Source organism: Aspergillus steynii (genome assembly GCF_002849105.1).
Source record: "Aspergillus steynii IBT 23096 chromosome Unknown P170scaffold_1, whole genome shotgun sequence".
NCBI lineage: Eukaryota > Fungi > Ascomycota > Eurotiomycetes > Eurotiales > Aspergillaceae > Aspergillus > Aspergillus steynii.
Window position 1 is genome coordinate 3,709,762 of NW_020194398.1, and position 1,002,671 is coordinate 4,712,432.

The 1,002,671-nt window shown below is 52.2% G+C and overlaps 360 protein-coding genes and 4 non-coding genes across 364 annotated transcripts in view, besides 4 other annotated features; 175 read left to right on the forward strand and 189 right to left on the reverse strand.

The window, feature by feature from the left end:
- Positions 1-10,940: 10,940 nt before the first annotated feature.
- On the reverse strand, positions 10,941-12,620 carry P170DRAFT_470300 (uncharacterized protein; the record flags this gene model as incomplete). Its single annotated transcript, XM_024852737.1, has 3 exons — positions 10,941-11,723; positions 11,807-11,894; positions 11,950-12,620. The coding sequence occupies 3 exons, from the start codon at positions 12,618-12,620 to the stop codon at positions 10,941-10,943; spliced, it is 1,542 nt and encodes a 513-aa protein (XP_024710167.1).
- A 3,550-nt stretch (positions 12,621-16,170) lies between these two features.
- Positions 16,171-17,400, forward strand: P170DRAFT_460875 (SDR family oxidoreductase; the record flags this gene model as incomplete). Its single annotated transcript, XM_024851977.1, has 2 exons — positions 16,171-16,450; positions 16,508-17,400. The coding sequence occupies 2 exons, from the start codon at positions 16,171-16,173 to the stop codon at positions 17,398-17,400; spliced, it is 1,173 nt and encodes a 390-aa protein (XP_024710168.1).
- A 540-nt stretch (positions 17,401-17,940) lies between these two features.
- Positions 17,941-19,284, forward strand: P170DRAFT_421505 (putative MFS efflux transporter; the record flags this gene model as incomplete). The annotated part of the gene is made up of 2 exons (XM_024847365.1): positions 17,941-18,532; positions 18,680-19,284. 2 exons carry the CDS (start codon positions 17,941-17,943, stop codon positions 19,282-19,284), a joined length of 1,197 nt encoding a protein of 398 aa, XP_024710169.1.
- Positions 19,285-20,317: 1,033 nt separating this feature from the next.
- On the forward strand, positions 20,318-22,671 carry P170DRAFT_505535 (fungal specific transcription factor domain-containing protein; the record flags this gene model as incomplete). The annotated part of the gene is made up of 4 exons (XM_024854296.1): positions 20,318-20,498; positions 20,572-20,640; positions 20,691-21,883; positions 21,938-22,671. The coding sequence occupies exons 1-4, from the start codon at positions 20,437-20,439 to the stop codon at positions 22,669-22,671; spliced, it is 2,058 nt and encodes a 685-aa protein (XP_024710170.1). The 5' UTR covers positions 20,318-20,436.
- A 272-nt stretch (positions 22,672-22,943) lies between these two features.
- P170DRAFT_421507 (uncharacterized protein) lies at positions 22,944-23,752 on the reverse strand (the record flags this gene model as incomplete). The annotated part of the gene is made up of 3 exons (XM_024847366.1): positions 22,944-23,059; positions 23,116-23,424; positions 23,476-23,752. The coding sequence occupies 3 exons, from the start codon at positions 23,750-23,752 to the stop codon at positions 22,944-22,946; spliced, it is 702 nt and encodes a 233-aa protein (XP_024710171.1).
- Positions 23,753-24,398: 646 nt separating this feature from the next.
- Positions 24,399-25,909, reverse strand: P170DRAFT_460877 (uncharacterized protein; the record flags this gene model as incomplete). Its single annotated transcript, XM_024851978.1, has 6 exons — positions 25,701-25,909; positions 25,601-25,643; positions 25,369-25,540; positions 25,174-25,310; positions 25,058-25,112; positions 24,399-24,996 (listed from the first exon to the last, which is right to left on the reverse strand). The coding sequence occupies exons 1-6, from the start codon at positions 25,836-25,838 to the stop codon at positions 24,399-24,401; spliced, it is 1,143 nt and encodes a 380-aa protein (XP_024710172.1). The 5' UTR covers positions 25,839-25,909.
- A 2,210-nt stretch (positions 25,910-28,119) lies between these two features.
- Positions 28,120-29,863, forward strand: P170DRAFT_398662 (S-adenosyl-L-methionine-dependent methyltransferase; the record flags this gene model as incomplete). Its single annotated transcript, XM_024846236.1, has 5 exons — positions 28,120-28,516; positions 28,572-28,698; positions 28,758-28,881; positions 28,939-29,405; positions 29,463-29,863. The coding sequence occupies exons 1-5, from the start codon at positions 28,349-28,351 to the stop codon at positions 29,861-29,863; spliced, it is 1,287 nt and encodes a 428-aa protein (XP_024710173.1). The 5' UTR covers positions 28,120-28,348.
- A 1,085-nt stretch (positions 29,864-30,948) lies between these two features.
- Positions 30,949-31,030, reverse strand: P170DRAFT_t25. Its single transcript has one exon. It is a non-coding gene; the product is annotated as a tRNA-Val (tRNA).
- A 1-nt stretch (position 31,031) lies between these two features.
- On the reverse strand, positions 31,032-31,849 carry P170DRAFT_432433 (cupin domain-containing protein). Its single transcript, XM_024848261.1, has one exon. The coding sequence runs from the start codon at positions 31,737-31,739 to the stop codon at positions 31,278-31,280; it is 462 nt and encodes a 153-aa protein (XP_024710174.1). The 5' UTR covers positions 31,740-31,849; the 3' UTR covers positions 31,032-31,277.
- Positions 31,850-32,882: 1,033 nt separating this feature from the next.
- Positions 32,883-33,905, forward strand: P170DRAFT_470309 (uncharacterized protein; the record flags this gene model as incomplete). Its single annotated transcript, XM_024852738.1, has 2 exons — positions 32,883-33,281; positions 33,342-33,905. The coding sequence occupies 2 exons, from the start codon at positions 32,883-32,885 to the stop codon at positions 33,903-33,905; spliced, it is 963 nt and encodes a 320-aa protein (XP_024710175.1).
- A 281-nt stretch (positions 33,906-34,186) lies between these two features.
- Positions 34,187-35,175, reverse strand: P170DRAFT_460880 (uncharacterized protein; the record flags this gene model as incomplete). The annotated part of the gene is made up of 2 exons (XM_024851979.1): positions 34,187-34,680; positions 34,734-35,175. 2 exons carry the CDS (start codon positions 35,173-35,175, stop codon positions 34,232-34,234), a joined length of 891 nt encoding a protein of 296 aa, XP_024710176.1. The 3' UTR covers positions 34,187-34,231.
- A 499-nt stretch (positions 35,176-35,674) lies between these two features.
- Positions 35,675-37,888, reverse strand: P170DRAFT_483657 (DUF4470 domain-containing protein; the record flags this gene model as incomplete). The annotated part of the gene is made up of 7 exons (XM_024853902.1): positions 35,675-36,010; positions 36,084-36,403; positions 36,523-36,784; positions 36,838-37,414; positions 37,475-37,640; positions 37,673-37,732; positions 37,790-37,888. The coding sequence occupies 7 exons, from the start codon at positions 37,886-37,888 to the stop codon at positions 35,809-35,811; spliced, it is 1,686 nt and encodes a 561-aa protein (XP_024710177.1). The 3' UTR covers positions 35,675-35,808.
- Positions 37,889-38,390: 502 nt separating this feature from the next.
- P170DRAFT_460881 (pepsin-like aspartic protease) lies at positions 38,391-39,760 on the reverse strand. Its single transcript, XM_024851980.1, has 3 exons — positions 39,655-39,760; positions 39,477-39,598; positions 38,391-39,424 (listed from the first exon to the last, which is right to left on the reverse strand). Exons 1-3 carry the CDS (start codon positions 39,748-39,750, stop codon positions 38,491-38,493), a joined length of 1,152 nt encoding a protein of 383 aa, XP_024710178.1. The 5' UTR covers positions 39,751-39,760; the 3' UTR covers positions 38,391-38,490.
- Positions 39,761-41,791: 2,031 nt separating this feature from the next.
- On the reverse strand, positions 41,792-42,884 carry P170DRAFT_442855 (SDR family NAD(P)-dependent oxidoreductase; the record flags this gene model as incomplete). The annotated part of the gene is made up of 4 exons (XM_024850491.1): positions 41,792-42,051; positions 42,131-42,410; positions 42,505-42,756; positions 42,840-42,884. 4 exons carry the CDS (start codon positions 42,882-42,884, stop codon positions 41,792-41,794), a joined length of 837 nt encoding a protein of 278 aa, XP_024710179.1.
- Positions 42,885-43,877: 993 nt separating this feature from the next.
- Positions 43,878-44,732, reverse strand: P170DRAFT_26490 (carboxymuconolactone decarboxylase family protein). The gene is made up of 2 exons (XM_024843105.1): positions 44,465-44,732; positions 43,878-44,415 (listed from the first exon to the last, which is right to left on the reverse strand). Exons 1-2 carry the CDS (start codon positions 44,614-44,616, stop codon positions 43,959-43,961), a joined length of 609 nt encoding a protein of 202 aa, XP_024710180.1. The 5' UTR covers positions 44,617-44,732; the 3' UTR covers positions 43,878-43,958.
- Positions 44,733-45,375: 643 nt separating this feature from the next.
- On the reverse strand, positions 45,376-47,706 carry P170DRAFT_442856 (cytochrome P450; the record flags this gene model as incomplete). The annotated part of the gene is made up of 5 exons (XM_024850492.1): positions 45,376-45,569; positions 45,650-46,164; positions 46,235-47,005; positions 47,081-47,171; positions 47,655-47,706. 5 exons carry the CDS (start codon positions 47,704-47,706, stop codon positions 45,376-45,378), a joined length of 1,623 nt encoding a protein of 540 aa, XP_024710181.1.
- Positions 47,707-48,467: 761 nt separating this feature from the next.
- On the forward strand, positions 48,468-49,779 carry P170DRAFT_421517 (uncharacterized protein; the record flags this gene model as incomplete). Its single annotated transcript, XM_024847367.1, has 4 exons — positions 48,468-48,527; positions 48,585-49,038; positions 49,095-49,181; positions 49,229-49,779. The coding sequence occupies 4 exons, from the start codon at positions 48,468-48,470 to the stop codon at positions 49,777-49,779; spliced, it is 1,152 nt and encodes a 383-aa protein (XP_024710182.1).
- A 583-nt stretch (positions 49,780-50,362) lies between these two features.
- Positions 50,363-52,026, forward strand: P170DRAFT_483667 (O-methyltransferase; the record flags this gene model as incomplete). The annotated part of the gene is made up of 5 exons (XM_024853903.1): positions 50,363-50,408; positions 50,552-50,781; positions 50,864-51,196; positions 51,269-51,798; positions 51,864-52,026. The coding sequence occupies 5 exons, from the start codon at positions 50,363-50,365 to the stop codon at positions 52,024-52,026; spliced, it is 1,302 nt and encodes a 433-aa protein (XP_024710183.1).
- Positions 52,027-52,435: 409 nt separating this feature from the next.
- Positions 52,436-54,549, reverse strand: P170DRAFT_398663 (cytochrome P450). The gene is made up of 3 exons (XM_024846237.1): positions 53,955-54,549; positions 53,076-53,899; positions 52,436-53,009 (listed from the first exon to the last, which is right to left on the reverse strand). The coding sequence occupies exons 1-3, from the start codon at positions 54,334-54,336 to the stop codon at positions 52,503-52,505; spliced, it is 1,713 nt and encodes a 570-aa protein (XP_024710184.1). The 5' UTR covers positions 54,337-54,549; the 3' UTR covers positions 52,436-52,502.
- A 6,183-nt stretch (positions 54,550-60,732) lies between these two features.
- P170DRAFT_460884 (cytochrome P450) lies at positions 60,733-62,575 on the forward strand. The gene is made up of 3 exons (XM_024851981.1): positions 60,733-60,853; positions 60,911-61,381; positions 61,449-62,575. Exons 1-3 carry the CDS (start codon positions 60,834-60,836, stop codon positions 62,350-62,352), a joined length of 1,395 nt encoding a protein of 464 aa, XP_024710185.1. The 5' UTR covers positions 60,733-60,833; the 3' UTR covers positions 62,353-62,575.
- Positions 62,516-64,169, reverse strand: P170DRAFT_452481 (MFS general substrate transporter; the record flags this gene model as incomplete). Its single annotated transcript, XM_024851277.1, has 3 exons — positions 62,516-63,431; positions 63,477-63,998; positions 64,051-64,169. The coding sequence occupies 3 exons, from the start codon at positions 64,167-64,169 to the stop codon at positions 62,642-62,644; spliced, it is 1,431 nt and encodes a 476-aa protein (XP_024710186.1). The 3' UTR covers positions 62,516-62,641.
- Positions 64,170-64,490: 321 nt separating this feature from the next.
- Positions 64,491-66,405, forward strand: P170DRAFT_398667 (cytochrome B2). Its single transcript, XM_024846238.1, has 4 exons — positions 64,491-65,340; positions 65,417-65,847; positions 65,915-66,150; positions 66,203-66,405. The coding sequence occupies exons 1-4, from the start codon at positions 64,717-64,719 to the stop codon at positions 66,337-66,339; spliced, it is 1,428 nt and encodes a 475-aa protein (XP_024710187.1). The 5' UTR covers positions 64,491-64,716; the 3' UTR covers positions 66,340-66,405.
- A 631-nt stretch (positions 66,406-67,036) lies between these two features.
- P170DRAFT_346030 (4-hydroxyphenylpyruvate dioxygenase family protein) lies at positions 67,037-68,302 on the reverse strand (the record flags this gene model as incomplete). The annotated part of the gene is made up of 2 exons (XM_024843540.1): positions 67,037-67,421; positions 67,488-68,302. 2 exons carry the CDS (start codon positions 68,300-68,302, stop codon positions 67,037-67,039), a joined length of 1,200 nt encoding a protein of 399 aa, XP_024710188.1.
- Positions 68,303-69,824: 1,522 nt separating this feature from the next.
- P170DRAFT_470322 (aminotransferase-like domain-containing protein) lies at positions 69,825-71,522 on the forward strand (the record flags this gene model as incomplete). The annotated part of the gene is made up of 6 exons (XM_024852739.1): positions 69,825-69,885; positions 69,932-69,963; positions 70,012-70,054; positions 70,104-70,354; positions 70,405-71,208; positions 71,262-71,522. The coding sequence occupies 6 exons, from the start codon at positions 69,825-69,827 to the stop codon at positions 71,520-71,522; spliced, it is 1,452 nt and encodes a 483-aa protein (XP_024710189.1).
- Positions 71,523-72,079: 557 nt separating this feature from the next.
- P170DRAFT_470323 (DOPA 4,5-dioxygenase family protein) lies at positions 72,080-72,905 on the reverse strand (the record flags this gene model as incomplete). Its single annotated transcript, XM_024852740.1, has 4 exons — positions 72,080-72,426; positions 72,501-72,558; positions 72,613-72,760; positions 72,814-72,905. The coding sequence occupies 4 exons, from the start codon at positions 72,903-72,905 to the stop codon at positions 72,080-72,082; spliced, it is 645 nt and encodes a 214-aa protein (XP_024710190.1).
- A 798-nt stretch (positions 72,906-73,703) lies between these two features.
- P170DRAFT_347552 (phenol 2-monooxygenase) lies at positions 73,704-75,592 on the forward strand (the record flags this gene model as incomplete). The annotated part of the gene is made up of 3 exons (XM_024843637.1): positions 73,704-74,348; positions 74,403-74,672; positions 74,720-75,592. 3 exons carry the CDS (start codon positions 73,704-73,706, stop codon positions 75,590-75,592), a joined length of 1,788 nt encoding a protein of 595 aa, XP_024710191.1.
- Positions 75,593-76,301: 709 nt separating this feature from the next.
- Positions 76,302-77,657, reverse strand: P170DRAFT_346321 (kinesin family protein; the record flags this gene model as incomplete). Its single annotated transcript, XM_024843559.1, has 1 exon — positions 76,302-77,657. The coding sequence occupies one exon, from the start codon at positions 77,655-77,657 to the stop codon at positions 76,302-76,304; it is 1,356 nt and encodes a 451-aa protein (XP_024710192.1).
- Positions 77,658-78,084: 427 nt separating this feature from the next.
- P170DRAFT_470326 (alpha/beta-hydrolase) lies at positions 78,085-79,122 on the reverse strand (the record flags this gene model as incomplete). Its single annotated transcript, XM_024852741.1, has 1 exon — positions 78,085-79,122. The coding sequence occupies one exon, from the start codon at positions 79,120-79,122 to the stop codon at positions 78,085-78,087; it is 1,038 nt and encodes a 345-aa protein (XP_024710193.1).
- A 1,335-nt stretch (positions 79,123-80,457) lies between these two features.
- Positions 80,458-82,320, forward strand: P170DRAFT_460887 (Zn(II)2Cys6 transcription factor domain-containing protein; the record flags this gene model as incomplete). Its single annotated transcript, XM_024851982.1, has 2 exons — positions 80,458-80,770; positions 80,804-82,320. The coding sequence occupies 2 exons, from the start codon at positions 80,458-80,460 to the stop codon at positions 82,318-82,320; spliced, it is 1,830 nt and encodes a 609-aa protein (XP_024710194.1).
- Positions 82,321-82,699: 379 nt separating this feature from the next.
- Positions 82,700-83,801, reverse strand: P170DRAFT_460888 (arylamine N-acetyltransferase family protein; the record flags this gene model as incomplete). The annotated part of the gene is made up of 2 exons (XM_024851983.1): positions 82,700-83,252; positions 83,335-83,801. 2 exons carry the CDS (start codon positions 83,799-83,801, stop codon positions 82,700-82,702), a joined length of 1,020 nt encoding a protein of 339 aa, XP_024710195.1.
- A 488-nt stretch (positions 83,802-84,289) lies between these two features.
- Positions 84,290-84,487: a sequence feature (Protein overlapping with rRNA (P170DRAFT_421531, PLB54894.1) was converted to a misc_feature.).
- Positions 84,488-84,545: 58 nt separating this feature from the next.
- Positions 84,546-84,615: a sequence feature (Protein overlapping with rRNA (P170DRAFT_421531, PLB54894.1) was converted to a misc_feature.).
- A 126-nt stretch (positions 84,616-84,741) lies between these two features.
- Positions 84,742-84,778: a sequence feature (Protein overlapping with rRNA (P170DRAFT_421531, PLB54894.1) was converted to a misc_feature.).
- A 98-nt stretch (positions 84,779-84,876) lies between these two features.
- Positions 84,877-85,243: a sequence feature (Protein overlapping with rRNA (P170DRAFT_421531, PLB54894.1) was converted to a misc_feature.).
- A 1,305-nt stretch (positions 85,244-86,548) lies between these two features.
- On the forward strand, positions 86,549-88,288 carry P170DRAFT_470329 (LysM peptidoglycan-binding domain-containing protein; the record flags this gene model as incomplete). Its single annotated transcript, XM_024852742.1, has 7 exons — positions 86,549-86,576; positions 86,625-86,766; positions 86,816-87,278; positions 87,317-87,706; positions 87,781-88,045; positions 88,097-88,163; positions 88,213-88,288. 7 exons carry the CDS (start codon positions 86,549-86,551, stop codon positions 88,286-88,288), a joined length of 1,431 nt encoding a protein of 476 aa, XP_024710197.1.
- Positions 88,289-88,633: 345 nt separating this feature from the next.
- Positions 88,634-90,994, forward strand: P170DRAFT_460889 (uncharacterized protein; the record flags this gene model as incomplete). The annotated part of the gene is made up of 3 exons (XM_024851984.1): positions 88,634-89,725; positions 89,831-90,179; positions 90,228-90,994. The coding sequence occupies 3 exons, from the start codon at positions 88,634-88,636 to the stop codon at positions 90,992-90,994; spliced, it is 2,208 nt and encodes a 735-aa protein (XP_024710198.1).
- Positions 90,995-91,426: 432 nt separating this feature from the next.
- Positions 91,427-91,711, reverse strand: P170DRAFT_470332 (uncharacterized protein; the record flags this gene model as incomplete). The annotated part of the gene is made up of 3 exons (XM_024852743.1): positions 91,427-91,462; positions 91,525-91,590; positions 91,655-91,711. The coding sequence occupies 3 exons, from the start codon at positions 91,709-91,711 to the stop codon at positions 91,427-91,429; spliced, it is 159 nt and encodes a 52-aa protein (XP_024710199.1).
- A 1,183-nt stretch (positions 91,712-92,894) lies between these two features.
- P170DRAFT_345115 (cytochrome P450) lies at positions 92,895-94,344 on the reverse strand (the record flags this gene model as incomplete). Its single annotated transcript, XM_024843500.1, has 2 exons — positions 92,895-93,546; positions 93,608-94,344. Coding segments are annotated over 2 exons (1,389 nt in total), but the record flags the coding sequence as incomplete, so codon positions are not given.
- Positions 94,345-96,291: 1,947 nt separating this feature from the next.
- On the reverse strand, positions 96,292-97,982 carry P170DRAFT_483688 (uncharacterized protein; the record flags this gene model as incomplete). Its single annotated transcript, XM_024853904.1, has 5 exons — positions 97,781-97,982; positions 97,272-97,734; positions 97,112-97,222; positions 96,634-97,080; positions 96,292-96,407 (listed from the first exon to the last, which is right to left on the reverse strand). The coding sequence occupies exons 1-5, from the start codon at positions 97,826-97,828 to the stop codon at positions 96,292-96,294; spliced, it is 1,185 nt and encodes a 394-aa protein (XP_024710201.1). The 5' UTR covers positions 97,829-97,982.
- A 296-nt stretch (positions 97,983-98,278) lies between these two features.
- P170DRAFT_374290 (cytochrome P450) lies at positions 98,279-100,045 on the forward strand (the record flags this gene model as incomplete). The annotated part of the gene is made up of 3 exons (XM_024845283.1): positions 98,279-98,425; positions 98,503-98,996; positions 99,049-100,045. Coding segments are annotated over exons 1-3 (1,629 nt in total), but the record flags the coding sequence as incomplete, so codon positions are not given.
- A 2,894-nt stretch (positions 100,046-102,939) lies between these two features.
- On the reverse strand, positions 102,940-103,764 carry P170DRAFT_421537 (HpcH/HpaI aldolase family protein; the record flags this gene model as incomplete). Its single annotated transcript, XM_024847369.1, has 1 exon — positions 102,940-103,764. The coding sequence occupies one exon, from the start codon at positions 103,762-103,764 to the stop codon at positions 102,940-102,942; it is 825 nt and encodes a 274-aa protein (XP_024710203.1).
- Positions 103,765-104,400: 636 nt separating this feature from the next.
- P170DRAFT_345436 (amino acid transporter) lies at positions 104,401-106,162 on the forward strand (the record flags this gene model as incomplete). Its single annotated transcript, XM_024843513.1, has 2 exons — positions 104,401-104,900; positions 104,986-106,162. The coding sequence occupies 2 exons, from the start codon at positions 104,401-104,403 to the stop codon at positions 106,160-106,162; spliced, it is 1,677 nt and encodes a 558-aa protein (XP_024710204.1).
- Positions 106,163-106,775: 613 nt separating this feature from the next.
- P170DRAFT_398674 (uncharacterized protein) lies at positions 106,776-108,500 on the reverse strand (the record flags this gene model as incomplete). The annotated part of the gene is made up of 3 exons (XM_024846239.1): positions 106,776-107,704; positions 107,787-108,385; positions 108,436-108,500. The coding sequence occupies 3 exons, from the start codon at positions 108,498-108,500 to the stop codon at positions 106,776-106,778; spliced, it is 1,593 nt and encodes a 530-aa protein (XP_024710205.1).
- Positions 108,501-110,236: 1,736 nt separating this feature from the next.
- On the forward strand, positions 110,237-111,402 carry P170DRAFT_483704 (uncharacterized protein; the record flags this gene model as incomplete). The annotated part of the gene is made up of 3 exons (XM_024853905.1): positions 110,237-110,604; positions 110,666-110,990; positions 111,052-111,402. 3 exons carry the CDS (start codon positions 110,237-110,239, stop codon positions 111,400-111,402), a joined length of 1,044 nt encoding a protein of 347 aa, XP_024710206.1.
- Positions 111,403-115,630: 4,228 nt separating this feature from the next.
- Positions 115,631-118,664, reverse strand: P170DRAFT_505552 (S-adenosyl-L-methionine-dependent methyltransferase; the record flags this gene model as incomplete). The annotated part of the gene is made up of 5 exons (XM_024854297.1): positions 117,871-118,664; positions 117,774-117,828; positions 115,971-116,060; positions 115,881-115,914; positions 115,631-115,834 (listed from the first exon to the last, which is right to left on the reverse strand). The coding sequence occupies exons 1-5, from the start codon at positions 118,595-118,597 to the stop codon at positions 115,631-115,633; spliced, it is 1,110 nt and encodes a 369-aa protein (XP_024710207.1). The 5' UTR covers positions 118,598-118,664.
- A 1,838-nt stretch (positions 118,665-120,502) lies between these two features.
- Positions 120,503-121,276, forward strand: P170DRAFT_483705 (cell wall mannoprotein 1 family protein; the record flags this gene model as incomplete). The annotated part of the gene is made up of 1 exon (XM_024853906.1): positions 120,503-121,276. One exon carries the CDS (start codon positions 120,503-120,505, stop codon positions 121,274-121,276), a length of 774 nt encoding a protein of 257 aa, XP_024710208.1.
- Positions 121,277-124,370: 3,094 nt separating this feature from the next.
- P170DRAFT_452486 (polysaccharide lyase family 1 protein) lies at positions 124,371-125,691 on the forward strand. The gene is made up of 2 exons (XM_024851278.1): positions 124,371-124,993; positions 125,048-125,691. Exons 1-2 carry the CDS (start codon positions 124,442-124,444, stop codon positions 125,621-125,623), a joined length of 1,128 nt encoding a protein of 375 aa, XP_024710209.1. The 5' UTR covers positions 124,371-124,441; the 3' UTR covers positions 125,624-125,691.
- An 849-nt stretch (positions 125,692-126,540) lies between these two features.
- Positions 126,541-128,118, forward strand: P170DRAFT_505554 (uncharacterized protein). The gene is made up of 4 exons (XM_024854298.1): positions 126,541-126,626; positions 126,687-127,777; positions 127,830-127,871; positions 127,932-128,118. The coding sequence occupies exons 1-4, from the start codon at positions 126,582-126,584 to the stop codon at positions 128,077-128,079; spliced, it is 1,326 nt and encodes a 441-aa protein (XP_024710210.1). The 5' UTR covers positions 126,541-126,581; the 3' UTR covers positions 128,080-128,118.
- A 237-nt stretch (positions 128,119-128,355) lies between these two features.
- Positions 128,356-129,962, forward strand: P170DRAFT_432438 (FAD-binding oxidoreductase). The gene has a single exon (XM_024848262.1). The coding sequence runs from the start codon at positions 128,370-128,372 to the stop codon at positions 129,870-129,872; it is 1,503 nt and encodes a 500-aa protein (XP_024710211.1). The 5' UTR covers positions 128,356-128,369; the 3' UTR covers positions 129,873-129,962.
- A 1,465-nt stretch (positions 129,963-131,427) lies between these two features.
- P170DRAFT_452488 (uncharacterized protein) lies at positions 131,428-133,591 on the forward strand (the record flags this gene model as incomplete). The annotated part of the gene is made up of 2 exons (XM_024851279.1): positions 131,428-131,497; positions 131,528-133,591. The coding sequence occupies 2 exons, from the start codon at positions 131,428-131,430 to the stop codon at positions 133,501-133,503; spliced, it is 2,046 nt and encodes a 681-aa protein (XP_024710212.1). The 3' UTR covers positions 133,504-133,591.
- Positions 133,592-135,163: 1,572 nt separating this feature from the next.
- Positions 135,164-138,038, forward strand: P170DRAFT_432439 (peptidase M60, viral enhancin protein). Its single transcript, XM_024848263.1, has one exon. It carries the CDS (start codon positions 135,346-135,348, stop codon positions 137,905-137,907), a length of 2,562 nt encoding a protein of 853 aa, XP_024710213.1. The 5' UTR covers positions 135,164-135,345; the 3' UTR covers positions 137,908-138,038.
- A 520-nt stretch (positions 138,039-138,558) lies between these two features.
- P170DRAFT_432441 (uncharacterized protein) lies at positions 138,559-139,698 on the forward strand. Its single transcript, XM_024848264.1, has one exon. It carries the CDS (start codon positions 138,703-138,705, stop codon positions 139,282-139,284), a length of 582 nt encoding a protein of 193 aa, XP_024710214.1. The 5' UTR covers positions 138,559-138,702; the 3' UTR covers positions 139,285-139,698.
- P170DRAFT_470348 (uncharacterized protein) lies at positions 139,327-140,085 on the reverse strand (the record flags this gene model as incomplete). The annotated part of the gene is made up of 1 exon (XM_024852744.1): positions 139,327-140,085. One exon carries the CDS (start codon positions 140,083-140,085, stop codon positions 139,327-139,329), a length of 759 nt encoding a protein of 252 aa, XP_024710215.1.
- A 144-nt stretch (positions 140,086-140,229) lies between these two features.
- On the reverse strand, positions 140,230-142,274 carry P170DRAFT_26637 (Metallo-dependent hydrolase). The gene is made up of 4 exons (XM_024843117.1): positions 141,780-142,274; positions 141,601-141,732; positions 141,232-141,543; positions 140,230-141,170 (listed from the first exon to the last, which is right to left on the reverse strand). Exons 1-4 carry the CDS (start codon positions 142,042-142,044, stop codon positions 140,380-140,382), a joined length of 1,500 nt encoding a protein of 499 aa, XP_024710216.1. The 5' UTR covers positions 142,045-142,274; the 3' UTR covers positions 140,230-140,379.
- Positions 142,275-142,433: 159 nt separating this feature from the next.
- On the reverse strand, positions 142,434-143,758 carry P170DRAFT_421550 (terpenoid synthase; the record flags this gene model as incomplete). Its single annotated transcript, XM_024847370.1, has 4 exons — positions 142,434-142,851; positions 142,910-143,130; positions 143,220-143,248; positions 143,317-143,758. 4 exons carry the CDS (start codon positions 143,756-143,758, stop codon positions 142,434-142,436), a joined length of 1,110 nt encoding a protein of 369 aa, XP_024710217.1.
- A 788-nt stretch (positions 143,759-144,546) lies between these two features.
- Positions 144,547-146,414, reverse strand: P170DRAFT_470351 (uncharacterized protein; the record flags this gene model as incomplete). The annotated part of the gene is made up of 4 exons (XM_024852745.1): positions 144,547-145,384; positions 145,432-145,694; positions 145,742-145,970; positions 146,026-146,414. 4 exons carry the CDS (start codon positions 146,412-146,414, stop codon positions 144,547-144,549), a joined length of 1,719 nt encoding a protein of 572 aa, XP_024710218.1.
- A 433-nt stretch (positions 146,415-146,847) lies between these two features.
- Positions 146,848-148,407, reverse strand: P170DRAFT_432445 (M20 family metallopeptidase). The gene has a single exon (XM_024848265.1). It carries the CDS (start codon positions 148,312-148,314, stop codon positions 147,055-147,057), a length of 1,260 nt encoding a protein of 419 aa, XP_024710219.1. The 5' UTR covers positions 148,315-148,407; the 3' UTR covers positions 146,848-147,054.
- A 765-nt stretch (positions 148,408-149,172) lies between these two features.
- On the forward strand, positions 149,173-150,674 carry P170DRAFT_470353 (FAD/NAD(P)-binding domain-containing protein; the record flags this gene model as incomplete). The annotated part of the gene is made up of 3 exons (XM_024852746.1): positions 149,173-149,217; positions 149,291-150,018; positions 150,074-150,674. 3 exons carry the CDS (start codon positions 149,173-149,175, stop codon positions 150,672-150,674), a joined length of 1,374 nt encoding a protein of 457 aa, XP_024710220.1.
- A 93-nt stretch (positions 150,675-150,767) lies between these two features.
- Positions 150,768-152,637, reverse strand: P170DRAFT_398690 (alpha-amylase). Its single transcript, XM_024846240.1, has 6 exons — positions 152,461-152,637; positions 152,257-152,411; positions 152,101-152,209; positions 151,817-152,045; positions 151,217-151,767; positions 150,768-151,166 (listed from the first exon to the last, which is right to left on the reverse strand). The coding sequence occupies exons 1-6, from the start codon at positions 152,608-152,610 to the stop codon at positions 150,876-150,878; spliced, it is 1,485 nt and encodes a 494-aa protein (XP_024710221.1). The 5' UTR covers positions 152,611-152,637; the 3' UTR covers positions 150,768-150,875.
- A 153-nt stretch (positions 152,638-152,790) lies between these two features.
- P170DRAFT_398694 (putative glucoamylase/glucan 1,4-alpha-glucosidase) lies at positions 152,791-155,007 on the forward strand (the record flags this gene model as incomplete). The annotated part of the gene is made up of 5 exons (XM_024846241.1): positions 152,791-153,076; positions 153,121-153,407; positions 153,461-153,554; positions 153,609-154,258; positions 154,363-155,007. Exons 1-5 carry the CDS (start codon positions 152,836-152,838, stop codon positions 155,005-155,007), a joined length of 1,917 nt encoding a protein of 638 aa, XP_024710222.1. The 5' UTR covers positions 152,791-152,835.
- A 78-nt stretch (positions 155,008-155,085) lies between these two features.
- P170DRAFT_398695 (glycoside hydrolase family 31 protein) lies at positions 155,086-158,593 on the reverse strand. The gene is made up of 4 exons (XM_024846242.1): positions 157,549-158,593; positions 157,091-157,501; positions 156,871-157,041; positions 155,086-156,824 (listed from the first exon to the last, which is right to left on the reverse strand). The coding sequence occupies exons 1-4, from the start codon at positions 158,241-158,243 to the stop codon at positions 155,144-155,146; spliced, it is 2,958 nt and encodes a 985-aa protein (XP_024710223.1). The 5' UTR covers positions 158,244-158,593; the 3' UTR covers positions 155,086-155,143.
- On the forward strand, positions 158,513-162,399 carry P170DRAFT_442883 (putative C6 transcription factor (AmyR); the record flags this gene model as incomplete). Its single annotated transcript, XM_024850493.1, has 5 exons — positions 158,513-158,536; positions 159,608-160,581; positions 160,640-161,090; positions 161,168-161,470; positions 162,370-162,399. 5 exons carry the CDS (start codon positions 158,513-158,515, stop codon positions 162,397-162,399), a joined length of 1,782 nt encoding a protein of 593 aa, XP_024710224.1.
- Positions 162,400-162,766: 367 nt separating this feature from the next.
- Positions 162,767-164,215, reverse strand: P170DRAFT_421558 (glycosyltransferase family 31 protein; the record flags this gene model as incomplete). Its single annotated transcript, XM_024847371.1, has 1 exon — positions 162,767-164,215. The coding sequence occupies one exon, from the start codon at positions 164,213-164,215 to the stop codon at positions 162,767-162,769; it is 1,449 nt and encodes a 482-aa protein (XP_024710225.1).
- Positions 164,216-166,388: 2,173 nt separating this feature from the next.
- P170DRAFT_398706 (signal recognition particle subunit SRP72) lies at positions 166,389-168,703 on the forward strand. Its single transcript, XM_024846243.1, has 4 exons — positions 166,389-166,770; positions 166,839-167,112; positions 167,165-167,309; positions 167,362-168,703. Exons 1-4 carry the CDS (start codon positions 166,450-166,452, stop codon positions 168,581-168,583), a joined length of 1,962 nt encoding a protein of 653 aa, XP_024710226.1. The 5' UTR covers positions 166,389-166,449; the 3' UTR covers positions 168,584-168,703.
- Positions 168,704-168,842: 139 nt separating this feature from the next.
- On the reverse strand, positions 168,843-170,114 carry P170DRAFT_470360 (Gfo/Idh/MocA family protein; the record flags this gene model as incomplete). Its single annotated transcript, XM_024852747.1, has 1 exon — positions 168,843-170,114. One exon carries the CDS (start codon positions 170,112-170,114, stop codon positions 168,843-168,845), a length of 1,272 nt encoding a protein of 423 aa, XP_024710227.1.
- Positions 170,115-171,526: 1,412 nt separating this feature from the next.
- On the forward strand, positions 171,527-174,393 carry rfeF (putative transcription factor RfeF). Its single transcript, XM_024848266.1, has 5 exons — positions 171,527-171,612; positions 171,684-172,505; positions 172,631-173,486; positions 173,537-173,604; positions 173,657-174,393. Exons 2-5 carry the CDS (start codon positions 171,978-171,980, stop codon positions 174,089-174,091), a joined length of 1,887 nt encoding a protein of 628 aa, XP_024710228.1. The 5' UTR covers positions 171,527-171,612; positions 171,684-171,977; the 3' UTR covers positions 174,092-174,393.
- A 347-nt stretch (positions 174,394-174,740) lies between these two features.
- Positions 174,741-175,568, reverse strand: P170DRAFT_421562 (uncharacterized protein; the record flags this gene model as incomplete). The annotated part of the gene is made up of 2 exons (XM_024847372.1): positions 174,741-175,316; positions 175,527-175,568. The coding sequence occupies 2 exons, from the start codon at positions 175,566-175,568 to the stop codon at positions 174,741-174,743; spliced, it is 618 nt and encodes a 205-aa protein (XP_024710229.1).
- Positions 175,569-176,255: 687 nt separating this feature from the next.
- Positions 176,256-181,352, forward strand: P170DRAFT_442887 (aminophospholipid-translocating P4-type ATPase DNF3; the record flags this gene model as incomplete). Its single annotated transcript, XM_024850494.1, has 2 exons — positions 176,256-176,350; positions 176,432-181,352. The coding sequence occupies 2 exons, from the start codon at positions 176,256-176,258 to the stop codon at positions 181,350-181,352; spliced, it is 5,016 nt and encodes a 1,671-aa protein (XP_024710230.1).
- A 1,804-nt stretch (positions 181,353-183,156) lies between these two features.
- P170DRAFT_t13 lies at positions 183,157-183,230 on the forward strand. Its single transcript has one exon. It is a non-coding gene; the product is annotated as a tRNA-Asn (tRNA).
- A 1,218-nt stretch (positions 183,231-184,448) lies between these two features.
- On the reverse strand, positions 184,449-184,522 carry P170DRAFT_t24. Its single transcript has one exon. It is a non-coding gene; the product is annotated as a tRNA-Asn (tRNA).
- A 2,048-nt stretch (positions 184,523-186,570) lies between these two features.
- Positions 186,571-187,084, reverse strand: P170DRAFT_26906 (uncharacterized protein). Its single transcript, XM_024843129.1, has one exon. It carries the CDS (start codon positions 186,923-186,925, stop codon positions 186,650-186,652), a length of 276 nt encoding a protein of 91 aa, XP_024710231.1. The 5' UTR covers positions 186,926-187,084; the 3' UTR covers positions 186,571-186,649.
- Positions 187,085-188,231: 1,147 nt separating this feature from the next.
- On the forward strand, positions 188,232-190,120 carry P170DRAFT_348043 (homeobox domain-containing protein; the record flags this gene model as incomplete). Its single annotated transcript, XM_024843664.1, has 2 exons — positions 188,232-188,563; positions 188,635-190,120. The coding sequence occupies 2 exons, from the start codon at positions 188,232-188,234 to the stop codon at positions 190,118-190,120; spliced, it is 1,818 nt and encodes a 605-aa protein (XP_024710232.1).
- Positions 190,121-190,902: 782 nt separating this feature from the next.
- P170DRAFT_432455 (phosphatidylglycerophosphatase) lies at positions 190,903-191,838 on the reverse strand. Its single transcript, XM_024848267.1, has one exon. The coding sequence runs from the start codon at positions 191,780-191,782 to the stop codon at positions 191,018-191,020; it is 765 nt and encodes a 254-aa protein (XP_024710233.1). The 5' UTR covers positions 191,783-191,838; the 3' UTR covers positions 190,903-191,017.
- A 71-nt stretch (positions 191,839-191,909) lies between these two features.
- P170DRAFT_432456 (putative small nuclear ribonucleoprotein SmD3) lies at positions 191,910-192,848 on the forward strand. Its single transcript, XM_024848268.1, has 4 exons — positions 191,910-192,057; positions 192,189-192,249; positions 192,368-192,497; positions 192,581-192,848. Exons 1-4 carry the CDS (start codon positions 192,001-192,003, stop codon positions 192,681-192,683), a joined length of 351 nt encoding a protein of 116 aa, XP_024710234.1. The 5' UTR covers positions 191,910-192,000; the 3' UTR covers positions 192,684-192,848.
- Positions 192,849-193,004: 156 nt separating this feature from the next.
- P170DRAFT_505574 (adaptin-binding domain-containing protein) lies at positions 193,005-194,658 on the forward strand. Its single transcript, XM_024854299.1, has 3 exons — positions 193,005-194,034; positions 194,122-194,430; positions 194,508-194,658. Exons 1-3 carry the CDS (start codon positions 193,119-193,121, stop codon positions 194,585-194,587), a joined length of 1,305 nt encoding a protein of 434 aa, XP_024710235.1. The 5' UTR covers positions 193,005-193,118; the 3' UTR covers positions 194,588-194,658.
- On the reverse strand, positions 194,609-195,627 carry P170DRAFT_505575 (protein tyrosine phosphatase-like domain-containing protein; the record flags this gene model as incomplete). The annotated part of the gene is made up of 3 exons (XM_024854300.1): positions 194,609-194,831; positions 194,884-195,023; positions 195,086-195,627. The coding sequence occupies 3 exons, from the start codon at positions 195,625-195,627 to the stop codon at positions 194,767-194,769; spliced, it is 747 nt and encodes a 248-aa protein (XP_024710236.1). The 3' UTR covers positions 194,609-194,766.
- A 4,353-nt stretch (positions 195,628-199,980) lies between these two features.
- On the forward strand, positions 199,981-200,829 carry P170DRAFT_27072 (Hpt domain-containing protein). Its single transcript, XM_024843134.1, has 2 exons — positions 199,981-200,260; positions 200,348-200,829. Exons 1-2 carry the CDS (start codon positions 200,118-200,120, stop codon positions 200,601-200,603), a joined length of 399 nt encoding a protein of 132 aa, XP_024710237.1. The 5' UTR covers positions 199,981-200,117; the 3' UTR covers positions 200,604-200,829.
- Positions 200,830-201,402: 573 nt separating this feature from the next.
- On the reverse strand, positions 201,403-201,953 carry P170DRAFT_505577 (uncharacterized protein; the record flags this gene model as incomplete). The annotated part of the gene is made up of 2 exons (XM_024854301.1): positions 201,403-201,772; positions 201,827-201,953. The coding sequence occupies 2 exons, from the start codon at positions 201,951-201,953 to the stop codon at positions 201,471-201,473; spliced, it is 429 nt and encodes a 142-aa protein (XP_024710238.1). The 3' UTR covers positions 201,403-201,470.
- Positions 201,954-202,681: 728 nt separating this feature from the next.
- Positions 202,682-203,899, forward strand: P170DRAFT_470370 (uncharacterized protein; the record flags this gene model as incomplete). The annotated part of the gene is made up of 1 exon (XM_024852748.1): positions 202,682-203,899. One exon carries the CDS (start codon positions 202,682-202,684, stop codon positions 203,897-203,899), a length of 1,218 nt encoding a protein of 405 aa, XP_024710239.1.
- Positions 203,900-205,374: 1,475 nt separating this feature from the next.
- Positions 205,375-206,660, reverse strand: P170DRAFT_483725 (YqcI/YcgG family protein; the record flags this gene model as incomplete). Its single annotated transcript, XM_024853907.1, has 2 exons — positions 205,375-206,383; positions 206,443-206,660. The coding sequence occupies 2 exons, from the start codon at positions 206,658-206,660 to the stop codon at positions 205,642-205,644; spliced, it is 960 nt and encodes a 319-aa protein (XP_024710240.1). The 3' UTR covers positions 205,375-205,641.
- Positions 206,661-207,459: 799 nt separating this feature from the next.
- On the forward strand, positions 207,460-209,497 carry P170DRAFT_460918 (putative MFS multidrug transporter). Its single transcript, XM_024851985.1, has 2 exons — positions 207,460-208,393; positions 208,453-209,497. The coding sequence occupies exons 1-2, from the start codon at positions 207,747-207,749 to the stop codon at positions 209,387-209,389; spliced, it is 1,584 nt and encodes a 527-aa protein (XP_024710241.1). The 5' UTR covers positions 207,460-207,746; the 3' UTR covers positions 209,390-209,497.
- A 1,417-nt stretch (positions 209,498-210,914) lies between these two features.
- On the forward strand, positions 210,915-211,766 carry P170DRAFT_460919 (uncharacterized protein; the record flags this gene model as incomplete). The annotated part of the gene is made up of 3 exons (XM_024851986.1): positions 210,915-211,160; positions 211,313-211,613; positions 211,681-211,766. Exons 1-3 carry the CDS (start codon positions 211,059-211,061, stop codon positions 211,764-211,766), a joined length of 489 nt encoding a protein of 162 aa, XP_024710242.1. The 5' UTR covers positions 210,915-211,058.
- Positions 211,767-211,877: 111 nt separating this feature from the next.
- On the reverse strand, positions 211,878-213,053 carry P170DRAFT_345316 (uncharacterized protein; the record flags this gene model as incomplete). The annotated part of the gene is made up of 2 exons (XM_024843507.1): positions 211,878-212,890; positions 212,945-213,053. The coding sequence occupies 2 exons, from the start codon at positions 213,051-213,053 to the stop codon at positions 211,878-211,880; spliced, it is 1,122 nt and encodes a 373-aa protein (XP_024710243.1).
- A 1,541-nt stretch (positions 213,054-214,594) lies between these two features.
- P170DRAFT_27245 (uncharacterized protein) lies at positions 214,595-215,810 on the reverse strand. The gene is made up of 2 exons (XM_024843150.1): positions 215,503-215,810; positions 214,595-215,136 (listed from the first exon to the last, which is right to left on the reverse strand). Exons 1-2 carry the CDS (start codon positions 215,525-215,527, stop codon positions 214,721-214,723), a joined length of 441 nt encoding a protein of 146 aa, XP_024710244.1. The 5' UTR covers positions 215,528-215,810; the 3' UTR covers positions 214,595-214,720.
- A 1,005-nt stretch (positions 215,811-216,815) lies between these two features.
- On the reverse strand, positions 216,816-217,574 carry P170DRAFT_27316 (uncharacterized protein). The gene has a single exon (XM_024843152.1). The coding sequence runs from the start codon at positions 217,455-217,457 to the stop codon at positions 216,984-216,986; it is 474 nt and encodes a 157-aa protein (XP_024710245.1). The 5' UTR covers positions 217,458-217,574; the 3' UTR covers positions 216,816-216,983.
- P170DRAFT_483737 (CAAX farnesyltransferase subunit beta RAM1) lies at positions 217,572-220,067 on the reverse strand (the record flags this gene model as incomplete). The annotated part of the gene is made up of 7 exons (XM_024853908.1): positions 217,572-218,341; positions 218,401-218,676; positions 218,763-218,880; positions 218,936-219,063; positions 219,129-219,203; positions 219,266-219,421; positions 219,538-220,067. The coding sequence occupies 7 exons, from the start codon at positions 220,065-220,067 to the stop codon at positions 218,068-218,070; spliced, it is 1,557 nt and encodes a 518-aa protein (XP_024710246.1). The 3' UTR covers positions 217,572-218,067.
- Positions 220,068-222,399: 2,332 nt separating this feature from the next.
- On the reverse strand, positions 222,400-223,338 carry P170DRAFT_27978 (uncharacterized protein). The gene is made up of 2 exons (XM_024843186.1): positions 222,867-223,338; positions 222,400-222,767 (listed from the first exon to the last, which is right to left on the reverse strand). Exons 1-2 carry the CDS (start codon positions 223,077-223,079, stop codon positions 222,447-222,449), a joined length of 534 nt encoding a protein of 177 aa, XP_024710247.1. The 5' UTR covers positions 223,080-223,338; the 3' UTR covers positions 222,400-222,446.
- A 260-nt stretch (positions 223,339-223,598) lies between these two features.
- P170DRAFT_470377 (Zn(II)2Cys6 transcription factor domain-containing protein) lies at positions 223,599-226,064 on the forward strand (the record flags this gene model as incomplete). The annotated part of the gene is made up of 4 exons (XM_024852749.1): positions 223,599-224,732; positions 224,804-225,655; positions 225,710-225,908; positions 225,964-226,064. The coding sequence occupies 4 exons, from the start codon at positions 223,599-223,601 to the stop codon at positions 226,062-226,064; spliced, it is 2,286 nt and encodes a 761-aa protein (XP_024710248.1).
- An 803-nt stretch (positions 226,065-226,867) lies between these two features.
- P170DRAFT_432471 (uncharacterized protein) lies at positions 226,868-227,337 on the reverse strand. Its single transcript, XM_024848269.1, has one exon. The coding sequence runs from the start codon at positions 227,167-227,169 to the stop codon at positions 226,960-226,962; it is 210 nt and encodes a 69-aa protein (XP_024710249.1). The 5' UTR covers positions 227,170-227,337; the 3' UTR covers positions 226,868-226,959.
- A 614-nt stretch (positions 227,338-227,951) lies between these two features.
- P170DRAFT_421579 (ubiquitin family protein) lies at positions 227,952-229,023 on the forward strand (the record flags this gene model as incomplete). The annotated part of the gene is made up of 3 exons (XM_024847373.1): positions 227,952-227,973; positions 228,054-228,269; positions 228,344-229,023. The coding sequence occupies 3 exons, from the start codon at positions 227,952-227,954 to the stop codon at positions 229,021-229,023; spliced, it is 918 nt and encodes a 305-aa protein (XP_024710250.1).
- A 431-nt stretch (positions 229,024-229,454) lies between these two features.
- Positions 229,455-232,125, forward strand: P170DRAFT_452508 (putative RING and UBP finger domain protein). The gene is made up of 2 exons (XM_024851280.1): positions 229,455-230,565; positions 230,632-232,125. The coding sequence occupies exons 1-2, from the start codon at positions 229,576-229,578 to the stop codon at positions 231,871-231,873; spliced, it is 2,232 nt and encodes a 743-aa protein (XP_024710251.1). The 5' UTR covers positions 229,455-229,575; the 3' UTR covers positions 231,874-232,125.
- An 898-nt stretch (positions 232,126-233,023) lies between these two features.
- On the reverse strand, positions 233,024-234,448 carry P170DRAFT_344556 (putative C2H2 finger domain protein; the record flags this gene model as incomplete). Its single annotated transcript, XM_024843469.1, has 3 exons — positions 233,024-233,800; positions 233,861-234,000; positions 234,055-234,448. 3 exons carry the CDS (start codon positions 234,446-234,448, stop codon positions 233,024-233,026), a joined length of 1,311 nt encoding a protein of 436 aa, XP_024710252.1.
- A 544-nt stretch (positions 234,449-234,992) lies between these two features.
- Positions 234,993-236,272, reverse strand: P170DRAFT_432476 (uncharacterized protein). Its single transcript, XM_024848270.1, has one exon. It carries the CDS (start codon positions 235,793-235,795, stop codon positions 235,451-235,453), a length of 345 nt encoding a protein of 114 aa, XP_024710253.1. The 5' UTR covers positions 235,796-236,272; the 3' UTR covers positions 234,993-235,450.
- Positions 236,273-242,979: 6,707 nt separating this feature from the next.
- On the reverse strand, positions 242,980-244,150 carry P170DRAFT_470381 (uncharacterized protein; the record flags this gene model as incomplete). The annotated part of the gene is made up of 4 exons (XM_024852750.1): positions 242,980-243,116; positions 243,604-243,813; positions 243,870-243,993; positions 244,049-244,150. The coding sequence occupies 4 exons, from the start codon at positions 244,148-244,150 to the stop codon at positions 242,980-242,982; spliced, it is 573 nt and encodes a 190-aa protein (XP_024710254.1).
- A 26-nt stretch (positions 244,151-244,176) lies between these two features.
- On the reverse strand, positions 244,177-246,342 carry P170DRAFT_28139 (Hsp70 family protein). Its single transcript, XM_024843192.1, has 8 exons — positions 245,792-246,342; positions 245,603-245,646; positions 245,003-245,541; positions 244,890-244,934; positions 244,764-244,833; positions 244,424-244,716; positions 244,260-244,366; positions 244,177-244,187 (listed from the first exon to the last, which is right to left on the reverse strand). The coding sequence occupies exons 1-7, from the start codon at positions 245,971-245,973 to the stop codon at positions 244,310-244,312; spliced, it is 1,230 nt and encodes a 409-aa protein (XP_024710255.1). The 5' UTR covers positions 245,974-246,342; the 3' UTR covers positions 244,177-244,187; positions 244,260-244,309.
- On the forward strand, positions 245,824-247,326 carry P170DRAFT_483741 (uncharacterized protein; the record flags this gene model as incomplete). Its single annotated transcript, XM_024853909.1, has 2 exons — positions 245,824-246,621; positions 246,683-247,326. The coding sequence occupies exons 1-2, from the start codon at positions 246,231-246,233 to the stop codon at positions 247,324-247,326; spliced, it is 1,035 nt and encodes a 344-aa protein (XP_024710256.1). The 5' UTR covers positions 245,824-246,230.
- Positions 247,327-247,722: 396 nt separating this feature from the next.
- On the forward strand, positions 247,723-249,176 carry P170DRAFT_432482 (3-demethylubiquinone-9 3-methyltransferase). Its single transcript, XM_024848271.1, has one exon. The coding sequence runs from the start codon at positions 247,968-247,970 to the stop codon at positions 249,009-249,011; it is 1,044 nt and encodes a 347-aa protein (XP_024710257.1). The 5' UTR covers positions 247,723-247,967; the 3' UTR covers positions 249,012-249,176.
- P170DRAFT_374367 (RMD1 family protein) lies at positions 249,161-251,863 on the reverse strand. The gene is made up of 4 exons (XM_024845284.1): positions 251,507-251,863; positions 249,884-251,429; positions 249,638-249,823; positions 249,161-249,576 (listed from the first exon to the last, which is right to left on the reverse strand). Exons 1-4 carry the CDS (start codon positions 251,555-251,557, stop codon positions 249,341-249,343), a joined length of 2,019 nt encoding a protein of 672 aa, XP_024710258.1. The 5' UTR covers positions 251,558-251,863; the 3' UTR covers positions 249,161-249,340.
- A 913-nt stretch (positions 251,864-252,776) lies between these two features.
- P170DRAFT_470386 (uncharacterized protein) lies at positions 252,777-254,945 on the reverse strand (the record flags this gene model as incomplete). Its single annotated transcript, XM_024852751.1, has 1 exon — positions 252,777-254,945. One exon carries the CDS (start codon positions 254,943-254,945, stop codon positions 252,777-252,779), a length of 2,169 nt encoding a protein of 722 aa, XP_024710259.1.
- A 6,234-nt stretch (positions 254,946-261,179) lies between these two features.
- P170DRAFT_460931 (Zn(II)2Cys6 transcription factor) lies at positions 261,180-263,654 on the reverse strand (the record flags this gene model as incomplete). Its single annotated transcript, XM_024851987.1, has 6 exons — positions 261,180-261,861; positions 261,915-262,100; positions 262,163-262,785; positions 262,835-262,915; positions 262,962-263,254; positions 263,342-263,654. The coding sequence occupies 6 exons, from the start codon at positions 263,652-263,654 to the stop codon at positions 261,225-261,227; spliced, it is 2,133 nt and encodes a 710-aa protein (XP_024710260.1). The 3' UTR covers positions 261,180-261,224.
- A 764-nt stretch (positions 263,655-264,418) lies between these two features.
- On the reverse strand, positions 264,419-265,992 carry P170DRAFT_442900 (monooxygenase; the record flags this gene model as incomplete). The annotated part of the gene is made up of 6 exons (XM_024850495.1): positions 264,419-264,717; positions 264,767-265,217; positions 265,270-265,350; positions 265,460-265,612; positions 265,678-265,848; positions 265,906-265,992. The coding sequence occupies 6 exons, from the start codon at positions 265,990-265,992 to the stop codon at positions 264,419-264,421; spliced, it is 1,242 nt and encodes a 413-aa protein (XP_024710261.1).
- A 1,129-nt stretch (positions 265,993-267,121) lies between these two features.
- Positions 267,122-268,366, forward strand: P170DRAFT_470388 (SNG1 family protein; the record flags this gene model as incomplete). The annotated part of the gene is made up of 1 exon (XM_024852752.1): positions 267,122-268,366. One exon carries the CDS (start codon positions 267,122-267,124, stop codon positions 268,364-268,366), a length of 1,245 nt encoding a protein of 414 aa, XP_024710262.1.
- Positions 268,367-268,914: 548 nt separating this feature from the next.
- P170DRAFT_442902 (uncharacterized protein) lies at positions 268,915-271,581 on the forward strand (the record flags this gene model as incomplete). Its single annotated transcript, XM_024850496.1, has 5 exons — positions 268,915-269,048; positions 269,099-270,221; positions 270,276-270,545; positions 270,619-270,760; positions 270,818-271,581. 5 exons carry the CDS (start codon positions 268,915-268,917, stop codon positions 271,579-271,581), a joined length of 2,433 nt encoding a protein of 810 aa, XP_024710263.1.
- On the forward strand, positions 271,379-274,485 carry P170DRAFT_28669 (uncharacterized protein). Its single transcript, XM_024843211.1, has one exon. The coding sequence runs from the start codon at positions 271,754-271,756 to the stop codon at positions 274,343-274,345; it is 2,592 nt and encodes an 863-aa protein (XP_024710264.1). The 5' UTR covers positions 271,379-271,753; the 3' UTR covers positions 274,346-274,485.
- Positions 274,486-274,523: 38 nt separating this feature from the next.
- P170DRAFT_505597 (NAD(P)-binding protein) lies at positions 274,524-276,205 on the forward strand (the record flags this gene model as incomplete). Its single annotated transcript, XM_024854302.1, has 6 exons — positions 274,524-274,839; positions 274,908-275,368; positions 275,443-275,742; positions 275,841-275,891; positions 275,991-276,062; positions 276,131-276,205. Exons 1-6 carry the CDS (start codon positions 274,626-274,628, stop codon positions 276,203-276,205), a joined length of 1,173 nt encoding a protein of 390 aa, XP_024710265.1. The 5' UTR covers positions 274,524-274,625.
- Positions 276,206-276,292: 87 nt separating this feature from the next.
- Positions 276,293-278,059, reverse strand: P170DRAFT_460934 (putative aspartate aminotransferase; the record flags this gene model as incomplete). The annotated part of the gene is made up of 6 exons (XM_024851988.1): positions 276,293-276,544; positions 276,592-276,651; positions 276,700-276,987; positions 277,037-277,677; positions 277,801-277,879; positions 277,940-278,059. The coding sequence occupies 6 exons, from the start codon at positions 278,057-278,059 to the stop codon at positions 276,443-276,445; spliced, it is 1,290 nt and encodes a 429-aa protein (XP_024710266.1). The 3' UTR covers positions 276,293-276,442.
- Positions 278,060-278,617: 558 nt separating this feature from the next.
- Positions 278,618-279,490, forward strand: P170DRAFT_432491 (uncharacterized protein). The gene has a single exon (XM_024848272.1). It carries the CDS (start codon positions 279,069-279,071, stop codon positions 279,342-279,344), a length of 276 nt encoding a protein of 91 aa, XP_024710267.1. The 5' UTR covers positions 278,618-279,068; the 3' UTR covers positions 279,345-279,490.
- Positions 279,491-279,832: 342 nt separating this feature from the next.
- P170DRAFT_432492 (U4/U6-U5 snRNP complex subunit SNU66) lies at positions 279,833-282,098 on the reverse strand. The gene has a single exon (XM_024848273.1). It carries the CDS (start codon positions 281,998-282,000, stop codon positions 279,952-279,954), a length of 2,049 nt encoding a protein of 682 aa, XP_024710268.1. The 5' UTR covers positions 282,001-282,098; the 3' UTR covers positions 279,833-279,951.
- Positions 282,099-282,781: 683 nt separating this feature from the next.
- P170DRAFT_452519 (uncharacterized protein) lies at positions 282,782-285,316 on the reverse strand. Its single transcript, XM_024851281.1, has 6 exons — positions 285,227-285,316; positions 284,816-285,132; positions 284,336-284,733; positions 283,969-284,048; positions 283,313-283,681; positions 282,782-283,177 (listed from the first exon to the last, which is right to left on the reverse strand). Exons 2-6 carry the CDS (start codon positions 285,125-285,127, stop codon positions 282,873-282,875), a joined length of 1,464 nt encoding a protein of 487 aa, XP_024710269.1. The 5' UTR covers positions 285,128-285,132; positions 285,227-285,316; the 3' UTR covers positions 282,782-282,872.
- An 887-nt stretch (positions 285,317-286,203) lies between these two features.
- P170DRAFT_421597 (DUF4448 domain-containing protein) lies at positions 286,204-287,137 on the forward strand (the record flags this gene model as incomplete). Its single annotated transcript, XM_024847374.1, has 2 exons — positions 286,204-286,276; positions 286,335-287,137. 2 exons carry the CDS (start codon positions 286,204-286,206, stop codon positions 287,135-287,137), a joined length of 876 nt encoding a protein of 291 aa, XP_024710270.1.
- A 1,127-nt stretch (positions 287,138-288,264) lies between these two features.
- hcsA (homocitrate synthase) lies at positions 288,265-290,471 on the forward strand. Its single transcript, XM_024846244.1, has 5 exons — positions 288,265-288,514; positions 288,572-288,801; positions 288,869-288,949; positions 289,003-289,070; positions 289,129-290,471. The coding sequence occupies exons 1-5, from the start codon at positions 288,451-288,453 to the stop codon at positions 290,090-290,092; spliced, it is 1,407 nt and encodes a 468-aa protein (XP_024710271.1). The 5' UTR covers positions 288,265-288,450; the 3' UTR covers positions 290,093-290,471.
- On the forward strand, positions 290,199-290,539 carry P170DRAFT_28770 (uncharacterized protein). The gene has a single exon (XM_024843218.1). It carries the CDS (start codon positions 290,305-290,307, stop codon positions 290,497-290,499), a length of 195 nt encoding a protein of 64 aa, XP_024710272.1. The 5' UTR covers positions 290,199-290,304; the 3' UTR covers positions 290,500-290,539.
- An 81-nt stretch (positions 290,540-290,620) lies between these two features.
- P170DRAFT_432498 (sphinganine-1-phosphate aldolase DPL1) lies at positions 290,621-292,851 on the forward strand. Its single transcript, XM_024848274.1, has 4 exons — positions 290,621-290,788; positions 290,872-291,349; positions 291,406-291,539; positions 291,602-292,851. The coding sequence occupies exons 1-4, from the start codon at positions 290,694-290,696 to the stop codon at positions 292,611-292,613; spliced, it is 1,719 nt and encodes a 572-aa protein (XP_024710273.1). The 5' UTR covers positions 290,621-290,693; the 3' UTR covers positions 292,614-292,851.
- Positions 292,812-293,671, reverse strand: P170DRAFT_432499 (mitochondrial 54S ribosomal protein uL30m). The gene has a single exon (XM_024848275.1). It carries the CDS (start codon positions 293,446-293,448, stop codon positions 293,164-293,166), a length of 285 nt encoding a protein of 94 aa, XP_024710274.1. The 5' UTR covers positions 293,449-293,671; the 3' UTR covers positions 292,812-293,163.
- A 189-nt stretch (positions 293,672-293,860) lies between these two features.
- Positions 293,861-296,568, forward strand: P170DRAFT_374386 (SNARE-binding exocyst subunit SEC6). Its single transcript, XM_024845285.1, has 2 exons — positions 293,861-294,032; positions 294,091-296,568. Exon 2 carries the CDS (start codon positions 294,131-294,133, stop codon positions 296,408-296,410), a length of 2,280 nt encoding a protein of 759 aa, XP_024710275.1. The 5' UTR covers positions 293,861-294,032; positions 294,091-294,130; the 3' UTR covers positions 296,411-296,568.
- On the reverse strand, positions 296,549-298,286 carry P170DRAFT_432501 (uncharacterized protein). Its single transcript, XM_024848276.1, has one exon. It carries the CDS (start codon positions 298,099-298,101, stop codon positions 296,752-296,754), a length of 1,350 nt encoding a protein of 449 aa, XP_024710276.1. The 5' UTR covers positions 298,102-298,286; the 3' UTR covers positions 296,549-296,751.
- An 84-nt stretch (positions 298,287-298,370) lies between these two features.
- Positions 298,371-299,501, forward strand: P170DRAFT_460944 (frataxin family protein). Its single transcript, XM_024851989.1, has 2 exons — positions 298,371-298,846; positions 298,978-299,501. The coding sequence occupies exons 1-2, from the start codon at positions 298,499-298,501 to the stop codon at positions 299,251-299,253; spliced, it is 624 nt and encodes a 207-aa protein (XP_024710277.1). The 5' UTR covers positions 298,371-298,498; the 3' UTR covers positions 299,254-299,501.
- Positions 299,502-300,012: 511 nt separating this feature from the next.
- On the reverse strand, positions 300,013-300,344 carry dph3 (CSL family zinc fnger-containing protein; the record flags this gene model as incomplete). The annotated part of the gene is made up of 2 exons (XM_024852753.1): positions 300,013-300,072; positions 300,150-300,344. The coding sequence occupies 2 exons, from the start codon at positions 300,342-300,344 to the stop codon at positions 300,013-300,015; spliced, it is 255 nt and encodes an 84-aa protein (XP_024710278.1).
- Positions 300,345-300,558: 214 nt separating this feature from the next.
- P170DRAFT_460945 (uncharacterized protein) lies at positions 300,559-301,661 on the forward strand (the record flags this gene model as incomplete). The annotated part of the gene is made up of 2 exons (XM_024851990.1): positions 300,559-300,673; positions 300,787-301,661. Exons 1-2 carry the CDS (start codon positions 300,664-300,666, stop codon positions 301,659-301,661), a joined length of 885 nt encoding a protein of 294 aa, XP_024710279.1. The 5' UTR covers positions 300,559-300,663.
- Positions 301,662-302,315: 654 nt separating this feature from the next.
- On the reverse strand, positions 302,316-303,029 carry P170DRAFT_505611 (uncharacterized protein). Its single transcript, XM_024854303.1, has one exon. The coding sequence runs from the start codon at positions 302,963-302,965 to the stop codon at positions 302,438-302,440; it is 528 nt and encodes a 175-aa protein (XP_024710280.1). The 5' UTR covers positions 302,966-303,029; the 3' UTR covers positions 302,316-302,437.
- A 108-nt stretch (positions 303,030-303,137) lies between these two features.
- Positions 303,138-304,565, reverse strand: P170DRAFT_505612 (uncharacterized protein; the record flags this gene model as incomplete). The annotated part of the gene is made up of 4 exons (XM_024854304.1): positions 303,138-303,517; positions 303,608-304,140; positions 304,226-304,324; positions 304,422-304,565. 4 exons carry the CDS (start codon positions 304,563-304,565, stop codon positions 303,226-303,228), a joined length of 1,068 nt encoding a protein of 355 aa, XP_024710281.1. The 3' UTR covers positions 303,138-303,225.
- A 934-nt stretch (positions 304,566-305,499) lies between these two features.
- Positions 305,500-308,215, reverse strand: P170DRAFT_442914 (putative transcription regulator BDF1; the record flags this gene model as incomplete). The annotated part of the gene is made up of 4 exons (XM_024850497.1): positions 305,500-305,847; positions 305,912-306,866; positions 306,897-308,021; positions 308,118-308,215. The coding sequence occupies 4 exons, from the start codon at positions 308,213-308,215 to the stop codon at positions 305,500-305,502; spliced, it is 2,526 nt and encodes an 841-aa protein (XP_024710282.1).
- Positions 308,216-310,836: 2,621 nt separating this feature from the next.
- Positions 310,837-313,906, forward strand: P170DRAFT_374395 (WD40 repeat and Utp12 domain-containing protein). Its single transcript, XM_024845286.1, has 2 exons — positions 310,837-311,533; positions 311,610-313,906. The coding sequence occupies exons 1-2, from the start codon at positions 310,980-310,982 to the stop codon at positions 313,564-313,566; spliced, it is 2,511 nt and encodes an 836-aa protein (XP_024710283.1). The 5' UTR covers positions 310,837-310,979; the 3' UTR covers positions 313,567-313,906.
- A 21-nt stretch (positions 313,907-313,927) lies between these two features.
- On the reverse strand, positions 313,928-314,572 carry P170DRAFT_470409 (uncharacterized protein; the record flags this gene model as incomplete). The annotated part of the gene is made up of 2 exons (XM_024852754.1): positions 313,928-314,168; positions 314,283-314,572. 2 exons carry the CDS (start codon positions 314,570-314,572, stop codon positions 313,928-313,930), a joined length of 531 nt encoding a protein of 176 aa, XP_024710284.1.
- A 472-nt stretch (positions 314,573-315,044) lies between these two features.
- Positions 315,045-317,197, reverse strand: P170DRAFT_398779 (WD40 repeat domain-containing protein; the record flags this gene model as incomplete). The annotated part of the gene is made up of 2 exons (XM_024846245.1): positions 315,045-316,654; positions 316,843-317,197. The coding sequence occupies 2 exons, from the start codon at positions 317,195-317,197 to the stop codon at positions 315,045-315,047; spliced, it is 1,965 nt and encodes a 654-aa protein (XP_024710285.1).
- A 991-nt stretch (positions 317,198-318,188) lies between these two features.
- On the forward strand, positions 318,189-319,830 carry P170DRAFT_398782 (Rab geranylgeranyltransferase BET4). Its single transcript, XM_024846246.1, has 4 exons — positions 318,189-318,245; positions 318,308-318,418; positions 318,478-319,069; positions 319,131-319,830. Exons 1-4 carry the CDS (start codon positions 318,240-318,242, stop codon positions 319,499-319,501), a joined length of 1,080 nt encoding a protein of 359 aa, XP_024710286.1. The 5' UTR covers positions 318,189-318,239; the 3' UTR covers positions 319,502-319,830.
- Positions 319,831-319,990: 160 nt separating this feature from the next.
- Positions 319,991-323,219, forward strand: P170DRAFT_398786 (putative GTPase activating protein (Gyp5)). The gene is made up of 3 exons (XM_024846247.1): positions 319,991-320,444; positions 320,512-323,016; positions 323,078-323,219. The coding sequence occupies exons 1-3, from the start codon at positions 320,406-320,408 to the stop codon at positions 323,138-323,140; spliced, it is 2,607 nt and encodes an 868-aa protein (XP_024710287.1). The 5' UTR covers positions 319,991-320,405; the 3' UTR covers positions 323,141-323,219.
- Positions 323,220-323,519: 300 nt separating this feature from the next.
- On the reverse strand, positions 323,520-324,278 carry P170DRAFT_432508 (Dabb family protein). The gene is made up of 2 exons (XM_024848277.1): positions 323,969-324,278; positions 323,520-323,889 (listed from the first exon to the last, which is right to left on the reverse strand). Exons 1-2 carry the CDS (start codon positions 324,068-324,070, stop codon positions 323,677-323,679), a joined length of 315 nt encoding a protein of 104 aa, XP_024710288.1. The 5' UTR covers positions 324,071-324,278; the 3' UTR covers positions 323,520-323,676.
- A 229-nt stretch (positions 324,279-324,507) lies between these two features.
- Positions 324,508-325,822, reverse strand: P170DRAFT_421613 (4-hydroxyphenylpyruvate dioxygenase family protein; the record flags this gene model as incomplete). The annotated part of the gene is made up of 3 exons (XM_024847375.1): positions 324,508-324,892; positions 324,948-325,112; positions 325,164-325,822. The coding sequence occupies 3 exons, from the start codon at positions 325,820-325,822 to the stop codon at positions 324,508-324,510; spliced, it is 1,209 nt and encodes a 402-aa protein (XP_024710289.1).
- Positions 325,823-326,263: 441 nt separating this feature from the next.
- Positions 326,264-328,950, reverse strand: P170DRAFT_442920 (uncharacterized protein; the record flags this gene model as incomplete). Its single annotated transcript, XM_024850498.1, has 2 exons — positions 326,264-326,760; positions 328,380-328,950. 2 exons carry the CDS (start codon positions 328,948-328,950, stop codon positions 326,264-326,266), a joined length of 1,068 nt encoding a protein of 355 aa, XP_024710290.1.
- A 209-nt stretch (positions 328,951-329,159) lies between these two features.
- Positions 329,160-331,207, forward strand: P170DRAFT_452530 (MRG family protein). The gene is made up of 5 exons (XM_024851282.1): positions 329,160-329,323; positions 329,389-329,789; positions 329,924-330,155; positions 330,296-330,680; positions 330,744-331,207. Exons 2-5 carry the CDS (start codon positions 329,626-329,628, stop codon positions 330,953-330,955), a joined length of 993 nt encoding a protein of 330 aa, XP_024710291.1. The 5' UTR covers positions 329,160-329,323; positions 329,389-329,625; the 3' UTR covers positions 330,956-331,207.
- A 375-nt stretch (positions 331,208-331,582) lies between these two features.
- P170DRAFT_483765 (ARMH3 family protein) lies at positions 331,583-334,398 on the reverse strand (the record flags this gene model as incomplete). The annotated part of the gene is made up of 8 exons (XM_024853910.1): positions 333,951-334,398; positions 333,776-333,898; positions 333,596-333,676; positions 333,387-333,544; positions 333,218-333,353; positions 332,812-333,146; positions 332,339-332,749; positions 331,583-332,261 (listed from the first exon to the last, which is right to left on the reverse strand). The coding sequence occupies exons 1-8, from the start codon at positions 334,029-334,031 to the stop codon at positions 331,583-331,585; spliced, it is 2,004 nt and encodes a 667-aa protein (XP_024710292.1). The 5' UTR covers positions 334,032-334,398.
- Positions 334,399-335,138: 740 nt separating this feature from the next.
- Positions 335,139-335,928, forward strand: isa1 (Fe-binding Fe/S cluster assembly protein ISA1; the record flags this gene model as incomplete). The annotated part of the gene is made up of 2 exons (XM_024847376.1): positions 335,139-335,826; positions 335,891-335,928. 2 exons carry the CDS (start codon positions 335,139-335,141, stop codon positions 335,926-335,928), a joined length of 726 nt encoding a protein of 241 aa, XP_024710293.1.
- A 555-nt stretch (positions 335,929-336,483) lies between these two features.
- On the forward strand, positions 336,484-337,793 carry P170DRAFT_432515 (DSC3 family protein). Its single transcript, XM_024848278.1, has one exon. The coding sequence runs from the start codon at positions 336,674-336,676 to the stop codon at positions 337,679-337,681; it is 1,008 nt and encodes a 335-aa protein (XP_024710294.1). The 5' UTR covers positions 336,484-336,673; the 3' UTR covers positions 337,682-337,793.
- Positions 337,775-339,108, reverse strand: P170DRAFT_432516 (v-SNARE protein VTI1). Its single transcript, XM_024848279.1, has 3 exons — positions 338,614-339,108; positions 338,151-338,557; positions 337,775-338,052 (listed from the first exon to the last, which is right to left on the reverse strand). The coding sequence occupies exons 1-3, from the start codon at positions 338,791-338,793 to the stop codon at positions 337,965-337,967; spliced, it is 675 nt and encodes a 224-aa protein (XP_024710295.1). The 5' UTR covers positions 338,794-339,108; the 3' UTR covers positions 337,775-337,964.
- A 291-nt stretch (positions 339,109-339,399) lies between these two features.
- On the forward strand, positions 339,400-341,578 carry P170DRAFT_432517 (uncharacterized protein). The gene is made up of 3 exons (XM_024848280.1): positions 339,400-340,024; positions 340,074-340,816; positions 340,907-341,578. Exons 1-3 carry the CDS (start codon positions 339,811-339,813, stop codon positions 341,528-341,530), a joined length of 1,581 nt encoding a protein of 526 aa, XP_024710296.1. The 5' UTR covers positions 339,400-339,810; the 3' UTR covers positions 341,531-341,578.
- A 40-nt stretch (positions 341,579-341,618) lies between these two features.
- On the reverse strand, positions 341,619-343,563 carry rvb1 (RuvB family ATP-dependent DNA helicase pontin). The gene is made up of 4 exons (XM_024848281.1): positions 343,271-343,563; positions 342,959-343,178; positions 342,349-342,896; positions 341,619-342,287 (listed from the first exon to the last, which is right to left on the reverse strand). Exons 1-4 carry the CDS (start codon positions 343,412-343,414, stop codon positions 341,826-341,828), a joined length of 1,374 nt encoding a protein of 457 aa, XP_024710297.1. The 5' UTR covers positions 343,415-343,563; the 3' UTR covers positions 341,619-341,825.
- Positions 343,564-343,583: 20 nt separating this feature from the next.
- Positions 343,584-344,669, forward strand: P170DRAFT_432519 (mitochondrial 54S ribosomal protein bL28m). The gene has a single exon (XM_024848282.1). It carries the CDS (start codon positions 343,781-343,783, stop codon positions 344,417-344,419), a length of 639 nt encoding a protein of 212 aa, XP_024710298.1. The 5' UTR covers positions 343,584-343,780; the 3' UTR covers positions 344,420-344,669.
- A 267-nt stretch (positions 344,670-344,936) lies between these two features.
- On the forward strand, positions 344,937-346,389 carry P170DRAFT_505631 (putative alpha-1,6-mannosyltransferase subunit). The gene is made up of 3 exons (XM_024854305.1): positions 344,937-345,328; positions 345,395-345,828; positions 345,910-346,389. Exons 1-3 carry the CDS (start codon positions 345,037-345,039, stop codon positions 346,138-346,140), a joined length of 957 nt encoding a protein of 318 aa, XP_024710299.1. The 5' UTR covers positions 344,937-345,036; the 3' UTR covers positions 346,141-346,389.
- P170DRAFT_432521 (trans-2-enoyl-CoA reductase (NADPH) TSC13) lies at positions 346,378-348,171 on the reverse strand. The gene is made up of 3 exons (XM_024848283.1): positions 347,783-348,171; positions 347,494-347,709; positions 346,378-347,387 (listed from the first exon to the last, which is right to left on the reverse strand). Exons 1-3 carry the CDS (start codon positions 347,820-347,822, stop codon positions 346,705-346,707), a joined length of 939 nt encoding a protein of 312 aa, XP_024710300.1. The 5' UTR covers positions 347,823-348,171; the 3' UTR covers positions 346,378-346,704.
- A 1,831-nt stretch (positions 348,172-350,002) lies between these two features.
- On the forward strand, positions 350,003-353,639 carry P170DRAFT_347694 (peroxidase/cytochrome P450 family protein; the record flags this gene model as incomplete). The annotated part of the gene is made up of 7 exons (XM_024843646.1): positions 350,003-350,269; positions 350,336-350,433; positions 350,495-350,543; positions 350,600-350,792; positions 350,847-353,025; positions 353,102-353,228; positions 353,310-353,639. The coding sequence occupies 7 exons, from the start codon at positions 350,003-350,005 to the stop codon at positions 353,637-353,639; spliced, it is 3,243 nt and encodes a 1,080-aa protein (XP_024710301.1).
- An 844-nt stretch (positions 353,640-354,483) lies between these two features.
- Positions 354,484-367,887, forward strand: tom1 (E3 ubiquitin-protein ligase TOM1). The gene is made up of 7 exons (XM_024846248.1): positions 354,484-354,991; positions 355,080-358,977; positions 359,052-362,906; positions 362,965-363,045; positions 363,099-366,935; positions 366,998-367,342; positions 367,406-367,887. The coding sequence occupies exons 1-7, from the start codon at positions 354,944-354,946 to the stop codon at positions 367,498-367,500; spliced, it is 12,159 nt and encodes a 4,052-aa protein (XP_024710302.1). The 5' UTR covers positions 354,484-354,943; the 3' UTR covers positions 367,501-367,887.
- Positions 367,888-368,154: 267 nt separating this feature from the next.
- Positions 368,155-369,286, forward strand: P170DRAFT_421629 (ribose-phosphate diphosphokinase; the record flags this gene model as incomplete). Its single annotated transcript, XM_024847377.1, has 3 exons — positions 368,155-368,225; positions 368,321-368,785; positions 368,863-369,286. The coding sequence occupies 3 exons, from the start codon at positions 368,155-368,157 to the stop codon at positions 369,284-369,286; spliced, it is 960 nt and encodes a 319-aa protein (XP_024710303.1).
- Positions 369,287-370,803: 1,517 nt separating this feature from the next.
- Positions 370,804-372,830, reverse strand: P170DRAFT_432528 (40S ribosomal protein eS6). Its single transcript, XM_024848284.1, has 6 exons — positions 372,446-372,830; positions 372,199-372,271; positions 372,031-372,051; positions 371,858-371,956; positions 371,454-371,772; positions 370,804-371,369 (listed from the first exon to the last, which is right to left on the reverse strand). The coding sequence occupies exons 1-6, from the start codon at positions 372,548-372,550 to the stop codon at positions 371,273-371,275; spliced, it is 714 nt and encodes a 237-aa protein (XP_024710304.1). The 5' UTR covers positions 372,551-372,830; the 3' UTR covers positions 370,804-371,272.
- A 1,624-nt stretch (positions 372,831-374,454) lies between these two features.
- P170DRAFT_344416 (uncharacterized protein) lies at positions 374,455-375,709 on the forward strand (the record flags this gene model as incomplete). Its single annotated transcript, XM_024843458.1, has 3 exons — positions 374,455-374,700; positions 374,821-375,560; positions 375,625-375,709. The coding sequence occupies 3 exons, from the start codon at positions 374,455-374,457 to the stop codon at positions 375,707-375,709; spliced, it is 1,071 nt and encodes a 356-aa protein (XP_024710305.1).
- A 2,384-nt stretch (positions 375,710-378,093) lies between these two features.
- On the forward strand, positions 378,094-380,818 carry P170DRAFT_398821 (putative HMG box transcriptional regulator). Its single transcript, XM_024846249.1, has 3 exons — positions 378,094-378,699; positions 378,772-378,917; positions 378,975-380,818. The coding sequence occupies exons 1-3, from the start codon at positions 378,276-378,278 to the stop codon at positions 380,466-380,468; spliced, it is 2,064 nt and encodes a 687-aa protein (XP_024710306.1). The 5' UTR covers positions 378,094-378,275; the 3' UTR covers positions 380,469-380,818.
- A 337-nt stretch (positions 380,819-381,155) lies between these two features.
- Positions 381,156-385,352, forward strand: P170DRAFT_505639 (DEAD/DEAH box helicase). Its single transcript, XM_024854306.1, has 2 exons — positions 381,156-382,338; positions 382,403-385,352. The coding sequence occupies exons 1-2, from the start codon at positions 381,447-381,449 to the stop codon at positions 385,132-385,134; spliced, it is 3,624 nt and encodes a 1,207-aa protein (XP_024710307.1). The 5' UTR covers positions 381,156-381,446; the 3' UTR covers positions 385,135-385,352.
- Positions 385,353-385,821: 469 nt separating this feature from the next.
- Positions 385,822-387,027, forward strand: P170DRAFT_505640 (ribosylnicotinamide kinase). Its single transcript, XM_024854307.1, has 2 exons — positions 385,822-386,083; positions 386,170-387,027. Exons 1-2 carry the CDS (start codon positions 385,893-385,895, stop codon positions 386,984-386,986), a joined length of 1,008 nt encoding a protein of 335 aa, XP_024710308.1. The 5' UTR covers positions 385,822-385,892; the 3' UTR covers positions 386,987-387,027.
- A 132-nt stretch (positions 387,028-387,159) lies between these two features.
- P170DRAFT_470436 (uncharacterized protein) lies at positions 387,160-389,730 on the reverse strand (the record flags this gene model as incomplete). Its single annotated transcript, XM_024852755.1, has 2 exons — positions 387,160-389,565; positions 389,626-389,730. 2 exons carry the CDS (start codon positions 389,728-389,730, stop codon positions 387,160-387,162), a joined length of 2,511 nt encoding a protein of 836 aa, XP_024710309.1.
- Positions 389,731-390,353: 623 nt separating this feature from the next.
- On the reverse strand, positions 390,354-392,910 carry vosA. Its single transcript, XM_024843241.1, has 10 exons — positions 392,521-392,910; positions 392,334-392,401; positions 392,160-392,229; positions 391,946-392,091; positions 391,789-391,873; positions 391,673-391,719; positions 391,498-391,606; positions 391,078-391,399; positions 390,841-390,960; positions 390,354-390,763 (listed from the first exon to the last, which is right to left on the reverse strand). The coding sequence occupies exons 1-10, from the start codon at positions 392,568-392,570 to the stop codon at positions 390,485-390,487; spliced, it is 1,296 nt and encodes a 431-aa protein (XP_024710310.1). The 5' UTR covers positions 392,571-392,910; the 3' UTR covers positions 390,354-390,484.
- Positions 392,911-395,980: 3,070 nt separating this feature from the next.
- P170DRAFT_29426 (uncharacterized protein) lies at positions 395,981-396,378 on the forward strand. The gene has a single exon (XM_024843240.1). The coding sequence runs from the start codon at positions 396,074-396,076 to the stop codon at positions 396,320-396,322; it is 249 nt and encodes an 82-aa protein (XP_024710311.1). The 5' UTR covers positions 395,981-396,073; the 3' UTR covers positions 396,323-396,378.
- A 282-nt stretch (positions 396,379-396,660) lies between these two features.
- P170DRAFT_29501 (uncharacterized protein) lies at positions 396,661-397,364 on the forward strand. The gene has a single exon (XM_024843242.1). The coding sequence runs from the start codon at positions 396,772-396,774 to the stop codon at positions 397,279-397,281; it is 510 nt and encodes a 169-aa protein (XP_024710312.1). The 5' UTR covers positions 396,661-396,771; the 3' UTR covers positions 397,282-397,364.
- Positions 397,365-400,643: 3,279 nt separating this feature from the next.
- Positions 400,644-404,156, reverse strand: P170DRAFT_343925 (putative histone acetyltransferase; the record flags this gene model as incomplete). Its single annotated transcript, XM_024843434.1, has 4 exons — positions 400,644-403,276; positions 403,338-403,385; positions 403,478-403,557; positions 403,663-404,156. 4 exons carry the CDS (start codon positions 404,154-404,156, stop codon positions 400,644-400,646), a joined length of 3,255 nt encoding a protein of 1,084 aa, XP_024710313.1.
- A 716-nt stretch (positions 404,157-404,872) lies between these two features.
- P170DRAFT_505643 (NADH dehydrogenase [ubiquinone] 1 alpha subcomplex subunit 1) lies at positions 404,873-405,621 on the forward strand. Its single transcript, XM_024854308.1, has 5 exons — positions 404,873-404,958; positions 405,058-405,150; positions 405,174-405,177; positions 405,313-405,407; positions 405,470-405,621. Exons 1-5 carry the CDS (start codon positions 404,911-404,913, stop codon positions 405,488-405,490), a joined length of 261 nt encoding a protein of 86 aa, XP_024710314.1. The 5' UTR covers positions 404,873-404,910; the 3' UTR covers positions 405,491-405,621.
- P170DRAFT_505645 (arylamine N-acetyltransferase family protein) lies at positions 405,492-406,969 on the reverse strand. Its single transcript, XM_024854309.1, has 3 exons — positions 406,353-406,969; positions 406,249-406,294; positions 405,492-406,170 (listed from the first exon to the last, which is right to left on the reverse strand). The coding sequence occupies exons 1-3, from the start codon at positions 406,745-406,747 to the stop codon at positions 405,661-405,663; spliced, it is 951 nt and encodes a 316-aa protein (XP_024710315.1). The 5' UTR covers positions 406,748-406,969; the 3' UTR covers positions 405,492-405,660.
- A 381-nt stretch (positions 406,970-407,350) lies between these two features.
- Positions 407,351-408,484, forward strand: P170DRAFT_452546 (RraA family protein; the record flags this gene model as incomplete). The annotated part of the gene is made up of 5 exons (XM_024851283.1): positions 407,351-407,407; positions 407,490-407,565; positions 407,644-407,954; positions 408,054-408,152; positions 408,232-408,484. 5 exons carry the CDS (start codon positions 407,351-407,353, stop codon positions 408,406-408,408), a joined length of 720 nt encoding a protein of 239 aa, XP_024710316.1. The 3' UTR covers positions 408,409-408,484.
- P170DRAFT_432546 (3-ketoacyl-coA thiolase peroxisomal A precursor) lies at positions 408,449-410,120 on the reverse strand. The gene is made up of 3 exons (XM_024848285.1): positions 409,984-410,120; positions 409,474-409,924; positions 408,449-409,405 (listed from the first exon to the last, which is right to left on the reverse strand). Exons 1-3 carry the CDS (start codon positions 409,991-409,993, stop codon positions 408,607-408,609), a joined length of 1,260 nt encoding a protein of 419 aa, XP_024710317.1. The 5' UTR covers positions 409,994-410,120; the 3' UTR covers positions 408,449-408,606.
- Positions 410,121-410,658: 538 nt separating this feature from the next.
- P170DRAFT_505648 (uncharacterized protein) lies at positions 410,659-411,641 on the forward strand. Its single transcript, XM_024854310.1, has 4 exons — positions 410,659-410,802; positions 410,872-411,208; positions 411,282-411,343; positions 411,418-411,641. Exons 1-4 carry the CDS (start codon positions 410,686-410,688, stop codon positions 411,517-411,519), a joined length of 618 nt encoding a protein of 205 aa, XP_024710318.1. The 5' UTR covers positions 410,659-410,685; the 3' UTR covers positions 411,520-411,641.
- Positions 411,642-412,144: 503 nt separating this feature from the next.
- On the reverse strand, positions 412,145-414,833 carry P170DRAFT_442939 (uncharacterized protein; the record flags this gene model as incomplete). The annotated part of the gene is made up of 3 exons (XM_024850499.1): positions 412,145-413,084; positions 413,148-413,728; positions 413,793-414,833. 3 exons carry the CDS (start codon positions 414,831-414,833, stop codon positions 412,145-412,147), a joined length of 2,562 nt encoding a protein of 853 aa, XP_024710319.1.
- A 1,684-nt stretch (positions 414,834-416,517) lies between these two features.
- Positions 416,518-418,388, forward strand: P170DRAFT_347587 (NRAMP family metal ion transporter; the record flags this gene model as incomplete). Its single annotated transcript, XM_024843639.1, has 3 exons — positions 416,518-417,162; positions 417,222-417,493; positions 417,563-418,388. 3 exons carry the CDS (start codon positions 416,518-416,520, stop codon positions 418,386-418,388), a joined length of 1,743 nt encoding a protein of 580 aa, XP_024710320.1.
- A 352-nt stretch (positions 418,389-418,740) lies between these two features.
- P170DRAFT_421643 (putative SNF7 family protein (Cta1)) lies at positions 418,741-419,472 on the reverse strand (the record flags this gene model as incomplete). Its single annotated transcript, XM_024847378.1, has 2 exons — positions 418,741-419,325; positions 419,407-419,472. The coding sequence occupies 2 exons, from the start codon at positions 419,470-419,472 to the stop codon at positions 418,741-418,743; spliced, it is 651 nt and encodes a 216-aa protein (XP_024710321.1).
- Positions 419,473-421,053: 1,581 nt separating this feature from the next.
- On the forward strand, positions 421,054-424,417 carry P170DRAFT_29778 (putative Sit4-associated protein). The gene is made up of 3 exons (XM_024843243.1): positions 421,054-421,965; positions 422,029-423,459; positions 423,523-424,417. Exons 1-3 carry the CDS (start codon positions 421,291-421,293, stop codon positions 424,246-424,248), a joined length of 2,832 nt encoding a protein of 943 aa, XP_024710322.1. The 5' UTR covers positions 421,054-421,290; the 3' UTR covers positions 424,249-424,417.
- A 1,628-nt stretch (positions 424,418-426,045) lies between these two features.
- P170DRAFT_398850 (SET domain protein) lies at positions 426,046-428,414 on the forward strand. Its single transcript, XM_024846250.1, has 4 exons — positions 426,046-426,134; positions 426,218-426,784; positions 426,845-427,104; positions 427,160-428,414. Exons 1-4 carry the CDS (start codon positions 426,109-426,111, stop codon positions 428,407-428,409), a joined length of 2,103 nt encoding a protein of 700 aa, XP_024710323.1. The 5' UTR covers positions 426,046-426,108; the 3' UTR covers positions 428,410-428,414.
- A 215-nt stretch (positions 428,415-428,629) lies between these two features.
- On the forward strand, positions 428,630-430,811 carry P170DRAFT_432553 (NADH-quinone oxidoreductase subunit NuoF). Its single transcript, XM_024848286.1, has 3 exons — positions 428,630-428,966; positions 429,100-429,171; positions 429,259-430,811. Exons 1-3 carry the CDS (start codon positions 428,706-428,708, stop codon positions 430,417-430,419), a joined length of 1,494 nt encoding a protein of 497 aa, XP_024710324.1. The 5' UTR covers positions 428,630-428,705; the 3' UTR covers positions 430,420-430,811.
- Positions 430,812-431,574: 763 nt separating this feature from the next.
- On the reverse strand, positions 431,575-438,451 carry P170DRAFT_421646 (nucleoporin family protein; the record flags this gene model as incomplete). Its single annotated transcript, XM_024847379.1, has 5 exons — positions 431,575-431,688; positions 431,743-433,638; positions 433,698-437,518; positions 437,997-438,089; positions 438,358-438,451. 5 exons carry the CDS (start codon positions 438,449-438,451, stop codon positions 431,575-431,577), a joined length of 6,018 nt encoding a protein of 2,005 aa, XP_024710325.1.
- Positions 438,452-439,290: 839 nt separating this feature from the next.
- On the reverse strand, positions 439,291-442,283 carry P170DRAFT_432555 (acetate--CoA ligase). Its single transcript, XM_024848287.1, has 7 exons — positions 442,084-442,283; positions 441,895-442,022; positions 440,577-441,821; positions 440,248-440,508; positions 440,056-440,185; positions 439,725-439,999; positions 439,291-439,662 (listed from the first exon to the last, which is right to left on the reverse strand). The coding sequence occupies exons 2-7, from the start codon at positions 441,931-441,933 to the stop codon at positions 439,600-439,602; spliced, it is 2,013 nt and encodes a 670-aa protein (XP_024710326.1). The 5' UTR covers positions 441,934-442,022; positions 442,084-442,283; the 3' UTR covers positions 439,291-439,599.
- Positions 442,284-445,302: 3,019 nt separating this feature from the next.
- P170DRAFT_432556 (uncharacterized protein) lies at positions 445,303-446,844 on the reverse strand. The gene is made up of 2 exons (XM_024848288.1): positions 446,401-446,844; positions 445,303-446,298 (listed from the first exon to the last, which is right to left on the reverse strand). Exons 1-2 carry the CDS (start codon positions 446,534-446,536, stop codon positions 445,496-445,498), a joined length of 939 nt encoding a protein of 312 aa, XP_024710327.1. The 5' UTR covers positions 446,537-446,844; the 3' UTR covers positions 445,303-445,495.
- Positions 446,845-447,115: 271 nt separating this feature from the next.
- P170DRAFT_432557 (cytochrome and DOMON domain-containing protein) lies at positions 447,116-449,029 on the forward strand. The gene has a single exon (XM_024848289.1). The coding sequence runs from the start codon at positions 447,468-447,470 to the stop codon at positions 448,929-448,931; it is 1,464 nt and encodes a 487-aa protein (XP_024710328.1). The 5' UTR covers positions 447,116-447,467; the 3' UTR covers positions 448,932-449,029.
- A 611-nt stretch (positions 449,030-449,640) lies between these two features.
- P170DRAFT_452557 (C2 domain protein) lies at positions 449,641-454,181 on the forward strand. Its single transcript, XM_024851284.1, has 5 exons — positions 449,641-450,447; positions 450,503-450,538; positions 450,601-450,975; positions 451,034-452,518; positions 452,575-454,181. The coding sequence occupies exons 1-5, from the start codon at positions 450,094-450,096 to the stop codon at positions 454,051-454,053; spliced, it is 3,729 nt and encodes a 1,242-aa protein (XP_024710329.1). The 5' UTR covers positions 449,641-450,093; the 3' UTR covers positions 454,054-454,181.
- Positions 454,182-454,753: 572 nt separating this feature from the next.
- Positions 454,754-455,608, forward strand: P170DRAFT_30097 (uncharacterized protein). The gene has a single exon (XM_024843244.1). The coding sequence runs from the start codon at positions 454,991-454,993 to the stop codon at positions 455,468-455,470; it is 480 nt and encodes a 159-aa protein (XP_024710330.1). The 5' UTR covers positions 454,754-454,990; the 3' UTR covers positions 455,471-455,608.
- Positions 455,609-455,747: 139 nt separating this feature from the next.
- On the reverse strand, positions 455,748-456,908 carry P170DRAFT_470457 (uncharacterized protein; the record flags this gene model as incomplete). The annotated part of the gene is made up of 1 exon (XM_024852756.1): positions 455,748-456,908. The coding sequence occupies one exon, from the start codon at positions 456,906-456,908 to the stop codon at positions 455,748-455,750; it is 1,161 nt and encodes a 386-aa protein (XP_024710331.1).
- Positions 456,909-458,332: 1,424 nt separating this feature from the next.
- On the forward strand, positions 458,333-460,788 carry P170DRAFT_432560 (putative DNA polymerase iota). Its single transcript, XM_024848290.1, has 3 exons — positions 458,333-458,466; positions 458,608-458,895; positions 459,077-460,788. Exons 1-3 carry the CDS (start codon positions 458,419-458,421, stop codon positions 460,532-460,534), a joined length of 1,794 nt encoding a protein of 597 aa, XP_024710332.1. The 5' UTR covers positions 458,333-458,418; the 3' UTR covers positions 460,535-460,788.
- A 1,021-nt stretch (positions 460,789-461,809) lies between these two features.
- On the forward strand, positions 461,810-464,273 carry admB (ADAM family of metalloprotease ADM-B; the record flags this gene model as incomplete). The annotated part of the gene is made up of 2 exons (XM_024850500.1): positions 461,810-461,876; positions 461,941-464,273. The coding sequence occupies 2 exons, from the start codon at positions 461,810-461,812 to the stop codon at positions 464,271-464,273; spliced, it is 2,400 nt and encodes a 799-aa protein (XP_024710333.1).
- Positions 464,274-464,851: 578 nt separating this feature from the next.
- cdc31 (putative cell division control protein Cdc31) lies at positions 464,852-466,396 on the reverse strand. Its single transcript, XM_024854311.1, has 2 exons — positions 465,985-466,396; positions 464,852-465,790 (listed from the first exon to the last, which is right to left on the reverse strand). Exons 1-2 carry the CDS (start codon positions 466,246-466,248, stop codon positions 465,299-465,301), a joined length of 756 nt encoding a protein of 251 aa, XP_024710334.1. The 5' UTR covers positions 466,249-466,396; the 3' UTR covers positions 464,852-465,298.
- A 179-nt stretch (positions 466,397-466,575) lies between these two features.
- Positions 466,576-468,617, reverse strand: P170DRAFT_398871 (ssDNA-dependent ATPase MGS1). The gene has a single exon (XM_024846251.1). It carries the CDS (start codon positions 468,561-468,563, stop codon positions 466,938-466,940), a length of 1,626 nt encoding a protein of 541 aa, XP_024710335.1. The 5' UTR covers positions 468,564-468,617; the 3' UTR covers positions 466,576-466,937.
- Positions 468,618-469,009: 392 nt separating this feature from the next.
- On the forward strand, positions 469,010-470,702 carry P170DRAFT_470462 (kynurenine--oxoglutarate transaminase; the record flags this gene model as incomplete). Its single annotated transcript, XM_024852757.1, has 8 exons — positions 469,010-469,083; positions 469,141-469,209; positions 469,278-469,362; positions 469,418-469,596; positions 469,650-469,803; positions 469,858-469,871; positions 469,931-470,354; positions 470,412-470,702. The coding sequence occupies 8 exons, from the start codon at positions 469,010-469,012 to the stop codon at positions 470,700-470,702; spliced, it is 1,290 nt and encodes a 429-aa protein (XP_024710336.1).
- A 505-nt stretch (positions 470,703-471,207) lies between these two features.
- Positions 471,208-473,875, reverse strand: P170DRAFT_470463 (uncharacterized protein; the record flags this gene model as incomplete). The annotated part of the gene is made up of 3 exons (XM_024852758.1): positions 471,208-471,680; positions 471,751-473,457; positions 473,542-473,875. The coding sequence occupies 3 exons, from the start codon at positions 473,873-473,875 to the stop codon at positions 471,208-471,210; spliced, it is 2,514 nt and encodes an 837-aa protein (XP_024710337.1).
- A 2,037-nt stretch (positions 473,876-475,912) lies between these two features.
- prm1 (pheromone-regulated protein PRM1) lies at positions 475,913-478,156 on the forward strand (the record flags this gene model as incomplete). The annotated part of the gene is made up of 1 exon (XM_024843525.1): positions 475,913-478,156. The coding sequence occupies one exon, from the start codon at positions 475,913-475,915 to the stop codon at positions 478,154-478,156; it is 2,244 nt and encodes a 747-aa protein (XP_024710338.1).
- Positions 478,157-478,371: 215 nt separating this feature from the next.
- On the reverse strand, positions 478,372-483,133 carry P170DRAFT_30199 (putative xanthine dehydrogenase HxA). Its single transcript, XM_024843245.1, has 4 exons — positions 482,611-483,133; positions 482,347-482,550; positions 480,324-482,284; positions 478,372-480,270 (listed from the first exon to the last, which is right to left on the reverse strand). The coding sequence occupies exons 1-4, from the start codon at positions 482,842-482,844 to the stop codon at positions 478,587-478,589; spliced, it is 4,083 nt and encodes a 1,360-aa protein (XP_024710339.1). The 5' UTR covers positions 482,845-483,133; the 3' UTR covers positions 478,372-478,586.
- A 289-nt stretch (positions 483,134-483,422) lies between these two features.
- P170DRAFT_470466 (uncharacterized protein) lies at positions 483,423-485,275 on the reverse strand (the record flags this gene model as incomplete). Its single annotated transcript, XM_024852759.1, has 2 exons — positions 483,423-483,498; positions 483,570-485,275. 2 exons carry the CDS (start codon positions 485,273-485,275, stop codon positions 483,423-483,425), a joined length of 1,782 nt encoding a protein of 593 aa, XP_024710340.1.
- A 607-nt stretch (positions 485,276-485,882) lies between these two features.
- On the forward strand, positions 485,883-490,487 carry aarA (L-aminoadipate-semialdehyde dehydrogenase). Its single transcript, XM_024846252.1, has 4 exons — positions 485,883-486,340; positions 486,394-489,673; positions 489,761-490,085; positions 490,142-490,487. The coding sequence occupies exons 1-4, from the start codon at positions 485,969-485,971 to the stop codon at positions 490,440-490,442; spliced, it is 4,278 nt and encodes a 1,425-aa protein (XP_024710341.1). The 5' UTR covers positions 485,883-485,968; the 3' UTR covers positions 490,443-490,487.
- P170DRAFT_432568 (uncharacterized protein) lies at positions 490,482-491,385 on the forward strand. The gene has a single exon (XM_024848291.1). It carries the CDS (start codon positions 490,663-490,665, stop codon positions 490,930-490,932), a length of 270 nt encoding a protein of 89 aa, XP_024710342.1. The 5' UTR covers positions 490,482-490,662; the 3' UTR covers positions 490,933-491,385.
- On the forward strand, positions 491,229-492,482 carry P170DRAFT_432569 (carbonic anhydrase). Its single transcript, XM_024848292.1, has one exon. It carries the CDS (start codon positions 491,456-491,458, stop codon positions 492,290-492,292), a length of 837 nt encoding a protein of 278 aa, XP_024710343.1. The 5' UTR covers positions 491,229-491,455; the 3' UTR covers positions 492,293-492,482.
- A 712-nt stretch (positions 492,483-493,194) lies between these two features.
- P170DRAFT_421662 (uncharacterized protein) lies at positions 493,195-493,934 on the reverse strand (the record flags this gene model as incomplete). Its single annotated transcript, XM_024847380.1, has 3 exons — positions 493,195-493,320; positions 493,387-493,459; positions 493,537-493,934. The coding sequence occupies 3 exons, from the start codon at positions 493,932-493,934 to the stop codon at positions 493,195-493,197; spliced, it is 597 nt and encodes a 198-aa protein (XP_024710344.1).
- Positions 493,935-494,957: 1,023 nt separating this feature from the next.
- Positions 494,958-496,562, forward strand: P170DRAFT_432572 (aldo/keto reductase). The gene is made up of 4 exons (XM_024848293.1): positions 494,958-495,266; positions 495,337-495,487; positions 495,556-495,912; positions 496,008-496,562. Exons 1-4 carry the CDS (start codon positions 495,235-495,237, stop codon positions 496,512-496,514), a joined length of 1,047 nt encoding a protein of 348 aa, XP_024710345.1. The 5' UTR covers positions 494,958-495,234; the 3' UTR covers positions 496,515-496,562.
- A 429-nt stretch (positions 496,563-496,991) lies between these two features.
- P170DRAFT_421664 (uncharacterized protein) lies at positions 496,992-498,716 on the reverse strand (the record flags this gene model as incomplete). Its single annotated transcript, XM_024847381.1, has 1 exon — positions 496,992-498,716. One exon carries the CDS (start codon positions 498,714-498,716, stop codon positions 496,992-496,994), a length of 1,725 nt encoding a protein of 574 aa, XP_024710346.1.
- A 2,822-nt stretch (positions 498,717-501,538) lies between these two features.
- On the forward strand, positions 501,539-503,035 carry P170DRAFT_470472 (DUF409 domain protein; the record flags this gene model as incomplete). The annotated part of the gene is made up of 3 exons (XM_024852760.1): positions 501,539-501,860; positions 501,933-502,557; positions 502,615-503,035. The coding sequence occupies 3 exons, from the start codon at positions 501,539-501,541 to the stop codon at positions 503,033-503,035; spliced, it is 1,368 nt and encodes a 455-aa protein (XP_024710347.1).
- Positions 503,036-503,430: 395 nt separating this feature from the next.
- Positions 503,431-510,150, forward strand: P170DRAFT_374513 (proteasome activator BLM10). The gene is made up of 4 exons (XM_024845287.1): positions 503,431-503,690; positions 503,768-504,256; positions 504,314-509,711; positions 509,774-510,150. The coding sequence occupies exons 2-4, from the start codon at positions 503,820-503,822 to the stop codon at positions 509,834-509,836; spliced, it is 5,898 nt and encodes a 1,965-aa protein (XP_024710348.1). The 5' UTR covers positions 503,431-503,690; positions 503,768-503,819; the 3' UTR covers positions 509,837-510,150.
- Positions 510,151-510,339: 189 nt separating this feature from the next.
- P170DRAFT_374517 (H(+)-transporting V0 sector ATPase subunit a) lies at positions 510,340-513,454 on the forward strand. The gene is made up of 4 exons (XM_024845288.1): positions 510,340-510,609; positions 510,682-510,760; positions 510,841-512,309; positions 512,364-513,454. The coding sequence occupies exons 1-4, from the start codon at positions 510,484-510,486 to the stop codon at positions 513,249-513,251; spliced, it is 2,562 nt and encodes an 853-aa protein (XP_024710349.1). The 5' UTR covers positions 510,340-510,483; the 3' UTR covers positions 513,252-513,454.
- A 334-nt stretch (positions 513,455-513,788) lies between these two features.
- Positions 513,789-515,158, reverse strand: fbp1 (fructose 1,6-bisphosphate 1-phosphatase; the record flags this gene model as incomplete). Its single annotated transcript, XM_024851285.1, has 2 exons — positions 513,789-514,951; positions 515,034-515,158. The coding sequence occupies 2 exons, from the start codon at positions 515,156-515,158 to the stop codon at positions 514,012-514,014; spliced, it is 1,065 nt and encodes a 354-aa protein (XP_024710350.1). The 3' UTR covers positions 513,789-514,011.
- A 3,168-nt stretch (positions 515,159-518,326) lies between these two features.
- On the forward strand, positions 518,327-522,844 carry P170DRAFT_374521 (uncharacterized protein). The gene is made up of 3 exons (XM_024845289.1): positions 518,327-518,646; positions 518,751-519,199; positions 519,264-522,844. The coding sequence occupies exons 1-3, from the start codon at positions 518,639-518,641 to the stop codon at positions 522,782-522,784; spliced, it is 3,978 nt and encodes a 1,325-aa protein (XP_024710351.1). The 5' UTR covers positions 518,327-518,638; the 3' UTR covers positions 522,785-522,844.
- A 751-nt stretch (positions 522,845-523,595) lies between these two features.
- P170DRAFT_470477 (AHA1 family protein) lies at positions 523,596-524,863 on the forward strand (the record flags this gene model as incomplete). Its single annotated transcript, XM_024852761.1, has 3 exons — positions 523,596-523,818; positions 523,875-523,957; positions 524,039-524,863. 3 exons carry the CDS (start codon positions 523,596-523,598, stop codon positions 524,861-524,863), a joined length of 1,131 nt encoding a protein of 376 aa, XP_024710352.1.
- A 385-nt stretch (positions 524,864-525,248) lies between these two features.
- On the reverse strand, positions 525,249-527,179 carry lys9 (saccharopine dehydrogenase (NADP+, L-glutamate-forming)). Its single transcript, XM_024848294.1, has 6 exons — positions 527,101-527,179; positions 526,913-526,966; positions 526,478-526,764; positions 526,380-526,418; positions 525,492-526,316; positions 525,249-525,412 (listed from the first exon to the last, which is right to left on the reverse strand). The coding sequence occupies exons 1-6, from the start codon at positions 527,150-527,152 to the stop codon at positions 525,317-525,319; spliced, it is 1,353 nt and encodes a 450-aa protein (XP_024710353.1). The 5' UTR covers positions 527,153-527,179; the 3' UTR covers positions 525,249-525,316.
- Positions 527,180-527,323: 144 nt separating this feature from the next.
- Positions 527,324-528,500, reverse strand: P170DRAFT_432586 (undecaprenyl diphosphate synthase family protein). The gene has a single exon (XM_024848295.1). The coding sequence runs from the start codon at positions 528,392-528,394 to the stop codon at positions 527,513-527,515; it is 882 nt and encodes a 293-aa protein (XP_024710354.1). The 5' UTR covers positions 528,395-528,500; the 3' UTR covers positions 527,324-527,512.
- Positions 528,490-529,061, reverse strand: P170DRAFT_31186 (uncharacterized protein). Its single transcript, XM_024843253.1, has 2 exons — positions 528,623-529,061; positions 528,490-528,499 (listed from the first exon to the last, which is right to left on the reverse strand). The coding sequence occupies exon 1, from the start codon at positions 528,933-528,935 to the stop codon at positions 528,702-528,704; it is 234 nt and encodes a 77-aa protein (XP_024710355.1). The 5' UTR covers positions 528,936-529,061; the 3' UTR covers positions 528,490-528,499; positions 528,623-528,701.
- A 607-nt stretch (positions 529,062-529,668) lies between these two features.
- Positions 529,669-532,076, reverse strand: P170DRAFT_344988 (putative glycerol-3-phosphate acyltransferase Sct1; the record flags this gene model as incomplete). The annotated part of the gene is made up of 4 exons (XM_024843492.1): positions 529,669-530,856; positions 530,910-531,178; positions 531,234-531,831; positions 531,906-532,076. The coding sequence occupies 4 exons, from the start codon at positions 532,074-532,076 to the stop codon at positions 529,669-529,671; spliced, it is 2,226 nt and encodes a 741-aa protein (XP_024710356.1).
- Positions 532,077-532,965: 889 nt separating this feature from the next.
- P170DRAFT_432589 (ankyrin) lies at positions 532,966-534,162 on the reverse strand. The gene has a single exon (XM_024848296.1). It carries the CDS (start codon positions 534,025-534,027, stop codon positions 533,038-533,040), a length of 990 nt encoding a protein of 329 aa, XP_024710357.1. The 5' UTR covers positions 534,028-534,162; the 3' UTR covers positions 532,966-533,037.
- Positions 534,163-535,425: 1,263 nt separating this feature from the next.
- On the forward strand, positions 535,426-536,377 carry P170DRAFT_470481 (uncharacterized protein; the record flags this gene model as incomplete). The annotated part of the gene is made up of 3 exons (XM_024852762.1): positions 535,426-535,436; positions 535,620-535,791; positions 535,847-536,377. 3 exons carry the CDS (start codon positions 535,426-535,428, stop codon positions 536,375-536,377), a joined length of 714 nt encoding a protein of 237 aa, XP_024710358.1.
- A 326-nt stretch (positions 536,378-536,703) lies between these two features.
- On the forward strand, positions 536,704-537,788 carry P170DRAFT_432591 (cytochrome b-c1 complex subunit 6 family protein). Its single transcript, XM_024848297.1, has 3 exons — positions 536,704-537,139; positions 537,385-537,507; positions 537,649-537,788. Exons 1-3 carry the CDS (start codon positions 536,824-536,826, stop codon positions 537,711-537,713), a joined length of 504 nt encoding a protein of 167 aa, XP_024710359.1. The 5' UTR covers positions 536,704-536,823; the 3' UTR covers positions 537,714-537,788.
- Positions 537,789-538,118: 330 nt separating this feature from the next.
- Positions 538,119-539,929, reverse strand: P170DRAFT_398917 (putative cell surface receptor/MFS transporter (FLVCR); the record flags this gene model as incomplete). Its single annotated transcript, XM_024846253.1, has 4 exons — positions 538,119-539,155; positions 539,217-539,565; positions 539,634-539,746; positions 539,798-539,929. 4 exons carry the CDS (start codon positions 539,927-539,929, stop codon positions 538,310-538,312), a joined length of 1,440 nt encoding a protein of 479 aa, XP_024710360.1. The 3' UTR covers positions 538,119-538,309.
- Positions 539,930-540,760: 831 nt separating this feature from the next.
- On the forward strand, positions 540,761-544,698 carry P170DRAFT_398920 (involucrin repeat protein). The gene is made up of 3 exons (XM_024846254.1): positions 540,761-541,189; positions 541,267-544,149; positions 544,208-544,698. Exons 1-3 carry the CDS (start codon positions 541,025-541,027, stop codon positions 544,316-544,318), a joined length of 3,159 nt encoding a protein of 1,052 aa, XP_024710361.1. The 5' UTR covers positions 540,761-541,024; the 3' UTR covers positions 544,319-544,698.
- Positions 544,699-544,867: 169 nt separating this feature from the next.
- Positions 544,868-546,442, forward strand: P170DRAFT_470485 (uncharacterized protein; the record flags this gene model as incomplete). The annotated part of the gene is made up of 1 exon (XM_024852763.1): positions 544,868-546,442. One exon carries the CDS (start codon positions 544,868-544,870, stop codon positions 546,440-546,442), a length of 1,575 nt encoding a protein of 524 aa, XP_024710362.1.
- Positions 546,443-546,737: 295 nt separating this feature from the next.
- P170DRAFT_461014 (F-box and WD domain protein) lies at positions 546,738-550,053 on the reverse strand. The gene is made up of 2 exons (XM_024851991.1): positions 549,556-550,053; positions 546,738-549,438 (listed from the first exon to the last, which is right to left on the reverse strand). Exons 1-2 carry the CDS (start codon positions 549,788-549,790, stop codon positions 547,223-547,225), a joined length of 2,451 nt encoding a protein of 816 aa, XP_024710363.1. The 5' UTR covers positions 549,791-550,053; the 3' UTR covers positions 546,738-547,222.
- A 621-nt stretch (positions 550,054-550,674) lies between these two features.
- On the reverse strand, positions 550,675-551,615 carry P170DRAFT_31339 (uncharacterized protein). Its single transcript, XM_024843263.1, has 4 exons — positions 551,318-551,615; positions 551,029-551,267; positions 550,850-550,970; positions 550,675-550,793 (listed from the first exon to the last, which is right to left on the reverse strand). The coding sequence occupies exons 1-3, from the start codon at positions 551,459-551,461 to the stop codon at positions 550,868-550,870; spliced, it is 486 nt and encodes a 161-aa protein (XP_024710364.1). The 5' UTR covers positions 551,462-551,615; the 3' UTR covers positions 550,675-550,793; positions 550,850-550,867.
- A 1,591-nt stretch (positions 551,616-553,206) lies between these two features.
- P170DRAFT_347517 (Rho family guanine nucleotide exchange factor CDC24) lies at positions 553,207-556,620 on the forward strand (the record flags this gene model as incomplete). The annotated part of the gene is made up of 4 exons (XM_024843635.1): positions 553,207-554,181; positions 554,281-554,529; positions 555,000-555,186; positions 555,251-556,620. 4 exons carry the CDS (start codon positions 553,207-553,209, stop codon positions 556,618-556,620), a joined length of 2,781 nt encoding a protein of 926 aa, XP_024710365.1.
- A 1,321-nt stretch (positions 556,621-557,941) lies between these two features.
- P170DRAFT_343656 (putative aminotransferase, classes I and II) lies at positions 557,942-561,443 on the forward strand (the record flags this gene model as incomplete). Its single annotated transcript, XM_024843416.1, has 6 exons — positions 557,942-558,023; positions 558,314-558,789; positions 558,856-559,141; positions 559,205-559,785; positions 560,014-560,044; positions 560,176-561,443. The coding sequence occupies 6 exons, from the start codon at positions 557,942-557,944 to the stop codon at positions 561,441-561,443; spliced, it is 2,724 nt and encodes a 907-aa protein (XP_024710366.1).
- Positions 561,444-561,820: 377 nt separating this feature from the next.
- On the forward strand, positions 561,821-563,005 carry P170DRAFT_421680 (sucrase/ferredoxin-like domain-containing protein; the record flags this gene model as incomplete). Its single annotated transcript, XM_024847382.1, has 2 exons — positions 561,821-562,207; positions 562,286-563,005. 2 exons carry the CDS (start codon positions 561,821-561,823, stop codon positions 563,003-563,005), a joined length of 1,107 nt encoding a protein of 368 aa, XP_024710367.1.
- Positions 563,006-566,906: 3,901 nt separating this feature from the next.
- Positions 566,907-567,934, reverse strand: P170DRAFT_470491 (putative C2H2 finger domain protein; the record flags this gene model as incomplete). The annotated part of the gene is made up of 4 exons (XM_024852764.1): positions 566,907-567,426; positions 567,487-567,566; positions 567,622-567,813; positions 567,881-567,934. 4 exons carry the CDS (start codon positions 567,932-567,934, stop codon positions 566,907-566,909), a joined length of 846 nt encoding a protein of 281 aa, XP_024710368.1.
- Positions 567,935-570,574: 2,640 nt separating this feature from the next.
- On the forward strand, positions 570,575-571,249 carry P170DRAFT_31590 (uncharacterized protein). Its single transcript, XM_024843283.1, has one exon. It carries the CDS (start codon positions 570,621-570,623, stop codon positions 571,149-571,151), a length of 531 nt encoding a protein of 176 aa, XP_024710369.1. The 5' UTR covers positions 570,575-570,620; the 3' UTR covers positions 571,152-571,249.
- Positions 571,250-576,832: 5,583 nt separating this feature from the next.
- P170DRAFT_421682 (3-keto-steroid reductase) lies at positions 576,833-578,213 on the forward strand (the record flags this gene model as incomplete). The annotated part of the gene is made up of 2 exons (XM_024847383.1): positions 576,833-576,873; positions 576,950-578,213. 2 exons carry the CDS (start codon positions 576,833-576,835, stop codon positions 578,211-578,213), a joined length of 1,305 nt encoding a protein of 434 aa, XP_024710370.1.
- An 871-nt stretch (positions 578,214-579,084) lies between these two features.
- P170DRAFT_442973 (mannose-1-phosphate guanyltransferase) lies at positions 579,085-580,200 on the reverse strand (the record flags this gene model as incomplete). Its single annotated transcript, XM_024850501.1, has 3 exons — positions 579,085-579,104; positions 579,168-580,044; positions 580,099-580,200. 3 exons carry the CDS (start codon positions 580,198-580,200, stop codon positions 579,085-579,087), a joined length of 999 nt encoding a protein of 332 aa, XP_024710371.1.
- A 771-nt stretch (positions 580,201-580,971) lies between these two features.
- Positions 580,972-582,630, reverse strand: P170DRAFT_432608 (uncharacterized protein). Its single transcript, XM_024848298.1, has one exon. It carries the CDS (start codon positions 582,255-582,257, stop codon positions 581,166-581,168), a length of 1,092 nt encoding a protein of 363 aa, XP_024710372.1. The 5' UTR covers positions 582,258-582,630; the 3' UTR covers positions 580,972-581,165.
- Positions 582,631-583,084: 454 nt separating this feature from the next.
- Positions 583,085-585,716, forward strand: P170DRAFT_347165 (i-AAA protease YME1; the record flags this gene model as incomplete). Its single annotated transcript, XM_024843610.1, has 5 exons — positions 583,085-583,114; positions 583,178-583,312; positions 583,376-583,481; positions 583,550-585,255; positions 585,321-585,716. 5 exons carry the CDS (start codon positions 583,085-583,087, stop codon positions 585,714-585,716), a joined length of 2,373 nt encoding a protein of 790 aa, XP_024710373.1.
- A 1,267-nt stretch (positions 585,717-586,983) lies between these two features.
- Positions 586,984-588,882, reverse strand: P170DRAFT_343477 (glycerol kinase; the record flags this gene model as incomplete). The annotated part of the gene is made up of 4 exons (XM_024843404.1): positions 586,984-587,256; positions 587,316-587,482; positions 587,539-588,533; positions 588,611-588,882. The coding sequence occupies 4 exons, from the start codon at positions 588,880-588,882 to the stop codon at positions 586,984-586,986; spliced, it is 1,707 nt and encodes a 568-aa protein (XP_024710374.1).
- Positions 588,883-593,605: 4,723 nt separating this feature from the next.
- P170DRAFT_432613 (DUF3429 domain-containing protein) lies at positions 593,606-595,303 on the reverse strand. Its single transcript, XM_024848299.1, has 5 exons — positions 595,151-595,303; positions 594,839-595,072; positions 594,720-594,773; positions 594,380-594,604; positions 593,606-594,317 (listed from the first exon to the last, which is right to left on the reverse strand). Exons 2-5 carry the CDS (start codon positions 595,055-595,057, stop codon positions 593,895-593,897), a joined length of 921 nt encoding a protein of 306 aa, XP_024710375.1. The 5' UTR covers positions 595,058-595,072; positions 595,151-595,303; the 3' UTR covers positions 593,606-593,894.
- Positions 595,304-595,962: 659 nt separating this feature from the next.
- On the forward strand, positions 595,963-606,112 carry P170DRAFT_505698 (membrane morphogenesis protein VPS13). The gene is made up of 4 exons (XM_024854312.1): positions 595,963-603,540; positions 603,604-605,224; positions 605,280-605,696; positions 605,755-606,112. The coding sequence occupies exons 1-4, from the start codon at positions 596,137-596,139 to the stop codon at positions 605,802-605,804; spliced, it is 9,492 nt and encodes a 3,163-aa protein (XP_024710376.1). The 5' UTR covers positions 595,963-596,136; the 3' UTR covers positions 605,805-606,112.
- P170DRAFT_505699 (putative G-patch domain protein (TFIP11)) lies at positions 606,099-608,651 on the reverse strand. The gene has a single exon (XM_024854313.1). The coding sequence runs from the start codon at positions 608,577-608,579 to the stop codon at positions 606,276-606,278; it is 2,304 nt and encodes a 767-aa protein (XP_024710377.1). The 5' UTR covers positions 608,580-608,651; the 3' UTR covers positions 606,099-606,275.
- A 206-nt stretch (positions 608,652-608,857) lies between these two features.
- sod2 (superoxide dismutase sodB) lies at positions 608,858-609,898 on the forward strand. Its single transcript, XM_024848300.1, has 4 exons — positions 608,858-609,031; positions 609,129-609,535; positions 609,594-609,661; positions 609,730-609,898. The coding sequence occupies exons 1-4, from the start codon at positions 608,902-608,904 to the stop codon at positions 609,815-609,817; spliced, it is 693 nt and encodes a 230-aa protein (XP_024710378.1). The 5' UTR covers positions 608,858-608,901; the 3' UTR covers positions 609,818-609,898.
- Positions 609,899-610,112: 214 nt separating this feature from the next.
- P170DRAFT_432616 (uncharacterized protein) lies at positions 610,113-611,890 on the forward strand. The gene has a single exon (XM_024848301.1). It carries the CDS (start codon positions 610,138-610,140, stop codon positions 611,602-611,604), a length of 1,467 nt encoding a protein of 488 aa, XP_024710379.1. The 5' UTR covers positions 610,113-610,137; the 3' UTR covers positions 611,605-611,890.
- Positions 611,891-612,522: 632 nt separating this feature from the next.
- On the reverse strand, positions 612,523-615,732 carry P170DRAFT_505702 (uncharacterized protein; the record flags this gene model as incomplete). The annotated part of the gene is made up of 5 exons (XM_024854314.1): positions 612,523-614,868; positions 614,922-615,202; positions 615,290-615,364; positions 615,426-615,503; positions 615,600-615,732. The coding sequence occupies 5 exons, from the start codon at positions 615,730-615,732 to the stop codon at positions 612,523-612,525; spliced, it is 2,913 nt and encodes a 970-aa protein (XP_024710380.1).
- A 1,366-nt stretch (positions 615,733-617,098) lies between these two features.
- Positions 617,099-618,206, reverse strand: psf3 (DNA replication protein PSF3). Its single transcript, XM_024854315.1, has 6 exons — positions 618,126-618,206; positions 617,986-618,054; positions 617,867-617,925; positions 617,609-617,798; positions 617,420-617,528; positions 617,099-617,354 (listed from the first exon to the last, which is right to left on the reverse strand). Exons 1-6 carry the CDS (start codon positions 618,165-618,167, stop codon positions 617,287-617,289), a joined length of 537 nt encoding a protein of 178 aa, XP_024710381.1. The 5' UTR covers positions 618,168-618,206; the 3' UTR covers positions 617,099-617,286.
- Positions 618,207-618,352: 146 nt separating this feature from the next.
- On the reverse strand, positions 618,353-619,995 carry P170DRAFT_505704 (uncharacterized protein). The gene is made up of 2 exons (XM_024854316.1): positions 619,082-619,995; positions 618,353-619,028 (listed from the first exon to the last, which is right to left on the reverse strand). The coding sequence occupies exons 1-2, from the start codon at positions 619,887-619,889 to the stop codon at positions 618,538-618,540; spliced, it is 1,299 nt and encodes a 432-aa protein (XP_024710382.1). The 5' UTR covers positions 619,890-619,995; the 3' UTR covers positions 618,353-618,537.
- A 37-nt stretch (positions 619,996-620,032) lies between these two features.
- On the reverse strand, positions 620,033-620,882 carry P170DRAFT_432620 (oxidase ustYa family protein). Its single transcript, XM_024848302.1, has 3 exons — positions 620,800-620,882; positions 620,602-620,724; positions 620,033-620,495 (listed from the first exon to the last, which is right to left on the reverse strand). Exons 2-3 carry the CDS (start codon positions 620,690-620,692, stop codon positions 620,107-620,109), a joined length of 480 nt encoding a protein of 159 aa, XP_024710383.1. The 5' UTR covers positions 620,693-620,724; positions 620,800-620,882; the 3' UTR covers positions 620,033-620,106.
- An 855-nt stretch (positions 620,883-621,737) lies between these two features.
- On the reverse strand, positions 621,738-622,647 carry P170DRAFT_421695 (uncharacterized protein; the record flags this gene model as incomplete). Its single annotated transcript, XM_024847384.1, has 5 exons — positions 621,738-621,830; positions 621,867-621,977; positions 622,062-622,084; positions 622,257-622,382; positions 622,440-622,647. The coding sequence occupies 5 exons, from the start codon at positions 622,645-622,647 to the stop codon at positions 621,738-621,740; spliced, it is 561 nt and encodes a 186-aa protein (XP_024710384.1).
- Positions 622,648-623,527: 880 nt separating this feature from the next.
- On the forward strand, positions 623,528-624,318 carry P170DRAFT_470506 (uncharacterized protein; the record flags this gene model as incomplete). The annotated part of the gene is made up of 2 exons (XM_024852765.1): positions 623,528-623,620; positions 623,692-624,318. 2 exons carry the CDS (start codon positions 623,528-623,530, stop codon positions 624,316-624,318), a joined length of 720 nt encoding a protein of 239 aa, XP_024710385.1.
- Positions 624,319-624,707: 389 nt separating this feature from the next.
- On the reverse strand, positions 624,708-633,255 carry P170DRAFT_398959 (type I polyketide synthase; the record flags this gene model as incomplete). Its single annotated transcript, XM_024846255.1, has 12 exons — positions 624,708-625,675; positions 625,727-626,044; positions 626,209-629,787; positions 629,838-630,819; positions 630,869-631,025; positions 631,077-631,525; positions 631,574-631,716; positions 631,767-631,923; positions 631,980-632,416; positions 632,496-632,764; positions 632,854-632,998; positions 633,046-633,255. The coding sequence occupies 12 exons, from the start codon at positions 633,253-633,255 to the stop codon at positions 624,776-624,778; spliced, it is 7,746 nt and encodes a 2,581-aa protein (XP_024710386.1). The 3' UTR covers positions 624,708-624,775.
- A 278-nt stretch (positions 633,256-633,533) lies between these two features.
- On the reverse strand, positions 633,534-634,929 carry P170DRAFT_32214 (uncharacterized protein). Its single transcript, XM_024843319.1, has 4 exons — positions 634,603-634,929; positions 634,520-634,538; positions 634,378-634,455; positions 633,534-634,308 (listed from the first exon to the last, which is right to left on the reverse strand). The coding sequence occupies exons 1-4, from the start codon at positions 634,684-634,686 to the stop codon at positions 633,812-633,814; spliced, it is 678 nt and encodes a 225-aa protein (XP_024710387.1). The 5' UTR covers positions 634,687-634,929; the 3' UTR covers positions 633,534-633,811.
- Positions 634,903-636,616, forward strand: P170DRAFT_505708 (cytochrome P450; the record flags this gene model as incomplete). Its single annotated transcript, XM_024854317.1, has 3 exons — positions 634,903-634,978; positions 635,038-635,896; positions 635,967-636,616. The coding sequence occupies exons 1-3, from the start codon at positions 634,907-634,909 to the stop codon at positions 636,614-636,616; spliced, it is 1,581 nt and encodes a 526-aa protein (XP_024710388.1). The 5' UTR covers positions 634,903-634,906.
- A 105-nt stretch (positions 636,617-636,721) lies between these two features.
- On the reverse strand, positions 636,722-638,146 carry P170DRAFT_442985 (alpha/beta hydrolase; the record flags this gene model as incomplete). The annotated part of the gene is made up of 3 exons (XM_024850502.1): positions 636,722-637,574; positions 637,633-637,741; positions 637,807-638,146. 3 exons carry the CDS (start codon positions 638,144-638,146, stop codon positions 636,722-636,724), a joined length of 1,302 nt encoding a protein of 433 aa, XP_024710389.1.
- Positions 638,147-638,378: 232 nt separating this feature from the next.
- Positions 638,379-640,316, forward strand: P170DRAFT_398963 (MCT family MFS transporter; the record flags this gene model as incomplete). Its single annotated transcript, XM_024846256.1, has 5 exons — positions 638,379-638,556; positions 638,618-638,823; positions 638,877-639,171; positions 639,230-639,332; positions 639,388-640,316. 5 exons carry the CDS (start codon positions 638,379-638,381, stop codon positions 639,815-639,817), a joined length of 1,212 nt encoding a protein of 403 aa, XP_024710390.1. The 3' UTR covers positions 639,818-640,316.
- Positions 640,317-640,846: 530 nt separating this feature from the next.
- Positions 640,847-642,338, forward strand: P170DRAFT_461038 (uncharacterized protein). The gene is made up of 3 exons (XM_024851992.1): positions 640,847-641,142; positions 641,212-641,671; positions 641,844-642,338. The coding sequence occupies exons 1-3, from the start codon at positions 640,899-640,901 to the stop codon at positions 642,214-642,216; spliced, it is 1,077 nt and encodes a 358-aa protein (XP_024710391.1). The 5' UTR covers positions 640,847-640,898; the 3' UTR covers positions 642,217-642,338.
- An 868-nt stretch (positions 642,339-643,206) lies between these two features.
- On the reverse strand, positions 643,207-645,693 carry P170DRAFT_432627 (putative PHD finger domain protein (Ing1)). Its single transcript, XM_024848303.1, has 5 exons — positions 645,169-645,693; positions 644,352-645,046; positions 644,069-644,280; positions 643,436-644,005; positions 643,207-643,379 (listed from the first exon to the last, which is right to left on the reverse strand). The coding sequence occupies exons 1-5, from the start codon at positions 645,568-645,570 to the stop codon at positions 643,321-643,323; spliced, it is 1,938 nt and encodes a 645-aa protein (XP_024710392.1). The 5' UTR covers positions 645,571-645,693; the 3' UTR covers positions 643,207-643,320.
- A 172-nt stretch (positions 645,694-645,865) lies between these two features.
- Positions 645,866-650,000, reverse strand: kgd1 (alpha-ketoglutarate dehydrogenase KGD1). Its single transcript, XM_024848304.1, has 4 exons — positions 649,408-650,000; positions 647,252-649,296; positions 646,813-647,186; positions 645,866-646,757 (listed from the first exon to the last, which is right to left on the reverse strand). The coding sequence occupies exons 1-4, from the start codon at positions 649,615-649,617 to the stop codon at positions 646,219-646,221; spliced, it is 3,168 nt and encodes a 1,055-aa protein (XP_024710393.1). The 5' UTR covers positions 649,618-650,000; the 3' UTR covers positions 645,866-646,218.
- Positions 650,001-650,463: 463 nt separating this feature from the next.
- P170DRAFT_432630 (uncharacterized protein) lies at positions 650,464-654,115 on the reverse strand. The gene has a single exon (XM_024848305.1). It carries the CDS (start codon positions 653,873-653,875, stop codon positions 650,813-650,815), a length of 3,063 nt encoding a protein of 1,020 aa, XP_024710394.1. The 5' UTR covers positions 653,876-654,115; the 3' UTR covers positions 650,464-650,812.
- A 180-nt stretch (positions 654,116-654,295) lies between these two features.
- On the reverse strand, positions 654,296-657,615 carry P170DRAFT_432631 (uncharacterized protein). The gene has a single exon (XM_024848306.1). The coding sequence runs from the start codon at positions 657,293-657,295 to the stop codon at positions 654,587-654,589; it is 2,709 nt and encodes a 902-aa protein (XP_024710395.1). The 5' UTR covers positions 657,296-657,615; the 3' UTR covers positions 654,296-654,586.
- A 610-nt stretch (positions 657,616-658,225) lies between these two features.
- On the reverse strand, positions 658,226-659,685 carry dscB. The gene is made up of 2 exons (XM_024854318.1): positions 659,285-659,685; positions 658,226-659,204 (listed from the first exon to the last, which is right to left on the reverse strand). The coding sequence occupies exons 1-2, from the start codon at positions 659,549-659,551 to the stop codon at positions 658,599-658,601; spliced, it is 873 nt and encodes a 290-aa protein (XP_024710396.1). The 5' UTR covers positions 659,552-659,685; the 3' UTR covers positions 658,226-658,598.
- A 109-nt stretch (positions 659,686-659,794) lies between these two features.
- Positions 659,795-662,083, reverse strand: P170DRAFT_398978 (TFIIH subunit TFB1 family protein). Its single transcript, XM_024846257.1, has 2 exons — positions 661,783-662,083; positions 659,795-661,630 (listed from the first exon to the last, which is right to left on the reverse strand). Exons 1-2 carry the CDS (start codon positions 661,922-661,924, stop codon positions 659,868-659,870), a joined length of 1,905 nt encoding a protein of 634 aa, XP_024710397.1. The 5' UTR covers positions 661,925-662,083; the 3' UTR covers positions 659,795-659,867.
- Positions 662,084-662,808: 725 nt separating this feature from the next.
- Positions 662,809-664,888, reverse strand: P170DRAFT_347812 (Leucine Rich Repeat domain protein; the record flags this gene model as incomplete). The annotated part of the gene is made up of 3 exons (XM_024843652.1): positions 662,809-664,205; positions 664,272-664,622; positions 664,693-664,888. 3 exons carry the CDS (start codon positions 664,886-664,888, stop codon positions 662,809-662,811), a joined length of 1,944 nt encoding a protein of 647 aa, XP_024710398.1.
- A 6,189-nt stretch (positions 664,889-671,077) lies between these two features.
- Positions 671,078-673,017, reverse strand: P170DRAFT_461046 (phosphatidyl synthase). The gene has a single exon (XM_024851993.1). The coding sequence runs from the start codon at positions 672,918-672,920 to the stop codon at positions 671,499-671,501; it is 1,422 nt and encodes a 473-aa protein (XP_024710399.1). The 5' UTR covers positions 672,921-673,017; the 3' UTR covers positions 671,078-671,498.
- Positions 673,018-674,102: 1,085 nt separating this feature from the next.
- Positions 674,103-675,711, forward strand: gldB (putative glycerol dehydrogenase (GldB)). The gene is made up of 2 exons (XM_024848307.1): positions 674,103-674,921; positions 674,994-675,711. The coding sequence occupies exons 1-2, from the start codon at positions 674,289-674,291 to the stop codon at positions 675,561-675,563; spliced, it is 1,203 nt and encodes a 400-aa protein (XP_024710400.1). The 5' UTR covers positions 674,103-674,288; the 3' UTR covers positions 675,564-675,711.
- A 2,698-nt stretch (positions 675,712-678,409) lies between these two features.
- On the reverse strand, positions 678,410-681,070 carry P170DRAFT_432640 (uncharacterized protein). Its single transcript, XM_024848308.1, has 2 exons — positions 680,452-681,070; positions 678,410-680,350 (listed from the first exon to the last, which is right to left on the reverse strand). Exons 1-2 carry the CDS (start codon positions 680,954-680,956, stop codon positions 678,690-678,692), a joined length of 2,166 nt encoding a protein of 721 aa, XP_024710401.1. The 5' UTR covers positions 680,957-681,070; the 3' UTR covers positions 678,410-678,689.
- A 331-nt stretch (positions 681,071-681,401) lies between these two features.
- P170DRAFT_432641 (uncharacterized protein) lies at positions 681,402-682,146 on the reverse strand. The gene is made up of 3 exons (XM_024848309.1): positions 682,087-682,146; positions 681,664-681,972; positions 681,402-681,578 (listed from the first exon to the last, which is right to left on the reverse strand). Exons 2-3 carry the CDS (start codon positions 681,950-681,952, stop codon positions 681,526-681,528), a joined length of 342 nt encoding a protein of 113 aa, XP_024710402.1. The 5' UTR covers positions 681,953-681,972; positions 682,087-682,146; the 3' UTR covers positions 681,402-681,525.
- Positions 682,147-682,470: 324 nt separating this feature from the next.
- On the forward strand, positions 682,471-683,447 carry P170DRAFT_470524 (uncharacterized protein; the record flags this gene model as incomplete). Its single annotated transcript, XM_024852766.1, has 3 exons — positions 682,471-682,536; positions 682,613-682,725; positions 682,814-683,447. The coding sequence occupies 3 exons, from the start codon at positions 682,471-682,473 to the stop codon at positions 683,445-683,447; spliced, it is 813 nt and encodes a 270-aa protein (XP_024710403.1).
- Positions 683,448-683,586: 139 nt separating this feature from the next.
- On the reverse strand, positions 683,587-685,996 carry P170DRAFT_470525 (glutathione S-transferase family protein; the record flags this gene model as incomplete). Its single annotated transcript, XM_024852767.1, has 8 exons — positions 683,587-683,648; positions 683,708-684,053; positions 684,109-684,192; positions 684,250-684,427; positions 684,480-684,610; positions 684,763-685,357; positions 685,426-685,622; positions 685,715-685,996. The coding sequence occupies 8 exons, from the start codon at positions 685,994-685,996 to the stop codon at positions 683,587-683,589; spliced, it is 1,875 nt and encodes a 624-aa protein (XP_024710404.1).
- Positions 685,997-686,209: 213 nt separating this feature from the next.
- On the reverse strand, positions 686,210-688,355 carry P170DRAFT_398991 (putative MFS multidrug transporter; the record flags this gene model as incomplete). The annotated part of the gene is made up of 5 exons (XM_024846258.1): positions 686,210-687,403; positions 687,474-687,803; positions 687,903-687,976; positions 688,076-688,097; positions 688,159-688,355. The coding sequence occupies 5 exons, from the start codon at positions 688,353-688,355 to the stop codon at positions 686,500-686,502; spliced, it is 1,527 nt and encodes a 508-aa protein (XP_024710405.1). The 3' UTR covers positions 686,210-686,499.
- Positions 688,356-689,176: 821 nt separating this feature from the next.
- Positions 689,177-690,578, reverse strand: P170DRAFT_345660 (S8 family peptidase; the record flags this gene model as incomplete). The annotated part of the gene is made up of 4 exons (XM_024843524.1): positions 689,177-689,527; positions 689,585-689,673; positions 689,743-690,187; positions 690,252-690,578. 4 exons carry the CDS (start codon positions 690,576-690,578, stop codon positions 689,177-689,179), a joined length of 1,212 nt encoding a protein of 403 aa, XP_024710406.1.
- A 1,163-nt stretch (positions 690,579-691,741) lies between these two features.
- Positions 691,742-692,422, reverse strand: P170DRAFT_432646 (uncharacterized protein). Its single transcript, XM_024848310.1, has 2 exons — positions 692,145-692,422; positions 691,742-692,081 (listed from the first exon to the last, which is right to left on the reverse strand). Exons 1-2 carry the CDS (start codon positions 692,209-692,211, stop codon positions 691,894-691,896), a joined length of 255 nt encoding a protein of 84 aa, XP_024710407.1. The 5' UTR covers positions 692,212-692,422; the 3' UTR covers positions 691,742-691,893.
- Positions 692,423-693,705: 1,283 nt separating this feature from the next.
- Positions 693,706-694,830, reverse strand: P170DRAFT_432647 (uncharacterized protein). The gene is made up of 3 exons (XM_024848311.1): positions 694,721-694,830; positions 694,520-694,637; positions 693,706-694,405 (listed from the first exon to the last, which is right to left on the reverse strand). The coding sequence occupies exons 1-3, from the start codon at positions 694,724-694,726 to the stop codon at positions 693,993-693,995; spliced, it is 537 nt and encodes a 178-aa protein (XP_024710408.1). The 5' UTR covers positions 694,727-694,830; the 3' UTR covers positions 693,706-693,992.
- Positions 694,831-695,436: 606 nt separating this feature from the next.
- On the reverse strand, positions 695,437-697,003 carry P170DRAFT_374615 (putative ATP binding protein). Its single transcript, XM_024845290.1, has 2 exons — positions 696,818-697,003; positions 695,437-696,752 (listed from the first exon to the last, which is right to left on the reverse strand). Exons 1-2 carry the CDS (start codon positions 696,858-696,860, stop codon positions 695,578-695,580), a joined length of 1,218 nt encoding a protein of 405 aa, XP_024710409.1. The 5' UTR covers positions 696,861-697,003; the 3' UTR covers positions 695,437-695,577.
- A 117-nt stretch (positions 697,004-697,120) lies between these two features.
- Positions 697,121-699,491, forward strand: P170DRAFT_374618 (putative cell cycle control protein (Cwf19)). Its single transcript, XM_024845291.1, has 2 exons — positions 697,121-698,450; positions 698,507-699,491. Exons 1-2 carry the CDS (start codon positions 697,158-697,160, stop codon positions 699,326-699,328), a joined length of 2,115 nt encoding a protein of 704 aa, XP_024710410.1. The 5' UTR covers positions 697,121-697,157; the 3' UTR covers positions 699,329-699,491.
- A 2,966-nt stretch (positions 699,492-702,457) lies between these two features.
- P170DRAFT_345429 (histidine--tRNA ligase) lies at positions 702,458-704,168 on the forward strand (the record flags this gene model as incomplete). The annotated part of the gene is given in 4 exon segments (XM_024843512.1): positions 702,458-702,824; positions 702,841-702,909; positions 703,012-703,226; positions 703,278-704,168. The coding sequence occupies 4 exon segments, from the start codon at positions 702,458-702,460 to the stop codon at positions 704,166-704,168; spliced, it is 1,542 nt and encodes a 513-aa protein (XP_024710411.1).
- A 703-nt stretch (positions 704,169-704,871) lies between these two features.
- P170DRAFT_399007 (D-mandelate dehydrogenase-like dehydrogenase) lies at positions 704,872-706,442 on the forward strand. Its single transcript, XM_024846259.1, has 5 exons — positions 704,872-705,088; positions 705,141-705,355; positions 705,457-705,866; positions 705,924-706,163; positions 706,230-706,442. Exons 1-5 carry the CDS (start codon positions 705,042-705,044, stop codon positions 706,326-706,328), a joined length of 1,011 nt encoding a protein of 336 aa, XP_024710412.1. The 5' UTR covers positions 704,872-705,041; the 3' UTR covers positions 706,329-706,442.
- A 459-nt stretch (positions 706,443-706,901) lies between these two features.
- P170DRAFT_347370 (putative C6 finger domain protein) lies at positions 706,902-709,565 on the reverse strand (the record flags this gene model as incomplete). Its single annotated transcript, XM_024843624.1, has 3 exons — positions 706,902-707,796; positions 707,851-708,275; positions 708,645-709,565. The coding sequence occupies 3 exons, from the start codon at positions 709,563-709,565 to the stop codon at positions 706,902-706,904; spliced, it is 2,241 nt and encodes a 746-aa protein (XP_024710413.1).
- Positions 709,566-710,692: 1,127 nt separating this feature from the next.
- P170DRAFT_461059 (putative formin binding protein) lies at positions 710,693-712,084 on the reverse strand. Its single transcript, XM_024851994.1, has 2 exons — positions 712,035-712,084; positions 710,693-711,965 (listed from the first exon to the last, which is right to left on the reverse strand). Exons 1-2 carry the CDS (start codon positions 712,056-712,058, stop codon positions 711,147-711,149), a joined length of 843 nt encoding a protein of 280 aa, XP_024710414.1. The 5' UTR covers positions 712,059-712,084; the 3' UTR covers positions 710,693-711,146.
- A 365-nt stretch (positions 712,085-712,449) lies between these two features.
- P170DRAFT_399014 (putative tubulin-specific chaperone) lies at positions 712,450-714,552 on the reverse strand. The gene is made up of 4 exons (XM_024846260.1): positions 714,341-714,552; positions 713,834-714,287; positions 713,690-713,780; positions 712,450-713,633 (listed from the first exon to the last, which is right to left on the reverse strand). The coding sequence occupies exons 1-4, from the start codon at positions 714,510-714,512 to the stop codon at positions 712,533-712,535; spliced, it is 1,818 nt and encodes a 605-aa protein (XP_024710415.1). The 5' UTR covers positions 714,513-714,552; the 3' UTR covers positions 712,450-712,532.
- A 140-nt stretch (positions 714,553-714,692) lies between these two features.
- P170DRAFT_452612 (spliceosome assembly protein PRP11) lies at positions 714,693-715,838 on the forward strand. The gene is made up of 2 exons (XM_024851286.1): positions 714,693-714,739; positions 714,824-715,838. The coding sequence occupies exons 1-2, from the start codon at positions 714,728-714,730 to the stop codon at positions 715,523-715,525; spliced, it is 714 nt and encodes a 237-aa protein (XP_024710416.1). The 5' UTR covers positions 714,693-714,727; the 3' UTR covers positions 715,526-715,838.
- On the reverse strand, positions 715,832-718,842 carry P170DRAFT_374636 (serine/threonine protein kinase CBK1). Its single transcript, XM_024845292.1, has 4 exons — positions 717,850-718,842; positions 717,262-717,765; positions 716,697-717,173; positions 715,832-716,639 (listed from the first exon to the last, which is right to left on the reverse strand). The coding sequence occupies exons 1-4, from the start codon at positions 718,458-718,460 to the stop codon at positions 716,327-716,329; spliced, it is 1,905 nt and encodes a 634-aa protein (XP_024710417.1). The 5' UTR covers positions 718,461-718,842; the 3' UTR covers positions 715,832-716,326.
- A 572-nt stretch (positions 718,843-719,414) lies between these two features.
- P170DRAFT_505738 (Tim22-complex subunit TIM54) lies at positions 719,415-721,172 on the forward strand. Its single transcript, XM_024854319.1, has 2 exons — positions 719,415-719,595; positions 719,660-721,172. Exons 1-2 carry the CDS (start codon positions 719,520-719,522, stop codon positions 720,979-720,981), a joined length of 1,398 nt encoding a protein of 465 aa, XP_024710418.1. The 5' UTR covers positions 719,415-719,519; the 3' UTR covers positions 720,982-721,172.
- An 86-nt stretch (positions 721,173-721,258) lies between these two features.
- On the reverse strand, positions 721,259-724,225 carry P170DRAFT_399024 (peptide alpha-N-acetyltransferase complex A subunit NAT1). The gene is made up of 3 exons (XM_024846262.1): positions 724,110-724,225; positions 722,050-724,023; positions 721,259-721,963 (listed from the first exon to the last, which is right to left on the reverse strand). Exons 1-3 carry the CDS (start codon positions 724,189-724,191, stop codon positions 721,500-721,502), a joined length of 2,520 nt encoding a protein of 839 aa, XP_024710419.1. The 5' UTR covers positions 724,192-724,225; the 3' UTR covers positions 721,259-721,499.
- Positions 724,226-724,409: 184 nt separating this feature from the next.
- On the reverse strand, positions 724,410-725,355 carry P170DRAFT_505740 (MIX23 family protein). Its single transcript, XM_024854320.1, has 2 exons — positions 725,100-725,355; positions 724,410-725,023 (listed from the first exon to the last, which is right to left on the reverse strand). Exons 1-2 carry the CDS (start codon positions 725,170-725,172, stop codon positions 724,515-724,517), a joined length of 582 nt encoding a protein of 193 aa, XP_024710420.1. The 5' UTR covers positions 725,173-725,355; the 3' UTR covers positions 724,410-724,514.
- A 227-nt stretch (positions 725,356-725,582) lies between these two features.
- On the forward strand, positions 725,583-726,784 carry P170DRAFT_374645 (putative formamidopyrimidine-DNA glycosylase; the record flags this gene model as incomplete). Its single annotated transcript, XM_024845293.1, has 2 exons — positions 725,583-726,203; positions 726,265-726,784. Exons 1-2 carry the CDS (start codon positions 725,611-725,613, stop codon positions 726,782-726,784), a joined length of 1,113 nt encoding a protein of 370 aa, XP_024710421.1. The 5' UTR covers positions 725,583-725,610.
- Positions 726,754-727,916, reverse strand: P170DRAFT_432661 (uncharacterized protein). The gene has a single exon (XM_024848312.1). It carries the CDS (start codon positions 727,771-727,773, stop codon positions 726,916-726,918), a length of 858 nt encoding a protein of 285 aa, XP_024710422.1. The 5' UTR covers positions 727,774-727,916; the 3' UTR covers positions 726,754-726,915.
- A 201-nt stretch (positions 727,917-728,117) lies between these two features.
- Positions 728,118-730,656, forward strand: nar1 (iron-sulfur cluster assembly protein NAR1). Its single transcript, XM_024845294.1, has 3 exons — positions 728,118-728,257; positions 728,313-728,683; positions 728,758-730,656. Exons 2-3 carry the CDS (start codon positions 728,576-728,578, stop codon positions 730,465-730,467), a joined length of 1,818 nt encoding a protein of 605 aa, XP_024710423.1. The 5' UTR covers positions 728,118-728,257; positions 728,313-728,575; the 3' UTR covers positions 730,468-730,656.
- Positions 730,657-731,001: 345 nt separating this feature from the next.
- P170DRAFT_432663 (Rpo12/RPC10 RNA polymerase subunit family protein) lies at positions 731,002-731,525 on the forward strand. Its single transcript, XM_024848313.1, has 2 exons — positions 731,002-731,312; positions 731,411-731,525. The coding sequence occupies exons 1-2, from the start codon at positions 731,113-731,115 to the stop codon at positions 731,433-731,435; spliced, it is 225 nt and encodes a 74-aa protein (XP_024710424.1). The 5' UTR covers positions 731,002-731,112; the 3' UTR covers positions 731,436-731,525.
- Positions 731,526-731,909: 384 nt separating this feature from the next.
- Positions 731,910-733,270, reverse strand: P170DRAFT_421730 (anthranilate phosphoribosyltransferase; the record flags this gene model as incomplete). The annotated part of the gene is made up of 2 exons (XM_024847385.1): positions 731,910-732,875; positions 732,944-733,270. The coding sequence occupies 2 exons, from the start codon at positions 733,268-733,270 to the stop codon at positions 731,910-731,912; spliced, it is 1,293 nt and encodes a 430-aa protein (XP_024710425.1).
- A 119-nt stretch (positions 733,271-733,389) lies between these two features.
- Positions 733,390-734,819, forward strand: P170DRAFT_432666 (mitochondrial 54S ribosomal protein uL10m). Its single transcript, XM_024848314.1, has one exon. The coding sequence runs from the start codon at positions 733,571-733,573 to the stop codon at positions 734,621-734,623; it is 1,053 nt and encodes a 350-aa protein (XP_024710426.1). The 5' UTR covers positions 733,390-733,570; the 3' UTR covers positions 734,624-734,819.
- A 109-nt stretch (positions 734,820-734,928) lies between these two features.
- On the reverse strand, positions 734,929-736,680 carry P170DRAFT_343587 (phosphatidylinositol-specific phospholipase C; the record flags this gene model as incomplete). The annotated part of the gene is made up of 1 exon (XM_024843412.1): positions 734,929-736,680. One exon carries the CDS (start codon positions 736,678-736,680, stop codon positions 734,929-734,931), a length of 1,752 nt encoding a protein of 583 aa, XP_024710427.1.
- Positions 736,681-737,773: 1,093 nt separating this feature from the next.
- P170DRAFT_505748 (putative 2-oxo acid dehydrogenases acyltransferase) lies at positions 737,774-739,407 on the forward strand (the record flags this gene model as incomplete). The annotated part of the gene is made up of 4 exons (XM_024854321.1): positions 737,774-737,945; positions 738,043-738,146; positions 738,201-738,272; positions 738,349-739,407. The coding sequence occupies 4 exons, from the start codon at positions 737,774-737,776 to the stop codon at positions 739,405-739,407; spliced, it is 1,407 nt and encodes a 468-aa protein (XP_024710428.1).
- A 669-nt stretch (positions 739,408-740,076) lies between these two features.
- On the forward strand, positions 740,077-741,552 carry P170DRAFT_470550 (uncharacterized protein; the record flags this gene model as incomplete). The annotated part of the gene is made up of 3 exons (XM_024852768.1): positions 740,077-740,371; positions 740,431-741,315; positions 741,380-741,552. The coding sequence occupies 3 exons, from the start codon at positions 740,077-740,079 to the stop codon at positions 741,550-741,552; spliced, it is 1,353 nt and encodes a 450-aa protein (XP_024710429.1).
- Positions 741,553-742,021: 469 nt separating this feature from the next.
- Positions 742,022-745,004, reverse strand: P170DRAFT_33011 (uncharacterized protein). The gene is made up of 2 exons (XM_024843361.1): positions 743,073-745,004; positions 742,022-743,010 (listed from the first exon to the last, which is right to left on the reverse strand). The coding sequence occupies exons 1-2, from the start codon at positions 744,761-744,763 to the stop codon at positions 742,239-742,241; spliced, it is 2,463 nt and encodes an 820-aa protein (XP_024710430.1). The 5' UTR covers positions 744,764-745,004; the 3' UTR covers positions 742,022-742,238.
- Positions 745,005-746,192: 1,188 nt separating this feature from the next.
- Positions 746,193-746,960, reverse strand: P170DRAFT_421736 (gluconokinase; the record flags this gene model as incomplete). The annotated part of the gene is made up of 2 exons (XM_024847386.1): positions 746,193-746,645; positions 746,712-746,960. 2 exons carry the CDS (start codon positions 746,958-746,960, stop codon positions 746,193-746,195), a joined length of 702 nt encoding a protein of 233 aa, XP_024710431.1.
- Positions 746,879-747,658, reverse strand: P170DRAFT_33023 (uncharacterized protein). Its single transcript, XM_024843362.1, has one exon. The coding sequence runs from the start codon at positions 747,548-747,550 to the stop codon at positions 747,005-747,007; it is 546 nt and encodes a 181-aa protein (XP_024710432.1). The 5' UTR covers positions 747,551-747,658; the 3' UTR covers positions 746,879-747,004.
- Positions 747,642-748,485, forward strand: P170DRAFT_33034 (uncharacterized protein). The gene has a single exon (XM_024843363.1). It carries the CDS (start codon positions 747,767-747,769, stop codon positions 748,304-748,306), a length of 540 nt encoding a protein of 179 aa, XP_024710433.1. The 5' UTR covers positions 747,642-747,766; the 3' UTR covers positions 748,307-748,485.
- A 499-nt stretch (positions 748,486-748,984) lies between these two features.
- Positions 748,985-751,028, forward strand: P170DRAFT_432671 (vacuolar protein sorting-associated protein 26). The gene is made up of 5 exons (XM_024848315.1): positions 748,985-749,351; positions 749,497-749,969; positions 750,037-750,061; positions 750,199-750,315; positions 750,598-751,028. The coding sequence occupies exons 1-5, from the start codon at positions 749,132-749,134 to the stop codon at positions 750,816-750,818; spliced, it is 1,056 nt and encodes a 351-aa protein (XP_024710434.1). The 5' UTR covers positions 748,985-749,131; the 3' UTR covers positions 750,819-751,028.
- Positions 751,029-751,159: 131 nt separating this feature from the next.
- On the reverse strand, positions 751,160-756,881 carry P170DRAFT_374668 (putative endosomal peripheral membrane protein (Mon2)). Its single transcript, XM_024845295.1, has 6 exons — positions 756,580-756,881; positions 756,455-756,521; positions 756,228-756,401; positions 755,974-756,180; positions 755,825-755,913; positions 751,160-755,776 (listed from the first exon to the last, which is right to left on the reverse strand). Exons 1-6 carry the CDS (start codon positions 756,655-756,657, stop codon positions 751,208-751,210), a joined length of 5,184 nt encoding a protein of 1,727 aa, XP_024710435.1. The 5' UTR covers positions 756,658-756,881; the 3' UTR covers positions 751,160-751,207.
- A 240-nt stretch (positions 756,882-757,121) lies between these two features.
- On the forward strand, positions 757,122-758,005 carry P170DRAFT_432673 (E2 ubiquitin-conjugating protein MMS2). The gene is made up of 5 exons (XM_024848316.1): positions 757,122-757,248; positions 757,313-757,392; positions 757,467-757,592; positions 757,650-757,729; positions 757,786-758,005. Exons 1-5 carry the CDS (start codon positions 757,176-757,178, stop codon positions 757,844-757,846), a joined length of 420 nt encoding a protein of 139 aa, XP_024710436.1. The 5' UTR covers positions 757,122-757,175; the 3' UTR covers positions 757,847-758,005.
- Positions 758,006-758,286: 281 nt separating this feature from the next.
- On the forward strand, positions 758,287-759,396 carry P170DRAFT_470556 (uncharacterized protein; the record flags this gene model as incomplete). The annotated part of the gene is made up of 2 exons (XM_024852769.1): positions 758,287-758,344; positions 758,414-759,396. The coding sequence occupies 2 exons, from the start codon at positions 758,287-758,289 to the stop codon at positions 759,394-759,396; spliced, it is 1,041 nt and encodes a 346-aa protein (XP_024710437.1).
- Positions 759,397-760,024: 628 nt separating this feature from the next.
- Positions 760,025-761,173, reverse strand: P170DRAFT_483905 (RWD domain-containing protein; the record flags this gene model as incomplete). The annotated part of the gene is made up of 2 exons (XM_024853911.1): positions 760,713-761,173; positions 760,025-760,659 (listed from the first exon to the last, which is right to left on the reverse strand). Exons 1-2 carry the CDS (start codon positions 760,816-760,818, stop codon positions 760,025-760,027), a joined length of 741 nt encoding a protein of 246 aa, XP_024710438.1. The 5' UTR covers positions 760,819-761,173.
- P170DRAFT_461075 (ACL4 family protein) lies at positions 761,154-762,655 on the forward strand. The gene is made up of 2 exons (XM_024851995.1): positions 761,154-761,862; positions 761,922-762,655. Exons 1-2 carry the CDS (start codon positions 761,309-761,311, stop codon positions 762,565-762,567), a joined length of 1,200 nt encoding a protein of 399 aa, XP_024710439.1. The 5' UTR covers positions 761,154-761,308; the 3' UTR covers positions 762,568-762,655.
- A 115-nt stretch (positions 762,656-762,770) lies between these two features.
- P170DRAFT_461076 (NAD-dependent histone deacetylase SIR2) lies at positions 762,771-766,803 on the forward strand. The gene is made up of 10 exons (XM_024851996.1): positions 762,771-763,088; positions 763,174-763,484; positions 763,545-764,099; positions 764,159-764,338; positions 764,392-764,517; positions 764,943-765,125; positions 765,288-766,177; positions 766,251-766,456; positions 766,511-766,635; positions 766,693-766,803. Exons 1-10 carry the CDS (start codon positions 762,842-762,844, stop codon positions 766,738-766,740), a joined length of 2,871 nt encoding a protein of 956 aa, XP_024710440.1. The 5' UTR covers positions 762,771-762,841; the 3' UTR covers positions 766,741-766,803.
- On the reverse strand, positions 766,800-767,873 carry P170DRAFT_461077 (HIT-like protein). Its single transcript, XM_024851997.1, has 3 exons — positions 767,573-767,873; positions 767,345-767,462; positions 766,800-767,203 (listed from the first exon to the last, which is right to left on the reverse strand). The coding sequence occupies exons 1-3, from the start codon at positions 767,846-767,848 to the stop codon at positions 766,938-766,940; spliced, it is 660 nt and encodes a 219-aa protein (XP_024710441.1). The 5' UTR covers positions 767,849-767,873; the 3' UTR covers positions 766,800-766,937.
- Positions 767,874-768,519: 646 nt separating this feature from the next.
- P170DRAFT_33187 (B-type cyclin nimE) lies at positions 768,520-770,650 on the reverse strand. Its single transcript, XM_024843368.1, has 5 exons — positions 770,555-770,650; positions 770,419-770,496; positions 769,049-770,296; positions 768,852-768,990; positions 768,520-768,791 (listed from the first exon to the last, which is right to left on the reverse strand). The coding sequence occupies exons 2-5, from the start codon at positions 770,425-770,427 to the stop codon at positions 768,694-768,696; spliced, it is 1,494 nt and encodes a 497-aa protein (XP_024710442.1). The 5' UTR covers positions 770,428-770,496; positions 770,555-770,650; the 3' UTR covers positions 768,520-768,693.
- P170DRAFT_33190 (uncharacterized protein) lies at positions 770,587-771,522 on the reverse strand. Its single transcript, XM_024843369.1, has one exon. The coding sequence runs from the start codon at positions 771,381-771,383 to the stop codon at positions 770,817-770,819; it is 567 nt and encodes a 188-aa protein (XP_024710443.1). The 5' UTR covers positions 771,384-771,522; the 3' UTR covers positions 770,587-770,816.
- A 145-nt stretch (positions 771,523-771,667) lies between these two features.
- On the forward strand, positions 771,668-773,595 carry P170DRAFT_374685 (mitochondrial 54S ribosomal protein uL2m). The gene is made up of 2 exons (XM_024845296.1): positions 771,668-773,045; positions 773,117-773,595. Exons 1-2 carry the CDS (start codon positions 771,939-771,941, stop codon positions 773,216-773,218), a joined length of 1,209 nt encoding a protein of 402 aa, XP_024710444.1. The 5' UTR covers positions 771,668-771,938; the 3' UTR covers positions 773,219-773,595.
- Positions 773,596-773,723: 128 nt separating this feature from the next.
- Positions 773,724-776,264, forward strand: P170DRAFT_33222 (putative C6 transcription factor Prf). The gene is made up of 5 exons (XM_024843370.1): positions 773,724-774,268; positions 774,357-774,637; positions 774,696-775,215; positions 775,286-775,777; positions 775,839-776,264. Exons 1-5 carry the CDS (start codon positions 773,978-773,980, stop codon positions 776,142-776,144), a joined length of 1,890 nt encoding a protein of 629 aa, XP_024710445.1. The 5' UTR covers positions 773,724-773,977; the 3' UTR covers positions 776,145-776,264.
- A 1,137-nt stretch (positions 776,265-777,401) lies between these two features.
- On the reverse strand, positions 777,402-778,790 carry exg1 (glucan 1,3-beta-glucosidase; the record flags this gene model as incomplete). Its single annotated transcript, XM_024852770.1, has 3 exons — positions 777,402-778,186; positions 778,269-778,663; positions 778,720-778,790. 3 exons carry the CDS (start codon positions 778,788-778,790, stop codon positions 777,402-777,404), a joined length of 1,251 nt encoding a protein of 416 aa, XP_024710446.1.
- A 99-nt stretch (positions 778,791-778,889) lies between these two features.
- Positions 778,890-779,464, reverse strand: P170DRAFT_33352 (uncharacterized protein). The gene is made up of 2 exons (XM_024843374.1): positions 779,208-779,464; positions 778,890-779,151 (listed from the first exon to the last, which is right to left on the reverse strand). Exons 1-2 carry the CDS (start codon positions 779,331-779,333, stop codon positions 778,990-778,992), a joined length of 288 nt encoding a protein of 95 aa, XP_024710447.1. The 5' UTR covers positions 779,334-779,464; the 3' UTR covers positions 778,890-778,989.
- On the reverse strand, positions 779,433-779,895 carry P170DRAFT_33783 (uncharacterized protein). The gene has a single exon (XM_024843385.1). The coding sequence runs from the start codon at positions 779,812-779,814 to the stop codon at positions 779,533-779,535; it is 282 nt and encodes a 93-aa protein (XP_024710448.1). The 5' UTR covers positions 779,815-779,895; the 3' UTR covers positions 779,433-779,532.
- Positions 779,896-782,897: 3,002 nt separating this feature from the next.
- On the forward strand, positions 782,898-783,843 carry P170DRAFT_421748 (protoglobin family protein; the record flags this gene model as incomplete). Its single annotated transcript, XM_024847387.1, has 3 exons — positions 782,898-783,012; positions 783,069-783,339; positions 783,411-783,843. The coding sequence occupies 3 exons, from the start codon at positions 782,898-782,900 to the stop codon at positions 783,841-783,843; spliced, it is 819 nt and encodes a 272-aa protein (XP_024710449.1).
- A 447-nt stretch (positions 783,844-784,290) lies between these two features.
- On the forward strand, positions 784,291-785,093 carry P170DRAFT_33609 (uncharacterized protein). Its single transcript, XM_024843380.1, has one exon. It carries the CDS (start codon positions 784,491-784,493, stop codon positions 784,980-784,982), a length of 492 nt encoding a protein of 163 aa, XP_024710450.1. The 5' UTR covers positions 784,291-784,490; the 3' UTR covers positions 784,983-785,093.
- Positions 785,094-785,205: 112 nt separating this feature from the next.
- On the forward strand, positions 785,206-786,859 carry P170DRAFT_346926 (aldehyde dehydrogenase; the record flags this gene model as incomplete). Its single annotated transcript, XM_024843596.1, has 4 exons — positions 785,206-785,672; positions 785,752-786,145; positions 786,200-786,642; positions 786,715-786,859. 4 exons carry the CDS (start codon positions 785,206-785,208, stop codon positions 786,857-786,859), a joined length of 1,449 nt encoding a protein of 482 aa, XP_024710451.1.
- Positions 786,860-787,403: 544 nt separating this feature from the next.
- On the reverse strand, positions 787,404-788,252 carry P170DRAFT_33911 (uncharacterized protein). Its single transcript, XM_024843386.1, has one exon. The coding sequence runs from the start codon at positions 788,032-788,034 to the stop codon at positions 787,609-787,611; it is 426 nt and encodes a 141-aa protein (XP_024710452.1). The 5' UTR covers positions 788,035-788,252; the 3' UTR covers positions 787,404-787,608.
- Positions 788,253-789,297: 1,045 nt separating this feature from the next.
- Positions 789,298-790,671, forward strand: P170DRAFT_34029 (GPI anchored serine-threonine rich protein). Its single transcript, XM_024843391.1, has 2 exons — positions 789,298-790,067; positions 790,089-790,671. Exons 1-2 carry the CDS (start codon positions 789,651-789,653, stop codon positions 790,449-790,451), a joined length of 780 nt encoding a protein of 259 aa, XP_024710453.1. The 5' UTR covers positions 789,298-789,650; the 3' UTR covers positions 790,452-790,671.
- Positions 790,672-791,964: 1,293 nt separating this feature from the next.
- P170DRAFT_432690 (DUF2462 domain-containing protein) lies at positions 791,965-792,724 on the forward strand. Its single transcript, XM_024848317.1, has 3 exons — positions 791,965-792,126; positions 792,257-792,341; positions 792,463-792,724. Exons 1-3 carry the CDS (start codon positions 792,074-792,076, stop codon positions 792,595-792,597), a joined length of 273 nt encoding a protein of 90 aa, XP_024710454.1. The 5' UTR covers positions 791,965-792,073; the 3' UTR covers positions 792,598-792,724.
- A 397-nt stretch (positions 792,725-793,121) lies between these two features.
- On the reverse strand, positions 793,122-795,826 carry P170DRAFT_470570 (uncharacterized protein; the record flags this gene model as incomplete). Its single annotated transcript, XM_024852771.1, has 5 exons — positions 793,122-793,718; positions 793,775-794,100; positions 794,155-794,263; positions 794,322-795,468; positions 795,567-795,826. The coding sequence occupies 5 exons, from the start codon at positions 795,824-795,826 to the stop codon at positions 793,122-793,124; spliced, it is 2,439 nt and encodes an 812-aa protein (XP_024710455.1).
- Positions 795,827-797,534: 1,708 nt separating this feature from the next.
- On the forward strand, positions 797,535-798,687 carry P170DRAFT_443026 (5'/3'-nucleotidase SurE; the record flags this gene model as incomplete). The annotated part of the gene is made up of 3 exons (XM_024850503.1): positions 797,535-797,546; positions 797,684-798,537; positions 798,618-798,687. 3 exons carry the CDS (start codon positions 797,535-797,537, stop codon positions 798,685-798,687), a joined length of 936 nt encoding a protein of 311 aa, XP_024710456.1.
- A 75-nt stretch (positions 798,688-798,762) lies between these two features.
- Positions 798,763-800,804, reverse strand: P170DRAFT_399086 (DUF5427 domain-containing protein MTC1). The gene is made up of 2 exons (XM_024846263.1): positions 800,173-800,804; positions 798,763-800,109 (listed from the first exon to the last, which is right to left on the reverse strand). Exons 1-2 carry the CDS (start codon positions 800,729-800,731, stop codon positions 799,139-799,141), a joined length of 1,530 nt encoding a protein of 509 aa, XP_024710457.1. The 5' UTR covers positions 800,732-800,804; the 3' UTR covers positions 798,763-799,138.
- An 897-nt stretch (positions 800,805-801,701) lies between these two features.
- Positions 801,702-802,702, forward strand: P170DRAFT_432696 (carboxymuconolactone decarboxylase family protein). The gene is made up of 2 exons (XM_024848318.1): positions 801,702-801,800; positions 801,861-802,702. The coding sequence occupies exon 2, from the start codon at positions 801,921-801,923 to the stop codon at positions 802,476-802,478; it is 558 nt and encodes a 185-aa protein (XP_024710458.1). The 5' UTR covers positions 801,702-801,800; positions 801,861-801,920; the 3' UTR covers positions 802,479-802,702.
- A 2,470-nt stretch (positions 802,703-805,172) lies between these two features.
- On the forward strand, positions 805,173-807,728 carry P170DRAFT_34573 (uncharacterized protein). Its single transcript, XM_024843527.1, has one exon. It carries the CDS (start codon positions 805,336-805,338, stop codon positions 807,592-807,594), a length of 2,259 nt encoding a protein of 752 aa, XP_024710459.1. The 5' UTR covers positions 805,173-805,335; the 3' UTR covers positions 807,595-807,728.
- A 599-nt stretch (positions 807,729-808,327) lies between these two features.
- P170DRAFT_345439 (putative C2H2 finger domain protein) lies at positions 808,328-809,806 on the forward strand (the record flags this gene model as incomplete). The annotated part of the gene is made up of 3 exons (XM_024843514.1): positions 808,328-808,490; positions 808,571-808,947; positions 809,021-809,806. 3 exons carry the CDS (start codon positions 808,328-808,330, stop codon positions 809,804-809,806), a joined length of 1,326 nt encoding a protein of 441 aa, XP_024710460.1.
- A 100-nt stretch (positions 809,807-809,906) lies between these two features.
- On the reverse strand, positions 809,907-810,433 carry P170DRAFT_34604 (uncharacterized protein). The gene has a single exon (XM_024843543.1). It carries the CDS (start codon positions 810,344-810,346, stop codon positions 810,053-810,055), a length of 294 nt encoding a protein of 97 aa, XP_024710461.1. The 5' UTR covers positions 810,347-810,433; the 3' UTR covers positions 809,907-810,052.
- Positions 810,434-810,496: 63 nt separating this feature from the next.
- P170DRAFT_432699 (TMEM14 family protein) lies at positions 810,497-811,122 on the reverse strand. Its single transcript, XM_024848319.1, has 2 exons — positions 811,078-811,122; positions 810,497-810,937 (listed from the first exon to the last, which is right to left on the reverse strand). Exons 1-2 carry the CDS (start codon positions 811,078-811,080, stop codon positions 810,602-810,604), a joined length of 339 nt encoding a protein of 112 aa, XP_024710462.1. The 5' UTR covers positions 811,081-811,122; the 3' UTR covers positions 810,497-810,601.
- A 420-nt stretch (positions 811,123-811,542) lies between these two features.
- On the reverse strand, positions 811,543-813,560 carry P170DRAFT_347633 (MFS transporter; the record flags this gene model as incomplete). The annotated part of the gene is made up of 6 exons (XM_024843643.1): positions 811,543-812,144; positions 812,198-812,564; positions 812,619-813,137; positions 813,255-813,283; positions 813,417-813,440; positions 813,512-813,560. 6 exons carry the CDS (start codon positions 813,558-813,560, stop codon positions 811,543-811,545), a joined length of 1,590 nt encoding a protein of 529 aa, XP_024710463.1.
- Positions 813,561-813,998: 438 nt separating this feature from the next.
- On the reverse strand, positions 813,999-816,757 carry P170DRAFT_432701 (M28 family metallopeptidase). The gene is made up of 3 exons (XM_024848320.1): positions 815,758-816,757; positions 814,283-815,670; positions 813,999-814,209 (listed from the first exon to the last, which is right to left on the reverse strand). Exons 1-3 carry the CDS (start codon positions 816,668-816,670, stop codon positions 814,153-814,155), a joined length of 2,358 nt encoding a protein of 785 aa, XP_024710464.1. The 5' UTR covers positions 816,671-816,757; the 3' UTR covers positions 813,999-814,152.
- A 161-nt stretch (positions 816,758-816,918) lies between these two features.
- On the reverse strand, positions 816,919-818,969 carry P170DRAFT_461093 (RTC4 family protein). Its single transcript, XM_024851998.1, has 2 exons — positions 817,370-818,969; positions 816,919-817,310 (listed from the first exon to the last, which is right to left on the reverse strand). Exons 1-2 carry the CDS (start codon positions 818,650-818,652, stop codon positions 817,028-817,030), a joined length of 1,566 nt encoding a protein of 521 aa, XP_024710465.1. The 5' UTR covers positions 818,653-818,969; the 3' UTR covers positions 816,919-817,027.
- Positions 818,970-819,488: 519 nt separating this feature from the next.
- On the reverse strand, positions 819,489-823,200 carry P170DRAFT_470580 (DUF726 domain protein; the record flags this gene model as incomplete). Its single annotated transcript, XM_024852772.1, has 2 exons — positions 819,489-820,841; positions 820,906-823,200. The coding sequence occupies 2 exons, from the start codon at positions 823,198-823,200 to the stop codon at positions 819,489-819,491; spliced, it is 3,648 nt and encodes a 1,215-aa protein (XP_024710466.1).
- Positions 823,201-824,444: 1,244 nt separating this feature from the next.
- On the reverse strand, positions 824,445-826,112 carry P170DRAFT_421761 (Metallo-dependent hydrolase; the record flags this gene model as incomplete). The annotated part of the gene is made up of 5 exons (XM_024847388.1): positions 824,445-825,166; positions 825,223-825,525; positions 825,589-825,720; positions 825,778-825,826; positions 825,882-826,112. 5 exons carry the CDS (start codon positions 826,110-826,112, stop codon positions 824,445-824,447), a joined length of 1,437 nt encoding a protein of 478 aa, XP_024710467.1.
- A 648-nt stretch (positions 826,113-826,760) lies between these two features.
- Positions 826,761-828,695, forward strand: P170DRAFT_432705 (uncharacterized protein). Its single transcript, XM_024848321.1, has one exon. It carries the CDS (start codon positions 826,824-826,826, stop codon positions 828,651-828,653), a length of 1,830 nt encoding a protein of 609 aa, XP_024710468.1. The 5' UTR covers positions 826,761-826,823; the 3' UTR covers positions 828,654-828,695.
- Positions 828,696-829,082: 387 nt separating this feature from the next.
- On the reverse strand, positions 829,083-830,290 carry P170DRAFT_470583 (uncharacterized protein; the record flags this gene model as incomplete). Its single annotated transcript, XM_024852773.1, has 5 exons — positions 829,083-829,093; positions 829,153-829,275; positions 829,336-830,104; positions 830,172-830,228; positions 830,282-830,290. The coding sequence occupies 5 exons, from the start codon at positions 830,288-830,290 to the stop codon at positions 829,083-829,085; spliced, it is 969 nt and encodes a 322-aa protein (XP_024710469.1).
- Positions 830,291-830,605: 315 nt separating this feature from the next.
- P170DRAFT_470584 (Hsp70 family protein) lies at positions 830,606-832,836 on the forward strand (the record flags this gene model as incomplete). The annotated part of the gene is made up of 13 exons (XM_024852774.1): positions 830,606-830,661; positions 830,717-830,787; positions 830,847-831,301; positions 831,356-831,400; positions 831,453-831,519; positions 831,580-831,749; positions 831,807-831,964; positions 832,013-832,112; positions 832,165-832,262; positions 832,319-832,336; positions 832,392-832,569; positions 832,623-832,764; positions 832,820-832,836. The coding sequence occupies 13 exons, from the start codon at positions 830,606-830,608 to the stop codon at positions 832,834-832,836; spliced, it is 1,575 nt and encodes a 524-aa protein (XP_024710470.1).
- A 945-nt stretch (positions 832,837-833,781) lies between these two features.
- On the reverse strand, positions 833,782-835,020 carry P170DRAFT_461097 (ankyrin; the record flags this gene model as incomplete). The annotated part of the gene is made up of 1 exon (XM_024851999.1): positions 833,782-835,020. The coding sequence occupies one exon, from the start codon at positions 835,018-835,020 to the stop codon at positions 833,782-833,784; it is 1,239 nt and encodes a 412-aa protein (XP_024710471.1).
- A 1,169-nt stretch (positions 835,021-836,189) lies between these two features.
- On the reverse strand, positions 836,190-838,585 carry P170DRAFT_348004 (C6 zinc finger domain protein; the record flags this gene model as incomplete). The annotated part of the gene is made up of 3 exons (XM_024843660.1): positions 836,190-837,136; positions 837,206-837,483; positions 837,534-838,585. 3 exons carry the CDS (start codon positions 838,583-838,585, stop codon positions 836,190-836,192), a joined length of 2,277 nt encoding a protein of 758 aa, XP_024710472.1.
- A 4,756-nt stretch (positions 838,586-843,341) lies between these two features.
- On the forward strand, positions 843,342-848,471 carry P170DRAFT_343410 (Zn(II)2Cys6 transcription factor; the record flags this gene model as incomplete). Its single annotated transcript, XM_024843397.1, has 9 exons — positions 843,342-843,508; positions 843,641-843,664; positions 843,745-843,889; positions 843,946-844,257; positions 844,316-844,443; positions 844,504-844,545; position 846,080; positions 846,248-846,532; positions 846,609-848,471. The coding sequence occupies 9 exons, from the start codon at positions 843,342-843,344 to the stop codon at positions 848,469-848,471; spliced, it is 2,967 nt and encodes a 988-aa protein (XP_024710473.1).
- Positions 848,472-848,963: 492 nt separating this feature from the next.
- Positions 848,964-849,903, forward strand: P170DRAFT_505785 (putative oligosaccharyl transferase subunit Dad1). The gene is made up of 3 exons (XM_024854322.1): positions 848,964-849,267; positions 849,389-849,561; positions 849,629-849,903. The coding sequence occupies exons 1-3, from the start codon at positions 849,043-849,045 to the stop codon at positions 849,693-849,695; spliced, it is 465 nt and encodes a 154-aa protein (XP_024710474.1). The 5' UTR covers positions 848,964-849,042; the 3' UTR covers positions 849,696-849,903.
- Positions 849,904-853,239: 3,336 nt separating this feature from the next.
- Positions 853,240-854,410, forward strand: P170DRAFT_399104 (putative prefoldin subunit 2). The gene is made up of 4 exons (XM_024846264.1): positions 853,240-853,449; positions 853,523-853,613; positions 853,712-853,904; positions 853,978-854,410. Exons 1-4 carry the CDS (start codon positions 853,410-853,412, stop codon positions 854,008-854,010), a joined length of 357 nt encoding a protein of 118 aa, XP_024710475.1. The 5' UTR covers positions 853,240-853,409; the 3' UTR covers positions 854,011-854,410.
- A 126-nt stretch (positions 854,411-854,536) lies between these two features.
- P170DRAFT_432711 (uncharacterized protein) lies at positions 854,537-856,171 on the reverse strand. Its single transcript, XM_024848322.1, has one exon. The coding sequence runs from the start codon at positions 855,994-855,996 to the stop codon at positions 854,815-854,817; it is 1,182 nt and encodes a 393-aa protein (XP_024710476.1). The 5' UTR covers positions 855,997-856,171; the 3' UTR covers positions 854,537-854,814.
- Positions 856,172-856,311: 140 nt separating this feature from the next.
- On the forward strand, positions 856,312-857,621 carry P170DRAFT_432712 (TatD family hydrolase). The gene has a single exon (XM_024848323.1). The coding sequence runs from the start codon at positions 856,345-856,347 to the stop codon at positions 857,536-857,538; it is 1,194 nt and encodes a 397-aa protein (XP_024710477.1). The 5' UTR covers positions 856,312-856,344; the 3' UTR covers positions 857,539-857,621.
- Positions 857,622-857,758: 137 nt separating this feature from the next.
- On the forward strand, positions 857,759-860,458 carry P170DRAFT_505790 (acetamidase regulatory protein). The gene is made up of 3 exons (XM_024854323.1): positions 857,759-857,934; positions 858,002-859,181; positions 859,242-860,458. The coding sequence occupies exons 1-3, from the start codon at positions 857,871-857,873 to the stop codon at positions 860,308-860,310; spliced, it is 2,313 nt and encodes a 770-aa protein (XP_024710478.1). The 5' UTR covers positions 857,759-857,870; the 3' UTR covers positions 860,311-860,458.
- A 522-nt stretch (positions 860,459-860,980) lies between these two features.
- P170DRAFT_443041 (CorA family magnesium transporter) lies at positions 860,981-861,976 on the forward strand (the record flags this gene model as incomplete). Its single annotated transcript, XM_024850504.1, has 1 exon — positions 860,981-861,976. The coding sequence occupies one exon, from the start codon at positions 860,981-860,983 to the stop codon at positions 861,974-861,976; it is 996 nt and encodes a 331-aa protein (XP_024710479.1).
- A 2,650-nt stretch (positions 861,977-864,626) lies between these two features.
- On the reverse strand, positions 864,627-867,399 carry P170DRAFT_452649 (purine and uridine phosphorylase; the record flags this gene model as incomplete). The annotated part of the gene is made up of 2 exons (XM_024851287.1): positions 866,291-867,399; positions 864,627-866,221 (listed from the first exon to the last, which is right to left on the reverse strand). Coding segments are annotated over exons 1-2 (2,550 nt in total), but the record flags the coding sequence as incomplete, so codon positions are not given.
- Positions 867,400-868,021: 622 nt separating this feature from the next.
- On the forward strand, positions 868,022-869,437 carry P170DRAFT_452650 (synaptic vesicle transporter; the record flags this gene model as incomplete). Its single annotated transcript, XM_024851288.1, has 3 exons — positions 868,022-868,113; positions 868,144-868,178; positions 868,209-869,437. 3 exons carry the CDS (start codon positions 868,022-868,024, stop codon positions 869,435-869,437), a joined length of 1,356 nt encoding a protein of 451 aa, XP_024710481.1.
- Positions 869,438-870,074: 637 nt separating this feature from the next.
- Positions 870,075-871,288, reverse strand: P170DRAFT_470598 (nuclear transcription factor Y subunit beta; the record flags this gene model as incomplete). The annotated part of the gene is made up of 4 exons (XM_024852775.1): positions 870,075-870,317; positions 870,414-870,541; positions 870,608-870,718; positions 871,135-871,288. 4 exons carry the CDS (start codon positions 871,286-871,288, stop codon positions 870,075-870,077), a joined length of 636 nt encoding a protein of 211 aa, XP_024710482.1.
- On the reverse strand, positions 870,977-872,586 carry P170DRAFT_35106 (uncharacterized protein). The gene is made up of 4 exons (XM_024843838.1): positions 872,206-872,586; positions 871,834-872,043; positions 871,135-871,566; positions 870,977-871,059 (listed from the first exon to the last, which is right to left on the reverse strand). The coding sequence occupies exons 1-3, from the start codon at positions 872,504-872,506 to the stop codon at positions 871,403-871,405; spliced, it is 675 nt and encodes a 224-aa protein (XP_024710483.1). The 5' UTR covers positions 872,507-872,586; the 3' UTR covers positions 870,977-871,059; positions 871,135-871,402.
- Positions 872,587-873,407: 821 nt separating this feature from the next.
- On the reverse strand, positions 873,408-875,787 carry P170DRAFT_432717 (putative alpha/beta hydrolase). The gene is made up of 2 exons (XM_024848324.1): positions 875,201-875,787; positions 873,408-875,120 (listed from the first exon to the last, which is right to left on the reverse strand). Exons 1-2 carry the CDS (start codon positions 875,306-875,308, stop codon positions 873,612-873,614), a joined length of 1,617 nt encoding a protein of 538 aa, XP_024710484.1. The 5' UTR covers positions 875,309-875,787; the 3' UTR covers positions 873,408-873,611.
- Positions 875,788-876,154: 367 nt separating this feature from the next.
- On the forward strand, positions 876,155-877,534 carry P170DRAFT_312221 (Spo7-like protein; the record flags this gene model as incomplete). The annotated part of the gene is made up of 1 exon (XM_024843256.1): positions 876,155-877,534. A coding segment is annotated over one exon (1,380 nt), but the record flags the coding sequence as incomplete, so codon positions are not given.
- A 535-nt stretch (positions 877,535-878,069) lies between these two features.
- P170DRAFT_470601 (MCM-domain-containing protein) lies at positions 878,070-885,753 on the reverse strand (the record flags this gene model as incomplete). Its single annotated transcript, XM_024852776.1, has 9 exons — positions 878,070-878,106; positions 878,176-880,232; positions 880,291-880,554; positions 880,607-880,709; positions 880,769-880,815; positions 880,892-880,943; positions 881,024-881,042; positions 881,098-881,423; positions 881,657-885,753. The coding sequence occupies 9 exons, from the start codon at positions 885,751-885,753 to the stop codon at positions 878,070-878,072; spliced, it is 7,002 nt and encodes a 2,333-aa protein (XP_024710486.1).
- A 420-nt stretch (positions 885,754-886,173) lies between these two features.
- On the forward strand, positions 886,174-888,485 carry P170DRAFT_374748 (signal recognition particle subunit SRP68). The gene is made up of 3 exons (XM_024845297.1): positions 886,174-886,426; positions 886,484-887,626; positions 887,678-888,485. Exons 1-3 carry the CDS (start codon positions 886,236-886,238, stop codon positions 888,180-888,182), a joined length of 1,839 nt encoding a protein of 612 aa, XP_024710487.1. The 5' UTR covers positions 886,174-886,235; the 3' UTR covers positions 888,183-888,485.
- A 992-nt stretch (positions 888,486-889,477) lies between these two features.
- On the forward strand, positions 889,478-891,231 carry erg5 (C-22 sterol desaturase erg5; the record flags this gene model as incomplete). Its single annotated transcript, XM_024843589.1, has 3 exons — positions 889,478-889,637; positions 889,707-889,857; positions 889,950-891,231. 3 exons carry the CDS (start codon positions 889,478-889,480, stop codon positions 891,229-891,231), a joined length of 1,593 nt encoding a protein of 530 aa, XP_024710488.1.
- A 138-nt stretch (positions 891,232-891,369) lies between these two features.
- On the forward strand, positions 891,370-891,752 carry P170DRAFT_35161 (uncharacterized protein). The gene has a single exon (XM_024843880.1). The coding sequence runs from the start codon at positions 891,507-891,509 to the stop codon at positions 891,714-891,716; it is 210 nt and encodes a 69-aa protein (XP_024710489.1). The 5' UTR covers positions 891,370-891,506; the 3' UTR covers positions 891,717-891,752.
- A 318-nt stretch (positions 891,753-892,070) lies between these two features.
- Positions 892,071-893,184, reverse strand: P170DRAFT_461111 (D-isomer specific 2-hydroxyacid dehydrogenase family protein; the record flags this gene model as incomplete). Its single annotated transcript, XM_024852000.1, has 1 exon — positions 892,071-893,184. The coding sequence occupies exon 1, from the start codon at positions 893,100-893,102 to the stop codon at positions 892,071-892,073; it is 1,032 nt and encodes a 343-aa protein (XP_024710490.1). The 5' UTR covers positions 893,103-893,184.
- A 204-nt stretch (positions 893,185-893,388) lies between these two features.
- Positions 893,389-894,282, reverse strand: P170DRAFT_470605 (alpha/beta-hydrolase; the record flags this gene model as incomplete). Its single annotated transcript, XM_024852777.1, has 1 exon — positions 893,389-894,282. The coding sequence occupies one exon, from the start codon at positions 894,280-894,282 to the stop codon at positions 893,389-893,391; it is 894 nt and encodes a 297-aa protein (XP_024710491.1).
- Positions 894,283-894,896: 614 nt separating this feature from the next.
- On the forward strand, positions 894,897-895,793 carry P170DRAFT_461112 (rhodanese-like domain-containing protein). Its single transcript, XM_024852001.1, has 2 exons — positions 894,897-895,191; positions 895,279-895,793. Exons 1-2 carry the CDS (start codon positions 894,934-894,936, stop codon positions 895,678-895,680), a joined length of 660 nt encoding a protein of 219 aa, XP_024710492.1. The 5' UTR covers positions 894,897-894,933; the 3' UTR covers positions 895,681-895,793.
- On the reverse strand, positions 895,785-899,859 carry P170DRAFT_452658 (putative mitochondrial translation initiation factor IF-2). Its single transcript, XM_024851289.1, has 4 exons — positions 899,728-899,859; positions 899,065-899,620; positions 896,509-898,988; positions 895,785-896,434 (listed from the first exon to the last, which is right to left on the reverse strand). The coding sequence occupies exons 2-4, from the start codon at positions 899,533-899,535 to the stop codon at positions 896,191-896,193; spliced, it is 3,195 nt and encodes a 1,064-aa protein (XP_024710493.1). The 5' UTR covers positions 899,536-899,620; positions 899,728-899,859; the 3' UTR covers positions 895,785-896,190.
- Positions 899,860-900,101: 242 nt separating this feature from the next.
- Positions 900,102-904,137, reverse strand: thtA (the record flags this gene model as incomplete). Its single annotated transcript, XM_024843571.1, has 5 exons — positions 900,102-901,556; positions 901,609-901,781; positions 901,840-903,409; positions 903,470-903,584; positions 903,641-904,137. The coding sequence occupies 5 exons, from the start codon at positions 904,135-904,137 to the stop codon at positions 900,102-900,104; spliced, it is 3,810 nt and encodes a 1,269-aa protein (XP_024710494.1).
- A 1,256-nt stretch (positions 904,138-905,393) lies between these two features.
- P170DRAFT_399145 (TBC domain-containing protein) lies at positions 905,394-907,062 on the forward strand. The gene is made up of 3 exons (XM_024846265.1): positions 905,394-905,818; positions 905,874-905,996; positions 906,061-907,062. Exons 1-3 carry the CDS (start codon positions 905,560-905,562, stop codon positions 906,945-906,947), a joined length of 1,269 nt encoding a protein of 422 aa, XP_024710495.1. The 5' UTR covers positions 905,394-905,559; the 3' UTR covers positions 906,948-907,062.
- A 430-nt stretch (positions 907,063-907,492) lies between these two features.
- P170DRAFT_399147 (ribosome-binding protein NMD3) lies at positions 907,493-909,463 on the forward strand. Its single transcript, XM_024846266.1, has 4 exons — positions 907,493-907,623; positions 907,717-907,815; positions 907,885-908,174; positions 908,237-909,463. Exons 1-4 carry the CDS (start codon positions 907,556-907,558, stop codon positions 909,349-909,351), a joined length of 1,572 nt encoding a protein of 523 aa, XP_024710496.1. The 5' UTR covers positions 907,493-907,555; the 3' UTR covers positions 909,352-909,463.
- A 166-nt stretch (positions 909,464-909,629) lies between these two features.
- Positions 909,630-911,036, forward strand: P170DRAFT_399150 (Yip1 family protein). Its single transcript, XM_024846267.1, has 4 exons — positions 909,630-909,731; positions 909,792-909,843; positions 909,915-910,620; positions 910,681-911,036. Exons 1-4 carry the CDS (start codon positions 909,687-909,689, stop codon positions 910,760-910,762), a joined length of 885 nt encoding a protein of 294 aa, XP_024710497.1. The 5' UTR covers positions 909,630-909,686; the 3' UTR covers positions 910,763-911,036.
- A 138-nt stretch (positions 911,037-911,174) lies between these two features.
- P170DRAFT_432730 (uncharacterized protein) lies at positions 911,175-911,805 on the reverse strand. Its single transcript, XM_024848325.1, has one exon. The coding sequence runs from the start codon at positions 911,510-911,512 to the stop codon at positions 911,288-911,290; it is 225 nt and encodes a 74-aa protein (XP_024710498.1). The 5' UTR covers positions 911,513-911,805; the 3' UTR covers positions 911,175-911,287.
- Positions 911,806-912,292: 487 nt separating this feature from the next.
- Positions 912,293-913,632, reverse strand: P170DRAFT_432731 (NAD(P)-binding protein). Its single transcript, XM_024848326.1, has 2 exons — positions 913,372-913,632; positions 912,293-913,312 (listed from the first exon to the last, which is right to left on the reverse strand). The coding sequence occupies exon 2, from the start codon at positions 913,229-913,231 to the stop codon at positions 912,488-912,490; it is 744 nt and encodes a 247-aa protein (XP_024710499.1). The 5' UTR covers positions 913,232-913,312; positions 913,372-913,632; the 3' UTR covers positions 912,293-912,487.
- A 249-nt stretch (positions 913,633-913,881) lies between these two features.
- P170DRAFT_399156 (TFIIB-type zinc finger domain-containing protein) lies at positions 913,882-916,247 on the reverse strand. The gene is made up of 8 exons (XM_024846268.1): positions 915,994-916,247; positions 915,805-915,895; positions 915,635-915,744; positions 915,331-915,569; positions 915,165-915,270; positions 914,978-915,116; positions 914,536-914,922; positions 913,882-914,480 (listed from the first exon to the last, which is right to left on the reverse strand). The coding sequence occupies exons 1-8, from the start codon at positions 916,096-916,098 to the stop codon at positions 913,999-914,001; spliced, it is 1,659 nt and encodes a 552-aa protein (XP_024710500.1). The 5' UTR covers positions 916,099-916,247; the 3' UTR covers positions 913,882-913,998.
- Positions 916,248-916,985: 738 nt separating this feature from the next.
- P170DRAFT_452664 (uncharacterized protein) lies at positions 916,986-921,192 on the reverse strand (the record flags this gene model as incomplete). The annotated part of the gene is made up of 8 exons (XM_024851290.1): positions 916,986-917,678; positions 917,737-918,487; positions 918,527-918,984; positions 919,018-919,410; positions 919,447-919,701; positions 919,738-919,874; positions 919,905-920,160; positions 920,200-921,192. 8 exons carry the CDS (start codon positions 921,190-921,192, stop codon positions 916,986-916,988), a joined length of 3,936 nt encoding a protein of 1,311 aa, XP_024710501.1.
- A 1,033-nt stretch (positions 921,193-922,225) lies between these two features.
- Positions 922,226-924,551, forward strand: P170DRAFT_505809 (fungal specific transcription factor domain-containing protein; the record flags this gene model as incomplete). The annotated part of the gene is made up of 8 exons (XM_024854324.1): positions 922,226-922,255; positions 922,333-922,433; positions 922,485-922,519; positions 922,596-922,843; positions 922,889-923,202; positions 923,275-923,697; positions 923,758-923,987; positions 924,053-924,551. The coding sequence occupies exons 2-8, from the start codon at positions 922,356-922,358 to the stop codon at positions 924,549-924,551; spliced, it is 1,827 nt and encodes a 608-aa protein (XP_024710502.1). The 5' UTR covers positions 922,226-922,255; positions 922,333-922,355.
- A 104-nt stretch (positions 924,552-924,655) lies between these two features.
- P170DRAFT_35333 (Zn(II)2Cys6 transcription factor) lies at positions 924,656-926,912 on the forward strand. The gene is made up of 2 exons (XM_024843974.1): positions 924,656-924,794; positions 924,856-926,912. The coding sequence occupies exons 1-2, from the start codon at positions 924,741-924,743 to the stop codon at positions 926,671-926,673; spliced, it is 1,872 nt and encodes a 623-aa protein (XP_024710503.1). The 5' UTR covers positions 924,656-924,740; the 3' UTR covers positions 926,674-926,912.
- Positions 926,913-926,999: 87 nt separating this feature from the next.
- P170DRAFT_461118 (heme-dependent oxidative N-demethylase family protein) lies at positions 927,000-928,398 on the forward strand (the record flags this gene model as incomplete). The annotated part of the gene is made up of 5 exons (XM_024852002.1): positions 927,000-927,101; positions 927,159-927,297; positions 927,364-927,917; positions 928,015-928,110; positions 928,156-928,398. 5 exons carry the CDS (start codon positions 927,000-927,002, stop codon positions 928,396-928,398), a joined length of 1,134 nt encoding a protein of 377 aa, XP_024710504.1.
- A 116-nt stretch (positions 928,399-928,514) lies between these two features.
- On the reverse strand, positions 928,515-929,654 carry P170DRAFT_432735 (Eukaryotic translation initiation factor eIF-5A). Its single transcript, XM_024848327.1, has 3 exons — positions 929,112-929,654; positions 928,901-929,033; positions 928,515-928,848 (listed from the first exon to the last, which is right to left on the reverse strand). Exons 1-3 carry the CDS (start codon positions 929,325-929,327, stop codon positions 928,784-928,786), a joined length of 414 nt encoding a protein of 137 aa, XP_024710505.1. The 5' UTR covers positions 929,328-929,654; the 3' UTR covers positions 928,515-928,783.
- A 341-nt stretch (positions 929,655-929,995) lies between these two features.
- Positions 929,996-934,026, forward strand: P170DRAFT_399161 (Vps52-domain-containing protein; the record flags this gene model as incomplete). The annotated part of the gene is made up of 6 exons (XM_024846269.1): positions 929,996-930,874; positions 930,932-932,008; positions 932,074-932,133; positions 932,433-932,510; positions 932,623-932,745; positions 932,897-934,026. The coding sequence occupies 6 exons, from the start codon at positions 929,996-929,998 to the stop codon at positions 933,881-933,883; spliced, it is 3,204 nt and encodes a 1,067-aa protein (XP_024710506.1). The 3' UTR covers positions 933,884-934,026.
- Positions 934,027-934,337: 311 nt separating this feature from the next.
- Positions 934,338-935,097, forward strand: P170DRAFT_432738 (uncharacterized protein). The gene has a single exon (XM_024848328.1). The coding sequence runs from the start codon at positions 934,361-934,363 to the stop codon at positions 934,997-934,999; it is 639 nt and encodes a 212-aa protein (XP_024710507.1). The 5' UTR covers positions 934,338-934,360; the 3' UTR covers positions 935,000-935,097.
- A 210-nt stretch (positions 935,098-935,307) lies between these two features.
- P170DRAFT_399168 (FTFMHR domain-containing protein) lies at positions 935,308-938,231 on the reverse strand (the record flags this gene model as incomplete). Its single annotated transcript, XM_024846270.1, has 6 exons — positions 935,308-936,346; positions 936,398-936,522; positions 936,575-936,625; positions 936,867-937,959; positions 938,035-938,089; positions 938,156-938,231. 6 exons carry the CDS (start codon positions 938,229-938,231, stop codon positions 935,308-935,310), a joined length of 2,439 nt encoding a protein of 812 aa, XP_024710508.1.
- Positions 938,232-938,921: 690 nt separating this feature from the next.
- Positions 938,922-940,718, reverse strand: P170DRAFT_347003 (Homogentisate 1,2-dioxygenase; the record flags this gene model as incomplete). Its single annotated transcript, XM_024843603.1, has 5 exons — positions 938,922-939,062; positions 939,120-939,238; positions 939,290-939,644; positions 939,718-940,355; positions 940,418-940,718. 5 exons carry the CDS (start codon positions 940,716-940,718, stop codon positions 938,922-938,924), a joined length of 1,554 nt encoding a protein of 517 aa, XP_024710509.1.
- Positions 940,719-941,183: 465 nt separating this feature from the next.
- P170DRAFT_432740 (thiolase family protein) lies at positions 941,184-942,869 on the reverse strand. Its single transcript, XM_024848329.1, has 4 exons — positions 942,594-942,869; positions 941,895-942,529; positions 941,423-941,824; positions 941,184-941,322 (listed from the first exon to the last, which is right to left on the reverse strand). The coding sequence occupies exons 1-4, from the start codon at positions 942,729-942,731 to the stop codon at positions 941,283-941,285; spliced, it is 1,215 nt and encodes a 404-aa protein (XP_024710510.1). The 5' UTR covers positions 942,732-942,869; the 3' UTR covers positions 941,184-941,282.
- A 171-nt stretch (positions 942,870-943,040) lies between these two features.
- Positions 943,041-952,941, forward strand: P170DRAFT_452672 (succinyl-CoA:3-ketoacid-coenzyme A transferase 1 mitochondrial precursor; the record flags this gene model as incomplete). Its single annotated transcript, XM_024851291.1, has 9 exons — positions 943,041-943,852; positions 943,911-944,297; positions 944,372-944,716; positions 944,770-944,867; positions 944,934-945,157; positions 951,618-951,738; positions 951,817-952,321; positions 952,387-952,680; positions 952,730-952,941. Exons 1-9 carry the CDS (start codon positions 943,396-943,398, stop codon positions 952,939-952,941), a joined length of 2,643 nt encoding a protein of 880 aa, XP_024710511.1. The 5' UTR covers positions 943,041-943,395.
- Positions 952,942-953,002: 61 nt separating this feature from the next.
- P170DRAFT_35635 (Zn(II)2Cys6 transcription factor domain-containing protein) lies at positions 953,003-954,085 on the reverse strand. Its single transcript, XM_024844144.1, has 4 exons — positions 953,978-954,085; positions 953,905-953,918; positions 953,785-953,847; positions 953,003-953,729 (listed from the first exon to the last, which is right to left on the reverse strand). The coding sequence occupies exons 1-4, from the start codon at positions 954,050-954,052 to the stop codon at positions 953,093-953,095; spliced, it is 789 nt and encodes a 262-aa protein (XP_024710512.1). The 5' UTR covers positions 954,053-954,085; the 3' UTR covers positions 953,003-953,092.
- Positions 954,086-955,222: 1,137 nt separating this feature from the next.
- On the forward strand, positions 955,223-957,080 carry P170DRAFT_344426 (thiamine pyrophosphate-binding protein; the record flags this gene model as incomplete). Its single annotated transcript, XM_024843459.1, has 2 exons — positions 955,223-955,304; positions 955,360-957,080. 2 exons carry the CDS (start codon positions 955,223-955,225, stop codon positions 957,078-957,080), a joined length of 1,803 nt encoding a protein of 600 aa, XP_024710513.1.
- A 474-nt stretch (positions 957,081-957,554) lies between these two features.
- Positions 957,555-961,781, forward strand: P170DRAFT_443071 (transcription factor domain-containing protein; the record flags this gene model as incomplete). The annotated part of the gene is made up of 4 exons (XM_024850505.1): positions 957,555-957,804; positions 957,863-958,664; positions 959,433-961,076; positions 961,184-961,781. 4 exons carry the CDS (start codon positions 957,555-957,557, stop codon positions 961,779-961,781), a joined length of 3,294 nt encoding a protein of 1,097 aa, XP_024710514.1.
- P170DRAFT_t23 lies at positions 959,134-959,245 on the reverse strand. The gene has a single exon. It is a non-coding gene; the product is annotated as a tRNA-Leu (tRNA).
- Positions 961,782-962,246: 465 nt separating the features above from the next.
- pab1 (polyadenylate-binding protein) lies at positions 962,247-965,318 on the reverse strand. The gene is made up of 4 exons (XM_024848330.1): positions 965,106-965,318; positions 963,348-964,894; positions 962,646-963,292; positions 962,247-962,564 (listed from the first exon to the last, which is right to left on the reverse strand). The coding sequence occupies exons 2-4, from the start codon at positions 964,845-964,847 to the stop codon at positions 962,408-962,410; spliced, it is 2,304 nt and encodes a 767-aa protein (XP_024710515.1). The 5' UTR covers positions 964,848-964,894; positions 965,106-965,318; the 3' UTR covers positions 962,247-962,407.
- A 554-nt stretch (positions 965,319-965,872) lies between these two features.
- Positions 965,873-969,919, reverse strand: P170DRAFT_399198 (HECT-type E3 ubiquitin-protein ligase). The gene is made up of 2 exons (XM_024846271.1): positions 966,761-969,919; positions 965,873-966,685 (listed from the first exon to the last, which is right to left on the reverse strand). The coding sequence occupies exons 1-2, from the start codon at positions 969,773-969,775 to the stop codon at positions 966,014-966,016; spliced, it is 3,687 nt and encodes a 1,228-aa protein (XP_024710516.1). The 5' UTR covers positions 969,776-969,919; the 3' UTR covers positions 965,873-966,013.
- A 209-nt stretch (positions 969,920-970,128) lies between these two features.
- P170DRAFT_461134 (mitochondrial 54S ribosomal protein mL41) lies at positions 970,129-971,044 on the reverse strand. Its single transcript, XM_024852003.1, has 2 exons — positions 970,771-971,044; positions 970,129-970,702 (listed from the first exon to the last, which is right to left on the reverse strand). The coding sequence occupies exons 1-2, from the start codon at positions 970,951-970,953 to the stop codon at positions 970,490-970,492; spliced, it is 396 nt and encodes a 131-aa protein (XP_024710517.1). The 5' UTR covers positions 970,954-971,044; the 3' UTR covers positions 970,129-970,489.
- An 82-nt stretch (positions 971,045-971,126) lies between these two features.
- Positions 971,127-974,446, forward strand: P170DRAFT_432749 (UTP14 family protein). Its single transcript, XM_024848331.1, has 2 exons — positions 971,127-973,979; positions 974,064-974,446. The coding sequence occupies exons 1-2, from the start codon at positions 971,253-971,255 to the stop codon at positions 974,244-974,246; spliced, it is 2,910 nt and encodes a 969-aa protein (XP_024710518.1). The 5' UTR covers positions 971,127-971,252; the 3' UTR covers positions 974,247-974,446.
- Positions 974,447-976,425: 1,979 nt separating this feature from the next.
- On the forward strand, positions 976,426-979,117 carry P170DRAFT_35796 (glucan endo-1,3-beta-D-glucosidase). Its single transcript, XM_024844253.1, has 6 exons — positions 976,426-976,516; positions 976,574-976,686; positions 976,740-978,467; positions 978,526-978,587; positions 978,649-978,908; positions 978,972-979,117. The coding sequence occupies exons 2-6, from the start codon at positions 976,588-976,590 to the stop codon at positions 978,992-978,994; spliced, it is 2,172 nt and encodes a 723-aa protein (XP_024710519.1). The 5' UTR covers positions 976,426-976,516; positions 976,574-976,587; the 3' UTR covers positions 978,995-979,117.
- Positions 978,815-979,628, reverse strand: P170DRAFT_432750 (uncharacterized protein). Its single transcript, XM_024848332.1, has one exon. It carries the CDS (start codon positions 979,597-979,599, stop codon positions 979,240-979,242), a length of 360 nt encoding a protein of 119 aa, XP_024710520.1. The 5' UTR covers positions 979,600-979,628; the 3' UTR covers positions 978,815-979,239.
- A 1,716-nt stretch (positions 979,629-981,344) lies between these two features.
- Positions 981,345-982,775, forward strand: P170DRAFT_347121 (calcium ion transporter Vcx1; the record flags this gene model as incomplete). Its single annotated transcript, XM_024843607.1, has 3 exons — positions 981,345-981,725; positions 981,795-982,636; positions 982,703-982,775. The coding sequence occupies 3 exons, from the start codon at positions 981,345-981,347 to the stop codon at positions 982,773-982,775; spliced, it is 1,296 nt and encodes a 431-aa protein (XP_024710521.1).
- Positions 982,776-983,449: 674 nt separating this feature from the next.
- On the forward strand, positions 983,450-988,717 carry P170DRAFT_470638 (putative plasma membrane phosphate transporter Pho87; the record flags this gene model as incomplete). Its single annotated transcript, XM_024852778.1, has 8 exons — positions 983,450-983,782; positions 983,850-984,188; positions 984,275-984,708; positions 985,295-985,837; positions 986,029-987,277; positions 987,334-987,678; positions 987,735-988,512; positions 988,572-988,717. The coding sequence occupies 8 exons, from the start codon at positions 983,450-983,452 to the stop codon at positions 988,715-988,717; spliced, it is 4,167 nt and encodes a 1,388-aa protein (XP_024710522.1).
- A 678-nt stretch (positions 988,718-989,395) lies between these two features.
- Positions 989,396-990,584, reverse strand: P170DRAFT_35935 (uncharacterized protein). Its single transcript, XM_024844349.1, has 2 exons — positions 989,726-990,584; positions 989,396-989,657 (listed from the first exon to the last, which is right to left on the reverse strand). Exons 1-2 carry the CDS (start codon positions 990,340-990,342, stop codon positions 989,651-989,653), a joined length of 624 nt encoding a protein of 207 aa, XP_024710523.1. The 5' UTR covers positions 990,343-990,584; the 3' UTR covers positions 989,396-989,650.
- Positions 990,585-991,327: 743 nt separating this feature from the next.
- P170DRAFT_461141 (uncharacterized protein) lies at positions 991,328-992,144 on the forward strand (the record flags this gene model as incomplete). The annotated part of the gene is made up of 2 exons (XM_024852004.1): positions 991,328-992,046; positions 992,138-992,144. Exons 1-2 carry the CDS (start codon positions 991,556-991,558, stop codon positions 992,142-992,144), a joined length of 498 nt encoding a protein of 165 aa, XP_024710524.1. The 5' UTR covers positions 991,328-991,555.
- A 667-nt stretch (positions 992,145-992,811) lies between these two features.
- P170DRAFT_432756 (DUF2470 domain-containing protein) lies at positions 992,812-993,871 on the forward strand. Its single transcript, XM_024848333.1, has one exon. It carries the CDS (start codon positions 993,073-993,075, stop codon positions 993,751-993,753), a length of 681 nt encoding a protein of 226 aa, XP_024710525.1. The 5' UTR covers positions 992,812-993,072; the 3' UTR covers positions 993,754-993,871.
- A 654-nt stretch (positions 993,872-994,525) lies between these two features.
- On the forward strand, positions 994,526-996,709 carry P170DRAFT_347895 (40S ribosomal eS8 domain-containing protein; the record flags this gene model as incomplete). The annotated part of the gene is given in 5 exon segments (XM_024843655.1): positions 994,526-994,599; positions 994,684-995,208; positions 995,227-995,233; positions 995,639-995,976; positions 996,010-996,709. The coding sequence occupies 5 exon segments, from the start codon at positions 994,526-994,528 to the stop codon at positions 996,707-996,709; spliced, it is 1,644 nt and encodes a 547-aa protein (XP_024710526.1).
- A 660-nt stretch (positions 996,710-997,369) lies between these two features.
- Positions 997,370-1,002,671, reverse strand: part of P170DRAFT_345632 (guanine nucleotide exchange factor DCK1) — a gene marked incomplete at both ends in the record, with an annotated part of 6,366 nt that continues 1,064 nt past the window's right edge. Inside the window, one exon of the mRNA XM_024843523.1 lies at positions 997,370-1,002,671. This exon is cut by the window's right edge and continues 616 nt beyond it. Coding sequence (XP_024710527.1) covers positions 997,370-1,002,671 — 5,302 coding nt within the window.

Sequence of the window (1,002,671 nt, forward strand, 5' to 3'; positions counted from 1 at the left end):
CCTTCAGATGACTTTCTTTATAATAAATCTATATAAGCTATATTATTAGCTATTTTGAAAATTAGTAGTAATTTCAATTAATCTATTAAATTAAGACTATATTAAATTAAATTAAATCGGGTTCCATAAATAAATAAAATCAGGTAATTTGCTGCATTTATATGGTTTAAATAAGGTTTAGCCATGTGTTCTGCAAGGATTTCGTAACTTTTTATAATATCTGGCCTAAAAATAACTACAGGATATAAAACTGAGCTAATTTTCTTTTAATAATCCACATGATAGGGCTTAATAAGTGGCTGCCCTATAGATTTGCTTAAATTGCCAGATAGTAAAAATATTTTAGGTGAATTCTAATTAGCTAATTTAAAGTGGTAAGTAACTTTTTTAATATAATCCGCTTGATTAAGCCAAATTGTTCGATTCTGCCAGTTTCGAATGACCTTTATATTTAGGAATTAGTGAATTTCACCTAAATCCTTTAGATCATATATTGAAAATAATTGATCTTTTAATTCGTTGATTTTTAATTAATGATTTTGATTATATAGTAGAATAATATCATCTACATAAATCATCAAAATTATATAATTATTCATAAATAGGCAGGGATCTTTAGGCACTGATTTTAGGCCTAATTTTTTTAAAGTATTCCCTATTTCTTATTACCATAGTAATGGAGATCAGTATAGTCTATATAAAGCTTGTTTTAGCTTAAAAACCTTATTTTGTTAACTGAATCCGGGAGGCGGTAAAACATGAATTAATTTATCTAATTTACTATTTAAAAATATATTCACTATATCCTATTAAACTGTTTCAAGGTTAAAAGCAGCAATTAGGGCTATAATAGTCCTAAATGTTCGTGTAGCTAGGGTAATAGCCCTAGAATCGAGATTATTGATTAGTTAAAGGTTTTTATAAATATATATTCTTATTTTAAATTTTGATAATTGACCTTGATCAGTAAATTTATATTTATATACCTATTTTAATAATAGGATCTTTTAAATTAAATTATCTGTTTTAGGAATGGCTTCCCAGGTGTTTATTTTAGTTAATTAATTATATTTAATTTTGTATGTATTTAGTTATTTATCACGAAAAGATAAATTCATTATTTTATTCCAATTAGTTAGCTCAATAGGCAAATCATTTCGATGTAATTTATTATTACTAATTTGAGCTAATACAAAATTTTAAGACATTTTTAAAGGTCCTAGGTCAGATGATTCTGACCTATTCCTTTTTAGGGATAGTAGTTTATAAAAATTGTCATAATCATTAAAATTAAATAATAAATTATTAATAATAACTTCAGATGATTAAGAACATAGGGTAGGAGGTTAGTCTCCTAAAATCTCATCACTTTAAGTATTCAATTAAATTAAATTATTTTAATTATTTAATTTAATAATTCAATTTTCATGTTCAGATTTATAGTAAATAGGATTGTATTTACTAGACAGTTCTGATTCACCTTGTTCGGGTTCAGAATAAATATTATTAATAATTTTATTTTTAGTAAACCCTAATTTAGTGGTTTCAGGTAAATCAATCAAAATTAAAGAGATTAAATTATTAATTTCTTTAAAACTAAGCAGTTCGGGGTTTTCTAACCCAATTAGGTCTAGTTCAAATGTTTAAATATTTTATTCATCTTTATAGACCTTTGTTTCATTAAAGATGCAATCACGTGCCGAAATAATCTTATTTTAACTAGGTATCTATATTCTCCATATATTTAGGGCAACGTACCCTATCAGGTAGCCAATCAGAGCTCTCGATTTAAGCTTACTAAGCCTAGGGATATTTAAAATCCTTGTATAGGCTTAGTAACTATACTGTTTTAGGTTAGAGAGGTTTAGCAGTAATATTATATATAATAAAGGCTGATCAAGATGTTTAAATAAGGTTTCATGCAGGATACTCCACTTTAGTGAATAAGTAAGGATACAATTTAAAATATATATTATTACATTTAATAATTCTGGCTATAAATATAGCAGTAATCCTGAATCAATAAATAAAATTTATATTTTTTATATGATTAGAGCACCTGATTGCTCTGCAAATAGGTTCTGCTCGGGTTACCCAATCAGACTAGTACTGCAGATCACCCCTTTAGATCTTGTGTAATTATAGAAATAAGCTAGATTTTTATCTTAATCTGAATAAAATCGTTTAATAATCACATAATATTAATATTTAATAAGTTAAATTATTTCAATGATTGAATTACTTATGTGATCTTTTAATAAAATTGCTTTAGCTATATAAAATTTTGAATAAGGGCAATATATATAGCTAATATATCGTTTTTAGTAGATTCCCTGATTTAAATAAATAAGGTCCTAATAAATAGTTTTAAATGGTTTGGTCCCTAATTGAATCGGAATTTGAGAAATTTAATATTTTAAAATTAATAATTAACAAATCGGGTAATAATCTTCAGTTTTAGTCAATTTATTATTAATTTTTATTCTGTTAACTACTAAATCAAGGTGTTTTAGGGCTTCAGAGCTCAGATGCCCTAATCTTGAATACTATAGTTCAGCTGTTTTATAGGAAATAACTGGTTTATTCGAATTTCTTGCTGAATAGGTCTTTAATTTATTTACTTTAGTATTTAGTAGTAAATTATATAATAAATTCGGATAGTAAATATGATTATCTTCAGGAGTTAATTCAGGTGACTATTAAATTTAATCAGTAGTATTTTATTTAATCAAATAAATGCCTGTAATCTCGAGGACTTTATAAATCGGGTAGTGATTAGGGCTTTCTAGGCACATAGCCCTAGAATTAAGGTAAATATCTGATTACCTTGCTTTTAAGGCAGATAAAATAATAATATAAAATTATGGAATATAGGCACAATGATGTAATTTGAATATTATTTTATTTTTATAGGGGTTTAAAGGTTTTAAATTTACTGTTCTAAAACCTTTAATTAATATTTGTGTATTCCCTATAGAGATCAACATAGGTAATTTATAATAATCACTGAATAGGGATCAATTATTACAGATATAAGTATCTGCCGCAGTATTAAATGCCTAATTAGGACTAGCATGTTTTTTAATTAGTCTTATTAAATTTGAGGCTATTACAATTAAATTAGTTAAAAATTTATTATTTTAATTTATTACTTAATTTATTAATTTTAAGCAATTTTTCGTGGCTTTAAGCGCTACACAAAATTTGGGGTTCCTAGAGGCTTTATTAAATTATTGAACAGCCTCAGGATTATATGACTAATTTTCTGGTTTCTTTAATAAATCATTAATATAGAAATATTGGTTAAATTCATAGTAGCCTTTATTAGGGTCTGATTGACAGGGGCAGTTTCGTTCCCTTTTAGGAGTTCTAGGGTTAAACCTAGGGCTTGGGGTATTTTCTAAGGCGTCTCCTTTAAAGGTTGCCTGAGCGATTTGGCTTGGTTGATTTAAATATTTAAATATTAGGAATATCTTCACGTGATCTCTGAATCACTTAGTTATATTAAAAAATGATGGTATTTCATCATATAATTTAATTTTATTATTTAATTTTTCGCTCTAATAATTTGCAAATATTAAATAAGACCTATAGATGGCTTTAATAAAGTTATATTAAACTCGGTGTGGATTATTTATTTCGCTTATTTTAAGCGATTTCACTTCAGTATAGACGTTTTCCCATAGTGAAATGTATGAATTAATTAAATATTTATTTTGTAGATTTTTAAGTATATGATATTACTTAATAATATCGTGTTTTCTTGATTTATTAGTAGGAGCTAGTTTTGTTTAAAGGATCCGCAGCACATAATATAGGGTTTCTTTATCAGATACTAAAACCCTATTGGCTGATAATATTAAGTTCTTAATCAGGAGTAAAATTAGGACTAAACCCTTATCCACGTAATAATATTCTTAAAGTGCTAATTTATAATCGCGTAAAAGGTCTTGATAAAGCGCTCGATCGTTTTAGGTTAGATTAATAATTAATCTAACATTCCTATTGAGGTCATATAGTTCCGGGTAACTAGGCCGTACAGGTTGATCAGGCATAGTCATGTGACTGGGATCAATAAATTCCCAAACATGTTTACTTTTAGTAATTATTTTGATCGTGTTAAACCAGTGAATCCAATTATATAACTGGTTTAATTGAAAATTAAGCTTTATATCTATATTAATAAGCTTAAATAATTAATAAAATAATTCAAATTATTTGACCTTTGTTTCATCTTACTTTTACCTCACTTTCACTGTATAAATCAATAATAAAAGTGAAAGTTTAATAAAGTGAAAGTGAACTAGGTAAATAGGGGTCAATTAAATCAGACAGGTAAGTAATTCACTATAATAGTGAATAGACGGGTAATTGATTAATTCGCGTGTGTGTGAATTCAATCAATAAATCAATAAAATAATTCAAATCAATCAAACACTTCAGACAGGTGAAACACTTGAAGTAAGTACACAGGTTAAATAAATTAAATTAGCGTAAATAGTAAATAATTCACTGCAGTAGTGAGTAATTAAATGATTAATTCACGTGTGGGTTAAATTCAATCAAACAAATAAATGATTAATTCAGGTGTAGGTGTGAATTTAATCAAACATATATAAATTCAATTAAACAGGTAAATAATTAATTCACGTGTATGCATAAATAGTGGGAACAAAGGGCTAGACCGGGCTCATAACTGTCGGATGGGGTAGATAGGTCACGTGGGTTAAATAGAAATTTCAAATAGCTAGATAGAATAAGGAAGATTGATCAGTCAGATAAAGTAAACAGTTCACCTAGACTACCTAGATCTGATGATAGACCAGAGGTCCTACCATTCGTTATGCATGTAGATAGGTGAAATTAATTGAATGAATGAATGAAATTCAATTAAATGAATTAAGTGGGTAAATCAACTTAATAAAAAGAATAAATTAATACAGGTCATTAACTGCATATTTATAGATAATTAAATCAGGGCTAATTCAATCTGGCCCTAAGCAAACATTACAAACATAAAATCATCAGATCCTTCTAGGCCTTCAGCTATGAGTCTTGTTATTAATCTAGGCCTTTAAGGTCAACCTCATAAATTATCATTAGATTAATATTTAATTATTTAAATAATTAAATAATCAAGATTTCATGATCAGAACAATCGAGATTCAACACATAAATCATAATAAAATCATTTAAATAATATCAGAATGACCAGGGTAGTAATATTTACTTTATAGCTTATAAAATGAATAGGCGAGACATTCTGGACCCTTTGTATTAATCATCTGAACAAAGCCATTAACTGCAGTGCTTAAAACAAACTTTTAATTTCCTAAAAAGGAAATTTATTGAATTATATTTTCTGACTTCTATAGGATTCTAGTAATCAGTGATTTCCTAATTAGGAAGGTAAGCTAGTCCAAAATAGGAAATTCTTCAGAAATTTTTCTTTTTTATTTTCCGCTCACATTGAGCTCAGTTTCACGTCACTTTTCCCATACAATTTGGTGGTGGAAGTGAGAGTTCGATAAAGTGAGAGTAAATTCATAGTGAATTTTGAATAATTTCGGTTGTGGGGCGAAATCAGGTGATTCTGATGAATCAGGTGATGTCAGGTGACCCCAATTGACAACTACTAATATAATAGTTTAAATAGCTTAATTTTATTCCTAAATTGCTTAATCTCTTTTTCTAAAAATTAGATTATAATAGCTTATTACTTTAGCCAGATATTAAGTTATTTTAATTTTTTTTACTAAGACTGTTTTATTTAAAAAATAAGTAATATTTAATTTTTAGTAAGACTTTAGCGGGTCTTTACTATATAAAAATAAATTTTTTATCATAATTATATTATTTTATAAAATATTTAATAATATATTAGGCTAGCTTATTAAGACTATCTAGGAGAAATAAAGGTTAAAAAATCTTAAATATATTAAATAAGTATTAGCTTTATAAATAAAAACTATATAATATTAAAGTATAGGATGGCAGATTAATAAAATTAATATAATAGAAATAAGTAAGATAAATAGTTTAATAAGATTAGACAGATTAGGTTTATAAGATCTTTAATTACTATTATAATTAGATTATATATAAGATAATAAATAAAATATAGCTTAAAAGGTTATAATAAGATCTTTAGTATTTAGGCTTTTAAGCAGTCAGGGGTTTAGAATTAGGAACAAATTCTTCTGGCTTGGCAGTTCCATCTTGGTTCTGGCAGGCTTGGCAGTGCCTTCAGGTCTGCACTGTGACAAGCAAGACATTCTAGACCCTTTGTATTAATCATCTAAATAAAGCTATTGATCACAGTAGTTGAAATAAAATTTTAATTTCTTAAATAAAAAACTTATTAAAGTATGTTTTCTAACTCCCATAGGATTCTAGCAACTGATGATTTCTTAAATAGGAAGGTAAGCTAGTCTAAAATAGGAAATTCCTTAAAAAATTTTTTTTTATTTTCTGCTTACTTTGAGCTTAGTTTCATCTTACTTTTCCCATATAATTTAGTAGTGGAAGTGAGAGTTTGATAAAGCGGGAGTAAAGTGATAGTGAATTTTAAATAATTTCAGTTGTAGGGCTAAATCAGGTGATTCTGGTAAATCAGGTGATTCTGGTAAATCAGGTGATGTCAGGTGACCCCATTTGACAATAACAAATTCCAAAATATTCTTAACCAGTGGATAGTTATCTTGACTGTTGGCTGTCACAGATACATGTGTTATATCAAACAGATTTTTATATAGGGAATATAATCCCTATAAAAGAGTATATAATAAACTAACAACCTTCCTTAACTATACTAATCTTAACTTATTACAGGTAATTCTAATCTATAGGAAAGTTCTGTTAGCTTTTTTTTTTTAAAAAATACAAGATACTTCTTAAGTAATAGACTAGGGATATTTATTTTGCTTTTTAAATTCCCTTATTATATTTTGAATTATAACTTTTAGATTTCTTTTAATCTTTTTATAAATCCCTAGATTCACATATTTAAAGATTAATAAAGAGCTCTTAATGTTAGGATATAGGCAACTGTGATTAAAATATATAATTTAAATTAGACTAAACTGGAATCATTTTTATAAAAAGATTAGTATATTTAGTTAGTAGTATTTTCTATAACTTGGCTTTATATTTGTCTAAAACATTAATAATATAATATATGTTAGGGCTATTAGTTAATATTCTTATTTTCATTAAAATAGACTATAGCATATTAAATAACAAAAAAAGTCTTTTTTTTTAAATATTATATTTTACTATAACCCTGTTCACGAAAGGCGGGTATTAATATATAATCTAATATATAAGATCCTTTAGTATAAATATCACCTTTTTCTAATATTCAGAGCTGGTTTTACAAAAAAAAAATAAAAAATAATTTCCTTTAATAAAATACTATTTTATAGACAATTCCTCTACAAGTATTATAACTATTATTGTCAATTGGGGTCACCTGACATCACCTGATTCATCAGAATCACCTGATTTAGCCCTACAACCGAAATTTACTGCAACTTTATTCTCATTTTATTGAACTCTCACTTCCACCACCAAATTGTATGGGAGAAGTGAGGTGAAACTAAGCTCAATATGAGCGGAAAATAAAAAAAGAAAAATTTCTGAAAAATTTCCTATTTTGGACTAGCTTACCTTCCTAATTAGGAAATTACCAATTGCTAAAATCCTATAAAAGTTAGAAAACATAATTTGATAAATTTCTTATTTAGGAAATTAAAAGTTTGTTTTAACCACTACAGTCAATGGCTTTGTTCAGATAATTAATACAAAGGGTCCAGAATGTCTCACTTATTTATTTTATAAGCTATAAAGTAAATATTGCTACCCTGGTTATTCTGATATTATTTAAATGATTTTATTATGATTTATGTATTGAATCTTAATTATTCTGATTATTTGATCATTTAAATGATTAAATATTAATCTAATAATAATCTATGAGGTTAATCTTGAAGGCCTAGATTAATAATAAGATTTACAGCTAAAGGCCTAGAAGGATCTGATAATTTTATGTTTGCAATGTTTACTTAGGGCCAGACTGAATTAGCCCTGATTTAATTGTCTATAAATATGCAGTCAATAACCTGCATTAATTCATTCTTTTTATCAAGTTAATTTACCCACTTAATTTATTCAATTGAATTTCATTCATTCATTCAATCAATTTCACCTATCTACATGCATAGCGAATGGTAGGACCTCTGGTCTATCTATTTCAGATCTAGGTGGTCCAGGTGAACTGTTTACTTCATCTGACTAATTGATTTTCCTTATTCTATCTAGCCATTTGAAATTTCTATTCAACCCACGTGACCTACCTACCCCATCTGACAATAAGGATACCCTTTGTTGGCAGGATAATTAATAAAAATATTTTTATATATATAGCTATAGTAAGAGATATAAAACCTTACTAGTTTTTCTGCTTATAAAAGTTATAATAGTTGTGGATTTTTTATATAACTAAATATAGGAGTTGATCTATAATCCATGCCGCTTTTATTTTAAAGTATAGTATAAGTAGATATTTAGTAAAAATATCTCGTATCTGAGTATCTTTTATAACTTGATTACCCGACACAACCAGGCTATAATAAATATATGGCTTATTACTCTCCTGTGGACTATATGGTATTAGTTATTTTTTATTATATCTTAAGCAGTCAGTATTATTTATTAGATAGTTATATATTAAGTAAAAGAGCTAGTCGCTATTTAGACGCGCAAAGGCTTTAATTACTTAATATTAATATATAATTTTATATATTATCCGCCCGATATTTATTCCTTTTATTATATTATTTAATTATATTTTTGATACGGTATTAAAAAGAAATAGATATAACTTATTAAGCAAACTAATAAGCTTAAAATAGCTTTCTTAAAGAATTTTCTTATAATTAGCTTAAATTATATTAAAAAATATTCCAGTAGGAATACTAATAATTATATTAATAAGGCAAATATTAATTTTATTAGTAAATAACCTTCTTCTGACTCTAACTATTAACCCAAATTTAATAATAGAAAATATTTATTTTATTTAAGTCTTTAATAAAGTGGCTGAGGTTGTTTTATAGATATTAGATAGTAAATAGGCGAGTATTATTTTGTGTTTACTTATACTACTAAGGGTGTAGATATTATTATTATTATTTAGTTAGAGTAGCTAATTATAAATATTATTAAGGAGAAGCTCTATAGCCGTTAATTTAATTAGTAATACATATATTTATGCGATAGTGTACTCGTGATATTTGTGGGCTAGTATATTACAAAAAGACATTATGTACCGTGGTGAACAAAATTATAAAGTATTATATAATAAATTTGGAGCGCAGTTCTCAGACTTTTTAGAAATAAATAACAGGATAAGTGATACTTAATCAAGACGGGGGAGGGATAGCCAGCGCTGTAAGGCTGACTATACTAATTGACTGATTATCTTAATACTAAACACCAACAGTGTTATGCAACTAGCTGCATTATATAGGACTTACTAGTTAATATTAATATATAAGGATTTGAATGATAGCTTTACTAATATTATAAAGAATAGTAGGTCAGAAATAATAGTCTGTATCCTATACTAAAGCCAGCATGCTTGCATAATCAAAGATTAAAAGATAGAGTGATACTGGTGTTATTAAGGCTTATTCTTATTTAGGACTATATCAGGTAACCCCCACTGGGTTACTCGGTAAGGCTAGAAGGGCTATAATCTGATAATATGTACCTTAGACTAAGTTATACGGAATAAATTTCTGGTATAGTAATATATGAGTAGACCACTTGTTTTGTTTCTTGTAAAGCCAGGGCAATCTAATTCCTTTTCTAGTTTCCTGTACAACAGAGCCAAAAAAAAAAAAAAAAAAAAAAAAAAAAAGAAAAACATTTTTTAGAATAATTATATACAGTAGTTTGTGCCACATCATATTAAACCATATGGAATTCTGTTCTGCCAATTAAATTATCCAGTTACTCCCGAGAAGTCTAGTGCTGGGTGTAATCTGACGAAGGCACTTATGATGGCGGATAGTTATTATCGGATGCTAGGCCGAGCCAAAAATAGGTTGTTAAAGGGCGAAAAAGGATAAAGTAACCTATAACTAAGAATACAACAGGATTTAAGAAGGGAGAATGGTAGCTTTATCAACAAGGCAGAGTTAGTAGTATATCAGCTTGCGTGAACGCAAGGCTGATTACAGAACAGGCTTTTTAATTGCACGAGCTACTTAATTTCAATGCTCCGTTTTTATTTACTTACTCCTAGAGTGGATGCCTCCACAAGGACAATATCTATTTTGCTTGATGTTTTACCTCAAACCGGACTAACCATACCTATCAGCCTTGCCTCCCCTCTTTGCAAGACATGCGGGATTTCAACGACCTGTATGGTTATCAGACCGTGAAATTCGAATGGAAATGCTGGAAGACCGTTTTATAAATCTTACAATTGCGGAAAATTCCGAAGTTAGGCTGACAGACAAGTGATATCTGATAAAACTCCTAGCTGTCACTGTAGCTAGCCGAGTAGAAAGGGGCGAGCTGGCAGGGAAAGGCAGGACTCGGAGTTCTTGAACTGCTCCACTGGGGACTGTTTTTTTCTTTTTTTTTTCTTTTTTCTTTTTAACCGCATATCGTTATTAGCATTTTTTTGCTTCCTGAGTTATAGGAATGTTTTTAGGATCTCCAGAAGTGCACAGGCCATTATCACTGACCAGGAGGGTCCTCTGCCGTGAATCATGTCTAACCTAAGGAAACCTTCCTCAATACCGCATTTAACTGCACCTTAGGTTTCATTCATTCAACATTAAACTTCACAATTTAGTCACAGTCCACTCAGTCATGCATCTTCCAAACATTTACATGCATTATCCAAGATCCTATGCTCCATTAGATCTCTATGAATTTCCAATTTGAAGGGACAGGTTCTTCAGCTTGGCTGATGCCTTCCGCCGTTCAAACGTACGTCCGATAGTAGGACTTGGTGGCTCGCTTTCCATCTCGTTTTCCGCAGCGATCCATTGGTCTTGCGAGCTCCTCAGCTGTATAAGAGCAGTATATGCTGTACTCATGCCATTTTCTATGACTGAAAGCCGAGGGAACACCGCCAAGGCAACTTCCTTTTGTTTTTTTAGTTTGGTGCTAGTCCCTGTTGCGGTATCCTTTAGACCGGGAAACACAAAGGCCTCACATTCATCATGAGCATTATGAGTGGTTGGCGGTTCAAAGTCCGGCTCATATCTGCGTTTCATACGCTGGATTGGCTTCCAGACATCTACAGCCCTCTGCGCAACCTTGCCGAGAGCTTTGTGGAATGTAAGGCGCTGATCTTCAGAGAGTAACTCGTCGAGGTATGCTGATACGGCTATTACCACATTTTGGGTACCCACGAAGCATGTTCTCATCTGGGATTCGGTGTCCATTGACAGAAGGATCGACCGACAAAATGATTCTTTCTCGCTGTTTAGGGCCGCTTGGTTGGTGAGAACCTTTCGAAATTGATCATCTGGCTGTGTGGTATACGTTGGCAGGAGGATATGCTTGTCAATCTCTCTCGCAAGAATAGCTAAAGTAAAGACAAGCCGCATCTGCTTTGCTGCCTCTGTGTTGGAACATGGTAGAGGAATTTGATGAGTCCGAGCCAATTCGCATTGTCTAAGTTTCTCCCAGGCTGAAAGATTCTGCCGTTCAAATCTATCAGTCTATGTCTGGCCCCCTTTTAAGCTCTCTGGGGTACGATGGTGTAGGATGACATTTAACGTACCCGAAGAGTATCACTGGGAAGATTCGTTTTCAACTGGGCATTTATCTCGGTTTTGGCATAGTCCCAAAGGCCAATAAAGCTCTCGATTCTTAACAATGTTAGAGTATTGCGTGAAGCTTTGATCTTTCAATCTGTAGACTCACACTGATTCTTCGTTTGCCTCATTATACCCGGCAGTGAAACCCTCTAACTTTGTAAGGCGTGCTTGGGTTGTCACTAGCGATCCCTTGAGAGAGGCAGTCTCATCTTCTAGTTCTTTGACTCTCTTTTTGGAGGCAGCTAATTTTTCTTTCAACTCTCCACCCGCTGATTTCATTTTGTTGATGGTGGATTCCTTGCCTTGAACACTTTCTTGTAAGGTATTGTTCTTTTGTTCAGCATGCGCCAGCTTTTCCTTCTCCTTGACATTGTCCAAGTGAAGATTCTTCACCTGCTTTTCAAGCTCATCTATGGCTTGATTCCGCTCTGAGATGCGCTTCTCTTTTTCACCGATGTCCATTCGAAGAGACAGCACTTGTTCTTTTGTTGCTTTATGTCTCTTCTTTTCTTTGTCGTTGGCTTCAAACATCTCATTGAGTGCTATGTCTTTCCTCTTTTCCTGTTCGCTCATCTCCTCTTTAACCTTTGCAAGCTCAAGATCCTTGGATTTAAGCTCGCTGTGTAATTTTGTGTTTTGGTCGTAAACAGCTGAAATAGCATCAAACCCGGCCGTGGAAGTCAACAACTTGAGTTGAGTGAAAAACCCCTTCACGACGTCCGCGTCAAGAGCGTCAGGCGTAGGTATAGGCGGTGGGGTTAGGCTTTTGGGAGACATATTGACAAGTTTCTCTGGTTTGCTCACACTCTAAGGTAGGTGGAGTTAAGTTAACTTATAGCACTTTGAAGTGCCCCGGGTGCTATAGTCCTTCCCCTCACATCCGCCTGGCTCGTAGTTCCTGTCAAGGATATTGACGTGGCATAACCTATTTGGCTATTGTAGAGGAGGGTTACTTTAATTTACGGTGCCAGTATTCTAGGTGCGATGCTTGCAAGGGTCCTGTTTCCATAGCCAGAAGGATCCGGCGGAATACGTATTGTGGCGCTTTTTAATGTAGGTGCGAGTCATGCTTGCTTAGAGAGACAACGTGTCGTTCCCCGCAGCAGAGACATGAGCCATTCGTCGTCTACCTTCCCAGCCTATTGGCTCTATCTCCTCAACTTTTATCAAATCACTGCCCGTCCATGACTGCGCTGAAGTGCGTATGGAAATAAGCTTATGATATATTATAGAAGGTCACCGATCATCAGCTTTTATCGTTCCAGAAGTACCCGTCTCCTAGTACCTTAAAAAGCATGCTAACCATTCAACATCTTTGCCTCTGATAAATTAGTTGCAGAACAATAGACCTCGGCACATTTTAATATCAGACGGCGGCTGGTGTAAACAGATCGGCAAGGCTATGGGGATGGAAAGAAAGGAGTTAAAAATAGTATATATATTCCTATTAGACCTCGACACGACCCGTGGGTTTTTCTTTGGGTACTGCCAAGGCGGTGGGTGCACCACCGGACCAACGACCCCACCCGCACCTACCTGGAGGTCATCCCACCGCTCACCTTGCATGTTACATTAGTTAGTCAATTAGCTTCATCAATTTCATCAGGTTTTTTTTTTTTTTTTTTCGTTCGTTTCGAAGTCGTTCAGCAGATTGCCTCCCGGAGCCTCTAAGAGCCGTATAGAGACGGCGTGTAGGTGGGCTGCCAGGGAGTGTTAGTACCCGTGGGTTCATAAACAGTGCAAACATAGCATATTAACTAGTTAACTATGCATATAAATGGATGAATTATTAGTTAATTATCGCTAAGATTTTCCTAATTAGGTGATTTATACGCTTTTATGTATTTTTGGGTTCTTGGCAGTTTACCCACGGGTAACCCAAAAAACCCGGGGTACAGCTCGCCAGGTGGCCAGGTCGGTCTGGCCAGGTCGCCAGGTGGTAATTTTCATGGTAAATTACCATTTATTACTGCTTATTACTATAATTTAATGGTAATTTAGCTCACCAGGTTGTAATCTTTTAATACCTAAAAGTTGGCCAGGTGGTATAGCTATAATTAAAAGATACTTTTATAAAAATTTAGTAAAAATTTTAAGATTTTTTTAATAATTTTTAGTAATATTAGTAATTTTCAAGTTTCTGCGACCTGGCGAGCTCATGTAAGGTATTAAAATATAAAAGGTATTTAATACCTAATATAAAATAAATTACTTAATTAAAGTTTATTAATAATTAGAATTCATTATTAATTTTTAATAGATATAAAATATTTTAATTTTAAAAAATTAAATAAATTAATAATTTTTAATACTAATTAGAATTTATTATTAATTTTTAATAGATTTAAAATTAGAATAAAAGTAAAATTTATATTATTATTATTATATATATATATATATATATATATAAATACTATCTAATTATTAAATAATAAATGTAAGATATTTAAAATTTAAAAATTTTAAAAATTAATATATAATAATAACTATTAGAAGCTAATAATATATATTAAAGTAATAAAATTAAAATAAAGCTTAAATTATGCTTTATTTTTAAAATTTAATAATTTCTAATATTTACTAGTAGAAAGTAATATATTTAACTTTAGAAATTTAAAAGAATTTTTATATAAATACTAATAATTACTAATATATTTTAATTTATTTAAATTTAAAATTTTAAATTATTTTTTAATATAAATATTAATAAATATTAGTATATACTAATTTATTTAATTTTAGAAATTTAAAATATTTTTTATAAATACTAAAAATTTTTAGTATATATTAATTAATTTAACTTTAATATTTAAATAATTTTTTATATAATAATTGTAATAATTTTAATTTATTTAGCTATAAAGTACTGTAATTTATTCATTAATAATTATTAATAAATTTTATAATTTTATTTGTATTATAATACCATATATAAGCTCACCAGGTCGTAGAAACTTGAAAATTACTAATTCTATTAGAAAATATTAAAAGAATCTTTTAAATTTTATAAAAATACTTTTTAATTATAGCCATACCACCTGGCCAATTTTTAGGTATTGAAAGATTATGACCTGGCAAGCTATATTACTATAAAATAATAGTAATAAATAATAAAAAACAGTAATTTACTAAATAAATTACGACCTGGCGACCTGGCGAGACCGACCTGGCGACCTGGGGACCTGTACACTCCAAAAAACCCACGGGTTGACGGGTAATGGGTATGGGTCCTGACCTTAGACCCGTGACAGGTTTTATCAAGATCTAATTCCTATAGCACCTACCAGGGAACTATCCGACCTAATTCTATAGACCGAGACCGCGTGACAAACCGTAGCCAAATAATAATGGTACCGACGCCTCGCTAAAAGGTTTTCTTTTCTTTCTTTTTCTTTTTCTTTCTCTTTTCGGGGTGACGGGGCTGACTAAAAAGTCATCCGTGCCACTAATTAACTACCATGTTAAAACCGGACTTAGCTGAGCAATGCCGAACTTGGCCTTCAGAATCTAACATCTCCAGCGAAAATAGCCCCACGGGCTTTTCACTATGAACATATACTACCAAACCGTATACTCAGCATCTCATTGATTGCATGTAAACAAGTGCAAAATCGATGCAAGAGACATTCTAATTCCTAAACGTAGAGACAATATAATCATAACGTGCAATTCTCGAAGTATCATGTCATGTCAGACATTAACTAAACTTTGAGTAATATCTTCATGGTGAGCTGTGAGCATACAAACATATATCAGCAAAGAAAGGTACTTGAAACTCATTACAATTCTCAACATTGGACTCAAAAGACGAGCCAAACAGTGGGTCTGTTGAAGTCAATGACAGGTTTTTTTAAACTAGTTCAGTCTTATCCAGAGCATGACATGCTCAGTTACTTTGCACATATACAGAACCAATGATCAAAATTATGTAATAACATAGCTGTGCCGCGAACAGCAACAGACACGAGTTCACTAGTGCGAGTTACCTATTTGGGAAAAAGGCCGCCCCCAGACAGATAAATTAGAATCTGAGTTGGAACAATATCTTTTCTAAAGGCGTAATTCACATGAATAAACATCTTTACAGTAGATTCCAGAGCGACCTTCAATTTTATGGTTCGCGGGATTGTATAGCCTCCGGAAAAAGACCCTGCCATGGTGATGTGGATTCAGAGCGGAATTTGAGGTCCGAGATGCGATTATAAATCCACCCCCGCGCCCCTCTCGCGGTGATATAAAATCTTGCTATTTCAATCAGCTGGACTTCTGAAGGTTCCTTTCTTTGGTCTCTCTGTTAAGCATAAATATTCAAACAAGTCTTACCATCATGTCCCGAGGTGGAAAATATGCCCTCGTATTTGGTGCCTCAGGCATCTCAGGATGGTCTCTTCTAAACCAATGTCTTCGCTATCCCACACCCTCCTCGTTTCGACGCGTTGTTGGCCTTTGCAACAGACCGTTTTCTAAGCAGGATTCCTTTCTTCCCGATGATACTCGACTTGATATTATCCCGGGAATTGATCTTACGCAATCAGTCGCAACCGTTACCGATCAGCTGAAGAGCAAAGTCAAGGATGTTGAGCAAGTTGAAGTTGTTTTCTTCTGCGGTAAGTCTCAGTCGTCGGTTTCACTGCCTTGATGACATGTAACTAACGCCCTCTCAGCCTACATAGATCATTCCGATTTCCAAGCCCAGAGAGAAATCAACTCCGCACTCCTCCGCACGGCCGTAGATGCCATTAGCAGCATTGCGTCAAACCTACAAACAGTCATCCTGCAAACCGGTGGAAAGGGATATGGACTCCAGTTTCCGAATGAGATCAACATTCAGCCACCCCTTCGTGAATCCATGCCCCGCATCCCGGAACCTTGGAGCAAGAATATCTTCTATTATGACCAGTATGACATTCTACAGGAGCGATCGAAGGGCCAAATGTGGACATTTTCAGAGATCCGCCCTGACGGAATCATTGGTTTTGTTCCCGGTACGAATGCAATGAACTTGGCATACGGTATCGCATACTACTTGACTCTGTACCGCGAAGTCCATGGAAAAGGAGCGAAGGTGCCTTTCCCCGGAAAGCTCCACGGCTACCATTCTACGCACAGTGATACCTTTCAGGATATTCTGTCCAAGATGGAGATTTACGCGGCGTTGAATCGAGACAAGTGCCCCAACGGGTCCGCATTTAATGTTGCGGACGGGGATGTTGTCAGCTGGGCACAGGTTTGGCCTGGCCTCTGCTCATATTTTGGACTTGTGGGAGTTGAGCCGCAGGGCGAGCGGAAGATAGAAGACTTTGTTCGTGAGAACCAAGGCGCTTGGAATCACTTAGCTGAGGTACATGGGCTGAAGACAGGGTCTCTTGAGACCTATAACTGGCCCTTTGTTCATTTCATGATGGCAGATTTTGATTTTAACCGGGAGTACTCACTTGATGCTGCTCGGTCGATCGGATTCACGGAGTCCATCGATACTGTCGAGGGATATCGAGTCACATTTGACAGAATGGTGGATGCAAAGCTCATTCCGTCCGTCTCTCCATTTTTTCAATAGAACAGTTCTGCTGGGTGTATGAGAAAGGCTGCAATTGAATATATTACTACTACGTCATAGTTCTCTCCCCCTAGTCCCGTTCAAATGACGTGAGGAATTTCAAAACACATAATTGCGCCAATGATTTTCCCTCGTATAAATGATCATAACAATAATTGTATTATGTAGATAGAACTGGTAAAAAACTGGATCTACGAATTTAGCGACATGAATGATCTTGTGTTGTGAGCCGCACAGGGGACTGACTACGCTCAAAGTCCATTTGCCAAGACGTCGACATTAAATTTGCGGGTTACCGAAACGGGTCATTTTCCGACATTGTTGACAAGGCGCAAAACGTTGTCCTAATGAATTTAATTCCCAGCCTGCGACCGTATTCCTTTTCGCTCCTAGCTATCTAGCATATGGGGGGTTTTTTTTTTTCTCAAGTCGAAATCACATCAACGTCTGCCATTTATCGCACCACAATCTTCGAGAAGTCATTCTCGACCCGTCTCCTCATCGCTCGTTCATCTACATCTATCTATAAAGTTGAGAATAATGCCCCGGGCATCCAGAGAGATTACTGCACTCGAGACGCCGCAGACGCAAAGCTTGACATCTGCCCCTGTTATACAATGCCATAGCTCATTGCTTCCCGAAAACGCCCCCAAAGGTGTAAATTCGACTACAGATCGATCAAAGAGCAGGTGGGAAAACAACTGGAGGACTTTGAGCGCTTGTCTCATGAGCTTTGGCAATGGAATCAATGACAGCACCCCCGGTGCCCTGATACCCTACATGGAAGACCGCTACGACATTGGGTATGCCGTTGTTTCGCTTGTTTTTGTTGGGAATGCCGTTGGATTTATTCTGGCAGCTCCGATAACCCATGCCTTGGAGACCAAGATTGGTCGTGCAAAAAGCTACGCAGTCGCTATGTCTTCTTTTACAGCCGGATTTGCAATCATTATCTCGGAACCTCCGTTTCCCGTCGTCGTCGTGACCTTCCTCTTATATGGGTTTGGCTTGGCGTTGAACTTGGCCCTCAGCAATGCTTTTTGCGCTACTTTAGCAAGACCAACTATTTCGCTGGGCTACGTGCATGGCGCCTATGGCGCCGGTGGAACCATTGCTCCAATTATCGCCACAAGTATGGCATCGAACGGGATTCGATGGTCCTTCTTCTACGCGATTCCTCTGGCTCTCGCCGTGTTCAACCTCTTCATCTCGCAGTGGGCATTCTCTCACCCCAATAAAACGGAATCACTGGAATGACAAACGATCTCATCTGAAGCAGCCCTCGCGTCCACATCTCGCATGGAAATCCTGAAACGGGCCATCCGGAACCGCGCGACGCTCCTCGGTGCTTTATTCATCTTTGTTTACCAAGGTGCCGAGGTATCCGTTTCTGGCTGGGTGGTCACATTCCTAATTAGCTACCGAGACGGCGATCCCTCTCGCGTCGGATACGTCAGTGCCGGCTTCTGGGGCGGCATTACAGTCGGTCGACTCCTACTAACCTATCCAGCATCCAAGCTCGGCGAGAAAGTGTCCGTTACGCTGATGATCGCTGGTGCTGTTGCGTTTCAGCTTATGATCTGGCTGATCCCGAACCTCATAAGCGAGGCTGTGATGGTGGCTATATTGGGTGCGCTGCTAGGTGCTGCCTATCCCTGTGCTGTGGCGGTTTTTACAAAGCTCCTACCGCAGTACTTGCATGTATCGAGTCTTAGTTTCATCACTGCTCTCGGTAGTAGCGGTGGTGCTGTGTTTCCGTTCTTCACGGGCATTCTTGCGCAGAAGTTCGGAACTTTCGTGCTACATCCCATTTGTATTGGGCTGTATGGAATGATGGCTGTTGCTTGGCTTTTCCTGCCGCGGATACCGAAAAAGTCAGAATAAACGCTGGTAGATATAAGGTTTTAATTTTCGATGGCTGTTCGAGACAACCTGGTTCCGTTTTAACATATAGCTATTTATCCCCCAACTTCTTTTTTTTTTAGGTAGAGCATTGAAGAAAACTCTAGATCTTCAGTGAAAAATAGACCAGGACCTTTTATTAACGTGAGGAGTTGATCGAGTCACATTCTGGGAAATATATATATTTTCACCATTGTTTCGCATTTTCCACATGATATAGTGTTCGATAATGTTTACCAATGAGATCACTGATGCTTAGTGTAGTTCTTAGTCAGAAGTAAAGTATGGTGATAGTCGCAAGGCCGTAATCTCTCTGATCGACTGATATTAGGCATCCACATCTTTGCGCGAAGGGTTGACACCAGGAGCCCTAATTGTTGCCCGATCGGGGCAGTGGAAGGTTACCGAAATAGGCTAAAACCCGACAACATGAGAAGATCCTTCGATGCGGGGAGGATCACCAGCTTTATAATCGGAAAACTAGATCACAGGTTATAAATCCAGTAATAATATGGTGATTGAATGTTGAGGTCAACCAGAAGAGTCACGGGGGTAGGCAATAGAAGCCGATAACGTTTATAGAGATGAGGATTGCTGGAGGGTTGAAATTCGGCATACAACTGGGGCCTTTTGAGAGCGAGAGTCGCTCGATAAAAACCATCAAAAGGTAGCAGAAGGATTGGAAATAAAGGTGGGCACAAAATGCAAGATGATTGGAAAGTGGTGTCTCGTCTAGGCGCAAGTAGGGCGGAGAATAGACTGCGAATGCCATAGCTTATGGAAAAAGGCTAAGAAAGAGATAAAAACGAAAAAAAGAAAAAGAAAAAGGCTTCCAGCGAGTTCCACGCACAGCGAACCATACCAGACTTTCCTAAACCTGGTCGATACAGTAAGTTGTTTAATGTTATATCACGAGCCGATTTTTGCGCGCGCGGCTCGTGGTGGGCAGTTGCCGAGCAGGACGCCCGGCCCGAGACAGGAACCCGGCGAAAACGTCATCCGTCCAACAACCATCGAAACATTCACCTAAAGCTTTACTGACACCACCAACGTGGGAGAAACGGACCTCTCAACCCTTTGGCTTCCGGCGCGACATGAGCGCTTCGCGTATAAAGTTCATTTCTAGCACGCCAGATGCTGGACATGCAAGAACGAAGCGCAATCGTCATGCGTGTGAGAGTTGTAGAAAACGCAAAGTAGGGAACTGTGGAAATACTCTTTCTGCTTTCGACTTAAGGTGTATGAGACGCTAACACTGGTCAACCTTAGAAACGATGCCAACATGATTATCACGCATTACCAACAACAGCTGCGCTCCACAAGCCTAGATCGGACAATGTGACTGAAAGTCCGTCCTTTTTATCATTTAATCCTGCTTCGATAAATAGAAACGGCTCCCCCAAAAGAGGTAGAAGCTCCAGAGGAATCTCAAGTTCTCCAAGTCGGTTCTATTCTCAAGGTGCCGCAAATGAAACCAGCCCCGCGGAGAAAGAGGTTGAGTCCCCTTCTAGCAAGACCAGAGGTTCTCCAGCTAGCCAGACCACCCCAATTTCCCTATCCGAAGACACGACGCCAGCTGCTAGGAGGCCCAAGGGAGGAGATGGTGAGCCGATATTCTTTGGGCACCTCAATCCAGAGGGAGCATTCCTTGCGACGGCCGGACCCGGCGCATCAGAGGCTTCTCAACATGATGACGGTCTCGGGTTTTGGGTACCACAAGAGTCGCAGAGCAACGTGAATAATGCAGTACAACCTACGGACCGAAGACTTGATCCTTCATCTGATAGCATTCCTGTTGGTAGATCACAAGTTGCCACCGAAAGCTTTTGGAGCATGGAAGTTCTTCCAACGCACCGTTGCTATAAGTCTCTGCGAGCGATTTATTTCCGAGAAATTCACCCTATATTCCCCATATTGAGTCCTGAGATTGTACCGGAGAGCACCAATAACAAGCTCTCTGTAGCGGATACCTTGTTAATTCAGGCACTTTGTATCGGAGTAGCCACAAACACCGCTGCGAGACCTTACCTCCGCCTGGAGCAAACTGAAGGAGTCCTGGCACCGAGAGAATTTGCGAGTCGTATAACTAGAGCCATATCAGCTACACTTGCTATGGCTGAGACCGCCGACCGACTTCTATTGATTCGTGTTTTTACCATTTTGTCACTGTTTTCCGCATTTTCATCAGACAGTCATACCTCTGCTGAATATGGCGCGCGAGCTGTCAGCAATGTGCACACTTTACAACTCCAGCTAGATACATCTGGTGTACGAAAGGATGATGTTGCTGTTAGTCGGATCTTCCTGTGTGTCTGGGTTCTGGATCGACTCAATGCAGCTTATCATTCAAGACCATGTCTTATGCATGGGCATGACATGAGCCGAAACATGAATGCTTTGATCGCTCAGCAGAAAGGTTGCTTTCGGGCGCTTCTAGTTCTGTCTGGCTTTCTTGACAAAGTCATTGGGCTTTACAGACCGGTGTACAACGCAAATAGTGGAACTGATGATTTCAGTATTCCCAGCTTTGAAGAGGTGGTAGTAGAAGCCGATGCAACACAATGTCCAACTCATTTGTTAGGTAAGCTTGTCTAGCGTGGACAATGTTATAGCATTGTTGTCTAACTTCTTTCAGCCACACTTGAGACTCTATACCACTGTGTATCCATGTTATCCCACCGATTTCAATCACTGGATGATCCCGACCGCTCGTCTATCTCATACCTGCGGTCTAGCCTCTCAGCCACTCGTGTGACAAGCCTCATGGGAACAACCTTTTTTCACCCACTCTCAAATTTCCCTTTTGTTCCGTACTCCTTATCGCTTGCGTTGCGGGTAGCCTACCGGGAGCTCAGACTCAGCAAAACGCCACTCTACCAATCAAAGGCACGAAGTCAGCTGTTACTCATCTGCTCGCTTCTCGATGAACTCGGCGAAAACTTCACCCTTGCAGAGCGACTAGCTCTGCTTGCGGCAAAGGTAGTTCGCGAAATGGACAAAGCAACTTCCTTGGTTCTCCAGGCCCGTCAAATAGATGCCGACCAGCCTGGAGAATCGAGATCTTTGGTGGATGAAAACGAAAACGCACCTAGGAGCAGCGCTGCCCCCGAGTCATCGGAGATATTCCCAACCATGCAACAGGATCAATCCATTACAGGTGATCCAACTCGGCAGTACATGCATTCGGAAATGCCTAACATTTTAGATTGCAATGATGGGCACTACAACAAAGAGAGCTACGAAGATGTGTATAAGCTACCGGACTTGCCTGACATTTTCGAACATTTCGACCCTGAATTTAATCTGGAGGCTGTTGATCTTGCGCTGATGCGTAATCTTGAGCTAGAGGCTTTCTGTCTGTCTGTATAAAGCTTTTATAGAGTCGCATAGTAGCTTGATAACTGATATTGCCTGAAGACATCCGAGAATGGATATAAAGACTGGCAAGGCAAAGAGATGCCCAGAATATTTACATAAATGCTTAAAGCGCTGATGAGGCTGGGGATATCACTTGAACCTGGGTTATCATGAACATCAAGGTCCTCAGAACTTGGGGCATTTGCCCGTGGTCCAACATATAACAAACCGACGAGTACTAGGCGTATTTGGCTAGTTGTCTTTCTACCGGGGTACGGTCATTTTCACACTGTTCTGTCGGCAGCCAGACTTACAAACTGCCATTCTATGGCATCCGCGGAGACCCCGTACACCGTGCGGTTGCTTCGGCCGGCTTTAATTCGAAGGTAATGAACCATGGCTACCAAAAATGTTAATATTTTAAAGGATGAGAATAAATATTAGAAATGAACTTACCCACATTGCTCAAACCCTGATAAAGGCCATTTTCTTTACTTTGCTTTGTTTCAATGATCATAATGGAAGTTGACTCGTCGGCAGGATCGTCGCCATACCAGACGGCATAATCAGCGAATCCGGTGATTGTGTGCATCTTCGTATTGATGTATCGATTTATTTGAAGTCTTCTCTCAGTTTGAAGATGCGCTCGCTTATACCCTGCTTGTCTTAGGGCACTTCGGATGAAGATGTTGACTTTCATGCGGATGATAGCCTCGTTAACCGGAGAGTTTTGCACCATTTCCCCTAGCTCCTCTAGAGATTCAACTGCTTTTGTTGGCCAGGATTCATGTTTATATGAGAGAATAGAAGATTTACCTAATGACAGAGGGACAGCAGGCAGGTCCTGAGAGGTAAAGTCCCAGAATCGAAGTCCTTCTCGCCACACAGGTCTAATGGAAACGCTATCCAGTGTCTCTTGCGGTGACAGCGATGTACTTGATAGAAATTTGGGGAGTTCCTCCTCTCGTCGCCGCTCTTGTCTAGCTTCTCGAAAAGCCTGTCTTATCTCTCGCTTCTCACGGAAGTCCTGAACGATGGCGTCTATCTTTTTCTGGAGCCGATCGGGCCAGTCGGCAGGGGCGATTTTAGCCATATCAGCGTTTAACGTATGTAATTTGTGTCCAGTAAGATCAAAAGAAGATAGAACGGATGTGTGTGAGCAATCAATTCATCCCAAGAGGCAGTAAACAGCCGAGCGGAATCATCCTATTGACAACAGAAAGTAAGATGAGTGAGGAAGCTACGATCGAGATCGGACCTGAGTAGACTTTTTCAGAGGACTGAACACTAATGAATATACTATTCATGAGCATAGTCTACTCATGAATATGCTATCCAAACATGAAGTTGCGATTCACTCATAAACATGCCATTCACTCATGAAGTAAAATGAGCGACACATTACCGGTGAAGGCGCCTGTCTCTGGCGGTTTGGGAATGGCAAAAATCATATACACATCACGGGTAACATCCACACCTTACTAAAGACCAATCTCCAACTCACGTCTCCTGGCGGCTGTAAAGACAGATTTATTGTATCCTCGAACCCCTGTACGCATGTCTGACTGAATTTACTTGAATAAACCCAACCTGTTTACTACACATTCCATGCGATGCAAAATACACTCTACTATGGTCATATCAAATTGTTATGACTGTATTAGACACATGAAAGAAACAGGCTCTTATTCCGATGAACGATTCTTTTGGATCCCCTTAACTGTACAACTCAATTATCCCTATCTTTCCCTCCCATGTAAATCCTCATGAGCAAAAGTAACATCCGTCGTCACTACAATGCCCCCCCCAAGCCCACCACCAGCTTCACTATCACCACCTTTCCCAAACTCCGGATCCACAATTCGCTCCTGACTCTCCCCTGATGAATCTCTTTTCTTTTTTCCCAGCGAACCCCCCAATTCATACGGATGGTTCTCACCACCACCCGTCCCAAACGCCCCACTCCGCCTCTTCCCACTAAACATCGTGCTCCTGGTCCTCGGCCTATCTCCATTCCCCTGACTATGTCCATATCCGTATCCATATTCGTAACTCCCCGCCGACCCATACGACCGGAACCATCCCCACTTTGTCAATAGAGGTTTTATCCCCGGCGCGCAGACGATGATCACGGAGACGAGAGCTTCGCGGGAAGCCCAGCCCAGAGCGGTGGATAGCGTTGTGATGTCTTTGACGGAGTAGTAAGCGCGTAGGAAAGCGGCGACCATGACGAAGATGCCGGAGGAGAAGAGCGCGCAGAGGAATATTTTCTGTGTCGTGGGAATGCGGGCGGCGAGGACGAGAGGGATCGGGATGCTCATGACGCCGAGGTCGGTCCTGTGGAGTCCGAGGTTAATTTGGAGGAAGGGGATCCGGGACGAAGAAGTCGTGAACGTACACGATGCTGAGGGTCTCGATAACGATGTAGTTTAAGGGGCGGATCGTGCAGTTATCTTGTTGTTTTCAAAATGTCAGCCTGTCACTTCTGTTTGGAAGAGGGTGGACACGGCGAACCTCCAGCGTAGGGCTTGATCTGCCAGGTTTTGGACACCGGATAGCAGATAAAGAGATGGAAGAATAAGGATGCCAGGAAGGTGCAAATGCAAGCAACGCCGACAACCTGCGCAAGCCGGTGTTGCCACAGACCCATTCTGCGATCGGTATGTTAGTATTTGTTGAGACTGGAGGTTTTCGTGGGATATGACGTACGTTAGTCTGGCATACAGAAACATGAGCACGCCTTTGAACGACCACACCATGAAGATATAAGAGAGCCAAGCCACGAAGGCGTAAATGGAACCCTTTCGAAGAATCGCCACTTCCTCATCTGGCACCTTCATGGCGGTTTCCTCCGTCAGGCCGATGTTAGAGCCGTAGACATCTATTCCGATGTAAGGTTAGGTCTTTTTGCACCAGTGCCTCATTGATTCGAGGATCATACCTGTGCAATAATATAGAAAGATGGTGTGGAAGGTCCAGAAAATCTGCATAAGCACTTAGAAAATAGATGAGAACAGGGGGCGCATGACGAATGGACTCACCGTTGCCAGACCAAGACAAGCATCGTCCCAATAGAAATGACTTTTCCCTACAGACCATCGTGCGTAGACGCGAACGGCCACAACCACGAGACCAATTGCCCATTCGGCGAACAGTTCTGCGGAGCCATTATAGCCCATTGTGTGTATTTGCCATGGAGAGGACAAATGGAGGATAAGCTCAGCCAGAGCGCCACGGGAGTAAAAGTATCAGATTAGTGAAAGAGGGAGGAGAATAAAAGTCAATTTCCTTAGTCATTATGAGCTAATTCCACAGTAGATCGACAGGGAAAAAAGAAGGAAGGAAACCACAAAGTGCGGTTTATCAACCCCTAACCAAGTACCATATGAAGTAGTGACTACGACGCAGGCCCTGAATGCTGGGATCGACTAAAAGGCGTCTTCGCCGATCGATTTGTGTTCTTTTTGCGGCGGATGCTCAATGCCAAGGCACTATTTATCCCAGCGTTCAGGACAAGAGGACTAGGACAATTGGATCCAAGGCCTACTCACTCATGCATGGGCAGTGGAACCTCAGCTGAAATTGTCAAAATCCGCTAATTGCTTAAATATTGTCTTATGGAACAAACTATTTAACTTGGCTGCTCCTAGAAGAATTAGGTGCTTTGGCGGAAAGGTCGAGACCGTCATAAAAAGGACACGAAAGACAAGTACACGAACTTTGGAGGGAAATCACTTTCTGATCTTGGACGCAGATAGATCTAGCATTCGATATAACGCGTGGGTGATCGATCCCTGCACACACCTAAAGAATCTCTACACAGTGATAACTTCATCGGTTACTAGTCTTGTGTTCTTTCGTAACCTGTTGAAACCGATTCAAGTATAATTGCATAAATATTAGCAGACAAATTGATTGTGCACCCTTTGTCCTGAGACTTGTTTACGCCAAAACAAAAGTCTATTCACGGTCTCATCCAGCCATCAGCCCATTAAAAATAAAACTTCTGTCTCCACGCGAGTCCTAGGCCTCATGACAATTCAATGTTGTGGGCTGCCACAGAACAACTCGACCAAGGGACAGGGGACAGTAAGCGCCCATGATGACAGCCGGGGAAACTAAAACCAAGATGTAAAACCTCGCACCGACAAAAGTACGGAGTAGACACGAGCGCTGTACCCACGAGCAAATCCCAAACTAATCGAGTCAATAGCACGATACGATCCAGTGGGCCGGGAGTCGGGATGATGGCCGTGGCGCCGTCTTGGCGACCCGTCGGCTTCCCCTAAGGAGCGCACGCCGGAGTATACGAGACCATTTGGCGGCTTGTTCCGGAGGCTAGTCTTTTTTCCAGCTCCATTCTGTTCGTGTACGAGAGTTATGAATATCCACTGCGATCGAATGATTTGATTCTCTTGATTTAAAGGCGTAGGTGGCGTCCACCGTGGGTTGCCACCCGGGCTCTCCGCAGGTATTCCCGTGCACACTGATCGACCATTTGCCCAAGAGCAACCTTTTTGAGCAGATCAAGGAACTGTAATGTGTTTTTGAACACTTTTCATCATACAATAATACAATACTCCTTGAATAACGATCAATTGGGATAGCATTCTATCCGAACTACTGTGTAGGATTCAATTCCCTCAACAGCAAGTCGAAATTTCTGTCGGACCAAAACGCAAACGACCCAGTCCCTAACCTTTCTAGTCCGCGGCGCAGGACTCTCCTGACAGGGATCATAGATGAGCGGATGCTACCATACCCCATAGTCCGTGCTACCGACTGCACGTCGTTGATAGACACCGATTCAACGGCTCCACCATATGGAGAATGTGGGCCGCTGTCCCGCTCGCCGGCCAAATGACAGAAACGCGTTATATAACAGCCTAGTTATGTAAAAGCCACGGACGATTCAAATGCCAGAGGAACACGGAGTTTTTGGAAATAAATGACGAACCCCTGATGCGGCTTGCGTTAGCCCGCCAAGCTAGCGCCTCAAATTCTTAACAGACAAAGCCGTCTAGGCCACCCTTTTTCCCTTCCTTTCACCGAGCGAATCATGTGGAAAGCTGCAAATAGCGGCCAAACCATTAAGCCTTCCCTGTGGCTTCTTGATGCGTAATTAGTGGAGCCGGATGGACCGGCCACGCCAACTGGGCTTGACAGCTATCTTGGTGTAACCTAATTGATTTTTGCTCATGGGCCGTTTCTTTGTGCTCTAACTTTCGCGCCGGGAGATGGGATTCTCCTCGTTTATCCGTGTTCACTGGTGAAAGTCTGTATTGGAGGTTCAGTGCGCCTGCTATGCAGCAATATTATGTTTTGTAATGCCGACAATAAAACCATAATATATAGTGATTATGTCCTCTCCCCTTTCAACTCCCAGGACAAAGCAAGGTCCATCGTTCTCCCCTAAAGGATCTTCCCTACGGTGGGGCATGCTACCCAACCTTAGTGAGCCGATGATGCGTTAGTTTCTCTATCGGGGCGAGGGGCATGGCCTCCATAGTCAATTGAGTGACGGTGTATCAAATGCCCCGTCGCATGTCCGGTCCCCAATAATAAATTGCGATGGTGGGATGGCTGTTATCATGTCATATAACCTGGGTACCGCGGCATATCCCCGCCGCACCCCTCTGATAAATCCAGTCCCGTGGGCGAGTGATCACCTTTTGCTCGGTCAAACACCATGGACTTCGAACTTATAAACAATCTACTCGCTGAGGCTAAGGCCTCCATTGACGAGTTCCAGACTAATGGCGTTGAAGACACCCGCATCGAGGCACATGAAAAGGTGGTACAGCTGGCGCGGGCGCTGGAGAAACCGAGAGACGCGATTTTGAAGTTATCATTTTCCGTGAGTGTCGTATGGCCTGTTTTCTAGACGAGATTCTAACTAGTAGTGGGATTAGCCTACCGTGTTCATGGCCGTGAAGGTGGCTCATGATATGAGTGTGTTCCCTATACTCAACAAGTCAGCGGTTCCAGTATCGGTGGAGGAGCTGGCGGCTGCGAAACCTGCGGATCCGTTATTAGTCGGTGAGTCGCTTATAATTGGGCTCAAAAGTCTCATGAAAGCATCAGCTCACATCGAATAGAGCGAATCATGCGCCTCCTCGTCGCGAACGGTTTCGCCGAAGAGCCCGAACCATGCAAATACCTCCCTACCCCCCTATCGGAAGAGATGACTCAACGAACCTCGATCGGAGTCGTAGAGTCGCTGTAAGTAACCCCCAACCTAGCAAAAACAGGACAGATAGTAACAGACCTATTCACTAGATTCCTCGAATTCCTCCCCTCCATCCAAAAGACCCCCGAGTACCTACAATCCACCGGATACCGCAACCCCGAAGACCCGATGTACGCACCGCTCCAATACGCAAACAACATCAAAAAAGACGGATTCGCCTGGCTGTGCAAGGACCCCGCCGCCCTGTCCCGCTTCAACAGTTTCATGGAAGGACAGCGCGCCAACCGCGCCTTCTGGGGCGATTGGTTCCCCGTCCGCGACGTGATCCTCAATGCACCCACTCTGAGTGCCGACCGCCCTCTTCTCGTTGATATCGGTGGTGGTCGCGGACATGATCTGCTGGAATTCAAGACGCGATTCCCAGACGCCCAGGGGAAGTTGGTTCTCGAGGACTTGCCATCGGTGATTGATGAAGTGCGACAAGCGAATGACCTTGAAGGGGCGGGGATTGAGACGGTGAAATATGATTTCTTTGCTGATGTTCAGCCGGTTCATGGTTCGTTCCCTTTTACCCCGTGTACTGGATGAGTAAACGTAGGCTGATGGGCGGCAGGTGCTCGCGTCTACTACTTTAAATACGTCCTTCACGACTGGTCCGACGAAAAGGCTCATATTATCTTCGACCACTTGAAGAAGGCGATGGTCCCTGGGTACTCCAAAGTTTTGATTGAAGAGTACATTCTCCCTGACCGGAACGCACGTGCGGTCAACGGGATGACGGACATGGCGGTGATGGTGTTCTGTGCTGGTCTGGAGCGCACACGGCAGCGATGGTTGAATCTGCTCGAGTCCGTCGGCCTACGAGTGAATAAATTCTGGACGCGTGGGGGAGATGCGCTGGGGATTATCGAGGCCGAGGTTCCGGAGGATCCTAACCAGAGGAAGAATATTGAGATACAACTTGCAAAACCTGCAGGGACGCAGGGGAGGGATTCGGAGGCGGTTTTAGAGTAATGGCATTCTTTCTAGCTTGTCAGTCAATATTCGTGATATAGAGTTATAGGACTTCTGAAGCTGAATATTTTGAAGGACGGTGGGATTGGAATATCGACCGCAGGGTCTTCCGTGTGACCTTGTGTTGCCAGAGTGAAAACTAATGGCATGGTTGATCGTTGATAGTCCGCATAGAGTAAGACGTTCCGTGGAATACATTTTGAGCGCTAAGACTTTCTCGACACTAGATGACTATAAACCTGACTAGTGCAAGGGTATAGACAAAGAAGAGCACAAGATAAAGCTAATAGACCTTCCTAGTGAGGGGACGAGCTTACGTTGGCGCATCGTGAGATTTGATAGGCAGGGGCAGGTGATATAGGCATGCAGAGGCTTCCAGCTGGCCTCATAACAAGGTCTACCTAGTTGATATCATAGGGAATATTTTGATAGAATATGACCTGTCCACTGAACTGACAAAGAGCAGAGGAACTCAACTTGGAAACAAAGAAAAGCCAGACTGACCAACAGCCAGAAAGGAAAGGCTTGGAGGCTTTCAGCTCCATTCCGATTGTGAAGGACTCAGCCAGCTGATATGGCTCTGGCTTGGGTTGCCTCATGCAACATCCCACATCGGGAAATGCGGCAATTGTTGTAGCTATTTGTGTTCCAATTATCTGATGTATTTTTGCGTCGTACCGAATATGACATGCTGCCATCATGCAGGCTCTTCCAGGTTGTTTGTACGCAGTAAGGTATCAGCCAAACATGACCATTGGGGGTTACACTAAGTGCCTACTCCGGCCGCATAAAAGAAACACCCACGCGGGATACCCAATCTAATCCTCCAATGCAGCCTGGGATACCACCACTAGTCTAGCACAGCTCTGCAATGTCTCATCTGACAGACGAAGCTTCATCTGAATGTAGAGTCCTTCACTGTGATAAAGGCCACGACCCCAGAGGGGAATTCTTCCGATGACGAAGCGCCCGTTTGATCGATGGTGCGGCTGATTGGCTTATAGACGGTCACTTATAAAAGAGCCTGAGGCTATTGAATTCTGGTGATAGGGCTAAGTAGGGTAGCAAAAAACAAGTTAATGAAATAGTCATGCCCGGGATCGAACCGGGAACCTTCTCGGACCTCGAAGTGTGAGCGAGACGCCATAACCATTAGGCCACACGACTGGAGATTACTAATCAACTCATCTTTGAAGGGACAGCTTAAATATCAATATCCCAGATCATAGATGCATCTTGAATACCGTCCACGAGTATATTCGCCGGTTCCCTTTGTTTTTTCAGCCTTCAGGGTGTAAATCTCCGAGTATGGATCGCTAGTATTCTGACCTAGTCACTCTTTCAACTCTCAAAGCACATTCACATAGAGACAAGCCGAGCAGTAGTCAATTGAGGATTATATGTCCATGTATAATCAGACTCCTCCCAGCGCACCGCTTGGCTCCCAACCCGGATTCGCCATCTCAAAGCCTTTGAACTCAAATCCCGGTGTCACAGAGCAGCCAACAAGAGTCCATTCACCCAACGATTGTGCGTGCTGCCATTTCCCCCGCTCGATCACGATTTGTGGTCTCTCGCCCTTCCACAGGTCCGGGCCAAGGATCAGATCGCGAGCCGGCTTGCCGTCGTCAGAGGATAGTGAGAGCTGCAGAGATGCGCCGGCGTAGTAATGCCAAACTTCAACAGCGTCAAGAACACGGTGCCAGTGCGAAAGGCCGGAACTGCCCTCGAGGAGGTAGTAGATGTAGGTGCTAAATGGGCGGCCCTCGGCTGATACGTTTGGATCGCGGAATGTCTCGATGTAGAAGCCCTTCTCTGGGTGAGGTGAGAGGCTGAGGGCGGCGATGACATCTTGGGCTGTGTGGGTAGTCTCCATACTGTTCTTATTTGCTGTGAGGGCTTGCTGGTAAGGAAGAGATGTCGTGAGTTTCAAAAGAGTCAAGCGGGTTCTTGTTTGACCTGGGCAGTCAGCATTTTTAAGACTCTTTGCAGAACTCAGGTTATCTGTGTGCTCGTGGTGGCGTTCATTAGGTTTTCATAGACGGGGAGGCCATACCTCTAACTGGATACCGACAACTACGGCGCTAAAATGCCACAAACAAAGAGATGATGATGTGGCAATGTAGGGAGGTTACACAACCAAAAAGCCACTCGTAATATTTCCAGGATGGTTGGTCTTTGACCTGCTCTTACCGCCTCGTAAGAGGCTTACCATCATCAAACAGACTGAGCGCTACGCCACAAATGCTGTGAAATTTGTTGATTGGGATTCGTGCAGTCCATTTCAGTATCTTTTCAGCTGAGCTGAATCCCGAGTTAACATAACCGGAAAGCGAGTAGTACACCCCTGTATTCAACATCAACCAAAGCCACCACAAGTCGTAGGCAAGGAATTGCAATCATTAAGCCATTGCTGTGATGATATTTCATAACCCTGATTTGAGAATCATTGTACGTGATCGAATTGAACGACCTATGCAGCTGGAATATGCTACTAGCCTACGGAATCAGGCCTTACATGATTTTTTTTGGGGCCTTGGAAAATATATCGACAAGTTCTCCATAAATACATAAGACTAACAATTTCATCTTCCATATTTCTTACCTCAACGGCGAAGACAAGTATAATACCATGCTCTTTGTTCATTGCTACGACCACAAGACTCGGTGCTGTTGATCTAGGACAATGTTCCAATCTGCTCTTGTATATGGGATACAGAGGTGCACAGCTTGGCTTCTGCTAATGTTAGATGGGCAAACAGGATGGGTAAGCAGCCACCAAATGTGACCCCCCAATCCCACTGAGCGCATACAATCTTTTGTACAGCTGAATTTGTAAAAGAACTGATGACAGGAAAAACAGCTTCTGGCAAACCTTAATACTGCAAAAATAATTAGAAATCGCTGCGCGTTGCCTGTTCTCCATTCCTTGAGATTCTCCACAGTACATTCCCTCTCTTTATTTTGATTTGAACACGAAATCAATGACATCCCATACACAACACATATACTTCCAAACATGAGTGATATCAAGCAGGACTTGCCCCTATCCATGATACTTGCCGCATTTACGGGCATCTCATGGTACATTGGGGTTGAAATCAACATATCCTTATTCCTGCTCTTCAAGCGACGCCGCGGGTTGTACTTTTGGTCATGCGCGCTGATCTCGTGGGCTGTAATCTTACAGCCTCTCTTCATTGTACTCGCAGACTTTGGTGTATGGAAAGACTTATTAGCAGCGATAATCATGATATACCTAACGTGGGTGATCATGGTAGTCCCACAAAGCTGGGTCCTCTACTCGCGACTACATCTGCTCAGGTGCAGTGCCAAAACACTCAAGAGTATCAGACGTGTTCTCATATTTAATTCCATCGCATTCACGATACCGACTATTATCATTGGTACCGTAGCTGTGAGTGTTCCCCAGTAAACTAAGATGACAGACAGCTACTTACAAGCCCACCCTGGATAGCAAGCTACGACCATAAACCCAAACCTCACTTCCATTAATCTCATCTGGGACCGTATTCAGCTTGTCGTGTTTTTCGTCCAAGAGACTATACTCAGCATTCTATACATATTCCAGACACGGAAGTACTTGGGGCAACGGTCGCCACTGATGGAGCGTACGTGGTCTACGCCATCCGGCGTTCGTGCTATCAATAAGGCGCAAATGAGCGAGCAAAATGCCGTCTTATGGCAGCTCATATATGTCAATATACTCATCATTGCGCTTGATATAACGCTTCTCGGCATCCAGTGCGCCAATCTGTTCCAACTGCAAGGCGCATTCAAACCGTGTGTGTACGGAATCAAGCTCAAGCTCGAATTTGTTATCTTGAATCGCCTAAGAGATGTCATCCAGAAGCCAGCCGGTGCAGGGTTATGCCTTGGATGTGGACCTTATAGCAGCGGTTCAGGGGCTAGCACAGGTTGGCATGGACAACGTTATTGTGAGGCCTCGGATACTATAGGCGACCACCATACTCATGGTCCTGCGCACTCGACTTTGCACCGCGCGGACCACGCCACCTAGGGGATTGGGTTAAATTTACACTGTTCACCAAAACTTTGACGTTTATCAGCTCATCAAAATTATATGGACCTTATGAAGCTTACTTATCCACTTTTTTACTGTCTATACTTAGTTTATGGACTTTGCGCATCCAGAAAAACTTTTTAACCTGGTGGCTCTGCAAGTCTGATGGAGGAGAGCAAATAAGGGGTAGAAACCGAAAGCACAAGAGGGACAACAAGATGAAAAAGGACACGAGCCTAGATACAATGTCTCATATTCTGGTTATCTTCAAGAGTTTCCAAGAGACACATTCCTTGAAGTCGTGACACCCGTCCTCGGCCCGCCTACCCGCCTCCGGCCATCGCGGCGATCACCTCCATCCGTTTTTCCGCTTCACCGTCCTGCATCTCAATCTCCCTCGCCCTCTCCTCCGATTCCAGCGTCCGCCTTTCGCGCTCCTCCTCGTACAATCGCTCACGTAGCTCTTGGAACTCTAAGTCATGGACCCTTACTTTGGCCTGCTCTAGGCTTTCTCCGTCGTGAACTAACCATTGACCATGGTCATCACTCCATGCTTTCCCCTCGTCTATCAATTTGCACGTGAGGAATTCTTTGAAGTACACCCAGAATAGACTAGTAAAGTCGGTGATGATATCCATGGGACTCCTGTCAAACCACTCTGTTTCGAAGAGTTGCGGGAACTCGATGCAGCGGGGATCATCCTTGTGTAGTCCACAGAAGGCGGCGAATTCTGGCCGTAGTCCTTGCTGGACGGCCTTCTTGATGTAGCCCTCTGAACGCCTTAGTAAACACGTGCTAGGATTCGTTTATGGCAGAGAGGTTTACCGTGGGTATACTCGTAGTCGGAAGTCCAGTGGTCCACCATGAGGTAGTACACATGGACCATTCTGTCTAGGAGTGGGAATTCGATAGAATTATTTCCTTTCGAGGCGTATCGTTCCTTGTATCCACACGGCGGGCCTTGAAAATCTGGATACAACTCATGAAACCTTTCTTCGACCTGAAGGATCTTCTCGTCGGAAAGCCCAAACCATCTCAGGCACTCATGTGTATCTACAGTATCTGGAAGAGCCGTGACTGGTTGACAGATACGGTACGGCCATTCCTTACTCGACCCTATGGGTCCAAGGTACGGATGTACTTGTAGCCTAGATCTGGAAGGTCTCATGAGCTCAGGCGTCCAGGTGAAAGAGATGACTTCGATATCTTCGGAACCTTTGTGATCTGCACGATGATCCAAATCGTCGGTCTTGAGAATGGGGCTCATAATGGGACAAGCCCCTTGGCGAAGAAAAGCTGGGTCGGGAGGCTCCGATATAAGGTGGCTTGGATAAGATGAAGCTACGTGTGATATGGGAGTTTTCTTACGGTGTGGGGTTATGATTGCGCTTTGGGCGCCCACTAATGATTCGATACCGCGTGTCGCAGCTAAACGCTGCACGGGGTCGCTATGAATAGAGATCTGAAAATTCCTCTGCCCCTGGGCTATATTCGAAATATAGAGTGAGACAGGAGATTTATTAGGCGAGTCACATTCAGCGCTTGATAAGTGAAAGCTTTATATCGATGTAAGATTGCTCAAGCTTTAACGCCCAGTGCAGTCTATTAGGGAGCCAAGCCGGTTTTGAGGAGTCCTAATTAATCCTAAAAGAGCTAGTGCGGGACTGACTCTGATAATTGCATAATGAAATCATAGAAATAGCTGATTTAATGGGGGTATGATACCAAGAGAAAGTCTGGGATGTGTTAACCAAAGTCCGAAACAACCCATCTGCAATCGTGCGATAGTCTTCAAGGTCGAGCCCTCTGATCTCGTGATATTGGAAACCTTTCCATTGTAATGGCAAACCAACAACAAGGGAAACAACAACAAGGGAAGCAACATCGCCAAAATCACGGTCTACTCCATTCTCTTCCACTCGACAAAGCGTTCCTTCCCTGTATTTCCCTGCCGCATGCACCGGTCGAATTCCTCTTGCGCACCAGCCTGATCAGGGCGAAGTTTCAACCGACAGGGCCATCTGTCGACAATGGTATGTCGTTTCTTCATCCGCGCGCCAAAGGCCTCTCCCGCTTCGCGAAAATGGAGGCCGTTCTGATACCTATATTCTCACCATCAACACAAATTCTTTTTTTCGTGCAAAGGAAGTCTGCCTTGACTATGCAGTAACGCACCGATTGAAGATATGGTCATGTCTGGCGATGACACCTCCCGCGAAGACCATTTTCACAATGCTAGGATCATAAGGGGAGCAGGGTCGAGTATTCTGGGGAAGGAATCTGGGTAAATCCTTCTTTATTCTACTATCATGTTCAATGATCTGCATTCTGTCTGCATCAGTCATGACCTGATCTATGGCGTTCATGAAGAGGGTTATGACAGTGGCGTGTGGATTTTCTGTATGCGGCTGCAGCAAGGGTATCATCAAATACAGAGTGTCGCCAGATATCCTATGTCGGAGATGTTCGACACCTAAGACCGCATAATTAGCATTCTTGTCAATGCCAAGTGTCATAGTATTTAGTTATGTTAACAAGAAGTGTTTTCCCATTTTCTCGTTGTTAGATGGGCTAGGTCCGTAGATCTTTTGTGAAGCATGGACTCAATACTTACGTCAATCCGGCTAAAAGATCCCGTTTGCAGACGATTGGGAAGGTAAGAGGCGTCAACATGATGGAATTCAAACGATACTTCGGCATCGGATATTCTATGCATGAAAGATCCAAACACTCCGCGAAGATGAAAATACAACTTGCCGTAGGTATCTGCTGTCGCGGGTCCGCTGGATGTATGCAAGACGTCTTCCAGAGACCAAGAATTCAGAGGGTCTGCGCTGTCTGGCATTGGCCAGGAGTCTGGAGTTTGATACAAGGTCCTATTTTTGTATCAGCGCCACATTCCTGTACCGGATCGATTTCGCCAACGCACGGATTTGGGTTGTTGAACTCGTGCCGCGGCATTCCAAAGGGAAGCAACAAGCCGTCTTGGCGAAACTTATGAAATGGAATCCGTTGGACTGGGGAAAGAACGGACATGTGTCGGTCGCGGTAGTCCTGTCTTGAAGGATCCAAGGTGTTGTTTGTACGGACCTTGATTGCCTGCTCAGGTGTTAACCCAGCTGGTACGCGGAAATATGATAAGAGGCGGTTCCACGACGACTGCTCGAGGACCACCCTCAACGAGCGATTCCCAAATTTCCAGGTTTTGGCAAGCAATGCTCCAGGTGGTTTGCTATTGACTTCCTCGCAGATTTCCTGGACCAAAGGCCGAACCCGATTCCAAAGGATGTCGATATCTGAGTCTCGCACAAGTGCCGAGTACCAAATATGAATAATACAGTCGATAGCCTTATCACGATCATCGACAACCAATGCAACAAGAGTCAAGATGATATTGCGGGCGACAACATCGAAGTCTCTGTCATTTATTGTGACGCTGACTGATTGGTTATAGTTGACGGGGAGATCGGTGAGCGTCTTGATCACATTTCGAAGGTCTCCTGAGGCTGTCGCACGATTTGTCAGTCGTGTCAAAAATATCGAGATTAACAGAAATCGATCATTACCTGCAAATAGGAGGCGAAGATCTTCACCATAGCTTTCTCCTTCGTTTGATGCCAGTTTCAAGACATCAAGCGCAGGGACGTTACCCCAGAGGTATTTTTCCTCCCCCATCACCACGATACCCGACCTGATAAATTCAGGGGTTCTGTTTTCGAGAACCCAGGCTGGCTGCCAGGACTCTTTTCCAAGCGCTGACTTACAGTCAATCTTGTGATCAGACCAATGAGACTTTTGGCAGTTTGGACCGCAGTACTGTCAGTCTAGATGCTAACATACTTTCAGATATAGATAAAGTTGTTACTCAAGAGCTCACTGACAAGGATCAGCCGACAGTTCTTGCATGTGTATTTCCCTTCCTTGTTGCAATCCGTCTGGTCGGGGCTCCAGTTGGCACATATGAACTTTGGAACCGCCATTTTGGTTTCCTTCCTTTGCATTCAGATTAATGTAGATAGTTTTCTTGGCTTCAAGGCGCGCCAGAGAGAGCGGATCGAATGCTGTCCGCATCACCTGCATGGTTCAGAAGGACCCGAAGAAGTAGAAGTGGCAGTGGCAAAGGTGGGACAAGTAGCATGGTGGGTAGATACAAGCCCCGTGGTGGTGAATACTAAGCAGTGAATAAAGCTAGACAGAAACAAGAGCAAGATGCCACGACGCCTGGCTAAGCTGCTCACCATGGAAAGATCCAGTATCTAGGCGAATCCTGCTTGCTCTAAGCGTTTGTGCCCTTTGTAGACAGCCTGGCCGCTATTCATTATCAAATCACCAGCTGCCAATTCTTGCAGTGCGGCGCCTTATGGCGATCAGCTGTACATATTTTGCAGTCTGATGAGTACGATTTGGGTTTAAACTTCCCAGAAGTCCAAGTATTTAAGGGATTCGCAGTGTATCCTAGACATCAATTCAGCACTTTTATGTACACAGTCTCTTTATCTAAAAACCCAAAGTCTATGTTAGAGGTCTGGAAATACATCGAGTAATTATGTGTAATGGAGTAAACCGGCATAAACCAACTCGCTTAAGGCTTAACCTCCTTCTTCAACTGACCGAATCCAATCCGGGGGTGGAAGTCATCAGCAGTCTTTCCACCAAAGTCAAAGATAGTATAGAACTGCTGCATCAGAGGAGTTCCAATAAGCGCCATGCCCTCGTTATCACTGCCCTCGAACGGAGGGTAGCAGGCATCATCTCTGTAAGCGAATCCAGGGCGCGCGAACTGATCACCGGTCATGGTCAAGTTGGGGTCGAGGTTGCCATCACCGAAGTTGAACGTGACAGACCAGGTAGAGTTGAACTCCGAGCAGAGCGGAATGTGCTTGCCGTGGAGAATGGCCTCATAGTCCCAGCCGAAGGACTCGTAGATCTCATCGACAATGCTGTTGGGCACAGAGATCGAACCAGCACCGGTATCGAAGACCGCGTTTCCAAGGAATCCCAGGCTGTTGCTGGCAGACTTCTTCTTTCCGCCATTCTCGGTCGTTCCGGTGATGGAGCTCAGCACTGTGCGCCACACCTCGTGGGTTTCGAACCGCAGAGGGACGTACGTGATCTCGCCGTCGACGTACTTGTCTTCGCGCGAGCCACCAATGGTAAGCACACCGTCGGGGTTGGAGCCGGTCTGGTTGAACTCGGTGCCGTAGTAGATACCGAAACGGGGCTCGTCCAGTTGGCCCTGCTGCATGAGGGTCTCAACGACAGTGGTGGTGTTTCCGTCGGAGATGGAGTTGAAGGCCAGGCCCATGAATCCGTCCGCGCCCAGGTTGTTCCAGGAGCTCTGATCAGCGGACAGGAAGGATTGTCTCCAGGTAAAAGCCTTGTCGCCGACAGGAACGCTGAACTTGTCCTCGAATGTTGGGCCTCCGGTCACGCCGCCAAAGTAGTCCATGCTGGCTCTTGCGCCCCGAGAGACACCGGTGGAAGAGGCAGTGACATCGTAGTATGTGCGGTCGAATCTGGACTCGTCAGTTTTGCTCAGTCACGCAAGGAAGTCATCAATCGACATACCCGGAGGTGTTGAGACAAGCATCGCCGCAGCTCTTGTCGTTCACCCATGCGGTCGACGATCCTGTATCAAAATGGAGCATGTAGGATTGGGCGGGGGTGCCGATCTCGACCTCCACATTCGCCTATGCGGCACATTAGTTGGATCGTCATACATGATACAGTGAAGTGGTCCGCTTACATAAGAGTTGAAGAAATGGACGGGCATGTCCAGAGTGGCAGCCAAAGCGGAGGGCAAGGCCGCAGCCGCAGCCGCCATAGACAGGAGATGAGGCATTCTGAGCGATTGAGTTATTTCGTGAGATAGAATGAATGAATTTGGATCTGAACAACAGGGACTCAGAGTTCTTATATAATTCTACTCCATATGAGCGCCGAGGCACCGAGCGACTCCGGAGAAGGCATGGGACTGGTGTTGCCGGTGGGATGGAAGAAATTAAGACATGGAAGTGGGGCGCCCTCATAGAGACTGAGACCCTTATATTAAACTGTGTAATTACATCGTAGAGCGTGGGGTTGAGAAGGATTTTTCCCTCGAGCGACATCATTGTCATATCCACGTAGCGTATAGAAAGTTGATGTCGAATCGGCGAGTCGATCGTCAGGCAGTTACAGTTATTTGAAATGTACTCCATAGGAAAGCGTAATTGCAGACAGTCCGGGCCCTTACAGATCAGGGCTGGAGACAGACTTTTCGGGGTATGCCGATCATGTTTCACAGCTGAGACATTGTCTCGGAACAATAACCGCGAGTTGGCACGTTATATATAGACCTTCCAGAAACCAGATTACAAATCCCGTGAACGGTTTCTGAAAGCAAAAACCGCCGGGAAAAAAAATGGCAACCAAATGGACCTCGTTGACGGAATAGAACGTCTCTAAATACTCGTTTCTTACTCTACAATACGATATAACGCCTACTGCATCAATGTTATTTTCACCCATCGCTACAAGATCGCTCATGATGGAGAAAACCTCAATGGCCATGAATGTATCATCTCCTTAGCTGTTTCACCAAAAAGAAAGTTAATGCCGACGGCCTACGGTCATGTGGTGATGGTTGTTCGTACATAATAGCATGATAGTTCCATGATACAATTGCCTTGTTTCGGTGGTATTATCCTTTAGGGAATGATAAAGTGGCCATCCACTCTCCTCGGAAGGAGTCCGTCACCAGTCAGGAACTATCTGGGGCACGATCATGATTATAATTAGTCTAACAAAATCTGTGGTTAGTTCATCGATCAAGCTTTCTAAAATCACACTAACAATTTCAACTCCTCGTGGCAGCTATAAATAGGTATTTATCGATGTAGACCGACGGCACAGAAATTTGCATAAAACAGTTACCGACCTTCCAATGATGTAATAATTCTAGGAATTTACGTAGTGCTAAAAGCTCAAGTAGCAGGTAAGTATATTTATGCCTCTACACACAAGGTGTGGTTGCATAACAGACATTACCTTTTAATTAATGGGTTAGACCTGTGTGGATTTGGAATTCTTAATTTAGAAGGAAGAAAAAGAAAAAGGTCGGAAAAGCTGAAGGCTACATGAGAGGGGCTCACCTGTGCGATGGAAACTTTTCGACATATCTGAAAAGCGTTGTAGTTGATTTTGTTTCTTTTTTTTTTCGGCCCTTCTTGGTTGCTCTGTTCAACGGCCCTCTCCCGATACCATAGAAAATCAGCTCCGTGATTTAGGATATCATGTTAACCTCAAGTTAATGGAGCTGTCCTTGGGTCTTCTAGGTGAAAAGAACGAGCATATATGTCTCTAGCTGTCTTGAGAACCATTTAATATATTGGAAGCTTGGGAGCTAGTTCGCTGATATATATTATGCGAACTGAATGAACAATTACCCGAGAAGAAATCAATGTCAACAACAATTAACATACCAGCACTAGACACTATAGTCGGAAGGTAGGAGAAAATGAGATTTTATATATTTTCTGTCCAAATAATGTACCTCATTGTTGAGATTGCCGATCGTGTCACGCCTAGCAAGTCAGGGATTCCAGTGTCGGTTCCCCGAACCACATGTGCATCTTCTCCTATATGAGCTTATTGCCACACTTTCTTCTACTACGCACAAGGTAGAAGACCTGCTCAGGCTCAGAATATTTCTCAGCATATCGGGATAGTAAATAGTGCTTTGGTTGCAAATAAGGTTAGGAGACTGAAAATGATACTTATTTCTATGACAATCAATCTTGTAAGAATTGGCATGTACGGTTATGAGAGCAAGGCTTATTCATAATTATCAACTTAGAATCAATCGACTCGAAGTGCAAGAGTTGAATGGTCCAAGACCGTCTCTAAAAAAGTCTCACGGTCGTTGTAACCGCCGCATCAATCACAACGCTCGTGCCATTGATGTAGCTCGCTGCGGGACTCAGCAGGAACGCAATTGTATCCGACACCTCGTCGCTTTCAGCAGCTCGTTTGATCGGCACGATGGCGGAGATCATGCCGGCAACTTGGGGGTTGCTCTGCAGCTCAACGTCCAACAGAGGGGTGCGCACCCAGGTTGGACAGACTGCGTTGCATCTGACCCCTTCTGCTGCATGGTCGAGGCCTGTATATAATTTTTTTTAACATCCTCTCCGCCTGAAGAAGCTCATGGGTAAATTTTAAAAAGGGGAGTTAGAACCCACCTGCCATCTTGGTTATCCCCATAACTGCGTGTTTGGATACCGTGTAAGACATCTTTCCTGGCATCCCGGCGAAGGAATTCGCGGACGCGATGTTGACAATCGCACCACGGCCGATATCTCGCATTCCGTTGCGACCTTGGACTTGTCGGTGGGTCTGCTTGCGCATAGCAGCGCACTGTGCCCGGACACACATCATCATTCCCTTGGCGTTGATGTTCATGATCCGCTCGAAGTTCTCGATGTCGGTTTCCGCGACCGGGCAATGGACGCCATTGTCAACCTACCAGACATAGGTTATTATGCCAGACCAGAATTGATACGCGAGAAGAGTCGGAATAAAGAGATGGGAGAGCAAGAGATGGGAGAACACTTACCCCGGCGCCGTTCACGCAGTAATCCAGGCGACCGAAAGTGTTGACTACGAAATCTACCATGTCCTGGACACCTTGACTGTCGGTAACATTCACTTTGAACGTAGTTGCAGTGTAGTCCTTGTTTGAAGCATATTTCTTGCTTTCTTCGGCAGACTCTTTAGCTGTCTCTTCGTTCATGTCGGCGAAAACGACCACTTTGGCGCCGGCTTCGGCGAGAGAAAAGGCGGCCTGTTGGCCAATGCCTCTCCCTGACTACGTGGGTAGCATGATATGTTAGATTGAATGAAACTGGAATGAGACTGCGCATATATGAAGACGAAGATCTTGAAACTAACCCCAACAACAAGGGCGACACCATCCAGCTGAGTGTTGGTAATCATGGCGAGACGCATGTCAGGGTCGTGACCTACGGACGAAAAGTGGAGAATGAAATTGGCAGATGAATTTCGAAAGGATGTTGCAGTGTTTGAGCGATAGATCAATCTGAGCCCGGAAGCAGACCTATTTATCTTACTGGACTCCTAGAGCTGAAGATCATCATGTCTGCTCAAAAATATGCCAACGCACCATAATGGACAGCCAACGCGTCTCTCTAATGATTGGCGAGAGGAGAAGGAAATTAAACGGAACGATCTCCAACCCGATCCTGGCCAATACTGAAATGATCCTGTGGGAGATCGCAGCAGCATCAGCCTTGCGTTGGGGTGCGTTGCCGTGGATCCATTGAAGGCTATGCACGCACCTCAACACACGATGTAACATCCCCGGAGATCAATCCGAACCGCAGCTCCCGCGTAGTCTACAAGCCATGGTCTTGGCAATTGGCGTAGTACAAAGAACTATCAAGTCGCCAAGGATCAACATGATTTGTTTCGCCAATGAAATCGATATTGACGATCAAATTGGCCAGCAAACGCTTGTTCTTGAATCCCTGCATCTTAGTTGGGTAGTCCTTGCGCTACATGACTCGCGGAGCCAAGAGCAGCGAACAAAGAAATGCTCCGTTTTACCCCGTACTTTTTAATCTGTTATCCTTTATGGTGATGTAATGGCGATGAGCGTAGATTAAAAATAGTACCTGCCTGACTGCCTTACCTTGGTATCTGCGAGGCTGAGCTGTTGGGTAATGCGGCTATCGCGATCTAGCCAAGAGACCTGAGTGTCTGGTATCACACATCTATAAGGCTCGATCGTGACGTGTGTTGGAAATGCATTAGTGCACTGGGACTTCATGCGACATATCCAGACAAAGACATCTCGACCCGCATACCACAGGGATTTTTCTGTTGGGACGAATGCCAATCGGTTCCATAGCTACCGTACGGTGTTGAGCCCCAAACATGTTAGCTTAGTTAGGGCGACCCTTTTACACTTCGAGGTTCAAATGGCAGTGGATTTCACATGATGAAACTGGTCATGGTGGTGGAAATTAGCCAGGTTGCTCCAATTGCCCACTATTCAACATTATTTGGCTTCGCAACAAACGCCCCCTCTGCTGCCTCTGGAACTTCCCCATCCGAAATATTACACAACATAGCCGTATAAACGAACCCACTAACAATATGGACCAACCCGACCATCCGATCACGACTAAGCGGGGTCTTCGCGCTGTCAAAATCAACAGCCTTCATAGGTCCCCGCAACTTGACCAACTTCAATGCAAACTGATAAACACTTGTCTCCGACTCGCTAAGACCAGTGGGTATCTGACCATTCACAGCCTGCTGCACCTGCTCTGGGGACAGCCCAGCAGCAACGGCGACTTGGGAGTGCGTGTATCGCACATACGGGGCGTCATGCTCGGACAGAACTGCCAGTATGGATAGCTCCTTCTCGCGCATCGTGAATCTCTGCTGTCCCATGACACCCAGTGCGAGTTTGAACCATGGGTCGGCTACTTCGGGCGTGTAGCTAGGCCGGTGTTAAGACGCTTGTGAGGGATAACATGATGTTGACTTACAGGAGAGGCGAGTACGGTCCTAGCAGCTCGCCTGACGAGCCTTTCCACTCAATCTGTGAGGGCGCTCGGGAGAAGACGTCCGTGAGTCCCTGTTCGATAGCATCATGAGCCTCGGTGCGTTCTTCGGGCGGAATGACTGGGAAACGCGACATTGTGAGAGTGAGTTAAGACAGAATGTTTCTTTCGTCCAGACACTGGCGTCCCTGGTACTTGAATAATAATCTAGAGCAATAAGCAACCCCTCAGTCAGCCCACCAAGAGAATAAGCCATCCATATGACTTCTGGATGATCTACGAATCAAATCCCGTCGGCTTACATGGTTGACGGGAATGTCATCAGCGTAAGCATCCCCACATCCCCCGCCCCGAAGACGGAGGACAAATTGAAATTCGGCCTGGTCGTGATCTGACTAAGACTGTGAACGAGACTCTCTGTAGAGGAATTGCTAGACCACCGCTCTTACACGCCACCCGGATCTTATCCTCGTGCTGCAATGACACGGTCAATAATCCCAACGGAGGCAGGCGCTGTCTAGCTGCTGACTCCGTGTTGATTATTATCGGACCGAACTGTATTCTTCGCGGCACTTTCATCGAAACTAATTTGGAAACACACCACCTAGTGGGATAAGCGGCCTGGGAAAGCGTGCCGCCGTAAAAAAGGTCTGTTTTGCTGGGAGCAGTGTCTAGAGAGAGCAATACGAACATGATATTACGGATTACCAACAATCTTTTGCCCCGCAGGACGAGGGTACATTCGAAATTATGTTAACTTCCTACTGCATTCTGCGGCTTACATGGGACCGTGATAATAATAGAAAGTGATTCCTTCCAAGCTTTTCCATCGAAACGCCGTTCGCGTAACTTGATGCATTAATTCAATCCCTTCTCTCTATCAGATAAATCTTTCCTCACCTCCGCCGTCGAATCCGAAACGGGACCTTTTTAGCTGGCTTCTTAACACCAAAGCCAAACCGTGGAGAGACAAATTCCAAGGCAGATTCCGGACCTAATAGCTCGATGTCAAACATCGTGGCGATCATGGCGGCAGTTAGCAGCATGATTCGCTTGGCTAATATTCTTCCAGGACAGGCATGTTGCCCACCTGGGTAAAGGCAGACTTTAGTATAAGACCCTTTAGACGCATAGGCTGGATGAGGGTAAAAGGGAGAAAATGGGTGTTACCTCCGTAGGGGATCCAGACTCCATCAAGCCCTTCGAGAGAGAACGTCTCTGGAACAGGCTTTCGGGATGCTTCGGTGTTGAGTTGGCTATCAACCCCCGGGTTATGCCTCTTGGTCGGACCACTGCCATCATCTCCAGGATTGACAAGAAATCGTCGTGGCCAGAATGTATCTAAAGGATGTAAACCATCCCGTGTGTTCCAGACGCTATCATTGATGTGAGAAAGCCAGGTATTGATAAGAATCATTTTCCTCTTGGGGACCGACTGTCCCCCAATCTGGAGGTCCTTATGCGGCGAGGATCGGGGTATGTGAATCTGCACCCCAAAGCGTAAGGACTCAGCATAAAGAGAAAGCAGAATGGGGTGCTTCTCCAAGGACTTGATGTCAATGTCTAGAGGGCTTTGCCGAGCACCGTGTCCCCCGCAAGACTGGCGCACCTCTTTGAGGACCGACAAATCTCGGTACATCTGCGTACATAGGATCATGGTGGATGGGACAATATTTGTGACGCTCCTAATTTAAGCGACGTTGAGATCCAGGTATTACAGGGCATTAACTTAGGGGGTTATAAGGAATAACTTACGCCCATATCAGCCCTAAGTCAGTCGAGGCAACGGAACGCAAGTCCTGGCCTTCTGTCTTCAGCAGCATCGCATGTCTGCGACGCATCATTGTAGATCCCCATAACGAGATTTCTTTCTCTTCGTCTGCCTCAGGCCATGAGAGAATGGTGGCAAGCTGATGCCATCTCATTATGGAGGCAATGAGCTCATTTCGTAGTTTATAAGCCCTGGGAATTAGAAAGCGAGGCAACCTTTTCGCAAGTTGCATGATCCGCTTATCATAATCCCAGAGATTACGGGTGAAGTCCGGGCTATCGGTCAATAACAGCGAGCCGAATAATCCTCTTAACATGGACGACCCGAGATGCTCTTCAAAGAATTGAGACAGATCATCCCCGTAAACCCATTCCCCCGAGTGAGGGTTAGCACCTTCCGCAAGCCCGCCCAAAGACGCGAAAAGTGCGTCTTTAATTCTCTTTGTCGTTGGCTCTAGCCCATCCCCGAGTAGACCTTCTACCAGATTCCTGTGAGTGTGGTAGCTTACTCGCGCAGTTTCGGGTACATTGCTGCCGGGTATGGGCCTTTCACGGGAGCCTGAGGTATCAGATAGGTAGACCTCGACAGCTCTATCACTCATTCCAAAGCAGTACTTCAGAGCAATCGCGTACGCCTTGGTGACGGTAAGGCCTGCAGTATTGAAAATCCGTGTGATTTCTCCGGGATGCTGTACAAGGTATATCTCGTCGGCCAGGAGATCAATTCGCAACGGCCGTCGCCCTTCACAATATTTACTATTTTGGAGCGTCAGCAATGTGTCCGTCTGATTGTTCATGTCTTCCACGGTAAGAACAAATCAGCTAGCATACACAGCTTTGTAGAAGAATGCCGACCCCCCATTTATGAAGCCAAAGGTGTTCCTGAGCAATGGGATCGTGTAAGGCAGGGAATGAGGTACATCTTGACGTCGGACTTTTGCTCTATGGCTTGGAACGAGTGGGGCTATCAGGCAAAAAGCAGTCACTACCCCAACAAGGTACAATGTCCACACTGGATAGTCCATCATTGATCAGCAGGGCCTCAGAAGCTGACTTGAATTCTTCCATCTACTCAGTATATATTTCTACACTCTTTGCTATTCTTAACCAGATGAGAGGGCCTGACAACTGTCAATGGCCCCCAAGCCTTACCCCGGCATATTGGAGCTGTTCTAGCATGAGAGATTTTATGTATGGTTGCCTCGCCAGATACATTGAAAATGCAACCACTTGCCAAGCCAGAGGGATATCCGCTCGGTAGGACCTTGAAGGGTGGAGAACGCCATCCACCGATTGAACTATCTCGGATATTGATCGTAAATGTGACCTCCTGAATAAGACAAAAGGCGTGATCAGCTTGCATGAGACAACAAAGAGAGAGAGCCAAAAAGCAAATCCAAGACACCGTGCCCCTGTACAGAAGCCAGCAAACAATCCAAACACTGTTCATTGGTCATACAGATTGACAAAGCAGCTATTGCCAAGGATTTCAGCTGCAGAGGCGGGGTTCAGTGTGTCCAATATCTGGCAAAACCTGGATATTATTTGATATCATTCTGTTGTATCTCTGGCTCGGGGTGTTGCCTTTGAGCCGATGTAACGCTGGCAATATGATGTAGGATAGTATCACATCCTAACCCCCACCTTTTCTAACAGTAGTGTTTAGAATATGACCAATCGCTTCATTGTAATCCCTCCCAGCCTTTTCATGTGAGCCAACGTCTACAGTGAAATGTGTGACCGCATACTACTTGAGAGTCTTGGGACTCCAGGGCCATGACTTTCTATCCTATCTAGCCAATAGATGCATCCAATTAAGCTCGGCTAGCGCGTCAATTACCGTCTCTTCATAAAATCTATGTTTCTAATCTATTTGTCTCTTACTCCAAAGTAGGGTTTGCTTGCCTGAGGCCTAGACAAATAGAAAAACCAGGATATGTTCAGGTAGACGTCAAATGATCAGCATACTATTAACCCTCATTATGGATTACGTGTGCCCCCGAATTCTGAAACCTGGCTCATATCAGTATTTGGAATGGAGGTTGTTTGTGTCTACCCGGAGGAATAACCGAACTCTGGAGCGATAGCGCTTATTCAAGTAGCCCTCATTAGCATATCAACCATTTTCTTTCTTCTTTAATTTTCCTTTTGCAACAATAGCCTGTACCAGAGAGAATTGCACCGTTGTATACGATCGCCACGTCTCCGCCTTGTTAACATGTCTAGCAACCCTGCCTCCGACATCCACATTGCCCGAGTGGCACAATCCGTCTTCTTGGTTTGGCATTCCGCATAATCTCATGATGACCTGAAGTGAGTTTTGACACAACTGCAGGCAGTTCAATGGACGTTCACGGGCGTCTCCTTGCTATTCATCCTTTTTCGTCTGGGTGTACGCCTAAATATACATCGACAATTTCACATCGATGACCTCCTCGTGGTGCTCGCATGGGCCATTCTCCTGACGACAACTATAATATGGCAGATCAAGTCATTTACTCTATATCAATTTTACGATATTCAAAATGGTAAAGGGCAATGGTCAGAGGCCTTTGCGCAGAAATACAGTGACTTCATGAAGTTTATTGCACCTTTGACTATCCTTTTCTACACGGGCCTGCTTTGCATTAAGTTGTCGTTCTTGGCTTTCTTCTACAAGTTGGGGTCAAAGATCAAGAGCCATCGCATCTGGTGGTGGATCGTCCTTGGTGCCACTGCTGGGGTTTGGATTGCCTCCGTGGCGGATATTGACTATCAGTGCAGTTTTGGAGGGTTGAAGTTCATCATGGGTCAGTTATTTATCCACTCGCTACCTGGATAGGACGGCAGAAATAACATTCTCAAGCCAACTGCGGCGCGCTCGACCACGTCCACTACCAGAATCGCACCTTCTATGCCAACTGTGCCGGTGACGTCATAACAGATCTAATGAGTGAGTGCCTTGTAACAGGTTGGTCGAGCTAGCTCCGCTCACATCAGCTACAATTCTATCCATCCCCGTCCTTATCCTCTGGGAAACGCGGATCTCGTTCAGAAAGAAAGTCATTCTCATCGGCGTTTTCTCAGTTACTGTGGTGGTCATGACTATTGCCGTCATCCGCGTTGCTGTCAATAACTCGCCAGACCGCAACACCGACGTCTCGTGGCTTTACTTTTGGAGCTTCATTGAAATGGGTACGGCCATTTTAGTGGCATGCGTCGCTTCATTTAGACAGCTCTTCGTGACAGCGCAGAACCAGCACCTTTACGGGAACACACCTCTGAGGGGCAACGGGAGATTCTCCTTTAAGCTGTCGAGCTGGCGCCTCTTGCGCAGTCACTCACATTCTCGACAGGTACGGAACTTTGGTCGGCGTCTGTCTACAGCTACTCGTGTTGGTAATACATTCGCGCCGAAAAAAGAGGACATCTTAATCACGCCGCTTGACTATGAAGCTGGGACTGCATATGGGTATGATGAGACGGATGTTATGAGTCTAAGGGTGAATACAAACGATCGGGAGCAACAGCGAGAGCGAGAGCAGGTTTAAACAACACGCCAGGTCGTCAAAACTGGTTGGGATTCTCCAACAAATGACATTAAACAGATCAACCCAGTACTACAGCCCAATTATATTGTAAATAATTTGACATGAACACACGTATACATGAGTACCATCAGTCTCTGCAGTTGATAGGCCAGCTTCTCTAGAAGTAAACCCACAGTTCCTACGGTAGCGAAGACCAACATACCTGGGATGTTATAGAGAAGCGGGGACTAAACCTTCCCACTCTTGTCATGGTTTTAATTCTCTTCATAATTGTCACTAAAGGGAGGTTAGTACCTCTGAGAAGACTAGGTCTGGCATGGACTCCCGATTAGCATAGTCCGCAGGTCAGGACGAGAAGAGATCCTTGCCAGGCAAGGTGGGGGTTTCAGACTCCATTTTTAGGCGTCACAAGGCTGGAAAGGCTTTGGTATCACGATTTCAATGTAGTCCATAAGGCGGTGCAGTGTGCTTCGGAATCCGCCCCCACTGCGAGTTTGCTCACGGTTGAATTTGGAACAGGGCTGCAGATCATCGGTTGCCTTCTCAGTTGAATCTCCACTTTTATCCTCGAGAGTCAATTCTCATGCTTATTACCCTCGTCCCTGCCGCTTTCTTTGACTGCTCAGTAGGTACACACACCTCAGCATGGCACACCGACTCATCAAATCTCCCCCCTTGGGCCTCTGCACCGGTCGACTGTTCCGAATTGTCGGCTCACGAGCTGCTTATTACTCGACTTCAATTCTAGAAAAACGGGGGTTGTGCAATAAAGACGTGACACGGCTCCTCGAAAAGATACACAGTTCCACTAAAGTCTATCTGGACTTCATTCAAACCCAGGGTCTTCCCGAACCGTCCTATGAACATGGCGACGGTTTGAACACAGCCATTAACATCCCTCGCAGTGTTCTTGTGGCCAAGGATGCCGCAATTGAAGCGACTGATGAGCTTCACCATCTGCTCTCAGGCCCCCTTGGTCTTATTCTCAGCTCTCCTGGTGATGTGCCGGCCCCCATTTCCTTTTCCAGACTATGTTTCGTAGAAAACAGTTAGGGCATACTGACATCCCTCTTTGATAACTCAGCAATACCTCCTCCTTGCCTTGCAATATATATATCGCTACAATGTTGCAGCCCATGTTCCGTCGAACGGCCACATTACGTTTGAGGAACTTGCCCGGGCAACGAACGTCAATGTCACGGATCTATCGCATTTCCTCCGCGTTGCGATTGGCCGACACGTCTTCCACGAACCGAAGAAGCACATAATCACACACACAGCAGCCTCTAAACTCCTGGTGAACCATCCCATGGTTAAGGACTGGCTCATGAACATTGCCGAGGAGTTCTGGCCCTCCCTAACTCGGACTGTCGACGCCACGACGAAATGGCCAGGATCAGAGGAGCCCAATCAAACTGTAAGACGGTCTTTTCTTTTCCCTTCTCACCAGTGACATGGAACTGATAAATTTGTCCTTTTTCTCTTCCAGGGATATTCCCTCGCTCACAACACAACGGAAAGCCCTTTCAGGGTCATAGAGTCAACTCCAGCCCGTCATACCCAATTCATAAACGCCATGAAGTACTCCCACATTCATTCAGCGTACAGCGTGTCCCATCTCATTGAAAATTACGATTTCGGCGCCATCGGCCCCGGCACGATCGTCGATGTGGGCGGGTCCACTGGCCAGGTCAGTATCGAAATTGCCAAGAAATACCCCCAGGTCAGGTGCATCGTGCAAGATATACCGGACACTATTGCCAGGCTTGATGGCCAAGTTCCTATCGAGATCAGGTCACGAATTCGGGGAATGGCGCACGACTTCCTGACGCCACAACCCGTCCAAGGGGCAGATATCTACCTCTTTCGATGGATTCTCCATGATTGGTCTGATAAGTACTGTGTCAAGATCCTGCGTGCTCTGGTGCCTGCGTTGAAGGAAGGTAGTAGAGTATTGGTCAATGATATTTGCATTCCCGATCCTGGGGTCTTGGGAACGGCGGCTGATAGGGCGTTGAGGTATGTACAGTGTTGTTCAGAGAAGGGCGTGGGTGAATCCAGCAGCTGACACGAAAGTGATATAGAACCATGGACATTTCTATGAAAGCGTTCAATAATGCCAGGGAGCGGGATGCGGAGGCTTGGGAGTCTTTGTTTGCTAAGGCGGATTCTCGCTTTCGGTTCCTGGGAATTACAATTCCCCCAGGCGCCCAGATGGCGATTATTGAGGCTGAATGGAGCGAATGATGAAGCTGTAGGAATGGGCTTTGTCTTTTAATCCCCTACCTGTCTATAAATATTTTACTTTCAATCCGCCAGCTATGCTGTTTTGTCATAAATGCTAGTACTTATAGACGTCCCCGGTATTTGACGTTGCACTATCAAGCTCTTCTGTGCTTCCCTAACCTTTAATAGCTATTTTTTATATGCAGCGACGAAAGTCGCTTTTGTTCATCGCATAACAATATTTGCGACATTCTGTGGTTTGGTTTGAATTCTTTTAAATCATCTCTGTTCGCAGTTTCTTTGGAGGACCTGCAAACCTTACCCCACAATCTTGCGATATATATCCGGATACTGAGCAACTGGCAGCCGTTGGCCTTGCTACATATATCTTTATCCCGAGGGCATACAGTTTCAAGCCGTGCTAATATCTCTCACACTCTAGCTTATTATATTAATATCTTATTTCAAGACCGTTATCTGGATCCCTGAAATTTTGATCACGCCCGCCTGCACACAAGCCGAACGCGATCGGCATCCTTCATCCGCAAGAGCATCTCCTGATCCACGTCGTTTACCGTGTCAAGAACCCGCCTCCTCGCATCTTCGAGAGACTCGCCTGCAGCTCCCACGATTTCAATCCGATGGTGCCGTAGCAGACTTGCCATTACCGCGACAAATTCCACCTGCGAGAACCGGGTGCCCGGGCAATTCTGGGGACCATCAGACCACGGAATATACGTGCATTTAGGAGGTGTAAGCAGGACTTCATCTCCAGGAGAAAGTGCGTCGCTTTCATCATTGTTTGTAGAGATCCACCGCCGTGGCTTCCAAGCAAGGGGGTCCTCCCAGTACGCCGGGTGAGTGTGCAGCGCCAGGACACCAGGCATAACGCCTGTATTGGGTGGAATGACAATTGTTTGCTCTCCGACCTGCAAGCTCTGGGGCTGGTCGTTTGTCCATTTGGGCAGAGCCATGATTGGGGGATAAAGACGGAGAGTTTCCAACTGGACCAACCAGCCATTAGTAAGTTGTTTTCGGTACCAGGGGGTGGAAAATGCCAATTGCCTCACCATAATGGCCTTGCTCCGTTTGAGCTTTGAGAAGAGTGCGTCGTACCCCCCTTCTGTGTCGGCACCAGCCATAACTTCCGCCAGCTCCTCGGCCACCCACTCCTGCACGTCGGGGTGAGCAGCTAGGAGCAGCGTCGCAAATGCCAGGGTATTTGCCGTCGTGTCGTGGCCAGCAAAGTTAATGACGAAGATGTTTCCGAAAATCTCATCGAGACTTAGTCCCTTGACACTACCGCCTTTCGCGTCCTCGTGTTGTTTCAGGTCCATGGCCCGAACGAATGATGTCATGATGCCCCCAGAGCCCGACTTTCCAGCTTTCAAAGCATCGATCTCCTCGTCGAGCATGCGGGCCATGTGTACTTTAAAAGAGGAGGCAGCCTTTGCCACACGGCGCCATGATGCCGGTGCAAATGGTAGCGAGAGGACGCGTTGTGGCATGATCATGAGCATGATGCAGTTGTCGAGGACGGTTTGAAGAGCATCTCGATAACTTGATGGGGTTTTTGTCGCCATTTCCGCTTGTCTAGTTGTCGTCGTGGAGCTGACGGGGTTTTTATTCGCGCCCATAAACTCGTATGATCGTCTGAAGCCAGTCGCCGCCAGTACGTTGAGCGAGAGTGTCCGCGTATCCCTGGCGACACTCTCAATGGCCGGACTCGACGCATCGGTCCAAGTGCTCAGCATCTGGCGCGTCTGCTTCACGCTCTCGTCCCACACAAAGGTCATGATACTTTCGTTAAATGGCGTTGCGAGGACCTTCCGGTGGCGTGGCCAGTCTTTCCAGCTGGCTGTTGAGATGCACGGGCCGTACACTTCCAGGAGCTCTAGGGGTATTGGAATCAGCCTCGCCAACGGGATGAAGCGGCTCGTCAATCGTACTGTACATCTTGGACGGACGTAGGAAGTCGGATCGTCGATCAAAGATATCGTGAACCGTGTTTGCATCCGCAACGTGCACGTAAATGTCCACGGGGGTTACAAGCGCCCAGATGGAGCCATATTGGAGATGTGAGTTTGCCTTATCAGCGAAGTGCCACCCTCTGCGTCCGTAGCGGCTAAGAGATCCCAAATCTATCGGAAGGCGATCAAGGATGGGCCACAGCTGGGACTCCAAAACCATCCAGACCAGGTTATTGGGGTCAATGGGGAGCCGGACTAGCGGGATACCCATCGAGGATGCCCTGCGGTAATTGATCTCCATGCTCACCATGCTCCAGCCCAAGTAGGCCAGAGATAAAGCTGCGAGAACTTCTAAGATCATGGTGCTGAGCGTTTTAGGTACACTTGGGGATTTGAAATGTGCGAGGGAGAAGGACAGTAAGTAGACCACAATCAAGACGAAGAATGGCAAAAGGAGCAAGAGTAAAATAAGAATTGGAGAAATCTAAATAGGTCAAGAAGGTCGGAAAGGGGTTCAGGGACGGAGACAGACAAAGAGGGAAAAATGGAACGGAAGACTAAGTGAACTGCCCGGGGTTACATGGCGTTCGGATGTGGCGATGAACAAAGAAAACCAGTTCAAAAATAAAAAGGCTCACAGGCATCAGCCTTGATAACACAGGGAGTATAATTGGTTATGTTTCCTGTTACTTTGGCGCTAGTCAGGTATACTACTGCATGTTTGCCTTCCAATCACACAGGGCCAGGGTGTGCTCAGCGTTGGAAGACTCATATTTTATATATCATCTGCCTGGTTTCGGAAAGGTTACTGCGTGTCAAAGACTGTGGGAACTCCCGGTATCCTAGGTAGGCATACCAGAACATTCCCGCCAAGATAAGATCATCTGCAGTAATTTACCAGAGACCTCCTGAATTAAATAAGAACCTCTAGCAAGATTATAAGATATAAAATAGGATCCTCTAATATATCTAGATCTTCCCTTTATTATCATCTTAATTATTAGAAATTAAACATTTTATTCAAGACAAATACAGCATCTTACTTTATAATTCCTACAGGTTATAAGCCCGGAGACTTAATTAACTAAGTTCTCTACCCAGACCCCCAGAACCCTTATTTAGGGCCCCTAGAACAGATCTTAAAATAATTAACTATTTTTAAAATAAATAAAATATTTTAATAAAATAGTTATAACACCCGGAAAATATACTATATCTTAACTTATATTAGCAGAAAACTACCAGGATTAGATTAAAGATCTTAATACAGAACTATAAATTAAAGATATATTTTATATAATTAGTAATAAGTTTTCTTGCCCTAAGGCCCTAGTATTAACCCTAAAAAGATTAGTATTATTTAATATAGCCCAGAGAGCTTAGAATAAGCTTTTTAAATAAAAAAATAATAATACTAAAATAATAGGTATTATTTTTATCTTATTGTCTAAAGCTATCTGCTATAAATTTATCTATTTTTATACTACTGTAGATCTTGTGAAGGCCCTGTCTAGAAAATATAAAGTTATATATAATATCTAGTCCTTTGAAGGACTTTAATCAGTAATAATAATAATTTATCTGTAATATAAAAATATAAATAAGTATATTAAGAAGATATCCTCAGCGCTAAATTATTTTAATAAGAGTTTAAAAAAAAAAGTTATTTTTAATAAATTAATTTATACTTAGTTTCTTCTTTATAATTTGGGAGAAATATGGCAGACCTTTTTAATCTTTTATTTTAATTTATGCTTTAATAAAAATACTATAACCTATACTGAGGTATCTCAGGTCCTAATTTAGAAAAAAATATATATAAAATTTAACTAGAAATTAGCAAATCTTATTAAAGCTAAAACTAGTAAAAAGCTTAGTAAAAATAAAGATAAGAACTAAAAAAATAAAAAAAAAAAAAAAAGAACTCTAAAAATCAGAAAAATAATAATAACCTGAAATTATCCCTGGAGTACTTTTATTGTAAGAAATTAGGCTATAAAAAAAAAACTATTAGAAAAAATATCTTAAGAAAGTTTTTTAATAAATAAAAAACTAATAAAAAGAGCAGAAGCAGCAAAAAAAAAGTAGAGTTCTTTAATATTTTATTTAATAATAATATTATTTATATAACCTTTGAGAGAGATGGCCCTGGTAATTTAGAAAAAAAATAATTAAAATTAATATTAAAAAAGTCTATTATATAAGCTGAAATAACTAGATTATTAATTCAGGGTTAACCTATTATTTTATTAATAATCCTAGTAACTTTATTACAGGGACCGCGCAGCTATTCTGCTGTGGGATTTATATAATAACAGGTTATTTAACTTATTTAATATTTACCAGAGATATTAAGTTACTTTTTTAATATTTTATAAAAATCTAGAGAATAGTCCTTACTAGTGCTTTTTATTTTCTAAAAATAAAAGTTAACCTGGTAGGAATTATTAAAATAAACTAGAAAAATCTTAGTATTAATTTTCTTTTAAATAAAGTTATTTTCACGAGAATATCAGATAAATTAATTATTAGATACAGAGACATTCAGAAAGATACTTATACTATAAAATTAGTTAGGGATTATAATTTAAATTAGACTTTATTTTAGTAAAACAAGACCCCTCCTATAAAAGAAATAATTAAAATTTAGCACGCGAATTATTAATTAAAACCTTACTATATTTAAATAATAAAAAAAACTCGCGTTAACTTCAGAACATGATATTATTAACTTACTTATTTTTTAATTAAAAATATAAAATATTTAAACAAGATAGTTAACAAGTTAAATATTAAAAACCTTATTATACTAAAACACACCTGTGAGCCCTGCCAAAAGGCCTTAGTGATAATAAAAAATAAACAGGAAATAATAACTCCTATAAAAAGGTATAAAAATTATATCTTTATAGATTTAGGAGATAGTTATTTTAATATACCGCCTGCTTATAAAAATAAAGCAAAATATTAGATTTTATTCTATAATTAGTACAGTGGATTTGCTTTAGTTAAATTCTTAAAAATAAAGGATTAAGTATGCTTAGTAATTCAGGCGTATACTAATTTTAAAAGAATTATAAAATATCTAATTTAATACCTTTATTCTAATAATAATAAGAAATTCATTAATTATAAAATATTAAAATAAGTAAAAGAGCAAAAGATCAAGTAAGAATTTATTTCCGCGTACGCTTACAGCCAGAATTTACTTATTAAATATCTTTTAAGGACTATTTTTATAAAAGTCCGCGCCATTTTAATTAATAGCGATCTATCCTGTTATTTATAGGCTAAAATAATAAAAATAGTTACCTTTATTTATAATATCTTGCCTGTTCGCAATAAAAAATTAACTTTATATAAAATCAGAAACAATTAGAGGCCTAATATTAAAAGATTAAAGATTATTAACTATAAAATTATAGTTACTATTCCCCCTAAGATCCGGTCTTGTGAGAAAGTAACAAAAATTAACCCTAAAATATTTAATATAAGACTTATTAAATATATATTCTTAGATAAACAGTATATTATCTAGATCCCTTTAACAGAGGAATTAAAGCAGGTCTGTGATATATAATTTAATAAAAGATCAGACCCAGACCTATACAGAATACCTGATAATAATTATAAGAATTAAAAAATACTTTTATTAATTAATTTACTATCCTGAAACCCCTATAAAATTAAATTAAATAACAACTCTAAAAATAAGCTTATTTAATACCTTTTTTTTAAACTAGCGCTTATTAATTATATCTTTTTTCTTATCTCCGAGTTACCAGTAGCAGACCAGCTGCTAGCCACCTATTTTTTTTATAATAACATCCTCTCAACTAGTAATTATCGCGGAAATTATAATAGAATAATTAAACCCTTTTTATTTAATAAAGCTATTACCTCTCCACATAAAAATAAATAGTAAAAGGCTATAAAATCAGAATTTAACAGCCTAGTTAAATAAAAATTATAAAAACTTATAGATTTACTCCCTGGGCGTAAAACACTTTGCGGTTATTAAATCTACAAGCTGAAATTAGATATTAATAATTAAATTTTATATTTTAAAGCTAGATAGGTTGCTTGAGACTTTATATAATAATATAAAATTAATTTTTAAAATATTTTTTTACTTATAACGCGCCTAGTGACTATCTGATTATTTTTTATTTTAATAACAGCCATAGATCTTAAATATTTTCAGAAAGATATTCTACTTGTATTTTTATAAAATAATTTCTTTAATAATAAGATTATCTATATAGAGCAGCTGAAAAGATTTAAAAATAATTCTGGATATATTTATTAACTATTTTAATTACTTTATGGCTTAAAATAAGCTGCGTGGGTATAATATCTTATTTTATAATAGAATTTAGCCAAAATAAGTTTCTTCCTAACCTTTATAAATAAATATCTTTTTACTAATATAAATAGGACCTTCTTAATTATTTATATTAATAATATTTTAATAGCTAGTAACTATAAGACTATTAAGGAAATAATAATAATTATCTAAGATATTTTTAATAGCACTCACTTTCAGGAAGCCACCTACTATTTAGGAATAAAAATAAAAAAAAACAGAAAGAAAAGGATATTTAAATTAATTTAATTTATATATATATAGCATATTCTTGACAACTTTGACCACAATTTAAATAAAACCTTATTTACTCCGGCCCGCGAAGGTATCAAATTAACTAAATTAACCGCGGAGGAACTAAATTTTGACTTTTTAAAGTAATATTAGAAATTATTTAATTTAATTGTATATATCACTCTATAGACTCGCCCCGATACCTCATTTAAAACTGGATAACTTATATAATTCGCTTTAAACCCTAATAACTCGCATATAAAAAACCTAATCTACCTCTTTTAATTCTTCTGATTAATAATTAATCACAGTATTATTTTCTGCTCATAAATTAAAAATAAAGAGGCAGAAGTGGTAGAATAATTAGGAATAATAAAAAAATATATAAATACAAATTTTGCTAGCGATCTTAATATATAAAGATCTATTACTAGCTTTATTTTTATATTAGCTAGCGGACTTATTTCCTAGACCTTAAAGCTGTAGACTATAATAAGCTTATTTACTTATAAAACTAAATATACTGTGGTTAATATAGCGGGTAAAAAAGTAATTTAGATTATCTAGATACTTAAATTAATTGGCTTTAGTAATATAAGGCTAATAATTATTTATACTAACTCAGAACCTGCTTTAAAACTTATAAAAAATACTTAGATATATACCTAAAGTAAATATATTAATATTTAAACCCATTAGATTCGTGAGGTAATTTAGCGCGGTAATATTAAACTTTAATACTTAATTATAAACAAAATAATCACAGATATATTAATAAAGGTGCTCCCGCGCGTTAAATTTAAATAATGCACTAAATTAATAGGTGTTAAATAATTACAGCTAAATAAAAATATCTAGATAAAATATTTTAGCTTTAAGATAACTATTATCTTAAGGGGGTGTGTAGGAACTCTTAATATCCTAAATAAGTATACCAGAACATTCTTACTAAAATAAGGTTATCTGCAGTAATTTACTAAAAACCTTCTAAATTAAATAGAAACCCCCAGCAAGATCATAAGATATAAAATAGGGTCCTCTAGTGTATCTAGACTTTCCCTTTATTATTATCTTAATCATCAGAAATTGAATATTTTATTCAAGACAAATACGGCGTCTTACCTCGTAATTCCTACAAAGATGGTGTTAGTTCATAACAAAATACCCTTCCACATCGCCAAGTGGTACTATTGTCAAAACTGTAATTGGCCCAATGAACGTAGTAGTTCAAAATCCATTTCCAGCCGCAGAGAGAGGGGACAGCCCGAGGCAAACATTTGTGTTCCGACGTCAAAACGCGTTCAACAATTGCTGCCCTGTTTTGTATGATAAGCGATCAGTATTTGAGCGCATGGAGGTCTGCACTTGGCCAGGCCTGCCTTTATATCCCCATCATTCATTGTGTCCATGATGCTCTGTGTCAGACGTCGAAGGTAGGCTAGGATCGAATAGGAAGGTGGTAGTCACCTGATCCTAGAGCAATACCTTATAGAATGATAGCTCAAAGGTTTCGATTATTCGACTTTAATTAAATTGATAAGAAAGGGTGAAATTGATTAATGAATGAATGAATCAATAAGTAAATTGAATAGATGAAATCAACTTGTCAAATTGAAACAGTAAAATCAACTTGTCAGAAAGAATGAAAATATGCAGGGGATCGTCTGCATATTTATAGACATTTGAAATAAATCAAACATTGCAAACATAAAAGAATAAACTTTTAATTTCCAAATTAGGAAATAGATAATAACTGGTTTTCTAATTATTATATGATTCTTGCGATCAGATATTTCCTAAATAGGAAACAGTTAGGTATTCCTTAATTAGGAAGTAGTCAGGTCTTTCCTAATTAGGAAGTAGTCAGTTGTTTCCTAAATAGGAAGGTAAGCTAGTCCAAAATAGGAAATTCTTCAGAAATCTGATCTTTTCATTTTCCGCTCACATTGAGCTCAGTTTCACCTCACTTTTCCCATACAATTTGGTGGTGGAAGTGAGAGTTCAATAAAGTGAGAATAAAGTCGCAGTGAATTTTGAATAATTTCGGTTGTGGGGCTTAATCAGGTGATTCTGATGAATCAGGTGATGTCAGGTGACCCCAATTGACACTCTGGATTCTGCTTCTGGCTCTGGCCGTGGTGTGCTATTTTGGCCTCACTCAGCTCATTACTGTCCCCCACGATTCTCGCGAGCCCCCTTTGATTCCCGAATCTTTACCCTTTATTGGACATGCCCTAGGAATACTACACCATGGCTCCATGTACTATACCAAGATTGCGTGCGTGACCTCGCCTTACTTCCTCCAAATCTGATTGGCCGGCTTAACCAGTATCAGCTCCAAAAACCGGAAGCTCCCAATCTACACCCTCAGCGTCCCACGGTCCAAGATTTATATTGTAACTTCACCCGGGCTAGTCTCGGCCATTGAACGGCATCCGAGATCCATCTCTTTTGGTCCTTACGTTGTCATGTTTGCGAAGCAGATGCTCTTACCGAGCCAAAGGGCTCTTGAGATGCTGGCCGAAGGCCCCGGAGGGGGGAGTAACGATGCTTGTAGCCTCCAGCAGGAAACTCTGCAAGCCATGCATCATTCGATGTCGCCCGGGATTGAGCTTGATCACACAACGCGGGCTATGCTTGAGAGCGTCACCCGGCGCATGGTCAACAACGTTGAAAATGCGAGCGTCGATGCTAGAGTGGGCTTTTTCGCCTGGGCACGAGAGCTCATAACTCAGGCCAGTACAGATGCGATATTTGGGGCGGAGGGAAATCCATTTCAGGACCCTAATATCCACGATGCTTTCTGGTTAGTTCCCTCGTCTGCATCGGCCATCTGGTCAACGAACAGCAGAAATGATTTCGCATCACTCTAGGACGATCGACAAGAATTTCGCCTATCTGGGACTCAACCTGCTCCCTTGGCTTCTCGCACGGCGTGCTCACCGCGCCCGCCAGCGCATCTTTGATGCATTCTATTCCTACTACGCTTGTGGGGGTCAGGAACACGCATCTGCCCTCGTAAAGGCCCGCTATGGAGTCAATCGCAAATACGACGTCTCATTAACCGATATCGCCCATTTTGATCTCAGTATCGCGACTGGCTTACTGGTTAACACTGTCCCTTCGACAGCATGGGCTCTCTACCACGCCTTTTCGTCCCAGGAGGTTCTCAGTGAGCTTCGCCAAGGCATATCCAGGTATGTCAGGATAGTGAGGGATGATCGAACGGGCCAAATCCTAGCACGCCACCTGAATATCGCTGCGGTTGTGAACGACTACCCATTCCTCCATGCGTTCATCCAGGAAGTCCTCCGCGTTCATTCCACCAACGCCTTGGGGCGAGTCGTGCTCGACGACACCGTCATCGATGACGACGGTCGCCAGTATCTACTACGAAAGGGCTCTATTCTCCTGATTCCATCCGCCGAGTTGCACAACCACGTAGAGGCGTGGGGTCCGTCGCCAACATCCTTTAATCCCCAGCGATTCCTGCAGCCGAGGTCGAAGGCGAAGGCTTCCTCTGCGTGTCGCACGTTCGGCGGCGGGGCCTGGGTCTGTCCGGGGCGCCATTTCGCACTAAATCAGATCGCTATCGTCTTAGTGATGATGGTTTGTCGGTTTGATTTGGTTCCGGTCGCGAAGGAGGGCTGGACGATGCCGGAGTGCCGCCCGCATATTTCGACTTCTATTCTGTCGCCCGTTGTTGATTCGAGTGTTCGCATTGTGGAGACCAAAGGTGCAGATGAGGGAGAGTGGTGCTTTTCATGGGAGAGGTAATATGCCCATCATCTTTGTGTCGCAATTCTAGGCTCCCCGGTCTAGTTTCAGGTGTTTCCCTATCTAAAGAGGGACTATATCAATTGGTCACCAACAGGGGGTGGGGCTGCTTGAGGCTAGGAACGCTCTTTTGGGTCTTCTTCGTACCTTAATCAAACACGGTGTAACGGGTCCTTGATAAAGAAAATATTACAATTTGGTATGAATGTTTAAACAAGGCAACACTGGAACCACCCTATGTGCAACCCGTTATATGCCTCATACCAACTAGAGGAGCACCAGATAGTATCTACTGCGACTTCTTCTTCCCAATATTTCCCACCTTACGCAATCCAACAGCCCCAACCCCCAGACTGACGATATTCGCCGCAAACAAGAACCAGAACGACACGCGGTACCCGACCATCAAGCCATTTGGCTCGTACCTCTCCTCCGCAGCAGCCTTGTTGTCACTCACAACATTCGCAATCAGCTCGACGAAGGTCAGTCCGAAACTCTTCCCGACCTGCGAGATCGTGTTGAAGACACCCCCCGCAAGACCCTGCGTCTCGGGCGGGAACAAATCCGCAATGAGGATATTCGACACGGTGAAGAGGGAGTCGGCGGCGATGGAGTTCAGACAGATCGCGACGAACGCGCAGCGCCAGTAGGTCCAGGAAGGGTTGACGAGCGCCATGATCAGCGGGGAGATGGCGGAGATGACGGTCGTGATGTTCATGATGGCGTCGGCGCGCACGCGATGCAGCACCATGCCGGTGACTAGGGCGCTGAGGAGCCCCGTTACGGGCGTCGGGATGAAGCGGATAGCGGTCTGGATAACGGAGAGTTCCTGGACGTTTTGGAAGAAGAAGTTGATGATTTGTTCGAAGCCGTTGAAGGCGCCCCAGATGATGAACACGTTGATACAGATGGATGTGAAGGCGGCGTTCTTCCAGAGGGAGTTGCGGATGAGGGTCGGTTTGCGGCGGCGTTCTTGGAATTCTTGCCACAGAACGAAACAGATTAGGAGGACGCCGGAGACGGTGAAGTAGGCGATCGTGGAGGGTTTGCGGGCGTTGTTAACGTCGCCGGTGATGATTCTGGATGGTCAGTTGGGGTGGTATAGAGTAGACGGGGGTACGCACGATAAGCCCAGCGAGAGCAAAGCCAAGGCGGCGCTGATGACGATGGCACCGAGCCAGTCGATGCCGAAGAAAAGGAAATCCCATTTGATTCTGCTTTCTTTGTGCTGGGGCAGCTGCCACCAGGACAACAGAAAGGCGACGGTGTTGGCGATGGCGGCGCTATGGAAGCCCCAGCGCCAGCCGACCGTGTCGGCGCAGACTCCACCGATAAGAATGCCCAGTCCGAAGCCGATGGGTTGGCCACCACCCATGAAAGAGAAGGCGAGGTTGCGCAGCTTGCCGGCGGAGAAATTCTGCGAGATGATGCTCATGGCGGACGGCAGGCACATGGCGGTTGCCAGGCCGGACATGACACGGAACACGATGAGCTGCGTGCCGTCATCTGCCAGACCACAGGCCATGCAGAAGATGCTCTGGAAGAAGCACCCCAGCAGGAAGACGAGTCGACTTCCTACCGCGTCGGAGACGGCGCCGAAGATGAGCAGCGTGCACCCGGTGGACAATGCATACATGGATACGGGCCTACACCGACGATTAGCCTTCTCCGACCGTGAGTGGTGCAGAGAGCAAATACCAAAGCTCCATTCCTGCGTCCAGCTGCAGGTCTCTGGCGATCTGAGGGACCGAGACAGTCACTAGGCCGCCCAAGTAGCAGCTGATGAAGGTGATGCATGAGATACAGAATATCACCATTGGCGCATGCTTCGGCTTGCGATCCTCCTCCTCCTCGTCGGACGCAGGTCGGCTGTCATTCCCTAGACTGCCTCGCTCTGCGATGGCCTGTTTCTCGTGGTGGTCACGGTGGTCGTCTCGAGAAGCGGCGGTTGCAGGGTCCAAGACCGTGACGGTTTGAGACATTGTTGACTCCGACAGAGGTCGAATTAAGGCAGAGTCGGGGATGGAGCAGTGCGACCGGAGGTGCAGGGCGATTAATATGAAATCAGCTGGAATGCTGCGCCACTAGGGGGGAGGCTGTCGAATCGATGATTCATTTGAACTAGTCGACTGGAGCTCTCTGACTCAGATCCGTTTCCGGCAGATCATCGCGATCCACTCCCCCGTAAGGGATGTCAACAATCAATATCCGCGAGCTGGTCGAGCTGCGCCCTTGCGTCGGCCTGATCCGTGGCTGCCATGGCAGACGGAGGACTGCGTGGTGTGCATCGTGGTGCTCTGCATCCTCCCTGCTCTCATTTAAGAATGCTCCCCGTTCAGCCTCAGCCGCTGCCCTCATCGCGCAATGCCTCCACGATCGGTTTCCACGCGTGAAATCGCCCGCCACAATGGGGCCGATGACTGCTGGCTGGTCGTCAATAATCAAGTCTGGGATCTGTCCGATTTCGCCCCCAACCACCCTGGCGGTGCCGAGACAATCCTGCGCTACGCCGGTCGCGATGCCACCGCCGCCTACAACGAAGTCCACGGCCCAGCGACGATCAAGATACTTCCTGCGACGCAATTGATCGGCCAGCTCGACTTGTCGTCAGTTGACGAGACGTGGACAAGCAAATCCACCATCCAAGCCCCCTCTGGAGATACTCGACCACCTCTGGACGCCATCTTCAGCGCCCACGACTTCGAGGATGCCGCCCGGTCCTCCCTATCCAAGAAAGCCTGGGCCTTCTACTCCAGCGCCGCCACCGATCTGATCTCCCACGCCGCCAACCAGTCTTTCTACCGTCGCATCTGGATGCGGCCGCGACTGCTGCAGAATGTTCTCAGCGTCAACACGCAAACCACCGTTCTGGGCGCCCCGTTCGCTCTCCCCGTCATCGCGGCGCCCGTCGCGCTCGCCCGCCTGGCCCATCCCACCGGCGAGAAGGGCATCGCCAGCGCAGCTGCCAGCAAAAGTATCGGATATTGTGTATGCTCAGACCTTCATCCGTTGTCCATCTCTCTGTCCGACCCAGCCAGTGACTGATCTCTTATCCTCCGTCTAGATCCCCATCACCGCGTCATTCCCTGCCGAAGAAATCACCGCCACTGCCCCCGACCATCCCTACTTCTTCCAACTGTACGTGAACCGCGATCGCGTCGCTTCGGAGGCCATCCTGCACCGCATCTGGGGCCTCGGCGTCCGCGTCCTCTTCGTGACAATCGACACCCCCGTGCCGGGGAAGCGGGAGGCCGACGAGCGGGTGCGCTCCGACGAGGCCATCTCCATGCCGATGACAGGCACGCGGGCCAGCCAGGACCACAAGGGCGGCGGCATCACGCGCACGACGGGGTCGTTCATCGACGAGACACTGTGCTGGGACGATCTGGCGTGGGTGAGGGCGCACTGGCGCGGACGGCTGGTGCTGAAGGGCGTGCAGTCGGTGGAGGACGCGCTGATGGCCGTCGAGGCGAGAGTCGATGGGATTGTACTCAGGTGAGTTCATGGGCAACACTTCCTTCCAACGGGTGTGGACACTCATTAACGGCTCCGTTCTATGCAGCAACCACGGCGGGCGAAACCTGGACACGGCGCCGCCGGCCCTCCTGACCCTGCTCGAGCTCGGTCGGCACTGTCCACATGTGCTGCGCGAGACCGAAGTCTTTGTGGACGGGGGCATCCGTCGAGGAACCGATATTCTGAAGGCGATCTGTCTGGGGGCGCGGGCGGTGCTGATCGGTCGGCCGGTGATGTATGCGCTCAGCTACGGGAAGGAGGGCGTCGAGCACTTGATTGACAGTAAGTTATCATTTTCAACGGGTGTCTGCAAAGCGATAAGCTAATTTAATAGTCTTCGGGTCCGAGTTGCAAGCGGCGATGAAACTGGTCGGCATTACGGATCTGTCGCAGGCGCACCGAGGGATGCTAAACACGCAGGACCTGGACCATCTGGTTGTGCGGGACTTGACGCGACGCGCAAAGATTTAACGACTTGGTAGACGAGAGCTATATAGTTGTATATCAAATGGAGTATGAAAAATATGAATATTGGAGTTCGGATGTCGCTGTTCCGTAGGGCGGGTGAGTAAAAGAGTATATACTTGTGTAGCAGGTCCTAGATGCAGTCGATGTCATTGACCAAACAATTTTGAGAATTATACTAAGTTCAAAGTAACATTCATAAGACATGTAATATAGAAGGTCAGCCCTGAGCGTGTTCATTCAAAACATAAACTATGTTTGCGGCTAGATCTGCTTCGTTGAAATATATATGGCAACAGTACATCCCAATATCGGCAACTAAACCTCTCAAGTCCATGCGAAATACAATCAATAATGACATATATAAGTAATCTCGTGAAGTGCCACATTCTAGTAGAAAATCATAACTATACATATGCCGCATACTAGGAAAGGGGAGTTGCTATCCCCAGCCAGAGGCAGTCATTCTATATAAAAGCAGGAATGCCTGATCGAACAACCAATTCCCATTGCCACTGACCTGTCCTGGCCGAAACACCCTACAAGCAAGCAGACAAAACTATTCAAAACATCAAATCGGCATTTTCACTCTATCCAACATCCGCTTTTGACAACCCTGACCTCCACCATCCCAAACAATCCAAATTACACACAACCCATCCTCTCTCTCTTCCTCAACCCAAACCCGCCTCCAAATCACAAACTACAAATTCCCCCTCGCCGCCTGCTCCCTCTCAAACGCCTCAAACAGGCTCTTAAAATTCCCCGCCCCGAACCCATCAAAGTTCTCGCGCTGAATCACCTCCAGAAACACCGTCGGCCGGTCGCCCACATGCTTCGTGAAGATCTGCAGCAGATACCCGCCCTCGTCGAAGTCGATGAGGATATTGTACCGCTGCAGCGTGTCGATGTCCTCGGCGACCTGCGTGCCGATGCGCGCCAGCCGCGCCCGCACCTCGACGTAGTAGCTCTCAGGGACGGACAGGAACTCGACGCCGCGCTTTTGCAGCGCGTCGACGGCTGAGATGATGTCCGCGGTCCGGAAGGCGATGTGTTGGCAGCCGGCGCCGTTGTAGTAGTCGCAGAATCTGGATCGTTAGCTCTTCGCTTGGGTAGGGGAGAAGGGGAAAGTGAACGGGAGGAGGGGGGCGTACTCTTCTATCTGCGATTTCTTCTTGCCTTTGGCTGGCTCGTTCATGGGCATCTTGATCACTTCGTTGGGTGACGCCACCACCACCGACCGCATGGCCGAGTAGTCCGAGCACATGTCCTTGTCGTCGACGCTCCAGTAGCGGTGGAAGTTGAGCGCTTTCTCGTAGTAGTTGACGATGCCGTCGAGGCCGTCCCAGTCGTGGTTGCCGACGCAGTGGTCGATCTCGAGGATGTCGATTGGGGGAAGGGACAAGGACTGCTGGGACTGCGGCAGGGGCTGGAAGCCAGGCAGGAAGACGCCACGGTACGCAGACCGGTTGATCAGCGTGTGGATGGTGTCGCCAAAGGTGCGGATGGCCGCGACGAGAACCTCTCCATCGTCGGATTTGAGCAGCTCCGGGGCGCGAACGGACTGGGCACCGTTGGCGACGGCGTGGTCCCAGACGGCGCGCACGTCGTCGACCTGGAAGGCGATGTCCTTGACGCCGTCGCCGTGCTTGGTCAGGTGGGTGTGCAGGTCGGTGCAGAAGGCGCGCTCATCGTCAGTGGCGCGCGGGTCCCACGAGCTGTCTGGGCTGCGCAGGGCCGTGGTGAAGACGAACCGCGCGGCGCCGTTGCCCACGACGTAGGCTTTCGTGGCGAACGAGCCGGTCTCGGGCCCGCGGTAGGCCAGCACGCTGAAGCCGTAGTGGTTGACGAAGTACGACACCGTCTGGCGCGCGTTGCCAACGTACCAGCCGATGTAGTCGAAGCCGATGTAGTTCGGGTTCATGCTGCGGATGACCGCACGGTTCGGGGGAACGCTAGCATCGCCCATAGTGAGTGATATGGTGGAGGATTACAAGAAGGAAAAGAAGGATGTAGAAGTGGGTAGAGTTGGATCTGGTGAAGCGAGCTTGTGGTGGTGTGCTTGGCTGGAATGCCGGGAAGCTCATTCGGTCCAGCTGGATTTATACGTGCCCGAAGAATCTAAACACTGACCGGTTTGCTGCGATTGTAGCAGGCATAGCGATGACATCAAACATCTATCTGCATTCTCACCCAAACGCAAAGTCCATCTCGGGCACTCGGAACTACCAGGGGCAGGCTCAACCTTGCGTAGGCGCATGATGCCAGACCTGCAGGGTCTAATGAGCCGTGCTCACGATGCTGCGTAATCCGCACGAACAAGGAATCTGGCCCGAGAGGCTTAGAATGACACCGTTGGTGGTTGCAGACTGCATCTCCGGCCGAAGTGGTCCAGGTCTTGAGCTCTCCAGGCTGAGCTTCACCTCTGCTGCATAGTCCATGAGTGTGGCGTCGAACCCTCGGGCTGAGCTGAAATGAGATTTACTGAGTGACGGCTCCCTGCGACTAGGTGGGTTAGGATACGCGTCCCAATGACCTATGAGGCAGTATCCGACCTGTCTCACGAGAGGCTGTGTATGCAGAGGCCGCCTCGGCGAATTGCGCTGCCATTGAGGACTATGAGCGATTTTGCCAATTGGAGCCTCGCAGCAGAGAAATAGGATTGCCACTCCCGGCGCAAGGAGCCTATCCTCATTAGCCGTAGCTCACTCTTAATCCCGGACCTGACAAGGCGAGTCAGACGATGCAAGGGTGATCGAGGTCTCTACCAGGAGATTATGTTCGGGAATATCGAGACCGAGTGTATCCCTTGCCGCAAACGAACACTTGATATCGCGATCGGCCGGCCGAATAATTAGCCTTGCCGGCATATCTACCACCCGAAGATGTCCGTCGGGCGTAGGAATTCAAGCACTCCTTTCCCTAATCCATCGTGCGTCGAGACCGACGAGGCTCTCGGAGGGTATCTGGCAGGACTGTGGTCCCACTAATAATTGAGTCCATGTAGCACGATCGACGCCAGCCACACCGCCACCAAACCCGGTACTCACAATGAATCCATGCATCCTGCATGCATGGTAGTCTGAAATCAGAAATGGCATTTCGTTGAGGCTCTGGCAATGTGGCAGCCATGGCAAGTGGCAGCGAGCCATGTTTTTAATCCTTCACCGCAATTAGCAACCGGATTCAGCAGCCGTCTCACCGCTAGCCAATGCATACAGCGTTATGGGTGCGTGCGAAGTCCATGTCAAGCTCACGACTATTCTCAGAATCATCCATGAGAGGTGGGCCGTAATGCGTCGCAAGTCGAAGATTGGCCATAAGTTGCGATAGCATTCGACGGATCATACTATGACCCCTTGCTTGTACTCCTCTAGGGCTTTGCTTGACCTGTGATTTCTCGGGTCGTATTCGATAAAAATGATAGGATATCCCTTCGTAACAAGCAACACGAAAATTGAATCCATTTGTTACTGGCTCTATACTCGACAATGGGATCGCAAGACACCTACAATGGCAAGGCAGCGCTTAACGATGCGCGCGACTGGTCTCGTAAGACACTCAACATAGAACATCACGAAGAATCTAACGATGATAGACCTGTTTAGCGCCGAGAGCGCATCACGAAAGGTACACTTCCTCTTGCCAATTTGAAACAGCCCCTAACGACCCCCATAGCCCTCCGTGATGCAAGCAATGCATGGGATTTTGGCCCAGCCAGGTTGGACTTCCACCCAGCTCAAGCATGAACGATGCCCTAACATGACCAGGGATTCGGTCTCTCGGCCCCGGAGCTCCTTCCACTGAGTACTTTCCTTTCTACAGCATGGACTTTGAAGTCGGTTCGACGGACGCCTTCGAGACCGTCGGCATGAAGATCCCCGACACGACGACTGCCATCCACGCCGGCAAATACGACAACACGACCGGCACCAGCATCTACGACCTGGAGATCGCCCTCCAGTACGGACTGGGCACCGGGTCCAAGCAGCTGGTCAAGTTCCTGACCGAGCATGTCCAGGTACGCTCCTCCTCTTCCAATCTACCCAGACATACTAACATAAACCCCAGCTCACCCACAACCCCCCTTACCGCAACTGGCAAACCATCCTCAGCGCCGGCACCACCTCCGCCTTTGAGATCGTGTTGCGCATGCTCGGTCAGCCCGGTGAATACCTCCTCGTCGAGCAGCACACCTATACCACGGTGTTCGAGACCGGCCTGCCCCTGGGCTGGAAGTTCGCGCAGGTGCGCATGGACAACGACGGCCTGCTGCCCGACGACCTCGACGACCTCCTCTCCACCTGGGACGAGAAGTCCCGCGCTGGCCCAAAGCCACGCGTCTTGTACACCATCCCGACGGGGCAGAACCCTACGGGCATCACACAGCCTCTCCCCCGACGCCAGGCCATCTACCGCGTCGCGCAGAAGCACAACCTCTTCATCCTCGAAGACGACCCCTACTACTTCATTCAGATGCCCGTCTACAACCCTGCCACTCGCGGCACACCCACCCCCGTCCCCTCCCTCCTCCCCAGCTACCTCAGCCTCGACACCGACGGCCGCGTCCTGCGCATGGACTCCTTCTCGAAGATCATCGCGCCCGGCGCGCGCATGGGCTGGGTGACCGCCCCGGCGCAGGTCATCGAGCGCATGGTGCGCACGCACGAGGTCTCCGTGCAGAACCCCAGCGGGTTCTCGCAGATCGCTATGTTCAAGCTGCTGCACGACAGCTGGGGCCATGCAGGGTTTGCGCGCTGGCTGGCCCATCTGCAGGGCGAGTATGCGAAGCGCCGCGACGCCCTGTTCGAGGCTTGTGATGCCCATCTGCCGCGCGAGATCGTCTCCTGGGTGCCCCCGACGAGTGGCTTTTTCGTAAGTCCCCCGGTTCCTCGGCTTCTGGCCTGCGGCTAATGTGAGTGTCCTAGGCTTGGATTCAAATCGACTGGAAGAAGCATCCTCAGGCGGGCGATCGGTCTGCACTGCTTGTAGAGAGACAGGTGTATGATGCGGCTATTGCCTGCGGGGCCCTCGTTGTCCCTGGAAGCTGGTTTCTGCCGGATGAAGGGGCAGGGGGCATGGATGAGGTGTTTTTTCGGATGACCTATGCGGCGGCTTCGGTGGAGGATATGAGGGAGGCGGTGCGGCGGTTGGGGATGGCGCTGCGTGAGGTTTTTGGATTAGTTTAGGATCTGGGATAGCGTAGCTTAGATGAAGGGGTACAACGCCATGCGTTTTGCAAAGTCCTAGGTTGCTCTAGGGTTCTTACACCCTCAGTACTGTGTCTTGATAGTTGGATATATATTTTATGCTTATCTTGATTGTATGCTTCATTGGTGTCTTTTGTCGTTTGATCTCTTAAGTAAGGTAACTTGACATATATTTCCTACGATTATGGGACGACAGTCTCTGCTCTAACCCATATTCGCTCTACAGAAGATAAAAGTCGTGGAGCATGTCTCTACAGCCACATATATTGGGTAGGCTTGTAGGTAGGAATCATCCTCGGTACTCTCGCACTTATATACTGCTTAAATTGTTTTTTATCTCGGTCAGGTCTAAAACTACACTCTGGGCTCCTGAAGAAGAACCAAAAACTAGGCAGACAGCAGTCTCGTATTCAGATACTATTTCAACGATACCCCCTCTGCGAAAAGATTCTATCCTACACCCATCCCCTCCATCAATACTAATTACCCCAAAACGACCCTCAGACATCCACACCGAAATCCACAACCCCCTAGACCTATTCAATCATCCGAACCTCCTTCACCGTTCTGCCCTTGTCCCCCGTATCCACGATCCTCGTCACCGTTCCCGCGCGCCGATCCACCGTCTCACACTCCGGCCTCAGCCGAAACCGGCCCATATCCAACGGCACCTCGGGGCCCAACCACATCGTCATATGCAGGTGGTCGCGCAGCTCGTCGTCCGTGTTCGGATGAACAAGCGCACTCAGCGGCCCGCGGTGCACCACCAGCCAGCTGACGAACGCGCCGAACTGCGCCGGCGTGAAGAGCGCCAGCTCGAACATCCCCGGCGCGTGCGGGCCCTGCGGCGTGGTGTGCAGCGGGTAGATTCGTAGTTCGGGGACTTCGTCCGTCTGTTAGCTTCCTTTGCAAGGGGTACAGGGAGGAAGGGAAGAGAAGGCAAAAAGGGGGGAGTACACTCAAGGCGAATGCGTGTCCATAGGTCCTGCGCGTAGCGGACTTGGATCTCGTCATGCTACACTATGTCAGATCATTGAAGGGGATAGGGACTATGGTCAAGGGGGATTACAGGATTGAAGTAAACGTGGACGTCGAACCCGGGGAGCTGGGCGTCGTGGCGGCCGGCGTTGGAGACCGGCGCGACGAAGTGCTCGTATGCGTCGCTGAGGACGCTCGTCTCGGGACTGTCGAAGCTCTTGCCATCTTGGGTCTTGGAGCTGTCATTCTATCAGCGTTGTCTGGACTGGGTTGGCATGAAATGGACCCCTACGTGGACAGAGGCACGTGGTTCTCCCAGCCCTTGAGAGGCGAGGGAAAGGTATACTGCGCGGGGTCGAGGTTGTAGGGAGAGATGCTGCCCATTTTTCCTGCTCTGGACCTTTAGGTCGGTTGGTGGTTCTGAGCTGGGGAAGATGGGTGTCTTGATGGGATGTATAGGATAGCGAGGTGGGTGTTTGGTTGGTCAGTTGGTTAGGGCTCGTCCACCGCCAGATATGTCGTCGCAAGTAGCTATTCCATTATGCGCCGATGATTGCTCATATGCAAGGTCCAGCTCAGTCGTCAGCTCGAATTACGCAATGTCTTGGAATCCTACATGTAGCAATCTGGCCTGCGTGACGCAGCCAGCCATGCAGGTGATATCCTGCACATCGGCGAGAAAGCGAATCGTAACTGACCGCCACCGACGCAAGGAAATTTGAATTTTATTGAGACATATTTGAGCATTGATATCCAATATTCACACACCGAACTTCTCCGATGGGGGCTACTGTATGGTGACCGCTAGACCAACCGCATCACGCAAGGCCTCCGACCACACTAGATCCCGAAGACAGGTACGAATTACTGACGACTTTCGGGTAGAAGGCTGAACACTGCATGATTTTAGCAGCTCAGCAGCCCAACAACACAGCTTCAGGTAGCGGGAATTGGATTGACCTGTCTGGAATTGGCTCCGTTGCCTGCGATGGCTACGAGCCGATGGCGTGTTGTTGGGAGTAAACACTGCGGGTTCAGAGTGCAGGAAGGTCAGCCACAGCCGAATCAACCGGGCTTTCTTTAGAATCCTTGCCTTGGTTCGGATTTAATAGAGCAGACTCACCTTCGCCCCCCACCTCCCTTTCTGGCATTCCTTTCAATCCAGTCAGTAAGTCCAACGACATGCCTGAGCAATACGATGCCGTGGTCGTCGGCGCCGGCCCCGTGGGCCTCATGTTCTCCGCGTGTTTAGCCCGTTTGGGTGGCTACAAGATCAAGCATATCGACAATCGCGCCGAGCCAACGAGTATCGGCCGGGCAGACGGCATTCAGGCCCGCACCCTGGACGTGCTTAATACCATGGGGCTCAAGAGGCCCCTCTGGGCGTACAACCCGGGCCTCATCTACGAGGTTGCCTTCTGGGGTGCGACTCCGGATCGGAAGAGCATCCAGCGTACCAGCACCAGCAAGGGCTACCCGGAGCACGTCGACACCCGCTACCCGTTCACCACCATCCTGCACCAGGGCCGCATCGAAGCTGTCTTCCTCGAGGACCTCCGCTCGCGCGGCGTCGAGGTCCAGCGGCCTTGGACTATCCGCGCCGCCACGTATCGCGGGCCAGGCTCAGAGTACCCCGTGGACGTGGAGCTGGTCAGTGTCGATGGCTCGACGACGGAGACCGTGCAGGCGAAGTACGTATTCGGGGCGGACGGCGCGCACAGCGCTGTGCGAGATCTGTTGAAGATCCCCATGATTTATAAGGATCCGACGGTGCATGTATGGAGCGTGATTGACGGTGTGGTGAAGTCAGATTTTCCAGATATGCAGGTACGCTTGTCCTCATCCCCGTTCGCTTCTGAGCATTCTCACTGACGACCACAGATGAAATGCACAATCCGTTCGCCCCGAGGCTCCTGCATGATCATCCCTCAGGGCAACAACCGCGTGCGCATCTACGTCCAGATCTCGCCGGATGAAGGCAAGAACCTGTCCAATATCCAGCGCATGGCCAACGAGATCCTCAACCCATACCGCGTCGAATGGGAGTCCGTCGACTGGCACTCAGCCTACCACATCGGCCAGGGCATCTCGCAGAGCTACTCGCTGGACAACCGCATCTTCATCGGCGGTGACGCCTGTCACACCCACAGCGTAAGCCCCTGCTCCTATCCCCATTCCCTCCAACCCAGCACTAACAGCCACAGCCCAAAGCCGGCCAGGGCATGAACTACGGGCTACTAGACTCGCACAACCTGACCTGGAAGCTCCATCTCGTCGAGTCCGGCCTGATGAGTCGCGACCTGCTGCACACCTACGAGGAGGAACGGCGCGCGGCGGCCTCGCGCCTCATCGACTTCGACGCCACCTACGCCGGGCTATTCAGCTCGCATAATCCCTCCCAGCAGACCAACGACGAGTTCGTGCGCATCTTCAAGCAAAACGCCCTTCTCACCAGCGGCTACGGCGTCGAGTACCCGCCCAACACCCTCACCCACGCCGACACAACCGCCCCCACCGCTCTCCAGCCCGGCCGCAGCTTTCCCCCCGTGAATCTAACACGCGTTATCGATGCCTGCGAGATTCCCCTTGAGCGCGAGGTCCCCTTCAACGGCAGCTTTCACGTGTATGTGTTCGCCGGCGCGCCAGAAGCTCATCACTGCGCACTAGCCGACTTAGCGGAGTACCTCGCGGACCGGGACTCCGTGTTCTCAAAGACTGGGGACCATCGCGAAGACCCGGACATGTCGTACGAAGGGCGCCATAACCCGCACTCGGGGCTGTATACCTTTTCCATCGTGTTCAGCGCTGTGCGGGCGTCCATCGACCTCGCTGCTCTGCCGCACTTCTTCCGTCCCTACCGCTACCACGTGTACTCTGATGATACGCGCAGTCGGAAGCTGCTTCCGGGCGGAGTGGGCGCGGCGCATGCAAAGCTGGGATTTGATGTCCAGGAAGGCGGCGTGGTGGTTGTGCGGCCGGATGGGTATGTTGCATGTGTCGTGAGGCTTGTGGAGGGGAGAGAGACGGGGGAGGCGCTGGATCGGTATTTCGCTGGTGTGTTGCCTAGTTAGGATAGCTATGGCGCGGGGATTGCTGTGAGGGGGGTCCAATAGCGCTTTGATAGATCATGCAATATATTTCTGGCAAGATGTAAGACTCTGGAGTAAAGTCTAAGGCAATTATTTTCATCCATAGTATTGATGCAATGCGACTACGTACAACCGTGCGACTCGTTCGGGCGTTGTTGAAGGTACTGGGTAGCCCTTGTAACATCTTATATGTCAACATATGAATCTATGACGTTGTTAGATAGCGACAGACTCCGCTACATATATATAGAGCACCATGTAAGCCTAACGAGATACAGTACGAGCTTGAAGTATTAAGAGACTATCCAACCTCAGTGACACATAGAGGGTCTCTCACCAGCGCCTATGCCAACAGGGGGTAACCAGACCACTGAAGGTCGGTTGCCAAGGTGTTTAAAACCGGTTTGGAATATAATTTCATATATTAGAAGCCCCTTTGTATGAAGACTGACTGCTTGATACCTGAAGAAGATTGAGTAATCCATTCTTTTGAGCTTACAGTTATTTCCTTTATATATTTTTCCGGTACATAGTAGGCGGTTTATAGGTATTTCAATATAAACAATGGTATCCGTCCTGTAGTTAATTGTATCTAAGTAATAGGATTTGAGTGATTCAAACATGCTTCTTCCATTCAATTCCCTAAGTAGCCTGTGAGTTCATTCTTCCGCAAATATATGCCCAATCTCATTTATCGCTTGTTTATATTTGCTAGCCCGACCAGATCCCCATATTTCAAGGTGTTCATTGTTGCTGCATATTGGTCTGTCGCCGGTGAAACGGTTAGGATCATTGACGATTGAGCATCGCTCGATGCTTCGAAATGATGACGCAGTACCATGGTCAATGGAGAGGACCTGTACGGGATACGCGGTTGAGCAAGTGATCTGGCTCGGATCACTTCTTTCAATGCGAGAAGGTCTGTATTGATCTGCCTCCCTTGTTGCTTCTCCTGAGGAGACTGTTTGAGCGCAGCTCCGTCTGCACCGGAAATGAATTCTGCCCCAGCCAGGTCCACGAAAACAAGCCTTCCGCCGATACATTCATGTGCACGAGCGGTGGTAGTGAATACTTCAGATTCGTGCTGTTCTGCCGCTTTCACCCGAGCTTCAAACTCGGCCTTTTGTGTCTCCGCAGCATCGACACGTTGCTGGTTCACCTGATAATCAGGATTTGGCGAATACTTCCCATCTTCCGTCTGAACCACTGCACGAAGTTGCTCCTCGATATACACATCTGTCGCGTATTTCCCGACAGGAACAAGCTCCGACTGTCGATCAACCACGCTGGCACGCGCATCAAGAAGATCCGTGGTGATGATTTCCATTTCAATGATTGCGTGCGTGCGCGAACTTTGGTCATGTACGGTCGATGTTGCGGTCTTGCGGTGCTTCAGTCCTTGCTGTAGCTCCCGCTGCAGCTGTTCGAAGTTCCAGCATGCCCTGGTAGCAATTGGCCGGACTCTCACTCTCCCATCCTCTAGCATTTCCGTCTCGCCTCGGATGTACACACGGCGATCAGGGCCCTCGCGGACAAAACATTCTGTTCGGTTGTTGAGCAGATCAAAGGCGCTGTTCTTTCGTAGTTCATACACTCGGAGGCCGATGCCAAATCGGTAGGCGTTATCCTCCGCATTGATTCCATCAAGCGCAGTGGCCAGCTGGCGCGCTGCTGCTAAGCAAAGCCCAAATTCGTCGCTGTTTTCAAAATCGTATCCAATCATGGTATGTGTCTTGCCGCTGCCTGAATGCCCGTATGCAAAGAAATTGCAGCACCGGCCCCGCAGCACGTCAGGGATGATTGGTGCCACAGTGCGATTGTACACAACGCTGTTGTGCTCATGAGGTTCAATGGCTCCGTCAAATGAGAAAGCACTTTTCCAGGATCGCTCACGGCTTGAACGCGCTTGGTCTTGGGCGGATGCGGTAATCGAGATCTGAAGCTGTTGACGATGGTGATCCCGGTCCGATGAGCGTATAATTTCTCCTTGTTGGGATTCGTTTGACTTGAGAGGCCGCCACCTCGCCCACACTTTTAACGCGTTCATTTCCAGCTCGGCGATGAACATGAGAGGAACGAAGATTTATCGTGGGATCAGGCCGGTTTCAAATAGACCCAGTACTGCACTCCAGCGAGAAAGTAAAAGGGACAAGAAGCAGAATTCGGTAAGATACGAACTGCGGGTCGCGGTGGAGACGGGGAAGTGGAGCATCTCGTAAACCCCCCAAAACAGTATAGTCCGCCATTCGATTATATACTTCATCATCATCGGGGCAGTAGTGGGTCTACGAGTTTGGCTCTGTTGTGCGACCTTTAATTTCATCCTACCAACAACGCGCCTGATCCAAATGAATGAATTTGTAGACGATGACCAGCCACTGTATACAGCATATAAGGCCACATGACCGCATCGCGGAATAAGCTATGAAACTACCGGAATCTACCACCGCAGTAGTGGTAGGTTTCAACAAAACCTAAAACGGCAAATCCTCCAAGCTTTTGTCCCACTCCATGTCCAACAGCCAAGCCATACCATCGAGTGTCGCCTCCTTGATCATGCGGCTGTGGCTGCCTGGCCAGGGAGGGGATACCCAAGCCGTATGGCCCTCACCCTTGAGAATGGTAGTTCTGGCTTGCACCCCCGCTGATTCGGAGAACCATTTACCATAGATAATCGCATCATCTCGGAACAGGTCATGCTCTCCACCATATACAAAAACCTTGGATGGATGCTCTTGGAAGGTCCTGCCGTGGGAGAACTCCAGGTTGATTGGCGAGAACCAAGGGGAGTGCACATCAAGCCGAGCCTCCAAGTCGTGTCGCATTGCATCGAGGATAGCTTTATTGTCCACTGCCGTTTCTCTGGATTTGAAGATACCGCGATATTCCGCTGGAAGCATAGGCTCGGAGACCAGAAACGGCAAGCCCGAGAATATACCGGTGATGGGGTTCCGGAGAGGAGTCAGACCAGCAAACCCCTCAAGCCCGGCCGATATGGCATCAGGTATGCTTCCGATCACGGCAGCCACAGAGCCACCAGAGCTGAGTCCACCAACCACCAAGCCACGTCCGGGGTCAACGCTGACCCCAGAATTCTTCAACACTCCCTCGTTCAAGTTTCGCACTTCAGACATCCACGCGCAGGCTTCCCAGGCAGCTCGTACCGGTTCTGGAAATGGGTGCGTTGGTAACTGGTTGATTGTGGGACAGGCCACTACACAAGACAGGACGGTGGCAAATCCGCGGGCTGGTGCTAGGACTAGATCAGGGCTGCACGTTGAGAGGCCACCACCGTGGAAATATATGACCAGGGGGCACCGAATCGGTAGTTCATCCGATAACCTAGGCCACACCACCTTCGTTGCATTGGATTGGTTGTCGGGTAATGGGATGTCGATCGACGCCTCACCTAAGTGCGGTGGACATGGGCCGAGGAGTTCGAGGCCAGCAGCCTCGAGTTTGGCCATCTCCGAGCGCTGCTCGTGCATGAATGGAGGTTCACTAGACGCCATTGTGGAAGCTAGCGAGTACTCAGAACAGTTTCTTGGTAGTTTGGGCGGAAATATAAACCTCAAACTAGCGCTGAGGGAATGGGATTGATTGAGCTTTGTCGGCGCTGTAGCGATGTTGCAGTGATACCCTGTTGTTGAAGCTTTCAGAGCGTTAGCGCAGGGTTGTTCTCTGCTTTTATAGTAATCAATAGGCATCGGTTTTCAATTGGAGTACGCGGAATGATTTTTTGTCTTTTTCTTTTGTCTTTTTTTTTTTTTTTTCGGCCAGTCCTGTGGGCTACTAAAATGGCAGTATTCCTGGGGTCTCAAACCTCTTCTTACTCAGGAGAAACACTACCAAGACATGTCGAGTCCTGATATGGCAACGTACGAAAGTGGGAACTCATTCAAGATCCAGTGTCTAGCTCGTAATAACCCCAAAGCGGTATAGCTTTCCTACAAGGGTGAAATAACCGTGCTGCCAAGCGCGGAAAACTAACGAAGAACACTGACCCGGGAGATTGATGCCAAAGCGTATCGCTTGGTGATTGAAGTGTTCCAATTTGGGAGCACCGGGCAATACATACGCTCGTAAACCACTGATCCTAGCTTTGCCGACAATGCCTGATGGTGAACAGACCGTTAGTGCTGGAATGATCAAAAGGGCCGTTCTCTATCAAAAAGGGTATTGAGCGAGATGGGTGAGCTCTGTCTTAAAGGACAAAAGCGTCGGCAATCCTTTCACCAGCGCCTGGTACAACAAGTTTGTGTTTCTCCGTGAAACAAATATATACATCCCTATTTCAAGGTTGACTGGAATTTTGCAATGCTGAAATCAAATCTTTCGAATATGTCTAATTTAACAATTGTATTCTGTTCGCAATATTCTTCTTATCTTCAATTTGTTTTTAAATAGTTGGTAAGTCTGTTAAGATTGTCTGGGTTAAGAAGTATTATCGCAAGGCAAATTCATGCATAAAAGTGCGGGATCTGTAAGACTTCCGGTGTAGTGCTGTATGTCAATCACCATTTGAAGTGCTTTTGGCCCCATTATTACGGGATGGCTTTCCTGCATGGAAAATAAGTTTAGTTAATGGACGAAGATCAACTCAAGATAAAAAGGACTTGAATGATATTCTCTTGATCTCTATTGGCCAAAGCTGAATGCTCGAATAAACGATAATCCGCTCCGGATATCAACCGGATTTTCCTCGACAACGCCGTTGTTGCCATCTCTTGAAGCACGAATAAATGGTAGATATCATAAGCACATTGCCAGGAAATCTCTCGAAAATGTAAGCCTCACTTCGAAACTGGTGACGCGACCAGGCGATGGCTAATAATCGCTAGATCGGTATGCCAAGTCAGAATTGCTTCACGAATTCAAACGGGGCATACGACAACCCAAAGTCAACCCGTAGGAGTATTTTCAAGGTACGCACAGGTTGCATCACCTGCAAGACGCGACATATCAAATGCGATGAGACAAAGCCACACTGCAATAATTGTCTGCGGAGCCGCCGACTTTGCGAGGGTTATATCAACAACTTGAAGAAACCTTCTGGTCCGGTCCAGATCTGCTGGGACTCCAAGCGCAATGTTCATCGCTCTGCCCCAAGGTCCAATTTGCAGCCGACTGTGCGTGCTAACGACTTCCATGATGGCGTGGGTATGCTGTATTTTGAAGAATTCATAACCTTAGTCCGAGGCCCTTGGATCTCAGCGGTGTCCAACGCAGAATTATGGCAAGCGACTCTGCCCCAGCTTTCTCGGACCAACGACACGCTCAGGTGTATCGCAATAGGAATTGGGGCACTGAGTATTAACCATCACTGTGAATTCTCCCATCCTTGTAAGCGATTGATGCTTCCTAGCCCGAACTTCGAGAACGATACGCATTATCAAAATGCCGTGCGGTATTACTGCCGTGCGCTTAAGCTCCTGAGTGACAGCAGTTCCGTTCAGGACGTGGTCTCTAGTTCGGTACTGCTCCTATTTTTCGAAATCCTCCGGGGTAACAGGAAGACGGCGTTGAACCACCTCAACCATGGCCTATCGCTATTGTTAACCCTGTTGACGGATGACACGCACAACTATCTACACGTTGTCGCACCAAACCCGAAACCTTTTCTTTTTTCACTTACCAGCATCTTTGCATGTTTGGCACCGCAGGCCCGCTTCCTTCTCCTGGCCTCTGTAGGTCAAGATCGGCCCCTGCCGAATTTCATTAGAGGCCTCGAGAGCAAGGGCTTGACTTTGGAGTCGTTCATAGTTCTGCTGGGCCGGCTATCACGACGCACTGCGACCATTGACTGCCCATCTACGTTTAGCAATCTCGACGAGTTTGAAGAGCATTGGTGGAATGTTCGGATTAACAACTCCGCAGTGGGCTCGATGGCGGTAAGGATTGTACAGGACTCGGGTATTTTGGGCTCCAAAGAGGGAGACGCCATCAACGCGTTTTACTGCGATCTTCTACTTAACCCAGAGATTCAAGAGTTTTGCGAACTTTCGAGGAAGGCTATGGATACGCTGAGCGCGGCATCGCTTCCGCTGTTCAACAAAATATTCATGTCCGACACTCAATCTTCGACATATCTAAGGGCTATCCATCTACGATTGCAGTTTCTCCAGGTGTATGCTTTCGAAAACCCACCACAATATTCCAGCGCGGAGACCTTACACTCGCAAACTCCTTTGTTCCGTGAATACTTGTCTCTAGCCCGCATTGCGTTGCAGATTGCCCAACGGAAAGTCTCAAATTCTCACTGCTACATTTCCCTAGAATGTGGAATTGCGTGGCATCTGCTACTTGTGGCCTTCTTCTGTCGTGACCCGTTAACTCGCGATGAAGCCGTACAGATACTGAAAGACTATCCCTGCCAAGACGGACTATGGAATGTACAGTCTCTCTACATCTTGGCCCTAAAGAGCCAGGATGTAGAACGTGCAAATGCAGTCGAAGGCACATCAACAGAGCAGTGGCACAGACTATGGCGTCGTGAGTACGTTTTCGAAGACGGTGGCAATCGAATCGTATTTCGCTATCAAGATAGGTCTGACGCCACGGGGCATTGGCAAACGGTAGAAGAGGTTGCTGAGATTGCAGGCGGGGCAGATGACATAAATTGGATACGACGACCTCTGACGGGTTTCGGAGCTTTGACTATGGGGGATCTGGTTACCCATCAGACTGGCACTGGAGGCCACCTAACTTAACAAACGTTATGACTAGAAGCATTTAAGATTCGGCTCTTTCGACCATGGGGTCCATGATGCAAGGCCTTTGCGCAAGGAGTCAATACGGTGCAGCCTAGAGACATGGACGTCTTCCATGCAACTCTACTATATAATATTTTTGAAGATAGCTGTCTAAATATGAACAGACCAGCTGATAGTCCTCGTACCCCGAACATGTGGGAGCTAACCTATGGAGTTCAACAAACTTCCTTTATAGTTGACGTGGCTACCCACGAAGAATGACAGGATTGCTTGTATTGAGATGCTTGCAGTTTTATGGATTTGAGCGGAATATGATCATCTTTTTAGATCATCATTTGCACAAGCAATTTTCTCCATGCGCGAATCACATCATAATTCAGCAGGCCAATGACGAAATTCTTCCCTTGATGCCGGACTGCTCCTCTTCCGTTAGCCTTATCCCAAAATGCTCTTCTAGGGCGTTGATACTTTCCTCTTCGGTTGTGCAGGTCTGGACCAGCATTGTTTTCCCGCCAGTGTTTTTCTTTATGCGGTCATGGTCCAGGATGAGCTTCCCATAGATAATGTCATCCATACGCAGAAACTTGGCAACCAGCAACTTAGATGTCAGGGGGCAGTCCGGGCTGCGACTTGCAAAAAGGTTCATGACTTCGAAATCCCGACGAGTGAATTCGATGTCGGTAAACACATATGCAGACACCCATGGCTGATCCACACCGTTCCGAAACTGGTATAGCCATGCATTGGGTTGTACGCCACCATTATTTGGCTTTTGGTGATGGACCAATCGTAGTTCTTGAGCCCCGATATTTTGGAAAGGCACGTCCGGGGTAAGAGGTAGAGGGGCTCTTGGGCCATTTCCACCATAGCCAACATCAACCAAGTACCAGTGATGACCAGATAGGGTCACGATATTGACCGAATGTTCCCTCCGATATGTTTGATATTAGTCGCGCGATCGGTATTAAAGCCGGTGATCATAGCGAGATGATTCTCAATCGGGAGACTCACCAGCCTGACCAACCGGAGGGCTGACTGCCACTCGTACGATGAAGTCGTGCTCCTGTGAGATATACCCGGAACCCGAAAAACCGAAGAACGTGATGGAAGAATATGTTATTCTCCATACAGTAGCCACCACGACGGTTTACGACCACTTTGTTATAGATATGCACAACATCTAGCGATACATGAGGGTTTCCCGTATAGTGGAGAGCGAGATTTTTATAGGGAATTGCGGAGAGATGACAGGATTGAATTGTTGAAAGGAACGCAAGATTTAGTTCGGGTCCCTTATCTCGCAGATAAATACTTGGTACTTGAACATAGTTGAAATATTCGTCGATCTGTTCTGCTGACAGAGCAGAGCCTATATTGCTGTCAAACACGATGAGTTGGCCCAGGACTTTGTGGCCGGGGTGGGAAGAAAATGGGCAGTAGCGAGGAAAGGTTTGCCTGCCCAGGTATTTATGCGTCATTTTAGGCCCATGGGTGTTTTACTTCGTTTAGACAAGTCCATGCGGAGTGAGTTTAGTCTATTTCTACATACATGGATATGTAAGGGCTCCAGACTCGGAAAACTAGATTGATTGACCCATTTGTACTTGTTCGGCGTGATTCCAAATCCCGTGGTTTTTGTGCCAGACCTTGGAAGTAAGATCTCATCTTAGCTTAGGCAGGGATATATGGAAGCTGATCGAAAGTGCCGCTGAAGCGACCAAATTTCAGGAACGCAGAAAATAAGGCATGAAGTTTAGCTCGAGGTACTATAAATGCCTAATAAGCCCTGGGTTGTAGGGTGTTTATTAGTTAGTATAGGAGGACTAACTAGACTTCTTCAACCCGGTTGGTGCCCACTAATCAGAATGGATTGCGAGCAGAACGGCAGAAAAATAAAGCAAAAACATACAACAGCCGGGATTCGCTGGTGGTCACCCACCCAACTACTAACCGGCCGGCGTGAGGCTTAAGTACGGCTGAGCGGACGGGAAGCCCTGTTCTCCTCACCCTGTGGTCGTATGTACTTGAACATATCCATATTCAACACATGTAGCTGGGATTGTGGGTGGTATCTGATTAAACAGCCTTTGCACGGCGAAGCTTTATCCCGCAGCATGTCAACCACAAGATACCAGTTTCCCTGATTATTGATTGTCCCCGCAACCTAGACCGCATAATATCATGGCACTATTTGCGAAGTTTGGGCGGTGTTGTCTGCCTACTTCCAAATTGATGGTTGCTCTTCGAACACAAGAGGCTACGTGCGTGAGAGCTTGAGACATGATGGTATTACTACATGTTCAATATCACTCTTAGTCGGCACCTTTCTCCACCAGCTGCAGCAGCACCATCCCTCCAGGCCCATATTATGTCAAGGTCCCCGGAAGGTCTCTTGAGAATGAGAGCACGGTTACTGACCCTGAGCCACAGTTCATCGCCACGTTGACCGTGCCAGCTGTTTCCCCTGGATGTATACCTGGCTTAAATCCCCTTTCCTTCGAAGTCCTTCACGACGGAAAATCTAAAACGGCCCAACAGGCCCTTCCCACAAACCTTTATAGTTACCCCGTGCCCAACCCCCACTGGTATTATGTGGGGTTCCTTTTGCCTCCCTAGGAAGCTTGAGACTCCCTGCCCGCATATCGCCCGAATCGAACTGCCTGATCCAGCCGTTATTCCCATACTTAGCAAGGTAACTTGCTCTGGCTTGGGGCTTCCATGTTTCAGCACGGGCCTCAATGCCCTTGAGGTAAATGTCAAACCAGTAGCAGTAAATCCCACGGAGACCAGTTGTGTTTGTCTGTAGGATACCGAGCGCATCTGGTTCGCTTTGCCAATCATATATGAATTCGAAGTCCGCGAGCGCCTTTTCGATGCCCTTCGGGGTGTCGACGAAAATTCCCCACACCTTACGGTCCATCATGTACCAAAAGACACCCGCAGTCTAGGGCATTGGTGGTAGTGTTAGCAATGACACGCTAGAAACAAATGCCGGGCGCGGTGGCTAGGGATAACAGCGTGATGCCTGTTTTGCGTTTGCTCTTCCGTTTGCAGGGTTCCACTCGACAATTCATTTCTCTGGAACAACGGGTTCTTCCTGCCGTTCATGTCTTCTTCTCTATAGAAAGTCCGTCCAATTTCGAGGTGCTGCCGATGCCCTCGAATGGACGTTCCCAGAGATGCCTTGCGTTACCCCAGTCTTTTTTTGAGGGCACAAACGGCGCCTCGGTGTTTGGTGCCAGACGAAATGCGCTCCGTATGCCCGAAGCCCTTCCAACACGACTAGGTAGTGGCGGCAGACCCTTGTTTGATGTTTCATTCCGAGATACGCTCAATATCCGCAGGGCGTGGGCTGGACGGAACGTGGAAATCGATCCACTTGTATCTGCGGCTACACGGGGCTTGCAAAGTTTGTTGTGGACCGGTGTATCAACAACCCTGCTAGCTGAGCTATTTTACTTCCAATCAAGCTGTCCAATGTCTTTGAACATATGTGATAGATGTTGATACGCCCTGACCCCGCATGGTAATCTCCGAACATCAATCAACTGACAGTTTGAGCGCGCCGGACCGCCCGGGACCGGATAGACACAAGGCGTGATACTTCGAAGCGATCTAGGCCAACGCAGGAGGCGGCAAGGAGCAGCGAGGGTTTCTTGCTTAGCCTCGAGACACTGTTTGCATCCAGCGGAATTTTACGGAGCTCCTTGGTTTGACTTAGAACTTACTGAACAAATATTGTTGCAAGACAAAGCCTGCTTTGCCCGGTAATTCCACAGTTATCGCATTTTCCTATCCCTTTTCTCTTGCCTTGTGACTGGATATGGAGTACTATCTATTCAAGACGCTCCTCTTCTCATTGATTATTATCGGTAGCCATGCAAGCCAGTTCTCAATTGACAAGACTCTACCCGAGGGAAGGCTTTCGGATGCATGCACAAACGCCCTCGTATCCAACATTTCCTGCCAGTATCAAGTCGCAACCTTTCTCCAAGACCGATACTACCCAGTGGACTCCCTCGTAGAGGCCTACACGTCCTCGTGCTAACAAGGACTTGCTGCTTACGAAGACGCCGTCTCGTCTGCTTGCAATGCCTCTGATATTTACCGGAAGTCTGAGACAGGCTATGCTCCAGCGTATGCAATACCTATGTAGTATCGCTATTATTACAATCAGACCTGCATCCGAGACGGCGAGCGCTGGTGCCATGATGTGGCCCATAACATGGCGGCCGGGAAGATTGAGGCAGATCGTATGTGACGCCAGTCTGTGAGGCCATTCTTGCTCGCTGTGTTTGTAGGGTGCGACGACTGCTCAATCAAACAAAGGCAGTTTGTTGCCGGCTCGCCCATGTACGCTGGTAATCAGTTGAGGTCCAGCTATACCGCTTTAACAAAGAGCTGCTCCAAAACGGGCTTCCCTTTGGCACCCTCTACTTCTTTGTATGCCTCGAACAATCTACCCAGCAGACATTGACTGACAATGATGTAGGCCGTCTCCATCTACCAGCAAAATTACCTCACCAACCCCTTCCGTCTGCAGCGGCAAAACATACAACATCAGATCCGGAGACACATGCCAGTCAATTTCCAAGTCTCAAGGTGTCGGCACTGCACAGCTACTGGTGGACAATGGTCTCGAAGCTTATTGCAAGGACTGTCCAAGCCAAGGTGAACTATGCATCGACCGCACCTGCACCACACACACTGTGGCCGCCAATGAGACATGCGTAGATATTGGACGAAAACACGTTATCACCCAAGTCCAGCTCACCACTTGGAACCCCATTCTTGGTCACAACTGCCGTCAGATTGAGCGCTCCGTTGGGAACAACATATGGTCTCGCCGCCAGGAGATGATGGTTCCTGGACGCCCATCACAACCTCATCATCAGTCGCCCCAACAACAACAGAAACCGCAACACCGGCTCCTGTCCCAACGAACTTGGCAAATGGTACTGTAGAGCGTTGTTCACACTACTATCTCGTGGAGCCCGGGGATTATTGCAACAAGGTCATTCTCAAATATAGCATTTCGCTGGATGATTTCTTGTTTCTCAACAAGGGTGTGAACAAAAACTGCACGAACCTTTTTGCCACAGAGTCTTACTGCGTCTCGCCTTTTGGTTCTATTGATGACTATCCCGGTGCACCAGGGTATATTGACCCGAGTGCCAGCTACTCGGATATTCACTACTCCAGCTACCCTACGGCAACCTATACACCTCCAATTGATGCAAACGTAACAAAGCTCTTGCCCATTTCCCCGGGTGGTCGGAAGGATTGTTATGTCTACGTAGCCGGCCCAGAACTCCAGGTCGACGTCTCCGGCACCTTCTACGCGTCTTCCTGCGAAGCCGTCGCCGAGGCAGCCGGAAAGACCGTGGAGGAGTTAGAGCAATGGTACCATCTTATACCCCGTCGAATACCCGGTTTTTCTAACCATGGCATGTGCAGGAATCTCTCTATCAGCGCCAACGGGACGTGCACGTTCAGCTCCAGCTACCGATACTGCATGAACCCGAACGGACCTACAGATGGCGGTCCTATTGCAACAACGCCTCCTATGTCTTCCCCAGCACATCGACGGCATCGCATACGACTATATCCTCCGTGAGCACCACGACTACGACGTCCAAGACCGCGCCCACGAACGGAGGCCCCCCTGGCCCAACCCAATCTGGTATACCCGATAAGTGCAACAGATGGCACCTAGTTACAAGTACGTGGGATTGAATATTGTAGTCTTTGAGTAGAGCTAACGATCTCAAAGGCTCTGACGAGAATTGTGCTACCGTTGCCGCAAAATACGGCATAAGCGTGAAGCAGTTTTATGATTGGTATATCACTTCCTTGAAAGCGTGAACGAGGAGTCTAACAGAAATACAGGAATCCCGCTGTTTTACATGACTGTGTGGACGGGTTCTGGAAGGATGAAGCATATTGTGTCGGTGTAGCCAAGTGAACTATCAAATGTAGTGCATGTTAGATGAGATGGAGAAAGACATCAGATGCCCGAGGACACAGCAGGAGCCCCATGCCATGAGAAAAGGGTTGGGTGATAACAAAAATGAAACTCATAATATGCTCTAACCCTTCTGTATAGTACTAGGCCAAGAATTGGAATATATATGTCTTCAACCGCTCTACATTCCCATGGTGTATTACGCCATGAAAGTGGTTGCCAACTAGACTTCAGAACGCCTTACTAGCGGTAAAATATGTAACATGGCAAACTGCATCGTCTTAAAAGGCCGCCGTTGCCGCCGGGTCTCCGAGACTCTTCGTTACTTCATCATTCTTTCCCAACATGCCAGATCTCACAGATTTACCTGCTGAACTCTTCAGCCACATTCTTCTTCTTGCCTTTGGCGTTGCTCCACGATATACAGAGGGCTATGATGATGAAGGAGCTCTTGACACGAAATCTCGAAGCCGTCTCCTTCTCGTTAATCGGAAACACTACCTCGCATTCCTTCCGCTGGTGTACTCCCAATGGACCTACAATGGGACCCGACACAACTACAGCGGGCTCTGGAAATTTTTTCGGACTGCAGTCAAAAACCCCGGTCTAGTATCTGCGGTGAAGGTGCTCAATATCGGTAACTGGGGCCTTTGCGCTCCATTTTATCTTGATAGGAACCGCGAGCTACAGGATCAGAATAAAGAGCTACAATTTACAGTCGCTGACGAGGAGACCGTGAAAACTGCGCTTCAGCGTTCGGGAATATCAGGAGATCTTGCCTACCAGATTTCTGACGCTATCTTTGCGGACCGAAGTGAATATCGTGATCGGCGGCCTCTAATGGCGCTTCTTCTGGCCTGTCTCCCTTGCGTGTGGAAGGTATATGCGCACATACCTGTGTCGGATCCATTCCTAGCAGGTGTTTTGCAGGCAGTAATAGGTCGGCAACGGGCCGGCTCGGGTGGACAGTTGACTTGGCTGCCCAGCCTAGAGGAATTTCACGTCCTCTGTGAGGTCCCTGGGTATTTTGAGGAAAGCTCTAAGTTACCCAATGACGATATATTCGATCCATCACTCAATTTAGGGGATATATGGCCTATCCTCTATCTGAAAGGTCTACATACCGTTCGTCTGTATGACTTCGATCCGGACGGGTTCAGCCAGCTGTTCCACCACAAAATGTATGGCAGTGGGTCTGAGTGCCGTATCGAACACCTTCATATTGCCACGAAAAGAAAGTCCATCTGCAGAGAAGAGGATATAGCACCGCTGCTTACTTTACCGGTGGCATTAAGAAGTATTTCTTTTTCTTGGGATAACGACAAGGCCAAGACTAAGGAAAAGATCAACGGCAGGAGGCGCAATGTCTGGCAGATATCCAACAATCAATTCTGGGCTGCTATCCTAAAGTATAAGGGGACATTGGAATATCTGGATGTCTTTCATGACTTTCCACCAGAGCCAGAACCACGCAAACGTTGACAAACGGATTACTTTGGCCTCCTCACCGATTTTGCGAAGTTACGCTATCTTTCTATTAAGGCGGAGATGCTAATCGGGGGCTGTATCAAGGACTCAGTGGCTTCATTTCGACTGAAGGAAACACTACCAGGCACAATTGAAACCGTGGTTTTAGCTACGGAAGATACGGTAGAGAACGTTCATGACCTTCTACTCCAGGTAGAGGAGGTGGCATCGCAATTCCCTCATCTGGCAACCCTTGACTTCACGGAAACCTGGGCCATAAGCGGCTCTACCACCTCTACCCAAGGAGTAACCCCCGCTATATACCAGCCGCTCAAAGAAGCCTGCTATCACAACGGTGTCCGATTCAGTACTGCGGGAATCTGCAGGTCTACAGTCCAATTGCAAAAATGCCCTTTCCCTTTGGGTATGCGGTGTCTGAGTCGATGGAAGGAAACATATAATATGCGAATAGACGCCGGTTTCCAGTATGAAGAAATGTGCGAAAGAGCTACCCGCAAAGCTGCAGGACTCCGGGAAACGCAATCGCCATCTCCTGAACCACATATTTGGGGCTCTCGAACAATTGAGAGACACGTCCTCCCATTCCATGATCACGGCGGAAATACAGCTTTCATGGTTTTTGAGAATGAAAAGAACATTCTTCTTCCCCCTCTGTTTAATCTCAATATCTATTTCACTCATTCCGAGGGCCCACCGGCTCAAACCGATGACATGGAAGATGATCTCCGAGCAATGCACGCGCGGATTAGGGCTGACGGTTTCGATGACGACCACTATCGACTCGATGTCTACTTTCTGCCAAATGCAAGCAGTGAGGATTGTATTGCGCATTATGAAGCTGAGAAAGCGAGTCGCGAAGATTCCATGGGCCTGCGTCTTGAGGCAGAAATCAGGCTCGACACAGATTTCCCACCACCGACGATCCCGCGACTGCCGGGCATGGTCAAGTTATACCATCCCTTAAAATGTGCTTACTACAGCGGAGTGCTGTTCGTTCATCCTGGTCGCAGCTGGAGAAACGGCGCGCAGCGCATGCGCTGCATCAGATATGGAACGGGTTTTGAGCTTGGGCAGGGCTTTGATGAGGAATGGTATGATATTATCCCTGGTACGGGTATAGGCTTGGGCGAGCTGTTCTGGGAGTTCGCTCGTCAGGAGCGGCATGAGACTCTTGCTATTTACCAAGGTGTTACGGAGAAGGGGTGGACGACTTGGTGAGGATCTCCTCTGTCTGTGCTTGTGTTCGATATTCTGCGCATACACTCCCCTCTAGCAAAATCCAGCAAGTCCTCCTCATTTGGTAACCTAGGAAATGCTTAAGTTTATCTTGAAATAACTTGGAGGCTCGTCCAATTCAGGAGGTCGTCAATATATAGTCTTGTAGGCGCTTATAAACCACTAGCCACCACACCTCTCCCTGACAAGGGTACGATCTATATTGCTCTTAAATACAAACTGGAACCAAATTACCGGATCAACGAAGGTCTTAAATTGCATCTAAAGAACGACAAGGCCTTTGCACAGATGCGCGTAGCCGAAACTAGGATTCAACAAAGATAGTTGCCGGTCAACTCGAGCCCGGGATGGAAACCCAGCTGAGATGCTTCTAAAACACCACAATGGCTGTGTGTCTCTGTGTCGACAACGAGATCACTTGCACACACCCTGCGCCTTGTTGGGAGATTGCTATAGGGTATACCAATCAGCTTCAGGATGAACCAGCGTCTGGGGATGGAAATTACACATACGACACACAAGTTCGATGCACAGACGCCCATGCTACCATCTTTCTTGCAATGAGCACCGGAAGGAAGCTGTGCATTAGGTAGTTAGTAACGCAGATGGATTGGGTACTGATGGATGGATGGATTTCCGAACCTTGGCGGCGCACGCAGCACCCACAAGAGTAATGACGGTAAGAAGAGAGAAACGCATTTTGAAAGAGACTTTGGGGTTATCCGAGAAGTTATGAACAGAAGGATATCGATTTTTGGTTTTGTTTCTAACTCGCAGAGATTGGGGGTGGTATTTATATTGACGACACTCGGTCTCTCACCGATTCAACGCCTATCCCCGAGTTCCTCGTTCCGAATTAAAGGAGTAAGACGCTCGACGATCGGCTTCACCATTGTCAAAACACTTATTACCGGGTAGATCTCTTGCCACTTCCTTCGCGTTGCTCTGGTGGTGTAGTTCGGCTATTCCGACTATAAATAGCCGACAGGGCATGCCGATCATAGTCGAAGCTCTTACATCCGACTTTCCGACTCAACTGAAACATTACGTTTTCAATTTGAACTCCGTAGACGACAAGGAACAAAAGCGCATGCTACGGTACTATCCATGGGATGGCTCGCAATTGCCCTGGCTCCGAAGCGGTCGATGTATGATTTATATACAATTACTAAACGGGTCGGCGTAATAAAACTACTCATCTAGGCGATCGCTCCGTCCGATTTTCTGGGTTTGTGTTAGATAGTACGATTTCGCTTATTATTCCTTTCTTACTCTCGGATGGAGAGAACCCAAAAGGATTAGTTTATTTGTCTCTCTCCTGGGAGCTCAGCATATAGCTACGCCATAAATTATTTAGGTAATAAAATAATAATAGATAGAGTTCTCTTATGAAGAAGTGCTTTCAGGACGCCCGGGGTGAGAGGCTAGGATTATAATCACCGGTGTTATCGTTTAGCCGTTGGACAGGACCTTCTGTCTTGAACCATGGTTGACCCGATTGGAGCTTTGTGACCCTGTTGCAGCAGAAATTAGCTTTTATGCTTACTATATATTACGTTTAGTAGTGTGCTTACTTTCAGAGCACAGGCTGCTATCTAATGTTGATAGTCACTTTTCTATGAAGGTTAAGATGATGGCTATATAATTTTAAGGAGGTTGCTGCTTCCTGTTATCCGAGTTGTAATCCCGAGCAATATATCGAGTCCAGGTGATAGTAGTATCTGAGACATTGACTTCTTAAATACATAACCAAGAGTATCCGGGCTCTGAAATGTAAACGACTGTACACTTCAACAATAGCCTGTTACCAGTTGACGGTTTCTTTTGCAGTCGGCAGTCACCAGATTGCCTACGGCAGTTCGAGCCCGCTGCTGGTCTCGAGTTAAAGCCAGCCACGACGGCGGATACGGACAGGCACTTCACCCACCGGACCGAGTACTCCGAATCCAAAGTTCCGCATACTCATTTCCATGTTCTTATCTGATGCAAGAACTTCACCTTCATAAAGTATCGCCAACGTAGCCGTGCAGAGTATGATTATCATTTTGGCAAACTGCCTTCCCGGGCACGCATGATGGCCTCCTCCAAAAGGCATCCAATTCCCCTTGGCTATGTCGGTAGAAAACTGGATAGACCTCCCATCGTGAGAATACTTCAACCACCGTCCGGGCCAGAACTTGTCGACAGGATGGGGTTCGTTCGAGCCTGTGCACCAAATATGTGGGTCCATGTGGCTAGGCATTGGGCTGGAAAGTAAGAATCGAGATTTTGGAATGCGCCAGCCACTGATCTCAATGTCATCCCTTGATTGATGCCACACAAAAAGACCATTAACCCGTAGTCGTAGTGTTTCCGCGTAAACGGCTTGTAGAACTGGTTTCTGGAGAAGTCGACGAGTATCAAACATCAAGTCGCCCTTATCATGTCGAATAATGCATGACTGGGCTTCCTGCCGGACAAGGTGCAGTAGTTCTTTATCCTGAAAGATCTCGACCGCAGTCCAGAATGAGGTCACCATTGAATTATTAACGGCACTACCACCAATAAAATTAGACAACGCTTCGTATCGGGGTTCAAGAAACAAATAACACTGACCCCCAGATGAATGCAAGGTTTTGTGATGCAATTGCATCCGCAGCAAATCCACTCATTGATTGAAACATCTCTTGTCTGAGCCTGAAGAACTTCGACCCCCAATAAGGGTCATCTCCGTTGGTATCAATGGAGGCAGAGTCGAAGTCCTTTTGTGCCCAGCTGCTCCATGACTTCAAGGCTCCAAGCATTTGGTCTCGCGCCAAGTGAGGTCCAGGGGCTAGAAAACGTGGGATTCTGCAGATCAGCCACCATACATTCTTATCGAAGGTCCACATGTTTTTGATAAAATCAGGATTATGTTCTCGGAGGTACGTTCCACACAGTGAGTCGACACATGAAGACGTGACTTCATAGTGGAATAAATCAAGAAAGTTGTCCCATGTTACCCAGTCATTTTCAACGGGAAGAGACTGTAGACGCCTTGTAATGTCACTCTGGAATCTTTGAGATAGTGTAGTAAGTCCTGGTCCGAGCAGGAAGCGATGGACGGAATCTCTTGCCAAGAATTCAACCCGATTGTTTGTCTTGACTTGGGTCTCCGGATAGGGCTCTGCATACGGACCCGAGTTATCACGGTAGTAAGTCTCTGTGGCTGTCCGTGGTAACTTGAATAAGCGACGGAGTAAGAAGGTATGAAGTACAAAAGAGGATAAGTATCGTTCTTTCATCATCGTTTTGATATTCTTCGTTCCCGAAAATAGATAAAGGGTTGTACCCAGGATTCTAATGCGTACAGGATGGGGGCTCCAGAAGACTCTTCTGTTTCATGTCAGTTGGTGCATGGTAAATTCATGAAAGGTAGATCCACCTTGATGAAAGAATGAAATGCCTCGGGCTCCAGAAGAATCTGAGTGGTATGCTTCCTAGTGGAGACATCCATGACGGAGCTAACGGTGGAGATCTTTGGTCTCCTGGATCATTTTCCTCCAAAACGCAGAGTCTCACGATCACAAAATGAACACAAAGAAAGGCGAACATGACTGTGATAGAAAGGTAGAGGACAGGATTTGCTTTGAGATCCCAAATTTGTAGAAATATACAGAGATTTGGCAGGTTTCCGAAGTCGTATGGCGACATGCTGGAAGCTATCTCCAAGTTCAGGATACAAGGTAGTTTGTCAAGCATCTGGGGAAATGGTGCTTTAGAGATAGAATATCGATACTGTAGTACTTGCTGTCCAAAGCACTATCCATCAAGAGCCTTTCAAAAAATGTTCATTCTGGGTAGACTACACTGCCAGGGATACTCCCTGATCGAATTCGCTGCCACAAAGCGGCCCCCATGTTGCAGCGGCCAGCGAACCGTCAAGGCTGGTTTTCAATTGGCGGCTAGGAGGCATAATCTGTCAACTTGGGCCAAAAGATCTCATGAGGGAGCAACAGGCAATTCGGACTGCGGGATTCGCTCGTGAGTGGGGGCAAGAAAATATGAGAGAATATGCCTGTGGTCAGAGTGTAATCTGACGACCCCTCAGTTGACTTCCAGCCTAGAGGATGCTATTTTGGGTTAAGTATAATGTGAGGCGTCATTGTTCGCAATCTAGCAAACAAGTGAGACCACGGCTAGAATTCGAAACCTCGAGGGTATTTTTGCTATTGTGCCTTGCAATGGTCTTCACTAGCTGAGATTGGGTAAACACTGAGTGGGTATTAAGAGCAACACACAAGAAATTGACTACAGAGGCACCCTTGAAAAAGGGGTTAGGGCTGATGCGGCAATAGGTTACATATGTACAAGAGGTTATGCTTGCCAAGTAGACAGGACTACGATGAATGCGACGTGAACGCAGCTGTTCCAGGGCAGAATTATACAGGACATGGCGAAAAGGAGAACAAGAAAAAAAAAAAAAAAAAAAAAAAAAAAAAAGCAAAAGAAAACATACTTTGGGAACACCAGCCTACTAGAACACACTTTTCCAAACCAACCGCCCAGCATTGGTATGCAATAGTATCAAAGAGATATGACATGCGCAAGCGTCCTGAGCCAACAAAACGCAAAGTTTAAAATTGGTCTGAGGCTGAAAGAGGGGGTCTGTTCACTCCATAACCGTTCTCCTGACTTCCTTATTATCGACAGGTTATGCACGTCTGGTCGAGAGCCGAAGCCATTAGGCAACCATGCCTCAGATAACTGATAATATCCACCAGCTCCTTTATCGATCCATGTACTCTATAGAGAGAACTTTAGGCCGGTTTCTAATGGTTGGGTACTTGAGCTTACCCTCTGTCCTGCCCGACCGATAGATGATAAAATGATCCACAGCGAAAACAATATACTCGGTGACCAGAAAAGGAGTCATCGCCATGAAAAAGAACACAAGAGTCTCGTAAATCAGCTGCGGTGGTCCATAGGACAATGCGATAAACAGGATGATCGTGACCAGAAAGCCGGAAAGAAAACTTGTTACGGCTGCCAAGTCCACCATAGGGATTATGTTGAGCCGCTTTCGCCGAGCCTATAGTCGTATTTATGGTAAAATGCGTCTGGTAAGACCCTTGTAGAAAGGCCAAAAGATATTCTTGTGGGTGGGATGTTCAAGATAGACTTCCTGATCACCATGGCGAGGAGTAGCTCTTGTATTATCCACTTTTTTCTTAATGCGCCTCACTGCAATAGAATACAAGTGATTGCAAGCTCACCCAAGAAAGACGGTGACATGTCTCAGAGCATAGTGTAAAATAGAATCAGCTGGATGCAGGGGCGATATCAGCCAGTCCTGTTTGGTCGAAAGGCAAACAAAGGAACCCGCTGAGTCCAACCCAGTGGCCCGTGCGCATTTGCGCCTCTATTGCAATTTGGTCTGTTGATATTACAATTGATCCCACAAAATTAGTTCATTTGAGAACCAGGTAATACGCGAACTCCAAGAAGAACAGAACTTCCGTTTGCAAACATGGTAACAATCCTCATGCCATGAAACAACGATTGACAAATACATCATGCTCTGTGGGGTTCTTTAGAATGGATTCTTTCTGGGCGATTAGGCAGGATGACGTCTGGATGATTCAGATCAGTATATGATTCACCTTCAGACTCTGCACGAGAAAGAACATTCCGATGTCGTGTAATATTGCCTGCCCTGTTATTCTGTGAAAGGGGTTGTAACTCAGAAAACGACCCTTCGAGCCACATGTTGGAAGGATTATTTCGCTGCCGATATGTGGGCTCTCCAGTTATGGATTCCTTGAGAAGCCTTTTGACTGAGTAGTGGGGTGTGGGTCGGGAATTGCTGCGAGCTGTGAAAAAGGAGCGAAAAGCGATGGATGCGGCCAAAAATACTCCGACTTCGGCGCTTAAGAACTGCCAGTATGTTTCCCAGATCGAATCAATGAAGCCGCGGTAGACAAGCCCAGATACACGGACGATAGAAAGGATGATCATAATAACCGTCAAACATAGTGAGCATGTTAGGATTATCTTCTGGGACCATACGACTTGAATCTTCCAGATTATGCCGATTGGGATAACCAGAACTATTGAGCTGTCAGAGTGGCTAGGACATACATGGATTAATACTGGGACGCATACTTAGTAAATCACCGATCGTGTCCAGTACCATCAACAGAACGGACTGTATTAAGATAATCCGTTTACGGTGCCCAGAAGAACACTCCGCTAGATTTTCCATTAGTATATCGCACATAAAGCCATCATTATAACTTACCTTCCCTCGCATCGAAGAAATAAGGACAACCAATGAAATAGACCGTGACTCCATAGGCCAGGGTACTGATTGTAAAAATGGTAATAACCCACCAGTAGATCTGCCAGCGCGGGATTCTGTCAATCAATCTTTTGAAGAAGACAAGAAAGCTCAGCTTTACGGCGCTGAAAGCGCACCAGGTAGTTGTTAGGCAGATACTACTCCACATGTGATACTTCTGGCTTATGTCTTCTATGTCCGGCGGAGGAACTACACCCTCAAGCCTTAGCTCCATCGCCATTACCATGTACATCGGACTTATAACCGCTCGATACATGATAATAATGCTGAGGAGTAAGAACGCGACCGCCACAAGAAGGAGGACGTCATCAAGTTTCAGCTTCTGCTTCTGCAAGCGAAACCTGATATTAAATCGCATCAGAACCCCTAGCAATGCAAGCGCTAGGAGGGCGGAAATGGAGGCCTAGAAAGTCAGACTCAATTCATTTTCCACGGTGGGTATCACGTACAATGAACGCATTCTTGGGAATTCTTCCAACATTATCCTGGGGCGCCATAATGATGGAATACACCAGCACTGCTGCTCAGGGTCCCTATGTCCATGACACTGCTTAAGTATTCCAAATGAGATCGATATCGCAACCATTGCATCAAAAAGGCAAGGCAAGGCTGCGCTGCATAGTACCAGGATAATAGCAATCAAGTGCAAACATCGTGTGGTTACACAGAAATGTCTGCTTGATCTTACCCAACGATGTAATGTCATTTATTCAGCTAGTACCAATGCATACTAGGTAGCTAAGATAGCTGTAACTTTCGTTCCATGGGCTAGTTAGGTAGTGTTGGTTATTTGGACCTATCATGTGCGAGGGTGTTCTTTGTGTCGTTAGTGGATTTCCGGCCTAGCAACACTGAATCCTTTTTATTTACTGTCATGATATCTCCCCCTCCCCTTGTTTCTCTCCTTTGATTCTCTATCCATTTGAATCGTCGCTACTCTCATTCTCTCTACAGCCATGGATATTCACAGGACGGAATGGAAAGTCCTCTTAAGCCGTATTTGGATGGCTCTGGCGATGGTTTACCTTATATCTATGGTCTACAGGATGGTAAAAGTCCGACTACTCTTCTACCGCCTTAAACGTAAAGCCATGGTGTGTGTTCCTCTTTTCCTGTCTGTTTTTGAAGTCGGTTACGAACACGACGAAAAGCATCTAACAACACATTGCAGCCAATGTACCCCTGGGATCCTATCTTTGGAAACATCCGAGTTCTTGCGGCTCTTAGCAAAAGGGTCCCAAAAGATGCCAGGCAAGCCGAGGCTTTTGTAGCCCTCTCATCGGAAGGTTCTGGAATAGAAAGTTGCTTTTATATCGACGTTTGGCCTTTTGGATTCCCCATGCTTGTTGTAATCTCACCAGAGCTTGCAGTTCAGGCCTGCCAGACTTATGACCTTCCCAAGCCAGATGCGCTCGCTCCATTTATTACCCCGATGGCTGGTGGACCGAGCTTTTTCGATACCAACGGGGCAGAGTGGAAACGGGGACGTGGGACTTTCAACTACGGGTTCAGTGCACAGGCCGCTATAAAACATGTTCCGCATATTATCGAGGAGGCAGAAGTGTACGTCGCTGTTCTTCGGCAACACGCAGAGACGGGTGATACATTTTCGCTGGATGAAATCACCTGCAATTACGTGATGGATATTATTGGCAATATCGCATTGTAGGCTTTCTGCGCGTGACCCGTCTTACCGGATCCTAACGATAGCTTGCAGGAATACTCGATTCAAGAGCCAGACAGGACATAATCCTATCGCTGCGGCTATGAGAAATACCATTGACTGGGAGTTTCAGATCGAAACGGGCAATCCATTCACTCGGTTGAATCCTATGCGATTGTTCAAGCAGTGGTCCAATGGGCGTACAATGAACCACTACATCGGGGTGGAACTAGACAAGCGCTATCAGGAATGGAGGCAAGGTGGACTATCCTCGTCGACAACCAAATCTATTATGGATCTTGTTATTGCTCAATACATGAAGACGAGACCGGCAGGACCTAGTATTGACCCCCAGTTTAAGGCTTGGGCTACTATTCAAATCCGTCTTTTTCTCTTCGTCGGACATGACTCTACCGCGGTGACTATCGTCTATTGTCTGTATCTTCTGTCTAAACATCCTGAGATATTAGTCCGTGTTCGTGCAGAACATGATGGAATATTCGGCTCGGATTTATCCAGCGCCGCTGGGCTGCTCAGGCAGCGTCCAGAGCTCATCAACCGGCTTCCATATACCCTCGCGGTGATCAAAGAAACGCTGCGTCTTTTCCCGCCAGCAAACGGACTCAGGCAGGGTCTTCCAGGAATCTCCCTTCGCGACAAGAACGGTACGGAATTCCCTACTGAAGGGTTTGCCATCTGGATTGTACACAGTGCCGTTCATCGTAATCCCGAATCTTGGCCAGACCCGCATTCCTTCATACCTGATCGTTGGATGGTCGAACCTGGTCACCACTTGTACCCCCCTAATGGTGGATGGAGGCCTTTCGAACATGGGCCTCGGGACTGTATAGGCCAGAATATAGCTCTCCTTGACATTCAGATTACACTGTTGTTAACAGTCCGCGTGTTTGACTTCCGAGATCAGTATTCCGACTGGGATCGCCTGCATTCCTCTCATGGGATCAACACTATGTTCGGCGAGCGGGCCTATCTTATCCAAAAAGGGTCCGGCCACCCGGCTCAGGGATTTCCATGCAAAGTGAGTCTACGAGACAGGACTTAGGCGCTCGGAATGACCTATGTCTGCCTCTTTCTATGTATCCATCCGTCCCAAGACAAAAGAGTGTTTCTAGCTAGGCCAACAGCCTTCCCTGTTTTCATACTTACACCAAACTATTTTCTGCTTACAAAACTGGTGTTGGAATATCAATGAAATCCCCTGCGGACTTATGATATACGATAAGCCCGCTATTGGAAATTTTTAGAAGTCCTCTTGTCGCACAAGGTCATTGCACAAAGCAGCAAACATATGTTGCAATCAAGGGGGGTTATTCTACATACTTGGTGGCTCTAATGCTAGGGCCTTTGCTTTCATTCCATACTCGACGGTCATTCCGCAACACAGCAGAAATTCCTGCTGTCAAGGGGGTTCATTATACATATTTTGTAGTTCTCATGTAAGAGTTAGTGTATTTTGATATTATACTCTAAGGCACCCTAAGTATAAAAGAGAGCCTAGTGACTCGCTCTGACTTGCTCTATATTTGGGCGGAGTTTGTCAACTAAGTTGAACAGCGGCTATATTTAGTACGCATTGAATCATATGAGTGCTTGCCTGTGCTACCCACTTTGGAAAATAGCTTGTTAACCTTACCACTGCCTACTCTTTACCTTGATTATATCACCAAGGACAATCATAATGAAGAGCCCTATAGCGGTCGCTACCTTCGCTTCGCTTTTCAGTCTGTCGGCAGCATGGAATGTCCAGGGCCACAACTATGATCTTTCCAGCACGGGGCCCTCAGGTTGTTTGCAGGCTGATTCGGCGCCGGGAATAGTTCCTATAACCGAGCTGGCATCAGATGAAGCTATTTTGTTTTATCCGGACTCTTGGTGCACGGGCCTTCCCGAGCTCATCAGTGAGAATGGGGAACATCAGCTAGCCAATTCATACAGCCAGAGTTTCAAGGTTATAGCTTCTTAAGCTATAGCTAAAATGCAGTGTTTGAAAGGTGATTGTGCTCTATCGCATGCGGTGCCGACGGGTGGGTTTCTGACTTTTATCAAGCATGCTATCTCACTGTGGAGGTTTGCCTCGTGATCCGAGCCTTGGTATAGTTTTTTCCTATCTCGGGTTTCCCTATACTATAATGTGAATGCAAAGGCTACATTTTGCCGTCCAAATCATACGAATCTGTTGTGGGATCTGAAGTAAACACGACATGCCAGCCGGGGAATAATTACAGGCGCATTGTTATGTAGGGTCTGTTAATAGTATTCTCGCTCATGAAAAATCGGATTTAGCTCCTCGGGTTGGTCCCTGCCATCCGAAGAGCTCGCCCGTACTACACAGGAGCCAAACTACTCAGACGTACATATCTCCTGATCTTAAGACCCGGTCAGGGGATCGTATGAATTGAAAGCTTACTCTGCTGGAAGATCCGAGATGCTCACATGGCCATGTGTTCTGTGGTAGGTCCTAAGGCTTGACAGGAAATGACTAAATTACTAAATACTTAAGGTGACCTCAATCGATTCAATATGAATGATGTTTTTGATTCTCCTAACTACGGGATTTATGTCATATATACGCAATCTCTAGAGCTTCTAAGGTGATGATCAAAATGTAACGAAAATTATCACTCAGTCCCTTGTAAGACGGATTCATGTCGAACAATTGCCGGATTCATTACCTTGGCTGGGCTTATAGCTCGTCGTGGGTAGAACCTAGATATTTTTGGCACTACCAAGCCTGTGCCAAACCTCCGGAACCAAATGTCACTGCGGCCCCGGAACGGGCCTACCGCCGGAAACTATGCACATACCTGCGGCATGCCAATCGGAGAAGACCGGAGAAACGAAATACTATCTACGAGCCAAAGAGACTAACATTGAATTTTTGAATTCTTTCGGGCTACCCTCAATAGTCTGCCGCAGTATTCTCCCAGGAGACCCGCCCCAACCACCAAAGGCTCGTCTTGGCCTTACCCATACATCTGATTCGGGCCTCAGGAATACTACACCCTAGTACCACATTGAGGTGAGAGATGAACAGTGGAGGACCGCACTTTTTCGTACACGCGCTTTTCCAAGAGCTGCCGATTATGCATGCTACACCTTTGCGCAACAGCTCCGCAGGTCAGATTTGCTGAAGGCTAGTAGAATGCTACTGCAGTCTTACCCATGGTTCTGTCGAACAGATTTGCCATGAACTAGCCGTGTTGGGGTCTATCAATATACTGCGCATGGAAAACCGTAGAATGTAACATGCCAAACATGACACTTGTGTTTTAACTTCATAGGTCAGCGGATGGGTGCTGACCTATTACTCCAAACAACCTATAAACCATTCGCAACTTCTGGAATCTTGTTACAATCATAGGACTATAAAAGTGCGAGCATCAATAACGCCCAGATATGGAACCCAATCACCCAATAGGCATCAGAAGAAGCAGTTGGGGAATCATATTTCCTAAGTGGGTCAGCGAGCCATTTATTCCGGGCCTGGAAGAATGTAGGGTCTCAGTCGCAGTAATATTTCACTCGGAATGTTTGATGGCTACTTCCACCTTAGGTCTAGTTCACATTGATTTTCTTTGTGGAGAGAAAATTTGGTGAAATAAAATGCTGACTTCTGGCTTTCGTTTAGGGCACACAGCTCAACTACTACTTGATTGCCATGTATCCAATAGTATACAACACTCTGGCAGCTTTTATTATAAACATATCTGCGAATTGGCTTAAGTATCTAGGTAATTTAAAGCCTCAAAGGGCAAGAGGTATCATAAAATGTGGTGTTACACTCCAAATATACGACGCTGCATTTCGCTAAAGAGGGCTGCATAACAGTTGCATCTAAGGGGACAAATAGACCTGACACTGATGAAGATGTAGCTTTTCTGCATATATCTAAGTATATATAATGCCGACTTACGTCACCCTCTGCTAGACGCCCTGCCTATCTAAAGTAGCACTAAAAGCCTGTCCAAAAGCCTTTCGAATCCCAATCATATCAGTCATAACACTAATCATCTGAAACCCCTTTTTCGAATACTCTCCTCCTTCTTCCCCGGTATCGCAGTAGATTCCACATGATTTCCCAGCTGATTTCGCCGCCGCGTGAACCATCTCGATTGCGTCAAGAAGTTCCTGGTCGTACGCACCCGAGTCGTCAATGGGGTGACCAATATTCATGCCGAGGTCGAAAGGTCCGATGAAGAGGACATCAATACCAGGGATGGCCGCGATTTCGCTGACATTATCAAGAGCGCCCTGTCTCTCAATCTGAACCGCAATTACGAGAGAGCTATCTGCCTGTCGCAGATACTCCATGCCGGTGAGTTGTCTAACCCTGCCACCGTGTGGATGCTGCTCGACGAATTTCTCCACGGCCAGGAGTGGCTCAAAACCCCGCTTTCCAAGTGGGGGGAATTTCGAATATTCGACAACTTTCTTCGCGTCTTCAACGGTCTCGATGACAGGGACTAGGATCCCGTGCGCGCCACTATCCAACGCTCGTTTGATCATCGAGCGTCCCCCCTCCATGACGCGCACGATGGGTGATACTCCGCAGGCGGCACTGGCTGCTACAATCTCGTGCATTGCATCATCGGAGATGTTGCCGTGCTCCAAGTCCACCAGGAGCCAGTCAATGTTGGGCGCTGATCTGCATATTGTGCGGGTCAGGTTTGTGCCGGGGAGCATTTGCCATGCCCCGTAGGCTGGATTGCCTGCCTTTAGGGCTTTTTGAAGACGGTTGGCTGCTTGCATTATTGAGAAGGTGACGTCCTTTTATTGATAGAAGACTGGGGAAAGGATTGTAGTATCAATCCTGATCATGGGCTCTATACATGGCTCTCCCGTCGGAATTGACGCCTTTTATCTTATCCATGTTCGATCATCCCGGGCTTCCGAGCCGAGAGTCCTCCTCCGCACAAGTGATAGGCGGACTATCCGACCATCTGCGTCTAGTGACTATAAGGGATAGCCCGGCTACAGGTACCGGAGTGATGTCAGAGCCTCGGGGAGCTAAAGCGAATGCAGTAAGTTTAGTGAGATAGTCAATCCTTGCCACGCATCCCGTATCCTTCTACGGCAAACCTAGTAAGTTTTATGAGACGACGTCCCTTTCCACACTGTCTCAACCATTCTCGCCCGCTCTCACGCTCAAAATGTGGGGATGTGGAAAAATAGGCGCCAACAAGTGGCTCGTTTGGGTATTGCGATCCGAGATGTAGATCATTTCTAGCTCTTCCTGGAGAAACAAGTTTGTCCTCCTGGTTGACGCACTCCTGCTCATGACCCCCTGTTATATTCAGGAAGGTCGCATATTATCTTTCTGCTCCACACTTTCGTCTGCCCTTTCTCCACTGTTTACAACGGTTCACATCTATCGTTCTACGAACAATGAGCGTAAAAGACAAGCAGCATGCCCATGGCACCAGGAAACTCGATATCGACGATATAGACACCCAATGCGCCTCACAACAAGACATCGTCCCCATCCACAGCGGTCAGCTTCATCGACGTTTAAACTACCGCCAAATTCAAATTATGGCTATAGGCGGTTCGGTCGGCACTGCTCTCTTCGTCAATATCGGGGGTGGCTTAGCAAAGGGTGGACCCTTGAGTCTGCTTCTCGGATTCACCATTTACTCCTTAATTCTGTCCTGCATCAACAACTGCATTGCCGAAATGACCGTCCTACATCCAACCCCCGGCGGTTTCATCCGCATGGCTGGCAAGTGGGTCGACGAGGCTTTCGAGTTCATGGCAGGGTGGAACTTCTTCATCTACGAGGCTCTGTTAGTCCCGTTCGAGATCACCGCCCTGACGATGACTCTCTCCTTCTGGAGAGATGACATCCCTGCAGGTGCCGTGTGTGCTGCGTGTATCGTTGCGTATTCGTATGACCTTTCTCCAACGCGCCATTCTTCAGTCTTTGATTTTCCTTCTCCTAAAATATGCTCAGAGCTAAGTCCTGATTTCTAGTTTACTCAATGTCTTTGCCGTCAGGGTTTACGGAGAAGTCGAGTTCTGGGGCTCCGGCGGCAAAGTAGTGCTCATCGCCATACTCTTCTCGTTTACATTTGTTGCCATGGTCGGTGGAAATCCTCAACATGATGCTTTCGGGTTTCGAAATTGGAAGGATCCCGGCCCCATGGCAACATACTTGAGCTCTGGGGACCTCGGCCGCTTCGAAGGGTTTCTCGGCTCCTTATGGATGGGAAGTTTCACGATCGTTGGTCCAGATTACGTTGCATTGATCGCTGCAGAGGCACAACACCCACGCACCTATGTCAAGAAAGCCTTCCAGACAATCTACTGGCGATTTGGAATCTTTTTTGTCCTGGCTGCTCTTAGCGTCGGCATTCTTCTCCCTTACAATGACCCGACCCTGATCGCTACGTTTCTGTCGAACGGTAGTTCCGGCGCCAAGTCTGCTGGGTCTCCATTCATAATCGCCATGCGAAATATGCAGATTTCCATCCTTCCTGACATCATGAATGCCCTCCTCGTCACGACCATTTTCTCGGCTGGTAATACCTACCTCTACTGCTCCAGTCGGAGCTTATACGCCCTCTCCCTAGACGGCAGGGCACCTCGGATCCTGCAGAAATGTACAAAGCAAGGGGTGCCAATATATTGCGTACTGGTTGTGATACTCTTTCCTCTGCTGTCACTCCTCCAGCTCGGGAACGGATCATCACAAGCCTTAACATGGCTCACGAATATTCTGACTGCCGGGGGTCTGATCAACTACTTCGTCATGGCGGTCACGTACCTCTTCTTCTACCGCGCTTGCCAAGTCCAAGGTGTCGATCGCACCACTCTCCCCTACTATGGACGCTTTCAGCCCTACACTGCATGGATCGGAGCAATCTGCGAGGGATTAATTGTGATATTCTACGGCTACGAAAGCTTCCGCCCGTGGGATCTAGGGACCTTTTTCTCGAACTATACGTTGGTCATTCTTGCTCCTATCCTTTACTCTTTTTGGAAGATTTTGAAACGGACGAAGATTGTCTCGCCTCGTGAAGCGGACTTGGTGTGGGAGCGGCCAATCGTTGACAGTTACGAAGCGAGCATGATTTCCAAGCCGCAGGGTTTCTGGGCGGAAACGCTGCAATGGGTTGGGTTAAGAAAGGCGAAACAGGGAAATGATTGATGTCGACGAAGGTCGAGTACTGGGGAGGGACATGGATAGTTTGCCTTTTGTCTATTGTGTATTTTGAATGCTAAGTATATCGAAAGCGCAAATGTCGTTACTACGAGGTTAGCATATTTGCGATGACCTTCAGCCTTTCACCTACATCTGCAGGGTAGCGACAACAGAGTACTCGACTATCCTCTGTTCGCTATCGCAGTATTTCATTGTTTTCGGCTTTTAGTCTTGAAACAGTAGCTGTGAATGATCTGAATACTCGGAAATCCTGCGGGTCAATGGCATGGGAGGCTGGAGGATGGTTTGATATGAAATACATATACATGGTCTTATAGATTCACCATGATAAATCTTAACACAGACGTTAAAATATACGCCTCATTACGTACGAAAAGTGTTGTCTCTTGATTCTGACATACAATATACCATTTAAATTCCCATATACCCTCCCTCTTTAGGTCTATGAAATCATTCGTCTAGACACCTCCAGCCTCCAGATCAGAGGAGTTAGACCTCCCTTCGTTCTCGGGTATGGCGCCTTCTTTGGTAACGTCATAGAACTCTCTACCAGCATCACAAAACAGAGCACCCATCGGCCTCATATACTTATGGAAAGCTAGCTATCCACGTCTGGAGGCATACTGGTATCGTCGTCATCCTTATACGGCCAGTTGCGCCAGGAGACCTCCCGCTGGTCCTCCTCTGCTTGCCGAACCATTTCCATACGAAACCGTCGATTGCCCTCACGCGCCCTCTCATAATTCTCTGGCTCAGTCCCGCCTTCTGCGTCGATACCCAGATGTTCTCTAACTCGTGACAGCAGTTGTTCTGACTCGTTCCACCCCTGCGATTCCGCCATAGCCTCCTCTCGCTCCCCAGCGCTGAAAACAACCGGACACGCTTCCGAAGAGAGACCAGTCCATACGGATGGCGTTGTGACGCCCACTAACGCAGCACGGAGATTGATTAAGTCTGCGTCCCAGGGATACCCTGTCTGGCGGAGAAGATATTGCCGCATTCCGAGATGAGGGAGTTTCAAAAGCTCCATGTGTTGCTCGTTGTGTATGCCTGTTGCGGCTGTGTAATAGAGGTTGGCTTCTTCTAGGCGAAAGGCAGCTATGCATTCTCTCTGTTGCTCGATACTCATTTGGTCGAAATCGTCGGGGAGAGATGGAATTTGGAGGCTTTGCGGTTGCGAGGAGTCATGCTCACAGAATGCGGGATATCCTGATTGCATGAAGCGGGGGGATATTACAGTATCTTGCCAATCAATGATGCTGATGATTTTGGTGGATCCAGGTGCTAATAAGATGTTGCTTAGGCTCAAGTCTGGGTGTCTTAGTGTCGGGGCGCTGTAAGTGCCCGATGGGCTAAGATGGGGCGCTAGTTGAAGAAATTGCGACAGCAGTGAAATATGCTCAGAGGGATGGATGTTATGATTTGTTGGTAGAAGGAATACCTGGCGAGGTTGAGGCTTGGCATGGTGCTGGATGATAGACATCTCTCGGCGAGCTGCGGCGGTAACGCAGTCAACGGGTGAAATCCCTATATCAATGATCAGTCCTGAGCTCGTTCGCTTCATTTATGAAGCTTAAAACCAAAGAGTAGCCGAGACAGGAAGACTTACAGGGCCCACGGTCAATCTCCGTCTTTCCTCGTTCGGCATGCCAAAACTGCCGCGCAGATGTAGGACCTATACAGAAATCATCTGTCACGGGTATCTGAGGTTCCCCATTAAGATCCTTCCTATGATACAAGCTTCCGTATGCAGGAAAATGGACGTCAAAAATCTTCCTCTCGATATCTGAGATTTGCCTCATGATGTCTGCCACTTCTGCGGTCGTAAGGGATAACCACCGCGAGGATAGACTCTCTCCTTCCACCCGCTCCATCAGGATATACTCTGCTCTGATAGGATTTTCCGACGAGGTCGAATATGCAAGGACCTTCGGTACGGGTACTCTGACGACATTTCGCAGAAAGTCTATCGTAGCCACCTCACTGGCGGTTGTGTAATGAGAAGGCCCGGCAATGGGGGTAGGAATTCGCGCGATCACTTCACGGTCATCCTTTGCTCGCAGGAGGAATACTTTGTTGAATCCTCCCTCTGCAAGCTTTGAAATATAGGGGCAACAGTCTTGTTGTATTGCTTCCCCGGCGATCCGCTGGAGCTCTGTTACTTGAACCCTGACGTATCGTTCTTTTAAACGGTCGGTTTCCTTGAATCTGGCTGATATTAAGTACTTGATTGTAGGAGATTCTGAGGCTCAGCTTACATCCATCGTCTTGATGTATTCCGGAAGAAATCCTCGTGGAGTGCTGCTTGACTGCGGGATGGCATCCAGGCAACTTGTCGTGAACCAACACATGGTTGGTGTGAACGAGGGTTGAGGGACTCTAAGCTCCGAGAAATTTCGCATCTTCGAAGATACTTCACCATTATTTAGGAACGATCGTAATAACCCGGCGCTGCTGGCTCACAGAGATGTTGACAGGAGTAGGTCCTCTAGTCGGTTGCCACCTGAAGCAAGGGGAGGTCAGCTGCACTGCCAAGCCCTAACCGCCCTGGGTAAAGAACTACAGTACAGGGGTTGATTTGCCGGAGAAGGGGTCTCTAAGCTCCAATCTGACTCTGACAGCATCGATAGCGGGCCATGTAGTTTGTAGGACAGTAGAAAATACCGAAAAATCGTAGTTGTGGGGTTATTACAATGTGTCCTCAAGAGAAAATACATGTTGTGGATACCCCTGGCGGCCGATCACTCCCAAGGCTAAACAAAATAAACTCACCAAAGGTCTATTAGCATGTAGACGATAGACCAAAAGCCCTAGCTAAGGCAATTTTCTGACTATTAATGTCAGCAATACCTAGATATGCCGCGCATATTCCAAACGCTTGGTGCTTTTTCCCCTAACCTCTAACAAATTGAAATTCGAAATTTCATTGTGCAATATTTTTTGGACATAGCTCATTAAATGCTCTGTGACTTAATGTGTTACAGGGCAGTGAATGACGGCGACAGCTGGAGACCTTGTTACAATAGTAATGTATATAACGTCATTTCAAACTAGTAGCAACTTCTATCTGCCAGTATGACATCCTGTTGACAAGTTACCCTCTTCATACCGGCTGTTGTGTACCCTTCTCGGATCCTCTTCCCGATACTCGGGTTGGCCGAGGCGACAAGCGATAGGTCAGGGTGAAAGGGCTCTGGTGAATTCGGCTTCCGCGGGCCCTAGAAATACATGATTGGAGCGTGAAAAGAGTGCCTTGTACCCCTTGTCATCTCGGACAGATACATGTATATTGCACTAGGTCCCGGCTCCCGAGATACGGTCGATCCGAGCACACGCGTACGTGTTTACCTTACTGGTTGTAATTGACAAACTACCAAATGTTTGAGATGTATCTTGTCCCCCATGCATGATAATGGATGACCTTATGTGCCTATAGGGACAACAACCTGTAACAATGATATCGACCATGAGTTTGAAGCATCATTTCAGGGTTTGCGCACGCCTTTACAATTTTTGACAGTACCCGGTTTATTAGAGATCAAAGAGTCCCGGCATGAGTGAGTATACAGTCTTGTAGTTGTATTTCTTCTTGAGACTGCAATATCATACCTCTTTTGGAAAGACTATCCCGAAATCGACCAACTGATGGCCTAGAGACATGTCACCAAGACCAGGCTCGGGCGGATACACGCAGAGCAAATCCCGAATGCAAGATCAGAGGTCTAGTCTTTGCTATCGCTACGAGGTGTGGTGTGGGCTGCGACGCGGTAGCACGCCGAAAGAGCCCTATCGGGGACAAAATCCTGCTTCCCGAATGACAATCACACGAGCAGTTGATCGAAATCTAGACAGGGTACAGACACACCATACCTACGTCTCATGACTTCAATTTTCGGGTTGCTCCCGAGACAGAGCACACCTGGCTCGTGAGCTTTGACCAGCAATCTACATATAAGTAAGGGGTGAGAGTGGCCAGCCTGGAAATTCGGTCTGTCTGTCTTTCATCTTCAACAGTTTCCCATCTCAACTTCGAATTTCTCTACCAGATAACCACTCAACATGGCCCCCGCAGCACTTGGCTCGCCTCGTTTGGCCCCAACAGTGGTAGGCCCTACCACCAAAAAGGCTACTCGTCCAACTCGCCAGCTTCCCAGAAGTCTCATCGAGGGAGCTAAGGTTGAGAAGAAGATGCCCTTTGATCCTGATACACACATCATTTACCAGCCCCCGGAGAAGATCCATCTGATGAGTGAATTGGGCCTCGAGGGTGCTGGTATCTCTCCGAATGCAATTTCCGAGCCCTTTCCTCTCTTCTCAGAGGCGGCCATCAAGCAGATGAGGGCGGAGATATTCAGTGACCCGGTCTTGGCGGATTGTCAGTATGCCTCGACCTTCTGTACCAATATGATCAGAGGGATGGGACATCAGTAAGTTGATAGATTGGCCTCTCGTTTCATTTAGTACAGGCAGTTGACGCTTCTGGATCAGACGTGCCCCATTCGTTTACGATGCCTGGAAATCATCCAGGCTCTTGTCTAGTGTCTCCGAGGTGGCAGGCGTGGACCTTGTTCCCGCCTGGGAATATGAAGTCGCAAATATCAATATCGCCGTCAAAGATGACGACGAAGCCGAGTCCTCGATTGACCAAATGGTCGATGTGAAAGACGATAACACGGCCGCATTTGGATGGCACTATGACAGCTTCCCTTTTGTTTGCGTAGCGATGCTCTCCGACTGCACGCACATGGTTGGCGGCGAAACAGCAGTCCAGTTGCCCTCCGGCGATATCAAAAAGTTCCGCGGACCTGCAATGGTATGTTTAGCATACAGTACCAACTAACCTACTAGTCAAGGTAGAGAGCTAATGTCAATAGGGTTATGCGGTAGTGATGCAAGGGCGGTATCTGCAGCACCAAGCCCTCAAGGCTATCGGTGGTCGCGAACGTATTTCCATGGTGACTCCGTTTCGACCAAAGGACCCGCTCGTTCGCGATGAGATAGTTCTCGTGGGAGTCCGGGGCATCAGCAACCTGTCCGAAGTGTATCCACAGTACTACGAGTACCGACTGGACGTCCTCGAGGAGCGCATTAGAGCTCGGAAGAAGGCTGAGAGAGCGCGAGAGACAGCTTACCGTCCGTTCAGTCTTGCGGAGGAAAGAGACTGGATTCGTGCTCAGAGGGACTATTTGGATTCAATGCTGAATGAGATGTATGAGGTGAAGTAATTTATGAGTCGGTGGGAAAGATATTTTATCGGGATGCCCTAGCTTTCTGTCACTTTCGTTGCTTCTGCTATTGTCATGGCTTTTTTCTTCTTATCTTTTCTTTTGCTATTTTATCGCTTCTTTCGATTAGCCTTTTCCAAATTGACTCGTTTCCTTTTCTTTTCCAAATATTCCTCCAGTAGTGACTCACGTAGAGTAAGGTGAAAGACGTTATAGTAATCTAAGACATCGAGCGTTTGAGTCTCGATAAGAGTTAAATTCAATGGCTTCGGTTCTCAAGCTCATCGCCCATGAATTTATTTCAATCAATTTTACTTCGTTCTAAGTTGTTAATGAGACGTGAAATGTCCCTCCCCTTGCCGGCGATATCATCAAAAGTCAAATGATGACATGAGACATAGCCTTCGATAACTTAGCTCGCAATATGTCGTGCTTTGGTATGGGGGTGAATATATGCATAAAAGCCGCCCCGTCCAGTCCGCATATCTCAGTTACTAATTTGAACCGGCCTCGCGGATACCGCGCGAAATCATAATTAGATTGGCACCATTAGGAGCATGTACATCTTACCTACAGTAAGTGACCGCGAGTATGTTCTGGCCTATCTCACAGGCCTTAGGACTGTCGGCGTAATACGACGTCGTATCTATCTATTATCTACACTGCGCAGATACCGAGCCGATGCGATTAGCTAGGGGAAAGGATCGGATGGGGATCCCGACGTGCAGCAAATCCGAGCCGAGCCGGGCGCCAAGCTGGCAAAAGAAACCTGGATTTATATTATTGTGTACCACGCTGTGACGCGCTGAATTGCTATGTGAGTTTCATGGGCTGAAACTCTTGTTTCCTTGTGGTATGCTTCAAATCTCAAAGTAATAAGGCGGCCGAAATCCTCCAACACCGTGAAAGGATAATTGATCACAGAAGATCTACTAGAATTTCTTTTCGATAAGTTCCCAGACGTGACGTGCCGGTGACAGATCGTGTCGTTGAAGCAGCTAGATGGAGGTCTACCTAGCTGTTGTCGCTCTAGTCTCGGAAATGTCGCGATCGCTTAAAGATTTGCCATATGATTGCGACCCTGCTGAAAAGAAACGTTTTACGCTCCCGAGACATTGCTAATCAAAATTGTGCCAATTGAGGTGAGTGAAACTCTGGTAGACGCGGTGGGATATGAGGAGGCTATGAGTATGGCATTTCACAAGCGCCCTGTAATGGAAGCGCTGCTGGATCTGCAACGCCATGATATTACATTTACCCAAGAGCTTATAGTGATGGCTTTGGATGGCTATGTGGATCATAGGGTCTTCGAAGTCTTAGCAAATCGACTGGGATCAACAGTATCAATAACGGAGAAAGTTTTGGAAACGGCTGTTTGGACTGGTAAACTTGCACATTTTGACTTCTTGCTGAAAGGGAGGCATAGTTTTAAGCTCCCAAACCGGGGGATTCAATTTGGCAAAATAACACCCCACACAATCTTTTCGTTGTTGTGAAAGCAGCAAAAACCCCTTCTGGGATGTGGAGAATTTTACATCTCGCAAACCCTGCTGGATTTCCTGTTCATCATTTACAGAATAACCCTCTGGTTTCATAGATCTCTATCCAAGCACTTTTATATCAAAAAACTACTTTAGTATGCCTCATCTCATAATCGTGGTGTGAATTGAAACATATAGGATTCTTCTGTTTAGCCAATGTACCAGCTTCCGACAAGTACGCCGAGGCCCCAAGACTATAAACAATGTGATCGAAATTGGTAACCAGGGTTCTCGATCTACGCATGGCATGGCATTTTTAAGTTTCTTTTCTTGCAATATGGAAATACCCGTAATATCTCTCCATTGTAGGTAGGTAACAACAAAGGTAATATTCCATTTCACACAATGATATTTCGCGTTAATTGTGTTATTACCTAGCATTCTAGGTAATTAGAAATCTTCTGACTGTGCTATATATCAATACTTGCAACTTCGCTTTTGAACTCCTTACCTAAATTCGACTAGGTGCCTAAGGTTGTCGCGGTATGGTGACGTAGATGCTCTATCATAGCAGGAACATCGAAATGAATCAACAATACGACATACATGAAGAATTAGTCACCTAAACCACTATGAGATGGCTTTTATTCCTTCATCCCATGGAGTATGATTCTAAGTTTCATTGTCTTCACAGTTCTCTCCCACCCACATCACGCCATCAACAATTTCATCAAGGCGACGCTCTGCGTCAAATTTACCTAGTTTTTAACGATCCATTTTTAACTTCATTCCACATGCCTGAAATATTGCCTTCAACGGAGCTTAAAATAAATCAGTGAGTATCAGCCTAGACAGTATCTTCCATACTGTCAATACCCTCAGTCTACCAACATGCGAGATAGGCCCAAGCCAAAGGACAACGCCAAAGTGGATAATGGCGCCAAAAGCAAAGATGACTCAAATCCAGACTCATCTAAAAGCCCTGTATTTCAGGCTTTACGTCGGAGGCTTACTGGATTGTGGCATGCTAAAAGTCGATCTAGCATTCTTCCTCGTCGCCTTCGTCCGCTGCCCCTCCCCGTGAACCCATCCCCGACTGGCCAGGTATGCTCGATAATAAATCCATCTGACTACGTATTAATGGACATCCAGTTGATCCGCGTGCCTTCAAATGCGTTCTGTGTCGGGAGTGGCATATCGCTCGGTGCCCGTGGCTACGGAATTACTAGGATCGCTTAGTTACGGAATCCGGTGCTATTTCAGCGGCTTGCTTCATTGCTTTTAAGTTATTAGATAGTGTCGGGTCTTTTAAAGAGAAATATGGGTCACCTATCAAAGAAAGATGTGATAAATGGGCGATTTGATTATGCTTCTAGCAGGGTCTATTGATTAACTTCTATCTCTCTTGTGTCAACGCAAACTAGCTCGCCGTAACGCAACCATAATACTCCCAGGCATCTTAAAATTTTCCCATTATCTTGAAGAATCTTCGATGCGATCGGCACCCTCGATAGCTTCTTCACAAACCTGGCTAAGCAACTCCGGTGCCTTTATTCCATCGTTAGAATCCACAGGACACCGATTCTCCATTACAGCATCTGCCGCTGAGTAGCTAGCCAAGGGTCTTGCCTTTTCCCGAACCCTTAGACAAACTTCCCTTGTAGAGGTCTTAAGGGTTGAGTCTTCAAGATGCGAGCCTATTTCTGAAGCCGAGGATGGTGCTTCAGTCTATATAATTCCTACATTTTCCATGCCTCCGATGAAATTACTCACATAGTAAACTCATTTTATATTGCTGTAGCACAGAAGTTCTAGGGTCGGGACCGACTATATCGCGGATTTCAGCTTGAATCACATCCAAACTAGCATTTGCAAGAGAACTCATCGGCTCTGTCTTGAAGCTTTGAGCCGACTCCGCGGACCCGCGAGCCTTCCGCGTAAAGACACGAACACGCCGTCGCCTCGTTCAAGCAGCGCCCGGGATGTCCTTTCATTGGCATGACAGCTTTGATCTGATTCGATGCACCGACTACATGCCGGCTTCTTTGCATCGCATTTGATCCTCAGCCTGCTACATTTGGGCCCACCCCACCCGGACGGGTGGTAAACAAAACAAGCCCCAATGGAAATCGTCCTATTCGTCGACAGCTCAGCCCTTTTAGCAGCACTGTGGCGAAAAAATCAGAACATCTTTCCACTACGCGTCTTTGCTTGAATTATAATGAGTTCTGGATCGACATCACGAGTGATGTAATGCATGCAGAGAATTCGCGTCATGGGATGGCAACCCGTGACGCGCGCAGCCGAACGGTCTGTACGCTGTCTGCCTGGTCTATCAGGCTCCAATTAAAGGATTGCATAGCTTATTTTCGATTTTCGTTGTTCTTTTTTGATACGATTTACCTGGAGTGGAGAAATTCCTGTTCAATGCGTTACATGTTGCTTGCATTTTCTTGCCAATATCTGTCCCCACAGGGCCGGAATGTATAAATCATGCTGAGTTCCACGGCCACACACACATTCAAAGATTTCACACTACCACTGGAATGATTCTCTAAATAAATTGAAACCTATTTGTAGCATCATATTCAAACCCTTTTTAAGCTAGACAGTTAAGTAAACCTGCCCATCAGGGCTTTGGAGATGGGCGCCCTGAATATCATACCTGACCGAGTCCATACTAGATACAAGAATTATTGAAGTGTTTATTTTTCATTTCCTGGTCAACATACCTATAGTCCAAGTTGCTAATATCGGCACAACTGGATAAACCAGCCCACGTCATCCTCGGTATATCCACGGGCCTTCGCATTGGCCTGAAGATCTTCTGCGGCCCTGTCGAATGTTTTCACAGATTTCTGGATCAGATCTACTGCGTCATGGATGGCACTCTGTAGGTTTCTGCTGGCGCTATAGGCGACAGGAATGAAGTTATGAAGACAATCACTTCGCTGCTGGAATTAGCATTTGAAGTGTATACTTGCATTCATGACTTACCAGCTCTTTCCTGAATGATGCAATGTCATTGACACTGTTGATGAGGCTGGTTAGCATAGCTAAAATGGTGATAACGCTTTTGTATCTTACAGGAAAATTATCAAGACCGTTTGGTTCCAAATCACCTTCATTGATTGTAATTCTTTGAGATCCTTGGGAATCCTTCTGTTCATACTGAACCTATACTCATGTTAGAAGTGAACGATATAAAAGACAAGATTAGGATATTATACTCGGAGCACGCGAGGACCTGTCCAACCGCACTAGATCCAAGTCTGATATTAATGTATTCTTCTATAGATGGGACTATACCACTTCCTTTCAGTCGCTGTTCCCTCCCTATTGAATCCACGTAGAAGGAAAACTCTTGCAGAAAGGCGGTTCTTTGCGCTGGAACAACTTTAGTCTCTCTGCTACTCTTTGGACTTCCGATCTTGTCTTCACCACTTACCTATATTATAGCTCTCACAGAGCGCATCGCCGATCATTCGAAAACCTTGCGTAATCGAATTGCGTGGTGTAATCATATGAGAGCTCTCTGCAAGTTCAAGGCATTGACTGACCCATGAAATACTTTCCTGCATGACCTGGTTTGAGTCATCGGTTTCATGGCACAATGATCCCTTGTTCGAATCGAATTGGTCATCCCAGACAAACAACCAAGCCAAGAGCCAGCCGCAAATACAAAGCTCCCTCAACTCTGCGTGTGGCCACCATGCCGCGTCGCATGAGTGAATTTTATAAGATCGGGCACGGGACAGTGCTGTCTCGTCGTTTTGGAAGAGGCTAAGTGGGATAAGATCAGTAGGCGAAAGCGAGAACATTCTATTTATAACTTATCATATATATTGTCCAGGAATGCTTCGAGGTGTTTGTGGTTTGGGTTTATCCCGTGGGGCCACTTCCGGAAGATATAGCGCAAGTCGGGGATCCGGATAGTGCAGCCTTTGATTTCTTTTAGAATAGAATTTGCAGAATTATTTTCGCCGTGCATAGCGGAGAATGTTGAGAATGATTCAGATAGAGGGGATTATATGCAGACGGTATTTGGCAATTTGTCGAGACTTATATATGACAACAATGTCGACATATTCTACAACTTCGATTTATATTGGAATCTATTTTCGCTGTGAGGTTGGTGAGAGAAATATGGGAACTATTGTTCCACACCAATCAATAAACTCCCAATTGATTGAAAAGGCGTGTTTATAACATCGTGAAGTATCTTTCAGTATTATGCGTAAAGTATGAGCTTCCTCCCTTTCTATAATCTTATCAGTGTGTATTGGTCCCCGAAATATCACGCTTTCTCGGGTAGATCTGCCTGCAGATCAGTGGACTTTGCCTTTTTTTTGAACTCTTTTTATGACGCACATGATGATCGAACGCTATTAGACGACTCTGGGCGTCTAGGTTAGCTTAATTACATCCACTTTTATCCTTCGTTAACGAATTAAAACCCTAGTATCCCTCATTGCTATGGTGGCAACTGTAAGGTCCAGAGTAATCCAAGGCTCAACGGGAAATCTATGACAAACCATACGACAATTTTATTTATTATTATTGTCATTTAGCATCCAGTAATAAAGCCACAGTGAGATTCTGGGTTCTCCTATCTTAACTTCGAACATCATTAACTCTTCTTAACCTCAAAGTTAACGTTGTCCCCACACCTGTCATAGAAAGTACCCCCAGCGTCGTCACCAGCCATGTAAAGAAGATGTCTATTCTGTTTGAGCATTCACACTGATGATGAGCGCAAAATCAATAGCAGAAACTTTAATCCAACATTGACAACTCTGCAAAGCCAAGACACTATTCCCTGGTGTTTATTGTCTCACTGCAACCACAAATAGACGGGGGTAACGAAGCAGCACCCTTCCATCTACGGACTTAGGATACGCCTTCTCGAGGGATTCCAAGTAAACTGCCAAATACGCCTCCTGATCTTTCGGCGTCAGTGGATCGAGATAAGGCCTTAATCCTGTACCTTTGACCCATTCAATCACAGCTTGATGATCTGCAAGGGGGTGGAAATAATCCGTCTTGAAAATCTGCACATCAGAGCAAAGAGGCTTGAGATTATCGTATATCTCTTGCGGCGATTGGATCTCGTCCCGATCGACATCGCTCAAGGCGCTTGCCCACGGTCCCTTGTTTGCCGTCTCTCTCATCAAGACATGGGATGGTTCAGACAGATTATACGGCACCTGGAAAGCAAAAGTCCCACCCGATTCTTGACTTCTAATCAACCTTTTCATGATTTCGAAACGTTCGTCACCCTTAATCCATTGGAAGAGAGCATTTGAATAGAAAAGATCGACAGTCTCCGAAGGCGAGTAAGACTGTAAGCCTTGAACTGTGAACTGTCGTTCAGGTAGAGTTGATCTGGCTTTTTTGATCATGTTGGGCGATGAATCGATCCCCACGATTTGGGCGGCAGGGTAGCGCTCCTGCAAGATCGCTGTGGAATTACCCGGTCCACAGCCCAGATCCACGATGTTTTTGGGGTTCTGGAGAGCAACTCGAGAAAGGAGGTCCCGGGCGGGTCGAGTACGTTCATCTTCGAATTTCAAGTATTGGGACGCACTCCAATCACCGCCGGCACTGGTGCTATGAGCCATCTTTTGGAGGCTATACGGGCGGGGCGAGAGGAGTGACTTGGAAGAAAGCAACCCTCTTGCTCCAGCAGCCAGGTGTTTTATTCGACAGGCCATACTGAGCGAATTGAGAGACGATTGAGTTGTATGTACAGTCGATACAGCCTTGTTTGGTCAACAGGAGGTGTACAAACCAAGGCAACCGTTGAGGGTGAGGATTGCGACTGAAAAAAGCAAGTTCCGCTTATAATGATTGTAAACGAATGCGATTATACCGATCGAGTGGTTTTATATGAGGCTTATAGTTAGGAATGTCATGTTCGTCCTCGATAACTTGCGATGATGACTGTAAATGTGGCGATAATCGGCACATTCCCTAAGGTGGATCCGCGGGAACATGACCGAAACCACCGTTTGCGGTTAGTCTACGCCCCGGATACCGTAAAGAAAGCCCTCCGATGTCGCTACTTATCTTCCAGGGGTTGCAGCCTTAGGCTTCCAAATGTCTCTAAATATTTGCCCCTACATAACTATTATGCCATTCCGATTTATACTTCTGAACATATTTTACGCAATTTCTAGTTGCCTTAGGCGTCCATTTGCCGGCACCCATCTTCTCGTCTATTCTGCAAATCAGCTATGTAAACAAATTCTATCGATGTATCTAACACGATGATATTGTTGCTTTTTATCACTATTTCATATACCTTCAAGGCGAAGTGTAGCAATGTTTATGAATCGTATTCACTATATATTCTAATTCTGCTCAAAGACCTGAATGGTTTCAATTTAGAAATGACGCTTGTTTCGGGGAGTTTGTCGCCGATTTTTGTACCCCTTTTTAGATATTTTTTCTGATCCTGTGATCTGATTAAATTCTAAGAATGAAAAGACACGTTTTTCTCGGGCGCTGTTCATAGCCTTCAGGTAACCGGCGGTAAAATGGAAGAGCCAGAACCAAATATGCTAGTCAAAGGGTGGGAAACCAGTCGTTGGCCTGTACAGCTGACCAGGAACAGGAAATAACAAAATCCTATTCAGAAATCTAATCCGGTATGACTGATTAATTGGGCGAAGAGATCTATTCTGGGATAGCCTGAAGGTAGACAGTTACGTAAAACCATAGTAATTTTTCCGCTCATATGAATACTTCTCCCATGGTGAATAACATCATCATCCTACAAAAAGTCACGAAAGGAAAGGAGAAGCAACGCCCAAATACCATCCAAGACAAAATATGCATTTATGGGATATGAGCGGAGGCATCAAAGATTGTTTGATTGACTGGTCTTCGTGATGCAAAAACTGAACAACAGGTGCCTAAGGGGCTTTTCATGCACGGCTGCCATTCCCTGTCAAGCATTGCCAATAGGCTGAGAGGATCTTCGAAAAAGATCTTGCATCATTGTTTCATGATATCAACAGGCTTTCGCCTCTGGCCCAGAACTTGAAGGCCAATCCCAAAATCTAGGTCAGCAGGTGTTGAGCTAGATGAGTATATTATCCCAGGATCGGATCATCCATGTCTAATTTGTAAACAACCAATGGAATGCCGGTATTCAATATTCTAAATAAAGTGTGCCAGACCCCAGGTTTCGAAATTGCTGTAATCAGGGAAGGCAGGGTGCAGGGGAGTGTTTTCCACCCGCCTAGGCCCGACCCCAAACCCTAAAATGACCGCTTTTTGAGTCGGTTCAGGAACCATCCCCAGAGTTTCAGACGGTCGGTGCTTTGATTCCTGTCGATCACCAAACATTTGGGCCTTTTAGCCTTATTTGAACCTACCACTAAACCGTAATGGAATTAGAGCTGTTCAATTTTCATCCAACATGGCCCAAATCCTTTTTTCTGGACTTCAACATCTCCAAGGGATCATGGGATAGAAATAACATATATAAACGGTCAAGTATCTGGCAGTCATGAGCAACTTCAACAACCATCCTTCTCTTCTTTCTTTCAATCAAATCAATCAAAAGACCACTCCTTTATAAATAACTCTCATTTATAAATCTTTCATTCACAATGAAGTTCGCCGCTTTCTCCATCCTCACCCTCGGCCTCACCTCCGGTGCACTGGCCCAGCCCACTCGCGTTGAGCGCGATCTCCCTACCGTCACTGGGGTTCTGTCTGGAATAGGCCCCAAGGTCGAGGCCCTCGACTCTGCCGTCCAGGCCTACTCCGGTGGCGACGTCGCCAAGGTCCAGCAGGCCTCTGACAACCTGGTTGACGCCATCAACGCCGGAACCACCAAGGTCAAGGGCACCTCTGACCTCAGCACCAGCGATGCCCTCGGTCTCCCCGGCCCCGTCAACGAGCTCAAGGACAAGATCTCCACCGTCATCACCCACCTCTCCAGCAAGAAGTCCCAGCTCGTCAAGGCCGGCAAGGGTGGCCAGACCTACAGCGACTTGACCGAGCAGAAGACTGCCGCCAAGAAGCTCTCCGACACCATCGTCTCCAAGGTCCCCGATAGCTTGCAGGACCTGGCCGGCAGCATCGCTTCCGGTATCTCTGAGGCCATTCAGAAGGGTGTGAAGGAGTTCCAGGACCAGGAGGGTAAGGGCAGCTCCGGCAGCTCTAGCGGTTCGAGCGGCTCTAGCTCCTTCAGCTCCAGCTCCAGCGATTCCAGCTCCTCCAAGCAAGAGCAGGCCCCTAAGAAGGAGGCTGCCCCTGCCCCTGCTCCCTCTAGCGACTCTGCTGCTGCTAGCAAGCCTGCTCCTTCTGCTGAGCCCGCTCCTGCTTCCCAGCCCGCCCCTGCTAGCAAGCCCGTTGGTGCTTGCGCCGCTGCCTACTAAGGTGTCTTCTATGGGTGCGCTGCCCGGTCTGGATCATTCTTTATCATGGGTCAGCACCAAGTGATGGGACATTGACGTTAACGCAGGAATCGAACGTCATGGAAGTGGATTGAATTGAATGTTTATTGGCTGTGTATTTAAGCCTTTAGGTGAAATCAGACCTAATGTTGATCAAATGAACCTTCACAATGTTAGTTTTCCAAGAAAACATGTAGTTGCTAATATGAACGATCCGAACCATTTGACATTTCCACACACTCGATTTCTTGGTGTTCTCTGCAGTTTATGCTCAAATAGTTACATGGCACGAAGCAACCGATGGCTGAGAAGCCTCCTTAGATTTCATCCAGGGCATTTGAATCGCATCTCGGTCTACATAAAGTATGCGTCTGTTTTGATATGCGTACGCCGAATATCGGAAACATTTGGTCCCTCAGGAATGTTGAAGGATAAGCCGATAAGCGGAAGAATTCAACTTGAGAAATTCGGTAACGCAATGACGTCATGAATTTGTCTTCTTCGTGCTTCTGACCAATCAAGATGTACATTTGGTCAGATTTATTACAATTGTCTTCACAGGCGTATGATGAACCTCGTAGATGAACCCGTGATTCTCTGTGTTCATTCTAGCGAAATGGAGACGAATCGGTGGACTGTGATCTCATATGGCAAATCCCAATTACATTGTTTTATCCGGCGTTTTCAAAGATCCTGTAAATGCTCTCAAATGCGCAACATATATTAGCGGCTTATGCATTCGTATCAGAGTGAAAACTAAACATTGGGGTTACCACTCCAATTCATTGTGATTTAGTTTAGTTATCGTTCGGGACTACATATATATATTGCTTGAACTAGTTAAGCCACGTGAAACCCTGACATTGCACTTAGCCATTTGAATAGCAATTCGAACAACTTCATGTCAGTGACAAAATTCAAATTGACGTTGGGAACAATCTTGAGACGAATCTCCAACCGTTTACTAATATTCCGAGTGGTTGTTTCTACGTAATGTTAGGAAGGGCAGGCATTTATACTCTGTCAATCCAACAAATAAAGTTAACCGAAGTTCGCAGGTTTAGAATTCGCGAGCTCACTACATGCTTACTAGCAAGCAGTTTCAAAGATATTCTTCGGGCCATAGGTGCTGTATAGATTATTTTCTTAGTAAATGATTAATATTTTAGCCTAGTTACTCGAGATGTTTAAGCTATTTTGCGTAGTCAGTGTTGGATTCGTAAACTATACCTTTTCCGATAGCATACTCGTATACTCCTGGACCTTTTTAAAACGGCGACGGGGGTATCCGCCAACATGCACTCCCGAAATATTCTCCGACCCCCATGTTTACACACGCACGGGTCTTTGCTTGTAGGGTTGGAGAATTATGAAACACGCTGACAGGACGACGAGTCAGTGTATTCGACTCTCGATCCAATGCAGTGCCTGGACACTAGTCATTCACAGACACCTGCTGTTAGAAAGGGGCAACTGAACCCCGAGTCTAGTAGCTTACCTGCACTGGTAGTTTAAATAAGCGCGAATAGGTTGTCACATGGGAGGCTATTATTGCTGCAGGGTCGTAGACTTGTATTTTGTGTCTCGACACGAGGGCGCTTCTTGGGGAGTGATAGGCCTTGAGACAAGCTCGGTTATTTTCAATCAGCCATCTTTTATTTCGATCATCCCATCTTGCCTGTCCTCGAGCCCGCGGGACGACGGCTAGGTCCAGTAACGTTGATACCCCGGAGTAGAGATGCGATGACCTAACTCCGTATATCCGTATAGTTTATCTACTCCGTCTAACTGCCTATATAGGTAGTAGGGAAAATGGCGGTACCTTTCCAGAATTCCGACCCCTTAAAACTCCAATCCACTTATCCCACCGACAGGACATGCCACATGCCATCGCTGGCAGACCAGAGTTTTATTTTAAGACACCGAACCCTGCCAAGATTGTCAGACTTCGGCTACGGACGTTCCTTGGACGTTATTCTTGGCATAGCGCCGATCATCACCATTCAGGTACCCCATCGGGGCCCCAGCGTTTCGGGTTGAATGGCTCTCCTGGCCACTCAGAAGAATTGTTATATTTCCACTACTAAGGTTTGATACCGTTGTCCACTTTTCCGCTAGGATCCGGAGTACGACTCCTGGATGCCGTACGGGGCAATCCGTAGTCAGCACGCTGCATACGGAGCACGGAGTACTAAGTAGGATGTAGAAATAGATCCTCATCCGTGGTACTGTTCTTGTGGGAAAGCTCCGAAAAAGCTCCGAGTAGGCTACAATCCTGTTCCTGTCTATGGCATGAACATGTTTGTAACTCAGAATAGACTTCACAGTGAAAATGCTGATGCCTATAAGTGTTTGTTTTCCTTCTATCCCCTGGTTGATGCACGTAGTTGTAGTTAATGCCGTACTTGTACGCACAATACGGCGATCATGGTACGGAGTATGCTCCGTAAATATAGTCACTCCAAGCACAGACAGGCCATTGGCCAACGCTATGAACTCGGGCCTCGGAGGAATTCTTTCATTCTCGCGCCATAATTGTGCCGTAAGATCGGAATAGCATTTGCCAGCTAGTTTCCCCGTAGTGCGATGTTTCTCCGCGGTTGTAAATAGATAAAGCTCACTAATATGACATCTTTTCAATACAGTTTATCTGAACGGAGCACACTTTGGATTTTGCTTAAAGTTTCACTTGTATATGATTGTAAAGTTCATAAGGCCCGACGTTATAAAAGTTAGTTCTAAGAAAGCATATTACGGAGTATGTACAGCTATCAGTCGAAGTACCAGGTCAAGTCTCCGCCATTAACTGGTAAAAGTCTTTTGGACTCACCATCTTGCGACGGCATCCTCACTCTAAATGGCAGGGCTTTTTTTGGAGCATGTCAACCCCTGGCCTTGGGTCTTATGGGGGTTGAACGTCCGAACTGTTTCAAACCATCCCAAGCCTCGCGCTAACCATGCGGGTCCAGGAATCGATGCCCCACCACATCCCTAATTTCATTTCTGCATCTGGCTTCCGTTCTGATCATAGTTTAGCTGCTATGGACGAGCGCCTATATCAAGACCCCGAATTCCCTGGACTGGTCGACCCCAACACCTACAATCTTCTTTGAAATCCGCTCAATAGCCCTCGTCCTATTCCGCAGCATGAAGCTTCTTTCAACCAGTCTCGCCGCCCTCTTGGGACTTGCGCACCTCGGCGCTGCCCAGAAGGTCTCTGGCGCCGCTCAGGGTTTCGCCTCCGGTGTTACCGGTGGTGGTGATGCTGAAGGACAAGAGCCCAGCGACATCGACCAGCTCAAGGAGTGGCTGACCGACGACACCCCCCGTGTCATTCTCCTCTCCAAGGAATACGACTTCACCGAATCCGAGGGTACCGACAGCGGAAACGTCTGTGCCTCTTGGGGCGAGGGAGAGAGCTGCCAGAAGATCATCCAGGACGACTGTGGCAGTGACCCTGCCTCCACTGGCACCTGGTACAAGGCCGCGAAGACCCCCATCGATGTCGCCTCCGACAAGACCCTCCTTGGTGTCGGAGACAGCGCCGCCATCAAGGGTAAGGGTCTGCGATTCCGCGGTGATGTCTCCAACATCATCGTCCAGAACATCCACGTGACCGACCTGAACCCTGAATACGTCTGGGGAGGTGATGCTATCACCTTCGACGGCGCCGATCAGATCTGGATTGACCACGTCACGGTACGTTTCCTTGAGAAGTGAACCCAGATGCACCGTTCTCACTAACCCGCATAGACCGCTCGCCCTGGTCGCCAGCACTACGTCTTCGGCTTCAACCCCAGCAAGCGTATCACCCTCTCCAACAACTTCATCGACGGCGAGAGCCCCTACTCGACCGGCTGCGGCGACAAGCACCACTACTGGACCTTCGAGATGGTCGGCGAAGACGACCAGATCACCCTCCAGAACAACTACATCTTCAGCACCGCCGGCCGCAGCCCCGCCCTCAGCGGCGGCACTCTCCTGCACGCCGTCAACAACGTCTGGGAGGACAACAACGGCCACGCCCTCGAGGGCGGCGACGACGGTGCCCGCGGCATCTTCGAGGGTAACGCTTTCATCAGCGTCAACCAGGTCATTGGCGACTACGCTGGCCGCATCTTCACGGCCCCTGAGTCTGCCCTTGACCAGTGCCAGTCTGCCCTGGGCCGTGCCTGTGAGGCCAACGTCGTCTCTGACTCGAACGACTTCACCGAGTCCACCGATACTTCGTTCTTCTCTGACTTCGAGGGCCTGGAGATTGCTCCTGCTACTTCGGCCAGCGAGGCCCAGTCTAGCGTTCCTAACAACGCGGGTGCTGGCAAGCTCTAAATTATCTCTGATAATACTTTGTACACTTTCTAATGGGCTTATCCCTTTACATGGGATGACTGAGTGCGAATGTGTTGATTTTCGAGTGTAATTATTTATTTCTTGACAAAGTCTATTCTTTTCTATAACACAGAACTTGTTTCGGCTTTTTTCTTTTAAAAAAGAAAAGTCCATAATTGTTATATCTCCCCCATAACTAGATATGCAGTGACGGCTTTTTCCACCCATCCTGTAACACCAGCTGGAAGCTCTTAACAATTCTTTGCACTGGTACTGGGTATTCTGTGCACTGCGACATGCAATTTGCAGTTTGATTTTGAATTTATTTTATTTCATTCTTGCTCTCTCGTTCTGTTCTTGCTTTTTTTCTGTCCTGCTTATGGGAGCTTATCGGTTTGATATTACAATACAGCTCCCCTTCCCAGACTCAACACCTGTATTACCTTCATGTGACTATGAAGAGAGTTATCTCAATGGTCACCCTCGCGCAGAAACCCATATCAATGTGACCTCTCTCAATAAAGATCCGGCAAGATACCTGGGTCGCTTTGAACAAAACCTGTTATGCAAAACTCAAAAAGCGGCAGTTGACGTCAGCAACTGTGCGATTGCGGACTGGGCTTTTGAAATGATAAGATGCACTGTCACTAAAAATGACCCGCGCAGCGTTCTCGTTTGCCACTTATCGGCCTTGACATTGGCCAAGCTAAAGCGGAAAGAGGCTAAAGCATTTCAGGGATCACGAGAGATTCTATACATATGAAGCGAACATTATCAGGCAATCAAATCGTTCCAGTTCAGCCATTGCTTAAATCGAGTAAGCCGTAGATAGGCCTGGATCCTTGGCGATGGGATTAAATCTTACCCCAGGCTCACGCGGGGTTGAGGAAGCTTTCTTGGACACGTTCTCAATTCATTTCTTGCTCGCTTGGTCGCATTAACAGACTCCTGTGCCAAAATGCCGGAGCCGACAGTGAAGGGGCTGGTCAGTCCTTTTCAACTGGTGAGGTGACTCCGTGGCATATACTTTACTTGTCATAGCTAATGGGTTCCATTCAACTAGCCCGTCAGCGCTTCTCTCGACGAAAGCGAATGGGGATCTATTCTCCAACCGTATCTTAAGAATGCGTTGGTATCCCAGGGACAGTATACTGGGCATGAAATCAGCCGCCATCTTGACTTCTTCTGCGATTATGTAGTCCGCTGGTTGGGTCCTGGTCCCATGTACGACTCCGGCACAGTGAAAGCCCAGTTCCCTTCATCGCTAACGAATGACCACACGCCTTTCGAGTTGAGCCTGTGCTGGAAGAGCAACAAACAGAAAGGACGGCCGGTTGTTCGCTATGTGACGGATGTCATTCCTCCAAATCTAGAAGCGTCTCGGATGGCTGCATTTGAAGCAGCCCTTACTGTCATCGGGACGCTTGAACAAGCAAGTATAAGATGTGCTAGCGATGGACTGGACCTACGTATCTTTCCGAAATTATGGACGAAGGCCACTAAGGAAATGATTGAATTTGAGCACCAAGCTCACGGTTCAACCGCCTGCTCCAGGTGTTCGCCATCCGGAGTCTTCGTCGCATTTGATCTGGTCGCTTCGGAGGCATTTGGCAAGCTCTACTGGCTATTTCCAGTATGTCTGACCACGTCTGAAGTATGTCAGGGTATCATGCGTACGCTACGCTCATGCATTGAGGCCGAACCCGGTTTCTCGACGGTCGTGAGTAGCTGGACAAAGGTCCAGCAATATATCAGCCAGTATCCAGGCGTGCTGCAACCGCGCATGCTGTCAATCGATACGACTAGATACCCGCAGTGGCGAGTCAAGGTTTACGTGCGGTGTATCTTCCACAACACAAATCGTTTCGAATATCTCGAGCCTCATTTAACACTAGGAGGTGCTATTAGCCCTCCGGAATCATTCCAAGAGACATGTAGGAGCTCGTGGACGTCTCTCACAAGTCAAGACCGGGATGATGTTCCAGGCATAGGGCCGAAATATTGTCTGCTTATGTATGACCTCCCGGCGGGAGCGATGCAGAAGATGTCGGCGAAGTTGTACGTTATGTGTCAGGAGATTCCTCGGGTCGATTCATTTATCGCTCGGTGTCTTTATGATAGCTGCACGGTTTTGCAGAGTGCTGAGATTATAAAGTATGTCTTCTTAACCGAAATTGAGGCTCTCCTTGTTGACATCCTCGAACAGGGAAATGAGTCAATCTTCTGACCCTACTGCATATATCTGCGAGTAAGCATGTCTTCCCAGATATGTAACTTGGTTGATTTCCGTGCTGATATCGTGGAGTAGAATTGGATTGGCTCCGAGAGACATTGACACTGAGGTGTCTATTTATTGCAGCCCAAGTTATTCGGCACAATGGAGCTGGCGGGATAAAATCGAGGCAAATGGCTACATGAAGAAGAAACGTAGGGTTATTCCAAGGAAGTCGGAGTAGCCTGTTAGTTAGTTACGTTGATTAATCTGAGGGTCCTCGGCGAGGGTGCTCTATATCCCAAATCCGTAACAAAGACGTAGCATACTCACCCACGCAAGGGATGAAAAACAACTAAAGAATTCCTTCCGCCTACTCAATCCAGAACCGAGGCAATCAACTTCTGCATTGATCAATCAACACTTCGAACCGACTGCCCAAGTGGGTCCCTTGGCATTGCGACGCGAAAACGAGGCAAAAAACACGACCTGCCCGACACCGCATCCAACATCCTCCACCAGCAGGCACCGGCCATGGGACTCGCACGGCACCAGACGGCCGTCTCGCGCATCGCCAGCACCATCCGCGGCTTCTACGAGCGCAAGGAACCCTTCCGCATCAACCACGGCTCGACCAACAGCACCCGCCCCATCCGCCGCGACCGCCAAGTCGACATCGGCGACCTCCGCAATGTCCTCCGCGTCGATCCGAGCACGAGACGCGCTCTTGTCGAGCCCAATGTCCCCATGGATAGACTGGTCGAGGCGACTATGAAACATGGCCTGGTGCCGCCGGTGGTGATGGAGTTTCCGGGCATCACGGCGGGGGGTGGCTTTGCGGGAACGGCGGGCGAGAGCTCGAGTTTCAAGTATGGGTTTTTTGATAAGACGATTCATTCGGTGGAGATGGTGTTGGCGGATGGGAGTGTCGTCAAGGCGTCGGAGACTGAGAATGCGGACTTGTTCCATGGCGCGGCCGGTGCGGTGGGCAGTTTGGGCGTCACGACGTTGATCGAGTTGCAGTTGATCGAGGCGAAGAAGTTCGTCAAGGCCACGTATCATCCGCAGCGCAGTGTCGGGGACTCGGTCCATTCGGTGCATGAGCATACGTTGAACGACCGGAATCACTACGTCGATGGGATTGTCTATGGGCCGGAACACGGCGTGGTTATCGCTGGTGAAATGGCGGACGAGTTGCCCTCCGCGGCTCAGGTGCAGACCTTCAGTCATGCCTGGGACCCCTGGTACTATCTACATGTGCAGGAGAAGACGAGAAAGTCTGGCGGCCCCGTAACGGACTATATCCCGCTGGCGGAGTATCTGTTCCGCTATGACCGCGCTGGGTTCTGGGTGGGCCGGTCTGCCTTCCATTACTTTAACTTCCCCTTCAACCGACTGACGCGGTGGTGGCTGGATGATTTCCTGCATACACGCATGCTCTACAAGGCCCTGCACGCCAGCGGGGAGTCAAGCCGATACGTGGTTCAGGACCTGGCGCTGCCGTACTCCACGGCCGAGTCGTTTATCGACTACACCGGCGAGAAACTGGGAATCTGGCCGTTGTGGCTGTGTCCGCTGAAGCAGAGCCCGGCACCGACGTTCCATCCACACGAGACCACCGTGAAAAGCGAGGGTTTCACTCCCGGCCAGATGTTGAACATCGGAGTTTGGGGATTCGGACCTAAGGACCCGGACACGTTTGTCGCGGCCAATCGGGACCTTGAACGCCGGCTGCGGGAACTCGGTGGCATGAAGTGGTTCTATGCGCACACTTACTACAACCAGGACGAGTTCTGGGGCATGTACGACCAGAAGTGGTACGAAGGATTGCGGCAGAAGTACTCGGCGCAGACCCTGCCGAGTGTGTACGATAAGATCCGCATCGATGTGGACGCGGATCGAAAGGAGCGCAGTGAATCGTGGGGCCGCAAGCTGCGTGATATCTGGCCCCTAGGTGGGCTTTGGGGTATTCACAAGGCGATCCAGAGCAAGGATTACTTTATTCATCGGAATTCGGAGTGGAAATGGAAGGGATAAACCATGTATTATATGTAATAGGGGCCGAGGGTTGTATATCAGCTCGATAGACTTGTATAGCTAGAGATAGACCAATATACTGGATATGAACACACAGGACCCTTCGCAAATAAACAGTGGGAGATTTATTGAGCTCGGGTTCGATGTCGCCACTCGGGTTCAACTCGATCCAAAGGTTCAACTTAATCCGAAGGTTCAAACTCAATCCAAAGCCGAAGGGTTCAACTCAACCCTCACAGAACCGCCTGGAATCCGCAGGAATTCGACATGGGTTGAACCTAGACTTCGGCAAAACCCATTGATGGGTTTTACATGGGTACCCATGGGTCCTGCCGAAGTCTAGTTGAACCCTTTTAACCATCAATCCTTTTAATAGTCTCTGTTTACGTTCATTGGTGTATAAAAAAGGGGATCTCTAAAAGCACAAACGTAGAATATATTATATTTTTGCTCACTCACATATTTACTCTCTATGGATTGTCGTAAGCACAAAGATTGCAGCAGAAGCATCCTAATTAAGAGGTTTGATTTCGCCACTCGACCCGGGGTTTAACTCAATCCAAAGGTTCAACTCGACCCGCGCAGAACCCGTTTCAGAACCGCTTAGAATCCGCGGGAATTCGGCGTGAGTTGAACCCTTCTACCGCCAATCGATTCGTAGTCTCTGTTTACATTTATCGGTACGTAAACCGAGAGAGACCTATAGGAAAACAAACTTATAATAATTTTCCTAGGCTCAATCCTAAGCTAGCAAAGGATCTAAATTGACTACTCACACATTCACCTTCTATAAATAGTCGTAAGTCTAAATATTGCTGTTAAAGAATCCAAATGTAGGGGTCTATTATCTCAAAGATACGTGATAACTGCTGGTGACTGATCTACTATTGCCCTAACGGCTGATCTGGCCATAAGTAGTAATATTAATACTGTTTGAACATACAGACGATCAAGATAGTAGGCAAAGTTCCACAGTTTGTGGAGACCAAAATTAGATAGAGACATGCTGCAACCCTCTTGCGGAATGACAAAGAAAAGGCCACACGCGATGAAAAGGAAAAAAGGAAAGAAAAAGGAACGGAATCGCTTAAAGTGAATAGAGGCTGATTCAAGGCAGAAATCTATCTCATTGGAGGCATGGCCGATGTAAGTCATGCAAGTCTACCCACTGGGACGCTGAAACACGTAGGGCTGACGGCACGTGGCATCGCAGAGACCTAATCACACCCATGCGATTTGTTTGGCACAGAGCTCCAGAGGAGAAAAGCTCTCTTCTCAAATTACACGCCAAGCAGCACTGCAAGATGTAGCCCAGATGTATGACATCATATAGGGCTGGGCAAGGCCAGCCGAGAACATTGGCATCGCCATGTTGCCGTCCCTCATAGGGCATCAAACGCAACCTCAGCCGTCCTAAGCCCTTGGCCCTACGTAGCTGATGAAATTTCTACCAGCCCTCAGGCAGCCGTCTGCTGGACTTAATGGGTTTTCTTCTTGCAATTCTCTCGTTGCCGTCTCCGAGTAACCCCCATCGCAGCAGGACTGAATCCACCCCATGGCGTCCCCGGACCAGCACCTCACCGCCGACGAAATCAACCAGTTTCTCGACGACCTTGACACAAACGGTGATGGCACGATCGATTACGAGGAGGTAGAGCAGAAGCTCGACCAGGTGTATAAGGAGATCGCCCCGGTTCCGAAGCGCCACCACCTGCACCATGATAGCAAACGAGACGATGCGCGACACGCCTTCCTGCGCCATATAATCGGCTCCGATCAGAGACGTATATCGCGGGCGAATATGTTCCAGCGAGTGCAAGAATGGCAGATCCCCTCGCTTCAGACGGAGTCCAAAAATGACCAGGACGAGAACAGCTACGTTCACAGCCTGTCCTTGTGGCGACGCATCCGCGCCTACTGGAGCGTCCATGGTCCCAAGATTCTCTTCCTCATGCTGGTCGTCTCCATGCAGTTGGCATTCGGCATTTGGCAGCTCGTCAAGTACCTCACGACCATGCAGTATCGACACGCGTTCGGATGGGGCGCCGTCCTGGCAAAGACTTGCGCCGGCTTACTCTACCCGACATTTTTCTTCCTCCTACTAAGCATGTCCCGATATTTCTCGACTTTTCTGCGCAAGTTCTATTACGTCTCGAGGTTCGTCAATTGGGATCTTTCGCAGTCGTTTCATATTAAGATGTCGATTCTCGCGCTGGGGTTGGCCTCGTTGCATGCTATTGGACATCTCACGGGCTCCTTCCTCTACGCTAGTAGACCGGCGCAGGAGGAGAAGGTTGCTATAGTGCTGGGGCCGGATGCGGTTCCTCGTCCCTATGAGGACTACGTGGCTACCCTGCCGGGATGGAGCGGCGTCGTGTGTCTGGCATTGTTCTGGACCCTCGCGTTACTGAGCACGCCGGTCGTGCGACGCCGGAGCTACGAAGCCTTCCAAATCGGTCACCTGCTCATGTACCCCATGATAGGTCTGCTGATGGCCCATGGCACGGCCGGACTCCTACAGTGGCCGATGCTAGGCTACTGGCTTGCGTTCCCGACACTGCTGATTCTCGTGGAGCGCGTAATCCGCGTTGCGCTGGGTTTCCATCGCATCCCGGCTACTTTGAAGGTCATGGATGCGGATACCGTCGAGATCAAAGCGACAATCCCTAGCGAGCGCATCTGGAAGTATGAAGCAGGACAGTATATTTTCCTTCAGGTCCCGAAGCTTAGTCTCTTCCAGTGGCACCCATTCACGGTCTCAGTGTGCATCGGTCACGAGATGCAAGTCCACATCAAGACGGACGGCGACTGGACTGGCCGATTGAGAGATCTAGCTGAGGGTCCGCCGCCAACGCAAATTGAAGTCGGCATCAATGGCCCGTTTGGTGCCCCGGCACAGCGTTTCTATGACTTCAGCCACAGTATTGTAGTGGGCGCTGGCATCGGCGTGACGCCATTCTCGGGTATCCTGGCTGATCTACAGGCCCATGATGACCAAGCCCATACTGTATCTGACGAGACTACCGACTCGGATGCATCCGGCGAGAAACCGCCACAGCCGGATAGCTCCTCGGGACAGGTTGATCCTGCCTCGCCGTCGTCAGACGAACCCTCTCCTATTGCCGACGATTACCGCCGCGTCGACTTCCACTGGATCGTCCGCGACAGAAACTATCTCCTCTGGTTCTCGGATCTGCTGAACTCCGTTTCTCGATCACAGATGCGACACCGTGCTCAAGAGGGAACACCACATCTCGACATTCGAATTCAAACATACGTGACGCAGCGACGCAAGAAGATCACAACGCACGTTTACCGCTGGCTTCTCGAAATGCACCGCACTGAGGAGCACCCCGAGTCGCCGCTTACCGGACTCATCAACCCGACTCATTTCGGACGGCCGGACTTCATTGAGGCGCTGGACGCGCATTACGAGGATATGCGGAAGGTGAAGGCATCCATGACGAAGCGGGAGCTGGATTCAAGGGAACGGTTGAAGATCGGGGTCTTTTTCTGCGGGGCGCCTATGATCGGTGAGATTTTGGCGGATCGTTGTGCGGCGCTATGTGCGAGGGGCCGAGAGGATGGAAGCAGGATTGAGTATCATTTTGTGACGGAGGTTTTTGGTTGATGGTCGTATGGAAAGGGGGTATTCTTGGTTTCAGGGTTTTTGGGTATTGATTCGCATGAGTTGTCTCGACTAAGATTCTTAATTCTAGTGCTTCTTGTTAAAACAGAAGACAGTTAATATAAAGTGTCACTTCTTACAGTTGAGCTTCTTCAGCGGGTTAGGCTCGACTTTATTATAACTTATTTATCCGTACTAATTCGAACAACAAGATGGCTCCATTCAATGTCCTAGTACCCATTTCGCCAGATCAACTACAACTTAATCGTCCACATTTCCGGGGACACTGTATTTAAGTGGTGTTGACGGTCTGATGCCGCCCAAGGCGGGGCAAGCTATCGAATAGCCTATCCATGGGGCCAAATAGTATGTAAGCAGTCCAGTGTCATGCTCAGTCTTGTCCTTCTTTTGAACGCAGCTTGCCATTGCCCGTCAAGAATCCCTGAGATAACGCTGTTGAGGGTGGAAGCCTATTTTTGCGGCGGCAAAGTGTGTAGCATTAAGTCTCCAGGTATATGAACTCATTTGAAAAGGTAATGTTTCCGATATGTTTCGTTTTTTCAAAAATGTCCGATGTTAACAATTCATCCGTTAAGCAGGATGGACGCCAGCCTCAAAAGGGTAGTGCACATGTTCTTGCCAAGCCCTAATTTTCCTGGCCAAAGTCACCACTTTTAGCGAAGGAGTGATGGAAAGAGATATAGCACAGTTTATACCTGCCACTATATAGCGCATTGTTTCTCTCATGCCCCCAAGAAGCATAAGTTTGGGATGCTAGATAGCGAGGATTTGATCGAGACATGATGTTGTTCATTCTCGGAAACATTCTGTCTCACGTCCTCAAACTACGAATTCATCCTCGTTAGGGTCGTGTAAAAAGGTAGAGAAAGGGTTTAGTCGCAAGTACAGCTGACTATATATTGTGCAACATAGTTCAGTACTTGCTGGTGAGGTCCAACGCCATAGCTTAGTTGATGGGGGGAGTTTCCTATTCAAAGGCATCACTATTAGGGTTGTCTTTGGCTAATGATTCCTCTCGGCCTCTGCCCTAGAGAGTAAAAGGGGACAGATGTGAGATAACAAGAGTCTAGTATTGAATTTACAAGTGGCGTGTTGACTTTCAGGTGACTCTGATTATGTATGGTGCCGCCGTTCTGTAGTACATCTATGCAGTTGATGGCATTCGCATCATCTCCCTTTCATCACGAACAAGCTTAAGCAATCGCTTATTATAACCAATATTAGTACACTCTGCTGCCTTAAACGATGAAAACAAATCAAGGTCACGACTGATACTTTGATTAGTTCAGTGGCGAACTGGCCACCTGAACCCCTGTGTCTAGGCCTCGCCAAGCCGTGCTATTATTATTCGACTTTATGGCGTGTAGTACCTTTGGCTGTATGATGGCTTTTGTGGCTCTTCAGCTGACATTGCATGCCCGCTGCATGTCATTCATTCAGCTCTAGTTTCTGCAAACTAGCCGACGAATCCGAGCGATTCCGCGACGCCCCGGATGGCAAACTACTTCGACCTGAGCACTTCTTGGCCAATAAATTGGTGGATTAACAGTCAGGACTATTAATCCGTGGAACAATTTCTTGGGCGAGCTGAATAAGGACGTTGTGGTGAGCTGAGCTACTGAGGGGTCGAAATACAGCTGTATGTTGGTTCAGCTAGCCCTGTATACCATCTACGGAACTTAGATCAAAATGGCGATATAAAGACTGCCCAAATCAAAGTGTTGGAAAAGGATGTTTTAACAACCAACTCTCCTGTCCAATCCAACACATACCAACCCTTTACATCTTGCTCCCTACGAAATTATACCACCCCTGACCACCACCATGCCCATCAAAAGCAAACAAATCACCCCTCTCCCCCGCCCAACATGGCTCGACAAAGCCGGCATGAGCAAAGGCGTCGACCACGACCGACACCACCTCGGCATAGTCCTCGCCCCCGGCCAAACTATCAAAGCGCGCCAAACCAACCCCGCGTTCAAAAGCGACCTGACCCTTCGCCTTCTCAACGACGACGCACACACCGAGACGTCCAAAAAATTCGGGACTAGCTGGACCTCTGTCTCTGTTAATTCCGTGTCCGTTCCCTTCATCGATACTCCCTATTATGACAAACCTGAGGGAAATGTGCAGCCCGTCGTGGAATACGATTTCCCCGATGGGTCTAAGACCCTACCGATCTACCGCAAGGGAGACGATGAGAAGGCGTTCTTCGCGCTCTGGGATAGCGTGGGGGCGGAGTTCGCGCTGATCAACTCGGCGGTTGCGAGCGTCTTGGTTCCGGTCGTGGATAAGGAGGCGCTGAGACATAAGAGTATCGACGGGTTGATCGAGTACTATGAGTCGCTCTTTGCATTTTATAACTCGCTTGCTGGTTTGTCTTTTGAGCCGGAGTTCGACTCAGACTTGAATATCTCGAACCGCTACTTCATGAAGGCGGATATCCATGGCGCTGGGGGTGCGTACTATGGTCATGAGTGGACGGCAGCGTCGACGAACGCTATCAAAGGCTGGTGGCTTGATCCGTTGGCGACGAACTGGGGAAATTTGCATGAGATCGGCCACGGATATCAGGCTTCGTTCAGGAATGATCGGTACTTCTGGAACGGGGAGGTGTCGAATAACATCTACGCCGCTTGCTACCAGAGCGCGATGCTGGGTGATCGCAAGTATAAGGAAGGTTGGCTATACAATTACGGGAAGCAGGCGCAGGTTGAGAAAGGTATCACCGACAACAGTCAGGCTAAGCTTGGTCTGAACGAGTGGGATCTGCGTGCGAAATTGTACTTCCTGGTGATGATGATCGACAAGGCTGGCTGGGACTCGTTCGCCGATTTCAATCGTCAGTATCGCCTGGCCAGCAATAGTCCCGGGTTCAAGGTCGCTGATTATTTGATTCTGGATATGCTGTCTGAAAGCTTCATTCGAGTGGCGAATTTGGATGTCACGCCTTTTGTTCAGTTGTGCAATGGTGTAATCTCGTCTACGCAGCTCCAGCGCAATCATTTCAGCCAGGCGAGAGCAGTTTACCCCTTGAGTGGTCTAGTGGAGAGCGACACTTTGACCAAGCTGCAGACAGAGCTCAAATTACAAAGTCCTCTCGACCTGGTCGAAGTGTCGCAGCTGCTGGCCAGTGGTGTGACAGGCGACGTTCGCCTGAGCTTGAACATCAATGATTTCAGTCAGATTTATGGGAAATCGATCTTGCTGCTGGTCGGCTCCCGCGTTGTACGGAACGTCATGATTCAAGAGTCGGTGGTCAGCCTGTCTGGTTTGACAATTGGCGCGTATACTCTAAGATTGCCGACTGGGAGGAATGACAAATACCAGACGCCCAACGACCGCTATCTAGTGGTTAAGCCCGGACTGGAAGAAGTCAAGGTCGACTTCGAACCTAAGACTGGATCCTTGGTAGTCTCGCAGGAGATCAAGCTGTTGGGGCTCGGAGACGATCTATTCAGCACCATCCAAGTCGATCAAGTCAACCACATTGTGGAAGTCGCCGTCACCGAGAAAGAACCACACTCGTACTTTGGAGACCAGACTTATGCTCAAATCATCATCAAGGATAAGTCTGGCACCGAGAAACTTCGCGTTACCATGCCAGGTAAAGGTGCAACGTTGAGCAATGATAAGATCCCGTTCGAACCGGGCTACACCCTTGAAGTCCATCACGAAGAACCCAGCCACCGCATCCAGCTGAGTCCTGACTTCGACGGAGTAATTGACCACACCAAGAAGATCAACACCTTCGAGATAACGGCCAGTGGGCTGAAGAACCAAGCGTTAAACAACGACCCCTTGAAAGCACTGCTGCCTCGGATTGAAGCAGCGGCGACAGAACTGCGCAGTCGACCCTTCATGCTACGCGCAGATTCTCCCGCTAAACTAGACATCTGGCTGGCAATCAACCTATATTCCGGATCTCAGCGGGACGATCTGCTCAAACAATACGCCGACTGTCTCCCGACAGACAACGACCCTCCGGTGGAAGGTCTAGGCAACGCGTTTACAGTCGACTTTAAGGGCATCGGCGATCGTCAGTTCTTGAAGGTTGACGTGGACCTAAACACTAGGAAGCTCACAGTCCACCTGGAGTCCGGCGTGGCACACCACTACTTCGATGACACTTATGCATCGTTGCAGTACATAGACGCTGACGGCACCGAGCAGCTGAACCTGGATATCAAAGGCAGCAAAGACCAGAAGGCTGGACAGTGGCCGTTTCCGATTTCCGGGTATGGCGAGGAGGTGTTGAAGATCAGGCATGAGGAGCCGAAGAATCGCCTGGTGGTGACCAACAACATGCAGAATCGACGCCTGTCTGATCGAGAGAAGTTGCAGGATTATCGGATCACACCCACTGGACTCGAGCTTATTCAGTGAGTGGACGGTGATGACGATGGGTTATACATTCGGGGCTTGAAGGATCATCTGTTAATCTTTCCCAATGCTTCTTTCACTGCTCCTTTTTCTGTCAAACTGAGAAATGTTTTCAATGATAGCACTGCTTGTTGGTTCCACGTGCTTTTCCACCATGAGTAGGGGAATAAGTCACAATCATTAAGATGAATAGTCCCAGATTCACTGTAAGGCACTGCTTTCAAGCTCATGGGAATCGTCATAGTTAATAAGAAGCATTGTGAGCTTTGGGGACAGATGCAACCCTTCCTGCACAGATACGATTCTCTCCGGCTTTCTCCGTGTCTTGACACATCACCATCATCCATCTTTGTGAATGAGTCCGATCGGGTCATGTAGCTGTATACATTATTTATTCTCTCTGAATGTCCTGGTTGACTGTTCGCCACGTTCTGTCTGTGGCGATCGCATGCCGGGAAGCTTCTCTATTGGCTGTAGTTCTTCGCACTTCCAGTAGCGGCTTCGTGCATGTATGTAGGTCACTCGACTTGCCAATCATACTCGACTCTCCCACACCACGTCCAACGCAGAGGTCCGAGCCCAAAACCAGAGGACGCAACACAACTCCCCACCAGCAGTCTGCAGTCCTTCTCACTCTCGATACCGCGAGCTTCCACAATGTCCGCGCAAAAGGAGTACCTTAATGCAAAGGACTTCGAAGCCGGTGAGCATGGCATGGTTTACTATGAGGTGACCACAGCCCAAAATGAGGCAGATGCTGACTAGACTCTCAAAGGACTTGTGGAACTCGATGCCGAGATGGGTCGTTCTGAATGGCTCGTTGCATTTGCTCCTATCCGAATCCTGACGGCGGGCGGGTTCCTCGCAGTGTCTTATTTCAAATGTCGCGACAGCACAGGGGATCTTGACTACCTGATTGAGCCAGAATTTGTGGGAGACAAGGACATCCAGAGTGCTCTTGACGCTGCCATCCAGAATGTCTCATTCCGGCTAGAGTTTAATAGAGATTGGGTGAATCAAGCCATGGCCATCTTCGTGACCAAGAAAACCAGACAAACCCTGTTTGAACAGGCAGAGAAACAGGGCATAACGCTGTTCAAGGGAGAAAACTTGGAAGTTCTCGCGGCTCCGATCGAATGGGCCCTCGAGCGCAAGTTGCGAAGAATCCACGCAACGAATCGGGACCGAAAAGCTGAATTGGATATGGTGGATGCGATAACCTTCTTGAAACACCTGAGGGAGCGCAACAACGGGCCTCTGGACCTGGAGTTGGTTCGGACAATGAATATGAACCAGTTCGACGTTATACCTGACCATCGCACATTGCAGCAGGTTGCCGACGCATATCGTCAAAAGTACGAGGAGGAGATTTTTCAGTAGGCCTTGTTTTCTGGCTCGGAGACTTTACCATATCCATCCGTCTCAGATGGTGTAAAGCCAGCCTGTGTTTGTGATGATATTGCGCTTGGCGAAATTGGGTGCTTTGCCGTTCTCTTCAAGGACCAAATTCCCTTCCGAATCCAGTGACTCTGGCGGTACCGATACGCTCAGCAAGTCCTTGTCAATCGGCGGAACCTTCTCCGTCCAAAGAGGCAGCTCCTCGGGAGTAAAGGGGGGCCACGGGTCTCCGTCTTCCTCCCGATAAACATGCTCCTTGTTTCTCCGCAGTCCTAGGCTCAGTCGCCAATTAACTGCTTCGTGCAATTCCTCGACGATAGAGGCAATGATCGCGTAGCGGAGCGGATCTGGATCGTTTGGGTCGGGTATATCTTTCAGCTTCCAGTCCCGTCGAAAGAAAAAGTATTCTGTTTCCCATCCCATTAGCACATACCGATCGGCGAGGTGGAGCTCGTAAAGTCGGTAAATAGATCGTAGCGGCGTGTCCCGCATGCGCCAGATAGGAATATCTCGAAGGTTATGAATATCACCGAACCGGGATAGAATGATGCCCGTCTGGTTTTTCTTGTCCTCGACGAGTGATCGCAGAGGAAACGGGCCGGGGATTGGAAAATACCACGAGGGATACGGAATGAACAGGCGGAGAAGCGCAAACAGAGGGTATTTGTGCTGATGACTGAGTCGGATGTAACTAGCCCGTAGTCGGAGAGGTGAGTGTGCGTAGCGAAGCCATAATCGAAAGCGTGTCCACAGAGACAGGTTGGGACGGCGACGAGGAGGCATTGCTGGCCTCGAGATGTGCGCAAGTCAAGATGAAGATGGCGGTCTCCGATTTCCCGCCGCGACGGTCACGAGAGAGTCATGTGACCGTTCCCCGTCACTTCCTGGGTTCATCCCATCCAGCATCATCCAGCATCACCCTACGATGCAGTCGGCATCTCGCTGTTGAGTCACCAAACTGAATAAGTTGCTACGTCATGTTCGAGTCTCTTTTGGGGTCCCTTGACTCTTCGGTGTTCAGCTCGATGGAGGGGTTTCATACTACTATTCTGCAATATATAAACAATCGCTTTCAGCTCAGATATCCCCAACGTGGCCCTCAACATTCATATGAAATGCCTCCATAATCGCTTTTTTGGCACTCTTACCATCAACAGTTGTTTTCTTTTTCTCGTCAGCCCGCCGACTAAGCTCCATCACGTACGGCACGATATCCTTCCATTCAATCTTCTGCCCCTGATCAACCTTCTCGGAGATACTCTCAGGTGCAAGAACCGGCTGCAGAGTACCGTCTTTCTTCCTGATCACTCCGTCGATGATGACAGTGTTGACGTCCCGCACTGTACTATGAAGCACGATGGCAGCCACAGGATCGCGATCAGCAGCGACGATCATGCCGGGAGTAGTGCAGTCGAAAACCACAAGGTCGGCCTTCTTTCCAACGGCTAAGCTGCCAACCGTATCTTCCATGCCGATGGCACGCGCACCGTGAATCGTGCCGAGGTTGAAGACAGAAGATGCACTGAATCCCACATCGCTCGACCATTTGTCCTGAGATTCCAAGTCTTCGTGTCTTCTTGCTCGTGCCCACTGCAGCGCTAACATCATCTGCGCGGGCATGTATGCGCTGCACACGCTGTGGCAATCAATACCGAGAGAAGCTTGCGCGTAAAGGTCGTCTCGTAAACAGACGGGGTTTCCATGGCCCATCTGAAGTTCCGTTCCTGGTGTGCTGGAGATCTTGACCTTTTTGTCAGTGACAAGTCGCGCGTCCTGTGGAGTTGGATTGTTGTTGTGGGATAGGAGGATATCTGGGCCAAGGAGACCATTGTCGTCGAGCGTTGCGGCTGCGGAGGTTTGATTGGGAGCTGAAATTATTTTGTCAGACCTCTATTACTGATGTAACCATGTCATAGACTCGGTACTTGCCCCCAAACTGTGCGCCATAAACCGAATGGGACGTGATCAATTGAGCCCCTGCTTCCCGCACCTTTGAATACATGTCTTTAAGCATGGATCCCGGCAGGAAAAGACCGTCAAATGCGAACCCAAGACTGACGCGGCCATTTGGTCCGAATGGATTCAAGCCGGCCAACTTTTTGAATGTTTCCATAACCCACGGTGGTAGGAAGTCTCTGTCCAGAGTAAATTCTGGTTTCCAAGAGGCTACGCGAGGCGTTGGGCAGTAAGCGAAGACTGATCGCAGGCCGGACGCAATGGTCGCTCGGAGGGCCTCGGTTGCTATTCGCCATTAGCACTAAACTCCAGGATGAACCAGGTTCGCGCTGGAAGCCGTACAATGTTCAGGTGAATAGTTGATGTGGGCATGGTCAACTACCGTTGTCGTTCCGCTGTCCACACATTCCAGAGCCCCAGCCAACTGACTCCAGAAAACGTCCTGAGGCGATAGGAATGAGCTGATGAAGTTCCCTTGTCCTGGTCAGCACGCGCAGGCATCACTCTTAGACACTACTGACCATCCCAGAAATAATCCACCAGGGTCTGATCGGCATGGGTCCCCTTTAGACATGACTGCCAAACATGGTGGTGGGTGTCAATAAAGCCAGGTGATATAATCTTTCCGGAACAATCAATCACGGTCGCAGATTGAGGCTGATTTATGCTGTCGTCGATCTGGCAGATAATCGAGTCTTCCACAAGGAGGTCTTTTTGCTCCGCCCGGATGACGTCATGGTCGTGGATGAGCAACGTCCCTTGCTTCAGCAGAATGGAAGTTGTCATTGCTGTGGACTATGTTTGAGATCCGAATGAATATGAGAGGACCTTTTCAGTTTAAATGCTCATAAGTGTGTCGTGTTAAAGACAAGTCGTGCTAAGATGTGGTCCTGCTCGCCTTTCTCCACCGGTTCGGCCTCGGGGCGCCTTCACGCCGAGCCTTAAAAGTCGCGATAATCCCGACCACATTTATGGATGCCTATTCTAATCCCAGGATGTCAAGGTATTCTTAATAATTGAATCATCTATGTCATTGCTTGCTTGGCTAGGCTGGAAGCTATCGTATATGTTTGGGTTTCCAGTTTGAATGTGATGTGCGCCCAATATCCGTTGTCATCAAACTCTGCATCCTTTGCAGCATGAGGACAGTATAGACCAGTATTTTGACCCAGATCCTATCCGATGGAGTTTGCGTATTTTGCATAGCGAATCGAGGTAACGGAGAAAAGCAAATTTCCCGATACGCATTCGATCATTGCGTGCGCATATCGGGTTTGCTGCTCACTCAGCATTCCCATCTCCGAGATCTGGCAGAGCTCATCCTGCAGCTGAGACTCAATATCAAGGATCAGGCGCAGAACGAGATCCTTAGCTAGAGTAGGTGACACCGACAGGGCCTGCTCCAGATAATTGACTGCGTTTAGTATGCAAGCACCCTCAGTCATCGCTGCATGCTTCTCCTTGTCAAAGGAAAAGAGATCGTTGACTAGAATGGTATGGTCACCGATCAAGTCACTAAAATGACGCAGTGGGTCTATCTGTTGCTGGCTCAAGTCTAGATCATTTCCAAATCTCACTGCTGAAAAGATGTGGCTGTAATGTGTCAGTCTCGGCCTGCGTTGCAACGACAATGTGATAGACGCAGACATACTCTACTGCAATATGGGTCGAACGATAATCGAGGTAGTCGCGCAGGCCTTTAAACTCGGTCCTCTGGCGGTGGTTGGTAAATAATATGTACTCGGCGAACGACTCCAGTAGAATATGCATGGGATGTCCCCTGATATCAAAAAGATCCGATGTCGATTTGCACTTGGCGCATAGCTCTTGTCCGAATGGATCATCAAGCCCTCGCGAAACTCGAATGAGAGACTGTGTTATATCGTCGACTACAGTTGAGCCCTGAATTCACGACTTGGGTTAACTAAAGTTCCAGCTGACCAGAGTAGGTTCCAACCCACCGCTTGTTCTGGGTGATATTCCAGAACATCTGTCCATCACGTTAATCAATATAACTCTGAACCTTTTATGCGACAAGCGGATGCACGACAGACTTACCATCTTGCGTCCAAAGAAGCATCCAAAGCTTCGCGATGACTGTGATCCTCTCGCATGACGAGTTTGGTATCATGTAGGTTGCAGCATCGACCGAGCTCGTCACAATCATGCTTTCCTTCGCTGTCAACCTCTGCTCCTCGGCCATGCGACGAAATCCATCAGGCACTGCTTTGCCCCGCTGAGTGCTGAGCGTCCGGATCTCTCGTATCAGCTCTTCGCATGACGCCTGGGCCTCCTTCCAATACTTGCATTGGCGGGCGGCTGGGAATGCGGATGGCCAGGCAAGATCCCACTCTGATGGCTGGATCGTCACGCTATCCGAGGTATTGTATGTCTTCCTGGTGTCATAGTTGAGAAATGAAAATGCCTGTCCTTGGCTTGTAGGTAGGTTGCTGTAGGTAAGGCCTTTGGGGGTATAAGAGAAAGAGATTGGTTTAGCCATTTTGATTTCAGCGTGGGAATAACTTTGGCATCTAGTTGATTCTGACAGTCAGGGCTGAGGAATAGGAACCCTTTTATATTGCAAATACCGCTCTAATTTAATAACATGCCGTGACTTCAGCAGCAGAATCGGCATTTGCTGCCCTCTGTGGCTACAAAGCATGTTGACACATCGGGACCCTTGGTAGTCCAACGGTTGACAGCCACCCAACCATATCCAACAGCCAAGCCACTCAATACATATGCAAAAACCCTAAAACAACCTTTGGAGGCGCCGAAAGACCAAAAAGGAAATTTGCGTCAGAGGAAGGTCATATGTCCCTTAAAAGGGCATGCCTCCATACAGCCGGTTGCAATTTTGAGAAGGATACATGAAGCGGTTCATAATTAACACCGAAAATATCTGCTTTTCCCTGGTTGGGATGCTGCGTAACTCACCTTGCGTATAGATATGTGCAAGGGGTCAGTTGCGGTGGCAAGCCCCCCAATCACTTCGACCGGCGAAGAACCCGCAAAACCTTGAAAGTATGAATAACCTTTGACTGATCAACATGGCGAAAACGCGCACATGAATTGACAGAAACATCATAGAAAGTACTATGAACTTGTTCTTTGGCCACCCGTCAAGAGCGTGGCGACTTCCAGTCAAAATCATTGTATAATGTTTAGTATCATTACGTCCTCCGCCTCTCGTCTGAGCATCGCATAATCAGCATCCCCACTTAAAGACAGTTCCAGACTATCAGCTATCCCTAACCTTCAGCAAGAAGACGTCTTGCACAGAAATCATCACTCGATCGTCCAGTGAAATCTGCCAGACCATTCACCCGTAATAATTGAGTTAAGCTCTCGAGTGGCTGGGCTGTCCGCAAAACTCTGTCTGAACCGTTCCAGACTCTCCGAGTCAAATTCGCTTGTCGTCTCCTGTCTTTGTCTTGCAAGTACGGGTTGTTCCAGGTGGTCTGGTAACTGAACCCCGAAGTCATGGAGCCTGCTGTTTATCTCGTACTGATAGTCTTCCACCGCGTTGAGAAGACCAGGAGGGTCCGCATCAACCGCTCGCTCTATAGCTTCTACCGTGGATTGAATTTCATGGCTTGGAATAAACCGCTCGGCGCCTAAGATGTCGACAAATATCTCTTGTGAGACGTGGTAGACCATCCCGCGGAATGCGTTATATCCTCCGAACCGGTCGAAATATGGATCTTGGTGATAGTCTTGGTTCCCATAGTCTTTGAAACTGATCCCCGTGCTATTGTGTCTCGGACACGGTTCAAAAATGGGTATGGTCATTTCTCTCTCGAGCTTGGATGGGGTGGATTGTCGCGCAATGCAGCGGCAGTACATATATCGATGGACAATGTTGTACATGGGCTCCCACTTCATGGTGAGCCGGTGGCAGACAAGATCGATGGCCGGGATATTATCTTGGGGTTGTGACTGAGGCATGTCCTTTGTATCCTTCAGCTCTACAGCCCCTTCCACGCCGGAATTTTGCGAAAGGCTGGAGTCCGGCTGTTCCAGGAAATTGGCATATGTATCCGGGCCGAGGCCTATGCTAACGTCGGCCGGTAGATATGAGATGTCGCCAGGCTCAACCCAGCGCACATGAAGCCGACAATTATCACTTGATAATGGTTAGTCAGAACCTAGGCCTCGCAAGGCTTTACTCACCAGTGTGTATATCTGCGTTGGCGGGTATTTGCCTTTGCCTCTTTAAAGCATCGCATGCATCTGCTCCTGGAATACCCAAAAGGACTGCACATCACAAATGAAACTTCGATCCCTTGGCCCCCCTTCACCTGTAAGGGCCAAGTGTCTTTGTCCAGTTTGGAAGTTTCTTCCCAGTTCCATATTTCCAGGTGGGCGTTCTGGATTTGTACCAGACCCGGGAGGTTTCTTGATTTGAATTTGAAGACCAGACTCTGCATGAAGATCTGCGAAGGTTAAAAACGTCCAAGCGCGACTTGAGTTCAAAACATACCTGCTGCGAAGAGCACCAATCCAGTGGGAGAATATACTGATGTCCAAGACCGTCATCTACTCGAATGTGCTCGCCTAACTCTCCTGTCTCCCATGGGTAACCAAGAGCCTTGGTGATTCTTGACTGCGGGCCTTCAAGGAAATGCTTCAGCAGTGTGTTCATCTGCTCGACAGACGCCTCTTGGTCTTTCATCGAGCGAAGCGCCCTTGTCTGTTCAACATTGAGACTTCTATGTGCCGTTAGCCATGTGTGCATACCCCCTCCCATAGCAAGAGACTACTAACAATATAATCGTTTGAACTAAACTGTCCAGTTGACTACCCATCTGCTCGATCTTCTGCTTCCTAGCGATCGCTCTCCGGGCTGCTCTCAGCCTCGCGAATAGTCCAGCGTTTTGCTTGACTTTGATTTGATCGAGGATCGACATAAGCCGTCGAGAAACATCGATGTAGGAGGTGATCAGGTATTTCTCTGGAGCCGATGTATCGACCAAATGTTCGAGTTCGCTGATCTTGGTTAATGCGGCAGATACGGCGCTCTCCAGGTCCCCGAACTCCTCAGTCGTTCCACTTGTCGAATGGCAGAGCTGTCTGACGCGCGTCGTGAATTCATAGCTGACTTGCACGAACTGGATAATGTTCGCGGTCAGTCCGATCGCTGCGAGGGCTTCCATGATCATGCGCTGGCGAGATCTAGGATCCGTATTGTTTTATCAAACGAATCGAATTCCCACCGAGGGTCACACAGAGAGTGAAAAGAAAAGACCAAACGGAGGAGAATGGATCATGTTTGCGATTTCAGCGCCTAGCAGAGAACATACGCCTGCACGGGCGTGGCGGCTCGGGGGTGACCCTACCCAATCACCAGGCCTCTATGTTTAAGATAGAGTGAGAAAATTGATAAATCTCACAAATGAGAGGTAAATGTGGGCCTTTACCAGAAGGACGTGGCGAGTGTTTCTCCCAATCGCTCCCGTGCCGCGCATTCTCAGCCTTGTCTGTTGGCTGAAGAGGCTGTGCATCTCGGGCGCAGAAACGCTGCAGATACATAGTGGGTCTATGACATTGGGCATAAGAGTTAGTATCTGCACAGCCTTTACTACTTTGGTCTTTTTATTGAATCTACGTTGCGATAAAGCAAGGATCGATGGCTTGCTTACCCAACGCAGCAATCAAAGAGATATTCGGCTTGGCTTTTCTATCTATATAAGACAGCGCCAAATACAGAGTAAGGATTGGGTCTCGTTCCAATATGCTTAAGGCCTAGAATACGCAGCCTTCTCCGATTTATCCGCCCTTAGTTCTTCCTTGCACCTATGTCGACTTCGTCAAGAAAGTCAACGCTGCAAGACAGAGAGCCTCTACCCCAACTTTCATCGTCGGCTGTATAGCAGGCGCAAAGAGCGCCGAATGGTTCGACGGTATCTCCAACTGATTCCCTTCTTGAAGAGCCTTGTCCCAGACCTGCGTATCAATTCCACCCAGAAACCAAAAGCAGCACGGGATATCCTTGCAAGTCGCCAGGGTCGACACATCCTCACTCACATTACTCCTAGGCACATCCCCATCAAAATCCTCAATGTGCTCCCCAAACGTCCTCGCCATCTGCGAAACCGCCTCATTGTCATTATTCGTCGGCGGAAACCGCCGTGTCGGCGTAAACACAGGCGGCTTCGGCGAGCCACTCGCCATACACTCGGCCTCGACAATGCGCCGAATCGCAGCCAGAATCTTCTGCCTCGTTTCCAGCTTCACCGTCCTAAAGTCCAGCCCGATCTCCGCTCGGTCCGCGATGATATTCTCCGTCTGACCCGCCTGGAGACTCCCCACCGTCACGACCCCGAGATCCGTGGGATCCACCTCCCGACTCACGATCCCCTGCAGCCGCACCACGATATGCGCCGCCAAAAGCGCCGGATCGACCGTCTGATGCGGCAGCGATCCGTGGCCCCCGCGCCCAAACACCGTGATCTTCATACTATCCGCCGCCGCCATGATCGTGCCAGGTCGGAGGCCAATCTGCCCTGCCCGCATGCGCATCACATGCTGGCCGAAGACGTAGTCCGGCACCGGGACCTTCGAGTACAGCCCGTCTTCGACCATAGCCTGCGCGCCGCCCCCTCGCTCCTCGTTTGGCTGGAAGAGCACGATCAGCGTCCCGCTCCATGCGTGTCGCGACTTCGCCAGGATCTCCGCCGCCGCGAGAAGACACGTCATGTGCATGTCGTGGCCGCAGGCGTGCATCACGGGCTTTTCAACCCCCTCGGCATCCCGTGCGGTGATGGTGCTGGCGTAGGACAGTCCGGTGAGCTCTTTGACCGGGAGTGCGTCCATGTCGGCGCGCAGGAGAACCGTCTTGCCCGGGCCATTTCTCAGAACGCCGGCGAGGCCGTAGCCGCCGATGTGCGTGTGGAGCTCATAGGCGTTGAGCTGCGCCAAGTGGGCGGCGACTTTTTGTGAGGTTAAGTCTTCCTGCAGGGAGAGTTCGGGATGGGCGTGGAAGTACTTGTAGAGATCTTCGTAGGGGCTCAGGTCGAGCGCAGTGGCCTTGAGAATGTCGGAGATGGGAGTCATCGTGTGGGTTCGGGAAAGTATAGCATTGGCGGGAAAGTCTGACGGGAAAGGCGACTAACAGACTAACCGTAGGAGTAGTTATAGTTGTCGCGGAAGGGAAAAACTATCGGCGGGGTGAGAAATGGGGCCAAAATAGTCAGAATGAGTCTTAAATTGCTGCGCTAGGCTTGTTTCTTCTAGTACTTTGTTGGATCGTTGTTAGTTTGGTGGCGCAATATTCACCTATTTTGGTGCAGTTTCCCGTCTTTCCACTCACCTTCTTATACTGCTCGAATAACCCTTCTGAACTATTCTTTGAGAAATGATATCATTGCAATTTATAGAGAAACGAATGAAAAGATATATACTATAAGATGTCATTAGTATCTAGGCAATGTTGTCAAGGCTTAGGAGTTCGTTCTTAATTCAAGGAGCAGCCAGACCTGTCAGCGAATATGCATATCATGATTTGCTGTACAATACTCAACTATACCTTTCAAGTAAAACATTAATCTATATAGCATCCCAACCCTTGTCCAAGGTAGTAAATAAAATTCGTCTGTTAAATTAACTGAACCTCATTTGGCAACTATCAGGGCAAGATACATGTTCCCAAGATTCAGAATACTTGATGAACAAGACAGACATAGCCCTATCTAATACAACTCAAATAATTTCCAACACTGCCAATCTATCCTCACTCATATCCGACTCTTATTACCAGACGCCCTCATATCGCTAATGTGGTATACAGCCGATATTTAGTAACTTAAAGTAAGGGGTAGAGGGGGGCACAGAACCTAATCAGCAAATAACTTCAACCTCACTCGATCTCTCTCTATCTCTTTCCATACGCGATCATCATCTCTGTAGATAACCATGACCTCAAAAAGCGCCTCCACAATCCCAAAAGATGTAATCATCGTACGTCTCCACCACTCCCCATATCCTCTCCACCCTCAGAATCCATCCTAAGTTTAACCCAAACTAACCCCAGATCGGCGGCTCCCTCTCCTCCCTCATGAACGCCCTCACCCTCCACAGCCTCGGCTGCTCCGTCCTCATCCTCGAGAAATCACCCACCCACACGCCCCCCTCGCACATGGCCGGCATCGCCATCGGCCCGGACGTGCTAACCCTCCTATCTCGCTTCGACCGAGCAGCCCACATCCCCCTCGGTATTCCCTCGCAGGCTCTGCAGTCTCCAGACACGAATGGCTGCCTCCGTCCATTTCTTAGACTTCCGCGTCTTATGACGTCCTGGGATGCGTTGTATTTTCGACTTCGCGCGAACTTTGACGGGTTGCGGAGTGGGTATGTAGTTGATCCGCCGGGGCCGGAAGCTCAAGGGGGAGAGGGGGTGGAGAGTGCGCGGAACAGGGCGAGGTATGAGATTGGGAAGAGGGTTGTTGGGGTTGAGAATGCTAAGGATGGTACCGGAAGAGTCTGCGTTACTGTGCAGGATAGCTGTTGCGAGGGACAGGGAGAGGAAGCAGAGATACAGCATGAGTATACACTTACAGCGGATCTAGTTCTCGGTGCAGACGGGGCGAACTCGATCGTGCGCAACACCTTTCTAGGACCGAGGGACCCGGAGCGACGATATGCAGGCTATCTTGCGTGGCGGGGCGTCGTGCCTGAGAATCAGGTCAGCGAGACGACCAGGAGCTTGTTTTCACATAATATCACGTACTCATTCGCCGCCAAGGGAGCGCATGCTATTGTGTAAGTCCCCCTACCAGCCGTCTATCGAGCTATCTACCTATTCATCAAATTCCAGGTACTACATCCCCGGCCCAACAGGCTCTATAGAACCTGGATCTCGCCTCTTGAACTTCTGCCTGTACACCAACGAGCCCCCATCGTCCCTGGATGCCATCATGACTGACACCTGTGGCACTCGACACCGTGTCTCCGTGGCCCCGGAGCACCTGAATCCATCCATCTGGGCCCATCGACGGTCTAAAGTAAGGACATCCCTCCCCGCGCCCTTCATCGAGATCATGAATCAGATCACCTCCCCGTTCGTGCATCTCATCACGGACTTCTATTCCCCTCGGGCTGCGTTCCTGGACGGCAAGGTGCTATTGGTAGGCGATGCGTCGGCGCTGCTGAGGCCGCATAATGCGTACGCGGCGAGTCAGGCGGCGAGGCAGGCGGGGATCACGGAGAGGTTGGTGAAGGGGGAGATTGGGTGGAGGGAGTGGGAGGAGAGGGTTACGAGAGGGACGTATCTGCATTGGAGGCAGAGTGTGTGGTTTGGGGAGTTTTATCAACGTGGGTGGTTGGGGGGGTTAGGGAGTGCGGTGCGGTATTGGTTGGTGGTGGGAGGGGAGATGTTGAGGGGATGGATGGGCTGGATTTCGGGGTACGATGTTTGATGGGTTTAATGCCTTGTTTGATGTAAGACTGTGTAGAGATGGAGATGAGCAAGCCAAGAAGGTTGGATGTTCCTCGAAGTTAGGGTTATATTCCTCTATCTTCCACTCTCAATATGTTCATCTTTGCAATCATTCAACCCATTATATCCCCGTTGGTATACATGGATATACACCATCACATCATTTACAACTATACAGCATTCAATCAGATCCACTGCACAAACCGCTTCCACTCAGCTTCTCCGTCGGGAACAGTACCCGCGGCGCTCCGCCATCCATCGGCACGGGAACCTTTCCGTCCGAATCCACCGTCAGGGCGGTGCAAGTGTAGATCTCAGTGACCTTATCGCCGGACGAGAACCCCGTGTTGTCAAGCGACAGGGTATACGAGGATCCGGACGAGCCCTGGTTCGACAGCACCGTGATGACCTGCGCGCCGTCGTAGCCTTTGCGCATGCCGAGGGTGGACTTGTCTTGGTAGATGGGGTAATTCTGTATCTCGTGAGCCTTGTTCAAGTGTTCTCTGCGAAAGGTGAGCCTACCTGGTAATTCACGTATTTCTCGTCCGTGCTGATGGCGTGGTTACGGATGGCATTCGACGCAGCGATCAGCTTGTACAGCTCGCTATCGGTGTTGTACTTGCCCAGCCAGGTCGCCTCGCGGTTGGCGGGGTCTTCGCCACCAGCATAGTGCTGCTCCTGGCCGGCGTAGATGATGGGAATGCCGTCGGCCAGGATGGTGAACGCGGCGACGTTCTTGGCCTGCGAGATGTCGTCGGTGTACGAGGCAAAGCGCGGGTTGTCGTGGTTCTCGATGAAGGTGCCCATCAGGGTCGAGTCGGGACAGTCCGACTTTACCGTGTTGATCATGTTGTAGAGGTCGCTGATGCTGCCGCTGGTGGATTTGAACGCGTTCAGCAGCGGGTAGTAGATCGGGTAGTTGAGCACGCCGTCCATCACCTCCTGGTAGGGACAAGTGTAGGAGGCGTCCCCGTCTAGGATCTCGCCGATGCAGTACACCCCGGCGGCGTCGTTGTAGCCGGGCCAGAAGTCCTTCTGGACGTGCTTGACGGTGTCGATGCGCAGACCGTCGACTATCTGGGTTAGTGATTACTCAAGTCTTGTTAGGTGTTTAATGCTCACTGGAGTAGTTCGACACCAGACCTCCCACCCAGTCGTACCAGATGTCCTGGACTTCAGACTTGGTGGTGTCCAGGTCTGGCAAGGAGACGGAGTTGTCACCCAGCCAGCATTCCTCGGACTGCGTCTGGTCATCGTAGTCCTCGATCGGACAGTAGGAGTGGAAGTAGTCCTGGGAGTTGAAGGGGTTGAAGACACTGTAGTCGACCGAGTCTCCGGCACCCGCGTAGCCCTACAATCTATTAGATCTGTATTCATGGAGTAACAAGAGAAAAGGGACGACAGACCATGTGGTTGGCCACCACGTCGACCATGAGATACATGTCGCGCTCGTGCAGCGCGTCTGCCAGCGCCTTGAGGTCGTCGGCGGTGCCATAGTTCTCGTTCAGCGAGTATCTGCTTGATCAGTCGAGCCACGAAGGAGTCCAAGAGAGGTCACGTACATATCCTGCTGCCAGTAGCCATGATAGGCATCGCCGTACTCGGTATCCTCGGTCAACTGGGCTGTCACCGGCGTGATCCAGATGGCCGTGAAGCCCATGCCCTGGATGTAGTCCAGCTGGTCGATGATGCCTTGCCAGGTGCCACCACAGTATTTCTATTCCGATCAGCGGGGTCACTTGGATCATCTAAAGACAAGAACATACCCTGTCCTCGGTATTACATGAAGCCGTGGTCGATCCGTCGTCGCGTGCAAAGCGATCGGTCAACAAGAAGTAAATGGACTGCGAGCGCCATTGCGCCGGCGTGGCAGCCAAAGCAGTCGAGGCCAGCAGACTGAGAAGCGACCACTTCATTTTGGTCAGATTGAAAAGACGGTGGACTCTGATGGACTGAAAATCGAACAGAAAAGGAGATGTTTATAAAGCGACTGGCTGCAGGCGATGCAACGTGACTCGCCCCGTGATTCGCCGTGGGCGCGATGAATCTCCTGCGAATGTCCGCCCCTGGTTGACGATCGACACTCGTCTTCCTCTCGGCATCCTTCGTCGGTTTTCTCCGTGTTCAAAACGGCCATCGCCATGACGCCGATCTTCTCCTATTTCCTGTTCCTGTTCCTTTTCCCGGCCCTGCAGATTCACGCCTTCCGGTTCGCCCAGATCCCCCTGGCTGCCTCCACCGAGCCGTTGGACGAGTGGCTGGCGCGGCAGATCCCGTATGCTCTGGACGGCGTCCTGAACAATCTCGGCGCTGATGGGGCCAAATCGATCGGAGCGAACCCGGGCTCCGTCGTAGCGAGTCCTAGCAAGACAGATCCGGACTGTGCGTCATCGTCCCTTTGCAGTTCCTGTACTGACTCCAACTAGACTTCTTCACATGGACTCGCGATGCCGCTCTGACGGTCCGCTGTCTCGTCGATATCGCCCTCTCGACGGACGATGCCACAGCTCACACCGCAGTGCAGCAGTACATCTCCTTCCAGGCGCAGCTGCAGTCGGTCGCCAATCCATCCGGCCGTCTCGACACTGGAGGGCTCGGCGAGCCCAAGTTCCATGTCGACGGGGCGGCCTTCACGGGCGATTGGGGTCGACCGCAGAGAGACGGGCCGGCGCTGCGAGCTGTCACTTTCATCACCTACGCAAACTGGCTGATTGTATGTCCCTTCGACGTCTAACCAGAGTAGCGAGTATGTGATTAACGACGCAGGATCACAACCACTCCTCCGTCGCCGAGTCCCTCTGGCCCATCATCCGCAACGATCTCTCCTACGTCTCCGAGTCCTGGAACTCCTCCACCTTCGGTATTCCCTCCCATTCATCAATCCTGCAGAACTCCAACTAATTCCCTAATCTAGACCTCTGGGAAGAAACCCTCGGCTCATCTTTCTTCACCACCGCCGTCCAACACTCCTCCCTCACCCTCGGCTCATCCCTCGCCTCCCGCCTCAACACCTCCTGTCCCAACTGCCTCTCCCAAGCCCCCCAGCTGCTCTGCTTTCTCCAATCCTTCTGGTCCCAGGACTCCTCCTATATCGTCGCCAACCACCATGCCCCCTCCCGCTCCGGCAAGGACGTCAACTCCATCCTCGCCACCATCCACACCTTCGACCCCCGCGCCACCGACTGCAGCGATCTGACCTTTCAGCCTTGCTCGGCCCGTGCCCTGGCCAACCATAAAGTCGTCGCGGACTCATTTCGCTCCCTGTATCCCATCAACCGAGACGTCCCTACCAATCAGCCGGTCGCGCTGGGCCGCTACCCCGAAGATGTGTACATGGGCGGGCAGCCGTGGTATTTGACGACGCTGGCTGCGGCGGAGCAGCTGTATCGCGCTGTAGAGCAGTGGAGGAGGTTTGGAGAGGTTGCGGTGACGGATCTCAGCCTGAGTTTCTTTCGTGATGTGTACGGTAGCGTGGAGGTAGGTGTATATAGGAAGGGCGAGGATGTATATGAAGGGATTCTACATGCGGTGATGAACTATGCAGATGGGTATTTGCGCGTCGTGGTATGTCTTGTCTTTCTTTTACTCTATACTCATTCCCCTTCCTTGAGTATCACCACGTCAAACTCTCCTCCCATATTTCAACCAAGCTAACAATTAATCCCCAGCAAAAATACACTCCCCCCAACGGCGCCCTCGCCGAGCAATTCTCCCGGCACTCGGGCCTCCCCGTCTCAGCGCGCGATCTCACCTGGTCCTACGCTGCCCTGCTAGCCGCCTCGCGCGCCCGGAACGCATCCTCCGCTGTCCAAGGCCCAGTCCCAGCCCCATCTCTAGATCTATATTCAGACCTCACAAACCCTCCCACCCCATCCCTTCCCCCTCAATGCCGTCCCTCCTCCGCACGAGGCCCCTACTCCACCCCTCCAACAAACATCCCCTTCCCCCTCCCTCCCTCATGCACCAACCTCCAACCAGTGCCAATCACGATGCGGTTCAGCGTCCTCGCTCGCACCGTCCCAGGGGAATACATCTACCTGGTGGGATCGATCCCGGCGCTGGGCGAGTGGGACGTGAACCTGGGGTTGAGGATGGATGCGAGTGAGTATGGCAGCGACGCGCCGGTTTGGTTTGTGTTGGTGGAGGGGCTTCAGGGCGGGGTGGAGTTCGAGTATAAGTTCTTCAGGCGCGGTGAGGATGGACGGGGGAGAGTGGTTTGGGAGGAGGGATTGAATAGGGAGGGTGTTGTTAGGGATGCGGTGGGTGGTGTTGGTGGGTGTGGGTTGGGGAGGGTGAGTGATGTTTGGAGGTAGGGTTTAAATTGGGTGAGGTCTACGGGTTTGATGATGATGATGATGATGATGATGATGATTAGCTTTTTGAATCTGATTGGATTTGTTTGGTGAGGAGACTGGTTAGCTAGAGTGTCTAAAAGCAGTCGATCGAAAATTACCACTCCAGAGTCCAATCGGTACTCCATGCTCCCTTCGCGGTGAGTTTCTGTAGTCCGCCGACATGCAGGGCCTGCGAGGTGGCGTTATAACGAACCGACTCGGTCGGGACCTTCTCGCCGTTGAAACGAACAGTGCCCGGTTTCTCTGCGACGCCGAGAACAGTCACCTTGTCGAGCGCGTTGGTCTCTTTCCAAGTCCCCCGTGCAGACGCCCGAAGGCTCGATTTGGTGGCGACAAAGTCCACGGACAGCGTGTCGGGCGGGTTGATGCTCTCGCCGTCATCCAGATACAGTTGGCCCGACGCAGTGCCCCGAGTGCTCAGCGACGCCAGGAGAGACCAGGGGGTTTGGCGCGCGTCCCGGGTCGTGAGGGCGGGCTCCTGCATGGGCAGCACGCTGCCGCCGCGGATAAAGACGGGAATGTGGCCCAACGGGGCGGCGATGGTGGTGTTCACACCCGGTTTGGCGTCCACCGCGCTCTGCGTGTACCAGTCGTACCAGACTTCGCCGTGTCCGACGCCGGGGAACACGCCCTTCACCTTGTCAACCTGGGGCTCCAGGACGGGGACGACCATGACGGAAGGACCGACGAGGAATTGGGTGTCGATGGCGGCGAGGCTGGGCTCGTGAGGGAACTCCCACGCCAGGGCGCGCATCACCGTCGACCCCGTGGTGTGTGCGAGATGGAACAGCGTGTAGAAGTATGGCAGGATCGAGTACCGGATCTTCATGGCCGCTTTGGTGGCATCGATCACCGAGGCCCATCGGTAGGGTTCCTGCGGGATGGCCGACAGGACGTTGTGGTTGCGGTAGAAGGGGAAGAACGCAGACAGCTGCATCCAGCGGTTGCAGAGCTCTTCGGCGCTGTTGCCGTTGAAGCCGCAGGTGTCCACACCAAACATGGGGATGCCAAACAGGGAGAAGGAGAGAGCCTGCGAGATGGAAAAGTACATGGATCCCCATTTGGAGAAGTTGTCGCCGCCCCAGTGTCCAGCCCACTTCCCGGAGCCGGCAAAAGTGGATCGGCCGATGATGAAGGGACGCTTTTCCGACCAGACCTTCAGCAGCCCCTGGTAGGTGGCGTTGAGGCCCTGGTGGCCGTAGAGACTGTGCACGTCGTATTCCTCGACGCCATCCGCATGGGTTGCGTTCGGGGCCACGGCGTGGACCGCAAGGTCGTGTCCGGTTTGGACGTGGTTGATCACGTAGGGAGGATGGTCGACATCGCGGACACCCGCAGTAGGCGTTGTTCGTAGGTATGATGTTTTGGTTGGGGAGCCCGATCCTCCATTGGCAGCAGCCTGGCTGGATGCACCGGCAGACGCCGAGGCCGCTTCTGTCGCATTCGTGATGTTGAAGCCCTCAGGATAGTCAAACACAACGTTCCCTGGCTCGCCTGGTAGTGAGAAAGGCGGGTGGACAGGGTTCAGAGTCAGATTTCCAGTGCCGCAGCTTCCCACGCAGAAAGATGATACCTCGGCCATGTCGTACCAGACTCCATCGTAAGCCAGCTTCTTCCACCACACCAAAAGTTCATTGGCCCAGAACTCAACGGCCTTGGGGTGGTGCCAGTCGGGATAGACCGTATATCCGGGCCATACGGCTCCAATGTACAGGCTGCCGTCAGGATTCTTGAGGAAGACATCGTCGGCAGCTCCACGGGTGTAAGTTTCGTACCTAAAAGTCATTAGAATGCAGGCTTATAAAGAGGGAAACCACTCACGCGTCCGATGCGTTTTCCGGGTTGGGGATGTAAAGCGCCGCATCCACAATTGGCACCCAGCGACGTCCCCCGTCGTGCAGTTTATTCAGGAACTTCTCGCCGTCCTCGTAGGAAAAGCGATGCTTGTCGTTATCGAAATTCCGGTACCCATGCATATAATCAATGTCCGCCCTGAGCACGTTAGAAAGTGGCAAAGGCAATTGCGATGACCAATACTTACCAGACGTATTCCAGGGGAATCTCAAACTTTTCGAAATTGGCAACGACATCTTCAAACTCCGACCAATTGTTGTAGCCCCAGCGACACTGGTGGAAACCAAGAGTATTATACTGTTGCATCGCGGGCAGTCCGACCGTGCTAATTTGATACTGCTTGGTGACATCCGCCTGGGTTGGGCCGGCATAGAAGGTCAGATCAATACTACCACCCAGTGTGCGCCAGATCAACTTCTCAGACCGCAGCAGAACCTCTTGTCCATGAGCGTTCCTCAAAAATACACCATGTGAGTAGGATACGTATTCTTGCGACGGGTCGACCTCGCTGCTCCGAGCCCGGGAATGCGGGCCATATTGCTCGTTGACCTTGTAGTATCTCGTATCCAGATAGAAAGGATGCTGACCATATATGTTACTGCATCCATATGAGCTACGGTCACAATCATGACCTAGAAAACATACCTATCAATTGGATCCGCAATATCCGCAGCATACATGGTGAGATTGGCGTTCTTCAGAAGCCGAAGCTGGCTCATCCGCTCGCCTAGCCCATACAGATTGTAGTCCTCAGGCAACGAGGTCACAAACTCGATGAACTGATCCTCATACACCAGCACAGAGCCCTCGGTGTCGAAAATGGCATCGCCTGTGGCTTTACGGATCACCTTGAAATTGAACGAGGGCTCGTTGGACCACGAGACGAAAAGGTCACTCTGGGGAATCGAGGCATTGGGAGAGAGCTTGGGCCTGGGCACCGTGTCTTCAGACAGATGATACCAAGAAGCGTTCGAGGAGTCAACATGGGACGGGACTATCTGGATATTCAAGCGATCCTTTGCCTGGAATTCCACCGTCAATGTCAACGAGTCGACATCCGTGCCGTACGCGTTGCATGGTTTCCCGGCCAGGTTCAAACTTGCCGTGAACCCATCCGAGGTGTGCTTCACGTTCGACGCCTTGTACCCAGGACAGGCAGACTGCGCATTGACGGCTTGGGGGTCGTCTACGTTGGCGATCAACTGCGCACCCACATCGGCAGAGGCCGGAATTGTAAACTGAGAATGCGGAGGAGTGGTGCTCGAGGCCAGCGAGGAGCTTGCCCCATACGCCACCGGGAACAGCCAGGCACTGGCCAAGAAGGCTGTGAAATGGATCATGGCGAGAGGGAAGGACGCTATCCGACGGCTCCGTGGTTGGTTCAAAAGAAAGCACCGCTGCCGTCCCGAATCACCTGTACTTTATATGTGACTACAGGCCGGTTTTCTGGGGAAATCTCGTGAGGGGTCATTGAGTTAGAGCCCTTGATTGGTGCCACCGTACCACTGTCGAGACATGGACACGACCATTATTGCTCCGTCGAATTCCCGGACGCAAGGGATGGACAGGCCTACTGGGGATGGAGCGGAGGCACCAACAAGCGTCTACCATGTCGGGCCGAGTGGGGATGCAGGTCCGTTGTAAGCGACCATGCATGCAAGATAGGTCTAGTCAGCCCACAGCAAGGCAGAGCGACCGAAATGATGTCGACCAGGACATCAGGAAAGGAATCGTGCCAGACTGCAGGCCGTGACTGCAGCCGATCATCTGACCGCGACACGCTGATTGGCCGCCGCCCCGACAAATGCCCGATTGGCTGGCTGCCTGGGGCACTCACGGCGTCAGGCACCCAGGCCTTCCCCGGATGGCTTTCTCGGTGAGATTCTTCTTCGCATCGGTGGAGACGCTGCAGAGGCAAATTTCTGGGGATTGGGGCCATCCCACGACCCTTTCAACTCAGATGCCCACACTTCATGCTGCGGTCCAGTCTCTAGCTGGTATTGATTCTCTAGTGCATCATACTATTGAACCCGCCCTCCAATGTCTCGGTTGGACCACCGTCGACCCCTCTGCTGCCTTGATATTCGGCTTCCCGAACTTTATGTCGCCGGGACCAGGGGGAGTCCATGACCAATCACCCAGAGTGGGCGCACTCGGAAACGATTTGCACATGTCAAGCAATCTCCCTCGTGTTGGTCGGTCATGCAGGGGTATAGATCTCGAAAATGCCGCATCGATCCGGGACGGTGATTGCCCTGAAGGTCCTCTCGGGGTTTATTTCCTTGGGAATATGGATAGAATTGGGGTCCTATGATAGCATAACAGTCTCTTCACAGATATACCGTAGAATGTGGACTCCAACGAAAGGCACAATAGAAAAGAAGGACGAAAAGTGAAGAAGCCAAAGATCCACCACTAACACGCTAAGCCCGATCGGGCCAGCCAACGCGGGGTCTGGCCGCCTGCAATTCCAGGCATCCTCCCCGCTGGCTTCCCCGGATTTCCCTGCGTTCCGTCCCTTTTTTATTTTCTTCTTCTCTTCATTTCAACATTCCTCTTCAATGGGAATGGCCTGTCGCTTACTATCAACACTGTCCTCGTCGGTTATGGAGTGCGGTGAATCCTGAATCCTTTCCCCCTGTTTTGAATTCCTGACCCACCTCGAATTCCTCCCCCGGAATCCATTTCGCCAATGGACTCTCAGCCATCTCCGAACCGGAAATCGTTCAAGCAGGCCTGCGATAACTGTCGGCGGCGCAAGATCAGATGCTCGCGAGAGCTGCCATGCGACAAGTGTCAGCGTCTTCTTCTCTCCTGCTCCTACAGTGATGTTCTGCGCCGAAAAGGCCCCAAATTCCGCACGCTCTATCCTCTAGCGCCTATTCATCCGCTGGTATCACGCCGCCGAGATGACCTCCACTGCGCTTCGCAGAAGCATCCACTCGATAAGGAGTGGCTCTCTGAGCCCGCGGCTTATGCATTACCGGGGCCGGGGTCACCTACCTCGCCGCAGTTCACGGTCCCTGACGCCCAGTATATCCCTGCCGAACTATCCGACTCGTGTATGGGGCTGCCACCCCAGGAACTAGTCTCCTCTCCCGACTCGACGAACTCGCTGTCGGATTCTCTCATTGCTGCAGTGTTCCCGTCGGCGCGACGTCTGTCCGCGCCAGTCCTGCTGGCCCATGTCAATGTGTTCTTGAAGTATCTTTTCCCGATTATGCCGGTGGTGCGCAGAGAAAGGCTGCAGCAGGATTCTCACCAGCCCGAGCAATTGTCTTCCCAACGATATGCGTTTTTAGCCTCGCTCTGTGCAGTCACACATATTCAGCTAAAGCTAGACGGTGCCACATCGGCTTCCAACCCTCCGAACCCGCAAGCTAGCATCGATGGCCATTCGGTCATGTCCGGGGAGGAATTACTGGCCGAGGCCGTGCGCGCGAGGAAAGACTGCGATCCGGTCGAAGGAATGAGCATCGACAGCTTGCTTACGTCGTTTTTCCTCTTTGCGGCGTACGGCAATCTGGACAGACAGGACCACGCCTGGTTCTATCTCTGCCAGGCGACCTCCATGGTCTTCACGCTCGGTCTCCATCGCGAATCCACATACTCCGAATTGAGCGCCGAAGACGCCGAAGAAAAACGGCGCATCTTCTGGCTGCTATTTGTGACAGAACGGTAAGCCCTGATAATAAACCCCTTTCCGACAATACCTCTGACAAAATCGACGTCACAGCGGCTATGCCCTGCAACAAGCAAAGCCCGTCATGTTGCGCAATTCCATCCATAAACCCCAAGTCCTCTCCTCCAACGACCCCATCCTCGCCTATGGCTTCATCAACCTCATCAGCATCTTCGAAAAGCTCACCGTAAACCTATACGACTGGGTCTCCGCCGGCGGCGGCGACGGCATCTTCGAAATGCCTCCGACCTCGTCCATCCAATCCAGCCTGTGCAAGTCCGTCTCGCTCGACGGCGTCTCGGAGATCCAAAAAGTCGACATCCTCATCACGCAGCAATGGCTTCAAGCCATGATGTGGAAACTGTCCATGACGCGCGCCGCGCAGCCCGGCTCCCGCGACGAAACGGTCCTCCCATTTCACCTCCCCGTATTGGTCGGCAAAGCCGTGATGGGCGTCATCGGCGCCGCATCGCAAGGCGCCGTCGATGCGCATGGCATCGGAATGGTAAGCTTCACTTCCCTCACCTTATCCTTTTACCCCACCCGACGAAACCCCAAACAACCTATCCTAACACCCAACAGGAACAAAAACTCTTCGACCTCGGCACCTCCGTCGCAGACGTCTCCCGCTCCCTCAACACCAACGCCGCACAACGCCTCGCCGAATCAGCCGTCGACCCGCGCGACCTGCTCTGGGGCATCCTCAACACCCTCGCGCGCATCCGCGGCTCCGAATCCTACCTCTTCCCGACCCTTCTGCAGCGATGCAAGGGCATTCTCGGCTTCGAAGGCCCCCTCTCCTCCATCAGCAGTACCAATCTCAATCTCAACCTCCTCCCTCCCGCCGTCACCGTCGCCGATGCCGGCCCCTCCGCGACCGCACTAGTCGCCGCTCCTCCTCCCCCTCCTCCTTCTGCCCCCGCATCCACCACATCCTCTTCCTCATCCGAAGACCCCTCCCTCCCGTGGCCGACCAGCGAGACAGCCTGGGAGCTCGTCTCCGCGTCTGCGCCTGCTGCGACGGACGATCTCCGCGAAGTGCGGATCCTCGAGGAAGACGACGAGGAGACAGAGGGGCCCTCGGCGTCAGTGGACCCAACAGTGTCTCAGATAATGCCGTCATCGGCGATCCCTGCACAAATGACATTTCGACGGGCGAGCCTATTAACTTGACCTGACTTAACTTGGCTAAACTTGCCTCGACTCGAGCCGATGACTCGGCTGGCTGGGCCTGGTCTGAGCGCTCGCTTCCATGTCTCCATGCCAGCCACCGACGCGGAAAATCGAATCGGTGGCTGGATATGAAGGATGATGTCATTGTTTTTTGTTTGGCACGGGCCGGCCGGGCACAGCGTGTTGGCTGGGTGAAAGTGTGGGGTTCGCTTTGGATGGCATTGCATGGTAACGAATCTTGCATGGTGATGCGGTGATGGTTATGTTTATGTTCATTCCTGTTTATTTCACATCCGTCTCTGCTCGAGTTCAGTACATACATACCTCTCATCTTTGGCATTCTGTATATAAGCGGCAAAGAAGCATGCATGATAAGACGAGTGACGGTCGGAGAATTTAATGGCTAACACTGTACCACGAGCCGATAAAAAAAAGGAATAGAATTGATTGAAGGGTATTTAATGTACATGATGGTAGACAAAAAAACAAGAATGTTATCCAACTGATTCCAGATCAAACCAAGAAAAAAAGAACCATCAATTTGATTTGCTCCTATACTCAAGAGCATAGTAAGGTAGATAAATGTAATCACCAGTTGTTTCACTGTACAGAGCCCCAGAAACTTTTGCTGGGGTATATGAAAGCTCTCGGATAAGATAGAATGTGCAAGTGTCCCGCAAAATCCCTAAACCATCTATGGTTTAGATTGCACAAACGGAATATCATCCAGGCTTTTTGAGAAAGAGAAAGCGAAATCATAATCTATACGCCATGACAATTAGACCGCGTAATGTGTTCCGAAGAGAGCGGGATCTCTTTCATCTATAGACAATAAAGGTGGGTGTGAGGTATATGCGATCGTCTCTGAAGAAATCGAGAGTGTTGTCGACAAACCTCTCGGATGGGAGATGATAGGGCGTAGGTGTGAAGATGTAGAGGCGGAATATGGGAGACCAGTATACAGACCACCCAGAAGATAGAGATTGCAGAGAGCCAGAAACCCCGCGATCAAGCTCGCCAGATCAATTCCAGGAGCTGATCTCCCTTCTCGGGGTCACGGTGGACGTAGTATTGTCGCACCTTGTTTCCGTCCAGGACGGTGTCGACCATCGCGTAGCTGAACTTATCATTGTCCTTGGGGCGCAAGGGCCCAAGCTCGTGAAGGTACGAATCGATGTTCGCGCCATTCTGACCACCCCAGGTCACCTCCATCGAAGGGTCGTTCGGATCGAGATCAACACTGTACTTCATCACGGAGAAACCGTTGGTCAGGATCCACCCATCTCCGAATTCAAACTGGCGTAGAAGACAGCCATCGCCGCAAAGCTCGCCGATCACGCTGAGCTTGGCCATGTCGGTATGGAACCACGACTTCCAATGGTGAACGGATAGAGGCGGCAGGCGATTGACTTCAAAGAAGCCGGATACGTCGTCCGTCATGTCCAGTTGGCGCAGGCGGTGATTGATGGTCAGCCGCGTGGGGGTGTTTTGGTAGACGCAGAGAGAAATTCTCCGGTCGCCGGTGTGGCCGGTATTCAGGCAGTCGTTGAAAATGGCCGGCTCGCTGATTTGCTGAATAAGAGGCCGAGACATGAAGACGCCGGCGCCTCCGAACCCCATCAGACCAAAGGCGCCAACCTGCGGGATACTCTCCGACAGACCCCCGACGTACATGGGCTGACGTGCGTCATACTCGCCGAGTGCCTTCACCAGTTCCGGCATCGACAGGAAAAACGTATCGTCATCAATCACGCAGGACCACTGTGTCTTTCGCTGCATGTTGTGTTCCAGGTGGGCGACCAATGAGAAGTATCGACGTTGATATTCTTCATCGGATTCCTCCACAAACAAGTTGATTCCCAACGCATCTGCCTTCATCTGGACCTCCTTGATCCGCTCCTCTTTATCCGGCTCAATGAGAGCAAAAATGCGAGTCTGGGTATAACCGGCCCAGTGGGCAAATGCGTCTATCGAGTCGTTCAACCGACCCAACGTTGTTGCCACACCGAAGTCGATATGCGACGCATCCACCCTGACCGGAGGCTTCGGAACCTGTAAAGAGACCGGCTTCGGGATCAAGCAATCGTCCTGCGATTGCGGAGTGGAGACGGGGTTGGGGCTCTCGAGTGGTTCGAACAGAGGTGTGTCAAGATGTTGTCTAATTGGTAACGTGTCGGAGGTCGGCGTAGCCACAATCTCCCGTTTCACATAGCCAGAGAGTTTTTTAATATCGAGGCGGGCGAGAAGTTCGAAGTCGGGCTCACAGTGAACACCCGAGGTAACGGTGATGTTGGAAACCGGATCCTCCATAACAATCTTCTCCCTGCCGAGATGAGGCCACAGCAGGAATGTAAAGCCACCGACCAAGCAGATGGCGACGACGAAGCGCAAAAGCTTCTTCCTCCACACCCATGACGCCCCTCTGGGTCGGGGTTTCTCCCCACCTTTCAACAACATCGGAGGCGGAGGAATATGTTCTGATAAGGAGAAAGAGAACGGGTATGAGCCAAGAGACTAGAAGATCATATGCACATCGGTCCCCCGTGTAGGACGGCGGGGAAGGATGAGCAAGTAGTGCGGTCCAGAAAGCGGTAGGAAGAAAGGGAGGAAATGAGGTATGACGGTGGAGGTTAAGAGTACGAGTAAGAGAGGAAGTAAGGTAGAGAAGAAGAAAGTAGGGGAAAAGAAAGGACCAGGGCGGGTGAGGAGGGAGGAAAATAATGACGATTAAAAAAAATTGGGACCCTTGAAACCGAAAGTTGCGAGGGAAGGTACGGAATCGGGATGGCGGCGGCGGACGGCAAAGGGGAGGGGATTAAAAAAAATAATAATAATAAAATAGAATTAAATAATTTAAAAAAGCAGTGATGATCGATATGGCAAACGAGCAGATAATGTTAGTGGTTGGACCAAAGGAAAGCAGAAAGACAGGCGATCAAATGGGACCCAGAACCGTGGCTGGAAAAGCCAGCAGCGCTCAGATTTCCGGATTTCTGGCGGGCAGAACAGCAGAAAAGCGACGACAAAGCAGGCGGAGAAGAGCTAAGGATCGACCATGGGACTCTGGAGGAGAAGATGGGGATGACGGTCGAATGAGAGGGCCTCCTGGCGCAGGACCGCACCTGCTATTCCGACAGCATGCAACTAACTCAGGCCAACGACAGTTTTCACACAGGGGTAAGATCGGCCGTGGAGCCGGACCAAGAATAGGAGAATAAGATGATCTATTTGCAGGGACACGACGGCAGGGGTCCCTGCGAATTATCGTCTGTCCGTGGCCCCGAGAGGGTTACTTTGCTGCCGTTTGCGCCAGCCCTACCCATCGCAACCGGGTTGGCAGAGACACCGCATGCAGGTTGGATTGGGAGGCAGGAATCAATCAGCATCGAGGCCGCTCTGCGCCGAGACATCCATCCAAGACGCGCGGACGACATTCCACGGAGGCGATCGCTGGTCGGCGGGGGCCACACGGGATGATGACGACGGTCGCAGGCGCTTCGCTTGGCGGTGGTTAGCGTTGACTAGTGGAGTTGACCTTGAAAGACGATAGATAGATGAGAATCAAGCCGACAATCGATGTGCCGGAGGGCTTAGAGTTGCAGACAATGCATGTCTTGAAACCGGGATATAAATAGAGTGACCCGACGTGTGGTCAAAGGTGAAAGAATCCCCGGCATGCAGAGCCAAAGGGTCAAAGGGTCTGCAGAAGCCAAAGAGGCGGGGTCTTAGTCAGCGTGCTTATGTCATCCCAGGGTCTTTCCTTCTTGGCCGCAGTCTGGAGTCTGGAGTACGACATTCTGCGAGGCGTGCGAATGGCAACAATGGCCGCTTCTCGACCAAAAGCCACCCAAGTGAGTCGTCCAAAACTACCATGCTAAAGATATCCCCAATCTCTCCGGAGTAGGGGGTCGCAGCAAGGTCTCATGTCACCCTCCTTGACTACCTGCTGTCGGCCGCGAACGGAAGTCTGGGCGCAGCGATGCCATCTTTCTGTTCCTCCGTTCCCCGGAGGTCTTATTTGCATGGCTCTTGATTATATCCGATCAGGGGCCGTCTTACTGTCGACCTCGACCAACATTCCCAAGGGATCGCAGCGATATTATCGGCCGATGCCGAACTCGCGCCAAGATGGCCCCGAAGGCCAAGCAGCCACCGCCGACTACTCCTGTGGCTAAGACGAACTAGCAGGTTCGGGCAATATCTCACGAGATTGTCTGGGATGGCCCCATCCTCGTAGGCGATGGACGCTATTCAGCGTAGATGTTCAATGCTCTGTTCATAAATCTTATCCATCTCAGTGCTTAGGTAATCATGCACGGCAATTGTTCTGCTGTTCTTCACCGCTTGCCTCCTGTGAGACTCATAACAAAAATAACTTCCACATACATTCAATTGTAGACATTGTGGAAGAACCTTCGATCTTGAGCAGTCTGGAAAGCTGCAGGTTATTCCCTGACCCTTCAGAAGGCATGGCCAATCATCATACGAAGCACTCCGTACCGTTAAGCGGAGTTCTGCAGAATCACCTGATTCTGCACCGTTCTGTTAGGCGGTCAAGAGGGGCAGCATACGGTGTACTTTAACGCCATCCGTGCAGAATTCCCCGATGGGGAAATATCGCCAGTCGCACCGTCCAGCCAGCTCACCATCGAGTCAAGATCGCATCGTCATTGCTGTCCCCCTCATCCGCCATGGCGACGCAGAAATTGAGCTCGCTGCTGCAACACGCCTCCATCGACGATCACGATGAACTCCTCCAGTCCGCCAACGCCGCTCTGGCAAAGTCCAAGTCGGACGTCCAGGCTCAACATGCCAAGGTGGTGGCTTTGGTGAAACTCGACCGCTACGACGATTGCCTGCGAGTCTTTGAAGAGGGAGGCGACGCTCTGAAGACGAGAGCCGCTCTTGAATATGCCTATGCTCTGTACAAAACCGGGCAGCTGGATGCCGCGATCGACATCGTCTCGAAGATCACCAACAGCCGCGGCGCTCGTCACCTGGAGGCTCAAGCTGTATGTGGCGGTTCTATCACACCGAAATTGTCTGCCGCGTATCATGCTAATTAATATCCGACTGCCAGAGTTATCGTGCCGAGAAATTCCGTCGCACCGCTGAAATCTACGAGGACCTGACCAAGGACCAGTCCGCCTTGGACAACGAGGACAATGACCTCCGTATCAATGCCTGGGCCGCCGACGCTCAATTGCAGTGGAAAGGATACCCCGAATTCGTCCGTCACAACCGTCCGACGAGAGATGATCTAGAGGCGTTCGAGACGGTCTACAACGCGGCTTGTCTGAGCATCGCCAAGGGAGAGTTTGGACAAGGCGAAGTACTGTTGAAGCGGGCGAAGGGTTTGTGTCTCCGACTAGATTGGTGGGATTGTGGCCGCTAACAATCGATCAGAGCTATGCCGGACTTCGGAAGACCTTACGCCGGAGGACAGAGACGCGGAATTGCTCCCGATCTCCGTGCAGCAACTCTACGTTCTAATCCGTCAAGAGAAATCGGAGGAAGCTGAGTCCGTCTTGCAGGAGATTTCTGTCAAAGAGTATGTTTTCTGCCACAGACCCTCCATATCCAGTCTACTCACGTCGCTCTAGTATCCCCGAGCTCTCAACCAAGAAGATCGCCGAAAACAACGTCACCCTCATCCGCGATACGGCCGCCAACCCCTTCGTCCTGTACAAGGCACTGCACGAGACTCCCGAGTCCACTGGCAATGACCGACTATTCGACTTCCAGAACAACATCATCAATGGCAACTTCAACGCCGCTGACCTCCTGGTTCACAAATACGACGGCATCATCCGATCGACATCCAAAGCGCGCGCTCAAGCACCCTATCCCTCCACCGAATCCGGCATCAACCTCCTGTCGGTATTCAACGCTGCCGCCCTGGCCCGCGGCGAAACGGGCACCAAGGCTCTGAAAGCCATCCTGCCCGCGCTGGAGCGACGCCCCAAGGACATCGGACTGGTGCTTACCGCCGCGCAGCTCTACGTGAGCACCGGCAACACCACCGCCGCCATCGCCACCCTCGAGAAATCGCTGCACCTTCTCGAAGAGTCCATCTCCGAGCAGGACAGGGAAGTACGCTTCAACCCCGGCCTCCTCGGCGTTCTCGTCTGCCTCTACAAACTCGAAGGCCGCAAGGTTCAAATCCGCATCGAGCTTGGCAAAGCCGCCGCCTACTGGCGCACCCAAGCCGACGCTCCCTCCTCCCTCCTGCGCGCCGCCGCCGCCTCGCTCCTCTACTCCTCGGACCACTCCGACCTCGTCACCGCCAGCGAGATCTTCACCGACCTCTACCAGAAGAACTCGACCGACCGTTTCGCCTCCGCCGGCTACGTCGCCTCCCAAGCCACCCTGGACTACGACAAGGTCGCCACGCACGTTGACCGCCTCCCCGCCGTCGCCGACCTGGTCTCCGGCATCGACGTCTCGGCCCTCGAAGCCGCCGGCGTGTCCCCGTCCTCCGCGACCACTGCCGCCGCCGCCGCAACCATCGCCAGCGCCCGCAAACGCTCGGCCGCCGACAAGCAGGGCCGTGTCACCAAGCGCGTGCGCAAGTCCCGTCTCCCCAAGGACTACGACCCCAGCAAGACTGCCGACCCCGAGCGCTGGCTCCCTCTGCGCGACCGATCCTCCTACCGTCCTCGCGGCCGCAAGGGCAAGCAGCGCGCCGCCGAACGTACCCAGGGCGGTGCCGTCACCGATAAAACAGAGGAAGCCAACGCCTCGGCTAGTCAGCAGCGTAACCAACCTGGTGGCGGCGGCGGTGGTGGAGCGTCTAAGAAGAACAAGAAAAAGGGCAAGCGGTAGTGGTGGTAAACTAGCGGTTGCGATTCGGGTTCATGTACAGATTCATTTCATACCATTTCAGACAGGACCAGAAAATCCATCATGATGATCATGATTAGAATATGCAATGCATTACATTACTTACGAGGCTTTTCCCACCTCCCCCTCCGAACAGAATCCCTAGAAACCTAGTACCCTAGAAACTCCACTCCCAATATAAGCAAACTATCCCAGCACAACCCCTACCTAAACACCAGCGAAGACAAGCAAAACAAAGAATCTACCCCAACGGCGTCCGTATCGTCCCACACTGCCGATCATACTGTTCGAAAATCTCCCGAAACAGCCTCAGATCCTCCATCGAGTCTTCTGCCGTCGTCTTCGCCTCCTCGCCCTCCACCAGGAACCGGTACAGCGCCTCCAGTTCCGCCGCGTACGCCTCCTCCATCGAGCTGGACTCTTCGCGCCGGTGCACCTGCCCCGCGCTCTCCTGGGTTTCATTCTCGGCCGCAGAACCTGTCCCCGCCGCCGCCGTCGTCGTCGCCGTCTCAACGACCGTCCGCACAACGCTGCCGTCGTACTCCAGCGTCACGGTCTTGCCGGTGCCGTAGACGGCGAGGTGTGCGTCGCAGCGGGGGACGGCGTCCGTGCCGCATTCGTAGGTGAGCATGTATGCGTGTTTATTGGGGCGGGAGGGGGTGTTAGTGGTGTTGGTGGTGCCGGTGCCGTTGTTGATGGAAGGAAGGAGGAGGTCGTCGCCGCTGTAGTGGAAGATGGCGGAGTAGAAGGGGTCGATGACGGCGATGTTGGAGACCGCGTCGGGAGTGCCCAGCGTCTCGCGCATGATGGACATGTCGGCGCATCCGCGCGGCCCGGTCAGGAGGCGCGACAGCTGGATGCGTTCCGTGGTGAGGTCCTGGCCGAGGAAGACTTCCTGCAGGAGCGCGTGGAAGGTGTTGGTTGCTTCGAGGGGGAAGTGTGGGATGCCGCCGTTGGCGGTTGGGTTGGTTTCGCTGTCGGGGTATGTTCCTGCCTCTGCGCCTGGGTGTGACTCTGGCAATCCGCCTTGGATGTTCCGGCACCGCGCATAGTAGATCCTCTCGAGGCTGTTCACCTCGGTCTTGAAGGTCTCGATGCAAGGGGCGTATCGTCTCGGAGAGGCAACGAAGACGCGGGCCCGGGACTTCCGCTGAGCATCTAGGATGCGGTGGGCGCTTGGGAGACTGAGGCTGACGGGGCTTTCGACGAGGACGTGCTTGTTCGACGACAGAGCCGCGACGGTGTGTTTCTCGCGCAGGGAAGGGGGCATGAAGTTCAGAACGAGGTCCACGGAGGGATGGTCGAGGACGGCATCGGGGGTGGAGGCCTGCGGGATGGACGTTGTGGTTTTGGCGGTCGTGACGTTGGCCGTGCCCTTGGGGCAGGCGGCGCTCTTGCTGGACGCATCGTAGACGATGGCGATTTGGTAGCAGGAGAGAGATTGCAGGATGGGAAGATACAGGGTTAGGGGCTGGGTGGTGATGATGCCCACGTTGAGGATCTTCTGGGTCATTTTGTATAGGATATAGGATATACTCCGTTTCCGCCACTGGATTGGAGGTTGGCGAGCGAAGGAACGTATAGACGAAAGGCGAAGGGAGAAGGATAAATAAGGAGAGAAGGCACGAGGAGATCGGAAAGGGATAGACTGTTGCATTACCAGCCGACCGGATAGGGGAATAACATGAAGCAAGGGATCAATTCCTTTGCCTAATCCGGGTGACATCAGCGGCGGTCTGATATCATCCTTCGATAGTCGTTCGTGGCATCCTTTCCACTGACCTGGACGAGTTCGCAATCCAGAGCATGATTCGTCGGGGATCGCGGTGTCGGTCGGCGAGTTTCTATCTTGCAGGTCATATTTATGTCACCAGCCAGAGCTGCATGTCAGGACTCCGCGTGCCAAGAATGGTCGCTGGGAGGGTGAGTTCGTCGGGATTGAAGCTATTCGCGCCCGTACCGTCGGGGAAGTGAAGTATATCGATCCAGAGTTCTTGCAGACGATGGCTGATGCTTGTTCTTGATCGGCTGACGGGATTTGGAATCATTCAAGTTAGTCGAGAATCGAGTTGATGTATACTCTTCAAGGTATATAACTGGCATGGTTCGGCCGACGCCACTCCCGACCGGGTAGTATTGACTTATCCTGAACATCCAAACTACAACAATCGTCTCTTCTCGTCGTCAATGGTCGAAGCAAATACTCAAAATCAATAGACTTTCAGAGTCGCCGCATGAAGTCGCACCTGCAGCCAGGGGATCCCGATCAAAGCTTCATTCTGCATACTCCGGAGTAGAGAACTCTGACATCAGCTCAGATGATGCGAGATCAGGTGTTGGATTTCCATGGATGGCCGACTGCAGATTCGTATTGGGAGAAAGTTAACCTCGAGGAAGAGAGCATTGCAGTAAGGCTTAGTATGCCTTGAGAGTAAATACTAAATACTAAATAATAAATACAAATTATAAAGAAAAGATCGAAAGCGGGTCCGATGACGAGCGGGTCGTCATTCTGCAGGATTAAAATGAAAATAAGAATGGAAATACAAATAATCCTACAATTAATTACGTAGCAAATAAAAGAAAAACAACCAAATCCAGTCCGGTCAGCCGATTGTTTGTCTCTCATCCTCTGACTCTGACTCTCTCTCACTTTACCTTTCGTCACCTTCTGTTTCGTCACTTCACCTTCCATTCCTCCGTACTTCTTCTCTTCTCTTTCGTCCCTTCTCATTCTTCTAGAATTCCATCATGGGGGTAAGTCCGTTCCTCTGCCCCGCGTCGCTGCCCCGCGTCAGCCAAGCGGCCGATTACCAGCGCATTACACCGGATTCCTGGCGAAGGAGCACCAGAGCACCGAGAATACAGACTAACCTGCATGCTGCATGACATTCCAGTTTGCTTCCAAGATCGCCGGCAGTCAAAACCCAGCCAGCATGAGCAGCAACAGCCCTTATCCGGGAGGACCGCCGTCGGCGCTGCAGCCTGGAGCCGGCGGTGGGTACGGCGCCGTAAGTCCATCCACTGAAATTCCTTAAGCCCCTCCATCGTCATCGAAATCTTTGTTTTTGACTCATCCCAGCCGCAGTATCAGGCTTATTCGGGCGCCCCTCCCTCTGGCAATTCGGTAAGCTTCGACTGCCCTTTTGACTTTCTTTCTCTCTTCTTCCTTGTTGCTCTTCTTCTGCTTCCCTTGCATCCTCCCCTCCCCCTCCTTCCATCCGTCGCATGACAAAAAGGACCCTGGGATCGTCCGTCTCTCCACCTTGCTCGTCGCCTGGAGTTTTTCGCTTTATATCGCCGGGATCCCGCCAACGGCGCCCCTTCCGTCGTCGCCTCTTTGTTTCCTCGCTGATCTCGACAACATCCCGCAACCATGTCGCGACCTTATTATAACCCCCAGGGATATCAGGGCTATCCGCCCCCGCGTCCCGGTTCAGCCCAGTCTCCCCATCCCATGTCCCCGATGGCCCCGACGCCGCCCCCGCAGCAGCCGCAATACCGAGCATATTCTCCCGCCGGCGTGCCCCCTTCCGTGCCCCCAAACAAGCCTGTCCCGTCGCCGTCTCCGGCTCCCGGTGGTTACTCGGGTCCTCCTGCGCCGTCGCAATCGCCGATGTCTCAGGGGTTTCCGCCTCAGTCGCCTTACAGCTCGGCACCGCCGCAGCAACCGGGCTATCCGCCCGCTCCCCAATACGGTTCTGATCCTCGATACGGCCAACCCCAAGGCTATGGGCAAGCACAAGGCTATGGACAACCCCAGGGCTACGGACAACCTCCAGGATACGGACAACCCCAGGGTTACGGGCAGCCCCAGGGCTACGGACAGCCTCCCCAATCCCCGATACAGCCGCAGCCATACGGAGCTCGGGGCGCGCCCTACCCTCCGCAACCTTCTTCCAATGTATACACGATCCCAGGCAGATCCCTTGTTGTTATCGGTTTCCTTACTTTGATCTTTGATTCGTGTTTATTTTATTTTGATCGGTTGTTTTGCTGGAGACCCATACTAACTAGGCTTCTCAACAGGCTCCCCCGTACCCCCCGCAGAATGCGCCCTACCCCGGTGGCCCCGTTCGTCCCCCGCAAGGCGGCCCTCCAGGCCCTGGATACGGAGCCCCCGGCGGTGCGCCTCCCGCAGCTCCCGCCACCGATCAGCAGATTTCCGCCTATCGCCAGCTCCTGATCGCGACCATCCGAGAGAAGAGCCTGGAGCACTTCTATCCCCCCGACAAGCTGGACAGAGTCGTCCAGGGACTTGCCAGAGATGCTCCTGCCAAGTGCAACAAGCTGATGCACGAGTGGGGCGTTCCGATGGAAGTCGCCACGGATATCATCAAGCTGTCTCTGTTTGACGTCATTCTTTATGTGGATGACAGCGGATCCATTGAATTCGAGGAGAAGGGCGTGAGAAAGGAGCAGCTCCGACAGATCATCGGCATCGTGGCGACGGCCGCGTCCACGTTCGACGAGGACGGCATCTCCGTGCGATTCATGAACAACATGGAGAATGGCGACGGAATTCGCAACGCGGACGACGTCAACATGCTCGTCTCCCGCGTGCGCTTCGCCGGTCTCACCCCGCTGGGAACTGGTCTCAAGAACAAGGTCCTCGATCCCATGGTCGTGGGCCCTGCTCGGGCTGGCCGCTTGCAGAAGCCCGCCTTGGTGATCACCATCACGGACGGACAACCCGCCGGCGAGCCTCTCGACACCGTGGCCAACTCCATCCGCTACGCCATCTCCGAGGTCTCCCGTACGCCGTATGGCCGTGGCGCCGTTTCCTTCCAGTTTTCGCAGGTCGGCAATGACACCAAGGCTCGCGACTTCCTGGGCAGCCTGGACGAGGACCCGCAGATCGGCAACTTGATCGACTGCACCTCCAGTAAGTGCACGCGACCTTCCGGTGTGAGTTCCGACTAACCTGTCCATTAGATTTCGAGGTCGAGCAAGATGAGATGTCGCGTGCCAACCCGCCGATCCATCTGACGCGCGAACTCTGGGTAAGTAATTTCTACTCCGTCCTTAACGACCGTTCTAACCAGTCAATTGTAGTGCGCCAAATTGATGCTCGGTGCCATCGATTCCTCGTACGACACCAAGGACGAGAAGGCGGCTGGTCGCTCCGGCGGTGCAGTCGCTCCTCCTCCCTCCAGCGGACCTCCCCCCGGCCAGTACGGCGGCGGGTACAGCCCGGCACCCGGTCAGGGCCAGGGCCAGCCCGGATTTTACAACCAGCCTCCTGCCGGCTACAACCAACCCGCCCCGTACAGTCCCGGCCCCGGATACGGTCAACAGGCGCCCTACCCTCCTAGTCAGGGCCAGGGCCAGCCCCCGGCCGGCTACGGACAACCCTACGGTGGTTATGGATCCGGCTCTCCTGCTCCTGGCGGCTACGGAGCCCCTCCCACTGGTCCCCCCGCCGGTGCCCCTCGCGGATACCCACCCCAGGGCTACGGACAGGGCCCTCCGCCTCCACCCCGGTACTAGGTTACCAGAATTACCAGAGTGACGATCTGAAGATGGCCGGTGATGACGATGATGCCTGACATGTTTTTCTTTTTCTCATACCATATTTTTCTTGCGCTTCGCTCTTTTTTTAATGTTATTCAGGCTGGGGTTCGGTCAGGACTGTATGCATTATGACGTGATTTGCTTGCTTTAATGACACCCAATCTTGTACCAATGAGCCAACGGAGAATGAATTGACGGAGCGGGGTTAGAGGATACCGTCCGGACTGGCTTTGCCGTTTCTGTAGTTCACGCTCAATTATCTGATGACTTTCTTAGGGCACGAATGACGCCGAGGGTCGCGTAGTGCGCAGTAGACCAGGGTCCAATTCTCAGAACGGAGTAGTTCGTCCGATCATCCATGAATGGGCCCACCCGGTCCACGTGAGGCCAACGACCGAATACGTCGTTGACGTCTGAGGGAACAGCATCGTAATCATCGTGCGATTCATACGCACTTCCTCCGCTGTCATCATGTCTTGTCGAGACCCGGGAGACTCAACGGGGACTGCCAAGACGCGCCCTCCTTTGTTTTGCCACTTTCCCACTTCCTCCACAGGGCTGCGTGTCCCGAATCCAGTCTAGTCTAGACCGGGTCGATGGGGACTCCCGTTTAACCCAAGATAGACTAGCGCCGTGGACTCCGCCTGGGTCCCTCCAAGTTCCAACCAAAACCCTCTGGGCCACCACCAACTTTATCCTCCATGTGGAGGACCTGGACGTCGTCCACGGGTTGAGGGGAAGGGAATGGATTCCTCATGGCAGGGAGAGGGTTTAGGCCAATACGGAGGACCGGAGTGCTTCCACTTCTTTTTCTGCAGAACTGCAAGTGTTCCCCTGGGCCGCAAGCGGTGGATAACCCGATGTGCCGGTCTTGCTTGGTTGCCGCAGAAATAATACGGAAGCACCCGACCTGAGGCAAGGGGGCTGTGCTACCGTCGAAGGGAGGGTGACAGACGCTTTCAGTCAACAGAATAAATAATCCCAGCGGTTGTACAAGGTTTCTTTCATCGTGGATGGTGTTCAGGCTGCCTACGACGACGGGCACATGGCAAAGAACCGCCATCCAGTCGTTCCCATCCGTGGTTGCATTCCGGCTCCATCTTGCGTGGCCCCCCAAGCCACCACCGCTTCCCTCCAGCGCCCGTGACTGGCCCGTCGCCAATTTAAAGTCCTTTTTGGACGTGGGTCCCTCAACCGTGGCCTTTAATTTTTTATGGTTGATTTTTTTAATTATTCTCGGGCGCTCAGGGACTCGCCTTTCCGAGGAGATTCACCCCGTTTCTTGGTAGTGGGGGGTCAAATGGAAGCGACGTGGAAGACTGTCTGATTCTTTCTTCCTCCTCTTCGTCTGCTTCTGCTGCTGCCAACCATTTGCAGTACATTCTTCATTAAAGCGCCGCAAATCACGTACAGCTGCAGCGACTGTGGCGGGCGGCTCTCTATTTTCGGGCATCTTACCGGATTCGGTGTCTCCAAAACTCAACCCAATTTGGCTCTCGCCGCCTGCGGTCTTGGGTTTGTCTCTGTCCTCTTGACTCGTCTTCTGTTCGTGTCTGTCTTTGCATTGTTCTGCGTGCTTGCTTTTATCTTTCTGCCTTCCCAGAGCCGTCGCTCTCTTCCTTTCGTTGATTATTTCGTTGATTATTTGGTGACTTAATTTCTCGACGGCACCAACCCTTCCCCCACTGTCGTTTCCGTTGGGCCTCATTCGCGCTCCTCGCAAACCCCTCGCTCGTGCTGCCCGGTGTTTTTCGACCGCCTGCACGCCCCTGCGGAATATTAATATCCCCCTGCAAGGATAGCGGTTAGGTGGTCGCCGATCTCGACGTCATTTGCAACCCATGTGGATGTTGTGAGAGGGAGGGCTATTTCCGCCGGATTGAAAGAATGAGCCAAGGCTGTATTCTCCCGAGTCAGACCTGCACCTGCACCACCCAGTCGCTATTCCAGCTGTCGGAGTTGTTTATTACGTTGAGGATATACGTGGCGTGAGATTTAGGGAAGAAGCTCCGATCTGATCATTCTGGGAAAACTTTTTTGGGCCGGAAAATTGTCCGGTCTTGTCCGTATCCTCAATCGAGCATACGCATTTCACTTTTTCTAGGACGACTATACGGGAAAATATACCGATCGTCTCGATATGTCCGACCGAGATGAACAGACACAATCGAATCAGGATTCGCAGGGAACGACAACCGGGACCGAACACACGGGGCCAATGTCTGGGGATCAGGAGTCGGCGGGGAATTCCGCCCCGGGGTCGGGGTCTGCTCTCCCGCGGAGTCATTCCTTGAACCTGGATCCCTCGCGACACAGTATCGGTCAAGGTCGACCCTCTCTGGCACCCTCGCGACCTTCCATCTCTCCTTCACGGACGCTATCAGACTCCGGGCGACGGCCGTCCCATCAGCACCATGTGCGCTTTTCGACGGACCTGGAACGTCCTTCGGTGGAGGAGTCTAGACAGCAACAGCCCCAGCAGCCCTCGACGGATCGACGACGCTCTCGAGGATTGTCCATTAATACAGACATCGCGCAGCAAACCTCGACCGGTAGATCCCCGGAACGAAGTGCTACCTCGCCTCTGTCGCCTCGAAATGCCCTCTCACCTAACTCGCCCCAAAGTCCGGACTCCACTGGCCGTTCTCGATCCCGGAATCGTGGGTACTCGCTGCGACGAACGATCTTTGCAAAGAATATTCAGACCCAGTCGGGCGGGACCTCGCCTGGCGCCATCGAAATGGGCGAGGCCATGAGCCCGCAGGCCGAAAGTCCACAGGAACAACCCTCACTGCCGGAAAGTCCACAAAAGGAAGACGACGTCGCAAAGAGTCCGCGCGTTTCGACAGAGACCGAGAAGAGCCATGTCCTTGTGTCGCAGACGTCGATGCCCGAGTCCAATTCGGCAGATGGAACTTCGACAACATATGTCTCGGAGCCGTCTGAGGGCCTTAAGCAAGGCAGACATCCTTCCATGTCTCTTTCGCATGAGCGGTGGCTGAAGAAGAGGGCTGCCATTGCGACGTTCCAGGCCCGTATTGAGGCCATGCTAGAGGCTGTCCGCAAAACTATTCTCCAGATTAAGGAAATTCCGCCTAGCAAGGATGGCCGCCATATCGATCTCGACCCTACGCGCGCGGAGACCCTAGTCGATGAGAGAACTGGAAAGGCTTATGCGGGAAACTGGATCCGATCCAGTCGATACAGTTTCTGGAGCTTCTTCCCTCGGCAGTTGTGGGCTCAGTTCACCAAGTTGGCCAATTTCTATTTCCTGGTCGTGGCGATTCTGCAAATGATTCCTGGCTTGAGTACCACGGGTACCTTTACCACGCTGATCCCGCTGCTGATTTTTGTTGGTATCTCCATGGGCAAGGAAGGTTTCGATGACTGGCGCCGATATCGTCTGGACAAGGAGGAAAACAACCGCTTTGCTTCCGTGCTGCGTCCAGGCGCTGCGTTTGGCGGTCAGACTCCTTCCGCTGACAACGCCTCGATGTCAAGTGAGGACCAGAATTGGTCTCTGGTCAAATGGGAGGATATCAAGGTCGGCGATGTCGTCAAGCTGGAGCGCGATCAGCCAGTGCCCGCGGACATGGTTCTGCTTCACGCGAACGGGCCCAACGGTGTAGCCTACATTGAGACTATGGCCCTCGACGGCGAAACCAACCTCAAGAACAAGCAGCCTTGCCAGCCGGTGGCCAAGGTGTGCGACACGGTCGACGGCATCTGCAGCAGTGCGATCCACTTTGCGGTCGAAGACCCAAACATGGACCTCTACAAGTTCGACGGCAATGTGATGATCGCGGCGAATGAGAAGCTACCCCTGACTAACAACGAGATCGTCTACCGCGGCAGCATTCTCCGCAACACGGAACAAGCCATCGGCATGATCATCTACACCGGTGAGGAATGCAAGATCCGCATGAATGCCAACAAGAACCCCCGCATCAAATCCCCTTCCCTCCAGGCCAAGGTCAACCACGTGGTAATGCTCATCGTCCTCCTCGTGGTCTTGCTCGCGGTGGCATGCACGGTTGCGTACAAATACTGGTCGGCCGATGTCGAGAGCCACGCCTGGTACCTCGCCGAGGCCAACGTCGACTACGGTCCCATCTTCACCTCGTTCCTGATCATGTTTAACACGATGATTCCGATCTCGCTCTATGTCAGCATGGAGATCGTCAAGGTCGCCCAGATGCTTCTCCTGAACGCCGATATCGACATGTATGATCCGGAGACGGACACCCCGATCGAGGCGCGGACATCGACCATCAACGAGGAACTCGGCCAAGTCAGCTATATATTCTCCGATAAGACTGGTACCCTCACAAACAACTCCATGCGCTTCCGCAAGATGAGCGTCGCAGGTACCGCATGGTACCACGATTTCGATCTCCGCGAGGAAGCCGCCAAAGAAGGGGATCGTGAAAAACTCATCCACAAGAAGCGCAGCGCCAAGGGAAAGAAGGCCATGACTCGCAAATCCAACGTTTCGGAGGCTAGGTCTTTCGTGCAAACCGGCTCGGCGTCAATTGTTGGAGGGGCGCAGAAACTCGGCCAATCGAACTCCAACAATCGCACCACCGACATGCTGAGGTATATCCAACGCAAGCCGTATACGGTCTTTGCCCGCAAAGCCAAGATGTTCATTCTCTCCATCGCCCTGTGCCACACCTGCATCCCGGAAACCGATGAGCACGGACACACTACTTTCCAGGCCGCATCTCCCGATGAGTTGGCAGTGGTTCTGGCCGCTCAGGAGCTTGGGTATCTTGTTTGGGATCGCCAGCCAAACACGCTGACCATCAGGACTTTTCCCAAGGGGCATAAGGGGCAGGCCTGCGATGAGGTTTACGAGGTTATGGACGTGATCGAGTTCTCCAGTGCCCGCAAGCGAATGTCCGTTGTCGTGCGGATGCCTGATCAGCGCATCTGCGTTCTCTGCAAAGGAGCCGATAGCATTTTGATGCAACTGCTCAAGCGGGCATCTCTTGCGCAAGAGAAAGTGGTCGAGATTGAAAGGCGCGCCAGCAAACGCAAGGCAGCCGAAGCCAGCCAGGTCATCCGACGAAACAGCGAGTACCAGAGCCGCAAAGATAGCGGGCCCCGGCCCAGTTTCAGTCGACCTAGCATGTCGCATCGACGATCCAGCGTTTCCGGACATCGCGTGTCCGCCCTCAGAGATAGCGTCGACGTCTGGCTGCGTGATCGCGAGACTGACGGCGGTATCTTGAACCGTGGGAACGACGCCGAATATTATAGCCCTCGGCCGTCGACTCAGAATGGTCGGCCGTCTACCACCGTCTCCGATTCCGGCAGCTCGGTCAATGAAGATGAAGAGGATTTGGTTGAGGAGGGTCTGGTTGTTAATGAAGCCGCGGTCTTTGAGCGGTGCTTCCAGCATCTGAATGATTTTGCGACCGAGGGTCTGCGCACGTTGCTATATGGCCATCGCTTCCTTGACGAGTCTACATACACTAGCTGGAAGTCGGCATATCGCGAAGCCTGCACCAGCCTGGTCGACCGACAAGAGAAAATCGAACAGGTCGGCCAGCAGATTGAGGCGCAGCTCGAGCTGACTGGAGCGACGGCTATCGAGGACAAACTGCAAAAGGGTGTTCCCGAGGCCATGGACAAGCTGAGACGGGCCAACATCAAGATGTGGATGCTGACTGGCGATAAACGCGAGACTGCCATCAACGTCGGTCACTCATGTCGCTTGGTCAAGGACTACTCAACTCTCGTGATTTTGGACCACGAGACCGGCGAGGTCGAGCAGTCGATTGTCAAAATGACGGCAGATCTCACGAAAAGCACCATCGCTCATTCGGTGGTGGTGGTTGACGGACAGACGCTGGGGATGATCGAAGCTGATGAGACCTTGAGGGTCCGGTTTTTCAATCTCGCCATCATGGTGGACTCGGTCATCTGCTGTCGCGCCAGCCCCAAGCAGAAGGCGTTCCTTGTCAAGTCGATCCGCAGACAAGTGAAGGATTCCGTCACCCTGGCGATTGGCGACGGTGCCAATGACATTGCTATGATCCAGGAGGCCCACGTCGGCATCGGTATTACCGGGAAAGAGGGATTGCAGGCGGCGCGCATTTCGGATTACTCGATTGCCCAGTTCCGGTTCTTGCTCAAGCTGTTGCTTGTACACGGCCGATGGAACTATATGCGGGCCTGCAAGTACACCCTGGGCACGTTCTGGAAGGAGATGCTGTTCTACTTGACGCAGGCTCTGTACCAGCGCTGGAACGGATATACCGGGACCAGTCTGTACGAGCCATGGGGATTGAGTATGTTCAATACGCTCTTCACCTCTCTGGCCGTCATCTTCCTGGGCATCTTCACCAAAGATCTGTCCGCGTCCACACTGCTTGCCGTTCCCGAACTATACACCAAGGGCCAGCAGCATGGCGGGTTTAATATCCGGTTGTTCCTCGGCTGGACGTTCATGGCGACCTGCGAAGCGATGGCCGTCTACTTCCTCATGTTCGGGCTCTTCGCCAACGTCGTCTTCACCCACACCGGCAGCGACATCTTCTCCTCCGGCCTTCTGACATATTCCGCCTGCGTCATCATCATCAACACCAAACTCCAAGCCCTCGAAGTTCACAATAAAACCTACCTCTCCCTGATAGTCATGGTCATCTCCATCGGAGGCTGGTTTGTCTGGAACCTGATCCTCGCGCGCCAGTACGACATCAACTCCGGCGACGGCATCTACCACGTCCCAGGCAACTTCATCTTTCAGTCAGGTCATGACCTCGCCTTCTGGGCCGTCCTGTTCCTCACCGTCGTCGCCGTGGTTGTCTTCGAGATGACCGTCTCCGCCCTCCGCGCTCTGTTCTTCCCGACCGACGTTGACGTCTTCCAGGAGTACGAGCAGGACCTGGAGATCCGAAAACGCTTCGAAGAGGCGGCTGCCTCCGAGCTCCAGCAGGGCTGGGACCATGGCAAGAAGAGATCCAGCCTCGAGATCGCGCGCGATGTTGCAGAGTCCGAGGCTCGCGAGAAACAAGTCCAGGAGCTGCTCGCCCGGCCCCGAGTGATGAGCAAGACGGGTGATGGACCGGTCGAAATGGAGGAAGTTGACGCCTCGGCTGGCGGGCATGTCAATGCAGGCTCAACTGGCATGACCGATGACGAGGCAACCACTGGTCGGCGACGATCCGTCGAGGTCCATGAATTGTTCACGAAGGGATACGGTGCTATTCGAAAGGGTCACTTGAAGTGATCATACCACGAATAGAGCTGTGGACATTAGTGTGGATGTTACTGTGGATATTACCCTTCTCTGTTTTTTAACCCTTATTTACTACCACCTCTACTACTGTTGTTAATGTTTGGTTTCTTTCTCTGTCCTGTACTACTGGCTTTATCAGCATGACGGCGTTGGCAAGTGGATACCCCGGATATCATTTTTGTCGCTCCTTTTTGTCTTTGCTGTGGTGGCAGCGTTGTATGCTTTGTGTATATGGATTGAAGTGTGAATATATTACTCATGAGTATATTTCTGGTCTGGTGTTGATAGACTCGATTTGCATGTAGATTGCTACATCGTGTGTTGTATATATATCCGTATGTCCGGTTTTATACCGAGTTCTCATTTTTCGCCGCTTTGGAACCTAGGATATATATTGCGAGTGTTGAGATTGAGATGCCAGCTGCCAAGCTTTCGCCGGTTGCCCCAGTCATTCTTCCTATACCACCAATACAATAAAATAGAAACCCAATTCCTTCATGTAAATAATTCAAATTGTTTTGATCACTGTAGTTGCCCCGAAAATCAAATCCCTGACATTAGCCGTGGTAGCAAACCCCGATCTTATCATACGATCGATTCAATCTCGCACCCTGCCAGCTACCGTAGGTAGTACAGGGTAGATCGGTCGGTCGGCCGGTAGCCTGAGGCGCGTCGGGATAAACTTCCTTTCCCTGGCATGCGATCAGATCAGGCTATCGGGCAGACTACGCAGTACAGACCAGGAATGCCTACCATAGGTAGGTACTGTAGGTTAATCCATGAAGTGTATGTAAAAATAGAACGCCTTCCCCGGATGTACTACCTTATAATGCTAGAGTCTGAATGTCCATCGCATAGGGTATTTTTATCGATCGCTAGAATGACCAAAACAAGGCGCGTTCTGATCTAAAAATGGATAAATCAAATCCTTCCTTTGCCGCCTTCGGCTCGGCGAGGACGCCGTCTACTGGTTTACCTACCTACCTACCTACCTAAGTTAGCTAAGTCAGGTAGGTAGGCGGGCAAGTGTCTTGGTCCTAACGGGGTAACGAACGAACTAACTCACTCGGGGAGCGACCTATGTAAACTAACGGAAGCCGCTTGGCTGGGTGGTGCTGCTGGTAGTAGCGTTTGTCGGCTCCGGGGATATATTAATTTCTGTTTTATTTTTTACTCTGTACTAGACTAGATGGTAGGTAGGTGCTAGCGATGGACGGAGTATGTATGTATGTATGATCGCTCGGTAGATGTCTAAGACTCGAAGCTAAGAGTAAGTGGTCAGTAGTCAATGGACTAAATTAGATTGCTCAGGGCTAGACGCAGGCTAGAATGTATGGTGGCCAGGCGGAGATTAATTGCGAAGGCAAGACAGACGGAAATAGAAGTGTACGGAGGGGTTGGGTTTAGTGTGGGATGTACTCTGTAGGTCTGTACACTTCCAGGGAAGTAAGGTAGGGACTGCTTTCTACATGTACAATGTACATTATTAGCTTCATGTACAGTCGTATGGTAGGCTGCAACTAGGTTGTAGGTAGAATAAAAATAACCTCCGACTAAGAACCCGTATACTACGTTGTAGATACGAACACTATGTACAATCGCTAATTATATCAACCCCCCTGCACGACTAAAGCAACGCAACTAAAAGACACTATTGGATTGCCGCAGCTCCGTGCGAGGGTGACGTCGCCGGCGTCTCTCCTCTCTAGCCGCCCCGTATTTCCGCGAAAACACATCCGGATCGTGTTGAATGTGTATCAGTGTTTTGGGCGGCCTTAAACATAGCAAGTCACATGTCTCGGTGGCGCAATTGGTTAGCGCGTACGACTGTTAATCGTGAGGTTGAGAGTTCAATCCTCTCCCGGGACGTTGCTTTTTGACTCAGTGCCTTATATATAAGGCACTGACTGTATGCTCTGTTTTTTGCTGAATTATATACATACTCTATCCACACTTGGCTTTATACTTGCTTCATTTAACTTAATATAATAATAACCATCCATCCATTATGTGGGTAGCCTTCATATGAACATAAAAATACCTTTCTTCACTTGGGGGGCTTTATATGGTACGTAAGTAAACCAAAAAAGTTTAAACACACGTCCCGGGAGAGGCTGACTCTCAACCTCATCAATAACAGTTGTACGTGCTAACTAATTGCGCCATTGACATCTGATTTGTTAGGTTGTTTGAGTTACGTCATTAGTTATATACATAACCCCAGCAATATGTGTGTTACAAACAGCTACTAACTACCAGTAACACCTCCTAATTGACTCATGGGTAGTGATGTTTCTGCTCGGCTGAACTGTCAGTATGTATCCTCGAGGATATTCACCAACGTGTTTATCCTACAGAGTGTTATGTAGGTCTTCTCAGCCGATAGCCACGTATTGAAGCTGCCTTGTCCATCAGGTGAACCTGCGAAGGATTGGAATAGCAGGTGAGCATTCAAACAATAACCAGCCCAAGGCTTGTGACCAGGAGTCGGCAGGTACCTCTCCAGACATACAGCTGATAATTTCTAGAATAACATTCCTACTATATTGACAAGCAATTGATGACTTTTAAGAAAATAGCACAATGCCCTGACCAATGATATAGAGCATGAAAGCAGGACTGTTTTCCGAGGGAGGGGAGGACATACATGTACACCTCGGCATGCCGCGAACTGGCAGGATCTTCGGCAAGACGAATACGAAACTAGAAGACGAGGATAGCATAGCTAGCCTATAGTCCAAAACCATGGTAGTAGTAAATCTGTGTCTTTGTGAAAGGCTGGTGGCCGACTGGACCTCGGCGGGATTCTTGTGGCTACAGAAGCACGAAGCGCTGCTTAGTGATCTGTCTCTACATCCATCATATTTAAGTAGTATTGAGATAGAAAAGAAATAGCACAACGGAGTTGAACGATAGTTTGATGTTTTGCACGTTTTGGTGTTAAAGTCTCGCCTCCAATGAATTCTGCGTGTCTGACTCCCCGGAATGTCTGAAAAGCAACACTTGGGTTGTATGTATACTTACTTGTCTTGGCTAAACTGATGAAATACCGGAGTCTCCATCGCGGCACAAAAAGTCAAAAAGCAACGTCCCGGGAGAGGATTGAACTCTCAACCTCACGATTAACAGTCGTACGCGCTAACCAATTGCGCCACCGAGACACGTGATTTGCTGTGTTTAAACTTTTGCATACACAAAAAAACACTACACAGTAGATTCAAATTTCCTACTAGCCTAGTATAGAAAACCGGCAAATCCCGTCATTGTCGTTCTCGGAGTATTACTCCGTACAGGTACTCTGTAGAGCGAGTCAAGCACTAACTACTTATTCATTCTAGAAATTATACCAGATCCTTTCTGATAAGGTCCCTGGAAAGTGTTATACTATTTGTAACACCATAAACAAATATTATTCTACTATTCCCTTCAACACTATCTAAATCCCCTAACCCTCGACATCCATCCTTCACCAAAAGGCAGAATATCCCGCATCCACAAACACCTCCGCCGTCCCGTGCAAAGCGCAGGTTCTCGTTCCGCGAGGAGGGCGACCGGCCAATGGGCTCCGAGGCATCGGGTGCACGGATCACGGCGGTTTGGCACTATGCCCGAGGGGGCTAATGCGCTCAGGGATCTCGGATGTATCAGTCGACGTATGGGAGGTGTACCTTACAGGATACGTACAGGTGGGCTGGTTTCATTTTTTTTATATTCTGTCCTTATTTTTTTCTTCCTCGGTGGGTGTACGGGTGGTGGGTTATTACTTATGAGTTAAATGCTATCTGCAGAGTATGTGCATTACTATGTATGCAGTACACGGAGTCCTGTATGGCTGGGAGGGAGTAATGCCTCAGCAAGGCAACTGCTAGTCAGGTACACGAGTGCCGACCTCTCCACCCCTGGCGCTGTCATGTCCACCGACCCAATCACCGCGCGCGTGGTGGCGACGGGGAAGGACGGGTACCTGGATCGAATCACCGCCGAACTGGCTGGCTGGCTGGCTGGCTGGTCTGCAACAGCCTGCGCTGCGCCTTACACAGTACTTATTAATAGTAAAAATGTTCGGGATGCGCACCTTACTGCGTATGTAGCGACTTCCTTGCCTCGCGCCAGCAAATCCGGCCGGCCGGACGAGCTGAGTCGGAGCTTTTGGCAGTCCTCAGGGCCCTGCGCCGACGTCACAGGAGAGCAAATTGACTTTGGCTGACCCTTGGATCCGGCCGGCGGGAAAGTGCTTTAGTCGAGGTACCCGGTCAGCACCTACTGCTGGGGAGTATTCGGAATACGTAGACAGTGTATGGGCTACTAGGACTCCGTGTGGAAAGGGAGGATCGGGTTCGTTTGAAACAAGACCCTGAAGTAAAACCAGTTCGGTCGCAGGTGCGTGTGTGTGCGTGTATGTGTGCCACCTTACTCCTTCCTGCTCAGCGTTCCACGAGGGGGTGTATGAGGAGTGTGTGGTGTGTGGTTCTTGGCTTGCGCTTAGCCTCTCTTTTTTTTTTTTTCTTTTTCTTTTTCTTTTTCTTTTTCTTTTTCTTTTTCTTTTTTTTTTTTTTTTTGTTCTAGTGTTTCTCTCCCCTTTCCCACTTCCACATCCGCCGCCCACTTCCCACTTCCCCTGCTCCTTAAGCCAGTGTCCACTGCCCTAAGCCGTGAACGGACTCGGCACTCCGTAGTCCGTCACCGCGTTGCCCGAGAAAGAAAACTAAAAGACGGAGGGAGAACCTTTTCGTCAAGTACCGTCAATTCGGCAGACGTGTGATCGGGCTTGGTGTGCTTGCTGGGGCTCCACTTGTTGGGAAACCCTTTTCCTTTCGCCTAGTGAGGTTGGCCTCGGATCCGATTGTCACCCGCGGCTGGTTATGCAGTTGGCGTTGGCTGAGGTCATGGGTGGGCTGGAATGAAAATAAATCAAAATCAAAAAAGAGTAAAAAGTCAAATCAACACATCAATAAAATCAAGGAGGCTGGCCCTTTTTTTTGTCTGGTCCCGCGATGTGTTAATTTATTTCTCCGAACGGTCCAGGTCGCCGTCTTCTGTTTCTTCATCCATTGCCTGGTTCATCCCAACTGCGCACTACGACTAGAACGGGGTCCTGTGGATTCGACTATCGGTCTTCCGTCTTCCTGAGAGTCGTCGACCGACCCGAAGGGGTCATATTTCCCCGAACACTAGGAGAGGAAAGAAAAATTACGATTCATGGTTTCAGTCCCGTGGTATTGGTCTGTCCATCTAACGTGGTTACCGTTGGCCAGCAACGGTCGGAACTGGGCGGTTAACTCCAACTGTTACCTGTCATGTTTTCTGCGAATCGCCCTCGAGGAGGCTAGTCGGCATAAGCTTAGAAGATAGTGCCCCGGAGAAGTTACTCGTCGGAGGAGTGAGAAGCAGTCAGCTCCTCCCCCCTCTCTCCGATTCGGTTCGCCCTGAAGGCTGGCGCCAAATGGAGACGAGCGATTAGTCCGTGCTGGTCGGTAGGTCGGCTTAGGTGCATGACTAGGTCGCGGTGCTCTGAGCCCTCTTGCATCGCAGGGACATCCTGGTGGCGGTCGGGGGCTTGTCATTGGGTGACCACCATCCCAAACAGCATTGGGCAGCAGACCTCGGATGCGCGTGGATGCAGGGGCCAAATCCAGGAGAGGGTGTGAAGAGGTGGAGGTGCTCCCCTCCCGTACAGAAAAGAAAAGTAAAATAAATTATTTAGGCTCGGATTTTGGCCCTCTGGAGTCGATAAGGCAAGGTCAAATCCGGAGTAGGGTTCCTGAGGTATGATATAAGCACCGGTCGACGGTCTGGAATTAATGGAATTCATCGGGCGGATTCTGCTGTCACCAGAAATCCAATCGCCGCCGACAAAGACGGTCGAGATCCAGGCAGATTAATTAATTCGGGTTCTTGTTCTCGATCGCGGATTCGGGATCGACTGGCCGTAACAACCGGTTTTTCTTTTCTTTTGTGTTTCCAAAAATCTGGCCAGGCAACCGAACAGGAACAGGAAAAAGAAAAAGAAAAAGAAAACGCCCCACGGAGAAGTCAGGAACCGCCGGTGCCAAAACAACCAGCGCGACCAGGCCTGGCGCTAAGCCCGATCGAGGCCCCCCATCTCCTGACTGACTCTCGCCGTCTCTGCCTGTCTCTGCCTGTCTCGCGCGCTCTCCTCCACCCGTTTGTCTCTCCCTCTTCTCTTCTCTTCTCTCCCTCTTCCTCTCTTCCTTCTCTTCTCTCCCCCATCGACCATCTTTCCTTCTTTTTTCTTCCCCCCCCATTCACTCTTTTTGTTTTCTTTTCTATTCTTTCGTTTATTCTCCTCACCCCAGTCGATCGTTTCACTCTTTCACGATCGACCTCTCCCTTGCTCAGCATCTCGCACTTTGCCTCGCTTACCTGGACGGTGATCGCTCATTTGTCATTTCTCAATTCCAGACTTGATCGATCCTCCCCCAGCTGCGGAGATCCTGAATTTCTTTCACCAGCCAAGCTGCATAGGTCGGCTTATTTTTATCTTTCCCCCCGAGACATTCGGTTCCCTTTTGACGCTTCTGCGACGCGATCATCTATATCCGCTTAAGCTTGCTGCTGGTCTGGTAAATCTCCCAGACTTCCATCGCTCAACTCCCGGCCTAAGCGCTGCCACTCGTTTGAAATATCACCCATCTTTTCTACTCCTCTGGCGCTTGAAGCTGCTATCGAGGATACCAGGCATCCCCCTTTTTTTACCTTTTGACCTTGTCGGCCGGATCGTCACATTATTCTCTCCTTTTTGAGAATCTCTTCGAAAAAGCTCGTCTACTTCTCTCTTACCAATTGGTCGACTTCTTTCCCTACCTCATTTCCATTATCTATCTTTTTTTCGGTCAATCCCTGCAAACGATGTCTTCGACAGACGTTCCTGACCCGTCGGCTACGCCGACTATCTCTACCACTATGGCCCCGACTGCCCAATCCCCTTCATCCGTCCACTCGACCCCGTCCCCGACGGTCTCGAATGCCACCACGGGTTCCGCCAACCGGCGCCCTCAACGGAAGAGCACTTTGACTCAACAACAAAAGAACAACAAGCGCCAGCGCGCGACTCAAGACCAGCTGGTCACTCTGGAAGTGGAATTCAACAAGAACCCTACCCCGACGGCGGCCACGCGCGAAAGAATTGCCTCCGATATCAACATGACTGAACGGTCGGTTCAGATTTGGTTCCAAAACAGGTGCGTTTGCTAATCCGGGGAGGACTGCGAAGTGGGTGAGGAGATGGGCAGTTTGGCTAACGGCAGTTCAGACGGGCCAAGATCAAGATGCTCGCGAAGAAGAGCATCGAAACCGGCGAAGGCTGCGACTCCATCCCCGAATCGATGCGCCAGTACTTGGCCATGCAATTCGACCCGAGCAAGCCTGGTGCGCGCGATCCTTTTGGCCGCACCGGAGGTTATGGCACCAGCGGCGCATTCCCCAACGAAGCCACCCCCTCGGGCAAGGTCGTCATCCACCACTTCACCTGTCGATCCCTGACAATCGGTAGCTGGCGGCGCATCGGACAGAATGCCATGGACCTGGTGGTCTTTTACTCCCCCGAGAAGGCCTGCATGACCTACTACATCAACAACGACTCCGCCGGGTACAAGATCGAGTACCCCTTTTCTCACATCAAGAACATCACCCTGGAGTCGGGAGACCAAACCCACCAGCCGAACGGCGTTCCCCCTCGACCCGGTGGTCTCGTGGTTGAACTGAACCGCCCTCCCATGTTCTACATGGATTCCTCCAACTCGGGTGGTTTCTACCAGTGCGGCGACTTCACAGAGGACCAGCAGGCGAGCCAGCTGATGGTCCACCATCTCGGAGGCCACCCCAAGGTTCTCAGCGTTCAACTCGCCAAGCTGGTGTCGCTGGAGTCCTTCCAGAACCGCCTGGCCTACGGCAACTTCCCCATGAGCGCCCCAGTCTCCACGCCCCCCTTCATCCAGCGTCCTGCATCCCAGCCGAACCAATTCGCGCAGCCCGCCTTCCTGGGCATGTTCCCGGACAACCATTCGCATCTGACCGTTCAGGCCGCTCGCGGACACAAGCGCCAGCGCAGTCGATCCGTTCCCGTGGCCGTCGACTTTTCGGCCATGCAGGCGCCGCTGCCTTCGTACAACATGCCGCAGACACCGGCCCAGTTCCACCATGCGGATTCGAGCATCTATGCCCCGGTTCCCCAGCAGGCCCATCCGTTGGCGATGAACCTCCGCATCGATACGTCGGCCGCCTACGGATTTGACCCGCGTGGCCATCCCATGTCGGCTGCCACGACGGCCTCTCCATCCGATTTCGCCAGTCCTTCTCTCTTCACCGCTCCGGGTGACTCCACTCCCGTTGCCTCGAACATGGGCACCCCGTTCAACATGTCCTTTGTTTCTCCCCAGGTCGATTCGTCGAACCTGGCGCAGTCAGCCTCTCCGTACTCTGCCGTCAGCCATGCTGACCCCCTGATCGCGGACCATTCGCCTCCGCTGTCGACAATGCACCACGCATCCCAGGAGATGTACGGCCTTGGCAACGACCACCAGGCCAACTTTGCAGACGAGGGAATGACGATGAACGGCATGTATCCCAAACACAACATGAACTTTACCGTGCCGACTTCGATGGGATTCGAGGGAAACACCTTTGACCTGCCTATCCAGAGTGTTGGTAGCCATGCTTCCCCTGGCGTTCAGGGCGACTACCAAGGCATGACCTCTTTGGACGGAGTCGATCCCAACACCCTGGCCCCGAGATCATGAACACGTGTATCTCGATCTACCGCTTAGTCCAGGTGGCTTATTGTGATGTTTGAAACCACTCTGCTGTCAGCTCCTGCATTCTGGATGGCAAAATGTGGCATTTATGGCTCAATCTTCGTACGTGAAGGTCTTCTTCTCGAACACCAAGGATATCCCCATATCCAACGGGCAAACCTTTGCCTTATCATTTTACGCGAACGTCCCTATTTTCAGGGATGGGCGATTCGAGGCAACTCAATGCCTCAATTGTTGATGATGATGAAGAGGACATATCTTTTTTTCTTTTCTTCTTGTGATATGCTCCCATTTTTCTTTCTTCCTTTGGAACTTTTGGTTTCTTTTTGATTTCTTCTTTCACTTCTTTTTTGATCCTTTTTCTTGATTTTTTGGTGTATTAATACCCTTCTCCTGTAGGGCTGGTCCTTGAGCGTTTTCCCTACCTTTTTTACCCAGTCTGACTGGGCTTTTCCATTCTTCTCCACTTTTTTTTTCTTTTTCTTCTTTTATATACTGGTCCGGGGCCTTTTTAACGTGGTTATGCCAGAAAGCCAGTCAAATGGCGAGATTCTCTTGAATTTCCTTTTCCTTGGTTCTTTGGGTCGGCAGGTTAGGAATTGTTTGCATATTTCCCTTTGTGATGGTCATCTTTTTTTTCTTTTTGGTGTCCTGGTCTGGTTGGATCCTCGATCAACATTAGCTAGTTTGACGGTTGCTGGTTGCGAGGCCGGCGCCCTGTCGTCGTGAAGCTGAGACATTCTTCGCGTGACTGAGTAGGAACAATCCAGATTATGATCTCAAGCTGTCCATGTAGTCGTAGGATTTCTATATTACACGTCTTAGTCTACAGGGGTATCACGGTAAAACATCTCATCCATCTCACTTGACGCCAGCCCATCACTAACCCTGCCACCCCTTCGGCGCCGGCGCCTTCAACCCTCTCGACTCGCGCAGATACCTCTCCACCCACGCCTCCATCTTCTCCAACACATTCCGATCCTCCCTCCCTCGCCGCGGATCCACCCCCTCCGTCACTCCGTCGCGACACCAAACACTCCACGCCCCCATCTGCGTCGCCATCAACACATCCGTCCCCAACCGGTCCCCCACTACCGCTATCTCCTCCGGCCCCTTCACCACCCCCCTCTCCGTAAACCAGCTCAGCACCTCCGCCCCGCAGAACGGCTTCTTCGCGCTCCCCGTCGGCAGCCTGAACACCGGGATCTGCAGCCCCGAGAGCCCGTTGTTCTCCAGCTCCTCGATCTCCGCGTCGTAGCGCGCGTGCGAGCCCGCGCGGTTCGAAACCACCAGGATCGAATCCGGCGCTGTGGCCATGTTGAACGGCGAGGTGGGGGAGGTGCGGAGGGCGTGCAGTTTCGAGAGGATGAGCGGTGGGAAGGTCGTTGTTTTGGCGGCGCAGAGCGTGTTGTCTTTGTCGAGGATGAGGGCTCGGATTTGGATTGGTTTCTTTTCCGTTTCTGAGGAGGAAGAGGAGCTGGGACTGGGACTGGGACTGGGGTAGGTGGCGGAGAGAGCTGGGCCGATTTGTTCGGGGAGGTGCGTGATGGTCGGGATGGTGAGGTGCGGGAGGAATTGCGAGGGTGTTTTGAGGAGCGTCGTCACGGCGAGGTTGAAGGCGCGGAGGTTGGAGTTTGGGGCGGACATTTTGAGTATTAGATATTATTTATTATGACCATGTAGAGGTAGAGAGGTAGTGGAGATGGAGATGGGTGTAAGATGAGAGATCCTGCCGGGCGGAACGGAAAACAAGCTAAGCCGCAGAGCCGCAAAACTCACTTCTGCCGGTCCTTCGCCGCAGCTTCACCTTTTCCTCTTTCGACTCCATCTTCTCCGCCATTCGCAGCCCTCGACTCAATTCCAACATGGGCAAGCTTACTAGCACGATCGGTATTCCGATCAAACTGCTGAACGAGGCGCAGGTTCGCATTCCCCCTTTGCTTTCTCTCTTGGGTTTATCTCATCTCCATCTCCACCTGGACTGGCCTGGCCTGGCCTCGATTGGAGTAGATCGATGGATGAAGACAAAGTCATGATAACTAATAACGGATAGGGCCATGTCGTCACGCTAGAGATCACGTCGGGGGTGGTGTACCGCGGAAAACTTCTCGAGGGTTCGTCTCCTTGCTCTCCTCGAAGCTGAATGCTGCACGATGTCTACCAACACTATGCTACACTATGGACGAGGGAATGGAATGGAATGGAACAGAAGCTAACTACACGCGCCCACAGCCGAAGACAACATGAACGTCCAACTGAAAGATATCACCGTCACCGCGCGCGACGGTCGCGTGTCGCATCTCGACCAGGTGTACATCCGCGGCAGCCACGTGCGCTTCTTCATCGTGCCGGATATGTTGCGGTACGTCCTCTTTATTTCCCCTGCCATTGTCCTTGGATATTGTCTAGAGATGAGTGGTGCTGGTGCTAATATGGTTTCTCTAGAAACGCGCCCATGTTCCGTTCTCGAGGCCAGCGCGGCAGAGGTGTCGGTCTGGCTCGCGGTAAGGCCACGGTGCAGCGTGCCCGCGGCCAGAGGAGAGGGTGATGGTGATGGTGATGGTGATACCGGGTTCTTGTTTTATTGTTTGCTTGATGCTTGATTTGAATAAATGGCGGCGTTTCAGTTTCGGGGACCTTTAGGTCTCGATCTATATCTTGTGTTTTAGGTCGAGGAGAGAGAAAATTTAAGATTCGGTTCGGATGATTGGGGGTTTAGTTTGATGGTGTAGGAATTGTGTGTGGGTTGTTTGGTAGAGATTGTAGACTTGTAGACTCTTCGACTCGACTGGAAGTGTGGTAGCTCAGCTGTCCGACGAGGGAGCTTTCGCGTCTCGTTTCTCCCCGCATTCTTCCACCAACATCTTCCGACTGACCTTCTCTCTCCATCTCCCTCCTCTCCCTCCTTCGATATTGATATAGTACAATTATAATTCCAACCCACAAATCCATGCCCTGACCTCCAACATATAACCCACTCAACATGCCCACCACAACCGACCACCCGCACCAGCAACGAATCCCCAACCCCCGCCGCCTCCTCATCCTCTCGCCCTCCTCGCACTCCCCCACCACCATCCCTCCCTTCCTGCACGCCCTCACCGGAACCCCCGTCCTCGAGCCCCCGTCCACCGCCCCTGCGAACCCGTCCGCTCCCAGTTTCGCCGGCTACACGACCCATCCGCCGCTGCAGATCCGGAACAAGTATTATGTCGCGGAGGTGCCGGTCTGGGTGGATGAGATTGCGCTGGAGACGGACACACGCGGGCTGAAGAATGAGGGCGAGAAGACGCAGTCCGAGTCCGAGTCCGAGTCGACCCTGGTCCCGTCGATGTCGACGTCGACGTTAGACACAGGCGCAGAACCAGCACCAGCAACAGCAACAGAACCAAAGCAAGGACAAGAACAGGAACCCCTCACCACCCCCTCGCTCTGGAAATCCGAGTTCTCGGGCCCCGAGGCCCAGGTCGTTCGCGACGCCGTCGGCGCTGTCGTCATGTGTATTCTGAACCCGGACCCGAGCAAGCGCGCCTCCTCGGCTTCCGGGCCAGAGACGGAGACAGAGGAGACACAATCCCTGAAGGACTTCCTGCGCGCGATCGGCGACGTGCGCGCGCTGATCGAAGAGGAGAGAGGCGGGATGGGCGACGTCCCGGGGTTAGTGGTTCTGGTTGGACCGCAGGGGAAGGCCGCGACGCAGACTCAGAGTCAGAGTCAGAATACAGACACGGACACGGGCCTGGGTATGGATATGGATGTTGGGGAGGACGCAGACGAGCCGTTCTCTATCCCCTGGTGGGAAGACCAGTTGTATGAGATGGGGATGATCGGGATGGAGGTTGTGAGTTGGGATCCGAAGGGTGGGAAGGAGATGGAGGAGGTGAGGAATCAATTTGGAGGTGCGTTTGTTTATCCCCCTTTCCCTATCCACATGCTGCTTGACTGCTATTTCCTGATGCCAGGGACGATGATTGACATGCAAATAGAGTATCAAGGCATGCGGCGCATTCGAGAAATTCTCGAGACGCACGACTGGGCGCCGTCGTCGCTTTCCGACGACGAGGAGGACAAGGATGACCCTGAGGGTGATGATATCGAGAAGATGCTGCTCGGGGCGGAGGACGATACGGGCTTTGGGCTGGAGGTTGACGAGCTGGAGCGCGAGATGGTGGGGTTGCGGTTTGCCATTGAGCGGGGAGGAGGGAGTGGGAGGGAGGATTCGCAGGATGAAGGAGACGACGAGTTGAGGGTGGATGCGGTCGAGGCGTTGATGTTGCGCATGGCTGCTATTAGGGGTATGTTCTCTTATCGCCTCTTCTCCATGGTCTAAACCCTGCGTGCTGGGTCTTTACTAGGTGACTGACTGCTACAGATATGAGTGACGACTTACCCGAGCATGAACGCAAACGGTTCGCAGCGAAGGCTGTACGAGATATCATGAAGGAGATCTGATTCATAGTATATAGTGACCTGGATAGCTATTATGATTAACTGTACTACTAACTACGATTATCATTAGTATGATCTATACACATTCCACAGTCAACAGTCACTTTCCCCTAGCCAGACATCAGAGTTCAGACATCAGACAGACATCCCATTCCATTTCTACCCCATATCGACCGAAAGCTCTACTCAGCCTTCTTCAGCACCTTCTTGCGCTGCGCAATCATATGCGTGTACAGAATATACGAGCCTACTTCATTAGCTTGCATTCCTCGATCAATTGCCCCGCAGATAAAACATACCAGGAACATAGATGCCCAACACGGCGATCAAAAACCACCGATACAGCGGCTCGAATTCACCCGCCGGCGCGAGCGCCTTGACGACAAGCACACACTCGCTCGTGATACCCAGGGGATAGAGGACGTAGAAAGTGTTATATCTGCAATCCGTGTCAACAATGTCCCATCTCCCAGCACCGGATAACAATGGGGGAAAACAAACCTCAACCAAGTCCACCACCCGGGGACCCCCGTCCCCAGGACCTGCAACGCAAAGAACCCGTACCGGATACACTCGGTCACGCCCCAGGCCGTGAGGCAGCCCAAGAACGCCGCATCGCCGGTCTGCGCGCCCTGCTGCGCATTGCCCACAATGTCGCCGCCAAACAGGTACAGCACGCCCCAGACGACTAGCAGGCGGCTGGCGACCTGCATGGCGGTGGTGAAGATGGGCGCACGCACCAGGCCCAGTAGGCTGTGCAGGATCTCGAGCGTGGCGAGGCTCTGCGTGATGAGGAGCGCGGGGAAGATGTCGGTGAAGATGGGGGGGAGGGCGGTGTTGGCGATGCTCGTGACCGTGTCGATGCTGATGGCGCTGGGTTCGTGGCGCGCGAGGGGCAGGATCACGCTTGTGGCGAGCAGGTAGATGCCGCGCAGGGTGCAGCTGGCCCAAAGGGTGAAGCTGAGCGCATTGTAGAGGATGAGGTATAGGCGGGTGAGGCCTTTGGGGCCGGAGCGTTTGGGGGTTTGTTGTTTGGGAGGCATTGTTTTGTTTTCTGTTTTGTATCGAGTGGTGTAGAGGATGGGGTGTGGTGATGGGGTTGGTGATGGAAGAGCAGGACTGCTGGATTGCAGCGCGCGAGGTCTTAACTCTTGTCCCTGGACGCGGTCATGTTGAATCGAATTGTTGAGGTTGAGGATATGTGCTTATGTAAGGCGTTTGTTCCGAGGCTGTTCGAAGGGCGGCCTGTGATTGGCCCGTCGATGGACTGTTTTTGAATCGCATTTTGGGTGGTTCTGCGGGTTTATGCGCGAGTTAGAAATTAGTACAGAGCAGTATAGAGTACTCGGGTAGTAGGTAAGGCTCAGTCGATGTCACGTGTATGTTCTAGATCCAGGATGGATTTCTACTTCGGCCATGCATCGGTAGCCAGGTCGATGGGATTCCGGCATAAAGGCCAGACCATTAACGGTAGGGATGATGAAGCCACCTCGGCGTCGCTAAATGAGACCATTCCATGATGGGCCCCTGTCGTGAGACGGTCCTGCTCTTAACGGAAAGAGTAATCGGAGTCGGCCAGTAAGCTGACTTTCCCGCCAGCCCAAAGTCACGCGAAAATAAAATGAAAGTACGACGTCAGGTGACCGGGCATGCCGGGTGATGTCATGGCGAACAGCGGCGCATCAGAATCACCCGCAGGTGGAAGGATTCAGCCCACCGACATCATCCGTGGCGGTATCCAGATTGAAGTCGGCGGAGGAGTATAACTATAACTATATAACCAGCCCGTCAACCGGGGACCGTTGGAATGCTTATCCTGAATTATCTTTGCAACGGTGGACCGAGAGTGTCTTCCAAGAGTGGAGCGACACGAACAGATGGTTAGTACTCCGCAAGAGTATCTATCTGACAGTTTGTCTAGTCTCCCCTCACATCTCGTGTCCTCCTTACTCCTTTCCTCCTTAGTCCTTCCACCTGGTCAAGTCTCGCCCGCGAAGTGTCTGGAAGGCGGCCCAAGCTTCGCCGCTCTTGGCACGCACCCGCCAACGTCAGCGGCGGCCGCGGATTGGCGGCTGACCGGCCCCGCTCTGATGTCATCGGGAAAGTGCCGCTCCCTGATAGGCCGGAGCGAAGAACCAGACCCAAGCAGACCTCCTCGAGTTCATGGCTCGCCTTTATGAACCCCACGATTGCCCGGGTTGGAAGGGCCAAAACGGATTTGTTTCTCTGAAATTGCAGATGCCATCATATGCCGCAGGTTCCAGCCTGAGCGGTCGGCCGTTTTCAAATGCCTAGGGGCTGGCAGCCGGGCATCCCATTACGGCATTGCCTAGGGAGCCTTATGACATCGTCTCGGCCCAGTTGAACCGTCACCCCGCAGTTGGAAGGGCTGGCTAAAAATTAAACCATTCTTTTTATTATCCTTTTTGTGATTGACTCGGGTGGTATCCCTTGTCTCGCCTCCTGCCGCGGGCAATCCGGCCGAGCAAACTCCAGGACTAAATTTGGACCGGTCCCTGAGGGGCCAGAACCTCGCTCGGGGAACTGGAAAAAAGGTGAGAACGGACAGGGTCCAGCGGCAGTGATCGGGGTGGTTGGTGTGCACCATCTCTCGGGGATCACGATACCTGAAACCTGTCCTCCGTTGGTCATCCTTCGCGGAGTGACACCGTCATCGGATTTTTTCTTTCCTTTTTTTTTTTTTTTTTTTTTTTTTATCTCTCTTCATTTTTCTTTCCTTTTGTCCACCCGAGCATGAGGCCAGATGAACTCGGAGAGGTCCGAACGCCTACCACGGTGAAGAAAAAGGTTATCTAATATACTCCGTCCTCTTCATCATGGGCACCTCCCCACGTGTGCGGCGTCGTCATTGGCAGGGTCAGCTCCCGATGATGTAAAGCGATTAGTAAGAGCCCGCAGTTCGAAGGGTGGGTGGGGAAGGGCGGGCTGGCCAATCAGTCCAGCGAACGCGATCTCCGTCGACGTCAGAGGTGTGGTCCGATGATTTCAACGCGCATCCCACACAATCAAAGTGGGGATTTGCCTTCGTCGGTTTTTGGCCCTACACAACGCAGCAATAATCTCGCGGTGGATTCCTTCCTCCCGCAGGTTCTCCTCGAGAATGGTCTGTTCAACAGTGCACGCTAATCAATGGAGTAAAAAATAGAAAAGAATGTCTCATGGGGAAATGTCAGGATGAGTTTTTCTTTTTTTTTTCTTTGAAATGCATGATGAGAATTGGTGTGACTGTTTGTCTTTTTTTTCTCTCCTAATGGTTCCCCACAAATAACAGACCAATCGGTTGCCCTGGTTTTGGTGGGATGTTTAGCATGTCTTTCAGAAAAAAATCCAGCAATGACGACGTTATGATACATCGCAATCGCCAACCTCACGCCGTAGATGTATAGGGGACTAGGGAGCTTAAGACTCCAATACTCCGTATGCACTCAATCTGAAAATAGCCACTCCCTCTGGAATCTCCTACACCACATCTGGAGGCTGACGGCGCGTCGTTCTTATACTCGCCTTTCTCCCGGACCAAATCGCAGGGGGTGGCCGGATTGATCATCATCGGTCTGCAATGCGATTCCCCACCAGTCGAGCTTCCATTCTCCCCCTTCTATACCGACCTTATTAGGCGCAGTCCACTTGGTCGGTGTCCAATGAGGTTGACCGCCTCTTGTGAATCTGTCCATGAAGCAATCCAGAGTACGGTGATTGAGATCGAGGGTTGACCGTACTGTCCGGGAGATGGGATAGGTATACTCGAAGGGTCAATGCCGATGTAAGAAAGCGATTTCCTTTCGTTCTGATTTGATTCCGACTGTCCTGCCAAACCCACGGTACCTGAAGGAGGCATTCAGAACGAGTCTCGGACGGCAAACCCACTTTGTTCCTCCCCTCCTTTCCTTTTCTTCCTTTTTTTTTTTTTTTTTCCCCTTTTCCCCTCCACTTTCTTTGGTTCATCGCCAACGCGCTTAAGGAGGGGGGTAAAAAAGAAAGAAAAAAAAATTTAAAATAAAAATAAAAACGGAAAGGAAAAAAGAAAAGAAGAAAAAAAAAGCCCGCCGATAAACCCGTCGGTTGCTCATTTTCTCTTCTTCTTCTCTGCTTCCATCGGCGTCACTCCTCTCGACTTCCCTCCTCCACTCTTCACACCCACCAGCCTAATCTAATCACCCTCGTCTTTTCTCCTTCTCGTCTTTCCCCCTCTTTTTTCCCTCCGTTCGAATTTTCTTTTGCCTTTTCTTTTTTTCTTTTTTCTTCTTTCCGCTTTTTTCTTTTCCTATCATCTTTTTTTATCTCGTCATTTTTGATACCGTTTATCTTCGGCTTAATTTGCAGCCTCATTCCGCAATATACCCGGCGTTGGGGCGAACTGGCATCAATCAGGTGGGAGAAAAAAAATACCCCTCGACGTGTGTTTCGGACGAACGAATGGATTCTCGCGCCGACGATGGATTTGCTTGCTTGCTTGCTCTGATTGATCCCTCCTTGCCGGCATGATTGGATGGGAATGCTGTCAAACTACCCCTCCTCGTTATTTGTCGTCGCCGGCGATGGATCGTGTACTTCTTTCCCTTCGACCTGACCTCTTCATCTTCCCATGTGGACCCATCATCCACTTCGGGCTGTGGCTGGTTGATATTGGCTGCCGGCCTTTGCTCTTCTCGCCCACCCTTCATTTCAACTCCCCTTGTTCCTCCCCTTCCGTCGAGATCAACCTGTCAGACCCGTTAGATTTCTTCCTCTTTGTTTGAATCTCCCCCCTTCTGCCTGTCCTTCCACCCCTGCTCGATCCGTGTGTGCCTTTCGCCACGCCCCCTCGTCTCTGGTGAATCCATCGTCTGCCCTACCTGACCCTGCCTTCTTGTAAACCGTTGCACTCTTGCCCTCCCCCCTCTCGTGTTGCCTCTTCCTTCCCTCGTCAGAGCACCTCTTCCCGCGTAATATCCTTATTGCGTAGGGCAACATGTTGCAAATCCAGTTCGAGTCGAGCTTCTGTAACGTTCGTCATGGATTCGTGGACTGTCAAACTGACCTCGAATTGTTGAATCTCGCAGATCGCTCTGTAATTTCAGTACTCGCGTGAACTTCTTAGAAGAACTCCCGGTGGGGATCCGAATCACTTAAAAAGAGAAACCCCGGAAAAGGCGACGAACTACGCGCCCAGTTCGTGACGAATATTCACCGTTCGGCAATCATCGGACCGCTACCACTTCAGGGCTTGCATCGGTTGTGAGGGGTGTTGTGTCCTCGTTACGAATCATCACCGCTCCAGGGAGACTCCCAGTTCACATATCTCACATCATGGCGCCGACCACCACCACCAAGACCGTGGAGGAAACTGTATGTCATCACCCTTTCAGGCTGTCATCCTCGGAGAAAGTCTCCGTGGGGTTTTCTGCATGGCTCGCTAACTGTCCTCCAGCCCAAGACCCAGTCTCCGTCTCAGTCGCAGTCGCAGTCTCAGTCTCGACCCCAGCCTCAGACTCAGCCGAAGGAGGAGGCCCCTCCCACCGACCTCGCTTCAATGACCGACCTCATCGACCAGAACACATTCGACCAGATCCTCGAGATGGACGACGACGACGACGACCGGGAGTTCAGCAAGGGTATCGTTTTTGGCTTCTTCGACCAGGCAGAAAGCACTTTTGAGAAGATGGAGAAAGCCCTGTAAGTTCTTCCTCTTATTTGTTTTGTTTAATTTTTTATTTTCCCCCGTGGATCCAATCAACCAGACCAACGCTGACAATCCAACAGAGAGGAAAAGAAACTGGCAGAACTGTCGTCACTCGGTCACTTCCTGAAAGGATCGTCGGCCACTCTGGGCTTGATCAAGGTCAAGGACGCATGTGAGAAGATCCAGCACTTCGGTGCCGGCAAGGACGAAACGGGCTCCACCGACGAGCCGGACGAGAAGGTCTCGCTGAAGAACATCGAGAAGACCCTCACCCAGGCCAAGAAGGATTACAAGGAAGTAGAGAAATTCCTCCGCAGATATTTCGGGGAGTCCTAAGTTTGTCTGTCGATGTCTTTTTTTTTTCTTCCTTGATTTGATCTCTTTTCCGATTCCAATCTCATTTTTCTTTTCTTTTTCACTTTTCTTCCTCTCCTTCCCGTCGCTTTTGGGTTGTTGAACATATGGAGAATTAGAAACGATGATATTTGTCTCTCTGAAACTGAATATACCATGTGCTTTCTTCTTCCTCTTTCCTTCATGAGCCCACCCGACAACTCAGAACAGTCCAGTTTGCATGCACAGCAATACATACCCCTCCCTCCACTTGAGCATGCTCTTGTTTCCAATATCTACCTCTACCTTCCCTTGCCATAACCTGAAAACATACCACCTTTGATCCAGCAGATCTGACGTCCTATTTTCTCTAAAAATTCTCTTGTTGGCCGCGTTTTAGTTTACCCAAGTAGGCATGAATTATGAGTTATGAGGTAGATGTCATTCCTAGGATTTATGCTGATGTCATGTAGAGTAGAGAAGTAGGCAAGTTCATCTTTCTTATGATCCTGCATGTACCTCTACCATAGGTCGGGCCAGAAAATGAATTACTCGTGCTCTGATAGGGAACACAAGTAGTGATCTGATCGATATGCCAGAGGTAGAAAGCTGTTGATAGTGTTTTATCTGCTAGGCACCAACTCAAACTTCTTAGACAGTCTTCCTAACTGTCTGGATCTAGCTAGTCACGTCACCTGTCGAGTTGGGTTTCTCGAGCCCCTCGCTTTACTTTAGAATATTAATTAAAAAGCATACTCGTCCTATATGTAGACTATTCAGGCTGAGGTTCAAGACTGTTTATCCTCTATCAAACTGATTTGTATACACGGTCTTCAAATGGTCATACCGCTACCTCTGCAGACATGATTCTCATCCATACGAATGATCCAACTGTACCACATCAGTTGTCTTCCGACTCTCCATCGAAACCTGCGGCATTAGTCTCTCCGTCGACATTGACGCCGAAATCTCGTCTTCGCTCGTAGTCAGCAACACCTCGAAGCGCGTGTTCGGCCACGTAGCCGGGTGACGTAGAAGCTTATCGCGGAGCCCGTCGAGTTGACACCCGCTGCGTCGTCGGGTCGGTTGCGAATCCAAGACATCGCACCCGGGATCCGACCCGGGATCCGACTCGTCGAATAGTAACTCGACGTGTTCCTGGTCTGCCGCGTCTGGGGTCTTGCGTACTCATATCCTAGAAGATCCAAAGACAGGCAGGCTATCACTGAACAAAAGCTCGTGTCGAGCAAATTGTATAACGACCGTTCCTAGTCTAGCGATAGTGGTGACTTCGGATTCGGCGGCTATCTGAAGAAGCAGCATGTTGTGAGTTTCCGACTCGACCGGGGACATGAGGTCTGCCTGAGATACGTTTTTTTGATACTAAAAGTCAAGATTATGATGGAGGCTGCAATCAGGATGAGGTGGATCGCACAGCGTCATAGAGCTGCCGGTATATACTTGGTGGTTATCCCTTTCGCAGGCTCCCTTTTATCAGGATACGAGGTGCTTGTGATTCAAGACGCATTATCGCTGTTAGATTTGTATTTTCGAAGTCACATCTCACGCGCAAGAATCTTGGTGTCATGCCAAAGACAGGGATTAGCTCATATCAAGGAGGTTATGGGTTTTAACGGTAGCCTTGGAGTAGCAGGGTATTGCTATCCTGTCCTCCGGGCTCTTGACGTTGAGATTGATGCATGAGATAGGAGAGGACAGATGTTTGCTGCAAGTTGAGAATCCTAGTAGATGCTGAGCTGCGGTGGAGACGAGAGCCGGAAGCGGCTAGAGCGGCTCGGTCATTGGACGAAAGCGCGGAATCCCGGCCGAGGCCTCGCTCTTTCATTCTCCCTTCTTTCATTCTGCTTCCTTTCAATCTCCTTTCCTTTCGTTCTCCATGTCGAATCTATCAGATCATACGGATGGAATATCGCGCTATTCTCTATCGCCCCATTGAAATGTTTGGAACAGTTCAACGGTTTATTTAGCAGCTCATCTTCATTAACTGCCTGACCGACGGGCAATGCCAACCTCCGAATGCGCATGCGCGCCTCGTCTCGCCTCAGGCAATAGCGCCGACAATGTCAACCCGCTCGCCACAATTTCACTTTGGTAGATTCTCTCTCTCCGCGACTGGCGTCATAGTCTGCATCCTTTCGGTCCTATACCTTCTCTCGCTTGGCTACTACCACGGCGCCAGCTATCGTGATCCCACGTCCTACTTCTTCAATCCGAGCCTTGCTTACGAGAAGCTGTATTCATCCCACCGGATCACGGAAGCGGAGGCTTATCTGAGTGCGGCTGGCGACATTAAACCCCCGGCGAGACTCCCCGGAGGGAAGCCGAAAATCTGCGTCGGCATAGCGACGGTTCGGCGACGTGGGGACCAATATGTTGGCTTGACAGTCGCGTCCCTCCTGGATGGTCTCAGTGAACCCGAAAGGAAAAGCGTATTTCTCGACCTCCTTGTTGGAAATTCTGACCCCGCCGATCATCCGATTTACTCGGAGAAATGGGCAGAAACGCTTCCCGATCGCTTACTCACATACTCGAAAGACGATGCCGACTTCGAGCAAATACAAAAATGGGAGGAGGGCGGATGGTATCGAAATAAGTCTATCTACGATTATACGCATTTGATGAAGAATTGCTACGATACGGGGGCGGAATACGTCGCGATGATTGAGGATGATACCTTGGCGGTTAAGGGCTGGCTCCCGTCTGCCTTACGAGCTCTCGACGCGGCCCAGGAGCGTAGCGCTGGTCGAGACTGGGTGTATCTTCGTCTGTTCTATGTGGATGATCTCCTCGGCTGGAACTCTGAGGAATGGCCGAAATACTTGTTCTGGTCCCTGATAGTTTGGGCATTGCTCACGGGATCCATGGTGGCAGCCAAGAAAACCTTCAAGACGCAGCTCAAGTCCATACCAAACAGTGCAATTTGGATCACATCCGGGGTATTCATTCCCGCTGCCATCGCGCTCCATTTTATGGCAGGCCGACAAACAATGTGGCCCATGTCACCCGGTGTTCATGAGATGAACAAATACGGATGCTGCTCCCAAGGCCTTGTTTTCCCTCGATCCATCATCCCATCCTTCCTCGAACAGACCGACTTGGCCACTGATTGGTTGGTTGATATGATGATTGAGAAGATTGCCAACCGCGAGGAATGGACTCGATGGGCCGTGGTTCCGCCATTGCTACAACATATTGGCGCCACGAGCTCCAAAGGATACGGCTTTGACAATTCTGCAAAAACCATATGGAATTTCAAATTTGAAGAATACCCTTACTAGTACCGTTCAGAATGGAAAACCTGCTTCCGCCTCGTGAAATCCAAACCAGATAGTACAGATGGCGAGCGCTTGGTAGCCTGCCTCAACACGGCTATTGCAGAATAGATGCCAAGTCGTGTTGAAGCAATCACGTCGTTTGTGTGGGGTACATTTGAAATATCTCATAATTTCCTTTCACAATCCAGCCAGACTTGAATCCTTTGCGTATTGATTGTATCGCTACCTGGCCGACTCACCATGAAGACATATTTGATAACAGCAAGCCTTGCAATAGCCGTTATGGGCCTAACGCTTCCCAACAGGAGCGACGAGGCCACTCGCCTGCAGCAACTCTACTTCGGTCCAGTGATCAGCTTATGTGCTCAGAATTTGCATGATCGAACAACCTGCGAGATGGGTCTTCCTCGGCAAGGGAATAGGCGGAAGTGCATAGTAACCAACAATTGATCGTGAAAAACCGGTAAGTATACCAAATCTGAAACGTTGGTTCAATCTGTTTCTTACGTATGATATGTGAATATTGTTGCATTGTGGTCTTGTTTTGGAGCATATTGTGCGGCATTTTTGGCATGTAATGGACTGAGCTAAGCTAATGACTGGTGAGACAGGACGCAAGGTGCCTCGTCCTGCTTGTCTGAGTAATATACGATGCTATAGTCAGGCCAGTGAGCAAGAAGCCACGCGTCTATGGAGTTAGTGTTGCCGTATGCACCTCTTACATACTCCCTGACAGGCTTAACCAATCAACGCTCCCAGACTGAAATGTCAAATGCTGTTTACCAATCGGCATACGCTTAACATGGCGGTGGACGAAGTACCGAGGTTATCCCCGGAATCAACGAAGCGAAATACTGCTTGAAATGCGACAGAGGGCCCTGCATGAGCGGCTGGACAATGCGATTGACCGAAATCTTCCGAACCGGAGATCATGCAAGAACGGGCGCCTCACTCTCAGCTGATACAATGTGAGATGCGAGGGATTGTCGATCGGGGCTCAGCCAAGTTTATCGAAATATTAGGTTTGGCATGCCAGGCCACCTACTCAGAGTGCTTGTGGCTTACTGGCGGCTATGTCCGTCCGATGTGTCGAGTAGGCTGTCTGACAGCCACTATGCTGCCAGGAGATAGACACTATATGGGAGAACGACGTACCGCAGTGACTTCTCGACCCGTACAAACTAATGGGATCGAAAATTTACTAGTCTAATGTTTTTATTTTTCGGTATATACTCCGAGGTTAGATCGAGGCAAGGGGATCAAATCTTCTCTTTGATCTCAGCTGTTTTTTTGATTGTCGAATGAGGATGGATGTCCTATGAATAAGTTCAATTCCAATCATCGTCCTCGCCTGGGTTGCACTTTTTGGCAGTCAATCTTTCTCGACTTCCTTGTTCACTCACCTGTTCCTTTACGTCCATCTACCCGTTGCAGAATGCCGTCATATGCAAGGCATTTCTCGAATCTCGTTTTCAGATCATGCATGTCCAGCCCCCCTCCTCTCAAAAAATAAATAAAATTCAAACTTTTCATTCTTACAGCACTAGCGTGATGTCATGATCTCATCTACAGCCGTCACACCATCTCCCCGCCATCCCTCTACCTGTCTATGCTGCTGCCACTACTGCATCTCCGCATCTACTGATAGATGCAAGCTGACGTTCTCAGGTCAAAAGTCTCGTGCGGAACATGCCAGGACGCGCGTCCTGCTCGGTGCCATCTTCAAAGCCCTGCCTTTCTTTTTCCTATGCCAGGCTCAGCTTCTCTTTCCGAACGGCCGCCTCCAGATCGTCATATGGACAGTGCGCAGTCTCGTTCTTATCCAGTAGGAAGTACTGTCTACTTTCGGTGGTTCCCTCACGCGCGTAGTCGCTGATGTCAGGGCTGTGGGGGATTTCATCGTACTTGTCGACAAGACCACGCACAGTGCGGGTGGCTGACTCACGGTAGCGTGGGTCCTTGAAGATGATATCAAAGATCATGCGGGGCTGGTAGATCATGGCAAAGTTGGGGGCGCTGCGAGACCGACGCTGCTTGTGGGCCGGGGTTTGGACGGCAAAGAAAGCCTCGAGGCCGTCGAAGTTCATGCACCATTGGCGATTCTGCGTGTCGTGGGGGATCTTCTTGGGCCAGGGCTTGGGGTCGAGCTGACGGAGACGCTTGAGGAAGGACCAGAAGATCTTGTGGTATTCCTCGACGGAGCGTTCGATCTTGGGCGGCGGGCACAGGAGTACGAGCGAGATGTTGCGACCACGGCTCTGGAGAATCTTATGGTATTCGACAATGGCTTTGGCTCCGACCTTGGCAATCTCGAGGTTGTTCAGGTCCTCGGATTCCAGGAAGAGGAAGTCGAGCTCATTGGCCTTGTATCCTTTGGTACCATAGATACAGGGGAAGATCTTGTCCTTGGCGACGAGAGCGCCGGTGAAGTCGTCATAGGCTTTGCGCTGCCAGGTGCTCTTGTCGTACTTCTCCTCAACTTGGTAACTGGCGTTTCACATGGTTAGTTGGATTATGGGGGAAACCGGGTCTGAATGGAGTCGAACCGGTCAAGAAGCTCCACCGAGACCTGACCCAAAAGTCTGTTTGCCTTCGCAACACGGGATCGTCCAAACGAGAACCAATCCGAAAGGTCCGACTGAATCTGGGACAAGTTGCTCAAAAGAGGCTTGAGAAAGCCCTGGGGGTTGTGAACTTTGGAAACCACCAAGCCCAGGAAAAAGGTGAAGACGTGAGTTATGAGGACCACTGAAAACGGTTCCATATTGATCGGGGGAAAAGGGAAACAGCCCAAATACAGTCAAACAAAGCGAAGAGGAAGTTGATCTCTGACGAAGACTTGATCTGTTAATCTGAGGTTGATGGATTCCTGCGAATCAAGCCAGAGAACAAGCCGACTTTATACCAGACGCCCTCGCCATCGGGCGTTTTTCGATGATGCCATGCTGATATCTCGGCATCAACCCCAGACTGCCATATCGGGCAATTGGTTCGCCATTGCCTATGTTCAGGTGCACCGGGCTTGAAATCTGGGTCTCCCTTGCAGCGAGCAAACGTGTGAGCAATGAAAATTACATTCTTCACTCCTCTTGGCCCCGAGATTTTATGACTTGTAGTCGAGTGAGCTGTTTGTACGGGGCAATGATCCACCCGGGCTCTATCTTGATTCATTGCTCTCGGTTCTTCTACTCCTTACTGGGAATATCTCAGCCGGAAAAGATTCTTACATCTGAGCCTATTGGCAGGTTGGGATCCCGACCGGCGGTGTTACAATCAGGGCCATAAGCCGCCCCCAAAACTTGGATGCCCTCCAAGGGCACCGTTGCCTTTGCTTTGTGCCGCAAGGAGCGAGAGACGATCTGAAGATGGCGTACGTACCCATATGCGATCTCCAACCCGAGGTGTGCGCTGGAACGTGTAATATGTCTCAGCCAGACCGGCACTACACTCCTTAACGTTGCACATGCGCCGTGGAATGCTTTCAAGGGCAATGATAACACTGACTCGACCCACTATCCAATAACAGTCTTCGACACTGGAATGATCCTTTCCAATATTTCCAGAACTGTCCCTACCCACTCAGAGCAAGGGAATGCTCAGCTGAGAGGCAGCGAGAGTGAGAAAGAAATGACGAAGGGCTCAATTCAGTTGGAGGCTCTTGTTGACAGTTCGTCATTCGAGTCTGCCTCTCCCTCACTTCTATCCAACTAGCCCTAGCAATCTGCCCGGAAGGTAGGCTATTTGAGCATGTCTCGTCCCCTGCGCCTCGATGTCGCCTTCATTCTCATCTACTGGCCCTTAAGTCCCCTCAAGTGTCTTTTGGTTGGCTACATCCAAGACTGCAACAAAGATGACTGCACTCAACTCTTCCACCGGAATAGCAATCTTACCCAATGACGGGGACAGCTCTGCAGATGACGAGTACCAGGATGCGCTGCGTCAGCATGGGCTCATTCTGAATGAAGCCGGCTTCGTTCGCTGGGAGAACAGCAACCCTAAGCATCCAAGAAACTGGAATCCAAAGCTCAAGACTTACGGCACCATCGTTATTCTCTTGCTTGAGTTCATCACCAGCGCTGTCGGCACAGCAGGCACAGCGGCCGCGCAGAAGATGCAGAACGACTTCTCCGTCGATCTTGGGCTGTCTATCTTCTGTCTCACCTCGACGTACATGATCGGCCAGGGGGTTGGCGGTGTATTCTTCCCGCCGTATTCGGAAATCTGCGGCCGCAAGACCCTATACATTGGATCGACAATAGTGTACTGCGTCTTTTCGGTCATCACGGCGGCCGTCCATGCCCTTCCGGCCGTCATCATTGCCCGGTTTCTGTCCGGGTTAGCGTCTGCGGTCCCCACGATCGTGGTGGCGGGGAGCATGGAGGACATGTACAATATGAAGGCGCGGGTGTGGATGATCTTCGTCTGGGCCGTCATTGGGAATGCGGCCGTCTGTGTCGGTCCTATCTACAGTGCTTATGTGACCCAGAACATGGGATGGTTAGTTCTAACCCATTCTCTGGCGAGGATTCCGTGCAGAGGGCTGACTTCAAATCTAGGCGCTGGGTTTTCTACCTGGCGGCTATCGGGCTGGGCATTCTTCTGGGATTCTGTCTGTTCCTGCACGAGACTCGGCCCAGTCTTCTGCTTGAACGCGAGGTCGCCATCCTGCGCAAGTCCCAGCCCGGTCGAGACATCAAACCTCTCAACCCGGACAAGACCCTGGACTTTAAGACCATGATCACCGTGACCTGCATCCGACCGCTGCGGCTCCTGCTCACCGAGCCCATCATCATGACGGCGTCCTTCATGGGTGCCGTCGTCTGCGCTCTGTTCTACCTCCAGGCCGAGTCCTTGCCCCTGGTATACGAGGCCTACGGCTGGCGGACGGCCACAGCGTCGCTGGGCTTCGTACCCGTCCTGCTGGGCTGCGGGATGTCCACGTTCGTACGCTTCTACGACCAGCACTACCTGGAGAAGATCGCACGAAGCGGACGGGCCATTGAGCCCGAGGACAAACTGACGGGGTTCGCCGTCGCGGCACCCTGTCTAGCCGGCGGTCTCTGGCTCTTCGCCTGGACCACCCCCCCACTGACACAGGTCCACTGGATGGTGCCCATGGTGGCGCAGTTCTTCATCGGCTTCGCGCTCAACGAGTGCGTCTACACGCTGACGGGCTATCTTGCCGACAGCTACACAATCTACGCGGCGTCGGGATTCGCCGGCCTGGTCCTCGTGCGCGCCTCGACCTGCGCCGTCGTCCTGCCCTTCACACACCCCATGTACGTCAACCTGGGCTACAACGTGGCGACGTCGATCCTGGCGGCCATCGCCACGCTGTTCTGCGTGGCGCCGGTCGTCTTCATCAAGTACGGCAAGCGGATCCGCGAGGCGAGCAAATTCGCCCGGCTGAGCCTGACCATGTACCATGACAACAAGGTGGAAGGGGACGGAATGGATCAGAAGGTGGACGAGAAGATGGATTATGAAAAGTAGATTCGATCCAACCATCTCTGTATGTACAAACAGATACAGACCAATAGAGTAGAAACCCCTGGGGGGAAGGGACAAGAGCAGTCCCTCTTCCTAGGGTTTGTCGTACAGGGTACAAACGCCCTTTTTTTTCTTGCCTCCGAGCAAACTCCTTCTCGGACGAGTTGTTGTTGCGACGGAGGGTTGGTTACACGACAGGATGGGTGCAGATCGATGGATATAAATACGAATCGCTTTTTGTCATGATCCTTCGCATAACTGGCGGAGTGTTTGACGAGCGACCCCGACTCGGTGGAACAAACGGCAGTGGAAAACCGAGGCCGTTTGGACTCGATGTCACTCTCTGTATACTGTTTCTCCTCGATCTGTTCATGTTAGCAACCTTCCAGTCCGTCCATCCATACCCATTAGCCCATTGATTTCTGTCTTTCCAACCCAACCCGTACTTTCTGTCCATCCCTGTCCCTGCCACACCAATTAGTCCGTTCCAACCCCGGCACACCCAGCCTTCGTAGGCAGTGAACACAGTCCCTGTCGCTAACTCAGTCGAGTAAGTCGTCGTCACGGAGTCTCCACCGGCTACATACATTCGCTCCAGACACCGGACGTGTAAAAAGCCAAGTACGGTGGAGACTGGGACAAGACCAACGGTCCTGCAGACGGCTGGCTTTGCAATTCGTTCCAATCACCGCTAGAATTCTGCCTGCGGTTATGTACCGGGCCGTGCTGGGTAGTTCTTTTTTTTCCTTTTTTTTTTTGTTTTTTTTTTTTTTTTTTTTTTTTTTTTTTTTTTCTTTTAGTGGAACTTGGTTTTATTTATTTTGTTTGGAGGAGGGAAGAGGGGTTTGGGCTTGCGTTTGGGTTTTTGGGTTTGGTTTGGGTTTACCCTGTCTTGTCCTCGAGTGACTTGACGTGATTTGATATTTGGTTTTGGTGCGCTGCGGTTTGATTGCTTGATTGTCTGTCTGGCTGTCTGGCTGTCTTGGTCCCGTCCCTCGAGGGAGGCGAGAAAAAAAGTACTGTTTTCCTTTTTCGTCGAATCCAGACTCTTTTTTTCTGTCGTGTGCAGCAGCATGTGCTCTCGTGGGAGAATGTAAAATACCCTGCCCAGACTGTAGATGTAGATGTAGATGTTGACTGTACTGTAGTATATCGGCCTCAGCCCATTCACATTAGCTGATGATAGAGGTAGGTCCTGGTACTTACCCTTGCCCGTTTACATTCCATGCTGTGTCACACGGGAGAATTTTCGACTTTGACCTCCTAGGATGCCATAGGAAGTCAACATTTGTCAGGAATGGGTACGTACATACAGACGTGAACTGACAGATTCATGGATTCATGGAGGTGAGGTGAGTGAGGTGAGGTGGATTGGATGGTGGGTTTTGGTTTTGGATTTGATTTCGGAGGGGTTTTTTTTATTTTGGATTTATTATTTATTCTTTCTGTTTTAATTCTATTTATTCGGGTTGGTCGGTCTTGTACTTCTGTCTTTTGTGATTTTTTTTTTATTTCTTAAGTCTGGTGGGTTGGTACTTCTTCCTTTTCTTTTCTTCTTTCTTGTTGTGAACTTCGCTATCCAGCATTTCTCTGTTGCTATTTTCCTCCCTGGCTGCTTGACTAGCTTGACTACCTACCGATCTGTTTACTTGCTCAGCTCAACCAGTCAGCGATGCCCCCCGTAGGCCCGCGCGCCTCCAAAGAGGAATTCATGCAGGCGTTGGGCTTGAATTCGCAGAATCCGCAGCATGAGCAGTACTATCGCGCGATGAGGGTGCGTTATGGTCTTTCCATTATCTGTGCCCGTTGTTCATATTCATATCCATATTTATATTTATACATATACAATCCCACATCTATCTTTTTGATATCCCCCACAAGAAAGAACCACAACAGCAGAAAAAATCTGACTATAATATAATACAGGACGTCGCCATCATCATCTACAACCGGCTGAACGAAAACACCTCGAACCTGCTCGACAGCGTCGCCACGGACCCTGCCACGCGCCCGCCGTTCTTCTGGCACCACATCCGCCCCGAGCGCCAACGCTGGGGCATCATGGAGATCGTCGCGCACGCCGGTCCCCTGACCGAGCCGTTCTTTGCGCGCGGCGCCACCGCCGGCGAGTACGGGCCCAATTGGGTCGCCGGGTGGTTGCTGTACAGCGTGTTTCGGTCCCGCGATGTGCGCAATAATCGGAATCGGAGGAAGGGGGAGGAGCAGGGTATGTTTTTGTTCGTTTTGTCTGGTGTTGTGCTTCTTTGGAGGGTGTTGGCTGATGTTTGGTGCAGGGCAAGCGGCGAAGATGTCGTCGAAGTCGAAACAGGATGAGGGTCCGCCGAAGAAGGAGTATTATGATCCGGTGAGGAATGGGTGAGGATGGTTTGGATGAGAGTGAAAAAGAGAGAAAAAAACACATGGGACCGAGAATGGAGGAACGAAGAGGAGGCATTGTCTTGAGCCTGAGGCTGTTTTATCCAATACACCATTAGTTATCGTGATCGTCGCCATCCGGGTCGTCTTTCTTCGATCCATTCTTGTGCGTGCGTTCCTTCTTCAGCGCCTCCGTCACGCGCTCGTCTTGCTCGTCTTTCTTCTCGTCCCAGTAGACGTCGTACTCGGCGGCGATGAGCTTGATTTCCTTGCGCAGGGTGTTGCCCTCGTCGATCAGCGACTCCCAGAGGTTCAGATCCACCCCTTTCGCCTGGTACAGCTTTCGCTGCCGCGCGTTGATCGTAAAGTCCAGTGCGGACCGGTACGAGATCTCCCGATTGTGGTAGAGAAACCAGAGATAACCGCCCATCAGCGTCGTCAAACTGACAAGATAGGTCACCGGCTCCATCGTGTCCCAGCCCAGATCCGTCTCGAATGTCAGCTTGTACACGAGATACCACCAGAACGAGAGGATGCCGAATCCGCCGATCGCCACGCGCTGAGCGCCGCGATGCGCCAGCGCGTCGCACTCGTGCTTGATCTCCGCAATGCTCTGGATCTTGCGCGAGATATTCCGCAGGCGCATGCGCAGGAAATGCGTGCGCTCGTCAAACGCAGGAACCGCCACGTGGATCTGGCGCAATCCCCCCGGCGAGCCCTCGATGCTGACGATGAACTCCCGCGCGCGCGACGCATCCCGGATGAAATCGCCCACCTCGGTCGACTGCGACCACCGCACGAAGCGTTCCTCCTTGGACGCCTTGCCGGGCGCCGTGCGCCGCAGGTAGCTGAACGTGTCGTCATCTTCTTTCGGATCGCGTCGCGACTCGCGACTCTCGTCACCGGAGTCCAGCTCCGCCAGTCGACTCACCTCCGAATCGGTCTCCTCGTACATCGGCTTCTTGGGCCGGATGGCGTTGTCGTCGATTTGCAGCGCGATGAACGATACCGTGGGAGAGCGCAATTCTCCCGTGTGCGTATTGATCTTGGGAACTTCATTCTGAATGAGCCTTTCGAGATACGACAACGGTTGTTGCGGATGAACCAGGATAGCAATGGGCTCGAAATCTAGGCCTGTCAGCTACCGACCATCCATCATCTCACCAGGAGAGAAAAACCCACCCATATGCTTCTTGTTATGATGAGCCGTCGGCAACGGAATCAACAGCTTGAACAGTCTCGACGGCGTCGTCAACAATTTCCCTACATTCCTCAACCCGTTAGCCGTCATCATCACCCACTCGCCACACAATGCAATCCAATAACCAGAGTCCGAAACATACCATTCGTCATCGCATCCTCAATCTTCTGATTCGACCGACCCGGCCCAGACCCATTCTTCGCCCGCTGCGTGCGATCCCGCTCCTTAATCTCCAACCGCTCCAGATGCTCCTTCGTCTCCTTCTTATCCTCCTGCTTGATGTCCCAGGGCGCCGCGTACCATCGTCTCTGCTCAATGGCAGGGATCCGAGGACTGCGAGACAGACCCTTCGTCTGCACCGGGAGGGCGGAGGAGAGGCAAGTCAATGCCGTCAACGAATACGAGGCGATGCCTCGAGTCCGGGTCGCCCCCGGACAGACGAGACCCAGCCCGCAGCCGGGACTGGCAGCGAAACCGAAAGCACGGATGGACCGCATTATGGGGCGGTCATCGGCGGACGAAAGAAGAGCATGAGCATGTAGATGGCGAGGGATCGTCAGGGACCGGGGTTTGGGGACGAGATGCCAAGATAGAGGTTAAACAGGTATAATAGGCAGTCGAGTAGGTAGGACAGGATAGGATGTCAGGCTAAGATAGTAGGGGGGTTAGTTGACTGGAAACAATCAAGGAAAGAAGGTATATAACGAACCTGGCCAGACCGGACGAGAGCCATTGCTGGCGGATGGCATCATCCACGGTCGAATGCCTTGTTGGCGGCGGCAAGGAAGACCCCCGACGTCATGCTGAGTCAGCGGGCGGGTCGGTCTATTCTTATCCTTTCCTCTGCGCTGCGGATTGTGTTGGCGCGGGTGACATGTCGATGATGTCGTTTTGTTCCTGGATTCGAGATGGTGTGGATCGGAGTAACTCTGTCTTGGTGTGCTACGGTAGCGTCGATGGCTGGTGTTGTTCTCTAACGTGGTACATGCATGTCTGATAGAACTATATAAATCATCCGCCAACTAATCCTACTAGACATGTCTTGCAACTTTCGGTACCTACGAACAGCAGATACTACCACCTGTACAATTCTAGAGACCATGAACCGGACAATTCCTGTCAAAGACTCGACAGAGCACCAGTCACAGCGCAAAAGGAGGGTCAGCTGTTGGCCAGCACTGCCGTCCGTCGCACAGTCACGGTATACATGTAGGAGCCTGACTGGGAACAAGGTAACACCCGGAATCAATAGCCGGCACTGGGTCACCGTGATTCATTAGGTAGGTACTAGGTATGGTATTCTCTCATCTTCATTCTTGTACAAACTTGGCCAGGGAAGGGGAAGGGTCAAGTGAATTGCAAAATTCCGCCGAAGATAGGAAGAAGATATGAAGCACAGAGCAGACATGAGGCGAAAAAAAAAAAAAAAAAAAAGACAGAGAAAAAAAGACTGCTAGCCACCACTGATAAATTTATAATCATATCGCATTCATTCTGTTCTGTCATCCACGCGTTGAAATCCGGGAGAGTCGCACCATGTGGTCAATGCGAGAAAATAACAGATACATGAAAATAAACAACAACAAAAAAGGGGGAGGTGTCGATCTATCTGGATATTCCGAGTCGTGTCATAATTCGTAACGTCATCAAAGTTTTTTTTTTGCCGATTCTTTTCTTTTCCCTCCTGTGGCGACTGCGTGTTTTGTTGAAACCAGTGAACGATTATTTCTCGACCAGGACGATGAGCAGGATTTTATCTACGGGCCACGGCTTTCGAATGCCAAAGCCCTCGACGGCCCGACGGGTCGGTCACGATCGATTCGCCCGCCCTCGTAGCTTTCAGGGCTGCTGCCTCCGCTCCTGCTCTCGCCGCTGGTCGAGATGTCGGTGTCGTCCCCATAGCGAGGCTTTCGACCGGTACCGATCGCGACCGGAATGCCCTGGACCACGCCGCCGTGGTCGTGACCCGCCGGATACATGCCGTCGTTGACGGAGAAATTGCGGCAGATGAGGTAGGCCCGCATCGCTGCGCCTTCCCGAGCCAGGGTCTCGTTCTCGCAAACGATATCCGTCTGGTACTCACGATTGTTGACGCGGACGGTGCAGGTGAATCCGGATGTGCTGGCATAGGATTCGTACTGGGGTTCTGGCCAGCGCCGGCGTCGGCAGAGACCTATACACCTGGTTATTGGTTATGCTCTCTCGATTTCTGAGATGGTGCATGATTCGGAGTCAAGACACGCGGGTGCCCGTCCCGCCTCCACCCCCGGAGGTTCCAAACAGATCAATGCGGGCATTGATAGGGGAATTCTAGACGATTGATCCCAACTGGATCAATGCCTGTTCCTGATCTCTGCAGTGATTTGCTCTTGCGTTTGCTTCTTTATTTAGAATCAGGGACGCAGCGAAATCGGGCAAATCAAGGACAGGAAGACATTGCACAAGATCCTTGGAGCCAATGGGGCAACAAACGGAGATCATCTGAGGGAAAACGGGGGCGTAGATGGGGACAGGCTTTGAACAAAAGGACCCTACATACTGGCAAGGTAGAGAATATAGTACATCGTCAAAGGATCGGGTGGATGCCCAATGGAATGTAAGGGGCCGGGGCGGTTCGAATCACTTATTCGCTGCCTTGGATCTGTCGACACTGCACAGTATCCTGGCAATCACACAAGAGGCATTGAAGCAAGCCTACTATGTGAACAGCGTTTGTTGATGCCCAATGGCCACGTTCCCATATGACGAGCAGCGAAGCGGTGATTCCGGTACGGTCAAACCCCTGGCCCTCGTGGGAACGGTCAAGCTTCGTATAGCTCGGGGACAAACAGAGACTGAGAACCGTGGAAATTGGAGGTTGGGGGAATGATGGAAGACCAGTAGTATACGCTACAATGACAGAAAGAAAGGCAAGAGCCACGAAAATAGGGATTAACAAAAAAGAAAAAGAAAGACGAGGGCGATGGTTCTTCCTGCTAGCCCTAGGTATAACCAGCTCAAATAAACGAGTGGGGCTCCATTGAACAACAATTCAAGACTGGCTTCGAATAGTCCACGGAAGAAAAAGGGAAAATGAAAATTAAAAAATTAAAATTAAAAAAAGGGCCCAGAAAGAGGGCAAAATAACGGCCTCAAGCGGTGCAATTGAGCAGCTCCACCCAGATTGGCGGAGGAAAAGCCAAGTAACAGGCGAATTCCATAATCCATTGCGGACCCCTCGAGGCCATTAACTTTCCATCGTCTCGACTCGTTTCTTTTTGGGCGAAGGGAAAGACGGACAAGCGTTGAAACGCTGATGTGCTGGCATGGCTCCTTGCCAGTGATCCAACACTAGGAGATCCTCCATCTGCCACGGTGTAATTCGCCGCCGATCCAGGCGGCTCGGATTGGCATTGTCGAATGCCAGAGCAAATCGTCATTCTCTTTCTCCCTGCAGAATGGATAGAAGTCGGTGATCTGGCCAGGGAGCGATCCTGGCGTTTTCTTTTCCTGGTTCTTCCTTTGTCTTTTTTTTTTTTTTTTTTTTTTTCTCCCCTTTCTTTTTCCGGCGCCTTCTTCGGACTGTCGAGAAGCCCGTTCAATTAATCCCCGCAGTTTGTATCCAGATTTCATGGAATGAGAATCAATAAGAATCCCAAGCTCTTTTTTGTTTTTTTTTGTTTTTTTTTTTTTTTTCTTTCTCATTCTTACTCCTTCCACCCCTAACGTTGTGAAAGGCCACTAATGCATACCATAACGATTCCAAGCTAGAGAGGGGGCTCATGTCGCGCGAAATTCCAGAAAGAAAAAGAAAGCATGCCCCGGGATGACTACGATCAGACAAAGGCTCAACTCCGTGGCGTTGAGACCAGCGCGCACCGCCAATGATAGAGGTCGCCACAATCGAATCCGGGTCGTAAAGTAACGTAGGAGACGATCGCCGTGGACCAACGACCGCGTTCGGTACTCGGTAGAGACTCCGAAAAGAAAGAGGGAGAAATCAAAAGACACAGGTCTTTTTTCTCTGCGCTGCGCTGCCCCTCATTTCTGGTCCTCTCGTCTCATTCTTGCAGGATGGACCGACCGGCGAGTTCCCATTGCCTCGGGATCAAAATCCTTTGGCAGACGGAATGACTGGGATCCATTGCTTGGACTCCATCGAACGAAAGCAGTCCAGGTCCAGAGCACAGTCCCTGACTGACACCCCCGACAGAGCAGAGAACCGTGGGACGTTTCATTCCCCGACGGATAGAAAAGGATCGTCTGGCTCTGGATTCTTCGATTCCTGCGTTTGACGGATCGGCGGCGGATTGGTCCAGCCCTTTTTTCTGGTTCGTGGTTGACAGGCAGGCATCGGATGCACTGATGAGTTGGCAGCTTGTCGCTTCGTGCGGCGGGGAATCCATGCCACCTTGACACGAGAGAGGCATGGAAATAATCACCACCCTGCCGATTGATTAGCCACAGATGCTTTCGGGGAATTCGGTTTCGATTCTGAAATTGCACCACCCTCATTCTTTTCCCTTTTTACCCCGGACTGCAGCGGATTCCTCGGTGGCTGCAGGTCGGTGCCTTCTTGTTTCCCTTGCGGGGCGGAGGGCAACCGGACTGTGGCTTGTCCATTCATTTTATTTCTAGGGGATTTTTCTTTTCCTGTCGCTGTCTATTAGAGGAATTGAGATGGTCGTAATGACTCAACAGTGGATGGAAGTGCATGGTGCCGATGGATGGATGGATTGACTGCTAGATGGACTGAGGGGAAATCGCCGGCGTCGATGAAAATCCCCCTGAAAAAGACGGAAAAAGCAAAGCCTGCACAGTCCGCCAACCAAATGGCATGACAACACAGGGCAGCGATGAAGTCATTCGGCTGACTACATGGTTGTAGAAAGAGAGAATGAATGACGGTACTCGCATCGCCATATCAATCCCTTGCTTCTTGCTTTATCCAGATGGTCACTAGTCATGAGCTGCCTCGTGGTTGGGTTACGAATAAGAGAAGTTCCCAACGGGAGGAGGTCTACCAATATGATACAAAACATCACCCCGGTCTACTACACAACTTCCGGGTTACCTGAGCTAGAGCCAATCCTTCAATTCTTGACCTTCTTGGAATGAGGCGTTTCTAGGTCTCAAACGGTTGATGCTCGTACCAAGCGCGCATCTCCTTGGCGGCCTGGTGCGGGATCACGTAGAGGGGGTGGACGGCTATCAATCGGTCTCGCTTGTCCAGGACGCTGTCAGCCGGTCCGTTCGAGGCGTCAACGTGAGAGTACTTCCATGAGAATGCCGACGCAAACTCATCCTTCGAGCTGGTGCTAGTGTCCGTGTGGTAATGATAGTATTGCGCCATACTCAACCCCGTGAGTGTGTAACATGTGTGGTACGAATCCGGGTGCCTTCGTTGCTGATTGTCAGCACCCCCCCAAGAGATCGAAAGAGGGGAAGGATGACTTACTTCCCGGGCTTATCTCGGAGTCCCCCGTTCTTAGACTGACAGCAGGAGAGGATGTACCTGGTCAATCCTTCTCGACTGTAGAGACTGCCAGTGGTCTGCTTCGGGGATGCAGCCGGTTGGGTACCGTCTAGCGCGGACTGGAGCAGCGGCCAGCAACTTCCGACCCAGTGGCTGTAACATCCATCCACCAGTTTATTAGTCCGTCCCGCGAACCCTCCTTCGGGAGCATACTGCCTGGCCGAGAGCCAGGACAGGAGCAAAGGGACGTCCATGCATCTACCATGGTCAGAGGGAGGACAGAAAAAAGAAAAGAAAAAAAATGGGCAAGGGACGGATCTGGTAAGTCCGATGCAGCCACTCACCTGGCTATGGTCACCTCGGGCTTTCCCAAGATGCATAGACATGCCAAAGCGCAGAACGCATAAGCACCATGCGCCTCTGCTCCGGGACTCCCGGAAATACCTCCTTCAAACGTTTGGCCTGCCGGCCGTTATCAATCGTGTCCAATGATACCAAGAGTGGGATGTAGCCTTACATCTTGCAAGATACTCAGAAAGGCCGCTTGTGAAGGACTCCAGTCCGTATTGTCGAGCTTCGGCGTCAGGGGGAAGTGTCAGGGGTAGATCAAGCAGAGATATAATGACCATTGCGCAGTAAGCGCCGCTAACATGGCACCCAATTAGCCAGGCTGCCACAATTTACGAGATGGAGGAAATTCGATTGCTTACCGCACGTCCTCTTCCCCGCCCTCGCAGACCCTGAAGCCGCCGTCGGCCTGCTTTAATCTCCCGAGCCATCTCCACCTGATTAAGGGGTTAGAGGAACAGCGTTGGGTCTGGACAAGACTTTTTGGCGCACAGCTCACATTGCGTTTCGATCAATCAATTGGAAGGCCTCCTGGCCGCCCACCATGGCAAGAGACAGCACGGCAGCATAGCTGGACGCGCAATGGGACATCTGGCCATGTCCACCTCCAAACCCACCCGTGGGATTCTGCATCGATTTGAAGGTAGACGTCACGCTGTAAAAGAGAGAGAGAGAGAGGCATTTTCAGAAGATGTCCATGTAACCGAAGATCATGTCTAACCGCGCCGGTCGAGTCTACAGGACCGCGCAAGCAAACCAGCATCGACTTACCGATAGTTGAATTTACTGGTGTCCTCCTCCAGTAGACACAAGCCCGCCAAGGCCCAGTAGACCAGCCAAGGACGACTGGCATCCAGGCCGACGAAGGAGCCGGGGTAGTCCTCTAGGGAGTCATAGAGGAAGGCGATATGGTCGTCGCGTTTGAGGGCCGGCACGCCGAATCGATTCAGCGTCCCGCGTTGGCTGCTCTGAGTGCCAGCGAGGAATGGCAGGCATTTGGAGACGGTTTCATTCTGAAGGTCCGTTGTCTCGGTGGCGAGCGAATCTCGGATCTGAGGCAGCTCCGTAAAGAGCGGCGGGATCCCGGGCTGGGCCTCGGTCTCAGTCATGGTAGCAGTGGTGCTGCGCTGCTGTTTGACTAATGGGTGATTCCGGTAATGAACTGCAGGCGAGGAGCGGCCGTTGGTCTGTAGACTGGGTCTGGAGCTTCTGGCGTCTGATTTGCCTGTCGCGGGCGTTTGCGCGGTCGAAGAGAAGCGAACTTTTCGACGATGTTTCCCGGACGCTGCAATGACCGGCATAGACTCATTCAATCCCGTATTTATTCCCGCACAAAAATGGATTATTGCAGAGCGAAATTGAATGATCTGGTTTGGAGTACTACTTCAATGGTGGTCACTGCGATTGTCCGTGGGAGGTCAATCGCTGGCTGGCATCCATTGTTCTTTTTTCCCGCCGGTCAGGTGGGGCTCCCCCTCCAAACCTCAGGCTCCGTGAGGGAATGCCTTTTCTTTTCTTTTTTCTTTTTCGTTCTTTTCTTTTTCTTCAATCTCGCTTCCCTTGTTTCAAATTGGCTGGCTGATTCGGCTTATCCTTTATATTGTTTGCTCGTCGAGTTCTATACTCCTGGAAGCCTCCCCAACCGAGGGCCAGCCCTGCCTAAGGCCAGCAATGTCCCGTGACCGCCAAGACGCGCCATCCACAAAGGGTTAAGCGCCCTGCTGACTCCCTCTTACAGTCTCACTGCGGAATAGTTTTACGCTGCGAATTGACTAAATTCTGAATCCTAGCTCGCCCTAGCTTGATGATCGACTCGCTGGATGAGGGGTAGACAATGGACTTGATCCGAGACACCCTTTCAGACAACACATGTCGCTCCTGTGCATGTTGATCCTCTCGACGACAGAGGTAGATCTTTCCTGGTCCTATGGATTTGCCAGCCTGTCAGGATGACCCTGGAATTGCTAAACCCGCTGCGTTCTCACCCACAGCAGGTAACCACGCTACTGTGTAATGTGTATCCAACCTGGGCGTAACCAGGTATAATGGTCCCTACTAACCCACTAGTGCTACGTAAGTCATGATGGCCTGCAGCTGCCCTGCCCCCCTCAGGATTCGAAAACTCAACATCGGGGATGGTGCCATCCAGGCTCGATGAATCGGGCTCGATTCCATGAGGACCTCTCACCACGGATGCAACGTGCATGTGGAATGCTAATAATAATTCGTCCCCGTCACTTAAGCGCCGATACCCTTTTTTTTTTCGGCACCAGTGACCCAAAGACTGACGCGTTTGGCCGATTTGTTTTGATTTCTTGCGGCCGCTGGCGTGGCTAGCTGCGAGTCAGAACCGAGAGCTTTTTTATTATTATTGTTTTTACGATTTCTTATTTAGTATTTTTTGGTGGCGGACGAATGGAGTTGACGGCCAGCATCCAAAAGTGGGGCCCACGGGCCCTGATTTCATATGCACGACGTTTTTCCTACGGTTGGGACTTTCCCACTTGCCTGCAGTCACCCTTTGCCTTTTTTTTTTTTTTTTTTTTTTACTTGGCTTGTTCGCCTCGTCGCCAACCCTTCCAGTCAACCTTCCCGTGGAGAATGTGCAGGACTCCGCGGTCTGTCGCCTTGCCGTTTATCCATCGTGACTTTCTCCCTGGGATTGAACAGGGTTTGTTGAGAAGCCGGATCTGATCTATCCACTCTTGGCCACGAAGCCGTGCGTGCTCATTCTTACCTGGGCTATTCGGATTCAATATTTGGTCATCATCACGAACCTAGTTAAGAGTGACTAGGGACTAGACGGTTGAGTTCAGATCGGAGGCGGCAAAAAACCGACCTAAATAAACCTAAAATGCGCGAGCCAAAAATGGGATCCAATAGGTATGGACTCCGAATACTCTAGGAGGTGTATACATCCTACGGCGGCTGGACAGACGCATCCATCGAGATTCATTCAATCGACAAACCCCCCCAAACCAGCAACGACGCGGGATTGGAAGAAGAGAGAAAGAAGGGAGCCAACGGCAGCCAGCTTATCACGATGGTCACGGTCTATCTCACCATCGTCATCTCGTCTTCAACCTTACGGGCTGCAGATTAGATGGCCCGGTGCTTGGAAGGATGCCCGTACAGTAGTGTAATTTTTGGCTGGGAGCTACTGCAGCGTCAGCGGACTCGTTGGCAACAAGTCAACATGTGTGCTGCAGTGATTGAGTCTGGACGGGGGACGGCAGCTATTATTGGCAGTCACCCGAACCGGCCAGAAGATGCTATTCTTGTTCTTCCCTTACGGAGGAGGTGTAGGAGGTATTGTACCCGGGAGACGAATACTACGCTGTACTGAGTCGAGGATGGAACCCGGAACTGGGCTCATGCCAATAACATGCCACCGCCGTCACCACCACCGCATCGCCCAAGCGGTCCCCACCCGTACGTCGCGATACGCCGGTGGCCTTTCAGTCGACGACGGGGGGGTTCCGAGCCGGGCGTATTGCCACGGCCTCGCCAGGCTGTCGATCGGCGACATGTGCCAATTATTAGTCACGGCCATCCCAGCTGCACCCGATCTTGACGGTTCCCACTGATCTGCCTTTCCCGAACGCGCACCCGTGTCTCATCCACGGAGTAAACCGCCGCAGTACCGTGGTATCCAGCGCCGGGTTGTTCTTATTCCATCTTCATCCGACGCATGCGCAGTACAGCAGAACAACTGGCTGCCCGTCGCTTCCCCCGCTTCGCCTGTTATTCCCTGTTGACTCATCGGCCTTCCCCTCCTCGGTCTCGTCTCCTCCCCGCTCTCTCCTGCATTCCACGGCAATGATATCATCGCTGTCAATTGTTGTCAATCGCTGTCTTTTCCTTCCTTCCATTCCATCCCCCCCGTGAAATGTCGCATGTGGCTGAACACGCCGAGGTGAGGAGGTGGTAACGGAGTTGGGACCCGGAGGTAGGTAAGAATCCGGAATCTGCATCGGTGGGTATCCTTTTCCACTAGCAGTCTAGCGAACAGTGGTCCATTGGCGAGAGATCGGGAAAGATTATCAGACTGATCAAGAACCTAACACCGGAAGGGGAAACCGTGTCAATCATGTATTTACCTCGAATTTAGGCCGAGTCGATCTTAGTGGAGGTACTACTGCGTAGGTCGACTTCCTAGCTACTGGTATTTTTTGTACCGTACGTGGAACACACGGCACCAGGTATAGTAATATACCTGGGTACCTACCACCTACGGTAAGGTAGGAGGAGGAGGAGGAAGAGAAGAGAAAACGCCACAGCGACGAATGCCAATGGAAAGACCCCCGTGGCATTTGCAGGGCGGCGGGTGACCCAGCCTCCCTCCCCCCCCCACTCCGATAGCGAACGCTCCTTCCTGCCAGTCCGCCAGTCCGAGAGTCTCCTAGCGCATCTCCGGCCGACGCACCTCCCGCCTCACCGCTGCTTTGGCTCCCCACCGCTTCACGCCGCCATCTGCTCTTCTCGCTTTCGCTCCCCGGATTCTGGGCTTTCTGCTCTCCCGAAGCCCTCTCTTCCCCTCTGGCTTCGCTGTCATTTCCATTCCATCCCTCTTATTTGTTTTTTGTATCACCCCCATCTTGTCCGGCCTGTCTTTTATATCATTATTTTTTATTTCTATTTTTTTTTGTCATTTACTCCGTACTGTTTTTTATTTCCTCGTCATTCTCGTTTTTTATTTCTTTTTTTTTTCTTTTCTTTTTTTTCTATCTCCCCATCCCTCCGAAGGGGAATTCTTTTTTTCCCTTTTTCTTTTTTTCTTCTCTTCTCTTTCCCTCTCTCCCTTGTTGGTAAATAGTTTCAAAAGTGTGACAATGTCAAATGTTGATATATCGAGTGACGGCTTCATCGGCCTGGACTATGACTCGAGGGGGTATACTATTCAGCCTCAGTCATGGCCCGTGGCGGTGGACCAGCAGCAGCCTGCCCACCGAACGGAAGGAGGGCGAGATATCTCTCCCTTGCAAACCAGCGGTCACGCTTTCGAACAGTCGGTATCTCAAGATCCCAACTTGATGGTGGACTGGCAATTCCAGCACTTGCAACCCCACCTTCAGTACTCTCATGAAGAGGCCTCGTCCGCTCCGCAGTTCACGGCCGCAAGTTATGGCATGCCCATCCAGTCGTCGCCAGTCGATCTGATCTCGGGAACCCAGGCTCAGATGAGCACCAGCCTTCTCGACGGTCCCTACTTGCCTCTCTCCGCTCCCGTGGACATGGTGCCGTTCCCTTACCAGGACCTTCAGACCGAACTCATGGCCTTCCCCACGGATCATGGCCTTCCCGACATGTCGTACGCCGCGCCGCAGAACATGATGGGCGGCAGCTCGCCCGCCGACACCTACCTCGAGGTTCGGTCCTTGACCAGCTCCAGCAGCGACAATGGCTGGAGTACCATCGAGCCGCGTCGTTCCAACGAGTTCTCCTTCCCGGAACAGGGCATCTTCATCAACCCGACCCAGACCCTGCACGACCGGAGCCTCTCGGAATCGTCCTACTCGACCTCCTATGGCAGCTTCGTGGACCTCGCCAACCCCGTCAACTCGCCCAGCTCCGAAACCAACTTCGAGTCGGCCTTCAACAACTCGGTCAACCGCCGGGTCTCCTACGACCACACATCGCACGGCTCGCAGTCGCCGACGGCGGTGAGCCCCGTGGCCATTGTCCGGCCTATTCCCGTCCCCATGAAGAAGCCTTCGTCGTCACCGACTCGGTCTTCCGGGTCGCAGTCCTCGGCTTCTCCGCCAAGCCGGAAGCCCTCGCGAAAGAGCCCCATTGCCGCGAAGACCGCCGAGACCAAGGTTCGCAAGCAATCGCAGAACGGAAAGCCGGAGACCGAGAAGCGAGTCGGTAAGCGTAAGGGTCCTCTGAAGCCGGATCAGCGAAAGCAGGCCAGTGAAATCCGCAAGCTGCGTGCCTGTCTGCGCTGCAAGTTCCTCAAGAAGACTGTTCGTTATTTCCCCCGTCCACCATTCAGCTTGATTATACATCTGCAGTCCGCTAACCCCGGTGATTATAGTGCGATAAGGGCGAGCCCTGTGCGGGCTGCCAACCTTCACATGCTCGGTTATGGCAGGTTCCCTGCACGCGGATTGACATCAAGGAGATTGGGTACTTCATGAAGGATTGGAAGGCAGACTATGAGCGCCATATCAGCCTCGGATTCTCCGTCGGAAACATCAAGGGTTTCTCAGACCAGGAGCGGACCCTCTTCATCACCCATGGCTATGGCCAAGTTCTTCCGATCAACGCCCGCGAGGTCTACGTGCGGGATGAGCAGTGCTTCAGCGTCGACTGGGTTGAATCGATGCACCGGGAACCCACGCAGTACGAGGTGGAGACCGCCAAGCTTTCCGCCGGAATGGAGGGGATCTCGCACGCTTTGCTGTCCGATTACCTTGACCGCCACATCGATGGCAACGGCACTTTTGAGAAATTCGTCGATGACTACTTCGAGGGCACGCCGTTCCTGACGCAGATGCTGAAGACCGCGTTCCGGTACTACTTCCGCACCAAGCTGCCAGTCATCCGGAAAGCCTTGAAGCTCATCATTGCCTACAACCTGACGCTCCACGTGACCATGGTGGAAGGCTTGGGTGAGGAGGAAGGGTTCCTCGGAAAGATCCAGGAAGGCTCGTCGAAATTCAATGGCAAGACGATGGCGCCCGTGATGATCAACTTCCAAATCAAGTGTGCCATGGCCAACATGTGGCGTGAATTGCAGAAGGACGTTCTGGAGGAACTGTCGAGTCTCTACTCGAGCGTCTACAGTGGCGACAAGCTGAAGAACTGGCCAACCATCTTCATCCTGGCGTCGATCCTTCTGGCGGTCTGGGAAGAGATGCAGTTCGATTGCCATTACCGCACTCCCGTAAGTTCCCCGTTCGACGGCAGCCACGCTTACCGATCGCTAACATGCCTCCAGGATGCCGCTGCCGTCGAAAAGTTCTGCAACGACATGGAGACGACGCCCGTTGGCGTGATTGTGGGTCTGTTCCAGGCTATCTCTCAGAAGCTGCCAGCATTCACGGATTGGGAGACCCAAAAGCATCACCACCTGCTGCACTCGAATCCCGACGTCTGCAATGCCATGACCGAGGTCCGCCAGCATGTGACTCAGTATGGTAAGAAATGCAGTCTTCGGTCCATCATGACGACACTTACTGACCCACCCGACAGAGAGTTACCTTCGGAGTCGCTCCGGCTCCAAGTTCAACCGCAACGACTTTGACTGTTTATCCAACAAATTCATCTCCCGACTTGTGATTCGGGCGAACTAAATGACACCACCGGAGAATGAGGTTTTTGCACATGTTTTTCCCGCAAGCAAATGTGTTACGGCTTCTGTTTATTTAAGATGACGGCATCTGCACGATATGAAACTATGAGATATGCCGGCATTTACGATTATGAGACTCGCATCAAGCCATTCTTAGCGACTACGATCGTTCCCACTCAACTTCTGTCTTCTACCGTCTCGGCTTCTGTTTTTTTTCCTTTTTTTGACTTTGTTTTTTTTTGATTTAGTTAACCGTGTGCAAAATTTAGCCCGAAGCATCTGTCGTTTTTTGTCGATTTCTCCTTTCCTGTTTCCGATCCACGCTCTTTCTTCACTTCTCAGTGGTATACCTTTTTCACGCACAGTATTTCCAGCAGCGATGATGAGGATCACGAATGTCATGATAACTGTACGGTCACGAAATGTTTGGCAGCAGCAATGACGAGCGCAACTGAGTTGCCGACGCGTGCTGGAGGCTAGTTCTCGCTTCATGATGCTGCAATTTTTGCATTTGTGTCCTTGATTTAGCGTGTGTGTGATGTGAATGCAGTTGTGGTTATGTTGATTCAGAATATTTGTGTTGTTTCCATATTGGAGTCTCGGGGGCTCTTGGGAGGTGGGCGGCAGGGAGTCCCGAGCTCAGTTTGTGATTTTGTGGCGTGCTAGCATGCCATCTCGCCTCGCTTAGTCTCGCCAGTTGAGCTAGTTTGCAGGTTTTGAATATTATTTATATACAAACTCAAATCGATGACCCTTGTAGTGGAAGATACTACGTGTCGGATTGTCGAGGACATCACCAGAGACGGGCCAGCCGGAGTGCCTCAGGTACCCCGAGCGGGGCGCCGGAAGCGACGATCACCTGACCCGTCCCGTCGGCCTGAGTGCCTTAGCGCCGTCTAGACCTCGCCGTAGTCGGTGAATCGTGTCCACCTTTTCCCCTCGTTGGGGCCGTAAGCCCGCTTTCCCACGTCATCGCCTTTGCTCGGGTATGACGCATTGCGCGGAAACCTGGGGAGAAACAGATGAGCAGCAAGAACAACAAGAGCAAAACACAGGAGGGACAAGGTCAAAGACGGAATCCAAACGGCAGGGGTTATGTCAGCCATGTGGTCCTGGTAAGGCCGGACAAGGAACCTGAGGCATGAAGGCTTCCGCGAGCGATGCCGACTGGTGGCGTCAGTGGCGGGTGCGGACGGAGTTCTGTCGCTCTGACCTGTCCTCACGGCCAGACTCCTTTGTATGCCATCATGATTAGCGGAATCATTCACCTCAAATAAAATCAAATAAAATCAAATAAAATTCAGTAAAATTCAGTAAAATTCAGTACCCCAAAAAAAATTCAAATTCTCTCACACTTCCCCCCCTTTCAGACCATGGATGCCGCAGGAGAGGACCTCCTGAGTCATTGGCCGATAGCCACCCTTTCTAGTAGTTTCCCCAACTTTCAAGCCAACGGAGTAAGAAGGGATCGCCCGGTGACTGGTCCGGATAATGAACAGGGAGAGGGAAAGGGAATAGGAATGGGAAAGGGAATGTGCCAGGAGGTACCAGAACCAGAGCCAAAGCCAGAAGCGTCTCAAAGGCACTTCCTCACGAATTGACCGCCATCTTCCGGTCTTGCATCACGTTATCGGCCAATTCCTGGTTGGGCCTGACTAAGGCGCTTCGCCTCCTTTGCCTCCCCTCATCGGCCGGTGCCTGCCTACTTAAGCCTTGTCTCCTCTGCCTTATCTCTCCCCTTCTCCTTCTTCCAACTCTCCTCCCTCTGGTTTCACCTCACTCCTGACACACCTTCCCCTCTCTCTCGCTATCTCTACACATAACTGAAAACCATCTCACATCCTCGTCTACTACAACTGTACCTATCTCACCTGCCTCCGTCGCCATCATGCAGATCTTCGTGAAGACTCGTAAGTTCTCCCCTGCCCCTGTCCCCTGCTTGGCTCTCTCGCCACCTCAGGTCAGATTCTAACCCTCTGCCTTTGATTAGTTACCGGCAAGACCATCACCCTTGAGGTCGAGTCGAGCGATACCATCGACAACGTCAAGTCCAAGATCCAGGACAAGGAGGGCATCCCCCCTGATCAGCAGCGTCTGATCTTCGCTGGCAAGCAGCTGGAGGATGGTCGCACCCTTTCCGACTACAACATCCAGAAGGAGTCCACCCTTCACCTCGTTCTCCGTCTTCGTGGCGGTATGCAGATTTGTAAGTTCCCGTTGGTCGCCACGGCCCATGGTTTCGCCACCCGGTCGTCATCTCATACTGACTCATCTCTCTAGTCGTCAAGACCCTCACTGGAAAGACCATCACCCTTGAGGTTGAATCCAGCGACACCATCGATAATGTCAAGTCGAAGATCCAGGACAAGGAGGGTATTCCTCCCGACCAGCAGCGTTTGATCTTCGCTGGTAAGCAGCTGGAAGATGGTCGCACTCTGTCCGACTACAACATCCAAAAGGAATCCACCCTCCACTTGGTCCTTCGTCTGCGCGGTGGTATGCAAATCTTCGTCAAGACCCTCACCGGAAAGACGATCACCTTGGAAGTGGAGAGCTCAGACACCATCGACAACGTGAAGAGCAAGATCCAAGATAAGGAGGGCATTCCACCCGACCAGCAGCGTCTCATCTTCGCCGGAAAGCAGCTTGAAGATGGCCGTACCCTCTCCGACTACAACATCCAGAAAGAGTCCACTCTTCACCTTGTCCTTCGTCTCCGTGGTGGTATGCAGATCTTTGTCAAGACCCTGACTGGCAAGACGATCACGTTGGAGGTGGAGAGCTCGGATACGATCGACAACGTCAAGAGCAAGATCCAAGACAAGGAGGGTATCCCTCCGGACCAGCAGCGTCTGATCTTTGCGGGCAAGCAGCTCGAGGACGGGCGCACGCTGTCTGACTACAACATCCAGAAGGAGAGCACGCTCCACCTGGTTCTCCGACTCCGTGGTGGAAACTAGGGGATGATCGTCTTGATTTTGCATGGCGTTTGGTTTGACTTTTCTACAGGCTTTTGACAAATTTGCTGGGCAATACCTTCTGTATCACCATGGCCATGGTGCATTACATAGTTCTATCCTTTACTTTACCTTGACCTTCAACAATGAATGAGTAGCTATCTAGCTATCTAACGGCCGATATTGTTTTTCTTCGCTTTCGTAGCATTTGTAGACTTTGGAGCATTCGTGGCTTATACTAGATGAGTCATTTCTCATATTCGACTTCCATTCAAAAGACCACCGCATTGATGAGCTGTACCTGCATGCATCTGCATTGCACCACAGCAACAAAGACCGGTTACTCTGTGACTGATAGGTATCCATCATCCATAATGCATCATCCATCATCCTGGAATGTGTAAAGAACCGTCTGCGTCGCCACCGGGCTGTCACATGATCGGCACGACCCGAAGCGGACTGGAGACAAACCGAACAAAATCACGGCCGTTGAAAGAGAGGCTCCGTCATTCTCTCCACCTTCGTTCTCTTCCAGCGATGTGAGCATCGGTCGGGATGCCCTCCTATTTCTACCACCTCGCGCTCGAACTCTTTTCTCGCCCTCAATCCGACCTCCGGGGCGCCTCTTCCCATCGCGTGACAGATCCGTCTCCCACGTCGCTATCCTTTGACTCCGCATGTGAAGCCCTCCTGCCGTTCCAGAAGCGACCCCGGTACTCATCTCCCTCAAATCGGGGCCCTCGCCATCCTCCGTCAACGTCCGGAAAGCATCGATGCTCGCCTCCGGGTGTCTCTACTGACGCTGCCCACGGCCCGCCGCTTGACACTGCTCCTCCGTCCGCAAACCTCCATCCCACCTCTACCCCTCCTCCTTCCCACGCCCGATCGCCGACCAGCGCATCCGAGCTCGAACGCGACCTCCGCCTAGACAAAGTCTCAATCGAGTGCATTGACATGATTCCGTCTGAGCCAGGCCCCCTCAGCAGCTCCAAGCGCAGCTCCGCCCGCCGCGAGCCCCGGGACAGTAACCCCGTCGCGACGGGCATCGGCACCGATATTCTCGGCGGGCTACGCACGCGCGGCAAATACGTCCCGCTCGACCAGCAGACCTCCGAAAGCGTCTGGGGCATTGTGCACCTGTACCGCGATTCCCAGGAGACCGCTTATCTGACCGAGGAGGAATATCCGTCATACCTGAAGGGCTCCGCGGCCGCGCGACAGCCATACGATGAAGTGGGCGGGAGTAGTGCCCCGCGCCAGGGCCTGCGTGCCGGGGAAGACCGCCCGCTGGTGACCCTTCAGCAGCAGCACCAGCCGGACGAAGAGGGCTGCACGACGCTGTGCATCCTGGCCGTGCCGTCGTATATGTCGCCGTCGGACTTTTTGGGGTTCGTGGGTGAGTCCACAATGGATGATGTCAGTCATTTTCGAATGATCCGGACGGCGCGCGCCAATCGGTATATGGTTTTGATGAAGTTTCGGAGTGGGAAGAGGGCACGGGAGTGGCAGAGAGATTGGAATGGGAAGGTGTTCAATAGCATGGAGGTGAGTTTTCTTGGTCATATTGGGTTTGATGATGGTGATGTTAATTCTTGGTTCGCGTTGCTACAGCCGGAAACATGCCATGTTGTGTTCGTGGACACCGTCGAGATTCAAGCAGTAGATCCGGATACGCAGGCCGGACTCCCCTCAACTCATCAAGGCGCTCTCTTATCACCCCACACCGCAACCAGTCCCCAGCGCTCAGCTGCATCGACCAGCCAATCGAGCTCCCTACCCTCAGCAGCACTCTCCTCGCGACCTCTCGCCCCGCCAACACCCGCCCTCATCGAGCTGCCGACCTGCCCCGTCTGTCTCGAGCGCATGGACGAGACGACCGGCCTGCTCACGATCATCTGCCAGCACGTCTTCCACTGCACGTGTCTCCAGAAATGGAAAGGCAGCGGCTGCCCCGTCTGCCGCTACACGCAAGACGACTTCCGCAAAAGCAGCCAAGGCATCCCCCTCGACCCGGACTCCGCCGAATGCTGCTCCGTCTGCCGCTCCGACATCAATCTCTGGGTCTGCCTCATCTGCGGCAACGTCGGCTGCGGCCGCTACGACGGCGCGCACGCCTTCGACCACTACAAGGAAACCGCGCACGCCTTCGCCATGGACCTCTCGACCCAGCGCGTCTGGGACTACGTCGGCGACGCCTACGTCCACCGGATCATCCAGAGCAAAACCGACGGGAAACTAGTCGAGCTCCCCGCCGCCGACAACAGCGCCCTCGACCCCCCAGACTGGACCGACGCCGTGCCGCGCGAGAAACTCGAAAACATGAGCGTCGAATACACCCACCTCCTGACCAGCCAGCTCGAGAGCCAGCGCGCCTACTTCGAAGAAATCGTCGAGCGCGCCGTCGACAAGGCCTCGCAGGCCTCTGCCGCCGCGCAGTCCGCCACTTCCGCCGCCCACTCCGCCACCACCAACCTCTCCTCTCTACAATCCCGCTACGACGCCCTCACCACCGACACCCTCTCGAACCTGGAGCGCGAGAACCTGCGCGCCTCGAAACGCGCAGACAAGTTCGAAGCCATGGCCCGCAAACTCGAGAAGGAGTGGCGCGAGGAAAAGACCATGAACGAGAGCCTGATGACGCGCATCGACCACCTCCAGTCCGAGGTGGAGGCGCTCAAGCTCTCGAACGCCGACCTGGCGGAGCAGAACCGCGACTTGACCTTCTTCATTAGTGGCTCGGAGCGCCTGAAGGATCAGAGCGAGGATGTCGTCCAGGGCACGGTGAGTGTTCCGGAGGTGGAGGCGCAGGGCACCGGCAAGAAGAATAAGGGGAAGGGGCGGAGGAAGAAATGATCGGTCTGGTCTTCTTACCTTCTTGTCTTCATACCTTCTTGGATGGTATTTGGTTGATGGGCGAGGATGATTAATGAATGAATGCACGGTTGTTTGATAGATAGGCTACTTTCTTCCTGGCTGTTTCCTGTCTTTCGATGAAAGGATGGGAATCAGGAAGGAGGAGTGAAAAGACATCTCAGTTCTTGCCTACGACCGTCCTGCCGCTTCACGTGTACTTTGTAATCCTACCTGATATTCTTTGTACTCTGTCCTGTTATTGAGCAAAGGTAGGTGAATACTAGTATCACGTGCATTCCATTTCCTAATGAAAACTGCTACCCTCCTATTGACTTGTTGACGCTCTATCTAGTATTCAAGATGAATCCGGTAGAGGGAATAATATTATATAAGATAAGTAGATAGATCCGAGGATCAGTAAAATGCAAGTCTATATCATACAGGTAAAGTGCTCATTTACAACGAGGGGGTTTCGATGAGGGAGATAGCATATTGGTATAAGAAGAACAAAAGAAAGAGAAAAAATCGACAAAAGAAACAAAGGAAAAAAGGGTAAGAGGAAACTGCAAAACAATTGGGGGGAATATAATCACACAATCCACAAGTCAGGTATTACATATAGACAGACACAAGGAAATCGAATGAAAGCAGACCAGAAACCAGATAGGAAACAATGACCCCGAATATCCCGAACCCCGTCCAACCTAGCCAGAAACCTTTCCGACCTCTCTATTTATTGATGCTTTCGTCCTCGTCATAGCGCATGGTAAAGGCAAAGAAAAAACAGTGAATGGAGAGAAAATCAAAAAACGCAACACACGAGGGACAAAAATCAGCTAGCCCGGACTCCTTCCGACGCGCTTGTAACCCATACAAGGGCGATGCTAAGACGATAATGACGGTATCAACAACAATGTATGATGAGAAATGAACAGAAAAAAGCAAATGCTGATGTGCTAAATGTAAGATGGGGGTAAACAAAGGAAATTGAACAAAGGAAATAACGATTGATGGTGGTTGTTTTTTGAGTCGCAATGCGATTGAGCGACTTCATTGTCTTGAGAGCTCATCGAAAATTATTCTCCAGAATAACCGATCGGTCCTGCCGTTCGACGGAGACTTGAGCCGATATGTTGTCGTCGACACTCCCTTAGACCGGAGTAGTCCATGAGTGTTCGCCAAGCTTAGGCTTCATCTCATAGTTCTCAGGTTCGGTGCTGGTGGGTCGCCGAATGGTGGAGTTGGGAAAGTACATATGGGGAGGCATGGAGCTGGCATACGCCGGTCCGTTGGGCTCAGGGTAGGCAAAGTCGTTCGCGGACCCCGGAGACGGGATGCTGCCATGAGAAGGCGATGCCCAACCCAAGTTCGACATATGAGGACTGCCGCTGACGCTATTCGGCCGGTGGTCATTGTTGGCAGGGGGCTCCAGAGGCTGAGGGGGAGCGTAACCCGAGGGATGGGAGGTCATCGAAGGTCGGGGGAGCGGCGCACTGCTGAAGCTGGACAGCGAGGGAGAGGTGGCCGTGGGAGATGCCCGGGGGCTCGCCTGCGAAAAGTCTCCACGAACATGGGGCGGAATAGGGCCGCTGCCCATGTAGTAATCGGGACGAGACATGTTCAGCGGAGGAAGATCCCCAGCCGGAGAGATCGGGTGATGTGCCGGAGAGGGAGTCGAGTGGACCGACACCGAGCCGTGCTCCGAAAACATCCCGTCGCCGACTCGCGCTCTCTCCTTGTTCTGTCGCAGGTTGGCTTCGGTTTCCGCGGCGGCTTCTTCAATAGTACCCGTGTGATGGTTCTGGTGACGAGTCAAGGTAGTGCGACGAGTGAAAGTCTTCTGGCAGTTTGCATAGGGGCATTTGTAAGGTCGTTTCCCAGAGTGGATTCTGCGATGCCTGGCCAATGAAGACGAATCGCTGAAAGGCTAAAGTCACAATGATATTAGAATGGGTCTTGATAAGTAGCGATCAAGTCGGTCACATACCTTTCCGCATCTTTCGCACATGTGCGGCTTCTCGCCCGTGTGGACACGAGAGTGGACCGTCAGAGCAGAGCGCTGGATGAACTGTTTCCCGCACCCTGGCCAATCACACGCGTGAGGCCTGATGCCGGAATGGATTCGCTCTGGGGTTTTCGTCAGCCAATCGAGCTCTATGAGAAGCATATAACGGTCCTTACCGTGTCTTGCCAGGTCGCTGCGTCGAGCAAAACCCTTGCTGCACGTCGCGCAGTGGAATGTCTTCGGGGGAGGGTCTGTCCGTCCTTGGGGCTGAGGAGCAGCGGCGAACGGTCCGGCGCCGTAGGTATTTTGCAGATATCCGACACCGGGGTGTGTCTGCGGGGCGTAGCGCATGTCCTGATGGATGTTCGGCATCTGGTTCATGGGGGCATGAGGCGGATACGAGAGGACTTGGTGATCACCAGCTTCGGCAATGCCAGGCTCCGACTTCATTTTAGGCGAAGAAGTTTCCATACTATGATTCTGCACGAACTGCTGCTGATCAAATTGATGAGCTTCTGCGGCGACCATAGCGGCAGAACCTTTTCTGTTCAAAATAGTTGTGATGTCCATGACCCGACCCAGCGATAGGCTGAGAGACGGCGGTCAAGGACGGATCGGGGGTTTTGGTATCCTTCTGACGTGAAGCCGTAGGATTGCGTCGATAACAATCCTTTAATATGCCCAACTCGGTCTGCGAAAAGCTCGGTTGTTCGAATAGAGACGGGCGATGCGACTTCAGACCGCACGAAGGAAAACGAGTAAGAGAGTGCAACTGGCGCTAATCGTGGTTCGACGAAGTAGCCTGAAAAAAAGCTGGTCAGAATCAAGTTTGGGGGGAAATTCAAGTCGGCGGCTATTAAGAACATGAGTGGGAAGGAAAGCCAAAAAAAATAAAAGGAACTGCTGAGTTGGCTATCCCCAACGCGAAGTGAGAAACAGAGTTTGTACACGAACGCACGCTGTTTCAGTCCGCGATGAAATAAAAATTTGCGTTGACTGTGACGTGGGCGAGGGTGGCCAGACTCACAAATACCGTAATCAGGAATGTCAGCAATGCAGGTAAGGGCGAAAATGGAAGACCCAACGCGACGATCTCGTCTTGCGACCTTGAGAAGCAACCACGAATTTATCGAACCGTCTCGCGTTCACGGCTTCTCCAAATGTCTCTCTGCAATATCACTCCAAGCGCACCGAATCAAGTCGAATCCCGGGCGGGGGTTGCAAGCTTTGTCGACGCTGCCCAACTTAGACTGACCGTAAGTGAACCAAGACACTTGTCTCAAGCCTTTGCCGGATAATTGCAGAAGTGGAAGCGATTCCAGACGAATGCGACCTCGAGTATTCCTTGCGACTCTCGAAACCCAGCGAGATGCGACTTCGGATACGTTGCCACTCTTCGCAAGAAGTTCAGGTGGATGCGAAAACCGATCGGGGACCGTCTGACGGCGAGCGTTGAGATCCGGATTCCTGGGCGCTACCGGGGCCAGTATATTCGAGGGAAATATAGGAGGCGTAGGGGTGGGCGGAGAAAAACGGGGAAGAATGCGAAAGGTCAAGAATGACGGCAGCAGATCAAGCGGACCTGCGATGCGAACACCAGGGGGTTAGCAAATTGCGCCGAGGTAGAAGAATGAAATGGAAAGCAGCGTGCGCGACAAAAACGACCGGATCCTCTCGAGTCTTCGCAGCGTCGGTTCCAACCCTCCGTGGGACTTCTGGTCCCAGGTCATGAAACCCGCGCGGATGCGACGAAGAACCGGAAATAAGATCGCCGATAGACCTTGCCCCGGAGAAATATGACGAATGCCAGACACCTTTTCTCGCCGAATCGAGCAAGGTCATACCACCGAGCAACCACACGGGAACCGGAGTGACCAGAAAAAAGAGGAGAGGAAAGGTAGTGTCGCACTGCGTCATCGGGACGAGGCAGTGAGGGGAGATGCAGAATACCTACCGAAAACCAGACGACGGGAAAACCCACGCGGAAATGAGGATCGCTTGAGAGACACGACAGGCAGGGAAAGCTGTGCGCCAACGCAGGTTAGCCCAAGTCGAGGGTTGGGTTGGGTTGGAGTTGGGAGTTGGCAGGTGGCAGTTGAGGGGGAATTGGGAGCGACTAGCGGAAGGAGAGGGGGAAGAAGAGGGGAAGAACGAGAGGAAACATACCGGATCCGATGAGAGGGGAGTAAGTAGAAGGGAAGAGAGGGATATGAGGGAAGGAGGAACTGGAGGGAAAAGCACTCGATAAGAGGTCGAGGGTTGGAGAGAGGAGAAAAAAAAAAAAGGGATCTCAGAAGAGAAAAGGGCGACCTGACAATTCAGGCAGGGACGAGATATCCCGACGAAAGACGAAACAGACGAAACAGGGAATCTTCGGGAAGGAATCGATCGATGGGTTTATTGGAATTTCTGGGAGGAAAATAAAATCAGATCAAATCAATCCAATAATCCCAAGGCGGCGGCCACCAAATTCTTATATTCCGGTATCTTTTGCAGCGCAAAGGGAAACAGGACGAATGATTTTAATTTTTACTCCCGAATCCACTCCATCGCCTGGTGTCTCTTTTTTATTAGCAACGCTGGGGAGAAAATCAAGCCGAAATAAAATTACCTCGATTATTCTTAGTACATCGCAACTCCCTCGCACGTTTCCACTCCGTGGCGCCAGAGCCTGAAGCTGGCGGCACCAGAAGGTCACCGTCAGCGTCCTCGGCTCCACAACGTGCGTTTCCCCGTCTCGCTGGCCGTGCGAGACGCCGGTGGAGCCTGCGCTGATCTGAATTATTCTGATTTCATTGTGCCTCCTGGGCTAATACGTTGACCACCTCCTAATGTCATTACTAGCCAAGCCTAAAGGGAGACCGATGCAGAGCTACCAGAGGGAACTCCCAAGGTTCCGACTCAGGGACCGTGATGAACGCATCGTCAGACCTTCGGCCCCCCTGAGAAGCTTACTTTCCCTAAACTACCCCGGATCAGTTGATCCAGGGGATCGTTCTATCGACCTGGACCACCGACTGACCTGACTGACCGGACTGGCCTGACACGGCCTGACACTGACCTTGACCCTTGGAAACTCCCCGCCGGACACAATAAAAAAAAAAAGGAGGCCGGACGAGACAGGCAACGTGACAGATGGGCATTCGAATGATGCCTTCTGCCATGCCGGCTGCATAAAGTTCCTGGGCATGCATGCAGTCTGGGAATCGTGCGACATGCAGCCGTCGACCTGTCCAGGAGGCCGTGACAATCCCTTTTACGGGAGAAATCACCCGCGCTCATTTGTCGACCTCCTGGTTCGAAACTTTAGGGCGACATTACTACTCCGTATTATTATTATTACTCTCGCAAAAGAGGGCAATCTAAAACCAGTCCACCATCCCCGGTCGAATCGGTCCACGGAGGATTGTGGCTTAACCCCCTTTTGACCAGGACCCTCCGATTAGCGAAGAACAACGGTGGAAGCTAATTTCCTTCTAGAAAGTTTCGAAGAACGGATCCTGCGTCTTAGTCGGGCACTTGGTCCTTCCAGGCTCCAGACCAGACTTTCGAGTCCGTTCCTTGGTATCTGACCTACTCCGTCGTACCTCCATTGATTCCCCTGGATCAATGGATGCCCCCCCCCCCCCCCCCCCCCCTCCTGATGCTGTCCTCCAAAGACACAGACATGTTACGTTAGACGACATGCTGACTGGGAGGACTCCGACTCCTACAATAGTAATACGGCAGAGAATACGCCGTGGAGCCGCCCTTGAGCCGGACTAAAAGTGTCTAGTGGCAGCTAGTCGACGGACCTTGACGGAGGAGGCTGCGACGGTTCCCACTTTCTTTTTTATTATTATTTTTTATTCTTTCACATTAGGCACCACCAGGGAATCATGGCTTTTTTTTTTTTTTTTTTTTTTTTTTTTCTCTCCTTTTTATTTTATTCCCTTTTTCTTTTCCCTCAAGAGGGGTCACCCTCCCCACTGCCACACGCTAACGGAGTCGTACATCGTTAGTCCGGCCTTCCGACGAGCTTCTAGAAAAAGTTCGGAAGGTCGATGGAATGATGGAAGCCTTCTAAAGCGTCCCAGTTCCATGTGCCGCTGCCGCTGCGTCACCCCGTCTGCGACTTGGACCATTTCCCAGTGGGGTTTGTCGATTATTAGATACGTCCTAGACCTGCGAACGGTGAGTGTGACCCTTCTTTTTTTTTTTTTTTCTTAATTGCCCTCCACACGGCTGAGAGGGATTTCTTTCATCTTCCTCCGTATTTTTCTGCGTACACCGTAGGTACTAGGTGGTATCTATCCCCTGGATTTGGACCTGGAGTTTCTGTCTGTCTGTGTCTGTGTCTGTGTATGTGCAGGTCCAAAATACCGACCGTCATCGTCCGTGCTAAGGATAGAATTTAAACCGAAACAGAAAAAAGAACCCTGTCTATAGAAAGCAACAAAAATAAAATAAAATAAAAAAACCGACGTGCATATCACTGCATCACCATGAAATCAACACCCCCCGACCGATAATTATCATTCGCTGCAGAAGTCCGTGTTGGTGAATCCATCCGAATAAAACGCCCCACTGTCCCTTCTCCGTACTAAAGTCGGTCGCTCACCCGCGCGCATTTGCATTTCAGGGGAGGGGGTTAGGAGAGAGAGAGAGAGAGAAAGAGAGAGAAAGAGCTGAGCCTGACGGGCTCAGCCCAGTCGACAGGGATTATTAACCACCTTTTTACGTACCGTGGATGACGTCGGACGGTCCCTGCTCCTACTCTAGTCCAGGTGAAGCACCTACTGGAAATAGTTAACCTGTGGGTAGGGTATAATCTACAGACGCCAGACGGAGACCCCTACCTACCTGGTACTTCCCCTAACTACGCCATAAGGAGGAGGAGGAGGTAGCATACTGCGTACGTACCTGCCACTATAGACATAGTACGGAGTAGATTCCTTTCCCTCAGACTCCGTCCTCGTAGGAGTACTAGAAAGGGGAGAGAACTCCATTGGCCGAAACGGACCAGGCCTGGCGCGTTTGGGAGGGTTTCAAGTGGTCGGATGTCGAATAGGAGAGACGAGACATCGTCCGACCCACTTCCTTTTTTTTTTTTTTTTCTCCCTTCCTTCTGGTCTGGTTCTGGTCGTTCGGAGAGATGCGGCCAAGAGGGTCTGTGGATGTGGATACCTTTTGCACGGAGTTCCTTGGAGCTAGGAAGCGATGAGGCTGGAGGGGTGGTCTGGTCTTTTTCCTTGTTCAGTCGGTTTTTTTTTTTTTTTATTATTGCGTGGAATGGTTTGGGTTATTTTATTTTTTTGTGTTTTGTCGCAACTTCATCGTTCATTGTTCATGATCTACTTTTACTCGATCGAGCAACGAAACAAACAAACAAACCGCAACCCTGGCAATACTACGGCATAACTATCGGCCTAATTAAACCAACCACGAATACCCAGGATTCTAGAAAGAACTCTCGAATCTCCCACGTAATTAATTAAATTTCTCTAGAATAAAAATAAGATATTCTAGAAAGAAAAAAGAAAGAAAGAAAAAAAACCACTCACCTGACCGATCGTCCCGAGCTACTGCTAGTCAGGGCACGTCGCGTGTGCCGCCCTGGCCGCGACGAATGATGCGCTTTCGCTCGTCCTTCGCAGTGGCTTGCTTCTTGTGGCGTGGGTTGATCCCTTGGGAGATCGAGATTTCGGTACCTGGCTGTGGCGTTTGGTGATGCTCAAATTAAAGGGTTTAACTTTGAGCTTGAGACTCAAAGCAAGCCTGAGCATGTTAGGACACTCATCTCCCCTAGTTAAGGGCCATTTTCTAGTCTCGCCATGAAACTATTCATAGCTATGCTATTCGTCCAGACGATCGACAAATGATCTTATGATGATTTGCATCGGGACGTGGCTTTCCAGATTCCTAGTATACTCCGTACCTCGGTGGGATATACATAGTACGTCTAAAAGACTAGACGCCGTTACGAGGAATCCATTTCGTCACATCTTGAAGATCGTGCGATTTTTCCCTGATTATTTCCCGGCTGCCGCAAGCGAGAGTGGATCAGACACCTCGTCCGTCGTCATACGAAGTACTCCTCCTTCATGATCGCTTTTCCCGCGACCCTCCGTATACTATGGCTACGTAGGATGCACTCAGGGTCGGCGTGAGTCATGGTCATCGATCTACCCTCTCGCGTAGAAGTTTCCCTGGGACCAGAGCACGGAGGAACGGACGGAGTAGGGATGATCGATGGGGAGTCCAGCCCGCTTTTTGCCGGGGCTATGACTTCATGGACCGTTGGGAATCAGAGAAAAGTGAGTGAGTACCGTTAGTGTTGAGCCTGAATGTTCCGAATCGACCAGAAAAAAAGAAAAGAAAAAAAAAAAAGCTCAGACGGGATTGTCGGCAGGGCATTGGGCATCGGTTTGGGGGCAGGCCAAGCAAGACAGGGTCGAGAAGGAGATTCGAGATCGCAAGCCCCGAGGTTTCGGAGTTGGACGGGCCTGCGAGAGGACAAAGAGTCAGAGCGAGAACGAGAGCCCGAGGAACGGTTCGTATTAGGATCTTCGAGGGCAGGGTTGCCTGTGCCGGGGCCCCGGTTGTGTGGCTGGTGACGGCGAGATTGAGTTGGGCATCTAGATTCTAGTGTTTTCGATGGGAGGGTTGGAGCAGAAAAAAATAAATAAAATAAAATGAACAGGGTCACAGAATGGCCAATTGGCAGGCTAACCACGTCGCCGGGATCACCGAGTGAGGCTGTCAGGAACGAGGAAAAAACTCTTCTCCCGAGCGAGTCAGGTAGACGAGACGAGATTAAGCAGAGGATGTCGAGAAACAAGGTTGAGGACGCGAACCATGGATCGCTGCGAGTCTCCTCGGCCGGCACTACGCAGTAGTTCTTTAGTTCTTTTGTGTTCTCCCAAAGTTACTCCGTGTCATTCGTTCTGTCCAACCCAACTTCATCAGCGAAGGATGAGAAACAAAGGAGAGAAAAAGGGTACCAACTGATGCATCAGGGGCAAAGGAATCCCGACAGAGATTAAAGACAACGAAAAAAGGGGACGCAATCGATCCATCCATTCATCTATCTATCTATAGTACCCTCACCATACTCCCCTGGGTAGATTGGCAAATCCTGCCCATCCTCCCCCGACCGACCGACCGACAACCGGCCGACCTTCTGGATTCTGGATTACACGGCTCGATCAACGGAGTCGGACAGTCACTCCGCTGTGGATGATGGGATGGGATGTCCTCCTTTCCCCTCGTACAGCATGCACTGCACACTGCACATTGCACATTCCGCCGTCTACCCCTTCTTCTTCCTCTTTTTTTTTCTTTTTCTTTTCTTTATTCCTTCTGATCCAACGATCGTCCATCCCACAAATGATCTTCGTTCGGCAGGTTGAATCCCGACACTATGCAGACGCGGCTCGAGTAGCACAAATCCCGACTTGACGGACTCCACCGGCGCCAGAAGAGACCCGCCGGGAGGGGAGGGAATCATTCTGGAAGACACGTAGAACTTCTTGGAAGTGGATACGGAGCACAGGGGAAACCTCACCTGGGCCAGACCTTCCGGACTGGTCCAATACCTCCCTAGTCAGTAATGCCTCCGTCCAGAGGACGAGTGGAGTGGCCGGCAGCTTTCCGTCGATGGGTGTGCTCCCCTTTTACTCCTAGTAGAGTAATATTAATTGTTATTGGGGGAGATGAAAGCGGTGCTGCGTAATATCCGGGATATTACTCTATCCTGACTAAAGATTGCCGGACTCTATGCAGAATTCTTCGTTTTCGTTAGAGGTCGCATTTTGCCGTATTCTCCGTGCAGACTGACCATCGGATCTGCATGTATCGAATATCGACCAGTATGCTGTCGAACACCCTTTAGAATATCGATCACTAATATCCCAATTGTATACTATCAACGAACCATGATCGTCCTCATCAGCTCCAGAGACATCATAACAGCCACTCTCGCCCACTTGGGACAATCCGGTCCATGTGGCATATCCCCGCCGCCTCCCATGCAAGGGCTGAAGAGCACAGACAGGTCATGTCCGCGCGACAGCCATGCGATCGGTCATAACAGGGCTGAACGGTTCAATCTGCGGCCTTTCAGACTGACATGTCCGATGTGAAGCCGTAGTTCCCGAGCAGGTGCCAATGATTGATTCGGAGCTGCACGATTGCATCATGGCGCCGTCGCGTGTCTGGAAACTCCAGTTTCGGATACATATTCTCGCAGATATATCATGAGGTGTACCACGGTGGCTTGGTGTGGGAGGTGGAGTTCATTCCTTTTCGAGTGTTCTGACGTGACCTCTAAGACGATACTGGTTGTGGTGACTCGCTTTGCCTCGTAGGGCCAGATGTCTGTGGCGAGACTGTATGTTTGCAACATGTCATCTTCTCGGACAGACTTGCCGCCACATCGGTGTGCTCCAGGCAAGTATCTCGAACATCAGCGAATGTGTTCTTCTCAAGGGATAATGGTGGCGAAATGAATGTCCCAGATCGGGTCGAGTTTTCGGGTGCATCAGGAGTATCCTATGCGACTGGCGAAAGCATCTATCAGTGGAGTATAGTCCATTGTATGATTTCTTTGACATGCCTCATCACACATACTTCCTTCTGGAAGATCAGATCTATGTGCAAGTATTGTCTGGTCCGCCCAAATATATCATCATGTCAATAAACCCGGTTTATATTCAGTGGGATTTGGAACTTCATGGCCGGTGGGCGTGAGTCAACTTCTCGTAACGCAGCGACATCAGCTGACAAGGGCTCTACGTATCGTGAGATTCTACACGGCTAGGTTTACTGTATGTAGTTTCCAATCACTTTCACTTCGCTCATCTCCATTTCGACATAAAGAAAGTTATCCCGGTGGTTCATTCTCCATAAGAAGCCCCCTTCTTTCCGCTGATCTTCTGCTTGACGGTCTCATATCTGGCGATCTCCATGCAGCCTCCATCCGTTCTCTCCCAGATGTATAGCAATGCCAGCATAACTTATTGCATTCGGAACCTATCGACACATCGACTCATTTCTATCCAGGAAAGGATGAATTAAGCGTCCAAACGGACCCGGCTTCCTGCCGGACTAGCTAGCCTCTATCACTCCAGCGTCGCTCTCGAACTCCGCGACGAGTTCTTGGACCTTGCCACGTCATAGACCTTGCGGAAGTTCAGCTTTTCCGACATATGCTCGGGGATTTCTTTTTTCTCCATCGCAAACTCTTCTTCTCGCGGATCTTGATCGTCTCGTCGAGGTTGAGGCCGGCACGCTCGATGTGATTGCTACCGGAGAATGTCTACCGCTGACTCTTTTCTCGGTGGTTTCTCTTGAAAGAATCATTGGGAAGGTCTCGATAAATTGGCGTGACGTGAGCTTTGGCAGTGGAGTCCATGAGAATGTTCTGGGGCAGATCTATGCAGGACGCATTCTAGATAGAGGGGGACAGAAGGCTTAGCAGTAAGGCTTTTTTGCTATAATGGAATTCTTTTAAAGCACTGTGCATAGGGACAACTATATAGCTTCCACTGGTCTATGCTTCTGCCTGGCAGTCTGCATGACAGATCCTACAAAGTATAATTAATCTATGGGTGCGTCTGGAGGAGAAGGCTTGGGAGTGGACCCTGCATGAATCAACTTTCTCTTTGTCTAAACCATCTCTGCAGAACTGCGTCTAAGCCTCATTCCTGGCCCCTCATCACGCCACACTAGCTCTCAAAACATACGCTGCATAAGCACCCTAGTGTGGCCTACAAGTCGCCTATCCGAACTCTCTTCCTCATATACAGCAATGTGGAGCATTCGCTCGCATGGAAGGTCCTGATCTTCGAACCTGATTGTGGCGCGACATTGCACATTCACTTTTATGGTACTCCACCCTTTCGGCACCCGTGAAAAGTCGCAGTCAATTCTGCCGACAATCGTCCCCTCTCGTTCTGATAATGATTCAGTTTGGGAACACAGGGCATGCTCGGATAGTGAGTGGACTTACGAGAAATTTGGTGGAGGGTTAGCGGCGTGGCACTCTCCACAATCAGAATATGACCGTCCTCATAAGGGGTGGGTGGCAGCACTATTGGGACATTCACAGAACTTCCATCACGGAATGGTTCTCCCTGCCAAAGGTTTAACACATCGACAGCAACTAAATAGGCCAAGCGGGCGGATTACCTTTGCGAATATCTGCATGGTTTCCACCTGGTCCGGAAATGCCATGTAGTAATACTTCCAGATCTTAAAAGTGAATCCGGATTGCCCATCGATGCCGCACATTGTGCCGCCGAGCGAAACTGCCTGCACTCGATGGTCCCTATGAACTCTCGGTAAGCTTTGGAAGGCGCTAGAAGGGGCTATAATGCAATGAGAGAGGCAGAGATCTTACGGATCACTCGGCTGATAGACCTTGACGTTGAGATCTCGTTCGAGGGTGTTTCAGATTATGTCCGAAAATTCGGGAGACTGGGTTAGACCCCCAACTAGAAGTACTTTCTGTCAGACATGTTAGCCATTCGATCTAGAGTCAAGAGTTCTCGAATGAGGGAGTACTTTAATCAAGTCGCCGCCGACATAAACGCTCGCGCAATCGATTTGCTGTTTTATGTAGCCGACAATCTTTGTGACAAGTTCCTTGTAAACCTCGTTGGCTACTGCTAGGGGGATGCCTACGCGACCCGGGTCCATCAGAGATATAGGACCATACGGGAAAGCCCCCGGGGCCCATTGGGTGAAGGGGACATCAATAAACCGAAGACCCTCTCTTCTCGAGCTGCGATTTGTTTGACGCTGCAGCACTCTATGATAGGCTAAACACTGAAGCTGAACTGCCCCCCAGGCTTTACCTAATGAAGGATTAGCTGGCATTATAACTTTACAGGGTCTTGCTTACTGGTATATGCTGTTAGCCTCTGGTACTCAAAGGAAGGGTTTGTCTGTTCGACATGAAAGGCCGTCAAGTCCTGGTCGTCTTAGTAGAATAAAAGCAACCCGCGTTTACCCTGAAATGGGTTCTTACTATCGTACTTCCGCCGCAATCGCAAACAATTGCCCCTTCATTTTCCTGCCGGAGAAAGTCCCGGTCATTAAGATAACAGCGATGGTGAAAGGTGAGCAGCAGGGTCTAGTTACCAGGCTGAACTGACCCATGTCAGATCCTATTTCATTGGCTGCGTAGACTGCAACAGCCTCAGCTTCGGTGATAAAGCAGACTTTGGCATTCTGATGACCAAAGCCTGCTAGATGAGCCACCTTCTTCATCGTCATGCGGGTATTTTCTGACCAGGTAGCCGGAATTGTAAAAGTGTAGACTCGTGGTAGGTTCTTGAGATGAGGAAAATCTTCCAATTCAGCCCGGAAGTACTGTAGCAGCATACCTAGGAAGTCTACCACGACTAGATACGGGGTTTCTTGCTGCTTCGTAGGTAGTCGTTCCCGTGCCTGCTTGACGAGACCCTGGATCATTGTGTCATCGGGCTCATCCACAATACATGATTCATGCAATATATGTTTGAGCCAATAGACACAGTTCGGATCCTTTTGGGCAAGCTGGCCAATAGCGTATGGCTTTTTTGAGGTGTATGCAATCGCCGTTGGGATCATAGAGCTTCCATGGAGGCAAAAAGGGCGGGGGTATATGGTACGTTCGCCAGACTGTCGGTAGGAGACCACTGCGTAGAAGAGGGTGTGAGTGACGATGACACTTGGGGGGAACATCTGGCGGTGTGGTACCTGTCTTGCTGGCTCCAAAATCAATTCCAACGACTAGACTTGAGCTTTCCATGGTGAGTAAGGAAATAGAACGTCCGTGGGAATTTGTAGTGGTTTGGACGGGTTAGCGAGAGGAAAGCGAAATGGCAGAATATCAAATGCGACATTTGAGCGGTCTTAAGGAAAAGAAGTTGGGGGGAAACGTCATACCTGGTTGGGGTTGTAGTTGTAGTTGTCGTTTGCTGTTGTGATGGTTGTGATTGGTGTTTGTAGGCTGAGAGACAAGACAAAGACCAAGTCATGGGGATGAGAGGCAATCCCCCTCTTCCTCTTTGTTTCTCCCCATCTCTTTCCTTCCCACATTTATGATCATACTCACATCCCATCTTCATCAACTCTGAGCATCATGGTGAACACACGAGGCCAGAAGAGTAAAGCAAAGGTTGTCAGTTCCCTCCTCGCTCATCTACCACCCTACTCACGTCTGGTCCTCATATAGAAACGGCGCATTGCTCAGTCCCCAAAGGATGAAGTTCCATCTGATCCACCCTCTGAGACAAAAGCAGTTGATGGCAGTCAGTTGTCCAGAAAGCCCTCGGTACACCTGACCGCTGAAGAGTACGAAACCTATAAGAGCCATTGCAACCGCATGTCAATCAGTCGAGTCGGATACAATCCCCATCCAGATATGGTCACCCGCAACTATGGTCAACTCAGCAGTGACATAAAAAACTGGACGGACAGATACGTCTGCGAAGAAATGCCGTCTCTTTCCGAGGAGCAGAAGCAAAAGATCATTGAAAGCCTTGAGACCTACTGCATCCAAGAATCTTGGGATACAATTCAGTCACTCCTCTCTCCTTTATCCCGCGAACATTTTCACCTGGGCTTGTGTGAAGCAATGATCAATAAATGGCTCTTCACTCATTTTCTCGATAGGACATTCTGGTTCCTGGATGGAAAACGTGATGAAACCGATGAGATTGGGGATCCGTTGTTCTCCGAGCGGCTCCAGTATCTGTATCAGAGATACTATCACGGTAAGTGTTCCGCCAGTTTCTGCTCCGATTTATGGATGTATTTCTGACAGATAGGTTCTAGCAAGCCCAGTCAATGCAGTCTGGTGGAAAATGGTCACTCTCGGTCTTGCCAATCTGAAGAAAGATTCCACCCCCAAGTGCCCTCGTGACAACGAGTTTGGAGACGAGAATCGAAAGCGACAGGCGGATATGGCAGAAAGTCTGGCGAACCAGCTTCTATCAGACAGCTTGTTTCAGCTGTTCCTCAGCGATCTGCCTGACGAGGAAGAAGAGACTATGCGCCGCGATTTCCTAATCACCATATTCAAATCCGGGGCGGAGCACCTCACCGCGCACGAGGTTACCCTAGGTGGACAGGTGAAGGTTCATCAACTGCCCGAGTTGGAGAAGTTTGACCCCTCTACAGGGCTTATGTTCTCGGGTCTCGTTCATGGGCGTGAGCGGAAGGACACCCCGCCGGTCATACCCAAGCCTCACGGCCGGGTCATTCTCGTCCTAAGACCTGGGGTGTACCGTTACGATCTGCCCAACAAATTCGTGCCATATGATCGTCACGTCAGTCTTGTTGAATTACCGACTGATGCTGACTCTTATCTGCTTTGCAAGGCCGAGGTAGTGGTGGAAGCAGCTCAGGCCAGCCCATCTGACGCAAACCAAGCCGACCCTAATGATCAAGATGTTTGGTTTGCGCGCGATTGCTACTAAACCATTCCATCGCTCTCGAACCCTTCGCTTTCAAGTGTTTTTGTTCTTGGGTTGGGGTTTTTTTTTTTTTTTTTTTTTTTTTTTTTTTATTTATTTTTTTGTCCTCTTTCCTTTCTTTCGTTCTTTGTTTTCTTTACTCGTGCTTTCACTGTCGACTTTATTGAATCAACTACTGTCGCTCATCCCTGAATGTTAACTATTTCGGTGTTTTTGAAGAAATGTCCAAAGATGTAAATCGTCCAACCCTTGTTGCTATCCACATGAAACAAAAAGATCAGCAAGACGTAAGCTAAAAATTCCTTTCACCAATTAGTGTCAGGATTCATCGCTAGTTGTAAAGCAACGAGCTCAAATCGACCCTAGAAGCCGGATGTCACGTGCACCGAGCCGTGAAATCATCGCGTCGCATGTCTTCAGCATCATTTCGTCAACCACAGCTTCCCAGCTTGAACGCAAGGAGGAAGGGCATACAGAGGGGATATAGGGTATGTGAATCTCACCCAGATGGTCAGCACACACAGCAGCAATACCCAAGTGACGACTCCGAACACCTGTGACATCTTATTTGATATTTTCCGCCTTCAATAGAGGATCCATCTCAACCTCATCTCACACCAACCACGCGAAAATCAAACCAAACCATGGCCCTCCGACCAACCCTCACCAAACACCTCTCGACCTCGCTATCCCTCTCCACCTCTCTCTCCCTCCGCTCCCACTCCACCTCCGTCTCCGCAAATGAACTCTCCCATTTCTCCGCCCTCGCCAGCAGCTGGTGGGATCCCATGGGTTCCTCGCGCGTCCTACACCTCATGAACCCTCTCCGCCACGACTTCATCGCGTCCTGCCTATCCGAGGGTCTGCCCGCTCCGTCTCCCTCGTCCTCCGCGTCTTCCCCGAACTCCCTCCGCTATCTAGACGTCGGCTGCGGAGGCGGCATCTTCGCTGAATCGCTGGCCCGCACGATCCCTTCCTCCTCCTCCTCCTCTCAGACCCAAACCCAGACCCAACCCTCGTCAACCGACCAACACCAACCCACCCCCACCCGCGCCGCCAGCATCACCGCCATCGACCCGACCTCCACCCTCATCCAGATCGCGCGCGACCACGCCCGCTCAGACCCCAAGGTCGCCGCGCACCTGTCCTCCGGCAAATTCCAATACCGGAATTGCACGCTGGAGGATGTGGTGCGCGCGCATACCCAGGCCCAGTCTCAAGAGTCAGACGCGCAGACGCAGACGCAATTCGACATCGTCACGCTCTTCGAAGTGCTCGAGCACATCGACACCAACGCGACGTCGTCCCCGCTGCGCTTCCTCACCGACTGTCTGCGTCTCGTCCGCCCCGGCGGCTGGCTCATCGGGTCGACCATCTCGCGCAGTCTGCCGTCGTTCCTGGTCAACCAGGTGATTGCGGAGGCGCCGTGGCCGATTGGCGTCGTGCCGAGGGGGACGCACGATTGGGCGAAGTTTGTGAATCCGGGCGAGTTGAAGGGGTGGTTGGGGGAGGGGTTGGTGATGCAGGCTAAAGGTCAGGGTCAGGGTCAGTCTGGGGGTGAGGGGAAGGTGACGCAGATGCAGTGGAAGTGTGATGGGGTGATGTATTTTCCTGGGTTGGGGTGGAGGATTGTTTCGGGGTCTGAGGATTGGGGGAATTATTTCTGGGCTGTGAGGAAGGGGTTGTAGATCGTCTGTTTCTTCTATCACTTTGTTGGATTGATTGATGGTGGTTGATTGTGGGATGGGTGGATGTATTTGTACCTGTGGAAAAGAGGTTGATGTATGTATATATGATTGTAGAATAGTATAGACTAGTGATAAAACTTAAATAAAAACCGAGTTATGTATTAAGTATCGGGTTGTGCGGAAGTATATACAACACAGCTCCTGGCGCAGACTCCCATTAAGAAAAAGAGAGAAGAGCACAAACACTCCAGACAGACCTAACCCCCAAAGCCATCAAAGAAAAACAAAAAGCAAGCTAGTAATAGAAACACGAAGAGGAAGAAGGCGAATCAAATTCCCGTAACATTAAGCCCCGCCCCCGCTACGGCATCAGAACCAGGGAGCAGAGGACACGAGCAGGCCGGAAGTGGAGGGAGGGAAGGCGAGGATCGCGAGAAGAGAGAGGCGGCGACAGTACCAGCCGTGGTCCCCTTTTCGGCGGAGAGAAGACCGAAGCGCAGGAAGACTTCGGAAGTGGTGACGATGATGGAGATGAGGATGAGGACGATGATGATCCATGTTTGGTCTGGATTTGCAGAGTTAGTCCTAGGTTCATGCGAGGTCGAAGGAAGAGGGAAAGAGCTTACGAGAGGTCTTGTTGTCAGCGATGGAGTCGGACAGGATCTCGGCAAGGTCGAGGAAGACGCGGCAGCGTTCGTTGAGCACTTGGATGCGCGGCTTGATTTCGAGGTATTCGCGGACCGCGATATAGAGAGGGTACAGCGTGGGTTCGCTCTCCCAGAAGAAATTGGGAACGTCGAGCATGTTGGAGGCTTAAACGGTCTGGTTAGCTTTGGTTGGGGGAAATAGAGCATTCATGATTGAAAACTTACAAAGGTTGACCTCTACTCGACTCTTGAAAAGTCTCCCCAGGATCCTGAAGACCTCCTCTCGCTTCATGCCAAGTTGACCCGTCATGGCTAGTCTGCGCGGAATGTCCTTGGCCTCCGCCATCTGGCGGGCCATGACTTCTTCGAAGAAGCAGAGCTTGGTGCTCTGGGCGATGCCATGACTGATAGCCAGCTTAATCATGTGGTCGCCACTTCGCAGAGTGATCATGTCGTTGTACACGCGGGGCCGAGTGATCTCGGTGGAATATTCAAAGTGGAACTCCTCCGTTTCGAAATCTTCCTCCAGCAAAGGCATCGTGGCCAGCGCAATGGGTGTGCCGGTGGCGGACGACGTCGCGAAAGCCAAGTCGGCAAGGAGGTCTTTCTCCTGCCTCTCGGTGAAATTCCAAAAGACAACCACTCCGTAGCTGAACACGAACATCTCGGCCACGTTGTATGGCAGACTCGCCGGCGTGGAAATACCAGGAGGCAGCTCATGATTGGCACGCTCGTGAAGGGTGGCATTGGAGTTATGGGATCCGCTTCCTGGATCCATATGAGAACCTTCCTCATGCTCCACATCATGATGCATCAAACCCTCGTCTTGCTGATTCTCGCCGTCGAGGTGTCGCGGCGAGCCATGCTCTCCCCGGCCGATGACCGAATGCTCCTCCGCTTCGACCATATAGTCATGGTGATCACGCAGTTCGTTTCGCTCGATTTCCTCGTCGAGGAATGATTTCCCACCGGGTCTTTTAACCATTGGACTACTTCTCAGCCTGTAGCCTTCGGTTCCCTGCAACAATGGGAGATGATATGCCGTGTACAGACAGTCATCGTACAGCTTCGTTCGCCCACCATGTTTATCCTTCACAAACGACGCCAGCGAGCTCATCTTGTAGGCCTGCGCCGTGCAGTACGCAGTCACACGGGACAGCTTCTCGGCGCGCCGCGCCTTGGGCAAACGCTCCGCATAGCTTTTCGCCTTCTCGGGCGCCACCTTTCGACGCCGCGACAGTTCTTCCTCTGCCAGCAGGGGTGCAATATCATTATCCTCGCCAAAATCTCCACCCAGCCTCCTCTGCGCCAGAAGCCGCCGTCTTATTGACTCCGGATCGACGTTTTTCTCGCTGGCCAGTCTCTGCACGAGTTCCTCGTCCACCGCCTCTTCCTCATCTTCATCTTCGTCCGGCGACCGTTCGTCGACTCCCTCCGCCTCCGGCAAAAGAACCAGCTTCTCGCTCACTTTGGTCGTCCGAGGAGGGAGACGCGACTGGGCCGCAAGACGCCCTATGGAGGCTGCGCTGCCTGAGGCGCTGGCACCGCCAGCGGATGGGTTCGCGCTGCCTCCTGCACCGATTAATCCACCCGCTGCGGATGCCAGACGAGATCTTGGGCGCACCCTCGCACTTTGGGCGGGATGACGTTGCTGCATGGAGGGAACGTCAGAGGTATATTGAAGGACGTTGTCGACTGTGATGAATCGGGTAGACGGAGAACGACGACGTCGGGACTGAGCGGAAGATATTTGATCGCGCGAGTCGGTTACCTATAGCCCAATTCGAATGACAGAATTAATAAAAAAGAACCAGAGCTGAGATATAGCAGGAACCAAGCGATACTCACCAGTACATGAGGACTTCTCTGGCCCGGAGTCCGTCCTCTTGCGGGGGCCATGATAGATCACTGTAATAAACCACGAAGGATCCAACTTCTCTAGCAAAAAAGAAAATGCCCGAGAGACAAAAAAAAGAGGCGTCTTCAGAAGTGACACCAATGCTGGGAGTAGAAATAAAAACGTCTCACAAACGCAATTGAAATCACCGGTCGGTCGGTCGATCGGTCGCTTGAGAATCGCGATTGCAAAGATAGCAACACCCAGACCCACAAAATCCAGCACAGGCAGTATCAATCAATCCACCATACTTTCCACAATGCAGATACTTCAGAGATCACCAGACCGCGTCGAGACAGCGATTCTCGTCACGTCTGAGGGGAAAGCGATGGAGAGCCGACGGAGGTGCTGAATCCATCCAGCAAGCTCCTCACCGCCTTGAGCCAGCCGGCGCTAGGCCCCAGCGGGTCTAGCGTCTGATAACGCATGAAGAATGACGTCGACGGAGCCGCGGCGGTCGCGGTCACGGCCGTACGAGCCAATACAGGCAGCATACGGTATTGAAACGCCGACCCATGTTTCCGGCGAGCCACGTGCGGCACGGGCTGAGTGGGGGCTAGAACCAGAGCGGCCTAGTGGTCGTCTTTGATCCATCCATGGTTGATCCGGGGTAAGTCAATCAGTCATTCGGAAAGCTTCGAGGGCAGCGGTCCTGATTTCCCTGATCGGAGAGGTGCATGTGACGGGGCTTGCGCTTGGAACAGAATCTGTATGTCTCGCAAGACTGCGGGGTGGACTTGATTCACATTGGTTGTTGCTGATTCGAGGTTCGACATGCATGGTGGTTCGGAGGTAAAGACAATGGCCTACTCTGGATTACGTCGGAATACGAGAAATTCTAACAAAGTACCGGGGTTTGAACCCTAAAAGATTGATAGTTGGCCTGCGTCAAAGCCCCCTTGCAGGAAAGCCTTCCTTGCGTGATGGTGATAGATCTCTAAATTTTGATTGATTGGATTACATGCACATGTTTTGGCTAGTATAAAAGTGACAAGATGCGATTATGCAAAAGGATCAGACAAAGGAAAAACATCAATATGTAAAAAAAGGAAAAACATATCCATCAGAAAACTCCTCGAAGCATGGGGGAGATATATGTGGCTTCGTCATGCTAAATTATGCAATCAAATGGGAAAACAATGCAAATCGGTTCCGTGGATACCCGAAGCTGTCCAAAATCATACAATTAATAAGAAACAAACCGGACGAGCCACGCGGAAATTATGATAGCCGGTCTCGGAGACGACGGTCTTCGTCCCAGATCTCTTTTTTCATGCGCTGCAATTTGGCGTGCTGCCTTTGCAAACGTTCCACGTCCGCCCGCGGAGGGTCTGGATGGGACGCCATGGAATCATGCAACGTGCGGTACTTGGCATAGTTTTGCTTGAACAGCTGCGATTTGTCCCGCAGCTGCTGGAAAAGGATCTCCCGGCTGAGGGGAGGTGATGCGCTGCCGGTGCTGCCGCTCGACGTGCTCACAGCCCGTCGTCGCTTGTGCTCCAAGTCTCCAGTGGTCCGTCCGGCCGCGAGAGGTCGAGTCACCGCTGGCCGCTCCAACTCTGCCTTCCGCTTCAAAGGGTTTGCCACCGGAGTCGGAGTCGATTTCACAACTCCGTTGGTCTTGACCAGTTTTGCGGGGGCAGGCAGCGTCTTGGTGGCTTGCTTGGTCTTGGCGACCTGCGTGATCAACGGAGAAGAGGACGAAGAGCTGCTGGTGTTGTTTTGACTGGAAGAGCGACTGCGGTTCTGCAGCTCGGAGGCATTGGTTGGGGGCGAAGAGCCAAGCGGCGAGGGCTTTTGGGGAGACTTTTGGCCGGGGCCCCGGGAAGATGGCAGTCTCTTCGACGAGACGGATTTATTGGAGATCTGCGAAGACTCGGATTTGGACGGTGGAACCTCGGGAGCCTCCACCTTGGGCGTTGGAGCGTGGGAAGAATCACGGGGGGTGGTGTCGATCGGCTTGCTGGGGGCTTTGGCTTTGGGCTTGGCCTTCTCAAGCTTAGGCTTCTCGACCGGTGGCGCATCTGGAATGTCCGTATCATCGTCGTCCGAATCATTGACATACTCTGCCGATTTGAATTTGCCGTCGGGTTTGATCACCGGCTTCTTCTCGGCCTTCTTGGTAATCCGACCAGTCAAGGTGCTGTTGCCCGCAGTCTTGCTCTTGGTGGCAGGCTTCTTGGCGGCGTCCTTCTCGGCAACCTTTTTCTTCTGTGTCGCCGCAGTGGGCTTGGGGGCGGACGTGGGCTCTGCGCTTCTTTTGGCGGTAGGGCCACTTGCACCGGTCCGATCGGTGTCCGCGCCGGTGGTGTAACCCTCCTTGCCCGCGTCGTCGGCGCTTTGCACTTGGATCCTAGGGGTCTCCGGTTTCTTCTTCGGACCCGTCTGCAAGTTCAGCCGCGAGAGACATTTGCCCTTGCCGCGTTCTTCCTTGGGGAGAAGCGTCTGCCAAAGCTTGTCGGTGCGAGAGATTCGCAAACGGTCAAATGCCGAAATCGCATTCTCAATGGCCTCCTGGCGATCTTCCTGGGAAGGGTATGGGAATTTCCACACGTCCAGCTCTTTATAGGTTCGGTCCTTGAGGTCAAACTTCTCCGGGTTGATTCGGTTTTTGACGCCGTATTGCTGGGCTAGGGCCTCGCAGTCCTCTGGAGACGCCCGGGTCTGGCGGGCGAGGAATTTGGTGGAAACGGCACGAACGGCGAGAAGGTGAACGAAGGGAGTCTTGAGGGCGTCGAGGCGAATGCGATCTTTGTTTTGTGGGAGCGGAGCGGAGGTAGGTGTGAGGGGAGGAATCGAGGTGGGCGAACGAGAAACACCCAGAGCAGGGCTCGAGGTCAGAGAGCGATTGGAGGCACCGTTTTTCAGCAACCGGTCTTTCTCCAATTCAGATTTGTTCGAGGATCGGCCGGCCAAGAGCGCAGCCTGGCGCCCGCTGGCGGACCGACCGTCACCCGCTCGCAAAGCCCGGACATCTTCAATCAGATGAGTCTTCCTGGATTCCTTCCCTCTCTCGAAAGCGTTCAGGCTCTGCTCAAGGTTGGCCAAGGCCTGGTCGGTGGCCGCGGTCGCCTCCCTAGCCTTTTCCACCTCCAAGCTGTGGCTCAGAACGCCGGTGAAATAGAGGTTCTCTTTGTCAGCGGAGCTCCCGCGGTAGATCTCGGAGGGAAGCGTTTCGGCGAAGGAGTGGAACGATTGGGATTTGGAGCCGTAGTAGAGAGCCGGATGCTTCCCTAGGCGAACTCGGGCGGGTTTGTCGTTTCGTAAAGTCTGGATCAGGTCGTCGAGGGTGTTCTGGGCCAGATTCAACCGCATGATCTGGGGAGGTTTACCGGCAGGGTTGTCTCTGCAGAGAGACAACCCGGTCTCGGGAACGTCCAGTGCCGGCATGAGGACGACGGGAGGGTGGGAGGAGCAACGAGGAGGGTGGTAAACAGCGAGAGCACAGGTTGCACGGAGCGTCCGATCTTCGGAAGGGAACGAGGAATTGAGGGAATGAATTGTCTTGGGTCCAGAACAAGGACGGGAAGCAGCGTTGAAGCTGCGGGTCAGTGGCCGAATGCACGGGAGGCCGGGTTGCAACTCCGTGCCATAGGATCAAGCAATGGAGAACAGAGGAGAGCAAAAGAGGGAGCTTGCATAAGGAAGAGCAACCGGAATCCGAGAGGCACCCAAACCCATGGCAGTAGGGCAAGGTTTGGGGGGAGGGCCTCAATAAGAAACAGTCGGGATTCGGAAAGAGAGAAGGGTGGTGTAGTGGGGGGAGGAGGAAAGAAAAGAAAGAAGAGGGTGGGTAGGGAAGAGTAAGGAAAGAGAAAGGAAAAAAGAGGGAGAGAAAGAGAAAGAGAGAGTGAGATGATGCCAAACGAAAGCCGGACGAGAGTGTAAGGCGGCCTGGCCTTGGAGCGGAGAGCGAGGACGGCGAAGGACGGGAGTGGGGAGCAAAGCAGCGGTATGGTATCGTTCAGGGTACCTCTTTCTGGGTCCCAAGGAGAACGCAGCGTTGTCAGGCCCGCTAGAGGTTCAAGCTAAGAATAATAATCACGGCAGTAAGAATGGATAATTAACCCCCAGGCGAAAAAAAAATACAAAATAAAAGTAAAATCAAGATCAGGACTCCGTAATAATACTGGAATGATCTGATTCCTCTAGGATTAATTTATTTAACTGCACTCCGATTGTTACCGTCTCCTGCACTACGGGCTCCGGTCCTTCTCAGAAGGCAGATTCAGAGGGCAGGAATCAGGAATTCAGCGTGTACGTATGGCGGCGTAATAGGAGGTTTTCCCGTGCGAGTCGACTGACTCGGGCGTTATTTATGTCTGTCGAACCCGACGGGGACCCGAATCATGGACAATGGACTTGATTTCGTCCCTTGTTATTGCAGAGGGGTCGTTTTCTCTCCTTTCTCTCTTTTTCTCTCCTTTCTTTCAAATGTGTTCAATGTCTCGATATTCATTGTATACCGTGACAATTCACAAGGAGGGGTGGACTGAGTATCTACTTCTCCGTGTCCACTTGCTCGGTGTGGCATACAGAAGGTTACTTTGCGGAAGAATCAGACTCGGAAGGGGAGAAAGCATAGTACGGCCACTAGTACGGGACGACCGCGTACCGTATGGAGTCACGTCCGAGAGAGGGAAAGTAACTTAATAAGTTAATCCCCAATCCCAAATCCAAATAAGTTGCGGTATTACGGACGCCAGCAGTTGGGTACCCTTTACCTGCACTAGATGTGATTGGGTTGGAGGCGCATTTGCATTTGCATTTTCAATTAAGGTAACCATTCGCATGAATAAATGACAGGCGGACAAGTCAAGACCGGACAATGGGCCGCTGCTGCTGCGGCCGAATTCTGGAACACTAACTGATCCCTACCACCGATCGATCGGATCCTGGATCGAGGGCCAGGAGAACGTTGTCTGCCTCTTGTCGGACCCATTCTTTGTGATGTGTATGACACTCGAGGCAAAGGGGATGAATGGAATCACTGGAAGGCAATACCGGATAATGGATGAATGGATTCAGGAATTCATGAATCCATAGGTTAATGATTCATGAATGAGAGAGTAGTCCCTCACCAAGGCACTACTGAACGGCAGAAGAACAAGGAAGAGGGGATGATTCTGCCACCCTGATTGTTCCAAGAATATAACATCATCACTTGCCCTTTGTTCCCTTGGGTCGGTCGGTACCAGACCCGGTATCTGACAGTAATTACGGGAGGCTGGCCCTGTCGCTGCCTGTCTCTGCCTGCCCCCACCGCGTCCGCTCGTGACAGGAGAGGCACAGCCAGTCATGCCGGTACACCACCGGAAATGAGGGTCCCTCCGGAGTCATCAGTCAATTGCTGAATAATTGGGGATTCAGAGTCCTTGTGAGTGAGTACCTGGGTCGTTATGGTTCTCCATTAATAAGGAGGGGAACCAGGGAATCCCTTATGGAGGGTCAACTGAGGTGACAAATGACAATACCTGAAGAACTCGGTAATTAATCCGTCGAGCGAATTATCCCGTCCTGCCTTGCATCTTCACACCCTCGCTAGCATCCTGGACGCCCCGTCCAGACTAACTCTATAATATTGACATTTATATTTATTTGTCTTATGGTTATTATCACCCTCAGAATAATGAATATGACCCTGTCGGACCCCAGGCCGAAAGGGCAAATTCCAAGTTCGCAACCGTCACCGGATCAGCGTCAGAATCACCGGTTCAGGGTGACGGGAGATCACCCGTCCGAGAACCAGCCTCGACCGTTTGCTCTCCTTTTCCCTTTCTTACTAGGTACGATTACTATTATTATGATGATTACCTGGTTGTCTGTACGGTACCCTGCCTTCGGTCTGACGCGCGAGCCATCGATGTTCCCCACCGCCAGGTAAGAAAATGCAAGATGGCCAGCTCTGCATCGTCTCGCAGCAGCAGCAGCATCTCGTTCTCGCCGCTAGAGGGTGCGGAGAAAGCATCGGAGAGGGAAGGGGAGATATTCGGCACCCAGACAGCCACATCACGTAGGTGGCCGTCCGGTTACGGAATCTCCGGTGGCCCGTACATAATACCTGTCGATTTATTGATCCCATTGGACTCGACGACTGGATTTGATGGATGGACACACATTCTTGAATCGATGTCGTCGCGTCGAAGAACTCCTCCGGACCAGATGGACGATCCCGGTCACAGGCTACATTTACAGTCGGCCGGGATCTAACCGAAACAAACCAACCGGTTGATCTCTCTCCACTGCAGAACCATTGGATGAGGACGATTCCCTCGTCGTCTTACATTGTTCGCACGGAGCCCATCGCCGACTCCTGCCGCATTGTACGGAGTAGCTCGATGCTAAATCAAATAAATAGCCTGGTGGCCCTGGCAGAAAAGAGTGGGAGATGAGCAAGAAGGAAAAAAAAAAAAAGGTAAAGCCCAAGAGAGCAGGAATCGTCGCTTCCGATTTGCCTGGACCTGAGGGGGCCAACCTTTTGGCTGCGATCATTCCGTGCCAGTAATGAAGGGATGGTCACATTTTACACTATTTAGCTGGGCAATCGTAGTTCGCGAGGACTGACTGGCTGTGAATTTCCCTGGCCAGTAATTTCTTTTTCTCTCTCGATTCTGTCGCTCTCAGGCATGGACTTCTTATTAGGATCTCCCCATCCTACTCTGCGTCGTTATACACATCCATTTAGCCGACGAGCTGATGCCGTCCCCCCCCTCTCCGGCCCCGACTCTAGTACGACGGCGTAGGAGTAACTACCTACTCCCTTGGGTATCTGTTTCCTAGGGTACGGACCAAAATCCATCGGCCCATTCGAATAAGCAGCGGGGACCCTGAAAGGTAAGAAGGTAAGAAGGAGGTGGGGAGGAATGTGCACTAAAATCGACTAACCGGGCAAGGTCAGGGAAACGATATCTCTTCTCGAACCAGATGAGAGGGGTAATTCGACTGTACATTCAGTCCGAGTCAGAGCCAGTCACCCGTACCTTACGGCGCAGGAAACAGACAAAGTACCTGGGTAGGAGGTAGTCATACAGTCCTAGTACAGGGGAGCAGGGACTCTAAACTTCTAGTTCGAAGTCCTTGGCTCCATCCGGTAATCTGGTCAGCTTGGGTACTCTTCGGCCGTTAAATCATGCAGATGGCAATGGTATTATTGCTCTCAGATCCTCGAGAAAAGCAACGCGAAACAACACCCCCTCGGAATGCTCAGCTTTCGTATCTTGCCAGTCATCGCCGACCAACTGGGCAGACTGGGGCACGCCCTGACTTCGTGTTACGCTTCATTGGCGGCCAATCCACGTGTTTCGAAGTGGATGAGTGAGATCTTTGCCCGGAAAACCAACCATACTGGGGTGATACTTAATATACGCAGGAATCATCGCAACGTAGTCGGAGGCGAATCTGCGGACTGAATTCGCCACCTACAAGTCATTCCTGCTCTTGTCAAGTGTCATGGGAAAAGGTCGCCCTGCATGGATGATTGCAGCCCCGACCTACGGATTGACCTCTTAACTTCCTATTTGCCTCGAGAAATGACCGATCGGTGCGGAATACACTTTGACCCCGTAAGTAAGGAAGAACGGAAAATCCCCCGTCGTCGATAGGCACACACACACTCTCTCTCTTTCTCTCTCTTACGCAGTACTCTCATACTCTCGTCTGCCCCCTCTTCAGGGAACATTTAACATTTAGGCGTTCCTTTCCGGGAAGGGATGGATGGATAGAGAATCTAGATTTGCCAGCAGACCTCCCCCCATTCCGTCCAGAGACTGAGCACTGTATCTGTAGTCACTTGGTTATTCCCCATCCATCAATCACTCCCTCCGTCCTCAATGGTCCTCTGACCGTCTGTCCGGCAGAGGAGGTTACACTTACACGATGTCACCTACACTCGGTACCTCTCGTTCGCTCAACCGGACGCACCCTGTCCCACCCTCCAATAGAGTTTTGTCTTGTCTGGAGCACCGGATGAGGATTTGACTTAAGCCTCTTTTTTTTTTTCTTCCTTCTATTGCCTTTGTGAGGGCTGGCTGGGAAATTCATCATTGGTGGGCCCTACCAATGCGAGGGATCCGACCGTACAGTGATCGAGAGGTATTGGTAGGTATTGGTATTACCTGCCGTAAGGTACTGGTAGATACCAGATACCTTACCGGTTTAAGCTTACGGGCTCCATTTCGATACCGCAGGACAAACCACGGGAAATTCGCGGCCTCCTGTGCCAACGCATCCTTCTTCCTTCGGTAGGTAGCTACATCATCGTAGATATCCGTGGATGCTACCTAGGTATTCGATTTGACTTGCCGTTGTGGTCATTGGAGATGATCGCAGTCACAATTACTGCCCTCTCGTCGACAATGTTGGTTCTTTGCTTACTGTACTTTACTTGAGTTGAGACTACCAAGGTAGAGAGAGAGAGAGGTACCTTGCTATGTCCCTGAACAGTCTCAACAGTATATGCGTAGGTAGTGGTGACCAGCTGAGACCTGCCGAACCATTTTCCAGAGTCCCCCAGGAGGCAGTTTGAGCTTCCCCGTAACACCTCCTGCTGCGCACTCTGAACTTTACCCCTTTCTCATCTACCCGCCGGAGTGACTCGGTGCCAACCGTAAAATTAAGGTCGGCTGGGTAAGGGTGACCGTCCAGGAGAACCTGAATCTGAATCTCCTTCAGGGTCGGTCGAACAGCTAGCTAGCTACTCCGGAGGGCTGATACTGATTACTGATAGGCAAACACGATCCTTTTTTCTTTTTTTTTTATTGCTGCTGATTTGCTGCCGCATGGGCTGGGCTATATTTACCCACTCCAGGGCAGTCTAACTGCGCCAGAATAATGGGTCCGGATCTACGATTTCCTTTTTATTTTTATTTTGGTCCTTCTCCTTTTCCAAGCCTCTGCGTGCGGTGCTGTGCTGTGCTTTGCTGGAGGCTGATGCTGCGCGTTGCCTGCAGCGCTGCTGGCTGGGGCGCTCGGGTTGAGTTCTTGCGCCTCATCTTAGATAGTCTCCGTACCTGCTCCGTACTTACTTACCTGAGGTAGGTGTGTATTTTTATCGCGAATGGTTATTTTTTCCCCCGTGAAGGCCTGAGGCTGAGGAATCTTTACTTAGTAATCCTGCTAATATTGGCACAGCCGCGCTACGCAGGGATAAGACAGACGCCGTACGGAGTGCTGCCAACTTGTAAGGACGTACGAAGTAGGTACTGTTAGTACTATACTCAAGTAGGTGCACGATTTCAATTCCAGTCTTCTACTCGGTTCTAGTGTTGGACACTAGGCAGGATAATACAGGGAGTCAGGAACAGGGGGGCTGGGACGTGGAAAGGTGAAAGGGGAAGGGGTAAAAAAAAAAAAACGCCTTGGTTTGGTTGCCTGGTTATCGTGGCCGGGTTTACTTTCCCTTTTCTTAGCGTTTCCGATGGTTGCTTGGGGCAGTACAACTATCTTTACGGAGTCTGCTCCGTCCTTCCGACTCCACTTCGTCGGACTACGGAGTAACTACACTTATCGTGAGCTTTTCGGTTGCATGATGCGTTGAGAGCTGGTTTAACGGCTGTTTGGGCTTGAGAGTCATGCTTTGTATTCGTTTTTTTTTTTTTTTTTTTTCTGATCAGGAGATGTCGTTTATTGCTAGGATATGCTAAGGGAATTGTCTCCCGACTGATCTGCCCGTTATTCACCAAGCAGTTGTAAACATTCCAGTACTTCGGGCGAAGTTTCTGATTTGTCATGTCCTGGCCCACCACGTTCAGGCTGTGAACTATCCGGACTTTCGAATGGCAACACGACCAGTCCCTCTGGCGTTGAAGAGGGCAACGCGTCCAGTGTTCCCGATCCAAAGAAGGACATTTCCATCGCTTCCATCCAAGCCGGTGTAGATGCCTCGGGAGAATCATCGGGCTCCGCCAGCGACGGAAGCGGCAGCATGTCATCTCCGGATGCTCCAATGCCGGTTATGGGCAATGGCTTGTCTTCGTCGGGATTGTCCTGCATGAAAAAGCATTCATCAATATATCGAAGGAGTCGCGTGTACTCCGCCAGGCGGAGCTCAAATAGGTCGAAAAAGCCGTCCGAGCTCAACATGGTGCTTGAATCGGTGTCTGTATTCGACATGGCAGATTGCTGACAGAGTTGAAGCGCGGCCGAGGTGACCGCCAGCACACGCTTCGTATAGTATCGGAAACTATAATGGCGGTTGACTTCCATGAAGAAGACCAACGTTACCTCGTGGCTTTGCTTGTCTTCTGGGACTCGTGAAAGTTGCGTTTTGACGCTGAGCAGGATCTGAGGTAACATCGTATATGCGACGCTGGCGAGTCGTTCAACAATTGCTCTGTGAAACATGGCTGGGCAGGGACTTACGCGCTGATCGGAAGCTTGTCCGCAACTCCATTCGTAAGGAGCTGCTTTACTCTCTCTGCCGTTGAGCTGATCGCTCGCACCAACTCTGTCCGGCAAAATCCCAATTGCTCTTGGTCGGCGGCCTCTGGGTAGTTGGTGTCGCTAATCATAAGGCACTTATGATTGCAAAGCGCTATACGAGCTGACCTGGTATCTGTTAGGCACATGCACATATCCGAAGGTTGAGCATCCACGAAGGAAGAACCTACTGATAATATAATGCAACAAGATTGGTATTAAGTACGAGTGACGAATGCAGGTAGCAATCTTTGTCATTCATGGGCGTCATCCAATCGAGTTCCCATTGCAACAAAGACGATTTGGCCTCCTCCAACTTTGCCAGTACGCGATCGTGTCCCTCTGCTTTCATAGATGCCCCCCGCTCAGCAGGATACATGATTGTGAGCAATTTGGTGACCGTGACGGCAAAATGACACAGACTAGACAATACTTGGCATAGAGCGGATTTGGTCTCTGGTCGGTACACTTCCGAGTAGAACACTTCATCTTTTAGATCCTCAACTGTAAGGCCCTGTTGATGAACATCGAATTCTGAAGGAGTGATTTGGATTGGGCGGTGCATCCCAAGAGATATGATCCGATCGCGTATAAGACAGCACCACCAAACTCTTTTTAGGTCGGATTGTTTTCTCGACCCTCGAACTTGAGGGGCGTAGTAGCGATCAGCGCCTTCGCTTCTGGCATTCTTGATTGCGATGCGCAACCATCTTGAGTTTGCGATTATTTCTGTGTCTGAGGTATAGTAGGTTAACAGTAGAGCCGATCGAGCGATAGCCAATGGGTCACATTCAACGCCGCTGCGGTATAGAAGCTTTGAACAATGTCAGTTACCGAAATTCTGGGGAAGAAGGCTTATGTACCTTAGATTTCCTATATAGCTCATCTCGTGCGGAGATAAGAGAATCGTAGCCACATTGCTTGGCGACGTCGATCGGTATGAACTATCCAGGTAAGCATTGGACAGATCTAAAGAGGGGCATCACATACACTGCTCGCAGCAAATAGCATTGATTGAAAGACCAAAAGGGAAATGCGTTCGTCTTGGCTGGTGCTTGAGCATTGATATTGCCTCCAGAAAGCAGCTTCGTCAATCACCGGGAGACATGGATGCACATATAAAAAGTAATTGCGAACGAAGCTATCCGTCACATGTCTGGCTGGCATTTGCAGACACCCCTGCGACTCGAGAAATGACAATTCAACCGGGCCCAATTGCTTCAATCCGGGTGCTTTGAGAAAGGTGTATGAGGAGAACGGTAGGGGCGCATTAGTAAATGCACCTGCGCGTGTAAGTACAGTTAGTCGGTTGTCGAAGTAGGCGTTGATACAAAACCTTCTAACTTTAAACAGAGGATGCTTCTACATACTGTTTATTGAACTCTTCTGCGACGAAAGCCTATCAAACGCTTGTGCCTCGCCGACGGAGGCACAGGCGATACGTTCTCTGGGGCGTGCCTTGAACAATTGCTTCCCGCCGATTTTCTTACCCAGGCCTGGTCGAACAGAGCAGGTGGACTCATCCAAGCGGCAATTAGTGCAAGGGAATCCATTGATTGAGCCATCACACCGCACTTTGCGGTCATGGCAGTGGTCACAGGCACGTGGAGCACGTCTTCTGGCTGGTCTATAATTGTCTTCCGCGTGTCGACGACGAGCCTCCCAAATCGAAGTAGTCGCCATAGTAGAGGATATGCTGCAGGTTGGACTAGTTCTTATCCGGGGGAGGCGGGATGGAGGAAATGAAGGCGAGTCGAACTCCTTTCTTCCTTACGAATAAGGCGGGGAAATAAAGTATATGGGGCAGTGGGGATCTCCTACTTTCACCCAATAAGAACCGTCAATCGCAGAGCTAAACAGGCCGAGGTCCCGTTAAACCGAATCAGTCAGCTCTTTCTCTCGTGTTCCGCTCCTTCGCCCGTCTTTTTTCTTCCTTTCTGCCTACAATGATGGCTGGGCCCCCCAGAACCAGTCCTCCTTCCGCCAGTTCCGCCCTCTTTGTTGGTCCATGACATAGTCTTTCTTTCTGATTTGCCCTTGCGGAGACGACAAGTCATTTAGTGTCGCGCTATTCCCATGATTGGCAACAAATCGAGGGCCTATCCCTTAATTCAACCAATGATACATCCCTTGGAGGGGCGACCGTTTCGAGAGAACTCCACTCTGATCGTCTAATGATGGATTGTACAGCATAAGAGTTCATTATGTAGCCAACAGGTGCTCAACGCTTACTGGGCTGTGGGAAACCTTCATCTCAGCGGAGCAAAGGTATCCGTGTATAATTCAGACCAATAAAACTTTTGATTCGGGCCATGGATTAATAAATATGGTTGGATATTGGCTATTGTTCAACCACAAATGCATTCCGAGTCAATATCCGCAGCAGCAATGCCTAACGACCATTGGTAGCAACCTTCATTTCCCCTGCTCTGGCTTGCTCTGATTATTCAATTTGCAGCTATCAGGAAATCTGAAGCTTCCTGAGCAGGATCAGAGCCCCAGGTAAAGGTGAACATACTCTTCGGAATCTCGGCGTCGGGCACATACTGGCGCAGTTCGTCCAGCATTTCTCCACGACGCTCCTCGTGCGTCTTGGACATCATCATTACTGTCACTGCATGGTCATAGCGGATCTTATTATATAACTCCAGCCGCTGGGGAATCTGCTCCGGCGTTGTGTCCTGGGTAAAAATTGCTCCAAGAGCCGCGCCATCCTCAAACGCCTGTGCGCCCCCTTGACCCTGGTCTATCAAAATGTCAGAGGCATGTCTCTCGAGGTAGGAGCGGAATCTTACGAGGAAGGGTGGGATGCGCAGCGTCACCAACTAGCGCGAGCTTGCCCTTGACAAAGCTCGAAGGAGGGCGACGTGATGCCAGACTCCATAATTTCACGTCCTCCGCGAGGCGGCACATCTCCTGGAGCTCTGGACCAAACATTTTATATGTCTCAAGCAGATGGTCCATACTACCGGAATCGAGCCAGGATGCGTCCCTAGCCTCCGACGAGGGATCAGACGGGTGAATACCTGCGATATTGAGGAGCTCTCCTCCGCGACACGGGTAAATTACCAAACGTCGATCTGGTGCAATGAACGCATGCACGCCATCCAAGCCGATCTTATCGACCAGAGATGCGGTCAGAGGATTAGCACGCATTTTTGAGACAGGAACCATGAGCCGAAAACAATTTTGTCCGGTGCTTTCTTTCTTTTCGTCCTCGCCAGTGACACCGCTGACGGATTTAGACTGGTCCTTGCTGTGAGCCAGAGAAGCCGGTCATCGTACTCGGGAGTCTTACATGTATTCCGTCCGCGCCAATGATCAGGTCACCCGTGTAGGTCATTCCGTTCTCGAGCGTAACGACTCCGTTTTCAGAATCCTGTGATGTACCGAGTAGACGGGTTTTTGGCGTTAGTTCAAAGACATTTAGTCCAACCTTCGTTAAGACCGAAGTGTCGGCAAAAGGATATGAGTAGTATACGACTTACAACTGAGGCAACCCGCGAGGATAATTGAATATCGACCTTTCTACCATTGACTTCTCGTCTGGCCGCAACGCGCAGAGCATTATGCAGGTCAACGCGGTGGGCCAATACCCAGTCGTCCGAGATATCCAGTGACTTCTGAAGCTCTTTGGTCACCTATCAACGCATAGTTGTTAGCCACTATCCCACATCATGGATCACACGCACTGGATGGAACCAACAGCAGGCGTCCAAAGATGATTGCCCATCGCATCCCACACGTCTAGATGATTACACTGGACAGGTCGCAGGCTTTCGAGCTCGACCCCCCATGAGCGTAGAACGCGGGTGGCATTGGGAGCCATGTGAATAGCTGCTCCCACCTCGTTGAGAAAGCCGGATTGCTCAATGACCTAGAAGTTCCCAATGAGTCCACGAAGAAAAAAATAATTTGCAAGAGTAAGACAAACTTGGACCTCATGGCCAGATCGGTTCAGGGCAATCGCAGCCCCCAAGCCTCCCAGACCAGCACCGACAACAATAACCTTGAGGGGCATGTTGAGAAATCTTCGCAAGATAACGTGAAAGGCAGCTGTGAATGTAGTTCTGGCGTTATTATTTGAGCCGAAAAGGAGTGTTTCTCGAAGGGACAACCAGTCACTTTATAGATATAGCGTTGTTCCCAACCCTGCTCAGGAAATTCCCACTCAGTTTCATGTCCTTTTCCCGTTACCGTATCATGATTGATAAATCCATTTGCTCCACCGACTATTTTATGTCGCTAAGAGTTAACGCCGCAAATGTTACAAAAATCAAAAGAGCTCCACGTCTAAAATACCCACCCTGGTTCGGCTCTCTTGGTTCCTGAAGACCCTCACGATATATCATTATCGAGACCTTAGAGAATGCTCCGTAGGATTCTTCAAGAGTTTAATCTTCAATGCAATTCATTGCGCAGGTAATGCGTTGCTGTTTATGGTCCTTCTGGCCGGTGTACGAAGTATCCTACATTTTTCGGCCGAAGATGCATCACTAGCCCTCGAGCCCTGCACTCAAGCAAAATACCCTGCTAGAAAGTCCCCATTCCAAGCTCCACCAATTATTTAATGATGATCTTCAGACTTTTCTCCTCGAATTTCCTAGTTGTGAAGTACGATTGTGTGGTACAAATCCCGAGCCGGTGTGGTTCATCCGAGAATTGTGGTCGTGTGGGCAAAGTCCGAGCCGATATGGTCCCATATTCGACTTTCTCAATCTATGCATTAGGATCTTCGAGAATTTTGACTCCCGGTAAGGCTCGTCAGATAGTGCCAGAGAATCATTTTATTCACGCCGTAATTGCTTTTCCCTTCTGGTAGCTGTACCCTCCTCAGGGCACACGGCAAGTGGCAAAATCGAATGTGGTTCGACCCCGTAGACAAGCATCGATAGAGGAATTTGGCATCCCAGAAGTCAGGAGTTGATCGGCTCGGGCCCGAGAGTGGCTTTTTCCTAATGAGGCCAGTTTTCCGGGCTTTCTTGTTGGTATATAGTTCATGGCCATCCTCTGTTTCTTTCCCATCCGACGCTCTTCCAGTTAACCGTGAACCCCCACTGCAAACTTGGGTAAGTGAATTATAGACCTGATACTAATAATGCAAATTGCTAACTTGCATCACTTCTCTGACCTAGTGTACGGTTTTCAAAATGCCTTTCCCTAAGCCTTTCCTAATTGCTGCGACTGGAGCTTTCGTCTCCCTCCAGCTCCTCTTCCTCGCCAACATGTCTTATTTATATGGAACTGCATATCACGAGTCACTCCGGATCAGCAAAATGGAAATCCTTTTTGTGGATTTTGACCAAGACGTGATTGGCAATTCCGTCACTGCCGCTTACCAGGGGTTAGAAGGAGCGGGATTCCCAACTCTTCGCCAACACCCAGCGGCCGAGTACCCTACCATAACGAGTGTGCGCCAGGCCGTGTGCAGGGGACCCTATTGGGGAGCCATTACTGCAAACTCGGATGCATCTTCCAGATTGTCTGCCGCTCTTACTTCCAGTGATGCCGCAGAATCTTACAATAATGCTGAGGCATTGACATATGTTTGGAACGAAGCAAAGTATTCCGCCTATGCCCAGACGGTATACTCCAGTCTTGAGATGCTAGTACAGGCCACGAGGATGGCCTACAACAATATCAACGGCACGAAGATGATGTCTGCCATTGACACAACCGACGAGTCTATTAGCCAAATCTTGCTCGACCCGATCTCTGCGACCGAAATCAACATTATGCCCACGACCCAGGGACCTCGCTTTTACTACAACACTGTCTCCATGGTCATGCCAATCCTTCAGCAATTCTTCTTTATTATGGCGTTGAACGGTCTTTCACAGCAGTTCAACATCTTCCAAAAGCTTTCTCTCCGAGCAAACGTCGGCTTTCGGCTGTCTGTGTCGCTTTGCTACACACTCGTCGCGTCCCTCTGCATGAGCGGATATATCTGGGCTTTCCGGGAAAATTGGGAAGTAAGTTCCAATCAATTTGGGCTGACATGGATGGCCATCTGGTTGGCTATGCACGCATACTTTTTGATGATTGACGCCGCACTGGTCGTCATTCCTGTTCAATTCGCGTCCTTTTTCATCTTGACTTGGATTATTCTCAATGTCTCCAGCACCATCAGCCCGTTCGATCTATCTCCTGGCTTTTACCGTTTGGGCTACGCACTCCCCGCTTACGAGCTGTATCAAGTGCTAGTCGATATTTGGACAGATGGCTGCAACCCTTACCTTTATCGCTCGCTACCTATCCTTTTCTCTTGGTGGGTTGTTGGTTTGGCCCTGTTTCTGGGAGGCATGGCGAGGAGAGTCAAGGTTTCACGATTCGGTCCTAGTGCCTCGGACAGCAGGGTCGGTACTCCAGATGAAGCAGCCGAAAAGATTCATTGAATTTACTGGCGTTGCTTTATATACCTAGGGACATGGGTCGGAGGATTCCAGATCACGGCCTCGCTCTTTGACTATCCCATCGTCTTGCACGTTTGAGTTTCGTGGTCTGGCATTCTATCTCGCTTTTAATATCATCAATAGAATTATAGTTGTTTCCACAGTGATATTCTCCCTTTCTTTACTGTTATAATGAGAATTAATATATGGGTTTTGATAAATACTTTATAGGCTCTTGGAAGTCGCCACTGTATAGTAAACTCGAGCATTAGCTCGGCAATAACCTCCATGAAATCCGTGGATAAGAGCCTCAAATGCTACTTTTTAATTTAAGAAATTAAATAGCATCATAATGCAACATCTCTACCAAAACAGCCATAAGGCGTGTTTGAAGATGTCGCTCAGTCAGGGCCCAGTCTTGTCACGTGGTCCATTCGGACGACAGGGCGAGAAGCGGAAGGTGGAAACACCATCATTCGTCAACCCTCTAAAATGGTCACATCATATTATCCATTGCATGGATCAATGCTCTGTCCTTCTGACTCCTAACAATGGCAGCTTATCTGCACTGTGAAGTGTGCAATGCCTCTTTTCAGCGACCTGGACACTACCAACGCCACCTTCTTACCCACTCCAAAGAGAAGCCATTTTCTTGCACGGAGTGTGGCAAGCACTTCGCTAGATTGTTTGTACTGTCTTGCGTTTGAAATATAACAGGCTAACAAGTTGTATAAGAGATTCTCTGGGTCGACATTATAGCAGACTCCATCAACGCGTCTCTGATGAAAGCGTTCCTGTGAGGAACCGCGGTCGGGTGTCCAAAGCATGCCGCCAGTGTTATCTTTCCAAGGTCCGCTGCAATGGAAAACAGCCGTGTCAGCGTTGTCAAAGGATTAGTGCGGAGTGCTCCTATGAACACCATCAAAAGCGCACATCGGCGGATCAGCAGTCTGATCCTGCCGCGGAAATAGATGCAAATTCTTCGCCATCTACCCATGTGAGAGATTTGATGGAAACGTCCCGCCCAGCTGGAATTGTTTCCACGCCACCGTCGATGTCGACTAAGACATCCACTCATCATAGAGAGACCAACTTCACACCAATGATGCTCGATACTATGCCCAATGATGACGGAGAAGACCGTTCCAGCCATCTCGTATCTGATCCGCTCCCGACCACTTGTGACATCTCACCAGTGTTCTACTCGGAGGCTGCAGACTTCAGCAGTTTTCTAGATCTCGATCTTGATGCAAGCTTATTTCCCGGCATCCTAGATACCGGCCATTTAATAGATGATTTTAACGAGGGTTTCCCCGCCTCTATGCAACCAGACCTTCCACTGGCGAGAATCCCTAACATGTCGCTACCTCCTGCAGATGTGGAAGAAATTTATGACCGCGCACATTCCCCGCCCCTTGAGGGAGAAACTCTTGAACCACGACACTATCAACCGACTACTGACAACTCGGACACAAACCTGTCCTTTCCTGATATGGGGAACGCTCCTCTCGAGCAAGTCGATCAAGAGAACCTGGCTCATGTTAGCGATGTACCTGCGACTGTTCTGGACAGTGTGGGTCAACTGGCTGAGACCATGGAGAACGCACCAATGTATCCTCGATATGTCGAGCTCAGGCTTCCTCCTATACATATCATTAATTCTTGGGTGCAGCTATACTTCGAATACTTTCATCCGTTGTTTCCTTTTTTACATAAACCGACTTTCAGGGCCCCCGAGACTCACTGGCTACTCATTTTCGCAGTGAGTGCTATTGGCGCCCAGTTTTCTGGATTACCTCAAGCACAGGACTGCGCACAGTCTATGCACGAGATGGTGCGACGGCAGTCAACGTATCTGGTACGACCCATTCATCGTAACAGCCCGTGATCGCCGCTAAAGGATTACATACAGTGCGAAAACAGAAACAAGTACAGCCGTGAACTTTGGCTAGCACAGGTCGTCCTACTGAATCAACTGGCATTGCGATATTCTGGCGATCGGAGGAATCTAGAACTTGCCGAAATTTTCCAAGCCCTGCCTGCTACTCTAGCACGTCGCAAGCGCCTGTTTACAAGGATTGTCTCGTTCGACAAGATTTCCCAGCTCGATCGGTCTCTAGATCAAAAATGGCAGATTTGGGCCCTTGATGAGGGGCGACGGCGTACTGGATTTGTGATATGGGTACGTAACTTCGCCTTGCAACGGATTGGTCCCTTGAATCACCTGCCCTTCTGTGATCTAACGGGAAATCAAGCTGGTCGAGGCAGGATTTCACAACCACTTTGATCTACCGTCCACAGTGCAAGTCAATGAGATGCAGAATACCTTTCCACAACCCGAAGATTGTTGGGGAGCCCCAACAGCAGAGAGCTGGGCAACTTTTTCATTGCGTCAAGGTCAGTCGTGGTATTATGCACTGGCAAAATGGCCTCACTGACAAACATGAGCACCAGAATCACATCCCCATTCTCTTAGTCAGGCTATAGATAGCGGTAGTTGGACTGCGAGCTGGAGGAAGACCGGCGTTCTTGGCAAGCAAGCTATTCTCCAGCAGCTTCTGAACATTGTCAATGATACTCACAGTCTTGAGTTCCAAGATTCTCACCCTACGCGAAATGCAGTTGAGGCACTCCGACATCTTCTCGTGATCATTCAGGAAGAAGGAGAGAAGTCAATGATGTTAGAGCTGAGGGCACGCATAGCGTACCGGCTGACCATTTATACCGCACTGATGATAAATGATCTGCCGCGAGGTTCATTGCTCTCTATTGCCTTGAAGGTCAAGTACCTGCGGAATAGTGAGCAGACAGCGCGATTTGCAACCGACTGGAGTCTTTCGCCATTGCGCATGCGGCGCGCGGTCGCGTACGCCGCCGGGGTGATAGACATCGCCCGGTCTAATTACTGCGCCCACTACTCGACCCCTATTCTCGTCTTCCGGGCCACATTGGTATTGTGGCTTTATTCTGTACTGCGCAGGCCATTTCAAGAGTCCTCTGTTGATGCGCCCACCGTGGTTCTTGGACCCTTGAGTCAGGCGCAGACTGACTGGGTTGAGACCGGACGCGGTCGAATCAAGCTGCCTGCCGTTGGGAGCATCATGTCATCACCTGGCCTTGCCAAACTCCTGGACGAAGCGATCTCCATCCTGGGGTCGCTGAAAGCATGGGGGATCGGCAAGATCTATGCGCAGGTACTCGCCCGGCTGCGTGAGTGAATGTCCTCAGGCACGGCCCCGTGACGCCGAGAGCTTCCCCGCACTCGCCCTCATCCCTGCTCCGGCCGCATAAGCGCCACGGTTGACGTTGCGACTTGCTCCCTGATGCTTTCTCCTCGCCAGTCACCCCTGATTCCTCGAGAATCCCCATAGTAATGGTCCGTTTGCCGTCATGCTGGCACCCAAGAGGGCATGGAGCGTCCAGCAGATGCGCATCTCGACGTCCATTCTGGGGTTAGCGCAATCGCCCTTATCAGCTTATCGGCACGGGTCCAGACTCAAACGAGGCAAACACGACCATCCTGCCAGCGCCGAGCTGCACTTCACTGAACCCGAATTGCTCGCGGGGTTTATCGCCAGCAGTCTTTTCCACTACAAGGCTGCCACGGACACAGTGGCTTCATGGCTGGCAAACACCGCCAAGTCGTGTGGCTACTCAATTGACCTCCCGACAATCGATGCTAGCTCCACCACCACAAACGATACCAGCAGCAGCAGCAACGACAACAACAACGCGAATACCACCCCAGCCCCCTTGAAACGACTGAAGGGAAAAGCGAGGAAGCTTGCCCGGAATAGAAAGGCTGCTGCTGCTCCAACGGCGAGTACTACCGCCTCTCGCTCGAAACCCGTTTTCACGCGCAAGCTCACCCTCGGCGAATTCGTCAGTTTAGCGGATTACATCGCTGCGGCCTCTAATCCTCCCGTCAAAGTCCCGGCGTCAGTTGTGAAGGCCCTTGACTGTGCCATCTCCATTCGGCAGAAACATGGTCGTCGGGTCACCTCTAAGATGTCTCAGGACGCTGAATCACAGGCCCAAGTGCGCCGGCACAACCACTTCGTTGGCGTCCTGGAACATGTGCGAGAAGTCTTACGTCCCCGGATGCCCATTGACCAAGTGAAAGACCCTTTGACTCAGAAGGTGGGAGAACAGCCGGCTGAACCACTGAACACCTTGCAAAACAGGTTCGAAGGTCTCGATGTGCAGAAACCTTCCGAATGGTTTCTCCAGGCCCCTGACGTTACCCCAATGGCTAGCAGTGGGACTGCCTCGCCCGAGGTTAACTACGAAGCCGAACTGCGGCAGGACATGGAAAAGGCGTACCTCGGCTTTGATCTTCTTATGCAGGACTTCCGCAGCCTTCGAACGGTCATCCTTCGAACGTGGAAGGGATATCAACTTGGGCTGTTCGACCTGGTGACGGTGTCGCTGGTGACGAACACGGCCATAAACATCGCCAAGAGAATGCAGGAGGACGTTCAAAAACTGTTTGACAAGCACGGTGGATCGGCGAAAATGCTCAACACCTTCTATGCGGCGTCCTGTGCCGTCGACGGCGAGGACCCGAATTTTCGCGAACGACCGGGCGACGACCTGAACTTCCGAATGTACGACGCCGCCGAATCGATAATGATGCCGACATTCATGCTGTTGCAGTCTTTTGACCGCCTGGCCGAGCCTGGCAACATCCTTCCGTACAAGCCCGGCTACTACGGGACGTTTGACCCGGCCAGCAACCGGTCGAAGAAGAGCGCGCGGGAAAGGTATCAAGAAGACAAGATTGTGATGCTGGAGGTTCTGTCGGAATTCCTCGCCTTCCACCGAGGGGTGCCTTCCCAGACGTTTGAAGACGAGTTCACTCGGGGTCTACGGTTGATGTTCGATACCCATGAAATCCCCATCTGGCTCGTTTTCGCCGCTCAGGTCTTCCTGGATATTCACCATGCTCTGCGAGGCCAAGTTCAAGAAGGGCTTTTACGATCTGAAGGCCTCCGCAAGGTCCATGGGGGCCTCCATCCTGGAGAACCTCAAATTCCATTCCTCGCTTTCCATTGTGGGATGGTCGAAACAGAACGATGGGGCGTTCCATGCTACGCTAAAGAACATTCATTGGTGGGTGGACTCGGATCCCGTGGAGGAGCTGAAAGCAAAGCTCCAGGTGAGTTCCGAGGAGATGTTCAAGTTCCTGAAGTGGAACCCGCTCTTCCGCGGGATGTTCAGTCAGAGCCTCAAGTGTTCCTACCAAGAACTCAGCCTGTCCTTCCAGGCCGCATGGGGTCTATCATGTACCCGACCCACCTGTACGACGCCGTCTGTAGCGAAGGGCTCGTCCGTCCGTCTTGGCAGGACATGGAGCTGGTCATGAGCTGGCGGGATGAGATCTTTGTCGGGGAAGCGCCGCACAACCCGGAGGACTATCTCAAACGATTCAACCCCAGCATAGGCTGGTCGACGGCGTCTTACGCCCGCAACCGTCGCCAGACCAGTCGACTGCCCGAATCCAAAAACGGGCCGAAAATCATGCAGCTGCAGGGCAGCGTTTCGCGAACGTTCATGGACCACTACTGCCGCGGGTCCCAGCAGACGGATCTCACGGAGGAGGATCTGGAGAAGATCCTGGGGATGAACTTTGACTACCTGACGCTGCATCGGTCCTGCTGGCGACTGCTTCGTCGGGTCCGCGAGGCCTGCGATCCTTGCCTGCGCGATATCTTTGGCGTCGGGTACCTGGAACGGGAGAGCCAGTTGCCTTTCGTGGTGGGATCTGTCTTCATGGGCGTTGCAAACACCGACGTCATGGGCAAGCGTCTGGCGGCGAAGGAGGACATCGTGAAGAGCAAGCTGCTGATGACCGCCGGCGGCGCAGTGGACGAGATGATCGAGACGGGCGAGGGAGCTCTGGTGGTCGATTCTCTCCACAAACGAGGATACCCCGTGGAGGTTGCGATTGAGCAGGAGCCGGCGTATGAGATTTTCTGCTGATGTACTTGTACGTATTCGACGGAGCATCGCCTAGACTTGCGATGGATCCCACTAGATAAACCCATTGAAATCAATCCGCAACCAACCAATACCAGCCGCCCCAATAAGCATCAGCATCAGCATCAGCGTAAGCCCAACCACCTCCACAGCCCTCATTGTCCAAACGCAGGTCCGGCTCAGTGCAGCCCACAGCCTGATCGAGCTCAAATCTTCCTGCTTCAATTCCCTTAAAATTACCCCCTCCCCCTCCCCCTCTGTCCCTCCTCCCCAATTGCCCACAATGCAAGCCACCAAAGCCATCGTCGCCGCTGAACCCACCTCCCCCGGCACCGCCAACTGGTCCCTGCAGGACGTCCAATGTCCCATCTCCTGCGGCCCCGGCGAAGTCCTCGTGGAGATCGTCGCCACAGGGCTCTGCCACACCGACGTCTTCGTGTCGGGCGTGCCTGAGGGGGCGTTCGGGATTCGGTATCCGAAGATCCTCGGCCACGAGGGTGAGTCAATCCACGCTTCACTCATCCCTGTACACCTTCTCTGATCTAGATGATCTGATCGACTCTAGGAGCCGGCTTCATCCGCGCCCTCGGCCCCAACCCCAACACCTCCCTGCGCCTCAACGACCCCGTCCTCCTCACTTTCCCCTCGTGCGCCGCCTGCGCGCAGTGCCGACAGGATCACCCCGCGCACTGCACCAGCCTCACCCACGCCGACAAGTACACCGGGAAGAAGAACTTCGCTGCCGGCGCCGGAGCCGGAGCCGGAGACAGAAATGGCGCAGAGGACCCGTCCATCTGGGGCTCGTTTCTCGGCCAGTCGAGCTTCGCGAGGCATACGGTTGTGACGGAGTCTGCGTGCTTTAGTCTCAGGGGTCTCTTGAGGCGCGATTCGGATCTGGCGTTGTTTGCGCCGCTCGGGTGCAGCTATCTCACGGGGTCGGGGGCCGTGAGGCGCATTGCGAAGGTTGGCACCGATGATGTGGTTCTGGTCATGGGGTTGGGGGGCGTGGGCATGGCGGCGCTTTTGGTTCGTTGCCTTCCCTCACTTCCCTATCTCCATCTTGTCAACCCATGATGGATACAGCTAACCAACTCGTCTAGACAACCATCCAATCCTCCCCCTCCACAATCATCGCCGTGGACCAACACCCCGCGCGCCTCCGCCTCGCACAAGCCCTCGGCGCCACGCATACCCTGAACACGCGCGCGAAGGGCTTCAACCTGCGCGACGCTGTCGCGGCCATTGCGCCGGCCGGCCCCTCCGTCGTGATCGACACCACGGGCGTGCCGGAGCTCATGGAGCCCGCGATGGAGGTGGCGGCGCCCAGGGCTAGGATTGTGCTTGTGGGGATTCCGCCCCCGGGGTATGTTGTCGGGATGCAGGGGTTGGGGTTTGTTGAGGTGGGTTTTCTTTTTTTTTCTTCTCTCTGGGCTGGGGGGTTGTTCTTGGGGGAGGTGGGGTTGGTGGTGGTGATGCTAACTTGACTGACTGACTATAGAGCGGGAAGTCGATCATGGGTTGTTTAGTGGGAGATTCGGTTCCGGGGGTGGTGAGTTCCTATCTGTCTCTCTCTTTCTTGTTATTCATTCGTGCGAGAAAGAAAGAATAATGAACTGGGTAATGCGAATACGAATGCTAATGAATGAAGGACATCCCTCAAATCATCCAATCATACTACGAAGGACGATTTCCCGTAGATCGTCTCGTGACAAAAGTCCCTGTGAGTGTGCCCTGATCTCTACCCATCTTCATGTCACCCCCTAGTGAACAAGAGCTAATCAGACTCAGGCCGAGGATTACGAAAAGGCGTTGCGCGGAGTCGAGGCAGGGGAGATTATCAAGGCGGTGTTGGTTTGGGAGTAGGTTTAGGTCAGACTGTTCTGAGGTTGAACTTGAATTTAGACTGTAGATATTTGTGTTACTATCACTCACGTTCATAGATGCTATCATCAAATGCCATCAAACATATCCTATATTCTAACTGATAAAGAGATTCATAATATAAACTCAAAATTGCTAATGTAACAGACATCGGATATCAGTACATCGGGCCCTAAGACCCGGTAGATCTATTTATCATAGGAACGACTTTTCCAACTTTTAACCAGTAACCTTGAAGATGGACTCGGCCAGTCTCTGGACGTTGCCGGAGGTGATACCAGCAACGGAGATACGGCCGTCCTTGGTGGCGTAGACGGAGTGCTACTCGAGTCAGTGGGTCATTCTGATATGGGGTTGAGACTTCTTACCTCCTTGGCGAGAGCCTCCATCTGCTCGGGCTTCAGACCAGTGAAGGCGAACATGCCGATCTATGGTCACGTCAGTATATACTCAACCCTGGTCCCCAGAGAACTTACCTGGCTGGTGATGTGCGACCAGTCGTGCTTGCTGCCCAGCTGCTCCAGGTTCTTGCGGAGCAGAGCGCGCATCTCGATGATGCGGTCGGCCATGCCCTTGACCTCACCCAGCCACTGCTTGTTCAGCTCGGCGTCGTTCATGATGGTCGAGGCGACACGGGCACCGTGGATGGGAGGGTTGGAGTAGAAGGGACGGATGAGAATCTTGATCTGCGACTCCACGCGCTTCTTCTCCTCGGCGTTCTCGCAGACGAGCGAGAAAGCACCGACACGCTCTCCGTAGAGACCCTACCAACGTCAGACATAGCAACAAGAAAGAGAGAGAAAAAAATCTTACCATGTTCTTGGCGAAACTCTGGCACAGAGCAATGTTGTGGCCCTCCTTGACAAAGTGACGGGGAGCAAAGGCATCCTGGTCGGCGTTACCGCTGGCAAAGCCCTGGTAGGCCATGTCGAAGAAGGCGAAGTGGCCCTTCTGCTTCATGACGTCGCTGATCTGGCGCCATTGGTCCTGGGTGGGATCAACACCGGTGGGGTTGTGGGCGCAGGCGTGCAGCAGGATGATGCTGTTCTCGGGGGCGGCCTTGATGTCGGCCAGCAGGCCCTCGAAGTCCAGGCCGATGGTGTCCTTGTTGTAGTAGCGGTACTTCTCGACCTCCAGACCGGCGTCCTTGAAGACGGCGTTGTGGTTGGCCCAGCTGGGGGTGGGCAGGTAGACCTTCTTCGCGTGAGGGTAGAAGCGCTTCAGGAAAGCACCGCCGATTCTCAGGGCGCCGGTACCGGAGATGGTCTGGGTGATGACGAGACGGTTGTCCTTGAGGACCTCGGAGTCCTTGCCGTACGCCAGCTCGGCGGCGGCGCTGGTGAAGGTAGGGATACCGGTGATGCCGGCGTATTCCTTGTCGAGACGCGAAGCGACCACCTTGTCCTCGGCGGCACGGACGGAGGGGAGGACGTAGGGCTTGCCCTTGTCGTCACCTACAGAGCTACGTTAGTTGATTCTTATGTGATTTTATTTTTCCCCCATGGTTTTCAATCCATTGCGATGAGAATGCGATGGTTCGAGGGAAACACGAAACATCCGGGGCGAGGAATCCTTACGGTAGGCACCAACACCCAGGTTGATCTTCTCCTTGAAGGAGTCGGCCTTGAAGGCCTCGGTGATACCCAGAATGGCATCCTAAAAGGCATTGAGTCAATTGATGACGTCGCAGGAGACGGATGAGATGGAGCGCAATACCGGAGGGCCCTGAGGCACATTGGACCAGGCCGAGGCATTTCTGGCGCCAACGACGACGGTGCGCATGCTAGCGTCACGCGAAGCAGCCTTGCGGCCGGCGACTCGGAGGGTGGAGAGCATTGTGCAGGTGGGAGAGATGAGGAGTGGACAGGAAGATGGATGAAAGAGAAGCAGGATGGGGAAAGGAAGAGATAAATAAGAGGGAGAGATCAATACGGGACTGAGTCAAAGGGAAAGTCTAGGGAGATTCCGGGGAGCCCAAGCGGTCGGCGCGGATTGGCCGCCGCCTCCGCAGTCGCGGTTAAATTGGGCGATCACGGGGTTTGCCTATTTTCTTATGGTTGATTTCTTGTTTCTTGTTTCATTGTGTCTGTTTCAATTGACTCAATTCTATGTCGTTTTCTCTGTTGGTGGTTATTTCTACTTCCTGTATTTCCGGTGTTTACATGTCCTGTGTTGAGGATATGGATGTTTACTCTGATATCATCGTCTCCCAGACCATATGGCTCACCACCTCAGCTACGGAGGAAGTAAGAATAATAACTAAAACTAATAATGATCGTGCCATTTCGGTGAACGGATCGAGGAGGCCCCCACCGTGGCCTGAGGCTTCCCCTCACGGGATTCGGGGAAGTTGGAGTTTTCAGTTCTCTCGACTCCCGAATGTCAGGCTTCATCTTTCACTCTTCACTTCCCATGGCTCTACCTGGTCCATCCGAGAGAATATCACCCTACAGTCCATCTCTCTCTGTCCATCTTCAATTCTTACTGAATTATATTCAGATCTGCCCATCAACCCAAAACAATCACCACTCCATCTCGGTTAATTTCCCCACACGCCAAGTCATCAGCAGTCCTTCCTGCGGTTCCTCTGGTAACCCTAGATCGAGGAAACCGACAGCTTTGCTCTGGTTATTTTTATCCTTACCCGGAGCTCTCCTCACGACAGCACAGAGTCCTGCACCTCTAGCCCGGATTACTATACTGTTTTCGACCAAGCCAAACACCGCCACTGCTCTTCTCCGGGCACAGATCGAGCAGCAGAGTGATCTAATCTGATCGACAGGCTTGCGTAGTCGCTGGCGGGTTGGGGAGGGATAATCCCTCTTCCACCTCCAATTGGTCTCGAATGGGTGATTCCAGCGGATTAGACATGGTTTCCTTCCTGTGCGGCATACTCAACGGGGTAACTCCGATGCGAAATCGATCTGGTTCGCTTTCCAATCCGTCCACCGTTGGTTTCTGTACTACACACTCGGTCAGTTACATATCACGTAGTACCGTAGAACATCATCCTACGGCCAAACCCTCGCCAACCCTCGCACTCCCCTCTGCATATCCCCCGTCCCCAACCCCGCCTCGTAATCAAACCCATGCTCCCCGTCCGGCGCCTCAGACGAGGTAGCCTCCGTGGAATTGCACGATGAGGGGGTATGTGGCGTTACTGCCGACGATGGACTTGGGCACGAGGATGGAGAGGGGAATTGGCTGGCCGTTGACTATTCGATAGTTGGTGTCGTGGATGCGGAATTGCTCGAACAGAGAGTGATCGTGCGGAGCGGCCATGGTGAGTTTACTCGCGGTCTCTGAGAGGACTGTTATTGGGAAAGCAAGTAGAATGTTCTGTCTAGGTGGATGCTGTTTCTCTGAAATAAGCGGGTTGATGTCCTACCATGGACTATTAGGCAATCTATTTATACGTAGGGGCCAATTTATACTACGCAATAGAGCTCCGTGCAGGAATAGGCCCACGAAGTAGTCATTGGTCAATGCGACTTTCCAGTCTCTATCCACTGTACTGAGTATTTAACGAGTTCGTGGTGTTTATAGACCAATATAGATTATCCCTTTCACAGGTGAATATACTAAGATGAAACCCTGTTGTATCAAATTGTCCCAAATCAGTGTATTGGTATACTGCATCCTGTACAAAACGAAGAACGATGCTCATTAAAACTACATGCAAGCAAGGACCGGACTATGACCGCCATGCATCGCGTGGTCATTAATTCTTATCCCAGTCGCACACCGGCCTGGCGGTTCTTTCGCGCCGTCGCTCCCATGGCGTTGTTCATACCCGTGTGCTGACTGCTGTCCAACGCACTCATCGCCTCGCGCTTCTGCTCTTCCTCGATCTTCTTCAGTCGCTTCTCCGTCTTCATCTTGCCGCTGCCCTTGCCGTGGAACTGGTGACTCAGGTGCTTGAATGCCTCCTTCTGGTTCATCGCTCGCCCGTACTCGTCCGTGTACTTGAGCTGCACGTCGGGCTTGTACTCCCGGTTGAAGACCTCCGCCATATGACGAGCATCCTGCTGGTCACGCTGCTTGTTCTCCCATCGTGCGTATTCTTCCCGCTCGCGAGCCGACATGCGGTCCAGTTTGCCGGAGGCTCGGTCACGCTCACGCTGCTGGCGGGCACGCTTCTCGGCATCGGTCTCCATACGCGTCTTTTCGCTCAGGAAGCGTTGGCGATCGCGAATAAGCGATGTGTGATCCGCCGCATCGGACGACTTGACCAGGCCTCGCTGCTTGAGCATGGACAGCGTCGCGCCCAGGCCGGAATCGAGTGTAGCTTCTTCGTCCAGTCCAGTCCCGCTGATCTGCTGGTTGGCCTGGGATTCATCGCGCTTGATGCGTTCTTTCAGATCTTCCTCGTCCTCGATATCGTTGTATGTCCCCATTTCCACGTCGCCCACCTCGTCTTCCGGCTCTTCCTTGACAGCCGGTTCTTCCGAAGTAGCCCGGGGCTCGTCGCCCGGTGTTGTGGTTGCCCTTTCGCGTCGTTCGGGCAGCGTAGGCTTCTGCAGATTGGACACAAACTCGGTAGTCTCGTCGATGACCAATCCAGGCTCTTCCTCATTGTCGGCGGGTGTCTCCACTTCCATCGGGGTCTGTGATTCTTCTTCTCTCAGTTGTCGGGCAAGATCCTCGGGACGCATTTTCTGTCGCTTTTTGAAGGCAGCTCGTCGCTGGCGCGTGAGAGAGGCTTGTAGGTCGTCGTCATCCACAAACGACACATCCTCCCTGGCGGGCTTCCGGGGTGCCGGGGCGGGGACTGGCTGGCCATTACTCGTGTCGACATCCATAGAAGCACCATTCGGCGTCCCTGTCGACTCGCTCGTAGGGAATATATCGTCTTCGTCCAGAACAGCTCGTTGCTTGGTGGCCTTGGCCTTCTTCTTCTTGGGTTTCTTGACCTTGATCTCGCTCACGTCCATGTAATCAGACTTCGGCGTTTCGGCGTCGAAGTCAAGGCTGATGACATTCTTCTTCAACTTATCGGATACCTCCTGGCGCTTGGCCTCGCGCTCCTCCTCAGTCGAGCCCTTGGCATCAAGGGTGAACCGCTTGCGCTTCTTGCCATCGATTTCCTCGTCATATTGTGCCAGAATTCCGGAGTTCTCCTCGGTAGGATCGTAGACCGGTTTGCGCTTCTTCAACTCCAGCTTCTCTGCCGTCTTATCCTTCTCCTTCAGTTCGAAGTTCTCCAACTCATCGCCTTCCTCTTCATTCTCATCCACCGTCGTATCCTTTAGCGTAAGAATATGCTCCTCTCCGCCTTCAAAATCCCCCACACCATGTCCCACCTTGAGACCAGCCAGGTCGGCAGACGAGTACTCCGCCGCACGCTCGCGCTCCTCCAGCTCCTCAGCCAGCTTGCGCGCCCGCTCCTTCTCGATCTTCTTCTGCTTCTTCTTCGCCTGCTGCAAAAACGTCTTCGTGTCCACCTGCATATCGCTCGACTCTCCCAGCGTGGAGCCCTGCAGCTTCGCGTCCCTCTGCGCCTGCTCGCGCGCTCGCTTGATGGCGGCATTGCGCTCCTCGCGCTTCCGTTTCGCTTCGGCGTCGTCCTGCATCTTCTTCCAGTTCGACGAGGCCGCCGCCTCCCGCGACTCTAGCGTGCTGCCGGGCTCGTCATCGCCGGACGCGCCGCTCGAGTCGTCGTCCGAGTCGGATTCCTGGAACGCCAGCCCGGCGTCGGCGCCCGGCACCGGGAGGGGTTTTAACCCCAGGGCCACCCGGATTTTGTTGTTCTGTTCGATGGACAGAGCGTCGGCCATGGTGGCGACTGCGGAGGACAGAACGGTTAAGCGGGGTTCGATAAAAAGCGCGAGCGATGGAGGAGGGTAGGCAAGTCGACGTCAAGGTGAAGGTGAAGGCGAAGGCGATGATAAGAGCCAACTGAAGCCAGCCAAACCAGACCAAACCAGATCAGGCCGCGGACCAGAATTCCTTACGTAATGCAACCAGCCTCGGCAAGGTTTAGCGCGGGCAAAAATCCTTAGCGCGCTGGCGCCACCGATAAAAGGGGCCCGCTTCTTCCGCCGACTTTTTTTTTCTTTCTTTTTCTTCTCTCATGAACAACATTACGGATCTGTGTCCAGCGATCCTGTTCACGAAGATGTCTGCTCCGCAAGGACGGCCTGATTTGTGTTTCGGTTGATTGCTGGACAGTTCGACGTTATACGGAGGCACTGATTAATGCTTGGTGTCTATTATTTCCGGTCGACAGATCTCAGATCAAATGTCGGCGTTGGGTATCACTCTGGTCTTGAGCTCCCGTTTAGGTGATGTTCGGCTGGATGGCCTGATGTCGGCGGCGCCATATTCCTGATCTCTTCACCGAATCGACCGTTGGTCGCTGAGGTTAGAGACTAACCATGGCTTGCCAACATTCCTTTTTTTATGCACTAGTTTTTGTAGTTACGTATGGTTGCGAGTATCTGGGCACTGCATCTATCTGTATATCAAGTCAGCTTGGCTGAGGCGATGAGTCGCGCTCGACTTCGCCGAATGCTTCGTGCTTTGGGGGTCTGTCTATGCGGTCTTAGGATGCGGTTTGATTTCATTGCGTTGAGCCACCGAATCGGCGTAAGAAAGAAAATTCGTTCCCTCGCTATGATATAATACATGCATGTCCCTCCCTCTCCATCTACAGCAACTTCAAGTGTCCCGTAACGCCATCCACCACGCTCTTGGGTCCCAGAACCCCCAGCACCGTGCGACTTCCACTGGCGATCTGAGTCCGTCCGGCATCCTGGATCACCCGCGCGCAAAGGCCGAGACTGATGGCCTGCGCCTGCAGTAATTGCAGCTCCTCCTCGGACTTGATCTGCAGCGCAATCTTCGCTTGGCCCTGTCGTTCCCAGCGGCGCAGGATCGGCGAGTTGGGCGTGTAGGCTGTGAGGTATTTGTAGCAGGCAAGGGTGGCATGGGAGCATTGGGCGGCGATTTTTCCTAGATGTGCAGTTTCGCGTTAGCTTTGAGGATCTTTTTTGGGGTGTTTGTGTTTGCGATGAAGGTTGTAGTTGTAGAAATCAAACAAGCAAGCCAATCCCATCCACAAGACAGAAAGAAAGAAGAAAGACCAACCCTTCGTCATGCCCAGATCCGTCCGGACCACCAGCACCAGCTTCACTTCTTCATTGTTGTTCTCGAAGCTGGCCAATTCGCCGCCGTCGCCTTCTTCCTCGCTATCCTCCTCCTCTTCCTCGTCGTCGTCTTCGTCGTCGCCCTCCTCGTCGGACGAGTCCCGGTGCACCTTCACGTTGTAGCTGTTCGGCCAGCCTTCCTTCTCTTTGGTCGAGAAGAGGCCGAGCGAGGAGCCCTGGCCGAGGAAGTAGCCGGTGACGCCGGCGATGATGGCTGTCGCAACCACGTAGGCCGTCGTTGACGGGGGGAGGCGATCGAGGTCGGCCATTTTGAGGGATTTGGGAGGATGATCTCGAGTGTTGTTGAGTTCTTCAATTTTTTCAAGGTGGTGTTGATTGACGTTTAGCGGGTAGCTTGGGGTGCTGTCATGTGACGAGGTTTGCGGATGTTTCGAGGTTTTCTTTGTAGATTTTCATGGCCCGGTCTATGGTGGAATACGCGAAAGGAGTTAAACCAATAGACTGGTCTGGGGAAGTGCATTGACGCATGGTCTTTTATTATGTTTTACACAGACCACTACTTAAGCTTTGATAGTGTTTCTTTCGATTCAAGCGCATAGATTACACGGGCATCTCATGATCTCAACCACGATCTACGACTCAAAAAGGGTTGAATAGCACTGCTTGTCTCACAAGGCAGTATATGAATCCACACAAACGTTGATCCAAATATGTATCTATTAAGTTTCAAAAAAAACCCAAAATAAAAATTCAACGCATCTCATGGATGGATGACCAAAACCAAACAATGTCCATTTTCTCCTAAAGTGTTGCTATTCATTATATATACATCCCTGACCATGGCAAATCGAAAGGTAACATCGTCATCCTCATGAGCAGCGATGTCTAATTAGCGCCAGCAGCGGGGGCTTGAGCAGGAGCCCCGGGGGTTCCAAGACGACGGCTCCTAAATTGAGGGTCAGTGATATTCAGCACAACCCCAAGACCAATAGTCGCGACTTACATCATGGTACGGCTGAAGAAACTGATACCAATCATGAACAGCCAGCTAGGGATCGCACTGAATCCGTAGATGATGTAGCCGGCCGGGATCAAAAGTCCGTTCTGGGCAAGCCAGCCATCCGTGGGGTGGAAGGCACCCTCGTAGGCGGGCTTGTTCTCGTACGTCTTCTCGGAGTGGACCTTGTAGATCGTCTCGGCGGTCACGGTGGTGGTGTTCAGGTTCACGGTGTGGAGCGTGGTGGGAGGTCGTTCCTCGCCAAGCTGGGCCTGGGGAACCTGGAAGTGCCAGACGGACGGGGCACCGGCAGACCAGATGGAGCAAAGAACCTGGTTCGATTCGCAGTCCAGGCGACCCAAGTTGGGAGCGGTAGGATCGGCAGAGAACAGGAGAACGGATTCCTAAATCGGATGGGAAAGATCGTTAGCCACTATGAACCCTGCACTCGGAGCACTTTTGCCCCTTTATATTTTTAGCCCTTACATTGAACGATTTGTCCGCTTGGCCACAGCGTCCGAAGCAGGTCTTGTTTCCACCAGTGATATAAAGGAGCCAGTTCTGGGGATCCGAGGACGGCTCGAGGAGAGTCTGCCAGTTGCTCAGGTTGAAGTTGGTGACCACCTTCTCCTGAAGCTTCTGCTCAACCACCTTTTCGACCGTAGGGATCACGGGGGTGGCGGTTGGCAGGTAGGACTTGGCCTTGTTGAACCAGCCCTGAACACGGTCGCCGATGGGGACCTGTTCTTGCGCGGCAGCCAAAGCTGGGAGGACGGGGAGCAGCTGAAGGAAGCGCATGGTTGCTAAGCGGCAGGGAAGGGGAAACGACGCGTTAGTGACAGGGGGACGCGAAAGATGTTATGGGTCGACGCAGGGCATCGATGAGGATGCACGAACCTGGGGAGATGATGAAATGGGCGCACTTTGGGAGGGAAATGGACGATTCAGGAGGCCAAAGTACGGACAGCAGGCAGCGAGGAAGACGAGCACCTGGGTTGTGGTAGAATGAAACAGCCACGATAGACGTAAGTAGAAGGCAGAGGCGTCGACAGGTGGCCTAACGCAAACGGGGAAAGGCGAATCAGCAGTTCCCGTCGTAGCGGGGAATCCGAAGCCCATGGAATCCCACTAATTTCCGGTGGAATTATCGATGTCTCCTCGTCGCTAGCCTGCTCGATGACTCTGCGATCGTCGCTTTCGCTGTCCATTGCCATCTTGCGACGAATCATGCCCGATCACCAGAGTTTTCCCCGTTCATTCCTACGCCCATGTCGTGTCAAAACATCGCTCCCTGCTTATGTCACCATGATCGCCGACAGCGTAGCTCGATAGCTATGGATCATTCTGATGCGATGAATGTTTCATAATTAGTAGACAGTGGTGGCAATGAATATCCATCCTTGCCTTGGCTATTCTTATTGTGCTCATTCGGCTCAAATGCCTATCCTTGAGGAGTCGAGAGGCTGTCGGAAAAGAAAGACATGGTGCCACTTTTTAGGGCAAGCCATGTGACTGACACCTGACAGGAGAGCAACCATGGAAGCATCGGAAGAAGCATTTTACATCAGGAATGACCGGAGGTGGATTGGCACGAATTATGAACATTGCATGGGTTCTTCATGGTCATGGTTTCCCAAGACACTACCTATTCATCGCACCTTCTTTACTCGGTCAATGTGCTTTGCCTGGTCGGTTTCTATGTCAACATGGCCTGTCTGGTAGGATGTCGATACAGCCAGCATGATTAGTCTCGTTCTACCATAAAAGCATTCTCTTATCAACAGCTTGGTTAGTTTTGAAGTATTCTCACTTCGCATCAGCTCCTTGCGCTTGCTATTCGGGAAATGCGGTCATTCCAAATCTATCTCCACGCCATGTTGGCTGCTATGGTAGCAGCGACACTCCTCATAGACAAGAGCTTCGGTGCTGCTACCAAAACCAACCACAGTAAGTACCTCTGTTATGAGAGGAGCGGATGTGCTGTGGTTGACCATGCCATGCACAGAACGGCTGAACATTTCTACCACCGATTCTCATGGGAATCTGTCTTGGCACCACCACGAATCTCCCCCGGGTGATTTTCCGGTGTGTACTGATGTGAACGGATCCTTCGCACCTTTTTGCCTCCCCAAGGATGGAGCCGATGTTCTGGTCGACGCGACATACTATGTGACCTGGAATGCCGACTTCTATCCTCTCAACGCCACGATTACCATTGAATTGAGGTATTCGAACTCGACGGCAGGAGACTCGGCGTTCACCTCGGAGAGAACGGATAATAGCTACGGCTACACCCCCGTGCACGTGCTCGAAGAATGGCTGCAAGGCAAGTCGCAGAACGCATTGACCCTCTATATCATCGAGCTTGATCTTGAATCGGATCGGCGAGCGAGCGTCCAACAGGGACCAACGGTCATACTTCGGCGCAAGCCTGTTGAGCACTGGCAACCATCGCCTCAATTACCATTCAACAGGATAGCACTTTACGTTGGGCTCCCCGTGAGTCTCGCCGTGGTGGTCGCTGTGGTGCTAGGCCTCTTTTTCGGCATGCGAAACCGGAGAAAGATTGGCATTGGGAACATCATGGGCTCTGGTGGATATGGGGTCGGAAAGTCCAGGGACCAACGCATGGGGCAGAGCAAAGGCGAGTCCGAGAGTGACAGTCCGCCGCACTGGAAACAATTTACGGATGACGTAGACTCGGGACTGCCTGCTATCAATCAGTCAGCCGCGTTCGATGATCTGGAACGCACGGCAAGCTATGCATTCAATCGGGATCACTCCAAATTCAAGAGCTGGAAGAATTGACGGGGCTTTAGGCTCAGTATGGATTAACGAGCTAGGGCACGACGAAGTATGCGCTGTCTTTCTTGTTATATTATGGCACGACAGTCGCTCGTTTTGGGAGAATGGAGTAGAATAAAGTTGTATAAACATCAACAGGTGCATTAGTACCTCTCCACAATTCAGTCCAGAAGGATCGCATGAGCTTATTGCACCGGCCCTTTTTTTTTTTTTTTTTTTTTTTTTTTTTTTTTTGGTCGAACTACTCCCATCCTTTGGAGAGTGGCTGAATTGTCCTGACAAAAAGGAGGCGGTCTGGATGTACACCGAGCAACCAAGAAACTAGTAATTATTCAGCCAACGAGAAGAGCGAGAAACGGAATTAGTACGAAATGGCCAGTATCCAAGGTGACCAACGGCGGTGTCGGAGACGATGACGTTCGCGGAAAAAATTGGAGTCATCGCGATGGAGGCCATTATCTCATCAGGTGATATCATAGTTGCTCCGTCGTCCAGAGGTTGATGATTACCAATTCTGTCGAGTCGAGGCTCTTCCGTACTGTTTTATTTTATTGAAATTATTTTATTGAAATTATTGTTATTCTCGTCCTGTATTTTTAAGGGGTCAAGGAAAAATACCATTCATATTTGACTTTTCTGGTTCTCAAAATTGATGCGAATCGACGGAACCAGCCCTCGCAGACGGCTCAGCCGATGTCGGGTCCCAAAGCAGACCAACCCTATCAGAGGAACCCTTTCCACCAGAACGCACTAAACGCTGTATTTTGAATTTAACAAATGGGAAGATGCATAAGCGAAGGATGGCTTCCAATCGCCCCGGACCTATCCTCTACCCTGCGGAAGGCGAAATTTGTGAGAATTTGAGATCTGCCGGTGGCAAAAGCGAAGCGTACTCCGGAGTAGAGCATTATCGGCTGTAGTAATACGCATTACTACTCCGTAGTCTACGGTAGCTCAGTGGTTCCCCACACAAAGCGCTGCTCGGCGTGTGAAATTTTCGCATTCTGGGCTTGAATCAGACTGGCCGACGCCCGCCTTTTCCCCCCACTCGCCGTGGTCGCTCCCGGCCTATGACTCTTCCCGCTCTCGACTGCGCTGCGTCTCTGCATTTAAGCATTCGTCCTGAATATTTTCCTGTGACTCACTGTTAGTATTTTCCCTTTATCTTCTTCTCGCTCTCCTTAGACTTGGTAAACATCTCCTTCCTTCCTTTTCATCCTCCTCCATTGCCTATCTTCATACCATCTCGCACACTCTCCGCTCTCTGCTCTAACATACTTGCTCAGTCTACCCCACCATCCCTCCATCTTTCCACAATGTGTCCCGGTGCAGACAATGAGCCCAATGGGCAAGGCAATGGCGCTCCCACCAATGCCAATGGTACGTTCTCTTGCCTCTGCTTGTTCCTGTATCACTGTCGCTAAACCTATCGCAAAGGTGAACACCCCGGCTTCACTGCCGTCGAGACCCGCCAGAACCCTCACCCCTCCGCAACTCGCAACCCCTATGGCCACAATGTCGGCGTGACCGATTTCCTCAGCAATGTCTCGCGCTTCCAGATCATCGAGAGTACGCTCCGTGAGGGTGAGCAGTTCGCCAACGCTTTCTTTGACACCCAGAAGAAGATCGAGATCGCCAAGGCTCTCGATGAGTTTGGTGTCGACTACGTGAGTCACTGGAATGTCGATGTATAATCATGAGGACTCTAGACTAACCAAGATTTTGCTGCGGTAGATTGAGCTTACCAGCCCCTGCGCTTCCGAGCAGTCGAGACAGGACTGCGAGGCCATCTGCAACCTCGGTCTCAAGGCTAAGGTATGTTGTAACGCAACGAAAGTCCCGGTCCCCCTGCTAATACTTTGCGATAGATCTTGACTCACATTCGTTGCCACATGGATGATGCTCGCGTCGCCGTCGAGACTGGTGTTGATGGAGTGTAAGTGCATCCATCAAGTTTCAAGGCATTGACATGTCATATCTAACAACTAGGCCAGTGATGTCGTTATTGGAACTTCCTCCTACCTCCGGGAGCACTCCCACGGCAAGGATATGACTTACATCAAGAACGCCGCCATCGAGGTCATCGAATTCGTCAAGTCCAAGGGCATTGAGATCCGATTCTCCAGCGAGGACTCTTTCCGTTCGGATCTGGTTGACCTGCTGTCCATCTACTCTGCCGTTGACAAGGTTGGCGTGAACCGTGTTGGTATCGCCGATACCGTCGGTTGCGCTTCTCCCCGTCAGGTCTACGAGCTCGTCCGTGTCCTGCGAGGTGTTGTGGGATGTGACATCGAGACTCACTTCCACAACGATACTGGTTGCGCCATTGCCAACGCCTACTGCGCTTTGGAGGCTGGTGCCACCCACGTCGACACTTCCGTCCTCGGTATCGGCGAGCGTAACGGTATCACCCCTCTTGGTGGTCTCATGGCCCGCATGATGGTTGCCGACCCCGAATACGTCAAGAGCAAGTACAGGCTGGAGAAGATCAAGGACATCGAGGATCTCGTGGCCGAGGCTGTTGAGGTGAACATTCCCTTCAACAACTACATCACCGGTTTCTGTGCCTTCACCCACAAGGCCGGTATCCACGCCAAGGCCATCCTCAACAACCCCAGCACCTACGAGATCATCAACCCTGCCGACTTCGGAATGTCCCGATACGTCCACTTCGCTTCTCGTCTGACGGGCTGGAACGCCATCAAGTCTCGTGCTCAGCAGCTGAACATTGAGATGACCGACAACCAGTACAAGGCGTGCACGGCCAAGATCAAGGCTCTTGCCGATATCCGACCCATTGCCGTCGATGATGCCGACAGTATCATCCGCGCCTACTACCGCAACATCAAGTCCGGAGAGGACAAGCCCCTTCTTGATCTGACGGCTGATGAGCAGGCTCAATTTGCCGCCAAGGAGAAGGAACTGGCTGCCCAGGCTGCCAACGGCATCCCCGTCTAGACTTGATGCCTTTTGCCTTTCTCTTTATTTCTCTTTGCAATTCCTCTTGGATTTCTATACCTGTCGGAAGTAAACTTCCCCGTGTCTTTCTAGAGCTTTGATCATACTCCTTCAGCGGCTCCTCAGAAGAGAAGATCTTTTTTTTTCCCTTTTGCTTGTCTTTTTCCTTTTCCTTTATGATTTGATGTTATGTGTTTCGGGATTCATTGGTTATGGGGTGTTTAAAAGCCGTCTTTTGTTGTCTCAATGAGAAAAAAAAGAAAAGGATGGAAATATCGGTGTTGTTTGTTTCCTGGAAGAACTTTGTATATACGCAGGTCGCGAAGTGGTTGGCTGCATTTCCTACAATAAACCGAATGCCAAATTTCGGCAGCTTTCAGATTTTTCCATCTTGCAATGACTCGTAGTATCGCGCATTAGTTTAGGTCTGGGATGTGAGTACTCCGCAGTATGCAAGGTTGCATGTGGAAGCCGAGGCTGCATTTTAGTCATTTCCTGGAACATCCGATCTTCCCACTTCCTCTTCCCCGTCCTTCCATCGCCATTCTTTCTGGAGGACGTCGCCCCTTCATTCGTTTTCCCCGATTGCATCCACGTCAACATGGCTTCGTCGGTTCTTCCGGTTGCCCTGCAGAATAAGCTGCTTGGCTACCGCAGAACGCCTAACGCGCAGTTGGTCGCCCTGAACTTGGACCTGTGAGTTCTCCGTCCCCCGCTCTGACTTCCCCGGCCTCCATTTGTCGCGCTTGCATTCTAACCGACTAACGCCATCAACGCAGCCTTCGGAACATTGTCTTTATTCTTTTCATCTTCCGCTGGGTTCGCAAGGCATTCTACGCCGTTCGTGGCTACGGTATCTTCGGCAGCATTCGTAACGTTTACGCCGCCGTCCGCCTCTTCCTCTATTCCGTCTTCCTCCGAATCCCCGGTGTCCGCGGCCAAGTCGATAAGCAAGTCTCGACGGCGATTGAGAACCTCGAGTCAAAACTCGTGCCAAACGGTCCTGGCGTCACGAGGTATTTGGAGCTCCCCAAGGAAGGATGGACGCCCGAGCAGATCCGCGCCGAGCTGGAAAAGCTGGTGAATATGGAGCATACTCGATGGGAAGATGGTCGCGTTAGCGGTGCCGTGTATCATGGCGGACAGGACCTCCTGAAGCTTCAGACCGAGGCTTTTGGACAGTTCGGCGTGGCGAACCCAATCCATCCGGATGTTTTCCCTGGTGTTCGGAAAATGGAGGCTGAAGTTGTGGCTATGGTATGTTACTTTGCCTGTCCCTTTGAGGTCAGCATGATGGCTGATTGATGAAAAAGGTGCTTGCTCTATTCAATGGACCCTCGGACGGCGCTGGTGTGACTACCAGCGGCGGTACCGAATCTATCCTGATGGCCTGTTTGGGAGCACGCAACAAGGCGTATGCGGAGCGTGGTGTGACTGAACCAGAAATGTGAGTCGACAGGCTTTCTTCCATGCCGCCGGTCATAATAGAAATGCTAATTATCACCCAAGGATCATCCCTGACACTGCTCATGCTGCCTTTATCAAGGCCTCGAATTACTTCGGAATCAAGCTGCACCGCGTTCCCTGCCCGGCTCCGGATTACAAGGTCCACATCCCCTCTGTCCGTCGGTTGATCAACTCCAACACCGTCCTTCTTGTCGGATCCGCACCGAACTTCCCTCATGGAATCATCGATGACATCCCTGCTTTGTCGCGACTCGCCACGTCGTACAAGATCCCTCTTCACGTGGATTGCTGTCTGGGATCTTTCGTCATTGCATTCCTCAAGAAGGCCGGATTCCCGTCGCCCTACGAAGAGGAAGGTGGATTCGACTTCCGTCTTCCCGGTGTGACAAGTATCAGTGTCGATACTCACAAGTACGGATTCGCTCCCAAAGGTAACTCCGTTGTGTTGTACCGCAACAGGGTCTTCCGTAGCCACCAATACTTCATCTACCCCGATTGGTCCGGTGGCGTTTACGCGTCTCCGTCCGTGGCAGGATCCCGCCCTGGTGCGCTGATTGCGGGTTGTTGGACCAGTCTGATGAGTGTTGGAGAGACTGGATATATCAACAGCTGCTTGGAGATCGTTGGCGCGGCGAAGAAGTTTGAAACCTCCATTAAGGAGCATCCTCTCCTTTCCAAGACCCTCGAAATTGTTGGAAAGCCTATGGTCAGCGTGGTGGCCTTCACCAGCAAGAACGGCGGTGTTGACGTCTATGATATGGCCGATGCTTTGTCCTCGAAGGGGTGGCATCTCAACGCTCTTCAATCCCCTGCCGCTATCCACGTAGCGTTCACCATTCCTACCGCCTCTGCAATCGACAAGCTGACCGCGGACCTCATCGAAGTCGTCGAGAAGGAACTGGACAAGGCCGAGGAGAGGAAGCGGCAAGGCAAGTCGTATGTCATCAAGCGTGGTGATACGGCTGCCCTCTACGGTGTAGCCGGCAGCATGCCGGATAAGAGTATCGTCAGCCGTCTGGCAGAAGGCTTTCTCGACACTCTGTATAAAGCATAGATGGACTTCCTCTTGGTTGAGAGAATTCCATTGTTACCAAGTCTATAAAAGCGAGCTGTTTATATGGGGAACTCGTCCCGGACTTTTCAACCATGTCCTCTACAACATAGTCGGTATTTTGGTGTTGAGGTGTTGCAACTGGGTGATGCGTTTAATTAGTCGAACTGAGTAAATCAGTGTACCTGCAAACCCGATGTAATTGTCATAGAAGAATCCCACTCAATTTAATATGGTGACATAGTATGTATAGTACAAGAGTCATTCCGACCCGAACCCATCCGAGACGAGATCTCCATATCTCGACACCTCAAAAAAGTGCATCAACCAAGGTAAATAAAACACAAAAATCGCTCCATGCAAATAAACAAAAACAAGATAGACAGACAAGAGAGGGTAAAATGTCATCCGAGTCCCAAACGACATCTCCATCAAGCCCAGAAACCAGACCCCCTGCACCTCACCATGAGAGCAGAGTCGCCAGAAACAGTCCAAACAATAGACCATAAGCCCACGTATTTAAGCAATCAAGCCAACAATCCAACGACTGCGCTCATAGCCTCCGGCTCTCCTTGTAGTCCGCACCTGATCGCTTCTCAACGTAGTATCCCGGGTCCGGCTTCCGCTCCAAACGCACCTCCTGCGTCGTTAACCGTCTATCGACCTCCCGGACCTCGACGAGCTCCTTGACGCGCATGATCTGACCCGCCACGGACGACGAGACGGGGTGGAAAACGGTGCCCATACGCTTCTTGAGGCCGAGCGCCTTGAGCACGTCTGTTGATCGGCGCGGCAGACCGATGGCGGAGCGGACGAGGGTGATGCGGAAGTACGACATTGTGAATTAATTGCACTCGACGTGGTAAAATAAGTTCTTCGTAAGGTTGGAGTCGGGTTTTCGATCGCAAGTTCGGAGGTTTGTGTTTTTTTTTCCCTTCTTTTTTTTTCGGACCGGGGTGAGGAATTGCGAGCTAGTCGAGGTTCGGTTTGAATGTTGTTCTGTGGTATTGACTTTCGCTGGTCTAGTCTTGACGATTTCAGCGTTGTCCGGAGGTCAAGGGATCGATCACTCCACGGCAGATATGGAGCTGGGGAAACTGTCGACATCTCGAAAAGCGCGGGATTTTTGGCCTCCCGATTCGGTCGCCCGGCCTGGGCGGGGAGTCACGTGGCTGCGTTCTGCCGCCGTGGGAGCGGAATTGCTGGGGATTCCGAGTGATTGCGGTGACATCGACGCGACCCTGACGAGACGGAGCTTGGCGATCGCATCATTGCAGGCTTGGATTGTCTGTTCTTGCTCTGGTTTGGTTATTTGGTCATTTTGCGGGTCAAATTGAGCCTCACACGCAGCTGTGTTTCGTGAGGGGCTGCTGCGCATACGGACAACTTGTCTAGTACATTTGGGTCCGGTCACTCTGCTCGGTGAGTATCCTGGGGTTGATCGCTGCGTTGGAAACTAGTCTCATCCGAACGCTTCCAGGCAGTACACATACGCACGATCAAATACACACACAGTCGCCATGGCGCGCGCGGAGGACCCCGACGCAACGGTGGCCATGCCCCGGCTCGAAGATATCCTGCGTCACCCCGAAGACCTCGATAAGATCGCGGGACTGAAGGCCGAATATTCACGGAAGAAAGCAGCCGTCGATTCGCAGCTCCGGGAGGGACTTCGGAGCCAGCTCGAGTCCGTGCAACGCAGCATCAACGCCCTCACGGAAGGCCAGCGGCAGGTCTCGAAGACCAAGGACGAGCTCCAGGGCATCGACAAGCTGTGCGCCGAGTCGCAGACCAGCGTCGACGACTTCTCGCAGATCGACCGACTGGCCAAGATCCAGCGGAACTTCGAAGCGATCCTGACGATGAAAAAGGGCCTGGAGAACTTCAGTGAGGATCTGGCGGAGGTGGAGTCGCTGCTGAGGGAGGACGATGAGGATCTGGAGAATCAGCCGAATCTACTGCGTGCGCACATGCAGATCTCGCGGTTGCGGGACTTTCGCGACGAGGCGATGGATCAGATTCGCAAGGTGCAGGACCCGAGTAGTGAGGCGACGCTGGATGATTTCTTCCAGGGGCTGGACTCGGTGGTTGAGTGGTTTGATGACCATCTCGGCACGGCCTGTATGAACATCATCCCGCTGGTGCAGTCGGACAATCCCAGCATGGTGGTCCGACTGGCGGTGGTTGTGATGCATGAGGAAAAGAACGACGAGACGGTTCGTGCCTTGCAGGAGGCGCAGAAGGACCATCAGGATCTGGCTGGTCGGTTCAAGTCCATGAATGTCGGGCCGAAGACGGTCAAGGGCTACAAAGAGAAGTTCATGCAGGCGATCGAGTTCTACGCGCAGAATCAGTTCGAAAACACCAAGGAAGAATTCCTGGGTAACCCTGACATCCTGGACAAGAGCTTCCGGTGGTTCTTCAACGACCTCTTTACCGTCCAGCAAGGCATGCAATCATTGATGCCGAAGAAATGGAAGATCTACAAGACCTACACCGATATCTACCATCGGATGATGCATGATTTCCTTGTCGGTCTGATCGACGATCCGGAATTGCCTCCTGACAACCTGCTCTCCATCATCCATTGGACCGAGAAGTACTACAAGAAGATGAACAAGCTTGGGTGGAAGCAGGCTGACCTTGGAACCAACGTTCTGGACGACCGTGAGCCGGATCTCATCCGCAAGTGGCAGGACGTTATCATCAGCGCCGTCGAGGACTGGATGGACCGAATCACCGAGTCCGACAGGAAGGGCCTGATCGAGAGATCGCCCGACGTCATTGAGACCAACCCCGAAGGCTTCTTCCGGACTAAGACCCTCCCTGACATGTGGCGCATGATCCGCGAGCAGATCGTCGCCTCCAGCTCCTCCTCCCGCGCCGATGTGGTCGAGGGTATTATCGACGCCATGTTCCGCGTGCTCAAAGCCCGCCAAACCACCTGGCAGACCCTCATCGACGAAGAGTGCAACAAATACAAAGCCCCCGGCGGCGACCAGCTCGACGGCCTCCAGCTGCTACAGGACTACCTCGTCGCGGTGGCCAACGACCAGATTGCCTGCATCGACGACAACGAAGAGACCGGCCAGATGGGCTACCTCTCGCGATTCAAGCGCGATCTGGAACCCATCGTCGACCCGAAATACATGGCGTCGCGCGCCCTGCCGGAGCTGGACGCCCTGCGCGACGGCTACGTCGACCTCAGCACCTACTGCCTCTCGCAGTTCGTCGACACCATCTTCGCCACCGACTTCCGCACCACCATCCCCGAGTTCTTCACCCAGCGCTGGTACGGCGACTTCGCCATCAAGCGCATCACCTCCACCTTCGAGGACTACATGGCCGACTACAGCCCCGTCCTGCACCCCTCGCTCACCGACATCCTGGTCGAGGAGCTCTCCGACGAGCTGCTGGTCCGCTACCTCTCCTCCGTGCACAACCGCGGCGTCAAGTTTCGCCGCCACGCCGACCCCTACACCGACAAGTTCAAGGACGACGTCCTCACCGTCTTCGCCTTCTTCCAGAAATACCCGGACTCGTTCGCCGCCACCATCAAGGACAAGTGGCGCCTGGTCGAGTGGCTGGTGCGCCTGCTCGAGGCTGAAAAGGGGCCCCCCGTCGTCGCTATCTACGAGAGCTTCAAGACCGAGTACTGGGATCTGCAGCTGTCGTGGGTCGAGACTGTCTTGCGGTCGAGGGATGATTTTGAAAGGAGCATGGCGAGTGCGGTTAAGGCCAAAGCGGCTGAGTTGTCGGTGGAACGCGGTATGGAGACGCTTATGGGCAAGGTGCGGTAGATTGGATTGGATTGGATTTTGTGCATTTGCTGCTTGCTGCATAGCTGTTATGGCAGGGGCATGATGTCTTTAGAAAGCGCGGCGTTTGGAGTTTTCCCCCATATATGGTTCGAGGGAGCAGTCAGTTTGTTCCCTGATGATGATATCTGTTGTATTGCAGTTCCAGCGCGGCAGGATAGGCTGCGCTTTGGGTATAAATGTAAAACCAACACACTTCTATATGCACAGTGCTCGGCTCTGGATGTAACAAGCAAATTCCGGGGTATATCCAAGCCACGTAGATCGTATGCCTCGACATTTCCTTCCACCAAGTCACCCAGACATTAGATCCTAACCAAAGATCAAAAATCCAACTTCCTCTCTGCAACAGCCATATACTTCTCTCGCAGCCGAGCATTCAGCCCACTCTCGTCCCCTTCCGGATCCAATTTCTTAGCGCCCATCTCACAGATACAAACAGATTCGATAGGGAAATCACGAGCCCAGACGAAGGGGCCCCGGGTTGATGTGTTCCCATCCTCGCTCTGGCCGTCGAGATGGTAATCCCGATATCGCGCAAGGAGGTCCCGTGCATCAAACGAATACCGGTTGTTTTTCTGGCTCTTGCCGCCCCCTGCTCCTCGGGATCGGCCCTTGATGTAGATCGTGTTGACGACTGTGGCGTGCAGGAGGAGCGGTCGGGATTTGGGTTTTCGAGAGGCGGTTTTCGACGGCGAGGGTGTTATTGGCTGGTCTGAGTTCTTCGCGACACCTTCTGTTACTTCGGCGGGCATTTCTTCGAGAAGAGAGGGTTCCTCGGCTGGTTGTTTAGAGGAAACGCCGTCACCTAAAGGTCTCGATTCCAATTCCGAGGGATGATTTGCGCTGCTATTCCCTCCCTGCTGGGTCTGCTGCGGTGCATCATCTTTCTGGACTTCGCCCTGCAGAAACCCAGCATCTAGGAACTTATCCCGCAGCAGCTCGCAGAACGGATACAGTCGCGACGTCGAGTCCACCGGCGCAGCATGCAATACGGTAGCGGCGCGTGCGCGTGGCAGCGCATGCAGCGATTCCAGAGAGACGGTAAACGGGCTCGGAGCACCCTCGTCTCCCCTATTTCCCGGCTCATTCGACCCATCTCCTGATCTATCAGACCCCGGCGCTTCCAGCGCAGGTTCTCGGGCTCCTCTTCCCTGCGCACGCACGCGCGCGATCCTCTCCGCCTCGCGCACCAGCGCTACCAGGTCGAGGGATTGTAAGAGGCCAATCGCCTCGTCGAGTCGCTCCTTACTGGGGAGACTCATCACACCGAGGGTAAGGTGGAGAGTGCCGACGGGGCGGATTGCGGCATCGGGAATGAGGGGCTGTGGTTCTGCGGATTGGTCTTGGCCTTGGTGGGTTGTTGCGCGAGGAATTTCGGCTTTGAATGCTGCGAGAGACGATTCGAGTTGAGGGAGAGACGTGGAATTGACCAGTGGGAGGCAGAGGAAGTGTGTTAGCTGTGGTCGTTTCTCTTTCTTTGCGGGGCCTCGATGGCTCTCCTGCTTGGGTGGTCTGGGTCTTTGCTTCCGCGGTTGTTGTTGTTGCTGTTGCTGTTGTTGCGGGGAAGACATGATCGTATGATAGTTTTGGGGATGATAGGATCGAATTGAAGAGCTGAGCCAGAGTCTGGGAACAGCCAGAGGCCGAAATGGTCTGGGGAAGAGGATCATCTATTGGCGATGATCGTGACGAGGATTAGGCTTGGCTGGATGGCAGAGGTATGACGTCGAGCATGTCTCGCTGGCTTGGAGGAGTTTCAAAGGTTAATATGAATTGGATGGGTATAAATTCAGTAATTTATTCCACATGTAACCCATAGATTCGATTCAGTCGGTAAGTGAATCTGCAAAAAGACTGATGGCGGAGGAGTTGGAGAGGAAGAGAAAAGCCGAGACGGAGAAAGAAAGCTATGATGTGATGATCACCACTCATTAAATCACCTTCCGCAACTCCTCTTCTTCCCTTCTCCTCTTCTCCCCCGGACCTTCGAATCCACTCCAAACAATCAATCAATCAACTCCCATCAATTACAATCCCACTTCGCTCATCCGCTCCATCTCCATCGCCATGCTCTCCCGCGTCCCCCGGGCTCTTCGACCCTCAGCCATCCGATCTCTCCGCGTTGGCCGCATCGCAGCTCCCGCAGCTGTCCACCCCCAGCCTCAATCCACGCCCCTCCGTCGAGGCTTCCACGCCTCCCCTTCGATCCGCAAGGGCCTCTACCCGGACTCCGCGGATCCTCCTGCCCCGAACCCGCAGTCGAGCAATGTCGCCGGCGCCGCCACCCACGTCACGGAGCCATCGCCGTTGACAGACGGTCAGTATCACGAGTATGCCGAACATTACCTGAACATGCTCCAGACGGAGGTGGAGAACACTCAGGAGGAAGGATCGGAGATGGAGGCGGAATATAGCGTGAGTACCTCCTCTACCAAGGATCTCGGAAGAGTGACGGGAGAGAATTTCTCCTCATTCATCTTTGTGTGCACATTTCAATGCAATGCGCTTCATCCTTCAGAAGCTAACCCAGGTATGATTCTATACAGGCCGGCGTCCTCAACATCGGTGTCCCCGGAGTAGGCACCTACGTCTTGAACAAGCAACCGCCCAACAAGCAGATCTGGCTGAGCTCGCCGATCTCCGGACCCAAGCGATACGACTGGGTGGTGGAGGGCGACCAGATGCACGAGAAGCAAGAGTCGAGACCTTTTGTCAACGGGCAATGGGTTTACCTGCGCGACGGGTCGAACCTGACTGATCTGTTGAACTCCGAGTTGACGCTGAAGATTCCCAAGGATGTCTACAGCGAGGAGTACTCATAAGTCGGGAGTCAGGGTCTATTCGCATTTTGATGACTGGTTGCCAGGCGATGGAATGCGACGAGGTGTCTTGATCTATCGGGATTTATGGAAACGATTTCGAAGGTGGAATATGTAGGATATAGGATGGGGGTCTTTGTGGTTCAATTTTATTGCGAGAAAGAGCAAGAGAAGTTCATAAATTTCGGCACCAGGGACTTTTTAGTCCTTCTGGATGCGCAGATATCATCAGAAGTAAATGTTACAATAATACTAGGCAGTGGACTGTCTATCTTCATTTTTGAAGTCTGCAGACGATGCAGTAAACCAGTCAATGTCCTTGGCAGATCCCCAAAGAGATTCAAATTCCAACATAGCACTAGCATCGTCAATCTGCCAATTCCCTCCGAAGCAAGCCCTCCATTCTTTCATAGTCCATGCGATGCGAGATGCCAGCCAGCCCAAGATAGGTTTCTAGTATCTCAGTAACGGCCATCTTGGTTGCTTGCCGACGGCGGGACAATATCGTCTTGATCCTCGGCTGCGAATGCGACTGCGACTCTTCCCTGGCGGAGGTAATATTCTCTCGCAGACAGCCAAGCAGTCTAGCGGCCGACGTTTCTTCAGCAGGCGATCAGAAGCGTGTTCTTCTCTCGTTTGACCTCCAGATAGATAGCGTTGCGCGAACGACAGTTTCAAGTGGAGGCCACATCGTTTGCGTGTATCAAGCCCCTACCAAAGTCCAACCCCGAAATCGAATCGTATCGTATCGTCTCTGTTGAATTAAGCCTGCACCGGCACTGCGCCAGCCGACCCGTTCTTATCGTCCTGGGCGAGATCGGACTATTACAGTCAAGAAAATATTAGAAAAGAGCACTTTCTAGACCCAATTTGTACAAAATGCTGGAGGGTTAACCTACCGGATCAAAAATCACACGAATCATCAGACTGCAGCTGGGACACACGGCGATCTCCTCACCGTCGCGCAGGTCGTCGATTGCGATCTCGAATCGGTCGCCACAGGGACACGGGTAGTGGTAGATTTGGATGGCAGGATCGAAGGTCATATCTTCGATTTCGATCTCGTCGTAGATGGAAAGGGCGTCGTCGGCCATTTTGAATATTTGATGTTTTTTTTTTTGGTATTTTTTGGATATTCTTGGTGGATAGAAAGGAGTATGCAGGAAGTCGAAGAACGATTGATCTTATCGGAAAACTTTTGGCGGGCGGGGTCAGGTGACTGCGGGGGTGGGATTGGCCGGGGCTCAAGCAATTTATACTCCGGAACTCCCTCTACCTAGAGTCGAGATGACGAAGAAACCATCCAGCCTTGAACGCTAAACAGAATTCTGAATACTACATAATGCATACAAATCTGGCCCCCTGTTTCTCTCCACAGGGAACAATAGCACTACAGTATTCACTATTTGAAAAATGGTGAATGGTATGTGAATATAGCTCGAGCACCACTATAACTACTTCACTTTCATACAATACTGATGCCTTCCCAGAGCCAACCACCCTGGTGGATCCGTACCTCACTATGATCAGCGATAGTTACGACATTATGCGTGACTTGCCACGAGGCTACCAGCTCCAGGTTCTTTCGACAGTCGCAGAACGCGGTGGAAGCCATCTATGACCAATTGGAGCACAACGACTGGCAAGGAAACCAATGGCTGGTTAACTTGGGTTTGTCCCAAGATGTCATTGACAGGCTGAGCAATGACCCTAGCTGCCTGTCGGACATCGCGTTTCGTTTCACGTGGATTGGGACAAAAGGACTTATCAAAGTAGTAGTCCCATCTATTCAACATAATTTTACCACATCGGGCTTGGTCCACTATATCGACCAGCAGTGCATTCTAATGGGAGTGCCAGACAATGATCTAGCTTGGGGGCGTACAGTCACGACACCAGGCACCGATACGACTCATGGGAAACAGCCGGACGGCTGTTTTTACCCCCCTAACCGCCAGCCTCTGGGTGGTCAGTTCAACGGCTGGCCGTCGATGGTTATCGAAACGGGTGTTTCGGAATCGTTGGCAAAGCTTCGTTGTGAGGCTACTTGGTGGTTCGAAAAGTCATCGGGTGACACTAGAACCGTCATTCTCATCTCAATCAAAGCAGCCACCAAGGAGATCAGGTTCGAGAAATGGCAGCTTATCTCTCCAAACGTTCCACGCCCTGTTACGAAGACGCTGGAAGTCATGGAAGACTACGTAAAACGCCTGACGCAGGGAAAGGATCATTACATGGATATGCTACGAGAATGGAGAATACGCAGAAGACGTTGGGAGCTTGACTATGTTAAGCGATACAAGGACATGGATGCCGCTGGCTGGTGGGACCGTCAAGGCCCAGTGTCGGACGAAGAAATCGAGAATCTGGAAAACCAAATCAATGCGAAAAACCTCCGCGACAGGTACTGAGGACTGGAGCTGCGGTATCACTGGCACCCTGGCAAAACCCGTGTCCAGCACGCCCTATCAATCGAAAACATTGGGACTATCTCTCGTGAACGCCTTTATTCGAGGACTGACCAATTTAACCCTCCGGACTACCCTACTTGCCCAAGTCGAGTCTTCGCACCTTATGAAGAAAGCCTATGGAGGGTTAATTTCTTTAGGAATTGGATGTTGGATCCAAGGTAGGTATACCTACTGTAGTTAGTAGGAGGGAAACTCAGTCTCTGTATAGATAGCCAGACTTGAGCTAGCTTTGGGATTAATCCCTGTATAGTAGATTTCATAAAAGAGCAACTACAAAATTAGAAGGAACTAATATAAGATCTGGGCCTAGAGGTATCTAGCTTATGTGAGGCGTGTATATGTATATCAGCTAATCACACATATCTGCCTGTATAGAGACTTCGGACTCTATAAAAATCATGCATTTAGAAGCTTTATGGAGCTGGGAAGCTTCGGTATCAGGCATCGTATCTACCCGTATAGCCACTTGTTGCAATGGAGTGGGCTACATCAGAGAATATGAATGAATGAATGAATCAATCAATCATGCTTTTTACTGTTTATTTCTTTCAATGTCTCTTTACGGAAAGTCTATATCCCATATTCTTTAGTAGAGAGTTTTCTAGTCCTGTGTGTACTTGCGATGAGAACCACAAATTCACAATTGATGACTTGACAACCAAATTCAACATTCCACTTCTGCATCCCATGAACCGTTTTAACTTGGCGACGACTATTCAGCGAGGACTCGGAGCCTCATGCTGACGCATATGCATCAACATTTCCTCAACCGCAAGGCCATCAGTCCGCATATCGAACCTGCTCCTGCACGGCTGAGAAGGCGGACCCGTTGGAATAAGCCGCTGGTTTTCAGGAAGATCCTCATAATACTCGTAGGCCAGGAAGTCCAGGCCATGGAAAAGCATTGCCCAGCACCGCCCGGACTCTATGTTTGTCCGCTCAAGGGCATCTTCAAGCTGCTTCAAGGCGGCGTCCAAATCCCCTCCGTCCTTCTTTGCCAGGGCCACGGTATGGTTGACCATCTTTCGATCGTCTAGGCGAAATCGTTGCAAACGAAGAATCCGGAAATCAGCGGTTCTGTGGTTGGAGTTGAGCTCGTAGACAGTCCTCCAGTTGTCGGCGACGGGGAAGTAGTGTTGCAGCATCGTCATTGCTAGTCCCTTCGTCCAGTTCCCGTCTGGTGTGTCGGTTTCGGCTCGTTCGAGGAGGACGTCGAATAGTGGCAAAGACGAGTAGATGATCATTGCTTGGATTTACGTTGACCATAGGGGTAAGAACTTGATCCGTTGACACTGAATATTGTGACTTGCTATTGCAGCAGTATTGTGAGATCAAAGGTCTCTTAAGTGGAAAACGCAGTAGTTCTAGGGTGGGTTGGCAAAGGGGCCGTGCTCATTTGCTCGGAATTGTTTGTCTGGGGCCTGTGAGTGGTCAAGTATCATCCCAAATATTCCTAAACGAACTATAAAAAAAAGGGTATCTCGAAACAATATAATCAAAACATCTACCCCCTCAATCTCTGGATCTCCGACCTCACCTCCTCGATCTCATCCATCAACGTCCCATACCGTCGCGCAATCTCCCTCATCGGTCCTGATCCCAAATGCGCCTTACTTCGGGTTCGGGCTGCAGGAGCCTCAGAATCCACATCCTCGTAGGCCTTGAGCTCCTCTAGAGCATGTTCCTGGCGCTCTTCCAGCCTTTCCCGAGTATCCTGCAGATGTTGTCGGTATCTGCCCAGTGCGACGACAGTCTCGGGCGTGTATATCGTCGCGGAAATATCCAATTTCATGACGCTGTGCCAGTCAGTTATCAGTCCGAGTCTATTTCCTAGATCATGGAACGATCCCAGGGCAATATCCGCCAGTCGCCTAGATTCGACATACCTCAGTTTTCCTTCCACGCCCTGCGCCACCGTAGCCAAATGCTCGGCCTTCGCCTTCGTGGCTCGCGCCAATGCGCCGTGTTTCGCGCGCTCCAGCAGCACCACGGTCCGTTCCATCACCGCCGCTCGCGCCGCCACAACCTCCGTGGCTGTCGCTGCCATGCGTGCTCGCGCCGCCGGAAGTTCTGATAACTGTATTTCTCGGAGTCTGCGAACTCGTTCGTCCAGCTGTGATGAGAGGAGAGGGACCCGAGTTACTGCGTGACGACCACGGGCCCGCGATCGTGTCGGCTCCGTCGGTTGTCCCGCGCTCGGGAGGTCACCTGTGTTCGCGATCTTCCGAAGGTTATGGAGGATGTTTGATAATGACTTCGAGAAATGTGGGGCGAGCACCGGTAGATTGGAGTAGAAGGCGTCGATGTCGGGTGCGAGAAGAGTCAGGGCATTTGCTGTGTCTCCGGGGTCGGTTTCGAGGTCTAGTTGGCGGGGTGAGGCGTCTAGATATAGCGATACAATGGCGACGGGGTCTCGGTCCTGTATTTGCAGATGTGGATAGTATCAGCGATGATCGAGAAATGTCTTCTCGCTTTGATATATCACTCGAATGGGCTCTTCTCACCTCATCTAGCACTCCGCTGTCGGGATCGAAAGCTAGCCTTCGGAGGGTCTGCTTCTTAATCTCCTTCTTCGCATTGCGAATGCGACAGTTCCTCAGCTCCTGTTCAAGTAGAACACTATCAGGTATGCATCATTGATAAAAGTTATGGGTTTGGTTCCAGTAGATTGGGGCGGTTCTTTCCCAGGCGTGGACGCACTTCGAGAGCTGCTTTTCGGGCTGGTTGCGCATCGTTGGCGCGGGTCGATCCATCCGGATGAAGGAGCTTCGTCGTTAGATGCTGATGAAGTCGTTTGAACTGGGGATTGCTTTCCAGAATGGCCGGGTCACAAGGTGGAATCATGTTGGAGTGCTCGGGAAGGAAGAAGATGGAGGGTTGAGGCGGATAAACAACGCTCGGCGTGGGTTGCTGCGTCACCGCCGAGTCGCTCGCCGATCCTTTCCGATGCTCAAGACTATAAAAAAGATGTACTCCATTCTAGGTCTGTCTACTAAAATCGGGATGTTTAAAAGTACAAAAGCTTCGGTTGTTCGCTTCCATTTTCACATTTCTTTCGTAATCATACATGCACTTGGTGCTATCGCAACCCTCTTCCCCGTCACCGAAACCGTCGATACGATCTCGCAGCAGCGAGAGAATCGCCTAACGCTACCCCCGATGTAAAGAAAAAGCAGTCAAGGCTTCGTCATCGCGGGTTCAGATGATTCCCCTTGCTGGGAGAGACAACGGCATATTCAAACAACTTCAAGTAACCCAAGGTATCACGTCCTCAAGGAATCCCATTCTGAACACCATGCCTTCTTGTAGGCAAGGGGAAAGAGGGGGTTGGGGATGGAATCAGGCAGCCAAACGAATAGGAAAGAACAGGCGGAGAAAGGCAGCTAAGCCACGCACAAGTCATAGGAAGATCAATGCTGTGTGCTGACGTGGGGAGGTTCACGAAGATCCGAAAACGCAGTCCCAAACGGAACGTGGGGATCCCAGACGCAACGTTAAGAACTTGAAGAAGATAAAAAGAAAAAGAAAAAGAAAAAGGCTATGTACAGAGATCTTCTGCGCCTGATGCGAGGACCAGACCATCTTCCAACACCAAGCGGGTCGCTAAAATAAAAAGAGAAAGGGCAAAACGAAAAGGAAACGGGAAACAAGAACAAAGGCAAGTGGTTCGTATGATAGCACAAGATAATAGTCACGGTGAGGATAGCCGGAGAATGCCTGATGGAGCAAAGACAGCGGACTCTCGGTTTTCTTCACCGAAGCACTACTCTGCCCGACTCTACTCCTCTTCACTCTCCTCGGAATCGTCGTCGGAGTCATCGCTACTTTCGTTGGCTTCGACGGAGGGCATCGGATCGGGCGAGCGTCCACCGCCACCCTCGAACCGGGACAAATTGCTCTGCAGCATGTTGATCTGAGCTTCCTGTTCATACTTGCTCATAGGTTTGTTCTTCTTGGGCTTAGGAGGCGCCGCATGAGCGTTGGCGTTGGTGGTGGCAGGAGCTGGCGGCGCTTCCTCTTCTTCCATGACGTGCGGCGCGTTCTTCTTCACGAACTTGAGTAGCATCAGAAGAACATCGTTGGGCAACTCATCAATATCAAGTTCAATTTCCGTCTCTTGGGTTCCCTGTTTGATGATGATTAGCGACGACGGACAGGCCAAAAAGGGAATAAAAGGAACGTCGACATACCTTGAGACTCGGAACGTTGCTCTGGATGATCTTGAGAGCCTCTTGCATCTTCTTGTCGGGAAGGCTACTGATGCCATTGGAGATAACCTGTTTCTCATTGTACGTGACCCAGCGTGGCTTTTCGGGCTTGGAAATCTTCGAGCTGCTGCTCTTCTTGTCCTTCTTGACTGGGTTGGCAGAGGCGGGCTTCTTGCCCTCCTTCTTGCTGGCAGACTTCGACTTGGTTGTCCCGACCTTCTTCGATCCAGGCGGGGTTTTCTTTTTCTTCTGAGTGATGGCTTCTACTTGACGAGACATCTCCTCAATCTGCTTCTGCAACAGGCCTAGTTTTTCATTGTCGGACTCGCTTTCCTCGGCTTCCTCTTCGCTCTCCTCGGAAGAAGCAGCGCTGTGATGCTCGGGGTGCGGCTCGTGGGCCTCCAAGTAGCGCGCTTTTTGCGCCCACTTCTCATTGAAAACTTCCTGGAATTTCTGGCCGGCCAAATAGGTAGGATCCCCCACGATGTTGAATTTGAAGCAATTCTTGAAGATTAGGCGCATATCAGCCTCGAACTCCTTCGAATTCTCATACTGACCCGTTTTGAGCTTGGACTGCACGGTCGACAAATCCATTGGCTTCTTGATGATGTTGTGGTATGTCGGGATGTTCAAGGCAACTGGATCCACGGGCCAGTAAAATGGCAGCGCGTAGTTATAATGCCTAGGCTTATGCAGATCATCCAGCAGCTCCTGGCAGAACCGAAGCTCCCACTGATACTTCTTCTTCTTTGGCTTCGTTGAGTAAGGAAGATCTCGTTTAGGAGGGTGGATGGATCGCTTAGGCCGTCCGTCCACGGTGGTAGAATCGCGACGGATGAGCGGCAGGCCTTCCGGTCCAAGGGCAAAGGTGGTGGCTTGGGGCGAGTTGCCAGTCGCACGCGCAGTGGGGGTGTGTCCGATACTTGTTCGTGGCTCCCTGCGAGCGGCCGAGGTCTTTTGAGAGGACTTTTGAGAGGCCTTTTTGGGCTTCTTCTCCTCCACCTCGTCCGGCTTAGGCAGGTTAACCAGTTGCTTATCAAACGCAGCCTTGAGCCTCTGACCCTCTTGCGAGACCACGTGATCAGCACCGTTGAAGGTCAACGCATTTTGGACCATCAGAGCGAAGTCATCAACAACCGCCTGCGCTGACTTGTACTCATTGTCCTTCAGCTTGCGCTCGATGGTTCCAAGATCCATGGGTTTCTTAATGAACTGGGGGTAATGGGGGATGTTCAGCTTGATAGGATCAACAGGCTCCCTGTAGAAACGCGCGTCGTTCGTACGCTTAAGGGTCTGGATGCCTTTCAGGAGAAATTTGTGCTGGACCTTGGTCATGCTGGTCTCTCCGTTCGCCTTTGCTTGCGCAGGGCCTTCGGTTGCAGGCGTAGGCGGCTCCGGGGCTTTGAATTCCACCGGTGCTGACCCTTCGCCCCCAATCTTGGTACGTTTTGCAGCTGGCTCATCGGCGGGGTCTGGCTCGCGCTCCCGCGACACCTTCGTCGGAGAGACCGGAGCATCCGGCGCGTCTTTCATCTCCTGATCTGTAGTCTGCAGTGGGGGTACAGACGGCGCATTGCTGGCAGGAGCATCATTCGATGCGCTGTCAGGTTTGGCACTGGTAGGAGGATGATGAGGAAGTTCAGTTTTCACCGAAGGGGATTCTTGCGGCTGCTGCGATTTTCCTTCGCCACTGGTACCAGACGAGGGTTCTTCTGCCGATGGCTTCGCAGCATCCTGGACGGGCTGGGGGTCACTGGGGATAGGCTTGTCTGCGCCGGTGCCGTTGGTAGGCTCTTGCGCGGTCGGTCCACTTGAAGTAGGGTTGTCTCCGACTGTTTCTTTGGTGTTCTCATCGGTCGCAGCAGAATCCATGTTCGAAGGTTTAGCTGCTTCAGATGATGCGGGTTGTTGAGGCGAGGCATCAACAGGGGTGCGAGCCGGGGACTTGGGAGGCGATGCTGCATCGGCACCGTTGGCGGGGGTCTTCTGATCTGCGCCATGGCCATTCACTGCGGCAGGCTTTGGTGACGTGGGCTCGCTTGTCCCATTCACTGACGCGTCTGGTTTGGCATCGGGAGCGGGACTTTTCACACTGAAATAAGAGACAAGCCAAGTCAGTGACCTCTCATCATAAGACCCAAACAAAACCGAGAGTGAAAAAAAAAAGAGAGAGAGAGAAAGCACATACCCTGCGGGACCACCATCAGAGACGCCATTTGGCGACGGCGGCAGTTGAGGCTTCTCCTCCTTGATAACAGAAGGGGCCTCGGGAGGCGGCGTCGCCATTTGAGGTCGCGAATTATGACGCCCGCGTTGGGGACCGGAATACAAAAAGATCTAACAAGCAACGGAGCAGGTGACAGCTGGACTGAGTTATCGGAGAGGTTTAGAAGAGCGACAACAAAAAATAAACTGAATGAGTAATCTCTGCGCTATCACAGACTAAAATGAATCGAATTTCGGGAACCGTCGCGCAGCAAAAAGAAACAGTCCCTGATTAGATGACAGATGAAGCAACAGTAACGCTGTTGTCTTGGCAGTGGAAGGGCTGCGACACCGCGACGTTAGAAAGATACAGGAAAGAGAGAGAATTAGCGCAGGTCGGAAGTGGAGAATGCGACAGGAAGCAGGAATTTATATTGCCAAGAGGCGGGAGCCTAGGTCGGGGTCACGTGGGCGGCGAGGCGGTGACTCAGCGGGCAAAAGGTCGAAAGCGGGAGATTCCGAGAAAGAGAAAAAATGAAAATGAAAAAGAGTTGCGGTGGAGAGATAAAAGGTTGGTCAGGTGATCCGGGTGAGGAAGCTGCGAGAATCCCCACACGTGCCGGAGTGGGTGCCTGAGGCCGGGAAAATTACACAACCTGGTTTGAAAGGGGGGACCCAAAAAAAAAAACAGAGGGGATTTAATTAGAAAAGAAAAAAAATGGAAAGGGAAAAAACAGGGAATAAAAAATAAAAATAAGAGAGCAGCTGCAGTAGTGGCCGGGATAGAAGGGTGGATTTAAGAGCGCGACGCGAACTAAAACGCGTGAAATCAAGGTCCAGGGGGAATGGACACGGTCGGTGTGGACAAGGGCGGTCAGTGGTAAGGAAAGGGGTAAAAGGCGTGACCGGCGCGCAGCTCTCAGCTCAGCTCCAGAAACAGAGACTGAGGAAATCGGAGGGGGTGCTAGAATCCTTAAGTACGAACGGCCGCGTCGCGCTCGTCCGCCCTCTCCCGCTAACTCCATCGGCCGCGCTAATCCCAATCGTTCTAGTTCAGGCCATTTAGCAGCCGCTGATTGGCCCGACGATGACGCGTTCTACAAGTCCCGCCTGGTGATTGGATAGCGGCATCCATGGTGCGGATACTTCGTCCCAGAAGTCTTTGGTCGGGAACATCTTTGGAAAAGGGAAAAAAAAAAAAAAAAAAAGCTGTACCTTTCAGCTTGGTAAGTTGGTAACAACAACAACATTTGGCACCAGCCTTGTAACCACGGAATAAAATAGAAAAAAATAAAATAAAATAAAATAGAACAAAACAAGATAATCTGGATCGAGGTATTAAATAAATCATCTCCACTGTCCACGGGTGGGTCTACCAGAGCACGGCACCGCCAGCAAGATTGTACTCATGATGGTGACACTTGGGTGAGATCAGATATGACATACCCAAAGGAAAAAAAGAAAAAAGGGAAAAAAAAAATCAATTTGTTAGGCATTCATTGCGGTCGGTCGGTATAGACCGGGCGGTATCATTTGGTCCGGTTGGATTGCTACACACCCGATCCCGGAAGTAGTGATCTGCTGACCGGCGGAAGCCCCAGGGTTCAAGCCCTGAACCCTCTCCTTGCAGCGCAATAGGACTAGCGCCGAGACCGACGCAACCGCTCCACCGCCCAGTCTATACGACGCATAGTTGTTCAGGTAAACAGAAGGCTCCAGCCTCGTCGTTCCGCTTAATTTGGTCTGTTTTAATAGTTGTCTGTTTGCGATTACAGGGGCCGTGGGTTTGGTGGAATGCTACTTGTTGTACAAGTCAATAAGCATCATGGATAACCCACAGGTGGCGCCTGTTGCATCCCTTGTTTGTTGGTCTCAGGAGAACTATATATATCAACACTACGGCCAAATCGAACGTGTCTCGCCCACCCTGATGACTCCTCGCTTTGCAAGGCAATGAAACATGTACACACCGTTTGAGAGCCGGATTTCCTCCCCTTCGGTGGGTCTGCGTTAAAAGTCCAGCGCGAGGGAATGCGCACTCCGTAGTCACCAGGACCGTTAGGCCACCGCAGTACAGGAGAGCAGTGATGTTAGGCAACAAATTCTTCCAAGTCTGGTAGAGTGCCGGAGTATCAACAATCAACAATAGCTAAGAGACTTCAAAACAAACGGCGCTGGTATCCCGCGCCTTATCTTGCACAAAATGAAGGTACAAGAAAACAGCGTAGAAAAAGCCAAGAAAAAAGAAAAGAAAAGGGCGGTTGTACGAAGTAACGAGAAGATGTTTCGGAGATATGAACAGGACAGGCGACGAATCAGATGGACAAAGTTCTAGAACCATGCCTGCAAGTCGAACAGCCTCCCCATCATTGGAGATTCAGCTGTCGGCAGGCGATCATACCGAGGTCACGGCGGTGTCGTTGTCCGATCAGAGCCAGTCCGCACCCGAGGGATTCGAACGGAGATGCCGAGAACAAACGGCCTCGAGGACGGGAAGCCGCGTCCTAGTACTCGAGGGTAGGGAAGAAGAGAGAACTGCGTAGGTAGTTATTCCGTAAGTCTTTACGGAGTACAAGAGAAGGCAAGACAATTAGATAAGACGCCGGAGCGGAAGTTCATAGCGGCTAGTCCCAAACAGGCCAAGCGCATCTGCCGGCTTCTACAGAACTTTTTTTTCAACACCGCCCAAGAGTCCAGCGACGGACTGCAGCTCAACTTGCTCCTACCTGTTGTTGCTCCTAGTCGAATCCGGACTAGATTTCTCCTGTTTCCACCCGAGAGCGCTGTTTTCTCGGCCACGAAACTTTTTCGATTCATCCCATTTCGCCTGTGAAATCCGTCGAAAATGGGGAAGAGAACGTCTCGTCCGCCCGCTACGAAAACTTCCTCCGCCGCGGTTTCCGGCAGCTCCAACGCGGGGAATAAGTCTTCGATCCTACGGGCATCCTTTGCGCCGTCGGACTATCAATTGGCGCTTTTCGCTTCGGTAATCCAGGGTCTGGAGGGCCACCACATTCGAATTCACGACACAAATACCGGCCGGTTACAGTGTGAGCACGTCCTGGGCCCGCGGGAGACGGTGACTTCCCTGGACTGGGGCTATTATCAGAGCAAGCCAAAGGAACAGCCCAAGAAGAAGAGAAAGCGCCACTCCGGCGCCAATGGTGGCGCTGATGGATTCGACCAGGGCGACGTAGTCGTTGCGTTTGGTACAAGCGCTTCCGACATCCGGTTTTACTCCCCGACGGAGGACAAGATCGTGGGAACTCTATCAGGCGGACACGATAAAGGGGTGAAGGATTTCAAGTTCACCTTCAACCGACCCGGTCAGGAGGGATGGAGTATCGGCGGAGACAACAAACTCGTACAATGGGATCTGCGTACTGGGAAACCCACGAAGTGAGTTCCTCCTTGGTTGTCTAAGCCTCCGGTTTGCACAGCCCGCCCGTTTAGCTAACAAGGATACTTATTTCAGGACGATCCCCATGCCCTCATCATCGGTGCTCTCCGGTCTTTCGCGCCCGCTCCCTTCTAACCCGCCCGTTATCTGTGCATCCGAGAAACCGTACATTGTCGACGTGGAAAATGATGTGCCTCCCACTTCCTTCTCGGACATGCGCAATCCGATCCAGAATATCCTCACCTCTTCTACAGAATCCGCAGCCGCAGGACTATTCCTGGCGTCCGATAACGACCGGTTCCTCAACATCTATGATCCCCAGAGCCAGAAACTCCTCATGAACCTCGTCGCCGACAACGAAGTGTCCTCGCTATCCTTGTACAACGGCGCAGAAAAGGATGATGCTGATGCGTCTCTCGAGAAACAAGTCCTGGCCGTTGTCACCGAGGATGGCACCATCGAACTCTTCACAAGACCATTCGTGAAGCCCAACGAGGCGCAGAGCTCCAAGGCCTCCAGTTTGAAGGCGAAACGTCAGCTTGCCACCAAGCGAGCCGAGTCCTCCATCAAGCTCGTTCGTTCCGAAGGCTCGAATGCGCTTGCTTCCGTGGTCCAGGTGCAATTCCAGGGCTCCGACCTGATTGTCGCCTGTGCCGAAGGAGGTGCCATTCCAGTTTTCGAGCGAATCAAGTGGCTCAACGAGGAGACGGACGAGCTGGCGTTTGTCGGTACGAAGACGATTGCCAAGACCCAATCTGCCCATATCCTTGGATCGGTGACTACCAACGGGGCCAAGAGCGCTCGCGAGACCCAGGTTGACGAGACCAAGGCGGGCGTGGAACAGGGAGCCTTTGCGGAGGACGATATCGAAATGGAAGACTCGAAAGAGGATGCAGCTTCTGTCGCTGACAGCGAGGAGGAGGATTCAGACGATGATGTTCAACAGCCCGAGAAATCCACGAAGGTGGCCCAGAAGCAGAAGGAGGGGGCCGACAGCGACGTTGATATGGACAACGCCCAAGGATCGGACCAGGAAGATGAGGAGGAAGAAACAGGAGAACCATCCTTCGGCGAGCTTATGCGGGCCCACACTGCGGGCGAGATCGATGTCGAAGCCGAGCTGGAGGATGGAGTGCGCATCGGGTCTCTCGTCCCCGGCAAGCCCAGCGCCGCCATTCAGCCAGTCCCCACGGGAGTCTCGTTATCCACCGTCCTGTCGCAGTCCCTCAAAACCAACGACAACTCCATGCTGGAGTCATGCTTCCACACCGGCGACGTTTCCATTATCCGAACCACCATCCAGCGACTCGAGTCGTCTCTTGCTGCTACTCTTCTCCAGAAACTGGCGGAGCGCATTTCCTCCCGCCCCGGCCGATACGGACACCTCTTGGTGTGGGTGCAATGGACGTGTGTTGCCCACGGAGGCGCGCTCGCCGGCAAAACGGACCTTCTCAAGCGGATGGCGACCCTTTTCAAGGTCATGGACCAGCGCTCCTCCAGCCTCCCGTCGTTGCTCTTGCTCAAGGGCAAGCTTGACATGCTGGATGCGCAACTGGGATTGAGAAAATCCATCCGCAGCGGGGCTGAGGACATGGACAGCGAAGATGAAGACAACATCATCTACGTCGAGGGTCAGGAAGAAGAGGAGGACAGCGACGCCGAGAACAAGCACAACGCCACACCACGGACCAAGTTGATCCGCGACCAAACGTTCGACGAGGACGAATCGATGGTGAACGGCGTGCACTCGGGTATCGACGATTCCGACAACGAGGAGGATGAAGACGAAGAGGACGAGAACGAGGACGTGCTGGATGTCGAGGCCGAAGAATCCGCCGGCTCGTCGGACGCCGAGGAGTCGCCGGACGAGGACGAGGACGATGAAGATGCCGAGAGCGTCGGATCGATGGCGGACTTCATTGCGGACACCGAGGACGAGGCGTCGGACGACGAAGGGGCCGCCTTATCTCAACAACCGCCGTCTAAGAAGGCGAAGTTGGGAGGAAAGGGGAAGAACAAGGCCAGGACATAGATTAGAGCAATGTTTATACCCTGATCTTTCTCCGCTTTGGTTTTGTTTCTTGTGTCTTTTTTGGCTTTTTGATCACCTCATTTCCTGATCTCTTATTTCTCTCATTGTCAATCTGGATTTCTACAAAAGTAAGGAATACATTATTCATTCTTGTGTTTTTATTTTCTATCTCTGTCGGTGTTTCTCCCCAATTTAGACCGGGACTCTTTTTTCATTTCCCTTTTTTTACTTGTCGTCCTGCTCGAACCAATCTACCTGCTCTCTGCACCTACTTGTACTGTACTCATGCTTGCATCCGCTCCGGATCCACCTATCTATATAGTGATCCTAATCAACCAACCAATCAAGCCAATGAACTCACTCACCACTTCTGCTCCTCCTTACACCCACCCCCATGCAGTACGCGATGCCCCGGGACCGCCGCCAACGGCACTTCCACCGCCACCGTCTCCTCGTCAGACGGATAATCCGTCAAATGCCCGTCGCTCCTATCCGGCGTGTCCAGCGCCAGGATAGCGCCGTATTTCCCGCCCCGGATATACGCCTCCTCGGGGGAATGCGGCAGGGCGATGTGCGCGAGCCCTGAGAGGAAAATCACCCATCTACCGCGTAGCATGTGAGTTAGTTTGGGATCCAACGCAGAGGGAACCATGCGCAAAAGACTGAGGCGGGGTTTAGGGGAGGGGAGGGGGGCCATGGATATCACTATCACATACTGCGCAGTGGGCGCATTATGCAGCCCATTATCAGTCCGCGGCTGGATGACCATATACGAGACATTACTGCCACCCGCGGCGGGGCCCATGGCCTGCAGCATGTTCTGTTCCGTGCCGGGTTGCGTGGAATGCGCGAAGCCAGGGGTCAGGGCCCAGCATTCCAGGGTGGATTGGTTGTTGTGGGCGCCGATGACGGTGATGTTCAGCGTGTTGGTGGAGTTAGTGGACGCTGCGGCGGTGGTGCCTGTGAGAGCGAGGGCGGAGGTGAGGAGGGTGTGGAGGGAGACCATCTTGAATAGTGTGGAATAATTGGTTATTCGTGCTTTGATGTATATGGGGCTGTTTATCGGTTAGGGTTGAGAGATTGGGTTGTGTTTATGGAAGAGAGTAGCATGGGCGTATCAATGGTGGCTGGGGAAGGAGTTAAGGAAGGGAGAAAAAGTAACCATGTCTGAGCTTCAGGGAATACTCCGTATGCTTGAGACCTCGAGCATAGAACCGATCTGCGACCAGACTAGTGGGATTTATTGGAATCGGAGAATTGCCTGGCTGCCACTATTGGCGATCCAAGTTCCGCCGGTCTCCATGCGACGGACGATCATCTGGATAGCGCGGAACTATACCGGGCCATCGTTGCATAGAATCGTGAAGAACTTTGTACCTTTTCTATTCTATCCTGGTGGAGGAATATTAATACCGATGATTATAGACAACGCAGTCACTTCACACTTCCCTCGAAAGTTGTGATAATAATAAGACACTCTACCGGATGATCTCGCGGCCTGGCTTTTCTGATCCTTCCAGCCCGTCGAAAATTCCGTTCTCTCCATAGGGCTCCGAGACTGCGGCTGGTCGTCTCGTTGTGTTGCTCCAGACCTCGTGGAATTTCACGCTTTCGTCGCTGGATGCCACGATGATACATCCCTCTTCCATCGTACGTGAACACCACAGGCCCCCTTCCTTCGCTCGAGGTCGCACGGCCGTCCGTTGACCGGTCTGCGCACAACGGGCTTTTCGTGCCCCTCGCTTGGACCGACGGCCTTGTCCTTTCGATGCCGAGGAGTCCTTGGAGCTTTCGAGTCCCCCGAATGGTCGAAGAGGGGGACGGCCAGGGTAGCTAACTGCACAGAGAGCTCGACCGCAATCACCATGGGGTCCATTCTCCGGCCCATCCCAGCTGCTTCCATGCGGCCCCCAGGGAATTGCCGCGATCTGTTCGCAACTTGGCCACGCAAATACAGCGATTCGGAACGGATGCTCGGGTTGGGCAAACCCAAAGGTTGCAGCCAGTTCTTGGCGGGTTTGGCTCCAGATAAGACTCGTCACCTGAGCAAATACATTAATAGTAGCCAGACATGCCCCGGACGGTGCGTGATAGAAATGAATGGCTCGGTCGTTGGAGCCGCCGCCGGTGGCTAATAGAGATGGCTTCCAGGGTGCGAATGCCATCGCCTTCACCGCTGCCGAGTGAACTAGCCTATGCTTCTGTCGATTGGGCCCGACCTTTGTTGTACGGTACTGCCCAGTGACAACGGACCCGGTGAAACTGAGGACGGAGGCCGACAAGGGTTCGGATTGGGGAGAAAGGGCCCATGCTGGAAGCAAGTGACTGACGAGGGGGTATCTGACCGAAAGGTGCTGACCGGCCTCTGAAGACGACGAAGGAAAGACGCCTGGTATGTCCGCAGTGATTCCCAAATCTCGCGCGGGCATGATCTCATGGAGGTCAAAGACCAGGCAGACATTGTCATTGCCACCAGTTGCCATGGTATTCCCATCCGGCGACCAAGTGATACCGCAGACTTGCTGTGTGTGAGCGGCAATTTTCGCAAGCAAGACCATCGTTCCCGGCCAGTGGTAATGGTCCCGCGTGTGTTTCTCTGGCCACTCAACTGAGTAATACCAGATGGTGCCAGCGTCGTCACCCACGGCTAGGTCTTCTGTATCCACCTCGAAACCTCGGAATCGCTCCGACAGCCGGCGCGTTTTGGTCTGCTTGAATGCTAGGCAGGTGATCATATCCGGGTGGCTAATCTCAAACCGAACTTCGTCGTCAAATGTACTCCATAGGCATAGTGCCCCCGAATGCCGACCAACGGCCAGGATGCTTTTACAGCCATTCTCAGAGGAGAAGGCCAACGAGGTCACATAATTTGACGGGTGCTGAACTAGGAAGGGTGGATTCTGCACACCATGGGCTTCGGACCAGAGATAGACACGATGGTTTAGACTAACTGCAAGAGACCCAGTTGTCGAAGAATACGCCAGAGTGGTGCAATAGAAATCATCACGCAGGTAAGGTGCATCTAAAATGCGGAACGGACGAGTCGGAACTACCCTCGGTTTGGCCCCTCTCGATGCGTCTATCGTCCCTGAAACCCAGCATTGTTAGCGCGTTGCGACCAATACCAGATATTAATAACCGCAAATAAACAGACATGATGAATAGCTTGAGTGTCCTGGCTGAGTGCAACCAAGAAAGATTTGCCAAATCAGAGATACAACGTGAAGCATGTGCCGTTGATAGTCAGCTTTCCCGAAGCAAATATTTGGAACCTACAATTTTCTATTCCTGCTTTGCTCCAAGCATTGTCTTTCCAAGCCAGAGGACTTTGCGTGGACTTCCGAAAAGGCCAGGGTTTGCTCTGTTTAAGCAGTCTTGTCGTTGGGTCAATATCTAACGCAAGTGCCACTCTCGACTCATGCTTCTTTTTGTCATCAGAAGGTGCACGGTGAGGCATGAATTGCGCGTTGAACATAGGAGCATTTGATCTGCTTGAAAGAACCCGCGAACGGGCAAAGTCCGGTATGGGCTGTTGCCCAACCGCAGCAAAACTCCCACCGACCTGCCACACGGCTCCATTGCTTACTTGTCTGGAAGAAGGGTTCCCTGATTCGTGGCGGCTTGCGGGCATAATCGCGGAAGCATTCACAAGATGCGGGCCATAACGGATGTTATTCATTCGACTCGAAACGATACGCCGTCTGCTCATTAGACTTCTGCGCCGCACGGGCATAAAAGGGTCATCTCCTGGTAAGCGATGCCGCAGGAGTCTCTCTTCAGAAGATAATTCCTGGGGAGTTTTGCCTACACGAAACGGTGACGACGGAGAGTTTATAAATTCGCGATCGGGAATAAACCTGTCCGGTGAGATCGGACTATCTTGACCCCTAGCTGCCGCATTGGCAACTGCACTTTTTCTGCACTTGGCTCGCTGTTTTCTCGTCGGGGTCTGTACGGTAAGAGGATCATGTCTAGCTTTTGGTGGAGCTGGTGGGTTATCACCGGACCGTCCTTCGTTGCTCTTCAATGGGGGCGGTAGAATTGACTTGTTGATGTTCACATCGGATAGATAAGGAAACTTGATACTGATATCATCTTTGGAGCGAGCGTGATGCCTTGCCAGGGGAGGGGGAGTTAAAGCAATATCGAAAGACGCCTCGGAATCATCGTCTTCGGAAGTGCCAGAGAAGAGCCCCGGAGGCGAAAGGCTACCAGCTGACGACGAATCGGATGACCGCAAGGAACGCCATCCTGGGTATATCATCACTGGACCAGGATCCAGTTTCGGCTATAGAATAAGACAAGGAGCGTAGTAGAGTAACCGATGAAATGTAGAGTTGGCTCTGGAGTATCCCAGAGGTCAAGGGAATGGGACATGCGGTTTGATAGGTAAGATAGATGGAAGGCCTTAATGGGCCCCAAGAATAGAACGGTCACAATGGGTGTGATGCATGATTCATCACGGCAACCAAGCTGGAAAGTGTGGGAAGAGAGGAAAGAAAGCAAGAGAGAAGAAAGAAGACGGGGTGTATAGAGCGGGCGCACGTGACCCCGTTCCATGGGGAAAGTGGCAGCGGCATCTCCAGCAGGCGACCGTCGGTCTTTCTACTCCCCTCCCGTTGGCCATCGCTGGTCCTGGATTTTCGATTTATTCGCTCGTATAGTCATTCACCATGAGTGTAAACCCCTCCCCGGCCCTTGAAGCGTGCTCCTTCCCCTTAACTAATGGCTGGGTCGGTAGCATGGAATCCCCCGCTACAGCGCCAAAGAAGAGCGGTCCGAGGAAGCATACCAGCAGGAACTTCGGAAAATTGAGAGTTACCAGGAACTCGATCAATTAGTTCGCGCCAAGGTAGGTTCGCATCCGGCCCACAGAAGGTGTCAATAGTCCCGGATTCTGATCAGGTCCAGATTGCAGAGCGTCAGTATACACCTGAAACGCTAGAGAAAATATCCGAATTACTGGGCAGAAACCCGGAGTACTACACCGTGTGGAACTATCGACGCCAGGTTCTGCGCCATGAGTTCTCACGAGCACTGTCAGATGACTCGGAAGATTCTCCGGCGGCCGATCAGATTACTGCCTGGATGAAAAAAGATTTGCAGTTCTTGATTCCGCTTTTACGCAGCTTTCCTAAGTGCTATTGGATCTGGAACTACCGGCTATGGCTGCTTGACGAAGCAAAGCGCCTGCTTCCGCTCCCTGTCGCCCGCAGGATATGGGAAGAGGAGCTTGCGCTCGCCGGGAAAATGCTGAGTTTGGATAGCCGAAACTTCCATGGTTGGGGTTACCGGCACTTCGTCGTGCAAACGTTAGAGCACCTGACGTCAAAAGAGACGGGCAAAGATAGCATGGCGCAGACGGAATTCGAGTATGCAAAGAAGATGGTGGGCGCAAATCTGTCAAATTTCTCTGCATGGCATTATCGCACGAAGCTCATCCAACGGCTCTTGGACGAGCAATCCGCCAGCGACGAGGAACGAAGAAAGATACTAGACGAAGGTAAGGTCACTCCTTCAGCCCTCTCGACCGGCGCGTTGACTAATGAGACACGGCTCTGTAGAGCTTGCACTGATCCATCGCGCCCTTTGTGACCCGTACGACCAGTCACTCTGGTTTTACCACCAAAATCTGATGTGCACTTTCGACCCTGCAGTCGCGGGGCAGACGATGGCCCCCCATCTGAGTGATTCCGAGCGGCTGGAGTATCTCCGACGAGAGATGGACGAGGTCGAAGAGATGCTGGACGGCGCCGAGGACTGCAAGTACATTTACCAGGCGCTGATCGACTGTACGGTGTTGGCGTCAAAGGTGGAAGGCAGCATGAGCAGCGATGACCGACAGAAAGTCCGGGGCTGGGTCTCCGAACTGAAGCAGCTGGACCCGCTGCGACAGGGACGATGGCTAGATTTCGAACGATCGCTGTGCAGCTGAGGGTCATCCCTTACCTCGATGCATGTAGGATGTAGGCAATGATGAGCTGGGTCTACGCCATCTACTTATAGAAATCCACGCCGACGACGGTGATGCGCATGACGAAGAGTCTGATGAATAATTGCCTTTCAATAGTTAGACCCGCCCAGCGAGTCCGTGTGTGTCCAGGGATCTGCTGCAGGAATGAGGGAAGGGGGAATTCGGAAGTGTTTCAGAACAACAAGTGGCCACAGCGCCGAACAATTGGCATTTGGACGGAGGATCCCTGGGACGAGAAAAATCGGCAGAAAGAACGAAAGATCAGGAACGCTCCACTGCGCTGAGTAGACCGACCGGAGCGCCAGGGAAGTAGGGAATTAGGGACTTAGAGAATTGGGTTCGAACCTACCAACTCCCAAGTGGTCGGAAGTAAACACAAACGGTCGAGAAGCCGCCAAGCTTTCATCCTCGACGCTGCGACTCGCTGCCTCCTGCAACGTCCTCCTCCATCCTCTTGGACCCCACGGAAATTCCCCAAAATCCTCGGATTCCCATTCTCACTTGCATCCAATCTCACGGGGCTCCTTTCTCGGGGGCGAATCGAAGTTCTTGCGCCCTTCCCCCCAAGCTCAGGAGGCCCATTCCACCGGTGGCTTTGGGTCCCATTCCCTCCATTCCATCTACACCTCCCCCCTTCTTCCTCCATCCATCCATCCTGCGCTGGCTGGCGGCCAGTCCACGGCTTTCTTTCAACCTCCCCCTTTCTCCTTACCATGGACCATCCGTTGCTCTAAATCCTGACTCCGTCGACTTTAAATCTTGTGTGGTTTTCGCCCGTCCGTGTCTTGTTCTCCTGAACTTTTCAACGCTCCTGTTTATCGATTTGTCCGAACTGTCCCTGGGGCGAGATTGACCACCGCAGAATATGTCTTCCTCTAGACGAAACAGCGGAGATCATGAAGGGGTGAGGAACCGCCACTGTCTCAGGTTTCATGTGTCAACGTCTGACTGGAATTTTTATTTTATTCTAGGACTCCTTCGACGATGCTCCCGAAGCACCGGAAGTTCACAACAACCTCTCGGTTTCCATCCCCCAGAGTTCTTCAACCCGTTCCTTAACAGACAGTCCTCCCAGTGGCTCGGCGTCCACTCCTCAGCAGACAGAAGTTCCGGCCTTACCCTCCGAGCCCCAGGGAGAGAACAACAAGAGCGACGAGGAGGCCCATTCGGACGATCAGTCGGAAGCCGAAACCCCCCGTAAACAGAAAGCGCAGAAATCTCCCCTCCTGACCGCCCACCGGTTGTCTACGACGTCTCTGGACGATGTTAATTTGGCGGGTGGGAGCAAGGATGATGAGTGGCCTAAATCGGAGGACCTGGCGCCGGAATCGAAGAACGACACTGTTGCGGCGGTTCCATCTAGAGACTCTGTATCCACTCAGAACTCGCAGAACCAGGTCCCGCTAGTCAATTCACCGCCGGAAAATAAACTTCCAGCTCCTGCACCGCCGGCGCCTCTCACGCGGAAACTCACCGGTCCGTTTGCGTGGCTTTCTCGGAGTTCGACGTCGAGTAGGGAGGTCAAATCGCCGCCTCCACAATCGGACCGCCGGAATACCGCTGCTTCCATCTCAACAATCTCCAGTAACCCTGAACTGGCTGGCCGATCCAACGACGAAGACGCGGACGGGAATCGGAAGCCGAGGCGCAACAGTTTAAAGGACCAGTTCAAGCTGCTCAGAATGCGGGAAGAAGGGCTGGCTCCGGAACATGACGAAGCAAGTGTCACGTCAGGACGTGCAAGCATGAGTCACTCCGCCGGAAGTCCTCCCAGCATCCCAGAAAAGGATGCGAGTGGCTCGACGGCAGCGCCTCGGGCGGTTTCGCCGGCGACCTCGCCGCCCAACGGAACGTCCACGGTCAATCCCAATCTCGCTCCGGGAACCGTGTCCGGATATTCGACCTCCGCGACCGACGCGTCGGCCCCTGTCGACTGGGAGCTCTGGCAGCAGCTGGTCAACAACGGTCCGCAGGCGCTGAAGGGGACCAATTCGGAAGAGTTGAACGCCGCCATCAAGCGAGGTATTCCGCAAACGATTCGAGGAGTGATCTGGCAGATTCTAGCGGACAGCAAACCGGTCGAGGTCGAGGAGACTTACAGGGAGCTCGTCGCGCGCGGTACGGACAAGGAAAAACAACGGACTCCCAATGGCACCGTCAATGGGGAGAAGGATTCGGCCGCCTCTTCATCGCGATCGTCCATCCGATCGGAGAATTCTACCTCCATCGCTCATTCAAACTCCGGATCCTCCTCGAGCCCTTCCCAAGAAGTGGATTCCGAGAAGCTGGCAAAGGAACAAGCGGCCAGCGAGACGGCCCGGAAGAAGAAGGCAAAGGACGATGCTGCGGCCCTGCAGAAGCTGGAGAAGACCATCCGCCGGGACTTGGGCGCCCGTACGAGCTACTCGCGCTACTTTGTGTCGCAAGGGAACCAGGAAGGTCTTTTTGGCCTGTGCAAGGCATATGCCCTGTACGACGAAGCCGTCGGCTATGCCCAAGGCATGAACTTCATTGCCATGCCATTGTTGTTTAATCTGGACGAAGTCGAGGCGTTCGCTCTTCTAGTGAAGCTAATGAACCAATACGGGCTGCGTGAGCTGTTTGTTCAGGATATGCCTGGACTGCACCGCAGCCTGTACCTCTTTGAACGCTTCCTTGAGGACATGGAACCCGCACTCTGCTGTCACCTTCGCCGGCGAGGGGTCAACCCGCAGCTATACGCTACGCAGTGGTTCCTTACTCTTTTCGCCTACCGTTTCCCCTTGCAGTTGGTCCTTCGCATTTACGACCTCATCTTCGAAGAAGGACTGGAGACCACGATCCTGAAGTTTGCCCTTGCGATCATGCGCAGGAACGCGGAAGCTCTGCTGGACATGAAAGACATGACGCCATTGACCGTCTTCCTCAAGGAGCGTCTGTTTGATGTCTACATCGACAAACAGCCTTCCGCATCTTCCATTCTCGAATCCGGATTCTTTGGAAGCTCTGGATCCGCCGACAAGGAGGTCTATCGGGCGGATATCCTGGTGCAAGATGCCTGCGACGTGACACTCGAGCCGGGACTGATCAGCGCGTACACTGCCGAATGGGAAGAAAAAGAGCGAACCGAGAAAGAGCGCGATGCCGAACTTGAAAACCTCCGACACACGGCCTCCAGCCAGAGCTCTCGTATCCGGCTATTGGAAGAACAGGCCGAGGCATCGGACAAGGAACATGTCCAACTCGCGTCGGAGCTCGTTCATCTCAAGGTCGAAAACGAGGAATTGACTGACCTGAACGACGCGATGAAGATGCAGGTGACCGAACTCAAGATCGTGGTGGATAAGCAGCCCGCGGAGGTGGAAGAGAAACTCCAGACCGAGATGGATCGGATCATGAAGCGCAACGTGGAAGTGCAGAACGAAAACCGTTCCCTGGTGGAGCAGATGGCCGAGATGGAACGAGAATTGGTGGAAGCGAAGATGAAATGGGCGGAGGTAAGCAGATCACCCTACATGGGGATAACTCGCGACCACATCCAACTGACTCGGTTCACAGATCCACGAGAACCATGAGAACTTGAAACAGAAATGGAATGATCTCCGCAAAGCTCTTGGCTAAACCCGGATGGATGAACTTTTGGTTTGTATATTTGTTGGCCCTCGATATCCGGAAACAGCCCTGCTCTCGCCGGCCCATCTTCCTTCCCTCTTGCGACTTTGATTTCGTGTACATTTAACAGGTCTGGGCATCTGTTCTGTTCACAGCAACTCCGGGCGAGGATAATGCTGTCATTGTATCATCATCTCTCTGTTTTTGCATCTCTCTTCACCCCCTTTGGACATTGCGCGAGCTCTCGACTCGCGATCGTTATGATCCGGCATCGTATGAAACATTCCCCACGCCATGTATCGGTGCGCCCACCGATTGATATTGTCTCCCTTCTAGTTGTTCTTGTTCTAATTAGCACCGATGCATTTTCCATGTATGCAGTGTATATCATGAAATAGATCTTATTCAGGATATGATATGAAATCATACAAGCGTTGTCCAACTAGCAAAACCAAGTCCAATCTATCAAATCCATATATCATATATAACAACCCCCCATAACGCTCTCCAGTCCTTCAGCAACTAACCCCACCAACGACATGATATCAAATAACACTCTCAAAGTATGTCGACAGTATATCCTCCTTGACCGGCCCCGCCACCGCCCTCAACGCCTTATGCGCCTCGCACTCGGTCTCATAGTACTGCATGTCCTCCATCGACGCGAACGTCGTCTTCACGGAGACATTGAAGCCCTTGTTGCGGGGGTCCGGGAACGACTGGCCGACAGCGACGTTGGTGATGTATGGCTTTCCGTCCTGGCGATGCGTTACGGATGGTTAGTCTTGCTTTGACTCGAGGTGGGTTTCAAAGGTCCAGACTCAGGCTCATGCGTACCTTGACGGCTGTTTTCGCAAGGACCTTGTACTGCTCTAGGACGCGATCCCGGTCTGCGTCGTTGGGGATTTTGAACAGAGTGATGCGTTCGATGACGGGCATTTTTGTTTCCTTTCTTTTCTCGTTCTCTTTGTATCTGTTGCTTGACTTCTGTTTTGAGGAGTTAAGGTGGATGAATGGATGGATGGGTTCACTTTGGGTTTGTGTGTTTGCGTAGAGCGAGGAAACAAGGCGGAGGATTACTTCGATTCCGGTTCTTTCCCGGTCCTTTTATATCACATCCAGGCGCTGCGGGGTAGTAAGCGCGAGAAGATTACGATTACAAAAGGATCCAGGACTCTGACGAGTCTCACAGTAGGAACCAGATAAAACTCCGTAAACTCCTTGGAAGCGGCTTGCCTCGGAGTTCCCATTCGGGGATGGCGGAAGGACGGCGCGATTCCGCGCAGTCGGGTATTTCTTTTGCAGCGCTTATACTTTACTGCGTACATGGGACGCGTTCGAACAAACGAGAATGGGTTTAAATTCCTATGGTCTGTTTATAGATTCCCCCGTCGGGCCTGCTCGCTCTCAAACGCCTCAAACAAGCTCTTGAAATTCCCGGCGCCGAACCCGTCGAAGTTGTTCCGCTGGATGATCTCGATGAACACCGTCGGCCGATCAAGAACGTGCTGGGAGAAGATTTGAAGCAGGTAGCCCTTCTCGTCAAAGTCCACGAGCACCTGAAGCTTCTCCAGCAGGTCGATGTCTTCCTTGAGCTGTAACCCCACCGCAGATAATCGCTTGCGCAGGTTGGCATAATATTCACCGGGTATATGAAGGAATGATACGCCCCGCTGCTTGAGGTGAGAGACGGTTGTGACGAGATCCTGGGTTCGCAGGGCGATGTGCTGCACCCCGGCGCTGTTGTAGTAGTCGACAAATCTGTCTCTTGCATCAGCTTGTGTGTGGGTTGGTATTTCATGTTGGAATGCCTTACTCCTCGATCTGTGATCTTTTCTTGCCATGAGCCGGCTCATTCATTGGCATTTTGATCACTTCGTTGGGAGACGCAACGACAATCGATCGCATGGCAGAGTACTCGCCACACATGCTATCGTCATCTACCGTCCAGTATCGGTGGAAGTCCAAGCAGTCTTCGTAACTTTTAAGCAGTCAGCAAGTTATACCATGAACAAATGTGCTTTCACCATACTATTTGACAACCTGATCGACTCCGTTCCATGGTTGATTACCCACACAATGATCAATATTGACAATGTCGATTTCGGGTAGAAAGTCATTAATGGGGTCGTCGTCGGTGATCACTTCATATCCCGGCAAAAATGGTCCAGTATATCCTTCCCGATTGACCAGGGTGTGCGCCGTGTCCGCGTACGTCCCTATCGTCGCCAAGGTAATCGAGCCGTTCCCATTCTTATGCATTATTGTAGGAGGCAAAATAGAAGCTGCGCCATGATCAACAGCTTTCCTCCAAACAGTCTTGATATCCCCATCGATCCTAAAAGCAACGTCCTTGACTCCGTCACCATGCTTCGTCAGATGGTCATGTATTTCGGCGAGCAGTTCCTTATCCTCCTCAGGGACACGGCCATCATCTTCAAACCTCGGGGCACAATTCGGTGAGGTGAGAACAAAGACCGTATCGCCATTGGAGATCACATATGATACAATGGCCCGGGAGCCAGTTTCAGGGCCGCGATATGCAATGTGCTTGAACCCCATCCGCGCGACATAGAAAGTGGCCGCCTGTTTAGCATTCCCAACGTACCAGGCGATGTGGTCGAAACCCACATATTCGGGGCCTAGGTTGGAGGGGAAAAGACTCTTTTCGAAAGCAGGGGGGACCACCATGGTTTTAAGGTTCTGTTTTGAGAAATGTGAAGACGACTCTGCGACTGACAACTTGGGTCCAGGGCCACTAAATATCCAGATAGCCAGATCCATAAAAGGTAACTGCACCGCTGAGGCTGAGGCCCATGAAATCATACCAGAGCTTGATGAGGACCGAGCTTATTCTCCAAGTTTGTGCTTCTTTCAACCTGTTGTGACAAGCTGGAGACGCCACTTCCGGTCGCCGCAGGTCATAGGAACCAGGCCTGGTCTGGCAGTCAAAGGCGCTTCAAACGGTTCGAGAAGAGTCTGGAGCCCCAAGCCTCATGAACAGTTGGCCATTCATTTCTTGCACACCGCCGATCAAAACCTGCGAAGAGGAAAAACCAAACAAGCCATCCACTCTCCAATAATCGATCGGGATCTCAAAGCTTCGGAAAACCACCACGTCATTCTCTTAGATCAACTGTCATTGACAGGCTCAGGTCGATTCTTGAAGAGTAATTTGAACTTCACGATCTCAACGATTTCCAGCTCTTCACTGTCGGTATTTGGTCGCTTCTGAACCACAGCAAGCGGCTGCGGTAGTTTCTTCACCTCCCCCGTCATCCGCTGGTATCTGCCAACATATAGATAAACCCGTTTCATCCACTTCGTATCGTCCGGAAGAGTAGTTTGGGGCGAGTAGTCCGGAAACATGAGCTTGCCGATCGGGGTTTCGAACGCGGGGGTGTTGGGATCGATGGAGTCGCTGCCTGCCCCAGTCGGATCGGACTCGTCGTCTTGGCCATCTTGAGACGGCACGTTTATCGTGCCCTGTAGCTCAAGGATTGCGAGACCAGAGGGGGTCTGAAGCAGTTGGGGGAGGGGATTGGCGGGGGAAGAAGGGGAACCGGCCGCGGAGGACGCGTGAGGATGGAGAGGGATGGAGGGCATGTTGCGGAGGTCTGCGCCAGAAGCTGATCTTCAATGTTATGTAGAGTTAGAGCAATAGGGCTTGCACGTCGAAGCTGACACTAAGCAATGTTTTCTTGGAAGCCCGAGTCGAAAATAAAACCGCACGTTGGATGCGGAGAAGAGGATTTTGAGCAGCGGAAATTAGCGTGTTGGGGAAGGGTTTATTTTATCTCCACATGATCTTATCAACAAACATCTACATTGAAGCTGCCATGCACATTGGCCACTGGGAAATCGCCCCTATTTCATTCACTGGAGATGTTATTGCATGTAGGGCTCTCTAATGATACAAACAGTATGGAATAGTGAAGAGCAAACCAAAATTTACATCGAGCATACTACAACTACCACGACAAACTGTAAGAGTGGAGACACAAAAATGAAAGAATATCATGAGTTCAAAAGCCCCTCCAGTGGTTTGCATGAGGTCGATGAGAGTCCCCTGGCAACTTCCTGTATGTCTCTTGGCCTACAGTCGCTGCCCCAAGCAGTCATGAAACCCCATACACCTGTGCCATCGACCCTCCTCCCCAGCAGACAAAATCAGAAAACCACCCATCAAAATGTCGCATACGGCCTCCAGAAAATGGACCTCAGACGAGCTGAGAGAATATGAAGCCTACAAGAGAGTTTCAGATCATTTTCAGCATATTGCACCCAAGTCACCGGCTTTGCCAACCAGCCTTGAAGAATGGATCGCGCATCGAAGGGCCATGGTTGAGGAACTCAGGACAGCCGCAAAACGAAAGCTCGATCATTTGGTATCAGGATGCAAGAAGAACAAAGACAAAACCAAGCCAGCATTCGGCGGCAAGAAGTTTAATGATGGTCGATCGTCCGTGCTTGCCATGCAATCGATTTGGGCGACATCCTCAGATATCGAATCAGCGAGATCCCACGCTCCATGGCCAACAAATGCTGAATTAAAAGAAAGCGGCATCTATCGAGCATCTTCCGGACAGCGACGCCTCATCCCTCACCCTCGTATGGATGCGAATCCCTCGGTGGATTGGAAAGACAGATCCCTGATTGAGCTCTTCCCTTTCGATGACCCCAGTCAGAATAACGAACGAAGGAAGTTTTCTTGAGTTTGAACTGCTCGAAGAGCTGGATAGATGAAGGCCGCATTATCGACAATTGTGGGCCATCGACATGGTTTAACGCCAGGGAGCAGATGGAGTGAACCGTGCACCTCTTTTTCTTTTCTTTTCTTTTCTTTTCTTTTTGTTTTTTTGGGCATATGCAGACCATTTGCTTTCATCAGATAGTTCCTGCCTGAATACTTCATAAACCATGGCATTCATTTCACTGTGTTTCTTCCTTCAAGTGGCATTTAACTGCGTGGTCGGTAAGATATATTCGCTACTCGTAGGCAATGAGAGTGAACCTGGAACGAGCCTGAGCCGCGGGTTGTATAAACTCCCAAGCGGTTACTGCTATGCATATGTAAGAAACCGGTGCTCAGGCCTCAGCATTGAAGAGCTTGTCGAGAGCGAAACATCACGTTCTTAAGCATTAATGGTTGAGGGAGCCTGCTTCATGCGCGCGGAGTCTGAACAAAGGGATGTTTTTTCCCCTTATGGTTCTTTGGCACTCCAGGCCTAGGGGTTATTTTTGTAACAAGCGTTTTCGAGGTTCCGAAGACCTTTGACGGCTTCATTTACCACTTCTTCTCCGGAAGTTCCAGCAGGGCCCTGCATCTTCCCATAACGCAGATCGCTCATTTCGCCGACCGTAGAGTTGAGCTCGGAGAGAAGGTTGCTCGCGTCTTTGTCCACCCCCTCAATGTCCTGCTCAATGCTTGAACAGGCTGCATCCATCGCGGACAGGAGACTCGACACGGAATGGTATTCCCGGGGGCTGGCAGATGCCTGGCCGAAGAGTTGAATGTCTAGATCCATTTCGCGCTGATCATCTGCACTCAAGCCATCGACGCCGGCTTCCATCATGGCTTTGCGAAGATCCGCTTTTTGCGTCTCCCCTTGATCAATTTCCTTGTCGATATTCTCATTGACCAAATCCATGTCTTGCTCGCGTAGCTGCTGCAATTCGCGATACAGCACCCTGACATGCGGATGAGACCGCAGTCGTTTCGGAAAGAGCTCAGTGAATTTTTGCAGCGACATGACAGTCGGCAATGAAGCCGGCGTCAAAAGAAAATTACTCAGAATTGATGATTCGGAGGGGGCCATGCTGGTAGATCTGGGCAATGCGCCTCTTTTCCCCACTGTTAGACCCAAGAAATTGTGATCGAAAATTCACTTGTAGAGAGTCCAGCCAGGGTCTCGTGGTACTTGGGGATGAAGGACCGGGAGAAGTTGAATCTGTGATGGCCGGAGCCGCCATTTAGCCTTTTCGGGAGGCACGCGTCTTCCGCTTCCTCGCTTCCTTGGCTTCTTTCCTCCGCACGCGCCGAACAACGGTCTCCCATCTTCATTCGCATCGCAAACCGGACTCCTCTTCCTGGGTCCTGCCATTGTAACTTGTATCGTTGCAGTTGACGAAGACTCGAGGGATTAAGAAACAACACCCTCCCTATCATCCTTGCTCACTGGCTGTTTGAAGGTGCGTGCTGGCCTCCCTATCTGAAAAGCCACACCTTTGATATATCGGCTTACAGATCATTCTAGCCGTGTTTTAAGTCTCTCTGTCTTGCTTCATTGTCTCCTTTACACCTGGACTGGCAGTATTGTCTGTTGCGAGCGCGTCAAAACTGCAGGTTCTTGAAGAAATCCTAGCTGCCGACACGGCGGTGTCGCTTCTTTACCTCTGCCAACATCTGGTGGCTCGGAATTATCCGTTCTACACTCTCTGCCTCTCTCCCACTCGCAGGCTCTCGCGATAAATCATCGCTATCCCGCCTCAAGATGGCTCCAGCAGCTCAAATGACTTACCAAAAAGACGAAAAAGTTCTTTGCTTTCACCATGAGATCTTGTATGAAGCCAAGATTCTCGATGTAAAGCATACCGTTCCCGACGACCGCAAAAGCCCATACGAGTATCTGGTCCACTATAAGGGCTGGAAGAACACGTAAGTGGCTTTTCACTTTGTTTTATGGATCCCTCCCTAGTTGCAGGTCTATTGCTCAGAGCAAGACCCAAATAATTGCAGTACGTTGCACAGGTGTGGATGCAACTAACATTACAATTTTCAAATCATTCCAGCTGGGATGACTGGGTCCCCCAAGATCGTCTACGTAAATTCACGGAGGAGAATCGAGAATTGGCCACTACTCTTCGCCGAGATGCGGAGGCCGCTTACCGCCAGAAAAACACCAAACCCTCCGTGAAAAGGCGGAGAGGCTCCGATCCCAGCTCTGTCCGGGGAAGCGAGGAGCGCCAAATGTCCGTTCCTGGTCGCAACAATAAGAGAGCCAGAGATAATGACATCGAAAAGGTATGCCCTCTTGAATCTCCTCTTCCTGTTCGCGCAATATCGGGTTGTTTTTACTAGGCAATTGCCATGGCGATGTCCAAATTAAACTCCTCGCAAGGGTGAAAGGAATATAAAGACCGATTGTAACTAACTAGGTTCAGGAGGACAATTTCTATGTTCGGCCATCAGTGCGAATTGTCATCCCTGATAATTTAAAGTCCCTCCTCGTGGATGATTGGGAAAATATCACCAAGAATCAACAAGTCGTGGCGTTACCCGCGAAATGCTCAGTGAATCAGATCTTCGAGGAATACGAAGCGGAAGAAAAGCCCAAGCGGACGACTGGAGCTGACACCGATGTCCTCGAAGAGGTGATTTCGGGTATCAAAGAATACTTCGACAAAGCTCTGGACAAGATCCTTCTCTACAAGTCTGAGCGCGAACAGTACCGCTCTATTCGCAAGGAATGGGAGAAAGGCTCTGGGGATCTGGCGGACAAGTCGCCCCTTGATGTCTACGGTGCCGAGCATCTGACCCGACTCTTTGGTATGTGCTCATCTATTCTTCCTCTGCCTTGTTCCATGTTTAAACATGACTAATAAAACGTAGCCACTATGCCGGAACTCATTGCGCAGACAAACATGGATCTGCAGTCCACCAATCGACTTCGTGAAGAGCTTTCTAAATTCACCCTCTGGCTGAGTAAAAACTCTAGCAAGTACTTTGCAACGCGCTATTTGAACATGAGCAATGAGTACGTCGAAAAGGCCAGGGGTGTTCCGAACCCGAATCCCGGAACCGCCACTTCGAATTTGGTTTGAATACACGTACTTGGAGGTGATGGAAGTTTCATTTGATCAATATCCCTACTATTTTAACTATCATCTTCGCATATCTTCTTTTTCTCTCTCTTCCTTTTCTTGACCTGATGTCGGCTGCGACAACCGCAATATTTTGTCTACCTTGGTGGGACAAGACTTGATGTGAACTGCGGTTTTTAATGAATTGGGATTACGTGTAACATAAGTATAGAACTGGCGAACTCTGGACGGATCCATTTTGCTTGATGCAGCTGTTTTGAATTTGTTGTCGAATTAAGACGTAGGCATAAAGGTCACGGATGTCGTAAGATACCGATTTGCTACTAAACTGAAGCAATCCAAAGCGTGACTCTTCCCAGACTATAAACGAGAAGAAAACGAATAAAAAGAGTAAACGCAGCCATCGAAATTTTACCGGACGTCCACCCGGGACTCCTAACTAATTCATCAACATCTCCTTTTTCTATAAACAGATTGTTCGATGCCACATCAGCACGAACAAGAAAGAAAGAAAAGAAAGCAACATAGAAAGAGAAAAGAAAAACCAAGACATAAACACAAGAAGAGAAAGAAAAAGAAGACGATGGCAAAGAGCACCTAATAGCTTTCACCCGCTCCCTTCCCTCCCTACACAACCAACTGCCTCGCATCGTCGACCGCACATCTCGCGACCCGCTTCAGTTCCGGCTTCCAGTCTGTCTCGCGGTATCTTGTCCAGGCGCTCAGCCCGTCGGGAGACTGGATGCTCAGCGTTTCGTACCCCTGCTTGATGATGCGGTGGACCTCGCGCGGGCTGAGGTTCTTCTTCTGCGTGGCCGGGATGGGCGCCGTGCCTTGGGCGTTGGGCTTCGCGTCGGCGCTCTGATCCGGGTTGAACAGGAGGGTGTAGAAGTGGGTGGAGACGGAGATCAGGGTGTCGATGGCGGCGATGTGCACGTCTTTGGTGGTGGTGGTGGTGGGGTCGGCCTTTGAGGGGGTCGTGGTGGAAGACGAGGGCTTGACGAGATAGACGTCGCGGAATTTGGAGATGATGGGGCCGGTCTCGACGAGCTTGTAGAAGAGATCGTCGTAGGAGGCCGGGTCGGGGAGGAAGGTGTCGCCGGTGGAGACGCAGAAGGCGATCAGGTCGACGAGCGTGGTGGCGAGCGTGTCGATGTGCGGGCTGCCGGAGAGGTCGGAGACGTAGGTGGTGAGGAAGCGCATGAGGGAGAGCAGCGTGCGCCAGAGCTCGGACCAGTGGTAGTTGAGGCGGATTTTGTTCATGGATAGGTATGTGAAGAGGCGGAGGAGGATCGCGATTGCTTGGCTGTGGAGGGAGGAGGGTTAGTTCAATGTCTTGGGATGAATGAAGGAGAGCTGATGGGTAGGAAGGGAGGTAGGTACCTGTAGAGGTTGATGTCTAGACGTCGGCGAAGGTTGTGGGAGATGGTGTCGATCATCATGTCAAAGATGGCGGTTGCAAGGACGCGGTCTCCGGTGACTAGGGGAAGATAGGGCTGCCTCTGTCGACAGAGACGGATCTTTCGTTTGGTGTCCTCGGTGCAGAGTTGCTTGCATAAGGAGGAGTCCTCGGCAAGAATGCGTAGAGTGAAGAGATTGAGCTCGGCATATTGGGCCACCCGGGGTGATCGGTAGGCGTGCTGCAGGAGATAGGATGTCACGGAGAGAAAGGTCGCGAACGGAGTCTCCTCGTTCTCCTTTTCAGGGCCAGAGGTGATGAGATGATAGCCAAAGAGCTTGTTCGCATTCGTAAAGTCGTAGGTAGCTAGGAGGATAGCCGCCTGTTGAGCAGGTCTGTTTAGAGTGTTAGCGAGACCAAGCTCTACGAATTGGGCTTCCTCCTTTAGAAGTCTTACAGTGCTGTGAACATCTCCTTTGTCTCTTCCGCAGTAGGAGGACTAGAGCGGTCTCTCCTATTGGGCGCAAGCACGCCCAATCCGAAGTAGATCAGAGTGCTAATCAACGACCACCCTTCGGGAGCGTCATCCTGCACGGCAACGTAGCCATTTCTCAGGGCGCCACAAGAGAGACCGACCCCGTTGACGATTTTGCGAATGCTTGCCTCATTGACGAAGTCATCAAGTCGGAGCTGGTAGGGGTTCTGAAACTCAAATTTGTTGTAATTTGCCAACAGCCCCAGAAGGAGAAAAGGCTCGAACCCTTGAATAGGAGTCTCCGAGTCTTGTACAAACTTGAGGGTAGGTCAGCCTTCAAATCCACGAGCGGGCAAGCAGCGCGCTGTAATAAGTTTGGGAGGCAAACCTTCATGAGTGACGGGAATAGGTCACGATGTGTGAAGTAAGAGACGAGACTAGTCTTGTATGCTCCACTGATCATGGCAATGGCAGTTTTGATGGCCTTCATTCGGAACTCAACTTCAAGAGGGTCAATATACTTGCTTTTGAGAGCCTACGATTTAGTCCCGGATCACTCACAGTTGCCACCATTGCGGATGATGCCATCCAACACGCTAACGAAGTGCGAGATGACATGGTCCACGTCGTCAAGTCCGGCTAGAACGGTGATGATGTCCGAACTGGGATTGGTATACTTCTTCCTCAAGACACAGGCTAGAAAGACCATCAAGGTCTAAGTCACTACTTAGAGGTTGAAGCACAATCTCTTGCGCGATGTACATACCTCGAGCGCATAGGAGTCCACCGGCTTGATGCCTGAAGCTGCCTCACGAATTGCGCGAGTAAAAAGTTGTTGGGTTTGAATCTGGTGACGAGTTAGCAAACCGATAGGTCATGATAAGAAACATCAAAAAATTTGATACAAAAAATAAATCAGTACGAGAGATGGGGACCAATGGCCTACCTGCAAGTTCAGAGTCTCATCGGGACTGAGCTGGTCCAAGATGGACCGGAGCTGCGCACGATCAGGCGGCAACAAGAAGAATTCCTTCCAAAACCCCTCGGAGGGCTCTGTATAATCAGACGTCTAGAGGACATGTTAGCACGACATGCATCGAAGCGAAGGCGGGCGGGCATACTTGGAATAGGTTCTCGTATAGTTGCACGATCTTAGGTTTGAAGTAGTCGGGTCTACTTTGCTGGGTTAAGGGGGATTCCATGATGTTAGATAGGACGTTCGACGATCCGCACAGAACATGGGATCATCGCTAGCATGGCAGAGAGAACCGGAAGTCCAAAGGGGATTGGATAGCGACCGGATGCGAAGCGTGGTGATAATCGTTCTATCGGTTTGATCCACGTCGCCCGTCGTATTATTCTCGCCCTTTTTCGGCCTTTTTTGGGGGGTGTTCCACACCAGCCACGTACGCCATCTTTCTGCACCAGCCACATTTCAATTGCAGTTGGCGACCGGTACGGAGTAGAGGTATCAAACTACCGACCATATTTTGTGTACGATAACTTAGGAGCTAATTTCTTAAATACTTTTTTCCCCTCTCAATTTCTATAGGTGACTTTGGTCGTGCCTCTTCATCCTCATACTTTACGATGCCGTAGCGACCGGCAGGGGCGATGACATAATAAGGGGTAAACGAGGCCATCGAAATCAATCGCATGAACCGCGAGGAATTGCGACAGGAGACATTACGTAGTTCTCCGGACTATGCAAAATCTGCCTTCAGCCCTGTGTCATATAGATTGCACTCCTCCCACTCCGTCCCTCCTGGGGAGTCGATGGAATCCTGCCGATCATCGAAAACGACCGAAAGGCATTAGTCAGGGTGTCTGCCTGAGGCCGTCCTCGGGAGGAGAAGGGACGGGCAGACCAAATCCGGTAACTCGGAAAGTCGAGCCCAAGCAATGGTCAGCACGGCCTGCGGTGCAACCAGGGCGAACACCACCAACCCGCCCTGCTGCGACCGGTAGAGACGATCCTTCAGTTCGCCCGATGAATCATGCGGACCTGAAACTCTGCGTACTGGATTGGCCCCGTCAGATGATAGAAGTGGCGCCACCGACGGTGTGTAGAAACGCCTGGCCGCTGATTGGCCGGCGGTCTCCTGGACCCGGGGCTTTAGCCGACTGTGTCCGCCTTCAAAACAGAACGCAACTCACCTTCTGTCCGAATCCCTTCAATCTTCAGACTCCCTCCCACCCACTGGCTACCCACCGTGACACACCACTCTCTCGCATGCAAACATAGCATTTTCTGGCTTCTATACCCATATAGAGCACCTCAGTTATCATCTCCAGATTTTAAACACACCATGTCGTTCTGCAGAGCAGCCATGCACCCGGTGACATCATCCGCCACAATGACCGCCGCTCTGAGAAAGCCCCCCACCACCCTGTCAACGAGAAGCCTTCGTCTTTTCTCCTCGTACGGAAACGTTTATGCCTCCTCGAGGCGGGACATGCAGACCCAGACTGCCTATCGCCCGCACTCCCTGCCTACCTCCTTCCCTCCGCCTCGCAACGCTGGAGTTCCCGACACCTCGATCGCTGCCGATTTCCCGTCGACTCCTTTCCAGCCTGCACCAGGGAAGCCAGGAACTTCGTCAAACATCAGCTACCGTGAGAATGAGGCGCAAAAGTCGAAGCCCGTCGAATCCAAGCCCGCCACCGCCCCCAAGGCCGCGGAAAAGCCCCGGAGGAAGTTGCGCCCTCGCAAGGCCGCGATGAAGCTGACTCCCCTGGCGATCGAGCAGCTCCGTAAGCTTGTCTCCCAGCCGGACCCTAAGTTCATTCGAGTCGGCGTGAAAAACAAGGGCTGCTCGGGTCTCGCCTACCACCTGGAATATGTGGAAAAGCCAGGAACTTTCGACGAGGTAGTGGAGCAGGAAGGCGTCAAGGTCTTGATTGACAGCAAGGCGCTGTTCAGCATCATTGGCAGTGAGATGGACTGGCAAGAAGACAAGCTGAGCAAGCGATTTGTTTTCCGGAACCCCAACATCAGTAGGTCTCCTTCATTACTATTTGACTATTTGACTCTGAACCCATTACTAACGCAATTCATCAGAGGAATCATGCGGATGCGGCGAATCCTTCATGGTCTAATCGATTAACCCGGTCTGATTTTCTATCCGGCTTTTTTGCGGAGTCCCTTTTAAACGGTGCATCGGACGGCGTTCTTAGATTACGGATGGTTCTTGGGTTTCCGGTTTTCTGTTTCACCACATTGTTGATATACCTCGTTGATTCCCCGGTCACATGTCGCGCTCATTGCTTATTTCTTTTGTGTGATGCTTTGGCTTTTCTGTCCCCTGCACCCGGCTGCTATGACACCTACCGGGTTGTATGCCAGGGATTTGTACAATATTAATGATATCGGAATGAAAGAAAGGATATATCATAACAATGGCCTTTCTTTTTGTTGTCACGGCTGTCTGTGCTTTGTTTGTACGCATTAGCGCTACTCTCATGTTTCGTTGCTCGTCTTTCTTCCCCGACGTTTTCCGCCAGCGGGACAAGTTTCCCGATATGACGTTGAAAGGACCGGAAAGGAACACTACCGAGAGACTCGTCGGTTATTGTACATGTAAAATGGCTCAAAATCCAAGATTGGGACTAGTCGCTTTTAATGCTGTTTCACATCCCCAGTCTTTCTATAGTCTGTAGTATGTAATGCTCTCCGGGGTTGTTCCCCTACTCCATCGTCGGCATCACGTGCGCCAGCCGGACTATCGGAGCGGCTTATCGAAACACCTCCATTTGGCATTCCAGGATCGTTTATTTACATTCTCGATCCCCAATAATATTAACACACAGCTTGCTCAAGCACTGTCCGATCCTTTCATGAGACATGACAACGCCGTCGTTCTTGACCTCCAGCAAAAATGAGGAAGACCCAGCACCCGACCCTCTGTACCTTACGATCCGCTTCTCAGCCTCGATAGCCGACCTCCCTCTAGAAGTTCTATACCCCGACACCACCACCGCAGCAGGCCTGAAACAATTAATCCGCACCCGTCTCCCCTCGAATCTCTCCTCCCATCGCCTCCGTCTCATCTACGCCGGTCGCGGCCTCGAAGACACCGCCGCCCTCGCCACCTCCCTCAAACTCCCTCCATCTCCCGCCCGATCGCCCAGAGTCCCGCACAATGACGACTCCGATAACCCCGACGCCCAGAGCAACGGCAAGAGCAAAGGCAAAGGCAAAGGCAAAGCGCCGGTCCGCGAGCCGCCCCGTCTCTACATCCACTGCTCCATCGGCGACATCGTCCTCTCGGCAACGGACCTAGCCGCAGAAGCCGCCGTGTCGTCGACGCTCCGACAAGCGCCGGAGCAAGACGGCGCCCCCGCGCAGCGTTCAGGCCTATACACAACACTCCACGGCCAGCGGTCATTACAGCAGCAACAGCAGCCGGATGGCTCCACCACGACGCCTGCCCCCCGCGGCTTCGACAGGCTGCTCTCCGCCGGGTTTACGGCCGCGGAGGTCTCGGCGCTGCGCTCGCAGTTCATGGCCATTCAGTCCGTGTCGCGAACGCCCGACACGATGCCCTCTGGGGCGGAGCTGCGCGAGCTCGAGGACCGATGGATGGACGAGGGTTCATCGTCCATGGCGGCTGGGGCGGGGGGTGGTGCGGGAGCGTCGTTGACGGACGACGACGATGGCGGGTTTGGGGCCGGGTCGAGAGGCGCGATGGATGATATGCTGTGGGGGGCTGTGATGGGGTTTTTCTGGCCGGTGGGATGTGCGATGTGGTTGAGGCGGGAGGAAGGGGTTTGGAGCTGGCGGAAGGGATTGGCGGTGTTTGTGGGAGTCGTGGTTAATGTTGCGTTTGGGGCGATGCGGATGATGAATTGAGAGGGTGACGTTGTTTGAGACTTGCTGTGAAGTGAAGTTGTTATGCTGTACATACTACCGATGATACCCCCTCTACTTGTTGAACCAGAAGCTATTTGATTGAGTCCACGAGGTAGTTTCTTCGAGAAGCTACAGACATCAGAGCTCGGCGAATAATATCATACAATGGTTCCGTGGCAGTCGTGGTGTATCTGCGACTGCAGGCCAAAAAATGTAAAATGTCGTAAGATGGAGAAAGAATATTAAAGCAACGCCTTCGCAACGCCCGTCAAAAATCCGACGCTCAATGGAACTTGCTGTAAATAACAGCGACAATCAACAAGACCAACACCGTAATAATCGCAATCGTAATTATCCGATTCGTAGCCATCCTAGAGAAAAGACGAAGAGTGAACGTTAGTAACCGCCATCTACCAAGGTCAAGGTCGATGGATATCGCAAGCGACAGGGCTTCAAAAGGTGACAGTACCTACGGGCCATTCCCCTCAAAGTCTTGATACTGGTGTCCACATATCCTTCACTTTGCAGCAGTCCTGACCGGGTATGCATAATCGTCTCCCGCTGCTGATTCAGATCAGCCAGCGTGTTGCGACCGATGTCTTCGGTTTCGAGAGCGATCCGCTGACTGTCCCGCAGTCTGTTGGAGCTGCGCTCCAGACGGTCCGTGCCGGACAGCAGCTGCTGCCTCTGCTCCAGATGCTCATCCTGAGGGTCGTCGGTGTACCGATCGCCGAAGAGCGCTTTGCGGTCGTCCGAGAGAGACTTCAGCTTGCGTTTGGACTCGTCGACATCCGAGGAGTAGTTGCGGAATCGGACGTTGACTTTGGATCGGGCGGCGGAGGGGATGTTCTGCTTCTCCAGGCGCATTGAATCCAGCTGTTCCAGGTCTTAGCAGTGAAGGAAGAAGGGAATGGGGATGTCCTTGGTCCTACCAATTCGGTGGCCTCGTCCAGAGACTGCTCCGCGGCTCTGATTGCGGACTTCCGTTGTTCCCCGCTGGACTCGGCGATCTGATCCAGCTTCTGGTTCAAATCGGCCTGTATGAGCTTCAACTCGGTCTCGTAGCTACTGAACAGCTCCGAGCCGGCATCGGTATCCAACGGGTTCGACATTATGGTGGTTGAGTGTGATTCAGGGGGGATAGGAGAGGGTGTCTGTGTGTCTAAGTTGATCTCTCGACCGTATCTCTAGGCAGACGGGAACTGTGGCCACCTTATCTAGCGGTGGCTGGTGGCTAGTGGCAGTATGTGGCTCGGGTGAAGGGACAATGGATCGTAGGTGTATTCAACGGGTTGCGAAGAAGGACAGGAGGTACGAGACTGAGACGGCGTCGACTTAGCTCGGAGGGGGCGGATGATGACGCTGCTGATGACAGGGAGACGCTTAATGCATTCTTGTGATGGATTGATTGACGGATCAATGAAGGGGCCCACGTGACACCCGGCCGAGGTTGATGTTTCCGTCGGGCATTTTCTCCCTTACAATCATCCTTGTCATTCCTTCAATAATATGATCGAGTTAATGGCTAATTTACTGCCAATCTCACGCCTTCCGTCATTGACCTCCGAAGTACTGCGGACTGTCCATGTGATCTGCATGCAGTGTCGTATTTCCCAGGTTGCAAGCGCTGAGATCGCCAGCCGCAGATGACTATTAACCTCATACCGGACCGGTGGAGCACTTATTGGACCCCCGTAATCCAGTTCTCCATATGATCTGGGCCAATAGGAGGCCGGAATACCGTCATAATTGCCATTCATCTCTGGGGAGTCTCCTCCTCCAAGCTACTGCACTGCTTATTACCTATCATCTGATATGATCACACTCGACATCCACATGCGGATCGTATCAACAAAACATTGGGGACTGTGGATGAATTAATAAACGATCTCCTTGGCCTCTTCATTCATGCTTGATATTTGCCTATCTGTCTGGATTGACTTCCTGGCCCCCGTCCGAATATTTAATGTGCTCTTGGGAAGAGACAAAAACTATACACTTTTATTTTGAACACTGCAACTTACTGTCAGCGCACGGTGTTCCTCAGATAATCTGACCGGCATATTTACAATCCAACCCAGAAATCTTTGGCTCCATGGACAGTCCAAAGCCAACAAGCTCTTATCCTCATGCCGCTCCCACATGCTGAACGCGTCGCGATTATTGGAGGTGGTTGCACTGGAATTACCTGTTTCTGGGCTCTACAGAACTCTGGACATGATGTCCACTTGTTTGAGGCGTCCGCAACCTTGGGTGGCCGCATCAAGGCTATTCCCTATGAGCATAATAAGAACCGAGTTGAGGTGAACACGGAGTCTCCCTTGTTCAACGTTGAGACCTCTCGTCAGTGCCATTGTGCTGGACCCCATTCCAGGGCTAACGTCAAGTACAGCCAACCTTGTTTCCCTGCTTAGCCATCTGGGAATTGTCACGTCGGCAGCGCCATGCCACTTCAGCGCATCAGATGGCGACAACACTTTTCAATGGTGCGGCAGCTTTTTGAAGAGCATATTGCTTAGCCCTTGGGTCTTGTTCAATATTGAAACATGTCGCCTCTTGGTTGACCTTATCTGGCTAAAGTGCTGGGCCTTGGATGCATTGATCTCCAAATCCTGGGTTTGGGCTTTCAGCTCTTCCGACTCCCATGCCTCGCTCAGTACACATGAATACCTTTCAAATGAGGGTTACTCGAGTACCTTTTACGACAACTACCTCGCACCATTACTCTCAACATTATGGAAAACAAATGCCGGCAGGTTTCTTCCGCAACTTCCTTTCGACGCTCTCATGCATTGCTTGAATGACCATCAAATTCTTTACCCGCGCCGAGTGGCGCCCAAGTGGCAGCGTATAAATATGGGTGTGAATCAGTTTATCAAGACAATGACCAGAGAATTCCCCCCCGAAAAGATCCATCTCAAGACCGAAGTCCGCGAAATATCCCCCTTTGGCAAAAAGCGATACAGTCTCCTTACATCTAGTGGTGAGCAGATGTACTATGACCGCGTCGTTTTTGCTGTGGATAACCAAGAAATAATGCGATTACTCCATCCAAAGCTTAGTGTTGAAGAGAGGGAGATTATCCAGAACTTCAAAACAGCGCAGAATATTGCTGTTCTGCACTCGGATTCACTGGTATGTACTCTCTCATTCCCGCTGTTGCGATATTATCATACACTTTAAATTCCTTTCTGCTGTCGTAATAGTTGCTTATTGCCCCGTTAGCTCTCACCGAGTGTCTCTCGATCATGGCCGGCACATAACTATATCATAGCCCAGAGCAGCCTTAAACAACATCATTACAGCTCTACCTTTGACCCGGCATCCGGTAAATCGTCGCTCACACACAATGTGAATACTCTCCAAGGTGTTTCAACCTGCCTCTTCGGTCGTGTCTTCATCACTCTGAACCCGTTCACTCCGCCACACCCTCATCTCGTTCAAAGGGTATGGGAGTTCACCGATTCGGAGCCCAGCCCCGAGTTTCTCTACGCACAAGCTCGGTTGCCCACAATCCAAAACAGGCACGGCCTTAGCTATGGAATCCGCTGGACAGGTCGCGGCTTTCTGGAGGATTCGATCACCGCGGGCCTGGAGATTGCGTTTGATCATTTGGGTGCGAAGCTACCCTTTGAGGTTGACCATCGACATGCTCTAGACTCGTCGCCGCTGTCCCTGGATTTGGGCATGACCGAACACCTCGTCCGATTGGTTTTGATCTCGGTCCGGATTTGTTTTCAACTTCTTGAGCTCGGTTTGATTCTGCTGGGTGCCCCGGGGTTGGTTTCCCCGAAGACCAGGACCCTGGCAAAGCGTTGGAATAAGGATAGAACATTCGATCTGAACTGAGTTCAGATATTTTTTGGGCGGTGTATATACATCCAAGCAATGAAAGCATATAACAACCTACGAGTATCGTGGAGCAGGGAAGTGGACGTAATAATTGGGTCCAATTGACATTAACGTAAAACAGCTAGACTCGTCTTTCCGATACATGAAAACATCACCGACACTTGCCACACATGGTATACAAATCATTGTCCTTTTTCCTTTGTTTTTAGAGTTGCACGACCTCGTCTAACTTCGATATCCTATTACCTCGCACACAACGTCGCAGCATCCAGCAACCAATCTGATCTTCCACCTAGAGGAACTTGTCGCTGTCCTGGTTCACGATCGTCGCGCTTCTCTTCGCATCGAGGAAGAGATCCTCGCACTCCGCGACGTCGGCCTCCTCGATACCTCCCGGGCGTCCGTTGACACGCGCAAGAATGCCGGCGGGGGTCAGCAGCTGCAGGGCATACCGCAGACTGACCTTGCTGCCGTGTTCGGAGACCTTGTCGAGGGCGGGGTCGGTGATGTTGATACCTTCTGTCTTGGCGCGCAGACGGATGATCGTCTTGATTTCGTCGGGCGTGTAGGGGTGCGTGGGAATGATGAGGAGGCGGGCGAGGAGGTCGGAGGGGATGCCGTGGGCGGCGGTGACGTCTTCGGAGCCGCGGATGACGGTGTGGCCGCGGTTGGAGGCAAGGATGACAATGGGGGAGATGGAGGATTCAAGGGCCCGGTTCAGGTATGTGAAGCATTCGAGGTCAAGCATGTGGACCTTAAGAACGACAGCCAGTTAGTGGGAAATCTGAAAGACCGGGGGAAGTTCGTCTGCATACCTCATCGATGAAGAGAACACCAGGGACAAGCTCGGCAACGCCCTGGTCGATGTAGCGGTTGACCACCGTGTTGATCTCCTGGCGCAGCTTATCCGTAATTTCGGTCTTCCTGGGCTTCATCAGTTGGCCCATCATGCTCATGACATCCTGTCCGCCCTGTGGCCGGGCGTTGGCCATGTCAAGGTCATGTAGCGTCACATCCTGCACAATTTCCTTCTTCTTGTGGACCTCTCCCTTCGGCACAGGGACGTATTCTTCGGCTTCGAGATCGAATTCGGTCGCATAGGCGTCGGATCGGCCCACTCGCTTGCAAGTTCCAGTGTTCGCTTCAATGTAGATGACGTCTCCGACGGTGACTCGTTCTTTCTGGATGGCTTCGTAGATGCTGGGGTCCAGACGCAGCTTCTTGGTGCCCTTTGCGGACTTCAATCCGATAATCAAATGGCTGATTGTCCGACCGTAGCCTCCCAATGGGTTTTCGGTTTCTTCGGGCGTGAGCTCCGTCACTTCACCTTCGTACACCTCTTTCGTTTCACGCACACGGAGACCTAGACAGATGTCAGTCTACCCAGTATATCCGATTCCAAGCATGTCCAGTATTGTCGCATACCGATGGCTCTCCGGAAGTTCTCCATGAGCGCCTCAGTCTTCTTCACTTCGGCAGAGTAAATCTCACTGCCCACGATGGGGCAGAACGGGACCTTGGTACCCAGTTCTTGCGACACGGCGAGAGCAAGGGCCGTCTTTCCAGTTCCAGGACCACCAGCCAGGAGAACGGCACGTCCGGCCATCTTCTTCGCTTTAATCAGGTCCACCACGACACCGCATGCCTATCGCAGAAGCCGTGTTAGCTACCATGTTGAGGTCTTCCGGGGCATCGAAAGAGAATGCTGCGAGGGAAGAGATTGGAAAAAATGCGCACCTCACGGGCAGCAGCCTGACCGATGAATCCATCCCCAGACGACTCGGCATTGCCGTCAGAACGCAATCCAAGACCCTTGATATGCGTGTGGGCGGCCGTTCGATTCTCGCGCGAATTGCCCTTGACTTCGCTGATCTGAACCATGATGGAAGGAATGCGACCTCACTCGGAAGTCACGGGGTGGTGGGAAGATCAGGGGCAAGATAACCGAGGATGAAGAATTCGCGAAGAAAAGGAATCCGAAAGCGAGACAAAAGGCCGACGACGTAGAGAAGAGAAAGCAGACGGTGATTGCTGCTGGCCGAAATTCCGGCAAAGCTCAAGGGATCGATCAATGATAGCGATCCGTTGCCAAAGGCGGTCAGCCCAACTCCCAAATTCTTTCGCCAACACCCAAAAGTCCCTCTCTCCACGACCGCCTGGCGCGACCTGCGTTTCTTTTCCCCGTCTTCTCGTCCACTCGCTCCTGTCATGGTCGATTGCCTCTGATCGATCTCTCAATTCATCACAATGGCAGGATTGCAGTCTCGCTCGGCCATGTCGCTGCCGTTCTCCCTCTCTTCGGCGTTTCGCAACCTCTCGTTGACGGCCTCGAAACGGTCCTTTTCCACGACTCCCGCGGCGCAGAAGATCAAACCGCTCCCGGACTACATCCCTCCCTATCCCTATGGCCCGAACTACATGTACCGACAGTCGAATACCGGTCTCTACGGCGGCGTGACGATTCAATTCGGAAACAAGATCTCGCAGGGTCGGAATGAGGGGAAAACTCGACGAAGCTGGAAGCCGAACGTCCGGCGGAAGAAGATCTACAGCGAGGCCCTGGACGAGCACCTGTTTATCAAGGTTACCCGGAAGGCATTGCGGACGATCCAAAAGTCTGGCGGACTCGACAAGTACCTGCTGGACGACCGGCCAGCGCGGATAAAGGAGCTGGGCCTCTTCGGATGGCGGCTGCGGTGGCAGGTGATGCAGACACCGAAGATCCAGGAGCAATTCCGACAAGAGCGAAAGAAGCTGGGCCTCCCCGAACCGCCAACCTTTGAAGAGTGGGTGGCACAGAAGGAGGCGGAGATCAAGGCCAGAGCGGAAGACGAGACCAACATCAAGGAAGCCACGAAGCCGATTTACAACAAGACGCTGTACTAGATGCAAGAGAGGGCCATGGGAACTTGAGAGAGACCAGCAGTTGATTTGTTTTAATTTGCGGTGACTTATGGATGGGCGTCTGTATCATTATGTCTGTGATGGTCGACAATGTCTTGCGCATACCACTTCTGACGTTGTCGGCATCTGCTTGGGGATGGCGGGGAGACTATAAGCAATATTTGATTGCATGATTAGCTTTTCAGTGTATTTATATTCTTTTTTTGTCAATGCTAGCTACACTTGGGATACATCTGCCCTGTACTCCGTAGCGGGTTGCTCAGAAGCCATGTGCAACCTGACATGTCCCACGACATGACCTCCAGATAACCTAGACAAGTTACAGCAAGCTCTTTTCCAATGCTCCAAGGTATCAAGTGCAATAGTCCGCAGTGCTCCCATCATCGTGTGAGACATCGTCGCCAGGAACGTTGCCATCGGGCCATCGATGATCCGCAGCGAATTTCCGGATCCGGCAGCGCATCTAGTGCCGTTCCTGATGGATGTCATTCCATATCATCAACTTTCGAGCATGCTTTGATTTTAAAAGAAACAAGAAACACTTCTTCACAACTTTTCAATAGTCCAGCACCTGGTCGCTGGGGGCGCGCACTTCCGCCATGCAGTTCGCCCTACCTCCTCGGAAGAATGCCCATATTCTTCCCTACGCCCGCTCTCCCCGGATTTCATTCCAGCGCAGGAAACAGCTCAAAGCGGCCGCGATCCTAGGCTTCGGTCTACTCCTCGTCTTCTTCCTTTTGTCGCAGTTCTTCTACACAAGCACCGGGACGGCTGCTGTACCGATCGGAACCCCGAGCGTCGTCATCGTCACCGTCCTAGACCGCACGCTCTTCAGCAACGACTACATCCAGAAGATCGTCAAGAACAGAGAGGACTACGCCAAGCGACATGGTACACTGCCCTTCCCCCCGGGGGGATACATGCATCTCTCCTAAGACTAATATACGTCTTGCGCAGGCTACGTGAACTTCTTCGCCAACCTCTCCGACTACGAGTCCTCGCTCGATAATGCGCCGCGAAGCTGGGGCGTCGTCCCCGCCGTCCGCCACGCGATGGCCTCCCATCCGCACTCGAAATACTTCTTCCACCTAGACGCCCACTCGCTCTTCATGAACCCGACCAAGTCGCTGGAATCCACCCTCCTTGATAACCGCCGACTCGAGTCCCTGATGCGCAAGGACGTCCCCGTCGTGCCGCCCGACAGCATCATCAAGACCTTTTCGCATCTCCAAGCCCAGGATATAGACCTGATTGTCAGCACGGATAACGAAGACTTGAGCGTCGGGAGCTTCGTCGTTAGGCAAGGGGAGTTTGCGCGCTTCTTCTTGGACTTCTGGTTCGATCCGTTGTATCGGGGTTATAACTTTGCGAAGGCGGAAATACATGCTTTGGTTAGTCCCTCCTATATGAAGATATCATCTATCGGGGCTACCTTCATGATTTCGTGATGCTAACAGTGTGTTTTCTTATAGGATCATATCGTCCAATGGCATCCCACCGTCCTGGCCCGGTTGGCCTTAATCCCTCAGCGTGTCGTCAACGCCTACAGTAAGGATTCATCCGGCGCCGCTGTCGATGGGACGTACAAGGACGGCGACCTAGTTCTTCGAATGTTCGGGTGTGACACGGATCCGAAGCGGAGTTGCGAGAAGGAGATCGAGCCCTATTATAATCTGTGGGCGAAGAACTTGAAAAAGGAGTGAGGCCACTCCTGGTTTGTTGGCTCAGGCCTGCTTTATGACTTGTAAGACACTGTATTTTTTTAACCTTTCTTTTATTTTATTTCCATGCAACATGATGGAGGATTTTATGTCTTGGAGTTCGCTGGGAAATGAACAGGTTGTGATGAGCTCCTTTTTTTTGTTATGTTTTATTTTGGTGTTTGGGAGCTTTTGGGTTTACGAGACGAGTCTTATATAGAGTATTCTTAATCTGTGGAATTTTGTTCAATGAAGAGTGCGTCAATTACTATTATTGCTAAGATGTTATAAACAAAACACTCGTTCTTTTAATTGCGTTGCGCGTTGACGGTTTAACCTCGTGATTTGGTCAGATCGAGGAGTCTGGCAAAGGTGTTTGTTTTGTAAGGGAGATTGACACCTCGCCATCAATCTCAACACTTGAAATGGCTGTCTCTAGTTGTGGACCAAGCGCAGGGGTCAATCCGTAGCCCCGTTCGCAAGCCCATACATGGCCAATTCGGTTTTAGTAGATGTGCAACCTCTATTTCTAGAAGTTCACACCCGCCGATATCTTTGGCTAGCCATTTAAATGAGGCCAGGGAACATGACGAACTTCTTGCTCTTGTACTTGTCGCCAAACTCCTTGCGGTAGCGGCGCTCCTTCTTCTTAGCCCAGCTGACCATCTGCGCACCGCCAACCAGGACGAAGAACAGCACACTCCAGCTCAGCCCGCTGACCAGGTAAACACCCAGCCAGGCAATCACTTCGAACAGATAGTTGGGGCAGGTCACGAGATCGAATCCGAAGCCGACGGGAATACCGCGCTCCGTGGAACCGGGGCGACGCAGATCACGCAGGATCAAGTGGGCGTTGAAGTTGGCCAGTTCGCCAAAGACGAACATCGCAAGACCCGGGTAGAAGAGGGCGGGGTTAGGGTGGCTCGTCATCGAGGCGGCGTCGGGACGGAAGACCCAGTAGGCGATGTTGAAGCCGGCTAGGATCCAGTAGTGCGCGCTGTTCTTGACGATGTTGCGGGCCGGCATGGTGGCATTGCTGAAGCGGTGGACGTAGACGGTTTCGAACTCACGCTTCAGGAAATGGACCGTCAGGAGCTCGCAGACGAAGAGCTGGAGGCTGGATCGTTCGGGCAGAGGCTGGTCGAAGTTGTAGTAGATGAGCGATCGCAGAGGGTAGAGGAAGAGGATGGGAATGAGCAGAGGTCCAAGGTATTCGATGATGAACACAGTGCGCCAGCTGATCTGGGGGCCTGTACAATTGCGATTGATATACCGGTTAGCTTTTTTTTTTTTTTTTTTTTTTTTTTTTTTTTGGCCCGCTGCTAGTCTTGCCGGGTGTCGATTCTTTCCACATACCAAGATCCTTAACATGGATGACGCTCTTGTCCTTCAATCCCAAGTGATCGACAATGGTGTTGCGCGAATTGGGCACAACACTGCGGTCACTTCCCTTGGTGATCCTCAGACGATGGATGGAGAAGCCGGAGGTTTGCGCGAGCGAGTCGTAGATCCCAGCCGTCGAGACATTGGCGGGGATTTCGAGTTCACTGGGAAGACCCTTGATCGGTTTGCCTAATCGTCAGGTAAGCATGTGCGATTTTTTTTCCCCCTCTCACATTGACGGGTGACAAGGAAAGAGCCATACCCCGTGGTTGAACAACCAAAGTAATAGTTGCCGACGACATTGCGATCCAACCCCGAAATAGATTTCCCTATTTTCTTATTGTTTTTGTCTTTGCAGGGTCCTGCGTAGTGAGTGACCGGTGGAAGCTGTGAGGTGTTCAGCCACAGATAAGCTGACCCAGTAACAGAACGGGCTAATGGAAGACCTCACAACACGAGGCAATTCTTGAGCAACGCGGAGCAATCGGGATGGGGGCCTCGGTCCGTGGGAGTCACGTGATCTCAACATTTTGCACAGCAGGGAGTAAGTACACTCTGCAGGCAGTGGGTTGTGTTCCCAACTCCGACAGACTCGCAGAAACTCCTTGATTCAAATGTCAGGGGATCGATTGGAACAGGCAGGGTGCAATTTGCCACCCCGAGGGATCATGTTTAAAGTACAAAGGACTTTTAAAGTATGCCGAATCTGAGCTTAGCGTATGCAGTCAGCTGCGCAAACAATACGAGTCTCGTCGGTTTACTCCGAGTCTCCTTATATCAGACGAGATTTGATTTGATCGGTGAATTTTTTTTATTTTGGGCTTAGGCGCTCTGCTTCGACGTGTTCTAGACTCTTGGATCATGAACTCCATGTTACCGCTTACGCAGATACTATATCAGATGCCATCTAGTGTCGGAGGAAATATATAGTTACTCCGAGGATTACTAGTAGCAGGTAGACACACAGCAAGACTGCAAGACTAGGTAGATGGCCACCTGTCTAGAATAATTGATCGTATGATAGCCAGCTTCACGTTCTACCATGGTACCCAAATAAACATGATCTAGAAGCCATGCCCACGGAGTATAGCAGGGATGGGCAATAACGAACGCGGGTGTTTAGGGCTGGCCAACCGTAGGCCAATCGTCTGGTCTACCCCATTCTCACCGAGTAATTTTATTCCCAATTGACTATTCTTGGTTCTACTATTTTGCTTATGATTTTTTTATTATCGCCCAGTTAAATTCCAGATATTAATTGTCCTAGGCCACTATGTAACTCCGGAACTGCGTACGATACCGGTACACGCGGGATCCACCGCATCATCGACTCCCCGCAGCAAATCGATCATCCTCCCTCTCCCTCTCCCTCTCCATCTTCATTTCCCTCTCACCCTCCCTACCTAATCATGAGCTCGTGGCTTCGGAAAAGTGACGGGAGTCTCGTCTGGCCTCGTGCCATAAGCCCGCTGAAATGAACGAGGATGGTGCTCCATCGCCACTGCAAGAATTTCAATCAATCGGGCCATCCCTGTCTCAATTCAGCTGACCAGTGGCTTTCGGACGCATGTATAGACCAAGGGGACTTGGAAGATTGCAAATCTCCACGTCCTCGCCAGCCACTTGAAGACATCAGCTGCTATCTAGTGATGCAAGAGGAATTACATCACCCATGGTTTCTTCCCAATTCCATTCCTCGAATTGCGGGGAACGGGCCAATATTCCATCAAATTCCTGAGTCTGGCCGAACAGCCTCGGCCGGTTTCTGCTGGCTAGGGATGCTGGAGTTGCTGTCAACCCGGGCCCATGCACGAATCAAAATGCCCTCCTTACAGATACACCTGTCAGTGGGGCACCCCTCCCTCGTTAGGGTGCATACGAGAGGTGCCCGGTGGAATATTAACGCCTTGAATAAAGCACGTCTGAAAACGGCATGAGTGGCTGGGGCAGTCCAGGGGTGGCATGAACAGCATTCGCCCCTCCCAAGCCCTGCCTTCTACTTCGACTCTTCCTGTAAATTGAATGCGAGAGATTTTTCTGTTCAGCCGCAGTGGGCTTACCTCGAGTACTGCAAGTCATGGCTGCAGTATTTTCCAGTCTCGTACAAACCCCTGCTTGGCTGTTACCATTCCATTAGTATTATATTCCCCATCTCCAACCCCCTTTGCTTCAGCTGCCTACCTTGGTTCGTGTATAAACCCTGACTGGAGCCCGGGTCGTTGGTTTTCCTCCACCTGCTGTTCATATGCTTCTGACGCCCTCTTGTTTTTAAGTTTCTGGTGGTCGGTATAGTATATCATAGGCCTGGAGAGCATATCCTTTTTCTATTGAATTGCTCATTGCAGCTCGCCTGCTGTCGTACCCTGCTGGTCTCCTGGGGATCTAATTACTCCTTGGTTTTCGATACTGGAAGGTTGGCGACCTGTTATAGCTTTATCGTCGTTCGTCGTTATATCCTGCTTTTTCTGCGACTTGATTCGCGATGGCCGAGTTAAACGGTAACTCAACCATAAACGGGGTTGGCCAGTCTATCCAGAAGATCGAGAAGGTCATATCTGCGTCGCTGCGGCCATTGCCAACTGAGACGGGGGATGGCACGTATGTCACGTCGGCAACAAGATCACACCTTGTCGAAGACATCAGCCGTCTCGACCTCGGCGATGTCAAGACCATCGTGAATATCGCCAAGAGTGCTGCGACGGGCGAGCCGGTGGACGATAAGCGTTATATCACGGAAAAGTTGATCCAAGTCAGTTCATCGCTCCCGTTCAGTGGATGGCGGATCCGTCTTTCCCGTATTAACTCCAAGCCCTAGCTTGCTTCTGGACTGCCCTCCACCTCTCGTACTGGTGCCGAATTGACGAACACTTTTCTCAACCAATTGTGGAATGACCTAGAACATCCACCAGTCTCGTATGTTGAGTTTTGAGTCACGACTCGTGGTGACGAAAACGAATCTAACTAGAGCGTTTAGCTATTTGGGCCGTAACTACGCATACCGCGAGGCTGATGGCTCCGGCAATGTACAACCCTTCTTGATACTCCTGAATGATAAGCCACTCACTAATCCATGCGACAGAACATTCTTTGGCCCCAGATTGGTGCCGCTGGCTCCCATTATGCAAGATCTGTAAGGCCTCAGACAGTACAGTCTCCGGCGCTTCCCGATCCGGAATCTCTCTTCGATTCCCTCCTGGCGCGAAAGGACTTTAAAGAACACCCAAATAAGATCTCCAGCATTTTGTTCTATATAGCATCTATTATAATTCATGGTAAGTCTAGGAGGAAACCCTATCACGTCACGTCTGCCGCTAACGAGCAAAAAGACCTGTTTCAAACAGACCGAGATGATGGGACAACTTCCGTCACCTCGTCGTATTTGGATCTCTCGCCACTTTATGGCAACAATTCGGATGAGCAAAGTCTTGTCAGAACATTCAAGGATGGCAAGTTGAAACCGGATTGCTTCTCATCGCGACGTGCATTGGGATTCCCTCCAGGTGTCTGTGTGATTCTGATCATGTTCAACCGTTTCCACAACCATGTGGTTGACGAACTGGCATCAATTAATGAGAACGGAAGATTTACCAAACCAGACGAATTGAATGTCAAGGAGTACGCAAAGTACGACAACGATCTTTTCCAGACTGGACGCCTTGTGACCTGTGGATTATACGTCAACATAATCCTCAAAGACTACGTTCGGACGATTTTGAACATCAATCGCACTGACAGCACCTGGAGCTTGGACCCTCGTGCGGAGATCAAAGACAGTCTGCTCGGGCAGGCAGCTGCCCGAGCTACAGGAAACCAGATATCCGCTGAGTTCAATCTTGTTTATCGCTGGCATTCGTGTATATCCAAACGCGACGAGAAATGGACACGAGACTTGTATAGCAAGATCTTCCCCGGAAGGGACCCCAGCAATATCCCTCTGCCAGAATTCGTCCGAGGTCTTGGTAAGTGGGACGCGGAACTATCGGGCCAACCAGACGAGCGCGAGTTTGCTGGACTGCAACGCAATGCGGACGGAAGTTTCGACGATGACGCTTTGGCCGAGATTTTCAGGGAAAGCGTAGAGGACTGCGCAGGCGCATTCGGTGCCTCCAATGTCCCGACCGTCTTCAGAAGTGTTGAAGCGCTGGGTATTATGCAAGCCCGTTCCTGGAATTTGGCAACTTTGAACGAGCTTCGGAGATATTTCAACCTTGTTGCCCACAAGACCTTTGAAGACATCAATCCTGATCCCTACATAGCTGACCAGCTGAGACGGCTGTATGATCACCCCGATCTCGTGGAAATTTACCCGGGGGTCATCGTGGAGGATACGAAGGAACCAATGGTTCCCGGCAGCGGTCTTTGCACCAACTTTACAACGTCGAGGGTTATTCTTTCCGATGCGGTGGCTTTAGTGCGTGGTGATCGCTTTTACACGGTTGACTACACACCAAAACACCTGACCAATTGGGCCTTCAAAGAAATCCAGCCACAAGACTCCGTTGATCAAGGCCATGTCTTCTACAAATTGGTTTTGCGAGCATTTCCGAATCACTTCAGAGGGGATTCTATCTATGCCCACTTTCCGATGGTCATTCCATCCGAGAACAAGCAGATCTTGACCAAACTCGGGGTTGCCGAACACTACAGTTGGGACAGTCCTAGCTTTGTGCCTCTCCCTCGATTCATCAATTCACATTCTGCGTGCATGTCAATTTTATCGGACCAAGAGACGTTCAAGGTGACATGGGGCAAGAAAATTGAATTTCTCATGCGGCGCGGCAGTCATCAGTATGGCCGAAGTTTCATGCTGTCTGGGGGTGATTTACCGAATGCGGCGTCGCGCAAGATGATGGGAGCAGCTTTATACCGAACGAGGTGGGAAGAGGAAGTGAAAGACTTCTACGAGCAGATCACCTTGAAGCTCTTGCACCGAAACTCCTACAAGATCGCCGGGGTCAACCAGGCTGACTTCGTCCGCGACGTCGCAAACATTGCACAGGTGCATTTCTGTGCGACCGTTTTCTCGTTACCCTTGAAGACCGAATCTAATCCTCGGGGCGTGTTCACGGAAGCCGAGCTATACAAAATCATGGCCGTTGTTTTCACTGCCATCTTCAATGACGTTGACGTTGCGAAGTCCTTCGAACTGAATCAGGCAGCTCGAGCGGCAACCCAACAACTTGGACAGCTCACCATGGCCAACGTTGAATTTGTGGCCAAGTCCGGCTTTATTGCCAACTTGGTTAATAGTCTTCATCGCCATGATGCTCTGACTGACTACGGTGTGCACATGATCCAACGCCTGCTTGCCAGTGGTCTCCCAGCGGACGAGATCGTATGGACTCACCTATTGCCAACTGCTGGAGGCATGGTGGCAAACCAAGGACAGCTCATCTCCCAGTGTCTTGATTACTACCTCTCCGAAGAAGGCTCGATTCACCTGCCGGAGATAAATCGACTCGCCAAGGAAGATACGCCAAAGGCCGATAGTATACTGCTTCGCTAGTAAGGACATTGCCCCTCATCCCGAAAAGACGCCTGGGAATAGATTCACTGACTGTTTGTTTTCTTCACCCAACAGTTTCATGGAAGGTGCTCGGCTGGGGTCATCTGTTGGCTTATTTCGCGTGGCAGCAAGTCCTGCCGTCGTTGAAGACAACGGAGAGAAAGTGAGCTTGAAGGCTGGCCAGCACATCCTTTGCAATTTGGTCAGTCAATCAATTCTATGGACACTAACTACCTAGATTGAGTGGCAGCACGCCCTTACTGACATTTGGTAATTTACACAGGTATCGGCGTCGAAGGATCCTGTCAGCTTCCCGGAACCGGCGAAAGTCAGGCTGGATCGTGATATGAATCTATATGCCCACTTTGGCTTCGGAGCGCATCAATGTCTAGGGATTGGACTCTGCAAGCTGGCACTGACGACGATGCTCAAGGTGATCGGGCGCCTCGACAATCTTCGCCGCGCGCCGGGGCCACAAGGACGCATCCAAAAACTCCCAGGACCCGGTGGAATTTCCAAATACCTGACGGCAGACCAGAGCGGATTTTCGCCCTTCCCAACCACCATGAAAATCCAGTGGGACGGAGAGCTGCCCGAGCTGGAGATGAAGTAGTCCGTCTACACAGTCCTACAGCACGGAGGAAGTATGGGATGACGGCTGTATGTAATATGTGAGAAGTTGGTCAATGGGAATGGGCTGTGATTTTTAGTTTTGTTTTAGTTATTTTTGATCGCAAGGTGTTAATCGTGTTAATTTGGAACATTCCCTGTAAGACTGTGGATTATGGGTCATTCCATGAAGGTGGATCAAATTCGGCAGCGGTGAATGAAATATCTGGTCCTTATTCCGACGCTCTGATGTCATTCTTCTGTCAAGGTCGCCGGTCGAGACTCCCGAAAGTCATCAACCCGATTTGCCTCAGGAACCATGACTACGTAGAGAATTCAAACCCCTATGTGATTGCCTAGAAAATAGTAGTCAGGAATTGCTCGTAACTAGTTAACTAGGCAACTGGGTAACTGGAATTACTAATGACTGACTATACCGTGGACTCGGCATCAGTCCGTGGCAGGTCACTCTAGGCAGTCGCGAGACTCCTAAGAGTCATACCGGCCAACTTCGACAAACGAACAAACGCGATGACCCGGAAGTTCTCGCCTGCAGTCGGAAAGCCGTTGATTCGAACGGTTCCCTAGTGAAAAGTAAAAAGCAGGGCTGACTTGTTTGTTCGGCGGGGGAGAAGACCCGCTCCGGCAGCAGCTCCCTTAGTCTTAGTGAGCCACAGCCGCGACCCAAAAACGACCAGAAGCCCGGAGCTCCATCCATTCATCGGCATAATTTCACGAACCTTCCAACTTCCCAACTCATCCATTCTTCCTCTTCCCGCTCCCTCATCCTCCTACCATCTCTTTCTGCTCGCTCCCCTCCCACCCCCTACTAACCACGCGTGCTTCCCCCCATCTAGCCTTCCCCTCTTCTGGAATCCCACTTGGCTGAAGCTTCAGGGAAGACGACCTGCACCCGTTTTCCCCGTCTCTTTTGGGCCTCCAGCGGTAACTACTAGGTGAAGCCGCATCTCTCGATCCGCCCTCCGTCCGACCTCATTTGTCCTAACTCATCTCAGAGGGCGAAAAGTTTTCGGCTACCCCCCCTCCGTTTCCATCCAGATCTTTTCCGCACGCTTTGATCGACTCACTCGACGGTCGCGTTCGGCTGGTCGGTCATCAAACCCTCCCCTCTTATTTCCGCTCGTTAGGTTTTCGTTGAGGAAGGAGAGCCACCAAAAACGTCATACGGCTCGCGACATTCTCCGCGACTCGGTCTTGACGACCTCCCCACCCTCGCTAGGAGGTTTTCTCCTGGACTTTTTTTTCTTCTTTTCTACCTCATGATTTAATGTCTTTTTGAGCGTCATAATGGGGAGAATTAAGAAGGTGGCTAGCCAGAAACACGAGGCTACGATCGTAAGTTTGTCCATTCTGCTTCCCCCCACCTCCAGCGTTGGTTTTGAAACTCGACTAAAAATTTTCCCCTTTCTCTTTGATTTGACAGTCGCCTTACCTGGCGGAATTCGTATCTCGTGCCACGACTATTCCGGTCCCCGAGCTTGCCTCCCACCTCCGCACATTTCCGCGGCTATGGCCTTTTCCTAGAGGAGACCTGTATCATTGGATCAACGTCCTGAATCGCTTTGACGAAATCTTGGCGTCGGTCATCGAAAAGTACGAACTCAACAATGGACCTCAAAGCAAACCTTTCGGTCGACTTGTTCTCGTCGAGGCTTATGCCGGTAACGAAAGTAACGCGGGCTCGGCGGATGTCGACTCTCGACTGAATGCTCTTGGATACGGTCCGGATGGTGATAGAGAACTTTTAGAAGTCGTGCTCGATTTTTCTCGACTCCTACTGGAGAAATGTGGCAACCGCAGCCTCTACAGTAGCAGCGAGCGCCTGGGGGAACTTCTGAATACGACGTCGCTGTCCCTTTTGCAGGCGACGCTGCGCCTGTCTCTCTCGTTGGCCCAACGGTATCATTTCCGGCAGCGCGGCGGTTCTCATCTTCAGCAGAGTTTGCTAGCAGCCCACTTTAATATCGATTTGGAGAAAATGCAGAAGATTGCCGCACCGTTCCCTCGCCCTTCTGCCCCCGCCTCGGATAAAGTCACGGCATCGTCACCCGCTCTGGGGACCAAAGGCAAAGAGAAGGGCCCGCAAACGAAGCACGACGCTAACGATCTGGTGTCTCTCACTCGAGAAAATGATGGCTGGGATGAATGGGGCCATGTGCACCAGCTTTATTACCCGTCCGGTTCTTGTGAGCAGGCCAAGACGACATCGGAAAGTGCTCAAGGCGCGGCGGCGCCAACGCAAACTCCCACCACTCCGACACCTCTGCGCAGAAGCCATACTCACCCTACGCCACGTCTGAGTCGTTCATCCATCATTGATGACTCTCCCAGCTCGGTAGCCAATACCCCCGGAAAGCCTGAAGAAGTACCTCGAGGTGGCAAAACCCTCGATGTCCCCTATTCGAAGATTGCTTCCCCGTCCACGACCGAGGATATCCTCGCGTCGCATCTGGACGAACTACCGGACGACTCAAAATATGAGCTTCTTCACCGGCTTCGAACAGCTCGTGGATTGACAACATCTAGTGCTACTCGGGAGCAGATTCTTGCGATCAGGATCCTTGCGGTAACAAACTTGGCTTACGTCTATCCCGAGTCGTTGTTTCAGCAGAAAATTCTTCAGTATGACATGGAACAGCCGAAGCGTCTCCAGATTGCCTACCAGCTGGGTGAATTAGTTCATCTCGGTGCAAGCGGCGATCTCAGAGTGTCGCGGCCCCTCCAGACGCTGGCTCTTATGGCCCTTGACTCGTTAGCTAAACATAAAGCACGCGCGATCGACGTCTGTGCGGCACTAAGTGTCAATGTAAACCACGGTGTCCTTATGTTCTTGACCCGCAAAGCAGTCAATGAGCTGGGATCCGAAGACAACGACGGGGAGGATGGCAGCCAAGATGAATGGCGGGATGCCTTGCTTTCTCTCCTGCGAACGCTTCCCGGATCTAGCTCCAGAACCCCGGAGACTCTTGTTTCGGCTGGGTTGATACCCATGTTCGTTGATGTCCTGAACCTGCGCACAGAGAAAGCACGCCGTGTTTACTCTCGTGTCATGGAGTTCCTTGATACTTTTGTTCACACAGTGCGGGATGCACTTGGAACTCTTACTAGTGCAAAGGGATTCGACGCTATCTCGGACCTTATTGACTACGAAACTAAGACATCGTTTGAAAACGTATCGCGCGGTGCGGGGATCCCCTCCCAACACAAAACCCCGTCCATTGATTACCAGATTCCGTACTTCCAGCAACAGACGCTTCGATGGATGTTTAGATTTGTGAATCATATAATGCAGCATAACGGAGGGGGCTTCGATCGAATTCTGCGAAATTTGATTGACTCGCCTCAACTCCTTACTTCTCTTCGATTGGTGTTTGAACATGCTCGGATATTCGGTTCTCATGTTTGGAGCAATGCGGTCAACATCCTGAGCAGCTTCATCCATAACGAGCCTACTAGTTATGCTGTCATTGCCGAGGCTGGGTTGAGCAAGAGCTTTTTGGAAGCCGTTACTCTTCAGGAGCTCAAGACCCCCGAAAAGCTGCCCATTCCGCCGGAGGACGCCGAGCCTGAGGGCGAGCCTGCTTCTGAACCATCAACGTCAAATGCTGTAGCTGGCCCCTCCGCAAGCTCAGAGCCCAAGTCTCGCGAGTACGAGCTCGCAAGGCCCAGGGATGCCAAGCTGGCTCCTGGCATCATGCCCGCCGCAGAGGCGTTGTCCTGTGTCCCATCCGGGTTTGGAGCCATCTGTTTGAACGCCTCTGGTTTGGAACTATTCCAGTCGTCTCATGCCTTGGAGAGCTTCTTCGAAATCTTTGAAAGCCCCGAGCATGTGAAGTGCTTAAAGGATGACCCCAACTTGGTCCGTTCACTGGGCACCACATTTGATGAGCTAGTGCGCCATCATCCAGCTCTGAAGTCGTCGATCATGAGTGCCGTCATTGTGATGGTCGCGCGCGTGGGTCTTTTGGCTAGAAGCAAAGCTTGGACCGAGGGAACTGGGGCTAAGTTGTGGACTGAAGACTCACAAGGGAACCCGGTCGTTTCAGGGCCCCTCCGTCATCTTTACAGAAAGATTGGTGCTACCATGACGGGCGAATCAATCGATGGACCTGATCTCGGAGTTCGAAGTCTTAAGTCTAACTCTCTTCCCGACGGTAGCAAGTTGACTATGCAGAATGTCGACCAGGTTCTTCCGTCCGATCACAATGTTGAACCGAAGGATCGGGATGCCAACGGACTTACGGCGACTGACTATCTCTATCCTGTCTTGAGATTCCTGGGGGCTTTCTTTGAGAACCAAACCAACTGCTCGCATTTCATTGAATCTGGTGGTGTAGAGTTTATTCTGGACTTCGCGACGCTGCAAAGCCTTCCGTTCGACTTCCACAACACCGATGCCAACCAAGAGCTTACTGTCTTGGTGCACATGCTGGCGGAAACGAAGCCTCACCTGGTCGTCCCTGGACTTGTCGATCGCCTCGACTCAATTGTCGAAATGCTTTCCGATTTCTGGCGCCTGTCCGGACCCAGGGAGGCTGGCTTTTTCTCTCCGTTGATTAAGCCCGCTTCTGAGAAGGGCCCCGATGCTGAGAGTGATGAAGCCCTGAAACTGGCCAAGAGCAATGGAACGTATTATGCGAAACACATGGTGGCTGCTCTCATTTTAACGGATCTCCTCCGTGAGGTCTACTCCATGCCCCTGTACCAGACCCGCCCCAGTCAACAGACTTCAGCATTTTCCCAGGTCAATTTGGCCGATCGTTGGTGCTCTCTGGTTTCTAAACTGGGAGGTCTGCATGCTGCGTGTGTGTGGGAGGAGATTTTGTTGGAGAAGAATATCCCAGACACCTGGGACCAGGCAACCAAGGTGCAATCAAACGCACCGGGCTCTGAACGGTCTAGTGATCCCACCGCGCCGGTGAATGTGGACGGAACGCCCAACGCGGCCGGAGCAAATTCTCAAGAAGATCCGAGTGCCACTGATGCCGCCCCGACAGGGTCCAGTCAGGAGCCAAAGGACAATGTTGCTAAAAACCCCGAAGGTGGCATGGCTTTCAAGAATGTTCAAGCGCTTCGGTATCTTCTGAGCTCATTGCCTTCATCAATCACGGGCTTCTTCCATAATATGGGGCTTGGTTTGCTCGGGAAAAGAAGAACTGATTCCTACCAAAAGCAAAATGCGACAATGGTGGCCGAGGCTGTTGCTGAGGCTGTGATCGGGCAACTCAAACTTAGCCCTCCCAACTTGAGTGCTAACCCCAAGCTTCGATTCGCCTATCTCATTGTCATTCTTTCTTCGTTCACCCATTTGCTCTTTGAAGGTAAGCGTCTTGTGTTCTTCCTGTTCCCCCCTTTAGCATCTGTGGGGGTTAAAAGAAACTAACATCCGCTGCAGCCACAGCAGATCGTCCTCACTCGCACTACCTCACGTTGGTCCTCTTTGCGTTTAAGAGAAGCCAGGGCCTGAAACTCTTGAAAGAGATCTGCGACACCTTCATGCGGGAAGTCAAGGCTTTAAGCCCACCAGCCACTGTTGCCGAATCTGAGAACGACGTCTCGGCTCGGCTTACTTCGGCCTATGGAGGTATCAAGATTATACTTGGCTTTTTCTCTGAGCTCGCATCGGGAAAGAACATCGTTGATTCTAGCCAAACCCAGGCCATGACAAGCAGTGACCGAGAACGTGATCGGCCTGATTATTTCCTGCCGGGACAGTTCCTCGTGGATCTCCGCATGGAAATACTCCCGATGGCCAGAGAAATGTGGAATTCTGATTTCGCAACTCAGTCCTCCAGCTCCGTTATCAAATGTCTTGTCGACATCCTTCGATCGTCACTCGACGGTGAATACGAAACGGGGGCTGCTCGACAATCCGACACTCCTCCGGCTTTAACAGAAGTTACAAGGAGGGCTTTCCTGGTTAATAGAGATCGCGTTAATTCATTGCAGGAGAAAGGGTTTGATGATGCTGACCTCGTCAAGGAGGCTATGTACCGCTGCAATAATTCCATCGTTGCTGCTGAAGAATACTGCAAAGCACAGAACTGGTTGCTGCCGCCGTCAAGGATGACGCCGCCCCCCAACGACATCGAGTCTGTCCGCTCCAGCACGGCCGGCGGAGAACCGTCAGAGGACCCCGCCGTGGGAGATGCACCGCCATTCGACAACAGTCTCCTTGAGCGTTCTGCTCTTGCCATGCTCCTGGCGCAAGCGTCGCGCCGGGCAGATGATGGATCTCAGGATCAGGGAGGAGCGGAAGATAGTGAAGTTAGGCACGGTACTGAATTCTTAGCACGAGCTTTGACCAACATTCTTAATGATGAGCATGGCGCAGGTGAGAACGATCGAGATGAGCCCTCGGGAAGCAACGCTCAAAACGCCGGGCCCCCCGCTGGAGAGCCCTCCGAACCGCCGAACAATGCAGCCGGCCGGCCCTCAGGGCAACCGGCAGAGCAGCCTGTCCGACGCCGCGAGGTCACTACCGTTGAGGATTTGGATGCAGAGCGCGAGAAAGTTCGCTCAAACTTGATTGAGCGTTGCTTGGACATTTTGAATGAGCACCATGATGTATCCTTTGAATTGGCTGACCTGATTGCTTCGGCTACCAAGAAGCACCGTGACCCTGAATCATTCCGTAGGGATGTCGGTGAGATTCTGGTTCAATCCTTGGTTTCACTGCAGATGGAGAACTTCCAAGCATCCGGTAAAAAGGTGGCCGCTTACGCTCACCTCCTCGCCTTGGTGGTTCAAGACAGAGACATGTACACTGCGACCTTGGGAGAACTAAAAGAGTGCTTCACGACTTTCCTCGGGTTTATCAAATTGTCACCAGAAAGTACATCGTCAGCTGAAAAGTCATCCGATGAGTCGCTCCCATGGATTGGGCATGTTCTTCTCATCCTTGAGAAGTTACTTTCTGATGACACACAGCCTCCTCAGATTCAATGGAGCCTACCAGATAACAACAATCCAGCCGGCCAAGACGAAGGCCCGGCTCACCTGGAGGAGCCCCTTGTTTCTCGGGACCAGAAGGAACAGCTGTTCGAAGCACTGGTTGAAATTCTTCCTAAGATTGGCAAAGACGATACCCTGGCCCTCTCTGTGTCTCGTATTCTTGTCATTCTTACTCGCGATCGCAAAATCGCTGCCCGCTTAGGCGAGAAGCGAAGCCTGCAGCGTCTCTTCGTCATGGTCAAGCAGCTTTCAAGCGCGACAAACGACAAACTGCAAGGTGCTTTCATGTTGATACTGCGACACATTATCGAAGATGAAGAGACTATTCGGCAGATCATGAGGAGTGAAATCGTTGCCAACTTCGAATCTAAATCGTCTCGCCAAATCGACACTACTGGGTTCGTGCGACAAATGTATCATCTCGTACTTAGATCGCCGGAGTTGTTTGTGGAAGTCTCCAACGAGAAGCTCAAGTTGCAACGATATGATAGCCGACAACGCCCGCAGGTTCTTACCCTAAAGGCAGACAGAAACAGTGGCGCACCTACGCCTGCAGCAACTCAACCGGGAGCGCAAAGCTCGTCCCGTAGCGGCGAAGATACAGCAGGAGACGTTCCGTCTGAAGACAAAGACAAGGGCAAGAATGTGGAACTGAAGGCCCCTGTCGTGGAGAACCCCGATGGTGTCATCCACTACCTTCTCTCCGAACTCCTATCCTACAAGGATGTAGATGATAAGGAGCCTTCCACCGAAGCCGCAGATTCTGCTGCCCCAGAACAAGTGGAGAGTCAGACCGATGTGGAGATGTCAACCGAAGAACCCTCGCCCTCTGTGTCTACTACCGACTTGCAGGCTACGCGCAATGCCAAGAAGTCAGACAAGCCGGCATTCAAAGCTGATGACCACCCGATCTACATCTACCGATGCTTTCTCTTGCAGTGCTTGACAGAACTCCTTTCTTCGTACAATCGCACGAAGGTTGAATTCATCAACTTCTCCCGCAAAGCAGACCCTCTCGCTACTACCCCATCTAAACCACGTTCGGGCATATTGAATTACCTTCTGAATGCTCTGGTTCCTATCGGTACCATGGACCACGACGAATCTGTCGCATTCAAGAAGCGTAGTAACACCTCCTCTTGGACCATGCGTGTACTTGTTGCCTTGTGCACCAAGACCGGTGAGTTTGGTGGCACCGGCAGACGCCGCGAGCAGAACATGAACGAGGAAGATGAGCCTGAGCTTGCTTTTGTAAGACGGTTTGTCTTGGAGCATGCGTTACGAGCATACAAGGAAGCGAACACGTCGAATGAGCCCCTGGATGCGAAATATTCTCGGTTGATGTCGCTGGCCGATCTGTTCGACAAGATGCTTAGCGGCTATGCCTTTGTCTCGGGCGATACTGCTTTCCCGTCGTCTACTCGACAGCTCGCGAGAACCATGTTCGAAAAGAACTTCATTGCTGCCCTGACTGCGTCGGTTGCCGAAATCGATCTCAATTTCCCAGCATCCAAACGCGTCATCAAGTATATCCTCCGTCCGCTTAATAAACTTACACAGACTGCTGTAGTCTTGAGCGAGTCCTCAGATATATCAAGTCTTGCGGATGCAGAAGGAGATGAAATCTCGTCGGCCACCTCGGTTTCTGACATGGATGATGAGCGTGAAGAGACTCCTGACCTTTTCCGCCATTCCACTCTTGGTATGTTGGAGCCTCGTCACGAAGAAGAGACCAGCGAAGAAGAATCAGAGGAAGAAGACGATGAAATGTATGATGATGAATATGGTGATGAAATGGACTATGATGAGGATCTTCCAGAAGATGATGGCGAGGTGGTCAGTGACGAAGAAGACGAGATCGATGGCGTCGGCCACGTCGAAGGCCTCCCCGGTGATTCAGGTATGGACATCGAAGTTGTTCTCGATGAGGACGAGGATGACGAAGATGATGAAGAGGATGACGATGAAGACGACGACCGATCCGACATGGACGACGACGAAATCCTCGCCGGCGAGATCACTGGCGACCGGGACAATGAGAGCTTGGAAGATGGTGAGGACGATGAATGGGAAAGCGAGGAAATGTCCGAAGATGATGAAGAGGCCGAAATCATGAACCAGTTTGAAGATGAACTGGCCGATATTCGACAAGCCGATCAGCACGGTGATGGACAGAGATTCGACGACCTGTTCCGCGTGCTTAACGAAGCTGCCGGCGGTGTCGAGAACCTGCAGGGTGATAGCCTTGGGGATCTTCATGAGGACATTGTGGATGATGATTTGAATGAGGATGATGGTCAGTCTCATCTTGAATCTTGTTCTTTTACACAGAGACGGTCACTAACGTTGTTTAGAAGATGAAGAGATCGATGAGCTTGAGGAGGATCTTGATGACGTTGACGATGATCAAGGATCGTATCAGGGCTTCGACGATGGTAATTCTTCATTGACTTCACATGCATAAGAAACAATTGCTAACCTCTAACAGATGAGGATCTCATTGAACCTTGGGGATGGGATGGTGATGAGCCCCCACTGCCCCGTGGACATCATCACCACCGCTTCCGTCCTCAGCCAGGATGGGCTGCAGTCACGGGAATCATGCCCGGCCGAAGTGGAATCGTTCCAGTTCAACCATACCGGTTCCATCGTACCCAGATTCCTGCTCGAGGATCTGACGACGGCACAAATCCCCTGCTTGTTCGGACAGATCGCGGACCGGAAGCTGGTCAACCCCGAGGGCCTGGAAACGAAGCTTTCACAGATTGGGTCCATGGTATGGAGCCAGTGTCTGCCGGGCGCTCCATCCCCATGGATAGTCCAGTCAGCTTCATGAACGCCATTATGCAAGCCATCGGCGGACAAGGCGCACCAGGGTTCGGAGTCATCACCCGCCCAGACGGAATCCACGTTCACGTTGATCGTCGAGCTCTTTTGCCCAATCGCATCCAGGATATGTTTGGTCTCGGTAGACAACAGGCTCCTCCTTCTCGCACCCGGGATGACCCGTCTCAAGCCGTGAGCTTCGCTCTGGCGACAACCAGGAGCCGCTGGCAAGAGGAGGCCCGCATTTTGTTTAGCGGTACCTACGTGGAGAAGACCCAGCGCGTGGTCAACTCCTTGTTGAAGGTTTTGGTACCTCCTGCGATTGAAGAGGAGAAGGAACGGAAAAAGCAGGAAGAAGAGGAACTCAAGCGACGAGAGGAAGAGCGAGCCGAGCGAGAACGCCAAGAGCGAATCGCCCGTGAAGAAGAGGAGAAGGAACGGAAGCGCAAGGAGGAAGAAGAGAATGCTAAGCGACAGCAAGAGCTGGAGCAACAAGAAGCAGAGCGGCAGGCTTCAGGGGCTGTTTCCGAGCCCATGGATGACGTTCAACAGACGGACGCCTCCGGTGAACCTGCCGCAGCATCGGGCCCGGCTGAAAGTGGCCCCTCTGAGCCCGAGCGCCGAGTGCACACAACTATTAGAGGCCGTCAACTTGACATCACCGGCATGGAGATCGATCCTGAGTATCTTGAGGCCCTTCCCGAGGAGTTGAGAGAAGAGGTGATTATGCAACAACTCGCAGAGCAGCGTTCTCAAGCCACCGCGGCCGGCGAAGAGCCTAGTGAAATCAACCCTGAGTTCCTGGAGGCATTGCCCCCAGAGATCCGTGAAGAACTCCTCCAGCAAGAAGCGGCCGATCGTCGCCGCCGAGAACGTGATAGTGCACGACGACAAGCGGTACCCACGGGTGCTGCTCCTCCTCCGACTCATGCCGACGACATGGATCCTGCTAGCTTCCTTGCCACTCTAGACCCATCCTTACGCCAGGCCGTTCTTGCTGACCAGCCTGAGGAGATCCTAGCAACGTTGGGCCCGGAGTTTGTTACCGAAGCGCGTGCTCTTCCTGGAAGACGACTTACACAATTTGGTGATATCCATAGATCCGAGCATCGCCATAGACATGAACCAGCCCAGGACGACCAAGAGCCGAAGAAGCAACAACGGCGTCAAATTGTTCAGATGCTAGACAAAGCCGGCATTGCCACTTTGCTTCGCTTGATGTTCATGCCCCTGCAGGGTAATGCGCGCCATCAACTCAATGATATCCTCCACAATGTCTGCGAGAATCGCCAGAACCGAATGGAGGTGATCAGCTTGCTACTGTCTGTTTTGCAGGACGGCAGCTCCGATGTCTCTGCAATTGAGCGCAGCTTTGCTCAACTTTCGCTGCGTGCCAAACCTTCCTCGGTTCAGAAGACGCCGCAGTCTGCCAAGCGCAGCCTTGCCTTCCAGACATCTTCGAGCGTCAGCAGCGAAGTGACACCGATCATGGTGGTTCAGCAGTGTTTGGGCACGCTTTCTTTCCTTTCTCAGTACAACCCTCATATTGCGTGGTTTTTCTTGACTGAACATGACCCCTCGTCGACACTCAAGTTGAAGGCTTTCCGCAAGGGCAAAGGCAAGGAGAACAAGGCCAACAAGTTCGCTCTTAACGCGCTGCTCACTCTACTGGATCGGAAGTTGATCATGGAAAGCCCCAACTGCATGGAGCAACTGTCCAGCCTCCTTAGCAGCATTACGCAGCCTCTCACCCTGCTTCTGCGTCGCGAGAAAGAGAAGCAAGAGGAAGAAGCTAAGGGCAAGAAGGCTGAAAAGACTGAAGATCAAACACAACCGGAGGATCAAGAACAGCGCCCTCAGACTTCAGAAGCCACGGGACCTCCGGACGCAACCATGACGGATGTCCCAGAGGGCACCGACTCACAAGGCGCAGTTGACTCGGCTCAGACTCAAGAGAACAAGGCGACCGAAGACAATAAGACCGAAACAGCCAAGGGAACGACTCAAGAGGAAAAGCACAAGAAGAAAACCATCGAACCCCCTGTTGTTCCCGACCACAATTTGCAGCTGGTGGTCTATATTCTGGCTGCGCGTGAGTGCAATGGCAAGACATTCCGGGAAACACTGTCGACCATCAACAACCTTTCGGCCGTCCCAGGGGCAAGAGATGTCATCGGAAATGAGTTGGTCAGCCAGGCTCAAACATTGAGCACCACTATCTTGACCGACCTGGACGAATTGTTGACCCACATCGACCAAGCTCAAACTGGCACTGATATGCAGGGCCTGGCTTTGGCCAAGTTCTCGCCAGCAAGCTCCGACCAGGCGAAGTTATTACGCATCCTGACGGCCCTTGACTATTTGTTTGATCCGAACCGTGCCGACAAGGTCAAAGGTGCTGAGCCCGATAACACGTCCAAGGAAGATGTTTTGCAAACCTTGTATGAGAGTTCGACGTTTGGACCTTTGTGGACCCGGTTGGGTGAATGCTTGACCCTCATTCGGCAGAAGGAGAACATGCTGAACGTGGCTACTATTCTCCTGCCTCTGATTGAGGCCTTGATGGTTGTGTGCAAGAACACCACTCTGAAGGATACTTCGCTTTCCCGGAATAGCCGAGAATTGTCTGTGTCGAGTTCTTCGGTTGAGGCTGGCGTGAACATGGAGAGCCTCTTCTTCAAGTTCACTGAGGAGCACCGCAAGATTCTCAATGAACTTGTTCGTCAAAACCCTCGCCTGATGAGCGGCACCTTCTCCCTGCTTGTGAAGAATCCCAAGGTCCTGGAGTTTGACAACAAGCGCAACTACTTCACGCGCCGAATCCACTCCCGCGGTGCCGAACCTCGTCACCCTCATCCTCCTCTCCAGCTCTCTGTCAGGAGAGATCAAGTTTTCCTCGATTCGTTCAAGTCTCTCTATTTCAAGACGGCGGATGAGCTGAAATATGGCAAACTGAATGTTCGCTTCCATGGAGAAGAGGGTGTTGATGCCGGAGGTGTGACAAGAGAATGGTTCCAAGTGCTTGCTCGTGGCATGTTTAACCCCAACTATGCCTTGTTCATCCCCGTTGCTGCCGATCGCACGACCTTCCATCCCAATCGCCTGAGTGGTGTCAACTCGGAGCACCTGATGTTCTTCAAGTTTATCGGACGCATCATCGGCAAGGCCTTGTACGAGGGCCGAGTCCTTGACTGTCACTTCAGTCGTGCGGTTTACAAGTGTATTCTCGGTCGGTCAGTGTCTATCAAGGATATGGAAACGCTCGACCTCGACTACTACAAGTCTCTTCTCTGGATGCTTGAGAACGACATCACCGACATCATCACCGAAACTTTCGCCGTGGAGACCGATGACTTTGGAGAAAAACAGGTCATTGATCTTATCGAGAATGGAAGCAACATCCCGGTGACTCAAGAGAACAAGGAGGAATACGTGCAGCGTGTTGTCGATTATCGCTTGGTCAGATCCGTCAAAGAGCAGCTTGACAACTTCCTCAAAGGTACAGTTTATCTTTGGATTGCGAATCATTTGGTAAAGCTATGGCTAACATGCGATTTGCAGGATTCCATGAAATCATTCCGCCCGATCTTATCTCCATCTTCAATGAACAGGAGCTTGAGCTGTTGATCTCTGGCCTTCCCGAGATCGAGGTGGATGACTGGAAGGTCAACACCGAGTACCATAACTACTCGGCCTCGTCGCCCCAAATCCAGTGGTTCTGGCGTGCCGTCCGTTCCTTCGATAAGGAAGAGCGGGCCAAGCTGCTCCAGTTCGTCACAGGCACAAGTAAGGTTCCACTCAACGGCTTCAAGGAACTAGAAGGTATGAATGGTGTGAGTCGGTTCAACATTCATCGCGATTATGGCAACAAAGATCGCCTTCCAAGCTCTCACACATGCTTCAACCGTGAGTCTCCCTCTTTGCTCCCTTTCATTCACCGTGCCGCAACGTACTGACTTGGAATAACAGAACTTGATCTTCCGGAATACGAGAGTTACGAGACTTTGAGGCAACGTCTGTATACTGCAATGACAGCGGGCAGCGAATATTTCGGATTTGCATAAATTGCTAGCGCTATCCCCTTTTGTTGGCCTAGGCCGATGACTTGACGAGTCTGCGTGTTTTGCTTCATAATTTTTTTTGTTTCTTTGTTTTTACTTTGTCTTTGCTCTATTGCAGGTGCATTTGACGGCGTTCGACGCATCTTATTCCAACTAGTTTGTACCATTTGGGTTGATTGTTACTGGAGGAAGCGGCGGAGGAAGCGAGAGCTGTGGCCGGAACACTGGTTGAAGTGCAGGTCAGCCAGGATTCACGGTGATAGAGCAGTCAATTCTTTGGTCGCGAAGGCAAAAAAAACTTTCATTGTGTTTATCATTTGTTTCCTGGAATTTCTTCTGCATGTATGTATTCAGGGTTTGTCTACAGCAATGCAAACCAATCCACTTCGCAGCAATCGGCATGACTAAGCTCCAGGATCACATGCAGGCGGTGAGGCAACCCCGGTCACGGGACACAGCATTTTTCTGCTGGGGAAAAAAAGTCACGCGGGGCAGCTTCAGTCACCGGAGATTTCCCTTCTTCTCTCAGGCATGATCTCGCGCTGTCTACTTGTATAGCCACCCCACTCAGCTCCTGCCAACCCGCCGTCCATCCCGACTGGCCCTATTTCTCGCTCATCCCCCGCTTCCGCACAATCTCCCCCTCGTCTCTCTACCATGGCGGCCAACTCGATCAAGCTTTTGACTGGTAACAGTCACCCCGAGCTCGCAAAGCTTGTGGCTGATCGGTATGAACACTCGATGCCACTGCCTCAGAGGCGGTCGTCTTGCTGAAATCTTGAACCATTGGACTAACGGGTTACCCTTTGGGTGGGATCGACAGGCTCGGCATTGAGCTGACCAAGATCATGGTCCTCCAATACTCCAACCAGGAAACCAGTGTCACAATCGGTGAAAGTGTACGAGATGAGGATGTCTTCATCCTGCAGTCTACGCGGCCCAATGATATCAACGATGGGTTGATGGAGTTGCTTATCATGATCAACGCTTGCAAGACCGCCTCGGCGAGGCGCATCACAGCCGTCATCCCCAACTTCCCATATGCGCGCCAGGACAAGAAGGATAAGAGTCGTGCGCCGATCACCGCCAAACTTATGGCCAACATGCTCCAGACCGCTGGCTGCAACCACGTCATCACCATGGATCTCCACGCCAGTCAGATCCAGGGCTTTTTCAACGTCCCCGTCGATAACCTGTACGCTGAGCCCAGTATGCTGAAGTGGATCCGGGAACATCTGGATGTGAACAACTGCGTCATCGTGAGTCCCGATGCGGGCGGTGCCAAACGGTAAGGAAACGCAACATGCGACCCCCGCGCTATCTCCCACGACCCATCGTTGACCGGTTTTTGTTCAATGTTCACAGTGCCACCGGCATTGCCGATCGCCTGGATCTGCAATTCGCTTTGATCCACAAGGAGCGTCCTCGCCCCAACGAAGTGTCGCGAATGGTTCTTGTCGGAAACGTGAAGGACAAGGTCGCTATCATCGTGGATGATATGGCGGATACTTGCGGAACCCTTGTCAAGGCCGCCGACACTGTGATGCAGCACGGTGCCAAGGAGGTCAATGCCATTGTTGTCCACGGTATTCTCTCGGGTAAGGCCATCGAGAACGTGAACAACAGCTGCCTCAGTCGCATCGTTGTCACCAACACCGTCCCCCACCAAGACAAGAAGGAACTTTGCGACAAGATCGACACCATCGACATCAGCCCCACACTTGCCGAGGCCTGCCGACGTACGCACAACGGCGAGTCCGTCAGTTTCCTATTCTCGCACGCCGTATAAGTTCCTGTCCCGGGAAAACAATAGCATGGCGTGGAACTGGGGCTGGACTGGACTGGACTGGTTTGGTCGGGAAGAGTGCCGGAGCGGGTTATCTCTTTTTTTTTCTTGTCCGAGACGAAAGAAAATGGAACCCTCTAGCCTTCCTATTGTCTACCTTCCTTGCTTGCTAAGCTAGCTAGCTAGTTCTGCACCAGTTTGACTAACTATTTTTGGGCGTGGAGAGGTATGACATGAATCCCTTTATAGACCATTGACAATGGGGTCTTTTGATGTTTGTTCGTTTGTTTGCTACAACCCTTGAATGATTGAGATCGGAGTAAGGTGGCATCTGGTTTCCGTCTCACCGACAGATTATTCTTCTTTTCTTTTCTTTTTTTATTTTTAACGCGCCTACAAGACATGATGCATGCACGAATCCACCGGAGTGGAAATGGGAACAATGGAATAAAAAAAATGAGGCCAGGGAAAAGAGACCAAAAGTTTGCTGCGCCGATTTTTTGTTTTAGACCCAGACAAACAGAATTTGTTGTATTTTTTTATGATTTATTTTTGCACTGTACATAAGTATCCTCAATATCTCAATACCTTTTTCTTGTTCCTTATTTTGGTTGTGTCAGTTTGATAGATTGTTATCTAACTTATACATGGATTGATTCAGATAGGCTATAAGTAGATATCAATGAAAATAAAAACAAGATAGAAACAAACCACGGTTTCCAAGCAATCGTATGTCCAAAGCCCAGCTAAATATAGTGTAGACCATCGGGAGTTTATCCAGCCCAAACCCCAGACCTATAATAATATACAATGCGAGCCGAAAAAACGAGCGAGAAAGAAATATACTTGGGCAATCTCAGCCCCGCTCAACAATACCTATAGTTAGACACTGATTGTTATACAACCAACCCCGGAAACAAACTAACCCTATCAATAATCACTCAATCAACTAAATCATTCACGATATCCGGATTAGAAACCCAACCAGGCCAACCCTCGCCCCCTCCCAAGTACTTCAGTACATGCAAACAAGCAAACAATCGCAGCCGGCAGACAATCAAGACCCAAGCCACTCTGCAACCCTCGTCACACATGAGGTCCAGGGAGATAAATTGCGCAATTGGAACACCTGGTTTACTAGTCCAAGCAGGGTACAAGGAGAATCACAGGCGTGAGGAAACTTTTTTTTTTTTTTGAAAAAAAAGAAAAAAGCCAAAAGAAAAAAAAAAAAAAAAAAAAAAAAAAAAAAGAAATGTGAGGATGAAAAAAGTACGGGGTTATTCGCGTACTAGGTGTTATTCCCGATCCCTTGACCGTGGTCCTGGGGCAGGGAGGGTGGTACAAGATCTGTTTGCTTGGTTATTCCGGGTTTATATTATGTATGTGCGTAGATTTATGTTTGTGGAAGAGGGATTGATATCTTTGTGCTGTCGGGTGTTGATGTTAAGGTAGACAGACACCAAAGAGATACGATAGGACGGGTATAAATATAGCAAGTGGAAGGAGAACTTAAAACAGAGAGATGATATTCGCACAAAACAATAAGGAAGAGTTAAACAAGCATAGAGAATTCATTTCATTTCCTTTTTTGCGGAGCTCCCGAAAAGAAACCACATAAGTTACGCTTCCCCAGCCCCGTTGGAATCGTTAACCTGCTGTTCTGTCTCCATGGTCAAGGCAAGAGGAAAACCCCAAGAGACCGAAAGGAAATCGACCTTCAATCTTTGATAAAGATTTCTTCCCTTTCATTTCCACATACACTTCGTTTTGGTATGGAATATGGCTTTTCTTTTCTTTTTCATATGTAGATAAAAAAAATCTGCACGCCAAAGTCTCTTGTCATCCTGGGTCACACCCTTTGTCTTTCACCTGGAACTCAACAAATAAGAAAGAAAAAAAAAACCCTATTCCCGGTCCGACGCTGAGATTTTTTTTCCTAGCCATAATAGAGACGTAACCCGACCATTAAACCCCCGGTGAAAAGAACATTTACTTTCTCATCGAAGACGCCCTGCGCTTGCGGAGCTCGTCACGCTTGGCCTTCTCCTCGTGGACACGGCCGGCAAGGAGCTTAGCGTAGTCGTTACTGTTGGGGTCAGAGGTTAGAATCATTTCTAATGATATTCTTCTTTTGATACTTCAAAAGAAGAAGGGGGAAAGGGCGGCTTACGCAGCCTCGCGGGAAGCCTCAGCGCGGCGGCGCTTGATGGCGCTCTGGTGACGCTTGCGCTGGAGACGCTGGGGAGTAACCAGACGCTGGATCTTGGGGGCCTTGGTGTAGTCCTGCTTGCCCTCGCGGGTGACGGTACGGCGGATGACGAACTGGCGGACATCGTCCTTCTTGTCGAGACCGAAGAAACGGCGGATCTTGGTGGCACGCTTGGGGCCGAGTCTCTTGGGGACGACGGTGTCGGTGATACCGGGGATCTCACCCTCACCCTGCTTGACGATGCTCAGGGCGAGAACGGCAAGGTCGAAACCGGTGATGGCTGCAGAAAACTCGCGTCAACGAAAACCATTCTCTCTTTTCTTCCATGCGCAACGGGGGTTTCTATTCTCGGGTTGCGAACGTACCACCACGGACACTCTTGCGCTTGCGCTCTCCGGTGCGGCGGGGGCGGTAGCAGCTGTGGCCTTCGGCAAGGAGAAGACGGGTACGGGTGGGAAGGAGAACTGGAAGAATTATCGATGAGTCTCTGGTTTCAATGTTGTTGGTTGTTGGTTTCGTCGAGTCGGTCGGTACATACCACCCTGCTTCATGGGGAAACCTGAACAAAGTTAAATGTTAGCAAAACTGTTCCTTCTCGAGTCCTTGGCCCTGTTGTATCTCCGATTTCCGAAAACCCCAGCGTTCTTCCTTCGCCCGCTCACTTCATCCATCGGCATGATATCCAGGGTGTAAAGTCCAGTCGTACCTTGCTTATCGTTACCACCGGTGATCTTGAAGAGGTAACCCTTGAATTCGTCGCCGAGGGACTCGCCGGGAACCTGAAGATAACCCTGATCAGTCTCATGTTTTCCCGCAATGATCAAAATCGATGGTGTGTAGACGTCGGTGCCCATAAAACGAGGAGAAACAGAATTGAATCGTGTGTTTCTTCCGTTCGTTTGCGAAAGGCGCCTGGATGTGTGTTTTCAAGATTCAAGGGAAGGGTTGCTAACTTCGGTTCCCATGCGCTTCTCCATGAAGGGACGGAGCTTGCGCTCATCATCGACCTCGATGATCTTCTGCGACCCATTGGCCGGGTAGGAGATGTTGAGCTTCATCTTGACGGAGCTGCGCGGTCAAGACGGAGGGCGCGGGTTTGTCGACAGGTCGAGGTGTTCAGGATCTCGTCGGGGATTCGTCTTGTGGAATTTTTGGTGGTGTAGCGAGATTTCCCTGTGTGGGTGGCTGACTCATCCCGCTAGCCTGCCCGGGACTAGCGCTCGGTAGGGCTTCTTATGTCAGCCACTAGCACTTCTTCGAGACTAGCGCTCCTCTGGGTTCACACAGTTGCTGATGCCTGACAGAATAGGCTGCCAGGCACTGATGCCGCCCGGCGTCTTTTTCGGCTTCTTTCGTCTGCCGGACGGAGTCAGTCAGTCGTACTTTAAGGTGGTATACTCCGTAACCCCCTCTTTACTTCGGCCATGTGATATTCCTCCAGTTCTATGAAGCCCTGGATTCGTGCTCTCGCAATGTGACATAACTGCGGGATTATACATCCATCACCGACCGCGTACGTGGTGGCTGCTAGTATCCCGTATCCCGTACTACGGAGTCGAGTTATCACCAACGGCGGTTGCTTATCGGCGCCGGGCTTTCAGCTTGGGCCCCCAGCCCGCCGCACCCGTGCGTACTGCGCCTGCTACCATTGAACAGTGGACACTGTGTCCATCGTCAACCTGAACTACTTCCCCCATGCCAGTCAGACTCTCCCTACCCTGGCACACCGCCGCGGATGGCACGGAATACTCCGTCGATGGGCCAGAGATCGCATGGGGTTATCCAGCGACGCACGGGGTGAGAGACTAGAGGACTCCGTAGATGGCCGAATAGCGTCATCGGATGGCGGATGGGACCCGTCTGCTTACTTAGTGTCTGGCTCTCTTTGTCGGGCCAAGACAAACGCCATGGGGGGCTCGGATCGGTCGGTTCGCTGGCTGGGGACTGATCGTGTTTTGTTTATTTGATGTTCATTTTTATTTTTGCTGATTATTACTCCGATGGATGCTACGAGGTGCAGGCTCGATGGAGATGTTGATAGTGGAGGAGGCAGGCTGACGCAAGAGCGCACGCGACGGGTTAACCAATCCGGTTTGGATTGACTTGCCGCAGCCTTATGGAGAATTTCATGCCGGGAATTTTAAGAAGGAAAAAAGAAAAGGGAAAAGAAAAAAAAAAAAAAGGAGGAAAGGGAGGGAAATGCAATACGGGGTAAACAATAATTCAAATCAGAATTCGATCTATTTCGGTCCTGCTGTCAGAGCAGAAAAATCAAAGGTTGGCGGTTCGCTTTCTCGCCCCCATCGCCATCCACGTCTTGTATCGAACACTGCCATCTCTCGGATCTCTGACTGTAATCTCTGACCCTCGGACTCTCCTTTTTTTTTTTTTTTTTTCTTTCTTTCTTTCCCTCTTCTCTCTCTTCCTTCCCTGTCTCTCCTCCTTTTCCCCCTCGCGGTTTTCTTTTCCATCCCCCGTCTGTTCAGGGATTTATTCCACACCAACGCTATTCTTGCCCGGGAGGAGAAATCTTTCGTTGCCTTCTCTCTCCCCACCCACTTGGGCTTGCCAGCGCACGCTAGTTTCTCCTGACTCTGCATCCTACCGTCGGAGATACGCGCTTATCCTCATCTTCTTTTGATTCAGGGGAACGTTCCATTTGACCTGATTCAGCTCCTTTCGTTTCCATCTTGACTGACGACTTTTTCTTTTTCTATTAATCTTATTTTTTTGTTGCCTTCTAGCCTGTGGAACGGCACACCACAGCGGGTCGGGCCTAACGTTCACCAAACCGACGGATGCAAGCAGCAGGCAAAAGAAGCTGAAGAATCAGAACCAGGAAGTATAGGGAGTCCAGCTATCCAGCTGATCAGTCGACCGCCTCCGCAACAACTATACCGCCATCCGATTTGCCCTGTCGCACTTTCATTCTTTTTGTGTCGCAACCATGATTCTCTCCTCGATGCGACTGTTCAACAAATTCCACGCCGTCTGCGCCTTAGCTGTGTGCAGTATCCTTCTTTCGGCATGGCTTCTCGCCTCGCAACACTACTACCGCCGAGTGGCCTCGACCGACCCCGCAAATGGCTTCCGCGCCGCTAAGACTTTCGACCGGAGATTAGTGGTCTTTGGCGATTCGTGGAGTGACGACAACAATGGAGGTGATGAAGTTCAAGGGTCCGTGTGGACAGAATGGCTTTGCTCGATGGTATGGAAACCTGCCTGACTGGAGAGAGAAAGAAAAAAAAAAGGAGAAAAGAGAGACAAACGACCAAAAGTCAAACACAAAAACCAAGTTGATGGCATGCGCTAATACCCAATTTTTTAGTTTTCGTGTCACCATGAAAATCTGGCAGAGACAGCCAAGTCGCTCCGCGGCACTCAGATTGGCTCGGTCGTGGATAACTCTGAGCTCTCAGGGATCTTGCTCAGCCTGTCCAAGTCGCCGGTGGCGGATTTCAAAACGCAGATGAACCGGTGGACGGCTGCGGAGTCCCAGGTATTGGAGGAATTGGCCGGCGACGAAGCCGCCATCGCCAGTCGCTTGAATCACACCATAGTGGCCGTGTCCTTTGGAGTGTGGGATGTCTGGAACATGATCGGGAAGGACTACGACAGCGCCGTCAAAACCGTCGATCACAGCGTGGAGACCATTATGGACCAGTTGGACTCGTTGTCTCGGGCTTTGGGCACGGACGATCTGAAGGTCATTCTGACGCTGGCGCCAGATGTGACCTTCCTGCCTGCATTCAAGGGCGCAGCGGAGCAGCGTGTCACTCGCCACAAGGACACCGTCCGGGTCGCGGAGTACTGGAACAAAAAGCTCCGGGAATCGGCCGAAAAATGGGACCACGGCTTGATCTACCTCTTCGACACCAATGCATTCCTGGTGGATCTGATCCGGGATCGGCAGCTTTATGACGCCGGCATTGAGGAGCCCAATGGACTTGGAAAGAACGCTGACCCCGGATGGGAAAACGTCGACGACTCCTGCGTCGAAAACGGCAAGCAGGTAGTGATGACATCAGAGGTCAAGCGATGTGAAACTCCGGAGAAATATCTCTTCTGGTAAGAACAAGGGCCTGACAGGCTTCCCCCATTGACTCGATCTAGACTAACGCGGATCCTTCAGGAACGATATGCATCTGGGCCCGTCAGCCCACCGTCTCATGGGCACCGAGGTGTTCCACGGAATTGAGAAGATGTGGCTCAAATAAAAAAGAAATCGATCAGAAATCAAAGCAAGACCGTCGGCTGTTCATCACCCACAACGGATGGGATTTATCCGATTCCAAATGTAAATTGCTCCCCGATCATGGTGTGCGCGTTTTTTGTACATACAGTAAAAAGACTAGGATGGCGGCTGGTTCCCGAATTCCTGACCCGATCAAACGCGCGGAGGTGTGTGAGAGAGCGAGACAGGGCACGAGCGAGCGGCCGAAACAGGGACGCGCGCAGTCCATTACTGGTGAGCCCGCAAGGCAGTCCTTTGTACAGCCGATCTGACCTAATGTGTCTAAGACTTGGCTTTTGGGAAGCCAATCTGGGGCTTGGAGGGCGTTGTGTCATTTGTGGCTTCGCGAGACAAAGTAGCCTTCCGAATTAAATGAAAGGATCATCAAAGACAAAGCCCAGTTGCATACCAATAACATTTCATCTCCAGCTCAGGACACCACACAGAAAAGGGAGGATAAAAAAAAAAGAAGAAAAAGAAAAAAGCAAAAGATTTCCGGTCGGGGAATTGTCAAGGTGGTATGTCTCATCATCTCCCAAGGGAGAGGAAAGGGAAAAGTGACATCTGCACATCGTCGATTGCAACGTGATTGTGGAGCGGATCGGAATGCGATCGCCGAAAAGGGATCGACCCAAGATGACAGGGGCTGCAACATCAACGTGTCACTGGCAAAGGGTCCTCTTTTTTTTTTTTTTTTTTTTTTTTTTTTTTTTTTTTTTTTCTATCTGCATTATTCTATCTCCCCGGGCATCTCGGGGATTCCGATGAGAAGGGTGGATCATGGAAAGGGAAGAAGACCGAAGGAAGAAGAAGAAGAGAAGGGGAAAGTTCCTTTTCTTTGTGAGGATGACGGAGGGATTTGCGGCGCAGGTGTCTGTGGCCGGATCAGCCTGCCTGCCTTACGGACCATGTCGGCCGGATTGCCGTCGCTGGGTTCATTTAATTAGAGGATGATTTCCACCTCGTTTGGCTTCTTTGTTTCGACTAATGGATGGCGTAGGAACGAGGTCAGCGGTACCTCCTCGCTGGGAAATAGTCTGCGGCACTTGCCTGAGCGGTGCTAGTGAAAGAAAGAAATCGTACTTCCTCAACGAGGGAGCTCCGGGTCGAGCTCACCTGACCCGATCAGGCAAGTGTCACTGGCCGGGGCGGGGCGTCAATCATCGGGGAGTGATGGCCGCCCTGCCTGCTGATTGGCCCGGGACCCCTGCAGCACACCGCATGCGGGCGCCGGACAGACAAAGGAAAGCTAAACCCAAACATTGAAACAATACCTTCCCTTCTTTCTCTTCCCTGCGCCTTCCCTGTTCTCTTCCCCCCCTCTGCCTCCACTCTGCGTTCAGTGTCCGACTGGCAAATCCAACGCTATCCCGTTTCGTGGGAACGAGGTTGAAAGGAGGGGAATCGATGGATCGATTGCTCTGGACTGGTCCAATTGTGGCTGACTCTTTCGCCTTTCACCTGTTGCCAACCAACTGCACTGCGTTGGTGTCACTCGCTAGTCGGCATACCATGCGGTCCTTTTTTTTTTTTTTTTTTTTTTTTCCCCTTCCCTTCCTCCTGTTCTCCTTTCTCTCCCTGTCTCGTCCCCGAGAGGTTCCTAGGTACCGAACGTTGTATGTGTCATTACACCATTGCACTTGTACCTGGCCCCAGCTCCGGTACCTTTGGTTCACCTCGTCCATTTGGCCCTCTTGCATGCACCCGGTCTCGGAGTCTGCTCCAATAGTTCCCCAGTCATCGGGATCTAGGTGAAATTGCTACCTCCCCTACCTAGCTACCACCTCTTCGCCGTATTAGTTCCAGGTGATGTTCCATTGTTCGAATTTTCATGCTCCAATTAATTGGACAAAAATCCTTTTCTTTTTTTTTTTCTTTGACGAAATAACCAACAGCGTGTCAGTATTGGGAAAAGGTGGTGGGGGCACCCAAGGGGAGGGTTCCGAGGGGATGTGATTAGTTGTGTTAGTATCCAGCCAGAAGAGACAAAGAAACCCGGTTCCTTAGGCTGGTTCAGGAGGAGGGGGCGAGCAGAGCAAGGCCAGGCAGGGTCATTAAATGGCACCAAACATAGATTTGCAACAAAGCACTTGAAAAAGCCAAATCCTGGCTTTATCATCGGCCTCCCTCCCACCTGGTTGGTTCGGTCTGAATAGAAACATTGTCAAAGAAGAAAAAAATAATAATAACAAGCCATATTAAAATTTAATTTAAAAAAAAATTGGAAAATAACACCAGAGAAAAAGACAAGGAAAAAAAAGAAAAGAAAAGAATAAGATAATAAAGAAAAAAAAAAAAGAAACCTAACCTGATATCTTTTGGAGCAGACAGAAAAAAAAAAGGGCTTCTTTCCTGCGTCAGGATTCGCTCTCTATAACCTTATATCTTGTTTCTTTCTTTCGCCTCGTTCCTTTTTTTTTATTCTCCCTTGTCCTGGTCTACTCTGCTATAATCAGCTGCTTTCATCTGATGACCCCTTCTTTCAGCCCGTCAATCCGATACTCTTGCCAGCAGAAGAGGGGTCTGACTATTCTTTCTTCCATTCTTAAATGTCTTACGATCGAGTTCTCCCCAAGCCGGCTGCTTTACATTATGATTCTCCGCAGGCCACTCTTTCCAGACCAACAAGTAATCTTCTCGAGCACAAGATCATGAACGACGAGACCTCTCAACTGTCCGCGATGGATCATCATGTCGAAAGCATGCCTGTCGGGGCTTCCTGTCGCTATCCCACCGACGGGTTGCCGCAAGTTCATCTGTCCTCCATCAACCGAGCTAAGATCGCCTTGAATAAAATCGCGTCCAGTGCTCCGTTCGAGCCTCCAAAGCCCAAGACCATTCCCTTTCGAGAACGCACTTCAGCATCGGAGCGCTCTTCTTCTTCCAGCCCGGTGAAGTCCACCGCCTCTAGGGAGCCTGTCACGCAATTCTGTCTCTGTCAACCGGACCCCAAGATCCCTAGACCTCGCAATGGTAAGCTTCACGGTTACCTTGGATGAGCCTATTTATATCACTTGGACTGCAGAAAGCTAACCTTTTCTGCAGCCTTTATCTTGTACCGCCAGCACTATCAAGCATCGGTAGTGGCACAAAACCCAGGTCTTGCCAATCCCGATATATCCAAGATTATTGGAGAGCAGTGGAGAAAGCTTCCTCAAGAAGTTAAGGACGAATGGAAGTCCCTGGCGGAGGTAAGAGGATTGAATGGCAACCTGTTTCGCCTATGGTCATGCTCACAAGCACGACAGGAAGAGAAAGCCCGTCACCAACAGCAGTATCCCGAGTACCGATACCAACCTCGCCGCTATGGTCGGGACGGCAACATTCGAAATGTGAGCTCTGGCATCAGTCATAACCCTCCCGGTTCTACGGTCTGCAATCGCTGCGGTGGCCGGGTCATGAACCCACCGGTGTCTCCGGAAACGCCTTTTACCCCCAACGGACCATCGAATCTAAATGGGTCCACCTCGCAGCCGGATTCAATCACCGTCCGCAGCTATCAATGTCGGACAAAGGACCCCGATCGAGCTCCAAACCCTATTAAGATAGGAACGAGCGGCGCCGAGCCACTTCCACCTCGTCGAGGTCATTGGGAAGAGAATGGGAGTCGGTCTCCTGACTCGAAACGTCGCCGATTTAACCCCCAAGGGATGTTTAAGCCCGGCATTCATCGTGAAAAAAGCCCAGACACTCAATACCCGATATCACCGTATACGCCTCGCGCGGATACAAATCCTCGGGGCTTTCAGATGCTCCAGCCACCCCGGCCGTATAGACACATGAAAGATTATCCTACGCCGGACCCCAGCCTGAAGCTTCCGCCATTGCAACCGAGTGCGTCATCGGCCGGTAACATGACGCCAGTGACCCCCTTTTCCCAGGATAACCCGGCTAGTTTGGAGGCTACGGTGATGACCATTCCCTTTCTGAACAAGATCAAAGTTCTCGCCAAAATCTCGCCTCCTCTGGTACCGTCATTCCGCGAAAACGCCATACAACGGCGAGGACCCGTTATCGCCGTAGATGGACAGGACCCTGCTGCGGTGAGGATGATGGTCGACTATCTCAACCATATGCTGCAGAAAGAGGGAAAGTACCACACGCGGATTTTTGGCGGGCCCGACATTCGGCAGAGGGAGGGTTACTCCGAGTCTGGACAGATGGGAGACGCCGCGGTGGAGTATCTGAACACGATCTCCGTATGGCACCGCATTTCCGACGAGATTGTGAGCTTTATCAAGACCTCGCCTGGATCTCCGGAAACGAAGCAGGCAGAGGAGGGCGATAGTCCGCCGGGGGTGTCCCCGAAGGGCATCATTCCCAAGACAGCTGACATGCAAATCAGCTCGCCTGCCCCGCCCAGTGAGAGCGGATCGGTATCCGTCTCTTCATCGTCGGGAACGATGTCTTACTCTGTTCCGGTAGCCATCGTTCCTCGGTATCAGCTTACCACGGCAGACGCATTCGCTTGCTCGGTGCCTATCGATGACTCCTACGCGCCACTGGATCATTGGCAGTGGATGGCATCTCTCTGGCGCGGTTGTGTCGGACCGGACATCACCGTGTACATTCGGGAGTGTGAGAAAGACGAGACGGAGCGCTTTGCAGGGAACCCGGTTGAGGTACGACTGCAAGATGCGCGAACCGTTGTTGTCCGCCGGGGGGCGGGTTCCCCGAAAGAACTCGAGGAGAAATCCATGAAACGCGTTGGATTTGAAATTGAAGATTTTCTCACTCAATAATATTTAGTACGCTTTTTTCCTTTTGTTTTCTGTTTTTTTAGTTTTTTGGGGCGGGGTTTGTTTATTGCCCTTTTCTTCTTTTTTCTTGTCTTTTTCTTGGTGTTTTCTTAGGGATAGGCTCTTTGTTTTCTCGTGGTTGGTTAGCATTTGCAGCAAGGCTGTATGTGGGATTGGCTTTTTGATTACAGATTACCCACATGACGTTGATTTCAACCGGAGGCTAGTACCTACTTATGTTTCAATTTCGTTGAGATTGCGGTGTTTTTGATGCACAGGACTAGGACATGGCATACATATTTATTTTGTTACCGCGTTCATTAGTAGTACCTACATTTCAATTGTTCCTGCACATTTATTGGGTGTTTATTCAAGGAGTCTGCCGTAATGAGAGCTTTCCACTTGACTGGAACTGCATAAGAATTAACACGAGAATGTCTGAATCGGACTCGAGAACCTTGGAAGTGAAGTCGGGTTGTCTCTCGTATTGCCAGATTCACTTGAACTGCCGGCCTCCCCGGAAAGGAAGGCTGAAGGCGGTCAGCCCCCTGACCAATGGGCGGCCGTCGATAAACCGGGGCTGGGGCTGAGTCTTATCGCGGCTTACGTAAGTCAGGCCAGGCCGTCAAGATCATCTGCGCGACAAATTCCGTTTTCTTCGCTCGCTTTTCCTCCGTGAATGCGATTGCTGTGAGAGATGAGGCAGTGCCCCGGGGAGACACTGCAGCAGGGTATCCTGATTTAGAATGATGATGAATTGCAATTTATCCCGCTTGTCTTTATCTTAAACACTACTTCGGCTGCTCATCGTCAAGTGTCGGGAGTTCGTCCCGCGCCAATACCTACTACTACTACTCTATCCCACCCCTGCTTTTGTGTTCCAGCCTGACAAAAGACGCTCGTTTTCCTTGAAGTTCTTGTCTTCTTGGCATTTCCCAGCTTTTTTGCAAGCGTCCAGGGCGAAGAAGCTCTTTCAACATCATGACATCTCGGCATCGGTCTCCTTCCGCTCAGGAGTCTTCAACAGAGTCGGTGTCTGCCGTCTCTACTCCCGCGACTTCGGTGTCTGATCAGCTCACGAGGTCTCCGGTAGTGGGATTCCAGCCGCTAGTTTTCCCTGAATCACCACAGCCCGTGGCGTATGACCGGAGCGCATACATCCCAGTGGGTGTTCTGAGAAGGCACAACGGCCAAAGCACAACTTTGGTGGCGGCAGAGGACCGGGGGGACAACTATCCCCAGAATGAGGTCTCCTATCTAGAGGACAATCAATGGATATGGACCAGCATCTATGACTATCACAGATTTCCTGACTGGAGTTTTGTTCGTGTATACATTTTACCCGATGACAGAGGGCGCAGCGAAATTCCACGATCAAGCCCGTCTCTAAGGCGCGCGCTTAAGATCGTCATGGCTAGAATCGACCCGGGGCCTGCCGCCTGGGCCGGCTACGTGCCTCCAGACTGGATCCAGAATCCGAATCGGAATCAACATGTCAGTGAAAACTCACAAGATGAGTCATTGTGGTATATCTTCAATACCCTTAAGAACCCGGAGCCCAAGGTTGAGAACATGGAAAATCCATATGCGAAGAGCGCCATGGAGTCATTGCTGTCCGCTACTGTTCCTAGAAACCGTGGTGAAAACGGAACAACAACAAACGCCGTCCCTGCTCTCATGGGCCTCAAGACGTCGTTGCACCTATACCAGCGCCGTTCAGCTGCCACCATGGTTCAGCGAGAGGCGCAACCGGCGCAGATGTTGGATCCAAGGCTGCTGACATATACCACTCCAACAGGGCTAGAGTACTACTACGACAAGGAAGAAGGCACTATCGTTCGCGAGAAAAGGTTGTACTCAGAGGCTTGTGGTGGTATGCTAATCTATCATCTCCTGGTTCATTTTTGGCCAAATTCTGATCTTGTTTTTTTTACTAGGCATTCTTGCAGAAACCATGGGCTGCGGAAAGACTTTGATCTGTTTGGCTGTCATCCTGGCGACACGTGGACATTTCCCTCAAATCCCCTTGGAGTATCAGGAGATGACGAACCCTGTCCGTGAGAAAACAGCAAGTCTGGCCCAAATGGCAGCCGCAACTGCAGGTCGGTTCTCGCTGCCGTGGAAAAACCAATTCACGTCGTTGGGCCAGGAAGGCTCGTTTTACACTACATGCATCAAGGCTTGCGAAGAAAACTGCGGAGAATACACCATCCCACCGCCGCCGGCAAGACACAACAGCAGAAATGGAGTGCCCTACCCCAGACCTTCCCCCTTGCGTCTCCGCTTATGCTCAGCAACCCTGATAATTGTGCCCCCTAATCTTGTGAATCACTGGTTGAATGAAATTCAGCGTCACACCGAAGGGCTCAAGGTATGCGTTTTACGCGACAGCTCCGATGCGACCCCTTCCCCCGAGGTTCTTCTACAGCAGGACATTGTTTTGTTTTCGCGAATTCGCTTTGAAAGAGAAGCGGGCGACGCGCTACATATCAGACGTCAATCAGGAAACCTCGAAGACTCCCCCCTGACCCGAGTCCACTGGCTTCGGATCATTGTCGACGAAGGTCACAATGTGGCTGGCCACGGACACCGTACCAACATGGTGCATATGATTGATAAACTTCACGTCGACCGCCGGTGGATTGTGTCGGGAACACCGTCTAGCGGATTGTACGGGGTGGAGGTTAGCCTGGCTTCGCAGGAAACGAACACCAGTGACACAGACGTAACCGAGGCCACCACAGCCGTGCTTGACGGGAGGAGAAGAACGGGAAATTCCGTCGATAGCGAGCTCAAGGATCTTGACAAGCTCAAACTCATCGTCACGCAGTTTCTTGATGTCAAACCATGGTCGAATTCCCGCGCCAACGATCCGGCCAACTGGACCAAATACATCAAGCCCGTTGGCGAGGATGGGAGGCGCCGGAAGGCACCCTCGCTTCGTGCCACCCTGCAGGGGCTGGTGGTACGGCATCGGATGGAGACGATCCATAACCAAATCACTTTGCCGCGGTTACACAACAAGGTCGTACATCTCGAACCAACCTTCTACGACAAGCTGAATTTGAACCTGTTCATTTTCATCTTAGCGGTCAATGCGATTACGTCGGAACGTAAAGACCAGGACTACATGTTTCATCCTCGCAATCGAAAGCATCTGACCACGCTGATCAGCAATCTTCGACAGGCTGGCTTCTGGTGGGCAGGCTCCGACGGAAATCTCTCCGGGACCATCGACACCGCCCAGAAGTACCTGGAGAAGAACCGAGAGCAGATGGCCGAGGTCGACATAGCTTTGTTGACAGATGGGGTCCGCATTGCCCAGAAAGCACTTGCCTGCGAGAGCTGGAACGCCTTCAATGAGTTCCACGAACTAGGAGTCTTCCTCCAGGATTTCCCTTCGCACGCTCGAAGCCTGTGGGCGCTGACCGAATCTCGATCGCATCTGGAGCCGCTTCTCGTCGGGATTACTCAGGCCCACCACGCCCAGAGATTCATCACCGCACATTTGGACTCCTTCGATCCCGCCGAGGGCCTCGCTGGCGCCGGGATTAAAGTTCGCCATCAGCTCCAAAAGCGAAAGGAGCAGGGCTCGGAGCTTGCCAGTCCCCACAAGTTTACCCCCGATAAGCCCATCACCACCCGGTCGCCCAAGAAGACTTACCTTAAAGGGCTCTTTAAAACCCTGCCGACGGAATCTCCGCTTGCGAAGACCAAGCTGGTCGCAACGGCCTCCGCCAAGCTGACATATCTGCTCGAGCGGGTCCTCCATCTACACAAGGAAGAGAAGATCATTATTTTCTACGACAACAACAACTCGGCATTCTGGATCGCCGAAGGACTCGAGCTCCTCGGAGTCGAGTTCCGTATTTACGCCAGCACTCTGAAACCCGCTCAGCGGGCCGAATACCTCGCCACGTTCGAAGGAACCGAGGACATCCGAGTGCTTCTGATGGATCTGGGACAGGCGTCTCACGGGCTGCACATCGCCAGCGCCTCGCGCGTGTTCATCATCAACCCCATCTGGCAGCCCAACGTGGAAAGCCAAGCCATCAAGCGAGCCCACCGTATCGGGCAAACCCGCCCCGTGTTCGTCGAAACCCTCGTCCTGAAAGACACCCTCGAGGACAAGATCCTGCGCCGCCGAAAAGCCATGTCGGACAGCGAGATCCAGCATGCCGAGCGCGACCTGCTGGACGATAAAAAAATGAGCGCCATCATCCAGAACGAGCACTTCATCCCGATGCCCGAAGACGAAGACCCTGCGTCCGCGCACCTGGCGTTCTTCAAAACCCCCTCCGGGTTCTTTGACCGCCATAAACTGTCTATCCCTGATGACGGAGACGACAACAGCAACATCAAGACCCCAGAGGTCCGCAAAACCCCATCCAAGCGTAAAAGGGCTGCCCCGGCCGCTCTCGACTTCGGTGCCGAAAGCTCCTCGGGACCAGACCTCTTGACTCCCCAGCGACGCAGGTCATCCGCGGAGCCGGTCCTCTCTCCGAACGGACTCCTGATGACCCCGTCGCGACTGCGCACGAAATCACCCTGGTCCTCGCCGTCGGTGATCAGCTCAACGGACGACCATGGCGGTAGTACCGAGGACACTGCTGAATCGAGCCAAGGGCCGAAGAAAAAGAAGAAGAAGACGGTATCTATTTTCGGGTAAGATTTCTTAATGTCAATTTTCGGGGTGTACACCATTTGTTTCGGGGTGGGATGATATATGGAATGGATGAGTGATTGTCAAATGTTCACACTGGATATTCTGAATATTTGTGAGTAATTAAGATGGAGGCGAACTTGGAGCGGAAGTCACAGATTAAAGAGATTTCGATTTCGGGATTATGTACGCAGTCAATACAAGGGGTTAAAAGCAGATCGAAGATTGTCCATGGATTTTTCTTGATTAATTCCTTCCACGACCAAGGTAGAAGTCCACGCAGTGTAAATATCAGATAGCGAAATGATGACAGAGACAGAAGTACACTGTCGAACAAAGTGGACCCAGAGTGGGTCAACCACTTTATGAAGTGTTGGCTATCCAAAGATCATCTATCTTAAAGTGACTCCGTGCCCGGAGTCCGGAGTAGATTTCTTGGAAACTTATATAAATGGAGTTGTACACGCGAAATAATCAACTAACTCAGTACATCAGAATAGAATAAAAAGCTATACCTACTATCTGACCTCCAACCCCATCATCACCAGATCTTTAAAACAAGCCCCAAGCAAGTTATGACGACAACAATAACATGCTACAGATAAACCCCGATAACGATACCGATAAAGCCTGGTTATCACCACGTGATGCCCCTCCATCGCTCTCCTCTCCGCTCCGCTCCCCGCCGCATTTCTCAAACCCCCTCCTCGAGATAGATCGCATCGGCACTAGTCCCTGGGAAATCCGAGACCAGGAGAGCAGAAATGGCTACGATAATCGGGATCTCGGGGCCTTCCTCATCGGGCAAAACCACCCTGACGAGACTGTTGCACCGGATCTTCAATTCCACCTCCCCAACAACCAGCGCGAATTCCAATGCCAGTGACAATGCCAACTCCAACCCTTTGAAAACATTCATCATCCACGAAGATGACTTCTACTTCCCTGATGACCGGTAATCCCACTCCATCCCATCCCATCCCAAACCCAAACCCACTCCAACCAAAGCCAACCAACGTACTAAACCCAACCCACCCACAGAATCCCCACCACCACCCTCCCCTCCGGCAAAACAATCCAAGACTGGGATTGCGCGGCCGCAATCGACATCCACCTCCTCAGCGCCTCTCTCACCTACGTGCGCACAAACGGGACCCTCCCGCCCCGTCTCCTTAGCAAAGAAGACCAGAACGAAGTCAGCGACTCGGGCGTGTCCGAGGACGTGGTTCTCGGGCTGCGGAGGAGTGTCCAGGAGCGGATTGCCGCCCGGCGCGGGGGTCAGCGCACGGTGGCGTTTCTGGAGGGGTTTTTGCTGTATGCGCCGACGGGGATAGCGGAGGCGGAGGCTGAAGGGGAGGGGGAGGGGCATCCGTTGCGAGACGTGCATGGGTTGATTGATGTGCGGTTGTTTTTGCCGGCGCCGTATGACCAGGTGAAGAGGAGGAGGGAGAGTCGGAGTGGGTATGTGACGATTGGGCCGGCGCCGACGCCGACGGCCACGACGAAGGAGAGCGCGGGGGAGGAGGAGAGGGGGGAAGTGGATTTGGAGGGGGAGGATGATCGGCCGCCGCAGAATTTCTGGACGGATCCGCCGGGATACGTGGATGATATTGTGTGGCCGCGGTATGTGCAGGATCATGCGTGGTTGTTGCTCCCGGAAGGTGAATCGGGACAGGGAGATGCGACTAGCTGTCTTGGAGTCGATCCTCAGGAGGTGGTTAAGCTGGTGGGACAAGGCGTTAATGTGAGGACCGATGCTGGAGTTACGGTGGCACCCGGTCAGGGAGATATACCGATGGTGGACATCCTGCAGTGGGCAGTGGAGGAGGTGATGAAATATCTGGAGACTTCACAATAGAACGAGTAGACCAATTTCAGCTGCATATCACATGTGTAGGTATCATTGGATATATCCTAATCGATTTATGCAGATTTAGCATCATCTTGTCATGCTCCATAATTCAATAACCCTGCCTGTTGTACTGGTAAAGATCTCACCCGAAGAAAGAAAAGCAAAGAAGACCATCCACCTCAGGATCTGCGGTTGACAGGCCCTTTCCATCCGAGCCAATGGTCGATCCTATCTCTGAAAGAAAGAAGTTCTGCGGCCTTATTGTCTCCGAGGTTCGCCTCCGCGTCCCCATTATCGCCATCTGTGCTCTCCCGCACCGGCCTTTCCATTTGATTGTCGCTATCTGCTTCGATGAAATTGAGCTCGACTGTTCCCCCAGGTGTGATAATAGTACTGGGGTCTTCTTTGAAGATACTATCGTCAAGACAAGCGCTTACGTTCTCGACCATCGTTCCATTTCCACCACACATTTTGCTCAAATCCAACGGATCTGATAGGTTTTGAACAGAGCTCAAGACCCCAAAGCCCGCATCTCTCACAAAGAGCCACACCACTCCCAGTAGGACACATGCAGAGCCTAAAGCTAGCATGAGATGCTTCATGCGTGAAAGTATCCATTGGTACGGGCGGGATATGAACGACATGGCAGTTACTATGCAGCCTTTGGTATGCTGTAGGATCTTAGCTCCGAGAGTCGACATCAACAAGCGAAACAGAATAAGAGCGTCAGGGGCCTCGTAGTGATCAGGACTGAAGGGGTCGGGACCGAAGGTTGCTTTTTTATCGGAAGCGTGATTTTCCTTGTCAGCATCGATCTCCTCGCGTGCTAGCTGCTTGGTCTTATCTCCAGTAACCTCAAAGAGTCCTCTACTGCTCAATTCAGTAAATGTGTCACGCAGATGATCCCGACTGCCTTTTAAGTATCTGGGGGATGCCGGGTAGATGCGAGGAAGCCAGTGAACGGCATGTCGATCAGCTGATGGAATGGACCATGTCAAACAGAACATTCCCAAATCCTTTGGTGAGCAGATCACTTGGACACGAGAAGTTCCAGCGGAGGCTGAATCGCCACTCGGTATTTTAATCATCGGCAGCCCTGCCTTTTGGTGCTCGAGTTTGCAGATGAAAAAACCATCTGGACCTCCGTCCACGTAGAAGGAAAAACCGCATTTATCGGAGCAAAGATAGCGCTGGCTCAATTTCAGCGAGCACATAGCATGATAGCTGATAGATTCATCGCTCTCTGCTTCAGAATTAACTACCGCATGATGGGCGATAACCTCTTGATCCACGATGAAGTTCTTGAGAAAGCCGTAAAATTTTCGACCACATACGCGCATTGAAATGATAAGGTTCCTGACACTGGTAAACTCAGCAAAGAAACAATCTTCCATCATCGTACAACGCTGCATATATTTAGTGCGGAATTCGAGACCACGGTCCTCCGGAAGAAGGAACAAGAAAGACCCGGTCTCTCCAGCCTGCAGACGAGGGAGCCCTGGCAGCAATATTGTGCTCCATCCTTTGACATAGTCATCATCCACGTAGACGGTAAGGTTGACGTCTATTCTGTAGGAGGCCTCTCGTGTTTTGCTGGAAAACTTCACAATGAGATCCCCATTGGAGAGAATCAATTTGGGGTCGGTCCAAGAGAACTCTATGAGTGGCTCGATCGCAATTCCATCGTCATCCTCGGTTGTCTCCTCGATCAAATAATGTTTCTCCCAAGTTCCAGGCTTGGAATTCGACTGCTTGGGTGTACTGAATAAGAGCGAGAGATTAGGTGATGCTGACAAGCCACTTGGGATACTTTCTTGGTCGTAAGGAGTATGAGCTTGAGGGTCTGGGGTACTGCAGAGCTTTTCCATCGTCGGAGTTTCCTGTCTCGGAGGTGTATTTGGCGACTCAACCACAGGGGTGGATAGCCCACAGGTATCCTTTGTGTTAGTCACATCACCTATCGCAGTCTCGCAATTATCCGAGTTTACTTCCTCCGGACGTAGCTCATCTTCACCGGTATCAGCGAGTTCTCTGTCTTCATGGGGTTGTGCTGCTGTCTCCAGCCAAGCCTTAAGACCGAGGAGTTTACCAGATTTGATACTTCCTTCTCCGAGTTTCGAAAATGAGCTCAGGGTCTTGTCGGTTTCATTGCTGGACGCTTGTCTCTTGTGAGTTGGCGTTCCATCCGAGGCTACTTCGGAATTCGTGAAGCATGCGTCCGCAGCACTCCTTTTCATCAATTGTGGCGAATGAGTCAGGTCTTCATACTCCGCAACATTGACGCACAAATCGGAGAACTTTGCAGAAACAGTGTCTTGGTACGTCCTGAGCTCTTTCATGAGGGAACGGCTTGGGAGGGGAGGCCCGTCTGGGGATGCTGAAAGGGCGTCTTCACTTTTGGGAGGTCTCTCAGCTGAAAAGCGTCGACCACCTTTTAATTTATCAGAATTCGAGATAGGAAAAGCAAACAAAGAACTGTTGTCATTCGATTCGTCCGATAAAACTCGCGCCGAAGCAGTCTTAAGAAAGATGGCTGAAGCTTTGGTGTCCAAAAGCCGCAGCTCTGTGTCCGGAGCAGACTGAACCTATCGATTCAGATCAGTACGAGGGTGAATGGAAAGCGAAAAGGTCCAGAGTCTAGCTACATCGAGAGATATCCTGAGTTTCACTGGACCCTCAAATTCCCCATCCCATGACCCAGAAATCTCAAGGTTGTGGAAATTTGGCGGCTGCACCGGTTTGGGGTCCATCCTGGCTTGCAGAGATGTACGGATTGGTCAAGAGAAAAGGAGCTGGCGGAAGAGAAAAAAGGAACAAAAGAGGACAGAGGAGAGGAAGAAGAAAGGGAGGGAGAGAAAGAAAGTGAGAGGAAGAGGAAGGAAGCAATGGATGCCCCAGGCAGGAGAGGGGGATGGTTTACGGGCATTTTCCACTTCATTTAGCTGCTGCCTTTACTCACTCAGCCGGTGGCAGAACAGTCAGATAATAATAAATCATGATGGATTCCAGAATCCTATCCAGCATGTCAGAGAGAACTGAGTTTGCTGGTCTTGAGGAAGCAAATAATAGTAATATGTACAGGGGGAAAAGCCAAACAACATCACCTGAATCAAAAGGCCGCACCGGATTGAGTGAAGAAAAGAAGAGAGAACAAAAACACCCCGCTAAGTAAGGGAATCCCTTTTTATGCCCCAAGGCGCCATGTATCCCCCAAAAACCAACCATTCTGTTCCCATAAAACATAAAATAAAACACCCATTCCACAGTCTATCCGGAATTTCTTTTTTCAAAATCACACCCAAGCGAAAAGGTAGTCGAATCCAAAACGTCCCACGCAGCACGTCACAATTCCAAGCCAACATGAAACAAAAACAGAGGGAGAGTAACGTATCGGAGCATTAGAACAAGAGCAAGAAAGAAAAATGAAAAGGAAGAGAGCCTGGGCAGGCCCGAGACAGCATCCAACCCACCCTGTCCCTCGGAGTTCAAGAGTCTCTGGGAAATTCATCGAGGGGTCTCGCTGGATGAGCCTGGATGATCGAAGGGCGTCTGGCCAGGTGCGGAACCATAACGATCTGCTTCGTTTGTGCCCATAGGTTGAGAGGGAAGGATCGGAGTAGCCGCTTGCGATGGTTGATCAAAGTAGCCCCGGGCCATAGCAGCACCGTTAGTCCCCTGGGGATAGTTGCCCCTCCGCTGCAGAGGAGGAAGGATTGTAGAGCTGCCTGGGTATTGTGCTCGCGGATACGCTTGAGGCATCATAGTTCCGGTGGAATCCGCTGTCTGCTCCAAAGAAAGGATCACATTCAACGGTCGTCAGCCATTTGTCCTTGAGAATTGGGGGTCGATGTGGTCCGTACGGGAGTACCTGTCGGATTCGCCATTCCCAGAGACTGCATCGTCGCCTGCTGACTGGTCCGGCTATGGCCCGCCGGGTCTTGCATCGGAGAAACCTGGGCCGAGGGGATACCGTATGAAATCTGCGCTCCGTGTAAGCCAGGTGCGTAGCCAGGAAATCCGAGCTCCGAAGACGTCACTGTACCCGTGGTTGGACTGTCAAATGACGTGGGAGTCGGTACGGGCTGAGGCTGACGAACCGCGTAATCAGGAACCCCCGCGTGGCCCGTGGGATACTGCATCATGGGAGTTCCATAAGTTCCGGGTTGGTTCGAGTACATGGTCGCAGCCTGCGGGTACGCCTCCATCTGACGCATTCGTCCATCGGCATCGTACATGCCCCGGTTGCCATAATCGATCGACGTGCGCTGCCGTTTGACGGGTCCCCCGTAGTAACCGTAATCTCGCCCTGCGGTTGGATAACCACCGAATGCATTTCCCGACATCTGAATCGCCGTACGATCTGGGGAGCGAGGAGGCAGCGGCTGAGGGAAATCCTCGGGTCGAGGAACCGGCCGTTTTCTGGCAGATAACCGGGTCAGCATCTTTGGATTCTTCGCAGAAGAGCGAGGGAAGAAGGCACCGCGGATTTCTCCCACTGCGCCTGCCTGCGAACTCACATCAATGTGCGGGGTTCTTTTCGGATCCTCAATTTCACGCCTTGGTCTGCAAAAGATCTGGACAAAAAGGTTGACTCCGCCATTCCCGGAAAGCTCTTAGGCGGCGATACTAAGAGAAGGGTTAGCATGCGCCGAGGAAGAACAACGGCCAAGCAAATGAAGAGCAAAAGCTCACCAGTAAAGCGCTCCGAGATGATCGATTTCAAATAATGCACCATGTCCCTGCACATGGTAATCAGCACCAACCGGTCCTGCTCATTCTGCTCGGGGGCGCGCATTCCGAATCCTTACCGGCGCATCTCAAAGAGTGTGAATTTCAATCGGTAGTCGCCCTCCACCTTCACGGACAAATCCCCAAAGACGAAGAATCCCCCATCTAGGCCCATTGCTGTCAGTCTCCAAACGTTTCCGCCTTTTCAACCCGGGGAAGTCCGGGATGCCGACTTACCGGTATTATCCACATCCTTCAGGCGATGGAGAGAGGAAACCAGGGTACCCGTCAAAGCTGTGGACGGGGACACGGGCACTGGAGTGTCTTCCGAGGCATCATACAAGCTGCAGCACATAAAATAGTAGGGACTTTGCAGATAATGTCTAGAGAGTCATCCTGGTTAGCGGACCACGAAGCCGACCTCGCTCGTTCAACGGCGGTGGCAACCTACTGCGAGAGATAAGTCCCTTCCTCTCTTACCCGGATTTGCACAATCGGTGGGGGATCCACTGGCTTGCGCTCTGTTGCAGCAACCGCCGATCACAAGTTAACCACAGCTGGCCAAAACGATGCGCGCAACACGCTTCTCGAGGCTCATTCGTCCGAAAACAACGGGTTCACGTACCTTTCTCTTTCCCACCAGCCACGCGCGCCCGAGTGGGCTGTTGGCGAATGTTCAATTCAAAATCAGAACTGGGGGACAGCATGATCAGCAGAAAGCCCTGGGCAGCTGCCAAAGAGGAGCAGGGAGGACAGCGACAGCCCAATAAATGTATGGAGGGGAGAAAGAGAAAGATAGATAGTATACACACCTGGGGGGATCGCGAGCAAGAGAGGCGTCCGCAAACGTCGACGCACTCATCAAGGCGAGATGGGCGGATCAAGAACCAGAAGAGGGAGGAACCAAAGAACCCAGGTCGGGAGATCCGTCAGAAAAGACCGTAGCGAACCACGAATAGATCAAATTAGGATAGACAGGGGAGGGGGGTGGACGGGTTGGAAAAGGGAAAGCAGTGGGAATAAAAGCGAACAAAGGACGGGGAAGAGCCGACGGGGATTGCGGCGAGGCCAAGGGTCGGACGAAGCAGAAGAAAAAAAGAAAAAAAGAATAACGAGAGCTTGGGAGGTCGCAAGGATGAGATAGTGGTTCAGCGAAGCACTAGAAGAAAGGAATGATACAAGGCAGTGGGGGGGTCGTGGAAGGGAAGAGGGGAGATGGGGTGGTGTTAAAGACGGACGCGACGGTATGATTGATTTGATTAGTTTAGGTAGGGTAGTTAGGTAGATGGGTTTAGTTTCGGAGAGCTCGCCCAGGGCCCAAGTATCCGGGGTGGAGACGGACCAGCTGCAGGATGCAGGAGTGCAGGAGTGCAGGTGTGCAGGAGCGGTGGTCGCAGTGGTAAAGTGGTCAAGTGGTAGGAGTGGACGAGTGGACGAGTGGACGAGCGCAACGGGAGGTTACTGAAAACGGCGACCCCCAAGCAAGAAGTCGTGAAGGTTGAGCAGACCAAAGGCGAGGCGAATCAACGATGGTGTCGTCAGAATGCAAGCGGCAACAGCCAACCGAGCACGGTTCCAGACAAACCTTAACCCGGCAGAAGTGCCTTTTGCAGCTGCCTTTGCTTGCGTTTTTCTTTTTTTTTCCTGTTCTTTTTTTTTTCTTTTTTCTTTTTCGTCCTCTCTAGCACGTCCAGTCGATGCTGCAATGAAACGTCACCGTTGGGGAAGTCCTGGAATAGAAAAGAAGAAAAAAAGAAAAAGAAAAAAGAAAAGAAAAGAAAAAAATCGGAGCTGCAGGAACCCCCCAATGAAACTTCCCGACCGTGTATACGGGGTCTTCCAATAGGTCTGGATCTAGGTCGGAGTCTGAAAAAAAAAAAAAAAAAAAAAAGAATAAAGGCCAATCGTAAACGACGAATATTCAAATCACAGCAGGATGATCAATAATAAATTGGGGAAAATAAAAAATAAAAAAATAAAAAAAAAATAAAGAATCAAAAATAATCAACCAAAGTCAAATTGTAAGGCCAAAGTGGCGGAAGTGAGGGCCAGCGATAAGACGAGAGCTGAACGATGGGTCAAAAAGTCGCCTCTTGACAGGCCACTGACGCACTGTGCGAGAAAATTCTGGTCCGAGGGGGGGTGAAAAAAATTATCAAATCAATTGTAGCAAAGAAAATCGATGCGAAATAAAATTTGTATGAGGGTCGACAAATGGGAATCCTCCAACGGGAGAAAAGAGAATTGGTTCGGAGGGGGGGATTTGGTCTGGAAACTCAACCACAGCTGAGAGAGCCTGACCAACTGATTAATTAGTGGAGCTGGACCAGAGCAAGAGAGCAACGCCGGCTACTTTTCGGCCGTCAAATGGTGTCCTTGCCGGCTCTGCTCGACCACGGTTGAGTAGGCGGGCTAATGGGTGTATCAGTCTCGACGATCCGACAGGAACCGCTGCGACATAGAGATGATGCGCACATTGGCAGCTTCCGCCGAGTCAGGATGACGTGCAAGCAAAGAGCTCCCTGCTCTTGCTGTGCTCTTCTGGCTTTCTCTCCGTCTTTCTCGAGGGGGGATCACGCGAGCGTCGAGGTCGTATCTAGTCCCTTCGTCTGGACCTAAAATGGATTGACGATTGAGATCGACCGACTGGGCATGAAATCCACCGCGTTCGCGGCAAATCACCACTCGCTTCCCCGAAAGAAAGACTCCCCCCAAACCCACAAGCGCAACGGTTTAGCCTCGTGCGCGCGGAGATGGTGCCGGCTATGCAAGTGATCAGACCCGTGTCTAGGCGCCACGCAGGGTCTCCGGTTCTCCTTCCTGACTCCAGAGCGAGAATCGTGGCTGGTCGGTGCGCGCGTTTAAGCATTCCAGTCAGAAACTCGTTCCCGTAGTCCCATCAGTCAATTTGCATCTGTTACCGACTTGGTACAAGGCCTTTTTTTAAACTTTGATTAGGGGGAAAGGGGAGGAATCGGTTCCTCGTCCGTAGATCTGACTGACTCCTTTTGTCTCGTGCCTGATTAGTCTGGGTCAATCGTCCTTTGCCTGCTTTCTCTTTCTTTCTTCTTTCCTTTTTCCCTTTAGTTTGTTTTTTTTCTTCCGCCGATTCTTCTGGCCGACCACAGATTCGGCGCTCAGGCTGTCATGGGACGCACCAGCAACGACGAGCTATTCCCGAAAAACCCGTCTCTCGCAAATAAACATCAATCAATATCAGATGACACGAACCTTGAATTTCAATGCCCGGCAGTAATTGGGTCCGGGTTCCAAAATGACGCGATCCAAGGGCGCCAGGACGGTCAGCAGGGAGGAATCCAGGGCACCAGCAGGCCCACTTGAGGACCGTTCCCTGGAGGACAACTAAAGAGCAGATAAATATTAATGGATGCGTCGCAAGATGACTTCCTCCCCCACCGAAAGAGCATTCACCTTGAGGATGATCTCGATCCACACGAGCTGGGAGGCAAAGCAAAATAACGGGGAGGGGCAGCCAGGCCAACGAGATTTGAAAGGGCCGAGGAATCCTTGAACGTGATGGGATAACGTGAGTCGTGTCACGAGATGCCCACTCGCTTCCCCTTTCCTTTCCTTTCCTTGCCTTTTGCTTTCGCTGCTCTTTGTTCTTCCAGTCCGCGACGGCAAATGAGCTCCGAGTACAATCCCGGTGAAGTTTCGTCGCCTTCTCTCTCCGACTCGGCCACGTCTTTTCACGCCGGACTGACGCGAATAACTCGATTTCCTCCCCTGCGAATCGTGCAGGCGTCGCAAGTGGAAACCTTCGCGGAAATCCGACAGACTTTCGGTGCGCGCGAATAAGCCTCGAGAGAATCGTTGGCGGTGGGACGACCACGTTACTCGGCGAACAGTCGGAGAAGCACACACTTCATGTCGCAAACAAGAAAGAAGAATGCGAAGAATCAAGTCCGGACGAGAAGGCGTGGGAGTGGGCCTCTTTTCAACGTGCAGTCGTGGAGAAAACAAGAAAAGGGAGAAAGAAAAACGAAAGGTTAGGCTCGAACCTCAGCTTAGCCGCTGCGTTCTAGGATCTAGCTGGCTGGATGCATCACATCACCTGGGGCTTGACATGCAGGTCGCAGAAGCCGCGTTCCCTCCACCCCACATCCACTCACGTCCAGGCCGTTGCGCTGGGCGATTGATTATTGGATCTTGGGAATAGGAGAATCCGGAACCTCCTCAATAAGGCGCGGCCACCAACGATCGGATCAGTCAATAGATGTGGCGTGGGGAGGCCCGGTCTGCACGATCTGCCTCTAGGGAAAAGCGATCGCCGTGGGCGAGTCGTGAAGAGCTAGCCTTACTGGTAAATGGTGTCGGTCATCTTGTCGGACTACACTGCCTTGCATGCATGATCTGAGGGTCCCTGGAAAACGATGTGGAAATAGGAAAAAGAAAAGAAAAGAAAAGAAAAGTTATCGGGCAAGAAAAGAGAAAAACGCGGCCCAGGATTACGTTTTTTTCTTTCTTTTTTTCTTTTTCTCTTTCATTTTCTTCCTTTTCCAAATAGCGTTGTTGGTCGCCCCTCCAGATACAGCTTGCTGCATCTCCGACGCATACGGATCCTGGAACTTAATAGGTGGCAGATGCATCTAGCCGCATCAGTTGCGAAGCTACTGGCATCAGAGGCCCACAATAGCGGTTTTCTTTTCTTTTCTTTTCTTTTCTTTTCTTTTCTTTTTTTCATTTTTTTTTTTTTTTTTTTTTTTTTTTTTTTTTTTTTTTTTTTACTTTCTTTGTTTTTTGCAGCATCGTCAGGCAAACATTCGGGGGAAAGGACGGGAACAATCAGCCATGCAATACTGTTGTTCTGTATAGCTGAAAATGGCTTCTCCGGGCCTGTTTGGCTTCTTCACTTCGCGAAACATAAGACGAGTCCACAGGGGGTCTTCGCGCATCAACCGGGATCAGCAATCAGCGACGGTGTTGGCGACGTTCATGCAAGGGTGAAGACCGGACCCCGATTTGTAAGGGACACGGGAGACAGAGGCTTATGCCGGATGAGCGAGGTCTCGATCATTAAATAAATCCTGCATCTTCGGCCGATGTTCAATATCTTCTCCGAGGGGCGTCCAGAAAGGGTAACCGAAGCCTTGAGCACGATGAAGGAGGGGTTCGATAAACGAAAAAAGACGGGACCAGCAAAAAGAACGAAAAGGAAACGAAGGGAAGGAACGAAAGAACAGGAAGAAGAAAAAGTCCCCAAACCTGGCGGTGCCGCGATGGTCGATTCTAGCCGCCCACAAAGTCCTTCGCACAACACTAGGGAATCGGTGATATCATCTGAATCAGGAGGTTGTGGGAACCAAACCAAAGAGTCGGGGGTGATCAATCCTGATTCAGACACATTATCAGACTCAATGGCATTGGATATTTACTTTGCTGGCCCCTTCCTTCACTCCCCGATCGACGCCACCCCGAGGACCTGTCAGCAAGTCTCCGGATGCTACCATGACTGCAGCTGCTCCAGAGAAAATCTCCTGCGCCGTCAGATACAAATTATGCCACGTTTCGATGGCGTGTGCACTGTACACGGAGTGGTCGGGTCAATTTAGTCGCAACTCTTGCTGATCAGCCGGTTGCTGGGAGAAAAGGGCGAGGGAAAAAAAAAAAAAAAAAGTACGCTGGCGTACGTGATAACCGGAAGGGTCTCCGGTTCGTGGCTGAACAGTTCCAGCCAGTTCAAACGCACTATCAGAAGCAAGAGTGGATGGGATTGGCATGTCAGAAGAGAAATGTCGGATATATTTTCTTACTGCCACGACCGTTGATGGTCTCGGTCGAGCAGGAACAGTAACTAGCGACCAGCGAGGAAAAAGAACAGGAAAACACCAACGAATCAGCCAGGAAATTAAGGGGAAAACACACGGCGAAAGAAAAAAGCAGGAAGAAAGAAGTACGAAACTAAACTCCGAGGGTCAGTCGGGGGATCAGGGGAAAGATTTCCCGGGATTTCCTTGAAAAAAAAAAGAAAAGAAAAAAGAAAGCCAATAAAAATCAAAAAATTGGGACAAGGGAATTGGCTGGAGAAAACTCTTCTCCTTTGGTCCCTCTACAGCAGCCGGTGGAGACAGAATGCGATGCACGATGAAGTGTTCGCCGGCCCTTAGCGGTTGCCTTCCTGCCCGCCGAGCGATCCCTTTCCCGGTCTGTAGCAAATCTTAATTCCTGCACTTCCTGGACGGAATCGAATCAATCGAGTCCATGCCAGCGGGCATCTCCATGCTGAACCAGACTTTCCCAGGCGCTTAATTCCACGCTACGGTTATGCTTATTCGCGCCCTGGGGGTTGGGTTCCCGTCCTGTTGACAGCCCCGGATCCATGGTCCTTTAGGGGTCTTGGGTCCTGATCGCCGATCCCTCCTCTGTTCCACGGTCAACGTCGCGGTCCCTGGCATCTTCAGATATCTGGCCCAGACTACGGGAGTGACAGGGTCATCCTGAGAACTAGTTCCCTCATCAATTCTCATCCAATGACCGCTCGTTCGAAATTCCCCTTTCCATCCCGCCAGATGTGCGGGTTGCCGACAGAAATGGCCACCTTCTAGATGGATCCACTTCAGGAGGGCCACAAAAAAAGAAACCGAAAAATTAATCTAGAGAAAAAGAGACGAAAGGAAAAAAGAGGAAAAGGTTTCCTGACAGATCATATTCTGCTCTGTCGCGCCAAACAGCAGGAACATGCATCCGTCCACTCAGGACAACTCTCCATGCTACCAGAATTAGGCAGATCATAAATCTCGGGTTCAATCGGTCGACACGTTGGCAATACTATTCCTTAAGACTATCGCACAGACCGAGCGCCGCAAATTATCCATCTGCAGTGTATGGAGTGCCATGCAAGCAGCATTCCCTCCGCCACAGTACCAGAGTAAGATCAATAATTCTCTGCATGTTCTTCCCGTGGACGATATCATCTCGGTCTTTGAATTGAATTCCAAATCCCTTTCGTTCGTTCCTTCAGCGCCCAGCCCCGAAGGATTCCCGTGGAATGATTACCACGCAGTTCGCCTGCAGTGCCATTAGCTACAGGAAGTACCGACGATCGCCCACTGCTCCAGGGTAGCCGTCGAAAGGTCAGACATACCCTATCAGATTCCTTCCGTGCGTCGTTCCCCGTACATGTCGCCACATCAGCGGCCGTACATATGTGCATTCTTGCCAGCGTGCCACATTGGATCTCGCTTCTGCTCGGATTCGGGTTCTGATTCAATTTTTCATCCGGTCGAACTCCCTACGGCGTACATACATATCGCGACAGTAGACACTACGTAAGGCTTCATAGGATCCCCGTGGCTCCACTCATCTATCCTGGTACGAGCCTGCTGCATACTCCGTAGTCCGTACGTCCGTCTACGCACGCTGACGTTGCACTCCTTGGGTTATACAGAGCATAATTCTTTCTCGATACATAAAAGAATGATGTGAACATAAGAAATAAAATTAAAAATTAAAAATTAAAAACTTAAAAATTCCAAGTGTAAAAACTAGATCCCCTCCCCTGCATGTACCAAACACCGTCGTTTCCTGGTTTTCAGCATCTGCACTCCGTTCTGTCTTTCAGGACTTTTTTTCGTTTTTCTTTTCTTTTTTTTCTTGACTCTGTTTTCTCATCGTCACTATCATTATTTCATTGCTCCCAAAACTATTATTCCATAGGTAGTCTAGCCCCCCCCCACCAACTGTACCTTTGCCCACACACTATGCAGAGCATCTTGAAAGAACAATCTACAACACAAACCTACAGACAAACCCATTCTCTCTTCATACTAGGTATCCAGCCCCTCCATCAACCTAATCCCTACCTAGGAGTAGCACCAATCATCCTCCCACAACCAACAACCAACCCACCAATCAACCCCTCCATCCTCCGTAGCAAAAAGCAAAAAGCAAAACGCAAAGCAAAGAACAGTTCCATCAACTTCCATACATCCCACCACGGGACGATCCCACCCAGAGATCGATACATCAGATACGATCCTACTTACATCGTATGATGGATGTCCACAGATTCAACGGATTCACGGAGTATACAGGCACGAACTGCGCAGATGTACAGGACTTGCCCCCCACCGAATGCAGGCTTTGCTGCCTTGGGTTGCGATGCAGTGGATGATCCACACTGAGGGCATTGATTAGCTCGGTTGAGGCTACACAGCATGTGTCATTGTTTAGGACCTCAGGGCCTCCCTGGGGGTCTGCTGCTGGAATGACAAATAGGTTGAAAATTGGGATTATGGTGCATAAACTACATATCACGTGCTGGGGCATACGTATGCATCCGGCCAGGGAAGAAAGAAAAGCGAAAGTGCATGCTGAGAATCAAGGATGTTCACAAGGAACTAGTTGAGTCAGAACAATTGCGTCCACTTGGAAACATCTTGAATTCCATACCTAGTACATAGAACGCTAAACATCAACATTATGAGGATTCCACCCAGTGCGTCGAATCAAACATCCCAGAGGACCGAAACAGAAAAAATAAACACAGGACCTCTAAAAGACAGCAGCAGAAGAGAATGGCGCACTAGCCAGTAAATAATAAAATCACATCTCGAGGAGTGGTCAAGTAAGGTCCGCCCCATGGTCCGACAGTACGGCGGTTAGACCAATTGGTTCGTGAAAAGTCGCATCAAATGATAAGCCAGAAAGAAGGGAAAAGAAAAACTCCAAAAGTCCCGCCTACTCCTTGCTTGAAAACAATACGATCAGCAAATGCCAAAGAAAAAGTGCCAAGTCGTGAAGTGTATCCCATCAGGGGGGAAATGAACCAGATAAAAATAGAAGGGGATAAAAAGGAATCCCGACAGAAAGAAACACGGTAACGCCCTGTTGTCTTTTGGGCATTGAAAGTACTTTTTTGCTGCTCCCTCATTCTTGTTCAAATAGGTAAGCGAGCTTAGGTACCCCCAAAGAATCACGACTTCATGACTGCATCCCCGTCTCGGTCAGTGCCGTTCAGCTCGACCTGGTTGTTGTCCACCCCATTCGTCTGATGGGTCTTCGTTGGACTGTCGGCAGAAAAAACAACCTCAAGCTGCTCCACAATGGACTTTCGGTTCACAGATCTGGTGAGTTTTGCATGACTATTGGCAGCCTTGCCTTTGGATGGGGTCGTGGGACCAGGCGTGGCAGTCTCGGCGCTCTCAATTGTGCCATCGCCCAATGTCTCGGTTCCATTCGGTTTAAGTGGCTCCTCTTCTCCCTCCGTATGACTAGTTCCAGCGTCCACTGCCGGTGGCGCCGCCTCTAGTTCGGGATCGGGCTCTGGTTCTTCTCCGGCAGTAGCATCCTCGAAGACCTGCACTCGCTCGGTTTCAATTCCATTGGTAGTGCCATCAATCTGCTCCGTGGCAGGAGAATCAGCGAGCTTTGCGCTGCGACCCCGCCTGACGCTCGACGGATTCGCGGTCGGAGTCGCCGAGTTCAAAACGGAAGTTCTTTTCGGCGTACTGCGACCGCTGGTTCGTGTAGTTGTTGGAGTGACCGTGACCTTGCCGTATGTGGTCTTGCTCCCGAAAGGCCGGCCAGGGCGTCGTTTCAAAACAGGCGCTTGGACAGGTGGGTAGATCTCGAATCGCCAGGCCGGAATCTCGTTGGAGGGAATCGTTTCCGCAGGGGCATTGGGGTCGGTAGAAGTTGTGCTCTCATGACGAAAACCGTTGACATTTGAAAGAGCGTTCGTTGAGGGAGGTCCAGCTGGTTCGGTAAAGACTTCCTCCGGTTCAACCTGCTTGGCACCGTTGACTGCTGGGAGAGCGGAGACCTCGCCATTTGGCTTGAAGTTCTGCTCCTCATCATTTCCCGACTCTTTAGCATCCTCGACTTCCTCTTCTTCTTCCTCTTCCTCCTCTAGGCCCTCTCGTGGAGCGACCGCATGGAGTGGCGCCCGATCGAATTGTGATTGATTGCTTCGGCCCATGACGTACGGGGTCCAGACCAGAGCGTCGGGATTCAGCTGCACATAGCCTTTGATCTCCCAATTGCGAATACACTCTTCGAAGTAATTGTAGTCGAGACGAAGAGCGTAGGACTTCGTGACTGGATCTCGGACGAGGGCGCGTAAGGCTTCCAGGCCGGACACGATATCATCCGCCGTCATTCCCGTGCGCTCGGAGAGGTCCACTATACTAAGTGGTTTTGTCTGATCACGCAGTTTGTAGGAAAGGATGAGGCGCCAGTAGTTTCGATAGGAGACAAGACCCATGTCGGAGAGTGGTTTCTCCGGGGACCCCGTCTTGCCCTCGATGCGCGTGAGGAGGTAGGAGAAGTCGATGAGAAGATTGCCGTAGCCTTTGCGCTGGTGGATAGGGAGGGTGAGGATACAGGAGACGTTGTTCGCCGAACTTGGCCGTTTCTCCTTGCTAAAATACCCCACGAAATGACAACCCAGGTCGTCATACTCGGTCATGACATAGAAGAGGAACGGCTCCACATCATAGTAGAGCGTTTTGGACCCGAGGAACAATTTGGCGAGCAGACAAAGATTCTGGCAATACACCGGATTCTTGCGCCCATCCACTTCAAAGATGGAGATTGACCCATCCCGGTAGATTTCATCCCCAGGAGGATGCTTCGCCGGGCATTTGAGTTTGTGGCGCCAGGCGACATAATCAGAATTCATGTACTTCAAGCAGAACTCGCAGATGAACAGAACTCGATTGCGGCTGTACTCCTCGGGATACGGCGCGGCGTACCAGGTTTCGATCTCGTACCCGCCAAAGTTAATGCATTTGATCTTGGACGGAGGCCCCGAGACCTTCTGCGATGCGTGCTGGAAGGGTTCGCCACTACTCTCAGCCTCTATGGCCCGTAGTTGCCATTCCTCCTCGGCTTTTTGGCGCGCCACTTCGAATCTTTCGCGGTCCGGATGCAACGGCAGGGTCTTGGTCGTGTCCGCATCAGTCTCCGATAGAATGCCACCGTAAGGTTTGGATTTCGATTCGTCGGTCTCGCGGTCGTTGAACGAATAGAATGGCGATACGTAGGAGGTTGATGTGATTGGTGCGAAATGTGCCTGGGCCTCATGCACGGCAGGCGGTGGTTTAGGAACTTTCCGGGTCTTAATCTGCGATCTGCTGCGTGAATTGAGGATTCTGGAAAGTTTTGTCTCGTTGAGGCGGAAAGCCATAACGAGTCGCCCGAACTGCTTCAATAGAACACGGCAGGCGTCCTTTTCGCCCGCGCGCGTGCGTCGAGAGCGAGTGCGAACAGGCGACAACGTGTCCGAGGTCGCGGCCATCGGGTCATCGGCAGGCTCGGGCCGCAATGACTGTCGCTGTCTCTTCCGAAGCATTGGAGTCTGTTCAGCAGCTTCGACCGACGAAGCTTTACGCTTCCGCAGCGAGCGGGAGCTATTCAGAAGATCATCATTGACATTAACAGTGTTGAAGATGGAGTGGAATCCAGAGCCTTCTTCCCCGACATGTGCGGGTAGAAGCTCTTTGCTCATGTTCCTAGGCCCCAATTTTCGCTGATGGGAACCAGGTTCTGCAGTTCCCGGTTCCAGATTCTCACGCACGCAGGCAAGACATCTCCAGGAACTCGAATCTAGATCCGAGTTAGCATGGGGACTAGATGGTTTGGCGCTAATATCCCAACTAGAACGCACCTTCTGCATCTTCTAATGCATCTTGTTCGCGGGCACATTGCCGATGAGCTGCCGGGTGCCGAGTTAGTAAAGATCGCCGTTGACAAAAGTTTGAGGCGTGTCGCGTCATATCGTGGACGGACCCGCATATATCAACTTACAGTGATCGCCACAGACTGCACATGTTAGATATTCCTCAAACTCCTCACTCGGATCGTTATCCTCGTCTTGATGGCAAAATCTGCGCCAAGCTTGTCAGAACGGCTTTCTGGAAAATTCTCCGATAGAACAGCATCGCTAGCCGATTACCCAGTTCTCAAAGGAGAGAGACATAGCGAGGACTTACACGCAATTCCCGCGCACTGTGTTATTGTCCGCTTCCCCATCTTCATTCTCATGACTCCCTTCTTCCCAATCTTCATCCACATCGGACTCCTGACTATGTGACGAGCTCGAGCCATCGCTGTCGCTTTGATTATCGAATGCCGAATCGGCGTCGGCAGAGCCAGCCGCCAAATCCTCATTGCTGGGAGAAGGCACCCCCTCCGGCAGCTTGACAGCACCAACCGGTTCGGTTTCATCGATTTCCCCTTCTAAATGTAGCTCGGTATCGGGGACTCCTTCCGCATCTACTTGCTCCCCGGGATCGACCTTCTCGCTGTCCCCGGTTTCCTCCCCGGAATATGCCCGGTGAACAGCATCCTGGAGCTGTTGATCCATGGTATATAGGTCGGCGCCGTCCTCTTCTTCCTCCCCTTCGGCATCCTGGTCACTATCCACCACATCTGCGGGCGGTCTCATCTCGGTATCATGGTGAGCCGACGGCACGGTTGCCGGCATGGTGTAGGTCACTGCGATCGCCAGGGTGTGCGGCTATCGGCGTGCCTCGATAAGGTAAATAAATGGATTAGGGTTGAAAGTAAAGACAACGGTTTTTGAGGTCAGGCGATTCAGGGCTCCCCGTTCAAATAGACAATCATCTGGCGCCGCATGAAACGGGCATCGGGGACATGAGCGAATGGCCGTTGGACACAAGAGATCCCGCGCAATGACAGGCGCACGAGAGATTCAGATCGAAATCAAGCAGCGGTTCCGGATGTGCTTTCCCCTGACGAAGGCGCAAGCCAAGCAACGGTCAGTACAGGAACGGAAAACGAAAGCTGAAGGGCCAAAGGACAGAGTGATTGAGTTGGGGGGGTGGCAGCAAGAGGGAGGGAGAGGAACAATGGCAAACAACGCGTAGAAGGAAGGCACAGGACGCATACCCCGTCAACCAGGACGTCAGCAATAGACAGTCGAATAGAAGCGAACGCGTCGATCAGCGGCGGAAACGACGTCCGAGGCCTTATCCAGCTCCAGCGTCCAGACTCCAGAGCAATCGGCCTCTCGCCCCTTCTGCGAGGTTGACGGAGGCGGCTGACTCAGCCGGCTCGACCCCGGTCGCGGGCTAAACCGCTTTGGGCACTCCCGGACCTCAAGATTCTCAAGAGACTCTTTGAGTACTCCGTGCCGCTCTCTCTCTCCCTCTCTCCACGCCTCGCTCTTTGCGCCCGCTCTTGTCTCCTCTCCCTGTCCTCCTCACAATTGCTTCACAATGGGTGTCCCCTTCGAGGCTTTGCTCCCTTATGGCATCATCATCGGCGTGCGTTGAAACCTGACCCCCTCCTCTCCGTGGATCTGCCTCCGTCCAATCATTCCCCCGGGGTTACCAATTCACTGACAATCGACATGCGCATGATAGTTTATGGGCGTGACCGGTGCCGGTCTCACCGCCGTCAAGTACTGGTCCAACGAGGGAAAGACCGCTCGCTGGAACCGGGATCTGTGGGATAGAGTAAGTTGATCGGGTATCCTCTGCAAATCGGACCAAGTTGGCTAACCTCCACGCAGCAAAGTACGTGACTACCGATTGAACCTTCCCCGCGAGGATCGCCTATCCGGTCATCCACCCACAAAGAATCATATGGAAGCTAACCGCCCGGGTCCGAAACTACAGTGATGGAGAGAGATCTTAGACTTACGGGAACCATGCGAGGCCAATCAAGCAACGAGGTGGCCCCCAAGGGATTCGAGCTCAGCAATCCCTGGAAGGTATGTCTCCCCAGTTGCGCTTCTTGCCGAGGGAAAGAACCAGACCGCTCATGCCTCAATAGGTCGAAAAACGGATTTACTAGGCCGGATCGACATGGGTCGAGTTTGGCGTTATGTCCTTGTCCACGTTGTATTTGTTCAGCCGCAGTTTTCTTTACTTTCTTGAAATACATATCCACAAGCTCTAGAAGAAATTCTATCTGTACAGCACTCCCGTCAGCTCCACTGGATAGACCCATCCCGCAGATTCCGTCTATTTAAGCTGGGACACCAATCCCTGGATCCCCTCCACCTCGTCATCCCGGAACTGCAGGCCAAACCACTTCCCCAGCGCCGCGACGCGATCTTCCTCGGTCTCGAAAGTAGCCACCAGCTCTGTTTGCCCCTGCACTCTCCTTTTAACCTCCTTCCCGGACAGAACATACAGTCCCCGCGGCTGGGTGCCCGTCTCCTCGTCCATGATGACGCGCGTGCAGACGAGACTCTGCGTAAACCAGCTGTTGCGCCCCGTGCTGGTGGAGTAGTTCATGATGCCGAAGTCCTGCGGCAGAAACTCCACCTCCGAGAACGAGTAGTGCGGCAGCCACGCGCCGTCCGCCGTGTATCGGATCTGGTAGATCCAGACCTTCTGCGTCTTGTCCACGAACTCGGGCAGGCTGTCGCGGATCAAACGCGCCTCCGAGGGGGCGATGCAGACAGATACGGTGTCTTCTTCAAGGGCCATGGGACTGGTTGGGCCGTTGTTGCCGAACCCGACGTCCGTCTGCGTAGCGTTAACTTCGTCCATGCAGGACATACTTCGTAGTAAGGAACCCAAAGACCAAAGGTTAGGAAGACGTACCATATACTTCTTGCCGTCAATGGTCACAATCAGAATCATGTGTCCCCTATACATGATTAGTATACGGCTTTCCAGTCCAATCCAATCCCATCCAGTCCACCTACAGCGCAAAAAACCTCTCCTCCCCAGGAGTTCGATTCGCTCCGGCCGCAACCTCACAGACCCTACCGCCGGTCGGATAGACCGTATACCCCAAGGACCGAAGAACGACGTAGAACAGGTTCGTGTTCTCCATGCAGTAGCCGTCCAGCCGGCGACGCACCAGCTTGTCGAAGACGGCCGCCGGGTGGATGGAGATGGACTTGTGCTGGGAATAGTGCAGCGCCGAATTGCCCCACGGGATGGCGCCCAGGTGGCGGCGTTGCAGCTCCGTCAGCGCGGCCAGCGGGTCTCTTGCGACGCATTGCTGGGCATGTTGGAGGCGGGTGGCGCCGGCGGGTTCGGGGTATTGGATGCGCTGGAGGTAGAGGTCAAGTTGATCGGGGGTGTAGGTTGACATGGTAGGTAGCTTGTAAGTATGTCAACGGTGAAAGGGGCTGGTGGATAGGGCAGACTGATTCCAGTGTCCATGCATCCGGATTGGCAGTCGCATTTAAACTAGTCTGGGGAGCCAAAGAATTGTCTGGATCCAATCGCTTACATGACTCTGATTCAGGATGTTAAGTTATTAATAATACGAGGCCGGAGGGACTGGAATTAGCCCTAGACAAAGGCATCTCCAACTCGACTGAGTCAATGGTCTGGTGCTGATCCGATCGGATTTACTTTCAGGAGTGTACTGAAAGTAATAGCAGTAGTTCTGCCTCTGGGCCGTCAAAGCATAATGATCAATGCGAGTAATCCGAGTTAATTTACTGCTAATTGTGGTTCGGCGGGTTCCTGAGGCGACCGGACGATGATGTCAACGCAATTCTCCGATCCTCGGTTATTCAACTTCACGAGCAATCGTAGTCAGTCCTCCATCCTAGTCTAACTCAACCTCAGCTACTTCCTCGTAATCTCAAACTGTTCCGACTACATGCATTGCCTTTCCCGCACGTTCGCCCTCCCTCTCCCTCGCGCCTCCAGAACCCTCGTCGCATCGACGCTCCCCAGACGCACCATGGCTACTACAATCCAGCAGAAGATCCACGCGCTACACGAGTATTCCGCCTGCGATGTACTTTTCTCCTTTCGCATTCCCACCTAGACCCCGTATCCAAACCACCCAACACCCCCACCTAACTCCTCCATCTCCCCAGGTCTCCGACGCCCTCCTCAAACTCCAAAAGCCCAGTCCCGGAACCACCCCTCGAGCCGGCCACCCCGCAGACTTCAGTGCGTAACCAGCCCTCAGTATCTATCTAACCTCCACCACGAAAGCCAAATTCATTGAATCCTTCCCTAAACCAATAGCCCCGTTCTCCCCCACCCCCGGCCGCAACAACACCTCCCCCAAGATCATCGCCCCGGCGTCTACCTTCAAATTCATCCCCCGGTCCGACGACGCCGTCGACACGTCCGAGACGCACGGGTTCCCGCCCGGCACGCACTGGGTCGACTGGGCGCAGGCGGATACCGTCGCGGTGGTGGAGCAGCCCGAGGGCCAGTTCTGCGCCGTGGTGGGCGGCATCATGGCGGTGCGGATGAACGCGCTGGGCGTGAAAGGCGTGCTGGTGAATGGTAGGATCAGGGATGTGCAGGAGATGAGAGGGTGTGGGATTCCGGTACGTTGGGGTCTGTCTGTTGTGGGTTGAGTACTGGGTTGGTACTCAGGAGGTGAGTAGGTGCTCGAGTGCTGATTCAATGCTCGCGGTCATCGTCAGGTCTGGGCCCGCGGAACCTCGACTGTCGGCACCGCTGCGGAGGCAAAGCCCGGGGCGAGAAATGTCCCTGTGAATCTGGGGGGTGTAGTGGTGTCTCCGGTGAGAGTCGTCTTTCTGTTTTAGAATGTTCCTGTGTTTTATGGAATTGGTGAAGTGGCTCATGGACTAACGGCGTCAGGGCGATATCATCTTCTGCGATCCGTTGGAAGGCGTGGTTGCCATTCCAATCGATCTGCTGGACCCGGTGTTGGAGTTGATGCCCAAGTTGGTGGCGATGGATGATCGGGTCAAGGAGGCGGTCGTGCAGGGGTCGAGTGTGTTCGATGCTTTTCAGAAGTTTCGCACGAAGATTTAGTCCTTTGGGGGGACGACTAATTTTGGTTCTTGCGAAGAGGCTTTAAGAATGATTTCATTGCGACGAGCCATCGCACTCATGGTTGATATCATCAATTTGAAACTAAAATACATGAAGAACCGTCATGTGTATAGAAATCGCTGCACTGGAACCCAAAAAGAAAAAGACACGGAGAGAAAGAAAAGAGTCTATACAGTTTTACTCGCGAACCCAGACAGCGGCCATACCCATACCGGTACCGACACACATGCTGGTGACACCGATCTTCTTGTCGGTGCGCTTCAGCTCCGTCAGCAGCGTGCTGATCTGGCGCGAGCCGGTGCAGCCCAGCGGGTGGCCAAAGGCGATGGCACCTCCCTTGGGGTTGATCTTCTCCAGGGGCAAGCCCAGTTCGTTGGCACACCACACGCACTGAGAGGCGAAGGCCTCGTTGATCTCGTAGATGTCAACGTCATCCTTGGTGATACCAGCCTTCTCCAGGGCCACGGGGATGGCCTTCCAGGGTCCGATACCCATGAGCAGAGGCTTCACACCCACCACGCTGGCCGCCACGTACTTGCCGATGATCTTCTGGCCCAGGCGCTCGGCGGTAGACCGCTTCATCAACAGAACGGCGGCGGCGCCGTCGGAGATCTGGGACGCATTGCCGGCATGGATGGAGCCATCCTTGGCGAAGGCGGGACGGATCTTACCCAGAGACTCGGCGGTCATGCCGTCCCGGATGCCGTCGTCGGCCTTGACAGTGATGGTCTTCTCCTCGTTGGTCTTGGGGTCGGTCCACTTAACCTCGAGAGGGGCGATCTCTTCATTGAACAGGCCTGCCTTCTGGGCCTTGACGGCCTTCTGGTAGGACGAAGCGGCGAAGGCATCTTGAACGGCACGAGAGATGTTGCGGTCCTTGGCCATGTTCTCCGACAGGACTCCCATAGGGACCTTGCAGTTGGCAGACTCGGGGTGGTTCTCCAGGAGGTCCGAGAACTCGGTGACTGCGCCGGGTCTGAGAAAAAGAACGTGGTTAATATTACAGTCCAGGTCGGTTTATTAGACGTATGCATCAAGACTCACCCGTACTGAGAGGACATGCTCTCGACACCCGCACCAATGCCAACCTCGATCATGTCCGACTTCAGCGCATTGGCAATATCCACAATAGCCTGAAGGCCGCTGGAACATTGACGGTTCAAGCTGCGCACGGCCGTCGACTCGGGGAAGCCAGCCACCAGGGCCGCCGCACGGAACTCGGTGGCACCGCCGCCGGGAGGAAGGACAGAGCCGACGGCAACGTCGTTGACAGCACTGGGGTCAATGCCACTCTTGTCGATCACAGCCTTGAACACACCGGCCAACAGGTCGGCAGCCGCAGTGTCCTTGAAACCACCCTTTCCGCCCTTGGTCAGAGCGGTACGCAGAGCACATGTGACAACAATATCATCGGGGTGCTTCTCGGTGATGGCGGCAACTCCCTTCTTGCCACCAGGGCCGAAGTGGGAAGCGACTTGGGTCAAACGTTGCTGCGCTAGAGGACAGAAACCAGTTAGAGGATTCTGATCCAGCGACATAGATCGAGCGACTTACCAGCGGACATGATGACGTCAATAGATTTAGTTCGATGAAATAGAGAGGAGAGAGGGTATACGTTTCGAAGTAAAGGAGTCAAGTCAGATCAAAATCGCCAGAAAGGAGCAACAGGAACCTTCTTTATAAACCCGGGGGAACCAACGTGGAGTAGAGCATCCACCCGGTCGGTCGTGTTGCCCTTTTGTACGCTCTTCCCCGGTCCCGTGAAAGTACCGAGGTCCAACCGCGTCATCGTTGTTCCGGATAGAAAAGTCACGGGACCTGCGGCAGTCGCGCAGTTTCACGTGAAGAAAGGCCGACAGTCCATCTTGTGATCGCTCGTCCCAAATGCCAAGTCTTTGGAATCAGCCACGGCGCTGATCTGTTGGAATTGGAGAAGAATGGCGGGCAGTATTCATGTGGAACGAAGTAGTACTACATCTCCGTGGGCCGGTAGAGTAAAGATAAGTTGAGGATACGAGCATGCTGCTTCTATCTGCCAGATCAAAACTAAAATATCCAAGGAATTCCGCTCAACTGCAGTTGTAAGCACTCGATGAGTTTCCTGTAGAATATGTATAGTCCGGGGCGCGTGGAGAAGTCCCGTGCCAGGCGGTCATGTGAATCCCGCGCATCCGCAGCTTTTCCCGATTCGTCCCAACATGGAAATCCTCCAACTCTCTCCAAGACCATTGCGACGGGATCCCACCACCTTTCTCGATGCATTCAATGCGCCTCGCTAGCAGGCTCCCCTCCGTCTTTACAGCGGCACCACGAGCCACTACCACCGCGCCATGGAAAACTCTCTCCGCCGGACATGTCCCATCGCAGATTCATGTACGCATTCTACCTCCCTCCCCTCTCACACCAAGCTCAAGCTCAAGCTAAAGCCCACGCCTCTTATAGAGCCAGCTCCCCTCGTCAATCTCGCCGCGCCGTCAATTCTCCCAGACCATCCCCAGCTTCTCATCGCCCTTCCGCCTATCTTCCAACAATGGCCCCGCCGAGCACAGCCAAACCTCCGCGCCATCGCAGCCGGAGTTCGAAATAAACGACCCCAACGACCCGCTCTCTCACTACGCCCAATACAAACCGAAGCGCCAATGGCCACCAGACATGTCCAAGCTGTCGCCGAAGCACCAGTTCCGGCTCGAGCGCAAGTACCGGCGACGCGCGGCGCTCAAATTCGCCCGACCGAAGTGGATGAAGGCGACGAAGTTGGTGCAGTGGGGCGTGATAGGATGTAAGTTTTGCGATGTGCCGTGCTTGGCTTGCGGAAGGGATTGTGGACGATGGGCTAATGGTTGCCTGTCTAGTTGTTTTGATATATGCGATGCTCTTTATGGAGTGGGATGATAGGGGAAGTCCGTTTGAGGAGGTGAGTATACCGACTTATATTGATCCATGCTGCTTAGGTGGGAAAGGACATTTTCTAACTTGACTGTGGTACAGTTCCGAAAGACCTTCTTTGCTGGCGTCAAGGGCGCCTTTTCGTCGCCTCCACCTCCAGGACCAGTCCGGAAGTCCGACGACACAACCACCAAGGAGCAGTAGAATACTATACTCGCCTACCCATCCTACCAAAGCATCCAGAGTCTCTCAGTTTCATTGCAACCAACGCATGCTGTACATTATACTCATATACTATCTAGACAAAATGAAACGAAAGCATGATCAAATTATCTACACCCTAGAATATCAATTCATTCATCTGTCGTAACGGGGCGGCTCTGGAATACAACGCAACTGTCCAAAAGGAACGAAACAATAAAGCATTTCTGTCTGGCATGCACTGGCAAGAAAAACGAGTGAGCAAAGATAAAAGCTGCAAGATTCATGATGGTGTGGCCCCGTTCCGTCATTAAGTCATTTCGCCGTGCCCGTGAGGCAGCAGGTAGATGATGCACCCAAAACTCCCAAATGTCAACGCCGTCCGATACAATACTCCGTGAAAAGCACTGAGCGGAAAAAACAGATACCCAGCAAAATATGGCCAAATATGAATAAACGAGAGAAAAATGTTCGATCGAGAACAAGGTAGGCAGACCCGAAACGCCGGTTCATGATCCTGAAAAGAGACGACAGAAGGGGCCAGTAAAGAGAATGTCAAGAAAGGAATATGCTGCAAGAATTGAAGGGGGCGGTCGTTGAAGGGCTCGGAATGAACATGTTTCAGGATCTAGATCCAGTTGCCGACCGGGTCATTTTTCTCGAATCTCGGGGACACCCGATTGTTCGCCGGGAGATCCAAAGCAAGCTCCAACTTGGGAGGTCTTTCATCCAGTAAACCCTTGCGCGGGCTGCCGCCAGCCGCCTTGAGCGGTGATTTGGTTGGCGATCCTGGCTCAGGTCTAGGAGGGCCTTCTCGAACAGCGAGATATGGCCATTCATCTTCAACGGCGGCGGCAACCCAGGTGCGCAGGCAGTCGTGCACCGAGAAGTAGAACTTCTCTTTGCATATTCTCAAGCTACCTCCCATGACTTTCTCAAACCCAGACGCCCGGAGCTCGGCTCGGAGCTGGTTCCGTTCCTCGCATGTCGGCAAGGATGCAATGATCCCGTTCAGGAGATCTATATGCGCAGCCAGATAGTTGGTAGCATCCCACTCAACTCCTCCAACATAAGGAGCAGCAGGGACCGGGGGCCTGGGCGTGGGGAAGTGACGTTCTCTATAAGTAGCGGCGGGTGTGTCGGCGTGCACAATGGGGATCACATTCAGATGGTGCAAGAAGATCCAGAACACTTCTTTGGTGACATTGCTGACCTCCTTGCACCACACTCGGTATGGCCTTGTTTGGTAGATGTTGGCAATGAAGGAGAGCGGCTGGTTTTCTTCCGGGGGCGTTGGGTCCCGCAAATACGAGAGGATTCGATGGGCGCGAGAGGCTGCGTCTGAGTTCGAGGTTGCGGTAGAGAGCTGGGTGAAGATAAGGTTGATGATGATGCCACGCGTGGTGAATTCACTGGGACCCTTCTTTTCCTCGTCAAAGATCATTTTCAAAAGCGCCGGAAAGAGTTCGGCCTCGATGTTGGTGAGGAGCTGCAGCGCTACCGATGTTGTGCAAAGAGCTTTTAAGCACAACAATGTCTCATGGAGGAGGGCGTCCTCGTGCTCTTCCCTATGGAATAGTTAGCATGGTTTCCAGGCCCGTGTCTTCGAGCTCGCGCAGCAGGATACTGACCTCCACTCCACCTTCATGATTCTGTATAAAAGTCCGACAATCTCATCCATTCCCCCGTCCGCGATGAAGGTATCAACCCAACTGACGGTCTCATTCCGCAAAAGAATTCGAAGCTTGTGCACCTTGCCTACCTCGATCATCTCCGGCTTCTGGATCTCCTTCAAGTAGTGCACGAAATCGGATGGGTCGGCGGCAGTGTCCCGCGAAAGGGATGTGGTCGAAGCCGTCGGAGTCATGATCTTGTAGATGCCTGCCGGTTGCGAAAGGTCCGCAGACTTGGGTCGACGGTGCGAACTAAAGCTATCGGGCCGTTGTTTCTTTGGAGACGAGGTCCCCTTGGAAAACGAAAAGCCGCGACTTCGGGATCGGGATCGGGAGCCTTTTCCATTCTGTGCCTGTCGGTCTGCTTTCTGTTCTTTTCCGCGGCCCCGACGGCCGGTGCTGTCGTTGGTATATACACTAGCGCTCGCGCTGTGCGGCGTGTTACTGTCCGCCTTGTCTTTCTGGATGAAGTCGGCCTTGATGTTCGTGTCCAGAGACCTCATCTTATCTCTCATGTTGTGAGGGATATTTCTCGCATCCTGGAAGATGGTGTTAGTCACTAGTGTTCTGTCCAGTATCTGGGGTCGGGTTAAGAATGCTAACCAAAAGCTTCTCGAACTCGCTCTCAAGGTCTTTGGAGCTGAGCCGTCTTTGCAGCTCGGCCTCTTGCTCTTTAGCATTGAACGCTGAAATAGCAGCCTGCACGCGAGAAACCCTCTTAGGGCTTGGTTCTGGTTTCCGTTCGGTCTCCGGGCGGGAGCCTGGTTTTGAGAGCCCACGAGGTCGTCCCCGTCCCTTGGAGGAAACAGGATCCGGCTGATCAGTTGGAGCCACTCTCTCAGGGGCCATGCTCTGGGGTGGCGAGAACATTTCCTTCACTTTGCGATTTCCCGCAAGGAAATCGGATTTCGGTCGGGGCTTTGCTTCCGTACGATTCGTGAGCGACGGCTGATGATAGTCGTGGAAATTACGCTGGTGTGCCGGCCCGTAGCGATTGGGAGTGTATAACGAAACCTCCTCCTGGAATGTTCTACGCCTGTTCGAAGATCCCGGAATTTCCGGCATGTCGTGGAATGAGCCCGTCGGGAATTGACCCCAGATTGGCGAGGGCATAGTGTCGACCAAGTCCGTAGGACTGCGGTTTTCCTTGTCTCGAGTGCTTCGGGACCCATCTCCCTTTCGGCCGCGCTGGGAGCGCTTCAGAATGGCCGAGAGACTGTTGGCTGACTTGGCTTTCTTCGGTTTCAGATCTGTGGACTCGTCTTCCAGCGACTCCTCCGTTTTGTGGTTCCCACGTTCCATGTAGCTCTTCAGGGACTTCAGCGACACGGCACTCTTTGTCTTCTTGTGCAATCCGGTCTTCTCGTGTTTATCAGGCGATTTCTGGCGTGTAGAACCGGCTTCCGCGGCATCGCGATTCGCAGCGATTTCGGCCAGCGGATGTTGGTCCAGGGTACCATACGCCTGGTCTATCGGGGAACCGAAGGAGTCACCCGATGGCTGGCTCTTGTGGGAGACTCTCGATGAGAAGGCTTCGTCGGCAGAGTGATTTCTCCGATGGGTTTTGGGAGACAGGAGCGATCTGAAGACGGACGATTTGGTGGGAGAACGGGTGGCATCGTCAAAAATATTCGGGCCTTGCATGCTGGGAGCCATATCTTATCACCTTTAGCCGGAAACTAATGGCATTGCCAGCGCGCAATTAGTACACCATTTGCAATAGCAGCCAGGAACAGGGCAATAGAGATGGCAAGGCCGAGAGGACTTACGGTAAATATGTCCCGATGCGACACCGAGCAAGCAACAGGACCCTAGGAGAAGGAAAGGAAAGAAGCGACCAATACGGAATAACACCAACCACGAGTATCTAGAAAAGCAAAACAGCAAGAACGCCTCGGAGAAACAAAGGCATTGAGGTCAACAAGACAAGATGTGGAGAGACGAAGCAGAAGAAGAAAAAAGAAAAGGGACGATGATAAGAGGAAGACGCCAACAACAACAGCAACAGCAACCACCGGAGCGGACGACGTGTGGGCAGGCCAGGAATTTGAAGGCTTCCAGAGCGACGGACATTAGCCAGGCGCCGTAATTCCCCAGGCTAAACTCATCTGACAACGGGACTTGCCAAACGGCCGGAGATCGTCCGCTGAGGGTGTAAACAGAATGCGGTCATCGCCGTTGCCAGGGGCAACCGACGCTGGCAGGTGAATCCTGCATGAGGTTTATTATCCATCCATTCGTGGTTTTTTTGGATCGCCCGTGGGAGTGCGTTCTGCGAACAAGTTTCTGTGTCGAGTCCGTCGGAGTTGATGTGTCCATTGATCAGATGGTGCTGGTTCTAGACGGTTGTGATATACTTCCCCTGGATATACTCCGTACAGCGGCCGCCCACCACTTCATCACGCCTATTTCATGCGAAAGATAGGATTACGACCACCTTTTGCCACTGGATGCTCTACACAAAGAAACTGCCTCGTCCTCTGTAGATCGTACATTCATGTCGGTTTGGGGTAAATTGATCTGTGGTCCTGTATGCGACATATATCGTCGACAGGTCTCAACGGGCAATGCAGCCTGCATTCCAGCTGACTGCATTGACGCCATGAGCCCGCCTGACCCAGTCGTCCGTACTACTGCCGGTGGACAGATGTAACTGCATTATATTACTCCATACTCCGGACTCAGTCGATGCAAGGAAGAAGAAACAGCGACCAAACAAACAAACCCCGGGTCACGGGACGCCAAGCAGATCGGCTTTCTTGGTCTTCTTGGTCGTGGGGTTCAGCGAGCTTCTTCTCTTGCAAGCATACTTTCTAGTGTCTATCAAATGCTCGAGATTCCCTCTATCGAGATTATCCATCTCGCCTCTTGCCCGGGTGGGTTTATCAATCACTTCCCCTGCCAGCTGTCACCATGAGGAACGTGACGATCGTGCCCACCGGGGCTAAGTTCCCTCGGCCAGAACAGCCCACCGGCGAAATGCGTCATGGCTACCGAATTCTGGACCTCGACAACCCACATCCTTTCGATTCACGCCCTGTCCCCGCCCTAGCATCGAGGCCTGTCGCCATCTCGACTCATTGATTCTGTCGATCAGGGATAATTGGACCAGATAGATCTCTTCCCCTGCTTCTCCGGTCTGCAGTGGAACCCGCCGGCATCGGGCAGTTTCGGGCATTTCTCCCCGCGGCTTGATTTCCAACGTGGTATTGCGAGTTCGACCTATTCCGACGAACAAAACGAGCGAACTCGAGACGCACGGTCTGTGCAAGTGTCCCACTTCTGCTGCAAAATACTCCGACAGTGCGATCTGTCAACTCCGGTCGCCATGAACTGTCCCTCGAGAACCGATGATGACCTCGAACACCCGGATTGGAACCAGAACCCACCGGCGCTGAGTGCCGACATAACCACTCGGAACAATCTGAATGGAATTGCCAACTCGAAAGTGCATCGGAGACATGCTCCGGGGCATGGTGGAATCATGGGGGACGGACTGACGGCCATCGAGTCTCAACGGTCCCGCCTGGATGACAACGAGCCCGCGTCCGAGAAGAAGGGCCCCGGCGAAGTGGTCTCTGCCGCCTTGGGGTATCAAGCCCCCAAGGCGGACAGCGGATCACCTCGCCGTCCTTTCAAACAATACATCACGTCGTCATCTTTGCATCTCGCCCAGAGCATTGTCAAATTTGCCCGCTTTCTGGGTCCGGGTTTCTTGATTGCCGTCGCCTACATCGACCCGGGAAACTACGCCACCGATGTGGCTGCAGGTGCCGAGTTTCGATACGCTCTCCTGTTCATCGTTCTCCTCTCCAATCTTTTTGCCATTTTTCTGCAGTCGCTGTGCATCAAGCTGGGCACGGTGACCGGGCTGAATCTGGCAGAAAACTGCAGAGAGCACCTCCCCAGATGGCTGGTGATTATTCTCTATATATTTTCCGAGTCTGCAATTGTGGCCACCGATATCGCAGAGGTAAGATCGTTCTTCCGGGATAATCAGCGGGGGATTGTTGCTGATCATCGTCTGAACAGGTCGTCGGATCGGCCATTGCGCTCAATCTCTTATTGAAGATCCCTCTGGTGGCGGGGTGTGCAATCACGCTTGCAGATGTCCTCTTCATTCTTATCTTCTACAGACCCAATGGCGCAATGTGGGGACTGCGTTTATTCGAGTTTTTTGTCATGGCCTTGGTCCTGGGAGTAGTGATTTGCTTTTGCATCCAGCTCTCTCTTATCAAAGAACAGTCAATTGGCGCTGTTTTTAAGGGGTTCTTGCCATCATCGGCCATTGTACAGTCGCAGGGGTAAGTCAACATACTTTTCCACTCAGCTCAGGGCCGCTGGGTTTCAGACACTCATTGTTTTGTCCACAGTTTGTACCAAAGCTGTGGCATCCTCGGCGCTACCGTCATGCCGCATTCCATGTTTCTGGGTAGCGGGGTAGTCCAGTCTCGCTTGAAGGAATTCGACGTTACCCAGGGCTACGTGGATCCCTCCGTCTGCTTGGGAAGTACGGGCGGAGAGGTGGAATACAGACCATCTCTCCATGCCATTAGAGGGTGCATGAAGTACTCCATCATCGAACTTACGTTGTCGCTGTTTACCTTTGCGTTGTTCGTGAACAGCTCCATCCTCATTGTTGCCGGTGCGTCGCTCTACGGCACGTCCGGCGCCGACGACGCGGACTTGTGGGGAATTCACGATCTACTGTCGAATTCCATCGCCCCCGCTGCAGGCCTAGTCTTTGCGCTCGCCTTGCTTCTTTCCGGCATCTCCGCGGGCATCGTCTGCACCATGGCGGGACAGATGGTCAGCGAAGGGATGTTGAACTGGAGCATTCGGCCCTGGCTTCGCCGGCTGATCACTCGGTCGGTTAGCATCATTCCAAGTATCATCATCGCCGGCGCTGTAGGCAAGGAAGGGCTCGACAAAACCCTCACTGCCAGTCAAGTAGTGCTGAGCATCATCCTGCCGTTCGTGTCCGCCCCGTTGATCTATTTTACATGCCGCAACCGGTTCATGACCGTCCCGGCCGATCGGATGAGCTACGGCCAGAATCCGGGTGACCCGGTGCCCCAGGAGGGCGTGAAAATGCGAAACAACTGGTTCGTCTCTGGGATTGCCATCATCGTATGGTTGATTATCGCCGTCATGAACGTAGCTTTGCTGGTTCTCGTGGGACTCGGCAAAGCCTCCTAACCGACAACAGTGTAGATTGGGGATGGCGATGACCCGTACGGAGAGGAAGAAATGACTCAGTATTATGCTAGAAGACAGCGTAGTTACAAGGGGATATGTGTGACGTCATGGAAAGCACGAGGGAGAAGCAAGTATGGAGGTTGAGGTGGTAGTAGGGCGACTGAAACAGGAGAAACTCAGGGTTGCAGGTATACATAGATAGATCATTGAATGGAATTCAACCGACGAGACCGGAATGGCTCAAATCAACGAGAACGGAACAAGAATAAGAAAACCAACGAGACTAAACTCCGATGCTGTCCATGCTCGAATCGAAACTCCAAATAAACCCGTCCAAAAATCATACGAAGCATTAGCCCAGACCACCAGCCGGCTCCTTGACCTTGGCCTGCTCCGGAGGCTCGTCGATAAACTGCGGCGGGGCCACCTCATCCTGCAGGAAACTCGGCATGGCGCTCTCCCCCATCGAGCTTTCGAACATGGTCTCCTCGCCCAGCGCCTCCAGCTCCGCGTCGAGATCCGCCTCGTCCACGTCCTCGGGCACGTCGTAGGCGCGCGAGATACTCTCCTGGATCTCATTGCCAACGTCCATCAGGTCCGCCATCTCATCCTGCATGCGCTCGATCTTGTCCACGTCGATCTTGCCGTACTGCTTCTTCAGCGTCGACGTGGTCGTCTTCATCGCGTCCACCGTCGTCATCACGTTCTTCAGGTTATCCTGCATCATGCCCGCCTGCTCCATGTTCCAGGACTGCTGCGAGAGCTGGTCGCGCTGCGCCTCGTACTGCTTCCGGCGCTGCAGCACCTTCAGCGCTTTCTGCCGCAGGGCGTTCTTGCCCGGCCCGTCGCGCATCTTGGAGATCTTAGACTGGTAGGTCGAGAGCTCGGAGTTTAGCGAGGCCAGCTTGACGTCGATGCTGGCGATCCGGTTGTCCACCTAGCATGCAGGGCACAGAAGGTTAGCTCATGCGGGGTCCTTTATTTGGATGTGGGAGTGAACGAGGGTGGGAGCACTCACGCCGGAGATGGCACTGTCCAGCGTCGGCTTGGGGGCCGAGTTCTTGGTTCCGAAGAGTCGATTCATGGTGGCGGAAGGAAACGTATGGAGGGTGAAGACTGAAGACTGAAGAGAGGGGCGAAAGACGGGGAACGGGATGATGTAGCTAGCTCTTCACTAGTAGATATATGCTGTAGACTAGGTTGGGATAGAATGGAATAGTATGCAATTAGGTAACCGGCGTGGCCACCGCTGCCTAGGCCGGCGGTCGGTCGGACTAAGAGGAACTCGAAGAGGATAGATACAATTGACTTCTGAAGGACGGGAAGCCACTCCAGTGAAGATGCGGACGGTGGATGTGGAATCAGGCTGGACACGAGGGATCTGACTAGACAAAGTTCAACGCCGCCAACGATCTTGAGTCTTTCGTTTCCCCACGAAGCCCGGCCTGCTGCACGTGATCCGCAGCCGCGGCAGTTGACAATCGACAATCGCCATTCATCGACTTGGGATGAATGGACTTGTGGACTCATGGATTCCCCGGCGAGCACTTCCCATCATCTGACAAGTTCATCGGCAACACGTGTGACGGGAGATTTACCAGCCCGATTACCAATAGATACACCTCCAGAGCCCGTAGGACTACTTACGTGAGGGAGTGAGCGACTGGTGAGGTATCCGGTACTTGTCCACCCACCGTGGCGGGTAGGGCCAGTGCGGTACCAGATACAAGGGAACATCGCCTCGTGCGGCGGCAAAGCGAGTTTCTCGTGGTTTTGGACGAGTCGCGGGGATTCGATCAGCTCCAGTCAACTTTCAATCTTCACGCTCAATTCTCAATCCCCACGAGAGTCTGGCCCCATCGGATCAGCCTGTCTGTCCTGGTCCGAGAGACTCCCCTCGACAGACCCCCGAATTAAATTCCTTAGTCAAAAGGCCCCCTCTTTCGCGTATCTGATTTCCCCCCGCCGTCGGGCTTGTTCATGTTGGGTATTTCCGCCCTGCTTCTCCTTCCAAGGATCAAACTTGCCGGCCGATCCAGACGCAGCCGCCAGCGCAACTGAACTCACCGATCATCATCCTTCCTCTTCCTCTCCCGACTCTCCTCTCTTAATACCCCCTTTAAATTAAACTAAAAAAAATACCCTATCCATCTTCCCCCACGGGCTGACACTCCGTCACTGTCCGACAACGGAGGCTCTGACGCAGACCTCCCAAACTGCCGACGGCCTGGATTTCGCCTGTGCACCTGAGAGCCCGTGCCTCTGACGACCAGTTGGTCTGTTCTCATCTTCCCCCCCTCAACAAAGGAGTCTGGCACGGTCTCCCCTTCATTGTCATTCTCTTAAGGTCGTGAAGGTATGCTCTCTACTTTCCCTGGGTGACTGGTGGTTTGTGTTAAGTGGTGGCTGTGTCTCATCATTGAATGTACCCCCCCTGATTTGCCGGGGCTTGTCGATTCCCACATGGTCTCTTCAACGCTTCTGATGTCGATCAGAGTTAGTCTCGAGGGGGAACACCTCGCCTGTTCCGTCACGAGGTAATTTGGGATATGGTTCTGCGATCGGATTGCTAACGGGCTGGTTTCTGAATTGCAGCGCTAGATCGCTCGGACCGGATTTATCTAACTTGTCAACCATTCTCTCTCCTTACCTCATCATCCCCGGTGCATCTGATTTGTCTGAGACGACTTGCATATGACGACTGCGCCTTCGTGGAAACCCGTCTTTTCTCGTCCGCCTCGAATCACCGCCGTTTCCCCTTGCGCGTGGGTTTGGTCCCGCATAGAAGAAAGCTCGCCCGCAGGAACTCGGTGAACGACCCGCCGCGCCCACACAAAAGTGCTTGTGATACCCTGACCTTTTCCTTTTCCATGAGTCATTTCGCTCAACTATATAATTCATCATGTTTTGGCGTTTCGGAGGATATGCAAGTATCTCGAGCATCGATACCCTGCTTGACAAGCCCCACGTCAGCCTCGAGGAGCTGTTGGACGAGTCGGAGTTGATCCAGGAGCTGAAGCAACACAATACGAAGCTCATAGAGTATTTACGAGATGATAATGTCTTGAAACGTCTTATGGACTATGTGATCGCCCCGAGTCTGGTGAACGACGACGATGACGACGATGAACCCAACGACAGTAATGCCGCGCCCGCGTCGAAGGACGCTTCCGCCGACGAGGAGAAGCGGGGTGATCCGCTGAAGGACCTGCTGGACCCCGAGGACCTGGAGAAGGCGGAGAAGGACCGCCTCAAGAGAGCCTACGTTGCCTGTGAGATTCTTTCGTCGGAGATCTGGTCGATACTCGAGTCGATCATGCTCAATCCCGGCTACCTACGGGATTTCTGGGGCTTTGTGAGACGATCGCCGCCCCTGGATTCGGTCCAAGCGAGTTACTTCACGAAAGTAAACGAGGGCCTATTCGATAAGAAGACGAGCGAAATGCTCGAGTTCTTCAAGTCGCTGGATGGCATCATCCCCGCCATTCTCCAGCATGTGGACAACCCGATGGTCATGGACCTTCTCCTGAAGATCATCAGTCTTGAGAAGGTGGAAGGAGGCCAGGGAATCGTTGATGTAAGTTCACGGGAACGAAGGGTCTTTAGACGATCGAACCGGGCGCTGACACCCAACTCCTAGTGGTTGAAAACGCAAAACCTCATACCGATTCTCCTCTCGTTCTTGTCCACTGATCGCCCGGCGTCGGTTCAGACCTCGGCGGGCGATTTCCTCAAGGCGATCATCACCATCTCTGCGAATGCTACGCAGAACGACCAATCGTGTATTGGACCCAACAGCCTGACCCGCCAATTAGTCTCCCAGCCGTGCGTGGAGAGTCTCATCAAGGCTATGCTCCAGGGCGGAAACCCTTTGACGGTGGGCGTTGGTATTGTCATCGAAGTGATTCGAAAGAACAACTCCGACTATGACCCGGACAATATCAATGGTCCCGACTCCATGCCCTCCACCTACGACCCCATCTACCTGGGGAACCTCTTGCGGCTCTTCGCGAAGCACATCCCGGATTTCATGGCCCTCATTCAAAGTTCGAAGCACACTGTCAGTGACGGCGGGGAGGTCAAGAGCGTGGAAAGAGGCCGGCTCACTTCGGCCTGGGGTGCTAGGATCGAACCGTTAGGATTTGATCGGTTCAAGACTTGCGAGTTGATGGCCGAGTTGTTGCACTGCAGTAACATGGGTCTTCTGAACGAGCCGGGAAGCGACGAATACGTGCAGCAACGCGATGCTGAACGTGAGCGGCTGGTTCGGGAGGGTGTCTTTAACCCGCAGCAAGAAACCTCTGGTTTCGACGGCAATGAATCCACCGCCGACTTCGTCAATGGGTCCGTCATCGGCGACGGCTCCCCAGAAGACTCCAAGGTGCTCGAATCCTCGGCGAACGCCGGTGAAGATGGATTTGAGGATGTAAGCTCCTCGGGCGTCCTTGTTGACAAGGAGAAAGATGCATCCGATGAAAAACCCACCGGTGCTCAGGAATCGGCATCCCAGGACGCGACTTCAAAGGCGCAGGAAGAGTCTACTCCAGCCTCTGACCAAGCCGCACCCAAGGCGCCGGAAAACAAGAGCCAGGACCAGAAGGATACGGAGATTGCAGACACGACCCAAGCACACACACCTCCATCCGACCCAATGTCACCGACAGCATCAGGGCTTACAGACCGAATCGGAGAAGTATCCCTTGACAACCAAACTCCCCAGGAGGCATCAACGGAGGCGAAGTCTGGGGAATCGGCAGCCGCCCCTCAGAGCGATCAGGGCCAGGAACAAGCGTCCGCTCCCATGTCATCCAACCCCGAGGCTGTGCCACCACCTCTTTTCGCTGCGAAGTCTCAGAGTCCCGAAGAAAATAACCCGAGCCCTGATACTGCTGGCCATATCGGTGATGCATCGGGTCCAACAGAGTCTGCTGCGCAGTCTACATCCCAGGAAACCGAGGAATTCCAGCATCATCTACACCCAGATGTCCAGGTTGATCCCAATGGCCGGCCAGTTGTCGGCGACTACCTGAAACTCATGTTTGTGAAGAATCGGGTTGTCCCTACTATTCTGGTAAGTCGGGCTCGTAGTCCAGACGCTTTAACGTGTGCTTTGTGCTGACTAGATGTTCTACAGGATTTCTTTTTCCGTTTTCCTTGGAACAATTTCCTTCACAATGTCGTGTATGACGTCGTGCAACAAGTGTTCAACGGCCCCATGGAGCGTGGGTACAACCGAGCGCTGGCTGTCAACGTCTTTGAGACCGGTCGGATAACCCATGAGATTGTGGACGGCCAGAGGAGAAGCGATGCAGCCCAGCGTGCCAAGAAGATCCGACTTGGGTACATGGGCCATTTGACGCTGATTGCCGAGGAGGTTGTCAAGTTCAGTGAGCGACACCCGCCGGAGTTGTTGTCTCCCACTGTGATGGAGCATGTACTGAATCCTGAGTGGATTGAATACGTCGAGCAAACTCTCTCCGAGACTCGTGAGCGTGACAACGCCATCCTGGGTGGAGTCCGCCCCGACATGTCGATTGGAGGTCGCCAAGGCATGCTCAACTCTGGCCAAAGCATGAATGCCTCTTCCGCCCTTGCTGAAGCGGGCCTCAACGGCTCAGCTGGAGGATCAAACTTCCAGGGATTTGACATGAACCAAGGCAGTGTGTCTGGCGGAGCTTTCGGTCTCGGTGGCGGCGCCGGCGGTTCTCTTCTCAGCGGATTTGCCAGCTCCAGCGATGACGACGAGGACGAAGAGATGGAGGACCAAGAAGATAGGAACTCAGGCGAACAATCTGCCGAAGGCAGTTCTGAAAATGTGGGTGATGATTTCTTTACTGATGTTGACATGCACGACCCATGATCATGATGATGACTTGCATTTTCCCTTTTCTTTTCCTTTTTGACTTTTGTTCCATTCCCCCTTCTCAAGAACTTCCTTTCCTCTCGTCCGCCCTTTTCTTAACCAATCTCTAAGCATTCGTCGTTGTTATCTCCCGATACAACGGCTGAGGAAGGGATGGCACATGATAAATGACGGGGAGTGGTGGAAGGTTCTACAGGAATCACTTCATTGAGCGTTTGGCTTGCAGCACCTTGCATTTACGTTTGGATCTATCCATCGAAACTCCATCTCTCCCCGACATCGTGTGATATCATTTCCTCTGGCATTGTTCTCCTTTTCTTTTCTTTCTTCATAGTCATATAAGTAGTCCCTTGGCTTTTTTCGCCTGGGTGATGACATTGCATTTGTATACATGAAGCATTGCATTTTTCCTCCTTTGCGGGACTTTCCCTTTTTCTTTTCTTTCTTCTCTATGCTTTGTATAGTTGTTGCTGCACTTGCCTCCCCAATATACCCAAAAATACATTTGTTGCATGAGTAACTGACTGTGATAAAACACAATAGGCCTCCAGCCAACCTATACCTATTCTTCCTCCGCCTCCAGCTCCTTTGAGTCTCGGTCCCTCTCGAGCGCGAAGGCAATTGGCAGCTCGACTCGCGGCCCAAAAGCAACAGGCGGCAGAAAACAGCGACAACAAGGACGAGGACAAGCAAGGGGGCGAGAGCAACGACTCCCAGTGGCCTTCCAACCCGTTCGTGATTGCCGGGCTCGAGGACGATGGCGAGGGTGCAGACTCACCTGCAAGGTCTGCCTTCCCGTCGACCGACTTCGCCCCGACGCACAAGGACGAAGCCTTCTCGTCACCCACGTTCCCCGAGTCCGGATTCAGCCCGCCCGACTCTTTGTCAACCAACTCATCCGATGATGACGGCGAAGGGCGATCGCAAGGAGCGCGACGTAAGGAACGAGTTCCTCTAGAGGTTGAAGATGACGATGACGATATGGGCGAGATGGTTGGCCCATCGCTTGGGTCCGATATGATGGACTCCGACGAAGAAGACGAGGCCATCATTAACGAGTCACTAGGATACCCAAACCTAGGCCCCGGACGGTACAAGAATTTCCGAAGATCGCGCGTCGGGGAATCTCCCTTTGGAGACGACCAGGATGACAGCAGCGACGGCGAGGATGACGGGCTTGTCGAGATTCTGGTCCCGGGGAGGAAATCCTAACCTGTTTATTTCGCCCATACGATACCGCATTGGTTTTCCGTCCAGAGCGCCGACGTGCGATGAGGTCGGGAGACAATCCTCATGATGATGTACACTATTGACTGCATGACATCTGTATGTTTCATCTCTGCAATGCATGGAGCTGAGTTCACCTTGACGGGGATCCAGAAGGCGGTGCACTATACGCTGGATGAAGCATTGAAAGAGATACGGGGGACTTTAGCAAGTCCCCAGGGAGAAAGAGGGAGGGTGGATGACATTTTTGTGACTTCGGCGAAGTCACGAAAGGAATGGTTATGAATCTACAGGCGTTCTTGATTTGTTGTTGGCACTTTTGTATTTGGGTCGGAGGGGGGAGAGATGCTCGGCTTCAAGATGAGTTGGGCTCTTTCAGGTAGTTGTACGATAACCATGTTAGAAGAGTGAATGTTGTTTTTGCGTTGTTCAACCGACATAAGAAAGTAGACCAGGAGATGTGTAGAGCGAGAAGATGTTCAGAATCAGAACGGGAGAGGAACACCAGCAAAAAAAAGTGGGACATGACGATTTATTCATCTTCCATCCGCCTTTCCACCCCACCTCCATCACCCTCCCTTTCACGCCAGAAAGAAGACAGCCTTGTAGGCATACTTACCTCTGCCCATCATGGCTACTGATCCGACATCTTCCCCGTAAGATCCAAATCCCTTTTCGCATCCCCAACCAACCACTAGAACCCATCTATCCATGTACCCCAGTACCTAACTTCATACAGACCCAACACCAACACCAACACCAGCAGCCTAGAGCCCTACACCACGCTGCTGCAATGGATGACCCAACACGGCGGGCATCTGCACGAAAGCGTGCAAATAGCCAAAGACGAGCGACGCGGCGTGCACCTCCAAGTCCGAAAGGACTGGGCCGCCGGCGTCCCCAGCGGCACGCATATCATCCAGACGCCGCTGGCGTCGACCATGTCGTACTTCAACGCGACGGACTACGCGAAGGAAGGCAGTGCTGCCTCGTTCCCCGCGCACGGCGTCCACCTCCCGCAGGCGTTCATGGACGCCGTCGGCACCGAGGAGGCGTCGATTTTCTTCCTCATCGGGCAGTTCCTGCGTGGGCCTGACGGCTTCTGGTACCCGTATCTCAGGACGTTGCCGCAGCCTGGGGAGCTGACGACGCCGATGTATTATGGGGAGGGCGATGTTGAGTGGTTGCAGGGGACGAGTCTGTTGGCGGCTAGGGAGCAGAAGACGAGCTTGTTGAGGGAGAAGTATGAGCGGGCTTTTGCAGTGCTGAGTGAGTTGGGGTTTGAAGGGAGGGAGAGCTATACGTGGTGAGTGGTTTTCTTTTTCCTGTCTGGAATAGTTGGCAAGATTGTTGATCAAGATGGCAGGGATCTCTATATCTGGGCGTCGACCATTTTCGTCTCGCGCGCGTTCTCGGCAAAGGTCCTCTCCGGGGTGATTCCTGATGCGGAGCTGCCGGAAGAGAACGTCTCCGTTCTTTTGCCGTTTATTGACGTCTTGAATCATCGTCCACTGGCTAAGGTCGAATGGCGCGCTGGGAAGGATGATGTTTCGTTCGTGGTGTTGGAGAACGTTGCTGCTGGCGAGGAGATTGCGAATAACTACGGTCCTCGGAATAATGAACAGTGTAGGTGCACATTCCCCGGGGTAATAGTCGATGAGGACCAAACTAACATCGGTAGTAATGATGAACTACGGGTTCTGCCTCCCGGACAACCCGTGCGATTATCGGATTGTCAGTCTACGAGCACCACCGGGCAGTCCGCTTCAGGTCGCAAAAGCCCAACAGATGCAGATGTTCCCTGAAATGGCGAGTGCCCTGGCCGATGATCATTACTACGTGTTTAACGTTTTCTATCCCCTACTTGCTCCCGACACCCCCATGGAGCATTCGATATTCTCGCCGGCGCTGTTCAACGGCGTATCCATCCTGGCAGCAAACAACCGGGAATTGGAGACGCTAGAGATCTCGGAGCAAGGCGTCCGGATTGCCGATGCATATGGAAACTCGCGGACCATCCTTGCTGCTATCAGCCAGATCATCATCGAGCTTATCACTCACATCGTGAAACTGAAGTCATCTGCGGAAGAGCTCTCAAGCCCCGCAAGTCTCAAGCAGACCCATGCAAAGGTTTACCGGGACAGTCAGATCATGCTGTCCGAGACGGCTCTTGTGGTTGCGGCATGGACCCTCAACCGGTCACGGCAGCACAGCTTCACCGGAAGCTGGGACGAAACCAAGCACCTCCTTGGTGCCCACATGGGCCGCATCCCGAAGGGGAAATTTCCGGAGACAGTCCTGTCGCGAACTCAGATGCGGATTCTAGAGCGACAGTCCATCCTCGCGAACAACGGGGAGCTCTTTGCATTGGAGGAGCTACTGGATCTTCTCCCGGCTGAAATGCAACAGCCGTCCAAAGCGTGCTTCCAAGAGGTTACCGCAACGGCTGAAAAGGCCATGCCGATGCTGCGAGGAAGCGGCGAAACGCCCTTTGCTTTCCCCATGTTCCTTTGCGCTGTTATGGCGGCCTACAGGATCGCAAAAAATTCATCCAACGCCTCTCTGCTGTCTCCTCGTCTAGCCCAATGGGCTGGCTTCCTTCTGGAGAAGTATCCGCCCCCGCCTGACGATGTACTCTGGGCTGTGGAGGACGAGGACGATGAATATCTATTGACGATGTTTGACGAAGCTCTTGAAAATATGAAAGAAAAGAACAACTGGGTATTCTCCCGGTTGTCTGCGTACACCGGGGGGTGGGAGAACGACAACTGGTGGCTTTCTCCCAATTGGGTGCGATGGGCCTGGATGCTAGTTGAGCAGGAGAGCGTGTCGGTGCCCGAGGATCCACTGGGACTATTGGCGGCCGGGGAGCCGGGACAAGGGTCGGTGATGCTGTCGACGGTGTCGTATCTGTATGTGCCGCAGGTGTAAGAAGGAAGTCAGATAGAGAGGTAGAAATGCAGGTAGATATAGAAACGCAGAGAGTTATACCTAAGTATGCACATAAGATTACCGCATTGGGAAGCGCGCACTGAGTAATCCGCCATTACTCAGCGGGGCCACGTGACCAGTCCGCAGCCAATCAGCGGCGGGCGAAAGGCGGATTCTCAGCAGGCGCAGGAATTGCCGCGAAGCTCAACTCCACGACAGCATCATATCTTGGTTCCCCCCTTCCTTCTCCCCTCTTTCTCCCCCAATTTCCTCCCCATTGGGCCCCAGCTGTCACCATGATATCTCGAGCGGCGGCTCCCACGCCTTCCTCCCTCGCCAACCTTTCCTCCCGGTCTCTCCGAGTCCAGGGCCCGGCTGCCCGCTCCTTCGCGACCGTCCAGGACAACGCCCCCCCCGTCCGCGGTCATGGCGGTCTGCAGGACCAGGACCGCATTTTCACGAATCTCTACAGCCACCATGGCGCGGATCTGAAGTCGGCTATGAAGTACGGTGACTGGCACCGCACCAAGGACATCGTGTTGAAGGGTCATGACTGGGTAGGCGTTTTCCTCTCTTCCGGACGACAAATCGAACCAATTCGTCGAATCAGAATCACCGATATGACAACGGACAATGCACAATGAAAGGAACAACCCAGGCTAACTAGTATCTCCTGTTCGATTTCAATAGCTCATCTCCGAAATCAAAGCCTCTGGTCTTCGTGGTCGTGGTGGTGCCGGTTTCCCCTCGGGATTGAAATACGTGAGTTGAATTCCGGCAAATCCTCGTGGGGGGAAGGAGATGGGAAAATTGATTCAATTGACTAACGTTTGGAATCTCCCATTCCAGTCCTTCATGAACTTCAAAGACTGGGACAAGGACCCCCGACCCCGATACCTCGTCGTCAACGCCGATGAGGGTGAGCCCGGAACCTGCAAGGACCGTGAGATTATGCGGAAAGACCCCCAGAAGCTCATTGAGGGCTGTCTCGTTGTGGGCCGTGCCATGAACGCCAACGCCGCCTACATTTACATCCGTGGTGAATTCTACCACGAAGCGACCATCCTCCAGCGGGCCATCAACGAGGCCTACCAGGCCGGTCTGATCGGCAAGAACGCCTGCGGCACCGGCTACGACTTCGACGTCTACATCCACCGCGGTATGGGTGCCTACATCTGTGGTGAGGAGACCTCCCTCATCGAGTCCATCGAGGGCAAGGCCGGCAAGCCTCGCTTGAAGCCCCCGTTCCCCGCCGCTGTCGGTCTGTTCGGCTGCCCTAGTACCGTCACCAACGTCGAGACCGTCGCCGTGACCCCCACCATCATGCGTCGTGGTCCTAGCTGGTTCTCCTCGTTCGGTCGTGAGCGTAACGCGGGTACCAAGCTCTTCTGTATCTCCGGTCACGTCAACAACCCCGTCACCGTCGAGGAGGAGATGTCCATCCCTCTGCGCGAGCTCATCGACCGCCACTGCGGTGGTGTCCGCGGCGGCTGGGACAACCTCCAGGCTATCATCCCCGGTGGATCCTCGACCCCGGTCATCCCCAAGTCCGTCGCCGACGACCAGCTCATGGACTTCGACGCCCTGAAGGACTCCCAGACCGGTCTGGGAACCGCCGCCATCATCGTCATGGACAAGTCGACCGACATCGTGCGCGCTATCTCGCGTCTGTCCACCTTCTACAAGCACGAGTCTTGCGGTCAGTGCACCCCCTGCCGTGAGGGCAGCAAGTGGACCATGCAGATGATGCAGCGTCTGGAGACCGGTCAGGCCCGCGAGCGTGAGATCGACATGCTCCAGGAGCTCACCAAGCAGGTTGAGGGTCACACCATCTGCGCTCTGGGTGAGGCCTTCGCCTGGCCCATCCAGGGTTTGATCCGTCACTTCCGTCCCGAACTGGAGGCTCGCATCAAGGAATACCAGCAGGAGCTTGGTGGCCAATCTCCCTACGCCGGTGGCTGGCACCCTAACAGCCGGGCGGAGGGTAAGCTGATCTCCCCTGGCATGTAAAAAACAGAAACAGAAAAAGAAAGAACAAAAAAATATCTTCTGTCTTATTCACATCTACCATCTCCTTTTCGTCTTTCGATTGACTTAATGGACATCGACAAAGAAACGGGAAGGGCCCAAACAATAACAATGAGAAGAAGATTCAAACAAAAAGGATATAATAACATCTCTGTTTATTATGTTTCTCTTAGATAAAGATGTGTTTGTGTGATTTGGTTCAGCAGGAGTGTCTTTTTTTTCTTTTCTCTTTTGTCTTTTTTTGTTTCTCCTAACCTCACCTTCCTCTCTTCCTCCTTTCTACCTCTTGTTTCCTTTTTATAATGTTCAGTTTATCATGTACAGTTCCCTGGTAGCAGCAATTCCACATTTCTTTTTCTTTTGTTCTTTTCTTTCTTGACATGTAGTAGTTGGATGGTTAATTGGCCTTGTTTGGGTCAATGAGTAGATAGGTTTTATTTCCTTTTCCCTTTTCCCATAGGGTATCTTAATAATATTGACCTGGGGTTCTACCAATAGATATTAAGATATTTGAGTTTTTTAGACCAATCAAATGTATCCAATTTCTATACGCCATCTCATAATACAAGTCTACTCTACTTACCCTTCTACTAAAATCCACACCTGCACCATCCACCCCATCTACGCAAACAAACCACATATTAAAAATCACTGCATTGCTCCATTACATCAAGTAGAATCGTCCCGTCATGGAAACGGTGCATACATACAAATTATGCCCGGGAAGGTAAGGGTGATCGGATCGAACTAAGACAAGGTTTTGGAATCATCATTCTTGCGCTTTACCATATGAGAAAAGATAATTAAAAAAGGGAGATGAGAAAAGAGAAAAAAAAAATAGCTCCTTCTCACATGGTCGGTGGCAGAATGGAAGAAATCCAAGTGGAAAAATTGGAAAAAAAGGTAAAATGATTTCAGACAGAAATACAATAGGGGTACAAGGGGTACGCGGTATGATGCTGAGGACTGACTGGCTGGACGAGGAAAAAAAGTGTACAGAGTTATGAGACACAAACAAATAGAAAAGAAAAAGAAAAAAAAAAAAGACCCGCAGGAACATCAAATGGGGGAGAGATGACGACAGCTCGAGATTTTATTGAAATGAAAAAAGGGCATGCAAAATGATAATTGGAACGCTTAATAGGCGCCCGCCATGATGACACTGTAGTAGCGCCGACTCATCTCTGCCATTTGAAGAAGACGCGCATCTCCCGTGAGAGGCAGGCCAAGGACATTTGAGATATCCACCGTCTGTAAAAGAATTGTTAGCCGGTGTACAGTCGTCGGTGTAAAGAAGTAGCTTACCTTTCCATCTTCGTGAGCCGTCCAGTTGGCAACAGCCCGGCTCATCTCCTTGAAGGCCACCCGTTCTTCCAGCCCTTCCACTCCAGATGCTTGACCGATCTTCTCTCCCATCGTCACCAATGCATTGACAAGTCGGTTGAGTCGAGAGGCATCCCGCTTGCCATGCTTGGCAGTCACAAGATGAAGGAAGTCGTCATAGATGCCGCCTCCAGTGGCCCAGCCTCGCACTTTGCGCTCCGGGGCCTCGCCAAAGCCCCAAACCAGAGTCTCGAGCGTGGAATAGTCGCGCTCAATCACAGCGGTCGGGCCGACGATGCGACAGAAAGTGGCATGAGCATCGTTCCAGTTCTTGCCGCGGACAAGGCAGTCAACCTCGCGGGCTGCATCGCCAACGTCACGCGCGTAGAGGGCCTTGGCTACCCAGATCCACCCCTCAGGAAGCTGCAGATCTTGGGTGAGATATTGCCAAGTGGCGTCTGGGGATCCGTCCGGGGTGCTTGGTTCAGGTAGCCGGGACGCAAAACGTGCCAGAGTCTCTTTGACGGCACGCTCGCGGTCTGACTGCCGGGATAGGTGGAGCAGAACAAACAAAACTCGTTCAAGTTCACCACTGCAGCTGAGTTCCCAGGCATAGTCTTGCACCAACTTGTCTACTTGCGCAGCGTTTGCCTTGAAGCTCTCGTGGTGTCCAATGGTGGCAGCCAAGAGCTGGTGCAGCTGGAAGGACAATCGACTCGATAACTTATCTCCGGTCACGGACTCAGGCAGGAAAGCAGCCGGTAGTTCCAGCGCAGGCAGGTTTGAAGCGCCCACGGTGGTCGAGTAAAGCTTCAGCAAAACCCACAGTGGGGATTCGCGGCCCGAGACATCCGTCGTAGTTTGGGGCACCTGGGTGTTGTCTTGGTGAGAAGGATAGGGGAAAGCCGACTCTTTGCCGCTGTTCAGGTCGTTGAAAAATTTGGAAACAGCAACCTCAAGTGGCTCGTCATCAGTGATGGCGTACCACAATCGAAGACCGAATGCTTGATACCAGTCCAACTCGAATCGCTCGGTGAAAGTAAAAGACGATAACCGGTCTTCAAGAGCACCCCCGGATTTTCCCTCGCTGTGAAGCGCATTACCGGCCAGAAGTTCATACAACGCTCGGATGGGCTCGGTCATTTCTGAGTATACATTATGCTGGCGCCACATCTCAACTTGCTTGGCCATGTCCGCGCGCGAAGTGGGGTCTCGACCGACCTGAGCGAGGAGTGTCGCAAGATGGAAATTTTGACTAGCGATCAAGACATTGCATGCCTCCTCGACTCGGTGGGAGCAGAGCAAGTACACCGCACGCTCCTCGGCCGAGTTGGCCTTGCCCAGTGTGTGCGCATGTCTCTCGCGGATGATCCGTTCCCACAAACGACTCAAGCGGTCCTTTTTGATGCGAGGGAGGTATTTAGCCCGATGTTGCGCTGGAACGCCGGCAGAGATGTCATCTTCAATTTCATTGTTGAACAATATGTTGCTCAATTGCCAGACAAGGCGTTCTTGATCAGACGCTGTATTGCTCGATGACGCCGAGGCAAACTGCCGGAAATCGGCATTGGCCAAGCGCGCGAAAGGAATACCATCGACACGGGTTACAACAGACTGCTTGCTCTGAATATCCAGCATCTCACTGGATTCGGCAGTGTTCTTGAACGCGAGCAAGACAACATCTCTCTCTTCACTGGTGACAGAAAGTTGTGGCTGCCATCGATCGTCAGAGCATGCATCGCTAAGTCCATTTTGAACGCAAATGATAGAGTCCACGGGACCCCAGCGCGGCTTGAACGAGTGATGGAAAGCAAGATCGTCTTCGGTCAATTCATTTGACTCGCCAGCGAACGTCTTCGGAGTTTTGCTGTAAGGCCACTATGAAGAAAAGGTTAGTCCATGTATCGAAACACTTAAACATAGCAAGTCAAACAAACCTCAAAGCCTTTAGCAGCCTTCGCATTCTGTTCCTTGGGGGGACTCGTTACTTGCTGCTTGCGTGGCTGTTGAAACAACGAATTCATCAGGTCGATGCTCGTCGAGAACCCTTTCTGTCCAGATTCCGTGCCATTTTCTTTTGGTGAGCTCTCGTGGGACGACTTATTGGCAAAGGCATTGCGTTGGATTTCGCGCAGTGCATCTCGGTTCTGCTTCCTGGGGCTGATCGTTCGCTGCAATTGCTCGGCCCAGTCGTCACTAAGATCGAGACGAGCCTTGGGAGGTGTGCCCCAGGGCTTCAAGGAAGGGAGGGTGTCCTCGGTAAAGTGGTCGGTGCTTTTGGTGTTGTCCTGCTCCACGGTATGATGAAGGTTGGGGAAAGTACCCGCCATGTCCATTTCCTCACCCTCATACGATTCAACTTCTGACTCGCCAGAGTGCTGGCTCTCGGTGATATCATCACCTTCTTGCTCAGTAGTCGAACCCGTGGAGCCGTCCCCTAAAAAAGACTCGTCTTCTCCAGAAGCGGACTGCTCATCCATCTCCATGGCCTGGTTGCCAAACGAGCCCGGGACCATTTTGCGCTTTTTAAAATCGAAAGTGTCGTCATCAACCCCTCCCACCGAGTTGAAGAAGGGATCGTCAGTTGAGATGGTGGACATTTGCTCCGAGCCCACGGTACTGTCGAGGTTCGCGGGGGACTGAGCCTTCGGAGTCGGAGTGTCAGGAGCAGCACTCACAGTGCTTTGGTTATAGCTCTCACCTTCATCTTCATCGTCATCATAATCAAGGCCATACGTGGTAAAGTGGGGCACTCTGAAAACCCATGTGCCGGTTTCCGTGGCGTAATCGATAAACTCGGTGTTGACGACCTTTCTCAAGCGGTCGATATGTTTGTCGAAGAGAGGGCCGCTAGTGAGGGGCGTTGGGGACCTTCTGTCTCTGCCTCGGGGCCAAGAGTTTTCGATGCACAGAGTCGAGGGGACGTTCAATCCCTTACCCATCGGGGGCTTGATGGCTTCGTCTGGGTACACGGTGATCTTGCGCAGGCCGATGTCGACCAGTCCACCCAGGATGTTGTCCAGGTCAACCGTCGTCAGATCAACTGGCTCATCGAAGGTTACCTGACCGCATCGTTCACGACCGACAGTCAAGCCAACCATGTTCTTCTGCTGCTCGCGGCTCATTTTGTTGATCTCCGCGCGCGTAGGCTTCATCCAGTAATCGCCAGGCCTAGGGTCCCTTCCAGGAGAGAAGGTAAGCCGGGATGAATCGTCGTCAAATTCAATGTTTTGCGCGCCATCCTCAGGGACAACGGCGAGATCTCTGGCGGGAGTCGTCTTTACAGCACCACCGGCGCCATTGACCCCGTTGATAGTGCCACTTTTACGAATGGAGCGCAGGAATCCCAGCTCCTCTGGGGTGGGCTCTGCGCTTTCAGTTTCAGCGGGGACGACAGCCGCGGGCGCCATTCCGTCGGAAGAAGAATCAAAGCTAACCCTCTTCTTGCCCTTGTCCGTCGACGGGCCCGACTCAGCTGCGGCAGGGAGGGGAGCGGTAGGCGAGCTGGTTGAACGCGAGAAGAGATCATTCTTGACGCTCACGCTGCGGTCAATGGTCAGGCGCTTCAAGCTACTGCCCGACGCGCGAAGTGGCCCGGAGGAGACCGACGAGAGGGCGCCAGGCGCCAGAACGCTGTGGGAGTCTGGCTCAAAGCTGTTCCGTAGATTGCTGGTGGAAAAGCTCTTGCTGAAGCCGTTGCTACGTCCAAGGCTACCGCCGACACTTGCGCGTCCACTGAGAAGACTGCTGCCAAGTCCATTGGGGGTGTTACCGGCGCTAGAGGGAGATCCGTAGGTCGAGTACGAGAACCCATATCCTTGACGCTTTGGCGGCGTGATGAGACGATTGGCGGCGCTTGGGGCGATCTTGTAAACGGGCAAGGGAGTGCGCTGCTTTTGCTTGATTGAAGACGAGAGCGGCGTTGCCAATGGGCCGGGGCTAGGAGCACTTGGAGCGGGCAAGCCGGAGAAGATGGACTGGTTTCCATAGGGATTTCCGTCGAGAAGGGAGGCCTGCAAGCTCCCGGGGGCTGGCTGCTGCGGTTGCTGCTGTTGCTGAGGCTGGGCTTGCTGCGTGCTTCCACCAAAGAGAGAGCTGCCTAAACCAAGACCGCCGCCCTGCTGTTGCTGGGGCTGGCTGTTGCCAAAGAGCGAGCTTCCAGTGTTTTGACCTGCCGTACTTTGGCCACCGAACAAGGAGGACCCTGTGCCGCCAGCCCCGCCGAAAAGACTGGGCTTCTGTTGTTGCTGGTTCTGAGTGCCGCCGAACAAGCCGCCGGTGCCAGTTTGCTGATTCTGGGTGCCTCCTAAACCACCACCAAATGGGCTGGCGCCGGTGCCGGTGCCGCCGGTGGTATTGCCGAATAAGCTCTTCTGTCCTTGCTGTTGATTCGCGCCACCAAAGAGAGAGCTAGTTCCAGTTTGCTGGTTGTTGGTGCCTCCACCAAAGAGAGAGTTACCGGCCGGTTGCTGCTGGTTTTGCTGCGGGTTTTGTCCGAATAGAGATGACCCTCCGGTATTGCTTCCCGCGGTGTTGCCGAAAAGACCGGTGCCACCGGACTGCTGCTGCTGATTGTTTTGACCGAACCCGCCGAAAAGTCCCTTGTTCTGAGTCTGGTTCTGGTTCTGCGCTTGGTTCTGCTGGCCAAAGCCACCGAATCCCCCCGTGCCACTTTGCGGCTGCTGCTGCTGCTGCTGCTGACCAGCACCACCAAAGAGAGAAGAGGTGCCACCGGTACTGGCGCCGCCGAATGGAGATGCCGTGTTGGTGTTTTGCTGTTGTCCAAACCCGCCGAAACCACCGGTTCCAGTAGACGTTCCGCTAGCTCCGAACAAAGGCTTGTTCTGCTGCTGCTGCTGGTTGTTGTTGCTGCCGAACAAAGAGCTACCGCCGGTTCCACCAAAAGCGCCACCCGTGCCTCCTGATGTGCCGGCTCCAAAGCCACCCGTCGTTCCGGTCGTACCGCCAAAAGGGCTGGCCTGAGAGGTCCCGGTGGAAGTCCCCCCAAACAAGGAGTTGGCGGGCTTAGCAGCTCCGAACAAAGGGTTGGTGGAGGTAGAGCCAAAACCGCCCGTCGTCTGGGTCTGGCCGAAGGCCGAAGGCGCACTTGTCCCACCGCCGCCGAAGGGAGAAGCGGCGGCTCCTCCTCCAAAACCGGTGGAGGCGCCTTGTTGTTGAGCACCAAAGCCGGAGCCTCCAAAGGCCGAGCTACCAAACGCGCCAGCTTGTCCACTGCCATTGCCGAATCTGCGCCCTTGGTTGTAATCACCCAGTCGCAGCTCCTCAAAGCAGTACTTGCTGTACGGCTGCATGAAGGAAATGCTCTGGTAGTGGTTGGTCACGCTGCTGGCGCCGTCCTTCTCAGTGAATGCACTGAAGGGGGTGCTCCCGGTCCCATCGGACGGGGGGACACTCTGGAACGCAGAGCCAGTTCCACTGCCGAAGCCAGTAGTAGGAGTAGCCGTGTTACTTCCAAAGCCACCTCCCGAGCCAAACGCACCGCCGGTCCCAGCCGAACTGCCAAACCCTGTTCCTCCAGACTTGTTTCCAAAAATGCTACCGCCCGCGCCCGGGCTACCAAAGCCACCGGTGTTCGCAGAGGCTCCGAAGCCAGTGCTTCCAAAGCCACTGCCACCTGCCGTGGGGGTGGTACCGCTTCCGAACATGCCGCCGCCTGTTGATGTGCCAGTCCCGAACCCAGATCCGGCGGGCTTCGAGAACAACGAATTTGACTGGTTTTGGGTATTCGCTCCGAATCCTACATGTCGATGATTATTGTTAGCCTTCTTGGAATTAGATTGGTTATGGTTTTGCTTTTGTTGAGGCTTTGGTTGGGACTTTGGTTGGGGCTTTTGAGAGTTGGGTTGGGTGCGGTTAGAATTGGCTTTAAAGCGCGGGCGAGGGAGAGTGTGCATCCGGCGACGAGACATGACAAAAAAAATAAGAGGCGGAAAAAAGAGATGAGAACGAAGCACCAAGAAGCACTCCTCGGACGGAAGTTCCCAACGGGCGACGGCTGCTTTATACATGGTCTTTTTTGTCCTTTGTTTCCGGGCTGGTACAATGCCGGCTTTGAAACCAGGCTCTAATCCAGGGAATACAAAGGGATGGTAAAACGCCACTTGAGGGATTCGTCCATTGTTGGCGAGTCCAGGTCCGTAGGATTTCGTCCGTCCAGAGTTGAAGCAAGAGAAAGGACCGCAAAGCTCACGGGGATATAGTCATTAAGCACCTACCTCCACCGGAACCAAAGCTGCTGGAGTTATTTCCAAACAGGCCACTGCCTGAGCTTGTACCTCCACCGAAAGGTGACGAAGTAGATCCAAAGCCTAGATGACGGGGCAAGATGCTGTCAGAGACTGTAATTAAGCTGCGATCCTTTCTCTCATATCGCTGCTGTTACTCGTCGTCGAGGACTTCCGCGGGACATTGTCGGGTCGAAGAGTTTTGATCAAACCATCGCGGGGTCGACGTCAGGAGCACCAGTCGCAGCCGATAAGAAGGCCCAATAAGCGTCGCAACCAGGTTTGGAAGGAAACCAAAGTGATCAAGGCCAAGGAGAGAATGTAAACATGAAGGGATGAAAAAGCGACCTACCTCCGCCAGTACTTGTGCCTCCGAAGCTAGAGCCGGTACCGAAGCCGGAGCTCTGCTGATTGTTTTGTCCGAACCCTCCGAATCCGAAAGACATAACGCTGTTCGGTGATCCTGAGATCTATAGGTTCATCCGTTCAAATGTGGCCCGTGACCGAGAATTAAGAAGAGAAGTCGGGAATTAAAAATCGGGAGTATGCGAAAAAGCTGCGACTTGATAAAGCAGCTGTAGGCGAAGCTCTCAACTGGAAGCTCTAAGGGATCAGTCGGCGTCTGTCGAAAAGAACCCTCGACGCGCCCACGAGCACAAGTGAAAACGTTGTTTAGAGACTAATTTTTTTTCGCTCTAACCACCGAAGAGGGGGTCCAGACTAGCTATGGACGGACAGTCACCGCCAGAGCCAGAATGCACACAAGGTTCCAGGATAAACGCAAGTCGGGAGCGCGCAGGAAGGGGGGAGGGCGAAGGAGGCAGAGGGAAGAACTGAACAGAACGCGCGACGGTGAAGGGAAAAGATGGCTGCTGTCGGAAGGAATTGAAGTGGCTTAGTCAGGGGGGCTCTTCGCTTAATACCGCGCGGTGACAGAACCGGACGGCGCCTGAAGCGGACAGGCTGCCCAGCGCCCGTAAATTTCCGTAATCCGCCGGTTATTTCCCTGGCTGCGGGCCACGTGATGCAGATCGATGCCTGAATATCGGCCAGGACTGCTCCAAGCTGCCTAAACCTGAGTGACTACGAGGAAATTGTGGATATATCGCTCCGGAAGAGTCGTGACTGAGACCTGGAGGACCTCCCCAAGTGAGCTGGTAGTGAGTCACGCTGGTCAGACGGAAGTTCAAGTCTGTTGACTCAACGCGGACTACTCTCTTCCTACGATTCTAGACTGGCCTTTCCAGGCATCATCGCTGGTCACGCGATCAATCTCACAGATAAGAAAGCCATTGGAACAATCATAGGGAATAAATTGTATGGTATGAATTACACACAGAAACATCAACGGGAATCGGATCGCTTGTCAACATGACAGAAGGCGGGAATCACATAAACAATCAAGATGGAAGAATGCGCATCAATAACTCGCCATCAGGCATGATATCAGCCCAGTGGGAGTGGACATTCTCAAAGTGCCTCGCTCTCGGCGACGACGGCCCAAATTTATATATTTCCTTTTTTTCTCATTTTTTTCTTATAAATTTGTTTGGTTTCTTCATTAGTCATTTACTTCATTCTTGACTTCCTCTCTTTATTTGCCCCGAGCGATGTGAACCGCATCGATGATCTTGTCCACGACGGAGGGGTCCGACAGCTGCAAGCCAAAATTAGTCTCTGCATATCATAACCTCGGTTTGGAGGGAAGATGAAGCTCACCGTGGAAGTGTCACCCAAGCTGTCCTCCTCACCACTCAAGATCTTGCGCAAAATACGACGCATAATCTTGCCACTTCGAGTCTTGGGGAGGTCATCGACGACGAAAACCGCCTTGGGGGCGGCGAAGGGTCCGATCGACTTGCGGACCTGCATCACGAGATCCTTGCGGACTTGGTCGCTCGTTTCGTTGCCCTCTTTCAGGGCCACAAACGCATTGACGGCCTGGCCGGTAAGTTCATCGGCAATACCGACGACGGCGGCTTCGGCGACCTGGTCTAATGGACTGTTAGGCGGACAATCTAATCGTGAGGGTTGCTCATAATTGACTTACGGTGCTCAAGCAAGGCAGCCTCGATTTCGGCCGTCGAGAGACGGTGACCAGAGACGTTGACAACGTCATCCACACGGCCACGGATCCAGTAGTATCCGTCGTGGTCACGGCCAGCACCATCACCGGTGAACTGTTGTTGCCTATGCGTTAGCCAAAAGACACCCGGTGGGAATAAAAGGACGCGTCTCTTACGTAGTATCCCTTGTAGACGTTCAGGTAGGTGTCCATGTAGCGCTTGTGGGCGCCCCACACGGTGCGCGCCATACTAGGCCAGGGCTGCTTGAAGGCCAGGACACCCTCCACGTCGTTGCCCGAGATCTCCTCTCCGGAAACCGGGTCGATGATGGCGGGCTCGATTCCAAAGAAAGGCATCGAAGCACTTCCCGGCTTGGTCGGCGTAATGCCACCCAGCGGGGTGATGACGTGCGAACCAGTTTCGGTTTGCCAGTAGGTCTAATAATAACATCGTTAGGATCATGACCGTATAGTTATCGCAGCAAGCATGATAAGAATATACTCACGTCGCAAATGTGCGCCTCTTCCTTGCCGACTTTCTCGAAGTACCACTTCCAGACCTCGGCAGCAATGGGTTCACCGACCGAGCCCAGAATTCGCAGATGGGCCATCTGATGGTGAATGTGCTCATCGCCGGCTCTCTTGAGCAGACGCAGGGCAGTGGGCGCCACGTAGAATTGAGTGACCTTGTGCTTCTCAATCACGTCCCAGTAACGAGAGAAGTTGGGGTAGGCGGGAGTACTCTCAAAGACGACCGTGGCGCATCCCAGCAACAAGGGGGCGTACACCACGTAGGTGTGACCGGTGATCCAGCCAACGTCTCCACCGCAGAAGAAGCGGTCATCGTCATGGATGTCAAAGACGTATTTACCGGTCATGGCAGCGCCGAGCAGGTATCCGGCGGTGCTGTGCATGACACCCTTGGGCTTACCGGTGGAACCGGAGGTGTAGAGCAAGAACAGAGGGTCTTCGGAAGCCATCGGCTCGGGAGCGATGTAGTTGGGGTATTTCTCCACCTCCTCGTGCCACCAGATATCACGGCCCTTGGTCCAGGGGACCTCGGCCCCCGTGCGCTTGTAGACGAGAACGCTGGAGACATCGGGGCACTGCTTGAGAGCCTCGTCGACGATGCGCTTGGTGCCGATGACCTTACCGCCACGCTTGCCCTCGTCCGTCGTGATCACGACCTTGGACCCGGCGTCCAAGACACGGTCCCGGAGAGAATCGGAGGAGAAACCGGCGAAAACGACGGAGTGGATGGCACCAATGCGGGAGCACGCCAGGAAGGCAACGAGAGCCTCGGGAATCATGGGAAGGTAGAGCGCCACGGTGTCGCCCTTCTTGACGCCGTGCTGCTTCAGGACCCAAGCGACGCGGGACACCTCGCGCAGCAGTTCGCCATAGGTGATCGTGCGGCTCTCGTTCGGCTCGTCAGCTTCGTAGATGATGGCGACCTTGTTGGGGTCTTTGATGGCATGACGGTCGACACAGTTGAAGGAGGCGTTCAGGCGACCCTCGGGGAACCAGGCGCTGTCCCCGTTCTCTAGGGAGCCGATGTGAGTCGTCTGGAAGTCCCTCTCGAAGGTAAGAAGCTCGCGGGCCATGCGGGCCCAGAAGACGTCGGGTTTGCGGATTGACTCTTCATATAGCTTCTTGTACTCGTCCAGGTCTTTCAAGTGGGTACCCGTGGGGTGCTTGTCGTAGAATGCCTTGGGGACATGGAAAGTGTCGACTTCGTGGGCTTCAAGCACCTGTAGGGAATGCGATTAGCCGTGGTCCCCTTCGATCGATTTTCTCTCATCTTCCCACGGATCAACAACTTACCACAGACGGCTTGGGGGGTAGAACGGAGCCGTCAGACATGATTGCGATGTCAAGGATAGAATACTAAGTCGGATGGGGGAGGAAGAGCCGGGGAGGGACGAGAGAGAAAAAAAAAAATAGGGTGTGAACTGTTACGAGAATTAGCTTCGAAAGCGCTTCCCCACGGAAAGTGGCAAGGATTGGACTCACGGGGGAGGGAATTTAGTGAATTGTAAGCCGGGATGCGACGTAACTCCAGAAAGTAAAATTATCGCCGCCGAAGTGGGGTGCAGTTAATTATAACCAGGAGGGGGAGGGGTTGTGTTCGTCGGTCGATCCAGAGCCCCGAGGAAGGATTGAGGCGCCGAGAGGAGAGGGAGAGTAGTATCGTGAGGGAGGAGAGAGGAAAGATGCAAACGGAAAGAGAGGGGATGGGGATGGGGAAGAAGGGCCGTTATTTAATTTAATTGAGAACACTAACAGAACAATGTTGAGGTACCGCCTGTCCGCTCCAATTTGCAATGGAGACGCTCTGGATGGCACTAACCCATTCTTCCGGGCGACCGTGTGGGTTCTCATTGGAACGTCTGCTCGACGACCTGCGGCCTGCCTCCTACGCCGCACTGCCCGGAGGACGTCCTCTGTTGACCTGCATTAGGCGGCCTTCTAGCGACGTACCTAGTCGTTTTGGTCGTTTCCGATTCCGTTCGCGCCGTGCTGGTCTGGAGAACGGAGATACATCCTCTGATCCTATACTCCATACTACGGCGTACGTGCCAGTCTGCCCGATCGAATCTCCCATCTTCCCTGGAATGACCTCACACCCTTCCCCGGCGCCCAGCGATCTCAGGCCCGAGGAACCGGAAAGCCTGAGAGCGCATCTGACGCCTCGTCGTTGGCTCTGGCCCGAACGCGTCCAGAAAGGAAGGGCTCGGCCATGCGGGGCTTGACAGCCTCTCGTTTCCGTTGCTCCGGGGAAGAGCGTCCAGTCGATGATCCGCCGGATGATTGCATTGAGATGCCCCTTCATTTGTCGGCGCCATCCCGGAGACCCTCGTGTGTTCTCTTGGCCTTTCTCTTTCTCCGGATTCCCCAGGTTGTACAGGGCTGCCAGGTTGAAACCCGGCTCAGCGACTTACGAAGTCATAATTTCTCAGCTCCTTGTAGTCCCAGTTAAGACGCTATAGATTAATATCACCAGCCCCCGGTCTATATCGGCGCGATCCTTGTCTCCGGGCGTCAGACCGGGGGAGGACCAGTCCCGCATCACAAGAGCATCAGCCAAGCTGACGGGATCTCGTCACGCTCGTCTTGGTGCGGGGAAGCCCAGGACGAGCTGGTGGATGGTTGAACCAGAAACTTTGCCATTTCGCAGAGTCAAATCCCAGGCGGGTGCTGCCTGAGGCCGACCCGGGGTCTGGCCGAGTTAACGCCGACTGCAGATGGGGGAAGCCACTACGCAACTCCGAGCCATGGATCCGGCGATTGGCCATCATACTCCATCCGGAGGGGTTTCCAGCCATCCGTGAGAACACCGATTGTTATCGCCCGCCCTCGTGTCCTGATACTCTTGGTGCCTCTGTTGGGTAGGAGGAAAGTGGGAGGACGTGCTCGATGGGTCGGGGATCGTCGCCTACCAAAGGCAGTAAAAAAATTAAATCAGACCTGACAGCGGAATCGTCCCTCTTCCCACCTTCCTCGAATGTCGGTGACAGGACATTTGCTTCCATTGCCAATAGTGTGTTTTTTTCCTGAACGGGATAATCGCGATCCATCCTTTCCTGATGCCTATTCCGGGCAAATATGAAAGGGGCAGGTTCTACCGAATCGACGGAACCACGATTCAGCCTCAACTTCGGGGTGATATTGTCCTGGTCACATCCGGAGGACCTACGACCTACATAGTCCCCGTGACGAGCATGTTCGTCGATGCACCCTTACTCCGTAGGCTGTGTAATTCAAGATGCGACCGGCCAAAGCCAAATCGCAACGAAGCCGCCAAGCGCATCCCCACCACCGGAGGGACTGTGGGGAGCCTTATTGTGGGTGATGTTTTTGGTTGGTGTGGACTGGACTGTGGACTGTGGTGATGGTTCCCAACTGCCCAAGGGAAGAGTTCTGTTCCAGAGAACATCCATTATTGCCAGGACAGCGATCGACATTCGGCTCGTCGGCCTTGTTTTGCAGGCAACCGCGGCGGTCGCACGGAGCTTCGGTCGTGCACGCCCCGAGGTTACGGTTCTCTGGGGTATTTCGCATTTTTAAGCTTCCCTTCCCTTCATCCTATTCTCCTGCCATCCGTGACCTTCTCGGTCCCTCCATATTCGGGAAAGTCCAGGAACACTTACCCGAGGGCTTCAACTGAGGCCGGATTGCTGTCTGCTGGTCTTTTATTATGGGGCTTGTATGCCAGCCGGCGCGACAAACTCGTCTTTCATGCTACTCGGACTAGGCTGGGCATTAGCTTCTCCGGAGGATCCCTGATTGACGGTACTCGCTTTAGCCCGTCGACTTTGCGCCATCTTAGTGAGCCTTCGGGGCGATGTCGAGCCCACCGCGATGTTAATCCTTATCACGGATCAGTTGACTCGGGCACTACTCCGGAGTACGTACTTTACTGTGCCTTTGCGCCTCCGAGCATTGCCGTCTACTGCGACGTCGGGCTGCGACATGGTGGCTACTGCGACTGTAGCATAACCATCCTCCCCATGTCGATCCTCTCTTCTGAACTCTGGACTTTACAGCACCCGGTAAATCTTCGCCTCTCTTCAGCGTGCCGTCCACACCATCTCGTTTGTTTTATTTTATTTTTTTTTTCCCGGTCTCTGCCCTGTTTCACTCTGTGTTCGCTGCCGTCCCGAGCACCTCACCCACCGCTAACCTCTAGTGCATGAACCGGTGTGGAATTGCATTGCAGGTGGGTAGAAAAACTTCGACTCCGAAGCCTCCTGCCAGTGAAACAAGCGGCAGGAGAGTCAACAGACTCTGGTTTGGCCCCAGCGATGGGCCGAACGCACATTAACTAGTTTTATCTATCTGTCCATCTTTAATTCCCTTGTCCCTTCCTCAACGGCTGACAGAAGATTTAGCTTTTCTCTAGTGCTGCTAAATCGTTCCGCTCCGTCTGCTGCTGTCAATCTTAACCTCTTCACGAGGAAACTCGGTGTGTGATTTGAAATACTGTCGGGAGTGAACAAGTCACTCCGAAAAGTGATGAATTCGCTGTGGATACAACGCAAGCTTTTTTTTTCTTGAACAGCCAAGGCTCGTCCCGTGCGATCATGATTCATGGGTATCGGATGCGAGACGGGGACGGTCAAAATCACCGCGACCCTTTAATTTTGAACGAGTACGAGGCAAGACAGTAAGTGAGTTTTCATCTCGTAATCGGGCAGCCATGCACGGTCCAGGGGATTTTCCAAATGCCCGGAGCAATACGACTCCATTTTTATACGATTATACCATAATAAACAAACGGCCCTCGGTTGCAGGCTTCTCAAATGCATGACGCGCTTCGAATGGCTGGCAGATGTTCACGTATCAAATAGAAACATAATGGAATCATATGAAATGAGTAACAGCGCTTTTCCCTTCGTCCAGACACAATCTTCTAGTAAACCAACTAAGCCGTCCACTCCGCATTCCACCACGCCCCCATCCCCATCAAAAACACCACCAGACTCCCGTCGCGCACTATATCCCGGAACAAATTGAAATACAACCCCAGTCCGGCCTGCCCACTGCCCCGTTTCAAAAACACCCTCGCCCCCGTCATCACCATCTCCCCGGTCGTGAAGTACAGGAACGGGCTGCGCGCCGTGGCCGGCGGCGGCGGAGCCTCGCCGTACAGCGAGACCGACGACCCCATCAGGACCAGGAAGTAGACGCCCACGGCGATCGCAAACACCACGTGCAGGATCTTCCACGTCCAGATCGCCGTCTTCTCGGACTCCGTCTGCGGCTGCGATCCGCCCGGGAGCATGCTCGCCACGAACGGCGGCAGGCCCAGCGCTGTCGCGATATCCGCCTGCGAGATGGGGGGCCCGTTGCCGTTGCCGTTGCCTCCGCCCGGTGCCCCGGCTCCTTCACCCGCGGCCATCCCGCCCATGAGCGAGTTGAGGAGCTTCACGGTGGGGTCTTCTTCCAGGGAGCCTTGGTTGAATTGGTTGAAGCCGCCGCCGCCTTGGCTGCCGGGGGGCGGGCCGGTCTGGCGCAGGAGCGCGCGGAAGGCTTCTTGCTGGGCCTGCAGGGATTCGGGCGATTGGGCTTGGGTGTCGGGGAAGGGGTGGGTGGGCGCGATGCTGGGTTCTGGTTGATTTGTGGTGTCGGCCGGGGATGATGATTGCGTCTCTGGGCCTGGGGAGATCGACGCGGGGGGTTGAGGCGATGGCGAGGGAGATGGAGCGGCATCTTGTTCTTGACGTTCTGTAAGGTGCAGCTAGGGTTAGAAGAGATCGTTCGTTGTGGAAGGGACTCGGTGACGAGAGAATGGGGAAGAGGAAGAGGACGAGTCGAATCCGCACGTACCGGCAGCAGGGGTGCGTCCACTCATGCTGGTGATTTTATCCAGGCGAGCGGCACCACCTTCTTTGATCTTGGCCTCGCGACGCTCCCGACGCAGGCGAGCTGCTCTCTGGGCGGGGGATTCTTCAACGGAGGACATTGTGCCAGGTGTGTGTGCTGATGTCAACGTTGACAGAGACGTTGATTGTGTGGAGGGGTGCTCGACTCCTTTGGGTGAGTAAGCAGTTGATGAGCAGGCAATCAAGTCAGAGCGAATTCTGCTTGAAGATCCGGTCGAATCCAGGGAGTGCGGGCGAATGACGTGGATGGAGAAACAGCGAGATGGGGGAAATCCCGATCGTCAACGAGGAATTGAAGGCGGCCGTCGTCGGGTGGCCTGTGCGCTCGTCGGTGGCGGGTCTTACAGTCCCTATACTACAAGGTGAGCATTCAGACACTTTGGAGAGATGTTTTTTGAGGAGTGTCGCATTACATATCTGCCATATGAACTTACAAAAGATATCTAGTCCAATTAGATGCTACTGTCTAGTCCGAAGCTATACCTAGTACTCCCCATGGGATCAACTATATATAGCTCCGGACTAGTAGGGGTCCTTGAATTCTTCTGCAACCAGTAACCTGGCACTACAAAAATAGAAATCCCAGTATACTGCTGGTGAATTAAATGTCACCCTCGAATCGAAGCCACAAATAAATATATTCTTGACATGAGGAAATAACACAACCAACACGCCAGCATCGTTGCTTGCTAACCCTTGCGTCTGATTTGCCCAGAGACGCGACCACAACAACACCGCCAGTCTCTTGGGTCGCATTTCTTTTCCTCGATAAGCTGCCCACAGCCTGAGAATGCACTGCCAATGCAGCGCCGTCGTCATACTTTAGCGCTCTCTGGGCCATTCCATCATTGCTATTCTGGGTGAGCCAACGGAGTTGCTCGATGTAACTTCTGCCTTCCGACCCCGCAACTGTCCTCGTATAAGCTGCATTCCTGTCCCTGAATTTAATCTCGTCACGGCGTCGACTCTTTCCCTTCTCTTGGCGGTTTTTTTCTCGATGTCGACTTGACTATGGCCCGAAATCTGGTGAATCGACTCCTTCTAACCTGCCTCGCCATCATCTACCATTTCTCACTCGTCCACGCAAAACCCGTCCAATACTGCAAATTCGGATATGACACCAACCCCAAACATGCTGAGGTGGACTTTTGCATGGGTGTCACCATGCACCAGAATCAGTCTTCCGATGCCTACGACATGTATCTGAGCATGACCGTAACGCGAGACTCCGACCTTGGGTGGACTGCAATCGGCACGGGCCCCGTCATGGCAGGCTCGTTGATGATGATTGTCTATGGAGATCCCAACTCGAAGGAGCCTCCAACTGCCAGCGTCAGAACGGTGGAAGGACATCGCCAGCCCAAGCTTCTCACCAGCGAGAACGCGGATGGCGCGGACATTCGGATTCTCGAGACAAGCTGGGAGCCTGTCACTCACGACGACACCCCATCATCCTCACCGACCTTTCTCGCCAGAATCGCCCTCGTTTGCTATTCCTGTACTTCTTGGCCGGGTGTTGGCGACCATCCCATCTCGGCAACGGCAACTTCGCTCCCTTGGATCTGGGCATGGAACGATAACCAGAAGTTCGATAACTTCTCGAGCGATGTGCATCTCAAAATGCACAAGCACCACTCGAGGGACGGTGGATGGGGGAACTTCTACGTCGACATGGCGCGGTCTATCGACACTGCCGAGAATGCGCCCTCGCCCCCATCTATCCGGCCAGGAGTCCGGACTTTGGGCACGACGGATAAAACATCGACTGCCTTCACATGGCCAAAGCTTGGACCTGTCGCCCAAGCTCATGGCTGGTTGATGGGACTGGCATTCCTGTTGTTCTTCCCCGGAGGCGTGATTGCAATGCGGTCTCAATCTAGCCAAGCATTCAAATACCACTGGATCATCCAACTCGTCGCCTCCCTCTGTGTCGCCGTCGGAGCTATTCTCGGTATCGTCATGAGCCGATCGTTCAGATCCCCTCACCAGATCGCCGGACTCGTGGTGTCACTCATCCTCGGCATCCAAGGGGTTCTTGGCTGGCGACACCACATGGCCTTTCTCCGCATCAAGCGCCGCACCTGGATATCTCATACCCACATCTGGGGCGGACGGCTGATCATGATCGTTGGATGGGTGAACATCATCAGTGGCATGCTCCTGGCCGGGTTTGGGTGGTTCTGGATCGTCCTGATGTCCGTGGTACTCGTGGGCGTGGCAGTCGGCCTTACGTTCTGGGTTCGAGCTTTCACTAATCGCAAGCTGCGAAAGGGACGCGAAGGGTATGACGAATCCGAAGATGCTCTCATGCCCTGGAAGGCGGACCAAGAAGGGGAATATTTCGTGCTAGGCGAAGAGGAGGAGGAGGACTTTGTGCACGATGATGTGGAGCTGAGCGATATGGGTGATCCGGGTCATGGGAGAGATCGGAGTGGCCCTTATGATCCCATTCTTCGTAAGAGCGATGCAAATTAGCATTGGAAAAGAGATTTGGTTTATAGTATAGTCAAAGTGTTTGGAGAGAATTTCGCTATATCAGAATTCATTTAAAAGCTACTGGAGTTACTCAAGCCTGAACTTTGCGCAAAACCTACCAATTGGCACCGATCTGATAAGATGGAGCATGACAAGGAGTTCATCAGTAGCTCAATTTCTATGATTGGCCAATTAAGACCGCCTAGAAAGTGAGCAGCAAATAATACTAAATCCATTCATAAGACAAGATTGCGTTAGTTGCTAGTTTGGCTGCTAGCATGAATAAAGGCTTGGACAGGAGAAGTCCAGACCGGAAATATGAAACGTCATTGGACCAGGTTTCTCAATCAGATCTATTGATCAATCAATTAACTTATTTGATATCTAAATAAAAGGTACACTAGCATTTTGCCACTGTCCATCGGGAGTGAGCTGTGCTAGGATAGCTCTATACAGCTTAATAAATCATGAAACTAGGCTTTTTATGTGAAATAATATTTACCGATTTCATGGACATTTATTTCTTTCATTTATATTTACTTCCAATGCATCCAAGTCCAAGACACCGGCATGGTTAAATTAACTGCGTGGAAGGGACGGCAACGTATGAGGTCACAAATGATACGATCGATGACGCACCATCAACAAAGCCCAGCAACTGCCCGGCTTCCACGCCCCCCATGGACCGATCTACGGGCTGACATGCTCCTCTGGGGCGGCGACCGGACGACCCTTACTTTTTCCTTGCCAGGACTTTTCCAGTTGGTCCCCCGGATGGCCGTGGACGCGTCCGCAGTGGATTGGGTGGATGGCCTGTCGCCCTCCACTATGACGTAGTGCTCTGTAGGGCTGGCAGGGAGCATTACTTCACCAGTGCCTGCAGCGTTCTCGGCTTCCTCTTTCCAACTTATTCCTCCGTCTGGGCCATCGCGCAATTCATTTGATTTTCGCATTTTCAACCCTTTTCAACACCGTCTTTTCAATTGCCTCCCCTGGGCGCTCCCAACCGCCCTGTGAGAGTTTCCCCGTCGCCCTGTCGAAGCTGCCACAGGATGGGAGCGTCGTTTATACCTTAACATTTTCGTCATCCTCATATCGTGCCGACCCCCTGTCATTCCCACCGTATATCGCATATCGAAATCTCGCATAATTCCCGAAGACCATGCCCCCTCATCCCAATGGGACCGAGTCCCCCCGACAGCATCGCATTGGCGAGCACTGGAGCGGACATAACCCCGTGCCGACCATTCATAAGTTCCTAGAGCATCTTGAGAAAGACAAGCAAGATCGGAAAGCGCACGAGGAGATACTGACTGCCCGGGAGAAAGAGGAACAGGAGCAGAAAAAGGCTAGAGAGAAGGAAGGGAAATCGGAAGACCGTGGAGATGTCGTGCCTCATCGGCCACGGAAAGTGCCCAAGGGCAAGACTAGGATGGTGACGGATCCGACCACGGGACGAGAGATTGAGGTGGAAGACCAGGATGAAGATTCTATGGATACCGTGAAGGATCCGATGGTATTGAGGCCCCGTCCCACTCATTCGCTGTGGTGGTTGCTAATATTCGTTCTAGCTGGTGGTGCCCAATGCAAACCTTGGAAAGCCAACGGTGAGTCAATTCTCGTAAGCCTTGAATTTTAACAGGAACATTTACTAACACACTGAAAATAGGAGGCCAAAACCGATGCCAACCAGAGTTTAGCCGATTACAAGGAGAACCAAGATATCACCGCACCGCCCGATCCCATTGCAGAGGGAACCACCTCCGATGTCCCTATCCACGGGGAGAGAACAAACGTTCTCTTCCATCCTACGCCCACCGTATCCTACAAACCCATGTACGATCATCTGCATAGACGGGGAACTACTCTGTGTATTGGAATTGTGGCGGGGATCATCTTTGTAGGACGGATGTTTGGTACCTCGTTGTGGGGCCTGATCCCCCTGTCTGCCGTTATTGCAAGCGGCGTTTGGCTGTGGGTGGAAGAAGTAGTCAGGAGTGGTCGTGAGATGGAATGGAGCAGCGAGCAACTTCGAGGTCAAATGGTACGTTGGAGGCAGAAAATGGCTTGCCTGGTTGCCATTGCTAACGATATCCCACCAGGCGACGGCAAATCTTCTGCCAGAGTCAGTCGAGTGGATGAACAGCTTCCTTGGTATTGTCTGGGGTCTGGTCAACCCAGAGATGCTATCGCCCGTTGCCGACACCATCGAAGATATCATGCAAGCATCTGCGCCAGGCGTAGTCGAGAATGTTCGCATCGCGGAGATTGACCAGGGAAACAACCCCATACGGATTCTGAGTCTACGAGCGCTTCCGGACGAGCATGTGCAAAACCTCAAGGAAAACATCCACGAGGAGAACGTCAAAAATAAAGATCCCCAAGAAGCGGCCGCCATAGAGGAGGGCGGCAGCCACTACAACATTGAGATCTCTTTCGCGTACCACGCCAAACCGAGCGGTCAAACAGCATCGTCTAAAGCACGCAATATGCACATGCAGCTGGTCTTCTACCTGGGAATGAAGGGTCTTTTTGGTGTCCCTTTCCCCGTCTTTGTCGAGCTCATCGAGATGGTGGGCACCGTGCGCGTGCGGCTTCAGATGATGCCGGAGGCCCCGTTCATGAAGGACATGACGTTCAGTCTAGTTGGAATTCCTCACATCAAGGCTGGCTGTATGCCAATGGTCAAGGGAGGTGTCAATATTCTGAATCTCCCTCTGATCTCTAACTTCGTGAACTACGCCATTGGAACGGCGTGCAGTCTGTTTGCGGCCCCCAAATCGATGACCATGGATCTTAGCATGATGCTGAAGGGAGATGACATTCTCAAAGAGACACAGGCTCTGGGTATCATGTGGGTTCGGATCCATCGTGCGGTTGGACTAAGCAAGCAGGACCGACGTGGCAGCTATGGCGGCGGCAGTGACCCCTATATCAACCTTTCGTTCTCAAAATATGGCAAGCCCATGTATTGCACTCGGGTTATTACGGATGACCTGAATCCCGTTTGGGAAGAGACGGCCGCGTTGCTGGTAACCCCTGAGCTGATCAAGGCAGACGAAAGCCTCAGCGTTGAGCTCTGGGACTCCGATCGCAACACTGCCGATGATATAGTTGGCAAGGTCGAACTGCCGATCCGAGAAATGATCCAGCACCCGGGTCGCATGTATCCGCAGGTCTCGAAGTTGCAAGGCCTCAGCGAGGGCAGTGAGATGCCTGGTGAACTGCACTGGGAAGTTGGGTTCTTTGGGAAACCGAAGTTGCGACCAGAATTGCGGACCGACGGCAAGAAGAAGGATCTTCCCGATAACTTCAAAGATATTCCTGAGTTCCAAGACGAGAAGGGCATCATCACCAACGAGGAGGAAGACCTCATTGTCCACACGCCTCCCGATCCACTTTGGCCTAGTGGAGTCGTGAGCATCGTGGTCCACCAGATTGTCAACCTCCAGCTTGCCAATATCAAGGGAAGCCAATTCCGAAGTGGAAGGGAATACGAACCAGCCAAGCCGTATGGAGAGAATACCGAAGAGCAAGGCAAGGATTTGCCAACCAGCTACTGCAAGATCGTTCTAAACGATCAATTGGTAATACCATATATCCTTTGATCCATCCTAAACCTTGCGAGGCTAACACTATCCAGATTTACCGCACTCGAGCGAAGGCTGTTAGTTCCAAACCCATCTTTAACGCCGGAACTGAAAGATTTGTGCGCGACTGGCGATCGGCCATCGTTACCGTCACCGTCCGAGACCAAAGATATCGTGAACATGATCCAATCCTGGGAGTCGTTCCGTTGAAGCTCTCCGACCTCTTACAAACCAGCTCGCAAGTCACCCGATGGTATCCTCTAGATGGCGGCATTGGGTTTGGACGAATCCGAATCTCTATTCTCTTCCGGCACGTCGAGACTAAGCTTCCTCCCAACATGCTGGGATGGGATGTCGGAACATTCGAGTTCGCTTCGGACAAGGTGACTGCGCGTGGAGTCCACCAGCGATCCAAGATCAGGCTGCGCACCGGCGGTAGCAGCGGCAAAATCACTCGACATGTGTGCTCGATTAACGGGCAGGATACTGTCTGGGATCTGAACGCCATTCGGGGCAACGTCCTTCTTCCCGTCAAACACCGGTATCGCTCGCCGCTGGTCTTTGAATTTCACTCGCAAGGCAAGCACCACGCCACCGGGTACGCAGTTCTATGGCTCCAGCACTTGGTGGACAACGAGGACATACCCATTGACATCCCGATCTGGGCAACGAAAAATGGCAAGCGCCTGACCCAGAACTATATCACCGAGGACAACTGGGAGAGTAAACGCGAACCGGGACTTGAGGACATGCGCGAGATCGGCCGGCTCCAGCTCACCGGTCGGTTCAAGCCGGGTATTGACGAGTCGCACGAACATTTCGTCGTGGACAACCATTCCCGTGAGACTTTCGAGACATGGGAGGCTTGCATTGCCGAGGGTGTGCGCACCCGTGGCGTCTCCATCGAGGTGCCCGAGGAGGTTGAGCGCATGCACGAACAATCCTTGGTCAACGGCCGCGACGTTCTCAAGCACGCCGACTCTCGAGAACGCCGACAATGGCTTGACAAGCAGGGCCAGGACTGGAGCGGTGCATTTGGTCACGACCCTCGCGCCTACCTCAGTGATGACGGCAAGAAGATCGCCGAACCAGGACGCGACGATCCGCCGCTCCATCCGACCAACCCTCCGCCCGCCGACATCGAACATACCCGGGTCGGAAGCGATAGCACCTCTGGCGAGTTCGAGGACGAGCACCGGCCCTCTCACGAGCCCCAGCAATCCTCCACCGACAGCCACAGTCGTCCCTCGACCGGTCAATCGACCCAGACCGACCCCTCGTCTACGGGGCAGACCAGCTCCGGCAAGCCGTCCACCGAGGAAAGCGAGGCCGGTCCTAGCGAGGGACAAAGCAACAAGGCGAACCGACGCAGTGAGCAGCGCCAGCAGCGAGGGCTGATGCAGTGGAAGCCCGCGCGTAACGTGGTGTTCGCACGAGACGAGGCCAAGTTCGCGATGCGCAAGGTGCGGAAGCGCTTCACGGGGGATCTAACGGGACGCGAGCCTGATATCGAGACTGAAACTGGGACCTGATTGATTGATTTATTGAGGGAATTGCCGTTTCTGCTTTGTATAGCTGGGAGTCCTGGTGTTTCGTTACTGTCGATGAGTCTCTATGTATGTATATCATATTTTGAATAATGAATCCACGACATAAAATTATTAGTGTCAGACTCAAATTTCTACCAGGTTTAGTATTCGGGGGTCTGCCTTGATTTGATAAGATTAGTATTATATTCAAACACGTTCCGTTGATGGACCTAATACTTCTTCCCTCGCCGGACTCAACCGGAGTAGAATGTCACTAGATCTTTATACATGGTTTTATTGCTGCTATTCCGGATGTATGAAATGCAGACGATGTGCAGGACCAAAGTGGCTCGGGGATTGAGTCGACTGCTCAACTCGGACTCCATTGGCGATTGTAATCTCCTCGCTACCGCTTTGCACATGGCTCTAAAAAGGACTTGCGGCGGCGGCAGCAGCAGCAGCATCATGCTCTACTACCACGACCAGTCGACCTTTTGAACGACCGGCGATGTGCATTTCGATGACGGCAATGGCAACACTCAGGATTTCCGGGGCCTTAGTTTTGAACCGGGCTGTGGGTTACCTGGCCAGATTGATGGTGGATGGAACCGGGTGTGTGACATGTAGTTCCGATCTCTATTCTCTCTGGTTGGGAGGGGTTGGGCGGCATTGCGCGGATTGGGTGCTTTAGACATGACGGAGGTAGTGAATTGTGAAGTGAAAGGAAATGCAGGTTGCCTATCGTCGAGCTTTTTGTCCTGTATAAATAGAAGCAGCGATTCCATGGCTGGGTGTCAAGGAGCTGGCGATCCAGGGTCCGAATTCGCGGCCATTAACACCGTCCTCAAATTGAACGGGCACTGCGATGTTCTGCGTGGCAGGTGCATCGCTAGACCCGGATACCGGAGAGAATTGAGCTTGCGAGCCATGGAACAGCTGCATGCGGTGCGCAGACAGTGGACACGTAAGGAGTTCTATATCGAGGGCTCTTCATTTGGGATCTATTTTTGGGCAGCGGCAGGCAGCAATGAACCACGTCTGTTCGGCCACCTGCGCAGAGTCAGCATCATGGAAGTTGGGGGAACCGCCAGGAGCAGATATTCGGGTCCAGTGCTTAATAAAACCAGACGGAACACATGATATGCATGCGAGTGATCGTCAGAATACGGGGGGGAGTGGATTCATGACTCCACTCGTTTCTATATTAATCGTCTGCAGTCGTATTTGCGTCGTGCTGAGGATACGACCCAATCGTATTTTTTGCCCAAAAGGAAATGTGGTAAGATTGTCTATTCGACTGAAAAAAAGTATGAAGTATGTATATGAAATGAAAAGAGGGCGTCCTCTGTATATGCAATGTCATAGTCGTCGCCGGCCTTGCTTGTTTCAAACAACCATAGCGCCGGTGAATGCAAAATAAAACCCCAGCGTCAATTAGAAATAAAAGAAGGTTTTCCAAAATACCCAACCATTGGAAAAAATATAGCAAAAACAACAAAATAAATAGGCCCATATGTGACGGTGAGCAGTGCTCAGAATAATTCATCTCCCATGCTTTCTATATGCATAAATCGTGATGGGGGGTTGAGAGATCAAGTAAATAAAGAGATATAAATAGAGGCTGCAAGCGAGTGCAAGTAAAAATAGAACTGTAGGTCGTCTCGCGATGCAAGGGTGACTTGTGACTTCATCAATGGTTATTCCGGGGGATCGGCATTTGCACGTTCAGGTTCGTGACTCGTGGTCTTCCAGTATTCGTCGTTCTTGTCCGCCACTTCCGAGGCAACCGAGGAGCTCGGACTGGAGTATGGCAGCGAGGCGGCGCTCGAGGCCGAGAGAAGGTCCGAGGCCGATGCAGGGCTCTCGACGTCCTTGCTCACCCATTTGGGAACGGGGTTCGATAGTACGGGAACCGTTTTCGTCGTCGCCAGATCAGACGGCGTTTCGTCCTGGCTTGGAGGAGGCTTTGCGCCTTCGGTGCCAGTGTTCAAGGGTCCCAAGGTCCACCGCCATTCGCATCGGCGTTTGACTCGTTTCTGGCGAGGAGTCTGAGGAGTCGTCGAGCCGTAGTTATCCTCCAGTCCGTCCATCAGCGCGACCGCGCGAACCTGTTTTTCCGCGCTCAGGTGTTTTCGTTTCTTCCGCTCGAGGGCGGACAATGGGGAGCGGCGCGTCCCCGTACTGGAATCATCCTCGTCCGAGGTACTTGTATCTGACGGAGCCAGGCTGGAGTTGGAATCCGAGTCTTGGTCGGAGTTCGTCTGAGGAGGTTGCTCGGCCGGTTCTCCCGCGATATCGGAGTGACGGGCGGTATAATGCACGTTTTGGATTTCTTCTTCGAGTGGCTGTCGATAGTTGACTTGCTTCTTCGCGGGGAAAAAGACCCGACGCGAGCCCGTGCCTCCGTTGGCACTCGTGGCAACCGATGCGGACCGTAGCCGACATGTCGGCTCCAACGGGGAGTTCCGCAGGATGCTCTTCACTCCCAGCGGGAGCTGGTAAGGGTTGTTGCTGTTCTGGTTGTGGGAAGGATAGGGTGACGAGGGTTTGCTGAATCGACTGTTGGAGGTTTTTGAGGGAGAGGCGGTTGCAGAGGAGGGCAATGCCGCATCGTAGGCATTCTTGAAGGTATTGCGGACGGTGGGGGAGGCCGTTGCACCGCCCGCCAGCGAGAGCGAGAGTCCAGTCGAGGACGTCCCAAAGGTTCGGGGTAACGAGGAGGTTTGGAGAGTGAGTTTGGGTCGGGATGATACGGTCGGCCGGTGTTCGGTTGTCGCATTGGAGGATAAACTGCAAGTCATATTGGGGTGCGAGACGGTCGACTGCGACGGAGACGGTTGAGGGACGATGGAGGTCATCGTAGAGAATCGATCGGCATGGGAGGAGTACGATAGAGACAAAGATAAGAGATAGATCGAGAAATAAACAAAAGGCCGGTCGAGCAGACCAGGAGGGGGAAAAAGAAGAAAAGAAGAAGAAGAAGGGTCTGGAGTCAAAGAGAAAGCCAACCCCCGCACGAAAGCGCCGTGATATCACCGAGAAGGGATTCGCTGTGCAGGACCAACACTTAAGCGTCTCGACGATCCAGGGTGTCGGCGCTTGTCCAATCCTTTTTCTTTTCTTTTCGTTTCTTTTTTTTTTATTCTTCCTATTTCTTTTTTTCTCTTTTTCTCTTGCTGTTGATGGTTCTGCTTGTTCCTAATTTAGGATTGCCACACGGATAGGTGGACGATCATTATTATTGACGAGCCATGATGACTTGGATGGTGAGATTCGGGCGCAAATGTCAGATGGAAGAGAGGATCGCGATGATTATGTAGTATGTAGTACAGTCAAGAAGCGAGAACAAAGAATGGAGACAAGAAAAAAATGAAATAAAAATTTTTCTTCGAGAAGAGGCGAAAAAAAAAAAAAAAAAAAGAAAAAGAAAAAGAAAAAGAAAAGGAATAATAAGAGCGAGAACTATAAACGGTGATGCCGCAATTCTGAAGATGTGCTGTCGACGAATGGAAGGAATGGAAGACATACAAAGCCGAAGCGCATGGGTGACATTAATTAAACAATTAATTTAAAGCAGCCATTAACGAGCGGTGGCATTCCCTAGTCATGCGATAGCCTCGAGATAGTCGCGCCGACTAATGCGGTGGTCCTACACCACGCTGCGACTCTGCTAATAATAAAGCGAGACTATCGAGTGGTATCGACGCCGCATCAGCTCTCTATTCTTGTCTGGACCCGTTCGAATTTCTCCGCTGAGGATCCCTGAAAGGTCTGGCTCTGGCTCACGGAGGCACGACACGCGGCCGATCCATCGCTGCGATCGACTGCCCTCCACTTCGCATCATCCCATGTCTTGAACAAATCCCTCTCTCCGGACGTTGTGGGTGTAGACTGTTTGACTACTGACTCACTCTCTACTGTATACACGCTTGAGACTCAACGTCCAGAAATCTCTTCTGACTGACGGCGGAAAAGAAATGCCTCGGGGGAGGTTATTTATAGGCGCGATGTCGTCATCGGCCAGTCGTCGGCCAGTCACGCCGCAGGAATGCTATAAAAAGATCCCTGTCGCGTGGACCCGCCAAGACGCGCTAATTCAGTCCGGCCGAAATGGCGCAGACCCGCTAACCCGTTCGGGCTGCTGAGTCAGTCCCCCGCTCCAGCCACCGTGCCACACCCCAGCCGCCCGCCGACACCAATCAGCGCCGGCTCTTGCCGCCGTGAGTGACTGGCGCTGCATATCAATCAGTCTCGGTCACATCGACTACTCTTCTCTCCGCAAGTCCGCAGTACGGAGTAGTCTGCCGTAGGGGTTATCCCCTCCTGTCAAAATTCAAAATTCGAAATCACTTCGGAAAAGGATCTTAGATGGCTCCCGTTCCTGCCAGAGAAGACCGCCGAATCATTCTTCATTTTGTCAGTGCCACCCAACGGAGAAAAAATTGACCACATAAAAAATAAAAAAGAAGAAAAAAAAAAAAAAAAAGAAGGCCGAAAAGGAAAAGAACAAAAAAAAGCCTGCGATTTCACTAACCCGTCTGGGTTCGGTCCCCACAGGATTATGATTGCTTCTACGCCTCCGTCTTCGAAGCCGAACAGCCCGTCTTGAAATCGCTGCCTTTGGCAGTTCAGCAGAAGCAAATCGTCGTGACCTGCAACTATGAAGCCCGACGCCGGGGTCTGCACAAACTTCAATTGATCCGAGAAGCCAAGCAAATCTGTCCCGACGTGGTGATTGTTCTGGGAGAGGATCTATCCAAATTCCGAGATGCGTCCAAGGAGCTCTACCTCTTCCTCCGCGGTTTCGTTTGGGGAGGCCGCGTAGAAAAATTGGGATTCGACGAAGTAGGTCCTCGTCCTGGTCTTACCCTTGACTCTGACTTTTTGCCTCTTGCCCTCTGTTTTGCCTTTTGTCTCATAAGACGAGATACAAGACTTGGTCCTGTCGCCTTGTGTTTCCAATTTTGCTTTCCGTCCCCACAGATGGTGGATCCCCGGAGCCGGATTTCTGATAACGGGATCGCAGTTGTTTTTGGATGTCACAGACATGATCACGTACAACGTGGATCTGCTGAATCCAAATGATCTAGAACACTCGTTCTTTCATCTCGACCGCCAGGAACCCACGGTGGGCTTCCGCTACAATGCCACCCTACCACTTGGTCCCACCTATCCGTCGGACCCAACGTGGTCCTCGCCCGTCGCCCAGGTCGACTCGTCCTTGCTGGACACCAAGCTGCTGGTTGCCTCCCATCTAGCAGGCCACCTGCGGAGGCAACTCGAGCAGCGGAAGGGATACACTGCCACGGTGGGTGTGTCAACGTCGAAACTTCTCGCCAAGCTGGTGGGATGCACCCACAAGCCTAATAGTCAGACAACCCTCCTGCCGCCCTACGTTGCGGCGCAGCCTGGCGCACATACCAACGTCCTCGATTTCCTCGATGCCCACGAGATCCGAAAAATCCCCGGCATCGGGTCGAAAATCGCCCAACGGATCGCTTCCCATCTCGTCAGAGCAGGTGTTCGATCGGGCACCACCCGGCCTGAAACAACTCCTGTCGCGGATGCCCCCATTACCGTTCGACACGTGCGTCAATGTCCGGGCATGGGCCCTTTACTTCTAGATAAGATCGTCGGGGGGCCCGGATATCCCAAGGACATTGGTATCAAGATTTGGCGACTGATCCACGGCGTAGATTACTCGGAGGTCCGGCAGGCCCGAGACTTGCCAACCCAGATCAGCATCGAAGACACTTACGGGCGTATGGACACTCTCGATGCCGTCAGGCGGGAGCTGGTCTCTTTGACGGTTAGTCTAATCCGGCGCATGCGGACGGACCTGACCGAGAGGCTGGACGAGCGGGAAGCGGCACCGGGGCGAGTTCCCGGGACTCTGCGACCTTCAGAGACCGCTCGCATGCGATGGCTTGCTCGCCCTAAAACAGTACGTCTCTCCACGCGACTTCGACCACCTCCCACACCGGATGGAGGGCAGATCCGCAGCTTCAACCGCATCTCGCGCTCTGCGCCCCTCCCTCAGTATGTCTGCAATCTGGACGAGAACATCGATTCGCTGGCAGAGCGACTGGTGTATGAGCTGGTCATGTCCATGTTTCGAAAGCTTCATCCCGAGAAATCCGGCTGGAATCTACATCTGTTGAATGTCGCCGTGACGAACATGATCGAGACGGCTGGGGAGCACAAGCAGAGCGGCGGTCGGGACATCGGGAAAATGTTCCAAACCCAAGACACGGCAGATCGAGGTCCTTCGAGTGTAAAGGAAGAAAGCTTGTTACCGGTCAAAGAGTCTGTCATGACCAATGCCTCAGGCGAATCCAGCCCTCGACCCGATCCCGGGATTGATGCGTGGGAGAGCGATGAGGAAGAGGATATGGCCTGCGTAGCGTGTACCACGTGCGGAGCACTGATTCCGCATTTTGCACTTGTAGCCCACGAGGTCTTTCACTCTGCACCGGGAGAATGATGGAGATATCACGGGGGTGGAGAGCCTCGACCCCGTAGATGGTGCTAGTCCTGGATATACGGAGTAAGACGGCACCTGGACCTAGCTTTGACGCTATTGGCCTTACCCACCGGACGAGTCCGGGGTATAATCTAGACTATAGATCTTGTACCGTGTATTTACTATCTGTATATATGATCTGCCATTCCAGCAATAATACTATGATACTCTAGTGAACACGGACGAGTATCTTTAGTAGGGCTGACCAGATCCCGTGGCAGTCATGGGGTTGGCGCCAAGACGCGGGCCCTTCTTTTGCCGCAAGCAACGGATGGAAGTCTTTTCTTTCTCCCCGAATCGTTTCAATTCCCTCCAACCACTCGCTTCGTTCGATATTAAATCCTCTCCCTGAGCCTTTCCCCTCTTTTCCTTCCCCCCCATCATCTCCGTCGTGGTGCAGACTTCAGAGGGACAACAACACCGTGCCCAGAACCTACGCGCCGTGGCCGACGATCCCAGACCGGCCCGTCAAATCGCTGTCCTCCTGGTTCCTCCTGGTTACTAACGCCTTATTATTAACTCCAGGGTCCATTAGTGTCATTCTCAACTCCCGGACCCCGAAACTCCCTCCCATGCAATCGGCGTGAGACATTCCCTCGACCTTTCATCTGCTTGGTCTTGTCTTCTCCACCGTTCTCATCCGCTCTGTTCCGCCTGCTCCTTTCTCCTCTTCCCCCTTAGTTCGAACGCTCTTGTCTGGCGGACTTTGCAATCCACTCTTTGATGCCCATCATTTTCGTTCGTTCTGCTCGAAGACGTTCGTCGTTCGCCTTTTAAGTCGATTTCGCCTCAACGCCGTCCGGTTCCCGCCAAGCCTGCTGCGCCTCGCGGCCAGGCATATCCCCGTTGGTTTCGGTGGCTTTACTTGACCGACTTCTCCCATATTCCAGGAAGAGCCGATCAAAAAATTCTATTGTCTTTTTATTGCATCGATTGCTTGCATAGCGCATGCCAATCCACGCATTCGGGAACCACGGAGGTGTGACCGGTCTCCAACGGCCTTAACTCGAGCGCCGAACAGAGATCTCGATTTGTTCGTCGGCACAAGGAGAACCGCCGTTCGTTTGACTGTTGCCTGATGCTACTCGCCAGTCCCTCGGTTCTCCAAACCTAACTTTATTCTTGAATTTTTTTATATTCTTCTCGCTGTATCTAGCTTTTGCCCACACATTCTTTTCGTGTCCGATCGATCAAGCCCGTTCGTCTTCCTGGCCGTTGGTCCAGTTCCTCGCGGCCATGAGGTTCTTCAAACATTCGTTGCCCTTTGTGGCAACGGCACTTTCGCTCCTCACAGGCACTGACGGTGAGTATCTCCAAAGAGCAGTAATAAAATCCCGGAAGCCCTCGTCTGACTTGAAAATATCTAGCCCGGTCGCAAGAACCAAATGCCATCCAACGCGTTTCGAGCCTCGATCATACAACGATAAACACGCCCTCCCATCAAATAGACCATCTCTCCCACTTCGATATAACGTTCAGTCTTCGTGACAAGAACCAAAGAATCAAATTAGAGCTAGAACCGAACCATGACATTCTCGCCGAAGACGCTTTTGTACAGTACCTAGACGCCGATGGAAACGTCCGACGAGAGGAGGCTATCCCGCGACATGAACACAAAGTCTTCAAAGGAAGGTCCTTGAAGGGACGAGGGAAGGGCATGTGGGACCCGGTGGGCGAGGCCAGAATCTACATCAAGAACGACGGACCCCAGCCACTCTTCGAAGGTGTTTTCAGCATCAACGGCGACAATCATCACGTGGAATTAAAATCGACCTACTTGGAAAAGAAGCGCTCCCAAGATGTTGACATCCCCGACCGGAAAGGCGATTACATGATCTTTTACCGTGATTCTGACATGATCCGACAAATCCATACCGACCTGAAGCGCTCGCTCCCTCTCTCTTCGTCGTGCTCGGCAGACAAGCTTGGCTTCAATGCCGACCCCAATCACCCGGTTCTTCAACCTCTCGAGCAGGAGAACATGGGAACCTGGGGAGCTATGTCCCTAAACTCCATGTTTGGGCTGAACAAGCGGCAGTCTGATATCGGTGGCTCTTCGGGAAATGCCGGCGGAGTGAACCTGAAGTCAACTATTGGTAGCACTTCGGGCTGCCCCAACACCAAGCAGGTTGCGCTCATCGGTATCGCCACTGACTGTGAATTCACCGGCTCGTTCAAAGATGAAGAGGCGGCCAAGCAATGGGTTATCAACACCGTCAATAGTGCATCCAACGTCTATGAGAAGTCGTTCAACATCTCCATCGGTCTACGGAATTTGACCGTGACAGACAAGGAATGCCCGGAAAGCCCGCCGTCTTCAACCGAGTGGAACATGCCTTGTTCAAAGGGGAACATCACGTCCCGCTTAGACCTGTTCTCCAAGTGGCGTGGACAGCAAAAGGACGAGAACGCATACTGGACTTTGATGAGCAATTGTCCTACGGGTCCCGAAGTCGGATTGGCATGGCTGGGGCAGCTGTGCAACGCGGAAGTCTCTAGTGATGGCGCCAACTCTGTCAGCGGAACCAATGTCGTCGTCCGCTCCTCGGGAGGTGGATGGCAGATCTTTGCTCACGAGTCGGGCCACACGTTTGGGGCGGTTCACGATTGTGATTCCCAAACCTGTAAACAGAACCTTGCGGCATCTTCCCAGTGCTGTCCGTATACTGCCGACGAGTGTGATGCGAAGTCACAATACATCATGAACCCAAGCACGGGCCAGGACATTACCAAGTTCTCGCAGTGCACAATTGGCAACATCTGCTCTGCCCTTGGTCGCAACAGCGTCAAGTCTACCTGCCTTTCCGATAACCGCGGAGTTACTACTTACACGGGTGGTCAATGTGGTAATGGTATCGTCGAGTCTGGTGAAGACTGCGATTGTGGTGGGGAGGAATCTTGCGGCGACAACAAGTGCTGTGATGCCAAAACCTGCAAGTTCAAGGATAATGCGCAATGTGACGATGCCAACGACAGTTGCTGCTCGAGCTGCAAATTTGCCAAGGCCGACACAGTCTGCCGGGCCAGTCGCGGTGAATGTGATGTCGAAGAGAAGTGCACTGGAAATTCGAGCACCTGTCCTTCTGATCACTTCAAGGATGATGGTTCGAAGTGTGGCAACTCCTCGTCTGGTTTGACCTGCGCTAGCGGCCAGTGCACTAGTCGAGATTACCAATGCCGCAGCGTTATGGGCAGCCTGCTGCACAGCAATGACACCAATGCCTGCAGTCAATTCAACGACAAATGCGAGATCATCTGCTCCTCTCCAGGCTTCGGCCAGTGCGTGAGTGTCAACCAGAATTTCTTGGACGGAACTCCTTGCGGCAGCGGTGGTCACTGTGACAATGGAAGCTGCAAGGGATCTAGCGTCAAAAACTGGATCGATGACCACAAGAACGTGGTGATCGGTATTGCCTGCGGTGTGGGAGGTCTCATTGTCCTTGCCATCTTGTGGTGCCTGATCAACCGGTGTCGCCGCTCTCGACCTGCCGCAAAGCCGATGCCTCCCCGGGTTCCCTACGGCGGCTGGCAAGGCCCGATGCCGCCGCCACCACGACCTCCCATGGGCCAGTGGCCCAACGTACCGACGCGAGGATATCAAGGACTCGCCACGGAACCTCCTCCTCCCCCTTACCCCGGTCCATCATACAACAACCCCGGGGGTGCAGGCTACATGCCTCCTCCGGCGCGATACGCATGAGCGTGCCGCATTCGAAATCCACTTCCTTTCTACCATCTTGCTTTTGCCTTACATACATACATATCTATGCGATGAGAGTTTGTTTGCATGATGAATCTGTAAACACCTATCACATTCTGACGATCCTTATATCTGGCACCGGCGCAAGCATAGATCTTTGCTTTTATTATTTTTGCTTATATTGGAAGATATCATTTTTATTTTCATCTTATTTATTCTTTTTGGCCTGGCTAATATTATCTGTTCTTGCATTTATCACTTTGCTTCTGCCATACTCTACCGTCTTATTCTGTGTATCGTTTGCTTTCGGATTGCTCTGTCATGTGTTTGAGCTGGATAAACCGTGTCAACCGTCCTTACCTGTACAATCAATCTATGGATGACCCTCCTTCGGTGTCCGGAGTCATATAGCTCGCCAGTATCTTGAATACATGAAGTGATGACTGCTTGGATATAGCAACTACCATTCAGAGCTATGTTCTAGATGTAGAGAATGTAAATCCAACCGGGCAAATGGAAGCCCCAAAGCCGAGGCTGCCATGCAGCACCCACCAATACGTAGACAAAGAAAAACCCGTAGACACCCAAATGGAATTGCAGGGAATAAATGTAAAAATCGACCAAGAAACTGCCAGGCGCCCACCCAATGCCCAAACAAAAGCAGCCAATAGAACAAACTAAGCACCTCGAATCAAATAGACCTAGACCTGACTGGCGATGCAAGAACCATACCAAACCAAGAACAAGAAAAGAAACACAAAAATCGAGATCATTTTGATGTTCCAATCACCAGAACAAACCCGTCATCGTCCAGGACATTTCCGCCCTGTTCTTCTCCCCTTGTCGATAAGATAGATGAGAGCAATGTGTATACCCTGTTCCCGAGCACTGAGCAAAGCGGGCGATTTGGGAAAAAGAGAAGCAGAAAAAACCAAACAAGGAAGAATAAAAAACATGCTACGAACCCCAAATGAAGAAAAGAAAAACACACACAAATGTACAAGAAACAAAACAAAAGAAAAGTATCACTGCCAGCAGATACTCACGAACGCCTCCCTCGTGACACCGCCCACGCCCTCGAGGTCGAACTCCTCGATCATCGCGCGCAGCTCCTCCTCCTCGAGGCCCGTCTCGCCCAACTCCCTCGCCACCCGCCGCAGATCCTCCAGGTCGATGTATCCCTTGCCGCCCTCGTCGAAGAGCTCGAAGGCCCGCAGGATCTCGTCGCGCGGGTCGCGCTCGAGGATCTTCAGCGCCGTCACGGCCTGGAAGGCCGACAGCGGCATGAGCAGGTTGGACGGGTGCTGCGGGTTGGTGGCGGGCGCGGCGCGCGACTGCTGCTGATGCTGGGACTGTTGGGCCGCGGCGGCCTGCTGGACTTGTGGGCGGGAGGCGCCGTAGGTCGTGAGGAGGGAGATGAGTTCTTGTTTGGGGAGCGTGAAGCCGAGGGCGCGGAAGGCGACGCGGAGTTCGTGGTAGTCGAGGTGTTGGTCGCGGTCGAGGTCAAAGAGGGTGAACTGTTAGGGGTTGGCATTAGTTATGCTTGGGTTTCGTCCTTTTTTTTTTTTCTTTTTCTTTTTCTTATTCTTATCGATTGATTGGTTTGGAATGGAATGTCGCGTCTGTCACAAGGACGCAATGGAAGGGGATGATAGGTCCGGAAGTAAAGAAGAACGTGCAAGCAGGAGACAAATAGATCCAGGGTTCTTACAGCTTCATTGATCTCTTCGCGCTGCTCCTCCGTTAGCCGACTCAGCGGAGTCGAGTCCTGCGATGGGCCGTGAGTCTGCGAATGGACCGGAGGAGCCGGGGCCTGCTGCGAGGCCTTCGCAGCCTCGGGCCCAAAGTCACTGGGTCCGGGAGCGCCCAGCCGTTGCCGCGGAAAAGAGGAAGTATTGAGAGGGTTTGCATTCCCACCGGCGGATCGATTGTTTACGTTGTAGGAGCGCGACAGGAACTGTTGTTGAGTGGACATGGTGGTTGGCGGGGATGAGGCGGTGATGGGAGGGGGATCCCGGGGTGAGAGGGGAGAAAGAGAGCCGGGACCTGCACCGAGAGGCCCAGACAAACAGGCAGTGAGCGCAATGGATACGAATGGGGGGTTTTTCTTTGGGGTTGAAGCGGAGGTCTCGAGGATGGAGCGTCGGGAGTTGTTGCGACAACGCGAATTCGGGCGACGCGAGGCGGTAAACAGCGCCCGCGTTGATTGGTGGGCGCTGGTGACAGATATACTACGGTCACCAGCAGGTCCTCGCTCTTCTTTCCTCCTTGTCGGACTCGTCCGGTATGTATGTATGTCTTTCTAGTCTCGCCTATTTACACATTGACTGGCCCGAGTCCCGCCCTTCTCGTCCCTTGCGCCAGGCATTTCTCCACCGAGATTGGTGGCTATTTAGAGGATTCCCTTGAGCCAAGCGTGACGATTTGCTGTCTTCTCGGGTAGTGTCGCTAATTATAAGTCGATCTGTCCAAGTGAGTTATTGATGGAGTGAATATGCTGCGCTCCTCGACCTAAAAGGGTGGGTTGTCGGTCGAACATAACCACAGACGATGTAGAGGTCTCCGAACGAAGACCTACATCATGCATCTCGCATATTCATCCAGCGATTCTGTAGCTCCTGGGGTATATGGATCCTGAGTCCATATGGCTGGTAGATGAACGTATCAAAACGGACTGTCCGAGAAATCCATGTCCTGTGTCTGGAGATCTGGGTCGACTTGATAGCCCAGATCCAGGTCTTCCAGAAATTTCCGATTTCGCAGTTTTTCTGGAAGATATTCCTGGGCCACCTCCCCATCTCTATAGTTCGGATTGTACTTGTACTCCTTGCCGTATCCAAGTTCCTTCATCAGCCTGGTGGGGGCGTTTCGGAGATGGATTGGGATAGGCAACCCGGCAATGCCCGGTTCGGCAAGTGCAGCGTTGGCATTGTTCAGGCCTCTGTATGACCGCGTGCTCTTCTTGGACATTGCCATAGCTACCGTAGCGTGTGCCAGATTGATGCGTGCCTCGGGAAGCCCGATCTTCTCGACAGCCGAATGAGTGGAGATGGCGAGCGTTAGCATACTATTGTCTGCTAGACCAATGTCCTCTGACGCCACAACGATCAACCGCCGGGCGATGTATAATGGGTCTTCCCCGGACTGTATCATACGTGCTAGGTAGTATAGGGCTGCATCGGCGTCGCTGCCCCGGATGGATTTGTGAAAGGCCGAGATCGTGTCGTAGTGCTGGTCTCCAGCTCGATCATACACCAGAGTTTTGGTCAAGGACCGCTTCAACTCTTCGCTGGAGATTCCAGGTCGCTTCGAAAGATCCATTGCTAGTTCGAGGAGATTGAGGGAGGTTCGAGCGTCGCCGTCGGAAAATTTGGCCAGGTACTTTATTAGGGTATCATCGACCAAGGCAGACGGTGAATAGCTTGGACCCTCAACCTCCAGAGCATGGTAAAGGATCTGTGTAACGTCTTCATCGGTGAGCTTGGACAGCGTAAAAGTCCGACACCGAGAGAGCAAGGCACTCTGAACCTTGAAGGAGGGGTTCTCCGTCGTGGCCCCGATGAGAGTAACCTGCCCGCTTTCTACGGGTCCCAAGAAGACATCCTGTTGCGATTTGGAGAAGCGATGGATTTCGTCGCAGAAAATGATTGTCTTCCTTCCGGTAAGACCCAGTTCGCTTTTCGCTTCAGAGAAGATCTTCTTACACTCCGCCACCCCGGAACTGGTGCTGTTTATTTCCACAAACCGGCTGCCCACCATCGATGCGACGACCCTTGCAATGGTTGTTTTACCGGTCCCCGGGCCACCCCATAGAATCATGCTAGGAACCCGGTCTTGTTCGATCAATCCACGAAGCACGCCATGCTTGCCGACCAAGTCCTGACCGCAGACCTCATCGAGGGTGCGAGGACGCATCCGTTCCGCCAAAGGAGCCACCTTTCTGAATGCATTTATCTTTGGTTTCTTTGACTGATGCTCTGTTTGAGGGGGATCCGAGCTCGGTTCGGCGTTCGTCTCCGGCAGGCGACCCGAAGGAGGCGGCATCGACCGCTTGCGGGTGACATTTTGCAGGGGCGAGGAATCGGAGCGTATATCTTTCTGTGAGTTGGGCTGCGCAGGGGTTTTACGCGCCGACGCTGGCTGAAAAATGCTTGGGACCTGAGCTTTCTGGGAGGACGAATCTCCTGCACTAGAGGTAGGTTCCTCGATGTAGCTTTGACAGTTGGAATCAATATGATCGTTGATTTTCACGGACGGAACGGAATTACTGCAGATCGGACACGAGACCATTGCGATCAGCTGGCGATATGAGAATTGACGGACAGCAACTCGGTAGGAGTCGAGGCCACCGAGACATCGATTGATATATCAACTTTCTCCGTCGCAGCGCAACGCGAACGCGTGCGGAGAGCCGCTGACTCAGCCGCGCTGTCATTTTCCCCTTTCGGGACGCCAGGCACGGGATGCGCTAGCCCCGATTGGGCCAGAGCACGCCATCTACGTGTCTTACATAAGCCACGTCGTCATTCCTCGATCCGTCGGACTCATCGCTCTCTATCCATCCCTCTCTGATTCCCCTCCCCTTCTCTCCCCTCGTTCCGTCTTTACTTATGTTCTCGAGATATCGTGTGTCGGCTTCATTTGCAGCAGCTGCCAAAGTCCAACTCCCATTGAGTCCTCTAGTCGCCTCCACGTTTAGACCTCCACCCCACCTTCTGTTTCCCCGCGCTAGAGCAATGTCCGCAACCGCGGCTCGGCCTGACCCTTTTAAACCGGCAAGAAGGGTTGCTGGCCAAAGACAAGATGTCTGGTACGAGGTCTCTTAGAACATAAGGCGATGTAGAATGGTTCCCTAACTAGCTCGTAGGTCAATTGTCAACGAAGCTGCCGCCGCGTCTCCGGTCCAGCCCATTGTGAATATGGGCCAAGGTTTCTTGTGAGTGAGGCATAATTCCCCGTAGGGTCTCTGATGTCACATGCTGACCATTGCGATCATGGCTGTAGTGGATATAACCCCCCTAAATTCGCCATCGATGCTGCGAAAGATGCCCTGGACCGTGTGGAATGCAACCAGTACTCTCCCACGAAGGTACAAACACCGAGGGTTTTATCGCAATGAAGGAATATACTCATGGCAATGATAGGGTCGTCCCCGCCTGAAGAAGGCCCTCGCGGATGCGTACTCTCCGTTCTTCGGCCGAACTATAAACCCAGACACGGAAGTGTCGATCACGACGGGGGCAAATGAAGGAATGCTGAGTGCGTTCATGGGCTTTATCGAACCTGGTGATGAGGTCATCATCTTCGAGCCTTTCTTCGATCAGTAAGTCTGCGCGATACGATCAAGGGGGTCATGGCTCTGATAGATTGGGAAAGATATATTAGCAACATTGAAATGCCCGGTGGCACTATTCGATACGTGCCTCTTCATCCGCCGAAGGATGGAGCCACCCGAACATCCCCTGCTTCTGAATGGACCATCGACTTCGAGGAGCTGGAGAACACCATCAACCCCAAGACCAAGATGATCGTAAGACTTCCAAACCAGACTTACTGCGGTATCAGCTCTAACCTCTCTATCTAGGTCTTGAACTCACCGTGAGCGACATCCAACCCATCCTTCTACCATTCTACCATCATACTGACAAAGAGCGCAGCCACAACCCTGTTGGAAAGGTCTTTTCCCGTGCTGAACTCGAGCGCATCGGAGATCTCTGCATCAAGCATAACTTGATCATCCTCTCTGACGAAGTTTATGACCGCCTTTTCTACGTCCCATTTACCAGAATCGGTACCCTGTCTCCCGAGCTCTACGAGCGCACCCTCACCGTCGGTTCGGCTGGAAAGGCCTTCTATGCCACGGGCTGGCGTGTTGGGTACCTGATCGGACCCGAGCACCTGATCAAGTATGTTGCTGGCGCGCACACTCGGATTTGCTACAGCAGCGTATCCCCGCTTCAAGAAGCTGCCGCCGTCGCTTTTGAGCAGGCCGACAAGGTGGGCTTTTGGGATGAGAGCCGAACTGAGATGAAGAACAAGATGGAGCGTTTCTGCCAGGTGTTTGACGAGCTGAAGATCCCCGTAAGTCTCTTGTCTCTGTTTACTTTTTGGTTGTGCGTTCAAATAACGGTATCATAGTACTCTGATCCCGAAGGTGGCTACTTTGTTCTGGCGAATATGTCGTCGGTCAAGCTTCCTGAGAACTATCCCTTCCCACCCCACGTTGCAAACCGTCCTCGCGACTTCAAGCTCTGCTGGTTTCTCATCCACGAGGTCGGCGTTGCCGCAATCCCCCCCACCGAATTTTATACCGATGCGAACGCCCACATCGCCGAGGATTACCTTCGATTTGCCGTCTGCAAGAATGACGACGTGTTGGAAACCGCGAAAGAGAGGCTACGGGGCTTGAAGAAATACATCGTGCAGTAAAGCCAACGAAAAATGAATATTTTCTTGGGTTAAACATGCATTGGAAGACAGGAGCGGGTAAATCGGGTGTGCTCCAGATGGCAATTATAGAATCTATTAAGCAATTTATGAAAAAGGTGGCGAAGGCCGCAAAATAGAAAGTTTGGTTTGACATTCTCTTTGGCTTCTCAAATCCTAATGTTCTGATATTCCACATCCAACCGCCGCGAACTTGTTCCAGACCATCACGCCTTGCTCTTTTTTCTTTCATTCCCATTCTCACAGTCGCAGACCATGGACTAACGGTAAGGAGATCTACCAGAGCTCTCCGACAAAGGTGAAAAACGCCAGATAGATCCATAAACAGTTCACAAAGCAACCCAAGGCATGGTGAGATACAAGAGAGAAGTCTGAGAGGCCGAGAAAACTGACTGTACAGGACGAAGGGATAGGTCGAGGGCTAATTTCGAAGACCATACGAACAACGGCGATGCCAATCATCTCCAGCCCTCGTAACAACCAGAGCTCAAGCATTCATATCTTCGATCTCCATGTCTCCAGTACCGGCCCCGTCCCATCCCTCTCCGCGACGGAACACTCGTCGATCTTCGTCGGCCACTTGATCAAAACCCTCTCCTCTCATGCGCTCAATGATACTGGAAACGTTAGGATGGGTCGTTCGTGCAGTCCGCAAAATCCAGTAGGTTCCTTCGAGATGGTCAATCAACTGCCCGTGACCTCCACCAGGAGGAGACCCAAGCAGACGGCGGTATTCAGCTCGACAGGAAGCGTCAGGGCAGTTGCGACGATTCTTCCCGTTCCAGTCCGTCTCGCAGGCGTGTCTGGTCCCAGTGATTAGGTCCTGGATTGTCACATTAAATTCCGATTGAAATTGGTATTTTACTGCCACTTCCAACTCTTGGGCTCTTCCCTCTGAGCGCAGTTTGTCCCGGATCAGTCGAAACAAGTAATCCACCAGTTCGTGAACGTCGATAGTCACTGCAGAAGAGAACGAGAGTCAGTACATGGCTAGCAATAAATCAAAGCAGGGATTAACACGCCAACTTACGGAAGAGACAAGTGGCGAGCACCCGACGGAAGCGATCCTTTTCGATTGGGTCGTCGAATTTGATAACATAGATAACCCTGTGGGAGCAGCGAACATCTAGGTTGTTTTCGGGGAACCTAGCTGCGACGAGATCTGCCCAATCTGAGAATATGAAATAATCTCCTGTTCCGGTGTCTGCGCTGAAACGCACCGCTTGACGATGACGTTCCGGCGTGTCGTAGGGGTGAATGCATGGCACCATAGGTGGGCCTTCTCTTACTTGACGAGGAATTGAAGATTCCCGACAGGGGTGCTCGAAGGTCATCTGTTCGCAATACAGCCAGTGCCATTTGACATCCTGGAACATGTGCTCTTTGCAACAGTAGCGAAGCTCAGAGTAGGGGCCACAGCGAGCACAAATCACAGTTGCTCCATCCCACAAGTTACAGCGTTTATCACATCCCGACATTGCGCAAGGGAAGCCATGGCTGTCTAGCTGCCAGAAGAAGTCCTCCGGCTTTTGTCTCGATACGCTCCCCTGGGTGCTTGGTGCCGTCAGAGTGGATTGCTCGCTTCTAGCCGGGGACACAGGGTGGGCATGACTAGTTTGGCTCTGACCTGAAGCAGTAGCCTGCGACTTGCCAGAACTTCCATGGCGTCGGTGACTATTCTCATCCGATTCGAGGGTGGACCTTTCACTCTGTGGCGTGGCTTGGGGTCCGAGATTGCTCCAGATGGTGGTCGACGACTTCGGCGTGCTCGTGAGAAGACTGCGGGTTTCAGATGTGAGATCTTTGACATCGTTATCCGTGTCCCCTGCTGTTTCCTGTATAGTGGATAGCTTCTCTCTCATGTGGACATTAGTGCCCCTGCGCGAGGACTGGGCTGAGCGAGGAGGTGGAGTCAAAATCGCTGTCGCGGCCGCTGGAGGTTCGGTGGTGCTTTGGTCTAAAGTGATGCCCTTCACTCCATTTTCAATACTGGCAATGGGCGTGCTGGGCGCTGGCAAGCAAGAGCTTCCTTGAGGCTCTTCTGGAATCTCATCTCCTGTGACTGGGTTGACTCTGGCAACGCGCCGTTTTCCTTTCTTGTTTGATCTTGCAGATTTGGACTGAGTTGCCGGCAAATCATGGACCTCCTTGCTATTTTTCTCGCTAGTTGGCTCTTTAGACTGGGTTCCCTTGGCCTGGGGCTTCTTTTCGGCCTGCAAGACATGTTTGCCCTGGGAATTATAACCCTTGACGGCCGCAGAATAATCCACGGGCTTGGTTTCTTTTGTGTGTGATGGCGAGTCAACTTTGGGGCTGCATTTGCTCTGCGCTGAGGATGAATCAATATCACAGAGATCATCTCTCTTCGTCTGGGGCTCAGATTCTGGAACCTGCGCGTTCGACTGACTATTGGCCGTGTGAGATCGCCTTCTATGGGGAGGAGAACTAATGTTGGGTGCAAACTCCGCGAGATCGAGCTTTTTGTACTTCTTCTTGGCCTTCTTCTTTTTATCTTTTTTGGACGATGAAGTAGGCTCCGTTGTGGTCGCTGGGGTGTGACTTGTGGCGGCTGATTGAGGATTATCATCCGCATGACTCGGTTCTCTGGACTGAGAAGAGTCCACTGGATTGGACGAATCAGTTAGAGTCGAGCGAGAGGCTGTTCGGGCTCGCAAGAGGGTGACGGCATCTGAGCGAGACTTTGGCTCATCGGATGCTGGGCCTTCCTGCTGCTTATCTATTCACCAGAAAACAGGTTAGCATTTCTATCTTCAATTGCCAGATTGCTAGAAACCATAGAGAGTATGTGATATGAACCTACCAGGGTGATTGCTTTGGTCACTCATGAGAGAAATCTTGATATCGATGTGTGCAATCCGAACTGATTCTGTGGCGGTATGAGCGAGGGAGGGAGACTGGGCAGGTTGCTGAGGTGGTGGTGATCTGTTGTTTGAAGACTTCACTTTATCTGTACTCTCTGGAAGGCCAATCACCGCCTCGCACGCCTGCGAAGGGGGCTCATTTCCAGGCACAGCGGAACCTTTTGGGGGAGTTCCATTATCCTGAACTGTCTCCTGGAGATCTTCCGGTAATTCCTTTTCAGTCCTGTCCTTCCATCCCGCAGGGCCTTGGTCTTCCTTGTACCTGATTGTCATGTTGACAGATGAGAGCCGTGATGCGCAGCCAATTCTTGAGGTAAGTTCCGTCCTAGAAGAAAAGGCACAGTCAGCTATATCACTTGTTAATTCAGGAACATGAAATGTTACCCCGTGCTTTGCGGATATCCGCCTGTTAACCAGGAAGATATCCCAACTGTTATGGTTCACGTTTTCACTCAGCAGTTCACTTGGGACAACAGATGTAGGGAGCAGTAAGAAAGAGAAAACGAGGACTACAAGAAGAGGGCCATCTTGCCTCGCGCAACCTTATCGTCATGGCGATTGATGTGGTGAAGGCCCACGTACGGGGCACTGCACGGGTCTCGCAATGCTATACCTTTGTGTTTGCCTAAAACAGACTGTTCAAAACTCAGATCTTGGACTTGGATAACAGCAAGGGGAATCGAATTCTTCTGTAGGCTTAATCTTCAACAAATATAGTATGCATGGGACTCTCAAAGTTTCTCCAAGGGTCCTTGAAGCGACTATGATCTTGCCCAGAAAGGAGTTACCACAGACTAAATATTAATACCCGATAGTAATAGTCTGGTATTTTGATCCTAGAGTAGATATTCTCTGGCTTTTCTTTGCGACTTGCTTGTTTACTTTTCGATTCTGCAAATCATTATAGTATAAATATGTAAACTTGACCACAGTCTCTCCAGAAGATGACACTACCACTCCCTTCGATTTGACTGGACAAGTGCAATTTTGATGCTCCATTCGTGTAAAATGACTCTTTTCTGAGACAATTGATGGATGCCTTGACAAATATTCATATGTCAATTGTTGAGAAGATGAGTCTTTTGATAGACGCCCGCCCTTCTATATGGGCCAATGAACCCCACCAGATGTATAGCATTCTATTTAAAGTCATAAATCACAACTTACATGCGGATATTAAGGAATGGAAACCCTCCGTAATTTGAACGAAATGCAAGACAGGAGGTTCTTCTCGTAACAGTCACGTGTTGTGTCAGACCCTTGGGTCCCCAAACAGGACAGGGCAAGGAAGAGTCACGCTCCTCTCCCCTTTCTTCTTCTGTTCGTCCATTTTGTTATTCACCGTCACTTCCCATCATCAATCTTCGTCTCCCTAAAAAAAGTTAATTTCAAGCTAAATCTCAACATTTGCCCTCCTCCAATCATGCACTGGGCCAGTATTCAATCTCCAGCACCTCGGCGCCAAATGGAACAAGAAACACCGCAGAAGTGCCAAACAAAGAGCGATTCATCAGCGTGATTCCCACTCCAGCCCAGAAGCTCCCTTTCCCTCACACGAGGTTGTGGGGTTTTTTGCTTTTATTTAGAATAGTCGAAACAAGTGCACAGACAGTGATGCCCTGGGGCAATGAAGCTATAGGACCACCACCACGACATCGTGCTAAGCGCCGATCTTGGGAGGCTATTTTAGGCCCTGCTAGGCGCCCTGAAGACCGCCATTGAGAAGATGCCGCCGACAAAGAGATCGCGCCAGATGAAACAAAGCCATTGCAGAAGATCCTGTCGTGGGTCTATTTTGGGCATTGATGGTGTTGAAGTGGATCAATGGTCAGTTCCCTCAATGGCTGCTTTTGTTGCCGTCTGCTGGGCTCTTATTTGCATTCACTTTGTAGGCCTATCAATTACTGGGAGGCCCCATTGTTGTTCTGGCATAAAGGTTGGTTGTTTCCTTGATTGTTGACTTTGGCTTATTGACATATTGTTCCTAATACTTTCTTTGGCGTGCAGGTGCATACTCATTTTCTTCCATTTTCTCCCATTCCAGCGCATCATCTTTATCTCTCAAGACTATCACATACATTTGTGCATGGCCTACACCATTCTTGCAGTCATTAATTTTTTACTAATTTGGGTCACGTTTACTGCTGGTCAGCCCCTTGTACAAGACACCATCATTTCACGTCTTTTCCTCTAAAAGTTACCATCTTCTTCTGATTCAATTATCTTGGGAGTCGCCCAATAGGCGCCCTTTTTTCCCTTAGTTTATTCTGTTCAAACTGTATTTCATATACCCCGTTCCAGTCTTCCACCATGCTCTTCTCAAGACCAGGCCGATCGATCTTTCCCCTGCTTCCGCCATATGGAGCCCACGATCCCAACCATGGTCCCGGGCGTGTGATACTGCATCCCGATGAGATGACACCATACCTCGGTCTACGAGCTCGTCTGTCTCAAGTTTGGATGAACCGATGGACAATTCTATTGTTGTTGGTACTAGCACGAGTCCTGATAGCCGTTGCAGGCATGCGGTCAGACATGGACGGTGCCAAACGCGAAGCCCTATCTGCCTGTACCGCTGTTGAGTCGATGGGTAGCTCGATGGCTTCTATGCCCCATTACCTGTCGCGGGGAGTCAATGATATGACCGCCTCGTCGGTTGAGGCAGCCGTAAGCGCGCTCAAGTCGATGCTCATGCTCACCGTCAAGGGAGTCGAGGAACTCGTCGTCTTTTTCATCAATGTCATGTATCAAACCTACCTTTGCTTGTTTACGATGGTCGTCCGCGGCAGCGCCCACGTCGCACTCAGTTTGATACAGGATGTCACCGATTTCTTGAACTCTACCCTCAAGTCGATCGGGGACGACATTGAGAAGGCAGGCGACAAATTCCAGAGCGCTATAGACAAGTTCTCGGAAGGCGTAAACACCGTGACGAGTGCATTGGGGGGAGGAAATGCTATCCCGAAAATTGACTTCGGCGACGATATCGAAAAGCTCTCTAATCTTCAACTCCCCGGGTCCATCAATTCTACCATCGACAAAGTCAACAGTTCGATCCCCACCTTCGATGAAGTCAGCAAATTTGTCGAGAACGTCTTGCGGTTTCCTTTCGAGGAAGTCAGACATCTCATCAATGGGTCCTTGAGCAACTACACTTTCGACCGCTCCGCACTCCCCGTTCCCGCAAAGGAACAGATGACTTTTTGCAAAGACAACAACGGCATCAACTCGTTTTTTGATAACGTCGCTGACCTTGTTGACACGGCTCGCAAAATTTTCATTGCGGTGCTCGTTCTCGCCGCTACATTTGTCTGCCTCCCCGTCGCCTGGTACGAGATACGCCGATGGCGATCTATGAAAGAACGCTCTGAGCTCGTGCGCAAAGACGCCCACGACCCAATGGATGTTGTCTACATTGTCTCCCGCCCGTACACTGCCGCTGCAGGAATCAAAGCTGCTAGTCGGTTCAGTAATAGCCGGCGACAGACCCTCGTGCGCTGGGTCGTGGCCTACGCAACCTCCACGCCCGCCCTCTTCGTGCTCTGCCTCGCCATCGCCGGCCTCTTCTCCTGCCTCTGCCAATTCATTCTGCTGCGTGCCGTCCAGAAGACCGTGCCGGAGCTAACCACCGAGGTTGGTCAATTCGCTGACAAGGTCGTCACAAAGCTTGAAAATACATCCGCCACCTGGGCCAAGGATGCCAACGGCGTCATCGGCGACATGAACCACGACCTCAACACCAATATCCTCGGCTGGGTGAACACCAGCACTACCGCCGTCAATGACACGCTTGACGCTTTCGTCGAGAAAACCATGGGTGTGTTAAACGACACCTTGGGCGACACAATCCTCATCGGTCCCCTGCAGGATGTCTTCCACTGCCTGATCGGCCTGAAAGTCGAGTCCGTGCAGAAGGCTCTCACCTGGGTCCATGACCACGCACATATCAATTTCCCCGTCCTTCCTAGCGACGTCTTTTCGCGGGGTGCCCAAGAAAGCATCTCCGATGGCAACGGCGGTGATGCTTCGAACAGCTTCCTCGCCGACGCAGGGGACTCGACCTCGAACAAGATCACCGAGGTAGTCATCCGCGTCATCAAGAAGATCGAAGAGGGCATCCGCACCGAAGCCATTATCGCCTCGTGTATTCTGCTCGTCTGGTTTCTCAACGTCCTCTTCGGCCTCATCCGTGCCTTGACACTATTTTGGAAACGAGAACGCAGTCGCGGCGATGGCGGTGGCGCGCCTGCGCCCCATCCCGATCAGAATGGTTTCATCGATGTGCCGCTGACGGCGATCCCAAATGTTCAGGCAAACACTATAGACACTTATGCTGCGTCAGGGGCCCAGCCGGCGCCAAAATATGAGCCTTCTCCTCCCGCAGCTGCAGGTGGAAATAGCACCGAGTTGAGTCAGTACGATGATGAGAAACTGGGATTTGCAGGCCAGAGGAATTATGGTTCCGCGCTGAATGTAAGGAAGAATGTTGGAGGGGCCGATCAGCGAGGAAGCAGTTATGTCGAATATGGCATGGAGAAACCTGGAGTGGTTTGATTCTGCATGATGGATGTCTCTTCTTTTCTTCTGTTCCAGCCTGATGCACCTTTTTATTTTCAGCGTGCAATTTATATGATTTGTTAATTTTGGGCGTTTTCGATATCCATTCACTCCTCAAGTCACTATGCCACTATGTTTATAGTTGAATATTCAAATTAATTCATAGACAGTAATCCGTTGATATATCCTCATTAGAACCAATCTATGTAGCTCAAGTTCGGACTGTCTCCATATGCGAGTGAATACCCGAGAATACAACCAAGAAAGATATTGCAAGAAAAGTAATACAGGCAGTCACAGTCGCAAAAAGTCGCTGGGCGGCGGTCTATGCAGCAAACAGGTTCGTAACTCATGACAGTGGGAAGCGTAGGTATACCGACAAACTTGTACAAAACAATCACAACCAAAGGACATGCTCACAGTAGGATTATATTTCCACGAAGAAGCTCTTTTCTCCTTCCTGGGGCTGCACTCGGGCCCTTTCGATGATGGGATCCGCGCAGCTGACTCGGATCCGCTCGGGCGTTGCCGGGCTCTGCAGACTGAGGACGTCGTGGACATTCCACTGTTTCCGCGCGGCTTTCAGAGCATCCCGGATGGCGAAGAACGCGGCACTACCCATAAAAAGGGGAGGTTCACCGACGCCGCGAGAACGTTGGATCGTCCGGAGGTTCTCCCACTCGACGTCTTTCAGTAGACTGACGTTGAAGATCTGGGGGATATCACGGAAGCCCGGGATCTTGTAGTTTCCAGGGCCCTTGGTGAATACCTGGCCTGAGGCCCGATGCCAGAGACTTTCTTCCGTGGTGAAGAGCCCTTGTCCTTGGACATATGCTCCCTCGATCTGCCCATAATCTATGGAGGGGTTAATAGTGCGCCCCACGTCCATCTTGATGTCAGCTCTCAAGGGAGTCCAGTCTCCAGTTAAGGTGTCAATCTCAACCTCAGCGGCTGTGACACCCTGGGTGAAGTAGAAGAACATCTGACCCTTGTTCTCCCCCCAGACATAGCCGATATCAGGCGTGCGGTAGTATCCCTGAGCCGAAAGATTCACGCGGTCGAAGTATGCCGCATGTGCCAAATCCTTTAGAGAGGCGCCAGGCATCTTCTCCCGATATGGCTTGAGACGCTCGTTGATTTGCTCGCACGCGTTGAAAATGGCATAACCATTGAGGTCAGAGCTGGCAGAGGCAGCAGTGGCAGATGTGTTGGCGACGGTATTTGTAGCAGTCTCAGAAATGAACACGTCGGACTGAGGGACACCTAAGGCTTCAGCCGCAATCATCGTCATCTTCGTGTGCAGCCCTTGGCCCATTTCAACTCCTCCATGGGCAACTAGAACGCTTCCATCATGATAGATGTGGACTAAGGCTCCAGCTTGATTCAGGAACAAGGCCGTGAAGGAAATCCCAAACTTAGTAGGGACAATCGCCATTCCACGCTTGGACCATTTGTGTTTCCTGTTGTATTCCTCAACGGCCTTGCGTCGTTCTGCATATGAGCTCTCTTCCAGAACTTGTTTATACATCAGCGGAACGTGCCAATCCTTCAACTCCTGATTGAAGTGGGTCTTATCGCCAGGTCGATACATGTTGTCCATGCGAACCTTCTCAACTGGAATATTGAGATGGTCCGCGATTTCGGTAACATAGCACTCGGCGAAGAACAACCCTTGGGGGCCACCGAATCCGCGGAATGCGGTATTAGAGACCGTATTTGTTTTGCAGATACGGCCGCGGACATGGACGTGAGGGATATTATAAACTCCGTCAATGTGAGACAAGCTCCGTTCCACGACTGCACCCGAGAGATCCTGAGTGTGACCGCCATTGGCATACACATCCGCATCCAGGGCAAGAATTTTGCCTTCTTTAGTCACCCCCACTTTCCAGTGACAAAGGAACGGATGGCGTTGCCCCGAGGTGGCAATGTCCTCGTCGCGATTGAGCATACATCGAACCGGGTATCTTGTTTTCGCTGCTGCAGTCGCGCAAATACCTGCCAACTGAACGGATCGTGTCTCCTTGCCACCGAATCCTCCACCGAGACGCTTCACGCGAGATACAATCTTATTCTGTGCCACGCCGGTGACTTGCGCAACATATGTCTGGCTGTAGAGGACTTCAGCAGTGATCCTTGAGCGGGGGTGAAGATTGGAACTTACGTTTCAGTGGGATTTTGCGTGCCACTCCAGATCTCCATCTCTCCATCCTCGGGCTTTGGAATGGCAACGCAGGCCTGGGTTTCCAGGTAGAAATGCTCCTGGCCACCAATACGGGATACACCGGTAAAAATGTGGTCAGCCTTCTTGAAACCGAGTTCCGTGTCACCTCGTTTTATGAAACGGGAATGTTCGAAAAATGACTGGGCCTCGATAGCTTCTTCCATGGTGAGTATCGCTGGCAACTCTTGGTATTCGACCTTGACAGCTCTCGAGGCCTCCTCCGCAATTTTTGCCGAATTTGCAAGGACCATGCCGATGGGCTGACCGGCCGTCGTCACCTTATCGACCGCGAAGAACTGCTCATCGGGATTAGGAGCACCCCACCAATTGGCCTGTGGGTTTGGAAGGTCACTATGATCAACATAATCATAGACTCCAGGAATCTCGAGAGCCGCTGTGGGATCAACGCTAAGTATTTTGGCGTGCGCCTTGGTCGAAAGAACCATACAGCCAAACTTTTCGTTCTGCTGTACGGGGATGTCATCGGTGTACTGGGCTTCTCCAGTGGACTGCTTCAGAGCCGAGACGTGCGGGCCAGCCGTTCCCAGGATTCGCTGCTGGTACGCTGCTGACGCTTCGTTATCTTTCTCTCCTGAAGAGATCGCCCTTTCAATTTCAGCAATAACATCATGGTCAATATCCGTGTCCTTGACTTCCATGCTGGCCAAAGCATCGTGATAGAATCGGTAAAAGAACCCAAGAGCAAGGGATTTGCGATACGTCGCCATGCCTCCGGGAACACCAAATTTCAGATCAAAATCTTTCTCCAAGGCTACCATTGTTCCTTCGAGCGTCGCAGGATTTGTAAACTTTTTACCGACTAGGAAAGTCTCTGCGTTCCGCGCGGAGACTGTCATCGGAGCAAGGCCACCGAAAACGAGATTCACGCTCTTCACATCGTTGGCTGAGGAAAGCGACACGCGCAAGGCTGCGTTGACTATGGCAATATCATCATCTTTCCGCTTTGATTGTTTGTATGCCCGCATGTATTCGCCACTCCCAGCCGCTGTCGGGATGCGCAAGCTCGCAATGATGGCGTTGGGAGGAAGCGCAGTGGTTCTATACCCTTTGAAAAACTGGCTCATAGGAATTTCGATTTCTTCACCGAGTGTCTTGGCCACAAGGACGGTGTTTGTAGCCACGAACACCGGGTTCAGATCAGAGATAGGGGAGGCGGTGGCCAGGTTGCCGGCTGGGGAAGCCACATTCCTGATTTGTCTTCCTGCAAAGTAACGAAGCTGCTTCTTGATTGCCGTGAAGTTCTGGCCTCGCACGACTCCAAACCGCTCCAGGGCTTGATCACAAATCGTCTCCAAATCGGTAAGAGAGACATTGGCACCGATTTCCAAGTGGTCATCATGCAGCGAGTACTGGCGCAATTCTTGGATATCACCGACGTAAACAGACGCCCGATATTGCATTGCCTTGAATTTTATCTCAATTTGCGTCTCGGTACTGCCGCCAATGATCTTTGCGTCTGGGTGCACATGCTTAATCTCCAGGAGCTGCTGCAGAGTGACCGGCCGATACCATCTTTTTCTCTTGTTGCCAAATACCAGCGGCCGGAATTCGTGCTTTCGGAGCATGGGCGGGAAAATCAATTCAGTTTCGGGGTTGTACTTGATGAACTCGGGAGGCGTGAACTTGGGAGCATTGGGGTCAGTGACCGTGGTTTCCGATGAGCCCTTGCAGCAACCTCCCGCGCTATTTTGCTTCTCCATACAACAGCCACCTCCTCCGTTAGCGGTCGATTTTCCACATCCATTGGATTTGGCCTTGAAGCTCTGGGCAGCATCCAAAATTGGTCTATAGCCTGTGCAACGGCACAAGTTTCCATCAAAAGCTTCTTCGACTGCGTGTTCAGAGGGCTCGGGAGTGTTTCGTAGTAGGGCGTAGAGACTCTATCAGGCAAGTTAGATTCTATCTCACAGTATTGATAGGGTTTATCCCAGATAGGGCACACCATTGCAATTCCTGGAGTGCAAAAGCCACACTGGCTTCCGTTGCCCGCCGCTAACCGTTGCTGAACCGCATGGGGATTCTTCACATTCCCAATTCCCTCGATCGTGATGACATGTTTGCCATCCACACTAATCAGGGGGGCAATGCAGGCGTTGACAGATGCGTGATAGAGCTTCTTAGTCGTTGGGTTCGTGTGCGATACCACCTATCGACGTCCATCAGTTACTTGCCAGGCGATGCAGAGGAAAGGTGAGCGCAAACATACCACTGTGCAAGCACCACAGCCTCCCTCTGCGCATCCTAGTTTAGTACCAGTCAAGCCTATTCCCCTCAGATATTCCAAGAGGGTAAATTCGGGGTTCACCGAATCGAGGGTGACCTTGGTGCCGTTGAGATAGAACCGAATAGTGTCATCCCAATCGTCGGTCAGCTGGAGCAGCGAGCCAACCTTATCAGGGACGATTGCTGCAACTGGGGACTCTAAGACGCCGGGTGCCATCTTGTGTATACTTCCACTCCAAGGGTTGAAAGTTTCACGGTCCCTGCCAAGGAAGGTGAGTGGCGAGCAAAGCGAAGTAAATAGTAGGAATCAGTGTTGGGCGGATAGAGTATATAAGAACGGGGATCACAGGAAAGGACCGAGGAGCAAGACAGAAGGGTCCCCGCAGATGAAAGGGTGACAAGTCATATACATCAGGATAGGGCATCCATGCAGGAGGAGAAGGAGGAAGCGCAGCTTTAAAGATCCCCGATGACCCGCCATCGTTATCGCCATGTGCGGGGATCGCCACCGGCCGATGGAAGGCGGCAACCCGCGGCACTAATCAGCGCCAATCCTCGGTCGCTGATTGGCTGCCCGCAGGTCTTAGGTAATGCATGCTCGAGATGGGTCCCGTGATATTCCACCGCATCGGGAGATAAACAAGAAAAACGCCAGTCCAAATGCTCCCAATGATCTAATGACAGATGACAGTAATATAACACAGCTTTTACATTCAGAGAAGAAGATAGAAAGGATTCGAGCAAGGAAATGAAAAAGAAAAAGAGAGAAAAAAAGGGTTAAAGCGCTCGGAGGCCTCACGGTTTAACCCGGGCCCCGACGAAATCCTTCTCTTCCTCCTCCCATTTCTTCCGTTCGACGATGCTGCGTGCCCTAGATAAATTCAGGTTAGCTTCCGCTTCCTAAACATGCAGGTAAGGGGGAGAGAAGCAGGGATGACAAACCGGTACGCCCTCACAAACCGCCACACTTCGGTATCTGCCAGGTTCCATGCTTCCGCCACGTCTTTGATGTTAATCCGATTGGTCTCCTTGCTTTTTAAGATCTCCCGCGCAGCCCTGAGAAGATCGTATTCCTTGTCGACACCCTCCAGGCTGGGATTGGCATGTTGGATAGACTCCTTGGTGTCGCCTTCGTGCTTCGCATCCACTTTTCCTGTCCGGGGGATTTTAAACCCAAATTGCCACTCCAACTCGTCCAAGAGTTCGGTGGGGAGAGCCTGACCAGCCTCCGGGGGGATTGATTCAACCGTCATCCACAATGACGTTCCGATAACTCCGTCGTCGGCGACGGCCTTCTTGAACACGACGGCTCGCGACGATCCACCCAGCTCAAGTCCCAGCTGATCCTTGGTGACCGCCTTCAACCAATTATCGCGCTCCGTCTCACGGCGAACGTGTCGGGTCGTAACCTCCGCAGAATTCTGCTGCAAACTGATGAGCGTATACGGATGAGGGAGGGTTCCAATAGTGAAGACACGGGTCGTATTGCGATAAGTTGCCGGTTGGCTAACCTGCATGGGCTTCGCCGACTCGCAGGGGTGGCATTTCAGCAGGTTGGGAGGGCACGAGGAGGGCACGGGGGATTTTGGGCATTGAGCGAGGGCTTTGGCAAGTCGCAGCGACGGTTCGACGAGAGCGGTTGTGTGTTCCGGGAAGGGTTTTAGAACGGCGAGACCGGCGGGGAACGAATTTTGAAATGCGCTGTGCAGATGGGAATTGATCAAATCAACCAAGCCAAGTCGGCCAGCGGTGGCGGATTTGACGCTTTGCTCGGCCAATGCGGGAAAGTTGGTCGTGACGGTCGTAGAGTCGTAGAAGGCCAACGAGTTGGACTGTTCGTTCCTGAAGAACTCACCAGGCACCAAGTCCAGCATTGATTTGGAGTTTTCGTCAATCTTTTTCATTGCTTCCTTGATCGCTTCGTTGATGCGCGATTTCTCTCCCGCGAAGAGTGCGCTGTTGATGCGGTCGAATCTCGTAATGAAGGCCGGGTCGGTACCCAAGCGCAGGGACGAAAGCAAAGGGTCGTCATATCTCGCCATGGGGAAACAGCGCCAATCCGCCAGCAAGCCATCACCCATGTGGCCCCAGGCGAGCCATCGGAACAGTTCCACTTCCAAATCCTGGTGAAGCTTCAACGGCTGCACAAGCTCGTACAGTTGGTTGTTCATCGCCTCCCCGGGCCCCAGGATGATCGGGCGGAACCCCTGAGCAAACCAGGCTCGGCGCCAGGCAAGAAGCAGCTGAGCATCCGCGTTCTCCTCATTCTTATCATTCCCCTTATTGGGTTCATAGTACGTGTATATAAACGGCCGCTGCCGCAACGGAGGGAGTACGGAGCGGTTCTCGTCCAGTGTAATCGCGGAGGAAAATGGATTGAGCCACGCCCAGTCGGTAAACCATTTTGATTCCCCACTGGTGCTGTTCGGTTGCAACTCGGGCGGCGTATGCACGGTAGGACGAAACGAGGGCAAATGGAAATCGTTTAGAGACGGAAGCTTTGGGTGCCGGACATAGTCGGCCACACTAGAGACCTTTTCTTCCCCCGACGCCGAGTCCACTGAGCTCGGAGACGTCGAGAAGATCACCAAGAGAAGAGCGACGAAGACGATGATCGTAAGAAGGGCCGTACTGCGGTGAGGTATCATGATGTATGGTGTATTTGCCCGACGCGAAGAATGTCGGGAACAAGAAAAACAGTAAGTACAGATGATGCAGGGGATGGAACAGTAGGTAATAGGGGGGTCAAGTCTAGAATTCTTCCACCGTAGACCTCTGAGGGGCAATGATTATAATGAAAAAGAGTGTAGGTTCCAACAGGATGGGATTCAAGGAACGGATGAAGGTCGCATAAACATCCGCATGGATGGAAAGAGATCAATCCATTACAGTCGTACAAGAACAAGAAAGGAGGGACAAAAAGAGAGACCGATGCAGCCGTACTCGTACCTGACGGAAGAAGGAATTCGCCAGCCTCAACGTCAAGCCACTAGTCGGCTCTAGTACGATATCCAGTGAGATTCTGAGATAAGAATAGGACCGAGTGCGACGCTGCCTTTGGCTGGACCCGGTCACTTGACGCGAACGGCTTGATGCCTTGGTGTCTTGGTGCCTTAATGCCTTGCGGCTGCGCTGCCTGCATGCCTGCGCTGTCAGGCATGGCGGTGAGGGGCAGCGAGATCGGAAGCGGTGCCCCTCGTGACTCACATACTATTAAATTAATGGATTTGCTTCTCCATTAACATCACCGGGTCGCTTCTCTCCATCCATATTATTATCCTCAATTCCATTGGCAGTCTGACGCCCCCCAATTCCGCGCCGAGGGAATTGTCACTGCAACCATGGGTGTCGAATCCGCCTCCTTACAGGAGCGCCTAGAGCGATGGGCTCAACGCCTACAGAACCTCACGGTCTCCCCCCTCACCCGAGACTATCCCGATGCTCAGAACCAGGAGCTCCCCAAGAGGTCAATTGAGGCCTTCGAGTCTCTCAAGATCTCCAAGAATTCCCTGTCACAACTACAAAACGTCTCCGGCTCGTCGTCGGGATTCACGGTCTTCCTGACTGCGTTCGTGGTCCTCGTCGCTCGGTTAACCGGTGATGAAGATATCGCCATCGGCACTAGCTCCGGCGAGGATGGCCGTCCTTTTGTCCTGAGAGTCCCCATTGAGTCGTCGGAAACCTTCCTTCAGCTCTACGCTAAAGTGCAAGCCGTATGCTTTTAGTTCTCTTTCTCTTCGTACGCCCCGAGCTAATGGTTGGCCAGGCATTCAACCAAGGATCATCCGATATCGTCCCATTGGGTAGCCTACGGTCTCATATCCAAGAAAAAACTAAGTCGGAGCGAGCACCCATTTTCTTCCGTTTCGCTGCCTACGATGCCCCCGCCGTTTCGCAAGAATACCCCGCCAACACCTTCGAGACAACCGACTTGGTTGTGAACGTTGCGCCTTTGTCCGACGAGTCGTCGGCAGCGGAGTTGGGAGCATTCTACAACCAGAGACTTTTCTCGAGTGCAAGGATCGCCACAATCCTCCGGCAGCTCTCTCGGATTGTCGAGAATGCCACCAGCAACCCCGAGGAGGCAATTGGGCGCATTGATTTCATGACTCCGGATCAACAGGCGCTTCTTCCCGACCCTACATCCGATCTGAACTGGTCCAAGTTCCGTGGTGCCATCCATGATATCTTCGCTGAGAATGCGAAGAAGCACCCCGAGAAGCTTTGCGTGGTAGAAACCAAGTCTGAGCGATCTCCTCACCGGGAGTTTACGTATCAGCAAATCAATGAGGCATCCAACATCCTGGGCCATCACCTGGTCCAGTCGGGTATTGAGAGAGGGGATGTGGTTATGGTGTACGCCTACCGTGGCGTCGATCTCGTCGTTGCCGTCATGGGTATCCTGAAGGCCGGTGCTACCTTCTCTGTGATCGATCCGGCCTATCCTCCGGAGAGACAATGCATCTACCTTGACGTTGCCCGCCCTCGCGCGCTCATCAACATTGAAAAGGCAACCAAGGATTCCGGTGAGCTCTCGGACAAGGTTCGTGCATTCATCAATGAGAACCTGCAGCTCCGCACTGAGGTCCCTGCGCTCGCCCTTCAGGACGACGGTTCGCTGCGGGGTGGCTCATTGGACGGCCAGGACGTTCTGGCCAACCAAGTCCCCTTGAAGGCCGAGTCTGTTGGGGTAGTCGTTGGCCCAGACTCGACCCCTACGCTGTCGTTCACTTCCGGCTCAGAGGGTCGACCCAAGGGTGTCCGAGGACGTCACTTTTCATTGGCGTACTACTTCCCTTGGATGTCCGAGACATTCAAGCTCAACCCCAATGATCGATTCACTATGCTTAGTGGCATTGCTCATGACCCCATTCAGAGAGATATTTTCACGCCCCTTTTCTTGGGAGCACAATTGTTGGTCCCGGCACGGGAAGACATCCAGAACGAGAGACTTGCGGAGTGGATGCAAGAATACGGAGCTACGGTCACCCACCTTACACCGGCCATGGGCCAGATTCTCGTTGGCGGCGCTTCCGCACAGTTCCCTTCTCTCCACCATGCATTCTTCGTGGGTGACATCTTGATCAAGAGAGATTGTCGATCGCTGCAGGGCTTGGCCCCCAACGTCAACATTGTCAACATGTATGGAACCACCGAGACCCAGCGTGCTGTCAGTTACTACGAAATCCCCAGCTACTCGAGCCACGAGGGTTTCCTGGATACCATGAAGGATGTCATCCCCGCTGGTCGAGGAATGCTCGACGTGCAGATGCTGGTTGTCAACCGCTTTGAACCCAGTCGTATCTGTGCCATCGGAGAAGTGGGTGAGATTTATGTCCGTGCCGCCGGTCTTGCGGAAGGATATCTGGGTTCCGCCGAATTGAACCAGAAGAAATTCATCAACAACTGGTTTGTGGACCCTAAGATCTGGACTGAAAAGGACCAGGCTTCGTCGCAAAACTCAACCGAGCCATGGAGGCAGTTCTACGTTGGCCCCAGGGATCGTCTGTACCGCAGTGGAGATCTTGGTCGGTACACTCCCACTGGTGAGGTTGAATGCTCGGGACGTGCAGACGACCAGGTGAAGATCCGTGGCTTCCGTATCGAGCTTGGTGAGATTGACACTCACTTGTCTCGCCACCCATTGGTGAGAGAGAACACCACTCTGGTGCGACGTGACAAGTTCGAAGAGCCTACTTTGGTCAGCTACATCGTGCCGGACATGGGCAAGTGGGCCGCCTGGCTGTCAGAAAAGGGCCTCCAGGACGATGACTCCGCCGAGGGAATGATTGGCATGCTCCGTCGTTTCCGACCTCTTCGCGACGATGCCCGCGAGCTTCTCCGCAGCAAGCTCCCAACCTATGCTGTGCCAACCGTCTTCATCCCCCTGAAGCGGATGCCTCTCAATCCCAATGGCAAGATCGACAAGCCCGCACTGCCATTCCCTGACACCGCGGAACTCAGCGCGGCCGCTCCCCGACGCAGATCCTCGGTGCTGCAGGCGCTTTCCGAGACTGAGCAAGAGCTGGCGCAAATCTGGGCCAAGCGCATCTCCAACGTGACTGCTCGCATGATCGGCCCTGATGACTCGTTCTTCGACCTCGGCGGACACAGTATTCTGGCCCAGCAGATGTTCTTCGATCTCCGCCGCAAGTGGCGCGGAATCGACATCAGCATGAACGCGATCTTCCGTAGCCCTACGCTCCGTGCGTTCGCTGGCGAGATCGACCGCCTATTGAGTCTCGACTCGCTCACGACCAGCGACAGCAAGGACGCCGCCGCCGCCGAGGCATCCGAGGCTCTCAAGCAGCCCAACGACGAATACTCCAAGGACGCTCGCCAGCTGGTCGACACATTGCCTCAGTCATTCCCCGAGCGCACCGAGGACATCCTCTCGGGAGAACCCACGGTCTTCCTGACCGGTGGAACCGGGTTCCTGGGTGCTCACATTCTCCGCGACTTGCTCACCCGCAAGTCCCCCTCGGCCAAGGTTGTCGCTCTGGTCCGAGGAAAGACCGAACAGCAGGCTCTCGACCGCATCCGCTCCACCTGCCGGGCCTACGGCTTCTGGGATGAGGCCTGGACCAGCCGTCTCCAGTGCGTGTGCGGTAATCTCGGAGAACCTCGCCTGGGTCTCTCTGAGGCATTATGGGAGGACCTGACCAAGCGAGTGGATGCCGTGATCCACAACGGCGCGCTGGTCCACTGGGTGTACCCCTATTCCACCCTCAAGCCGGCAAACGTCCTCGGTACTATTGACGCTCTGAAGCTTTGCGCCACCGGCAAGCCCAAGCAGTTCTCGTTTGTCAGCTCTACTAGCGTGCTCGACAGCGACCACTATGTCGAGGAGTCCGAGCGGATCATCGCGGCCGGCGGAGCGGGTATCAGCGAGGATGACGATTTGGCGGGCAGCAGTGTCGGCCTAGGAACCGGATACGGCCAGAGCAAGTGGGCGAGCGAGTACCTGGTCCGCGAGGCCGGTAGAAGAGGATTGAGGGGAAGCGTGGTGCGCCCCGGTTACGTGCTGGGTGACTCCCAAACCGGAAGTATGCGATTCCAAACCCCATTACCAGGACGAGAAAACAGTCGGTCAATGTGATCAAGATGGATTTTTGGCTAACAACTGCTTACAGCTACGAACACGGATGACTTCCTGATCCGCATGATCAAGGGATGTATCCAGCTTTCCTCCCGCCCGAACATCCACAACACCGTCAACATGGTTCCTGTGGACCACGTGGCGCGCGTGGTTATCGCCGGTGCCTTCCAGCCTGCCTGCAAGCCTATCGGAGTGGCCCAGGTGACAGGTCACCCCCGGCTTCGATTCAACCAGTTCCTTGGTGCCCTGCAGCTGTACGGGTACGAAGTGCCCCAGGTTGACTACGTGCCGTGGTCCACGTCGCTTGAGGAATACGTCAACAGCGGCCAGCATGACGATCTGGAGTCCCAGCATGCACTGTAAGTTCCATCATCTTGATTTCCGATCGATCACAAAGTTAATCCTATGATTTTAGCATGCCTTTGTTCCACTTCGTGGTGTCGGACCTTCCCAGCAACACCAAGGCTCCCGAATTGGACGACAAGTACGCAGCTGCTTCCCTGCGTGCGGATGCCGCCTGGTCGGGTGTTGATGCGTCGGCAGGCGCTGGTGTGACGGAGGAGCTGGTGGGATTGTACGTCTCTTACCTCGTGGCCGTGGGATTCTTGCCCGCACCGCCCGCGTCGTCCACCGCTCGTCCGCTGCCTGTCGCTCAGCTCAGTGCCGATCAGAAGCAGGCGTTGGCCAATGTTGGCGGTCGTGGCGGCACTTCATGAGAAACTTGAAATGGTAGCGTTTGCCGGTGCATTTTTCTCTTTTTTGGTTAGAGCATGAGATTTTTCTTTTTCTTTTTTTATTCCGGGTGCTTCGTATATAGTGATGGGGAGAGAGTGCGAAAATAAATCCAGGGATGGAAGTGTAAATATAGAATTCGGCAGGGAAATCCGAGGGAGAGGTTTCCCAAAACAAAAAGTCATTCCAGTCGATTGGTTTCGAATGCCAGCCTCCTTTTTCCTGTTTCCATCTTTAATTATCGTCCTCGTGTTTTGGCAGCGGGAACTCCCCCACGCAGGATTCCACCGCATTCGACCCAACCGATCAGGGTTCGTCATGACTGGACAAGCAGCGAGCCGGGTCAGCGAATCGAGAATTTACCGCGGGAAATACAGTCCAAATCGATATCGAACGGCATCCACGATCATGCAACCGGATAAGCGGACAGCGAGAGGTCGAAGGCATTTAATCACTCAGACCCGAATAGATTAGTTTAGGGGGGGCACATCTGGCCACTTGCCGCGTTGCCGACTCTCACCGGGCGCTGAGTGCTTATATAAGGCACACCTCGCGACAGCACGGCGCTCTCGTTCCTTCTTGGACTTCACTTCTTCCACTCCAGAACTCCGTTGCGAATTTTTGCTCGAGATCCAGTCTGTCGACTTCTTCATCATGGCTACCACAGGTACGTTGGCGATGCTGTCGGATTTTCCTTCTGCTTGGCGGGTTGCAGCGGGTGGCGGGTTTTTCCTGCGGCCTCAACAGTCTTTCTTTCCCCATCCCCAGCGTTTTTTTGTTCTCCAGTCCCTTTCATCCTGGCTTTTTTCCACTCCTGGTGTTTCGTGACCACATTGAACGGTGTCTCTTGTCGCAACCGTGAACGGATCCCATCGAGTGCTTTCCCATTTTTATTTTTCTTTTCCCTTCTCCTTTTGGCTTCTGTCCCCTCGGATCGTCCTCGGCGAGATTTGAGTCACAAAATCCCCTCTGCCTTCGCACCCATCCCTGCCCGAAAATGACCGTCGCGAGGCTTTTCCCGCGGCCTCAGTCACTTTCCCGCTCCTTCACGGCGGCATGGGAGATGCAAGGCCGCCGAGGGATCAGCCCTTCCCCCTCGTTTCCTGTCGCACAGGGTGTGGCCGGCACATTCCGACCCTGTTCCACCTCTGCGCCGTCATCGTCCGACAATTTTGCCCGGTCGCAGAACGGTGCTAATGTCCCTTCAGATCGTTTCATCTCTGCTTTGGACCACAACAAGCAGTGGGCGGCCAAGACCGCTCAGGAATTTCCCGACCTCTTCCCCACGCTCGCGGTCGGTCAGCATCCTGAAATTCTCTGGATTGGCTGCTCCGATTCCCGATGCCCCGAGACCACCTTGCTTGGCCTGAAGCCCGGCGATGTTTTTGTCCACCGTAATATTGCCAACGTCCTCCACGCCGGTGACCTGTCGTCGTCGGCGGTGATCGAGTACGCGGTTCGTCATCTGCGAGTCAAGCACGTCGTCCTCTGCGGTCACACCGGATGTGGAGGTGTCGCTGCTGCCATGGGTAACAAGCAGCTGGGCATCCTCGACCCCTGGCTCCTGCCTCTGCGTCAGATTCGCCAACAGAACCTGTCCACTCTGCAGACCATGTCCCCTGACCAAGCAATGCTCAAGCTGGTGGAACTGAACGTGGAGGAGGGTGTGAAGCTGCTGAAGCAAAAGAGCGTCGTTCTGGACGCGATTCACGAGCGGGGTCTGCAGGTCCACGGCCTGATTTTCGACGTTGCCTCCGGTGTTCTCCGTCAGCTGGACACCAACGAGCCCGAGGAAGCCATCAAGGCGCGACTAGTCTCGTTCAAGACGGAGTAAAAATCCACGGTCGGCATCGACCGTGCGATGGTGTTGTTTTTCTGGGTCGGATGGTTGGTTCGGTCATCTGTTCATTTTTGTTTCTCTCAGCGAATTCGCGAAGGTGTTCATGTCGGTTAATTTCCCTGTGAGCGACAGACGTAAAAATCTGTGCTCTTGATCATTGTTGTTAGTATATAACTTTTTTTTTGTCCATTTCTTCTCCTTTTGCATGAATACAGTGAAGATCTCGTCATGAGACTGTGTGAATCATCCACGAAAAGGAGCAAAGCTTCCAGTAGAAGCGAAAGGGTCGGGAGAGGAGACGAAGAAAAGGTGAAGAAAAATGACGAAAGAAAAGTGGAAGGCGACAGTTATTATGCCCCCGTCTAGTCTCGTTTCACGCTGCTGCGAAGGCCAACAGATCCTCTTCTCTCCGCGTCCCGGCTGCCTAATCGGGAACCCGAGGGAGTCCACTCCTGCCGCTTCGGGTATGGTCCCGGCCGAAGCGGTTTTGCGTCGGTGCTGCCTGATCCGTCAGGTTTCTATTCCTCTTCCCTATTCCTTCTCTTTCCACCGTAGAATCTTCCGGAGTAGATTTCTAACTAGACGTCTCCTAAGGCCATGAATTCAACATCCTCGAATCAGGATGGGGGCAAAAGCTCCAGAGAAAATTATTTTCCAGCAGACCTAAAACCCAGCAAATCACGATCAAAGTACGCATTACGCAAAGGGTGTGCTGAACCCATGGAGAAGGGCAACAGAGCAAATCAAGCCCATCAATCCCGAAGTTCGATTCCCCCAATTACTAGCATTTACGTCTAAACCAAAATAAACCTGTCAAGCTCGGACTTCCATCAACCAGCCTCAATCTATCCAATTCATTCCCTGCTATCCACCGATCAGTCGAGGCGTCTGCAAAATCACTGGGTGGACCAAGTTGCGTCGCCGGTGTCGACGCCCTGGAAGGTGAAAGACGAGGCCGTCTGGACAATGCGAGCAACGGGCTTGTCAGACTGGTCGGTGGTCTTGAAGTCGATGATGAAATTCTGCAGAAAGTGTCAGTGTGATGCCAGAATTCTTAGTTGGGAGGGGGGAGGGGGCTTGAATCATACGCCATCATTCATGTAGACCTCGACTCTCTGATTACCCTGGAGGGTCTGCTGGTTGTCGTAGTAAATGGTGGCACTGTCGAGCGATATAGCATTAGCCGTTAACTCCAACGACCAAGCCACAGCCAAAGAGAACAACCCAATCCAACATACTTGATATACCCGCTGTTCGGGCGGAAGAACCCATAAACATCGCCGGAAACAGACTGTCCCATACTCGATGAATTCAGCTTGAAGTTCAGCTTGACACGCGAGATGGTCACATTGCCGTTGATCTGGTCGTTATATTCCCAGTGGTAGCACCGACACGCGTTGGCCTGCTTCAAGGACGCTTCGAGCACCTGGCGGCCCAGGGGGCGGCTGATCTCCTGCTGGAAGGCCTTCTTGATCTGTTTCTCGGAGACGTCGTGCGCGCCGCTGCCGTTGATGGTCACTTGGCGGAAGAGCTGGAGGAGCTCGTCGTCGGACGCTGACTGCTGCGCGGAGGCTTGCAGAGGCGCAGCTTGGAGAGACATGGTTGGAAGGGCGGTGGTGGTGTAGGTGGTAGACATCGTGGATGGTTGATTGTTGTAGCTTCTAGTCTAGATACTCTGTTGATTCCGTAGAATGCCCGGGATGATGATGATGATGGTGATGGAGAAGAATCGGAAGGAAATGCTCGGGTCTTTATACTCCATCCACCTCTGCATCCTGAATCGGAAAGCCCATTTTCAGCTTCATCATTTCCCTCCCGGAGAATAAGGAAGCGCAACGATTTGCGCTCTCATCGCGCTCCAATGGTGAACAATGTGTTTGATCCAGATGAAGCCCGGAGAACCTGACATGCGATGCCTTGCTCATGCCCAACTCATTCTATCCCACTTTGCCTACAGATAGCAATCAGTAATGTCTGGGGTTGAATACAGTGACTGTGATCATTCCCAGCTATCCACAACCGCCCGAAGGCGAAGTCGGCGTCGAAAGTCCTTGGCCGTGGCTGCTGCTGAAAATGCACATATGACCTGGCCGGCTTCTACTGGGTATATTACCTACATCTGGTCCGGGGGTAGTTTCCTTCGCAGCTCCAGAGCAAGCAGAAGAAATAGTATACAAACTGAGGTCCGTATCAACAGGGCAGAATCTGCAGGGTCGTAAATGCAGGACCTATACTGAGTGGTCGGGACGTATTGGCACCAAGTCATTCTTCATGGCCTCATCGAGGGACCGTGGCGTGCAGGGTGTATACAGGCTGTATGTGATATCACATAGCGAACCAGTCGAGAGAGTAGCAGAGGCATGCAGGCGAATTGGATGCAGACCTGCATGCTGCATCTATAGGGCGTGCGTGGTGGTCGTGCCCAAACCCAAGACATGCGCTCGACATACGGCAATAGGCATTGTCTGGGGAGTCAATAATACGCGATTGGTAAAGCGACCACGCCAAGCATGGCACAAGGCATATAGTATGGGAATGGCTACTATCCACGGACAGGATTCGGCATGTCTTTTGGACGAACCTATGGGGGTGTCCATGATGTGGCATCTCAGCCAGCCCACGAACCGGTTCGCTGCCAAGCTTCAGGTCTTCACGGGGGATTGTGGCTGACTGAGCGCTGCTGGCATCTTCGGTCTGCAGGACAGCGGAATCACGCTGATTGCTGAAGAAGGGACTGTCTGTCGATCGGGCCCCACGGCCAACTTCAATGGTGCCGACATCGCCAACCGTCGTCGGTATTTGTCGGTTCGTCGGTGGGGGTGGAGGTGGAGGGCTGAGTCATCTGCTACAATGACGACGAGAAAGACCCTCACATCATTTGAATCAGTCGAATACAATTCTCTCGCTTGAAATTGCAAACGATCTACTCATTCATCATGGCAGCCACGCACGAAATGGAATACAACCGGTACGTCACCCAATCACCAACCACGCCATCCATCAGTCCCGTTGGTTAACATCCGCCACCACCATGACAGCCTCGGAAACTCCGGCCTCAAGATCTCCAAGGTCATCTTGGGAGCCATGTCCTACGGCACCAAGGAATGGCAGGACTGGGTGCTCAACGAGGACGAGGCCCTGCCGCTGATCGAGCATGCGTACAAGCGCGGCATCAACACCTGGGATACGGTACGTGAAAGGTCCCCCGCCATGATCGTAGGTAGTACCTAGGTCAGTAAACAGCTAACCACCCAAAGGCCGACATCTACTCGCACGGTCGCTCCGAGGAGATCATCGGCAAGGCGCTGCAGAAGTACAACATCCCGCGTCACCGCGTGGTCATCCTGACCAAGTGCTTCTTCGGCGTCGACGATGAGGGCGGCCAGCCGCCCATCTCGGCGTCCGGGCGCAACGACGCCGGCTTCGTCAACCGCGTCGGACTGTCGCGGAAGCACATCTTCGATGCGGTGGACGCTAGCGTCAAGCGGCTGGGCACCTACATCGACGTGTTGCAGATCCACCGACTGGATCGCGAGACGCCGCAGGAGGAGATCATGAGGGCGTTGAATGACGTGGTGGAGAGTGGGAAGGTGCGGTACATTGGGGCGAGTACGGTAAGTGTACCAGCTTACTAGCTAGCTACCTTACCTACCATGTAGTTATGTAGGTTGGTTGATGCTCAGAAAAAAAAAGCTGACGGATCGATCAGATGGCGGCCTGGGAATTCCAGTCGCTGCAGAACATCGCCGCCCGCAACGGCTGGCACCAGTTCATCAGCATGCAGAACTACCACAATCTGCTAGCGCGCGAGGAGGAGCGCGAGATGATCCCGTACTGCCAGCACGCCGGAGTGGGCCTGATCCCCTGGTCGCCCATGGCGCGCGGCGTATTGGCTCGGCCGTGGAACTCCCGATCGACCGTGCGGGAGTCGACGGACGGAGCGCTGAAGCTCCTCGTCCGAAGCCGCGAGTCCGAGGCCGACCAGGCGATCGTCACCCGCGTCGAGGAGCTCGCCAAGAAGAAGGGCGTCAGCATGGCCCAGGTCGCGATTGCTTGGTCGTTGAGTCATCCCAACGAGAACCCCATCCTGGGCTTGAGCAGTAAGCAGCGCATTGACGAGGCGGCGGCCAGCATCAAGGTCAAGTTGACGCCGGAGGAGATTCACTATCTGGAGGAGCCGTACATTCCCAAGTCGTTGACTGCGCTGGAGCGGTAGATAGATCTGGATTATCTAGACTACATGTTCGGTCGTTGAATATACAGAATTGTTTGATTTTCATATATTTGGTTGGGTTATATTTGCGGCTGCTGTTGTCGCTTGATGCTGTCCAGTATACACGGTATGTTTCAAAGGATCACAGGAGTAAGGAAAGAAACGCCAATCTTGAATCTTGGGTAGTCGTATCGCTGAAAAAAAGAGGAGAGATGAAGGAAATATATAACGAGAGCTGACAGACACGCTGTGCATCGGGGTTGGTTTGGATTCTTATGCCACGTACACCAGTGTCCGGCATTCCAATGTCCAGATATTGTTCAAGAACAAAAGGAAAAAAAAGAAAAAGATAAAAAAAGGTCTTGTGGGTTCTCAAGACATCCTCACCTCCACAAGAGGGAGCCACGAATCGAACATATTTTGTATGTACATCAGCGGAGATTTCAGTAATTCCAACAGGACAAGCACCAGGCTTTCCCTTCAGTGAGCGCCGCTCTTCCGGGTAAGAAAGTCAAATATACTGCTGAACCGATGCCGGCGTTTCCCTTTGGTGGGCGCCGGCTCTGCACTTGGATGCGGCAATTTGGCCGGCTTTTCATGAGAAGCGTCTAGCTGCCGTGTGCCATGGGGCGGGTCGGGGGATCTGCTAGGAGCCGTAAAACGCCTCCCTTTCTCAACGCTCTGCCTCACGCGGCTCGCCGGATTTTCCTGGAGGGCGTTGGCTTCGGTGGCTTCACCGGGAGCTGCTGATTCGCGATGGTTCGAGAGCAGACTATGTCGACTGGGTCGAACCGTGGCACTAGAGGTACGTCTGTTCGAGCGTTCAATAAAGGCGGCGCCGGTCGAGTTGGAGCGCTTGGATAAGCTGCCGTATGCAAAAGTCCGATCAGAAGGGGTGATGCTCCGAGGAGGTAAGGCATGCGAGCCGGACATGCGATGTTTGGGGCTGGAATACGGTCCATCCGGGTGGACCTCTTCGGCCTTGGTGGCGGTCGGGGAAGTCTGACGGGACGAGCACAGGTTTTTAGGGTTGAGAGCCAGGGCGGTGTCCTTGTAGTTGAAGTTATGCGACCAGCCCTCCCTGAATGCCACCCAAATACTCGTGATGATGATCAACGTGCGCAGATTGTCGTCGGTCACGATCACCCTTCGATCGAGCGGTCGATCCAGGGGGGCGTCCAGTTCGGAGGAATCGCTGATGACCGACATACCGGATGTTGGCGACGCGAATCCCGAGGTAGGCATCGAATACTCGTCAAAAACTTCGAGGTGGTTCCGCGTCATGGTTGCGATGACCGGATGCCGACGGGTGCTGGGGTCAATGACACTGAACGTGAACCGTCGCGAGTCCTCCTGGAGTGTCGACCCCGGAGGAGCCGAAACGCGCCGGTTTTTCCCTCCGCGCAGCACCCATCGCAGGGTCTGCACGCCGTGATCCGTTTCGGCGACAAATTCGTAGGATCCGTTGGGAAGCGGAGTCGCCTCCCACACCGGCCCGTGATTCAAGCAGATCTCGGCCTTGCCCTTCGCCAGCGCATCTTCCTTGAGGAGCTGGCAGATCGTCGCGACCACCTCTCGATGCTCCCCGTTCTCGTCGTCCGAGCTCAAATACTTGTCGCCAATGTCTCCACCCGCGCGCTCGTACAGGTCGCTGGTGACGACGATCAGGTCATTCGGGCCCAGCCCTTTCTTGCCTCGGAAGATCGTGGGGAATTTGCGCGCCAGTCGGGGCAGGTATACGGTGGACGGCAAGACGTCGAGGACCGGCAAGGGGCGCGGCGTCTGCGACAGTCGTTGAAGCTGCAACACCAGCTTGGGTCGAAAGTTTAAGCGTCGGTGGCGCGCATGGCTGGCCGGATGGGCCAGCTGATAGGACGTCTTCGGTCGCGACGATTGTTTCCTAACTGATTGAGCACGGGAGATCCGCGGGCGACCGGGGGCGGGTCCGACAGTCGAATACTCCCCGTCGCTTGATCCCGGTTCTTCCGCATCCCTAGACATGGCCGCGCGCGAGCCCTGGTGAGATGGAGATGGATCGGCCTGGGCACCCTTGGGCCCGCCGTTCCGGTTGCCCAGCCTCAAGGACGGCAGTGCAAAGGGGATGGTCGGAGGGGAGGAATGGCGCACGGGTCGCGATTCAGGTTGGTGGGCGTCGTTTTCGTGGGCTGCTGCCGCATCCGCTGTCAATCCCAGGTTAAACAGCATTATTTGACCGGAGGCGGGAGGCTCCAAGGGCCTAACAAGACCAACATCGACAGCGAAGGGGGCAACGCTGTGGAATCAATCGTATGCGGTCCGTCCGGGTCGCTCTGTAACGTGGCGTTCGTTTGTAGATCGCAGATTCCCGGAGTCTATACCTAACGACGGAGTGGCCGGAATGGTGGGGGAAGAATACAAAATGAGGTAGAATCAAACAGCAAGGAAAAGGGAGCTTTCAACAGCGAGGAGAGACAGGATAACAAGGGGGACAGGAGCTTGGCGTGACCTGCACGACCGGAGAGCAGAGTATGAGGGATAAAAGAAAAGGCAGTCGTCAATTGGTAGGGGCAGCAAGGCCAAGGCTACACGGCGGCAGCGATATCGTAATAATGTACTCCGTTCTGCAAGGGAGAGCGCAAAGGACCGGGGAGTAATCCGGCCAGGACGAAGGAGAAGGAAAATTCCTGGAATGTGGGCAGCCGTAGCCTTAAGAATGGAGTCCGGTGTGGTCTGTCAGATGGAGTCCCGATGGTAATGGCGGTCAGGTAAGTCGGTTTGGGGGGAGAATACGAGAGCGAAACCGACGAGAAATGGCCAAGATGGATTGGATACTTCCCAAGAGGAAAACGACAAGGTTAAAAAGGGAGGTCGGAGGGGGGGCTAAGAAAGGAAAAAGAAAAAAATATTCAAAAAATGGAAAAAAGGGCATCCACTTTCTGGATTGTATGCACTCCGGAGGTTCTGTAGTATGAATAATCGGAATGGGAATTTCGCGACTCTTCCAAACACCATCCCGATCACACGCCTCGGCGGATGTCCATGGACCCTCCGAGCGGGATTCTGATTAGTTACGGATTACGGGGCAAGTTGACAGCTTTTTGCGATCATTAATCACGATCTGACAGAGCCTTCAAGAAGAAGGCCCATCTACAAAAACCATTGCCAGCGATCCATGGATGCACCGCCCAAACGGGTTTAGCGGGCGATCCTCGGAAGTCTCAAATTGAAAAAGACCGACGCGGTTTGTGACGCCGCCGTATTGCCGCCGTATCGGTTCGGATCGTCTGCGTTCCATACAGTCTTACCTCTATAGACTCTCTCCCTCTCCCTCTCCCTACTCGTCAGGCTCTGACAGTTCGATTCTCTCCCGCTATCTCCGTCTGCGTCGGAGGTTGTCCTCCTTGTCCGCGCCGCCCTCCGAGATCCATCTGAGCCATTTTCATCGCGATCCTGAGGGATGCCGTCTCAATCTCCCTGGCTTTTAAGCCGCCACTGACTTCCCTCTGCCAAGCGCCCAACTGACCATTCCGGAATACGAGCCCTTACGGTCGGAGGTCACCACCTCCGAGTCGCCGGTCAAAGCCGTGCAGTTCCACGGACGCCACTCTTGGCTTCAAGGTTTTCCCCCCCGTACCTGGCTGGTTACAACCGGTACTCCAGTACTCCAGGCAGCCATCATTCCTGGCGGGCTTAAGAGGCCATGCTTGGTGCCATGATGCCAAGGTCATAAGATTCTCCAAATGTGCGGTTCCTGTCGCCCATCTTCATCCCTACGTGGGAGGCGACGTCTGGTGCCGAATCGGGGCAAGGGATTGCTTGCCACCGTTGCCCCGGTAGGCGTGACTAATCGGCTTTTAGGCCTTGGCTTGGGCTTTGGGGTTCGTAAATTTTACGATGTCCAGCCTTACGATGACTGACTCTTACGGAGTACTCTGAGTAACGAGTCAGAGAGACTGAGAGTACCCAGAATGAAGAAAATTTCCCTTGGGCGGAGTGGAGTCCGGCGGAGGTCGGCTGAAAATTCGACTGACAGCAAGGTTTTTTTTTTTTTTTTTTGGCCCTTCGACTCATACGGTGCGATGGGGTTTCGCGATCTTATCCCCTTCAAGGATGGCGGTTTTCTGGTTTCATCAGGTTTGGGGCCAATGTGGGTATTATTAACGATTACCGTTTGGCAAGGCATAAACTGGTGAAGTGGTTTTACCTATTATTCTATGACGCTGACAGTCATAGCTCATGTTGGCACACGTCATGATGTCGGAGCCAAACAAGGCACACCCCATGTTCAGAATACTTCAGAATCTGAGAATAAACTTCGGTGGTGGCTCTTATATAACCCTTGGCATCTTCTAAATACGTACTCCCTCCCTCTGTCTCCGTCATGGATGGAGTACTTCCATACTTCTGTAGGGCTGAGGACATCCGTGGATGTTCATCCTGTCGCGGGATGACTAACCGCTACCAGTGACCAACAAACTAACCAAAGGCAGTTAGTTATGCTGCCCTTGGCTTATGCAGTTATGCATTCATTATTGTAGGTCCAGAAAGGCCTCATGTGGAGCTTCTGCTTGGTTGGGAGTTTTCTACCGACAAATGCAACCCGCGGCACTAAATTGGCTCCCTGCACTTTTTCTTCATGCCATCGTCAGATTACTGTAGAACTCATGATTGGCGCATTTGCATAGTACAGCTCACGAGTCACTGCATAATAGCCTATGCACTACCACCAGTATGCACGGCCAGATGCTGAGTAAGAGGAATTTGGGCTGCCGAAACCTCCGGACCCTTCAACCTCCTTTCGACTCTCCGGATCCAGCTGCCTCGGCCCATTCGTCGCGTGACCCCGTTTTCTTTTTCTTTGACTTGTTTACTTGTGATCCATTTATTTCCCGTCGCCTTACAGAGAGAGTAACCCAACTTGGAACCACTCTGCATGGGGCTTTATTGGCGAATCACCGGCATGAATTGTGGCCTCATTGCCTGATAATCGATAATCACGGGTGTCAATCATAATACTAGAGGTGTATTGCATGGACGTTCTAGATACCATGACTTCAAAGTCGGTCTCGGTCTCGGCTCGCTCGGGTCTACTGAATCCTAGTCATCCTGTCAGAAGCTTGTCGGTCGCCTTTTGGCTCTGGAAGACCGTCTTGTTCTTGGTCATTGTCGGCTGCCCTGGCCCAGGCTATGATACGTCCACGAGTCTTCTTCCCGGGCAGGGAGTTGCCCCGTTGAGTCTGCCGGCGCCTTTGAAATTCGTCAGGTGGGATTCCATCTATTTTGTGCATATCGCAGAAAGTGGCTATGTGTTCGAACAAGAGTGGGCCTTTAGTTATGGCTATGGCAAATTTATCGCTTTCCTGACCTCTGGTGTGTTCATCTGCTCCCCGAGTAACCCGAGCGCATCATAGATGTAGATACTGATGGCTGGTATCTTGGTAGTTCTGAATCCTTGGAGTAACAATGCCTTGGAGGGAACCGCTGGGATCGCAGTGGTCGCGGTTGCGCTCTCACACCTTGTCCATTATCTCTCGGTCTTAGCCTTGTACAGACTCTCGATTAATGTCTTCGGTCAAGAAACGACCACGCAACGGCTCATTTGCTTCCTTTCTGCCGCGTTGCATATCATTTCCCCTGCTGGGGCTTTCCTTTCTGCCCCGTACGGAGAGCCGGTCTTCTCTTTTCTCAATATCGCCGGGCTTTACATCTACTCTTCGTCCGTCTTGGACAGCAATACTGGTAGCCCGGTGTCCAGAAATGCGAAGCTGCTATTATCGGGCCTAGTCTTCTCGGCTGCCACGGTGGTGCGCAGCAATGGGGTCCTCAGTGGTTTCTTGTTTGCCTATGATGCTCTCCTTCTGTTGCAAGGGTTTTTGTCTCGGGGTGTTTCGGTCGATGCTGTTGTTCATCTAGGCGTCGTCATCACCAGCGGCTGCATTTTATCCCTGGGATTTGTCGTTCCCCAAGTCTTCGCTTATATGCAATATTGTATGCCGGAAGATGTCTCAAGGCCTTGGTGTCAACGTTTTGTTCCTAGTATTTATGGCTGGGTCCAGGAACATTACTGGTACGTACCCTTGTTGGTCTCGTTTCATGTCTCGACAATCGCTTACCCCAACTTCAGGAATGTGGGCTTCCTTCGATATTGGACTGTATCGAATATTCCCCTCTTTCTACTTGCTCTTCCCATGCTACTCATTCTGTTCCAGTCATCCATATGGGGGCTTAAAGCATCCCTGGGATCAACCCCGTCCAAAACCTCCAGCACTGACCAAGGGGCATCATCTACGACGCGGGCTTCTTTGCTGCTGCGGCTCGCCGTCCCGCAAGCCCTGCTTTCGGGGCTAGCAGTCACGAGCTACCACGTGCAGATTATCAATCGGGTGTCCTCCGGATATCCTTTGTGGTATTGGTACATTGCACATCAACTTCTTGGCGATTCCGGGGAGAAGCATGGCCGAATTTTCACGCTGGCTGTGCAAGGCGCAGTAATTTATGGACTCATACAAGCGGTTCTCTTCGGCTCCTTCCTCCCACCGGCTTAAGATGTAGACCGGGTGTCGTTTAATTTTCAGTGGACTGTCTTTCTATGTTCTCATCATATTCTATAGTACGTGCTGTTTAGAGGCCAAACGGGTGGGGAGGGAGTGAATGCAGCATGATGACATTTCATTAATCCCAGGTGGTCACGTGAGATATTCTTTATAATCCCATGTTCTTTATATTCTATTTCATGTTACTTTTCCCTTCCAGCCTCATTCACATAAGCACCGCTTGGGCAATGCTGGAGGCAAACGCCGGCAACGCGTTCTTTGGTTGTTCTGGGTCCGAGCCCGATTAGGCTGCGGCGTCATTGCGTGTGGAATTATGTCATCAGTTGATCTGACAAAACCCAATGATACCTTCACCCGTCGGACTGCTACGCATGAGCTTCCCCCCATTTGTCCTCCACCTCAGAGCTTCAAGTCGGCGCAATTCTGGCAGCTCTTATTCCATCCAGCCCTCTGTATCAATCAAAACAATCTTCGAAAGATTCTTTCTGGCCAGCCCTCCTGCATCTCAACCACAGCTCCGATCGTTGCTTTCGGTCGCTTGTTAGCTCAACCCGACCAAGTCGCCCATGCGAACGGGACTGATAGCAGGCTACTCTTTCGCATCGGCTTCCACAATTAAGTCTTAGCTACAAGCTTCATGTCCAACGTATTTACCCTCTATTCTTGATCTCTGATGCCTTGCCAGGTGGATTTAACGCAAAAGCTGATGCCAGTCTCCCATAGGATTCTCCCACATTCCTACTTTCTCCACCGCAGTAATCGTCGGACGGACTGCATGATTATGGATAATTCAGGCCCAAAAGCGATCCTGACACCCGAGAACTTTCACAATGCGCACGAGATTTCACGGGCTACCTCTCCAGGAGGCGAGCCCGCGGGGACCAACGGCGATGGTGAACCAATAGCTCGTGTCCGGCCTCGGACATACCCATACTTCAAATATCTACCGTATTCGCTCGAGAGCGAGACCGAGAGAGATCGAACTCTACGGGAGATATTGAGCCAGCTCTATATCGCAGTGGAGGCAGGTGACTTCAGCCCGGGTGCTGTGCACTGGACGCGGGAGCTTCGAGGATGGCTGTCACTCAAGTTTGACCCGACGCGCAAGGAACGCATCAATCTTGTGAGGCTCTATTACGAACTTTGCCTGGCCCCGGGAATCGACCCCGGTGTTTCGGAGCGGTTTGCCAGCATGTTCATGCTTCTCACCAAGTGAGTAGATTTAAAGCGTATATCAGCCGTCGCGCCTGAATACTAACGTGACCGCAGGCGCAAGCATTACCTTCGACCGGTCAAGGACCTGATGCTGGATTGGAAACCCTTGTACAGAGAGTTGAAAGCCTTCGTTCTACCGACAGAATCGGGTCTCGTGCATTCGACCAATTTGAAACGGAACGTCAAAACACTAACGAAGCTCTGTGCGTTCGTTCAGCTCTATATCGACCCTTGCGAGCTGCCGGCGATGTTGGAGGAATTCCTTCCCCACTATACAACGTCATTCTCGGAAGGTGCATTTGTGGTCGTTGGTCTGATCAATTTGCTTCTTCCCACGTCTCCCCCGCCGGAGTCCCGGGAAGATCTGCTACCTCAACACTTCATGCCGACGTATTTCCACCTTTGGTCGTTGGTCAGCCGTTCCAAAACCTTCGACGTCACTTTCATGGACTTCCTCTCTCGGTTAGCGCGAGATTCGCTTCCCGCTGCTCACATATCATTTTCTGAGTATGGAATCTATACCAAGGAGCAGTCGTCCCTCATATTCACGGCTATTCTGCGGCTATTGGAGATCCCTGTAGGACAGTCAACGTCCCCCTACAGTGCTCTTGTCGATATTTCTTCGGGACTTGGCATCATGCTTGATCGAGACACCAGAAAGCATCCTGTGGCGCATCACATCGCTCGCTGGATAGTCATGTCCCTTTCGCCGGCATGCCTTGACGCTGAAGAGTCGATCCTCACCCAACTTGAAGGGTTAATCCAAGCCGTGGAAACGTTCTTCCACCCCTCTAACTCGGGTAGTTGGACCAAGACTCTGTCCCAGTTGGTTTACTACCTTTCTGACTTCTTCATAATGCGCTGGAACCGCGAACAACGTGGAGAAATGGAGGTCCCACCCGAACGGCGACTGACAGAGCCGCTGAAACGTCGTTTTGTGCTGTGTCTGCGAGAGGTGATCTTCATGGGAATTTATGCAAAGAGCGGCACAGCTATGAGCTTTTCTTTGTCCACGCTGCAGAGTTTGGCATTCCTCGAACCACACCTTATCCTGCCAGGTGCTCTGCAGAGAATCTACCCGGCACTTCAGGGTCTCGTTGAGGTCCATCGTACGACGTCTTCGCTCCGTGCTCTTCAAGTCCTGGCACGTATCATATCCAGGACCAAAGGATATCGTTGCCATATGACAACTTTACTGGGGCTCGCGTTGCCAGGTGTCGATGCCAATGATCTGGAGAAATCCTTGCACGCCTTGTCATTCATTCAATCTGCCTGCTACAACATCCCTATGGCCGACTTGACGAGTGGAAGGGAAGATGTAAACTCCAACATGCTCGCCGTGCAATGGATAACTGGCGAGATGGAGCGCATGGAAGAAGAAGGTGTCGAGGTCCAATTGAATTATGACAAGGATCTCGACGACGAGACCGAGGAACTTATTCTTCGTTCTTCAACCTGCGGCTTCGCCGACTTTATCGTCTCATTCTTGGGCCGCGTCTTTACGCTCTTGGAGAACCTCCCCGACGCAACCAGGGTCCGAAATGGATCTCCCGAGGAAAACATTGTGAACACGCTTCCTGCAACTTTCATGCCACTCCTGTCGTCTCTCTCCCCGGAGTACTACGACATTGCTCTAACCAAGGTTGTTGATTTCGTATCCAACCATGTGATCCACCAGGCTCGCGATGCCATGGCTTTCATCTGTAATTCTGTGTGCAAGGTCAATCCCGAAAAGGCATTGAAACGCTTCATCCCGGTGTTGACACAGGCAATCCGTACTGAAATCGATGACAACGGTGCGGGCTCGACTCGAACGACGGGTACGGATGTTCTTCCCCGCGATCGCGGCTTGGTATGGAATATCAGCATGCTGAGCATGTGTGTCGTCCACGTCGGGGACTCTGTGCTGGCTCATAAGAAAGAGCTCTTCGACATTGCCGTGTACATGCAACAGAAATGCAGGGGTATCCCGACCGTGCACATTTCGAACTTCGTCCACCACCTACTCCTGAATCTCACGGGAACTTACACCGCCGATTACTCGCTCTACGAGCCCGCTGCTGTGGCTAATGGTGTACACCCCGGGCTTTGGAGTTATCGAGCTGATCCGCATAGTTTGACCGTGAAGTGGCACGTTCCTACGCGCGAAGAACTTGAGTTTGCTGTGGATCTCTTCCAAAATCAAGCGGAGACTGCTCTTTCACGGCTGACTGCATTGATTGATGACACGTCTAGCGTGAAACGGGACGGCAGCGGGAAAGATTGGTCGGATGAAGTTATTAGGAGTCTAGTTCTGCTGCGCCTTATCCTCTCCGGTATCTCCGTGCTTTTCGATCCCACTGCAGCTTCGAAGACCAAGGAAAGCGGGTTGAATGGTTCATCGAGCGATATAAACATGGCAGACGCCCAGGAAGTCTCCTCTGGCAACGACACTGAGAGTGATGATTCAGCTCTTGATAGTTCCGATGAGTCTACCGTTCGAGAGTCTTTCGCATACCCAACTGGCTATCCACTCCAAGAGGGTAACGCGATGCACACTACCATCCATTGTATTCGAGAGAGGGCTGGCTGGGTTCTTCACGGGGTGCATAGATTTTTGTCCGATAAACAGGAGGATGACGTACCTTGCTTCAGTGCTTTATACTCTGCATACCGGTCGTGGTTTGTCGACGTCGGCATTGAAAGGTCCGCCCATGTGCTGGACAGGGTTACACGTCTTCTCGCCGCGGATATTCACCCTTACAAGATGAGTGGTATCCGTAAGGATTACCCGCGTCCTTTGCTGGTTCGCAGAGCGAATGTGTATCACTTGCAACGGCTAAGACACAATGCGGCACCGCGACCTCGGTCTCGGCTGGACGAAATCTTGCTCCTGGACATTGCCGAATCATGCGTGTCTCTTTACACAGAAACCCGTCGTAACGCCCAAAGTGCAGGAGAGTCGGCCCTCAAAGCCGTCTGGGGCTCTCGGCTACTTGTCATCCCACCGCTGCTCCAAGCCTTGCAGAAGGGTATCAAAGAAAATGATTACGCGAGAATTAAGGGCTCATTGTTTTCTTTGCTGTTAAGCAGCGTCGCCAGAACTGTCGGGCGTCACTGGAAATATGCCCCTACTTTGATCAGGACTTTCATTGATGCAAGTGCGGTTGACAAGCCATCCGTGCAGAAGATTTGCTCCAGTGCTGTGTTTCAAATAATGGACTACGGTCGCTCTATGGAGAGAATGGCTATCCTGAGTCGAGACCGCGTTGAAGCAATCGCTCCTAAGGATGATGTTCAAGATCAAATTACGCAAAAACGCAAGGCCATCAATAATAAACGCGCCCGTATTGAAAAAAGAAAGGCCGATCTGGCTGAAGAACTCGTGAATCTGGCAAGGGTGTCTCACTGGAAGGTCGCCAGTCGAGCGGCCACTATTGTGGTCACAATGGGTCTCAGATTCGACTACATTGCGAGCGAGAATCTCATAGACCTCGTGACACAAGGGTCCATTGATGACCACCCTGGCTTGCGTGGTATGTACTCTCAAGCGCTCATTGCGTTATTCACTATGGTGGATGTGCGTGCAATCTGCAGTCATGATTACAAGAACTACATCTTGGGCCACCAGCATTTCCCCTCTAAGATCAACGTAGCTACCAAGCGCTACGAGGAGGGTTGGACCCAGGAATATTTGTCCAGCTTTGCCAACCCAGAGGCGGAGTATTACGTCGACCATGATTTCCCCGGCTGGCTTGTGTGGGGAGATAGCATGCCCGCGTATAAGTCGAACGTTGCTCGCGATATTGAATACGACGAAACCGAATGGAAAGTGCGAACTCACATGGGCAAACTGTTCAATCGAGCGTGGTTCACCAAGTTTTTCATGTACTTGAAACAGGAGCCACGAGACCCGTCTGCTGATAAGTTCCGGATGCCCTGCGCAATGATGCTGCTCTACGCTTTTGAATTGATGCTCCGAGATGGACTCACCGCTGCCACATTCCAAGATATCCAGGAAGAAGTCGCGGCTGTCTTCGAAGACGGCAGTGATAAGCATCAGCATAGGGCTACTGCCGAGATCCTAGGTGCCCTTGTGAGCTCTGTTGCAGACTCTAGCGTACAGAATCGGACCTTGGTGTGGGAGTACGCTTTCCCAATTGTGCAGAAGATCTTCACGGATGGATTGACTCCTGAAAACTCTGGCTATTGGACGACATTCCTTCACATGATCCTCCAATGCCGCGATCCTCGCAGAGCTTGGCCGCTAGTCGACTGGCTTGCAAGCTTCAGGCTGGATATGACCACGAATGCTGCTTTCAAGGAGAGCTCGAAGATCAATCTATTACATCAAGCTATTATAGATGCAGGGTGGCATTTCCAACTTGAGAAGCCCATTGTTGAGGACTTCCTTGCGCACCTTGATCATCCCTATAAGGGCGTTCGTGAAGCCATGGGCCAAACCATTGCTACAATCTATCGCACAAGATATCATGAGTCCTATGCAGATGTGAAGCGTCTTTTTGCAGCACAGGAATCTGCTTCTTCGGTGGGCACGTACCCGTACTATCCTACTGAGGAATTCACAGCAATGATGAATGATGTCTTCAACCGAATTGAGAAGTGGCGACATGAAAGAACGCCGGGTCAGCATACACCATCGTCGTATACTTCGGGCAGCAAGACAGTCCTTCTCTGGCTCGACTCGACTCTCTCATCCCATGAATGCACCCAACTTGTACCATTTTTCCCGAGCGTGTTCACCGGGCAACTTCTACACATGATGGACGTCAAAGAAGACCCCGAGCTTCAATCCCTCGCCTACCACGTCTTCCGTCATTTACCAAACATCCCATACCCTGCCGAGGAAAGCTCTGGGTTCATCAAATCGCTCATCCACATCGGCCAGACTTCGCCCTCGTGGCATCAGCGTTTGCGGGTGATGATCAATATTCAGATCATCTACTTCCGCCGCCTGTTCTTGCTCTCCGTCGCTGATCGTGACAAGCTGTTCGAGTGTGTGGCGAACATGCTGGAAGACCCTCAACACGAAGTTAGAGCCGGAGCATCGGCCACCCTGTCCGGAATGATCCGCTGCTCACCAGTCTTTCTCCGGGAAGAAATGATCAAACGATTCCAGGACCGGTTCGGCAAGATTCTGATCAATAACCCCCTTCCTAAGAGGCCAAAGAATTTTAGATCTGGAATCGCGTCGCCAGTCTCCTCCGGGCCCGGGACTCCGACCCCTGAACACACGCGACTCATAATCACCCGCCACGGTGCAGTTCTGGGACTTGGTGCGCTCATCCAAGCATTCCCATATAACAGCCCACCGCCACGATGGATGCCTGAAGCTTTGGCTACCTTGAGCGTTCGCGCTGCAAATGATCCGGGCATAGTAGGATCGAGTGTCAAGTCTATTATCAGTGAATTCAAGAAAACCAGACAAGATACCTGGCACATCGATGCGAAAGTGAGTTATCATCCCATCACCCCAGCTTTTGAGAATAGACGAATTAACCGCCTGCAACCTAGGCCTTTACATCCGATCAACTCGAGGACCTCTCGGGTGTGCTTTGGAAGAGCTACTTTGCTTAATCACAACAACGGGGGGCGGTCGAAGCAAAGCCGACCTATAGGTGTTGTACTGGTTGCTATGGGCGAAGGGTACTACTCAAAACCCTCTCGCTCCCATGACACAGGATATAGGGCATACTTCCCACCTGACGGCCCATACCATCTACATATCTGCAGGGCTTTGGAAATGTGCGATCCGGCTGGCTTAGTTGTAATAAAGCGAGGATATCTGCTGGTAGTCAAGATTTGGGAGGCAATGTTGATATTGTATACAGCGTTCTTTCTCAGTGGTGATTATTAATCAGTACCAGGGCTCCGGTCTTGGGCCATAGTCGAGGTACTTCACCTTGCTAATCATCTTATTCAGTGAAATTTCGACCGTAGACTAAGTTGTAGTTTAACTATGAAGCCAAATGCGGCAAGCGGGATCGTCTCTTAGTCATCGTTTCAACTTGGTCACGTGCCGTATCAGCAGCCACGCGGCTTTCCGACCGTCGAGGCCGCATCACGACTCCCAGGGGGTTCTTTCTTCCAGCAGACTGCTCTCACGCCAGCTCCTGGCTAATATATTGTTACTTGGTTCAACTCGGACATCGCCGAGCTTTTTTATAACTACTTTCTCGTCCCTCTGGTGGAAAGAATCTGCTCAAGGCAGCCTTCCTTTCACCATGGCTCCAAGGGACACCTTCTTCCGCTCGTCGGATATGAGCTTGACCCAGCTCTATATCGCCAACGAAATCGGACGAGAGGTTGTCAGTGCCCTGGGAGAGCTTGGTTCGGTTCAGTTCAGAGACGTATGTTCACACCAGACAAGTTCGAGCTTGAATAAGATGTCCCGGAACTAACATGTATTCATTTATATCTAGCTCAATCCCGACACCAATGCCTTCCAGCGTACCTTTACGAAAGAGATCCGTCGGCTGGATAATGTGGAAAGACAACTGCGTATGTTTTGAAGCTCCGAGATGGCGGACGGTCTGCAAAAGGCCGAAGCGAATGTCAACTAAACTTCCTACCCTCGCCAGGTTATTTCCATGCTCAGATGGACAAGGCAGCTATCCCGATGAGATCTTCGGCCGAGTTTTCAGACACGTTGGCCGCTCCCTTAGCATCCGAGATCGACGAACTTGCGGAACGCAGCGAGAGCCTTGAACAGAGAATCTCCTCGTTGAACGATAGCTACGAAACACTGAAGAAACGTGAGGTCGAGCTTACGGAATGGCGCTGGGTTTTGAGAGAGACCGGTGGCTTCTTTGACCGTGCCCACAGCCACACGGAGGAAATTCGCCAGTCTTTTGACAACGACGAGGCTCCTCTTTTGCGTGACGTCGAGCAGCAACCTAGCCGAGGTGCGAACGGTGATGCGCAGGGCCAGCAGTCGTTCCTTGAGATGAACATCGGCTTCGTGGCGGGTGTGATTCCTCGGGACCGTATCGGCGCTTTTGAACGAATCCTTTGGCGGACGCTGCGTGGTAACCTGTACATGAACCAGTCGGAGATCCCTGAGCCCATCGTCGACCCTACCAACAACGAAGAGACCCACAAGAATTGTTTCGTGATCTTCGCCCATGGAAAGAACATCATTGCCAAAATCAGAAAGATTTCCGAGTCTCTCGGTGCCTCTCTGTACAGCGTGGATGAGAACAGCGAGCTGAGGCGGGATCAGGTTCACGAAGTGAACACGCGGCTTAGCGATGTGGGCAACGTTCTGCGTAACACGAAGAACACTCTGGATGCGGAACTCTCCCAGATCGCTCGCTCTCTCGCAGCTTGGATGATCATCGTGAGGAAGGAGAAGGCAGTCTACGATACTCTCAATCGGTTTTCTTACGACCAAGCGCGAAAGACTCTCATTGCGGAGGCATGGTGTCCGACCAGCTCGTTGCCGTTGATCAAGTCTACCTTGCAAGATGTCAATGACCGTGCTGGATTGAGCGTGCCTACTATCGTCAACCAGATTCGGACCAACAAGACTCCGCCTACCTATGTCCGAACGAACAAATTCACGGAAGCCTTCCAGACCATTGTCAACGCCTACGGTATCCCCAAGTACACCGAGGCCAATCCCGGATTGTACACGGTTGTGACCTTCCCTTTCATGTTCGCAGTCATGTTTGGTGATTTCGGCCATGGTACCCTGATGACCCTGTGCGCTACCGCCATGATCTTCTGGGAGAGGAAGCTTCAGAAGACCAAGTTGGATGAATTGACGTACATGGCTTTCTATGGTCGCTACATCATGTTGATGATGGGTCTTTTCTCGATGTACACTGGTATTATTTACAACGATATCTTCTCGAAGGCGTTTACCATCTTCACCAGTCAGTGGCAGTGGCCCGACAACATCGAGAAGGGGCAGGCCGTCGAAGCTACATTGAAGGACGGTTACCGATTTCCTATTGGACTCGACTGGAACTGGCACGAAGCGGAGAACTCATTGCTCTTCACGAACAGCATGAAAATGAAAATGAGTATCATCCTGGGTTGGGCGCATGTAAGTGGATCTTGATCTCTCAGTTGGGGGGAATTGGAACTAATGGCTGTACAGATGACCTACGCCCTTTGTCTCCAGTACTCCAACGCTCGCCACTTCAAGTCAAAGGTCGACGTTATCGGCAATTTTATCCCAAGCATGCTCTTCTTCCAGTCCATCTTCGGTTATCTCGTCCTCACCATTCTCTACAAATGGTTTGTGGATTGGGGGGCCAGGGGCCAGTCGCCTCCGGGTCTTCTGAACATGCTGATATTCATGTTCCTTTCTCCTGGAAGCGTTGAGGAGGAGCTCTACCCGCACCAGTCAACCGTCCAGGTCATTCTATTGCTTATTGCCTTGGTCCAAGTTCCGGTTATGCTTTTCTTCAAGCCGTTCTACCTCCGCTGGGAGCACAACCAGGCTCGTGGTCTTGGATACCGAGGCCTGGGTGAGCCTTCAAGAGTCAGCGCGCTCGACGATGGCGAGGCGGATGGCCGGGCCCGTGACAGCATGGCCAGCGATGGCGAAGGTGTTGCTATGATTGCCCAGGACCTCGGCGACGAGGAACACGAAGAATTTGACTTCTCGGAGATCATGATCCACCAGGTCATTCACACCATCGAGTTCTGCCTGAACTGTATCTCCCACACTGCCTCTTACCTGCGTCTGTGGGCCCTTTCTTTGGCCCATCAGCAGCTTTCCATCGTCTTGTGGAACATGACCCTCGGCGGCGCCTTCGAGCAAGAAACCAACGCCATGCGTGTCATCATGATCGTCGTCACCTTCTACATGTGGTTCACGTTGACCATTGCCATTCTCTGTGTCATGGAAGGCACCAGTGCCATGCTTCACTCTCTTCGTCTGCACTGGGTCGAAGCCATGAGTAAGCATTTCATGGGTGACGGAATCCCGTTCGCTCCGTTCAGCTTCAAGACCCTCCTAGAGGAGGATCCCGTCGATTGATCTCGACGAGACTTTCCCTTCGTTTCTGTCCTCTCCTTTATTTTTTGGATTCCTCTGTATTGTAACTTATCAGAAACAATCAATTGGATTTTAGACCCTTTATTGTTGTCCCACCTTGGCTTGGCACCTTCTGTGGATCATCTAAGTCAAAAGTAATCGTGCTCGTACACAATTTTTAAGCATATTGAGCTGAGCTGGCGGTTAAGATTTATAGGAAGTAGGGAAGGGCGGGGGGCTTGGATGTCCAATTGTTTTCACAGTTTTCAATTTTCTCGAGTATTTTTTTTTTTTTAAAAAAAAAAAAAAAAAAAAAAAAAAAAAAAAAAAAAAAAAAGTCAGATTATGTAGACATTGGAATACTTACACACGTGCCTGAATCCTTTGCAAATTAAGATTCTCTATGAATGGTGGTTGTTGGCTGATTTCCCTACTATGACACAATATATATTTTCATGCAAGTCTCGCGAACCCGAAAGCATACTACACCAGGACAGATAATGCTCGATAGAAAACCCACGGAGCCTATCACGTTAGATTTGGATTTACTTTTGAATATTGAATTTGCTATAATTTTTAGATACATGAAGATCGTGAGCTATTTGCTGGTAAAAACCGGGCGATATTCCACACCCGCGGTGTGTTATGTACCGACGACATTAAAAATAATCATTGTGAAAATAAAACGACACAAGAACTCCGTACCGGACACCGACCGAGAACTATGCAACCGAAATCAAATGATCTGCATGGGCTGGATCGTTTATTTCTTGTGCTTGTTGTACGTGTCGATGACCCGTTGCACCTCGTCCTTCGAACCGAGGAACACGCCGCTGCGGTCGTGGATGTGCTCCGGCACGACCTCCAGCAGACGCTCGGCTCGCGAGTTGATGGCCAAACCACCGGCGTTCTCAAAGAGCATGGCCATGGGGGCGCACTCGTACAGAATACGCAGCTTACCCTTGGGGCTCTTCGAGTCGGCGGGGTAGGCAAAGAGACCGCCGTATAGCAGGGTTCGGTAGGCATCGGCAACCATACTACCGATGTATCGTGCACTGTACGGCTTCTTGCCCTCGCCTGGGAACTTCATGGAGCGGAAGACCTCGTTGGTCCATTCCTCCCAGTACATGCTGTTACCCTCGTTCACGGAGTAGATACCGCGCTTGGCGGGCATCTGCATGTTGGGGTGGGTGAGGATGAATTCACCCAGGGAGTTCTCCATGGTGAAACCGTTGACGCCACCGTTGCGCATGGTGATCACCAACTGAGCGGAGGCACCGTACATGGTGAAACCAGAGGCCACCATCTCGGTTCCCGGGGAGAGCACGTCTTTGGCGGTGACTTTTTTCCCGGGACCCAGCAGGGAGTCGGGGAGCTTGAAGATACCAAAGATGGTGCCAACCGAAACGCCAGCGTCCAGGTTGGAGGAGCCGTCAATGGGGTCGCACACCACGGCATATCGGGCATTGGGGTGCTCGTCGAACAAGATCGCCTCATCCTCTTCCTCGGAGACGAGGATGCGACACTTGCCGGAACCCTTCATGGCGGAGATGAAGATGTCATTTCCGATGACGTCGAGCTTCTTCTGGTCATCACCGGTGGTATTCGAAGACCCGGCCAATCCGGTCAGGTTGATCAAAGACGCACGACGGATGTAGTAGGCAATGGACTTGAAGGCGAATTGGAGGGCGTGGCACAGGAGTCTGTAGATTGTTGCCCCGCCGTTAGTTCCAGGCGACTTTCCCCACGGAAAAAGAAGGAAGCGGGGCAGGCGTGGACACTTACGTGAAGTCACCAGTGGCTTCGGGCACCTTAGTCTGCTCCTCGGTCAGGAACCTGGTGAGCGTGACGATGTCGGTGTTAATGTTCTCCTGTCCCACGGGGGGAGCGCCGCCATTGTCGGTAGACATGATGAGTGGATGGAAGATGTAGAGTAGACGAAGGGGAAGGGATCCAGCGGAGTCAATTGACAAGTATGCAGAGGAGGCGAGGCGAAGGAGGGGAGTTTAAAGCAACCGTCGACCTCGGTTCAACGGAGAAAGCAGGAAGAGAGCGGGAGAAGGCAAGGGAAGTAGATTCTCGTCGACTAGGATCTAGCTGCACGGGTATGAGGGAATGAAGCGAATAAATGGACAAGACGTCTTTTCAGACCCAGGGCCAGACATGAGCTCTTTATGGCGTCGCCATGGCCGGACCCCCTTTTTTTTCCCTGCAAGGCAATTTACATCATTGTCTAGCGGCGAGCCAGAAATGGGATACGGGTGGATCGGGCAGCAAGATGAAGCGCAAGACAAGTCTGGCTCTCCCAACGTCAGAAGCGACCAACCGGTTTGGGTTGACGCAATGTCACGGGGATGGTCACGGTACGTAATCCCCGCAACAGGAAGGCCCCTCTTTCTTTCTCCCGACTGCCTCCGATCCTCAGGCTGACAATTCTTCCGGCCGGCTTTCCTTCAATCAGAGCCCATTACTCTATCTATTCCAACAATGCCTTGCTGAGCCATTATTGAGTCCTCCAGGGCTTGACGGAGAACCTACGCTGTACGCAAGAGATGAGACAGGTGTAGATCGCCAGTACGTGGACACGTGTCGGACACGGGATCCCGAATCAGTGCAGAGGATATGATACATGCGATGCTATGCGCTCAGGGACAACTAGTTCTGCGGGTGGGTTTCCCGGCCGGTCACCAGACACGAGGAGTTTTGAAGTCCACCTCCAACTATCGTGAACTATTCGAGTCTGGCCCCGGCCGCTTCGGGTCTCTTTCCTCCGTCGATCGCGAGCTGACTAAGACCAGATCAGCTGACCGCCGTCGGACTGCTGACATAAGCATCCTCGTCCGCTCGCTGCCGCTAGCCCGCTTGGGCCTAGCGGCGCTCGGTAAAATTAGCTCCGGAAAAGTGAGCTTGAAAAAGTTCGCCGCGCGCGCTTTGCTTTCAGCTTTTCCTTCTTCCCGCACACACTCGACCACGGCCTGGTGCCGGTCTTGACACGATGATGGCCTCAAGAATGTTTGACAAGCCTCGTCCCAGTGTCTGTGTCGTAGTTCAATTGCCGAATTGCTCATGCTGATGTTCCACTGACCATCTCAATCCGCCAGATGCAGGATGATTTTGGTACGTACCGACCACCTCGGACTCGTCCCTTCCCTTTGCATGATGTTACCCACAACCATACAAACTAGAGTCTTTGACCTTTTTGGGCATGAAAACTCGATTGTTTTGCACGTCAGTCTGATATGCTTGGCAAGCTTTCTTTTGCACTGTTGATTCACCTCGATTGTGCTCCCGCAGTTTGCTGACTTGGACCACAGGACTACTAAACCTAGCACAGCGTTGTCACACCAAGCAGGGTTAAAGAAGAACGGTACGTATTTTCTTGTCTCAAACACCTGGTACTCCCCACTTGCATGATGCTTCTTCGTATATATACGCTGGAAATTACCGACTGAGACTTTCGGGTCCTTGGCGATATCAAATGGCTATTTCTGATCTGCATGTTTCAATTACACCTGTTTTATCCTCATACATGTTTGGTGTGCGAGTGCTGACAGAAAGAAGATTGCTACTGCAGTTTGTTCATGTCTTTCCCAATGCCTTCATGGCCTGTTCAAATGGTAAGGATCTCGATACCATCCATCATTCCACGGAGATGTTTCAAAGATGAAGCGGCACTGGGCTCCGACGGCGTTAGACAAAACGACCGGTCTTGAAGGAGATGCCATTTTTGCGGCAGGCCTAGAAAACCTCGCCCACTGAGATACAACCTCCAGCCACGCAATTCATCCGTCATTGGGTATGATTTGAGGCTAATTCCAGAAGAACTAGTAGTTCACTAGACAGTCATGAGAGCGTTCGGTTTATCAATCTTATAAAGGTACATTGGAAGCCACGATTCAGAGTTTTCCCATTAGCACTATGATGATTCCCTAGATGACGAGTCTTATTCGAGTTATCGATGCTGACACCATCTTTTTTTTACCATTCATGCAAATCTGACTCGCATTTTGAGCACAATAACATTGTTGAAACTTTCAGGAATTTGGCTAACATGCTTCAAGTGACTAGGACTTGGTTAGAACCATTGATCACTTCGGTCGGAGATCCCTGTATGTTGGCTCTCCGCTCTCGTTCCTTCTGCCCACCGACCACACCATGATGATTTGACATCACACAAAGACAAGCATATGTCCAAGTCGGCTCTGCTGACCAGGACGAGAACTGTCATGACTGATCAGTCACATACCCGTTCACTTGTTGGATATGTAAATAAGTGCTCGATGCTGATTGATCTGTGCAGTAGCTGGGATGCTCCCACTCATGTAGAGCCGAGGACTCTGTCTTCGGACGGGGTCCTCGGGGCGACATTTTTGACTAATGTGAGTTATTTGTTTGATCTTTTTTGCTTTCACTCGGGCTGCCATGTCTTCAATGATGATTTACTTTTATTTAATCACGACGGTCAACATAAAATATATACCTTGATGACCACTGCCTGTGACAGGGCACTTATCTGAAATGGCAGCTCGACATTCTTGTTTTTGTCTTTGCACGCGCCATGACGATGATCGGAGAAATGCTAATATGACTCCAGTGAAGCAGGACCTGAAATTTGAGATGACCCGTGGGAAACCGATCAGCGGCGACCCCCGGGTGACACCACGCCTTCTGGCACCAGGGCGATCTAGAAAAGTATGCAGTCACTAGTGCGAGCTTAAGAATGAAATCAAAGAATCCAAAATAGCAACACCACCATTTCTCTGGGCCTGTCCCGTTGGTCGACGCCAGTTGTATCCCCCCGTGTAGGCGCCTGTGGCCGATGATCCCCCCCAATCAGCAGGCGAGTCCCCGCGGGAAATGGCCCCTGGCGGTGGCCCTTTTTATCTTCTCGTCATGCAACCGGGCCAGACTTGTCGCGCTGGAGTGTGACGAGCGATCTGGTTCGCTGCAGCCGACCGGGGTCGCAGCCTGTCACGACGCGCAAATCCAGCGCCGGCGGCCCCAACAGCACGCCGGCCGTGATGAACCTCGCTGGCCTGCATTTCACCCCGTCCCGACTCTGCAGACCCTCGCCGCTGTCCCCTTCTCATCCAGCCTGACGGTGTCTTGGTGTTTTATTTTTATCTCATGGCCACCGCCGGTGGATCCCACGAGTTATGCCCGTCGAACGGCCGATTCCTTTTGGAGACATGCAAGCCGCCCATCGTGCGCGGTGGGCCTGCGAAGCTGTTGCAAAGAATAGAAATCTGCATTCCCTCTCTCGCTCCCCTTCTGCCGTCGCGTCTGGTAGGCTCGGGGCCGTTGTGATTGCTCTCGATCCCATTTCCACTTCTACGCGCGGCCGGTAGCCATGGCTTCACGTCCGGTTGGCTCTTAATCTTTGCGGCAGTATGAATAGGTGCGCGAGCCCCTCTCACCCGCCATTGTCCCTGCCTGCCCTATTCTTCCGGGAACTTTGCTTGTGAGGTCCTCATCGTACTGATTGCGGGCTGTGCATCATAGCTGGTGGCCTCCAAGTAATGCTGGCGACGAGCCGCCGTCCAGTGCTTATCCTCGCAACGGCTGGCCCGCTCCCCATGCTGGCTCCAGCAATCAACCCTCCCCCAGTCGTCGAGATCATGCTGTACAGCCCCCTCCGTTGACAACAGCTTTGAGTGGTCAACAGTTCCAAGGACTCGGAGTCGCTCTTGGTGCCGGTTACGCATCGACGCCCCTCTCGACCACCTCCCTGTCCAGCCCCTTCACGCAAAGCCAGTCTCCTGCCGTGACAACCCCGGGAGGCTTCCCCGCCACATCTTCTGCCATGGCATCGAGACAGTACACGGTCCCGTACAATCCACAGGATTGGGGCCCGGTGAACGGAGCTCACATGCATGCGGCACAGTCTGCGTATCCGCAGGCGAACAATATGCTTCGCGTCATGTCGCACCACCGACCAGCGGGGCACTCAGGTTCGATCGCCACCGTGAGGGGACTTGTGCGAAGAGACAAATCACTGACTGAAGATTCCTATAGAGATGTCCCTCTCGCCGCCCCCGCCGCCTTACTCACCTCCCAGCCAGCCCCAGCAACAGCAACACCGGGACCATGTGAACCAGGGACCCGCCATGAGAGCAGGCTCCGCATCCCCTGGTGCGGTGTCTACCTATAATGGCCAGGTGCATCATGGGGCCGATACTCCCGTGGAGTATCGCCAACAGCCGCTTCCTCGTACTCGCCCGCTGTCCGTGGTAGGCGACGCAGGTCTGACGAGGCAAGTTTCATTGCCTCCGCCTCCTCCCTTACCCCAGGGAGTCCCAAGCTCGAGGTCTTCCTCTCATAACAGAACCGATGTATACCGAGAACAGCCCGCGTTCGCTTCCAGTTCCAGGGCGTACGTGATGGCCTCGCCCCCGAGTATGCAGCCGTCACATCCGAGTAACCACAACAACCACATGGTTGCAACTGCTCAGTACGATGACATGTCTCGACCGCCAGCTTCCCGACGAGCTGTCTCGGCGGGCCCAATTGTGGGTAGTGCGAGCACGTCGAGGGCCACGAGCCAATCCCGAAGTCGTTCGCCGCCGGGAGGTGGATGGGAACCCGGAATGCCCCTTCCGCCACCCCCTCCAGGCCCTCCCCCATCCTCTACGAGGTCACAAAGCGTCAGTGGTCTGTCCGATGCCTCCTCCTTACGCCACTCGCAGTCAGCGGCGAGGACGACGAGAACTCGACCTCCTCCAGTCTTAGGAACTGGCTTGGACAGTATCCCGCCCACCCCGGCTGACTGGGTGGAGGAGGGATCTGCGGAGGCTAGGCAGAGAGGCAAAGCACCTCTGCATATTGATACAACAAGCACATCGTTACATCGTCCCGACACCAATGGTACTGGTTCGGTGACATCCGCTCATCCTTCTCAGAGCTCTTCGACAAGTGGCCTCTTTCGTAGCCCAGCCATTCGAGACACGAGCACCAAGGGTATCAGAGAGAGGCGAGTTGAGCGTCGAAACAGGCAGAGCCAAGTTATGGACGACTTCAGCGCCGTATCCATGAGCAGCAACCCTTGGGCTGAGGCCTTGGAGCAAGTCAAGCCGTCCAATCTAGTTCTGGACGACGTCAATGTCACTCCTGAGCACCCTCGGCAGCAGGCTACAACAAGAGCCACGCCACGCAGCAATCACAGCGTCGGGTCTGACGGACAGCAACCGACTTCACGCTCCAGGGCCTCCTCAACCGGGCTGTTCTCCAATCGTTCCTCGTTCTCGACTCCTCGAGCCGAACCGAGCCCTCTAGGACCATCTCGGGGCTATGCACAGACTCCGCCATTCTCGCCTGACGGAGACAAACCGTCTACCTTCCCCAAGGGAGCTTCTCCGGCTTTACCACCGAAGGCCCTCCCAACGCCGCCGTTGCAATCTGCCCAGGAGGTCCATCCACCGTCCCGGCCGGGATCACGAGAAGATCGACCGGTCTCGCACATATTACATTTGCCCAATGATCAGCTCCAATCGGTCTCGACGTTATCTCCTCGTCGTGTTCCGATGTCGCAAGGGCCATCGTTGAATTCCGTTGTGAATCAAGATGCGACTTTTATGAACGACGCGATCCAAAGGCACAAAGAGTTTATTGAGAAGGAGGCTGGCGCGGCGGACGAAGCAGAGGCTTTGAGGGTTTTCACCGAATTCATCATCGCGGAATCCCAAGTTCGACGAGAAAGGTACTCCAAGATATGGGGCTCGAATTCGCTGGACTTAGAAGGGGTCCGTCGGAAGCTATTTGAACTTCCACCCAAGCCTGCTCCGCCTCCTCAGCCAGTCGTCCCCCCTTCATTGTCGCGGCGACCATCTAGGGGAGCTCCAAGGCTAGATATTCCCCAGCAGTCTCGTCCGGAGTCGGCCTGGTGGAGTAACTACAAACCCTGTCTGTCGCCCATAGCAAGTCTCAGCATGAGCAACGACGAGATGAGCTCCCGAGGCCGTGCCCCGAGCCGTTGGTGGGAGTCCAAATCCAGTAGTGAGGGTGGCGAGCGAAGGATTCTGCGATCCAAACGAGAGTCCAAGTATATGGGTCTGCCTCGCGAGTCTTTGCAATGGCCCCAGGGACGTGATTCTGTGGAGGCCAGCAACTCGAGCGATGCCTTCGAGTCCGGAGACCAATTTACCGCTTATGGCCCTGATGAATATCCGCCTGAGAAGGTCGGATGGCATGAGGACTTTGCGCCGTCGGAATACTCCAGCACTGCCGGCCACAGTATCTCTAAAGAGACGCAAAAAATGGATGTCTCGAGGCTGATTACCTTGCCGCCCCCTTATCCCCGGCACCATCCGGCTGTAAATAACAGTCATCCGGACCTTGTCGCATACCGTACCCTAGTCCGATCCATCAGCGATCTTTCCGAGGTTAAGACTACGAGGCAACGGCATAAAACGGAGGTTGAAACTCTATCGCAGGCCCATCAGGAGCGAATCCAGGAGGGTCGCCGACAATTCAAGGCTAACATCCAGAGCCAGATCCAACAAGGAAGCATCACTTTCGCGGAAGCTGCGGAAGCGGAGGCTGCTCTGATCGAGGAAGAAAACAAGCACGAACGAAACTTGGCAAAACAAGAGCTGGATGCATATCAAAATACAGTGCTCAAGCCTATGCACGCGATTCTGAATGATCGAATCACCAAAGCTACCACCTGCATCAACGAGCTACGCAGCAAGATGTTTGATGACGCGCAGCATGAAACACCGGATCAGACCCAAGAGGAAGGTGATGAGAAACCGGAGCTGTTGGAAAAACTGACGCAGCTCAAATGGCTGTTCGAGGCGCGGGAGCAGTTGCACCGGGAGATGCACGATCTGGTCAGTGACCGAGACGAGAAATACAAGGCCGTGGTCCTCCTGCCTTACAAGCAGAAGCTCAACGAGGAGAAAGTGCGTGAGACCAACGCTTTCTTTGTCAAGGACGCCCAGGACCGGCGCGTCAATTACGAAGCAGCTGCCTTGGCTCGCCTTGAATCGTTCTTGGCCGTGATTGAAGAAAACGCCGCTCGGGGTGTAGAACTACAGCTCTCTGCCTTCTGGGATATTGCACCGTCGCTTCTTACCCTGGTCCAACAAGTCCCGGAGGATCTTGATGGCTTTCAGATCCAGATCCCGGCCAATGAATACGAGGAGAACCCAAGTTACCACCGCCATCCGCTGCAGTATCTCTACACGCTCATCTCACATGCCGAGAAATCCAGCTACCAGTACATTGAGTCGCAGATCAACCTTTTCTGCCTCTTGCACGAGGTGAAGTCCGCGGTTATGAAAGCCAACTGCAAGCTTATGGAGGCGCAGCGTATTCGTCAAGGCGAGGCCGAAGACTCGGTGCGGCGGGAGATGCAAGACTCGCGTGCAGACGAGGAGCGGGCCTTGACCAACGATCTCAAGGACAAAGTGGCTACGGTGGAAGGTCAGTGGACCGAGGCGTTGGGAAGTGCCATCCAGGGCCTCCGGGAGCGTGCGAAGGAGCAGCTGATGGAGGAGAATGGGTGGGAGGATCTGGAGCGGCTGGAGGAGGCATGACGGGACGAAGTGATGATTTCGCACACTGTTTTTTTCTTTGCTTTTCCTTTCCTTTTTTTTCTCTTTCCTTCTGAGTGGACTCAGTCCCACCGCGATGTTCCGCACGATACCCTTAGTCAGTAATACCACGTGACCCACCTTCTAGAGGTTTCCTTTTTCTTTAGTCTCGCTTTTTCGCTCTTTCTTCGCTCTTCTCTCCCTCGCCAACACGCAATGCTATTTAACTAACAACCCCCCCCCCGCCTCGCCACGGTACTTCCCTTGATTCCTTGGATCCCGGATTGATCTACTTTTGCAGTGTTCCAGTGCCTGGACTTGCTCTGTTAACTGTAAGTCGAGCCTTTTCCTGCCTTGCTTCCCCTACCCCTCCTTTTTTGGTCGCCCTCGCACACTTGCTTGGTACCAATTGGCACCATCCAATTGCCTTCATGCTTTGGATGTGCCTTGCCTCTCGATGATGAGATCCTATAGCTGGCACCAGTCAGAAAGAGGCTTGATTTGAAAAAGTCCTGCTTCATTGCTGAGTAGCTTGCGATCTGGGAACGCTACCCGTGATCCTGAGAAATATGCCACCACGACTTTATTTTGACCCACGTCAATTACTTCGAGTGATTCATTGCTGACTCAGAGTTTTTCTCCTGACAGAACCTTGAAACTAAGAAGAAAAGATTCTGCGCTGGGCAGAATTCCTTACAGAACCCCGGAGATAATACGTGCCGTTGTCTGCATTAGAGTACAACATCTCTTACAGCAAGAACAATTAGCAAGATTATTTTTTTAAATAAACAATTTTAATACCAGCAATACCATCATGGTTCTTCACAACCCCAACAACTGGCACTGGGTGAATAAGGATGCCTCGGCCTGGGCCAAGGACTTCCTGACCAAGAATCTTTGCTCGATCACCGCCGAGGAAGATGGTGTCACCGCCAAGATCTCCAATCTACTGAGCGTGGATGGCGACGTAGATGTCAGCCAGCGAAAGAACAAGGTCATCACCCTGTTCGACGTCAAGGTCCGACTTGAGTATGAAGGTTCGTGAATAGTGAGTGCTTCACCCTTCTGGGGCACGACTAAATCCTTTCGACAGGTAAGACCAAGGACGAGGAGTCTGTTAGCGGTACCATCACGATCCCTGAGGTAGCCCACGATACAGAGGAAGATGAGTACGTTGTATGTTCCCTTATAATGTCCCCTCTCAGTGCTTTGTCGTTGGGTATAGGGTGACTGACTGTAGACGCTGGTAATACATAGTTTGAAATCGAGATCCACTCGGAAACCTCGTCCAAGCAGCCCGTGAAAGACCTCGTTCGCTCGAAGGTTGTGCCTCAGCTGAGACAGCAGCTGAGCCAGCTTGCGCCGACCTTGATCGCCGAGCACGGCAAGGATCTTCAGCATGCCCCGGGTGTTAACCCATCCAGTGGCTTTGCTGCTCCTACCTACCACCCCCAGACGACCAAGCAGGCCTCTGCCCCCAAACCCACCACCACTACCACCACCAACAAAGTCTCCGTGAACACCACCACCGTCACTGCCTCGGATGAGTTCCGTACCACTGCGGAGGAGTTGTACAACACTTTCACCGACCCTCAGCGCATTGCCGCTTTCACCCGTGGACCCCCTCGTCAATTCGATGGTGCCAAGGTGGGAGGAAAGTTCTCTATCTTTGATGGCAACGTGAACGGAGAGTTCTCCAAGCTGGAGGCTCCCACCTTGATCGAGCAGAAGTGGCGTCTGGCCCAATGGCCCGAGGGACATCTTAGCACCCTCGAGATCAAGTTTGACCAGAACAACACCGACGGTGTCACCCAGATGCGTGTGACTTGGACCGGCGTTCCCGTTGGCCAGGAAGACGTCACCAAGCAGAACTGGGAGATGTACTACGTCCGCAGCATCAAGCAGACATTCGGGTATGTGCCCTCCCCTGTTGGCTGGCAAATTTGCTTCCTTACCATTCTTGCTGCCAGACCGCCCTTGCTTTCTTGGAGACAGCTACTGATTTCTTTTGTTGTGCTTGTTTTTGGTGTAGGTTTGGCACTATTCTCTGATAGCGTGCGCGAATATTTGGAGACTCGATGATTCCACAATGCCATATATAGGGAGTATGAAGGCGCTCCGGGATTCTCTCTGCGTCAAAGGTACCCTGTCCGGGGGCCGAGATTTGGATAAACTTGATGGTTTTCATCCCCAATGACGAATCTTTGACGCTTGACGCTCTCATACATCCCTTGCTTTTTGGGTCTGTCTGGCTCCTCTTCTCTTTTGGCGCTTATGAGGAAATGGTTTGGACGATTGCACGATAGAAAAAGGTCCCACGATTAGAGCAAATGTAAAGTTGAATCACATAATGAACTTCAAAGTAACAGACGAGATCCTTGTACGAGTGGTAGAGTACTCTGGTATGTAGGTATGTATAAACACAGTTTAATTTACGTAGACACGTAATCTAAATATATATAGTAGATCGTTACATAAATTTCATTTTACTTTTTTTTAATCGTCATATCCGCCATGAAGCTAGATAAAGGAGATCTACAGAGTCTTTTCGATCATCTCGATGCCGTAGTCCTCCTTGAGGGTCTTCAGGAGAGGAGCGCAAATGTCCATGGTCATGGGAGCAAGGACACCCTATTGTGTTTTAGGATAGTTAGCCAAATTGTTCTTTCCTTATTTTAAGATCAGAAGGACGAGAGCGGGAGAAACATACCTTCTCGCTGATGGTGCCGTCCAGCACCAGCTTGACGGCGACACCGCAGGGCACACCGACGGTCTTGGCCATGGCGGAGTAGCCGCCAGGAACGCCGTACTCGCACATGGTGCTGGTCCGGGTCTCCTGGGAGCCGTCCTTGTGCTTGATGCCGAACTTGTGCTGGAGCATGACCATGTCGCGCTCCTCGGGGGCGTACTGCATCTTCTTCTCGAGCGTGGCGCAGAGGGTGTCGAGAGGGTTGCCGCGGGGGGTGATCTTCTCGTCGGAGAAGATACCGATCCAGCGTAGACCGGATATGATGCGGTTGCGGTCCTCGCTGGTAGCGAAGGCGGTCTTGGACGAGATGGCCGCTTCCAGGTCCTTCTCGCTGGACGAGGCGGCGCCCAGGATCTGCTGGGTAGCCTCCTTCCAGGCAATGGGAGAGTTGAACGTCTCGCGGGGCTCGTCAGACAGGAAGTCGATATCGACAAGAGCCTTGATCATCTCGGGGAATCCCTGGTAGCGAAGAGTGCCGCGGACAAGGTCCTGGGCCTCGGGGATGTTGTAGCGCTCACGGAAGGGAGTGGAGTCCCGGTTGGGGTACGCAACGAAGGCGAATCCGGGGTAGATGTAGTAAGGCTTGGCGGTGGCCATGAGATCGGGGCCGGCCACACTGAATTCCTTGCCGTCCCGGTAGAATTTCGCGGCGTTGCGGAGCGCAAGGAGCACACCACGGCTGGACCACGAGAACTTGTAGCCGAGCGGGTTGTCGGAGCACTCGGGGGCGGGGAGACCACCACAGTAAGAGAGGAAGGAGGTGATCTGACCACCCTCTGCGTGGACCTATCATGCCAGAAAAAGCTCGAGTCAGGCTTGGGACGTGGGAGCAGGAAGAAAGAAACATACCTCGGAGATAGTCTTGACCGCATACAAGTGATCAATACCCTAGATATACAATTAGACACTGGAAACGTCGAACATCTCAACGGTGGACTGTCTCATACCGGATCGAGACCGATCTCGTTCATGACGGTGATACCGGCCTTCTTGCACTCCTCGTCCAGCTCCATCATGGCGGGAGAGACGTACGACGTCGTGACGACATGCTTCTTGGTCCGGATGGCGGACTTGATCACCACGGCGTGGAAAGTGTAGGGGATCAACGAGATGACCAAGTCGACCTGCTCAAGAGCCTTGTCCAGAGCGGCAGGGTCGTTGACGTCAAGGGAAATGGCCTTGGTGTTCTTGAAACCTTCGGAGAGCTTCTGGGCACTCTCGAGGGTTCGGCAAGCTGCAATGGACGAGAAGATCAATGGTTAGTTCACCATGGGCCTCGCAATTCCTCGCCCAGACCTTTCATTGGGAGGGGAGGGGGTTATTTGGGGCGTGCGGTGGAGCAGCATCACCCCATCCCGAGCTGTGATATCAATTGAACATACCGACAGTGACATTGACGTCGGCCTTGCTCAGAACCTCAACAGTAGGCTTGGTGACTACAGACAAAAGCAAACAAAGTTAGTCGTTGCCCAAGAAGAAAGGGAGCTCTGCTGGCACCGAATGCGGGGTTCCGGATGGAACATGGACTGGCGAAGCTCTAGAATATCAGGACGAGAGTAAGACAACATACCGAAACCCGAGCCCAGCAGGAGAACCTTGGAACCAGCAACTTGGTTAGGCATTGTGACGATTGGAGGGGATGAATGATGTGATTGAGAGAGGAGGGGAGACGGCGTGAGTCAAGAACAAGAAGGCCGTCCTCTCCACGGTGGGGGGTCACGTGGGGCTGCGGTATCGGAGGGCAAATCCGGCAGTCAATCATGACGCTGCAAATGTAATGATTCATTCCTCTATAAGAAAAAGAAAAATGCGGCTTGGTATGAGGCTATGTACAGCAAAAACTCTCGGGGATATCGGTCGTATGGTTATGTCCAGAACAAACGAACTCCAAAAAAAAGGAAAGAAAGACGAGTCAAGGGCAAACGAAACAGAAAGAAAAGAAAGGAAAACACTCCGTCAGGTTGAATGCAAGGTATATAAATCTACAGGCCCTTGACCTTCTCGGCAGGACTTAACGTCGTCCCATCCGTATCTTCCTCGGGAGATTCTGACGTCTCTCCGTCAAAATTCCCTTCGGCCTCGGGGTTCTTGCGCGACTTCGAGATTCTCCGCTGCCATCCTAACAGGACCGGCAGGAATTGCCACAGGTCGAACTCGGGCCACAGCACATCGAGGAAAACAATCTCCGTATCTTCATGACATTGCCAGAGCATAAAATCGCTGAGACGTTCCACGCCGGAGGTACGGATAAGTAGATCAAGAGGAGGGCTGTCCTTCGTAAAAAGGTGTTCGGATAATGTTTGTCGCGTGATGGTTTCCGGGGATTTGAAAACAGAGCGGCCGGACTCATTCGACACGGCGGTCTTGCCATTCGTTGCCTCCGCATGGCCGCCGAGATGGAGGGTTGTGGAGGACGAGAAGGAGGAGCCCGACTCGTAGACCCTGTTCAGACGATCCGATTTGGGCGCCCCGTCCTCGCCCTGCGACAGCGATTCCGACGAAGACTCGACGTCGCTGCTGCTTTCCTCCGTCTTGTGGTTCTGCGCTCGGATATTCAACGCAATATGGGTCTCCGAGAAGGGGGTCCGCTGGCCAGCGGACGCCGCGTGAGCCGAGTCCAGCGGCTGGCTATAGTCGGCGACGGTATCCCGGATGGCGCCGGTGATCTCGTCGCGAGATGTATAGGGGAAGCAAATGTTGAGAACCCGATCGCCGTTGTTGGCGGTCATGTCGACCGCCTTGTTGACCGCAGCGAGTACGTCCGGTCGGAGCAGGTCCAACCGACCCAAGATGCGGACCTTCGCGCCATACCGATCCAGAATTTCACCGTGTTGGGCCATTTGTGCCAGCTTCACCCGGGCCATTTCCATCAAGGAATCCACCTCAAACTTCGATCGCTTAAAGTTCTCGATACTGAACGCATAGATCGTGACCACTTTCACTCCGCTTCGGTAGCACACTTCGAGGATCTAGAGAGGCAAACATCGTCAGCATCCGGATGAAGGAAACGGGAAACCGGAACGAATCTTCTTGTGCAACCCCGATACAATGACAACAGCTGGCCATGGGACCGAAGATCTCGGAGAACAAACACGGGGTCGAAAGGGTACAAGAGATAGGGTATCAAGAGGACAAATGAGACATCCAAACAAAACGAAGGGTTGGTTTTGCTTAACTCACCCTAGCCAGCGCCTCGAACCCCAAGTTATGACCCTCGACGGTTTCGATCCCGTGTGTTCGGGCGAACCTTCGGTTTCCATCCATCACAAAAGCAATATGCTGTGGAACTGGCCCTTGCCTGAGCGCTCCAACCAGCAAGTCTCGGAGCCTGGACAGAGCGAACTCGATTGGCGGAGATGCAAGGACCCATTTCCGAAGACGGGACAGATGCATTGACGTCGACATGGTGTTCGGACAACGAGAGCGATGGTGACAAGTGACAGTTGGGGTGGGAGGAGTGGCCACCGAAGTACCGAGAGTAACGGAACGGATGGGTGTCAGGACGACGATATGCGGAGCAACGAGCAGGAAGACGAGACGGGGGCGATTGAGATGGAGTGGGTTCAGAGAGCGGCCAGTCGACTAGGGACAGGAAACAACGGAGATCCTGGCTGGTAGGGCTGTGTCCATCAGGCTACACTGTTCTCTGTGTTCCCCCTAACGAGAATTTTCTAATAGGCGGTGGTGGCCGATCAGACAACGCTGGGAGGCAAAAAAGGACCCCGGCCAAGGAGCTAAAGTGGTCGCAACGGAGTCAACAAGAAGGGAGCGACGGCAGGCCGAGAGCAAGAGCGAGCAAGTCAGTCGGTGACAGGTCGGTCGATTAGTTTGGAGGAAAGATGGGCGACAATCCGACGGGCGACGTAACCGCCAGACTCTCGGTGGGTCCACGTGGAAGCCCCAACCATCGTCCTCGACTACGCTGCATACCACGTCCTTCATTCTACTCAGGGGAGAGCTCTTGCATCCGGAGTCAAATGGAATCTCACAAGGCCATACATGCAACCCCGAGGTAACTACCGTACAACGCCCGGCCCCGTCCGCTCTCCACCCAGATTCGATGCAACGCTCAACGCTCAAAACTCACGCGCATTCCTCCCCGATAACCTCAAAAGCAGAATTATGATTATTAAGAAGATTATATATTCTTCCGGTTCTCATCCCCGGAAGGAGTCCCCGGCCCCGAGCCCGCCATATCCCAGCTACTACTGTCTTCGCTCTGCCGCCGCCGCCGCTCGCCCCGTTCTCGCATGGCATCCCGGATCTTGCTGCTTACCTGTTCCAAACCGTCGTTGGTGGTGACTTGGCTGAGAGGCTTCAGTTGCTGTCCGGAGGAGCCCGGTCGACCGCCGAAGGAGCTACTACGGCTGCGACTGCGGCTTGGAGGTCGCGTCGAAAAAAAGCCAATGTTGGCCAGGTTATGGAACGACTCGTTGCGAGGAAGGGGCTCTTGAGTTGGCGAGCCCTCGCCGAAATCCGTAGTACTCGTCCGTCGAATCTCAGGAATCGGAAGCGGCTCCTCATCCGGCCTACGATTCAACTCGCGGAAAGGATCCGTCACGATCCTCGCCGCGTCAAAGTCTGGGAATAGTTCGGGCCCCAGAGTATTGATGGCATCGGTGACTTGCTGAGCCAGCTCAGCGCGTCGCTGTCGAAGTTTGACGAGGGTGTTGGCGGAGGATGGATTCAAAGATAAGACCAGTGGACGCAGAGATTTCAAAATATCCATGCCAACCTCGCCAATCCGAAGAGCCGCAAAGGTGATGGTCGGAAATAGGATCATGCCGACGGGTACGATCAGCCACAGTGGCATCCGGTCTGGTACAATCCCTTGGATCCGGTTGTGGTACGCCCAGAAGGTGAAAGCCGCCGTGTAGAACGCATAGAGCGCGGGTGCAAAAGCGAGAGCAACCAGAAGTTTCCAGGTCGCCATGACATCCCGCCCCTGCAGTTTGACCGTGGAGGCAGCTAGGGCCTCCTTGGACTTCTTGATAGAAATCAATTTCGTGGCGATGAAAACGGGTGCAAACAGAAGCAGACCGGGGAGCGTTGCAATGGCAAGTAGGGCCAATTTGACCAAGCGAGAAATCAACGTAAAGATCACTTGGAAGAACCTGAACTTGGCATAATCGACTTGGTGGTCGCGGATACCCAGAAGACGCAGCTGGCGATTGTAATCCGCAACGGACTTCCTGAGATGCACGATGCGAGGGTCATCTTTGAAATGAGTATACCCTTTAACCAAACGCCGGTTCAGCTCAACGACCATGGGCAATGGAAGCTTCTTGCCCTTGGTGTTGTAAAGGCGGCGAGCAGCCTGGATAACCTGTAGCTTTGTCAGTTCTCGCCTCATACAAGAAGCATCAAAAGATAACTAACCATAAGAGTCTCGTAATCCGTTCCGGTGACCGTCACTGCAACCAGGCTTTGATATATAGTGTCCAACAGGGCTCCGACTGCCTCCCTTCTTTCGCCGCGCTTATACTGTTCGACCAGCTCTCTCGGCACCTCGAATGGAGTTCCGAACTCAATGACAGCACGGGAGCGAAACTTGTGGGCGTGGAAGTAATTCATTCCACAGGGTACAATCTTCAAGCCACAATCCGGGTTATCCGCCAGCGTTCCAAGGGCCATCAGAGCAACACCAGCTGGTACGGGGATTAGAAATCGTCAATTTCAATCAAAATCAATGGGACGACACACCTTTCAAGGGAAGCAGTTCAGTCCGATCATGGCTACCACCTTCGGGGAAGATACCAACGCAGCCACCAGCATTAAGCCGAGCGAAGACTGCCTCGTAGACTGCCGTTTGATCGACATGAGGCGAGACCTTGAACTTGGCGCCCTTAAAACCAGCCAGATCCCTGTCCGATGAATCCCCCGTAAATTGCCCGTCGTTCGTAATGTCCTTCCGACCAGTAAGTTGGTACAAAGGATCTCTCGCTTTGAAAGGCTTCTTCAATATCAATTCCTCCGGTCCCCGAATCTCCGCAATTGTACCACTGTGTGAGGTTCGGTTGATGGTTGGGAGAGCGATTGTGCCCTCCTTTTCGAATCCGGGTCCTTCAAAGTTGGTGTCTATGCCACGCACCAGGGTGGGCTGATTGACAGGATCAGGTAGATAGATTGTTCCGGCGCCGACCTTCATATTGTCCATTGCTCGAGCAACAGGGACCGTCCCTATGCCCCTCGCCAGTAAACCGATAAACTTGCGCCGGAATGACTTCTCCGCGATGAGCCATGAAATGCGGCGATGAGCTTCGCTGCGCATCACGCGCATGAGAATCAACGAATCAACGAACTATAATGAAGCCCAACGTTAGTATGTACAATGTCCAAAGCTGCAAAAAGCAACTCAAACAAAGGACACCATACCTGATTAGCATGAGGGGCCGCGACAATGATCATAGGGTCATTCCGCGGAACCTTCCAAGAGCCTCGCGGGTGAACCTCCCTGAAGAAAAGGTCCGCGAGCACCGAGAATGTCCATAGGACGAGGTCATACAGCCACCCAATTAAGGGAGGGATGTAGGGCTGCTTCGCCATGGCGTTGTAGAGGGCTTTACGCTGCCGCAAATTCCCTTCTCCAAGTCGGTCGCACTCTTCTCGTGTCGAGCAGTCGGGGGGAAGGGACGACAACGAAGAGGGCAGAACAGGCGATAGGACTGAGTGGCGTTATTCTCCGACAGAGTGGTGCAAAGCACGCGTCAACACGACACAACCGAGCGAGGCATGGGCAGCTCAGGCTGCAAACTCGATTGAGTCGGACTGGAATTGTTCAGCCGATGGTGCTCGCAGTATTTGAAGGCGACTTACTGCGATATCAAACGAGCGCATGGAAATCCACGAGGGGAAGGTCGATGCGGGCGAGAGACTAGAGAGAGAGAGAGAAGGGGAAAAGAAAAAAAGAACCCCCAAACGGCGCGCCCCATGTGACAAGGGCCCTTAGCGGAGTGTCATGGACACTTTTGGTTTTGGGGCGGGGAAGAAGAGGAGCCGGCGCTAACGTCGTGCCTTGGCTTCCCTCCATTCAACTTCAGATCCAGTCGGGGCCGTTGGTTGCGTTACATCATCATGATCTGGAAGCGCACGATGGCGAGGACAAGGAAGGAGCGATGTTTCGTGCATGGAGCATATAATCACTAGGGGGCAGGAGTCAAGAATCCTTACGGAGGAGGTACTTGGGTGTTTTAAAGAAGAAGAAAGAAGGAATTAAAAAAAAAAAAAAAAAAAAAAAAAAAAAAAAAAGCGGCAGTTTTCTCCCTCGCCCAGGGTTGCCCAAAGCGGATAAGCGCCGTTCCTTATCATCCTCAGGCAGACTTGCATGTCGACGTCGTTGAGGCGAATGTTGGGCGCATCGAACCCCCGTTGCAATCATCAACCTGTTGAGACACGCCATGTCCCATGATTATTAGCCTGTCGGTATTAGTTCCTACTATCACATTCCCTTCCCGGAGGACAAGCTGAAGGAACAATAGTATTACGACGCTCTACGGGGATATGGATTTTAAGATGTACTATTCAGGCACGTATACGCTAATTGGCAGATTTGAGAATGTGTCTTTTCTCCATGAATCCACTGATCCCCTTGTGCCAAAGATCTCACAAACTCGCGGCATTCGGGGTGAACCAACACCCGAGAATCTTCCAGCAATACATTCGCCATCTCATAATTACCATCATAAACCGCCATTCGCAAGGGATCCACTCTCCCATATGGGATGATATTGGCAACCGCATTGACATCGACCTCGGGTCTGCTACACAGGACGCGCACAATGTCGCCATTGCATTGGAGTTGCTGGACCGCATAGTGCAACTCCTGACGGCCCCATTCGTCCGGGATGCCAACCGCGCATCCCATTTCGATTAACTGCTCGGCAATCCCGGGGTTGTTTTTCGAGTAGCACAGAGCTCGGTGGAGGGCCGTCTGGCCGATGAGGTTCTGCTCATCAAGAAGGTCAGGATAGCTGGTCACAATGTAGTCTATCAGTCCCGGGTCTCCTACCAAGGGCGTTGAGACTCGCAGTCCATCCTCCTGCACTACAGGGTAGAGTTCTATCCAGTCGTAAATCACATTGTGCAAAACCGTCGATCCGTCGTGCCCGGTTAGGCTTCCAAGATCCGTCCCGTGCTCAACGGCAGAGACTAAGATATCCAAGGCATCGGGCCGGTTGCGGATCAAGCGGAAGACATTCATGGATGTGATTTTGACCCCGGCCTCGAGGAGCGAGTATATTACCTCGCCTCCCCTTCCGCAACTGGCTGCCGCATGATAGAACGGTACCCTGCATTCCACGTTGATGTTGCCGGTGAGGTCTGGCCGGCGAGGGTTGGCATAATACTGCAGAAGAAGCTCCGCGCAGTCAACTTGATCGTGCAGGATCGCCACGCTGAGCATTCGACGTCCATCGATGGTGTAGGAATCGGGACTTACATCGACGTCGAGGAATCCCTGGAGGGCATCCACTCGGCCACTCATGATAGCCTCAGCCATGGGTTCTCGGGGAGCACTCTCTTCCTCGTCAAAGACATGTGCATAGTACCTGCCGTCTGACTCCTTCTTCAGGTATTTATCATAGACTTCCTGGGGTGGCAGAGCATATGCTTTTGCCGTCCGCTTCAATTTCTCTCGCAAACAGTAGTGGAACCCCCGACAGGTTCGTGCAAATCGACTGAGGCTTGCTGGTTCCAGATAATCCGTACATTCCCAGAGCATTTCTAGCGGAAGGTCGCAGATCGATGTCATCTGGAATTATTGATCAAAAGAAAGAATTTGAAGTATAAAAGCTAATAATGCAAAAATCAACCGATAGTGAGGACCAGAGTAGAAAAGAACAGTATCATGGCGTTGGCGGCGATGACAATTAGGGAGTTCTACGAGGAAGTTATATATTATGCATTATGACGAAGAGTCAGAGAAACCGACAATGAACCATCGAACAAGGGACAGAGCGAGATGAAAGAGGTCTTCTTCTCATACAAACCAAGTGTTTGACCTATGTTCCTGGTTGACACCATTTTGTCAAAGCGACACCGATCAAATAATGAGCCACAATGAAGATGAAAGACCGGGTTACAATGGCAATCAAAGGCTAACTTAACAAACGAGTCTAGACCCTTTGACCGTGCATCAGGTTGATGCACGATGACCGACAGCACGGAAAGAAAGAAAAGAAGAAGAATATTTAGTAGGAGTTGGCAGGGACAGGATTCACGGGGAGAATCAGAATGTCTCGTTTCTGCCGACAGTCGAGAGGTCTGGGCCGTTTTTTTTTTTTTTTTTTTTCCCTCCCTCCCTTCGTCCCCGCCTGACCCCGCGAAAAAGTGACCCCAACTCCTTCTCTCATCCCGACGTTAATCTAGTTCTTGCCATTATGCCTTTATACCCAAGCCATTCCTATTAGTATTGTTATTGTTACTGCCATTGATCTTGATACCCATCACTGTTCCCAGCCTCCTGGAGTGTGAACGTACTAAACAATTACCGTCCTTCTTTTCGGCTGTCATCGGTCGAACTGACAATCCCGTCTTTCATCGCTGCCGCGTCAGTGTTCTTAACCCATCCTGTTCCTGACCCTGATATACTACGGCCTCTATCATCGGGTTCAAACCATACAGCCAAATCGAATCCGAACAGACTCATCAATCGTTACCGTGTCCTCCAGCTTGGACCTTTTACCCGACAGTTTCTGCTGCTTTTAGTGGTCCCCTTGTTTCCCCTTTTCTACATCTTCAGCGTCCTTTCGACCGTGGTCTCATCCGCTATCCACAGTCCGACTAATATCGCGGAGTGTTGGTTCGGACATCTTTTAACCAGAGTGCTCGGTCTCGGGTTTGCCGACTTTACTTCAGGATCAATCGCTCTGGCTACAGACGGTCTTGCGACGACAACATGTCGGTCAAGTATGTGATTGCACCCTTGCTCCCCGTCCAAATGATTTGATAGTAGCCTGCGCTATACGTGGTTTCCGCCGTGGACTTAATTATTACCTCTCTTCCTTCTCTTCTTGAAATCACCGGCCCACCCTTACCTCTACAGATGTCCACAAATGTGTCATGTTGGATTGAATCTAATATCTCGCACAGCTGGGTGATGCTTAATGATCGGGAAGGCTTTGTTCGCCTTCCTAATGAGCAATCGATCTACACATCTCCTCCCCGTACTTCCTTTTCCCTACAGCCGCTTGGTTCCTACAAAGGCAAGGAGACATTAAACATCCAAAGCAGCGCCGGCCATATCTCCGTCACAAACCAGCGGGTAATCATACCGCCCTCTCTGATCTTCTTGACGCCGGCTGACAGTGTATTCCCAGGTCGTCTACATTCCATCGCAGAAATCAAAGGAGTTTCAATCATTTTCCGTTCCCCTGCTCAATGTGCACGACACGCATGTTTCGGCTCCATTCTTCGGCCCAAACCAGTGGATGGCCCTTGTCCAACCCGTCCCGGGCGGAGGTATCCCGCCAGCATTGCCTGCAGTGCAGCTCAAAGTAACCTTCAAAGAAGGAGGGGCATTTGACTTCCATAACCACTTCGAACGGATTAAGGAGCGCCTCCAGCAGGCTGTCGACGTGTCCCAGGAAGGCAGCCGGGGGGCTAGGAACGTTGACATGTCTGCCGTCCACCTGGACGAGTTACCCGCCTACACTGGGCCGTCACAGGGCCCGACCACATCTGGGTTGGGTAGTAACCCAAGTGATCCGTCGCCAAGTTCACAGTCGCCGACAGCTGATCGAGCCGCCGCCTCAGGCCCCGAACCTATGGAACCGCCTCCGGGGTATGAGGAAGTCCAGCAACAGAGCGTAGCACACGAGTTCGAAGAAAGACTACGCCGAGGGAGCTAGCGGACAAGGAAATGTGATTTGGGAATTCACGTTGCTTCTTTCTAGCACGATTCATCCACTGTTCCCTTCGAGAGAGCCTGTATACCGAGAGGGGGTGTATTGCTGTACAGTACAATGAATAAGCGAATAATCCGAGACCAAGCCATAGTTTGTACTCAGCGTAAACCTATAACTAGTTAGTTACATGCGTAGGTCAGTAAGTAAGTAGAAAGGAGGCCAGAGTGATTGGGCGATCCCCTGCCGAAGCGTCAGCCAATCACGTGTGCGACAATAACACATTCGCCGGGGCGTTCCGATTTTCCTGGTCCCGGCAGCTTTCGTAAAACCAACCCCAAAACCTCATCAATCCTCGCTCCGTCGCTGCCACCTGCACCACTTCCCCCCCACCACTATCTTGGATCCCAGACCCTCCAGTCTCCTCAATTGATCCCTCCTCACGCTTCAGGATGGGTCTCACCGATTTTTTCTCCGACATGATCTCCTCCCTGAGCTTCCCCGAGGCTCAGGCTGAGGCTCCCGCCGAGACCGCCGAGGAGACCCCCAGCCAGGAGACCCAGCCCGAAGAGAAGTCGGCCGCCAGCGAGGAATCGACCGCCGACGAGAGCTCCGAGAAGACCGAGGACTCGGCCGAGGAGACCCCCGCTGAGGAGGCCTCCGAGGAGGAGCCCGAGAAGGAGGAAGAGGAAGAGGCCGAGGAGGAAGAAGAGGAGGAAGAGGAAGAAGAAGAGGAACCCGAGGACATCAAGCCCCAGCTCGAGGAGGGTGAGTCGCTGAAAATACGCTTTGACTTTGACCGCCCCGTTTTCATTGGGATTTTTCCCGCCGTGGTCGGGATTTACGCGACAATGGCTTCGAAGCAGCGGATGGGCAATTGGCCTGTCGGTCAGCCGACGCTGGGCTGATTCGGCACCGTCCCATCAATGCCATTGTCGCAAGACCCGCCAAATGATGCATTGCTCTTTACCATGATCTGCACAGATTGGAAGCTGACTTTTGTCATCTGATAGAGTGTGCCAACTCCTCCCAGTGTGCCCCGGCCAAGCACCACTTCGACGAGTGCGTTGAGCGTGTCACCCAGCAGCAGGAAGATGAGGACTACAAGGGCCCCAAGGAGGACTGCGTTGAGGAGTGTAAGTGAATCCCGTTAGCCCAGCGCTGTCGTGCTGGGTAATCGATGCGGTATCTGCTCTCTGTGGGCGATGTTCGGGGCTCGCAAAGCAGTCTGCATCGTGCCAGAACACCCATCACTGACACGAAATTTTCTCTTGTAGTCTTCCACCTCGCCCACTGTGCCACCGAGTGCGCCGCCCCCAAGCTCTGGAAGTCCCTCAAATAAATGTGTCGCTCCCGTGACGATTCCTGCCACGTTTCTCTTAATGGTTCAATGACAAAACGGGTTTAACGAACGGCGCGTGTCACGTATTGACCATCTGGATGCGATACGAAAGAGGAGCAGTGGACGGGGATTCACATCCAAGCGCAATGGCTGCGAGGTCCTCTGGCGGTCGCCTCTGCCTTGGACGGATTCCGACACGGAAAAGGAACGGAATTCCTCTTTCGGTGTTGGATTTGTGTGTTTGTTTGTTTTATAAAACATGTGAAGGAAGGGGGAAATGGATCCTTCGCCGTGTATGTACAGATAGCTGGTTTTTCTGCCTGTTGGAACTGTGCTTCTTAATTTTCTTTGTGTTTAGAACGAAATGTTACTGCTCTCCTAGATTCGGTGCTTCTCACTATCGGCCGATGAGCGTCAAGACACCACCTTAAACTAACACGATACTTATGAATGGCTAACATGATACGGAGTACATGACACTTAATTGACTAGAAGCAGGGTTCTCGACAGCAGCAAACGTCAACGAACAAAAACAAAACTAAAAGGGTATTGGCATATCTCATCGCAAGCAACTCCAACGTCCCCAGCCACCGACCTCATCTCGACCAAAACTTGAGATCGAACCTGGACCTTGCAGGGGATGCACCGTCCTCGCCGCTTTGCATCTGCTGCACATCAACCCGACCGTCTTCGACGGCGTCCAAATCGACTCCCCGGTCGAGATCCAGCCGTCGGCGCCGCACGTCACGCCCAAACAGCCCAATGCAGATGGGAAATGGCACCGCGACCGCCGCAATGACGGCCGAGAAGATCAGGGCGCGCTGCATATTCCCGGGCGGGGAGGCCCGGTCGCCGGCCTTCAGCGCGTCCTGGATGAGAATGAAGATGGCGCCCAGCAGCTGCCCGCCCGTCCAGCAGGTCGTGCTGCCGATCTCCGGCGAAAACGGATACGTGATCTCGACGAGGTACTCCAGCACGACGGGAAGGAGGCCGAACGAGGCGGCACCCAGGATGGCCAGCACGACGTACGAGGGCGCTATGCCGGCAGGGCTGTCCGGCGCGAAGATCAGCGCGATATAGCAGATGGCCACGATGGGCACCAGCACCCGGATGGTGCCCAGGTAGTGCTTGAAGCGATCGGTGATGGGCGAGATGATGGCGGAGCTGATCAGGCCGACGACGATGAGGATGCCGCCGGCGATGCCCGCCTCCGTCTCGCTGAAGTCATACGGGGAGAGGATCTGGTTGAGCAGCGAGGAAACGCTGTTGAAGAAGCCGACGTAGACGGAGAAGGGGATCAGGATGAGCCAGAACTCCAGCGTGCGCAGCAGCTGACCGAGGGCTGGCAGGAGAGGCGCCTGGACGGTGGCGGCGGACGAGGCGCTCGGGGGCGTGGGGGGGTTTGCAGGGAGGAAGAAAGAAGGCAGGGAAGCGATCGTGGCCTGGGTTGTGGCGGGTCAGCCTCTCAAAAATGTTCACGGCGACGAATGGGGGAGACCTCACGATGACGGAGATGTAGAGAACCATGTCTGGGATCTCGCTCGCTTCTTCGGCCCAGAATGAATCGATCAGCTGGCCCAGTGCTGCGCCCAACGGATTGGCCAGTGTTGCCAGAGCGGTTGCGCTGGTTCGTCCGCGATCTGAAAACCACAGATCACTATATCGAGTCGGAGCACTCAGACAGAAGGGCTGTGCGAATCCGATAAGGATCTGGCCGAACATGGCGACGCCAAAGATGCCCCCGCGGGCGCGAGTGCCGGCATATCGAATCCAATTACCCACCAGCAAGAGAGCCGACGTGGTGATGATGGCGGGTTTAGGGCCTCCTTTGTTGAGAGTGAGGATCGCGACACTGGGAATGGGTGAACCAGAGTTAAGTCTGGATATCCATTGGACGGCATCGCCCAAGGGGAGACTCACGGACTGGCGACACAAAAGGCGAAGAGATAGCCGGTACTCATCCAATTGATGGCACTCTCCGATACCCCAAAATGCTCCGACGCCGTGGTCGAGATGGAGGAAAAGGTCAACCACTGTACAGGTTTATGTCAGTTGACGCAGGATGGATCGTTCAAGATACGTACATCCCAGCTCACGACGATATTCAGCAAGACCAACTGCACCAGACCCCAGAACCGGCGCTTGTAGACCCTATAGCCACGGCCAGCGGGGGGCAGTTCCACCGGGGGCTCTTGGGCGGTGGATTTGGAGGTCATTCTGGCGTTCGCAGCATCGTCGACCAGAAAAAAGAGGGGAACGCAAAAGAGGGGGCAGCGCGTTAATTATTTTATATTAAATGATCACCAGGCCTAAAGAACGGGAGGGAGGGATGAACCAGTGGTCTCTGCTACCCCGGAAATTGAGGAGTTCCAAGCGGCCATCCGAGGTTTCTCCCCGGTCGACGTTTCATTCGTTGCAACCCCATTATTGAGACGGTTGAGACTCCGTGGAATGTGAAACTGGGCGATTTGGAATTCCCGACCGACTTGACAAGCTGACATGTCTGGAGCCGGTCTGTCACTGGAGAATTGAGACGTCGAGAATGCCCGATCACTAGGATTCTGAGGGGGAATTGACTCCTCCGATCTGCATCTGCCCTTCCGGTCCATGAAATGTGAGATATAATCCATCGCACGGTAGTTAATCAGAATCTGCCCGAGTACGATCGCTCACACGAACCGGTTCGTGTGCAAAATTCTCCTAAAGCCGGTGGTTGGGATGCGATCAACATCAACCTCGTCGTCATACCTGCAGTTCAGCCAGACACCGGCCTCCACTTGAGTGGACGATCCTCGGGGGTGAAACCTGCTGGGAGACCGAGAGCGAAGGGGAAAGACATGGCGAGTATCCGTAGTTCTGTAAAAAGCCCAAGGAAAAGCCAAGCCAAACAGCGACAAGAGGAAGGGCAGGACGAGGGCCGGAAGGTGGATGCATCAACCTGCAGTTCGACGGTCGGCTCAGCCCTCGCAGATCCCCGTGATCTCCTTTCTGCTCGTCTTTCTTACTTTTCCTTCTTTCTTTCTCTCTCCCTCTCCCTCCCTCTTCCTCTACACACCCCGACCTCTCTCCCTATCCTGTTTCTATTTATTCCCTTTGCCTCTCCCGGTGATCGAACTCGGGTCACTCTTTTCTCTAGATCAGTGTTCGATCTCCCTCTTCTACCCCGTACTGCGTCCCGTAAACATTCTCGCCCCCCCCAGCATGGACGCTGCCTGGTGATTCTCGTCGCCGTTCGCATGAATTGGGGTGGATTCGATTGAACTTCCACTCGATCCCCATCCTGACTCCGTTCTCGCATTCTCTCCGTCGCAATGAACCGTCTCGAGCTCCGATCAAGCCAGTCGTCGTATGGCGACCCAAGGCACTACTCCGCCAATTCCTTTGGCGCTCCGCAGCCGCCCCCAACCAAGACCCTCGTGGACGGCTATCGAGGCGACTTCGACACTCAAAATGCAGACACTTCCAGGTTTAACCCGGTATGCCTACTCTTGTCTCAATGCTACGCTCCGATGTTCTTCCGCAATGGGTCACTAACATCCAGGTCCCGGAACAGCTTAACCCGGCGCATCCCCAGAGCTCCGCACTCCTGAACACCAATGACCCCGTCGCCATGTATCTATTAACGGAGACCGCCATGGGGGACAGCAAAAACTATGAGATCTTGTCGTTGGAGGAGGTGGAAGGATTGAAGAAAGAATACAAGTTCTTGTCGGGTCGCCTGGATGCGGCCAAACGCAAACTGGCCCTGGAAACGAAACTCCGCGATGCGGCGATGTCTCTCAGTAGACTGTACAACTCCAAGAGTCCTCGAGTCAGCGACGAGTATGAATCTGGAGGCTCCCCCAAGTCCAACCGCAGTCGCAAAAGTGTCTTTGGGCGCAGTGGCGGTTCGGGACCGCTGGACAAATCGGACGGGGAGCTTGCTGTGAGTGCGCGCAAGTGCGAGGACCTCTCGCAGGAAATCTGGAATTTGGAGCGGAGAGTGCAACAGATCCAGAAGCGACTGCTGGAGCACACGGCTGGCATCTTGCAGATGACCCATAAGGGCTTGAAGAAGAACAACAACAACAATATCCCACACACCCCGGAAAGCCTCTCGAGCCACAACACTCGCGATAGTGTGGACGATTTTGACGACAGAAGTTTGTATAAGCCATCCGACCATGCTCAGGAAGTAAATGGGCAAGGTACACGTGCAATGGGACCTGCCAACGGTTCGGACCAGATGCCCATGGGTCTGGATGCGCTGCACAACATGGAAAGACGACTGGAGGAGCTGAGTGAGCGGATGCGCGGCATGATTCTGGAATCCAACCCTAACAGTGACTTCCACTCGATCCCACCGCCATCAAACAATGGTGGCCCAGTCAATCCGACAGCAATGGTCGAAGCACATCTTGCTTACATTGATGACGGACTTGGTGCGCTCGCTTCCCAGCCAGCCGGTGTATCTTCTTCTAGAGACGGAGATTACGAGACAGAACAGAACTTGAGTGAAATTAATGCCCAGCTGCACTACATTGTAGGCCAGTCTGGGTTGTCTCGGGCGCAACCACTACCCCCGCCGCCCCAGTCATCCAGTGCAACTCTGCCGGAACAACTCTCATACCTGAACCTGGCCGTGGACAACATCCAACAGCGGATGGAAGGATTCCTGGAGCAAAAGAGTATTCTTACGACACAGATCCAGCAGCAGCGTGAGCTAAACTCCAAATCGGATGCGCAAAGAGACGCACACATCGCCGATTTGATCGAGCAGCTAGCCCATGTCAAGAAAGATCTCGAATTGGCGGAACGCGATGGCGAGCAATCGAGGGATCAGCTGAACTTTACCATGGAGCAACTGGAGGCGGCGCGTGAGCAGCAGCCAGAGCAACAAATGCGGAGCATCCCCGAGGATCACTCCGCCGCCCTCACATCCGAGAAAGAATCGCGTGCCCAAGCCGAGGCCGAAATCTCCCGCTTGCAGAACGTCCTGCGTGAGCTTGAGCGCGAGAAGGAAACCCTGGCAGATTCTAACAAGGCCGGCGCGGACGCAGAGGCCGAAATCTTGCGCCTTCAGGGGTTCATTCAGCAGTTGCAACATGAGAAGGAAGCTCTGGCGGACTCACACGAAGCCCGGAGCCACGCAGAGGCTGAGATTACACGCCTTCAGGGGGTTATCCAGCAGTTGCAACATGAGAAGGAAGCTCTGACGGACTCACGCGAAGCCCAGGGGCACGCGGAAGCTGAAATTGTACGCCTCCAGGGTATCATCCAGGAGCTGCAGCGTGAGAAGGATGCGCAAGCAGATGCCCACGAGGCCCGTCTTCGTGCTGAGGCCGAGATAACACGCCTGCAGAGCGTCACGCAAGAGCTCCAACACGAAAAGGAAGCTCAGGAGGAGGCTCAAGAAGCTCGTCTCCGCTCAGAGGCCGAGATCGCACGCCTGCAGGGTGCCATGCAGGATCTTCAGCAGGAAAGAGAGGCCCAGGCCGATTCTCACGAAGCGCGTCTCCGCGCTGAGGCCGAGGTCACTCGCCTGGAAGCCCACCTTCAACAACTGCAAACCGGGTCCAACACGCACGCAGAGGAGCTGAGTACGGTGCGGTCACAGTCGGATGCCGAAACGGCGCGTCTGCAGGGAATGATTGATCAGCTTCATCGGGAGGCCGACGCCAAGGCAGAGGAAGCGACGGAAGCACGCGAACGCGCCGAACAGCGGATCTCCCAGTTGGAGGACATGATGCAGCAGATTCGCAGCGAAGCCGACGCTCGTATTGAAGAGGCCACACACAAGCGCGCACAGGCCGAGAACGAAATCGACCGGCTGGAAGCGTCCATGAATCAACTTCGCGCCGACATCGAATCGCAGCTGCGGGAGGCAACCGAGGGTCGTACTCATGCCGAGGAGACTGCCCAGCGCCTTCAGGGTGAGCTGACTGAGCTGGAAGGTGAAGTTGTCAGAGTCCAGACGGAGCTGACAATGGCCAAAGCCGAGCTCGATGGCGCCTATGGCTCTCGCTCTCAACGTGCGGCTGCCAACCCTGGTATCCAGAAAGAGCTCGATGAGCTACATATGAAAAACTTTGAACTGGCCCAGGAACTCGCAGGTCTGAAGGCCGGCAAGCCTGGCCACAACGGCAACCTGCAACATCGCGCAGAGACGCTGGAGAAGGAACTCCGAGAAACCATTGATGACTACGAGACTATGACCAAGGCCAGCATTGAGTTCGAAAAGGAGCGCGAGCGATTTGAAGGTCACATTGACAGCCTCCGTGATCGCTGCGAGCAGCTGGAAACGCAGCTCAACGAGGAGCGCATTACCTGGATGGGCATCCACAACCCCTCCATGGGACGCGATGGCACCTATGAGACTACGTCGACTATGGTGTTGAAGAACGAGTTTAAGAAAATGATGCGGGACACTCGGGTCGAGAACATGAAGATCCTGAAGGTAAAGTTATCCCAAGCCCTTGGGGTCCGAACCCATTGATGCTAATGCGGACAAACAGGCGGAACAAGAAGAGCGTCGCAGACTCGAGACTTTGGTCCGAAATCTGAAAAAGGAGCAAGCAAATGCCAATGACAAACCTGGCGTTGACCAGAGTGTCACCGCTTTATGATCATGATAGAAGACGCGTTTTGGATTTTTGATTGATATTTCTTTTTTCACAAGCCTCCTTTCCCATCCCATCGCCCTATCTTTGGCTGATGTCGATTGATATCCCCCTGTTATCTACTACTATTCCCCGTATATACTAATGTTTTTCTCTTCTTCCTTTGCAGCCCTTCCGGTCTATTTTCTTTGGGCGAATCATTTCTTCCTCTCGGTCCTACTATCTGACTGTCCACATAGACAATTTTGGGGAGTCATGTATTATACATAATCTACTTCTTTGCCCACGGGCGTTTCATAGCTTTGAGTGAATCTTTCGTGTTCATATTCCGTTGGTCTTGTTGGTTTCTGTCGGATTCACAGAGCGCCTTCTCTCATCTGCTCGAGAACAAATTGGAAAGCACGATGGAGGGCCATGCTCCCTTCATCGCATGGATACCATCGCAATCCCGGCATTATCTCAAGCCATCTGAGGCCACCCTCGCACAAATTTCTATATATTATGTACCTCAGTCTTTCTAATGTGGGATTAACAACTCTCACGCGTTGTCTCAGCATGGCAAGCCAATGCCAACCTCATTCCAAACGAAAGGCCTTCTCAACGGCACGGTCGACATTCGAAGACTCTTCACAATGCGTAAAAGAAGAATTATCAGAATCAAGCAATGATAGCTCTATCTATAATGCTGTTCGAGCAAGCTCCGCCAACGATGCCAATCCGAGTTCAATGGACGAGCCGAACATGCTGGACAGTAGGATGGCAGCGAATATCGCCATGCTCCTTCCTCTCACACCCGAGCAGACTGCCCATAACCCCCCGTTGCAAAGGCAAGACTGCTGTCAAGACCAGGACGCCAATTCTTGCCGATGTCAGTCGCATTTGCTCTCCGACAGCTTTTTTACTCCGGAGTCGCCCTCGTCCAAACAGACCCTAGTTGATCGGTTGCGACAGCGCGAAGTGAGCAGTCTTAATGATATGTGTCGGCGACCGACGACTTCAAAATGGTCGAAAGACATTTCCTCGCCCGCAAAGCCGGTCTTACCAAGATATCCTCCACCGGTGAGGTCCCCAACACCTCCTGGTCTTCCATCGTTCGGCACCCAGGAAGCGATCAGCTACTCCACCCAGTTCCCTGTACAGTCCTTCACAAATGATAGACAGCCTCAGCTGCATGACCGGCTCGGCTTTAATAGTAATTCTCGTCGCCGTACTGTGCAGGCTGCGGGTGCTCCATCTTACGGGGAGCGATGGCGGAGACGCCTTGGTTTTGCATCCACCCCTCCGTCCGCCGGTTCAAATCAACAAGTATGCGCCGTTTCAAGAGCGGCAGATGGTACTGCTGTCTTGGGTCGGTTTCCACACAGACAGAGTGGACATGGCATGAATGCTGCAAGGCGGTTGGATGAGCACCCTTTTCATCGAAGAACGCTCACAATGGCTCAGTGCGACGGCGTCAACGCAGAAGACAGCATGATTCATGAGGATGCACGCTCAAATGTAGGCCTTGGAAATTTGAAAAGAGAAACACATATCGCCCTGGGAGCAGATTCAAGTACTGGGAGTCAAGAGGTTCAAAATGCACTGCCGCCACTACCCAATCCAGCAGTCCTTCGTCTGCCACGAAGACCGATATCCATGAATACTTTCAGTAATATCTCCAGAAATACATCGTACCAGAGTTGTGAAGGCCAGCCGCACACAGCTGAAGCGTCTGGAGAAGCGCTCACAACAGGCCTGCAGATCCGCAGCAGAAATAGTGACTCTGCTGGATGCCTTCTCGCTTCAACACAAACGTCCATGCTGAGTAGCGTACAGCAATTGGATGTTGGAAGCGAGGACAAGCCCGTGACTTGGTTACAGCAAGTGAAGACGAGTGCCTTTTGTTTTTCGTGCTGCTTACGAACGGGCAACGAGTCGGACATTGTCACGGATTCTAATACCTGCTCCCATGACACCTATACTACAGCTCGAAGCCAGATTCTAGACGAGAGTACGGCAGAGCAACCACAACATCGATTTGACGTGAGCAAGCAATCCCAACAGTTCATGCGACGGTGCACAGATACATGGAAATCGCTCTGTGGCCTGGCTTCTCGCAACTTCCTCGTCACGGAACCTATGCTTGGCTAGATTGGTCTTCCGGGAGATAGGTAGTCGAAACTTCTTGTACCCATGCATGGTGGCATTGATGGCTCTTGTTCTTCGCTGCCCGAGACCGTTCTTACGCTGATGACAACCCAGTTAGTCTATACCGGTGACATTATTGTTAGAAATATTTGCTACCACACTACAGCTCGCTCCCCACGTTGTTTTTCCATTTCTTTTCTTTGCTCCTTTTTCTTTCTACCTCCGGAATCACTATCACTCCCGGCAGTGAGCGGAGTGGACGAAAGGGATTCGAAACTAGTAATATTTGTCTATATTGGCGAGGACCTGAAACCAGTGAACTCCATTGCTCTTGATGCCACCGTCGCTGGGAAGTAATTCAGAAGAAAAATATAGACCTTATGAATCGCAAAGATCCAGTCCAACACAGATCTGCAAAATATGACTTTTCTGGGTGGGATGGATTTCCATAACTCCTATAAAATGACCATGACCCCAAGTATGACGGCAAGAAGCCGGGCAAAATAGACTAACGAGCCCGAGATAGTAGAAGCGAAAGAGAGAGGGGATGAGAACGAGAGCAAATGGGATGTATTGAATGACCGGCTCAGAAAAGACAAGCGAGAGAGTAGTGGGTGGATGCAACTCGACGGAAAGGGAGGGAAGATATAACCAGGTGTTTGATCGACACCATGCATTTGCACATGAGAAAGATTCCAAATACAGATCGGAGACAGACAGGAGAAAGACACAGGCCGAGAAATAGAGTCTAGCAAGGGAATAAACCAAATCCAGGGAATCAATTCATAAACTGCTGAAAAAATGGCACGCTTCGTTAAGTTCGGGATCGTCCCCTACAAAGTCCCACCCCACGATTCGAGGGTCGTGGCTGGAGCAAATGATCTTTCGGCAGTCGAACTGGAGTTTGTAGACGCGAGAGGTGGGCACGGCTCGCATAGGTCGAGCAGGATGGCCGTTGTTGAGAGGCAGGAAGGGCGGGGCGAATGGGTTAAGATGAGGCCCGTGGGCTGCCGGGTTCTGCATCGGTGGTGGATGAGGCGGGCCTCCCTCTTGGGGAGCGAGAGGATGGCCTCGCGGGTGACGGATTCGGGGCGTCGAGCTCGCGTTCATCGAGGAGGCTTCTTGGGCGCAATCAGCCTGTTTGAGTTCCAGGCCCACAACCCATTTCCCTTGACGGTCTTTCTTCCAGATGACGACGGTTTCGTCGTAGGAGCCCGAGACGATGCGCGCCCACCGACTTCCACCTCCGCCCGGGGGGATTCGAGCTCCCAGGGCCTTGATGTCCCGAGGGTCTCGCGATCCGGCGGTATTCTGGAGGTAGCCTGACCGTCGCAAAGCGCTGGGACCGAGTCCGACGCTCGTGCCGGTGCGCTGAGCATCCCAGAATTCGTTGTCGACGGCCAACGCCTCGAGTCTCATGGTTTCTTCGGCGCCTGGGGGATCGCCGAACCCGGCCTGAACGGTGCGGACGAGATTACGGTGACCTCGGAGACAGGCGACTTCTGCGCCAGAGATGTGGTCGAAGATGCGGACGGTGTTATCGTTGCTCCCGCTAATGATGCGGCGGCTGTCGGACTGGACGCAAGCAATGCCCTTCTCGTGGCTGATGACGGTCTTTTCGCAGGCGCCGGTGCGGAGGTTCCAGATCTTAATCAGTCGGTCACCCGAGGCGGACACGATTTCATCCTCGTGGATCTGGATGGCATTGACAGCGGCGCCATGGCCTTCCAGTGACATGAGAAGGGTGTAGGGTGCCAGAGTCAGATTATGGTTCCGAGCAATCTCCGCCTCGAGGACGGGGGATGACATATCTGCGGTGTCGATGATATATGAGGGATAGTTAACTCCAGCGCCATGGTGGATTCTTGGGTATTCTTGATCGGCCGGCGTCAGCTGGTGTCGGCTCCAGACTTTGATCAGATTGTCCTTGGAGCAGGTGACCAGATACCGCGAGTCGTACCGCAGATTTAGAACGGAGTCATCGTGAGCGTTGACAATCTGATGGATCTTCTCGCCTGTCGAAAATCGCCAAATGATAACACTCTTGTCGCTACTCCCGGAGATGATGATGTCCTCGGACGGACGAGGGTCGAACTGCAAACACAGCACTGATTTCGTGTGGCCCACTAGGGGAGGATGACATAGCCTTTTGGTATCTAGGTTCCATACCCGCACGGTTCTATCTCGACTTCCGCTGACCAGCCATTTGCCCCAGAACTGAATCGAATACACACACTCCTGGTGGCATTCATCCATGTGAGACGGGTGTGGAAGCTGGAATGTACTGTAACAGCCTTTGTTCCATCGCTCTTCCAACCGACGGCGTTGCGCGTACAGGTGAATCCAGTTGAGCTTCACGGACCCGTTAGGCATCCTGAAGAAGAGAGAGGAAGTTGGGGAAATCCTGGCGGACACGGGAATCTGACCGGCCGAGGCAGACCCGTGGCTACTACCACAGCCTACCAACGTTTGCCTCCCGGAATCCGACCTGCTCCGCTGGTTTGAGGCATCGCTCATGAGATGATCCCCTTCGGGGTCGGCGTCCACGGGAGCCTGCTGTCCATTTGTCGGCGTAATTTCGTGGGCATCCTCCAAAGATCCGTGTTCCCGAGAGTCCAGCCAGCTTGGTGGCACCCGCTTTTTTTGCTTCGGTTCTCCTAGATCGGCGTCCGCATATCTTGATCGAGATTTACGACTCTGTGGGGACAGCAGCCCGGAATGCTCCTCTTCAAACCGGCGCACGGCGTCGACGTCAACACGCCAGCCTTCTTGGATGTAGAGGTATCGCCATAGGCGCGAGTCAGAGATGCGATTACGCCAGGCGCGAGATGCCAACGAAGCGGTCGCTAGCGTTTGCGGGTCTAGGTAGGAGAATATCTCGGAGGTGATTTCGGGCGGGAGCTTGAGAACGGGGTCCATGTGTAGTAGAGGCGCGAGTCGGTCAACCACAGCGGCTACGGTAGAGGTACTTAGAGATCGTAGCAAGCTATAGGCAAAGTCTAGATAAGAGAGAAAGCAAGAAAGGAGGGGAAATGTCAGCACCTAGTCCGAAGTGGGACGCAATGAATCCACGGGAACAGGGCACACGCGAGTCTGCGCCAGCAGGAGCAACTCACCAGCTCTCTCCGCCTCCCTCGTAGCTAGGAGCCATTCCGGGAGATTCATCACATCGTTCGTGGGCGATCTGAGAAGGAAGTCCTTGTCCGCTTGACTCCCGGTCTCATCGGAGTAGCCCTCGTCGAGCTTGAAGGGCGTGGGCAATGAGGAGGTCGCGAGGGACGAGTCGTTGGCGGCGTGGAGCCGAAGGAGACGAGGGATGGTGGATTCGGGCGCGGGAGTCTCCCTCGCCATGAGTCTGGAGGGGTTGAAATAGGCGGAGTTTCAAGGAGGATAGAGAGAAAAGAAGCAAGACGCTCTGTCGTTTCTGCGCGACCTGCTTGGGCTAAGGCGGCCGAAAGCGAGAGCAATGACGAGGGGAGGTTTCTAGTTACTCGATCACCGATCACCGATCACCCAACAGAGAAGCCGACGGCGAAGGAAGAGGGCGGGGGACGCCCAGCCCTGGTAGAGTTGAGGGCGAGATAAGAGGATGACTAGTCCAGTGGCCACATGGGACGAGGGAAGAAACGAAAACAAGAAGAGAGTCGGACTGTCATTCATTCATCGATGGACGTCAGTCGCGCTTGCTGCTTCGGGTCCTGCCGCGGAGCCGCTTTGGCGCCGGCTAAAGCGGCCTTCCGTTGGGGTTGATTTGTATACTTCCAGTCTACACCATCTAGATGGAGGCACCTTTCTACGCAGATGCAGCAATTGGAATCCAGCAAGGCCATGTTCATTCACGGTGGTATCGATAATGATAAGCAAGAAACAAACAAACAAACAAACAAACAAACAAACAAACAAACAAACAAACAAACAAACAAACAAAACATCATTCGTGCTGGTTTTTGAGCTGAGGCCTGGGGATTTATTGGTCTCCATCTCCTCCATCTCCTCCGTCTCCTCCATCTCCTCCCTGACCTCTGAGCAAGGCAATATAATTTGCCACATTCACAGACTGGTTGATTGGACCAAACCAAGTCGCTGCGGGTGCCAATAGCGGTGCTGTTCGCATCCAACCGGGCTTGTATCTCATGGGTATTGGGTACCGCGCCCCGTCGACTATTGATTGGGCGCCGAATCTCGTCTGCCAGAGAACAGGATCCTGAACAGTTTTCGCCAGATATATGATCAAATTGCAGCACCGATTGAATCCCTCATCACAAGTTTCTCCGGAAGCTGGAGTGTACAGTCTGGGGGGTATCTCGCAACTCAATGGGGGCACCCGACGGCCCAATTCGGCGAAGACTTTGGTCTGTGCTACTGCATTCAGCCGATCCCTCAAGTCAGAAGGGGAATAAAAGTAGGTGCCTTTGATTTGCTGGAGCATTATTTCCAGAAAATATGCAATGTGCATATACGTTGTCGTCTGATTAAGTTGCAGCAGTCCGGGGTCAAAGGCCCAAACATCGTAAGGACCCCGATCATATAGCTGTGTTACAAGTTGAATGGTCTCCCTGTTGCTGAGATAAAGCGAAAGAAGTATGTACTTAAGGTACCTGGTATTCAGCCACGTAAGCTCCGCAGGAAAAAGCGTGAAGAAGATCCTCAGGCAGTCCAAGACCGGCCAAGAAATTGCAAAGTATCGCAGGTCGCGGCGGGTACCAAATCCCAGATAAGCGGCTAATTGAAGCTCTTCCGTCTCAGGGTCAGCGTCTATGGTTGACAAGAAGCTGGTCACGTCGGCTGGATTCCCGGGTAATGCATCCTGCAGCGGATCATGGGGGGGCTGGCAAACAAGTTAGAAAATGAGCGTGTGAATTTGGGCTTGATCTTTACCTGGGCCATCGCGGTATTCGCGGTCCCCCCGGTAGGATTTGCCTGCTTTTTTGCTGGCTGCTTTTTTGCTGGCTGCTTTTTTGCTGGCTGCTTTTGTGCTGGCTGGTTTGCTGTTTGACGAGGTTTCCTTTTCCTTAGTTTCATTGATCAGCCCGAGTTGAAGATTGAGGGTTGCAATTTGCAATCTCGCCCTCCAACAAAGCTCAAGGTCCGCGAGTCGAATTCGACTCGCGCCGGGGACAGAACGTCGGCCGAGATAGGGGGGGGGGGATCTTATGGATATAGTAAGTAGTATGGTCTGAATGAAAATGCTCCGATATTGAAGATGACATGGAAAGCAGAGTTCCAAGGAAGAAGAATGAATGAGCATCGTGAGAGGTCGACGTTGAAATGGACAGAGCCACCTCCTCGCCCGGAAGGTGCATCTGGACAGGTTTGGAGGGGTAGGTATTATCATTGCGCCTGCCTCGACGAGAATGATGGTCGAAAGAGGTCTTCATAGTTAGTACTAGGTAGGCTGTAATCAAGGGGCAAGTCAACGGCCAGATGGTGCAAAGGACCTGACAGTTGGATTCGTCCTCTACAGGGCCGATGTCTATCCGTGACTCGGATGCCTGGATGCCTGAATGCCTGACAGCCTGAGGTGTCCGGCGCACCAATGAGAGCGTCTTTCCTTTCATCAGCCTGGATTAGGTTCCTCTTTCATCTTCCCTGCCTCTAATCTCCAGGTCGCCCTGGTTCTTTCTTCTTTCTTCTTTCTTCGTCCATCCCTCGATCACTCGGCCTTCCCATCCTCCCATCCAGCCATGGCTACCCTGAGTTCCGACGTAGAGTCCTACATCCTACATCCTACATCCTACTCCGTAGTTACCCCCGGGACCAACCCCGTCGTCTCAGGAGGCGAGACTGACTAGCCCGAATCTCAAACGCTCACTGTATGAAGATTGGTTCTCTGATTCGTAGTGCCCAAGGAGGACTCCCAGCATCGGCAGGGGAAGCCTGACGGAATTGAATCTCCTTGCCCCTGCGGACCCATCGGCCGGGGATCCGACAGAAAGGTACTCCTCATCTCCTGACCCTACGGAGACCGTCATATCTCGATCTTGGTTCCTCCATCCATCTGCCATCTGCCTTTTGCCATTTGCCATTCGTTCGAATCCCTCCTTCGAAAGTTCTCGTCTCCCCTGGACGCTTGCCTGGCTGCAGCGGCCGAACCCCACATCCACATCCACATCCACATCCACCCTTTCTCGATCTCCCAATCCCCGGGGGCTGGTCACTTACCAGCAAGGGTCGGAGATTTTCTCTCAAAGGAACGCTGCAATATTGGGGGACTGCGCGTAAAAAAAGAAACAAACAGGAAAGAGAAAGGGAAAGGGAAAATTCATGGTCACTGGATTGTGACCTGCATATTTACATCCGCCCCGTTCGCTCTCTCCCCTGCTCTGGTCTTTTCTTTTTTTCAATTTTTTCTCTTTTTCTCTCTTTCTCTCTCTCTCTCTCTCTCTCTCTCTCTCTCTCTTCCTCACGGTCGTGTGGATTTATTGCCCCCTCATCCTGGAAGACTGGAAGAGTCGAGACACGGCAGAGACCAGCTGAGTCAAGGAGTTAACGTACCACTTATCTCCACTCCCTTTCTTAGCTGCTCGCTTGCGCCATTCATCCCGCATCGGTCCACCGGCTCGCATTCAGTGATCCATGCTCGACTTTATTCTTCCTCTTGTACAACCACGCCTGTCTGTCCTTTCCACCTCCCCGTCCTCTCGATCTGCTGCGCGGATTTGAGCCGATTCCGACCCTCCCCCTCCTCCCCGTCCTCCCCTCCTTCCGCCCTCCCCTGAGATCCCGCCGTTGGCTCGTCTCGCGGCCCCAGTCGACGGACTGTCGAAATGGCCGAGACCGTGGTTGTAAATGGCGGTCCCATCCCCGAGGACAACATCATCAACCGCCGCGGCGGTGAGTCGATCTACCAGAGCTGCGTCAACCTCAGAAAGCGCCTGACCGAGCTGCCCGAATTCGAGCCGCACCTGCGGGAGATGGACGATGCCGACGAAGCGCAAGCCAACACCGACCCCGTGGCCTCGCTATGGAACTGCCTGCGTGCTGGATACCCTCTCCTGACCATCTACAACGCCTCCAGCCCCGAGGAGTACCTGGAAGTCGACCCCGTCAAAACCGCCGAGGCCAAACGTCCCAAGGCCGCCACCTTCAAATTCCTGCAGGCCTCCCTCAAGGAACTGGCTTTCCCTCAACAGGACTGCTTCTTCATCACCGATCTCTATGGCGACAGCACCACCGGCTTCATCAAGGTCATCAAAATGGTCAACCGCGTCTTGGATATCTTGGAAATGCAGGGCCGACTGCAGCGACGAGCCGACGATCCCACCCATGCCCCCGAAAAGGGGGCGGTCAAACTGACTCGGCGCGAACATATCCTGAAGGAATTGCTGGAAACGGAGCGCGACTACGTCCACCATCTACAGAACCTGCAGGCGCTCAAGAAGGAACTGGAGGAAACGGGCGCTCTGACCGGCGATCTCAGCCATCAGATTTTCTTGAACCTGAACAACCTACTCGATTTTGCCCAGCGCTTTCTAATTCGCATCGAGCAGCATTATGCCTTGCCAGAGGAGAGGCAGAACTGGGGAGACGTGTTCATTCAGCACGAGGAGGCCTTTCGACAGTACGAGCCGTTTATCTCGAACCAGATGCGCTGCGACGAGGTTTGCCTGAGGGAATGGGACAAGATTCGGGTTGCCCCGCGCTCCCTGGATTTGCAGCAGATGGTGGCCCAACCCGCAACGTTGAACGGTTTCTTTGTCAAGCCTTTCCAACGACTCACAAAGTACCCTCTGATGCTTAGCGTGAGTCTCTTCTCCCTTCTACCCCGTCCGCTCCGGTGGAGACGGAAGCGCCAGGTATCAAATTTAGTCCCGAGGGCGCAGTATTAACGCTTCCTATAGGAACTTCGCAAACAGACGGAAAACCCAGATCTCCAAAACGATATCAGCCGGGCCATCGATGCGATTCAGACCGTCCTCGATTTCGCGAACGATGCAATTGACAAGGAACATCTCGCCTCGGCGTTTACGGAACTCGATGAGCGAGTTGATGATTGGAAATCGCTCAAGATAGATTCGTTCGGCGATCTGCTCCGATTTGGGACTTTCACGGTTTTGAAAGGCGACAATGGCAAGGATTCGGAAAGAGAGGTTTGTACCCTTTCAATCACCCATTGCTATGAAGACTTTTGGCCCGCAAACATCGTTTCCCCTGCACAATATGGCTTGCACATGCGACTTAACCTCGCCGACATGGACGGGTTTCCAAAATAAGACAGGCGTGCACTTTTCTCCTCGGAAAGGCCCCTTTCGAATTTCCTGGAAAGCACTGCTATACCCCCCTCCCCCACAGCCTTCAGAGGACCCTGATCAGTCAGAGATGCACCCTCCCGCTTCATTGGTCCTTTATTTGTTATGAAGCCCTGTCTCCATATCACTTCCGCAGCGGCGTGTGGTCTCACTCACGTACCGGATTCTCTCCTGCAGAGGATTGGATGCTTTGTCATGTCAAGGGCCCGGAAAAACCACCGCATGATCTTTTTTTTTTATTTATATATAAAAAAAGGAACTTTGATCGCTGACTTGCTCGGGGGAATGTTTCCCTGGTTTCTCGAGTCTAGTACCACATCTACCTTTTCGATCGCATCCTTCTCTGCTGCAAGGATATCAACCCGAACAAACAAAAGACCAAGCTTATTGTCAGCAAAGACAAGCCCGCCGCCACGGTGAAGGGAAAGCCACGTCTTCAGCTCAAAGGCCGCATTTACATGGCGAATGTGACCGATATCGTTTGTCTTCAAAAGCCCGGTATGAAAAGGACTTAGCTGCTTACCCAGCCTGGATTACAGTAGCTGACAGATACCTCCTGTAGGCTCTTATCGCATCCAAATTTTCTGGAAGGGTGACCCCGGCGTGGTGGACAACTTCATCATTCGCTATCAGAATGAAGATACCATGCGCAAATGGTACAAGGATATCGACAACCAACGCGCGATTCAAGCCGAGAACCGCAACACCCGAAGCACCGGCACGTCCGAAACGGAATTCACATATATGAAGGGCATGGCAAACATGCCAAACCCCTACCAGCAGGAATATGATGCCGAACAGGAAGCCACCAAGGAAGCCGGCTTCTTTTCCGAATTCCCCATGAGTCGAAATGCCTCCAGCACGAGCCTGAGAACCCGATCTGCCACGGGAGGAAGTGGGAGCTCAGGGCCGCCTCTCTCCTCGGGTCGTCCGCCACGCTTCCCAATGCCCGATCCTAACCTCTCGGTGCATACTCAGTTCCCCGGCGGAGGCATGTCCCCCGCAGAAAGAAACGCCCCCTCCTACTTCTCACCCGTCGCCGAGACGCCGTCCACGCGATCAAGTTCTCAATCAACCGGATTTTCTTACGGACGGCAGACGCCGTCGGCCAATTGGAACGAAGAGTCGAACCGATACACGGCCCCGGCCTTGTCTCGGGGTGCATCCAGGGATGGCTCGAATTCATACTTCAACAACGCCCCGAATGGACGAGGCGTGCAGCGTCCCTCCTTGCCGCCCATGTCAGGCCAAGCCTCGAACGGCATGGCGCAGCGCATGCGATCTGCCAGCAGTCCCGACATCCACAACCACAACCCCGAAATGCGCCGGTACATGGGCGCACACACGATGCAGACGGTCGACAACGTGCCGGTTCCGCCCATCCCGGCGCACATGGCCAGCATGAAGGCCCCCGTCAACCGAAGCCAGAACAACTCGCCCACCAACGGCAATCTTCCGATCCGAAACGCCAACCATCTTTCCAACACCCCTTCGCACCACGACTCGCGCCATATGCCCGCCACCCAGTTCAACGAACCCCAGTATTCGGAATCTCGAGCCAACCCGTCGACGTCGGATCAACCGACGTCGCCCTTGAGCCACGAGCCCGACGAGGACCCTCTCATGCCCACCCAGCTCAAGGCCAAGGTTAGTTTCGACGATAACTACGTGACTCTGGTGATCGCCAGCAACATCATGTTCCGCTCGCTCACGGACCGGGTGGACGCGAAGCTGGCGCGATTCACCAACCGGTCCATTGGAAACAAGTCGGTGCGCTTGCGCTACCGCGACGAGGACGGGGATTTCGTCACGATCGACAGCGACGAGGCGGTCCAACTGGCATTTATGGAATGGCGCGAGCAGCATCGAGACGCACTCTCCCGAGGCCAAGTTGGGGAAATCCAGCTGTATTGTCAGGCCGTGGAGAACTGAAGTATTAATGGGCACCATCGTCATCTAATTGTCATCTACGGGATATGTCCGTCTCTATTTCCTTTTTCTGATTTTTTCTTCTCATCTACATCCTCTTTTTTTCCTCTCTTCCCTCTTGGTTACGCTCTCTCCGCCATACGCAGAGACTGACCGGGCGAAGGGTTTCTCAAGGAAAGTCGCTGGCGTTGTCTCCAGGTGTTCGACAACTCATTTCCAACTGGATTGGCTTGAGACTGTTGGGGAATCATTGATCATAATCTCGTGAATAAACCGGAAAGGGGAACAACAAAAACAGGGATGGTACAGGGTTTTCATTTTTCTTTTCTCTTTCTTTTCTTGCGCTAGGAGCCGCTATTCAACCGAACTTCTCTTGCCATGGCCAGGGGACCGGCGACGACGATGGATGCGTCTGGAGTGTCATTTTTTGTCTTGTCTTGTTTGGGCTGCTGTTTTCCCCTACGTCCGAGGACCATGACTGCATGATGTATGTATACCGCTATTTCGATCGAGCCGACTCGATTGCGTTTCTATTTTTATTATCTTGAATCTTCGGTTCCCCCGAGAGGTCTGGAGTGAGGGAATTTTGGATTTTATTTTCATTATTTGTGTTGCATTTGCCCGGCTGGGAATTGGCCTGGTCGGAGTTTGGAAAGCCGGATTCGGGAGAGATTGCAAAGGACAGGGCATTCGATTATTTAGACTGCACGATGCGTGAATTACTGTCTCACTTTACGGAGTACTAGGATATACTCTTCTTCCACTGTTCTCTGTAGATGTCGCCATCGGATGGGATCCGAGAGCGGCGGCCCACTCGCAAGTGGATCGGGTCTGCCGAATGTCGCGGCCACCATTCTATTTATTCCCTTTCGTGAGCTTATTAGGGACCCGGGAATGAGGCTGGAGTGCCGACTTGCGAGGAAAAGGAGAGTTCTGACAGGTGAGATGAGGCATTTTCTCGCCCTCGCCTTGTCCGCCTCGGAAGATCAATCAGGGGCAGGGCGGACGGTGTTGACCGCTGTCATTGGCATGTCCTGGGGATGAACGATCCTGAGGGATTCTCATTGGAAAGTCGACGTTGGGGCAAGTTGGTTGGAGTTGGAGTCCGTCAGAATCAGGCCGACACTTGGTCTATCCTTCTCTCTCGCCTTCCGTCTTTCTTTCTTCCTCTCTCTCTCTCTCTCTCTCCCTCTCTCCCTTTTGTCTCTTACTATTTAACCCGCCTTGGGACGTCGTTCATGCTCAACTGCGCCCATCGTCTTTTCTCTTCCTCTCGCTCTACTTGATTTACTGAACTACACCTTCGTTGATTCTTTCGCCCATCATGTCCTTCTCCGGACGTCGTGTGAGCATCCTGCGTCCCTCCAACCGGCGGTTCTCTGCCGGCAAGGAATTGTCGGAGAATGGTACGTCTTTTCCTTAATCTTATAGAGTAGTCTCATCTTTTTTTTTTTTTTTCTTTCTTCCGAATGAATCGTATTTCCCGATTCCATGCTGTATCTATCTACCATCTATTGGATTTGTTCTTTTCTCCAAATTCATTGCTTCTCTGAAACTGCCAGCCTTGCACGATGGATTGGGCACAAACCAGGGTATCGTTGTGATGCCGGCAACCAAACAAAAAAAAAAAAAAAATCAACCTTCCAAGACACTAGGCATGCGCCATTGACGCAGCTAAACTAACGCTCTCTGACAGAACTCCGATCGGAAACCCATCGTCAATTCCGAACGGCCCACGAAGGTCACCGTCCGCATGCTGGTCTCGATGCCTCGCGAGCCTCGACCGGTGTGGTGTGGTGTACTGAACGTGCGACGGAGCATGGCTACGCCGAAGATCCCTCGTCCTGGGCCAACCTAGGTCAGGGTGCCCCCGAGGCCGACGACGAGATCGAGGGCAGTTTCCCCCGGCCCACCTCCATCCCCATCACCTCCGCTGCCCGTGAATACGGTCCCACGGCCGGTATCAAGCCCCTCCGTGCCGCTGTCGCCCGTCTATACAATGAGCACTATCGTCAAGGCAAGCCCAGCCAGTACACCTGGGAGAACGTGTGCATCGTCCCCGGTGGTCGCGCCGGTTTGATTCGGATTGCCGCCATCCTGGGCAACTCGTATCTTTCCTTCCCCATTCCCGACTACTCGGCTTACTCGGAGATGTTGACCCTGTTCAAGAACGTGAGTTTGTGCCGCCCACTTTCGGTATCTTTGATCTTCCCCCCCGGGCTAACGGTCGCCTTCCAGATCGCTCCTATCCCCATCCCCCTCGCTCAAGATGACCACTACCACATCCATCCCGACAAGATCGCCGAGGAAATCGCCCGTGGAACGTCCGTTCTGTTGACCTCCAACCCCCGAAACCCGACCGGTCACTTTGTTTCGCACGAGGAGCTGGCCCGGATTCAAGACATCTGCCGTGACCGCGCCACCCTGATTCTGGATGAATTCTACGGAGGATACAACTACACCACGGACTGTGACGGCACCACGATCAGTGGTGCTTCCAACGTGGTGGATGTCAACCAGGATGGTACGTTTGCAGTCCCCCTGTCTCCCTTTCTCACCGGCAAAACTTGCTAACTTGGGCGCGCAGACGTGCTTTTGATTGACGGTCTGACCAAGCGTTTCCGTCTTCCGGGCTGGCGTATCGCCTGGGTGGTTGGACCTAAGGAATTCGTTAATGCCCTGGGCTCGGCCGGATCCTACCTGGACGGCGGTGCCAACGCCCCCTTCCAGGAAGCGGCCATCCCTATGCTTGAACCCTCTCTGGTCCACGCCGAAATGAAGGCTCTGCAGCAGCATTTCCGCGAGAAGCGCGACTTCGTCCTGGGGCGTCTGCATGAGATCGGTTTCCGCGTTCAGGACGTGCCGCAGGCTACGTTCTATATCTGGCTGGATCTGACCTCGTTGGACCCTCCTCTTCCCGCGGAGGCCAACATCTCCGACGGATTGAACTTCTTCAATGCTCTCCTCACCGAGAAGGTCATCGTGGTGCCCGGAATCTTCTTCGATCTGAACCCGGCCAAGAGAAGAGATCTGTTCGACAGCCCCTGCCACCACTTCGTTCGCCTGAGTTACGGACCTAAGATGGATGTTCTGAAGATGGGTCTGGATGGCATCGAGCGCGTCATCCGTCGGGCTCGGGCCATGGGCAAGCAACAATGGGAGGATGAGGTGGCTGTCCAGGACGACTAAGGAGTGCATCGGAGGTAGAAAGAAGGGCTGGAGAAGTAATAGGAAGGATGTTTCGGAGTGTAGATTTATAGACCGCACAGGATGAAGCTGGACGACCGCCTGTGAATAATGCCGTTATGCCCTGAATACCGTCCCATCCAAGGAGTAGTCCATCATTCTGATTCATTCATGACCGAGTAGGTCGTCTAAGAATAGCCCAAATTAAAGGAGGCGAGACGGGGCCATCGAGGGCCCTGGGGTCACGTGCGCCCGGTCGGCGATCGCGCGGGCTCCTTTTCGGTTGCCGTCGCCCGCTTCCAACTCGCCCGCTGGCATCGTTCTCTCGCTTCTCTCTCTCTCTCTCTCTCTCTCGTGCTGGCATCGGCACAGGCTGCGACGCGCAGGATGGTGCGCTCGCGACTATGGCCTGGAATCTATATCGCGCCCTCAACTACACTGTTTTCACCGTCCTCTCGATCATCCTCTTCTGCCTGGTGGTCTTGACCCCGGCCGACGCCATCTACCAGTGCTTCGTCACCTCGCGACTCACCAACATCTTCATCATCACTGGCGGATACGTCGTGACCATCATCTTGGCCGCCTTGATCTATGCGACGCGCATCTATACCAACCGCACCGTTCTCTCCGGGATCCCCAAGGCATGGATTCCCATCGAAAAGGAGGATGTCGGCAAAAGCGTGCGGCGCCTGGTGATGGAGGGACTGGCCCGCAGCGCCATCGTGGCCTACCAGGCTCGACCCCGGGACATTGATGCCGACGGGGACCGATTTGCCGACTACCAGATGCTCGTGGTTGACCGCGACCACCCCCCGTGGGACCATGTCGAACACCCGGGCTGGTCGTCGCCGTCGTCGCCCGAGTTGCCCGATCTGCCCTATCGCACCGTCCTCCAGGAGTTGCCGAACCTGATCGAGGCCAAAGCGGTCTCCCTGGCGCCGCCGGACCCGTACCTCTCCTTCGAACCCGCCGCCGCCGACTTGGATCCTTCTCCGCCGGACACGCGCGTCGTCGAAATTCTGCGGCGACCGGCGTCCATGGGATTGCGCGAGTATCTCCAGCACCTGGCCGAGTTCGGCATGATCCAGCCACCCGAGACCGGCAGTGAATTCCTCGCCCTGTACGAACGCGCCCGCTTCTCGTCGCGCGAGCTCCACGAGTCCGAATTCCAAGAACTGATGCACGTCTTTGCGGAACTGCTGCGCGGGATGACATTTTTGGATCCACAGGCCCTGGGAGGAATCCGGGCTGAAAGTTCCCGCGGAGACAGCGAGTCCGTCATCGGCCCGTCGGACGAGGAGGGGGAGACGGACACGATGGACTTCCACGGCAGCGAGGCGCTGTCCCGCGGTCGCAGTTACAGTCCGCGGCCCTCGAACGCGTCAACCTGGGAGGGTCGCTCCATCTACAGCACTCCACCGAGACAGAATGGTGGACCGCGATACCGTGAGCCACAGCCGCACCACACGCTGGCCGTCCCCCGAACCCCGTCCATGCGCTCGCTGCGACAGGTGCGATCGAACACGTCGGGGAGCTCGGGAGGCAGTGTCATCCGCCTGGCCGATCCTCGCGGACCGAACGATTTGCCGTACACGTTCAATTTCAATATGAGCCACCGTCCCTACACGCCGTCGCGATAGATTATCAGATAGGATCGAATCAATAACCATGGATTGGACACCGATGGTGTGCGTTTTCGTCATCAGGCGGGATTGGCTCTGATTGGTCTTGTTTCAGCGACCAGGAATTAGTGCTGGCTACCGAGGTACTATCAGGTCGACTGGATCGACCACCCTGCCCTACCTACCATGACTCCTACCGCCGAGTAGTACTGCCTACGTAAACCGTACTCCGTGACTCTGCGCAGCCAATGGGCGGCGGGTGAGTCAGCAAGGCCACATGTTCGGAATACATTCCGTTCTTGGCGGCGATTGATAAGATTCGCCTTTCCATCCTGATTTGTCCCCGACTTTTCTTGACTTCCATCTTTCCCTCGTCTTTCTGCTCCCTCACAACCATGCAGGCTCTCTTCCGCAAAGGCACCTCGCTCTTCAGCCCCACCCCGACGGACTCGTCCCCGGAGCCGGGGCAGACGCCAGAGCAGAGCACCCCCGTCACCTCGACCGAAGACTTCTCGAAAGCGCCGTCGCATGACGCCCTGTTCCCCAAAACCGACCCCGCCGTCGACGGCGAAGACTGTCGGCACGACTGCGCCTCCTGCACGGTGCGGTACCCGGCCAAATTCGACGTCGACCAAGAGGACGAGGTGTACGGCAACGTGGGCGGGTGGGCGACGCATCTGCTGGTCGCCACCGGCAAGACGGACTGGGTGCGCGACGTGGCGGACGAGTCAGGAAGTGTGATGGAAGCCATCGAGAAGGGAGGAATCGAGCCGAATAACGGGGTATGATTGCTATTCTGAGGCTGAGCTAGACAGACAGGACAAGTCCGAGACGCTAATCCATGACCTACCTTAACGCAGAAACTCAAACTCTCGGCCTCCAATATCCCCGTCCCTGATGAATATCACTACCATGAGCCCGGCACACAACCCACCACCGTGCTCCTGCTGCCCAGCTTCACCATTGTCGATCACGTCACCCCCGCCCTGGCCCCGGATCTCATCACGCACTTTGTCAACCCCGCGCCCACAACCACCACGCCGTTGGCCGGCGTAGAGGACGTCTCCTCGCCAACGGAGAAGAACCAGGCCGCCGAATCCGAGCCGGCCGTCCCCGCGCCCCAAACCCCTCTGCGATCGCGCGCCTCCCCGCATGCCGCCGTCATTCTCCTCTGCTCGCAACGCACCCGCGACGCGCGATGTGGCCAATCGGCGCCGCTGCTGAAGCGCGAATTCGAGCGGCACCTGCGGCCCCTGGGGCTCTACCGCGATCTGGACGACGAGCGACCGGGCGGCGTGGGGATTTACTTCATCAGCCACGTCGGCGGACACAAGTACGCCGCCAACGTGATCGTGTACCGCAGACGGGACTTCGAATGGTATAAGAAGCAGGCGAAAGAGACCGGGGAGACGGCTCCGCAGCCGGACGAGGGTGCGGCGCAGGGGATCTGGCTGGCGCGCGTGAGGCCGGAGGACTGCGAGAACGTGATCCGGTACACGGTGCTGCAGGGGAAGGTGGTGAAGCCGAAGGAGCAGTTGCGCGGCGGATTCGATCGCGAGAGAGGGCTGATCAGTTGGTGAGGCGATGCGATGCGGTCGACTGGAGAACTATACAGCTACAGTCCATACAGCGATATACTTTCCATAGATTCTTCCTAGTACATTACTCACGATTTCAAATCAAGATCCATGACGGTTACGACATGACTGACCCGAGGACCTGTCGACTCCATCGCGATCACTTAGACAGTTAGAGCAAAGTCAAAGGCCCCTTAGCGAAGCGGGTCCCTTCGTCTAAAATTACTCGGATCAGTTAAAGCTGATGCATCGTCCATTGGGGCGATGTCGGCAGATACTCGTTCGCCAGAATCCAATTCCTCGGCAGTCGAGCTCGATCGCCGAGCGAATCTTGGAAATTTGACTTTGTCGCTGGACCCAACCTGTCACTAGGATGGATGCTGTACGCAGTACTCCGTATAGAGCCGGCCATTCTACGGTCCCCAACTCCAGATCTCTAGCGCAGCGGCTGGTGCCGACGAATACGAGGCTCTCTCGACCTGCCTGTCTGGGCCTGTCGGTCGCGGGCCAGGAAAGTATCCGGTACCCGCGAGCGCATCGATCACGGCACGACAGTCGACGTATCGAGTACTTCCGTGGTTCAAACCTGCGGGTGGAACGTCGGACGGTGTAACTCGGTCGGGGCGTGTGTTACAGGCAGAAAGTAAGTAGTAAGTGCCTGTCCGTCGTAAACCTACTGGAAGTCCCAGGGCCAAAAAAAAAAAAAAAAAAAAACTCAATGCCTTCCCCCATCCCACGGTTGTCATGACATGCAATTAGACTTAACCTCCGGAAGGCCCGAGCTTGACTCTGAACCTGTCCCTGTCCTGTCCTGTACATCCATCCATCGGGATAATATAAAAAGACAAGTCAATCCCACGCAAGCAGAGCACGTAACTTCCTCCCCTGTCCTTATCCCTTATCCCGGTCGTCTACGGACAGGGTTCTTGCCAACACATCCGTCACTCATTGCCACGACCATGCCATGCCATGCCATTCCGTCGCGGTCGATCGTTTCCCCATCCTGTCTGGAAAGAGAGAGAAATAAAAAAGGAAAAAGAAAAAAAGAATGAGAGATTATAATCCCCGTCTCGCAAGAAAATAACACAATCAATGATCATCGTCTTTCCCGCCCGTCCAGCTGATCCTTCGTCTTTTCATGGCCAAATGACATCCCCGAGGAGATGAATTCCGATGGTTTCTAATGAAAAAAAATCTCCACTTGACTGGGTAGGCTGTGGGGAATGGAGAATCCTTTGTTTTATCTTTTTTTATTTATTTATTTCTTTCTTTTTTAATTGATAGAAGGCAACGGGTAGATAGTTAGCATATTGTGTAGGTGCTCCGTAGTCAGTTATGCATCGATTTGGATGTATCACTCCACATTCGCCATGTCCATATGCAAGTCAGCCATGCCATGCCATGCGGCCGCGTACTTTCTGTCCGATGGACACTGCGTCCATCCAAAGGGCAAGTACCTGTCGACACGGTCCGGACGGAGTTAGTTCAGTCGATGCCGTCGACTACCTACCCTACTCCGGAGGAGACTTGGGTAGCCAACGATGGCGTCACTCGCTCACTCGCTCACTCCGTGGTCGACTTACCTATCCAGCTCACCCATCCCAAAACAACACGGTCGAGATTGGAAACTCGGATGCCACAGAAACCCCGCATTCTAGACCGTTTCGCACCCCGGTCGCCCCATGTCAGATTTGACGGGCATGCGCTGGCCTGGTCTGTCTCTTAGGTGTCTCTTGGGTAGGGATTAGGGAATATTGGGGGGGATAGGGCGTGACTGTATATGTAGGGGTGGGTACATGATTAAGAGCGATTCGCCGTTTGCGCGATGGAGATAGTAGAGTAGCAGTAGAGTATAGTAGGGAGGAATAAGATAGTAGATACCTGAGGCACCACTCCGTACCGGTACCATACGGAGGCGGTAAGTTACAGGGACCCGTAGAAACACGATACATACCCACCGTACTGTCAGGAGCGGCCCACCTCCCGCTCGGCAGGTCTAAACCCAACGTGGCAATCAAGTCTATCCCGTCGTTATGATTCATCGCGGACTCTACAGCCACTCAGGCCGTTGTTTCTGATTCATTTCTGTTGCTTTCTGATCCTATGTGCCACTGCCAGTATTCCCATACGCTGGGTGGCAGGATGTTCTGATATCTTTAGGTAATGCCTCTTCTGTACCAACCTACCTACCAGGTACCTAATGCACCTCCACTAGGTACCTGGTACGTACATACAGTACACGCGTCCGGCGTACGTAAAAACCGAGGGACGGTCGGTCTGTACAGTCGATCCGTCAGCCACGCCGCCGACTGATTCGTGCTGGTCCGGTCCTACGCCTCATCTTGCCGCTTTTGGTTGGCTGGATTTCTTTTCCCCCCCTCCGTTGGCTCCCCTCCATCCTTCGACCGCGCTGATTGACTGGCTGGCGATGGACATGTTAGAAATGAAAAGAAAAAAAGAAAAAAGAATAAGAAACCAAAAGGATGTGAACGTGAACGTGAACGTGAACGTGAATGTGATGATGATGATGATGGCAGTGGCGGTGGTGGTTTATGCAGGCGAAGCGCGCGTCCATCCCGCTGCTTTCGATTCTGTCGCCAAATTCATTTCCCCCGTCTACCGGACTATGCGCCCGGTCCGATGCCCATCCACCCAGAGAGTACCTACCTGGGTATATCCTAGGGAGGTACGAAACTGGGAAGCACCCCAGCTAGCTCGGTATTGGCCGCTGGGCGATTTGGCATGTGGATAGCACCGATGGGCACTACGGACCACTGGTCCACGGAGACTATCTCCTTAGCCCCCGAATCGACCTTTAATCTCTCATACCGCTTCAGTCTCGTGGTTTGGATCGGGATCATGGCAGAATCCGGAGTCTTGACTCCCCTTCGCCTGTCCAGCAGTATCCCGACTCGGACTAGTAGCGTAGTAAGCTAGGTCCTCCGTACGCCGCATGTTGGACAATAAACTTGGAAAAGTGGAGTTTTCCGAGACTGTTGAGGGTGGATCCTTGGCTGACGGTATGGTATATGCACCCTGTACGCCCAGCAGTGCCTGATCCTAAGGTACGCGTTCCATCGACTGAGGTCGGATCGAGAGACCAGAATCGCACCGTGTCCACGGCTTCTCGATGAAGTCATCCTCAATCCCCTCGCCGGGAGACCGCTAGCTTCGGGCAAGCCTGCAGAAGACGGGCGAAATGGAACCCAGATTAAACCCGCACTTCCTCCGTGCGCAGGGATAGAGATCGGCGCTCCTCTCCATATGCCAACTCGAACTAGGCAGGTGGCTCCGTCGCCCGTCGGCCAATAAGCAAGATTAGATTGCGAAGATTTCGCGGGCCGTCCAGAGAGACGGTAATGCCGCAAAGGAGTGAGTCAAATGCTTAGGAAATGAGTATGAATAAGTACATGCAGAATCCATTGCTCGTTTGAGGTTCTATTCAAACGGCCATGTCAAACGTAACCAACAGCTCTGATAACTGATCTGATCCAAAAAGGAAGAAAAGAAAAAAGAAAAAGAAAAAGGCAAAAAAACAGACTTCAAGGGCATATCATAGAGGACCAATCACGTCAGGTATCATGGTATCGCAACTGAACGCCTAACCCTTTTAACCGGGGAACCAAGCCAACGTCACACATGGGCGAAGTAAAAAGTGACCTCATCATCCAAATCACAGCATTAACGGTCAAAAATCGAGAGAGACGGTGGCACTCGGAATCAAGGCATGGCATGGCATTCGGACCAAATAGCACCCGCCCCGTAAAGATAGTCGTAACGGGCATCACACAAGAAACGTCCAGTCTCTTCTGAGCAGACGGTTTCTTCTCAAAACCGGGGCTGCAGTTCCAGGGAATTTTAGCCGCCAGTTTCAAAATCGTTTAGATAGAGTACAATTCGTCCATCATCCAACCCCTAGAAACCCCCAGTCGGTTCCTTCGGGTTGGTTCAGTAGCCGCGTTTGTTCCTGCTTAAACTGGAAATTCTGAGGGTAGGTGACCATCAGCGGATGACTCTCCACCGCCGGTACACTTGCAAAGGGTGGTTGGAACTCCGGCGGCACGTAGCCGGGACGGCCGTGTCCGTATCGTTGCTGCATGAGCTGCTGCATGTACTGCTGCTGAACGTGCTGCACGTCCACCGGGGACGTGACGGGCACGCTATGGGCGACAATCGGCGGGGGTTCTTGTACGGCAACCGGCGTCATGGGTACATTCTGATGTTGGTAGAAGTCGTGGGTGGGTGTGGACGAATGAGGATAGTAGGGCTGCTGGGCAAGAAGATACTGATCGTTCGGAACGGACGTGCTGATGGGCGTTTGATATGAATGCTCGGAGATCGCATCCTCAGACGGCGGTCGGGTCACTGTCCCGGGGGGATGCGAGCGGTGCTGGTGTTTGGTCAAGGTCGTTTTGCGACAAAAGCTGGTTTTGGAACAGATTAGACGGGTCGGATTATTTACCCACTCGAGGATCCGCTCTTACCTTCGTTCGCAGGTGGGCTCTTGGCAGATATAGGGACGCTTGCCCGTGTGGATTCGACGATGGCGTGCGAGACTGGAAGACTGGTCGGGGATGTCAGCAACGGCACTGGAAGGAGGGAATGGGAATCGATCGTACATCAGAGAATGCCTTATGGCACCCTTCATGGTCACAGACATGAGGCTTTTCCCCAGTATGCGTTCGCGAGTGGACGGTCAGTGCGCTTCGTTGGATGAAGCTCTTGTTGCAATCCTTGACCGTGCAATGGTAAGGCCGTTCATTGGTATGTATTCGGTAATGTCTGCAGAGGTCCGATTTGCGATTGAAAGACTGTCGTCGGGATGTCATGGTTAGATACGACCGATGTATATCCATGCGAACCGGAGGGAAGGAATACCTTGCCACAATGCTCCCACGAGCAGTTGAAGTCGCGTCCATTGCCAGGCGCCATGGCCGCGGTAATAGCGCGTGGATATCAATAGGCTTAAAGGGAATCAAATAAAAGTGGGACAGACGGCGGAAGGGAAGGGCGGGGAGGAATCCGACGGGAATGGGATGGCTTAAGAAGAAGGGAAACCGTTGAAGGGGGCGGGGATGGAAGGAACAAGAAGAACGCAGGTTAAGAAGGGAAGTCAGACAGCATAAAAATAGATAAAAGAAAAAAGAAGATAGACTCCAACTGTCACGGTGTTTTTCTTTTGACAGGGAGGGCAAAGAAATAATAAGAATAAAAATAAAAATAATAAAATAAATAAGTAAAAGATCTGGGAATTTCGAAAAATAAAAGGAATAATAATAAACTAAAAAAAAAAGGGAACCCAGGGAGATGGAGTAGATAGGTACTAAATAGAGCAACGGTTCGGGAAGGGAAAGGGCTGGTGGGTCGAAGGCAGGAAAAGTGAGCGAGAAGGCAAAACCAAAACGAACAGTCGAGGTGGAGAGGACAAGACTGTCACCGAAGGTAGATTAAATCCGAGACGTGCAGCTTCGTCAATCATTGGAGGTCTGGCCCCGCGAGTCACAAGAGAGAGGCCCGATGGGTCGAATGGGGAAAAGCAACCGCACTGCTGCTGATGATTTCTGCTCGCTATCCCGGTGGTTATTCTTGGTCCATATTATTATTATTTCGAGGATAAGAAGAAATCGTAATAATAATATCAGTATTATTCCGGATGGTGAGGATAACGTCCCAGTCCGTAGTCCGTAGCAGAAGGGCGCCGATGAAGACGACAGGGAGATAGTAGGTAATCACGGGGGAGTGGATTCCCAACCAGGCAGAACAAGAATAAGAAACCTAGTAATAATGGGAAGGATTAGAACGATGATGGATACTATATTCCCGCTCCTTTTTTTTATCTTCGGTTGCCTCCTATTCTGGGAAAGAGCCAAGCCCGTCAGCTTGTCCCAAGACCTAGGGAAGAGGCTAGGAAGGTGAGAAGGCGGTGGTCGGTGGTGGTTTCCTCTCTGGACCGCCGTCGACCAGGCGAGTCCGATATAAATAAGAGGTAAGAATAATGGATTTAGAATTTCAGAGGCACGGAGAGAGGGAAAAGGTGGGAACCGTCAACCAAAAAATAATAAATAAGCTGTTGGGGCTGGGTGGAGTCCCAGTGATACGGGATGCTGCGCTTTTTATGCTGTTTACAGTCCGTAAGGAAACTCCTCAGGAGACTGGGGGGGGGGGGGGGGGGGCAGAGGGAATAATGATAAAAAAAATAAAATAAAAGGGAAATCAAACCAACGATGGCGATGGACAGGAGAAGAGATTGCAATTAAAATCAACGAGGCCAAGGGTGAATGATGATTCCTGCCATAACCAGAAAATTGAAAATGAGCTGACAAGCACGAGAAAAAACCTCCTCCTGGTTTCGATTTTCGATTTTCGATTTATTTGGTTTTATTTTATTATTTCCATCGCTGTTATTATTATTATTACATGGTCGACCCGGGACAATCAATTTAATTTTATTCGATTGGATTTAATCTGTTTATGATGCCTACCACCAACTAGCAATTATTAGATTGCTTTTATTTTTATTTTCTCCTGCGACCTCATCGCGTATATTTTACAGGCCGGAATTACCAGGTGCCAGGAATCCTCGAGCTACCTACCTCGACCTGCCAGAAGCTACAGAATAATACGACTTCCGTATGGCGTCGATACGACTAGGGATACTTACAGCTCGGTAACCAGAGATGGTTAGAGCCAAGTTGTCCGCCCCCCTACCCCGGAAGACTGGCGGCGGTGGGAAAAAGAACTGGAGGCGAGAGGGCAGCAGCAACGAGGCTAGAAGAGGGGGGTCACCCAATCCACTTGGGGCTGGTTGATTTCATTATTTCTCTGGGGAACATAACTACGGTGTAGGTATCCGGCCGGGTCTCCTGTCCATGTCATGGCACTACTCCGTAGTCTGGATGGATTCTCCCACCGCTTCGACGGACCGCAAGAAATGGGAACTGCATCCCGGACCCGGAGAAAGGGGAGATTCATCCAGAAGGGCAGATGTCGATACCCAGTCCATAGTAGCAGTGCAGAGGTAGCATCATGTCCTGCGCCTAACTAGCCCGGCTATTCTAGGTACCCTGGTCGTTGTGATTCTACCACCTCGTAACCGATCTGCTCCGTTCCAGCGCATCAGTCCGTCCTCCATTCCGAACTTCTGAGACCGTCGTCTACTCCGTAGGTTGTTGTAGAAAACATCTACGTACGGAGTCGGTGGATGCTGTCGGGGTTAGTCACTGGGTGGTTAGAGAGATAAGGTAGTACGGAGTACAACCAACATACGGAGTCCTACGCAGTACGAAGTGAAAAAGAAATTTAATTAAAAAAATAAAAAAAAAACAGACAGGAGGGAGGGAACTCCACCGAGAGAACAGTTTCCGGTCAAGATCATTTGGGGAGGGGAATGCCAGGTCTCCACCCACCCGCCTGTGCCTTAGGAGTTAGAGGATAGGCTCGGCCAATCAACGGCGGGTGGGGTGAGCCCGACCTTGGAAGAAATCCACTAGGCGGATGGTGGGTTTAGCTTCCTGCATGATGGGATCCCACATTATTATTAAATATTAGATATTAAATACTAAATATTAATACCTGCCTGTTATTCGGGCGGTACGAGGCCAGGGAAAGGCGAAGGTAAATGTACAGGTACAGGTACAGCAGTCACCGTACGTACCCCTCGATCCATTCGTTCATTTATCGCGCGATGAGCATTGGAGGAGTTTCAAAGCCTTCCCGGATCGTCTGGATGCGCATGTCTAGCAGTCGTGATCTCACCTCTCTTCCAGGGGTAACTACATACAACAGCCACTCATCGCTTGAGCTATGGGTATCACTAGGTACCTGGGTACTCCGTACTCTCCCACGGTTGTACGACACACCCCCCGATGCACGCAGGCGGTATCATTGGTTGAATCCCGGGCCAACAGGAGATGCAATCCGCACTCCTGCGGCCTGCCAAATGGTTTCCAAAGCATCCCACGGATTAGGGGGCAGATTGGATCACAATGGGAGGATGGGGTGCCGTGAAAGGCACGCAACGACCGATGATAAGGCCAGGGCATTTACGGAGTACCTTAGGCAAGGAGTGTCCTCGTCTTCTGCAGCAACCCATCGAACCGACTCCAAGATGGATACACAACGGCGTAACCTCTCCGGTCCGCGTCCGTAATAATCACGGCTATCTTTCTCGCCCGTCCGAAGTAGTTAGTTGATTAGTCTCTGACCAACTGACCAACTTATCTTGACCTTCTCCCGAGTGGTGAAACCCCCCAACTTCTCCCGGGTCCATCATCACGAACAGGATCAAGCCGAGCTCTCAACTCCCCCCCACCACGTGGCTCCTAACCTTCTACAATGGGTTGCTGATGGCCGGACAGCGACTGGTTGGTCGAAGATCCTCAAGGCCCCAGCGCGATAATCCAGAACAATCCCCATCCCGTCTTTCTCTTTCCGTCTTTCAGTCCTTCAGTCCTTCTCCTTCTCCGCCCTCCACAATCCGCGATCCTTCCCCTCGGATGACGGTGAGGCCAGTGGATATTTAAAGCCGAGGACGTGGATCCCCGTGGCGGTGACAAGCTTGGTCAACGCTGAAAGCTAGATACCCCCCCCCCTAGGCCTTCCCTCTGTGGCCATTATCCACATGGCCCTCCACTTTCCCTCCCGTCAGCAGTCGAAGTACGGTCTAGATAGCCATCGACCCGGACATCCAATCCCTAAGCGAGAGGCTTGGGGAGAACATTCCTGTTGCCGCCGAGTTCAGCGCAGATCCCAATTCCGTTGGCAGCGATTTGGAGAAGTACGGAGTGGTAACTTCTGCAATGGCTCTTTCCCGGTCCCCAACCATGGGTGAGGGCCAAACTTTCGGCCATGGTTCTGTCAATCATAAGAGGGTCCCCATTGAGCTTGGCGACGACAGTTCCCGTCCCCGCCAGCGATAGCCGATGAAGATTGTCCACAATTGATAGGAGACCGGACTTGATAGATCGTCGTCCGATGGCTGCATAGGCTTTCAACTGGGCCCGGCCTATTCAAATGGGGGTTACATTCTTTTTACAGTAATACTGGCCGGTCCAGGGGAGGCTCCGCGACTGGAGATAGCAGGATGGTCAGCGTGGCTTGAGAGTGCGGCAGTCTGGACCGGAGGAAGTGGAGGAGGGCAAACTCGATATACGTAGGCAGGCTGTAGGCGCCGGATTGCCATCAGGGGTGCTATACTCGGCATTCCTTCGTGTCTAGCTGTGCTGTGCTCTGTAGGTACGCAGTAGATCTGTAGACTGGAGGTACTGGTGGTACCGGTACTCCTGGTACTGACCAGTCCGGGTCTGTCCGGTATGTCGTATGTATGTACTGTACCCCTCGTACGGTACACCTTACCTGCCATTACCTCCATTATTTCCATTACCAGGTACCTGCCCTCCTCCGTCGTACAGGTGGTAAGGTAAGCAGGTATCCGTTCAAGACTCCGCCAGAAATTCATCGCCCGGACCAGTCGTTGCCATCCCAGCAAATATTCTGTCAATAATGCGGATCGTCCGTGGATGTTTCCACCACAGATCTTCTACAAAGGACAGGAATCGTCGCTCGTATGCAAGTCCAGCCCTTGTATACGACTCAGTCCGATCCAGCTTCCTTTCTCACCATAAGCAATGGCTGCATAGAGTTGTTTAGCACGGTGCCACCGTACGTCGTCTGTCGCAAGTCGCCCATCCTTTCCAAACCTTACCCGGTCTGTCCATCAATGAAAACCACCGCATCGACCGCCTGCAGCGCCTGCAATGCAGGAGAGGCACCGAGTCTGGCGCCGTTATGTCATCCTGCTGCTGATCGCCTGGGAAATGGTGTGACAATGGGCGATAATCGTCGACGATAGCGACGTGATGGGCCGCCCGATGCACGCCGGCGAAACGACTACACGAACGTCCTGCCTCCTTCGCCGCTTCGCCTAGATAGAGATTGATTAAATGCACCGGAGGATCACGTCACTGCGATCCATTTTTTGTCCCCTTTCCTCTCCTCACGCCTAAATCCGAACCCAACAACCTGGTCGTTGGTTCTCAGTCTGACAGCCGCTGCTCCAAGCTGCAGACAGGAAATCATGGGTCGAATCGGAGGACAGGTCTTCGCCTCGCGATATCCCTGGTGCCCCTCTTCTTATTAATATCTTAGTGAATAGCGTTCTCACTTGCTTTTCTTTTTTTTTTTTTTCTTTTTTCTTTTCTTTTGGTTGCTCCTTGTTCATTTACTAAAAGGATCGTCGAAAGGGCTCACTCTCAACACATTGCTCGCCGAGTTTCCAAACCCCGAAAAGCCACAAGAAAAGGCTTCGTCGGTCCACGCAAGGAGATACTTGACTGGTTGTATGAGGGGATGAGCTGATTCGAAGCTGGCTGGGCGATCAACGGCGTGAAGGTTAGTCAGGTCGACTAAACTCCTACTACGCCAACTAGTTGGCCAACCAACATCCCACTAGTCGGATGATGGTCAATTCCCCGAAAATTCAGCCCAGCCTTGTCTCCGATTAAATTGCTGGCTCGTCATCTGTTGGGTCGTCAAACGCCGGGAAATGGTCTCCTCGGGCCTTGACTCGCTCCCTTTTCTCCGCTTCGTCTATTAATCTGTTTTTCCCTTTTTGGCCGTGTCTTCTTCTCCCTCAATCCGTTTCGGCCCTTATCACTGACCTAAGAATGAAGCCGCAGTATCTCCCGCCAAACAACGTTGGGGGTGACACTACCAAGAACCCCGCGTTCTTGGGAGGGGAAATAAGGGAGAGGACCGAGTCCTGTTTTCCCTCTTCTCCTAGTTTCTAACTACTGCACGCAGCAAAGGACTGAACGGAAGGAAGGGGGGAGGGGCGTGGCATGCGTGGAGAGATTGATTGCCGCAGCAGCCAGAATCGGACAAAATCTACTCCTACGTGAGATCCCATGCAGCTTAGGACTAATTTCCATCGCTTTTGCAATTATCATTGGGCATGCAGATGACTCGCAGCTTCTCCCGTGGGCCGACGGGGTAAACTAATCTTTCGATCGAGTGTGCACATCGCCCATCGATGACATGTTTCCATCCATGCTCCGTCGATGTTAGGCGTGGAGAAGACACTTTGCTCTATCGCCAATGATCATATTCACAGGCTTCTCCGCCCGGAAGAGCCGGCCATTGGTCCCCTCTCGTGCATTGAACCGAGGTCAATTATGAAACTAAGCAATGGAGGGCGTCGTTTTCTTGCGGATGATGCTAGACATACATGCGCTCGATGCGCCGCTCAAGAGGTAGCCAGCACAGAGAAAAATCTCCGATTTGCGGGTTCCACATGCGCCATATCACTTTTTTTTCTTTTTCTTTTTCCTTTTTTTTTTCTTATTCCTCGATCCATGGCACACCCCATGAGTCGCCCAAACGGCTCGGGTCGGAGCTGTGAAGGAGGGGGGGCAATTAATTAGATTCTTGGTCGAACCAGGCGAAAATCGATACATGAGGGCTGAACAGAACACATGAATATGAATGGGCTTTTCGGGAAGCCAAGCGCCTCGTTGGAAAAGCCACTCCTAAGGCTGGTAAAACTATGAACGGTCCGGGCTGTATTCGGTTGGTACGCCTCGATTGCCACGGTTTAGTCTGTTTCCTGGTAATCCGAGTCTCAGGTCCATTTTCACCGGTTCCCAAAGTGTCGGTGAGCGTCTTCGTATGAAGCCATATACTTCCCTTGGTGACTATGGTCTAGCGCGGGAATACCTTCGCACTCTCCCACAGACGTATGCGTTTCACGCAGAGAGTTTACCGTTTTGGGATTATCCGTTGTATCTTTAATTCTTCTATTATTTTATTTTGCTGTCATGATTATGATATCGTTTGGGGAAGTGAAATCCCTCTTCTGTTCGGCTCTGTTTTTGGCCCCCTTGCGGCGCTTCGCTTCAGACTGGATCTTGTGGATGTCACGAGAATCGCCAGAAAATACTAAAAAGAAAAGGAAAGGGAAACCCTTCTGTCTTGGAAAAAAAAAAAAAAAAAAAAAAAAAACCCCCCCAATGAGGCTCCATACGAGACAGTCGATGTGTCGAGTGGAGTCACCAGTCCCGTTCAGAGTCTAGATGACTCTAGTTCTACCGTTATCTTCTTGGGGGGTTATTTTTATGATTTTGCCTCTTGGTATTTGCGCCATACAGCCTGCCCGTTGCTAGCGGTGGCTTTCGTATGGAAACATCACCAGGTATGATTGAGAGCAGCGTCTAATCCGACCCAAATGGTCAACTCGCCTCGATAACGAGGGTTTTGAAATGCTGACATGGAATCCTTCGGGGTGGCTGTGTCGCCTTATTTGCTGTCCACTTTACGACGCCGCTCGCCTCGCTCCCATGCTGACAATGATGGCGATAAGTCGGAAGGGGTGTCATTCAATATCGATGCGCGCAAAATGGACTGGATGGCCAGGCGTTCTTTTTTGGCCCTTTTTCGGGCTCCTCTTCAAGCCGTGTTTCACTGCTGATCCAGCCAGCCCTCGAGGGATCCGAATACCTATCGCGAAAGTCCTACTTAGTTCGGTCTTGGCTCTTGGTCGTGGAGGATTCCCAATCTTTCTCACTGGTCGTGTTGACGCCGGTTGACGGGCGTATATCAAAGCGATTCGCTCGAATGTGGTGCTGAAACAGCTCTCAATTGGCCTCGATGGGCTAGCTGTAAGCCTCTACCATCCAGGGCTCCAGTTACGGCTTGCTACCTCGTGGAGCATGCACAAAAAAGGCTGAGAGGTTTCCCTCTTCTTTGTGTCGAGTCGACGAATGATTCATAATCGGTGCATGGACAACGCCACTCTGATTGATGTTGATTTAACTTCGGCCATCCTATCGTATGATTCGGGGCAGAAATTGCATGCTCGCGCCGTTTTCAGCTGACACGCACCTCACCAAGTAGATACATACAGCATTGCCTCTTTGCTCGCTCGTCATCGGCAAAGCGCGGAATCGAGTAAGCCAGGGACATGCATACATTACGCGATTAAAACCTCTTTCCCTGGGGTCCTCATGACGTAGGCAGATCGCCGACCGGAGATGGAATTCTATCCCAAGTCCATCTGGGATACCTGATCATTGGGGGCACTGTTCATTTCCAAGGACGACGGCTCATGGTGATCGCTCTCAGATGGTTGATTATCTCCTAAGCGAGCCTCAATATCCGGCCTTCCCCAGATCCTCCCTAGCACGGAAAAGAGCGCACTAGCACACGCTCATCCAGTCGCGGATTGCATTCCCCTCCCAGATGGTTGGTGCTGGCTTGGCTGGACTGAGGGGATACGAGCCATTCACCCTGGCAGGTATTCCGATTGCATTATCCCGTGAAGCCGCCTGTGCACCAACTCCTCCGCAATACGGACAGCCAAGGTCTACTTCTCCATGTGGCTACCAACACGCTAGATAGTGGAGATTGGCCTTTTTGCGGGGTTGATTCCTTAGGCGCTGGGCTGGACGAACCATACATATTGGCAATGCGCCGCCGGGTTAGTGATATCTCAGGAGGTTTAGGGAGCTTTGAGGGGGGTGCGGATGGCCGGAGCCGTCGGCTTGACCACAGCAACCTGTTGAGTAAGTTCCTCGTATTGAGTCTACCAAGCCAGGAGGCCGGCTTGACCGCATGAAAAGGAAGCGAGATGGACATCTAAACAGACTGCCCCTTTGGGCGGCCCCGTGACTGCCGCTTTGGGGTGTCACATGGCACGGGCGCCTCAGGCCACCACGGCTCGTCCAGCGGCCCCACACGGCCAGCGGGCCAATCAGCGGGTCGCCCTGGATTTCTTCACCCCCGGCGTCGACTTCCTTCTCGATCCTCCAGTCTAGATCGACTCCTCAATCCATCACAATGCAGGACCAGACCTACGTCCTGGTCACCGGTGCCAACAGGTATGTTCTCCATTCCTGATCCGTCCCCCCGCCCCTGCCACTCGTCTGACCTCGTCAATTGCGTTGCGCATTGCAGTGGCCTCGGTTTTTCCATCTGCTGCCGAGTAGTGGACGAATTCCTCGAATCGACTCGCCAGAGAACCATCGACCAGTCATTGACCGTCATCTTCACCACCCGGAGCACCAGAAAGGGGAATGACACCCTCCGGCTTCTGCAAGACTACCTGCGCACCTCCGCCAATGCCTCCGCCGCTGCCCGAGTGACTTTCATCCCCGAGAATGTCGACCTGTCCAACCTCGTCTCTGTGCGAGCCCTCTCTCGCCGACTGACCCAAACCTTCCCCAAGCTCGACGCAATCCTGCTGAACGCCGGCATAGGCGGTTGGACGGGCATCGATTGGCCCCGAGCCGTCTGGGATATCTGCACCGACCCGGCCCACGCCGTCACCTGGCCGGCCTACAAGCTTGCGTCGGCCGGCGTGGTCACCGATCCTCAGACCGCGCGCGTCGACCAAGAGCCTCGCCTGGGCGCCGTGTTCTGCGCCAACGTCTTCGGCCACTACATGCTCGCTCACAATGTCATGTCTTTGCTGCGACGGCCCGGCCAGTCGGGTCGCATCATCTGGGTCTCCAGCATCGAAGCTACCGTGAACCTCTTCGACCCTGACGACCTCCAGGGCCTCCGCACCACCACCCCCTACGAATCCTCCAAGGCCCTGACCGACATCCTGGCCTTGACGTCCGACCTCCCCAGCGTCGCTCCCTGGGTCCGAAGCTTCCACTCCATCGACGACCGCACCGCCGCGGACACAACCCCCCAATCCTCTGACCCTCCCCTCCCCCCGCCAAACACCTACCTCTCCCACCCCGGCATCTGCGGCACCGCCATCATCCCCCTCGCCCTGCCGCTCTTTTACCTCATGCTTGCCGCCTTCTGGTTCGCCCGCGTCCTCGGCTCCCCCTGGCACACTCTGTCCACATACCTGGGTGCCCGCGCCCCCGTGTGGCTGGCTCTGGCCCCGCAATCGGCCCTCGACGAAGCGGAATCCGCGTACCGGCGTCACGGCGGCGGGCGCGCGAAATGGGGCTCGTCCTGCGGCCTCTGGGGGCCCGCTACCTCCGCCTCGACCGAGGTCGACGGATGGGGGTACGGCGGTGTCGTGGGACCTGCCGTTGTCGAGGAGGATCGCACGCGGAGACGCAAGCGCGGCGCGACGGAACTCACGGCGGAAGAGAAAGAGCGGTTCGAGGAGCTGGGACGAACGTGCTGGCAGCGTATGGAGGAGTTGCGGGTCCAGTGGGATGGCATTCTGGATGAGGTAGAGAAGACGCAGGCCTAGATGATATAGGCTTCTGTCTGTCCTGTTTTTCGGCGAGTCTTCTCTAGCACAAGTATTCCGGGGTTTCTTCATTTTCTTCTTTCTTCTATGTTATTTATTTTATTTCTATGTAATATAACCACGACTTGGGCCGATTATCAAAGGAACACGATTTGGATTCAATGCGAAAATTTTCATTCCGAAAGCAAGCAGTAATCTAGAGAAAGGAATTGATGATTGGATGTGAAATTGAACTTGGAACTTTTTCTTTCGTTTTTCTTGTAGATTCATTTCTGAGTTCTGCCTCCCATATTTACATTCCTTATAAAACCCCATGTCCTCATACATCATTAAAACCAGATAGTGTATTAGAACCCATTTACTCACCAGTCTCCGGGTAAGCAGACGCAGAGTAATGAATAGAAAAGAAATCGCGACGAGGAAAAAAAAAAGTAAGAAAGGGGAAAAGGAGGTGAGATGGTGGACCAAGACACGATATAGGAAAAAGAAAAAACGGGATATAGGATGAGAATTACTAAACTTGGAGACAGTCGCACCAGGCGCACTCACACCGTCAAGGTTCTGAGTGCGTAGATACCGACAGACCATAGATGAGACTAAAAGGGGTTTATGCAAGAAAAAGGGGGAGAGATAGGTAGGAAGGCGCACAAAATCGGCGTGTTTCAAGAGGAAGGGGAAAAGAAAAGAAAAAAGGACGTCATGCTCTTGACCAACAAACCAGGCAAGCTCAGGACTGCTCGAATCAACTGCATCAAGGCAAACAAAAGATATAACGACTCCGGCTCTATGCGTCTGGGCGATTGCGAGGTATAGGCGATTTAAATCAAGATATTCGAGGACATGTCGACGTAAAGGGAAAAAGAACGGGAAATTACATGATGATCGCAGGAACTATCGCGGGATTCGTCAGTATCGAAAGAGTAAGGATGGAGAGTGCGAGCAGCCCCAACTTACCATCAACGTTCTGTTTGATGCTCTTGTGGGGCAAGATAGAGCCTCCGTTCACGTAGACCTCGTCGGCAATGGTCACGTCGTCACCAAGCACGGTAACGTTCTCCAGGCGAGCCCACTTGCCCACCGAGCTGTTCCAGCCAACAATGGTCGACTTCACCCAGGCGTGATCCTTAACCTTGCTGTTCTCCAGCAAGACACAGCGTTGCAGGCGAACACCATCACCGACAACAACATTGGGACCGATGACGACGTTCGGGCCGATGCGGCAGTTCTTGCCGATCTTTGCGCTGGGATCGACCATGACGTTTCCGCCGTACACGTAAGGCTCGTTGTTGGGAGCCAGCAGTTTGGAATTGCGCTTCGCGAGCGAGGTAAGGTACAGGCAGGTACCGCTCAGGAAATCCTTCGGCTGACCGACGTCCATCCAGAACCCTTCAAGATCAAACGAGTGGAGCTGACCTTCCTTGCAAATGGCGGGGAACGTCTCTTGTTCGATCGAGGTGGGACGCAGTTCGATGCGGTTCAGCACGCTAGGGTTGAGAATGTAGATACCGGCATTGATACGGTTGCCGACGAACTCGACGGGCTTTTCGACGAAACGGTCGATGCGCGAAGCGTGGTTGGGCTTGTGGACGACGACACCGTACTTCGAAGGCTCATCAACCTTCGTGACGACGATGGTACCCTCGTCACCGTGGTTCTTGTGGAAATCGGCCAGCTGCTTGAATGGGTAGTCGCAAATGACATCGGAGTTCAGGACAAAGAAGGGCGAGTCATCCTTGCCCAGGATCTTCTCGGCCAATTTCAGGGGACCGGCCGTACCCAGCGGCTCCGACTCGACGGAGAACTCGATGCGGACGTTATATTGTTCCTCGTACTAGCGCAACCATGAGCATTTGGATCGATCGATTCACGAGACTATCGCGCGTACCTTCTTCAGGGCCGAGACCATCACATCGGGGCGGTAGTTGACGGCCAGGACAATATCGGTCACACCAGCAGCAGCCAAGCTCTCGACCTGGTGCAGAATCATAGGACGGTTTCCGAATTCCACCAAAGGCTTGGGGAGCGTCAGAGTCTGTGGTAACGAGCACAAAGGTTAGCAAAGATTCTTTTGACAACCAGCTGGTATGCTCCGACGTCACGATCGTCGGCGGCGGCGGGGGGAGGGGGGAGATGAGGGGGAGCATTGGCTTACCAAAGGACGCAAACGGGTACCGAAACCTCCGACAAGAATAAGAGCTAAAGAAGGGTTAGCCAAAGGAAGAAAGAAAGCAAATTGGCGGGGGAGCAGGTACCCTTCATGGTGAAAGTGGGATGGAACGAGTGAATGGGAGAGAGAGGAAAAGGAAGGGCTAGGATGAGGGGAAAGACGACAGAGTAGAAGTCGACAGAGGGAAGGGGAATCAATCAATCAATGGATCGGGAGATGGCCGGATTGAAAGATCGGAAGCTCTCAGGGAAGAAAAGGAGAGAAGGAGAAGGGGAAGGAGAAGGAGGAGCAGCGGAATAAAAGAGACACATGATGAATTCGAGCCGTAAGGTAAAAGAAGAACACCTGGCGTTGGTCGATGTATTGCCAGGTATTGGAGTGTACTGCCCGCCGGTCGTTGTCCGTCCGTTTGCGGCGACCCCTGGGGCGACGGGCGTAACGATACGGTACGGGGGCCGCATCAGGTGCAGGGTGGGCCCATGTGCCCGCGCCCTTATTGGCCGAGCCGGTTTCATTCACTTGCGCATCGAAAAGCCTCAGGCCCTCCGGCCGGCTTCCTGCAATCTCCCCCTATTTGATTCTGCGCAGATTATACAGAGTACGGAGTAAGGTACTAGGACCGATGCATTGGGCATTTTAAACTACTCCGCCGATTCCTACGGTTGCATCCGAGCACGTCCTCCATCCATGGATGCTTCACTCCTGGAGAATGTTCAAATCTATTGGAAATGTCTCTCATTCGGATCCCAGGCCGCGTCGTCTGTTCTAATTATAAACGGGGCAGGCTACGACGGCGTATCTGGAGGCAGAATCGTGGGATGAGGATTTTTCGCCGGATCCTCCATCGGCCCACGTTGTTTTGGCCCCCTGGTGCCACCGCCTGCTGCTTCCGGGCCCACAAACTGCCGGATCCACTCGCGCACTTCGCGCACTTTCGCCAGCGGCAGATCGTCTGGCTTGGCCTCGCGCAGCTTCCTGGCGCTGTACAGTCCCCCGGCGTCCGTTGCGTCCACCCGCTGCCGGTGCAGCAATTCCACGCGCGTGATCCCATTCCGCAGACTCTGCCCGTACACCCGTTCGCGGAACGCCCCCAGCCCGACCGTACCCAAGAGAACGATGTCCCGGGGTCGCAGGGTCGCCAGCCTGCCTCGGAGCTCGTTCTCGTCGCCGCCGTCTCGACCCGTCCGAGGAAGCCAGAACGTAACCCCAAACCCGCTGCGTGTGTTGTCGCCCACCACCACCTCAACCAGGTCCAGCTCTCGTTTCCATTGTCGCGTCACGATGCGCCGCGGCGGCCGAATCGCAATGATCCCCACGATTAGATTCACGGTCATCGTCTGAGGCACGATGCCATTGAGGTATGCGGCGCTGGGAACATCCTGTAGATCGGTGATATTTCCTTGCATCGGAAGACTAGGCTTGGTGGTTTCTTCGTCCCAGCTAAGCGCGATCGAAGTACTCGTACTATCCATCCATAAGCCGCTCTCTCTCATCGAGTCGTCTCTAGAGGTACCGGGCGCAGAAATCTCCGAGGTCTCATGGATGGCAAACGAGTGGTTGTAGAACTTGGACAGAGTCGAGTCGTCCGATGTCGTGGTAGATATGTCGCCAGGAGTGGCCAGCTCGTCGATGGTGAAGAATCGCGCGCCTCGCGTAGGGTCAGGTTCGTCCTGATCGGGGGATGCTTCTGGCAGAGCTAGTGGTTCTTGCAGCAGTCTCCATTTCACAGGGTAGGCTTCGTCAAATGATCCAGCTCCTTCGGTGCCAATACTTGCGCCATGGAATGGGTGAATGGGTGCATGGAGTAACTCATGTTCATCCCAACGGAGGCTCTGCACGCTGGGAGCTCCCATTAGAAAAATAACCTTTCGGGGCATTTCGGACAAGAGCTCGAACAACAGAAGCCATGGAGTATATATCCGAGTCGAACCTGCTGGGCCTATCTCGACAAAGTTCAGGACGAGCGTTGCATAGGCAGCGACGCTCTTGCTATATAAAGGAAAGAAGACCTGCTTCCTCCAGTCGTAGTAGTTATCCCAGCTGGCTAATGCCGAAATATGCGGGATATGAGCTGCAAATATTGATATATAGAGATATATGTAGCGTTGGACGACCAGTCAAGATATTTATGCCGGTGTACCCCAGCATGTGTGGCAGATGATGTGTTCTGCAGTGGTCATTAGCAACAGGGGGTTTTTTTTGTCTATGATGGCCTTGTTATCGGTGGTCGCATTGAACCATGGGTTGCTGAGTCTGCCATTCCATTATATTGTATGATGCGTGTAAAGCCACAACGAATGCTATCAAGGCGGTCCCAGCTGTCTCCGGGGTCCCATGGAGAGGTAAAACCGTCGAGAACAACCAGGCGGAGGAATTGCACATGGTAGAAAGCTCTGGCGCTCGAAGACGCCGATGGAACCAAATGGACGGAGTGCTGCCTGGGGCATACACACACGTGACCCGGATCCGGGAGGGGAGAAGCGCCGGAGTGGCAAGCCCGTCTCCAATGAATTCGCCGCCGCATTATTGAATTCCGCCGAGACACCTCCATCTCACTCGGAACCTCGATCGCTATCAAACGGTGATGGCATTCCCTTCCCTTGAGGAATAATTTCACGCCATCTCCATTTCCCCTTTCGTCCAACCTATCCGGGGATAGAACCCTCTGTTGTCGCGGCCAAGTGCCGCCTTACGTCGGTCAACCATGGCCTTTCAACTTCCGATCCCCAAGCCCGTAAGGACCCTTGGTCTATGTTCTGTCGCGCTCGACTTTTCTAACCCCAGTGATGCCGTACAGAATATGGCGGCGGTGACCTCCGATATCTGGCCTTCCATGTCGAAACTTCTGAATGCGCCGTGGAAGAATGTCGAGCGCGGCCCTTCCTCCGGATCTATGACTTCCCAGCGCACGGCCGGGGAAGCGAGTTCAGCGGTATGTTCCGCGTCACGGACGGATGGTGAAAATGCTCTCTTAACTTTCTGACGAATTATCTAGAACACCGGATCTGTTGCACTGCCCGAGTTCCTGCACACGGTGCCCTCGGCAGCTTTGAGAGCGGACGTCACTCACCAATCGGGATGGTCACGTTCCTTGTTCAATGGTAATCACAACCCGGGTGCTCGAGAATAACTTGATCGTGGATACTGACTGGTGGATTGTTTGCTTCAGAACGCTCTCTCTGGACCTCGCCCTCCCTAGCCTCCCGGGCCTTCTCTCCGTCGTCTTCTCGTTCCTATTCTACGTCTTTGAACCGACTTCGCCACGTTCCCCATCCCCTCGGTCTTTCCAAATTGCAGCAACAACGGTTTCTCTTCGGTGGTCCCTCTCGCAACGTCTTGGCACAGAAGGAGAAAACTGCGAACAACAATCCACACAACGTCAATGCTCAGAACTCCTTCTACCAGGACCTCCTTCGTGCTAACATGCCGGCGATCGTGGTCGAGCGGTATAGGAGTGGACATTTCGCCGGTAACGAACTCTCGGAAGCAATCTATTTCAAGGCCTTGAATGTGGTCGGAAACACTGGCCCCTCACCAATTGATCCCAACGCAAATCAGAACGTGAACATTGAACAGCTCCAAGCCATTGGCCAGGCCGTTGCGGCCCAGAAGCATGGTGGTCAAATGGGATTGGCGACGAAGCAGAACGGCACTGGCGCGAAAGAAGCTCCACTGTATGTTGTTGTGGAAGAGTCACTTGGAAGCACCATTTTCCGATGGGCTAAATTCTTTGTGTCCTTCGCCTTTTTCGTTTACATGTCTCTTGTCCTGGTAACTGTTTTGGTTGAAACGACGGGCGTTTTGAAGAACATCCGAGGCCCTCAGAGCAACGAAGCCCAGCCGCAGCATCAGACTGTTCGCTTTAGTGATGTGCACGGCTGTGATGAAGCTAAGGATGAGCTTCAGGAGCTCGTTGAGTTCTTGCTGAACCCGGATCGATTTTCTTCGCTCGGTGGCAAGCTGCCTAAGGGTGTTTTGCTTGTAGGACCTCCCGGCACTGGTAAGACTCTTCTTGCCCGTGCCGTTGCGGGCGAAGCCGGCGTCCCCTTCTTCTACATGTCTGGATCTGAATTCGATGAGGTGTACGTGGGTGTTGGTGCTAAGCGGGTCCGTGAGCTGTTCGCTCAGGCCCGCGGCAAGTCACCCGCGATCATCTTTATCGATGAGCTGGATGCGATAGGCGCCAAGAGAAATGAGAGGGATGCTTCGTACGTGAAGCAGACGTTGAACCAGCTACTCACCGAACTCGATGGCTTCTCGCAATCTAGCGGAGTGATCATTCTTGCTGCGACCAATTACCCGCAACTACTGGACAAGGCCCTGACCCGACCTGGTCGGTTCGACCGCAAGGTGAACGTCAGCCTCCCTGATGTCCGGGGTCGGATGGATATTCTCAGACACCACATGAAGGACGTGCAGATCAGTACCGATGTGGATGTTGCAGTGATTGCGCGTGGCACACCTGGCTTCTCCGGTGCTGACTTGGAAAACCTGGTCAACCAGGCCGCCATTTATGCCAGCAGGAACAAGCAGAACAAGGTCATCGCCAAGGATTTCGACTGGGCCAAAGACAAGATCATGATGGGAGCGGAGGCTCGCAGCCGGATCATCCAGGACAAGGACAAACTATTGACCGCCTACCACGAAGCTGGCCACGCCCTCGTTGCTTACTTCTCTCCGTCCTCTACGCCACTGTACAAGATCACCATCGTTCCTCGCGGAATGGCGCTGGGTGTGACTCACTTCCTGCCCGAGATGGACATGGTCTCTCGCAACTACACCGAATACCTGTCCGATATCGACGTTTCCATGGGTGGCAAGGCCGCGGAAGAGCTCATCTTTGGGCCCGACAAGGTTACGAGCGGCATCTCAGCTGTAAGCTTATCCCCCTGCACATCCTTGTCGCTTGATTGCCGTTTGCTGACCTGATTTTCAAACAGGATATCCAACAAGCCACCGAAACGGCCTTTACTTTGGTCACTCGGTTCGGATACTCCAAGAAGCTCGGAAATGTCGACCTTTCCACCAATTACAACAGCCTGTCGTCCGAGACCAAACAGGAGATTGAAGGCGAGGTCCGGCGTTTAGTTGAGGAGGCCCGCGTGCGCGCCGCGAACATCCTCAACGAAAAGCGAAACGAATTGGAGCTCTTGACCCAGGCTTTAATCGAATACGAAACTCTCACCAAGGAAGAGATGGAGAAAATATTGAAGGGAGAGAAACTCAAGAAGCTGGAACCCCCGCCGCCACCGCCTCTCAAGTTGCCCGATGCTCTGCAGACGACACGGTTAAACCAGTCCAATGCTGATCAAGAACCCCCGACATCCAACGAATGAGGTCAACTTCCCTCTTGACGACATTTTAGCTTCTCTCTATTGATAATCCTCTTTCACTCTCCGTTATTGTTTTCTTTGAGTTGGCCTCCATTAGGTGTCTCGAGAACCGGCATTGTCCTTGTCACATCCTGGACTGCCACCCTGGGGTAGTTCTCGTTCGGCCTTCGGTTTCCTTTTTTTTTTTTTTCACATTGTACTCGGTGTTGCGTCTTCTGCCTGCTTTACCCCCATTATCTTTTCCCTTTCCCGTTTTGTGTTTTGATATCTTTGGTCTCAATATTCATCCTCGAAATCCGCAATCACAATGAAGAGCAAAAACCAGGCATGTACTTGTTGTTATCTGGCATATAGCAGGGTGAGTTACGGAGTGAGCAAGCGCCGGCGAGCGCGGAACTGAAAAACTTCCATACTTGCCTTTTTACCTGAGTACCTTGCCTGTCTTGGGTTGTATTGTATTGTACATACATGCATAGGTATCAATCGAAATTGAATGCTGAAGCTAGAAAGAAATCCTGGAGTATTAGGAGGGGCCGGTGTGAGGGTTGGTTGTGAGACAAGGTGGTGTTTATGGTGTTGTCATTGTCATCTGTAATAGGAATGACTGGGGGGTGGATGCTTGTATCATGAAACCGGAGACTGGACAAGATGGAGTTGAGTGATACTGATGACCTTCCGGACATACTGAAGGCAGATGGCATGGATGGAACAATAAGGTTCTCAACATGAAGCAGCACTCCAGAGATATATCACGTGGGCAGCGGGGCCAACCCCTCCAAGGGCAATGATGTTAGTCGAATGACAACCAACCTGTGTTTGGAATAGTAGGTAGGGGGTTTCTATCCAAAAGTAATCGTCTATGCCGTCGCTGCCCAATAAATATATACCAGAGAATTGAAACACCCGCAATATCAACGGCGAGATGAGCACCCACAATACAAGTCGTTCGTTACTCGGAATGGACCCTTAGTTTGAGAGATCAATGGACTTGTTCTAAATATGTATGTGAAAGCTAATATATATGTATAAATATGTACCAGGAAACCTGCTCAATAAGAAATGAGATGAAGAATCGGGTATCTTCAGAAAAGACACCACACCGCCGGAATGGCCAAAGCGAACAAAGAAAAGACCCATGAACCCCAATGAACACATGACAAACGCACACCGCTTAATCGCACAAAAATCATCCAGGTATTATAATAGAACGTGGTAAGGGGGTGTCCCCTTTCATGTATATTTTCCTCCTTTTATCTTTTGGAAGAGCAGTTTACTCTTCGTCTTCTTCCTCATTCATTTCACCCGAGTCGGTCCAGCCGCGAGACATCTCGACGGCCTTGGACCATTGCTTGTACATCTTCGCACTCTGCTTAATGGAAAGATGAGGTTCGAAGGTTGTGCGGTTGGCGCGATTCATGTTTTTAAGCTCATTGAAATCCTTCCAAACGTCGATGGCGAAGCCGGCGGCGATGGCCGCCCCCAGAGCGGTGGTTTCGTGCATAGCGGGACGTTCAACCGGGATCTGAATCACATCTGCTTGGGTCTTGAAAGTGTTAGTATTTCTTCTGTCATGCGAACATCGATAAGACCTGCGCAACATACCTGCATGCAGATGTCAGAATTGCTCATTCCGCCGTCAACGGCGAGTTGAGTCAATTTGTGCCCGCTATCTACCTCGATAGCATCAAGAATGGCCTTGGTTTGGAAACAGGCAGCCTCCATGGTGGCTCTTGCGATGTGTCCACGTTGCGTGTATTGGGTAATGCCAACTGTGTCATAATTAGCAAAGGACATCTCCATGTTCACACCCGATGACTGAACTTACAGATAGTTCCCTTGGCATCATCGATCCAGTAAGGCGCGAACAAACCACTGAACGCCGTGACGAAGTAACAACCGCCGCTGTCGGGCACAGACGCCGCAAGGTCACTGACTTTGCGTGAGTCACGGAAGAAACCCATGTTGTTCATCAGGAAAGAAACACCACTGCCTGCAACTGCCACACTGCCCTCCAAGGCGTAGACAGGCTTCCGATGCTTGCCCAGTTGGAAGCCCACAGTGCCAAGGAGACCGTGCTTAGAGATGACTGGCTTCTCGCCAACGTTGTACAGCAGGAAGCATCCAGTACCGTACGTGTTCTTCGCACTTCCCGGCGTGAAGGCGCAGTGGCCAACCAAGGCGGAGGACTGGTCACCAAGGCAGCTAGCGATGGGGATGCCTTCTAGAGGACCCGAGCTAACATATCCATATCCATCTGGGTCCGACGACGGAAGAATGGTAGGTAGACGGATCTTGTTCCTGTCCAGCCCGAAGAAGCTGAGCAACCGGTCGTCATAATCAAGCGTCTCAAGGTTCATGAACATTGTTCGCGAGGCGTTGGTCACATCGGTGACCAAGCGACCACCCTCAGGGCCGCCATTCAGATTATAGATGAGCCACGAGTCGACAGTACCGAAGGCGAGTCTTCCGTCCTCATATGCCGCCTTGACTTCGGGCAGATGCTCGAGCATCCATACCAAGGTAACGGAGGAGGGGTAGGTAGACAGCGGAAGACCACACATGTTCTTGAGATCATCTGCGCCCGGTCTAGATTTCAACTCACGGACCAAGCCCTTGGTCCGGGTGTCGGGCCATGCGATGGCATTGTGGAGAGGTTCGCCGGTTTCCCAGTCCCAACACACCGCAGTCTCTCGTTGACTGGTGATCCCTATCGCCTCGATTTCGTCGGTAGAGTGGCCTAGGGCGAGGAACGTCTTCATCGCTTCTTCGATGCAAATGTAAACGGAATCGACCAGCTCGAAGGGATCCTGTTCGTGCCATCTAGGGTTGCGAGTCAGCGAGGGCGATCCGGGCGGTGGAAAAATAAAAAATAAAAATAGGAGATATGGGAAACTTACCCTGAGTATGGGTGGATCTGACGAAACTCGGTCTGGTATTTCGCTACGGGGACACCAGTACAGTCGAAGATGATAAAACGAGAACTAGTCGTGCCCGTGTCGATGGCACCAATAAAGCGGTCCTTCAGATTGTCATTGCGACGATTTTCGTTCTGTAATAAAGAACGATTGCCGTCGTGCGATTGATAAGAGTGAAGGTCGGCATAGATCTCCTGCTGGTCTTGCTCGTCGACGAGCGAGTCCAAGTCGGACATATCGAAAGGGTTCCTCATTGTGACGGTGGGGTTGGTTTAGGCGATTTAGGAGAGAGATGAGAGATGAGTTGGCAAGAGATAAGATTCTCTCTCCAGGATCCGCTGGAGAAAAGAAAGAACGGGTGGCAAAGAGCAGCAGGGATTGTTGAGGAATTGATTGGAGGGAGGGACAGAGGATAAGAGAAGAGGGGGAGAATTTACGTCCCGAGCGCAGTTCTTAAGAGAGAAAAGGCGGGGGAAGAGAGAACGAGGATTGGTTAAAGGATGACGGAATTGGACTACGCGGAAGTGGTCGGTGGGGGGCAGAGGAAACGAGGAAAAGATACTGGGCAGCCAAGATGCTGAGAAGCCGGAGAAGTGGATGGCCGTGACGTAGCCGGATTCGGGGGGTGCGTGTTGGTAAGGCGGTGGGAAGGAAGAATCACTCGCGAGAAGAGGGGAGAGAGAGAGAGAGAGAGAGAGAGAGAGAGAGAGCGACAGTCAGAGAAGCCGAGCCGGAGAGCGCCAGAACAGGAGAGAAGTAGGCGGGGATGAGGTCACCGAACGGCCGGTGGCGAGGCAGCAAGGCAGGAAAGGGAAGAAACGAGAAAGAAAGAAATGAATCTTCGCTCTTCTCCAGAAAGGACAACGGAGACTCTTTATCCAACTCGGTGGATCTGGCCCGCCCCGACCAAGTATTCCCGGTGCATAAGTGGACAGCTTGCCCTTGGTACCTGTCTCTCTGGATGTACTATGTAAGTACTAGGCGTAGGCGCCATGGGGGTGCATGTAGGAACCTCCATGACTCTCTCGCCCGGCCAGTCCCTCCTGCTTGCCTGGCGAAATCCCCGTTCGTCCATGGCGGAGAAGTGGGGGCGTGGGGGACCCTTTCCCGCCTTCGCATTGGAAGACGCTCGAATTCCCACTTTCTTCGGGCCTTCTTTTTTCTTTTTTCTTTTTTTTTTCTGATCAGACGACCACCGTCCGTCGTCAGCACTGACATTCATGGCCCTCCTTACGCGGAATGGAGATTGCTTGTTTGGGGTTTTTGGGAAGGTTAGCCTGGGGGAGGAAAATAATAGTCCCAAAATCTGGAGTCGCCGTCTCCCTATTTCCGTTATCGTCAATTATCACCCTGCACTATTTGATTCCAATTCGGACCGGGGATCCGGGTTATCGCTCCCCATCTTTTACTCCGTACGCAGATGTTTTTGGCTGAAACCTCAGGAATTGATTGATGGATTTTTTTTGGGTTCGGGTGCTATACAATTCCTTGATTATGGCCATCAATCATCGATCACCCTTCATCCTGGATCTAGAATTTAAGGGTCATTGAACGGAATTCTTAGGAGTAAGTCACCTTCATTGACGAGAACCCCCCAAAAAAAGAAAAATAAAAATAAAATAAAATCGCCCTTTTCCCATCAGTGCGGTAAAGGAGGGTGTGTCCGGCAGGGCTTCCGATCATCGCAGCCAATGGCTCGAGGAACGCGACTAAGAATAGTAGTCGGTGTTGGACTGCCACATGACATCGATCACGGACCCATCGCAGGTCGATTCCATGGTTTTCGGTTCTAGTATCTGCACCTCCACCCGGACTAGTCGCGGTGCCTAGAACACCCCCCGAAAACAGCTGTACCCGGGATGGTCTCCAGCAGTATACGCTGGGGGTCGAGATAAGCAATCGTCGTAGACTATCTAATTGTGATTGCCGCCAACAATGAGAACAAGAGACCCGTCTCCCTTCTTTCTTCCTTTTACATTCCCCCTTCCAAGGCTTGTCTAGTGTGATTATTCCTGGTCTGCGATCCTCCTACAATACGGCAAGAGATCTGATGGAGGCAACATGGCGGCAACATGAAGACAAAAAATTATAAGAAATAAACACACAATAATAAAAAACCAACGGGCTCAGTCTCTAATCGATAATGCAAAGCCGATGTGCAACCCTACCCGATCCATTCCACAACCAGACATACCTACCTGCAGAAGAGATGCCGATCTGGAAATCGAATCTCCATCGAAGCCCAACCACCGTCCCCCGAACAACGGGGAGGAAATAATCCTAAATAAACCAGATCACATCCCTGCCAAGGTAGGTAGGATTGAAGACAAAACACGCAAGAGAGGGGCTCTGCGGGCCCCGTTTCCTCACGACTCCGTCGATCGAGCACATGACAGTGTGCAATTTTCTCCTCGGCGATCTAGACCGGCCCTTTTTACCCCTGGATTATTGCTCTTTCCTTTTTTTCCTGATCATTTGGAAGTTCTAGCTTCTTCTCTTTGAGCGTTCCAGGGTCGTTGCTGGAATTTGGACCCCCTCTCTCCTTTTCCCCTTCTCATTGTTAGTTTATTTTATCTTATTTCAGGATCCGTTTTTTTTTTTTTTTTTTTTTTTTTGCGCGTGCTCATGACCTCTTCCAGAGTGGACACCCAAGCATCCATTAGTAATGTCAGAACTATATTTTCTTTTTCTTTTCCCTTTTCCTTTTTTTTTATAAAAAAATAAAAATAAAACTAAAACTAAAGATAACCCATGACCCCCCGTTCGAAACTATTTAATATCTCCAGAGTACCCCAATTCATGGTGAGGCCTAAACATCTCATATTCAGGTTTCTCCTGCGTGACTACCCCGTCCAAGGGTTCGTAGACCCTTGTCCATCTAGCACGCGTTCCGGCCGGGATGAGACGGCACTAAGGAAGCCGACGGGGGGAACAAGTCATCGATTCGGTGTTGTGATTTACGGAGAAATTCGAGCAGCGGATAGTCGGGTCGGCTTGGCCCCCTCCGTTAGTCAACCCTGGGCCACGGGATCAATTGTGCCGACCGGCAGAAAGGGTCTCGACGCTGACCGGCTCTCATTTTAACTACAGACAATATCAATCTCAGTGTCACCACGGAGGATTAAATGTACTGCTCGAAGATCCTCCTGTCCAGTTCCGTGTTTCGGATGAATGAATTATTGACGACAGCTGCGAAGTACGCTGTAAGCAATTGTTGAGTTGACCAGTCCGGCTGACGGCCCAACTGCCTCCGTACTTTCGCATTTCCACCCGGTGGTTTTCCGGGCCATCCTCAAGCTCTGCCCGGCTAGCCAGCTGTCGATGTCATGATTATGTATCCCAGGGTTTGCCCACGTATCCCAGTTAGCTCAGAGATCCCACCGAGGCCCACCACTCGCCACCTCAGGGCGGATAGTGACGTTTGCGACCAGACTTCAAACCCAACTTACGTAGCTTTGCGTGCCCTGGATGAACATGATCGGCAGCAGAGGTCGCTATTTTTTTTTTTTTTTTTTTTTTTTTTTTTTTTTTTTTTTTTTATTTATTTTGATTTTCATTTTCAACTCGTCCTTTTCGGCGTTTCAACCCTCCCAGGATAATCAACTTGAATCATTCGGAGCCTCCATCTCCAGCCGGCATTGACCTTTGATGCACTACGGACCGTTGGTCCCAATTGGCTGGAAGAGACGGATCATCAGAGCATGCAACAAACCCGGAGTCGATCCTCCACCGAGAATTCTTTTATTTATTTATATCTTAGAGATCAAAAAGACAAATGGCAGAGAGTACTGCACGGAGTAGCTGAATTTTGGCAAATCCCCATTGAGACCTTCAAGATCCCGGGACAGCTAGGACCGATCGATAGATAGCATACCCCGTGCGTGCGTTGTTCTTTGGACCCGCCAAGAACGAGGGAAAACAGAGTTACGGAATCTACGGAAGGGAACCTTTTCCTCTCTCTTTCCCTTCGCTTCCTTTTCCCACGCCGCAGCCGTTCAAATGGCCAACGGTGAGATCCTGTCAAAGGTTGGTTAGTACCTATGCGGACCGATACCTTCCCGGCGCTTCCTCCCAAACCTGTTTGGATCCCGGCCAGTCGTCATCGCGGGCTGTTGCTGCGATCTGCAGATTTCGTGGCCGACAACTACCTATACTCTGGTGGGTGGTTCCGTCGCCAGGTTGCCATTTGTACTTCGCAATGTTATCTATCTACTCCGTCCCTATCTACCTAGCTATCTATGTCTTGGGCACCACGAGGACTGGCCCAATTTATGCACGGAGCATGTATGCACATACATAGTAATCAGGTAGGTACATGATTAGTACATGACCGACATATTTGCAGGGTATCGATCTGGTCGGTTACCCTGTTTGGGTCCTGACAGCGAAGTGTCCTCGTCTGACTTTCCTTGAATTGCTCGTTTGCAACGTTCCCGCCGGATCCTGGGCGCTTTCCGGGTTGCGACTTGCTGGTAGGTCGTTGTCCCTTGTCGTGTCTGGTCTGGTCTGACCGACCCCGTCATCCCCAGGGTTTGGGTCTTGCCTGGGCTGTCAAAACCCCGCATATTCGGTCTTGGATCGTGCGATCCTGGTCCGCCACGCCCGGGGTTACTTCGTCTAGTGGTGACTAGTAAGGCTGGGCCTGGGGTCGTGTTCTGTCTGTTTGGATATCCGACGTGACCTCGGGAATGGGCGCCAAGGGCCTAATCTCTTACCATCAGGGATTCCTTACATATCCGTAGTCCCGTGGGGAGAGTAGATCCGGAGTTTGGAATCTAGGCAGGTAGGGGAGAGGGCACGAGCCACTGCGCTCTACGGTACTACCGAGTACGACCTTAGTCTCTAGGCTGTCTCCCCGCACCCGATGAGTCCGGAGTACCTTATCTTCGATGGTTACGGAGTATACGGCGTATGTCGAGTCGGACGAACCACTCTTTGCCTTCGATAGCTTCAAACAATGGAGACAGGCTAAACAAATGAAAAATTCCAGCGTCCGCTGATTCGTTGATTCCGCATGTAATCTACAAGAAACTCAACCCGACAAAAAGATAAAACTGACAACCAAAACGAGAAACAATGATATGGGACCACTCCTTTTGCTTTACTGTCACACGGGACTTGCCACAGGCAAGGTCTTAGAGACGCATCGTCGCTCTCGGGCCACTCCATCATATTTCAAACTATGCACAACATATCACATGCTTATACAATCACGGGATCGGAGGATCTCTTTTGATATAGAGTAGTTCGATTGAATTCGATTCCTTTACTCGGCGTCCTCGAGCTCGGCCTTGCGGCGGGCCTCAAGCTCCTCCTGCTCCTTCTTCTTCAGGAACAGCAGAGCGTTGATCTTGTCGGTGATGCTGTGCTCCGAGGTGATGGTGTTGGCAATCTGCTCACGGCCGACCAGGGTGGCCACGATGCTGGCTCCGACGACGAAGGTCAGGACGAAGCGGTACATGCTGTACCAGGCGGGAGCACGGCCGTGGGTAGCGGCGCGAGCGTCGTTGTAGTAGAGGAAGGTGAAAGCGAGGAACTGGCTGATCAAAGCGTATTCGGTGGGGAAGAGCAGAGTCGGCCACGCAACGGCAGGGGCGACAACACCGGCCGCATAACGCTTGTAGCCGTACTTTCCGCCGTATCCGGCCCACTCAAGACCCCAGTGCACGGCACCCAGGAAAGAGAGGATCTGTTCATCACTCCCGGTCAGTCTAGATCTTGGTTTAACCCGATGTCGTGGACTGCACTTACCACAGCGCCGTATCCGACCTGGATGGGCTCGATCATGTGGAGCAGGAGCTCGGCAGTCTGGCCGGAGAAGATAAGGCCATCGGCACCAGCGGCGGATCGGCTGATCTCGTACGAAAGGTAAACGGTCTCCATCGAAGTGGCGAGATAAGGAATGACACCGGCCATACCGAGGTACAGAGCCTCCTTGGGGACCTCCGCAAGGCTGAAGGTGTCCTTGATCACTTTCTGTGGTAGAATCCCGAACGTGAGCCAATTGCTCTTTGGAACTATGCCCGACGCGTACAAAGCCCGACGGGACCGCATATGATCGGGGGGAAGAAACGAATCGATGGATACATACCGCCTCACCCTTGATACCGGCCATCATATCAACATCTTCCTCGCCGTGGGAGTCCTGCTCGGATGGAATCAGCGATTGGCGTTCTGTACAGTGCCTACCGGCAACCGTGACCTTCTCACCTTGGACGAAGAAGAGGCATAACGGACAAGCGCCGTGGTGACGGGCTTGCGAGCAGCCAGAGCAAGGCTGGGAGACGAGGTCGGACGAGCGGGAAAGCGAGCGGCGGAGGTCAAGGGAGCCTTGAAAACGTTGCTGGCGAAGCTCGAGCGGGCGACCGAGGCATTGGTGTTGGAAAGAGCCCGGAGGGCAGAGCGGGCAGCGGTGGTTCTGTACAACATGGTCGACTAGGACAGCTAATTTTTCTCCCGATCTCGGGTTAGCAAAGCGATGACTGGAAAGCTCGGATAGACGGTAGACGGACGACCACTCACCCAATTGAGCTGGAAAAAGAAGAAGAAGAAGAAGGAAGAGTGGAGTTGAGGGTATTCACCCAGGAGCTGGTCGAGTTTGACTCGTGGGAGTGGAGATGGCAGGCCGAGGAGACAATTGATCCTGGAGACAACGAATGAGTGAGGTGATATTATGCTGAGGTGCGGTAATGCTCGGGCTCGGGCGCACCGCAGACGCCACTGCCGCAGGTGTCATCGACCGGCAGCCTCAGGCACCCAGCAATCCACCGCCGCCCGCATGCGGGTGACTCAGCCGGCAGGGCTGGAGCCCTAGGCGGCTAACCGGATGCGGCACTTCGGGCGGAGAGACGCTGCGACGCGGGATTGGGAAAGAGCGACCGACGTCACTGCCCGGTCGGGTTACGCAGCCCCCCTTTTGGTCGCTGGCCAGCACATGTTTTCCCCAGGTACAGTAGGCCTTAGGCTGTCGAACTAGCAGGGCGGCCTTGTCTGCTTTCCCAACCTGAACTCAGCTCACTTCGCCTTCCCCTCATCCCCATTTCGACTCCCGACATTCTTTCTGCTATCTCTCGCATACCGTCTCCGGCGTATCTCACGGCTGTCTTGCTTTCCCCACCTTTTCTGCTGGTCAAACCGCCATCCATCCCGTCTCGACCCAGCCCGGCCCGCATCCGTATCGCGTGTACGCCTAGGCGACATCCTGGATGGCTGTGGTTTCTGCAGATTGCGCGTGTAACTAGAGCTCGCGCGTGTGTGGCAAGGTCGGCCTTTCCCTGCCTGCTTTCATTGATTACCCGTCCTGGCCCTGTTTCTACCTGCTCAATTGCCCAGCTCTTGTCACCTCCCGCCTCGTCTTGCCGCCGATTGGCCCCCCTCATGCTGACATTTGGCTCTCCAACCAGGCTGGCGTGATTTGGATTTGAACAGCTTTGAACAGCTTGCCTTCGAAGGCTTATCATTTGTCGTATTCTTTCACACCCCGGCCCCCGTAGCCGCATACCGCAACCATGTTGGAAGGGGTTGTCGCCAACCTGCTTAACCGCTTCTTGGGCATCTACGTCAAGAACTTCGACGCTACGCAGCTGAACATTGGTATATGGTCCGGTGATGTCAAACTTCGAAACCTAGAACTGCGGCGAGAAGCCCTGGATCAATTGCATCTACCCCTCAATGTCGTCGAAGGCCACCTCGGTGAGCTCACTCTGTCGATACCCTGGTCCAACCTCAGAGGGAAGCCGGTCAGAGTCGATATCGAGGATGTATTCCTCCTCGCCGCCCCGAAGGAAGATGCGGACTACGATCCAGACGAGGAGGAACGGAGAGAACAAGCCCTGAAGATGGATAAGATCGACAGCGCGGAAATCTTGAAGGAACGAAACTCGGAGGGCATGAGCCAGGAGGAACAGCGTCGAAACCAAAGTTTCACCCAGAGCCTCATCACGGCAGTCGTCGACAACCTTCAAATCTCCATCAAAAACGTACACTTCCGTTATGAGGACTCGATTGCATCGCCTGGCCATCCGTTTGCCGTCGGTATCACGCTAAAGGAGCTCAGTGCAGTCAGCACCGATTCCGATTGGAACCCCACTTTCATCCAGTCAACCTCGAGTACAACGCATAAATTGGCAATCCTGGGTGCCCTGTCAGTCTACTGGAATACAGATGCGGAGCTTTTGGGTACCGGTCGAGGTTCTGACGTGGGCGCAGAAGCTCAGGGCACTAGCCATGCAGAACTGATGGAGCGACTACGATCGGGCATTGATGAAGAACATAGCCAATATATGCTTCGCCCAGTGAGTGGGCGTGCTGGGTTGGAACTGGATAAATCCGGAAAGCATGATCGGCCGGCCATCAAGACTCGGCTGCTCTTTGACGAGCTTAGCTTCGTTTTAGATGACAACCAATACCGGGATGCGCTGATGCTCGTGGATCTATTCCACTACTTCATCCGTCATCAGGAATACAAGAAGCTCCAGCCGAAGTCCAGCCCCAAGGAAGATCCTCGCGCTTGGTTCAGGTTTGCTGGTGAAGCCGTGCTTAGCAAGATCCATGATCGAAATCGGCGTTGGACCTGGGATTACATCAAAGAACGAAGGGATGACCGAATCGCGTACATTGATCTTTTCAAGAAGAAGAAACGCGACGAAAATTTGTATGGAGAAGACGCCGATGAGTTTGATAGGCTACAGAGAAAGCTGAATTATGAGGATATCCGGTTTTGGAGATCGTTGGCGAGAAATCAGCTTCGCAAGGAGAATGTAGGCGTGAAAAAGCCTGCACGACAACAAACCTGGGGAGAATGGATCTGGGGTACTAAAAAAGAAGAATCCGAGGAGACAGCAATGACCGAAGAACAACGCCAGGAGCTCTACAATGCTATTGACTGGGACGAGAAGAAAGCAATTGCCGACAGCGTCGAGGTTCCGCGGGAATGGGTCAAATTGCAGATCAACTCTGCTCTCAGAGCCGGCAGCTTTACCTTGAAGCGTGATCCCCATGGAGCGGCCAACGAGATCATGAAGTTGGTGTTCGATAATTTCCGTGCAAAGGCATTACAGCGGTCAGACTCCTTTTTTGTTGACCTGGACCTCGGAGGACTAAGAGTTTACGACGGAACAACGGAAGGAAGTCTTTTCCCGCAGATTGTGAAAGTGAAAGATTCTCTCCCAGAGCCAAAGAACCGTCTATCGCAGGTCTCAGGCAATGCTGAACTAGATGCTGAGGTCGGTGACGATATCGTTGAAGACGAGGACAGTTTGTTCCACCTTCAGCTCGAGAAGAATCCTCTTGAAAGCGATGCCGACTCCGTGGTCAAGGTCAAACTAAAGAGTATCGAGGTCATCTACAACCCCAGGTTCTTGGTCGAGGTGGTCAAGTTCTTTGAGCCCCCAGAGCGACACATGGAATCCATCGGGGCTCTTTTGGATTCGGCGGGCGCTACCGTGGAGGGAATCCGGCAGCAAACCCGAGCTGGCTTGGAGTTTGCCTTGGAGGAACACAAGAAAGTGGATGCACAATTTGATATCCACGCGCCGTTGTTCATTGTTCCGGAGAGCATCACGCAAGAAAGCTCCCTGTGCTTGATCCTCGACGCTGGTCATGTCAGTGTCAACAGCGAGTTGGTTGACCGACAGACTATGAGAGACATCCAGTCCAAGCAGAAACGCCAGTATGACGAGGGCGATTATAAGGAGCTCGAGCATCTATTATATGATAGGTTTCTACTCAAGCTTGACTCGACACAGGTCCTCATTGGCCCGGGTATCGAGACCACCAAGTCTCAGCTGAATGCCGACGTCACATCTAGTAACTTCCATATCATTGATCGTATCAACGTGGACTTCGTCCTTGAGATGTGCATCGTCCCGAAGGTCACAGAACTCACCCGGACCAGAATATCCGGCCATCTCCCCGAATTACATGCATCGATCTCCGACACAAAGTATAAGGGATTGATGAAATTGATCGACATCGCAATTCCACAATTTGATGATGGGACAGGTGGGCCTGCTTCCTCAGAAGTGAAAGGCGATAACTCGACTGTCACTGGCAACAGAGCGAGGTCCTCGTCATTTAAACCACCCAGCCTGAGGGAACTTCCCGTCGTTGACGAAGATTCTGATGATGAGTCGGATTCCGAACAGACAAATCAGAGCGTTGATAAGCCGACCAACATTCATCGCCGAGATTTTGAATTCAAGTTTACTGTCGGTCGTCTACGTGGTTCATTGTTTCGCTCGGATCCTAATGATCAACTCCGAGATCATCTACTAGCCGAACTGGTTGCTGAAGGGTTCGCATTAGACTATTACATGCGCCCATTTGATATGGTAGCAGAGATAGTCCTTAAATCCCTCAGTGTAGATGATTACATTGAGGACAACCCCTTGCCCGAGTTCAAGAGGATCATTTCGTCCAAGGGATTCGATGCGGACGAGGATAAAGACCTGTTCCATCTCAAGTTTGTCCGAGTCAAGCCAGAGTCTCCCGAATTCGAGTCAACATACGAGGGCATCGCGATGAACCTTGATGTTTCTGTCTCAACTATAAACCTCGTCGTCACCAGAAGGACGCTCCTCACTCTCCTGGACTTCATCCTCCTCACCTTCACTAACCCGGAGCAATCGACCAACGGGGACCGCCAGTCAGACCGAGCTATCCAGGGAACAGCCGAGGAGGACCAGAAGCCTCAGCAGTCTGGAAAAATCCGCATTAAGGCTGACCTCAAAAGTATTGCTCTCATTCTCAACAACGATGGTGTCAGGCTTGCCACCATTAGTCTGAACACTGCTGACGTGGGCATCTTCCTTGTGGGCAAGACCATGCTCATTCAATCTCGAATCGGGAGCTTGACATTGGTGGACGATGTCAATACAGGAGCTTCTGAGAAGTCTGATCTTCGGAGACTCCTGACTATCGAGGGTGATAACTTCGCCGATTTCAAATATGAGACTTTCGACCCGGAAAGTGCGAATTACCCTGGATATGATTCCGAGGTTTTCCTCCGATCGGGATCGATCAAAATCAATTTCCTTGAAGAACCATACCGAAAGATCATCAACTTCTTGGTCAAATTCGGGAAGATGCAGGCAATTTTCAATGCTGCCCGGCAGGCCGCGGCCAACCAAGCCAACCAGCTCCAAGAAAATGCTTCGCGGATGCGTTTTGACGTTGTCGTCATGACACCCATCTTGGTCTTCCCCGGAGCCGTCAAGGAGGACCGCCCTCGCGACACCGTGACAGCCCACCTTGGTGAGATATACGTCAAGAATACCTTTGTCCCGCTCGAGGATGAAAAGGACAGCCCTGCCGTGAACTTGATTTCTTCTGGTATCCGCAATATCCGCCTGACGTCGAAATTCCATTTCGATGAAGGCGCAGTCGAAGAACTTGAGATGATTCAGAAGGTCAACCTTGATTTCAGTATATGCTACTTGGAGCACCAGCCAGACAACCCACGCCCTGACATGGAAATCGAGGGATCAATGTCGCCCATCAATCTCCGTATCTCGCAGAAACAACTGAAGTTCTTGATGGCTTTGTCTAAAACAGTGCCCGGTGCATTCGCAACCGACACAGAGCAACAAGAGCTAGAGGCAATGCAGGCACTTCCATCCTCAGTAACCGAACCGACCAAAGAAGCGGGGTCCAAGGCAGCTCAAGAGAGGCAGTCACTGGAAGCGAACAATGGAGATGAAACCTGGGTCCGACTTGATATGATCTTCAAAGTAGATAGTGTCGGTTTGGAGCTCATCTTGTCTCAGGACGACGAGCCAGTTGGGCGCTTGGAGGATGCCAGTTTGTCAAAGTTCTCGTTGAACGACACACGAGTCAAACTACGCATGTTGACGGATGGCTCATTGGAGTCTGAGCTATTGATACATTCCCTTTCTATTCGGGACAGCCGCAATGGGGACACCAATAAATTCCGGAAAATCATGTCTCTGATCAACAATGATGTCCAGCAACAATTCATGGCCAGCGTGTCAATGTCTGCAGGACCGGAAAAACATCTGATCGCCATGTTGACCATCGATAGCCCGCGCATTATACTTGCGCTGGATTATCTTTCTGCCCTGCAGTCCTTCACAAACTCTGCGTTCGCTTCAGAAGAGTCCGTCGAAGAAGATGATGGCAACGAGACAGCCGAAGAATCGGAGCCCAGGTCAAGTACAGCGGAAAGTAGAGATGGCTCGGTTGGACCTGCAGCTGGAGAGACCGCCACCCCGGCTGGGCAGACTACAGTGTCATTCAAGATGAATCTTGTTGATGCGCAGGTGATAACAATTGCGAACCCGGCCATCACAAACACTGAAGCCATAGTACTTGGAACGAAACAGGTGCTCTTCTCTCACCAGAATGTTTCAACTTTGCAAATCACCAAAGTTGGCATGTTTCTGTGTCGGATGGACAAGTTTGAGACCAGCAGGCTTCGGATTCTTGACGATTTCACGCTTGAGATAACCATGGATAGTCGCCCCCAAGAGAAAGGCTCTGCTTTGACATCAATCAACGTGCATCTCGAGCCTTTGGTCCTTCGTCTCTCTCTTCGGGATATTCTAATGGCTGTGCAAATCGTGAACAAGGCATCTGAAATGCGGGCCCAAAGAACCAACGAACTGGAGAGTGGCGAGGCAAATCAGATAACAGATGGCAAAGCCACAGGTACGAAGTCTTCGCGAAGAAAGTCTGTCGGCAAACCATCGTCTTCCGCGGTTGCTCATCGTGGGTCGCGTGGAGCCCTTGATCCCCAAGAAGCTCGACTGGCACCTACGCGTTCGGCCATTCTCAAACGAGAGGAGATGAATGCTCAAATCGACGGTATTAGAGTCATTCTCATCGGTGACCTCCACGACCTCCCACTGCTTGATTGGAGCGTGAAGAAATTTACAGTGGATGTTCGTGACTGGTCGTCAACCTTGAACGCTGACACAAGCTTCGATACATTCCTCAACGTCTACAATTTCTCCAAGTCAGCCTGGGAGCCGCTCATAGAGCCATGGCAGCTGGGCTTCCATGTGGCGAAGGAAGTAAACCCAGAAATACTTTCGATCGATGCCTACTCTCACAAAACAATGGAGCTCACGGTCACGTCCGCCACGATTGCACTGGCATCCAAGTCTTTCCAGTTCCTTTCCACTGACGAGGATGTTCTATCGAAACCAAGAGGCGCCGATGCACCCTATCGGATCCGCAACTACACTGGTTTTGATCTCCACGTCTGGGCCGATGTTAGTGCCGACGAAGACGGACCGGCTGCTAAGCTTACAGACGGGGAAGAATATCCTTGGAGATTCGAGGACTCAACTGCTATGCGTGAGAACCTCGCGCCAGAAGGCCACGCCGGGCTTGTCGGGGTCAAGCTGGAAGGAAGTGGGTTTGAAAGCGTAAGCCGGATTCCTGTTGTTCGAGAGGGTGAGATGCTATACAACTTGAAACCGAGGAAGGAAAACGTTCTCCATCGACTTCTTGTCGAAGTCAAGCTCGGCACAGACAACGTGAAATACATCACCTTCCGGTCACCATTGGTCGTTGAGAACAACACCCAGATACCCGTCGAGCTAGGTATCTTTAGTCCAAACGATGGCCATCTTCTGAAAATTGAGAAGATCCTCCCTGGTGATGCTCGACCGGCGCCTGTTGGGGCAGCGTATATGCATTCCCTTGTTGTGCGCCCTGATCAAGGCTTCGGGTATGACTGGTCCAACGAACAATTGCATTGGAAAGATCTCATGCGGCGGCCAACTCGGACAATCAAGTGTGTCAGCGAGAACGGACAACAGGCCCCGCCATTCTATTTCCAGATGAATGCTACATTCAATGCCCGAGATTCTCTGACAGGTCACTATCCTTACATGCGGATTCGCATCTTCGCTCCTGTTGAAATCCAAAATCTCCTTCCCTACGATTTCAAATACCGCATTTATGACAAGAACACGAGAAAGGACTGGACTAACTTCCTGCGAAAGGGAGGCGTCAGCCCTGTCCATGTCGTTGAACTTTCGCACTTGCTTCTTCTCAGTATTGATATGCAAGATACTGTTTTCAAACAGAGTGATTTTGCTATCATCAACGGAAACGCGCAGGACTTTAGGCGAGAACATGTGCTCTCTTTGAAGGATGAGAGGGGCATTCAGCTGAAACTTAAGCTACATTACTACAATGTGCCTGAAAGTGGAGGCGCATTCAAGGTGTCCATCTACAGCCCCTACCTCATTTTGAACAAGACTGGCCTTCCGATGGAGATACAGAGCAAGGCCTTCTTGCAGTCGGCTCGGTCAGCAGCCGGTCAAGGTCTGAGGGCCGATCCCAGGACTGGCGGTCGTGCTCTTCCCTACATGTACTCTTATCCCACTGGTGATCCCAAGAACCGGTCCATGCTGAGGATAGGCGAATCTGCATGGAGCAAGCCTCAAAGTTTCGAAGCCATCGGAAGTACATTTGAGGTCGTCCTTCCGGACCGAAATGGCAGGTCCGAATTCCATTCAGGTGTGTCTGTCGCCGAGGGTGAAGGGAAATACAAGATGACCAAGGTCGTCACAATTACGCCTCGGTTCATTCTGAAGAACAAGCTCAACGAAGAATTGTTGGTTCGAGAGCCTGGTTCTTCTAATGTCCTTAGCATTAAAGGAGGCGATCTTATTCCTCTTCACTTTTTGCGTCAGGTTGCCGAGAAACAGCTCTGTCTTTGCTTCCCAGGAGTGAACAACCAGTGGTCCTCTCCTTTCAACATTGCGGACATAGGGACTGTACACGTCAAACTTGCGAAGACAAATCAACGCCAAAGACTGATCAAGGTTGATACCATTATGGAAAACGCTACTCTCTTCGTTGGTTTCAGTTTTGAAAATCGCAATTGGCCGTTTTCCATGCGAAATGAGAGTGACATGGAGTTTATCTTCTACCAGGCGGTATGTTCTATGAGATATGAGACACTTTGGAATGCGCAAATCACTGACTTCTTTTTCTTTTAGAACCCGAATATTGAAGATGATGAAGTTGACAGGACAAGCGACTGGCGGCCAATTCGTTACCGTCTTCCTCCACGAAGTATCATGCCTTATGCGTGGGATTATCCAGCCACGAAAAACAAAACTCTTGTGTTGACCTGCAAGGGTAAGGAACGACGTATCAAGCTTGCGGAGATTGGCAATTTGATTCCGATGAGAATTCCCCCAGCTCAGTACGGTGAATCTCAGAAGATCATCGACATCAACATTACTGCCGAAGGTCCTACCCAGACTTTGGTTCTGTCAAATTTCAAGCCTTCGAAGAGCATGTACCGGCAACAGAGGGGACAGGCTTCTCAATCCAGTCTAAGCACCGGGTTCGAGGTTAAAGAACTGGATTCTGATGTCAATTTCAAAGCTCAGCTTCGTCTCGGAGGGATTGGTATATCATTGATCAACCAAAACCTGAAAGAGCTGCTTTATATGACCTTCCGCGACATTGAGATCAAGTATAGGGAATCTCGACTCTATCAGACTCTGAACACTACCATAAAATGGATTCAGATCGACAATCAGCTCTACGGAGGTATCTTCCCAATCTTGCTGTACCCCAGTGTGGTCCCGAAGACCGGCAAGGAGATGGAGGCCCATCCGATCTTCCATGCCATGATTACGCGCGTGAAAGACGATTCTTACGGTGTGCTTTACATCAAATATGCCACGATCCTACTGCAGCAGATGACACTAGAGCTGGATGAAGACTTCGTGTTTGCGATGCTCGACTTCGCGAAGGTCCCTGGTGCCTCGTGGTCTGAAGAACAAGAGGGTCAGCTTTGCGACGAGAATCTCCAAATCCCGGAGCCAAAGGGTGAAGGTGCTGGGCAGGATGTATACTTTGAACTGCTGCATTTGCAGCCGATGCAGGTTGACATTTCTTTCATGCGAACCGAGCGCATCAATGCGGAAGACACGATGCAGCCCTCCAATCCACTGATGTTCGTCGTCAACGTCATGACCATGTCAATGGGCAATGTCAACGACGCACCGGTCCGACTCAATGCCCTGATGCTGGAGAATGCCCGAGTGTCCCTCGGTGTGCTTGTGAGCAACATTCAGAGACACTACACCCAAGAAATTCTCCGTCAAGTCCATATCGTTCTTGGATCTGCTGATTTCCTCGGTAACCCGGTCGGTCTGTTCAATAATGTTAGTTCCGGGGTTGCTGCAATCTTCTATGAGCCATACCAGGGATTGGTCATGACCGACAGACCTCAAGAGCTTGGTATCGGCATTGCCAAAGGTGCCACAAGCTTTGTCAAGAAGTCCGTCTTCGGCTTCTCGGACAGTATGGCCAAGCTCACTGGAAGTATGTCGAAGGGTCTTACTGCTGCCACCCTGGACAAGGAGTTCCAAGACCAGCGACGGATGTCAAAATCTCGAAACCGGCCGAAACATGCACTTTATGGTATCACTGCGGGCGGGAATGCGTTTGCGAACAGCTTGGCAAGTGGTATCGGAGGCCTCGCACGTCATCCACTCCAAGGCGCTGAAAAGGAAGGTCTTCAAGGATTTTTCAAGGGTGTTGGCAAGGGTGTATTAGGCTTAGCTACGAAGCCTGCCATTGGTGCCTTTGACTTGGCCTCAAGTAAGTTTTTTGTCTTGAAGGGATTGTTTGGATGTGGTCACTAACATGTGTACAGACCTGGCCGAGGGTGTCCGCAACACCACTACTGTATTCGATGCAGAGGGGCTCGATCGTGTTCGACTGACGCGATTTATTGGAACAGACGGCATAGTACGACCATACTCGCAGCGCGAAGCCTTGGGTCAGTTCTGGCTCAAGACCTCGGACGACGGACTGTACTTCAACGAGGATTACATTGCCCACCTGGAGCTTCCTAGCAGAGACATGCTGGTCATGTTGACATACGACCGGATAATGCTTGTGCGGTCCAAGAGGCTCAAGACCGAATGGGACACTCGATTGACCGATATCCAAACCATCTCGAAGGAGCGCACCGGCATGAGCATCATTCTCAAGGGAGGTGCCAACGGACCCTTCATCCCGGTTCAGGATGAAAGCGCCCGAAACTGGCTGTACAGACAGATTGCTGTTGGTAAGTGAACATGATGTGCTCTGGATTGATGAGGCGAGGCTAACAGTGTTTCTTCCAGCCGTCAATGCATTCAATGAGAAGCATAACAACATCGCGCGGACCAGTTAATATATTGAAATTCCTATGGTCTACTAATGACGTTTATGAGAATTGGCCTCGAGGTATTCTGGCGTGATGTCGAGAGGACAGAAGGTAAAAAATTGTTGCAAGCCATGGAAATTCAGACTGGGTGCGTTCAAGGGGCATCTCAAGTTTACGCTTTCACTGCACTTCAGCGTCGCACATAGCCATCTTATGTTTTTATGTTTTCGATTCCTGTCGCTTTTGTTTTTTCATTCTTCCCCCCTTTCTAAAGTGATGACTGTAGATAGTACATTACGTTTGGTTATTCATCAGGTATTTAATTAATATTTTCTCTTCAATTATATAGAGTCATGGGGTATTTCGTTTGCTTTTGAAAAAACGGTACTCCGTACATTCTATCATAGACGAAACAGGATATCATAAAAGCCCAGAAAAAGCAAAAAGTTTTCAAGAAACTCGTAGGAACCTTGAGGGTGGTAAAGGCTAAGAACGAAATTACTTCCCTTCTGCCCTCTCCACCAATCGCTCTTCCAAGCCCATCGGCTCCCAAATATCTTTGGCCTTCTTGTTCTGCACCCAGACCACGTCGCCGTGGAAGTATGCCACGACGCCCCCTTTTCCCGTCGCACTGGCCGTGATGCGGAAGAGAGGCTGGCCGTTCTGCGGATGCGCCTCCCGCAGCGGCAGCATGAGGAGTCCCTCGTTTTCGCACCACGATTCGAGGAGGTCCTTGAATCTGACCTCTTCGACGGCCTTGGGTTTGCGCGGCGCTTCGACGGGCGCGCGAGTTGCCTGTTCCTTCTTTTCCTCGGGCTCGTGGCGCGTCGTGGTCGGGGGTGGAAGTTCGGCGGCTGCTCGGTCGCCCAGGCTCGAGGCCAGATTCATGGACTCCAGGCCCTTGTTCCATTCGTCGTTGACTATGGGCAGTTCGTTGATGTCGACGGGGATCTGCGTACGCCACCACACGAACCACTCGCCGACTTCTTCGTAGTTCGGGTCGTGCGTGAGCCAGTAGTGGAGAATGAAGTGCCATTTGGGGAAGAACTCGGCCACCAGGAGCAGGCCCATCACTTTGGGTTTGAAAAAGTCCTTCCATGCCAGCACGTCGTTGAGCGCGGTGAGATCCTGGTCTTGCGGGCTGACTTCGAAATCGTCGCGCAGATGGCGACCGAGTCGCGGGAGGAGGTATTTAAGTAGACAGTCGTCGAACCCGGATCCCAGCGCGTCGCGCCAGAGCTCGATGCCGCTGACCAGGCCTCTCCTGAGGTCCCAGGACTCCAGCAGCGTGCAGAATTTCCTCTTTGCATCTGACAGAAGACCCGTGGCCTGCTTGGGGTCGGTGTGTCGTTCGTCGAGATATTGAAGCCATGTGAATAGCCACCACGGGAACCGGGAACCGTGCTGCGAGGATGAATGCTGTCGACTGCTGCTTCTGGGCTTCCATTCTTTGATCCCGCCGGTGAGCTTGGGCACCACGAGCTGATCAAGCACGTTGGCGTACACGAAGGACGGGAGAATCTCCTTCCATGCAACGATTAGCGACGTGGCGGAGGTCGGGTCGAACACATCCCATTCGTTGAGGAGGGCTGACCGCACGCGGGGCAGCCAGAGGGTGTATATCATCGTTTCGTAGGGCGATGTTGACTGTCGTTGGCCTTCTTCGGTGTTCTTCTTTCGAGAGAGCAAGGGTTGGAGGCGGCGGAGATGCGGTACGAGGAATGTCGGTTCCTTGAGAGGCTCCCATTCTTCCATGGCTTCACGGAAGAGGGGATGTATGGCGGCTACCGCTGTCTCAGGTAGTCGGTATTCAAGGATTTCGTTTCGGAATTTCATTTCCAGCGATTCAAGCTTGTCGGTTACTTCATCGAACTTCCTCCGGACGTTGCTGTCATCTTGGAAGATTTCCAGCGCCCCAACGGCCGTGATCAATTCCGCCAACTGATCGGCTCGTAGCTGCTGAGTGTCGAGTTGCTCAACTATCTGCGCCTCTTCTAATTCGATGAAGTTCTTTCGTTCGGTCAATCCCTTCCATTCGTCGGCAAAGGCTTCTAGGTCATGGCGCGCCCGTTGTGCGATTTTCAGCGCCTCGCCTTCGCCCTGGTTGACGAAGGGCATTGGGGTCATCAGGCCCGCTGTGGAGGTGATCACTCTTTGTTCCTTCCCCGTGGCATCAATCAACGACTTGAGCACATTCGGGACCTCCAGGCCCTCCATATCTGCCTCCATTTCCCGGGCCGTGCGGAATTGCGGCTTCGCGCGGGCAACCGGCGTCCCTGTGCCACTGCGGCTCTCTCGTTTGCGTTGCTCCTTTTTCTTCTGTCGTCTCTTGCGCTCCTCGTCGGAGCTATCCTCGAGCGTTTCACCGCGATGGGCCGCCGCTCGTTTCTCCTCCTCACGCGCCTGCTTCGTCTTCTCTCGAACGGCACCCAGACCCGCACCCGTGGGACGCGCCTGAGCTTCGATCGGATTGACGATACCTTGACCCCCGGACCCAAGACCTTGACCCTCGACATAACCCATCTTGGCCATCATGCGCGCGGCGAACGAATTTCCTCCCGCCAGGCCTTTGCCGCCATTGTTATTGCCCCCCCTGGAGCCCCCCATTGCGGACTGCGCCATGTTGTTCCTAGGCTTGCGATGACCGCTACCCAGACCGAAAGAGGGAGGGGACTCCGACCGAGACGAAGCTCGCGCAAAGCCGCGGAACCCCATGGTCGGGCGCTCGTCCTCGTCGTCGGAGCTCATGTCGGCGACTTTGCGCTTCTGGCCGGCGAAGGATGAATCCGACGGGGAATCCATGTCCCCGAGCGAGTGAGGGAGGGAGCGGGCGAGGGAGGAAATCGGAGTGGAGATGACAATCGTCGGTGGAGGGAGGAAAGTTGATGGAGATGGCGATGACACCAAAATGTTTGGACTCGGAGGCGGCGAAATGCAAATCCCGAGGCGATGACGTTCTTCCCCGGCGACCCGCTTCTTTTTCCCTTGATCGCTCTCTCTTCCTCCCTTCTTCTTCTTCTTCCTTTCTTCTCTTTCCTTTCTTCTCTCTTCATACTCTCTCCACTTCTTCAATTGATACCCTCTCCTGAATAGTATTATACCACCTCTTCCACTCCATTCCATCATGGCTGCTTCTCTCGTCCGTCCCACTGCCCGCGCTGCTCTCCGCGCCGGAGCTTCGGCTACTCCCAAGTCCGCCGGTCTCGCTGGCTTGACCTTTGCCCGCGGCAAGGCGACTCTTCCCGATCTGGCCTGTAGGTGACCCTGTTCCTGTAGATGATATGTGCGGCGAAGACAGACCGTCACGACGTGCCCGACAGCTCGGAACCGACGACTGACGCGATCACCCAGATGACTACGGTGCTCTGGAGCCCTCGGTCTCGGGCAAGATCATGGAGCTGCATCACAAGAACCACCACCAGACCTACGTCAACAGCTACAACACTGCCGTCGAGCAGCTGCAGGAGGCCCAGGCCAAGAACGACATCTCGGCCCAGATCAACCTCAAGCCCGCCATCAACTTCCACGGCGGTGGTCACTTGAACCACACTCTCTTCTGGGAGAACCTGGCTCCCAAGAGCGCCGGCGGTGGTGAGCCCCCTTCGGGCGCTCTGGCCAAGGCCATCGACGAGAGCTTCGGCAGCCTGGCTGAGTTCCAGAACAAGATGAACACCGCCCTGGCTGGTATTCAGGGCAGCGGATGGGCCTGGCTGGTCAAGGACAAGCAGACCGGCAACATTGGCATCAAGACCTATGCGGTAGGACTGACCCAGACTGTTCCAATCAACCGCATTCTCAAGCTGATCCCTCGCGCAGAACCAGGACCCCGTCGTCGGCCAATTCCAGCCTCTCCTCGGTATCGACGCCTGGGAGCACGCTTACTAGTAAGTCTTTCTCTCCTTGGCAGACTTGGCCGTTGCCCGGGCAGCTGCTAACGTGCATTCCTCTACAGCCTGCAATACCAGAACCGCAAGGCCGAGTACTTCAAGGCCATCTGGGAGGTGATCAACTGGAAGACCGTCGAGAAGCGCTTCTCGTAGAGCGTCGGCGGTGCATTGACTGTACATTGCCTCTGGTTTGAGCGAATGATTTAGGAAGGGACTGTAAAAGGTGATGCGATCTAGTATTTCTTGTAGGCTCCAACTTAATGTCACGATCTTCTACACTTTGCAACTATACAACTATACTCCTGACTACCACCGTAAGAAAAGGTGCCTGGGAATTCCCGGGAGGCCGCGGATCACGTAAAGCATTACATCAGCGGCTTCGTCATCGCCAACTCTTTGCGGCTTCAATCGGAGCTTCTCTGCTTTTTCTTCTCCTCCGCCGCCCCTTCATCCCTCCCAATCCACTCTCCACCATGTCCGCTGACAGTCCGGGCGAGCGGCGCGGCTTTCGAGCCTTCTTTGCCAACGCCCTGCGCCCCAAGAAGTCCCGCCAAGTCCTCCGCAAGGGCTACAGTGCATCCACCCCCGACCTGCGAGCCGAGTTGCAATCGCGCGCCGGCAGCGATGACATCCCTCCGATGCCCTCCCTTGCGCCTCTAGAGGCCCATCGGCTCAAGTACCGCGTCGCCAATGCCCAGCTTGACACCCAGCTGGGCGAGAACCGCGACCACACGGCCATGTTGCACGCCATTGGCGTGCAGGACATGAGCGACGCTGCGGCCAACGATGCGAACGAGATCGACCGTCGGCCGCCCGGCGAGCCCAAGATGGCCATGCTGCCGCCGGATCTCTGGCGGCGGGTGGCGGAATTCCTGAATCCCGCCGAGCGAGCTAGTCTCGCCTTCGTCAGCAAAGACTTCCTCGGCCGGCTTGGCCCCGGTCCCTGGATGGCGCTGAACGACGCCGAGAACCACGACTACCGCGCCGACTTCCTCGTCTCGCAGGACCGCGCCCTCCCTCACCACCTCCTGTGTTTCCCCTGCGCCCGCTACCACCGTCGCACGCGGGAGGGCTTCGAGAAGCTGCAGCCCGCCGACGTGCTGAACCCGCTGTTCGACTGCCCCAATGCCCGCAACTCGCTGGCCCCGGCGCCGCGACACCGCATCACCCACGGCCGCACACTCCCGTTCGCCTTCGTCCAGCTCGTCATGCGTGCCAACCGCTTCTCCCCTCGCTACGGCATTCCTGTCGACCTGCTCTCGCGTCGCTGGCGCCGCGACGGCTGGTCCCACCACAGCCGGTACTATATCCACCGCGGGCGACTGCTCATGCGCGTCGTCAGCAGCTGCTTCGCCCCGCCAGACTTACCGCCTAGCTCGCAGCGGATGCTCCTCTACTCGCGGGACGATTACTGGCCGTACTTCTCGGCCTGCGCGCATTGGCGCGACGGCGAGCTCATGAACGTCTGCAAGTGCGCCCTCGGCCACATTCCCAAGCCGCGCGAAACCGCCGGCCTCCAGGGCCTCGAGCACCGCGGCAAGGACATGGTCCACGGCCGCATCCACAACCCCAACGCCCTGACGACCCTCTGCGGCAAGTGTCGCCCCATGCGCCGCTGCCCCGAATGCCCCTCCGAGTACCTCGTCGAGGTCAAACTCACCGAGGACCGCACCAACCCCAAGAGCCTGCACTTCCGCCACGCCATCGTCGTGACCCGCTGGAGTGATCTTGGCGACGGGTCCTCGCCGCGCCTGTCCCCCGAGTGGGCAGCCTGCAACGGACTCCGAGACGGTTACGATTCGTTCGAAACACTGGGCAAGCGCACCATCTCGGGGACCTTCGAGTCCTCGATCACCGACGACGTCCTTCCCGGACAGCGTGTGTTGTCGATGAACCCCAAGGGTAAGAAACTAGGCGAAGCCGGCACAGGCTGGTACTAATCAAAGGGAAGCCCTTGGGGAAAAGGTCCATGTATTACTTGCTTACTTATCTTCTTCTTCCTTTCTTTCATTCATTTATCGCCTATCTTGATATGTACCTGATATGGAGTTTTAATTGGATCGGTGTGTGCATTTCCGGGGTTATAAATTGGCTTCTTGCTGTATATAGATTGCGACGGGTCGGGTCATGCATGGGAAATGGGAGTTCCGTTGGATGGTAAAATTATATATCGATCATGGACGAATTTTGGTCTACAAAAGGAATTTTACTTTGTACTCACCATCGTACCAGGTCTAGATATTCACTACATGTTACTAAAGTTATTTGAATGTAAGTGGAAGTTCCTAACAGTGTGAATTGTAATTTTTGTTCTTAGAATAAGAAAGAAGGAAAGAAGAAGTAAAAAAAGATAGAAGGAAAGAAAGAAAAAAAGAAAGAAAAACGAAATAATAAAGAAAAAAACATAAAAGAGGGAAAGTAAAAGGAAAGAAAATTTCGAATAAGGTCAATGAAATGGCAATAAAATGAGAGACGAATGGTTAGACCCAGAACCAGCTAGATAGAGATGGATAGATCTCAAGCAACAATATAAGAAACAAAATAGTGAGAGTATATGGACGCAAAGAAATAACAAAAGTGAAAGACAGAACAGAGCAGTGCAGCGAAGTCAATATGAAGGCCATGAAAGCATTACCAGCAAACCCATATCCTAATGGTACAATCCTCATGCCAGCTCCGTTAGATCAAATAACTCGTGGGTATCGTGAGAAAAACAAAAAAAGAAAAAAAGAAAAGTAAAGTAAAAAAGGAAAAAGAAAAAAGCCAAGGGAAAGCAAAAAAGAATGAAAGACAAGGAACAAGAAAAGAAAAGAAAAATGAATGCAGTAAGAAAGGAGCAGTAGAAACCAAGAGATGAATCAGACCCGTCGTGAACGTCGTTCCATATATCGTGGCCGTCGTCCAGGTTCCTCTTCATCCGCTCGAGACATGCGTTTGGGATTATATGCGAAGTCTTCGACCACGATATTCATATCGGCCAAAGTAGCGGACTCGCTGTTTGTCTCGGGGATCGTTGTAGTCGGACCTGAACCATCTTGACCGAGACGAGAAGATGCTCGACTCTTGCTCATTCCGCTGGTAGACTGAGATGATGCCATTGGATCCGCGGATTCGGATTTCTTCCCAAGAGACCCGAGCCCACTCGCTTCTTTGACCCAGCCGAAAATCCCCAAAGAGGTTCTTCTCTTGTGGTCTTTGGCATGCGGGGGCGGGTTTTTGACTACAGTCCCGTTCGAGGTGAAGCTGCTTTCTATTGAGGACTGAGGAAGGGTTCTGTGTGAGGGGCCCTCAGCCGGGTCCGCGTAGGTTGGTGCAGATGCCCAAAGATTGCCATACGAGGCCGTTTTTGGGTCTTCGAAGTTTTGACTTGCTCGTATGGCTTTGGAATTGGCTATTTGTCTGGTTTTCCTAACAACGGGAGCAGGTGCGCAGTCATCTTTATCTAGGAAGTCGAGAGTCGGAGACTCCTGCAGACGTCGCGAGCTTCCTGAGCGGTTGAAGAATGGACGAAGACTTATTCTCCGACGAGACGGCTCGGGGTCAGGGTCAGGGTCAGACTGGGGATCGCGCTCCAAAGAGCTCAGCTCGAGGGTCGGGACTATGGGAAGGTCAATGTCTCGGACGGCCGAATCGATGCTATGCCGTCGACCAAGGAAAGATGATTGACTTGGGGCCCGAGCACCGACGAGCCGTGACCCTGCCGGGAGAGGGCCAGCTGGAGGAGCGCCGGCCTGGTCATTCACAGCAGGACTCCCTGACTTCGCCGCTTCGACCCAGTCCTGCGGAGTAAGCGGCGGCGACGCGGCAGGGCCCTTTCGTCTTGCTTCGAACATTGCCGGTGAATAGTGGTTCCGGTCCATTTTCGAGAATACTCTCTCCAGACCATGGGGGTTGAATATCTCGTTGCCTCCGTAATGACCGAAGCTGGGCTTGATGATTGATTCTTGGCTGAGAAGGGCTCCCGTTCTGGATGTGATGCTGTCCAGCGGGAATATAGCGGGTATTTCTTCCTTCTCTTCGAGGCTGCGCCGAGGCAATGTAACCTTGCTTGCATCGGTGTTCATGTCATCCGTTAGGTTGCTGTTAGCGGAGCTTTGCCTCGTTGTCAATTCGCCGGCAGAACGGGGACGCGCCAGCCTTCGTTTCACAGAATGAATCTGATCACCCCGGCCTTTGTCGGCACTGCCATTGGACCCGTTCCCGCCTCCTGCATATGCTGTGCTCATTGTGTCCGGGGTAGGCGGAAGTCTTATGCTCCCAAACACACTGTCCAGTGGCGTCCTTTGGCTAGAACCATTCAAGAACGAATCGCTATCAAAATTCGGTTTATGTGATTCTCGGAAAACATCCAACGATGGCGCTTTCGCTTGCGGGATTTCGTTGGTAAAGGGGTCCGGCTGGGGTTGGATCCAGTCAGCGATTTGACGGTCCTCTAAAGCATCGCTCGATGACATAGAACAGCCAGACTTCTCCGGGGGCGGCTCTCTTTTCCGAACTGGAATCATGATCTGGTCAAATCCATCACCTCCTCCGGTGCCATCGGTGTAAGGATTTAATTCGCTGCATTCGCTCAGAGCACTGAGTCTTGGCGATTCAATGTCAGATGTCTCATTCATAGAATTCAGACTGTCAGACTTCGTGATCACACTCGTGGCACAATGATCGTCAGCCGGGGCATAGAGGCTCCGTAGGGCTGCAGTACTCTCTCTCCGGTCGGTGAGGAATGACGGCGGCCTCTTGAGACTGCGCGAGCCAGATGATACACGGCGATATTCACCGGACACGGAGCTGCGTTTGGAGGACCGGCGTTCGGGGATCTGGAAGGTTGGCTTGTTCTTTGGTGTCGCAAAGTCGTAGTCATCACTAGGGCTGCGAGCACTGGAAGGGCGAGACGCATCCTGGCCCGCTTCCAGTTCTTCCATTTTGGCTTCCAGCTGGCAGATCAGATCCACAGCCTCTGTCACCGCCTGATCCCGCTTGTCAATCTCTTGTCGCAGTTGTTCATTGGAGTCTCGTAGCCTCAGGTTGTCCTCTTCGGCCTCCCGGAGTTCCTGGAGCTCATCCTCCATCTGTCGCATTCGCCGAAGTTCCTCTTCCATTTCGGCCATCCGTTCAAGTTTCTTCTCCATGGCTACGATCTGTTGGGAGCGATGAAAAATCTCGAGTTTCAAGTCAAAATTTTGCTTATTGATTTTGGAGATGTACTAGCAAGTGGTCAGCTGATTGTCAGACTTAGGGTTGATTCCGAGTCACCTACTTGATCCGTCTCCCGCATCCCCATCTCTCGTGGCTGTTTAAGACCGGAAGAAAGCGCATTATGGATCTTGCGTTGTCTCTCCGAACCTGGATCGTCTCGGGATTGGGACTGGGATTGCGAATGAGAATCGGAACGAGAGCGATCCGGCGTACGGGGTGCGCTATCGTCGCATTCTTCCGACATGGTTCCTCGTGAGCCTCGCGACGCACGTTGTTCTTTCAAGAGATCTTGTAACAGGGAGGACGAAGGGTTGACCAGGGTCGCAGAGGTCTCGGGGGTTTCTATTTGCAACACGAAAACGATCAGCATTCATCCATCCGATATAGTTTTGCGATTCCCAAGAGCTCCCGACACTGAAGTACACATACTTGATCGAGGGGTTTGTGAATAGACCGACTTTGGCGAAGCGGTCATGGAAGGCAAATCCTCGGTGCAGGACATATCTAGAGACTGATCAGTTTTTTCGCTCAGCCTCGAATCCTGGACTGAATAACGGGGTCGCACCTGTGCTCGTTCGCGAATCCATTGCGATATCTCCCTTGACACGGGTGACGGCGGCAGGCTGAAGAGACACCGGCCTGGCTGGAGACAGATAGATAGGCACAGGTTAGCTTGACGGTTTCCTCGGTTTCACATCCCTTGATTGGGCCAGGGGAAAGAGATCGAGGCAAGACTCACCTTTCTTCGGGCTGTGTCTCAGAGAGCGTCTTTCCCGTCTTTCAGCGGGCGTCGGATATACGCAGTGTCGCAGCGACGAAGGGGCGGACGACTGCACCGAGACGGTGCTCCGTCTCTGAAGATCTCTGTCCATTTTGACGACGATGGGAAACTCGACTAGCTAATGCGCATTACTGACAAGACGCACAGCACGAGTTAGGGTGCACTAGAGCGGCAGAAGCGTGTGCACCCTCAGCGCAAACCTGGCCAGCTCGGAAGATAACTGGATAGATCTCGCAAGGGGAAAAAGCAATAGGCACGGCGATTGGAGGCGGGCCAAGCGAGGAGGTGATATGTCGATTGTTACCGATCCACCGCGGGCGAGTTTGCTGGGGAAACGGCAAAGGAAATTTGCGGGAGGGAGAAAAGGATGCGAAGTCAGGGACGTGAGGGGAGAGACCGAAAAAGATGTGACGAGGGCGCTGTGACGAGTCGATCGTTGTGGCCAAGAAAGGGGAGTGACATAAACTATATTTAATCCCCACCGGGCACGATTCACCAGATCTGCTGGATGATCCCGGCTCGACTGCTGGGAATCCGGTATGTTTCGTTACCATGCCAGCCGTGGAATGCGTGGAAGTCCTTTGGGACTCGATTCCGGACATCTCCAGCATCGAGTCCCTCCGACTCGGGAAAAAAGAAAAGGGGGACGAAGGGAATTCGACGGCGAGGCGAGTTCAGCCATCGCGAAGTCCGTAAGATTTGCTGGGAATAATCTTAAACTCCATCTTTAGTGTTGGAAAGCATGAACCCCCCCCCCCCCCTGCTGGCGCAAAGTCCAACCGGCCAATCGGAAAGGGCCAGGCGCTGCGGGGGTTTCATCCCTTGCCAATCAGCAGCGGCCATGGCCCTCCCAGAGGCCCAGACTCTCCGCGGTCTAACCGTTCTGGACGGACCCGCCTTGGCCGGCGATCCAATTGATTAATTTAGAATTGATCGTTGGCCAAAGTCCCTTCGACGTTCTGCGCACAACTCGACACCTCCAAATCCACGGTGGACCCGCTGCGAGGTACCTCGATGTACCTCGATGTACCTGGAGGTGCCGGCCCAAGGACGCCTTCGTTTGGGATTCGTCGCGTCTCAAATTTTCATCCGACTAGCGACTGCCTAGCCGTCATCCATGGGTCTTGCCTAGCCCGAACCCTGGACACTACGAAACAATATTCGGCACCATTAATAACAGCACCGGGGGCATTGCCCTTCCCGGGTTCTTTTCGGTGTTCCTGCTTTCTGGTTATCGCGGCATAAAATACCAGAAAAGTACGATACCGCTGCATGTAGTTAGCACCTATGACGTATGACATTCGAATCTCCTGTAACCATCCAGACTGTATACCTTAACTTGGACTTAAGATGGATCCGCTACTATATTAGAAGCACGATGATAATTGCATGCAGTTTACATTATGCTCGATATATTCTCGATCTCCTACCAAAATTAAATCATAAAAATAAAAAGTCTCGTACCATTCTACTTCCAATAAGGTTCAAATGCGAGGTTCAGATAAAATATACATCCAGATCAATCCACCCGGCAGACCAAAACTCCATCGGATGCAAGTCATGTCACATCCTACATAAACATGATCAACATGTCCCGTAACGTCCAGAATCGACGAGCTCAGCTCAATCACCATCTCCCCCGATTTTATCGCTTTTTGGCCTCCCCGGCCCAGATTCGCGTTTCCTTGGCGCTATCATGGGCCACCCGGAACACTATACCCACGTGTGCCGGTCAGAACCTCAACCACCCAACGCAAGACAGGATAGGTGCAACTTACGCTGTCGCTCGGTCTCGTCTAGACCACGCAGAAACTCGACGCCATCGCCGAGAGCCCCTCGCGGGTTGTGCGCATGATCAGCAATCTCAGCTGCACGCTTCTTGAAAGTCTAAAGGAGTGGGATCAGTCAGTCACGGCATTCCAATCATCGACGACCACGACAGTTGAGAAAGGTCGGTCAAGCCATACGTTGCTTAAAACATCCACCATCTCTTCCTCTTCGAAGAGCTCCAACACCCGCTCGCTCAGGCTGTAGAAGTGGGGCGCCAGGGCGCGCAAGTCGATGGTCCGGGGATCAGCCTTCAATGCGTTCATGACGCGCTCTGATAACGCGGAAGGAAGATCCAGTGTAACCAAGCGAGATGTCCCCAGCCGTGCTCTGGGACCAGGGTTAGACAGGATCGCACTGGTGCGTTTGTCCGGCTTGCATGCAGGCAGAGAACTCACCCGATGGAGAGCATTTCCCCCAGCCATAGCGGTAGATCTATCCGCGTGCCGGCTTTGATCTGGGCCCCGTCAGTACGAGACTACCCTTCAAGACGATGTTCCTGGATGACTTGACCTACGTTCTCGCCTGGATTGCCTTCTAGAATGCCAAGCCCTGGCACCTCGAGCTCAAACGTACATGGCAATTTCTGGAGTGCCGAGTATTAGAATGAGATGGATGGGCTGGATTCGGACCAGAATCCGGTGCAAAATCACAAACCTGGGCATCTGTCAGAATGGAATCAATGTCATAGTAAGACATCTTGATTGCTTGGGGGACATGCAAACGACTTCCCGCCTGAGATCGACGATGTCGAACTCGCTTGACGACCGGCGCGTTCCTGAGGCGCGCGGTGTCACGTGCACAGACAACCGTGCGGTAATCTATGACGGTACCGTACACTACGCTAGCCCCAAATGGGCAATCCACCTTCCTTCTTTCGCTTTAGATCCTCTTTTCACTTCATTTGAACTACCTACTTTCTTTCGAGGGAAATTCACGCATTCGCCCAATCTTCATCCATCACGCCTGATCCCAAGACTTGTACGCGGATAGGCGCTATGTGGCCTAAGAATACTCCGTACACATCCTTCTAACTCCCATGGCAGTTGTTCCACTGGCATCATCCGCCCTAATAACCCCAGGTCTCAAGGTACCTCTGTAGGGTCTCTTGCGTATTCTCCCGCGCTTCGAGGAGCTGCTCCTTAGTACGAATTTGAAGAATATCGGGATCATACAGATGCCACGGTGCAAGGTCTTGGATGAACCAATGAACCTGAGACAGCAAGTCGGCCCCCTCGGTGTTGCGTGGTCGAAGGGCTCCGACTCTCTCTAGTTCAACCTCCCACGCTTTTGCAAGACCCCACTGAATGTCGCGTCCACTACCAAACATGGCAGGGCCTTGACGCATGGGATTGGATATCGGAGGTATCTCTGGAAACCCGTGTAGCATTGCATGCCGCAGTCTTTCGGTTTCCTTATCGAAGGGCGCGGTGAGGGACCCGGAGAATGCGGTGAAAGAGTACAAAAACTCGACGACTGGGATGGCGATATGGGAAAGACCATAGTCAAGGATCGCGGTAATCCGAAGCGTTTCAGGGTCGTAAAGAGTCTTGATGGGCTCTGCTTGCGTCTCAGCTATGCCTACATGTCTTTTTATGATGTCCTCTACTTACCAAGGCTGCCTTGAATGAATGTCGGACGATCGGATGGGAGGTTCACAAGCAGCTCCCCAGCTCCATTCGCTATAAACTGATCTAGTCGGTCTCTGAGGTTGCTGTCTCTCCAGCCATTGATAATCCCATACCGCTCGGACGCCTGGAGGTGCCAGCTCAGAAGACCTTGGTAAAAGGAAGCAATAGAACCAATGGGCGCCCCAGGGCAGTGGAAGCTCGGAAGACCCGAGCAGACTTTTCCCTGTCGATCAAAAGCAAGTCCACCGAAACCGGTCACGGTATCGGGAAGCTCATAGATCTGGAACGCCTTCGTTACATCTGCAATCTGCGCTAGAATGATTCTCTGCTTGCTGATTGGAAGGTTTGCAAAGTCCTCGGCAAGGTTTTTGCCTTCAATATATTCTTCAAGGACCCAGCCAAGTGGGCTTGGCTGCTTTGCACCGCTGTCCCAGCCGTAAACTTGGGGGACAAGTGCTGGAAGCTGAGAGTGAGATAGGGCCGAGCTGGCAATACTCATTGCAGCTACTTTGTTCTCTGCTCTTGCAGACTCATTGTAGGTGTCAAAGGGCCTGAAGAAGCGGAATATCAGCTTGGACGTGTCCCTGGGTATGGGCACGGTACCAGGCTTTAGGGATCCACGGTCCTGCGTCTGGGATCGAATGCCTTTGGTAGGCTCAGGAAGGTTAACTAGAAAGACCAAATTGCTGCGGCCATAGCCAAGAGAAGTGATGTCTGACACCTCGAGACAAAAGTCTCTATCCAGGATCTCACTGATAAGAGCTTTGTGATCAACAGTGGAGGTCGACATATCGATGGAGGAAGGATGCGGGCTGTTGTGATCGTTGGATCTGATGAAGAAAGATGACTCTCGATCCTGAATTTGAATGAAAACTGGGCATTGCTGCCTATTTCATGTGCTGCGGTGCGAACAAAGAAAGCGGCCAACCAGCGCCCCCTGGGAGAATACACCAATCATCGAACTACCCCAACAAACATCATCATACAGCATAACATATGCAACATTCTCAATGACCTTCCCAGCTATGATCCTTCACCCACTTTTGTATCGCCCCAAAATCCCGACAGGTATGTCTATTGGAGAATCTCGGCTGCGGGGCGTTCCCTGGTCCCATATTATCGAAAACCACCAGGCCCACGTCGCCATTACACTGAATCACTTGACGAATAAGGTCCACGCAGTGATCTACATGAGCTAGAACGGTGCTCTCTGGGTCCTGAAATGCCATGTAATCGGGGTAGTTGTCTCGGTGGATGTACTTGCGGATGAGATCGACGCAGTGCAGCTGGTGGAACACTTCTACCACCGCAAAATACTTATCCCCAAGCTTAGTTGCATTCTCCTTGGGCTCTTTGAGAGCATCCATGCTTTGCTCGTCGATCAGGATCAAGTTCGCTGCAAGAGACCGGGGTGTCTGATCAGCCGCAGCGCTTTGTTTGCTGCCCGGGGCAATCCAACAGGGGAAGATGATTATGTGAAAATGCGTCATTTATGAACTCACTTTCGACCACACTCTCCCATGCAGCGTCTAGCTCTGGTCGTATTGCGCCCGTGAAACGTGAAGTGCCATGCAGGTCAGCATGGAAATGCATCCTTTGGTATGTCACTACGTCCCATAATGGTGCTAAGTTCAAGAGTTGGTATGTCAGCCATCGTTTCTTTGTTATCAATCAATGGTAAGGGAAGGGATCGACGCTACAGTATAGCCTATGGTACCCGACATCATCAATGGCTCGCGACCTGCCCGAAAGAACGACTGTTGCAGCAAAGAGCACGATTGAAGTTGCAAGGGAGCAAAAGCAAATCCCATAGAAAACCAAATGCCGAACCCTCGAATATGGCCAGCGCTCTTGTTTCTCGTCAATGAACCGTCGGTCTTCGTCATAATCTGAGCCCTCATGAGCCTCAAAATTTGAGTTCAGAGGAAGGGTTTCTTCCTGGTGGGTGTCATTCGCCGGCATGCTGCTGGCTAGGGCTAGGCAGTAGAATTTGCTGGTATGGGCGGAGGAGCAGTATTCTCACTCCGGTGGCTCAACTGTTAACGAGCGGCTATTTATGAGCCAGGTTGTCAGTCTGGTGTCTCGTTGCATGCCCCTTGCAACACCTGCAGCTACGTGCAGCAGTAAGCCTGCTCAGCCAGTGAGAAGGCTCTTTGGATGGCATAGGCTAAGCACACTGCAGGAAATCAGGAATCTGTGCTTATTCCTTGTGCCACCCCGGGTTCGAGGCTCTAAACAAAGAGCTCACTAGGCCTCGAAAGCGTTGATGCCTTGATCGCACTCACTCATGTCAGAAACTGCATGATCACCTATTTCAAACTGAACTACTACTACCAATACGCGAAGCAGGGCAGGGATAAGCATTCTTCGGTGGACAAACATTTGGTTCATATCGCGCCACATAAGCTGATTACAGACATCATTACGATCTCACCCTCCATCTCCATCCGTTTCTCGAAGCGTGTTGCCTGGTAGGGCTTATGGTGACATCTGATACCTACCCCAACCAAGGGGGTCATCCTCTACCACCTTACTCGCATCGAACATGACTCGCAGGGGCCTGGCTTTCGCCCACTCCCGGATGGCGTCGAAGTCCCGACAGGTATGCACCACTTCCGCCACCTCTTTGGCCAAACCATCATGCGAGTCCCGTGTCCATGTCAGCGGGGTTATGTCCGCATTGCACTGAGCTCGTCAGCTTGCTGGCTCTGATGAAACGTTTCCCCCGTTTCTGTGAGGATCTTCCGTCATGGCTCATTCCACGTACCATGAGATTCTGTCTGATTATGTCCACACAATGATCCAGGTGGGTAATGCCCGTGTGATCATCCTCGTCGGTCCAGTCTACTTCGCCGTAAAGGCCTTTGCGGACTTGATTCTGTAGCAAAAATCAGATCCCAGGGAGGAAAGATAAAAAAAAGAAAGAAACCGATCAGCAAAAACCAGGGTTCACCCGACTTACCAGACAATGCAGCTGATGAAATACTGACAGTGATACAATGTAATGATCTTCATCACCGGGGATGGGCAATGTCTTGTTTACCATTGGCCTGGCCTCCTCGGCTGATATGCGGTTGATGCCGACTGGAATGAGAATCGAGCCTCGTCAGAAGTGTTTTGATGACGACCAGATGCAAGGCAGGGGTTGTTAACATACAATTGTATAACTCTGACCAGAGATCATTGTTCACGTTGGACGGCGGACCCTGGTACATTGTCTTCATGGCACCGAATGAGCTATCGAAAACAATGTTTTTGTATCGAAGCACATCCTGGGCAGGAGCTGAAACGGGATCAATTTCGATTGACATCAGCAAACCCGAGCGATTTCATTACTCACAGTAGAGGACTTGCGTGTCGGAGACGTCCGCCGGAGAAGAAAGCTGGTAGAGGACAAAGCTCGCATTCAACACAAGAGACAGGGTCAAAATAGAGTGCAGCATCCAAGTAGACTTGACTCTCGTTTGGGATACCCAGTCATTGTCTCGATCAAGCCCCTCCTCGTTTCTAATCGGGAGCGGCGCGTAGTCGGTGTATTCTGGAGCCATGATTGGGTTTTTCTTGCCTTTAGGAGTAGAGTCAATGTTCATTGAACAGTGCAATTGCAACGGATATCAGAAACAGATCGGGTGAGCGTGCTTGACGACCAGAAATACGAGTAGCTCGAATAGCCTACAGACATCGAGGCAGTGGAATACTGCTCATCACTAGGTGAGAAATCACGCATGTCAGCACACGTACGTATGTTCTATCTGATGCGGCTGCGAACCGCCATCGATATGACGAATCCACGAGAATAGGCTATTACTTTGGCAATCAAGGATGCTGACGGTCATCATCGTGTGCGCATTGCAATACCACATACCACGCAGTCCTCAAGAATTGGTGGATCCGACCTATCCGAAAGATCTACAGACATGGAAGAGACAAGTAAGCTGAAGCGGCGAGTGTAATAGTATAGGCATCCGGAGTCTCGGTGTAACCATAATCTCGTGCCAGATGCAAGTAAGAGTCGGATTCACAAACCGCCGAGGCTGACTGTTGTACGACTCACAGGGCTCATTCCATGTAGCCCTAGGGATGTTGAGTTTATACTCAAACCGTAGTAGCACAATGTCGTGTTACCACGGGGATCCTTGATTTCGCCGGCTTGTACAATGTCGAGACAGGCTAATGGTAGCCAATTCAAGATGCTCATCTAGGAAGGAGGAGTAATCGGAAGAGAGGGGGAGCCTCAACGTCGATGGTCTCATAGATAGAGAACCAGAAGGTATAAGTATGGGAGCCATTCCATGAGGTCAATGAATTCTGACAACAGGCTCTCTCAACCACACAAAAACATCAGAGAGTAGAACCTGCTTTTTTCTTTTCTTCGAAACAGTTCCAGCATCCACTGCCCAAAGTCTCACGGTAGCTTTATCTGCGACAATGCATTTCCATCGCGGCTTGATTCTCCTGGGTCTGTCTATCACCAGCGTGCTTGCTGCTCCGACTCCCGTGGATGCACAGGCCGATGGAGAGGTAAGAGGCACACCTGACGCATAAAGATCAGGTGAAAATGGTCGAATCACTGACATTTCGTGGTCCCGAAGAACGCAGTAGCTGGTGTGGATGGCCACTCGACTCGCACCAAGTGGTTTACCAAGTACAACCCCGAAAAGCGAGACGTTGAGAACACCGATGACGAGGTATCGGTCGACGGACACTCGACTCGGACCAAGTGGTTCACCAAGTACCCCCCGGTGAAGCGAGACGTTGACGAAGTCGAGAACACCGACGAGAAGGCCTCAGTCGATGGCCACTCGACTCGCACCAAGTGGTTCACAAAATATAAGCCCGAGAAACGCGAGACCGAGAGCGTCGACGACGAAGCATCCGTTGACGGCCACTCGACCCGCACTAAATGGTTCACAAAATACCATCCGGAGAAGCGAGACGTGGACGAAGTCGAGAACACCGACGAGGAGGCCTCGGTCGATGGCCACTCCACGCGCACCAAGTGGTTTACCAAGTATAAGCCAGAAAAGCGTGATGTCGAGAACACTGACGACGAAGCATCTGTTGACGGGCACTCGACTCGCACCAAATGGTTCACCAAATACAAGCCTGAGAAACGCGACGCCGAGAACGCTGCCGACGACGACGACGCTTCCGTTGACGGTCATTCCACCCGCACCAAGTGGTTCACCAAGTATAAGCCCGAGAAGCGAGAGGACTAAGAGCTGGAGATTGGGTGGAACCAGACCTTACATCGTGGGGGGGTAGGGCATGTTTTTCTGGTGTCTTTCATGATAAGTGATAGGGAAGAGGAGATGGAAGTGATGGGATTGGGGCACTTTTCCGGGGCAGGAACCGCTTTCAACAAGCGGAGGGAGGAACAGATCAGGACCGAAAGAATTCCATCAAGGGAGAAACTTAAGCATATGTACCTGATTTTCTAGCCAGACCCATGATGACCAGATTGAGTTCCTCCTGCGTTGGTTGGATACGTGGTCGAAAGGGTTGAAGTTGAGTGAGAGCTTCGGATTGAAAGTATTTTGACCTTGGGCCTCTCTCTTTTCTCTCGCGACTGGCATATTAGAGTAGGTATTCAATGATCTGACAGACTAGGGCAGTGTGAATTGACATGATCTCTCCATGTGAAAATCCAATCTACGCTTAGAACCCAAAAGCCCATCAATGCTTCATCTTCCCTGAATTGGCATTCACTTCCTGTCTCAACCCGCTCCGATTCGCAACAGTCGCCCCCATCGCCACAAAGCTCGTGCCTCCCAGAATCTCAAACGTAGGAACATCGGCCTGAAACACCTTGCGAAGCCACCCTCTCAAATCAACCGCAAGAAGAGAGTCAACACCACACGCCACGATTGGTTGGCTGGCATCGACCTCGGAATCCCCCGTCGTGACCTGCGAGATACTCCGCGATACCTTGGCCACCAGGGCTTCGGTCACGACCTGGCCTGCCTCGGAAGAACTCGCCGCCTCGAGGAATGCCCGTCGACAGTCGCGCACGTTCTCCTGACCGTGCATGTCCCCATCAGCAGGGGAGGGCGTCGTTGTCGAGGGGGCCCAGTACAGAGTCCCGAACATGGACCGCTGGAGCCAACCCGGCTCGTCTAGGCCACGGACATGGAGATCGCGCGGCGTATTGATCCCGCATGCGACTTGGCATGCGCCGAGCGCGAGAATGCTCAGCGACGGATTGCAGTAGCGTTCGAGGAGGGCAAAAAGGTCCTGTCGGGTAATAGGCTGCATGGCGCCGGCGCTGAGCAATCGTTCCCTGATGTGCTTGTTTTCCGCCTCGGCGAGGTAGCCGTCGTCGACCATCGCGCCGAGGTTGATGCTGACTGCTTTTTGGCCTTTCGAGATCCGATGATGGGCGAGGGCGTCTTGGAAGGTGTTTCCGGCGGCATAGTTGGATTGGCCGCGGTGGCCGATTATCCCAGAGACAGAGGAAAGTAGAATGAAGAAGTCCAACGCTTCGGGTAATCCTTGGTGAAGGTTCCAGGACCCGGACACTTTGGGCGCGGTCGAGGCTGCCCACTCGGCGTGGGTCATTTGGTCGAAGATTACGTCCTGTGAGGAATTAGCCCTCGTCTAATTAAGATGTTAGGGATTGTAACTAACCCGCAAGACCATCGAAGCATGTACGCATCCTCGAATTGGAGGCATCACTTTGCTGCAATCAGACAGCACACGACGAAGCTCGGCCTCGTCGCTGATATCACAGGCCGGTGCTTGCACTGTAGCTCCAGCGCCCTGCAGAGTGTCGACTAGTTCTCGCGATGCTGGAGACCCAAGGCCTGAACGAGACAGAATGATAAGGTGGCGTGCACCCTTGTCAACCATCCACTTTGCGATAGTACGGCCGATTCCACCAAAGCCTCCTGCAATAACATAGGTGGCGTCATTGGAAAGTGCATACGTTGGCTTTTGGATCCTTGTCTGTGTCCGGTTAGACGTTTGCCTGTGAATCAAAAGAAAAAGAAAAAGAAAAAAAAAAAAAAAAAAAAAAAAAAAAAAAAAAAAAAAAAAAAAAAAAAAAAAAAAAAAAAAAAAAAAAAAAAAAAAAAAAAAGAAAGAAAAGAAAAGAAAAGAAAAAAGTTTACCATCACTTCAGCCGTCGGAGACACCTGCACCACATGCTTGCCACTACTTTTCCCATGCGCGAGGGTCGAAATAGCGCTCTTTACGTCTGTAATGTTGTAGACATTCAGAGGCCTCGCAGTATGCATCTGTCCACCCGCGAAGAGATCCATTATGATCTGGATATTTCTCTGCGCTTCATGCGGCCGTTCAACCATCCACATTGAGCCGTCGAAGGCCGAAAACGTAACCCCCTTGTTAAATGGGAACATAGGCAGATTGGAATTCGCTAGGATGTCTGTTTTCCCGATCTCAATGAATCGTCCATATGGCGCCAGAGACTCCCACGAGGCAAAGAGGCCATCACCCGCCAGTGAATTAAGCACGACATCAACGCCGCGGCCTTTGGTGATTCGTTTGATCGCGGTCGAGAACGAACTATCGCGACTATACAGAATATGATCATATGGAATACCATATTCAGATACTAGCAGTTCCTTCTTTTGCTTCGATCCCACCGTCGCGATGACCTGGGCTCCTAAATACCGACAGATTTGGATGGCGGCCTGGCCAGTTCCGCCTGCACCGGCGTGAATAAGCACAGTCTCGCCCTTGGCCAACCGCGCAAGATCGTGAAGACAGGTCCACGCCGTGACAAACTGCGTAGGTATTGATGCTGCTTCCGCGAAGCTCATGCTTGAGGGAATCCGGCAGACGCATTGCGCCTTGCTGCGCGCGTAGGTTTTAAATGCCTCGGTGGTGGACATGGACACTCGGTTTCCGGGTTGGAATTGTTCTGCACACGCTGATCCGACGGCCCGGACAATCCCAGCGCATTCGTTTCCGAGATGTTGGCCTGGTACGCGGCCCAGCGCAATCAGGCAGTCCTTGAAGTTCAGGCCCATGCTGCGAACTTCGATCTCGACTTCGTCGGCGGCGAGATGCTGGGAGTGGAGGCTATCTTCGACGAAGATCAGGCTTTCTAGAAGACCGGGCGTTTCGGTGACGAGCCGGAGAGGTGGAGAGGCTTGCCAGGTTGCTTGCTGGGGGATTTCGTCTGCCGGACTGTCGGAGATGGCGTTTCGACAGTCACTATCCATCTGGAGTCTACAGACGTTCATGAGACCATCCTGTTCTTCGTATTCAAGTTCGAAGTTTTCGTCATCACCTCGGCAGAATCGAACTATGATGTCTCTGACAGCATGCAACTGCTCCGCGGGAGGGTCTTGATATGCAGCTAATCCGATTCTCAGGACCTTGCTATCCTCGACCTCGGTTTGCCATGATCGAACAAGACCACTAACCATCCCAAAGGACGGATGACCAGAGCCATCATCAGCAGGCCGGGAGATCCAGATAATCTTTTTGTATAACCGGACCTGGTGCTGAAGAAACTGCAGACCAGGGCCGTCTAGATTGAGAAGCAAAGACCGATCCGGGTTGTCGATAATGATGGCGGTGGATTCCAGGTCGATGTGCGTTGCACGAAGCTCACGGAGATTAGCACGCTTGCAATCCAGGCCGCCTGCATCGAGCAGGACCCGCTGCAAGGAACCAGCCAGTACGGTCTCTCCGGAACCGCCCCGGTCCGTGATGATATCGATACCGGTGAAGTCCCCAGAAAGGGTCCCGGGATGCTGGACCTTGGTGCTGACCAGAACACTAAGTTCATGGCATTGCTTGTCACGGTAATCACGAAATTCCTGGTCAACACCCGAAAAGCCATTCTCTCGAAGGATTCGATTCCAGCAGTCGACGTCAATGCAGGGCCCTTGTGGGCGGAACGATTCGCTGCTCAACCACCAGCCAGGAAGAAGCCCCATGACAAAGGCAGTGATCCCTAATGATGGCTCTACTACTTCATGCAGGATGAGCTTACCACCCGGGCGTAGCATCGCGTGGACATTGCCCAGTGTTGTGGACAGGTCTTGCGTGGCATGGAGAACATTCGCTGCTATGATTACGTCGTAGGATTCTGGAGAAAAGCCCTGGGCTGCGCCGGACCGTTCAATATTCAAGCGCTGGAAGCCCAGGCGTGGAAAATCGCTGAATCTGTCCTTGGCTGGTGCGAAGAATGCTTCGGAGATGTCGGTGAAAGTGTACTGCTGGTACAGTGCATACGTGGACTGTGAGATGCCCTCGCGGCTCAAAGACGTGAGGATCGGCATGGTGGTTCCTCCTGTTCCTGCCCCTATCTCAAGATACTCGGCGTTGGGATGCTTATGCGAGAACAACTGGAGATACTTCTGCAATGGTCCGAAACAGCCCGGCACTTTGCTATGCTCGGTGTAGAGGTCTTCAAGCAAGGAACTGCTGAACAGCAAATCCAGGGGATCCGTTTCTGAGAGCAGGATTCCCTTCATGTTGCGGGCGACCGCGGCATGGACCTTGCCTTGAGCGCTGGAATGTTCCAAGTAGCTCGCCTGTTCTTCTATTCGTGCCTCGTAGCCGACTTCATGATCCCGACAGAAAGACACGTTCCGGCCATGTTTCTTGAGACACTCTTCTGCCCATGTAATATAGTGCGACAGATGAGAAGGAAGCTTTAAAGCCGATGACTTTCCAAATTGCACCAGGTTAAACTCTAAACAGTCCAGCTGGAGAGCGATTAGTTGCCGGTGAAGCCCAATTGGCCCGTCATCTTCGAGCAGACCTGCCTCGCAGTATCTCGATAACGCTTTGGCATCCATAAGGTCCACATCAGGCAACCAAACCGGATTCCAGCACAGCGGAATATCTCTGGTGGCAGAGCCGGAGGGACCTGAAATCGCATCGACAACAGTCATCTTGGCGCCTTCTAGCTGGGCAAACACCCTGGACCCATCGTTGCTCAACGCGGTGATCTCGCATTCTGTGCCGTGATCCGTCTGCGATGTTATCTTTGATATGGCACTGACAGAATCTTCTTCCGCCCAGCCCTCACCATAGTTTGAGATCCATGCTTTTCTAATCTGCGATGGGACTAGGGTCGGTTTCACAGCTTTCCCTCCTTCGGTGTAGGTCACCAGTGCCAGCTGAAGGAGCGAATCGAGCATTCCGGAAAAGGCGACTCTACCTTGAGGGCTTTTCTCGTCTGCTCCTGACGGCCATTCGCAATGAAATACACGGCCAGCTGACTGGTTTCCTAAAACATGGACACTTTGGATGTTTCTGAAGAGTGACCCGTAGTCCATCCCGCAGTTTCGCAGGCATTCGTAAAGGGAGTCCACCGAAGCAGCTGAACCAGTGTTCGTCACAGAATCAATATCCTGCTGAAGCTCGCGGAGGAGATCTGCGGTCCCTTGTCCGTTGTCGACTTCGGATGCCTCGGACATATGCTCCGCGCGAACGCGCCCAGTGCAGATGTTTTCCCAGTTGTTGCGGAGGTATGCGCAGAGACGAAAGCTCGCCCAGGATCGATCCCGCGCAGTGGTGTTGCTGTCAAAATGCAAGAACAATTGTGTTTCGACACTCTGATCCTCTGGGACTGTCATTGCCGCGTGGAATCTGATATCCCTGAGCTCATAGCCACAGATAGCCCCCTGGGCGGAAGTAACTTGGGCTGCAGCCTCAATAGCCATTGAAAGCATGCTAGCAGCTGGGAAAAGGGCAGAATTGTTGATCTGCGGTATTCATTAGTACTTTGCTGTCTTCAGGGCCCTGCGCGCTCTACCTTATGATGTTCGATCCAAGGATGATCAGCCATGCTCAGAAAGCCGCGCCATTGTGGCTCAAAGGGGTTCCAATCCACGGCACGATCTCCCAAAAGACGGGTTTTGTGGCGCTCTTGCAGGCGATGAGACTTGGAGATTCGACTGTCGTGGAAGTAGCTTTCTGAATGATCGAAAGGATACGGAGGGAGATCGGAGAGCGGAAGGACATCACCGGACTCTCCATTCAGTCGGGAAAGATGAGGCGAATGTCCAAGACACCAAAGGCGTCCCATCGCCTGCATTATCGACTGTACCCCCGAAGAGCCACGTTCAAGCGCGGAGGCATACTCCATGTTGGCTTCTTTTGACGTGACAATATCACGGATGGGTCCGCGAAGTGCACCGTGCGGGCCAACTTCCAAACAGGTGTCAATCTTCATCAGTCCGCAATGGCTCCTGTCAATCTTCTTTACAACTCGTTTTGCGCACAGTCGCTCAAAGGCCTGTGAGAACCGGACTGGCTGGACCATATTCTCAACCCAGTAGGCCGGATTTTGCAGGCTCTCGTATTGCAATCGGTTTTCCGAGACGGTCGAGAACATAACGGGACCATGGAGGGAGGGGTCCCCTGGTTCCAGCCGTCCCAGCGCATGGAAATAGTCACTGGATACCAGATTCATGTGCGAGGAATGATACGCCGCAGTGGCCCTGAGTTTGCGGGCAAAGACGCCAGCTCTGTCGAAGGCGACCTTGAGTAAGTCTATGGCCTTATCGTCCCCGGAAACAGTCACACTGGAAGGACTATTGTAGCAGGAGATGCAGACCGAGCCGGAGACTTGGGTCTGTTCCTTTAGAAACTTCGAAGTCTCTTCTGACGAGAGCCCGACAGCCATCATTGACCCACGCTCCATCGAACTGCCTTTATACAAATTCGATGTGTGAATCCCACGCAGGTAGGCAATCTTCCAAGCCGAAGTTCGCGATATAGCGCCGCAGCAGTACCTAGATTCAATCAGTGAATATGTTAGACATCGGCCTGGGTCCATCTCACGCTGCTGCGATCTCTCCAGACGAGTGCCCAATAACAGCGTCTGGACGAATGTTGAAATACACGAGAAGGTCCACCAGGGCAACTTGAAGGGCTGTGCAGAGGGTCTGGCTGAACTGGGGCTCTTCGATCTGGCTGTTTGATATGTTTAAAAGTTTGTCTGTGCAAGTCAGCATTGGGTTGCGTATCCAGTAGAGATCGATATAACCACCTATTAGGTTCCATTCGCACCCAAAAGATCGTAGATAGACCTCTGCCTGTCGCAGGCTGTCCCGAAATACATTATACTGCAGAAGCTCTATGCCCATCCCAGGCCACTGTGCTCCTTGTCCGGTGAACGCAAATGCCAATTTCGGCTTCACCGATGCCTTCAGTGGCGCGGAAACACGGAATTCGAGCTCACGGAGATTGGTATGAGGATCAATGACACTAAATCCTCGCCACGAGAGAAGACTCCGCTTCTGTACAAGGGTATAAGCCAGTCTTCTGAGTAATTCACTCTGCGACTGATCATCGCCAGGGATTTGCTGGACGAAACGACTATATGATTCAGCAACGCGATGGACCGCGATACTGCTGGCGGCAGGAAAGGGAAGCAGGCAGAGGCTGGGAGAAGGATGGTAGCCGTTTGACTGGCGGCAGATTTGGTCTCGAACGGGTCTGGGCAAGACAAAGATGCCTATCTCCTTGAGTGCCATCGAGGAGCACACGATCCCGTCAAGACTCCGCTCCAACAGGAAGTGATAGGCATCATCGAATATAGCATGGGCATTCGACCCTCCGAACCCAAACGAATTCACCGATATACGCCGCAGGCCGCTTTTCGGCCACGGTAGGACTGTCTGGGGGAACTGGACTCGCGCTCAGCAACCATCCACGGAAATTCGACCAACGAACGTACTTTTATTCCCAGATATTTCTCGTCAATCTGCGGGTTGACCACTCGGAGATCGGCCACCGGGGGAATTATGCCTTTTTCAAGCATTGCAACCGCTTTAATCACCCCCGCTATTCCACTTGCTCCTTCTAAATGTCCGATATTCGCCTTGACAGATCCTCTTCGCGCCCGTTAATCTTGATGCTGGTTCCGACGAGGGGAAATCAAATCACTCACACATAAAGGGGCCCATCCTCCCTATCTCGACCCCGACAGAACGCCGCCCCCAGCGCAGTCGCTTCGATCGGATCACCGACGGGAGTGCCAGTGCCGTGCGCCTCCACATACGCTGTGCGCGACTTATCCAGCCCAGCCCGTTCATAACACTGGTTGACCAGACGCTCCTGCGCGCTCCGGCTGGGCTGCGTGACTCCGTTCGTATATCCGTCTTGATTGGATGCTGTGGACCGAATGACGGCTCGGACGGTATCCCCGTCGCGTATGGCGTCTCGGAGTCGCTTGACGACCAGAACGCCCGCCCCTTCGCCGCGGCCGTATCCGTTCCCACGGGCATCGAAGCTCCGGCATCGACCTTCGGGAGAAAGCATGTTCATGCCAGAAAGGATGTGGAAGAGGTCGGGCGCGAGGAGCAGGTTCACGCCGCCCACGAGACTCTGAATCCGTTAGCGGAGTTCTTTCCATCTATGAAGCTCGAGATGACTGGGTTTCAAATCAAACAACACACGGTCATACCATATTACTGGCTCCAGACCAGATGCTCTGGCACGCGTGATCCAACGCAACCAGACTGCTAGAACAAGCCGTGTCAACGTTGACACTGGGCCCTAGCAAATTGAAAAACCAACTAACTCTGTTGGCGTTCAGAGTCGTCGTGATACCCGTCGCTGCGTATGCGGCTTGGTCGCGGATGTCTTTCTCATATAACGTCTTGAAGTCGTCGGTGAAACAGCCGACGTAGACGGAGGTATTGGACCCGTGGACCTGCGCGATCGAGATCCCAGCTGTAGAAGGACAGAATCGGGTCAGAGAATAAGAGCACCACGATCGTAAGGAGCAGAGAGGGAAAGAGAGAGAGAGAGAGAGGACCTACCGTTTTCCAAGGCTCTATAGGTTGTCTCCAGGAGTATGCGCTGTTGCGGATCCATTGAGGCTGCTTCTGTCACGGACATCGAGAAGAATGGCGCATCAAACGCCATGACATCGTCTGCTAGAAAGTGCGCCTGTCGTACCGGAATCTGTTGTCCATTGTAGGAAAAAGACGATCAATCAGCATGAGGAGCACCGCCGAGGGAGGGAGGGGAATGTCCACATTTTGCGGATTGATGCGCTCAGGAGGAGGGCTTTGTGATACACATCGGCCCTGGATGAGCATGTCCCAGAAGCTATCCAGGTCTGTGGCTCCTCCTGGAAACTGAAGGGCCAGGCCGACTATGGCGATGGGGTCGAGGACATCCTGCTCGGATGCGCTCACGAGAGGGTGCGTCGCTGTCATGACCGTCTGCTTTGGAGTTGAAATGGTGAAAAGATGAATTGGTCGATTCCTCACAGGCTATCTCGGACCGTATATACGATATAGTCCCGATTGATCTGAAGGTCTGCTGGTGGAGGGTTGGAGTAGTCCTGGGGAGGCTGACAGCGCCCCCAATACATCACCACCATTCTCGGAAGAATCGCATCGCAACGGCCCCTGAAGTAACGAATCCCCCCCTCCCCCGGGCGATGTGATTTGCATCGTAGGCTGCATAACTGGCTTGGAGCCCCTCCATCCGGGGTCCTGTATCCCGATGTAATAGGCTAGCGAGGCACGGCCGAAACACAGTACTGTACGACATGAGACCAACTGGCAAGGATGACGCCGGGGTCTGCAGCATGTAGCACAAGAACTAAATTGGTTTCTTATACAGAGAAGACATTGCTCCGCTTACAGCCATCAGTCTGGGCAGGTGGACGAGGATTGGACTATGATGCTAGGCGTTGGCGCCATGTCGATCGGTTTGCGCCACAGAGAAAACAACAAGAACACAAACTAAAGAAAGAAGGGAAATGCATTACTGCAGTCCCTCCGCAAAGTCCACCGTCCTGCGGATCGCATTCACGGCCCCTTTCAAAGAGCCTCTCTCTCGTCCCCCCGGCACCGCGTGTCCTCCGGAATGCACAAACGGGGAGCACCACTCCGGCCGACACAGCGTGCTTAGCATGCGACTAGTGTCCGAGTGGCGATCGGCCTCACCCCAGACGTGCGCGGTGGGGAGCTGCAATGGAACCTCAACCCCGGCATCGTTGGTCGGTGGGCCCAGGATGGGGGCGCCGTCGGGGGTGGCGGCCGAGAGGAAGATCGCGCACCGCACGGGGTAGTGCGCCTGGAGTCGAGCCAGCAGGGCGGCGGCCACCTGGGCGCCCTGGGAAAAGGCCAGGATTCCGTCGAAGGGCCCTTCGTGCTCGAGGAACTCGGCCAAGTGGTGCAACGCCGTCGCGAAGGACTCCGGTCGCGAGGGGTCAAAGTACGCGAAACAGTCGTCGTCGGTGGGGAAATACGTCGCCAGACCTGAGAGTCGGTTAATTGTCAAAACATGCTGGCCGTACTTTTGCCAAACATGCCACATGCTGGACGTACCGGGGTCTACAGGACATGGGACAGTTCCCTCGGCATAGTCGTACGTGTGGCCGTCTCCCAGCTCATATCGGAGGGCAGCTAATGGCCCCGTCGGTGAGAGATCATCGTTCATCGTTCATCATTCATCAATTCGGTGGCTTACCGGTTTGCGCTTCAAGGATCTGGTCCATGGTTAGTCCAATGAAAAAAACACACGGCACAGCCTTGTCACCAGCGAAGACGCACCTGGCTGTTCGACCCAACCCCGTGTAGACAAAGAAAATGCATTGCGGTGCCCTGCGTCTGCTCGAAGGGAGGGTTGCGTCCCATTTATAATTGGAACCCGGATGAGCCCGACAAGGCTCCGCTGGTGTGACCCTGACCGGGGTCTGCAGTAGTGAAGGTGCGTTCGAATGGTCTCTCTGGATGTGGCATTATCCGAGCGAGCAAGGAGGACTGACAAGCGGATCGCAAGGTGAAATGATAAAGCCCCGAACTTCCCTCCCTCATATGGACTATCATAGGGACTATCATAGGGACTATCACCACCATGGCCATCACCAGCGATTTCCTGACTGCTTTCTCCCTGCCCGAGATCCTGCTTCTCGGCGTCCTGTGCCTGGTACGAAACCCATCTAGTGCTTCTGGGCCAGTTACAAGGCGAATTAACCAGCCCAACAGACCGCCGGATATGTCTTCCACCAAGTCTGGCTTCATCCCCTGGCCAAATACCCCGGTCCGTTGGTGTCGAAGCTCACGCACCTCTACTCCGTGTACCATGCGTTCAGGAGTGACCGCCACGCCGACCTCTACCGACTACACCAGCAATACGGCCCCGTCGTGCGCTTCGGCCCCAACCACATCTCCATCAAGGATGTTCGAGCCCTGGAGCCGATCTACGGGCACGGGGCCAACGTCCGGAAGTCCCGCTGGTACAGCTCCTTCTACAGCGTGAGCATCTTCAACGCCACCGACAAGGATGTCCACGCCCGGAAGAAACGGGTCATGTCGCAGGCCTTTTCGGACCAGGCCCTCCGCGCCATGGAGCCGCATATCATCTCGAGCATTCGAGCATGGTGCGGGGCGATCGGGAAAGATGCAGCAGGCTCCACGAGCAAGAGCGGTGCGTCGGACCCGTGGACGGAGCCGAAGGACATGGCGCATTGGAGCGCCTGTATGGTCTTTGACGTGCTGGGGGAGATCTGTTTCGGACGCAGCTTCGAGACGTCGGTCAGAGAGGAGAACCAGTTCTTCTTTCCGCTGATGGCGCTGAATGTGCGCATCTTGAATGTCTGTGGCCAGCTGCCGATTCTGCGGACGTTCGGGCTCGACACGTACCTTCGTCGAGGGACGGCGGCGAGCCGCGAGAGGCAGATCCGGTTCTCGCGGCAGCAGTTGGCCGATCGGCTGGCGATCGATTCGGAGGCGACGCAGAGGAGAGATATCATCTACTACCTGCAGAAGGCTCGCGACCCGGAGACGGGGGAGGCGTACTCGCAGGCCGAGCTGATTTCGGAGACTACTTTGCTGATGGGAGCCGGTACGTTGCCTTTTCAGAAGGTCCATCGAGATCAAGATCGCTCACTCTGGATGCCTTCTGATTCCCACAGGCTTTGACACAGCTAACACCGCCCTGGCCGCAACCTTCTACTTCCTCTGCAAACACCCCCGAATCCTCACTCGCCTCTCCGCCGAAATCCGCACCGCGTTCTCGACCCTCGAGAGCATCGTCTCCGGCCCTACCATGCAGCAAATGGTCTACCTCCGCGCCTGTCTCAGCGAAAGCATGCGACTCTGCCCTCCCGTCCCCATGGACCTGCCCCGAGAAGTCCAGTCCGGCGGTCTGCGCGTCATGAACCAAGATTTCCCGGCCGGCACCATCGTCGGCGTCCCGACGTACTCGCTGCACCATGACGAGGCGTACTTTGACGATCCGTTTGCCTACCGGCCCACCCGCTGGCTGCTTTCTGGTAGCCCGGCCTGCCAGGACGACGAGGGCGTGAGCGCGGAGACCCTGGCCCGGCAGAAGGAGGCGTTCGTGCCCTTCAGTCTGGGTCCGAGGGCCTGTATCGGGAGGAACGTGGCGTGGATGGAGCTTGAGGTGGGACTGGCGAGGGCGCTTTGGCTGTATGAGATTCGGATTGCGCCGGGGATGGAGCACGTTGGCGTTGCTCCGCGTGGGGGGGAGTATCTGATTCGAGATAATTTTGTGGTGGGCAAGGAAGGGCCGATGATTCAGTTTCGTCCGAGGGTAGATTGAGCCTGAAGTGTATTTCGACACCCACCCGTGAGGAATAACTATATATTACGTTCTGTCCACCGTTGAAATTGAATTCTACCTAGACCAGACCAGCCCATGCCTCGCTCACAGCTTCTCCTTCTTCGGTTTCGGCGCTCGGAAAGCACTGGTCGGTTTGATCGCCTGGTACCATTCCTCCCCCAAGACCAGATGATCGCGCTGGCTCATCGACCGGCGCTGTTCCTCCCACTCGCGCTCCAGACGCAGGAAGTGCGCCATTTCGCGATCCAACCACCGGAAGCACTGTTCAGCGGCGTCGGCCACGTTCTCAAACGGGAAGAGATGGCCCGCCTTGGGCAGGATGACTTCCTTGACCCTCCCTGGCGCCATCCCCCCGCTGCCACCGACCCCCGTGCCACAGGCCTGGACCCCCTGGCGGATTTCATCCGTGCGGAGATAGCTGTTCCCCCCGAGCAGCCAGAGCGCCGACGGCCTCAGGCTCGGGAGCCTGTAGAACGTGCTGCGTGGCTCCGGCCGATACATGGGGATGAAGGCGGCCAGGGGATCCAGATCGGCGTGCGTGCGACGATTGATGTGGACGGAGCCGTCCGGGGCGCGGGCCGCGAGATTCTCGCGGATCTGGCCCAGCAGATCCTGGTATTTGGTGGTGGTGAGCGTGACGGGCGGGTCGGACGCATCGCTGCCTTCCGGGAGGTTGGGATGCAGCGCCGTGGGCAGATCGCGGAATCCATACTTGGCCGCGCGCTCCAGACACCGCGGGTCCATGGCGGGGAAGATCTTTGCGTACGTGGCCATGGCGGCCTTGCGGTTGGGCCAGACGTCGGGACGATACAGGGTGAAGTTGATGGCGCTGGGGGGGTCGGTCCCAAAGCCCATCGGGGGCGGGTTGAGCTGGATGACGGGGTCTAGGAGGACGACCGTCGTGAAGAGACGAGGATGCAGATACGCCAGGTTCGTTCTGATCGTGCGTTAGCTGCGGGCTCTTCGATCGGATGAATCTGGAGAGGGAATCGGACATGATGGTGCCTCCAAAGCTATGGCCCACGCCCACGATGGGTCGAGGCATTTGATCGCGGAAGTGATTGACCATCAAGAGCAGGTCTCGGGCACAGTCCATCCAGGAGACTATGGATCCGGTCATCAGCTGGCTACCCTAGAGGATTGATGATTCCTTCCTGGCCACCACTCACAATCCGTGCTCAACTTGTCTTCGTTGAGGATGCCACTGCCGCCCATGTTGACCATGTCGGCAATCCAGATGCTGCGAATCTGCACATTTCCACTCTGCCTGGAACGCTGCCAGATTTCGTCCCACAGTGGCTCGTACAGTTCCTTGGCCAGGGCCACCCCGTGGGCGGCCACGACGGTCACCGCGTTTGGGGACAGCGGCAGCGATTGCTCCTTGGGCGTGTACTGCTTCACATGGAGCTGCAGCACCTCCTCCTGGCTGTTGGCGGTGCTACCGGCATACTCGCGAATATGGCCCGCGGCGACGGTGTGCTCCGTGACGGTGAAGTTGGTGGTCGACATGGTTGATCCGGCCGAGAAAGGGAGTTCATCAGTCCAAATCGACCGGACGGACGAAAGAAAAAGGAGGCGGAGGGGCAGACAAAGAAGTGTCGTAGCCGAGGCTGCAGGGATTCTTTCCTTTCCCCTGGCTCAAGGCTGTGGGACTATTGCCACAAATCCCACGCTCCAGGATGCTTGGAGGCTATAAAGCGACCCTCCGATCACCGACCAGTCCCCACCCCCAGGAAGCACAATGTCCTCTCCCCAAGAAGGAAGCCCAAAGGCATGGCTGACCGTCGCTGGCTCGGCTGCTGCGCTGTTCGCTTCGTTCGGCTGGGTCAATTGCATCGGCGTGTTTCAGGCGCAGTACGAAGCCCATCAATTACGCGAGTACAGCAGCTCCAAGATCTCCTGGATCCCGTCGATGGAGTGTTGGTCCCCCCGAGCCCTCGTGTGACACTGCCCTCCACGACTAACGAAGATCATTCCCAGTCTTTTTCATGATGTTCCCCTCCGCCTTGACGGGGAAGCTGTTTGACAATTACGGGCCGCGAGTGCCGATTGCGATGGGCACGCTGGTGCACACCTTCGGGCTGATGATGGCCAGCATCTCACGCGAGTACTATCAGTTCATGCTGAGCCAATCGGTCTGCTCCGGACTGGGATGCGCGCTCATCTTCACCCCGGCCATGGCCGCCGTACGAAATGCACCCCCCTGGTGGTCGGTGGTTGGTGGTTGACTGCTTCCCAGCCGTATACCTGGTTTCGCCGAAGAAAGGCCATTGCGTCGGGGCTCACCGTGGCAGGGTCCTCCATTGGCGGAGTGGTGTTTCCTCTCATGGTCCAGCACTTGATTCCCCGCGTGGGATTTGGCTGGACGATGCGAATCTGCGCCTTTTTGGTCCTGGCCATGCTGATCTTCGCGACCTGGACGGTTTCATCCCGCATGGAGCATCGTCCCAAGCCAATGAAGATCGTCGACTACGTGAAGCCTCTAGCCGAGCTGGACTTCTGCATCTTATGTGCCGCGTGCTTTTTTCTCTACTGTGGGTGGCGCAACAGTCCCCCGACGGGAGAATGGTTCTCCAGACTAATCGCATGCAGGGGGCATGTTTGTTCCGTTCAATTACATTTCCGTCGTCGCCATGCGCCATGGCATGTCCCAGAGCCTTGCGTTGAGCCTAATCCCCATCCTGAACGGCGCGAGGTAGGCTACTGTTCCTTTCCGCCGCATCTCGGTCTGTATCTTGACACGCTCGCAGTTTCCTGGGTCGCACGGTGCCAAACTACCTCGCCGACCGCTGCGGCGCATTCAACGTCATGATTGTCATGACGCTGTTTACGACGATCATCGTGCTCGCCCTCTGGCTGCCCGCCGGGGGCAACGTGGCTTTCCTGACTTTCACGGCCCTCTTTGGGGTGGGTTCGGGCGCGACAGTCGGCCTGGGTCCTGTCCTGATCGCCATCCTGTCTCCTATCAAGGAAGTCGGTCTGAGAATGGGCACCACGCTGGCCATTGGGGCCATCGGGGGGCTCACCAGCCCTCCAATCGCCGGGGCGATTGCGGCGCAAGAGGAGGGGGACTTCACGGATGCGTGCGTCTTCTCGGGCGTCAGCTACTTCTCAGCCCTGGTGTGCTTTTTGCTCCTGCGCGTGCGTCGGGGTGGGTGGAGGGTTACATCGGCGGTCTGAGGGGGTGGAATCCCTGTTTGGGCCCAGCCTTACGTTATATGCACTACATATCCAATTCAATCAAATCAAATCGAATCCCCGGATGTTTGCTGTCTCTTTGGTTGCACTTATCCTTTGCCTGCAACTCTCCAGCCGCCAAGGCACTATAGCTGCAGTATCTTACAGGGGATGACAGATCCATTTCCATTTTGATTGAATCATCAACTACTGCGTATGTGTTTCATACTGCTTTCTGTATCATGCGTCAATGGCCTTTCTTAGCTGTATCGATATGCGAGTTGTGACATGGATGTACCTGTATGTTGTTTCAGGCTGAGCCAACACTACCCCGATCATTTGCCAAAGTACGACTATCGAACAGGGTGTATTGACTTTTGTTTGCTTCTCTCCAATTCTTCTGCCGACTCAACCGGACATGCCAATCATCTCCCCCGTCAGATGCGGCTTCAAGTGCCTTTGCAAGTCTCTGCGATGTTACGTCCTAACCTCTTGATAGATGCCAAAAGCACGAAAGGATTTAAAATTAGCCTCATCACACCTTTGTTACAGACCCGCGTAAATGCTTGTTGTCTTGGCCTCCTTGGCCCGGATTCTTATCCCATTCAGACCAAGATCAACATCCACCGCCACGAAGACGCCAAGGTTGCTTGTCCAGGGATGCTGCATTGCCCCTCAAGACATCCAGCCACCTACCTTGGAGTGCTTAGGGCCGTGTCCCCATGCCCTATCCCCATGCATGCCATGCCATGCCCAGAGCCTGTCCAGCACGACTCACCTCAGGTACCCTCATGAACCTTTGGGGCCAAAGTCCCCCTTCCCTCCCTCCTCTATGCCGTCCGTCTCGATGCCATTCATGTCCTCTGATGAAGGTGAGCGAGCGAGCAATCCTTGCCCTTTCATGTTCGACCCATACACTAAGCGTGGCATCGGCTTATAAAGGTCGTCTGCCCTGGAGATGTTCGCGAGAGAATGGAAAGGGCGGTTCTCACTGATTAAAAACCTCGTCACTCCTTTCAAAAGGTCCTCGGAACCAGGCCTTACAATAATATTGATTGATTGATTGCCTTCTATCTACACCCCCATGTCTTCTTCTTCTTCCTCTTCCTCTTCTTCTTCCGCCGCCGCGGATATCCCGCCCGCCCGCATCAGGGAATACAGCGGGGACCAGACTCGAGATGTCGCGATTGCGTTCATCGTCATCGAAATCGTTGCAGTGGGGCTCCGGTACCTGGCCTTCATGTTGAGCGAGAAACGCTTCGGCATCGATGATATTCTGATGATCCCCGGATTGATCCTTTGTTTGGCGCTGAATACTTCGGCGTTGAGTATGTGCCTTCCATCCATAATGAATCCACCTTGAAGATATCATCAAACAAAGCTAACCATAGGACCAGTTGGCATCCGTCTCGGCCGCGTCGGCTATCACCTCGACGTCGTGAAAGCCCTCTACCCCGAGGCGATGGTCCCATGGGCCAAGGTCCTGGTCGTGACGCCCATCGTGTACTCGGCCGCCTGCATGGTCCCCCGGGTGGTGATCCTAGCCCTGTATCTGCGCATCTTCCACGAGAGAAAATACCGCATCGCCTGCTACGTCTTGATCGCGGTGGTGGTCGCTCTGGGCGTCGCCGACATCCTCACGGGTGCGTTCGAGTGCATCCCGCTCGCGTATCTTTGGGATAAGACCATCCCGGGGGGCCGGTGCATCGACCTCACGCAGTTCTTTCGCTACGGCACCCTGCCCAATGTGTTTGTTGACTTGCTGATGCTCATCCTGCCGCAGCCGGTGATTTGGAAGTTGCAGACGAGCAGGCAGGTGAAGATTGGGCTGGCGGCTACGATATTGACGGGGAGTGTGTGAGTATCTCTCTCTCTCTCTTTCTTTTCTTACTAGTGCGGTATACAGTTGGTGATCCTGGTCTTCTAACTAAATGACCTATTGGGTTGTTGTTGTTGTTGTTGTTCTCCCCATGACGCACGAAAGCAAGCAAATCCTACATACGTAGATCCATATACTAACATCACCCAGAGGAATGATCACGTCCATCATGCGCTGCGTTGCATTCTTCCAAAGCAACCCCCTCGAAGACGGGACCTGGACCTCCGTGACATTCCTCAGCTGGAGCATCATCGAGCCAGGCGTCTATCTCCTCGCCGCGTGCCTCCCCTGCTACAGGCCCCTGATCCTCGCCGCGGTTCGGCTGACTGCGCACCACACCGCGAAGCGATCCGGGACCTCATACCTGAATCTATCGGACAGCAAGTCGGCAGATGCGAGATGGAAGAATAATGAACCGGAAGCTGTCGAATTGTATCCGTATCAGGTGAAGACAGGTAGGTCTACTGAGCAGGGTCTGCCGGAAGAAGACAAGAAGAAGAGGATTGGATATGCTCGAGATTGATCGTCTTCCTGGGGATGGGGAAGTAAGCAACGTTCGTGGGGTCGGCGAATGTCATGGATAACCTGTCCCTGTCCCTGTCCCTGTCCCTGTACCTTAATGTCACTCTTTTTGGTCCCACTTCCATCCTCCGTGCTACCACTTGTAAGCTGCTTCTCATGCTGGAACAGCTGGCTTGGATGGGATTCAGGAGTAAACATGTGTTCCTGAGGGACAGGTCACAGCGCAGGCAGGCGGACGCCGATGTGCCGACATCTTAAATTGAGAATTGCCTGAGGGCGGCTTGTTGTCCGGTCGACGAGTTGCAGGAAGAGTGCCAGTTCGATACGGTGACGGCCATGTCCAAAACCTCTTCGTCGTGCTGGCGGTTGTCTCCACAGCTTTGGTCCATTGGAGGCTTATCCACGCCCCGTACTGGAACCCAATGGGTAGTAGTAATGCAGGTGATCCCCCCGTCAGGGATTGGAAGTTATTGATACTGCGGAATTATATAGGTAGATTGCTACAACTGCCGTCTCTGAAGGATATTATAATTTAAAAGACTTCCTTCATAAGGGTATCCTAACTAGTACTAAGTCTAGGGTAACCTTGGATATAAGTATAATATCTTATTTTAGCAGGTTTAGCAGGTTTAGCAGGTTTAGTACCTAGAGCGTCTCATCGTGGCGGACGCGATAGTCTTGAAATTTCTTTTTTTTTAAAAAAAAAATAGAAGTATATACTAGGAGATACCATAATACCTACTAGCTATAATGTATTCTCAACTTATTATATATAGGGCTCTATCTTATAACAATCTTATTAAAGCGGCCTCATGCAAAAAAGGTAAGTCTCATTAATTCTAAGAATCAGCTGTCATATATTTGCTTCTGTGTGGGGATCAAAGCAGCATGTATGCGTAGATCAGGTGGAAGGTCTAAGGAGGATGATGGAGATGAAGAAAGTCTACAGAGCACGTGTTAAGAAGTCAAGAAAGATACAAAACCATCGAGATTAACCAGTTGAAAAAAATAGATTGGACAAGTCTATATATTTACTCCGAACATTGATCAATTAGAAAACCACGCAGTTGATGGTCTGTTGTCGCTTCGTTATCGTCGTCCGCGTCTACCGTCCGCTTCGACTGCGGCGCAGGTTTTGAAGACACTCATCGCAATACCATTTGACTGCGTGTTGTTAGCGATGGCCGTCGCGCCTCGAGGGCCAAGGAGGCGGGACTTACCATTCTTGCCGGGTGGCTTTGTCAACCCAACGCAGGACAAATGGAACCATTCACGCGGACATGCGTCGTTGTCACACGCAACCATCTCGCCGAAACTGATTTCGTTGCAGTAGCAGTACCGCGGCTCGCCTTCCTCATCCTCGTCATCCCCTTCGTGAAGGGATTCTTCCTCCTCGGATGGTGCCCTCGGCTGCACCACAGGCGTACTGCCATTCTTCTTCTGTGACCGCTTGGCCGGTGCAGGGTCTGTACTGCGTGTGGCACGTACACGCTGCTGGGTGGTGGTTTCGGAGAAAGTCGTCGTCACGGGAGTCGACGTCTTTGACGACCGTCCCTTGGGTGCCGTGTTCAAGGGCGGCAATGTCGGTGTTTCCCGCTGTTCAATGGATTCGGTCGGTTTACCGTCCGTGTCGTCACGCTTAGTCCCGACAGGAGTGGGAACCTTCGATGCAGCTGCGTCGGCAGGCTCGGTTTCCGTTTCTCGGCGCTTCGTTTCGGGGATTGGCGGAGGAAGAGCATCGGTCTTGGATGCGATTTCTTTAGGTGTGATCCTCGCCTCGTTTGTTTTATCTACACCAACACCTTTTTGTTAGCCACCTGCACAGGAGAACTCAACCACAAGAAAATACATACTGTTGCTGTTAACACGATTCGAGGCCGACGATGAGGGTCTTTGGCGACCATTGGCAGATTGGCTGGTATTCTGTTGAGTCCGTGATGACTGCGGCCGCGCCGCGGCGGGAGCTGGCCCTGGACTGGCTGCGCTTCGTGGGATGGCAGCAGCACCGACAACCGGTGATGGTGCCAAAATGGGCGAATCTGTGGCTGAGACCCCGGTATTGTTCCTGGATCATAGTCAGCCAGAGTTCTCCTTACTTCCCACGTACTGTCGGTCTCCTCTTTTGAGTCTCCATACCTTTTGCGTGCGGCTGCCGTATTTGTGTTCGGTGCCCGGGATCTCTTCTTCGTCCCATCGGACCCTTCTTTGGCGGCCGCTCTGCCCGACACATTGCCGCTGGCTGAGCGCTCCATAGCAGTGCCAGTATCCACGGGGGGCGGTCGCTCGACTTTGCGACGTTTCGTCTGGCCCGACGTGCCGGTGGTCGCATGCGCATTCCCCACGGCAGACGCATCACCTGCAGCGGTGGCACGCGCCTTGCTAGACTGTCCCTTGCGACCGCCGGCAGCGCGGACCTCCTCCAGATCCGACTCACCGTGCGCCCGGCGCTGTCGCCGGGCCATGACAGCTTCACGTCGAGCCTCGCTTCGCGACGCAGCCTCTGCCTCCTGAATAGCATGGACTATATCCTTATTGGAAGCAGCTTCCCGGCGAGGGCGCTCATTGGCTGCAGCCTTGGCCGCTGCATTGCGATTGGAGTAGGCCCAATGGCTGAGACTGCCGAGGCGTGCCTCGTCGCTGATCTCGCCGGCAATAAAAGGGAAGACAGTATCCAGACGCAGAAGCTGACGATCCAACTCGTCGTTTGCATTGGAAATCACATGATTTTTCTCATCCGCCGTCATCATCAGGTCCGAGAGGGTATGGCGTACGCGATCGAAGAGAACCCGACGGTTTCTGCTGTCTTCGGATTCGGGTTGTTGTGGGAGGCCCTAATGCAGATGTCACAAAAGAAGTCAGCATGAGTATTATCAAAATTGCATCGTCACCGGTCATCTCCTTATTGATTCCTCTTTGCGCAGAGAGGGGGAAAATGGACTAAGTGTTGACCCACCGCAGGCAAGAGATCCTCGCGCACCGCCCCTGCAATGACAGGAGCCGGGTTGGGAGGAAAAGGAACGGCCTGTGATTCTGAAGACGTCTTGAGTAGCTGGAGTAGGTTATCCTCCAAGGCCCAGGCCTTCGCATCGACCTCCTTTAGCAAGGAATTGTGCCGCCGAAATTCTCGGGGTAGGGCGGCGATGGCATCGGTAAAATGTGTGATCGCTGGGTAGAATCCGTGGGGGATGGGAGGCGTAGGGGAGGTGTCTGCCATGGACGAGTGTCCATAGGCAAAAGACGAGCGCCCCAGGGTCTTAGAGGTGCGAGATGGGTTCGTGCGTGTCTGGCGCGCTGACTGACGGGCACTGGAGGAGCCCTGGGGAGGGACGGCGGACGCAGGAGCCGCCGAGGACATGGTGCATGGAAAAGAAGGCCGGCGGGATTCAATCAGGGAAGAGAAAGCAATCACAGAAAACGGCAGGCCGGCGCCTCAGCAGCGGGAACATGGAACAGCGGACGAGACGAAGAGATGGGAATCTCGCGGTGCGGAGAAACGACGAAACGCAGAGGGCCTTCTTTCCCCTTTGGGATCGCCGTCAGGTGATTGGTGCCTGCGGACTCAGGCAGACACGGTGGGCTGACTCAGCGGTCGGGCTCGGGCATGACATCATCCCCATCTATACTTGGCTCCTACGGGAAGCTGCACAAAACAAAGAAACAAGACACATCGATATTATACCAAAGTCCTTAATTTACATGCACGGCAAAAAGAAAACAAACAAAAAAAGAAACACATGCTAGGTATAGACAGGCCAGATCATGCTGCTCGTGCCAGAGATGAAACCTGAAAATGCCAAAGCCCCTGCGGGCACAAGCACAGGCGGAGTTATCAACACCGTGCAACTATGCAGACAACAAATGAAAAATCATACATAGGAGACTGAAACGAGTAGGCGCTGCCATTTCTCTCTCCCCTCAAACAACCGCACATGGCACCCGGGAAAAAAATGCTGCGACAATACCTTCTATTGAGCTGTCAGCTCGTCTAATTCTCCCTTCCAATTTACTCGCCCTTCAACCGGTCCTGGTGGACGGTGAAGGCATCCTCGAGGAATTCCTGCTCTTCCTTCAAGTGGACGGACTTGAGACCCGAGGCCACGGAGGCACTAGGGGAACGACCGGCGTAGAGAACGTGACGGCGGTTGTGGTGCTCCGTCGCGTTCAGCAGGGTCTCAATGCGGGGCTGGGCGTAGCTCCAGGCACCGGCGTTGAGGGGCTCCTCCTGGGCCCAGACGATGTTACGGGCGTTGGGGTAGCTGTCCAGGTTCTCCTTGAGCTGAGCCCAAGGGAAGGGGTGGAGCTGCTCGATGCGAGTGATGGCGGTGTTGCGGAGACCCTGGGCCTCACGGTGCTTCACAAGGGTGGCGTAGACCTGGCCAGAGCACAGGATAACCCGCTCGATCTTCTCAGGCTCGTCAATAGCCGTGCCGTGGGCCGGGTCAGGGATGATGCACTGGAAGTGAGAATCGCCGGTGAACTCCTCAATGGAAGAGCGGGCAATCGGGTGACGCAGGAGAGACTTGGAGAAGAAGATCACAAGGGCTGCGATAAACAGATTAGTCTGGTGCTTGGCAAATGGCGGGCAAATGGTACTTACGCTTGCGGAACTGGCGGTGAATCTGGCGACGCAGGATGTGGAACAGGTTGCCGGGGGTGGTCATGTAGGCAATCTGCATGTTGCAGTCCTGGTGCTGGCGGTCGAGCTTGTCGGCGGAGGGGTAGACACGAGGCTCCTCGTTGCAGAGCTGCAACCAACGCTCCATTCTGCCCGAAGAGTGCTCAGGACCCTGGCCATCATAACCGTGGGGCAGAGACACGACAAGACCGGATCGCTGGAACCACTTGGACTCGCCGGAAGCGATGAACTGATCGATGATACACTGAGCGTTGTTGGCGAAGTCACCGAACTGAGCCTCCCACATCACGAGCGCGTTGGGAGAGGTCAGAGAGTAACCGTACTCAAATCCAAGACTATCAAATCACCGAGTTAGTTTGCGTCCGCTTTGAGAGATGGAGCTGCGATAAAGATGACTTACGCTCCGAATTCACTGAGAGAGGAGTTGGAGATGACAAAGCTGCCCTGTCCGTCGCTGATGTTCTGCAAAGGAGTGTAGGTATTCTCGGTCTCCTGGTCGTGCAGGACGGCATGACGCTGGGAGAAGGTACCACGCTCAACATCCTGACCGGAGACACGGACGTGGTAGCCCTCGTTAACGAGGGAACCGAAGGCCAGAGCCTCGGCGGTGGCCCAGTCGATGTTCTTGCCCTCATCGACGGTCTTCTTGCGGTTCGACAAGATACGCTTGAGGTTGCGGTGCAGGGTGAAGCCCTCGGGAGCATCGCTGACCTTGCCGGCAACGTGCTGCAGCAGAGGAGACTCGACGCCGGTGGGGAGGTGAGGCAGGACCTCGGTGGCCAGCTCCTTGGGGGTCTTGAAGCCGTTCCAGGCGGAGGTCAGCCACTCCTTGCTGGTGGGCTGGTAGTCCTTGCTACGGTCGAAGCTGTCGTTGAGCATGCCCCAGACCCACTTCTTGTGCTCGTCGATGTCCTCCTTGGTGAAGGTACCCTCGGCGATCAGCTTCTCGACGTACTTCTCGAGCTGGAGCTTCTGCTCCGCAATGCGCTTGTACATCAAGGGCTGAGTAAACGAGGGCTGGTCGGTCTCGTTGTGACCCTGCTTACGGTAGCAGACGATGTCGATGACAACGTCGCGCTTGAACTCGGCACGCCAGTCGGCAGCGACCTGGCAGACGTAGTTGACGGCCTCGACGTCGTCGGCGTTGACGTGGAAGACGGGGGCATCGATGGACTTGGCGATGTCGGAGCAGTAAGGAGTGGACCGGGAGTAGCGGGGGTCGGTGGTGAAACCGATCTGGTTGTTCACGATGATGTGAATGGTACCGCCGGTGGAGTAGGCGGGCAGAGAGTGGAATCCCATGGTCTCGTACACGACACCCTGGGCGGCGAAGGCAGCATCACCGTGCAGCAAGACACCCATGGCAGTATTGAACTCCGTCTCGTCGTTGTTGTAGTGCTGGATGGAGCGGGCCTTACCGAGCACCACGGGGTCCTCGGCCTCCAGATGGGAGGGGTTGGCGACCAGAGACAGCTGGACACGCTTGCCGGAGGGCGTGGGACGCTCGAAGTTCATACCCAGGTGGTACTTGACATCACCGGAGCCCTCGTCGGAGGGCTCGGTCGAACCGGCAAACTCGCTGAAGATGGACTCGTTGGGCTTGCGAACGACGTTGGAGAGGACGTTCAGACGACCACGGTGAGGCATACCGATGACGATGTCCTTGATGCCGTAGTCGACACTGCGGTCGATCAGGGCCTTCATACCGGGCACCAGGGTTTCGCAACCCTCCAGACCGAAACGCTTGTCGTTGGGGAACTTGGTGGCCAGGAAGGACTCGAAGCTGTGACTCCAGATCAAGCGGTCCAGGATGCGGCGCTTGTCGTCGACCGAGTACTTGTAGGGTTCGGGGATCTCGAAGCGGTCGCGGATCCAGTCGCAGGGCTTGCGGTCGGGGATGTGGATGTACTCCACGCCGTACGAGCCGCAGTAGATCTTCTCGCAGGTGGCGATGATCTCACGCAGCGACATCTTCTTGCGCTCCTCGGTGGCAAACCGCGGCAGGATACCGGGTCCGAGGGTGAACTCCTCGTCCAGATCGCGCTCGGTGAAGCCGTAGTGGTCGAGCTCGAGCTCCTTGGGCTTGTTGTAGCCAAACGCCTCGGCCTCGCCACGGATGCCCAGGGGGTCGATCTTGGCCTTGTGGTGGCCACGAGCCTGGTAGGCGCGGACCAGCAGCTGGACCTTCAGATGATTCGTCACGTCGGTGGCGGGACCGAGGGAGAGGCCAGCGCCCGGCATTTCTTGAGGGACACCGCCAGTCGGGGTGGGCACGAGAGTCGGAGGGGGCTGGAAGGCCTGGGTCACGGGCATGTTGCCGTCTTCCATGTTCTTGAAATACGTTTGCCACGAGATGTGCACGCTGGACGGGTCTTTCTTCCACGCCATGTACATTTCATCGATATAGTTGGCGGTGTTCCCCGACAGGAAGGAATCGTTGGGGTCCTGGGACGAAACAACGCGTTCGCGCCGGAGAGGTTAGTCGATGCCGATTTCGCGCCAGAGGCCCGGGGAAGGCCTTCGCGGCCCTGCCGATCAGAGGTGTGTAGAGCTTACCACGCCCGCCGCGGAGGCAGCATATCTCTTGCCATTGGACAGACGGTCAACAACGGCGAGAGGTCGTCTCGCAGTCACGCCGAATTTTGAGCTCTGGCTGGAAGCGGGTCTGACGGTCGAAGCAAGAGAGAAGGGTCGTCGGCAGGCAGAGCAAGCGGCTCCGCGCAGCACACCACTGTTGGTGGCCTTAACGGCTGTAGTACGAAGCATTGCGGGGATTTTTTTTCCGGTCCTCGAGGGAGCTCAGGAAAAGTTCAAGCAAGATGCTGCGAAACGCGAATTTCGGCCTTTTTTAAAGCAGGAAAAAAAAAAAAAAAAAAAGCGCCCGATCAACCGTGAGGTCTAAAAAGACGGACAATAAAAAAGAAATATAATCTCAGCTGATCGCTGTAATCTAAGACACCTAAACACGTCAGAAGTTAAAAGACTGGTCAATCGACTGGCGGGTGCTGGCTGCAGATGCCGAGATTTCAGGCGGACTAAAGGAAGGATGGGAAGACGCACGATGTGTAACCTATGGGAAAGGAAGGAACAAACACAGGTGTCGACTAGTATTGCCGTAGCACCTGCACAGAAACGGGACTCATCAGAGTGCGCGAGCACACTGGACCGGTAGAAGGTAGAGCGGAGAGAAGAGGACGAGGGAGAGGGTGCAAGAGAACCCGAGGTGTTGAAGTTGAAACAGGAGAGAAGGACAGCGAGAACAGGATGAGAGCGAGAGGTTTGCCGAGATCTACCGCTATGACGGGGGGCTGTGGCTGGGCCGCAGCCACACCTGCTGACTCAGCGCCGTCGCTGCCGGGCGGCAGGACGGAGCGCTCCGGACTGGCCGAATAATGCCTCACTTGCGCCCGGGCACAGCGCCGGCTGCCTGCAAGCGGCCGCACCGCCACAGCCGGTTATGCGAAATTCCCGCGGCGGGTTTTTGCGGATGCATCGGGCCAATCACCAGTTTGGATTATGTTTACCGCCAGTGCCTTAGGTAATTCTTACCTAACTCATACCTACTTCCCTCAAGGCCTATAGGCCCAGCAATGAGATCACTTCCGGAGCAACGATGCCTGAACACTGCATTGAAAACACATCTCTAGGGAATCAAAAACCACAATCACGAGGAAAACACACTGTCTTGCCTCCCGGAATTTGCTCAAACAAGCGGCGTCAACTCATTATATCGTATCAATCAGATGGTACAGATCACGGGCTTCTCCTATGGCACGAGAGAAGAGATAAAACATTAAGCAGAAGAATGGGCGGATATCAAGTAAACACAACACGTAAAAGACAACAGATAGAAGAAACAAAGTGCCCTGTATATATATATATATCAATGTGTATATTTACACCCCCCTGATCAACTCTCCCCGGGGTTTCTATGGAGCGAGGGGGTGTGACGGTCCCGTTCCTAGGTAAATGCGCCCTTGGAGGATTCCCGGATAGGTGACTCGGTTGCGCTGGAGCCACCGAACAGGTCCGGAGGGGCATTGTAGACGGTGGGACTCACGTCCGAAAGTCCGGTGAAGCTGGCGCGATTCGACGCGGTCTGGAGATTGGGAGGAGGGCTTCCGCTGCTGCTGCGCAAGCTGCCGTTGCTGCCTCCCCAGGCTCCCCGACGGAGTCGCATGAGCGCACTGAGGGAGATCTCGTCCTCGAGATTTCCGAGATCGACCAGTTGGGCCAGCCCGGGGCTGAGAGGGTTCGAGTGCGCGGCTCCGTGGGCGGAGACAGATATCATGGAATTGCGCGTACTTCCGAGCTCGCTGCGCTCGGTGATAGGCGTCAGGCTAGGTTCCCGGAATTTTCCCCGGCTGCTGAAGCTGCGAGTGATTCCTTCGACACCACGAGGTCCGAAATATCCACCGTTGGTCAGCTCTCCGTTGCCATGGGCCTGCGCGTAGAACCCAAACTCTTGCCCGTAGAATCCTTCGTCGTCATTTTCTAGGGCCTCTGCATTGGCGGCGGCGATGATCGGGTCGTCGTAGAAGGACGCATCGTTATCATCATAATCAAAGTCTTCGAACCCCTGCTCGAAACTGACCATGTCGACCGACTGATTGAAGTGGCTGTCGTCCGACACAAGACCTGGTTGGGGACTCATCGGCTGGTCCACATCTTCCTGGTTCAACGACCGCTCGCTCACGCTCACATTACGGTCGAACCGGTCGTCGGCGGTTGTTTGGTGGGCCGCTTTTGCTAGCGCGTTATGTAGAGCTTCAAGATTGTGCTCGGACAGCACACCCCCTTGGGATTTGGCCGATCCCGCATTTTGCACATCCTGCGGGACATGAGAGTACTTCCGGGAGCCCGGCTGGTACTCACTAGCCATACTGGGAACATGTTTAAGCCCGCCATTCGGGCCCGTTTCCAGACTGAGATCATTAAGAGATGACAGTGCATCTTTTAAATCATCCTTTTTCTCCGGCTCCTGCTGAGAGGCCGCAGCGGCGCGTTCGGAAGTCCGCTTTCGGTCATAGAGGTGACTTGTTTCGTCGTCGAAGATCGATTCATCGAATCCCTCGCCTCCAACGTCAGCCGTGAGATCACCAAATTCTCCGTCATCAAAGTAAAGATCGTCGTCATCATCAAGGAACTGAGTCGCATTCGGAGGAGGCTTCGTTGGTATCTGCGGCACCTGTGCCGGAGACTTCGACGGCTGGAGCGGCGGCGGAATCTCGACCGGTTCTTCCGACGACGCCGAAAGACCCGCGGTGAGATCCTCGCTGTCGTTCAATTCCGGCGCAGGAGCTGGATCGCTTTGCCCTTGCGTGGTAGTTGGTAAACTTGGGGTATTCGGGCTGATGGGACTTGCAATAACTGGAGACAGGCCAGGGGCGAGCCAAGACTTGTTCAGGATATCGCCAGGGCCCGAGAAGCCACTGAACTGGTCGTCCTCGTCTGCATCGACGTTTACACCCGGGATCTTCTCTTCCAAATCGTCCAGGTCATCCAAGAGCTCGTTGTCATAGTCGTCCTCCCCGTCACTGAATTCCGGGTCTTCCAACCGAGCCTTCGCTCTTCGCGCAGCCTCCTTCTCCTTGTGCTTTTCCTCCAGGAGCTTCTCTTGCGTTGAGGACTCGACGCCGTTCATATCGAAACTGAACCGGGAGGCATTGCTTTTGAGGTGCTTGGGTAGGCCCGATGGCTGATGGGGCACAAACTCGATCGTGTCCGAATCTTGCGGGACATCTGCGGGCTCGCTGCTCGGCGGCGGTTGCGGGCTTTCTCTCGGTGGAGGGCCATCGGGCTTTTCGTCTTGCTCCGGTAGCTTGGTGGGTAAATTCCGGGCAAAGACGGGAAGAGACTGCGCGTCATTATCGCGAGGGGGCGGGTTCGTCAGTAATGAAGATTGGAGGTAGCCCTTGTTCTCAACCTGCAGCGCTCGCTGATCATCCTCGAAATGCTCCTTGAAGGCCGGCGAATATTCACTGTGCCGTTTGTTCTGCTCGCTGGTCGGCACGATCTGATCGCTAACATGTCTCTGGGTCCCGTTCGTGGGCCGGGGTTGATCGCTCGAGTTGCGGCTCGTGGCTTCGCGCAGAAGCACGGGTGCAGCTGATACGTTTCGACGGGGTCGAGGGGCAGAGAAGTCGTGGACGATGCTTCCGCGGATTCGAGGATCGTAGTCGTCGGGAATGGCTGGCACGAGATTGCGAGCCCCAATTTTCACGTCCTCCGTCCGCGACGTGGCAATCTGAGACGAGCGCCTGCGGGCCAAAAGAGACATGGGGTTCAATAGGTGTAGTCTGGTCTTCCCGGATTTGTGGTGGTTGGTCTGATCCGCCGGGACATCTCGGTCGATTTGACGTCGATGGCTTGCGGTCTCGAATCGGCTCTCCTTCTGCAACGCGGCTGTTTTCTCCGCCGGCGAGTCATCGGGAGAGGCTCTCAGTCGGAAAGGGCTTGAATGGGCGATTCCGGGGGTCGACAAGCGTTTCGACTGGTTATCGGAGGACGGCGTGTGATTCAAAAACCCCTTGCCAAATGATCGTCGGAACGGCGAGTTCGGTTTGGACGACTCGCTATCGGCGTATTCAGGACGCGGGGCCGTGACAGACGGCTGCGAGGAGTTCGATTGAGAGGTAATGGAGGGGTCTCGATCGCATTCTTCCGGGCTCGAGTGAGGTCGAACGTTATTTTCCGAGGCGGCGGACGGCACGGCCAGGTTGGTCGACGAAGACGAGGGCGCATTGACGCTGGTCGCGGAGACGGCGACGTTCGTCTTGCCCGCGTCGAAGTCGGGCAGAAAGTCGCCCCAGCCCTGGGGACTCGAGCCATCGGCCGTAGCAGACGAGGTCCCGAACGTCGTCGGCAGAGCAGCAGTGTTGGGGATGACCGGCAGCTGCGGCGGATTGCTGGCGCTTCTCGTCGACGAGGCGATGGGCGGCGTGGGCTGGGCGGACGAGACAGGAGACGCACTCGATCGGCGATGGTCGCGACGCCAGTAGGAGAAAACGGTGGAGGGGGGCATGGTGAGTTCAGCGCTCCAAAGCACACAGGGTGCTTGTATCCGAGCGAACGCTCCGTTTAGACGACGCAAAAATGGGCCATGGTGTGCGCGCGCAATCGAAGGTGTTGCGGAGGCGCCAGATTAATTGCAGGCGTGGGGCAGCGTGTCTCAGCCGGCAGAAAGGCGGTGCGATAAGAATAGCAGCAGGGCAAATTAATTGGACGGGGCTGGTGAAACCCTGAAGTCCTGCCCGATCATGAAATCCAGAATCCAGATGCACGGAGGAAATAAGAGCAGGGGGAAAAGGGAGTTTATCCAGGAACGGCCAAGAATGTCGGTTTTGCTGTCATTCCTCGACGTTTCCGCATGCGGCCCCGTTCAGACAGCGGCATTTCCACGCCTGTCGTGCAACGTCCGTCATAAGAGTGATATAATGATATAAGTAGTTAACTCCAATCCAAAAAGTGCTTCCTGGGCTTTACTGTACAATGCAGGATAATTCGCTAATCTACACACAAAGACCTATGCTGCCGACCATCCAGATCATGCTAATGATGACGATAATAAAAACGAAAACAAGAAAGAGACACTTATAAGCAGCACCAAATAATAGGGAAAAAGAGAAAGAAAAAGAAAGGAAAGGAAAGATATAGTAGTATCGATCAAACGCGCTCAAAGACACACACATTATAAAACGAAATCAGAATAGGGAGGGGAATGAGACGAGAGAAGCTATACAATGCTCTGTCTCCAGCGATCGATCACCTCGCGCTGACCGGGATCAATCACCGACGGGACGGCCCTCTGATGGTAGCTCTGCGGCACGGCATAGCTCATATGGCCCATGCCGAGCACCGCGTCGGAGTAGAAGGTGTTCGGATGCGCTAACCCGGGTCCAAAGGAGTCGGTCCTGGCGGCTCCTGGATGGTACGATGCACGCCCGGGCATCCCGACCCTCGTCGGGAGTTGTTGCATCGACATCCGAGTATCGAGGCGACGCTGAGGACCGCCGGGCCCCTGGGGTGCTGCGGCCTCGTTGTTGAACGAAGGACGGACCACGGCGGCCGGTCGCCGCGCGTGGAGGATGTCCGCCATGCTTCGGCGGTATCGGGGGATCTTGAGGGTCGAATTATTGGCCTCGGCCTCCTTCTGCAGTCGAGCGCGCCGCTGTGCCAGTGTCTCGTCTTCGGGAGCGACCTCCTTGGGCTTGTCATCGTCGCCCTGCAGGTGGCTGAGCTCCGCCAGGATTTCCGTGGCGAATTCACTCTCGACCGCGGTGCTGGCGCGGTTGTTCCCCTTCAGCCGGGCGATGCGCTGCGCGAGGGTTTCTCCCTCGTCGCCGCTCTCGGGCTCCGCGGCTTCTGCGGGAGCCGGAGCATGTTGCGAGTACATCGTCGTCGGGCGCCGGTCAGGGGTGCGAGGCGGAGGGGGTGGCGCTTCTCCTCGCAGTCTTGCGCGGCGGTGACTCAAGGGTTCCCCTTCCTCCATCTCTCGTTTCTCCATCAGACCCAACGGGCGTTGCTCGTCGGCCGGATTCGTCTTGTCCGGGAAGAGCATGCCCAGCGGCACGTCGTCATCCTCTTCGTCCTCGGCATGCTGAGCATCTGTGCCCTCCCAGGCCAAGGTGATCGGCCGTTGTCGCCTATGCTCACTCTGCTTTTGAGCCACGGCATCCATCTGTAGAAGAGTGGAATGCATGGCATCGGCGGCGGCCGTGCGTTGCCGGTTCCGCAGTTGATGCTTCCTCTGCTCCAGCTCTGCCAGCAGAGTCGTGGGAGGACCGGTGAACGGGACTTCCGGCTCGTTACCCTCCTCCTCATCGCCCCTGGGATGCTCTCCATCTTCTTCGCGCCCGTCACGAGAACCTTCGCGTAACGACGTGCCTTCGTGAATGTTCGCCGCCTCCGCTTCCGTCTGCAGATAAGGCTGGCGTGATGCGAGTGAGTTGGCCCGCGTGTCGGAGTCGGACTGCTGGTGGACCAGCAGGGTACTTCGGGAGGGGTTTTTCTTGCGTAACGTCTTGGGTTTGGAGCTTCCATAGACCTCTCGGCCCAGGTGGCCGGCATACGGATGATCCGTGAAGGCTGTCACCGGGGCGTGTGCCGAGGCATCGAGAATACTGTCGAGCGTCTCGACGGCGGAATCTTTCTTGACGTCGATATCGAGCGACGCGGCCGGCGGCTCGAAAAAGACACTGGCACGAAGCTGGGGCGGCAGGTCTTTCAACTGCTTCTCGGGCTTCGCATCGCCTCCATCCGTAGCCGCCAGCCAGGGCGCCGACTTTCGATTCTCCGAGGGCACCGATCCCAGCAGTTGCGTGCGACGCTTCTCCCGGTCGGCATTGGGTCGTTGGGACAGACGAGGGGGCAGGTTCAACATCCTGGGAACCGGAGCAGGGTAATACACCATGTCCTCACCATTCCGGGGCTCCTTGTGGGACTCGGAGTTTCTGGCCAGTGGTGGCCTCGTCAAGGACACCTGTCGCGCCAGGTCATGGGCCTTATCATGTGGCACGTAGTGCACCCCGTCGAAGTCCCCAAACAATACCCCAGCCTGTTGATACGTGTCGGTCGAAGCCGCCGTGGCTGGACGTTCGATCTCGTCCGGGGGCGGATGGTCGTACTGGTCTTCATGATGATAATTGAAGTCGAGGTCGACATGGCTAAATTGCTGGTGAGCAGGGGGCGGCGGCGGCGGCAGGATGGGCTCGACGGGGTCGCGATTCGAATGGTAGTAGCGTTCCTCGGGACCATGCTCAGACACCTGCGCCAGACGCGAGGCGGATTGAATTGACCCCTGACGGGAGGACATGTTGGCTCTGACGGGCACGCCGTCGGCCGCGGTAGCGTTGGAGGCGGAACTGGACGAGCGTTTCTTCTGCTCGCGGTTCATGCGGCGAATTTCACTTCCGATATCCGCGGAGCTGGAGCTGAGACGTTCGGCACTCCTTTCCAGGCGCTCTACATTATTGAGGTAAGCACCTTGGAGCGATTCCAGGCCGGGGGTCGGATGGGAGAGAGGGACGGGGATGTCGGTGACCGGGGTCCGCAGGGGCGGTTCAGGGGAGCCGGCGTGGGCAGCGGGCGACGTAGTAGTCGTGGTAGCGGTGGCCGTAGTGCCAACGGTGGTGTTCAGCGGAGGCACGCGACGGAGACTATCGGACCTCCGGGGCGCTGAAGGATCGACGGCCTCGTAGTCGTCGTCCTCGACCATATCGTAGCTGGTGGAGGTCATGGATCGGATCATCGAACCTAAACTGGGGATGTTCGAGTCTTCGGCATTTTTCGCCGGTCGCAGGTACGAGCCTCCCCCGACGTGGTCGGCATCCAGAGGCAGTTGTTGGAACGATCGGCGACGGGGCGAGGGACTGCGAGAGGCATCAGAGTCGCTGGCGTGAAAGGTCGCATCCTGATCGGCTTGAGAGACGGCGTTGTACGCCATGTTGGGTTCCTTTTCAATCACGGGCTGGGGCAAGCAACGTGCGGTCAAGATCCATCCAGAGAGAGAAATAAAATCGGGACAGTGTCGGATCGGGTGGTGGAGACGCAACTAGCGACAGGGACGAGAGAGCCGAAGACGACGGCGGCGGAGCATGCGAGGGTCAGGAAGAGAGAGGAAGGGATGGAGGGAGCAAGGGAGGAAAGCAGGGAACGAAAGGAAGAGAAAAAAGGCGAGGGAACGACGGGGAAAGAGGAAAACGGACGAGAGAGAGTGAGATAGAGACCGAAGGAAGGGAATTAATTTCCTGGCGTTGTTTGATTCCGTGGATTTTCTATATTTGGAATTTGGGGAAACCCGCAGCCGCCACCGTTTGCCAACTTCTTTTGCTTCTCCTTCTCTCTCTCTCTCTCACGACCGAGTCTGACGCTCCCTCCGAGGACTGTCCTCGTGCGTCATTTCCTTTCCCGGCCTCTCAGGAACTGCGCAAAACAAGGCACACCAGCCTGGCACTGGGTCGGCGGGCACGTCCAGAGCCATGATAGGCCGGCAGACCAGTCTAAGGATTCTTCCCAGTTGGAATCCACCGGGTCGAGGGATGCAGGAGAAAAGGAGGGCAGACAGGGGTCCGGACTCCGGGGATCTACCGAATATCTACGCAGGAGGAATCTGGCTGTGATCGAAGCCGATCAGTCAGAATTACTCCGCTGGACGTAGAAAAAGATAGCCAGAAACGGCCAAAAACGAAGCGCGACCCCGAAGGGATGGGATAACTTCCAAGAAGGATTAGTCTTACGTCTTAAACTCGACCACCTTTCCCCGGATCAATCATATTCCCAACTATTGGGATCATAGCCATTCGGCAACAGGATGCTATTATTCTGTGGTGGAGCCGAGTCGAGACTCTTTCGGAATGAACTCTCGTGCCTTCCAGACTTCCTCGAAGAAGTATAAGTCTAGCTAGTTACTAGTAGCTACATTCCTGGCCGCCGAACGAGCTTATCCCCTCGTGGCGACGGGCTGGAATTCCGGTCTGAGCCCAACGGTGATCCGTTTGATTGGAGGATACCAATGTAGTCCCTTAGGTAGGCTACCCTAGGTACCTATCTAGTAGGTCCCTTATCTCAAGAGAGATCGCGTGAGATTGGTAGGAGAGGAGTGCCCTATGCACAGTATGCCGATAAAACATGTCTAACTCGATCTAATTGAAACCTCATATCTGCCTCTCTCTCGCTGGGCGCTCTCCAATCAGAATCATCCCGAGGTATCACAACTCCAAGGAGTCTAATCTTCCTGTCTCCCTCGATCAGTCCCCATCCGCCATGCGCACTCGCTGTCTCTGCGCCGTCCCCGATCCGGACGCCGACGCCGAACCACTGGCCGCCGCCGCAACAGCCTCGCCCTCCAACCGTCGTCGCAGATCCTCGTATTCACCACTGCTGCCCCCGCGGCCATTACTTCGCGGGATGCGTCGAGTCTCTCGCTCGCCCACCATCCACGCCGGCACCCGCCAGGCGCCGCCCGCCGACAACCCCGGCAGGATCTCCATGCGCCACGCCAGCCCCACGCCCCACCCCAGCATCGCCGGCAGCAGCATCCCCGGGAACTGCGACAGCGCCAACTGCGCCCCGATCAGGTAGGTCGTGGACTTGTCCGAGAGGAGCACGGTGAGGGATTTGCCCGCCGGAGACGTCGCGTCCGAGGCGGAGGATGGGGCGGAAGTCGACGTGGAGATGCGGTATCGGACGGTGTGCGGGATCGAGGCGTGGTATTGCGCCAACAGGGCGAAGAGCGAGGCGGTCGGTCCGGAGGGGAGGTAGCCGATCGTGTTGAGGGAGAGAGGGCGCACGAGGAGGGCGAGGAGGATCGGTGGGAGGATGGTGGTGTAGGGCAGGGTGGAGAGGAGGAAGGTCTAGTAGACACGATTCACGTTAGCCGGGTCTGTTTCCTGTCTCCAAAAAAGAGGAGAAGTAAGAAGAGGGGGGTAGATACCGCCATCTTCCTCTTTCCCCAGGCGCGCTCGACGACTCGGCAATGGTAGACGATCATGGCGGCGAACAGGGCCTCCGTGGAGTTGGCAAATCCGGCGACCTGCCAGATCAGGATGCGCCAGTACTGCCCGTAAGGGCGCAGATGTGGGGAGACATGGATGCTGGACAGGTGCTTGAGGTCGAGGATGGAGAGGAGGACGGAGGCGGCGATGGTGTAGATGAGGAGCAGCTTGGTGATCGGGGCGTTGGTGAGGCCGGATGTGAGCATCCTTCTTGGTCTTCGAATTTCTTTGGGTGTGCTCTGGAGGCCTGGCGTCTATCTGGGTGGACTGGTTGGAGAAGAGGGTCGAGAGGCGATGCGATAAGGAGCAAAGCGGCGAGGGAGTCGATCGAACACGTCGCGTGAAGGGCGGGCCGAGGTCGGTGGGGAAGTTCCCTGGACTGGGGGATTAATATTGGCCTGCTCTCGGCATGCCGACCAGTACTTCTATTATAGGTATAATACGTACTACTCGCCAATAATCAGATTCGGATTGCTTCTTCGCAAGCTCTATGGTACAGTACATGGTTTCTAACGACTCCTTTTATGTGGTCGGGGGCATCTCTTTCATTTCCTCCGCATACGCCGCGTGATATCGTGTCAACGCCGTCTCCAATGCCTGGATCGTGGGCCCCAGCAGCCGATTGACTGCCTTCTCTCCCCCCGGCACTCCCGCCAGATTCAGTCGGATTTTCCTTCCCGTGGCGTCGAGCACTTCGCGTGCATGTCGCTTGAGTCGATCCACCTCCACCTGGCGCTCGGCCTCCGCATCCTGCGCCACCGACTTGATGCGCGCCTGGGCCCGATTCAGCGATTCCACCAGCGACGCGACTTCGCCGGCACGGTCCGAATTTCCCGACAGGAATGCCTGCCAGTACTGATGTAAGAACTCCGTCGTCGTGGCATGCGTCAGGATCAGGCGGTCGTAGAGGTTGGAGGACAGGCCGTAGGTGTCGGTGGTGGACGAGACGTCCGTCTGCGCGCGACGATCGCGAATCGCGTCCAGGATCTGGGTCGACGCCCGTTGTAAATTCGCACGCGAGCCGACGTGCCGACGTTGCTTCTTCTCGTCATCGTCGCTGTCCTCGTCCGGCTCGACCAGCTTTCCCAGTGGAGCTGTCCCGTTCTCGGGCAGGTTGTGCTCGACCTCGACGCGCAAGTCACGCAGGATCTTTTCCGGGTCTTGCTTGGCAAAAAGGCGGCTTTGTTCGTCTTCGGTGACCTTGGACTTGGAGGAGAAGAATCGGCTCTGGTCCCGGATGTTCAGTAATATACGATTCTGCTGTTCGTCGCCACGAAGATCTCGTAGCTGCAGCTCATTGTACGTTTCCTCGTCCATGCCAATTGGGGCGTGCGGGTCACGATCGGCCGGCGCCACATTCGCCATGATCTTTTCGCTGAGACTGTTCAGCGAGCGAATGATGGGCACCTTGTCCGCCCCAGACGGTCTCATGTCCAGGTCCGGCCGGTTTCCTCGGCGTTGACTGTTGTTCAACTCGTTTCCTTCCAAATCAAGAAAATTGGGCACGTGTGCTTCGCGCGACACATTTCCATATTCATCGGCTTTGAGGTATTTATCGAGAACAAGGTCGGTGGGGTCGTTCTCCGAGATGCGCTCCCCTCGCATTTTTTTGAACAAACGACTCTGGAAAAAGCGAGACCAAAACTGCTGCTCGCTAAGCTTCGGTACATTCTCGTCGTAGACACGCTTGATGAGGGGATGCTGCGAGAAGATCAACTGGATTTGCTCCTTGCTAATATTCATCTTCGATACGTTATCCTCCACTCGCGGTTTCAACGTCGACAGCACATTATAGGAGCCTCGTGTTTGCGCTCTCTCGATGGCGTGAGCCCGTAAAAGATGAACACGCGTAGACCAGAACTGGGACATGAACTGCGGAGTGGTCATCGTATCGGGTTTCGTGGTAAGCGACTCCATCAGCATGCGCTTCAAGTTGAGGTCCGCATTAAGTAGGGCCTGCTGTAGTTCCACATCCGCTTTGAGCTTTTTGTCGTCATCCCACATATTCCTCCCCGAGCCCGTCGACGACACTGCATTCGCGATTGCCATGGCCGCCGACATGCCTTCGCCGCTCCCCGCTGCCGGCGCTGGGCTGGCATGGCCAGCTTTAGCTGCTTGAATGGCGGAACTAAGAGCATCTTTGATGGCATCCGCTTCCGGGCGCGCGTTGGCCCCGGCCGTGAAGGAGAAAACGTATTGCTCGGGGGAGCCGGCGGATGCGTTGGGAGGCTGGACGAATATCTTCAGCATCACCTTGGGGTTGCTGGCGGGTGTTTGCTGCAAATCTACAATTTCTCGCGTCAGCACGACTGTGAAATCCCATTTATACCCCGCTGCTCGAAGCAAGAGAGCTGAGGATTCTTCACACTCCCCCTCACCCAGGGTCCCGTCTTGGGAGGATCTCAAAAGCTGAAATGGAAAAGATCTTGATACGCACTTGTGATTTGAGCCACGGGTAACGTGATAGTTCCCGATGCACCACCAGCCGCCGGGATCCAAGAGACCGACTGGCGATCCTGCGACATGGTCAGGGTGCCATCTTTCTTCTTGTATGCCGCCGACCCGCTCGGAGGTGCCATCGTCTTGGAACTCGACAGCGTCCAAGGTCCTGGGCGGCGTGTAGGGATCCACCCATCGGGGAAATAGAATCCCAGCGGAGTTTCCGACAGTTGCGGAAGGTCCAAAAGCCTTCAAGCTGGTCGACGAGGTCGTGGCAACTGAAGGAGCGGAGAGAGAAAGAGACAAAGACAGCCATTGAGGCTCCGAATCCGAAGCTTTCTTGGGATTAGCGCAGGGCACGTGACCCGCCCGGTCATGCCGTTCGGAGCCCTAATTACCCAGAACGTACTCTCTGGGGTCCTCGCGCTTTCTCATCCGTCACCGTCTTACTGGAACCTCGAGAGGATGGATTTGAAATTAAATTAAAATTCCCATTGGGCCTGTTCCTGTCATAAACCTAACGAGCCTAACTCCAGAGTCGAAACCATCAATGCACACCTTGTTTTTGCACCAAACCATCTTTCTGACTGGGACATGGACAAGATGGAAAGCAAGTGAAATCAAGAACAGAACAGAAAGAACGAGACAATGCGAAAAACAACCGTCAAAAAAATGGGGATATCGCAACAACAGAACAAAAGACCATACTCAGACAGAGAACCCAAACGCTTAAAGACATCGCTCCGCTATGCAGACAACTCAAAAGCCAAGCAAATCATGAGGCATGACAGCAGAATCCACCCACACTTTTGTCGCCCGCGCATGCTGGTGCAATTTGTCCTAATATAGCCAAACACGAAATCCACCCGTAAATGCAATGTGAAGATGACAGCAGCGAAAAGGAAAGCAGAAAGAAAAGGAAGAGAGGAGAATGGTAAAGAAACAATGACAAGTATGACGACTCATGTTACCAGAGCCGCCAGACCAAGGCAGATCAAATGGACTGCCGAGTCCAGCTCCGGCCTCATTTCTTGAACATGTAGTGTCCGTAGATTCCGCCTACATCACCAACGGCCACGGGGATCTTTCTCATTCCCCACCACCTGGCCCCCATTTTCCAGGTCCGAGCGCCGTCGTCCGGCGTCTCGTTCGTCATCGATGCAGGGTCCCGGACGTACCATCCTCGGCGGCCGAGCTCTCGAACGGTCCACCCGGTGGATTTGGCGGTTTTGGTTCTCTCGCGCAGCGGGGCAATCAGCTTTTCGTGGAATTCAATCACCTGAAGCGGGTAGCTCTGCTGCGAAAGTAAGAGGCAGGAGCTCGTGTTGAAAACGGTTCCCAACGTCAACTGAGAAGCCTTCGTGAGGTCTAGGTAGCACAGGGATGGGGGAACCCAAGTCTCCACGGATTCAACCGCTATATCGCCATCCGGCCGCGGGGCGGGAGTGAAGAAAGCGTTCAAGTCCTGTGCGGACAACTCCGCCGATCCCAAGCCCAATTCTTCCAGATGCTTGGTCAAGGGGATGAGGGCTTGAGTGTGAGCCGATGTGACCTTGGCCCCTCCGATGTTCAGGGAACGCAGCGTAGACGGCAATTTCGGGAGCAGCGCGCTGACATCCTCTTCCTCCAGGAGTCGGTAGCGCGTAGGATCGGTCATCAGGTTCAGGAACACCAGCGAGTCGGTAACGGCCGGGTGAGTCGTCAGAAACTCGACCGCCTTGGCGCCCCTCAGACGAATGGTGCGGGAAAGACTCAGGTGCGTAATGCGAGCGGTTTCGGGGATGGAAAAGAGAGCCGCCTCGTTGATCTGCGTGTGCGTGACATCCAGGTGCGTCAGGTTCACCAGGCGAGGAAGAAGGGTCTCGAAGGCGGAGGCGGGAAGGCTGCTACATTCGTGCATCGAGATGCGCCTCAGATTCGGCATGGTCAAGGGGAGACTGAAGAGCGACTGCTGGAAGACCGCGGAGAACGACTGCGTCGAACAACCGCAGAGATCGAGCGCAAAGAGATTAGGCAGGCCGGTGAACAGCTTCTGCATCACTTCGACGCTGATATCGCCCTCCACGTGCTCCTGCAGCAGACATTCCTTCAGGTTGGGCAGCAGATCCAGGCATTTCAAGAGCGTCGTGGCGGTCAAATTCTGAATCTCGGCGTTCATCTGCTTGGTCCGTCCCAGGCCGACGGAGGTGAAGTGCGAGAAATCGAGGCGACGAACCAGCGTTCCCAAAGCCGGATACTGGGACATGTGGTTGAGAGCCTTGGAAAAGATGATCGAGTGCGGGAACGTCATGTTTCGGTACAACACGGCGAGGGTGGCCGCGTGCAACGTGCGCGAAGCTAGAAGACAGGCAATCAGGTCGACATTGCGAGGGGTGTACCCATTGGGCGGGACGTCCAACGCCAGCTTGGAGATAATTTGGTCTGTGCCGCAATCCGTTAGACCCGTCGGAATAAAACACGGACGGCGCGACAGGCACGCAGACTTACCGAGCACCTCCGGAGGAAGCTTCTCCAGAAGAGAAGTGCCGGGAACCGGCTTCTCTTCCTCCACGACCACCTGCTCCACCTCCAGCGTCTTGGTGGGCGGAGGGTTGCTGGCCGGCGGAGTGGCCTCCCAGGCCCAGCCACGCGCATGCATCTGACCCAGCTGGCGGAGGTCACTGTAGCTTCGGCTCAGGCTCTTTCCACCCAGTCGGATCTGCTTCCAGCCCAGGAAGCCGCCGCAGGGGCAGCAGAAGTCGGGGGTAGGCTGCATGTCGGCGACGGCGGGCTTTTGCGGTTCTTTGGAGGTTTGCTGTTCTTCTTCGGGGTGCGTGTCCACAAAGGACTGCGCAATGCCTACACATCCGCGACGAGGGACCGAATCAGTTCATTGCCCAGCACCATAGGTCGGGGCACGTTCTCATACCGTCAACGTCTTCTTTGATCGAACCAACCGACGGACGGCGGCGACTGGTCGACCGGGAACCGTCGGGCGAGGAACACTCGGAGGAACGAGGCGAGGAGCTACGCGAGAGACTGACGGGAGAGGAATCTCCCTGAGGGGCAAACGGATAGCGAGGCTTGTGCAGGCAGAGAGCGGGAGAGGCAGCGGCGGAAGACATGACGGGCGACTGGCGAGGAAGGCCTCTCGCACTCTAATATAGGGAGATCCGTAGGGCCAATCCCGATTAGGAAGAAGACGATGGGAGGGAAACGAGGACGAATAGGCAGGGGGGGTGGAGGAAACACAAAAAGGCGAGTGGAATCAAGGTCGAGCAGGAAAAAAAAGAATAAAGTGATCGTAAGAGAAAAGGGAGAAAAAGGGAAAAGCGAAAAAAAGCCTTTTTCTTTTTTTTTTTTTCACTTTCTTCCCCGGATTCCACAAACTCTTCCTAGTGCAGATTGAGAGGGGCGGCGGAGACGATGAAAATGTAGACCGGCTGAGGAGGCAGAGGAAGCTGTTAGTCACAGATTGCGGCGGATGGAACAGTGACCGCGCCCCCCCGAGGCGGACACGCTATTGATTGAGTGGAGGCCGGTCGGAGGTCGGGCGAGATGAGATGCTACCGCCGACGGGGTTCAGATTCAGGTTGTTGCAAAGACGGAGAAGGTTTGGGCAAACGAAGGAAGGGGGAAGAGACGTTGAAGAGGAGGGCAGGCAATGAAGTCAGTGGCCGCCGGGCAGCCAACGGAAAAAATTCGATTTTCGCTGGGAGCGGAAGAAGCTGCAGCTGAGCTTGTCGCAATCGACGGGATTTCTATTAAGTAACCCGATTTTCTCTTTGTTGAGACGTGAGACGAGCTGATTCCAATACGTAATTCTTCTCTTCTCCAGCGTTATACTCCGTAGATTTATTCGACCGGTCTGCAGTGGGAAGCGCGGCGAAGCAGAAAACAGACAAAGCGAGCCCTACGCAAGCCAACTATAGCGACTATACTTAGATCTAGACGTGCTCCGGGCCGTTTAAACATCCCTGTCACGGGGTCATTTATTCTTTTTCCTTTTCCTTTTTTTTTTTTTTCTCGGAGTGTCGCCGCCTTCCGAACACCACCTTTTTTCACTCTTCTGTGTAGACATATTCAACCTCAGACTCAACCTCAGACTCTGAGTCTAAGTCGGAGTCTGAGGCTACGTACAAACAACATGTTTATGAATCCACCGGGGCGACAGACTCACCGGATCGACCGACGCGACACTTCATCTCCGAAGATCAGGAGGGACTGAATGGATCGCCGCCATTCTATGACATAATGGAAAATCGCCGCTGGCCGGCCCCGTGACCCCAAGGACCTTCTGGGCGGGACGAGCGAGAAGGTACCCGGTACTTTCTCTTCCGTGCCCGTCGCCGCCAGCCGCCAAGTATCTGCGACCTGGCGGTGACTCCTTCCGGAAGGGACACGCTGGATTGATTTGATTCATGTCCCCCTTGTCGTAGTCAATCAACTACCTACCTAGGAGTACTACCACTTCCTCCGGAGGGTACTACTAGTCAGTACTGCGTAGTGTTGAATACCCCGGACGCAGCCACGTTCCGGGAGGATTTCCCTTACGTAACAGTTACCACCCTCGCAGGCCCAACCGCCCGCCGTGATTGGCCGCGGCGGACTGGGCTGGTCCCGTGACCCCTCTGGAGGACGCTAGTCCCTCTTGGGGAACCATCTTCCCTCTCCTGCTCGCTTTCCTGTCATCTCCATTGTTTGCTCCCCCCTGGTCCGGTCTGCCCCTCCTGGGATCATCCGTGACCCTCCGGACCCTCCGAGCTCCGGCTTATTGAATATTACGGAGTAGTATAATATTAAGACGAGTGATCAATCGACTCGCATCCCCTGGATTTCTCATCAATTGCAGGACCAGGGGGCTCCCAACTGTGCACTAGATAGATGAACTCTCGATCGCTCTATCCTATCCCCCGGTCCACTCTTGGCCCGGTACCCCTTACAGTTCCTCTCGACACTGGCCGGAGCCCTTTGGTCCTGGTCTCATTTCACGTCCTGTCTTTTAGTCTCGCTGCTGGGCGCGTGACCCGAGATGGCATGGCGCAGTGCCATCCCGTCTGTCTTCAATTGTAGCCTGCACGGTCAACACTCCCCGGCACCTTGCATAGCTCCTTCCCCGGAGAACCTCGTCCGCCAAGAAAAGAGCATTCGAGCCAAGCTGCCGGTAGGCATTCTTGAATCTACTCCACTCTCTATTGGGTTGATCTGGCGCATAGTTCGTTGGCCTCCATCCCCCTTTCTGCTGCCGGTGCAACGATCCCGCCGCTTTCCCCGCCGATTTGAGCCTCGGGTTGGCAGCTGGCATCGTCCTGGCCAGGTTACACTCAGTGGCAAGTCAATTTGGAATGCCAACCGGTCCCCCCTGTCGACTGCAATGGTCCATTCCACCTCCTTATCACCCCATCTTGCCTCATCCGTGACAGCGCAGGCGTCATACGTTCATGGGTGAGGTGTCCGGCCCAATCGCACCATCTCCATGGCAAATGGTACAACCCCGTTCGACAGGGTGCACTGTACCTAGGTAGATCGACTGGGAAGTATGCCACGATCTTGTCCGCGGAAAGGCTGTTCTGTGAGACTTGACGGTTGTTAATGTAGGATGGAGAACGTGTCTTCAATCCGGTAGGGCCCATCCCCTGTAAGACATCAACCTTTATTCCGACGTAAAATTGCATCATAGGCATGACTCGAGAGTTTGGGGTTCCCTTCTAAACCTGCAGTGCAATCAGGTGGTGAAGTGGTGCCATCTCATTGGTCATGACTCAACGGATCAAACCACCACATCCCGACCTCTTACACTCTGTCTACCACTCTACCTCGAAGCATCCCATGTTCTCATGTCACTTTTCTCGTGGATCTCAAACAATGGGCCGTTGTCGGTTGGCAACCTTGGAAACGTCAATAATCCCACGGATCTCGAATTAATTCCACGAAATGAATCTGACCACCTAGGCTTACATGAGCAATACGCCATCTCGATCCAAGCCACCAGATCCTCGAGATCTATTCAAATCTAAGCTTATTGGGGAATTAACTCAGTCTATATGTGAACACTTTCCGAAATCAAGAAACTCAAATTTTGAGATAGCTGCCATGATATAACGAGCTGTATACGCTTGGGAATAGGCATCATACAGGATATCTTCTTCTTTTTTTTCCGACTCAAAAGCTCGTTCAATCTTATAATGAGCAATGCGTGCATGCCATGTTGAACTTTGTTATTAGGGTATACTGAGTATGTCCGATTCTCGGGACCTGACGAACAAGAATCTTGGTTACTGCATTCAGTTCCTATCTTTGTGGCTTTTGGAGTCACGAGCCGGCACCCTTTAACATATGGTTAATTCTGGGGGCCCCGTGTCTGGTGATTACCGATTTGTGATATCGTTGACACTGTACATCCAGTTCCGATACTCAACTCGTGACTCCCATTACAACAGCTTATGGAGACCTCAGGTGAAGCAACACTACCTCGAAAACAGCTTCAGGCCATGATGTCTATTGACCACCTAGCAAGGATTGCAAAGTTTTATGCGTTAGCGTAAATGGAGTCTGTTTTAAGAAAGCTATCCGGTAAACCATTTCCATGATTGACTGTAAACCCTGCCTAGAAAACCGATTTCTACATGGAATCTATCCCCGAAAGCTCATCACTAACTTCACCTCAAGCCCACGAGTGCTTTCTGACGCTCAAAGGATAGGAAACCCCACTTGGAGTTATCAGTCCATTTCAGATATACTTCTTCAACCATCCTTGCTATTCATCCAACTCATCGACAATCTACCACCAGAGCTCGGAATTGCTGCAAACTCGGTGGCTCAAATCACAGTGAATACGTACGCGAATATCATCAAGTATGAACTTATCCACCCAACATTGTGTATCCTCAGCTCCTGGCTAGTTTGGTGCCTTCACTAAAGCCGGTCTGTTCTTCCCAGTCTGCCGTCTCTTCAATAGAGGCAGAAGCGCAATGTATGCTCACTCGAGTGGATGAACTCAACATACTTCTATCCAATTATCTGCACACATTAATTTCTATAACTTATAGATCGTGGAGTCAGATATAGTGGTGTTATTCAAGCAAAGCGAGGCCCTCGATTGGAACGCTCAATGGTTCAGGAACGGAATCATAACTGTGGTCGTCGTGCCCATATTCTCTGCCATCTGAAATTCCTCAATGCTGGGATATATTCCATTGAGTCATGCAGAGTCTAGGTACTACATGAATATCTGCCCTAGAAGAGTGAGGAAAGGTGCGTTGTACATAATATAACAAGATGTTGTGAAGGCTTATGTTAGGCCTGAGCAGTCAGGCATCAGCCTATGCAAAGGGCGGCGCTCAATTGAAGGTCTACACCTGCCCACCTCCCTCCTCTCTCCTTCTCTCACTCGGTCACACACACTCTCTCTCTTTATATATAGATCGCTCTTTATCTCTGCGTCTATCCTACAAGCTGATCTAGTCAATTGAACCCACTCTTGAAGCATACACAGGTTGTCTTTTGGTCGCAGTCCATCCAGAGATCACCTGGGCTCATCTTTTTCTTCAGATGCTCTGACGTGCATTCCTAACTGTCTACTGAACTAGGTATAATCACAGGTAAATTTCTCTATCGTATATCAGAGTAACCACTTATCTATGTTTCGGCGATTTTATTTGCTTTGAAGCCCGGGAAACAAGTCTTAAGCCATTGATCACTGAGCATATTTGGAGGTTTCAAGTTAGAATGTATTCTTACAGGGCATTGCTGCTTTAACAAAGACAATTAAACAGCATGCACTCCATCGTATCCATCTCATCTATAGACACATAGGCGTTTAATAGATATCAACATCGGGAATCGACTTTGGTTGCTTTTCCCATGGACAAATGAAACCCCCTAAAACAGTCTATCTCGACCATTCACGGACATATGTCGGCTTATCTCCATCTTGTGGAGGCTGCTCTTCAGAAAAATAATAAATAAAAATCAAATCAAATCAAATCAAATCAAATCAAATCAAATCAAATCAAATCAAATCAAATCAAATCAAATGGCAATGATTGAAAATCTGGTACCTAGGTAGTAGTATACCAGTGGAGCCCTGGATTATGATTGGTCAGAATATTATGCTGACTTTCTCAGCCCTAACTTCTGCACATGGTCTGGATCCTGAATACCAGGTGCTCACTTCAAGGGACAATATTGCCAAAGAACAACGTAACGGTAAGAAGTTTTACCCTTCTTCTTTAAAACTATCCAATCCCTTCAAGATCATGCCGCATTTATTCTAGCCAATGGCCCACACCTACATTGGAGAAGACGCAACCCTAATTCCCTTCTGTCACTCGACAAAGACAGACAGGCAGATATAGAAATAACTAGATCAATAGACAAACATGCACATTGCCTCATCAGGAAACAGACATCCTGCACTGAATGCGCACGCTCCCCGGGCATAAGTACTGTACATAGACATCTGCGCCCCGAACGTAAAATGCAAGCCTAGTAACTCCCATGTATTCTATAGTGACCTTTGATACTAGCAGGACTTGGCATCAAGTAGGTAGTATTTAATCCGTCCATTCAGCCTAAGTGTATGTCAGAGTTTTTTTTTTCCTGCGAGACGGAATACGCCGTAGGAGTTCCGGTAAGATTTCTTTTTTTTATTACTGCGTACTGTCTAGTTCTTTCTTTCATTCAATCAGCATAATTATAGTGACTGTTAAGGTTTTTCTTTCTCGTTTTTGCCTCCCGTTTCAGCCTGCGCCACTCACCCATACCTACCGAATGTCTACCTACTAATTGTCTACCGGGCGGGATGAAATTCCGACTGGACTTTCTCAGATGCAGTAAGACATTAGCTGAGGAGTGAAAGGTACCGTCGAGTGGCGAGCCGTTTGGTATCGTATCCTTTGTATCGGGGATATAATGAACTCCGACCTGGATCTAGCCTTTTGGGCATCCCGCTTACTTGCGGAGGATTCTCCAGCTGAAAGAGATTTTTTTTGTACGTTTCACTACTGTAAACTACGTAGAGGGGACGGGAGACGAGATACATGTAGGCCGAGATGCAGGCATAAGTCTATGCAAGCACAATGCATGTAGGTAGCCGACGGGTGGCCAGAAGCAAGAATCTCCCGAGAATCGTCAGTCTGGCAGCCACGGTTGGTGCGCCAGTATTGACTTTTACAACCGGGATGGAATTGAGTTCGACAATGAATCCCGACGTCAGCCATTACTGCTCGACTGGCGTGGAAGCAAGTTTTAGTTTGAGGACCGCGGTCTCTTAACTCTTACTAGAAGTCATGCGGGAAACTTGGAACGAGGTATGCAAGAGAAAAGAAATGTCTCTAGTTGTTAATCCAATCTATCTAGATCCCAATCCAGTTGAAAGATATAGTTGGTATGTAACAAGATTTGGTCGTTGATGCGGTTGGCATCATCACATCAAAAAGAATAAGGAAACCCAGTCTAATAACGATAATATGCTAAAACAGAATTGTCGGCCTTATAGTGGAGTTTCCAAGACAGGCGACAATGGATATCAGTAATTCAAATCCGTAAACCCGTAAAGATAAAAAAAATATTCTGCAGAATGCCATCGTGCAGGTGAAAAAATAGAGAGACATGGTCGTGAAGGTAAGGCTGAAATATCACCTAACGCCATCAGAACATCCAATGTTCCTTTAATTTTCCTGGTCGTCCTATTGGTGATTGATTCGATGTGGACTTTTTGTGGTTCGCTTTCATTTATTCAACAGCGGAAGCGCCATCGCCGTGAGTGACAGGGTTGACCTTGGGGTTCCACTTGAACTTGAACTCCTCGCCAAGCTCCTTGCGAACGGCAGCCTTGACGGCCTCCAGCACGTTGGGGAAGACACCGAAGTTGGCGGGGTTGTTGTCGTCGTTCTCGCCGCCCTGGAACACACCGGTGCGGACCAGGCAGGTGTTCCAGCCGTACATGTTACCACCGCAGATGTCGGAGGCCGGGTTGTCACCAACCATGTAAACGTTCTTGGGAAGGCGGTTCTCGTCGTGGATCTGCTCCATCCACGAGCGGAGGACCTCGTCAGCGTAGGTGTAGGTGGCACGCTCGGGCTTGCCGTAGACCACACGCTCCAGGTCGACACCGGTGAGGGCCTTGTACTGGGCCTCGATGGATATCCGGAAAGCACCCTGCGTCAGACGAGGGGGTCCCTTGTGGTTGGTAGGGAAGACCAGGTCACCTTGCGAGAAGTAAACGGGGATGCGCGAGGCGACGGGGTCCTTGGCGCGGGTCAGCATCTTGCCGTCCTCAGCCAGCAGCAGATCGATGATGAGCTGCATATCGGTCGCGTAATCATACGAGTCGGCGAAGACGAGGATGGCATCGAATTTGACCTTGGAGAAGTCACGGGGCTTAGCCTCGGCGCGATCTTCCTCGGTGAAGGTGCGCCAGGGAGAGACGGTGGGGTCCCAGGCGAGGATATCTTTGGGGTGAACGACGTTCTTGAAGCCGTAGTTCTCGGCCACCTCCCGGATCTTCTGGCCCTCACCACCGCAAACCAGAACGGTCTCGTAGTACTCCGCCAATGCCTGCATCGGGGTGTGAGACTGGATAAACTGGTCGGTGGAGATGGGGCTCTCCAGGATCTCGGAGAGCTGCTGGCAACGGGCGGTCTCGGTCTTACCACCACCGTTGGTCAACAGAATATAAGGGATCTTGATGCCCAGCTCGTTGTCGCCATTCAGCATCTTCAATGCCTCCTTTGCCTCCTCAATGGGCTCGTTGCCGTGAGCGAGAACACCGTCGATGTCGAAGGCGAACGCCATGTTCTTAGCGGCATCAACCTTCTCCTTGGACATGTCCTGGACCTGCGAGGCCAGGATGTCCCGAGTGACGGAGGCATGTCCGGAAGGAACGGCGGAGGACAGGCGGGAAACCCGGGGAGATCTGGGGATAGGCAGAGAGGTACCGAAGGAGTTGCGGGAGCTGCGACGTTCCCGCGTCGAGGGGGACAGACTCAGGTTGTGCATGAACTGAGCGGCATCACTGATGGCGCTGCGGGTGGCCGGAATCTCGACGGTGTTTCCAGCATCGTTGGGGATGGGGAGAGTGCCGCTGAGGCGAGACTCTCTGGGGGCGGGAGCAGCAGGGTCAACACCCAGGTCAGCGTCGTCAAAGCGAGGCATGGCGGGATTGGTCTTTGTTTTTGCGGAGAGGTTGGTAGGAATTGGCTGAATAGGAGAGATCTAAGAGAGCAAGAGAGAGGAGGGGTGATAAGACCAAAGTCAGTTATATGATATCACTCTTGGTAAGAACCAGGACCAACAGGAATGTTAGTCGAAGAGTGAGAGGATAAGATAAAGGAAAAGACCAGGACAGGTACAAAAGCTGGAGAAAGAAGGCCTCAACCAGGAGGGAATGATACAATCTATATATAATGATAAGAACGAACCGGTTTCCAGTGGCGGTCTAATTATCCCCGTCCCAAAGCTGTGACCTGGTATAGGGGGGTTGTTTTTTTTTTTTTTTTTTTTTTTTTAATCTTTCCCTTTTTTGTTCCTGTTCATTTTAATTCCCTCTGGAAATCCCCTTGGATGCAGCCATTCACACGCCGGGGATCCACCAGGCGTCTCATTATTCCTAGGAATTATCGTCATCGCGGCTTTGGCATTTGATTAGCCCTGATTCGGCCTCCCCAAAGATACGCAGGGGCGGGTCCGCTAGTCCGCATTGGGGAAGGCTGGCCATGGACGGTAATACGGGGAGCCTGTCTTGTACTGGTATCGATACCATACAGGGTAATACCTGGCCTCCCATACAATCATACTGATTTTTGTGCACACCCTCTCGCACGGTGCAGATGGCAGCCTGAGTCTAACCACAAATTGGCCCAGGAGGAGCGGGGCGGGATGCATGACATCTCCTACGATTGGCCACGAGCTTTTTTTGTTTTTCCCCGCTCTCGCTCCTTTCCTCCGCTCTCTCTCTCTCTCAATGGTTTGGGAGCAACTGATAATCCCATTATTGGAATTTGGATTTGGTGGGAGGTTTGTTGCTCGAACTGGACGAACCCAAGAAAGGAACCCCCTTCGGCCGGCATGAGCCCGTTCTGCACGGTGAGTGGACAGGAGCGAACCGAGCGGGCCTCATCCGGGCCACCCATTGGCCAGCAGCCCTTCCACCCGTGGAACATGGCCTGAGATCGATGCAGCCGATGACGATCGAGCGGGCGACGACGGGTCAAACGCTCGCGCCGTTTCAACCCAAGAGAGGCCGTGATGTCATGGCGGCCCCGTTGGCTTTCTGCGCCGGTGGGGCAGGTTGGCCGGTGGCTGCGCTGCTGGGCGTCTGGGATGCCGTCATGGAGGGCAGTCTGAAAGGTCGGACAAGAAGAGCTCCCCAAGCTGCTCGGGATAGCTCTGGTGATACGATCGAGGGGCCCAGAACCACGAGAAAGCAAGGAATGGGGTGCGGACACCGGTTGCCGCAACAATGCCAGCTTCATGGAATTGTGGGAAGAAGAGAAATGATCCAAGACGACGGAAGCAGGCGGTATGACAACAAACCCCTCCTCCCTGATTGCCGCCAAAATTCCCCTCCACCCCACCTTGTTGCTTCCCAGGACAGCTAAGCAAGTGAACCTTGTCCGAATCTACCCCTCCTCCGATTCTGCAGACTCTTTATTATTCTCCTCCTGTCCCGATTCTCTTCTTCCTCTTCTCAATTCCTCCATTTCCCCTCACCTTTCCCCTCCCTATACCAATCAACAACCATCCACCATGTCGAACGGAGTCACTTTCGAGCTGAGCAACGGCGTCAAGATCCCCGGCGTCGGGTTCGGCACCTTCGCCAGCGAGGGTGCTGAGGGCGAGACCTACCGTGCCGTCATGACCGCTCTGCGCACCGGCTACCGTCACCTGGACTGCGCCTGGTTCTACCTGAACGAGGGCGAGGTCGGTGATGCTCTCAAGGATTTCCTGAAGGAGAACCCCTCCGTCAAGCGTGAGGACATCTTCATCTGCACCAAGGTCTGGAACCACCTCCACCGCTACGAGGACGTGATCTGGTCCGTCGAGAACTCCCTCCAGAAGCTCAAGGTCGACTACATCGACCTGTTCCTGGTCCACTGGCCCATTGCCGCCGAGAAGGAGACCCAGGAGAAGCCCAAGATTGGCGCTGATGGCAAGGTAAGCTATAGCTCTCTTTTTTTTGTATATGTCTTGTGTGTGTGGTTTTAGCTCACAAACCTCCCCTCATAGTACGTCATCCTCAAGGATCTCACCGAGAACCCCGAGCCCACGTGGCGCGCCATGGAGAAGATCTACGAGGACAAGAAGGCCCGCGCCATCGGTGTCTCCAACTGGACCATCGAGGGTCTGGAGAAGCTGCTCAAGTTCGCCAAGGTCAAGCCTCACCTCAACCAGATCGAGATCCACCCCTTCCTGCCCAACGAGGAGCTGGTGCAGTACTGCTTCAAGAACGGCATCATGCCCGAGGCCTACTCTCCCCTGGGCTCTCAGAACCAGGTGCCCACCACCGGCGAGCGGGTCAGCGAGAACAAGACCCTGAACGACATCGCCAACAAGGGCGGCAACAGCCTGGCCCAGGTCCTCATCGCCTGGGGTCTGCGTCGCGGCTACGTCGTGCTGCCCAAGAGCTCCAACCCCGCTCGTATCGAGTCCAACTTCAAGAGCATCGACCTGTCGGACGCCGACTTCGAGGCTGTCAACAAGGTGGCCGAGGGCCGCCACTTCCGCTTCGTCAACATGAAGGACACCTTTGGATACGACGTGTGGCCCGAGGAGACCGCCAAGCAGCTGTCTGCTTAAAAAAGAACGATTGGACAATGATTTTACGGGTTATCGAATCTCTTTTCTTTTTTTGAAAAAAAATTTATGCGGGTCATAATAAAGGACGGGGAAGATATTTGGATACCATGATATAAGAGATACACAAAATAGTAGAAGAAAGAAAGAGTTATTCCACCAGAGTTTGTACTTGTAGGGAACCAGGTATCTTATGCCAAACGAATGCAGCTCGTGCTAGGATGCCAGTAATCATCTTCACGGCATACCTACCTCGTTCAAATAATAATGACAATAATTAAAATCATGTTAAAAACCGCCAGAATAATTACAGTAACGACGAAAACCAGGCCAAGCGAAAGATCCTTAAACCAAGGACCAATCCGATGAGGCTGGAATGGAACCATCAGATGGTGCTGCAACCTGCATCCTACGCCGGAGGACTGTCCTCCATGGAGTGCAGCCGCCCGGTATTGATGACACCTTAGGCATGTCTACGGCCGGATGACGCTATGTATGTCTGTGAGAGTTGAGGATTCGATTCCCAGACATACAGAGTATCGACTGTCAGTTCATCGATCTCCGGCCCCGCCACCTTCCCCGAAACAGGCCAGAAGCGTTCCTCATGCATGTCGCAGCAGCGTACCGACGAAGTAAGGAGAATAATGTCTACCTTACCACCAGATCCATACCAGGTAGTATACCAACAAACCCGCACCCAGAAGAAAGCCCTCCTCCCTCCTTCTACTCGACATAGCAACACCCACCAGCAAGTCCCAGCCACAGAGGACGGAGAATCCCGGAACGCACGCAGCCCTCGGTGGGCAAATCCGGAAAAGCCCTAAACCAAACACCGGCTGCCCGAACGGGTTAAGGAGGTTTCTTTTTCCTGGTGGCTCCGTATTTTCCCCGTTCGTGGCTTAGCAAGGTGGACGGACTTCCTGCAAGCACGCACCGCTGGCCCAGCCCGATGCCGAATGACGTGGGAGGATGCCCGCCCTAGTTGGGCGCTAGGCTTTAATAGGATGGTCTAGGTACACTGTCCTCCGCTGGCGAACTCCACCGACAGAGGAGTAATGGGCTCGCTAATCGGGTTAGTGAGGACGGAGACCTACTCCGTACAGTGTATACAAAGAATGTGGTTTGGTTGGTAGAGGATACGGGCAAGGAGCAAGCACAGGAGGTGAATTCCACACTTCAGCTCTGCAAGGTCCTTGCCTTCTACTCTGGGATGAGGATTTCGAGCATGCTGTATGGTTGAGAGCGCTGAAGTTGAGGGATTAAATTGGCCGGAATGCGGGATGGCTTGGATGTGAATGTTTACGTAGTATGTTCCTGGAATGAATCAATTAGATGAAGGTGTAGGAGTTCTACTATATGCTGATCTATCGGCCTCGTGGAATGGAACGGCTATCTCAGTCGGCAAGTGAACCCGATGTCATTCGGGATCGGGTTCATCGGTCTGGTGGATATCGATGGGGATGGGATGAACGATTCGGAGTTCTACGAGCACACCCCGTCCATGTGGCCAGCACGTCAGGGAGTCTGCTATCGTCCGATGGATGGGTACCGGTGAGCTGAGATGGAAGTACCAGGATCTCTGGAATGCCTGGCTGCGTACAGAGAAGTATATGGCATTCTATTATTATGTCCGTTCCATCCTACGTGGGCCTTGAGCGAGTAGATTGTGAACACTTGGATACTCATATGCTATGCAGCCACAATATGCGGAATCTACGCTTCGTAGTGATATGGATATCCAACTAGACAGATACTCCTTATTGGATACCAGAGACGTACCAATACTGTGTCCTGTGCCCTACATATGGGTATGGCTATGGATACTCCATACTAGCACGGAGTATGTTTGCCTATGCATGCATCTACTCCGTACATACTGTGCACTATATGATCCTACTCTCCAAACAAACATCCACGGGTATAGACAACCACACCCACAAACCACTCCAAACCAACCCATTCACTTCCATGCCATCTCCCTGATTCTTCACGACGATCCACCAGACTCTAACCCAAAGCCAATTCACTCCAACCAATCTCCCTCTCCCTTCCGTCCAGCTATCTCCCTCCTGACCAGGCCCTCCAACCCCAATTCCCCTGCTCCGAGGTCACCTCGCGCAGCACCATCCCCAAGCCCCTGCTAAAAACCCTCATATGATATCATCATGCATCCCGACCCCCTTAGCCACCGCATTCCCAGGCAACTAAGGTCGTAGTTCGCCCGGACTAGACGCTTCCACCGTACGCGAGATACCGACACCCCGGACCGTACGCCGTATTACGGATTCATACCGTATCTCCGGCGGTATGGCCCTGTATGGGTGTACGGCGTTACTTACGAGGATGTCCAGACGATGGAGTACAGTGCCTCCTATGTATGTATGCACTGTAGATTGGATCCAGTTTAGTAGATCATTGTAGATACCTCCCGAGGTGCCATGCAGGACATCCATCCCACATCGCGCATCCCCAGAAAGATGGAGCAGAGACCCCATCCGTGCTCGGCGCTCCATCTCTCCGCCAGTTTTGATCTGGGGAGGCCCCCGAACGGCCACCTACCCCTCCGACAACGAGGGTACTTACTCGGGTTACCTAAAAGACTGGGGAGGTTCCTGGGCGATTCGATTTAGGCAACATGGATGCGTAGAAAGGAAGTTTGGCGGGGAAAAATGGGGAGGTGAAGCGAGAGGCTGGCCAGGATCAGCAAAAAGAGGGGGAAACTTCCAGGATTCGACCAGGTTTCCGGCTCAAGTATAGACTAGTAGTAGACGGAGGGCTTTCCCAATTCACATGTCCCCGGATTTCTTGGATTTCTTGGATTTCTTGGATTTCTTGGATTTCTTGGATATTTGGATTCTTGGACTCATGGACTCAAATGAAAAGCAAGATGAGAATTGATTGACACGCCCCCATGGCGAGATATCCCAACTCCGAGCCTTAACTAACCCTGCCCTGAACGCCGCCGATATCCCGAATTCGTCAGGCCCGACGATCTTTCCAAGTCCCTGATATTATGACTATGTACAGCATCCCCCTTTTCCAACCCCCGTCCAGCGGGAAAATAGCATCATCACGGCAGACAAACACAATGGATGGACCAGCCATCACACAGAGAATTCATCGAGCGGCTCACGACACCAACCGCGCCGATCGGACTCTTCTAGGCATCGGCGTTGAGCCTGCATGTGTCTGGAAGATACTGGCACTTTTGCCAGTGCTGCCACTTCCCGAGGATCGACTGGTGCTGCTCACCTTCGACGTCGACGACCCCAGCAACGTTGTGCTAGGCGACCGCGGAGTCAGCTTTTTCCGCTTCTCCGGACTGGGTGATAGCGACGACGGACTCGATTCAAGAGACGCGACTGCGGCCGTGGCCGATGATTTGCTTGTTCCCAGGCGTCGGACCCGCCGCGTACGAGGAGTTGCAGTAGCGGGTGCAGTAGTGGAAGTTCCGTCACCACCACTCTCGGGGGAGCCCTGCGAGCGAGTGACGCGCCGACTGTTCGCCTTTCCTTTCTCGGACCTGCGACTCGGCGACCTGTCTCCCCGGCCACCAACGTCATCGCCGGGTCTCGTGCCTCCATTCTGTTCCCCCTCATATTCGACCAGGTGCTCGCTCCACGAGACTCGCTTCTTCCCGGCTGCCGGTCGACCAGGCTTATGCGCAGACTCGTCGTTATCGGTCACGACCCTGTCGGAGTCGGATGATGTCTGCGCCAACTTCTGCAGCGTGAACTTTGGAGGTACCGATTCTCCTTTGTTCTTTCGCGTGTTTCGTCGCGTCGCCAACGCCAACTCCTGAGCCTCCGATCGTTGCAGGAAGACAAATTCGGTCCCGTTGGAGCGCCGGAGCGAAAGTGTGTTCTGAATAACACCGGGCGTCCGGCGCGAAGAAGGCTTGGGCGTGCTGTTGCGGGCGCTTCGACGGGGACTGGAGGGAGGCTGCTCATCTTTCTTGTTGACGTTATTCACAAAGCCTTTGATCGGCGAGGGCTGAGACTTCTGAGGGGAGGGCGAATTGGTGTCGAGATCCTCCAAGGCCCGACGAGAAGGTGGCGTAGGCATTTCGGTGACTTCGATCTCCAGCGGGGGCGAAGTCTGGCCTTCCTCGATTTCCGGCGTGACTGGAGCGGCCGCTTTGGCGTCGCGTTTGGCCTTCGCCTTGGTAAGGAAGTTGTTTATCAGCGCGGCGTCCTCCCCATCCAATGAGCTTCGTAGTGCCGACCGAACCAGGGTCGACTCTTGTTCGGCAGTGAGTTCCTGCACCGGAGCGGTTGTGGGCGCAGGAGCAGCTGCAGCTGCAGGAGGAGTGCCGTCCGCTGCAACGGTCTCGTCGGTGCTCGGGTGTTCCTCCAGAGAATGAGACTGTCGATCAACGGTCATAGTCGCATCCAGCGTTGCATCCTCAGCCTCAGTCGTAGTTATCGCGGTCGCGGTCGCAGTTGCAATCGAAGCCGGGAGATCGCTTTCGTCCCCAAGCCGGGAACTGGGTAGATTAATCTGGGGCGAGTCGAAATCTGCCGTCTCCTTTATATTCGCGACGGTTTCGTCGGTCTCACTCGGGGCAGCGCTGGATTGGCCATGTAGCACGCGGGGATAGGCTAAAGGCGGCGCCAACGCGATGGCTGTCCGGGATTCGTCCTGTTCCACGGAGTTTTGCGCGACCGACGTGGACGTATCCGACGCGATCTCATCCTCATTGTTTTGACCCTGCGCCTCTTCGGGCTGCAACGTCTCGACGGTCATAGGCTCGGACTCGTCCACGAGACCGTACTTTGTCGGGATCTTGCCTGCGAACGGTTAGTTTGGATTGACTATCTTATGCGCGCTCCCTAATCGGGCCGCTAAGAAAAGACGGAAAAGCACGAAGGATAGGAGGGGTGAGTCTTACGTCGGCGCCCGGTAATAAGATTAGACTCCCACTGCGTTTCCAGGAATGACCGACCACGCGATGTCGTCTCATCGGAGTCGTCCTGTGACAAGCAGCGTCGTTTTACGCCACGCATACTGGTCGCATTTCGCGAGGTGTTGATCTCGGTGAAGTAGAAGTCTTCCTTGACGCACTCCTGCCCGGTCGCGATCAACCGTTGCAGCGACTTCATACTGTTAAACGAAGAGCGAAAGCGCTTCCACACCTTGCGCGACCGGGGACGCGACAGAAATGGAGTCGAGGGTTGGCGATCCCAAACACGAGGGATGTCGCGAGTGGTCTTGATCGGTGTGAACCGGAAGCGATCTCCCTGGAGCTGGGCGAGTTTGGAGGTGGTGAGAGAACTGTAGAAGATCCCAGTCAAGTTAGCGATGAATGGTTTGGTGAAAAATGTGGGAAATGATGATGATGGCGATGATAATAACAATAATAATGACGACAAGCCGGAGCAGCCAAAAGGGGGCATAGTAACACGTCAACGTCCGTCTTTCTTGAACACGGAGATCATCTGTGTCTTTTTGTGTTTCCTTTCCCCTCCACTCGACATGTGTCACTGGAATGTTCGTGGATAAGTGACTTACCATGACTGTGGAGATGGCATCGCAGCGTTGTTGGTGGACATTTTCGGGACTCCGACGCGAAGAATGCTTGGATGCGCCGAGTCGGTGACGTCCATACGACCAGAACGGAAACCGAATAATCAGAAACCAGACGATCTCTGGATGGAAGCCGATGAAAAACTAAGACAAGGCGAGCGGCGGAGATCGCAGGCGCAAGTGTCGGGATGAAGATGAAGAAGCTCGTGGAGAACAAAACAGCGAAGAATCGACGGGGACGGATTGCGGGACCGTTGCTGTGCCAACGCCCTCCCATTCTAGACTATTCAGCCTCCATCGGTCAATCGCATTGAATGGCGATTCATGATCATCGTCTCTCATTATTCATTTAAGCCAGAGTTTAAATATCGGAATTATAGACCCCCAGTCATCTAGATCCCCCGTCGATTTATTCTTCCATCCATCTATCCATTCACTCTCAGAACGCCTTCGCCTGCATGTCTCTTTCGTCGAACGGATCCCCAAATTCATCTGAATGGCCCCCATTGAGATTAGCGCTCCCTCTATTGTCTCCAACCACTGATTGAACGAGGCACAATAGCCCGAGAACACTCACTGAGATTGAAGTCCTTGTCCACCACGAACTCCATCGCACGCTGGTATTCCTCCTCGGCGCGCTTGTTCAGCCACATGGCTCCCGGCTGATCCTCCGGCGCTGTCGAGCCCGGCGTTGTCCCCGGAACACTGCTACCCACATTGGTGAAGGTAGGTTGGGTCTGGGATCCTGGCGGGGACAGTTCGGAAAGACCCCCGGCTGGCGGGTTGGAGGTGGTTCGGGTGGGAGTGCGAGATCCGGCCTGCGAGCCGTCGGAGGGGAGCTGGGCCGACTCCGGAGAGGAGGCCATTTGCGAGTCTCCGTCTGGATCTGTACAGGAGGAGTGAATTAGACACTAGGGTGGACTGACAGGTGAATGCGGGGAGGGTTCGGCGTAGATCTGGAAGGGAAATGTAGACAGCAGAGGGGGCGCGTGGAACACACCGGTTGTCATGACTGGATTAGAGGGATTGTCCGCCGACCAAAATCACGATTGAATGCCGACAGAAGGAGGATCGAGAGAGGGAGAGACAAGAGACAAGAGACAAGATACTCCGCCCAGAGCAATCCGGAAGAAAGACCGTCTTAACTAAGCAGCGGCAACAACGATTTTCCCCGGCTGTGGTTCTTCCGCTCTTTTTCCACTTCCCTCGCCGTTGACATCGTTCAATTCTCAATCCGCCTTGGTGTCTGTCTTTTTTGGTCTACAATTTGGCCCTGCTCCTGGGAATCTCTTTGGCCGCTGTCTCCTGCATTGCATCTCCTGCTTGTTTTTATATACAGCCACCCCCCCCTACCCCTCCCTCGTATATCCATACTCCGGCGACCATGAGCGCAAAGCCTTCCTCTGCAGGTCCTGATGCTTGGGAAGATGATTGGGAGAGCCAAGCCGATGTAGGTATTCGTCATCTCGATCTCGACTACTCAATTGTCCCTGGCTGACTGGCAACGTTGGTGTTGGTCGCTACAGAGATTGTCCACCGACCCCACCCCGCCTTCGGAGAAGAAAGTCTCCTCCAAAGTCTCCAAGGCCCAACGCCGAGCACAACAGGCCGAGTTCAACCGCCAACTATGGGCTGAAGCGTACGCATCTCGATTGAAAACAATCATCAAATCCCTCGTCTAGGCGCGCAAATCATATTCTGACCGACGTTCTCCCTCTGCCGTTTAGAGAATCCCCCCAAACGTTTCACTTCCTCGAATCCCGATCCGACGTCCCTCTCAAGCAAGAATATAAACCCACCGTGACCCTTCTCAGTCGCAACCCGCCCTCGAAACAATCGGCCGTCGACGCGACCACGGCTGGTGTCGGGCGACTAGGCCTGAATCACGGCACCGAAGACGACTCGGAGGAGGAATCCAAGCCGCCCGAGCCGACTCCCGAGGAACGCCAGGCCATCGCCTTGCGCAACCGAGAGGAGAAGCAACGCAAATACGAAGAGGTGCGCGAAAGGCTCTTCGGAAGTCCCTCCGCAACGACCTCAGGAGCATCTTCCCCGCGCAGCGGAACCCCGCCAAAACAACACGAGGGCCGGGGCAAAGGGCGGAGTCGCGGGAACGGCAGAGATAACAACAATACCAACAACAACAGGGACAAAAGGGATTCTTCTAGCACGTCCGGGAAATCGAGACAGCTCTACGACCCAGCGTCGTCCTATGTACCGCGGAAAGAGAGACCGCAGACGGCCGACCGGAGTCCAAATGACCCGACATCTCCCCGACAACCCATTCGCAGTCCCCGAGGCCCAGATGCTAGCGGTAGAGGTGGTTTCCGATCTGGCAACCGAGGTGCAAGGGGCGGTTAAGGGTACTACTTCGTACATGCACGAGGGTTCACCGCGGACGGGTCCGGGTCCTGATAGCAATCACGTCTTTCAACTCCAAAACTTCAAAAGCGATTTAGATACCCCGGGGACGGGGCTATCATCCTCGATTTCCTATGGATTACGGAAGACCTCGTCCGGAATTGATTGCATTTGCCAGCTGGGAGGTGTTGGGCCGATTTTCTGAGTCAAAAAGTCAGCTTGACGACAAAATCAACCAGTGCCTGGCAAAAGGCACTCACGCGCATATCTTTCATAGCTGTCAAGGTAAAGCTCATCGGTGCTCACTGTCGCCTTGATGTGCTCGTTATCTTCGATGGCGCTGACCCAGGTGGCCCAGCGACTGCCTGCTTCGGGGTCCGGCCAGCCCCGGTAAGGCTTGAGGGCACGGCTCAGCCGAAGAACCCAGGGTGCGATTTGCACATCCACAAAGGAGAGAGACGGGCCCAGAAAGAAAGGCCCCTGTGGGTTGGCGGCCGAAACCAACGTGGCCAGCGCGTCTTTGAGCTCCTGCGCATTCAAAATTTGTTTCTGGTCGTTCTGTTCTTGGAGAACGCGATAGAAATTCGGTACCACATGGCGATTGATCTACGCATGTCAGTAGATGCCGGTGATTAGTGGCTCACTATGGGGTGTGACGCACAAAATCTGTCCAAAGTCGACAGTGAGCGCGCAATTGCGCATCCCCTGGAGGGAGGAGAGGTGGGCCGACATTGAGGTCCTCGAGCTGCAACGAGATTTGTCAGGATCGGTTGAGTTCAGGGCGAAGAGGCAAACATCATACATATTCCATCAATACCGAGCTTTCATACGATCCCCAATTGCCGTGGCGCAGAGCAGGAACAAGTCCTCTTGGATTCACTTCCAGTAGCTCAGGGGGTTTCTGGTACGGGTCGACTTCGATGTACTGGTAGGGGATACCTTTGGCCTCCAAGGCTATCCAAACACGCTGCACAAAAGGACTGGGTGGAATTAGCTAAAGAGCCATGGGATCGGTTGGCAGGCAGCGCTTACCAGAAGCAACTGCCATACAGTTTCAGTCCATGCTCCCCTGAATGCTCCGTTGCGGTCACGGCGGCTGCGCCGGTGGCCTTGGTATGATACGTCTTCTGCGATTGCGGGGTCTGAGCCGACATCGTTCGAGCCTGTATGGTATGATGAACCGGGTTAGAAAAATGACAATCGGATCACAGTAAAGTCTCTTCGATGGGCAAGACAGAGGATGAAGTGATGGCAGGGCAGGAGATAAGACGAAGTGGGGAAGTGACGTAAAGCGCCCGAACACCTGCGGACTTACCGCCGTCGCCTTCTTCTGCTCTTTGGCCTCCTTCAGCAGATACCGCTGCACGCTATTCTTTTTCACCCGGTCGCTCTCCTCCAGGCTATGTCGGTGACCTCCGCCCACTCCGTCGTTCTTGCCGTTGGCACCGTTCCCGTTGACCCGCTGGACGGTAAAGAACCGCTGGCCGTTGGCCCCCGGATGGCCCTCGGGCAAGGGAGGATTGGGCGTGAGGACTCCGAACGCCTGACTCCCTCGCGAGCTAGACTGCTCTACGCCCACACTCCCCTGGCCGGCAAATAACGTATTCGCGCTCGGCAGCGACTCCGAGGACAGCGTTGGCGTATCAATTCCATGGCCAATGGCGTCCGAACCGATCATGTCGCCGTAGGCCGGGAAGTATTCGGTGATCTTGATCTTAACGTCGCAGAGGTCCCGCTGACGGGCGGTGCGTTTCCGCTTCTTCTTGTTGGGATCATCAGACTTGGGGGTTCCGGGAGGTCGGCCTTTGAGTCGACAATCCCAGTAGTGGGAAACCAAAGGCTTGCGCTTGTAGTGCTGTGTAGACCGATGCGAGTAGATATTGTCCACATGGGGGAAATAAGTGCGGAACCTGGGAAATTGGCCGGTTTAGCTTCTAGCCAGCCTTGAGGCAGAAAGAATGCGACGATCTCCACATACTGCTCTTCGCTCAAAACAATGGTTTCATCGACATTGAATAGCCTTTCCCTCCAGAGATCTAGGTCCGGCGGATCTAACACCGACATCAAATCGCGGAGGTACCCGTTCTCTTTCGATGCGAAGATCGACACGTCGGTCTCGGTCTCGGGCTGGGTCTGATGTCGCTGTTGCAGGGAAGCAGGGAGACCATCGCGCGACTACAGGCGTCAGAAAGAAAGTCCTTGTTCTGACGAAAGTATACGTATTGAAGAAAACGAGGCAAGAACAAGAAAAAAGTGGTTGTCCTCACGAGGGCGTTATATGGCTCTGCCGTCCGGGGCAGACGAGCTTCATTTCCCTCCAATTGCTGCGACGTGTACGAGTCTAGACCAGCAGATGCCAGATGAAAGGGCGGTAGAGAGTGCGCATCCACTGCATTGTCACTGGACGCGTGCTGTTGAATCGACTGAGGCTGTTGTTCCTGTTCCTGCGCCGCGGCCAAGGTCGACGCGTCTTCCGCAACACAAGACAGCGAGTCTGGAGGCAGCGGACGGGGAATATCAAGGGATCTCAGGGGCTCTGGATCGTCCATCTCGGACAGAGCACTAATTTAAGGAGAAAGAGGGGAAAAGAGAAGAAGGGAGAAGATGCAAGTCCAAGGTCGATGGATCTAGATAGATGGAGAAGGGATGCTGCTTTTGGTGGGCGAAAAGGCGGGGAGGCGTTTAGAAGCGGCAACGCCTTAGTCCTGAGGCAACATTCAGAGGGACTCCGGAAGGCGGAATTCTTCCACTTCCACTTCCACCGGCTTCATCTATTTCACTCTGGCTCATCCTCGGTCTCTAATGTCTCAAATCTCTCAAAACTTCAGTCCGGGACAACAAACGAGGGGCAAACAAAAGCAACCAACACAAAACAATAATAATAAAAAGGAAAACTATTCCAGAGCGAACTGTCATCTTCAGTCCGATTCGCAATCACTGACTCCAGAAAGCAAACAAATGACACGCTCCTGCGTATAGCATCCTGTGCTCGATTGACGATCTGTCACTCCATTTCTAAAACCATGCTTATCCACCGAGGCTGCTGCCTATCCTAATACCCATTCTCGTCGACACTACTCTCATTATACATGCGCAGACTATACTTGGCAAACTGACTTCGGGCCCGAATCGTCTCGCCATACCGCGAAAACAACGGCGGAACGAGACAGAAGACGGTGGCGATGGCCGCCAACACGGACACCGCGACATTGGCGCCCAAATCCGAGAACATGGGGACTGCGATGAGTGGCAGCGCGGCCGACAACAGCGCCCGGACCAGGCTAAGGGCCGCCAGTCCGCTGGCGGCGTAGCTCAGGTAGCTGTCCGTGAGGTATCCACTTAGCACGTAGTCTATTTCATTCAATGCATATCCGATCAGCACCAGCGCCAGGGTCGACACCGTCCAGTGCACATTGGTTACCTCCGGCGGGATGGTCCACGCAAAGACCCAGAGGGCCCCGGCCAGGATGGGCGTTCCAATCCAGAATCCCGCCAGCTTATGTTCCGGTAACAGCGGCCGGCCCTGCTGACGGTGCTTCTCTATAATGTGCAGGTCAAGGCAGCGAGTCAGAACTCCAAAGGCCAGTCCGATTCCGATCGCTAGGAAAGGGAGACACGCTTGCTTCGGACTGAACCCGAATTCCTCGTACACCGGAGGTAAAACCTCCGTGAAAAGGTAAACCAGGGCGATGGCAACGGCGCTCATGATCGAGACAATGAACACGATGAGCTCGGTGAAGAAGAGTCGCGCCGGTCGGAACAGCGCAATTCGAACGAAGGTCTGCCAATCCGGCGTCTCATCGGGATTCAATCCTTCGAGCGTCTCGATCTGAGTGGCTTTCCGAAGTTTCGCAACCTCCTTGGCCAATGCCATGGACGGGCGAGATTCACGAATCCCCAGCAGGAGAAGGGCGAGGCCGCCGGTCACTATCGTGGCGAGATAAAATAACCATCTCCTGCGTTCTGTGGTCAGCCACTCTGGCTCATTCCAGCCCCTTCCGCTCTGCATCAGGGTTTTGGACTTACCACCCCAGATCCGCCGTGACAAAGGTGCTCATGATGGGCCCGACGATCAATCCCAAGTTCGACACCACAGCCCAGCAGCATACCATCCAGACTCGATCCTTCGAATTGAACATGTCTTCAATACTACCCATCACAACGGTGGTCGGAATGGCCGAGAGGAAACCGCTAACGAAACGACCGATGACGACGCCAGAAAGGCAGTGAACGGAGGCCACGATGACGCAGGCAACGCTGTACAATGCCGTACTGACGATGTAGAGATTTTTGCGCCCGAACGCTTCCGAGTATGGGGGAAAAATGATGGCACCGATGCCCTGGCCCAGTAAATATCTATAATCCAGCTACTCATCAGAAAAATTAACGGACTCTTTTGTTACTACATTATATGCAGACGAAAACTCCACGGACTGACAAAGGTGTTCAACGGACATGGAGACGAAGAGAAAGATAGACAGCTCTTTTCGAATGCCAAACTCGCCGGCGGCATAGTGGGCGGTCGTTGACTGCAGCGATTAGCATTCAGATCTGCTCCAGAGACAAGCTCAGCACGACGCTCGCCTGTTCTAGAGTGAACCCAAAGGCCCCGGAGGAAAGAAACGTACACCAGCTGTGCTGATCGCAGTCCTGTGTACACGGCGTGTTAGCTGGCCATTCGAGCCCTATAACCAGAGAAACGTGGACATACGTAAAAAGCTCCAGGAAGATTATCAAGCTAGCATCGTGGACCTTACGAAGCAAGCTCCAATTCCGGGGATGACGAGGATTTCCCTTGGCCCATTGAATATGAATCCCATCGCAGGCCACCTGCAGTCTGAATTCGGACAAATACGGTTCCAGAACGTCCTTGTCCACCACAATCGGGGATTTATGGATTTCCGACATGGTTGTCTCTCGGGAAACGGTACAAAATAGCACGCGACGGACTCAAAGGGCCAACAAACAGGAAACAGGGAGGGAAGAGATAGAGAGAAAGGAGAGGAAGAAAGAGAAATGACCAAGCAGAACACATCTCGCAGGATTCGGCAGCATAATTTGCGTTTATAAGACCCAGCACGAAAACCGCGAAGGGGGCGTCGAGCTTGCAAGTATCCGCCCATCTGTCATCGTGACACTCCCTAGTTGATCGCCGTGATTGTGGGTGTAACTGACCGGCTGGTCCAGTCAGCATCTATTGCAGTTTTCATCACCGTCGAAGCAGTCGTCACTCTCGGCCCCTTTGTATTCTCGTCTCTCGTCCCAGGGGGTAAAGACCCGCATTCCTGCTGGATCAACGACTCCCATTCCTTGTTCTGTGCTGGGCAAGGTATGTGGAAACCCCGGGGTTTGAGCGCGACAACCTGAGGATGCAAGAAATCCAGACGGCGAGTGGTTTCCTGGAAAAAAAGTAGAGGTTCGTGCAGCGACTCGAAAGTGCTCTTTCGTTCCAATTTGAATTGGTCACAAGAGGTGGAGCGGAAAACAAGCCAGTTCTAAGCGTTTGTGCGATAGCGACGGGGGTTTGAAAGCAGAAAGGATGTCTTGATTGGTCTGCAAACAAACTATGTATAGGTCCATATATGTATCCATGATTCTTCATGAAAAGATCCTCCTCATAAACAACTATATACTTCATCTATATCATTTCCCCTGTGTACATCATCATCACTGTCATCCTTAGTAGCTCGAGCAGGGAGCTCCAAGGGGTCCGAACTCTAATTGTGAGTTTAAGCGCCGTTGTAGGCAAGGAGGTTGGGGCTGCCCTTGACATCGGTGATGACACCGGAGGTGGCGAGCTCCTTGATGCGCTTGGTGACATCGCCGGGGCTGGTGAGACCCTCAAGAGCCTGCAGGTAGATGGCCAGACCAACGATGTGGGGAGTAGCCATGGAGGTACCGGAGATGGTGTTGGTGGCAGAGCTGGAGCCGATCCAGGCAGACTTGATGTCCTGGCCGGGAGCGAAGACATCAACGACGTCACCGTAGTTGGAGAAAGAAGCACGGGCGTTACGGCTGGTGCTGGCAGCGACGGTCAAAGCGTTGGGGGCAGAGGCAGGGCTGGTCTCGCCAGCATCGGACTGTAGCACTTGTATTAGTTCAACCCGCGGTGGTCGTCGGGAAAATGGGACACTTACGTTCTCGTTACCGGCGGCGACAACGGTGAGGACACCCTCATCGAAGGCGTTTTCGACGGCGTTGTTGAAGGCATAGGAGTATCCACCACCTGTGTGAAGAAAATTAGCAACTGTGAAATTTCCCAGCCGCTGATCCACGGGGACAAGAGCAAACTAACCGAGAGACAGGTTGATGGCGGCCTTTCCGGTGCGGGACTTGCTCACGATGTCGTTGGCGGCCCAGTTGTATCCGTCGAGAATGATAGAGGTGGAAGAAGACTCGCCCTGGAAGACCTTGACGGAGAGAAGGTTGGCCTTCTTGGAGACACCATAGGTCTTGCCACCAATGGTACCGGCGACGTGGGTTCCGTGGCCGACGCTGTCGACGTGAGAGCCGCCAACGGCGTTGTAGGCAAGGCTAGCGCGGCCGCCAAACTCGCTGTGGTCAACGTTGATACCAGTGTCAACGACATAGCCGTAGGTGCCCTCGCCGGCGCTGTCGTCGTAGACGTAGCTGGTGCTGGACTGGCCCTTGTGCGAGATGGCACCCAGGCCCCAGGTAGCACCGGTCTGGGTGGTCTTAGCATCGAGGTACCAGACCTGGTCCTCTTCGATGTGAGCAACCTAAAGGCGAATTAGCACATCTGATTCACGTTTTTGTTCGCGGTTTCCCGCTGCCATTACATACATCGGCGCTCTTGCGGATCTCATCGATGGTAGAGTCATCGAAGGAGCCGAAGTAGGCGGCGAAGTCCTTGATCTTGAAGTTCTTCTCGATACCGATGGGGAGATCGGACTCATCGGAAGCATCACGGCGGGCAAGGTTGCGCTTGTGGATGTTGGTAGCCCAGGTGGTGTGCTGCTCGATCTTGGCGGTGTCGATGCCGCTCTTGAAAGTGACGATGTACTTTCCGGGGATCTTCTCAGCAGCCCGGCGAGTGTTCTCGATGGGGGCACCGAAGATGGCGGGGAGCATAGCTCCGAGGAGGAGCAAAGTCTGCTTGAGGGAAGGCATTGTCAACGACTTGAGAGCGGGAAGAACTGTTCAAGCTTGATGATCAGAGAACCAGAAGCTGTGTGATGATGAGAAGAAGAATGCGAGGAATCCGCGCCGTATTTATAACTTTCCGGAGCACCCTGCGTCTCCCCTTTCGAGGTCAGTTCCGTGATATCAAGCCACTCATGCACCATGGGAGGACAAGGGTGCGGGTGTCCCGAGGAGCCTGGTTGGAACTCTCAAGGTGACATCGCATCTTCAGACAACTCCGTTGTGCTCCATTGGGAATGGTACTATCAGTGGGGAACATGGTGCAGGTGGGAAGACCGATGTGGATGTTGGAGGAGCAAAGACAGCGACGATCATCACAGAAACTGATCCGCCCTCTACGCCAGGCGGGCAACTCTACTGGGTCACCAGGAACGCCGGGCAGATGGCGAGCAGCAGCGAATAGAGAGCCATGGACCTGCGCAAAGATAGCACAGGCCGGTCTTCCCAGCTGCATCCGGACGATCTTCACCTTCATAGGGAAGGTGGTATAGCTTCGATCCTTCAGACATATTTGACTGCGACGAACGACATTTTGTCCCAATTGATGCTAATCTGGCGCAAAAGAGGCCCCAAGAGGCGGGGAGCCCTAGCGCTTTGTTCTTGGACGCCAGTGTGACTTTGTCTAAGTGCTTGGCATTCTCACGCGATATGCGCTGCTGCCCACACCTTTTTTTAAATCGATGATAGACCGGCTCGACTGATTGGGCAGACGGGTGATAGCCTACCGGGATTTTCTAGAACAAGACCCGGCATATGGACAGCGAGCACGAAAATGGTTAAGTGGCCAGGGTTGCACGCCAGGGTACAAAGCTGGTCTCGCCTATCAAGTCACAATGCAAGTGTTGGCCACCCAGAGCTGTCGGATTAAACAAGGCTGCAACACGGGATCGTACACGGGCTAAGATAGTGGTGATAAGCATTAGTCGCCCTTTGACCCCCCTCTCCCGAGCATGAAGTTAAGCAAATTTTGGTGCTACACCAAATGAGCACAAGCACGGCATGTGCTTTCCGGCGTAGGGAGGGGGGTGCAAGAAAAGGGGGTCTTCTGATACCACCAGTGCCGGAGCATATCAGATGCACCTCCAGTGAGAATAATTTTGCGAGGCCAATAGGAAGCGGCAGGCAACCCAAAAAGACACAAAAAAAAAAAAGCGCTCATATCCCGATGCAGAAGGGGGATAGCAGGAATCGCATTTTCCTCTCTTCACGTTACGCAAGAATCCTCGGAGATAACGATACACCGACATGAGCCAGCAGAGCGCCAATCACAACGGCTCAGCCTTCAGCAACCCGTTAGCCGTTGAAGCCTAGGTGCATACAATATCGTCCAGGGCCTCTTGGAGGCTGCGAGAGGACCGCCGGGAGTCCGGACAGGCCTGGGGCTTGGCATCAAGGGACGCAACAAGACCTCAAGAGGGGGTGACTGGCGAGAAAGACATCGAGCGGGGACGGGCGGCATTGGAAGATCCTCTAGGCCCGGGAAGTTAATATAGCATCGCCGATGGTGATTGGCGATGTCTTTGAGATGCATACCCTGCAGATGGGAAAGCGTGGACCCGGTGGGTAGCTCCCACCAACCCTGTTCAGTTGCTCGGTGCATTGATCAGAAATCAGCCTTCAGGCGCAAAGGCCATCTCCACTTGCCAACGACATGACGGGCGGCTGGCTGTGATGCAGGGGGGAATGGATGTCGGCCATTCATCGAGCCAAGACGCGGACGGTCAGACACGATGGCGATAGCTGATAACCGATAGCTGATAGAAGATAGGATAAAGAGGAAAAGCGGGTCTCTCCTGTCGGGTCAGTCGGGGATTTCCGTCCGGGGAGGGGAGAGAAGAGGAGAAAGTGAGGGCATTGAGGAAGCTCAGAGTTGGCCCGTTGATCGGCCTGATTGGCGGGGGTGGAGATGACAGGCCTGAGGTTGCAGTCACGCGGCCTTGGCATGCGTCGGGCCTCCGTTGGTCTTCGCCTTCATCTATTCGTTTTATTTCCTCATTTTCATCATTTTCACCATCCCCCCCCCGCCAAATGGGCTGATGGCAAGCATTCTCCCCCCCTGCTCTGACTCATGTCCCCGCTCTTGCCAACTTTAGCTGAGTTGAGGCCATCGCTGTATCCGGAGATCCCACTCCTCAGCTGCTTCGCTTCCCCTCTCTGGTCTCTTGAGTGACTTGGCCCCTGGCCAAGGCTTCCGATCGATCATGAAGATCTCTTGCCAAAAACGGGATCAGATGCCAAGTCGCAAGTGGAGTAGATCGAAAGGGACTCCGACGGCCTGGGCAGCTTGATGATACTCCTAGTTCCGACTGGTGCTATTCGATACGCCTCCCCTGGCAGGCTCTTCGCGCTGCGCACCATGACTCGAAGATTCGAATTTAATCTTTCATCTTGGGCTACACCAGCTAGTCGAGGTTGCAATGGCGAGGATGGTTCTCAATCTACGTTGTGTAAGGCTCGAAGCGAGAGGGGGCAGAAAAAAGAAAAACAAAAACATAAATCCAGGCACCCCTATCCTTCGAGATGCAGCCTTCGGACATGCAAGCTTGGCACTGTTACGCAGAACAACGCACCGACAAATCACACTCGGGCCAAGGAGCACAACAAGGCAGATTAGCACATGTCAGAACTTGGAAAGGGAAATGCAGAGAATTGGCGTCTTCTAGATGTGGAGACTAGGCGTTTTCTGATCAGGAGATCGAGGGACTAAGAGGTCTTCAGCACGCAGGAACCTCTAAACTGACGTGCTGCCCTACAGTCCAGTTGGGGGGCCTGCCCTTGAGACCCTTGGCCATCCGCTGCCCAGCTTCTCCGTATCTTGGTCACGTTCAGGTGGCCGGTCTCTTCATGTCTCAGTTGACAGTGGAGAGGTTGCAGATAGCGAACGTCCTTTTTCCGCTCACACCTGCTCCGGTTTTCGCTTGTATCCTCTGCGTTCCATTCGCCCGATCCTACAATGCAGTCTCGCCATAGGCAGGGCTCTTTGGTAAAACGCCCCCTCAAAGAAAACCCGTCACTGCAGGTAAAAGAGTGTAGCCACCGCCACAATGCAAAAGTAGTGGTTGAGAAGGAATGAGGTGATATTATGCAATGAAGAACAGGAACGACGGCGGACAGGGGCAGGCCCTGCAGCCAAGAATAGGAACAGATGTTCGATTAGATTAAATCCATACGCATGCAATCAGCGCCGGCCAGGATAGCGTCATTGGCCGGGCATGCCACCAAAATAGGCTCCGAGGGATTCAGCCACCCGGCCATAAACCCCCAAGGTTCTTACGCCGCCCGCTCCTGAGCCCATCTTCAATCCTGTCCTCCGGTGGAGCTTAATGCAACCTGTTCATACACCTGTCGCTGACCCATGCAGCTCCTGCGTCTCTTCCCTGCTCACGAACTCTTCTTCCCGGCATGTTTCTTGGCTGCCTCCTGGTTCTTGAACGGAAATCCGGCGGTTCTCTTGTCGGCCCCTGTCTTTCGGCTGATTTTCCCGTTACTGCTGGCAAAGAGGATACACCATAGCCCCACCGACGCCAGCAGAGAGTATCCCACCATTCCGATGGCAAAGGCGACCTGATCCGAGGCTGCCCAGCGCGAATACGCATAGAACGCTGAGAGTCCGCTGGAGATCGTGGTTACAATCAAAGTGGGCACCGCATACGGGGCCTTGGGGTCAGAATCGTCCGTGGTCACTGGTTCCACTACGCTGGAGGTCAAGGGGACGGAGCCCGTCAACATCACGGTTAAAACGGCAAGCGTGAAGAGGTTGAAACCGAGGCATCGTGCGAAATAAACCTCAACCGCTGTATGCAGTCAGCATTGGCTCTTCCCTCTCCTCCTCTCTCTTTTCTCTCCTCTTTTTCTTTTTTTGTCATAGCAGACTAGGAAATCAGCCCTTGCTGGTGCAGAAAACTTACCAGAAGGTGGTCTGGTTTCCTCAGACAACATGGTGCTCATCATCTCCGGGACTGTGACTAGCGGGATGCTTTGTAGCGCCAGCCATCCGGCCGTTGAGTATGTATAAGCGTAGAATACCTGCAGGTTATAGCCGATTAGATCACTGTTGGCTTCACGTTCCTGGTGAGGCAATAAACAGAACAAGACACATGTGGACATACATCCATGATGGTTAAAAAAAACGTATGTAACAAAGTGGTAGGTAATTTTATTCAATTGAGTTGGAAATCACGATATACTCGATGAAGTGTAGTGAGGCATTCAGATGTTGGCAAAGCTTTGGAAAAGGACGAGGCAGCAGCAAAAAGACGCGGGCGTTACATCATCAGTCTGACGTCATTTGTAGCCTTATTCTTCAGGCACTCAAGGCTCTCTCGGCCTTGGGATTGTTTGGACGCAATAACCCTACAAATGAATGCGTTGGTGTATGTGTGGCTGGTATAGTCTATCTAATTGATCACTAAATCCAATGACTACTAGAAGGTGTGTTCTTAATTCTGCAGCGCATTGAGAAATTACTATAAAAACAGTTTGGGCCGGTTGGATATATATTTTGAGGCATCCTGAACATAGTATGCAACCAGGTACCAGGTACTCTGGTCCTAATCCGGGGAACTCACACTACCCAAGGACATTCCCTGCTCAATTGTAAGCCCAGCCAACATTATGTAGATCTCAGGGGATTTGAGTCTCAACTCCTGTTGCCAGGACAGCCTAATCGTCGCCAACTAGTTCGTGGCCGAATAACACAGCATGGGGAAGATTTAAAACTTCAGTGTACCCAAAGCGACCGCGAACCAGGTACGTTAAGCAACAATTTGTTGAAAGTTCGAGACAGATTACTATTGCTACTGCCAGAATAGAAAATGTAGTCCATATCTCAAAAGATTCTAATTCATTTACTCATATTGCGTTCAAACGAGGACACGGAATGACCATAAAAAGTTAAACTCCTTCAAAAAAACACCAGGGAAGCAGAAACCAGAGCCTATGCAAATGTTTGTTTCAGGTTGAAATATCATTGGTTAATGTTGTTCGCCCGCAAGTATCTGGTGAAACTTATGTCCTGGTCCGAAGGAGCCTCTCGCGAGCCCCCAAGCGCTTGCTTGTACCGCTGGGAGAGGCCTTCACTGTCACCAACAGGGGCCCTGATTTCGTCCTCGCCGCTGTCATCGTCGTCTGATTCTTCGAAGTCTCCTCTCCTCTTCGCAGCGGCAGCTTCCTCTTCTTCATCTTCGGCCTCGCTCACGGTCTCGGCCTCGTTATCCGCGCGCCGGCTGGGACCGGCTCCCGTAACGTTCATATCCTTCATGAGTTTACCCAGCTCGATTTCGCGCTGGGCAGACTGGGTCTCCTCCCGTTCCTTCTTCTTGCGATCCAGCTCGGGCTTGTAGTCGCGTTCGAACTCCTGTCGCTTTTCTTCAACCGCCTTGAAAAAGTCGTCGACGCCGTCACCGGTCATAGAGCTGACCCCCACGACGTTCAAGTGTCGGTAAAACTCCTCGAGCATCAAGCTCATGCTGTTGAGAAGGGAGCCCATGTATCCACTTCCCGACCCGAATCCTCCAGCGGCACCCTCGGTTCCGAACGCGCCCGCTTCCTCTTCCTGCCGCAGGGCCTGCTGGAACGCATCGAAGTCGGTCATCCACTCCTTCGCGAACTCCGCATCCTGCACATCCGTCTTGTTGAAGACCAGAATCATGGGTAGTTTCGTTTTGTAAAGAATACTGCAGGCGTAAAGCATGTTGCTCATGAAAGTGCTCGTGGAGCTGGTGCGGGGGGTATCGATAACGTATGCGATCACCGTGGGGAACGAAGATGCCAGAGTCTCTAGTAAGATACTGCCCGAAGCGCTCCACACGAAGACTTCGATCTGTCCCGGGGTGTCGACCAAGATGTGTTCGATGGGTTTGGCGGAGGGGTTGCTCGGGTTCGGTGCCGTGCGTTTCTCCAGCAGCGAGATGATCTGGTCAACCTTGGTGGCGAAAAGATTGAGCGACGTCAAGATACCGCCGTTGGGTCCGAGGTTGTACTGTTTCATGACCTCTTTGTAATTGATCGAATCCCGAATGTCGATGTTGCTCTCGAACGGAACGGAATAAACGGCGGGGTCCAGGTTCAGCACGTAGGGCACTTTCTTCTGCGAATGAAGATGCGAGTTGATTCGCTGCATGAAGGTCGTTTTTCCAGAGCCTAGCACCGAGGAGAAACCCTTGTTAGCACCAGAGTGGCAGCGAGTGAACAGGACGTATTCATACCTGCCATGCCTACGCAGACGACGGCGACGGGAGATTCGGCCATGGTGAGGGGCTGTCAAAAGAAAGACCAGCTAGAAACAAACTAGAAACGACAGTGAGATATCAACGATGACCGTGCTGACCCGAGAACTTCGCGCAGAGGAGGCGTGGATGGGAGGGGATGGAATCAAAGAGCCGAAGAGAAATTCTTTAGTCGCGGGGAGGATCTGCTCGGGTGGAGTCGAGACCGGCCAGACGTCATTCGGCCTTTTCCCGCTAGTTGGTTTCTGCCGCGCGACAGCTTCTTCCTTCCTAGCACCACCCCGTCCCTAAACACGCAAACCTCCTGAACCCCGGCAAAATGGCGTTGGAGGATTTCGAAAAGTCATTGACAGAGGACCAGGACAGGCGACGCGCGAGAAGCGATCGTGACAGACACCATCGCCATCGGGATCGCAGCCGGGATCGCAGCAAGGATCGCTCGAGGCATCACCGCCATCAACACCACCGCCGTCACTCATCCCGATCGAGAGAACGCGAGTCCGATAGACACAGAGGATCGCGCCATGGCGACGACGATGGACATCGACATAAACGCTCTCGCCATTCGTCGGACCACGGCGGCGACCGAGACCACACCCACAAACGGCGGCATAGACGGGAAGACAGAGAGGACGATGCGGGCTCGCCCGTGAAGGAGACAGTCCAGGAGGAACCGAACCGCTTAAAAAGGGATTCATGGATGGAAGCTCCCTCCGCCCTTGATGTGGATTACGTACAACGCCGCGATACTACGCGCCTGCAGGAGGAACCGAAACCCACGATGCTCCAAGCGGATTTCGAACTCAAAATCCATGGCCGAGAGCTGAACAGCCATTTGCGCGATCTAAAAGATGGGAAGGCATTGGAGGAGGTTGAAGAGGAGCCGGCTCAGCACGAGGTCGATTATACCTTTGGGGACGTTGGTTCTAAATGGAGGATGACCAAGCTGAAGGCCGTCTACAGGGAAGCCGAAGAGAGCGGGAGGACGGTGGAAGACATCGCATTCGATCGCTTTGGGGATTTGCGGTCCTTCGATGATGCCCGCGAAGAGGAGGCGGAGCTAGACCGCCGCGAAACATACGGAGAAGGCTATGTGGGCAAAGAGAAGCCCACGGGAGAACTATTTCAGGAAAGAAAGCTCGAGGAAAATGTCCATCGCGACCCTCATGAGCATGTGCGAAGCCCTGCACGGGAACTTGATGCCGAGGGACAAGGCAAACCTATGGATACCCAGCCTCCTTCTAATACCACGCAGCATCTGGACCTGACGGCCCTCAATCGACTGAAGGCTCAGATGATGAAGGCAAAGCTCAAGAAATCGGCGGATGCTGCCGAGCTCGAGGAGCAGTACAACGCCGCGGCGGCGGCAATGGCAAACCGGAAGGAATCCGACGTTGTCGTACTCGGCGTGAAAGATAATCGAATGCTGGCTGGGGCGAGAAACGAAGTGAAAGCGGTGGACAACAAACGGGGGCGAGAGCGTGGCAAAGTGGAAGAAAATGAAGACATGAGCATCGACGACATGCTTCGGGAAGAGCGAAGGACACGAGGGCAGTATGGCGGAGACGGACGACGCATCGCCGAGAGAATAGCCAAGGATGGCAAATTTGAGGTATGTTTCTGGCCTGAACGGTTAATGCGAACCTCCTACTAACATTGCTCCGTCAGAATGACCTGGAATACATGGACGATAATGCCTCGAAGTTGGCCAAGCGAGTCCATCGGTCTGAGATCGACATCAGAAACACCACCATCAATGAATTCCAGAAGATGAATCGGATTTTGGACAACTGTCCCCTTTGCCACCATGAGGATACCAACACTCCCCCAATAGCCCCGGTGGTGTCTCTGGCGACCCGGGTCTACATGACGCTACCAACCGAACCCGAGCTCAACGACGGCTGTGCCACCATCGTCCCCATTCAGCATCGAACGAATCTTCTCGAATGTGACGACGATGAATGGGAAGAGATTCGCAACTTTATGAAGAGCTTGACCCGCATGTATCATGAGCAGGGCCGTGACGTTATCTTCTACGAGAATGCAGCCCAGCCGCATCGAAAGAGACATGCGGCCATGGAGGTGGTGCCGTTACCCTACAGCCTTGGAGAGACCTCTCCGGCTTTCTTCAAGGAAGCTATTCTCTCCGCAGACTCCGAATGGACCCAGCATCGCAAATTGATCGACACGGCCGCCAAAGCCAAGCAAGGGCTGGGCCGGTCTGCATTCCGGCGAACCCTGGTCAAGGAGATGCCTTATTTTCACGTCTGGTTTGAGCTGGATGGAGGACTGGGCCACGTGGTCGAGGACGAGAATCGATGGCCCAAGGGCGACCTGTTCGCCCGGGAGGTGATCGGAGGAATGCTGGACGTGGGCCCCGAGGTGATCAAGCGACAGGGACGCTGGCATCGGGGAGGAGACCGTCGCGCTGACGGGTTTAAAAAGCGGTGGAGGAAATTCGACTGGACGAGAGTTCTGGTTGAGGGATGAGCATAGGATTGGATGAGGATGTATTCTAGGTATACCGGGCACTGGAAGCACGTCATGTGATCACGGGGTATGGAGGAAGAAATGACTGCGTAATGTGCGTGTTTTCTCTATTTTCGTTCTACACATCATCATCATCATCATCATCAACCTGAGCAATCATAACCATGCCTTCGTTGTACTATCTGCATCAGCTAAGACTACCTCCCACTAACTCTCTGGTGGATCCACCGCTAGCACTAGCGCCACGATCAACAACGGGTCTTGGCTCACTGCGTATCTTGATTTGCTTTTGCGTCCCGCCTTCAGCATCAGAAGAGGCTCTCGTGGACATGGCCGAAGAATACCCGCCAAGTTTGGTCCTGAGGGAAATGGCTGACATCTCGACCGTCACCACAGCGAGCTTCGTGTGACTCTCCCCAGTAACCATTTTACGCACCAACAAGTACTCCGTGCAACTAGCGTACTTGCGATTCCGCCTCGATCCACCGGGCGTATTTCAGTAGGAGTCATCGCCCCAATCGGGTCAGACTAGTCGATCACCGACAAGGCTGAGTTCTGCCGGCGTCTCTTTTAAAAAGAATTAGAATTAAAGGGATGCAACATCCTTGCTGGTGCAAACTACCACACGCACATACGGGGGAGAATGCTGTTTACAGACTTCCCCGACGATGTCGTTCTCTACTTAATTCAATTCTTTCCCTATCAGAGCGATCTCAACGCACTACTAAGAGTCAACACCTATCTGTACGCACTATTGAACCCGCTCCTTTACCGACACAACGTCAAGAACTCAAATTACTCTGCCTTGCAATGGGCGGCAAAACATGGCAATGCCTCGACGGCACGAAGAATGCTCGATGAGGGCGCTCCTCTGGATGCTGGTTCCCAGGACCTATGGTCGCTTCCCATAGCAGTGGCCGTCAGGGGAGGCCACGACTCGGTCGTTTCCCTCTTCATCGAAAGAGGGTTGGACCTCAAATCCCTGACGCATCTGGACGCGGAAACCTCATGCAAATATCTATCCAACCATCTATTCGACCAGGCTGTAATGTACGGCCAAGAGCCCATGGCCCGGAGATTGTTGCCATATAGGGTGGACCCCCAGTCTTTTCGCTATACCGGGTGTTCCCACTGTAGCTCATACCCGCTCAGCCAGGCAGCATACGAGGGATACCTTTCGCTTGTGAAGTTTCTGGTGGACCTGGGATATGACATTAACGCCGGCGATGAAATCAACGACACCCCGATCATCCATGCAGCGGCATGCGGACACAGCGATGTGGTCTCGTTTCTCATTGAACGTGGAGCAGACATGGATCACGAAGGCTCATGGGGTACAGCCCTGACGGCGGCTGCCCGAGAGGGTCATTTCCACGTCGTCAAGACTTTGATCAGTGCCGGTGCTCGGCCGGACCCGGTCTCAAGCCCGGGCAACACTCTCATGGCCGTGGCGCAGGCTGCTGAGGAACAGCACCTGGAGATAGCGCGCTATCTACTCGATCACATTGAAATCGACAAGAAAATTGTCGCCGACGGTGACGATCCACATTTACTTTTGCGAGCTGCCGCTCTTTGCGGGCGAGACGATGTCATCAAAAAGCTTCTGGACAGTGGAGATGTCATCGCGAATAAGCTTAAAGAATCCGGCAATTCAGATTACTACGGAGCCGGCTGGGCGGATGCCCTTTCACTGGCAGCTCAGTTAGGCACTTTGAAATCAATGAAACTCCTCCTCGACACTGATCCGCCACATGTGAGAAACGAGATCGGGATGGCTTTGCAAACGGCTATCAACTACAATGCGGTAGAAAAAACCAAGTTGCTTCTCGACTATGGCGCAGACCCGAATGCCAGAGACTATCTAGGTCGCAGGCTTCTGGGGATGGCCTTTGCTAGCGAAGAGATCTTCGAGATGTTTTTGGAATATGGCGCTAGTTTGGAATCCGTGCACGAAAAGGGAGAGAACAATATCCTGGTGAAAGTGATTGAATTTGGCAATGTTGGTTTGCTGAAGATATTGTTGAAACGAGGGGTCAAGCTGCAGCTTCCACGGCGCACAGGGACTTCCCTACTCAAGTCGGGTATCCGAGGAGGGGAGGAGATGATGCAATTTCTATTTGACCATGGGATGTGCATTCCTCCACCTTGCAAGATGGTGGACCAGTGCATGGGAATCGCGGCGCGAGCAGGCCAGCCGGCCGTGCTGCGGTTATTGCTTGAGCGTGGCTATAGTCCTGACACTGACACGCGACGTGCAGAGCTCCTCCAGAAGGCATCCGACGGAGAAGGAGGGGATCCGAGTGCGACAATAGATTTATTAATCAGTTATGGGGCAGATCTCGAGGCGAGGAACAGACACGGCGAGCCCGTGCTGTGGTGTCATGTTCGTGGAGCCCACGAGAAAGCAGTGCAGCTTCTCCTAGACAAGGGGGCGGATCCTCTGTCTTGGAACCAAGACAACGAAAATTTGCTGAAGATTGCAGCTCAGGGTGGAAATTCAGGCGTGGTCAGACGGCTACTTCAGGCGATTTCTCGACGAGGTACACCGTGGGCCGAAGTCAAAGACGCCTGGTTGCAGGCAAGCTCCGAGGCCCAAGGCAGGTACCCACGGGTTACGCGGGAGTTGGAGGTGTTTTACGGGCGGACGGTGTTTCCGGTGGCGGAGTGATGGCGGTGATATCGACTGGGTAGATCCTGTATAGTAGAAGATAATTAGTATTCACGGTTAATGCAGATAATGCAAATGTCAGCACAACTTATGCACGGATGCAGACCTTACATAAGGTGGCGCAGGCGCAGGCCAGAACGTGGCTGGTGTGGCTCGTGGCGGGGGCAACCGCGGCGCTTGACTCATTCGCAGTAAAAACTTTTCCCCGTCGAGTTGCTCCCCCTCCATCCCCGCTTCGCGATCTCCGGTCCCGCCATCCATTCATGCAGATTTTTTGGACCTCTCGCTTTCCGGTTAAGGCCCTGCCTCAATTCTCTCACTGCGCCTTCCGACGTGCGGCGTGGACTCCTCGTGACCGCGGGACAATCAACACTGCTTCCCATCCCTACCGACAATTCCAATCTCCATTCTCTTATTCTACCCAGCACCGCTCCGAAGAAGACCCGAACCCCGATATCACAATGGGTGCCAAGGAGGGAAAGGCCGGTAAGGTGAGCTTCCAGCTCAAGACCGCCAAAGGAACCAGGGACTGGATGGGTATCGACATGAACCTGCGGGAGTCGATATTCTCCAACGTCGCCGATGTCTTCAAGCGCCACGGCGGCACCGCCCTGGACACTCCGGTCTTCGAGCTGAAGGAGATCCTGGCCGGCAAGTATGGCGAGGACTCGAAGCTCATCTACGACCTGGCGGACCAGGGCGGAGAGATCTGCGCATTGAGATACGACCTGACCGTGCCGTTTGCGCGCTGGTTGGCCATGAACTCCACGATACAGAACATCAAGCGCTACCACATTGCCAAGGTCTACCGACGTGATCAGCCGGCAAGTATTCTCCTTTGCAGCTCCCGTTCGTCTCATTCTAACGGACACGCTGCAGGCCGTGGCGAAAGGACGCATGCGCGAGTTTTATCGTGAGTGAATATACCCCTCCCAGACCTTTGGTTTTTTTTTTTTTTTTTTTTTTTTTTTTTTTTTTCAGTAAAGCACTTGCTGACATCTCTTTCTTTGTATAGAGTGTGATTTCGACATCGCAGGTACCTACGACGCCATGATCCCCGACGCTGAGATTGTGCGTATCATTGTGGATGTGTTTGAAGCCCTCGGACTTCGGGAGGATATCACGATCAAGATCAACCACCGCAAGATCCTGGATGGTTTGTTCACGGTGGCGGGCGTGCCGGAGGATAAGATCCGCAGCATCAGCTCGGCTGTTGACAAGCTGGATAAAGTATGTGATGAATCTGCTGCTGTCGTGCCGAACCCCACTGACTGGTCATAGTCGCCATGGGAAGAAGTCAAGAAGGAAATGGAAGAAAAGGGTCTCTCGCCCGAGGTCGCCGACAAGATCGGTGAATACGTCAAACTGAGCGGTGGTCGCGAACTCGTCGAGACCTTGAAGGCGGACGCTCAGGTGTGCGCGAATGAGGACGTTAAGAAGGGTCTTGACGACATGGAACTCCTTTTCACATACCTCGAGGTCTTCAAGGTGACGGATAAGCTGTCCTTTGATCTCTCCCTCGCCCGAGGCCTCGACTACTACACCGGTCTGATCTTCGAGGTTGTCACTCCCCTTTCCTCCGCAGACGGTTTCAATGCGAACAAGACGAAATCTTCCTCGAAACCCAAGAAGAGCAAGGACAACGACGACGATAGATCCAATGACAACACCATCGGCGTGGGAAGTGTCGCCGCTGGCGGTCGATATGATAACCTGGTCAACATGTTCAGTCCCAAGCGTCAAATCCCTTGTGTTGGTGTGTCGTTCGGAATTGACCGTATCTTCACCATCATGAAGCAACGACACGAGAAAGAGCAGCAAGAGGGCAATGCTACTATCCGACCTAACGAAGTTGAGGTCTATGTTATGGCATTCGGTGGAAAGACATTCAATGGTCTCCTCCTTGAGCGGATGTCGGTTGCCGATCAGCTCTGGAAAGCGGGCATCAAGGCCGAATATGCCGCCACGGTGAAACCTCGACTGCCAACGCAGTTCAAGCAGGCTGAAAACGGAGGTGTTCCTCTCGCCGTCATCCTCGGCGAGGACGAGGTGGCAGCCGGCAAGGTCAAGCTGAAGGTTCTTGGTTTGCCCGACGGTCACCCGGAGAAGGATGGACGTTTGATTTCCAGGGACGACCTGGTCTCGGAGGTCAAGAAGGCTCTCCAAAAATAGATAGAGATACCAAGATGCATGGCAGGTGGTAGAGCCATTCATTTTCCTTTTTTTACGCCATGTCTGGGGCTGAACCAAACCCATCAGCGCCCTCACTTTACTCCCTTCGACATTTAGACCATCTCATTACTCTCAAAAATGCAATAGAAATGAACAAGCGTATCTTTTTTCTTCTCTTGATTTCTTTAATTCGTCTTTGTTCGTCGCATCTAGGACTAGGGCCGAGTAGATTGAATGGTATGCGTGGCCATTAATCGTGATAAAGCCATACGGTGGAATGAGGCAAGAACTTCATCAGTAAGGCCGCAATCGCCGCTAATCGACATCGGCTATCTTCCGATTCGCAAGTTCATCCGACGGTGCTAAAGTTGCTGCGTCTAGCCTTTCCATCGGAACTTGAAGCCGAGAATTGCTCATCGAGACGGACTCCTCCGGTCGATAGAAGGCGATGTCGCGAGAAGGCGCAAGCGGGGGAGGGAAAGCGAAGATGACGCCGGGGTGACTAAGCAGCGATAACGGTGGGGGTCCGTGGGGGGAATCTCTGGCGGAGGAATTCCCGATTTCCCCTCCATTCTTCGTCACGTTCCCTTTCTCTTTCGTATTCTCGCTCTGATAGACCGGATCGCAAGAGACTGCTTCCTCTGGTCTTCTGCCCGTGCTTGAAAATCTACCCTGAGGCCGTCTTCGGTGAGTGTTTGCGCAACATCAATTGAGCTCGGCCTGCATTTCCCCGCGTCTTTATCTCGGGATAATTCAGATGCGATTCTTGAGTCATATATTATATACTCTGCACGGTCCGGGGGGCTAATGAATTGGGAGCCCTGAACAGATAGAATCAGAACCTCTCGTCCTCTCAAGCAAGATCAATACACCATGGCCTCGACAAAACCCAAGGTTCTCCTCCTCGGACGCATCGTGCAGTACGTCCCCAAACACCTCACGAATCACAACCAGTCCGACTAACCCCAACAGCGCACACAAAACCTGGCAATCCCTCGGCGAAATCGCGGAGTTGATCCAACCCACCGCCACCAGCCGTGCCGAGTTCTTGCAGGAATGTCGCGACGGTAAACTCGACGGCGTGGTCGCCGCATACCGGACCTTCGACTCGGTCAGCATCACCGGCCTGGTCGACGAAGAGGTCGTGAACGCACTTCCCAGTTCCCTCAAGTACCTGGCTCACTGTGGTATGCTCGATTCCCGCATCCATCTGGACCCTTTCCACCAGCCCCCACGCACCTTTTCCAAACCGTAGGAAAACGAAGTAACGCTCACCATTTTCTCAAAGGTGCCGGATACGACCAAGTCGATGTACATGCCTGCAGCGCGCGGAGCCCACCCCTGCGCGTCTCCAACGTCCCCACGGCCGTCGACGACGCTACCGCCGACGTCAACATGTTCCTGATCATCGGGGCCCTGCGGAACTTCAACACGGGCATGCAGGCCCTGCGCGAGGGGAAATGGCGTGGCCAGCCGCTCCCCATCCTCGGCCATGACCCGGAGGGCAAGGTGCTCGGGATCCTGGGGATGGGAGGCATCGGTCGGAACCTGAAGCGCAAGGCCGAGGCGTTCGGCATGCGCGTCGTCTACCACAACCGCCGGCCGTTGACGGAGGAATTGGCCGCCGGGGCGGCGTACGTGTCGTTTGAGGAGCTGCTGGCGACGAGTGATGTCATCAGCTTGAACCTGCCGTTGAATGTAAGTGCTGTGAGGGTGGGTCTATTCTCGTGCGGATGCTAATTTGATACCGAACAGAAAAACACCCGTCATATCATTAGCAAGCCGCAATTCGACCAGATGAAGGACGGCGTGGTGATCGTGAACACGGCTCGCGGCGCTGTCATCGACGAAGATGCACTTGTGAATGCCCTGGATAGCGGTAAGGTCTACTCGGCCGGTCTGGATGTCTTCGAAGAAGAGCCCAAGGTTCACCCTGGCCTTGTGCGCAATCCCAACGTGCTGCTGGTGCCGCACATGGGCACCTGGACAGTTGAGGTAAGTCAGAATGGATAGAGCGAAATGGTGTTTGAAAGTAGGAACGGACGCTAATTCAATCCACAGACGCAAACTGCCATGGAAGAATGGGCGATTGGTAACCTCCGTCTTGCCCTCGAGGCTGGGAAATTGAAGAGTCCGGTTCCCGAGCAGGCAAACCTATAAGTCCCTGCCGGTGAACGTATGCCAATGACGTTGTCCATATTTGACTTTTATTAGACGTGTATATGAATTTAATAGAGGGAACTGGGCAATGCGATTTGCCTAAAGACGACACATAACTTCATTGCAGGCCCTCGTGGACTTAAGGACTTTATCAGACAGTGCTCATATCACCGGGTATGAGCAACCTGACAATAAGGTATATGTGCCAATAATTTCCAATGATTTGTATTTCAAGGCGGGGATGCAGCCAGAACGCCGTTGTGCTGCTGTTTCCCAGCCGTGGACAGAACTGACAATCGCAATGAACTCCTGAGCCATGTCCTCCCCGTTAAAAATGACCAATAGACATAAAAAAAAATCGATAAGCAGCCACCATTAGGAAGAGAAAATAGAGCAAAGAAAGGGGGCGAAAAAGGGGCGTTATCGAAAGAGAAAAAAAAGGGGGTCAACATAAAAAAGTTCTAATGAGACATCGTTAAAGCAGCTGAAAACATTTCGCCAATTCGCTTTTTTCATGTTACAGGTTGCAGCAGAAAGAGACAAGACATTAAAAGAAAAGGTATCACCGCAATCTTATTCTCGTGAAACAATCCAGGAACGGAGAACCATGCCACAGATGCGCTTGATCACCTGCGTGGTTCCTTTACCGCCTGCTTCTTGTTCCAGGAACTTTTGCGCCACATACAATTTGGCGCCGGAGTCCTTCTCGTTAGTCGTGATAGGTTGGGGGAAGCTGCGCGGAAAGTCGGCCCAACGTTGTCCAAGGTGGCGGGCAATGGCAATCGAATATATGACGTCGCGATTCTCAAAGGTGTCCAGAAGCGTGCGACACCGAGCCAGAGTATCGTCAATCTCTTTGGCCGAGCTAGCCTCGTTGTCATGGAGCGTCAAGAAATACCCGATGGCACTCCAAAAATCGACCGACCGCTGACCAAGTTGATCGGTGAGCGATGGCGGGTTGGCGGGTGTCTCCCGGGCCGGGAACTGTGCCAGAGGATTGGAGTCGAGGTGCTCCCCGGTGATCATTGCCTCAATTACATCAAGTCGCTTCGACGCGGCCAAGAGGTCGTAGTCCTGTCCAAGGCTGCCGTTCGACACGTTCATGACATGTCGACAAAGAGTCATGGAACCCCACACCACAGACGCTTCGAAACTCTCCAATCGCGCGATGACGTTAGGATCGTTCAGGTTGCGATCGTTAAAGGCGTCGATCAGTGCCGAGTACTCGGCCATCAGTTGCGCATTGGCCAAGAGGTGAGTCAATGCCTTCTCCTGGAACCACCGGGTCTCGAAGAACTTGTCGATGGCGGGAGCATACGTAGCCAGGAACACCGCTTGGATTTCCTCGAGACGGTTCGGTGGGAGAGACGTGATCGGATGGGGCGGCGGCGGAGGAATCCCCCGCAACGCGAGAAGATCGCTGACCTGGACTTGTTTCACTGCGAGGCGCGAACGTGAGCACATTGAACTAGCGGTCCGATCCTTTTGTGGAAGCTCACCTCTAAAACTGGTCGGGTCCGACGCCGTGGTCGTCGTTGCCGGATTTACTGTCGGCTGCAAGCCTCCATCGGTCGCATTGTGTAGACTGGCCATAGCGGACGAGTCGTTGTTGGTGGGGTTGGTGGTAGTATGGGTGCTGCCGTTGTTATTCCTATCCAACGACGGATCGATGGCCGCGCCGTAGTCGTATCGTTCAGTCGACGTGCTAGGCGACTCCGACGGAGCGAAGGGTTGAGAAACGGCAGGAACGTATCCCGGAGGCGCAGCTGGGTAGGACGGCGAGGATGAGGTAGAAGGGTCCTGAGGATTGACGACCAACGAGGGATGAGGGTTGGGAGCTGGCTGGATCGCAGAGGGAGTGGGTTGAGGCTTAAAGACCGGATCGTAGCCCAAACATTCGCGTTTACTCTTCACGCAGTTTCGGCAAACGGGATGGCCCTCGTCGCACTATAGAAGGAAACGACGGCAGCGGGTTAGTGGAGAGCTTGGAAAAAAAGAAAAGTTTTGGAGGTTTCAGAAATGAGAAATCCCGAGTCACCAGTCGAAGGGTTAAAAAAAAAAGAAACTTCAGTGAAGAAAAGGAAAAAATTCCAACAAGAAAAAAAAAAAATAATAAAAAAGAAGCAAGAAAGAACGGTGGGCAGCAGCAACAACAACAAGCGGAAAATGGCGGGGTTCCTCTGCAGTCGGTGGGCTGGACGCGAGCCGAAGCGACACAGCGGTTCTTCTCACCTCCCAAACCCACCAACCCAGTGCCCTTTTGCCTTCCATCCAAGCCGGCGGGGCTGGAATTTAGCTGGCTTGCATTCCACGTACCTTAATTCGTCGTTTCCGACATGTCAGACACCCGGTTTTCGTCCTGCGCTTCACTTCCTTCTTGTTTCGCCCCCCCGACAGCATCTTGTTCGGGTCTCCTGGCAGCTGATACCGCATCTGGGCGCTCTGGTTCATTCCCATTTGCGTCGGGTATCCTGTCATGTACTGTCCCACCGACGCCATCGGTGGCATCGGGGATCCGATGGGTGCCTGTGGAATGTGCGACGTCTGGCCCTGGACGGATTGCTCCATGGTCTGCATCGAGGGCGTACTCATAGGCGTAGACGCAGAGGGACTGTTCTGGTACATGTCGGGGTTCTGCTGATATTGGTGTGGTTGTCCCTGGTGCTGTCCGTGTGGCTGTGGCGTGGGCGAGGAATATTGTTGCGACGGCGCATGCTGCTGATACTGCGGCTGGGGCTGCGGTGTTTGGTGATGAGATGGCTGCTGCTCCGGGTGCTGTTGTAGATACGTGCCATTTGAGTGAGCCTGGTAGGAAGTGTCGGTGGCAGTAAAATCCCCCGAGTCGGCAGCGAGACTGGAAACCGCATGGGCCTCAGTTCCCTCAGTTCCGGGTAGGTCGGTGTCTTTCGTATCGAACGAAAAATTCGGGTCCCCGTGCAGGTCACTCAGATTCGAATCCGTAGCCGGTAAGGTGGTGTCCAAAGGAGGCAAAGACGTGTCAATCGGCGGCAGCGACGGTATCGTCGGATCCATCGGTGGTAACGACGAGTCTATACTTGGGAGAGCGGTGTCCATTGCCGGCAGGGACTTATCTATCGGGGGGAGAGAGGTGTCCAGACTCTGGAAAGTCGCTTCCAGGTCGACATGACTGGTGTCCTCAACAGGCGCATCGTTCGACTCGCCAACCGGATTGGGCGGCTCGCTCGTCGGGTTTGCTGGTTCTGTCGTGTCCGCCATCTGGGATCACTGAATATTCTCCGATTCGGGCAGCTGCACGGGAAAGATTCCGAGAGGACCGGACCGTTTCGATCGTCGACGCGAATCTTCAAAGCACGCTCGATTATTGGGAGGGAAGAGTTATGCGGTCAAGGCTCTTATTCCCCGTGGTCGATAAAGGGCTATTCGCCGATTCAGCGCCTGTCAGAACGCAATCTCTGTAGTCTTTTAGAAACGACAGTTAGTCGATCGACACCAATGCAAGTTAGGTTGAGCCGTGGCGACTACGGCGCCCAAAAATGACCGGTTGCGATAGTGATTGCAAGTGGGGGAAAATTCAGCAAGGAAATAAAAAGACATGGTTCTCCCAAATTCGCGCATGAGTCGGAAAGGAAAAAGAATTTCGGTATAGACATCTCCAGCGTTCCGTGGGCGCGACCGGGTGGGCGCATATCTCATCATTGAGCATCGATCGGTATATGCGAGTCTCGTCATCCTGGTTTGATTCCACAATTCCACCTATGCTGACGATCGGAGGGCCCATCCATGCAATCTGGTGCCGCCGGAGTTGAACGCGACCGGATGGATGCTATCCGATCCCCGTCGAGTCCAACACCCACCGCCGCACCAGCGCAGGCGTCCCCATTTTATCAAATCCAGGCGAATGCGAGAGAATAGCCAGGGGGCAGCGAGGTGGTATTGTTCGATAGTCGGGATATAACTGAGGGGTGGGAGAGGAGAAGGTGTCTCGGATGGCAGGAATCGAGGCAAGCAATGAGAAAACGAGGCCATTTACTTACCATGTAGCGGGTCCAAAGAAGGGCAAGAAGCAGAGACAAAAGGACTAGTCCATCAGAACACTCAATTCCGGACCTGATAAGCACTGCATTTGGGGTGGAGGTGGGCGTCGGGGAGGTTGCGACAGAGAGAGAGACCGAGACGTTGCGCGACGGAAGAGAGAAATGGAAGTTCGCCGGCCAAAGCTTTTGGGGCCAATAAATCGGCGCCCCGAATTTTAAGGCAGGAATTTCGTCCTCTCCGCACTTGCATGAATTCTGATGATTTCGCTGCATGTATGCGTCTGCCCGTCAACGTGCTTCTCTTCTGTCATTTTCTTCTTCATTGTCATTCGACTCTGCTTTGTTTTTGGAGGAAAAAATTATTAAAATAAATAAAATACATAAAATCCCCAATTAGACCGATAGTCCCCTCGAGTCTCTCGGATTTGACAAGACCACGCCTTTTCACCCTGAATATCCGATATAGTCCTCATAGCCAGGGGTCAAGAAAGTCCTTACAAGCCCTGATGTTTCCTCAGGCCAGTGATTCGGCAGCCAGCCTGTGTGACAGAGACACCAGATATCTCAATAGATAGATGATCATGGCCTTGTAGTGTATTCCATCCTTTTCTTCTAGAGTCAGACTGGTCGGCATACGCTGCCACGTACTTCCCTTGCTGTTGATAGAACGCAGGGCAATAAACCTGCTGCGAGGAAGCAGTGCGCGGCATGTTGAGCATACTGCTCATGATTCAGGGAGTCCTGCCGTAGAGAGTCATGCCATTGGATGTGGACATGGAAACAATGCCATCCGCCAATTCGTTTATTTCTTCATCACTTTCGGCTTGCGTTTCTTGAAGACCACTCCTCCAGCTGCCTCTTCGGGTTCTTTCTTCGCCTCCGGAAGGCTTTCCTCCTTCGTCTGCGATGGCTGATCCGTCTCCGTCTCCGGGTTCACAGTTTCGGCTTCTCCTTTCTCTGGTGCCACGCTAACCTCTTTATCATCCCCTTGGGCAGGCGCATCCGATGTCGACGGCTTGCTCTTCTTGATATCCTTCGTAGACGCAAGCAGCGCATCCAGATCCGTGTCGTCCTGGGCCCCAGGGTACTGCCTCGTCCTCGATCCCCACGGCTTACTTACAAACCTCTCTGCCTCCTTTTTAGCCTCCTCCTCTTCCTCGTCCGCTTCCTCGTGTTTTCGTTTGCGCACGCCCAGCGACGGCGTCGATGCGCCATCGACAACCTTCTCGGACAGAGTCTGCCATTCTCCCGCCAGCGCCATATCTCCACGGTATTCCTGCGGAATCGCCACGCCCATCTCCGCCAACTGCGCCATCTGCTTCTTCCGCTCCTCTATGGAAACCGATTTCTCGACGGGCGCAGGGGCAGCGGCAGGGGCCCGTTTCCAGGGAGCCGCGGCATTGCTGGCACCGTCGGCGGGCGAGCCCGAAACGGCCGATCGCAGTCGCTCGACTTCGCTCTTCGCTCTTTGAGTTTCGCGCTGCTGGTGCTCGTTGGTGCGGTGAATGTCGCGTAAAAATCGCTTAAGGTTGCCCTGGTGTTTGCCGGTGGCTTCGTGTTGGGTTTTCTCGAAGGGCGTGTCCCGGATGAATATCTTGCATTGCTTGCACCAGTGTCGAGGCTAGAGAGGGGGGCGTTAGTTGCTTTCTTCGGTGGGGAGTTGGGGACAGATGGAACATTTAGGACTTACTGCTGATTTCCAGTATTCGGCCATGGTTAATATCGTGAACTATAGTGAGGTTTGTAGCTGAGCTTAAATGATATCACTGCGAGTCGTCGCGTTGAGGATGCCTCAGGTGCGACCAGAGCTAGTCCCAATGTGGTAATACATGCATAGTGCACCTCAGGCATCAAATCTATCAACTGCAGATTCCACATTCGCTCTTACTTTCATATTTTGAGGAGGATTCACTGGTGGTGAAAATGATGGAGACCTTGGTCTCAATGATAGGATAAAGTATGTGAGGGGAACTGATTATAATCAGTCAAACCTCCCTGTGAATTGTGTCGAAAGATACCCATGCCAGTACTCTCACTAGTATGATTGAAACCGGTGAATAGATGGCTTATTTACGGAGTGAGAATGCTTTGACTGCTTTAATTTCCCGTCATCTAAAACAATGGATCCACCGGGCGATTGGAATCATAATCGTAATTCGTTTCATCACAACTATTGTATGGGCTCTCGTCATGAGCGAGGCGCAACTTCCACTCTGACTCTTGCTTCAATGAGATCAGGTTGAAACCAGAACCCGATGTCCTTGGTGCTGTCCACAAGTTCAACTTCTCTCTTGACAAATTTGGTGTCATCACTTGGGTGTGGATAACCCTCGACTCCTTTGCCGCCATCTGCGATCTCCTCTTCACTATCCCATCCGTCTGCATCCTCCATATTCGCTTTACTGACAGGGTCTAACTCATCCGTTTCCCAAACTAGCCGACACTCATACGGCGGTAGATCGAATAGGCGAGACGCAATTGCTTTGAGCTGGTATGCATCGAAAGACCGAGGAACCTCTTTCGCTTTGATGATTTCGGATGTCTGAGAGTTGTCGGATCGCAAATGGAAAACCATTTTCACCAACCGAGCAGCAACAGAGCGTGGATTTACCGAAGTACCGGCCCTGGTCGAATCTGAAGCCCTCGTAATTATAGGCTCGCCATGAACCTTGCAAAGCTCATTATAGCGAGGATGTTTCGCGAGAATTTCTAGTTCGGCAGTCTCCGAGTTGGCAGATAGCTCTTTGCCAATGAGCGAAAGATAGTAGAGTTCCCCGTTGCTGCGATCCTTCGCATTAATTTTCCCATAGTTAAGGACTTGCAGAGATGCAAGTCTAGATAGTGTCAACATGTATGCTTCGTCTACTGTCATCGGCTTCTCTGGCATCCCTGTGACGACTGACGGCCCGATTGGTTGATCGTAGAGAGGGTTTCCAGAAATTCGAAGAACCTGAAGACCAGGAAACACTTTTGAGAGTTCATCCACAAATGACCATGTGTTAATGTTATTTCGAGACAAATCGACAGACGTAAGACTGGGTGAAAACTGGAGAGGCTCTCCGGCCCAACTCTCGTCGTACACTGCATTTATGCAGTTTCCTCGTAGGGAGAGATGTTTGAGATTTGGCAGTGATGCGAGATGTTTTATTGAAGACAACGAGGAGATATCATTAAGCTCCAAGGCCAAAGAAGTGACGGTGTTCGGTATTGACCTTGAGAGCGTTGATATCTGATTCGCACAAGCAGACAAAGTAGTAACTGATGGAAATTGGTATGCCAAACTTGAGATCTGGGGAATATTAAGTCAGCATTATTATCATTGACATAGGAAGCATTTGAAAATACCTCATCCCAAGCAAGAAGAGTGTCATCCAAATGAAGTTCACTAATCCCTTCGAACTTCAAACCCTCCTCGACATGGTCAAATCGATTGCAACTGTATCTTGGTTACGAAAATATTTCCCGTAATTCACATACATAGGGACTTACTTCAACTTCAATAAGTTCAAACCTTTGAGCTGGGCGCATATACCCTGAACGTCAGTCCAGCTAGTCAACAAGTTCCGACTAAGGTCGAGTCCTGTAATTTTGGGACATGTCTGCTGGATCTCCTTTCGAGCCCTTTCGACTTGTTCATGCTCTGCTGCGCCGGGAAGAGCTCCCGCAACACACAGCCCATCAAGCAGCACGATTCTAAGTTCCTGGAGCTCTGCAAGCTGCTTTCGGATCTTGTCGAAGCCCACTTCTTCAACAACCTTACCGCTTATTTCGATGGGCTTGTGACGAGAGTCTTCGGACGGGTTACCACCTGGTGTCTCCTTCGTGGAGACCTGCTCCAACCCAGAGGCGTACTTCTCGCGCAATGCCTCAAGAAAGCCTCGAGGCTTGTCCGAGGCGCGGGATGGACGCACGAACGACCCGGCTGTGGGCTGCTTGCTTTTGCCTAGAATGGGTATGAGTCTAATCGGCACAGTGCTAAGACAAAGAAAACCATACATGTGAAATATCTCACGCCTTGATGTTCGCCGGAGTGCTTCCCTCGCGTTGAATCGTCCCATTCAACTCCGAGCCACTCGCCGGTAGTGCCCTCGACTTTTCCTATATAGCGAACTGTGCATAGATCGCCATTGTAGGATCTCCGCTGACCGAGATGACAGGAACTATTCATGATGATTAACTATTTCTGGCCACTGCATCGAAGCACGCCCATTCTTCAACGAAATGTTGACTGGGGAGACTTGGGATGCCCGATTTGGTCCAATCGTAGATCGGCCCGGTCGCTTACATAATCGCTATACAGCGAATTTCCCGCCGAAGCTTATCGCCAGCCTGGGAAACTTCAGCCATTCCTCTCCACCGGTGTGTTGCAAGGGAGATCTCAGGATGGATTTCCAGGTATGTACCCCTGACATACATATTCCAGTGTGTCTATTCTATTGTGAGCTTCTATGAATCTGACATTCTCTCCCTCCCTCAAAGAATCGTGCAGGATCCAAATTCGGTGGCGGCGGTGTCGCATCGCAATCCGCGACCAATGCAGACCGTCGCGAACGTCTTCGCAAACTCGCCCTCGAGACGATCGACCTCGACAAGGATCCTTATTTCTTCAAGAACCATGTAGGAAGCTTCGAGTGTCGTCTGTGCTTGACGGTCCACCAGAACGATGGCTCCTACCTCGCCCACACCCAAGGCCGGAAACATCAGACGAACCTTGCGCGACGTGCGGCCCGCGAACAACGGGAAGGGAAGAATCAGGACCCCTCGTCGCTGCCCGGGGCAATGGGCGTGCAGGTCAAGAAGCAGACGATCAAGATTGGACGGCCGGGTTACAAGATCACCAAGATCCGGGACCCCTTGACGCGACAGCTGGGGCTGCTGTTCCAGTTGCAGTATCAGGAGATTACGCCGGGAGTGCAGCCCCGGGTGCGTTTTATGTCGGCGTTCGAGCAGAAGGTGGAGGAGCCTCCGGACAAAAACTTCCAATATCTCGTCGTGGCTGCCGAGCCGTATCAGACGTGCGGTTTCAAGCTTCAGGCGAGGGAGATCGATCGCCGAGATGGCCGGTACTGGACCTGGTTTGACGAGGATAGCAAGGAATTCTGGGTGCAGATCATGTTCAAGACCGAGCGAGAAGAGCGATTCAGTGGTGTCCCTGGTCTGGCTCCGGCTATTGGATCATAGAGACTAGCTCGGCTGCTTCGGGGAGGAAAGTGCTGTTCATTTGCTGGCTGCAAAATTTGATGGCGTGTGCTGTTCATCGAAAGGGTTCATAACGGCGTTTCAGGATTCTTTTCTTTTCTTACTTGTGATATTGTGACCTAGCACTATCTTTCCACTGTTATCGGGTTGTGTGTTGGGAACTCGAGATGGCTTTCTTCTAAGGTACAAACCGACTTCTTTTTTTTTTCTTCTTTGTTCCAAACTACACATGTTTCCCTGGCGTCTTCGAGCCACTAGCATTGTTATCTAAAATGCTCCAACATTTAAATTAGATCGCCATTCTGACTTTCAACTTATGGTATATGATAAACTCCGTCGTTCCATTCCGCACAAACAGATTCAAAGGGGAAATTTTCATACTAAGAAATAGAGCCACTCGCAAATGCACCATACTATCGCCCTAGCCAAGAAGCCCAGGTGCGAGTCAAATCATAATCTGCATTTGTGGATGTAGCACATAAACTGTAGACTGTAGATCAACAATGCACTGTATGTAGTTTTTGATGCCAGATATTGTTTGTAAATAGCAGGCGTCGTCTCGCGACATGCAAGGGGAATAAATAGAAGAAGATGCTCAGGTCATTATCAATAACACAGTGATGACAAATGCGCTATATGCTTGATCAAACAAACCAACAGGGGTATGCCGAGATTAAATCATCGATGAATCACTGGAAAGACATCGACGCAAGCCTGCCCGCTTTCAGACTTCCCAAAGATGTTCATTGTACAATGTTCAACTCGGATAATCGACTCTAATGCTTAGTTTCCTTGGAATGCGTTGAATGCCTTGTATGTGTATCCGATGAACGGAAGGCTCATCTCAGCCTCCTGGTCATCAGGCATGGCACGAGCCTGGGCGCGGTGGATAGCACTGGTGTCCTCCTGGGGAATTTCGTCAATGGGGAAGTAGGACACATCGATGTTCGAGCTGAGCTTCGGCTCAAACGGCGCGCGGATGTTGCGAAGCTGTTCCCAAACGACGCCACGGAAGAATGGGTGGCTCTTGATGTGGGAAGCACCTCCGTATTGGCCACCATCGCTTCCAATACGGTGTTCGGTATCACACAAGAAACTAGACACGGGGTTAGCTCAATACCACAGAAGCATTTGAATTCAGGGAGATATTCACCTTCGGATCAACCCCTCGGATTCACGCGAAAGAGTGAGCTCCTCCGGGAAGTACAGGCACTCCCTCCAGTTCACGATCTTCCGGTAGGTATCGGTCGTGTCTTCGGCACAGAATGGAGGCCAGCCAACCAAGCATTCAAACATGATAGCACCAACCGACCACCAATCGCAGAGGTAGGTATATCCCTGGCCGTTGAAGATCTCGGGTGCAATGTAGTCGGGCGTGCCAACAGTCGAATAGGCCATGGCGCGGCGGGACTTTCTCCAGGTATTGATCTGACCACGGTTCGATACCGTCAAGTTGATCGCGTCATTGAAATAACCGGAGTTACGGTTCTTGTCCTTCGAGGTGGAGTTCTTGAGGAGGTTTTGATAGTACGAGTTGTCATGCGTCTTCTTGCCTCCCGTCGAGAGACCGAAATCGGTAAGCTTCACATGACCACCACGGTCCAGGAGGATGTTGTCGGGTTTGATGTCTCTGTCGGCGCGAACATCGATTAGCATGTGATACAAGCAATAAAAAAAAATATGCAACACGGGCTGGGGATCAAGTTTGAAACACTCACCGGTGAAGGAAGCCGAGTTTGTGAACGGCCTCGATGGCCATGACAATCTCCGCCATGTAGAATCTCGTGATATCCTCGGAGAAGATCTCATACTTGATCAGCATCGTCATCAAATCACCACCCGGCAAGAACTCCATCAGCAGATAAAGGTAAGCGGTGTCCTGGAACGAGGCATGCAGCTTGACGAGCCAAGGGTTATCCTTGGAATCGGCCAGAATATCACGTTCCGCACGAACGTGGGCCAGTTGGTCCTTCTTGAACATCTCCGTCTTGATCAGGGATTTGAGAGCGTAGATCTTGCCGTCGGTCTTCCTTTGCACCAGCTTAACCTCACCAAAGGCACCCTTGCCAATAACCTTGATAGTCTGGAAGTTTGAAGGGGTTTCGCGAGTTCGGAGGAATCGCAAAAAGTTGGACTCCTTCTTCGAAACGACCTCCGCCTCCTGGTGCTTCGACTCATTGGGAATACCAGGTTCGCGGATCATCCTGTCGAGCTCTGCAGATCTGGATGTTGCCGCATGTGTCAGCTCACTTCTTACAATATCGAGCGCTGATATGAGTCAGAGAAAGAAGAAAAAAAAATCTTACCGCATATTACGATCGCGCGCTCGCTCGATGTTCTCGTGGAAGAAAACGTTCACCAGCTCCTTAGCCGCCTTGCCCCGCTTGTGAATATTCTCGGAGTACCGTTCGGGGTAGCGCTGCAGCTCTTCGTTCTCAGCAGGGGCGCGAGGGCTGCGAGGCATCGGCGGGGCCAGATGGCCCGGTTGTTGCTGCCCAGGGGCCGGGGAGCCAGCGGTACGGGGTCTCTGCGCGGGGGAGCCCGAACGACCGAAGAATCCAGTGCGGCCGGCGTTCAGGTCCTGGTTGGAGAATTGCTGGATCAGGCCATTGGGCCCGTCGTTGGGGTTGTAGCCCATCCGGGATTGATAGGCGGGTTGAGGGGACTGCAGGTTGGGCTGGCCATAGTGCTGCTGCTGAGCGTATTGGGGCTGCGCAGGATAGGGGTTGGCCATGAAATAGCCCTGACCGTACGCTCCATTTTGAGGATCGACGTACTCCTGAGGACCCTGGTTCTGATAGATCGGCTGAGGGAACGCGGAGGGGGTGGTGGGATACGCGCGGTTGTTGGCGGCCGCATTGAAGCCACGGTCGTTGTACCCGAAATTCAGGTGGAGGCGATTGTTGTTAGGGTCCATGTTGAGGCTCCTCCCGAGTACCAAACGGTGGTTGGACGGGGGATAAGGAAGAGTGGTGAAGTTCTCGAATATAAAAGAAGGGAAAGATGAAACTCCAAGGGGGAGGGGGGGAGGGGAAGAAACTAAAGGAGCGGTGGCTCAGGAGTTGCCCGAATTCCCCGACAAGTAGGAGTTCAGAGGAGAGGAGGAGGGGGGAGGAAAATAGTGGAGAGCGGCGTTTCGGTCTCCACGGGTGAGTAGGTAGGGCAGGTAGGTAGGCAGGTAGGCAGGTGTTGTTCCGACAGGACGTGGATAGGGGAACAGTCCTGAGTGAGAGACAACACACAGGAAGCCAAAGAAACGAGTGAAGCGGAGAGAAAGAAGGACGAGGGAAGAGAGAAAGAGAAAGAGAAGGAGTCGAACAGCTCAGTTTGAGACGGCGGTAGATTAAATTACAGGAATTTGCGAAAGTCTGGACTCGCTACGGCGGGCCGGTGGGACCAGCCGTGCCGTTCCTGAGGCTGCCAGGCACTCAGGCACCCTCTCGGTCTGGATCTGGTGAACTAGTCGAGCTAAGGCTGATGCGATCGCTCGACTGTCGGCAGACTCGACGCAATGGCAGGGCTAGTCGATTATTGTGGAGGTGCTATGGGCATGTAATGTACAAAGTACCGAAGGACCGAAGTATTGAAGTATAGCAGACAACTGACAAATACGGAGTAGGGACATACGACCATCACACACGGATCCCTCAGCCACAATGTGCGACTGTCGGCGGATATATGTGAAACCCGTGAAGTCCACCCAATGGCTCCGGACAAGCAGAATGGGCAGTTGGTCGAATGGCGGCCGTCCAAAGAAACCTTCGATGGACCTTGGAAAGCTGCCTCGGATAAACTGCGCTTCCGACGGAGCGCTGCAGGCATCCCGAACTTTTTTCGGCAGTTAAACTTATCGATGTCCTCGAGAGAACCTCATGATCTTCTCTCCCGGTGGTCCCCTTTTGATGATTGACGGGATTTCTTTCTTGTATTTATATTCTTAATTTCTGTGTTCTCCCTATCTCTATACCCCGAGACCATGGCGGACTCCTCGAAACCCGCTCCGGCTTCAGGCCCGGCTCCCAAGCCGCAGAACCCAGCCATGCGCATGATGGGTATATACCCAAACAATCATTTATCTCGCAAATGTGATCAATCACTAATAATATGGGATCCTAGGAATGCCCAACATCCGTTTCAAACTTCCCTCGCGCAATTGGATGATCTTCCTCACCATCACCGGTTCGTTCACGGCGGCCCTCATCTATGATCGCAGGGAGAAGAGTCGTACGCAGCAGAAGTGGTGCGATCTGGTGGCGCATTTGTCGAAAGAGTCCCTTCCGGTCGACCAAACTCGCCGAAAGCTGACCGTCTATCTGTCCGCCCCTCCGGGTGACGGGCTCCGCACCGCCCGGGACCACTTCAAAGAATACGTTAAGCCCATTCTCGTGGCCGCAGCTTTGGACTATCAAGTCGTCGAAGGCAGAAGACAAGGCGACGTGAGGGCCGGACTATCGGAACGGATCCGCAAACTCAGAAGGAATGCAGGCGAGTCGAGTACCCTTGTCGAGGAACCCACCATAGAAGATGTTGTTGCCGACGCGAGACAAAAGATCGGTGTTACGGACGAGCCAGGACCGAAGGGCGATTTAGTAATTGGACGTCATACTTGGAAGGAATATATCCGCGGTCTTCATGAAGGATGGCTCGGACCTCTCGACCCTCCTCCAGCCCCAGCCGCTGAACCTCTGGACGCGCCTCCGTCCGAAGGAGCAGAGGCAAGCAAGATCTCTGATGATGGCACTCCCGCACCGGAGAATCCCGAAAAGACCGAAACCGCCGAGAAGAAGGAGGAAAAGCCGAAGCCTACCGGTCCGACCCCGGCATACTTGGCCGTTGCCGATTACTCGTCGCAAAGTCTTCCGCGCTCTCTGCCCGACTCTCTGGATGGAACTGTCCCAGTCGCCTTCCCGCACATTCTGGGCTTCTTGAACACTCCGATCCGAGTCTGGCGATACTTGAACCAGCGCCACCTCGCCGATGCCGTAGGCCGAGACGTCGCTGGCATCGTTCTCGCGTCGAGCACTAGACCCTACAAGGATGGCTTTTCCGGCGCAGACTCTGGATTCGGTGCCGCGGACGTTGATGCTGGTCCATCATCTTCAGGCAACTACGAGCAGCAGACTCTACTCGAGGAGGAGGAGCCGGAATGGCACAAATCCGTGCACAAGAAGGACGAGTCGAACCCCGACCAGGAGCGCGAATGGGTCGACGAAGTTGTCGTTGACCCCCGCATCGCATCGCGGATGCAGCGTTATGTTCTCTCGTCGGACGAGGAGGCTCGTTCGCAGCGTATTCTCGAGGGGTCGGAATATATTCTCGGCGAAGAACGACCCCCGCCTGTTCCCTTCTGGAAACACCTGTGGATCAAGTACGGCTACGGCGAGGATGAGGAAACCATCAGAAGAAAGCCCATCCTGGGCAACATCGATGAGGAGTGATTTGGCCTCCTATTTACGGGATATCTTGTTCGAAATGACTGGCTCTTTTTTCTTTATATTAGACGTCATGGGACGCTTCTCTTGCAGCAAAGACCACAACCACTCCACTGTACCACAACATCTCAGCATTGTATATTAATTAGACTTGGGCGTTATATGTGATTCTATAAATACTAGAGGACTGAGATGCCACAATTTTCCGAATGCTGTCATCTTGGATGTCACTTAAAGACGGGCCACGGGCCAGCTGTACACTAGTGGTACATATATTGCATTTGATTTTTATATTGCCGATCTGGGCTGACATTACCCACGAGCTGAGAGTTTTCTCTGGGGAATGATATCACACCAGATCCGGCTTTCTAATCCTATTGGTAGATCGAGAACTGGAGAATATCTATATTCAGGGATATTGTAAGATCAGACGCAGCTACCCCGGCGAGCTATAAAGACCAATTGACTATGGTTCTCTGAACGGTTCAGATGCTATCTTAACGGATTTAAGAAATTTTTGTCCCTTATTCAGCGCGGAACAGGGTCGACTCGGGCCACTTGCTAGCGGCCTTTTCGGCGTAGGCCGTCTTGGACGCTTGGTTGCTTCCCCATTCGCTCAGCAGATCAAGACCAGCAAGAGCGGTCTCGAGGGTGATGATGTCAGAATCGAGGGTAGCCGTGAGATCCTTCTCGTACTGGGGTTTCGAGTCCGACTTCAGAAGCTGTCCGCATGTCAGACCGGCTTGCGTGTGCGGGACGCTGTCCTTGTGCGCGGCAAGGAACGAGTTGTTCCACTCTTCCAAATTCTGGGATTTCGGGAGCAGAGTCTCGAACTCGGTGTTAACGACCTCTGCTACCTCAGGAGCAAGGGGCTCCGAGAGGCTGTCCAGTGCCTTGCGGAACCGGAGAAGCTGAACATGAAGCGTCGGGTTGGACGCATCAATTGCATGAGCGGCGGAGAGACACTTGAGGGCAAGCGCATATTTGTCTAGAAAATAAATGTCAATAAATCTCCGGGTCGAATATGATCGCAAGAAACGAAGATTGGATAGAACTCAAGCGGGCGCAACTTACTTTTCCTGAAATAAACTTCGAACCCAAGTAATTGCCCCTCGATGTTCTTGGGGCTGTATTCCAACAACGGCGTCAAAAACTTGGTTGCCTCTTTCAGGGGATCCTGCGTCTGGACAAGCTGGTTTCCAAGAGGATCCGGGTCTTCCTTCTTCACTTCTCCATCGACGCTCTTGGCGGTTGCTGCCGCCGCCCTTCTCGCTTCCCGTTTATCGGCCTCGATCTTCTCGAGTCGCTGTTGCTCTTTCTTAGCCTTTTTGACGGCCTTCTTGCGCTCCGCATCATCGTTGGCATCGCCCGCGCCATTGGCACCGCTAGGTAACGGTCCATGAACAAGATCCGGTTGATCGTGAAGAAGCAGATACGCCTTGATAGCAGCAAGAGCCACCCGCGTGTAGAAGGGGTGCTCACGCAAACGATCTTCCCAGCGAACCATGTCAACGTAGGCTCGGACCATGCCCTTACGAAGAGAAAAGCCGTGGAAATCAAACTGGTCTTCTTGCCACACGTCGAAGATGTTGTAGACGGCATGAAGTCGCTTGAGAGCAAGGCCAAGCTTCTTCTGTCGTAGGTACGCCTCTCCATCCTCGGTGAGGTACCAGACGCACTGCATCTCATGGAGATCGCCCAGTGCACCACCAACGGTCTCGTTTCGCGTGAACTTGCTCATGTTGTCAAGAGCCTTGTCGTTCTCGTTGTTGCGGAGTTGGTACTTGGCAGCCTTGGAGTTGATGTAACGATCTTTCTCATCCAGGAGTCGGGCGTTTTCCATCTCCTCCGCAGCCTTCTCGACATTGCCATAATGCTTCCATACCCTTGCCTTGGTCATCTGGTATTCCACGGCCTTGGGAGACAGCTCGAGAGCCTTGTCAACATATTCCATGGCCTTGGGCAGGTTGCGGCTGAGGTGGTAGTTGTAATGCTGGGCCAGGAAATAGTAGGTAGATGAGAGGAATTCCGTGTTGTCACCGTTAGCCTGGTCCTTTCCGGCACCATTCGCCGCCTGGCCGGAAGCGTAGCCTTCAACCAGTTCCTGCACCGTGTCCCGCTTCGCCGTGTTGGTGTACAGCGTTTTGATGTTCGCAAAAAGAGACGGAACACCCTTCTTCAGCATCCGCTGCAGATAGGCGTCGGCAGCTTGCTTGAAATCATCCCCCTCCAAGAAGTCCAAGGGGATTCTCCGAGAAGCATCTCCTCGCGGGGTCTTCTCCGCCCAGGAGTCATATACAGCCTTCAAAGCTTGGTGGTCGTCCTCCGAGATACCCTTGGCTCGAATCAAAGCATCGTAGTAGACCGAGTTCTCCGGGTTTCGCTCGAGGAGGTCATTGTAGGCGGCCTCCGCTTCAGCCTTGCGGTCCAGTCGCAGGAGGTAGTCGGCCTTCATTTCCATCACGGCCAGAACATCGGTACATCTGTATCCCACAGATTCCAAGTGCTCCAGAGCCTTGTCGACCTTGCCCGCCTCGGCCATGATGGTGTTCTTATACAGGACGGCCTCGGAGTGCTCCATGTCAGCAACTGGCGGGGGCGTCTTGAGAGTCTCCTCATAAGTCGTCAGCACCTTCTCCGCCTCCTCCAGGTCCCCAGCCAAGTGATGCGCAATGGCCAGAGCCGTCCAGTTCTGTCGGAAAGCAGGGCGGGCCTGCAGCATGGCGCTCCGACTTTGAATGTAGCCCTGGTAGTCCCGCATTTGCATCTGGAGCAAGGCGAGGTCTCTCTGGATGGGTTGAGAGTCGGGTTCGATTCTCAATGCGAACCGGTACGCCTTGATTGCCTCCTCGTAGTTCTTCTCGGCCCGATATAGCAGGCCATAGACGTGCCAGCAGATATGCGACTTCATGTCATTTTTGAGGGCTTCCTTGGCCAGCGCAAAAGCCTCCTCCTGCTGACCTTGGTTGCTGATGATCAGGGCCTTCATCGCGAGGGTGTCGCCATGGTTGGGGTTTTTGCGAAGGATCTGCTCAGCGGTTTTGATTCCTGTGGAGGGCGGGATAGATCATGGTTAGTTGTCATGCCAGACAGTCGCACAAAGATGTCCCATTCCAATGCGTTCACAAACCCACCCTTTTTGTGTTGCTTGTTCTCATAGTGGCGAACCACCTGGCGAAACAAGGACGCATCCTTGGAGCTCAATTGTTGCGGCATTGTGGCTGCTGAGGGAGGTTGGCGGAGGTGAGGGACTTGCCAAGTCAGTGTGTGAACTGAAGCTGGATGTGCGCGGGGACTCTTTCCTCCGGGAACGGCTGGACTTGTCGATCAGGCAGCGATAAGCTTAGGGCCGGCCCATTACGACATTCACTTTCTACCCTCACAACAACCAACTCGAGTCCGGCACGATCAGGTCAATTGGGAGAATTTCAGCTCGCCTTCAATCTATGCATTTATCATACAGGTTCATTCATATACATCCAATTACCAACTACAACAAATCCGCGGGGCAGGGACCACTGCCCACGGTGTTTTTTTTTTTACTGTCGCTTCTCGCGCCAGCTGTTGAGTGCTTCCTCCCAGCCTGCAGACGAGCTGCCGCATCTTTCCGACACGATACTCCATGTCCGAGATCGAATGATTTCCTCCACGCCGCGTTGTGTTCGAACTACGTTCGCTAGTGACTCGGTGCGCGCTTCCCGGGGGAAGAATCGAGCTGAATAAGGGTCCAACCTCTCGTCGACAACTCGTTCTCGGTCCCTCGCAGATTCGGTTTCTCGGAGAATGAGATCGGGGTCGTCCGGGTCAGGACTCGTGGCCACGCCTGCGCAGTAGTTGAGGACGTCGGAGCGGGTTTGCCACGAAGGAAACAACACGTTCTCTTTAAATCCCTGGCAGGCGGCGGGATTGATGGAATTCCCCGCTTCCGACTTTGTTTGACGCACTGCGGTCGAGGAGGGATCGAACCCCTCCTGTGAGGGCGTGAACAAGGCGTTCAAGTTTTGGGTTATCGAGTCATCTATCGTAGTCCTAGAGAGGCGAAGGAAGTCTGGATAGACGTAGATGGGAATGAGCACTGCTCTCGCCAACAGTAACAGCCGAAGACTCGTGACGCTGGGACCAACCTGTGAGGAGCTTCTCGTTGAAGCAGAATCGCGGGCTCAGCGCAGGCGCCGAAGTCGACGAGGCCCGTGACATTTTCCGGCTTCCGGGTTTCCCGACGGTTCGGTCTCCTTTGACCTGTTCAGACCAAAACCACTCCAGATTGAATGATTTGGTAGGATAATGAAACTAGGTAGATCAATGGGCAGCACCAGCAGAGTGCGATGGGAGCTGGAGATGAATACAAGTCAGGGTTGCGACCGCCCGCCGGAGTTGCTGGCCTGACGGGGATGGTATCATAAGCTGCCTGCCTGATCAGGCTAGCAGCCCATTGATCAGCCCCGGATCACGGGACTACGTGCCCCATAGGGACCGCGTTTCCTCGCATATCAACAGACCCTCCCCCATACTCTAATCCAGCATTAATCCAGCATTAATCCAGCATTAATCCAGCATTAATCCAGCATTAATCCAGCATTGGCAGTCGGGTCCTTTCTTCTTCCTTGGTAGAGCCCTCCAGCATCCATCGCCGCCATGCCTGAGCTAGCTGAAGTCTCGCGCATCGTCTACTTCATCCGCCAGCATCTGGTGGGCAAGACCCTCTCCAAGGTATCTACGCAGAACGATGATATCGTATACGGTAAAGCCGGCACCACGGCGGCCGAGTTCCAGAAAGCCATGGAGGGCAAGAAAGTAGTGGGTGCGGGCCAGCAGGGCAAGTACTTCTGGATTGCCATGTCCTCACCACCGCATCCCGTCATGCATTTCGGCATGGCAGGCTGGCTCAAGATCCGCAATGCCGACACGTATTACTACAGAACGGACAAACCAGAAGATAAGGACTGGCCGCCCAAGTACTGGAAATTCCTGCTCGAAACGGACGGCGACCCCAAGACGGAGGCTGCGTTTGTGGATTTCCGCAGGCTGAGCAGAGTAAGACTCGTGGATTGTCCGGCGGAGGAGATTCGCAGTTACAGTCCCCTCAAGGAGAATGGCCCAGACCCGGTAGCCGACAAAGAGGCGGTGTCTGAGAACTGGCTGGGAGAGAAACTGAAGAGTAAGAAGGTGCCGATCAAAGCTCTTCTTCTTGACCAAGCCAACATAAGTGGTATTGGCAACTGGATGGGGTTGGTTTTCCTGATCCTCGGCGCAGTAAAAACCAGACATGGCAGACTGACCACTCCTCAGCGACGAGATCCTATACCATGCAAGGATACATCCCGAGCAGTACAGCAACTCTCTGAACAATGATCAAATAAAGAAGCTGCATTCCTCCATTCATTATGTCTGCTCAACGTCAGTGGACTTGCTGGCCGATTCAGACAAATTCCCCGAGGACTGGCTTTTCAAGCATCGATGGGGCAAGGGAAAGAAGAACACGCCATCTGTTTTACCCAACGGTGAAAGGATCACATTCCTTACGGTGGGCGGCAGAACAAGCGCCGTTGTCCCCAGTGTGCAAAAGAAAACGGGGCCCGTGACCAAGGGTGCTAGTGGTGAAGATACCAGCGGCACGCAAAGCAATTCCAAGAGGAAGCGATCAGCAGCCCCCAAAGAAGAAAGCGATTCAGAGGCCAAAAGAGAAGAGCCCACGCCCAAGAAAACAGGGTCCAAGCCGCAAGCCAAGAAGCCTGTGAAAACCGAAGACAACGAGGAAGAGAAGGCTGCTGATTTAGGACGCCGACGCTCTACGCGCCTCCGGAAATAAGTCCAGCCCGTCGTTTGGAAATCTATCTTTGTATGCTATATTTGAACGAACATAATGCGGATTCCCCTAGCATATTTTCGGGTGTTTATAAGGTGCTAGTCATGCAAAAAGGATCGCTCGATAGCTATTGGTCACACCCTAAGTCCGTGCAATTTATTGTAAAAGACCTGGAAATTCGAGTCGGGGCCAGTCATGTTGTCCAGAACTGCGAATGCAATAGTGTCCCACCAGCCCTGAAACTCGTTTTCCTGCAGAACTTCCATCCAACAGTCCGCGACCTCGTTGTTCGGATTTCCGAAAACTCCGCAGCCGAGTGCACCTAATACAAGCTTCCGGTGTCTATTAAAAGCCGCCACGCGGAGAACAGAGCGCATCTTGGTTTTCATCAAGTCTCGATCGGCGGCGTATCGATATCTAGGCAGAACGGGGCCGTGGTTCAACTCCGGATCTCTGACTGCAGCCACACTGATCACGCTGACAACAGGGAGTTGCTCAGGCTTCTGTAAGTTCATCAGTCTGTGGCCTTTGCTGTAATTGTCGCGGAAAACGACGACGGTTGGCGAATACAAAACGTCGCACGTCCCCATAGGGTAGTGGCGTCTCTTGAGGGTAAAGCTGAGGCTGCTTCGATAGCAGAGTTCTTCCTCCTGGGCCATGGCTCCGTTCAGCCAGCCACCTCCCGCTGACACCTGGTTGGCCATGTTCAAGACGCATACATGCTTTGCGTGGTGGGAGTTGAAATTCGCTGGATTTGAAAGGCTTCTCGCTGTATCAAACGTGTCTCCATTGATGACACTGACTTTCGCAACCAGGTTTGGGTGGTATTTAGGATCCAGCGGTGCCATTTTAGCATAGGGGCAGTAGTGTCCATTTGGAGGAGCTTGAGGTTTCAATGCCAGCACACCAGGGAGCAGAGCTTTGGTTTCTTCCGCAACTTTCCTAAGGTCAGGCTTGCTTCCCGAAGGCTGAATTTTGAATGCCTGCGCCATGTTTTAGCGACGATAAATTGGGTCTAGGACCGAATGTTCGACTCTAATGTGTTCTTGTGGAATAATGAACGAAATCAATAATACGTTTTCGGGTATTCAAGTCCGAAGTTAAACAATGGAATAATTAGTAGAGCCGAGAAGAAGAAACGGAACTGAAGGCAAACTGTCATCAATTTGATTAAAAAGGTCGCAACTAAACATGCCAGCCTCGTATTCCAGGCAGCCACCAAATACTATCCAGGCCCCCAACCCGTGCCTAGGTAGTACACGAGAACAGCTCGGCATGGTCTGATATTTGAGTAAGTTCCTCGTCGTGTTTCTCTCTTGCCACACAACCTATATTCGGGTGTTTAGACGCTCCAATGGAGTCCAAAGAAGAGCCCTGCCTGGTACTCTGTAGTTGATTGAGATTGAAAGGAGGGAACGATGAACAGCCAAAGCGGAAAACCCAAAATCGGCAGAATCAGGCGGAGTGTCTTAGGCGGTGAGCTTATCGGCGCCGATCGCGGGGGGCTTCTCTAACCTTCTCTAATCCGCAGCACGGGATTCGTCGCCACTGCCGCTGACAAAGCATCCATTGATTTCATTTGATTCCGTCTTCCTTCTATCAATGTCTTTTTGCCATCTTTTCGCTGCGACACTTTGAATCCCATCCAACCTTGTCATCTTTTCTTTTCCTTGAATACAAACTCAGCTAATACCTAAGGATTCCGTCTATCTCTTTTAGTCGACTCCCGAACAGTTCTTATCGCCCTCCCATAGCAACGAACCCTTCGGCGGGGACTCCGCAGCATCTGCAACCATGAGTGCAATCCTATCGGCAGATGACTTAAATGATTTCATTTCTCCCGGTGTCGCATGCATCAAACCGGTCGAAACCCTGCCAGAGAAAGAGCCTTCAACTGCAGAGGTGCGTTAGAACGATGCTTCCCGTAGCCCCTCCCCCCACTTTCATTCATCCGATATTGATTTATAATGATGCAGAACCCCTATGAAGTAACCAAGGAAGACAAAGTGCAACCTGAAAATCTCCCGCCGGCGCAGATTTCCTTGACGGACTGCCTTGCATGCTCAGGATGCGTTACCTCTGCCGAGGCAGTATTGATCTCAATGCAATCGCATGCGGAAGTTCTCAACACACTTGATGCACACCCAGAAGTATCATTTGGTCGAAACCAGAATGGGGCATCTCAAGGGGGCGGTCAAACAGATGAAGACGAGGGCCGGATATTTGTTGCCAGTGTCAGTCCTCAGGTACGGGCAAGCTTGGCCGCGACATACAATATCACGGAGCAAGAGGCAACACACATGATCGATCAGTTCCTTCGTGGACCGCAAGGACTGAGGTCTGGTGGCAAACACGGCAGTGGCTTCACATGGGTCGTCGATAGCAATACCCTGCGTGAGGCAGTCCTAGTCCTCACGGCAGATGAGGTTGGCGAGTCTCTTTCGTCGAGCGACTCGTCAGGCGTGCCTGCCCCCAAAAAGCCAGTTCTGTCCTCAGCCTGTCCCGGTTGGATTTGCTACGCCGAAAAAACCCATCCATTCATCCTTCCTCATTTGTCTCGGTTGAAATCCCCGCAGGCATTATCTGGCACTTTCTTGAAGACAGTCTTGAGCAAGGCTCTTAACGTCCCAGCTTCACGTATATGGCACTTGGCCGTCATGCCATGCTTTGACAAAAAGCTTGAAGCCAGTCGAGAAGAACTCACTGATGCTTCGTGGCATACCACTGAGAGTCAGCCATCTGCCGAAACCCGTGCTCCTGTTCGCGACGTTGATTGTGTGATCACTTCCCGCGAACTTCTCACTCTGGCTTCCTCGCGCGGCATATCCCTTCCTTCCTTACCATTGCAGCCCTTGCCTTCTGCCTTTTCACCGCGATTTCCGGATGAAACCCTTGATGCATTCCTGTTTTCTAAACAATCTTTGTCGAAACAAGCAATGACTACCGGTACATCTGGAGGGTATTTGCATCATGTCCTACTGACCTTCCAAGCCAAGAACCCGGGAAGTGAGATTGTAACTCAACGCGGACGCAATGCGGATGTTGTGGAATATATACTCATGTCACCCGGCGGTGAGCCTTTGATGAAAGCCGCTCGCTATTATGGCTTTAGGAATATCCAAAATCTTGTCCGGAAATTGAAGCCTGCCCGCGTGTCAAGGCTTCCTGGCGCAAGAGCACCCACCACCTCTGCAGCCGGAAATCGGCGACAGCCGATGTCTCGGAATGGAGCCTCGTCTGCATCAGGCGGCGACTATGCCTATGTAGAGGTCATGGCGTGTCCTGGAGGCTGTACCAACGGAGGTGGCCAAATACGCATCGAGGATGCGCGAGAGGTCAACTCGACTGCCCAAACCGTGGTCTCAGAGGAGGCACCTAGCGTCTCGACAAAGCCAACGCCCCATGAGCAGCGTTCGTGGCTGGCTCGCGTGGACGAAGCATACTATTCTGCAGACTCGGATGCAGAGAGCGAGGCTGAAACCCAGGCACCAATTACTATCTCGGAAAACGAGACTCGGGTTCACCGGGCTTTGCGCTACTGGTCGGATCTGACGGAGATACCACTTGCTAAGCTGGTCTATACCACCTATCGCGAGGTGGAAAGTGACGTGGGCAAACCCGAGCAAGCGTCAAATGATACCACGCGGGTGGTGGAATTAGCTGGAAAGATCGGCGGTGGTTGGTAGTGTGACAACCAGTATATGTTGTGCACTCAGTATTGTGATGACAGTTTATACCCCATGGTGCACTTTGATGTTTTACGATTTTTGCATTTGCATCTTGCTGCATTTTTACAGATAGAGATACGCGATACCTGAAGTTAGATACGAGGGTGGCGTATTTGATTTATAGATATGAGGAATCAACAATGTCAGTCAGATGAATACCGATCGGTAAAATAATCACAGGGTCTAAAGAGTAGCCCATAAAATCTTTTGATCTCATTCAAGGTCCAGGGATGAATTACCTACCTAGGTAGAATAAGAACAAGCCCTGGAGGCCAATGTGATGAAAAAGCAACATGATTGGCCACTTCTCCAATACCCTCCCCAAAATGGCTAGCTCAACTCACGGCAGCCTGAGGAAGTCAGGCCGCCAGCTGACTCAGCGCCGCTAGATTTGCGCGAAAAGTTCCAGAACTGACCGTTCAATGCGACCTGCTTCCTTTCACCAACCCTCCACAAAGACGTCCTTCCTGACCTGACAGCGGTCGTATCCGATTCCCGGCTTATCCACCGCTTACGTCCAGCTACATTTCGTGCCCTCGCGAATACGAACCGACCCCTCACCAACAGCGACGAGACAAAACCTTCGCCAAAAAACCCGTCATCATGTCCCGTGAAGCCTACCAGGTCCCGGCTCAGCTGAACCAGAATGCCTTCAGCACCGATATGGGCGCCAGCTCCGGCGACGGCCCCACGGTCTACTACCGCTGCGGCGAATGCACCGATCGCGTGTCGCTGAAGCGGGGCGATCAGATCCGTTGCAAGTCCTGCGGTTACCGTGTGCTCTACAAGGAGAGAACGAAGCGGTAAGTTTTGCTTTTGGCATCTTGATTTGTCGTGTTTGCTTCTTGCGAACCGTGGGACTAGCGGTTTGGGCGAAGTGCTGACTAGGGTTATCGTATAGTATGGTCCAGTTTGAAGCCCGATGAGCTCGGATTTGATTTAGTCGCTCGAAAGGGAGAGAGGTGTGGATGTCTCAATACGTGGATGGAGAGAGGGATGGCTTTGAACTGCCTTTTACGATCGTGATATGCATTCTGCGGCGCTTGTGGAGTTTCTCATGATTTTGACTTGTTAATAATACTCCGATGCAGAGATTGTACTGCCGGAGTGAAATGTGAAAGTGAACTCTGTTTTGCAGGCATGGTTCATATCCTGGTAGTCTACACTTTGGTTGGGAACTTTTGAAAAAAAAAAAATTAACCATTGATCATTTTGCTCTACCTTGCTATGCCTTATCCAAACCAAACCCGAAAGATATTCTCATTAGATGGACGAAGGGGAAAAAAAATAAGAAGGGGAAAAAAAGAAGGAGAAGGAGAAAATAGAAGAAGTCGGACGGGGTCATGTGTTGAAATGGCAAATGAGAGAAGAAAGGACAACTTCACCTAAGTTAAGCAGGTTTACTGAAGCTTGTTGGAAATTTGGATGAACTTCTCAAAGGATTCAAGAGCTGCACCGCTCTCCACTGCCCAGCGTGCTCGCCGAACACCTTCCTTCCAGCGCCCTCCGCCAGGTCCGCGTTCGGTGATTACCTGGCCGTTGTCACCGGTGCCTATGTTGCTAGTCTCAGCCTCGCAGATGCCCGAGACCACCAAGAGGGACGCCACATTCATGAGTACGAAAGTCAGGATGGGGTCATCCGGGGGCAATTCATTCCGCAAGATGCTCATGAGCTTGGCAGCGTTGTCCTTGGGCATCTTTCTCCCGTAAACTGCGGTCAGAGGGTGAGTGGGAAGACCGAAGTCAGAGGGGTGCAGCTGGAAGGTTTCCAGTTTCACCAATGTGCGAGGGTTCTCTTCCTCCTCGTCACTCGAGGCGTTTCCGTCAGCCGGGCCCTTGTAAGCCGGGTTGGGGTACTCCGAAAGTTTCCAGCAGTTTGTCTTGCCCGCACAACTGATCTCATCCATATCCTCCTCGCCGCAGACAACCATGGTCTTGCGGCATCCAGTCTGCCGCAAAGCTTCTGCGAAGACAGGGCCGAGGCTCTGGTAAGCCACGCCGACCACCCGGGCCTCCAGGGCCCAATCAACGGGGTTGGCCAGGGGGCCCATGAGATTGAAGATTGTCCGAAGGCCGAGTCCACGGCGAACGGGATTGGCATACATCATGCCAGGGTGGAAGTTGGGCGCAAACAGGAACGAGTAATTGGTTTCCGCGTACACCTGATGGATATTCTGGGCGGAGACCGCGGAGATGTTCGGAGGAACTGGCGAGACCGCATTGAGGACATCGGCGGAACCCGAGAACGAAGTTTGCGCCCGGTTGCCGTGTTTGGCCATCATCAGGAACGGGGAGGCAATGATGGAGGCCGTCGTCGAGATGTTGAACGTGGAGTGAGAGTCTCCGCCGGTGCCGACAATGTCGCACTAGAGGCAATTGGAACCGACGTTAGCCTGGATCAAGATGTGCAACTTGAGTAACCATCGAGACTCACCAGACCACCCTTGTAGTTTCCTTCCTTCTTACCACGGGCCTTGATGACCTGCTTCAAGCTCGGCTTGTCCACCTGGAGGGCGGCCTCTCTCATGCGGTGCGAGCATTTGGCGATGACCTCCGCATCTCGGTCCTTTCCGGTGGAGTGCAAGAGAGTCAGGAGAGCAGCGGTTTGGATCGCAGATAGACGATCCTCGAAGATCAATGCGAAGGCGGACGCGATATCGGCCGTATCAACCGGCAGCTCCTGGGTGGGGTATGCAAGCTTTTGGAGCAGGGGAGAGATGGAGACGTGCTCCGGCTTCTGGTCGTAAGCGTGGGCGGACATGTTGGGCCAACCGGGGGGATCAAGGATGACCTCCGAACTTGCAGGCACGACGGGAACGAGCTGAATATAAGGATTGAGTCACCGCGCCGCTGCGATGCCCCTCGTTGAGGAATGCGCCGGCGTAGTCAGCACGCAGGCCGCGGCAGAACCTCACCGCCCGTTGGCGACCATTCCCCTTTGGGCGGGCGAGATTTCGTGATATTTTCCGCTGGTCGTCCGTCTCGTCCCTTCGACTGCTGGTTGTGACAGTCCATTTGCCTGCCTCCTCCCGCCCTCGTCATCCCTCGTCATCCCATCACAATGCCTCCCCGGGTGCGTCTCTCGACTGGCCGTCTTCCCCAGCCGCTCCGACAGACCAGATTCCGTCAATATGAATTGCCGTCGGTGACCAGATGCGCCAGCACGGCGACGACGCCGGCGCCCTCAGTTGAGCAGATGACGAAGTCGCCGGCTCCAATCGCCAGATATCCTCCCTCCCAAGCTCCGTCGCACCGCAATCCCGAATACCGCCGGTCGCAACTCCTGCGTCAATACACCTCTCTCATCCGCACGACGCCTCTCATGGTCTTTCTGCAACACGACAACCTGCAATCGGTGGAATGGACCGCCATCCGACGAGAATTGACCAGCGCCTTGCGTAAGGTGGACGAGCAGATTGTCGCCGAGGGCCGGAACACCCCGTCATTGGCCCCCCATATCAAGGTGCAAATCGTGCAGACCAGCATTTTCGAGGCGGCCCTGCGGATTGTCGAATACTTCCGGCCCAGCCAGGCCGCCCTGGCCAGCGAGCAACCCCCTAGCGCCGTCAATCCGGTGACGCAGACCTCGGCTGAACTGCCTCCCACCGGCTCCAAGGACGACCCGTCGTTGACACATGATCTCTCCCGTGCAGCCCACGACGCCGTCCTGCATATGAAGGGCAAGCACGAACTGTCCACACTGTTGGCGGGCCCCATCGCCGTGCTCTCGATCCCCGACGTGTCGCCGGAGCATCTGAAGGCTGCACTGACCGTCCTTGCGCCCAAGGCCTGCGGTTTCCCTTCCCCCACCCGGAAGGCCAACCCGGGATGGCATGAGCTGCCGGTTCAGAACGGTCTGAACAAACTGGCCCTCCTTGCTGCCCGGGTCGACGGCAAGGTGTTTGATGTCGACCAGACCAAGTGGGTCGGTGGCATCCAGGGCGGTATGGATGGCCTGCGGTCTCAGCTCGTCCAGTCCCTGCAGAGCATGGGATCCGGCCTTACGAATGCCCTGGAGGGGGCTGGCAAGAGTCTCTACTTCACTCTTGAAAGCAGGAAGAACGTTCTGGAGGAGGAGCAGAAGGGACCCGAGGAGCAGAAGAGTGATTCTTGAACGAGGCAGCGTGAGCCATCTGATTTCTATGTATAATACTACTACACTTATGTACTTTTCCTCTTTCTTGGACACTTGTGGTTTTTCTTTTAGCATTTATATTTGAATTCGAGAAGAGCCAAAATCATAGAATGCACGAATTCTTGTTACCTTTGGAATGAATATTTGGGACTATGAAATTCAACAAGTTTAAATTCTGAGAACCAGCTGCGAAGATTTGACGGGGATAGAAAGATGAAAGCAACATAATCATAGCATTGGATTCTACACCGTCATAATATATCCACCGATCTTGGTTCTGCCATTTATTTCTTGGACTCTTCATGCTTCTCATGTTTATCCTCATGCTTCTGTTTCTCCTGCTTATGGTTGTCATGATTTTCATGCTTTTCGTGTTTCTCCTCATGCTTCTGTTTCTCTTCATGCTTTTCATGTTTCTCCTGCTTTTCATGTTTTTCATGATTCTCATGCTTTTCGTGTTTCTCGTGGTTTTCATTCTTTCCATCCTTTCCGTGATTCTTGTTCTGGTCTTCCTCCTTCTTCTTCTGGTCCTCGTTCTTCTTCTGTTCCTCCTCGTTCTTCTTCTTCTGTTCTTCCTCGTTCTTCTTTTTTCTCTCGTTCTTCTCATGGGTCTCCTGTCTCAGCTTCAACCGTGCATTCATGCCGACAATGCAGCGCACAAGATCCCAATCCCCGTCCAATCCGACCCAGTCAGTGACAAGGATGCCAGTGGACCAATCGCCGTCTTTCTCGCCATGCTTCCGGCAGAGATGGTCAACCGTAGCCGGGTTCAGCTTAGCAGCAATCTTCTCTGGCCAAGTCCCGAGCTTCCAAAAGTTGCTTGCACTCAGGAAGTTGATGTAGAATGGATGAGCGCTGGTGGCCTTGGGCCCCGGAAGCACCCCGAACGGGTAGCAGGTCTTGCCGGCTCGTTCGCAATGTTCAGCCACGTATTTCACCTTTTGCCCGATGTTCTGTGTTTCCTGGACCTCGTAGAAATCCTGGATGCAAACCTGTCCGCTTGCGCAGGTCGCATTGGCGCAGTTGTCGGCCCAGGCACTTGCGTCGATACCCCAGCCACGTCCACCATGTGCCTCCTTCAGATTCTGTGCAATATTAAATCGGCGCAGAAGGACGACCTTTCCTCGCACCTCACCCAGCGTGGGGATCTTGGGTTCTGTGTACCAGTTGCTTTCGGAACGAGCGTAATGATCGTGCAAAATACGACCTAGCTGTTCGTCTGTATGCTCTCCGGGGCCTTCCCGTTTGAGGGAAATGATGAGGGTCTCGGATGGGTTGTGCTTAAGGAAGTCGTCCACTTCGCGCATGAGGTCTCGGAAGTATTTATTTCCCGTCAAGGAGATTGGAAATACGCTGTGCACTAGGACCAGGTCATCTTTAGCGGGATCGTTGGGATACTGTGGCTGCACGCGGATATCGAAAAACCGCACTCCGTTCTGCAGTTGCTCTTTTGGACTGACTGCCTGGCAGCGAACCGACGGCGGTGCAACGTGACAGGTGGGAGAGTTGTGTGTGCCGGGGATGGAAAGAGAGGAAACCAAGGTGCTATCCTTCAGCTCCCCCATCCAAGCATGCAGGTTGGCCGACGAGTAGAGTGCGAGGTGGGACTCAGGCGTGACATATACGCCGGTGAGTTTATGCTTGGGCTTCTCGCACAGCGCCTTCATCGTGGCAGACTCCGTGGTTGGCACAGGTGTCTGGATCTGGTGCTTCTCCCCCTCTACTTCAAAAACCCAGCGCAGACGCTCTTTGTCCGAGTCAACGAAGGTGCGCAGCTCGGTCTTGATTGCCTTGAACGGTTCCAGGCGAATATCAACATCCTTATGCTCAAACGGTTCTGTATCATGGCCGAGGGAGGCGACGGGCCCGGATGCGCGGGTAACGTTGGTGGTGACATTGGCCACGAGCCGGGTGAAGTTCTTCGCTAGCGACTGGAGGTCATCGCGGGGCTTTTCATGAGGACGAAACCGCTCAATGCGCTTCAAGGTAATAGGGGTCGAGGTCAGATTGCGAATAGTCAAATGTTCGGCCACCATTGTGTCGCATGTATTGGATGGAATGCCTAGGTAATGACTAGAATCGAGAAAGCGATCTCTTCCGAGGGAGTGGGGGAGGCGGTTCTGGGAGAGATGTGAGCAGTCAATTGAAGTTTCCAACAGAATCAGAAACCAAGCCCAGCGCCATAGGGGCAGAGAGGCTAGAAGGGGGATCCTCGTATCAGGCTACCAGGCAAACCGGCGCGCGTTATTGGTCTGGACGGGCCAGGATGAATGGTTGCACTGGGGTCGGACAAGACCACTAAGCCGGCCTCGATGGATGGCGCACCAATAACGGTGCGTCCTGAGATCTCCCGCGAAGCCGACAGACGGGGCCTAGAAAAGTTCCCTCGCCGTGTGTCCCTACAGGGCGGATGGTGAAGGGGTCGTTCCTCAAGTTAGCCATGGTCATTGGCTATCCTCCTGCCTTCCTGGTGAATCATTCATTGTTCCCAGGCAAACACGCTCCATGTACTTGGACTGGGCAAGAGCGATCGACTGGTTGCTCTCGCAAATTGGCTCGAATCCGGCCCGGGATCCACAGTCAGTGGAGGAAGACGATTGATTTTCTGACGGTGGAGCTCTAGGGCTCTCATCAGCAAACACCCTTTAAATAGCAACCGTCTTCGAAACGGAACGTGCGCAGTACGGAGTATGTGCTGTCGGTGTTCTTTTCTTTCTTTATCGGTAATCCACGTCTTGATTCTCATTCTAAAGATCAAGGGCCAACGTAGCATTGCCGACCGGGCGGAGAGTTTGGGTTAGTGAACGTCAGGTGGATTTGGAATTCCGACGGACTATATGAAGCCGAGGCTGGCATTGAAGGCCTCGCGACGACTCCCGGGGGAGATGGACAGCGTCAACACGAAAATCGACGGAAGGAAAATGGAAAATGCGGAGGCGGGTCACGTGGGATCATGTGGGATGACGCTCCGGGGTTCGGTTATCGTCGGCGCGGAGAAGCAGCGATGCGGAGGAGAAGACGGGCATATCTACACCCTCCTCGCTGTCCCTCGCGATGCCGTGCGATCTTCTCCTCGCTCCGGACGTTCCTTTGGCTTCTGCTTACCCCTGAATTGACCTGTGCCCAACAATGAGCTTTTTACGCCTCGGTACAGGCCTTTCTTGCGCTCTCCGGTCTACTCGACCTCGCAGAGTCCTGCCAATTGCCCATTCTCCGTCCTTTTCGCTCCCCTGCCGCAGTTTTCACGCTGCGCCATCACTGTGGGGAATCAAGTCCCAGGTCCTCAAGGATGTTGGTGAAGGTATGCAAATCGCTCTCGGTGTCTTTTTAGGTCGCCTTTGAGGCTGTTCCCCCTTGCCTTATCTTTCGGCCATTCGCTGACCCTTCAATGTTCTTAGGGATTACGGAGGTTCAGATCATCCAGTGGTATGTCGAGGAGGGTGCATATATAGAGGAATGGAAACCACTTTGTCAATATCAATCGGATAAAGCAGTCGACGACGTGAGTCCCTTGACGTCCATGAAGTACACAGACCAGGCAGTTGACGGGAGGTAGATTACATCAAGATACGAGGGTGTGGTCAAAAAGCTTCACTTTCAGGCGGATGACACAGTCCCAACGGGCAAGGTAAGAGAAAACTGGATCATGCATGGGACCGCAGAAAGTGATTTTGCTAACCAGTGGCATTTGAACCCATCGACAGGCGCTTTGCGATATTGAGGTAGAAGATGGGAAATACTTTGAGGACAGTCCGCCGCCTGCGCCGGAACCAGTTCAGCCAAGCCCAGCCCCTGTAGCCACTCCACAAAAGCAGCCCGTGGAGGAGATCGCACCTACTCCTACGACAAGTGAGATGCAAAATGGGGCACCGAAGTCGCGATATGCAACCCTTGCAACCCCGGCAGTGCGTGGTCTACTCAAGGCTCATAATCTTGACATACAAGATATTCCGGGGACCGGCAAAGCTGGGCGAGTTCTTAAGGAGGATGTCCATCGGTTTATAGCCTCGCGGGACTCGGCGGCTACATCAGCAGTCACGACAAGCGCGTCGCAAACAGAGACCGCTGTCAACATGACTCCTTTCCAGTCTCAAATGTTTAAGACCATGACCAAGTCGCTCAGCGTACCTCACTTCCTGTATGCGGATGAACTGAACATCAACCAGATCACTGCCATGAGGAAGAAGCTGGCCAACGACCCTAAAGACCCCCAGAAAATCACATTCCTCTCATTTGTCGTCAAGGCGGTCTCTCTTGCACTGAATGAGTATCCTCTCCTCAATGCGAAAGTGGACACGAGCAATCCTGACAAGCCGCAACTCATCATGCGACCCAGACACAATATCGGCGTCGCTATGGACACACCTAATGGCTTGATCGTCCCCAACGTCAAGGACGTTGCCGGTCGTTCGGTCCTCGACATTGCATCTGAAATCTCGCGGCTGAGTGCCCTGGGTCGGGAAGGTAAACTCACGCCTGCAGACCTTAGTGGCGGTACCATCACCGTTTCAAACATTGGGAATATCGGAGGTACTTACTTGTCCCCTGTGATCATCCCCAACGAGGTGGCTATTCTAGGCATTGGAAAATCGAAGACCGTGCCCATCTTTGATGAGGTAGGCCAGGTGACCAAAGGCGAACTGGTGAACTTCAGCTGGAGCGCAGATCATCGCGTGGTGGACGGGGCGACCATGGCAAGGATGGCCAACAAAATCCGGGGATTCATCGAAACGCCAGAGCTGATGCTTCTAAACCTCCGATAGCGTATACATAAATCCTGGCTTACTTACATTTTTCTGCGTCGAGGGTCATGCGAAAAGGAATTCCTCTATAGAGAATACTGTTGACCAATACGGCCACTATGAATAAAAGAAAACCTACCATATTACCAAGTACATGTATAGCTGAGTGCCTGCCTTTCTTGTTTATTGCGAATGGTATCATAAATTCGTTTGGCCTAACTACTAACTACGGCGTCATTTACAATGCAGACAGCTAGCATAGATTGAAAGCCACGCCTGTCATAGTAAAGCCAGTTCCTGCACTATAAAAGAACCTTTTGCCTTACTGTTTGATTACTATCTGTAGCCTAATATAGTTGACTAGCCATGTGCTATAGTTCCTCGATATCACCGCTTCCTGCGCTCACCGACAGTGTGACGTGGAAGCCGAGCCGGCACTGTCGCAGGCCCCGTGATTCTACCAGATGAAAGTATATCTGCTTCTCAGACTGGTTGGCACATTGATATAGTCACTTGAAGATAGCTTGTTTACTCCAGATTTTGGCTCGTCAGACAGCAACATATTGCAGCTTTTGTGACCGAATTTTATGAATTTATCTTGGTGGTTTTGGCCGGTTATTTCACCCCCTTTCTCCGGCGAAGCAGTGGCCCGAGTATATTTCTTGAATCAGTCCCCTTCTATTAGCAAGAATGGCAATCCAAACAACTGTCCCGGCCCCAAATGCCACCGTCTTGCCGGAGACGGAAACCTCAAAGACGGTGGTGTTTGAGCCTTACCATGTGGACTTGCTCCCTGAGTACTGCTACACTAGCGAGGAGTTCCTGATCTCCGGAATCGCTCACGGGGAGTCATACTGCACTCGCATTCTTCTCCGTCGTCCTGTGGATTCTGGCAAGTTTTCCGGGTTGGTTGTTGAAGAGCCATCGCATCTATGGGGCGGAACCAGTATCTGGCGCCATATCAACCGCTGGCTCATGTGCAATGGTTAGTCTTGACGTGCAAGATTAGATTACCACAGACCGTCTGACAAGGAGTTCCTACAGGTCATGCCTGGCTGGAAGTTGACTCTCAGGCCCCCTCGGCAGTTGGCAAGATCAAGAATGTTGACCCGGAACGATATTCACGAATGCATTTCATCCCGGGTCCCCTCGCAGATGAATTTGCCGAGACAATCCCCTTTGTAACAGAAGCATCCAAAGAGGCCTTGTCTGATGATTACGACAACTTCAAAGCCACATGGTGGCCTGCCACCTTGCAGTCCCCGGAGATCCTGGCAGCCGCTTCATACGCTTTGAGATCAGGACAGCTGGGCATTCACGCGCGCTGGGTTGTCCTTAGCGGCCTGTCCCAAACGGGTGGAGTGACGAGACGCTTCATCACTCACTCCTCGCACTTGCGGCTGCCCGATGGTTCTCTTCCTTTCGAAGGATACCTTCCGTGTCAATCCGGCGGCGAGGCGCTTCCTGATGGTGCATTCGCTAAGATCATCGAGCTGCTGGGGGAATCGGAGTTTCCGTCTGTCCGACATCCCTGTGGTGTCAGTGGGCAGATGAAGGGGACAGCCCATCGCCGTCCCGATAGTGATTATTTTCGGGTGTACGAGGTTGCTGGAATGGCCCATCGCGAGTCCCGATACGCTTCAGAGATTGACCTCAAGCGCTGGTCTGTCGCCGATCTCCGAGGGGCTAAGTGGAGTACATTTTCGAACTCCTTCATCTACCATGCTGTCTTCGAGTTGATGTTCAAGTGGATTTCCGAAGATAGAGTGCCACCGGCGAGTGCTCTGATCGAAACAATTGGGAGCACAGATGAGATTGTACGGGATGAGCATGGAAATGCTAAGAACGGCGTGAGAACCATTCACACTGATGTGCCTCTGGCACGCTTTGTTGCTGCTACCCCCAAGGGCAGGCCGAATTGGTACTGGGGTGTGTGAAAACGGAATCCAGATCCATGTTAAGTTCAAATTGCTAATGTGTGTTCGACTCACAGGGTCTGAGTGGCCGTTCTCGGAGGATGAGCTTCGCGTGCTCTATGGATCTTCTGCTAGCCACCGACTTCAAGCCGGTATTGCTCTTGCTAAGCAGATCAGGTCGGGATTCCTGCTCTCAGCAGATGCGGAAATTCTTCGCCGGGAGACTGTGGAAAAAGTGCACTTTTGTTAGTCGCCAGTGAGGAGCACATTATTATATAGCAGACACCACAAAGAATAATACCGCTCAATCATTGCTTTCTGAATATATGGAAAGTCATCACAGTCCTAAGAACTCTATTCGTATCTGAGACATAGGTCTTTTGTCTGGGTTGGAAATGGACCGTCGAATGTACATGACACCATTGGAGAGGATAGCTTCAATAACCTTGGGCCAGTGCTATAGTAGACGTGGTTAGCCTTTCACATAGCGTACCTAACCGTTTCCCATTGTTCAAAGTCTGTAGCGGCGCATTGTCTGGAAGCTTACCTGGCTAGCAAACGTAGACGGCATGGTATTCTGCGGCAAGGGTCGATATGGTTCGATGAATCTATACAGGCCCCTGAATTCGACGTTTCTGTTGGCCCCTGCAGAAGACGAGAAACGGACACACAAGTCTTGCTTTGCTACCAGGGCTTAATGCTGCCAATGGCAAGTAAAATTATAGTTAGAGGCCATTAATTGTTCGTTGTAACTAGGTCCTAACTAACTTTGTCCCAGATCCTCACCTTTCCTCAACATGATAAAGAGACCGATGCACGATGTTATCTTCCTGTAGAACTAACCACCTACTTATTTCGCTCATTCGAATGCGACTAGTGAATACTGCGCGAGTTGACTGAATAGTACCCAGTACTGCGTGATGTGGCTCCCACGATTTAATCGTTCGCTTCTCCGCCCTCGCCTTCTTGCTCATCCTCATCGCTTTCGTTGCTTTTCGGCGGATCAGCAGTAGTGTCGGGGTCAGCGTTATCCTTGTCACCCCCAATACGCTGGCGAGACTCGGTGATCGGATCCCATTCCATGCCGAATCCCTCGTCGCCGCTAAAGATCTTCAGCCAGTTCTCCAGCTTGGTTCGATCGTTTGGATCTCGGATGTCGAGCGGGCTATCTCGAGGGGTCATCTCAACAAGACGATGCCTCCCATCCGGGTTGGTGCAGGCTTCTGCAACCCGAGCGCTGTACGAGCCCGGGTTTAATGGACCGGTCGGTGTTTCTTTGCGGCAATAGACGTAATAAAAGAGCCTCGCATGGGTGCCGAAGGCCACTAGAACCGGACGGCCCTTGATGTAACCGTCCCGGCGGCGAGTGCGCTCGGTGAGACCAAGCTGGGCGATGGCGTAGTTGATTGTTCGTTCCCATTCCACGGGACATTCGTCATTGGGGTGACGCAGGAAGGCTTGAAAGCCGTTGCAGAACAAGTTGTCCATTCTCAGCTGGCGATAACGAGGAGGAAGGAGACACTGCCATTGCGCATTGTTGAGCATCACGAACCGGGAGGCCGAGTTTTCGCCGCCTCGAATCAGTGCAGTGATGTATTGGCCCCAGGCTTTTTCGACAGATCCGGGATACAAGTACGTGGGCATCTCGGAGAGCTTGTTGACAGTATCGGTATGTCCGCTGCTGTAACTGCTGTAAAAGTGACTTTCGCTGTAGAAAGTGTGAGAAAGATCGGAAGGCCATGCATATTTTACGGACGACAGAGGACTTACTACACTGGTATCTCCACTTCTTCCGTATATTCCGGATCCCATGCCGAAAGCTTTGTGAAGAAGAGACTGATGGTTTGTAAGATAGCCGTCCGAGGACTACTGGCATCTGCGATACCGATGATCGGGTTCAATTCGAAAGACGACTTATTTCGGCTGGTGAAAAGCCAGTGGGACCTGGAGCTACAGCTCGCCGTCGAAGTGATTCTTTCTCCTGTGCGTAAGTCCTCCACAATGAAGCTTTCGGGTGTCTGTCTTCCATCCGCTCCAACCACTGCGTAATAGTCGTTCAATCGGATGTTGCGGTTGCCGACTTGCTGGCCACACGCCGACACTTTCCGCAGGATTTGGTAGGTCCGGACATCTGAGAACTCCATGATAATGGTCATTATCTCGTTGGGCAGGATGCGAGACCTTGCACCGGCTAGCTGCTCTTTTGAGGCTGCATCAAAGAAACGCAACATCATATTGAAGGTAAAAAGTTCATCTTCATACGACTCCTTGACGACCGTGGGAGCGGTTTTGTCTTCTTCGCTCTCAGTTTCCAGGTCCTCCTCAGTCTCTGCCGAGTCGGTTGAATCTTCGTCTTCATCTTTTGAGGTGGTAGGGACATCGGAGTCAGAAACCATGGTAGCCTCCTGGGACGTACGAAATCCTCTCGAGCGAGGACCGTTGACAAATTCGGAATTTTTGTCATTGAAATAAATCAAGGCCATCAAAGGCGACCTTCGAACATGCGTACTGCCGTTCTCGTGAGTCTGTACTCGGATAAGAACAACATCCAGGATAGAAAAGACCATGGCATAAAAGTCCTTGACTCCCGCATTGAGGCCAAAGTCGACAACCTCAGCAATTGCCGCTTCTTCGACGTCAACCAAATCAGTCCTGGTAACCAGGTGAATGAGGACATTGTTCATCCAGTACGTTGTGTCCTTTGGAGCCGATCCAGGCTCGACTCCAGGGGCGTGGTTGTCATGTAAGAATAGAGGAAGGAGACGTTGTTGGCCGGGCTGCCGTTTGGTTTCTGGAATGACAAAATAACCCTCTTGACTGTATGTTCTGTTGAGAGACGAGGGCTCCTCGAAACCCAGTTCACCGGCTGCGATAGATAAGAATGCAAATGCAAGCTCCCTGAAAATGAAATCACTCGGGTTCCATTCTGGAAGGGACTGATCTAGGAGTGAGAAGTACCGGCCCTGCGTATAGGAGAAGATCATGCCAAAGAGGGCCTCCCGATGGGTGGCGGCTTCTTTCGAGTCAGGGACCAGAGACCGCGGCGACGCAACTTCAGGGTCAAGGTCTCTGTACCTGTTCTGCGAGGGTCGGTTGATCTGTGGCATGTAGGCAACATCGCCGATTATTTCTTCGGGGGTGTACTTCTTGAAAGCCCTACGACGATGGCCATCTTCGCCAATGTATTTCATCCAGCGACCAAAGCGCGGTATCTTCGTGAGTTTGAAATGTAGCGCCTTATCAACCGTGAAAAGCTCACGGTCGAGGTCAAGTGTGTAAGTCCATTCAATGTCGAAGTTTTGTAACTCGGGCACGATTCGCAACGGGGAGCTCTCAAGCCGATCGTCGACGGACAGAAAGCTCATATTGTATCGCTCAGCGAGCGATTCGTCGCCCTTAACCGAGACCGGGAGACATCGGTCTTCATACTGTGCGACGAGCTCTGAGTACCTTGCTCTCATCGACCGAAGCCATTCTGGACGTGATCAATATTAGACTAGCGAATCTCGAATGCATAGGGCCCCTCATACCAAGATATTCCTCAGGGTCTTCCGGAATTTCCTGAATAATGGCATCCCCAAGGCCCTCAGGGTAGCTGTCGAAATGATTGTAGTAAACAAAGCATCTACCGCGACAACGCACGAAGAGGAGCCCTCTGGTGCCCATGTTGACCGAGACCGCTTCAGGCGGCAGACGGAATGATCTGTTGAGAAGACTGAGATTGAAGGAGTAAGAGTAATGGATCCAAGAGAAGCAAGAGTAGAGAGTTGTGGGAAGTGAAAAGCGGGGGAGGGAGGGGGAGTAGGAAGATGAGAATGGATAAGAAGGGAAAGAACGTACAGAACCGTGGGTCCTACCGCACCACCCAGCAATAATGATTGCGACGTGCGTGCCCAAATCACAACGACGAAAAGCAACGAGGTGCAGGCAGAAGCCCTGCAGCCTATTTTTCATGCAGGGAAGGTGCATGAGCCTCCCGTCTGGCAGGGTCTTGTCCACTAGTAGTCGTCCGTAGCAAACAAAGAGAAAGCAGCTCCCCGGAATCATGGAAATCCAAAAAAAAAAAAACTGGAATATTCCAATAGGATTGCAATGGGCGAAATGGGTACACAGTCAGTGATACGGGAAAATCACTTCTCTTTTATTCACTGTAGAGTGGCCGCAGGTAGCGCTGATAGGTCCGCTTCTAGATAAACAAGCCAGCCCTGGAGCCTATAGGGCCAATCCATACGCGTATTAGTCTCACTGTTCCAACAGTAGCGCGGACATGAGATGAATCTTAGCAATCAGGATAGTCTATTAGGAATAGCTAAACTAACTTAGTACTATGCAACTTAAGGCAAGCTCCCATAGTATCAGCAGCCTGTCCCGCCTCCCGCATGTATTCGAAGAAAGTTTGATACCAACCTTGGGAAGCCTTTCTGATCGGGTCTCACTATGAGAGGTGTGGTTGCCAATCTTTGCTAGCTGTCTGCATTCCAAATAATGCTGTAGTAGCCAGTTGGCATGAACTTCCATCTAGAAGTATGCGATGCAGGCACCTATGCGCATGACGTCATACTGCCGATAGGAAAACCCATTTGGAACAAGCTGGTTGATTCTATGGTAAACGAGACATGTACAATCAAACCATATAACCAGCACAGCCGGTCAGGCTAGTGAAAACTCCGGCAACAAATCACAAAGCAAACCTTCCGGGGTTTGATATCATGCTTTCCAAGACACATCGCAAATGAGAAACTCCGCAAGACACCAGTCCAAAATAACCAATCATTCAACACATAGCCACATAGAATGTGGGGAGGGAATGAACCCCCCAGAATTTACCCAAGATATATAGGTGAGAAATCGACAAAGGCCGCCCACAAGGCAGGTCAAAGAGGAGACGGGCTAGTTCTGTTCAGCCAGCTTATCTCGCACCATCTCCAATACCTCCCTCTGAACCTGCTCCGGGGGGTGGTTGGCATCGACGGTGAGCGCATCCCACTCGCCCTTGGGTTCTTCGAGATCCCGCAGTTGCGACTGGACCATGGTGTTCTTCATGTAATGCGATTGGCGCTGCGTGACCCGCTGGAAGAGCGCCTGCTCGTCCAGCTTCAGGTAGACGAAGTGGATCTGGACGGACGGAGAGCCGTAGGCGGCCACGCGCATGACGTCGCGGTATTTCTGCTTCAAGGCAGAGCAAGCGACGACCACGCCGGAAGGGGGGAGGTAGTTGTTGGCTTCCGAGGGGGAGAGCGCCTCGATGGCGGCCTTGCGGAGAGAGATGAGCCAGTCCCAGCGGTCCGCATCCGTGAGAGGGATTCCGCTGCCCATCTTTTCTCGGTTGGAGTCGGTGTGGAACTATCGAGCCACGACGGGTAAGTCAATCTTGTTCCGAATGGAGGTGAGAAGGGGTCGCAAACTTACATCATCGCCCTCGAGGAACGGGACTTGCAGTGCCTGCTGAATGCCCCGTCCAACGGTACTTTTCCCGCAGCCGGCGGGGCCCGTGACGACCCAGATATGTTGGACAGTCTCTGGTTTTGACGATTCTGTCCACATTGGGGCGGTGGTATGGTTCAACGAGCTCTTGGAGACGGGGGTGCTTCGAGCCATGTCTATAACGGCAGCATTCTTGCCCAGAGGCGGTTGAGGGCGTTCCCCGGCAGAGAGCATTGTGTGGGTAAAGTCGAGGAAACAAGAAAAAAGGAGAATTGCACTTATAACAGGCGAACGGAAAAAGAGCCGGCAGCACAAGAAATGTATGACGCTGGAACCGGCGGCGCAGTTCGTGGAAGGGCTCTGATTGGTGGGGCGGCTGGATATTGCAGGGAGGAGTGGTGCCTGAGGCGGTGTCGTATATATACCGGAGAACAGAGGGGAGTGGAAGAGGAGGGAAGCGAGAGATGAGAGAGATGAGACAGAAAGAAGAAGGATTCCAGGGGTAAATAAGAGGGGAGCAGAAGAATAAGAATAAAATCTGAATAAAAAAAAACAAAAAAGGCGAGACGACCAGCAGATGCGACGAAATCAAGCTCCTTCAAGTATGAAATTTGGGCGGGTGGGTCGTTGGCCCGTACCCGTAATTTTGATATCGGATACCGATGGATGTCTGCCTGTACTCTGTATGGTGCCCTCTGTATACGTAGGGTACAGCAGGTATACCTGGCCTCAGACAGGACGGCAGGCAAGGGGGTGGGGGCAAGGGAGAGTCCGGCGGTCTGGTCAGTAGCGGGAGATCCGATCCGGCGGTGTTTTTTCACCATTCGTGTCTCTTCCTCCGAGGCGTTTGCCAGCCTGCAGCCCGGAGTTTGACATTCTGCGCCTGGACGCAGGGCGGTCCAATGGCCACAGGAATCATGGAATTGCCAGACGGGTATTGAGATGGGATTCCTCGTCAGCGCATGATGTCACCGTTTCATGACGGTCAGGCGTACGGGCGATACGGTGGAGCCCCGTGACCCCCACGCTAGAGACGAAAGATGATTCTCCCGCCTTCGCCGTCGCTTCTGCTGCTGCTTCGTCTCCGCTCAAGTCCGTGGGATAACTATAAGAGTACGCTGAGCAGTCCCCTCAACGTCGGAACGTTGAATTCTCTGCGACGCACATTCTGCCCGGACTCACCGTCGATCTGCCGATGTTTGCTGCCGACCGAAAATGATGGGTGCCGGTACTTTTGCCCCGCGGCGGTCAATTTTGGATCGGTCGATTTCTCACTGGACCCATGTTTCCGCCCGGTGGTACCTGAAATCCGACACGATCCCCCCTCTGGTGGCCATTCGCAGACAAAGACCGCCCTGCACTCAGTCCGGGGAAGCCTGGCTCTGACGCTGACTGGCGACTGTCGACCCCTGTCGCTTTTTTACCGCATGATCACCGTCCTCTCCAACGGCACTACTGATTTCCAGACGTCTGTGCCAGCCTATGGTGGGTTTTCCTTGGTAAATCCGCTCTTTGTTGTGCATCCCTTAGCCTTTCCGTTGGGCGCGCATCATCTCCCATGTACTGTGCAACACTCTTGATTTTCGAGTCAATTTTCGGATTGCTGCAGGAGGGCCGGGATTCTCCCCGACTTTTTGAGTCAAGGTCTCAACTGAAGTCGTCGCCAGCCCAACAAAGTCTAATATGTGTAGGCTCGTGACCGTCCAAGCACCTGGTTCGGAAAGACTCAGGACTCAAGGAGCGATGATCGTGTCGGTTGACGTCTCTCGATGTCTGGATTGGTGAACATCACCCACCCGATGTTTGCGCCGTAGGAGGAGGCTCCATCAAGCCGAGCAAATACTGGTCAAACATGCGCGAAGGATCCGCCACACGTGCGTTGTCACTGGGGCATGGCGAGAATCCGAAATCCCCGACCAGTGATTGATCGGGGCTGCGATCAAATTGTATAGAACACTGCATTGGGCTCTGTAGGACCGAGACAAACACTGTGCTGTCGTCGAGTTATCGGTGTGAAGTCACGCCCGCCGACATGGGGCTGGATCCGGTCATACTGGATGTGTAGTACGAGAGAATTGGATGGTTCATATCGGATGCATCTCACATCGGTCGTAGTAATAACAGACATCAACATCCGTTGTCGTTGGAGGGGAGAGACCAACAGGAAAGAATGGCGGGGATCCCGTTGTGCTTACGTAACACCGCCAGCAGTTGCGATGCCGTCAATCGCAGCTGGGCGGAGCTTCACTCGAATGTGCCTTTCCTTACTTCGTACATGACAGGGCCATTATTGGCGGACTTCTGATTCGACTGCCCCGGATTAATCCCGACCGAGCTCAACTCGCCTTATTTTCTTTGCCGATTAGTATTCCATCTGTCCCGCCGGTTCGACGACCTGGCCCACGATGACCTCTCTCTTCTTCTCCACCCCCCTCGACATCGACGTCGTCCTCGAAGATAGCGACGAGCGCCAGACCGTTGACGTCAAACTCGACAAGGGCCGTCGCGAACGAGTCCCCCTTTACGAAGATGGCGAGTCCGTGAAGGGTGCTGTGACGGTGCGACCGAAGGACGGGAAGCGATTAGAGCACACGGGCATCAAGGTTCAGTTCATCGGCACAATTGGTATGGAAAGACAAGTTGCCTCACCGACGCTGCTGGGCGCAGAGGAATCCAACGCTTTCGTTCTGTTACTGCATCTGCTTTCTACTTTATCCCATGGTCTGTCGATGAAATCGTGATGCTGACGCATGGTGTCTGCCTAATCTAGAGATGTTTTACGACCGTGGCAACCACTACGAATTCCTTTCCTTGGTGCAGGAGCTCGCGGCGCCGGGAGAACTGCAGCACCCGCAGACGTTTCCTTTCAACTTCAAGAACGTTGAGAAACAGTACGAGTCCTACAATGGTATCAATGTGAAGCTGCGATACTTCGTCCGGGTGACGGTCTCCCGGCGCATGGCAGATGTGATCCGCGAGAAGGACCTCTGGGTTTACTCCTATCGCATGCCGCCCGAGACGAACAGCCCGATCAAGATGGACGTCGGCATCGAGGATTGTCTGCACATCGAATTCGAATATTCCAAATCCAAATACCACCTGAAGGATGTGATCGTGGGCCGCATCTATTTCCTCCTGGTGCGGTTGAAGATCAAACACATGGAGCTTTCCATCATCCGGCGCGAAACAACGGGCTCTCCCCCCAACCAGTACAACGAAAGCGAAACGTTGGTGCGATTTGAGGTTGGTGTCCCCCGAGACTCCCGCGACGTTGATCCCTGCACGTGATGCTAACTCGGCGTTTGGGCAGATTATGGACGGTTCCCCTTCACGAGGTGAGTGGTTGACTGCATGAGTCTGGCCTTCTGGTGCCGCTAGGCCGCCATCATCGGGGCCTTGAGTGGCCCATTATCCCACGGCTGCAGCGGATAATGCCAAAGTCTTGACGGAAGCCCGTGCTGATCGCAGGCAGGTGAAACCATCCCCATTCGTCTTTTCCTTGGCGGGTTCGACTTGACGCCCACATTCCGAGACGTGAACAAGAAATACTCCACGCGGTATTACCTCAGCCTGGTGCTCATTGACGAAGGTACGTGATCATGCAGGCATTCTCTCCTGTCGGAGGACATCCCACCAGGCATCCCACCAGGCATCCCACGGTCTCTCAATAGCCGGTCGGCTACTGAGGGACCGCCATTCGGGCCGGAGTCGAGCAGGGAACGGGGAGCCCCCGATGGCCACCCCCACGCCATCCCGCTTTGGGCTGCGGCTTCGCGTGGTCGGCCCCACTCGTCCCCAACTTTCCCCCGTTTTTGCGTTTTTGCGTTTTTGCGAAACCGTCCGGTACTGACGCGTATTGTCCTGCCTCTAGATGCCCGTCGCTACTTCAAACAGTCCGAGATTGTCCTCTACCGTCAGGCCCCCGAGATCGCCTCCACGCCGCAGATTGCCCAGCAGCAGCAGATCCAGCAGCAGCAGCTTCAACTCCAGCAACAGCAGCAGCAACAACTGCCCCCCGGTTCCGCCACGGCCGGCCCCGGACGGGAGACGTATCCCCCCCAGACCCAGCCAGTCACGGCGCCGGCGGCTTAGTCCTCTGATGACGGCGCTCTTCTCGTGGTTGTTGAATTGTCTTTGTAGTGTTCTTCATATACCCTACCTACCGCTGTATCCCGCTCCGCACACGAAACCGGCTTGGCCAGACGGCAGGCCCACTACGTTCATGTATCATCTCATCATGTAACAAGAGATAGATCTTTCTCCGTTCCTGTCCGAACCCAATCTACGATCAGCGAATCTTTACTGATGTCATCCCAACACTGACATACTCCGTAATGCGTGTTTAGTAAGCAGGGAGAGAGGGAGACAGACCGGAGAGCGCACTCACTCTCTATTCCATCGCATCACATTAAAAACTAAGAACAGAAAGACATCACACATTGTAGACTATACTATACGATCCTGTAAGATCCTCTCCTATACTACGCATAACCCCCAACCTCATGTAGCACCTTGCCCAGAGCATGAAGAACCTCCCCGTCATCCTTCTCCTTGCCTGCCACCTGCACCGCGCGTACAACAAGGGGGTAGATCCATTCCAAATGTCTCTTGTGGCTCTGGCCGCTATTCGACGCAGAGTCCGGGAGCACGGCCGGGCTGGCGCTGGTCGGCGGCGGCGGGATCGCCGTGGGCTCGCTGCGCAAGTTCACCATGCCTAGGAGAAGGTGCAGGAGGGCCCTGCGTGCGGGGGTGGGCTGAGGCATCAGGCCCCGGAGAGGCTGGTCGGCGATGTAACCCTTCAGGGAGACCGCGCTGCGGAGGATGAGGTATGGCGATATGGAGCGGGCGAGGAGGACGCGTGCGGAATGGTGCGCCTCGCTGTCGGGGGTCTGCTCGGGCACAGGAGCCGAGGCCAGCTCGAACAGGGTGTCTATCACGGCGTAGGCCATCTTGGTTCGCGACGTGGGTGTGGGATCGAAGGTTCTTCCGGGCCGCACGTGGTATATGTCTTGCAGGGGCTCGTTCTCCAGGTTCTTGCTGGGCAGGTCGAATCGCTGCGGAAGGTAAATGAAGGATGAGGATAATAGAGTGCATGCAAAATCGCGTCGAATGGAATCCGGGATGATGGATGCTCCAAGAGCTGGGATGATGAGCGTTTTCAATCGTTGGAATGCGTCGACATCGAACGATTCGTCGGCAAGTATGTTGGCTCTGGGAATGGGCATGGTCCGGTATCCTCGAGCAGAGACTATGCCATGGGTGAGATCTACAACACCGGCCCAGAATCGAGAGATCTGGGCATGATCTGATTTTCCGTACTGCTTCTCCACGTAAGGAATGGCAACTTCGAGGATATTGAGCGATGCGGTAGTTGACTTCCGCCACAAAGTGGGCTCGCGGTCTTTGCCGGGCCATTCGTACTTCTGGGAGACAGGGTTTGCGAGATGCTCCAGAACAGTTGATAGGGAGTCATTGGCAAAGATCTCTCTCTTAATTCCGAATTCAGCGATGTACCAGCTGAGGAGATCGATCACATTTTTCGAGAATGCAACGTAAGTTGGCACCCTTGAGTCACTGTTTGGCGACCATCTCATCAGTGCGGAATCGGCGAAATCTGCAAGGCAGGTGAGAATCTCCGCCTGAGAATCTTCCTTGTCCAGGCATAGCGTTTTGATGCAGTCGACAAGCAATGCTTGCAAGCTAGACGGGCGGTCTGTATCTGGTGAATACCGTGGAAAGACGGAGTTCCATGCGAGAAGCTGGATGTGCTGGAGAATCTTCTCCACATGATGATTCGTCATTTCGTCCTTGTACAGGCGATAAACTTGTTGAAATGCCTTTATGTAGGCTATCGAGGCGTCTTGGTTTGAGTGCTCTAGGTTCAACAGATCTTCTCGAATGGCGGGATGACCATTCACCCATAGTGTCCAAGCTGCTTCTAGGGACTGTTTGCTAAGGACGTTGGGAGCCTGCACCCGAAGAAGAATATTTGACAGACTGGTGAATACCGCTTCACTAAGCTCCAAAGAATGGAGAGCAGCCACGTTCTGGCAGTGGTTTAGCAGGCGTTTCCAGGATTGGTCAAATTCCTCATCCTTGGTAATTGCTTCAAAGAAGTTTGTCAACAGATCGGAGAACCCTTTGAAGGTGACAACTGCTGTTTCGACCCATGAGCTTAGCTCGTCCGGGCTAGTCTTTGCTCCTGTGCTTTTGGCAGAACCTAATTCTGTCTCTATCTCATCTGTCATTTGGAATAGGACTCGATTGAGACACAAACGCCATGCCTTGGGTGACAATTGTTGGCCGTAGGCATCGAATATTCTAAGAAGGGTGTGCACCGCGCAATTTCTGATCTCTGATCTGCTATCCGTAGTCAGATCAACAATTCGCAGGAGTAGCAATAACCAGAGGGCATTTCGAGAAACGGAATGGTCGTCGTTCTTGGCCAGTGTCACGAGCATATCCTCGCTAACCGAAGCATCGACAAAAGATTCGATAGAAAATTGCTCGATTTGGCCCTGGAGGAAGTCGGACACATTCCAGAAGGATGACGTCGTAGTAAGTGAGATGTTGAAATCCTGCTGCTGTATGGAGAACTTCGAGAATGACTCCACAAGATCAAGGCGACAAGTCAACGGCAGAAGTGCAATAAAATCGGACGCAATCAGCTGCAAAGACTTGTATGAAATGCGAATGAGCTGGTGCGACTCTGCCAACAGAAAAGTCTTGCGATCTTTACTGCTAACCGACGGTCTTTGGCTTTCTTCCGTCCGAGAGTCCCCGAAAACGCTGGAAATGAGCTCAAAAACAATGGCCCAGCCATCGACAAATGTCTCTGCATATTGCTCTAGAATGCTTTTCAAGGTCTCCAAACTCTGACCATGTATTTCGATAATAGGGCCAGTAGGAGAGCCCGGCCGACAAGCACTCGCAGTATAGAGCAATTGAATTTGTTGTTTTAGTGTTTCGAGGTTCCTCTTTTGCCGAGAATTTCGCGTTTGATCATTGTCATCAGCCGTCTGCTTTAGTGTTTGGAATATGAGGCTATTCAGAACTTCGTTGGCGCGCAGGCGAAGGGTTTGGTTTATTTCCCTATCCGCTGCACTCGACATGAGCCTTTCTGTTAAAAGTTGCCAGGCGCCACAGTCGCCCTCCTCTAGGGATGAAAATCTCTCCAGGTTAGACCTGGCTAGTTCATTGGACTTTTCCAACACAAACCGCAACTCTTCATCCTGCATTTTGGATTTACCCAATGCAATGGAGACACGGCGGGTGTTCCGACGTATAGTTCCGGGACGTTGATGCGGCGACCGACTGGGACTCGATTTCAGGTCAGGAGTGGCCGGTTGATCGGATTCCTCGGTGGTTTCAGAAAGATTCAACAACGCAGCCAAGAGATCCCGAAATGAGCTACTTGGGTAGTCGCTTGTGCTTTCAAGAAGCTTAGCTGAGGCTGCCTGCACGGCAATGATCTCATTTCCAATATTGGCTTTGGGAACATCACTTCCCGTAACAGACGGCGATTCAGTTGTGCTGCTGAGGGTGGGGTTTGTTTTCGTCGACGCTATACCAATCAGTAAGTCAGTTTCTTGGAATGTCCCTAATATTATGGACCAGGCCGGCTGGTCCAAGGTAGGGCCAAGAGCAATGCCCAAATTAAGTAAAGCACGCAGGCATAAGAGATTTCTTGTGCTAAGAGACACAGGCGCTTTATCTGAAGCGGTCCCAGAGGCCTCGGGCACGGGAGACCCTAATGTAGGTGCCTGTACACTTTTTCGCTTTTCGTCGGTCGTTTGATTGGCATGGGATGCGGAGGTAGTCTTCAAGATAGGGCCCGGTTTAGCTGCACCAGTCTCGGCTGGTACAGTTGCTTTTCCAAGGGTTGTCAGGAAAGCGTCTCTGGGGGTGGACAACCTCAGAAGACCTGCCACGTGGGCTAGTTTTTGGAATGAACGGACAAGATTGTGATAAAAATCATCGTCTAAAGATGCGTAAAGGAAAGTGGAGCATGTTGCCAAAACAGCAGGCCAGCAATCTTCAATGATCCCTGCACAGGTCTTGATTGCTCCCAGCTGGGGATGAGATTCTAGTTGAAGGGGATTGAGGGGCATCGGAGATTTCTTGGCCCCATGTTTCTGGCCATTCTTGAATGAATCCGTCCTCTGGATTTCGTGAGAGGGACTGGCAGGCTCTGCATTTTGATCTGGACCGGTAACCCGGATCTTTCTCTTCTGCTTCAAGTCAGGGACCGTCAACGGAAGAATGAACTTTGCAAGTCCCTCGGCAAAGGAACTTAGACAGTTCAGCACAAGACTATAGATATAAGTATCCGGCGGGGATGGTGGCTCCGTTTTATCAAGCAGCTCCAGATACTGTGTGCGAACAACACTCCACTGGCTACTGATGCCTGGAACATTGGCATCAGTCGATGGAACAGTGGTTCCAATGACTCCAGCAAGTCCACCTGCTTCTAGAGTAATTTGCTCTTCAGTGATAGACCTCGAATGATCGGTCCGCAAAGGCACGGTTGACCGGCTACTAACACCAATTAACGACGGCTTTTCTGATGATAGACGGACCAGTGCAGCCATGTGGTCTTTAAGGATGCCTTTCCTTCCATCCTTGCCGTCAAAAAGTGAGAAGACAAGTCTCACGAGCCCGGGCTCTGCGTATAACCCGCGGAAAACCTCCATGCAAAGGATTCGTTTCCACGGCGAAGTACCGTCCGGTTCAAGCAGATGTGTCAGAAGGCCTAATGCCATCTCACACTCAGCAGTGAGGAGGGACATATGCCTTTTGAGAAGCACGAGAAGGATCCGACAAACACGAACAGTCAAAGCGAAGTCATGTCTTTCGGATAGAAACCTCACGATCATTGGCATAAGCCGGACTCTTAAAACTTGTGCAAGCTCCATATGACCAATAAACAGGCGACCAGAGTTAAGCAGAATGCTCTCAATGAGTTCTAGAGTGAAGGTCGGCGAGAGTGCCTTGATGCGCAAAAAATGGAGCTGTTCGCCATCGACGATGCGGCAGAGGTCATCCAGAACCTAAAAAGTCAGCACGTTCGAAGTAAGAAGCCGGGATTTCAGCCTTACTCGCAAAGCATCATAGGCAAAGTATCCTATCTTAATAGGATTGCCGTCCACCTTAACTGTTACTGTTGGTTTGGACTCGTCCAGGGCTTCTGCATCCATGTCAGCGACTAGCCTGGAATATAAACGGAATAAGAGAGTGGGCAACGCACTGTCTTCGTTGGAAACTCGCTCGAAGGTTGAAACAACTAGCTGCTGAAGTGTAGCGGCCGCCGTGCTAGAAAGCGCAAGGGTCTTGCTTGTTTGCAGCGTGGCACATATTTCGAGTGTGCTCACGAGCAATTCACCACCAAGGTCATCCGAGTAATGCTGCAATAATGCTGGAAGAGTCTGCAAGATCTTCAATTGGATATCCAGGCCTTGACACATCAGTATCGCGATCCTGGGTCAGAAAGTGGAGACTCACTCAAGTGTGTTGTTTCTTTCAGTCCACCGAGAACATCTCCCAGTCTCTGGGAAGGTAGTGATCGCGATGCGACCAGTCTTTGGAGGCAGACAACTCCGGTCCCCGAAAGTTTTGCATGACGAGCGTGGCAGGCTAAAATGAACGGGTCGACAAACTTCGGCTTGCGCACCAGATCTCGCGGGAGTTCAGTACACCTGCCACCCAACGGATGGATCATCAGGACTTACCTGCCGAAATTTGTGCCTCCGAAGTAGATGGTAAGCTTTTCAACTCATTGAGTGATTCTTCAGCCGCCTACACTTCGGGGTCAGCATCGAAACCATAACATGCATCCCTGCCCCTTAGAGCTTACATGTCGCAGATCGGCATTCTTTCTCTTGGACTCTTGTATCAGGTTCAAGAGCTCCGCCTGCAGGAGCTGAGAGGACATTTCCGGGACGTGGTTGGTTTAGATCATGGCAAATGCCACCATTGAAATGGATTGTCTATCCAGCAGGTAGCAAGCTACAGTAGCTTTATGGGGTTGTTGACAGGCTGTTTGGCAGCAAAGTGAACGCTGGGGATAAAGCGGCCAGCCCAACGTCAAGATTGGCTCGTACTATACTCCTCGTCTCGGCAAACAAGCCACTCGTCGTCTAGATCCGCGATTTGGCGATGAGACTGCGGGATTGCACAGGGCGCAACGGTACTTCAACAGTGGCATCTCCGGCAATGCCAAGGCACCCGCGGAGATAGGGCCACCACGTGACACGGAGTCACCCGTTATCATCACGTGCCGCGGTCTGCAGGAAACCGGGCGATACGCCAGTCCGTCCAGGCGGGATAACGTCGACGGTGCCCCTCCTTCGCCTCGTTTATAGATTCCCCTCTTCCACCATCCACCCCGGCCCTTCCCCGGTCTACCCCTCTGTCGATACTCCCCCAATACCACCCTCCGACCTTTTCACCATGGGCGCTAAAATCCCCAGAAACTTCAGACTCCTCGAGGAGCTAGAGAAGGGCGAGAAGGGCCTTGGTGCTGGTAGAGCCCCCCCTTCCCAGTGTCTGTACAATCGTTAGCTATAGATATGCTGATACGCTCCCAGAGGCCTGCTCCTACGGTCTGGCAGATGGAGAGGATATGATGATGAGCAACTGGAATGGAACCATTCTTGGCCCTCCTCATGTTCGTTCACACCCTAAGCCTACGTTACAATTATTCCACATCCCAGCCTTCGCTGACCCATATACCTTCTACAGAGTGTCCATGAGAACCGAATCTACAGCGTAAACATCCACTGTGGTCCCGATTACCCCGACAACCCTCCAAGCCTGCAATTCATCTCGCGTGTGAATCTGCCCTGCGTTGATGCCCGAACCGGAAAGGTAACAACACCCTTGCTTGCTGGAAATGCCAGAGTGATGATTCTTATACCCGTATAGGTCGACCCGACGAAGCTTCCGTGCCTTGCCCAATGGAAGCGCGAGAACACCATGGAGACTATCCTGTTGGAGCTCAGAAGGTGAGTAGTATATTCTATGATCCATGGTGAATCTATCAAACTCACGGTCTTCCTAGGTATATGGCCCTTCCGCAACATAAGAAGCTCCCTCAGCCTCCGGAGGGATCGAATTTCTAAAGAAAAATAAACTATAACAAAACAAAACTCGCTTTGTAAATGGCCCGGGACCCAGAGTCGGAGTACTATGGTTGGTTTTTGCGTCAGGTTCATTTACTTCTTGCTTCCTTGGCTTATTAGAGCGTGTACAGTCTATGCATTATGGCGGGCATGGCGTGGTTTCTTCTGAAGCCTAGCTTCAAATATATCACAACCTAGAATCTCATTTCTTGCTTCCATACCTTCTCTGAGAAGCGAAGCCTGCTCCTTTCGTAATGTTGGGCGGGGTACTGCCAAGCTCACCATGAGCGACAAACGACAAACAACCCTCTAGAATCCCCAGCACATTAGAGACGTAAATTGAGAGCGTTGGTCGAGGCACGGAACGATGACAGTGTCGGCACGTGACCGCCGGCGGCATCTGCTCATTTCCGCCAACAAAGGTCCAGTCGGTCTCCAAAATGATGGCGCTTCACAAAGTAGTTGTCCCCAAACTGTCTGGGGTTCATCGCTTTGCCTGTAAGTCCCCCCCAGCGTACTGTACGTATCCTAGAGGGAAAGCAAGCTAACGAAGGTCTCATCTTCCAGGCTTAGCTCTCTACCGAGGGCTCCTCCGACAATGTGCCAAATTACCAACCACAATTCCCGAGCTCAAGACCCCTAGATTCCTCGTCAAACAGAGGTTTCGAAGGTACAAGAGCCTTCAAAGCCCATCTCAAACCATCAATGCGTTGAAGGCTGGATACGAGGTACACTCATCCCTTTTCCTTGTTCAGTTGATCAATGGCTCAAATCTTTCTTTTCTTGATATGCAGGCCTTCGACCTCTTGCACTCGGCTGCCCATGGGAACCAACGGGACGCACAACGTATTACAGACCTCATCACAAAAGCCGAATCGATCCAACAGCGGAAGATCGCGGAGCAAAGTAAATTAGTGAAAGCCACGCCCGTTAAACCTCCGACAAAGAAGCAACTTAAGAAAGAAGAATCCCAACGTCAGCAAGATCTCACTGCCCTTCGTCATCCAGATACGGAACCTATACTTTCCCGCCCTCGTCCCGTTGTGAGTGGCAAGCGCCGAGTTCCTGTGCTCGTCAGTGCGCGTGGGCTTCCATTTTTGCGCATCAAGAAACCCCAGCCAAAGAACCTCAGTGGCGTGCTAAGGTCCAAACTCGAAAGGCGATGGGGCTGGATTGAGCGTCGCACTAGACTGGAGACGGAAATACTCTTTGGCAAGGACGAAGACTACTGGGACCAATTGACGGGCCAATCGACGGAGGATCAAGACGATGGCCAATGGACCACGGAGATTAAGGATGCTCTATTGACAGTCAATAATCGGATTCGCGATGCGGATAGGAAGAGTCGGGAGCTAGCCGAAGAAATGTGGAAGGTCGTTCTCGCTGAGCGCGAATTGGCAGCGAAAGAGAGAGAGCAAGAAAAGCAAGAGACGCAAGAGAAGCAAGAGACGCAAGAGAAGCAAGAGACGCAAGAGAAGCAAGAGACGCAAGAGAAGCAAGAGACGCAAGAGAAGCAAGAGAAGCAAGAGAAGGTCACCACGGACTCTTGATCGTCTGGCGTGGATACTTCAGTCAGACTAGATTAAGTGCTCTCTGAAGCTCATCTATTGCTTCTATTTGCGCCTGCAAAATCTGGTACGTGGCGAACACGCAGTTCGAACTATCAGAGGTATACGGCGCTGTCGCAACACTGGGTGAAGGAGCATTTGTTATGCGGTCCTCCATACGAGGCCTACATGGTAGGCGAAACAGTCCCTAAATGCCGCCTCCTCGCACAGCTTGTTAGGTCACAGCTCATCAGCATTTGCCTTCAATCGACAGAGCAAAGAGCAGATTTGAGACTGTATCTTCAAATCTCGGGCCCCGAAAGCACGCAATATTTTGTTCGTGCATCTAGATTTGATATAGAAGGCATTGGAGGACTGGCTCGCCATTGGTTCAGCATCTGTCTGATCTATTCCAGGTTGCTGATATTATCGACTCTACCCGACTCCTGGAAGGGTTACCCTGAGAAGCAATGTACATAGTCACCACATATAATCCCAATCTCTAGTTTCCCCAGTTCTCCGGAGTAGTAAGTATTTACATTGACCGCACTTGCTGTATAGCGCTGAAACGTAAGAACTGAATATTTCGTGAAGAAAATAAAATAGAAACCCTTACTCAAGAGCCGACTTCCTACGCAGCTATTTTCATCTTTTCCACAGGCGGCATAGAATCCTCCTCATCTTCGTCAAAGTCGGCCTTTCCAGCTAATCCGCGTTCCCATAGTTCTCTACCCGTCATCTTCTTCTCCTCCTTCGCCGGCGTCTTCGTCTTAGACCTCTTGTCGTCCGCCTCCTTTTCTTCCTTTTGTCGCCTCTCCTCGTCCTCAATCTCCTGCTTGAAGCCCGCCTGCCACTTTAGGAACGACTCCCTGGTGACCGCCGTACCCTGGAACTTCCGGTTCTCCTCTTCCTCGGCCTTGGCGGCTTCCCTCTCCTTCTGCGCATGCACGGCGTTTACCCGCTCCGACATGAGCTGCTCGGCGCTCTCCTTCAAGGCGCTCACAAGCGTGAATACCATCGCCATCCCGATGTTCTCCTCGATGGCCGGCTGCAGGGTCTCGAGCAGCTGGTCGCGATCCTCCTGGATATCTAGTCGCGGGTGTTTGGGCGCGTTGGGAGGGGCGGAAAGGTCAAGTTCCGGGGCCACGTCGGGGTAGTCAGGTGGGTAGGACACCTGCAGCACCAGCACCGGTTGCTCCGTTTCTTCGACGTCATTCTCGGGCGTTTCGAGAGCGATCGATATCCGGTATGCGGTGTCGGAGATGTCTAGAGAGGTGACGGATCTGAATTAGCGGGGGAATTCTGATGCGCGGGCGAACCGCTGCCGTGGATATTTTCTTTGGGGTTCTTGTATTCACCTGTAATTTCTTCCGGGAAGATCGAGTCGAGCACCTCGCGCTCTTCGATCTGGTCTTCGCGGCCCATTTTGCGTCGATTATGCCGCCGTGCGGATGGCAGGTTGTAGTATGGAGGGGTACGAGGGACTGGGGGTGCGAGGGATTCGGCGGCCAAAGGGATTCAACCGTGCAGCGTGCAGGAAGTAAAGGCGCTCAGTGTCTCCTCACAGACAGAAGACGAGAAAAATGCACGGCGACAACAGCTTCCCTTCGTGGGATGATTTTGGGGACGAGAGTTGCAGGACTTCAGGCCGGCGAGTCCATTGAATCTTGCAGCCCACATGCAAACAGCACAAACAGATAAGAAATCGGCCCAAAATGTTCGACCCGCAAAGGAAATCCGCTCTTTTTTCTCGTCCTGCAACAAAACATCCCCTCCCCGTTTATATATATTTCTATACGCGGTTTGAGTCAGATTCTTCTCCTCCGATTGCCTATTCTTGGAAACTGAATAGTACGTTTGCTTGTTGCAATTTTTTTTCGATTCATAGATTTTCTCTCTGTCCGGCGGTGATATCATGGGTAAACCCAGACCTCAGAAAAAGAAGAAGACCTCTAAATCCAAGTCCGTTCTCAGCGCCGGTGGCTCCGTTTCGAAACAGAAAATGAACGAAGACCCTTCGAAGCTACTCGACCAAGCGACAATCCTCCTTCAGACGGGACAGGCAGATGGCGCGCTGGGGCTAGCCCAACAGGCCCTCGACAATGCGCCGGCCAATTCGCCCGCTCAGCTCTCCGCCCTGAACCTGGTCGGCGAGATCTACGTCGAACTAGGAGACATCGACGTTGCCCGGGAGCAGTTTTTGCGTGCGGTCGAGCTGGATCCGGCCGGTACGATACCCGAGTCCCAGGGCGGCGGGGCTGAAAAGTTCTTATGGCTGGCGCAATTGAGTGAATCGGGAGGGAAAGACAGTGTGCAGTGGTTTGAGAAGGGCGTGTCTGCCCTCCGACATACGATCGAACAGCTGGAGGCCAATGCCGGCCCGCAGAATGCCATTGAGTTGGACGGAAAGAAACGGAAGCTGGCCAATGCCTTGTGCGGCGTTGCGGAGATCTACATGACCGACCTTTCGTAAGTCGCCCGAGCGCCCCGTTGCTTGTCGACGGTTGGGATTTGCTGACGATAAACAGGTGGGAGGAAGATGCGGAAAGCCGGTGCGAATTCTTAGTTACGGAAGCTCTCAAGGCCACCCCCAAGGCGCCCGAAGTGCTGCAGACCCTTGCCTCCATCCGGATTTCACAGCTGCGAACAGACGACGCCCGCGACGCACTCACGAGAAGTCTGGCGATATGGAAGGATCTGCCTCCCGACGACCTCACCATTCCGGACTTTGCGACCCGAATCAGTCTGACCCGTCTGCTGATGGAGGTCTCCATGGAACTCGAGGCACTGGAGGTTCTGGAGCGTCTGATCCTGGAAGATGACCAGAGCGTGGAAGCATGGTATCTGGGAGGGTGGTGCCTCCATCTTCTGGCGGAGAAGCAGCAGGCGGCCCCGAAGGATGCCGAGGCAGACGAATCCCCCGAATCGAAACGACAGGCCTCGCTGGTGGCCAGCCGGGAATGGCTCAAGCAGAGTCTGGCGCTCTACGAAGTGCTCCAGTACGAGGACGAACGGCTGAAGGAGCACGCCACGGAGCTGGTGCAGGAAATGAACAAGGAACTCGGGGAGGAGATGGACGAGGAGGAAGGCGAGGAAGGTGAAGAGGGCGAGGACTGGGAAGATGAGGAGATCGAGGCCGAGTCGGACGGGGACCACGAGATGGCGGATTCATGAGGACCACGGGATGTTATGACATGATACCAATTGAAAAAAGATGCACCGAGAATAGATCTACGACCGTCCATAGGAAAATACAAGGGACTATATGACCATAACTATAGAGAACCAATGATAGCGACCGGAAAAACCCCCGGGCCGACCGCTTTCGGACAGTCGCAGAGCCAAATTTGGCCCGGCAGCTGGACCGATGCGTGGCAAATCGCCCGATGTGAGTGAAAGGCTTGTTTGTCTTCGAGGCTGCTGGAAAGTGTCCGCTCTTCCTGTCAGGATGGACCCGCTACCAGCGCCCCGCGGGGAGACCTCGTCGTTGCAGAAGATCGAGGTGGATGCCGCCCAGATGGCCTCCGCGGACGTCCACGAGGCGAATCTCACCGAAACCGTCGTCGCGGTGGAGAACGACGTGTCTCAGTCCGAGTACGAGTCCGATAGCGACGCTTCGGGCGACGAGTGGGAGACCCAGTCTCTCTACGAGGACGCCATCCAGGTTCTTCGCGATGATCAGCTGCGCGATGGAGGTAAGCTTCTCTGATGGCCTGGTCCATGCGCCCCCGTCTTCTGGTCGCGCTCCCTGCTCACTCCACGCCGTCTGGCATGATCTAGTCCCCGATGCTTGCACCTTGGAAGAGGCCGTCGCCTTTCGAAATCGGCTCCATGAAATCGGCAAGGCCGCCTTTGTCGGCGAGACCATTGGCCAGGATGCCGTGACCGCGAAGAAGCTCTGCACCGCGTTCGGCATCTTGCCCCCGTCGTTCCTCGAGGGCGCGCCCGACGAGGCCTATCATCCTCTGCTAGCGATTGCGATCTCGCGGGAGTTCTCCAGACGCCAGAAACTGCCCCAGTACAATACGGTGGAGGATGCGGTCCGATTGCTGCAAGAATCCAAGAATATCGTCGTGCTGACGGGTGCCGGCGTGAGTCCTCTGTATAGAACAACATCGGCGTTGAAGGACATGCGCTGACCGATTTTCTAGATTTCTACGAGTCTCGGTATTCCGGACTTCCGATCGAAAGACACTGGACTCTACTCGCAATTGGAGCATCTCGGCCTGAACGACCCGCAGGAGGTTTTTGACATCCAGGTCTTTCGCGAGGATCCCAGTATCTTCTTCTCGATCGCAAAGGACATCCTACCTACTGAGAAGAAATACTCGCCGACCCACGGGTTCATTCGGCTGCTGCAGGACAAGGGAAAGCTCCTCACCAACTACACCCAGAACATCGACAACATCGAGGCCAATGCAGGTGTGCTTCCCGAAAGGATTGTCCAATGCCATGGTTCTTTTGCGTCCGCCACGTGCGTCAAATGCAAGTACCAGGTCCAGGGCGATGCAATCTTCGACGAGATCAAAAAGGGGGCCATCCCTGAATGTACGGTGTGCCGCCAGAAGATCGCCGAGGATGCCATGAAGACACAGGGCATGAAGCGCAAGCGCAGCACCAACGGAACCCAGAAAAGCCGCAAGAACGAGGGCGAGGACAGCTCGGAAGAGGAGGATTATGAGATTCCCACTCCGGGTGTGATGAAGGTATGTATTCAGATGCTGTGTGTTCTGTTTTGCGTTCTATCCGGCTGACACAATATCAGCCCGACATCACCTTCTTCGGCGAGGATCTTCCGGACGAGTTCGGCCGTCGCCTACTCCATCATGATCGTGACCAGGTGGATCTGGTGATTGTCATTGGGACCTCGTTGAAGGTGGCTCCTGTGGCGGAAGTGCCGGGAGTGCTGCCTCGCACCGTTCCCCAGATCTACATTTCTCGAACCGTAAGTCCAGAGCATCTCAAGACACGGTGAAGCCGGAGCTGACCATAAACCAGCCTGTATCGCACACGGGCTTCGATATCGACCTGTTAGGGGACTGCGACGTGGTGGTGTCGGAGCTTTCTCGCCGAGCTGGCTGGGAGTTGAAGCACGAGATGATTCCCCCAGGCGAGACGGTCGAGGTGAGCCCGGTGGAAGGATATGAATCACGACATGTGTTTAAGGTTGTTGGCGCATAGCGGCGGTGTTTTGTCAGGGCGATCTCTAGTATTCAGGGACGGCGTATCTCGACGGTTTATTTTGCAAGGGACTTCTGGGTTGGATGAGATTTGAATGAACTTTTCTTGCTTAGATGCAAATACTTTGATAGAAGGCGACTGGCTTTTCTACCGTTGCGAATCCGAGTTCTTTCTTTTTTCTTTTTTTTTACACTAAATCTACCTGGAGTGACTGAGATTTGTAGCAATTCGTGGCCATTCAAAGGAGAAGAACGCGGGTGTTTTCCGGCGACGTCAAAAGAAAAAAAAAAAAAAAAAAAAAACCTTCCCTTCCAACTTCTTCCCCACCAGAACCGCATCTTAGACGAGACCACCATCCACTTCTTTAGACGCGTATCGATCGAGATCCAACGACTCAATCTTCAGGGCTGCAGTCCGGCCTAGTGGACGCAATCGCCATGGAATACCTGATCCGCTTCGCTCAAGCGCACGAGACCTTCCGGCGGCCGGAGATTGAAGCCCTGGCGTCTCTGGCCGGCATTGAGTTGGAGATCCTATCTTATGACCAGTTTGTAGGTGCTCATGCTTCTCTGCCTCAATAATTTTACTGTGGCACTCGTTCCCATCCCCATCCATCGATCATCGATCGCATCGCACCCCCACCTTGGAGATATTTTCACCCCGCCATCCAACCCATCCGAGAGATATGTATCAACCGCTAACTGCTCTTCCAGTCACCATATTGCATTATCAGAATCCCTGATGAAGCAGCTGCGAGAAAGCTCGTCTCGCGCAGCATCCTGGTCAAGGATATTTTCGAGCTCTGGGGCCACGGCGCCAACTACGATGAAGTGCACGCCGACGTCCGCAGGCGGACGCAGCACCGCTGGAGCGAGTTCAAGGAGGGCTCGTTCCGCTTCAGTTTCGAGACCTTCAGCGGCAAACGCAGCATGGAGGAGAGACGCAGCATCATCCAGTCCTTCTCCTTCATGGCCTTCACGGGCCCCATCCGCATGAAGAACCCGGACAATGACTTCTGGGTCCACGAGGACTATCTCTCGGCCGTGGAATCCGCCGTGAAGTATCCAGATGCGCCGCGCCCGGAGAAGCTGGACCTGGACCCCAAGCATATTTACTTCGGCCGTTGGATTGCAGACAGCCATCGGGACATCATCAACCGGTATGATCTGAAAAAGCGTCGCTATATCAGCACAACGTCCATGGATGCCGAGCTGAGTCTCGTCACGGCCAACATGGCGCATGCGGACCCCGGGAGACTCTTCTACGACCCGTTCGTGGGGACGGGGAGTTTCTGTGTGGCGGCAGCGCACTTCGGAGCCTTGACATGCGGTTCGGATATTGACCCGCGCAGTTTTCGCGGCCGAGAGAGAAAGAAAGGGGATCCGATTGGGGTGGCGACGAACTTTAAGCAGTATGGGACGACGAGCAAATTCGTGGATGCGTTCACGTCGGATCTGACGAATACGCCCCTGCTCAAACGCCCGTTTTTGGACGGCATCATTTGTGATCCGCCTTACGGCGTGCGCGAGGGCCTTCGGGTTCTGGGAACTCGCGATGGGCGTGGCAAGGAAGAGGTGGTCATTGACGGTGTACCGGCTCATTAGTATGTATTCAATCAGACTCTTACCGAGTACTGGCTCCCTGGTCCTTCGATTGTGTCTAACATCTGCCTATAGTCGACCAGGTTACATCGCTCCCAAGAAACCGTACGGTTTCGAGGCAATGCTGCACGATATCTTGGAGTTCGCCTCGCAGACCCTCGTTACAGACGGGCGAATGTGCATGTGGATGCCGACATCTGGTGACGAGGACGTGAAGCTGATGATTCCGATGCACGAGAACCTGGAGGTCGTCAGTGTCTCGGTGCAACCGTTCAACAACTGTAAGTGCCATAGACACATTCAAATCTCGAGGCGGATGTTAACAGACCGAAAAGGGGCCCGTCGACTTATCACCTACCGAAGGCTCCCAGAAGGCCAAGTCTCGGACGTATCGCTCGGGCGACAGAAGGGCGATGACCAGGGAATCAGCGCCGACGACCTGAACGCCTTTAGACGAAAGGTGAGCTAGCATCCTCCGTTTGGTGTCCATTGAATCGATCTAATGATCCATGTCTAGTATTTCGCGAGGAACAAGACGGGAGCCGAAAGCCCCGCAACGCAATGAAGATATGAATGAAACGATGAAAATAAGCTGTACTGCATGAGATATAGAAGCAATCCAAAATATATCAAAATTTATTCCAACCGAGTTTATCAGCCTTCAACGCCTACCAATGTATATCTCCCAAGCTCCCAAACCAGAAGGCCATCCATTTGATTAGAAAACGGGAGAGAGCAAGCAAAAGACATCAAAGCAACATATCACAACTTCCCCAACACCTTCCCATCCTCACCATCCTGCCCATTCAAATCCACACCCTCCTCTCTCATCACCCTCTGAACCTCCCGCGCCAAATCCTCCCGCAACAGCCTCGCCAGCGCCTCCCCCTCCTCATCATCCAACTCGTCCCTCTGGCCCCGTCCAAACATGACGAAACTCACCTTGCCACCGCTCGGCGGCGCATTCGTTGCCGGCCTGGGGATCACATGGAAATGAACGTGGGGCACGAGTTGCGCAGCGCTCACTCCTGCTCGTTGTAATTATGTCAGTCAGCGTCGAACGTTGTCCGCCTCTCCTTGCATATACCCTGTATCTGACTGTATATAGCACAATCGCGTATAGTCCAAGATGAAGAGCAAGAGAAGTGAAGGAAGAAAAAGAGGAATACCGTTATTCTGCACGACGTTCCAATTCCAACGCGAACTCGAACCAGACTCAGACGCAGCCTCTTCGCCGAAGAGGGTCCGCATCGCGACACGGGATATAACAGGGAGCCATTGACCGATCTAAATGATGGTATTAATCAATTATCTATTCTGTACGGAAGCTGAATGGCTACTGTGTGTGGTAGTGCTGATTGAATCCGGGTATGGTTCGACAGGATATACAAACGTACTTCTCGACTGATTCGGACGCCCACATCGGCTAATTTCTCATGATGCTCCCTCGGAACGACAAGGATGTGGCCCTTGGTGAGGGGCATGATGTCGAGAAAAGCGAGGACATGTTGGGTAGATAGGATGAGATGCGCCTGGGTGTCTGGGTTCGAGGGTAGTAGCGGCGACGGGGCGGTGGATGTTGGATGAGGTAGGTTGAGAAAGGCGGAGGGTGCGACTGGTGGATATGCGCTCGCAATATTACAGAAAGGACAGGCAGATGATGGCGAGACCATGATGAAGGATGATGGGAGAAACAGAATAATGCAAAGAGGAAGTATGAAGAGTGGAAACGCGGGAAGGCAAGTCGGGGAACCTCGGTTCAGCGGCCACTTCAGCGTCTACACCAATCAATGACTCAAAAACACAACCAAACCGAAAAGTCTCAACAGTGGTTAAATTAATCTCCCTAAAAGCACATTACAATAAGTCCTTCGCTCTATCCTCGCTGGTAGACTAATCCGAATATTGATAACCCTGGCGGGTTATTATCCTCAACACGCTTTCAAGCATCACGGGTCATTAAGAAACAGGCCGTGCGACATCGTCTACTCCAGAAGCCATGATCTCAGACATGGAAAAGCGTGGAGTTGGTCGCGAATATAAGAAGCGAAACGCCATCAGAAACAACCCCGATGGGCCGAGAAAGGTCGATCATAGAAGCAGAGTGAAAAACCAAAAAGAGAACTGCAAATGCCATTTCCGACCATGGAGAATCCGACGCCTGAAGTAAGAACAGAGGACAAGAAAATGGGAGGGTGAAGAAAGAAGTGTAATGCAGCCCGGACACTACCAAAAAGAGAAGAAAAAGAAGTCAACGAGAATAAAAACGAGAAGGGAAGAGCAGAAAGAAAATCACAAAAAAGACAATAAGAGCGCCCTGACGCCCCCGGAAGAATTGAACAATGCCAACGTCCGCAACTGAAATGAAGAAATGCCGTCGTAAACATATGCAAGAGGTGTGCTTTATACCATCACAAACGAAGAAATGCCAACATATGGAATCAATCAACTCCTTCTGAGTAACCCTGCCACGGACGCCGATTTGAGCGGAGTGCCGTCAAACACGCGTCGTGATCATTTACTCATGATCCTTGATGTAGTTGTACGGTTCGGAGAGGGAGCTGTCAATGTAGTGGTGATGGTACTTCTTGGCCCATTGCCGCGTAAGGATGGAAGCTGGAGGACGATGGTTAGAAGGGAGCAGGAACGGATGAGATCCAGACAGTCAGCACTTACCCTTGAGGAACTTCTTGCTGGCGTACTTCTTGAAGAAAGCTTCGTGGCAGACGGGGCGGTGGAGGTAGTCAATCATTAAACGGAAGACCGGCTCAATTTCTTCTTCGTCGTATCCAGCATAGTGGGCAAGAGTTGGATCCTAAAGGTATGAGGTGTTAGAATAAACTTCTGCATTCGGGACATAGCAGCAGACTTACCCAAGGACCGCGCTCCAGAATCAGACGAGCAAGGTACATAGCAGCGGCCGACACGTGACTCTGGCGGTACTGCATGAACCGGTGGTCCAGCAGGCTGATTTCCATCAGGTACTTGCCAAGGGTCCGCGTCTGGATGTCGTAGTTGTCTGCCTTGGAGATGCGACGCAGGAAGTTCATCGGGTTGGGGAAGCTCATGTTGTATTCGAGGGTGGCCAAGATATGACGTTCGGCATCCAGGATCTCCTTGTCCGAAAAGGTCTCGTCGGCGACGTGGCTGAAGTTGGCCACGTGAGGCGAGAGGACTTCCTCATATTTGGACGCGATGAACATGGCAGCGACACCGACCAATTGCAGGCGATCAAGGGCGACGACCTCGGCAGAAAGGAATCGATCGATGAGATTGACGGCGAGGAAGAGCGTTTCGGGAAGCAGGCGGAAGCGGGTGTGGACCTCGATGAGCCAGTCGACGAGAATGCCGCGCATCTTCCATTCAAGGTCGGGCTGGTGTTCGATGTAGTCGGGATTGGGTAGCGTTTCCAATTCGAGTTGTCTCATGTAATCGAAAATCTCAACCACGTACTCGGCGGCCATCAGAGGGTCGTCCAGGTCTTCCTCGTCCAGGTTTTCCACATCGTAGGGCACGTCAGCCTTCTCCACGATCTCCTCGGAGACTTCGACCTTCTCCTTCACCGTCGAGGCCTTCTCCGTGGCGGCCTTCTTGGCCTCGAGCTTCTCGACGTCGACTCTCTTGCGTGGGGGTTCTTCCTGCTGCAGCGCCTTCTCCGGTATCGATTTTTGGCTAGCCGACCGCTTCTTCTGTGCGCTACCGACTCCTGATCCGCTACCGGGGCGTTTCGCGTCGACGGCGGGCTTCTTAGTGTTGGCGTCCTTGGCGCCCATAGCAGTACGCGTCGTGTTGCTGCGGCTGAGTTTCTGGACGCCTCCGGCCTGCATCGTGGCCTTGGATGTCAAGCCGACCTTGCTGCCTGCAGACTTCTTTGATTCCTTGGTTTCCCCATTGTCCGCCTTGTTGACATTGCTCACATCGCCGAGGGCGGCGCGTTTTCTGGGGACTCCGCCCGTCGCCGTGGACGTGGCAGCCTTCTTAGTCTGGAGGGGTTTCTTCGCGGCGTTGGCAGCCGGAGCATCTCCTGCCGACATGGCAGCGGCCTTGGCCCGTGTCAGACGCGTCTGTGGTCCGTTCTCGTCGTTCTCGTTCATCGCACCCCGCGTACGGAGACTCCGAGCCTGCACAATGGTTAATTCAGCGGCCGTCGATTTGACAGGAACGAACGAATGCCAATCGAGGAGACGGGCTCATCTGAGTTCTGACGCGTCTTAGTTCCCCCCCAGAGTCAAGGAAAGCTTACCGGAGGCATGATACTAACTGAAGGAAGAGTAAAAGGGATGGGTGGAAAGGAGGTAAAGTAAATAGGACAGTATAATTACTGCATTCGTTAACTCGTCAGCATTCCGAAGGAAATTACTCCGGTGGAGCCCAAATACCTGAGGGCAGGAAGGTGCTGATGCACGTACCACGCGTGAATTCTTGTCCAACCCCGAGCAACAAGGTATTATGCAAGGTTGCCAAAGCAGGCCTGGCAGGTATTTCACAAGACTGGGCGTGGAACGGCTTTAAAATAAGGGCATATATGAGTTTGTTGACGTTGGAGGTCGGATCTTGAAAAGACCCGAATCACGTAAGTTTCCGGGCGCGCCAGTCACCGCTGTAATAAGAAAATCTGTACAGAAAGTGATACTGCACGTGTCAATCGATGAGTATAAACAAAAACACGCGAAGAGGCAGCCTGATGACGAGGGTTGAGGGTGGTGAAGCCGGGGGGGTGGGATCGCCTCGAAGAAACAGAGGATTGATGATGGAGGTTGGGTGCAGGGAAAGGTGTAAACTTGACAGGGCAAAGACGATGTTTGGCCCTAGTCTTAGCGTGGAAATCAGCCAAGCTGGGAAATGATGCCCCACAGCACAACTCCGGTCAAGTCGCGTGGATTCGCGGATTCTTAACGGCTGTACACTGGTGATGCGGTGTATATGCAAGACCCAAAAAAGCAGGAGGATATTGACAGTCCTCGAGGGGTAAGGTAGTATTAGAATTATGTACGATGGAGGGTAGAGAGGAGGGAAGCGGGAAAGGAAGGCTGGGAGAGGGAGATGAAGAGGAGGAAAGGAAAGGGGGGAGACGAGGGAAAAGTAGGGAATCAGCGGGCGGCCTGAGGTATCCGTACGTATGAGAGGGACGGAGAGAGGGCGACTGCCTGCGGAAATGCACGACAGAGAAGGTATTGATACCGTCACGAGACGAAGTGCGGGAGTCATGGAGTCATGGATGCCTGAGGGTGCCAAACGCAAGACGCCGTCGCGCCCGAGAAGGAGTGCGCGCGAGACGACGATCGCCCAAACAAAAAGACGCCCGCGTTGCCCGGCAACGCCTCGGCCCTTTTACGCTTTTGCGTATCGCCCGGGACGTGTTGCCGTGTCGCGCCGTCCCGTGACCTGCACCTGCGCCACAGCCTCAGAATGTGGCGGTGCCAGACCCGGGATCATGTGACTGTCTGCCCAGCCACAGCTGCGCGCCGGAGCCAAAGACATTTTCGTCCGGAGAGCATCAAAGTCGCTGGTTGCCGACATCCGCCGCCGCGTATCTCGACCACTCTCGGGCTGTGCTATCGGGAGTCTTGCGTTGCTCTGGAGGCGACGTCTTACTTTATCTGACTTCTCGTGTGTTTGGTTGCATCCGGCATGCTGGAGCAATAATCGACTGGATCATCTCGCAATCTTCCTGTCTTCGATCTTGCAAGTGCGCTGCACCGTGTCTGGAGCTGGCACCTGTCAATTGATCTCGGAATCTCTTCTGCATCCCATTGATCCATCATGCTTCAACCTCGTCTGGCCTTGACCGGCCTGCGGCTTCCCTTCAGATGCCTGTCCTCCGTCTCGTCTCGGGCCTACTCGACGGTCATCACGGAGAAAGAGGCGCCCTCCGCCGAAGAACCTCCGAGTGCGACCTTCGATCCTAGTATCGCCTTCGCTCCTCCACCCACCCGTGACGATACCGGCGTTCTCATCCGCAAATATACGCCCCGGACGCCCGGTGTCCGCCATCTGCGGAGACCCATCAACGATCATCTCTGGAAGGGACGACCGGTCCAGAAGTTGACATTCCCGAAACGAGGCCATGCCAAAGGTGGCCGTAACAACACCGGAAGAGTGACGATTCGGCATCGTGGTGGTGGTCACAAGCGCCGTATCCGAGTGGTGGACTTTGCCCGGGCTGCCCCCGGGCCGCACCTGGTCGAACGCATCGAACATGACCCCGGACGGAGTGCTCACATTGCACTTGTCCGCAGTCAAGAGACCAAGCAGCTGAGCTATATTCTGGCTGCCGAGGGAATGAGAGCCGGGGACGTTGTGCAGAGTTACATGCCAGGTATCCCGCAAGATCTGTGGAACAGCATGGGTGGCGCCGTGGATCCCGGTGTGCTGGCCGCCAGAACTGCCTGGCGAGGCAACTGCTTGCCCTTGCACATGATCCCCGTCGGGACGTCGATTTTCAACGTCGGATTGAAACCGGGCAAGGGTGGCCAGCTGTGCCGAAGCGCGGGTACCTTTGCCACGGTGATCGCCAAGGGTACCAACTCGCCCAGCCAGGGTCAACAGGAGACGCCGGAGGAGGGTGCCGAGACCAAGAAGGTCTCCCAGCGGGAGCTGCAAAAGAAGGAGCGTCTTGCTACGCACATCACTCTGCGGCTTCAGAGTGGTGAGGTCCGCCTGATCCACAAGGACTGCTGCGCAACCGTGGGAGTTGCCAGTAACCCTAACTATCAGTATAGCCAGATCGGAAAGGCCGGACGATCTCGCTGGCTGAACATCCGTCCCACCGTTCGTGGTCTGGCGATGAACGCGGCTGACCATCCCCACGGTGGTGGACGTGGTAAATCCAAGGGTAACGTTGACCCGAAGAGTCCTTGGGGTCTCCCGGTACGTATTGCTCTACATCTTTTCGTTCTGTCCCCAATTGTTTACCGGCAGACTGCTAACTGGCGTCCCAGGCGAAATCCGGCTGGAAAACCCGGCCCAAGTGGAAGGTCAACAAGAACGTGGTTGTTCCCCGAGTGCGCAACCAGGGCAAGCGTCGCAGAGGTTACAGCTAAAGGTATCGCACATGCCATCGTTTCTCTCGTGTCATTTCATTTCCATTTTCTTCATTGCATTCGATTCCTAATATGTATACTTCCTGCTTGCCACGACGCTTCTCCCAAAATTTCTTGTCATTTGTTTTAGCCTGAGACGTGCGCGGAGATGAGAGATGTGTACTCAACTTGTACTATTTCAGAAAGATGTTCTCGTTACCTTGGGGTCTGTTGAGAGAGCGAGAGAGAGAGAGAGAGGAGGAAAGAGGGAGAACGAGCGAGTTTGCTGCTCTGGTTCCTCGGCCTTTTTTTTTTATGTGTTCTCTCCGACCCTCCGTGGCGTTGTTACTGTATTATATGGGATTAGAATATAGGTCATGCTCACACGGGGAGATTTCGTAGACATGAAAATAGCGAAGATGAAGTAGAGGACCAAAGATGGCTGAGCCCCCAAACGGGGCTGGTTCGCAACGTGACTTTAGCCTTTCGGTGGCGCTGCCGACGGACTTCAATTCGATCGGCCGATCAGCGTATACGATGCGCTTTCAACGCCGTCACTCGCACCCCCTCGACCCTCAACTGCGCTTTGTTGCTGCCTTCGCTCCTTTCGTATTCTCCTGGCAAATGTTGACGGCCGTTTTTGCTCTTCTCGTCACCGAGGTCTGGCGCCTCTAAGCCTTGAAACGCTGCGTTCCCACTCATCGTCCGGTCCCACCTCGAAATATTACGTCCCCTTCACCTGCCATCGCCGGCCTCTTCACCATCTCTCCCTCGAAGGCCATGGCGGATCTTTACGACGAACAGTCGCAGCCGTCTTCCAATCACACTTCTGCGTTGCACTCCCAGCATGCTTCGATGAATCTCGATGCGGCGGCGGGTCACAGCGATGTCGATGGCTTCTACGTTCCCCGCCCAAAACGTATCGCATGCGTTGTCTGCAGGAGGAGAAAATTGAGATGCGACGGCAGAAAACCCAGCTGCGGGACTTGTGCGAGATTGGGGCATGAATGCGCCTACGACGAAGTCCGAAAAAAGAGCGGTCCGAAGCGGGGCTATGTGAAGCAGTTGGAGGCACGTTTGGGTGGGTGAATGCCATTCATCTCCATCTCCCATACATGGCCGGATACTGACCACGCTATCTTCTTTGTTAAAAGCTCAGGTCGAGACCTTACTTAAAACCCAAGAAGGGGGAGCCCCTCTGCCCCAAACGAACGATTTCAGTGCTCCGGCTCCGAGCGAGCTGACAAGCGTACCCGAGCCAACTGTTCTACCAAATGGTACGAGTGCACCTATATCGCCTCCAGAACAGACCGGAAATCATCCTCTTCCGGGCCAAATATATCTGCCGCCACCCGTACGCGACTCTCATAATTTCGCATGGGACATGATAAGTCTGGGGCTCGAGGAGCCTCTCCCCGCCCGAGAAGTCATTGATGAACTGTATGTTTAAGCCCCAATCTCCGCTCCAGAAGGGCATTGGGTTCTCATACTTTGACAGGAACCAAATCTATTTTGAGAAAATTCACCCCGCCCTCCCCGTATTACACCGGCCGAGGCATTTGGCGGCCATGGATCTGGCCCCAAATGTTCGACCCCCCGTGTGTTTGCAATACATCACATGGAGTCATGCTGCGTCTGTCACTGACAAGTACAATAACTTGCACGAACTGTTCTACCAGCGGGCTCGCAAATACGCCGAACTGGAGGAGATGAAAGGTCTTGGAGAGGGTGTCTTGTCTTTGGCATGCTGTCAGACATGGCTACTCATCGGTACCTATGAGTTTAGAATGATGTGCTTCCCCCGCGCTTGGCTGAGCGTTGGGAAAGCTTCACGGTTGTCACTCATGTTGGGTTTGAACCGAATAGATGGGCTGGGCCACGGAGTTAAACAATCACTCCCAGCCACCAGCGATTGGACGGAAAAGGAGGAGCGACGAAGGGTCTTCTGGATGGCGTACTGCGTTGATCGGTTCGCCAGCGTGGGAACTGGATGGCCCGTATTGTTCGATGACCGAGACGTGAGTTGACTCCAGATTTCCCCCCTACTACCTATCAGATACACGAATGCGTTAACCAAGAAGCCAACAGATCACGACCAATTTGCCTGCTAGCGAAGAAGCATTCGTAAAAAGCCAGCCGCAGCAGACTGGGAGTGTCAGCGATATCGTGGACGGCGATGGTATTCCCACGCTCTCGCCGTTCGGAAGCGTTGTTTTCATGGCGTACCTCTTTGGCCGGAATCTCTCCCACCTCCATCGCCCCGATCCACAAGACAACGAGTATGATCTGAACGGGGTGTTCTGGCAGCGACATCGGTCGCACGATAACATCTTGCTCCATTTCGCATTGGCCATGCCAAACCATCTTCGCCTGCCTGCGGGTGTGGCAGATCCCAATGTGATTTTCTGCAACATGGCGATCCATACCTCTACGATATGCCTTCACCAGGCCGCCATATTCAAGGCGGAGAAGAACAAAATCTCCGAGCAGATCGCGACCGAAAGCAAACGGAGATGCATAGTTGCTGCGGACCAGATCTCCAACATCATGAAGATGATCAGCCACATGGACCTGACGATTGTAAGCCCGCCCAGCTCAATATGATCGAACGACGACCGGAAAGACAGCTAATCCATTTTAGATGAACCCGTTTATGGCATTCTGCGTCTATATCGCAGCGCGGGTGTTTGTACAATACCTCAAGTCTCGCTCCGATGACTCTGCCGCCCGATCCTCTCTACAATTCCTCTTCTCTGCTCTGGGTGCACTGAAACAGAAGAACCCCTTGACCGAGTCCTTCCTGGTTCAGCTTGACGTGGATATCGAGGGCACCGCACTCGACGATATCCGACCCCGACCATTGAAAAAGATTCGCCGCGCGCCCAGTCGTACGGTAAGCACTGATCATCCTTTGTCCAACAAACGAGCTCTCCAATCCTTCGTGTAACTAACAACGACATAAAACATATAGTACTCGGACGAAGAACTTGCACCAGACACCCAGCCTCTCACATCCATCTGTCCGCATTCACGGACAACGTTAACCCCCGATGAAGGGGATTCGCCATCCTCCTCAAACAACTCCCGTCAAGCGTCCGCGCGCGCGCCCACGGCCCTCCCTAGTCGACGAAAACAACGTCCCCTCCCCGGTAACATAGCCTCCGTCTCCTGCTCTCTTCCTAATAATATGTATATCCCGCCTTCGAGGAACGGCACAGGCCCTACCGGTTGCGGAGGAGGCGCAACCCTCGACATGGACCTCTCGCCCGGGTTCACCGACGCCAGCACAAACAGCACCACCACTACCACGCACAATGACAGCAACGGCGCCATTCCCGGAGACCCAGGAGTGACGCTGAACCGTCCGCCTCCCAACGGACACCCACAATTCCCATCTATGCCGAATGGCTCGCAGCCACAGCCACAGCCTACGCATCGACATCAACATCAACAACACCCACGTCCCCACCCATCCAGTACCACTAACCCGCTCGAACCAAACGCCTCGATGACGCAGTCATCGCTCGAGGACATGGTCCCCGGTCCGTATATGGACATCGCGTATCCGGGTCGAGGGTACCCGCCCACCACGGGGATCGTGACGCCGCTCGATTCGACCGGATCGGAGGGCTCAATGCCCATGCCCTCGGCGTGGGATTTTGCGCCTTCTCAGGATCCAAGCGTCGATGCGATTCAGATGACGACGGGAGGAATGGACTCGTTCAGCGACGCGCAGTGGGCCCAGCTTCTGGCCTCGGGAAACTGGGATGCATGGCGGAATCATGGGTAGAGGGCAGAACGTCTGCTGTCTATTCTTCTCTTTTCTTTTCTTTCCATAAATTTTTATACATATCATAGATACCCCCCCACTTTATTACAAGTTTCTCACACTACACTCGTGGCTCTAGAACCTTTATTTTATCTTATCTTATTGTATTTGAACCTGACCCTTGATGGGATCAACTACGATGTGGGTCTTTTTGGACTGTGGATAATTCATTAGAAATAGATGGAAACAATTAAGAACTAAGGAGTTGTGATCGATGTTAGCAAGACGAAGTCAATCCCTCGTCGGTAGGAAATCGGAACAAAAGAAAACGGAAACGACAGACGGAATTATGTAGACGGTGAAAAAAAAAAAGGTAGAAACGAAAGTAAAGAACATCAATTCTCGCCAATATGCTCTGGCACGCAAATCCGATGCTTAGGCACATTGGTTCGGGTATCTTCTGTCCGTGGGAGGCTCGGGGAAGACGCCGTGCTCAAGCAGATCCGACATGTCCCATCCGGGTGCCCCCTCGGTCTTCCAGGTCCAGAACAGCCAGCCCGATTTGAGTTCGTAGGCGTCCAGCTGGGCCTCGATAAAGCGTCGAATGTTTTCCTGATCCCCGGCGGGAAGATCCGCCACGGATCCCTGGTGTTTATCCCCGCAGTCACCAAACTTGGTGTCGGAGGCATAGGTTCCGTCGTATCGAGCGAGGACCCCCTTTCCGTTGAGGTACTTGGTACAGTCAGTCAGAGCACCGGTCCACTCCCCGACAATGACAGCCCGGTTGGAGGCCAGCAGGTGCTGGTGCGCATACTGGCAGACGTTGTTGACGTGACTGTTGATGTCCAGAGCAAGAAGGCCGTTGTCGAACATATGGTAGTGGTGGGAGTCCAGCACTGTGTTCTCGTCGCCAACGCTGAAGTCGTTCCAACTTTCCACGGGCAGGAAACCGTCCGCAAAGACAACTGCGGTATTTGCGTTGTGCTCACGGACTCGGTCATAAACCTCATCGTAGTAATCACGTAGACCGACCTCGTTCACCCCAGCGGGGACATTGGGCTCGTTGACGGCCTCAATGGCGCTCACGACATCATCCTCAGGAGCATAACGCTTGACCAAGACATCGATGGCTTCAAGGGTGTGCTCAACTGTGCCTCCTTGCTGCCAGTTGACAGGGCCTTTCCGTCCACTGTTGTCAAAGCCATTTTGAGAGCCCGGTGCTGGTAGCATTGTTAGCGATTTTACAGTGTCCTCGGAAACCTTGCTCGACTATTTTGTTCGTTTTGGAACCGGTAGACTCACCACCATGCAGATCAACCAAGACCTTGAGACCAGAAGCTCTGGCCCAAGAGATTGCGTTGTCAAGATGTTCCAACTGACCGTCGACGTAGGGTTCTCCATCGATCGGCGCAACAGCCCAGTATCCGATAGGAATTCGAACATGGTTCAGTCCCGCCGCAGCTATGCGTGCAAAATCGTCCTGCGTAACGAAAGAGTTCCAGTGGTCCGAAAGCCGAGCCTGGGCCCCATCTTTGCCCAGGACTTCGGTCAAGGTCCATTCATCGACGGCACCATCGCCGGCCTCGTCGAATATCGAAGGCGTGATCCAGGGTTCCAACACAAGCCAACCTCCGAGGTTGACACCGCGCACCTTTTCAGTGTGGAAGTCGAAGGAGGCCGCACGGGACTGCAGGCGACTTGAGAAACAGTCAGCGTACATTAGATACAGTAGATTCTCCAGTAGACCACTCACACACGGGCAGCCTGTGCACTGACGGCCAGCAAAGAAAGCGCAAGCGCCTTCGGCGATATCTTGGAGAACATTCCGAAAACACAAATACCTTAAAAGCAATGATCTGTAGGCTGGGAAAGAAAGAATGAAGTTGACGAAATTCTGCGTCTCATGGAATGGAAGTCGCTGCCGTATAAGTAAAGAAATATGCGTCTTCTAGAATCGACTGAGCCGGATGCAGGAGCAGCACGAAACAGGCCGCTTTCAGAGATCTCGATTGTCGAGGAAGCTTCAATAAGGGCGCGCCGAAAACAGAAACAACGTAGGAGCAAGACCTGCCAAGAATACAATAGGGATAAAAGAACAATGCAATAGTAAGAGGCAAAATCGTGCCAGTCTCTCTCTTTCTTTGGTTCTCCCCTTTCCCAGAACCGTCGAGGCCACCATGTCAATCTGACAGGTCGCTTAGCTCAGTTCACGCGGAGCCGCTCATTGTGGGATGAAGTCACCCTGACGAGCGCAGAGTTCAGTTTAAACTCTCTGGGGACTCGAGAATCCTGCCAGACTTGAATCTGTGGATCGTCGATGTGTATCCGGGGTAGGAGCGAACCCAACGGGGCCGTTTCCCATGCCATAACTATCTCGTCATTTTATCGGCGAATATGATTGAATAGAATCTCTATTCTATTCAGAATATTTGCTGTCGTCTAGTTCAAGCCAACGAGTTGGCTACAAACCGGATGCTTTGATCCACACCATCATAAAGAAGTATAGTATAGTAGTTTCTCCCACCGTAAATCATCATACTAGTCACAGTAAATGGATGTGATGAAGCTACTCCGCATACCGACATTCAAGCCGGTCAGCTGTTATTTCTGCTTGCGGAAGCGATCGAGAGATGGAGATGGAAAGAAAGAAGAGACGAGGCGAAGAAGCGAAGGACGACGGCCGCTTTCGGAGGCTGCCACGTGACCCACTCCGATCTAGATCTGCCACCTTCACTGGAATGCCGCGCAGGCACTGCAACCCAGGGATTGATAATAATAATAATGCTGATCTCGACGCAACAGAGCGATGTAGAATGTGACTAATACGAAAGGGTCCCCGGTGCTGCATGGTGTGGATGTGCCACGTCCCCGAGTCCTCGGTCCTACGAACTAGAGAAGTGATGAAACGACAGGTACTCCGTAGAAGTTCCGGATTTGGGTAAATCAATCATATTTCAATGGCAAACACTGGAGCCTGGACAGGCCCAGGAGGTAGCCGACGTGTGCTTGATCAGTTTCGGGCGAGAGACAAGATGAGACCGAAGTCGACTCCGAATGCCATCGGCCCCATAGGCCCAATCGTCCGAAACTGATGCAGAAAGCCACCTTCTGCCCCTGCATTCGTTGGCGGTGCCATTGCGCCTGGCTAGGAAAGTTAGTAGCGATGGCATCACGATCGAGCAGATGATAGGCCGTACAGATTGGGATCTACGGCAAGCGGACATTGCAAGGGAGGGGGGACTCTCCATCCAGATCGATCTCTTAGAATGGTACTCCGTAGTCAGTCTATGGAGCAGTGTCAAGACCGATGATCCTTCGAGGCCCGGCAGACCCAGACTTGGCAAGGGGAGATTCAAAAGAGTCAAGCAAGACCTCCGGTCCGGATTCCCGCCGAATTCCCAGACAGACATGGAGGACCGGCGTTAATAATGCGTGCGCGGGCTAACCATCTCTTAAAACCCGCTATGGCAAGTCGATCAGATCCACCATCTCGCTTTGGATCGATGCAGAAGAGGCAGGGAATCGATAGATCAGATTCGAGGACGGGGACGGAGTTGGTAGATATACCGAACTATATGAGGCCATCTTATAACTCCGCTGGGCGTGGGATGGACGTGCTAACCCTGTCATGACCATGCGTTCTGCAGACATCGTAGGATCATTGCAGTAGCCGGGGGACCATGAACTCCTCCGTTGGCTCGATTCTGGATTCATGACATACGCATATGCCGTCCGTCGGTGGATCCCGACGACGGTCGGTGGAGATGATCGGGTCTGTCTGCCAGTCTGGGTCACTCGGGAGCTCGGCCGTCGTGCTAGTGATTCTACATGGAGACATTGGGACATTGACAGTAGGACCGGGTGGAATCATGGCGACACTTGCGGCAGCGTGACACAGCTGTGGCCGATACTCCGTAGACGTCGATGAATCCGGGAGGGACTAATCCTTCGGTCCAGCCCAGTGCCCCATTATTTCCCATGCAGAGCAGCTGTGGCTCATCAATATCCAACCCCTCCTGCTCCATTGGGCATCCATAAGATTGAAGCCAAATTGCTTCGTAGCTGTCACCGCCCCCTTTCTTCCCGTGATGAATGCCGGGCCCGGTTGATCGGCGAACCGGAGTAGTCGCCCAGGATGAGGCCACTCGAGGCATTAGAGAACCGACATGCGCGCAGCTGCATGACCTAACGTCACTGGCCGGGACGTCAGCAAGAGGTAATCTGGACGATGTGCGAACAGTCGGGGTCCTCCTGCATTTCCCGAGCATCGATGATGAGCGTCGATCATTAACCCAGGAGCATCGTCGTCGGTGAACGTTCAGTGCCGAGTTAGGGGTCCGAATAAAGAAAGCCAATACGAGAAAACAATGCCGGAGCCAATAAGATGGGACCAAAATGATAATAAGATGGTCGGGGGAAAGGACCAGGAAAACCGGTTTCACGCCAGAATCAGGCCATAGTGGCAGGGCAGGTCAAGACCGAAAAGCGAGACTAGAGAGAAATCAAACCATCGCGAGGGAATCCACCTGCGAGATGGTCCGTGATCACACGATTGAGACATTTTTCGCTCATTCTTATTTTTTTTTTTTTTTTATGACGGATAGTTATGATTTTATGATCCTGGATCGATTCTTATTTTAGCGATGGAGGAATGACGAGGCGCTCAGGATTCATGAAGTGAGGAGTTGGATCTCGCCTGCTCTCGTGACCTCTCAGGGTCTGGGCGCTTACGTCGCTTAACAGTTAGCCGTCTCTCGCGCGTCTCTGCGCGTCTTTGCCAGTCTCTGCCAGTCTCTGCCAGTCGCTCGGTCGAGCTTTCTCTTCCAGGGAGGAGTTTAATCTATCCCGGTCAGGCCATGGATTAATTATGCATCTGGCACATGCGAATAATCATTCTAATACGAAGAGGATCGGAAGCAGCTTACTGACTCTTTCTTCCGTAGACTCGGTCGGTTATCGGCCCCGAAGCCGTTGCGGATCCATGCTTTGTTTTTTCTTTTTTTTAGCTGCCTTCTGTTGGTCCCTCCCCTTTTTCGTCCCTTTTTTTAAAAATTTTTCTTTTTTTTCTTTTTTCCTTTGAGCAGGAATCGGAAAAAGATCAGCATTTACGGATAGAGGGAAAGGGAAAAAAAAAAAAAAAAAAAAAAGAACGCCGACATGCCAGTACATTGCATACATGCTCCTTACTCCGTAGTACCTTCACGATCCCCATCACCGAGGACTCGTATACTCCGTAGAGACTCAACGGAGGCCCGGTCTGCACGTCATTCGACGGAACAAATGGATTCATCCGCAGTCGAAAATCGATAGTCGCGATACTCTCCGGACTCCGTAGTACAATGCCAATGGCCCATTCTCCGTTCAATTCGGCCGGCCACGTCGGAGCGCCCCACGGCACCACGTGTGTCATCAGGGCCGTTATTCGCGTTCGAGCAATCAGAGGCCGTGGTTTAGGAAGCCTTGCAGCTCCTTGTGTCGCTCGGTCACATCAGACCACTGCCCGGTTGGGTATTGTGACCACCCATCATCGCCAAATCTCGGGATCTTTGCCCTTCGCCGTCACCTTTTCCCTTCTGGTCGGACCATCTGCTTCGTGTTAGGCGAGGTCTCCATTGCCTAGTCTGAAACAGCTCGATCCCTTGAGATAATTCCTTGAGCTTTCTGTCTCCATCCGGATCATGTCTTCCCAGATCCCGCACATGGCTGGGGAGGGGCCCTTTTTCGTCTCCTGCTCCCCCCGTTGTTGATCTATATAACCATGCCATCTCTCTGGCCAAATCTCCCCGTTCCCTGGAATTCTCGATTTTTCCATTACGCTTCCATCGTGTCCTGTCCTATCAGTTAAACAGAAACCCCAGTCGTTCGTCATTCTCAATCCAATCCCCGGCTTACCCCGTCGTCTCTTGTTCGATCAAACCCCCCCAACTAGTCATGGAGGAACTCCTGGGAAGCAATCGCCCCATCAAGCGTGTCAGCCGGAAGGCTTTGTACACCAGACTGGAGGCACGCATCAACTACCTTCGCGACTTCTTGGACTTCAATACAGGTACTTTCCTTTCCCGTTGCACGAGACGAACCTGCGACCTAACTGTCGTGTTTTAGCCGACGTCGAAGCCCTCACCACGGGCTCCAAGTATATCAAGGCGTTGATCCCTGCCATTGTCAACATCGTCTATAAGAAGCTCCTGGAACAGGATATCACGGCCCGCGCCTTCCACACCCGTAACACCGCCGACGAGACCCCGATCGAGGATTTCTACTCGGAGGAAAGCCCCCAGATCATGCGGCGGAAGATGTTCCTGCGGTGGTACCTGACCAAGCTCTGCTCCGATCCTACGCAGATGGAGTTCTGGCGTTACCTGGACAAAGTAGGGTGAGTGTTCCCAACTCAATCTCTCTCGGCGAATGTCAATCGGACTCGCAAGGCTGACTCGTCCCCAATAGAATCATGCACTCGGGCTCGGAGCGGATGCACCCCCTCAATATTGAATATATCCACATGGGAGCCTGTCTGGGCTTTATCCAAGACATCTTCACCGAAGCGCTCATGTCGCACCCTCACCTCTCCCTTCACCGCAAGACGGCGTTGGTGCGGGCCATCAGCAAAATCATCTGGATCCAGAACGACCTCATCGCCAGGTGGCGAATTCGCGACGGCGAAGAATATGCCGATGAGATTTCCACCATTCCCACCGACGATAAGGAGGGCTACGTCGGCGAGAAGAAGGTCCTGGGGGATAGCAGCACGTCGGCCAGCTCGAGTGACGACGATCGCTCAAGCATTGCCAGCAGCTGCGCGCCGTCCGCCGCCCCGGCTTGCCCCTTTGCAGATCTGGCGAAATCCGTGTCGGAAACTAAGATCTGGGCTGGGAAATGAATTGAAATATAGAAGCCATCCTCAACGGCCCCTTCAGTGGCTAGAGAGGGTATCCGCATCGGGCGGTTCACAATAGGCGTCTCGGTGAGATATCCAGTTCAGGGGGTGCAACAAAAGGTATATAAGCTGGCGCATTGTTCGGGATTAGAGTTCGGGGCTTGCTTTTTCTGTTTCTGTTTCTTCTTCTTTTTTGGGGATCTGAGAAAAAATTGTCTGCGTCTTGGGTCTTGGCTCTTTGGAGCATGCATGGGCGGTGTTCACGGTTTTCGATTTGCTGCTTTTTTTGATATCCTCTGGCCATGTCGACCTCACTTCTCTGTATCTCATAGAGTCAATAATATATGCACGTATTATCTATTATTATCCACAGTGCGTCCGAGCAACGTTTCGGGGAGATCTCAAAACCAATAGATCTGGCAAGCCACACGATGGGAATTATTGGCGATAATTGAGGAATAGGCTCTTCCGGAGAATTGCCTGCCTGGCCACTCCGTCCGACTCGACCCAAGGATGCGGCAGCCTTAAGGTTCAGGCATCCACGGCATGAAGTGGCGTGACTGACCAATGAGACCCCGCGGCGCTTCCTTGCAGCCGCGACGCAAGGGAGGATTTTCGAAGGGCTCAAGGTGTTTCCGCTGGTAGGAGACATGAGTGTGACCAGCTGGATGGACTTCATGTATGGTCAAGCCCACCGTGAGCCAATGGTCCCGTTATTTGGTGTTTCGCCTGTCAACCTTATCCCCAGTGGAGAAGACTGGAGGGGTGAAATCCCGCACTCTGACTCGAGGACTACCGAAGGACGGGCTGAGCCCGCCCACCAGAAAGTATGGCCGCGATCAGACATTTCCTCCCCGAGAATGAATCACGCCTCAAAAACTCGAGAGTCCTGTGGCGGCAGCTGCCCTCGCCTGTTAGAACCGCTTGGGGACGTCATTGGGAGGCCGGAACGAAACGTGCCAGCCCGCCAAGTCAGTAAGACCTCCCTAGTAGCTTTGAACGGTTCCAGATTCGTCCGTCTCCTTGCCGTCGCCCATGGACCCTATCTCGAAGTGGATAGCCAGGTCGGTTGCACCCCGGGGAGAAAGTACCGAGATTGGCTCCCCTCACTTCCCAAGACAGGCGTCTCTGCGAGGGCTTAAACGGTCGCGAACGTCGCGCCATCCGGACATGCATGTAGATCCCTCGACCGTTACTTTCTCTTCCCACCCCCCTTCTTCACCCTCTCTTCAAGCCCCCTCCCTTTCTCACTCTCTGGGCTCTCTCACAATCTTCGAGCTTTATATTTCGTAAATCTTTTCGCCTGTCCCAGACCACTGACCGGTGTTATTAATTTTTGAACGAAAAGCAGAATAAGGCAAAATCATGGGTTCGATCGACAGAAGTGGCGGAAGAACCACCATTCCACTCATCATCAATAATGAGTCAATCATCACAGATACCGTCTTTAATGTGCACAACCCCGCAAATGGTGAAGTGATCGAGCATTGCGCCAGTGCGTCAGTCGACCATGCCAATCGCGCCGCAGCTGCCGCCAAGGCTGCGTTTCCTGCGTGGAGCAGAACAAAGCCATATGATCGCAGAGACATTTTAACGAGAGCCGCGGAGATCATGCTGTCGCGAAAGGAGGAGTTGATTGGATACCAAATGGAAGAAACGGGCGCCGGAAGGCTTTTTGTGGAGAAAACCTTCATGATGGGTGTCGGGTTTATTAAGGATTTCGCAGCGAGGATTCCGTCGATTGAAGGATCTGTGCCATCTGTGTCGGAAGATGGCGAATGCGCGATGGTTTTCAAGGAACCATATGGAGTTATCCTGGGGATTGCGCCTTGGTATGCTTTTCTCCGTTGCCGAGGTGGAAAAAAAGATGTCAAACTGGTCTTGAAAGGGTATACTTATCAATGACTCCAGGAACGCTCCGTACATCCTTGGTACGCGGTCGGTGGCTCTGCCCCTCGCAGCTGGTAATACAACTATTTTGAAAGGCTCCGAACTGTCGCCAAGGTGCTTTTGGGCGATTGGCGATGTCTTCCGCGAAGCTGGTCTTCCCGCAGGATGCCTCAACGTGCTCTACCATCAGACATCAGACGCGTCGGCCGTCACCACGGCTCTCATTGCGCACCCTGCCGTACGCAAGGTTAGTTTCACGGGCAGTACGGCTATCGGGGCGATTGTTGCTTCCACGGCTGGCAAATACGTAAAACCAGTACTCCTCGAACTTGGAGGGAAGGCATCGGCCATTGTATTGGACGATGCCAATTTAGAAAAGGCCGCCATGTGTTGCGCCCTTGGAGCCTTTATGCATGTACGAAGTCCCCCCCCTTTCCGGATGGCTCAATGATACTAATTCAAATGTCAGTCCGGCCAAATTTGCATGTCCACCGAGCGTATTGTAGTGGAGCGATCTGTTGCAGAGCAGTTTCGCCAGCTGCTGACCGAGGCATCAGAGAAGATCTTTGGTCGGCACGCGGCGGCGCCAGTGCTTGTGGCATCCGCTGCAGTCAAGAAGAACAAGAGCTTGGTGACAGATGCGCTGGCCAAGGGGGCGGATGTTGTCTTTGGTGACGCAAATGCTCATGAAGCGTGCACCAACAGTATGCGACCTTTGGTCGTCGGCAATGTCACCAAGGACATGGATCTGTATTCCACGGAGTCATTTGGTCCAACTGTCTCCCTTATCACAGTCGACAATGAAGACGACGCTATTGCGCTGGCCAATGATACTGAATACGGACTTACGTCCGCAGTCTTCACGAACAATTTGTTCCGAGGACTGAAGGTAGCCAAGCAGATCGAGTCCGGGTGAGTTGCTTTCTCGTCTACAGTCACTCTGGGAAAGATTTACTAACCATCGCCATTCTCAACGTGTACTAGTGCCGTCCACATCAACTCGTTAACCGTACATGACGAGCCCGTGCTACCACACGGAGGGTGGAAGAGCAGCGGATTCGGCCGCTTCGGCGGAACTTCCGGGTACGACGAGTGGTTGCAAACCAAGACCGTGACCTGGGTGCAATAGAGTTAGAGGTGATAAACTTTACGCTGGAGACTCAGGGCCGGCCTTGCTTTGAGTTCAGAGAACAATAGTGTGGTCCACAGAATGCTTAAGGTGTTCGTATATAATTAGACATCTGGTGCTAACCGCCCAATGACACCAGCCATGAGAACGGCCAGTGCTCGATCCACTGGGCATGGTGGCGAATGCGATATCCATGTTCCATACTACTTTTGGGGCCAAGCTATCCCACTCCCAAAAAGATCGTACGGAGTAGGAGATATTTTGGGAACGCTGGGTGCTTTCCCTGTTCAGGAAAATAGAGATGTAGTACTATTGCTTCTGGTTCCGTGGGTTGTGTAGACATAGTGAGCAGAATGCTCGGATAGTCTAGTGTGGTTTTGGAGTCTTGGACCAAGTTGTCTGACCGCGTTTTCAGGCTTGGGGTCCATGACTCCATCTGAGTCCATCAGGTGTTTGTCGATCGTGTCCCAATTCTCTAGTCAGCTCAACCTCTAAACGGGTCCTGTTGTCACTGGTTAGCCCTTTGCACATCCATATATAGTAGTGAATGTGTTACTGTAAATAGACAAGTTGACTCTACTACGCAGGTAAGACAGCGACTTAGACACCGGATGAATCCAATTCAGGTCTCACAATCCACAACGACTTCTTGGCTTCCGTACGACATCCGTTCGTGTTAGTGTAATTTAGCTTAGGCCTCCGTGAGTTCATCTCCACAAGCCGAGGGATGACTGATCGCAGGGTGCAAGTCAGCAATCAGAACGAGAGACACCCGCGCTAGTTTCGGACGCCACTGAAAATTCCTGCTCTGGGGCACACTGGTGCCAACTCTGGAGTACTTGATAGGACACCACTTTGCGATGGAAGCGCCAGCCTTCCCTTTGGGAAGGTCGACAGAGTGCGGTTCCCCTGCGAATTTGGTCACGCTGCAGGCCGATGGCGGCGTTTCTCGGAGCTTTTCCCACGTTTTCTTCTTTGTTCCCCTCTCTCGCAGTTAACGGGACCAAATTTCCTTGGTACGCCGTAATTAAACTTGCAGGCCTTGTCCCTTTTTTAGGGCAATTAGGACCGAGCGGCTCCACCGACCAAGTCAGGAACAAGGAATGAGCGACACGGAGGTTGAACATCATCCCCGAGAGAAGACTGAGGATGACTTCATCCCAAGTTGCGATCATCCCTTTGCGGGGATGAGTCGAGGTTATCAGCTTATCACCATGGAGGCTTCGGGACTTGGGATGTCGCGCCCGGTTTTTGCTTAGAATTAATTGATCGACCGAGACCGGCGTGTGGGCGATTTCCAGTTAGACGGTGGGGGGGAAGATAATCTTACTGAGATTGCGAAATTATCCTTACTCCGTAATCAATCGTGCTCGTTTAACGAGGAGATGGAATTAATTGCATCTAGCCTCGTGGCGTCTCATTTTCATCTCGGTTTCTGACGTGGACGCACCTAGACGCTCGGAATGCGATCCCACGCTGGAGCAGGAAATTAAACTAGCGATCGAAAAAGGTCAAAATACTGGAGAGCATCCATTATGGCCAGCACAAGGTCTCAGATAATTTCGTACGATGGAGGCGACTCGGGTATTTTCCGGAAGTTAGAATGAGACATGCGGCGAGGGGAAAATGCAGGAACAAAAGTTGCAGCGGATGTTGGGAAGCACGAGATTTGCTCCCGTGCCTGTCGATGCCTCGGGCCGCCCTTTTTTTTCGTCTTGCTTTTTTGTTTTCCCTCCTTTCATCCCACCTCAGCATCATCGCACATCCCCGTCCAATCCTTGTTTTATTTTCTTTTTTTTCCCGCCCGTTTGGTCCTTCGATTTGAAGAATCGTTCCATCAGGGGATCTCCGAAAGATACCATTGTCCGTGTTTTACACCTCTAGCACTACGACGTTGGGCTGATACAGTTCACCAGTCCGGCGCCGTTGGCCCTTAGTCCGCTACTAGATGCCCTTAGCCACAGGATCCACGAGACTACTACGGAGTACCATCTGGCCGACCCCTCGGGCCCCCTCCTTGATGAAGTTTCTCTGGTTCTCGGTGCCTAGTGCCTCGCGATGACTGGGTGGTGAATGGTAAATCTCCGCCAATCCTGGCAACGCTTCAAGGGTCAACAGTTCAGGCACGCTCAATCCCGGCTCTGGTTGGAGAGATCTATACAGGCTAAAGATGGGTCTAAAAATGACCGCAGGCCAGTGAGATGGCCTCCCCTCCTGCGAGGTAGCATTCCCAATCCCTCCCAGCCCTTCAAGGTTCAAACATTCCACATTCCATAGGCTAACCGCGCCGCAATCCAGGGTAGACTGCTTAGAACCGTAGAGGATGGAGCACCGCAGGAGGCACCGGTGACCGTCGAACCCTGTGAGATGCCCACCCACCTTTGTTTAGTTCAGGTACCCCTCCGGACGCGCTCCACCGGTCGAGTGAGCCGCAGCATGGACGGTGTATGAGGCAATAATCTCCCCTTTCGAAGGGGGGCAATTCGCGAGAAGGCTTAGCCTGCTGTTACACTCCAGTGCAACTCGCCTTTAAAAGCTGATCCTTTTTCTTTGCCCCCTTCGCCCCCCTTCCTTCCCTTTTCTTCTCTTTTCTTTTTACTCTTCCTCTTCGATTGATACCCATCCATCCCCGTCGCTCTTTTCCCACGGTAGTCACTCTTTTCATCCTACCCATCCAACTCAGTCATTCATTCTTTACTTGCATTCTCCGGAATCCACTCAGTTATTCTCCTCGTCAGTCTTCGTCTCAGTCAGAAGGAAGAACAAAACCAAAAATCGGAAATCATACACAATGCGTTTCTCCATCGCCGCTGTCTTCTCGGCCGTTGCCGCTCTGGTGTCTGCTCACACCGACCCCGACTACAACCAGAGCCCTACTGGCAATGCCATCTACACTCCCGGCCTGAACCAGCAGGTTGAGGCTGGCAAGCCCTTCGTCATCACTTGGGACCCTACCACCGAGGGACCTGTCTCCCTGGTTCTTCTGCGTGGCCCCAGCAACAACGTGGTCCCCATCGACACTATCGCTGAGCAGGTCCCCAACTCGGGCAGCTTCACCTGGACCCCCAGCACCTCGCTGGAGGACGACGTCACCCACTACGGTCTCATGATCATCGTCGAGGGTACCGGCCAGTACCAGTACTCCACTCAGTTCGGTGTCACCAACCCTAGCTACGGTTCTTCCTCTTCCTCCTCTACTACTGCTAAGGCCGCTCCCACCACGGCTGAGGCTGCTCCCACCACTGCTCCTGCCGCTGTTACGACCCACGGTGCCTTCTCCACCAGGTACGAGACCTACGAAGTTACTACGACCATCTGCCCCGAGAGCGCTGCCCACCCTACCGGCAAGGCCCCTGCTTCCAGCATCCCTCTGATCGGTACCGGCCGTGTCTCCGTCCCCGCCGTTTCTCCCAGCCAGACTCCTGTCCGTCCCGGCCAGCCCAAGGCCTCCACCCTGGCCAGCTCGGCCGTGCCCTCCGGCACTCCTTCCTCGACTGGTCCCTCGACGCCCGTCTTCACCGGTGCTGCCGGCCGCAACGTCGTTGGATTCGGTGCCGTTGCTGCCGGTGTTCTGGCTGTGCTTGCTTTCTAAATCTCTTGAGATCTTTTGTGCATTCATTTCTATCGCTTTCCAGAATCAGTGTGAAGCGTAATGTTTCTTTTTCTAGGCATGTATTTCACACATTTTAATAGTATGATAGCATAGCTCGGAACCCAAAGCTTTTCTCAACATTCACCCGCGCTGTTCTAAGTACCTCTCCATGACCTGAAACTGAGTCTGTGTCAGTAGGTAGTACAAGGGGTAGTTGTTGGCAATCCAATATAATCCCGCAATATGACCGCCTACGCTAGAGACATAATTTTTCTTGATTAATTTAACTCACAAAGACGCGTCACTAATCTGGCATGGTCTGTGCCCTGTAGGCTAAATTACATTTGGGTATATTTCCTATCTCTGAACGAAAGGGGGACAAACTTCAAGCCTACGGTTGTTTGTACGTGCAATGCACCATCGATTAAACCACCCTAATGAGAGCCGTTATACCCTAAGATTCTCGAAAAATGTCGACAGGGATCTACTATACTCCAGCAGGCTTCTTTTTGACTCAAGCCTTCCCATAGATAACATGATCATCCATATGGTCCCACTCTTCCTCTGTCAGCCGAACACTAAATAGAACATGTGGAAATTTAATTTTGATTTCAATCAAACGTTGAGTCACCTGTTCATGCCGTGGCGGCATTAGCACTGAAACATGGATGTTGCCTGTTTCCTGGTTGTTTGCTAGGTAAATCTCTTGTTTCTTTCTTTATTTCTTTCTCACATTCGCTTTTTTTTTTTTTTTTTTTTTTTTTTTTTTTTTTTTCCTGCGTTACAAACATACAGAGTGCGTACAGAAAATATCAATCAAAAAATATTCCGAGATATTTTCACCTGTAGATCCTAGATCCCAGATCTCAAATCACGAGGATTGTATCCTGGGCTCTGTTTGTCACTTCTTCTGGGTCAGGTCAGACATTCAAAATTCATATCATGCTGTGCGAATCTAGCGAGAGCACGACAGCAATTCTGTGTGCATCCTCTGCTTCTGTGTGGATTTTACTGCATGTTCCCGCTTCCAAAGCATAGATTGTTTGTTAGACGGTTAAGATGAAACAACCCAATTTGGTTCATGATAGCCACACCGCATCTATCCGCGGGATTGACAAACAACTTGAAACTGCTTGGAGCGTTGGGAGGGCTGAGGAAACTGTCAAGTTCGTAGGTACTGTGCAGTAGTGCAGCCTGGTACGAGTCCGCACATGTGGCACGATCTATACGTGCGGGAATCGCAACTGGACTTAATCCTATTACCGAGTACGAACTCCATTACTTCGAACAAGTTCCAATCAACTGTGCATTCAATTGTCAAATAATTGGACTCCATTAAGTAGAAGATGAAAATTTAGAAAATAAGTAAATAAAACACAATGAAAAGGTGATAAGAACCACCAACCGAACAGACTACCCAATCCGGCAGCCCACAAGATCGACACCACGTGACCGATAACGACGCCGCGATAAGCAATTTTCTCCAGGAAAATAATTTCCCTCCAAACTCACCACTTACTCTGCCTCCAACCCATACAACGCAGCCCACGTCTCACATCCCATTCTGATACTCCCGTGCTGCTGGCAGTACTTTCAATCGAACTTCCACCAAAACCGCAAAAATGGTTCAAGGATCCCTCAAGAAGGCCAAGACCAACACGGCCTCCACGAAACGGTACGATATTTGCCCCCCGACTTTGACCTAGACCTTGACTCGGTGCGCCGGTTCGGCTCTGGTCTTGTGTGTCGTCTATCAATAGCCTCAGGGAAATAGGCTAACGATGGCTGGTTTTGCCCATGTTTAGGCCCACTGCCCTCGGTCCTAAGCCCGGACCTCGACAGATTGCGCCCAAGAAGGCTTCGTTGGTCAAGCAGAAGAAAATCACCAAGGTGAGTGATACTTGATATTGGTTTATTCTGGATGCGACATCGAAGACTTCCGCACGTATTTTGTGGAGAGAAGTCTGGATGTGAAGAGGAACATTATCGCTGATTATACTTCGTGCATTAGAAACTCACTGCCGGTTTGACGGCAAGGACGGAGAGGAGTTTGGCTGAGCGGGCAGGTCATTTGGAACTGCTGGCTGGTGGAAAGAAGGACAAAAAGAAGGCCGCTGAGAAGGGGAACCAGGGTGCAAAGAAATAAAGGACAGGAGTTTGGTTGGGACTCCTGTTTGAGGAATGGGTTGATCGACGGCATGTCGATCAAGGTCGCCATTTGTTCGCTGATATAGTATACATTACACTATGATTAATGAAACCAGAAGATACCCTTGAGTACAGTTCTCTGTTGTCGATCTCATTGGCTTCGCGACAATAAATATGATCACGGGGGCTCCTAAAGTAGCTCTGGTCTAAAGGAAGATCTAGATATTTTATATATAGAAAGACATGTACGCACAAACATACATATAAGATATTTGCTAGCACTTAGGAGCCTCCCATTGCAACCATACATAACTCCTAATCAAATATATATCTGAATTATAAATAAAACACCACAAACAAAATCATCAGTCATGAAAGCAGAAGAGGGTGTCGCAAAAACGCTGAAAAAGGGTATCTCAAACTCAGTTTAAATCCAATCTATCATGCCACCGCGGAATTATTTTTTCGCCTTAATGAGTGGGGGGGGTTTCCGAGCCCCCAGACACCGAAGAAAGGCATGTTCTAGGCTTTGGGGGAGCGGTTCTGCACACCAGCTTGGTCGATAAGCTCTTGGCCCCGATCCATCCAGTTCTGGAAACCGTCATCGCTAGGATCCACGGGGAAGTCGTCCCAGATGGCGTTTTCGGAGTCTGGATAGGTCGACCAAATTCCCTTGGGAACATCAGAAACGGACCACGAAGGAAGCTTGGCGAGTACGCAGGTGTAGTAGACGTAAAGAATCCTGCACAGCAAATCGACTCGGTCGACATAGTGTTGCTTAGTTGGGTCGGGGTTTCGACCGCCGTCGCCGAGGCGTTTCCACCAGGAAACCCGCCAGCGAAGAGTGAGCAGAATGTGGCCCAGTTCGCCCAGGAAGCGCAGATGCGTCTCCTGAGAGATCTGTTTCCATTTGATGTTGTAGAAGTCTCGCTCCAGCTTGCGGAAACCCTCCACTTCCAACATACGGCAGACAATCCGAGATAGCTGAGCTGCTAAGAGGATCTCACGCTGATCCTCCGGATTATGGATATCCATCGGTCGTTCCTGGCCTCCTGATTGGATTGGAACAAAACTGTAACTTGCGCGACTGGGCATGTTGTTCCATTGAGATAGAAGAGACTAGTTCCAGATCAGTGATATGATTCGTGCGAAAGCAGGTAAAAAGGCGAACTCACGTATATATTATTCATGGGGTCGCAGTCTTTGACACAAGTAAGCCAATTCTTGGATTTATCCTTGGACTCCACGATCCGTCGATCAATAAATTCCAAAAAGTTGGATCGAGAGTTGCCGTTGTAGTCGCTGAGACTTCGAAGGAATTTGTAAGTTTCTCCCAGGTCCAGGACGTAGAGCGATCCCCAAGACTGGCTGGCACGAATGTTGAAGCGACCTTGCCGCTCGCCAAGGAACGACAGCAGATCGCCCAGGTCAAACTCGAAGGGAATCTCCATTCGGACTCGACCAGCTCCATCCAAAGTACGGTGGTTGACCGCTCGTTGGGCTAGATCACGTCAGCAACATGGACCAGGAACGAAGAAGACCGGGCTATACGTACAGATGTAATTGCACGTTCCATATTCAACAATGTTGGCAAAACAAGCTCGTGCACATGGCTGTTCATGAAGAGTAGGCCGACAAGCATCGCATGGAGAACTGCCATCACACTAGATGATCAAATTAGTGTCTGTCAAGGCAAGGTTTCCAAGGTGATAAGAGACCAACCTTGCGTTTATTCAAGCGGCATTGGACGCAAGTGTCCTTGTTCTTTCTCCGCAAACCCGCATTGGCCCGGCCGACCATGGACAGAGGTCCCTTGCGGCGGGCTCCACGTGGCGGAGATACAAAATCGGCCGAGGCAATCGAGCCACCCTGACCGTCTTCCTGCACGATCTGAAGCGGTTTAGGCTGACCGTCCAGCGAAACGATAGAGGAGCGCTGTTTGCGTTTTTTCACCGCGGCAACGGACTGAAGCGCGAGGGCCTGCGGTCGAGAGTTTGCCCGTTGCGCAGCATTGGACGAGGCTCGAGACCTTGAGGGAGTCGAATCAAGGAACTGTTCCGACGGGGCTTCGCTGACCATATATGCAGTGGCATTCTGGAGAGGTTGAGACACTTCCGACGCCTCGTCCTTCGGGCCATCACTCCACGGTCCGTCTTCGTTCAATTTCCGTTCGGGAAAGGCCGAAGGCTCGTCACTGGTAGCTGAGTAAGAGCCTTCGTAAACGCCGGGAAGATCGCCCGACACGGACGAGCTTTCCGATTTGTACTGGAACGCGTCCTGCTCTTTGCTGTCTCTCAACAGACTGGGGTCCTGCGAAACGGTCGGCATCGACGCAGGAGTCATGTTGGTAGGGAGTTGGGACTCGAGGCTCTCGAGCCAGCGCGATTCAAGCGAGCGCATGGATCCGTGGAAGCCACGCATGGCATTCACATTCTTATTTGGCAGCTGAGGACCCATAGACATCGGAACTTGCATTTGATTAGCCATGTGATCGGTGGAAGGGCTGGTCGATGGCTCGGTCCAGGTCTCGGGCGCCGAAAATGGGAACGCCTGCGGCATGTTCTGGAACGATAGAAATTGGTCGGGCGTGATGTCTGGAAAGCCATGATCCTGGGGGAGCTCCCCAACATCTCCGACAATCACGGTGTTTCCCGAGGCCGTGGGATCCTTGGCGTACTGATAGAGGAGGGGTGTCTCCATGGGGACGGCCGTCATGGTGTTGAACATTTGGTAGTGCGGCCATGAATCATCCAGGTGGAAGTTGTCATCGGCAGAAGGCAAAGTTCGCGGGCTGACGGTGCCACTGATGGTGCCTTCGACGGTGGCATCGGCGACGCTGAACTTATCGGGCGAAGTGGTGGATTGTTTGCTGCAAGAGAAGCCGTCAGTCCGCCACGTGCTTTTTTTTTTTAATGTATATGTATATTTTTATCAACAGGGGAGGAAGAGGGGGTCAAAGTGCCGCACCTGCTGTCGCCTGGTCGATAACCGGTCGACTGTCCCGAGAACGAGGCGTCAGGCTGGTCTTTCGCCAAAGGCCCATACTGGGCGTTTATATCCACAATCTCCCCATCGCACTGACTGGATTCCTGGCTCGTATCCCAGTCCAGCGGATGCTCGTAAGCGGAGTGTTCCCAGGAAGGAATGGAAAAAGCAGCGTCCGTTTGCCAGTTATCGAGAATTTTGGGGTCGATGCCCGCAGCCGTACCGGTGCTCCCGGAGTCCATCCAGGGGATCGAGGGAGGGGAACGAAGCGTAAAGGACCTCGAGGAGCTGACAAGGTCTCAACGCGCGTCGGCGGGTTTGTGGCCTCTGAGCGAGCGACGGATGGTGCAGGAGGGAAACGCAGAGCCCTCGCACCGACGAAGAATAAAGCGAGAGGGGGGTGGGACGGGGGATGGGATGGCGATCGCAGGAGAGATGGAAGACGGAGGAACGACGATGGTCTGACGGGACGAGCAGAAATTCATCCGCGCTGAAGTGTTTCCTTTTCCCCACCAAAGATTTTGCGGCGATCGGTCGTCCGCTAATAACAATTGGCAACGCAACTGACTAAGACCAGCTCCCCTAACTTTGGGGTCGGTTGATAAGTCTGCACTGACCAGGTCTGGGATCTTAGTTTTTCTGGGAGTTGGGATTGGAATTCTAAATCTCCCAGGGTGGAGGGGAGGTGTAGCAGTTATATGCCGATCGATCAAACTAACTATACAACTACGGTCCTCGTCACTGCCTCATCAGCGAGGGGAAGCGATCCAACTCCAGGGCCAGGAACCCAACCAAAAAAAAAGAAAAAAAAAAGAAAAGAAAAAAAAGAGGACTATTGTCTCTCGGCGGAAGATCAGGACTGGGCACGAGGAGGGGGAGGGACCGTCGATGCGGATTATTTGCTGAAACCCTCCGTGCGACGGTCGAATGCTGCACGGTGATTCTGTGACAGCCAAGGCTGAGGATTACGCGACGGCATCACTCATGGAAACCTGCAACGGGGATCAGTCCTCCGTGCTGCATCCAGAGACTCCGCCATGTGTCGCTTGCCAGGCGCTGAGTGGAAGATCGAGGGCAGCGGACCCGCCGGGGAAAAGATTGGCGCCAGTCGGATTGCATGGGTGCATTGATCTAAGAATAATAATAATCATCGTGCCATTCTAGAAGGCAGTAAGTCATGGACTCATGGACTCTGGTACTCTAAGACGGTCAGACCACGGTGAGGCTTTCGTAGGAAAAATTTGCCGGCCCACTTTGCCCAGTTCCTCAGGGTCCGAAGTCGCCTGTGCGAGAGCAGAAGATTAATCCGATGATATGAATGGCATGGGGACCCTGCAGCCACGGCAGCGTTCGATTGGACCTGATTCTTGATACACTGTCGGGGGGGGAAGTATAAACTCGAGGACTTCACCCGACTGAGAGACCGAGAGACAGAGAGCACTTTCTAGAGTTTCTACAGAGAATTCTCCTACGGTTATTACGTGATTCCCTCGCGGCAGGTGACCTCGACTGCCTGTTCTGGAGATTCTTCACCGGAGACGCTTCACCGCAGACTCTTTTGGGGAGGCACTCGTCGGGTGCGCGTCATGACAATACCCGTCAATTGCAGTATCTTTCGTTATTTTAGCAGGGGAATGGCCAAAGATACGGCAATATACTCGTACTGTCATGACGCTTCCCCCCCCCCGCAGCCCCGACTCGCCTTCACCGCGACCGAATTGGCGATTTCTTCCCCGGTCAGTCTTCGGGCGTCGGGGTAAGTAGGAACTGACGCTCTCTCCACGTTCAACGTTTAAACCTTTACCCTGAGCGTGCCTGGCTATAAGTACTCCGCGATGGATGGGCTCGATTCTCTCCGCAGTTCTAGACTCTGTCCTCCGTCGATCGAGCGCCAAGCATCGCTAGACCCTCCGGAGTACATCGACGAGATTGACTAGATTGACTCCCATCATGCATATCTTGGTATGTCTCCCTCTGGCGGCCTCTATCTCCAATTGTCGTCCAATCGATCCCCGGCGTCAGGTCAGCCGACAAGCGCTGGCTCGTCATCCGTACCACCCCACGCACCGTCCGCCCTCCCAAGACTAATCAGCGAGCAGGTCGTCAACGATGACGGTCCGCCGTGCAGCCAACTCTCCCCCTACATCCGCCCATTCGTCAATGCCCTCCAAGATGCCGGCCATCTCGTCTCCGTCGCCATCCCCGCCGCCTCCCGCTCCTGGATCGGCAAGGCGCATCTGATCGAAGCCTCCCTGAAAGCCACCTACGTGCCGCCTGCCGCCTTCCGCAACGACGCAACCTGGGATGAGGCCTTCGACGCCGACGCCGACGCCGACACCGTGCAGGACCCCCACGGCGACTGGGTGGTCATCCGCAACGGCACGCCCGCCAGCTGCGTGCAGCTCGGCCTGTTCAATCTCTTCGCGGACCGCGGGCCCATTGACCTGGTGATCTCCGGCCCCAACCACGGCCGCAACGCCTCCACCATCTACAACCTCTCCTCCGGCACCGTCGGCGGCGCCCTGGAGGCCGCCACCTGCGGCAAGCGCGGCATCGCCATCTCCTTCGGCAGCAAGGACCCCCAACCCGCCGACACCATCGCCGCCGCCTCCCGTCTCGCCGTCCGCCTCGTCGACCACCTGTCCCGCCGCTGGGACGAGCGCGTCGAGCTGTATAACCTGAACATTCCCATGCGAACCGACGTCGAGTCCAGATCCATTCAATACACGCGCGCCCTGCCGTACTACTGGGCCCGGGGATACCTGTACGCCGAGGAGCCGACGGCGCAGAAGACGAACGGCGCGACGAACGGCGCGCTGACCAATGGCGCCGCGCCGTCGCGGTTAAAGCAGCGCAATTTCAATTGGTCCGCCGAGCTTTCGGATATGAAGAAGGCGCTGCAGTCCAGCGAGGAGGGCACGGATGCGCATACCGTGCTGAATGGAAACGTCAGGTAAGGGGGTGGACCCGAGCATCCGGAGCAAGTGGAAGTTCTGTCCGACGGCAAAGCTAACGCAATTGGTTCTCCTCTAGTGTGACCGCCCTCTGTGCGAATTTCTGGCATGTGCCCGGTTTGGATGGACCCTTGGAACTGGACAATTGATATGATACAAAAGAACACGAGGGAGGAAGAAAATGGGGTGACGTTAGATGACATGATAGATACCTAGATACCCGCAAAGGTTCTTGTTTTTGTTCCTATTTCTATTGCTATGTGACTGGAGTTTTCACTGGGTAAGAACGGAGTATTGTAAGATCTAATGGCATGGCCCGGATGGGACATACTCACCTGGGCTTATACATTCTATACAAGCTATATTGCTGATTATCGTCTGATGGTCATATTGGAGATTAACACCGCTATTACCCGTTCGCAGGGACAGAAACGATTGAAACGATTAAAAGAGACTGACACAGAACGGAGCACATGACGGGGAAGGGAAAACAGGAGTATCATCTGATCATGGAAGATGGCATATCGACACGGCAGGAAAAACAAGCCATAAGAATAACAACACGAATGAAATAGAGAAAAACAGATAGACAAAGCGATTCTAGAGCGCCCGCGCAACCTCTCCCGCTCCGCTCTCCACGGCCGACGCCTGCTCGGCACGCATCTTGCCCTTGGCAACTCCCGCCTCGCCAACGCCCATTCTGCGCGCAACGTAGCGCTGCGCGACGACTCCGGCGGCCAGAGAAAGGGTTTCCTCGATCCATTCGGCGGCCCATTCGCGAGGGTCGACGCCGCCACTCTCGACAATCTCCGCAATCTCTTCCGGGACAACGGCCCGCGGGATCTCCTCTTCGGGGTTGTACTCCCCGGCAGCCGGGGCGGAGGAGTCCAGCCACTCGATCCATTTCTGCGGAACTGCCTGCGACACCGTGTGAAAGGCGATGCCGTGGATGGGGTCGTGCAGATAGAGGGCGAAAGTAATCTCCTCTTCAGTCGCATCGGGCACGTCAACCACGCCGCTGGGAGTGGCCTTGTCCGTGGTCGGGCCTGCCTGGAACAGTTCCGTCGACGAGGTTTGGCTGATAGCCTGAATGGCCATGAAGATGTCGCTGTTCCGGACCGGGTTAGACTCGCTCAAGACCTGGCTGGCTTGCTTCGCGGCTTCCTCCACGCCTCCCTTGGACGAGAAGAACTCGGCCGCGTAAGACTCGGCGCTTGCCCGCGCGAGCTTGGTAGCCTCTACGGAGCCACGGATAGCGGAGAGGTTGCGAGGGTTTCCCGGGGTAACCGTGCGCCACCACGGACCATCGCGCCAGCCCGCTGTAGCACCGGTGATATCAATGCCGCGTCTGGGTGCCGATTCCTGGCCTCGCTGGATCACTAGGAGGTCACCACCCTCAACTTGAGACATCACGCGAGAGAAGACAGCGTAAACGAGAGGGTCTAGGCTGGGGTAGCCGGAGAAGTCGTGGGTCACATGGATTTGAAGACGTTCGTGGGACGAGATCGGGGGTGCGAGAGTATGGATGAGGGAGGTAAAAGTAGGGATCGCCATGTTCCGGAGCTCACCACCTAGAGAAAAAAAAAGAGTCAGTATAGCCCTTGCCATTCGTAGGTAGTAAGGGGGCAAAGTACCAAAGTCTTTCAGCGCACCGACATTGCCTTTCACCTGCTGAGCCCACTTCTGAGCTTCTTCGTTGTGTTGTATCTCTTTCACGGCGGCTTCGGCTTGCTTCATGGCCGCGCTGGCTGTTGCGAAGATGCCTCCCCACCATCCACCACCGGAGGCAGAAGCCTCCTCTGCGGCGGACTTTTCAGCATCCGACTTTTGCACATTCTCGGACTGGGTTGTCGCACTGGCCGAGGGAGCGCTCTCCTCTGACTTGCGTGGAGTGGGCTTCTCTTCACTGGATCGGCCGGTGGAGGGGGTAGTGGTCGCCGCCGCAGCTGGCTTGGGCGACTTGATGGTGGGCCTAGGCTCATTAGTAGAGGCACGTGGGGTTCCCGGAATACTGCTTGGACGCTGCGAAGCTAAATTATCCAGCTCAGCAAGGATGTCCTGCTCGGACTGCGCGGCGGTAGTTGCAGCAGCCGCCTGGGACGGTTGCTTCTCGGCGCCGGAGTCCTCGACCCCGAGATTGTCAAATTGAGCGAGAAGCTCATCGCTGGTTGGCTTGCCACCCTTGGGACGCATCTCGGGTAAGAAGTGGATTGTTGCAGCAGGAGATGGTTTGTCTGTTTGATTCGTCGTCGCAGGAGATATCGACGGAGGTTGGCTTGAATCACGGGGGATGATGTTTTGGGCGGTGGAGACGGAGATGACCTGCGCCAAGAAGCGTTAGCGTGCAGCTTCTGGACACTGGAATATAGATGGTTGTCAACGTTGGGATGGACGATTGTTTATGTCTCTTCCTTGTCAGTTGCCAGTAATATATTCGTAGTGCAGGCTTGAATACAGCATTTGGGTTTGGGGCTGAATTTGAGATCTTATGCTATATGTAGGGAGTGCACATACATTGTCACTTTAATAGTGCTGTAGTTTGTATATTTTGGCTACCCGTGGGTGTACTAACATGCCACAGGATATTTTGTGTCACTCAAAATTTCTAGGAGACCACCGACAATAGTACCCCGCTATAGATAGCTAAGGCAGTTTCTCGCGAAGAGACCACGAAGCCCCGATGGGATTACTTTACTGAACCTTGACAATCTGGAGGAATACTTACAAGAAACTCCCTCCTGCGAAGACCCCATTTCCAAATCGCTGCGCGTTAATAAATTTATGCACCAGTTTATACGTTAATTGCAGAGTTCCTAAAGAATCCTTAAGATCGGACCGTTGATCGGAAAGCGTCCCGAAGGCTAGATGATGCTAACGACAGCGATTGGGAATCTTCTTATCGGCGAATATACAAATATCTATATCTATATCGCCCGAGTGGCTGCATTATCATCCCGCAAAGACAGCCCGAACCAAGAGAGAATGGATCGGGTTGCGCCGATAATCCCTCCTATACTCCGGGCTTGCGTCCGATATACTTACTTACTGGCTCGGCTCGCCCGCGGCGGACCCTTCCCGCGGTGCGTGGGGTTGGACTGCGAAGGAGAATCAAGTGGCTTAAATAGTAATCGCAGCCCCCAACGTCGGTTTGAATTCTAGTTGATCTGCCCGTCCGCAGCCTGCATCGAACTGAGATATACGCCGAGTCGCTACCGCAAATTGGGAGTACTTAGTTCCCAGCAAGGGGGGTCTTCACTCGTTAGTATGGATAATAACCCCCCACATCAAGGCACGGCTGGATGCATTATTGACAATCCGGCAGTCAAGAAACCAAGGATCTTTCATTTTGGCCTGAAATCGCCTGAAATCCGACCATTTCACCATGCGTCTCCCATACGTGCCCGATGCCCCACCAACCAGCACTCCCGAGGAGGCAGATATCCTGGCTCGAGTGCAAGCCCGACGTGGCCCTCGCGGCCTCATCCCACTTGATCGCGCGCTCCTGCACTCCTTTCCCGTCGCGGATGGATGGAACTCGTTCATCGGAGCCATCCGCACTCGAACGAGCCTCTCCCAAGTCATCCGCGAGCTCATCATTTGCCGCGTGGCCGTCCTCAACGGGGCACAGTTTGAATGGGAACACCACGCGCCGCTGCTGCAGGAGGGTGGATTCAGCGAGGATGCGATCAGAGTAGTCCGCGATCCTCTAGCAGATCTCACCCTGAAAGTCCAGGACAAAGTCATCAGCGAGGCCGAGAGCGCCGTCATCAAGTACACCGATGCCATGACGAAAACGGTCACCGTGCCCGAAGAGGTGTTTTCAGAACTGAAGGGGCTCTTTAACGATCAAGAGGTGGTGGAAATCACCGCCACTGCGGCGGCGTACAATTGCGTGAGTCGGTTTTTGGTGGCTCTAGATGTTGGAGAGAAAAACCAATAGACCGTAATGCTATATCTTCTGTTGATCATTGGCTCCAGCCAGGCCATAGATCGGGAACTCAAATCCCTGGGATCCAACTGCCACGGCCCATGATGGAGCATATCCAAGACCCACCACGTTAGTACACAGCGGGTACCATTTCAGAGGGTCACGTTGCGGATGAAGATATTGTGTCTGTAGATAGAAAAGTCCATGCGGCCTTATCTTTGCGCCCAGGGATTTCTAGTAACATACGATTATGTGTAGCCAATGGCCTTTGAAAGCAGAGCATCAAACCACCCGGTGCCGTCAGTACCGTAGGTAGGTAGGTAAATAGCAGTTGGTCTTCCAACAGAGAGCCGCACTGTTGACACCTAATTTCCCTGGGTCGTAGGGTAGGTTAGGTAGGTGGGCGTTAGTAATAGATTGACCTGTTTCCTTCTCCCCTCCTTTCTCCCTTGATGTTCCGGCCCTTTATAAGGCACTTCTTACCACGGCGCCTTGATAGATTCATTCTGAGACAGGCCTGGGTACTATTTCTGGAATGAGCGACTGACTGTGAACTAGATCTACAGACTCAGACTCCAGTGTCAGATGATATCACCATTTTAGACAGCCTCATAGCTTTTCTATAGATTGTCGACCGCCCAACTCATGCACAGGATGGCATCGACGACAATGTGGCTATGATGTCAAGAAAAGTCGTCGGTATCTGGGTGACGATACCAGGCCGATTAAATTACCGATTGTATATTCGCTCCAATGACAGGGCGCGAGCAGATGAAGGAGGCCTCCCACTTCGATTGTGTTTGAAAACTGTCGCAGGAGGACTCCGTACAAAGAACGTTGGAAATAGAAGCTGGACACACTTTCTGCGGCGCGCCAATACCGTTGGGCTCACTACTGCCGGAGTTCTTTTAATTCTGTAAACAAAAAAAAGAAATGAGTGGGAAAAAGGGGAGGCCCCATTGATTCATTGATCTCCTGACAAAAGGAAGCTGTATTGGAAGTAGATCGGGGAACTGTCGGCGTACTTGAATACACCATACGGTCAGGAAACGGACAGGGCGACACTGTGCGGGGCCTGATTGGCCTGAAGCTCGATAGGGTGTTCGGCGATGGCATTTATCCGGGGCATCTGGCGGTGCCGATTGGCGAGTGCTATGGAGCCCGTACGGACAGCAAATTACAGTACATACGGTGACGGTATGGTATGGTACCCGCAACCCGACGTTGTTACCTGAGGTACCTTACCGTTACTTTTTTTTCGCTCTGCAAAATAAATCGATTCCATGGCGATTCCACGATCCGCACGACTCAAACTCCCTCCTCAATCATCCTCCCATTTCTTCCTACCTGCCCTCACAACCATCGCCTGGCCGGTTTGCTAACTCTGCTCCTCGGTCTTGGATCGGGCGTCAAGGCTTCGTTCTTTCCTCAGCCCCTTCTTCATCCTTCCTCTCCACCTCCCCACGTTCTTCCGTCTAGCTAGCTTCATACTTCTGCTCTTACTACTCCTCCGTACTAACTACGTACTTCCATACTACCTACCTTACTCCTACTTTCCTACCAACCCCCATCTTTACCATTCGCTGCCCCAGAACCTTCCCTGAGACCGCGTTGCATCTCTTTCGACCGGTTCTTCGCAATTGGGAGTTTGGACCTTTTTATCTGCCCTTCGTTTGACCGATCTTCTCTCCCGGGGTGAGAGCGTGGCCAAAAAGCATAGTAGCATTTTTTTCCTGTTGCTTACCCGCTCGATTTTTTTTCTTTTTCTTTTTTTTTTTTTTTACTACTTCGACCTCCTCATTACTACACCATCACCACGGCCTTTTGCTATTCCAGCGTCTCATTTCCCCTTCCCTCATCTCCCAGTCTCTTCGTTCTGTGTTCCTCGTCCTTGCCCCCATTTGATCCGTGGGTGACAAGCACACCGAGCTTGGGTTCCCTTGCTTACCATACCACGCTCCAATTTACACTCTCACGTTACCGAGTTCTTCTGGAAGGGAATCCGTGTCAAAGAGACGGCGGATCTTTGATCGTCAATTTCCTTACTTTCCTTACTTCCGTTTCCCAGCTCTCCACACCGCGCATCTCGTTCGGATTCTTTTTCTTGGGTGCCAGACCGTCCGGGTGGTAGGCCGATACGCAGCGGTTTAGTCCTCAGCTTACCCGCTCCGTTTCCTACTTTTCCCCTTCGAGAGGATTTCTACTCTTCTCCCTCCCTGGCAGCCGTTCGCGACCATCTTATGCTTGACAAAACAACGCTTCTGCTCCCCCCCATCATCCCCCTCGACGCTGCGATCTGGAGCCCGACTCCCTCTTTGCTTGCTCCCAATCGATCTCGGGGGTCGTCTTCAACGGACTGGCTCTGTTTATCTTTTCCCACAAGGTACGTCGCCAATCGTCTGCACGCCGTTCTACATCTACTCTGTTGCCAGTCAGAACTTTGTTGCATTTTTGCCCACTTTTTTTTCTCTCTCCTGCTTGACTCTACCACGACAAAAAACCTACATGATTCGCATCCTGTTCCCCTGCCCCCTTTCTACACCTCTCTTCTCGTTCTTTCTTTCTACCCTCGCTGCCTTTCGCCCGTGTTTCCTTTCTCCCTTCCGGCCCGCCGTGCATTTGCTCTGGACTATTACGCTGCACTTACTACTGGTTTCTTGGCGCCGCAAGCGAACTTTTCAACCCAAGTTGACTTGATTAACGCTGTACAGGCATCTAGGTCCCATTCTTGGGAGCCGTAGAGAACCGTTTTAAATTTGTTCTCCTTTATCGCCCGCGTGCGATTTTTCCCCCTGATTATTCTTTGTTTTATTGGTCTTTTCTGTTGCATCTGCCATCGCCTGCTTCCTTCTATTAAGTCGATTTTGCCATGGCTCCTGTCGCTCAAGGCGACATCGAAATGGACAGCCATACTTCGGACATGGCCAGCCAGGACTCTCCGCTGCGCCGGCAATTCTCCGAGCCACTCCATGGCCATTCTGCGTCCACACAGGCGTCACCACCTCCTTCTCCTATGACGCATAAGTCGAAATGTGGCTGGTGTGGTCAGTATTTTGAATCGGTTGATAACGACCCCGTGTCTCATACAGATGCTTTGAAAGCACACATTGCCTCCGCGCATTCGCAAATCGCCAGAGAGTCCACGTATAACGAGGCTGTCAATGGAGATCAATCTTATGATACTGACGAGCTGCTCGACGCCGGAGATGACGAAGACAATGCTGCACTCGATGATCAAACGGGAGACGTAGAAGCAGCTGAAGCTGAAGCAGAAGATGAAGAAGAGGAGGCTGTCGAGGCCACAGAAAATGGCCTCGTCGAAGGTGTCGAACCCCCCGAAACTTACGAAAACGAAAACGATCAGAATGACATCGATGAAGAGGAGGCCGATGCTGAAGGTGACGGTGAAGGCCACGAAGGAGAATCTGATCTTGCACTATCCAACCAACTTCATGAGTTCTCCCGCGAACAAGATTCAGTCACCTTGGAGAAGCGTCTGCACAATCTTTGGAACATCCATGATGTCCGCAAATTCTCTGCAGACTACGACGATAAGTATGCCGGCCTGGAGAAAACCTGGGAACATGTTTTTGACGATGCGAAACGCTCCAAAAAACGCGACTCATTTGATTCTTTTGCCCGTCCTGAACCATACACGAAGTCCAAGGTGGCGCGAGGAGAATTTCTGGAGATGACTCCTCTGGAAGATCTTCTGGCCCAGCTTCGTGACGCAGAGACACGTGCTCCCGATGAGCTTTACGCCATCACTGAGAATGTGGCTTATGTGTTGAAAGCATGGCAGGACGAGTATCTGGCAATTGAAAAACTTCACAAGGTTGCCACTCGTCACAATGTAAAGCAAACAAGTGGGCCCCGAAAGCTCGACAGGCGGGAGGTGTTTGAAGACAAGAAGGAGGCGATGCTGTACGGATACAAGCATGATCCCAAGGAAGATAAGGTTGGCAACCAGAACCCGTTCGTCCAGGGTGGGTTCAAACCAACGCCAGCGCAAGCCAGAAAAATCATTGCCAAATCGAGTCCTAGCATGCCGAATCCCGATGGCTGGCCGACAGTCTCTAAGTTCGGCGTGGAGCATGTGCCCAAATTTCAAAATCCCCCGCGCGAGGATTTCGTGGGCAAGGCTACTCGCAAGCGCAAGGCCGCCGAGATGGAAGCCGCCAAAGCCAACGAGACCGACGAGGCCCCCGCCGAGTCTCCTGCTCTTGCAGATGCCGATGCGGACAACGCAGGAAGGCGACGCACCCGCACCCGCCGTTCGGCCGCCGAGGCCGAGTTCCAACCACCGGCGCCGATGCGAGGATCTGGCCGCGGCCGTGGAAGAGGTCGCGGCCGGGGAGGAGCCCGCATGGGCTCTCGCGCGGGCTCTGAGACTCCTCAGTCCGAATTTGCCGCGAGTCCAGCCCGTGCATCCGGTCGAACCGGTCGCGAAGGGACGGCTCCAACGTCTGGGCTGCTGCAGGCACGCACTGCAACGTCCCAGCTGGCCCCGCTTGAACCGGCGCCGAGCGGCGCGCAAGCGCGTGTATCTCCCGTCGCCACTATCTCCGCCGCGGAAGGCAGTCTGGACAGTGCCATGGATCCGGCGGAGCAGGCTCGACGTGAAAAAATCGCCAACTCGAAGAATCCGAAACGTACGGAAGCCATGTTGAACCACTGGGCTCGATTCAATCGTGAAGGGCGAACACGCAATCCGAAACGGTCGAAAGCCCAGATTGAGGCTGACCGGGCCGCTGAGGCGGCTAGAAAGGCGATCGAGCCTCCAAAGATTGTGGGCAAGAAGAAACGATTGAGTAGCCCGACGTTTGGCGACTCTCCGAATACCGACCTTGGTCTCGCTCCGGCACCAACGATACCACCACCCGCCTCGCTGGCGCCCGGTCCCTCGGGGCCTCACCCTCAACTGGCCCCGATGCCAGCTCCCCGGGGCTCCATGGCCCCATATGCACCCATTGACCCCCGGTCTGTGGCGCCCTTCCCTCCCGCTCCTCCGGGACCTCTCCAGCCTCCGCCGCCTCAGCCATATCACACCCCTTATCCCGATTTCTATAACTTTTACGGAGCTCCCGCCCCCGGTCTACCTCATGCAGGTCGCGCCCGGCCCACTTAAAGTGTGTGATGCGCACCTTGGTAGCGGTCGTTTCTGTTGATGTGTATTATTTTGTTGGAGCCGACCTGATGCGCGTCGAACCTTTTGTTCAATCAATTTTCTGTGTCTGCGGGTTTATCAGCGTGTTACATGCTAGCGATTGGCGCAGGGTTCTGCTTTCTGTTTTCTGCTTTCTTTTCTGCTTTTCACTTTTGGAACATTGTACAATTTGGGGCTGGACGACTTCCTGCTCGTCTCCTTTCTAGCCTTTCATTATTATTCTCTCTGGTCAACAGTGGTGAACCGGGGTGCTTGTACATTTAGGAAGGAATAATGTCTTTGGGGTTGGGGTTGGGGTTGATCGTCTTGTATTCTGGTGGATATCTGAACCTGGGTCTAGATGTTTCTGTTGGGTCCTTTCTTGTTGGGTCGGGATTGGATGGGCCTTGCACCTATTTTTAACATGGAAAATCAGCTTGCTAACATCAAATGAGTCTTGAATCTGCATCTTATCCCTTTCACCCAGTAAGCAGTTGTGTTGTATACTTCGTGGCGGTAGATGCCATGCATGTCACGTGAAGATTAGCATACCCACGTGACGTTGCAGCCTCACCGTCCGGGCGAATTTCATCATCTGCCACTCGGGCGACGCGCTCGGAACACCGGACATCATCATCGCCAACCCACCCATTCCGCCCCTCAACCTATCCAACCCCTTTGAAACCTTTCGTATTCCTCGAGAAACACCGTCACAATGGGCAAGAAGAGACGTGGACCCACCTTGGAAGAGGTTATCGCTCGTCCGTGGTGCTACTACTGCGAACGCGACTTCGACGACCTCAAAATTCTCATATCCCATCAGAAGGCGAAGCATTTCAAATGTGAGAGATGCGGACGGAGGCTGAATACCGCAGGAGGTGAGTTGTCGACGTGGCTTGTCATTTTCCCTTCTCTTTTTCCTTTTCCTTCGCTCTTTGCTCACGTCTGCCACGCACAGGATTGTCGGTGCATATGAGCCAAGTACATAAAGAACAGCTGTCGGCCGTTGACAATGCGCTTCCTAATCGATCTAGTCTTGATGTCGAAATCTTCGGCATGGAGGGTGTCCCGGACGACATTATCCAAACTCATAATCAACGGGTGATGACCCAGTTCCAGCAAGCGGAGGCGGAGCGGCAGGCCGTGACGGGAAACCCTCCTCCAGGAACCGGCGCTGGCGGCCAACCTGCGAAGAGACCGAAACTCGAGAACGTGTCGGATCTGAAGAAGCGATTGGCCGAACACAAAGCCAAAAAGGCGGAGACTCGCACTGGAGGGAGCAGTGGCGAGGCGACCCCCGTGGGCGCGGGACAGACACAGAATCTCGGTGGCTTTGTAAGTTCACGACTCCTGGGGATGCGATCAGGTCGAGAATAGCGACGGTAGCTAACACAAATGTTTCCTGCAGGGCCAGCAAGCTGCAAACGCGGCAGTCGCCCCGAACCAGCAGTACTCGTATCCCCAGCCATACGGAGGAGGTGCTGGCTCTCCTTACCAACAAACGGCAAGTCCAGTTTACCAAACATTCTCACCAGGCGGGCAGCCGCAGGTTCCCCCTAGTACGCAAACACAGTATACTCCTACAGGGTACTCGCCACAGTCGTTCCAGCCCACACCGGCACAGCCTGCGTATGGAAGCACACCTTCTCCGTTCCCGCCCCAACAGCATCCGCTTCCTCAGACAAATACACCCCCCCAGGCCGCAGCTTCCGGGCAACGGCCTCCCAGCTTGCCGGCGGCCCCGAGTCTTCCCCAGCGACCCATCGTTGGGGCGCCACCGGTCAATGCCTACCAGATGCAGCAGATGCACATGGGCCATGCGCCACCCACACCTGGAGGTACGCCACAAGGTGTTTCCAATGGTGACAGACCCGCAGGAACCGGAGCGACGCCGATCGCATCATCCATCGATGACCTTATCTCGGGAGCGGCCAAAGAAGCGGACCAAGCGGTGGCCAACACAGCACCCGCCAAGGAGGCGACCGAAGAGAAAACCAGCAAGAAAGACAAGTCCAAACAGGCCAAGTTGGTATATTCTGACAATGAAACTAGTCCGGAGGAGAAGATGGCCAAGTTGTCAAGGTACGCATTCGTTCCTGACCGCCGCGGGGAAACGGCACTTGAGGAGCTTCCTTCTTCTACAGTAGTGGGAACCATCCGAGAATCGGACACGGTTGTCGACCCTACGGACTAGATGTCGATCCATACATGAATGCGTGGTGGGTGAAGAGGAGGGAAAAACAGTCATCGCTGTTGCTTTTTGCTTCTCTAGACAACAAGGGGGAAGGAATACTTATCGGTGCGACGAGGGACTCGCGCGGTCCAAAAAGAAAAACCGAACGATGGAAAGACCACAAACTCCAGCTAAGTTTGATTGCATATCAAATTCTCGAAATACGTTTTGATGATCTCTCTCTCTTTTGATCTATTCCATGGTCATTCATGTGTTGCCGCTTCCTGCCCTGATTTTCGTGTCAGTAGTTGGCAAGCGCAGTGCAAGAAAAGCGCCCAACGAAGAAGACGACATGATCGCACCACACTGCTTTCGGGTTGAAGACAAGAAAAAGAGACTTGCCCGCATGAGCACCGATATAAGACTGCAGGAAAGAAGGCTTTGCACTGCGGAGTGTTGGTGAGTTTGGTCGTCATTCTTACTGAAGGAAACTGATCTTCGAGAAATCGCGATTTCGTCCTGACGCCGAGGGGCTGGTTTAATCTTTTCATGTTTATTCATTTTGATTCTGTCTACTGTAAGTTCTAGTCAAGGTAGGCCAGACAATCCATGATCTAGGGGTATTATCAATAGTCTAAATGGGCAGAGATAAGTAGAAGATCTTCAATCAGTGATTTTAAATTTGAACTGCATCGATTCAATTTCGCCCGTGGCTCCCAAGATTTCAATATAATACAATCGGACAACGTACCCATCCCGCAGGCACTGCCTTACATATTCCTCTCCAACCCGAACTCGAACAATGAGCTCAATAAATCAAGCCTTCTTCAAGTTCCCCTTCACCCCGGCCCCAAACACCAACAGCCCGTACGCAGCAACCAAGCTCAACGCCGCGGGCACCACCTTGCGCGTCTTGATGGCGCGCGGGATGGAGCTCCCGCCCAGAACCACGGACGCCAGCAGGCCCAGCTCCTCGCCGTAGGCCTGGCCGCCGCGCAGTCGCGAAAACGAGTACAGATAAAGCGCGCCGACCGAGACGCCGGCCACCACGGAGGGGATCGAGCCGGTGCGTGCGTAGCCGATCATTCCGCCCAGAGAGGTCAGGAGGGAGAGCGTCAGAGCGGAGTTGATGTGGAGGGGTTGTGCTTGAGACTGTGGTTTTTGAAATTGTGTTAGTATTTGCTTGTCTTGGGTGTGAGGTTCTTGTTTAGGTAGGGAATTGGTTGATGGGTGGTCGTATAGGTGTAGTGAAAAGGTATTGGGGTTGGACTGTGATTGGGGAGGAGGGTTACCATATCGGCGGTTGTTTTTGGAGCGAATGGATTGAGATCGGTAGGTGGATGGGTGCGGAAGCGCAGTAGACAGGACGGATGGAGAGGAGGAGGGAAATGGGATGATGTCGCAGTCGAAAAGAAAGGTGGACTGATTGCTTGATGGAAGCTAAGCTGATTAGATTAGAAATCCGCCGCTCGTCATCGCCTGTCAGATGATGTCAGGTGATCTGCGTGCTTTCCTTTCGGGGGAGTAGACCTGTCGCTTTCTACTTCGTCAACTTCATTCATTCATTCATCATCATCATCCATTCTATTCTACCGAATCATGTATAACAGCTATTGACATCATCAGACTACATTATCAACATGAATGCATATAGACGCCAATCACATGCAATCTCATCATCATCGTCGCCATGGCCATCGTGATAACCAATTCTTTTGAAAAACAAACTTTTAACCGAGAAGCTGACAGTCAACAAATCATTCTCTTCGTGGAGTGATACCGGTATTGGCCTGAGGATCTGTCTCAGCCTCTGTCGCTCCGTATCCACCTCCACTGGATGGCTCATTCGGTTCCGATTCGTCCTCGTCCGCCGAACCATGGAATCCATCCGACTCGACGGCCCAGAACACCGGAACCGCACTGAGAACCCCAAACACGCAGAGTATCCACCAGGGAATGATGACCATCCCGCGTTTCACGCCGAACGAGAACGCCGCGCCGGTGACGGCGGGTCCCACAGCGCGCCCGATAGCACTGACGCTGGTGCCGACGCCGTTCAGAGTGCCCAGGACGCTGAGACTGGAGGCCGAGTTGGTGAGCAGGATGGTGGTGCAGGGAAAGCAAAAGATGGATGCCGAGAGCTTGGCGAGCATGAGAATAAATACGGTGACATGGCGCAATGACGCAGGCACAAGGGCTGTGAAGGGGGTCAAGAAATACAGGACGGGGAAGATAAGGGAGACAACTTTCAGGCAATTGAGGACGCCGTACCGCTTGGCAGCGGTGGGGAAGACGGTGAATTGTACCACCATGCCGATGATGCCAATGAGAGTATAGTAAATTCCGATCGTTTGGGAGTCTGACAAAATCGATTAGTGGGAGGTCAGGGGTTACGGATGAGAGATGACATACCCACGCCGAAACCGCCCAAGAACTTAAACGGCAATCGAACGTCTGGGTTGTCGTGCAGACGCTGCACCGGAGTATGTAAGAACACAGGGAGGACTGAGTCGAAGGCCATCGTGTGCATCGACATCAAGGCATATGCCAGCAAGATCAGCCGTGACTGTGGCGTAAATATTTGCTTCCAGCTGGGTCGCTTGCCGGGGCTTTTCTTCCCTGCCTGCCGCGTTCGCCTGTCGCCCAGCAATGCGGTCGACTCGTCATCTTCAACAATCTGATACGGGCGCTTCTCTGATCGTGAGGTGCACGAGCGCGTCAACAGGTCTCCTAGCACGAGACCATAGTCGCGACGATCCTTTCTAGATGCCAATGTTTCCTGTGCACTGTCAGAAGTGTGCATCTTCTCATTCATTTACGAGAGAACACTTACATGGAGAAATAGAAAGCCAATGGTAATGCCCACGACGAAAAGAGCCGCGGCCGCCAGATTTGGCAGAATAAAAGGATACTTCTTCAAGAACTCTGAGTCCCCAAAAAGCTCAGGATGCTTTTCTGCCGGACGGGCAAGCGCACCCCCAAATGCCGGACCAAAGATACTGCCAATCGTCCACACCAGGGGCATGATACTGAAGGCTCGCGGCTGGAGCTCCTTCTCTGGCACCATCTCGGCTACCATGGTTCGGATGATCCCCACGTTTCCGTTCATCAGACCCAGGAATGCGCGCGAGGCCACCAGCATCGCCAGCGTCTGCGACATTCCAAACATCACGGAAAAGAACATGGTGCAGGTCAACCCCAGCAGGATGATATACTTCCGACCGGCATAGTCGGATGCAGTACCCCAGGAAACGGCCATCACGGCCTGACAGACAGCCGTCACGGCCGAAGTCACACCGACCCATTTGGCGACCTCATTTTTAGGCACGCCGACATACTCGATCATCTCGGGCTAGATAGCATGGCGTCAGCATAACCGATACCCGTAACATCTCCCATAGAGACCTCCACTGGCCAGAATCAGAAGTAGCCGAACACAACCGACAGAAAGATGAGGAAGAAGACATACAAGATAAGGCAAGACAGACGTCAAGACGACTACAAACATCGATCAACAAGATGAACAACCACTCATGCAGCCTGATCGCGTCATCGGCGGTGGATCTCGCAAATTCAGAATCGAATTTGCTTGATTGATTCTTGGGAAGTCAGTCAAGGCATGGCGACTTACCCGGCTCAGCGAAGCGACATATTGCTGGCGAAATAAATCCGATTAGTTCTTGACCATCGATTTGCCGGTGGCAGTTACAAGAGTTGGAAGCTTACAGAGAATCAATAGCTGCCGGACCGGCAGCCTCGGCGCTTTTTCCAGCATCAGCGGTCACTCGGTGGAACGGACAGAGGATTCTTATACTCGGCTCTGAACGTGCAAGACTCGTACAAGAGGGTGTTACCGGTCGGAAAAGGAAAAAGTCAAATAACGAAAGCGCTTGAAAACCGAAGCAAAAACACAGCAGGGGCAGCAACGAAGGAGAAGTGAGAAGAGAAGAGAAGAATCGATACTAAGAACGGAGGAATGGGCGAGTGACGCCGTGCATGGAGCTAACGAGGTCCGGCGAATCCACTAAGCGGGGAAGCGCAAGGTTGCTTGTCCCATGATCGTCCCTCCTTGAAGGTCTTTGCTTGTTACTCTGGACTACTGAACTACGCAGTGCACTGGCAATGAGTCAGTTCTGCATGGCTGAACTAGCATCCGCTTGTTCTGACTCGCTCACGTCGAACGCCCTGACTACCCGTTGACTAGCTACGTCCTGCGACATGGATCAATGATAATCCAAAAAAAGATATCGTCATATTCGCCGGTCTACATAATGAGATCCGCTTCTTTTGTGCAATCTGTATATCTCAACCCGCCAATTCTACTTCACGGGGTTTCCCCTACGCTGGTTTAATTCAAATCTGGCCGCCTAATGCAGCAGCTTGATGGCAGCTTCCAAGCGCTCAACGATGATCGCGCGCCATTTCTGATTCGGACTGTCAGCACCAGTACTCGAAAGAACCACAGAAGACATCCCAAGAAAAAAAATAGAAACTCACCTGTGCATTGGACACATCGCCCGCGTCAAAGCTCTCCACCAAGCCGGGATACGTCGCCCCGGCGTATCCGGTCCAAACGCCGGGCGCGAACACAACATGCTTGAACCAGCTGCGCCCGTCCAGTCCGGGTGCGTACAAGAACTCTCGCTCGAGGAACTTGTACTTGTCGTTGACCACGCGGATCTGGAAATAGAGCTTCACCTTCTTCCACCAATGGTACCAAGGCACGTCCTCGCCCAACTGCGAGGCCAGGTCCGCCGCGTACGCGTCAAACTGCACGGCCACTCCCTGGAACTCGGCGATGGCCTTGTCCAAGGGGCCAAAGTCGAAGGAGGCACCGTCAGGTAGGTGCTTTGCGTTAGGCCGGATCTTGTCCAGGTATGCGCCGAGACCGAGGCCGTAGTCCGTAGCATTCAGCGACAGAACGGGGGTTTCGACCAGGTTGGCCGTTATCAAGGCCAGAACCTTGGAGCATGCCTCGTGGTAGAGCCAATTGGGGTCACCGAATCGGTCCATCCAATCGAAGCTGTCGTAGTTGGAATGGTAGTGATACACGGCGTCGTTGTCCCCCGTAGTAAAGCCCAGATCAAGACTGGCCACTCCGGCGAAGTCCTGGAAGGCAGTGAAATCACTACCGCTTCCCATGGTCCCGATATACCTGTCCGCGACGACTTCCCAGACATCGCGGACCGTCTGACCGGCAACGGTCTGATTGGGGGACTGCACAAGGCCTGTGGCCTCGTAGATCGCATTGTTCAAAAGCGGGCTCGCCGAAGTTTTAAACCTGGAACCAGAAGCGGCGCCATCCAGATTGAGATACGCAATGTTGGCCTTGGAGAGCCATGGAAGCTGGTCCTCCACCCACTCGGTAGAGCCCAGCAGACCGTACTCCTCGCCATCCCAGCTGGCAAACACAATAGTACGAAGCGGCTTCCACCCGGCCTTGAGCGCTTGCCCGAAGCTGCGAATCACTTCGTTCAGGGCGGCGGACCCGCTGTTGGGGTCGGCAGCTCCACCGGCAATCCAGGCGTCTCGGTGGTTACCCACAACTACGGCCTCATCCGGGATGGAGCCCTTGATGACGCCAATCACATTCCACAACGGTGTGGTCGTGTACTCTTGCTCGTTGTAGAGGTTGATGACGACGTCATCCGGCGTAGGACCGATGTTATACTTAACGCCCTTGTAGCCGAGTTTGCCCCCTTGCCACCACTCGTTGAAGTCCTCTGCCTTGGGTCCATGGCCATTGAGAGCCTTCAAGAAGGGAAGGATTTCCTTATACGACACGGGAATGGAGGGGATCGAGGGGATCGCATGATGGGGGTCTTTACGCTCACTGCCTGGTTTCGAAGGGTAACCAGGCGTAGTAGGATCACCAGGGGCGAAGCCTGAAAGAAAATTCCCATCCAATTAGCCTCCGTGTCATTCAAATCCCAACCAGGCCGGATTAGAAATCAATGGCAAATGAAACTCACTCAGGAACTGAACACTTCCCCGCTGCACGGCACTCGGGTTCCGAGCAGGGCCGTCCGGGTACGGCTTGTAGCCATTTTCCTCGGTGATGTCGCCATCCGCCTGTGGATCATCGTACAGCACGACTCCCACCATGCCATGCTCCTGCGCCGCCTTCACCTTCAGCCCCCGGAAGATGCGCCCGTACTTGGCGATGGCGATCTTACCCGACAGGCTGACATTGGCATCCACCAGGTCCTGGAAATCCGCGATCGTGCCGTAATTGACGTAGACAAACGGCGCCGTCACGTTGCCGCTCGCCGAGTAGCCGTGGAACGTGGGCACGCGATCCTCCAGGCCGCTGGTGTGATCCTCCTCCAGCACGTCCTCCTCCAGGGTGGCCTCGTACTGGACCTCGAAGCTATTCTCGTCCTGCTTCTTGAGCAGCGAGAGCGCATGGTCCACCGGGTAGTTGAGGTAGATGTCGTACGCCACGATGCTGGTGTCCGCGACGCCGAACTCCTGCCACCGCTCCTGCGTCCAGAGCGCCTGGCTCAGGTTCTTCCCCGCCAGGTGCGGCCCCGCCGTGTAGTAGGTGCTCCATTCGCGCGCCTTCTGGGCCGACGGCGTCTCCTGGAGGATGGCCTGGAGGTCTTTGTAGCCGAGGCCGTTGCCCTGGGGCCAGGCGGCGTGTGGGTAGGGATGGGCACCGGGGAAGTAGGACCAGATGGAGCCGTGCTCGCGGGGCAGGATGGCCGAGGGGATGAGGAAGAGGATGAGAGAGAGGAGGAGCAGGGATCCCAATGCGAAGCTGCAGATGCGGCGGAGGGTGTGATGGGGATAGCGAGGGCGTCGGGGAACAACGTTCACCGACGTGAGAAGGGGGGTGGCCTCGGAGGGAGACATGGCTTTCTCCCTCATTTCTGGGGCCAGCATGGTTTGATGGATTGGCAATCAGGGCAGGGGGAAGATGGATGGATGTGGGAAGAGACAAGGGAACATTGTCTGGATCCTTGGGGGAGGATTACTTATGAGAGACGGATGCGTCTTGCGGGTGCGGAGATGATGTGATGCTCTTATCTTATCCGCCCCACATGTGACCGGGCTTGGCACGATAGCGTTTACAGTGTCCATGGAAACAACATATACAAAGCTATGCAGAACAGAGCTTCTCAATCAGCAAACACAGAGGTATCATGGCTGAACATCACTTATATACACTGATAAAATCAAACAGATTAACAACCCGAAAACTCCCGACAGCCGAAAACATGGAACTCAGTGTTAGCACAGCTATTCCGCCGCGTCTGTCGCCTGCTCCTCCCCGTCCTCGTCCGGGACTAGAACCTTGTCATCTCGCGCAAAATTGAACTTCTCGCCGAGATTGATGCTCTCGCGCAGGATCTGTCGCGCAGACTCATCATTGACGTTCAGGTCTTCTTTGACGAGCTGCACCGCCAATTCGGGAACAAGTACGGCTTGGGTATAGCCGACAACGCCAGCCGTCTTGACTATAGGGTCACTAGCCGCTAGGCGACGAAGTTTGCGAGAGAAACGCGTGGTGAGCGCGTGCAACCTAGAATGGACCAGTTAGCTTTATGACGACTGAGAAGATTGGCTAGGACGATGCCATACATTATATCAGCACCCCGAGTGCCATAATAGCCACAAGATATCGTCTCCAGACCGTCTCCAGAGAGGGTGAGCTTGAAATTCTTGGCCTTGCCGGATTTCAAGACGGTGTCCAAGATGTTTCGGAAGTAGGACGGACTCTCGGAGACCAAAAGAGTATCGATATAGTCGAAATGGCCGGCGATCCGGTCGTCGAATTTATCCCAGTCAATGCTGGGATACCCCTTCTGCTGCCACTCTGTTTCGGCGGATTGCTGCTTGTGTGATTCGCAGAACCGCTGCTGATCGCGGATGCGTTGTCTCGGCTGGGCCTGGAACCTAATCAGGAGTTCGGGATCCACAGCCTGCTTGCACATCGGGCAGAAGAACCCTTCTTTGGGTTCGGACTCTTCCAATTCATCCTTCACCGCGAGCATTTCATCGTCCAAGTCGGCAAACTGTTGCATGAGGGTCGAGGAAGCAGAGCTCAGGGGCGTGCTGAGAGGAGAGTCATCGTCGTCAAAGTCCAAGGTCGGTGGTTCTCGAGCAGATGAAGTAGCGAAGGAGGAGCTGGATATCCCATCGGGAGGGAACGGGGGCGCCTTGAACTCAGGTCGGGAGCGAGTCGTGGAACTGGGACTCGGGCTGTCCATATCGACGCCCTTTGGGACTTTGAACTCATGCTTCTGGGCTTTCTCCTTCTTCGCCGATGTGGTCACGGCCTTCTGTTTGGCTTTAGACTTCGTCGTGCGAGCACTCTCACGAGGCGTTTCCGACTTCGTAGAAGCCTGACTAGGACCCGGCGCTCTAATGTGGTTATCCGACTGCCAGCTACCCTTCGATATATACCCAGCCACCTTGCGTCTTTTGGAAGGTTGTGATGAAGCCCACATCGGAAATAGGTCGTCGTCGGCGTCGTCTTTACTTTGGATAGCTGAACCCGTCGACGCCCTTTTGCGAGTCGCCCCCCCAAACTTGGATTTCGCGGGTGCTTTCACGGAGCGAGGAGACGGCAGTTTCCGGTCGCTTTTCGGCGAGATTTTTGCCATCTTGTCCTCGAGCTTCTCACCCGACCCTCGAGGTGTAACTTCATCTTCCGACTCTGACTCCGGATCGGGCTTGGTATCCTCGTCGCTGGAGCTGATGGGCTCATCATCCGTCGCGGGTTCTGGCTTGGGAGGTGCTTCATCCTTCTTAGCATTCTTGTTTGACCCCTTAAAGCTTGACAAAAGGCTTTCTTTTGGTCCGTTTCTTCTGGTGATGCGGTTCGAGGCATAGCTCGAATCTGGCTTCGGTTGCCGGAACATCTTGTGTTGTGGATTGACCGTGTACTCAGACACTCAATGGAATCGATATAAGGAAACGGGATAGGACTCGGAGGATGGATAAAGGCTATATTTCAATGGCTGCTCGACAGTTTTCATTGACAAGTAATCACGTCAGGCCGGGTCGGTCAATAAGCTCCGGTCGCGATTGCGGGTGTTTCATCGGGCGGAAAGGGGGTATCGCAGAAACGAATGCTTTATAGCCAGTCGTTCATTGGCGACCGGTTAAAGATGTAGACGAAGGTCATGGAGAGGCGGAAACGAGATCAAGATGGAGGTGGAGATGGGATGGAGGAGAGGGACGCGTGAGGTGACACGCTATCGAGGCGTTTCTCCGCAGTGCCAACGCCAAAAGTCTCCGCTCACACGGAACGCCTTGTCCAACTGCCTCACATCGCGTTTGTTTGCTAATTTAAGGACGGTGTTCTCGGACCCCTTGGGGCGACATTCATAAATTAAAACTTCTAGCGCAGTGATAGACTTCAGAACCAATGATCTTCAAAATAAAAACATGTATATGCAGACGCCGCGTCGCCAGGACACCCTTAAATGTCCACAGAAGTGCCGGAGCATGATAAAAGAAAGACAAAGAAAATGAAATGTAAATGAAGCAAACATGAATGATATGCAAGAACAAAGATTATTATGCACAAAGGTCTACCTCGAACCAGGAGGGAGAGCGTCTTGCCCTCCCACCAGTCGAGAACGGTGAATTAAACAGATAGAAGATTCGTATCGCGATCTCGTTGTACTCCGTTGGTGAACTCGGTCGAGAAGATCGTAAAGCACCGGTCTAGTATAGAGAATCATAAAGCTCGTCACTCGAAACACATTGAAATCTCCCCCTCCTCTCCGTCGCCGACATCGTGATCGGCCCAGGCGTTGTGTTCGAGGGCCATGGCACCGAGGGCGCCGGCTCCTACTCCCATTCCAGCTCCGACCCCGACCCCGACTGGCATCGTGGCTGAAGATCGGAGTTCGGGTCTTGTGGGATGAGGCTCGTAAAGGTCGTTGGACGAATTTCCGAACGATGAATACGAACGTTGTGGGGGTTCATGGTACGGGGTATCGAAAGTCATTTCAATCCCTTCTTCCCCAGTGTCGTGGGGATCCTTTTTGTCAGCTGGGCCTGGGGGCAATGGCGAGACAGATTGACTGGTGCCCGTACTCTTGGTGTCTTTGCCAGCTGATGGAGACGGTGCCGCCGGGGGAGCAGCAGCAGCAGCAGCAGCAGCAGCAGGAGAGGGACTCGAAGGAGAGTTCAGGTCCAACTTCATGGGCGGAAGCGTCGACTCGAGTTGTTTGACTTCGATGCTTTCCGAGGCGAGTTCGGCTTTGATTGCGTCAATGTCAAAGAGCACAGTCCCGGCTCCGTTGCTGTCGCTCGACTCTCGAGGAGTCGCATTATTGCGCTCCACATCGTAGGTCTCCCATCCTTTCTTCTGAGCCAGCTTTCCGCGCTTGAACAGACCGAATCTCTTTTTCTCCGGTCGAGCTTCAGCATCACGGCGAGCTTCGTCGATCTCTCGGATCAGCTCCCGTTGTCGCTCGTTGTGGTTGTCGGGATCGGGATCCTCGATCTCGGCAAATTCTTCGCTCAGGACCTCCCACCCAACCTCCTTCAAGAGTCGAGGCATTGCCGCACGGTAATCCATGTGGCCATTGACCAGCTTAGTAACGTCGAAGTTCTCCAGCCCAGGAATTCCCTCGACGGGGGCGAGACCGGCCACACGCATGATACCACCGCTCGTAGCACGGAAAAGATATCCCAGGATCCAATCGTTCGAGGAGTAACCATTGACGAAGCGGCCCGAGACGACACTTCGGGCTTTCAAATATTCATCTCTGCTGGCTACGATGGGCGACCCAAACATGTAAACGTTCTGAACAAGGCCATGAGCCCCCCGATCCGCAAGCTCTCTCAGACAGCAGAAGATGACCCTGGCACCGAGGGAGAAACCCAGCAAGGTGACTGGTCGTTTCCCTAGATTGTGGTCCATCAGAGAGTCGGCAAGGATGAGACCTGCCGCACTTGCACGAGCCAGCGAGACAGTCCAGGGGTTGTCAATCAGATACGACAGCTTCGTCAGGATCATCGGAAGCTGCAAAGATGCCATTAGAGCCACCAGGACTGTATTCCCGAGGACTTGCTGCAGTCCTTGAGTTAAGGCCTGTATTGTCATACTGCTGTTAGTTACCAGCGGCGACGGAGCTCCCGGCTATACGTTGACTCACCTCAGTAGCTAAGATGTTGATGGTTTCACCCATACTCCGAAGCATTTCAGGCTCCCAGAGGACCGAATACAGATCGCCCATGATGGGATCAACCGTACTGAATGGCAAGCGGACGTCATCGACCTTACCAGTCATCCAGCCCGCTACGGTGACAATCAAGTTGACCCTCTTGTTGTTGTGCAGAGGACGATATTCGAAGGTCTGAACTGCACCCGTGCGCCTCTTGGAAGCCCTCATTCCAATTGTGCTTCCGGTCAAAGTGGCACTGGAAGCGATCAGGGCCGTGCCACCTGCACCTCCCAAGAAAGCTCCAGTGCCAGAAATTCCCACGGTGGTGAACCCAGCCGCGAGACCGGCTCCGATGACAGGAGCCAGCAATCCGGCAGAAAGACCGATGACGAGACCACCACCCACGGTAGCCAGGCCCATGGTGATGTACCGGCGCTTCAAAGCCTTCTTACGTCGTGCCTCCATATGTTCGGACTCGTCCCATGTCTCCTTTTCTGATGCCTCCTGCATCTCGAGGGCATCGATCACACGCTTTTCAAATCGCGCGATCTGTAGCCACGAAACCTCCATGGAGTCGCCTACTCTTTCAAGTAGGGTCCGCGATCGCGCATCGTAGGCAGAATCTGATATAAGGACCAGAAACAGGTCACATAGCACTGTCCAGCGGAGGTCTATATCGATTTTCTCCGAAGTTGGTAGCTGGGAGGGCGTACGGACTTCGGGAAGGTCTTCCCCTTCGTGGGTCTCATAGGGCGGAGGGGACATTGAGGTGGAAGATCGGTCGATCTCCGTGGAGAGACTGCTTCGGAAATCCTTTTTGACGCTGGGAGAGGCCAGAGAGGACGTGGATTTTCTAGAGATGTCTTGCTCGTCTGCCAGGGGATTGTGAACGCGGGCGTTCTGCATGAGAGGTCGAACAAGATCGGCTGGTTGGACGCCGTGTTCTGCCAGTTGCTCGATCATGATTTGCTCTGCGGCATCGATATCCATATGGAAGTAGATCCTCGACATCATCGCCTGACCCCATTGTCGCATTGAGTCGATACTCTTTTGCTTTGCCTTGCGCGTGCCGCGGGTGACCGGTATCTTCTCCATATCCGACGCAATTTGATAGATAGCCAGTCTGATCACTCCAACGTACGCAATTTTTTGTGTTTCATTCAACAGGTCCTTGGTTGCCTGGAGTTGACTGAGGGGATCACGCAGCTCTTCGCCCTCCAAGCCAGCCGCCGTGGCACCGTTTTCTTTGAAAAGATAACTTGTGTCTTCGTCTAAACTGGTCACCGAGTGAGCGTCCTCGTCAAGCTGTACACGGGTGTACCCTCTTCCAGCGCCTCCTAGTCCTTGATAAACTGCTTCGTCACTCTCGGTTTTGGCGCCGCGCGCGACTAGACGCCCGTAGTCGTCGTAAAAATCGAATTCATCTACAGCGGGCATCTCCTTCCACCCACCATCGTCCTCTTCCTCGGGTTCACTATCGGATTCCTTGGCTGCATTGAGTCGCTGATGTGACCATTCCGAAGGTTTGAGACTTGACCGTTTCTTTTGAGTGGCCTCGGATTGAGCTGAGGTGGCTGTATTTTGTGGAGTTGGAGATTCTGTGTATGGCGGTGGCGGTCCGTCTTCATGGTCTGGAGAAATTCCGGGGATTTCCTTCTTTTCGCTGGTCTTGGATGCACTTGTTTCGGTCTCTTGTGGGGTCTCGGTCTTCTGCGGTTCAGAAGTTGCAGTAGGGGCTGCAGTGGTAGGCTGCGTCTCTTCCTTTCCATGCTCTACCTTCTCCTGTGGTTCAGAGGTTGTAGCAGGGGCTGCAGTGGTAGATTGCGTCTCTTCGTCTCCATGCTCTAACTTCTGCGGTTCCGCCTGATGTTCTTGTTCCTTCCCCGGCCCGTCTGCCATCGCCTGTGTGTCCGGTTTACTCGGTTTGCCATCGTCTGTTATATCCGCGGCAGCCTCCTGAACATCATGGAACTCCTGAGTGCCTTCGGAAGACTCCGTCAGCGACCGGGCAGCTTTGGCGCGCGGTCGAATCGGCAAACCGAAATCGTCTAGTTCGTCCCCTTGTCCAGGTCCCGTGTCGCGGCCACTCTGATCGGCCGCCGGTTTACCGTCCGAATTGGCCGCAGCGGGATTGCCATTCTGTTCCTGCTCTTTATTCTCGCCGGATGAAGGCGTATCCGCAGTGTCTGCCGGGCGAGGATTCTCCGGGGCATGCGACACCGCGTGAGATTGATCGACGGAGGGGTCGACAGGGTGGTCAACGGCGGCACTTGGAACCGAGCTCATTCTTCATGGAAGGTGTAATGGTCGGGAAAGGGTTCGATCGCCTCGGGAGATGCGTTGTTTTTGGTCGATCGGATTGCCGATTCGTACCGGTTACCTCCTAACCAAGTTCCTGCGTGAACTACGCAAGGAAGCACCCATTCGCGCAAGGAAGCAGGAATCGGGTCACCTGAGGCTAGTATGGGCGTTGGGGCAGGATTCCGCCACCCGTGCGGAGTTGTGGCACGATGGAGGCTCGGTTGCGACCACCCAGAGGATCGAGGATCACTTGGAATTGGGTCGTTCAGAGAATGGCGACAGGGGGTTTCGAGGGAGGCCGACGATCGATCCGGAAGACAGGATTTGGAGGGGCAATGGGGGCGTAATCGTCGGTCGAGCGAGAGAAATTGGGGGTTGGGGAGGCGAAGGAGGAAAGGGGAAAAGAGGTGGCCAGTCTTCTGTCTTTGCTCACCACCACAGCTTATTTGCTGGGAATGAATCCGGAGCTGGGCGAGAGAAAGAGGCAGAGGCAGAGACAGAGGCAGAGGAAGGGGAAGAGAGAGACTCCTGCGACCGGGCGAGTTCAGCACCGGAAGCGGCAGCGATCACGTTTCTGGTTGCCTACACCTCGTTACTACGGGGTCACTAGAGTGGATGGGAAATTACTTGGTAGGACAGGTCTCTCTGGAGTCGTGCCATGGGACAAAGACTGTCAGTTTCTGCTCCACTTTATCGCATTGACCTTCTATACTCTAGGTATACTCCAGAGGACTATGGGTTCACATACTCCGTAATGATTCTGGAAGGCAAGGATGCTGGGCTGCTTATCTAATCTCCCCGGATCTCCTTCACGGAGTCACTTGCGAATTGCGATCCCTGTGGATGTGCCTGTTCCTGTCCCTGTTCTCTCATCCGAACCACTTCATCTCTCCATCATCCCCGCCATCCCATCTGAACTCGAGACAATGGCAGAGGGTCCGTGATCCGTGATACGTCATGCCAACTTCCGAAGTGGCATCCGTCCGCCGAGCCCCAATTCTCCGGGTCCAGATCTGTTGGGTCTGCGAGCAAGAGCTCCTCTGTCTAGAGACCTCGGGCATTTTTCAGCAATAGCATCGAGTACTGTTGTTCGTCCAGAGAAGAGTTATTGGCAAGCTTCGTACAGACATAACAGCAAAGATCACGTCTAGATTTCCACTAGACCCCCCAAATGACCAGCAAAAACCAACCAAGATCCATGCATCATCTGGACCATTCTTCTGCCCTAATTAAAGTCCCAGCTTGGCGGCCGCGAAATCCTGTCCCTGAGATCTCTGAATGATTCGTTCGCGACTCTCCAGAAGATGTTTGGCGATCTCATCCCAACCAGTCTCGACACCCTCCGCGGCATCCACTTTCTCCAGGATCTCGACTGGCCGTAACCGTCCACCCTCCTTCCTCACCTGCCCATCCACAATCACCATCTCGATATCGCGCACTCCTGCATGCAAGAGAATCGCACCCACCGGGTTCTCCTCGGCCGCACAGACCATGCCCGGACTAGTCGCGTCGAAGACGACGATGTCCGCCCTCTTCCCCTCGGCCAGACTGCCGGTCTGGTCGGCCATGTTCACAGCCTTGGCGCCCTGGATCGTACCCAGATTGAACGCCTCTTCAACGGTAATGTCGACGCGCGGCATTTCGCCGTTCTGGCGGGTGGCGAGGTTACCGGTCGCGCGCGAGTGCTGCAAGGCCAGGCGCATTTGGGTGAGCATGTCGGCCGAATTGTTGGAGTGGCAGTCGATGCCGAAGGACGTGTGGGATTTGATAGCAGGGTGGAATGCGACAGGATAGCCGTGGCCCATCTGGAGCTCTGTTTCGGGGGTCGCGGCGACGAAAATGTCGTTCTTCACGAGACTGTGGGCGTCAGTCTCGGATAAGTCGTTGGCATGGGAGAGGACGGTAGTGGGACTGAGGAGGTTGTGCTCGGAAAGGAGCTGCACGGTGCTTTCTGGATGGAACATGAGCGTTCAAATCGATATACGGGGTAAACGTGGACTACCATACCCGTTTCAAATCGCGGAACGTAATGCGACGTCAAGAGCTTTACGTTCAACTCCCTGGCCTTCTTCCACAGATCAAGGACAACCTCCTGACCGTACATGAAGTCAAGAGCAACACCTAGGTTGACCCGACCGCTGCCGAAGGGCTCGGTCTTGAGTAATCGCTCAAGGGTTGTCAGCCACCAGGATGGGGGGAATTCCGGCTCATATTCCAGGGTTGATGACCAGCTCTTGACCAGTGGGATCGCGCTGTAGCAGAAGAACATGCGCAGTCCGGAGGACACAGAGGCCCGAAGCCCCTCATCCACTGGATTCATGGGTTAGTATGTTGGATGCATCTTTCTCCAGATACGACTTCAGGGCTACATACCGTGGTCTGGAGAATAGGTCATATGTGCATGATCGACGACGGTGGTCACGCCCCCGTCGATGCTCTGTAGACAGCCTGCGAGCTGCCCCCAGAAGACATCCTCGGGCTTGTAGTTGAAGGGTTGCATGTTTCCTGGCGATATGAGTCAGTTGTGCGTGACGGAAAAGATGCTAGAGGCCGATTTCATACCGGTAGGATAGTACTGCGTTAGAGTATGATCGCAATGACGGCCTTTCAGCTGTGACACGGATCAGCAACGCATGCAGGCGATTTGCAGCGTCGCTAACACTTACCTGCGTCTGCCACACATGATGATGCGTATCCACAAAGCCAGGCGAGATGATCTTCCTGGTACAATCCACCTCCTGACCACCAGGGGGCAACTCCAGACCTTGACCGATCTTCTTGATCGTATTCCCCTCGATCAAGATATCATGTCCTCTCAGCGGTTTGACATGGGCTCCCTCGTGGACCAGAACGGTCCCATTGCGAAGAATGATATAACCAGAAGGAGAAGCAGACATACTTGCGAGTGATGGTTACTTGAAGAGTGAATCGAAACTGAATGTGACAAAGGGGCAGTTTTATGTAGTATGGCCTGCTCAACCCCTCATCGCGCAACAACGTCTACTCCGGGAACTCCGTACTCGACTGGGTTGCTCCAGAAGTCCGAGATGCGCCTGTTTGCAGGGAATATACACCGATTCTTTGATCGTGTGGACAACTAATAGTATCCTTGAAGGCGAGCTGGGGGTTGCGACACGATGACATAGCTCGGCAAGCCACCGTGGAGGTTGATTTTCTATATTCAAATATTTGTAAACATCTGTCAGATCGGTTCTCACTCGTATCTTAGGCCAAGCCTAGATTTGCCAGGGTTCGCATATTAGTACGTGATGCTAGTACATGCGTTCATGTTGGCATAGCCCTAATTCGTGGAGCTCATCCGCAAATTAGCAACAGTAACTATGGCGCAGGGCAGTCAGCTTTTGTTTACTCACTAGTCATTCCAGATAGTGAAACACTCTGATACTAGACACCGGAGGGATGCAAGCTTACTGTGGGATAGTTACTAGGGAAGTCGGACCAATCAGCCGAACGACTAGTCCAGCACCTAGTAGTAGCAGAATCCCTCAGCTCACGGGCGTTGCTGATCCCTCTCAACGACGCAGCTCTCAACTTCGCATCCATAATTTAATTAATATATTCGTCCTTGTTACCCTGCGCTTGGCACCATGATAGACGAGGCGAACACTGCCTTGGCAGCCTTGATCATAGCCATTGTTGCTATGTTCATAGCCTCCGTTCAGCTGCTGCAACAGCTCTTCGGTACCGCCGACGGCTATCGTCGCTGCCCGGAATCCATCATCGGTCCCTGGTCGGAACTGACGCGTCTGAGCTGGCGCTGGTCTGAGTTTCGATTCGAGACGAAGTACACCACGCCGCTGATCGTGTCGTACGACGCGGACGAGAGAGCCAATGACCCGCGAATCGTCGGCATCAACGATACGACGCCGCCCCGGGAGCTGCAGCAAACAATCCACAACTGCGACCACGAGGTCTGCAATCGGCCGACGGCGAGATGGCGGCAGAAGCTGAGCCTGGTGCGCGGTCGTCGTCGTCGCCAGCTCGCCACTGCCCCCGGTGACCAAGTTTCGTGGACTCTGCTTCTTCGCATGATTCATAACTGTCAGGCTAGATGGCGGGTGAACGGACCTTCTCTGTCGGAGAAGCAGGCGTTAGAAGGGCCCTTGATGCCGCCTTCTACGGCCGAGCGCGACTTTGGCGTGGTGTACGTGGAAAGATCCTGGGATCTGATGATCCCTGAGGTGACGAGGCCGCTCGCGACCAGCACGTTGGGCGATATTGTGGTCATTGCGCATCGCATGGGAATGCGCTGGCTGGACCTTCGATTCAGCGAGGGTTTCCTGCGAGCCGAAGGGAACGGACACAGTCTGTCGGCGACGCTTCTGCGGGGATTGGGACCGGTGTTCCAGTATAGCTTCGAGAAAAAGGCCCATGCCATTCAGATGCACGAAATCAACGGCGGAGAGCCAGCATTTGAGTGGGTGCCTGGAAAGGATGCGCTTGTGCCCACGAAAGAAGCCGACATGATGGCATGTGGCATTCTCGTTGGCGATTCGATGCTGGGATTGTCCAACTTCCATCTGGCGGGCTCCGACGATGCAGAGACGCACCACCTGCTGAGACTAGCGCTGATCCGGCTGGGTGTCGCCAAAGAAGTCGCGACGCGGCTCTCGGACGGCTACTCGCAGCGAGGGATCGTGAATGGCTGGCAATCTCGATCGAGTTTCGCCCTCGGCGACCTCGTAGGGCTTCTGTCCCCCTTTATTCCTCTACCGGGCTCCGACATCAACCTGATTGTGAATCCGATCCGCACGTCGCAGGTCGGATCGTCGTTTCTGTTCTGGGAGTCGCGAGAGATCTTCCTCCTGCGGCTGAAAGAGACGGTTCAGCAGCGAAAACGTGCAGACGTGGCTCGCGAACGATCGAATTTAGATATGATTTGCGATTATCTCACCGAGCTCCACGACCAATATCCCGACGACTTCTTCGATCGCTGGGAGAAAGACCCCTACGTGAAGCAATCCACTGGACGAACCGACGCGACGTCCTCGCACATCAACACCGGGAAACAACGGTACCTCCAGCGCCTGTACGAGATGCACACACGCACCACGCAGTATTTCTCGGAGCGACCCGAGCATTTCAAGTTCCTGGTGGCCGAGTATATCAACATAGTGGCTGATGCGTGGCCCCGGGCAACGGAGAATGCTCGTCAGGGCAAAGCGCGCAACACGAAGGGCAAATTCGAAGGGCCTCGCAATCAATGGCATGAGAATGGCCATGTCATTCTGGATTCCCTGGAGGACCTCCTCCGTAAAATGGAGGGGAGATTCGGGGGTCGGGATGGAGCGATGGATGCGTGGTGGATGCTGGTGCTGCGAGGGATGAGTTGGTACATGTCCGTCTGGATCACCGTGCCCACCTCGTTGGTGCCTTCGTACTGCTATGCCAGTCAGTCGGTTGTCTATGTTTCGTAGGTCCTATCCGATAGCCTCAAGCAAATCCGTTTTCCCTTTTTTCTTTTCTTTTCTTTTCTTTTTTAGGTATCTATATGTAGGGCTTAAGGCTGCTCTCTAGCAAATTGACTTGATTAATCTAAGTATGGCCCTCAAGGACTACTATGTAAGTAGCACTCTTGAACATTGACCATATCACTTTCTCTTTAGAATGCATTAAGATGTATCACTGCAGGACTAATCCATCGTCCACACCAACTCCGGCTCCAGGATAGTCCCGGTGCCTTCTAGGGATCGTTTCTCCAGGCCAGGCCAAAGGCACATCCCGACTTTGTCCCTTGATTCTCCATCGCCTCCACCGAACGCCATGGAACCCATGGAAAGCTCGTCCCTGGAGGGCTGCAGTAGAACACGTACCGGCCTTGTTGTCGACCAAGAGCAACCTTTAAATCAGAGCATCTCTGCAAAAGCAGTTGGAGGCGGTATCTCCTCGACTTTTCGTTCGTGGATGAATACCTACTAAAGTGCTCCTCGTTAATGTTGACAATCCACTGAATTATATATTCTCGATCGTGCTTTGTAGCCACATCAATGAAGTCACAGGTTATGGCTTGCCATGTTCTCAGGGCCCTTTCATCAGAATCTAGAGACAGTCAGAATAGTGCACAGTTCCCTTGTATACTCGGTTGGAGTTATCCCGTACGATTCTTCTTAATACCCTCCTTTAAATCATCAATGAAACGACCTAAGGAATTGTTGACTAGTCCAAAATGACGCGGAGCCAAAATGTGGTCATGAATCAGCTGTGTAACACTTCCTTGGATCCAAGCCTGGAGCTGAAGGGAGTTGCACGGAAATTGACTACCAGATTCCTTCTGCGCGAGAGTCGCGGGTTTTTGGTTATCCTTGAAATTCAACCTGATCCATGAATCCAAGTCGTGGCCCACTTCGCGCATCCTCTGCGTGATCTGTTCGTCATTCAACTGTGCCGGTCCGATCTGCAACGAGTTGATCATGTTGTACAACTCGTATAGTTTCCCTCGGTGTGCCTCTTCGGTCTTTCCAGCTTCCTCGCGCGCTTGATCTAGTAAACTAGTCAGTTGTCGAATTTTCTCGGAGTCAAGCGAGTGCCGGTCTTCCATTTGCTCTCGGAGGAGTTGGTTGTCCTGTCGATGCTTCGTGGCTTCCGTTTCCAGCCGTTGGATCTTCGTGGCGTCAAGCAACTGCCTGGCTTTTTCTTGATTCTGTAGATTCTCATGATCTCGATAATGGTCCTTGATCTGCTTTTCTAGATCTCGAATCCTCGTAGAGTCGATTAAGTGCTTGCGGTAAACTTCCTTTGCTCGCCGCTGGAGACGCAAGTTGTCTCCTCGACACCGAACGACTACCGATTTCAGCTGCCTTATTGTCTCGCCATTGACTGAACGTGCTTGGTCGCTTGCGTCTAGTCGGCTCTTGAGATATTTGTTCTCCTTGCTGAGATTTTAGCTTATGAACGGATCCAAGGGCTCAGGATGGAGGAATAGAGGTCCTGCGTACCTCGCACAACGCTAGACTTTCACGCTTAAGCTGCTCTTGAACCTCCTGGGACTCATGCTATAAGTTAGCACAAAAACATTTTATTGACACCTAGGTAATTCAAGCCTTACCGGGGTCATGGCCAGACCATGGCCACAAGAGTTTCGACAAAAACTCCGACATTCCGAGCAATGAAGGGGGCTTTCTGATAAAATCTGAAGCTAGGGACGGGCTGCTAGATATAAAATATTTCAAAACAAGCTTTGGGATGAGGCGAGAAAATGGTAAGAAAGGGATAACGCTCCGTCGGCGTCATCATGATTGAACCATTGTGCAACGACGTCGTATAAATGTCACGACTTGCCGGAAGCATCCCATTCTTCCTTCAGACCTTCTATCCTTTCTAGTTTAGCAAAAAAAAAAAAAAAAATACGGGTTGTGGCTTTCTTAACACCATGTCTCAGGGGCCGTCATATGTGGTTGGGATCGATTTCGGCACGACGTATAGTGGGTATGGGAAGGATCCTAGTCATTCGTAATGTCGAAACATACTGACCAGTCTGCAGGATCGCTTGGGCACTCGAGGGGTCTAAGAATGATATCCAGGTAGTATCAGCCTGGCAGGACCAACGAAATCGTCAGCAATTAGTTATGCCATGGAAATTCCAGTTTCCATATCGACTAACTCACAAACAGGAACCTACGCCAAAGTCCCGTCGGTGATAGACTATGACGATAAAGGTCGGGGCGTAAGATGGGGCTACCAGGTCGATTTAAGCACGAAAGGCTTCCGGGGAATCAAGTTACTGCTGGACGACGAACAGAAATTTGGCTATGCCCACTCGTTGGCTTCGGGAGGGTTGCTGGAGAAACACAATAAGAGTGCGGTACAAGTCACCGCGGACTACTTGGAACGCCTCGTCAGGCATGCCAAGCAAATCATGCTCCAAGATCGCTTGATTCCAGATCAGACTGATATGAATTTGCGATATATTCTCACCGTGCCAGCCGTCTGGTCTGACAAGGCCAAAGACCGGACGATGAGCGCCGCCATCCAAGCCGGTCTTCCGGCGGAGGACATCTCTCTCATTTCTGAGCCAGAGGCTGCGGCGTTGCATGCGCTGCGCAAGGTCCTACCTGGCTCATTCTCTGTGGGTGATTCTGCTGGACTTATCGTGCATAAGATCAGGTTCTGACAACTACAGGGAAATGACGTGTTCATCGTCTGTGATGCCGGTGGAGGAACAGTGGTAGGTCTTGTGAGCAAACGTGGGATCACGGAAGTAGTAACTCCCTCGACAGGATCTCATTGCGTATCGGATAAAAACCCTGGAGCCCTTGGAGCTCGTGGAAGTGACCGAGGGAACAGGTTAAATCCCCCCTTCCGAGGAGACATACTGTTGGTTCCTCAACTAATTTCCGGTGGTAGGACGCGTCTGTGGATCCCTATTCTTAGATGAAAGATTTGAAAACCTCGTCCGTGGTAGGATGGGAGCCGAGAAGTACGACTTTTTACCGGACCCATGCAAGGATGCAGTGCGATCTTACTGGCAAGATCGCGTGAAGCCTTACTACGCTGGAAGAGAGGAAAAGAGCGAGGTAGGTGGTTGATGAAGAGTGGCCAGTCCTCAGGCTAAACACACTCAATATGCTTAGACCTCCACTGGACCAAGTCAGTCATGCAGTACTTTAGAAGACTCCGATACAGTAGTAGGCGACGATGAATACACCGAGCCCGACAAGTTCATCCCGATTGCGAATGTCCAGGATGATCCGACCATCCCGATTATAGGAGGCTGCTTCCCACTGAGCGCGTGAGCTCATCGCATTAACTGGGAGACTGAATACTGACGCCCTTTTAGTAATGACCTCGAGCGCATTTTTGAGCCCATCGTCCGGGACGTCGAGGAGCTGGTTGCCGGCCAGGTGGCGACTATAGCACAACGTGGATTCTCGACCAAGGTTACGACCCTGAGTTACCGATTGCAAGACGTTCCAGCTGACTTGATCGCAGGCCATCATTCTTGTCGGTGGATTCGGATCTTCCCCGTGTCTTTTTAACCGACTGAAAAAGGGCCATCCAACCGCGAGGATCCTGCAGCCCCAGGATGCGTAGGTGTCACTCACCCCACGAGAGAGGAAGAATGCTGACGGTTAGAAACATGCAGCTGGTCGGCTGTTGTGAGGTAGGCCTACCTCCATGGAAAGACGATCGAACTTTCAGCTGACAGTGCCCCAAAGAGGTGCGGTGCATCGTGGATTACAGGGCAATCAGGTCGAGTCTCGAATTGCGCGTCGACACTACGGGGCTACATGTGGAGTGCCTTGGCTTCCAAAAGTTCACAGCACCCAGAACAGATACTGGGATGATGTGGAGGAATTGAACTTGGCTACTGAGATGCGATGGTTCATTAAAAAGGTGACTGATTCCCCCAGTCTAGTTTCACGATCCAGCTGATTCTGGGGCCCAAGGCCTCCCCAATGTACGAGGACCAACCGATCAGGATACGCCTCTATTTCACTGCCCGCGTGGATAGAGCACAGACTGAGCTGATTCATCATTCGTCTCTTTACCATTGCAATGCTGCGGATGCCCCGAAGACCAGAGATGACAGTAAGTTGGCACGAGCAGAGTATCCCCTACTCTTTCTGACGTTCCAAGACATTAGGTTATTGTGTCGCTTAGAAGCGGATCTCACCAAGATTCCTCGACGCCTGTTTCAGAAGAGATGCAACTCAAAGGGGGTCGAGTATTACAAGATATCATTTGACCTGGTGCTGACTCCCGCATCCTCCCTAATCTTTGAGCTTCAATTCGAAGGGATATCTTATGGGATCGTCCGATCGAAGTATTCTTGAGTGTTTCAGTGCGCAGTGTGTTGCTTTAATACGTTTGCTGTGGTCAGAATCTAGTTTTATAATCAAAGATTTTGTCTCTCCCTTCGAGCTATCCTACAAATTATACACCCGGGTTATCTTCCTATACCAGTTTTCACCTCCCTTCCCACCAAGCATCCACATGACATTTGCTCTTCCTAAACGCCAACGGAAACGAAATAACCCTTCCAAAACACCTTGCAACCACTACCCACATACGGGTTCACTGGGTCCTTCGAGAAGGGGAGGGCGGACTCGAGCCGGGATTGGGAGAGAGAAGAAACTACCATCGACTTCTGTGCTTCTTGGAGTGTAATTAAATCCCTCACTCTGGATGTAACATGCCCTAGCTACTCTTACGACTCTCGTAGATAGTACTCAACGATTTCTAGGCTCGTCTGCAAACACCACAGTACGCAACGAGAACCAGCTAAATACCGTAGTTTTGCAGACTGTACCAGCCCGGTTGCAGACGGCTGGCCAAAATCTCGCATTGAGAACCGAAAAACGCCGAAATGAATGCCTACTGCATAGAAGCCACCGACTGAAATCCGGTCGTGACGAACCTGCATTAGCTCTACAGGGTGCCTGGCGGAGGTTACATCAACTTGGCGGATGCATGCTATTAGCGTGGTATGTTCATATTAATAGGATTCATGATCAGACTAGCTACTCCGTAGTTCTCAATGCTTGACAAAATTGGCATTCCCTTGGCAGGAGTGCACCGAGGACTCTTCTGGCGAGCTATCACCAACTAGTGCCAGGTTGGGTAGTTACCGCGCACCTGGGCAAGGAATGCTGCTTTACTAGTCGGACACCGGAGATGCGCGTGGGTCGTGATGTGAAAGCTCGGCTTCAAGTTCATCTTCTCCTTCAACGCCGTAACGTAGGATGTCATGTACTCCTTTTCCGGCGTCTCCTGACAGCCGCGGGATGACAGCAGCGTAACGGCTTCCTCGAATTCCGCCCGGACAGCCTCCCGGATGTCCTGCTCGTCCGGACGAACCCCTTGCTCGGTGACGAGGAAGCGCAAGAGGCCCATGTGTCGGGCCTGCACCGCTGCCCAGACGGTGCTGTACCGCCCACCCCATTCCTGGTAGCTGCAATGGAGATGCGGATTGGCACCATGCGCGACCAAGTACTTGGCCATTTCGAAGTGCCCCATTTCGACCGCGGTGAACAATGCTGGATGGCCATGGATCCGGATATCCAGCCCTCCAGTCGTGGGGTCTGTGATCCGCGCTAGCGCCCTAGTATCGTCGCAGCGCAGCGCCAACTCACATAGCACTCGGTCCGAGTTGGGCCGGCGTCCATGCTTGAGCAGTAGCTGCAGCATGTGCCCCTCACGCTGCACCGTCGCTTCGTACCAAGGGCAGGGGTTCTCAGGCTCCCAAACCTCGGCGCCCCTCTGCAAAAGCCGCTCCAGGATCTCGTCGGGGCAGCCCGAAGTGATGGCCACCCCAAGAGCAGTGTTTGATTTCAGGAAGACGATATATTCACCCTTCGGCAGACCGATCGCAGCCCCTCGGGCAAGCATCAAATCGATGATCTCGATATTATGGGAGCGAATCGCCCAATGGAGAACCACGCGCATTTGAGGATTGGTACACGATTGACGCGGCCGAGTTTCGGCGAGAAGGGTCTTGAGGGTTGCAAGATGGCCATGATGGGCAGCGGCGAGGATCGGGTTGCCTGCCTTGGTGCAGGTTCCGTCCGGCTTCATTTCATATTCGCCGTAAACGTCGGTCCGGTCGCATGCCTCTATGCTGGCGCCGGCAGCAAGGAGTTTCTTCACCAAGTCGGTGTACCCGTTGCTGGCTGCAAATAACAACGCCGAGCCGAGGCGCTTTCGAACATCGAACCGATATAGAACAGGGTGTACCAGACTGTAAAAGGTTCGCGTGGTGCGCATGAAAGAGCTGAGGTCTCTCTGGCAACGAAGAAAGTGCGCGATATTGAGGATCAACTCGAGCGGCAATCGGCTTAACGACATGATGTATGACTATTAAGTATGGCAGTGGTGTGGATGAGGGAGGAACATGAACTCCGATATCTAGAAACTGTCTAGCTAGAAGGAGAATAGTACACTAACAGGTGCATATCCCCTAAACCTAGGAAAGTCATGGCGAAGGACTGCGCGGGTGCAAGCCTAGAGTGAACATGGCGAGTGTATCTAAGAGGACTTGTCAGTAAGTAACAGAATATACAGACGGTTTTCGCCGTCTAACAGGGACTAAAGAGTCCGAGATCCACGACGCCATTCCATCCATATGATGTGTCTGTCCTATGGGGATTGGGGAGATGGAGGTCTATGAGCTTGCTCTTGACGATGCTGTTGGGGAGGATGGACATAGATAGCCTTGCTTAGGCGGTTGGACATTGGGCTGATTGTGCAGAAGAAAGTGGTTCCATGGCGTGGAGGGGTAGACATAGATGGGAATTTCAACTTTTCAAGAGTAGAAGTAAAGCTTCGTTCAAACTCTAGGGTTCGGCGGTGCAGATCCGGATGATTTCTCCCTCGTATTCGTATACCCCAGAGGTGTGGATCTCCACGTCGTTCCAGGCGGGGGATGATAAAACAAATACTAAAGCAAAATGGAATAATATGAAGTGAAACGAAATAAATAAATGAAGGAACTCCTGCATCCATTCTCACCGTCATGTCGCCATCGCAAATGAAGTGGTCGGTGGCGAGCAGATCACCAACATGTCTCACGCTAATGGAGACGCATCCAACAAGGGACAAGCAGACGACGACTTATTGGTTCTGGATGGGATGTTGGAAACGGAATGGAAATTCTGACGAGATCCCCCATGCGGAGGCTCTGTTGGCTCGGAGGTTTCGAAGCTGCCGATGGCCCCGATTCTGGATTTCTGCCGAGGTTTTCCCATGATCCATTTTTTTTCTCTTAAATGTCTTGGTGCCTGTTTGGCTTTCTTTTGGTCTTTCTTTTTCCTTTTCCTTTTGCTTTTTTCTTTCTTTTCTTTCTTTTCTTTATCTTTCCTATCTCTCGCTCGTTTAAATCTCATGTCTACGCCGTACTATGGAAATTGAACGTCTATTGGGGTATTTTTACTGACCATGACACCCTGGTCGACTCTATATACAGGGGAAATTTAACGCTATGGGTATATAACGCTGTTTTCATGCGAGCCATGCCTCTAGATCTCCGGCAAACTGGGCATTCCCAATATCCCCCCATCTGGGACCCAGCCATCGAGCTCCATTCCGGTATTGGGAGCCATCGGTGTACCGTTATGTAGTGCACCGCCCTGGACAACCCTCGGCTGAGATGCCTCATATGCATACTGTGACGACACGATGGGTGGAGTATATACTGAGAACTGTGTCACGCCCGAAAAATTAAGGTGGTTTGTGCCCTGATCAGGTGGCCACGCTGGGGTCATTCCTCCTGGCGTTCCATAACCGCCACCCACCGTTGGATACGCCGAGACCTGCGGCACGTCCACGCTCATTCCGTACGCTCCGGTCGGCTGTGGCAGGGTGGACGCTGGGTCGTATGAAGGAGGATGTGCAAATGAAGCCGGAGCTTGCGATGTGGATGGGCTTGTCTGGGTCGGGGGAGCAAGCCCTGTTTCTCTCTGCATCTGCCGCTGCTGGAACTTATCATACCAATTCCGAGCTTTGATCGCAATGACATACAGCCATCGACTGGGGATCCTGTACTTGCCCCCGCCACTGGCTTCGCTCAGGCTGTTGGTCATCGCGTCCAGGTACTTTTCCACGTTGATGGACTGGGTCGTTATAAATTCCCCCAAGCCTCCTGACCTGACCGAAAAATAGATCTTGAGAAGAGACATCATGGCTACCCCGACTCGGGTGTAGACAAGATTGGGGATGGCTCGCATTACGTCTGTCTCACACTTGAGAAAGGTATCGAGTGTCTCCTGGGCTGCATTCATCCATTTGATTGTAACGTCTACACGCACGGCACTCGGTGGGGTTTGATGCCGCTCACTGCCATCGTCTTCCGGCCTGGGAAGCGTGTAATATTGTCGCTTGATGGCATCGGGATCTCGATATCCTTCTCCAACGGCCAGCTCATATATGGCAAGGATGGTATAGTGATATTCGAAGGCCATCGGCACTGTTGAGAGAAGTTAATATTGCTCAATGCTTTTGGATTCGACTCTGCCAGCAGAGATGGTGAACTAACCAGTGAATAACTCCGTGGGGACATTCTTCATCCAAGATTGCATCCGACTATCAAACCACCTCAGTATAGCTTGGATTCGCGACTCCGTCAAAGGAGTGGTGGAACTTGTGTCGTCTAGGCCGAAGGAGGCCATCGCCTCGTCAATGATTCGTTGCAGCTCAAACCACGTGGCCATATGCTTATCGAGCAAATTCGGCGAGTTTTCAAGGTGTTTGACACATTCTTCCATCCAATCATTGAAAAGAAGCAGGTTGGGTCGACGTGTTTTCATTGCGACCCTGTGGTCTGTCAGGTATATTGATTGTTGCACAAAAGGCTTAGTACTTACGTCGATGCCAAGTGATAACACCCCAATATCGCCCTCGCCTGTTCAGCCATGTGCTGATCATACCCATCCTGCCTGCTGGATTTACGGTCCGTGGCGTTGAGGACTCTGCGCTTAGAGGCTAAGCCGATCTCCAAAGCCATTGTGGCGGCGATATGGGTATACTGATAATGCTGCAATTTCGAGGGCGAGTCGGGGGGATAATAGAAGACGATCATTAACAGCAAGGCTTGAACCAGTTCCAAGGACTTGTCGCCGTTCATGAAAAAGCGCTCGGCATAAAGTCGAACCATCTCACGGTTGAGGACGGCTGCTAGGCCCTCGTCCACGGCAATAGCGGCTGCCGCAATCACCGACAGAAAAAGCACCGGCTTCGAGCGACGCAGCTGGGCGGCGGTCGTATCGCACGGCAATGTCACCATGGGAGAAAACATCGTCAGGTCTGTCATGTAAAATGCCACAAGTTTGTTGGCATAATCCAGGCTGATCACTCCCCGGTCGACAACGTCATCCCCGATGGCCACCTCGGGGGAATATCTGGCTTGGGCTGGGTTAAAAGAAGTCGCGGGTATTGAGCCATCCTCAAAAGTATGTGGATACGAGACGGATGCAAAGCCCGGAGAGGCATCGATAGGTCGGATCGATCCCGACGTGCTGCTCGGAGCATCTGGGATGGTCTGCAAAGCCTCCCTGGATTCCGATCCAAACTCGGGTTCGAAAGAGTCCTCTCTTTCACTTCCCGTGCTTTCGGTGCTACTTTCGTCGATTCGAATGCGATCTTTGAGGAGAGAACGCATCTGGCGCATTTCTCGTTCCAACTGAGCCACCCGCGAGTCAGTTCGCTTGCGTGGCCGCCGTCGCTGAGGGGCCACAAAGACACAGGATCTCTTGGCTTTTACGCATCGCTGACATTGATTGGGGAAGACATGATCCGGTAGACAGCGCACTTTCAGACTTCGGCACGATTCACAGGACCTATTGAGTTGCTGTGTTGGGGCGGGTTGCTGGGCCGGGCCTGCGTCACTCGGAGTAGTGGTGACGGGGGTGGTCGACATGATCTAGGTATCCGCAGCCTGATGTCGAAAAAAGCAGCCCGGGAAATAAGAAACTAACCAGCGACAAAAAAAAAAAAAATAAAAAAGAGAGAGAGAGCAAAGACGGGAGTCTGACGAAATGCGAACTCAAATGGAGGGCTGATAAAACAGGGCTGTAGGTGCGCAGATGGCAAACCTTTCATGTCTTCCGCAAACCGAGCAGAGACCCACCACCAAAGGGCGGAAGTTAGAAGGAAAAATAAAAACGGGCTATGAGCAATGCCATTGCTAGCACGGGTGACGGACGCAATAAAGAAGTGAAGAATAACCAGATGGGGTGAGGTGAAACCAGACCCCAAAAATCTCAGGAGATAGCGAATCCGTACTCCGTAGTGATCTGTCGGCCTGCAGATCGAGGATGCTAAGAATAAAATCGGATAGGATCAGATTAAAAGGGAAGCGAGGTCAATCCTTGATGCAGGCTTGCAGACCACACGCCAATGAGGTCTCCGCTTTGCAGGTGGCGCAGAAGTCGCAAGGCGCCATGGCGGAGAGGAGAACGAGGGATGCGAAGAAGAACGACGCCGGGCCGGTTTCGACTTGGAGCAGTGGGTCATGTGAGCTCCCGGCCACATGGGTCGACGGGGGGGTAATTTAATAGCGTTTGAACGGCGTCTTTTTTGCTTCGTTGATGCCTTCACTGAGTACTGGGCACCTGCGCCGTATAACCACAGCCTCATTCCGCAACCCCTGCTGAGAACGTGGATTTCGTAGTCTCGGCGGAGATTGTTTCCGATTGGTTTTCAGGAAGTACCATGCAGGACGAGGGATGGTAAAAAACGTGGCCGCCCATGGTAGAGAGGTATGTAGGCTTGGAATACCAGTCTCGAGTATCGACACTAGTGTGCCCTTCATCTGGTACTCTACTCTGTACGGAGAAGAACTCCAGAGACCACAGGGTCTGGCACTTGGGGCCAAACCCGAGATGAGTCGGAGAAACCCCCACCGGCACGTCAAGCCAGAACTCTAAGCAGAGAAGCACACGAGACTGACGGAGTAAAGAAATTCGAAGCCTGAAAAAATGGAACTAAAAAGATCTTTTAATTTTAGGTCCCTTTTGAGAACGGACTGAAACCTGACGAATCACCGGTCAGCCGTCCCCGCCACGCCACTGCCCTCGGCCAATCATTTCCATGCGATGGAGACCCTGCCAGCGGCCCGTTGGACCTCGATTGCCGCTTCGGGAAATTTCCAAGATCCCCCTGGCCCGAGTCTGGAGTATGGAGTTCCTCTGAACCACCTCCTAGGAGTCGGTATTGGCAAGATGGGAGCTCCTTCAACCCTTCATGCCATGCTTCTTAGCAGTGTCCTAGGGCCTGAAGGATGGAGATGAAGATCGTCTTGGGTAGGTGCTTCCAGCATTCCGACTCCGTACTCCGTGCGCTACCTGAAACTACTCCGTAGTCCGTAGAGTTGATGTTAGCATGATCTGACGATGCAAAAGCATAGGGCACCTCACTTTAGGGACTCACCTACGGTAGGTAGTTTTGACCACCTTCCTATTTGGGCTGGCCTTGCTATAGGTACTCCGTCTCTTGTCGTGCTCTCGGCACAGAAGCCGACTGTCAACTTGTCACTCATCCGTTGGCACTCGCTATAGTTCTTCCTTCCGCTGTGAACGGGGCACGGGATACTTCCGCCCGTTGGACCCGGTTTAGATCACCGGATCAACCAATGTAAGCATCGTTTACCTGCTTAGACGATACCATGAGTGTCTCATTATCTTATTGTATGGCACGCCCTTGAAAGCGTATCTGGTCTTCGTTGAACGGAGCTCAGTCCAATGATTTCAGAACGAAAGTATACCTCCAGACCTACAGGGGTCTGACGCCCCCATGGCCGTAAATAGAACCATCTGCATATCTTGTTTGATCCTGCAGGCGAGCCGTTCGAAGTAAGCTTGGTCTAGCATCTCCCCACGTGGCCTTGGAGGGCCCCGGATAATCCCCGTGTCGTGACTAGACATCGAACGGAGTCATGCCGTGATAGCCATGATCAACCTAGCCGGGGTGATACCTGTGCCACCGCACTTTTGTAACGGACGGCTTGTTTAGTATTCTGCAGCTAGACGCAGCTATGTCGACGGCTTAAGACATCGCCGTTGCGCTATGCATAGTTTGAGGGGGAAAGGAGGGGCCGAAAAGAGAGGAGCTAGTAGGATTAGCAGAATCGCAAATCGCCCCCAGAGGATACGCCCGCAACACGTGGTAGATCTTCCAAAAACTTATGGTTATTTCTATGAAAAGAAGGTCGATCCAAGGGGTTAGAGTGTTAGAGAATCTGTGGCTTGCATTAAGGCGGCGTCGCGCTCAATCTGCCCGCCGGGAATTCTTGGAGACCTTCCCTTCTAAACACGAGAAACGTCTGCTAGCAATTATCTCATAGCGGGGTCTCGGGGCAAGATGCGCAACTAATCTATTACTATGTATGATTCGCTGCATTGTGCTTCATATTGTTGCAGGCGTCGGGCGCGACGGATCGAGCAGGACCAAGGATCTACTTCGTATGATGCCTGGGACCCAGAACCCAACACGCCCTAGGATTAATAGCGTTGTCAAGTGCAGGCGTATCTAGACTTTTAGGGGCAGTTTGGGGATAAATATTTAAGAGTTTCATTAAAGTGTTCGAATTCAAAGATCACCCCGCCGAGATATAGTCTGTAATACTGCATCCCAAATGTACAACACTGAAAGCACAAACTGGTATGTTTTCATCGCAAGGTTAATTAGATCAGAGAGATTCGGCCCTAGGGCTTGTGGCTTGACAGTAGGGCGCCCAATGCCAAGAGTCAATCAATAACTGCCATGGTCGTGAATGGCATGACAAGACCACCCACGGACTATTAGGGACTAGGGAGTAGTCTCCAGAGACATCCAAGACCACGACGCCATGAGGTTCAACTAACCGAATCCGGTGGGAAATAACACTGGAGTTCGCGGAAACACACAAAGACTTGGAGAAGTTGTCGCTGGCCAACGTTGGGGTTGCCATGGACACGTGCCCACTGCGCCATGTCTTAGAATGGACCTTTTCTTATCATGTCAAGTATTACCATTTCTTAGCATTGATATCAACAGGGCCTGTCAGATAATAGATCTCAGCCGATCGCTAGCGAATCCACCGGCATCGACTCGGACCAACCAGATTCGGGCGAAGACTAGAGAGATGGAAGCCAACGGGGGCTTAAAACCTGGAATGGGAAAATCCTACCCTTTCGAGTCAAGGTCAGACTCACTCCGTAAGTTGACAACGGGCATGGTGGTATCCCGGCAAAGATAGCCAGAGATGATGTCAATGACCGCCTCGCTAGACTGGCGAAGTCGACAATTCCGGCGTCCGAATGGAACCATGAACCGTATGCCACTTTGACCTACTCCGGAGTGGATTAGCGAGCAATACCACCTACGACTGAACCCCCCTCCCTGGCACGAAGCTACGCAGAGTACATACTGCGTACTCCGTACATTCTGGATGTGCAGACGATCCGGACGGTTCGTCCCCGGAGGGTCTCCTGAATGCTGATTTACGGTGGATCGTGGAATACGAACGATCTGCCCTGAATGCTGACGGTCTGAAACGAGAATCAAGGCGCTAGCTTTGGTCTAATTAAAAACTTTTCTTTCCTTTCCTTTTCTTTTTACCTAGTGGAGTCCACCCCAGTCCCCACTTCTGCCTTGGAGCATCCGTCCATCCCGGACGAAGTGCGGATTTCCCATTTGTTCCGCGACAGGGACAGAGCGTTCGCAAGTTGACGGAGCCAGGGCACTTGGCAAGCAGGCATGCTGGACTACTGCGGAAGAAGGAAAAAGGGAGGCCCGATGCATCTATTCCGAGATTATCTCCTGAGACACTGCCACAGGGGACGCGATGATTGGGGGCTTGGCCCCCTTATGAACCGCTAAGTGGTTTGTGACGCGGCCCCCAACTCCATTTCTCACCCAGTCGATTTCGGTGGGCTCTAGTCGAGTATCACGTTGATAAGACGGAGTATGAATCCATCATCACCCAGAACTCATAAGTTGCTGCACCACGCGGTCAGCGTTTGGTTGCTCACCACTCTCGCGAGCCAGACGCTGTCGTTCTGTCGATGGTGCACGTAGTCTCTCCCGTCCATGAGCCGCCTCGTCAGCAAGGCCATGAGATTAACACCGTAAGGCGAGAGAGGACCCAAGAGTAATACTGGAATGGCCCCGATCGGGAGCATCTGGGAGGCCAAGGCCCACAGGGCTGGTCGTCAGTGGCCAAGTCGGCGGTAAGTGAGCACGCGACAATTGAAAAAGTCGTGTGTCCCTTTTTTCTCCTGGAACCGCCTGTCGCTGCCGATCCCCGTGTATCTGCCACTTTTTTCTCGGTCGTGACTCTTTTCTTCCTGTCTTCAACCTTCTGGCTGGAATCCCTTCCTGCATTACTCCTTACTAGTTATATATATTATCCTCTCTTTTTATTTTTTTTATCGGACGCCCTGACCCCGGCGGCGCCAATCCCCATATTTCTCTCCATTGATCTATCTATCCCCCCCTTCCACTCCTCCCATTCCTCCCCCCTTGTGGGCGCATCCGCCATCCTTGCCTGCTTTTCCGCCCTGGTCCGTCACGTATCACCACCACCGGCTCTATTTGCTTTCTTGTGCAACCTCGAGTCGGCGCATCCGGTCGCCGAGTCGCTGAATTGGTCCAAATACGATTAATTCAGGAATCCATACCATTCGTTCGCCATAATGTGGACGTCGCCGTCCCGAATCCTGCTGTCCGTCAGCACGTTGCTGTTCGCCGTCGCCCAACCGACCACGAGTGCCGATGTCACTTTCCAGAGCGTGCGGGAAGAGGTGGTAAAAGACTATACTGGGCAAGGGGGAGACATCCCCAATAAGAAATACTTCCGTGAGTACTCCCACCCCGGAATGCCGTTTTTGATGTCTTCGGATCCTAATCGCTTCTGTAGGGGAATCTAGGTACGTTCGCCACCACAACGCTGTGATTCTGCCCCGTCGCTTCTACTAACCTTCATCTTCCGCAGCTTCCATTATCATTATGATGGACGGTAAGTCTTCTTTCCTTCTCTTTCTCTTTTCTGACAAACCGGTTTTCTGGGTTGAGTTTGATCGCTGATGATGATCCAAGGTTTGCGAACGAGACTCTTCCCGCCGAAGAAACCATCCCTCACCTGTCGGAGCTCATCCGAACGTATCTGTCGACCATGGCCGACCTAGGAGCTGAAACATGGATCATGCACGGCACGATGCTGGCGTGGTGGTGGAACCAAAAGGTTGGATTGCGAGCGCCATCGGACTCACAACGTGTCATCGGCTGACGGCTACCTAGATCTTCCCGTGGGACAACGACATCGACGTTCAGATCACGGAACCTACGATCCGCTTCCTCGACCAGTACTATAACATGACCGAGCACCACTTCGACATCCCCGGCGTCGAGGGCGGACGCTCCTACCTGCTCGAAATCAACCCGTTCTACGTCATCCGGTCGACCAACGATAAGGCGAACGTGATCGATGCGCGCTGGATCGATATGTCGTCCGGTCTCTTCATCGACATCACGGCGGTGCGCAAGGATGATGCCGCCGTGGAGAAGGGCGACACCACGGCTTTGATGTGCAAGGATGGCCATCGCTTCGACGTAAGTGGCTTGCAGAAGTGTCGCACGGCAGGGCGCGCTGACTCCCCCGGACTCTCAGGAAAACGATATCTTCCCTCTGCGGAACAGCCATTTCGAGGATTTCCCCGTCAAGATCCCGTACGACTACACGAAACTTCTTGTCGAGGAGTATGGCAACAAGGCTCTGACGGTCACCAACTTCCAAGGGTATGTCGTGGCCGGAACCTTGCTGGTTGGGTTTGCAATCGCTAATCTTATTTGCTGCAGTCACACTTTCAATGAACAGACGCTGGTGTGGGATAAGAATGAGTAAGTACCCGCTCGGAGGAATTGGCAGTGGTCGCCTTGCTGATCGGATGCTCTAGGGACAAAAAATCCAAGAGGGACTCGGTGCAGCCCCGAAAGGCCGGCATGCCCGTTCGAACCTCGTCGCTCGGGCCTCGATTAAGGTGATCGTGCGACAACTCCTTACTTCCCGTCGCCGCGCTATATATAACTCTCAGGTCTCTTACCTACACTCATGATAATAATGATGTGAGCCAGGATTGGATCTAGCAACATCTCTTGCATATACCAGGCGTTTGTTTTGATTCTGCTCTGCATCATCACCCGGACATTGGTTGTGATTGGCTTTTCTTTTCCCCTCTTTTTTTCTGGGATATATTTTCATCTTTTGTCTCGGTCGCCTAATTTTGTTTTTCTAATGGGTTGGGTTCAAAATTCGGTGGGCTCACAGAACGGGGTTGAACACCCCGGGGCCCCGTGTGTATTGGATTGGGTTGGTTATCGGGGCCCATGTCAATACTAGGTAGGATTCTCTACGGGAGAGCCCAATGCACGCATGTACATATACAGTTCTTGGACAGGTAGACCAGTTCTCAATGTATGGATATTGGAGTGACTGGATTGCCGTGCCGCCCAGATTAGGCACCGAAGTATCGGGATGGTTAGTGCTTACGGGGCTCTGTTGAAGCTTGGTGGGCGTTGGATCGTTGGTGGACGCTGGCGACCCGTTGGCGGCTTAGTGGTGGGGGCGGATTGACAATTCATTCTACCCCGGAGGCTTCCCGTCATTCTACACGGCCTCGTAGTGCATCTCTAAAAGACTACGCCCGGGGATCACGTGTCGACCGGTTGACTCACGCAGGAAGACCCCGTGACGTCATCAACGGCCTGGTCCGATCCATATCAATCGCGATTACGAACAATGAGGGAGGATGGCTTTCTAGCAATTACCGGATCCAGCATAGCGGACGGTACCTGAACGTCTTCAGGCTGCGGAGTGTTACCAGCTGGGGCTATTCCATACTCCGTAAGGAGCCATATGGAGATATTGGTGAATACAGTGTACAGAATCAAGGTCTTCTCTTCGTCCTCACCTGCACCGTTAACTACTGCGTACGCAGGTAATAATCGCAGATGGAAAACTTCTAGTGAACGCAGGCATTAGTAATGCGACAAGAGCGCCAAGCATCAGCCGGGGCCTGGATCCGCCCCCAGACAGCCAATAAGCACCGCTGCTGGGCCCCGCTATGAGTCGAAGACTGGAGATCGATTTGTCTTTCTCACGCTGACAATCCCGTGTTTTTTTTACCTTCTGGCCTCGTCGGATTTCCCCCTCTTTTTCTCTGCTTCCTCCGTTGCCCGTCCGATTCTAAAGATCCCCCTCGTGGTCCGAAAAGGATGTAGAAGGGGTGTCGACCTTGCTTTCATCCATATCATGTCGTTCCCCACGGAATCCACTCCGCCCATGAACAATCCCACCGCCTCCCTGTCCTTCCCCGCCGCGGAGGGCCCCGACAATGCTCCGGCCGCCGTCTCGCATAACCTGCCAGAATCCCAGGGTCTGCGAAGCTGTGTGACCTGCCGTCGAAGGAAGGTCCGGTGCAACAAGCGATGTCCATGCTCGAACTGCACGAGGGCCGGCATCGAATGTATCTTTCCTCCGCCCGGCCGAGCGCCGCGCAAGGCGAAGCGGCCCCAGGATGCCGAACTGCTGTCGCGACTGAAGCGCCTCGAGGGCGTTATCGAGCATCTGAGCGAAAAGAACGCGGGCGCTCCCAACACGCCCTCTCCGCCGCAACAGACACAGCAACAGTCGCTGCCCCAAGAGAAGGAGCCGGCGCCCGCTGAACCGCCTCATACCGCAGACAACGAAAACTGTCCGTTCGCCAACATGGACCCGCGAAACCCCCCGCAAAAAAGAAATCTCGAACACGAGTTTGGTCGATTGGTGATCGAGGAAGGACGCAGTCGATACGTGAGCAATCGCTTGTGGGCAAGTCTTGGAGACGAGGTGGGTTCTCCGCGAAGCTGCCAGGCTAGCGTTGCCCGTCAGTTTGATCGCATCGTGCGTGCTCACATAATAGCAGGTGGAAGAATTGCAGGATATTCTAGATCCCTCGTCTTCGGACGAAGAGGACTATCCATCGCCAGAGTCGTCCTCGACGCTGTCCGGCAACCATGAGGGCTTTCTCTTCGGCTTTTACTCCCTTTCGCAATCCCTCCGCAGTTTTCATCCTCCGCCCGCAAAGGTCTCAATGTTGTGGGACCTTTACCTGGAGAATGTGGCGCCGCTGGTTCCTATCATCCATAAACCTACGGCTAAGCAGCTCTTTGCCAAAGCGGCTCAGAAACCAGACTCGATGGACAAGAACTCTGAGGCGCTCATCCTTGCCATGTACTTTGTGTCGATCATCAGTCTCTCTTCTGAAGAGTGTCGGACCAAATTTGGCGAAGAGCGAGAGACCCTCGTGGGTCGTTACCGGTTCGCGGTGGAACAGGCTCTCGCCAAAGCAAACCTCCTGAACACCCAGCACATCATGGTCCTGCAAGCCGCGGTGATATTCTTAATTGGTGTTCGTCGAGAGGACGATACCAAATTCGTTTGGTCCATGACTGCTCTTGTCCTTCGCCTTGCGCAAGGGCTGGGCTTGCACCGAGATGGCACTAATTTTGGCCTGAAACCCTTCGACACAGAGATGCGACGACGACTCTGGTGGCACATCTGCTTATTGGACATTCGGTCATCCGAGGACCACGGGACCGACGCCCAGATCCATGAGAGAACATATGATACTCGACTGCCGTTGAACATCAATGATGAAGACATCACCCCGACCATGGTGGAACCACCTGAAGAGAGAATCGGCTTCACCGACATGTCATTCTGTTTGATCCGATGTGATATCACCGTCGCCCTCCGCCGGGTGAGCTATTCCTGCCCGAATAACAACTTCCCGGGACCACCCCGACAGCCGTCTCCTGAAAAGTGCGGTAAATTGATCAAGGCTGTCAACGACCGCATTGAGGAGCAGTACCTGAAGCATTGTGACACAAGGGTCCCAATTCAATGGGTTTGTGCGACAGTTGGGCGTTTGATCCTGACGAAACTATGGCTGGTGGTTCATCATCCAATGACAAGACCATACCAGGGCGTTAATCTGACCAACGATTCTCGCGAGAGCTTGTTTGTTACTTCGGTTCAGGTGGCCGAGTTTTCTCGTTTGTTGGCGGGAGATCAAAACACCCACAAGTGGAACTGGTTATTTGCTACCAACATGCAATGGCAATCTATTGCATTTGTTTTATCCGAGCTCTGTGTGCGTCCCATCAATCCTCTCACGGACCGGGCCTGGAACGCGGTCAGTTCGCTCTACGGAGAATGGATGCTCACCGCAAAACAACGGAAAGGAATGTTATGGCGCCCGCTAGCTCGGCTGATGAAGCGGGCGAGTGCCTGTCGAGAGAAGCAAAAGGAGGAGATGCGGATTCGTGGGGACCCCTTCCCAAGCGCCTCAAACACCGTCGCGCCCCGTACTGTTGCTCAAGGGCCACAAATCGTACCCCCTCCTGTGTTACCTCTCCTCTCGGAGCTTGAATCCTTGTATAGGACGGATTCCACTAGTCAACCCGACCCGGAGCCCAATATTGATCTCCGCGGCGGACCATTGGACGCCATCAGTGGCATGTTTCCTGGAGTTGACTGGCTTGCGGTTTCCGCATCTCCTTCTGAGCAGTCGCTACCACTCAACCCGAACCCCGAGCCGACAATGACCCTTCCGGATCAAGCGCACATGTTACCTTTGGCGCCGCAAGGAGATCTATCCTCGCCCCAGTTGAATTGGGATGAGTGGGATCAGGTTATGCGTGACTTCCACACGGACCTGCAGCAGGCGCATACTACGAACCCCATGGGGAACATTTCTGCGAATGTTTCTGACTGGTTTATGTGATCCATTGACTTCTGTCCCTTTTCGCTCGCCGGTGCTGCCGGCATCTAGATGGCCCTGGCGGCCATCTTTCGCACTACGTTATGTAATTGCATTTATTCATGATTCCCCGGAGCTGATATTTTGAATACCTACACCCCTCTCTTGCAAAATCAATTCTCCTCTCACGCGGACTACTCTCCACTGTTTACGAAGTATGATGTACGATACATGCCCTAATTGTGTTTTCTGGTCTACTGGTGTGACTGCATGGCGTCGGAGATATCGCGGCGTAGTAACATGGCCGCTAGCAAATTGACCGCTGTATTATATTATGGAATAAATATCAATCTACGCCCTAAATTCCATTTGCACCTCAACTTGCAAGACTGCCAAGTGTAAACCCTCCGGCATCGACACTTCCATCGGCGGAGGCCATACATCACGTGACCGACCTCCGCGGCGGCAGGCCGTGAGTACACAGTAGCTTCATCCTCTCCGCACCTTCACCCGCCATCTCCGACCACCGCTCCCCATCGCTCCATTGCCCTCAATTGACTTCCCCGATCCATTCCGGTGTCTCGTCGACCTCACCATGCCGTCAAAACGCACCCCCACGACCCCAACCACGCCCACCTCCCTCTCCTCCGGCCCCAAGACCCTCACCACCAACTCCTCCGTCATCGACATCGCCCAGCACGTCTGGCAACAGTATGTCGCGACGACGCCGCAGCGCACCCTCCTTCTCGATGCCTTCATGGCCTTCCTCGTTCTGATCGGTGTCATTCAATTCGTGTACTGTGTTCTGGCCGGAAACTACGTACGTCGCCCCCTACCTATTTACGTCGGCATCCACCCTAAGACGGATGGATGCAATTGAACGTGTAAATAAACACTCGGGATAAGAATCGATCACTAACACAGATATTAAACCCAACCAGCCCTTCAACGCTTTCCTGAGTGGCTTCTGCGCCGCTGTCGGCCAATTCGTCCTCACGGCTAGCTTGCGCATGCAGACGAGTTCCGACGACACGAGCAAGAGCACAACGGCAGCTAAGGGCAAGAATGCGAAGAATGTGGACGGCGCTTCGGAAGGGGGTATTTCTCATGAACGGTTCGTTTTTTTTTCTTTTGCCTTTGTCTTTTGGGGAGGGTGTTGTGCTAACGGGTGATGTCTGTAGGGCCTTTGCGGATTATATCTTCGGGAGCTTGATTCTGCACTTTTTCTGTATCAATTTCATTAACTAAGCGGGTGGGAAATGTGGCTTTGTGTGTTGTGATGTGTGTTGGAAGACCGGGTGATGCGATGCGATGCGGATTGGCATATGTTCCTGCCGGATCTATGCCCTTCCTCCGGTCTGGTTTGGTCTAGATCTTGTCTGTATGTCTGACGTTCGTCTTGAGGACGGCTGAAGTTGAATATTAGCATTGTTTTATCATTAGTCTACTAGACTTCGCCTATGTGTTATTACGTGCGGTTGTGCTGGATGCATCCGAGTGCAATGTCGGGGTTTCTCTATGCTACTATAACGTGCTAAAACGGGATCGCAACCTTGAAAATGATCTTTAACTCGATTATCCGGGTTCTATACGCCAGTCGTTTTAACGTCTCAAAAACCCAGGGGTATATAATCTATAGCTCAATGACTAGACAAAAATGTACAAAAGCGACCGAGTATCCATGACGCTAGAACGCACGGCCAGGTTTCCTCTTGACCTGCGGCTTCTTGACCACACTTCCACCACCACCATTGCTGGGGCCGTTCCGTGAGGAAGACGACACAGTGACACCACCGCCTCTCTTGGCGACGACAGGACGTCGTACAGCCGAGCGACTGGCGCTACTGGTGCTGCCGCCACCTACTTCAACTTCCTTTCTGCGCCGAGACGGGTCATTGCGCTCTTCTTCGCGTTGCTTGTCTGCCGCGGCGCGCTCGCGGTCCGCGGCCATCTGCGTTTCGATCTCCATGCGCTTGTTGAATTCTAGTTCGGTAACACGGCGATCCCGCTGCGAGTAGCCCTTTTCCTTGACGGAGTAGAAGACGCCTCCTAGTTCGGCGAGCCACTGGGATGGTACTATGGTTAGTTGGGTCGGACTGTGAGTGGGTTACGGAGAGAGAGACGGGAAGGGAGCTTACATGAGGGTCCACGGATGTCACAGTAGACATGTACTCCTTGCTGGTGAGGATCAACTCGTGGTAGACGACGTATTCGGGAACATATCCGAGACCGTACAGGGCACTGGTCGGGTGGAGCTGCATGGTGACACTGGTACGGAGGTTGATAAACTCGCCGATACCCTTCACTCGGGCCGCCTGGTGGTAGAACCCGGAGCAGATACACTTGCGGATATCATCCCACTCGGTGCCGCAGCTGACCAGTGGCATCTTCTGTGCCACCATGATGTCGCGAAGCTGGTCACGCACTTCTCGGGCGCGTCGCAGCGACTTGGCGTGGAGGAAGTGCTTGATACACCAACCGTCAGAATACCCATTGGATTTCCACTGGGAGTATACGTGAAGGAGGGTCAAGTGATCGGATTCAGGAACGAAGAACTTTTCACGGGCAGAATCGGATTCTTCTTGACGTTCCTTCGGACGGTAGAAAACGCTGGGAACTGAGAGCATAGACACGATGCTAAGCATTTCCTCGCTGCAGCCGTATTCATCGGATGCAGTGATCAACAGCTTAGCAAGCGGAGGGTCCATTGGGAAGGGTGTCATCCGACGTCCCAATGGGGTGAGATCGCCGAGGTTGTCCAAGGCTCCCAGGGACCACAGTTCGAACAGAGACGTGGTGATGGTCTCTTGGGGAGGAGGGTCCATGAAATCAAAATCCAGGAGGTCCTTCACACCCAGGGATTTGAGAAGCAGAACTGTGTTCGAAAGACTCGTTCGCTGAATCTCCGGGATTGTTTGCAAGTAGAGTTCGTTCTTATACGCCACCTCAGTGAACAGACGGTACGCTTTTCCAGGTCCCGTCCGCCCTGCTCGACCAGAACGTTGGTTGGCGTTGGCTTGGGAAATCGGTGTGATCTGAAGGGTATCCATACCCATTCGCGGGTTGTAGACCTTCAGTTTGGAATATCCTGCGTCGACCACATACATGATACCATCGACGGTCAAACTGGTCTCGGCGATATTTGTTGCAACGATCACCTTCCGCACGCCCGTTTCGGCCTTCTCAAAAATCTTCGCCTGCTGCTCTGCTGGCATTTGACTGTAAATTGGCAGTATGCTGAGCTTTGGCGGGTCATTTAACATCTTGAGCCGTTCATCAACCAATTCACAGGTGGCCTCAATATCCTCCTGTCCGGTCATGAACACGAGAATATCACCAGGTCCCTGCGAGACGTGGATAGCCAAGACTTGCTTCACGGCACTATCGACATAATCTTCGCAAGGTGTTCGCGAAAAGTGGACATCGACGGGGAACGTTCTTCCTGGAATGATGAATTCGGGGGCGCCACCGTAGAACTTGGAGAAACGATCGGCATTCATGGTAGCGGAGGTGACGATCAATTTCAGATCTCGTCGCCGAGCCAAGACCTTTTTGAGAAGACCCATTAGGACATCGGTGTTCAAAGCTCTCTCGTGCGCTTCGTCCATGATAATACATGAATATTTGTCCAAGTCCGACTGGACCAGCGATTCTCGTAGAAGAACACCGTCGGTCATGTACTTGATCACTGTCTTGTCACTGGTGCAATCCTCGAAACGGATCGCGTATCCGACTTCATCGCCCAGATCAACTTCCATTTCTTCGCTCACTCGTTTCGCGACACTCATGGCCGCCACACGACGCGGCTGCGTGCACCCAATCAGGCCAAACTTCGAGTAGCCATCTTCGTGGAGGAACTGGGTGAGCTGTGTAGTCTTCCCGGATCCCGTCTCACCGACAACCACGATGACTTGATTGTCTCGAATCACTCGTAGCAGGTCCTCCCTCACAGCAAAAGCCGGTAGAAACTCTCTCTGTTCCCGAAGCGTCTTGCTCTTGCTGAATGAGCTCTGGCCTCCTTCATCCTTCTTCATGTGTTTCGCGAATTTATTCCCACTCTTATACGTATCCTCCACGGGCATCGCGACGGCGCTATCACCCTCATCTTCCTTGACTCCCATCAGGTTCCCCAGTGCCGTGCCTGCCATCGTCGTTGCTTCCTGCGCCTGCTTTTGTCGCTCCCGCTGTTGACGACGGTCCCGGACGACCTTGCTGCCCTTCCGACTGAACACCGCCATATCACTCTGCGGATCCCGGACGGCCGAGATAGGCTCCAGCTGCTTGGTGAAGATGGTCCGGCCATCGAGGAACGGCGGGCGCAGGTCATGGACCAGCAGATGAACACGGGTCCCTTCTTCATCCTCGGGCATGAAGTCGCCATCGAAGTCGCGTCGCTGGGCCACTCCAGACGTGAGCATTCGATTCGTCTCCCAGTTGTCGATGTCCTTGCGCTTCGCATCGCGAAGCTGCGGAGGGAGGTTGGAGCTTTTTTGCCGCTTGGCCGGGGGCCCGTCGGACGCCATTGTGGGTGAGATGTTCGGGGCTGGGCGGGTGTATTCACGAGATGGCAAATTTCGGTTTCAATGGGCGAGCTGAGATGTCGAACTGCCAGCTCCGAACGTCGAGGCAGGTCAGTTGGAGAAGAGAAGTCAAGGTCGAGTGCAGGAATGGCAAAGGCAAACAGTGCAAACTCCGCTCGGGTCACGTGCAGGAGCATGGAGGGGCTGATGTGAGCTTTTTCTTAGAGAACTGCATGTTGAGAAATATATAAAATAAAATAAAATTACACAAAGACAAACTACCATAAATAGGATTACTACTTTATTGTTTTGAACATTCCCATTCCAATCAGCTGGCTGGGCTCTTCGCATCGGCGGAAGACAAGCGACTCCGCGCAACATCAACTCCGACTACCGCCCCGCATCGCCAGTCCAGCTTTGCAACCAGACCATCCCATTCAAAATGGCCGCCCAAGGACAAATAAACCCCAAGAAGCAGCAGGGTATGTGCTCTTTTGGCGCTCTGTGGCCTCAAACATGCAGGACGTGTCCGGATGCAAGACTAACCCCGTACAGAGCTCCAGCTCCAATACTCGAATTACAAAAACACACTGCAGCAGTTGGCTTCGAAGATCGGAGACATTGAGCAGGAGGCGGAAGAACACAAGTGAGTCTATCCTCTCCCTAGTACTGCGAATTCAGCCGCACTGCAATACCTTCTGTGCAGCCCTGGACAAAAATTGAAACTGACGGATGTGTCACTAGGCTTGTCATCGAGACGCTTGACCCGCTCCCTCAAGACCGAAAATGTTTCCGCATGGTGAACGGTGTTCTGGTTGAGCGCACAATCCAGGATGTTTTGCCCTCTCTGAAGACCAACTCGGATGGACTGAAGCAGGTGCTCGAGGAGCTGTTGAAGCAGTACAAGACGAAGCAGACAGAGATGGACACCTGGAAGGTTCGTTTAGAATTTCCTTCGGTTCTTATGGTCATTATTTGGAGTTCAATGCTGATCTTGCTCTGCGATACAGAAAAAGAACAACATCCAGGTCGTTCAGCCCTAAGAAGGGGATCTACGCACCTTGTCTGTCTTCTATATCCTATTGAACATCGTCCGGACTATACTTGAGACAGACTGTTTAGAATTCTTCAACATAAGCGGCGTTAGAAGGAGTCCGGAGACCGGATTCAAAAGTTGCTGGGTCGATTCTTCACCTTGGGGGATTGGGGGATATCGTACATCAGACGAACAACTTTGTCTGATAGAACTGTTGATGATCTTACCGCCACATACTAGGCCATCCGGTAGATGTGCCGCAAGAAACACTTGGTTATATCGATCTCCTCGTGCTGCCTCATCTAGCCCGGGCCTAATAGGAGAAAATGAGGGAGGAGCTTGAGTTTTCCCTTTCGGAGCAATTATATTTTACCACTAGCTAATGAATTCTTTCGATTCCCTCTTTGACATCTAAAATCCGATATAACAGCAATTTGAACTATAGGGCTTATTCGGACCTGATCTGTACGGATGGTTAGCTCTAAAACTTTGAAGACCTAAACCAAATGGACTCATAAGCAGACTGTGCTCATGAAATATAGCTGTTCGTGATATTCATTCCCGTCGTCAATTAGTATATCGTCAACAAGACACTCAACCCATTCGTATATACAGATATTGCTTGGGGTAAAGAGTCGAACACAGACACTCAGAAGAAATAAACCTGTGTCACAGAATATTTGACGAAATAAAAATTCAAAAGCAAATGGAACAAAGATTAGCGCAGGGTAATTCAATTACCAGATGTATACTTCGAGCGCCGGTAAGTAATTTTCTCCAGCGGAATTTTAAACCTGAACATGTAAGCCCACTAAAATGTACGTTCAGCTTCAGGATGTCGCCGTAATCGAGATCCAGAATTCGGTCCCGGTATGTTTTTGCGGTGTTTCACACCAATCGAATGATGAGCCATGGGTCCCTGAATCATATGTTCCTCGAATGGTGTCGAGCTTCCTGATGTCGTGGATCTGCTGCTTCCTGCACTTCCGCGTCGTACTGCGAAGTATCCTTCGGATCCATCCACCGAACGAGCGTTCATCCGCGGCGGGTTTCCTGCAAGACTAGTAGGAGAAATATCGTGAGACATTCGTCGGTGTAGAGGATGCGGTGATACTAATGTTCTCGACCGGTGGGGAGCCGGGCGATTTGACAAGGACGCCGATGAATGCGAACCGCGAGACCCAGGGTTTGGTATCATTGACGTTGTAGCAGAGCGATGGTGATGCCGCTCCCTATGGGCGTCTGCCACAGCAGGTGACCTTTGCCTGGATCCCCACAAAAATGGGTTTTCTGGAGAGTCATAACTGTGTCCCAGGGTTAGAGATTGTGTAGGTAGCTGTAATCGTTCATTGATGGAGAGCCATGCCCTCTCGTCTGCTTCATCGCTCACGCTATCGTTAGGGGATGGCGATGCTGATCCGGAGAGATATCCACGGAGTCCAATCGATGACGCTTGAGTCCGCCATCCGCCCACGCCCTCGAAGTCTCTGCCTTCGTCCCCACTTGTCAGGCCAAGGAAGGCCGTCGTTGGGGGGTGGGAAGAGTTCATGGAGAACGATTCTCTCGGGATATATGCACCGGAAGATCCCATGGCAACCCTCTCTTGCTCACCCCGACCTTCAGAGGAGTTCGAGCTTTGCCGGCGCCGTAATGAGTCTGGTCGCCCTGGGCCGGAAAAGCTCTGGCGGTATGCCAGAGAGTTCGAATAGAGCGGCGTCAAGCCATAGTCCAACGAGCGACGCTTGGGGGTCGCCGAAATCCCTGGTGTAGTTGGTTCAGACGCAGCAAAACTCAAGAGGGATGTGTTTTCGGGTGTGGGGATGGTGAAATAGCTTGAGATAATGCCGTAGAGAAGCTTAATGTAGACAAACGAGAAGCGTATGAACAAAGTTACAAATGCCAGGAAGATGGTGAAGCAGGCAGATGTAATTAGGGGTATCGAGATAAGGAGAAGAAGCGGTAAAGTGATGATCGTGTTCCATATGGAGGACATGAAGAGCCGAGCAACTCTTCCTACAGTGAGATCTCGTAGTTAGTAAGTAATGGTTGCCAGATGGTAGTAAATAGTCCTATTGCCCGACAGATGGCTCGTGTAAAGCCTCTGAGACTAATCCGGTTGAGAGTCCAAAAAGATACCCAGGATTCAAATGAAAGACAGAGACAGAGAGAGAGATAGAGAGGAAAAAGGGAAGAGAAAAACATCGCAAAGCGCAAATGCGGAGACAAACATGTGATGCGCGGGTGCCCCAGGCACGTCCGGCCGTTTCTTACGTCATAACCGCCTCGACTTTTGCATCGCATCTTCAACGCCGAATTTCATCAACAAAACTTGCCCAAGGACATGGCACATACGGAGAGTGAACATGGGGGTGAATTTCCCTGGGAGATCGGGGTTTTCGATGCCCATTGCCATCCGACCGACACAATGTCGTCGATTGCTGAGATCCCTCGAATGAAAGCCACCACTCTCACGGTCATGGCCACGCGTGGTGAGGACCAGGATTTGGTGCTACAGACTGCTGCAACTCTCTCGGATAGGCAAACAGCTATCAATGGCTCCGACACTGGACGTGTCCTGCCTTGCTTCGGCTGGCACCCGTGGTTTTCGCATCAAATCATCGACGATACTCCCGAATCCTCCGATCCCGCTATACCCTCGGAATCCGAAAGAAAGAAGGCGCATTATCGCAAGGTGCTTACTCCATCGCCGGATGACGAATTCATCTCAACCCTTCCGGAGCCAAAACCGTTATCTCAGCTCATCTCGGAAACACGATCCCGTTTGACAGGGCACCCCCTGGCACTTGTCGGTGAAGTTGGTCTGGACCGGGCTTTTAGACTGCCCAACTCTTGGAAGCCTCAAGATATTGAGAATCGCGATGCGGGAATGACCCCAGGATCCCGTGAGGGTCGCAGGTTGTCTCCTCATCGAGTACAGCCGGAGCATCAAAAGGCCATTCTGAAGGCGCAGCTTGAACTAGCCGGAGAGCTTCGACGACCCGTCTCTGTCCACAGTGTTCAGGCGCACGGGGCCGTATTCGATCTTTTCAAAACCCTGTGGGCTGGTCATGAACGGAAGCTGCAGTCGCGACGAGAGAGGCAACGACGCCGCAGTGTCGCTGACGCACACGCGGATAGCGAGACGGAGGAAGAGGCGAAACAAGCATCACCCCAGCCAGAACCCTCTCTTCCATTTCCCCCACGGATCTGTATGCATTCGTATTCCGGGCCAGTGGATCCCGTCAAGCAATTTTTACATGCGTCCAACCCATCGGATGTTTATTTCTCCTTTTCCACCGTGATCAATTTCAGCGGACCCTCGGCCCAGAAAGTTATAGATGTCATCAAAGCCCTGCCGGACGACCGAATTCTGATAGAAAGTGACTTGCATACTGCCGGACCTCAGATGGATGATCTCCTGGAGCAAGTGGCACGACAGATCTGCGAGTTGCGTGGATGGACGTTACGGCAGGGGGTGCAGCAGTTGGCGGACAATTGGAGGCGATTTGTGTACGGTGAGGCGTGCCATGCATAGGACTATTATATACCTACCTACCTAGTATATACCTACCTAGTATATACCTACTCTTGTATATAGTGCAATGATATGCAATCGTGGTAAGCGTGCATAAAGCAGCCCCGTGACCTGCGCCTTCTCCGCAGCCACGTGATTCCCCAGACCCGCCGCCCCACTTCCGCCGTCTCTTTCGCTTTCGTCGCTCGCGATCTTCGCTTCTCCTCAATTCCTCCCACTTGCTCGGAGTCATGTCTTAGACCCCGGCTGTCCTCTGTCTTTAGCCCGTCGCCCGGTCTTTAATGATGAAGCTGCGAGTCTCCGGACCCTGAATCTGCGTCGATGCTCTTGCTATGTCCTCCACCGCGCATAACAGCCACTCGCCCACCGGCAATGGTGTGACTAAGCGCAAGTCAGGTATGCTCAGCGTTGCTTTTCTAGCCTTTCAAGGAATGTGATCGCCTGATTGCCGCTCGGATTCTAGGCTCTGCGGCCTGTGTTCATTGCCATCGACGCAAAGTTCGATGTGACGCACGCCTAGTCGGTTTGCCGTGTTCCAATTGTCGCTCCGCGGGAAAGGCCGATTGCCGCATCCACGAGAAAAAGAAACGTTTGGCCGTGCGCTCAATTCTTGACCCAGTCCCCATTCGCTGTCGCCCATCCCCAGCTTCCGGATCTTCGCCGAGACCATTGCCTCCTCAACCCGCCGGCCAACCCTCCGCTTTTACAACGACCTTCCGAGGGATTCAACCTGACGTGGCCACCCCGGCCACCAACACCGCGCCAACCAGCCATTCCCCCAACTCTAGATTCGAAGACACAAATACCAACGACCCGCGCAACAATGAGATTTCGCCGATATCGGGAACTCAGGAATACGCCCGCCAACCGGGTCTTGACCGGTTGACGGAGCAGGACACAAATGGGGATCTGGAGAAACGGTTGGTGAAGATTATCGACGAAGAAGAGTCTGGTGCCCGAGAAATTCAGCGGGGTGTCCGGGCGATCTACGTGGGCCATGAATTGTCAAATATGTCCTTCTTGATTCGCCAACAGCGGGAGCAAGATGATGATGTGTATCATTTCGCCGGAAATGAGATTCCACGGCGTCAGTTGCGAACCGGACATGACCAGCTCCTCATGGATGCTTTGACCTTGCCGGAACAAGCTCTTGCCGATGAGCTGGTACATGCATATTTTAGCCACATAAATCCAGGCTATCCCATCATCGAGGAGGATCATTTCATGACTCAATATCGTAACCGAGACCCCGCCGATCCCCCTCCGGTTCTGCTCCTTCAAACCATACTGCTGGTGGGAGCCCACGTTACCCGGTCAAAGCCGGAGCGAGATGCTCTGAAGGAAATCTTTTTCCGCCGCGCCAAATGGTTGTTCGATAGTCGGATCGAGCGGAATCGCGATATCATGGTCCAAGCAGCCCTGCTGCTGACCTGGCATTCAGATAGCGCCGACGACGACGTAGCCGCCAACGCGCACTACTGGGTCGGAGTTGCGGCCAGGATTGCCACAGGCCTCGGAATGCATCGTAACCCGGTCTCGAGCAGCTTTGTATCCCGCGACCGTCGGATGTGGCGGAGACTATGGTATATCTTGGTCCAGTTTGATGTCATGGTATCTCTTTCCTATGGCCGGCCGCAAGCCATGTAAGCCGACCCTGTTACACTGACATTGGTATATTTCCATCTGACTGAAATGTGTGTTAGCAACCTCGAGGATTCGGATGTTTCCCCATTGACTCCTTCTGATTTTGAAGGATGCGGGTCCCGAGTGCAATCGGAGTACGTGATTCATTTCTCGGAGCTCTGCACCATGATATCATATATCGTCCGCGAACGGTTTGGCCTGCGAGTCAGTGCGGAACGTCGCAAGGCTGCCCTACAAGAAGCCGATGAAGCGTTAGCAAACTGGTCTCTGAAACTACCGGACAATTTGCGCCTGCGAGCATCAGACATGGATCCTTGGTCCGCTATGCTTCACTTGACATACAACAATCTTCTCATACTTCTCCATCGGCCTCATCCAAGGGCATCTGCGTACTCCGATGACTATGGTCCACATGACGCGGAAATCTGCAGCGCGGCCGCCGGAGTGATTGCTTCTATCTTTGAAGAACTCCGTTTGAATGATCGGTTGAAATTCCTGTGGTACTCTGGAGTCCATACGCTTTTTACGGCCATGATTCAAGTGCGCGTGGAACTGCGGTTCTCCAACCCTGTCCTGGCGATCAATGCGCTGCGTCGCTTCGATTCAGCGTCATACTCGCTCCGTGAGCTGGCCTCGTACTGGTCCCACGCCAACACGATTCTCCGACTATTCGAGGACTCCCGACGCCTTCAGGAGGATTTGCGGTTAGCGACGAGCCAGGGACCCCGACGATTTAACAGCGGGCGCGATTCTAGGCCCAAACCCGATGCTCATCACCCGCCGGCTCCCGATCCTATAATACAGCCTTCTCAACCGGACCCGTCACTGCCGTATGAAGTTCCGACTCCCGAATCGCCACATCTACCCACCTCTACTATCAGCCCGAGCCAGAGCCAACCATTCGACAGCTGGATCCCCTCCAGCAATATGACATCGGTGGATCCACTGGATCAACCGCGGGAGCTCCTGGATTGGCGCCAGCTGTTCTCCTTCACCGATCCGGAACAGGCCGTGCTTCCCATGGCCATGGAAGGACTGCCGGAACTCGAAGACGAATGGCGTCAAATCTACTGGCAGGACACGCCAATGTCCGACCTCCTCCAGGATGGGGGATGGATGCATGGGTAGATTCGCCGTTGTAATCGCTTAGTGCCATATTGCTCATCAGCGAGAACTGGAAAGAACGTGCCTTTGGCATGGGCCATGGAAGGCCAAAACAATAAAACCCCTACACCCTGTATATAGACTACTATCTACCGTCCCAAGCCACTTCCTGGAAATGAAGAAATGAAATGAAATGAAATGAAAAGATTCCTTCAGATGAATTTCCTGCGTCAGCAGCATCGCTTAGTCATCTCCCCAGGCCCCCGTCAAAGCGAAGGACGAGTGATGCAACTTCGTCTTTTCCATCCCCGCGGAGGTGGCTCATCTCACAGGCACAATGAATCCCTTGCGTCTCCCCTCTCGCATGCAGACATGGACCCGAAACATTCCATCGTATCTCTCCGGCGGCGCAACAGCCCGCATTCAGCCCTACCACCTCCCATGTCCCTGCTGGCGACCCACTCTCGGCACTCCAACTACAACGTCTACAACCACACCCGGAACGCATAGATATACAAGATCTATCGACACATTACAATCATCTCGCTATATCCACCGCTCTACAAAATCCCGCCCAACTAGCTCAAAAGATGAAAAACCAACGCAATCCCAACAACAGCAGCAGCAGCAGCAACAACAACTCTACGAGCTCTCGCTCAGTCTCTCCCGCACCCCAGTCAGCGGCAACGTCGAGATGCAAACCACCATCTACGACGCCGACGGGTCGAGCTCGGACCCCACGCGACTCACGAAGCAGGACATCTCGCAGCGGTACGGCCTGAGCGCTCGGGATCTCCGCGCCATCGATCTCCCCTCGGACGGGTTCCCGCATATCCTGATCCGCGAGACGACGATGCTCGTCCACCTGTTCAATCTGCGGCTGCTGGTGCAGGCCGATCAGATGCTCTTGTTCCATGTGGCGTACCAGGGCCAGCGGTCGTCGACGGATAACACGACGCGCGTGTTCACGCATGACCTGGCGGGGAAGCTGCGCGGGGACCCCGGCCGGGGCGTCTCGCTGGGACTGCCGTATGAGCTGCGGGTGCTGGAGGCGGCGCTGGCGGCGACGACGTCGACGCTGGAGGCGGAGTATGTGCTTGCGAAGGAGCGGGCGGTGAAGGCGCTGCGGACGCTGGATCTGCAGATGCTGGACAAGGAGGAGAGTGTGATCCACTCGGATCTGCGGGAGTTGTTGGACTTGGTGCGTCGGCTGGCGGGCATCGAGCAGCGGGCGAGGCATGTGCGGAGCGCGGTGCAGGAGGTGCTGAACGAGGACGAGGATATGGCGGCGATGCATCTGACGGATAAGAAGGCGGGTCGGCCGCATGAGCTGGAGGATCATCAGGATGTGGAGTACCTGCTGGAGGCGTACTACAAGGCGAGTGACACGGTGGTGCAGGAGACGGTCAGTTTGATGCGGAACATTCAGCAGACGGAGCAGACCATCCAGTCGATTCTGGACGTGCGGCGGAATCAGATCATGGTGCTCGAGGCAAAGGTCGAGATCTGCATGCTGGGGCTGGCGGCTGCGACGCTGGTGGCCGGCCTTTACGGCATGAACGTGCCGAACTATTGGGAGGAGAAGAGCTGGGCGTTTGGTCTGCTGGTCTCCTTCTGTCTGCTGGGGACGGTCTTGATCTCGCGGTATGGCATGCGGCAGTTACGGCGCGTCCAGAGGGTCCATCTATAGACGAACCTCTACGACAAGAGACTCGGTTCATGATATCAAATGAGACTTGTTCAATAGCTGTTCTCCAGCTCCAGACCCCTCACTCGTCGACCAAGGGAGGATCCCATTCCTCATCCTGGCCGTATTTCTCCAATAGCCTCATGGTCAAAACGTCCCTCTCATACTGATATGAGCGACTTATTGTTTTGCCTTCTTGGTCTCGCGCTGTTCGCTTCGCAATGGAATAAGCGGAATATCGAGCACCGCAGGCACGATTAGAAATGGCGCCTCTCTGAAGCAAGAGCTCGACCATCTTGCTGGCATTATTTCTGGATGCAGCAGCTAGCGTCAATGGCGTGTGTCCATTAGACACAATGACCGTGTTCACATTTACGGCACCCGTATCAAGCAGCGCTTCTACAATCCGTCGGCTTTCCCCCATGACAGCTAAGCAGAGAGGCGTTATGCCCTGACTATTTGGCGTGTCGGGAGACACACCTGCATCGATGAGTGCGATAGTCTCCGTATAGTGCCTTCGGATAACCGTATCGCACAGCTGAGCCCTCGCAATCAAGGTACTGGGGATTTGAAAGTTCATCTGGTCCCGGATATACTCTAGCACCATGGGCTGTCCTTCGGCGGCGAGAAATCGGATCAAGTCGTCGTTCACAAGGGCATGGATTTCTTGGTGTTTGATTCGTAAAAGATGTATCGGATCATAATAGCGATGCCAGAACTTATTCTGATCCCTACTTGAAGTTGCTGCGCGGAGAATGGAGTCCGTTACCACAATCTGATCTTTGAAGCGGTTGACTAATAGCGTGACAGAGTCAGGGTGAAATCTGTCAGACTGTAGCATTGCCTTCAGAGTGCCCTCTGCTAACATGTATCGTTGAGGACCTTCTTGAATCAGGAGTTCTATCAAATTGAACCCCGGGGTGCGATTGATAGCTGCCATGAATGCAGATTCGGTTACTGGCAGTTCTGACGGACAATGATCGGCCAAGAGCTCTAGAATCTCAACATCATCGCTTGAGCTTGCAGCAAGCACGACCAGCTCTTCTGTTACCAAGATATCTCCCTTGTACTTGATGAGCAGTATCTTCAATGGCAACGCCGAATGGCCATTCTGCACTGCAGCTTCTACTAGGGCAGTTATACCTCCCAGTGGAGGCTCAGCCAGAGACAGCAGCCATCGATAGAAATCCTCGCTGGCTTTCACATGCTGAAAAGCAGCACAGACAGCCCTGAACGTAATCGAGGAGCCCCCTCCTTGTTCATAGAACATTTTGATCAAGTCCCCGCCAACGCGCTCGGAGGCTGCGGCTACCATGATGTTCTCCGTGATGGTAAATTTGCCTCGGAGTTGTTCGTAGCCTTTAACGGGCATACCATCCCATTTGATCAGAGATATCACCGTACTCTCCTCCAGTGGACTGGAACACATCCTGAGAGCCTCCACACCTTGGCCTTTGGCAGTTGCGCTGCCTTCTTTGGACAGAGCCACCAGTAACTCATCTGTAATTTCCGTGAGGCCCCAGTGTCGTATTAAAAGTCTCAGAGGCTTTGGATCTTGGTTGTGGGCAGCAGCCACCAGCATCTCTGTTCTCTGGAGACCTCCCCGGTCGTATTGGCGAGTCACAGCACTGACCTGCTCCACGCCGTAGTTCTTGAGAATGAACTCCCACATTCTCGGCGAAACCCTCTCGGGGCTTGGGTAGGTTTTACCCCAACCCTCGATCACAGCCTTTATCACGTCGTAGCCTTTAAAAGGAAAGTCCAACGCATATTCTAGGACACTCGATGCTCTCTCGAGCTTGGGCGTTATGGTCCGTAGAGTCTCAGCCCCATTAGCCCCCATCAAAGTCAAGCGATGCCAAAGATTCATGGACATTGGGACCGGGCCACTCGTCATTTGCAGAAGGGCTTGGACAATATCAGGCTCAAAATACTCATTGCTAACAGCAGCACACCAGATCATCTCGGGGACACATGTAGCGAAATCGGGGCGACACCGGAAAATGAACGACACCGTCGCCTCGTAACGATTAGTGTACTGTAAGGCCACCGCAGCGATTTCATCGGTCACTTCGACAGTAACATTTGCCTCCTTTGCTTTCTTGATCAGTAGTTCCATGATTTCTCGTGCTTGCTCCTTGTTGTATGCCGCTGCCTTCATTATTCGTTGCCAGTTCCGCACTTGAACATTAGACCTACTCAAGAGGTTATTCATCAAATCTTTCCCGCGGTCGCGGTTCCCTGCGGCCTCCAGTAATGTAGCCTCTGAAATTGTGACTTGGTCTTGCGTGTGCTTAAGCAGTATGTCGACCACCTCATCGCCGCATATAGGATTTCCAGCGGCACTCCGGATCACCCTATCTGTTATCGAGGTTTCTCCAGCATATGGCAAAAGTGACACTACGAGCTCTTTACCATAGTGCCGATTGATGGCACTCTCCTTCCAAATATTCTCGGAGATATTGACAAAAGGCCCATAGTGTGCGAGGAGAATGTCAAAGAATTGTTCCCCGCGTCTTGCAGCAGCGATTGTCACGCCGTCAAGGGGCTTTTGGCTGTTATCCCGTGCCAGAAAGAGCTGAAAAATATCATGTTGCTCGCGTTTAATTGCGACCTCAAGTGGAGAGCTTCCGACGAAATCGATGAAATGGGAGTCGCAATACTTTGATCCTTCGGGAAGCAAGTACTCCCCTATGCTCAGAAGTCCCCAAAAGGCTATTATATGAAATATTGAGTACTCCAGAGGCTTCCTATTCAAAGAATTACTCAAATTCCTTAAGCATCTCATGGAGAACTCCCTGGCTGGAGATTCAATGTCGAAAAACTCCTTGGTCTCATGTGTTATCCGAAATAGGTCTGCGGCTTGTCGAACATGCTGAACCCAATAGTATGTGCCATATCTATGGAAGGAGTCATTCCGTACCATATAGGGCCTTCGCGGGGCATGGATTATGTACTCAATGAGACGATGGGCCAACAAGGCGTGTGCTGCTTTCTCATCGACAAAGAAGCTGTCTGCATTCCGTGGATCCAGAAGAAATTCTCTCGCTGTCGTATGGATGAAGGCAACTCGTTCATTCTCACCGATACTGAGCAGGGCACACGTGTTGACATCTTCCCTTATGAAAGCTCTGCGCTCTTCCAGTTCCTCGTTCTCGTCAAAACGACACACAAGGGTTAAATCGTGAATTGAGAAGGCTTCTTCTGCAACGACAACTATCTCTAGTATCCTTTGAAGTTTATCGACGGACTGAGCTTGTTGGAAATCCTTCTCAACGATGACACGGAATAAGGAATACAGCTCGGTGGGTAAATGGCTCAGTGTTGCTAGAGCATCACGCTGTGGCACACGCATCAGCTCTTTGCAGGCCAAGCCAACCCACACGAAGGTGCCCTCGGCCTTCTTGTTCAAAATTTCTGACACTTGATCACAGGTCTTTTTTGTGTAGCGTTTCTTCACTTGTAGCTGCGAGACCTGCTCTCGGATGAATTTCTTTATGTCCTCTTGGGACTCGCCAAAGGAAGATAGCCCTGTGTTGGGGAATATCTCCAGTTCCTCCCTGATGTTTAGATATGGCCTGCTGATTATCAGAAAATGTATTTTGGAAAGGGCCTCATCAAAGGAAGCAAAAGTTTGGTGGATTTGCCTGAGCAAGTCTTCCTGTGAGGAGTCTTCCAATTCATCTAATCCGTCAATAATCAGGAACTTGTCGCCTGTAGTACTGTCCTGGCCTAGCTCAATTAGAATTCTCCACAGGGAGTCAAAAGAGCCGAAGAGATTATCGCGCTCCTTGTATTTCTTCGTGAGCTGCGTCAGCAGTCGAGGATGCTGCTGAACAAGTTGATACAGCAAGCCTCGCAATACCGCCGAAGCAGTTCTGTGGTCCGATGAACCGGCCTCGCAGAAGAAATACATCAGGGTCTTTCCTGTCAGATAAAAAGAAGCTCTTTTGGGCAATTCATCCGCTAATGTGATAGCCAATGTTGACTTTCCCGTCCCAGGGGCACAGTGAAGCCAGAGGATGCTGGGGTTGGGATTCCCATCATCTTCCAGTTTTCTCTGATCTTCTGGATCGGGCACGTCGAGCCAGGTTTGAAATTGCACCTTGTCTATAATCCATTCACAGGTACCATGGGCTCGATTGCCTCTGCGTCGTTTAAGAGCACTTTTATGCTCGTATGGGTCAACTTGAAACAGCTTGCGAAGACATTCCTGCTCGTCCGAGGACCTAGACCCAGGATCGGCTCCTAGGTTTATGTTTTGTTAGATATGCAAAGATGACACCACCAGCTCAAGCAAGGGGTGTAACTACTCACTGGTTCCATACGGCATGGGCACTGGCAACGGAACAGATGCCAGTAATTCTTTTGCATACGCAGCAGCAGTTCCCGCTGCATAGTGCTGCCAGGTTTTGTTTTTATGGGAGTCAGAATAGTCGCAGATGCCCCGGATCACAAGGCACGGGAGATGATCCATCAAGCCTGCAGCTTCCATTTCGAAACAGAGAATATTCTTTTCTTTTCTCAATTTTTCTCTCGTCATTCCGTGCTTCATGAGGCTATTGGCCGAGGCAATGAGGCCGTAGTGCACATAGGGCTCAGAAAATGGCCGAGCCTTCCTTGTTATGAGTCGACCTCGATCACAATGATCACAAGTCTCTCCGCTGTTGATATGCTCGTATTCTGATTCAAACAGTTCATCCTCCGGTGCCTCTGGCCGGCAGAAATAGGATCTCATTGCTGGTTTTGACTGTAGCGCATTTGCTAGAATCGCTGGAATTCGTCTGACGCCCATATGGTACTCCGACTCTATCTTCCCAATCACATTCAGCAGGTACGACGGTGGTTTGTTCAGGAAGCCAGTGGATTCGAACTTCCCATCGCCAACTATCTTGCCGAAATCATATTGAACGATCCCTGGCGATGAACCTGTTGGCCGACTAACCACAATATCCCCCAGTCTGATATCGGTGCTGCCCCCAGGCGCTCCCCCACCGATGCCGACCATCAATCCATATTCGATTTTGGGGAAAGTGGCCTTCATCTGCATTACAACGGCAGTTGCAGAGGATATCCCATACACACCAGCTGCAAGAGAAGCGATGACAACATTTCGTCCATGGATGGCTCCCAGAGTGTAAGCATTATTGTCTGAGGATGGCTGAGCAATCGTCTCATGGGTTTCATCCAGCATTGCCGCCGCCGCCGCCCTCTCCAAAGGCAGGGCGCAAATCCATCCAACCGTGTAGTCTTCGTGGTAGAGCTGCTTCATGATGCGACACGCTCGATATCAACGTTCCTTTGCTAAGGGGAGAGTTGTAACTGTGAGGTGGGATCGAAAGAGAGGCGGGGTTTGGGCTGAAGACGAGGCTGCCAGAAAAAAACATCCAATCGACCCCTGTCTCTTGCAGGCCACGCAGTGGGCCATGGCCAATAATAATAGCTGCCCTTGTCCAGTAGCCAGGTGCAATGACTTCAGATATTGGGATTCTGAAAGGGCCTATTGTCTGCGATGGTTTAAATCCATCGCTACTTGCTCATCGGTGAATGACCGTGCATTTCGCCTTCCTAGAAGTACTGCTGCGTGCTTATCGTCTATCTCAGAAATACGCATCAATACTAACGGCTTTCGACTAGGCGGCTATCGGCTTTCCCTCCGATGGCGAAAATCCATGCCCAATGAGTCGTTCAAGATGCGGTTAATTGTTTTACCTATCGGACCATCAGCCTGGAAATGTATACAAATGTCCTCGAAAGAAACAGACTTCTAAGCAGTAAGGTGGCCTTTGAGACGGTAGCTTGGTATGTCCGAGGCTAATCATAAATCGATGGAGAAAGCTTGGAGGCATAGAAGCGATGGCAATGAATGGGAGGAATGTAGGGATGGTAGGGCTCGCAGGGCTGCCAGGGAAAAGGATTTACCGCATCTCGCCGTGGAGTTGAGTCAATCCATGTCCTCACCAACAGTCTTAGTTCTTAGAAATCATCTCATGCTTCCCCCCTTCATCTCGATAACCAGCACCAATCGGGGGATTTGCGGCAGTCGAGATGGGCGACGGCACCACGGAAAATGCCATTGCCAGCGACCACGCATCACAACCACCGCCACTAGAAAATGGAAATGAGAATCCAGACCCGCTGTCGGTCTTTGACCGATCCTCACCGGCTAGAAAAAGAGTCATCACGGTTGTTCTCTGCTACTGTGGTCTTCTTACACCCATCAGCTCGACCGCAGTCCTCTCTGCCATCCCTGAAGTCGCCGCCACATTCCAGACGACGGGCTCTATCATCAACGTGTCCAATGCATTGTTCATGGCATTCATGGCTCTGGGTCCGATGATCTGGGCCCCCATATCTGGGGTCTTTGGGCGACGACCCGTTTTTCTCATCTCAAGCACCTGTTTGACGGCGTTCAGCATAGGGACCGCGCTGGCACCGAATCTTCCTGCGTTTTTCATATTTCGCATGCTCAGTGCGCTTCAAGGCACGGCTGTACTGGTCGTCGGGGCCGTGGTAATTGGGGATATATATGTTCCCACCGAACGAGGAAGCGCACTTGGTTGGTTCTTGTCGGGTACGCTCATCGGTCCAACGATCGCGCCATTGCTGGGTGGAATCATCGTAACCTACACATCGTGGCGAGTGATCTTCTGGACACAGACTGGCATGTCAGGCCTATCGATGATTTTAGTTACCTTTTTGCTCCCTGAGACCATCCATGAGAAGAAAACGCAGATCTTCGAGGGCTTGACCCTGGCGCAGAAGTCGACCCGACTGCTGCACCTGATGAACCCGACAGAAATCATAATGTTGCTCGTGTCCTCTCCCAATTTCATGATCGTGGGCCTGGCTGTTTCTTCTTTCATGTGGAATCAATACTCACTTCTCACGCCCATTCGCTACGTCCTGAACCCCCGATTCCATCTCGCAACGCCACTGCAGTCCGCGTTGTTCTTCATCGCCCCTGGAGCAGGCTACTTGACCGGAACCTTTTGCGGCGGAAGCTGGTCCGATTATACCGTGAAGCGATATGTGGCAAAACGAGGGAGACGCGTTCCCGAAGACCGACTGAACAGCGCAGTCGTGATAATGGCCATTCTGGTGCCAGGCTGCATGCTGGTTTATGGGTGGGCTGTCGAGAAGGAGGTCGGTGGTATTCCGCTGGTCGTGATCGCCATGTACTTGCAGGGGTTGACGCAGCTGTTGTGTCTGCCGAGTCTGAATACGTATTGCGTGGATGCGATGGAGGAGAGTGGAAAGGGATCGTTGGTCGTGGCGGGCAATTACCTGACGAGGTTCATGTTTGCGGCGGCGAGTACGGCGGTCTGTCTTCCTGCCATTCAGGCCATTGGAGTGGGATGGTTCAGTACCATTTCTGCCCTTTTCATCTCGGTTTCGGCCGGGTTAGTGTGGCTGGTTGCGAAGTATGGCGAGGGATGGAGGTTGAAGCGAGAAGGGAGATGATCGAGCGATGGGAGTGAGGGCAACGAGTCATCTGCTACCGACCTGGGCAACTATACACCGTTGGTTATCACGTTGGCTATCATGAAGAGAAGCTGCCAATGGAGGACAATGAAGTCCCAATTCATGTATTCTCTATCAATCATATCCGCTTCCACGAGACCCATCGAGAATCATAAACGAGGTTGATCAATGATATCATAAATACAAAGGTGACTCGGTTCATGAGCGTGCAACTTCCCACTCACGGGCCACGGTGCAAGACAACAAGGATGATTGTATCACAATCGACGTAAATGAGTTCTGAAATGACCTCCTGTTACATGCAAGTGTACACGTCTGGCCTGAGTCCCAGTGAAGAAAAAGAGGATAGGAAGGGTGCGCATTGACTGTCGCCGAGCGTCGCACAAAAGAAACATCAGAAGATTAACAGAAGACGAAAAGCCCAAATATTAAAACGGAGAAAGAAAACCCGGCCGCCCCTAAAACTGTCTGTCGTAGTATCCGTTAAGAACCCATTCCCCGAAAGGAACAGGCGATGCCGCGCTGGTGGGCTTCGACAAGGGAGGACGGCATCCGGAGGTCTGAGGCGAAACATGTTCAAGCGCAGCCCCCCGAAGCGTCCCCGCGCAGATGCAATTTAGTAGGCGTCGCCACCTGTGCCGTTGTGCGGCTGACCGACCATTGGGGGGTAGCCATAAGCAGCGGTTTCTTGCTCGGCGGCATCCAAACCCGGGTTCATGATACTGTTGGCGCTGTCGGCGGCGTCACCAAAGGCCCCGGGGCGGCCACCCGGAGCGGCACCCACGCCTCCCACGGGTCCACCAGCGCCATAACCGCTACTGGTTGGCCGGTTCTGATGCTCACCTCTTGCGGATTGGGTCTATACCAGTCATCAGCGCAACCGATTCTCAATCCACTAGACCATTCACGGCTAGCGAGAGGGCTGGAGGAAACAAGGGTGTTGCACAAGTCTTACCTCACGATACTTCGACAAATAGATTTTCAGGGCTTCTGCATAGTTTTCAAAGCCAAGGGAGGTCATAGCAAACAGGATGTCTTCCCCGTTGACGGTCTTGCGTTTCTCCTGCTGGCATTTCTCGGATGCTGTGGTTGAGACACCACACGATCAGACAAGAAGCTCACATACACCCATCAACTGATTTTACTAACCTTCGCTGGTGATGAATGAGATAAACTCACTCACGCACTCCTGCATGCATTCCTTGGCCTCCTTTGCGATCTTTGCATTATCGGGAAGGGCCAGCTTCATGATACGAGCCACTTCGCAACAAATGTTAGCCCTCGCTCCATTTAATCCTCATGATCCCTCGCGAGTGTGACATGAAAACAGAAACGACAGAGTAAAATCCAAAGGGAGTACAAATGATATGCACCATATTCAGGATATGGGCAAATGAAGCCCAGGCACCAAGAGGAATGATGAGGGAAGTTGAATCAAGTCAAAGAAATAAGGGAGAGGTAAGAGGAAGGGGGCGCGCGGATAAATAAGGAGTCATCCCCGAGTAAGGAAGAGATAGGGAGAGAGAAAAAAAAAAGCATCGAGGGAACAAATCGGCACGGGATCACAGAAGGGTCCGGCGCAGTGTAGTAGGGCAGGATGGCTGTTGACCAGCAGATGAAAGGTAAGGTACGCGCAAATCAGGAGGACAGACGAGCTGCAAGGAAACGCAACTAACCATTTGCAATGGGTAACCATCTATCCTGCTCCTTTACCTCGAACTCTCCCTGGCCTTGTGCGTCTTGCTGTTCCTTGTCCATTTGGTCTTGCTCTTCACCCGATTGAACTTCAGGGTCCACCTCAGGTTCCTTAGAAGGGGAGGCCGACGACATGATTTTTAGCTGTTTGGTAACGCGCGGTGGATACTAGAATTCTGGAAAAGAATGGCTGTGTCTAATTGCCCTGTTGGCAAAAAACCACGTCACAGATGCGGCGCGCGATGGCTGTCAAGCCCTTGACGCTACGATCAACTGGCTCCAGGGGGGATGCCTTGCTGGGCAGCGATTCGCTTCACAGCAGCCTAAACGGGGAAGGAAGTCAATGTCAGCATGTGTGGGGGATTGGCAGTGCTGCAACGATAAAGCTGCCCTGGCGGTGTGATTCCGGTCCACTAGACTTGGTATTATTCAACAAGGATGGCAATGATGAGGGGGGCGCCCGATAAGGCTCTCGGTGTTTTTTCTTTTTTTCTTTTTTTTTTTTTGTCTTTGTTATAAAAAAAAATAAAGGGGGAAAAAGATGATTTTTCTTCGAATGGGAAAATGATCCTTCAAGGTCAAAGCTGATTTGATGCCCAGTGACCGCAACCAAGTACCAAAAATCTGGGAACAGTCTTGGGCCCGGGGGGAAGGAGGAAAGTGGAGGAACTAGAACTTACAGATTGCAGTGGTGGTAACGTCAACTATGCGCGGGAAATCCAGCACAGCAACACGGGAGATGTGACGCGGGTAATGCGACACGGAAGTAACCAGTGGGTCAATGGGCACGTTGTGCAAAAGAGAATCCAAATCAACCCGACTAAGAAGCGATCGGGGTATTTTGGGGGCGATGCTTAGATGGATCTTGCGAAGATCCAACGATGATTCGTCTACTGGACAATTGTCGCAGAGGGACAGTTAGTATTGCTCTGGAGAAGTCCGCGATGCGCGCAAGCCGTCCATTGGCGAACCAGAGGTGCCTGGCAGAACGAGCGCGATCACTGGTTGCTGGGGACAGTACAACGCCAACAGTAGGGGAGATGGGGACTAACCGATGCTCCTCCAAACAAAACACGCGACACCGATGGAAAAGATGAACCAGGAATGATGCTTGATGATTGACTGATTGGTTGAGGTGCAGAACGCCTGCTGGCTGGCTGGAATGAATGAATCCAGAATTCGATGGATGGAAGGGAGACCGAACGAGAGAAGTCCGCGGGCAGGTGACTTGCCGTACCGCCGCCGTACTGCGCCCGCCGTATTTCTCTGCCTGTTCCGGCTTAGCGCGTCACATCGCGGGCGGTGCGTCGGGGAGGGGGTGGTTTCGATACCGTAACGCACGTGACTGGGCATCAGTCATCTTTTCCATCTCTCGTCCCATATCCCCATCCCCATCCCCAGGTAGTTAACTGCCTGTTCATCCTTCTCGTGTCGATTGGGTATCATCAGCCATCTCCGGACTCTCGTTCTCGTCTCCCTGCATCCCAGATGACGACCCAGGCGTTTTCAGGCATCAATCGCATTCGTCCGAGTTGTACAGATGTACATCCGAGACATTGATGGGCAAACAGATGGTTTCGACACCATCCTTCTCGATGCGACGATAAAGCATGAGTATCTGAGAGTCAGGCAAACCTGCAGTGGACCCGGCTGTCGCCCAATCCCATCCAAGTTGGTCACCTTGTCTTCGCATTGGACGAGATGATGATGGTGGGGAGACTGCTGAATGCCTGGATGATGTTCCTACCCAAGTCATCGTTGTGGATGCCTTAACTTTCCGCCTGGAAGTTCCCTTCCCCCCTCCTTCTCGGATGGGATGATGTGGACATCGACATCAGAGACAAAGAGGGAACTGATGATGATAAAAAAAATTCTAAAAAGATAGGGGGGGTCAAATCATCATCGATGGGCGGATTATTGGTTCTTCGGTGCTACGTGCATCTGCAGATTGGTCGAGGCTAACATGAAGCAGCCAGTAGGCGACTTTCCCCTGCCCACCATCAGGATCGATCTGGGGAGAACCAAACGCCCCGATTTCCTGGCCTCGTTGGCGCCAACTGCAGCCAAGAAGATTCGAAATTCACCTTAAACGGTCTGCTTTCTCATTTGCTCCTGCTTGGTGCCTTTTTCCTCTCCTTCCTCAAATCATATCGTCCTGTCTGTTTGAGCCATGACGATTCCCTGGATAGCACTAGGTTCTCTTCCGGCCACGACGGTCTAGACAAATCACTCGCGGATAACGTCATATCACTTGTCTCGTATGAATTCTATATTCAGTATATCTATTGGTTTAATATGTACTATACATCATGCATATCTCCGGGTTTAAGGCATGCTGGACGGCATGACACCATCCTGCCTGAGCCAAAGGAACACCAAAACGCGCCGCCAACAAACAGACCGAGGAAACGAAAGAAAGAAGAAAAACGGCAGGCAACAAAATTCACATGGGTGGTGTTCATGGCTTCTTCGCTCTTTCTTTCCTGCCTACTTCTTCCATTTCCGATAGTATTATGCGATTGAACTCTTCCCAACCATCCAGGTAGATATGGTGGCCGGAATTTTTGATGACCACCACCTTAGCCGAGCCATTGTCGGATTGTTTGTCCTCCGGGGTGGCCGTGCTAAGAATGCGGTTTTTCTCTTCCTCGAGCTTCGCCCGGGCCGCCATGCCACCTTTGACGTCCATCCAATCATGGTCGCCATACATGAAGACAATAGGCAAGCCATTCTCTCGTTTCACCGACAGAGATGGAGGTGAAATAGTCGATTTCGGATCGGTGGTAGAATCAGAGGGCGACTGAGGGGGAGAGGAGTCTCGGACCTCGGCGGGCTCCCACGATGATGAGGACGAGGACGACTGCATCATTTGCCGGCCGACCCCTTCTATACGACGAATCAAGGGACTGCGAGCAAAAGCCCCTGGGGCGAGGATATATGCAAGTGCATACTCCCCACTACCTCGTAAGCTGAAGATCGAATACGAGTAGTCATGAAGAGCCTTGGCTTCTTCGGCAGGCAGGTGGGAGAAGCGTCGAGAGGTCCAACCTGACACCAGTCGTGGCCCAAAAGGTCCAGCCCATCGCACCAGAGTAAAAGGTGAGATGTTGGCATCCCAAAGGTAGGCAAACCACTTGGGTATTATTCGGCGAGGTGGTCGATTATCAGAGGCAGGCCCACTGGTAGGGGCTCCCTTCAGAAGAATGTTGTTGTCGCCTTTCTGCACCGACGAAGCGGATTGGGCGATTTCGTGTTGGTCCTGGGTGACCTCGTTGGCCATGGTCGATTCAGACGGTTCCGGCATGGCCGCAGATACCGCGTATGGGTCCTCTGGTATGCCCACCGGAGAGGCGAGGATGAGCTTATTCAAACGACCTGGGTATTTGAGGGCATAGGCAACTGCCATGTAGCCACCCAGACTGTGGCCCAGCAAGGTGAATCGGTCGATTTTGCGCTTAACACGCCACTCCTCCAGCGCATCTATAAACCAGTCCTCGGCTTCTTTGATGGCATCTTCACGTTTCTTCGCTTTGATGCGAAACGAGGGCCGCGTGCTGCGACCCATGCCCAGCAAGTCCAGGGCGTGAAGTTGCCAGCCTTGTAGCCGACTCAGGGGCTCGAAATTCTTGTAGAAGAATCCTAGACCGGCCCCGTACCCGTGAAGCATCACCAGATGTTGATCTGCTTGCTCGCCGACTCTCTCCACTGAGAATTCATTGAGAGCTCGATGCTTGCCACTCAGCTCCACCATACTGGAGCGCCATAGCCGAGGGCCGTACGGATCGTCGAAGGAGTTGGCGGAGACTTCGCCCTCTTGGCTCTGATCCGCGGATTGTAGACTTCCCGGCTCGCCATCCGGAGGCGCCGTCTTATTGCCGGTTTGCAAATGAGTTGGGGGTTGGTGTTGAAGGTAGGGAAGGTAGGACAGGACTTTATGTTCAGCTGCGGCGGCGGGTAGACTCGCCCACTAAAAAAGAGCGTTTTTAGTAAACCCATTGATCCATGATCCCTGATTTCCTTCCGAGGCCTGCCAGTTCAGGAACCTACCCACTGGTTGAACCCTTCTCTGTAGCCCAGGGGAAACCATGCCAACGGTGGAGGCGTGGCGCTAGCCCCTTGAGCCGCATGAGGGACGCTTTGCTGTTGGGAAGACATTGAACTTGGCTGTCTGCGATCGTGAAACTCGTCCCTCGACGAGTCCAAGGATTCAGATGTCATAGAAGAGCTCAAGCGAATATTTGTAGCAGAATTCAACGGAGAAAGGAGACGAGAAGAATCCAGGGAAGTCCAAGGTCGACAGCCTTGGAGGGCTAGAGAAGGGAGTCGCGCGGTAGACACCTTGCTGCGTAGAGTTCAGAGCAACAGAGAAACCTTCCCTGTCACTCAAAAAGCAACAGCAATTGGGGGAGATGCAGGCAGAAAAAAATGTTTTATAGTGAGCAGTCGAGGGTTTTCGGATGACAGCTTGCAAAATCCGATCGGGGAGACTGAGGCTAAAGACCGCTTATCCCCGATCAATGGAATTCCCAGGCAATGAGATATAATGAGAGTCAAAATGGGCAGCAGAAAAGACAAACGAGACTATCCACAAAGACTGGTGACAGGCAGAGGGGGAAATGCAAACTGAATGCGAACGCGACGGCGACAGAGGCCAAGACGCATGGATCATCGGAGGGGAGACGACGTCAGGACGACACCTCAGGCCGCGGATGCACGTGACCGATGACGCTGCCGATACCAGGCGATTACATACCGTACGATACGGTCACGTTCCTCCTCATCGCCTTCAATCGGCGTTTTCCGCTTCATCTCTTGTTTTCTCCTTCTTGCCCGCCTCTCGCCTGTCTCGCAATGCGGTAACGCCTGGCCGCAGCGGCCTTTCTGTCCATAATTTTCTCTCATCCGGACTTTTGGGGGCCCCTTTATAAATAGATCCGGATCCCTTCCTCTTGACGCCATTGCTTTCTCTCCCCGACCCCGACCTCCACGACTTAGATCACCATGACTACCCCAAGCTTGGATCAGCTGGTGAAAGGGTCTCCTACTTCTGGAAAACCCGCTTCGTCCTTGCCGACTGCGCCAGACGCATCGACTCCGCCCCTGCAGACGGATTCGCCGATTTCGTCGGATTTCTCTTCCCCGCCACGTTCATCAACCCCCGATCCACTGTCCACGTTACCGTCAGCTCCGCCCCAAATATACCTGAACCTGCTCATTCTGGAGAGCTCCCTTCGAGCGCAATACCTGGCCTTGCGTGAGCGCCGAAGGCAGAACACTTTTTTCCTTCTCCTGCTTGCCGCCTGGATCGCATACTTTGCCTATGCCCTTTTTCTTCGGCCTCGAGAGGATGGCCGCGGGGTAGGAGGCTCGGTTTACTGGGTTGTGGAGATGGGAGACAAAGTAGCCCTGCTCGGGGGTGTGGTCACTGCTCTTCTAGTCTGGGGCACCGGGCAATGGGAGCGAGGAGTGCGTTGGCCACGGCGCTGGCTCGCTGTCGCCAACCGCGGCCTTCGTAACATGAACACCAAGATCGTTGTGATACGAGGTCCCTGGTGGCAGGAAATGTTGTCTTATCTCTCTTTCCTCTTTCCGTTCAACACGCCTTTCTTCCCCTCTCCCATTGGGGATTTTCACTTCATAGAGCGGCCGGCATCTGAGAAACGTGTTGGTGGTCGGCAGTACCATCAACAATATCATAACGTGGATCCCGAATCAGGACTTGTGGAAGAGGATCTCAGTCCGGGAGGAGATTACATTCGGTTGCTGCTTCTACCCAAATCGTTTTCTCCTGAATTTCGAGGAAATTGGGATGACTACCGGACCGAGTATTGGGAGAAGGAGAATGAGCGACGCGCTCAACTGCGTCAGAAACTACGCCAGAAAGAACGTCTCTTGGCCGAACAAGACGGGAGCTGGTTTGGGTCGATTGGGCTTGGGTGGAAGGCTGCGCGACGACGACGACTCGCAGCGGCCACGCTCAACAGACCGATCGACGGCGAAAAGCATCGCCATCACCATCAACACCCCAGTATCTCTAGGCTCAGCCACGAGCTCAAATCTCCGGTCCGACGTAGCACGCGCTCGGACTCCCATTCCCGTACGCCTTCGCGTAGCACCACTCCCGTCGACCTAGATGATCGCCCTCCTTCCAGGTCCTCTACAAGCGGCCGTCCTCGGCGAGGAAGCACGCCAACCTCGACGACATCAGCCTCCGAGCAGAGCCCTCAACATCGGAAAAAGAAAGGGTCTAAGACCCTCACCCGGGGTCTATCGCCTCTGACCCAGGCGCAAATCAGAGAGGGAGTTCGTACGCCTTCATTCTCGTCCGACGATTCCACGATGACGGGGCTAGGAGAAGAGAAAACCAAAGTCAAAGAAGAACCTGTGGAAACCTGAGCGGCACGCCTCGCCTGCTGCATTCCTGTCGCTCTTAATGTGCTTTGCGATGATATACTTAATACCCCTTTCGACGCTTGCTGGTTGCATGATGCATGTTTATTGGAATGCTGTCATGGATATATGCCGTTCCCTTTTCTCTTCTCATCCATTCTTTGTATCCTTCCAGTCTCGGGTTCCTTTTTTAATATCTTTATTCCACTCTAGATCATGTCAATACAATCGAGTCTACGATATGCAGACTGTACAGGTTACAAGGATGCCCAAATACTAATTCCGTTCCTGATCCTGAGCATTGCTTTGTGAATCTAACGGGGTCTGTATGAATCTCATTATTTCACTATTTTGATTTATGCATTGGGTTCATAATGCCAACTGTGACAGTGCGGCATAAAGGGAGAAAACTCCTAGACGCCATACCGCAAACTATCCGTGAATGAGGATATCGGAGGAACAAAAGAAAAAATTCATAGCTGCCGTAATCCCCTCTCCTAGCTCCATCTCCAACCAAACGCATTGATTAAATCCTATAAACTGTCTCGTCTTCTTCAAGGAACCTGTTGACAGAAATTATGGTTAGCCAAATCAGACATTCTAGATTGGGTGGTGGCCGGGGATCAACTTACATCAGCTCATTTCTCTCATTCATGGCCTTCAAGGCTTGGATGGCTTCCGCTCGCTGGAACGTATGTCCTTCGCCGAGCGAGCGGTTATTGCGGACCGCGGTGTTCACAGCACCGATGAGTTCTTCCACGTCGGCGGTGTCGCCGCTAGCGAACACTTGGGTTCCCATCAAGGGCCCGAGTGCCTGACGGAAGACCGTCAGGCGAGCAGGCTGCAGAGACTGCGAAGCGCCACCGGCGGACGCTCCCTGGGACTGCGAATTATCCGTCTGGGACTCGACAAGCTGCGAAGCGGGTTGAGAGGATGCCACAGACATCTGGGACTGGCTCTGGGTCTGGGTGCGGGTGGCGCTCGATCGGAGTCGCTGACCACGGGGGCTGGCACTGTACAAGCCGTCGCCGTTTTCTGACACATCGTCTCCATCTGCATCCATTTCGTCGGCGGTCGTACGGGCTTCTGCGCGCGTGCTGGTCGTGCCGCCTCTCCGGGTCGATCGCGCACTTGCGGTATTTGCTGGCGTGGCATCGTCGTCGTCGTCGGAATCGGAACCGCTGGACTCGGAGTCTTCGTCGAAGGAGGCAACCTTTCTTCGCTTCCGGCGTTCATCCTCAAGGACTTCTTTGAACATGGCAAAACGAAGGATAGATTCGGCAATCTTGGCATCGCGCTCTTCAACCCGACTAGACAGGCGAGACTTCGCGTGAGCAGTCGACAAACGAATCAACGTTTCGAGGGTACGGGCTGTGATGGGAGATGTTCGGCGCTGGTTGCCGGAAAGTTCGTCGTTTCGCAATGCCGAGTAGGTTGACACAATGTGATCAGCAGCTCCCTTCGTCAACACAGGCTTGACACGCGATTTGGCATATTGGATGTATTTCTTCACGAAGGGAATGCTCAGGATTTCGGGGTTCTTTCCTCTGTTCCGGCCGGTGTTAACCATACCGGCGTGGAGCATCACGTTGAAGTTCTCAAAGACTTCGGTTGGTTGGTTGGAGTCTTGGTTATCCTCGAGACCAACACCCAGGCTCTGGTTGAGCTGTTCTCTAACAGGCGCGCCTTCTTCAACACCAGGCTGGCGGTAACGGTGCATACGTAGCACATGCTCTGAAACCATTCGGTCCCGAGAATCCTCAATGTCATCTGTCATGACGAAGAGCAAATCGAAACGCGACAAGAGAGAATCCGGCAAGGCAATGTTCTTGTGCGGGTCTTTGTGCGGGTCGTACTGTCCATAGATCGGGTTGGCCGCAGCCAGGACACTGCATCGAGCGTTCAAACTCGTGTGAATACCGGCTTTGGCAATGGTAACCGTCTGCTGTTCCATCACTTCGTGAATGGCCACACGGTCGACATCACTCATCTTATCGAACTCGTCGATACAGACGACACCGCGGTCACCGAGTACCATTGCACCGGCCTCCAGTCTGCGCTCCCCAGTTTCCTTATCGGAAGTAACAGCAGCCGTCAGACCAACTCCAGACGATCCCCGTCCAGTGGTAGCAATCGCAAGAGGAGCGGTGTTCAGGACGAATCGAAGGAGTTGCGACTTGGCGGTGGAGGGATCACCAACCATCAAAATGTTGATATCACCACGCAAGTGAGTGCCGTTATCAAGGTTCTTCTCCATACCACCCAACAGCATGAGCAACATTGCCTTCTTCACGTAATCATGGCCGTAGATACTAGGTGCAAGCGAATGTGACATCAATTCAAACACGTTCTTCTTCTTCGAGATCTTGTTGATGTTTCGAATGTCGGTGTCGGTAATAGTGGCCTGCGCAATTCCTCCGCCGGATTTGGAAGATAGTTGGATGATGTTGTTTGCGAGAATGAGCGTACGGAAAGTCGAGGATCCAGAGTTTGCATTTCGATTTCCCAGGGAGCGATAGATACCGACCAGTTGGATTCGATCTCCGGGTTTGGCTCGGTCTACCAGGTCGTCGTCAAGGATCACATCCACGCTTCGGGGCAGCTGACCGGCCGGCGCTCGCTCAGGCATTTCTTGAATCGAAATCGTTTGATGGTCCATATAGGTAGAGTAACCATACTCGGTAATGAGCTATGAGAGGACTGGGCGTTAGTAATAGCTCTTGGATTGGAATACCATCCACACATACCGGGTTCTTTTCGTCATCCTCTTGTGGATAAACATTCAGATTTGTGGCTCCGCTGGCAGTCATGGTCTGATCTCGATACTTTCTCGTGAGAAATCGGTCCTTGCGCTCGCTATAGTGAACACTCTGGATCACTTTCGGCCGGACCAATGAACACTTCGTAACAATTCCCTCCAGGGAAATCATCCTGTTCAGATGATTCGACCCTAGGGTCCTAGGATTGCAGGCGAATTCTCCGAAGGCTCCGACGTAAGCGCAGTAATAGTTCTGAGATATATTAGTTTATGCAGGGGAGCCGCCAAAACCTAGGTCATCGTACCACATCGTCTGCTGTTTCTCGCGAGGACCGGCCTAACGACTTAATAACATCTTTTAGGGCTCTGTCGAAGGCTTGCGAGTAATCGAATGGATTCGTGAGCAGGCTTTTTTTGCCACATCAGCTGGTATACTTTTTTTGATATCTCTCTTATGGATAACCTACCCATCGGCGATCTCACGGTTGTGGGCTCTGATTTCATCGATGCTCACCTGTGATAGAAGAATTTTTTGTTAGTTTTATGTTTCAAGGCGACGGGACGTGAACAAACGCCGAAGGGGATCATACTATCAAGCGACGTAGTCCCCGATTCAACATCAATACAATGTCTGCTCGGTAACTAGCTGAAAGTCAGGCTCATTGTTTTCCAGAAATCGACGGAAATTCCAGAAAGGGAGGGTCGAGCAAGTGTCCACGAACCTTCGCGCTCTCGCATCGGCTAAAGCAGAGAAATTAGCATTATACAAAAAGCAGACAGGCACGAGAAGGCTTACTCGGATCGAGAAACTCGACGGCGGCACGCACTCGATCCTGAGCGGCCTCATCACGGAGTTGCACCCCGTCCATGGCGAAGGAATTTGGCCCTAAATGCGGTGGAATGGAATGGGGGTGAAATTGAGCCAGTTGGCTTGTCCAAGAACCGGAGAGCTGGTAGATAATGGCCTTGGGTCCAGAGGTGGTGCTTGTTCCCTTGCGGAGCTGCAGCTGGACGAAAGAGTGGGATGGCGGAGGATCCTTTCGGCGCCGACACGCCGTCCCGATCGGGCAGAATTGAATCGCGTCTCGCTGGACCAGACGCGTGTTTGACGCGCCCGTTGTGCTGCTGAGTCAGCAAGACTTTATGTCGGGCGTGCACTTTCCCTTTTTGGATCTCAGCACAAAGTTACCCATAACTGGAGTTACGATGTCTTCTTACTTGCACCACAGCACACAATGCAACAGACTTATGTTCTGGATATAATCACACTATTGTACACGTTGAGAAATGGGATGATAGTATATACATATAAACGCCAATGCCATGCTTCTTGGACAAATCGCCAGTGCTGCGACTAAGACGAGTCCTGGTTGTCTTTTTTAGCCAGCTCTTCCTTGGGAGGCTGATTTTCGTGGAGCCCATGATCCTGATCGGGATGTTCCACTTCCACCGGCAGAGAGCTGCCAGTGTCTTCATCGTTGTCAGAGTCCTTAGCAGTCGGGTTTTCGCTGTGCGAGTCTTCCTGACCGGAACCATGTTCTCCTTCCACCGGCCGAGAACTGCCGTCTTCATCATTGTTGTCTGAGTTGTCATGTTGCTCGCGATCGAATAACTCATCGGTCACCCCCTCCGCGATACGTCGGGCCTCCAGAAGAGATTCAGCCTCGATGTCATACTCGTCCTGGGGGTCGATGGTCTTTTCAGGGAGCTCGGAAGTATTGTCTAACGAGACAGGGTCGGTCTCATCAATGAAAAACCTATTCTCGCCAGGTTCCACGGTGTTTTCCGGATCAGGTCGAATGTGCGCATATTGCAGAGCCAAAGCTTCGAACTCCTTATCTTCCTCGGATTTCTCGGGCTCTTCGGCCTCTCCGCTTTCCCCTTCTCCCTCGACCTCCTTCGCCTCATCGCCGTCCTCAGTCCCCTCTTCCTCGATGTCGTAATATTCTTCCTTTGGCCGAGGAATGGCCCGACGTCTACCGCCTACTCCGAGAATACCTCCAGTCCATACAAAGTGATTGGATCCTTTCTCGGCATTCCTCTTGTCGCTTCGTTCTTGGCGACGTCGAAGCAACACACCCTGGAATTTGTCACGTAGAATGGGCATGTAGGCTATCGCCTTGATGGTTTTTGGTGCTTCCTTGTAGAGGGCTTTCACTTCGGCTGATCCATCGTAAATACTTCTCTCACGGAATCTAAGTAAGGAGGAAGCCAGATACACCATAGAGATGTAAGTAGGCTGCAGAAAGTCCGGCTGGACCTTGCTCCAGTATCGCCGTCCTTCCTTACCAAGGACATCGGGGCGCTTCCCGCGCTTGGGGTTTTCCATTAAGTCAATACCAGCCGGAACTCCGTTGGGCTTCAGCCCATGCCCTCGGCGTAGGTTCTTCCATCCAGGAAAGTTTGGCATGAACTTTGTTTCGAAGATGGTGAAAGCTTCGAGCTGGTCTGAGGGTCTATCAGAGGATGCAAGCATCTGCACCAAAGTTGACCAGTTGAAAGTCGTCATAGAAAAGCCCGCCTTCTGGATCTCCGATACAACCTGAGGGAGCTTCCATGCCTCGTTTCGATAGGCTAAAGAACGCATGTATAAAGAAAGCGGCCGGGATAAGAAGAATCGATATGAGTGCAGCACAGACGTCTCGGGATGAGTCTCTCCAGAACTATCAAATTTGAGGAACCCTTCCGGCTCACTGCGTAGTGAAATCGGCAGAGAGGGTTGAGGCGGACCGACATCAGAGGCATCAATGGTATCGGTAGCCTCGGCAGCAAAAGCAGCATCAGTCGCGTCAGTGGCATCAGCAGCAGGGAGCAGCTGCTTAGACAGCCATTTATCGATATCGACCCGGCTGGCTAAGTGCTTAGCACGCGAGAAGGCCATATTCCAGCACTCTTCAACCTTTGAATATTCTTCGCCTTTGAGATGGGCGAGCATTAGTGCAGAAACTAGTTGAATCGGGGCTGTGTCCTCGACAGTTCCCAACGCCTCGGGGGTAGGCCCGCTTCGGATGAACTCATCGAACAGTTCACGAGCTTTCGTCGAGGCTCCTCTCGTTCCGTATGCGTTTATGACATATTGGTAATACATAGCAGGGAAGGCGATGCTAGGCGATTGCCCTCCCGCACCGGGTAACGGCTGTTTAGATGCCAACTTCATGCTATCAAACTTGCGGAGGGTGTCCATCAGGAATTTTTCAGCATTTTTCAGGCGAACTTCGGCAGCATTGACACCTTCGCTACCTTCATCCTGCACAATCTGCAAGTCACGCTGGAGCTGACTCTTCAGAACAAGCAAACGAGAGCTAAATCCGGGCCGGTTGAAGCGCTTTATGATCTCGCGGAAAACAATGTGCACCATGTCGCGATTCCGGGCTTTCACGTAACCATACAGAATGATAGTATAGTGGAATTCGGTCGCATAAATGCGACGGCTTCTGTGAAGTGTCCGCAGGATTCGACGGGCAGAATCCGTCTGGTTTATAAGCACCAAGCTAAGCATGAGGGCGGCATAGGTCATCCCATCCGGTGCTAGGTCGATCGCATCCATACGGGAGCGGATCCTAGAAATAGCGTCCAGATCTATCCGGAAAGCATGGTTCCAAAGCAGCACATTCCACATTCTCAAGCGCGATCCCTGGATGCGCAAGCCGAGGCAGGTCTCTGCAACGCTCTCGGCCAGATCGAGTCTCTGGTTGCGGCAGTAGGCCTCCACGATGGTATCAAGAAGCGGGGCTGTAATCTGCACTTGTTTCTGCTTGGCGAGAAGAAGCAGTTGACGAACTGTTGCAATATCACCCTTATGGGCACACAATCCCATCAACGTGCCGAAGGTGTGCGAATTGGGTTCGACGTTGTTTTCTAGCATCCTCTCAAATGCGGCAAAGGCACCTTGGAAGTCATCTGATCGGGCATGCGCAGTAAGAACAATGTTCCAGCAGATGTTGTTTGGCGTCAGTCCGAATTCCCCCGCTATTCTATCGAACTGACGAAGCGTCGATTTCACATCACCGGCCCTAGCATGGACGTAGAGAAGCGGAGTGACGAGTTTCCGACTACGCGGTTTGCCATGGTCCGCGAGGTACCTATCAAATACACGAGTAACACTCTGCACATCGCCGGCTCTTGAGAAGGCGATTAAGGCACTCTTGTAAGCATAGACCGACGGTTTTCGGTAGAATTTAGTAAACTCATTCAACAGGTATTGAACCCCAGTTGTTATTTCCAGCGCGGCGAGTCGTTCTAGAAGCTTTCCCAAGAGTTTGGACGGGGGAATGTCTTCCGGCGACTGCCAGCGAAAATTGCGATACACTAGAATGGACTTGACGAATGTTGAACGGATGTCGGATGACTGGAATGTTGTGATGAGGTCGAAATAGTTGCCGGGTGTGATTATGTCCAGTGCATGGTACTTTCGCAAAAGAAGCAAGAGGTTGTCAGTCGGTATCTTTTCGACCAACTCTCGGTTCGTGAAGACACGAGCGATCAAGAAAGAAGAAAGACCACGGAGAGATGTATCTGCACTCTCATTTTCCAAGTAAGAAGATAAACCGAGCAAATTCCGCGATAGGTCAGACGCAGAGAAATGTGGCACGAGGAGACTCCAGAGCTGAGTACCCGAGGTAGTCGGCATCGAGAGCCATAACCCATGAACCGCTTTCCAATCGCCGGCTTTAAGAAGTTTCGCTAGAGTGAAAGCCCAGCAGTCATGACCTCGTTGTCTGGAAATGGCTTCCTGGCAAATTGAAATCATCTCTGCTGGTTGTTCAGTAGAATGATAAGATCTAGCCAAGTTCAAGTAGTCATCGGCAGATCTCGAGTCAACTGCGATCCCGTCAAATAATCTTTTGACCCGCCTATAGTCGCTGACACGCGCGGAATGACTGAGATACGCCAGAAGAGCCGAATTCATGTCGTCAGGATGTCCTAGCGCCGCATACAGCGCCCATGCTTGGTCATATTGGCCGGGTTGCGCCTTGGCCAAAAGCAAGACGAGTGCTCTTCTCGTTTCACTGCTCTCATCGAGCTCCTCCGCTGTTTCTTCCTCCGACTTGGGTTCTCTTGCCGACTGTGGCAAACCAGCAGCGTGCGTCGCGTAATTTCGAGACAGACTCGGAATGGCCTTTTTCTTTCTTCGGGGAAGAAGTCTTCGGGGGGCTCGTAGCAAGCATGACGTGACGACTTCCTGTGCATGCGGCGGATACAAGAATTCGAGAACGGGAGATCGCGCATCGTTGGCGACCGCGCCTGAACTTGCTTTGCCTCCCAAGGCACTTGAGGGTCGCGTGGGTTTCGACTGTAGAGAAACCAGAAGCCAACGGAGACATTCAACGCTGGCGGTATTGAGTTGCCCAGGACCAGAGTTGAATGGTTTGGGACCTCGGATCATGCCATTTGAATCCCGAAAGAAACGCCGTCCTGCGTTCTCAAGGCATCCGGCGGCCCGTTCCAGCATCACCCCCGAAGATTGCGGTGCTATGCCCTGAAATCACCGAGTTCGAAAAGGGATGCGTAGCATATCGGTTCGAAGAGACCTATTGTCGGATGGAAAGATAGGTTAGATACTGACTGGATTTTCACGGTCTCGGACAACGGAAAAGGCGTACCAGAGCAGAGGAACCGGGTGCACGAAGCTTCCAAGGCACAACCAACCGGAATCTCCACGGGGAGAAAACGCAATCCGAGGTGCAGTTCGGAATTAATCAATCAGAATGCCAATTGGAAAAAGCATCCACTGGGGGCGATGGCGCGGTGTTGACACGGGGTCAAAATTTGAGAGGGTGCAGGTAACGAGCTTGGCCGACGCTGGAAAAGAGAATCCCGCCGAGCGTAAATCAGCCGGGCATTCGTTTGGCCGAGAACTGACCACGCCAGCCCGCACTCTCTCGCAACCCACCGGCCCATCGACGTATCTGTCCGTCTGCTTCTCCCAGCACCATGGATATCACCGATTTTATTTTCGCCCAGCGCGAGGACGTGCTGCTCGCTGGCGACTACAATGGCTACCGTGCCCACGCCACCCGCAAATTGCACAAACTCCGCAAGAAGCTGGGGCAGACTACTCCCAAAGGTCGAAAGTACACGGCCAAACCGCCGGTGAGCGCCGAAAACATCAGCAACAACGTGGCGTAAGTGCTTTGCTCCTCTTTTCCTGGCGTTTTCGTTGACTAACACCCGTCGTTTAGTTACGTCCATGTCCTCCTTTTGAGCTCCGAACGGGCATGGGCACAGGCCATGCACATGAAGTCCGCACACTCGGCAGATCCATCAGCGAAGGGAATTGTCGGAGCCGCCAGACGCCAGATCATCTCGAGGCTTCACAAGGCAACGGGTTACGCAAAGCAGTTGGTACTGTTGTTGGAAGATCAGACGACTTCTGGGGCTACGGGGATCGACGTTCTCGAAGCACGCGCATACCTTGCGACCCTCTCCGGGGCGCTTTGCCTTGACAAGCGCCAATGGAAGCAATGTGTTGAGCATTACTCGATCGCCAAGGTGATCTATACCGCGCTCGGTCAACGGTCTAAACGAGATGCGTTCCGGGATCTTCTCTCGAGCACCGTCGACCCCAGTCTTAGATACGCGGCGTATCAGATGAAGTTGCCCCGATCCAAGCCTCTTTCGTCCCTGGCAATTGCCTTCTTCCCATCGGATTCCCAGATTCGCGGGGAAGTCGAGAAGGTGGATCCCAATTGTTTCAATGAGGAGGCCGCTGGGACTCGGAAAACCGCCGACGGAGGGGTTCAGCAACTGCCCGAAAATATCACATGGAGGACCCGGACCGTTGCATTGGAAGATGCGGCGATCTCGCAGGCTCTTGCGGCCGCTGCAGCTGCAGAGTCTCGCCTTACGTCGTGGCTCGCCGACCCCTCGGGAAAATCCGCCTCTTCGAAAGACAAGGCCGCCGCTTATGATAATGTCATCATTGCGAGTCAAGATGCGGTTGATGCGACCAAAACGGCGATCGATGAACTCGCCGGCGAGGGAGTAGACCCGGGTGACAAAAGAATGCAGAGCCTGCAGGTCACTCGGACTGCGGTGAATTACGCCTTGGTGGGATGGCGAATTGGGCGCAATCGCGTCCTGTGTGGAGAGCAAGACGGTATCTCTTTTGAGACCGACCAGATCAAATCACACAAGAGTGGCAAAGCTCGAGGCAATCGCGATGATGCCCAGGGCAAGAAATTGGCGCGCCTGCGCGAGAGAGTCGTCTTGTACGACTCCACGCTCCAAAGTCTCGAATATATTCTGGAGCTCCCTGGTGTCGCTGCAGACACTGCCTTCGTGAAGGAAATGGAAGTCAAGAGCTCTTACTTCCGCTCACTTAGGTATGACCCTAGTCCCGGCGATCGGTTGAAAATCGGCTAACGTGAAATCAGGTGTCTTTCCATCGGGCGGTCCCACAGCATCCTAGGCAAGTCCCAGAATGCGCTTGCCTTGTACTCGCAGGCATTGGCCCTCTCCGAGGCTTCGGGCGCTGGCCAGGCGTCGTCGGACGTGGAAGGGCCCCCCAGACTTGACGTTTCTCGCGATCAGTTCCAGAGCCTAGTGTCGACCTTACAGGGGCTGGTAGCACAGTACCGCGGGCTGGTCACTTTGGAAAAACTTTCCGAGGCGCAGCAATCAAGCTCGGCCAACCAGCGGCCTGCCGTTGAGCGACTGCATGAATACTCCGGTGACGGGTTGGATTTGGCCAATCTCGTGCCGTATCCGCCTCGGATGCAACCGATCCCCGTGAAACCTCTCTTCCTTGATGTCGCATGGAACTACATTGATTATCCCCGTGAGGGTGACGCCAACCAGGGCGCCGTCCAAGCCGAGGTTGAGCCCGCAGCCGAAGAAAAGAAGGGTGGTCGGCGAGGCTGGTTTGGTTTTGGACGTTAGAATAGGGAATAGGTCTATGCGACTACTTGAGCGGTTTGTTCTCGACCGGTTTCGGGCTCTTTTGTGAATAGGTATGACGTGACGACGGAGCAAAAGCGGATGCTACGAGGCGACGCGTTTTCAATTTTGGTATCCAGTGGTCGGAATGGAATACTCGAATTATGGATGCACCGGTAATTCTTAACTTCTTGGTTTGGTGCCAGTAGGGGGTTCTTAGATGTCGGTCATGAATATCTGGATGCCAGTAGATGAACTCGGTTCAATTTATATATTTCGCATCTGTAATAGGCATTCAGGTTTGAGTCGAGTTCGACCGTAATATGCAAAACTAAATCAAGCTCGAGACATTGTCTGGACGCATGCCATACTTCCTACCTGCAGGATTCCCAATAATGACCGCAATGACCGTATGAGGCGACTGCATTCGGTGGTGCCATCAGCATAACCGTGCAACGGAGCATAGCTGAGTCAGACCGACATAAGGCATTACATGCAGCGTCGGATGTCTTCGGATAAGCCGACCCGGGAGTTGGACAGCCGAATCACCTTTTTGCCAATCCTGATTAGATGGAGGTCGAAGGGCGGAATGGTTAGGAATAGTCATGGTCGCATTGGTTCCGCATCTCAACGTCATCATGGATACTGGCCAACGTGTCTTCGTCTTTTCGTTGCATGTTGGGGTCTTTTGCTGGGGCGATGCGGGGTGAGCCTGGGTGCCTTTATGCCTGAGGACCATGCACCACCGATCGATATGTAGGCCTTACTCCGTACATCCGCAATCAATCAGGGATGGTAGTCGGAGGGTGCTCCGTATTGAGAGTCGATTAACTTGAGAGATGACTGCCTCTGGGAATCAATTGCCCTGTATACGCCATATATCTAGTTCATATAGTTCGTATACTTCGTATAGTACCTGAACAGCCCGAGGCAAGTTTGGCTGGTTTGACCGGGACTAACGCCATTGGGCGAGTACCTGCATGGCGCGGGAGGGCCGCTTCGCCGCAGCCAATCAGGCTGGATTGAAGGAAATGAAGTTTTGCTCCTCCTTTTTCTTGCACGGTTGGCCCGCCGGTCGCTCCGTAGTCTCTCCTTCGTCCTGTTCCTTCCGCGTATCACAACATCCTCTTTTTTCTTTTCTTCGTTGGCCCTCATTTATTCACTCTTTTACCCCCCTCCCCCCCTCCCCGACTCCATCCTCTGTCCCTCGGGGTTGCGTCTCTTCTATTCTCTCTCTTCTCTCTCTCCTTCTCTCCCCCCCCCTTCTCGCTCCTTTCCCTCCGGAGAGTTTGTTCGTCATGGCCAGCGTCAATGGGAGCTTCGCCTCCCCTGCCGCGGATGCGACTGTCACTCCCCGGCTGTTTCAGGCCGGGGGCCTCGTCTCTTCTTACCTCGAGGGTCTCAATGCCTGGAAGGCGATTCTAACCTTGTTCCTGGCTGCCGTGATCTATGATCAGAGTGAGTGATTATCGGAAATCCGTCCGTTTCTTATCGGGAGTCCCGGCTGACCCAGTGGGGCGACTGTAGTGCGATACTTCTGGCAAAAGGGCTCGATTGTCGGACCCTCATGGAAGATGCCTTTCATGGGCCCGTTCCTTCAATCCGTCAATCCGAAATTCCATGAGTACAAGGCCAAATGGGACAGCGGAGAATTGAGCTGCGTCTCCGTCTTCCACAAGTAGGTCTTCCCGGCATCCCCATCTCAATTGCGTTTCGATTGCCATTGGCAATGTCGCGTAAGATTGTCATCTAACAAACCCCGCCGCATAGATTCGTCGTCATTGCCTCCACTCGTGACATGTCTCGGAAGATCTTCAATTCGCCCACCTATGTCAAGCCTTGTGTGGTGGATGTCGCGCACAAGCTGCTCGGCAAGACCAACTGGGTGTTCTTGGATGGAAAGGACCACGTCGAGTACCGCAAGGGTCTGAACGGACTGTTTACCCGCCAGGCGCTCTCTTGCTACCTTCCCCGCCTGGAGGAGGAGTACAACAAGTACTACAAGTACTTCCTCGAGAAGTCCGAAGCGGAAAAGCATGCGCCTACTCCGTGGATGCCCGAATTCCGCGAGCTCATGTGCGCCGTCTCCTGCCGTACCTTTGTCGGCCACTACATCACCGACGAGGCCATCAAGAAGATCGCCGACGACTACTACATGATCACTGCCGCCCTGGAACTGGTCAACTTCCCCTTTATCCTGCCCTACACCAAGGCCTGGTACGGCAAGAAGGCTTCGGATATGGTGCTGGAGGAATTCGCCAAGTGCGCGGCCAAGAGTAAGGCGCGCATGGCCGCCGGCGGAGAAGTCAGCTGCATCATGGACGCCTGGGTCAAGGCTCAGCAGGATTCCGCCAAGTATCGCGAGAAGATCGCCCAGGGTATCCAGGTCGACTCCAGCGAGAAGCCTTCTCAGGTCCTCCGTGATTTCAGCAATTTCGAAATTTCTCAGACCATCTTCACTTTCCTGTTCGCCTCCCAAGATGCCACCAGCGCCGCCTCTACTTGGCTCTTCCAGCTCATGGCCGACCGCCCCGAGGTCTTGGACAAGGTTCGCGAGGAGAACTTGCGTGTTCGCAACGGCGACATCGATGCTCCCCTGACCATGGATCTGCTCGACAAGTTGGAATACACTCGCGCCGTGGTCAAGGAGACCCTTCGGTACCGCCCTCCCGTCATCATGGTTCCGTATCTGGTCAAGAAGGATTTCCCCATCACCGACAAGATCACCGTGACCAAGGGCTCCATGATCATTCCCTCCGTCTGGCCTGCCACTCACGACGAGGAGGCCTACCCCAACCCCGATTCGTTTGACCCGGATCGGTGGATCTCGGGCACCGCCGAACAGCACCCCAAGAACTGGCTCGTGTTCGGCACGGGCCCTCATTACTGCCTTGGACAAACCTATGCTCAGCTGAACCTGATGGCCATGATTGGCAAGGCCAGTCTCGAGATGGACTGGGAGCATTTCCCTACCGAGAAGTCCGAGGACATCAAGGTGTTTGCCACGATTTTCCCTCAGGTATGTTTTCCCACCTCTTCCAGCAGTCAATAATTCCTTGTGCCTCCTGCTAACAAACCAATAGGATGACTGTCTTCTCACTTTCCGTCCTCGCCCCCGCCCTTAATCTTTTTTCTCAATTCCCTTCATCTTTCTTTTCTCTTCTTCATCGTTTCTCTTTCAAAAGCGAAGCTCGGGCTCATCCTATTGCTTTTGTGCTCTAGCGCCTTGCTAGCAGTGTCATGAGTTAGACCTTGTTTATATCTGGTTGGAGTCATCCGATTCCATCCCATGGTCCTCCAGCATTAAGCTTCTATCCTGGAGATAGAATGGCCGGACGCTTTATCCTTTTCACTGTTTCCCTTTCTTGCTGTACCTACCTTTGTACTATTGCCCTGTGGAGTCCCCCATGGGCGAATTTTCCCCCCTTTGTTTTTTTCCCTTTGATTTCTTTTGGGTGGATGGAAGTCCCAAGGCCTCAGATCTGGCTTTATTGCGAGCCGGTGATCTCTGAGGCCAAGACGGACCAGAGTACATGATTTTGAAATGATGCCTGTGGAACCCTCACGAATGAAGAACTGGGCCACTTTCTTAGATACGGTATTTAGAACTAATAATAATTGCAGCTTTCTTTGATGTTTGAGGTTCGGGATGTAGATTTTGCCTGTAGGGATATACTTGGATGTTCATTCAGCCTGAGGCAGCCTTGATCACGCGTCGGGAATTTCCTTCCATCGATCTTCCTGTTCTCCTTCTCCATCCCAGACATGATTCAGATCGATGATCGTTGCATGACAGCAAAGATGTCATTCCTCAAGTATAACATGCCCAATACCTGTTGCATTCTGTCTATCCAATTCTCTATACAGCTACAAACCATCAGCTCAAATAATCTAACCACTAACGTCATTAACCGTCTCGCCTGCGCACCACCGTTCAATCGTCCACTTCACCGCATCCTGCAGATTCACCAACGTATCTTCCGACAACCAAGCCAGATGAGGCGTCAACACCAAATTCAGCCCTTCAGCCTCGACCCCCAGCAACGGCGAATCCCCTCGCCCCGCCGGCTCCCTCGCAAAGACATCCGTCGCCGCCCCCGAAATCCACCCCTGCCTGAGCGCCTCCAGCAGCGCGCTCTCATCGACAATCCCACCCCTCGCAACATTGATCAGCAAGGCTTGCGGATGCATCCCCTCCAGCTCCTCCCTCGAGATCAACCCCTCCGTCTCCGGCGTTCGCGGCAAGCAAAGAATCACCACCGTGGACTGCCTCAGGACCTGGTCGAAGGGCGTCCGTCCTGCGCGCGGCCGCTCCACCTCGCCCTTCCGCTCTGCAATCAGCACCTTCATCCCGAGGGCCGCGCCGACCTTCGCGATCCGCTGCCCGAGCGCTCCGTAGCCGATCACGCCTAAGGTTTCTCGACCGCAGAGCACCGGCGCGTGGCCGTCCTTGGAGCGCAGGCGTCGATGCAGCGACCCCGTCGTTTTCCAGTCCGTGTCTCGCTCCGGATCGGCGGGGATGGCGGCCGTCGCGCAGTGGAGCTGCACGATCTTGCGCCGGGTAGCGAAGTAGAGGCCGATGGCGTGCTCACTGACGCTCTCGACGTTGGTGCCCGGGCAGTTGCACACGGGGATCCCCCGGGCCCGGGCGGCGTCTTTGTCCACGCAGTCGGTCCCCGTGGCCATGACCACGACTAGGCGGAGGTGGGGTGTGACTTCGGGGCTCAGTTCTTTAGCCGTGAGGGCGATGGTGGTCGTGATGATGATCGTGGCGTCTTTGATGCGCGGCGCCAAGTCGGATTGGGAGGTCCATTGGTGTTGGATGAGAGTATAGGATTGTGGTAAGGGGAGGGCCGGCGCTGGAATTGGGCAGTGGATAGCTTCTATTGCCACGATGTTATGGTGCTGGCCATCGACAGACATTTTGGCCTTGCAATTGCAGGAGGGATGTTTGGAATTGGGTAAAGGAAATCAATTGCAGGATGCAACGCTGCTAATAAATTAGAATGCCTAACGAAAGTGCAGAAAGAATGGAGGTGGGCACGCCCTGTGCGTGACAGGGAGGCCATCTAGTATACAGCGATCCACAATCTCCGAGCATAACCGCCCCAGGCCCACTCATGAACCAAGTATATCTTGGTCGACTATCTTATCTCACTTCTAGTCGTCATCGCCATGCGGTTTGAGCCATATCAAAAGGTAGGATGAATCACAATGGTGACCGAAGCATGTCCACGGCCAAAAAATAAGCATTTCTCTTCTCTGTCTTCTGTGGCGACCCTTCCTGAGCCGTCTTGTCGAAAGCATGGCTACAACGTTTCACCTGCAAGGGTATAACACGGCCACCTCCCTTGAGCTCCAATCTACGCCCCAGCTCATTCCCTTCCGGCGCAAGCCTATCCCCGTCGGCCGTGACAATCATCACCCGAGGCGGGAACCGCTCCGGGGCCGCACACAACGGAGACACATAGGGATCCGCAAGATTCACCTGGCCCTGGAATACAGCGTTCTTGAACAGACGCATCATCCAGGCAGAAATCGGCGGACCATGGGGATTCGGCGCCATCTTAGCTCCCGGGTCGATTGTCCAGTCGACAGTCGGATAGAAGGCGATGGCGCAGTGGAATGCACTGGGGGGATAAACCACACTTGCGAGACTGAGCACGATGCTTCCTCCCGCGCCGAATCCCGAGAGAGCTACCTTCGAGGTGTCGAATGTCTCGCGCTGGCTCCGCACCCAAGTGATGGCGTCCTCGGCATCCTCATGCGCCGCTGGGAAAGGGTGCTCCGGAGCAAGACGATACCCGACATCGATGACCGTGTAGCCTGTCCTTTCGCTAACCTTTCGACAGAAAGAATCGTCACTTCCATGAGCGGGGATTACGAAGCCGCCTCTGTGGAAGTTGATCAGGACTGGACCGACTTGACCTGGGGGTTGCCGTTGGGTCGGTTGATAGACATGGACTGGGATGGATCGCTTGGGGTTGCGCGATGGGATTGAATAGACCACATTGGGACTTGCGGAGGTTCCACCCGTCATTCGAGCCCATAATCTCACGCAGATTACAAGGATCCTGAGGTAGATATAGTAGAGAAGCGACATGGCGATGGGGGAAGTTGGATGTTAGAAGTTGGACTGGTAAAGGGCTGGTATAGATGGAAGGATATTTCTAAGAGTTATAAGCTTGGTAAAAAGGAAAGTAATGTCTGGAAAGTCATGACAAGAGGGAGGGAGGAAGAGAGAAAGAGATTTATAGACATAGAATTGAGGAAGGTGTTCCTCTCCGGCAGGAACCACTGACGCCGTTGACTTGAAGTTGTTGAAATTGCAGCAACTCAAGGCGCCCTGACCACACCAGTAGACCCTGTCGTGATTGACTGTATGGATCCGTGGGAATGCTGGTCTCCCCAAGCTGGATGAAGATGAAGCCTTATACTTCTATCCAGCATACAAATGCTTCATGCAACTGCAGGGGTACTACTACTTTATCATGCAAACTCTCACCCCCAGTAGATCGTACGTAGTATAATATGAGAGAGAACTACATCTGATCCAATCTCACCAAACAACTCTCCCCAATCCCACGAAAGAAACGAAATGAAAGCAAACCCTCATGCCTCATGCAATGTATACCACCCAATCCAGAAGGCGGTGGGCCCCACCAGACTGACATCACGGCGAAGGAACGGACTTCCCCAGACTCCCTCGCTCCCATTCAACCCAACACTTCTCCCCAGCCAACGCACCGCAAAAATGATCGCTAAACGCCCATTGACATCTCTCCTCGCCCGCGGCGTGCAGACCGCCTCGCGCTCTCCCATCTCCGCAGCCGCACCCGTCCTCTCGAGCTCCAGAGCGTTCGGCTCGAGACATCTCCCCCAGAACTCAAGATGGACGGCACTCCAGCACCAATGCCAGGCTCAGAAGCAAAACCACCGACAATACCCTAGCCAGTCGGTGCGATGGAAGAGCAACGCGGACAAGTCCATGAGACAGTGGGGATTCGAAGACGTATGCACCTTCCCATAACCATCTAGCACCTACTTAAGTAGTCACCGGAAAAGGAAGAGCAATAGAAACTAATGAACCCTTCGATAGATCAACGCCGCCCTCCCATCTACCTCTCCCAACTCGCCGCCCTCCTCGCCCCAGAAATCCCTCATCCTCGTCGACGTCCGCGAGCCCGCCGAGTTAACCGCCACCGGGGTGATCCCGTCCGCCGTGTGCGTGCCGCTGGCCTCGCAGCCGGACGCGCTGTTCCTGACGCCGGACGAGTTCGAGACGCGGTTCGGGTTCCCCAAGCCCGGTGCCGTGGAGGGCCAGGAGTCCGGCGATATCGTGTTCTACTGCAAGGCGGGGGTTCGGGCGCGAGCGGCGGCGCAGTTGGCCGTGAAGGCTGGCTACGATCCCGAGCGGGTGGGTGTGTATGAGGGCAGTTGGTTGGATTGGGCAGGTCAGGGAGGAAAGGCGGAGAAGTGGGAGGGAGAGGATTACGAGTAACTGGGTTATAAAGTGATTGAATGAGAGGGACAGAGATGGATCGGGTATCCAGAGGCTATGTGAATATGAATGGCGAGGGGTGGTGTACTTATACTTATATTTATACTTGGAACCAACCAAAATGTCATTCAAAAAAGAAAGAAAAGTATCATTAACACACATTGAAAAAAGACCATGGCCTGCTTCGACTTTTGTTGTTGTTCATGTACAGGCATTCCCAACCTTGCTTTTTGTTTTTTGGGAGACTGTCCAGTCACAGAAAAAGAAGAAAAGAAAAAAGGAGAGTCATTCGTTCCTCATGCATCCAGATCCTGCAACCGTTCTAAATCATCCACCCCAAGTTTCGTCTCTATTCATCAGGTACACCGCTGTCGACGCAGTGCACATATCATCAAGACACATGAAAGCAAAAATTTCGCTAGAAGGAAAACATGTACAATTGCAGGGAGCTCGCCCGGCCTTGCTCCCTGGGGCGCAAGACCGTAGAAGATATCAGCTGCAAAACGTGATTTAAGGAATGTCGAACACAGGCTTGAGCTTCTTGACCAGAGCCCATTCCTCCATCGACACTTCCGAACGGTAGAATTCCTTGAGCGTATCGATGCTGGCACGAGAGATCCGGGTGTACAGCTGGTCCTTCTCTTCCAGGTGACGACCGTACATCGGCTGGTTGGCGCCCTCGATCTTGACGGCAACGGAAGGTTGGCCTCGCTTGACGACGGCCACTGGCTTGTGATCACGCTCGATAGATACCCTGGGAGCAAATAGTTAGCGGTTGTTGCAACGAATACGAGACTTTGCTGTCTCTCCACATAAGGATCAACTTACACTCGGCCAATATCGATGATTTCCTTTTGCCCAGCGGCATTGGTCTTCACAGCCGCCAAAGGCGAGTGCATGCGAAGGCTGCCCTCCAGAACATCGACACCAATAACAATGGGATCCTTCTTGTTGAAGACGGCCACGGGCTTGAGCACGCAGGGGAAGACGGCAAGCAGCTTGCTCTCCTCCTTGCGCTGCTCGGTCAGCTCAGCCATGTGCTTGGTGAAGTCGTCGAACAGGTGGTAGATGATGTCGGCCGTGAAGATCTTGACACCAATTTCCTCGGCGTAGGCGACAGCCTCCTTGTCCACCTTGACATCGAAGCAGAGCATGACGGCGAACTCCTTGGCCTTCTCCAACATGGTTCCTGCCATCATGACATCACGCTTGTAGACGGGACCGATGGAGATGTTGGCAACGGGAATCTTCGAGACACGCAGGAACTCCAGCAACGCTTCCAAGGAACCAAGGGTGGAGGCCTGAACGCTGACACCACGCTGATCCCTGGAGACCTTGCTAAGGAGGTTCTCCAGATCGGACATGACCTCCTCCTCGATATCCTCTTCATCGTCGTCGGGTCCGACAACCATCAACCGCGAACCGGCAATGGCCTGCTCGAGATCGTTGGCAGCAATCTTGACACCCAGAGCAGCCTTGACCTCCTTGTTGTGGACGTACTGAGACTTCAGACGCAGCTCCTTGAGAGGTGCCGGCGTGAGCAAGGCACGGATGTTGGTCGATATAGGCCCGTTTAGACCGCACAGTACGACTCGGTCACCCTCGCGAAGGATACCGTTCGACAGGACAACGTCAATGGTCGTACCGAGACCCTCGATCACCTTCACTTCAAGCACGGTACACTCAACCTCCGACAGGTACATGAGCGAGTTGGTCATACGCTCCTGGGTCAGGGTAGTCAACAGGCGCAGCATGTCGGGAATACCCTCACCGGTGTGGGCGGAGGTGGGAACCAGGGACACATTGCGGGCCATGGACTTGTTCTCGTAGAAGACCTCCGAGTTGAACCCTTGCTCGGCGAAGAGAAGCTTGGTGCGCTCAAGTCGGGTGCGGAATTCGTTCTGGACACCCTTGTTCTGCATGGCCAAACTCTCCTGGAAGCCGTTGTTGTCAATCTTCTTCCAGCCGTAAAGACGATCGATCTTGTTCAGGGCGACAATGAAAGGCGTGCGACGGTCACGGAGCAACCGCATAGATTCGAGAGTTTGCGGCTCGAGACCGTGCATGATATCGACGACCAGAATGGCGATGTTGCAGAGAGACGATCCTCGGGATCGCAGGTTGGAGAAGGACTCGTGACCGGGCGTATCGATGATCAACAGACCGGGGATCTTGAATTCGAAGTTGCCGTCCTTGTTCACCACGGAGGTCTTCTGGCGCAGAGCTTCGACGGGGAAGTAGGTGGCACCAATCTGTTGCGTAATACCACCAGCCTCGCCTTCCTGCACGTTGGTCTGTCGGATCTTGTCCAGCAGCTTCGTCTTACCTGTATCGACGTGACCCAGAATACAGCAAATGGGAGATCGCAGGTCGTCCTTGGACCGGGCTGCCATCGCTTCCTCATGCTGTTTCTTTCTCCGCTCGGCGGCTTCGGCTTTCCTCTGAGCAATGGCCTTCTGGGCCGCGGACTGTTCTTCTTCATCCGAGTCCTCGTCGGATGAGTCCTCCTCGGAAGAGTCCTCTGCCTCTTCCTCGGCCTTTCCGTTGGCAGCGGGCTTGGCAGTTTCCTCAGCCTTCTTGGGCTCTTCTTCTTCGTCAGACGGAGCGTCCCAGCTGTCCTTCACGTCATCGGCATCGGCGGCCTTCTCCCAGTCATCGACATCATCATCTTCCTCTCCGGGGGCAGCGCTAGCAGCAGCAGCTTCGGCCTCGGCCTTAGCCTTGGCCTCTTCCTCTTTGCGTCGGCGCTCATCCTCGGCCTCACGCTGAGCTTTGGCGCGGGCGGCAGCAGCCTCCAGATCTTCTTCCTGCTTCTTGCCGCCCTTCTTCTTTCGATTTTCGTAGACAGGCTTCTTCTTTTCGGCCTGGGAGTCCTCAAGACCAGCAACCTTGCCGGCACCGGCCGCAAGCATCTGCTTCAATCGCAATTCATTGCGCTCCTTGGCTTCCCTCTGGGCCTTGGTGAGGAGCTTGCCCTCCTTCTTCAATTGTTCTTTCTTCTCCCTCTCCTTCTCCTTCTTGCGTTGGCGAGCTTCTTCTCTCTTCTTCTCTTCTTCGGCATCGAGACGTTGCTTTTCCTCCGCCTCAGCCTTTTCTTCGGCCAGAAGTCGCTCTTCTTCCTCACGCTGCTTTCGGAGGGCTTCCTGCTGTTTCTGGATGGCGGCTAGATGGGCGGGGATCTTCTTCTTCTTGCCACCGGCAGGTTCGGGGGCAGCAGGTTCGGGAGCGGGAGCAGCGGCGGGCTCATTCTTCTTCGCAGGCTCGGCTTTAGCTGGTTGAGCCGCGGGAGCGGGCTTCTTCTTGGATGCCTAAACGCAGTTGGGAAAAAAAAAAAAAAGTCAGTCTGTTTGATTCTTGACTACGTCTTGAGCGAATGGACGTTACCTGTTCCTTCTTTCGCTGCTTCTCTCTCTCCTTCTTCTCCTTCTCCTTCTCCTTCTTGGACTTCACACGGAAGCCACCCTCTTCTTCCTCGGCGGGGGGCGCGGCGGCGGCAGCGGCCTTGGCTTTGGCAGCCTTCGCGGCCTTCTTTCCGCCAAAGACATCCTCATCGTCGAACGTGCCCTCTTCGGGTTGCTTGCTGGCGAAATCGGCGTCTCCGTTGGCATCTCCGTTGGCGTCGCCTGCATCCTCGCCCTCCACGAAATCATTGGCGGGCTTTCCCTTCTTGGCCTTCTTGGTCTTGTTCTTCCTCAGAGCGGCGAGCAGGCCGCCGGCGCCGGCTTCCTCTCCACCAGCGGCACCATCTTCAGGGGCATCTTCGGCGGGGGGGGCCTCCGCGGCAGGGGCCGACTCTCCAAGTTCGGCCTCCCAGTCTTCCTCCTGTCTCTTGTTTCCCTTCTTCTTGGGCGCCATGTTGGGTGGGAAAGCAAAGACGATCGCTCGGTCGGATATAAGGATCCTATTACAGGATTAGGAATTAAAAAAGGGATATCAACAGCTGTTTCCCAATGCAAAAGTTAGTTTTATTGGAATTATCTAGAGAGGAATGCAAGACGAGGCACAAGGTAGGTAGTAGTAGTAGGTAGGTAAATGGGGTGCACGCACACTGATATCCGCTTGATCTGCGACGTGCGATCGGCAACGGTCGCAAACGACAGACAGAGAGGCAATAAAGACAGAAAGATGTCCGAGATGCTCTCAGTGTACCAAAAGAAGGAAAGGCCCCGATGGTTGACGAGGCGAAGGTTGTCTTTGGCCGAGAATAAGAATTTTGGGGGGTTTTGGTGGGGCCGACGCTGGTTGGCTGCTGGTTGGCTCCGCCTTGGCACGGATGCCTGGGCGATCAGGCCGATTTCATATGTGCTACGGAGTGCTCCAGTTGGAGTATATCTACAGCCCTAGACTACCGGCATTTTCCGCTTAGAGTCATGAAAGAGAAGAGAATCGTTCCATTTTCTGAGTCACAACCCCCCTGCCTCCTACAGCTCCACATGGAGGCATCGTTTCAACCAGCCCATCACCATTTCTACCGCACTCGACCCTTCGTCATCTCCCAGCAGTTCTCGAGATAACTCGGAGAATCGATCCCGAATCGCCTGCGGACACCCTGTCTCCGGAGTCGAAAGCGTATGGAATTCTCCCGTAGCTAGCATGCGCGCCAAACATTCTGGCCCGCGCATCACCAGACGACTCAGGATATCTCCGTCTATGTGCATCTGAGAGGGCTGGAACTCAAGCGGATCGTTCCCGACGGGACTCCGTAGCCTGGTCCGTCGCGGAGTAAAGGGACAGATGACTGGGTCCCGCACACAGAGATTCTGCAAGAGGCGCAGCAGGCGCCATTCGTTCTCCGCCAGTGTCATGAACCGGTGAACCGTGCCGTTCATGGTCGTGCCGTAGAAAACCTGGGAATGCGAGGACACGGGGGACGGCTTCGTGCCCAAGCTGAGTTTCGACACGGACGAGGGTAAATGGGCCTCGCACAGAGCGGCCGGCATCATCTTGTAGCTCTCGGTCACCCCGCTCTCACTCAAGATGCTCACTCGCCCCCCGCGACTGGATGCCAGAACGAGATTCTGCTCTCCGCCGATATGTACATGCGAGAGCCCATCCAGTTTCTGTCGATCGTGAGCATGAAGCGTCAGCTTGTCATCGGAGACTCGAAGGATCATCAGCGATTCGCGAGCTGTTGACATGTAGATATATGGCTCCTGGATGGTCATCGACAGCGCGGGAGATAGAACGGGAAATCTAGCTGCCCGGATTCCCCGCGAATCTGAAATCTTAGGCTCCAACGGAACAATTTCACGGCCAGTAGAGACCATCAGAGTGAATCCCCCATAAGGGGCGATGGAATACACGGGTTGCTCGAATTTGTGTATGTGTTTAACATGGCATTCGACTCGCGATGGCGTTGAAAAATCCCGCATCGTTTGCAGGAAGATAACCCGACCTTGCTCTGCCTGGTTCTTCCGGCTAGTCCCGATGACGATGAAGTGGTACTCCTCATCTCCTTTCCTGGGGGTCCACTCCAGAATGCAGCTGATCTTCTCCCCGGCTGCGCCCTGCGGTCTCCACGGAACGGGTTCGTCCTCGGTATGGGGCTCGAGAGGGTCCAGGACGGCATGTTGGGAATCAGGGTCGACAAATTCAATCCGTGGTCGAGTAAAACGTCTGATAGGGTCAGATTCCGTGTCGTATTCAGTTTGGGTATAAGCGACAATAAGGCTTTTCAGATATTGGGAATAGGCAAGTTTGGTGGCGCTTCCTGGTAAATCAATCCTTCTTGGGACGGTTTTGGCATCCCGATCCAAGGTACAGATGAGAAGTTGTCCATCCGCAATGCAGAACAAAGTATCAGAAAGAGCATCCACGTCCGAGTTTACGATGTTGGCGATTGAGAACCCGAAGACATTTTTGGGATGATAGGCCGGCTGGAAGAGTTTTAGAGAAGAGACCCTAGGAAAGGAGAATAGTGAAACATACGTTATTCTGGTCAGTGATCCAGATCTTTTGGAGTGTGCAGTCGGGCTTTCCGCCATTCTGAATACACGAAGCCTGCCAGAACCCTTGCCCGCAGGTTAACAAGGTGAGCTTTGCCCTGCTTTGCACTCGAACGGGCGTGTGTCCTAGACGCTGTGAAGAGGTTTGCTGTATCGCTGTACAAAGAGGAGACTGTCAGTTATATAAAAGCTTCAACCAGAACAGGCGGCTTACCAATGGAAGAGTTTGCGCTGTGACTGTCGAAAACCAGCTCAAAAGACACTAAGATGCCACTCCGCAGGCCACAAAGGAGAAGGTTTTCCTTTCGAAGCCCTTCCGGGGCCGCACTGACTGTCGTAATACTATCGATTGCTTTTGATATGTCGTCAACATTTCCCACATCTACTGACTTCTCGATCAAAAACTGGACGGCACTCTCCTCCACGCGATATACTAGAATTTTCCCGTTGCCCGTCCCAATGAAAACAAAACATGCAGTGTCGAAGCTTTCGATGAAGATGCAGACTGGCTCGTAAGGTATTTTAAGAGAGTGACCAACGTCAGAAAGCTGGAGCTGATTAGCCGCCGTGGTCAACCTCTTGAGGTGAAGGTGCGTTTCATGTTGAACTCGAACGGCAACTGCGATGAGAGAGGATTCTTCGTCTACTGCAGCAATCGCGATGCTTTGACCGGCATCGTAATGAAACCGAAAGCTCGACACAGATTCTGCCGTTGCCCCAAGGTGAATAGCCTGGTTCGTCACCTGTATGACGACACCCGAGGCAGTGCATCCCGCGGCCAAAGTCTGAGCTCCGAAGTCCAAGCCGCAATCCACTTCGTCGACGGCGCAAATCTCTTCTCCAAAATTAGCGGACAGGTATAATAGTACAGAGGAGACAGGGTCCGAAATCAGCACGTGAACGCCTCCGTTTGCGCCGTCCAACATGGTCCATATGTCTCGGGTGCCGGAAAGCTCTTCTAGAGAGACTGCCAGTCCAATCTGCGCTTCAATTCCGTGTCGTAGCTCGACGATTGCCCCTCGGGCAAAGGAAGATGCAGAGCAGACAAACAATCGATCACCAGCAACATCTACCTCGGAAGGTTTCCGATTGGAGGATTTCACGAGAACGGAGTCTGTAACCGGGGTCCAATTCATAAATTTCTGGACACACCTCGGGTGATCTCGCGCTTTTTGAACAAATAAACCGCCATCACCTGTATTTCCAGCGGCTAGGAGTAGATCACCGCCTTCGTGGCCAATGTCCAAGATATCAAAGGCAGCATCGACGTCACAGCAGAGCTGGCCTAAATGAGTTTGGGTCTCAACTTCGCCGTCATTTCCGATTCCCAGGTAAAATATGCGGCCATCCTCACGGCAAAGATATATGTCGTCATGTTTCTGATTGTAGATCCAATTCCGCAGTGGCCTCGCCCACCGGGTCCATAATGGAGATCTTTGGGATTCACGGTCGGGAACAGGAAGTGGATAACGGCTGGGGGGCCTTCGCGGGTCCAATCGGCTCCTGTATACAGCCATGGAAGTTGTTGTGATAAGCATAAAAGACGACGTCTTGGTAAGCGGAATGAGCATGGTGGGCAGCCTGTCCTCAACGGGTAGAAGCTTCTTGGTCACTCGAGGGGAAGCCTGTCTCAGGGGTTCATTGGCATCCCACTCGTAGCATATAGCATGGGTTGTATGCTCCTGGGCAACAAGGAGAAGGAGAATGACCTTCCCGCCATCGTCGGATTTCGGGTACAGAAACTCCATAAAAATGATGTCCCCGTCAACACGGAAGAAGCGTTCCTGGTTAATTTGAAAGATTAGCTATGGTTCCTTTGGAGTCAATCGAGCTTTTATGCCTACCTCCGCGATGGGCTCCAACTGGTTCTGTAGCATTTGTGACTGAAGGATAGGAGGCTTCTTCAACATGAAAACGCCAAAATAATCGCAGGATGCGCTGACAGCTACAGCGCGGGATCTGTAAAGTTCTGAGAACACGAACTCATCTGAAGGAGGATGGAGAAGAAAGCATACCTCGGCTCCACCGCAATGTTTCGCCCAAATCGTTCAAATGTACTGACGTCGTTTGGTAATGGTCGGTGGTGGTGAATGAATTGCCCATGGGCATTTGAATAGTAAAGAAAGACCAGTTCCTTCGAGGCCAGGCTGAGCAGCAGAATTTGAGGTGGCAAATCATTTTCCACCTTCGACGTAGCATCTGTAGTAGCGCTGCTGGCTCCCAGCTTCATCTGGGCCTCCCACGGTAACTCGGTGCTCACGTTGATCACCTTTGCTGCCATAATATAGGCATCAAAATCCGATTTTGAGGTAACCCCTTCTAAATGCACGCCAGAAACAGCTTCTTTAATCTGCAAGCTTCGTTCACCGACGAATACAACGTCATTTTGATGTTTCCCTCGAAGCCGGGCAGGTAAGATCCACTGGATAATTGGACTTGGTACCAAAGTATGAGAAAGCAGGCCAACTTTTGCCTTCGTATTCGAAGATATGAGGTCACTTTCTATATCCATAGGATCGGCATCACGTCGCTTGCCAGAATGATTGGCCGTATGTGAAGTACGACCCTGGCCATACATTGGGAGAGCCATAATGATTTAACCACAAACAGAAAGCCTAGAGATATGGGGACCAGAAAACCATAGGAGTCTCGTTGCGGAGGAAAGACAGTTGAGGATGATGGGATGATTAGAAGACAAGAAACGGTTGCAGAAAGGCAATTGACGACGAGTGGGAACAATTAAGGGCTGCGGCAAATATTTCCTTTGACCATGCTTAGAACATTGAAGAAGTAGATTCCCATTTTGATGCCTTTAAGTGGAAATGTCGGTGATGTATGGGAAGTGGGGAACGATTTTCCTCCCAGGGTTCGTGCAGATGGACAAGCAGTGCGTCTCGACGCATACAATATAATACAACAGAGACTAAACGGTGGTCATGACTCAGGAAACAACCTTCTCGAAGGACGAGTGGATCTCGAGCATGCGACTTACAGGAAGATATGGATCGTCATACACATGTGTGCCCTGGAGTGGTAACGATATGCAGGTTCGTCAGTACCGTGTCATTTTTCTCCTTTTTCACTCTCTGGGTTAAAATAGAAACAAGGCAGAGCCCGAATGCTGATAATATCCTCAACGATGTCTTGGCGCGGCAAGCGGACCGAATTATTGAGTGCCACGCCTGCGTAGTTGGGCTGTAGGCGAACGGACGATGATGTATGTATGTTTATGCCATCTGCCGCCACACTTGAGCAGCCCCTTCGGGCACTGAGGATGTCGCGTTGCTTTTTCGGGGCCGGGAACAGGGGTGTAAGATCATGGCAACCTTGAGGAAACCACCGGCAGACGTCTTGCACCGCGACAGGCAGCGGGTCTTGATGTCGAAGGGGGAAAAGAGGGACCAAGAGATTCCCGGACTTTGGAGGGGCGGACGATGGCGGTTTTTTGGGCGGTCAATGGAAATGCCGCCAGATCACGGGACCGGACTTTACTTCCCTTTTTTTTTTTTTTTTTTTGCTCTTTCTCTCTCCGCGCCTCTGCCAGAGAGCTCGTTGTCTATTGAGTGTTCTGTCAATCTGATCTTCTATAATGAATGGCAATCGATTGAGAACGCTTGGTTCTTCTATGGAGAGGGCGTTCGGTCGGCCGTCCCAGCAAAGACCCATTGCGGGTCACGAGGCACGCTAGACCACATTGGGCGCGTACAACCGAGGAGGAAACGAACAGCCAGCAATCCTTCTATCAATCTTGTCTTCCCTCCCTTACATCTCACTTACATGCCTTCGGACTTGGTACATCATTGAGGGGAGATTGGTCGGATAATGATACATTCCGAAGAGCTTGGTCACTTTTGTTTCCAATGAGATCTTAAATAAGAAAGCTTCATCTACCCCTAGGCTTCCCGTCAACTGCAGATGAAGATTGGATACTACAATGGAAGCTCAACCAGATCCCAACAGTCAACTTGATGCCCCTGTACCTGAAATTAAGGACGATGGACAGGAACAAGAGAATACAACTAGCGATGCCGGCCAATCACTCACAACTATTCAGAACAAAGAGACGGATGCTCGGGTAGCCGAGAAAGAAGCATCGATTCGCCAAGCCTGTGACTTGCGCGATTTCGATGCACTGGTCGCGCATGCCACTTCGGAGGGGGGTTTTCTTCGCGATGATATCCGAAGAATAGCCTGTAAGTCGCCCTGTAAGTGAAGGAGCAGACACGGCCTGGTAACAGTCACAAATAGGGCCGATGCTTCTTCAGAGTGACCGGGACCCGGATTTTGCCGCATGGGACGACTTACCACCACATGCCGACGAGGACCAAATTCAGCTTGATGTCAATCGTTCTTTCGTCTACTATCCCGACTGTATGGTCATGGTCCCCGCCAGAATCGTGGTGAATCGATCTGGAAGCTAAACTACTCCCTCTAGGCTCCGATACTGAGCTTTCGTTGAAGAAGAATGAGCTTTCAGATCTCATCAATCAAGTACTACGAAACTACCCGATGCTTTGCTATTTTCAAGGGTACCATGATATTGTTCAAGTTCTCCTCTTGGTTTTAGGGGGTCAAAGGGCTGCACCGGCGGTCACCCGGCTATCTCTCCTTCGTATCCGGGATTACATGCTACCATCCCTGTCCCCGACGCTAAAGCATCTGCAGCTTATTCCCGATATTATTGAGAAGGCCGATCCGGATCTTCGGTTGCATCTTGCAGGCATCAAGCCTTTTTTTGCACTTGCGGCTACCCTCACCTTGTATGCTCACGACATCCAAGAATATAGCGATATCGCTCGCCTCTTCGACTTCTTGCTGGCCAAGGAGCCCATTGTGTCTATCTACTTGTTCGCCGCGATTATCCTTTCTCGGAAGAAAGAACTGCTAGAGATTCCCGAAGACGAGCCGGAGATGCTCCATTTCACTCTCTCAAAGCTTCCATGTCCCCTTGATCTCGAAGGCTTGATATCTCGCGCCGTACAGCTTTTTGATGACTATCCGCCGGAGTGTCTGTCATCTAGTGCATGGAGAAAACTATCCAAGTCCAGTGTCCTAAAAACCTCAAGAGACCTCATCACAAATCAAACGACGGACGAAGCGGTAAGTTTGTTCCAGCAACAAGTGCGAGATCTACGCAACGAGGAGCGACGCGAGAAAGTCATTGGCTTTGTATGGTATCACCGAAGAACAATCGGCTCTGTGGCTGTCGCTATCTTCATTGGTGCCATGTCTATTTGGATCAGAAAGAAGGGGCTGGACACTCCGATTTGGTCATATCTCGCTCGTTTTAAGGCCGCATTTCAGGCACGAGGCTATCTTTGAATTTACCTTGTTCATCATAGTGTATTCACAAAAATTTTGGCGTTTGGTTCACTTTCATGTATTTATAAGCAAAGGAAAAGGGCACCGCGTGCTAATGGATGGGGGTAGATGATGGTTCAATCGGTTGTCGCCCTCGACAATGTATAGATGTAAATTTTTGGTAACAGACATGATAAGACGGGAATAGCAGATTAGCACCAGTACTGAAAATCAAATGGCACAATCTACTGGTGTGGTTAGTCTACGTTAATTACTATAGGGTTATATATATTAATGTCAGCCTGCATACTTGGTTGTGGTTTTAGACATCTCCCTTGCTTCTTTTGGCTTCTCGCTACTTCTTATTCGCCCCTTCTCCAGCTGTCTCACCCATAAATATGCGACTGGTGCAATGGTTTCCTTGTCGTCTATCAATTCTCCAGTGCCCATTATTAAGTCCGGAGCCCGATTGTAAATCAAGGAGTGCAAACCAAGCAAACAGCTGAGTCAGCCACAAAAAACTTGAGGCGGGGCAAAAAAGAGTCATATCTCCGATCGTGCATCACTCCAGACCTGCGACTCTCCGAATTTAGTGGACTTGTGATTGCGGTTTGCATCTTGCATTCAAGATGTCGATGGATTTAGATGCTCCAGTCCCCATGTCGGGGCTGCAGCAGGACCAGCCCATCGCTGCGACGTGAGTTTTCTTATCGCCACACTTTTTTTTTTCCTGATTGCGATTTTAACTAGCTAAAGTTGATCAGCCTGAATGGTTGCTAATATATTCTAGTATTCTTTGCTGCAACTGTGGTGCCCCTATTGATGGAACCACTTCAGCTGGAGCGCTGTGCCAGGACTGTCTGAAGCTCAATGTTGATGTTTCCCAAGGGTATGTTGAACCCTCGACAAATAACCCCACGTACGGAGCAAAGATTGATTGATTTGCTCGGAAATTTAGTATCCAGCGCGAATCGACGCTCCACGCCTGCAGAGACTGCGAGCGATGGCTCCAGCCTCCCACCAGCTGGGTCAGCGCAGCCCCCGAATCGAAGGAACTACTTGCAGTCTGTCTGCGCCGTCTTCGTGGCTTGTCGAAAGTCCGAATTATCGACGCCAATTTCATCTGGACCGAACCACACTCGAGACGTATCAAGGTTAAGATCACGATCCAACAGGAGGCTTTCCAGGGTACAATCATTCAACAAGCGTTCGAGGTGGAATACGTTGTGGCCTCGCAACAATGTCCAGGTAAGATTCGCTACGGATTTGCCTGCTTGCATCAGTGAGGACCCCGCTAACATTCCTTGTAGACTGTCAAAAATCCTATACCCATAACACGTGGCGAGCAGCAGTCCAGGTTCGACAGAAAGTGCCTCATAAGCGTACTTTCCTTTACCTGGAGCAGCTTATCCTGAAGAATGGCGCCCACAGGGAAACGGTCAACATCAAAGAGGCAAAGGATGGTCTCGATTTCTACTTTGCCCAGCGAAATCACGCCGAGAAGATGGTCGACTTCCTCGCCTCCGTTGCCCCTTGCAGGTCTCAGAAGTCTCAGGAACTCATTTCTATGGACATCCACACCAGCACCAAATCCTACAAGTTTACATTCTCCATTGAAATTGTCCCGATCTGCAAGGACGACCTCATCGCACTACCGATCAAGCTCGCGCGCCAGCTAGGAAACATCTCGCCTCTTACTCTATGCTACCGCGTTGGAAACTCTCTGAACCTCATGGACCCGACCAGCCTTCAAACCACCGACGTCACCACAAACACGTACTGGCGGACTCCGTTCAAGACTCTTGCCGATGTGACCGAGCTCAAGGAGTTCATCATCCTCGACATCGAGCCTACTGGCCAGACCAACGGCAAGTGGCACCTAGCCGAGGCCACCGTCGCCCGCGCCTCGGACCTGGGCTCCAACGACATCACCTACTTCACCCGTACTCACCTTGGCGGCATTCTACATGTCGGTGACTCCGTGCTCGGATACCATCTTGCCGGAACCATCTTTAACGATGACAACTACGAGGCTATCGAGTCCAGCCACCAGTACGGTTCAACACTTCCGGACGTCGTTCTCGTCAAGAAGTTCTACGCCCGCAAGAAGCCCAAGAGCCGCGCGTGGCGCGTCAAGCGTATGGCCCGCGAGTACGAGGAGGAGGCTCTTGCTGCCCCCACCCAGCAAACGCGCCGCCAGGAGCAGGAGGCCAACCGTCTTGAGGAGGACTTTGAGATGTTCTTGCGTGATGTCGAGGAGGACCAGGAACTACGGCACACTATGGATCTGTACAAGGTTCGACAACAGCGCCAGGCGGATGCCATGGAGGAGGACGATGACCAGGAGAGCGATGGTGAAAGACCGCAGATCAACATGGACGAGCTGCTTGATGACTTTGATGAGCTGAATATGGATGGTGAATGAGCTTTCTGCGGGTAATATTCCTGACGATTACGGCTGGCGTTTTATCTTCTGCTTTTCTGATGGGTTTCAGAGAAAATAAAAAGTTAGTGAAATAGATCTTACATATTACGACCCGATGTTGCGTCCGCGTAGGGAGTAGACTTGGTATATGTCGTATGCATCCTGTAGAACAAAAACTCCCGGCGGGAAGAACAAGCCACCGTCTGCCGTGCCGTCTCCACATGGTGGCTGAAGTGTGGCGCTCTCCGGCTGGAGCTGATGTGTACTCTTGCATTTCCCGCACTACTCCCTCTGCCTGACAAAACCAGTTCTCACGGACGGACAGACCGCGCAAGATGGCTAACCGGGGCTACGATGTCGTTGTAGATGTGGATGCTGAGGTATATTACTGGCATTGGAGCTTATTTGGTCCGAATACTTGAATCTAACTCCAGCTCTAGGGCGACCTCGGTCATACCGACCTTCAGGAAGACCTCGAATTTCATCCTTCCAGTAAGCCCAATTTCGTCGGGAGAATCAGGACTATCGCTGTTTCGGTGAACTGACCCCCTGCGTCACTTTAGACTTCGAGAACGACCAACGCAGCGCCAAAGCGCAACAAGACTCCGCGCCTTTCCTCGGCGGAAGTTCCTCTCGTGGCCGTGACAGGTCACCCGGAGGCACGCCGACCAAGCATACCTGGTGGTCGATCCACTACTACGCGCAGTTCTTTGACGTCGACACGAACGAGGTCCTGCGACGATGCGTGGCGGCCGTTTACCCTCGCAGCAACTTCCTCGATGTCCTGGAGGGCAACGCCGACCTGTACGGCCCGTTCTGGATCGCGACAACCGTGGTGGTGATTCTTTTCTTGACGGGGACTATTTCGCAATGGCTTTCGAATAACGACGACGACCACTTTGAATACGACTTCACGCTGCTTTCGGGCGCGGCAGGCTTGGTCTACGGATACACGGGCCTTCTGCCCATCGCTTTGTGGGGTGCCTTGCGCTGGTTCGGTAGCTCCACTGCCGACCTGATCGAGTGCTGGGCGCTGTACGGATATTCGAACTTGATCTGGATTGCGGTCGCCCTGGTTAGCTGGAGCCCCCTGACTGCTCTCAACTGGGCCCTTGTCGGGGTCGGGTTTGGCTGGACCGTCTTCTTCTTGCTACGCAACTTGTATCCTGTCCTGAGTGCCACGGATGCGAAGGCGAGCAAGATCCTGCTGGTCCTGGTCATCGTGCTGCATGCGGGTTTCGCCATTGCCATCAAGATTTTCTTCTTCGCGTGAGTGAACTCTTACTACGATTGACTGATTTGTTTCTTTGCTGATGATTTATGATACAGTCACGGAAGCCCCGTTTCGAAGAAGAACAAGGACCACGACGACGATGATCATGACGACAAGAGACGGATGTTGGGGATTTAGGAAGATCGATTATTCCCCATCTCTGTTCTTCGCTGATTTCGTCCTCATCGAGCGCTGACTCCGCATCGGATGACTTTGCTCAGGCAGCAATGTGAGCCATCTTGATACATAGTCTCCCCGGGTGCTTTGCCGTTTTCCCTTTTCCCTGTTTGTCACTGCTCTTTCCAAACTGTATCTGTATCCACCTTTAGTTATAAAGATTATGAGGAACTTTTTGAATTTTACAATTGTTTGATTGCAGCTGTTTCCGAGAGGAGCCAACTATTAACATTTGACTTCGGCTATCATGTTTTATCATTCCAACGCCGTGAAAAACCTCCCACGCTGCAATCGGCTCGTAACCCCCAGCATCTTCTCCCCCCAGCAACGTAGAAAAACCGTAACAATATGAAATCGTTTATTTCAACTTCTTCTTAGGGCGGAGCTGGTTGGTGTGTCCGCACTTCTTCTTACGGCAGTTGGTGGCACGAGGGGGCAGACGAGCCTGTGTGACATCACGTCAGTAACCGGGCGCATGGGAGCATGTCATGGATCGCCTGATGAACCATCTTGACATGTGACGGAAGAGAGCAAACATACGTAGCACTTGCGGCAGATGGACTTCTCGCAGTTGTACTTGGAGGCGAGAGCCTTAAGGGAGGGCTCGATGATACCACCACGCAGACGGAGCACAAGGTGAAGGGTGGACTCCTGTAGAAGTGGAAAAAGCCGCGTCAGCCAAATCGGGTCGTGAAATCCGAAAACCATCATCCCATGCGCCAATTCGTTTCAACCAAAGGCCGGTGTCGATAATTGATTTGGCGGTTTCCATATTTCTGACACAAAGAATCGCATTGTGTTGTCGCATTTCGAGGCCTCCACCACCTTGGTCCCCAACAAAACCAGCGCAAAGAGATTCAATCGATGGGAAGTTCCTTCATACCTTCTGGATGTTGTAGTCGCTCAGGGTGCGGCCATCCTCAAGCTGCTTACCAGCGAAGATAAGACGCTGCTGGTCGGGGGGGATGCCCTCCTTGTCCTGGATCTTGGACTTGACGTTGTCGATGGTGTCGCTCGACTCGACGTCGAGGGTAATGGTCTTACCCGTCAGGGTCTTGACGAAACTATCAACCGGGACATGTCAGCATCTGCAATCTCGTGTTTTCGCATGACTCTGTCGATTCCAAACGGGCCGTCGTTGTCGGGAGGGGCGTTTAATTGCTGGGTGTTGGGTGCGAGGGACTGGAATGGGACCTACATCTGCACTGAAAACACGCGGAAAAAAGAAAACGTTAGCTCATAATTCACAGGTCAAAATAACGGCGCTCACGGGGACAATAATGCACGTACTGGTTGCGATTTCTCGTTGTTGCTGGCTGACGATCGGCTGGAAGGGTCGGTCGGAAGAGGCAATGTCAATTTGAGGATTTCTCGCTTAGCAAAGGTGGACGGGCCCCATGATACCCTAAGCCCTAATTCCCGCTTTCGTCATCGCGCCTCTGGAGGGCCCGCGATTGCCTCTTCGGGGCGTCTTTCTCCACGGGTTCCATTCTTTTTCTTGTTTAAGAGTTAAGCGGTCCTTCTTAACGCTGGCTAGTCGACGGAGCACGACTCCGGAGTAGCCATGTCATCCTCTGAGGTCATACTCCGGAGTACTACGCACTAGATGCGATCTGGATCGATCATGATCAGGACTATTCATTTCTCTCATTCGTTTCTCCATCTATCTATCTACCTATCCCATCCTCAATGCAGTGCCATTGCCCCATCCACTCGAATCACTTCCCCCGAAATCCAGGCACTATCGGGTCCGCAGAGGAAATTAAAGGTCCCCGTGATCTCCTCCGGGACCGCGACACGCTTGAACGGATTGGCGCTAGCTATAAGGCGCAATGTCTCCTCTGATTTGCCCTGGAGGAACAACTCGGTCTGCGTCGGACCAGGGGCCACGGCATTAACCATGATCCCTTTGCGTCCGAGATCTTTGGCGGCGATCCGAGTCATCTGTTCGATTGCGCCTTTCGTGGCGGCGTATAGAAGGTAAGAAGGCGCCGCCGCGGAGAAGGATGTAACGCCCGTCGATACAAAAATGATGCGGCCCCCGGAAGGCATATGACGCGCTGCCTCCTGCGCTAGGAAATACGGCCCTTTCACGTTGAGCGCGAATGCGGCGTCAAAGTCGGCTTCCGTGGTACTGTCGAGGTCTTTCATCGGGAGAATGCCAGCATTCGGGATGACCACGTCAATGTGTCCGAATTTCGCAACCGTCGTCTCGACTAGACGGTGGATATCATCGGTTCTGGAAACGTCGGCTTGCACGGCGAGAGCCCGGTGTAGGCCGATCTCGTCGACCAGGGCATTGGCAGAGGTGGCATCACGTAGATAATTGATCACAACGCTGGCACCGCTCTGGGCCACGCGCTGTGCCACGGCTTTCCCTATCCCGGCGGATGCTCCGGTGATCAGAATGACTTTTCCCGTAAGAGACATGATGATGTCTTTCAAATGGGTGACCTTTTTGAGGGTTTGATAAATGTAGTAGACGGTTGGTTTCAGATGGTGCAAGACCAGGTGCGACAGGGCGCTCTATTATATGCCGATCTCCTTCTGGCTTACTTATGCTTTTACAGACGGCACTGTATGCTTAGAAGGACATCTCTCAATGTCTGGCGACGTTACGCTGTACACATGAGGCGCATTCTCATAGTCTCCACGGAGATCGACCATAAAGCCGAGCGGGCGGCGATAAGAGCGGATGGACCACATAATGAGCACTCTAGGGTCGGTCTCTGACATCAACAATGAACAATCGGGCCGGGATTGCCACTTAAGTCCCTGTGTCAACTGATGAACTACGGAGTCAGAGGCAATTCTTGTAAAGTGGATCCTTCGTGTTCATGACTGATTTTACTGCCCTGTGGGTTACCTGGGGCGAACCCCGGAGGTACGGCGCTCCACTGTATACATCCGGTCTCTAGTAAGTTCCGCGCAGGGTCTACTATTTTGAATTCAATAATTATGTTATCAGTTATGGCACATCGGATTTTGGATTTAAATAATAGTTCACTATGCATTCAAGTCTTTATTCCTATCACTGTAGTGGATTTCGTTCCATAAAGGTCAATACATCCATCAACTTTGCCGCAAATGTGAAACCGTTCATTATATTGTATTGTCCCAAGTCGGGGTCACGTCAACATTTATCCTTCCTGTGTACAGCTAACAAGATTTGCCCAAATCGAAATTTGTTCTGACTCTCAATCGGCCATAAAATGGTCGTCAATTTCCTCCGCAGCATCAGAATTGGCATCCTCAACATCATTCATTTCCGAAGGATCCCCGTAATACTCGATTCGCCTCTGATCTTCCAGCCAACGAGAAATCCGTGTTTCCGCTTGATAGACAACCCTAACCAGAGTAGGGAGGGATACCCCAACAACCTTAGCCGCTGTTTCGAAGAATGATCTTGCGGTCTCTGGTAGATCAGATTCCATCCGATAACGCGAATACGAGGTGCCCGGACGAGGAACATGTGCTCCATCTTCGGAGATTATCCTGCGGGGCTTTAATTGGCCAGTGACTGTCTGTACCATCGAGCTCATCGCTTCATTCTCGTCTTCTTTAGATGTTGGTGCTGGTGCTGGTTCTGGTGCTTGCGCCGCCGCTGCCGCAGAAGCCGTAGACTGGCTTTCTCCGGGCGCGAGGCTCGTGGGGAACAGATCGGCTAATGGGTTTTTCGCTGGGAGAAGGAATATTAGTACCGGTATCCAATCGGACAGTTTCTGATGACGAACCTTTACTGCTGTCCAGCCAGCTGTTCTCGTACCAATCCATGTACTCATCGAGTTGATTGGGTGCCATGTCGAACACCTCATTTTCTTTCACCAGGATCTCGTTTCCCTTCCCGATCTTCCCCCCAGAAGTTTCATGACTGTCAAAGTATCTTTGAGCTTGAGCCCAAATATTCCAATCAATACTTTGAGTCGTAGGTTCTTGGGCTGAGCTCGGGTATCTTTTTATGGAGTCAAAGGGGAAATGAAGTTTTGTGGAAATGACAATGAGAGCCATTAGTTGAAGTTCAGGGAGATTTATAGCCCTCTTTTTACCAAGAGATTGTGTTGGATACTTGAAGTCGAAACTTAAAAGAGGTTGTAGTCGTTTGACAGCAGGGTGTATTTCAACTAGGCACGGGTTAGAGGGAGGAAACATAAGTAAAGGGACAAAAAAAATCCATACTGGGAAGTGCGAGTCTTTTGATAAATCGATACAAGAGGGGCGGATGGTTCAGTGGCGGAAATTGTACGCCAAACTTGTGATGGTACAGAAGCGACAGCTCCAATACGGCTTTATGGAGTTGTTCAGCTTCGACGAGCCTCTTGGGTTGGTCAGAACTGGTGTTGTGGAGCAAACACAAATTACTTACGCTAGTCTCAATAATTGAGATATATTCCTGGGGAAGCTTGTCTCTCATTTCCCGAGGGATTTGCTTTATCACTCGGATGTAGGGAATATCGCCGCGAACAACCATCCTAAGGGCGAAGCCAATCAGTCAAACTCTAATCAGCGGGTCTTTTGACAGCATATCCTACCGGTGTAGATCACAGATACTGACGGGGATTCTCATCAGTAGAGCCCCCAAGTAACAAAGGGCCACAGTGTCAATCAGCCTGGGCCAGTGCGATTTGGGTTTAAAGTCTTCCGGTTCACTCTCAACATCAGTGCCTGGTTGCGAGCTGAAAAGTTCGAGCTCATCATCTCCCTCTGGAATTTCTTTGATTTTATCGGAATATAATTCCAATCGAAGGGCCCACAGATCACGGATCACAGACTATACATGGATCTAGTCAGCTGGGGATCTACGTTTTCATGCGAGACTGAAAATGCAAGGGTTACCTCGAATTGTGCTGGAAACCCCCGGTCCTGGACCAAAGCATAGCATTGCTTCCAGAGAATAAACTGATAAGCTTGCAAGAAGAGCGTGTAAGCGCGACGACCACGATACGCTGTCCAAAATTAGCAGTCTAATCGCGGGCAATATGAATGAGGATGGAGTGCTGTCTTACTCCTGCGGCCTTTCTCAGCAGCCACCTTCTTAATTCGATTGGTCTTGCCCTGCGTTCCAAATTGCTCCTGTTCTGCTTCGACTTGCCGGCCCTAAATCAATCCCAGCACATCAGTAAACCGGGTTCTCTGACTTTTTTCTTCTTCATTTTTTTGGGGACGCCTGAAATCGAGGAGCTGGGGCGCAGTACCTCTTGTTGATGACCTTGTTTACAGAACCAGAGGCCCTCATCCAGATAATACCGTCTTTCACGGCATCCGTCCTGCCCACAGCGCCCTCGGATGGTGTACTCCATCCGGGGCAGCGCTCTTCATTCTTATGATCACAACGAGCGAAGATCAAAAGCCATGGATCCTCGCTGTATCGGACCACAGCAAGGAGTATTCAGAGCCCAAGAGACTCGAAGGATTCAGTACAGGAATTTATAGAGGATGACTGGCGAGATGCATCGCAAATCATGGGATTTTCATGGAGTCCGTGGGAAGAATTGCCCGTTTGGGATGTTCGCGACAGACCGGCTGAGTAAGCATCACGTGCGCTGCTGCGGCCAAAACGGGCAATTCTCCTCTTGCTCTTCCTCTTCCTCTTCTTCCTCCTTCCTGTCGCTGAGAACAGAACAGTGTGCTGTCCTACACTGCGCCAGCTGCTCATGACAGCTTAAGACATAATCGTTCCGCCAGCGATTCGATGCAACGCCACTCTTCTTTATACAGCCGGCTACATACTACAGGTTCTTAGCAGCTAGATCGAGTACAGCTCGACATCATTTACTTCTAGTTACTGCCGCTGAGAATGTACAGAACCAAAGCTCTCAAGGAGGTGTGATTCTTGTTGGCCCAGTGGAAAATTCGATAGCGAAACCCTTTACTAATGTCTTGATTCCCAATGATAGAAGCCTCGGCGGCTGTCTGTTTGGATTGGTCCTTAACTATAAACACAAGTCCTACTAACTTCTAGATTCTTTTGATGAAATCAAACCGTTTCATGATACACCGCAATCCCAATATAACCGACAGCTTGGAAGTTTGATTCCAGATTGTCGTTCACTGACGCCAGTCGCACGCAATGTCAATTTAGAAGCTTCCTCGGAAGAAGGTCATTGTCGTCCCCGGAGATGACCTTTCGACCATGGTTGACATTGGACCTGAACCTATTCGAGACAAAGCGCGGAGTATTCACGTCCTACTCTGCCCTTTTGGACGCTTTTGTCCTTAATTTCATCAACAAATACACCAACCCATATGAACTGAAAATGAAAATGACGAAGATGCCGATGTCTCGCCAACCATAGAAATAGTCGTTGAGATTAAGGGTCCTAAGATAACCGCTTCCCTTGGTATAGGGGCAGACACGACACCCATGGGTAGCTTCCGGATTCACCAGGTTGGCATCCGATTCACTGAGAAAGTCCGCCAGATACTCGCGACATGTGGAATTGGAGGGTGCGTCAAACACGGCGTATTCAGCTTCTGTGCATTGCACATCGACGTCAAAGATGCTGAAAGTAAGCAAACTGCTCACCAGGTACGTGGTCGGATTCAAATAGTACATCCAGTATCTCCAGAATGGTACGATCTGCCCGTAGGGCACAAGGATGCCGCAGAAGGATACGAGGATCCCGACCAACAAAGGGTTAACAAGAGACGCAAAGACGGCATTGGGAGAATATGCTGCAACGAATTGGCCCATGCCCGTATAGAAAAACTCATATAGCAGGATGACCAGGAAGGATGCACCAGCTTTGTTGGTTTCTGCAGGGAATCCCGCAGTGTAGTACCAACATACAAAATAGAGAACGCCGCAAACACAGAGGTAAGGGAATTCGGAAACAATCAGGCCGGTGACGAACGCCTTCCAGGAGTACATTCGAGATTTCTTTTCGCGTGTCATATATATCACGCCTCTCAATGAACAAGGGCTGAAGTTGATTAACCACACCAGGTGCAACGTACATAAACACAAAGATGGTGAAAATATGCAGCTGCAAATCGTTGACACTGTTCCCGATCATCCAGTATGAAAAGCCATTGAAGAGCGCCAACCCAATGTGAAGGTACATCTTATTGTTCACATAGTTGGTGTTTCGAAAAAGAGAAACATTCATTCGATGGAGCACTATCTTCGTCTGGTCCCAGAGGGGCGTTGCATACTCCTGGCCGTCATCCCGGGTGACCGGCTCTCGCGACGCAGACTGCTCGATCATCGTGTCCAGCTCTGCCGTGGAACGGCGAAATTCTGGAGATCGCAGCCAGACCTGATGCCAGTCGGTGGAAGATAGTCTACCGGACACCACGTCGATAACATGGTCCGCTGGATTGCTTTGCATTGGGCAGGGCTCCCCGTGTCGCCCGAAGTAGTCTTTCAGCGTTTGAGCTTTGGGACCGATGTCGCCAAAATAGACTGTCTTGCCACCACGGGCGAGCAGCAAAAGGGTATCAAACTGATAAAAGAGCTGGGCCGAGGGTTGATGAATGGTTACCAGGATTGCTTGGCCATGATCTGCGAGTTTTCGCAGAAAACGGATTGTATTGAATGCAGACTGCCCATCAAGCCCCGAAGTTGGTTCATCAAGGAAGATCAAAATGCTGGGTTTTGCAACCAGTTCAACCCCGATGGTCACTCGCTTGCGTTGTTCAACGTTGAGGCCCCCAGTGGTGGAACTTCCAATTAGAGTGTCTGCAATGCTATGAAGGTCTAAGAGGTCCAGAATAACATCCACATACTGCAACTTTTCTGCTCTTGGAATACCGGAAGGCTGACGCAGAAGAGCAGAGAACTCCAAGGCTTCTCGAACAGTGGCATATGGTTCGTGGACATCAAGTTGTTCGCAATATCCCGCAGACCTTTGGAACGAAATTGATAGAGGCCGGCCATCAACCATGATAGATCCCTCGATCCTACCCTCTGTCTTTCTCTGGGCAAGAACATCCAACAGCGTTGTTTTGCCCGCTCCAGATGCGCCCATTAGAGCACCAAGCATGCCGGGTTTTACCCATCCATTGACATTTTCCAATAAGACGCGAGGTCCAGAGGGTGTTTTCACGGTGTACGTCAGATTTTTCCAAGTGAAGATCGAGGTATTTTTGACCAATTGTGTACCGGCTGGTTGCTTCTCAGCTTCGGGGAATGTAGTCGATTCGGAGGATGGCTGGTCTTTCAGAGAATTTTGTGCTTGAGATTCCTCATCAGAATTCAGTGGTCGTTGATGATGGACCAACTTTTCGCGAGGGATGAGCAGCGAGTCGCCGGATGCTGAAGCATCTCGCCAACGCATGGTTGCCAAGATTGTGATTGTCACATAAAAGGCCCACCATGCCCAAAGGATGCCAAAATTCCGCCAGAGATGCCCGTGTGAGTATGAAAGAGCGCTTAGATATTGAGTTCCAAGGACCACGTTGGACCTAGGCTCCGCGCCTTTGACTCCGGCGCAGGATTGATGGGCAGAATCCATGTTCGAATAGGACTCGCCGTGAGGGATCAGATTGACGCCAGCGCAAGGGATCGTTTTATCATAAAATTCGTTGCCCATTAAAGAATCAAAGGCATAAGCGACCGGATTGAGCCAATACAACCACCCTAGCCACGGATGCATTTGCGAATACTGGATCTGATATCCTGCATACATCGCCATCACAGTGACTACATACCCTGATATTTTGGATGCACTATCAAAGGTGCGAAAGGTTGCCCCGACAGCGCGAAAAAGAGCCGTCCCGCACATAATGGATGCAAAAAGAACAACCCAGTAGGTGAAGAAACCACTGGCAGACATTTGCAGGCCCACCATGAAATAGACAATCAGGGACCATATGGAGACTTGGACCAAGCTTATGGGAATATCTGCTGTGACCTGCCCTACACAGAATGCAGCTGGGTGATGAAGGGCAAAGCCTCCGTGCTTGATGACCATCAGACGCCCAGAAAAGGAGTCAACAACCTCGGACATGGCACTCATGCTGTTGTAAAGAATGGACCAAAACATTGCTCCTCCTTTCAGGAAGAGCCCCGTTGAATCCCCCGTGGCTTGGTAATAGAGAGAGCCAGCCACCAGTGCTTGGATCAAAGTTGAGCCTTGCTTCATAGCAAGCGTCTTTTTGTCACCCAGGAGAATTTGATATTGACGAATCACGCAGGCTCGGACTTGCGTGGTGAAACCGGCTGTATAGATGCTTCCTGGGCGATACCTCTCCATGGACACGGCATCTTTGAAGTTATCGGTATCTTGCTGAGCACCTTCGCTGGTCGGGTAATCGTACTCTGCTGCCATCTGCGTCCGAAGGGAAGAATTGTCGTACACCTGCAAAATAGTCTCGGCGTCTCGCGGGAAACGAGATTCATAGCCAGGTCGGATTTGGCGCTCAGTAGGAACGGTAACGCCGGTCAAAAAATCAGCCACTTTTGCACCTTCGTCGACAACAAAGCCAAGATCCTCCATGAACTTCTGTGCTTGATTGGCCGGGCCATAGTAGATCTGCCTCCCTTCGTCGAGGACCAAAACCTTGTCGAAGAGCTGGAATATATCGTTTCCTGCTTGGTATAGCGTGACAATCATGGATTTGCCATACACATCCGCCATTGCACGCATGGCTTTGGCCCAGTCTAAAGCACTTGAAGCGTCGAGACCTCTCGTGCTATTGTCCCAACAATAGACCGATGCGGATGAAGCGAGGCACTCCAGTATCGAGACACGCTTTCTTTCTCCCCCGGACACTCCACGAATATAGGGATCGCCAACTTTTGTCTCCTTGGTATGCGATATTCCTAAGCTTTCCAACAGAAACTCTTTCATTTCTGCCTTGTAACTCTCTGGGCTGTGTACTTCATTTGGGAGATGCTGGGGTACTTTCAAACTCGTGGCGAAATCAAGGGTTTGTCCGACGGTCAAGGTCGGGAAGAAGATCTCTTCTTCCGTATTCATGATGATTTGACCCTTATAACGGCTTGCTTCGTCATGTCGCATATTGCCATACCAGACGTCTCCTTCGATTTCTTGATAACCGGCTCGCCTGTTGGCCAGCATTTTCAGCAGCGTGGTGCAACCAGATCCTGGTCGTCCAAGAACTAACAGCATCTCCCCAGGCTTGACACATCCGTGACTTTTGTGAAGAATCTCTTTCATAGGAGGTTTTTGTCGGCGTCGTTTCATCTGGTCGATCACGTCGAATTGAGAGAAAATGTTCTCGTTGACCGCTGAGTCCGCACTTTTTGCTTTCACCGTTAAATCGTTCCATGTCACACCCAATTTTCGGGGCTTGAATCCCGAATCCAGGTCTCGTCGAAGCATGTCTTCCAGTCGATATGTCAACGGCCAGGCGTCCTCACAGTTCCCTGCAGACTTCTGTTCCTGTATTGAACAGTCTGTGACCGATGCTGTCGTGGAACTATCCATGGCTGGGTTCTCTCTGAAGCTAGATTGATCCAAGGTTCAATGAATGAAGATAAAAATGGGAATAAGTATGCGTCTGATGCGAAAAAAAGGTAGGGGCTGGCTCAGTTCGATATAGAGTCAGTCGAAGATGAAAAGTCACAGCATATATGAACATTATCTAGTAAGTCATTGCAGTGGTCTTCTATATTTATATTCTACAAAACTTTACGTATTCAAAATGTTCACACCAGCTCTGGCTGCCAAAAAAAATCCTTCTAATTAGCTGTATGCTTAGGGCTCGGATTTTCGGATTCTCGGTTTTTCAGACGAGACCCGCTTCAACTGATCAGGTACCTAGACGTGATGACCAGGACCACATTGAACAGCCTGGCGCAAATTCGACACTCGCATGTCTAGCCTTTCCTCAGAGCCACTACCATCTATCAAATGCAATTGGTAAGTCCACTCTGCTTCCAAGCCCCGGGCTCACCCATGCCGGGAATTGAGATAAAGCAGTTGATTCGAACCAACTCACTTTCTAATGGGATTGATTCTGTTACTACCTATTACAGGTCTACTCATCGGCTCGTATATACAGTATATATTATTAAGAGCGTGATCCGAGGCCTAATCGTCCTTGGGCGATAAGTGTCTAGTTCTGCGAAGTATACGGTTCCAGAACGGGGCGGATGATGTCAGCCACCTGGCCGCTTCGTCCGAATTTCCGACTGAAAAAAATCCGAAACTTCCGAGCAATTCAACGCAAGTTTACTGAGTGAGCTTTAGAAAGAGAGCTTCTTCGCTTTTTTTCTTGTTGCTTACAAATACATCATGGCCGAGAACAATCCGAGCCTACTACAGTCAAGATACCACCGACTACAAGCAGTAAGTTGTGCTACAAAGATGGCCCGTTTGTTCTGCCCAAATTTCCGAAAATGCATTCTTCAATTAACGCATTTCCCTGCACTATTGGATCGGTATTCGAATTGAATACTGGTACTACTATCTGAAGCATATCAGTTTCACTTTGCGCTGCAGTGAGGGAGCTAATTCTAAGCAGTGTGACCTCTGCCATGCTAGGAAGGTATGAGATTTGAGCTCTATAAGATGAACAATACAAGCTTTGAATATTGAAGATTTGTTGCTAAATTAGATCTTCAGGTCAAGTGTGATAGACAAATGCAATGCTTGAATTGCACAACTGCACAGACTCGTTGCATACGCTCCAGATCTCGGCGAGCTCGGCGACCTCGAGATTCACGGTAAGTGTTGTGGCGCGGTTGCTCGCTGATCGAGCTGACAAGTGACTCTAGGAGCTCACCAGAGTCTGTAAACAGGCAGACCAAAAGTACTACCTCTCAAAGAGCGTCATCGAAGACTGTGGAAGCAACCGAAAACGCAAATAATGCACCGACTCACACCAGTACGATTGGCCTTTCTCCCGGCTACGTCCACACAGCAGGTGAAGCAACGACGATTATCCGTCGAGAATTGGACTCCAACAGTTCTCTATCCGATGGCCGAAGGCGTGTGCTGGAGTCTGCTTTGTCATTGATAGGCCACTTCAAAGACGCCTCCCATTCTGCTGGGAATGCGAGCTATGATTCAGACCCGGAGGATGAGCAAAGTTCAGGTGACATTTCCTCTGAGTTATTGGTCATGATGCTATATAGTAAGTTCCCCCTATCTGTTCGGGTATCGATTCTTATATCCTTAGCTACGCCGAATTGCCCGAATTCATGGAGTTTGTTCTGGCCTGATCATATCCCTCAGCAGAAATTTGAGCAAATGTGCTTGACGTTGATGCATGGGAAAGCAAATGGTCAGACAGTATGTCACTACGAGATCTCTGTTTTTGCAAGAGCAGTCAACTATGTCAACAGGTGGCTGCGGGTTTCAGATTCGAGCGAACTATCCAAAGCTTTGGAAGAGTTCAAAAGGAAGTATACCGCTGCTGGTCTAAGAGCTCTTAGACGGTTAAATGTTTTGAACAGTCCCAGTTTGTCACTTCTTCAGACCTTGATCTCAGGGGTAAGCAATTCTCTTGCACCTAGAGGCGAAAAATATTGACAGAAGAGCTTGCTGATTTTGAATTACTATCAGGCGCAGCTGCTTCAACTGCTTGGTGATGCTTCTCAGGCCTGGACCCTTACATCTTTTGCCTCCAGAGTGATGGTCGCGCTGGGTTACCATAATCTTACTCCCCAAGCACTAAAGGAGAACGAACACTCCGTCGAAATTCGGCACTGCTTATATTACTGCTACTACCTAGACAAGGCCCTGAGCATGCTTTTAGTCCGGCCTCCGTCCTTACCTGACTTGAATGTCGAGCCAGTCTCCTTAATCGAGTTGAAACCTACTGAGCCCCTCAAAATCAAAATGGGAATACTCCTGAAGCTGTCTCGTGTGCAAGATGGGGTGCTGTTGCTTCTGATTAAGGGCGACAAGTTGACCGAAGCCGAAGCCTCGGCGACTATTCCGGTCTTAAAATTGGAATTGCAGGATATATGGAAGGAGTCTTGTGAGGTAAGAGTGCATCGCAATCGGGGAGTGACGAACTGCATAAATCTAATTTATTCTATGTAGGCACGCCTCCAATCGAGTGATGCACCTGAATGGCGCCTCGAATGGAATGCCCTCGATTTTACTTATCATGCTATTGCTACTACGGTGCTTCGACTAAATTCCACCTCTCTTCATGATCATCAAATCAGAGAGCAATGCTTACTGCATGCACGCAAGGCCTTGAGCGCAATGAGTGCTTTACTCAATCATATACTAGACGGACAAAGATTGTATATGGATTTCCTCTTCTGGTACGATGATTTGGCCAATTACTGCTACTTGCGAGGCTTGAAGTATGGACTGACTAAAAATATAGGACCATTCTCCTCTATCCGCTAACACCTTTCTTTATCGTGTTTTGTAACGTCCTTGCGACATCCAACGAGCAAGACTATCATACTCTAACTCAGATAATGACTGCCTTATCGCGGATCAAGGACAACAATTCTTTCGTGTCCGGTCTCTACGGGCTACTGTCTCAGTTCATGGATCTATGCGGTCAGCTCGAGGCTTTTGTAGAGCATAATCATTCCGAAAAGAATGCGCTGGATTCTGTCCCGAATATTTCAGAGAGACCGCGACCAATTCAACCACAAAATGTGGATTCCATATCGTACGGTCCTCAGTCACGAAACTTCTGGGACATGCACATTTTAGATGATGGTACAGACGGAGGGTTATCGCTGGCAGAGGAAGAGTGCCATGGTGGACTGGGACAATTGCGACCCTCGATGTGGGATGACAACCTGATGTGGGAATTGTTTAACACTCAGCCCTCAATCGAGTGGTTTGACATGACACAGGGGTCGTTATAGGGCAAATGGCCTCCGAAGTGACAGCGTGATAGAAAACAACGACGAGATAAGGATGACCCCACACGTGCCAAGTGGCTATCAGTGACGGTGCGGGGGTTCTCTACTCCTTGCAGATCTCTTTACACTCTTGCATCTGGGTTCATTCATCTATTTTATCCCATCGTGAGCTCAATAACCATCCTAGAAGACATGCCTGCAAGCGTCAAGTCTCGCGGAGGATGTGCGCGATGTAAGGAGAAAAGAGTACGTTGAACGTGGTCTGAATGGCATCAAACCAGGGATGATCGCTTATCTAGAAACTCAGGTGAAATGCGATGAAAAAAGACCGTCGTGTCAACGCTGCACTCGTTTACAGCTCCCATGTCCAGGTTATCAACCGCGGTTCCGATGGTCGACGAAGTATGAGGTTCTCAGGAAGGATCGGACCAGTCCACTGCGTAATGTCCGTTCTTCGTCCAAGACCCGGCACACGCCTCCGGTAAATTGCAATTCGGAAGGACGGTCGGAAGCCACTGGTCCCTCTGGTGCCATTGATGGAGCTACAGACGGCCTGATTGACATGGGATTACATTGGGACAACTTCTCCCTCTTGGACGAGATTGATCTGACTGGGCTCAGCACTTTGTTCCCACCAGGTCCGAGCCTAGAAAGCTCATTGCATTCTTTGCATGACCATCAATCTACGAGATTTGAGATTGGTAGCGGTAGACCAGATCATGGCCACCTCGCTGCAGATGCCGACATGCTGGTCGCCACTCTTAAGACACCTTCAACAAGTCCAGCTCTCCAGCTACAAGGTGATAGCTTCTGGAGCCAACACTCACCAATGAAACCGTTAGCCTCAATCGAAACATCGCTCGTGGAGTACTATTTCCAACATGTTGCCACTACGTACTCGTGTTTTGATGGAAGCATGAATCCATTTCGTACGACAGTTGGGCGGGTCTGGACGTCGTCTCAGATCTTAACGTGGACGCTTCAGAGTATGGCTGCGGCCTGTCTCGCTCGCGACTTTCCGCATCTAAAGCCTCAGGGCATGAAGGTACGACAGCAGGCGCTGATGGCGATTGAAGAAGAGGCAGCCGCCGGGAAGACCACTGAAATGTCTCTTTTGTCGGTCATTATGCTGGGTCAATCTGCTAGCTGGCATCTGCAGGCGGACGTAGGTCTATCCCAGTACCGTCTGGCCAAGAGGATAATGGCGAGTGGACAGCGTCGCAACAACAAAACCGAAAACACGAGGTTCCCTGGGAGGAACTCGATGTTCTTTCAACAATCCTTGCATTACTGGGAGATGCTACTTTCTTTTGTCACCGGCTTGGATGGTCCCACTGATTCTCCGAGAGACCCCCATGGGTCGAGCTTGCCCTTACAAATGATTCCTCACCCTTGGGCAATGGTTACATCGGACCTGATGGAACGCATCCACGAGGTAGGCCGGCTGGTATACAAGCACCGACGGAACACCCTTGGATCAAAGTTCTGGCGACGAACGGATCTCACTGCGCTGCAGGGTATGATCCAGGACGTTGGGCCAATAGAGCTTTATCTATTGAACTACCAACTCCCCGCACAAGAGACCATTGTTGATCCGGGCGATGATCTGACTCCCGTTTCGCACTTTGTGTCGATTTCTCAGGCATACCGACTCGTCGCTCTGCTTCAGATCTACCGAGTGTTCCCGGACATTCTCGAAGAACGTCTCGCTTCAGAAACCAGAACACCTGCCTTTGCAGGAGTACCGAAGCCATTACTGAACAGCGCTGAGCAATGGATACACACTCTAGCAATGCACACCGTTGATATTCTCCGCAAGGTGCCATTCGAATCCCACACTCGCTCAATACAGGCTTTTCTTCTTGTGGCCTTATCGAGCGAGTTACGGTATCCGATGTCCCCTGACAACATTGAGAATGTCAACAGTGAGATGCTGGAGGTCGCCGAAGCCCGGAAGTTCGTCCGCGGTAGATTAGAAGCCTATCGATTTGTCTTTGCTCCGCAGCCGGCGCAGCGTAAACTGGATATTGTAATGAAGGTGTGGGAACAACTGGACGGGGGACAGTCAGGCGTGTATTGGATGGATGTGATGATTGAGAATGGATGGGAGGTTTTGTTTTGTTGAGGGAGCTTCAGGGTTATCTATTCAGCAACTCATCTACTTGGTCTAAATGCATCCGATCAACTCATTTCCGCCCGATCGAAAGAGGGGACCAAATCACCGAAGGGGATAGCACCAATTTCTAAGGATCCCAGAGAATCCCCGCATCGGAAGCAGACACCGAACCGGCCAAAATGCGCGAGGCGAAACTGATAGGCCGTTTTTTCCTAATCGGGTAAAAGATGCCTTATCCGTACCTCCCTTCGCTCCAACTCGTCGCCATATAAATCGATCCCTTTCCAGAGGCGACTCGATTCACTCTGTATGTTCCAGCGATCGCTATCAGTATCATGGCTGCAATCATCTTTCTGTTTCTCACATTCTCGGCCGTTTGTGCGTTGTACACAGGGATCGGATGGGCGAGATACTACTACCATCGTCGGTCTTCCAAGGTGTGTTCATCTATATCTTTGCGGCGAATGTGTCGAAGTGCTAATAGTACTCTCTAGGCCAGTGCCTGCCCTCAAGATGAAAAGACCACCCAGTCTCCCCCGACCTTCAAGATCCAACCCTTAACCCCCTTCGACTGGCAAACCACCGAACCAGAGAAACACAGGCCTTACAAGCCCAAATACAACCTCACCATGTGTATGGCCTCCTGACCACTGACATGTCCCTCCAAACAACATCCCAGCAACTCATCCGTCTTTCTAGCAATCGAAAAAACCACCCTCTCGGACCTCCTCGCCATCGACAACACCTACCTCGACCGAATCACCCTCCGTCGCCAGATCATGGCCGACCACGAAGAAACCGTGCTCGCTGCCAACGACGCCTCTCTGCCCGCCATCCAGGAACTGTATACCTGGATGGTCGGCACGTATCTTCCTACCCGATATCCGGACCTCTTCGTCCTCGTCTCCAGTCCTTCCACCTCACTCCACCACCCCTCCCTCTACAACAAAGTCACGGACGAATCCTACCCCGTGGCCCTGGACTCCTCGACCTCGGGAGTCGAGATCCTTCGCACGCTAGGCGGACTTGTCGAAGACGACCTCCTCTTCCTGCTGCCCTCGTCGGACGGCGACGGGTACGCGCTTCAGGCCTTCGTGACCTGCTTCCCGAACGGGTTCGACACGCGCCGCAAGCTGGGCCTGAAGCTGAGAGACATCCACACGCCGGTGCCGGGGTATGCGGAGAAGCTGGCGAAGAGTATGGATCGGTGGTTTGATCGGTTAGAGGTGGGGACGGTGGTGAGGCGGTTCAACGTAAGTCTGGTCTTTCTTTGTTGCTTTTTTTCTTCACTCTTTCCTGAGATATGGTCATGGAGGATAAGGGAGCTGATCTGGTAACAAACACAAATAGTGGACCGTCCAACCGCATGACCGGCTCTTCGCCCCCTCGGGAAACCATCTCTACGAGGGCGACGACGTGCAGCCCATCGAGGCGGAGATTGACCGGGTACGGAATCCCTTCATCCTAGATATATGATGCTCACTAACGTAGAGCGAATGGCAGACCTACGTGCGCACCGAACGACAATTCGTCCACCGTCTCCCCCGCACCAGGGCCGTTCTCTTTTCCTTCAAGACTTATCTCTATCCGATCCGGGATATCAAGGCGGAGGGACTAGGCGAGACGCTGGCGCAGGCGATCGACGGACTGCAGGGGGGGAATGTGCCGGGGATGTACTATTACAAGAGGGCGGCGGTGTGGGGGGATTCGGTGCAGCGGTATTTGCGGTCATAGAGGGTATATTGGTAGTAATGAGACCAGTGGAAGGAAGAAGGCGATGGCAGCTACAGATGAAGTACGAGGCTCATGGAATCATGGAGGATGATAAGCAAGACAGTAGACACGACAACTTTAATCATGGACCACTAATTTTTGATTCGTCAAACTATCGTGAGAGCTAAACTCAGAACTGGTTCTCGGACAAAGCACGCTTTATGCTGCCAACTAAATGCAACTCTCCTGCCGGCTCGGCGCACATCCAAGGCTCACTGAGCAGCCTTGCCGTATGTAGCCCAAAACGTCGCAACACTAGCAAAGCAGACATTAAGACCGGAAAACATTTCAAGGGGAGGCGAACGGAGTTTAGAAGAAAAGGTTCCCATCAAACGGAGCGTTCCGCTTATTTGGGGGCTTCCTTGCACTCAATGGCGGTCTCCTCACCCATGGAGGTCAGGATGATGACGTCTACCGAGATCAGTACGTTGTACTCGGGTGGATTCAATGCAAGGGCACTTACTGCAGTCCTTCTCCTCCTCACGGAACATGCGGATGATCTTCTCACCGGTCTCGTTGTCGGGGACCTTGACGTCGTCCTTGGTGTTGCCGTTGTCGTCCATCAGGGACAGGAAGTCATCGTCAGTGATGTCGATCTAGGGGGTTCGCGTTAGTCTTGATCTGCTCGGCACGAGTCCACCACCCGGGCGGGAGATGGGGAGCGGATCACTCACGAGCTGGTACTCCCGACGGTTGACGTGGGGGACGTCCATGTTGTGGGTGGAGGGAGACAGATCCTCGAGCTTCTTGCCGGTGAAGATGTCGATGGCGACCATGTGGACCTTGGCGTGACCGTGCTTGCCAGTCTTGGAGGTGGACATTTCGACGATCTTGCAGGGACGGCCCTTGATGACAACGTGACCGTTCTTGCGCAGAGCAGAGCACTGCATGGGGTAGGTGCTGGACGCACCAGCGTCAGCGGATTCGAAAGTCTCTTGCTGTTCGAGCGATTCATGTTAGCAGGCAGAACAGGCAGAACAAATGAGAAAAGACGACGCAGAGTTCGATCATATGCATTGCGTGCAGCAACCGCCAGCAGGAAGGGGGGAGAGGGGGGCAGATTCCAGATGCGGGGCTGCAGCACAACACGAGAGCGACAGCGAGGGCAGTTCAAAGGGCGAGAAGAAGGGAAATACATACCACCTCGTCGGCCATGGTGATGGTATTGAAGGGGGGGAATAAGGACAGGAAGGACAAGAAAGAGAGGTAAGGATGGAGATCGAGAAGAGGAGGAGAAGAGGAGAGAAAAATCGGCAGGTCGAGAGACGAAGAAGAACAGGCGAGAAAACCGACAAATCGCTGGCGAAGGAAAAAAAAAAAAAAAAGAAACATTTTTGTTGTGGCGGGGTCGTGCCGCCTAGTCCCGATGCGGTTTAGCGCGGGTGGTTCCCGTGCCGGAATGCGCAGTTGGTCTTTCTGGACGGCCCTAGTGCCTGTCCGGCCCCGTGACCTCACCTGACCTATACTTGTCGTGGTCAACATCCACCTCAACTCCTCGCTCCGGTCATGTCTCCATGATCTCTCTGCTCTAGGTTCTTCTCTTCCCTCCCCTCCCATCATGTGGCTCGACCGCATCTCCGGCCATTCCACCCCCTCCGCCCCCCAGCCCGACAGTCGCAGTAACTCGCCGCTGCCACGACGCTCCTCCTCCCGCCTCTCTCCCTATGCGCAACCCGCCCGCCCGACCTCCTCCAACCGACAAGGCTCCTCCCTCTCCGTCCTCGTGACCCCCAGTGACTCCAATGTGTCGCTGCCAGCCACCGTGCGCGCCGATGGGTCGGTGCTGAGACAGTCCGCTGCAAGGTCCCGTCCCTCCGACGTGGCCGATCCGCTGCAGGTGTTGAGCGGCATTATTGGAAAGCAGAAGGAAAATGCAGTGCAGACAGACAAACTCTCCCCGATCTCCGTATCGACGGACAAACCGTCGCAGCTAGTGGAGAACATCGACTTCAACGGCCTGAGCCTCGAGGACTTCGCCGCCGCCGAATCGGAGCCGCGACGGGCCGGCAGCGACGTCGGCGCGCAGACCATTCGGCAATTCGAACAAGAGCGAGACAAATTCCAGGATCTCCATTCGGCCATCACGGGATGTGACGACGTGTCCAAATCGGTGGAGTTGTATCTGAGTGACTTCCAGACCGAACTCGGCGCCGTCTCGGCGGAGATCGAGACCCTGCAGACCCGCTCCGTGCAGCTGAACGCCATGCTGGAGAATCGGCGCAACGTGGAGCAGCTGCTGGGGCCGGCGGTGGAGGAAATTAGCATTTCGCCGCGGACGGTTCGGGTGATTGCGGAAGGTCCCATTGATGATAGCTGGGTAAAGGCCTTGAACGAGATCGAGACGCGAACGGCGAGCATCGAGGCTCGGGTTTCCAGCTCGACTACCACTGCATCTATTGACGATGTCCGTCCGCTTCTGGAGGACATCAAGAAGAAGGTTCGACTCCCTCCCTGAGGATCTCGAGAGAACTGATGGCGCTAACAAACCCTACAGGCGGTGGAGAGGATCCGTGATTACTTGGTCTCGCAGATCCGAGCGCTGCGGTCGCCGAATATCAACGCCCAGATCATCCAGCAGCAGCGGCTCGTCCGGTTTAAGGACCTGTACAGCTACATGTCGAGAGCGCACCCGACGCTGACGGGCGAAATCACCCAGGCCTACGTCAACACCATGCGATGGTACTATCTGTCACATTTCACGCGCTACCTGCAGGCCCTGGAGAAGATCAAAGTGTATCCCAGTGATCGGAACGAGGTCCTGGGCGGAGATGCGACGCAAAAAGCAGGCAACATGGTCACCGGCAGCCGGGCTGGCGCGGCGGCGCACGATCCGTTCTCGCTGGGACGAAGGATCGACATTCTTCGCACCGGCAACCAAATGGCCATGTCGTCGTACCTGGCGGAGGAGGACAATTCCTTCCACGGCATCGAAGTGCCGTTCCGGAATTTCAACCTGGCGCTGGTGGACAACGTGTCCGCCGAGTACTCGTTCATGACGGAGATGTTCTCGTCCCTGTCGTTCCACCAGATCTCGCGCAAGGCCGTGGAGATCTTCGAACCGGTCTTCGCTCTGGGACAGACGCTGACGAAGCAGCTCATCGACAACACGACCGACTCGCTCGGCGTCCTGATCTGCGTGCGGCTGAACCAGCACGCCGCCTTCGAGCTGCAACGCCGCAAGGTGCCCGTGGCCGACGCCTACGTCAACGGCACGAACATGCGCCTGTGGCCGCGGTTCCAGGTGATCATGGACATCCAGTGCGAGTCGCTGCGCCGGGTCGGATCGAACACGGGACGCAGCGCGGTGTCGGCGCTGTCCCTGGCGGGCGGCGACGATCTGAACCAGTCGGCGGCGCCGCATTTCCTGACGCAGCGGTTCGGGCAACTGCTGCACGGCATCCTCGTCCTCAGCAGCGAGGCCGGCGACGACGAGCCGGTGGCCAACAGTCTGGCGCGACTGCGCGGCGAGTTCGACGCGCTGCTGGCCAAGCTGAGTCGCATCGGCGGCGATGCCAAACGACGCGAACGGTTCCTCTTCAACAACTACTCCTTGATTTTGACCATTATTAGTGTAAGTGCCTCCTTGCCATTGGATTCTCTTGACGGAGGGTTTGCAGCTAATGTGCCAATGAACAGGATACCCAAGGCAAATTAGCGACTGAACAGCGACAGCATCTGGAGGAGATGCTGAAGAGCGTGGGCAAGCGCGGGTGATGACGATCCACGAGCGTAGATCCTGTAAATAGAATAATCCCTACCTATATACCGTAATGCATCCATCTCATACCCACGATTCCATTCAGAGAAATCCGCAGTAGAAAGAAGGTCGGCCAAGTCGGCGATCGGCAGCAACCCCGAAGACAGACCCACTCCAGCAATCACCTCATCGTCCATCCTTCTTTGCCATGGCCCCATGCCACAACCGTCCCTGGATCGATCAACTCAATTGAATTCGCCCGATCAAAATGCCCCTGTCGTCGCGTGCAGGCCTCCAGTCCCTTCGCCGGGCGCGACAGTTCCAAGCGCGCTCGTTCTCGAGCTCCCGCGCCGCTCGGGCCGACGTGACCCATGCGGTATGTTCTTCTGTGTTGTTGCTGTGGATGGATTTGACATGTAGTCTGCATTGAATTGAAATGAATATGAGGCGAGATTTGATGGAACAGATGGGCTAATGATGAAATATAGGTCATCGGTGCCGGTGTCGTCGGACTTGCTGTCGCCAGGCAGTTGGCGGCCAAGGGAGGCTCGACCATCTTGTTGGAGAGGAACGATGGACCGGGCATGGAGACGAGTAGTCGCAATTCAGAGGTATCTCTCTCTCTCTTTCTCTATTTGTTTTTGTCGTGTCATGAGGATACATTCCCCCTGTGTCACCGCTATGTCATATGGACTGTTCTCTATACGAGCCTACGCCTCGTCTACAACCACTTCCTGAATAGACAATGTTAACACGCCCCAGGTCATCCACGCCGGTCTCTACTACGGCACGGACACGCTCAAAACCAACCTCTGCATCCGCGGGAAACAAATGCTCTACGAGCTCTGCGCAGAGAAGGGCATCCCGCACCGCAACACGAAGAAGTGGATTGTCGCGCAGACGCCCGAGCAATGGGCCGCCACGCTCAAGGTGCACGAGCACGCGCAGAACATCGGCGTGCCGACGCGCATCCTCACGACCGAGGAGGCCTCGCGACGGGAGCCGGCCGTGCAGGCGCGCGCAGGCATCGTGGAGAGCCCGACGACGGGCATCGTCGACAGCCACTCGCTGATGGTGTACCTGCAGGGGGCGTTCGAGGAGAAGGGCGGCGACTGCGCGTTCCGCACGAACGTCACGGCGCTGGAGAAGTTACCTGACGGCCAGGGGTTCCGGATCACGGCGCGCGACGCTGACGGCGAGGAGACCAGCATCACGGCGGAGACGGTCATCAACAGCGCCGGCAACTACGCCTGCATGATCAACAACATGCTGCTGCCGGCGGAGCGCCACCGCACGCCGTACTACGCCAAGGGCACGTACTTCTCCTACGGCGCCTCCAGGCCCACCACCAGCGTGTTGGTGTACCCGGCGACGCTGCCGGGCCACGGCGGCCTCGGCACGCATCTGACGCTGGACATGGGCGGGCGCATCCGATTCGGCCCGGACGTGGAATGGGTGGACGACGCCAACGACCTGAAGCCCAGCGCGGCGCGCCTGCAGCAGGCGCTGGCCGAGATCCGGGCGTATCTGCCCGCCGTCGATCCGGAGGCGATCAGTCTGGACTACTGTGGGATTCGACCGAAGCTGGGCCGTGGCGGGGCCGTGAACACGGGCAAAGGGTTCCAGGACTTTGTGATCCAGAAGGAGGACGGATTCCCGGGGTTTGTGAATCTGTTGGGCATCGAGAGTCCCGGGTTGACGAGTTCATTGGCGATTGCGGAGCGAGTGGAGGGATTGCTGTACGGTTGAGCCTGTCATGTTTCCCATACCCAGGCCATGGCGAAAAGCCACTGGCCCGTACATATTAGACTCTCGCCCATATGATTGTGTGTTCGCAGACAAAGAGCTGATGTGTCGTCGAGCAAAGTCCAGACAGCCAGACCCACGTAGAGAAGCTTATTTAGCAGCCAAGTCGATGCCAATTCGCCATCCGGGGTTCTACCCTGAGGTCCCTGACGTCAAGACTCTGCGTGGTTTTCCAGACAAACCAAGAAGTGGATGGCGAAAGAAGTGAAAGTCCGGACGATCAGGAAGTCTCGAGAGCCTCGACTGGCGGTTTGTGTGGTTTGCTCGCTTTGCCTGCTTTGCGCGGTTTGCTTTGTCTGTCCACCACGTGCCACTCGCCACTCTCATATACTCCTGCTCTCTCTCTATATCATAAAATCCCAATCCTTGACATTCTTACATCCCACTACCCCTCGCTCTCCATCCATCAATCCACCCATCATGCCCGATCTCAAATCCTACTACCACGACTTCCCCCAACGACGCACTCCGCAATCCCCACGCCCCAAATCCCGCGCCCAAAACCTCGCCTCCACCACCACCACCAAGTCCCGGTCTCGCTCCCAATCGCCCGCCGCCTCCTACAACCGCTGCTGGGACTGGATCGTCGTCGGCGGCAACTGCCACTACGCCAAGAACCGCGCCTCGTTCCGCACCTACCGCCGCGCGCCGGGCAAGATCGGCGGCAACAAGGTGCTGGGCGTCGGCACCGTCGAGCTGCAGGTCCGACGGGGCTCCGGCGACGAGCGCACCAACACCCTGGTCCTGCAGGATGTGCTGCACCTGCCGAACGCGCGCTGCAACGGGCTGAGCGTCTCCAAGTATCGCGAGGCGAATCCGCTGTCCGCCGTGGAGACCGAGAAGGAGCATTTCCAGGCGACGAGCGACGTCGATGGCGAGCCGCTGTGGTGTGCCGATGAGTACTGTGGACTGTCGAGAGTGGTGCTGGCGGGGAGTCCCAAGGGGCAGTCGTATCTGCGGGATGGGCAGGTGTATATGCTGAGCGTGATTGCGTCGTCGGATGAGCTGGATAGATTGAGTAGGAAGTTGAGAGATTCGGACTGGACGGTTCATTCATGATATTCATGATGTCTAGAGGCGTTGGTGGTTTCTTGCTGTGCTTTTCAAAAGATACGATGTCATGCTTGGATGGGTGTTCACGAATAATATAGATGACCTTGTGAGATTATCGTAAAATATACATACCAGTCATGTCCAATGCTCATTTCCATATTCTAGCCAACTGTACGCGCCAGTGCAGACCAGACCGTCGTTAATATACATGTATACAAATCTCCGTTTATTAATTCGCACCCAGCCCGCTGGGCGTATATTCAATGGTTGCCGAAGGTCCTGTCGCCAGGACTAATCACGGCAGCTTTGTTCGCTCAGTCCACGTCCATAAGCACGTCACTCATGATGTGGAGAACATACGAGAATTTGCGGACACTCCATTTCCCGGCATCTTTGAGCAGCCCCGCGTAGTCCAGGAGAATCCGTCGTGCAGACTGATATCCTCCCTGGAACGGTACGCCACGGAGGTACACAACGCCGCCATTCCGAATGAAGTTCACTGCCGGGTTGTCCGACGGCGCAAACGACTGGCTGCCGCGCGGTTCCATGAAGCTAGTAAATCCTTCGGTCCCCACGGCCTGCCAGTCAACGTCGTCGAGGAGTTCGATGTAGCTGCCCCGTCTCTGTCCTTCGGTGTTGGGTACCATAAATTCGTAAAGCCCCAGGACAAGAGCGGCGGAGAACAGCGAGAAGACGGAGTGGAACATGGTATGGTCCGAGGCTTTCCTATTTATCATGGCCTTGTAGATCTGGGCAGCATGTAGGCATGCTCTGCGGGCGGCAGGCGTTTGCGACCACGCCGCAATGTCCTCGAGTGCTTTCTCTGCCGGCACGGGACCCGCTCGTCCCGCCGCCAGGTCGAAAATCTGCGTATCAGCTGTGAGCGTCATGCACATGTTGTGCCACATGACAGCGGCGTTGGGGTTCAGATGAGAGAGAGCATCGCTGTATCTGCTGGCAATTTGCAGTTGGAGAGACGGTAGGCAGCGCGCGCGACCATCCATGGCGTACGTATGGCAAGGCGCAAAGGGATAGCTTGCTCGGTTGGATAACAACCGATGATAGGCTTCTGACAGCCGCAACTGAACCATCGCCAAAACCGAGTGCACGGAGAAATCATCGACGGGACTATCGAGCACCGCAATTTCGACGTTTTCCGAAGGGGCCACCACGGTGGGCATCAGGATCCGTCTTCCGCTTCGGATTAGATGCGTCCACCCTGCGGAGGTGTTGGCCTGGAATAGACTCTCGTTGCAAGGTAATATAATTTGGATGGCATCAGGGACAATGATGGGGCTCATAGACAGAAATGACGAGTACCAGGAGTCCAAGAGTAGAAGACCAGAGATTAATCTGTTCGGTTCAGCACGTAATGACAATTCAGCCAGGTCAAGAAAAACTTACCGCTTGACTGATTCTATTTTACTCCAAGTTTTCCATCGTATATCAACATCCGGGCTACTTTCAAAGAAACTAGAGTCGAGTATTTGGCCTTCGGTTGCGGTAAACAGCCCGTGTCGTTGCGCAATCTATCCCCCTGCGTTAGTCGCGAGTTAAAGGAGGACCACTGGCTCCACTTACCGAAATCAGACTAATATAGAGCATCTGGCTCTTCTCCAGGTGCTCCTTTTCCTGCGAATCAATCAGGCTATGTATCATGGAAATGGGAAGTAGAAAATCGTACCCCTGTCATGGCGGCGAGGTTGAGAAAGAGAAATGCGGCCGCGAATGTCGACATGGTATTCGCCGAGCTCTCGGTGCCCAATGAGCATTTGGCCAGCTCCGCTGTGATTTTCTCGAGTACAAACTAGTACGCCATATCATGAGTGGCCCGCAGTAAAACCAATGGGTGGGTAGTTCGATCGAAACTTACGGAGTAATTCTTGGAGACGAAGTCAGTGGTCCCTTTCGTCCCAAGCATTATCATACCGATCAAGCACATCGAATACAGCACCGATGGATTCGTGTTCTTAGCGGAAAACGTGGGAACGTGAATAAACGGAACCAGGGGATGGAAGTTTCGAAAATACAGGTCAAGGGCCATATCAAGTACTTCGGCAGGGGGGAAGTTAGGCAGAGTGACCAGTGCGCCAGAAGCATTGGGGGGATATGCCATGTGCTCTGGTAAGCGTGCGTGTGGGTTGGCGAATCGGGCGTATCCAAATATAGCCTGTAGATGCTGCCGACACTCTTCATCTAGGCCGTGCCTTGATCCTTGGTAAACACCAGACGAACAGTTGGCTGACATGCCGGGATGCAATGCGAAAACATTATCTAGGTCGATGCTCGCTACCTCCTGCCAGAGATTATTGATCAGGCGTCCGTTATGATTCGAAGGCGCAACCCAATACTTTTGGACTTTGGCGAACCGCTCACTCGGGATGGTACTCCCGGATTTAGGCGTGCCGACGCTGTCCGCAGAGGGTCTCGCTTGTCGGTCTGAAAAGGCTCCGTGACTCTCCCCAAGCATCCCGAATCCCGAATCGGGCATCAGATTTATCGAGCCATTGTGCGAGCCCGCATCGACTCGCGGTTCAAGCCAAAACTGCATCATGTCATTTGGCGTGTCGAACATAGGCGCTCTGTAGGCCGGCGTGTCCGCCGTAGCCGGGACCTCGTTCCACCCGAAGTATGCCGCTTGTTGGTCATCGATCATCATGGGGTTGACTTGGGGCTCGGTGCGTGCGTGATGCGTTGAAACGTTTGCTAGGAAATCTAGAGACGATGGCGGGAGACCGGTCGCGGAGGGGAGAGGCATGTCACGAGGCGTCACCGAAAGAGGCTGCACCATATCGACTGTTTCGGCGCCGGCTCCTGGAAGATATTGCTGACCTTCGACGGGGAGAGCAGACGGTCGACGAGTCGAGGCTTGGTCGGATGTGGCCGCGGGCTGTCCATTCTTGACTCCGTTGGATGCGGTTGCGGCCGCACCATTGTGTCCTTTCGCATGTCGACTCAACACATCACTGCGATCAGAAGCATATTAGATCCCCACACAAATGAAGCGCAATTATACCATCCGACGGGGCCATATTACACACCTTCGCGAAAATCGTTTGTGGCAGACGTTACATTCATAAGGTTTCTCCTTAGTGTCTGCGGGCAGTCAGCACGATTCGAAAGAAGCCTCCAGACAGCAAATATCGGGAATAATTGACTGACGTGACCGTTCATGGCGTTTGAAATGCTCTGTTTTCTTGAATCGCCGGTCACAGATGGTACACTTTCTCATGACCATGATGCAACGCGCCAGAGGGCGAGAAATACGAAAGACCGGGGAGACCGGGACCACGGAGCATGACACCCAGTGGACACGGAGGGCAGAGGGAGAAGAAGCCAGGAAGAAAGAGCAGGAAACAAGAAAAGGAGTTGTCGCAGTGAATCCGTTGGCGCAGAATGAGGGGAGGCTCCCACGACCAGACGGATTGGGTAAGGAGGAGAACTAGAAGCTGATCCACCGCCTGCAGAATGGGGACTCGCCGGGCGTATCCGTAATACGGTATTGTGGCCCTCGTGATTCGCCGGTCAACAGATGCTGGAGATAGGTACCAGGGAGTATAGGTAAACAACTACTACTACTCTGTAGACTCGAGGGATCTGAAAATGAATCTGATTCATGATTATTACCCTAGTTACCCCCACGGGGTTCAACGTGACGCGCTCTCCGCGCCACCCTGGCACTAATGGCCCAAATGCATCCTATTCGGCCATTTTCCTGCGCGATGAACGCTTTCTCCATCGCCGCTGCAAAAGCCGGGGGCCATGCGGCTGACTCAGCTCACGCGGGGCTTCGGCAGTTGCGAGCCTTCCAGTGCCGGCTCCTTCCGGCCATCACAATTCTCCGTGGTATCATTCGCTATCCAAGTGCCTTTCTCCATACATTATTGTGTCCTATATACAGACTGTGGACCGCCCAAGATGGGACTTTTTATGCCGACTTTTGACCGCCGACGAGCTGCGCCAATTTGCTATCGTCGTAATATGCCTCCAGACGCTCCTTCCGGGCTTCCTTGTCCGCCTTGACTTGGCGAAGAATCTCCTGGATGTTGGGGTACGAGGAAAATTTATCCTGCAAATAACATATTAGCGAGCGGCTTTCCTACCGTCAAATTCCAGTAAAACTCACCGGAAGAGCATCCCAGACTTTAGGGTCGGTACCCTGATCCTTGAAGGTCCCACATCCACTCCGAGCGTATTCCGTGAACAAGAACGACCGGCTGCTCTCCACCATGATCGTCATTTGATCTGCGGTCCGTTAGCGAGGGTTTCGGCAGATCAGGTTTGGTCCTCACTCACTCTCAAGGATCTTCCGAGGCTCGTTGACCTGGTTGCGCATCTCATACACGTAGTCCTCGCTGAAATTGCCGTGCGGTGTATGGCTGATCTCGACGCTGCCGCCACCGGGCAAGAATTCATCGGACCGACCCAGTCCATTGCCGTATAGAGAAGCCAAGAACTCCGTGGCCGAGTTGCGGTGGAAGTATGGGAGGCGGAAGGTGTTGGTCGCGACGTCCCAGCGAGGTCCGAACCACAGGAAGTCCGCCAGCGGAGTATTGGGGTCGCGCGAGGGAGCCGTCAGCACGCAGTTCACCGAGGGATCGGTGTGGTCGATTGATGTCGCGTTCTGAGAGGAGAATTTGGTCAAGTCGTACTGCGCCATGATTGATTGATTGATTAGCCACGGCTCCTATGCCAAAAGGCAGGACTAGGTCAACGCTCCATACCTTGTAGGGAACAACGTTCCCATGCCATGCAACGAGGTCGAAGGGGCTGTGGTCTTGTTCAATGGCATTGTAAAGACCGTTGGCCTTGTTGACGATGGACCAATCTGCATGGAGAATCTCGTCGATATGAGCCACCGGGTGGAGGAAATCCCGGGGGTTGGCTAGGCCGTGGCCACCGATAGGACCTAGATCCGGCAGCTCCCATCGTGAACCCCAAACCTCGGTGATGTATCCACGAGCAACCTTGTGTCCGCGGCCGAGTCGGATGGCGAAACGAACGCCCCGAGGAATGACACAGATCTCTCCGGGCTGCAGGAACAGCATTCCCATCTCGGTCTGGATATCCAGGTTCCCGAGCTGCGCGACGATGAGGAAGTCGCCGTCGGTGTTGCAAAACGCCCGCCGGTCCATGTCCGCGTTGATCATGAACACGTACAGAGCGATCCCCTCGCGTAGGTTGGGGTCCCCGCTGCCGCCCAAAGTGTGAAGACCGTCCACGAAATCGATTCTTTCGTCCTCCTTGGGCAGCGGAAATGGGGCCCATTCGCCCTGCTCGGCCAGCGTTGCAACCTTAGGGTTTAGAGATAAGAAGCAGTTCTCGATGTCTGCCTTGTGCTTGATGTTGGCTCGGTACCCATCTGCGGACGGTTAGCCTCTCTGTCCTATGACACAGACCGGATGAAGCGGGAAAATATCATACTGTGAGCAGCAGCTGGCCGAACACGGTACATATAGGTGCTGAAGTTGGCATGGCGGGGGGCTGCAAAGGCCGAGTAGGTGATGCCCTCTGTATACAGACCGAACCGAGGCTCTTGGGGATTGTTCTGGCCAGCAGGCAACGTCCCCGGGATCACTTCAGACTGATGTCGGTTACCAAATCCCGCCAGGTACTCGTAGGGATCATTGTCTCTCGTCGGTTTGCGGGTCATAGTATCCGTATAGTGGAAGACCTTTTGCATGTCCTTGATCGGGACTCTTTCCTTGATCGGAGGCGCCGGCATGGTGACGGTGTTCCTGGTGTTCACCAATTGCTTCTGTCCAGATAGCTTTATGCTGCTTGGAAAAAGTACGCCACAGATCCAGTCTTTCTTAAAAGACAAATTTTCAGTGACCATGGCCCCTCTGTTCTGCATGTGGAGAAATACATTTTCAATGATGAGGACATCGACCCACATGGCGGTCGTGATATCCGATAGCCCGCTGCATTGGGAGTGTGGTGTCTTGCGGGGCCTCGTGGCTCATGTGGAGCAGGCTTTTGCTTCCCTGCATGATTGACCGGAGATTTGATGCGTTTCCTGGGTTTCTTTGTGTTCCTGTGGTCGACCAACGTCATCTGATAGGGCTTTTTGTAAAGCAAACAGCGCGACAGGCGATCTAATGCAGCCAAGAAAAGGGTTCCCTCCCACTATAATGTGGGGAAACAAAGCCCGAGTATCTAGAAATCCATTAGATCATAATTCATAAAAGTGCTGTTGTGCATCAAACAGACGTACAAGTTTAGCATTGATCATGAAATACTACGACGCCACGTAAAATATTACTACCGAAAAAATCCCGAGATAAAATCACTCCCTGATGAACAGCGCTGCCACTCCCATTCCGGTACTAGATTCCCCAGCCCAGTTAGCCAAGAATGTCTCAACACTCGACGAGACAGATAAAATTAAATAAAAATTCAGATTCAAACAGACAAAGGGAGGCTTACCTCGCACACATGCTCACCACGCCCACCTCCTGCTCCCTTCTCGTCAATTCGGCCAACAGGGTTGCTGTCTGTCGGGCTCCCGTCGCTCCGATCGGGTGCCCCAGAGCGATTGCGCCGCCATTGGGATTGACCTTGTCAAGGTCCAGTCCTAATTCGCGCACGCAGTGAATCGTCTGACTGGCAAATGCCTCGTTCAGTTCCCACACGGCGACATCACTTTTCTGGATTCCTGTATAGCGGTACAGGCTCTCAATGGCAGCGATAGGCGCGATTCCCATCTCGTCGGGGGCGCAGCCAGCCACCTGAGTCCCTGCGAATCGGGCGATGGGCCGGAGACCATGGGCGTCGGCCCACGAGCGACGAGCGAGGATGGTGGCGGAGGCACCGTCGGAAATTTGGGATCTAGACATCAATAGTTAATGAACCTGCCAATTCCAACGGGGAAAACGACAGTCAAAAAATGGTTGCATACGAATTTCCCGCTGTGCTCGCCCCATTCTCCAGGACTGGCTTCAAGCCCGCCAGCTTCTCAACCGTCACCCTCTTCCTGATCCCCTCGTCCTGCTCGACCACGCAAGCCGTCTCCTCTCCCGTCTCCGTATCAACCTGGCGCGTCAGAACCGGCGCAATTTCATGCTCGAAACGGCCCGATGCCTGCGCCTCCGCGGCCCGTCGCTGACTCTCGGCCGCATACTCGTCCTGCTCGCGCCGACCGATGCCGTAGCGCGACGCAACATTCTCCGACGTCTTCAACATGGGCAGCAGACAGTCGCGAGCATCTTTCACGGCCGAGTCCTTCAGGGTCGGCGATACGTCGACGGGGATGCCGCGCGTGGTATAGTTGCGCGTCATGCTCTCCACGCCACCGGCCAGCGCCACGTCGATCTGTCCGACCAGAATGGCATGCGACATGTGCGTGATGGCCTGCAGGCTACTGGAGCATTGACGATTCAGGGTGTGGAAGGTGGTGGAGTTGGGGAATCCAGCGGCATTCAGAGCCATGCGACCTGTCTTCGCGAAACCGAGCTCGGCCAGAACGTTGCCGATCAGGGCATCGTTGACATGGTGCGGTTGGATGTCTGCGCGTTGAACGGCCGATTGCATTATCTAGTTCCAGCGACATGGTTAGATTGGGATAGTGAGCGGAGGGCTACGAGGGGACAAGCTGTACGGGCATCAGGATCTCCTCCGGGTAGCAGTCCTTGTAGGCGCCCTTGTAGGCGCGGGCGATGGGACTGCGCACGGAGGAGAGCACGACGACATCGTTGGGGGACTTGGCGAACACCTCACGGGCGGTTCTCCGCAGCATGATGAACGATAGGGAGTTCTCAGAGCTGGGAAGACATCAGTCTCTGAAGTATATGGTACTCCCCAGAGGGTGGGGCAGTGACATCAGGTCGTCAGGAATGCCCGGAGGATCAGGCATGCGGGGAGAACTACTACGCAGTGCAGGTAGTTAGTAGTGGTGCCTTGGTAACGAGGCCAGAAACCCCGTAAAATACCCCGGAAAGGCCCCACCGTTGAGCCACCGTTCACTGCCGACGCGACTCCCGTCGGAATCGTAAATTACGCTCGCTCCCGATGTCTTCGGTATTGATCGCAGACTTCCGCTCTACTCGTCGCTGTTCCCGATTGAACGACCTGAGAAATTGTCCTGCTTGTTCCTTTGCATTTCCGATATAACAGACTGTCATGGCCATCGTCCTCAGGCCCAGACTTTGCCTGCGTCCGGCAGTCAGGATGAATCCTCCCCCGACCAGCCTGTGGAGTCGGCTTCGGAAGGCGGCAAAAAGCTACGGACGGCGGATAATCGCTTTGTCGGCTGCCACGGTCGCTAGCCGATCGGAGAGCTTCTGGGGAAGCTACCATACCTTTTAATATGTAGCCCTTCTGCCTTTTCGAATTGTCTTTTTTTTTTCTCTTTTTCCCCTCATTCACTTCCCCAATTGAGTCATTCTCCAAGGTCGCTCAGCATGGCGCGGCCTTTCCCTGCGGTGTTCCGCCCCGTCTGGCGGCGGAACTTCTGCGTCTCAACCCCCAAACGAGCCATTGACAAGCTATGCGACTCGGCCCCGGAGGCCATCAAGGAGATGAAGGGCTCCTCCACCGTGCTGGTCGGAGGTTTCGGCTTCTCCGGCGTGCCCAACACCCTGATCGATGCCGTGCGCGACCGGCCCGACATCACCGACTTGACCGTCGTCTCGAACAACGCCGGCATGCCCGGCGCCGGTCTGGGCCAGCTGCTGGAAACCAAGCAGATCAGTAAAATGATCGCTTCGTTCATTGGTGAAAACAAAGTCTTTGAGAAAATGTATCTGACTGGTGATTTGGCTCTCGAATTGACCCCCCAGGGCAGCATTGCTGAGAAATGCGCTGCCGGGGCGGCTGGTGTCCCTGCTTTCTATACTCCCGCGGCTTATGGAACTATCGGTGGGTTGACCCTATGGCGATGGGGCTTGGATCTGTGCAAGGCTGACCGGTACGACAGTACAAACTGGTGAACTCCCCGTTCGGTATAACAAGGACGGCTCGGTGGCGGAAACCTCCAAGCCCAAGGAAACGCGCGAATTCAACGGCAAGAACTACCTCCTGGAAGAATCGATTTTCGGCGACTACGCTCTGGTCAAGGCCCATAAGGCCGACAAGCTGGGTAACTGTCAGTTCCGCAAGGCCATGAACAACTTCAACGAGGCCATGGGCAAGAACGCCAAGTACACCATCGTCGAGGCGGACCACATCGTCGAGGTCGGCGAGATTGCCCCCGAGGACATCCACCTGCAGAGCATCTACGTGAACAAAGTCATCCAGAGTCTCGGCGAGAAGCAGATCGAGAAGCTCACTTTCGCCAAGGACCCCAGTGAAATGCTCAAGGCCGGTAAGTAGCGCTCCACCCGCCGTCATCGCAATGTCCAATGCGCACGGGGCTGACACTCGTTTCCTGGCGTTTAGGATCCGGCGAGGCCACCGCCCGTCGCGAACGTATCGTCAAGCGTGCCGCCAAGGAATTCCAGGATGGCATGTATGTCAACCTCGGAATCGGAATGCCCCTGATTGCTCCTTCGTACCTGCCCGAGGGCGTGGAGGTCGTCCTCCAGGCCGAGAACGGTATCCTGGGTCTGGGCGGTTACCCCCAGCCCGGCGAGGAGGACCCCGACCTGATCAACCCCGGTAAGGAGACCGTGACTTTGGGTCGTGGAGCTTCTCTGTTCGGTTCCCACGAGAGCTTCGGTATGATTCGCGCGGGACGCATTGATCTCACGATGCTTGGCGCTCTGCAAGTGAGCCAGTACGGCGGTATGTGATGGCCATCACCCTTGAGGAACAAGACCTTGCTAATCACCTTATAGATCTTGCCAACTTCATGCTTCCCGGTAAGGTCAAGGGTGTCGGTGGTGCCATGGACCTGGTTGCCAACCCCGAAAAGACCAAGGTTGTGGTTACTATGGTAAGTGGAAGACTAAACGGCTGGTGCGACGTCGCTTTAGATCCATGACGTACTAACGATGAGTAGGAACACGTCGACAAGAAGGGCAACTCTAAGATCCTGCCCGAGTGCAGCTTCCCTCTGACTGGCCCCCGCTGCGTGTGGAAGATCATCACGGATCTGGCCGTGTTCAACGTCAGTCCCACCGAGGGTCTGACTCTGGCCGAGCACGCCGAGGGTGTCTCAGTGGACGAGATCCGCAGCAAGACCGCTGCTCCTTTCAAGGTGGCGGATGACCTGAAGCCCATGTTGTAATGTCTTACTTAGATATCTGTATATAGATTGGTCAATTGATTTATGGTTTGTTCAACATGATCCTGTTTATAACCTGTTCGCCGTGGGTCTGGACTTCGCCTTGCTGGATCTTGCCGGACTTGAAGTTTCTCGTCCGGCGAATCATTCCCAGGCTGTTCCGCCATCAACATCATTCTCCGTGAAGTATTATTGGCACCTCGTCAATGCTGCCGACACCTCAGGCCTATCTGGCCACGTGATGGCCCCGGTGGGTTTCCCGTTGGTTTTGGTTTTCATTCCCTGATGTCATCTACCGAACAATCTGTCCAACGCGAGACGTTTTATGAATGTCGAGTCCATGCCCCGATGCAGATCGCTTGTCTGGGTTAAACTATGTCAGAAACAAAAGACTCATCATACCGACTAGTCTTTGTATTCCCCTTGCGGCCGGGCATGAGGAACACCTGTCTATCGACTTGCCTTGCGTCACGAATGGCCCATCATAAGGCCCGTTGAGTCCAGGCGAATCCACTTGAAGTATCTTATGAGCCTGATATCCATACCAATAATTCGTTTCCCGACAAAAACCGGTGAAGGCATCTTGACAAAGTATAAGGGCTCCGCTGCTGGTGGATCCATCGAGTGTAGGAAAAGCCAAAAATAGCGCGATTGGCAGGCTGTCAAAACATCATGGGCTTACAACGATGCGAAAGGCACATCATTACTTTGATAGGCACGGCCCGCAGCATGAAGGAAAATACATGACACGAATACCACCATAATCGACGAAGATTTTATGCGATCCACGGGTTTCGACAAAAGATATTGGAGGGCTCGGGGTTTAACCTGATAAAGCACTGTCAGCCACGATCATACGACCTCGGGTCACTTGATATGACAGAATATGATGTGATCCGATTGTGAAGGGTTTTCAATCTGCCCTTTATTCCTGACTATCACTCAAAACTCTGATCCTAATAGCGTTCAGCCACAATAGTCCAATGACCTCAGCCCCTTCATACCCCGGACATGAAAACTTGCATAACACGACTAAGTCTCGAGTTAGCTTGTGGCTCCCTTTTCCCCATTCGGGGAAATGGGGATATTGGGTTTGGCGCACGGTAGTGGTTTAGGAGATGCTGGTTCTTGCATTCAGTGGACTGGTATGTGTCCAGCTTATTCAAGAAACCAGTGACATCAACCCCGGTGACAACTTGGTCATTGAACAATGGGCTTTCAGCTGCAGTGAACCTATATAAATCAGCACAATTCATTTGGGATGTCATTCAACAACTTCGAAGTTCATTCTACTATCGAACAGAGAACTATTACAATCAGCATTTTACTATACCTATTTGTCTTGTCTTCCATCTGCCTTGTATCCCTAATCAGTCCAACCCTCAATATGGACGGTTATCTTTCCAGCCATGCAACGATTAAGCCCGGTGACGTCGCCATCGAAGATTGCTCCCGTTCCATGAGCTATCGTGAGCTCGACACAGAAGTGGGGAAATTGGCATCAGTCCTCAAGGGATTCAGCCTGAAGCCTGAGGAACCCGTCTGTGTCTTGGAAGGCATCGGTTCCAATATGATCATTGCCCAGCTGGCTGTCCTCCGGGCCAGACTGACCTGCGTGCCTATCGACCCATCGACGCCCGGGCTGCGCCTCCTGGATATGCTCCAGGACGTTGGTGCAAAGTATATTCTCACCAATCAGAATGCTCCGGATGGTGAGGATATAACCATTATTCCAATTTCTGGCCGTGAAGCCGAGAATAATGTGGGCTGCTCATCTTCTCGAGACCGGGGAGACGAATTTCGCAGTCATATTCTCTGCACCTCGGGATCCAGCGGCAAGCCAAAGGCCGTACAGATTGCGGAAAGAAGCCTGCTTCATTTAGCAACCAACTCACCATTTACGCCACTTCATCCAAAAGATCGCATGGCGATAATCAACAATCCTGGCTTTGACCTCTCGTTATTCGAAATCTTTGCTCCTCTAGCCGCAGGGGCAACACTCGTTATCGTGCCCCGTGAAGTAGTCACAGATCCGTTCACATTCCGTGAGTTCATTGCGGAAAAGCGCCTTTCCATCATCTTCTTTACTGCGGCACTGTGTACAATCACCGCGCAAGCCTGTCCCGCGGCTTTCGCAAACGTTCGGCACGTTCTTTCGGCCGGTGAAATTGCCAATAAAGCCGCCATGAGAGCTGTTCTGGAGTCTTCTGCTCCACCAGAGAATCTCTGGAATACGTATGGCCCGACTGAGACGACCACTTTTTCAACTGTTCATCGTGTTGATCTCGACGAGCTTAAACATGAAAACATCGCCATTGGGCGGCCAACTGGAGATACCAAGTTGCGACTGGCAGATGAGCATTTCAATGCCATAACTGGGCCTGGCCAAGTGGGTGAGATTCTTCTTGGAGGACCCGGCCTGACCCTGGGATATTTCAGTCGTCCCAAAGAAAATCAAGAACGTTTTGTCACGCTTGATGAGATCCACTACTATCGGACTGGGGACATGGCCAAGTGGCGTGAGGATGATCCCGAGGTGCTTGATTACGTCGGCCGTGTCGATCTTCAGGTTAAACACGGTGGATTCCGTGTGGAGCTGGAGGAAATCCAGCAGACACTTCTTTCGAGCTCCTGGTTGTCCGGAGCTGCCGTTGTGCAGATTCCGCCTAAAGATCTCGGTCATGAGCCTCTCCTCGCGGCATTTGTGATTCCGGTCGTCGCAAATAGCATTCACTCGCGAGATGTCACAATGTATTGTCGAGAGAGACTTCCGGCATACATGGTCCCCCAGGACGTTGTCTTCTGCTCGAAGTTCCCTTTGTCTGAACATGACAAGGTGGATCGGAAGAGTTTAGTCCGGAGATATACTAAACAACGTGAAGAAAAAGACAAATACCAGGAAGGGGAAGGTGCAAAAGATTTACTTACCATTGTGAGAAAGATTTGGTCTGCATTGCTGAGCAAATCCGATCTCAATGACGACGATGACTTCTTTGTTTTAGGGGGCACTTCCCTTCAGTCGGCTGCACTGATCGCTCGATTGAGACAGCAGCTCGGTAAAACCATACCCATGCGATCTTTGCATGAAAATTCTCGTCTCTGTGACTTAGTCAATCATATCGAGGAGTTTGCCGAGGGAGGAAACGCCCCCGATGAGGCAGAGACGTGGGATTACGATGCACGTATTGCGGATTCCTTGGATTCCCTTCCAGAATGGCAAGACAACAGTGAAGGTCGGGTTTTTGTCACAGGTGTGACCGGCTTCGTTGGCGCCCATTTTCTCGGTCGTTTCCTCAGGCTGCCGTGCATCAAGGAAGTCGTTTGTCTGGCTCGTTCCAAGGGCGACTTGAGCCCTACCGACCGAGTTCACAGAGCTCTGCACCGCTATGACCTCTGGGAGGGCTCGGCTAGCCATCTGAAGAAACTGATGGTACTGGAAGGAGACATCAGTCTGGACCATCTCGGCCTAGCAGAGGAAAATTTCACCTGGTTAACAAATTGGGCCAGCACGGTGTTTCACCTCGCAGCCAAAGTAAATTTCTGCGAACCGTATGACTCCCACTTTGACGCCAACGTCCTCGGAACCAAGAACGTGCTTGAAGTCGCATTTTCGGGACGGCGCAAATCCTTCCACTACATGTCCAGCATCGACTGCTGGGGCCCAACGGGGCTAGTCTTTGGAACCCGCAAAGTCCTCGAAGATGGGCCTCTCGAGCCGCATGCTCGAGGTCTGCCGTTCGACATCGGCTACGCCCAGAGCAAGTGGGTTTCCGAGCAGATGGTCCGGCGGGCGCGCTCTCGAGGTCTCCCCACGGCCATCTATAGGCCAGGCTTTGTGGTCGGAGACTCGCGTGACGGATCAGGCAATCCCGATGACTTTTTCGCGCGTTTGATGGTTGGGTCCATCCAGTTGGGTGCTTTCCCCATCCTCCCACATCAGAGGATGGAGTATGTGACCATCGACTATGTCTGCGACGCGACCCTGCATATCGCCTCGCAGAACAAAAATCTCGGGAAGTCATACAGTCTGGTCGCGCCGGACCCCGCCGACTCTGTGAATCTGGAGAAGACGGTAGACGTCATTCGAGGGGCCGGATACCCCGTCGAGCATATCCCATACTGGGAGTGGGTGCAGCGACTGCAAACAACAGCCCTCAAGGAAAACCCGTTGCTTCCGGTCATGCCGCTACTGCAGGAGCCCGTCCTTGGTGGCAGGTCCAGGTTCGAGACGAGCAGGAACACGCCACATTACGACAGTTCGAACACGGTGGCGGCGCTGAAAGATGCGCCTGCAATTGGATACATTCCTTTTAGCTCGGGGATGCTCAACAAATTCTTGGATTATTGGGATCGGAAGGGGTTTTACGAGACGATTGGGATTCGGAATTGACTCTTAGTGGCCACAGCAGGGTTTGTGTATTCCTTATGTGCTTGTGTTCTAGTCTGTTTTTACGCAATACTACAACTCCACTCTTTGAATTCTTCCAGGCAACCTTGTGGGCAGTACATGCTTGGGCGTCTGATGCCCCTCACATCGTCAGCCAGCCTCAATTCTAACAAACCCCTCGTTTGGAGTCTCCAGCCTGCCTCTCTCCGGGTCTCGATCCTCTCCATCGCTACATTCAACCCGTTTTCCCGAGACATGCTGCAATACCACGTCGGGGTATGCCTTGCCATCCGACGCGGCAATTCCAAGCGACCCAATCTGCACGAACATCGCCTCCAATCCATTCCTCGCCTGCCCCGGTTCCTGCAATGTGACATTAAGCTTATGTACGTTTGCGTTCGCAATGATCAACTGATCAGCTCACGTCTGCATGTAAGCTGCAGGAATCCGGCCAGGTTCCGGGCAGTCGTCGGGGTCTAGACTCGCTGCCATCGTACTATTTCTCCAGGGAAGGAGTAAGGGAGGAGTATTTAAGGGCTTCATTACTCGCCTGCAATGCATTAACACACTCTGACCAGGTCAAACTCCTAGCCCCAATCCGAGCAAGCCCAATCAAGTCAGGTTCACAAAGACCATCACCATGCATATCCCCTTCTACTACACCCTCCTCTCCCTCCCCCTGGCTATCCACGCCGCCCCCTACCAGACACGCATCCTGGAAACCGGTACCACCTTTGTGTCTCCAGACCCCTTCGGCCCCTGGCAGATGCTGCCCGGCACGCCGCCCAACCTCGCCTACATCAAGACGACCAACACAGGCACCGGCAAGGTGGAAGTCCACATCGCCTCGGGATCGTCGACCTACCAGACCCGCACGCTCGAGGTCGGCTCGACCTACGTGTCCGAGGACAACGGCACGTGGCAGCTCATCGACACCGACGGCGACGGCAAGCCGGACCTCGTGTACATCAAGACACGGAACACCGGCACCGGACGCGTCGAGGTGCACATCGCCTCGGGGGCGTCCAACTACCAGACGCGCATCGTCGCCACCGGCACGACCTTCTACCCGGAGGACGACGGCGTGTGGCAGCTGGCGGACTTCGACCGCGACGGCAAGCCCGACCTCATCTACATCAAGACGCGCAACACGGGGACCGGCCGCGTCGAGGTGCACGTTGCGTCCGCGGCGTCGAACTACCAGACCCGCGTGCAGGAGGTCGGCACCACCTTCTATCCGGAGGACAACGGCGTCTGGCGCATGGTCGACTTCGACCGCGACGGCCGTCTGGACCTGGTCTATATCAAGAACCGCAACACCGGCACCGGCAAGGTCGAGGTGCATGTGGCGTCCGGCAGCTCGACGTATCAGACCCGCGTGCAGGAGGTCGGCACTACCTTCTATCCTGAGGATAATGGCTTCTGGGAGCTGATTGACTTCAATGGCAATGGGGTGTTGGATTTGGTGTATATCAAGACCAAGCAGACGGGGACGGGGAGGATCGAGGTGCACGTTGCGTCGGGGACTAACTAGTTCCTAGTTATTAGAGAGTTAGTAGTAGTTGAGCAGATGTTCTGCCGTGAATAGTCAATGCCATTCTTGCTCCAAATCCATGAATTCTCCACATGTGGGGGTCCTCCATATCCTCTCCGGCTGCCCGTCGTGGGGCTTCTCCATCTCCATTCTCCAGGCCGAGGTTCACCAGAGACTCAGCAATGACTTTCACTGACATACAATCACTCTACAGCAACGATGAATCGTTTATCGACTGGTCTCAGGACATTTCGACGGATTTCGCCATTGTACAGTCACAGTGGCAATGGCAAGATCAGCAATATCCGTCCATTCGCCAATGTAGCCGCCACCAAGAAGTTGCCCCTTGCCGGGCTGAAGGTGTTAGATATGAGTCGCGTATTGGCTGGGGTATGTGGAATGGTCTCTTGATGTCAAGCTTCTAGGATCCATGCTAATATCTCATCAGCCGTACTGTACTCAGATCCTCGGTGATTTAGGGTATTGGTTTCCCTCCACACCAAAATCGGATGCGAAGACGCTGATATCGTTCAACCAGGGCGGAGATCATCAAGATCGAGCACCCGGTTCGAGGCGACGACACGAGAGCCTGGGGCCCTCCGTACGCGACCTACAAGGATGGCAGGGACGGAGAAGGTGAAAGTGCATATTACCTCTCTGTACGAGAGCCCTATCCTACAATCCTACATGCGTCGGTCCCAATCGCCCAGGGCCAACTGACATATGTATTTCCACAGGTAAACAGAAACAAACGCTCGCTGGGTCTCTCCTTCGCTCACCCGGAGGGCGTCGAGATCCTACACGAACTGGCCCGGCGCTGCGACGTGCTGGTGGAAAACTACCTCCCCAATTCGCTGAAAAAGTATAGCCTCGACTACGAGACTATCCGGCACATTAACCCCCGTCTCATCTATGCCAGTATCACTGGGTACGGCCAGACAGGGCCGTACAGTAACCGGCCCGGTTTCGACGTCATGGTCGAGGCGGAATTCGGCCTGGCGCATCTGACGGGCTCCCGCGACGGGCCTCCCGTCAAGGTGGGAGTCGCCGTGACGGATCTCACGACGGGTTTGTATGCGTGCAACTCCATCATGGCGGCGTTGTTGGCGCGAGGCATCACGGGGGAGGGCCAGCATCTGGACGTGTGTCTGAGTGATTGTCAGGTGGCGACGTTGGCCAATATGGGAAGCTCCGTCTTGATCAGTGGCGAGAAGGATTCGGGGAGATGGGGCACGGCGCATCGTAAGTTGGATGAAACTTATCGGCTGGCTGGGTGAAATAAAAGTTGCTGACCAGTTTGGTGGCAGCGTCCGTTGTCCCCTACCAGAGTTTCAAAACTGCCGACGGCGATATTTTCGTCGGAGGTGCCAATGATCGTCTCTTTGGCATCCTGTGTGAGAAACTCGAGAAACCTGAGTGGAAAGACGACGAGAGGTTCAGCAGCAACAATGAGAGAGTTCGGAACCGGAACATCCTGGAGAGTATGATCGAGGCCGAAACATCCAAGCTCACGACCAAAGAATGGCAGCAAATTTTCGAGGGCAGTGGGCTTCCATTTGCAGTGGTCAACGATGTCCAAGGCACGATGAACCACGAGCACGGTAGGGACCCCTCTGAGTCCGGATTGACATTTGCTAACACAGTGGATAGTCCGCGCTCGAGGCATGGTCCAAACGATCGACCATCCCTCATGTGGGCCCATCAAGGTCATCAGTCCTCCGGTGAAGTATTCCAACGCAGAACCTAGTATCAGAAGCCCTCCGCCTCTTCTAGGGCAGCATACACAGGAGATACTGCGGGAGGTGGTGGGATTCAGCGATTCGCGGATTCAGGAATTGAAAGAAAAGGGCGTGGTTGCATAGCAAAGACCATAACTTACCTCATTCTATAGACGGCCAGCCGTGACTGTACATATGGCCTGTATTCTTTGGCGTCTGGGCGTGAATTCCAGTTCATGGTTTTCCAAGGATCATTTGCCTTTGAGTATCCAAACTAGACGCCGCAGTATGCCCCCTACCAAAGGAACTGCTCCTGGAACTTGAACGACGGCGCTTCACTCCACTGGCTTGGTTCACGCGGCGTATCGGAGGCAGAAAATTGTTCGTGAGTCTTTAGGAGGGACCCATTTTGCTGAAAAACAGGGGTGGTAGGTTGACTTGATTCTCCGTTGCCTCTTTGCCCTGTCGGGAGGGTCGGAGGCATATTCCAGGCCGGTCGGGGAGTGTTGTGTGTACCTGTAAGAAAAGATCTTTGACGTGGATTCGAAATGGACTCTGGAATAAATATACCTCTTCGAATATTTAGACCAGAAGTTGTTTTCGGACTGCTCATATCGGACGGTGCGACCGTGGCACGGTTATCAGCCGTTCTTGACCTCGAGTTCTGCTCCCCGTTGCTTGACTCCGTCGGTCCATTGTCATGATTGTCATATTGCCATCTTCGTATGTTGTCTGCCGTATCTAAAGGGAACTCCTTCCAGTACTCTGTTCCCTTTTTCTCCTGTCGGGGAGATGGCAAGTAATTCGATTGATCTCGCTCGGAGACGCTCAGGAATTGCTCATCGGAAATCCGAGATAATACCATTAACAGCGCATTCTCTGTCTCGTGCAACCTGTGCTCCAGCACTTCGATGTACCCTTTTGCAGGTCCACTGGCAATTCATCAACTTTTTACATTTACCACGTCGAGGACCGGCCAGTACTAACCGCTTGAGCTGCTCAGGCCAGTCACACCTCCGATTGTGCTGAGAGCATTGCGTGCACACAGGCCTTGAGAATTGAGAAGTTAATTCCAGCAACCAGGCTTTCATTCAGTCCAGGAGTCACCTTTTCCCACTACACTAGACGGAGAATGCATAAGTATATACGCTTCTGTGTGTTGGCTCGTGCGATCCCTTACCTTCTGCTTCCGCGTACGACAAGAGTTGCAGGCTATCGTGATACGAGATGGTCTGGGGGTCTTAGAAGGAGACATTGGTATTCAATTGGAATATTTGACGCACATGAGATCGCTCTGTGGGGGTTGCGCAGATGAAGACGTGCCATCGAAAGGGAAACCGTTTTGTCTCCTCCGCGGCTGAAAGTTCAACCGATGCTTTTTTGGCCTCAGGCATGAACACGGTCTGGTCGCGATTCCTCCATCGTCCTCCATCTCGTCCTCCATCTCGTCCTCCATCTCGTCCTCCATCTCGTCCTCCATCTCGTCCTCCATCTCGTCCTCCATCTCATCCTCATCCATCCATCATTCATCCTCCCTTCTCCATCCGCCATCATCTATCAATCATATTCGTAAGATGGCAAGTCACCTGTTTTATCTTGATCAGCTTCACATCCCATAGCCAATTCTTTCAGAAGCCATTGACATCACTTGTTTATCCCCTCAACCCCTCCAGCATCACGGATTTTCAAGCCGAATGCTGTTACCATGCATGGCAGTCGATGTGCCAAACCCCGCAGACGACCAAAAAGCGGAAACGTAAGTCGCTGCAATGATATACCACCGATACATAGATACAACGGAGTGGGCATCATTGGCTCATCGTGGTCATCTTCGGTTCCCCCGTCTGGTTCCTCTTCGGGAATGACCCATTAAGCCGGTGAAAGGCTTCAAATGCCGGGCCGTGAAACGGCTGTTGAAATTCATGTTCCCTTCGGCGAGATACCTGGCTTTCGGGGAAGAACCTGCCGACCTGCGTTGCTGGAGATGTTGCGAGGGCGTGGATCTCCTCTGTCAACAAATATCCGCGCGAGTCCTTCTCATTTGCGAAGTCTTTCTTATTTTAGAACCTGTATCCCTTTCGGGTAAGTACCCGCCAAAAGCCTGCTTCAAACTCTGGAAAAAGACACCTTTCCGCAGCCCGCAAGCATCATTGACACTGGTCCCTGGCTGAACTTGCGTCAGAAAGTTAAATTCAAGTCATGGTGGCTTGATGCGACTGCGGTGCTGCTTGGAGGTTGCCTCCGGGACATGTACCTTGGGCCGGAAGATACAATTCAACAGTACCTTCCCCCATGCAGGTTTCGAGACGGATGGTATCATTCTAATGACTTCACTGCCGGGAGGAGACTCTTTTGGGTCGCTCGACATAAAAGCAATGGGGCATCCTGTCTATGCACATTGAGGGTCACACAACTTTTGTTGAATATGGATACTCGCAAGCTCATCGGTCTAACAGGAGGGGAAATAGTCCGGGAAATCGTTGCCAAGTACGGAACTCATCATGTTTGTACGGAATCAGTTCCCCTTAGCATGACAGGCTACATCTCACTGTGTCTATCTAGTCGGATACCCAGGAGGCGCTGCCCTGCCCCTGTTCGACGCCATATTCAAGAGTTCCATCTTCCGCTTCATCCTTGCCCACCATGAGCAAGGAGCGGGCCACATGGCCGAGGGGTACGCCCGTGCTAGCGGGAAACCAGGCGTCGTTGTGGTCACTTCGGGGCCAGGAACCTCCAACATGGTGACTCCCATGCTGGATGCCCTTCTGGACGGAACCCCGATGGTCGTAATATGCGGCCAAGTATCAACAGCCGCCCAGGGCACGCATGCCTTCCAGGAGATAGACGTTGAGGCGATAGCTAAACCATGCACGAAATGGTGCACCTGCGTGCGCAGCATCAGCGATCTCCCGGACTGCCTGGAGTTGGCATTTCATCATGCCATGGACGGGCGCTCCGGTCCAGTCCTCGTTGCGGTTCCTAAGGATATCGGACTCGCCACCTTTGACGCCCTTGCATTTGAAGAGTCTTTGAAAAGTTCATATAATGCTCGTGAAAACAGTGACCCGCAAGAGTCTAGTCTCGCTCCGGCGCACAATACAGATACCCTTTACGACCAGATCGACCGTGTTGCGAACGAGATAAACCATTCCCAGCGCCCTGTCATCTGCGCGGGAAACGGGGCTCACAGCGAACACGGCGCTTTGTTCTTGTCAAAAGTGGCCGAAAAGGCTCAAATCCCGGTCGCTACCACCCTCCTGGGACTCGGCAGCTTTGATGAGATCCGAGACAAGTCTTTACACCTGATTGGCACATATGGGTCACCGTACGGCAACTATGCCATCCAGAACGCCGACTTGATCATTGCGATCGGCGCCCGTCTAGACGAGCGTGCGGTGGGTAATGCTGCTGGATATGCCCCTAGGGCTCGAGAAACCGAGTCGGGACAAGGCCGTGGGATCATCCACTTTGACATAACACCCGACACGGTGGGCAAGGTCATCAAGCCGACCGAAGTGGTGGTTGGAGATTTATCCCAAACCTTGCCTATTCTGCTTGCGCGTCTTTCCGGGCATAAAGGTCGATCGAGCTGGTTGGATCAAATTCAAGAGTGGAAGAGGCAGCATGCGTTCAAGATTTTTTATAGTGACTCATACACCGGCTCCTGTCGCTGTCTCCCTCAGCATGTAGTGAGGGAGTTGAACCAACAGACCGCACTGTTCAAACACCGTACGACCATCACAACGGGGGTTGGGCAGCACCAAATGTGGGCAACGAGGTTCTATCGCTGGAGATACCCCCGGTCCCTCATCACGTCCGGCAGCCTCGCCACGATGGGATTCGGGGTCCCTGCTGCCATTGGAGCACAACTTGCTCGGCCAGACCATCAAGTCATTGATTTGGACGGTGACGCTTGCTTCAACATGACCATGGAGGAACTTCTCACCGCTTCCCAGAATCAGATTCCAATCAAAGTAATCATCTTCAACAACGATCAGCAAGGGATGATAAGGCAAATGCAACAATCCGACTATGGTGGCCGAGTGTGTCACGTCCGCCAAGGAAATCCTGATATCGTGAAGCTCAGTCGGAGTATGGGCTGTCAGTCTCGACGCTGTGGCTGCCTATACGAACTTCCAGGTTGCATCCAGTGGCTTCTCAGATGTCCGGGACCCGCAGTCCTAGATATCCTAACAGATGATACTGAGATGATCCCTTTCGTGCCAAATGGACAACCATTGGACCGAATGCTTCTGGAGCCGACTCGAGCAACTGGGTCATAAAACTGAAGGGTAGAAGGTTTTCACCTTCCATTGTTGGGGGGTCATAAATTTTTTATCGTACTGCTTATATTGTATACCCGAGCAAGAATCGCTTCTTGAAATGTTATTGTTCTTTTTCTGCATGGAATTTCAGATGGCAGGGTGGTACTTTGGTTGGGGCCTATCCTGGTCAGTATGACTACTGCGACGACGAGGACGCGGAGGGCGGCACCACCGTTCAATTCGCCAGTGGCCGCGAAACTAGAAGAGAAAATCAAGCTGGCCTTGGGATTTTTGGTCTTGCAGCTGCATGCGCAAGGAGGAGATGACAAGGCCTGACCAGAGTCTTCGGATGAACCTTCAGGCAGAATTCCCACCCCCCGGAGCAACATCCCCTCTTTCCCCGCTGAAGCTATATATTGGCCATGATCCTGGCTTCAGATGTCACTCTGGATTCCAGGCATCCTCAGGGTTCATGTTCTGTTTCCTGCCACAATGACCGCCTCAGTACCCTCCTACCGCATCGCTTCTATCCCCGGGGACGGCATTGGCACCGAAGTTGTCGCCGCTACTATCCAGGTCATCCAAAAGCTAGCCCAGACACTGGGAACCTTCCAAATTGATTTCACGCACCTTCCCTGGGGCACCGAATACTACAAGAAGCATGGTCGCTACGTGTCGGAAGGCCATCTCGACACTTTGCGGCAGTTCGACGCCACGCTATTCGGTTCCGTGGGCGACCCCGGTACATACAGCCAACCCCCATCCATAGATCTACCGCCTTGCTGACGACTCTCCTGCAGATGTCCCCGATCACATCTCCCTCTGGGGTCTCCTCCTAGTCATCCGCGGACCCCTGCAGCTCTACGCCAACGTGCGCCCCGTGCGCACTTTCCCAGGCACCAAATGCCCGCTGACGACGGTCAAGGACGGTATCGACTGGGTGCTTGTGCGCGAGAACTCGGAAGGCGAGTACTCGGGGCAGGGCGGTCGCAGCCATGTCGATCAGCCATGGGAAGCGGCCACGGAGGTGGCGATGTTCACGCGCGTGGGCATCGAACGGATCATGCGGTTCGCCTTCGAGACGGCGCAGTCGCGGCCGCGCAAGCTCCTGACGGTGGTCACGAAGAGCAACTCGATGCGCAACGGCATGGTGCTCTGGGACAAGGTGGCCGCCGAGGTGGCGCAGGATTTCCCCGACGTCACCTGGGACAAGATGCTGGTGGACGCGATGACGATCCGCATGGTCTCGCAGCCGCATTCCGTGGATACCATCGTCGGCACGAACCTGCACATGGACATCCTGTCGGATCTGGCAGCGGCGCTGGCGGGCTCGATCGGCGTGGCGCCGTCGAGTAATCTCGACCCGACGAGGAAGAGCCCGTCGCTGTTTGAGCCGGTGCATGGCAGTGCCTTCGACATCACCGGCAAGGGCGTGGCGAATCCGGTCGCCACGTTTTGGTCGGCGGCGGAGATGCTCTCGTGGCTGGGGGAGAAGGAGGCCGCGAAGACATTTATGGACTGTGTGGAAAGGGTGTGTGCCGCCGGGGTTCTGACGAGGGATTTGGGAGGAAGTGCCAATACGCAGGACGTAGTGGACGCCGTGTGCGCGGAAATTAAGGGTTTGACCAGGGCATGATGGAGAGGTTTGCGCGTATGTACTTGGTTGTTTAGGGCAGGTAGCAGCATCATATTCGTGTGGGGTTGTTTTTTCATATCGAGACTGCTATATTTAATGTGGATGTGAATCTCTCTGCGTGTTTGGTCTTCTGCCTTCCTTTTTATTTATTTCTTTTTTTAATCCGCTGCTCCTCGTGAGTGTCAGTAAACTGTATGGGTTCGTACGCAAAGGGTCACGGGAATATGTAATCAGACAGCGAAAGTGAGAAAAGGCCTCGATATGCCCAGCATTCTTGAGACCACGAGAATGAAAGATCCATTGTCTATTTAAAAACACACCCAGTAAAAGCGAGGGAGACAAAGAATTGAATCAACACGAAAAGAAAAAAAAAAGAAAAAAAAAAAGAAAAAGAAAAAACCAACACCAGTAAAACTGGGCCGAGGCAAAAAGAAATGACAAGAGTGGGATTCGAACCCACGCCATCGTGAGATGAGTAGGAAACTCGAGGAGTTGTGAATTAAGGTGAACCTTAACCTACCGCCTTGGACCGCTCGGCCATCTTGCCAATTGATGAAGAAAGGTTCTCTAATTTGACACCATGACCCTGGTTGTCAAGTGAAATCCACTGACGTCCAACTTTTCCCTCGTCGACTTTCCGTCTTCGACTTTCCATCTTCATTCGTTTCCCTTCCTTCTCCCTGGCAAATCCAACAATGCCCTCTCCTTTCCCCCCCAACTCCTCCTCGTGAGAGGCATCATGTACCGACCACCATGGAGCCTTCTGATCTCACATCGGGCCCCTCCGAGATTGGTTCCCTGACGGCCCAGTCCAACGACGAGAGTCAGTTCGTCGGCAGCTCCAGCGGTGTTTTCTTCATCAAGACCGTTCGACAGGCCTTCTCGCAGAATCTAGATGGTCCCGCCGGTGCTTCGTCTGCCCAGGACTTTCCCCAGCCAGAAGACACTCTTCTTGGCAGTGATGGCTCGCCGCGTGACAGGCGTTCGGCCCCGGCTTCCGCCAAAGCGTCGCCCTCGGTGATGGAATCCCAGTCGTCCCTAAGTCAGTGGGAGTATGACCCTACCGTGGCGGCGGTTCTGGGGAATGCTCCGCCGCTGGATACAGCCCGCCAGCTGATGATGGTGTATTTCAAAGTCTGGCACCCGTTGTTTCCTTTTCTTCATGGCCCGACTTTCCTACAGGCCATGGAGTTGCTCTATTCCAATGCGGGCCAGAGCATTGCCCAATCACCCGCCTCGGCCCATCGGAGTGCCTGCTGGACTACCATCTTTCAATGCGTCTTCAACCTAGCTAGTCACCTGCGTCCGGATCTCCAATTTCCTGCGGGATCTCGGATCGGCTCCCCTAGTAGCATGCACGCCTTGCTGGGCACGCTGACGGGTAGAAATGATCTCCCATCTCTGCAGGCGCTGCTCGCCTCGCAACTGTATCTCGTGGCCAAGATGTCATTGCGCACTGCGTCTACCGTAGGCGGTTGCATGCTGCGGTCCATGCTGCATGCAGGTCTCCACCGCTGTCCGTTCCGATACAAGGAACTCTCCTCGCATGACCGCCAGCTGCGCAAGAGGATCTTCTGGTCGGCATACGCCATTGACCGCTATCTCAGCCAGGCCCTCGGCTTACCGCTGGGGATCCAGGACTCGGACATCGATGTCTGCGCTCCGGGGGCCCATGAAATCCACATTCCCGGGGCCTATAATCGGGAATGGCCCTTCTTTTTGCCCCCTATGGCTCCTGCGCCAGAACGTCATCCGACAGCAGACAGTGCGTCAAGCTCACACGCCGAGAACCCCAACCTCAACGGACTCCATCATGCCAATGACACAACCGGGACCATGTCGCCTACGTGGTGTCCAAATTTGGATTTGGACTCCGAGGCTCGACAAAGCAAGCGAGAAATCGCCTTCGCCAGCTACGTCGAATCCGGCAAACTGACCGGTCAAGCACTGGAACTCTTCCACAAATCCATCCTTGTGCGCTCCGTCCGGCGCAGCTCCGTGCTCTTCCTCGTCACCGACGTGCACAAATGGTGGAACAGCCTCTCCACTGACCTACAAGGAATCCCAACGCCGTCACTACCGTCAATGACCACGGAAACTCCTTTCAACTTCGGCCCCTTTTTCACCGTCCTCTACCAACATCTCATCCTCCTGATTCACCGCCCCTCGCTCTCCCTCAGCCCCTCAACCCCAGAGTTCGCCTCTGGCCTACAGACCTGCATTGGCGCCGCCAGGGAGATTCTCTCCGCGCTCAAGGCGCAGGTCGAGGCTGGGCAGGCCCTCTTCTGGCCTGGATTCCTGTCTGCCGCTTGGATGGCCGGTCTAGTACTTGCTTTTGCGTGTCAGCTACGCCAGTATGTTCTGGCTAAGGGTTCGAGGTTGGTATTCTATTCTCCCCCCCAATGTACCTTTATCGTCTCAAGCCCAACTAGCCACCGCCTTGCCCAATTGACCAAGCCTGACTGACATAACATACCCAACCCAGAGAAATATCCAAATGCCTCGACTTCCTCCACCTGATGTCCACACAATGGGAGACGGCAAAACACTGCCACCGCGCGCTCTCCCTGCTGGCCCACAATATCCACCACCACCAGGTCACATCTGCATCCGCATCCTCAACTCCCACCAGAACACCATCGCTGCGTAGAGACCCACATGCGCAAGCAAGCAATATCCACGGGCGAGAAAGACCGAGCCAAACCACGGACACCTCGGACCCCCCGGACCCCGAGAGCCGCAAACGAAGACGTTATGAATCCACCACCACTGACCCGGTATTCCATGGCCATGGCCATGCTCCTGCAAATACCCACAACAGCCATAACCCACCGGATGAAATCGGAACATCCGTACCCGTATCTGACATGCCGCCCGTGGCGGAGAATCAGCACAGTGGCGAGGGGGCGGATTCGTACGGCACCGGGCAAGACCCGGATCCGGATTACGAGGATCGCTTGTTCTTCCCCGACGTGTCGGCAACCTCGATGATGGATTTCGATCTGAATATGGCGGATTTGCTGCAGGGAGCGAATTTCGATAACTTGGTGGATATGTTTGGGCAGCAGTATCCTAGTTTCTAAGCCTGACTGTTTTTTTTTTTTTTTTTTTTTTTTTTTTTATGTAAAACACACCATATATGCATGCTACGGTCTACAAAGAAAAGCTCAAGATCCCGTGAGGAAGTCATAAGTCTATATTACACTCGTGTCAGATAAGCAACGGACGAGAGTAGGTCGAGTAGCGGGATAGGAAGAGAAAAGACGTCACAACTTCCCCCCTCTCGTGACATAAAACCAGGAAAGGAAAAAAAAGAAAAAAAAAGTAGAAAGCATCATGACATCCGAGTAGCATTTTCTCCGATCCCAATGGTTCACTGATTCTCCATTGAATTTTTTCTTCTCCACATACACGTGAAGTGTAAACAAAGACAGAAAAAGGAGACCCAGAAAACCGAGTGTCGCTCACAAGATTCAAGTAAGTGACACCGCTAAAACAAAAATAAGAATAACTTTTGGAAACCGAGGGATATCAGGACCAGAAGGAAAGAAAGCAATAGGAGAGAGAGATAGGAGGGAGGTAAGAGAGGAAATAAGAGAAAAATCGTTAATTCGATCCATGGGAAAGTAGGTCATCATCAAAAAAAAGTGAATCAAAAAACTCCTGGGCAGATTCAAATCTACCGTGCATCGGGCATGAGACCCATCGTTTACGACTTGTTTTCTTCGGTCGAGGTCTCCTTGGCAGCCTCCTTGGGTTTGGCGGCCTCGCCGGTCTGCTCACCCTCGCCCTTGTTCTTCATGTACTCGTCATAGACGCTCAAGGCCTCGTCGACCTTGGCGCGCAGAGCCTCCTCGTCCTCAAGCCTGGAAAGGAACAGCATTGTCAGCACGGGTCCTACTGACGGAAACCAAAGGAGGAAGGGGGAAGGGGACAAAGAAACTTACAGGCTAAGCAGCTCAGTGTTATCCATCTCCAAAAGCATACCAGTAATCTTACCAGCAAGCTCGGGTTGCTGAGCCTGGATCTTGGGGTAGAGAGCCTCACCCAGCATCTGCTTCTGCTGGGCAGGGGGAGCGGAGGAGAGGGTCTGGCTGTTGACACCACTGGCAGCGGCTTCCTCGCCACGGCCAGCGGCGGGCTGAGAGGCGTTCTGTCCGCGACCACCCTGGCCAGGGCGACCGCCCATCTGACCCTGCTGAAGGGGCACACCGCCACGACCCTGGCCGTAACCGGGACCGCGCATACCCTGGCCCATAGGCATGCCAGGAACCTGGCCGCGGCCACCACCGCCACGTCCGAACTGAACCTGAGCCATAGCCTGAGGGTAGCCCATGCCGTTAGGCAGGCCACCGGGGCCCTGCATACCCATGGGGATACCCTGAGCGAAGTTGGGAGGCATCTGCTGGTTGGGACCCATGCCGCGTCCACCCTGCTGGCCGGGGAAAGGACCGGGGTACTGACCGGGGCGTCCACCGGGGATGCCGGCCATCACCATACCGGGCTGGGGAGGGAAGGCCAAACCACCACGCTGGCCACCGGCGGGGATGAAGCCCTGCTGGCCGGGACCGTAGAAAACGGCGGGCTGCATGTACTGCGAATGATGGTTAGTAGACGGTCGACAGCAAAATCCACGAACAAAAACTTACAGGCTGGGGCATGCCAGCGGCAGCAGCAGCCTGCTGCTGTCTGATGGTGTTGCGGGCCTGGATGCTAGCCTCGAGCTGGCTGCGACGAACATCCTTACGCTGAGCCAGAGCGACGTAGAGGGGCTTGCCGTTCACCATGCGCTGGTTCATCTCAGTGACAGCCTTGGAGGCCTCGTCGGGGCTGCTGAAGCAAACGAAACCAAAGCCCTTGCTCTTTCCAAGCAGCTTCTTGTCACCCTTCTCGGACTTCTTCTCCTTGTCGCTGTCCTCGGCGGACTCAGCGGGCTTCTCCTCGGCGGGCTTCTCGGCCTCGGCGGACTCGGTCTTCTCGTTCTCCTTGTTGGAGTCCTTCTCTTTCTCGGAATCGGGGGAAGAGGTGCGCTCGGGGTTAGTGTCGCGCATGATCTTGGCGGAGGTGATGGTGCCGTAGGGAGTGAACAGCTCGCGCAGCTTCTCGTCGTCGACATCGTCCGTGAGGTTCTTCACGTACAGGTTGACACCCTGGTACTTGGAAGCCTTCTCCAGACGGGCGGCCTCGTACTGCTTGCGCAGCTCCTCCTCACGCTCGTGCTTCTTCTGGGCACGGCCCACGTACAGCTTCTGGCTGCGGACATCCTTGTCATTCATCTCTTCGACGGCGGCCTGCGCGCTTTCGTGGGTGGAGAAGTTGACAAAACCGAAGCCACGGCTCTTGCCCTCCTGGTCCCGGCTCAGGGTGGCCGAGGTGATCTCACCGTACTTCTCGAAGAGCTTGCGGAACTCGTCGTCGGTGACCTCGGGGTCAACGTTCTTGATGTAAACGTTGGTGAAGTTGGCCTTCATCTCCTCGAACTTGCTCTGGCGATCCTTCTTGGAGATGTGGTGGCCGACGAAGACCTTCTTGTCGTTCAGAAGCATGCCGTTGACGTGCTTGATGGCGTTGTTGGCAGCCTCGGCAGTCTCGTAGTGCACGAAACCGTAACCCTTGGAGTTGCCGAACTCATCCTGAGCGACCTTGCAGCTGAGAATGTTGCCGAAGGCGGCGAAGGTGTCGTGGAGAGCCTTGTTGTCGATGGCGTTGTCCAGGTTCTTGATGAAGACGTTGCCCTGGCCAGTCTTACGCAGAGCGGGGTCACGCTGGGACCACATGATACGGCAGGGCTTGCCCTTGATGAGGGTGTAGTTCAGGTCCTCCAGAGCACGCTCACCGTCGGCGGTGTTGTTGTAGTTAACGTAGGCGTATCCCAGAGAGCGTCTGGTGACGGCGTCACGGCAGACACGGATGGAAGCGACCTGGCCAATGGACGAGAAAAGTTCGTAGAGCATGGCCTCGGTCACGGAGGGGTCGAGTTCTCCGACATAGAGGGAAGCCGAGTGAGGCTGGGAGGTGCTGGGGGCGGAAGAGGAGTTCTCAACCGCGGTGACCTCGGCGGCATTGGGCGCAGCAGGGGTGGTGCTGGTCTCAGGAGTGCCGTTGACAGCGTTGTCGGCGACGGGGGTGGTGGCAGCCTCGGCAGACATTTTGATGGTTTAGGAGTTTCTTTGGGTTTTTTGAAGTTTTATTGAGTCTGTTACAAGGCAGGGTGAGATTAGCACGAGGTTTCAATCTTTGCAGTGTGGGATAGATAGGCTCTCGATAACAGAAAAAAAAAAAAGCGGGTCAAGACAAGGCCTCTTGATGGAGAGATTCAGAAGTTTTCGCTGAACTTCCAAATTCCGATCAAGATCAACACAGTGAAACCCCGGGAGAGAAACGGGAAGCCCAGGTCACCAACGCACTTCGGTGTAGAAAGTTCAAGTAGTGAAGATGGGCGCTGTCTCAACGGTCCCACGACCACGAACACACAAAGTGGGCCAAAGAAAAGAAAAAAAGGGCAACAGAAAGTGAATACAGCGCGACGGACTTGCGACTCTAAATCCCACCGTGAATACGATGGTACAAGCGAATCCAGAAAGAATCCGGCGCAGCGAGGACAGACGATCACTGGAGATGGGATGGCAGAGAAAAGGCGGGCAGTGAGAGAAAGGAAAACGGTAGGGATCGCACACACACAAGCGGGAAAGGGTCAAATCAAGTATGGCGACTTGGCTTGACAACGTTTCTTTTTCTGGATTTTCCGGGTTTTTTTTGGATATTTTTTTCGATAATTTTCGAAAAAAGGAGGATGTAGAAAAGGAAGAGGAAGAAGAAAGGATGTGCTGGAGAGGCAGCAGAGAGGGTTTTGAGGGGGAAGAAAGAAGGAAAGAAGAAAGGAAGAGAAAAGAAAAGAGAAAATTCCGTTTTTTTTTTTTTTTTTTTTTTTTTTTCTGGAAAAGTCAAAGGAATTTCACTTTTTCTTTTTTCTTTTGGGTCAGTCTCTTTGATTTTTCGCGCGTGCTGATTGGTGGGCAGTGCCACGCCAGGCCCGAACAGGCCTAGCGCCGCTGGTAGCGCCCAGGGCTCCTGCTTCTTTAGCGGCAAATCACGGGATGCAGTCATGTGTATTGAGTCGACGCTGCTGAGGGACTCTTAAAGCTGATCGTGATTCTATTCACATTCAATGATTCAAGTTACAGACAGACAGACACCTCCCCAAATGGCGCCTCGGCTATGCACTTCGGAGGGTTCGCCTCATTCTAAAATCAAAATCCCTTGCATTCCCTCCAGTTCTATGTGCCATCCATGTCCCCCTCCCACCCGCTCAGTTTCAACTCAAATCAAATCCCGCCCCCGAGTTGACCGCGTAGAGAAGCTTCTCCCGCAGTGTGATGGCGCTGCTATAACGAGGGAGCTTGAGAAGGTTTACACACGTACTCGTACTGGGCAGTCGTTCCTGATCCTCGCTGGAGTCGCGGATGCTGAACCGCGGGTTGAGATGTCCGAATCCTAGCAACGGGGCCCGAGGCGTGGACGTCACGAAGCGTAGCACTTTCTGCCGTTCCTCGTTGGTCATCTTCTCCATGACCTCCCAGAACAGTTTGACCGTCGGGTGCTCTTCTTTATCGTCGCCGATGGTGTATACCCCGCCGTACAGCGTGTGGCGTCGGAGGTCCGAGACGTCGATGTCCCCCGACTCGCCGCTAACCAGCGTCTGTAGTTCCGACTGGTTGAACATGGATAGCCACGAGGGCTGGATGACCTGGCCCAGACCTTGAAGGAAGGCATTGGTTTGGAGAGCCGGTTGCACCTGAAGACGGTACCGGGCGATGTAGGAAATATACACGAGCCGGTTTTGATTCGTCACGGGAATATCGGATCCGTGGCTTTTCAGATCTCTCGTGATGGTGCGACTGGTCGAATCTGGCAGAGAAATTGTGTCGCTGACCGTGAAGTTCAGGGAGAAGTCTTCCACATCTCCGGGGTAGTTTTTCAATTGCAGCTAGATTTCAGAGGAAGGGTCAGTTCTTCGTTCCGTCTTGACCGGAAAGGGTGAATGATCTCGCGCCTCACTTACCAATCCCTGGTAAAGCCCCTGGTCCAAATCCTTCAGGTCGTTGAGATTGGCGCGGTAGGCTGTCTCCTTCTGTGCCGACCCCGTGCCGCCGGTCAGGGCCCATTTCAGGAGAAAGAATGACGCGAAATTGACATCAACCAAGATGCCCTCGTAGAGACACTTCCCGATGACCCGGCCCAGGAATTCATACCGTCGGAGCAGATCACGAACCTGATCACTCCATTCCGCGCTGTTTTCGATGAAGCCGGTGCGTCTCAGGAGCTCTCTGCGCTGCTCAACGGCGGCCGGGTTTGGGTAGAGCAGGTGCTGATCATTCTCTTCAAACAGCGTGAGTGCACTCGTGGATTTGAAAGCCTCGTTGGTTACGCTGGTGAGAAATTCTTTCGTTACGCCGCCGCCGTCGATTCCCGCCTCGGTCGTGTTGAACTTGTCGATGAACGTAATCTGGATCGGCTCCTTGAGACCCTCGCCTAACTCGTAAAACTGGTCAAAGGCGTCGTCAAACACGCGCTCGCGTCGGATGTTCGCATGATGCCGACCCAAGATATCCTGCACGGCAGGACGCCCGTCGATCATGCGGCCCATAGATGCTTGGGCCACGGACATGCGCCACGAATCCGGATCAATGAAGCCTTGTCGCCTACGCATTTGATCCCGAAAGATAAACTCTCGGAATATCTGAACTCGGGTGGCAAAAGGAATGAAGAAAGGCATGTTCCTCAGGATCTCCAGTCTCGGGGCTACGGCCTCCAGTTGCTTTCTCCGAGTAGCCTGCTGCTGGCGCCGTCGCAGGGCCTCAATCCGACGAGTTTGCTGGGCGCGACCGGTACCGATCAGTCCCGGGGAAGGCTCGTAGAGGGAGTCACCCATCAAGTCGTCCGGCTCATCCTCGTCATCCTCGTCCTGAAGCTGGTGTCTGTTCTCTTCTTCGGCAACGACGGCGGGGATGAATCCCTCCATGTCAAAGCGATTCGTCATCAGCCAATGCCCGTCGGGAAGGAATTTACGTCTCGAATCACGCTCATGAATCATTCTCAGTAGACCCGTGACTAGGCCCTTGAAATAATCAAGCGGAATGCCAGTCACTCCTGCCAGACCCTTCTCTTTGTTCTTCATTTCCAGATCCCGAACACTTGTGATGGAATCGGAGGGCGGAACTAAAGAGCTGAAGTAACTGCGAATACTGCCGGGTTCCTGGGTGGGTTCATGCTCATTCAAGTCCGCCGAGTTCCAATACAAAGTAAACGCCAGGTTCTTGAGAAACACCGTCATGTCCTTAATATCGTGGAGTGGGAGGGCACTCTCCTTGGTCCAGGACACGCGCGTGTTCGAAGAGGCAGTAAACGACGACTCGCTCGAAAAGAACTCCTCGTCGTCCATCACTTTGAGAACAAACGTATATAATTCGAGGAAGAGTAGAATGATAGTCCATTCCTCGTCTCTCTCATCCTGAGAAATGGCCGACAACCTAGCATCGGTCGAGTCCGCGGCAGGCTTCAACAGGGGCAAGACTTTTGTCGAGTCGTGGCTGATAGATGCAAATATCCTACTAGACCGAGATGCATGCCAGAAGTATTTGATGGCAGGGATTCGCGATCCCGAGAGACCCCCGACTTGGTCGCTCGAATTGGCGGACCCCAAGTATAGCCACATGCGGATATCGTCACCGCGACGGGGAAACACTCGCAGAAGGGTTAAAGCATACGTGGCCAGGATCTTGGCCTCCCGCGAAGCGTCCGACTGTACGTCAGCCAGATCCCCTTGGGATAGATGCGTAGACTGAAGCTGCGAAAGGAGGCCGGTGATGCTCGTCTGGTTGACAAGGCTGACAAGCTGGTCCTTGACAAATGGGTGCAATGGAGCTCTCTGGGGGGAATCATCAAGCTCGGAGGCATCTTCATTGTCCAATCGCCGCGAGATATGCACAGCCGTGGAATTCAGCAGTTCAGACACCACTCGAACAAAACCGGGTTCTGGGGCTTGAAGTCCGGCTTGGCCGCCCAGAGCATATCGGTGGAAGAAAATGAAGTGGGCAAGCAGCCAGAGGCGGGACTCTACATCGTCCGAGTCATGGGGCCGCTCTCTGAACTGCGACTGCAGAGGTCCCAGGGCGGACGTAAGCAGTTTGTAATTGATGTTGTTTGCCAGGTCATCCAGCGACTTGAGATGGGTCATCAGGTCGGGGATAGTCAGGTAGCTCCTGGCAAACCATTCATAGGCCGTGAGAGTCTCCGACGTGATCGGTCGCAACAGAGCCAGCACGCTTTGCACTAGATCCTCCGTAGACAGAGCGAACCTGCGGGAGATGCCCTCCACATTCTGGGTGAGGTGGGCCATGACAGTATAGTATCCTCGGGCGGATCGTGCCACTTCCTTGGGTATTAGGCCCGTGAGGAATCCCAACAGCTCCAGCAAAGGACGCATCGCAAACGCCGGCATCGTCGACGAGGGAGCGGCGTGGAGCATGCGCAGAGTCAGCTGTGCCAGACGCTTCAGCGGAGTCATCCATTCCCCCTCCGTGGCAATGGTCGGCAGTTCCTGCCATGTTTTCTGAAAGGGACCAGAAAACACCACCAGACGAGCGATATCACCGCTGTTCCACGGCTCCAGGAACTGAACCAGCAACCGCAACTGTGCCCAGCATTCTGCCGCCGTTCCGTATGCAATAGGGGGTGGCATGACACCATCCACACTCTTGGCCAGCTCGTCGAACGACGGAGCACCTGGAACCCTCCGCGCCTCAGCTGCATCCCACTCGGATCGCCATATCTCCCGCGTTATCTTCCTGCTCCGATAACCCCGCCATGTCCGCTGGACCACCCGACTAGCACCGAGTCGTTCTCTTTCCTGCTGCCTTAGGAGTCGCTCTTGCTGTGCGATGGCCAGAGTATTCTGCGGGCCGGGACCATGGGGGTTCTGGCGTCCGGGGGGAAATGCGGCGAATGGGTTGGTATTGCGAGCTCCGAGATTAACTTGCCGGGGACGGCGGGAGTTACCCGTGAATGATTGGAACATAGCTTTCGGTTCGATGCGCGGAGAGGATTCCGAAGTCGATGGAAGATCAAACCTTAATCAAAAAGGCACTTCTGCGAGGGGGAAGTAGGACGGCAGCGTCTCCATGCCGCAACGCAAAGATGGGGGACAAGCGTTGGGTGGACGAGGGAAGCTTTGGGGGGAGATTTGGGAGAGATTTGGGGCATGACGGGATGGAGTTGCTGGTCGGCGCACGCACCCGCCCCGACTGGCAGTTAGTGCCACGGCAACTCTTGGCCTAGAGAGTTATTGCCACGCACTAGACGCCACCGCCTGCGCCGATGAGGTGAGATTGAATACGCAGTATGTTCTAGAAGATTAGTAGAGCATTGTCTCGCCGATCAATTTGCTATGTGCAAATCTCTAGTGTCCTATATCAAAAAAAAAAAAAAAAAAAGTTCCTGAGATGCTAGAACCAAAGAAGACGCCAGGACCCAATAACCACAGCGGAATTTCCGGTGATGTCCCATCTAGCCACCGTATCCGACAGAGGTGTACTATGCATATCATACAGCTAAATGTTGCGAGACGAGCTGCAGGAAGCCCAGACACGGCAACACCCTTGCAGGCTCCGAAGGACACCGGCGGAGCCAGGAGTGCCCGGTCGAAGGCGCAGAGAGAAAGTTCATGGCATACTTCCAAAGTCTCGCAATCATTTCCTCCCTCCTCAAATCCTCTAATCAAACCGCAAGTTGTTTATTGCCGGGTGGAGGACGTTTCGCTTGTCAAGGGTTCTTGTTCGAGTCGCTCCTGCTCAAGAACTTCCGGTCCGTTGTCGGATGCCCACATGTCCAAGTATTCCTTGCCATCGAAGGGTCTCTGCGCCGCAACTATCGAGCCATTCCGCTCCAGGTCTTTGGTGTATTTGCCCTTGGTCGGGGCCATGCGTTTCGTCACGAACGGGGTAAGCTGTCCAATCCACGTCAGTTTCCATCCTGGTGCGTTTCGGAGTCCCGACAGGTTGACCAGCAGCGTACCTTGAACTGATCCAGATTCTCCGGGACCGCATAGGTGCGGACTTTCTTCCAGTCGATCACGTAGGTGCCGTTCTTCGCGAAGTAACCCATGGAGCCGGTCCGGTTTCCCTTGTAATAACCGCCATTGACCTGTTTAGTGGTCAGGCGCAAACGCGCCATCATAGGTTGCGAAGGCTTGAACATTGTGACGGGGGAATTGAAGGACGCACTGGGCGGCGTTGCGGCGGACTGGACTTGGGATGAGTTCGGAGGTCGGAAGAAAGAAGTGAAAAAGGCGGGCGGCGCTAGCGAAGCTCCGCGCCGCCAAGAACTTTTTTTTCTGCCCGTAGAAAAATCATCTTCACCTCCGGCCCTTTATTTTATTCGATTTTTTGGAACGTCACGGAGTGTGTCGGTTGGCGCTGTTGGATCATACGATCGCGCTCGATCATCTGAGATTCACTCGCCTCTTATACTTTATTTGATTGCGAACGCCCGCAACCATGCCTCGCAGGCAGACCCAGTTGCGCGGCCCTAAGGACAGGGACCAGTCCTCGAAAAAGCAGCAGCCCAAGAAACAGAGCCGCAAGGGCTTGGATGCCTTTGCTATCGCCGAGAGTGAACTCCCCTACAAACCGAAAATCCGTCGCAACCGATTGGGTGAAAACGATGACCTGGTTAAGCGCAAGCGACACCCCGGCCATGATGAGGACGACGACTTCGACGACTCCGACGGCCCCGACAACAAGCGCCGTCGCACTCGCAACGAAGGCGCCGACTATGACGAGAATGCTGGCAGCGACGGTGAAGGAAACCGTTGGAGGATAGGAGAGGTTGATAGCGACGACGACAGCGATTTGGACAGTGACGAAGCCATGGGTTCTAGCGACGAGGAACGATTCGAAGGGTTTACTTTCCGCGGGAGCTCGAAGAATAAATCCCAACCAAAAAAGAAAACCGCGGAGACCAAGAAGCGCGGCCGCAAAGTTACGTTGTCCGAGGATACAGAAGAGTCAGAAGAAGAGGAGGACGAGGAAGACGACGATGACCTCGGAGAAGACGCCATCGACCTGACTACCGCATGGGATATGAATGAGGCCGCAGAGAAAGAAGAAGCGGCGGCGGCAGCCAAGGCACAGAAGGCCGCTGCAGGGGAAGACTCGGATGAAGCCGACTCTGAAAGTGAGGACAGCGACGACTCCAATGAAGAGAGTGAACTGTCCATGTCCGATGACGAAATGAACGGCAATGATGAACATGGACTTTCGAAGCTACAGAATTTTGTGAACTCGATGGATCCCGAGTCTACCAACAAGTCGACCAAAAAGGCCAGGGGCGGACAAGAACATGCCAATCCGACCGAGTTCGGATTGACGTCTACCAAGAAACTCACCGTTGCCGACCTTCTGCCATCGATTACGGATTCGCGCCTGAAGAACTCGCTGAAGCATGTGGACTCTACCGCCTCGTCTCAAAAGCCGTCCTCCGGCATCCCGGGGAAATTGGATGCCCCTCTTCCCAAACGCCAACAGGACCGACTGGACCGTGAAGCGGCATACGAAAAAAGCAAAGAAACCTTGGATCGCTGGCTAGACACGGTCAAGGCAAACCGACGAGCGGAGCATCTGATGTTTCCTCTTCCCGACCCCGATGCACAGCAGGTCCACCGCATAGCCCCTGCTCAACCTCGTAACGATCTCGAAAACACGATCCAAAACATTCTCGTGGAGAGTGGTCTAGCCGAGAACAGTGGCAAAACCGGCGAAGAACAAGTGCAAGAATTTGAAGAGCTGCAAGCACGGAAATTGCCCATTGAGGAAATCCGAGCTCGCCGGGCGGAGCTGCGTAAGCGACGTGATCTGCTGTTCCGAGAAGAAGTGCGGGCAAAGCGTATCAAGAAAATCAAAAGCAAATCGTACCGCCGCGTGCACCGGAAGGAGCGTGAGAAGCTCGAGCAGCAGGAACGGCAGGCTCTTCTTGAAGCCGGAGTTGACATGGACGAGCAAGATCAGGAGGCGAACGACCGCCGGAGAGCCGAGGCTAGAATGGGCTCGAAGCACAAGGAGAGCAAATGGGCCAAGAGTCTCAAGCAGACCGGACGGACGGCGTGGGATGAGGACGCCCGGCTTGGTGCCGCCGACCTCGCCCAGAAAGAGGAAGAGTTGCGGAAGAGAATTGAAGGCAAGAGTGTTTCTCACGGTAATGAGGACTACCTCGGGTCATCGAGCTCAGAGTCTGAGGATGACGACGATCCCTGGGACGAGGAGGCCGGCGCTGAGAAAGAGAAGCGCAAGATCCACCAGAAACTCAAAGACTTGGAGGGTGACGAAGGTGCTGAGCTCGAAGCCAAGGGCCCTCATGCCAACCTGTTCTCTATGAAGTTCATGCAGAATGCCGAAGCTACACGCAAAGCTCAGAACGACGCTGAAGTTCGGAAACTGAACCGGGAGCTCCATGGAGAAGAGTCCCAGTCCGAGGCTGAATCTGAAGTTGGTCGGCGTAAATTTGGCCAGTCAGCAACCGACAAGTCGGCCAAGGCAAACAAACCCAAACCTCTTCCTCGCAACGAGTTTGAAGAGGCACCCGGTTCCGATGACGAAGAGGGCCCGACACGAGGAGCTGACGAGGGGGCCAATGCTGTTCTGGATCGTCCTGACAAGAAGCAGCCGGCTCGTTCCAACAACAAGCCCCGTGGTCGTCCCACAGGCGGCCTCTCGGAGCAAAAAGAGGAAGACTCTGCGGAGGAAAACCCGTGGCTGGTCCAGACGAATCGAAACAACCGTCGCACAACGACGAATGACTCGCAGCAAACCGTGGACATTTCGGTAAATGATGCCCAACCCAAGACCGCCGGATCCAAGAGTGCCTCCAAGAACCAACCAAAGGCGGTCGCTGCCCTGAAGAACCAACAGTTGGACGGGGACAACGACAGCGACGAGGACAGTGTCCCCGTGCTCCTCAAGAACCACGACCTCGTGAAGCGAGCATTCGCCGGGGATGAGGTTGTACAAGAATTCGAGGACGAGAAGATGGACACGATTAAAGACGAAGGCGACCAGGTGATTGACAACACCATGCCCGGCTGGGGCAGCTGGGCGGGTGATGGCATTAGCAAGAAACAGCAAAAGCGCCAAAAGCGTTCGTTGACCACTGTCGAGGGCGTGAAGCCTGAAAACCGAAAGGACGCCAAGTTGTCCCGTGTTATCATCAACGAGAAGCGAGTCCAGAAGGTAAGAAAGATCCCAGTTCCACACATTCCTCCCCCCGGCGTACCTGATCATCCGATGCTAACATGGTTGTCTTCCCATCTCCAGAACAAGAAGTACATGGCAACTCAACTCCCTCACCAATTCGAGACTCGACAGCAGTATGAGCGATCACTCCGTATCCCCATCGGTCCCGAGTGGTCCACCAAGGAGACTTTCCAAGGCGCAACCAAGCCTCGCGTGATGATCAAGCAGGGCGTCATCAAGCCGATGGAGAAGCCCACGATCTGATTCCCCACGGCCTGTTGACTGCGACGGAAACATTGGCATTTGCGATTGGCAAGAACGGATGTCAAGCGATACCACTGCATGTCGATCTTTTGCTGCTTTTTCTTTTCTTTGTCTCGGGGGCGATGTCCCATCATGTTTATAGATTCGGATCGTGTGACGGTCTTCGGTTGATATGATACCAACAAAAAAGGTTATTATGATGCTTAATTAGAGATGGATCTTCGAGTCGTGACCAGCCCGTAGAAGCGAAATGATCGGGTCACTGGGTGCCTGACTGCCTGGGGGGTCGGGGTCTGTCAGCCGCCACGGAACTTCCTCCGTCTTCCCTCTTCATCCTCCTCAGCCTTCCATCCCCCGGCCACATGGTCATCTCCGGATCTTCATTCCCGGTCGGTGGCGTCGACTCGGCTGTCCGCATGTCGCGGTACGATAGCGGGTGATGGAATGCCAACCCTAGGTGCCTTGAGCCGACGAGTCGACCTTCTCTTCCATAGGTACAGTTCCCTCGAGAGTGAGAAGCTCGTCAACAGGGCGTCGTGGTTCTAAACCCAATTCTCGCAGATCATCTGGGAATCGAGATCTATATGAAGTGGGAAGCGAATCTCACGTGTGTTCTTGATGGACACCAAGCGGGTTGATTATTTAGTTGCCTGCGTTGCTCCACATCCTCCGCGACGGACCACCTCGACTTCTTCGGACATCCGCATCTTTGAGCGATCGACATCTTTCTGCAACCCCGCCGTATCATCTGTGCCAGATACAAGCATTGTCCATCAGGCGATCTGACCCAGCGAGTCACTCGGTAAGTCATCGACGCGGCTACAGGATGCATATGCCCGGGTGGTGGGGGACCGATTGGCGGGCGAACTAACCACCGCCGCGGTGGCTTGAGTTCAGGAACATTCCGAGCCACCGTCCACCCTGCATTGTTTTACCCTTTCGGGTACCCACCACGACTGTTTGTTATGTTGTAGGACCTTGCTTAGATACTGACGCCCGGTTAGATCGACATTTTTCCCTGTATTACCTCCTGGCCAGCCCGCTGCAGGCATCGGTGTCATCTGGTATTCGGACGCGCAGTAGTGGAATTATTGCTCCACGCTGGGCCGAATTCTTGCCAGTCGCGACTGGAATCTCTCTATACTTGGTACTGGTGAGTCGGTTTAATTTTATAAAAAAGCGCGACTACATACTCCGTCTCCGCGATGTCGCTTTCTATTTTTTCTTCCCCATTCCACCTTGTGCGTCCTTCGGCTTGCTCCTGTGCGCGCGGAAACTGGACTATATGCAGGGTGTGGACATCTCTTAGATTTACCCTGCACAAGTCTCAGTGTTGTGTGCTTGTTCCTTTCTATTATACCCTTGTCTACAGAAGTATTCATCCTCTCATTCTATATTCTGCCATTTTATTTCATTCTTTTGGAAGTATATCAAGCTTCTGTCCATTCATTGTCACCATCAACCACCGCTTAATTCTATTTTCATTATTATCGATTGGATTCGCTATCGATCCGCCACTTGAACATGGAAATTAAACCCACATGGCGTTCTGCCCTTATACTAACATGGCTACTTGCTGCAGAACAAGTGAGATCGGCTCCCACGGCTGCGAAGGCGGCGCCTACTCCACTCAAGACTCAGTACCCTCCAGCTGAAGCCAGAGTAGCTGCTGCTCCCCAAACACAAGGTGTAAGAACTCTGCCCACCTTATCTTGCAATGGAGCTTATTAAGGCTGTGTAGTTCTACCCAACGAGCCTTGAACGGGAAGGCCACGTGCTGCGAAAGCCGACCAAGAGTCCTCTGAAGGGAGATCTTGGATTGGATAACCTGCTAGACGTTCTGGAACACCCAGACTCGCTACTTGGCTGGCTTCTCCCCGGGACGGAAAGTACACCAGAGCCCGAAGGACCTGTCAACATCCCAGAGACGACACCTGCCGCTCTGACATCTTCCAAAGACACTCCGCCGCCCACGCCTTCGGCGATTCCAACATCAGCAATTCCGACAACGCCTGCGTCAACTCCGGAACCGACTAGTAGTTCGGAACAGGTCCCGACGAGTGAACCTTCCATCTCAATTGCAAAGCCAGAATCCAGTTCGAGTAGCCATTCATCTGCTCCAAGCCCAACTCCGACGAGTCCATCAAGCTCAATCTCAAGTCAGAGCCATCCAACTAAATCGGAACAGTCTTCGGTCCCGGAAACATCTACTCCCGTGGCGTCCTCACCAACCCCATCGTCCACACCAAAGTCATCTCCATCTGTCGAAGGTAAATCTTTTCTGAACATCCACAAGTTGTGATGAGTCTAACAGATGTTGATCCCAGGTCCCGCTACCCCCATGGCTGCCAATCAGGATGTATTTATTCCATTGGCCACTGGCCCTGTTCCCAACACGATCAAGACTAGAAATGACCATCCCGTCCCCAAAAATGGAATTGTACGCTCCCTAGCCTGAAAGCCCATTCTCTGGCCCGATCCTAACCTCATTAGGTAAACACGACGGTCCCTATTGAGACGAATAAATTCTACAGTGGGCTATTTTTGGGCACTCAAAGCAACACCACTTTCACCCATCCATATGGACTGGCCTGGTCGAAAGGAACTGGCAACCTGCAAAGCTATGGCATGGCTGTTTCTCACGTGGAAAGTAACGTGATGGCATTGGGACCGACAAATGCGCACATTCCCGGAAACCCAGTTTCGTATTATGTGAACCCGATTGGAATCCAGTCGATCATTTTATCAGCAGCCGAGTTGACTGCCTCGACGGTACTAACAACGGAGAACCCATTACCATTCTCAGCCAACGCGGTCTTGCGCCCACAGAGTGGCTCAGCTCAGAGCATCTCTTTTCCCGTGGTGCAGGGTATGGGGTTCGTGACCGGCATTTACTCGGGTCTCCAACCAGCAGTCCAGAGTAGCGTTCATTTCGACAAGGTTGTGTCTGCTGGATCACCGAGATCCGGCATTTATAAATATACTGCTACCTTGGCCGACCAAACAACATGGCTTATTTACGTCACTCCGCAGGACGGCAAAGACCCCGATTTCCGTTTGGAGTCAAGTACCACCCTGCGAGGACCAGCTGGATGGTCGGGTACGATCCAAGTGGCCAAGAATCCGGCGGGCACGTCCGGGGAAAAGTTCTTTGACAACTCGTCCGGTGTCTACGCCTTGGAGGGTGCAGTCTCCGGTGCCGTTTCCGACAGCACCGGTACCTATAACCTCGCGTGGGCTAAGGCCGGCAAGGACGCGCAGAGCACTCCCCTGTTGATGTTTGCCTTGCCGCATCACATCGAATCGTTTGACAGTAGCACCAAAGGCCGGGTGACGAACATTACTATTCGTACGACGACAAAGGGCCAAGCGACAGCAGTGATCGGGGAGATCTGGACCATGACCGAACCCGACCTCCCCATTGGCATGGGATTTGCCCCTTGGTCTGTGTCCCAGGGTAGTGTTGACAAGATCTCTGCTGCTGCCCAGAAAGTCATCTTGGATGCCGCACCTACTGAACTTAATCAAGACGTTGGCAAAGAAAGCGACTTGAACAGTATGTACTTCAGCGGAAAAGCGCTGAGCAAGTTCGCTACCCTTGTATATACCGTGAACAAGTTGGGTGGCAACCCCCAGCTTGCGGAATCCGCCTTCAAGGCACTCAAGGATGCCTTTGCCCGGTTTGCCAACAACAAACAGCAGTATCCTCTTGTCTACGACAACGTCTGGAAAGGTGTGGCCTCCTCGGCAAGCTACGATGGAGGCGATCCCGGCGCGGATTTCGGAAACACGTTGTACAACGATCACCATTTCCATTACGGTTACTTCATCCACGCCGCCGCTATAATCGGGACGCTTGATCCAGCTTGGCTACCTGCGAACAAGGAATGGGTGAACATGCTAGTCCGGGACTCTGGGAACGCCGCGGCAAATGACCCTTATTTCCCATTCTCGCGTGGGTTTGACTGGTTCCACGGGCACTCGTGGGCCAAAGGGTTGTTCGAGTCCTTCGACGGCAAGGACGAGGAATCGTCGTCGGAAGACACCATGTATGCCTATGCTCTGAAGGTTTGGGGTAAGACCATCGGGGACGCGAGCATGGAGGCAAGAGGAAACCTGATGCTTGGAATTCTTCGCCGAACGCTCCACAACTATTTCCTCCTGGAGAGCGACAACAAGAACCACCCCGAGAGCTTCATTGCAAACAAGGTCACAGGAATCGTAAGTCATGGAATCCCGTGTTGTCTAATCAAGAAGCGCAAACTGACACATCCGAAAGTTGTTCGAGAACAAGGTGGACCACATCACCTACTTTGGCGCCAATCTTGAATTCATTCAAGGGTATGAATCCTTTGACGCCTGTTCCCTGCCCATGGTTGGATGACTGACGGATGAATGCTAGGATCCACATGCTTCCTCTTTTGCCATCGTCCGCCTTTGTGCGGCGTCCAAAGTTCGTGCAGGAGGAGTGGAACGCGATGTTCGCCAGCAATGCCAGTACTCCGGCGGAGAAGGTGCAGGCGGGATGGAAGGGAGTTCTGTACGCCAACCTCGCCCTGATTGATGCGGCGGCGTCTTGGAAGTTCTTTGCCGACCCCAACTTCGATTACGGCGCGATTGACGGGGGAGCGACTCGAACATGGTATTTGGCTTTCGCTGCAGGTACGTTCTACCCTTCCCCTGGCTCCTGTGATGGATTGATGGATCGTACTAACGATGGGCCAGGACTCGGCGGTGGCCCGGCATGAACGGAGATCTTTTTCCGATTCGTTATAGAGTGGGGGGAATGTTTTGTCTGTTTATCTGATTGCGTTCTGTTTGGAATGCATGACTACTAGAGATGCGGATGATCTCGTCGAGTGCTAGCCACTCGAGTCGGGTATTTGTGGATTGAATTTGTTGATATATGTTTATACCTCTTGAACCGCTTGACGAGGACTTTGCTGTAACGGTCCCTCTGGTAGCCAGTCCCTTGGAAGTCACTCAGTAATAACTACTCCGTAATACTCTGTCGTAGATTGGGCATGGCATCGTCCGTCTGTGGGCCGATGCCGCACGTGTCGATCGCCAGAGGACGTGAGGCTGGTGCATAGTCAGGAGTGGAGAGATCGATCGCAGCACTGACATGGTCAGTCGGCATGGGCAGCGGATGCGCCACAACACCAACCCGGGAAGTTGGGAACATCGCGGGTTGCACAGCCTGGGAAGAACCGTTGGTCTGGTTGGTCTGATTTGAATTTGCTGTGAAATTGGAATTCGTGCGGATCCAGTCAGCATTTCTGCAAAATGTCTCACGCAGGCAGGTGGAGACGGCATTGTGGCAGTGCCAAACCTTGGCGGGGGACTTCGTCATCTGCGATCTCGGGTTGACTTTGACGCCGGTGGTACGGAACACGAGGAATGGGGGTTACCTGGTAATAGGTAAGACAACCTCCCTACCTTATCTATTTACCCAGTGATTATCCTGCTCTCGAAGGAACGAGAGAAAGGTCCATAACGGTAGGGATGCCAGCGTATCGGAGTATGTAAGAGAAACGCCTGGTGGAGCATGACTCTCTCAGTCGGGAATGGCCTGAGGTGCAAGGTTTGGAGATTGCCTGATCGGGCAAGGGCTATTCCCGATACGGCCAGCCACTAGGCCCAAGGGGGCAACCGAGCTGTTTGCGCCCGCCCCACCAGTCCGGACAGCGTCAGCCACTCACAAGTCGACTTCGCGTCGTGCGACCTTCAAAAAAAAGACTCCCGTCGTCATTTCATCCGTCCAGATCTTTGGCTTCAATGCGTGGCACGCCTTGACTTGCTTTGCTGCACCGCCGTTGGGCATCCCTTTTCTTTCATCGCAGGACCAGACAGTGACAGCTGTGGCCACTGCAACCATCGTGGTCAACCGTCAACGTCACCATTCGACCAAACTAAATAAACGCAACCACCCCCCCGTCTCCTGCCCAGACCGGGTCCAAATCTTAGCCTGGACCAGGGATTCTTTTTCTTTTTTGCTTGACTTTTCTCATCCCTGAACGTTGGTGATTAAATCTGAGGCTGTGCTCTCGGCGCTTTCCAGTTTCCACCCCCCAAAAGTCGGAGTCCAGAATCCAATTCTTTCGGAAATCACCATAATCATGTATACTCCACTGACTGCGGCCCCCTAGTCCTGTCCGGTTCTCGACTAACCGCTCTGTAACAGAAGGATCCCTGGAATGAGCGGAATCTTGTCCAATTCCGACTCTAGCCACGATTGATCACCGTAGCCCGTGAGCCACCCTCCATCTTCATCTGTGGATGCCATTTCTCGTCCACGGATTCGTGGCTTGTGCTCCTTCTTCCCCTCCTCTTTCGCGCTGGCTAACCTTTTCCGGGCCCCAGAATAACGCATGGTCATCAAAACCACTTTACTCGACAAGCCACACAGCACCACCTCCTCCACTCCCAACTAGTTCGCCAATTGATCCTTCCTGGTCCCGTCTCAGAGTCCAAAGACCCGTTGATCTTGAGTTATATATCGGCGGCGTCATTGATTTGCGCGATTGTGCTGAGTGTGGTTCCCCATTGTCACACCTACGCCACCGTCTTTCCCGATGTGTACGTGCTAGATCGTCCTGCTCCAATTCCGTCACCATCACATCCTTCTTCTCTCGTCTTTCCCTCTTCCCTTCCTAATCCCCTCTTTTGATTTTTTTTTTTTTTTCCATACCAACGCCGTTTTTCCAAGCCTCCTGGGGTCCCGTTGGTTGGTCTCACTCCTTCCTCTCCTTAACTTTTTACCTGTTCCTCGATCTTGTGCTGGTTCCCACAATAAACCCTCTTGCCCACTCACTCTCTTTGGTTAACCTACTGCGTTGGGGTTGATCTTTTCTTCTTCTTCTTTATCGTTATTATTTCTGTCTTTTCTGTTAAATCTTGTTCCTATTCTTTTTTGCACTCCTTGAATTTTTTATTTATTATTTTTTTTAAGCCGGCAGTACAGCTCCTTGCAACTATCCTTTAATTGCACTGAGCAACTGCACGAACAGAAGCTAATTATTCCCGCGCTCATTGCATACAGCGTCGAAAAATTTGCGTTCGACCTTCCGAAGTTATAGCTGGGGCTCTAGACGGACAATGACGGGCCTCTCAGGAAACGGCTCGCCCGAGCCCAATGAAAGAGATGCTTTGATTAGCGATATCAATCGAGCTAACTCAGGACTTCGTCCCCGACACAAACATAACCGCCATTGGAGTTACTGGCCTGCGCAGGCAGTTCGCTTGACTTGGTCGACCCTCGTCCGAGACTATGTCAATCTGCTCCTCGTTTTCGTTCCGCTGGGTATCATTGCTGGCGCTCTTCATTGGGACAGTACCGTAATCTTCACCCTCAACTTTCTGGCAATTATCCCGCTAGCATCCCTGCTGAGCTTTGCGACCGAAGAATTGGCCGCTACTATGGGTCAGGCCTTGGGCGGCTTGATGAATGCCACCTTCGGCAACGCGGTGGAGCTAATTGTATGTACTCCCACTCCCTTCTGTGTCCCCTCGTAGGCCGTGAAGCTGATCGTTTTTGTCAATCTCCAGGTCAGTATCATTGCCCTCAAGGATGAACAGATCCGTGTCGTCCAGGCCAGTATGCTTGGCAGTATCTTATCCAACATTCTCCTGGTACTCGGCTGCTGCTTTTTTGTTGGCGGTCTTCGGTACTCCGAGCAAACATTCAACAGCACGGTTGCGTCGACCATGTCCTCTCTAATGACCGTTGCATCTGCTTCCCTTATTATCCCCGCAACACTTTACGCCTCCCTTTCGTCCTCTTCCGACTCCAAGGATACCCAAAAGAACATCCTCATCCTCTCCCACGGGACAGCCATCATCCTTCTGATCCTCTACGTCATGTACCTTTACTTTCAACTCAAGACCCACGCGCAACTCTTCGAGGAGGCTAGTGTTAATGACGAAGAGAATCCAGGCCAGAACGCAGACGAGGCTGAAGAAGAGCACCTTCTCAGTCCGTGGGCTGCTACAGTCGCCTTGGTCATTGTGACAATCTTAGTGGCCATCTGCGCGGACTACCTTGTCGGTAGCATCGATAGCATCGTGGAGAAGACGGGCATGAGCCGAACCTTCATTGGTCTGATCCTTATTCCCATCGTCGGAAACGCAGCGGAGCATGTCACGGCGGTGGTCGTGGCCTGGAAGGGCAAGATGGATCTTGCCATTGGGGTTGCCGTTGGAAGCAGTCTGCAGATTGCTCTTTTCGTGACTCCGTTCCTTGTTATTCTGGGCTGGATCATGGACATCGACATGACCCTTCACTTTCATATTTTCGAGACCGTTGCCTTCTTCATCTCCGGCCTGGTCGTGACCTTCCTGATCCAGGACGGAAAATCCAACTACCTGGAGGGTGGACTATGTTTGGGAATGTATGTCATGGCATTTTTCGTTCCCCCCCGGTTCTGCTGATTCCAACTAACCTTGTCATTCTTTAGGTACGTCATTCTGGCGCTTGCCTTTTACGTCTACCCGGACAATGTGAACGAAGACGCTCTCTTCAACCCTTGAGCGCCCTGCCGTGTGTTCTACATGAACTGCAACAGGTCTTTCCTTAATTCCCACATATCGTGGTTTATTAAAAATCTCTTATCTCTTCTGTTTTCTGTTTCTGTCGCTTCTTGGTGTCGTCGTCCCTCTTTATGACGGCAGGTTGCCAACCAGAGAGGCGCCTTTTTTTTCTCCCTTAATCTCACATCTTGTGATGTGTCTGCAGTTATTTGAGGCTTTGTACTGCGGGTCAGTCCATTCGAACTACTTGTACAGAATCTTCATTTAGTCTTGAGACTCAAGTGGCTTGTAAGTTAGTTATTGGCCGGCGTTCTCTCTTCCGCTCTCTCTCTCTCTCTCTCTCTCTCTCTCTCTCTCTATTTTTTCTGGTTTGCTATCTGTAGGGCGGGGAATGGAAAATTATGAGAATGTCAAATTGGGTTGGATTTCGTGAATGTGTTTTACTAGGGCTAGACAATATGACGGAAATCTAAGATCAGCCACCATCGTTGATGTCCATCGCATGTCGCTCCCGCAATGATCTCATGGGGTGGCCGACACCGGGTTCTTGGCACGGTGACTAAGCAGGAAAACCCAATTATCCAAGGAAGTGCTGCGGAACCCTTCGTCGATATCATCCACCCTCTTCCAACCTCGACCTGGTGTTTTTTTGCCTTGGAGGGGTGCCATTTGAAATGCCGCCTCGTCTCAACCTTTTCACCGTGAGGGCACCTGTCCCCGTCCTCCGTCAACCCACGACGCAGTCTGTGAATCACCCTTCCCGACGCAGTATCGTCTCTGCTCTCAACGTTCACAAGCCCGGCCTCTCGTCTGCAGGCACGGCACAAAGGAGATGGAACTCCTCCGGCTCCGACAACAAGGATGATGCCGATAGGCTCAAGGGCCCGACCGAGGATCCTCTGCCCCATGTCAGTCAGGAGGCCGCGGAGGTGACCAAGATCATGGATAAGAAGTGTGACGGCACGGCCGCCAGCCCGGAATTGGAGCAGGGAACTCCGGTCTCAGAGGTGGGTGACTTCAAGCATCGTGTAACGTTGGTTTATCGTCCGGATATCTCTGATGACCCCGAGATAGATCCTTCAGCGCGACAAGGAGGCGCAGAAACACGCCCCCAAGGTCATGCAGGATCAAATGAAGCGACCATCTGGCTCGCGGTCCTTCTCGACGTTCGCTCGCCGCCAGCAGTCCGAGCTCCAAGGCCAAGCTCTGGACGCCCATGACCCGACGGCTGCCGTCGTGGCCAACATGATTTCCCAGGTTAACGCGCAGGCGGAGGAACTGCATACCGGGCTCAAGTTTAAGGCTCCCGGCCCCCTCCCGAAGACGGAGCATTATCGCAAGAGATACGACTCTGTGATCGATCAATTCACGAAGTTGATCATGCAGGATGGCAAACTAAGCAAGGCTCAGAGGGTAAGCGGATTGAGAACCCCCGCAACCCCCAACCCCCCTCAATGTTGTTTGGACCATTGCTAAGGGCACAATTCTCTGTTGCACAGAACATGGAGTTCATCCTCGATCATCTGCGCACCGCATCCCCGCCGCAAGTGCATCCCCGGCGCCCTCTCCTCCCGGGTCCCCCGGGCCCGCAACTCCCCTTGAACCCTGTCCTTTACCTCACTACGATTGTGGACTCTGTCGCTCCTCTCGTCAAGCTCAAGTCCCAGAAGGGTATTGCCGGTGGAGGTGCTTCGGTGAACGTGCCCGTTCCCCTCCGTGTACGACAACGGCGAAGGACCGCGATCAAATGGATCGTCGATGCTTCTGACAAGCGACGGGACACCCACTTCGCCCAGCGAGTCGCCAACGAGCTGGTTGCCGTTGCCGAGGGCCGTGGTGGCGCATGGGACAAGAAAGAGCACACCAACAAGCTTGCCCTTGCCGGTCGGATGAACGTCAACCTCACCCCTCGCAAGTCGAAGGGAGGAGGAAGGTAATGGTGGGATTCAATTGGGAATACGTTGGAGTCTTGCGTTTGTTTTGTATGCTATAACCCAGCCTCGTGCAACCTGTGTATAATGAAAATCGAGGGATTGGTCAGTGTCAGGTAGCGCCCTTGCGCCTGAAGGATGAGAAGCGTCATCCGGACAAAGAGAAAAAGACATACTACCGCCCTATCTACTTTCCATCCACCTACTTTATACTAGAGCTTTATATTAGAGACCCCCGGGAGGCAGGAGACGAGCCTGAAATGGCGGGCGCCGAGAGTGGCTGACTAACGGCGGCCCGAAAGGGGAGGACCCTGGCAGGTGACCCGGCCAATCCCGAGCGGCGCATTCTCTCTCATGACCGTTGCTTCTTGTCCTCCCCGGAGAAGATCAATTCCAAGGTCTGGAGGTCATGAGTGAGTCCAGATGATTTCCTGTCATCTATAATGTTTGAAACCTAATTGCCTGCTTTTACTCGCCCGCCCCCCCCCACATCCCCTCCTCCTTTCTCCGATGTACCACCCATCATTCGCTACGCTCCGCTTCCTGCTGCGTACTATCTAGAGTCCAAGTCAGCTAGTGTCGGCGGAGACTCGATCTCTCACCGGCTTCGCGCTGCCTTGAAAAGGGCCACCTTATCTTCCTGCCCGTCCTCCTTGCTTTCCTCGGTTCTTCGCCGTCGCACACCGTGTCGTCGAATGCTGCGGGACGAAACGTGGCACGCATCGCTTCTGCGACGGGTGCCTCTTCTCACGACCTCGACTTGACCCCCCCTCTCCATTCCCCTGACCAAGGCATCGAACTTGCCGAATATCCTCTGCTTTCCGATTTAGACGCTGGCTCTCGTCAGTCGCATATCCACTTTCCCGATCATCAGGCCCGCGATCGCGATCCGGCGCCGATACCTGAGACTAAAGAGCGTGTGGGCGAAGGAAGAGGCGGTGACCCGCATAGACATCACCTATACTCGGGACCGCTCAGGCTTAAATACTGGGTCGAGGCTCTTCACAATCGCTCGCAGTATTTGGCACACCGCGGACTCGACGCCAAGATGAAGTTTTCGCACAGCATTCAGTTCAATGCGGTTCCGGAGTGGAGCTCCTATTATATTGCATATAGCAACCTCAAGAAAGTGTAAGTGTTTTCTTGTTCCTTTAAATACCGTCGGATGTTGCCTGCCTGTTTAAATTCTCCGCGCTCCCGGTGTTACTCGACAATGATGTGCAAGTGCGACGGTCGGTGCGCTCGGAACCGCATCGTTACTTCGTGCATCGGTGGCTTGTATGAGATGAACGGCTCGCTAACAAAGTGTAACTGGGCTCTAGAATATATTCCCTGGAACAGCAGGCGCATCAGGCTACTGGAGCGACTCATCCCGACGTTGAATCTGCACCCTTGCTCGACAGTACCCCCAATCCTGACGCGATTTTCCGGCGAGCTTTGGATGTTGAATTGGAGAAGATATGCACCTTCTACGCAGATAAAGAAGTAGAAATACTCAACGAGGTGGAAGGCGTTGTTCGGGATGCCGAGGAATACGTTTCGGAGACAGACGGCGTGAGCTTGGACCCGATGAGCGAGAATATGACCAAGACGCGGACCATGAGCTCCGGGTCCAGACCGCGTGCGGACAGTGCGTTCCGGGAATATTCACTGAGCAATGAGCGGCGACGCAGTGCCATTAGCGAGTCGATGGCTGAAGACGACGAGGATGATGCAGATAGCGACGACGAACATCCGCTGTCGCATCGAGAAAGACCGATGTCGCACGGCGCTACCTCAACTAACCTCGGTGATAGCCGCGCCGACATGAGGCATTCATCCTTCTTGCGAGATGCGAGGGACCTGGAGTACGACGGCCACCCCAACACCCGTCCAGGTGCGCAGGTCGAGAATTTCAGGGACCCCCGAGTTCTTGACCTCTACAATTCAGGCCTCTCTTTGAAAAAGCAGATCGTTGACGCTTACGTGTCACTCTGTGGACTCAAGTCATACATCCAACTAAATAAAACCGGGTTCTCCAAAGCCCTGAAAAAGTATGACAAGATCCTTGATCGCAACCTCCGACGAGATTACATGAACTCCACCGTCTCCCTGGCATACCCCTTTACGGACTCTACCATGAAGAAGGTGGAGGATGATATCTTCAAGATTGAGAGCGTTTATGCGGACGTGGTTACAGCCAAGAATTTACCGCTCGCCAAACGCGAGCTTCGATTGCACCTGAGGGAGCATGTGGTCTGGGAGAGAAACACAGTGTGGAGGGAAATGATCGGGATTGAAAGAAAGGCCCAGGCAGCGAATGTCGGTATTCGCAGGACCCTTCTGGGCGGCGCCGAAGACCCTGCAACGGCACGGCGACAGGGTGATGAGCAAGAAGCTCCAGCGAAGGAAATCAGAACCCCCCTAGGCGTCTTCCGTCCTCCGGAATGGCTGTGTAGCGTGAGCTTCGGAATGCTCATCTTCATCCTTGTTGTCTTCGTATCGCTGCTCTCTGTGCCGATAATGGACAAACCAGAGCAGCAGAACTGCTTGGCCATGCTTGTTTTTGTCAGTCTGCTGTGGGCTACAGAGGTATGGATTTCCCCCGTCTCGTATGTATCCTGTTTATTAACGGCGTTTTTGGCTAGGTCATTCCTCTTTTCGTCACCTCGCTCCTTGTTCCGTTCCTCGTGGTCTTGCTGCGCATAATGAAGTCAGAGAAGAAGCCTTACGAGCGATTAGGACCAAAGGAGGCTACGGGGGTTGCTTTTAGTTCGATGTGGACCCCGGTTATAATGCTCCTGCTCGGTGGCTTCACCATTGCCGCAGCTTTGTCAAAGCACGACATCGCTCGGCGGATGGCGATGTTTGTCTTGAGTAAAGCCGGATCCAATCCTCGGGTCGTGCTCCTTACAAACATGTTCGTGAGCATGTTCTTGAGTATGTGGATCAGTAATGTGGCATCACCCGTCCTGTGCTACTCGATCATTCAGGTAATACATGGTCTCGATTGTCTCTGCTATCCTGTGTGACTGACCCAGATAACTAGCCCCTTCTCCGCACTCTTCCGCCCGACTCGAACTTTGCCAAAGCCCTTGTTTTGGGGATTGCCCTCGCCGCCAATGTCGGCGGTGCTGCGTCACCGATTGCATCCCCCCAGAACATCATTGCGCTCCAGAACATGTATCCCAGCATCAGCTGGGGCACCTGGTTCTTTGTGTCACTTCCCGTCTGCATCATCTCCATCCTGCTGATCTGGCTCCTCCTGCTGGCCACCTTCCATCCCGGTCGTGACACCACCCTTGTCCCCATTCGGCCCGTAAAGGACAAATTCTCCGGCGTTCAGTGGTTTATTAGCATTGTCACATTGTCCACCATCGCCCTCTGGTGTGGCAGCCATCAACTCGAGCATGTCTTCGGCGACATGGGAGTGATCGCGATCATCCCCATGGTTCTTTTCTTCGGCACCGGCATCCTCAACAAGGAAGACTTCAATAATTTCCTGTGGACCATCATCATCTTGGCTGCCGGTGGGCTTTGCCTTGGAAAAGCCGTGACGTCCTCCGGGCTCCTGCACACTCTGGCCAATGCCATCCGCGATCGAGTCGATCACCTTAGTCTGTACGGCGTCCTGATCGTGTTTTCTAGCCTGATCCTGGTTGTGGCCACGTTCATCTCCCACACCGTAGCCGCCCTCATCATGCTCCCTCTGGTCCGACAAATCGGCGTCAGCATGGAAGACCCGCACCCCAATCTGCTGGTCATGGCTAGCGCCCTGATGTGTTCCGTGGCCATGGCCTTGCCGACCAGTGGATTCCCTAACATGAGTAAGTTCCTTTCCTATCTGGGTCCATTGTAAACCCGACTAACTTTCTGCTTTTCCCAGCGGCCATCATGACCGAAGTACCCCAAACCGGCCAGCGATACCTCCAGGTCAACCACTTCTTAACCCGAGGTATCCCGTCCAGTTTGATGGCGTTTGCAGTGATCGTGACCATCGGTTACGGGCTAATGTACGTCGCCGGACTATAAACCATGAACAAGTGGGTTCTTGCACCAGAGACCTCTCATGGAAGAGTACATGCATTCTGGCTTTCAATCAGTCATCTTGCTCTTTCTACTTTATCACGGTGATACGACCACACGCTGTCCTGTGCTTTCTTACTTCCGTTGCTCTTTTTTTACCTTTTGGTTTTCGAGTATTCAGCGACTGTGCTTCTCACGTCTTGGATATATTTTACTTTTGTCAATTCGCTGTTGATCTGGTTCGATTGGAGTGCCCGGTATATTGCTTTGTCCTGTTGTTCCTGTTATGGATTTCTTAGACGAGATATAGGTACTATAGTTTACTATACATGGTAGAAAAGGCCGGAGAATAAGGGTGTGGCGGAATTGATTTGACTTGCTCATGTATATCTGTTGATTTTTTTTTTTCCTTTTCCCCCAAGCTTTCATGTTAATATCTGTTTTACTAGACTGTGCCTTATCTTACAAGACCAGACCCGATCAATTCAAATTGGACTGGGGAATACAAAAGTTGCCTTGAGTTATAAATTTGAATATAGTTCATTAGTCATTCCGTGTCCTTGGGATCCAATCCTGAGAAATGTCATGACCGGGATCCCATGTCCAGGAATATTATACATGCATCGCATCGTTCCGATATCGAGATATAATGAATATAAAAAAGGAAAAAGGGAAAAAGAAAATCCAGATTCACCGTGCCATGCCACCCTGAAATAAGAAAAAAAAAAGAAAAAGCTAATCATCAACTGTGAAATAGGCAGCACGGGAGATCTAGAACTCTGCGAAAAATTCCAAAAGGCATTATCATATGCGAACGAGCAAGAGGCAAAAGCATGAAAGAACAGAGCAAAGGTATCGAGTATGTGCAATGAAGCAAAGACGAATACGAGATAGGAAATGCGGTTTTTTCGTCTATCGATCGAGTTCACATCACGTCGTTTAGTTGCTGTTCAAAAGGCAGGTTAGTTTTAAGTTCGTATGGAAGGTTAGGTAGGCAGGGGGGTGGTAACTGACAGCAATCCAAGAGTCAGATCACCATGAATCTTGGCCTTCAATTGCACTTCGATGTCGAGGTTCAGGTCTAGACGCAGCCGCAGCTGTTCGTCCTTTCCTCCTTCCTCACCACCCTCGTTCTTTCCGCCGCCGAGGATGCCCCCAACGGCCTTACCAGCCGAGTCGGTGACTCCGTTGACAGCATTGCCGGCCGTGTTCTGGACCAGGTCACCGACTTGGTCCACTCCACCCAGGCCCCCGAGTGGGCCGCCGTCTTGTTCTTGGGGCTGACGGCGCTGGCGGCGCTGGCGACGGGGCTTCTCAGTAGTGTTCTCCATTGCTCCGGAGTCCTGACGAGTTCTCTGGGGACGGGGTCTTCTCTGGCGACGTTCAGGAGCTGGTTCCCTTTGAGGAGCGGGCTCGTTATCCGAGTCTGGTTCTTGCTTGAACGTCTTTTTGTTGTCGTCCTCTTCTTGTTTGGGTTGAGGGGAGGCAGGACCGTTGTCTTGTCCTTCTTCTTTGGGTTGAGGGGAGGTAGGACCGTTATCCTGTTCCTGTTCCTGTTCCTCTTGAGGCTTGGGAGTGGTGTTCTCGTTCTCCTGTGCGGGGGTCTGGGGGTTGTCCTCCTTATCAGACATGATGGGAAGAAAAAAAAAAGAGAAAAAGAAGAGTTTAGAGGTCGAAGAAAAGAGGGGATTATATCTGGCGTAAGGGGGGCTTGGTTACCTGATGGGCGCTACTTAGTGTCGGAGCGATATGACCGCATCGCGTCCCGATCTAATTTATATGACCTTCACGATCATGCAAGGGTGCAACATCGCCCAGCCCACCTCCGACGTCAGCTGCGTTCAAAACGAGGAGCGGAGATTGGATCAAAAATGAGGAAGCGAGGGCAGCGTCATCTGTACCACAGTGAGGAGGAGGGCTGGAGCTTGCCCTGATTGCACCGGGTGGAGGCCGACAATGACGTCTCGAGTACAAGGATGTCAGCCTTTCGCATCTTGCTCTGCCGCTCGCGATCGCCGACCATACTGAACCGGGAAAGGGGTTAATATATTAGCGCACGTTGTATGGCCCGAGCTGATCCATCGTGAATGGCCCACTTGACGGCTTAGACGCAAGATGACGCCACGCACGTCAGTGCGGTCGAGATCTTGGGTCATCCTTCTTCTCAGGCCCGGTTTTCATGGAGATGACAGGTACGACAAACGTCGGGAAATTACGATGGCCAGTGTATCAGATTTTGGAGTCGTGGGTGCCAGTCCAGACGAAAGTCTGGTTCCCAGTCCGCGCGTGCGTACCGTGGGCGTACCATGGGCGATGGACTCAAGTGTACCTGGTTTATGTCTGTCAAGCACTGGAAATAGAAACCCGTAAACATCGGCTCGGACGACATGCGTTAACTTGTTTGGAGCCTTGATGGAGGTGGGATGACGAATGGGGAGTAAATTTGGGTCTCCAGACTTTCCGGACGTCTGACCATCCAGAAGTCGAAGATGCTGTCGGTCGCGCCACCGATGTGATCACCGATTGTTGGAGGCGCATTGCAGGACAACGTCATGGGCTTGGCCATGCATGTACGTAGTAGGAGTTGCCCATCTCCGGGGAGAGAAAAAGCAGACAAAAACTGTCTCGCTCGTCGACTCTCGTCCAGCCTTTTTCCTATCCATCAATTTTTCTCCCTCTCGTCCGTTTCGATTACCTCTCCCAGTCTTTGGCCGGTCTTTTTTTTTACCTCTCTTTTCTTGTCCATTCATTCCTAGCTCCGGACAAGGACCCCGTCTAGCTGCAGCTTGATTTTCATTCGCTGTTATCATCCGGCGTGCTTGTAGATCAAGACTCCCATAAACAATGGCAACCGCAACCGCCGAGAAGCCCAAGGAGCAGAAACGCTTCCAGCAGCAACAGGACGACTACTCGGACGACGATTATGACTCGGATGAATATTCGATCTCGGGAGACGAAGATGACTATGCCCCTCAGAAGCCCAGTCAAAAGCAGCAGCAGCAGCGACGACGTCAGCCGAACCAACAAAGACGTCCTGCTGATGACGAGGACGACTATCTGTCCGACGACTATTCTACAGACGAGTATGACGACGACTATGAAGATGCCGACGAAGAAGTTCCGAACAATGCGATGCAGCCGTTCAAGCGGGGTCAGCAGTCATTAACCAACCAGGGCATCAGCAGCCAGGACCCGGTGCAAAACGGAGCGATGAACACCGTGGATAAAGGGGGCGAGGAGAAAGACGACGGCCTGCGACTGACCCTGGAACTGAACCTCGAGATCGAGGTGGAACTCAAAGCGCACATCCACGGCGATTTGACCCTATCCTTACTGTAAGTTGCTTTCATTATGGCCTCATCGTACCTCCACTCCATGGGGCTCTCTAAGAATTGAATAGGAGTTGACCACTTCTTAACTATGCAGTGCATAATGAACGGTGGCCGCTTGTGCCCATGCTCGTGTCGAATTCGATGAGTTGCAAGGCATGGACTGCTTCTACTCCTCACTCTTTTTTTGATACCGTCTTCATTTTTATATGAAGTCATGAATGGTTGGCCGTGGTTTGAGGCCTTGTATTTTCTTTCTATCTTTCTTTTCGTTTTATGTTTCTTCGATTTCCGATAGAATTCGGTTGTTTGTGTTGATGCGTGTTGTGCGTCCTTATACTCCATCTGCTGGCATGATTGATCGGGTTTGTCCGGTGTTTTTATTTCTTGAACTAGGTTGGAAAGACTTTGCATTTAATTTGATAATATTGACATTGTCGTTCAATGAACCCAGCCGGTCAGAGTCGATGTTGACAGTCCTACTACGGCATACTCCATAGTCTGTAGTGAGGGTGGGTCGAGGGAGACCATGCTAGAGCCCAATGGTTAGTGACAGTCCAATCCCAAGGGAACCGAACTGATCATCTGGGGTAGAACAAACTAGGATGTGATCTTCCCGGGGTGATTGATGGGGATGTTGATGAATGAGAGAATGTGTGTAAGAAAGAATGAGAGAGCAAGAGAGACGGAGAGGGAATGGCCGCCATCACGTGGCGCACGGGATCCGAGGATGGCGGATGGCAGGCTGGACTCTCCCTGACTCTCCCTGAATCTTGGATCCTGACGGAGGATTCCAACCACCGAGGTCAGTCACCGTGAAGCATCCCAAGTACATGTGCGCCGAAGCAAAGCCGAGGCCGGATCTTGGCAGGAGAAGACCGATCCTCCCCGCTCCGACCGAGTCCCGAACTAAACCACGATAGTTACCACGATTGCCGGCAAAGCCGTTGCAATTGCTCTACCAACTCCCTACCACTTGCTATTTTCTCCCTATCAATCCAAGTGACAGAATTCACAAACTGAGCCATCGCCATGGCATCCTCGAATGCTGCGGACCAGTCCGCCACCACGAGCAAGAATTTCATCATCAAGCACATGAACGCCGACCACCAAAAGTCCCTGGCGATGTACCTGCGAGTCTACTGCCACGTCTCTGCATCCGAAGCCAAATCCGCTCGCCTCGAAGACATCAGCCTGTCCGATCTACTCCTCAGCGCCCAAGGCACGCGCTACACCGTGCCGCTGGATCCGCCCATGGCCTCGTTCTCCGAGACCCGGGGCCGAGTCGTGGCCATGCACAAAGAGTGTCTGCAGAAACTGGGAATCTCGGACATTACGATCAACGAGTATCGCGCGCCGCGGGGTGTCGGGGCAGTGGGATTCGCCGTGTGTCTGGCTGCGATCGTGGGATTTTGTCGGCGCGACAACTTCGTGCCCGGGTCGCTGGTCTACGAGACGATCGGACTGGACAGTTTCCCCGCGATGTCCCAGTTGTGCTACAAGGTGCAGCCCCTGGTGTTCTCCTTTCTTGTGGGAGCGCATGTCATTGAGGCGACTCTGTTGGCGATCAAGCGATTGAAGCCGCACGGGGTGCCCTTCTTGTCGGCGGCGTGGATCGGGTGGGTGCTGTCCACGCTGGTGGAGGGATTTGGGGCATGGATGCGGTTTGACGCGATGGTTAAGGAGAAGCGAGGGAAGGAGCACAGTCAGTAAAGGTAGTGATGAGAAGTCGATACTGTAGTATTAACTAGTGGATAATAAGAAGAATGACAAGATGACTAAAACAGAAAGGAATAGAGATGAGTCAGCAATGCCAAGGCCCCGAGGCGAAGTCACGGGAAGTCACGGGACCGGAGACTAGCACCCGAAGCGGCTAGCGCAGTGTGGAATAGGGCAACCTTCGACACAAGCGAGCCACAGTGCGAAATTCACGAGAGTCCGACGACCAGCAGTTCAACTCCTCGACGACAAACCCAACGACCCTTGCCCGCTGCGTTCCTGGTGAAGGGCTGCAGGATTAGAGGTGAGTTTCTCGTGCCTATTGCCTCCGTCTTCGATCTCCCTGTTGTTCCTGTTTTCGTCGTTCTCGCTGTTATCGGTGCGCCGTGATCAAGTCTCGTCGAGCGTCAATTCGAGTCGGGATTGGGATCGAATCGCCCAGAGGACAGCGCAAAGGTTCAGAAAAGACAAGAAGAACAACTTCAGCGTCGACACCGTTTTTTTCTTTGGATCTCCGACACTACGGTCTGGAATTATAAGAAAATTTCTTGGATTTGCGACTGTCCCCCCACCCACGACAATCGATCAATTCGTCTACACTTCTGCCTACGCACACGAGAAGAGAAAGCACAAGAAAAAAAAAAAAGAAGACAATCAGGAAGACAAGGAGATTGCAAGACCGCGAGATCGATCTGGTCTCGTGTGAAAATCTTTTCCATCATCCACTAATACCCATCTCTCTCCTTCTAGTCCATCTATCGCCAACATGGGTATTTCTCGCGACTCCCGTCACAAGCGCTCGGCTACCGGTGCGAAGAGGGCCACCTACCGCAAGAAGAGGTATGAAACCGGCTGCGAACCCACATCGTGATGGTTATCCGGCGATTCAAAGTTTCTGACGGTTTTGTTTTTATTTGCATTCAGGGCGTTCGAGAAGGGTCGCCAGCCCTCCAACACTCGTATCGGTACCAAGAGAATCCATCTCGTCCGTACCCGCGGTGGCAACCGCAAGTTCCGTGGTCTCCGTCTCGAGGCCGGTAACTTCTCGTGGGGATCCGAAGGCATCTCCCGCAAGACCCGTGTCATCGTCGTGGCCTACCACCCCTCCAACAACGAGCTGGTCCGTACCAACACCTTGACCAAGTCCGCCGTTGTCCAGATCGATGCCGCCCCCTTCCGTCAATGGTACGAGGCCCACTACGGCCAGCCCATCGGCCGGAGACGCCAGCAGAAGTCCGACGTCCCCGAGGAGAAGAAGAGCAACAGCGTCACCAAGAAGCAGGCTGCTCGCTTCGCCGACAGCGGCAAGGTCGAGTCCGCCATCGAGCGACAGTTCGAGGCCGGTCGTCTGTACGCCGTGATCGCCTCGCGTCCCGGCCAGAGCGGCCGCGTGGACGGCTACATCCTGGAGGGTGAGGAGCTGGCTTTCTACCAGCGTGCGATCCGGAAGTAGACGAACGTGAGAAGAAAAAATGTGTGGAAACGGGTAGTATTTGGAGTTTGTTCAAGCAATTTTTTACCAGAAATTCAATACGTTATGAATCTGGGCCTCTTTCGCTGTTTCGGAGGTTGCATTTGTTGTTGTAGAAGCTCCTGAACGACTTGTTCGAACAAATGGAAATGATCCTAGTTACGTTGTTTCAATTAAGATTTTAATGTCTCTTTTTTTTTCCCCCTCGTACCTCATCTTGTTGACCTTGATGTGATGTTGATGTTGATGTTTTCTGTTGATGCTGATTGATGTGGATGCCTTAGGGCTGCCTTCGACATGTCTATGACGCCACCCTCGACTTTACCTTCACCAATTCCCCTCATCCACTCCCACTTCCACCCTTTCCCTACTTACCTGCCTACCTTCTCTTCACTTACCTTCCTCAAGAATCGTAAAATCCCCCCATCTACTTTCTCAAAAGGTCAATCCCCCAAAATGCCCCCCGACAAAACCATCAAAACCCGCCTCTGCCTCATCTCCGACACCCACAGCCTCCCACCCAACCCGCCCTCCGACACCAGCAACCCCTACCGACACCCCCTGCCGTGGTCCAACATCCTGCTGCACGCGGGGGACCTGACAAAGCTAGGCCGACGATCCGAGCACCTGGGGATGCTGTCGATGCTCAAGAACGCGCCGGCGGAGCTGAAGCTCGTGATCGCCGGCAACCACGACATTACGCTGGACGAGGAGTACTACACGCGGGTCGGGCACTACCGCCACCGGTACCGCAGCGGGTACACGGCGCCGTCGGCGAGGTTCGGCCTGGAGCGGTTCACGACCGGTGGCACGGGCGGGACGGACGTCGAGGACGTCGACGCCGTCGAGGACCCCGTGGCGATCAAGGCGCTGTGGACGAGCGCCGACGCCCAGGCCGCCGGCATTCGGTACCTGGAGGAAGGGACGCGCGAGTTCCGGCTGTCAACCGGGGCGCGGGTGCGGGTGTATGCGTCGCCGTATACGCCGGAGTTCTGCGAGTGGGCGTTTGCGTACGAGCGCGGCGAGGACCGGTATGATGCGGCGAAGGGGGCGAGGAACCCCGTGCCGACGTTCCCGCCGGGGGTGGATGTGATGCTGACGCATGGTCCGCCGTATGGGATTCTGGACCAGGTGGTGCCGGGGCATGAGAGCGTGGGCTGTGAGCATCTGTATCGCGCGGCGGAGAGGGCCAAGCCGCGGCTGCATGTGTTTGGGCATATTCATGAGGGCTACGGGGCGCGGCGGTTCGAGTGGAGCACACATAATCGGTCGATGATCCAGTGTGACGAGACGACGGCGCGCGAAGAGCGATGCGCCTTTGTGGATGTCAGCGAGAGTACGAACAGTTCGCTGCGCGTCGGTAAGGAGACGCTGTTCATCAATGCGAGTGTCGTGACGGTGGAGTATGAGCCGGTCAATGCGCCGTGGGTGGTGGATCTGGAGCTCCCGCTGGATGAGGATGGTGGTAGAAGTAATTGAGGGTAGTGGATGGCTGGTACATCATATATATATGTCTCTATAACTACCTATATCTATATAGTACATGAGTATTTACGGCGTGGTGGGTCTGAGGTTTGATAAAGCTGACATTAGCGTGAGTTGAATGATATATTCTACATGACTGCCGACGGAATAGACAAAATGCCCAATGCTTCATTTCTTATATAAAAACCACGCCTCCCAAGGACCAAACCCACCAGCCATTTGCCTCCACGGGTATAAAAGGGTCCATACATGATAGTAACAGTATGCAATGAAAGAAGTCAAAAAGGATCGAATGCAAAAAAGTCGCCTAATAATTTACATGTCTTTCCAAACCTTGGAAATAGAAGAGAAGAGAAAAAAAAAGTTGCAATTGCAACGGACAAAAAAGAAAAATGTCAGGTATCTGGAGAAGAAATGGTAAGATCATGCCCTGGACAGGCTGAGAAAAAAGAAAAAGAAATCGAACGATATGTGTCAGGCATATCAAGATCAAATAAAAGGAAATAAGTATCCAAAGGAATGTTCTCAAGCCGGGCGTAAGAAGCAGTGAACGCTGCAATGCAAATATAAGAATGGGTGAAAAAAGGTGAAAGGAAGAAATGTCCAGGCATTACAAGGAATAAGATGAAAACCATATGAAGAGAGACTCTGGAATCACTCTTCGTGGACGGTCATTCCATTGGAGTCAGACCGGAAATCAAGACGACTGCCTTTCCGATTGAGGCCCTTGAAGAGACTGAATCGCTTCATGACGGAATCCCGCACGCCGCCGCTAGAATGCCCGGTTGCTTGGCTAATCGGACTCCCAATCTCGGGACTTCTGATGGAGGTCGCACTGCTCTGCGTCATGGGTCGCGGGTGGTCTTTGATCGAAGGGATAGTGGACCATCCCGACCGAGGGCTTGTGACCGATGGTTCGCCCGCAGATGTCCCGTTTGGCTGCTGCTGCGACGTAGGCGTATTGATGCTTTCATGGGACTTTGCGGCCGCATCTCGAGAGGCACTTCGCGATCGCTGCGAGGAGCTCTCGGCGGAATTACCACCGGGGACTGACAAGGACGATGTGTGTTTATGCAGCTTCTCTCCGAAGAAGCTCCTCCGCTTCGATTGCGTGTCTCGAGATTGATTGGTGGTTCGACTGTGGACAGTTATCGCATCCGCATCGCGCTCTTGTGAAGTCTCGGCCCGCGAAGGCGCTCGGTGGGAATCCTCGATTCCATTGGTGTTGCCGGCTGGCTGCGACGCCGCCACCCCTTGGACCGTAGAAACAGAGTTACTGGCTCCGTGGTTGGAGCGTTTGAAGGGGTTCATCACGCTGATTCGATGACTAACAGAGGGTTTCTGGGAATGCTTTCGGCTGTGGCTGTTTTGGCGTGACGACCGGATCAATTCATGCTCGGGGCTGGTGGATCGCGCCAGGGACTGCGGCTTGCGACTGACGGAAGGAGTCCGAGAATAGGGCAAGGTCAACTGAGGCGTGTCCTGCGCCATCGGGGTGAGAGAAGACAGTTCGGGAGCAAACGCATCCTCAAAGCGGCGGATTAATTCGGCCTGTGTTGCTTGGTGGGCAGGACGATGGAACATGGCAAGAGCATGCTTGATCGCTAGCGCATGGTCGATTAGAGCGACGGCTAGAGCGTTTCTCAGGGGATCGGCTGGCGTTGGGGTGTCCTCAATTTCGTCCTCAGCGCGAGTCTCGGACAGGAATTGACGATAAACGGCCACACAGCTGGTCGAGGAAGAGTTGCGGTCTAACAATTGGTCCAATGCCTCGGTCAGGCTGGAAAGACTCGAGTCTTCACCGGATGCCGCTCGCCTCTGCAAGAGAGCCAACTCCTGGGTCTTACGCCATGTGCGCTCAAGAGCGGTTTGCAAAGGTGACAATGCAACCTCTTCGGTGATAACCACCTCGCTCCTGCGGAGGATATTCGGGAAGGGGTCTGCAGTGGTATAGATGGTTTTCTCGACCCACTGTCCCTGAACATTCGCCCCGCGGACATGTTTCTTCAACGTTGAGGTGAATCGGCAGGGCTCGGAAATCAGAAGATGGTCCCTGACCGAAGACGGGATTTTCGATCGTTGATAAACCGGATGGTTCATGTCTCGGTAGACGCTGACAGGATTAATGTGTAGATACTGGCCCTCATAATCGTGGGGTTCCCCAGAGGAAACAATCTGCGCCGCGGGGTGCTCTCGCTGCATGTGATCCACGAAATTGGCCATGCGCTCACCTGGTGCGCATTCGAAGATAAACTCCTTGTCTCGCAAGTTTGTCGGAAATCCAAGCCCCTTGTAGAGAACCCGGAAGTATCGGGGGAAGTGTTTTTCTTCTCGCGAGACGGTGTCGTAGATCCTGGCCATGGAGCCTTGGGCCCGTGAGAGCTTGGCGAAGTCCACCATCGTGTCTTCGTATTGCTGGGCAAGCTCTTTGTAGCAGACCAGGGCATGAGCCCATGCCTTTGCGTCCTCGAAGTATTGGATGATCGTGAAGTAGAGCGATTCCTTCCTCTCAAAGCACGTCTGCTCGGGCAAAGCAGGGTTCAGGAGTTCGGGAACCGTCCGCTTAGGGTCCCAGTCATAAAGGTCGGCGTGGAACTGGAGCGCAAGGGCGGCTTCACAAAAGTTGCCCGCCTCAGCCTGCACTTGGGCGAGCTCGTGAACATATCGAATGAAAATGTCCTCTCGTCCCATGTCTTTCATGTATTCCATCAGCCGCAGCGTGTGCAGGCTTTCAGCCATGGAGCCACCCTGAGAGGCAACGAAGAGATCCAGCAGTTCGTCCACTGTCACAATGAGGGCTTTGACCGCATTGGACAAGTCCTCGTCAAAAGACGCGCACTCCTCGAAGTGCTCAAGCAGTTCTCCAATAAAGAGCTTTTGGATGACGCCCTCGCTCATGTTTTTTGTCTTGAATAGATTATCCAAGCTGGAGATGATCTCTGTCTCGATGATGGAGAGATCCTGGTTGAGGCTCCATTCGCTGAGAATCATGGTGCGCAGGATCTCGACTGCTACGTGCCGCAGTCCCTCGTGGACACTGAGGCAGAGCTCGATGATCGGGGCCACCAGACCGGGAACATATTGCACCTGGTAACCACCAAGTTTCTTCAGGCCGAAACGCTCCCGCTCATCATCGGTAGTCTCCCAGCCGATCGCCTCCCAACTGGAGTTCAACAAGTCTGCACCTTGCTCCCGGACATCACCCGCGATCTTCCAGATGGCGCGCCTCTTTTGTTCGGGGAATGTCTCCAGAGCCAGAACGTCGCTCGACACGACCTTGAGCAAGGTCATGAAGAAGTTCTCCCAGAGCCTTGTGTCGAAGCTCTCGGCATCATCCGGCGAGGGAAGGAACTTATGAATCATGATGGAAGAGAGGTGTTCAAGACTTTTCACGGTGGCGCGGTGGTTATAGACATGAACACTGAGCCAGCTCTCGGGGTAAGGCTCACAATTCAGGATCGAGGTATGGACCTCGAACGCCTGGGAGAGGAAGGTGGATAGCTCCAGACCCTTGAGTCGAGGCCTTTTAGGGTTGGTCACCGTTGTCATGGCAGCCATAATTGCAGATAGTTCCACAAGGGCTTCATCGAACTTCTGTGTGTTCTTGGACAATTTGACCTGAAACGGGAAGGACTTGCTGAACAGCAACGAGAGGTATTCGGTATCATCCACCCCATCAGGAATGATAGAATAGTATGAGGAGACAATATGCGGCATGAAATCATAAAGGTATGGGTTTGGCTCCCTCAACAACTCCGCCACGATCGCACAATTCAGGCGGACTTGGTCGCGGTAAAGGTCGGATACCGAGCCTGTCGCTCCCCAGTAAGGCGCCAACCAACCCACGCAGCTCGTGATCAAGCTTTGCCTCTCCGATCCCGAGCAAAAGATCTCCAAACGCGTGTAATGCTGAATCAGAATCAACTTGTACAATATGAGCATGCCTTTCACGTCTTTGCACGAGTCCATGAAGCTGAGAGCCACCATGATGATTTCGTCCTTTGGAAGCACCTTGGATAGCTCCGGCAGCCACGTGTGGAAATGTTGGACCACCAGCGTCTTGCTTCCAACCATGGCCGGAGAGGAATTTTTCATGAGGACTTCAAGCGACTTGAAGATTGTATGAAGATCTCGATTGAAAGTCGACTGTACCCGAGTAATGCCAATGCCTTCCTCTTTCACTTTCTGCTGCAGTCTGGCATTGATAATGAATTTGAGGACATGTCTTCCGACCTTGAATGTTGCCCGGAGACTGCGTGATTGTTGAGGATCCGAATTGGCCTGCAGGAGGCGTGAATAGCTTCGGATGAGACAAGGAGTGGCGAAGGGGAAGTTGAACTGGGTGTCGGCATAATTATCGACCAGCGGGCCCAAGTTGAACCGGCGATCATGAACAATACCAAGCACGGTCACCAGGTTCTTGAAGATCAGGTCTTCGTATTCCTCATTACCGGCGTTCTCTACCAAGATTCCAAATAGAGCATCGAAGACACCGCGTAGCTGCTTGACAATCTCGATCTCAGGAACAAAGAGAACCCGCTTCAGAGTGTCCAATACCTCGTCCACTGGCCGCTCCCTCCAGTTGAGCAGGCTGAGTATCACCTGGTCCTGTGAATACTCAGTACTACACAGGTGAGTCTCAAGACGCAAAGTAGCCATTGGTCCCGTGATTGCCTCGTCTTTGGCGGATTCGTTCTTGCCAAGTGAGCTCCACGGCAAGGTGAGATAGGCACCCTTGCCGTTCTCAATGGTGGAAGTATGCTTGTCGTAGGCATGTAACAATAACGAATGGGGGCCATCACGCATGAAAGCTTGATTGTCCCAGAGGGGCATCCAAGCGAGAGCAAAGGGGAACTCAGGAGCATCCGCGACGCTCATGATCAGGTGTGATCCCGGAATCTCCTCGGCAGGAATGTTTAGACGGATGGTCTGGTTCCAAGGAGTGCCTCGTTGAACTATGGTGGTCCGCCATGCTGTGTGGGCTGTGTTATTGGATGAGGGAAAGATACATCGTTCAATTCGTGCCCCTGACGATGCCCGCACCTCTAGTGTCAGCTGCAGGTTGTTGAATGCCGTATTCGAGGGTATCGGCACTTGCCCCGCCTGGGGATGTGAAAGGAGTGCTTCCGGGGGGAACGAGGCCTGTGAGATGGATACATAAATATCGGATCTTGGTTTCGAGGGAGCCTGGGAGAACCCGATTCTCCTGGTCTGGGCAACGTTGTGCATGATCGTCGGGTTTTGCCACACCAGAGCGTCGGAGTCAGAGGCTACAAAAGGTTGCAGGTGAATATGAAGGCGAGCGGCACGCTGGGATCGTACGTATTTCCCAGTGCGGCTGGGAAGCAACGTCCGCACCAATTCATCGAACCCGTCCGTATGGCCGTCGCCGTCTTCGCTTTCCTCGGAAGGTGACCAGATATTTATCACTTGCTCAGCGTCTTTGTCTTGCCGAAGGATCTGGGAGACCTCCAGAAGACCGACCCCTACCGTGCGAGTCTGGGTGGACTCCTTTGCAGACTGACCCGCCGTTCGATCCCTGTTGCTCGACGTACTCTCTGAAGACTGCGGAGGGCCTCGAGGACTCTGTCTTCCCTGCTCCGCACTCTGAATACCGCGCGGCTTTGATGACCACATCATGCTACGGCGCGTCTTCAGGCTGCCTTTGACCGATGGATTGAGTGCTGGCGATTGCTTGGAAGCGGAGGAGCCTTCCCGGGAGACTGACGGCCTTGGCTGGGACGAAGCTGCCGTGGAGGAAGCAGTCTCCGTGGCCCGAACCGCAACCACCAGATACAGACTGGGTCCATTCGCCGAATCGTCGCCGATGTCATTGCCGCTCAACTCGGTGAAGAGCGTCTTCAGCTTGTTGCTCTGCCCCATGCTGGCGAACTTCTCGGGAGACGGGATATAGAGGTGGTATGCTTCGGACAGAGGGCTCAGGGCACCGGCTTCA

Excerpts from the sequence above, each read along its gene's own strand:
- P170DRAFT_432557 (XM_024848289.1), top strand. The coding sequence starts at position 447,468 with ATGGCCCGAAATCTGGTGAATCGACTCCTTCTAACCTGCCTCGCCATC.
- P170DRAFT_432705 (XM_024848321.1), top strand. The coding sequence starts at position 826,824 with ATGATAGACGAGGCGAACACTGCCTTGGCAGCCTTGATCATAGCCATT.
- P170DRAFT_432735 (XM_024848327.1), bottom strand. The coding sequence starts at position 929,327 with ATGCAGTGCTCTGCTCTGCGCAAGAACGGTCACGTTGTCATCAAGGGC. Across the intron at positions 929,034-929,111 it reads ACCGTCGGGAGTACCAGCTC|ATCGACATCACTGACGATGA; the intron begins GTGAGTGATCCG and ends CGAACCCCCTAG. Across the intron at positions 928,849-928,900 it reads TGAGGAGGAGAAGGACTGCA|ACGTCATCATCCTGACCTCC; the intron begins GTAAGTGCCCTT and ends TGATCTCGGTAG.
- P170DRAFT_432749 (XM_024848331.1), top strand. The coding sequence starts at position 971,253 with ATGCCTCGCAGGCAGACCCAGTTGCGCGGCCCTAAGGACAGGGACCAG. Across the intron at positions 973,980-974,063 it reads ACGAGAAGCGAGTCCAGAAG|AACAAGAAGTACATGGCAAC; the intron begins GTAAGAAAGATC and ends TCCCATCTCCAG.
- P170DRAFT_452557 (XM_024851284.1), top strand. The coding sequence starts at position 450,094 with ATGCCCCCTCATCCCAATGGGACCGAGTCCCCCCGACAGCATCGCATT. Across the intron at positions 450,448-450,502 it reads ATACCGTGAAGGATCCGATG|CTGGTGGTGCCCAATGCAAA; the intron begins GTATTGAGGCCC and ends TATTCGTTCTAG. Across the intron at positions 452,519-452,574 it reads TCGTTCTAAACGATCAATTG|ATTTACCGCACTCGAGCGAA; the intron begins GTAATACCATAT and ends AACACTATCCAG.
- P170DRAFT_505611 (XM_024854303.1), bottom strand. The coding sequence starts at position 302,965 with ATGATCATCTACTCGTCTTTGCCACTATTCGACGTCCTCCTCGAACGA.
- P170DRAFT_460944 (XM_024851989.1), top strand. The coding sequence starts at position 298,499 with ATGCTCTCCCGCGTCCCCCGGGCTCTTCGACCCTCAGCCATCCGATCT. Across the intron at positions 298,847-298,977 it reads AGATGGAGGCGGAATATAGC|GCCGGCGTCCTCAACATCGG; the intron begins GTGAGTACCTCC and ends GATTCTATACAG.
- P170DRAFT_432630 (XM_024848305.1), bottom strand. The coding sequence starts at position 653,875 with ATGCCCCCCTCCACCGTTTTCTCCTACTGGCGTCGCGACCATCGCCGA.
- P170DRAFT_432438 (XM_024848262.1), top strand. The coding sequence starts at position 128,370 with ATGGGACTCGCACGGCACCAGACGGCCGTCTCGCGCATCGCCAGCACC.
- P170DRAFT_398690 (XM_024846240.1), bottom strand. The coding sequence starts at position 152,610 with ATGAAGTGGTCGCTTCTCAGTCTGCTGGCCTCGACTGCTTTGGCTGCC. Across the intron at positions 152,210-152,256 it reads GGCTACTGGCAGCAGGATAT|ATACTCGCTGAACGAGAACT; the intron begins GTACGTGACCTC and ends CTGATCAAGCAG. Across the intron at positions 151,167-151,216 it reads AGAAATACGTGAATTACCAG|AATTACCCCATCTACCAAGA; the intron begins GTAGGCTCACCT and ends CACGAGATACAG.
- P170DRAFT_452486 (XM_024851278.1), top strand. The coding sequence starts at position 124,442 with ATGAAGCTTCTTTCAACCAGTCTCGCCGCCCTCTTGGGACTTGCGCAC. Across the intron at positions 124,994-125,047 it reads TCTGGATTGACCACGTCACG|ACCGCTCGCCCTGGTCGCCA; the intron begins GTACGTTTCCTT and ends TAACCCGCATAG.
- P170DRAFT_432717 (XM_024848324.1), bottom strand. The coding sequence starts at position 875,308 with ATGTCTTCCCAACAGCAAAGCGTCCCTCATGCGGCTCAAGGGGCTAGC. Across the intron at positions 875,121-875,200 it reads GAGAAGGGTTCAACCAGTGG|TGGGCGAGTCTACCCGCCGC; the intron begins GTAGGTTCCTGA and ends GCTCTTTTTTAG.
- P170DRAFT_432701 (XM_024848320.1), bottom strand. The coding sequence starts at position 816,670 with ATGCTGGCCCCAGAAATGAGGGAGAAAGCCATGTCTCCCTCCGAGGCC. Across the intron at positions 815,671-815,757 it reads GGGAAGTGTTCAGTTCCTGA|GCTTCGCCCCTGGTGATCCT; the intron begins GTGAGTTTCATT and ends ATTTTCTTTCAG. Across the intron at positions 814,210-814,282 it reads GCGATGTGTCCAATGCACAG|AAATGGCGCGCGATCATCGT; the intron begins GTGAGTTTCTAT and ends AGTCCGAATCAG.
- P170DRAFT_432508 (XM_024848277.1), bottom strand. The coding sequence starts at position 324,070 with ATGCCCGTCATCGAACGCATCACTCTGTTCAAAATCCCCAACGACGCA. Across the intron at positions 323,890-323,968 it reads TTGCGAAAACAGCCGTCAAG|GACGGAAAGCCATACATCAC; the intron begins GTACGCATGAGC and ends ACGCATCGCCAG.
- P170DRAFT_505699 (XM_024854313.1), bottom strand. The coding sequence starts at position 608,579 with ATGGATTCCCCGTCGGATTCATCCTTCGCCGGCCAGAAGCGCAAAGTC.
- P170DRAFT_398920 (XM_024846254.1), top strand. The coding sequence starts at position 541,025 with ATGAACCGTCTCGAGCTCCGATCAAGCCAGTCGTCGTATGGCGACCCA. Across the intron at positions 541,190-541,266 it reads ACACTTCCAGGTTTAACCCG|CTTAACCCGGCGCATCCCCA; the intron begins GTATGCCTACTC and ends GTCCCGGAACAG. Across the intron at positions 544,150-544,207 it reads AGAACATGAAGATCCTGAAG|GCGGAACAAGAAGAGCGTCG; the intron begins GTAAAGTTATCC and ends GCGGACAAACAG.
- P170DRAFT_432730 (XM_024848325.1), bottom strand. The coding sequence starts at position 911,512 with ATGATGGTTTTCGGATTTCACGACCCGATTTGGCTGACGCGGCTTTTT.
- P170DRAFT_31339 (XM_024843263.1), bottom strand. The coding sequence starts at position 551,461 with ATGAAACTAAGGAAAAGGAAACCTCGTCAAACAGCAAACCAGCCAGCA. Across the intron at positions 551,268-551,317 it reads CGAATACCGCGATGGCCCAG|CCCCCCCATGATCCGCTGCA; the intron begins GTAAAGATCAAG and ends CTTGTTTGCCAG. Across the intron at positions 550,971-551,028 it reads CTGAATACCAGGTACCTTAA|CTATATGATCGGGGTCCTTA; the intron begins GTACATACTTCT and ends CTTGTAACACAG.
- P170DRAFT_29426 (XM_024843240.1), top strand. The coding sequence starts at position 396,074 with ATGCATGATCTGAGGGTCCCTGGAAAACGATGTGGAAATAGGAAAAAG.
- P170DRAFT_29778 (XM_024843243.1), top strand. The coding sequence starts at position 421,291 with ATGTTTTGGCGTTTCGGAGGATATGCAAGTATCTCGAGCATCGATACC. Across the intron at positions 421,966-422,028 it reads GAGGCCAGGGAATCGTTGAT|TGGTTGAAAACGCAAAACCT; the intron begins GTAAGTTCACGG and ends CCCAACTCCTAG. Across the intron at positions 423,460-423,522 it reads GGGTTGTCCCTACTATTCTG|GATTTCTTTTTCCGTTTTCC; the intron begins GTAAGTCGGGCT and ends GATGTTCTACAG.
- P170DRAFT_432673 (XM_024848316.1), top strand. The coding sequence starts at position 757,176 with ATGGGCGCTAAAATCCCCAGAAACTTCAGACTCCTCGAGGAGCTAGAG. Across the intron at positions 757,249-757,312 it reads CGAGAAGGGCCTTGGTGCTG|AGGCCTGCTCCTACGGTCTG; the intron begins GTAGAGCCCCCC and ends ATACGCTCCCAG. Across the intron at positions 757,593-757,649 it reads TTGATGCCCGAACCGGAAAG|GTCGACCCGACGAAGCTTCC; the intron begins GTAACAACACCC and ends ATACCCGTATAG.
- vosA (XM_024843241.1), bottom strand. The coding sequence starts at position 392,570 with ATGAGTGCGTCGACGTTTGCGGACGCCTCTCTTGCTCGCGATCCCCCC. Across the intron at positions 391,874-391,945 it reads GAAGGATGTGGATAATACCG|ATGGGGGATTCTTCGTCTTT; the intron begins GTAAGTCGGCAT and ends CAATGGGCCTAG. Across the intron at positions 391,720-391,788 it reads ACACTCTTTGAGATGCGCCG|GGACATGGTGCATTATTTGA; the intron begins GTAAGGATTCGG and ends TACCATGTGCAG.
- P170DRAFT_432499 (XM_024848275.1), bottom strand. The coding sequence starts at position 293,448 with ATGTCGTACTTCCGCATCACCCTCGTCCGCTCCGCCATCGGTCTGCCG.
- lys9 (XM_024848294.1), bottom strand. The coding sequence starts at position 527,152 with ATGCCTAACCAAGTTGCTGGTTCCAAGGTTCTCCTGCTGGGCTCGGGT. Across the intron at positions 526,317-526,379 it reads CGGTCAAGACTATCTCCGAG|GTCCACGCAGAGGGTGGTCA; the intron begins GTATGTTTCTTT and ends CTGGCATGATAG. Across the intron at positions 525,413-525,491 it reads ACGGCACCATCAGCGAGAAG|GGTGTCCTTGCTCCCATGAC; the intron begins GTATGTTTCTCC and ends AAAACACAATAG.
- P170DRAFT_432519 (XM_024848282.1), top strand. The coding sequence starts at position 343,781 with ATGGCAGGATTGCAGTCTCGCTCGGCCATGTCGCTGCCGTTCTCCCTC.
- P170DRAFT_432627 (XM_024848303.1), bottom strand. The coding sequence starts at position 645,570 with ATGTCCTCGGCGGCTCCTGCGTCCGCCGTCCCTCCCCAGGGCTCCTCC. Across the intron at positions 645,047-645,168 it reads GCGAGGATCTCTTGCCTGCG|GGCCTCCCACAACAACCCGA; the intron begins GTGGGTCAACAC and ends CATCTGCATTAG. Across the intron at positions 643,380-643,435 it reads AAAGCCACCCGGCAAGAATG|TCAAATGGTATTGCGATGAG; the intron begins GTAAGTCCCGCC and ends AACAACACGCAG.
- P170DRAFT_28139 (XM_024843192.1), bottom strand. The coding sequence starts at position 245,973 with ATGAAGATGGGATGTGAGTATGATCATAAATGTGGGAAGGAAAGAGAT. Across the intron at positions 245,647-245,791 it reads ACAACTACAACCCCAACCAG|CTCAAGTCTAGTCGTTGGAA; the intron begins GTATGACGTTTC and ends CACCATGGAAAG. Across the intron at positions 244,834-244,889 it reads ATTGCGGCGGAAGTACGATA|GACTTGACGGCCTTTCATGT; the intron begins GTAAGAACCCAT and ends TAAGACGACCAG.
- P170DRAFT_35333 (XM_024843974.1), top strand. The coding sequence starts at position 924,741 with ATGCCTGCAAGCGTCAAGTCTCGCGGAGGATGTGCGCGATGTAAGGAG. Across the intron at positions 924,795-924,855 it reads CGCGATGTAAGGAGAAAAGA|GTGAAATGCGATGAAAAAAG; the intron begins GTACGTTGAACG and ends CTAGAAACTCAG.
- P170DRAFT_30097 (XM_024843244.1), top strand. The coding sequence starts at position 454,991 with ATGCGGTGCGCAGACAGTGGACACGTAAGGAGTTCTATATCGAGGGCT.
- P170DRAFT_432631 (XM_024848306.1), bottom strand. The coding sequence starts at position 657,295 with ATGGCGTACAACGCCGTCTCTCAAGCCGATCAGGATGCGACCTTTCAC.
- P170DRAFT_374386 (XM_024845285.1), top strand. The coding sequence starts at position 294,131 with ATGGCGCGCGCGGAGGACCCCGACGCAACGGTGGCCATGCCCCGGCTC.
- P170DRAFT_32214 (XM_024843319.1), bottom strand. The coding sequence starts at position 634,686 with ATGGGACGCAACCCTCCCTTCGAGCAGACGCAGGGCACCGCAATGCAT. Across the intron at positions 634,309-634,377 it reads CCCATGTCCTGTAGACCCCG|GTCTGGCGACGTATTTCCCC; the intron begins GTACGTCCAGCA and ends ACCGACTCTCAG.
- P170DRAFT_35106 (XM_024843838.1), bottom strand. The coding sequence starts at position 872,506 with ATGCCCAGTCACGTGCGTTACGGTATCGAAACCACCCCCTCCCCGACG. Across the intron at positions 872,044-872,205 it reads TTTTGTTTGGAGGAGCATCG|ACGAATCATCGTTGGATCTT; the intron begins GTTAGTCCCCAT and ends ATTGTCCAGTAG. Across the intron at positions 871,567-871,833 it reads CGTTACCACCACTGCAATCT|TGGACCGGAATCACACCGCC; the intron begins GTAAGTTCTAGT and ends TACCAAGTCTAG.
- P170DRAFT_33187 (XM_024843368.1), bottom strand. Across the intron at positions 768,991-769,048 it reads TTCTGGAGCGCGGTCCTTGG|GATCCAACTCTTGCCCACTA; the intron begins GTAAGTCTGCTG and ends TCATACCTTTAG. Across the intron at positions 768,792-768,851 it reads CAGCAAGAAGTTCCTCAAGG|CTTCCATCCTTACGCGGCAA; the intron begins GTAAGTGCTGAC and ends ATCGTCCTCCAG.
- tom1 (XM_024846248.1), top strand. The coding sequence starts at position 354,944 with ATGGGGAGAATTAAGAAGGTGGCTAGCCAGAAACACGAGGCTACGATC. Across the intron at positions 358,978-359,051 it reads CACCCATTTGCTCTTTGAAG|CCACAGCAGATCGTCCTCAC; the intron begins GTAAGCGTCTTG and ends CATCCGCTGCAG. Across the intron at positions 366,936-366,997 it reads GCTTGACAACTTCCTCAAAG|GATTCCATGAAATCATTCCG; the intron begins GTACAGTTTATC and ends TGCGATTTGCAG.
- P170DRAFT_398695 (XM_024846242.1), bottom strand. The coding sequence starts at position 158,243 with ATGATCCATTTCACAGCCTTCTTGGCCAGTGCCTGGCTGTTCCCGGTG. Across the intron at positions 157,502-157,548 it reads ATTGCGGATCCAATTGATAG|TAACATATATGGTCAGCATC; the intron begins GTATGTTTTCTA and ends ATATGGATGCAG. Across the intron at positions 156,825-156,870 it reads CCGGAAAACGCATCGGACGC|GTACGAAACTTACACCCGTG; the intron begins GTGAGTGGTTTC and ends AATGACTTTTAG.
- P170DRAFT_34573 (XM_024843527.1), top strand. The coding sequence starts at position 805,336 with ATGGCTCCTGTCGCTCAAGGCGACATCGAAATGGACAGCCATACTTCG.
- P170DRAFT_399198 (XM_024846271.1), bottom strand. The coding sequence starts at position 969,775 with ATGTTCCAATCATTCACGGGTAACTCCCGCCGTCCCCGGCAAGTTAAT. Across the intron at positions 966,686-966,760 it reads AGGGGCTTTACCAGGGATTG|CTGCAATTGAAAAACTACCC; the intron begins GTAAGTGAGGCG and ends TCTGAAATCTAG.
- P170DRAFT_34604 (XM_024843543.1), bottom strand. The coding sequence starts at position 810,346 with ATGAATAAACATGAAAAGATTAAACCAGCCCCTCGGCGTCAGGACGAA.
- P170DRAFT_432620 (XM_024848302.1), bottom strand. The coding sequence starts at position 620,692 with ATGCATTTCCATGCTGACCTGCATGGCACTTCACGTTTCACGGGCGCA. Across the intron at positions 620,496-620,601 it reads ATGGGAGAGTGTGGTCGAAA|CGAACTTGATCCTGATCGAC; the intron begins GTGAGTTCATAA and ends GGTCTCTTGCAG.
- P170DRAFT_374668 (XM_024845295.1), bottom strand. The coding sequence starts at position 756,657 with ATGTCCTCTCAGCTCCTGCAGGCGGAGCTCTTGAACCTGATACAAGAG. Across the intron at positions 756,522-756,579 it reads AGAATGCCGATCTGCGACAT|GCGGCTGAAGAATCACTCAA; the intron begins GTAAGCTCTAAG and ends CCCGAAGTGTAG. Across the intron at positions 755,914-755,973 it reads GCGAGTTTCCAACGAAGACA|AAGCCCTGGACGAGTCCAAA; the intron begins GTGCGTTGCCCA and ends ACATGGATGCAG.
- P170DRAFT_432646 (XM_024848310.1), bottom strand. The coding sequence starts at position 692,211 with ATGCACCGAGCAACTGAACAGGGTTGGTGGGAGCTACCCACCGGGTCC. Across the intron at positions 692,082-692,144 it reads CACGCTTTCCCATCTGCAGG|AGGATCTTCCAATGCCGCCC; the intron begins GTATGCATCTCA and ends TCCCGGGCCTAG.
- P170DRAFT_432555 (XM_024848287.1), bottom strand. The coding sequence starts at position 441,933 with ATGTCTGACGGCTCCGTTCTACCCCCCAAGCCGTCTGTG. Across the intron at positions 441,822-441,894 it reads TACCCCCCAAGCCGTCTGTG|GTGCTTGAAGCCCACGAAGT; the intron begins GTAAGTTGTTGA and ends CATTCCCTACAG. Across the intron at positions 440,509-440,576 it reads AAGAGGCGCACATTTGCGAC|ACCTACTGGCAAACCGAAAC; the intron begins GTGAGTATATTC and ends TGTTATTATTAG.
- gldB (XM_024848307.1), top strand. The coding sequence starts at position 674,289 with ATGACAACAAACCCCTCCTCCCTGATTGCCGCCAAAATTCCCCTCCAC. Across the intron at positions 674,922-674,993 it reads AGATTGGCGCTGATGGCAAG|TACGTCATCCTCAAGGATCT; the intron begins GTAAGCTATAGC and ends CTCCCCTCATAG.
- P170DRAFT_29501 (XM_024843242.1), top strand. The coding sequence starts at position 396,772 with ATGTTCAATATCTTCTCCGAGGGGCGTCCAGAAAGGGTAACCGAAGCC.
- P170DRAFT_505640 (XM_024854307.1), top strand. The coding sequence starts at position 385,893 with ATGGCTACGATAATCGGGATCTCGGGGCCTTCCTCATCGGGCAAAACC. Across the intron at positions 386,084-386,169 it reads TTCTACTTCCCTGATGACCG|AATCCCCACCACCACCCTCC; the intron begins GTAATCCCACTC and ends ACCCACCCACAG.
- P170DRAFT_461077 (XM_024851997.1), bottom strand. The coding sequence starts at position 767,848 with ATGGTCTCGCCATCATCTGCCTGTCCTTTCTGTAATATTGCGAGCGCA. Across the intron at positions 767,463-767,572 it reads GCGTCCGAATCAGTCGAGAA|ATCGGTCAATGGCTCCCTGT; the intron begins GTACGTTTGTAT and ends ACCATCATTTAG. Across the intron at positions 767,204-767,344 it reads GAACGTCGTGCAGAATAACG|GAGTGAGCGCTGCGCAACTC; the intron begins GTATTCCTCTTT and ends TACAACGAGCAG.
- P170DRAFT_461075 (XM_024851995.1), top strand. The coding sequence starts at position 761,309 with ATGGGTAAACCCAGACCTCAGAAAAAGAAGAAGACCTCTAAATCCAAG. Across the intron at positions 761,863-761,921 it reads ATCTACATGACCGACCTTTC|GTGGGAGGAAGATGCGGAAA; the intron begins GTAAGTCGCCCG and ends GACGATAAACAG.
- P170DRAFT_33011 (XM_024843361.1), bottom strand. The coding sequence starts at position 744,763 with ATGAGAGCAAGGTACTCAGAGCTCGTCGCACAGTATGAAGACCGATGT. Across the intron at positions 743,011-743,072 it reads GAAGTGGAGATACCAGTGTA|CGAAAGTCACTTTTACAGCA; the intron begins GTAAGTCCTCTG and ends CACTTTCTACAG.
- P170DRAFT_398667 (XM_024846238.1), top strand. The coding sequence starts at position 64,717 with ATGCCTCCACGATCGGTTTCCACGCGTGAAATCGCCCGCCACAATGGG. Across the intron at positions 65,848-65,914 it reads GTCGATGGGATTGTACTCAG|CAACCACGGCGGGCGAAACC; the intron begins GTGAGTTCATGG and ends CGTTCTATGCAG. Across the intron at positions 66,151-66,202 it reads CGTCGAGCACTTGATTGACA|TCTTCGGGTCCGAGTTGCAA; the intron begins GTAAGTTATCAT and ends CTAATTTAATAG.
- P170DRAFT_461134 (XM_024852003.1), bottom strand. The coding sequence starts at position 970,953 with ATGTTCAAGCCTTCGCAACCTATGATGGCGCGTTTGCGCCTGACCACT. Across the intron at positions 970,703-970,770 it reads AGAATCTGGATCAGTTCAAG|CTTACCCCGTTCGTGACGAA; the intron begins GTACGCTGCTGG and ends TGGATTGGACAG.
- P170DRAFT_398850 (XM_024846250.1), top strand. The coding sequence starts at position 426,109 with ATGGCTACTGATCCGACATCTTCCCC. Across the intron at positions 426,135-426,217 it reads ACTGATCCGACATCTTCCCC|ACCCAACACCAACACCAACA; the intron begins GTAAGATCCAAA and ends AACTTCATACAG. Across the intron at positions 426,785-426,844 it reads GGGAGGGAGAGCTATACGTG|GGATCTCTATATCTGGGCGT; the intron begins GTGAGTGGTTTT and ends TCAAGATGGCAG.
- P170DRAFT_460881 (XM_024851980.1), bottom strand. The coding sequence starts at position 39,750 with ATGCCTCATCTCCTGTCTATGGCGGCTGCGGCTGCGGCCTTGCCCTCC. Across the intron at positions 39,599-39,654 it reads TCCATTTCTTCAACTCTTAT|GCGAATGTGGAGGTCGAGAT; the intron begins GTAAGCGGACCA and ends TGTGCCGCATAG. Across the intron at positions 39,425-39,476 it reads GCTTGTCTCAACACCTCCGG|ATTCGACCGCACATACTACG; the intron begins GTATGTCGATTG and ends TGACGAGTCCAG.
- P170DRAFT_398871 (XM_024846251.1), bottom strand. The coding sequence starts at position 468,563 with ATGGTCTCGTGTCCGATCTGCAGTAATTCCGTTCCGTCCGTGAAAATC.
- P170DRAFT_505704 (XM_024854316.1), bottom strand. The coding sequence starts at position 619,889 with ATGTCGACCTCCACTGTTGATCACAAAGCTCTTATCAGTGAGATCCTG. Across the intron at positions 619,029-619,081 it reads ATTCATTCAAGGCAGCCTTG|AGCCCATCAAGACTCTTTAC; the intron begins GTAAGTAGAGGA and ends AGACGCAAGCAG.
- P170DRAFT_505738 (XM_024854319.1), top strand. The coding sequence starts at position 719,520 with ATGGCGGACTCCTCGAAACCCGCTCCGGCTTCAGGCCCGGCTCCCAAG. Across the intron at positions 719,596-719,659 it reads CCCAGCCATGCGCATGATGG|GAATGCCCAACATCCGTTTC; the intron begins GTATATACCCAA and ends ATGGGATCCTAG.
- P170DRAFT_432586 (XM_024848295.1), bottom strand. The coding sequence starts at position 528,394 with ATGGCCCGGGTGAAGCTGGCACAAATGGCCCAACACGGTGAAATTCTG.
- P170DRAFT_432750 (XM_024848332.1), bottom strand. The coding sequence starts at position 979,599 with ATGACGAAGTCCCCCGCCAAGGTTTGGCACTGCCACAATGCCGTCTCC.
- P170DRAFT_432569 (XM_024848292.1), top strand. The coding sequence starts at position 491,456 with ATGACCGTCGCGAGGCTTTTCCCGCGGCCTCAGTCACTTTCCCGCTCC.
- P170DRAFT_374513 (XM_024845287.1), top strand. The coding sequence starts at position 503,820 with ATGATTATGGATAATTCAGGCCCAAAAGCGATCCTGACACCCGAGAAC. Across the intron at positions 504,257-504,313 it reads ATGTTCATGCTTCTCACCAA|GCGCAAGCATTACCTTCGAC; the intron begins GTGAGTAGATTT and ends ACGTGACCGCAG. Across the intron at positions 509,712-509,773 it reads CCTGGCACATCGATGCGAAA|GCCTTTACATCCGATCAACT; the intron begins GTGAGTTATCAT and ends CCTGCAACCTAG.
- P170DRAFT_452658 (XM_024851289.1), bottom strand. The coding sequence starts at position 899,535 with ATGGCGCCCAAGAAGAAGGGAAACAAGAGACAGGAGGAAGACTGGGAG. Across the intron at positions 898,989-899,064 it reads AGCAGCGAAAGAAGGAACAG|GCATCCAAGAAGAAGCCCGC; the intron begins GTAACGTCCATT and ends AACTGCGTTTAG. Across the intron at positions 896,435-896,508 it reads ATCATCGATATTGGCCGAGT|GGTATCTATCGAGCGTGATC; the intron begins GTAAGTTGATCC and ends ATTTGCTCCCAG.
- P170DRAFT_432568 (XM_024848291.1), top strand. The coding sequence starts at position 490,663 with ATGCCAGCCTCCTTTTTCCTGTTTCCATCTTTAATTATCGTCCTCGTG.
- P170DRAFT_374685 (XM_024845296.1), top strand. The coding sequence starts at position 771,939 with ATGCTTCAACCTCGTCTGGCCTTGACCGGCCTGCGGCTTCCCTTCAGA. Across the intron at positions 773,046-773,116 it reads AGAGTCCTTGGGGTCTCCCG|GCGAAATCCGGCTGGAAAAC; the intron begins GTACGTATTGCT and ends CTGGCGTCCCAG.
- P170DRAFT_460884 (XM_024851981.1), top strand. The coding sequence starts at position 60,834 with ATGTACTATACCAAGATTGC. Across the intron at positions 60,854-60,910 it reads ATGTACTATACCAAGATTGC|CTCCAAAAACCGGAAGCTCC; the intron begins GTGCGTGACCTC and ends AACCAGTATCAG. Across the intron at positions 61,382-61,448 it reads AATATCCACGATGCTTTCTG|GACGATCGACAAGAATTTCG; the intron begins GTTAGTTCCCTC and ends GCATCACTCTAG.
- P170DRAFT_432613 (XM_024848299.1), bottom strand. The coding sequence starts at position 595,057 with ATGTTGTACAGAACCACCGCTGCCCGCTCTGCCCTCCGGGCTCTTTCC. Across the intron at positions 594,774-594,838 it reads ATGCCTCTTCTTCGTCCAAG|GACTCCCACGGCGAGGAAGA; the intron begins GTGAGAAGGTCA and ends CCATCCGAGCAG. Across the intron at positions 594,605-594,719 it reads CCGGTATCAAGGGTGAGGCG|AAAGTGATCAAGGACACCTT; the intron begins GTATGTATCCAT and ends ATTCTACCACAG.
- P170DRAFT_374748 (XM_024845297.1), top strand. The coding sequence starts at position 886,236 with ATGGATATCACCGATTTTATTTTCGCCCAGCGCGAGGACGTGCTGCTC. Across the intron at positions 886,427-886,483 it reads AACATCAGCAACAACGTGGC|TTACGTCCATGTCCTCCTTT; the intron begins GTAAGTGCTTTG and ends CCCGTCGTTTAG. Across the intron at positions 887,627-887,677 it reads TCTTACTTCCGCTCACTTAG|GTGTCTTTCCATCGGGCGGT; the intron begins GTATGACCCTAG and ends ACGTGAAATCAG.
- P170DRAFT_432740 (XM_024848329.1), bottom strand. The coding sequence starts at position 942,731 with ATGCTGCGGAGAACCGCCCGTGAGGTGTTCGCCAAGTCCCCCAACGAT. Across the intron at positions 941,825-941,894 it reads GCGAGCACAGCGGGAAATTC|ATCCCAAATTTCCGACGGTG; the intron begins GTATGCAACCAT and ends ATTGATGTCTAG. Across the intron at positions 941,323-941,422 it reads GTGGTGAGCATGTGTGCGAG|TACCGGAATGGGAGTGGCAG; the intron begins GTAAGCCTCCCT and ends TGGGGAATCTAG.
- sod2 (XM_024848300.1), top strand. The coding sequence starts at position 608,902 with ATGGCTGCTTCTCTCGTCCGTCCCACTGCCCGCGCTGCTCTCCGCGCC. Across the intron at positions 609,032-609,128 it reads GACTCTTCCCGATCTGGCCT|ATGACTACGGTGCTCTGGAG; the intron begins GTAGGTGACCCT and ends GCGATCACCCAG. Across the intron at positions 609,662-609,729 it reads GCCTGGGAGCACGCTTACTA|CCTGCAATACCAGAACCGCA; the intron begins GTAAGTCTTTCT and ends ATTCCTCTACAG.
- P170DRAFT_374517 (XM_024845288.1), top strand. The coding sequence starts at position 510,484 with ATGGCTCCAAGGGACACCTTCTTCCGCTCGTCGGATATGAGCTTGACC. Across the intron at positions 510,761-510,840 it reads TAATGTGGAAAGACAACTGC|GTTATTTCCATGCTCAGATG; the intron begins GTATGTTTTGAA and ends TACCCTCGCCAG. Across the intron at positions 512,310-512,363 it reads TCATCCTGGGTTGGGCGCAT|ATGACCTACGCCCTTTGTCT; the intron begins GTAAGTGGATCT and ends ATGGCTGTACAG.
- P170DRAFT_26906 (XM_024843129.1), bottom strand. The coding sequence starts at position 186,925 with ATGACAAGCCCCCGACCGCCACCAGGATGTCCCTGCGATGCAAGAGGG.
- P170DRAFT_374618 (XM_024845291.1), top strand. The coding sequence starts at position 697,158 with ATGGCGTTGGAGGATTTCGAAAAGTCATTGACAGAGGACCAGGACAGG. Across the intron at positions 698,451-698,506 it reads CCAAGGATGGCAAATTTGAG|AATGACCTGGAATACATGGA; the intron begins GTATGTTTCTGG and ends TTGCTCCGTCAG.
- P170DRAFT_432439 (XM_024848263.1), top strand. The coding sequence starts at position 135,346 with ATGCCCATCAAAAGCAAACAAATCACCCCTCTCCCCCGCCCAACATGG.
- P170DRAFT_432671 (XM_024848315.1), top strand. The coding sequence starts at position 749,132 with ATGACCTCTCTCTTCTTCTCCACCCCCCTCGACATCGACGTCGTCCTC. Across the intron at positions 749,352-749,496 it reads TCAGTTCATCGGCACAATTG|AGATGTTTTACGACCGTGGC; the intron begins GTATGGAAAGAC and ends TGCCTAATCTAG. Across the intron at positions 749,970-750,036 it reads AAACGTTGGTGCGATTTGAG|ATTATGGACGGTTCCCCTTC; the intron begins GTTGGTGTCCCC and ends GCGTTTGGGCAG.
- rvb1 (XM_024848281.1), bottom strand. The coding sequence starts at position 343,414 with ATGGTTCAGATCAGCGAAGTCAAGGGCAATTCGCGCGAGAATCGAACG. Across the intron at positions 343,179-343,270 it reads GTCAGGCTGCTGCCCGTGAG|GCATGCGGTGTCGTGGTGGA; the intron begins GTGCGCATTTTT and ends CTTCTGCGATAG. Across the intron at positions 342,288-342,348 it reads GTGTTCTCTTCATCGATGAG|GTCCACATGCTTGACCTCGA; the intron begins GTATGCAGACGA and ends GTCGTTCTTAAG.
- P170DRAFT_432476 (XM_024848270.1), bottom strand. The coding sequence starts at position 235,795 with ATGACGCAGTGCGACACTACCTTTCCTCTCCTCTTTTTTCTGGTCACT.
- P170DRAFT_399104 (XM_024846264.1), top strand. The coding sequence starts at position 853,410 with ATGGCCGCCCAAGGACAAATAAACCCCAAGAAGCAGCAGG. Across the intron at positions 853,450-853,522 it reads AAACCCCAAGAAGCAGCAGG|AGCTCCAGCTCCAATACTCG; the intron begins GTATGTGCTCTT and ends AACCCCGTACAG. Across the intron at positions 853,614-853,711 it reads CAGGAGGCGGAAGAACACAA|GCTTGTCATCGAGACGCTTG; the intron begins GTGAGTCTATCC and ends ATGTGTCACTAG.
- P170DRAFT_374395 (XM_024845286.1), top strand. The coding sequence starts at position 310,980 with ATGGGGAAGAGAACGTCTCGTCCGCCCGCTACGAAAACTTCCTCCGCC. Across the intron at positions 311,534-311,609 it reads CGTACTGGGAAACCCACGAA|GACGATCCCCATGCCCTCAT; the intron begins GTGAGTTCCTCC and ends TACTTATTTCAG.
- P170DRAFT_505643 (XM_024854308.1), top strand. The coding sequence starts at position 404,911 with ATGGGTGTCCCCTTCGAGGCTTTGCTCCCTTATGGCATCATCATCGGC. Across the intron at positions 404,959-405,057 it reads CTTATGGCATCATCATCGGC|TTTATGGGCGTGACCGGTGC; the intron begins GTGCGTTGAAAC and ends TGCGCATGATAG. Across the intron at positions 405,408-405,469 it reads AGCTCAGCAATCCCTGGAAG|GTCGAAAAACGGATTTACTA; the intron begins GTATGTCTCCCC and ends ATGCCTCAATAG.
- P170DRAFT_432501 (XM_024848276.1), bottom strand. The coding sequence starts at position 298,101 with ATGATCCTCTTCCCCAGACCATTTCGGCCTCTGGCTGTTCCCAGACTC.
- P170DRAFT_432712 (XM_024848323.1), top strand. The coding sequence starts at position 856,345 with ATGGCACATACGGAGAGTGAACATGGGGGTGAATTTCCCTGGGAGATC.
- P170DRAFT_35161 (XM_024843880.1), top strand. The coding sequence starts at position 891,507 with ATGGCCGGACGCTTTATCCTTTTCACTGTTTCCCTTTCTTGCTGTACC.
- P170DRAFT_33034 (XM_024843363.1), top strand. The coding sequence starts at position 747,767 with ATGATTCTCCCGCCTTCGCCGTCGCTTCTGCTGCTGCTTCGTCTCCGC.
- P170DRAFT_432589 (XM_024848296.1), bottom strand. The coding sequence starts at position 534,027 with ATGGCTGAGGCTATCATGAGTGGCCGAGTGGATGCCCTCCAGGGATTC.
- P170DRAFT_432640 (XM_024848308.1), bottom strand. The coding sequence starts at position 680,956 with ATGCCCCCTTTTGGCTGCTCCGGCTTGTCGTCATTATTATTGTTATTA. Across the intron at positions 680,351-680,451 it reads TCTTATTACCGGGCGCCGAC|GCAAGATCCCGACAAAGTAC; the intron begins GTAAGACTCACC and ends AACCGTTCGCAG.
- P170DRAFT_461076 (XM_024851996.1), top strand. The coding sequence starts at position 762,842 with ATGGACCCGCTACCAGCGCCCCGCGGGGAGACCTCGTCGTTGCAGAAG. Across the intron at positions 764,339-764,391 it reads AGATCTACATTTCTCGAACC|CCTGTATCGCACACGGGCTT; the intron begins GTAAGTCCAGAG and ends ACCATAAACCAG. Across the intron at positions 766,457-766,510 it reads GGTGCAACCGTTCAACAACT|GGGCCCGTCGACTTATCACC; the intron begins GTAAGTGCCATA and ends CAGACCGAAAAG.
- P170DRAFT_505648 (XM_024854310.1), top strand. The coding sequence starts at position 410,686 with ATGCATTCAATGCGCCTCGCTAGCAGGCTCCCCTCCGTCTTTACAGCG. Across the intron at positions 410,803-410,871 it reads ATGTCCCATCGCAGATTCAT|AGCCAGCTCCCCTCGTCAAT; the intron begins GTACGCATTCTA and ends CGCCTCTTATAG. Across the intron at positions 411,209-411,281 it reads GCAGTGGGGCGTGATAGGAT|TTGTTTTGATATATGCGATG; the intron begins GTAAGTTTTGCG and ends TTGCCTGTCTAG.
- P170DRAFT_374521 (XM_024845289.1), top strand. Across the intron at positions 519,200-519,263 it reads CCGACCAGCGGGGCACTCAG|AGATGTCCCTCTCGCCGCCC; the intron begins GTTCGATCGCCA and ends AGATTCCTATAG.
- P170DRAFT_30199 (XM_024843245.1), bottom strand. The coding sequence starts at position 482,844 with ATGGCACCCGGCGTCTTAGAGTCCCCAGTTGCAGCAATCGTCCCTGAT. Across the intron at positions 482,285-482,346 it reads GCACTCCAGGAATTGCAATG|AGTCTCTACGCCCTACTACG; the intron begins GTGTGCCCTATC and ends CTTGCCTGATAG. Across the intron at positions 480,271-480,323 it reads ACGCAAAATCCCACTGAAAC|CCAGACATATGTTGCGCAAG; the intron begins GTAAGTTCCAAT and ends AGTCCTCTACAG.
- P170DRAFT_398782 (XM_024846246.1), top strand. Across the intron at positions 318,419-318,477 it reads ATCAATTAGTTCGCGCCAAG|ATTGCAGAGCGTCAGTATAC; the intron begins GTAGGTTCGCAT and ends GATCAGGTCCAG. Across the intron at positions 319,070-319,130 it reads AAGAAAGATACTAGACGAAG|AGCTTGCACTGATCCATCGC; the intron begins GTAAGGTCACTC and ends ACGGCTCTGTAG.
- P170DRAFT_452519 (XM_024851281.1), bottom strand. The coding sequence starts at position 285,127 with ATGCGCTTCCTTCAGCTGCTCCCCGTCCTCCCAGCTTTGGCTGCCGCG. Across the intron at positions 284,734-284,815 it reads AAGCGGACAAATCGTTCAAT|GAATCCGTTCTCCTGTTCTC; the intron begins GTAAGGGCTAAA and ends CATCCGATTTAG. Across the intron at positions 283,682-283,968 it reads TATTCAACCCTTTTTGAGTC|AACTCAACAACACTCGAGAT; the intron begins GTAGATCGTGGT and ends AAAAAATTGAAG.
- P170DRAFT_505790 (XM_024854323.1), top strand. The coding sequence starts at position 857,871 with ATGTCCTCCACCGCGCATAACAGCCACTCGCCCACCGGCAATGGTGTG. Across the intron at positions 857,935-858,001 it reads TGTGACTAAGCGCAAGTCAG|GCTCTGCGGCCTGTGTTCAT; the intron begins GTATGCTCAGCG and ends CTCGGATTCTAG. Across the intron at positions 859,182-859,241 it reads TATGGCCGGCCGCAAGCCAT|CAACCTCGAGGATTCGGATG; the intron begins GTAAGCCGACCC and ends AATGTGTGTTAG.
- pab1 (XM_024848330.1), bottom strand. The coding sequence starts at position 964,847 with ATGTCTGCCGAGGCTGCCACCACCCCCGTCGCCGACAACGCTGTCAAC. Across the intron at positions 963,293-963,347 it reads CCGCTGGCATGCCCCAGCCT|TACATGCAGCCCGCCGTTTT; the intron begins GTAAGTTTTTGT and ends CATCATTCGCAG. Across the intron at positions 962,565-962,645 it reads AACACTGAGCTGCTTAGCCT|GCTTGAGGACGAGGAGGCTC; the intron begins GTAAGTTTCTTT and ends GTTCCTTTCCAG.
- P170DRAFT_374367 (XM_024845284.1), bottom strand. The coding sequence starts at position 251,557 with ATGGCCCCCGCAAGAGGACGGACTCCGGGCCAGAGAAGTCCTCATGTA. Across the intron at positions 249,824-249,883 it reads TCGAGTAGAGGTCAACCTTT|CCTCCAACATGCTCGACGTT; the intron begins GTAAGTTTTCAA and ends AGACCGTTTAAG. Across the intron at positions 249,577-249,637 it reads CGCTGACAACAAGACCTCTC|ACCAAACATGGATCATCATC; the intron begins GTAAGCTCTTTC and ends CTGCAAATCCAG.
- P170DRAFT_27072 (XM_024843134.1), top strand. The coding sequence starts at position 200,118 with ATGACCGACCTCATCGACCAGAACACATTCGACCAGATCCTCGAGATG. Across the intron at positions 200,261-200,347 it reads GAGAAGATGGAGAAAGCCCT|AGAGGAAAAGAAACTGGCAG; the intron begins GTAAGTTCTTCC and ends ACAATCCAACAG.
- P170DRAFT_399156 (XM_024846268.1), bottom strand. The coding sequence starts at position 916,098 with ATGGAGTACACCATCCGAGGGCGCTGTGGGCAGGACGGATGCCGTGAA. Across the intron at positions 915,745-915,804 it reads TGCTGAGAAAGGCCGCAGGA|CGTATCGTGGTCGTCGCGCT; the intron begins GTAAGACAGCAC and ends AATTTTGGACAG. Across the intron at positions 915,117-915,164 it reads TCTCAATTATTGAGACTAGC|AGGCTCGTCGAAGCTGAACA; the intron begins GTAAGTAATTTG and ends GACCAACCCAAG.
- P170DRAFT_374636 (XM_024845292.1), bottom strand. The coding sequence starts at position 718,460 with ATGGACCCTAACAACAATCGCCTCCACCTGAATTTCGGGTACAACGAC. Across the intron at positions 717,766-717,849 it reads GCGCGCGATCGTAATATGCG|ATCTGCAGAGCTCGACAGGA; the intron begins GTAAGATTTTTT and ends GGCAACATCCAG. Across the intron at positions 716,640-716,696 it reads TCCGAGGGGTTGATCCGAAG|TTTCTTGTGTGATACCGAAC; the intron begins GTGAATATCTCC and ends CCCCGTGTCTAG.
- P170DRAFT_33783 (XM_024843385.1), bottom strand. The coding sequence starts at position 779,814 with ATGCAGCACCGGGGACCCTTTCGTATTAGTCACATTCTACATCGCTCT.
- P170DRAFT_505785 (XM_024854322.1), top strand. The coding sequence starts at position 849,043 with ATGCCGTCAAAACGCACCCCCACGACCCCAACCACGCCCACCTCCCTC. Across the intron at positions 849,268-849,388 it reads GTGTTCTGGCCGGAAACTAC|CCCTTCAACGCTTTCCTGAG; the intron begins GTACGTCGCCCC and ends AAACCCAACCAG. Across the intron at positions 849,562-849,628 it reads GGGGGTATTTCTCATGAACG|GGCCTTTGCGGATTATATCT; the intron begins GTTCGTTTTTTT and ends TGATGTCTGTAG.
- P170DRAFT_432661 (XM_024848312.1), bottom strand. The coding sequence starts at position 727,773 with ATGGCGCAGGCATTCAAAATTCAGCCTTCGGGAAGCAAGCCTGACCTT.
- P170DRAFT_432517 (XM_024848280.1), top strand. The coding sequence starts at position 339,811 with ATGCCGCTCCCACATGCTGAACGCGTCGCGATTATTGGAGGTGGTTGC. Across the intron at positions 340,025-340,073 it reads GTTCAACGTTGAGACCTCTC|CCAACCTTGTTTCCCTGCTT; the intron begins GTCAGTGCCATT and ends CGTCAAGTACAG. Across the intron at positions 340,817-340,906 it reads TTCTGCACTCGGATTCACTG|CTCTCACCGAGTGTCTCTCG; the intron begins GTATGTACTCTC and ends TTGCCCCGTTAG.
- P170DRAFT_461038 (XM_024851992.1), top strand. The coding sequence starts at position 640,899 with ATGTCTTCTTCTTCTTCCTCTTCCTCTTCTTCTTCCGCCGCCGCGGAT. Across the intron at positions 641,143-641,211 it reads GCTGAATACTTCGGCGTTGA|TTGGCATCCGTCTCGGCCGC; the intron begins GTATGTGCCTTC and ends CCATAGGACCAG. Across the intron at positions 641,672-641,843 it reads ACGATATTGACGGGGAGTGT|AGGAATGATCACGTCCATCA; the intron begins GTGAGTATCTCT and ends AACATCACCCAG.
- P170DRAFT_399086 (XM_024846263.1), bottom strand. The coding sequence starts at position 800,731 with ATGCGTCCCAAGGGTGGCAAGCCAACCAGCGATGAGCTTCTCGCTCAA. Across the intron at positions 800,110-800,172 it reads CGGTGCGCTGAAAGACTTTG|GTGGTGAGCTCCGGAACATG; the intron begins GTACTTTGCCCC and ends TTTTTTCTCTAG.
- nar1 (XM_024845294.1), top strand. The coding sequence starts at position 728,576 with ATGAGTGCAATCCTATCGGCAGATGACTTAAATGATTTCATTTCTCCC. Across the intron at positions 728,684-728,757 it reads AAGAGCCTTCAACTGCAGAG|AACCCCTATGAAGTAACCAA; the intron begins GTGCGTTAGAAC and ends ATAATGATGCAG.
- P170DRAFT_399007 (XM_024846259.1), top strand. The coding sequence starts at position 705,042 with ATGGCCTCGACAAAACCCAAGGTTCTCCTCCTCGGACGCATCGTGCA. Across the intron at positions 705,867-705,923 it reads GCTTGAACCTGCCGTTGAAT|AAAAACACCCGTCATATCAT; the intron begins GTAAGTGCTGTG and ends GATACCGAACAG. Across the intron at positions 706,164-706,229 it reads TGGGCACCTGGACAGTTGAG|ACGCAAACTGCCATGGAAGA; the intron begins GTAAGTCAGAAT and ends TTCAATCCACAG.
- P170DRAFT_432456 (XM_024848268.1), top strand. The coding sequence starts at position 192,001 with ATGGGCAAGCTTACTAGCACGATCGGTATTCCGATCAAACTGCTGAAC. Across the intron at positions 192,250-192,367 it reads CCGCGGAAAACTTCTCGAGG|CCGAAGACAACATGAACGTC; the intron begins GTTCGTCTCCTT and ends ACGCGCCCACAG. Across the intron at positions 192,498-192,580 it reads ATCGTGCCGGATATGTTGCG|AAACGCGCCCATGTTCCGTT; the intron begins GTACGTCCTCTT and ends TGGTTTCTCTAG.
- P170DRAFT_432560 (XM_024848290.1), top strand. The coding sequence starts at position 458,419 with ATGGCTCCCGTTCCTGCCAGAGAAGACCGCCGAATCATTCTTCATTTT. Across the intron at positions 458,467-458,607 it reads GCCGAATCATTCTTCATTTT|GATTATGATTGCTTCTACGC; the intron begins GTCAGTGCCACC and ends CGGTCCCCACAG. Across the intron at positions 458,896-459,076 it reads AAAAATTGGGATTCGACGAA|TTGTTTTTGGATGTCACAGA; the intron begins GTAGGTCCTCGT and ends ACGGGATCGCAG.
- P170DRAFT_432608 (XM_024848298.1), bottom strand. The coding sequence starts at position 582,257 with ATGCCCCGAAAGGTTATTTTTCTAATGGGAGCTCCCAGCGTGCAGAGC.
- P170DRAFT_398663 (XM_024846237.1), bottom strand. The coding sequence starts at position 54,336 with ATGATCTTAGAAGTTCTCGCAGCTTTATCTCTGGCCTACTTGGGCTGG. Across the intron at positions 53,900-53,954 it reads ACGTCCGTCCAAGATGTACA|AGCTCCTGGAAGTGTACGGC; the intron begins GTACGATTGACG and ends CAATACCCCTAG. Across the intron at positions 53,010-53,075 it reads AACGGAGCAAGGCCATTATG|TTGGAAACTCTCCGTCTTTA; the intron begins GTGAGGCAATTG and ends TGGTTGGTCCAG.
- P170DRAFT_432556 (XM_024848288.1), bottom strand. The coding sequence starts at position 446,536 with ATGTCCTCCGTTGAAGAATCCCCCGCCCAGAGAGCAGCTCGCCTGCGT. Across the intron at positions 446,299-446,400 it reads TGGACGCACCCCTGCTGCCG|AACGTCAAGAACAAGATGCC; the intron begins GTACGTGCGGAT and ends TGCACCTTACAG.
- P170DRAFT_35935 (XM_024844349.1), bottom strand. The coding sequence starts at position 990,342 with ATGTCTGATAAGGAGGACAACCCCCAGACCCCCGCACAGGAGAACGAG.
- P170DRAFT_26490 (XM_024843105.1), bottom strand. The coding sequence starts at position 44,616 with ATGTCGCGTTTCCCAGTCATTCCGCCCGAAGAACGCACCGAGGCTCAT. Across the intron at positions 44,416-44,464 it reads GGACCGTACTCGCCTCTCCT|CTACACGCCCGAAGTAGCCG; the intron begins GTAAGTCAACAT and ends ACACCGGCCTAG.
- P170DRAFT_432471 (XM_024848269.1), bottom strand. The coding sequence starts at position 227,169 with ATGGCTGACATAACCCCTGCCGTTTGGATTCCGTCTTTGACCTTGTCC.
- P170DRAFT_35796 (XM_024844253.1), top strand. The coding sequence starts at position 976,588 with ATGGCTGCCAATCAGGATGTATTTATTCCATTGGCCACTGGCCCTGTT. Across the intron at positions 978,588-978,648 it reads AATCTTGAATTCATTCAAGG|GATCCACATGCTTCCTCTTT; the intron begins GTATGAATCCTT and ends GATGAATGCTAG. Across the intron at positions 978,909-978,971 it reads GTATTTGGCTTTCGCTGCAG|GACTCGGCGGTGGCCCGGCA; the intron begins GTACGTTCTACC and ends ACGATGGGCCAG.
- P170DRAFT_27316 (XM_024843152.1), bottom strand. The coding sequence starts at position 217,457 with ATGAGGGTGGTGCAATTTCAGAATCGAAACCGAATTCCCCGAAAGCAT.
- P170DRAFT_399147 (XM_024846266.1), top strand. The coding sequence starts at position 907,556 with ATGTCGATGGATTTAGATGCTCCAGTCCCCATGTCGGGGCTGCAGCAG. Across the intron at positions 907,624-907,716 it reads GACCAGCCCATCGCTGCGAC|TATTCTTTGCTGCAACTGTG; the intron begins GTGAGTTTTCTT and ends AATATATTCTAG. Across the intron at positions 907,816-907,884 it reads AATGTTGATGTTTCCCAAGG|TATCCAGCGCGAATCGACGC; the intron begins GTATGTTGAACC and ends TCGGAAATTTAG.
- P170DRAFT_461112 (XM_024852001.1), top strand. The coding sequence starts at position 894,934 with ATGATCGCTAAACGCCCATTGACATCTCTCCTCGCCCGCGGCGTGCAG. Across the intron at positions 895,192-895,278 it reads GACAGTGGGGATTCGAAGAC|ATCAACGCCGCCCTCCCATC; the intron begins GTATGCACCTTC and ends ACCCTTCGATAG.
- P170DRAFT_432647 (XM_024848311.1), bottom strand. Across the intron at positions 694,406-694,519 it reads GGAAACCAGACCACCTTCTG|CGGTTGAGGTTTATTTCGCA; the intron begins GTAAGTTTTCTG and ends GACTGCATACAG.
- P170DRAFT_505631 (XM_024854305.1), top strand. The coding sequence starts at position 345,037 with ATGCAGTTCGCCCTACCTCCTCGGAAGAATGCCCATATTCTTCCCTAC. Across the intron at positions 345,329-345,394 it reads GGACTACGCCAAGCGACATG|GCTACGTGAACTTCTTCGCC; the intron begins GTACACTGCCCT and ends CGTCTTGCGCAG. Across the intron at positions 345,829-345,909 it reads AGGCGGAAATACATGCTTTG|GATCATATCGTCCAATGGCA; the intron begins GTTAGTCCCTCC and ends GTTTTCTTATAG.
- P170DRAFT_432516 (XM_024848279.1), bottom strand. The coding sequence starts at position 338,793 with ATGTCGAACCCGTTGGATACCGATGCCGGCTCGGAGCTGTTCAGTAGC. Across the intron at positions 338,558-338,613 it reads TGGACGAGGCCACCGAATTG|CTGGATTCAATGCGCCTGGA; the intron begins GTAGGACCAAGG and ends GACCTGGAACAG. Across the intron at positions 338,053-338,150 it reads TTGAGGGGAATGGCCCGTAG|GATGGCTACGAATCGGATAA; the intron begins GTACTGTCACCT and ends TCTTTTCTCTAG.
- P170DRAFT_432528 (XM_024848284.1), bottom strand. The coding sequence starts at position 372,550 with ATGAAGCTCAACATCTCCTACCCGGCCAATGGGTCGCAGAAGATCATC. Across the intron at positions 372,052-372,198 it reads CGGTGGTAACGATAAGCAAG|GTTTCCCCATGAAGCAGGGT; the intron begins GTACGACTGGAC and ends AACTTTGTTCAG. Across the intron at positions 371,957-372,030 it reads TTTCCCCATGAAGCAGGGTG|TTCTCCTTCCCACCCGTACC; the intron begins GTATGTACCGAC and ends TAATTCTTCCAG.
- P170DRAFT_26637 (XM_024843117.1), bottom strand. The coding sequence starts at position 142,044 with ATGACAACTTCCATTCTGCTGAAGCAAGGGACGTTGCTCATCCACGAC. Across the intron at positions 141,733-141,779 it reads GGTGGATTATTTCTGGGATG|GGAACTTCATCAGCTCATTC; the intron begins GTCAGTAGTGTC and ends GACCAGGACAAG. Across the intron at positions 141,171-141,231 it reads TTATGGCGCACAGTTTGGGG|CTCCCAATCAAACCTCCGCA; the intron begins GCAAGTACCGAG and ends AAATAATTTCAG.
- P170DRAFT_27978 (XM_024843186.1), bottom strand. The coding sequence starts at position 223,079 with ATGCCACGGGGGTCTTTCCATTGGCATTCGTCGCTGTGGCGTTTTCTC. Across the intron at positions 222,768-222,866 it reads CGACTCGGCCTAAATTCGAG|ACTGCTAGTGGAAAAGGATA; the intron begins GTAAATACATGA and ends ACTGTTCGCTAG.
- P170DRAFT_432546 (XM_024848285.1), bottom strand. Across the intron at positions 409,406-409,473 it reads AGCATGTCCTCTCAGTACGG|ACCCGGCGCAGTCACCGAGT; the intron begins GTGAGTCTTGAT and ends TCTTTTTCTCAG.
- P170DRAFT_432491 (XM_024848272.1), top strand. The coding sequence starts at position 279,069 with ATGGGTGATTCCAGCGGATTAGACATGGTTTCCTTCCTGTGCGGCATA.
- P170DRAFT_432515 (XM_024848278.1), top strand. The coding sequence starts at position 336,674 with ATGACAACGCCGTCGTTCTTGACCTCCAGCAAAAATGAGGAAGACCCA.
- P170DRAFT_460918 (XM_024851985.1), top strand. The coding sequence starts at position 207,747 with ATGACTGCACTCAACTCTTCCACCGGAATAGCAATCTTACCCAATGAC. Across the intron at positions 208,394-208,452 it reads GTGACCCAGAACATGGGATG|GCGCTGGGTTTTCTACCTGG; the intron begins GTTAGTTCTAAC and ends CTTCAAATCTAG.
- P170DRAFT_505645 (XM_024854309.1), bottom strand. The coding sequence starts at position 406,747 with ATGTCAACCTACACCCCCGATCAACTTGACCTCTACCTCCAGCGCATC. Across the intron at positions 406,295-406,352 it reads GAGGAGAGGTTTTTTGCGCT|GGGACACATGATTCTGATTG; the intron begins GTAGGTGGACTG and ends AATCATGTATAG. Across the intron at positions 406,171-406,248 it reads TTGACGGCAAGAAGTATATG|ACGGACGTCGGGTTCGGCAA; the intron begins GTACGTCTTCCT and ends AACGCTACGCAG.
- P170DRAFT_34029 (XM_024843391.1), top strand. The coding sequence starts at position 789,651 with ATGCGTTTCTCCATCGCCGCTGTCTTCTCGGCCGTTGCCGCTCTGGTG.
- P170DRAFT_452530 (XM_024851282.1), top strand. The coding sequence starts at position 329,626 with ATGGCTCCAGCAGCTCAAATGACTTACCAAAAAGACGAAAAAGTTCTT. Across the intron at positions 329,790-329,923 it reads TATAAGGGCTGGAAGAACAC|CTGGGATGACTGGGTCCCCC; the intron begins GTAAGTGGCTTT and ends AAATCATTCCAG. Across the intron at positions 330,681-330,743 it reads GCATCTGACCCGACTCTTTG|CCACTATGCCGGAACTCATT; the intron begins GTATGTGCTCAT and ends AATAAAACGTAG.
- P170DRAFT_432492 (XM_024848273.1), bottom strand. The coding sequence starts at position 282,000 with ATGGCCGACGCTCTGTCCATCGAACAGAACAACAAAATCCGGGTGGCC.
- P170DRAFT_432591 (XM_024848297.1), top strand. The coding sequence starts at position 536,824 with ATGGGTCTCACCGATTTTTTCTCCGACATGATCTCCTCCCTGAGCTTC. Across the intron at positions 537,140-537,384 it reads CAAGCCCCAGCTCGAGGAGG|AGTGTGCCAACTCCTCCCAG; the intron begins GTGAGTCGCTGA and ends GTCATCTGATAG. Across the intron at positions 537,508-537,648 it reads GGAGGACTGCGTTGAGGAGT|TCTTCCACCTCGCCCACTGT; the intron begins GTAAGTGAATCC and ends TTTCTCTTGTAG.
- rfeF (XM_024848266.1), top strand. The coding sequence starts at position 171,978 with ATGTCGCGACCTTATTATAACCCCCAGGGATATCAGGGCTATCCGCCC. Across the intron at positions 172,506-172,630 it reads CTCCGCAACCTTCTTCCAAT|GCTCCCCCGTACCCCCCGCA; the intron begins GTATACACGATC and ends GCTTCTCAACAG. Across the intron at positions 173,605-173,656 it reads ATCTGACGCGCGAACTCTGG|TGCGCCAAATTGATGCTCGG; the intron begins GTAAGTAATTTC and ends AGTCAATTGTAG.
- P170DRAFT_398786 (XM_024846247.1), top strand. The coding sequence starts at position 320,406 with ATGTCTTCCTCTAGACGAAACAGCGGAGATCATGAAGGG. Across the intron at positions 320,445-320,511 it reads ACAGCGGAGATCATGAAGGG|GACTCCTTCGACGATGCTCC; the intron begins GTGAGGAACCGC and ends ATTTTATTCTAG. Across the intron at positions 323,017-323,077 it reads CGAAGATGAAATGGGCGGAG|ATCCACGAGAACCATGAGAA; the intron begins GTAAGCAGATCA and ends CTCGGTTCACAG.
- P170DRAFT_432738 (XM_024848328.1), top strand. The coding sequence starts at position 934,361 with ATGCCCGATCTCAAATCCTACTACCACGACTTCCCCCAACGACGCACT.
- P170DRAFT_432553 (XM_024848286.1), top strand. The coding sequence starts at position 428,706 with ATGATATCTCGAGCGGCGGCTCCCACGCCTTCCTCCCTCGCCAACCTT. Across the intron at positions 428,967-429,099 it reads TGTTGAAGGGTCATGACTGG|CTCATCTCCGAAATCAAAGC; the intron begins GTAGGCGTTTTC and ends CGATTTCAATAG. Across the intron at positions 429,172-429,258 it reads TCCCCTCGGGATTGAAATAC|TCCTTCATGAACTTCAAAGA; the intron begins GTGAGTTGAATT and ends CTCCCATTCCAG.
- P170DRAFT_398978 (XM_024846257.1), bottom strand. The coding sequence starts at position 661,924 with ATGGCACCTCCGAGCGGGTCGGCGGCATACAAGAAGAAAGATGGCACC. Across the intron at positions 661,631-661,782 it reads ACCCGTGGCTCAAATCACAA|ATTTGCAGCAAACACCCGCC; the intron begins GTGCGTATCAAG and ends GAGAAATTGTAG.
- P170DRAFT_432482 (XM_024848271.1), top strand. The coding sequence starts at position 247,968 with ATGGCCCTCCGACCAACCCTCACCAAACACCTCTCGACCTCGCTATCC.
- P170DRAFT_432696 (XM_024848318.1), top strand. The coding sequence starts at position 801,921 with ATGCGTCTCCCATACGTGCCCGATGCCCCACCAACCAGCACTCCCGAG.
- P170DRAFT_28770 (XM_024843218.1), top strand. The coding sequence starts at position 290,305 with ATGGGGTGTTTAAAAGCCGTCTTTTGTTGTCTCAATGAGAAAAAAAAG.
- P170DRAFT_505698 (XM_024854312.1), top strand. The coding sequence starts at position 596,137 with ATGTTGGAAGGGGTTGTCGCCAACCTGCTTAACCGCTTCTTGGGCATC. Across the intron at positions 605,225-605,279 it reads TGCCTTTGACTTGGCCTCAA|ACCTGGCCGAGGGTGTCCGC; the intron begins GTAAGTTTTTTG and ends ACATGTGTACAG. Across the intron at positions 605,697-605,754 it reads GTACAGACAGATTGCTGTTG|CCGTCAATGCATTCAATGAG; the intron begins GTAAGTGAACAT and ends TGTTTCTTCCAG.
- P170DRAFT_432455 (XM_024848267.1), bottom strand. The coding sequence starts at position 191,782 with ATGTCCGCCCCAAACTCCAACCTCCGCGCCTTCAACCTCGCCGTGACG.
- P170DRAFT_399145 (XM_024846265.1), top strand. The coding sequence starts at position 905,560 with ATGGAAGCTCAACCAGATCCCAACAGTCAACTTGATGCCCCTGTACCT. Across the intron at positions 905,819-905,873 it reads TGATATCCGAAGAATAGCCT|GGCCGATGCTTCTTCAGAGT; the intron begins GTAAGTCGCCCT and ends AGTCACAAATAG. Across the intron at positions 905,997-906,060 it reads TTTCGTCTACTATCCCGACT|GCTCCGATACTGAGCTTTCG; the intron begins GTATGGTCATGG and ends TACTCCCTCTAG.
- aarA (XM_024846252.1), top strand. The coding sequence starts at position 485,969 with ATGGGTGTCGAATCCGCCTCCTTACAGGAGCGCCTAGAGCGATGGGCT. Across the intron at positions 486,341-486,393 it reads TCTACGCTAAAGTGCAAGCC|GCATTCAACCAAGGATCATC; the intron begins GTATGCTTTTAG and ends ATGGTTGGCCAG. Across the intron at positions 490,086-490,141 it reads CTGGAGTCCCAGCATGCACT|CATGCCTTTGTTCCACTTCG; the intron begins GTAAGTTCCATC and ends CTATGATTTTAG.
- P170DRAFT_374615 (XM_024845290.1), bottom strand. The coding sequence starts at position 696,860 with ATGGCCGAATCTCCCGTCGCCGTCGTCTGCGTAGGCATGGCAG. Across the intron at positions 696,753-696,817 it reads CGTCTGCGTAGGCATGGCAG|GCTCTGGAAAAACGACCTTC; the intron begins GTATGAATACGT and ends CCTCGGTGCTAG.
- cdc31 (XM_024854311.1), bottom strand. The coding sequence starts at position 466,248 with ATGTCCACTCAACAACAGTTCCTGTCGCGCTCCTACAACGTAAACAAT. Across the intron at positions 465,791-465,984 it reads GCGAAGAGATCAATGAAGCT|TTCACCCTCTTTGACCTCGA; the intron begins GTAAGAACCCTG and ends AACCCCTAACAG.
- P170DRAFT_505639 (XM_024854306.1), top strand. The coding sequence starts at position 381,447 with ATGACATCTCGGCATCGGTCTCCTTCCGCTCAGGAGTCTTCAACAGAG. Across the intron at positions 382,339-382,402 it reads GTACTCAGAGGCTTGTGGTG|GCATTCTTGCAGAAACCATG; the intron begins GTATGCTAATCT and ends TTTTTTTACTAG.
- P170DRAFT_505574 (XM_024854299.1), top strand. The coding sequence starts at position 193,119 with ATGCCCACCACAACCGACCACCCGCACCAGCAACGAATCCCCAACCCC. Across the intron at positions 194,035-194,121 it reads GGTGAGGAATCAATTTGGAG|AGTATCAAGGCATGCGGCGC; the intron begins GTGCGTTTGTTT and ends ACATGCAAATAG. Across the intron at positions 194,431-194,507 it reads GCGCATGGCTGCTATTAGGG|ATATGAGTGACGACTTACCC; the intron begins GTATGTTCTCTT and ends TGACTGCTACAG.
- P170DRAFT_399024 (XM_024846262.1), bottom strand. The coding sequence starts at position 724,191 with ATGCCGCAACAATTGAGCTCCAAGGATGCGTCCTTGTTTCGCCAGGTG. Across the intron at positions 724,024-724,109 it reads GAACAAGCAACACAAAAAGG|GAATCAAAACCGCTGAGCAG; the intron begins GTGGGTTTGTGA and ends CGCCCTCCACAG. Across the intron at positions 721,964-722,049 it reads CGAAGTTTATTTCAGGAAAA|ACAAATATGCGCTTGCCCTC; the intron begins GTAAGTTGCGCC and ends TTTATTTTCTAG.
- P170DRAFT_432445 (XM_024848265.1), bottom strand. The coding sequence starts at position 148,314 with ATGACTCCCATCTCCGACATTCTCAAGGCCACTGCGCTCGACCTGAGC.
- P170DRAFT_432441 (XM_024848264.1), top strand. The coding sequence starts at position 138,703 with ATGGGTCGTTCTGAATGGCTCGTTGCATTTGCTCCTATCCGAATCCTG.
- kgd1 (XM_024848304.1), bottom strand. The coding sequence starts at position 649,617 with ATGCTTCGTACTACAGCCGTTAAGGCCACCAACAGTGGTGTGCTGCGC. Across the intron at positions 649,297-649,407 it reads CTGCCTCCGCGGCGGGCGTG|GACCCCAACGATTCCTTCCT; the intron begins GTAAGCTCTACA and ends GTTTCGTCCCAG. Across the intron at positions 647,187-647,251 it reads TCTCTCAGTGAATTCGGAGC|TCTTGGATTTGAGTACGGTT; the intron begins GTAAGTCATCTT and ends GTGATTTGATAG.
- P170DRAFT_461059 (XM_024851994.1), bottom strand. The coding sequence starts at position 712,058 with ATGGCCGAATACTGGAAATCAGCA. Across the intron at positions 711,966-712,034 it reads CCGAATACTGGAAATCAGCA|CCTCGACACTGGTGCAAGCA; the intron begins GTAAGTCCTAAA and ends CCCCCTCTCTAG.
- P170DRAFT_505740 (XM_024854320.1), bottom strand. The coding sequence starts at position 725,172 with ATGTCACGGGCCTCGTCGACTTCGGCGCCTGCGCTGAGCCCGCGATTC. Across the intron at positions 725,024-725,099 it reads CAACGAGAAGCTCCTCACAG|ACTTCCTTCGCCTCTCTAGG; the intron begins GTTGGTCCCAGC and ends ACGTCTATCCAG.
- hcsA (XM_024846244.1), top strand. The coding sequence starts at position 288,451 with ATGTGTCCCGGTGCAGACAATGAGCCCAATGGGCAAGGCAATGGCGCT. Across the intron at positions 288,515-288,571 it reads CGCTCCCACCAATGCCAATG|GTGAACACCCCGGCTTCACT; the intron begins GTACGTTCTCTT and ends CCTATCGCAAAG. Across the intron at positions 288,802-288,868 it reads ATGAGTTTGGTGTCGACTAC|ATTGAGCTTACCAGCCCCTG; the intron begins GTGAGTCACTGG and ends TTGCTGCGGTAG.
- P170DRAFT_28669 (XM_024843211.1), top strand. The coding sequence starts at position 271,754 with ATGCTGGCACCCAAGAGGGCATGGAGCGTCCAGCAGATGCGCATCTCG.
- P170DRAFT_432756 (XM_024848333.1), top strand. The coding sequence starts at position 993,073 with ATGGCATCCTCGAATGCTGCGGACCAGTCCGCCACCACGAGCAAGAAT.
- P170DRAFT_33023 (XM_024843362.1), bottom strand. The coding sequence starts at position 747,550 with ATGGTGAAAAAACACCGCCGGATCGGATCTCCCGCTACTGACCAGACC.
- P170DRAFT_33190 (XM_024843369.1), bottom strand. The coding sequence starts at position 771,383 with ATGACTCCCGCACTTCGTCTCGTGACGGTATCAATACCTTCTCTGTCG.
- P170DRAFT_432731 (XM_024848326.1), bottom strand. The coding sequence starts at position 913,231 with ATGTCTCTTACGGGAAAAGTCATTCTGATCACCGGAGCATCCGCCGGG.
- P170DRAFT_398706 (XM_024846243.1), top strand. The coding sequence starts at position 166,450 with ATGGCGACGCAGAAATTGAGCTCGCTGCTGCAACACGCCTCCATCGAC. Across the intron at positions 166,771-166,838 it reads GTCACCTGGAGGCTCAAGCT|AGTTATCGTGCCGAGAAATT; the intron begins GTATGTGGCGGT and ends TCCGACTGCCAG. Across the intron at positions 167,113-167,164 it reads ACTGTTGAAGCGGGCGAAGG|AGCTATGCCGGACTTCGGAA; the intron begins GTTTGTGTCTCC and ends ACAATCGATCAG.
- P170DRAFT_398821 (XM_024846249.1), top strand. The coding sequence starts at position 378,276 with ATGTCTTACGATCGAGTTCTCCCCAAGCCGGCTGCTTTACATTATGAT. Across the intron at positions 378,700-378,771 it reads GATCCCTAGACCTCGCAATG|CCTTTATCTTGTACCGCCAG; the intron begins GTAAGCTTCACG and ends CCTTTTCTGCAG. Across the intron at positions 378,918-378,974 it reads AATGGAAGTCCCTGGCGGAG|GAAGAGAAAGCCCGTCACCA; the intron begins GTAAGAGGATTG and ends CAAGCACGACAG.
- dscB (XM_024854318.1), bottom strand. The coding sequence starts at position 659,551 with ATGCTCACATCCGGCCTCACCAACGCCCCGATCACCAAGCTGCTCCTC. Across the intron at positions 659,205-659,284 it reads GGGGAAAGAGGAAGATGGCG|ACCTTCCTCCTCTCCACCCT; the intron begins GTATCTACCCCC and ends CGTGTCTACTAG.
- P170DRAFT_432711 (XM_024848322.1), bottom strand. The coding sequence starts at position 855,996 with ATGTCCTCCATATGGAACACGATCATCACTTTACCGCTTCTTCTCCTT.
- P170DRAFT_432666 (XM_024848314.1), top strand. The coding sequence starts at position 733,571 with ATGCCTCCCCGGGTGCGTCTCTCGACTGGCCGTCTTCCCCAGCCGCTC.
- P170DRAFT_432641 (XM_024848309.1), bottom strand. The coding sequence starts at position 681,952 with ATGGCCTCCTCTCCGGAGTCGGCCCAGCTCCCCTCCGACGGCTCGCAG. Across the intron at positions 681,579-681,663 it reads GGACAAGGACTTCAATCTCA|ATGAATTTGGGGATCCGTTC; the intron begins GTGAGTGTTCTC and ends GGGGCCATTCAG.
- P170DRAFT_33222 (XM_024843370.1), top strand. The coding sequence starts at position 773,978 with ATGGCGGATCTTTACGACGAACAGTCGCAGCCGTCTTCCAATCACACT. Across the intron at positions 775,216-775,285 it reads TATTGTTCGATGACCGAGAC|ATCACGACCAATTTGCCTGC; the intron begins GTGAGTTGACTC and ends AGAAGCCAACAG. Across the intron at positions 775,778-775,838 it reads GCCACATGGACCTGACGATT|ATGAACCCGTTTATGGCATT; the intron begins GTAAGCCCGCCC and ends AATCCATTTTAG.
- P170DRAFT_432572 (XM_024848293.1), top strand. The coding sequence starts at position 495,235 with ATGGCAGCCACGCACGAAATGGAATACAACCG. Across the intron at positions 495,267-495,336 it reads CACGAAATGGAATACAACCG|CCTCGGAAACTCCGGCCTCA; the intron begins GTACGTCACCCA and ends CCACCATGACAG. Across the intron at positions 495,913-496,007 it reads GGTACATTGGGGCGAGTACG|ATGGCGGCCTGGGAATTCCA; the intron begins GTAAGTGTACCA and ends CGGATCGATCAG.
- P170DRAFT_432433 (XM_024848261.1), bottom strand. The coding sequence starts at position 31,739 with ATGGAGACTACCCACACAGCCCAAGATGTCATCGCCGCCCTCAGCCTC.
- P170DRAFT_399014 (XM_024846260.1), bottom strand. The coding sequence starts at position 714,512 with ATGAATAGTTCCTGTCATCTCGGTCAGCGGAGATCCTACAATGGCGAT. Across the intron at positions 714,288-714,340 it reads AGGCGTGAGATATTTCACAT|GCAAAAGCAAGCAGCCCACA; the intron begins GTATGGTTTTCT and ends TACCCATTCTAG. Across the intron at positions 713,634-713,689 it reads CTCTTCTTGCTTGGGATGAG|ATCTCAAGTTTGGCATACCA; the intron begins GTATTTTCAAAT and ends AATATTCCCCAG.
- P170DRAFT_35635 (XM_024844144.1), bottom strand. The coding sequence starts at position 954,052 with ATGTCTCCTTCTAAGACCCCCAGACCATCTCGTATCACGATAGCCTGC. Across the intron at positions 953,730-953,784 it reads TGGCCTGAGCAGCTCAAGCG|TGGACCTGCAAAAGGGTACA; the intron begins GTTAGTACTGGC and ends ATGAATTGCCAG.
- P170DRAFT_505554 (XM_024854298.1), top strand. The coding sequence starts at position 126,582 with ATGCCGGAGCCGACAGTGAAGGGGCTGGTCAGTCCTTTTCAACTG. Across the intron at positions 126,627-126,686 it reads TGGTCAGTCCTTTTCAACTG|CCCGTCAGCGCTTCTCTCGA; the intron begins GTGAGGTGACTC and ends CCATTCAACTAG. Across the intron at positions 127,872-127,931 it reads CCTACTGCATATATCTGCGA|AATTGGATTGGCTCCGAGAG; the intron begins GTAAGCATGTCT and ends ATCGTGGAGTAG.
- P170DRAFT_461046 (XM_024851993.1), bottom strand. The coding sequence starts at position 672,920 with ATGCCTCGCTTTGACGACGCTGACCTGGGTGTTGACCCTGCTGCTCCC.
- P170DRAFT_33609 (XM_024843380.1), top strand. The coding sequence starts at position 784,491 with ATGAGTGTGACCAGCTGGATGGACTTCATGTATGGTCAAGCCCACCGT.
- P170DRAFT_33352 (XM_024843374.1), bottom strand. The coding sequence starts at position 779,333 with ATGGCATGGGAAACGGCCCCGTTGGGTTCGCTCCTACCCCGGATACAC. Across the intron at positions 779,152-779,207 it reads TGAACTCTGCGCTCGTCAGG|ATTGACATGGTGGCCTCGAC; the intron begins GTGACTTCATCC and ends GCGACCTGTCAG.
- P170DRAFT_432690 (XM_024848317.1), top strand. The coding sequence starts at position 792,074 with ATGGTTCAAGGATCCCTCAAGAAGGCCAAGACCAACACGGCCTCCACG. Across the intron at positions 792,127-792,256 it reads AACACGGCCTCCACGAAACG|GCCCACTGCCCTCGGTCCTA; the intron begins GTACGATATTTG and ends GCCCATGTTTAG. Across the intron at positions 792,342-792,462 it reads AGCAGAAGAAAATCACCAAG|AAACTCACTGCCGGTTTGAC; the intron begins GTGAGTGATACT and ends TTCGTGCATTAG.
- P170DRAFT_461093 (XM_024851998.1), bottom strand. The coding sequence starts at position 818,652 with ATGTTCCGGCAACCGAAGCCAGATTCGAGCTATGCCTCGAACCGCATC. Across the intron at positions 817,311-817,369 it reads ACTCGGGGTGCTGATATAAT|GTTGCACGCGCTCACCACGC; the intron begins GTATGGCATCGT and ends GGTCCATTCTAG.
- P170DRAFT_461014 (XM_024851991.1), bottom strand. The coding sequence starts at position 549,790 with ATGGCGAGGGAGACTCCCGCGCCCGAATCCACCATCCCTCGTCTCCTT. Across the intron at positions 549,439-549,555 it reads GAGGGAGGCGGAGAGAGCTG|ACTTTGCCTATAGCTTGCTA; the intron begins GTGAGTTGCTCC and ends TCTCTTATCTAG.
- P170DRAFT_432616 (XM_024848301.1), top strand. The coding sequence starts at position 610,138 with ATGTCCGCTGACAGTCCGGGCGAGCGGCGCGGCTTTCGAGCCTTCTTT.
- P170DRAFT_432498 (XM_024848274.1), top strand. The coding sequence starts at position 290,694 with ATGGCTTCGTCGGTTCTTCCGGTTGCCCTGCAGAATAAGCTGCTTGGC. Across the intron at positions 291,350-291,405 it reads AGGCTGAAGTTGTGGCTATG|GTGCTTGCTCTATTCAATGG; the intron begins GTATGTTACTTT and ends TTGATGAAAAAG. Across the intron at positions 291,540-291,601 it reads GGTGTGACTGAACCAGAAAT|GATCATCCCTGACACTGCTC; the intron begins GTGAGTCGACAG and ends TTATCACCCAAG.
- P170DRAFT_31590 (XM_024843283.1), top strand. The coding sequence starts at position 570,621 with ATGTACAGGTACAGGTACAGCAGTCACCGTACGTACCCCTCGATCCAT.
- P170DRAFT_452508 (XM_024851280.1), top strand. The coding sequence starts at position 229,576 with ATGCCCTCCTATTTCTACCACCTCGCGCTCGAACTCTTTTCTCGCCCT. Across the intron at positions 230,566-230,631 it reads AGGTGTTCAATAGCATGGAG|CCGGAAACATGCCATGTTGT; the intron begins GTGAGTTTTCTT and ends GCGTTGCTACAG.
- P170DRAFT_432663 (XM_024848313.1), top strand. The coding sequence starts at position 731,113 with ATGTCCCGTGAAGCCTACCAGGTCCCGGCTCAGCTGAACCAGAATGCC. Across the intron at positions 731,313-731,410 it reads TACAAGGAGAGAACGAAGCG|TATGGTCCAGTTTGAAGCCC; the intron begins GTAAGTTTTGCT and ends GTTATCGTATAG.
- psf3 (XM_024854315.1), bottom strand. The coding sequence starts at position 618,167 with ATGTCTTACTATGACATTGATTCCATTCTGACAGATGCCCAG. Across the intron at positions 618,055-618,125 it reads CCATTCTGACAGATGCCCAG|AAATTGCCATGTACGTTTGA; the intron begins GTTTGTGATTTT and ends TCGGCACTCCAG. Across the intron at positions 617,799-617,866 it reads GGGGAAATGCTCTCCATCGG|AGCACGGCTGGGGACATCTC; the intron begins GTGAGTTCTCTG and ends CCCTGGTCCCAG.
- P170DRAFT_432521 (XM_024848283.1), bottom strand. The coding sequence starts at position 347,822 with ATGTCGTCGGCAACTATTACTTTGGTTGTTCAACCACGGG. Across the intron at positions 347,710-347,782 it reads TTTGGTTGTTCAACCACGGG|GCAAACCGATCAAGGGTCTT; the intron begins GTATGGCTCTTT and ends CCTGACGATTAG. Across the intron at positions 347,388-347,493 it reads CATCCATGTTAAGGATCTTG|GCCCCCAGATCAGCTGGCGC; the intron begins GTATGTGGAAAG and ends GCAATTGTACAG.
- P170DRAFT_27245 (XM_024843150.1), bottom strand. The coding sequence starts at position 215,527 with ATGTACTATATTCTCTACCTTGCCA. Across the intron at positions 215,137-215,502 it reads CTATATTCTCTACCTTGCCA|GTCTCTGCCGACGCCGGCGC; the intron begins GTATGTAGGGTC and ends CCAGGTGTATAG.
- P170DRAFT_33911 (XM_024843386.1), bottom strand. The coding sequence starts at position 788,034 with ATGATCGCAACTTGGGATGAAGTCATCCTCAGTCTTCTCTCGGGGATG.
- P170DRAFT_399150 (XM_024846267.1), top strand. The coding sequence starts at position 909,687 with ATGGCTAACCGGGGCTACGATGTCGTTGTAGATGTGGATGCTGAG. Across the intron at positions 909,732-909,791 it reads TTGTAGATGTGGATGCTGAG|GGCGACCTCGGTCATACCGA; the intron begins GTATATTACTGG and ends CTCCAGCTCTAG. Across the intron at positions 910,621-910,680 it reads ATCAAGATTTTCTTCTTCGC|TCACGGAAGCCCCGTTTCGA; the intron begins GTGAGTGAACTC and ends TTTATGATACAG.
- P170DRAFT_31186 (XM_024843253.1), bottom strand. The coding sequence starts at position 528,935 with ATGTCGACGTCAATGCATCTGTCCCGTCTTCGGAAATGGGTCCTTGCA.